The sequence below is a fragment of the Equus przewalskii genome, chromosome 32 (genome assembly GCF_037783145.1).
Source record: "Equus przewalskii isolate Varuska chromosome 32, EquPr2, whole genome shotgun sequence".
Classification (NCBI taxonomy): Eukaryota; Metazoa; Chordata; class Mammalia; order Perissodactyla; family Equidae; genus Equus; species Equus przewalskii.
In genome coordinates this window covers 12,264,171-13,379,664 of record NC_091862.1, presented here as the reverse complement: position 1 = coordinate 13,379,664, position 1,115,494 = coordinate 12,264,171, and the positions used below count along the sequence as shown (strand labels likewise).

Here is a 1,115,494-nt window from a genome sequence, read left to right as displayed (position 1 = left end):
ACTGATCATTGCTGTATTAACTCAAAACTCATTAGGTTTATGGAAATTCATGGCCCTTATTTCTCAAGGGAACAGAGAAAACCAATAGGCCTCCTACCCAGCCGAGCACTTTCCATGCAAGCTGCTGCATCTATATAAATTAGGTCCAAATCACATCAGGCTATTTTCAGGGTTTGTAAACTCAATATTGCGAATAGTAGAACCTGGCAAGTGTTCAGCAAGTAGTCCCCTTGCTGCCTGTGAATCAATCACATAACTTCTCCATGGATTGGGGAAAAATAAGGACAGTAAGAAAAACTTGCGTTTACAGGAACAACTGCCCAATGATTTTTGTTTGTTTGTTTTAATAAACTTCGACCATTTACTAGGGAGAGAGTGGGGGTGGAGTCAATCCTGATTACGTGATTCTTTTTTCACTTTTATTATTAAATCCTTCCTTCTTTAAGAATGAACGAAATCTTATCATAACCAAATTGTACAATACAATTCCTAATAATGGTTCTGATCCATTTATTTTTAAGTAATGTTCACTACAATAAAATTCCAGTGAAATCTAAGAATTGGGACAGTCCACTGAAGTTACTTGCACCAGGAGGTAGCTTGGCTGGTATGTATGGATATGCACATAAAAATATGAGGATCTCTTTTAAAGTATCATTTTCTCATAACAAGTCTGAAGCTTCCAGTAGGAAATTGGGAGATCAATTTGATTAGTTCTCTTATTGATCCTGAAGCAATCATGTTGAGTGTTCTCTGACTGGCTGGTTTCTCACTTAGAGACAGCTGGCAACTGAGCAACTAAAGACACCATGAGGAAAAAGGCTGCCTTGTACTTCATGCAGAGCTCAGGGAGATGAGAGGGGAATCAGTAAATGGTGACTGCCTGGTAACAGCCCTGCTATTTCTGACATAAATTTAAAACTACGAGTGCTTCCTCTAACTCTGTTTTTGCATAGTGCACAGATATCTTTGTAAATAATAGGAAATTAATATTAGGTTGTATCTATAAACAAAGTCAATTCGACTCCATTATGTTAAAGAGAATAGTTTTGACCTACATCTGTATTTTACAATATTTTGAAGTCTAAGAAGCTCACATCAACATTACATAATATAGGAGACTCTCACATACAAAATAATTTGTATTTATACAAGTATAATTTGAGAAAATCCATAATGGAAAATCTAAAATGTCAATAATACTTTTAGGTGTGTATTTTATTTCTCATAAGAACATATATATTCATTTGAAAAATGGTTCTGTACATAGTCTCAAACATATTTATTTAGTTCATGGCCTGATAAACACGTGACTTCCCAAAGTACTGAAAGTAGCTGTATAGCCTCTCAAGGATCTGGGGACCCTGTGATTCTTAAAATGACCAGTTTGGCTGAAGTTTCTGTTATCAATCAGGTGCTTTGTCTTATATAGTATACTTTAAAATAGCTACCACCAACACACACACACACACACACACACCCCCATAGCAAAATGGAACCATGGAAATTACATGGTAATTGTAATCAAAATAGAAAGCAACCTATAAAATAAAATTTCTCAAGAATTTAGCTCCTCATTTGAAAGTCTAGAATCAATAAATTACTTGCAAACTTTTTTATATTTATACTCTGGAAATAAACTTAAAGTGAAAATTAGAAACTGCTTCCAACTATACATTCTCTGGTTAAATCTTAATTTGAACTTCAAATTATAGTATTGTCTCCAACCAAACCATCAGTTTCACTGAGAAGTTGGAATGGTCATAAATCCTGAATCTGTAAAATTCAGTGCTACAATCTACGATTTAATACTCCCACCATAAAAATTTCTGCTATGAATATCAGAACATAAATTCCCATTAATGAAAGTTAAATTAGAAACATTAGCATATATATTCCCAGTATATGGGATTCCCACTATATTGGAATATATATCAATAAAAATGGAATATATAAAGGAAATGTATATACTGATATAAGCTTACTTATATATTTATATTGATATATAAATTCCCATTAATTTAATGGGAATTAAAGAAGAAATGCCAGTTTGCACTAATTCATTCTTCCCTTGGCAATACATTTTTTGAACTTTTCATCTACTTAATAATTCAGGAAACTTAAAATGACAAGTGATTTTGTTGTTTGCGTTTTGTTCTGGTAAATGAAAAAAGAAACCATTTTGCAAGTGGGCTTTTAAAAAAAGGAAATTGAAAAATCTGCTCTATCAAATGTAGCAAGTAGGTAAGTTTTTTAAAAAAGTGTGAATCTAAACATCAGGTTCTCTGTCACTTGTCATAAATTTTTTGTAACATTAATGACACATTTTCGCTTTTCAAAGATAATTTCCATTAGAAAGGAGAAGATATGCTCCATGTTTTTAATTACATTTGAAATTCACTAAAAACACTTAGTCTAAAAAAATGCCCATAATGTTTCTGTGGGAAAAATCAAAATATTATAAAGAATATGTTTCATTAAATGAGATTCTCTGTGGTTGACTTAGTTCAAATATTTTTAAACAGATTCTTGCCCCAAAACTACTTTTCTCCCCAGCAACAGAAATGGCAGCAGAATTGCTACTTGTTTTTTCTGTATCTTGAAGTCACACTTCACATAAGCAATCAGCTCCCTACGCGTTGCTCTCATTCTAGTGGTTCCGATTCAGGGGTCTAGAAAAAGAGCTGAGCTCATCATTTTCTTGAAAGTGTTGGAGTTGAAAGGAAAGAAACAAATCTGCTGCTCTGTCTAAGGCTTCAGCTACCATGCAGCAGGCAAGCATCTAAAGAGCACGTAGAAATACCAACCGGTATCATAAAAAGAAAGTCTAGAATAGTTTATGTTTTACAGATTTTTGTATCCAAGTAAATGAAAACATAACTACCATCTTTTGAAATATACTGGGAATTTTTAAGACCGTCCCTCATACCTTCCTTTACCACAATAAGTCAAAAATATTTGCCTGATATCTGCATTTCACCTATGTGCCCCCGGAAGGGAAATAGAAACAAATGAATATATTGTTGGTTATGGTAATTCACAAAGAGGAACGTTTAAAAATATACAACATCCTTTTCACTTTGATGATCTGATTATTTTTCTTTAGTTTTTTGGTTCTAATTAGTGTATTATTGCCATCATACTGTCTTTTTCTCTTTTGAAAAATAAATATTTTCACTTGCAGTAAAGACTAAGCTATCATTTCATACTTTATGCACATTTCCAGGTAAGACAGGATGTTCAGCCGTGGCTTTCAAAAGAATGAGCTGCCGAATCACTATGGCCTCGTGCAGATCAAAATGTTGACTCATACATGCAACAGTGGAGCGTATCACTAAATTATTTTTACGTTATTCTTATTTGACTGTTTAAGGTAGTTGTATGTAAAAATATAAACTTTTGCATTGTATTATTCTTGTGTCAGAATATATAAACATTTTGGGCTATATTGTGATTTTCTTGCATGTAATGTACAATGATATATATGACTAATAAAGAAAACCTGAAGTGATACAAATGTAGATTTTGCTCTTCTCTTTCTCATTCACACATGATAACCGATCTGTTTAAAAAGAATATTCTTCAAGTAAATTTTGCAATGTAGATAAGAAGGCTAAGAATCAGTACTAAATTCAACACTTTGAAGTACTGAGTAAGTACTTCAAAATGAATGAAAAAAGTGGGTTTTTTCTCTTCATGACTTATTTCTATTTTTAGAACCAAAGTGACCTAAACCTGACTTCACAACTCCTTCAGCTAGAGCTGCCAGCCAAACTACACAGAGAAAAGAATCCTCGGCTGTAAAGTCTGTAGCTGAAAATAAACGTAGCTAGACTCACTTCCAGTCTGCTACTTAAAAGTGAATTTGGTATCTTAAGCAGTGAAATTCTTTGAAAGAAACAAGAAGTTCAATAGGGTGAAATTTAGAGCACACTTTAACTCGTTAGGTATGATTTTTTGAATATGGAAGCGGTCTTGATACCAGAACACTTTGTGAGAAGAAACGGTTATTGCAAAATAACATTAGCTAACTCTAGATTGCATATTAAAAAGACATAAATATGAACCTTTTGAAAGGAAAAAGCTACGCCCAAATTCCAATACATGCAAATATCTTCTCTGCATAACATGACTAGGAGAAACTTCCTGAAGCACAGCTTTGTTCTTCCGCTGTTCTAAACCTTTGATTGGTGTTCCATTACTTAACAATTAAAGTCCAATTCCTTCACAGGACATCCAAGGACCTTAATACTTGGTGTGAATATACCACAATTTAATCATCCATCCTGCTACTGCTGGACGGTTGGGTTGTTTCTAGTCTTAGGCTACTGGAAACAATGCTAGCATATACATATCTTCTGGTGCTCAAATACATGCATTTCTCTCCAGTAAATACCTGGGGATGGAATTACTTGGTAAATAAATACCAAATGGTTTTCTAAAGTGACTTTACAAATTTATTCTCCTGCCAGCAGTGTGTAAGAGAGTTCCAATGCTACAAATCCTTGCCAACATTTCATAGTCAGTTTTTAACAATTTTAGCCATCTTAGTGGTATACAGTGGGTATCTTATTATGGGTTTAATTGCACTTCTCTGATAGTTACTATGTTGAGCATCTTAGCATATCCTCATCAGCATTTGGAAATTCTCTTGTGAAATGATTGCATAGCTTTTTGCCTGTTCTTTATTGAGTTGTATGTCATTTTCTGTTGACTCACAACTCTTGGCTACAAGTCCTTTGTTGGATATGTATTGAAAATATCTTTTTCCACTCTATGGTTTGACTTTTTACTCGTTCACAGGCATATTTGGATCAATGAAAGTTCTAGATTTTAATATACGATCATGCACTGCAGAACAACGTTTCAGTCAACGACGGGCCACATATATACAATGGTGGTCCCATAAGATTAGTACCATACAGCCTAGGTGTGTAGTAGGCTATACCACCTGTGTTTGCATAAGTACACTCTGTGATGTTCGTGCAACAACAAAATTGCCAAATGATGCATTTCTCAGAATGTATCTCAGTTGTTAAGCAACACACAACTGTAGTCTAATTTATCAATGACAGTGGTTTTTATGTCCTGTTTAAGACATCTTTGCCTACTACAAAGTGAAGAAGATATCCTCTCATGTTTTCTTCTAGAAGCTTTTACCTTTCGTAGTCTACAATCCATCTGAAAATTATTTACGTGTATGATATAGAGTAGGTGAAATACTCACTGCTGTTTCCCTATGGACATTCAATTGACCCACAATACTTATTGAAGACTCTCTCCCCTCTGCATTGCAGTATACCTATGCTATTATTCGGGTACCCTTACATGCAAGGGTCTGTTTCTATTCAATATGTTCCATTGGTCTAGAGACACTGCTTTGGACAATATAACCTTACAATTAGTCTTCCCTATCTAGGAGCATAAGGTCTCCATCTTCCTTCTTTGTCTTCAAGGTTGACTTTGCTATTTTTGGCCCTTTATGTTTCCATATAAATTTTAGAATCAGCTTGTTGACTTCTACAGAAAAGGCCAAAGGGATTTTGATTAATATACAGTGTTGCCTGCTGGGAATGGCCTATGACCAGGGCATAGGGTTTGAGAGTTGAATGACGGAAGAAGCTTTATGTCTGGCCAAAGCCAAAGTTTAAGGACCTTGAATGTTATTTAGGGAATGTATACTTTATTCAATGACCAATGGGGAAGGTCAGAGATCTTTAAGTAGGGAAGTCAGATGACTTGATTTGTATTTTTGAAAGGTCACAAGGAAGCAGCATCCATGCCCAACTCCAACCACCTAAATTCCTAGATACCTACCTTAAAAGTAGGGTTATGTTCTTACCCATGTACTGGGAAATAAGTTATTCCTTCAGGAACCTGAAAGAAGAGTTGTTTCATGCCTTGGGTGGTGGGAGAGAGGCCCCTCCATGTATTAGAGTAAACTCAGCCAGCAATGTGCTGCTTTCTGATACACCAGCATTCAATCCAAGCCTTGGTTTGAGAGGCAGTTTATGTCTGCAGGGAAGACACGGAGCTCTCTGGGATGCTGAGATGATGAGAGCAGATACAATGGCTCTGGTACTGGAGTTGTGCCCAAATTACCCATCCTCTCGCCAACATCATCCTTTCCTCTTCCTCTAACCCCCAGGCTGAGGTAGGGAACACACTCAGCACCAAAAGTGTTGCAGACATAATACATCCAGAAGACACATTATGTACAATAAAACACACACAAAATAGCAACTTGTTAAAAGATATTCAAACCATGACTCAGACTTCTTCCCCTCCATTTTCTGACCCAGACAGCAGGAGCAATCAGCAGTTCAACAAAAGTACAGACAGTTCTCTTCCAGAAGCTGGCTGGCTGAGCAGCTTATTTAAAAATTCATATGCATTTTTGGGACAAGAGTCAAAGAAAAACACTCCCCAGAAGAGGAAATTGGAGTAGTAATTAACCCACTTATCAAATCACGCATTTCCCATGGGGTCATGAGCCTTCCAGGGGTAGTCTGATGGCCACCTGAGCCTTGGACCATTTCCGTAGGTCAAATCTGTAGTCCACATCCTGACAAAGCTTTGTTCACTGTATGTAACATGGAATTAATTGGAGATGTCCTTTACAAAATTAAAATATACCAGAATAACCAGAAGTCTATGAGGATAGATATCTTCCACTATTAAGTCTGTATACCTATCCTAAGGAATATTGATAGACTTAATCTCTGTCCAGATCCAGGGGGAACTTTAGCTATTTTTTAAATTCTATCTTCTCCTTAGTGACAGGCTCCATGACCAGCATATGAAAGACTTGGATCAGCCGCAATAGCCAACCTCTCTGAGCTACCTAGGCCTCATATCCAGGCCTCCAGAGCCTCTCGGCCTTGGCAGGGAGACATGGAGGCTCCCAAGGAATGAAAGCAATAGTGTGGGCTCCATTCAAAATTTTCCTAGCACAGCCTGATACCGGCAGCAGTGCCCAAGATTTCCCACTGATACTAGACATGTGTTTCCTTAGAGGAAGATCAAAGCCGACATACTGAAAACACCAAGATAGAAAATGGAAAGATTTTGATATTTGATATTCCTAGAGAAGCACCAAGATAGTCATCACAGAAAAACTCAACACCTTGCTGAACTTTCTGTAATGCTGAATAGTTTCACTATTTTGATTTGCATATGGAGGATGGGGAACCATTAGCTTTTGAGTGTTTAGGACCTATAAAGACATAATTCAGCTCTGCCCAACCAGAATGCCCTAGACATCATATCCCAGAGAGAACTGGTTGGTCACATGGAAATGGCTGAATAAATTTGTTGAGTCCTGTCTATCATAAAAGAAGGAGAAAGGATGTCAAAGGGATCACATGTACAATCCTATTTGTGTCACAACCTGTACCTAGGGCTGATTTCCTAGGCTGCCCTTTCTCCATCTCTCCCACCTCTCTCATTCCTGACTACACCAGGGCTCCATTCTGAGGATAATATTTAATACAAAAAATACTACACCTGGGGCTGGCCTGTGGAGTAGTGGTTAAGTTCAGCACACTCTGATCCTGGTTTGGATCCCAGACGCAGATCTACACCACTTGTCAGCCTTGCTGCGGCAGTGACCCACATATAAAGTGGAGGAAGATTGGCAAACATGTTAGCTCAAGGCTAATCTTCCTCAAGCAAAAAAAGAAGAAGATTGGCAACAGATGTTGGCTCAGAGCTAATCATCCTCAGCAGAAAAATACTATGCCCAAGGTAGAAATAATGTAGAGATGTTAGATATAGCCAAGTGATTCTGCAGGCCGAGCTCATCTAGATCTCTCATGCCCACCTTATACTCCCTCTCTAGAATGGCTAGGGGACCTCATGGCCCACCTAAACTTTTAGACCCTCAGCCCCCTTCCTGAGCTCTCATCCCCCACTGGCCCAGCATCCCCGTAGACCGTGGCCAAGTCACATTCTGAAATGCAGGTACAACAAATATTCATAGCTCTTTAAGTTCAAATACACGGGAAGCGCAATGAAAACCAGTAGCTACTTCCCATAATCCACCCATAAGATGTGGATGGAGCTGGGCTTTGAAGGGATTCCAACCTGTTTGCTTGCAATGGGAAGGCAAAAGAGCGAGGCAAGCTGAGTAGTAGGTAGCTGCCCACACCTACTTGCCCAGAAAAATCTCCAGCACTCATTGGGAATATAAAGTGCCTTTGAAAGACACTCACATTATAACCCTTTTAATGATAATAAAGACATTAAGAAGGATGTTGGGAATATGCATCAAGTGCAAACTATTTGTAGATGTCCCACTAAGTGCTTTACAATTGTTATCTCACTTAATCTTCACAACAACCTTGTCAGGCGGTGCTAGTGCTGTCCCATTTTACAGATGAGCAAATCAAGACAGAGAGATGACACTCCTCATAGTAACCCAGGTACTAAGTTATTTCAAAACCATGCTCTTAATTTCCACATGATACTATGTCTTTCAAAAATTATTTCCCAAGCGTATAGGCGACGTAAAATACAAAGAGAAGTCCATGGTTGGAAAAATAAAGCTAGAGTTGGGCTTCTGATAAAGAGAAGATCACAGCTACCTACAATAATGAAAAGAAAGGATAAGATAAGAGCGTAATTATAATTTAAAACATATCTGAATATGCTTTTTTCGTGTGGCGTGCCTTGTACAAGATTAACAAATTATTTTATGGGTAAACAAAGAGATAAATCTTTATATACTCAGTTCTTTATGCTATGATTTATTTTCTAATGTTAGAAATACTTTTTCTACAATTTGGACAGAAGTTAAACAGAAAATAATTAGCAAGTTCTCTATACGTGGAATGTTGGGGGTTATTGGAAATTTAAAGTAGAAGATTCTGGTCTGTTTAAAATCTTACTCCAATTATCTTACAGATCCAAATGGAAGTATATGGTCTTGATACACAAAAACCAGTAAATGAAACAGATTCAATCATAAGCCAAATAATATAATACATGTTTTATGTGCTGTGTGAGTTCAGAGAAAGAAAAACAATTTCTACCAAAGTTAGCTTGGAAAAGAAAGAAAGATAAAGTAAGTAAGATAAAGGAAAGAAGTATGGAATGCAGATCAGAGGATACGATAATGAAGGACATTGGAGGCAGAGGGATTTGCTGGAGCCAGGCATGAGAGAGGAATGATTCTTGTTAAAAACAAGGCAACAGGCCTAAAATGAGTCACTTATGCTAAGCCCCACATCACCAAACTGAGACTTAATTACAGTTTCTGCTCTTCTAGAAATGGAACCATCAATGCCTGATCAGCATTACTAGGTAATCTGCCTGATAAACTCCTGCCATCTCCTATAAGAAAAGTAACCTTCCAATAACCAACTCACTTTCTGCCTAGCACAACTTCCTTGTTCCTGTTCCCTTCCGCCCACAAAATCTCTCACCTAGGGGCCAGCCCCATGGTGGCCAAGTGGTTAAGTCTGTGCACTCTCCTTCAGTGGCCTAGGGTTTGCCAGTTCAGATCCAGGGTGTGGACCTACACACAGCTCATTGAGCCATGCTATGGCAGCATCCCAAAATAGTCTCTTGCCTGGTATAGCTCTTCAGAGCCTCTTTCTGTTAGACTGGATACTGCCTGATTCACAAATCACTGAATAAAGCCAATAAGATCTCTAAAATTTACTCAGTTGAATTTTATTTTTTAACACTCTGAAAACCCAGAGATCAGTGCCAAGAACCATCTCTCTGCTGAAGGGCCCTGGAGTTCACGAACAGCATTTAGTATTCATCCCTTTCCAACTAGCATCAGGCGTAATGCTAAGCACTAGAGAGAGAGATAAAAAGACTTCGTCTTCTCCTTCAAGGAGCTCAGAGCCCAGTGTAAAATAAAGAAAATTAAGACGGCATTTGTAATAGTGCAGTAATTAAAATTCTGAGCTTTAGAGCCACACTGACCAGGGTTAACCCCTCTCCTCTTCTACTCACTAGCTTATTCTTAACCTCTCTGAGCCTGTTTTTGCCACTGCAAAATCACTAATAACTGACATGAGGATTAAATTAGACAATATACAGACAGTTTTCAGTTAAAAAAATGGCTGTTATGTGGTTGACAATGTTAATAGCTTAGAATGCCTTCATATAGAAGTGATTCTCATCTCAGTTATTCATTTAAATCATCTCATTGGTTTAAAATGAAAAATGCAATGTCTGGGCCCTGCTCCAGATGAATTTTCTCAGTTGAGTTTCTGGAGGTGAGGCTTGGTCATCAAGACTTTTTAAAAGCTCCCCTGACGTTCTCTTATGCGTGCCTTCTGGTTTGAGCACACAGAAGGGATAAAGGAGCTCCGCCTGTATGTTCAGAGGGAGGGGAGACAGCCGAGGGGAGGCAGCCAAGGTGGACATCCTGGAATTGATGATTCCTGACTTATGCAACGGGTATCAGAATCCAACAGAAAAATGGGAAGAGAATCAGATGTGCACTAGACATTGGAGATGTCAGGAGCAGGGTTATATTTCTCTCTTTGGGGACTTACAAACGCTTCCTCTTTATGGTGCGTCTCAAACTTGTTGAGTTCTCCCCTTACAACCTCTTGCCTTTAAATTTTCTTTCAACCTGAAGCAAACTTCAAACCAGAAAGGAAACACAGAGTTGAACAGCTGCAATGGAAAAGAACAGAGCAATCAATAGCAGTGGCCCTTTGAGCGGTCCCATGTCTGCATCCACTCTGTCCATGTTCACTCACTCTGATCTGGTCACTGGCATGTCAGAAAGAGCCCCTAATGTGGTGGTGGCAGGGCGGGGGGGGGGGGGGGGGCGGGGACGGACTGGGGACACTTTCTTTAGTCTAGAACTGTCCTTAAGGAAAGGAAGGTATCACTATGGTGCAGCTGGATCTAACACAGCCGTAAATCTGTGGTAGGCTAATAGATTTTCAGAGAAACAATCAGAATATAAGACATTTAAGGACACTGGCAAGTGTGGGTAGCCACTTATATCAGCCCCTAATGCCTAGCTTCCTAGAAATTTAATCAAATGCTTTTCATCTTCTCCACTGTATATGAAACAAAGGACATGATCTATAGACCAAAATGGCCAGAAACAAGGAGCATGATCCCACTGCCCACATTTTAAATTTCCCGGTAATGGTATCTTTTGGCAAAAGTCACACTTCAATCAGCCTACTCTGTAGGAAGATGAGGAAGCAAGCATGCAGGCTCCAGTAACACATTCTAGCGTTCAACAGAAAACCAGCACAGAGGGCCTGAAACATTGATATGCAAGTCACTCTCAGGCTATGAGTCAGTTTTCTTCTCAAAGCAATTAGCAATTACCAGCATTTATTCCGTGAGCAGGACTCAGGCAGACAGACACTGACAATCTGTCATTACCACAACAAAAGAACCACAGCTTTTATCCTCCCCAGAGGAAGTAAGATTTTAAGAACTCCAACTTTCAAATTCATACTCTTCCCAGACCTATGATTTATTTCATCACCAACCTTAAAAATACTATAATGTTCAGCCATTTATTTATAAGAAGCTGCTTGCAGATGGTCCTCCCAAGAATCACATGCGGTCCTAGAAAGCTATGAGAGACTTTGGAACATAGATTTAAGAGCTCAACCCACAGGGGATGGCACCTCTGCACTCACTACCCTATTGTTTACCTTCTGGGAGAGGGCACCCTTTCTGCAAACTTCCTGCAGACCGCTTCCCCTTTTCCACACTCTAACCACTCAGCTCCTGTTTTGACTTGATTAAATCAATCATTATTTGCTATCTTCCAATTATAGGCTAATACTAGGCACTACAGAAGCAAGAATGAGCAAACGACCCAGGTGTGGTCCCAGCTCTTGAGTTCTAGCCCTTGTATAGTTCTCTTGGTCAGAGCTTCAGTAACGGAGCCAAAGTCAAACTGGAATCAAATCTAACCCAACTAGCTAATCTAGCTTTCACTGGATGCACAATTTTGGGCAAAACATTTACCCCTCTGAGGTTTAGTTTAGTTTCCTTTTTTACCAAAGGGGAAAACTTACCTCACATAAAAGAGATAATGTATATAAAGCACACTGCCTTACATACAATCCATGGGCAATATATATTGATATCATAAGTCAGCAGTTTGTCCCAGACTTTATCAGCTGGTAAGTATAAGTATTCTAATGGTCAGCCCTGCCTGCTAAGTCTCAGTGCCATATGTCCCTGGTCCATCATGTCTGAAAGTCCATTCCTTTCCGTTAAGTTCCACCTCTTAGACCCTTTGATGGGGTTAGGGATGGTAGAATTCCAGGCAGCCCTGGGACAGGGAACTTCAGACAACAGGCTGCCTGGAATTCCAGCCCTGTTGTCTGAAGTTCCATATGCCAGGGCTGCAGCACTGTGAAGCTTTCCCAGTCTACAAGCCTCTGTTCCTGCTTTTCTTGGGCCTCTTGTGACCAAGTTTTACGCAAGAGTTCCCACATAGACCTACGGCACATGTAGCACCATGGATTTCTCTTTCCCAGGGTGCTTGGGCACTTGAATTGCAGAGAAGATGCACATAGCCCAATCTTCACTCACTCTGAACGTGGAATCTGTCCCCTCCAACCTTTGGCCCTCTCTGCCACATTTCTAGCCAGACAGTCCCTTGCAGGCCCCGTTATTCCTCTCACTCTCTAGTCCCGCCTCACCTGAGTTCCCTCAATCCATCAGCTAGGTGTGACCTTACCTCAACCACAATTGTGGGCCAGTTCTTTTTCATAAGTCTCCTGTGGCTTTGAATTCCTTGAACATTCTCTCAGAGTAGAGGACGTCCAGTCAGACTAACAGAGTCTCATCTGTAGTATAGAAAACACCTGGCCACAAATATATATATATATATATATATATATATATATATATACATATGCACATAAATGCACAGGTATAATACGTGTTCAATAAAAAGAGTTAATGTTATTTTGATTACTTTTCTACAGGAAGCCAAACTGCTTATGTTCCACTAATACATCTCATATTCTTCTGACTTCACGCTGTCCCTTTGTGCCTCAGACTGGCATACCTAGTCCCTCTCTCACTCTTACTCCATCTATATCAATATGTCAAAATCCAGCTCAAACTTCACCTCCCCCATGAAGCCCTCTTTGACCACTCCAGTACATAGTCCTCTATTCTTCGTCTCATTGTCTGTGGTATACGTTTGACAATAAACTTGTTCTTCTCCAGGATAGGAGGTAAAGAATAACAAGAACACAGAGCAACGTCTAAGAGCACAAACTACCTTAATTTGTATAAACTACTGGAAAGGGCAGTTTCAATAAACCACAGGCAGCTTCTTTTGCAGAGATAAATGAATTGCACTTGAATGGGTGGGGGGGGGGGGGTTGATGACCTACTAGTATGCGCTCATCAGCTGTTTCCACTTCCAGGAAGATGGACTAGATGCACTTTTTCCTATTCCTCCCACAAAATACAGCTAAAAATTGAAAACAGAAAAACTATAAAGTTAATAAAATAAAACATTCCAAGACCAAGTAAATAAAAATAAAAAGGTGTCTCTGCAAAGATCAATAAAATTGACAAATATCTAGCAAGACTGACAAAGAAAAAAGAAGAAAAGACGTGAATTACCAACATAAAGAATGAAACAGTAAGGTCATCAGTACAGACCCTGCAGACATCAAAAGGATAATATGGAGATATGATGAACAATTCAACAAAAATAAATTTGGTAACTTAGATGAAATGGACGAATTCCTCAAAGATCACCAACTACCACAACTCACCCAATATGAAATAGATAATTTGTATACTCTGTAGTATTGAGGAAATAGAATTTGTTATTTAAAAACTCCCAAAAAAGATATCTCCAAGACCAAGCAGTTTCACTGGAGAATTCTACCAAACTTTTAAAAAAAGAGTTAATACAATCCCTTCCAGAAAATAGAAGACAAGAGAATACTTCCTAATTTGCCTTCTGAAACTTCTATTATAATGAAACCAACCCAAATACAGAAAAACATAGACCAATATCTCTCATAAATATAGATCTGAAAATTCTTAATAAAATATTAACAAAGTTCAGCAGTATCTAAAAAGAAGTGTACACCATGACCAAGTGGACTTTATTCCAGGGATTCAAGGGTCATTCAACATTCAAAATCAACAAAAAAATCTACCTTATCAACAAGCCAAAGAAGAAAAATCACATGATTATATCAATTGTTATAGAAAATTCACTTGATGAAATTCAATACCTATACTTGATAAAAAACTCTCAGAAAAACAAGAATAGATGGAACTTATTCACTTGATAAGGAAGATCTACCAAAACCTACAGCTAACATTATACTTAATGATGAAAAGCTGAATGCTTTCCCCCTAAGATTGGGAAAAAGTAAAAAATTTCTACTCTCACTACTCTTATTTAACATAATGCTGGAAGTTCTAGCCAGTTCAATAAGACAAGAGAAGGAAATAAAGTCATACAAACCAGAAAGGAAAAAATTAAATTTCCCGTTTGTGAATGATATGACTGTGTAGAAAATCCCAAGGAATCTTAAAAAAAAAAAAAAAACTCCTAGAACTAACAAGGGAGTTCAACAAGAATCACAGGATTTAGGATAAACATAACCACACACAAAAGAAGCCTTTTGTATTTCTGTATACTTGCAATGGACATATGGACGCCAAAATTAAAAATACAATGCCATCTACAATCACTCAAAACAATGAAATACTTAGGTGTTAACCTAACAAAAGTGCATAAAAAATATAGGCTTAAAACTACAAAATATTGATGAAAGAAATCTAAATAACTGGAGAGACATACCTTGTTCAAAGGTTAGAAGTCTCAACCTAGTAAAGATATCAGTTCTCCCCAAATTGATATACAGGTTTAAAAAGCTCCTATGAAAATCCCAGCAAGGGTGGTGACATCAGCAAGATAGTGGAATGGGGCTTCTTGCACTCATCCCCTCCAAGAAACGTTAATTTATACAATTATCCTCACTCAAAAATACCTTCATTTGAGATAAGGAATCCAGGTGAGAGATTACAGCACTTGAGTGGACCACAGAAATAAGAAACGATACTTTGAAGAAGGTAGAAAGGACAGTTTCACATTACTTGCATCACCCTTCCCCCAAACCTGGGTGGTGCAGCACAGAGAGAGCTATTCTACACATGGGGAAGGAAAGCAAAGTGAGCACCTGACCTGACTGCAGACCCAAGCATCAGGCCCGGTGAACCTTGGTACCAGGCTGGGCCCTTCTGCCCCAGGGTCCATGCCCAGAATTTCTGGACAAGGTGACTAGTGAAGGGCTCTACCAGCTAAAGCCAGTCTGTAAAGAGGTACCTAGTTCTTCAAATGCACAAGAACTAACGCAAAGCTAAAATGATCACAAATAATCAGGGAAACATGACATCACCACAGGAACAAATTAAGCACCAGTAATTAACCATAAAGTAAAGGAGATCTATAAGCTACTTGACAAAGAATTCAAAATAATCATCTTAAAGGGGCTCCGTGAGCTACAAAGGGACACAGATAGACAATAAAATGAAATCAAGGTAACAATACATGAACAAAACTAGAAGTTCAACAAAGAGAGAGAAATCATAATAAAAAAAAAAAGAACCAAACAGAAATTCTGGAACTGAAGAACATAATGACTGAACTATAAAATTCCATAGAAAGCTTCAACAAAAGAGACACTCAATCGAAAGAAGAATCAATGAGCTCCACTTTTAACTCTGGTATAAAAGTTAAAAGACAAAAGTATTAAAAATAACTATACTTACATTAATTTGTTAATGGATGCAAAATATACTAAAAATGTAAATTGTGACATCAATAACAAGATGTGGGAGGAGTAGAAGTTAAAGTGTAGAGTTTTTGTATGTGGTCAAATTTAGGGTGTTGTCAACTTAGACTGTTGTAACTATAAGATGTTTCATGTATGCCTCATGGTACCCACACACACACAAAAAACTGTAGTAGATACACAAAAGATAAAGAGAAAGGAATCAAAGCGTACTGCTACAAAAAAAATCATCAATCATAAAGGAAGACAACAAGAGAGGAACAAAGGAACTACATAACAGTCAGAAAACAATTAACAAAATGGCAATAGTAAGCCTTTACCTAACAATAATTATGATAAATGTAAATGGACTATGTTTTCCAATCACAAGACATAGAATAGCTAATGGGGAAAAAAAAAGGTTCAACTATCCAGCTATATGCAACCAACAAGAGATTCACTGTAGTTTAAGGACACACATAGGTTGAAAGTGAAAGGATGGAAAAAGATATTCTATGCAAATGGTAGCCAATAGAGAGCATGAATGGCTATAATTATATCAGACAAAATAGACTTTAAGCCAAAAACTGTCATAAAAGACAAAGAAGGTCGTTATAATAATAAAAGTGTAAATCCATCAAGAGTTTATAAAAATTATAAATATAACCAAAATTGGAGCACCTCAATTATAAAGCAAATATGAACAAAACTGAAGGGAAAAATAGACAGCAATACAATATATTATATTGCAACAAATTGAATAACCCAGAAAAAATAGATAAATTTCTAGAAACATACAACTTAACAAGACTGAATCACAAAGAAATAGAAAATCTGAACAGACCAATCACTAGTAAGGAGATTGAATTAGCAATCAAAAACCTCCCAAGAAAGAAAAGCCCAGGATCGATGTCTTCACTGGTGAATTCTACCAACCATTTAAAGAAGAATTAATGCCACTCCTTCTCAAATTCTCCCAAAATAAAGAAGAGGAGGGAAAATGTTCAAACATATTTTACAAGGCAGGCATTACTCTGATATCAAAGCTAAACAAAGACACTACAAGAAATTAGATGACGTCAGTATCATGGTAGAGTGAGTTGTTTCCTCAGTCTCTCCTCTTTAAGTTACAACTAAATAGACATTCGTTAACCAGAAGAGGACTGCCTGCAAAGCACAACAGGACCTCTGAGAGATCCACGCAGATATACACCTGCAGGTGAATGGACTGGATCTCCAGGAGTCAGTGGAACTAAGTAAGTGCACCCATTCTCCTCCCCAGTGTCAGGGAGCCAGTTCATGGATCCTCACACAGGAGCCATGTGACTGTAAGAGGAGGCAGGGACAGCCTGGCCTGAGCAAATACTTTCAGAGTTGCAGCCTGGCCCATGAGAGTTCCCAACGTGCTGCAGTGGTCCCCCTGTGGGAATGTTGTACACTGAGTGATGGTAGCTTAGCAACCACACAGGCAAGCCTCCTCCCTACAACAGCACAGGTGAAAAGGTGTCCCACCTACACAGAAGGCACCCTCTCCCAGGAGAACAACAGCCCAAGAGATCCACTGAGTGGCAGCTCAGCCCCCATGTGGGTGCCCTAACTCAGCACAGGTGGGAAGGTGCCCTACTAACTCAGAAGGCACCCCACCCACAGAGCACAGCAGGCCACAGGACCCATGGAGTGGTGGCCGAGCTCCTACCTAGGTGAACCTCCCACCCAGAGTGCAGCAGATCAGCTGGTCCCCTGCCAAGTACAGAGGCCCTGCCTACAGTGCCAAACCAGCCCACCCACCTCAGAGGCCCTGCCCAAGTGAGCACAATCTGCAGAGCCGCTTTGGCCAGCCCAGGTGAACACAGAGTAGCCCCTACCCACACAACTACCAGCAGATGGAGCATGATCAGAAAACTCAGCTCCTGTCTGCTGCCCAGTGGAGGCAAGTGGAATCTGTGACTTGACACTAAAAATTGCACCAGCAAAGGATCACTTCATCAAACACTGTGAAGAACTACATTAACACTTCAGAGCAGAAGGAAAACGACAAGTATCCAAAAATAATCCTGAAGTCAGAAATTTACAATCTAAATGACAGCAAATTCAAAATAGTTTTCATAAAGAAACTCAAGAAGTTACAAGAAAACTCAGAAAGAGAGATCAATGAACTCAGAAATAAAACTAACAAGCAGAAGGAATACTTCACCAAAGAGATTGAAACTCTAAAAAGATCCAAACAGAAATTCTGATAAAAAGAGCACAATTAATAAGATAGAAAATAATCTAGAATCCATAAAAAATAGAGCTGATATTGTAGAGGACAGAATTAGTGATCTAGAGGACAGAAAAATAGAAATGCTTCAGGTGGAAGAGAAGAGAAAATTAAGATTTTTTAAAAATGAAGAAATTCTTCAAGAAATATCTGACTCAATTAAGAAAAACATAAGGATTATGGATATTCCAGAGGGAGAAGAGAGTAAGAAAGGAACAGAGAGCTTGTTCAAAGAGTAATAGCTGAGAACTTCCGAAATCTAGGTAAAGAACTGGACTTACAGATACATGAAGCCAATAGACGTCCTAATTACATCAATGCCAAAAGACCTTCTCCAGGCATTTAAGGTAGTAAAACTGGCAAAAGTCAATGACAAAGAAAAAATATTTAGAGCAGCAAGGCAGAAGAAAATAACCTATGAAGGAACCCCTATCAGGCTTTCAGTGGATTTCTCAGCAGAAAACTTACAGGCTAGGAGAAATTGAAATGATGTATTCAAAATACAGAATGACAAAAATTTCCCGCCATGAATACTCTATCCAGTGAAACTATCCTTCACATATGATGGAGAAATAAACTCTCCCGTATAAACAAAAGCTGAAGGAGTTAATTGCCACTAGACCTCCCTTGCCAGAAATGATGAAGGAAGCCCTCCTACCTGTAACAGAAAGGCAAAAGTTTACAAAACATTGAGCAAAAGATCAATAGACGGATAGAACCAGCAAATTTCAGCTCTATACCAGAATAGGTCAGTAAACAAATAAACGCTTAATTATAACATGAAAGACAAAGGAAAGGAAAGCATCTAGAATAACTATAAACACTTTAATTTAGTCACAAACTCGTGACTCAGAAAAGAACAATTTGTGACAATAGCTCAGATGGGGAACAGAAAAGGGATGGAACCTGCTTAGGCTAATGAAGATAAGAGGCTACAGGAAAATGGACTATCTCATCTATGAGATCTTCTATGCAAAATTCATTGTAACCATTAAACAAAAAATCAGAGCAGAGCCATAAATCATAAATAAAGAGAAAATCATCACAAAAAAAAACAAAATTGAAATGAAATTGAAATTGCAATCAGAAATACAAGGGACGAGAAAAGATAGAAATATAGAACAACCAGAAAACAAGAGATAAAATGACAGTACTAAGCCTTCATATATCAATAATCACTCCAAATGGAAATGGACTGAATTCTCCAATCAAAAGACACAGAGTGGTTGGCTGGACTAAAAAACAAGACCCAACAATATGCTACCTCCAGGAAATACATCTCAACTCTAAAGACATAGGCTCAGAGCGAAGGGATGGAAGACGATACTCCAAGCAAATGGCGAGCAAAAGAAAGTAGGTATTGCCATACTTGTATCATACAAAGCAGACTTCAAGACAAGATAGACAATGAGAGAAAACAGGGGGCAGTATATAATGACAAAAGGCACATTCCATCAAGAGGATATAACACTTATGAATACATATGCACCTAACACAGGAGCACCAAGGTATATAAAGCAACCATTAACAAACCTAAAGGGAGAAATTGGCAGCAACACAATAATAGTAGGGGACCTCAATACTCCACCTCCATCAATGGATAGATCACCCAGACAAAAAGTCAACCAGGAAATAGTGGCCTTAAATAAAATACTAGACCACTTGGACTTACTAGATATATATATAGACCATTCCATCCAAAAACAGCAGAACACACATTCTTCTCAACTGTACATGGAACATTCTCAAAGATAGACCATATGTTGGGAAACAAGGTAGCCCTCAATAAATTCAGGAAGATTGAAATAATATCAAGCAGCTTTTCCCACTGTAATACTATGAAACTAGAAATCAATGGCAAGAAAAAAGCCAGGAAAGCCACAAATATGCGGAGACTAAACAACATACTACTGAACAACCATTGGATCAATGAAGAAATCAAAGGAGAAATCAAAAAAACCTGAAGACAAGTGAAAATGAAAACACAACATACCAACTCTTCTGGGATGCAGTGAAAGTGGTGCTAAGAGTGAAATTTATAGCAATACAGGTCTACCTCAACAAAGAAGAAAAATCTCAAATATGTAATCTTAAATTACACCTAACAGAATTAGAAAGAGAAGAACAAACAAAGCCCAAAGTCAGCAGAAGGAGGGAAATAATAAAAATTAGAGCAGAAATGAATGAAATAAAGACTAAAAAAAACAATAGAAAGTATCAATGAAACTAAGAGCTGGTTCTTTGAGAAGATAAACAAAGTTGACACACCTTTGGGCAGACTTACTAAGAAAAACATAGAGAAGTTTCAAAGAAATAAAATTAGAAATGAAAGAGGAGAAATTACAATGGATACCACAGAAATACAAAAGATTATAAGAGAATATTCTGAAAAACTACATGCCAACACATTGGACAACCCAGAAGAAATAGATAAATTCTTAGACTCATACAACCTCCCAAACTGAATCAAGAAGAAATAGAGAGTCTGAATAGACCAATAACAAGTAAACAGATTGAAAGAGTAATCAAAAACCTCCTATAAAATAAAAGTCCAGGATCAGGTGGCTTCTCTGGAGAATTCTACCAAACATTCAAAGAAGATTTAATACCTATCCTTCTCAAACTATTCCAAAAAACTGAAGAAGACAGAATGCTTCCTAACTCCTTCTATGAGGCCAAAATTACCCTGATACCAAAACCAGACAAAGACAACACAAAGAAGGATAATTACAGGCCAATGTCACTGATGAACATAAATGCAAAAATCCTCAAAAAAGATATTGGCAAATCAAATACAGCAATAGTTTGAAAGAATCATACACTAAAATCAAGTGAGATTTATACAAGGGATGCAGGGATGGCTCAACATCTTCAAATCAATCAATGTGATACACATTAACAAAATGAGGGAAGAAAATCACATGATCATCTCAATAGATGCAGAGAAAGCATCTAACAAGATCTAATTTCCATTTATGATAAAAACTCTAAATAAAATGGGTATAGAAGGAAAGCATCTCAACATAAGAAAGGCCATATGTGACAAACCCACAGCCAACATCATACTTAATGGTGAAAAATTGAAAGCCATCCTTTTGAGAACAGGAACAAGACAAGGGTGCCCACTATCATCACTCCTATTCAACATAGTACTGGAGGTTTTGGCTAGAACAAATAGTCAAGAAAAAGAAATAAAAGATATCCAAATTGAACAGAAAGAAGTGAAACTCTCATTGTTTGCAGATGACATGATTCTCTACATAGAAAATCCTAAACAATCCACCAGAAAGCTATTAAAAATAAGCAACAACTACAACAATGTAGCAGGGTACAAAATTAACTTACAAAAATAAGTTGCATCTCTATATGCTAATAATGAAGTAGCAGAAAGAGAAGTCAAGAATGCAATCCCATTTACAATTGCAACATAAAGAATAAAATATCTAGGAATAAATTTAATGATGAAAGTAAAAGACCTATACGCTGAAAACTGTAAGACATTATTGAAAGAAATTGAAGAATACATAAAGAAATGGAAAGATATTCCATGCACATGGATTATAAGAATAATCATAGTTAAAATGTCCATAATACCTAAAGCAATCTACGAATTCAATGCAATCCCAATCAGAATCCCAATGACATTCTTCACAGAAATAGAACAAAGACTCTCAAAATGTATATGGAACAACAAAACACCCTGAATAGCTGAGCAATCCAGAGGAAAAAGAACAAAGCTAGAGACATCACAATCCTTGACTTCAAAATATACTACAAAGCTATAGTAATCAAAGAAGCATTATATTGGTACAAAAACAGACACGCAGGTCAATGGAACAGAATTGAAAGCCCAGAAATAAAACCACACATCTATGGACAGCTAATCTTCAACAAAGGAGTCAAGAACATACAATGGAGAAAGGAAAGTCTCTTCAATAAATGGTATTTGGAAAACTGGATAGCCACATGGAAACAAATGAAAGTAGACCATTATCTTACACTATACACAGAAATTAATTCAAAATGGATTAAAGACTTGAATATAAGACCTGAAACCATAAAAATTCTAGAAAACATAGGCAGTACACTCTTTGACACTGGTCTTAGCAGCATCTTTTTTAATACCATGTCTACTTAGGCAAAAGAAATAAAAGAAAAAATAAACACATGAGACTACAACAGACTGAAAAGCTTCAGCAAGTTAAAGCTTGAAATCATGAAAAACATGAAAAGACAACCCAGCAACTGGGATAAATTATTTATAAATCATATATCTGATAAGGGGTTCATTTCCAAAATATATAAAGAACTCATACAACTCAACAACAAAAAGACAAACAACCCAATCAAAAAATGGGCAAAGCATATGAACATTTTCCCAAAGAAGATATACAGATGGCCGATAGGAACATGAAAAGATGTTCAATGTCACTAATTATCAGGGAAATGCAAATCAAAACTACAATGAGGTATCTCCTCACACCCATCAGAATGGCTATAATTATGAAGATGAGAAGTAATATGTGCTGGAGAAGATGAGAAGAAAAGGTAACTCTCATACACTGCATGTAGGAATGCAAACTGGTGCAGCCACTATGGAAAACAGTATGGAGATTTCTCAAAAAATTAAAAATAGAAATACTATATGATCTATCTACCCCACTACTGGGTATTTATGCAAAGAACATGAAATCAACAATACAAAGAGATCTATGCACCCCTATGTTCATTGCAGCATTATTCACAATAGCCAAGATGTGGAAGCAGCCCAATTGCCCATTAACTGATGAATAGATAAAGAAGATGTGGTATATATATACAATGGAATACTACTCAGCCATGAGAAAAAGACAAAATTGCCCCATTTGCAACAACATGGATGGACCTTGAGAGTATTATGATAAGCCAAATAAACGAGACAAAGAAAGACAAACACCATATGATTTCACTCATATGTGGAAGATCAACAAACACATGGGCAAAAAGTGGTTACCAGAGGGGATGGGAGTAGGGGATGGGTGAAAGGGGTAAAGGGTCATATATGTATGGTGAAAGACAAAAAGTAGACTATTGGTGGTAAGCACTATGCAGTCTATACAGAAACTGATATATGATAATGTACATTTGAAATTACATAATTTTATAAACCAATACAAGCTCAATAAAATTTTTAAAAATTAAGGAATTTTAAAAAATAAAATAAAAGTATAGGCTAATATTCCTGATTAATATAGATGGAAATATGCTCGATATAATATGAGCAAAACAAATACAACAGCAAGTTAAAAGGGTCATACATGATAATTAAGTGTGATTTATCCCTGGGATGCAAGTTTGGTTCAATATACACAAATTAAAAATGTGATACACCACTTTAACAGAATGAAAGTTAAAAAGCATATGATCATCTCAACAGATGCAGAGAAAGGATCTGACAAAATACAAAATCCTTTTATGATAAAAGCTCTTGGAGCCAGCTCCATGGCCAAGTGATCAAGTTTGCGTGCTCTGCTTCAGCGGCCCCGGGTTTCACCGTTTCGGATCCTGGGTGTGGACATGGTACAGCTCATCAGGCCATGTTGAGGCAGCGTCCTATATGTGACAACTAGAAGGGCCCACAACTAAAATATACAACTATATACCACGGGGATTTGGGGGGAAAAGGCAGAAAAAACAAACTCAACAAATTAGATACAGAAGGAATGTACCTCAACATAATAAAGGCAATATATGGCAAATCCACAGCTAACATCATACCTGATGGTGAAAAACTGGAAGCTTTTCTTCTAAGATCAAGAACAAGACAAGGATGCTCAGTTCTGGTCACTTCTATTCAAATGGTACTGGAAGTCCTAGCCAGAGAAATTAGGCAAGAAAAAGAAATAAAAAGCATTCAGATGAGAAAGAAAGAAGTAAGATTGTCTTTGTTTGCAGGTTACATGATTTATATTCAGAAAATACTAGAGACTCCACCAAAACACTGTTAGAACTAAGTGAATTCAGTAAAATTGCAGAATAAAAAGTCAACATAGAAAAATCAGTTGCATTTCCATACAAACTATCTGAAAAAGAAATTAAAGAAACAGTCCTATTTACAATAGCATCAAAAACAATAAAACACTTAGGAATGAATTTAACCAAGGATGTGAAAAATCTGTATGTTGAAAACTATAAAACATTGATGACATTGAAGAAGGTACAAATAAATAGAAGATATCCCATGTTCATGGATTGGAAGAATTGCTTTACTAAAATGTCCAGACTACCTAAAACAATCTACAGATTCATAGCACTCCCTTTCAAGATTCCAGTGAGATTTTTCACAGGAATAGGAAAAATAATCATAAAATTCATATGGAACCAAAAAAGATCCTAAATAGCAAAAGCAATCTTGAGCAAAAAAGAACAAAACTGGAGGCATCACACTACTCGATTTCAAAATATACTACAAAGCTGTAGTGATCAAACCAGCAAGGTACTGGCATAAGAATAGACATATAGACCAATGGAACAAAGGAAAGATCCCAGAAATAAATCCATGCATTTATAGTCCATTGATCTTTGAGAAAGGTGCCGTGAATACACAATAAGAAGAGGACCATCTTTTCAACAATGGTATTAGGAAATCTACATGAGGAAGAATGACCATTATCTAATCCCACACACAAAAATCAACTCAAAATGGATTAAATATTTCACATAAGACTGAAACTATAAAATTATTAGAAAAAAACATAGGGAAAAAGCCTCTTGACATTAGTCTGGGCAGTGATTTTCTGAATATGACAACAAAAGCAAAAATAGACAAATGGAATTGTATAAAAATAAAAAAGCTTCTGTACAGCAAAGGAATCAACCAATATAGTGAAGAGACAACATACGGAATGGGAGAAAATATTTGCAAATCATACATCTGATAAGAGGTTAATATCTGAAATATATCAGGAATTCAGACAACTCAATAGCAAGAAAACAAATAACCCTGATTTTAAAATGGGCAAGAACCCCAACAGAGATTTCTCAAAAGACAACCTAGAAATGACCAGTAAGTATATGAAAATATGGTCAATATCACTAATCATCAGAGAAATGCAAATCAAAACCACAGTAAAATATCACCTCACACCTGTTAGAATGGCTATTATCAAAAAGACAAAAGATAACAAGCGCTAGTGAGCATGTAGATCAAAGGGAACCTTTGTACACTGTGGGTGGGAATGTAAATTGGTACAGCCATCATGGAAAACAGCATGGATGTTCCTCAAAAAATTAAAAATAGGGGCCGGCCAGGTGGCTTAGTGGTTAAATTCATGTGCTCGGCTTTAGCAGCCTGGGGTTCACGGGTTTGGATCCCATGCGTGGACCTAGCACCACTCATCAGGCCATGCTGTAGTGGCATCCCACATAAAATAAAGGAAGATTGCCACAGATGTTAGCTCAGTGACAATCTTCCTCAAGCAAAAAGGAGGAAGATTGGCAACAGATGTTAGCACAGGGCCAATCTTCCTCACACGCACGCACAAAAATTAAAAATAGAATTACTACATGATCCAGTAATCTCACTTCTGGGAATATATGCAAAAGAAATGAATTCATCTCAAAAAAAGTATCTCGAAAAAATGTCTGCACTCCCATGTTCATTGCAGCCTTATTCACAATAGCCAAAATATGGAATCAACCTAAGAGTCCACTGATGGATGAATGGATAAAAAAAATGTGATTATATATATAATATATATTATGATTATATATTGTATGTAGTATATATTAAAATATATGAATATGGTTAAACATATGATGGAATAATATTCAGTCTTAAAAAAGAAGGAAATCCTGTCATTTGTGACGACATGGATGAATCTGGAGGGCATTATGCTAAGTGAAATAAGGCAGGCACAGAAGGACAAATACTGCATGATTTCACTCATATTTAGAATCTAAAAAATTGAACACATAGAAGCAGAGATTATAACGGTGGTTTCTAGGGGCTGGGGGTGGGCAAATGAGGAGGTATTAGTCAAAGGGCACAAACTTTTAGTTATAAGATGAGTAAGCTCTAGCGATCTAATGTACAGCATGGTAACTATAGTTAACAAAACTGTATTGCATGCTTAAAATTTGCTAAGAGAGTAGATCTTAAATGTTCTTACCACCATAAAATAACTGTGTGAGATGATGGATACATTAATTACTTGATTGCGGTAATCATTTCACAATGTATACTTATGTCAAAATACCACACTGTGCACCATTAAGATACACAATTTTTGTCAATTATACTTTAATAAAGCTGGAAAAAAATCCCAGCAAGGCTTTTTGTAGATATGTACAAGATTATTCTAAAGTTTACATGAAAGGGCAAGGAACTAGAGTAGCTAATACAATTTTGAAAAAGAAGAATAAAGTGGGAGGAAGCAATCTGTCCAATTTCAATACTTATTTATATAGCTACAGTAATCAAGACTGTGTGATACTGGCAGAGGGATGGACACAGATCAAACGAACAGATTAGAAAACCCAGAAATGGACCCACACAAAAATGCCAAACTGATTTTTGACAAAGGTGCAACAGCAATTCAATGGAGGAAAGATAGCATTTTCAACAAATGGTTCTGGAGTAATTAGCCGTCCACAGGCAAGAAATAAACCTGAATTCACAAGGTTCATGGGCATCACATCTTATACAAAAAGTATCACGTTGTCCTTGATAAAATGGCCTCATAATAAGACAGTATTGGGATGAGTCATCTCCTCAAGGCAATGCATTTTTGGAGACACATTTGCTTAACTTGGATGTTTAGGTAAAGGAAGAAAGTGGGAGAGAAAAATCTCATATGATCTACTCTGATCAATAATTCGTCATGGCAGGTGATTACGAGAGTAAACACTTAAATTCCAACCAAAGTTTTGGAGATGTGAAATGGAGCATTTTGTGCATAATGTATAAAATCATGATGTGTTTTGTGACTGCTAATGAATGATTCTGACATTCACTCATAGATTGGATGATACTTACATTAAGATGATGGGTTAGGAGTCTGAAGAAAAGAGTATTTGCATTCTGGGCTCATTCTCAGGGCTGACAAACTATTGAGCAAGGAGAATAAAATGTCATCCCTAATATGCTATGCTTTCTAGGATGTCCTTATGGAGCACAAAACAAAAAGATCTCCCTACATGGAAGAGCCATGCAGAGAGGCGGATAACTGTCTTAGATCAGGTTCCATAGACGCATTGCCAAAGACGGAGATTTTTGTTGAAGCAATGTATTGAGGAGTACCCTCAGGAGAGGGGGCATGGATGAGCAGAGGAAGAAAGCTAATTAACAGAGTGGTCTGGATAGAAACTAGTTTTAGTCTGATCTCAAGGGCCGCTCTGAAGTACACATGGCACCACAGAGTTGGTCCTATCTTAAGACAAGAGAAATGGACTTTTGTACCCTGTGTAAATCATTTATTGGTCACTGGCTGTTGGGGAAGAATGGGGAAAGGGAGCAGGAAGACAGCCCCTCTAGGGAGGCAGCTGCTTTCAGCCAAATGCCAATCTCTAGAGAAGGAGGCAGTTGTGAGCTGTTGGCAGCCAACATTCATTGGGTTTTGTCCATCTGTCTGAATAAGAAATCTGAACAGGGTACTATCAGCATCCAAGGGAGTCCACCACTTGTGCTATTCAGATCCTCTAGATTTTCACATTAAGTTCACTATATATAGGCATGGTCACAACTTCTGAGCAAACTTCCAAGAGGCAAGTTAGGGTGATGAACTATAGCCCCACCATGCAATAGCTCTTAAGGCCAATGACACATTATTTCCCTCCTCCACCACACATTCTAGATCCTCCTTGCCTCACACTTCTGTTATCTGATATCCCAGGCCCCCATCTCTGAGCCGTCTGAGCTCCCGGTTAGTGTACAATTATCAGGCCTGTTACCGTACCTGCTCTTTTACTGGGCAAGTTATAACTGGGCATGGGAGAATCAAGAGACAGCCCATTGGATTGTCTGAGTTCCAAACATATTCTTCTCTCTTGCATGATGTAGCAGTGATCCTACCTTTTCATGATTATCATAGTCAATAATCCCAGTATGATAGATCCTTTCAGTGCCTGCTGGGCTCCTAGCATAAGGAACCCAAAGTAAGTAGGTAGCAGCCACAGTTTTGGATTTATTGGGATTCTTATGGTGTCCCCTGGTAGAAACATGTCCTCTAGACCCACAGCATCTAATTTGGAGGAATGGGAAACACAAATTCCCCAAGTGGGTCATTTGCAATGATGGTGAGATGGGCCGGTCATACTTTTGCCCCTTGATTCTCTGACATGTATAATTTAGTCTATTTTGGACAGGGTATAATATGACGTCCCCTGGTCTTTTAAAAGTATACTACCCCTCACAGGGTGTCTTCTACCAGGAGCTGCCTCAACTGCACCTCCAAGAGACCTTCCCAAAGCTCTTTCAGGCCAGCAGCTGCTGAAAGTACAACACGTGATAGAACCACTGGATCCCATGGCCATGTGCCCATTGCCTAACTTCCTTGACCATACAGCCGGCCGCTGAAAACCTGAGATCAGGGGCCAGCATGCTTGTGTTTGGGTGAGAGCCCTTTTCTGGATTGCAGACTCCTGACTTCTCATTGTGTTGTCACGTGGTGGAAAGAGAATGAGCTAGCTATCTGGCCTCTTCTCAGAAGAGCACTAATCTCATACATCAGGGCTCCACAATCATGGCTTAATTACCTCTCAAACATACCACCTCAAAATATCATCACATTGGAGATTAGATTTCAACATATGAATTTGGGAGGGACACAAACAGTCTGTAATAGTGATATTATGTGGGATTCCATTCATGGATCAGACACTCAATAATCCCTTGAATGGTACTGTTGGCTGAGGCACTATAGAAAGGCAAGTCCATATGTGGATCCTTGTCAATCCTAGTCAGGTGACACATTGCCTTTTCCCAGATGGAAGGAGTCCAACCAAATCAACTTGCCAACAAGCACCTGCTTGGGTTTCCTCAAATTGTGATACCTTCTTGAGACTCAGCATTGGTTTTTGTTATTAGTGGGGCAAGACATTCAGCAGCAGCAGTAGCTTTCGGCCTTGGTGAGGAAGCACATGTTTTTGGGCCCATGGTTAGCCACCATGGTTTCTCGGTTCATGAGCCCGTGGCATGAGCCATGGGGTGGTCAATGACAGAGGCTGATGGACATCAGTTGGCTGACCCATTCTGTCCACTGGTTGCTTAGTGCTTCTTCTGAAATTAAGGCTCTCTCGTGGGTATTAACACTCAATACAAGTATCAGATCCTGACATATTGTGGCCACTCCCACAGGTACTTTTTCAAGCCTTTCCCCCAGACCTCCTTGTCTTCGATGTTCCTTGGACCCCACCTCTCTCTCCACACAAAGTGGATAACCAGATGCATTGCCTGAAGCTCTGACTCCTGGGGGTTTTTCCATTCACCACTGGCTTCAGAGTCCCCCACAGGTGAGGCTATAGGGCAGTCACAGCTCATTTTTGACTTGAACTCACATATCAAGTCAACCCCTTACTGAGCTAAGTTCAGGCATTTTCCTCCTTGGTCTGACAATGAGAACTCCCTCATGAGGTCAAATGTGTGAACTGAGGGAGAGACGGCTACCCAATAGTGGAAAGTGGTATAGGTGTCTGAGCCTCCTGTTCATGCAATTTTCTTATGCCCTCTGGAACAGCTTAAGCCCAGTCTTGGATGTGCCACTTCCATTTTAGAATGAATTGCTTCTGGACTGCCCTAAACTTATGTCTTGGTTTAGTTCACAAGAATTCAGTATAATTTGCCATGATCCCTCTTGGTGTTTCAGGAGCCAAACTGGTAAATTGAATAGGTATGAGTGGGGACCACTACCCTTCTACCTTAAAGTCTTTTAGGGTGGTACTAATCTCTGCCGTTCCCCTTGGATACAATATTGGCTTTTATTTATTATCTTTCCTGAAGGGGGGACCTTCAGGAACTTCCATCCAGCCACTCTTACTGCCATAGGTATTACTGGTCAAAGAATCCACATGAGAGTTCTTCCAGCTAAGTATGGCCACTCCAATTATACATTTAGAAACCAGAGGACATGTGCCATTTGTCACTTGACCCATATATGCTCCTATCCTACCCTAACACAGTGGCCATAATATTTGGGGGTAGTTCTTGGGAATCAGCAACATTAGACCCCGTATCCAATTTCCCTTGGAAAAACGTATATATTATTGGCTTCCAACATATCTGTCTCTAGGAAAACCATTTTCTATTAGCATTCTCTAAAGAACCATGTGGTCAGCACCAGCCCCAGGCTGTCATTCCAACCTTGCTGCCCATTACAGTAATTCTGACTGCTTTGCTCATGACTGTTAAGTGCTGCCATCTGGCCTCAGGCAGTCATTGGCTGCAGCCACCCTGGGTGGGAATGGGGAGCATAACCTCCTGGCCTAAGGGGCTCTGGTTTAGTTGAGGACAATTTGCTGGAAAAAGGGGATGCTGTTAGCTGTAAAACCTCATAGGAATGGGGGAATGAAAACTCTGGCCAGATGAAGGATATGGGCAGGCATTCACAGCATCCATAGCATCCAAAACAATAACCTTGGCACTAGGATAACAACTGGATAAATATCCAGGCATCCCTTCCCTATACCTCTCCCTCCGGACAGAACTGTCAAGACATGCTCAGCAGACTTCAGTGTTAGTAGAGTGTTTATGACTTCCTAAAACATGTGACTGGAAAAGCCAACAGACCAGCATCAGGGAATTACATACAAATACAGGTTTGTTTGGTTTTTTAAAGAGAAAAGACAAATATAATGCTCAGATTGTGATTTACAAGGGCCAGCACCTATGGAAATTCTGTGCTTATCAGTACATTTGAAATCAACACACAGTCACAAGAGTCCCCTCTCTTTTTGTGGTAGAGGAAGCTGTGACTTGGCCAAACCCCTCAGTCAGTCTGACGTGGTTCAGAGCAGCTCATAAACCTAAGATTTTGAGGTCCAAATTATCCTCTATTTTACAACACTTGATTCTCAAAATTGACCTTCTAATGCTCTGTCTTTAAATGTAGGTATTGTTAAAACCTGATCTGATTGTTTAAATGCCCTACCTGTTACACCTGTGTATATGTGATTTTAAAAGCTGGGAATTTTTTCACTTTTCTTATCAAGATGGAATTACTTTCCTCTGGTGATCCATATTTTGATGAAATCAAATTCAAGTCACATGGTATGACAAGGGACTTTCATGCTTGTAGTTAAAACTTGGAAATGCTGGAATTTCTGGGAGAAATTGATGGTTCTGAGGCACTAAGCAGGATATTTGAAATGGAGGTTCGCGGTAGGCAGAACAGTGGCCGTGTCCGAATCACTGGAACCTGTGTATATGTGCCAGAGAGGAATTAAGGTTGCAGATTGAGTACAGGTTGCTAACCAGCTGCCCTTAAAACAGAATGTCTCCTGATTACCCAGGTGGGCTCAATGTAATCACAACAGTCTTTAAAAGTCAGTCTGAGGAAGGTGTGACTAGAGAAGAAAGATGTGGAGAGATACAATGTTGCTAAATTTGAAGATGGAAGAAGGGAGCCAAACCAAAGAATGTGGGTGCCCTGGAGAGGACTAGGAAAGTATTCTCCCCTGGAGCTTCCAGGAGAAACACCACCCAAGGAAATTTTAGCCCAAGTAAACTGTGTCAAACTTCTGACCTCCAGAACCGTAAGAAAACACTTTTTTTAACCTGCTAAATTTATGGTAATTTGTTATAGCAGCAAGAGGAAACTGATACAAGGTTGTTCTAGAAATCGGGAATACACTGTACCTATGCCTTTTGTTAATTCCTTTGGTCTAGAATAATTTTTTATTGCTTCCATGGGGGAGCCTAGACGTATTTGGTGGTGGCCGGATGGAGAAATAAAGAGGATGGAGCTCAGCGTGTAAGTTAGAATGGAGAGAGAGAGGAAAAAAATGAAAACACTTTGTGTAGACAGCAAAATGGAGGTATGAATCAAGTTCAAATGCAGGCTAACTTCCTCTGATCTGTCGATCCAAAATAAAAGTAACTTCCACTATTTCAACATTTTCCTTGTTCATTTTTCACAGAAATATCTTATGTGTTTTAAGGAATTTATGTGCCACGGGTTGTAACTTTTATAATCTGCAACGTCAGAAAATTCTCGAAACAAATTGTGGGGGCCTGGTCATGACAAGGGGACTATAACACGCAAGTTGAATTTTGTGGACCAACGACAATTTTGAAAAATATAAATATCTTTCTACTAATTAACATGTAAAGTGAGGGCCATTTGAGAAGAATGCATCATTTTTTGTGAAACTAGATTTCCCTACATAATTAGATCTTTTATTTAAAAATAGAAACAGCTATAGTCTAGAATTGCTTATTTTTGTGAATGCCACCAGAGGGCACCATAACCTTTGCAGAAGATAAGAGCTCAGCCGTCAAACACTTCCCAGGGAGTTTTTTCTTTGAGGAAGAAAAATTGCAGGGCAGAAAATGAACACCACCAGCACATTTCCAATATTTTCCATGTCATTTTACTAGATATATTCTCTCTTGTTTTTAATTTTTTTCTTACAAGTCAATCTTGAAAACATACAGCAAAAAAAAATGAGCCTCTTTTTTCAGTTTAGTCAAAGAAGGTAGGTAACAGATAATGAAAGAACGATGAAATTGAAGGTATCATTTCCACATTAACATCTTGCCCCAAACACCATGCAGTGCTAAAAGTCACATCCCCATCATGCAAGGACATTAAAATGTGCGGTGATTTAAAATCTGGTTTTTATTATGGGATGCTAAACATCTCCATTGGGCATGCTTCCCCTTTGGACTAAAGGTAAAAAAAATATCAATACAGAGCAAGTTAAGTCTCCTCATAAAGAGAAATGGAAGAAGTATTTTTTTTAATGTAGAATCCATTTTAATGTTTTCTGTGTGATCTGTGGTGTATGGGAAAGAGTAAAGATGTGCAGAAGAGGCAAGGAAATTGCTTCCTGCTCACAACATAACCACGTAGCAGTTCAATATCTTGTTCGCTGAGATGGGTGCTTTTCCCTCCCCAAGCCATTTCATAGGGGTTGTTAAAATCTAGTTTCAGGGACTTTTCTTTTTAATTGAAAATTACAAAACCCTAGGCTGGGAAGTCACCTCATGTTTCTAGGACTCGCTTTTTTTGCAAGATAAGTATACAAAAAATTAGAAGGGAGATAAACTGGAAAATCCCAATCAGATATCATATTCTGTTAAACTGAAGAAGAGATGCACCCTAAAACTTCATTTGAATATGGTGGCTCTTCAATGAGTAGTGACTGTTGGATGGGCATCGTCTGTACCTAAATTACTAAATCTTCTGTGTGACTATATCAAAATACCAACTTTCAATGTCACTTCTCTTCAAAAGACTTAAAAGTATATTTCTCTTTATGTTTCATCTCTATGATATTGTCTGTGATTTAAAGGCTATCTGAGGAAATTATTATATGAGAAGAAATTGAATGGAAGTTAAAAGCCTAACCCCTAGTCACTAAGCTCTGTCTGACATCTCCTGACACATTTTGAAAGGAAAACAAAATAAAGGCACTCCATTTCTTTAAATATCTCTCTTTCGTCCAAGGATCTCACAGCGCCTAACAAGCAGTGTGCTTTACAGAAGGAAGGAAAGAAAACATAGAATTGATTAGGTTAGACTCCAACTCACAGTCAGCCCAGCCGCAGGTCACTGCAGGAGGGACAGTAACCTCTCAGGCCATGAGGAAGACCGTGCTCAAGGAAAAGAGGCCCCTCAGGTTTCCAATGGATGACTTCACAAAAGCCACATGGCGTGTGCCCATTTCAGTGCAAAGGCATGCACACACCAAGTCAAACTGCTGGGTCCCAACAGCCACTGTGCAAGGTAAAGGGAGAGGGAAGAGCAAGACTTGGATTCAAGTCCTGGCTGCACCACTTAGGGCTCTCCCCAGGCACCTTGCTTCTCAGAGCTTGTTTCTTCCCTGCTCAAAAGGAGTAAGGATAATCCGCAATCATCCCACACAGACCACTGGGGAGTTGGAGGTGGGAGCCTGAAGCACACCGATTTGCAAACTGGAAAGTGCTATGTAAATATAAGGCATTGGTTTCACATTGAAATCTGATTCCCAAAACAATCTCTTTCTTAGGCTTCCTGGAGTCTTTGTAATAGTATGCGTTAGATTCTTTCTAGGCCTTTGATGCAATGCTGGGATTCAGGCGGAGCTAAGAATTCTTAAAGGCAACAGATACTCTTCAAGTGCCGGACACAATTCAGCATGTACTGCAATGTACCAGCCGGTGAGGGTATGATACCACGCACCAGTCTGGGTCTACAGGCTAGCAATAGGGAGAAGCAGGCCTCCCCAAAACCCCAAAGAAGAGTCTAATTGGGATCTGAATCCACAGCAGGTTTGGACCTGGCTGTGCTCAGAGATTCTCCACTTCCTTCCTGAGTGGCCGCGGTTCTGTGTCATTCCACAGCCGCCAGATCCTGTGCTTACAGCAGCGGGCATAGAAGACTGTGAAACCTCCCCAAGACTATTTCAGAGATGGCCCAATCCCCAGAAATAAATTAGAACTAATCCAGTTTTCTCAATCTCCTTTGGGGCAGAAAAATGGCTTGAGGCCAAGAGAGACTGAGCATCACGGAAACTGTCTCCCACTCTTCCCTCACCCACCTCTTACAGTGAAGGTGGGAAAACATCATGGAGAGCGAAAGCGTTTCCAGAGGGGAAACACTAACGAGCCGGCAAGCGTGCTCTAGAAGAGCAGGGCACAAAATCACACGCAGTTCAGTTTAACTTTCATTTCTGGAGCTTCGGCAAAGTAACTGCTTTAGCTAACAAAGCAAAAACTTCTAGACTAACTTCTCTGAACAATAACTGAAAGGCTTGAGTAAATAATCTCATGGACCCATTTTGCCTTTACATTTGAGTGGTACTAAAGGATTTTACTCTAAAAGCTCAGTGAAATAGGGACTAATGAAAAGCCAAAGTAAAGCACTAAAATGTATTTGCAAGCCCTGGTCAAAAGCTTTTGGAGTGCTTCAATTTAGGAAAAGCTGCTTCGGAGTTTGTAGGTTGGTGTTGCAAACCAGAGGAAGGTGGAAGAACGTTTTACGTCGTGCTATTATTTGTTCCATTGTTACTCCTCCTTCCGTCAACACTTTGTTTACATTCGAATCCCAAACAATCAACGCTCTGATAGAGGCCAATTTCAGAAAGAATCAATGATAATTTCCAGAGTAAAGAGATTAAAGCATTGGCCTCTCAAACCAGAAGCTTCAGGGTCCACGCTGAGGACCTGAGTGGTTCCTTCTCTCCGGTGCAGAGTCAACAGGAAACTCACCAAGGTTCAGGTCCCCTTTGCTTCACGCTCTGTGGCCTCACCCGGCACATTCCACTTAGTGCAGGAACACACAACTGTTTGCTGGGCCACACTGGCTGACATGGCCTCTTATCTTACAGAAGCTTCTAGTACTACAACTTGCTTCCTGTTTTTCTTTTTCTCAATGCTGAGGTTGTTTTTTGTTGACAACGTTTTAGGACTTCTTAATAAAGGTTGGGAAAATACTCAACAACTATTTCCATTTAGTTTGCAGATAAAATTCAGGGGGTTCTTTCCATTTGAATGTCAAGCCACACACTTTGATGCTATAAAGCAAACTGTGTCAATTTGCTAGAGGTCAAGCCAAAATGGGTTTTTGATGGGTTGTGGTTATTCTCGTGGTGAGAAATATTCACAGTGATAAGCAAGTGAAGTCTTTCATATTGTTTCTCTAATAAAATTAGTTCTTTTTAACAACAAACCCTTGAATTTCTATTAGTCTTTAGTCAAAAGACTACATTAGTTGTGCTTCATTTGGTTTGAATTTGTGGGCATAAATGGTATAGAGCTTAAAGTTTATTTACTAGAAGGGATAACCTGAAAAAGTCTTTTTCTGGTTAAGAGAGTGACTTACGACAGACAGAGAAGTCTACACACTCTGGGTTGAGAGAAGAAAGAGAGAAGAGGGAGAAAGAGAGAGAAGCCAGAAAATGAAAGATTGTCAATGCATGCCCCACATTCATCCCACAAGATTTCCTGAGCATTCCTCATACATCATAGTGCAACAGAACTCCAACGAATCAATAGTATTCCTATTATTCTCAAGCAAAAAGTATATACTTTGAAATGTACACTGAGAAAAACATATAATAGTATATCATCTTTTAAAACACTAGCAATTTGAACATCTATAAATAGACTTAAATAACAAACATTTTATATACAGCTATTCACATAGGACACAAATAACACATAGACATACAAAAATAAAACAGTCATGTTTTAACTCTTTTGTCATTTTTGTTGGGGGCTTTTTTGGAGTAAAGATATTTAAACAATTCAGACACCAGAATCATCTTGTCAATCATCTTGATCCCAGGAAACCTGGATATAAATTTATACTGTGCATAGGCACCACACCCAAATCCAAAGGCAGCAAACCTTCTTTGCTGGACTCATTACTATCTCCTACAGAAAAGCTAGGAGGAAGTAGAGGTTCCCAAGTGTAATGAGATAATTTTCTTTAGCTGTTCTACGGAAAGAAATTAATCAGACCTTTCCCCCAACCTGAGTAAAGCGTGACAATATCAAGCTGTCCTTTGAGTGAGTGGAACATAGAACACGTCTCCTCCTTGGGCTCTCCCACATGCTCCTCGCTATGAAGTATTTCTCAACATGGGGAAAAGGCACCACCATTCTGGACCAAAGGCAAGGGATTTGGGTCCCATAATACCACATTTGTCCTGCTCCAGTTGATGCTACAGAAACCATTCCTCCACCCAAAACATGATTTGGAGAACTCAGCTACCCAACCAGGTGGAATTGGACATTCTTCTTTAGGAAAACAGACTATTTCTATGTACAGATGTCCCTGGTCAAAAGTGATCTTTTGTCCATGGAATATTCTATTTCTCTTGAGAGCAAGAAACAGAAGATGCCTGTCTCACATGCCACCTAGAGCCTAGCATAACCAAGAGCTCCCAGCAGGCACACAAAAACTGTTCAACTGGTCTCAACCACTCCAATCTCAGCGGCAGTTCTACAACTGAAACAAGAAGTTCTGCCGCTGTGGAAGTTGGTCCTCACCTAAGATGCATCTTTAGAGGGGGAGCTGATGCTTGAGGAGGAACTGGGTTTCAGTTTTCCTTTACAAGGAAAAATAGAAGCTCTTGCAACATCTTGAAGAGTTGCTTGGTGTAAGATATAAGAGGAGAGAATCCTGGCTTGTCAAATAGAATGTTCAACACGGGCAGAGGAAGGTGGCTTCTCAAGTCCCTCGGGGGTGCCTTCAGGGGCAGACATAGGTGTCCGCTGCTGATAGATGTCCTGGATCAGTAGGGTGTTCATGACCTTCCATTCCCTGTATTTTCTGGCTGTCAGCTTTGGATCATCCAGCAACTGGTTAATCATGGCCAGGTCATGTTCTTTACACTGTCCAAGTAGAAAAAAAAAATGAGAGAATTGGATATAGTGAGTATCTTAATTTTGATAAACCATCTTCAGCCCTTTTAAAAATAAATGCACATATACATTGATCATAAAATTATCAAAGTGTTTTTACATATTAATATTCTAATTCCTACACCAGTCCTAAGAGATACGCAGGACATCTGTTTCTATGTTCTAGCCAAACAGAAGTTAAGTATCCTACCCAAGAGTTAGTGGAAGAACTAGACAGATAGGCAAGGTCTCCTATGTTGCTCTTCCCTGATCAATCCATTATTCTACACCATGGTACTATTTCCATCTCAGTGTGGGCATTATTCCTCTTATAACTGTGTAATTACAATTGGACCATCCAAACTTGACTAAGTAAAATTGGGACATAGTACTTTACCTAAGACATAAGGTAATACAAAAATATTTTTTTATGTTTTATTCATTAAATTATCTTAATTTTCAAATAAATCACACCTGTTTATTCCATGAATGTACGCACAATAAATATACAGGCTATCTTTTTGTTCAAAGAAGAGATTACTGACCTTCCATCAAAACAGTATGTATTCCAAAGATATGTATTCCAAAGATGCTAATAGATCAACAATCTACTCATATTATTGACCCTGCCTCCTCTATAACCACTGATACGCATTTCTGAAATGTCTGGCTCAGGTTGGGGGAATTTTCTGTAGTCGAGGAATGAGATGCATCAGCATTCAAAAAAATCACTCAGCCCAGACAATTTTATCTCAGATCTACTCCTGTTTCCTCCATGCCTATGACCATAATCCTAATTTTGGATATAAAGTCCAATATATCACATCTGCTTTTACAGCTTCCTAAGTGAGGTCCCTGACTCTAATCGCCACTGTAAACCCACCCTCCACATGGCCATGCAGGAGATCCACCTGAAATGCTGAGTTCTCTTAATGGTTTCCCCTTCACGTCCAGGGTTCCATGGACTCAAGCTCCATTTACTGATCCTCCACTTCCTTCTTACTTTCCACTCTAATAGTGTTGACGTGAATTTTCTCCCCCACTCAATGCTGGCTCACAGCGCCATGATGTTCTGCCACATGGAGAACATTTCTTATCTTTCTTCACCCGATGAACACTAATTCCTAGAATTGCTTTCACCTGGAACAATTTCCAATTTTTCTTTACCGGATTTTACTATAACTTATGAATCTATACTCAATTCAGGCATGATATTCTCCAGAAAGTCTTTTCTGAACCCCTAAATAGGACTGAGAAGCTGTTTTTTATGTTCTCATGCATTCTAATACTTAGAGCCTTCTTAGAACCTACCATATTATACTGAGATGTTTGTGGATCTGTCATGCCACCTATTCTAAAGCTTCTTAAGGAAGGAGACAGGAAACATGTTATTCATTCTCTGTATTCCCTGTATATAACACAATGCCAAGGGCCAGGCAGACACTCAATACATGTTCATTATTGAACCAATCTCTCTGCCTACCCCAGGACAGCCTGGGCATAGCTAGGACTTCACAACCGTGCTCACTGGTTGCAGTTCAACGTCATGAGCACTGCCATTAATGGACTTTCACTACTATCCAGTAATCATATTTTCTTGACCCTTTTCTCTCCCACTCTCCCAAATGACTATTGCAAAACTTCCCATCTCTCCTCAAACCTCCTCCCCTATCCTCATTTGCAGCTGATGAGAAATTTTTGAGAAAATGCTAACAATCAGAAAAGTACTTCTCCCAGGTTCCTACTGCCCACTACCTATATCAGCACAAATATTTGCTGCCTTCCTTGATGTGCATTTGGATGAAATATCCGTGCTTCCAGCAAAGGCCAATCTCTCCACTTGTGCACTATTGCCCCCTCTCAAACTCAAGGAACTCACTCCAGCAATCCTTCCCCCTTTCCTGTGACTCATCGATTTCCCCTCTCTGTGTAATCATTCTCACTGGCATCCATGCATGTTCTTATTTTAAAAGCTCTCTCGACCCCACATCCCTGTTCCAGCTAATGCTCCACTTTTCTCCTTGTCTCTAATGTCCCTGTGCCCATTCTTTTAACACACCCACTCTCATCAGGCTTCTTCCCCACTGTCCCACCAAAACTCTTCTTGTTAAGGCCATCAACGACCTCCGCGTTGCTAACTCCAATAATCAGTTAGTCCTCTTTAACTTCTTTACGAAAAGCATCTAATTTTGACTACTCTTTCTTCAAATACTTTCATCATGTTGCTTTTGTGACACATTCTCCCCATTTTTCTCGTCCCACAATAGCTGCTTATTCTCAGTCTCCTTTGCTGGTTCACCTTGTCTCCCAATCTTTGAACATTGGGGCACCCCGGGGATTCAGCTTTTAGCCTCTCCGCTGTTCTGTCTACATTCATGCTCTTGGTAATCTCATGCAATCTCTCCCATTCTCCCTGTATACTGAGGGTCCCAAATTTATCTTGCCAGACTTACCTCTCCCCTGAACTCCATACTTGTCTGTCTAAACTTCCTCTTCAGCAGCTCCACCTGGACACCTCATAGGCATCTCAAATGTAACATGTCCAAAACTAAGTTCCCGTTATTCTCAACACCCACACACCCCACCAACTCTCAATACACCCTGAAACCTGCTCTCACCATAGCCTTCTGCAAAGCACTTGTTGGCAACTCCATCTTTCCAGTTGTTCAAGCCAAACATTGGAGTTATCCTTGACTCCTCCTCTCACTCCCAATCTACCAGCAAACTCTGATGGTTCTCCCTTCAAAATGCATCAAACTATGGCACACCACTGTTCAGAACTGTCCAAAGTCTTCCTGACTCACTCTGAGTAGAATCTGAGGGATTTGCAATGGCAGTAAGGCACTACAGGATATGATCCCCCAGTGTCTCTCTCACCCACTGCTGCTGGCCCTGTCCCCCACCCACTACTACACTCCAGCCACACACTGACCTCCTTGCTCTTCCTTAAACTTGCTAGGCATACTCCCACCCCAAGGGATTTGCATTTTTGTTCCTTTTGCCTGGAACTTTCTGTCTTAGATAGCCTCCCTTTTTCAGATTTTACTCAAATTCCATCTTTCAAAGAGGCTTTTCATGTCTATCCTAGTTAAAAATCAATCCCTCAACATTCTTTAGTCCCCTTCTCTTCTATTCCCTATCAAATCTATCATCACTTGGCATACTATAAAATTTGTTTATCTTGTTTATTTCTTCCTCTACCTTAAAGGTAAGCTTCATGAGGGCAGGCATTTTTGTCTGGTATGTCCACTGCTATAACCCTAAGTGCCTGAAAGAATGGCTGACACACAGTGAACATTCACTAAATACTTGTTGAAAAACGAATATATGAAATAAGAAATGAATGAATCAATCAATTTGCTTTTTAATCTTTTTTGCATCATGAACCCCATGTAGAATCTGAGGAAATCCTCTCCATAAACAAACACACAAGAATGTTATACGTATATACATGCACAGCCATGTACCGCATAACGATGTTTTGATCAACAACAGATCGCATATATGACAGTGGTCCCATAAGATTAGTACCATATAGCCTAGGTGCGTAGTAGGCTACCCCAACTAGGTTTATGTAAGTACACTCTATGTTGTTCAAACAACACTGAAATTGCCTAATGATACATTGCTCAGAATTGTCCCTGTTGTTAGGCAATGCATGACTGTATATGTTTTATCCAAATGAGGTATCTGGTCATAGATGATTACAAACATTAGTGGCACACAAATGTGCTATTTGTTCTCTACAATTAGCTTTAACTTATGTTTTGTTTGGGTTGTGTTATTGCATTTTCTTTTTTCTTCTTTCCCTGTTTCTAAATTGGTCAGAATAATATGGATTTCAGGGGAAATGTACCACACATATAGTAGTCTGAGTGGTGAGATTTATAATTATGAATCAAGAGAGCAAGGATGTGGTGATAGATGGAAGTCACAAGGTATGTTTGCGTTTCAGGAAGGGGAGAAAAATTGTGCAGTAGGAAAGTAACCAAAGAGCAATAAGAAGCAGTTGACCAGGATCCAGAAGCAGAGGAAAGGAAGGTTAAGTAAGTGGGTCACTAGCAAGGATTGCTGGTAGAAAGCCCAGCACAGCCAAGAGAGTTTTCTTTCTTCTCTCCGAGTTCTCAACATCAACGCTTCAGAAAACAATCTTTCCCCAAAACACAATATGCTTTCATCCTCTGATATCACCACAGTGCCATTCATATGAAGTTATTTAAGGAGTTCTACTTTGTTCTTAAGAAATGTTGACATCAGCTTCAGAGGGAGATCCTAATATTTTTTGAAAATATAAAATAAGATCTTTGCAGATTAATAAAATTTAGAGAACTGATTTTTGTAAAGGCAACAATGAATTAGCCACCCTCTAAATCTGATAAAATCTTTTAGGAAAGGGTCTCTTCCACTCTGCACTAGCACTTCACATATGGTTTTTAGCTCTAAACAACTCAAATTTATTACTCTTTGGCTCAAGTCTCTGCTAGCTCTTTTACAGATTAAAAAAAAAAAAAAAAAAAAAAAACCTGTAGACAAGAATAAAGAGGAAGGAAATTAATGAATCAACAGAACTTTCTGAGCTCCTTCCTAAACCCGGCACCCCAGGGGTCAGCAGCATCCCACAATGGCCCCGCTTCTCCCCACTGGAGCCTCCTAAAAGGCTCACCAAATGCTTTGAACTACTTTTACAAGATTCTCCTTGTTTTCTGGCAAGCAGGCAGGATTTGGTAGGGTTTCCAAAAATACCGTGAAACAGTGAATGGTGTACTTTCATTTTTCACTCCAAATATTCAGTACATGGTTTGACTCAAGACTTAAGCACTGGAAACACGTTCTGTCAGAGCACTTAAGGGGAAAGAGGGGTTTGTTCCTCTTTTGACACAGGCCAGAATAACCCTGGGAGAAAATTGCAGTTGGACCCAGTAATCATTCATTTAATGAAGACAAGCTTAGCCAAAACTCAGGGGATGTTGAGCTATCAGAAATTCCTAAAAATCTACATTTAGTGAATGACATGATAGTCTGCTCCACCTCCCAGAAGGATTTCTGTAAAGAGCACTCATTCCAATACAATCCCAGTGCAAGGATTCTTCTTTATTTATGGATTGTGCCTATCACAAATATAAACATTGTTACAACAGTTTCCTTATTTCTGCATGAAACTCTATCGTCTTTGCTTGTCCACACTCCAGCTTTGAAGTATTTTTAAAATAAAAATTTATATTGCAATATACTATACATAGAGAAAAGCCCACATATAATCAGGTTTGTGCTTGATGAGTTATCACAAGATGGATACATCTGTGTAACCATCACGGAGGTCAAAAAAGAACCCTTACTTGGCTCCTCAGAAGCTGTACTATGGTCTCTCCCAGTCGTATCCTCCCCTCCTCCTTAAAGGCAACCACTAGGCTGACTGCTTTGAATTTTAAAGATAGCTAAAATAAAATTAAAGATAGTTAAAATAGGGGCCAGCTCCATGGCCAAGCGGTTAAGTTTGCGCGCTCCGCTGCGGCGGCCCAGGGTTCTGATCCTGGGCGCGGACATGGCACCACTCGTCAGGCCACGTTGAGGCAGCGTCCCACATCCCATAACTAGCAGGACCAGCAACTAAGATGTACAACTGTGTACCGGGAGGGGGGGGGGGAGATAAAGTAGAAAAGAAAAAGAAAAAAAAAAGATTGGCAACAGTTGTTAGCCCAGGTGCCAATCTTTAAAAAAAAAAAGAAAAGATAGTTAAAATAAAATAACTCTTACAGCATTTTGACTGAATAAACATACATGAGCCAAATCATCTCTCTCCAATGGATAGGTTGATGTGATTTTTTTTCTTTTTTTTAAGAAGGCCAATTTCCACATCATCATGGCATCCTACCTCCTGATGAGGTTCATAGGACCACATAACATAGGTTACATTTCACTCACCCCAGCATTACACTTTTGTGAGGCCCGCGGAATCTGTGGAAAGAGCTTCCTTCTGGGAATATACAGAAAGAGCAGTTCTTCAGCTGGGTGTGGTAGACAGCCCTGAGGGGGCCCCAATGTTCCTGCTCCCTGGTACTCATGCCCTTGTGCAATTCCCCTCCTTGAATGTAGGCTGACCTAGTGACTTGCTTCTAATGGATAGAGTACTATAATGTAACATGGTATCACTGCTGAGATTAGGGCATGATCCATCTTGCTCACTCACTCTTGATGTCTTACTTGCCAGCTTACATTTTGGGAGCCGCCCTATGAAGAGGATCACAGGGCAAAGAACTGGGGGTGGCCTCCAGCCAACAGACAGGGAACAACTGAGGCCCTCAGTCCAACGACCTGTGAGGACCTGAATCCTGCCAACAACCAGATGAGCAAGCTTGGAAGCATCCTCCTCCAGTGGAGGGATGAAATGCAGCCCCAGCTGACGCCTGGGTTGCAGCCCTGTGAGAGACCTGGAGGCAGAAGTATCTAACCAAGCCATGCCCAGATTCCTGACCCACAGAAACTGTGAAATAATAAGTTTTTATTGTTTGTAGTTGCTAAATTTGGGGGGTATTTTGTTGCCTACCAATAGATAACTAACACAAGGGAGAAAAGAAAAAGAGGCTGAATTCATCAATTCCATGGCCATAGCTCATGGATAAAGCAGTCATGGAGAACCATATGGGCTGATAAAACCTTCGAATTCTTTGTACAAACCTGGCCTTCCAGTGGCCAGGTCAGGGCGTGGTCCTGTGGAGGTGTAGAGGTCTAAGATTGCTGCTCTGTAGAAATCTGAAACCACAGTCCTTCACTTTCTAGAAATGGCCTGAACTGCCCATCCTCTCCCCAGCCTCTATTTGCTGTTTCTCCCAACATGGACTGCAACATCTCATCCACTGATATACATTTGCCTAGGCCAGTTTCTCCTCCTTGAATGCTCTTCCCTTCTGTTCCTAATATTCTTTATCTCTTACCCATGACAACTTACAGTTGTCAGCACCTCCATGACATTGTCCCTAATGGCCTCAGATAAGCAGCCACTCCCTCCTCTGGGTTACCAAAGCACTCCAAGCTTGTATCAACTACAGTACTAACTGTTCCTCTCTGTTTCCATTGTCCGGTGGGGTCCACTCAATGGTCCCAGTGCCCTAGAACAGTGCCTGGCACACAGCAAGGTTCGGGAAATAATTGTTCAATGAAAAATGTATTCACTTGGATCAGTTATAAGACAGCAAAATTCCAACATACTATGGCATATTGCATTCGATGACCAAACATATTTACCAACCCTATACATACTGTGGAATGTAACATATTTGCCTTTGAAATGAATGCTAGTGATATCTTTCATCATTAAATATTAGGGAATTTCTCTTCCTTTTATTTTCTTTGTATAATTAAAACACACCTTTGTCTGTTATTTTTCGGCCTCATTTTTGCGGCCTTTTGGGGTGCTTGGGTCTTCTATTGACTAACGGGGACACCTGATGAAGAGTCACCCAGCCATCTCTTTGTAGCTTTGTCCTTTGATTGCTGATATTTTTTTTCCTGGAAAGGGACTCAAATTCTTGATGCAAAAGGACATGTACAAAACAGAATTAAATTGCAGGATCTATCAAGGCTTTTCAGAATCTATAAATCTAATTCAAGGCTAATTGTAATTCAGGCTAAGTCAAGACAATTTTACAATGTATCCTGGTATCCTCCTGTTCATACTATTATCTAAATGTGAAAGCAAGATGCTTTTGTTAGGAAGAACCATTTTAGTTACAGGAGGCCCTGAAAATAATTTCAGTATGTCCTGTACACTGTCCCTCATTTCCATTGTGAAATCATTGCTGGTCTATTATGATGAAGTGTATATTTCCCACTGCCTTGTTTTCACGGTGTTTCTTGGCTCCAGAGCATACAGCTCAGAGTCACTAAGTCTTTGCTGTATCTGAAATCTAGAAATGTTCTTCTGGATGTAATACAGAAGAAGCCACCCTTAATAAGGCAGGAGAAATCTCAAGATCTTATTAATATTACTGTTTATTCTCACGAGTTGACCATCTTAAGCTCTCATCAACGTTTACTGTGCTAGGTAAAAGGATTAAAAAATCAAATTACACACAGTCTTTTTAGGAGCTTAACATCTGAAATTTTATCCCAGAGTGAATGTAAAAATCAAGGCCTACTGTAGAAAACTGTGTTGGATGCTATCGCATGAATGTTCCAGTGCTTTAAGAATGCAGGGGTCATCCCATCCCATAGAGATTATATTTGCTGTTTCTGCCCTCCCCTCCACCCATCTGTGCTTAACATGAATCTCTCTGCAGAACCAGCCATTCCTCGCCATGCATCCACAGAGTTCATCCACAAGCTGAAATAATTTACCTTTAATGTGCTATTCAAGGTTCGGATTTTGTGGAGTTTCTCATTTATGGATGGATTTTTGCACCGCTTGACAAAGGACTTTCTCAACTCTTTTTTGGTGGAAGGTCGACGGTCCCCAAGAGGAGAGAGACTAGCTTGCTCTAGTGATTTGTAGAGCTTCTCCATTTCATCATCTTCAGACACTTTTGTTTCTTCTGCCAAAATGAAAAAAAAAAGCAATAACAATAAATCCAGTTAAAATCAAGAAGAGAACATTGAACCCTGTGGTGCTAAAAGAAGGCCCTGCTGACACCTTGATCTCAGACTTCCAGCCTCCAGAATTGTGAGACAATCAATATTTGTTGTCTAAGCCACTGAGTTGATGATGCTTTGTTGTGACAGAGCCACGTTCCCTTCGAAGACCCTAGGGAAGGGTCTGTTTCAGCCCTCTCTCCTGGCTTCTGGTGGTTCCTTGGCTTGTGGCAGCATAATTCCCATCTTCACATACTGTTTTCCCTGTGTACATGTCTCTGTATCCAAATGTCTCTCTTTATAAGGACACCAGTTACATATTGGATTAGGGCTCAGCTTACTGTCCTCATCTTAACTAATTACATCTGCAACAACGCCCTTTCTAATAAGGCCACATTCTAAGGTACTGGCGGTTAGGATCTCAGCATAGGAATTTTGGAGGGACACAACTGAACCCATAATAGTCTACCATCTAGGACCCCAAAATTCATGTCCTTCTTACATGCAGAATACATTCAGCCTATCCCAACATCTCCAAAACTCTTAACGCATTCCAACACCAACTCTAAGTCCAAAATCTAGTCCAAATATTCATCTAAATCTGTTATTGGTAAGACTCAGGGAATGAGTCATCCTGTGGCAAAATTCCTCTCCATCTGTGAACCTGTGAAACCAAACAAGTTATCTGCTTCTAAAATACAATGGTGAGAAAGGCAATCCCTAGCAAACTAATACACACCCTAAAGATCAAAAAAGTTGCTCCAGATGGCTTTCTAATGTCCTTCCTAGAACTGCCCTTTGAGAGAAGGACTCTGCCTGTGGTCTGTGGCTTTGAGCAGATAATGATCACTATTCACGCTGTCACACACCTCCACTCCCCTTCTTAACTGTGCCTTGCCAGCTTCAGCCCCAGTGCTCCTAGTGAAGCACTCCACCCAGGATTCAAGGGGGACCATATGTGCTAGGCTAAGCCAATGGCCAGTCCATTGTGCTGCCCACAGTCATTGACTCAGGGAGGAGCATGTGTTTCAGGTCAGGCCAATCTGGATCAGAGAAACTCAGTTCCAAGGCTCTGGTTTGGGTATCAGGGAAGCAATCTCTTTTTATTCCTAAACTGAGCAGTGTGATGATGAGGGCTGGAAGCTTCTTGGAATCATCCTAAGAATTATGAGAATGGAGCCAACCCACAGTACACTGAGCTGAGACGTGGAAGACCATTGGAGGCCTCTCAGCTTATGGGAGCTTATACATTGCCTTTGTTAGGATACTGTGGGTGTGGTTTTCAGTCATATGCAACTGAAAGGATCTCAAATGAAACAGAAAGTTACTCAAAGACAATCCACATCTCTTGAGGTTGCTTTAATTTCTTACTAAGAACTTCAGTCCTTTATGCCTTCATTCTCTGAAAATGATCTTGCAAAAGATACACAATGAGATTTCTTTTCCACCATGTACTCCTTAGCGTCTACACATTTCATTTTTTGTCCTGAGAATGAGCTTGATGGAGGACCATATAAAGTATGGCATTCAGAGGAACCGGAAAAAGAGGCCTCTCCAAAGAGGAGAACAAAGCACACCATAGCTATCTATGAGCATCAAAATCTAGCAAACTTCACTTACTTTGCAGTTTACTTTTGTAAAATGAGAAATCTTTAAGCAACATTAGTTTTCCTCCATTTATGGCCAGAAAGTCACCACAGGTGTTGCCAATACTGTTTCATTAAACAGAAAGCAATGATGTTGGACTGACTTTACTACGGACTAATTACAGCATTGGTCAGTAAACCTCTTTGTTCTCTACCGAAACAGTCTCAAAAAAGGGGGAAATATTCAAAATTACATTTGAACACAATTAGACATTTTGGTTCAAGCCATGTGCTAACATCAACAATGGGTTTCTGTCAATAAGCACATGAAAAGATCCACAACAACATCCGTCATTAGAGAAACGCAAATCAAAACTACAGTGAGATACTACTTCTCACCGACCAGTATGGTGCAAATGAAAAAGACAGACAATAATTAAGTGTGGGGAAGAATGCGGAGAAACTGGGTCCTGTATGCATTACAGGTGGGAATGTAAAATGGAGCCGCCACTTTAGAAAACGCTTTGGCGCTTCCTCGAAATGCTAAATGTAGAGTTATATGACTCAGCCATTCCATGCCTAGGTATATACTCTAAGGAATTAAAAACATACATTAACACAAAACTTGTACTTGAATGTTCATAGCAGCACTATTCATAGAGACAAAAGGTTGGAACAACCTAAAAGTTCATCAACTGAAGAATGGATAGCAATGAAAAGAAATGAAGTACTGATACATGCTACAACATGGATGAACCTTGAAAACATTCTGCCAAGTAAAATAAGCCAGCCACAAAAGACCACATACTGTATGAGTCCATTTACATGAAATGTCTGGAATAGGCAAATCCATAGAGACAGAAAGTAGATTAGTGGTTGCCTGGGCACAGGAAAGGAGAATCAGAGCTAATGTGGATGAGTTTCTTTCCGTGATGTTGAAAGTGTTCTCAGATTGTGGAGAGAGCTGCACAACTGTGAGTATAGTAACCACTGAACTGTGCATTTTTATGTGTGAGTTTTATGTTGTGTGAAATATATCTCAATAAAGCTGTAAAAAACGTAGGCTTTTATGAGATTATCATGATAACTGATGATACTTGCACAGGAGAAATACTAAGCATGGTAACAGCCCAAGAGTTAAGCTGGAGACATTAGGAAATCTTAAGAAACTTAAATGAAAAGACATCTGACTCTTAGAGAGAACATCAGAATTGAGGACTCTGGAAGTGTTCAGATATACAAGAAGATGATAATTTTGTATGTCTTTTTTTAAAGCTAGGCAGGTAGGAATCAACTTTGAAGAAAGCCTAAATACACAGCGTTTGGTATCACAGTGTTTTTTAAGTAAGTGATATATATTTAACAAACTTCAAGAAGCAAACCAAACAAGTATATAACAAGATAAATAGAATAGATCCTTTAAATTTCTCTGTGTTCCACAAGCAGTTCAGTTGTGCTACTAAAGGTTGTGATAGAAAATAAAATTACTTTTGACTAATATATTAATTTGTAATTATGTTAGAGTAAAATGATTATATTAAGACCACACATCTAATTCAACAGATATTAAATTGGTAAAGAGGAAAATATCTTTAGAATTTTAGAACAACATGGCATAAAATACATTCCCTAAATGAAAAATAAATAGGACTCCCATTTGGGATAATTTTATTACTATTTAATATATTTATATAGGTAGATATTATCTTTATGTTAAAGACATCAGAGGTTGTCTTCCACACACACACACAAATTCCTTACCCTAACTTAAACTTTGGTGTATTAGCCATGAGGACATGGTTATGCCTGTGTGTGTGGAGTGTGAATGCCTGTATAGTGTGTGTGTGTGTGTGTGTGTGCGTGTGTATAACTTGATCTTCCAAGAAAAAGTGGAACTTTAAAATTAACACACTTTAACAAGATAAAGTGGACTTGTTGAGAGTACTGAAAGTTAGTACAGAATTCACCTAAAATATGACCAAATAACATCCAAAAAATGAACACTTTGTTTGGATTCACTTAGAAACTGGAGATAATAATAAGGAGTGAGTACGTTCAGATAAGGGTAAAGCTGTTGGAGAAATGGAGGAAAAAATGAATGGCAAATTACCACTATGTTCTTGCCTCTCAGCCATCTATCTCTTCTCAGAGGAATCCTGAAACTGAAAGACTATAGGTCTGACCTCTAATAACCTGATTCTGGAATCACCTGCAACCATAAGGACAATAAAATAATAAATGATGATGGTTGGAGTCAAGAAAATACACTTATTGGCTTTTTTTGTGTCATAATCTGAGAGATGTACAACATACCACTAGATACTCAGGGGACACACCTGTGATCCAACCATGTCCACTAGCCAGGGACGTCATATTGTTTTTACGGCTGCTCATGGCTGATGCTTACGTCTTCACAGGCCTGTAAAATGAGCATCCAATAATAATGGAAGCAGATGATAAACAGAATCATAGGACAAAAGAGAACCCAAAGTGTCTAAGTGCACAATAAAACACAGCTTGCACCTGACCCCAAAGCAGAGGTGAGAGTCCTTTGCAATCACTATAGGGAAGACTAGCGCTGGCTTGTTAACTCAGCAGGGCTATCCCTGTACCTTTAAGAGGCTTCTCCATAAAGTAATATTTTTTAAATCTCCCTCTCATCTTTTTATCTAAATATTTTTCTAAATTATAATTTCATATTAGAAAGCACTAGATTATTTCTCGCATTTTACCAGATTGTAAAAAGAGCCAGAAAAAAAGATTGGCAGGAAAGACCACTGGTCTCTCTTCCATTGGAAACAGAAGCCAAGTTAATTATTTCCACCTCTCTTGTCTTCTGGAGCAACGTAAACGAATCTTGTCTGACAGTCAAGTGTTTCTAATGCAATTGCTATCCTTCCTCTCAAGAGGATATTTTACTCTTCTAACATAAAATAGCAGGACTTTAATTCCCTTCACCACATGAGGCACTTTATAGTCTATCTCATCTAGCCTCCCTGTGTTTGCCAAGGAAGATAAAAACTATTTTTATTTTATGGATGAGAAAAAAGTGGGGATTCTTGAAAACCAGTAAGTGACCTTTCCAAGATGTAAATCAGTGATGGAAGTAAGAGTAAAAGCTCAGTTCCACACTGTGCAGGCCCGTGGGCTTCTAAGCCAGTCTTCTCAAACTCTAACAGGCAAACAATCATCTAGAGATCTTGTTAAAATGCAGATTCTGACTCAGTCCGTCTGGGATAGTGCTGACATTCTAAACTTTTAACAAGCTCCTAGGTGATGCCAGAACTGCTGAGTCTCAAGGCTAGCAAACTTTCCCCAAACTTAAGTCAACAATCCAATGATTTAGACTCAAGAGAGGAATGGTGTTGTTGATTTTTTAATAAGATCTTTCTTGGTGACATTAGCAAACGAGACAAAACAAGATTTAACTAATGGTTAGAAGTTCACTCCTTTCCAAGATTATGTCAAATGAATGTGCTACTCCCTTCTCATCCTCCTACGTATCCCAGCCTATTGTCTGCTTCTGACAGGACAGGCATGCTCCAGTAGGTCCAGAATTTGGCTGTTGAGAACACTGTATGCAGATTATCTCTTTAAATGCTGTATTTTCAACTTTGCCTCCCCCGCTATCTTATTTTTGGTGTTTCCTTGTGCTTTCTAGAATGTGGTTTTTATTTTCTCTTCAGAACATAAATGCTGGCTTCAGGAGACCGGAGGGGAACTCATATACTATATTTCATATCAGAATTTGAAAGGAAACCTTTTTGAGATTGGAAAAGTCTAAATGATGTCCCAAGGAAGGTAATGTTAGTTCCCAAACATGAAACACTTGGAATAGCTTAGGTGGAAAACAGTATTCCCTGTTTCATGTACGATGTTTTAAGTGTTTGCAAAAGGAAGACGATGGAAGGCACTTGTTACAGAGAGAAGAAATAACTGCATAGTCATTTGGACATTACCTATAGCCTTTAAGACTTTATGAACGTTATTTATTATAGCACCTGATGCCAAAAGATCAAAAGTATTTTACAGGCTTCCTTTAATTAGTGATTCTGATAACTCTACATTATATTGTAGCAAAAAACAGGATCGTAATGACAAATTTAAATTATATAACAAGGATAAATCTGGACAACTCGTTTTAACAGTAAGGATAGTACTAAGCAAGAACATTAGCATAGTATAACTTTGAGGCAGAGATCACCTATTTCTGCGTCTGCTGCAGAAAGATAGCTATCAGGTACTGAGTTTTTACTATGTGACAAACACTGTGTTAACTGCTACACCAACATTATCTCATTATCTTTGTAACAACCCTATGAGGAAAGTATTATTAACCCTGATATAAAGGACAGAAGGTCAAGACATAGAAAGATAGAAACCCTTGACCAAAGTCACAAGGAGACAAACCTAGGTTATGACCAAAGCTCATAGCCTTGCACACTATGCTATACTATAATTATACTTGATGTGCTTTCTTTTGAATAATGCTCAGTGAAGAAGATTTCAAATCAGGCAATACACAGATGGTAGCTGGTTAGACTGGACAGGCCAAGGCTCAGATCCCTGCTCCCACTACTCTATCTTCCAAAGGAAAAATCTCCACTCAGAGCCTCTGCTTCTAAGGCACCCAGGTTTTATACCTCAAACTCAGTTTTCACAGGGCCACAGGGACCAGAACCTAGGACAGGAAATTTACAAGCTGGCCAGCAACCTAAGACACAGGCTGGATAATCAGATTCTCTGCTTGGGCATTTGAACTGAGCACCTGGGGATAACGAACCAGTTCCAATCAGGATCAGAAGGTAAGAGTCACAGTCATGGTAAGCTGGCCCTGCGTAAAACAAAGGTCTAAGTGCCTAGAAATAGAGAACACAAAGTTGGGAGAATGGTAGTTGGAAGAGAGGTGATTAAAACAAAACAAGATGGCAGACAAAAGAAATGGTACCAGTGAGAAATCAGATTGAGAGAGAGCATCCAACTATAAAGCTAGTATTTTTACTTGTGCTCTTTCAAGTCTGAGAGAAGAGCAGTTGTTTCATTTTTATTCCCCTCATTTTTCTATATTAACTTTACCTTCTCTGCCAGAGTCATGTACCTATTTTCTTTTGGGTGTTTGATGTTTCTGTTAAGTAAGCCAACTCAATGCTCTTCTACTGTATTACTCCTTTTACTGATAAGAACAGTTTACTGGACGATCTTTAATGTTGTTCTTTTGTTTTGTTAATATTGCATTGTTTGGCAGTGATTTTTGGAAAGACTCTTAGGTTGAGTCCACTGCCCAAGCATCTCATAAATAGCTTTACATTTGCTTTTTTTTTTTTAAAGAGGTGAAAGATCTGTACACCGAAAACTATAAAACATTGTTGAAAGAAATTGAAGAAGACACAAAGAAATGGAAAGATGTTCTGTGCTCTTGGACTGGAAGAATTAACATCATTAAAATGTCCATACTTCCTAAAGCAATCTATAGATTCAACACAATCCCTATCAAAGTTCCAACAACACTTTTCACAGAAATAGAACAAAGAATCCTAAAATTTACATGGAATGACGAAAGACCCCGAATAGCCAAAGGATTCCTGAGAAAAAAGAACAAAGCTGGAGGTAGCACACTTCCTGATTTCAAAATATACTACAAAGCCGTAGTAACCAAAACAGCATGGTACTGGCACAAAAACAGACACACAGATCAATGGAACAAAATTGAGAGCCCAGAAGTAAACCCACACGTTTATGGACAGCTAATATTCTACAAGGGATCCAGGAGCATACGATGGAGAAAGGAGAGTCTCTTCAATAAATGGTGTTGGGAAAACTGGACAGCCACATGCAAAAGAATGAAAGTAGACCATTCCCTTACACCATGCACAAAAATCAACTCAACATGGATTAAAGACTTGGATGTAAGACCTGAAACCATGAAACTTCTAGAAGAAAACATAGGCAGTTCACTCTTTGACATCAGTTTTAGCAGCATATTTTCAAGTCCCATGTCTGACCGGGCAAGGGAAACAAAAGAAAAAATGAACAAATGGGACTACATCAAGCTTTACATTCTTTAAACAAAGATTCCATTTCTTCGTAAAATGAATTCTTACAATCCTATGAGCACCCAGGATTAGGCGAAATATTTAAAGTAGACATAAAATTTCTATATCTGAACACATCCTAAAAAAACAAAAAAATATTGGCATGCACACAAAAAAGGCATTTGGCCAGGTTTTTCTTTCTTTTTAAAATATATTTGTGAGGTGGAGTTTCAATGGGAAAAAAAAAGTCAGAAAATTGCCTAAAACCAGGGATAAAAATCCAATGCACTGTAGATAAATATGTCGACCTTGACTCCACAAACTGCTGGATCCATCAGTCATGTGGATCCGTGATGGAGACAAGTGAGTGCAAAATATAAAAATGGAAGATTCAGAAGGAGCGGAGGAATGGACGGGGCCACTTCAGGACAGGAACAATGAAGCGAGAGGAAGGAAGAAGTTACCTATGTCAATTTCACTAAGCAGAAAATGAAGGCTTGGAGCAGATAAATGCTCTTGCCTTTTAAGACGGAGCTCTATTTGCCTTATCTCTATGACTACAGTTTAGTGTGATCTATAATTACTTGCATAACACCCTTATTTTCGCCTTATAGAAAACCCTCAGTGTACATATTTAGAGTTGCATATTTAAATACAACCATTACATTCCTACCTGCAAACCTTTTTCCAGGAAATGATAACAATCCTACATAGTTGCAATTATATTTAATAATACAGGAGACTGGATGTGCTGGAAAACTTATGACTCATCCTTGATGCCTTTCTTTCCCCTACACATTTGATCCATACATTTATTCAATTCATCCATCAAATATTCTTTGAATGTCCACTGTGTGCTAGGGCAGTGCATTTTAGAAACTAGAGATAGACTAAAATAGGCAAGAATTTCATGAATCTTACATTCTTACATTTTATGTTTACAATATCCCAAATATGTGTATTTTTTTCCTGCTCCTTCCCCCATTGCTACTACCTTAGTCCAGGCCACCATCATTTCACTGTTAGCCTGTTTCAACAACTACATAACTGGTCTACTTCAGCTTCCTAAGATCCATTTTCCATGTAGGGCAGTGATTTTTTAAAAATATAAACCACACCATAACACTCCCCAGCTTCAATTCCTCCAAAAACATCCCCTTGCACTTAGAACAAAACCCAAACACCTTACAGGATCTGCTAATTGCCACATAAGCCAGCTGTGACCAAGTTCTCCAATCTCTTCCTGTGCTTCCCCTGCCCACTGTATTCCAGCCACACTGGATTTCCTTCTGTTTCTGGACCTCAAAATTTGTTTCAGTGCTCAAGCCCTTATACTTTATTTTCTTTCTGTCTAGGTACTTTGCCAGCTGTGGTTCACATGTGTAGGTTCTTTTTTGCCATTCAGTTCTCAGATCAAATGTCACCTAACAAAAGGTGGGAGGTCATTACCTATTGTACATCTCCAAGCCCTCCCCTGATCTCCAGACACATATATCAACCGCTTACTTGACATCTTCACATGGATTTCTGTGCAGTGTTTCAAATTTAATGTGTTCAAAGCCAAATTCTTGATTCATACCTCCAACAGTAGGTCTTTCCCATCTCATGAAATGACAACTCCTTTCTTTTAGTCCTTTGGGCCAAAATCCTTGGAATCATCTTTGACTCTCTCTCTCTCTCTGTCAAACCTCACATCAGCAAATCCCACCAGCTCTCTGAAAAATACATAGCATCTGAGCATCTTCCACCCGTACCACTGCCCTAGGACAAGCCACCGTCATCTCTCACCTGAACCACCAGTTGCAACAGCTTGTTTGCTGACCAACCTGCTTTCACCAATGCTCCCTACTGTCTGTCCTTCACAAAAGAGTCAGAGCAATCCTTTTAAAACATAAGTCGGAAAGTGTCGTGTGTGTGTGTACGCATGTGTATGTAACTTGACTAGGTAATTCTAAAATTTGTATGGAAGATAAAATGGCTAAGAGTGTCTGAAACACTCTTTAAACAAAACAAGGTAGAAAAACCTGTCCTATCAGGTATTAAGACTCACTTTTAAAAAGAGTGGTATGAGCCAAGGTAGAAAAAATAGCCCAATGGATAGACAGAAGTCTTAGAAGCAACAGCACTGGATTTATAACCAAGATGGCACTGAGGACCCATGTGGATGTCCGGGAGAAGGATGGATTTTACATCAACAATACTAGGAAAACTACACATGCATGTGGAATAAGATGATGTTGTATCCTATTCATGGCACTCATAAAAATTATTCCAAGTGGATTAAAGTTTATAGAATATGGCGGTTATCTTCGTCATAGTATCAGTCTAGGGAGAAATTACTTGATGAAGACAAAAAAGCATTAACTATAAAGAAAAACATTGATAAATTTGACCACATTCAAACTGACTTCTATTCATTAAGATACACCATTAAAAAATGAAGAGAAGTCAAAAAGTGAAGATATTGGCAATACATACAACTGCCAACGAAAGAGTATCCAGAATATATAAACTCCTCTGAATCCGTTGGGAAAACAAAAGCAATCCAAGAAGTACAGGTAAAAGAGTGAAAACAAACATCTGAAAATATGCTAACTGATAATCAAGATTGCCAATTTTGCAAAATTTAAAAGTCCGACATTACTCGTGAGGATGTGGGGCTTTGAAAGCTAGCACTCAGGCTGGAGAGAGATGACTTGGTGCAAGCAATTTAGGAGACAATTGTCATTGTCTAGAAAAGGTAAAGATAGGCATATACACAGCCAGCACTTCCATTCCAAGGTATACACCCCTAGAGAAATTCAGGCATATGTGGATCATGATACATGCATAAGAATTTTCATGAAGAGAATGAAAAAAACAAGCCACAGACTGGGAGAAAACATTTACAACACATATCTGATAAAGGACTTCTCTCCAAAACATACAAAGAACCCAACAATGAGATAACAAATATCTAAATAAAAAGTGGGCAAAATATTTCAACAAACACCTCACCAAATAAGACAAATAAGCGTATGAAAAGACACTCAACATTATGTATCATTAGGGAATTCCAAATTAACACAACAGTGAGATACCATTGCCCACCTACTAGCATGCCAGAAATCCAAAACACTGACAAGACCAAATGCTGGTGAGGATGTGAAGCTATAGAAATTCTCATTCATTGCTGATGGAAATGCAAATGGTATAGCTACTTTGGAAGACAATTTGGTATTTCTTACAAAGCTAAACATAGTCTTAGCACACAATCCGGCAATTACACCCCTAGGTATTTACCCAAATGAGTTGAAAATTTTGTATCTACACAAAAATCTGCACACACATATTTATAGCAGCTTTATTCATAATTTCAAAAACTTAGAACCAACTAAGATGTCTTTCAATAGGTGAGTGGATAACAAGCAGTGATACATCCAGACAATGGAATATTATTCAGCCATAAAAAGCAATGCACTATCAAGCCACAGAAAGGCATGGAGGAAACTTTAATGAATATTACTGAGTGAAAGAAGCCAGTCTGAAAAGGCTACATACTATATGATTCCAACTATATGATATTCTGAAAAAGATAAAACTAAAGAGAGAGCAAAAAGATAAGTGGTTGTCAGGGGCTTGGGGAAAGAGTGGAAGAGATGAATAGATGGAGCACAGGAGATTTTTAGGGCAGTGAAACTATCATATATGACATTGTAATGGTGGATATATGACATCACTCATTTGTCAAAACCCATAGAACTATACAGAACAAAGAGTGAACCCTAACGTAAACTATGGACTTTAGTTAATAAAAATGTTTCAATATTGGTTGTCAGTTGTAACAAGTAAATCACACTAAGGCAAGATATTAATAATAGAGGAAAATGTGCAGAGGAAGAGAGAATATACGGAAATTCTCTGTACTTTCTGCTCAATTTTTGTGTACAACAAAAGCTGCTCTAAAAAGTTGTCTATTAATTTTTTTAAAAAAGAATGTTCATAGAAGCATTTTACATAAGAGCCCAAAACTGGAAAAACAAATGTTCATCCTTAGTAGATATATTTTTTTGTGGTATATTAAAACAAGTGAATACTATAAAGCAATGAAAATGAACCAATTCCGGTTACACAGGAAGGATTTCACAAGCACTTCTAGAATTCTGGCTAATCTCTATTTCTTGGCCAGAGTGGTGGCTACATGGGATCTATCTATCTATGTATATGCACACTTTTTGATATATACCATATATTTCACCATAACAAAAAATCTCTATGAAACAAAAGAAACGCTGAAGCATGTAAATATGAAAAGAGTCATGAAAAGAACAAGAAAATCAAACATTTAATCAAAAACAGGAAGAAGATATAAGAAAGGAAAAGAACTGAAGACATTTGACAACTTTCAAAACCATTTTCGTCCACCTGACCACATAATGTAATAAGAACTTCTGCATCACTGCCAGACCGATAGCGAGGATAAACCTTCGCACCTCAATTTGGCTCAAGTTAGGTTGACTTAGAAATCATTCTACCATCAAATATGAAAATGTTCTGTACTTTTTCTCCCAGTGCTGTTTTCCATACTCTATATAAACAAAAAGTTATTGTTAAAACACAGCTCTGGTAGCATAGCATTAAAAGGGATGTCAAACACGGCTAATTTCAAAGGCTTCACCTATAAAATCTTCACCTGTAAATTTACTTCTCTCTGAGTAAAAGTATCCTCTTTTTCCTATTCACACTCTCTCTCTTCTGAATTTACATATCTTTCATCTTTGGTTATGACCTCCAATTCCTTCCTTCTCCTACTTCTTCCAAACTGTCACTGCCCCTCTATGATTACAAACCTCCAAAATCTAGATTATCCTCGTCACCATCTTCAAAACCTTTGCCCCATCATCTTCCACTCATAGCTCCTAGCCTCAGAAAAAGATATACGAAGTAATTTAAAAAAAAGATGAGATAAAGTTCTGAGACCTACAAATGACCTACTTATATTGCACAAATTTTCAGGTAACGTAGTCAGCATTATTTCATAGCATCTTCTAGGGATATTCAGCCACTGGGCATGGATCAGAGAAAGCAGGTAGTGTATCATCCATGCCTGAGGTCAATGCCACTGAGGTCAACAATTATAGATTCAAGATTTTCCTAATAGCAAATATTTATTCCTGTTTTCAGATCACTTCTCAAATTATAGTTCAAAAAATACAATCACTAGGAAATTTTCTAGGGACTAAATTAAGTAACAGAGATACAAAGACCAAGATGAGTCTCTACCTTGATAGGCATGCTATGGAACCCCTCAAGTCTGTCTTTTGTTTCCTATTTCTACTGCCACCCCAGCATTACAAAATTTTCCTAACTCTTCTAATTTCCAATTACCACTATACTCTTCTACCCCAAATTCTAAAGCTAACATAACCTTTCCAAAGTATAGCTCCAATTATATGATTACCCTGATTAGAAATGGCCATCCGTTATCTACTGAAATAAACTAATGACTAGCCCAATATTTGACATCATCCGAACTTCTTTCCCATCCCTCTTTCCCATGGCTCCCCTCTCTATGCACAGATGCTCCCACTTACATCACGTCTTAGATCACTTAGATGTGAATCGTCTGTACTTTGAGTCCCTGCTCTCTTTTAAATCCCTCAGGTACTCTGTGTCTCTCTGTGGCACTTACTTGACTCCGCTTTCTTTTGTTAAATGAGTCTTATTCCTCCCACTCTCTCCATTAGATGTTATAATTTTTTAGACCAGAAATTGTATCTTGCTCATCTTTGTATTCCTGTTAGCACAAAGTATATGAGTACATGTTAGGAACTCCAAAGAATAATAAAAATAATACTAAATTTAATAGAGTTCAGCATTCAACTTTTTCTTTTTATTATCTTCTGGCTTCATAAAAAGACACGCCACATGACTCCTACAGCAACATCTGAAGTAGCTAGCTAAAATAATATAGCATCTGTACTCTTCACACTCAGATTGTATAAAATTTTTGGTAATGTTTGCTAAATCCTAAAATCTGGCTCATTTATGTCACTTTCCTGAGATGTCATGCACGCTCTAGCATGTTTGTCTCTTCATTAAAAGTGTTTTTTGTTCAACATGATTCCCAGATGCATTCTGGCTGCATTCGTACTTGACAATTTATTTGCATAAATTAGGTATTAATATTATTAGTGGTTATTCAGCTTTTCTGCATCTGGGGTATAGTCACTCCATTCGTGGAGTAACTATAGGTAAAATCGTCTCCCCATTGTCAGCATAATGTAAGTAGAGACATACAATGTGGGTCATCATCACAGAGGCATAAGTCATGCGCCAAATAAATTCTCACAAAAGAAAGAAACAGTATAGAGCAAAACTGAGCTGACATGAACATTCCATTAACCTCATCACCTCTTTTCCCACTTTGTTTGTGGAAAGACTCAGTGAAGCATCTGAGAGCTCTGGAACTCTGGAAGTCCCAATGTAGAATGGCAATAGGATGCAATTAACACCCTGCATTTTGTTAATAGCTTACACTGCAGGGGAGAAATGTCTAAAAGAGTATTTAAATTCAGTATAAAATTCTAGCAACCACAATTTTAATTGCATACCAACTGCAAAATATTTCTCTCACTGTCTAAATAGAAAAAAGGCTAAAATACATACTGCCTGCTTGTTTCAGGACTCGGTTATTAACCTTTCAGAATATTTTCCAGGCTAAATCCTCTTTCTCCAGCAGACACATCTTGAGACTGGGACTTAGTTTAAAATCCTAACTCCTGTCTTGGACCATGTCAAAACTTAAATCCCTGTCATAAAACACCCTGAACAATATTTCAGACACAGGAATTTCAGGGCTTTTCTTTTTTCCAATTGACGGCTAAAAAATAATAATTTTTAGAAGTCGCAAAAATGAAAATCTACCTTCTTCTCCAACACAGAAACACACACACATAAAAAAAAAAAAAGCACAATACACAATCTGATCAACTCAAGAGCAAGCCATCGCAAACACAAGCAAAGACTGGGGTGCTGTTTCCATAGCAATGACTTTATGCGGTTTAACTCTTCTGGGAATTTAACCAAATCCCCAGCAGCAAGAGAAAATCATCAGCAAAAATCTTGTAACATATGGCAACTGCCGACAAATCAGTGAGGGAAAAATACTTTTATTTTTTCTTCTTGTCTACCAAGAAGAATACTTTCATGTCAAGCTGTTTGAAGAAGTATACAGATTTCGTTGGCTATTCTACACTTAACTCAAAATTTTAAAAAACCAGGTTCCTTTCTTCTTAGATTAAAAGAGCTATTGAGACCCAGCCAGGCTCTACAGCACATGCATTCCCAGAATGACACTTAGAAATGGACCAGAATTGCATCTTCCCATGACTCTCAGGTTATTTGTCCTAAAGGAAAATTCAATCTGCAGGGTTATCTCTTAGGAAAAAAATGCAAACGTAATTTTATTCTCTACTTTGCCTTTGAAGCCATCCTTATCCTGGGGTGCTATGTGTGTGTCTGTGTGTGTGTATGCATGCATGAAACTTTTTAGTTCTATTTATGGCCCAAGGATTAAAGTAAGAGTTTTTATCAGGAAAAGAATAGATGTGATACTTTTCATTATTTTCTTTAGCTCCATCAGTCCTATATCTGGAAGGATCTTCTAAGTATCAAGTTAGAGGCCACCTAGTTCAAGATATTTAAATTCTCTCTTCAGCATATCCGCATAAGAACAAAAACTATGATCAATATGCAACATGCAATTAATTCCCAATGAAAATGGTTATCTCAGAACGAGTAAACACCTCTAATGACATGGAATGCATTACTTTCCAAGGAGCCTATTCATTTTGAACAGTTCTCAACATTAAAAAGAAGTTTCTTGTGCTGAACCTAAAACTACTTCCTTTTACCTGCACCACTGACCTCAAAATTTGCATCAGTTTTGTACTTCCCAGAAGATACAAATTAAGCCCACTACTTCTTCTACATGACAGCACTGCATAAGCCTGAGGCCAGCTTGAGTCTCTGTTTTCCATTTCTCGCAGTCCAATCTTGATCCCCACTTGATTCCTCAAAGGTATTTCCATTCTCCTCCCATCCCACATCATTGACCTCTAGAAATAGGCTATTTTGCCAATGACTTCATTTACTTCACTTTTTCTAATGTAAAGTAAACCGTTGGCCTAAATTAGGGGTATCAAATGAAAATGGCATCAGAGGACAGGCAGGTAATTCAACTGTGTGAAGCATCTTCGGGTAAGGCAACAGATAATGGTGACAACTGGGGTGACTTCCAGAATAGTTTCTAGGCTGAGCATTCAAATTCACATGTTTTAAAATACTGTACACACACACAAAACTGGGTCTGCAACTATAATCCTTGGCCTCAATTACTCTGTTATTAAATATTAAAGTAATAGGTTTATCTGAAAATTTGGGAACTTCACAGCAATTTCCCTGATTAGGCCAAGGCAAAGGAGAGAGTAGTCATCTACGTCATTGGGCCACTCTGGCTAGGTATCATGGAAATTTAGCTGGTCAACTTCCTCTTAATAGTATGCTAAAAAAATGTAAACCAAACTCATCATTCTCTCACTGCTCAGTATCTTCTATTAGATAAGCTTGTTTTACACCAGAATGAATAAGGCACAGACCATCAGAAAAGAAACATCTTGACTGAAAACTAATAATGAAAGAAATTAGTCTGAATAAAACATAAGGATCAATCATCAAAGAGTATTAAGAAAGCTCACATTATTACTTTCCGCACTCCATTAACTTTTTCCTTTGCTATGACTTAAAAAGTTTTTTTCAAAGGCACAAGCTGTGCTCCCCTTTGTGTTTAAAAGTTCTAATGTTTCCTTCTAAAGTGTATGCAAATTGTCTGTGTTCCTGTTAACCACAGGGGCATCTTCAGGAGCCGACTAGCTAGGACCCAGACCTCCTCTGCTGTCATGGTCAAGGCTAGGTCATTGCTCCATGTTTGTTAGGAACCATGGAGGTGATGCTATAAACATCAGTCTTCAGAACCCTGATCTAAGCGCCACAAGCTCCAAAACATAGTACATAGGGCCAAAAAAAGAGCCCAGCTTTCCCTCAGATTGGTGGAAAAGTACCAGTATTTTGTGAGCACATAGTCATAAGCATTTTGGTTAATGACACTTACAGTGGGTAATGAACGGCCTTGAAGCTGGAGGTTTCCACATGCAAACTCCTCTACAGAAGCAGCTCTGGGGCCTAGCCCCACTTGACTGTTTACTTGTTGAATCATCATTCATGACTTTAAACATTCTTTTTACAAATATACATATTAGAGTTCCACATCCACACACGAATATTCATTCTCCAAAGAAAAATAAACAATTTCTTGGTTTACCTCTGTCCATGGTCTTTGATCCAGTAGGCTTATCCGGGACAGTAAGATGATCCAGGTTGCTACTCAGTGAAGAAGTGTCGTCACTAGATAAAGAGTTCAAAAATTCGCTTTCTGATGTGGAAAAGCTGTTTTCCAGGGCCTTGCAACTGTTTGCCTCACAGGGTGCCAGTGAATGAACCTGCACAGCAAATGCTATAGATTGTCCCACATCTTCAGCAGCAGATGAACTATTAACCAGGTCGATCCAAGACTGTCTTTCTTTAGGTAAAGGGGAAGACAGACTGCTGGGTGTCTTTATTGTATTTTCCCGGGAAGAGAAAGAAGATGATGTTCCACTCAATTTGGGTGAAGATGAAGATGACTGCTGTGCAGACTGTTTTTCACAAATAAAACCAAAAAAGAATAAAATGAATCATGATTAAGCCAACATTCTCTACTTTTCATTTTCAATGAAGGTATCCCAGCGTTTCAAAAAGTGGCCAATGATATGAGTCAAAAAGAAAATGTACGATATTTATATCTGTATGGCAGGCATTAGGTTGCCATTTTCCAAAACCCATTTGTATAACTATGTATTCACTGTTCCAGGACCTGAAAAGTCTCCATGTCATGATTTACCCTATTCTTTAATGCTCTCCAGAAACTTAAAAGACCCCTTGGGGGAATTTTTTGAAATACCGAAGGATACTTTGAAAAAAAGTAGATTGCAATCTGTCACTGAATTCTCACTGATTAAGCAAAAACTCTTGAGAAAGGTGATCCAGAGAAAGGAAGCAAAAGCTGAAGCCAGACAGGAAGCAAAATTATATTAACTGAGTGGAGACCAGTGATACGAGCAGAGCACAAACATTTAAACCGTCAAATACCTTTCACACATTCTTTAGCACGTGATTAGTATCAGCTCATAACTACATAGTCAGGTGAAATAATGTTAACTCACTCACTCTTCAATAATGAAAATTTTAATAAACTTTCACCAAAGAAGACAAGAATACATTTGCAGGCTCCTAATTCATTAAAGAGAAAGCAAAAACTGCACCACAGACTATGAGAAGCGGGTTGATGATGTAGGATCTTCTTAAAGCAGTTTCTAACATAAAATTCAAGGATGAATGACAATCCTTAGCAAAATTTTCACCAGTCAGTGGAGAAAATATCAATGTAATAATCACCAATCATCCTCTCTTGGGAAGGACTTCATTTATTCAGAGATTTTATTCTTGTTACATTTTGATGTTAAAACATATGCTTTCTTTTGGAAAATATTGATGGTTTTTGTCTTTTGGGCATTTTTTTTAATGTCTTGCATAGCAAAACAGAGATTTGGTAACTATATGTTGTTCCTCCATTTTTAATTTTATTGGTCAATAAAATCCAAAAATCTAGACACCAGTGCCCTATGGGTCACCCTATATCTCCAATGGCAGATAAGACAGAGAAGGCATTTTGTGGTCAGTTTTGCCATGTCATCCTAGGGGATACTCCTATCAATTTCAAGCATTCAAAACTCCAAGGCAGTGAATTGTTAGAGAGAGGCAGCCAAACAGCAAACTAGAATCCTCTCCATTAAACCTCAGAATCATTGCAAACTAACTCAGAAGGGTTGCCTTGGATCCAAACCAACATGTTCTCAAGAATTGTCCCAAGAATTCTAAGCTTTGAGCTCTGATGAAAAAAGCCAATATTTACCGAAAGTGTGTTGGCTGAATATGAGAAATGAATTTTCAAATAATCAATAAATCCACTTTTTAGTAGCATGACATTAAAATATCTAGTTAAGATGCTAATTCATCACACACATCTTCCTAATAATCACATATTTGCAAACATGAGAACTTTCCATTCAGGAATGTGCCGACAAGCTTGGCAACTCAGACCATTTAACAACAAAGAGATCGAAGATCTGAAATTCACTAAATAAAATTCCAGGTATCTGGAGAAGGTAATGCACATCCCCAAACTGTCCAAATAAATGCCAAGACTTGTTTACACGTTAGCAGGATCTACAAAGTAAATACTAACAAAAATACCCACTCAGGCCCAGTCTTGACTTGTTCCCCTATTGTGAGCTATTTTAGTAAAACTTGGCTTCAGTGGGATCAGCTTCCTTTTCTGAAAAGAGACCAAGCGCAAGCTTTTCCTGTTGCTCCTGCTCATACTACTGTTATTTGATGTAGCAAAACAGGCTCTTTGAGCAAAAACTGTGCACGCAGTTGCTGTTGCCCTTTCCATAAGCCTTTTTGAACCTCAAAACTCTGCTTAAACAAGTAAGGAAAGACATATTCAATGAGCATCAGAAATTTCTGTGCAGTGTTTCCTTTTGGTGGGACTGCTCAAACACAGTGCAAATGCATTGAATCCATTTGTTTAGCACCACATAACATCTATAAATTTGATTTTTAAATGGAAAAACGAAGAGTAAGCAAAAAATAAAAGGGACTGAAGAGAAGAACTAGAGAGAAAGAAAAGGAAAATGAGAAAAAGATGATGCTTGTCAGGTCAGAGGGAGTTTTCATAAGAAGAGAGATTGACTAAACACAAATGGAAGTGAACCTGGAGTGCCATTGCAGAGGATTCAGTGTGGAAATGTGCTTTATAAATACTGTGGTGCTAAATCAAAGTCCATTATTTCTACCATTCTGTAGCTACCAATAGCCACAAGTCACACAGGACTTTTAGCTCAGTGCATTGCATGAACCATCCATGTCATATATTCATAAAACTTCCCACTGCAAGTCAAACGAAGGTAGAAGGGATTGACAGTCTCTCCTCTCCACAACCCCTGCTTGGCTAACACAAGCCTGTCCTCTGAGTGTCAGTTCAAGGGCCAGCTCCTCCAGGAAGCCTTCTCCAGTGTCCTCAGGGTGAGGTACCTTTGCCTGGTGCTCCCAGGCTTAGTTCTACTATACCAGATGGAATAGCATTTTATTTGTTAACTAATATGTTCAGTAATTGCTGATGGACTGGTTTATCACTTTGGGTGAGTTACTTGAGAACAGGCTGTTTTAATCATCTTTATATTTCCATTTTTGGTATTTGTGCCTGACACATAGTTGGTAATAAATTAATGCCAACAAAGAGTGGTCTAGAGAGCCAGCTATGTGAAGAAAAACAGCCCAGAGTGGTTCAGTCTCTTATTGAAAAGAAGATTCTCTGTAAAATTCTCCTGAAATTCTCTGTAAAGTTGCTATGGATGGTTTAACCTAATTCCAGGATCTAGCGCTGACTTACTGATTGCGATGCGAATACTCCTACAAAACGTTCTCATAATCTCAAACAAAATTACTATTTTATTTATCAGGGAGTAACAACTGCATGTCGTTTCATTCATTCCAGAACATTTGTGTTTTAAATATTTTATTTTTTAATGATAAAATTAAAGACATTTTAAAGACTTAGTTTTTTGTTTTGTTTTTTTTTTAAAGATTTTATTTTTTCCTTTTTCTCCCCAAAGCCCCCCGGTACATAGTTGTGTATTTTTCGTTGTGGGTTCTTCTAGTTGTGGCATGTGGGACGCTGCCTCAGCGTGGTCCAATGAGCAGTGCCATGTCCGCGCCCAGGATTCGAACCAACGAAACACTGGGCTGCCTGCTGCGGAGCGCGCGAACTTAACCACTCGGCCACGGGGCCAGCCCCAAGACTTAGTTTTAATGAAGAGACTATGTATATGATTAAATTAAAAACAATATTGCTTTTTCTCATTTTCTGTATAAGACATTTTTACTCATCGAAGAAGCTTAGTTCAAATGCTGATTAGCTCTAAAATACTTTTCCTTGAATTGTTTTAAAAACACAAGTTTGACATGGGGAAAAATAATTTAAAATGGCCACCAAAAATCTGTAATTAGGAAGAAATAAGTCAGCATATAAATCTTAAGCAACATTAGTCAAAGTATATGAGAAAAAAAAATACAGGAATAACTTAAGACTAAGCATAACAAAACCAAATTAGAAAAAAAGGAAAATATGCAACTTTTCTTTCCTTTTATTGGCCATATTAATAAAAGCAAATTAGTCAATTGCTATTAAGCCTTGGGAAGTACTGTGTTTGTATTTCTACCATATGCTAATAGAAGCATTACTCTAAAAACCTGAAGACCTTGTATAGTACACTCACCCCATCTGTCACTGACCTTCTGCATGATCTTGGGCATACTTCTCATCCCCATCCTTAGCAGCCAAGTGACCTTGCAGATGCCACTTTACCTCCAAGTCCTATTGTATTGACTGCTGCCTCCACTATTGCTCACCCCCTCCTCACCCAAGTCCATCCTCTGAACATCAGCTGGAGTATTTATAAAACATAAAACAGATCACAATATTTTCCTGTTGAAAATCGTCTAATAACTTCCCATCACAGGTAGGAAAGTAGCCATAGTCTTTATTATTGCTAAGAAGGCCTACATGGACCCCTACCTTCCCCTCCAGCAACATCTCCTTCCACTCCCCACCCCCACCTCCTTTCCAGCCTCTTTGGCCTTCTTTCCTTCCCTTGAGCATATCTCTGGTTCCTTCTGCCTGAAAGGCTCCCTCTGTGGGTTTTTGGTTAACTGCCTCCTTGCCACCATTTTGATCTCAATTCAAATATCACATCCTCAGTGGGCTTCCCAGATGGTCATAGACAAAGCAATATCCTTTCTACCGTCAACGCCAGCAACTTCCAAGCACATCACCCTATTTCATCTTATTCATAGCATTCATCAGTACTTGAGACTGTTTTAATTCCAAATTAACTGTGTCTCTTCCTCAACTTAGAACTTAAGATGCTCCAGGGAAGAGACACTGTCTATTTCAGTTCCGCATCCCGTAAGGGGATAAGCAGTAACAGTACCTGGCACATGGTTGATACACAAAAAACTGTATTGGCTTCCTGCTTGACTGACTCAGATTTATATAGAGGAGCAAATGAGATAACATAAAAAATATTCTTATAAAAGGTAAATTTGAGCCAGCAAATGTTACTTATGACAGTTGTATTTACTTCTCTGGAAACAGACTTCTTTGTAAAACTAATACATAGGACTTTAGTGAGAGTCAAATGAAATTATCCTTCTCAAAGCCATATGAAAGCACCGGACACATGTAGAGTAGTAAGTTTCTAGTTCACATGGGAAAACTAGTTCTAGAGTGACAAATCTGTGAAGGGCATGGATAAAGTCACAATCATCACCTACTTGCCCATTTATTAGTTCATTAACTAAGTATTTATTGAGCTTTAAATATTAGGCATAGCTATAAATGTTTTGGGTAAAAAAAAAGATTTTCAATGCTGCCTCTGACTTTAAGAATTTAGTAATCAGAGAAATAAACCAGACACACAACATCTACAAGGCAGATGATAACTTAAAAACAGTGCCAAAAACAATGCACCGTATGCACTATAGGAATATAAAGAATTCAGAAGGGGGCAGGGTTATCCTGATTTAAAGGACTAGGAATGCTTTAAGGAAGGAAGTCACATTTGAATCAGCCTTGAAAAATATTTAGAAGGCAGAATTGGGGTGGGAGCGAATGGTTCCTGCAATTGGAGAAACTTTACAAATACAGGTGCCAGAGCAGGAAAGTCTGGACAGCTTTTGGGAAATAGCAGGCAGTTTATTGGGCTGGTGACAAAGGAGGAATCAGCAACAAGACTGTCATGGCAGTTTGAAGTAAACCCTGAGGCCTTGTATACCAAGCAAACTAGTTGAGAATGAATTTGATGAGCAATGAGAATTCACTAGGAGGTCTCATGCAGGTGAATCAATATTATCAGAAGTGTACTTTAGGAAGACCAAGTCAGAAGCAATTTTTAAGAGGAGAGAGAGATTAGAGACAGAGAGGGAAAAAGAGCCTGCTCTTTCAACAACGTGGGCAAGAGCTGATGCAGGTCCCAACTAGGCAGTGGCAGTGGGAATGGAAAGCGTGAGAGAGGATGAGAGATAGCTCCGCGTCTTGTGATGGACTGCCAGAGCAGTAGGCTGAAAAGACGAACTGTTAAAGCAAGAGGCAAAGATGTAAAAATTAATTTCAGAAAAGTCTTAAAATTAGTTAAATGCTCAACCATAGAGTTTATGAGGAGGGAGAATGAATTTTTCTATCTTCTCCTTGTACACATAGTCACCAGTAATTTTGCATGCAGCTATCTCACTTGCAATTGTTTCTATTGTTTTGTATAGTACATATTGAAAGGTCAAGTGACTTTTAGTAAACAATTGGGCAAGATCCATGCTGCTGAGATTAAATTTGGATTTCTAAAATTGGTTCTACCCTTTCTGTTTAATCTTTGACTTCCTCCTCTGCCGCTGGCCACTGGGCCACAGTTCGCAGGGTTTGTTTTATTTACTGCTTCTTTGGTTTGCTTTAGCTGATGTTTTTTATCCTTTGTATATAAATGAATAGTACTTCTGAAAAGCATCAAAATAGGAGGACTGCCATGTAAAAATAATCTGCATGAGCAGCTTGAAACTGGGATTATAAATATTTATCTTCTCAGTTTCTCTCATATCTGATCCGCCTATTGGCTGGTCTCCCTTCCAGCTATGCTCAGAATCCGACCATCCCGTTTCTTGGCTGTGCCCTGATCTGAATCACCACCAGTTCTCCCCCTAGCTTATTGCACAGCCTCCCTTAGGTGTCTTTGCTTCTCTGCTTACCCCCTCCTTCCCAGGGTCTCTTCCACACAGCAGCCTGAGCGGTCCTTTTAAAAGTGGAAATCGATCACATCACTTCTCTTCTCAAAACTCCCCAGATCTCCCTAAGTAACTCAAAACATCAAAGTCCTTAACTGGCCCATAGGTCCTACATAGCACAGTCACCACTACCCTCCAAGCTCATTTCCTGCTAAGCTCATCTTGTTCACCCTGCTCCAGCCAAACTGGCCTTCCTGCATTGCTACCCATGTGTCAAGGAGATCTTGACTCTAAGTGTTCCCTTTGCTTGGAAAACTGCTTCCCTGAATATCCAACTGGCTGACTCTCATGTGACTTTTCAATAGTTTTGCTCAGATCTCAGCTCTTACTCAGGCCTGTCCTGGCTACCGTATTCATTGCCATAACCTGATCACCATCATTCCTAATCCCTCCTTACTCACCCAGCCCTACTGCTTCTACTGACACAGCAGATAATTTACTCACTGTGTTGACTATTTATTATCAGTCTCCTTCAACCAGAAGTTTGGCTCCATGAAGAAATGAATCATTGTCTTTTTTATTTACTAATGTGCCCCAAGTATTTACAACAGTGACTCTCAAATATTTGTCAAATGAATGAATAAGCACATGAGCGTAGATCAAGTTATCAGACAATGCTTTTTAAAAATTAAACTTAGAGGGAAAATATATGTTACAGATTTTTAATGATCCTTATGCTCTGAAATCACTTTGTAACTTATGAAATCATTGAGTTTGAAATGTGAATGAAGTCAGTTCCTTTTTTGCTCTTTTGTGAGTTTCAAGGAATCATGGTTAGCGATTTCTGCAAAACTTCTTCCAAATTGGAAACTATGGAGTCCCACCTATTATGAGCCTTTTCAAAAAAGTGGTCAAAAAGTTCCCCATTTCTAATTTCTCTGTGAATAAATGGATGTCCTTTTCACTATCCATCCTGTGAAGACTTCTCAAGAAGAAGGAACAGAAACAGAAACCTCTTGCTCACTCAGGAAAGACTCTGAAATGTTCCTAATTCTCTTATGGAATGTGATCCCGCCCATTACAAGCAGAGGTCCAAATGGGCCCAGTGCTGAAGTCTTACTGCTTATCTTTAAAGCAATTAGAATGATTAGACATTGAGTTAAAATTTTTAATTCAAGATTCTAAAATTTTTGAGATACTTTTTCAGAATAATATTATTTTTATACTTTTGAGTTCATTATCCCAAAATGAAAGCTCACTACCCAAGATATTTTTTAAAAAAGCAAGAACTTGGAAAAAATTTGTTTTGCTTAAGCTTACACAGCTCAGTCATATGGTTGGCCTATGCCAGATTGAGCCAAAACAATGAGTTGATTCATGCTCTGGATAAAAGTTACCACGGTTTTTTGAATTTCATCTGTTTAAATAAAAAGTATAAATGTTATTTTAATCAAGTGTCTGGCATGTCTGATTTTCAGAAACAAGAGAAAACAAAAACAAAATCTGCCTGGGAAATACGTGAGCAGGAGGAACACATTCTGTTTCTAAGGAAAATAAAGTCTAATTGTTCAACATTTATCTATTCCCAATGTATTTCTTCAGAAAAAAATGTTTGCCTTAGTGGCCTTCCAAAAAATGCTCAACCTAGAACTTTAAGAAATAATATTTGATTGATGACTCAGAAAATTCTAAAGACTCCTCCCACTGCAATGACCTAACTTACTGGTCTCATATGCATCCTTTCATTTCTTTGTTTTGAAACGAACATCTCCTGAGCTTCTACTGTAACATCAGGTAAGACTGTCATTGTACAATGCAGATGAGCTGTGATCCTTCATCTAGGAAGACAATGTGCTCGCTTTTCCTTTCATCAAGTAGAGTTCTAGATGCCGGACAACGCTCTGAGTCAGGAACCTGCGATACTAGCTTGCCACTATAAAACTGAAAATCACAGTACTTCAGAACTAAAATAAATCATAAGAGAATCATACTGGGGGAGGGGACAGTGGGAGGGAGAGGGAATTTCAGGAAGAGAAGGAGGGAGGACCACCGAATCCTTCTGTGTTGTGGGATAAAATAGGAGGGACAGACGAGAAAGAGAGAGAGACACAGAGACACAGAGACGGAGAGAGGGAGAAACAGATAGACAGAGAAAAACAGAGACAGAGACAGAAATTAAACAAAAATATATGCTTCTCTATTAAATCAACAAGGCACATCTATTGAAGACATACTCAGTATAAAGTTGATGACTTCTTTAGGAGCAATAAAGAGTAATCCAATAAGAAAGTTGTTATAAGCTGGGAGACACTTTGAGGTCTGGAGATATCATGAAGTTTGAGTGATATAGAGAAAATAAAAGGCTTTTTTAAATCCATAAACTGATTTTTTTTCAAACGAGAAAGACTACATTAAGGAAAAGCTATGAATATATTGAGAAAGGATGTCGTGTAAGTCTAGTTCAAAAATGTCTAAATTTTACCATATTCAAAGTTTGACTTTATTTATATCTTTCTTAAGTTTGGCTAGTCCTATTTAATAGAGATTCTAATAAATATATTCATTCTACAAATATTTATTTCTGGTCTTGACTGATAAATTATAAAAGTGACCATAATTCTCCACTGGCAGTGTGTGAGAACAGTAGAGGTCATTATTTAAATGATTAATTTAACACTTGAAATCCAGGAACTGGGCAAAACACAAGTAAAGATGAAGGCTTCATCACACAAAATAGAAAATTCTGGCAGAAGAGGTCTGGTGAGTAAAGGGGTTGCTGTAACCTACCAGAACCCATAGTTATTTGGGGTGATGGGTAAATCCGACACATTAAAATCAAGAATATGTGTCCAGAAAAAGAAATAATGATACAGAGTTTAAAAAAATGAAAGCCAGGAAGTGGGAAAGGAGATTCGCCTCATTTTTAACTGACAAAGTAGTAATGGGTAGAATAATAAAGAAATCCTATAAATCCAAAATAATAATAATATATGTTCAAAAGACTTAACAGACACTTCACAAAACAGAAAGGCCAAATGATAAACAAACATGAAAAGATACTTGGCCTCATTAGTAATCAGTGAAATGCAGGCTAAATGATACTGCTTCTCAAGGCTGTTTGTGGGTTAAATGGTTTTATATTTAATTCACCTACATAAATCCTCGTACATGGTAGGTACAAAAACCATAAATCAGCTTTCCCAAAGATTCTCACTTGACTTTTTCTAGGAGCCATCACTATAATGCCAATGAGCACATAAATGTAAAGACACTCTCCATAGTCTTAACATCCATTAATAACCTCAACTTATACTGGATGTTTCCAAAGCTTAGAATTAAACTTGGACTTCTCGTAGTGAATATACAGCATCATCTCATGTGCAGATTTAGCCACTAACCCACTCCTGGCTTCCTGCACTCTTTCCGACTCTCATTTTCTCTTCATGCCATTGTCCTCATCCCTTTTACATTTATTTTGAATTGTTATTGTGCATGCACCTAAGAAGGCACTTTCAATTCCTTCTGAGAACAAGTAGGGTATAAATAGACACTATAAAACAAATCTGTGCAAAGTTTGGCCTATTACCTAGAAGCCCTTTGCAGTACCATGATCCTCAGGGCATGATACATCTGTGGGTCATGCACAAATACACTGAGTTTGCCATACCAGTGGGTTGCTATGGAGAAGGCTCAAAATCAGCACCCTGAGAACTGCACTTGCTCTCTGGCAGTCACCTTAAATTAGCCTGCTCTAAGAATTTATTGGTCAAGGTAGTTTCTACCCAATTGGAAGGAATGACATCCACACAAGTGATCGATGACCAACAGACTAACTACATCGGCACATACCAAAGAAGACAGAGTCTCCGAAGAGTAAGGAGGGGGTGGTGTCTCCACAGCTATTTCGGGATCTTCCTGCTCACTCTCACTGTAGCACTCTATAAGAAAAATGAAAATGCCTCAGTTTTGAATGCCGTTATCACTTATTCCATAATGCATGAGCAGAGGTTTTTCTCCATCTGGCTGTTGCAATTCCAGTCCAATTCAGAAAATACTTATCTAGTGAGCTACCTGGTGCAAGGAGATTACATAAGAGGGAAAAATGACTGGCCATGTTGGGGTTTCTGCTTTTCTGTTCAATGTGCAGGAAGAGGACTAACTGTAGCTCAGGGAAAACAAAATAATTCCTCAAAAGAGGTGTGAGTCATATACTTAGGGAGCATAAAATCAGTAGTGATTAATTTTAATCATAGGAATTATAATGAGCTGAAAACAGCAGGCTAAGTAAACCATCAATGGTGCACACAGAGGAATGGGAGAACCAGACCCCGGACGCAGGCTGAGCCAAGTGTATGGAGTCCCCTAAAGGATATGGTGGAAAATGAAGCTGAAAGGTTGCTTCAGGCCATATCATGGAAGGCCTTACATACCAGGAGAAGAAGGATTTTCTGTATTTTTTTCCTTCACAATCTATAAATGTGCTTCAAATATACAATGAGTATTCATTTTATGGAAAAGAGGATCAAAGAGATGATTAGGAGACTGGTTTCACCGTATTGCATTGTACTTCTTTATTTTTTTAAATCAAATTGCAACTTTCCCACTTCTGAACTCAAGATTTTATGATTTTATTATCCAAAGACCTAACTCCCTACTTCCAATTCTCGAGTTTTATGTGGTCTGAGCTTTTCAGAAATAGTATCTCAGCTCTATGACTCCTGACATGAAAAGACTCCTTCTTCTCAATACTGAGGAGTAATTGCATCAGTAAGAAGAATTAGACTCTTGTAGTTTTTGAACTCTAAAAGCTACAGACTGAGATAAAAATATGGCCTGTGTCCCAATCTGACATTCAGGTTTCTAGTACAAACTTAGAGTAATTAGTCTCAGTGCACACCTGGTGGAAATATTAAAATACCAGAGAGGAAATAGTGGGATGAAAGTTATCTGTCTAGATCATGACAAGATCATGTCTATGAGTAAGAATTTGGTAAATGGAACAAGAAAACATTTGCATTGGCAATTATTTGAGATGTCAGTGAAGCCTACAGCTGCTAATGTGTGGGTGAAGTGTGAAAAGCATTCTTAGCTAGCATGGGAAGCTCTATTCCGTGTTGGTGAGTCTGTGTGAATACGTCTGTCTCTACATATTTTCAGATAATTTTAAATGCCAAAGTATGTTTCATTATGACCATACTATACATAGAGGTTGATGTTGTATTTTCATCCTATTGTAATACTCTTGCTAAATTTTCATAAATTTAAAATAGAACCCACCTTCATCCTTTGTAGTGGATTCCTGGTGGATTACAGCTAATCCAAGCTTGCTTAACCACCTAAAATTCAAATAGAAAATAAATGACCAAAGAATTGTTCCTCAACTTATTCACCTTCCCCCTAGACCCTGAAGGAAGGTCTTGTGCCAGATTTTATAATGAGAAAAGTCAGAGGCCAGCCCAGTGGTATAGTGGTTAAATTAGCGCACTCCGCTTTGGTGACCTGGGGTTCATGGGTTCGGATTCTGGGCACAGACCTACACACTGCTCATCAAGCCATGCTGTGGCAGCATCCCACATACAAAATAGAGGGAGATTGGCACAGATGTTAGCTCAGGGACAATCTTCCTCAAGCAAAAAGAGTAAGATTAGCGACAGATAGCTCATGGACAATCTTCCTCACACACACGCACAAGTCATAATTCCATAGTCAGTGGAATTATGAAACTCCACTGCATAAATTTGTGCTATCGAAATACAGGACCTCTGGTTTCACATTCAGGGCATTCTTTGTAAGATAAGAAATGAGGTGGCCCATTATCCAGTTGATTAATGTGGGCAGCTTCACTAGATATTTTAAATACATGAACAAATCTATGTTTTGTTATTGCACATTTGAAAATTTTAGAAACCATCAAAATTTTTATCATTGAATTTAGTAACATAACCATTAAAGTTCTGTCTATATAATTCTTAGAATGCAAGTTTATTTCACAAAAAAATAAAGAAAAGATGATCCATTTTGAAGCTGAAATTTTTGTATCAGTCAGTACAAGATCTGGCTAGAGCTTTACAGGTTTCCCTAAGATGGGGAAAATTTTAATTCCTTGAAGAGTTTTATTTAAGGTAGAAATTGACAACGTCCTGTCTTCTATTGATTTATCATTTTACTAGCAAGGAATTGCAACTAAACATCAATAACAAAAATAGAACCAGGCAAACCTTAAGGAACTCAAACTTCAGGCCACTGTAATTCCTTCTCAAGGGTTTAGTTAGGAACATATTTTATGAAACAAGTTTTTAGAAGACACAAAATGTGTCTATTTCATATGCTTCTAGATACATAATGTTCTATTTAAAGGGGAAACATTTCAGAGCACTGGTAATCTAAGTGATTTATTTCCTACTTCTTTCCAGTTTTCTGTATTTTTAAAAAATATTCCATATTGTGTATTCATCTTCTTTTTTTTTTTTTTTTTGAGAAACCAGAGCACTCCATAGTGGCCTGAGTCAACCAATACCAACAAAATAATAATAATAGCACTATGCACTTATTGATTCACTTATACTTTTCATTGCTTCTAGTTCTGTAACGCCCCATGAACCACACTGCATGGTATACTCCCACCATGTCATAAATATTGCACATTCCCAAATCTACAACTGTCAACAAATTAGGAATCGCTGCCCAACTCTCACCTGCCATGGTCTTGCTTTATCTATTATTTTTTAACAGGAAATAAATGATAAATTTTATTTTTGAAAATAAGTAGAATAGGACTTTCTACAAGAAGGACGATGAGCTCCAGCCTCATTTAAGAAGTCTCTTTCAGCACTGTGATAAACATAAGCTCTCTGAGGCCACTTAAAACTAGACAATTACCTGAACTCAGGTCATGTCACAGGAACCAGAAGATGATCATCAAGACCCAATAGAATAATAAACAAATCAAAGAAACAGTAACTCACAGAAAAAATACAAATGGCTGATAAATGTATTGAAAAAAATTCTCAGCCTCAAGAGTGTTTTTGGAAATGCATATCCAAACACGAGAAAATATTTTTCACCATTAGATTGGCAAAAATTTAAAATATCACTGATTTCTAGACTTTTGGAAGAAATATTCTCATTCTTTGTTGGTTGATGAAAATTGATATGGCCAATTTTAAGCAGGCAATTTGTTGACACTATTCAAAATATAAATATCTATTCCCACTACCCAACAATTCTAATTATAAATATCTACCTTACAAAAACACACCTTCATGTACACAAATAAATGTGGAAAATGTTAATTCAACAAGGCTTGCAATGGCAAAAAGAAAATAACACTGAAACAATAGAATTTCCCATTAATAGAAAAATGGATAAAATATGGTACTGATTCATCAGAACCATGTTATAATGAAGCCAATAAAAGGACTGAGATGGGGGGGCCTTGTAATGACCTGGAAAAACTCGCACGTACTGTTAAGTGAAAAAAAAGCAAGTACAAAAACTTATGTTTAGCCTGGTTCAACATACTTTTAAAACTATATATTTGTATACGTGCATGAATTGGTATGAAAAGAAAAGTGTCAGGAAGGATATGCAGTCATGTGCTGCACAATGATGTTTCAGTCAACGATGGACCACATATCCACATAATCTTATGGTAGTCCCATAAGATTAGCACCATAGAGCCTAGGTGTGTAGTAGGCTATACCATCTAGGACTGTGTAAGTACACTCTCTGATGTTCACACAACAATGCAATTGCCTAATGACACATTTCTCAGAATGCAACCCTGTTGTTAAGCGATGCGTGACTGTACATCATACCGTTAAAAGTGGTGAATCCTAGGGAGAGAAGTTGATCTGGAAGGTGAAGTTAGGGGTCTGGGAAGGTTTTCACTTTACATACTTCTGTATTACATGATTTTTTTACAAGAACACATTTTATGTATTACTTAACTAAAAGAAACATTTAAAAAAATTAAAAAATCAATCAGGCAAAGCATAATGAATTTAATGATTCACTTTCGTGTGTGTGTGTGAGTGAGGAAGATTGGCCCTGAGCCAACATCTGTGCCAATCTTCCTCTATTTTGCATGCAGGAAGCTGCCACAGCATGGCTTAATGAGCAGTGTGTAGGTCCATGCCCAGGATCCGAATCCAAAAACCCCAGGGTGCCAAAGCAGAGCGCGCAAACTTCACCATTATGCCACAGGGCCAGCCCCAACAATTTTTTTTTAAATAAATCAAGACAAAAAATAGTTTTGAATTGAAAATGCTTGAAACAAGAAAAGGCATTTCTAAGTTCCTTTCCAGAACATGTAAACACAGAAATGAAGCAAAACAGAAGAATATTGGCAATAAAGAAATGATTCCTCTTGCTACCATTAGACACTTGTCTGAAAAACTGGTGATTGTTTATAATCTTGTTTGACTGTTTTCCTTCTAGAACCCACTGGCTTAGAGTACCTCCTTTGCTAAGAATTTTTTTAAAACATCAAGGCAGTAAAAATATTTCTATTTGTGGCTAAATAGGTGGATGCACAAAAAGACTTATATTTACATAAAAGAGATGACAGATGTTTCCTGGGAGTTTGTTGTATATTCAGTCCACGAGAATGTGTGTGTTGGAGAAGCACAAGTGATAAGAAATTGATGTACCGAACAAGAACCCTCTTCCCACAGCGAGAAGGCAGCTACCTCCAGTCTTTGTTTAGAAACCATCTCTTGCATTACCCTTAATTACTTACCCCTGTACTTTTAAACTGAGGGTCCCTACAGAACACACTGCATTTCTATTAAACTTAATTACCTTTCCCTTCATCGTCTCTGAGAGAAATGTCACCACCCAAAAATGCAGTTCCCCAAGGAGGCGAACTTCTAAAACGGGACTCGCCACTCCAAATGCCACCCCCTCCGTCCCCAGCAATGCTGCATCTCGCTAAGAAATACCCAGCTACGTCATTTGCTGGCTTAAAGAGGCCACATCAGTAAGAAAGGAAGCTCTTCAGGTGCTATTGGAGAACAAATCTCTAAATATCATCTTCATAATCTTGTGGGAGAAAGCAGAAGTTAAGCTGGGGCCCAAAGAGATTCTGCATTATTGGCTATCCGAAAAATCACCTTCAGAATAATAAAACTTAATAACAATATTATAAACAAAAGAAATTATGATACATGCAGGCACAGGCAATGTGGGCCATTTACCTATGAGTGGCCAGATGGACAATTTTTAAGCATATCAAGGACACTGAGAGGTTCAAAACTATAGGGTCAAGAATACTTAGGCTCAAATTTCAATTTACATGTTGTTTTTAAGCTGGAAAGGTAAACAAAATACTAACATAATTTCAAGTAAAATTAGTAGGTCTTCACAGCATAAATGGGCAATGAGATCTTCACTTTGATAACTAGGAAATCCTCTCACAGCCAACTGGGCAGTGTATATATCATATATATAGCTATCCTTATGCCGCTGTACTTGCCATTAGATCTCTGCAAAGGGAGAAGATGAAAACTGAAGATAAATGGACAAAACCAAAAAACTGGAGAAGTGGGTATTCAGGGAGCTAAATAACTCAGATATGCAATTTAGAGAGCAGATCTGCCTGAAGTGTAACAGATTCAGATAACCTTGTAAGCGTCTCACACTTGTACTGGTTTAAAAATGCATTTTACTGTGTAGGTGGAGAAAAAACCTCATTGGGTAACAAAACACTTAGCAGTAATTGTTTCTCTGGTAAATTGGGTCTCACTCTCCCCTTATAGGAGGGGACAGAACTGCTTTGAAAGAAGCAGCCACAGGACAGGTAGGAAGGATGTATGCAGACAGGAAGGATGCTGGAGATACAAGACATTATTTGAGAGAAGCCAGGGACAGCAGGGGGTCAGAGGGGACAGAAGCCACATTGTTTCACGGCCAGTAAAGACCAGAAAGGAGGGGCCAGCCCAGTGGTGCAGTGGTAAGTGAGCACGTTCCACTTCAGCGGCCCTGAGTTTGCCAATTCGGCTCCCGGGTGCAGACACGGCACCGCTTGGCACGCCATGCTGTGGTAGGCGTCCCACACATAAAGTAGAGGAAGATGGGCATGAATGTTAGCTCAGGGCCAGTCTTCCTCAACAAAAAAGAGGAGGATTGGCAGCAGTTAGCTCAGGGCTAATCTTCCTCAAAAAACAAAACGAAACAAACAAAAAAAACCCCCAAAAGACCAGAAAGGACCCTCACTATCCTCACTATGGTAGAACTTCAGGTACTGCTGGGCAGGACATTAAGCCTTGCACATTCCTCTTATATACCTAGGGCTTCCTAATTGATAGGATTTAGAGTTACCAATGCAAATAAAAAGAGAAATAAAGAGCTTTGTCTGTGAAGTTTAATATCCTCTCCAGATGCTTGAGAAAGACGGGGGGAAAAGCTAAAATCAGAAAGAGGGTAGACTCAACTTCTCTTTGTCCAAGTAAATAAAAGACTTGTTTGGAAGGCTCGATTGTTGATTCCTTGCCTTGGTATTTCTAACACAGGGTTTCCCAACTTTCTGGGGAAAGAGTCATTCCGCCCTCATCTGAAGGATTGCAGTAGGGAGATCATGTAGGGAACAGATGAGGATGCCTCTACCTCAATGGGGCTGCTGATGGAATGTCCTGTAAGAAGTTGCGTGTGTGTGTGTGCACGTGTGCGAGTGTGTGCACACACGTGTGTGGGCACTCATGCTCACGCATGTTTGGTGAAAAGCAGCTTCTTTTTTCTTTAAGTTTCTACAGCGAGAGGGCAAAGAGAAATTATACAGGGCAGATAGATGAGGAAAAAATAGATAAAATAATTTAATAAAATAAATAATAAAATAGATTAAGCTTAGACAAACTCTGTGATTGGGGGAATTATGTCTAAATTCTTTAATTCTTTATTTCTATTGCCCAGGATCCGCTACAATGGGGCACATAGCAGGTGTTCCATAGACATATTTTTAATTAGTTAATGTAAGGCTATAAGAGACTGAGAATTCTAAGCATCAGGCTTAAATTAAATAGAAGGCCCTTTGATGCCTCAAGCATCTCAGTACATAGCCTCATTCAAATAACAGCCATTGATATCATCCCATAATCTAAACCAGTATGGATGGAGTAGGGTGGGTAGTACTCTACACATATATTCCACTCATTTAAACAGGGTAAGAGGGAAAGGGAGGCAGGGAGGTAAAATTTTCTGTTAGAGGTGCTCTGAGCTAAGACATTTTGCAAAATGTTTGGGATAGAACATGGAGAGGCGACAAGCACACGAATCATAATGATAATCATAGCACGCAAGCGCCACAGATATACTTTTCATATAGAATTCTGAAACCCGTGAGATCGGTTACATAATACTTTCAAGCCCTTCTTCCTGTGATGCTGATCCTCATTTTAACATTTTCCTATAATTACTTCTGTCTATTCCTTTCTCAACTTAGTGATTCCCTCAGAAGAATCTTACTACTTCTTCCTAAAATAGCCATTTTGATATGTGTGGTTCTCCAAAACACTTCCAAATCCTGGAGAAGAAAGCAAGAAGACTTTATAACTGCCAAAGAGATTAACCCTTAAAGCAGCAGAAATAAATAAAGCAATAATTGATACAAACATATGCTTAAAATTTGAACGCCTGACCAAAGTAAGCGTATGCCCATAAAGATTGAAATTAGCGATTTTTCTCTACTTACATACTCATTTCCTGGGTATTCTCAGCTGCAAAATAAAAGGTCTTGATCTGTGGATGGCTGATCTTAAAAGCGCTTGAAGGGGGAAAAGCATAGACACATAAGAAATTAGTGTTTGAAATCATCGGTGGTTTGAAAGTAAATCAGTCAAATATAAGTATGGTAAGTTCATCTGCTTTCTTTGTAAATTAAAAAAAATAATTTAGTTACATTAAATACCTGTTATTGAATCTCTATTTCATGTAGAGAGCGAAAGGTTAGTTTATCACTTCGGGACATCCAGAACAAGACTGAGTCATGGCTGATCAATGGTTTCTTTTTAAAACATGTGGGCATATTCTTTTATTTTCAATTGCTAACTGATTTACTATAAAAAGACAAATGAAAATTTAGCCTGATAGAGGTGTCATTTCAAAATACTCAGATCAACTCCGTTAAGCAAAGTATTTATTCAAATTCAATCAAATATACGGTCATGTGCCACATAATGATGTTTCCTTCAATGACAGACTGCATATAAGATGGTGATCTCATTAGATTAGTGCCATACAGCCTAGATGTGTAGTAGGCTATACCATCAAGGTTTGTGTGAGTGCACTCTATGACATTTGCACAATGATGAAATCACCTAACAACACATTTCTCAGAACCTGTTCCCATCACTAAGCGACTTGTGACTGTACACAAAAATTTTATTTACAGGAAAATAACCAAGTATAGAATTTTTACACTGTGATAACACACCAAAACCTTATCAAAGCCTCCCTCTATTAGTAAAAATATATTGTGTAATATATATTTTTAGTATAAGGATATAATACATTGAAGATAATGAAGTGTTTCCCCTTTACCATTTAGATCAGAAGTCCCGCAGCACAGGACAGGGTTTTTGTAAATAACCAGTTTGGTCAAAACCACAAGAATCTACACAACCTCATGTGTTATTGGATATGTGCAGCTACACCAGCGTGGCAAAGACTTAAAAGATAACACGAGTTTATTCATCTTTTTAAGAGGAAGCTAACCAATTGCTGCTTCCAGTAACATAGGTCAATAGGGAAATGCACCTTTCTGATAAAAGAAGAAAAGATGTCAGATGTAGAGGAAAGAAAAAGGTCAAGGTGAAGAGGACACGTATGCAAAATGCAGCTGGATGCTATGACGGGAAGACTTCTTGACTGGGAGTCTGGATAGCCAGTCTGGAGCCAGCTCTCCTGCGAGTTCAAGGCAAGTCTAGACTCTCCAGGCTACTCCTTTCTCAATAAAATGAGGACCATGGGCTGGTGACTTTTTCGGTTCCTGTCAGTTCTCAAATCCTTTGGACTTAAATTATATTGAGACATAATCCCCAAGTCTAAGACATCTCAGAGGATCCAATTTCAAGGGTGCTACTGACAATTCTATGAACTAAGAAAAAGAAACTGGGCTTGCTGGCATATCTGCATCTCTGGCGAATCTTATTTAACTAGTCATCCTCTTTAAAGGACAAACTCCTGACATTTGACCTCCCTGCCAATCCTGGATGGGAACTTGTTTTTCTTTCTATTGCAGACACAGTCGTAAACAACATGCCATGCCAAGGCTCCATGGGGTTTTTAAGTCCATCTGCTCCATAAACTGAAATCCCAGAAAAAAAAGGTTAAAAGCTTCTATTACTGTTTAGGGTGCCAACCCATAATGCCCAAAATTCTCAGACATTTGAGTGTCATCTTCACTAACTTTCAGATCTCCACATCACTCAAGGAACATTATGAAGGAATATTATCCTAGCTCAGAGTTTTGTGGAAAATGCTAGACAACTTACTGCTTTTTCTTGCATTCAGATGCTCTCTCCACAGTGAAATCAGGCAGGTTGACAAATCCATCAGCCTTCTCTGCCTGAAACAAATACATACCACAAATATGAATAAATGCATCAATCCTAGCAGTTAGTTTACTCAGATCATATACATTGAATAGAAATAGTACAGATAAAATGAAAGAGAATCAAGATACCTCTCTGAATCAGCATTGGACTTCCCATCCATCTTTCCATGAAAAGTAACATGACTACACCGTAGGGATGGCCAACATATGGCATGCTTGGGACCTGCCCCCCAGCCCCCATCCCCGGCTTTCTGGAAAACATCAAAGCTAACCCATCGGAGCTCAACTTCCTCCTGAGCCCACAGGCATTTTCAGCATCCTTCTCACCCTAATACTGCAGTAAGCCACAAGCACATAAGACGCAACCTACTTAACATTTTAATATATGGTGGACAGAGACCTGATTTTGGAGTTAGCAAACTGACTTTGGAGTTAGCAAATCAAGACTAATATCATGGATCCACCACTTATTGGTTGTTATAAGACTTAAGCAAGCTCAGATAAACAAAACACTTAGACACTCAACAAACATTATTTCCTCTGCCAAGTCTGTAGGCAGTTCCTTGGGATTAAATCACAGAATCATATCTTGGAAAATCTCAGTGCCATAATCAGTTTCTAGGAGTTCTTTCTACAAAGGAAAGAATGCAGAAGAAAATGACATACGTTTTGAGGAGAAAACATGAATGCCAATTTAAACACGAAATATTTCATAGGAAACATAGTCATTGTTCCACCTCTCTAAGAATTTGTTAATCTTTATTTTATGGATAAAATTTAATTGAACCACAAAAAGGCTAGATTGCTTATCACAGATGGAACTCAAATCTTCTTCCGTCTACAGGGGTGTCTCTGAGTGGAGAAATACAATCCACAATATTAAGCACAAATGAGTCAGTGGTTATTGGAAGATGAGTAAAAGTTGATTTTGAAAATACAATCTTAATTTTAAAAGTCAGCTAGCTATTAAATTAGCGCCAGGAGTGCTCTTAGTTCACTTCATTATTCTGTGTCTCTTTCCTTTATCACCAACTAGAGTACAACTTGCACTCTTCTTTTCAGAAAAATTAAACTATGAAACATCCAACCCTCTGCCTATCCCATCTTCTCTTCCTACATGGGTCAATTTATCCAAACTCCTAACTTGAAATGCTTTCTTCTTATAAAGATTCAAAACTCAATTCTAAAGGGCACTTTCTTCTTAAAAAAATTATATGTCTATTATTTTTTTATTCAATTTATCTATCTCTTGATAGGCTATTTAATTACTGGACAGTAGTTTCACAAATCCTATCTCAAAGAGAATGTGAAGTATATAAAGAACATAGACTACGTAAGTCATAAGAAGAGAAAGAGACAAGAGCCCCTTGACCACTTCCCTCCATGTAAGGATACAGAAAGAAAACAGCTGTCTGCAAGCCAGAAAAAAGACCCTCACCAGACATGGAATCTTCCAGCACCTTGATCTTAGACTTCTTAGCCTCCAGCACTGTGAGGAATAATGTTTGTTGTTTAAGCCACCTGATCTATGGTATTTTGTTATAGCAGCACAAACCGACTAAGACACTCCCCAAGAGTGACAAATCCAAAACCAAGCTCATCACCTTACTCCGTAAAATGCCTGCTCCTCTTTCTTCTGTGTTCTCTACTTCCATGAATGAGATCACTTTCTGTCCAGTTCTCAAAAACAGAAATGTGGGAGACACCTTTGACTCTTCAATTTCTTTCTCAGCATCCACGCAAGTAATTGACTAAGTTGTATCGTTCCTGCCTCTATCCCAGCTCTTCAATCCGTCCATTACCTACCGCTCCTACAGACCACCACTAACTCACCTGAATTACTGCAAAAGTCTCCTAAACCATTCTCCCTCCTCTAATTCTGTCCTTTCCTCCAATTTAGCCTCCAAATCACATCATAGCAAATCTTTACTCCATGAATATTCTTCACGTCACCTCTTTCATTAAAATCTTGTATGGTTCCCAATTGCTCTTAGATAAGTTTAAGCGTCTTAGCAGAGCATAAAATGCCCTTCACAATCAAGCCCTGCTTAATTAGTTTCATCTCCTCCAACGTCCCTACCCCTTACTTAACCAAAAATAAACAAATAAAGAAAAAACAATACTTTCATTAATCTAAATCAGAATTGACACTCAATTTATAGCATTATTAGTCTCTAGACAATCTATTTTCAGTACAAAGAGCTTATCTTAAATGATAACAATATAGAAGTCAATCAACAAAAAATGAAACATAAATATATGTAAGAGAGAAGTTGTAAATCTTCATCTGGGTTGATTCCTTTTCTGCATAATGAAATGGCTGAGTTTCCTTCCACTAAGAGCCTAAATAAATTTGAGTAAAAGCTATGTTAGTGTTTGCCCCAGTAAATCTTTCCTTTACAGCAAGGCCATTTTTTCTCTGTACTGAAGACATTCACACTGTATTCAAAATCACAGATAACTGTGTCAAAAACTGTCTTTGCTTATTTGACTTGCAAAAATGCCTCAAAAATGACAATCACGGTGGGAAATCCTAAGGGATTGACAGTTTCCTCCTCTTCCTCTTTTTCCTCCTCCTCCTCCCTCAGATCCCTTGTTCCTTATTACATTAACTAAAATAACTTTCTCAAATAATATCCTTCCTCTTCAATAATTCCTAACTTTCTGAAGAATTACTTGAAAGTTCTGCATTCGTGCCTGCAATTTTCCCTCTGTATCCTAATGTAATAAAAGTCCTGTTTTCTTGCCAAAAATATCAAACCATCCTTTGGCCATTGTGCCAAAGTTGTCTTCCCAAGTCTAGCCTTAAATGTGAAGACAGACAATGTTTGTCCCTTTGTGATATGAAGTTCAAAAGGAGTCAACGACTCCTCACATATCAGTGCATCCACTTGTCCCAGAAACTCTGATTTTGTTAATCTCAATGGAGCCTCCTCTGCAGTTGCTTTATTAGGCAGCATTAAATACACATTTTTATCCAAGCTGTCAGTGTTACACATTCATTTATTCAATGCATATTTATTGAGAACCCGCTTTGTGTCAGGCACTGTGTCAGATGTTTGGGATATATCAGTGGACAAAACAGACAGAGAGCTCTTCTCTCACGCGGAAAAGAGACAATAGCTCAATATAGGAACCCATAAATTACATCGCATATTGTGGGCAATAATTCCTATGGAAACAAGTAAAGTTGATCAGGGTAAAGAGGTTCAGACTGCAAGCAGGGCAGGTTGCCTTCTGCTCCTAGGCTTACAATGCCCTTCCTACCTCACTTCCCTAGACACATCTCCAGGAATCAACTTAGGTGTGACCTTCTCCAAAACTTCTCCCCTGCTCCTGTGAGCCTGAAATAGCTGCCGTCCTCTTCAGGCCCAAGCACCAGTGGTGGGCTTCACTTACACACTTCTCTTACTGTATTTAGTTCTCTGGTTATTTCTCTGTTTCTCCAATAGACTGTGAGGACCCGGAAGGAAATAATTTTGTGATTTATAGTTATATCATTAATACTTGGAACAAGGTAGTTGTTCAGTACATGTGAAATAAAGAAATGAGCTTTATGGATGGAATGAATGACAGGAACATTGTATTTCTCCTCTGACAATAAAGAAAGTGCTAAAATGAAATGCAGGAGCCACTTTGGAAAACAGTTTGGCAGTTTCTAAAAAAGATAAACATATGATTACCATAGAATCCAGCAATTCCACTCCTCTTGGGTATTTACCCAAGAGAAATGAAAGCATATGTGCGTGCCAAGATTTGCATGCAAATATTTATAGCAGCATTATTCATAATAGCCAAAAATTGGATAAAATCTAAATATCCATCAACAAAAAAATAATTAGTGTGGTGTAGTCATACAATGGAATATTTTTAGTGAACTATTGACACATGCTAAAACATGGATAAACTTTGAAAACATTATGCTCAGTGAAAGCCAGACACAGGAAACCACATATTACTATATGTTTCCTTTATATGAAATGTAGAGAAAAGGAAAATCTACGGAGACAGAAAATAGAATAGTGGTTTCCTGGAGTTAGGAGTGGGAGTGGAGATTAACTGCACATGAACATAATGTTATTGATTTGATGAAAAAGATTTAAAACTAATTTATTATGATGGCTTCATCACTCAGTAAATTTACCAAAAATCGCTGAATTGTAAATTTAAATAAGATGAATTTTATGATACATAAAATATATTTCAATAAAGCTCTTTTTAAAAACACGAGATGCAGGAAAAGTTTGGGGAATAAAAAACCAAATGAAATTCCTCCTGTCTGGCTATCAGCAGGACTTGAAAGAAGCTAAAATGTGACAACTCCGGTGACCCAGTTGATGGCGCTATCTGATTTGTTCAAACTTTAGATGCAAAATTGGTTTAACGTTTCTCATATTCTTTGGTTTAAGCTTAACTATGGCTTCAATTTTGGACTACAGGAATTTTAGAGACAAAAATATCTTATATAGAATTTGCCATATCATACATATTTTTAAAAATTAATTCAAATAAGACATTAAATTTTAATATTTAAATGCAAAAATAAGTGTTCATTGCCATCAGTAAAGTTTGGCTTATTTCTACTATAAACACCTTGCAAAACAGACAAAATTACTCGAGTGTCTATACATGTCAGAAAGGCAGATGGGCAGACCTAGAAAAATAAGAGCGATAGATACATTCCAGATGCTAATAGATCAAAGAAGACCAAACCAAAATCAAAGGAAGCAGAACATAGGAAATTACTATGTATTTTACAGTTAGAAATAAAAAGTATAATTATCTCTCTATTCTCAGTGGAACCATGTTTCCTTGATTCTAAGAAACTTGATTTTTTATACTTCAATAATTCTGAAATCAAGAGGCACCTTAGAATTGCTAAGAATTGGGTAAGTGATTTATATTAACAAAAAAACAAAAGAAAGAAGCAATTCCTAAAATCAAAAACAAATAGAAACAAATGAACCTGTCTATAAACAGGGTGACACAACCCCACATGAATAATAATTACTCTAAGAGATCTGAGAACACAGAATTTTGATTATACACGGTTAGCAGAATATAGGCTAAGGACTTTTACTAGTGACATTGCTACTATTATTTTTAGATAGTTTTAGTAGCTTTTCTCCACTCTTTCCCCTCAAAAAATTGAACGGAATCTAAAGGTTCCCTCCTTTTCTCCACTTATCAGAGTCCGTGACATTCTTTTGTTCTAATAAAAACTCTTCTCTCTCTTCCTTCCAGAAAAGGAAATTTGAAGATCACATACTAAGGTGATGTACATTCTGCAAATATTACCTAGCCTGCAGGCAGAGAGCTGAGCACTGGGCTGTGACAGCATCGCAAGGGAAGCAAGAAAAAATGATTTTTTGTTTTGTTTTGATTTTTCTTCTAGATATCAGAAGCAGGCCTGGCAGTGAGAATGCCTGAAATTGGTTTTTTTTAATGTTATATTTAATGTTTTGTAAATTATGATTAAGAAACAAGTTCTTTTTTTTTCTTTGTGAGGAAGATTTGCCCTGAGCTAGCATGTGTTGACAATTCTCCTCTTTATTTTTTTTTTTTTGCTTGAGGAAGATTAGCCATGAGCTAACACCTGTGCCAAACTTCCTCTGCTTTGTATGTGGGATGCCTCCACAGCATGGCTGAGGAGTGGAATAGGTCTACACCCAGGATCTGAACCTGTAAACCCAGACTGCAAAAGTGGAGCATGTGGAACTTTTTAACCACTCAGCCATGGGGCCAGCCCCCCTGAGATCTTTTTAAGAAATATAATGATCTTGAGTAACATCTAACAATAGCCAACATTTATTGAGTGCTAAGCATGGACCATGGAGGTATACCATTTTAGCCTTTAGAGGAAAATTAATCACATCCAAGTGCCAGAATTTACGAAACTGATGGGTTTTTAACCTAGACACTGAATTGGATGGGCGTTATAAAGTAGGAAAGTTATATGGTATTATTAAAGTGCCAGAACCCAGATCAGAACTTGGAAGTCAGTTAAATAATAATAAAAAAGTAATAACTTCTTCAGTCTCAAGCAGGAGCTAAAAAGGAGAAGAGAATCTGCAGTTGGTAGATGGCACAGGAGAAAGAATGCTGGATTTGGAATCAGAAGATTTGACGCAAGCTTCTTACTGTGTAATCTTAAACAGAGCACTTAACCTCTCGAGTCAGTGTTCACACAGCGAAAAAGCAGATGCATCCAGAGTTAACACAGATGTATGTAACACTGTAAAATTGTTAAAGCTATACAAAATTTAAGATTTTATTATTATTAATTTCTAGGAATTAATGATAAGAATCGGGAAAAGGAATGGACAGAAAACCAAAGAGAAAAAATGACCCAGAAAGACGAAGGTGAAGCAAAATAAGTTTTTCACTCTGTCCGTTGTCAGCTGAGCCCTCCGAACAGCTGGTTCTCTGTCTCAGCTCTCCCTGTCTTCTTTGCGTCAGATTAATGATTGTAAGAAATATTTTAAGTTCTTTGGAGAACAACAATGCTAGCAGGCTCGCTATATCCATCATACATTATCTAGTGTATGTTTTTATTAAAACATTGTTGCATTGTGTTTATCTAACATGACCCTACAAATATAATGAGAATTTGATCCAAAGAGACTTCCTTCCTATTAATGCCTAGAAAAAGATACTCTCTACACAGAAAACATTTAGCAAATGTTTTTGACTATTAAACAGAAAAGCCCAATTTTCTACATAATCCACAGATTCCTGTCATTAATTAGAAAAATGGACTGAAGGTGTTGATCGTGATAATCATGATGGTTCTGAGGTTGCTGAGGCTCCAAGAGGAAGAGAAAAACGACTCTGAAAGAACCAGACCACTTGTAGAAGATGCTGTTGATGACCCAGCCACATCCTCTCGTCCTAACCACCCAGGACATGCTAGCCAGACTTCTCACTGACAGCTCCTGCATCTCTTTGTGGGAGGGATTTTCTGACTGCTAGATTCTACTTCTCCACCTGTGCAGGGGTGCTCAGGAAGCAGTGGTCCCAAGATGAGCCCTCAAGCAATGACCAATGGGACTTGGTGGATAAATATCCCAGCTCCTCTGCCCCTTGGGAGGAAAACTCAGAGGTACATGTTTTTCACAGGCTCTCAGAATTCCCCAGCAGAATCAAGCTTCAGTTACCCACAGTAACTCACTTGCTAAGGAGAGCTTTGTTAGCAAATTCTCCATCCTTTCTCACTTCCCCATTCCCTTTCTAGTATTTATGGTGTCACTTTCCAAACAAACTACTTGCAACCAAATCCTCTTCTCAGGGTCTGTTTCTGGGCAACCTAAACCAAGATGCTATTTCTCTCACAGAAAATGTTCCTGTTTACAGTTCCTACTCATGAATAGCCCAACTACGTGGCACCATAATTCCTCTGCATTATTTCCTCCTAAAAATCTCCAAGGAAATGACTACCTCACTATCATATTAGTTCTTATTGAAGTGGTGACCAAGAAGTGAGTGGCATCCTATTCTATGATTTGTAAATCAGCTCTCCAAGCTAGTCATTCTTACATTCTTACCTTCCCTCTCTATGGAATCACATTTTAAATGAAATGAAATTTCTAGGGAATTTTCTGGTAGTCTGACATACAAAGATAGTCATTGCCTCCTAAAATATCATTTTTTAAAAAAATGAAGATGGAAAAGTCACAATGTAAAAGAATCTTGTGTTTCTTTTGTCCGTAATATAAAATCCTCAGCACACGAGGCCATTCATAATGTGAGCCTGTGCGGCTTCCTCTCCCACCTGCTCTTTTGCAACCTTAAAACCCTAGAGACAATTTTCACCTACGTAAGGTTGGTCTCTTCAGCAGCGTGGTGGGAAAAAAATGAAGAAAGCACCAATGGGGGAAAATTTTTAAATGAATAGGAAGAAATGTGATTAAATCTCACTATTACAGAATAAATTACATCCCTTGCTATCTAATAAATTTTATCTACCATCCACGGTTAGAGCAGGAGCAGAGGGAAGAGTAAATAAAGGAACAGTATTTAAGAAAATTAAAAATCTGGTGCATTTGCTTTCAATATTAGAAATTTAGGAGAAATAAAAAAATAAGGTTAGTTTTTTTTAAATCACAGTCAGTATAACACATAATCATGCCTTTGTACAATATATATTAAATCTTCCAATACTTCAGGAACTTTCAAATCTCTTCAAATTGTTTTCATGAGTTTCCTGAGTACCATTAGATGCTACTCAACCACGCGATAAAACAAATAACCTGATTCAAAATGGAAAAAGACATTTCTCCAAAAAAGATATACAAATGGCCAAAAAGTACATTAAAAGATGCTCAAGGTCAATAATCATTAGGGAAATGCAAATCAAAACCACAATGAACAGCTAAAGTATACAACTATGTACTGGGGGTATTTGGAGAGAAAATGTAGAAAAAAAAATGATTGGCAACAGTGGTTAGCTCAGATGCCAATCTTTAAGGGAAAAAAAACCCAAAAAACCCCACAACGAGTTACCACCTCACACCCATTAGAATGGCTACTACCAAAAAAAGCAAAAATAAAACAGAAAATAAAAATGATGATCAAAATGTGGAGAAATTGGAACCTTTAGGCACTGTTGGTGGAAGGCAAAATGGGGCAGCCACTATGGAAAACAGTATGGCAGCTTGTTAAAGAATTACAAATAGAATTACCATGTGACTTGGCAATTCCAGTTCTTAGCACATAACCAAAATAATTGAAAGCAGGGTCTCAAAGACATATTTGTACACCTATGTTCATAGCAACCTTATTCACAATAGCCAAAACGTAGACCCAACTCAAGTGTCCATCAACACATGTGAACGGATAAACAAAATATGGCATATACATACAATGGAGTATTATTCAGCCTTAAAAAGAAAGAAAATTCTGACACATGCTACAACATGAATGAATCTTGAAGACGTTACGCTAAGTGAAATAAGCCCATTGCAGAAGACAAATACTGTGCGATTCCACTTACATGAGGCACCTAGAGTAGTCAAATTCATAGAGCAAGAAAGTAGAAAGGTAGTTGTCAGGGACTGAGGAAAGGAAGAATAGAGAGTTACTGTTTAACGAGTACAGAGTTTCAGTTTTGTAAGCTGAAGAGTACTGGAGATGGTTGCGCAATAATGTGAATATACTGAATATCGCTGAACTGTGACCTTAAAAATGATTAAGATGGGAAATTTTGTGTTATGTATATTTCACCACAGTTAAAAAAATAAATTAAAAAAAATTAAAGATACTCCTCTGAAAATCATTATTTGTCAGTAAAAGATGCCAATGCATTTGCCATAATACGTTTCATAAAATTTGAAATATGAAAGTATCAGTGGTTAATGTGCTGTTAATGAGCACCATCTCTTTCACAGATAACAGCTATCTATTCACATTTGTGTTTAACAGATAAGGAGGAAGGCCCAGAGAGGATGTGTGGTTTGCCTAAGGTGTCAAGTAGCTGAAGCTTCAAGTTAGAACTTCTCCTCCTGCTTCTGAACCCAGGGATATCTTCAACTAGAGCATGTCATTTCCTTGTGTCTTTTTTGAAGACATTGTTTCAAATACATTCTCCTAAATCCTGACTCCTTTAAAAAATATTCAATATTTAAAAAAAAAAAATTTGCACTACATAGCTTCCTCTTGAAATGTTCTTGAAACGTGCTCTATGGGAGGGAAACAGCGGCACAAGGACGGATAAGTTCATCAGTTAGCTTGGCTGTAGAAGCAGCTGGGGCCTAGGCCTTAAAAGAACTTGCTCCAGAGAGATGATAAATTGTCAGATAACAACTTCTTGGGAAAATCCTCAAATCTAACCAAAAGTTCAGCTCATTCCATGGGCCACTTCTCATTCCACTGCTTGGGAAATGTGCACACATGACGATATCATGTATTACCTGAACTCATCCTCCAGGTTAGGAACTACTGTGGTGAAGAATCCCACAGAGCCTTCTAGTTCACTCCCCTGTTTTATGGTTTTAGATCATCCTTTACACAGGGGCAGTAGGCCTGTGTAATCACCAGCAGAGGATAGGCCATTATTGCCAAAAGAAACCATTTCTGGTACCTGAACATTCTAAGCCCAATTCTTCTGCATCCTAAAATCACAATACTATGCAAGCACATTTCATCTAAAGGATATAGAAAATTGCCTTTCCTTGTATGTATTCCTTTGATTTTTTTTTATATTGCTTTAAGATGCATTCGATCTTCTCAAAGTCGCTCTGAATTATGTAGAGATAGTGCTTTTGGTCAAAGTATACTCGTAAGAAAATGATGCACAGGGAGTGAAGAGGTTCAGAACAGACCTCCCGGGGATGTGCCACTTTGGCATGTGGAATATTTTGAGCTAAAGGCAATCAAGATTCTGCAGGCTCAAGAGAGACTTTTCCCTCTCCCGTAAAGAATTTAAATTGGGGGCCTTGCCTGTAATAAGAGTTATTACCAGAAGTAAATTTTTATAACCTATCTGTTTGGCAAGGCAAATATCTGAATATTGAAAATTTGTTCTTCTTATCATCCTGTGAGTTAGCCTCCTCCCCTGTGAAGCCCCAGGCCCATATCCTATTCCTTGTCTCAAGATGGCTCAAATATTTCAATTCACCTTTCTGCCTCTGAATCTCTCATGTATGTAGGGTCACTGTACTTACAAAATTAAAGTTTATTTTCTCTTGTTAATCTTTCTCATGTCAATTTAATTCTTAAACCAGCCAGAAGAACCTAGAAGGGCAGAGGAAAATTTCTTCCTCCCCTACAAGAGTTACATCACTGATCTAAAGGCATACAACTTCATAAGAGAGCTCAGGACTAGAATGCAAGTGCCATTTCTCCCTTACGTTATGCTGGTGAAATTCACCTTCCTCCTGCTTGCTTAAAAGAATGGGTAAGTTGTATACACACACATGTATCAATATATTTATACACATATATTAATAATTATACAAACACACGTATATTATATTTATACATATACAAAAATTAAATATATATCACTTTATACTTAAGTTAGTGTATGTGGGCTTGTGTATTCTATCTCCTGTTAGGTATTTTAAAAGATTTTAGAATAAAGGCATTTCTGATTTTATATTCTATGAATTGAGAAACTATGATGTACCTATATATAACAGTCACAGCCTTTAGAAATGACATTGTGGATACATATGCTTTGGCACGGAAATATGTTGATAATGCATCACTTAGTGAAAAAATCAAGTTACAACATCATGCATAGTATCATTTTATTCTTGAAAACATAGAAAAAAAAATGTTTGGAAACATATACACCAAAAGATGTACAGTGATCACATCAAAGTGGAGGGACCTCCATTTATTTCAAAAATTAATTTTAATTCATTACTTTCTGTTTGCCTCCCCGTCTTCTTTTTTTATTTTGCTTACTTATATTTTCCACTTTTTCTGTAATGAACACGTGTTATGATATACTATTTTAAGGAATTTTTTAAATGACTTTAATTTTTCAAGAAGCAAGAACGTGGATATGACCAAAACAAAAGACGAAGTAAAACAGAGAGAAGCTGTGGAAACACCAGCAGAAAGCACCGCGCACCGTTCGCCAGAGGAGCGTGGGCAGTGCTGCCTCCTCTGAATGGGCACTGCAGGCACCGCTGTAAGCTAAGAGGACTGGCCTCAGACGCAGCCCAACCTACATCATTACCTCCGCCTCCTCTTTTGAATCAGCAGTACCTGAGCATATCACTGCCTCCTGAGAACAAGACGAAAGAAACGGAGGATTTCATAGTCTTGGCGTTTCACAATAGAAAACATTTAAAAAGTCTGGAAATAATTTAAAGGAAAACAATATTGGCAATATAAGCAAATGTTTCCACATTCTATAGATTTAGTAACAAGAAGTTATTAAAAACTGCCTGCTCCAGCTACAGACTGACCTGATCCTAACGCTATGGTTGGGAATCATTATTTTGGAAATGCATTCTGGGACCTACCAAGAAAAATAAATGTTAGGAACATGGTGATAGCATCATAGACTATAAATAAATTAAACCACATGTGCATTTTAAAGGTCTTTTCCACATGCCTGAAATTATAATGGGGGAAGCAATAGAGTTCCACAAGCCCTCAACGGTCCCTGTATGCAGGGTTTCAAGTGGTACCTAAACAATCAGCTTTACCGCTTTAATCCACCTTTCATCATCTTGAGGTAAGCTGCTTACTCCTAGCTGCAGAAACATCATATTTTGCCCTGTGTGGACCTGTCACTGTTTCACCTTCTCTTTCTCCTTTACAACACAAACTCTAGGAACATGTGTTGGCAGAGAGGCCACCGATTCTACATAATTGATTTGAATCGTCTTCTCTGAAGAAACATTTTAAAATATTGGAATTTTGTTTGGGACAACACTCAGAAGTTGGTTGTTGGCTAAAACAATGAATATGGAGCTCAAATAAATTAGAAGCCCAGAATTCATAAAGCATCTCATTTTGGTGGAATTCTGGGAACATATCAACTGCTCAATAGTGCTTTGATTAATTGATTTATATAACAAATTGATAAGTAGGTAACATAATAATTAAGTAATTCACTCAAAAAATACTGATGCCTAGTCTGTGCCTACCAGTTCTAGGCTTTAGAGACACAGTTTAAACCAGAGGTAAAGAATACGCTCTCGGGTGTTTACATTGTGGGTAAAAAAAAAAAAGAACACAATAAGCTCTGATTGCAGTGTTCATAAATTCCTACAGAAATTTTTTTCCAGTCCATGGTAAACTCGCTCAAACTTGCTCAGACATTTTTCCAAAATCTATGCTAATAAGAGATTACTAATGGAAGGTACAGACAACTTAAATGTCTCTTTTTCAAGGGAGAATTAACCCATTCTTTTTTTTTTCTTATGCTGAAACAAAGGCGCTCTATATTTACTGAAACTTTCAGAAGAGTTGTCTCGTGAAAAGAGAAATTTTGGCTTTCAGGTATCATTTTCTGCAAAGGTAAATTCTGCCTATTCTCAGAATTGATCAGATCTTTGCTATAGAGAGTTTCATAAAACTGATTCTAAGAAAAATCTCTCCCAGATCTAAGATCCTCCAAAATTCACACGAAGTACGTATGCAGCTCAAGACCAAAACATATGTTAGAGACACAGTTACTTGAACAGGCAGACGCGTGGAACCACTCAGACGATGAGGGAGAAAGACAGCCACATTTGGGCAGGCAGATTGGATTCTCAAAGAACTGAAAAGTCTGCATAATATGTATTAACCTACAAACCTCAGCAGTTTACCAAACGTTTTTATGAAATAAAGAGTTGAATGATGCACCTTTTCTATACAAGGCCCAGGTTGTACACAACATGAACGGGTGATACAACAGCACGATTGGTATCAATAAATGGTTACTTAACTACTAAAGAACACGAGATTCTCATAAATTTCATATGAAGAATTTCATATAATTTCATATAAAGAAAGAATGTATACAACTAAAATAAGCCAAAAAAGTAAATGACAATGAGTCCAAATAAAATTCTACATTTTTAACCACAACCTCTCTCTCCTTCAGTTTTCATATTACTTTCTCAGTCTCCCAAACTTGGAATTATTCTGATTTTAGCCTCAAATGTTCCATGCCCCGTATCCAAGCACTCAGCACACCTCGCCCTTTTTTATTGTGTAGCATGTCTCGAATTTTCAGTTTCCACTGTAGTCCAGAAGTTCATGTCTCAACGCCTGTGTTTGGTCTCCACCTTCTAACCGACCTTCTGAAAACTCCCTCATGCTCCAATGCATCCCATTTATCACTGTTAGATTAATATTTTCACACGTCAATTTCATCACGTCGTCTTCTGACTAGAGAATATGCAGTGGTTCCCTACTGACTACTGGATCCAATTCACATTCCTGGACTCTGTGTTGGAGATCCCCATTTACTGCCCTGACTCGCCTCTGAATGGGGGCACCATGCAGCCTAGAGAAAAGAGCCTTCCTTTGGTATTGGTAGATCTTGTTTTTAATCTGAGCTCTGCCATTTACTCCATATGCGACTTTGAGGAAGTTACTTAAATTCCCTGAGCTTCAGTAAGCTCCCTTGAAAAATGGAAATAATAAAATCTGTCTTGCTAGGTTATCATGAAAATTCAATATAATACCTAACACAGTGGCTTGGCACAGCTCATTTTTATTTTCATTCCTTTGCTCACAATAGTCGCCAGACTAAAACGTCCATCTCCCTACCTTCTACCCCTGGAAAAACTGCCTTTCAAGGCTGATCTTAAGAGAATTTTCTCCCTGAAGCCTTTCTGTATTCACTCCAACACACAGGAATAGTGTTTTTTTCATGGTGAAAACTGTTTATCCAGTAAAGAAGGCTGCCCTCAAGGATATCATGTAGCTTTGGAAAACGATGTTTAAAAAAGGAAAAATATAAGTTCCTAGGTAGAAAGGAAAGAAAATTTTCCATGGATAAAAGTCACTGTGGCAAAACACCCTCACAATGGCCCCAAATATTTTTCTTATCCCAAGAATTACAGAATTCATCTGCATTGCTCAATCTCAGAGCCATTTTTTTCACTAATTTTTCTTTGATTATGTCATTTACATAGGTCTTTTCTCCTCCACCCATCTATGAGCTCTTAATAGAGAAAAGAAATGTAGTCTTTTATTTTTTTAATCCTATAATAGCAGTTACAACAGTTAGCCCAAATTATTTTTAAGTCCTCAATAAACACTGGTCGGAAGCATTTGTTGGTGGGTGGATAAGTGGATAAATGGATGGATAATAAACTTTTCACATTGGGCTCACTTAAAGAGATTTTTAAAAATCTATTATCTGTAAATAATATTAAGCTACGTTTTGTCATGAAAACCCAAATTGTTTAGACAACGCCTCCAAGTTATACATACCAGTACACTATATATGTTCCCTTGATGTATTTTAATACACTCTTGGATAATGTAACAAATACACCAGTAAGAGGAGTAAAAATTCTCCAAATAGAAACATTTCAGAACCACACTAATTTTAAGTGGGTTATATAATATACATTTACTTTACGATCTGTCTTGGCTATAAATAAAATCCATAATATATTTTCCAAGGAACTCAGTGAGATCTTAATTAAGAATGCTTAGAAAAGAAAAATAAGTTCTAGCAAACGGGAGAAATCTAAAAACTTAAAAATATAAAATAGTTTTAAAGAATAAGCAATAACATCTTAAGGGCTTTTCTTGTCACTCTTTCATAGTGACATGCCTGAGGGAAAATAATAATTCTTCTCCTTCACCAGAAAGAAGATATTGATCCCAAACTTCCGTCTCCGGCTGTGCCTGGTAAGCCAGTGAAATTCCAGGGTGGAGAGAATTTCCCTGGGAAACCCTCTATCTCTCTTTCAACATCTCTGTCCCCACCCTGGTGATCTTGATCAATAGGCCCTTGTTTTCAGCCAGAGGTCATGATTAGAAAGAATCTATTAAAATAACCCCCAATAAGGTGTTAGCAAAGTCGGAGCAGCTGTATGGGACCTATGTGGGACCATGAAGCCCTTCTGGTAAATTTCAAATTGCACCTTTTCCTATATCTATTTTTAAGAATAGAAGTGGAAAACTCTTTACTGGAAAATTATTTTCTGTCAAAAGTAGCCCTTATTCACCATCTCATGTCTCAAAATTCCCATGGGTAATATAAATGTTGATGATTCATAAATCTCATTTATTTATGAAATCAACAAATAGGAATTGAGCACCTAGTAAGTGTCAGACATGTGCAAGGTACTAAAGACGTACTTGTGGTCCTGCTCTACAGAGACTATTATCAATTACGGAAAACAGCAAGTCTAACAAACATGTACCAAAGAGGAAGATGAGCATAAGAAGAAGAAAAGTACAGGCTGCTATGGGAGCAGAGAGGTCAAAGGATAGATTAGACCACCTCAACGGGATCGGGTGGGCAAGACTTTAGGGCATAGGGACAAAGATTTTTGTGGGCAGAGAAATAACATACACAAAGGCTTAAAGAGAGCCAGCATATTTGATGTTAAAAAGGAATTAAAAGAAGTTCTGTAGCTGAAGCTTGGGTGGAGGTGGGGAGGGTGGGAAAGTAAGAGAGATATAAGTTAGGAGACTCATGAGCAAGGAAATGAATGTGTACTTTATCCTAGGGGCAAGGGCAAACAATTGCATGGATTTCAAATCCAGGATTTGAAACAGCCTGGATTTCTTATGGCTGTTAAACTTCAATATGGTTTCGTAAGACTTGGCGTGCAGTCTTGGGTGCTGTAACACATTCTAAGCACATAATATGGGGTGTGAAAAGTGGGGGCTGAGTGTCTGCACATGACCTTTCTCAAGGAAATCCGGGTAGTACTGTTTGAAGCAGCAAAGAGTCATGAAAGAAGAAGGTACACCAGGCGTCAATTCCTGGATAATAATAATAACAGCAAAAGAATGCTGAGAGAGGTGAGGGCGACGTGGTCTCCTCAGGTGGTGTCAGGGATCAACAGAGACAGGCAAAGGGACCTCATGACATCACTCGTACTTTCACGTGAGAATTGCCCGAGATTTCATTTCCAGAGTTGTTCTCTCGGAACGCTATCGAAGGCATGAAACAAGGTGATCTAATCATGCCATTTATCCTCGTCCCTGTGTGGGGTCAGGTTGACATATGGCAACAATCCTGGGCTGAGGAGTCAAAGGGACTGAAGGTGATCTATTTTCGGCCAGTTAGTACTTGCGTCACTTGGGGAAAGGTACACCATCTCTCTGAATCTCAGCCTTCCCAACTTTCAAAACATGATGACAGTTACTACCTTGGAGGGTGTTTTGGAGGAGTATAAAAGAGCATATGTAAAAGGTAGCTAGAAGATGCCCTGGCAGGCAGTAGGTGTTCAACATGCCTTTGCTGGTGACTCTTGCTGGGATGCTGTTGGCTCCGTTCTCTCTCAGCATCAGGCCACATAAGAATGAATAAGGATTACGGAAGGTAGAATAAGAAGACATTTGCTCATTAGGCGCAGGTGCCTTGGGACCTACTTGTCGACTGAATTCCTTAAGTGGCAGAGAGTAAATAGATGTTCTTAGCTTGAGGATATGTGTTTGGCTCTTATTTCACAGCTGACATTCACACAGATAGCAGGAATATGACTGTTAATTAAGTGATCATTGAATAGCCTTTTTTCCCCATAACAAACATATAATTAGGATGTCAGGGCATGCATGTGCATGTGCACATAGAGAGAATCACTCTACAACACAGTCATAGAATTGGGGAGTTGAACATGTTGTTCTATTACGTACTACTAAGTGAATAGGATAATTCTGTGGCCAGATAACAGCAAACATGTTCTCCATTCAATGTTGCTAATCCAAGTGTGTTCAAGTACATGATTTGCTACCTGAATATCACTTTAAGTGAAAGCTTGAAAGCAAGTCAGGACAGGGCTGCTGGAGTGTGTCTGATGCTCTCTCTTCTTCCTCTTTCTAATCTGGTCTCAGTCAACACTGCTGCTCCCTGTGGAAGCATGAGATTCCTAATGCCTAAAATAGTTAATTCATTGCTCCTCTAAGAAGCATAAGCCAAATAAGCTGATGAAGCCAAATAAGCCCAATCTGTAGCATGTATGGCTCAGAGGAGCTTCCTTCAAATTCTGTGAAGACAGGGACAGCACCAGGAACATATTTGCTGAATAATTTGATTGAAGGAGAAAATCAGTGCCTTGCCTACAGCTGAGCTTTGTTACTTCCCACAGATGTGCCACGCTCCATCAGCACCCAACAGCCTCTGGAAATTTCTGGAGAGCTATTAAAAGGTAAATGAGTAAGTCCTCTCATTTTACAAAGGATGCAGATTATCACTTGCCACAATTACCCAAAGGCAAGAGCCTAAAATAATATGAAACAAGCAGGAGAAATTTATATTAATCTTAATTCTTCTTAAGAAGGAAGCTGTATTTGTTTAGGAAGAATCCTTTATGATAGAAGGTGAGACCACAGGCCCAGGTTGCCTTAATTTGGATAAAAGTATTCCATGCTAGACAAGACGATAAATAAATCCAGGAGGGGAAAAGAAAGAGACGAAAGGGAGATAGTGGAAGACTGCGCCTCTGCAAGATGATTCTTTCTTGTGAACCTTCCAAATCCTTGATAAAGTTGATAAAACTCACCAAAGGCTGAAGAAATATATTTTTATGCAACTCGATGAAAAATTTTGTTTTGCATGGGGTGAAACCAAAGCAATAAGCTTGGGAACAGGGAGGCAAGGAGGAAGGGGGGAGAGAGAGAAGCACAGGGGGCAACGCTTCTTCCAGGGCACTGAAACTGAATATGGGTCCAGTTTAACCAAATCTTTAAAGGACAGGTGCCTAGAGGCATGTGGGTAACACAAATTTTTGATTAGTGGCCAGTGAATGTAAATATATCAACTAAAAATTTTGCCCACAAACTATACTCAGCACCTATTTCACATTTATAAAGTTACATGCTCTAAAGCTCTGTCGCTTGAGTGATGGGCATACATAAGTCATTTTAAAAGAATGGTATCACATAAAAAGAATGTTCTGGCTTACGGGCAATTTCTAAATAAATTCCCCTTAACTGATGAAAGGACATCCACTGTTGATCTTCACTATACCTCAAAGAGAAACGCAAGCTCTCTTGAGATCAGCAATTGGCTACCCCGGGGTTGGTGGAGAGAGGCCTATGTGAAAAGTCTCTATTCATTCAATATTCAACAATATCATCATTTTCAAAACATTTCAAGCCATGAAAGATCAGCACATCTTCTAACAATAACTTTATTTCAAGCCCTTTTCAACAGAAAACTAGCTGTGAAGCAGACCATAAAAGGGTACTCTTCTAAAGAATAAATTAGACATCTCTCTCATCAAGTGTGGTCCAAACAGCAGTAGTTTAATACCATCACCAAACATGCCAAGGAACAAGGGACGACGGTCGCCAACATGATGCTGGCACACAGGTTAGAGATTCCAAAACCAACCCACCTAATAAAGACAGTCAGAGGAGAAGAAGATAGTAAAGGAGGAGAAATGGAAATAGCTTCTGCCAACTGAATTGATTTACATCCCTAATAGGTCATAAAGCTGAATCCCTTTCTAGTAAAGACCTAACAATATAAAGTTCCCATATCAAGGGCTATCCACATAAATCCTGAAACGATTAGACTCTCTCATGGAAAAGTAACATTAATAGACCCTGAGAGCTTCTATTAGTAAGTATATACGTTTGGACACCCCTCCCCAAGCAAAGACTTGTCAAGCAGGATGGTTTTCTCTTCCATAAAATACAATAGAATAGCCTACATATTTACTAGACCAGAAACAGTTTCCAGAACTTATTTATTTGCTCTGTTCCAAGCCCCAGATATCAAAATTAACTTTTCCATGGAGATAACCTGCTCCATGATGATCTTTAATCCACTCTTTGTTAAAGAGGCTGGGAAAAGGGGGAAGACAGTGGACTCACCATTTGATTGCTGTACCAGTACAGTGAAGATCCCTTCAGCACCACCCAGAACTTTTTCCATTTGTTGCTGAGGAAAGTTCCCTTTTCCTTTTTCTTATATAGCCACCCTTGGCAGTCAGCATGTCCCAGGTCTTTACATGATATCCTCCTCCGACTCATCATGAACAAACCTGCAACAATTACGTGAAAAGGTAGGTAACATATTGCCCTGATGTATGCGACAGAGTGAAAAGTAGCTGTTAATTGTCTACCTCCCGGGATTTGGATTTTTTACCGAGATTTACACAAAGTGAATGCAAAAAAATAATTTATCTACTTTATTTTTAAGCATTCATTTGGTGCTCAGACAGTACAAGATACAGCCAAAGAAATACTGAGACTTATATAAAAGTATTAGTCTAAGTATATTATTCAACAAGAATAAGTTGCAAAAATTAAAATCCTACAGCTGGCAGGCACACCATTGCACTAACACAGCTCCTTTGAACAATAATAGCAGTAGTTATACAATAGATGGAGAGGGGTTAATGCCCACCTGAAAACACAGCCACCTCCCGACTCAGTGCCAGTTTTTCTAAGCTCTATTGACACACCACGAGGGATTAATCCAAATGAACAGCATGTCGTCATTTCTTAAAATCGATCCAAAAATCACCCAAAATGTATCTGCCTGATAATAACGCGAAGACAGACCAAAATCCGATCCCAAAGAAGGCATCCAAGAGAAAATTCACACTCACGCACACAAAAAGGGAATAAAGAAACAAAAGAGATTTAATTACCTTGAGTTTTCTTTCTCGGCTTCTGACGCAAGGGAACCTGCTGAAAATGCAGGAACGGAAGAAAAGAGGAAATTTCTGATTGTGTTGTAACATTTGTAAAGAGAGAAGGAGGGAGGAGGTGGCAGTGTTTATGAGCAGGATGGAAGCTAAAAAAAACTCTCCAGGCAGAGCTAAAGGGGAGCTACTCGGTGAGGCACGAAATGTGCTAATCAGAATCGGTATACATTGAGCTGAACCTGAAAAAAATATGTCACACAGCATTTATCACTAATGTTTCCTGTTTCCACCCACAGGCAGCTCCCGCGCTACCACTTTAGTTATGACAGGACCGGTTCACCGAAGTTCTTAAAAATAATACTATGTTTCCCCTTTTATTTTTTGTGAGAGAGGAAAAAATATAGCCTGCTTCTTTTCTTGCGATTTCTAAATAACACGATTATTTAAATAAACCTGGAAGATAATTGCTACCATCTCAAAATATGACAAGTTCACATTGGACTATGAACTTCATGGTCCTGCTGCCACACAAGGTTACACCTGAACCACAAGAATTAAATATCCCAGAAAAAGAAATTCCACAACTTCTCTCAGTGAGCTCTAAGTAACTATCAATCCTCCTTATCAGGAAATTCTTATTTACAGCCAAATTTAAGTTTCTTATTCTGCCTTTAATTATCTCTGAATATTTCTCACATGTTTTATGGAAGGTATATTAATAACCAACTTTTATTTTATACTAGCTCTTCAGATACTCAAATCAGACATAAGAAAATGTATCTGAAATACACATTTTTCACAATACATTTTAAACAGTTTGTGTAAAATTAGACCATAAGCAAAAATAGAAAACAAAAATACTTTCATGTGGCTGCCTATGTGTGTTGTGTGTGTGTGTGTGTGTGTGTGTGTGTGGAGAGAGAAAGAGAGCGAGGTTTTAGACCAAAGAAATTCCATTTTTCCTCTACAATATCTAAGCTGAATTTGTTCAGGTTTAAATGACTTAAGCTTTTATGTTAACAGGTTGAGAATTCGAAAAATTGCATATAATTGAAAAGCAATTCTGAAAATCGGTATGCGATCTTGTTACAGCATTTTATAATGTTATTCTAGATACAACTGGCTAGTATTCTACACATCTGACTATTGATGGAATGGCTATTGCTTATGGCTCTATATGTTTGAAGAAGGAATATGATATAGTGGAAATAGGATGGGGTTTTCAACTCCAGAGGCCTGAAATCAACTCACAGCTGTCATAATTAGTAGCTGTGTTACCCAGGAAAAAGTCACCTTACCAATCAAATCTGCTTTTTCGTTTGTAAAATCATGATATTTATAATAATTCCTGTCCTATAGATCTCATAAATATTTAACAAGACTGTATACTCTGAAAACTAAAAAACATTGCTTGATATGATTTTATGTAACATGATATTGTACGATTATAAATATAAACACATACTTCACATCTAATAAAAATTTCATACTGATATTTTTAGGATAAGTAGGACTTGTATTTCCTTCAGTAATGAGGATGAAGTTAAAGTGCTTAAATTATATTTCCTGGGAAATCCCCGGATTGACTTTTATTTTATGAATGTTAGAATAAAATTTTATCCTCAAAGAAATTAATCATCCATGTGGAAAAAGGACATACCAAAGGTAATAATGGCCCTAAATTTTAGGAAAGCGTAGACACATTATAGTCACATGACACGTGACTAAAATTCAGGTGTGTTATCATGACCAGGACCTAGTCTCAGTCCCACTTCACAAAATATCCCCCACCGTGACCATCCTCTTGGTCTAAAATCCCCACCATGCCCTCAGAGGGTCTCCTGGGGTCTTTTTAGATACGCCAATTATCTGAGATCAGTAAAACCCGATTAGTACCTATAAACAAAGTATTTTAGCCCAAATATGTATGATATTTGGATAGCTAAAAATTTAGCCAAGAGTTAGGACTAAAGGCAAAGAAGAGAGCGAGTGAATTTAGATAGTAGGAATGATTTGGGAAAATCTAGCATCCACAAATATGCAGAGAGCAGTGAAGACAAGCTAAGAACTGGATGAATAAGATGAAAAGGGAGTCGTAGACAGGGGCATTGCTAGAGGGTTCTGGCCCCAGAGGAACAAGGTGAAATCACGCTAGTTTGTACAAAAAGAGCAGCTTTTAAAAGAAGGAGAAAGAGGAGAGTCACGAGAGGGCAGGCGTAGGATGTGGGAAGGGAGGCAGCATTCATCTGTCTGTCCTGCCTGGGAACCAGCGAATCTCCTCCACCCATCCCTTATGAGCTACCAGTGGGACTGGTGGCTCTCCGGCTCCACCATCCACCCTTAAGTCTGACTCTAGAGAAAGCCCCAAATCTAACTGTAGGCTTTGTCTCAATTTTTCCCAAGACCAGCCTTCGGTCTACTAGATTCTTGTGCCTACGCTGGATGGGAAGTGGGAGTTCTAAGCAGAAGGACTAGACCTCAAACAAAGTAAGCACCCAACACCAAGAAAGGACTTTATTCAGACTTTTTTATGGGGGGGGGGGGGCAGGGGAGTTTAGTCATTGAGTCAACCGTCCTCTGAGAGTACTTCTCCTAAGGCAAATTATTGTAAAATCTATATAACGGCTCAAACTGTTTCCCCTGACCAGAAACAGACTACATATTATAGAAATAACAAATTACAGGGAGTCTCAGTTTCATTTAATATACATGAATATGAAACCTAAATTGGTTTACATGAGACAATGAAAACAATCTTGAGAACTTTAGTGAGTTTAAGTACATTTTACTCCTCACAACAGGAAGTGGAACCCACGAACTAGTCAGTTTCGCAAAGGTCTTATATGTGGTTTTTTTCTCTAGGTGAGCATTTGATGAGACAGTTTTTCAAAGGGGAATTATAACTTATCTTAACAACTATCCAGTTTTACCAGTTGTAAGTAAAACTGAAGAATTACTCTAAATTCTGAATTTGCCTTAACTTGGTTCTAAAATTTGGGTGGAAATTTTTCTTTTGAATATATATTTTCTTTTTATTGAACAAGAGTACTTTTCTTTTACTTTTTAAGATGGTTTAAAAATTCATTTGGTCCCTAATCACTCAAAAACACATATAAACATACAAAGGAACCAGTGCAAAATATACATAGAGGCCTCCTTTGATGTTCAATGATGGACTAACACCCAGGTTACAGGGTAATTATTATATTGTCTTCTAATCTATACAGTAATTGTTAAATCTTGCAGGCACAATTTATCCCCATGATACATTAAAAATTACAGTAAGATAGTTTGTCATTGTGTCAAACTTCATAATAATCCTGGTCTTTAGCAAAATTATACAGTGATATGCTAATAAATGGACCCTGATTTGTATCATTTACCCAGTTTCCTTGGTGTAAAGCCTCAGACCATTATCAATTTCAAGCCACCAATAATTTAACCAAGGTACAAAAATTCCTAAATGTTTTAAAGCCAAGCCAACTCCAGGGGACAGAGCTGTTAGGAATGTTTCTCCACAAATATCTTTCCTCCTTCCTGGAAAATTAAATTCAATTTTATAAAGGGAATTTTAAAGCTTTTAATTATTAAAATTTTACTTGTGAAAGGGCATAAAAAACTTGCTTAATTTTTTCAGAAGACTAACCACCTTAAATATTACTCGATAAATTAATAGGAAATGAAAATCTCTAGTAATGAACATGGAGACAGATAATAGATATTCTAGTAATACTAGACAGTAATAGAAAACAATGACAGCTAAGAAATACACATACAAAGCTTATATTCATATAATGTTTACCATGTGCTGGGCACTGCTCTGAGTCTTTTCACGAATACCTGTATTGAATTCTCACAATTGTGCTACTATCCCCATTTTACAGAAGAGGAAATTGAAGCAAATGGAGGTTTAGTATTTTGCCTGAAGTCTCAAAAGTAAATTATAAATTCAAATGTTTATTTCAAGAATAAAACCCACAAAGTAGTAGCCTGTTAAGGTATTTGCTTTTGTGGTTGGTATCATATAAAGGAGTAGGACAGGGAAGCAAGGACTAGAGTTTGAGGGGAAGCTGGCACGCAATGGCACTGTCTACATAGAAGAGACATAGAAGAAGAAATAAAAGAAGGAGAATGAGGAAGAAGGGGAAGAAGAAAGAGAGAGAGGAGAGAAGGAGCTGGAGGAGAGGAGCAAAGGAGGGAGGAGGGGCAGGGAGAGACGGGTGAGGAGGAGGAAGAGAGATGTAGAAAGAGAGGAAGAGCCAAGTGCCAGGAAATATCCTGGAGGTTCCAGCTTAAAGAGTTGAATAAATGACAGCAATACGGGGAGCACAGTTTTAAATATATCTACGCTCAGTAGTAAACATACTGAGCTTGACGTGCATATGAGGCATCCAAATGGAAATACTCAGAATACATGGTATTCAAGGGTTTAGGGATTGGGAGAAAATCTGGAATGAAGATATAAAATTGGGAATCATCAGTGTTTAGAGAGTAGAAGACTTCAGTTTGGATAAGATTACCCAGATGTGTGCAATGACAAAGGGTTGAAGTCGGAGTCAAAAGAAGACCACCATGTTACAGAGAAGCAATGGAGGAGGAGCCTGTCAAGGAGACTGAGCTGAACAGCCAATGGAAAAATAAAGGAAATAAGGCGAGAGGTTCTCATGGAAGTGAGGGCGAGGATTAAGGGCAAGGTGGAGCCAAACCATCAAATACTGCCAGCATGAAAGAGAAAGAAAAAGTGTATTAGAGATCTTGGCAAAATCAGTATCATTGTCCTGTCGGGCTAGAAGATAAATTCCAGTCAGTTGGGATGAATGGAAATTGAAGAAATAAACCCGAGCTTGAAGACCACTCTTTTCAAGAATCTTTACTGAAAAGAGGAGACATGGCAGTAGTAGGACACATAGTGCCAAAGGACAGAGATGGTCACATGCTTCCTTCAAAGCCACTCTCCTACACTTGTAATCTCTACTGCAGTAAGACCATATACACACTTATTCACTGATAGTTGAAATTGGAAAGCAATTTAACACAATATCAAAAGTTTCAACTATATCCATATTCTGACTCAATGAGTACACATTTCTTTCTTACTTTTTTCTTTTTATTTATTTATTTTTTTGGTGATAAAAATTCTCACTGAACTAACATCTGTGCCATTCTTCCTCTACTTTACATGTGGGACGCTGCCACAGCATGGCTTGAAGAGTGGTGTGCAGAATCCCAGGCCACCAAAACAGAGCATGTAAACTTAACCAGTATGCCACCAAGCCAGCCCCGATGTTATTTTTAAGGGAATAAAATATAAATACAGTTGTGTCCTTGTATGCACACCTTCCCTTTTCTGTGTCCCTGTCATCTTCCCCAGATTACACTAAACTGAATGTGATGTTTATCATTCCCATGCAAATTTTAATATGTACAAGCAACATTTAACAAAACAAAAGGATTAATATAGATATTTAATTTTCAATATTTGTGTTTTTGAGGATTTTTTTCCATATTGATATGCATAGCCCTAGTTCACCTTTCAGTGCTCTGCTGCAGTGGATGAAAATGCCACAATTTAATTATCCATTCACTACTGATGTACATAAGCCCCTTACTGTTGCACACTAGCACAACAATGTTGCAGTCAACAATGTTGTATAACTTCCATTGTGCCTATGGGCATGTATTTCTCTGGGCTGGAGTATTTATCTCACAGCGGATTGCACAATCATAGGATTTGTGCTTTTTTAACTTTTTAGATATTCCCAAATTGCTTTCAAAATGTCCCACTTATAATCCCTCCTGAAATACATAAAATTTTTAGTTCTCCGCAAACTGAAATGTGTTTTAATGTACTATTTGAGAATTTCAGAAATATTCCTACCTGTTTCTTTATTTTTTGTAACTATTCCACTAATTTCTGCTCTTAGTTTATTATTCTTATTTCTTTGAATTGACTCTGTTATTCTTTTTCTAATTAGTGAAGATAATGTTCTCCTCATTCATTTTTCTTTGTTTTTAATCATACATTTAGAGCTATAAGTTTACCTCTAAATTCTACTTTAGACATTATATCTCCTGTTTTTCAATTCTAAGTCATTTCTTTCTACCCAATGAGATTGTAGGTTTCCTAAGATATGAGAACATTTTACTAATTTTTTCTTTTTGAGGTCTAAATTCATTGATTTTGTTCTGAAAACATAATCTTTATAATATCATTTTCTTGTAATTGGTTAGTATTTATTTGTGACATACTACATAGAAAAATTTTGTAAACATTCTACGTAAATCTCAAAATTGCCAATTTTGTTGTCCAAATATTTTATATCTCTATTTAAGTTTTGTTGCTAAAGCTATATCCTTTTTAGTATTTCCATTCTTTTATTTTTTACCTTTATGTGTAGTTTTTTTGTTCGTTTGCTTTCACTGTTTCTTTTACAAACAGCATAAAACTAGATTCTGATTTTTTAAAATATAATGTGACTATCTGTGACTTTTCCTAGGTGAGTTTAATCTATTGACAGTTATTGTAATTTTTATTTTTTGTTTTCAGTTTACATTCATTTTAATTTTTTATTTTTCCCTTTCTTCCTTTTCCTTACACGTTATTCCTCTGATACTCAAGTATTTCAAAATTCATCATGAGTATAACATGTAATTCAGCACATTTTAACTCATGCTTGAATGCCTTCTCTCTTGTTATCATAGTTTATATTTTTATTTTCCCATTAAAAATGTTATGATTATTATCATTATTCACCAATAGGTAATTACATTTAGTGACATGACATATTTTATCAATTTCTTTCTTTCTTTCTTTTTTTAGAGATTGGCCCTGAGCTAACAGCTCTTGCCAATAGTTTTTCTTCTTCTTTCCCAAAGCCCCCCAGTACATAGTTGTGTATTCCAGCTGTAGGTCCTTCTGGTTCTGCTATGTGGGAACTCCACCTCAGCATGGCTTGATGAGCAGCGTTAGGTCCATGGCCAGGATCCAAACCAGTGGAACCCCAGGCTGCCGAAGTGGAGCTTGGAAGTTTAACCACTCAGTCACAGGGCCAGCTCCTAGTTTATCAGTTTCTGTGATTGCTTTTGTTTCCTTTATCACATATCTTCTCATTGGATTCATTTTTTCTTCTTACTAGAGTACCTCCTTTAACAACTCTTCTAGTGGGGGTTTGTGAGTAGTAAATTCTCTTAGTTGTTATGTGTACTGTAATATCTTTAGTCCTCAAAATTGAGTATTAGTCTCGCTGAGTATAAAATTGTTTCCACCTGGCACTTTGAACACTTCAATCATTTGTCTTCCAGCATCTGTTATATTGATGAGATCTCTGCCAGCAGTCTGTCATCTACCTTTTCATTCTTATAAGACATATTTATCACTCTGAGTATTCTGCAGCTTTGTTACAGTGTATCTAGTTGTAAGTTTATTTTTATTTATACTGCTCAATCCTCAGAATGAACTTTTGATGGGATAATTTGTATCCTTTTTCAAGCATGGAAAATTAGCAGATATTCAAATAGTGCTTTCCTGCAATTTTCCTCATTCTCTTCTTTTGGGAGTACTGTTAGATATATATGAGTTTCTTTTTCTTAATTTTTAATCTTTTTATCTCTCTGTGCCATGTGTGTCCTATATAAATTTTTCTCTGTGTGTGGTGGAGAAGATTGTCCCTGAGCTAACATCTGTGCCAATCTTCCTCTATTTTATGTGAGATGCCACCACAGCATGGCTTGATGAGTGGTGCTAGGTCTGTGCCTGGGATCCAAACCTGCGAACCCCCAGCCGCCAAAGCAAAGCATGCAAATGTTATCTACTCTGCCATCAGGCCAGCCTCTAAATTTTTCAGTTTACTAATATTCTTTTTGAAAGTGTCCAGTGTTAAACTTATGCCATTTATTGAGCTTTCTCTTTCAAAGAATAAATCTTCTTTTCTAATACTTCCAAATTTTTTCAAAACCCACTTATATTTTTTACTTTTTCATTTGTGCTTAATTTTCCTTCAAAGTTTTTTAAAAGATTCTTTGAGCTTCACATTTAAATTTTTCTATCAGGCTTTTAAAAATTGATTTCACATAAAATAGAGATATCATCCAATTTTTTATTCTATAGGCTTCCTTTCTTAGCATTTTTCAATCTATTTTAGAATTTAAGTTTACAGAATCTCTTTCTCTCTCCCCATCTCCTCTGTTGTGCTCATGACTCCCTCTTTAGTAGTTTGGAGGTTGCCTCCACTTGGTGTGGAATCAGTCCTACAATCACGTTCTGAGGCAGTTATGGAGAATTTGATATCCAGTGGCTAATTCAGCTGGTGACTAGGTTCATTTCCTGGTTTTGACACTGTGTCCCTATTGCCTCCTTTCCTAGGCCTTCGACTAACTGTGTAACCCCAGACAGTGGTTTGGCAACTGTTTTTCCTTTTATCTTTAGCCCCTTTCACAAGTGGCGAAGCCCCCATTATCATCAAGAAGCCCCCATTATCATCAAGAAGCAAACAATTCAGCAATTCCACATCTGAATATTTATTCAAAGAAAACAAAAACATTGATTCAAAGAGATAGGTGTACCTCTCTGTTCATTGCAGCATTATTTACAATAGCCAAGATATGGAAACAATCTAAGTGTCCATCAATAGATGAATGGATAAAGAAGATATGGTGTGTATATATGCAATGGAATATTACTCAGCCATAAAAAAGAATGAAATCTTGCCATTTGCAACAACATGAACAGACCTAGAGAGCATTATGTTAAGTGACATAAGTCAGACAGAGAAAGACAAATACCATATGATTTCACTTATTTATAGAATCTAAAAAGCAAAACAAATGAAAAAACAAAACCAAACAGAAACAGACTCATAGATACAGGAAACAAACGAGTGGACACTAGAGCAGGGATGGATTGAGGGGCAAGTGAAAGAGTTGAAGGGGATGAAGAAGCACAAACTTCTAGTTATAAAATAAATAAGTCATGGGGATATAATGTGCAGCATAAGGAATATAGTCAATAATATTGTAATAACTTTGCACGGTGACAGATGGTATCTAGATTTATCATGGTGATCATTTTGTAATGTATATAAATATCAAATCACTATGATGTGTACTTGAAACTAATAGGATATTGTATTTCAATTATTCTCCAATTAAAAGAAAAGGCCAGGGGTGGGGGGTTGGCACTATGGCTTAGTGTTAAGTTTGGCACACTCCACTTCAGCAGCCTGGGCTTCATGGGTTCTGATCTCAGGCATGGATCTACACCATTCATCAGCCATGCCATGCCAGTGACCCACCTATAAAGTGGAGGAAGATTGGCAACAGATGTTAGCTCAGGGTGAATCTTCCTCACCAAAAAAAGAACAAAGAGAGAGAGAGAGACTATGCCTGGGGGAAAAAAGTGAATGTAGCTCTTCTCACATTTAGTGGAGAATTGTTACCCCTTTAAACTGGGGCAGAAGGCAATCTTCTTCCTGCCTCCAGACAAGGTGCCCAACAGGCCCAGAGCTTCAGGCATGCTCGCTGCTTTTCATTTCTGACTCACAGAGATGACTGTTGTATTTTTGAGCCTAGCTGTGCTTTTTTGGTGTTCTATGTTTCTCTTTGTCTTTCATTGCTCTATGTTTTCAGCAGAGCAGTGTCAAAGTGTGAACTCCCCGGACCATTACTGAATGGAAGGCAGTCATCTCCTTTCTAAGATTCCATCTTAAGATCGTAATCCAAATGACAAGCGAGTCTCTTCCCATAGTAACCTCAATATACCACCAAGACATCTGTCTGTTTCCTCTTCTGGCACCTTAAATTCTTTTTTATTCTGAAGAAATGTCAGGCACTTTAACACATTCACACTTTTGAATACTTTACTCCTTTCCCTCATTTTCCATCTGGTTAAATCTGACTCATCCTTTCAGACCCAGGTCACAAGCCATCTCCATCATGAAGCTGTCTCTAACTTTACAAGGCACTTAGCTCTTATAAGAATCCTATATTCACTCAGTGTTATTTATTTGTAGTCACTATAATAATTGATTTATATTATCTCCCAAATATCTTCATGAGAGGTACTATTTTCATCTTCCTTTTCACAAATGAGGAACTTCATCTTGGTCTGGTTAAGTAACTTCCCCTCAGATCACACATAAATAGTAGCAGAGGCAAGAATGGGACCCAGGCCAGTCCGACTGGGATTCTGGAGCATATCGTTTAACTCTGCTATTCTGCTTCTTCTGTCTTCTGTATTCCCACATTTTGCTGATGCGTCTTAAATGGACATTATAATTTATCTGTCTATATATCTGTGTGGTACATACATGGTGGTAACACTATCCACCCGATGGTCCAGCCCATAACCTGTGAGTAATCTCAAAGAGGCCTTTTCCCATTTCCCACACATCTACTCAATCATTCCTCTGTTCATGTCACTTTTTACTTCATCACATTTCTTTTATTAGCTCTGTAGTTGAATGACGACAACTCTGTTTAGAGTCAATGATTGGCCAAGACTTCAAGACAGAACTGATGGTCTTGAACACGTCATGACTTCAAAACCTAGCCCAGTGCCTGATACACAGAGAGCACTTAATACATGTTTACCAAAAGATTAACTGTGTCATATCAATTTTTACTTCCTATGATGTCCTACTGGTAGTGACCGGCCGAAGTGGAGACTTACCAAATATCTGGAAAGCCATCCACCGCTTGATTACTCAGAGCTGAACACCAATAACATCAGCGGAATTAAGCAGCATGAAAGTTGCTCCAACACCTTTCTTACCTCCACAGAGGCAGATACACAGAGAAAAGCCCCTGGGATTGGCTGACACTAAATTTGAACCCACTTGGAGAGTTGACCTTTGGTATTTCCTTAAAGGTAAAATGGACTCGTTCTAAATAAACATCTGCTTCTGTCTAAAGTACTATTTCCTCAAAAACCACAGTAACTTTCTCCAGCATCCTGTTTTAACCATATCCTCCAAATACTAAGAATCTGGAACCCAAGAAATAGGAATGCATTAAGAGGAGGACGGGGGCTGGGAGAAGGGACAGAATTTTTCCACTGGTAGCTAACAAGTCCCTACCCAGCAATCTATTCCCCAGACAGTTGGCAGTGCCAGAAGCAAGTGTCCATTCATAGTCACTGAGCTGGTCCTCATCAGTATGAAAACAGGGCAAAGTCAGCCTGACTTAGATGCCGAGACTTTTGTTTCAGAAAAAAGTTTTCACTAGACATTGTATTTTCAGGCAATATGCAATGAAAGAATTTTATTTAAAAGAATTCTTGAGAAAACACTGTCATAAAGTTTTGAGCTAAGATAATTCTGACATTTCTTTCCCACCAGAACCATCCCTGAAAGTAATAAATCTCAGAAGTCTTAGGTAAAAAAACTATGCACAATGGGAAAAGATACGATATGTCACATTCTCTCTGAGCCTTGTCATCTTTAAATTAAGGCTGTTTTCTCTCCTTAGTTAAAACATTGTTACTAAAATCTGGGACCAGAGAAATTTTTTATCAAGTCTTTAAAATTCACATATGCTAGTCATTATTTATTTATTTATTTATCTACTTATTTATCTTTCTATTTATTTATTCAGTGAGAAACTAATCATCAAAGAAAACTAAGCCACACTGATTCAGTGTATAATACTTTGTTATGACCTCAGCAATGTTCCACAAGCCTTATAAATATCGAGGACTACACAAATGGATTCTTAGAGATGTTTAGGGATTTTTACCAAATCTAATCATGTTGAAGATTTCCCAGCAAGCTATCACCCAGACCCTAAAGGTGATATGCTAATTCTTTCTTTCAAGCCACAATTTGGCAAATTATGGCTTTTGTTTATTCAACCACCAGTTATGGCACAAATACTCGGTGCCAAGGACCAGAGATTCAACAGTAAGCAGGCTCTCACACAGTTTCCAAGCAAATACAGAAGATAGAGGATTGGATGAAGACAATGGAATCTGCACATATGTGCTATAATGTACCCCATTATGCCACTTACCCAGAAGTGGGGAGTCAGGGAAGGCACCCCATGAGTTGATAAAAACAAAGACCTGAAAGATAAAGACCTGAGCACAAGAGACTCTGATACAGGATGCGGGTGCAGTCCAGCAGGCATCGACCACAGAGTGTGGGGAGAGATCCACATTTGGAGTGTCAAAGTCACCTCATGCAGGGCCTTGTAAGTTATGTCTGAAAGTATGAAGTTTATCTGAAAGCCGATCGGAACTCATTACACAGATGCCAGCTGGTGAGCGGCACAATCAGATTTGCATTTAAGAAAATTCGCTCTGGCCGTTGTGTGGCAAATGGATTGGAGGCAGGCAGGGGCAGAGGCAAAGAGCCCAGAGAGCGGAGGGAAGGGCAAGTGTTGGGTCTGTGACGGGGGAGAAATATATAGGAGGTAAAACCAACAGAGCTTGATGAGTTAATATTTTTGCTTCTCTGTGAAGCTTTAGCTTTGAAAATTCTGCTGCTTCCCTTCAGAGAAGAAAAAAGAATACTATCAGATAACAAACAACTCAGCTTAACAAAAGAGAGCAATGTTATTCCAGCATATACATAAGACTTCAAATGCTCAGAATCTACTTTCTTGGAGAGTTTTATTAGCATCATTTACCAAGCCAACCTCAATGACAACTATCAGGTCAGGATCAATGAAGTGCCTTAAAAGTGTGACTCTTCCCCCGACATGGTAAGCTCCTCATCTTCGTACCTCAGTGCCAAGCAGAGTGCTCAGCGCACACAGCTCAATAAACGTTAGTTTACTGGAAATGAAGTGTAATTCGGGATGTGATTAGGTCAAATGTGCCAAGCCTACTGAAGCTACCTAGCATAAAAATAGGTCTCCTGTGCTACATTTTATTTAGAGAACAAATGACAGCAGAAAATTGAACTAATTCTCTGAACGGAAAGATAAAGTAGGGTAACCACTGAAAAGCAGCTGAAGAAATGCTTAAGAGAGGCATTAAGCAGTACGGCTGATCGCTGTGAGACAAAAGGAACAGGTAAATAAACACAAAAGGAGAGCTGGGCTGACTGAGTGTTGGAGGGGAGGATGGCTCATGAAATGAGAAAGACCATAAATAGCCAGAGGTCCCACCAGTGAGAACAGAATCCACTTGTGCCCAGCTCCAAGGGGACCCAGGCTACATATTACGGTGCTAACAGCTCCAGATTGGGAATTATATGGATATGTCTTTGTATGGATGATAGTCTTTTGAGAATCACATCTGAAATCTTTGTTCTAATATCCAGGATTATACCCTTTTTAAAATGTGGAGATTTTAACTTCTTTCGAGTCACGATTAAATCTCCAGTTCTTATCTTGTACAGTGGCTGATGCACGATTGAGTCAGAAGCAATTAGTGAACATCAAATGAATGTTTCAATGAATGAATGAATTTACTAATGTAAAGTGCTTAGGTGCTCTCTAATTATCTTAATTTCCATTTCTTCTTAAGCATGTAACATGAACTGATTCCAGTTGGAAGACGACATTCTTTCAGTGGAAAAGGTGAAGCAATGTAAGAAATAAAAACGGCATTACCATCCTCAAGGGTAAAAAAATTCTACTTCTTCCTTTTCATTTCTTTGTTCCATATAACACATACACATGTGCTTATAATCACACGAACTTTTTCTTTTTACAATTTTTCATAAACTTTGGAACCTCTGAACCTGTCTTCCTGGCTCTATTTTTACAGATCTACAATATCCATTTGTTTTTGCCCTTGACCACAGGACCCTCCTTTAACATCCTATACATATGTCTTTACATCTAATCCTAGCAAAAGTCTTTCATTGAGGCCACATTTATTCTTAGTTGTTTCTCTTCTTTATCTTCATTGTGATTATTCACATTTCTATCATCAAACACCACCCACCCATTCATGCCAAGGGATAACGCTTGCCTTTTCCGCAAGTTTTAGATGGTGAACTTCGAGGGTATATAACTGACTGTAATTTGTGTTTTCATTTTCAGTTTGCTGCAGTCCTGTTTCCCAAAGTTCCCACCACTTTTCATCACTAGCAAGCTTTTCCTCATTTAGAATTAGCATCAGAATTAAAGTGCTCACGTTGCCTTCTCTATTTCCGGGACATGAAAGTGTTAAAAAAGCTAGCAGAGAATTAACCAGCTGCCCTGCTTTTCAGTAAGGTGTCCCTTCCAGAAACTGTCTAGTTCACTCAATTTCTCCATTACTGTTACTACAACCTGCCTTGACGTGAGAGGTTGCACTAGTACCATAGTTAATGTAAAACACAGATAATTTATATACAGTACATTAAAATCGGAGTTATGTTTCTTGATTTTTAAAAGTAAATAGCTAGGAGTCTTACACTAATGCTTGGTGGTCATTAGAATGATCTAGTAAAAAGATCACTTAATTCCACTGTGGCTAGTGAAATGGAGGACAATAAATAGCTGGCCAAACTTAAAATCCACTTGTCTACTTTTTCACTCATTCATCAAACTGATAATTAATATCTAAAGTCTGAGGTGTTCCAAAGGGTACTTACAAGAACATTGCCATCAGTAGCCATGTATGATGTCAAATGGGCAAAAACAAAAGCTAGAAGAGAAAAAAGATTTTCAGTTAAATGTGAGATGCAAATGTTCATAACAGTGTATATCTCTCTGACAGAGGAAAAGGCATTTCTATTTTGACTGATGAATTTCACAATAAAAGCAATTCATTAAATGGCCTTTTAATGCAGAACTCAGTAAGCCAGCTGTTTAAAACTGAGTTCATAAAGTAAGCCAGAATTTCTTCTGCACATTTGTCAGTATTCTTTCAAGTCTATAGCAAAACATGTATATTATTTACATACTTAAATTGTTATTATATATAAACATACATCTTTGAAAAGTGAAAATATTTTCCTCCTCATGATGAACAATGCAATGTAAGGTATGGAAATATTTGATCTGTTACTATTATTCTGATGGAATTTAAACAATTTCAAAAATGTAACTAATCCCTCTGCCCCAGAAGTCCCAGCTTTAATATGAAGCTGAGCCCTTTTTGATGTATTGCACTTTGTAGTGGATTACCTGAAAAACAAGACGTTCTGTGGTTTCAAGAAAAGCAGATGAAAACAAAAAGGAAAAAATCTCATATTTTCAGATGTTGACAAGCAAGAAACTTGTTACACATCCACAAGCCACTGAAACTCTCCCCAAAGCAGAGAGCCTTTCAATTTAACAGTGGTACCACAAACACAGATCCATACTCCATATGACTTTTTATTTCTTATACCAATGGTTCCCAAATTTTGAAGAATAGGTACCCCTTATTAATGTCAAAAATGCCATAGTTATATTACATAGATATGAATAAAATAGTTATTTGTAAAATGCCCAAGAGAAAAGCTACAATAAAAAAGACTGATGCATTTAATTATTTAGTTTTTAACTTATTTATTTATTTTTAAAAATACACTAAAACCTAAATAAAAAATCAAATCACAACCTAGTGAAAATATTTGAAATATACGCTTCATATATAAGAATCATAATATAGGGGGTGGGCCCGGTGGCCGAGTGGTTGGGTTCGCGCACTCCGCTGCAGGCGGCCCAGTGTTTCGTTGGTTCGAATCCTGGGCGCGGACATGGCACTGCTCATCAAACCACGCTGGGGTGGCGTCCCACATGCCACAACTAGAAGGACCCACAACGAAGAATATACAACTATGTACCGGGGGGGTTTGGGGAGAAAAAGGAAAAAATAAAATCAAGAAAAAAAAAAAAGAATCATAATATAAAAGAGTTCTTACACACCAATAAGAAAATAATAAGCAAACTAACAGAATAACAAGTGAAGGAAAATTCAAAAAATAAAAATGACTAATGTTTAACCTCATTAGTAATAAAATTAGTTCAAAATAAAACAACATGATTCCGTTTTTAATCTTCAAGACTGGCACACACAAAAATTAAGTGATAGACGCCAAGTTTGGTGGAGGTGTGTTGAAAAGAATAATTTGTTGTTGTTGGGATGTCAAATTATTACAGCATTTCTAGAGGGCAATTTATCAAGATGATGATGTTGATGACAATCACAATCACAATGGCCACTGGCATTTGCTGAGTCTTTCCCAAGTGCCATCAACTACACTAAGCATGACCATACCAAACAGGTAAAGAGTTTTACAATACATCCTTAATGAAAAAGTAGTAAAACCATGAGCAGTGTGACCCCATTCATTTTTATCATAAAAATATAGGTTTATATACATCCAACTTATATATCAATACATTGGGGGAAAATGTCTGAAGATATTTACAGCAAAATATGTACAATAATTATGTATGAGAGTTGAAGAAACCAGTAATTTATATTTTACTCCTTTATGTATTTATTTTCTATAATAAGTATTTATTTGTAAAATAAAAATGTTCAGATAAAACACTGTAAATATCTTATTGACTGCTTATAGCAATGTATTTTTGGTATCCATCTGACTGAGTGAATACCTAATAAGGAAAAGCTAGCTTGAAGTCAGAAGCACTTTACGTAGAGAATCCTGTAGAACAAGTAGGAGTCAAGAACAAAGCTTTGGTTGGTCTGGACTGGATTTAAAGTCCCAGCTTGGCGATTTACTGTGTCATCTTGGGCAAGTAACTAATGTTTTGGGGCCTCAGGACTCTCATCTATGAAATGGACCTAATAATAGTATTTCCTTTAGGGTCAGATAAGAATTAAGTAAGAAAATATCTTCATAATGCTCATAGCAGAGCCTAATATGGAATAAATGCTCAATAAATTATCTTATTGTCATAAAACATATTCATTCTTTAAGCATGCATTTCTTAAAGGTCAACTATATACACCCTTTAAATGTGATATAAAGCATCACTGTGTAACCTTTTCTGACTCTACCCAGATGGCTAACTGGCTCTTCCCCTGTAATAATATAATTGCTAAATTTATTGCATTTAATAAGCAGTTACTACGTGCCCAGCCAATTGATGATTTTCACATGTCATGCAATACGATTATTAGAACCACCTATGAATAACCTACTATTATTAGACCCATGTCTTAGATGAGGCAATTTAGGCAATTTAGATGAGGAAGTTAGTAAAGGGATATTTCCACATTCAAACCCCAACTCCAGAATCTGCTCTCTTAACCACCACAGCACCATCCTGGCTCCCCCAAAGTCTCCCACAGGGGTTGTTCATAACTAACTCCTTCCTGGCTGTGATATTGTACCATGATGCTGCAGATAGATCTCCCTGGTTGGACAATGAGAATGTCAAAAGTACAGGCCGAGACACTGTGTTCTTCATGCCCTAGGGCCCAGCCCAGTAAAGCACACAGCTTAGCAAGAGTTGTCAAAATGATTTTTGAAACTAATAGATCGCATCATCAGACAACTTTATCATTTCAGTGGAATTCCGAACCCCTTTACTCAGTCAGCTTTCTAATAGTAAAACAAGCATGGAATTGACAGGAGGTGATGGCAGACAAAGGGAAAAAATATACTGCTCTAGTCACTGATATCAAGCCTTCCTTGGATCTTGAGGAATATTTCTCATGTATGTATTGTACCTCTTTACCTCCTAAAGACCTCTCAGGTGTGTCCACTCTGTCTATATCTCTTGCTACCACCCTAGTCCAAGGCAATAGCACCTCTCTCTTGGACCACTGCAGGAACTCCTAGCTTTATGTCTCAGCTTTTTTTTCAATGTACATCTGACTATTCATCTCTTTCCTTAAATCTCTACAGTGGTCATTGGTGTTGAGATAAAGACCAAAATCATGAAAATCTTCTACAAGGAAGGCTTTGTACTACCTGGCTTCTGCCTCCTCTCCAGCGCCATCTTGAATCATTTCCATGTCTCCTCCTTTCCATCTTCCTGACTCACTGGCTTTCTTTAAAATTCCTTCAACAGGTTCCTACCAATCTTAGAACTTTCGTGCATACTGTTCTTCAACAGCCCCCACTCAGGACGGCTTATACTGTCTAATCTTTCAGCCCTCAGACCAAATGTCATTTAGTCAAGAAAGCTGTCCCTTTCTTATTCTTATCCTTATGAGAGATCAATCCCCTTTCATGTGGTCTCATAGCACCTTATCTTTTACTCATAGAAGTTCTCATAATTGTACTGAATTATTAATTTTGTAATTTGTTCTTTAACATCTGCCTCCCCACTATAGTATAACCTACCTGAGGGCAGGCCCTGTGTCTTATCTTGTTCACTTGTTTACTGCTGTATCCTCAGTCTCTGTATACAGGTGATTAAGTAGACATTTCTTGAGTAAATGAATTAAAAATACAAACAATATAAGCACTAAACACTATGTAAGTTTCTATGAAGACAACATATGAATTCCAAATTTGTTTGTTCCGTGCAATATTGCCATCATGAATATCCCATTAGAAATCTCCCTCTTCATCTGCAAGATAAGGAAATGAAACTGTTGATGTCAGACTTCCCGAATCAAAGAGCAAATGGGAGCCAGCCCTGATGGCCTAGTGGTTAAAGTTTGACACACTGCATTTCAGCAGCCTGGGCACAGAACTACACCACTTGTCTGTCAGTAGCCATGCTGTGGTGGTGGCCCACATAGAAGAACTAGAAGGAGTTACCACTAGAATATATAATGAGGTACTGGGGCTTTGGAGAGGAAAAAAAGGGAGAAGAAGATTGGCAACAGATGTTAGCTCAGGGTGAATCTTTCCCAGCAAAAAAAAAAGAAAAAAGGATAGAAATAATATGGAATCAGTGGTTCAAGCAGGGGTGAATGAGAAAGGGGACCTCTGGATGGTGTACCTTTGTGGAGGCTATATGTGTGTATTCACTTAATGATTTTGGAGTTTCGATACTTTATTTCTTGAAGTAGTTGACATATATGAAATCTAAAATTTCACCAAAATGATTCAAATAACTTGGGGCAGAAGAATCATCAAAATAATCTCAGCTCAACTCTTGTTTCTCCTCTTCCATACAAAGCACATAGCCATAATCCAGAGGAATTAGGAATTGAAATGGTGGTCATGGAGAGCCATGTAAATACATTTGCTTTTTGTTTGGACAATGAGAACCAGCTCAGCTAACCATGTTATACATCATATGGCATCTATATACTGAAAAGCTAAATATGTAGCTCCAAGATGTTGACAAAAATATGTGTAAAGCACACAATAAAAGCAGCTTATGGAAAATAATAATGATGCTGGCAAGGGTGTCTTAAAAGTAATAATTTTTCCATATTCCCAACCCTTTCTGAGAATATCAGTTTAAGACTCTAAGTGAGAGAGTTGAAGGAAGAAGTAGTAGTTATTTGATACATCTTGATAAAGGATTTTTGCATAATTCCTGGGAATTAAAAGTGTATAAGACCCTAATGGCAGGATAACAAATAACTTTCACAAATCAAGAGATTTCCTATTCTCTGCTTTCAACAAAATTAAAGAAAAATCTATTTTAATTGGCTGTTAATGATTAAAAGAAGTTGTGATAGACCACTGTCTGGTATTTGGCATATTCTTGGAAAAAGTTCAAAAAATGCTCCACTCTCACCTATTTATTTATGTGAAAAATAGTTTTCAGTGCTTGCATATATACAAGCCAAAATAAAAGCCAAAAATAATATTAAAATTGGTTCTGAACTCTCTCTCATTCTAGCAATAAATAATATTCATCCATGGATATGTTCCATAACTAGGGGAATGCCTTGTCTACCTCATTAAACAAGGCATTGTCAATAAAAATATTTACCTCTTGTATTAACCATTATTTGTCAAAACATGTAACATAGTCATGCTATATGTTAAATTATGTACCAATAGTATTTGTAATGATAACCCACTCCAAATGAAATCTTTTATGGCTTAAAGAATTATGTCACCCAAAAAATTTAACATGAATTTTGGCTTCAATACATATTTTTTTGCTGAAACATATGATAGAATTATCAGTAAAAGCTTTTCAAGCATAAAAATATTAGATAATTGTATAAAAATCCATGGAATAATGGAATGAAAATAAGAGTTCCAGGAAAAAAACAGAACAATGTAAAATTTAAAACTCAAAAGACACTTAAAAAAAATGATATGTGTGTTGCATAAGTTATAGTTAAAGAGAAATGTAATCTTTTATTTTTTTTTGGAAGATTAGCCCTGAGCTAACTATTACCTATCCTCCCCCTTTTGCTGAGGAAGACTGGCCCTGAGCTAACATACATGCCCATCTTCCTCTACTTTATACATATGGGACGCCTACCACAGCATGGCTTTTGCCAAGCAGTGCCATGCCCACACCCGGGATCCGATCCGGCGAACCCCAGGCCGCTGAGAAGCGGAACGTGCGGACTTAACCGCTGCACCACCAGGCCAGTCCCGAAATGTAACATTTTTACTATTAAGATTTATAATATGCCAGAAGTTACATCAATTGCACCTATTTAAACATACAATAAAATCTCTAGGTGACAATTTAAAGTGTAATAGAGTACATAGGGTTTGCAAATTATTTTATGGGTACAAAACTGAAAAAAAAGTTTTAAAACTACTGCACACATATGGATTAGAGTAAAACAGCTTTCACTCTGCCACTCATTAAATGTGGAAACTTATGAAAATCACTTATTTTCCCTGAATAGCAGATACCTCATCTTTTAGACAGAAATAATAAAAACCAACTCGTAGGGTTTGGGGGAGAATTAAATGAAATATCATACGGGAAACATGTAGGCACAGTGCATGCTCAGTAAGTGGTAGCAATTACCTAGAATGGGAGCAATTACCTGGAAATAGCTTTGTTATAGAAAACTATCCTTCCTAATGGAATTAGCACACAAAGAAAGAGTTTGAGCAAGTGTGATAACAGGTTCCATCAGATGAAATGGCTTTCATCCTTCAAGGCTGATGAAACTCCCTAACCAGCTCTCCTAGAGACATTTTTGGTACCTTGTTTCAGAGCTGAAAGGAACAGTTTTCCCAGTATATTTGACACAGTTACCTCCTTTAAAGAACCATTCCTTAACATACCACAACATGACATCTAGCCAAAATGATGAGATCATTAATAATTTTTTGTTTGTGAAGTGGAGTAAAATATATTTCTGATGAAGTCTGTAACTGAAAAGTGGAAAACACATTTCATTACCGAGTGAATCATAAAGTTAATTTCAAAAGAGGTTTTCCTTAATATATACTGGCTGTTATGAATTGAAGGTTTGTGTCCCCCAAAATTCATATGCTGAAATCTAATTCCCAGTGTGATGGTATCTGAAGGCGGGGCTTTGAGGAGTTAACTAGGTCGTGAGGGTAGAGCCTTCATAAATGCGATTAGTGCCTTATAAGAAGTGAGAGCCTAGCTCAGTCTCTTTCCACCATGTGAAGATACAAGGAGAAATCAGCCATCCGCCACCCAGAAGAGGTCTCCCACCAGAAAACGGCTACGCTGGCACCGTGATTTCGGACTTCCAGCCTCCAGAAGTGTGAGAAATAAATTTCTGTTGTTGCTAAGCCACGCAGTTTACGGTATTTTCTTACAGCAGCACAAGCTGACTAAGACACTGGTGAGGCATCAGCCCATTTTGATTTAGGCACAAACAAAATGCAATTTTATTCTACCAGTTTATTTTAGAAACTGTTTAGTAAGTTAGCTAAGTTCAGAAATACGGACTCTGGTCCTGTATCATTTTAAATCCAGAAAACAAATGAAGAATATCAATATGTAAGAGAGAAGGCAGTTTCTAGTATAATTGGCATTTTTTTAAGAACTAAGAAAAAAATTCACTAAAGAGAGTTATGGGTTCAACTGATCCAAAAGTAAATGCTGATTATTCATCAATAAACGTTATAATCTTTGGAATGAGGCAGGAAAATAAGCACCAGCCTAACATTCTAAAGGTTTTTCAAAAGAAGACAATTGATTGTGACTTAGAGATGATTTCCCAGTTGAAACAAACCACAAGCTAAGTTTATTCTTTTTCACAGAATCATGTGAAAACAACATAACTATGAACGCAAATTTTTAAAACCCATAGATGCATGTGTAATATGCTTATCTTTAAAATTACAGCGCTAGCATTTGACAAGACATTCTCAGAGCAACAAATGGATTTATGGAAACTCTGTGACCATAGGCAAGCAACCTGCCTTATTCTTAATCCAGAAACTAGAGCTAAAGAGGAAACAGAAAACGCTGGTCATTCTAAAGGCAGGAGTCTCCATCATCAAAAATCCTGTAATACATGTAGCAACAAAGTGCAAGCTTAGCTCGCAATGAGAACTGTCTGGAAGCGAGCACCTTCTGTCAATGACAGTCCAACACAGCAATGCCACGGGAAGCAGGAGAGAAAACTCATCTCTGCTCACACCATACAGAAGCAAAGGACAGGAAATAGTCCATTGGTTCTGCCAATTAGCAGGAGATCTCATTAAGGCAGAGGAGAGAGGAAGCAAAATGGAAGAGAACCTTCCCATAAGCATGTGCACAGGGATGTATGGGATGGGCATGGTCTGGGGGTGTTACTTTGTCCAGGAAATTTATGAAAAGGAAAAATGGTTTTATCCAAATTCTTTCAAACTTTTTTCTTTCTAATTTAAGCTCTATTGTCATTCTGATTCCAATCCATTTCCCACATGCTTTAAAGAATCCTCATTCTTTCTCTTTGATCTATTTTCTCTCTTCTCGCTCTCTCTCTTTTTTTTTGGTGAGGAAGATTAGCCCTGAGCTAACATCTGCTGCCAATCCTCCTTGTTTTGTTGAGGAAGACGGGCCCTGAGCTAACATCTGTGCCTATCTTCCTCTACTTTATATGTGGGACGCCCGCCATAGCATGGCTTGATAAGTGGTACATAGGTCCGCACCCAGGATCCAAACGAGCAAACCCCAGGCCACGAAGCAGGATGTGTGAACTTAACTGCTGCGCCACTGGGCTGGTCCCCTATTTTCTCTTTTTTATGGTTAATTTTTCCACTCATTTTGCTGCATTTCTTTTCTGCTGTCTCTCCACTTTGAGGATGAACTGACAGATGGTTTTAAGAGACACAGCTTTTTTTAAACAGAAACTCTGATGATTAAAATCATTTTCAACACCACTAAAGTACTGTGATACATCAGCTGAGGAGACTGGCTCTTCCTTACACTTCCTTCTTGCGTTCCCACATAAGCTGCCAGTCTTGACGATCAAGGCTTAGGCATAAAAATCCACAAATTTAAGGGGGAAGAAAACCCTTCTTTAAGCTAATAGTGTCAATTTCTACTCCCAAACAACCATTTTACCATAGTAACAAGCAGGTGACAAACTGTAAGAGATCCAGAACAATCTGGAAAAAGCTGCACCAAATGCAAATGGCCATTGGCCATGCCCCTTATGGAGGATCAAAGCTCCCTTCCGTCTCCAGACTGTTGGAGTCTCCTGCCCTTCTGTGGGCCTCCAGAACCTGAAACTTCAAGGATTATGGTCTGCACCCCAGCGTGCCCTTAGGGCTCAGGCAAGCAGGCGGGGTTCTGTCGATCACCCTCTGGGACCATAGCAGGCCACCGCCCACATGTGCCCTGTGCTTCTTGCTCCCAACTGAAGCGCTTTCCCTTCACAGCATGTGGGTTTGACCAGATGCTAGAAGAGCTCCAGGACTCATCTCTAATGAGACTAATTCAGTTCCCACAATTGTCTGAGATTCCAGGTGTCCAGCCCCCGTGAGTGATTTCTCCCACCAAACCTCCAGAATCCAGTCGAGCTAGCACGCTGACTTGTGGCTATTCAAATTATTTGTTCAAGCAGGGACCCCACAAAACATACTTGCACACACACACCCCAAACACACACAGATGCACACACACAAACACACCCTAGCAGCAGCTTTGTGACCAACGCAGATAAAACCTTCATGGCAGCTGCCTCCTCTCCAAGGCCAGTGACAGATGCAAAGAACTTCTAGGAGCCAGTCATTGTAACATCCCAACTAGCTGTGTGCTTAGGTCCAACTTAAGAAATTTGTGATCTAAACCCAAGGAGCCTCCTCAAAGGTTTGTATTAGCCCCAAGATGCTACATCATGTAGACAAAAGGCTCCAGGCCTACGATGAGGCCACAGGAAGCTTTGATAGCTACTAGGCAAAGTAGCAAATATTAGGTCCACTACAGGCTGCCCCACAAGCACACCCTGGTTCCCTACAATGGCAGCTACCACATAACAACCCTCGATTCCTAAGTTCACTTCACCCCAGCCTGTGGGGGTGAGAGCGGATACAGTGATCTAAACTGGGCCAGACAAGAATGGCAGATGACAGCTCTTACCTTTCTGCAATCTGCATCCCTAAATTTCTCCACATGGGTAATAATCTATCTTCTCTTTATGGAAGATAGTCTATTTTTCTGCTTGTGAAATCTGGACCAAGTGCACGCTGCTCTGAGGCCGTCAATCACCTTAACTCAGCTTTGCCAAGTGACCTTCCATTGAGCACTCTTTCCACACAAGTGAATAGGAATACCCCATGTGGCAGTGGTCTCTGCCACAGGGCCATTGCTGGCTGGAAGGAAGCCAGGAAAAGAAAAACTGCTATAAAAGCTGCCTGCTGTTTGTACTCGTTGCTCTGGAGTTGGAACCAAAATTCCTCTTTGTCTGGTTGGCTCTTTCGCTGGGAAATATCACTGTCATGGGCTTATGATTCTGAGTGGTAGATCCACGGCCCCATCAGGCAGGAGAAGTGGAGACCATCAGGAGCTGGACTGTCCTGCATAATAACAGGAAAGGCTGTCTTCATCGAGAATAGAGTGACTTCTCTTGGAGGCTCCTAGAACGCTATTCAGCAGAATTATTGTAAACTGTTTTCAGTTTTCACAGCAGCTCTGTAAGGTGGTATTACCTACATTTTTATAAATGAAGAAACTGACGTACTGAGTAGGTAGCTCTACTCGTTTACACAGCTAGCAAGTGACAAAGCTAGAACTGAACTCAGGTCTCTAGACTCCAAGCTCAGGGCCCTTTGCACATTAGCAGTGCTGTCTTTTATAACAATCTTTTCAAATTCTCCTTAGCAGCATGCTTAATTTTTCTGAAAACAGTAAATCTCATTATATGCTTACAGGATGAATGAGTCCAATAATTCTTGTAGACACTCTGGGCCAGGCAAACATTAGGCATCTAATAAATATCTGTTGACTTATATTGACCCTGCCTCTACTTTAGGACAAGTTGGAGTGGGTAAACTACTCCAAATTTGGATAATTCAGAAGGGGTCTTATGTGACTCATATAACTGGCACCTTGTACCCAAAGGGCTACTTGTGGGACTACAGATCAGCTGCCACCGGGTAATTTGATCAGCAAGAATATAGCTCCTAGAAAGAGACATTGGAGAGCCAAATGCAGCTTGTTTTGGAACTGAGCATCCTTGCCAAGGCTTCATTCAGAAATAATGTGGGCTGACTTCCTGGTCAGAATCCTAAATGGGCAGGCTATTGAATCTAAGGCTTCTGTTCGTATCAGTCGGCCAACAACCCTGGTGCTAGTACCCGAATTTTGCATCTGCATACAATTCTGAATTAATGTCTCTGAAATTTCTAAAGCAAGAGTGAGAGATGTAGCCCAGACATATATATTTATTCTTTAGTAAGAACTATTAAATTACAGCCATCCTTAAACATTCCCAAACTGAGACATTGTTGACAGAACCCGTGTAAACTACCACCTTCAGGAATAGATTAGCTTTCTCTGAAATCATATTATGTATGCAAAGAGACACCTAGTGGACAAACATGTAAGTACACTATTTGGCTTGAAACCAAAGACTGAAATATCCTTTGGTCTCCCTAATTTGACATTCTTTTGATTTCAATAGAGCATTTTTTAATTGCAAACCCATAAATCTAAGTTTTACAAAAGAATATTTTCTGTTTATTTCAAAAGGAACTTTTTGCTCTTTTATTTGTTTTTTAATTAGACTATCTTATTGCATGAAGTCCTGAGAAATAATATAAAAATTACAGAGTAGATTGTAATTAGCCAATCATATCAGTTCACCTTTCTCTGAACACATATGTGCTTATTTTTTGTTGTTTCCATCCTTTTATAGACTTTGCGTGTGACATTTTCCATTTGTCTTTGGGTTGTTTTATTCTTGCTTTTAATTAAGTAAAGCCAAAGGCTTTTTTTTTTTTTCCAGCCTGCTTCCTGTGGTCCGCCCAGCTTCCTGTGGCCCACCCACTGTCTTCATTTCGCACTCTCTTTCTCTCTGACACCTCACCTACTCACTGTTTTGCACCTATCTCCTCACATTCAACTTACGTAAGCACCTGCTATCTTCCCATTGCCCTAGATAACTTCATCTAACCTCAAAAGTAAAAGTCTGTCATCACAAAAAATAAGAAATCATCTATTTTTTTCTTTCCTCTATAGTACTGAAATTTGAGTATGCCATAAGTTTAGATTAAGTGTTTTTTAATTAACTACATATGTCTAATTGCAACTTATGTGACCCCATGGACTCAAATTCATAGAATTTTAGATCTGAAAGAACGCTTGATCTAGGGAAAGACACATGACATTCACAAAGTCCAGTTACTCTGCGACTGCCATGCTTTAAAAAGCCGAGCCATGTGGATAGGCCCAGGAGAATGAAGCTCCATGTGGAGAAAGAGAAACCAAGGCTCCAGACACGTGGATGAAAAACAGACCATGGAAGCACATCTCTGTCCCAAACACTCCAGCTGAAACCATGTGGATCAGAGATGAATTGCCCATCCAAGCCCTTCCCAAACTTCTGCCATGGGCAAAACAAAGAAGCCCTTATCTGCCATTTTCAGTAGACAAGGTGGTCCTTAATTCCTTCATAGTATGCCCCATGGTGACATTTTGAAACCTTTTCCTTCAACATTAGGAATAAACGAAAGCACTCACTGTCTTTCAACAATATTGTATCAGAAGTTCTGGTAAAAAGAATAGTGACAGTTAAAATGATCAAAAAATAAGAAATCGACTCAATATTTCTAGATGATGTGATTTTACATTTGAAAAAATATCTCCATGAATTGTTAAAACCAGAAAGTGGACATAGAAGGATTGCTAGAGACAAGGACAATATGTAAAAATCCGTAATATTTCCACATACCAGCAACAAAGAGCATGAAAATATAATTTTTAAGAAGACACCTATATGGCAACATTATAAAATTCCGCATATGTTAGAATGAATCCAACAAAAGACATGCAATACTTTTATGAAGAAATAGATACAACATTATTGAAAGAAACTAAGATCTAAATAAATGAAAGGATATATCATGTTTATTAATTGGAAGAGGAGATTGTAAAGATGAACATGGTTAGTGCTTTGATTCTTTTGCTATTAATTTTTTTATTCTGTAGTCATGAAGATATTATCCTATCTTTTCTTCTAGAACTTCTTTTGTTCCTCCTTTCGTGTTATATCTGCAATCTACTTGAAATTGAATTCTGATTATGGTTTCAAATAAAGATCAAGTTTCATTTTTTAAATTCATAACCAATTGTCTTGGTATCATTTACTGAAAATACTGTCATTTCCTTATTGGTTCTAATCATAAAAGAAAAGCTTGATAAGTTGGAACACACTCAAATTAAAAATGTCCATTCAGCCACAACTAAAAGGATTTGCAACTAAGATATACAACTATGTACCAGGGGGGATTTGGGGAGATAAAGCAGGAAAAAAAAAAAGATTGGCCACAGTTGTTAGCCCAGACGCCAATCTTTAAAAAAAAAAAAAAAAAAGCTTTAAAAAAAATGTCCATTCACCAAATGACAACATTAGAGAGTATAAAACCAAGCAACTGATTGAGAAAAAATATGTACAACACATATAACCTAGACAAGGCTTTATTAAGAATAATATAAGAATGTGTTAAGACAAGAATGTATTAAGAACTCCTGTAAATCAATAAGAAACAGGCAGAAAACCTAAGAGATAAATGAGAAAAGACTCAACAGCCATTTCACAAAGGCGGACAATTAGCCAATATATGTGTGAAAAGGTGCTTAACCTCATTAACAGTTAGGGAAATGCAAGTCAAAACTGCAAAGAGACACCATTAAACACTCACCAAAATCGTGAAATTTTAAGACTGACAATACCAAATGTCAATCACATTGTCGAGCCAGTGAAGACTCTCAGACACTGCTGCTAGGAGTGTGAATTAGGGCAGCCAGTCTGGCAAAAAAAAAAGCCAGTTTGACAGCGCCAGCTAAAGCTCATCACACGCATAGTCTATGTCCCATCAATTTCACTCTTAGGTGTCGGTTCATCAGATATGCACGCTCACGTACACTGAAAACACACATAAGAATGTTTCTAGCAGCTTTATTAATAATAGCCGAATGTTAAAAACAACCCGAATGTCCATCAACAGGAAAGTGGATAAATAAATTGTGGTATGTCACACAAAGCAATACGACTTGGCAATAAAAAGGGAAAAACTACTTGTACCCACAGTCACATAACATGGAGAGAAAGAAGTCACACACAAAAGAATATAAGCTTTATGATTCTGTTTATATAAAAAAATACAACAGGCAAAACTAGACCATAGTGTTCAGTGAAGTACACTTGGGTCATAAAATCATAAAGGATTGCAAGGAAATAACGACCTCAGATGACAGGAAAGTGGGTGCCTTTGAGGCGAAAGCAGGAATTGTTTATTGGAAGAGGCACAAGAAGGGATTTTGGGGTCTCCACAGTATTCTATTTCTTGACTCAAGTAGTAGCTACAAGAATTGATGCTTTGCAATAAATCATGAAGCTATACAAATTTGTTTCGTGCACTAATTCATAATGTATGTTATATTTGAGATAATGCATGCTATATTTCAAAATAAAAGTTATTCTAAAAAGCAAGATTTAGGGGCCAGCCCGGTGGCTCAGCAGTTAAGTGCACACGTTTCACTTCTGCAGCCTGGGGTTCGCCGGCTCGGATCCCGGGTATGGACATGGCACCACTTGGCAAGCCATGCTGTTGCAGGCGTCCCACACATAAAAGTAGAGGGAGATGGGCATGGATGTTAGCTCAGGGCCAGTCTTCCTCAGAAAAAAGAGGAGGATTGGCAGGAGTTATCTCAGGAATAATCTTCCTCAAAAGAAAAAAAAAAGCAAGATTTAGCAATATGTTATCTAAAAGAAGAAAACCAGAAAAAAAAGAGATGGAAACAGATAGCCAGGCAAATATAAACCAAAAGAAAGCTGTGTTGACAATTTTAATATCTGAAAATATAAAATTCATAGCAAATACATATAATGGAGAAAAAGATTATAAATTGATAAAACAATAAAGTCAGAAAATATAACCTTCGTAAACATATAAATATATTGCCTCAAATATATCAAGCAACCAGAACTCATAAAACTAGAAAGAGAAATCAATAATTCAGCAATTGAAGATGGTAACACACATCTCTCATAAATAAACAGCTTAAGACTACAATAGGTAAATAGAGATGCAGATGACTCAAATGACACAACTTAGTAAATTCAGATACTCAGAACTGTATAGTTGAGAAACAGAGAACATACACTCGTTTACAGCATACACGGTATATTGTCAAAAATTGAAAGAGTACTGTATTACAGAGGACACCTTGATAAATTTCACAGAATCAGTTCACCACAGATTATGTTCTCTGACTATAATGCATTAATTATAGAGTTTAATGATGAAAATATAGCTTTAAAAGTCTGTATGTCTAGAAACTAAATTTCACACTACTAAAAAAGTTTTGAATCCAGAAGGAAATCAAATGAGAAACATTTAGAATTTATCACAATTGAAAACACTACACGTCTGAATCTTTAGAGTACACAACTACAGCATCTTTAAAAGAAAATGCATACTTTAAATACATTTATCAAAAAACAAGAAGGAATGAAAACAAATAAGCAAAGGGTTCAACACATGAAATTAGAAAAATGGCCAAATAGCAAACCCAAGGAAGAAATAGTAAAAAATAAGGCAGATTCTCGCGCTATTCTCCTCTAACACGGACCCTCATCTCTCGACGCTCACCAGAAGCATCTTTCACTGGAGATTTATGAACTTTTGTCTGACGAGTTCCTTTACTTCACGGAATTGCTTCTTCCCCTGTGTGGCCTGTCAGTCATACAGTCCCACCTCCCCGACACAGGAGCCAGCGTGTGGCTTAGGCTGGCCAATCATTCATACATTCATCAAACGTGTATTGACTGACCATGTGCCAGGCACAGTTTTAAAGCCTGAAGATTCAGTATGGAACACAATAGTTAAAAAGTCCTGCCCTCATGGGATTTACATTTCATGGGGGAAGACAAACAATTAACAAGATAAATAAGTAAAATGTATAGTATATTAGATGGAAATAAATGGAGAAAAATAAAACAGAGGAGAGTGTTATAGAGGTTCATAATTTTAAATGGGTGGGTAGGAATGGTCTCACTAAATAACTGACATTTGAGTAAAGACCTGAAAGAGGTGACAAAAAGGCCTGTGGCTATTCAAGGGTGGAGCAATCAGGCTTAGAGAACAGCCCACGCAAAGGACTGAATTGGAACTGGGAGTGTGTCTGGCATGTGAAAGGCATAGCAAGGAGGGCAGCATGGCTGAGGCTGAGTGAGAAGTGGGGGGAGAGTGGTGGGAGATGAGTTCAGAGGTGTTACAGGAGGCGAGATTACACAGCTCATGGGTGGTCTTTTAAGCTATTCTTGAAGACTAGCTTTCCTTGATGTGAAACAGGCCAGCTTCGTAGGGTTTGATCTGACAAACATGTTAATAGCTCTGTCTCCAGCATTGAGAAGAGACTGAAGGGAGCAAGGACGTGAACTGAGAAAGGAGTTAAGAGGATACTGCAGGAATCCAGAGATGTGGTAGTGTCTTGGACCAGAGTGGTAGCAGTAGAGGTGATAAGAAGTCAATGGACCAAAGTACTTATCACCTTTGCCTCAACGGCCCATTCAGAAAAGAGTAAAGGAACTAAGTCAGGCTAATCAGGAAATTCTGCCTGAAGTATGGAGAAAGAGACTTGTTCTTATTCTGGGATTTCAGCCACGAATGCAATGCAAACCTGGAGTTGGCAGCAGCCATCTTGGTCACCTGGTAGAGAGAACAGAGAATGAAACCAAAACAGCAGGAAGCAGAGCCCAGAGAGAGAGGAAAAGAGAAATTTTCCTATGCCACAAAATGCTGAACTAGACATATTTAAAAGGATGTACACCTGACTATGTCTTGTGAAATTTCAGAATTTCAATGGTATACAGAGAATTCTAAAAGTTTACAGATCAGATAAAACAGTATTATCCACAAAGAACAAGAATAAGAATGACATCAGGTTTCTCATTCGCGACATGGGATTTTAAAGGATATTGGAGCAACGCCTTAAAAGTTCTGAGTGAAGATAAATTTGTACATAAAATGCTATACCCAGTGAAAAATAGAAATGGCAAGCAATAGGATGTATTGGAGTATATGAGGAAGCCATTTGGTATAAACCTAATTCGGCCTGACTGTTTTTTCCAAAAGGGCCTGACTGAGGTCATTGAGCATGCATTGTATATCTGCTTAGACATTTAGAGATAAAGGTGCAACTTCCCTCCCCCTCCCAACGTTGGCATCTCCTTAAAGATTAAGCATCTTTCCTTAGGCTGGGAACTGATTGCAGGGCTCATCTGTGACTGCCCAGCTCGAGGCAACAGACCTGCCACTCTGCAGGGTTCACTGAGACAGCAGACCTATCTGCCGTTTCCATCAATGGCTGTGCCGACAGAGCAGCCTCGTGACTATTGTAAAAGGGACATTTCAATCATATGTGAAACATCCTCTTTGAGGGTATATAACCACCCTGTATACCCCCACTTCTTTGGAGTGCTCTGTTCCTTTGTGGAAAGACTCTCCCAGGTTATAATCCTCACATTTTAGCTCAGAATAAACTCACCCAAATTTTCATTTATAGATTGGTTATGGATTATTTTCGTCAACACCAGTCAAACACACATCAATTAGGAGAGCAAAATAAGGACATTTTCAGACATGTTTATTCCTCATGTACACTATATGAAAATATAGTTTGATAACATACTTCAATAAACTGACAAAGAAATTTAAGGAGAAAAACATGAGATACAAGAAGGAAAAGAAACATGAGATTAAGATTGAGGGAAAGTTGAGCATATAATGGTAAAAAAAAAGAATGTCTGAAATATATTTAAAACAATCTATTAAAGTTGTTCTAAGTATTAAAAAAAAATTGTTCTAAGTATAGTTTCGTGTTGCTACTTCAATATCCCATGAATTGATTTTGCAATCAATCTTCACTGTATTAGGAGTTACATTTAATTTCAAGTTATGGTTTTATAGAAAAGAAAAATAAATAATAAAATACTATTAATAATACAAATAAAATCTATAGATATATAGACATGTGGACATATGAGGGCCATTTTTTCCGTTGTTGATTATATCTATACCTTCACTAATTCCTTCTCAATAATCCTTGTTTTACTTATTCCTACCTAAAGTCAGCAAGCAAAACATGTGAAATTAATTTAAAAAGATTAAAATAACTTACCTACCTAGGAAAACATAAGGAATTATAAATGCGACTAATTTAGGGAGGAAAGTTGTTTTGTAGAGATGCCTAATGCAAGAATTTCCAATAAAATTTATCAAAGAAGAAATTGCTGGTGCTCACTAAGTCTAGTTTTTCTCTCTTCTCCAGGCCATCTGGTAAACCTCCAGCCCCATGTCATTAGGAGAAGCCGTGTGACTAGTTCTGGTCAATGGGCTCTGGCTGGAGGTAACGTGCATCACTTCCAGTCTAGAGAAGAGTACAGGTGCTCCACACTCTCTCTTCCCCTCTAATGGCAAACCCTGAAGCTCCCTGTTGCCATGGTGATGCCATAAGGTGATGGAGCTTCCATCATCTGTACCTGATTGACTGAGTGCCCTGAGTGACCATGTGGAGTAGAGGCACCCTCCCCTTCTCATGTCAAGCAGCACGGAACATATAGTGTGAATAAGAAATGAAAGTGTGCTGTGTTAAGCCACTGAGATTTCAGGGTTAATTAGCTACCAAAGTGTAGCCTAGCATAGCCTGATAAGAGCTCCTTGTGCCTCACTAATTATTATCACTACTGGTTTTTTTTTTTTTTTTGGTGAGGAAGATTTGCCCTGAGCTAACATTTGTTGCCAATTTTCCTCTTTTTGCTTGAGGAAGATTGGTGCTGAGTTAACATCTGTGCCAATCTTCCTCTACTTTGTGTGGGATACCGCCACAGCATGCCTTGATGAGCGGTGTTAGGTCCATGCCCAGGATCTGAACCTGCGAACCCCAGGCCTCCAAAACAGAAGATATGAACTTAATCTCTACGCCACCAGGCCGGCCTATCCTTGTGTCTCACTAATTATTAACAAAAGTTTTTTCTAAATTTCTTTAAATTATGTTTAAGTTATTCCTGTGTAAAGTAAACTGACATAGACCTAAAGTAGTCTATCTTCTTTTTGAATACTTTAGGTAGAAGGTGATTTTATTAGGAAAGACATTGCCATTTTTACTGAGAATAAGAAACTAAGGGGGAATGAAATGTCTGGCAACAAAACATTTTGTTCCCTGAGTAAGAGTATTCCTTTTTCCCCTTCTCCTCACTCTCTACAAATAATAAATAAAAAAATTGAGGTGGGGGGAAGTGCTCCATTAATTTGTGGAAATCAACTCAAAAGATTTTGAGATTTTTGGCTAATACCTATCAGTTCTGGAATTGGATTCTGTCCCTTAGAAAGCTATATCCATATTTTTGAACCAAAATTTAAGAAAACACAAATATTATTAACCAGAAAAAATAATAGCTCAAATGTTAACTTGCCTTCCCAATAATTTGAAAAGCTTGAAGACTCTGTTTCAAAGAATAACCTCTGTATAAGTATTTCTTCAGCTAACCAAATCTCTCTTTGTAATCCAGTTGTTCCCATTCCTGTTCACACTGATATATTTTGTGCAGAAAAATTATGAGACTTCAAGAAGAAAACATATGTGATCATTTATTCCTTCACTGCCAGCACTGCCAGGATTTTAACATAGAGTTTATTCTAAAATAAGCTAAGAAATCTTTTGAGTCCAAGTTGTTTTTCCATTAGAGGTATAAGACTTGGCCCCACATGTTTCTGTTCTGGAAAATTCTATTGACATTCTGAATCACCTGGTAACATAAATTAGCATTAAGTAGGTCTTAGGACATAACTCTTACAGGCACAGCAATAAAAAAAATAGGAAAAATATAACCTAGTGTTCAAAAAGTAGTCACATAAAACTTCACAATATTTACTGCCCAGTAGGAATATGTCAAAATAATTAGACAAGCATTCTGTACTTAAGAATTTTGTGAAGACTCTTGGTAGGAATGTAAAGTGGTACAGCCAATGTCGAAAATAGTATGGTGCTTCCTCAAAAAATTAAAAATAGAATTACCATACAATCCATCAATTCTGCTTCTGGGTATATACCCAAAAGTATTGAAAGCTGGGTCTTGAAAAGATATTTGTACATCTATGTTCATAGCAGCATTATTTACAATAGGTAAAGTGCGGAAGCAATCCAAGTGTCCATTGATGGATTAATTGATAAGCAAACTGTGGTGTGTGTATCCACAATGGAATATTATTCAGCCTTAAAAAGGAAAGAAATTCTGCAATATGATACCACGTGGGTGAACCTTGAGGACATTATGCTAAGAGAAATAAGCCAGTCACAAAAAGATAAACATTGTGTGATCTCACTCATAAAGTACTTAGAATAGTCAAAATCATAAAAACAGAAAGTATAATGGTGATTGCCTGGGGCTGCAGGGGAGGGGAGGATGGAGAGTTATTTTTCAAAGGGTATAAAGTTTCACTTATACAAGATGAAAAGAGTTAGGCGGATGGACGGTGCTGATGGTTGTACACCAATATGAATGTATTTAATACTATGGAACTTTACACTTAAAGTTCAGATGTTTCAGATGGTAAGTTTTATGGCATGTGTATTTTATCACAATAAAAAAAAGTGAAAAGAAAATTCTGTGAAGAACTCAAAATAATCACGGGGTCAGAAGTTTAGGCATGTGTGAATGAGAACTAAACATGAACTCTTTGCTCCTGCTGCACACACTTGGACTAAGAACTATGCCTATATCAGAGTGACTATATAAGCAAAGGTCCTTTACTATTACTTAATGACATTGGTAAAGATGAAAATTACTAATATGCTTTGACACCAAGTTGGAGGACATTTTATTATCCTAGTAGCAAGTTCCAGACTTTCTCTTGGGTAAACGTCTAGCTTTGCTATAAAAATACCATAATAAGCCTCTTTGTTGTAAAGCCTGAGATCCAGAAGTGTTGGCATGTATGCAGAAAGACCTGCGTGAGACAAGGAGAGGAAGATGAAGATGGAGCCTGGAAAATGGAGGAGAGCAATATGATAGAAGAAGCGGCACTCACAATGTTGGTATAAGTAGAAAGTAGTAGAGAGTCTAAACTTTGCCTTCAAGTTGGCTTCAGATGGAACCAAGACGGTACATAGGATACCTGAAGAAGTAAGTTGGGAATTCATAGAAATCATTGCCAGATGCACTCCACTCTTTAAGAGTAGCCATAAATTTGAGGGATTGGTAAAAATGCATAAAAATCTCCAAGAGTCACAGATGCCCCAGCTGATGACAATATCATTCATTCAACACCATTCATAACTAACATTTATGGAGTGCCAAACTATATACTAGATATTGTTCTAAGAGCTATATTCATATTAACTCATTAAACCCTTGCACCAGCTTTATAAGGTACTATTACTATCACTATTCAACAAGTGAGGAAAGTGAGGCACATAAGGGTTAAGTAATGAGTCTAAGGTCAAATAGCTAGTAAGTGTCAGAGACAAGATTCAAATCCAGGCCATCTGAGTTCAGAGCATGCCCTCTTCCCCACTATGCTCTGTCTCTGATTTTGTTCAGGGCAAGAATTTCTATAATGCTTAACAAGACTCAAATTATCAAATTCAGTCATTGGTGACACAGCTAGTATCATTTTCCATAAGAAGTATCAAGTTTTATATTACAAGAGACTATAGAGTTCATCTATCTAACCCAGTCTTTCAATCAGTGAAAAATTCTCTCATAACACACCTTTTTTTAATAACAATCCAGGATCTTTCTAGACACCTTTTACGATGGGGAGGCCCCTAATCGCAGGATCAGAAGTGTTTTACTAGAAAAGGTACTTGTCAGCTTTTGAAGATGGTAAAAATCCACCCATTTTTGTCAACACCGTAGGGACACCAGTTTTGTAAACCATCAATTAAAAGTTTGAGTATGAAAAATGTCACTTAAAATTGTCAGTGACACATCAAATGTTGTGGTCAATAAAGCATTCTTTACCATGGAAGGCAATGTAGGAGTCTTATTACCTGTCATACAGTCTGTCTCATCAATAAATGGATGCCTTTAGTCCATATATGTTGAGACAACAGGAATTTATGTATGAAGACATCTAAATGGGTACGGTGTGCACCAAAACTAATTTTTTTGTCAGTAAATTAGACAATTAGGACAATGGATTTTCACAACTACAGAAGGAAAGAGAGAAGGGCAATGGTCACCAAAAAGGACAATGGTGACTAATGGGTCATGAGCAATGTTTCAGACAGTGGCAAGATCATTGGAAGGAGGAGAAAGTACATACTGGGGAGAATAGCGATTATTATTATTATTGTTTGGCTCATAGAAAAATAATAGCATTTAAATTAATACGCTAATATTTTCTGAAAATTTACCAGAATTTCAGTTATATCCATAGAGTCACAAAAGATGTGTCCTTGACAGATGGCTGTGAAAAAAACATGTCCCTTGCATTCTCCAGCAAGTTTAGAATTGTATTTCATCTTAAAAAAGAGTTAAACCAAAAAAGAGGTGGATGTCCTAGTCAGGAGCTAAAACATAAGTCTTTTTAAATCATTTTATATTAATAGAAACTCAAAGGAATTTGGGAAGAATTACATGCATATTCAAAGAACTCCAATCTGGTCTAGATCATTTAGTGATGAAATTTAAAGGTGGAAATATCTTAAAATTGCTTTACTTTTATATTATAATTATTAAATATAAATATTTTATTTTAATTATTAGTAAATTTAGATCAGTAAGTGTCCCATTTCTAGAGAATTCCATTTACATCTGGGCTTCTAAATACACAATTACTTACAAAATAGATTCTTCACATATTTATTGTTCTACGGTACTTTCATAGTTATGGTATGCTCCTCATCACCGAGGAGCTCAACAAAGATAATTCCGTAAGTAAACTTCTTTACTAAACAACTCTACCACTGAAAAGTTATTACTACCAAGAATCCATTTTCAAGGGAAATCCAGAGGGCCAAATATAGTTGCTTATTTATCAATACTATTAGCTTCCCTCTGCACTAATCCTAGCCTAGGGCTAAACATACCTAGGCTATTATAATTTGATTCACAAATTGCGATAACAAAGTAGAGTGCTGGCCCTCCAGGTCATAAATATCACTAAAAGGGAGAATTTTGAGGAATATCAATTACTTACCAAAAAGCTGTGTGCTTCCTCCTTCCAGTGCTGTTGTTTCCGATCTGTACAAAAAAAAGACAAGACAACGGGTCAGGAGACTTCTGCCTGGACTCAACTGCCCAGGAGGAAGTCAGAATCCTACCATATCAACCTCAAGAAGAGGCAACAAAACAATAACGTGGTCCTTGTGACAACTGCCCTGTGTCTTGCCTGGAGATGAGACAGGAAGTTCTATCTCATAGGAAAGAAGATGAACTGGGTAGTAAATGAGCAGGAAATCATTAAACTGAGATCCCCTGGAATTGAATGTTTTCTAAAAGATACAGCTAAAAAAATGTTCTAACCTCATTGAACACTCCTCAAGATACATTTTTACTTTGCTTTTAAATACTTTGAAAGATGTGTACATGAATTTAGAACTTCCATCTGTTTTCTTAGAATTTTGCCAGTTGGAAAACGCCGCAAGTTAGTAACAATAACCTCACTTATTGCCCAAGTTGTAAGTCAAAAACATCAGATTTTTTAAAGACAATATTTTTAGAGAAGTTTTAGGTTTACAGTAAAATTGAGAGGAAGGTACAGAGATTTCCCATATACATCCTGCCCCCACAAACGCATAGCCTCCGCCATTATCAACATCACTCACCAGAATGGTACATTTTTTTTTTTATCAAAGATGAACTTACATTGATACATCATAATTACCCAAAGTCCATAGTTTACCTTAGGGTTCACTCTTGATGTTGCACAATCTATGTGTATGTACAAATGTATAATGGAATATATCCATCATTATAATATCATACATACTATTCTCACCACCCTAAAAGTCCTCTGTGCTCTGCCTATACATGTCTTCCCACCCTCACCCTCAGCCCAGAAATCACTGATCTTTTTATCTTCTCTGTAATTTTGCCTGTCTCAGGATATCTGATAGTTGGACTCATACAGTATGTAGCCTTCTCAGATTGATTTCTTTCACTTAGTAATATGCATTAAAGTTTCCTTCACATCTTGTCATGGAATGATAGCTAATTTCATTTTAGCACTAAATAATATTGCATTGTCTGAATGTACCACAGTTTATTTATCCATTCATCTACAGAAGGATATCTTGGTTCCTTCCAAGTTTTGATAATTATGAATAAAGCTGCTATAAACACCCATGTGCAGATTTTTGTGTGGACATAAGTTTTCAACTCCTTTGGGTAAATACCAAGGAGCATGATTGCTGAACTGCATGGTAGGAGCATGTTTAGTTTTTTAAGAAACCACCAAACTGTCTTCCAATGTGGCTGTACCATTTTGCATTCCCACCAGCAATGAATGAGAGCTCCTATTGCTCCAAATGCTCACCATCATTTGGTGTTGTCAGTTTTCCAGATTTTGGCCATTCTAATAGTTTAGTGGTATCACATTTTGTTTTAATTTGCCCTTCTCTGATGACATATGATGTGTAGCATCTTTCATATGCTTATTTCCCATCTGTATACTTTCTTTGGTGAAGTGTCTGTTAAACTCTTTGGCCCATTTTTTAATCAGGTTGTTTTTCTTATTGTTGAGTTCTAAGAATTCATTGTATATTTTGGATAACAGTCCTTTATCAGATGTATCTCTCTTTTTTTTTTAAAGATTTGCATCTGAGCTAACAACTGTTTCCAATCTTCTTCTTTTTTTTCCCCCTGTTTTTTCTCCCCCAATCCTCCCAGTACATAGTTGTATATTTTTAGTTGTGGGTCCTCCTAGTTGTGGCATGTGGGACGCCACCTCAATGTGGCCTGATGAGCGGTGCCATGTCTTCACCCAAGATCTGAACCAGTGAAACCTTGGGCTGCGGAAGGCAGAGTGCACAAACTTAACCACTCAGCCATGGGGCCGACCACCCAGACGTATCTTTGGAAAATACTTTCTCTCAGTCTGTGGCTTATCTTATCATTGTCTTGATATTGTCTTCTGCAGAGCAGAAGTTTTTAATTTTAACAAAGTCCAGCTTATCAGTTATTTCTTTCATGGATTATGTCTCCAATGTTGTATCTAAAAAGGTTTTCTTGATCTCATGTCAAGATGGCAGTGTAGATGGACTCTGAACTCACTTCCTCCCATGGACACAACAAATTTGCAATTACTCTTGGAATAATTATCCCTGAGAGAGAACTGCAAACTGGATAAAAAGAACCCCCACAAGAAGGGACAGTACTGACTGAGGTGGAAGAGGCAGAAACTCCTTTCTGGAGAGAAAAAAATCACCTTTGACCCACAGCACTTCACAGCCAGCCAAGAGCATTCTTAAGGTATGAAGCCTTCCCTGGAGAAGTGGGGGAGCTGAGCAGGAGAGCTTTACCACAATAAGTTGCTTTTGAACTCAACATGATCGAGACAAGTGTCATAGTAACTGGGTTTGCTGGCTATTAACAACAATGGAGGAATACTCCCAGAAAAGCTATTGGACATAGAGGGAGAAAGCCTGCTCTTAAAGGGCCCATGCACAAATTCACCCATTTCGGAAAACAACCTAAAATCAGCAGGAAGAAAAGTGCACAATCCTTTGGTGAAAGAGACTCATTTGATAAGCTGTGGGCACATCTCTGTGAGTGGGGAGACCTCCCCAGGCTGGGATGACCTCCACAGGGACTGAGACATTGGCAGCAGCCATTATTGTGACCTTGTACAGGCCTGCTGACACAGACACTGGCAGATGTCACTGAGTTATTCCCCTGGCCTGTTACCACAGGAGTCTGCCCCAGCCACTACAGCACTGATTTAATTCAGCTCAGCTAGGGCAGGCAGCCCACCCTAGGGACTGGCCCCACCCAACAGCAAGCCCTTGGGCAAGTTGTGGACCCACATAGGTGAGGTGCCTGGAACCTCTGCAGCCAGGCAAGTGGGTCCACCTCTGCAAGGAAGGACATGTGCAAGGTGTGGGCCTGTGTTGGTGGAGTGTGCAGGGCCTCTGCAGCAAGGTGACTGAGTCCGCTTCAGTAGGTTGGGGCATGCACATGAGGTAGGACTGTGCTGACAGGGCGTGTGGCCCTGTGGGTTGTGGGGCTTATCAGCTGCAGCAGACTTCTGCTTCTCAAACAGTCAGATAGGGGATTGGCCCCACTTTCAAAAGACTGAAACAATTGGGTTTTCCCATGCCTGGGGCTGGCCCCACTCAGCTGCCCTCCTGAGAGAGCTAAGAACAGCCTTGCAGGCTGGAGGCCTATAGCAATTGTAAGCCCCCGAGCCTAGCAAGCATCCTCAGTGGGGGTCTACTCACTTAACAGAAAAACTGCAAGAGGAATGTGTTATTAGACCTTGCAGCCAACTACGCTGGGGCTCTTCATGCATGATAAAGTGACTGAAGGGACCAGAGCAGCCATAGGCATCTGAGCATTACAATAAGCCAGCCAGGGGGACAGTCTAGCCTCCCTGGGCACCTTCAGCAAGAGCAACCCTGCCACAACAGAAGGACACACATAGCCCACACAGGGGACACTCCTAGAACATTTGGAACTGGTGACAAGAGGGAAGCACACTGCTGGGCCTCATAAGGCATCTCTTACATAAGGCCACATCTCCAAGAATGGGAGACCTAGCTGACCTACCTAATACATAGATATAAGCACACAGAAAGAGCCAAAATGAGGAGACAAAGGAATACATTCCAAATAAGGGAATAGGACAAAACCTCAGAAAAAGAACTAAACAAAACAGAGATAAACAATCTACCTGACAAAGAGGACAAATTAACGGTCATAAGAATGCTCACTGATCTTGGGAGAAGAATGAATGAACTCAGTGAGAACTTCAACAAAGAATTGGAAAATATAAAAGAGAACCAATCAGAAATGTAGAATACAAAACTGGAAATTAAAAATTCACTAGAGGGACTCAATAACAGAGCAGATGATACAGAAGAATGTATCAGCAATCTGGACAAAAGACTAGAGGAAATCACCCAAAATGAACAAATAAAAGAACAAAGAATTAAGAAAAACAAGGACAGTCTAAGGGACCCTGGGACTGAGACAACATCAAGTGCACTAGCATCAGTATTATAGTTGTCTCAGAAGGAGAAGAGAGAGACAAGGGGCAGAGAATCTATTTGAAGAAATAATAGCTGGAAACTTTCCTAACCTAAGGAAGGAAACAGACATCCAGGTACAGGAAGTTCAGAGAGCACCAAACAAGATAAACCCAAAGAGGTCAACACCAAAACATGTTATAATTAAAATGTTACGAGTTAAAGATAAAGAGAGAACCCTAAAAGCTACAAGAGAAAGGCAACAAGTTACATATGAAGTAAACCCCATAATGCTATTGGCTGACTTCTTAGCAGAAACCTTATGGACTAGAAAGGAGTGGCATGATATATTTAAAGTGCTGAAAGGAAAAAACCTATAGCCAAGAATACGCTACCTGGCAAGGTTATCATTCAGAATGGAAGGAGAGATAAAGGATTTCCTAGACAAGCAAAAACTAAAGGAAGTTATCACCAAGAAACCAGTCTTACAAGAAATGCTAAAGGGAATTATTTAAGTGGAAAAGAAAAGACCACAAATAGTAATAAGAAAATTATTTTTTTAAAAAAAGCAATAAAATCACTGGTAAAGGCAAGTATACAGCAAATGTAGCAAAGCAACCACCTATGAAGCTAAGATGAAAGTCAAAAGACAAAAGTACTAAAATTATGTATTTCCATGACAAGAGGTAAAGGATACAAATGCACAAAAAAGAGGTAACATACGATATCAAAAATATAAAATGTGGGAGGAGAGGAGTAAAAGAGTAGAGCTTTTAGCAAGAGGTCAAACTTAAGAGACTGTCAACTTAATATAGATTGCTATATCTGTAGGTTATTATATATGAACCTCATGGTAATCACAAACCAGAAACCTATAAAAAGAAAAAAAATTAAGAGAAAGGAACCCAAACATAATACTAAAGAAAACCATCAAACCACAAGGGAAGACAGCAAGAGAAGAAGAAAGGAACAGAGAACTAAAAGACCCAGAAAAAAAGTAACAAAGTGCCAATAAATGCATTCTTATCAATAGCTACTTTAGATGTCAATGGACTACATACTCCAATCAAAAGGCATAGAGTGTCTGATTAGATAAAAAATCAAGGACCATATATATGCTGAGTACAAGAGACACATGTCAGACCTAAAGACACTCACAAACTGAAAGTGAAGGGATGGAAAAAGATACTCCATGCAATTGGCAAAGAAAAGAAAGCTGGGGTAGCAATACTCATATCAGACAAAATAGACTTTGAAACAAAAACTGTAACAAGAGACAAACAAGGGCACTACATAATGATAAAGGGAACGATCCAACAAGAAAATATAACACTTGTAAATATCTATGCATCCAACACAGGAGCATCTAAATTTATAAAGCAATTATTAACAGACGTAAAAGCAGAAATAGACCGCAACACAATAATAGTAGGGGATTTCAACACTCTATTTACACCAACGGATAGATCATCCAAACAGAAGATCAATAAGGAAACATTGGCTTTTAAATGGCACATTACACCAGATGGACTTAGTAGATATTCACAGAACATTTCATCCAAAAACCACAGAATATACATTCTTTTCAAACGCCCATGGAACATTCTCCAGGATTGATCACATATTAGGCCACAAAACAAGTCTTAATAAATTTAAGAAGATTGAAATAATACTAAGCATCTTTTCTGACTACAATGGTATGAAACTAGAAATCAACTGTAGGAAGAAAATCGGAAAAGTCACAAAAATGTGGAGATTAAACAAAATGCTACTGAACAACAATTGGGTCAATGAAGAAATCAAAGGAGAAATCAAAAAATACATGGAGACAAATGAAAATGAAAATACGACATGTCAAAATTTATGAGCTACAGAAAAAGCAGTTCTAAGAGGGAAGTTTATATCAATACAGGCCTACCTCAACAAACAAGAAAAACCTCAAATAAACTATCTAACAGTGCACCTAAAGGAATTGGAAAAAGAAGAGCAAGCAAAGCCCAAAATCAGTAGAAGTAAGGAAATAATAAAAATCAGAGCAGCAATAAATGAAATAGAGACTAAACAAACAATAGAAAAAAATAAAGGAAACAAAGAGCTGGTTCTTTGAAAAGATCAACAAAATTGACAAGCCTTTAGCTAGACTCACCAAGAAAAAAACAGAGAAGGCTCAAATAAATAAAATTAGAAATGAAAGAGAAGAAATTACAACAGATATCTCAGAAATACGAAAGATTATAAGAGAATACCACAAAAAGCTACATGACAACAAACTGGATAATCTAGAGGAAATGGATAAATTCTTAGAATCATACAACCTACCAAAAGTGAATCAAGAAAAAATAGAGAACTTGGATGGACAAATCACCAGCAAGGAGACAGCAGTAAACAAAAACCTCTCCAAAAATAAATGTCCAGGACCAGATGGCTTCCTTGGTAAATTCTACCAAACATTCAAAGAAGACTTATTACCTATCCTTCTCAAACTCTTACAAAAAATTGGAGAGGAAAAGAAGCTTCCTAACTCATTCTACAAAGCCAACATTACCCTCATGCCAAAACCAGACAAGGACAACACAAAAAAAGATTATAGGCCAATATCACTGATGAACATCAATGCAAAAATCCTCAACAAAATACTAGCAAATCAAGTAAAATACATTAAAAAGATCATACACCATGATCAAGTGGGATTTATTCCAGGGATACAGAGATGGTTTGACATCCACAAATCAATCACTGTGATACACCACATTAATAAAATGAAGAATAAAAAACTCATGATCATCTCAATAGATGCAAAGAAAGCATTTGATAAGACACAGGATCAATTTGTCATTAAAAAAATCTCTCAATAAAATGGCTGAAGGAGGAAACATAATAAAGGCTATATTTGACAAACCCACAGCCAATGTCATACTTAACAGTGAAAAAATGAAAGCCATCCCTCTGAGAACAGGAACAAGATAAGGGTGCCCACTCTCACCACTTTTATTCAACACAGTACTGGAGATTTTGACCAGAGAAATCAGGCAAGTAAAAGAAATAAAAGGGATCCAAATTGGAAAGGAAGAAATGATACTGCCACTATTTGTAGATGACATGATTTTATATATAGAAAACCATAAAGAATGCACCAAAAAACTTTTAGAAATAATACACGAATGCAGTAAAGTTGCAGGATACAAAATCAACATACAAAAGTCAGTTGTGTTTCTATCTATTAATAATTAAGTAGCAGAAAGAGAAATTAAGAATACAATCCCATTTATAATTGCAGCAAAAAGAATAAAATACCTAGGAATAAACTTAACCAAAGAGGTGAAAGATCTGTACACTGAAAACTATAAAACATTATTGAAAGAAACTGAAGAAGACAAAAAGAAATGGAAAAATATTCTGTGCTCCTGGATTGGAAGAATTAACATAGTGAAAATGTCTGTACTTCCTATAGCTATCTACAGATTCAATGCAATCCATAACAAAGTTCTAACAATGTTTTTCACAGAAATAGAACAAAGAATCCTAAAATTTCTATGGAACAACAAAAGACTCTGAATAGCCAAAGGAATCTTGAGGAGAAAAGAACAAAGCTGGAGGTATCACACTCTCTGATTTCAAGATATACTATAAAGCTATAGTACTCAAAACAGCATGGTACTGGCACAAAAACAGACACACAGATCAACAGAAAGGAATCGAGAGCCCAGAAATAAACCCACACACCTATGGACAGCTAATTTTCAACAAGGGAGCCAAGAACATACACTGAAGAAAGGGAAGTCTCTTCAATAAACGGTTTTGAAATTTGTGACCCATGGATGGATCTTGACAGCATTTTGTTAAGCGAAATATGTCAGAGGAAGAAAGTCAAATATCATATGATCTCTCTCATAAATAGAAGATAAAAACAATGACAAACAAACACATAGAGACAGAGATTGGATTGGTGGTTACCAAAGGGAAAGCAGGTAGGGAAGAGGGTGAAAGGGGTGATTAGGCACACTTGTATGATGATGGATTGTAATTAGCTTTTGCGAGGTAATCTACAGAAATTGAAATATAATTATGTACACCTGAAATTTATATAATATTACAAATCAATGTTACTGCAATAAAATAATTAATTAATTAATTAATTAATTAGAAAGGTTTTCTCCTATGTTATCTTCTAGGAGTTTTATAGTTTTGTGTTTTACATTTAGGTCTATGATCCATTTTGAGTTCATTTTTGTGAAAGGTGTAAGGTCTGTGTCTAGATTCATTTTTTTGCACATGGATCTCCAGTTGGTCCAGTACCATTTGTTGAAGAAACTATCTTTGCTCCATTATATTGCCTTTGCTCCTCTATAAAGATCAATTGACTATATTTATAGGGATCTATTTCTGGGCTCTATTATGTTACATTGATCTATTTATCTATTCTTTTACCAATACCACACTGTCTTGATTACCGGAGCTTTATTCTATCTTGAAATTGGGTAGCATTAGTCTTCCAACTTTGTTCTTCTCCTTCAATATTGTGTTGTCTATCCTGAGTCTCTTGTCTGTCCATATAAACTTTATAATCAGTTTGCTGTTACTCATAAATAACTTGCTGAGATTTTGGTTGGGATTGTAGTGAATGTACAGGTAAAGCTGACAATATTGAATCTTCCTATCCGTGACCAGGAAATATCTCTTCATTTATTTAGTGCTTCTTTGATTTCATTCAAAAGAATTTTGTAGTTTGCTTCATTATAGACCTTGTATATATTTTGTTAGATTTATAACTAAATATTTCATTTTGAAGGGTACTAATTTAAATGGTATTTTTTTTTATTTCAAATTCCACGTTCATCATTGGGATGTAGAAAAGCAATTGACTTTTGTATATTAACTGTATCCTGCAACCTTGTTATAATCACTATTAATGCCCAGAGCTTTTTTGTTGATCTTTTGGATTTTCAACATAGATGATCATGTCATCCACAAACAAAGACAATTTGGTGTCTTCCTTCCCAATCCATATTATTTCCTTTTCTTGCCTTACTGCATTAGCTAGAACTCCTAGTATGATGTTGAAAAGGAGTAGTGAGAGAAGACATCCTTGCCTTGTTCCTTATCTTAGTGGGAAAGCTTTGAGTTTTTCACCATTAAGTACGACGTCAGGTGTAGGTTTTTTGTAGATAGTCTTTGCCAATTTGAGGAAGTTCCCCTCTCTTCCTAGTTTACTGAGAGTTTTTATCATGAATGGATATTGGATTTCGTCAAAGGCTTCTTCTGCATCTATTGATATGATCATGTGATTTTTCTGTATTAGTCTGTTGATGTGATAGATTACATTACTTCATTTCCAAATGTTGAACCAGCCTTGGATACCTGAGATACATCTACTTCATCGTGGTGTATAATTCTTTTTATACTTTTTGGATTCAATTTGCTAATATTTTGTTGAGGATTTTTGGATCTACATTCATAAGAGATATTGGTCTATAGTTTTCTGTTCTTTTAATGTCTTTGTCTGGTTTTGATGTTAGGGTAATACTGGCTTCATAGAATGAGTTAAGAAGTAGTCCCTCTGCTTCTATCCTCTGAAAAAGACTGTAAAGAATTAGCATAATTTCTTTCTTCACTGTTTGGCAGAATTCACCAGTGAACCTATCTGGACCTGGTGCTTTCTGTTTTCAAAGGTTATTCATTATTGATTCAATTTATTTAATAAATATAGACCTATTTAGATCATCTATTTTTTCTTGTGGGAGTTTTAGCAGATTGTGTCTTTCAAGGAATTGGTCCATTTCACCTAGGTTATCAAATTTGTGGGCATAGAGCTGTTCATAGTATTCCTTTACTATCCTTTTAATTTGCATGGGATCTGTAGTGATGTCCTCTCTCTTGTTTCTAATATTAGTAATTTGTGACCTCTCTCTTTTATTTCTTCGTTATCCTGACCAGAGGCTTATTGATTTTATTGACCTTCTTAAAGAATCAGCTTTTAGTTTTGTTGTTTTTTCTCTGTTTCTTCCCTGTTTTGAATTTGATTGATTTCTGCTCTAATTCTTCCTTTCCTTCTATTTACTGTGGATTTAACTTCGTCTTCTTTTTCTAGTTTCCTAAAATGGAAACTTAGATCATTAATATTAGATCTTTCTTCTTTTCTAATATGTTCCTTCAGTGCTATAAATTTCCCTGAAGCATTGCTTTTACTGCAAGGTTCTTTTTTAAACCCATATATTTCTATCTGACAGTAAAATGAGATGGTAGAAAAACATGATCTTCTAAGGGCACATTTCAAGTAGGTCTGTTTTTCAATAACTCAACTATTTTGAGTATTTGGGTTTTCTTAATTTTTTGAATTTTTCTCCAACTTTTTATTTTTTATTTTTATTTATTTATTTATTTTAAAGATTTTATTTTTTTTTCCTTTTTCTCCCCAAAGCCCCCTGGTACATAGTTGTATATTCTTTGTTGTGGGTCCTTCTAGTTGTGGCATGTGGGATGCCGCCTCAGCGTGGTTTGATGAGCAGTGCCATGTCTGCACCCAGGACTCGAACCAACGAAACACTGGGCTGCCTGCAGCGGAGCATGCGAACTTAACCACTCAGCCATGGGGCCAGCCCCCACCAACTTTTTATTTTTGAAATGTTCAAAACTATGGAAAGCTGCAGAAAAATAGTTAACAATGAGTATCTGGATAGCATTAATCTATATTCCCAAATTATTACCATTTCGCCACATTTACTTACTCTCTCTGTCTCTACAGATTTTTTGCCTAGCCATTTGAGAACTAGTTGTAGACATAAAGATGTCTCATTCCTAAATACTTTAGCATGCACCTCCTAAAAACAAATATCCTACCATAATTACATAAGAATGATCACACTTAGGAAATTTTAAGTGATACAATACAATTACGTAATATACAATTCAAATTTCCCCAATTGTCTCGATAATATCCTTTTCAGTCTGTGGAATTTATATTTTATTTTAAATCCAGGGTCCAGTCAAGGTTCACCATTGCATATATTGTCATGTTTATATAGTTCCTTTTGTCTTTGATGATTAATGTTTTTGTAGAGTCCAGGCCAGTTGCTTTGCATAATGTCCCTCAAATTGGATTTGTTTAATTGTTCCCTCACAATTAGACTTGAGTTAAACATTTTTGGCAGAGGTACACAACTGAGGTTGGAATGCTTTCCTTCTTATTACACATTAGAAAAAGCTCAAAATATGCCGGATTAGTGTTTTCTTTCAATCATTTAATGACACTGAGTGATTGCCTCCTATAAAGTAAATTTAGTGCCACAGTTTGCAGTTTACAAAATGCTTTCACATGGATTAATTTATTCGATTTGCACAAGAACCCCATGAGGTATGCATTTTTAATCAACTTTTCTTTTTGAATGGAAATTCATCAAAATTTATATAAACAGTAAGACTACTTCTGCGGCCAAAATTTGAGTATTTAAAACTGTAAGTATCACACCAGAGTAAAAAGCCCTCTATTTTCATGTCAAATAAATCTAGGCTTGTTTTCTCTTCTACAAACTGCACTCCATGTTGTCCAAACTTTGTGCCTTTTGGTTCTAGTTTTGTCAATATGTTAAATTACAGGGTAATGTGATATTATGCTTTATCTGAACATTTTCCAACTATAATGATTTGAAATTGTAATACTAAAATCATAAATAATGCAAAAGTAGGTGAATGTTAGCTGTATCGAATGCCAAGTAATTAGCTTTTGTTCACGTTTATATCTTTGCATTTGGTGCACGTAGTAGTATAGCAGCTTTTCCTTTCTCCCTAGGACAAAATTTTATGTCATTTCCTTCTACTTCCCAAAAGAATGAAAACAGCATTGTTTTCATGATGTAGTAATCAACATTTTACAGGAACTTCTTACCATATTAAATTAGCTTTTTTTTTTAATTTTCTTTTTATCCTTGGACCTCACAATCCTAGTATTGTTTAGTTTAGGGTCAAGACAAGACAAATTTGGGTATCAGTGTATGTAACTTGATTCACAACCAATAGCATGAATCTCTAAGTAGACATTCCAGCCAGAAAGAGCACAAATAGGTTTCTCCACCTTACAAGTCAAGGGTGTTGATGGGGGTGAAAGCTAGACAACTTTTATAGCATTACTCACATTTAAAAAGCAACAATGCCTATGTAAGGGCGAATGCAGATGCTTACCTGGGTGGTACTCAGATTCAAATATACTATCTAAATCATTTCGAGTTTGGAAAAGTCTTGAAGAAATAGGGTGCTATTTTCCACTGATAAAAACCACATTGCCACCTCTACAAAGACTCAAGCTAAGAAGACAGATCAAGATCCATTTGCTCTTTCATCCATGTACAATTTTCCTAACACTCAGTGATTTGAATATCTCATTTCAAAGTAAAAGAGTAATTTCAAATGCCTGAATAATGAGTGTGAAATTATTGCCCTTGTCCAGTGTTCAATTTCCTAAGGAAGCAGAGACAGAATCCTGAAAATACCCAAAGATGGGACAAAACTCTCCTTTCAACTTTCACAGAGTTCTGCAAGTAGAACATCATTTTGTTTTAAATTGGTATATTATGCACCCCCTTAAAAGAAAAATCTGTATTTTAATCCTAGGAAAAACATTATTCTTGTTCTTCATTGGAATTAGTTTTCTAGGCCAAATACAGTAAAGGAAGCTGCATTTGATGATTATGCCTTGAACATATAAATTGTAGCCAGACAAAAAGACTGATGAAGAATGTTTCAGCTATGAAGTCTTTAACAGAACATGAATCATTCATTTTTTTCCCCAATCCTCAACAGTGTCCTATTATCTTCAAATAACAATAAGAGAGGCTGCCTGCAGTTAATCACTGTAATTTCCTAAGAAATAAAGACTGATGTCTATTGAAAATTATTCCAATTATGTCTTTGAAAATGAGTTCAAAACTGTTAAAATTACTACTTTCAATACTATATTAACCTCCACCAAGTGTTATTAGTTTTTCTCACAATCTTCCTAAAGCAAAAGATGACATTAGTGCCCAATTTTTTTATTTGGTAAAAAATCAACTTTGAGAGGCCACAATTGTTTTTAAAATTTTGCTCAAGTTCGATCCACTTAAGGTTTAATCTAACCCTTTTCTAATACATCCTGAAAAGCAATTTCTCTGCTTAAATCAAAAACATGGCCTAAATCCATTTTATTGCATCACATAAAATCAATCTTTGTAACCACTTGAAAATAAGTAGAAGATAAGTAGAGAGAAGGGATCTCACAAAAACCATGATGAAAAAACATTTATTAAGCTCTGATTATTACTTAATTTGCATAGGCACGTGCTAAATGCTATACACGTGTTAATCGTTCAATTTTCACAACAGCCCTATAAAGTTGGCGCTGTCTGTATTCCCATTTTACAGATGAAGACTACTGCCCTGAAATCTGTCACTCTGGCTGGCGACCTCTGCTCTGAGGACAGCTGCCACTCTACTCCTCATAGCTGGCTGCCTATGCTGCCCCCAACCTCATCTAGCCACGCCCCCCACACACGCATACCTGTTTCTGATCATTACTTTGATGAGAACTCTACACAGTTACAGATGCTTTCCTTTGACTATACTCTCTTCTTTCAGAACCCATAGGCGCTCTAGAAGAGGGACTGGGTGGGGAGGAGCAGAGGACAAGGAGGCTCTGTGTCAGAGATCTTTGAACCCACAACCATGCCTCCTCCCACCCTGCCAGACTTCTTCGCTCATCTTGGCTTTGGCCAGGAGCCCCATGGCTCTTGGACCCCATACAATGCACCTGGTCATGTCTCTGAGTCCTTTCTGAAGGGTCCGCCATTTACTGAATGTTCTCTGCCGGCAGGGCAGTGACTGACCCAGCTTTGACACACAGTGCGCATCAGCAATTGGTTGGCTGCAGCCTAACATTGCAGATCAAGTAGGCAGACCCTCCTCCTGACGCGGTTAAAAACACTATGTTCCAAATTATTAGCTATACGAAGGAGGCAGAATTCATGACTCTCAAGCTTTTCTGTTTTGATTCTTGATATGCTGTGAACTCTATATACATTTAATGAGGATAAAGGGAAGCACAGGGAAAAAGAAAGGAAAGAAGAGGAAAATGAAGGAAAGAGGCTTTGGGGTGCGCAGTTTCGATGATGGTGTGTCATTGTAGGAACTTTGACCAGCCAGAGGGTGGCACAAGTTCAGGCCTGTGGGAGGTAGGGGAAGGGAGCTGCCACAGATGAGGATATAAAGAAGACAGGACAAGACTGAGAACAAAATTCACTTCACAGTTTTGCCACTGCCTACTCTGCTTCTCCCAGAAGCCAATGTCACATCTTTTAGCCTCATTAGCCCTCCCCAAAGCTCTGCCACACTCCCTAGAAACTCCCACGAGTAGAGATTCATTTGTGTCAACTTTCTACACCTAGGAAAACTCTCCGTCTGTACTTCTCTGACCAAAATGCGTATTCCACATAAAATGCTCTTTACATGAATATCAGCATGGTTTTTGGTAAAGAAGAAGGAACATTAGGGGCTGGCCCCGTGGCCGAGTGGTTAAGTTCGCGCGCTCCGCTGCAGGCGGCCCAGTGTTTCGTTGGTTCGAATCCTGGGCGCGGACATGGCACTGCTCATCAGACCACGCTGAGGCAGCGTCCCACATGCCACAACTAGAAGGACCCACAACGAAGAATATACAACTATGTACCGGGGGGGGGGGCTTTGGGGAGAAAAAGGAAAAAAATAAAATCTTTAAAAAATAAAAATAAAAAGAAGAAGGAACATTAAAGTGAAAGAGGCTGACACACCAGCCCCATTCCCAATGTTGGGAGGGAGGAGTGGATTAGATGCAGATGCTAAATGTATATTATATAATGACACTTTCCTCTTCCCTTCCTCACTGTTCTAAAGTCACTGCATTTCCAGTTGTTTGGTCCTCCTTGCACAGAGCAGGCTTCTGAGTCACCACCCCTACCACAGGCATATTTTTAAACCCAAAGTGATATGCATGTCTGACAATGGTGCTGGCTATTGAGCGCTAGAAGGGACAAAGTATATACAGGATCTGTATTCACCATGTCCTTACTCAAAGCAACAACTATAGCATTCATTCCATTTTTTAGAAAATAAAGTTTTTGATATAAAAAATACATATTCACATTGTTGTAAACTTAAAAAATGCAAAAGAAAAAAGTTAATAAAACAAAAACTACCCCTCATCCCCAAATCTATAGATACCCACTCTTAACCTGTGTAGTTCCTGCTCCATTTTCTTCTATTCATTTTGAAAACTTGTAACGTAACAAGGGATATTCTATATATATAGCTTTGTGTCTACAAGGCCTAATCTTAGAGCTCTGCACAGATGGGGATTATAGCTAATATTTGAGCTCCCTGACAAGTCACATTGAGATTCTTTAATCACAGCAGAGGCACTGGCATTCCACTAACTTTATCAGGCATGTATGAGATTTTGGACAGCACCCTAATGAGCTGCAATGCTCTGAAGAGCATTCTTTTCTTATCTCTGTCATTGAGCAGGAGGTCCTAGGACGCAGAACAATGTGAAAGTCCACATGCACATTTTCAGTGTTTGAAAATCAGTACATAAAGCACAGAAATCCTTTTGAGAACAAGTCTAGCAACACTTCTAAGGCTCAGTGATTAGGGCAATCTCAAATATTTCATCATTTAAGATTTCTGTGTACTTTCAGGGAAAGAGCTCTATAAACAGCAGAATGCAAAGATTGTTTAAGTCAAAATTCACTGTTAATAGGAAAATGTAGGATTCAGAATCATCTGGCTCAGTTTTAGAGAATTACGAAAAGTTTTCTTAAGAAAAATTTTGAGGACGCATGAGAAAACAGATTGTAATGCTATTTCATATACACACTGCTTTGACTGAACAATTTCTCGAATTGTTACCAAAATGTCTTTTTAGAGTTGATTATAGAGAACTTCTCAATAATATCTTAAACTAAGTTTAAGCCAAGAGCTTAACCTTAACTTCTCAAACATTTCATGAGTTATTGTAGTCAATTATATAATCTCAAATCACGTGGACATTTTGAGTTGTTCATATAAGAAACAGACTGTGCCCAGTTAACTCAACTGAAAAATGACGCAAACCCAAAGAAAGCAAAAGAAATGGAGAGCAACGATCCTTTAGAGAATGAAGAACTATTAAAGGCCTCTTCTCCTTTCAATAGAGAATGAGTAATTCCTATTAAGGTTACCAGCATCAGCACCGCATACACACACACATACACGCCTACATATGATCAGAGAGAGAAAGGATGCCAGTGCTTCTATTTGTCTCAGTGCTTCACCCCAGAATCTCTCAGGAAATCCTACTGTTTCTTTCACAGAAAGATCATGAATCACTCATGCCTTAAAATATTGTTGTCAGCACTTAGCCTCCTAAAAACTTGAACAGTCATTCCGCCCACAAGTGCTTCATGAGGCTGAGAACCTGCTCTATGCCCAATAATATGCCAGGTTGTAAGCAGTTGGGAGAAAAGACTAGGGGAGGTGTGCTGAGAGCCGGGGTTACTGGTTTCATTTTGGACTCAGGGCACACTTCCATTCAAAGAAAGAATCCTATACTTAAAAAAATTCTTCTGAAAATCGTGAATCTATACTATTCTAATTTATTTTCCCTCAGGAATTCTATGCCTGAATAGTTATTAAAATTCATCATTACTTAAAAATATTAAGTAATAAAATTATTTTTGTTATTTAATAACAAAATTATGTAAAAAATAAGAACCCAGTTCTAGAATTGTTTTAAACCAATCGAATGGTCCATCACCTCACCATTCATTTTCTAGGGCCCCATGAAAGAAGGAGGTCATTGCTTCCACTGGTGTGTACAGTGTTTTTTATTCCCTCTCAGAAGGAAAGGACAGCTCCTCTCCACCTCCAATAAAAATAAAATGCAGGTTTGGCCTGTTTGTGGGTAAAGTCCAAAGTAGACGTAATTTTGGCTTAAGTATAAAGAGAGTATTCCTATTTATTCTAATTCCTCAACTGAGCCTCTGAAAATATTTATTCTTAATTTATTTGAATGTAAGTATTGAGAGAAATGGCTTTTTCTTCTTCAACAAACAAAGTAGGCACCCCCCCACACACACACAAAATATAGTCAAATAAACTCTGTAGTTCCTATGGGCTTTGAAGAGGCAGGCGCTTCCTGTGCCTTTGCAACTTAACTCCTCTCTTGCATGAAGGTGACAGACACTCCCCTTCCATAGGTGATAAAATGAGAATTCTTGTATTTGAAAACAATAGCTTTAATTGTTGCCAGCTAGGCGTGGGTTTAATGGAGAAGCCTTGATACCTGACTCCTGAAAAGAAGAGCTACAGACCAACTATTCTAAACCCAAAGTAAGCACCTTTGTTAGACTTAGACCCACATTTGACTGGCTCATAATCAATAAATCTATAAAACATGTTAACTCGGCTACTTACCAAAGCATATATTTTGTAGCCAATTATCTTGGGGCATTTACCAGAAAGTTATATTAATCAGTTAAAATATTCCATATGTGCTGTACCAAGAGTTTTATAGTCGAAATGAGCATATAGTTCTATGAGGTTTAAATTTTCCAGGTTAAAATCATTCTAGTCATATTCTGTGGTCTATGTGTCTATGGCTTTAAATACCCTTTCATCTGTGAATGGAAATAGATTGCGAACTATTCCAAGTGGCCTTTACTCATGCTGATCTTAGGCTGCTGAGTTCTAAGATATTTGTCTTATTAGGGCCTGTGATAAGATCACATCCCCACGGTTAGGAATGGGATCTTTCCAGAAGAGAGTATACATTGCCACTGTCAACAAACTTGGAAATATTTGGACTCTGATATACTTGCTTTGTGATTAATGGGATATACTTATGTGGCTCTCAGCCTCTTCCTTGTGCTGTTAAGTTATTCCTAGCTGTTCTAGTGTCGTAATAACTTCCAGTGACACTCTATTTCCCACTGGCTAATTCACCCAGCCTGGTGATATGATGGCTCAGGGCCAGAGGTCATATTACAATACGAACAGGTCATGCATTTCCCCGTGTCTGTGGGTAGTAGAAGGAAAGAAGATTTCTAATGAATAGAAGCAGAAGCAAGACTGGGGGAACTCCTTTCAAATTTTAAAGCTCATAGTTGAAAGAAACGTGAGAGAGACATCCTAAAAATTTACATTGCCAGTAATACATTGTGAAGCCCAAAGACTTTGACTTCTAGACAACGAATAAAAAAGAAAAGCAATTCTGATGAACTTATGCTAGAGGACAGACTGGATTATCTTTCCATGTTCTCTAGAGAAAATGTTGTCACAAAAGCATTATCACATGAGGAGGCAATCACAAATTATGAAGCTAAAAATGTAGGAGAAAAAGTATTTTAGCGGTATGTCAGGCATTTAATTTTAGAATTGTCTTATTTTTCTGGATAATGTGCTACTTCTGGTGTTTCGTCAGCTTTTTAAAACTTGAAATTAATTGTCATTTCTGTCGAGTCTTTTAAATTTTAGGTTTCCCGCAACTCTTCCTTTGCAATTTTGTATTATTTTTCCTAAAGACTACCCCAAATTGTATAAGCTTCTGGTTTCACAAAATCTGGATTCACCTGGGTTACCTCTGATTTCTTACACTACAGATGGGTTTTAGCTGGGCTATGGCAAATGATCGGGGGTAAGAGATGTGGGCGTTGAGAGATGTGTCCGCATTTGGTTCGTCCTCTCCTGGAACCATGTAGTGGTGGTACCCAAAGATTAGTGATTTCTCCAAGGGGCCTGAGAATCTTGGGCACAAGAGTTGAGGCTGTACGATCCAGGCACCCCTCCAACCTTGAAATGCTAGCATTGTATTTTGTTAAATGTGCCTGTGGGTTCCCAGTTCTCCAGGCTTTTAGAGCATTTATTTAATCTGCAGTGCAGAATAGCTGCATTCCCATGCTCGCCAGGAGCATTAAATCCAACTGGCTGGTTATCAATCCATGTCAAAAGCTCAGTTACAATAAACAACGTTTATAATATATTTAAAGGCCTGTCTGTTACTCTATATCCCGGAGTTATTTACTACTCAGAGCACTGAGATTTCAGGAGATCTGTGATTCCCTGAAATTGTATGCAGAATTTAATGTGTATCTGCATTTATGGCTTTCAGCAGAGTCTCAAATTGGCCCATGACATAGATAAATTAATAATTACTAATCCACATTTCAGGAAGAAGTACCTCCAAGGAGGTGGTACCAAAAAAATAAATATATAAAAATAAATAATAGTACTTTATACCTCCAGAAGGTTAAAAAATTTAGACCAGATATTTGAAAATCCATTTCCATACTAAGCTGGGCCAGCAGAAACATATGTCATTGATTTACATGGAGAAATTATAAGAGAACCCAGGGAGACAAGGAAATTTTTAAGAGAACTGTTAATTTCATTACACAGTGTATCATTGCTCGGGACTGAATTGTGGGCTCCCCTCCGAAAATTTATATGTTGAAGCCCGAACCCCCAGTGTGGTGGTATTTGGAGATGGCGTCTTCAGAGGTAATTAGGTCATGAGGTGGAGACCTCATGATGAGATTTAGTGCCCTTAGAGAAGAAGAAACAAGGGAGAAATCTATGAGGACACAGCAAGAAGATGGCCTGTAAGCCAGGAAGAGAGTCCTCACCAGACCCCAACCATGCTGGCACCCCGATCCCAGACTTCCCAGCCTCTAGAACTGTGAGAAAGAAATGTCTATTGTTTGAGCCACTCAGTCTATAATATTTTGCTACAGCAGCCCAGACTAAGACAGTTATGAGACAAGGCCTACAGAAGGAATTTCTCTTTAGTTTCGGTAGAGAAAGAGTTGGGCATCTCCTCACTTTCTTTTAAAGGGGATGTGGTCATGAGTCTATAACTAATTGTGACTTGCCCTTTGCATTAAAAGTCACAAAACTTAGAATCAAATTTGTCATCATACTCTAATAAAGGTCTAGAACTTTCCATCATACACTTTGTGTATTAATTTCACTCCAAGACACCTCTTACTTTTCCTATTAATCTTTTCTATTGTTCCTTTTTCCTCATCCACTTATTTGTAATTTTATTATATTCTGCTGTCTGCATTTATGCAAATTGCTTCAAATCGTTTCAAAAACAGGCAGGTTAGAAGTAAGAAAATAAATAAATGAGTGAATGACATTTCTAATTAAGAATTAAAAATATGAATCTTCATAACTGCACTTGGATTTATATACAAATGTTTGTTTGAAGAAACTTATCTCAATGATGCTCATAATCATATGGCAATGATTTACCTATTCCAGGGGCCCTTAACTTGGGGCTCATGGACCCTCAAAGGGGCCTCTAGACAGGATTCAGGGAGTCTGCACCCTTACATGGGGAAAATATATCTTCGTTTTCACAGATCTCTAACTGAAATTTAACATTTTCTTCCAATAAAAATATTGGCCACAAACCACAGAAGTATTAGCAATAACTGTGATTTTGTTTCCCATAAGAATCACAGGTATTCTCACCTCCCATTATAATTGCTGTGTCTATCTCCGAATATTCACGCTCATCGTTGCCACTCCGATGTCACTAGACTCACCGCTAGATCGTCATTTAATGCATTAATAAAGAAGCACATATATTACTACACTACCGGTTTTTTGATTATTATATTTTTTCTATGTGGTTTCTTTGTAATCTTTTATATTTCGTTTTATACATTTAAAAACATTATTCTGAAAAGGGGTCCATAGGCTTTCTCAGCCAAGGGTGTCTTGGGCATAAAAGAAGTTAAAACTCTGACAAACACAAACTGTTGAGGTAGCATTTTACAGAGTGTTTGCAAACGTCTGACTGAGACCTATGCTGTGACTAAGAACAGTGGCGTCCTCTTTTAAACAAAAAGCCATATTAGAAGTTCCGTGAGTCTTCTAGTCCTTTTGACAATATAAGGTCACCATCAGCCCACACGCAATAAGTCTATTTCTTAAGTCACATTTGCAATTTCTGAAAAGGCATTTAATAGCTTTGTGAAGCTTCCGGTCAGCATTTCTCCTACCGAGAGAGAAAAATCAAGTGACTTAACATTTAAAATATCTTTTAAGAAGCAGTATATTTGACTCAATCATGTAACAACTCATTATCTATTTTGCAAATTACCCAAGCCCCTTCTTTTTGTTTTTTTTCCCCTTGTGCATCAGGCTTCTTTTGAATTTAAGTCAGACGCTTGGGTACTTTTAGCACAATTGGAACAGTGCAAGAATAAGGAAGTAAAACAAAAGGCTGTCAGTATGATTACTTAACACATGCCTAAGGAATATTTTTAGTTACTGTTGTGACATTTGCAATAAGACCTGGTACAAGTGAGTGTGCGTGTTGTGTGTGCCCAGTGGGGCGTTGAGACCACCCTAAGAAGGCCATGGGCGAGGGCCTTTGTCCCTACTTCCCAACTTCGTTGATCTAAGACCAGGAGAGGGAGCAAGGATCGAATGGGGAGATTTTCTCTCACCAGCACCATCCCCACCGCAGCTACAGCGGGAAGTGGAGGGTGCAGATGTTTGGCGGACCCCTTGGATGGTGGAATTTCTCCTCTCTCCGCTTCCGGCCAACAGGAGGCTATTCCCCTGGGCCCCCTGCCTCACTCCAGTGAAAGTTGTGGTTGGAAATTGGAGTTCATAGCTAAACAATAAGGCACCAGATTATCTAAGATCCTTTGAGGATACACCATTTGGTGTACTGATAAATCATCCGGATGGCTGAGTTCCTATCCTCTTAAGCAATGAGACTTTCTTCATGCTAGTTATCTTAGACAACTGAATGTACTGCAAATGTACTATATGCCTCCTACGTACTTAGAAAAGTAGCCTGAAATTAGTTTAATCTTATATTGATGATTCTCGGTCGACATTGAAAACATCCACTATCTCACATGGGTGTATTACAAGAGTAATTCCCACAAGCCATTCAGGGCCCTTGACCATAAATCTGAATTGATGTTGAGATCTTTGAGTTCTTGCAGCTGCTTTTTCTATTTTTTTGTCTAACCCCTTCTTGTCAGACATTACTTCTCATTGTTTTCAGTGATCCTTGTGAGAGTTTCTTTTATCTTCTGAGATATTTGGAAACCAGATATGCAATAATGAATAGATTGAGGGCTCAAGGACTTTAAACAGAATAAGAAGTACACTGCATGAGATCCATTATTTGTTATTTATGACATCTATTTGAGCATTCACAAAGTTTTACTTATTTGTTGATTTGCTGTGCGTTAGATGTGTGAGTTTATAGTATAGATAACTTTCAAGTAAATGAGACTCAGCTGTACTTGGTTTTCTGTGGAAATCATCCAGAGCTGCCTCATTGCTCTCATAAGTCTGTCTATATACCAACTCAAAGAAATGTTTATCCCACTTTTTGGCTGACAGTGAGTTTCTGTTGTTGAGTTAAAATCTCCTGAATCTAGTAACTGAGATATTTGCAGACCTTGACTACACAAAACACCAGGTCTTGTTGTCAGAAATCTCTGAGTCACACATTCTGTTTCACGGAGGCAGCAAAACCAACTTCTCCCACTTCCTCTTTCACCACGACTTTATTTGTCTCATTTAGTTGTAACCACACAGTGTGGTGGAAGGACTGCGGACACATTGAAATCCTGCTTCCGCCTCCAGCTAGCTGTTGGACTTTGGGAAACTACAGCCCTCTCAAGTCTCAGCTTTTTCATCTGTAAACTGAATATAACATAATTTAGGACCCAAGGTGTTTGTGAGGATTCAGTGACATAATTTCCATGAATCTTCCCAGTTAGTGTCAGGCGCTTGGTAGATGCTTCATAAATTATTTGTTTCTTATCCTTTCTCGTGTTCCTTCATTTTCCTGTTTATTGACTCCGCAGCACTCAAATATACAGATCATCTTCAACTATGCAACTGTCATCTTTGGTGAGGCATTGTTGATCAGCAGCCAGCAGCTTCAGTTACTCTCTCTAAGTCCCCATCAGATGAATGCAGCTGTGTGATAGCACTTTTCACATTGCCTCTTGAACATGTACATGTACAAATCTGTCAGCCCTCAGACCAGGACTTTCTTGAGGAGTGGCATGGCATCTCATTCATCTTTGCATTCCTGACTCTTACACATTTAATAAATGAATAAAAGAACGAATCACTATTTAGATATCTTGAATGAAAGTTTGCTTATATTAGGAGATTTCTAATCTGGTATAGTAAAAATTTGGATCAGAAGCCAGAGATCCTGAAAAACAAGAGGCCAGGATGACCAAATTCATAGACAGCTACTCACCGATGGTTCTCTGCAGACCTCCCAGCACCACATTCAGTTCATCATGTTAACCTGGGAAATTTCCCACTGTAGCTTTAAATCGGAAAAGAAAAAGTCCTCACCTGCATTTCTAGACAGAGTCATTCTGTCTGTGACTAAAATAGTCTATTTTAAGTCATAAGAAAATAAGTGAGAAGGCTGGTGCCTCCTGGCTGTCCACTGAAGCCTCTCCATCTCAATGATCACTGGGTCAGGTGTCTTTCTTAGAATGAAAAACAGCTGCAGCTAAGCAGCCTGGTCCACCACACTTGCTTTTCAGTTACTCGGGCCCGCTTCTTTGATACTTGCTATACCCACCCTCTTCATAATTTCTACCGGCATTCTTCACCACCCATTTTCCCATTTCTACGACAATCACCAGGTCCGCCTTATGCTTCTCCCTATATTTCTGCCTCCTGCCTCTTTCTGCATCCATCTGTCCTGCACATACTTATCAGAATAATCTTCCATAAAAATTACATCTCACAGGTTAAGAAAGAATCAGTGATTGTTTTCCCTCTCTAGCTTTCCTTTCCAACCAACGAAACAGTGCCCAACTTCCTTCTTCTCGACGCCCAGCCCACTCCCGGCTATCTAATTCTAGGAAGCTCTCCACGGCAGTCAAATTAACCTCATCGGTGCTTGTTTTCTCATTATTTAATAATATTTTGGTATATACTGTGCCTTTTATCCAGCATCCCCTTCCTCATCTTCTCATCCAAACTTGCTTCCTTAAATTCCTTAAAAACATAACATTTTAGAGTAAAAAAAATTACCTTGGGTTAGAGTCTAATAATGCAATGTAGTCCCCTCATTTCTTTCCAGTCAAGAAACTAAGACCCAGAGATGGCTTGTGACAGCCTTCTGACAGGAAGGTGTCAGGATCAACACACCTAACTCCATCAACTCCTCTCGAGAAAGCACTTCTATGACCAGGGAAGGGGGCCGGAGGGCGGATGCCATGGAACACTCGCCGATGGCAGGCCTCGATTTTAGATGCTTTCACGTGTGCTCACGTGATTCTCACAAGGAACCCATTTTAGGAAGACAAACCTGACACTCAGAAAGATCAAGTAAATTATTTGCTCAAAATCCTACATCTAGTCAACGCCAGACTCAGTTCTAAGACCTAGGTTTGTTCAGCCCCCTCGAATCTCTTTATTTCTATATTGCACTGTTCCTTCCACCTGCAGACGCTATATAAAATTCACGTCTCTATTTATGTCCCTCTGTGTATTGGTCAGCTAGGGCTGCCATAACAAAATAGCATAGACTGGGCAGCTTAAACGACGGAAATTTATTTTCTCACAGTTCTGGAGGGTAAGTCTGAGATCAAAGTATTGGGGGTTTGGTTTAGGGCCCACCCTAACAGCCCCAGTTTAACTTAATCACCTCTTTACAGGCTCTGTCTCCAAATACAGCCACATTCTGAGGTACTAGGGGTTAGGTCTTCAACATGTGAATTTTGGGAAGGACACAATTCAGCCTGTAAGAGTGTCCAGAGCTGTATCTTCTACTTCTATTATCCTCAATCTCACCCCATTCCCAAGTAGAGTACCTCTTTCACCAAATTACAACAAAAATCACACAAATTAGTATTTAATAAGGTTTAGACTCTTCTGCAGATTTACATTTAATGTGAGCAGGCTCTAGATATGCATTCACCATGTCTTCATTGCTATCTATACCCTGTTTTTTGCTTCCAACAAGCATCAAAAATAGTGAGTAAAAATGAATGTCTGCTAACAGCATTAAGCTCCCCTACACGCTGAGTAAATACTACACATTAGACTATTAGATATCCAGGCTCCCTCCCCAACTCACCACACTCACACCCACCCACCGACAAACATGAACAACAAGCAAGTGAACAAAGGATTTCTCATAAGGATCTCACCATTGAAAAGAAGAAAGGCATGAGGGCCACTTCTTAAGTATAAAGAGCTCTGCAGAAACCTTAGCAATTCTTAGGGGGGAAAGATGAAAATAAAGGGCAGTGATTACGAAAAGAAATAAGAACAGAGTGAAAAGGCGTCAAAAGGTGTGGTGCATGTGCTTATTTTCCTTTCTGAAATATTTTAATTCAATTTAAAATTTTACCATTTAATTCATCTTTTTTGCAAAACTTATCCAGAAGCCAACCTTCCTTCCCAAACCAGTAGTTTTTATACACAACAAAGAATAAAGCATACTTTACATTAATTTCAGAATTCCTGAGAAAAGATCTTGGTAAAAGAGTCATAACTATACCACCCCCTATTACAATATGATGGGAAGGTAATATACATTCGTAATTTCTAGATTATTTATAAGATGGTAATAATTTAGAATGTTCTAATTTCTTGTCAGGTTTATAGAAGGAGAATAATTTTCAATTTAAGGTTGGTGGTGATATCTGAAACTCAGGAACACAGGGACAGTCCATTAAAAATGGGTTACACGGGCCAGTCCAGTGGCCTAGCAGTTAAGTGCGTGGGCTCCACTTCAGCAGCCCGGAGGTCACCAGTTTGGATCCCGGGCACAGACCTGTGCACCGATCATCAAGCCATGCTGTGGCAGATGTCCCACACATAAAGCTGAGGAACATGGACACAGATGTTAGCTCAGGGACAATCCTTCTCAGCAAAGAGAGGAGGACTAGCGGCGAACATTAGCTCAGGGATGATTTTCCTCAAAAAAAACCAATGGGTTACATAGTCTTTTGTGGTTATCATTTTAAAACTGTAAACATGTACCTTTATTTTTTTAAAAACAAGGAACTTCCTTACAAGTATGTCAAGTCATCTTAGACGAGGAAAGTTTCGTAAAGGGACACATGGGGAAGAAGGTTAACGTACGCTAAAACACACTGTCTTCCAAATTATATGACTTCCAAAAAAAAGGAAAATCTAACATTTATTAAACTTTATGTATCTAGTTTTCTCTCCCTCCAATTCCCAACAGACCTCTCTCAAGTAACCTTCCCCTATCTCTCAAAATACCCAGAACCCCAAAACCTCTTATTCACAGTCTTTATCAATGTCACAAATTTGTATTTATTTGTATGATTAAGATTAATGCTGTTCTATGGGAAACAGTATGGAGGTTCCTCAAAAAATTAAAAATAGAGCTACTATATGATCCAGCAATTCCACTTCTGGGTGTTTATCCAAAGAACTAAATGCAAAAAGATATATGCACCCCCATGTTCACTGCAGCATTATTTACAGTGACCGAGACATGGCAACAACCTAAGTGTCCATCAGTGGATGAATGGATAAAGAAAGTGCGGTATATATACACAATAGAATATTATTCAGCCATTAAAAAAAAGGAATTTACAACAACACAGACGGAACTCAAGGGCATTATGCTAAGTGAAATAAGTCAGACAAAGAAAGACAAATATCCTATGATCTCACTTATATGCGGAATCTAAAAAAAAACCAAGCTCATAGATGCAGAGAATAGATTGGTGGTTGACAGAGGCAGGGGCCAGGGGTGGGTAAAATGGGTAAAGGGAGTCAAAGAGTACAAATTTCCACTTATAAGGTAAATAAGTCCTGGGGGTGTAATGTATAGTATGATAACTATAGGTAATAAGACTGTATTGCATATTTGAAAGTTGCTAAGAGAATAAATCTTAAAAGTTCTCATCACAAGAAAAAACATTTGTAACTATGTGTGGTGATGGATATTAACCCAACTTATTGTGGTGATCATTTGACAATATATACATATATCGAATCATTATGTTGTACACTGGAAACTAATATAATGTTATAAGTCAATTATATCTGAATTTTTTAAAAATGAGACTGTACAAAAAAAAGGAATAGATTAGACCATCTTTAGAATTTTAATCTTCTGCTACTCAGTTTGTGGGTCGTGAATGCCTTTCGAAAATATGATGAGGCTACAGACCCTCTCCCAGAAAAATGCAAAAGAAAAAAGTTTAATGTCCATCCCGCCGCTCTAGGGTGGCAGGGACCACTTCTGTTTTCCTTCACCAGTTAATCCCCAGCACAGCACCTAAAACGTCACGGGAGCTCAGGACTTGTGGTTTAATGACTGCCTGACTGACGCAAGAAACCAACAGTTATTTCTAACTTCACATCCAAGGCGTCCTTCCTCCTTCCACCTCTCATCCAACCAGCTCACCTCCTACGTCCCAGAGGAGTTAGAGACCATTCATATATACTCATTGTCCTTCTCTTCTTATTGAAGACCAAATCCTCCACCATGTTTGAGAGCCACCCTCTCCCAATTCTTCAGAGAAAGCACATTTATCATCCCTTCTTTCTCCTGTCTATCTTCTGACGATCCCTTTCTACTCTCTTTCCTCTCAATGCACAGCCATTTTTAAATCGCACCTACCTCTAAACAAATCCTTTTGTTTTTTAACCTTCCCTTCAGTCAAGCTTGTTGAAAGAAATTTGCTCTTACTGCTCCAATTCTCACTATACACTTGGTTCTCAAAGATCTGAAGATCGACTTCAGGCTCTCAGCTGTATCAGGATGCTCATGTCAAAAATGACAGGCATTTTCTTGCCGCTGAATTCAGTGGGCACTTCTCAATCCCCTTCTTACTGACCTCCCCACAGCATGAAATCCCGTCTCAATATTCCCTTTCCCCTGCCTTTCGGGATTCTACTTTCTCCCAGTCTTCTTTCTACTTTCTTCATCTCTCCTAAGACTCTGCTCCCCCTTGTCTCCTTTACTCCCTTAAATATTGATGTTTCCTGGGGTCCTGTTTGTGTTCTTGCTTTCTCCTACTACATTTTATTTAACTATCACCAATGCCAATGGGTCCCAAATCTGTATTTCAAGCCAAAATTACATTCAGAACTCCAGAGATATCCATCTGATTGCCCTCTGGCCACCCCCCTGTACTATAGTTACCGAAATATGTAAAAAAATGAACTCATCATCTCTCGTTAAAAACGTGTCCTTCATTCTCATCTTGACAAATGGCACCACCCATCTACCTCGTCCCTTAATTCAATATCTTCTTATTTTCTCTATTTTCACATTATCAAAATATTGATAGATTAATTTCTAAATATAAAAATAACATCATTCAGTTAAACTGTGAAAATCTTATTTAACTTATTTTCAAGTGTATATTTTTATTTCCTTATGACAACAAATCTATGCCACACAAATGTCTTAGAGAATCTAAGGAATAGATAGAAGGTATTTTAAACTAATACTCTAAAAATTCTGCCTCCAAGATGTTTTAAGGGGCTAGAAAATTCTGTTCTATTGGATATTTGAAATATTTTCCCTTCATTATTTGTCTATACTATTGTATCTATTACAGAAAGATATTTTGAGTGAAATCCAGTCCCTGTTAAGCCAATCCTTATTCCAGTTAGTTAGGCTTTCCTATACTATTCTGTATGCAAATAAATTACAAAATGATGTGTAATTATATGTATGCACATATAAAAGAGACAGAAAGCCCTCAGGAGCCGAAACTTCATCTTCGGTTCCTGTTTCTGCCTCTGCTCCACAAGATAGTCTTTGCCACGTCAACTTGACATTTCCTCTGACATTAATAAGGGAGTTACCCTGCTTCTTAGCTAATAATCATATCATCTACATTTGTATACGCTTTACAAAGTTATTCTGATTTCATTTTTACCATAAAAACAAATTCTTGGGTTACTATCAGCTTGTTTTAGTGATGGAGAAACTGAGCAGAGTCAGGGGAAGTTGCCCACAGTAAATGACAGCAGAAAAATCAAATCAGACATTATGACCCGTGCCCAAGAGTTCTTCCAAAAGAATGCCCAGCATATTGGGAAGATGAATAAGATAGTAATCTATATAAAGTTTGATCCAACCAGGAGAACTACAAAAGAATATATAAATATACATATGTACATGTTACCAACAGAGACCCTAAGGATAAACTAATCAAAGATCAGATCTATCTACCTGGAAAAGATTTCAACATCTTCTCACTTTTTTAAACCTCTCCTTTTTATTGTATTTCTTTCTCTAGGCTTAGTATCCTAAGAATTCTTTTGCCTCTTTCAATATTAAAGGAAAGCTCAGAAATGTATTCATTGCTGTGGTTCTAATTGAATTCTCGTAGGCGTTGATCATCTCACAGCTGATCCATCTCAAGTCTTTACATGAAAAACACAACATTCTGAAAAGTTCTGTCTTGTAAAAGACAAAACGAGATAAGATCGAAACCACAAAAGAAGTCCTTGAAAATACCTCTTATCTCTAATGGTCTCAGGGATAAGTTCTCACAGAAGTGGGTTCTTTTCCCTTCAGGGCCCCATCTACTTTGTAATGATGCCCTTATTAGTGTGGCATCAACAAGCTAATAGTATTGATTAACATCTGTGTCTACATCAGACTGAATGGACAGTGAATGCTTTTGCTTACCCTTGTACCCTAAGCATTTAATAGTCTTGCTGTTCAGTAACTGTTTGTAGGACGTTTTTGTGGGACATAGGACAAAGCATTCCTGTGCATCTGACATTTCTATAGGGAAAGAGAGGGCCCATGAAAAGTGCAGAGATAAAGCAATAGGAGTAGGAGTCCTTAGAAATATGAAGATCTTCTAAATACTGCAAAGCCAAGGGTTTTCTCCCATGATAGCTGTTTATTAATGTGAATAAACTGAATTACAAGCAGCCCAGATCCCCAGCGTGAAGAGCAGTGGTAAGATCTTTACCTTAAACACAGTTATAATACAAAGCAGAAGGCAGAGTGAAGAACAAGCAACCGAGGCTTCATTCAGTTTTCTTTGTGGCACAGATCACAGGTGGGATGGGCCAGTGTCCACCACAGATGGCGGCAGTGTCCTAAGTCCCGTATTTACCTGTCTCAGTCCTATTGATCCTCTGGAGCTGGTGGTCCAGACCCACTAGTGACCCTGCGTTTGGCCACGGGATATTGATCCCCCTATCTGCCTTCAGATAGGGAAAACAGTCAATTTAAGTTTTTAAAATAAATATTTGTTGGGGAGTTAATGAAAATCAAAATACAGAAACATAGACTCAAGATTAAAATGTGTAAATTCTTAACCTTTACTTTAGGTAGCACTCACTAAAAGATTGGTTGTGTTGCCCCATGCTGGCCCTCTCCTGCGCTTAAAGGGAAGTATCACCCGTTCGCTCTTTGGCGGGCCTCTTCCTTCGCCTTCTGGTGCCTCCACCTTTGGACCAGAATTGTGACCTTAGTCAGGTGAGAAAACAGATTATTAACTGACTCACAGATGTCTCTAGGTAGAGAAATAAATAATTTCAGATTAATAAACATATATTTGCATTTCAGATACCTAGGTACAAACACAATCCTCTACTCTCCTCACTTACCCCCTGTGAAAATTACTCCACAATCTCTAAGAAAATTATTTTTATTTTATTGAAATGAGAGTGGGTTGCATGTCAAAATCGATAGGTATATTGGCTTTCAAATAAAGTTCTACTTTAAGCATCATCTTTTTGAAAGAATGAGCATGATCCCAGAATATTTTCAGAAGATATGTATATAATCAAATATATATATTCTAACCATACAACTAGGATGAGCTGTAATTTCCAACAAGATCAAGGCAGGGGGGTAGTATGAGGGAGTATGATAATGTGTTGGTAGGTAATCGCCATAAATTCTCCCAAACATGGACCACCAATCTGGAGAATTAGAGCACATTTAAAGATTAATACCAAACCATATTAGAGATATATTTGATTTTCCATAATAAACTTTGGATTTCATAATGTGTCTACCCATAATTATGAAGAAGCCTTATAAAGAGACCATATCTGATTTAATTTTTTGTTATCCTGAAGCCAAATATGCTGTCTTCCAATTAAGTATGTCAAATAAATAAATAAATGATGTTGCCACAGCTTAGGAATGTCAGAACATAGAATTTCACTTAACAGAATGTTTATGTGGTATACTAATATTTTATTGACAAAAATGACAAAATAACATTTTATTTGTGTATAGTATATCATATATATGTTTTAAAGACTTTAATATATATCATTCAATTGATTCTCAAAATAACCCTGTGATATAGACTGGGTTACTAAATCTATTTTCCACAAAAGGGTAGAGGAAACACTTCTAAACTATTTTTATGAGGCTAGCAAACCCTGTTACCAAAATAGAGAATTTACAAGAAGAGAATGCTATATGCACATGTCCCACCTGAACACAAACACAAAAGTCTCTTCAAAATATTGGCAAATAAAATCCAGCAATATATAAAAGTATAATATATCCCAAGAATGAAAGTTTGTTTTCACTTTGAAAACTAATCAATATAATTCTGCACATTGACAAAATAAAAGAGAATAACCATATGATTACCTTAGCAGATTCAGAAAAAGCATTTGAAGAAACTCAACACCCATTCATGATAACATAAAAAAAGACTGTTAGCAAATTATTAGTAGAGGAAATTTCTTCAATCTGAAAATAACATGTACAAAAAGCTACAGTCAATATCATACTTATCGGTGAAATAGACCACTCACCAGTTAAGATCGGAAACACCACCAGGATATTCACCCTTACCATTTTTATTCAAAATTGTTCTGGTAGGTTTAGCCAGTGTAATAACGTAAGAAGAATAAAGAGAAAGTATAAATCTTAAAAAAAGAAGAAATAAAACTATCTTTATTCACAGACAGCATGGTTATGTACACAGAAAAACCCAAAGAAATATACAAAACAGCTACTCAACTAATAAGTGAATTTAGCAAGACATCAGGAAACAAAGCCAATAAACAAAAACAATAGTATTTCTATATAATAGTAACAAACAAATGGAAAATTATATTTAAAAAATAATACATTTACAATAGCATCCAAAAGCAAAAAATATTTATGGATAAATCTCGCAAAAGATCTCTAAAACCTCTACATTAAAAACTATAAAACATGGCTAAGAAAAATTAACTACAATAAAGCTATAGCAATGAAGACAGTGTGATATGAGTATAAGGGTACACAAACTGACAATAGAACAGAAGAGAGTTAAGAATAGATACACACTTTTATAATCAACTGATTTTTGACAAAAGCACCAAAGCAAATCAATGCATAAAGACTTTTCAATAATACTGCTATAAAGTGGATAGCCATACAAAAAAAAAATAACTTCAATTCCTACCTCATAGACCTAAATACAAAAGCTAAAAATATAAAGCTTCCAGAAGAAAATATAAAGAAATATTTTTGAAATCTTGAAGTACGCAAAGATTTCCTACCCAGGATACAGAAATCACTAAGTATAAAAGAAAAAATTTAAAATCTCTGCTCGTTAAAAATGACCTTAACAAAATAAGCAAACCACAGACTGGGAGAAAATAGTCACAAAACATACACCAGGCAAGGGACCTATATCCACAATATATAAGAATTCTTCCAACTCAATAATATAATGACAAATACGCCAATTAAAAATGGCCAAATGACCATAATATATGCTTCACAAAAGATCTACAAATGGCCAATAAGCACATGAAATAGTGCTTAACATAGCGAATCATTAGGAAAATGCAACAAAACCACAATGAGATACTACTGTAATGGCAAAAAACGAAAAGATGTTGGCGAGATGCAGAACAACCAGAACTCTCAGTCATTACTGACGGGAGTCTAAAAAAAGCACAACCATTGTTTTTTAAGGTTTGGCAGTTTCTTATCAAGTTAAGCAAAACATGCCCTATTACCATCAGTTCCACTCTTTTGTATTTACTCAACAGAAAAAATAAACAAAATGTACATCCACACAAAGACTTGTACCATGAATTTTCATAGTGACTTTATAACAGCCTCAAGCTAGAAACAACCCAAATGTCCAAAAACAGGAAAAGAGGTAAACAAATTGTGATATATTCATATGATTGAATAGACAGCAAGAAACACAAATGATCTATTACTGATACTCGCAGCAGCGTAAATGAATCTGATACATATTGTGCTGAACCAAAGAAGCCAGATCACTAAGAGTACAAACCATGTGATGCCAATGATAGAAAGTTCTGAATCAGATAAAAGCTAATCTATGGAGAAAGAACTCAGAACTGTGGTTGCCTCTGGGGAGAGGAGAGAGTGGCAGGATTGACTGTAACAGGGCACAAATAGAAATATTCTGTATCTTGGTAACAGTGTGGGTTACATGAATATATGCATTCGTTAAAACTCATGGAACTGTAACACGTACGAGCTGTGCCTTTCACCATATGGAGACTATACTTCAATAAAATAATTTAAAGCACGGAAGGTAATTAGACAATATTATTTTGATGAAAGGAAAACTAAACTTGAAAACAAATAAAGCAAGGAGTATAAGACCCAGATTGTGGGCGAGATGGAAGGCAAAATCTGTTTTCATTTCCACTTGATTAGAATCACAGTGTGCTGCTAGTTTTAAAGACATATTTTCCATACATCATGCTGCTGATGTCAATAATTGCATTTTTTTTTTGCCTTTTGGCCCATAAACTAAAGTTAAGCTCATCATCCAGAACCTATAAAAGATATGGGGATGTTTTCCGACACCAGCTGTGTTAGTAGAACAATGCAGATCTGTCTCCAACAGGATGCCTTCCAGGTCTGAATATATGTAATTTTTGCCTTATGTGCTGACTTTAGAACCTAATTGAGGATAAGCTATGATTCCACAGTAATTTTTCCTATGTAAGTTGATAACTAATATAGTCTAGATTCAAATGCATAACTGAATTCCTATCATATGATTCTTAGCACTCTGATTATAATTAAATGTACTGATCATACTTCAAGTACATTAAAATGCTCTTTAATCCTCTCTCTTCCCTCCCCCAGCAAAATAACATGAACTATTTATAAAACTTTCCAATCCTTTTCATTTGGTTTTACTTATCTGGACTCAGAAGCCACGCGTGGTAAATTTCAGACCTATAATTTGTGGCTTCCTGCTTCCAAGATTAGTCCAGAGTAGTTTTCATGTGACTGTTTTTCGAGTTAAATATTTACACACATACATAAGGTACAAGACTTAACATTATCTACATCTGTTTCTCATCGTAACATGACTGGAAAATATGCCTACTAAACATTTTTTGAATATATTTGTCCAAGAATATTGTTTCTACTCTCATGTTGAGACATTTCTATGTAAAGAAAACAGAAGATAAGGTGGCCCCTCTCAGGCCCTGTTTCCTTCTCTGGCTTCAGTTTCCTCTCTTGCTATCAACCATGACTTCCCAAACCTAACCCAAGCAAGGGTCATGTCTTATTTTTACTAGTGTGTGAGAAGCACACACTAAAATTGAGATACGAAGAGGAAAATACTCTGTTTAAATAAAAAGCCTCCAGAAGCAACAATTGGCTCCATGTGCAGTACTCCAAGGTTAGCAAGGCTGCATCTGAATAAAGTCTCTGCTGATGGAAACATGCCTGAATTCTTCATGTTCCACACGCACAACTTCAAGCACGGGCTTTCCAAATACAAAAATAAAAGGAAATTCTTGGCTTTCAAGAGGTAATCCTTCCTAGGTCTTCAAAATTTCAAATCACAACACAAGTACCATTCTAGTTCTTCCCTGTCTGTTTGACAAAATCAATCATATTCTAAATTCATACATTTTCCAGTAATATAAAGCATAGTTAAATCATGAGAGTATTCGTTTCAGAACACTGATTTAGAATAAATTGAGCTGGTCTGACTTTCATTCTGTTGTTTTAGATTTTAATCCACAAATCTGTTTTCTCATTTTTATTCACATGTTGTTATCATAAGCAGTAACAAAGGAAAATGAAAAAGAATGAAAACAGAAACTCCTCACTGAATTATAAATCCTAGAAGGTGACCATAGTTCATACATACCAAAGAAGCAAAAGTAAAAGGAATGATTATTTTCAACTATTCTGAGACTTATTTTCCCAATTTGTGTCTAATTCAAGACCTTGATTGTTTTCTTTTCTCTTCTCTGTTTATCTTTTGGCCACTTCACAGCTCATTACGCTCTGGAGAGAAAGTGATTGGATGAAATGAAAAGAGATGAGACTGAAATGAGTCAAATTGGCCTCAACAGCCTGAGGAAAAGCTTTATTTTCAAGAAGCCTAGAAAACCTGGCTCTAATAAAGCTTTTGATGCATCTGAGAATTTAAAGAATCCTTAATGTTTTTAATTCTTGTCACACTGATTAAAAAGGAAAACCGTAGATTTTTAGATGTACTATTTTGAGACACTCTATTTTATGAAATAATGTAAGTTGCTTAAACCTAGCTGTCACACTGTATACTCAGAGAATCATTTCCTAGCATACTATATATTTTCTCAAACAAATAAAAAAATACATATACATGAATGAGTATCAGTTTTGGTTCGCTGTTCCGATACTTCCAATGTCTATGCTAGTTTTAGGAGAAGGTAAGTAACATGTGGATAAATAAAATCTACAGTTGATGCCAAAATTTTTTAGGCATGAACTTTTATTACATGGTTGATGGACATTTCAGGAAAGAGGATAATATGCATATTTAAATTTCTCTCTCAACTTCTGGAGAAGTAAAGCATAATGAGCATCCAAAAGAGCCAAGGAATCTTATAAAACCATTCAGAAGGTAGAGGAGGGAATAGTTCCCAACTCTTTTTATGAGGACTGCAGACCCTGATAATAAAATCTGACATAGACATTGTAAGGAGAGATTTGTAGACCCGTATCCTCATGGACATAGATGCAAAAGTTCTTAACAAAATAGTGGCAAATTAAATCCAGCAATATATAAAAAAAATCCTATATCATGACTGTGGGGAGTTTATTCCAGGCTTAACATTTGAAAATCAATCAATATAAATCACTATATTAACAGAAGAAAAGGAGAAAACCATATGGTCATCTCAAAAGATGCAGAAAGTGCATTTGCCAAAATTCAAGACCCATTCATGGCTAAAAACCAACAAGAAACTTCAAGGCTTACAGGTAATAGAAGGGAACTTTATCTAATAAAAGGCCATCTACAAAAGAACTTACAAATAACATCATATTTTTGGTAAAATATTAAACACTTCCCTATGGTTGGGAACAAAGCTAAGGTTTCCTTATCTCTCTACTTCTATTTATCCTTGTACTAGCCAGTACTAGCAATAAGGTAAGAGGAAAAAAATTAAAAGATTTTCAGACTTGGAAAGGAAGAAGTAAAACTATCTCCTAAAGAAAATCTTAAGGATTATCTTTTTAAAAAACAAAAGATAACCTGAGAAATCCTAAGAATCCATATAGAAAATCCTAACAAATCTTCTTTAAAAAACCCTTAGGAGTAATCATGGAATTTAGCATAGTCACAAGATAAAACATTAATATAAAATTCAATTATATTTCTATGCAGTAGCAAAACTTAATTCAAAAAAATAAAATTTAAAAATTTCCCTTTACAATACCATCAAACAATACTTAGGGATAACTTTAACAAATACATGCAAGATCTCTACAATGAAAACTGCTAAATATTGCTGAGAGAAGATCTACAGATCTAAATTAATGGAGAGGTATACCATGGCCATGGATCAGAAGGTTTATTATTGTTCAGATGTCAATTTTCTGCAAATTGGTCAGTATGCTCAATTCATTTCCAATCAAAATCAATTCATGAAAAGACAAATAGATTACCGATATGGAAGAGAATTCCGAAATAAACTCATATATGAGTCAACAACTTTAAAACAGTAACAACAACAATGGACCCACATACTTGATTCAGGATTCATTATAAAGCTACAGTAATCAAGACAGTGTGGTTTGACATGAATATAGATAAATACATAATGAAGCAAAGTAGAGTCCAGAAATAAACCCATACATGTATGGTCAACTGATTTTTGACAAAGATATAAAAGCAGCTGAGTAGTGAAAGGATCATCTTTTCAATGAATAGTGATGGAATAATTAGATATCTATATGCAAAAAAAAAAAAACTGATCCATGTCTTGCCCTGTATACAAAATTAACTCAAAATGGATAATAGAGTTAAATGTAAAACCTGCAACTATGAAACTTCTAGACGGAAATATAGGAGATTTTATCAGAATTAAGAACTTCTCCTCGAAATTCACTTTTAAGAGAATGAAATATCAAGCTACTCTCTGGAAGAGAACATTTGAAAATCATATTTATATGACAAAGTGCTCATATCCAGAATATCTAAAGATCTCTCAATACTCAATAAAAAGAAAACAAACAACCCAATAAAAAATGAGCAAGGGGCCAGCCCCATGGCTGAGTGGTTAAGTCCGCACGCTTCACTTCGGAGGCCCAGGGTTTCGCTGGGTCATAACCTGGGCACGGACATGGCACCGCTCATCAGGCCATGTTGAGGTGGAGTCTCACATAGCAGAACCAGAAGGACCTACAACTAGAATATACAACCATGTACTGGGGGGGCTTTGGGGAGCAGAAGAAGAAAAAGGGCAAAAAATGTGATAATGCTTCACAAAAGAAGACAGATGTCAAATAAACATATGAAACGATGTTCAGTATCATTAGTCCTTAGAGAAGTGAAAATTTAAAGTACAATGTTATCCCTACATAATTCTTAGAATGGTGAAAATTAAAAACATTGATCATATCAAGCATTAATGAAGACATGAAGCAAATGGAACTCTCATACATACTGGTAGGAATACAAAATGGTTCAATTACTTTGGAAAACAGTTTGACAGTTGCTTAAAAAGTGAAATATACATCTACTACAACTCAGACATTCTACTCAAGAATATTAATCCAATAAAAATGAAAGGAGGTATATATGTTCAAAGATCTGTACCTAAATGTACGTAGCAGCTTTATTTGAAATAGCCAGGAAACAGCCTAAATAGCCACCAGTGAGTGAATGGATAAACAAATTATGGTATACCCATACAATCGATTATTGCTCATTGTATAAATAAAGCAAATAAAATAAATTATCAATAAATGTAACAACGTGGATGAATCTCAAAATAATTATGGTGAGTGAAATAAGTCAAAGAACAGTACATAAAAATCTTAGAAAATGAAAAATAATCTATGGTAATATAAAGGAGATCAATGGTTGCCTGAGGATGTGGAAAACAGGGAACGGTTGGAGAGAGGGGCTACATTTTCTTGATTGTGGTTATGGTTTCATGGGTGTAGATGTATGTCAAAACTAATCAAACTGTACATTTTAAAATGTAAATGTGCCCTTCTCTTTTCTTTTCTTTTGCTGAGGAAGATTCGCCCTGAGCTAATATCTGTGCCAATATTCCACTATCTTGTGTGTGGGTCACTGCCACAGCATGACCGCCAATGAGTGGTTTAGGTCCACACCCAGGAACTGAACCTGGGCTGCCAAAGGGGAGCATGCTGACCTTAACCAACATGCAACTGGGCTGGGCCCAAAATGTGCCATTTATTAAACCTCAATTATACCTCAGGAAAACTGGGATTTTTTTCTAACATCGTTGTATGAGATTAGCCTCCCTAAATTTGAGAAACAGAAGGAAGGCCAGTGTGGCTAGAACAGAGTGAGTGAGAGGGATAGTGTAAAACATGAAGTCAGAGGCAGGCTGGGGCCGGACCACATGCATCCTTGTAGGCTCAGGTCAGGTGTTTGCAATTTATTTAAGTGGAGGATTATAAACAGCACAGTAACAGGATTTCATTTCTCTGAAACGCCCCTTGAGCAGGTAAAACAGACAAGTCAAACCTCTAGCCAGAAGACGATTTCCAGTGCTCTTAATAATGCTTACTAATCCTGGGTTTATGTGAACCCCTTGTGGCAGTTTATTTCAGAAAACAAGTTCTCCAATTCCACACAGAATTTTGTGAAGAGCTGATTCGATGTCTGATATAATCTATCATGAAACACATCATACAGCAATCTTTTACTGAGTACCTACTATGTGCCAGGCACCAAATTTCCTGATTTTTCATAAAAATAAGTTTGCCAATAATATAACCTCAGTGTCAAAACTTAAGCAAATCTCAATGGCTATATTTTTTAATAGACTTTATTTTTTAGAGCAATTTCAGGTTCACAGCAAAATTGAGGAGAAAGTGCTCCCAAATACTCCCCATATACTCCCCACCTCTACATATGCACAGCCTCCCCCACCATGGACATCCCACGTTAGAGTGGCACATTTTTTACAATACCTGAACCTACACTGACACATCTTTATCATCCAAAGTCCATAGTTTCCATTGGTATTGTACATTCTGTGGGTTTTCATAAACCTATAATGACATGTGTCCACCATTATAGTATCACACAGAATAGTTTCACTGCCCTAAAAATCCTATGAGCTTCACCTATTCACCCTTCCCTCCCCACAACCCCTGCCAGCCACCGATCTTTTTTTAGCACTGAACAATATTCCATTGTCTGGATATACCACCTTATTTATCCATTCACCTGCTAAAGGACATCTTGGTTGCTTCCAAGTTTGGGCAACGGAGAATAGAGTTGCTGTAAGCATCTGTGTGCAGGTTTTTTTGTGAACATAAGTTTTCAACTCCTTTGGGTAAATACCAAGGAGCATGATTACTGGATAGTATGGAAAGAGTATGTTTAGTTTTGTGAGAAACCACCAAACTATTTTCCAAAAATGGCCATACTGTTTTGCATTTCCACCAGCAAAGTTTGAGAGTTCCTGTTGCTCCACATCCTCACTGGCATTTGGTGTTGTCAGTGTTTCAGATTTTGGCCATTCTAATAGATGTGTAGCGGTATCTCGTTGTTTTAATTTGCGTTTCTCTAATATAACATGTTAAGCATCTTTCACGTGCTTATGTGTCATCCGGATCTTTGATGAGGTGTGTGTTCGGACCTTTTTGCCACTTTTTAAATTGTGTTGTTCATTTTCTTTTTGTTGAGTTTTAAGAGTTCCTTGTATATTTTGAATAATAGTATTTTATCAGATATGTCTTTTGTAAATATTTTCTCCAAGACTGTGGCTTGCCTTCTCATTCTCTGTCAATAATTATATTTTAATGCAGCATATGTTGACACTGCCTATTCCTTCAGTTCACCAAATCTAGCTATGTGTATATTGAAAAATGATTAAGATAAAAATAAAAATATTGCCAGAACTGCAAAATAACAAAGTATGCTCATGTATACGTACTTTCACCCAAGCAGTAGCTTCTATTCATAAATATACTGAAAAAATTTAGGAATCCATTTAGCTCTTAGGAAATTGACTAAATGATTTCTGTTGACGCTGTTCTTTAGGGAGTCACATTCTTCCAAATGATTGCAGTCGTCCCCAAGATGCAGAGCACTGAGTAACAGAAAGACAGCAAGGATGGAACAAGAATTAAATTGTTTGATATTTTTCCCTCTGCCGTCATCACTGTTTTGGCATTTAAAAACTATGGGAACTTTTAAGTCTCCCTTTGTGGAGATGGTTAGTTGTTTTATTTTGTTGGGAGCAGCGTGAGGGCTCAGTTTTAAACAAAATATTCTTGCTATTTCCAAGTTATACAGCTGAAGTTGTTAGACTGAAAGAAGTGAAAATTTCTAGTCTTAGATAAGGCCAAAAATGTTAAAATCTTGCCTATTGAGTCATCTTCCTTACTACTCACTATCTACTTTTATAAGTTTGAAATTTTCCATAATAACAGTTATTTTTTTTTAAAGATTTTATTTTTCTCACTTTTCTCCCCAAAGCCCTCCAGCACATAGATGTATATTCTTGTGGGTCCCTCCAGTTGTGGCATGTGGGATGCTGCCTCAGCGTGGTTTGATGAGCAGTGCCATGTCCGCGCCCAGGACTCAAACCAACAAAACACTGGGCCACCTGCAGCGTAGCGCGCGAACCTAACCACTCGACCATGGGGCCAGCCCCAACAGTTATTTTTGAATGAATGTTTAAATACATTGAAATTTAGAATATGAAACTGTTGGCATTTCAAATCAAGAGGAGCGATATGTCTGATGCAATTGACTAGCCATGTGAAAAACATCTAATAAAGCTACCTTTCATTAAAATAAATTTCAGGTGAATCAAAGATTTGAATACATAAAATAAAATAATAAAACTATTAGAAGTAAATATAGGAAAATGTATTTCCTTTTCAAGATAAGAAGGCTTTTCTAAGCAATACACAAAACCCAAATTCCAAAAAGATTAGTGAATGTGACTCCATAAAAAGTTTTTTTCTGCTCAGAAAAAATACCATACAAAGTCAAAAGACAAATGATGAACTGGGAAAAGTAGTTCAACACATATGACAATGAGCTCATTTCCTTAATACATAAAGGCATCTTACAAATCAGTTATAAAAGACCATTAAACCAATAGAAAAATTGACAAAGAACTTACAGGCAGTTCACAGAAAAGAAACACAAGTGGTTTATAACATATGAAAAGACAGTCAGTCTCAATCTTAAAAAGATGAAAAATAAAATGTCAATGAGATATAACTTTTCATTTATCAGAAGACAATTCTTAAAATATATGCTGTTAAGATAGATATTTAAGCAGAAAAAAATCGAGGTAGAACAATCTACATAGTATGCCTTTACCTGTGTAAAAATAATTATGTATGTGTTGTATATATATTTTTATATATATATATATATACCCATATACACACATATATGTATGTGTAAATATGCATAGAACATTCTAGAAGAACATTGTACAAAGTGGTTACAGTGGTTGCTTCGCTGGTGGGAGCCTGAAAGGCTTGAGTGAGGAGTAAAAATAACTTTCCATTGTGTGTTCTTTTATGATATTTAAATTATTAAATGTATGTCCGCATTACCTTTTCAATAAAAAATAACTAGTTGATAAAATAAACTAAATTATTTCATCCAGCAAATATTTACTGAGTATCTACTTTCTGCCAATCACTATTTTAAGTGCTGGGAATACAAGTCAGGGCCACTGATATAAATGTCTGTCCTCACAGCTCTAACATGCCCCTGGGGGACGGATAATAAAAGTTTCAAATGAATTCTGTTCAATCTAGTAATTTTGACTATAACTTCACGATGTTTTCTTTGGATGTGACTTTTTTTAACACAAGTGAATCTATTTAGTTTTACATAAAATGGTAACTATAGGAACACATTCTTTGGAACTGACACAATTCTCATCATTATTTGGATAGGCCTTGTTGAATGAGAAGTGAGAAGAAGTTCATGTTCATACCTTCAGTTATATCCATATCATTTAAGAATTTTGCTCTCCTTACAACAAAACATTTCTAATCACTCTGCCTACATTTTATGGTTTATCTATTGAGAGTTAAGAAGCTTTTCACTTCCTTACCAGTTAATTCATTATTTTAGGATTTAAATCTAAGTTACATCCTGAAGATTCAGGACAAAAACAATCCCAAATCTCAAAGGCTTTTACTGTCACCCATATACATACAGTTCCCATCAGTGTCCTGAGTTCTCATTTCCTTTGCATCTCTCTGTCTTTTTCTCCAGGTATAGAACAACTATGCTAACAAAATGTAAAATTACCACTGTTAAGACTTTGTTTCACTTACAAAGAATACATATTTTAGTTAAAAGATGGGATAAGCTAAAGAACAATATTTCTGAAGTATGGCTGATGAACACTAGGCTTACTCAATGCTCTGTCAAAAAGGGGTCCCTTGGTCAATAACTGGGAAATGCTGCTTATTAAATTTCCTCACAATTAAAAATTTTCCCCATGTTGGAGATTTATAATGCACGTGAGCATATTAGCAGCCCTAAGAAATACTTCCATGAAGAAGTTTACTTAACTTTTGAGCCTCTCTTTCTTTCTCCCTTCTCTCGGCCATGAGTTGGCTCTGCAACTTCATTTAAGACTCAGATTCTCTTCAGCTTTAGTGTTCCCACGTCTAAAATCTTAGTTGAGACCAGATGATGTTCAAGGTTCCCGTTTTACTTTATCATTCTAGATTCTTGATCTCACTTCAGGAAAATTGAGAAATTTAAACATTCTATGCCATTGAATTATCTGAAACACAGCCAAATAAATAATAATCAGCTATTATTGAATTCCAATGTAAGCTTTATGATTGTTTAACGTGATATGGAGTTATACACAACATAAAAGGCTGACTGCTGCATTGTAAATAGCAAGAAAAACTATTTTAAATCTTTTTTCAAGGCATAAGCATAAGTCTCAGAAGATGACAGAAAGAAATAATCTTAGACACCAGACCGAACAAAAAAGTGTTAGTTTAGGTTCTAATTTTTCTAGGAAATAGGAAAAAAGTTTAAAAATTAACTTCTTTAAAAAACAACTAAGAGTAATATTTTTAAGTAACTATTCACATGAACAACTTGGTCATGACTTCCCAGATCAGTCATGCAAAAAAGGAAATAAATTATTTCTCACAGGTTCCCTACCCATTCGATTGCCAAACAGTGTGAACCAGACTGTGTTAAGAAAGTTTAAACGCCTCCAAAGACTGAGGAAGCAAGTGACAAAAAGATTTCCTGACAATTCTTCTCTGCTAATTAAGAGATCTCCTGACATCAGGGGAAAGTATAATCTGAGCTCAAGTCAGGACAAGTCTCAGTCCTGAATCTTTGTTTTCCTCTCAGCAAACTCCACAGTACTTCCTAGTCCCATTCTGGAATCCACGCTGTGAAAATTTCTTATTTTTCTTGCTAACCTGAAGCTTCCCTCTGTAAGAATTATAGCACAACATACCTCTGTTGCAAGGAGCGTGCTCTTGTCCCCTGGCAAGAAGAAAGTGAAGAAACTAAGTATGTGCGGGCTTAGAAAAATTGAAATTCAGTATTACCAACCAGACTACTTCCTCATAAGGATAATCCTCTCTGATAGAATGCAGCAAAACCAGTAACAACAAGTGCCGAATCCAGTTTTTTTTTAAGGACAGGACAAAAGAGATTCAATCCAAATCATTCTTCCAAAACAAACTGTGATGGGAAACAGCCTCCTTTTTAACAGAATACCAACAGGACTTTTAAAATGATAGTCTCTATTTCAACTAGCACTCTGCCCAAGAAAGTGTTTTGGATGCAACTCTAAAACCAATCCAAGCATTTTCTCTTACAGTGCCCTCACCAGTATGTTCAGCTACAGAGCCAGGTCTTCCTAAGGTCTGATTATCTCTTCACTCTTATCACTACACCTTACTTCCAAGGCTTTCAGGGGCAAAAATAGCCTTGCTTAGTCCCAAAGTTTGACACAGCATCTCCTACAGTCTACTAGCTAAAGGTGAACCTTAAAGGATTCCTTTGTTTCTATATTTAAAAGATGCGGTTCCCAACAAGAAAACCCTGCTGCAATTTCATTAATTCATATGTAGAACAAATACCACGAAATTATCAGGAACCATGACTTTTCATACTTCATACCGTGTGAGCCATTTGACCTATTGGTAACTTTTTATGAGGCAAATTCATGTTCTGGTAAAAGCCCATGAATGACAAACACTTATCTGAGAGTCTAAGCTTAATACATTAAGAAAGTAAAATTGGTCATTGAATGTGAGTGCATGTTTAAAAACTTTTTGATTAAAAAATCTTGGAAAATTTTGAAGAGATTCCCTCCTTCAGCAAATGGAACTGGAGACTCAAGCATTTTGTGGAGGTTCTGCTTCAATTCCCACGTCTTCTATGCCAATTAAGACTGCCCTCCTCTACCCCTGTAACTACGAGACCCTTAGGATGGGTTCAACGGACCCCACCTTATCAACAGAGAAATTCAGAGTGGTTTTTCAGGAACTGAGACCCATTGTCCAGTTCAGGCAGATTGAGATCACCAACCCTTCAACTTGGCCTGGGAAAATGCCCAAGGATTGACCCTTTTGACGTCAAGGGCTGAAAACTCCATCTTCAGATCATACTAATACCATCATTTTGTGAACACACATCCTATGAAGAGCCATGAAGCTTGACCAGCTTGAGCAGGTCATCAATTACCTCACTTCTCCTTACCTCCAATCACCAATGTCCACACTTCAGACCACCCTGCACTTCATCTCATAAATTTTGCCCCAAGCCCTGGATCCGGAGGACAGATCTGAGAGCATATGCCTCCTGTCTCCCTGCAGATCAATCTTGCAATAAAGCTGTTTTCTTTTCCAAAAAGCTAATGCCATAATGATTGGCTTTTTTATGCACCTTGAGTAGGGCAACCTCAATTTTGTGTGGTAACACCCCCATCTTGTAAAGACTTCTAAGTCACTGGAGAAACCACCAGGCAGAAAGTCAGCGCAAATACCCTCAGAGCCTAAGAGAAGCTGTCAAATTGTGAGGGAGGCTCAAGAGAGAGAGGGAAACTGGATATGGGTTCTGTTATAAAATAGGTGCGTTACAGGGTCAGGAAAAGCTATCAGTAAAGATATTCATAATCAAGATGTCTCCAAAATGCCTTATCACATCTTGATGCTCAGCTGATCTTGAAGCAGGCCTCAGGGGGACCCTGGAGGGGATTGTGATTAGAGAGACTTGAAAGAAATCTGATATAATGGAAAAGCTAGCATTAGCTCCTGCCTGTGGAAATACAGGCCTGTCTCTTATCCACAGTCCCCAAAGGTAGATCAACTTCATTTCCTGATGGTCTTCAGAGTGTTACCGAAACTAAAGTCATGAGTTGGATCTTTAAACAAGTCAATTCATTTAGATTTTTCCTCAGTCACAGACTGCTCCCTCAACCCTGACATCCTGTACATGCAAAGCCTTGACAGACAAGAGTATTAGAAGAGAAGAAGGAAGAAATAAAGTAAATCCACTATCTTCATTCACAAAGGACAATGTCTCATTATCTAGAAAGAGATTTTAAATGAAAAAAAACCTGAAAGAATCTTCAGAAATAAATGATGCAGTCCTTGTTGTTGGGCAGTTAACATTTAGAGGGTCTAGATTAGGCATGTATCAGCTCCAAACTGGGGGACAGGTGGGCCAGAGGGTTGGGCAATCTGAATTAGGAAGGATCTGATTGGCTAATTCACACACTGGCATTAGTAACTCATAACAACTTAATGACCTTTCCCTTCCAAGAACCTGTTCATTTTGACCTAGATTTAACAGTGGAAAGAGTGTAGGAGTCAGGAAATGTAGGCTGTGAACTGCATTACCTCTAACAAGCTGCATACATTCGGGAAATCACAAAATCTCTTTGGACCTCAGTTCCCTATCCATAAAGGGTTAGAGTAAAGGCAGTCTAAAGAACCTTCTAGCTAAAATGGGTTTGGTATCTGATTCTATGGATTAAGCAGTAACATCAGGCATCCAAGACAGGTGGGTAGGCACCTCTCAACCCACCTAAGCATAAGGCTAAGAATACATGCCCAGCGGAATGACCCAGGCTGGGAGACACTCAGGAACAGAAGGTGATTAGACTTGAATTCAAACTACCCAGATGATAAATCAGTAGAGAAAACTTACTGATAAAGGTCAGGCAATAGAATACTCCAGAGCAGGAAGACCTCCTGTAAGAGACAGACAGTACACTAGAGTCAAGCCTCAGCTCAGCCATTCACTAGTAGTATGGCCTTGGACAAGCCACTTAACCATTCCGAGCCTCAGTTTCCTTAACGGGTGTATTTCTATCTGCCCCACATACAGACAGCACAAAGTCTTTGCATCAGGATAAGAAAATGTGTACAAATGGACTCAGTAGATTATAAAGCAGTCACAGCTCGGAGGTTCCACATGAACAGACATTTAAGATTTAGAAGGAAGTCTCCTTCTCAAAGAATAGAACAAAAACAAAAATGAATAAAAGTCTAGAAAAAGACTTCTGAGAAAATAGCTTTCTGCTTGCCCAGTCGTAAGATATAGACACTGAAACGTCAATACATGAAACTTCTCTAGGCTCCCCAAGAGAAGGGAGAGCAGACTTCCAATGGAAATGTCTGCATAATTAAATGATTGCTAAACCTGAATTTTTGTCATATTTACTCAAAGTCCCGGATCATGCAAGGACATTCAAGTGAGCAAAAGAATCACAGAATCCCTCCTATACACCAGGACACAGGACACAGGCTGAGAGGCCAGGCAAAGGATAGGATTCTGAAGAGGGGTTAGTCTAATGTGCCCAGGTGATCGTGAAGAAGAGGTACAGAAACCTGGGGGTAGGGAGAGAGAAAAGAGATCTGGCCACAGTCAAGATTCTCTGGGAGCTATTGATTGGGGTGAACAGGGAGTGGAAAAGAAGAAAGATTTTCTTACCTGAATGACCAGGTTGGCTAGGAAGAAAAGTGTTAGGCAGCCAAGCTGCCTTGACCCAGGGCCAAGTATATGATATCAATGCATAGAGTGATTGGATAAAGCAATGCTAATGCTAAGTGAGAGAGAAAGAGAGCGTAATGATTTTTTTTAATTATACCTAACCAAGTTCATTTGTTTGGATCAACTCTCCACAAATTCTCGAAAGAGTACAAGGAGAACATCCAGAGAATGTTAGGCAATAATTCCATTTTAAACATGTTCGAATTGCAACAATGTCAGCACATATGAGGGGAAACCCTGCTAGCAAGAGGAAGCTGAGTTGGGAACCAGAGTTAAATCAAAACTGGAAAGATGAGTGTTCAAATCATATTGTAGAATAACAGTTGAAGAGAATTGAGGTCAGGGAACTTCCTGTGGAAGAATCTCTAGAGACAGCAAGACAGAGAACCAAAAAGTAAACCAAATAAGATGCTACAGTTGAAAGGCTTAAGGAGAAATTTGAGAGAGATGGAGTACAGATCATTAAGGTACACAAGGTAGAAAGCCCTGAGTCTTGAACTCTACGGAAGTGATAATTTGAGGATGGGTTCAGTACAGAGAAGGATGCTGAATTCAGGAAGATGAGCACTGATTTGGCCAAAGTGGTGCCTTTGAGAGCAGCATGAATAGAAAGTAATGAACAAAAACAGGCAGAAGTTTGCCGGGCTTCATCAATTCAGAAGCCATTTATAGAGAGTGTGAATTCTCCAAGCTCTCTGCTTTTTCTTCTCCTTCCTGCTACATGCCTTTGGTTTTTTCTTTGTGTTCACTAGAAAGTTCAATGCACAAGGGAAGATGAAACTAATTGTTAAAATCTATTAAATGTTCAGGGGAAAAAGTGATACAAACACAAATGTTTAAATGTAATTTTATAGATTGTGTGGATCCGTTCATGCTTTAGATTGTGTGGATCCATTCATGCTTTGTCTGATACTGACTATGATAACTCATTATGAGTTGATTATATTAAGCCTTAATAATTTATAATACCTCTATGCTTTGATCTAAGAAGAAAAATGTGAACTGGAAGCCCAGGACCACTGCCCAAGCTCTAGTTTATACCCAATTGGAGTGACAATATTTTCTCAAAATTAATTCACATGTTTGTTGAGCATTGTGTCATATGCTTCTAGGGAAACAAAATTAAAATAAGTAAAATGAGGAGAAAAGAAGACATTTCCTTTTCCTCTCTTACAGTTAGTGGGAAGAACATGTTAAAGGATTTGACATGATGCTTTGCCCATAAGACTCAAGAAAGTACCATTTTATTAGGATAAATACGAATGCATGAAAACTCACCCCTACATCAAACTTTCTCCAGAGCATTCCGTTTCCCTGGCCAGCCTTTTCCTCCTCAATGCCCTTCGTTTCTCCATGTCCATCAGACAAAGAAGCATCAATGCCCTCACCTATCACCCCTACGCCCACCCCTTTTCCTCTTGCCACATTTAACCCAGTTGTTCACTCTCTGTCTTTAAAATACTCACATTGGCTCGAAGTGTGCTGTGACTACTTTATGTCTTTTGTGCTTTTCTTCTGTCTGTACATCTGCTAAGTCATCATCACAAGTGACATTTGAGACCCACTTTTCAGTTTTCAAATCATCTCACTGGAGACCCAATAACTCCTTGAGGCATGTCAAGATATGATGCGATCCATTTCACAAACGGAGAAACTGAGACACGAAGAAGTGACAACCCCAAATTCACCTACATAGCAACTGGCAGAAAAAAGTTAGTGGTTTATGGTCCAAGGTTCTTCCCCATATACAGCTGCTTAATACACAGAAGCATGGGTGCCATCTTGTTTTGTCTCCAGGGTGAGAGTTCTGTTTGTATTTTTCATCCTGACTCAGTGATCATTTCTCTTCTCTCCATCCACCTGAAACACAGCCCTCCTTTTCACATTCTGTTCAACTTCTTCCTCCACCAATAAATTCTCCGGGATCACGCTCTCTCTAACTGTTACAGTACTTACTCTCCACACTGCTCATTATGACAATCATGTATCACTTTGGGTCCTTTTGCCTAATGTTTCATGTGTAGGGTTTTTGCCCCTGTACATTAGTATGATATTCTAGGGACTATCATTTTTTAATATTTAGTTTATGTTTTCCACAATGTTTGATACAGAAAAAAATCCTCAAAACTTTTTTTACTGAATTGGGTTGAATTTCTCAGGGAACATAAGAGAATTTCTACATTTAAGAAATTATCTTTCAATATCACTTACAGTCAAATAACTCAAAAACTCGTATGAGTGATGATGCTGATAGACTTGAAAGACAGGTAGAGATCAGGCCCCAACACTAGTCTGCAGGGCCTCCAGACACCAAAACAAAGTTGCAAAAGAGCAGGTCAGTTGAGGAAAACTCTCTTTTCAAAAGATAGCTGCCGCCAGCTGCTATGAAACCCCCAAAACTTGCCTCTTCAGATTCACGCTGGGGCCCCTCATCTCCTACTTCTTGCTCTTTTATTATCTCCTGCTTTATTTTGCTTCACATGACTACTACTCACTTTTTTGTTTGAAAATCTGTTAGACTTGTCAATTCTTTCCAATATTTGCTAATTCTGCATGTCTGAGCCTTCCTATGCTCGATTATGAAAAAAGAGCTCTTTTCACTGAACGGTCATTATCCATTCAGAAAGTTTGGCTACTGCCCTCCTAAATGATCGATTATTACATCTAAAATATATAATGTGTTAGGATCATGACTTTAATATATCAAAGTACACTTTCATCTCTTTTTTTTTTTTTTCCCACCACCAATCTTCCTCTTTTTGCTGAGGAAGACTCACCCTGAGCTAACATCTGTGCCCATCTTCCTCTCTTGTATATGTGGGATGCGTGCCACAGCATGGTTTGACAAGCGGTGCATAGGTCCGCACCCAGGATCTGAACCAGCGAACCCTGGGCCAACAAAGTGGAATGTGCAAACTTAACCACTGCACCACTGGGCCGGCCCCATTTTTATCTCGTTTTTGTTAAATTCACACATATATAAAGAAAAAAGGAAAAAGTGTTCAAGATTTACACCAACATGTTCACTATGATTATTTCAATATGGTAGGATCATGGGAAATATTTTTCTTCTTGCTTATATGCCTTATGGGCAATAAACATGCATTATATGTGTGTAAAGAAAAAGAATTATTTTAAAAAACTTAAGCAGTAAACAGCAAGATAGTTGATAACATAAATTTAATATGAGGCTGAATTCAATGCGTTTGCCTAAATAGATTCTTTGTTCCCTCTCTTTATCTAGTTTGATATCTACTAACCTTTTCTTTTTCTCGACAACTTTTTCTGGTCTTATAAAAATAGAAGCATGAATGGAGACCAATCAAACACCTCCTCTCAAAATTGTGCCTTCTTATCTTTTAATCTTTTGTTTCTTCCTCTTTCAGTCTGACTTCCTAGAAGCAAAGGTCCCCTCTCTCTGCCCCAACCCTCCTCAGCTTGGCACTGGAAGTGTCTTTAGGAATGAGATTTTCCTTAGTGCTCGGGAGATCTGTCCAAGCACTCCTCACATTATATTCCCCACCCAAACAAGCTCCCTCTGGCCTAAATGGGGCTCGATTACATACACCCTCAGCTCCAAGAATGGGGGAAAACGTGAACAAGCACAAAACACCCTCATCTAAAAATAAGAAATCATGCAGCATCCTTTTCTTCATGCCCTCAAGGCAGCCATATGTTACTGAACTCTCAGGTCAAACAGATCCAGGTTCAAATTCTGACCCCAAAAGCAAATTGTTGGGGTTGGAATCCTGACTATACCACTTACTGTGTCAACTTGAGCCAGGTTCTTAAACTCTCTGAGTCCATTTCTTCATCAGTAAAAGAGGATCTAGTTAATAGCAGCACCTCCTAGAGTTATTTGATTAAGAAATTAGCCAATGAATGCACAGCCTTTAACACCTTCCCTGGCAGATAGTAAGTTAACTCTTAGTAATAACAGTTGTACTAGCTACATGTAACACACAGCCACGAGGGATGTGGAACCTACAATCAGAAACAAGGAGACCCCCTGAACCTTGTTTTCTGCCTTCACTTGAAGGCTCACCTCAGTGGCTCCCACTGCCCAGAAAGTCCCAAGCATTATTGAGGAAACCTCACTGGCCAGGGGTCTATATGCATTGGTAAAAGGCCCATGTCCACACAGTAAGAAACAGCTGTGGGGAGTAGACATGAGTGCTCAATGCCTGAACTTGGTCCAGGATGGAGAGGGGAATCTCTTGCAAATTTGCTCCCAAAGCAAAGCACACAGGAGTAAATATTTAACGCAAAGTGGAAATAACCATACCCCATGTCTAGGACTTAGCAACTGCCAGGAACACCAAAACCTGAAAGCAAGGTCGCTCCGGAGGGAATCACCAGCCTTATTCGCTCCACTCACTTATTCTCTTTGATGAATGCTCTCGTGTTTCTCTCTTCATGCTGGCTTCTCGGCTCAGAAGAGCTGGGAGTCTGGCATTCCTCTCAAGGCAACCGATTTGCACATAACTTTGGAATGTTTGTGAGTGTTCACAAAAGAAAACTAAATAGTACTCTAGTGCCTAGCTCAAACCTTGCTTGATGATTGCCTCTTAAGTGCCTGTAACCTATGCAGAAGCAGCTCTAGTTGACTAATCAAGTTGAAAATGCAAGTGCAGGATCTCATCAAGATGGCGCTGTGAGCAGACGTTGCACTCGCCTCCTCCCACGAACACAACCAGGTTACAAAAATTTTGGGAAGAATCACCCTGGATTGAAAACTGAAAACTGGATAAAAAGAACCCCCACGACAAGGGACAGTCCTGACGAAAGCAGAAGAGGCAGTAACTCCGGCCTGAGAGGAAAAAAGCCACCTTTGGGAGCAGTGGAGCTTCTCAGCTGGCCAGGCGGGAGCCACCCTAAGGTACGCAGACCTCCCTAGAGGAGTGAGGTCCAGAGCGGGGGCAATACTGCTATAACCATCCTTCGGACTCAGCCCAGCTGAGACGGGGGTCGTACTGTCTGGCTTTGCTGGCTATTAACTGCAGCGAGGACACCCCAGAAAAGCTATCAGCCGAAAGCCGAAAAGATCCGGGTCTTAATGGGCCCACGCACAAACTCACTCATTGCAGCAACCTAAAATCACCAGAGAGAAGGCTGACTGTCCTTTGGTGAAACGATACTCACTTGGTGGGCTCTGGGGGCATCTTGGTGAGAGGAGGATCCTCTCCTGAGACTGAGACATTGGTGGGGGCCGTTGTTCTGAGCTGGTCCAGGCGTGCTGGTATGACACGGTAGGGGCCATTGAGGTGCGCCCCTTGGGCTGCTAGCCCAGGGGTCTGCCACACCCACTAGAGCACAGATTTAATCCAGTTTAGCCAGGGCAGGCAACCTGCCCTAGGGACTGGCCCCACCTAACAGCAAGCCCTCTGGCTACGTTTCAGCCTGCATTGACTGAGTGCCTTGATCCTCTACAGGCAGGCAAAGGTGTCTTCCTCTGTGGGGCAGGGCTTGTATGAGGACCAGGTGAACTGTGGGGGGCATTGGGGCAGAGGTGGGGGCCTCTGCAGTGTGGCGGTGGGGTACGCTCCCGGGGGTTGAGAAGTGTGCACGGACCAGGACTGTGCTGACTGTGTATGTGGTCCAGAGTGGGGAGAGGCTTATCAGCGGTAGAAGACTTGTGCTTCACAAATAGCCATAAAAAGGATCAGCCCCACCTTCCAAAGCCTGAAACAACTGAGCGCCTCCATGCCAAAACTGGACCAAGAAGATGCAGAAAATTTGAATAGACCCATCACCAGTAAGGAGATCAAAACAGCAATCAAAAACCTCCCAAAAAATAAAAGTCCAGGACCAGATGGCTTCCCTGGTGAATTCTACCAAACATTCAAAGAAATAAAAGGGATCCACACTGGAAAAGAAGAAGTGAAACTGTCACTCTTTGCAGCAAAGCAGCAGAAAGAGAAATTGAGAATACAATCCCATTTACAATTGCAACAAAAAGAATAAAATACCTAGGAATAAACTTAATGAAAGAGGTGAAAGATCTGTACACTGAAAACTATAAAACATTGTTGAAAGAAATCGAAGAAGACACAAAGAAATGGAAAGATATTCCGTGCTCTCAGATTGGAAGAATTAACATTGTTAAAATGTCCATACTTCCTAAAGCAATCTATAGATTCAAGGCAATCCCTATCAAAGTTCCAACAACATTTTTTACAGAAATAGAACAAAGAATCCTAAAATTTATATGGAACAGAAGACCCTGAATAGCCAAAGGATTCCTGAGAAAAAAGAACAAAGCTGGAGGTATCACACTCCCCATTTTCAAATTATACTACAAAGCCGTAGTAACCAAAACAGCATGGTACTGGCACAAAAACAGACACACAGATCAATGGAACAAAATTGAGAGCCCAGAAGTAAACCCATACGTTTATGGACAGCTAATATGCGACAAGGGAGCCAAGAGCATGCAATGGAGAAAGGAGAGTCTCTTCAATAAATGGTGTTGGGAAAACTGGACAGCCACATGCAAAAGAATGAAAGAAGACCATTCCCTTACACCGTGCACAAAAATCAACTCAAAATGGATTAAAGACTTGAATGTAAGACCCGAAACCATGAGACTTCTAGAAGAAAACATAGGCAGTACGCTCTATGACATTGGTCTGAGCTGCATATTTTCAAGTCCCATGTCTGACCGGGCAAGGGAAACAAAAGAAAAAATGAACAAATGGGACTACATCAAACTAAAAAGCTTCTGCACAGCAAAGGAAACCACCAACAAAACGAAAAGACAACCTAACAATTGGGAGAAGATATTTGCAAACCATGTATCAGATAAGGGGTTAATACCCAAAATATACAAAGAACTCATACAGCTCAACAACAAAAAAACCAACAATCCAATTAGAAAACGGGCAAAAGATCTGAACAGTGATTTCTCCAAAGAAGACATACAGATGGCCAACAGGCATATGAAAAGATGCTCAACATCATTAGCTATCAGGGAAATGCAAATCAAAACTACAATGAGGTATCACCTCACTCCGGTCAGAATGGCTATAATTAACAAGACAGGAAACAACAAATGTTGGAGAGGGTGTGGAGAGAAGGGAACCCTTGTTCACTGCTGGTGGCAGTGCAAACTGGTGCAGCCACTATGGAAAGCAGTTTGGAGTATCCTCAGGAAATTAAGGATAGATCTACCATATGATCCTGCTATTCCACTGCTTGGTATTTATCCAAAGAACTTGAAAACACAAAGGCATAAAGATATGTGCACCCCTATGTTCATTGCGGCATTATACACAATAGTCAAGACTTGGAAGCAACCTAGGTGCCCATCAAGGGACGAATGGATAAAGAAGATGTGGTATTTATACACGATGGACTACTATTCAGCCATAAGAAATGACGAAATCCAGCCATTTGTGACAACATGGATGGACCTTGAGGGTATTATGCTGAGTGAAATAAGTCAGAGGGAGAAAGTCAAATACCATATGATCTCACTAATGAGTAGAAGATAAAAACGACAAAAAAAAAAAAAAACACATAGCATTGGAGATTGGACTGGTGGTTACCATTGGGGAAGCGGGGACGGGGGAGGGCAAAAGGGGTGATTAGGGTCACAGGTGAGGGGATGCACTATAATTAGTGTTCGGGTGGTGAACATGATGTAATGTATACAGAATTTGAAATATGATGTACATCCGAAAAAAATAAAAATTAAAAAAACAAAATAAATAAAATAAGAGGATAAACTTGGTAGAATTTAAAATTTTTTACCCATTTGCTTAACAAGGCCTGGCCATTTCAGCTTGATGCTGGATATGTCTGATGGACCAATTTAATTCCAGAATTCTTTCTCCATGGGATTGGCTGAGGTCATCGGGCCTGCACTGCAGCTTGACTTCTCCCTCTGTTCAATCCTGCTTCTGTCCCCTCCCTTTCACAGGTGGGGTTACCAACAGTCCCAGTTTTCCATAGACCAAAGGAGTTCCCAGGATGCTGGATTTTCAGTGCTAAAAACAAAAATGTCCCAGGAAAACCAGAATGAATTGGTTACTCTATCCACATATGTTGACCCAAGGACACGACCTAATAAACATCCTGTACAGTAAAAAAAAAAAAGGAAAATGCAAGTGCAGGAAATCTTGGTACCTTGTGTTCCAGGGTGAGATCCAGCTGTAGCTGGAAACCTGGGCCATATTTGACCAAGAGAGTTCAAGTTCATATCCTTCTCTTTCAGAGAATGGCTGTAAATGAATCTAACCAAGAAAAGGTAGTTTTAATTCACATGATTATAAGAGAACTTAAAAGGTGATCTTGTTTGTTCTCTTGCAATGAAATACCTGGAAGATATTAGGTATTCAATAGGCATTTGGTGAATGTTAAATACTCAAACATGGGCACTCATCATATATGATTATATGATTAACATTCACGCTCATGAGTGAGAACAACTCTTTACCTATTTTGTCGGGATAGTAAGAGTGGTTGGGATTTATATTCTCAGAAGGAACCAGAAAATAAGGCTTTTAGCATAATTTGCTTGAGACTTTTAAAAGGTAGAAAGAATAAGTTTTGTTATAACTCACCTGCACCTTAAAGGAATTGAGAAAATGTTCCTGTTGCAATCATTAATTTATTAGAATAGCAGAATCTTCAAACATGTTCAAGAAATTAATGAGACTACCTATGGTCATCAAACCAATAAAACTATCGCAAGTTTCTGCAATATTGTGCTGTGCTCTGAACTATCCAAAGAGCAATCATAAACAAGGAGGCTAAAAAGGATGTTTTTCAGGTTCATGGCCATTTGCTCAGTTTTTGGAAAGAATTGTAGGTTTTCTCCTCAAAACGTGGCTTAGCATAAGTGCAGCCAAGTGTCATTTGGGCGCGTCGTGACACCTAACACTAAGCTATATTCTATAGGAGGAAATAATGTTAAATTACGCTTCTGGGAAGCATTTTGAGTCAGTTCCATTTCTTTTCTTTCTGAGAAGTCTGTATTTTATTTTAAACCAAAATTTCATATCAATATATAAATTTGCCTACAAATGGTTAAATGTTCTATTCCTCTCTGACATTAGAGATCTGTGCACAAAGCTCCTAAGAAAGCCTTTTTTTCATGAGAGTCAGGAAAAAAAGAACTTCTACACTGTTTAACTTGAAAGAATCTATCCAGTCACAAATTTCTGTTGGGCATTTTGAAAGAGATTATATAAAATTAATAACGTCTAAGGAAAAATGAATACGGCTCAATTAGAAGGGGGAGCAAAATGTTTTTAGTTGCTCAGATTAAATGAATTAGCCTCCAACAATGCTGCTTGCCTGGTAAAAGAATGTTGTTTTCCTAGGGATAATTATGGTAATAGGAATTAAGGTAATTTAAACTCTACTAAAAAGGAGATTTAAGAGACTCTTACATTGCAGAGAAACCCAAGAACGTGCTTAAAATCCTGGTTATTTGTGCTGTCATTAAAATAGCTATGCAGGTACCAGACTAACTTTATGCATCAAAAGAATCAACAATTATAGACGAAACCGCTAAAATGACCTGACATCCCGTTAACTGGGGAGTTCCCATTTGCTATATGCTTAGATTGGAGGCTTTGATTTTATATTTGGACCAAAGCACCATCACATTGCGTCATTTTCTAATTCAAAATATTTGAACTTTTCATTCAGTATAGAACTTGGGGAAGTAAATATCCTCCCAAATAGACTCTAATGTTCCACATCCAGCAAATGACCACATGGGTGTAATCATCTGGAATCCCAAGCTAGACTCAATCTATGAAAGGATGCTCTTTTATAGATTTCACAATAGCTGATTTTCATTTTGTAAGTGTGTTTCATTGTTTAGAGTCTTTATTCATTCCCATTCAATGAAGAAGTGACACCACTGTTTGAGGCCCAATGCCACAGGTTAGTCAGAGAAATGAGTCATGTTGGATTTGGTCCCTGGAAGTGATTGCCAGCAATACAGATGAATTTATTACTAGCACTTAAAATGACTTTTATTCTTTACCCCTTGTATTAGTTTCCTAGAGCTGTCATAACACAACACCACAAACTGAGTGGCTTCAAACAACAGAAACTTATTCTTGCACAGTTCTGGAGACTAGAGATCTGAAATCAAGGTGTTGGCAGGGCCATGATCTCTCTCAAACTGTAGAGGAGGACCCTTCCTCGCCTCTTCTAGCTCCTGGCTGTGGTCGGCAGCTCCTTGGCATTCTTTGGCATGCAGCTACATAACTCCAATCTCTGTCTTCATCATCACATGGCATTCTTCCTGTGTGTCTCTGTTTTCTCAGGACTGTCTTCTTATAAGGACATCAGTCATATGGGATGAGGGCCATTATGACCTCATCTTCATTTAACTAACTACACCCACAACTACTCTAATTCCAAATAAGGTCACCATCTGAAGTACTGGGGGTTAGCACTTCAGCATATCTTTTTTAGGGGGCAGGCACAATTCAACCAATAACACCCCCTACTATCTTTATTCTAATCCTCTTCTGCCAGTAAAGTTCTTGTATGCCAATCGAGTCTCTACATGGTAAGAAAATGGAATACGAGCAAAGGCAGAAGGTTCCATTGGTTTATAATGCTTTTGCCTTCTTCAAAGCATTTCTGCTTAATCGCATTTGGTCCACACAACAAAGCGTACTGCTTAGATATTTTTATCTCAGCTCCTATACATGAGACAAGTTAAGCGTGGATAAGTTAAACGCCTTGGTTGGTAACACACAACTGTTTTATTCCACAGGCAGAACACTCAAGTCTCCTAACCTTTAGATCTATGCTACTCCCACTAATAAAGTCTATTGTAAATTCTCATCAATACAGGTCCGTTGACACGCAACGTAGAAATTGAATGTTTTCAAATTAGATCCTGTATTGCTATAAAAGGGCAACAGGAGGAATCCTGTGGTGATAAAACTGTTATGTATCTTGACCACAGCTGTGGACTACCCAAGATGGTTCTGATAGCTGTGAACCCCACTGCCCCACCACACCTTGTTCCTGCTGGTTCAGAAGCACTCCTTACATAACTTTACTGGGCTGCCCAAGAATTAGGCTACACTGACAACCACTTATGTGCAGTCATGTCAGAGCACGGGTAGTTCCCCGGAAAAAGAGAAAAATTCCTTTCCACTATCTTGTCAATAACAAAATGGAACGGAATTTCACTCAAGGAGATTTCAAAGTAAAAAGTGAATCTGCTCATACTCATCCTTTGTGTCCCAATTCTTGGCGTCAAATCACTATTGTATATAAGAAAATCTTTTTTACATATATTTTTTCTGACCACCATCCCAATAAACATAGATTCTCTGTAGTTGGATTTACACTATGTCTGAATTATAATTTACCATTATCACTCCAATTGATGGTATCTTTTAAATGGGTGCAGATAAAGAAGAAAATCCTTAATGCAAATGGAAACAATGTAATGTTGTGCAGCATGGTAATTAGGGGACAGCCTTGGAGACACACCAAGATCTGGGTTTGAATCCCGTCTCCGCCCCTGCCTAGCAGGGTGGTTTCAGACTGGGTACTTTACCTCTAGAAGCTTCAGTTTCATGGAGATAACAACAGTGCTGTTTCCCAGAATTGTTTTTGAGAGGTGACTGAAATTGTTCATGTAAATAACGAAAGTGCTAATTACAGTGCTTTTGGGACACAGCGAGTGTTTGACAATATGGGTTTTTATTCAGTGCTCTACCATGAAATATTCAGAAAATGTTACGGACTTTCTATTCAAAAGCCTACTGGGCTGCTATTTCTAGTTCAGTTCACATTCCATGCTGGGTAATATTTGGTTTTTCCTCCTGGGAATGAGGTTTGTCGTCTGTCTGATTAGTTCCTTCATTTCTAACCTTAACCAGCTTTCGCTGACTATCTGGCCATTGTTCATTCAGACTTTTTTGAAAGTGCTCATCCACATTCTAGTAACTTGGGGGTGAGTTTAAGCAGGCTAACTTTTCGCCTTTCTACTGTTATTTCAACACCGGTGTCGGTTGGGGAGGCCTGCCTTTGCTCATATTCGTTCATCTTTTTGCCTCTTCGTCTGCCAACTCTCTCTCATCTGATCGTTTCTAAGACAAAGACAAGAGATTCGTCCCAATACCTACAAGCCAAAATACTCGATTTCTGTTGTCTCTGATAAGGGACTCCTCCACCCTGACAAGCTGGCTTTGTGAGATGGGAGGATCAAGATCCAACAACAGGAATTATTTCTTGACTTCACAAAAATTTTTTTTGACCTCTCCTCACTTACACCAAGATGATAAAGATATGTCAACCTTCCCTAAAAAAATTAATTACTGGGGCCGGCCCGGTGGCGCAGCAGTTAAGTTCGCACGTTCCGCTTCTCGGCGGCCCGGGGTTCACTGGTTCGGATCCCGGGTGCGGACATGGCACTGCTTGGCAGCCATGCTGTGGTAGGCGTCCCACGTATAAACTAGAGGAAGATGGGCACGGATGTTAGCTCAGGGCCAGGCTTCCTCAGCAAAAAGAGGAGGACTGGCAGTAGTTAGCTGAGGGCTAATCTTCCTCAAAAACAAAACAAAACAAAACAAAACAAAAAAATTAATTACTGTTATTCTGGGAAATCTAAATTTAATTTAGAACTATTAACTATTGAATTGAGACTTGAACTTGCTAGACAGTCATCCAATTCAGGTTCGGAGGCAATTATAAATCATCCACAGAAAACAACCCATTTTTGTGTGATTCTAGGAGCTAATTAGACCAACTAGTCCCAGAGGGGATTTCATTTGCTTGTTCTCATTCTACAGCTGTTACATGATTCTGTATCAGTCCTCATCTCAAAGGGGATACCTTACAAAGATTAAATAACATAAATTGTGTCATTTCTTAGATTGCAATGAACCACAAACCTTAGCACACTAAAGCTAAAAAAATACTTTTATTTTGATGTGAAATTAAAAGAGGGTTAAGTTTTTGTTAATTTCTTTTCATTCAGTGTTTACTTTGTTTTCAGATTACTAAATTAGTCCAAATATTCTCCAATAATGAAAAATTGCGGAAAAAAATGAAACGTACAAAGACAAATATAACCATCAGCTATAAACCCACAATTCATAATTTACCTCGATCTTGCTTCCCTGCAGTATTTTTACATAGTTGAAAAAGTTGTCTTTGTGCTTTTTTGACTTGGTATTAAATCATGACAATATTTCTATAAACATAATTTTATTGATGGTATTTCTTTATATAGATATATCACCATGTGCTTAACCATCCTGATAACTAGGCTTATAATGTTTATTTTTAATAAAGTATACTTTAAAAGAATCTTGCTTATTTTATGAAATTTAGAAAATAGAAAAAAGCATAAAGAAGAAAAGATTAATTGGTGGGTAAATTTATGAGTGGCTGTGGTGATTCGAAAGCTGAAGAAAATATATCGATAACTACCATTTATTGAAAATCCATGATGTGTCAGGCACTGTGAAATCATATTTCTAAACCTCGCACAACAACCCAAAAAGTTCAATCTATTATAATCACCACTTTACAGTTTCAGAGACCAAAAGAGATAGTAAGTGTTTGATACAAATTTTTAATAGATGCATCTGATCCCAAAACTATTTTTCCTCCTGGCTATATCACACTGCCCTCTGCATCATCACTTGCAACGCCACCACCACCACCACCATTATCACCATCTCCTCCACCACCATCTCCTCTGCCACCACCTCCACCACCACCACTTCCAATGCCACTTCCACCATCACCTCCACCATCACCGTCACCATCGAGTCCAACACCCCCTCAACCACCTCCACCATCACCACTTCCAGTGCCACCTCCACCATCACCTCCGCTACCACCTCCACCATCACCTCCACTACCACCTCCACCATCACCTCCACTACCACCACCACCAATGCCACTACCTCCACCACCGCCTTCACCACCAGCTCCACCTGTACACTACCACCTCTACCTCTACCACCTACGCAACGTCCTCCCCCCCACCTTCACACCATATCCCACTCCTAGGGCTTCTTATCATCTCTTTTCTACATACCATTTCTTCTCTTCACACTTTCATATTCTCTTCCTCTCCTGCTTCACTCTGACCTCCTCCAACCTGCATTTCCTTAAGTACGTTGGTAACAGAGAGAAAGGAAAGACGACCCTACCCATAAACACTCAGTTTATGAACAACATTGAGCATTCGTTACTCAAGAAATGATTGCCAAGCACATAGTATGGAGCAGGCACTGCTCTGAGTGCTGGGAGTACAGTAATTCCCCCAACTGCAGCAATTTCCTCAACGCCATAAAGCTTATTGTGTAGGATTTTCTTCACTCACACACACCATTTGCTATGTCCAACTTTCTTGCAAATGGTCAACATGTGCTTTGGTTATAAGATCATACTGCCTAGCCTCCCAACAGGATGGAAAGCAGAAGTGAGCTGTTCAAGAAGGAGATGCAAGTCAAAAGGAAAGTCTCAAGCAATAGTCATGAAGTAATTTCTTATCTCTTACTGCAACAGCAAACTACCGCAGGAAAGAACTTCCTATTTCCATACTTAGATGATGTGTATTTGCTTAACGCAGCTTGCCTGCAATAGTTCATACGTGGACCCTCTCCAGAAAAGACCTTTGATATATAAAGAAAGAGAGGAAAGAAAGGAAACTACAAAATAAAGAATGAATACGTCAACAAACACACAAACTGAAGTCCTTTTCCTCTTTATTTGCATGATGCGAGCAGAAAGAAACTCATGTTCTTTCGATTTTCTGCGTAAAATAAATAATTGTAGAGGAATCAGATTCTGTCTATGACTCTACAATGCCAAGGACAGTACTGGAAACACACAGGCGCCTACAGACTAATAAAGTCCACTGCTGTAGTCAAAGATGCCTTGGTGAGCTTTAACTCTGACTCCTACAATTAAATTTCTTTCGCAATATACACAAGCAAAGAAAACACAATGCCCCAAATGCCCTTGGTAAAAACCTCTGAACCAAGATCACCAAAGTTCTCATTTTCATGCAGGGATATTTTGTCAAGCCTGTGACTATTGGCTAAAAGTAAAATCCCCTCCAGCTGCCTACGTACAAAAGGGGATTCTCCACAAAGAACACACTTTCTCCCCAGGGGATGGCCACAGAGTGTTTCTCCAAGTGAACTCCTCAGGACCCAAACAGGCGGAATTGTGCTTTTCTAAATCAAACCCATGGTCTGCAGTCCAAGCATCTATCAATACATCAATTTAAGAAACAGAAAAGCAGATGAGAACAACACAACTCTCTCCTTCGAAGCTCTAACAGAATTAAAGAGCTCCATTAGCCCTGGGTTTCACAGCAGCAGGTTTGTGAAGAGCTGAGCCAATATGATGTCCCAAGAGTCACATTTTAGGGCTCACTGTTCTGAGGATGGTGCCAGAGAATCTATTTCTTTTCCATCTTGATATGCCAACCAATGACTTCTCATACAGCAGCCAAGGAGTGATTTTACTTACATTCAATGAAATGAGAGTAAATCCAAGAGCTGGCTCTTTATCCCTGAATTCAGAAGACTCATGTTATTCTGAGGCAAAGGTTGAGGATTCCACTCTAAGCAGCCACTGCCCTGGAGGCTCAGTCTACACAGGACTTCCATGAGAAGCTGAGCAGAGAGTAAAGCTCTTTCGAAAGAAGAGGAAGTGTCATCTGTACTTCCCCAATCTTATTGTTCTTCCTTCTTATTGCTCTTGAACCCTTCTTTGATTCCAAAATCCAGGACACAATTCATGCAAAACAGCCACATGCCATCTGTCTGACTTCATTGATCATTAACCTTGACCCACTGTGTTCATTTCCAGGACACGTGTACAAAACATCGCATGGTTTTGCTTTCCTGTTTGGGAGGCAAAGATGTTTATTTACAGGCACGGAGGGTGAAATCATCTGAAGAGCTGTTCTCAGTGTGTTTAGTTGAGATGCCACTCTTTTATCATCCACCTCTTTTAGGTTCAATCTTCTTTCAAATTTCCCTTTTTTTTCCTCCTTTCCTACTAGTTCATAATACTGTACTAAGTAGAGGGTGCAGATAAATTTGTGAAAAGTCTTTTAGGATAAAAATAAGTCTTAGCCTGCCATTCTTTTGCAACACACATAATAGATTCTCTAACTTCAAAACTTTTCTTTCACATACCAGAAAAGGAAAATGACAGGCTGATAGTTAGAGATATTTGAACTCATCACCTATAAATTCCTGCCCTCCCACCTCTCCTTTTCCAGACCAGCATCTTGTTTCTTTATGCCTTCTTGGGAAAAGAACACAATTTCATCATTCTTCTATCCTACTTTCAAAGAAAAGGAAAGAAATCATTAGAAATGGGCCCATGATCAATGCAGTTTTCCAAAATGTGGTCACTAGATCATTAGCATGTGTATTAGTTATTTATGGCTACATGGCAGATTACACCCAACACTTAGAGTCTTAAAACAACAAACACCTATTACCTCATAGTTTCTGTGTGTCGGGAATCTGGGCCCAGCTTAGCTGGGTTCTCTGGCCAAGTGGCCTCCCACAGGGTTACAGTCAGGGGTCAGCCAGGAATGTGGCTATCTCAAGGCTCTGTTGGAAAAGGAAATTCTTCCAAGTTCATGCACATAGTTGTTGGTAGGATTCACTTTCTCAAGGGCTATGGGACTGAGGGCCTCAGTTCAATGCTAGCTGTTGACCTGTAGCCACTCTTTGTTCCTTACCACATGGGTCTCTCCTTAGGGCAGCTCACAGCATGGCAGCTGGAACATAAGAGGGAAAAAGCAAGAGTGAAAGAGAATGAGAGTGAGGAGTCTGGCTCCTGGTTAAATCCTCTGTGTGAACGTTCAGGCCTACCCATGCATAATTACAAAGGCTTTCCCCCAGCAAAGCGTTTCCCTGTGGAAAGGCACCCTTCCCACTCCAGACTTGGTGACAGCCAGTGCATGGCAGCCTCTGAGGGGAGCTATGGTCAAGGTCTCAAGGCCCCCTGGTCAGCCATGCTCTTTTGTATATTTACATTCCTCAGCTCCGGTGTCTTCGTTCCCAGGTCTATTTATCTGAGACCGCAGGCCAAGGTCCCCTTCAGGTACGTCTGCTGAGATGTCCTTATGAAGGGACAAGAGAGAAACCTTGAAGACACTTTTCCCCACTACTCAGTCAGTACTGTTTTATTCTATTCTCCTACACACATACACACAACTCAGGGTCCATAAAACTGCCAGAGCCTTTTGTTAGAGGTTCCCTCAACATTGAGTTGACCCCCCACATCCATCAAGTGCTGATCCACCTGACCCTCAACAAGTGCAACATTCCATGGGGAAAAGGAAACAGGGGAAGTCGGCGCTTCCTCCGGCTGTAGACTCTTGCTTATGCCCTCACAGTAAGTGACCAAAGGCTTAGCTCTTTCACTTTTGGCTTGTCGCTTTAATCAGCTGTGCTCAGTTGAGCTCCTGACATAAAGAGAGTGTGAGCAAGAAAGAAGTCACAATCATTTGAAACCTATTCTCAGAAGTGGTATCACATCCTTTTTGCCACATTCTGTTTGTTAGAAGCAAGTCATTTGGTCCAGCCTGTACTCAAAAGGAGCAGAAGACACAAAGTATGCATTCCAAGAGGTGGGGATCATAGAGGACTGGCTCACAGGTTTAGACACAGTATATAATATTTTATCCAAACTCAAGTTGCCCCTGTCCAGTCAAATATTAACAAAAGGGAAGATTCATCTAAGAATAAAATCATAAATATAGTCATACCACTAAAAGAAACTCTGAGACTTTCATCCAGGCATTATACCAGCCTACAGCCCACTCTAGTCGTACCCAAGATCACATTGCTCAGACCTGAAAACCTGATGACCTCATCATTTCATCTCCAAGAAACAGACAAATTAACACACAAGTAAAAACCTAAACTACCCTGAAAATCTAGCCTAGAATCTGGAAGATGGCTGAAGCCATTTCAAAAAAAAGAATAACTTTTCCCCTAACCACAAGCCCGGGCGAGCCTCACAGCAAGTCCAGAGTTGGACTTTTCTCAGTGGGTTTATACGGCCACCTCAAGCGTTCATCCCATTAGGATCAGAACTCCTGACACCTGGCCTTTCTCCTCTTGACACTCAATGAATCTGCTCCCTCCTAAGAATGACCAGGCAGGGCTTTACTGCCTGGAGCCCCCAACAGCCCTGCACACTACAAAAGCAAATCACTCTTTCCATCTTCCTTTGTAAGCATGAACTGCTTAAACCAGAACAAATAGATCTGTTTCCTGAACTGCAACAACTGGGGATAAGAAGAAAGGGGCCATTCTTCCTAGAGAAGTAAATCATTCAGTTGACTTTAGATCTTCCTAATTTGAAGGTATGCTGATAACAGCTGACAGAAGCCGGTGTCACTTGACTGGCAATAGCTTAAGGGCAACATTTTCAAAAGCAAAGTGGAAATCCTCTGGGTGGCATGTTTTGTGTCTCTTGCTTTTTCAGAAATTTTTTAATTTACAGATTAAACATAGCCTCCATCCCAACATACCCCACACCGCCCAATCCAAATAAAAACTGTGTTAAAAATAAATAACCATGTTGGGGTAGCAGAGAAAGAGAGACTATATAACAAAGTTACTATCTGGTAAAAGATTTGCCATTTGGGAACAAATAATAGTTTGAAAACTACTTCAGTTTCTGGTCTCAGACTTCCTCTCATTTTCCTTATATTCATTTCATGAAAAGATAAAAATTTCATTAAATCTGTGGAGGAATGAAAGGATTAAAAGAAGATGCTGTACATTTTGACCAGGAATAAAACGAAAATTCTCTCAGTGCCTTCTTGTTTGCGCAAACTTGTGTTTCTCAAAAGTGCTGCCTCATCTTATCCCCACATTGAGCTGTTCTCTAGTTCTCTGTGTTAGGTAGCATCTGAAAGTACTAGATGATATTAAAAAGTATTTAATGACATCAATGGCAGAGGCTTCTCATCAGGCTTTTAGATGCCATCATCAAAGATATCCCCAAAGGGCATGTAATTTATAGTTATGGGGCCAGGATTGGAGCCACTTAAATTCTCTGAGCATAGATCACCTGATTTAGTGAAGTGGAATAGTCCTCAAGGTGGCTGGACTTCCAGTTCAAGATGGACTGGTCACAGATTCTTTTCGCTCCTTTCCCTCCCTCCCAAGACCCCATTAAAATGATAGGAAAATCATAGAAAATACATAAACCAACAATAACAAACGAAAAATTGGAGGAAGAGCATTAGAGCTTGAGAGATTTTGAGAAATCTCAAATTTTGATCTTGAGAGAAACCTCAATAGATTTCTGGAATAAGGGATGGTGGAGGATGGGATGAAGGAAGACGGGGAACCACAGCTTTCCATCAGTAAGAAGGACACTACAGTGGAGAAACTGGCCATTTGTGACGCAGAATCCCTGAGAGGATCAGGACTCAAAAAGCCAAGAGAAGTTAGAAAATCCACTTAAGTGACGGAGTTGAAAATAGGAAGATGAATTGAAAGTCTGTAAGAACATAGCCCTTCTCCCATACCCCTCTTTCAAATATCTCCATCAGCCCAGCCTTTACACAGCAAACACATAAAATGGCCAGCAGCCATTTCACCCCACCCCGAGCAATATTATGGAGGATTCTTCTCTAAACAAATGGAAATGGTGCAGAGAATACAGCTATTATATGTGCATGTTGGCACTCCACAGTGACCACATTCTGGTATGAGAGCATCATTCAGCATGTGCTGGAGCACAACATCATCTCCCTGTTGGGTAACCATGAAATGTTGTAGAAAAGCGGGCAAAATGGCTTTCTAATAAGTATTTTTACAGGCATTCCTGAAGATACTGTATCCATAAAAAAGAACAGGATACTAAGGAAGATAAATAATCTGAGAACAAGAAAGAACCCTTGGATAGTATGAATATGTTTGCCAAATAAAGATTTTCATGCAAGGCTTGAGTGATTAATTCAAGTCAATCTTTCAGGAAATATTCAATGACTTCATCAAAGAAATGACATAAAAGATTTCCCTTAAGTGAAGTCGATGAGTATTTAGATTAAAACTTCTCACTGAGTGCCCAGAATAAAGAATTTCAAGTTATCGTAAAATTCCCAAACACCAAAGACAACGAAAAAATCCTAAAATCTTCCAAATAGAGAAAACAAGTCACTTCCACAGGAACAAGGAACTGAAAGTTTCCAGATTTCTCTGGAAGTAGCATCGAGGGTTAGAAGACAAGTGAGCAAAACCTCCAAAGTTCTTAATTTCACGCTAGAGTTCCATATTCACTCATTCAGCAAATATTTTGGAGCACCGTTCTCCGTACTGCGGACACAGCAGGGAGTGAACAGCAAGGACGTGGGTCTGGCCCGAGCAGAGGAGAAGGGGTCAGAATGTTAAAGGAGAGCCATGCATAACTATGGTTAGGTCACATGGGGTCACAGTGAGAACTTGGGGTTTTGTCTCTGACCATCTAAACCAGGAGTCGGCAAACGTTTTCTGTAAAGGGTTACATAGTAAATATTTAAATAGTAAATAGTCACAGTTCAACTATTCAACTGTGCCATCGTAGTGTGAAAGCAGCCCTAGACAATGAGAAAATGAATGAACAAGACTGTATTCCAATCACACTTTATTTGTGGGCACTAGAATTTGAATTGCTTATCATTTTCGTGTGTCACAACAAATTCTTTTTCTTTTGATTTTTTTTCATCCGTTTAAAAATGTAAGAAACTGTCCTAACCTATGAGCTATACAGAAAACGGCAGCAACTAGATTTTGCCTGTGGGGAGTCTCTTGCTGATCCTGAATTAAACTATCGATTAAGTATGAAGGTAGAATATGCCTATTTTCAGACACACAAGAGCTGAATCAGAAAGATGACCTCCCATACTTCCTTTCTTAGGAAGTTGCTGGATGATGCACCCAAGCAAAAAAAGGGAATAAACCAGAAAATGGAAGAGAGAGAATCCAGGAAACAGAAGACTCATTCCAGGAGTACAGTGAATGGGTGAAATAAAGCAGCTGGCCTAGATGGCAAAGCATCAGACTAGAGCATGAGAGGATAAGCTCGAAAGCAAAATATCTGGGAAAAATGGAGTAGGAGTGTCTGTACCTTGCTTGCACATATGGAGTAACCTAAGTGGACAGTAAAGGCAAAGCAAAAAAAAAAAAAAAACAAACTGAAAGTAATTAAGAACCACCAAAAATAAAAATAAAACAGTAGGAGAACTGAAATGTATTACTCTATATTATTTGCCTGTAAAATAAGTAGTAATTATATAGTCACACCAATGCAACTCTCAAGTGATTTTCAACTTTGATAATCAAGGTATGACGAAAACATGTAAAATTAGAAAAGACTGTGTAAATAAGCCTTGATCATATGAAAGTTAAAGTAGGCTTGGCTGTGTAATACAGTAGCCACTGACTACTGAAATTTAAATTTTAGTTCACTAAAATGAAATGAAATTTAAAAATTCACTTCCTTGGTCACACTAGCCACATTTCCAGTGCTCAATACCACTTGTGTCCAGTAGCTACCATATTGGACAGTGCAGATATGGAACATCCACTAATGCAGAAAGTTCCATTGGAGAGCACTGGAGAATTTGGGAAGTGGAAAGAGAGGTTTGAGATACTAAAGTGACTGTGTGAGGAGTCAGGAGATGCTGTATAGGTAGGCAAGAATCCAAAGTGCAAGCATATGGTCTAAAAAAGTCACCCTAGTAACTGACAGAAGCACTAAAAATAGAGATGTAATTATGATGGGAGGAAGACGGAGATGAGAGTTGTCAAGTGAGCCAAACCCTCGTCTCTTGTTCCCTGAGGCCAATAGATAATGTCTGAAATTGACAAAAAAGAAGCCATGCACACGATGCATAGAAATCACAAGAAGTATTAAAAACAGAATTGCTGAGTGAGAAGCCTGTGATCTGGTTGAGAGGAGAGGGTTGCTGCAGCAGAAGCTGCTTTTCCTTTAGCATCCCTTGCCCAGATCACCCTAGCTCCCCGCCCTGAGCTGTCCATGCTTCAAGGTTTAGCCCACGAGTCACTTCCACAGGGGAGCATTCCCATCCTGCAGACTGAGTTACTCTCGCCTCTTTGCTCTTACAGTATTCTGTACACATCTCTAAACAAACTTTATCATATTTTTTATAATTATCTTTATAAGCACATGCCACACGTGCCTTCTCAAGTCCCTGTCCTTGGAACGGCCCCATGCTTGGTTTAATGCTCTGACATAACCCTTTCAAAATTCTTAGTCATCTGTGAACAAGGGGCCCATGTTTTCATTTTGAACTGAGCCTTGCAAATTATGCAGCTGTCCTGTTCATAAGTTTGGCTCCTACCTGGGCTGCCAGGTCTTTAAAAGCAGGGATGGTTTATTTTTGAAATTTGTATCCCCATGAACGAGCATAGGGCCCTCAGTAAACGACCATTTGCCTAATGGATACTCATGTATATTTTACTTGTGAGGGCTATAATTTTATATGCAAGATCCAAGAACATAATCCACCTTTCAGAAAAGCTATGGTTTGTAGTAGGCCAGGCGTCACTCTAACACCATCCCTATAACATCTCTGACTCTTTCTCTGATGCCTGAAATGCTGTAATTACAGTTTTATTCCTTTCTGTGTAAGGTATTTCCTTCTCTTGCACAGTCAGTTCCTTTGGGAGAGGTAGCCTGTAGACCTCATTAGTGAGCCTTAACCAATAGAAATTTGTCAGATCCCTTCAGTTCAGACAGAAGCCCCCTATCCTCAAGGCAGGTGAATCCTTTTAAGTTCACACTTTGAACTCGTAACACCCAGCTGTGTTACTCACTTGGGAGGATGTCAGTAAAACATGTATACAAATAACTCAAATAGCTTCCTGAGCCTCAGCCATTGCAAACGGTGAAGTGAAAATTTTACTGTTACACACGAAAATATATTAATACATAAGATCTTTTTGAAAAGTACACACTGTCACTAACACATAGAGCATCATCTCTAATTTATGCCTGAAACATTTTCTTACCTTTTCCATTAATCAATGTAAAAACCCTTACTTGCTTATTTACTATTCAACATATTAATGGAACATGTTTCCTGAGTTCAAGATACTGCGTAGAACCTGAGGGCTACGTAGCTGGGACAGGAGGAGAGCTCAGAGACCTAAGTAGACAAGGAGAACAGGAGGCAGGGTGGGATAGATGCCATGGGACTAGGAGAGGGCAGAGATAGAAGAAAATCTGACTGGATCTACTTGGGCCAGCTTCACAGAGGAGATGCCATATGCACTGATCCTTGAAGCACAGATGAAACATTGATGGGGAGACGGGGCAGCGGAAGACAACCTGTATAGTGAGAGAAGGTTCAGGAGATCAGCCAGTTGATCAGTTCGGTGGTGCTCACCAAGCTGGTCTAGCTCCCTAAGAGACATTTTGGAGACTTGTAGGGGCACTTTTTGTTAGCAGGGTTGAGAGTTGCTCCTGGCATTTAGTTTGGCGGGGGAGTGGGTTTCATGGCAAGAGGAGTTGGATGCACCTCAAACCAAAGGGCAACCCTGACAAAGAAGCGTGATCCTATGTCCCACACAACTTCAAGATTCATAAATATGTATAGTAGATACGTTATAGCTGCCTGAATCTAGAAACAAAGTATGTTTTGCATGAGTTTAATACACGTTGAAACATCATTACTTCCAAGTTCATCTTGTAAATTTATTTTTGGGGGGAATTGATGAAGAATTGCTCACCATTTCAGTAAACCACAGTAGCCTAGGAGCCTCGCTTGTGGAGTCAGTCTCGTACCCGCCCGTGTTAGCCGCGGTCATGTTTGCGGTCATCTGACGGATGTGAACAGAGTTAGTTAGGCGCTGCTTCAAAAGCCAATTTTTTTTTTGATCGGCACGTGAGCTAACATCTGTTGCCAATATTTCTTTTCCTTCTTTTTCTCCCCAAAGCCCCCCAGTACCTAGTTGTATATTCTAGCTGTAGGTCCTTCTAGTTCTGCTATATGGGGCGCCACCTCAGCGTGGCCTGATGAGCAGTGCCATGTCTGCACCCAGGATCTGAACCGACGAAACCCTGGGCTGCCGCAGCGGAGCGCGCAAACTCAACCACTCGGCCACAGTGCTGGCCCCCAAATGTTTGCTTAAAGCACCAACAACATTTAGTTGGATATTATCTACTTAGCTTAAATCAAAACTTACTCTTTATAGATTGGAGCAAAGTTCTGACAATTCCATTTGTTTTTCTAGTATGGTCATGCCTGAGCATTTCTATATTAAAATACGTATTATTTTATTACAAACTACTTTCATTTCTCCTTAATATTTTATTTAGGACATTAAGAGTTTATAACAGAGAGCTCGTCGTGTGCCAGACATATTCTAAGAAGCATTCGATGCTCACAATAACTCCCTAAGGCAGATATTATTCCTCCCATTTCAGAGAGGAAACCCAGACACAGAGAGGTCAAGGAACTTGCCCAAGGTCCCACGGCTAGCAAATGGCAGAGCCTGGATTCAAAGCTGGGCAAGCTGGCTCCAGGCCTCATGCCCTTAGTCAGATTACTGTACTGTGTTATATATATTTTAAATTTATATGTAGGCAAGCTATATTGTTTATGAATCTCATTTCAAGATAGTAAAAAGGATATTTCAACATCTAATTTTTAAAGAAAAGGGAAGCATTGAGTCTGATCAAGATGAGAATTATTAGAATAGCTGAAAATTGAAGCTAACGTGAAGGAGTAAGAAATGAGAAATAAGACTTAAAGGATGGCTGAGGGTTAGACCGAGGCACACCTTGGCTGTCAAGCTGAGTGTGGAAGGAGTCATTTGGAAAGATCCAACCTCCTTGAATAAAAAGCATTCTGAATTAATTTACCGTCCTAACATTCTATCATTTTTCCATGCAGAAATCTTCTCCTTGTTAAAAGAAGCAAGATTCTCAAAGGCAGGGGTCTTTTTATTTTTTTTTACCTCTAAACCCCAAGATACACTGTCTGGCACATTGTGGTCAAGTAATGTTGCTTGAATTAATTATATTTTCCAGCATTAAAGGCTAGAATGCAAAAGTTTGTTTTTTCTGCCTCTCTTTCCACGCTCCAGCCCTGAGGCACTTAATTAGAAAAACCAACAGCTCCATTCTCATACCTTTGTGGTCTTCCTCTTAAAAAGCAAAGATCCCCATATTAGTCTCACCTAATGGGTTATTTTGCCACCTTAAGATACCCCTATGCCTAAGAATTCCAAAGTTTACAATAGTCACTCCCTGTTCCAGTAAGAGATCGCAACGGGGAAATTTCAGCCTGGATTGCTTCTTAATAGCAACATGCTGACAGATCCCACGGAGTCCGCAATGTTGTTTGTTAAGAACCCTGTTTTACTACGTCTGAACCAAGTTTTAACCAATAATGACAGGAAGACCACCCCCACATCATGACACAACATCTTGGCCATTTTTCCCTTCCTTGGTCTTGAGGACAGGACGGCCAAGATTTCATAGGTGAGGCCAGGACCCAACAAAGGCATACGAGCCCCAAGTCAGGCTGTAACTTGTTAGGGAAGCAGACCTTTGGCAAGTAGGGGTCTCATCTCTCACCCACAAAGGCTTTTCCTAAAGGATCCCTTCCAGCCACATGTAGCAGAGCTCTGCTAAGTACTTTCCCTACTTCCTACATTTCCAGATACGATTATGTCCATTATCCTGGCCCAGGCAGAGGCTCAGCCTCACTGGATCTTCTAGATTATGAGTGCCATCAATCAGCAGACACCTGGGGAAACCATAAAGACGAATCATGGTGGAGGCGAGATAAGACACTCTCACAAAGCGGATGATCAAAGAATTGGAAACACAAGCAATGGAGCAGGTGCTGGAAATATTTTTTTAAACATATCTGCAATAAGGTTTCCAGTATAAAATATTTTATGCTGAATGAATTATCAAGATATTACTAGAAACTAGGGTTGGTATAGCATGAAGTCAGAAGTGTTGTAGAACAAGATTCATCTAAAGGTAAGCAGTTATTGAAAGTGACTTCAACATCTACAGGTCCAGAAACTTACTGCATTATAAATTGAAATTCTTCTATGATTATAATTCTTTCTCCGCTGAAAATTCTTAGAAGCCAGAGTCAGTATCTTGTTCATTGATAAATTTCACAATGCTTAGCACATAGTAGGCACTCCACAAATATTTGTTTAAAAAGTGAAAGATGAAAGAAGTGAAGAAATAACCCAAATGGGTGTATAGTTTCCTATTGCTCTTATAACAAATTACCACAAACTTGGTGGCTTAAAGAGTCACAGATTTATTATCTTACAGTTCTGGAGGTCAAAAGTCCAAAATGGGTTGCCAAGGCTGTGTTCCTTCTGGAGCCCATGCCCTTCTCCCAACTCTGCCACCTCACTCTACCTTCAGGCCATGTCCTTGCCCTTACCAGCCAATCTCCTCACCTCCAGGTGGGTCTCTCCTAGCCATCCTCGATGATTCTGAGCGATCTTGCCAACATGCAAATCGGTCACTCCCCAGGAGCTACACATAGTGCCTCAGGAAATATTGCTGAAATATTTGTTAAACAGAACTAGGGATAGTAGATATTGATTTGGAAAAAAAAAATTATTCAAAACATGGCTCCTATAACCTGGGATCTGCTACTTGAGTCCTTACTTGTGAGGGATTACTCTGACTGGATCTCACCGGTTTCTACGATGTGTTTGGTTTTGTAAGAAAGCCCATGAGTCTGGCGATTAGGTCATGTATAATCCACAGGAGGCCCGTTTGTAACATCAGATTTCTAAGATTCAGAGGGTAAATCACAGGGGTTTGTGACTGACTCCTCAGCTTGGACCAAACATCACTGCCACCCAGTGGCAGATGTTGTCATTGGAATGACAAGCACAGGGACACAGCAGCCTCCTTCATTCATTTTCTGTTACAGCCTTAGATATATAAAGAAGACCATGAAATGTATCTCAAACTTTCATTGGCCCAGTGAGAGCTGAGATTCAGAACAGCAATTGTCAGGATTTTTATGTCAAAGCAGGAAAAAAGAAATAAAAATACGTGTGAGCATCACCATAGAAATCAGTTACTTTTACTTGTAGTTTCTGTTCCATGTTCAACATTACAAAACACAATAACACCTTATTTACTTGATATTAAAGGGACTATGACAATGTGGATGGTTATTTTCAAGGTAACTCAAGCTTATGTCCTTAAGAATTAAAATTTATTTTTACAATTTAACCATATGGAAGGGGCACGCATAGATGCCTCCTTGCAGTAGAAATTAGAACCAAATGATGTACCTGTTTGTCTTGGTGCAGCCATGGAAGGCCAGTAGCCGCTGAAAGAGCTGGCTCCTGCTATGTCACAATGTAAATTCACCACTGTCCAGGGTCAGCCCATCCTTGCAGGAACAGACACTCCATTTTGTCCCAGTCTTGGGGTTTCTTGACCACAGGGAGTCCACCTTCTCCTAACCAAGTCACACACAAAAGCCTGAAAGTAGATGTATTCATTTGATATAAGAAATGTAACACATTATATGTTGATAGTAGCCTGACGACTTTCTTCTATACCTGTATGAGGAGTTGGGGGCAGGAGCAGGAGGAAAGAGGAGGGGAACACACAGATGCCTCCTAACAGAGAGAAGCGGAGCTGGGTTCTGACGGCATTTTTGCTCCTGGTCTAGTTCATATAGCTTAGCAATATGCCTCTTTTTTTCTGAGGTACATTACGTGACTCTCTGCTCCTTGAGAACAAATAAAGGTGTTTTGACTTTTTTTTTATTTCTGTTTTTAAGTTTGGTGCATTTGAGCAATTTTTTTTGTTACTGTTTAAAGTTTGGTAATCATTTCTAGCTTTATTAGAAAACAGTAAGAGAACGTCAACTGAATAATTTATGCTTTGCAAAATAGATTTACGTATTCTTATTGTCCGTGTACATGATTAATTATTGTAAATGTTCAATGAGCACCTTAAAAAAGGTGAATTCTCTGTGTTGTAAGTAATTGGTATCTATTAATTCAACTTTCAAATTATGTCACTGCTCTTAACTAAATCCTTATTGACTTGGTCTACTTGATCTGTCAGAGACTGACAGAGGGAGCTGTGTTAACTCCTATGGCATTTGGGTATCTGTCAACATCGCTTTGATTTTCCAATAGAAGCTGCATTGCATGTTTTAAGTCCATGTACTTGGGCTCATGCAGGTTTTTGATTATTGCATCTTCCTTGTAGATTGCACGTTTTTTCTAAAATGACACTCTATCTCATCTAATGCTTTTGCCTTGAAATTCATCTTATCTGAAATTAATATGGCTGCTTATTTTCTTTTGTTTGCTTGACTAATCTTTGCCCATCTTTTTTTTTAATACTTCTACATAATTATATTTTTGATCTTTTTTCCTTGTTTGTAGTATATAGTTCAGTACTTTATAAAAACATACTTTACCAGCCCTGGTGGTCTAGTGGTTAAGATTCCATGCTCTCACCACTGGGTCCCAGGTTCATTTCCAGTCAGGGAATCACATCACTGTCTGTCAGTTGTCATACTGTGGCAGTTGCATGTTACTGTGATGCTGAAAGCTCTGCCACCAGGATTTTAAATACCAGCAGGGTCACCCATGGGGGACAGGTTTCAGTGGAACTTCCAGACTAAGACAGACCAGGAAGAAGGACCTGGCCACCCACCTCGAAAGAAGTGGCCATGAAAACCCTATGAATAGCAGCAGAGCATTGTCTGATACAGCACTGAAAGGTGAGAGGATGGTGCATACAGACCGGGCAGGATTCCTCTCTGCTGTACACAGGGACACTAGCAGTTGGAATCCATTCAACAACAAAAAAACATACTTTAAGGCTTTGTACCTACTTGTGTTTGTTAAAAGTGCTGTATTTGCTCTTCTCTCAGCTTGTTCTATGCTGTCTGCTTATTTGTGCTCCATTGGCATTCCAGACTGCAGAGCAAGAGCATGTGGCTAGTCCTAAGCCAATCAGAGAAGTCCATGTGATCTGAGCTAGTCCAATCAGCGTGATCCCAGCATGTGTCCAGGAGCTCTGGGGAAGAGAATCTCTTTCATGACGAACTTAAACTTGTCAAGATGTGTGATTAGAGCTGCTATGGCCACCTTGCTGGACTAAGAATGAAATTAACACAATAGAAAAAGCAGTTGAGAGGTAGAAAGAAACAAGAGTCCCAGAGGCTTTGTTCAAACCCTTGAATTCAGCTGTACTTGAAGATAAGTCTACCTATAGGCCCAGCACAGTCCAACAGAACTTCCTGCAATGATGGAGATGTTTTATGATTTGCACAGTCCAATATGGCAGCCACTAGCCATATTGTGACTACTGAAATGTGCCTATGCAAAAAAGGAATTGAATTATTGACAGATAAGGAAAGGCAAACAACGATTAAACATCTTGACTAAATTCACAGAATTAGAGGAGAGCAACATGTACGAACAGCAACATGGCTCATTTTCCCTCTTAAACAGGCACTGTCCATTGTCTTTTTCCTTTTGTATTTCTCTTGTTTGAGCCTATTTAGAAATTTTTTAAATATTTATAATAACATTGCACATATTTGGATTATAATTCTTGGTAAACTGGCAGCTCTCGATTTTGTTTGAAACATCGCTAGTGACTCAGGAAATTCCTGAAGCCCAAGACATTCACCTGCGACCTCTCAATGATTATGCTGTTACCGCCTCGAATGGGTCCTAATGGGTTGCCAAGAAGTCAGGAAATCCAGGTGGCAACAAAAATTCAAATGAGCTAAAATGTAGCTGAATCTTTTTTTTTTAATCATGAAATTTCTGGCTTAAATTTTTGTAGACCCAAATGAAGTAGAGATTTTTACATGTTAATAATAATTAGAAAGCAACTGAGAATCAGACAACCAGTCAGGTTTAGGACCCATGCTGCATCAGCCAGAGAGCAGAGAAGCACAGGAAACATACCTGAAAGAGTCTGGAAGGCTGGAAGGACTGTACCCCTATGTAGGTTGGGCAAAAACCAGCCAGGACTTACAGCCATTCAATTCTCAAGTTAACTGTCAGCAATTTGTGTAATGAAATCTCCCTTAGAAAATTTCCTCCTTTTATCGTCAGTGTCCTACTACGGAACAGTCTAACCCTGTTTTCCCACAGATCTGACTGTTGCTCTAAGTTCTGCATTTCAAGGAGAAAAAAACACCAGAGCATCTTCTTGGAGGCTCCCTGCTCTCAGCCTGCTCTCAGCCTGTGCTGCTCTCACGTCCTTCCAGACAGCAAGAAGGGAGGCAGAGGGAACTAGACACGTGGCTAAACTCACAAAACCCACCCCAAGCATCCCCACCGAGTGAGAAGCTGAACTTCTCCTCCCACCGAAGGTTGCACAGCTTCCCAGATCTGTGCTGCCAACAGCAGATGGCCCTCCTGCAGGGTGGTCCAAGCATCTTCCTCTGGAATCTGCGCATCCTACTCCTGACAGCAGTTTACAAAGAGACCCTCACAGGCACTGGGAGAAGGAAAGCAAACGCTGAAAACCCTGGCTCTGTTTGACAAACTGAGTCCAAACTAAGATTATAAATAAAAGGCCATGAGCGGCAGCAAAGTGCATTTAGGGACAAATTACCGTAAAGTTGGATGTGGAATTCGAGAGCACATCTGTAAGTTTCACCTCAGTCTTTGAAATTAAGAGTGCAGAAAGAAAAATGCTTTGGGGGTCATTTTTGACCCAGAGAAAGAAAAAGTTTGGGGAGAAATTGTGTCAGAGATTAATTAATCCAATAAAACTTTATCAATAATGATAGCTTTTTGCCAATAAACTTTAAAAAATTATATTAGGATGATAATATGTAGGTGGCTTTTTGGTCTGATTGTCATTATCAAAAATTAGGAAATAAAACCCATCCAGATACTGCGATCTTATATAGAGGTAATCCACATTTCGCGTGTTTCCCATATGCATGAATTTCAGTTACCATGGTTTAAATGACACCAGTTCCACGACGGGGTATAAACTGCAGTTACCAAAGATCAACTATAAGCAATTGTATAAAGTACAAATTTCACTGCTGGCTCTTTGGTTCCCAAATCGCTACGTAAATAGCAGATGCAAATCATGATCAGTGACCAGATACCCTACTTCTTCCGTAGTTTATCAGCGATGGGTCTCTGCACAGCGTGATGTGCAGCCCGACGCATAGTGAAGGTGAGGTCAGCCACATAAGCGAGGAATGTGGCTGTGACACAAAACAAGATGTCCCAAGAGAATAAATTAGTGGTTACCAGGGGAAAGGGGGTGGAGGGTGGGCACAAGGGGTGAAGGGGCATACTTACATGGTGTATGACAAACAATAATGTACAACTGAAATCTCACTATGTTATAAGTTATTATGACCACAATAAAAAAAAAAGAAGAAGAAGAAGATGTCCCAAAGGAAGTGATGTGGGCAAAAAAAAAATGCGTTAGAGAACTCTGAGAGATACTCCTCATTAAACCACAAAGGATAAAATGTTGGGAGCTGATTCAAACTTAGAAAGGAGTACGACAATTCTCCAAGACACAAAAGACGCGAAGAAGGCAAGCACTTCACAAATTACTCTTGATGAGTTTTTTACAGAGAAGTAAAATAGTTTAATTCTCAGTGTTTCTAACAGTTTAAATTACACGGTACTAAATGTATATCAGTTATACTATTTTCTGCATTTCCCTATGCATTTATAACTGACAGAAAGAGCGCGTTTGAGGTTTTGAGAAAATTTTTTTAAGTTCACAGAAGAATAGGAGCTTTTTCCATTAATTATTAAGATCACTTTGCAAAGTGCCGGCTTGCCTCATGGTCCTGCGCCGCCCTCTCCTTCCTTTCCCCTAAAAGCCTCTTTCAAAGAGGAGGTATGTTTGCATTTGCTGAGAGTTAGGTGACTCGTTGGGCAATTTTTGCCTCCTTGGGTCCTAATGGGTGAGACTTTGTGTTGTATGAGCAAGGCTTGGGCTCCACACCCCAGGGCTGATGTAAGAATTTGCCCCCAGGACCACTTTCCTGTCCATTTTCGACTCATCACTCTCTGCTCACTGTTAGAGGTCCCCCATATTCTTACAAACCAGTGATGCCTGATAAAATACCTTCACTGTGATTAATGCAAGACTTAGTTGTAGAGTAGCAGGAAGGTGTTTCAAAGTTCGTAGTAACCCAGACTGCTGTGCGTGGAAGTCGTGGTTTCCTAATTCTTGCCTCTGGTCTTGCGATAATGTCTCCCTTCATTGCTATATTCTAAGGAAGGATTGCAACAAATCTGGTTCCAGTGCTAATACCCTTTAAAAATTTTATTATCTATGACAGTTTCAAAATTCTGCCTTGAAGAAGTTGAGATTTGTTTTCTAAATTCTTCAGGCATGCATGCTCAATTTCTACCGTGAATATCCATATGATGACTGACAGCCTAAGAAGAATGTAGCCTGGACAGTCTAAGTCCCAACCTCTGTATTTTTCAGATGAATGTACACTGCTTGGTATTTTACTCTTCAAAGATTAGCCCTTGATTACCTAAATCTACTTTCTGAGCCCTAGTCATTAATAAGGTTGTAAGAATTTAAAAACACAAACATCCTCTCTCCCTCTATTTCTTATCTTATCCTTCATTCATTCATGCCCCGCTGTAATTCATGCACTGCTTACAAATCAGCATCCCCAACTCAAGCTCTTTGCATCATCTTGGTTTCCTAAACCCTAGCGAAAATTATGCAGTGAAGAAATACTTTATTTACTGAACTTGTGCCTCACCTTAGATCCTATTCTGATCATTCTTAATAACTAATTCTGATTCCTAGTTGATCATCATCACTTGGTATATTAGCTATCGATTGCTGGGTAACAAATCCTCTAAAATTTAACAGCTTGGAGAAGCAATAAACATTTACTTCTTCACCCAGTCTCTGCTAGTAGGAAATTTGGGGATGGCCAGTTGGGTGGCTAGGGATCTCATAGGAGGCTGGTGTCAGGACATCAGCCGGGGCTGCTGGCATCTGAAGACTTGATTGGGTTGAGGATGTGCTCACTCGCATGGCTGGCAAGTCAGAGCTGAGTGCTGCAGGAAAGCTCAGTTTCTCGGCAGATGGTCCTCTCTGTAGGACTGCTTGAGTGTCCTCACGACATGACAGCTCGTGTCCCTAAATTCAGCGACCCAAGAGAGAGCAAGACGGAAGACTCAGTGTCTTCTATGACCTACCTCAAAAGTCACATGCTGTCGTTTCCACGTATCACAGGTCCTCTTTATTCAACGTGGGAGGAAATTACGCAAGAGGATGAACACTTCGTGATGGAGATCGTTGGAGGTCTTCCTGTAGGCTGACCACTGTGCCTGACAAATATTTGTCCTTTGAAAGGGGTATAAAGCCAAAGATCCCCAAAGACTGAAGCATAATGGTTGGTAACTATTCCATCATGCAGAGAAAAAACAGAAAGTAAACTTTTACATTTCCTCTGCAGAAGAAGATGATTTTGCATTTTTGCAAGAAATCTCATAGCTTCGGGGTTTATCACCTTACATCTTTTTTGAGATTCCAAAAATGAAATTACATTTCATAACTAAAGAGCGAGAAGCAGCAGAGTGAATAGAAACAATGGGGTTGTAGCAGAAAGTTGCTATTCAAAGGTTTCTAGGTATTCATCTTGGGAGTCTTTTGGTTTAGTTATTTTCCGCAGAATAATAACCTCCATTCAATGAACAATTTTCTTGCCCTTCTACTTCTGACAGTAACTGTCATCATAGAATAGTGGTAGACTACATTTTGTTTTGCTTTGCCTTCTGGAATGCTTGATATGATGGCACCCACAGAGTTTCTGGAATTTCCTTACAATCTTCTAAGGAGGTAGAAAGCCATAAAGTCTAATTATAAAACAATGTTAGCCTTGTAACTGCTAGGCTTAGCAAGCCAGAAATCTGGCAAAGTTCAACAAAGCAGTAGTTTAAAAATATTTGTCTAAGACTTTGTTTAGCTGCCAAACCATTGAAGAACCGGTGGATTTTTTCACAAGGTGCATCAACATCACCAAGCAATCTTCTCCACGCCCTCTCCTCTCCCTGAATGATGAAATTCAAGACATTGGTGAGATACTCTACCACCAGAATGTCCCAGACATTTTCCTAGACTTCCAGCAGATAGCAAGAAAGCTGTGATCCTGCCCTCCCAGCTGGCAGATCTCTGTTCAGTGTGGGAAACCTCTTAGGCCTCGTGGTGGTTTTCATATCTGCTCCCCTTTGTCAGCTAGCAATAAGCTGTAAAATCCAGTGATGCAGGAATTCAACTAGGAGGCCTCTTCCTTACTCCACCCCTTCTTCCTCCCCTCACCCCTTCTTTCCTTGGAACAGCACGCCTGGGGAGGGCAAGTGCTGGCTCTAGGAATGTTTCTCCTTTCAAATCTTATATGTTCGGAGTCTCATTCTGTCTAAATCCCCAAATCCCCAAATCCACTCAACATTTCAACATTTCAGATTTTAGACCCTTCATCCTGCTGGTGCTGCAGCTGTGCGATACAATAGCAACCTAAAGCGAATCTCAGCCCCCGGTAATTTACACAGAAGAGGCGTGTCCGGGACTCCACCACAGCCTGGAGAGCTGGGAACAACTGTCCTGGTGCCAGAGAATGACAGCCTTCCAAGGAAAGGAGAGTTGGAGTGGCAGAAACAATGGCTTTTTCAAATGGGCTCTCTGAGCTTACACACATTCTAGGGACTTCTTCTCCTGAGGAAGAAAAAAGTAGTCCTACTCCATCCAAACTCCAGACTTGCTCAATTTGTTATCTTACTCATATGCATCAACTTCTCTCCTCCTCTTATCTATCCCTCAAATCACTCTGAATTCTTTGAAAAGAACAAGGCACAATGCAAAAGCAGCTAGGGTTATGAAGTGGAGCGGTTAGTCTATTTCATCTTAAAATAAATAAATTTCCTAAAGAAATCTTTTTTTAATTGAGATATACTTGACATAGAACATTATGTTAGTTTCAGGTATACAACCTAATGATTTGATATTTGTATATATTGTGACATCGTCACCACAAGTCTAGTTAACATCCATCACCATACATAGTTAGAAAATTTTTTTTCATGGGATGACAAATTTTAGGATCTACTCTCTCAGTAACTTTCAAATATGCAATACAGTATTATTAACTATAGTTATCATGCTGTACATTACATCCCCAGGACTTAATTATTTTGTAACTGGAAGTTTATACTTTTTAAGATTTTATTTTTCCTTTTTCCTCCCCAAAGCCCCCCGGTACATAGTTGTATATTTTTAGTTGTGGGTCCTTCTAGTTGTGGCATGTGGGATGCCGCCTCAGCATGGCCTGATGAGCAGGGCCATGTCCGCACCTAGGATCCAAATCAGCGAAACCCTGGGCCGCCGATGCAGAGCATGCAAACTCAACCACTCAGCCACGGGGCCGGCCCCAGAAGTTTATACTTTTTCTCCTGCTTCACCCATTTCACTCACTCCACATTCCCCACCTGTGGCAGCCACCAATCTGTTCTCTGTATCTATGAGGTCTTTTTTTTTAAGGTTCCTCATATAAGTGAGATCATATGGTGTTTGCTAAAGATATCTTTCTACATCACAAATTAACAATCCTAAAACCTTCCATGCAAAAGCAATGTTAAAGCACTTATGGGTTACATAAATACAAAGACTCATACAAAATTATTAGCATTTTGCACTCCTTTGTCCCTCTTCCCTAACAAGGAGCATGCGTTTCCTACTGCATCCTTCCACCTGTCAGTACCTAGGATCAAAAAGGACAACAGACATTCCCCAAAGTCCAAAGGCAAGTTTCCCTTTCCCCTTCAGAGCTCTTCACTTTTGAAATGGGACTCAGTTAGCAAAACCTAATTTTTTTTTTTTTCTTTTGAGGAAGATTAGCCCTGAGCTAACATCTGCTGCCAATCCTCTTCTTTTTTGCTGAGGAAGACTGGCCCTGAGCTAATGTCTGTGCCCATCTTCCTCTACTTTATATGTGGGACGCCAGTCACAGCATGGCTTGACAAGCACTGTGAGGTCCCCACCTGGGATCCGAACCGGCAAACCCCAGGCTGCCAAAGCGGAATGTGCGAACTTAATCACTGCACCACTGGGCCAGTCCATCAAAACTTAAAATTTTAAAGGAAAAAAGAAAAAGTCTCTGAACAAATATGGCAATTATCAGAACATGGGGGGTAAGGTAGTTTTTTCTATTTGAATAAGAATTATTAAAAACCTGTTTACCACTCTAGCAACTGCCCTGTGAGCGTGCCAGATTGTCTTCTGTTTGTTCCTTCAAATACACTCTTCTTGAACCGCCTGAACCTCCCCTCTATCCAGACCCCTGCCTTGGGCCAGGAAGCTGCCCTCCATGGACCACTCCATCAATAGGGCTCTCCTACCCTCTGGCTTCTGGCTGTGCCCTGCCAATGGGGGGCTACTGACCCAAGGAGAGAAAGATGAGGACACATATGACCCTCTCTGTCTCTCTCTGCCTCTCTTCCTCCTCTGAACTGTCAGTGATCTTCTACCAAAGATCATGGTTCCTAATGGGCATCCTTCCCTCTCCTACTGCCACCTTCTCTCTGGGTTCCAGGGACCTCTCCCTCTCCTAATCTTTAGTCTTTCTTGCTGGTCCTGAAATGCTTCACGGTCCTTGTGGTATCTCTGCATCTGCCAACACTTTTGTAAATAACCCATTCATGAGACTCTCATCAATGACCCCTTTTGAGAGCGTCATCTGTTTCCTGCAGTGACCATGACCAGTACTGTGCATGATTGGCTTTTTTAGCTTTCATATCAATGCATCAAGCATATCATTCTTTTCCAAATGAAAAATAAATTACAAAGGAAAAGAATCAGCCAAACATAGTGTGCACAACTCTTCATAACTAATAAAATAATTTAGGCATTACCTCAAAGAAAATTAAAGAAAGATGTTTTCTTGTGTACATTATTTAATTGAGGCAATAGGAAAGGAATGTTAAGAAAAGCAGGAATGTTTGTCAAGTTCAGGGTATATGATAAACAGATTGCTGAATGTTGAAGTCACGTGAGTAATTCACAATGGATATGAACATGCATTTATAACAATTCTACTTTTAATGAAACACAAGAAACTGACAAGCTATGGAAATTAAAAACATACGTGTTCAATTATTTTATTCAGCCTTATTTAAAGAGAAAGGTTTCCTATAATCAAATGTATTGTACATTATTTTTTTAACATCTAAAATAATGTCATCTGAATAAAAGTGGCCAGAGACATAATGGCTGAATTTTTAGGGGATTGGACTCTTTCTCTCTCCCAAATACGTTTAATTAGCTTTTCAAAATAAGCAGCTAATTGCCTGGATGTATGAAAGAGTAAGGGGTTCTCTGAATTAAAAAGCAACTGCTATTCTCTGGTGTACAGAAAAATAAACAGAACACAGGATCGAAGGACTCATAATTTAATCTTTGATTCTTTATATATCATCATCAACATCGGTCCATGTGTGTCCCTTTTTTTACTTTTTAAATTTCATTTTAAAAATAATAAAATGAATACCTATGTGCCCACCTTCCTAACCAAGAACAAGAATCTTACTGACCCGTCATGAATCATGCACACCTCCTCAACACGCCCCAGGTCTCAGGCCCTCTTCACCTGCTCTGCCTCAGTTTCTGCCCATGCCTGACCAAGTTACCCAGGCTACTCGGGTTCCCCTGTCTAGGGCTGATGAGCTCAGGATGTCCCCTTGATGGTCAACCATGCAGCCAGGCCGTCCACCTGCGCATCCAGGTTCCTAGCTCCTCCTGCCCTTTTTGGACTCAGACGGAAGGCCACACTGCATGGCATGGGCTCTGGCATCTCAAGCAGCCACCAAAGAGGCTAGGCGACACAATGTGAAAGTACAGGGACCTTAACTTCCCATGGGCAAACCTTGACCAATGGGAGACAGGAGATGGGAAGCACCCAGAAGGTAATTTCCCTTTTCATCCTCCCTCTTTAAAGCTTTCCAGAGAAGCCCCACTGAGTGGGACACAGTTGCCTAGTGACCCCTCGTGTCTCCTCATGGCTCATCTTGAAGTGGTGGACAATAAGGCTGGGCATCACTTTGTGTAGTTTGCTCAGGCTTCCCTAACAAAGTACCACAGATGAGGTGGCTTACACAGCAGAAATTTATTTTCTCAAAGTTCTGGAGACCAAAAGTCTGAGCTCAAGGTATCAGCAGGGTTGGTTTTACTGAGATCTCTCTCCTGGGCTTGTAGATGGGCCATCTTCTCCCCACGCCTTCACACGGTCCTCCCTTGGTACACACACACACACACACACACACACCTATGTCCAAATTTCCTCTTATAAGGGCACCAGTCAAATTGAATTAGGGCCCATCCTAAAGTCCTCATTACTTCTTTAAGGATCCTATCTCCAAATATGGTTACATTCTGAGGTACTGGGGGTTAGGACTTCAATACACGAATTTGGGGGGGACATAATTCAGCCCATAACACTTTATAGTGCCTCACAGCTTCTTTTGCCTCACTTCCCTTTTTTCTCACTCTAGTTGGGCTGGGTTTTTACCTTACAAATAAAGCAGCAATAAATTTAACCTTGACTCTGGCAAGAATTAGGCTAACACAACAATCCATTCCGTACACCCTCCTGTGGGTATGCTCTCCCGGCCCCACCAGAGGTAGCCAACATCCTAAACTCAGGGTTTATCATTCCCTTTCTTTGCACTTTTCACTTATATGCTGTGTTTGAATAATATTTTCTCCAGTTTTACCCGTGTTAGAGTGTTATAGGGTGTTAACTAAATGTTGAAGTCTGGCACTTACTTTTTCCACTCAACATTACATTAAGAAAATTCATCTCTCTGATGTGAACAACTGTAATTCATTCATTTCCACTTGCTGCAGATTATTCCATTGTAAGAATAAACCACCATGTAAACATTGTTTTGTTGATGGACACTAGGTTGTGTTGTGCAAACAAAGGCAGATGGCCTAGCAGCACATATAACAGGCCTGCTGGGGACACTCAGAAAAAGCAGCAGCTGAACATTCAATGTTGTAGATTTCATGGAGGGCACTGGACAGAAATCTAACAAAGCCCAACCCCAGACTCCAGGAGAAGGTACCTAACCCTAGTGAGGCTTTTAAGCTCCATGTTTAAGGAAACACCAGACCCTCTGCTGGTGTCATCAGAAGTTGTGTTTGCGGCTGAGTGACACTACCAGCTAGCAACAGGACTTGCTTTGTTAGCATCCATGGCAGGGGGACAACTAGCTCTGCCCCCGCTGGTTGCAGTGGAAAATGGGATTCGATCAGACTTTATTGACCTAAATAATAGATCATTGCCAATTTCCATGCAGCCCTGCAGGAGCCCAATTCCTTTTCTGGGATTCCAGCTTGTAGATCAGTCTTTGACACATTAGCATTTACCTATCAGGTGGTTATCATTTTATTCTCCAGAATATATACCCAGGAGTGAAATTGCTGGGTCATCTGGAACACGAGTATTCAATGCTAATTTAACCTCACACCAGCAATGCATGAGGTCTCACCTATCCTCCTAGCACATCCCCCTAGTATTTTCTAGTTACGTCATTTTGGCCAATCAATTAGGTATAGAAGAATATCTCCCTGTGGTTTTGATTTGGATTTCCCTGATGACTAATGAGTATCCTTCCGTATGCATATGGACCATTTGCATTTCCTTTTGTGAAATGCCTTTTGCCCATTTTTGCACTGGTTTGTCTTTCTCTAATCAATTTGTAAGAATTATTTATATATTCTTGATGCTAACCCTTAGGATTTGTTATCTTGTCTCAATTTGTAGCCTTTTTAATATTTTCTTTACCGTGTCTTTTGATGAACAGAAGTTCTTAAGTTTAATGTAGTTGAATTTATCAATTTTTTCTTTCATAGTTGGCCTTTTTATTGTCTTGTGCAAGAAATCCTTCCTAATTCCAATGTCACAAAAATACATAAACTTCAAAATGATGCATGGACCAAAGAATAAATCATAATGGAAATTAAAAATTAGTTGGAACTGAATGAGAATGAAAATTCTACATTCCAAATCTTGTGAAATATAGCAAAAGTAATGTTTTGAGAGAAATTTATACTTTTAAGTGTTGATATTAGAAAAGAAAAGTTGTATGCTGATGAGCTAAGTATCCAACTTAAGAAACATGGCAGAGCCCATTAGTCCTCACCAATAACCCTTTCCCAATCTCGCTGGCAGTTAAAGTGGCCATGATTGTCATTTCTAGGCCAAGTTGTTCAACTATGAAGATTTACTTCCCCATGTCCCACACCCCAATCTACCCCATGAATAATGCAGAGTAAGCTTGAAACCCCAGGTTGGAGAAACTACAAGATGGTCTGAGTCCCTGAGTCACCAGTTGGAGGAGGGCCATCAACGAGTGTTGCCCAACCTGGAACATCCACAGTAGACTTTGCATGAGGAAAATGTACGCTCGTAGTGTGTTAAGTCACTGCGATATTGGGAGTGTTACGTCGTAAGCCTAAAACAAGAAGTGAAACAAACAGAATAAATCCAAAGGAAATAGAAGCAAGGAGAAAATAACAGAGCAAAAATTAATGAAATGGAAAACAAAGCAGCAGCAGAAAGTCTCCACCAAGGGACAGCTAGCTGTTCTTTCCCGAACCTTAGAAAAGCCATCCGCTAACTGCCCAACTCTGTTCATAGTCTCCTCACCAAATGTATTTCCACCACCACATGCTGCTCAAAAGAAGAACACACTGAAAGCCTATGTATATGAAGCTGCATGGGCTGGATTATTTGTTGCTTATTCCTCCAACTGCCAAATAAATGTACTGGATTTTCTCCCACTGCAGGAACCAAAGGGTGGGAAATGCACAGAGCATAGACAGCAAATCTGGGAACAGAGGTAACTGTGGTTTGAAGGGCATCAAGAAAACACAAATGCAAAAGAGCAGAGCAAGAGGTCAAAAGTCAGAGAGCAAAGGTGAAAAAGGGCAAGAGGAAGAAGGCAGGCGGGGCAGGGGAGCAGGGTTTCCTATGGTGCTGAGGATGAGTGCTCCTCATGCAAGGAGAAAAGACAAAAGCAGAGTATGGTCATTTGGGTGCACCAACTGTTTTCCACTGCCAGGAACAGAATTCAATCCCATCTTTCACGTAATAAGGGTGGCCCACATTTTCAGTTAATTCTACAAGAGTGCTTTTGATAAAAGCACCCAGATGTATTCGGGGAAAGCAGCTATAAGAAGGTCCAGTCATCATTAATGCAATTTGCAAAGGAGTTTCTTTATTTAATTATTTGATATTTCTTCCTTTTAATCTGTTTTTCTTTATTGAACTGCATCATAGTTGAACATCTCCTGCTACTTGTCATCCTTTTGGAGTGCAGGGTTCCTAGGGGAGCAGAATGTCTGCTGGTTTTCGTACATCAACAAAATAGCCTCCCACAGACTCAAGTGAGCCCAATGTAGCAAGGAGCAAAGGACAACATTATTTTAGAACTAGACTTTCATGTCTCAGATGGCATCAGCAGCGCAGCCCGTTGTCTCTAAAACACAGCAACAATATTCTCAGTAGTTCCATCACCCGACCCCGTGGGATGAAGGTTCTTAGCAATATTTCATGGTCTAGTCAACAGCCTTAGTATTTATACACTTGGTTTTCTCAGGTCCAAATCTCCTTCAACCAAACGTCATACAACTGGAATGGTCTTCCCTCTTGCCTAAATTTATAGGAACATTCTTTTGCCCCTATTCCCTACTACTAATTTTTCTATGCCTCATTTGAAACTGCCTGCATGAGTCTTAAATGAGTCCTCTGTAGACTTCTAAAGGGCTTACATTCCCAGCAGTTACTGTAATCCTGGAACCAAAGCAGCTGTTGTCGATGGCCAAAGTTTATTCTTCCTATAAATATGATTGAGTTCTGACACCTGGTATAATGTTTTCTTTAGAATGAGAGCCAATGTAATGAAATTCTATACATAGTAGTCTGCAAAAAAAAACCTTAATATAAAATCTTTTTTTCACACAAAACTTTAATAATTTTTTCTAATTGTTTTCTGACTACACAGTCATTAATTTTACCATCCAGTTACTTCAATAATATTTTCTCTACCTACCATGTGAGTTATATATTCCCTGCTTTAGAAAGGCTCATATTCTAAGCTACAGAGCCAAACATCTAACTAACAGGATGAGTCAAGACCATAGAAAAACAGGAGAGACCAATTAATTCTGTCCAGAAGAGGGTCAAGGAGAGCCTGGATGACCTTGGGACTCACTTCGGTGACCAGACCTGGAAGGATGGGTCCATCCTCAGGATTTAAGAATCCAGAACTAAGAGCTAAGTCAGGATTTAAGGAAGAGCGTGAGCTAAAATTAACCAGGTGCTAATTAAAACTAATACACAAACCAAATCTTACACCCTCACATTTGTATTTTATGTTGTCTACAGAGTATAATTCAATTAATATCACTGAATATCCTCTCTGGGGGCCTTGGTGGCATTCCTTCATTGAGAGAAATCTGAAAAAATCAGCACTTCCAAGTAAAATACAAACAAGATTAGCTTAAACGTTCCTCCATTTATTTAAATGCCCTAAGAGCAAAAGGAGAAGCAAACCTTGAAAGGTTTGGTTTAATTCTTTTCTTCTCCAAAAATCAGGTTCTAGGTTTTTTTGTTTGCTTTGGTTTTTGTAATTGCTCATCTGGTCTCAATGCCCATGGTCTACCCTTGGCATTGCCACAAGCACAAACAGGACAAAATGCCAAGTCAGTCAATCCACTGTGACGGTCTTCCCTTTTTCCTAGGAATTGAACAAATTATTTCCTAGGAAATGAACAGATGAGTAGACCAAATTTGAGGGTCATCATTACATGTTCAGCGTAGTCAGGGGTGAGAGATCCAGGGAGGCAGACAATTAGTACAAAATGCAACCATGACACAGGGCACAGAACAGAACTGAGTTTTGCCAGAAGGAGAAATGAAGGAAAAAATATGACTCTGTCCTTGGGGCATCTGCAATGTACTAGGCTGAATTGTATGGACTGCTGATGATGTAGGTTTTTATTTTAACATGGCCGACTAACCACACATTCATATAGTTCTGCCTATAGAGGAAGAAGGTAAACACAGGAGCTCAAGCAGTGCTGGGTCCAGGAAGCTCACTGTAAAAAGTGTAGCCACAGTCCCACCACCATCGGACGGCACAGATAAATAAATCTCAACTCACGGGCAATCAGAAACGGACTCTATTCACCAAAGTCTTTCCAGAAACAACATTCATGACTACTGTGTCTGTATTAGCCAAGCATCTGTTGGTCTGTGCTCAGGTTGGCTGATACGCTGCACGTGCTCAGATGGTTGGAAGTCACGCACAACGCAATAAACCAAGTGAAAGCCAAGACTAACAATCATTTTCCAGTTCCCTTTGTCCCTCTCGTAGTTTCTCTTTCCCAATTTCTCCCTGGACCTAGCAAAGCATTAGTTAGCAGAAGCATCTGAGGACAACCTTCTTCAGCTTCCACAAAGGCAACGCAATCTGTTAGTTTTACAATTATGGAAGAGTTCCTTTTCAGGAGAATTTTCAAAATAGGTACCACTCTCCATGTTTCCTTTTTTCCTAACTATATGACACACAGAAGTAAGTTCGGGGGTACCACTTCAAGCCGGGGACAGGAGGCAGAAGTCACTCAGCCAAATAGGAGATGGGGAAGATGCTCAGATTTCCTTTGTCCTCATACATCATTTTGTTGAAGAAAGTTGAGGGGATTAAAGAGAGAAGACATGCTGATGACAAATCAAGCCAATGTTAAAATAATACTCTATTATTCTGAGTGTGTCCAATCATAGACAGACTTTTATCATTTCTTGAGTTCTGACTCAGCCAGAACTTCTGAGTAATGGAGATGTGTGCCAGTAAAAACCACATTTTTCAGGCCACAGACTACACAGCAGTCTTCTGACAGTGTGACAATGGTATTATTTTGCTGGTTATGGACAAAAGAATGAGCAATTCTCTGCTGACTGGCTCCGAAGGTCATATTTACTAGAGGTTAAGATGGTGTAAACACTCCTAGAGTATTTCAACGAGAGTCAACATCTATGAAGTGCTGTGTGCTAGACCATACTAAGGGCCTTACAAACATTATCTCCTTTAATCCCCATAAGCCTAGGAAGTAGCTTCTATTATTATCCTCATTTCATAGATAACTGGGAAAGAGTGAGATAAGTAACTTGCTTCAAGTCACAGAGCTTAGAAGCAGTAAAGAGGGACAGCTGGATTATGACTTCAAAAGCTGAGCCCCCAACTGGTTCTGAATACTCGATATCAATTTCCAGAAGTCAAAGACTTCTAAATTAGTACTAATTCCTGAAATCTCTCCGCTCTTATCTTGGCACAGCCTCAGTTGGAATGACAGACAAGTATCTATGAGAAAGAAAACGACGCAACACTACAACATTAAAAGGACAATTTCTTACTTGAGAGACAATATTCCTTTCTGTTAAATTTCATCTTTAAAGCTCTTTCATGTTTCTTTAAAATAATCAAAATGTTCAGACCAAGATATGTCCGAATGGTGAAGGAATAGCTCAAAATGCCGTCTCATCACCCTAACAATAAAGTGAAATGGTAAATCTCTTTTAATGGGTCTAGTCAGTGGAAGAACAAAGAAAATGGAGTTTTTTCCTGATGTGTTTCTCTCTTTTTAGTCATTCCTTCACAAGCATTTGAGTACTTACAATACGCCGAGCAAGGGCAAAGAAAATGATGAGAACATCCCTATCTCCGGATCCCTGGATTCCAGAAGCAATGTACCCCTTCTTTTTTTAAAAAATACCTTTGAGGTTTATCTCTTAATTTTCTCCTACAACTTCAGTTTCCAAACTTTTCGAAGAAACAAGAAGCTCGGTAAAGGAGAAGGAATGTAATATTTGGCTGCAAGCGTGACATGCCTGCTCAGACTGTGAACTGTCTTTCTCAGAGCTGTGACTCCAGCATGGTTGGTGGGATCCAGAGAGAAAGTAGGATTAAACCCCACCTCCTTCAGTTGGAGCTCATGTTTTAAATCTGAGGTCCATTGTAAATTGACAGCACATGAATAGTTGATCAACTCAGAAGATAAGCTTCATAAATGTTGCCACAGAATTACAGAATATGCTTAGGGATGATCAGGTTACAACCAGAATCTTGTCCTTAATAACCCAACATCATGCGCATTTCCACGTAAGCAGAGAGGAGTAAGTGCCCCAGAGGTTCTGAAAGGCTGTGTGTGCCAGCCTCTTGGCTGAGTGACATTATTCTGTTGATTATGGACAAAATTTTCTCTCTCCTCTTTCCAAATCAGTAAGCCATAGGCCATTATCCTAGAAAGATTTTTGTAGTAGGAAAAAATTATCTTCTATAAACACACACACACAAACTGGGTTTGGGATAGACCTCACATCCCTAAAACCAGAGAAAAGCATGGTCTTCTAGCAAATCTGAATTTGATGTAATCTTTTTTTTTTTTTTACTTACGTTAAACCTTCTGTTTGTCAAACTTTTGTCAAACCAGCATACTTCTAGCAATAATTCTGGCCCCAAATAAAACCCCAAAGGCAAAACTTAGCAGTTGAGACATTTCCAGAAAATGATAAGGTAAATTTTACAAGAAGATTCATATTTTTTCTAATCCCATACCCTAGAGGTCATAAAATCTATTTTTTAATCCTTTTGGGTATCACCAAACATGTACTATGGTTCTGCTAGGCTTGATCCATCATGCAAGGCCTTCCACATATTTGAAGAAACATGAGAAAGGTCAACTTTTGTGTACTCTTTAAGCTGGTTTTTAATCAACAGACTTTTAAATACTCACCTTCCAGGGGATTAGCATGAATGTATTAAAAAAACACAAAAGCAGAGTAACTCCAAAAATGAGTAAAATCAAATGTCATTAGCCAAGCCAAAAAGCGGCCATACCAAAAGTAGTTTATTCTTTTTCAAGATGTTCACCTTCCAGATAATCTCCAAGGAAGTAGCTTGCCGTGGTCTCATCCCAAAGGAAAGGATGCTGTGATTGCATTCACAAGCTTGGGAGCAAACTGTGAACCACTTGTCTGTAAGGACCAATCACAGATACACGGAAACATCCAAAGTAGGCCGACATGGCCATCCTATTGATGCCCTTGGTGGCCAAAAAAAAGCAACAGGATGTTTATTCTTTGCCGGTAATATTCAAGCGTCAAACAGAGAGATTTACTTACTCAAACTCTATAGGGGATGAAAAGTGATGTGTAAATAAATACCTCTTAGGGTTTTCTGAGGGTCAACAAACTGAAACTTGAGGATATTCATGGTCTTTGGGCCAGATGGCAACACCGGCTTGGCTCTTACGGGGAAAAAACAAAAACAAACCCCACAAAACAAATATTAAAACTTCAGGTTTGGGGAGGAGAGAACTAAGGAGAGAGAAGCAGAGATAGAAAATGGACGGATACACAACATGAAGACTGAAACACCACTCAGGGATGCAACAGGTTTCTTTTAAATCACTTGTTCTCAGAGGGATGGTACTGCCCCCTAGAGGCAGTTTTGGAAATGTGAGGGCTTATGAGGTGCCAGCAATGGGGAGGGTGCATGTAACAGGCGGAGTTTGGATGCTACACAAGCCCTGTGAGTTCGACCCCTCTCAGCTAAGAACTGACCCCGCTCAGCACAACTTTCAATTGCCCCACCAAATGTTCATGGAGATGGAAACCCACTTTAGAATTATCTGAGGCTATAATTTTATTTTACATATAAACACACAGGGAATTTTTAGCCCGGTTTTAATATACATTGGCTTTTTCAGGAACGCAGATATTCTATAAATCGAAGGAAGCCTGTACAGTAAAGTGATTATGAGCAAGGATGCCAGAGCTAGATTGTTTCGATTTTAATCCCAGCTCTGCCAGCATCAGCTGCGAATACTTGGAAACTTCCTCATGTAAAATGGGAATGACAGTGGCATCCACCTCATAAAGTTGTTAGGTGAGTATTTAGAACAATGCCAGGCATCTAGCAAGCATTGTATGTGTGTCGCTGTTGGAGACCTCTGCTTGGTCTGGAACACTGGCCACATTTTAGAAAAGCATATTGCCAACATCAATCCTGCTCCTGGTGTTGAGTTGCCAATATGGCCGGACCGCCCTGGTCTGCACTTGCAGCTGCCACATGCCTGGTGATGTTATATACAGACGCAAGTATGTGCCGTGTTATTTCATTGCATCTTGTAATATAATCATCCTAGAGGATTTACATATTAAAACAGTTATTTCATTATGAAATATCTGTATTTGTTTATATTCCACTTAGGACATTATATTGATGTGTACGTATAGAGGTCAGTTATATTACCCGTTAATTTCATTTGGGAACAGTAAATGGGGGTGATGCTTTTATGTGTGAAGGTAGTTTTTATCATCCATGACTTTCATTTAATAATTGTAGTGATGTTATAGAATATTTTTTATAAAAAGTGGTGTGTGTTGAGTTGGGTCTGGTAGGGTTAAAAAAGAACCACTGTTTTGGGGCTGGCCCCGTGGCCGAGTGGTTAAGCTCATGCGCTCCGCTGCAAGCAGCCCGGTGTTTCGTCAGTTCGAATCCTGGGTGCAGACATGGCACTACTCATCAAGCCACGCTGAGGCAGCGTCCCACATACCACAACTAGAAGGACCCACAATGAAGAATATACAACTATGTACCGAGGGGCTTTGGGGAGAAAAAGGAAAAAAATAAATCTTTAAAAAAAAAAAAAAAGAACCACTGTTTTAAAGTATCGAATCAAAAAGCGTCATTCTGCATCTTCGTACGTTAACAGATGTCCACCATTAAACCTGGATTGCTTTTGAGACAAGCAGTTTCCATTAATTTCTAAGAAATTAGTGTGAAAGTACTGTTTATATATCTCAACAGGAGAAATATATACAAACTTTTTTTAGCAGCAATCTCTCTCTCAAACACAATTCAGGAGAAAGCTCCAAATAAAAATAAAAATGAAGCTGGGGAGGCTGACTGAAGAGAGAGGACTCAGAAATCTCTCTGGTCTTCTTTTAGGGCTTCGGGGAACAGAGTCTAAAAAACACTCATCTAATACAGTAATTTAAGCTGGGCACTGCCTACAGTTAGGACTGGCTGCTGAAAATTCATTTTGAGGACGCTCATTTGATCACAAGTGGCATTTTTTCCATAGAAAAGGGGCTAACCTTCAGCTAAGACCTCCAAAGCTGCTTAACTCATTATTCAGCTGAACTGCAGCCCTCAGAGTCCACCCGCCCCCCCAGCCAGGGAGTGAGAGGAAGTGTTGCCACCCCATTTTCTGGGCATAAAGCCAGCTCACACTAACAGTAAAATGGGCCCGGCTGGCGCGCCTCCTTTTCCATAGCCCCCTCCCAGTCACCAGGGCCCTATTACCTGAGCTCCCCGCCCCCACGCTCTGCCCTTATGTTGTGTCCTTCAGCACCCAATGAATCACACTTTCCCACCCTCTCTACCCATTTGCCAAACTCCTTTCCATCCCCCACGAAACACCCACGTCTTCTCTGCAGTTCCTTAGAGACTGAAAGGAACCCATACACGAGGGTTCCTAGTTCCTTTAAGCCCAGCAGAGGCATCTGAAAGGGCAGATGTGTGCTAACTCTAGGGAATCTCCAATTCATTGAATTTCAAGTCCGTTTAGCAAAGTAAACAATCCCGGGGGGGAGGAGGAGGATATTTTTGTGTAGGGGACACCAGCTCTGCCTAGGAATATACCTCAGAAAATTCCCCGAATGTAATTTTACTTTCCAAGCACTTCCTCAATGTCCCTGTTTCTAATCCATAAAATCCCAAAATGTTTGGGAGGGTTTATTTTTGCTTTTATTTTTTTTTGGTGAAGAAGATTGCCCCTGAGCTCACATCTGTGCCAATCTTCCTCTATTTTGTATATGGGACACCACCGAAGCATGGCTTGATGAGCGGTGTGTGGGTTTGTACCTGGGATCTGAAGCTGTGAACCCTGGGCCACGGAAGCAGAGCACATGAATTAACCACTGCGCCACCTGGCACACCCCTATTTTGCTTTTTAATTAAGTGGCCCATGGTGGCCACTTGTGAATCTGAAAACACTTTGAAGACTCTTTTTCATTAGCTTTGTCAGTGACGCAAAACAGAAATATTTCAATTACATGTGACTAGGAGTAAGAAAAATATACAACTATATTTAAAACACTTAAATTAACAAGATAGTACTTTTCCATTCTAACAAAATCTCATACATTCAGTTTAAACAGGAGTTAATATCCAGACACGCTTATCCAAAATAGCTGATGCTAGTTGAAAATTAGTGACCATGAGACTTTCCGAGAAATTTCTAATTAGCAAAATGTGTACAATTTTAAAGAACTGTCCATTCTTTTCTGGAAGATAGACATTGAACAGGTCAAAATGCAAAACTGATGTATCTCTCATAAACCTAAGTATTGTTGCTTCATCTTTCTGAATGATACTTTGGCTGTCAGCAAATCTTATAAATCTTTCTTTCTCCTTAAAGATAATAATATATAACGATAACAACGACACCCCTCACAAATAACCATAAACTTCTTGGTGCGTAACAAGCCCTATCTAAATGTGTCCCTGTGTTTCTGTATTAATTGACCTATACTGAGAGATCATTATGAAAAGGGGATTAACCAAGTGTAACAGGTCTACACGTAAACCTTTGCTTTGAAAGAATATCAGACACTTGCCACATCTTACTTCAAAGTCAAAGCTGCTACACTTACAAATACGGTATATAGCTTGAAAAATCAAAACAAAAAATGTTTTCTCCACTAGCTTTTTCAGGTGAAGAAGCTGGACCACAAACCAACACATCTGTGTGACAATGGCCACCAATTTTAGTCCCACTCCCAAAAACAAACAATGCCCCAGTTCCTTCTAATGACCAAAACATTCCTGGCGAGGCTCCAGTTTACAGAGTGAGTGTGTCTCTGTGTTCCGACCCTAAGGAAGCAAGAAAAGCAGACTCTACCCATTTCTCTCCTCCTGTCTCCACAAACCAGCATCTCAGATCCTCTGGATTTGTTCCCCTTCATTTACTTCAAAATTCCAAGAAGGGCAGTAAGCAACTTTCAAAACAAAAAATGAAATCGTATAAGGTCACTACATAATACTGTGGGTGAAATCAGAGCAGGTCGTCAGCTGAAGGAGCAAGGCACTTGGTAGCAGGAGCCACTGAGGAGTCCAGGAAGGGCCGGGCTCAGTGAGTCAACAGTTTCAGGCGAGTAAACCAGCTGACCAGCAGGGACGGCTCTGTAGAAGAGGACTTGGCTGCGGAGGAGCCGGCTTTCTTTTTGGTCCCTTCCTCCTGGAATGGAATCGTGGCGCTGCTATGGAGATCTGAACTGATGTAGCACCTGCTCCCTCGGATGTAGTCTGCGCCTCGGACCAGCTGCCTCTCCGGCATGGGTCTTGAGAAACGGTAGGGAGGAGAGGCGCTTTCTTCGATGATCGGAGGGATCCGCTCATTGCTGAAATACCGGCAAAGGGCGTCCTCACCTGTGTGCAGACAAAGCCCACGAGTGCATTAAAATAACCCGTCCACTGCCCACTGCTGTTCAGCGGCCCGCAGCCTGCTCAGACTTCTGACGCCCTCTGAAAGTGGGTAACACACCCTGCCCTCCTCCCTGGGAGGGGCTACAGGGCCTCGAAGATGGCCAGGCCCACCCCACTGGTGTTAGAAAGCAGAAATGGTAGAGGTTCATCATACTTCAGGTTGCTTTCACACCTAAGAGGTAACGAAGGGCAGAACAGATTCACAGCATGCTGGCGCTTCCTTAGCAGTGTCAGAATTTTCATAATTTCACTTGAAATCAAAAGACAAAGAGAGAAAGCCACATAATTCTATCACTCCTTCCCCATCTGTCCATGATCTATGCAGGCAGCATGTCACAATACTTCTAGAACAGTGGTCCTTATCCTGGAGCATCCCTAAGGAGCATTTAAAAAGGTGGGGGCACCTTTAAGTGTCATCCTGAATGAAAGCCAGGCTCTATTCACCTTTAATGGATGAGGTTCAAAGATTTTACTGCTCTGCAATGCTCGGGACGTTTCCAAACAAGGAAGAATGACCCCACCCTAAACGTCAGTAGATTCTTTGGGATGAGGGGGGTGCTGTTTAAGAAACAGAATAGAAATTTAAAATGCAGGGCACTTTGGCAACACATAACATTCGTTTGATTCAGAAATTCCACTCCTAAAAATGCGTGAAGATCTACATACAAGGATGCTTTCTGGAGCACTATTTATAATTGGGGAGGGGGGGACAGAAAATAAATGTCCAACAACATAGCAGACTGAATCAATAGATGCTATCGTCATTAAGATGGATGACTAACGCAGCTATTTAAAAAAAAATGTTCCAGATAACATTCACCTTACATAGTATTATTGAACATCTATTTCTTCCATTTTGCACATTTTTTCCAAGTGTCTAATAAGTAAATATAGCAATAACTGGAAGATACACAAAAATTCAGAGTAATTATTTCTAGGTTGGGGAAGCAGATTACAGTTGAGTCTTATTTTCTTGTACTTTCTAGATGTTTTTAAACTACTTGTTTCGCTTTTGTAATCAAACTGAAAAAGTTACTTTTAAAAAGTTCTCATTGTCAAAAAGCGACATATCGTACAAGTCTGTATATGAAACGTCCAGAATAGGCAAATCCACAGAGACAGAAAGTAGATTAGTGGCTGCCAGGGACCGAAGGAGGAGGGAATGTGGACTGACAGCTAATGGGTCTGGGGTTGCTTTTTGATGTGATAAAATGTTCTGGAATTAGATAGTGGCGATGGATGCACAACTCTATGAATGTACCAGAAACCACTAAACTGTACACTTTAAAGGATGAGCATTTATGGTATGTGAGTTATACCTCAATAAAGCTGTTGTTTTTTTTTTAAGTGCCCATTGTGAGGAAACCTTTCATTCTAAAATGACCACAGAAGAAAAATGTGGAAGGTGAGATAGGGCATCCAGTATTTTCTTCATATCTCGATTTCACATTCCTTACCCCCACTCCCAACTCTTAACATATGAAGGCAATAAAAGGCTACATGGACGCTCAAAAGGCTAAAAGAATGGCAATGAAGACACTGACATTTCTAAATCTAAACAAAGGACAGCCCTGCCACCTGCTGACTGCTCCTGAAATTTTCACATGTCAACTAAGGGTATCTTGGACCTTAGCCAGGTGTCCTCTTCCTTTTCCTCATTGGCATAATCCAGGTGGTAGGGGTGTTTGGATGACAAACTCGACCCAGTCCCGGGAAGATGGCAGAGGTTGATTGCTTTGGAAGTTGGGCCTCCAAAAATTTATTTCTTCTTCCTTTTACTACCTAAGGTCTCCTGTACTCTAACTTTCTCTGTTTTAGCACTGCAAAAGCAATGTTATATTGTCCTGCCAGCATCGATAATCAAATATGATCTGGCAAAAAATAAGAATATTTATAAACATTTCCCTCAAGACGAGGGTAATAACTACTAACTTTAATAGCAAAGTGAATTAAATACAAATTTCTTTTCCCATAGCAATTACTCTCTAACACAAGAAGGATATGGGACCAAAACAATCCATGTCTGTTCATCAAAAATCAGACTCCAATAATAATAGTCAGAAAATTTAGGAGGAGATTATTTAATGAATAATGTATCTTTACTTGTTTAGAAATTGGACTATCAGTGTCTACAGCCTTTTAAAAACACACAATACTAATGAGGACATTTATGATCACTAACTAGGACTATATAATTCTGCTATTCTAGAAATAGGGGGGACCTTAGAGATCTTCAGCATTCCCGACTTTATAAATGAGAAGATGGGACTCAGACAGACTAAGGCCTCTATCCAGTTATTGCAATACATTTAGGAATAGGGCTGAAAGTAAGGCCTGGGTCTTTTGACTCCCTATTTGAAGCTATTTGCTTAAGTTAATCTCACCTTTCCTCCCATGACCTCGAGGTCTTGCAAAAGGGTCCACAATCCCCATCCAGCTCCCATCCGCAGGCATGGACAGAGGCCGGGGCTTGCCTTCAGAGAGAGGGGAAGGAAAGCGACAAGTCGACAGGGTTTTTGGACATTAGCAAATCCTCCCCTTTAGTTATAACTTAGGAAACGCCCCCCCCCCCGCCCCCCCCGCCACCACCAATATGACAATCCCTTAAGCATAAGCAAGAACATGTTTTAAAACCAGGAAAGTATTTTAAGGCATCGTCTTTCCAAAGCAAGCAATGAGGGCAGGGGCGTTCTGAACTTGTGTCTGCGGGTATACAGAGCAGAGCAACTCCAAGTTAGAACCCAGGCACTGAAAGTTAAAACTGTAACATGATCTCACCCCGCTGGGCTTTGATGCCAGGCAGAGTGATGACTCAACAAGGCTGTATTTCAGAGACACAGAAAGGTCTCATACTTAGAATTTCATTGAGGTTTATGTTTTCCTCGGATTACCCGTAAAGTCTGCCAAATTCATCCAACAGTTCCAAAAAAGGAAGGGGGTGGGGAAGAGAAGAAAAAGCCAACGGCAGAACAAAACAAACACTCGGAAACGTACCATAAGATGGTGTTTTCTCTCTCATTTTTGTGGGCAGAACATTGCTTTCCACCGAATACCCAGGCAACTGATCCGAGTCAGCGATGGTAAATCTGCGTCTTCGGCTTTCCTGGTCCAAGAAGGAATTGGGGGACTCTGAACCCTTAGGACCCGGCAACGGCTGTTTACACTTACTGAATCCTCCATAAAGAAAACTTCCGTTCTCATCCCTGGAAGATGATGGGCGATAATTAAGTTGTTCTCAAAGATCCTGTCATCTGAAGAAGCAGAGACCTACTGCCTCCTGCACACATGAAAAAATTTAAATCCTCCTCTTTCACGGGAGGAAAAAGCATGACTTTTTCAATCCCAGTTGCCCCTCAAATACATAGAGATCCTGTTAAATGAGAATAGATGCCATGATCCTATCAAATAAGAGAAAGTGAAATTTTTTTTATAGAGGTCTAAATGGTACAAATATACCTTTGAAAAGATAGCTCTATTTTCCCTGTACCTCTGTCCCATAATTGAATCTCCTATTTACTACAGGAATTACAAGGTAAGGTATGTTCCCTCGAACCATTTTTCTCATGCCAAGAGTAATGTCATTGCAAAGATCCAGCCAAGAAGACACCTGACGTGTAATGGAGTTGTTAGATTTGAAAGTTACATCAAAAAATACAAAGGGGCCTTTATAGTACCCCACAGAGAGTGTCTGATTTCTGAACTAAGTACGGAAACCAGCCAAAGTCGGATCACTGAGTCCAACTTAACTCTACCTAAATGTCAGCTCACAATACAACTTAATTTTAGTTGAGTCCAAGTTACTGGCTGGTTAAATTTTTTGCATTTAGTAAATTCCATTAGGTAATCACTGCAAAAACTACAGAATCAACTGAGTCCAAAAATAATCTAATCACCCTTGTCTACTGGTATTCCCAGTAAGCCTGCTGTCTGCACACCCCTTGGCCCCATGAATCTGTCTCCTACATTTTAAGTCTGGCATATAACTTCCCAGTTCACAAAGTTTTCATGACTCCCAACTTTTTCTCTGTAACCATTTGCAGTTTTGTTCCTCAGAAAATATTCATAGAGATGAGACTGGTGGTTACCAGAGGGGAAGGGGGGTGCAGGGAGGGCCAAGCACTAAAAGGGCACGTGTGCATGGTGATGGATGGTAATTAGTCTTTGGGTGGTGAACACGATGTAGTCTACACGGAAATCAAAATATAATGATGTTCACCCGAAATTTATATAATATTAGAAACCAATGTTACCTCAAGCAAAAAATGATGGGTGTGTACCGTCATTAATGATGGGTGTGTACGTGTGTGTGCGCATGTGTCTCCCCTAAGAAGATTAAAAGCCTCAGGTCCCCTACTCCCTCACTGTGTACATATCCTTTTTCTTACCACTGCTCCTGTGACCCCTCACTGAGACCCACACAAGAATATTCAGGGTTCAGGAGTTGGGAGGGTCCTCCCTACAATGTCTGATAGAATAATCCAGACACTGGTCATCAGTGAAACTCGTATTGTTCATGTGTAGGGGCAACAACTCCCTGTAGCTTTAGACAAACTTAGGACCCCGTGGCCACAGGACTCTGGTCTGGGAATACAAGGAAGAGTCTTGTCCGCCAACCAGAAGGCCTCTAAGCTCCTAAGGCAACTGCTCTACCTGCCACAATCAGTTCTGGGCAAACCAAGACTCAAGGGAGAGGAAAATGACTTTAATTCTTCCTTGTGCCCAGGGAAGAAACACAACAGAAGCAAACAGCTCAGCTTAGCACAAAAGCAAACAAATAAAAAACTCCAAAGTAAAACGTCACAGTAAGTTCAGCTCAGACTTTGTCTTATGAAATATTATAACATAATTACGTATTTCTCAGTTTATTCCTGAACGGCTGACCAAGACATTGGCCATTCTCTGGGGGCAAGAACCACGTCTGTTTTATGTAAGGTGGTAACTCAGGCCCGATGCTCAGTAAGTATGTTGAATAAATGAGTGAGATTCTCTAGTTTTACCAGCATATGTAAATATGTAAGTTGATATAAATAAGCCTTTATTTCAGACCTAAATTATCCCCTACAGAACATCTAATATGTCCATCTCATTGCACCATATAACGTTTAAGCAAGCCATTAAGAAAGCAATGATCTTTAAGACTTTACAATAGACACACACACATGTGAATATAGTGTCCACACCCACATTCACATATTTTTTTAAGTTCTGTGAAGAACACATCTCTCTCAGCAAAATAAAGCTGTACCTTTAATTAACCTCACAGAAATAGTTATTATCTTCCTTCCCAAAGATGAATTTGCCATGTCACTAATAAAACTTCAGCTTCAGGGACCCCCAAACAGCCCCTTGAGAGGCCCGAGGAGGAGTCCAAACCATGCATGCCAAGAGCACATGCCTTCGTAAACGGCCCTCCCCCACCAAACTGTGCAGCCTCAAGACCCATTGAACCTACACTTTTCCCTAAAGGATCACATTCTTCCACCCAGTTTTATTGAGATATAATTGACATATAACACTGTATTAATTTTAGGTGTAAAACATAATGCCTTATGTATGTCCAGTCAGTCCTCTGTATCCATCGTCCTAAGCCATTTGACAGAAGGACTTGAGCATCCATGGATCTTGTTATGGAGGGGGTTCCTGGACCCAATCCCCTGCAGATGCTGAGGGACTGTATGGAGAAATGATCACCACGGTAAGTGTAGTTAACACCCATCACCACAGATAGTTAGAAATTCTTTCCTCTCCCATAGTGAGAACATTTAGGATCTACACTCTTAGCAACTGTCAAAATATACAATATAGTATTGCTAACAGTAGTCACCATGCTGTACGTTACACCCCAAGACGTATTTTTTAACTGGAATTTTGTACCTTTTGACCACCTTCATCCTTTCCCCCCAACTGCCACCCCAGGATCACACTCCTTAACGGAAATTTCAAGACTCAGCCCTGTCACACGGGAGTTTAGCGACCTGTCCTCTCAAGATCCTCGTGGTCTTCACACCGCCGCTTAGAATCTCCATGCTCAGGAGACGTGCACATCACGGAAAGGACAAGGACATACCGGGGAGAGTAGGGAACGGCCGGTGGAGGAGGAATATAAAGATCCAGGATGGCTGGCTTCTCCTTCTTCAGCGAGGTATCCATAGTGCTTTCAGGGGACTGGGTTGTCGTGGGTGGAGGTGAGGTCTGAAATAGGCAAAAGGGTGAAGGTTGAATTGAAGATTATTCTTGGTACACACTTCCTCCTCCCCAAAACCAACACCGGCCCCTGTGGAAACAGGGAACGAGGTCATTCACGTGTTTACAGCTACGAGCCACATTCAACTGCATTCTTCTTTGAGACACTCAGAATTCCCTGGGAGTTTTGAAAGACTAGATGCACAGTGGGAAGCGGAGGCTCGGGAGCCAGCTGCCCGGGTTAGAATTCTAGCTCTAAGAGAATCACTTAAACACCTGTGCCTCAGTTTCCTCCTCTGAAAAACAGCCACACTGACACTACCTCTTGCATAGGGTTGCAGTGAGGATTAAGTGACATAATACATGTAACTGGCTTAGCAGATTGCTTGTCACACAGTAAGTGTGCAACCCTTGTGCTGTTTAATTTAGTATGATAGACATACACACAGACATACGAGTTAAATTTTAAATCCACACAGCTTCACTTTAATTATATCATTGGTCTCCAAGGACCTGTTTTTTAAAATCTTGTGTAAGAACTTCAATCTTCTCTCTTTTATAGTCTAACAGCAACGGTCAGTGTTTTCTGGTTGGGACAGGAACAGCAAGGAAATCGGAGTCAAGGCATGAAGATGCTCGGTGAAATGGAGGCACCACATGAGAACTGTGCTCAGGCCTGGATGGACATAAAAAGGTACCTCAAACCCTATCTAGCCCAGATGGTGATGCAAGACCCTTAAGGCTCCCCGAAGTAAGACTGTGAACGAGATCTAAGGACTAGAAGGACTGGGATAGCCAGTGTTCACAGTGACAGCCCCGTTTTGGGGGAGACCCCAAGGCACAGAGAAACATAATCCCCATATCCTGGATGTTGGCCACTATCGTACAATCTATCAACTCTATCAATACGTAATTGATGAACATCTCAATCTGCCAATCTTAGACGGTGTCTGAAGCACGGGGCCAGGATCCAGGCCCTCGACAAGTAGAAGCCAAAGTGAATTGAAACATTTACACAGAACAGGAACTCTCCAAAAGCAACACTGATGACTACTTCTGCACCAATAATGCTCATTTACCAGGACTGTGGCCTAAAAACAGAACATGGAACACCTTTTTGTGACAGGACAACTCTAATGATGTTGACAAGAATTAAAGGAGAGGTGGGCACCCAGGCACAAAGGACCCTGAAGAATGAGACACAGAGCAACGCCCAGGTGGGGAGCTGAGAACGTCTGCGGAGTACTGGTCGACCAGAGTTTATATTCTGAAAATATCCCGACGCATCGCGAGAACAGTTGGTAGCTAAACTGTAAAACGACCTCTGCATTTTGATGGTGGTTCTCTCCCTGGGTCAGAAGCAAAGTTCGGTGTCTCATCTCTCACCATCACCTCTTGCCCAAACTTCAGTTAGTGGAACTCGGCAGGAAGGCAGACAAAACTGGAAAAGACGAACTTGTGTCCCTTCCTGAGTTTCCAGAGGTCAAGGGACTAACTCTAGCCTGTGCTTTGAAATAATTTTCACTTACCTTCTGAACACATCTACTTGAATTTTCCTCTATCACTTCAAACTCACTGATGCTTAAAAGACCCATCATCTCTGTCTTCCAGGCGGCTCTTTCCTGATGTTCTAATTTCTGTCACCGATATCATGACTCATGTTCACGGTCACATTTCACACCTGCCTGGCTTGCCTTCCTCATCCCTTAGCACAAAGGCTTTCTAACAGTCAACACTAACAATCAGGAGGGAGGTTTAGAAGAATTAAATACCATGTCTAACATCTCCTAATAAATGGCAGAGCTGGGATTGGAACTCCAGGGGTTCAACTCCAGATGCCCCCTCCTAACCACTATGTGCTGTTTTGTGAGTCTTTTTGATGCTTCTTCCAAATGGCCTCTTGCATTAATATTTCACTGGAATCGCCCCTGTCACCAGCCTCACCCAAAAGAACCTCATCACCCATCATCTAGACGTGCAGCAGCTCCCACCTGGTATGTCTTGTGTTTAGACAGTGTCATGGGCTGAACTGTGACCCCCTCAAAACTCCCATGTTGAAGTCCTAACCTCCAGGACCTCGGGACGTGACTGTATTTGGTTGACTGAGTTAAGCTGAAATGAGGTCATTAGGGGTGGCCCTAATTCAGTATGACTGGTGTCCCTATAAGAAGAGGCGATTAGGACACAGATACACAGGGGAAGGACCATGTCGGACAGAGGGAAAAGGTGGCGGTCTACGAGCCAAGGAGAGAGGCCTCAGAAGAAGCCAATCCTGCTGATATCTTGATCTTAGACTTCGAGCCTCCAGAACTGTGAGAAAATAAACTTTTGTTTTAGGCCCCCAGCCTGTGGGACTTTGTTATGGCAGCCCTAGCAAAGTAATGCAGATATTAATGTAAAAAACCACCACCAACATGGCACCTGTAGGACGAAGGCCATGCTCCTTAGCCGGGCACTCTGTGCCATCTCAGCCCAGAAGCCCAGCTTTCTGTCCTGCCCTCTGCCCCAGGGAGAGATCTACTCACTCCTACAGTGGGCTACGGTGCCTACTCAGGGCCCCTCTGCCCGCCAGCGAACCCGCTACCACGAGCGTCACTTACTGAAAGCTCACAGCTGCCTCCTTCTCCGTTCAGCCCTCAGCTGACAGCTGCCTCTCCCGAGGACAGCTACTGGAGCCCATCACTGTGTGGTCACACCTGTATAACATGCCAAGCCTACACTTACCTAAGACAGCACCTTGCTGGCTTCCCTTCCTTATTCTGCTTCCCTCCCTCCCTTACAAGTTTTACCTGAAGCACGTGCCCTCAAAAATCACTTTCACAAAAATCTCTGTCACAGATTCTGCTTAGGAAACCTTGTCTAAGACACCACCCTTTGCTGATGGCAGCATACCCACAGTTTGCAGGTGTGTGTCTTAAGCATTCTTGGGCCTGGTGCCGTGGCCCGGTGGTTAAAGTTCCACGCACTCTGCTTTGGCAGCGTGAGTTTGCAGGTTCAGATCCCAGGTGCAGACCTACTCCACTCACCAGCCACACTGTGGAGGTGTCCCACATATAAAAAAATAGAGAAGGATTGGCACGGATGTTAGCTCACGGCAACTCTTCCTCAGGAAAAAAAAAGGATAGCATTCTTGAGGCTGGCCCAGTGGTGTAGTGGTTGAGTTCTGCATGCTCTGCTTTGGCAGCCCTGGTTCATGAGTTTGGATCCCAACCACAGACCTACCCCACTCATCAAGCCATGCTGTGGTGGCATCCGACATACAAAACAGAGGAAGATTGGCACAGATGTTAGCTCAGTGCCAACCTTCATCACCAAAAAGAGAGAATGCCATTCATCTCCATGACATGGCCTCCCATCTGTCAAATCCCACCTAGGCTTCCAGGATCCAAAGTGCTCCCACCTCCTCGAAAAGAGGTCCCTTCACCTACCCAGTCCATACCCATCTCCCCTTCTTCAGAACCATACATTTATCCCATGTATCAAGTAGCTGGCAGAGCCAGCATGCAGCAGATACTCCAACTATTGATGATGAATTAAGACCTCTCGATGTTAAGTAACACATTCTGAGAATTCCCCCAAAATTTACAAGTACACCTTATACTGAGTGACGCAAGTATAAGCAGCTGGGGGTCAATGGATATGCTCGGTTATTATTTCGGAAGTGATTTTAATTATTTGTCCCCCCCCTTGCTCCACGCTCCACAACCTATTATTTATTTTTAACACCCTCCCCTATTAATGTACTCATGTAGGCATATTTCCAGTGTTCTATGTATCATGAAATGTCCAAATTGATAGCTTGAGACTCCTACTGTTCCTTCTACTTGAGGATGTACAATAAAATCACAGACAGTTACATAGAAATTGCAAGACAGTTACATATAAATTGCAATCTCAGTCTTATAAAAGGGCATTAAAACGTCATTGCTTTTCATTTACAGTTTATGAAATAAACACTTAGGACCCACGGCATAACGAGGGGGGTTGGCCAGGGAGCATGGTCCACCCAGGTGTAGGCAATAAAGGAGTGTATTGTTGGAGAAAATTTAAATAATAAAATTCACTAAAAGTCGGTCTGCTTTGTATTATCACCCAAGACTGCCAATTCTAAACAAGGGAGTGATACAGCTCTCTGCTGGGTATTTTACTCCCACAGTCCCTACCCCTGCTGCGGTAAACCTCTGCTAAGGACTCAACCCCATGTCCCAGGTGCTCTAAGGTAAGCGTTCAAACTGTACACATTTATCTAACTGTGCTTTTGAAAAGAGAGAGAAGAAAGACTAGAATGAATTTGCTGCAATGATCATGACAGCCATTAGCCATCTTTAACTCCTGAACATCTGAAACGTGGCTAGTGAGACCGGGGAACTGAACTCTTCATTTCAACTATTTAAATATTCACAAGTGGCTAGTGGCTCCCATACTGTTCAGTGCAAATCTAGAATGTATATTTTCATATAAGTAGGATTCTGGGATAATTAGGCATACACAAACAAACTCCTGAAATCAATCACCTTCAAATTTTAATCTTGCTTTTTGGAGACATATCAGAAATTCGACATTGTTCAGGAGCTGAGAGGCCAGATGAAAGTTTGCAACTGATAAGATACCTGGACAAGAGGCGGCTTCCACCGCAGGTTTTTCAGGGGAGCAGGAGTAAAGTTGAAAGTACCCGTGGGGCGCTTCTTCAGCAGTAACACAACTCCTGAAGGATTCTCTCTCAATTTTCTCACCAGATTTTTCAGCTGCCATCCCACCTTCAAAGAAAGAAAAAGAGGAGAGGAGAGTCGCTCATGAATGAAGAAAAATGGGACCTATGAATTTCTCTCAAGGAAATCAGCTGTGAGCACAAAGGTAGGTACAAATAGGCAGATACAAATATGTTCATCTTAGCACTACTTAAAATTATGGAAAACTGGATATAAACTGCAAATTTAAAAAATTCAAGCAAAATGGCTTTGGATTTAGCTAAAAGTTCTAGAGGGAAATAGTCACTTTTAAGTCTCAACGAACAAACTCACCACAGTTTGCTGATTGACCTGAATGACTTCATCCCCAGCGTGAATCTTCTGAGATCTGTCTGCAGGAGACTATTAGAAATAAACAGAGATCTGCTTTAATTTTTAAACCTTCTACTTCTTGCTGCTTCTATTTCTTCTTCCTTCTTTCTTCTGTAGACAGCGAGTAATGGAAATACAATTTTCTCAAGAAATACCACACAGTACACTTGAGTTCCCTGAGATACAGTCTTTAGAACGTGGCACATGAATACTTGCGTTATCTATTTTATTAGTGGTCTGTTATGATAGATAATCTGTCAGAACAGCTGGGTTCACCTAACCTATCAGGAAGAGGGGGACACATTGTCGACATGATGAGCTGATGAAAGCCACTGGTTCACCTAAAAAATACCTTACAGATATCCCTATCAAAACTAATCTTGTCAAAGTTGACCCACTGTTTAACATGTAAAGATCATCATGGCAACTCTGTCACCCCATTTCCTTTTAAGTAATTATTAAAACTAAATCTTATTTTTACTCAACTTCGTTTTATATGTTATCACAATGCTATTAAAATAGAAAGATGGTGGGCTGGCCCAGTGGCACAGCGGTTAAGTTCTAACCTTCCGCTTCAGCGGCCCGGGGTTCGCCAGTTCGGATCCCAGGTTAGACCGACACATCTCTTGGCAAGCCATGCTGTGGCAGGCATCCCACATATAAAGCAGAGGAAGATGGGCATGGATGTTAGCTCAGGACCAGTCTTCCTCAGCAAAAAGAGGAGGATTGGTGGCAGATGTTAGCTCAGGACTAATCTTCCTCGAAAATAAATAAATAAATAAAAATAAAATAAAACAGAAATCTGGTGACAAGAGAAAATGTAATTCTTTACAGAAAATGAAATTTTTTTTCATTTTCAGGTTGCATTCAAAATGAATGTGTTTTCAGTATGAGATGAAGTCCATATTTTGCTTCCCCTAAATAATACTTTGCTATAAATTTGTAAATACATATACATATACATGTTCACATATGTGTATATATCAATATATAGATGTAATTTATTTGTCAAATATTTTGCCCATAGTATTCTTGTTGATTTAATCAAACTAGAACTCTTAAAGTTTAAGACATTTCAAAGGAGCAAAAGAGAAGGAAAGAATAAACCTTTGATTTCAAATTATAATCAAACGTTACCTAGGCCAGAGTGTTTTATTTGATAACTTATATAACTGGCTGAATCTTGAAACAGATTACAACTATCCTTAAAAAAAATAGCACCTTTGAACACGGTAAGGAGGCAGCCATAAAACCCAAGACACACCTGCTGAATTTTCTCCCTCAGCTCTTGTGAGAGGTTCAACAAGAAATGAGGAGCGGCATTAAACTGCAGAAACATTCCATTTGGTTTATCTAGGTCCAACGCAAGGCATAGGTGACTGTGACAGTTATTTTAAAAAACATTTAGCCTGTCGCCCTAACAACCAGCAGCGCCTCACCTCAGAGACTAGCATCCTGGGTACCACAGGGAGATGGCCTACCTCAAATCTCTTCCTCTCGAGGCACTTAAAAAAAAATGTATCAATGCTTCTCTTTGCCATGGCATCAGATGCTTAACCCATAGTTACAGACCAATTTTGGTAAGTCTGATCATAATCAGTCTAGCCCAGTTAATCTTCCTCGGCTAGGGATTCATTTAAAGTAAGCTTCACTTTATAAATGATGGCCCTGAGGCCAAGAAGTCCCTAATTATAGATGTGGAATCTTAAAAACCAAGCCCCAGTGACCTCAATTGACTTGCCTTCCTAAGGATCCTCATGCATTCATTTCTCAAATGTCCTACCAAGTGATTAAGAGCTGAGCTTGGCAGAACACGGGTAAAGAGAGAGCTTGATACCAAAATTCTCCCTAGGGCAGTAGATCTCGCCTATCTTCACCACGAGCTGGACTACTGAAAAATGATGCTTGTTCTGGTTTGCTGCACAAGGGTGATGACCTGAAGAAGAATGCATCTATTCTTCTGAGGCTAATCTCATTCTCCCTCATCTTGGGGGTGGGAAACAGGAGTATGGATGGGATCCTGTCAAGAATCCTTTCAAGGTCTTAAACAACATCAAAAAAGAAGTCAGATAGAGAATCACTAGATACTGTTAGTCTGACCCTGGAATGATCCTGGCTTCTCAGATAACCTCCCAAAAAAATGGACCAGAGGCCTGAGGTGGTCTACTGGCATTGTTTCAGCCTGGAGTGCAAGATAGAGGCATATGGAGACAATTCCCTTGAGAACGCCATGGGTGATTTCCATCTACTACCACCCTCCATACCAGTCTTCCATTAAAACTTTGTGACTCTGAAGTCATAATGACCTTAAGTGATAGCTGGAAAGCTGTCCTGGATCTGGCACTTTCTACTGCCATTTAAGTGTCAAATATCCAGGTTAAGCCTCTGAGAAGTGGGCTCTTACCCAACTTCCCACCCTCATGTACAAGACTTAGCAAGTGTTTAGCATATTCCAGGTACTCAGTGAACACAAGCTGAATGACTGAAAGAATGAATGACATTTTCAAATGGATTACCAGATGGAATAAGACAAGTTTTCCTTTTTTGATTGTTAACAAAATGGAAACCAACTCTCTCTGGGATGACTTCTGTATGGTCCTGTATGGGAGCACTGAGATTGACTATATCCAGGTAAACCTTGAATCCCTGACCTTTTCTTATGCTTCTGGCAGAAATTCTAGGAAATGTATCATTATATTAGATATTTCATTTGATTCCAAAACAGCTTGCTGAGTCTCTCACTCAACACATCCTTAAAAACAAAAGCGGGGGTGGTGAAGAAGAGAAATCTGTGTGCCTTCTGGTAGTAATATTATAGTGTTCTACACGTTTATCCAAGATTGGAGAAGACCAAAGTCTGGAACCACAGAGGTTTGGCTGTTAAACAACGCCATCACCAAAGCGCTAGATGCAAAACTTCAACTCCTTAAAGACTGAAATGACATTCGCCATCCTTCTGAACCCATCCAACTCCAAAACGATGCACTCTGTGGGACACAAGTATGTTCCTGACACGGTTCAGTTGAAATACACGAAGTCTCTGACAAGGATAAGGGATGAACCATGTAATGCGTTACGCCTTTTTTCTTTTGCACCATCTCCAGCCTCAAAGCAGAACTTCCTGTGCCGTTACTGCCTATCAAGTGACACAGTATAAAAATTCCTAGTGGTTCTCAGTATATTCTCACTGTAACTCAACAAAGAACGCATAAAGACACTACCATCTTCCACTCATTCGTCTGCCAGGACCACTCAATTTATTTATAATTCATTGACTGCCTTAAGCAATGTCATTTTTTTCTTACTACAAAAATCAAGTGTGTCACAAACCCTCATCAATGATCATGCCATTTTATTTTATCAAAAGACCTAGCAGCTGAAGCTCAAAATTCAACACGAATTTCCACCAGATTAGAAAAGTAGTTACCAAATTTCTTCTGTTTTCAGGAATTATTTCCTCCTGTCTTAGTTGATTAAATAGATAATTCCACATACGCGTGCTTCTTTTACACAGATCCAAGAAGCTGTTTGAACATTTTTAGCTTCATATCAATGTCATTCAAAAGCTAGCCATATCGTAGGTTGCAAAAAGAAAGCATCCAATTGGCGCTACTTTTTACAAATTCAAAACACTTTGAGGGGCTAAAGAAAAACCTTTCATGTGGCAAAATTTCCAAAGGGGAGAGAACAGTGTACAAAGTCTCTTACAGTAGAAAAAGCCCTGATTTTTCTATTCAAAGGATTAGGGGAAAAAACTAAATTTTAATATCATGCCAAATACTATGAAATACAATTCTATAAAAAGAGTCTATGTCATGCAAAAATGCCGAAATAGTTGCTTTGGTAACACATGTAAATTCCATTAAACAAACAAACCAAAAAAACTGTGTTTTACACATATGGCTACCAATTCCAGTTCTTCTAAGAATGATTCTCAACAACAAAGAGATCGTTATTTTTGTATTTATGGGTTAACACTCCCAGGATGTGAAAGGAATAATTAACACAGGGGCGGGGGTTAAAACTGGTCAAGGTGTGTGAACGAGAGCAATAAAGGACAATTTAAATAAGAAATTGACAACAGCTGGTGATAAGCTGTGTGCTAGCAAAAGAAATAAACAAAACAGGCACCCATGCTCTCATTACAGATAATAAAACAGCACGCACATATTTAAATGAAAACTAGAGAGATTCTGTGTGGAACTGGTTGAAACATACAACAGCTTTTAACAGACATGCACTTACGTTTTCTGTGGTTCCCGTAATCACGTGCAATCCATCGTAGGTCGATTTGATGTACATGCCCTAGAGGGAGTCACAAACCTATTATTAACTCATTACTCCAACATTTAGAAATATAGCTGCAAGTGAGACTTAAACTTATAAAACATTAAAGGCAGTCCTGTCAGAACAATACTCATTTTTAAGCCTCCTAAAAGATTGTGAAACAAGATCCAAAGAGCGGTGAAGGGAAACTAAAGTCGAAATACTAGTGAAAGAAATCAGAAAGGGGATCTCTTTGATATTATAATTTGTGTATCAGGCGCACAGAATTTTGCCATCACTCCAGGGACTCAGAAGGCATCTTCTCAGACCTGCTGAATGAATGAGGCATTTCAAACAAGGACTGTTCGCTCCTGACCGTCTCTTTGTCTAGTGACACAATGTATCCAGTTAAATTTGGTATTAACAATCATTGCAGGGTGACTTAGGCAAGCCGCTAACGACCCAGACCAGGACAAGTGAGCGAAGACTGCAAAGTAACACAACATCGGAAGTCAATTAGAAACACACATCCCTTAATTTTAAGGGAAGCATAAAAATAAATACGCTCCTTCCTAAAAACCCTGATAGGTAAACTCAGCGGTAAATGCCGTATCGTCGAGGAAACATTTCTGCAGTTTGACACATCAAGCATAAAAAATTTCTATTAAACTTTTATTAGATGGAGGAAGAGCGGAAAAAGTAGATTGGCCAAGGAGGAGTTGCTCACCCTGGTATCTGTATTGCAATAACACAGCTCCTCCTCAGAAATCACTTTTGACTCGGACCTTGCTCTGCTCAGCAACCTATCCCACTCTGTAATGAGAATCTCCTCAAATACGAACACCTTCCAGGTTCTCCACATTCCTCTCCTCTCCTGTTACTTTCATTCGCAGAGAAAGCAGCTTCTCCTACACACAGTACTAATCCTCTTCCCAGAGCATCAGCTTGTACAACTTTACCATCTGAAAGGACAACTCCATTTCTGCCCACTTGGAGCATTTCTCCACGTCAATACTTGACTGTAAACTCACCTCCGGGAAGTCTTCCTGTCGAATCTATTACAACCCATCATTTACTCTGACACCCGAGCAGTCTTACTGTCATATTTATTACTTAGAAACTCACTTAACTAAGAATGTGGGTTTGTCGATATTTGGCCGACTTTTGCTTTCCTATCTGAGAGAAGTGACAGCCTTGACATCTCCCCATTGCCACCTACACACTAGGCACCTGTCCCCCTCCTCCTCGTCCTCATCATCATCTACACCAGCAACAGCAGCTGCAGCCACCAATTTCTGCATAGGTCCTATCCACCCAGCACCCGGTGCTCAACGTTCGTCATCTAATTTAACACTTTCAGCAACCCTGTGAGGCAGTTAGTATTATGATTAACCTTTGACAGATGAGGAAACTGACACGCAAAGAGGTTAAGTCACTTGTTAGCCGGATCTAAACCCAGGTCTCTGACTCAAAGTCTCTAAGCTCATCCATCAGCCTCACCGTTCCTTCACTTAAATTTCAGCAAACTAATGACATCGGATGCAGGCTAGGTCCTGGGAGAGCTGGGTATCTACGTACTGATCTAGGTAGCCAGGTATCTACCTGTATGTATTCTCAGACTCTGCTACTATAGAGCTCATATATTACTGATGAAATATTTCTGAACTTTTTTTTTTGAGGAAGAGTAGCCCTGAGCTAACATCTGCTGCCAAACCTCTTTTTGCTGAGGAAGACTGGCCCTGAGCTAACATCCGTGCTCATCTTCCTCTCCTTTAGATGTGGGATGCCTGCCACAGCATGGCTTGATAAGCAATGCATAGGTCCATGCCAGGGATCCGAACCAGGGAACCCCGGGCCGCCGAACATGGAGCACACAACCTTAACCGCTGCGCCACTGGGCTGGCCCCTCTGAACTATTTTTCAAGGACCATATCTTTCAACCAGCCTCTTCTCACATTCGTCCTAAGTGCCAATAGAGACTAGCAGAGACAATGTTTCCTACCCAGGGACTATCCTTCCTTTGTCCAAATGTGTTATATCTCCTTACACTGCTAAGCCCTAAAAATAAAACTAAGACAATTCCTTCAGGATATGAGTATACAGTTTTAAAATTGTTTATTTTTATACTTTGAAAACATAGAACATATCAACAGTTCAAGACGGCAAATTCCTAACTACATAATGGAAGACAGTCTAGTTTCATTCTACTATTTAAAACGATAATGAAATAAGGAATTATTTAAAAAAAAAAAAGACAATGTGGGGCTGGCCTGGTGGCACAGCGGTTAAGTTTGCCCGCTCCACTTAAGTGGCCTGGAGTTCACCAGTTCGGAGCCCAGGTGTGGACCTAGGCACCACTGCTCAAGCCATACTGTGGCAGGCACCCCACATATGAAGCAGAGGAAGATGGGCACAGATGTTAGCTCGGGGCCAGGCTTCCTCAGCAAAAAGAGGAGGATTGGCAGCAGATGTTAACTCAGGGCTAATCTCCCCCCATGTCCCTCCCAAAAAATGACAATGTGTTGTTATTTGAAAATAAAACAAGTGTTGTTAGAATTCTTACCAGGCCCTCCCCAGGTTTAATGTTGGGTAAGTGAACTTCTTCCAGACACGCACACTGGCTCATAACAGGATCCGTGGTAGATCGGATTGTTTTGTCACAGATGCCATTCAAAACCTTGACCTAGAGTTGGAGAGGCAAATAGTCAGGAAAGGGTCAATCATTAACCAAGTTTATCTCAAGCTGAATTTTAAAGAAACGCACTTCACCTATGATCTTTAGCTCTGGTTGGCAATCGTTTTGATAATACTGCTCAGTGAATGCATGGCATTTGGACTCCGTATTTGCAATCTGTGAAAACGGTGCCAGTATTTCAGCTTTGTTTAAAAATGCCGCTTTCATATTAACTTCTTTACAACCCCTGAAGAGCCCAGGCTGGGCAGAACCCCCTCTTGGCAGTTAAGGAGAATGATCCATTCCCAGCCATTTATATGCTTTTTTAGCGATCACTCACATTCTCTGCATACCAAATATTGACAAGGTAAAAAAAATATTTTTTGCCTGCACCATTTTTTAAAATATATTTTATTTTTCAAAGCAGTTTTAGTTTTACAGAAAAACTGAGCCAAAAGTGCAGAGTTCTTATATACTTCCTCTCCCACTTCAGCACAGTTTCCAATACAGTTATATTACTATAACACAGTTAATAATAACATATTATTTTTTTTTTTGAGGAAGATTAGCCCTGAGCTAACATCTGCTGCCAATCCTCTTTTTGCTGAGGAAGACCGGCCCTGAGCTAACATTCGTGCCCACCTTCCTCTACTTTATATGTGGGATGCCTACCACAGCATGGCTTGACAAGCGGTGCCATGTCCGCACCCTGAATCCGAACCGGTGAACCCTAGGCTGTCGAAGCGGAACGTGCGCACTTAACCACTGCGCCACTGGGCCGACCCCAACATGATATTATTAACATCTTGCATTAGTGTGGTACATTTGTTACAACTGGTGAACCAAGGTTGATACATTGTTATTAACAAAAGTCATTAGTTGATGTTGGGTTCACTCTCTGTGGTCTATTGTTCTACGGGTTTTGACAAGTGCCTAATGTCATGTATCCACCATTACAGTATCATACCGAATAGTTTCACCACCTAAAAATCCACCGTGCTACACCTATTCATCTCTCCACCCTCCCCTCTCCCCCACTATGAACCCCTGGCAATCACTGTTATGGTTTTGCCTTTGCCAGAAGGTCAAATAATTAGAATTATACAGTACATAGCCTTTTCAGACTGGCTTCTTCCACTTAGTAATATGCTTTTAAGGTTTCTCCATGGCTTGACAGTTCATTTCTTTTTAGTGCTGAATAAGATTCCACAGTCTAGATGTCTCAATTTGTTTCTCCAGTCATCTACTAAAGGATGCTTCCAAGTTTTGGCACTTATAAAGAAAGCTGCTATAACATTCTGTGCAGGTTTTTTTGGCTATGTTTTTAATTTATTTGGGTTTGCTGGATCGTAGAGTACGTTTAGTTTTGTGCCTTCCAAAGTGGCTGTACCATTCTACATTTCCACCAGCAGCGAGAGTTCCTATTGCTCCACATCCTCACCAGCATTTGGTGGTGTCATGTTTTGGATTTTGTTATCATGTTATTGTATTAGGTGTGTAGTGGTATCTCATTGTTTTAATTTGCAATTCCCTAATGAAACGTTATGTTGAACATCTTTCCACATGCTTACTTGCCAGCTGTGTATCTTTTTTGGTGGGGTATCTGTTCGATGGTTTGCCTGCTTTTTAATTGGGTTGTTTGTTTTCTTATTATTGAGTTTTAAGAGTTCTTTGTATATTTTGGATACAAGTCCCTTATCTGATATGTGTTTTGAAAACAGTTTCTCCCAGTCTGTGGCTTGTCTTTTCATTCTCTTAACAGTGGATTTCAAGGAGCAGAGTTTCTAATTTTCATGAAGTCTACCTTATCAACTTTTCTTTCTTTTTTTTTTTCCCTAATTATTGGCATCTGAGCTAACAACTCTTGCCAACTTTTTTTTTTCTGCTTTTTCTCCCCAAATCCCCCCAGTACATAGTTGTACATTTTAGTTGTGGGTCCTTCTAGTTGTGGCATGTGGGATGCCGCCTCAGCGTGGCCTGATGAGCAGTGCCACATCCGCACCCAGGATCCGAACCAGCAAAACCCTGAGGCGCCGAAGAGGAGCGTGTGAACTTAATCGCTTGGCCACGGGGCCGGCCCCTCAACTTTTCTTTCATGGTTCGTGCTTTTGTCGTTGTACTTAACAACTCATCGCCAAAGCCAAGGTCACCTAGATTTTCCCCTGTTATCTTCTAGGAGTTCTATAGTTTGCATTTTACCTTTACGTCTACAGTCTTTCTGGCAATGGCTCATACTCTCTGAACACCGAACAGTGACAAGGTAAAATCTTGAGACATGAGGATCCCTGTTAAGTGGGCTCCATGTAGAAATCACAGTGGTTACGTGTGGTTACCTCTCCCAATCAGATTCATCTAACCTTTCAAAATTAAACAACTAAAGAAACCAGGAAATTCCAAAGAGTGATTTTCTTTTTCCAAGGGGGGACAATCCAAGAAGCGACACTTTTTACATTCCTCTAATTTGTTTAACCTCTCTATTTATGGAAAATATATTTATAGCAGTTTCATTGCTAAATTCCTCAACATCAGTAGGAGGAAGGCCTTATCAAAAGAGCACAGGCTGGCTTATGTCAAAAGGAGGAAGCGATGATGAATAGTTACCAAAACGCTCTTGAAACAGTCACAGCACACCCCCCGCCATCATAAGATTTTTGCCAAGAATTTTTTTTTAATCAAAATGGGCCTAAAATGAAATTTGCAGATCAGTTTAACCCTGATTAACAGGCTAGCTAGCAATTTAAGTACAACTGTACCCTGAGGAAATGTTCAGAGGAAAAAAAAAACCCCAGCAAAACAGAGACCCCAATATATCCAATTTAAGCACAGGAATTTTCATAACAGTTGGTCTTATCGTTAAACAACTTTATTTTTCCCTTTCCGTCTAAATTAATAGACTCCTATCCCAAACGCCAATATTTCAAAGTATATCCTAAAATAATGAGCCACAGTGCATTTACTTTAATTAATGTGATTCCCACTGTTTTGGGCAAAGGAATTTTACAATAACTTTTAGAATGTATATATACTTACTACAGTTAAAACTTTATCCTCCATTTCTGCTACAAGGCAATCCTAAGGAAGGAAAGAAGAAAATGACAACTGTAAGAGCTAAGAACTTTCAAAAACTGTCGGCTTAGCTCTCTACATATTTCCTGGAGCCCAAGATGGTGCCTGACACGCACCCTACCCTGTAGCCTGAGCAGGCATGCGTGGTCGGGAGGAGAGACTCGACTGGAGAGAGAGGGAAGAGCAGGAATGGGGCTGACATTCAGTGACTTCTAAGGCTCTGTTCAATCCTCGCCCAAGGAGGTTATCACCCAAAGAACCCATTTGACTGATTATTTAATCAGAAAACCTACAAAAATCATTGAACTGAAATATACCTACTGTCCAGACTGTGCAGAGAATAGTAAGTCAGAAGTCCAAGTCCAAGAAACCTGACAATGGCTGCCAAACGTGACCCCAGGCTCGGCTAGCATGGTGCCAACAAGCCAGGAGTCTTTTGCTCTGGGCCTGCCTATAAGAACAGCTTTCAAATAAGAGCTTGAGTAAACTTAGCCACAAAAGTTTATTTTAAGCACCACTGAGATTAAATCAGATATTTCAGTCCTTAATAGAGGAAAAAGGTTCAACAAAACATTCATTAACACACTGCCAAAAAAATGGTCTTGAGGTATGCTATTGATGACATTAAATAAAGGGCTGGAATGCAAAGCATTATTTACTCAGCTTAAGAACAAAAGACTTGGAACTGTATGAACCGGTTAGCTGATTATAGGAATCAGCATTGTCCCGTCTAAAAGCAGCCAAACTGAAACCGCCATTGTGAAACTCTCACAGCTAACCTTCCAGAACTGTCTACAGCTGAGGATTTCAATCCACACAGCAGAGGGCATGCAGGAGAAAAGGGACACCAACTGGACTCTAGAGTTTATTCAGCACCATTAAGCATAATCCCAAAAGGGGACAGCCTATGGAAAATGCTAATTATTTCATGTACATGAAGGATATTAATCAACTACGCTGGGAGTGTCAGACAAAAATTTTCACCTCAATCAAAAAGCCATTTTAGGGCCCGGCCTGGTGGCGCAGCGGTTAAGTTCGCACGTTCCGCTTTGGCGGTCCAGGGTTCGCCAGTTCAGATCCTGGGTGTGGACCTACACACCGCTTGTCAAGCCACACTATGGCAGGCGTCCCACATATAAGGTAGAGGAAGATGAGCACGGATGTTAGCTCAGGGCCAGTCTTCCTCAGCAAAAGAGGAAGATTGGTGGCAGATGTTAGCTCAGGGCTAATCTTCCTCAAAAAAAAAGTCTTTTTAGGTTATTTTTTACTACCACTGGGAGGGAGGGGTGGAAATGGCTACCAATTGCTATGCTATGTGAGTTTATAGTCAGATTATCAGAGGCTTAAAAAAATTTTTCATTTTCTCTATTAGGTAAAAATGTGGGAAACAATAACAATTACTCTCCTGTTCCCAAAATTGACACTGACTCTCAGCAAAACAGAAGCCAAGTGACAAAACACTAAACGCATGTGTACTAAAATACAAAATATATATAATTTACATAAATATAAAAATATACTATGTAATGCTAAAATGCGTGAATCTGATATAAATTCAAACTACAGGAGAAAATATGAATAATTACAGCTCAAAAATGTGCTTTTCTTCCTCCATCTTGTGCAAGGAACTAAATCATCAACTACCATAATGGCTCAGCCCCTCTTAACACCATTTGAAGGAGGGAATTATGAAATCAATGTCAACTTTAGCAAAACAGAACTTACATGGTCTCGTGCTAGAAATAAAACTAATAATTTGTGTTCGCGATTTTTCATTACAAACCCCACAACGATGTGAGCACTGTCACCCTCGGGAGAAAATCACCCACAGGCAGAGAGCTCCTCTCCATACGCCAGGGCCCAAGATTCAAGATGGATGTTTGACCTCATGGTTTCTGATACTTGAGTCCTTGACAGATCCAAGAAGCCACCAAGAAAATGGGCTCCTGATGGTGAAGGAGCCAATGTGCGAGGGGAGCTCTCCTTCCTCCTTGAATTGTTCAAGTCAGTGTGTGAAAGGGCTCACTTTTCACCTTCCGCCACTGTGAACGTGGGTTCCCACACCCATTCCTACTGGGAGGAAGCAGCTGCAGGCATGACTTCATGATATCTGGCATGAAGGCAACGGAATGGAAAAAAGAAGTGGAGGAACCAAGTCACCCCCCATCATGAGCCAGACAGTGGGGCTGGGCCTTGCCACATTCCCTGGTCACCTGGATTGGCAGACAGGCCAGCCTACCTGGCAGAGACCCAGCCAAGGCAGCTATCAGGTGCCCCTTCCTTCCCTGGCTGTTCCTTATTCTACCTTCTTACCCACTGAGAAGACTTGGGTGACCCGTTTAACCTCTCCATGCTCCGTTTCCTACTCTGTAAAGAGGGGAGGCTGAAAACCTACCTCAGAGAACTGCTGAGAACCAAATGTGATAACACGTGTCAGCATGCAGCACACACCTGAGACACAGCCCACACTCAATAAATGGTCTCATGGCTTTCTCCTCCTCGGCCTTCATGGCTATCTTTCTTTCTGTTCAGTTTTCATAGGCTTTACATTGCTCATGTCCCCCCATTTTTTTCCACAAGGGAACTCAGCACCCGCCACTGTCATTTCATCTCTCCCCATCGAGATTCCAGATTTCACGTCATCACAACATTAGGAGGATACATTGACGATACAGCTCACAATCCCCTCCCACCTCAGTTTCCTTCACCTGAAATTCTAGTCTGAAAACTCAATGGAATACCCATCCGTGGACCTGGTGTGCGACTAGCTGAACCATGCTCAAAAGAAGTGTGTGCTTTCCTTACAGGGGGGAAAAAAGCAGCAACCATTTATCCTTCAAATCAGGAGCCTGATACATTATCCTTAGAAGGAAGGATGCAGAGAAAGTGACAAGAAAGAGGAGGGGGAAATGGCAATAGGTGGGAAAGGAGAAAAAGGACAAGCATACATCTGTCTTCACAGACAGAGACACAAGAAATCAAGACTCAAGGAGAACATGTTCCTTCTCACTGGCAAGAAAGATACAACTTTCATTCTTTTCATTCCCCAGTTAAAAGGAATAAATGGAAAAGACAGGTTTCTTCTCAATGAGTCGACAGATCTTCTGCCAAGAAATTTAGAGGAAAACAGTACTTCACATAGTTGTAAGAGAGTGTGAAATCTCCTGGCTCATTCAGTCTTATTGCTGCCATTACTCGGCACATTGAAAAACGACATTCAACTCATTCATCAAGTTTGTTATTTCTAATTTGTGCACTCACAGATATTAGCACTTGCCAAAGCCCCTACATTCTCCAATTACTACAGAAAGCATATGTTCATCAAGAGTTAAAGATGTTTTTTCAATCCAAGTTCATAAAATGATATTCTCATATGTATTTATATGTTGCCAGTTTTAATCCTTAAAAATTGTTCAAATTTAAATAAACCAAAAAATACCAGACTATAAGAGGAACATATTTGGTAACTGCCTCTTCTTAAACCATCAAGCTTGATTCCAGAAAACAAATACAGGGCAAGGTTTTTATATGTCCTATTATAGGTTACTCTTTTTTTTTTTTTTAAAGATTGGCACCTGGGCTAACAACTGTTACCAATCTTCCTTTTTCTTTTTTTTTTTTTTTAAGGATTGGAACCTGGGCTAACAACTGTTGCCAATCTTTTTTTTTTTTTCTGCTTTATTTCCCTAACCCCCCCTGGTACATAGTTGTATATCTTAGTTGCAGGTCCCTCTGGTTGTGGGATGTGGGACGCCGCCTCAACGTGGCCTGACGAGTGGTGCCATGTCCGCGCCCAGGATCTGAACCCTGGGCCGCCGCAGCAGAGCGTGCAAGCTTAACCACTCGGCCACGGAGCCGGCCCCTAGGTTACTATTTCTTAAGTGGGCATAGTGCTTTATATATATCTCATTTAATCTTCATAACAATCTTTTGAGGTAGATATTATTTTTAAAAGTTTATATTATTTCTCTATTTTTAATTTTACACGAATGCATAAATGTGGTCATACGTGCACTTTTTGTAAATTAAAAAAAAATTTTTTTTTGGCTTGACATGTTCCCTCCCCACTTCTTTCCCTAAGATAGACTCAATTTTTCTTCCAAATTGCCCACTGTGCTTATCTATTCCCTTTTATACAGGTTTTTGGACACAGGTGTGTAATATAAACACACACACACACACACACACACATATATATATATACAATTAAAAAATTGGGGGGGGTCACTATTTTTCTTCACATTACACGTTTTCTTTCCTCAACAATAACTTGTAGAAATCCCACCAAATCATCTGGTGAGGTAAATATTAGTATTCCCATTTTACAGATGAGAAAAATTGAGGCTTATGGTTTTAAGTGACTTGTCCTAGGTCCCAGGGCTAATTAACGGCAGAGGTAGGATTTGAACTTATGGCTGGCTGTCTCTGAAGCATACATTCAATGACCACCAAAGGGAAACCAAGAACAAAAAATAAACCACAAACAAACAAAAACAAGACCTCTTGTATCCCTTAAGTTGGGATTAAATTTTTCCTAAGAGACAAATTCTCTTTCGCTTCTTTGTCAAAAGCATTCTTTCATTTGTTTAAACGCACATTTAAAATATCACCATTAATCACATGCCAGGCGTCGTGAGGCCCCAACTACACAGGTCGAGCGACATGAGGGTGCTCAGTGGACACCTCTCCTGATGGAAGCAGGTCAGGTTCGGCACCTCCCACGGGGAGCCTTTCTTATCATCAGTTCATATCAACACCTCTATGACCACAAGAAGAAAAGCCACCTGAGACAATGCAATCAGCCCATTCTGTCCAGACAAGAACAGAATCAGGGTGGTCAGATTACTCAACGTCACCTTCTCAACGTAGGTGACTCTAGCCAGCGTCTCAATCCTTCCGGCACTCTCTCCTTAGCACTTCTCCAACTTCATAGAACTTGAAATATAGTTTGCGTATTTATCTTTTAATTTTCTCATTCCCCCAGAGACTGTAAGTTCCACGAGGGATTCTTTTCATCCATTTATTTACTCTGGTATTCCCATTGTCTAGAAGAGCAGTAGACCCACATAGCAAGTGCTCGGTAAATATTTATTGAAGGAGCAGTCCAAACACCTACGAAGCCAACATCAACCTGCTTAGGCAAAGCAGCAGCATCTTGTGAAAACAACTGCTACCACCTCTGTTTTCAACTGCATCCCTTTCTCCTCCTCTCCCCCGCACTACAGCAGGGGCCGCCTCGATGAATCACTCAGTCTAGGACCCGTTAAATAAAACACAGATGCACCCAAGAGCAAAACTTCCCCATTTGCTAACTATGATGTTTAACTCTTACACTGTCATTTAATCAATCGCAAGTAAATTCTGTTAAAAATCAAAATAGGAGGCAGGATATTGTGGGAAGAGAGAAGCAGGAAAAAAAAAAAAGAAAGCTCAAGGTATCAGAGAAATAAATGCCTTCTACCACCAATGCCAGGACTCCGTGGCTGTATGATTAATGTACCACAATTGGTACCAGACTCTTTTTGTCAAAATTATTTTACACATCATAAAAAAGAGCAGAAACGCAGAGTCCCATGAGATGCTCCATGCTCCTTTCTAAGAACATGGCCTCAAAAGCATATAATGAAGCCACACATGCCTTAAGTTCAATGGCGGCTCAGGACTGGACCACATACAGCTGCCACGTGCAAAGCCAACTTCACTCTTCAAGTTCCAGGAAGACACAAAGTACAAAGCTTTTCAGAATTACATCCATTATAGATGCAGTAATACGGTGGGGACCAAGGAAAGGATGTTCTTAACTTTTTGCCAACTCAGCAGTGGAAACAAATGTGGAATCACAGAATTTTAGAACCAAGCGAGATGGGAAAAAAGAACACGTTCTTCCTTACATTTTATAGCCTCAATTCAATTCAAAAATATTTTACAAGTCTTTGCTATGTGCCAGGTAATATGACAGCAAGTGACCTTAAGAGCTGATGGTCTAATAAGAAATATTTTTAAAAGTTCAGGTTACAGAAGCCAGGTGAGTTACAGACCGACTGATACAAATCTTCCTGGCTAAGGAAGATTAGCCAGATACTTAGATCTGGTAAGATACTTGCTAAGATACTTAGGTCTGGCCAATGAGCTGGGAGTGAAATGGACATGAGTCACTTCCAAACCAGGACATTTGTCAGTGTGAGAACCTCCTCTGCCACAGGCTCAAGCAACATGAGATACTGCTTGTTCTGCCAGTCTGCATCCTGAAGTGGGGAGAATTAAAGCAGATCCCTAAACTGACCCATTGGGATACAGATAACCAAGCAATAAAGTGCTGAGGTTTGTGGGTTATTTGTTACTACATCATAACTTAGCACATCCTGACTGGTAAAGCCAACCACAGAGGTCGAAATGAAAAGAAAACTAAGAAGCAGACACAGTAAGGTATTTAAAATAAAGAGGATAGTGAAATTTAGTTACTCTAGCATTTCTATTTAAAAAATTAAGTATTCTAACATTTTAGAGGAAGTACAGGACTCCTAGCTCAACTATTTTAAAACAAAAGAGGCCATCTTTGATGGAAAGGCCACTGGTCATTTTTCAGAAACCATCTACACAATACATCTGACTTAAAGCCTTTCATCTCTCCCCAATTCTGATGAGAAAAAAAAAAAAAAACAGGGAGAGAAAGAATGGTACTTCATGCCTGCCTGTAAACCCTTTGATGAAGTGGGAAAAGGGAGGAAAGAAGTTGAGAAAGCGACAACGATGTACTGACCTTCTGGACTGCAGTGGTCAGATCCAAACAAAGCTGAATGACTTTGTTCTTCGTTACTGAGAAGTCAGCGATCCCTGTAAATGGAGCCCTAGAAAGCAACAACAATTCTTAAAAAAGAAAAGTGGGGGCCGGGGGGAGGGAACCCACTGGGATCCCACACTGTGTGCTGACAAGCATGCCTACACAACAGGCTGGCTTAAATTATCCATTGTGTAACTGTTTCAGGTAACACACAGAATGGGAATCTGAATAGAAAAGAGACAGAGAAGTGCTAGATAAAAACATCACAAAATGAGCCAAGAGAATGAACATCCCTTCCGAAGTCAACTAACAGTCCTCATACCAATCAAATACTCATTAATGTTTCTGTTGTTGTTGTTTTGGTTTGGTTTTTTTTTTGCTGAGGAAGATTTGCCCTGAGCTAACATCTGTCCCAGTCTTCCTCTATTTTGTATGTGGGTTACCGCCATAGCACAGCTGCTGATGAGTGGTGTAGGTCCATGCCAGGGGACCAAACCCAGGCCACTGAACCTGAGCGCACCAAACTTAACCACTAGGCCACAGGGCCGACCCTCACTAATGTTTAACCTCAGCAAAACACAACTTTAGCACAGTTCCACTCTCTTCTAAGCGGAAGTTATTTTGTTCCTGCTATTTACCTTTTCAGGAACTTCCAGAGGGACCCTACAGACTACTACTGATCCAGAACTCCTGGAGAGATCCGATGGAAAGACATGAAGGGAGCAATGGTCCATTTTCTTGGGACAAAGTACAGGCTATTGTATGCATCTCAGACCCTCCTTTTACAGCACAGTAAAGCACACCCATGACTCACCGGTCCAGCCAAGCTAACAAGGCCTTGGCAGCGCCTATGAGCTCCACCACAGAAGTCAGGAACTCATTGGGGGGCTTGTGGGAGGTGTTCCCATCATAAGCTGGACTCTTCCGCCGACTACTTATGTAATTCTGTAAGTTGTGGCAAGACGCACGCAGCTTCAGAACCAAGTTCTTCATGTTATCAGTTTCAAGGCCATAATTCTGTGGAAAATAAAATCAAAGGGAAAAACTCAAAACTGACAACAATGTTCAGACTCTCATAATAACTCAACAGCTCACTAAACAACTTGAATAACTCCTACAACAGCCACAAAACCCTACGTAATTTACTAGCAGTGCTGGTTTCACGCACTTGGGCCACACCAGCCTTTTCTCTGTTCCTCCCACAGCCTACTCTTACCTCAGGGACTTGGCTCCTGCTCATTCCTCTTCCTGAAATGTTCCTCCCTCAAATCGCTTTCTTACCACTTGCATCCCAGCCCAAATGTTGCATCTTCTTCAAGGCTTCTCAGACCATCTAGAGCAGCGTTTCACAACCTAGCCCCTACCAACATTTAAGCCAAATAATTCTTTGTTTGGGTTACGGGGGAGGATTCCTCTACATGGCAGGATGTTGAGCTGGCCTCTACTCATAGGTATCAGTAGTACTCCCTCCCCAGTTGTGACAACCAAAAATGACTCCAGACATTGCCAAGTGCCTCCTCAGGGCACTCTCTAGCACGTCACTTATCTGTCATCTCTCTGAGGCACCTTCTTTGCTGCTGTCTTCCCCACAGGGATGCAAGGTCTGTGAGCGTGCAGCTCTGAGCACATTGCTCACGACTCTATTTCCAGCACAGCAGACAATAAAGTAGTCATCGAATGGATGACTTTCCATCGGAGGAGAGTCGCTCACACGGAAACAGGGCAGCATAGACGAAACATCAATTTCCCTGTCATTTCCGTCTCGTGAGCTTCTAACCTGTGTTCTTTCTGAACAATGTTCAACCTACTTGGGTATTTTTAAAAAATCAATTTCACGTGACAATATTGTCCCAGACTCCCTTTCAGATAAAGAACAAATCTCAGGAAACAACGCATAAATCTGAGCTAACTTGGGGGCTCAGGGATGAAATTTCTATATTCAATGGCACTACATGTGCCTAAATTGGTGTTTCATCATTTTAACAAAAAGTGAAAATATTTCTGGGGTATATACAACTGTATCAACAGCATCCCAAAGCAAGAATGGGGTACCATTTAAAACTTGGGAATAATACAAAATGGCTGACAGGATGGAACACTTACTCCATGCCAGGAACTGGACCAGGTGTTTGACAAGTTTTATCTCAGGTAAACGCAGCATGTGGAGATGGAAATATTCTCTCTATTTTACAGGTGAGGAAACTGAGGCACAGAGACATTTAAATAAATTCCCTAAAATTACACTACTCATCAGTAGTAGGGGTAGGATTCTAAGTGCTAGAAAAAGAAAAGAAAAAAAGAAAAGCAGCCAGTGATGCTGGATCTAGCACAAACGAACAAGCGGGTCTTAATTCCCCCCAATTCTATCCTGATGTACTCCACCCTGTCTGAAGTGTGAGAAACTTCTTCCAGCTGGTTTCAGCCATTGGGACCTCACTGTCCTGAGAGCCAGGGCACCTGGCCTGTACCTTAGCCCCCTCCTCGTACAGCCTCACCTCCAATGCCCTAGGGAAGGATAAGCTATGTCTCTAAATCAAGATATGTAAAGCATAAATATACCACGCAGTTTGCGAGAACTTTTTTTTTGGCAAGATGAAAAACAGTAAGTTGGTGAACATGATGTGATCTATACAAAATTTGAAATATATTATGACGTACATCCAAAAATAAACAAATAAATGAAGGGGAAAAAAGAAAAACGGGAAGTAATAACAATCTTAATGACTCTTCTTTTAATGAAAACAATTCTAACTTTAACTAGATTTTATTTGAAGTTTAAATTTATGTTGCTTCCTAGTCAAATAAAAAATATTTTAAAAAATTTGGATAGAAATTTTAAAAAGAGTTAAGTATAAATATAAAAAAAACTTCCCAGAGCCATTAAGTGAAAATCATCTTTTGCAAGCTTTAAAAAAAAACACTAAATTTCATAATAAAAATGAGTGTTCTGTATTAACAGTAATGTTCTATTTAAACCTTATATTCATTCACTTATTTTCTCACTGTTATTTTCTAGAGACTAACACATGATATCGTCCTTCAACAGAGAAGACAAAAATGGAAAGATGGATCTTCATCATGGCTTTTTAAAGTCAAAGAATCAAAGACTCACAAAAGAATGGATAAAGCGCCACATGACACAGCTTGTTTAGAAGGACTATGATTAAAGAGAAATGTCCCCTTATTCAGTCAATTACTCAGCCTGCCAACTTACATCAAGTGTTTTGAACTAAAAGCAGGAAAGTCAGCTTTCTATAGTCAATGTCACCATAAATTACTTGGAACTTTTATTACCATACACAACATTTACTTCTTGAGCTCAAGGAGAATTAAATGCATTTTAGTGTTGCAAAAAGTTTTAAACTTCAGTCTTCTACAAACCTACCACTTTTAACATTAAAATAAAGGATGAGTATAGCTTCTTATTAACTGGTTCTTTTCATTTTCATCCAATTTGCTGATTCTTTCTTCTTTTTCCCCCAAAACAAATCATGGGGCCGGAAGGATGGATGGATGGACTATAACAAAGTATAATTTTTCAAAGAAGGAGGGAGCAAAGTAAGGAAGGAAAATTCCTTCCCCTTCCACCCCATTCCACAATAAGAAGAGAACAAGAAACTGATTATATTAGCTCAAAAGAACCTCTACTGTAGAAACGTAATCAGGAAAGGATTATTGAATTAAGTGCCCCACAGTGAAAGACAGAAAATGAATAATTTCCCAGACCAGATTTGATTATTTTCACTAACCTTTTTTCCCTCAAAACCTGTCTCCTTCAGAAATTGCTTTAAGATAAGGTGTCAAGAAGATAGAAACTAAATAAGAAACAAAATGAGTCTCTGAAAATCTACATACATACTAAAAACCTTCCACCAAGATCTCATTTCATTAAAAGTTAGCCTTTGGGGTCGCTTCCTGGTCTGGTTAGAGAAATGACAAACAAGACAGAAGAAAAGGAAAGAGGCAGATAGATTCTCATTCTTCTGCTGCCTTAAGATTGTACACATTTTAACTAAGGACAAATCTTAACTTCTCCTCTCCTTTCTTTTCCCATTCCTACTAGCTCTATTCATGACCTAACAAACTTAAGGAGCGTCACAGATACATAGTCAAAACCTTCCTATTGACTTGGGTCAATTGAGTTACAGCCTAAGAAATATACTTCACATTTTTCTTAAAAGTATTTAATAAGCTCAGAAGCAAAATCAAGTTAAAAACAAATTGCTAGCAAAGATTCCTCTTCCTGTATGATTTCTCCCCATAAAGAAGGATAACATTTTTTAATGATTTGCTATGGATGGGTAAATGATGAAAATGAATCATCTTGGGGGTACACAGAAGTACTCTGGGCAGGTAGACACATCACAGGTATTTCATTTAAGGACACATTTAGGTGGCATCACTCCACACATGATTGATTCCAACCTTGTTCACTTTCTCAGCCTACTTTAACCTTAAAAACATACATATCCCTGCCTCAGTCTTCAGGAAACTAATACCTGCTTGATTTGGCAAAGAAAATGGGTTACGATTATACGTTATTACTCTCAACACCCTCTAGACCAACGCTATTCTATAGAACTTTCCGCAATGATGAAAATGTTCTCTATCTGCATTATCCAAATACAGTAGCCACTAGCCACATGTAGCCATTGAGACTTGAAATGTAGCTAAGTGCAACTGAGGAACTGAATTTTATTTCATTCTAATGTCCATTTAGTTACATGTGGCTAAAGCTATACTACTAGAAAGAACAGCTCTAGAGTCTGCCCCAGAGAAAGGGAAAAAAAATTGGGCTCAGACTCTGAATTCAATCCTGAGAGGTGGTCCTGGTTCTGCTTCATAATACAAGCCACTGTGCTAAGCCACTCCAGCCAGCCAAGATCAATGTTCCCCAAAGGCACTTCCTCTCCTTGCTCTCTAACCATGGCCAGCTATTTGGGGTCTGTCTGCTCACTGGTTTTCAAATCTTCAATAGCTCTTCCCGATTTTAGGTTCCTATCCATTCTATCTGCCCTTTTCTTTCCAAAACTTTCCAGTGGTTTTGTTTTTTCCTCTCCCTTTCCTTACTTCTAATTCTATTCGTTTCCTGTCCATCATAAAATGAACATCCACGAAACTAAGTTTACATCAAACCGTCTTTTATAACACCAGGGACAACTGCAAATACACATTAACTGTCCAGGGAATGGGCTGTTCAAGGCAAAAAATTATCGTCAATTTATATACACGAAGATCTATATGGTACAAATGGATTAAATAGATAGTATAATTAATATATGCGTTGCAATAAGAATATTTTAAAAGGAGATTACAGCAAGACTAAAGGTACTTTAGTAAAACTCTAAAACCCTCCCCAACCCAGAAAAGGCACATTCATTTGAGAACTCTCCAGTGACCCTCCTGTCAAATGCATTCACCAGCACTCTACTGCACAAAACACGTCCAGAATGAGTCTGAGGTCAAAACTTTGTCTACAAAGGAAATTAGAAGGAAATTGTAGGAGATAAAACACAGCTTTAGGTTCTGGCATTTGTCCAGCTTTGTTCATTTTGGTCTAATATTCTAAGAGGTAGGGAAGGGGAAAAGCACAAGGAGGCAGCTGTTATGTGCATTATTGATGTGCACGTGTGCTCTGGCCCCTCCTTCCTCCTCGCCTCTCATATTGTGAATTTCAAAGGAATTTACCTGTCCTCAAAGTCCTACAACAAAGTGAAAGAGACAATTCAAAATAGCAGAAAAGACCAAAAAGTGATCTATCCAGAAAACATACTAAGAGTAAACTCAAATCTGTTTTACCGTACAAAAAACATACAGTTTTAATAATAAACAGGACTCTCAGACATCTTCTGGACAGCGCAAAACACTTACACATTAGCACACGGCCACATGTAGGGAAATGATGGGGAAAACAGACAGCCCGTTTCCCTGGAGGTCACAGAGTGAGGAGCGTGCAGCAGAGCCAGGATTAGAATGCAAAAATCCTGCCTCCCAGGCCAACACTCACACCACTTGGCCACAGCGTCTGCCTTGTGGCAGCTCATTTATCAACCACAAATAATTTCCCCATTACTTTCCTAAACAAGAGCAGCACATCTCAGAGCAGAAGACAAGCCTCTGTCCATTTTAAGAAGAAGAATACGCACAATGCAGTAAGTGTTATATAATCAACGGAACGCAGACCAGCAATGGCAAAATAATTGGGAGCACATTCTTTCCCACCATTCTCACTGATGTAATTGTATATACCCCTGGCTCAGGTTCATAGCATTACTAAGCCAGCCTGAATGCTGCCAAGTTTGTCCAAATCCTGACAGTTAGGGAAACTGCATCCTTAGCATGGCACCAGAACAGACAGATGTGGATCCCACCCCGTGCTAACCTGTCTATAAACACAATGCACTTACAGGTGTTATTAGCCCACTCCTAAAACAGCTCCCTCTGCAGCCATAGGTGCAATGTAAGCATCAGAACCTGGAAAAATTTAACTCATTCACATTCAAGCCAAAGCTCAGGCATCTACGAAATGTAACTAAGTTTACATTTTTTCCCACCTAGCTACCATTTCATAGGTTGACTATTTCAAGCACAAACATCAGTTATTTAAATACTACAACTATCTATGAAACATAAAAGCGATTTTTATAGCAACAAAAACAGATGTGAAAATCGGAACCCATTTCTCATTTCCGTTTAGAAGATGACATTTTCATTTAGGACTATCTCCATCTTTTTATTCTTTACAGAAGATAAGAAAATAAGACTAATAGAGACTTCTTCTGTAAAGGGCAACACAGTAAATATTTTAGGCTTTGGGGACCACACTCTCCCTGTTACAACTACTCAATTCTACCATTGTAGCACAACAGCAGACACTGACAACACATAAATGAATGAGCATGGCTGTGTCTCAATAAAACTTTATTTACAAAAATAGACGATGGGCCAGATTTAACTCATAGGCCACAGTCTGCCAACTCTTAATCTAGAAAACGATTTCTTTTCTTCCCTTCTTATACTATCTTCAGCTCATGCTTCACTTCAATGGATCATTTAAGAAAATGATGATACGTTAAATCACAAACAATGAAGATTTAAGAGAATAAGGTTCTAAAGAACGCCATCACAGTACAGATCACCTTATTCTGAACTAACCAGTGCACAGAGAAGGTCGACAGCCTCCAACACAAGTTCCTGGTGTCCAATTCGAGTGACACCCAGCTCCTCAAGATCCTGGTGGGAAATCTGCAGCAGCTGCTCTCCATTTATCTTCTCCCGTTCAAACTTGTGGACGTACTGCTGCAGGCAATCATCTAAACCTACCAAAAAAGCAAAGAAAGTCCATAATTGTTATTTTGTTTCTTTATTCGAAAAATTGCTCACATTTAAATCAACCTCAGGAATCACCAACTACGCTCCACTACTTGATTGTCTATACAACGTGTATCCCACCTGAGGGACATCTTTCAAGTGTGCCCTCATCTTCTCACCTCAAACAGATTTTAAATGGGCAGTTTAAAATTTCCAAATAAATCCAGCAGAGTTTTATGACAGTTACTTTCCCATTCTCTTTCAACTACAAAAATAAACACTAACCCCTGCTGACTTGAAATGCTAGTTATCTGTACTAGACATGTTTGACTATTTGCTAAGCAACTCTGCCTTTGGGACACCATCCCTCTTCCAGCCCATGTGCTCCCAGTGGGCCTGCCAATCAAGATGATTTGCCACAGTGGTTGGCCACAATACTCTATCCACCAGCCAATTATAGGTTCAAGAATGAGCATGTGACTCAGGCAGAACCAATCAAAATCTTCCCTGATATCTGATATTTGGACACAGGACGACACAGGCTCTTTCTTCCTTTCCAATCAGAAGTCATAAGGACACAACTTTGGGGATATTGATGGTCATTTCACTGATCAGTTTTCTGAAAGTAAACTTCATTTGAGAGAGACAGAGAAAACGCCTCAATAATATCTTACATGCCCCTGCATCTAACAGTCTTTAAAGATCTATCTACCCTTAGATTTTTTCACTTAAATTGGAATAAATTCCCTTTTTAGCTTAAGCTTGTTTGTGCTGAGTTTCTGTCCCTTGCAACTGAAAAAATCCTGATGAATACACAATCCAAAGGGGAAGGTATCAGCATGGTACCAGAGAAAGGCAATGTTAAATGGGTTAGCTTACGGGAATTTTTCCAGGTCAAATACTACTGCAACAGGGTTGTATTTTAATGCTCTTATATATCATTAAAATAGGTAAGCCTAATAGAACTTGGGAATCTTTATTTCTGTATAGAGAATTCTCTGGTCAACTTGTTTTAATGGTTTTTACCGGAGTAAAATTTTACATTGAATCAGTTAATCTATTCAAGCCTAATAATAAAAGCCACCTTAGTGTTTTAAAAGACTAGATTTATACAAATTCAATCCCAACACAAAAGATGAAAACTCGATTTAACTGGAACAAAGTATGTAGAAGGTACCGTTGTCCCCTCTCCCTTCCACACCCACACCCACACCCTTCACCCCTCACATAGCAGGGTGCCTCTGCTATGTGAGCACCCTGGACTAGGAAAAGTAGACACAAGTCCAGCACTGACCCTTGGCAATATTAAAGTTCGTGGATCTTAAAATCTCATGTGCTAAGCTAAACAACATCTCTGCTCCACAAACTTTCACCACTTGCTTCCTGATAAGATAGAGAAAGAGGAACAACATCCTGATAACCGTTTGGGGCTATCACATACAGGAAGAGGAGGTAAGAAAAAATTAATTTTATGGTAACCAGTTGGAACCAACCCATCCTCCCTGAACTGACATCTGTCTCGCAGAGGAACTCTGTCACTTAGCAACCGAGGTTGGGGACACTGATATAAACCCAGCTCTGCTTTGATGGCCTTGAGCTGCAAGTGGCCTGCATAGCATGTGAGTTGGGCGGGCAGTTAAGGCCCCAGAAGTCAGCAGGTATTGAGGGGAATGCTCCGCCTGGGCAGCAGAGTCTCAGCACCCCGATACCCAGGGCCATCTGCAGAGGGGCAGTATCCAACTGTAGCAAGCAACAGTGATAAGGGCTAAGAGCCCAGGAGAGCCTCCGTACAACTCTAGTCCCATTTTATAGATGACTAAATTAGGGCTCCTGTGGCTGCACATGCCATCCACAGTCACATAGCTGGGAAGATGCCAAGAGAAGGATTTTTATAGACATTTTCTTCAGCTTGATGAAGAAAAAAAGAACTTGAATTCAAATCAAGGTCTGTTTGCCTGCTGGTAAACAGAGAATTATAAAAATTCCTCTCCAACCGTCTTCCTAAATAAGCAGTAAGGTCTCATTACAAAACAATGATTAAAATAGAATCACACAATCTTTGAGCTACTTAGAAGGTACTTCAGATGTCAGCGAATCAAAAACTTGGGAAAGTAAGGACAAAAGATCAATTACTGTCAATTTTACCCTACGTCACTTTGCCAGTTCTAAGCCACATCACAACTAATATCCTACAATCTCACCTTCAGAATGTTCTCTCCCCTTGCCTACTTTCAAGCTTTAAAAAGAATTTTTTTTTTAATTTGTCTACAAGTTTAGGATAACTATATTATACATTTAAACCTTGCTGTGGCCGAATTGTGTCTCCCCAAGAGTCACATGCTGAAGTCCTAACCCCCAGGACCTCAGAACACGACTGTATTTGGACAGCATCTCTAAAGAGACAATAAGTTAAAATGAGGTCATGTTGGTGGGCCTGAATCCAATATGACTGGTGTCCTCATAAGAGGAGGAGATTAGGACACAGACATGCACAGAAGGAAGACCAAGCGAAGACACGGGGAGAACACGGTCACCTACAAGCCAAGGACAGAGGCCTCAGAGCAAACCAATCCTGCCGACACTATGATCTCAGACTTCTGGCCTCCGGAACTACAAGAAACTAAATTTCTGTTGTTTCAGCCACCCTGTCTGTGGCACTTTGTTATGACAGCCCCAGCAAAGCAACACAAACCTAAGAGAATTTTATTTCATATTCATCCACACGTGATAAACACTTTCTTACATAAAATAAACAAGGCTCAATGACCAATAGAATTGAAAGTCAAGTCTACTGTGCCATAAGTTCATTGCTCAAAACACAGCATGAGACTGAGAGACTTGCATTAGTTTTCAAGTGCAGAATAAATTAGCCCATTAAAATTAAAGTGAAGAAACCGTGCACAATGGATGTTCATCAAACTTCATCCCTGAATAATAAGTAGAAATAAAGATGAGGCTGGATATCTCTTTTAACTAACTGGGAAAAAATTCACTGAAGAAACAAGATTTCAGAAGTAGCTTTGGAGCATTAGGGAAATATTTTGGACACAGAGAAGAAGGTTGAGATAGGAGGTGTGAGGAGGGCTCTAGATGGGACAAAGGTTGCAAATGATCAGAGAATGAGAACTGAAGAATACAGAGCATTCCCTAAAAAGGCCAGAATCTTCTTGCGGATTCTGAGGGAATATAAATGATCTACCCTTAAATAATCAAAAGATCCCCAAGACACAGGGGAACTATCAACTGAAAATATCACATTGTTACCTACCTAAAAATGGAAGCTATAGTGGCTTAAAGACTGTCCCCTCAAGGGACACATATATTGAATATGCTAGGTTTTAAATAGTATTGCCCCCAGTTTTATTATTCCAATACGTTATGGCCTATTGTTCAGCTAGCCTATTGTTTAGAATACAATTAAACATTCATAAACAGCTAAATCAAACTATTATGTGGGCCCACAAAGGAGGAGAAAATCCCCAATTTCAAGTAAACTGGTTTCAGAATTTGCAATAAACCATACACTTTAACTTATTTGTCAAATGTACCTACTTGCTAGTTTCTTGCTTCAAGAAACTTAAAGAAAGTCTAGCAGACCAAGAGAAACACATAATTAAATAAAATTAGATTAAACACATAATTCAATGTGAAAAGAATCATGAAGGAAAAGGAGAAGGAGCTGCCACAGAATGGAAGCCACAGTAAGAGACAGCCCAGGCTTCCTCGACTGTCACTAAATCTGGCTAGAAATAATCCTAAACTTTCAAAGAAATCTCAAATGCAAAAAGGAACGAAAGAAACATTTCACGATTTAAAAAAATACCATTTCAGGATTTATATCGGCAAGTGATAGGCAGTGGCTAAGAGCCTGATTTCCAACCCCAATTCCACTTCCTGCTAACTAGGCACCTGGGCAAGTTATTCACTTGACTCATTTGTAAAAACAGGGACAATAATATTCTCTACTACATAAATCGGTAATGAAAATTAACTGTTGATATTTATAAAGGGCTTAGAACACTATGAAGCCCATAATACTCTATATATTTTGTTAAATTTAAAAATGTGATTTGTTCAGGTCCTCAATTTCCTAAATGTTCTGCATAGAAGTTGCTAGAGAGAGACAGAAATTCCCTAATGCTTAGGTAGTCCCCTCTGGAACAGAGTAAATTGGAGATAAAACAAAATCTCAACAACCCATGTTATTACCTTTCCCAGAAAGCATTCCCAAATTTGGGAACTTGCCATAATCATTGATCCCACCTAAAAATGTTTTAGGACTTCTATCAGGCTATAAGCACCACGAAAGCAGAGGCTTCTCTGTTCACTGCCTGTTTCTCAGCATCTAGAACATTGCCAGTGCACAACCATATTTGTGAAATAAACAAATGAATGCATGAAGACAAAGAACTTCACATAAATACTAATGTCACGCCAATGCAAGAGTTACCTGATTTTATTTTCCCGTGCAAGTAACCAAAGATAACGGAACTCCTGATTGTGCTATCAGTTACAGGTATTTGCGGCAAGCTTCAATGTTTCAAGATTAAAGGAGATCATTTCTACATTAAGAGAAATATTATAAACAAAATCAAACTCCAATCTTTGACAAGGTACTTGGCTTGTACTAAGAATCAGTTTTTATTAATTAATGAATCTCTCCCAAATGTGGAAAGGATTATGCGTATGAGGATTAAGAAGTAAAAGTAAATGCCCCCAGTACAAAAAATCTAGAGCTATTCTCTTCTTTTCTCTAAGAGACAGAAATCAGATCATTGACTGGACCACGCTCTGTTCTGACACGTGAGACCCACTGGAAGGATCTCAGATAGCTATGCTTTGAGCCCACAGGCTCGAGTCAGCAAAAGCTCTAATTCTACAAATAGAGTGAGCCCAGAGTTGTCCCTACAGCATTTCACATCAAGTACTTTTATCACAAAAGCATGTGGTAACGAGAGGGTGTTGGTTTGGTTTGGTTTTTATAAAGAAATGTTTTGATTCAGAAATTGGTCTAGCCACAGCTTGTAGACTCGCATCTCATCAGAACTTTTAAGGGCCACAAGTGACCAATGATGCAAACAGGATTTGGGTATACCAGGTTCTTCGACTAGGAGAATCAATCAGATCACACAAATGCAATTTAACTCAACAAAATTTCTGGAGCAACCACCACGTGCAAGGCACTGTACTGAGGCGGGCCCTCCGCTATGAAGGAGCTGAGGACTTAGGTCAATTCTTGATGGTGTGAACCAGAGCAAAGAAAGCACGTTTACACCTAATTACGATACTCCCAGAATTCCCGACACTTTTGAAAACACCGAATGGCAAAGACCTGACATCAGACCTCTTCAGCCGTCCCAACTTGCTAACACCTCTGATACCCAATATTATAACTTCTTACAAACACAGCACCTTGCTAAGAATAATAAAATCAGGTTTCAAACTGAAGCGCAACATGCTTTGGCTTCCAAAGGGGCATAACATGATGAATGGAGCAAAGCTGACATCAGAGCATGCCAAAATTCAGAAGCGTGGGAGGACCTCCAAGTGCCCTTTTGTGAAGTGAGCCACCCAATGATATCTTTTTAGGATGACTTTCTTTTGTCACCCTTATTTTGTTGAAGCCTGTAGGCCTTAATTTTAAAACGAGCTGATGAAACTGGTATAAGCATAGAAATCTGAATTGAGGCGATAACACCATGTTTGAAACACAGGTTGTACTGACTTTCGGCTATAGAATTTTAAAGGACTGTGGAATTGCTTTTGCCTCGTCAGACAGTCTCCTCCTGACTGACTGACCTTTCCTAATGAGTCAAAACTACAACCAGTGTCTCTAGGAGGCGGTGGGAGGGCAGGGCCACCTCTCAGGGGCAGCCTGAGACAAAAGGCGGACACCCAGCTGGGCCACTGCCTTTGCACCTGCTGAGGCCTCTGATGGAAGCACAGTTCCTCCCTCTAGACATGGAAGGACCTAATTTCCTCACACCCCATCCTTTCTCCCCTGTCAGAATATCCTGTATCCGCTCTGAGAGGAGAAACTGCATCATGACCTCCCTTCTTTGGCTCAGGAGCCACTGTCTTCCCCCACAGGTCTCAAGAGGGCAAGAGGAGCCTGAAAAGTGATATGAACTGCACACTAAGAAGCACATGCTAACGATCAAAAATGGCAGAATGGAGGGGCCAGCTCAGTGGCATAGTGGTTAAGTTCACATGCTCTGCTTCAGCAGCCGGGGCACAGATCTACATAACTCTCACCAAGCCATGCTGTGGTGGCATCCCACACATACAAAACAGAGGAAGATTGGCACAGATTTTAGCTCAGGGCCAATCTTCCTCACCAAAAAAGAAGGTAGAATTGAAGTTTCTAACCAATGGGGATCATATGTAATGAGAACTACTTGAAATATGGTGTCACATCCCCTAATGTTAATGAAGAATCACACCTAAATATACATATTTTTAAAATATTTTTAAATCTTTATCTTATCCTTTGGAAATGCCCATTTCTCATGTTAGGTTTTGTAATAAGCATGCAAGTCCAGCAGAATGTATATGTTACTTATAGATAAATGTCTACTTATTCTTGATGCCTGCCCACAAGTTATTTACTTACAGGAAAGCATGATCAAACATCTGGAGGCTACAGATCTGTACAATGATGCCTGCCAGATTCTGCTCTCTAATCGAAAACTCAACACATCCAGACTCGAACTCCTCATCTTTCCCATCAAGTCTGCCTCTCTCTCTCATTTTCCTTATTTTGGTCAACGACCCTGAGGCTTACAGAGTTGCCCAAGCCAGAACCTGGGAGTCGTCCCCTCCTCCTCCACATTCTTCAGTCCCAAGGACTTCAAGTCTCCAAGTCTTTGAGTTCTCTCCATTTTACCTGCTGAGTATTCCTTCACTAGGTCCCCGCCCTCCCGTCTTACGGTCACAGCTGAACTGCTCTCTTGCTCAGGATTCTACAAGAATCTAGAAACTGGTTGCCATGTTCTGTCTCTTCTTCCTCTTCGTTTATCCTCCAATTCCATCTGAGCAAAACCACCCTACACTTCACAGATCCAAGTCCGTGAGCCTAGCAGGGCATTCCAGGCCCTGTAGGGCCTGCCTCTTCCAAATTTCTCCACAGACCCACTTTGCTCTAACATTCATCCTTCTGAGAGGACACAGAAAAAGCCCATGTTGCTGAGTTTCTCCGAAAGGAAAAAGTGTAACTCACAGGTTGGCCAATACAGTTCATGGGCCAAGTGCGGCCACTGCCTGCTTTTGTAAGCAAAGTTTTACGGGAACACGGCCACATGCTCATTTACATATTGTTTCTGGCTGCTTTCACACTACAATGACAGAACTGAGTAGCCGTGACACGGACTGAATGGCCCACAAGGCCTAAAATATTCATTATCTGGTCGTCTACAGAAAAAGTTTGCCAACCCTTGGTATAACTCACAGCAGCAAAGAGCAAAAAGTGGTGACCAATCTGCCAACTGGAAAAAATAGACTAGACCAGGAATTAAGTGAATCTGATTTTTTCTTTTCTTTTTATATTTTTGGAAGAATCATTTTATATAATTACACTATATTACAAAGCAGAGAAAATGTTAACCCCCTCCGTCACCAAAAAAGTCTTGAACATGTTTTAGGAGACCCTTACAACTTTTTATCCACTTCATTATTTTCTTTTGGTCAGATTTTTTGAGGTATAATAAAATTGACCAATTTTCAGTGCACATTTCTATGAGTTTTGACAAATACATACGGTCCTGTAACCACACTACAATCATGATATAAACATTTCTGTCACCTCAGAAAGTTTCCTCATGCCCTTCTGCTGTCAGTTCCCTCCCTACAGCCCCTGGCAGTCACTAATCTGCTTTCTAACAAAAGGAACTTGATTTCTTTTTTTCTTTTTTTTAAACATTGGCACCTAGGCTAACAACTGTTGCCAATCTTCCTTTTTTTAAATTTATTTTTTATTTTTTTAAGGATTGGCACCTGGGCTAACAACTGCTGCCAATCTTTTTTCTTTTCTTTTTCTTTTTTTTTTTTCTGCTTTATTTCCCAACCCTCCCCCCCCCCCCACCCGTACATAGTTGTGTATCTTAGTTGCAGGTCCTTCTAGTTGTGGGATGTGGGACGCCGCCTCAACGTGGCCTGATGAGCGGTACCATGTCCACACCCAGGATCTGAACCCTAGGCCACTGCAGCGGAGCATGTGAACTGAACCACTCGGCCACGGAGCCAGCCCCAGAACTTGATTTCTTATCCTGGCTTTACTCCATGTCTTCCCTGTGGAACACTGGCTAAACCACTTACTCTTGGTTCTTGGGCTCCTTGTGTGTGGATGAAGAGGCTTCAATTAGAACTGTCAACTGAAAAGGCAAATTTGGGGGCCGGCCCCACAGATGAGTGGTTAAGTTCATGTGCTCCACTTCAGTGGTCCAGGGTTTCACTGCTTCAGATCCTGGGCGTGGACCTAGCACCACTCATGAGGCCATGCTGAGGCGGCATCCCACACAGCACAACCAGAAGGACCTACAACTAGAATATACAACTATGTACTTGGGGGCTTTGGGGAGAAGAAGCGGGGGGAAAAAGCACAGATTTGCCTGTTATTTTATCTCAAAAAAGTTCATTTGGGAACAGCCAAGAGAACTATAATTCAGGATGTGCATGCTATGGCAAACCATAGGCAAATCCAGAAAACAAAGGAGGGGAGCAGCTTTTATAGAGAAAAAGGGGGTCAGGGAGAGGCTGTCCTAAAGCAAAGTCCACTGGGGGAAAGCAGCAGTTCAGGGCAGCAACCGCTCCTCATTGGCTGAGCTGTGGCTTTTCTCATTGGCTGGGCTGTTGCCAGGCGAGGAGAGAAATCTTCCTTCAGTAATAAAGTAGTTTTACTTCCTGTGGAAGCTGCAAGGTCTGTCTCTTCCTGTTTGGTGTAATTGAAGATGTGTGATAGGGTGTGAGAGCTCCCCCTACAGGCCTTCTTGACTCCAATTTAATTAAGATTTCTTTAATTTCCACCAAAAAGACACCCACACACTACCACTGGCAGCTCTGATTTTTTCAGTCATCCTAATAGGCTTCTGGTTAAATCTAATTTGAAGAAAGACTTCTAAACACAATGTCTGACAACTGGATTGGAAGACCTCTCAGTTCCTTCCAGGTCTAAAAGTCTGTGCTTCTACATCATGTCTGAGCCAGTATAAATTACCTTGACTTACAATAATAGCACAGTATAAAGAAGGAAAGAAACTGCCCCGAAACTTACATGCCAAACATCCTCAGAGCTAAAACTAATTAGCAAATGAATGAACTTGGTCTTGAGGAAACCTTGGTCAGGTTTTCTGCCCCGATTAGAGCTGTGAGCACACAAAGCCATTGCTGAGACCCCTGCAGCCTTCAACGCGGGAGCCACAGGAAATCCAAACTTGTCCAGAGGTCCAGCCACGAGAGCCCTAGAAGCCCCGTGAAGAATCAACACAGCTCTTTCGCTATATTTATGGAAGGCAGCAACTGATTTTGAGGAGGAGGGACAAGCTACCGGCCATTTTTTAGGGCACGAAGCTGAAAGAACAGTAACGCTGAAGACAAAAGTATGCGCTTTTAACCATCTGGGAAAAACTGGTCCCCACAGCACTAAGGAGCTACCAAATATGGAGCAACAAATCCACAGCTTCCATTTCTTACAACAGGGAGAGCAGAAGAGCAGTCAGGATTTTGTTCCTGAAGCAAACTGCACTTTCTTGCTAGTAACCAATGTCCTCTAAGACTTAGGTCACCCCGAAGACGTAACCAAGAGACAACCCCCCTTTGGGTTTCACTAACCCCCCTTTGGGTTTCACTACATTAGCAGACAATCTTTTACTGAAACAAAACTTGGAAATAGCAAATGTATCCATGCCAGGATAATTTAAGCAAGTAAAAATAGATGGAGTACCTTAGTTCAAGGATTCCAGTTACCCAGAAAACAACAATCAGATGGACTGTCCTCATCTGAGGTTTCTGAATTGGTAAGTAATGCATCCCAGCTGACAATTTTAACCAGGAAACTCTGGCTTCCAAGTTGTAGGCCTCGGCCACCCCTGCCCCAACCCCCACCGATTCTGCACAATTTCCGATGCTGTGAAAGAGACCCATCCCTCCCAGGATGCTCCCAGCCTCCGGAGCCCAGGCATGAAGGGGGAGAAGTGCCCAGAGTGGGGACAGGGCAAAGGACAGACGGTGGTATTGTCTGAAATCATCTTTTTCTGTTGACGTCGATGCTAATCTAAATCACTAAAAAGGAACTGACAAGCAACTCAGAATGAACCAAAGAACCGACGGTGTAGATGGTCAGAATTCAGAATATAACGACAGCCCAGTCCGCTTCCCTTACCCTCCCCCCAAAACGTAGGATGAACTTGAATGATAACACAGAGGGGAGCAGAGAAGAAATTCAACATTGACTTATATACTGTCTGAGGGTACACGTGTTTGTGCACATGTATATGTACATACACATATATATCACAGTACATGTTAAACAAAAAATGCAAAACAAGTTTTTAGATTCTAAAAACAAAACCCCAGTTGTGGAGATGCACACAAAGCTTGCCACGATCCTCTGGTAAAAGAACTATGTACTTTCCAAGGTTGGTTGTTGTAATTCAGTAACCAAACCATTGTATCCAATTCTGCAATACTTGGACCAAAATGGGGAGAAAGGGAGTAGAAACATGTGAAAGAGGAGAAAAGAATGTGCTTTACCCAATAAGCAGTACTCCCCGCCCCCAGCACAGCTTATTTTGCCAAAACTATAAATTAGATTTGGTCCAAAAGCCAAACATTGGTCACAAATATTGTTACTGGCAAGTTTACACCGAACGGAGGGAAAAATTAACTAGTTCCCTGCACACACTGCAAATTTAAGTCTATAGCACTGGGGAGAATCAAGCCAGCGTGTGAACCATGCAGCAGGACGGCAGCAAGCCTGGGACCTTCTGCTTCGCCCATTGCTGGGGTGTCAACCCTGCCCAGTGGGGAGTTCCCCCTTGCGGAAGTGAACACACAGCACATCAGTCACCTCCATTCCACCTGGGTCCATCAGGATTTCTGTGGAAAAACTGCCATGTATCCAACCCTCTACCAACTGCCATTGTCATCTCAAAGTGCACCGTCCAAATAGCCGGGCTGCACGTTAAATGAGGCCCCCACATTAACTGGGGGCTGCAAGGTTTACAGAGCACCCACATGTACTATGTGTCATTGATCCTGGCGATGACCCCAGGAAGGATGCCGGCCAGGTTATTATTATCTCTCCCGTGGCTTCCCTGGGACATCACATCAGGAAAAAGACAGAGCTACGGCAGAACCCAGACCTCAACTGGGCACCCAAATCCTCGAATCTGAGGTGGTCAACGAAGAAATGACTGGAGGGAAGAATGACCTAATTAAGTACATTAATTTACAGATATGTTTCAGACACCATGCTGAGTACTGCAGAAATGGTATAAGATATAGTTGCTGTTCAAGAAATTGAAGATCAAAGGATTATCAACAAAGTAAGGAAGGGGCCCATTTACAGGCCAGGAAGGGCAGCACGGAGGTGGAGTGTTCGGAAGTGGGACTCTGGAATCAGACTGCTGGATTCAGTTCTGCTACTTCCTAGCTGTGTGACCTTGTGCAAAATACTTAACCTCTCTGTGCCTCAGTTTTTTCATCTACAAAACAGAGAAGATAACTCCCTACTTCGTGGGGTTATCTGGATGATTAAACGTGTTAAAATTTGTAAAGGAGTTAATATTCTTAAAGCCCTTGAAAATATTAATGACAGGTCCATAGTAAGTGCTATTTAAGTGTTTGTGAAAATGAAAATTAAAAAAAAAGGAAATGAAACGGGGGCTCAGGGAGCTTTTAAGCATCTGGCCTAAAGTCACACAACCAATAAGAAACAGAGCTGGGATTTAAAACCATTTCCAGCCCCATGACGTATTGGTTAAGTTCAGCGTGCTCCACTTTGGTGGCCCGGGGTTCACATCCCGGGCTCAGACCTACACCACTTGTCAGCCATGCTGTGGTGGCAACCCACATATAAAGTGGAGGAAGATTGGCACAGATGTTAGCTCAGGGTAAATCTTCCTCAAAAAAAAAAAAAAATTCCAAGCATTGTGAAAGGACAGCACAGAAGCCTATATGGGATCAGGAGATTTGGAGGTTTGAGGGCAAGAATCTGACATTGTCAGCAGCTGATGAGGCCTTTTACTTCATGAGGTAGCAGGAGACGGGGGCAAAGGGGATGCCCAGATACAAGGAGGGTGGAGAAAGGTCAAACCAGCTGCTAAATTGGGGACAGTTGCCTAAGACAATGGAGCAGTTTCTTCGGGCATCATTAAAGTCTTTTTTGTTTTTTTTATAATGCACAGACCACATAATTCACCTCTTTAGAGTGTACAATTCAGTGAGTTTGGGTGTTTTCAGAGTCACGCAATCATAACCAGTTTGCAGGAGCCAGTGTCCAAGTTTCTTACTAACCTTCTGAAATGGAGCTGAGACAGACTCACTACATTTCGTTCCAGGAAATCTGGATAGAATTCTTTTCTAGCTCTTTCACTTTTGAATGTGGCTCTAGAAACAAGCCCTTTATGCCAGGAGTGACCATAGGAGCGTAGTGAGACACCAATAAAATTGACTGCCTTTAAAGGGTCAAACATCTGTGGAAACCAGAGAACTCTCCACCTATATTTCCCCAAGTTGTTTTTCAAAAACTTGAATTTAGAAAAAAGGTAAGTTATCCCTTTCTGGAACCAAAAAAAAATCTGAAACTGTTTAGGCAGTGCATTTCAAGATTTCTGCATGCCACAAGCACCCCGGGAAAAGACAAAGGCAGAGAGAGACAATATTACAAAAAAAAAAAAAGAAAATGAGAAGTAGCTGTCAGAGCAGGTCAATACCTACCTGTATATCCTGAGGGCTATGGAAAAAAAAGAAAAAAGAAAAACCACCCCTGTCTGTGCTGTGTTCCCTGAAGAGAGAACAGCCCAGTTCGACCAGAGCAAGCACTGACTTGCCTCTACCACACAAACAAAAGCAAAAGAAGCACGTGCCCCACAGAAACGCATGCGAGCAGACGCAAGGATGCTGTAAAAGTTGGGAAATACGGTAAAAGTGGAGGGTTCACTCCACAACAGTCTGGGACCCAGGCTTTGCCCTAAGGGAAAGAATTGAGAACTCCCTGAAAGAAAACTTTTGTGGAGGAAGGAAGAGGAAGGGTGGGGAAGAAAGATGTATTGAGCTATTCTCCTCCACTTGTATTTTTTTATAGAGGGGAAGAAAATGTGGGAGTGGCACTCTGCGAAAAAGAGCTAACCAAAGAGAACAAACAGGACAGGAATGCAGGAGGCAGGTATCCGGAAATCAAGGAGGGAGGTGAAGCTTTAAGGAAGAGGAAACACAGATTAGACGGCTACTCTGTTTCCAATGAGAGCCCCAGAGAACCTTGACAATTACCAAGACCAGCACTTAAGTGAAACAACAGCAACTTTTTCATGGAACCTCCCAACCCATCCTCCCCAAACACTACCACCACCACCCCCCACCCCAAAACTCACAGATATTTGCCTCAAATCACCTCCGCCCTTTCATTTGCCTGTTTCTTGTTTTGGAGAGGCATGGCACTACCAACAAAACAAAAGCCTTCTGTTTGGGAGTTCTGAAAGAATGACACTACCCCAGAACCAACAGTTCATTCCATCCAAGCCAACTTAGACATATTTATTCAACATCAACTAGACACTGCTCTATAGCACTCGTGTGTGTAGGGCTCAGAAATGCCTCCTCACGAAATATATGGTCAACAGGTGGTCCTGAGGAGGGCCAACAACTGGAGATGCCATCTTCTTCTTAAGGTCATCACAGCCAAATGTTTAGTCACCCAAGCAAAAACCATGGGTCATATAAGGAGTAACCTCTTGAAGTGACTTTGCATGAGGCTCATGCCTGATAGGAAAATCGCACATCTACGATATATTTCTATTGAAAATGAAGTATTTAATTTGAAATTTATTTTCATAATATATTTATTATGTATTTATACTATAATAATATACTATAAGTGTGTGTTTACATATATATATATACACACACATATAAATACATATACATAGCCAAAAAGTGGAAAATAGCAGATGTATAGACAGAAGAAGACCAGAACAATGGTTTAAACTCTGGTCTCAGAGTCTGCTCCCATAAGGAACCCAGGAAACGCTGAGGGTATATGCCGCCCTAAATATTCATCTTTCTCGAAAGTCTTCTGCCAGATCGTGGCCTGGCTGACTTTGGCAGGTCCTTCCAGTCTCGACTCAAATGTCACCTTTCAGAGAGGCACTCCCCCTGGCCATCCAATCTAAAAAAGTCCATCTATCTGTCACAGTCATTTCTATCAGACCACCTTTTTATTTTCATCTAAGACATCACTATTTGAAATGACCTTGTTTCTCAGGCTCACGGCCTCCTGTCTGTCTGCTCTCTCTAAAAACGCCTGCCCCATAAGAGTTAGGCTCCTCATCTATCTTATTACCTGTGTATCTCCAGCTTTAAGAACAGATTCTTGCTCCTAGGAGGCGCTGAGTTAGCAACTGCTGAGTGAATGAAGAATCACCGATCCACACGCTCCAAAATAACGTGCGGGTACGATGAAAACACCGCGGACATGGACTCAGACCGCCTGCCTTAAAATCCAGCTTGATTTCTTAATTTTCTAGGTCTAGGAACAGTCATTTAACTTCTAGACGTCAGTTTCCTTAGCTTTAAGCTAACATGAAATACTGTGTTTGAGAGTACTTTGTTAATTATGACATACTCTATTATTGATTTTAAAGACATCTTGAGTCAATATTTATAGTGGCACCAATGAAAAGGTAATTAGAATACATCCTTAAATGAGTGAGTTAATCTGGCAAGAGTGAGTTTTCTCATCTTCAACCCCATCTTGCAATCCTGACCCTGGCTGGCCACCTCTCAAGTGCGTGACAATCTGTTTACAAATTATAGTAGAAAGTATTATATAAAGACCCAAGGTCAAGCCCCTGCTTTACCATTCAATTTCTTTAAGGCTCAACCTCCCCAATTATAGATGAGTAATAGATACACAAATAACCCACAGATCCTAGAGTACTACTGTGATGATAAAAACATGCTATAATTTGCACAGCAGGTTAGAACTTACCCATGTCAATCTATATTAGGATTCTGGCTCCAAAGCCCACATGGGCACCATTGGGAAAAGCACAATCTTAATAGCAAAGGGACAATGACAAGAGTCCCATTCCATTGGCAGTGGTAGACAACACCTCCACATAAAGTCTCCTAAGACTAGTCACACATTTTTATGCTGCTGGATTTTTTTTTATTAAGATAAAAAAAAGTATAACTCACATACCATAAAATTCACCCTTTTAAATTGAAGTGTACAGTTCAGTGACTGATAGTATATTCACAAAGTTATGTGACCGTTATCTAATTTGAGAGCATTTCTATCATCCCCAAAAGAATCCCATACCCATTAGCAGTCACTTTCCATTCTCCCTTCCACCCAACCCCTGCAATCACTAATCTATCTTCTGTCTCTATGGATTTGCCTATCGTGGACATTTTCCACAAATGGAATCATACAACATGTGGCCTTTTGTGTCTGCTTATGTCATTTAGCATAACATTTTCCAGGTTTTTCCATGTTATAGCATGCGTCAGTACTTCACTCCTTTGTATGGCTAATATCTCATTGTATGGATACGACATACTTTTTAATCCGTTCATCAGTTGATGGACACTTGGGCAGTTTCTACTTTTTGGCTATCATGAATAATGCTGCTATAAGCATTCATGTACAGATTTTTATGTGAACATACATTTTCAATCCTCATGGGCACATACCTAGGAGCGGAACTGTTGAGTCATACGGTAACTCTATGTTTAACTCTCTGATGAATGGCCAAACCATTTCCCAAAGGGACTTCACCATTTTCATTCCTACTGGCAATTAAGAGGGTTCCAATTTCTCCGTATCTTCACCAATACTTGTTATTATCCATCTTTTTGATTAGAGCCATACTAGTGGGTGTAAAGTAATATTTCATTGTGTTACCAGATTTTGGCATCAAAATTTTAAACTGGTCCTCAGAAATAGAAACCAAATGTCAGATAGCAGGAAAAAATCCAGATTACACAAAGGCATTCCTAAATTTCAGTCATTCAAGAAACACCTTCACGATTTTGCCAAATCCGAGTGCCATTTCCACTATTACGTACTTAATTTTTAAAAATCAATTCATTTTTAACATCATTTAAAAAAAATCTTTAAATCACTCCCATAAGTTACTGTCACTTGCCATAAATAGAAACTATCATAAACATGATAAAAACAAAGCAAAGTTAGCTGGATATAATTGTCTCCCAGGGCCTGCTTCAAGTTAAAGGGGAAATTGCAAGTGACAGGTGTTGAAGAAATGCAACTATAGAATCTTCTCCTGACCTACTCAGATATTCTAAAATCTCTCTAGAAGCATCACAGGATCCCCCCTTTGGAAGACTCCGCTATAACATTTCAGGAAATACCTTTCCCGAAAGAGGTCAGAAAATGAGTTCCATAGTGATAATTATACTGGGAGTTTTAAAGGACAATGCCTTAAACAGCTATCATGCTTTAGAAGCCCATTACACTTGGCTGAGGGGGCCTCTTCTTCGTGTCAACAAACTTCGTTCAAATTTCCAACAAGTCGGTCCATACTCTAGCTGCAAGCACCTGGCTCTTCAAGTTTCAACAAAAACAGCTTTCAGAGCAAATGGACGTAATACAAATTAAAATAAAGAGCACCTGCCTTCGGCGAGGCAAGCCCAGACAATGCGACCTGTAACGCGACAAAGTGCCTGGATGGGCTTGACTGACAGCACTGGCCCCAAGCGTAATAAAAAACACAATACCTGGTTGTGCTCAAATACATTCAGCCTCTCTCACTCAGCCTGACACACATACTATTTATACCCAAGTTAGATAAAAACAGGCAGATGTGAAGACTAATTATCATCTGTCATCATCCAAGTTTAATAAAACACTAAATAGCATCTCACCTTAAAAAAAAAAAGAGTATTAAATTTTAAGGTATTGCACTTGGGTACACTTGGGCAGAGTACTCAGTCCTCAGATCTCAGCTCAAACATCCCTTCCAATGGGAATACATCCTTGGCCCTCCACACTAAATCTCCCTTAGTAAGTATCTCCTGCCATGATGCTTGGGAGAGAATGGCATGAGCTAGGTCTTAGAGGACGAATGAGGAAGTTATGCAGTGCATGCATTTAATAAGCATCTGGATGCTAAGATGAAGCACACAGTGTGGTGAGCAGAGATGAATGACATAACCTTTGCTCTCTAGGAGCTTATATGGATGGAAGACAATGAAGACAGAGCAGATCTTAAGAGTGTAGGGTCTGGAGCCAGGTCGAAACACTGATTAGCTGTGCAACTTTGAGCAATTACTTAATTTCCCTGTGCTTCAGTTTCCTCTACTACAAACTGGCAATAATAATAGTATCTCTCTCTTGGGGCTATTTTAAAGAAAACGAGCTAATATAAATAAAGCCCTTAACACATACCTGACACACAACAAACACAAATAAATGTCACTTATTATTATGCTCGGAACTAATGAAAAACAAGGTTAGATAGAGGAGGGATGGCCAAATCAAAGGAGTATGGAAGCAGAAAGGAGTTCAGCAGGACGTGAAGAATGTGCAAGATAGACGGGGCTGCTGAAAATCAGAGATTCCCTCAGAAAAGCTTCTGCGCAATCCATTTGCGAAGTGACATGAGCCCAGCACAGATGGGGACTATGGCATCACAAGAGGAAGAAATGGACAGGATCTGATGATGGACTAGAAATGCCACATGAAAAGCCAAATTAATCAAAGCTAACATCGTGGGTTTGAGCTAGGTTAACGATAAGAATTCAAACTCTAGCCCAACAGAAAATGGCAACATAAAGGATGAACAGATCTGAAAAGGGAGCGAAGTGTAGGAAGCAGAGGGCTGAGGGACTGTGTTTCCTCCTGCACCTGCTGAGCTGACTGTACCTATAGGTGAGTCAGTAAGTGGGCACAGCCTGTGGGCAACGTGAGGCTCCGGACCAGGACCCTGAGGCAGGGCTTGCCCATGAAATTACCATTCACTGAGCATACACTAGGTTTATAGAGCACATGACCAAACACAAGGTTCAATTATTCTGAATGGTCCACAAGATCAATCTTATCGTCTCCCTTCCTTTTACGAAGAAGTTGATGTTAGAGGGACTAAACATTGCTGAAGATGACAAAACCAGAAAGTGGTAGAACTGGTCTTTAGATCCAGCTTCATCCAACTCCAGAACCCATTGTCTTTCCACTGGGAGGCTCAGGCAGACTAGCCAGGAGAATGAACAAGCTCTCCTGAGGAATGAGCAGATCAGAGTTACAACACACACCTGGCCATTTTCCCCCTCCCCCCATCCTGGGCATTATTCTCTTGGCAAGCCTTCCCTCACCTTCTCCAATTCAGCAACTGTACTCATTAGTCAAGATCCAATGACAATCTTTCCCATCCCATGCAGTTTCCACGAACCACCCTCCTAGCCATATGGAAGTGATCACCTCCCCCTGACTCCCGTAGCCCTTGCTGTCCACCCCACCCCCCTGGCGTGTACAGACAAGCTTTAACTTAGGGATGCTGATCTGGCCACCATGTGCCACCCTACTGATGAACAGGGCTGATTCCGTAGCTGTGCCTTCCCTGGGGCCTCTTCCCCTCAGCTCCATCTGAGTCATCGTGGAAGCTGTAACCAGTCAAAGGTTACAACCTTCTAGAGAGATGAGGAGTCTTGTTCAGCCATGAGCTTATCTAGGGCCGTGCTACCTTACCGCACCCTCTGACAAATTCCACGTACTGTAGGTGTTTCTCGTCCAGTACTTCCTCTTCCAAACTGGAATTTAAATTTCTAGGAAGAAGTCATTTCCCCATGTTGTTCACAGTGCCTTACATATGGTAGATGCCCAATCAATAATTATTGTTGTCAAAGATGATGAAAAACAACCTTTAGTATAATGATGCCTCCAGAGACCTCACCTCATGCACCTGGGAGCCCAAAGAGACAAATAGTATAAGAGGCCCAAGAGATTTTCTTCTTCACTCTGCAAACCCAGCAGCATTGCCAGTAGAAGTAATAATATTATAATCTTTTTTTTCTAGACATGGATGGCATAATGTTAGAAAGACTTGAACATTATAAAATGAGACCTCTTTCTTTGAAATGTTAAAGATATGATAAAGCCTATGCAATAAAGTACATTCTCTTGACGTACACAGGACTTCTCCACAGAGCCTCACCCAAGGCCTATTTACTCTCATTTTAGAAAGAAAATAAGTTATTTTGTTTTCAGCCTTCAAAGAGACAAGTTGAGTACAGTCATGTGCCACACAACATTTCGGTCAACAATGGACCACATATACAACGGCGGTCCCATTAGATTAGTACCATAGAGCTTAGGTGTGTTGCAGGCCGCACCATCTAGCTTTGTGTAAGGACACTACATGATGTTCATAGAACGATGAATTGCCTAACAATGCATTTCACAGAACGTATCTCCATCGTTAAGTGACACATGACTGTAACTTCACGTAAGGGACACATGGGCATGCTGCTAGAAGCATCCACTACCTAAAAACCAAGGGAAGTAACTTTGAAAACATGGCATCCTGGGGTCACTCAGCAAGACAATGACAAGTGGGGCCGGCCCGGTGGTGCAGTGGTTAAGTGCGCACGTTCCGCTTCTCAGAGGCCTGGGGTTCGCCCATTCGGATCCAGGGTGTGGACATGGCACTGCTTGGCATGCCATGCTGTGGTAGGCATCCCACGTATAAAGTAGAGGAAGATGGGCACGGATGTTAGCTCAGGGCCAGGCTTCCTTAGCAAAAAGAGGAGGACTGGCAGTAGTTAGCTCAGGGCTAATCTTCCTCGGGGAAAAAAAAAAGACAATCACAATGTCAATACATTATCATTACAGTAATCCCACACTTCAATAATTATGTAAAATTCATTCTTTCCTAAGCAAGGAATGTTGAATGTACTCTGTTTGTAAGCATGAGAAAGTAAATTATTTCTTTTAGAAAGACTTCCAACCAAACTGAAGAGAAAAATAAAAAATATCCAGTTCTTAAAGTAATAAAGTTCAGTTATCAGGAAAATTTCTGGATATGGAACAGTTCACTCCTTCATTAAGCCCAGTAAACGGGATGATACATCATATCAATTCTCTCAGAGTAAGTACAGAATGTCCACTTTCTTATCTTTTTTCAACTTTGCAGACAACCTAACTGCAAGACACAAAAGGCTATGAGGGTCAGCTATCTTGAAGCCCATTAAAACTTATTTTTGCATAAAGAACCCATTTTATACCAAAGCATTCAATGCATTTCAAAGAAAGATCATTCACTAAGATTTCTCAAATCTTTCTATCACTGAACTATCAATAAATGAAGAAAATGATTATAACAGTATAACAATAATAACAGTAAATGACTATAACAGTATGACATCTACTGGAATGCCTGGGCAGCTATGGGCATTGTAGAGTAGAAAAATATAAATTCTTGGAGCTTCTCTGTAATTTTCAGAGCAGTTTCAAACGTCTCCAATAGAATGAGACTGATACTAACTATTGATAATTAATCAGGTCAGCAAAGCTGGAACTCATCCAAGGCCGCCCAAGGAGTAGGATCACTAACACACTTCCTTCCCTTGCCCTCCATACGCACCAAGGAGCTCTCTTCCTAAAGACTTGTCATCAGCTCTATGGGTCATTCACACTGCTCTTCCTGACACCCAAATACTCATGCGACACCTCACCCCCAATTTAGCACCTTCAGCAGTTCCCCAACACTCAGAGGATGAAGTCCAACCTCTATAACAGCACTCGACACCAGACACTATTCGAGGCACTGGGTATTCAGCCAAACCAGAAGAACGTCCATACCCTCATAGGGCTTCCATCCTAAAGATGCAACACAGGCAACAAACACACTAAGCTATAACAGGTCAGGTAAGTGCTAGGAAGAAGGCTAAAGCAAGGAAAGAAAATAAATAGTTAGAGAAGGCCTCTCACGGGAGGGGAGCAAAGTCACAAAGGAAATGGTATGACCATATGGCATGCAAAGGCCTCCTAAAGTTGGCCCGAGGCCTCCTGGCCCAGCTCCTCCCCTGCCTTTCTCCCTCTTCCATCCTGTAGCCCCAGCCTCTCTGAGTTAGGATTCAAGCTCCTAGCACACCCCGCTGCTTCCTACCTTCGTGCCTTTGTATTTGCTCTTCTTCTGCCTGCAATACCTCCCACACTCCTATCTGATCTGGCAAACTCTTCCTGACCCTCCAAGATTCACCCGAAGCTTCTCCCACTTTGAGATGAGGCCTCTCTGGACACTCAGTGACATACGACCTCCCGTCCCAGCAAGGTTCATCACCCCTCCTTTCGGTGACCTAGCCCGTGTATTCTCCTTCATGTCTCTGCCCTTAGTAAAACGGAGCTATGCCCAGGCCGGAGTGTCTTCGGTGGGGACATCCATCCCAGTGTCCCCAGCACCTGGTCCTTCAAGACAGCCGCACCTTTGGGGACTCAATGAATGAGGCACATGTCCTCTTTTTATAATGCCATCTTTGAAAAGATCTGCTCACGAAGAAAGCATAAACCCATGAATGCCTTTTTATTTAAAACTCTGTTTGTAAAACCGACTCTTTTTTTCTTGAACGCTGCACATTTTAAAAGTCTTCTTGGGTTTTTTTCCCCTCTATAAAATTATCTTGACACCTAGCCATGTGTCGTGGCACATGAACCAGCTACAACCCTGCAGTGGGAAAAACATTATGCTATAAAGGAAAAACCCTATCTGCCAAGACACCACAAGGATTGCTAGTGATACAATGAGAATGTAGTGTTGGACACAATGAAAGCTGCTTATCCTGTCTTTTATAGCCTGGGATCATTTTCATAAAACTTTCTTTTTTAGGATGATAAATTGTTTAAAAGGGAGGAGGAAACACATACTCTTCTCTGGCTTTTCTTTTCCAACAGCTAAACTCTGGACCATTAACAACTCAGCCTACACTTTCCCCATCCTCCTGGTACCCAAGCAGAAGGGCAGTTGAAGGAGACGGGGAAAAAAAAGCAGGGACTAAGACACAACACATATGGCTTTCAAAAATGGAGACAAAGTCAGGGTAAAAAATTCTTTCCTTCAGTGCAGATTCCTCTGTCATTATTTTAGTTTTCATTTTGTTTGCAATGTTGAACAAGTCAAAGTTTAGAAGGCACAGAGCCTCCTGTTTCGGCGTAAGGATGCTGGATTCAGGGTCAGGTTTTAGCTACAGAAATGTTAGCCAGATTCCATGAGGACCAGCCTGGGCCATGCTGCCAGCTGTCGCTCCGCAAGCCCAAACTAGAGTTTTGAAATGAAGACCCTTCAAAAATAACAAAGGAAAAATTCAGCTGCTCCATCGGAACTCAAGCACAAAGACAGGGGGGAAAAATCGTTTCCATATTTCACATAAACACAGATCTTACTGCGGCTGTGAGGAATGCATGAGTCAAACAAGGGCTGACAATGATTACTGCACAAATCGAGCCTCTGCTAAAAATTAATACAAGAATGTGCAACCGAGAACAACGATGGACGTCCCTCCTGTGAAATGTTTATGTTTATATATTTCAAAATGGCTTTTGTAAAAAGAAAGTGGCCTTTTCCACGGGATTCTAACTTTTTTTGTTCAAGAGGAAGCACCTGGAAGAGACTTTCAAGTGTAAAACTTGTGCCAAAGTAACTTGAGATTTTGTGCATGCAACTTACTGTAAGTGTATATTGTTGGCTCTCCCAGCCCCCAGCCTCCTTTCCACTGTGGTTAAGATTAGTTCTGCCCTTGAACAGATCTGGAGTTTACTGCACTGCAGGGGTCATGGTGGGGGAGGAAGAGAGGCAAATAAATCACAGGACAGCTGCAACTCCAGAAGGGTAATTTTTGGAGAAGCCAACTTTCTTTGTAGACTGTCAGCAACAAAAAGTTATTCCCAGTGAACAGTGTTAAGAACCAAGCACCAGAATGTCTGGGGCTGAGGCCATCTCATTTCATGACACAGGAATACAAAAGAAAAACAAAGAAAGAAGTCACAAGTACTATTTCCTGAGGGCTTCCGGATTCCATAACTTGAACAGGCCACTCACTTCCAGTGTCTCATTAATCCTCATAATAATCATATGATATATTATTGTCCCCATTTTGCAGATGAGGAAGCAAGCTCCGAAGAGCTAAGTCCTCAAGCTCATATCACCAGTAAGCACTGGAGTGAGAACTCCATGCCAGGTTTTCTACCCTGCCGCAGGCTGGCTCTGAATTCTCCCTACAGCAGGTGACAGCAGGTGAAGATCCTGTCCAGGAGGGTGACTTCTCCAGGCAAGTAAATCCTGAGTGCGGGAAGGTCTCAGGAGCAGCACGGATATAGGGAAACAGAGCTGTCTCCTTGATTTGTTCTCTACGTGATCAAAGTGACTGCTGTTTATAAACGAATGAATGCAGAATGTAAATCTAATGTCTGAAGAACCCATATTAACCACAGCATGACCATGTCCCTGTATCTGCTGTCAAAGAGGTGACACTACTGAATTGTAAATAGCAATTTCACATTCAACAGAAGATACACCCTGTTCTCTTTATGTCCCACAAACCCCACTTTCCTTGAAAGCCTGATTAAAATAGTTAACTGAGTATGAGCCGTCATATCTAGAGATCACAATTTCTCTAACAAGCCATGACACAGCCCCACATCTTCAAGAAATGTGAAGGTCTTTCTCTGCTTATGTGATAACAGTTAGTTCCTATAAAAGATCTAAGTGACTGACCAGGAAAGTCCATCTCTCCTCTAGAATTTCTCTCTTTGAAGCAGCAAATGGGAGTGAAATACAGGCGAGCTGATGCCTTCAAGAGTAGAGATTAGGAATATCGCCACGTACTGCCTTATGCCCTTCAGAATTACATCATCTTTTCAGATTTTATGATTTTATGCATGCTTGTGTTTTGTTATTTTTAAAAGAGACCTACCAGATTCTGGTCACTTTCAGAGCACTGAAGAAAAAGAATGACAGCAGGTGGCTGGCAAATTGTGGAGCCAATAAGCATCTTCCCCCTTTGTCTACACAACATGTACTGATGTCACAATGACAACATTCCAACAGCACTTGCTGCTTCAGGGACAATTGCTTTCAGGGAGCACTTCAGGGAACCGCCACAAATGCCCATGGTCTCTTGGGGTTTGGCAAGCTCGAATCTACAACGCAATTTTAGCAAATTGTCATCAATTTTAGCAAGTTGTCATCAAAGCTTCTCATGTCAGCAGCCCATGAACATATCACAATAATGACCTGCCCCATTTCTCCTTCCAAAGGGTTCCCCTTATCAATTCTGGGTCCCACTTCTCAGCGTCAAAATTCAAAGAAGTCACCTTGCCCTTTGGGTCAAAAATTGACCACCCTCTCTTAAACAGGCTTGGCAAAATTATGAAGCAATCTTTGGAGAAAGAGACAAGTCCCATATTCTCCCTATGTCTAGGAGATCTCAAAGTCACCTCTCACTGTAACACGATCCTGCCTTAAAAAACAAGACTAAATGCTTGAAGCAGAACTGGTGCCACGGGAATAAACTCTCATGGCAAGAGATCATTTCTCCCTTGCCAGGCTAACCCAAGATGTTTTGCCAGGTGCCAGCCAGCCTGGAATAAAACATCCTGCATCTAATGTTCAGCACCCACATGGGTGGGCCATGACACCCTCCTATTCCTAAGAAGCACCCAGATATTCATACAGCCATTCCTAGATTACTGATAAAGTTCATTAAGTCTGATTGTATAAAACTGACTTCCAAAATGTCTGAGATTTATCCATATATGCTGATGTGGAAAGATCTTCAAGACAGTATCACATGTAAAAAGAAACTATGGATCAGATTCAAACTATGCGCGAATCCGTTGATATGAAAGAAAATAATTATCCATGAATATGTTTAAACATTTAGGCAAATATCTAGGAAGGGTTCTGGAAGTGCTCACCCCAATTCTGGAAGAGGAGAAGGTTTAGTAGAAAGGGGGACTGGTTTTTCTAATTACGTTGTTTAAATTTTTCTTACAAGAAAGAACTTCTGTATTATTGGACAAACAAAAGTAATATCTGCAGGCAACAGAAGGACAATGGAGGCTGGGGTAAATATGTGTAAACAAACCACATTCCATAGCTTCCAAATGTCTCATCCGAGAGGACTTTCCATTGATACTCTGTGATTACCAAGTTGCTCCATGAGGCTGCAGTTCCACCTGCCATGTGAGATGCAGCTGTTTCCTATCGTTTGTTATCTGCTTCCTCCAAGGCTATGAAAACCGAGAGGCAGTTCTGTCTGGTTCCAGAAGCTGAACGTGGAAACCTGCGTCCACACCTTCACCCCAATGGCATCTTGGCGGAAGGGCAGGAAGGCTCCAGATAGAACCTGCTGCCTTTTTATTTCCGAGTCTGAGGCAAGGCATTATTCTGGAACCTTCTCCCCTGATCACACCTAAGCCATGGAGCCTCCAGGCACCCAACAGTCCACACAACCTCTACACTGTCACACGAGCCATCATACTCAAAGGCATTTAACATCCTTCAGCTTAAAAGAAAACAGGGTCACGGAGAAAACTTCCACAATCTCTTTCCATTCTGAAACAGGCTGGAGAAGGTGACAGCGTGAGGACAACCTATTGATTTCTGCAATTTGCCAGGATCCCACTGCCAACTTCACCCTCCACCACTGCCAACAGACTGTTTTTAGTTTTCTAAATCTCTCCACCTAGAAGACCCCACCCAGACTCCCCATGTGGCTGGCAAACCCCCCTCTAGCCTTTTAAACCATCCCAAAGCAACTGTCCCCAAACACACACACACACACACGCGCGCACACACTGCATTCTATGCTCCTGTGAACGGCTCCTAGGCCTGTAAACATGTCCGTTACTGAATGTCCCAGACCATATTGTGTAGTTAGTGTTGACATGTCCCCTGGTAAACGGAAAGCTCCTCATCACTTGGCAGTGAATACAGGCTTATTGATGTGGACCACGGTCCAGACAGGAAAAGAGCTCGGATGCTCCCCACTACTGCTGCGGGTGGGACCTACAAGGCTGTAAATTTTATAGGACTTCAGCAGGAAGGGTGTGATTAGAGCGAAGTTGGGAAAATAGTATAATCAGAAACATTCTAGACTGGGAGTCTGGAGAATTCGGTTCTAGTCTCGGTCCCGCCACCACATCTTAGCCGGGTAACTCTCGGGGCCACAATTTCTTTAAGTATAAAATGAAACAATTTATTCACTCAAAAGAACATGATTTGGACTGTATGATCTAAGGTTATCACCAACCCTCAAAATTATAGTTAGTGACGGGAAAAATCATGGAAATCATAGTGCTGGAACCACAGTCCTAGAAAAACACTCTCGCCTGTTATGTTCCCAGTAGAAGTCAAGACAGAGCCCAATTTTCCTAAGACACAGGCCGCCTCCCACTTCACAGACCTAACTAGGATTAGCATCTCAGCACTGCCTAATGCCTAACATTTCTTCACTGTAAGGATCCCCTGGTCTCACTCATCTCAAACCTAATATGATTTTCCCTTACAGCTTCCTCCAAATAAAATGAAGAAAAATTTGAAAATAAAACTGAATTGCTATTATCTGCAGTAAGAAAAAGGCATGACAGCAAACCCTGGGTCTTCAAGGCTTGTGAACAGATGGTGAATTAGCCACCCAGGCCTACTCGCTGCTCCTGGTCTGACTGTTCCGGGCCTTCAGAGAGGGGATTTTTAGCCTCACTCCCCAGCCCTGCTTTCTTAGAAGGCAAAACTGCCTCTTCCACTGAAGACAGTGCTGCCAATCAGAACAGATTTTAACTCTCTCTGTATGAGATTTTCTGTGGATTTTTTCAACTTCTAAATTCAGCGTACAAGTTTGAAAACTGATAGCATCTAGAACACGCTGGGCTTTAATCCATTAATCATGGACTGCATTTCCCTACACAGAGATCTAAAGCTATAACGTGGGGGGTGGGAGGTGGGCAGGGAGTGGAATAGACATCTTACAAATATATTTTTTAAAGTAATCCATAAACATAAAATAAGCAAATATACTAAGTTGGAAACTGACCTAGAAGAAATTATGTGCCAATAAGTTTCTCCAGGGGAAGTTTCTCTCTATCGGCTAGTATAGATTGATCCAGTTGGAAGACAACTTTTCTACATTAATTGCAGTGAAATTTCTGTTCCAGAAACACATACACAGGAACTAAAATATGAAATCACTTTTTCCCTCGGCTCAAAGATGGCTTATAAAAAGTCTATAGTTAAGCTTTTTATTTAACCCCCCACGCCTCTCAAAACAAACATGAGGTCCGAGTCTTACTCATAAGCCCAGGTCTACTCAGCAGTGGCAACAGGTTGCCCATCACTCCGGGTGCCTACCTGCACAGGTGTCTCTTTGAGGCCTGTGGGGATCACCCTTCCTCCCTTTTTCACGTCTGTAACCTAAAAGACCTTTGAGAAGCTTGTGACTTTCTACGATTCTGAAACGGGGGGAAGCAACTCTGGTGACAAGGACAGAAGTGATCACCATTGTGATAGCTATTCCCACAGAGCTTACAGGAGCAGATCTTACAAAATCACTTCTTGGCTCCCGAGAAGAAACCAACCGGTTTCCTTAATTGGGCTTGGCGAGACGGAGTGCCTGCCATGTGGGGCTGCCCAACCAGATGATGACAGAAGACGATTACTCAGTGGAATACATACTACACCGTGGCCACACCCAAGGATTACTGTCACACCCACCAGTTATCAAAAGCCACAGTAAAGCAGGAAATGTAACAAGTCGGGGACATTAATTGTGATACAAGCAACATAAACTTCAAGGGCCTCCCTTTGGCGACAGCGTTCTCCCTGACTTTTAATGATCGTATTCCGCAGATGACCCTTAGTAGCTGTCAAGTCTCAGAACACTATGTTAGTGGAATAACTAGGGTGAGAAATTTAAGAAATCATCCACATCTTGTAGTTTAAGAGGTATAATTGGCAATTCCTCTTTCCAGTGCTGTTTTATATCAACATACGCCCCAAAAGATACGTGATCCAATCTGCTTTTTTTTTTTTTCTTGGTGAGGAAGATTGTTACTGAGCTAACATCTGTGCCAATCTTCCTCTGTTTTATGTGGGATGCCACCACAGCATGGCTCAACAAGCTGTGCTAGCTAGGTCTGTGCCTGGGATCCAAACCTGTGAACCTGGGGCCACCAAAGTGGAGCATGCGAACTCAACCACTGTGCCACTGGGCCAGCCCCACATTCTGCTCTTTACCATTCTTCCCACTGGGCTGTTGTAGAAGGCAGGGTATCTTTGTTTAATTTGAAACTATTTTGTTGGAAATGTGAAATTTTTTCTCCAGGATATCCCTGTAGTCTACACAACAAAACAACAGCTGGGTTTCATCAGGTGCTTACTATACGCCATACAGGTTAGCTTACCTTTCACTGTGGTAAATGTTTCACCTGCGTTATCTCACGTACCCCCCCCCACCAACATAAACTCTGCAAGTTTAGTAATTGTGAGACCCCAAATTGAAAAAGAAGCTAGTGGATAAACACTGTGTCACTTGGCCAACATCACACATCTAAGAAGTGATGGTAAGGACTCAAACTGGAGCAGTCAGCCCTGGCTCTTAAACACTATGCAGTGTTGCAGCAGCCACCAAGGTTTTAATGAGGAATGGCGCCCCGACACACAAATTTACATAACCCAAACAGAGAGACACTGAGAGAGAAGGAGACTATGAATGGATGCATGAATGCATCTTCTCTCCAGGCAAAATCCTTAAGAGTGAAACAAATAGTACTCTACGGCAGGCAATTAACAACAGGCATGCGCTCCAACCTTCCCCCAAAGCAGAGACATTCCAGCGAGGGTCACGATTTTTAAAAGCTGATTCCAACTTTGACTTTTAGGTTTCACCTTCCTCCTTATCAAGGGTTTACCAAAGACCTTTATTGCCTGGCCCTAATTTGAGTAGATAAACAGACACCATCCCTGACCCTCTCAAGTACACATGTTAATCCTATCACTGGGTTTTGGGATCAAAATGACCATTTTTAAAAGAGAAAAAGAATGTTATCTGTACGGAACAAAAAAAAACAAAACAAAACAACTCTATTCCTTATATCTCACTGCAACAATGTCACTTTCACTATAACTTTGTATCTGTAAAAAGCAAACAAAACCAATAATTATAATAAGATCTATAGTATGTAATCTTCTTTTACAGAAAAAGAGCCTTATGTTTTTATAACATTATAGTTAGTTATCACCAAGAGTGATAATTGCTGACCTTGACCCACAAAATTGTTTTCAGATATTCTGATGACAATTAAGTCATTACAAAAGATGGATTTCACCTCATTTATCACTTCCAGGAAGTCTACACCACGATTGCATTTAGCCAGATAGATTTTTCTAGGAATTCTCCCTGAATTCCTAAGGTTGCTTAAAGGCATTTGTACTTTTTTTCTTTTTGTTAGGAGTCTTAGAAAATGTTCCTTTTCTCCTTGATTCATGAGACCATGATTTTACAAGACAGAATTTCTATGGCAGAGCTGGAACAATACATACTATCTCAACTTAATTTTAAAATCAGAAAATTGATGGGGCTGGCCCCGTGGCCGAGTGGTTAAGTTCGCGCGCTCCACTGCAGGCAGCCCAGTGTTTCGTCGGTTCGAATCCTGGGCGCGGACATGGCACTGCTCGTCAGACCACGCTGAGGCAGCGTCCCACATGCCACAACTAGAGGAACCCACAACGAAGAATACACAACTATGTACCGGGGGGCTTTGGGGAGAAAAAGGAAAAAATAAAATCTTAAAAAAAAAAAAAAAAAATAAAAATAAAAAAAAAATAAAATCAGAAAATTGAAAAAAGGTGTCAATACGTATGATACGGCTTTTTAAAAAAAGATGAAGAAGCAAAAACACCCTCGAGATGTTTTTGTCACCAGCGAGCCCACTGATACAAAAAGAAGTTACAAAGGAGCAGAAAAATTGGCTGTTTTTTCTAAATGGTAACTATTAGAAACTAAAATTTTACCTTGTTAAATATTTTTAAACCCACCTTCCGATGAACTATAACAATGGACTGCTGAAGATGGATGCTTTCCCAGAACTGAGTCTGTGCTGAACCCTGGGAACGATGTGGCAATGTCAACCACCCACAACAAGCTGGGAAACAACGCAAAGCAAGAGAAAAGCCACACCCTGCAGAGGTGGGTTCTTATTTTCTTTTTTTTCATCCTACCATAATCAAGCCCCATTAGTTTTAAGTATAATCTGTGTGTTCTCCCAGAGTTCAGGAACTCTGAAATGAATACCCACGAGACTCCTTCTGGATCTGGTATAGCAAGCATGAGTCAACTAGGGTGTGAAATGGTCAGAGTAAGCATTTGCAAGATTTAGGTAAAAATGGCACCAAGCTAAAAGTGGAAATGGGGGGAGAAGGACAATGTGTCTTACATGCTGGACCATCCTTCTAGGGGGAGCCTTCCAAACCCCTGGATGATACTTCTGATCACTTCTAGACAATAAATTCCTACAAATACTATGCTATGCTCTGGCTCACCCCCTGGAGTGAAGACTCTGAATATATAAAGACTATATTCTATGCTGACTAGAAACAATTATTAATCATTAATCAGCCATGGGTAGCAGATTACAGGGGATAACACACAGAACACCCACAGCTCAAGGTGTGACCTCCAGGCCACACTCCTCCACACTCCCCTCAGCACTTTGGTCCTCTGGGCACACCATCCCACCATCCGCACCCCGTCTGCCCCCAGGGTCTGTTCCTCCCGCTACCACACTGCTTACATTCCCTTTTCTCTCCCACTGCCTGGCAGCCCATTCCTATCTCTTGTTCAACTCAAGTCAAAGTTTTAGTAGTTCCTTCTTTTTTATAATGAAGAGTTTTCATGTTTTATGTTTCTTTATGCTAAAAGTCCAATCAGTTTCACATTTCACAGGTCAAAGGAACTAAATACCCAGGAAGTCAAGGTAATTTTTGCACAGAGCCTTTAACTGATATTTCTCCTTGAGATTCAGGGGATCCCCCTTTACAGAAGAGTGACTAGTTCACTCCGGGTCCAAAAGCCAATATAATGCCATGTTCCATAAAAGGGGCAGGTGTCTCCCTAATAGAATCCTGAATCAAACAACATATAGGAGCCTTAAAACATATATACATATATATGTATAGTTACATGTACGTGTGTGAGTATATATATGTATTACGTATGTATACACACACACACACTTCCTCCACAAAGGAAAGCCTTTCATAGATACCAACCCTTCACTGGTTTCCACCTGCTCAGAGGCATAAACAGGGCCCGGTGATCTAGGCCCCTCCCCACACACCACCTCTCCAGCCTCACTTCTTTCCACTCTACCTCATAATAGATCCAACACAACCAAGTTCTTTCTGTTGTTAGCAAATGCCACCTCTCCCTTCCCTCCTAGTCTTCTGCCTAATACTATTTCCCCTACTCTAGGCCTGGCTACCTCCTGCTCATCCTACAGGTCTTGATTTGGACGTCGCTTCCTCCAAGAAGCCCTCTATGCTGCTTCCCTTCAAATTGGAGTTACATACTCCTCCTGTGCGCTGCTAGGATGCCCTGTACTTAAATGCCTGTGGACTTGTCTGTGTACACCACATGATGGAAGCTGCCAAAGACACAGGGGCCTGTCTTGTTCACTGCACCTAGCAGAGAACACTACAAATGAGAGGTGCTCAATAAAGATTGGATGAGTTACATTTAAAGTTGGCTAGTTTCTATTTGCACCAATTTTCCTGCTAACAAATGGCTTCCATGTACGGGCTGTAATAGACATTATTTATATACGATTTCATGGCATTCTGAATATTTCAGATAAGTCTTATCATACATGAAGGCAAATCATCAGCAATAAGAAATTCTTCCAAGGTTTTGGATCTGTCCATAACAAATCTTTTCTACCTAAATGAGTAATCTATGGAATAACACAGAACTCAGGTAGAGAGCTAGTCTTCCAAATAAATGTGGGAAAAAAAAATGCAGACAGAATTTCTGCTGAGTAACTCTTAACTATAGAAGCCACCGGCACAGTCATTCTCTAAATGAATGGCTTTGTTAGTATTAGAGTTAGAGACTGCATAATCTGCAGTGCGCTTTTATCCAGCACAGGAGGGCATGACATATCCCGATTTATCAAATATCCAGTTACCAAACAGTTACCTATTCCAAAAGTTGACGACACATCTTAAAGAACTAAAATAAAATGCATTCAGTACTTAAGTCCCACTGCGAATCAAGAGCGCTGTGTTCATTCAGGGAGATGCTTTAACTTGGGTGGCCTCTCGGGACAGCAAGTCCTATTCTGCCATTTACTCTTGAATTGGTTCTTGAATTTACTCAGACTTTCGCCCCCTTCAACCCACCAGAACTACCCTGTCAAGTTCACCAACATCCTTCACACAGCTAAACACACTGGTCGACTCTCTGTCCTCCCCTTACTGGCCTCAGGACCCCACCCTCTCCTAGTTTCCCTTCTACTTACTGGTAACAACTTCACAGCAATATTCCTGGTTGCTCACTACCCAGACTTCTCAAAGTTGGAAGGCCCCAGATTTCTTCTCTTCTCTTGTTTCCCTTTGTTCACTCATTTCATGACATCATCTAGTCTCAAAGATTCAACGGCCGCCTAATTTCTATCTAGTCCCACCCTCCCCCATTAATTCAGAGACACATACCCAACTACCTACTTCTCTTCACAGACTAATAGGCACTGTCAATCTAAATGTGAATAGCCTCCCCTCAACCTTCTCCTCCCACACTCTTCCACCTCTCTGTGGATGGCAAGCCCATCCTTCCCACTCCCCAGGCCAAACAGTTGATGGACATCCTCACACACCAATATCCAACCTCTCGGTAAATCCTATTGGCCTTTCAGAATACCCAGAACATGGCCACCTCTCATGCCGGCCACAGCTAACACCTGGTCCAAGCAATCATCTTTCAAATGATTATGGCCATAGCATTCCACTCTTGCCCCTTCAGTCTTCTCAACACAGCAACGACTGTAATCTTAAAACATAAATCTGTTATCACTCCTTGGCTCAAAACCCTCCAATGGCTCCCCAAAACACCAAACTGAAGCCAAAATATATATAATAATCCCTAAGGCTCTGCACCATCTGGCCTCCCCTCTCCTCTCTGATCTCCCCTCACTCACTCTGCTCCAGCCACATTGGCCTCCTTGCTCCTTCCACGTGTTGGGCCTTCTCCTGTCTCAGGGCATTTGTATCTGCTCTTCCCTTGGCCAAGACCATTCTTCCACCTGCTAGAAGCACTGATCACTGAAATCTTTCGCTGGTCAGCCTAGTTAAAACTGCATCCCCACTCCCTTCCGGCATCCACCTGTGGCCTTCCCCACAGCAGGGACCACATCTTTGTGCTGCGAATTCCATTTATTGTCGGTCTACCCCCACTGGACTATCAGCTTGAGGAAGACAGGAACTATCATCTACTTTATTCACCGCTGTACTTTCAGCTCTTGGAACAGTAGCTGGCACTCAGTAGGTACTCAATAAATACTTGTTGAATGAATGCATGGTGACTTTCAACCCCCACCAGACTTGGTGGAAGCGCCAGTTAACAGGGCACTCTAGTTAACAGACTAAGAGTGAGTTAAGTGCAAACGGTCAGAGTGAGACTTTTCCTAACGTGTCTCTGTCATACGGCACTTCACCGAAAACCGTCTCCAGACCTAAAATTGATGTGAAAGACAAGCGGCCTCGTTTCGGGATATCAGGTAAGTGGAGTTAGTATTAATTTAAAAATCATAAGTGAGAAAGTAACCAGTTTTCATAGAAAGGTCAGCCATGCAGAATACTGGGGAAGATGTTATAAGAAAAATCAGCTCTCATTTTATAGCTGATCCTGTGAAGTCAAGAATCTGTTACCTTTACCTGAGGGAAATCACATCCACTTCTGAGGGTTGGCTGGACCAACGATGAGTAAGAAAATGGGCCACATCATGCCTGTGGAGGAAAGACCCGCCACCCCCTCCCTTTCATGCCAGGCCCTGGAAGAGCTCTACACACCCGGCTCTCTTCCGGTTGGTGTTTCCACTCACAGGTTTGCTTTGGCAACCCAAAGAAGGCACTAATCTCAGAGAACCAGCTCACCCACCCACAGAGCAACTGCAGCCAGACCTGTTAGCCAGAACTGCTCATCTCACAAAGCACTGGACGAGACTTCAGGGAGTCCTGCAAGACGCACTTTGCATTTATCAGCACTGATTTCCTACCTCCATTTACACTCTGTCCTGCAGGACTCTAACCCTCTAGTTCGTTTTGTGTTCTGTGTCTCAGAATGCACTGTACAGGAATAATTCTGGGTGTCATACTCATGTATATTGCATCATTTCGCACTCAAGTTAGAGGACCTGAATTTTAGCTAACACTCTCCTATTTTAACACATCTCATGTGCCAAGATGCATGCTATTTACACCTCATTAAAACATGAGACAATTATAGTGCTGCAATAAGAGACAGCTCTGTGTCTTCTTAAGGGTTTGAATCAGCCAAGATGTTGGTGCCATGCAAGATGTATCGTTGACAAACGAGAACAGCTTTTGAGGTTGGTACAAGTAAGGTGTGCTCACGCTTGAACCCGTAAAGCAGCTCCTCCCAGAATTCACTACTTTTTTTTTTTTTTTTGAGGAAGATTAGCCCTGAGCTAACTGCTGCCGATCCTCCTCTTTTTGTTGAGGAAGACTGGCCCTGAGCCAATATCCATGCCCATCTTCCTCTACTTTATATGTGAGGCGCCGACCACAGTATGGCTTTTGCCAAGCGGTGCCATATCTGCATCCAGGATCCGAACCAGCAAACCCCGGGCCGCCGAAGCAGAACGTGCGAACTTCACCGCTGCACCACCAGGCCGGCCCCTCAATACATTTTTAACAGTGTTGTCATGCTAAGCCACTCAGGTACAAAACTGGGACAGTGAAGTCCCCCTCTCACCACTCTCACATTCAGACCCTGCCAAGGCTTCCAGGCTGCTCGTGGGCCGTGCCTCTCTCGGCATCTCTTCCCTCCTCTCCTTCCCAACGCCACTGTTCTAGCTCAGGCCTCTTCAGTTCTCCCTGAGAGACCACCCCAAATGCCTCCCAGAGCTGGTCTCTCAGCCCCTAACCACCCTCCCTTCATAGCCCTCCCCACTTCCCACAGTTCTGTCAGCAAGACGCTTCCTTTCAAACCCCTGTAGTATTTCCCCATTATTCAGTGAATTAAGAAGAAACTTCTTAAAAGTCAGTGCCTCTCCAGATGTTAGCTCTGGGCCAGTCTTCCTCAGCAAAAAGAGGAGGATTGGTGGCAGATGTTAGCTCAGGGATAATCTTCTTCAAAAAAAAGAATAAATAAAAAACAACAAAAACAAATAAAGTCAGCCCGTAAGTCAAACTAAGTAAAAAATTACCAAAAAAAAGTCAGTGCCTCTCAAACTGTGGTTCACAGACCATCTGGAAAAGATGTACGGGGCTGCCTGTGAAAGACGTAGCTCCCAGGGCCACACCACACACCTACGTTAGCAAACTCTCTGGAAGTCGCCCAGGAGTCATTGGTCCTTGTAGTGAGTGACTCTTATGCCCACTAAAATCTGAGCTCCGACACCCTAAGTTCCAGACCTCGTGACGGGATACATCTGGCTCTGCTGGATTAACATGCATCAAACCAACCAGACAAGACTGAAAAAGAAATCTAACAGACAGGCTAGAAGTTGGAACGTAACAGTTGGAAGGCCACTACAGCTGCCAGGACTTGATGGCTCAAGATCCTGGAAAGAAAGACAGGAAAGTGAGTCCAATATTCTCTCCCACATTGCCCTTTGTGGCTTTTCTGATTCCCAAGCAGCTGAGGATGAGAAGCCAAGCAGAAAGTAGTCATAGCTCTGAATACGAGAAAAATCATTTACCTTGGTACGTACCAACAAGAGAATAAAAGCCATCTCTAATGCTATCACCCACAGAACACCAACGCTGGCATTGTGATGTATTTATTTCCTTCTAGTCTTTTAAAATACACATTCAGACAATCCCAGAAATCTAACTTATGAGAAAACTAGAACCTAAAAACATTAAGTGACTATCCAAAAGTTACATAATCCCATTAAATATATTTTAAACCCCCTCTTTTCCCATTTACTGTAGCCCAGTCAAATATGATAAAGAGAAAAGAATTTCTCTAGAATTTTTTTACTGAGTGGTGAAATTATAGGTTAAAGTTAAGTAGATCAATTCAAACCATACTGTTAATAACATACATGTTTCTTCCTTGTCCTTGAAACTTATTACCAGGCCAAACCTATGTTGGGACCAAAGACCAGCCAGGTGAGAGGTCAGGTTCTCAAATCAAGTGTTTCTGGATTCAAAGCCACATACCAATTACGCAACCTCAGGAGGGTTAGGGCTTGGCTTCCTGAACTCTAAAATAAAGACAATAAAAGTGTCACTGTCAAATAAGCATCGTGAGGACTGACTAAGCCACCAAAAGCCACAGCAAGGGCCCAGCACACAGAGCAGCTCAATGCCACCTGCTAACTGCGGCCTCCTGACCGACTGGGAGCTTCGTGACCACAGGCTTCATTTACATCTAACTCATCTTTCTGTTCCCAGCACGAAGCAGAGTAATTGGTACCAAAAAGGAAATCTATAAATTTTTTTCATTTTGGGTTTTTAAAAGAGAATTAATAGTTGAAATAAAAATCTAATGAAGGTTTAACAAAGGTCATCTATAAGGAACATATATGCATGTATGTGTATAGTCTGTATACTTGTGTATGTGTGTGTGTGGGGGGGGGGGGTCTGTTCACTTACAAAGCAAGTGAAAGGTCAAAATACTCCATAGTTTTTCTTATGAAATCGTAGATTGTACTTTCGACTGAGTACTATTCCAGTTTAGGTACTAAAGTTAGTGCTTTTCTTTGTTTTGTTTCCCAGTTCAGAGCACCATGAAGACAGAAAGACCTTGAGTCAACTGACACCTTCCTGCTTCAAACAGGACCCAACCAACCAGCACAGAAATTTGGGGAATCTGCCCTATTTCAAGTGATACATAAAATCTTTCTGTACAGGGGCTGGCCCGGTGGCACAGAGGTTAAGTTCATGTGCTTCACTTTGGCGGCCCGGGGTTTCACCAGTTCGGATCCTGGGCACAGACATGGCACCACTCAAGCCACGCTGAGGCGGCGTCCCACCTGACACAACCAGAGGCACTCACAACTAGAATATACACGTACTGGGGGCTTTGGGGAGAAGAAGGAAAATAAGACTGGCAACAGATGTTAGCTCAGGGCCAATCTTTAAAAAAAAAACCAAAAATCAAAAAGTAGAAGATCTGAAAACGGTAGGTCCAGAGTCAGCAGAAACTGAGCAGTAAATGTGTCTTTGGGTTTGCTACAGTCTCCACCACTCCCTATTGTCTCACATGACCCAAATTTCAAATTTCTGACATTGCCCACCTGTCTCCTGTTGGCATCTGAGTTTGCAACTCTTGTTGCAAGTCTCCGTGCCATTCTTGGTCTTCAGCGTTCACTTCTGTAGTTTCTTTTTAATGTCAGACTCTCTCAGCCTTTGTCAACTGCAGGGGCTCTCAAACTTCACCCACACCGATGCCATGTCCGTGTACTAAGACCAAAGAGCTTTTCACCTTGAGCTGCAAGGTATTTGCCACTCTGAGTATTTCTCTTTTCCGCTTTTTCTTTCCTTCCCTTCTCTCTGCATTTGGATGCCCTGTTCAAAGCCAAAACCTAAAGTGCTCAGTAAGCGAGAAGAACTAGCCACTCTCTCTCAAAACGGAATGAAGGAGGGGGTGTGACATTCTGCTCCTCTATTAGAGCAAGCCCTGGATATTCTACACAAAACCCAACCAGGTCCCTGCAGACTGTCAAACACTGCCCTCCTTCTGCGTTCCCGGCGCTGAGCGCTCACGGAGGTGCACAACAGAAGCATCCCCTGGGCTTAGACTGTAGCAGCTAGCTAGGAGCCCAGGGGGGTAGCAGCTGTAACCCCTCCCTGCCCACTCTGGAAAGGACACGGACACACCTAGGTGCACTACCTCACCCAGTGGAATACGTAACTTGTCCCTCCTAGAAGAGTTCTCCTTCCTAAGCAATCATTATCTATCGGCTAAAGACCAACTACAGACAGGACTTACGGGGGACAGTCTGCCTTGCCTCCCTTATTTTTGTATGCTCCACATGAGTGACACAGACCACTGGTTCTCAGATTTTAGCCGGCACCACAATCGCCCGAGGGACGCGGCTTCCTGAGAACCTCCCCCGGGGTTCCGGTTCTGTGAGTCTGGGACAGGACTTGAGAATTCACATGTCTAAGTTTCCAGGTGATGCTGATGCTGAAAAAGGAAGTCCAAGGACAACAGTGACAAGATGTTGAGAAGCACCACATATATGTGGCCAGGAAAGAATTTCTTGAAAAATCTCAGTCTAAAAACGTCAGGAGTCAGGCACAACCGCCATTCATTTATAGGTGCTCCTTAAGTGTCCCGATTAGATGGTGCCGAATAAGAATGAAGAGATTCTCCACCTCCAAAAAGGGTCTCTCTTTACACATCAGCATTCTAGAAGGTTCCTCAGCTTGGCCTAGGGGCGCTTCCAACCAAAGCACTTCACATCTTATGTCTCTAGACGTCTCACTAGCAAGGAGTCTTTGTGTTTTTTCAAATGTGTATTACTAACAATTTTAGGCTTTGGTGTAGACAGGCGTATTCATAAACACTACTCACAGTCGTGTCAGCTGCTCACGGCTAGGTTAAGACTCCAGTTGGAATCCCTGTTAAGACAGTGCTGACAACACCAGCAGGTGTTACATGAACTCTGGACCACTCTACACACCAGCTCTCCTCTGTTCCAAAGATCGCATTCCAGGTAGTCCTTTACCCCGATTCTCTTTAACATATCGTCATATAAAATCGCTCTGTGAACACGAAAGACTGTTCAATTAACAGGGGTTAAAGCTGAAAACAGAAGCGAGCGCATGCATGCATGCACACACACACACACACACACACACACACACACACACACACATCCACTCCTAAACCCAAAAGCACTGAATTTCCCCTCTGCTACAAATCTCTGAAAATAGGAAATAGAATGTTTCCTTTCACTAAAAGGCTTTCCTGAGGAAAGCATGATGCAGATTATCATAATCGCCGCCTTTTCTGACAGATAACACGTAGGGGGTTTCCTCCAAGAGGGCTGAGACACTCCCTGGGGAGGGGAGGGTGATATCAGGTGTGTGTAGCAAGCTTCCAGGTTATTCTGATATGAGCCCACCTCCGTTCAACTCTCTCCCACTCACGCCCGCCTGTTAACTGATGCATCAAGTGTTAAAAAATTGTGTTTGACTCTCACCTGTTGAAAATTTCTCAAAATGCCATCTATTCAACCAGAAGCATGGTGATTCTATTTTCTAAAGTAAAATGAGGATAGTCTGTCAGCGGAACAAAATATTTTAAATCACATCTACCTACTAGTTCTTTTGACTCAAATATTTTTAAGATTTTCACATAGAAAGCTTTCTAATTTTTGCAACCTCCTGACCCGCATTCGAAGGAACCGTTTTGTTCTAATAAACACCACTGTGTTTACCCTTCTGATCCCAGGTTAAAAACTGCAATCAGCCATTTGATGTCAAAGAAAACAAACTAGGCTAAGTCCACTTTCACAAATAACCCTATTCATCGATGAATAAGCAGCTTCAGAAACTGCAGCTCCCAGCAAATCGCGCCAGGAAAGAACAATGATGCGAGCAAAGCGCGGGAATGGAAAAGAGAGATCGCCTCTCTCCTTCAAATGACAAGAGCGTAACCTGCATGAAGGGAGGAGGCGGTTCTCTTAACCCTGGCAGGGAAAGAAAAAGAATAAATGAATATACATCTCAATTTCAAACATAATTTTAAAATTATCTGGAGGTGAAGCTGTCAATGAACCAACTGTACCTAGAACTCAGCTTCTCAAACACTGGAGCCATCGATACCTTAGTCCAAGATACCAGAATCTCCAGAACACGGCAGTGCCTTCCAGCTGGACTCCTAAATTACCTTCTGCCCCAAGAATCCAAATCAGCTCATGTCATCCCCTGCTTTCCATAACAACTAGAAAAAATTGCAAACGCTTGACCAAGACTCATAAGACTTTACATGATCTGGTGTATCTCTTTCACCCCAGCTCCACTCACCACCACCCCGCCATCCTTGCTCTTCATGACTCCACCATACTTCCATTCCTCAGACACTCCAAGCTCATTCATACCTCAGGGCCTTTGCACTAGCTGTTCCTTCTGCCTACAATACTCTTCCACCTAATTTTCCAACGGCTGGTTCCTTCTTGTCATTCATGTCTAAATGTCATCTTCTCAGAGAGGCTTCCCTGATGACACCAACCAAAGAAGTCCCCCACTCAGTCACTCTCCTTCACATCTCTGCTTTCCTTTCTTCTTGGCACTTATCAATAGCAGACATTTTCCTGTTCATCTGTTTTGCTGTGGTGGTGGTTGTTGCTACAGTTGTTTGTCATCCCCACAATCACCATATTAAAGCAAGGACCCAGCTGGACCCCTGCACGTAGAACACAGCTGGATTTCCAGCACTAGAACAACACCTGGAACTCAGGACATCGTCAATAATTATTTGTTGAATGAATGAAACTCTCTTTTTACCACAGGGTGGAATTTGTCATCTGCCTAAGTGTTCTTCGTAAGCCCTTTCCAAGAGAGCTAGTACTTAGTCTTTCTGGGAAACCACCTTCCTCTTAGATCTACAAGGTCCTCAGAGGAAGTGAGGGGAAAGTATCCAAGGAAATGATGAGAAGACAGAAAATGAAGTTGATTTAACTCGCTGCCTATATACCAATGAGGAGGATGGAATTGTCATAAATTATTGGTAAACGTGAAAAGTGACTACCATTAAATAATTAAGCAAAAATAATCCAATTATATTACTTGGCCTTATTACGAATTAAACAATAATAAGTGTGTGAACATTTATATGCCGCGCATTAAGCAAAGTGCTTTCCCTATATCACCTCTTTTAATTCTAACTAAAACCCTGTGAGTTGGTTATTATCAGCCCCATTTTACAGATGAGAAACTAAGGCAGACTTGGAGAAGATAAGTTACTTCCCAAGCTTTTGAACCAGTGAGTGTCAGATACAGAATTTGAATCCAGTTCTAACTTATTCCAAAGCCTCTGTATTGTTCACTATAGCTGCCTGATGTTCTCTCCCAAAGCAGTTAAAATAAAGAAGCTGTGGGGGCCAGCCCGGTGGTGCAGCAGTTAAGTTCACACATTCCGCTTTGGCGGCCTGGGGTTCACTGGTTCAGATCCCAGGTGCGGACCTACACACCGCTTGGCAAGCCATGCTGTGGCAGGCATCCCACATATAAAGTGGAGGAAGATGGGCATGGATGTTAGCTCAGGGCCAGTCTTCCTCATCAAAAAAGAGGAGGATTGGCAGTAGATGTTAGCTCAGGGCTAATCGTCCTCAAAAAAGAAAAAAATGAAGAAGCTGTGAAGAGTCAAAGACAGGCAGAAAACAGGGCCACAAAAATTGCAGGTTTTGCTTAAGAAAGTTAAAGTATTTGTGTGTGTGTGTGTATGATTCTACCAAATAAGAAATGTTATTGTATCACATGGACAAAAAAATTGCAATATGATACTCAAAATAAAAATCAGATTAAGAGAGTCAACAAAGAGAAATGATTCATTCCATTCCTGAGTTGCATTCTGAAATAACGCAACACAATTAACAAACTACAATAAAATAGATAACTGATAGTAAGTCTCAAAGGCTAACAGGTCAGGTTCAAATATGTAGGGTCCCGCTTAAACTGTGTAATGAAAAAAGGAAAGGAAGGTACCCCACGAGTGTAAATGCTGAGGGCACAATCAGAAGCACCAAAGTCCAAAGGTCTTTGAAGCCGCCCCTTCCCACACTCGTCAATTCAGAGAGAACTAGAAGCATCCACCTTGGCCAGAGGAACCAGGAACTGGACGGAACAACAGACAGAAGCCTGTGGCATCTGGTCCCAATCCTGGCCTTTGACCTTGGACAACTCATTTAACATCCAAAAGTCAAAATGTCCTCAGCTGCAAAGGAGATGCCTTCACTGGGCGTCTCTCGGGCTTGTGAAAAGAATCAAATGAGAACAAATTAAATAAAACTTGCTTTATTCATTAAAAGCCTAGTTAGCGGCTAAGACGGTGGTGAAAACTCCAGAAAGAGCACAAAATGAGAGGAAAGGGAAAGCCAGGTGAGAACAGGAACACCCCAGAGCTAGAACACAACAGGCGAAGAATGGTCAAAAATGCAGGCAAAAGTGGTAAGACAGAGAGGAAAGGCCCTCGCAGCTCTAAGAAATGATGCGAAGGCAGAAAGGGAGGCATACAAGTGCACGGAGAGGTCACCTCCCAGTCTCCATGGGCACAGAACTGAGACACCTGGCCTTGGGATGACACATACTTTCAGATTTTGAGAATTGCCCTGGTTATTTATTCCTGAAAAGACATTCGGTGTCTTTTTCCATCAACAATGAAATCTGCCCAAAAACCAGCTAAAGGTGATGAACCCCAAGAAGTCCCAGACCATAGGATAGTGTGACTGGCCAAGGACTCATCTCACCCCCAAAGTCCACCAGAGGATCCTGAGAAGAAATTAGGACCACAGCGCCCACTGATCACCCCATAACTCCCTTCTTACCACTTGTCTTAAAAAAAAAAAAAGGCTGTAATGAGAACTCTTCAAGTCCCAAGAAATATGCAAGAAATCTCAGGGGAAATGTCTCGTTTAGCTTGCTGAGAATTACCTGATGCTGTTGCTAGGTGGTGCTTATAAACATAAGCACACGCCCTGAGATTGCTTTTTTGCTTTAGCAGCCAAGTCAAGCATCCTGAAATTAAGTGTCGTCACTGGAGAACTTAAAAAAAATAGATCGAGCCCACGTCAGAGCAGATAGCAGGACCCACCAGTGGATCGTGAAAGGTGTCTGCAGCTGCGTGCTAAAGCAGGCTGCTCAAACTGGAACGGGCACACAGATCCCCCGGGGGATCCCGTTAAACGGCAGATTCTGATGCAACAGGCCTGTGCTTCTGCATCCCTAACGAGCTCCCAGGTGATACGGATGCTGCTGGTCATGAACCAGGAACCAGACAGGAGTCAGCAGTCAAAGCAACAGCCAGTCCTAATACCATGCCCACTGGAAGTCCAGTTGCTATAAGAAAGAAGTTGAGAAAATAAGGTTTGAATTTCTTTACCCAAAGAAGGTTCATGATATTGGCAACAGGTATCTATCAGTCAGCAAACGAAGAACCTTCCTGGCCAGATGCAAGTCCTGCCCAGGATCCTCCTGGAAGTTGGCAAACAGCAGGGCAACCTCTTTGGCACCAACTGGTGCTCCTGAATGGTAGGAATCAACCTATGACAGACGTGACTGCTCGGGGAGAATGATTACGTCCTGGAGCTATAGGATAAAAGAGGAGAGGAAGCAATAAAAATAAGGAGTAGTAATTTACTGAGAGTTTACACAAGACCACACAGTCAGGAGCAGAATTGGGACACAAACCCAGAGTCGGATGCCAGAACCCACACCCACTACTAAGTTCCAGTGCCTGGTACAAGCCATGGAAGCGAAGATGTGATGGAGGAGAGGAGAGCATTTAAGAGCATGACCCATAAATAAGGGACCCTGAGCAAATACTCTGTCTCTCTCTGCTTTAGTTTCCTCGTCTTTACGGGCTATTAACGGTTGGTACACCTCACTGGGTTTTCCGAGGATTAATGAGGGAGTCCAGATAAAGCACTTAGCACAGCGTCTGACACAAAATAAATGCTTCAATGAATGTTTTTCCATTATTATGATTAAGAAAACTCTATGGCTGGAGTCCAGGAGATAGAACAGAACTGGGAAGAGAGTAGAATAAAGAGGAAAGTTCTTGACCTACAGCCAGATGGTCACAACTGCCAAAAGAAAAGGACCTCCCTTCTTCAGTGACCAGAGAGGCTAAAGGAAAACACATAACCCAACTGGAAGCAGGATTACAAAAAGAAGGGACCTCTGTGTGACGGGCCAACAGAGCGAGGTGCTACTCTGCAGGTGACCTACAATGTACCAGATCCCTATAGTTACTGTGGAAATTCCAGTCCCTCCATGACCAAAATGGTGAGTGCCACATACTAACAGACATCACAGGGAAACAGCAGTGCCCACCATGATCAGATTACGGAGAATGGACAAACGCCCTGAATCCCACAAGCTCAGACCTCAAGCAAGAAAGCCTCCTTTTCTCTTGGTTGGTGATGTGGAAATGTTACCCACGCTAGCAGCGCCAGAAACTGGCAGAGAGACTTCTGTTCTGGGACTAAAGCTGGTTTTATAGATGTGCCCACTCAACAACACACTTATTGAGAGCTTGCCCATTCTAGGCTGATCAACGACCAAGGGCAAGACAGACAAGGTTGCTGGGATAAACCAATGGCCCTTCCTCCTTGTTGACAATACTCCCCAAAGGCCTGAAAGCAAGCCAAGCATAGCTTGGGTAGTTGCTTTTTACAATGCAACTTTTAATATTTAAATCAAGCTTGGAGACAAAGACCTCATGCAAGTTAAGGTTTTGACCCAAGAAAACTTAACAGGAATGAAAACATAACACTATTTCTAAAACAGGGCTGACCTACAGACTGAATGAAAGCAGGAAATTGTGACATGTGTCCTACTTTGAGAACTGATCTATGAAAATCAGTACATGTAAATGACTGTGTGTCAGACACTCCTGGCTGCCTACCAATATCTATTCTCCCCTTTGTCCTTATTGAACAAACTCAAATTTTTTTCAGGGCCAACTCAACAAACACTACAGCAACCAGCCTCCCTTGCAGCATGAGATGGCCACGCGACAGTTCTGGCACCTGAGATGTAAGCCAAGTCACCTGATGGAGCTTCTTAGGGACCTCTTTAAAGGGGAAGACTTGGCTACCACCAGTCTTTTGTCCTCGCTGGGTCTCCTTTCTCCTGCCTGGAATAGGAAAGTGATCCTGAAGGTGGAGCAACCATCTTGCACTGAGGCATTAGTATGAACATGAGTGCCACACGCTAAGCCACATGCTAAGAATGGCTGAACAGGATGACAGAAGGAGCTTGGGCCCCTGACAGCACCACAGAGCCCCCATATAGTCCTGAATTCCTTATCTCCAGCCTTCTTTTACAAGGGAAAATCAACATTCCCATTGGTTAATCCACTGTAAACTGGGTCTTTGGTTATGTGCGGCTGACCTTATTCTTACCTGATACATGTTGTAAAAGGTCATTTGCCTTGCAAGAGCCTTGACTGAGTCATTTGAAAGGCAAGGTGCCATGAAGTATGAATTAATTTGACTTCCAAATAACTTTCCTGACATATACCCAATATGTAGGATAAGGCACACGTATTACCAGGTGCCTCTCCTCCACTAACGTATGATATTAATATCTCACATCACGGGAATGCTAAAGGTCTATTCACCAATGTGGTGAAGATTGTGAGAGTCCTCTAGGAGGGACCCTGGCAAGAACCTCCTGAGAAGATGGAATAGAGTGAAGCCATATTGCCTGAGGTCAAACACTGCTCTGTCACTTCCCAGCTGTGTGACAGTGGTCAAGGCACTTAGCCTTTCTGTGTCTCAGGTTCCTCAACTGCAAAATGGAAATCATATTTCCTACCTCAAAGAGTGGTTATGCCTATCAAATGAGTTAATACTTGCAAATGCTTAGACCTGTGCCGACACATTGTGAACACTTAGGATTTACTAATATTATGATAAAATTGGTCACAGTATAGTAAGGATTAATACAAATAAAAATTATAATAATAAAAAAATAATAACAGTAAAAGCCAGATGAATTAATTCATTCTGTAGACATGAGTCTTTTTCCTAATGTAGGCATCTGCCTAATAACATCAACACAGAGCAAGCTGTCGATTGTAGCCAGGGTTAGATAGTTTTAAAGCTAAGGCTTTCTGCAGCGCCCATAATCATCATATCTATACTCAGGCAATATCAAGGGTGGCAAAGTCTACATGAAGAGCTTTTTATCAGCAGGATGTATTTATAAAATGGGGGTTGGGTGGAGAGGTTAGCAAAGACAGCTAAAAATAGTCCTATAAGCAAACAAGTTTGCATAAGTCAATAGTTAATTAAAAAGTCAATATGTTCACATCACTACTATAAAAAATCTTCAAGTCATGTGTCACGCAATTTGGGAGAATGTAGCCTCTTGTCATCTAAGAGTTAGCCACACACTTTTCCTTGTACCTTTTCTAGATTATAACACAGAAAGTATCCAGGTCATCCTGTGACGCTGTACTTAAGGGTCCAAAAGGGCACAAGCATTCCGTATAAAGTTGCCACGTGATAATCACAGGTATGTAACCTAGTCAGTAACTAATGCTCCAGACACCAAGATACCGAAGCACCCGTCATTGCTCTTTCAGGTCAGTAGGAAACTTTCCCTAGATAAAAGCAATCTCAACGAAGTCAGAACGTTAAGGCAATGGGACACCAAAAGCATTTTAATCTGCTTTTCCTTTTAAATGCTAAACAAACATAACAGGATGTAAATTTACACTTCTCCCTCAGTCCCAAGAGGGACCAAAAAAAAAAAGACAAATCTTGCAGGTGTGAAGATCTCACTCCATAATCTTCCCGTGTGCCTGTTACAATTTTTCTGGTTGTACATTATCAAGTAGGCTGGCAGAGGATCAGGAAAAGCAAGGAGTGATAAATTGTAACCCTTTCCCTACTCTGGAGTAGTACTGTCCAATAGAAATACAATGCAAGCCACAAATGTGAGCCTCATGCAATTTTCAGTTTTTAGGAGCCATATTTAAGAAGGTAAGAATAAAGAGGTGAAGTTAACTTTAATAATAAATTTTATTTAACCTTATACAGCCAAGATACTCTCATTTCGACAGGAGACGAGTAAAAAAATTGAGATAGTTTAGTTTCTTTTTTTCATACCAAGTCTGCACATGTATGTGTATTTTACACTTACAGCACATCACAATTCTGAACAGCTTACATTTCAAGGGCTGAAGAGCCACGTGTGGCTATTGGCTACCATATCGGACAGAGGAGCTCTTGAGGCCAAAAATTGCTGAAACCATCAATTTCTTAAATTGCCTCTATGATGGGCATACAGGTAAAACAGATCAACTAATTCAGCCTCAGCAAGTTGCTAGTTGAGGAATCCAGTAGTGTCCTGAATGGGAGAATACACCCCATTTTCAAAATTGGGTCTGGGTATTTATAGCTTTTAAGGTAACGTATTGTGCCAAGCACTGACAATGCCATTTACTCTTCATCCAACGTACAAGTATTTGTTGTTTTCAGCTTCATTTTAAGTAAGAGCCCAGGAAATTTTGGTCCCTGGACAAACCTCTTCTCAGAAAAAGAGTGGATCCCTTCCCTCATCCCAGAGGAGCAGGAAATGGTCAGACATACCCCACTGACACAACCCATACATCCCGTATTCCCAGGACATCCCGCTGCACGTGGTCCATGTGCACTAAGCAGGCATGAGGAATGAGATGTAGAGATGATCGGTGCTCATTATGTCGCAGCCATGGGTGGGAGAGGTTGAAAGATGACCTGGTCTTACCAGTTTTACCTACCTCACAGGCTTACTGGGATGCCAAGGGCAATAACAGAGAGAGAGCTCTGAGCAAACTGTAAAGCGCTATACAATTCTAGTTATTATTATTGAGAAGGGACACCATTCCTCACCTGAAAGAGCAGATAGAAGAAAGAAAAAAACAGTGACTTGAAACAGAGAGATGCTGAGCTGGGAGGGAGGAACCCATGAAACCACTGTGTGTTCTGGATGGACTCGTTCCCTTAGAACAGTACAAAGAGGCTTGAGGAACCTCTATGCCCTTTTGCTCCAAAGCTTGAAAGGTACCAAAATCTAAGGGTGACAGCTCAGAGGACAAGCTTCTACCCCTGCTCGACCCCCATTACCACCACACCCGCTGCTTTCTCTCATCCCAAATACAGCATAACTCAGGCGAGTGGTTCAAAACACATTTCTTCTTCCCAGGGTTTAAATGTGGCCTAAAAATGCAGCGCCACCGGGGGTACTGGCGCCTTCCCGGAGCAAAAGTCACCGAGTCCCGGGGAATCTGACTCAAGGTTTCTCGCCGGCGCGAATGCCTCAGTATTGGCACTCGTGCAGCTCTCTCGCCTTTTCCAAGAAAAACAGAGGCTCGGCAAGCCGCCGGAGTCTCCCTTTACCTGTCCAACCGCCTCGGCACGATGCGCACCGCTCCGGGCAGGCGGCATTTACGAGGTCCGAGGGGAGTCACCACACAAAGGCGCCTTGTGCCTCTGCGCTCCGGGACGGGCAGCCGGGGCGCCAGGCACCGCACCCAGGCACGGCAGGGAGGGCGCCCCCGCCCCGGAGAGCCCCCCAGCCAGTCCTGAGATCGACACCCCCAACCCTCACGGTCCCTAAGAGAGGCCATCCCTCATCCCCGGGTTAAACATGGGGCTCCCCTCGGCTCGCCACAACCCGCACCCCGGAAAACAGGCACAAGAGCTAGGGGTGAACAGGCGACTCCGAAGAAGTTTGCATTGTCACCGCGCTGCGCCCTCAACGCTTTCTCGCCTGCAGGAGCCGCTGAGCACCCCCTACCCCAGCTCCCCGTTCGCCCCATCTCCGGAGACTGGAGACACCGGGCCCCCCAGGCCGCTCACCTCTGGTCCAATCCACCACTTGTTTGGGGCTCCACTTGGTCACGGGTTCCATGGTAAATGGCTTCGCTCCCCGCTGGGCTACAAATCGGCGATCAAGTCCTGCTGCCTGAGCCCGCGGCCCCTTCCCGGGAAAGCGCGCCCTGCGGCTTGTCCCCGCGCGCCCGAGCGCCCCGTCAAGGTTGCATGGCCGCGGTCAGCGGGTCATCCCGGCGCCACTCGGCCAGGGCTGCGCGGCCCTCTCCCCGACACACGGGACAGCCGTGCGGCTCCTCCTCCAGCTGCCGCCGTCCAGCTGCAGCTCCTCCTCCTCCCCGCGCCGCCGCCGGGAGCCCGGGCACAGCTGCTGCTCCTGGGCGACGGCAGCTGCGGGGACGCGACCCCAGACCCTGGCTTCGGCTCGACGCGGGACCCTCCCGGCCCGGCTGCTACTCTGCGCCCACGGCCGGGATCACTTCCTCCGGCTCCCGGGCCGCGCGCTCCGCTCCCCCTCCAGCTCCTCCTCCTCGCGGCGAGCTCTCCCCGGGTCCCCGCTCCGCGTGCGCTGGCGTCCCCGAGCCTTCCCGCCCGCACGCCCCACCTTCTGCGCCTCCTTCTCGGTCGCTCTGGGGCAGGATCAGGGCAGAGCGTGCGCGCTCGGGTTACAAAGTTTCAGCTCCGGTCGTAGCTCTCGGAATAAAAGAGGGGGCGGGGCCGAGGAGCCAGCGAAACTCGTGGGAGGGGGCGGGTCCGCCCGAAACGGCCGCCTCCAGTTACTTTCCCTCTCTAAGCCCTCCTAGCACACACCCGGAGTGGCCGGGCCGTACTTTCCTTTTCAAGGGTCGGGTTGTAGGTCGTGCGTGCATCCTGGAGAGCCCGTTGGCTTGAGGGAGGCCCAGGTCCCATTGGTAGAACAGTGCGTCTCGGTGTGAGCAACAAGACACTAAAAAAAGTAGGATCTGCATGTTCTGTTCATTTTCAATGCTTTGTATCAATACTGCTCTGCGCCTAAGCTTTCCTCATTTTAAATTTCTTAAGGTAAAATTATTTCACTTTATATTTTGGATGACATAGTGACAGTTTAACTCACTTCTCTTTGAATGCGACTGCAATATTTCAGCTTCACGAGGAAAATGAATCATAATGAATTGGTATCTTTTAGCGTTATATATTGCAGAAATGTAATATTCATATTTGCAAAGCTAGCTAATGCTCATCTGGATTAGTCATCAATCTTGAAGGGAAAGTTGTTAGCCAGCCAAAAAAATATATCGTGTGCACAATTTCAGCCGCTGACACAAACAGAGCCCTTCCTTAGTCACGGGACTCAATCTGAGGTCGGATTAACACCGCACTGGGAGAAAATCCTAAATTCGAACATCTAGCTCTCCTCCTTCAAGCCCCTCCTGCATTCCCTCTCCAGCCCCGAGGAGCTCTACCTCCCACTCCGAGTTAGACTCTTTGGCACTTAATAATTCTTACCTTCAATTATGGTTACTTATTTACATCTTCTGCCTGCAGACTGTTAACCCCTTGAGGGTAGAACCTACTTGATATTATCCAGAGCTTTCTCTCCTCTCCCTCTTCCTACCACCTAGCTGGTAGCACCTAGCACAGGGTCAAAGGTGTGGTTGGTATTTATTCATTCAGTAAAGATCTGTGAATGCCTCCTGTGTGCCCGGCCGCTGCCTTCATTAAATAGTTGTTGAGTTAGTGTGATATGTACTATTTATACAGGTCTGTTTGCATGCACGTGTTGCAAAGATGGCTAGCAGCAGGCCTAAGCATCTGTTATGTAGCATGATGAGCTGGAGTTACCAAGAAGAATAAACATTTGAAAAAGTGAAACATCAGACCCACCTTCCTTGCAACTTATCTATAGAACTGAGGAACCACAGAGATATGCAGTTATCAAATACAATTATTTGGGTTTGGGGGTTTTTTTTTGAGTAAGAGTGACTGGCAGACCAGGAAACCTGGGAAAAGCAATGACAAAATTCCCGGTAGAGTAGTTGTCCTTCAAAAGGAAAGATGACTTTTAAAATTAATAACCTTCATTACTAGCCATCTTTATTGTAGGTAGTAGGGAGAAGGACCTTGATGTTTGTCGTTGGATTCACTGGAAAATTAACCAATCTTATCCACATCTGTAGTTACAGCAATCGCTGTATGTTGTGTCATCTTTGATTATAATTAGGGCAACCACATAATTTATCTCCAAACCAAGATATTTCTGAGTATGAAATAAGAGCTATCAATAATTATGTTGGAATAACATGAATAAATTGGGCCATATGGTCCCCGTAATTAAGAAGAAAAATCAAGTGTTAATGATTTTGCCATGGAATTTTACTTGATGTTTTCACAGTGTTTTCAAATTCATTTGCATTAGTCATTACTGGAGAGTAAAAGCTAAAATTCTGGGAGTCAAGCAAGAGTTTGCAAAATTTCATCCCACTGAGTGAACACTCTGTCTATACTCAGTGAATAAACACATCATAGCTAGAGGAAGGCCATGCTAACGTCTATAACTGGGAAGATCAATTAACTATCTAAACGAATTAGCATTCTGTTTACACTTCAGGTCCTGAAGGCTAATTACTATTTAAATAAGGCCTTCTACTTTAATTACAGCTGTTAATATGTGAAAATTTTAGGGAGACCTGCCTTCCTGTCTGAAATGCAAACTTGAAGACATCTGAAGTGACTAATGATGTATGATAAAGCCAGAATCTTAGGTAAATAGCTTTGGAAATCAAAGTGCATACAAAATGATCATTGATAAATTTGCTATCTTCTCTTCCCTGCTATAACCTGTAGCTATACTGTTACAGTGTATCTGTGCACATTACGGAACTGCAGCTGTGCCATCTTCAGAAGCAGAATTCATTTGCACCTTAATGTTTACCACAATTCCTGGCACATAACAAGGAGCTGAATAAATCCTTTTATAGATTGAATTGAGTTTGTGGAAGAGCTGATGCTGGAGCCTGGTCTCCTAGATTTCTCTTTCCAGCACCTTCATTTATCTGACTTTGGGTCTCCTTCCACATTTAGGTCATTTATTCCATCAATGAAATATTCATTCAGTACTTGTTAGGCACTAAACTGGGCACAAGGAGGATTCAGAAAGACATGCTGAGCAGCTTTTATAGATCAAAGGCATCATGTGATGTTCTGAGGGGAGATTTTCCGCTGTAGTCTTTAATCAGAGCAAAGTACTCTGGTAAACCCAGACAAGGGACTTTTAAAAATGCATGTGATATTAACATTTTGAGCCAGTCCATATTTCATTAATTTTTTTGAGAACTAGGGATGGAGCATTTTGGACTTGTGGTTATTACCATAATTTGTTTGATAAACACAGGAGGAGCAAAATAAGCCAACTTTTAAATAAATTACTAATCTTCAAAGACCCAGTCTCCTTCCCCAGTCCAAAACTATGTTTTTCGGAATGGAAGAAAAAAGTGAATACATGGGCTGGCCCCGTGGCCGAGTGGTTAAGTTCGAGCGCTCCGCTGCAGGCGGCCCAGTGTTTCATTGGTTCGAGTCCTAGGCGCGGACATGGCACTGCTCATCAAACCACGCTGAGGCAGCGTCCCACATGCCACAACTAGAATGACCCACAACGAAGAATACACAACTATGTACCGGGGGGCTTTGGGGAGAAAAAGGAAAAAAATAAAATCTTAAAAAAAAAGAAAGTGAATACATAAAGTAAGCGGCTCCAAATATTCCACTTTAACCCACATTCTAAGGTCCTTCTCTTGATTGTCATTTTCCTCCCATCACATTGCTTTTTCAGAACATTCAAAATTGCTTAATATTTTCTTCACATATGATGGTCTCACGTATGTCTCTTACATTGTCTTTTATCTTGAGAATCCCAAACAAACCTGCAAAATATTGCCTGGGAAATCTCCTGCAGTTAGAGCTAGGCATTCTTATCTCTGATATTACCTCACTGCAAAGTCGTGGGTTAACTAAATTATCCAGGCGGCTGATGATCTTGTCTTTCATTCAATTCCTTTTGGTCTGAATTCTTCACGCCACAGTAATATAGTTATCTTCCTAAAGACCACCAGGTTCCCCATCAGATAATTCAGGTAGTAAAATCCTCCAACTTTTTTCGGTTTTTTTAGCCTTACAAGTGCTGCCCTACTTATTCGAATTCTTTTGATCACTCAGTCACATTAATGAAGTCATCCTACAGTAAGAAAGCTGATATTTGGCTTTCTAGTACTGAGCCCTCTCTGTAACTCAGAGATCAATGTCAGTTGGATCCACGTTCAAAAACCTCACCTATTTTGAATCAGACTTGGAGAAGTTGATTCAACTTTTCTAACACAAAGGAGAAACACTGACACTGTTAAATCCTATTTTCCAGGACTTAAAGCTGTATTTTTGAACAGTTGTTATAGGAGGCAGTACCCACAAAAGAGCTGAGCTTCCTTACCAGAGAGTGCAAAAGAAGCTAACAAAGGAGCATGCCATGGATAAGGATGGAACGATCAATCCTGCATTTCCCCCCAGGGGTTTATGCTACTTTTCGTTCCAGCTATCAAGTTGCAGAGTGTCCAAAAAGAACAGAATGCCATTTGCACCCCTTGTTCTTACGGTTTCCATTTAACTGCGTGGGAATGGTAATCTCTGAACAAGTAAACAGGAGACCAAGAGTTCAGACCCAGTGATTTTTGTTTCAAACATAAATTCCATGTTGATGTTTTAACATGGACAAAACTTCAGGGTGAAAAAAGATTAATGTAAGTCATTCTAAACCTAGAAATAAAACTAGAATTAAGTTAGGCCAAGGTAACTTTTAACATGAGAAATAAAACAGATTTGAGTATCATAAACACACTAAGAATTTTACAAAATTCTCTTGTGTGAACAAGCAGAACCTAAAAATAATTGTTTATTTACTATTTTGCATTTTTCTAACTTGAGTTTGGCATACCAGAAATATTTTATAATGCCATTTCAAATCAGGTGGAAATATATACCCAAATGCTCCAGACTATAATCAAGCAGCTTTAATGAACTTTGAGTTCAGTCTAAAAGATGTTTGCCCCTTCATTACTTAGCTACAATTGCATACAGAGGAGAGAAATTTCTTCTAGTTTGAACTCATCAAGAGTATTTAAATTCTGCCGCCCATTGCTAATCAATGCATCTAGATTTTCACTAGGATATTTGAGCCTGTACCAGCGCTCTATTCCTTCATTTTCCACCACTAGCTCCTTATATTTGGAAATTCTATAGCCATTTGGGATGGGAGAAAGGCAGAAAGAAAAAGAACATCTTAGAAAAGCAGGAAATATTTCAGTCTACTTCAACATCAAAAGGGAAAGGATGAAAATTAATACCAATCAGTGTTTTCCGGTAGAGAGTCAGATGATTCCATAGGATTTTAAGAGGACTCCCAAAGGTCTAATTGAACAGGAAAATGCACACTTGCTGCCAAAAGTCAGCAAAATGGTTGTTAAAACCCACAACCAGCTCACAAATGATGGCGACAGTAATTGTTTTACAGTGTGCGTTCCACTCCGGAAAAAACTCCCAGATCAAATCTCTTTTTCCATTTGAGTTCTGTATAAGTTTTGCTTTCAGTTACAGAGGAGTGGGGTTACATCCGTTCCTTTTCCACGTTTTTCTCCTTCTCCCGAGCTCAGTCCTAGAGAAACAGCGGTGTGTGTGTGGGGGGGGGGGGGGGGGGGGAGAATCCAGGAGCTGGAGGAACCTCAGTTAAGGGGCCAACAGAAAGCCCTTTGGTAGTTTAGCTCATACCCAAGTCCCAGGAAAACCCTGCTGCTGGGCGGAATGAAACAAAGGTGGTATCTGCATAAACCCAGGCGGGTAGGCCAGGAGGCCTCATTTCTGTCCTTCTCCAAATAATGTCCCCTGTGGATGCCACACCGTGGTCAGCCAGGTGGAGCAGGGAATAAGAACAGGAGAAATATAATTACAGTGCTGGCCTCACCTGCAAGGACCCAGGCAACAGAGAGGAGAGGCCAGGTTTGCCTTCTGTAGGGGCCACCCCCTCTCCCTTTGTGCCCATGTCCTGTGCTTAGATAACTTCATCTCCACTAAGATGGAGATGGCCTAAGACGGCCCTTTTCTTGGAGAATTCGTATGTTGAAGGGAAACTCTTTGAGGTCCCAACTAACTTTATTATCCCAGTCTCTTAGTCTGTAAACGGTCATGTAATCTTGAGCAAGTCAGCCCCTTTGGGGCTAAATATTGAAGACTTAAGGTCCAAAGGAACTTGATGGATCCTTCTAGCTTCACAATTCTCCTTTCCAAAATAGTGAGATATCAGTTGTTGAGGGCAGACGAGGGGGCAGGCAGTTTTGCACGAAGGAGCTGATGAATTCCTTCCTGTCTGCTGTAAGTCTGCCAAGCTCCCGTGGGTGTATAACCTCACGTGCTGACATTGGCTTTGAAAATAGGACATGAATAGTAATAAAGGGGAGAAAAAGGGGAGATTCAGGATTCTGTATATTGTTCACAGATTTTAACATAGAATGAAGATATGCAATTTGACGGAGGCTATTTTATTACATGTAATTATAGCAAAACATACTTTGGTTGTCAAACTGAGGGTTCACGTCTGTCGATGTTAAAATAAAATAAGTAAAAATTCTAAATGCCCAGAGAAGTACTTATTACTATTCCTGGTCATCAGATGCCAGCACTGCTCCTCCTTGAGGGGCTGGCTCCCCCAGAAAGAAATGTCCCCAGGTGTGAAGTGAGGTGTCTCAATTTCATTTAGGACCCAAACCGCTTCTTCAAGTCCCCTTTGCCCTGCCTTACCCTGACCCAGGTGGTCGCACACGCAAATATTGTTTGAATTTTAACTTTACTAGATTCCTCTTTTGATAATTTATATTCTATTTAGTTCTGTGGCTCTGTTCCTTTTTTTCCCTCAGACGAAAACATATTCACAAAATGACCTCAAATTAAATTACTATTTTACAAAGAGTGAAAATACAAAATCGGTGGTTTTGTTTTTCCTGAAAAAATGTACTGGGAGGTTCTAGCACCAGCTCTGCCCACATCCCTTCACCAAGTAGTGATTTGCCAAATCATTTCATCCCTGTGGGGTCAGAACCAAACCATCTATAAAGTCTCTCCCAGCTCTATGTCGTTATAAATTTAACCATTGCAACACTGCTTAACGCTTTTTAAAATCAACGTAAGTACATCTGAGGTTTGCTCCCTCCTACCCAAAAGAATTCCTGGATACAAGTATGGTTTTAATTAGCACTTGATTTTTTTTTTTTCATTTTGCACTCACGCTGTAAAATATTATGTCTTTTTGAGACAATGGGCATGCATCCTCCTCAGTCAGTGTCTCTGTACAACTAGAAATAGCTCAGATACTCAAGACGCTAAACTTCCACCAGTGGAATTGGGGAGAAAGTGTCTCTCCTCTTCTCCCTTTTCTCTTTAACATCTGGCTCCATCAACATCTTCTTCTATTTAGGGCAGGACTTAGGAGTAGAGATGAAATCTCCACATAACTGACAAGATCTGAAATCTATCTTTTATGTGGTTTGTTTCTTATTTCTTCTTCTGATAGCACTCGTTTCTGCCGTTATTTATTATGAAAGTGGGAACAATTCAAAGAATGGTATTATCTTCAGTTACTAATTAATCCACTAAGAAACTTAAAAGCATTCCCTTCTGGGAAAAGGGGGCTTTATATAGTTGACAAGAGTCCTTTATCTTCAAAGGTCCGGAGGCTAAATGATTATCAATCTGCAGTAGAACTGCCATACTTTTAAAGACTCCTTAAAGGCTCCCCATGGAAGACTCCCCAAAGGGGAAGTCCAGTCATGGAGAAAAGTGGAGCTTGAGGAATTCTAAATTGGCCATTTCAGTCATTAAGAGACAAGCCCTGGAACTGTCCTCACACTCGGGCCACAAAGAGGGGGCTCTCTTGAGTTCCACTCCAAGATGCAAATATTATAGCCCAGTAGCCAATGAATTACTCCTTCACTCACATCTCTCTGTGTGCTATTTCTACCCCCTGAGCAACCATACACAATCTCTCACCAAGGCTCTGGGCTAAAATGTAGCTGACGACCATTTTAAATTTTCACCCCATCGTACAGCATCTATGTACAGACAAACCTCAGTGGAGTCCTCACAGGAGGTGTTTCCGCAGACTACAGATGCCCCACCAAAGTGACTTATCTGAGAACCAGAGGGGATTTTATCTTACCCCTGGGCCATGTAATTCCAGTCTCCAGTCATTCAGACAAATCATGTTCAACACAAATGTGAATGAAGCAGTAATAGATGATCTTAAATCCATCAACCAATCCTAGAAATGAAAAAAAAACCTCAAATGTTTTCATTAATGGAACCCTAACCAGTGTTGACAGAGTGGTAGCAACGCAACCAAAACAGTGAGAAAAGAGTGAAGCTCAAGAAACCTACATTTTCAATGATTCTTTTTCCAAGAATTATAATAATAAACAATAAGAAAGCAACAGCTGTAAAATAAGGCATAACAAGACATTGTGTACTAACAATGTGTATAAAACAAGGTTTAAATAATTTTGAATATCTCTGAAACATACCATTTAGTTTGTTCTTAAATTTATCAGAGTAAATTATGGTGGTTTTAAAATAAATCTGCACAGTCTTTGATATCTCTCTTGCAAGAGGTACAGTCTAATTTCCCACCCCTTGAGTGAGTGACTCGCTCCTAACAGAAAGGGCCGAGGTGAAGATAGTGACTTTGAGACTGTCTTAAAGAATGTGTGGCTTCTGACTATCATGCTCTTGGATCACTCCCCGTGGGAGGAACCAGCCTCCATGTGAGGACCCCCAAGAAGCCCTGCAGAAAGGTCCACTGGGTAAGGAATGGAGGCCTTCTGCCAATGACCAGAACTAACTTGCCAGCCATAGAAGTCGGCTACCTTGGAAGCAATCCTTCAGCTCCAGTCAGGCTTCAGATAACTGAAGCCTTGGCCAACTCTTGATTGCAACCTCACGAGAGACCCTGAGCTGAACCATTAGCTAAGCTGATCCTGGATCCATGACTTGTGGAAAGAGGGTAGGATAACAGACATTAATTGTTTCAACATGCTAAGTTTGGGGGATAAGTTCTGCAGCAATAGATAACTAATACAGAATATTTGAGCCATTTCTACATTAAGATTTCTGTCACCTTAATATACTTATCACTATCACAAACATTACTAATTTATCCATGGTCGATCCCATTCCATTAGAATGTAAACTGCATAAAAGCAGAAAATTTCTGTTTTGTTTAATGCTGTGGGCACTTAGAGTGAAAAGCAGTGCATGTCACAGAGTAGATGCTCAATAAACCTTTCTTGAATGTATGAGTCATTTGATGAACTTGTCATAATCTTTATCAGATAAACAGCAGAGGACAAAAAACATTTTCAACTATGCATCATTTCATCAGCAGTAAACTAAATATACTTCAGCAAAAGGGCCAAATGGTAACATTTATAGTGAAAGTGGAATAACCTTTCTAACGTTAAGATAATTTTATTATATAGGTACAGTATCTGTGAAATCTATTTGTTGACAAAAGGAAAAGGCTCAACTGGAGATAAAATCCTGTAATCTCTCCACATAGTGTTAACCAGCAAACAAGTATGAGAACAGAGTTCTACAGAAAAACAAACAAAAATGAGAACAATAACCAAAAACACACAAACACACCACACACACAACACTCCAGAACCTAGGGTGGGAGAAAGGCCTAAAAAGTCTCTAAGGCGCATAGTTAACTTGACTGATAACTTGAAAATGCTGAGAGATGTAACATGAGCGCAATGTGGTAAGTCTTCTAAGAGCCAAAATAAATAGTGCGGTGTTCGTTTTCAACATTTACAAAGCTGTTGTTTCCTGTGTACGCTTCAGAGCCAGATAGGTCCATTGGTTTTCTCTCTTTCAACAGTTTCCCTATTTGTATCGAAAGACCCATCTAATCAATCTAATTATTTTCCACCCGTGTCCAACTAAATCCTTCTCTCCTAAACTGACTATTTAAGTTGCACAATTCCTCTGTGCTCTTCTGTGGCAGTCATTGTGCCATTTTTCTTTCTTTGTACTCACTGGACGTTAAAGAAACGTTTAGTAAACGACTATGCTGTATTTACCATTCAAGTCTAAGAGCATTAAAATGTCTGTGATTATCTTGTTACCGACTCAACAAGGAGCTGAGTGTCTACCACCAGCTCCTTCTGTTCTAGGTGATATAAATGGAACAACGTTTTTAAAAATTAGATAATCTTTTCTAAAAGAAAATATAACCCACCCCAAAAATGTTACTGTAGTAAACAAGGTCATCACGCTAGTTTTATATTGGGCAATTGGGGAAATTGTGTATTAATTCAACTTCCTGGTTGAATAATATCACAGAGATGATGGAAGCCATGGAAGTTCAGTGAAATTAGAAATAAGTAAACATTTCAAAAGAAGAAAAGTTTAATGCCATGTCTTGTATGGGTTGTTTGAGCTAAAACCTAAGTTACTTACATGTCCTGAAGAAAAAACTTCTGGAAAATAAAAAGAGAAAAACGGAATGAACAGAGAAAAATGATAGTGCACAAATAAATCAGAGACATAAAATCTGACTTAACAATGGAGTTCCACCTTTAATTAAAAAATGGCAGTTGATTCTTTATGCATTTCTGGGGCCTGGGGAAAGAATTAGAACTGTTGAATGATCTTAAAAGCAGATTTTGAGAAAGAGAAACAAAGTTGGAGGAATCATGCTCCCTTATTTCAGGTTATATTACAAAGTTATAGTACTCAAAACAGCATGGCATTGGCATGAAAACAGATACATAGATGAATGGAACAGGATAGAAACCCCAGGAATAAACCCATACATAGGTGGGCAATTAGTTTACAACAATGGAGCCAAGAATATACAATGAGGAAACAACAGTCCTTTCAATAGATGGCGTAAGAAAACGGGACCACCACATGCAAAAAAATGAAAGTGGATCATCACCTTGTACCATGTGCAAAAATTTACTCAAAACGGATGAAAGACTTGGATATAAGACCCGAAACCAAGAAACTCCTAGAAGAAAACAGAGGCTCCTTGCCATCTTGGCAATCCTTAACATCTTGGCAATAATTTTTTGGAGCTAACATCAAAAGCAAAGACAACAAAAGCAAAAATAAATAAGTTTGTAGTTTGACTACATCGAACTGAAAAGCTTCTGCACAGCAAAGGAAACCATCAACAAAATGAAAAGGCAGCCTGCCAAATGGGAGAAAATATTTGCAAATCATATAGCTGTTAAGGGGTTAATATCCAAAATACGTAAGGAACTCATGCAACTCAATAGCAAAAAAACCAAACAACCCAATTAAAAAAACAAGCAGAAGAGCTGAATAGACATTTTTCCAAAAAGACATACAGATGGCCAATAGGTATGTGAAAAGATGCTCAAGATCACTAATCATAGAGAAATGCAAATCAAAGCCACAAGGAGATAGCACCTCACGCCTGTTAGAATGACCATCATCAAAAAGACAAAAAATGTTTTGGCGAGGATGTGGAGAAAAGGGAACTCTTGTGCACTGTTAGTGGGAGTGTAAATTGGTGCAGCCACTATGAAAAACAGTGTGAAAGTTCCTTAAAAAGTTAAAAATTGAACTACCATATGATCCAGCAATTCCACTTCTGGGTATTTATCCAAAGAAAACAAAAACACTAACTTGAAAATATATATGCACCTATATGTTCATTGCAGCATTATTTACAATAGCCAAGATATGGAAACAAGTGTCTGTCAATAGATAAATGAATAAAGAAAACATGGTACATATCGACGGAATGTTATTCAGCCATAAAAAAGAATAAAATCTTGTCATTTGTGACAATTTGGATGGACCTTGAGGGCATTATGCTAAGTGAAATGAGTCAGACAAAGAAAGACAAATACCATATGATCTCACTTATGTGTGGAATGAAAAAAAAAAATGAAAACAAGCTCATAGACACAGAGAACAGACTGGTGGTTGCCAGAGGCAGGAGGTGGGGGCGGGCAAAATGGGTAAAGGGAGTCAAAAGGTTCAAACTTCCAGGTAAAAGATAAGTAAGTCCTGAGGATGAAATGTACAGCATGGTGACTACAGATAATAATACTATATTGCATATTTGAATGTTACTAAGAGAATATGTAAATCTTAAAAGTTCTCATCACAAGAAAAAACAATTATGTAAATATATATGGTGACAGATGTTAACTAGACTTATTGTAGTGATCATTTTGCAATATATACAAATATTGAACCATAATATTGCACTCCTGAAGCTTATATAATGTTATATGTCAATTATACCTCAATAAAAAAAGAATTGTTGGATGTTCTTATGTTTGGAAGAGGAGACAATAGGGAGGAGGTTGGAGGTGTGTTCATAGCTAGAGTGGTTACTACTATGGGCCCAGTCAGGCAACAACCACATTTCTCCCTTAATCAATTATTTTGGAACTTTAAATGCAGATAAACATCATGAGCCCAGTACAAACAGCTCTCAAGTAATCATAATATTGGGGGGAAGGAAAATCATGGTAAAAACAAAATAAGATGATGAGGTGTAGCATCATAAGTAATCTGGACTTTGCCTCCTAACCTCCCTCCCAACCCCACGAGCACTGCCCTTCTCCACTCTTCCACAGTCCACATCCCCAACAGCGTCACTCACGTGCTCACGTGCCAGGCCCTGTGTTGGCTTGGGCATACAGCAGTCAACCAAATAGACAAAGATCCCTGTCTTCTTGGAGCTTGCTTTTTAATGTGGAAGATACAAACAATAAATAAAATACATAAAGAAAAAATATATATATGATAATTCAATGTTAATATCTTTTGATGAAATTTTTAAATGAGGGGGAAAGTCTTTGATATCGACCCATGTCTTTACCCTTGCCCTGGAGTTATCTTTCCCACGGAGCAAGGGAGCTGGGCATGTCCCAACCTCCTCAGTCATGGGTTGAGTGCTACTCCCAGAGGAGTGTTAATTCCCTGGGACAGAGCAGGCTCCTTGGGCCAGAGAAAACCTTCAGGCAAAGAGATGTAAACATTGGCACTAGGTTGTAGGCCCAGCTTGCTCTGAAATGGTAAGACTGAGGAAAAAGGGTGAGCAGAGTTTGCTGCAGTTTCTAATTATATATGCTACATTATAGAGTATATCACTGACAGGCACACTACCGCGTGGGTCCCTATGGCCCTCCTCTGGCTATGACCCTCCCTACAGGGGAAGGTATCTGTGGAGCTAAGAGGACATGGCCACCTGGAACACATGGAGCGCTGTCCAAACCATGCTCCGTGAATCCCAGAATTTCTGCCCGGTAAGGGTAGAATTGTGTCTGCCACCTAAAAATATGTTGGAATCCTAACCCCCAGGACCTCAGAATTTCACCTTATTTGGAGATTGGGTCTTTATATAGATAATCGAGTTTAAATGATGACATTAGAGTGGGCCCTACTTCGATATGACTGGTGTCCTTATAAAAAGGGAAGTTTGGACACAGAGGCACACAGAGGCAGAAGGAAGATGATGTGAAAAGACTCAAGGAGAAGATGGCCGTCTACAAGCCAAGAGGAATGGCCTAACGTTCCTCAGAGGGAAGCAACCCTGCCAACATCTTGATTTCGACCTCCAGCCTCCAGAACTGTGAGGTCATAAATTTGTGTTGTTTAAGCCATCTAGTTATGGTGCTTTGCTCTGGCAGCCGTTAGCTTAGGAAACTAATACACTCACCGAATATCTTCAAGTCAGCAGTCAGTGCCTGTGCAGGGTTCTTCCTTAAGTCCATCTTCCCAAGTGTGGACAAGCCGCCAGTGTGCCCTCCTTAGTTCTAAGGTAGGGCTATTTGTAGGGGAGTGTAGATGATCTTGGGTGTCCACAAGCTTACATGAAAGCTCTTCAAGTATGAGATGGAGCTAGGAATAAGAGAGAAGTGGGGTAAGGCATAGGCCAGGGCCAACTCTCCAAGACCACACCATTTCAGAGTGGAACTCTGAGGGGTCAACGACTTATACCTCCAAACCTGGACTCCCCATTGATAGAATGATATTCCAATGTTGCACAGGTATTTAACTTTTTAACATAAAACTGCCACAGGAAATCACTCTAAACAAATGTGAAGCTTAGTGAATTTTTATAAGACAATGGCTTTGAAACCACCCAAGTCCAGAAACAGAACTTTACCAGCTGCCCCAGAAGCCCCCTCTTTGTGCCCTTCCTAGCCTAATAGCCTCCTCCCTCCAAAAGTAAGCACTGTCTTGGCTTCTAGAGTAATCACTTCCTTCATGGTTTTATCATCCAAGCATTCATCCCTACATACTGTAGTTTGGTCTTGCCCATTTTTTTAAACCTGATAAATCTTTAAATCTACAATCTAGATTTCCCTTCTTTCAACTCCTTTTCCTTACAGTTTGTCTGTTCAATATTCCAGCTCATTTGACGTGGAGTTTCCCACAGTCTGAACGTTAGCAATTGCATTTTCATGGTTCAGTTCAACACATTCCTCTGTCCTCTGCATTTCCTACATTGGCAGCTGGATCCAGAAACTTCATTAAACTCATATTCAGATATGATCTTTTTGGAAAGTCTTAAGTGTTCTTGTGTTTTTTCACAAGGAGAAATATCTAGTTTTCACTTTTTTTATGTTAGCAGCTACTGACGCTCCGTGCCTAGATCTATTCGTTAATTGTGATTACAAAATGGTGCTGTTTTAGTTCTACTATTTTTCTTTTATTTATTAGAGGAAATAATTTTATAAGATTATTTTTCCTCTCATCTACTATTTGGTTACCCAGTGGTATAGTTTGTATGGGAAAGACAGGATACATGCTTGATTTTTTCCTCTTAAGCAGTTTTCAAGATAATAAATATTTTTGTCATCCTTAGAAGGTGACTAACATTAATTTTTATTTTTATTATATCCATTTGCAAAATCTTAGAATAAATATATTTGATAGATTTCAATCCACTGCAATTCTTTTCCTTCTTGAAGCTCAAATTTTTCCACCTTTGGCTAGTGAGAGTTTCTTCAAATTGGCTCACTGAGTCCTTTTGACATCGTGTCCATGTCCTGTAATCCTCAAAGCAATTCTTTTTTGTAGATAATATTTATTACCCCTATGTTACAGGTGGATTTAGTGTGGTTCAATAATCTACCCAAGGCCACATGGTAAGTGATGGAGCTGCAATTCAGATCCAGGCAAAGCTGTTTACAAAGCTTGACCTCTCAACCACTATGACAACTCTCTCTTGACTAGAATATGTCTAAGTTTAACTTTACCACTCTTAACCATGTCAGATAACACTTTTCTGTAATTTATTTTTAAGTGAATTTGTTGCAGACTATACTGCAGTCAGGCAACAAGCATAGAATTGCCACTGGCCAGTGTCACTGTTAGATGAGGTCTTATCGAGGGTCATGGTTTAGTGTTGGCCAAGGGCAGAGGCAAAGCAGAGCAGTGTGCTCAGCATTATCATGTAGGTGACAGTAAAGTCAACCCCCAGAGATTCCTCTAGCACCATTAGATTTCAGCCATTACTTTCAAAGGGCTTAAATAGTACACTGAATTCAAATTATAATTCTGTTCTCAGTATTGATTATGATCTACAATTTAAGAGCAATGGATAAAGGCAGAAACCATAATAGCAACATTCAGACTAAATGGGATCTGTTATGGATTGAATTGTGTCCCCCCCCCCCCCAAAAATATATTGAAGTCCTGACCCTGGTACTGGTGAATATGACCTTATTTGGGAATAGGGTCTTTGCAGATGTTAACAAGTCAAGATGAGGTCATTAGGTTGAGTCCTAATCCAATATGACTAGTATCCTTATAAGTCAAGAAGAGACTCAGAGAGAGAGACATGCATGGGGAAGATCACGTGACAATGGAGACAGAGATTGGAGTGATGCATCTGGAAACTAAGGAACACCAAGGATTGCCAGCAAATGTTGAAAGCTAGAAGAAGCAAGGAAGGATTTTCCCCTATAGGTTTCAGATGCTCATTTCAGACTTCCAGCCTAAGATCAAAGCAAGACAATAAACTTCTGTCTTAAGGCGCCCAGTACTTATACTTTTGCAACAGCCCTGGGAAACTAATACAAGATCTTTCAGAGGTCATCACTTTACCTCTGAGGAAACCAAAAGCCAGTGAAATAAAAAGATTTGCCAAAGATCCCACAGTGAAACTAAAGCTAGAATCCAGACCTTCTGACTTTTTTTCTAATTCTCCAGGAACATATTGCCTCTCATTTCAAGCATAAGAATTCATTCATTCACTCACTCCACAAATATTTATTAAGCATCTACCAAATGAGTCATTAACATAGACAAGGACATCCATTGGTCCAGAAAAACATTTTTTACTCATGGTGCTTAGAATCTGGTGGGGAAAACAGATAATGATTAATAATAATAGTAATAATAATGATAAAGTAATTTCACAAGAATATGTAGCAAGTATAATAATTTAATATTCTAGTAAAGGGAATAAAAGAATGAAAACAAAAAGTTACAACCATAAAACATTTTCATAAAAGTGAAAAAATTAAAGAAGGAAATTAAGTCCAATATTCTTGCAATTATCTTGCTAATAAATCAAAAATTAGACTACAATGTTATAAATTTATAGAGATTAGACCATTGGTTCTCAAGAGGGGGTGATTTTGCCCTTCAGAGGACATTTGGCAAAGTCTGGAGACATTTGTGATTGTTATGACTAAGAGGGTGCTATTGGCTTCTAGCCTGTTGGACCAGGGATGCTGCTAAACCTCCTACAATGCGCAGGACAGTTCCCGACAATGTAAAATTATCCATTCAACGTGTCAATAGGGTCCAGGCTGAGAAACTGAACTAGACTAAAATAGAGGCTATATTCTTAGCTATGCTCCTTAAGTTTATCACCAATTCCTTATTGGAAAGGACCTGAAGATTGATATCTGAACCCACTATAAATCCATTAGAGTTTATTTACAATAGGTCTATAGAAAAATGCATGTATTTCTCATTTTAGACTCAATAAATCCCTCTGTCTTCCTAATAATTTCGTAGCTATTATTTTATACCGATCTGTGGACTAGGTGAACTCATGACAATTGCTATCAAGATTCTGGAAAATCTCAAAAACAGCACCCTTTATAGAACGCTGTCTCAACCAGACCCATCTCTACTAGAGTCCACTGTGTATTTCACATATATCAGAGAACAATATTTCTATATTCTCCACTGTTCATCAAGCCAAGTAATTTGCTTCTCATATAAACTGATGTATTATCAAGATAGGAGTCTTTAGTTGTGTTAGGTACCAAGAATTAGCAGTTGAAGCTCAAACAGATCCTTGTGATGACCCTTGTGCTGATTCCTTTGACCATCAAGGATCAAACCCAAATGATGGATGGAAAGCATGCAGTAAATAATCATATGGATATTAAGTTAAGTAGGAAGTGAGTAATGCATTCAGAACAGGAACATACACAGAATCAAAACCAGAGGAGTCGGAACTTACAAATTTACCCTAGCTGAGCAGAATAATCAGGAAATAAGAAGTTTACTAAAAATAGATGACTCTAAATCCAATATAGGAATGACAGGGCAGAGTGAAGCACATTCAAGCATAAAAAGGGCAAAAGGCCAATTCAGATGGCTGGCCTGGAGCTAGGGATTTCTGCCTTAAGGTAAAGGAACCATGGACCTGTGAGCCAAGCCCCGGTTAGGGTTGACCAAGGACAGATGTGAGGCAGAGAAGTGTGATTATGGAAATCTAGCACGAATGATGTTAGGTAGAAAGATAAGAAGATGTAGTCAAAACTTAGAATAACCTGAACTTTTTAACGACCCCTCAATTAGCAGATCATGACTGTAATTACATTACCATATTCATCTATTGAAACTGCAGAATCACCCAACAAAAGGAAAATTTTTTTTTTTTATTAATGTTATGATAGATTACAACCTTGTGAGATTTCAGTTCTACATTTTTGTTAGTCATGTTGTGGGTACACCACTTCCCCCTCCGTACCCTCCCCCCACCCCCCCTTTTCCCTGGTAACCACCGATCAGATCTCCTTCTCAATATACTAATTTCCACCTATGAGTGGAGTCATATAGAGTTCGTCTTTCTCTGACTGACTTATTTCGCTTAACATAATGCCCTCGAGGTCCATCCACGTTGTTGTGAATGGGCCAATTTCGTCTTTTTTTATGGCTGAGTAGTATTCCATTGTGTATATATACCACATCTTCTTTATCCAATCATCAGTTTCTGGGCATGTAGGCTGGTTCCACGTCTTGGCTATTGTAAATAATGCTGCGACGAACATAGGGGTGCAACGGACTCTTGAGATATCTGATATCAGGTTCTTAGGATAGATACCCAGTAATGGGATGGCTGGGTCATAGGGTATTTCTATTTTTAACTTTTTGAGAAATCTCCATACTGTTTTCCATAGTGGCTGTACCAGTTTGCATTCCCACCAACAGTGTATGAGGGTTCCTCTTTCTCCACAACCTCTCCAACATTTGTCGTTCTTGGTTTTGGATGTTTTTGCCAATCTAACGGGGGTAAGGTGATATCTTAGTGTAGTTTTGATTTGCATTTCCCTGATGATTAGCGATGATGAACATCTTTTCATGTGTCTATTGGCCATATTCATATCTTCTTTTGAGAAATGTCTGTTCATGTCCTCTGCCCATTTTTTGATTGGGTTGTTTGTTTTTTTGTTGTTAAGCAGTGTGAGTTCTTTGTATATTATGGAGATTAACCCTTTGTCGGATAAGTGGCTTGTAAATATTTTTTCCCAATTAGTGAGCTGTTTTTTTGTTTCAATCCTGTTTTCCCTTGCCTTGAAGAAGCTCTTTAGTCTGATGAAGTCCCATTTGTTTATTCTTTCTATTGTTTCCCTCAACTGAGGAGTTACAGTGTCCGAAAAGATTCTTTTGAAACTGATGTCAAAGAGTGTACTGCCTATATTCTCTTCCAAAAGACTTATTGTCTCAGGCCAACAAAAGGAAAATTTAAGAATGATTATTGACTTTCAAAGTAAGCTTTTGATTTATAAAGTGATGATAATTATGATTAGCAATAATAATAAGTAAAACATATGATTCTATAGGCCAAGAATAAGTTATTGTTTTATTTTCTCATGTATACAATAATCTTATGAGATAAGTACTATCAATAACTTCAATTTACAGGTAAAAAAATTGATTGTTAAACAAGTAAAGTAATTAGGCCAAGGTGATGTAGGTAATAAGTGGCAGACTAAGGTTCTAACCTAAATCTTTCTGATTCTAAAGGCTTTGTTGTTTTTTTCTTTTTGTTCTTACCCACATATTTTAATTGAGAAGCTAATACATGTACCTGGTGAAAAAACAAATCATGAACTGTAAATGGGTGACAGCCGTTCTTTCTACTCCATACCTGTTCCCCAGTCCCCACTCCAAAAAGAACCACTGTTACCAGTTTTTTATATATTCTTCTAGAAAGTCTATAAAGCATCTCTGATTCAGTCTTTTTATCTTTAACACAAATGGTGGCACACAGCACAAGAAATTCTGCACCTCATAAAGATGTTTTTCTTAACCACTACACTACACAGTCATGTGCTGTGTAACAAAAAGGACCAAATATACAACGGTGGTTCCGTAAGATGTAGCTTAGGTGTGTAGTAGGCTATACCATCCAGGTTTGTGTAAGTACCTTCTGTGATGTTCACACGACGAAATCGCCTAACAATGCATTCTCAGAGCATGTCTCCATTGTTAAGCAACACGTGACTGTATTGCTTATTTCCAAATGTTAAGCTCTCCTGATGATATACAAATTATTGAATTTACCAAAAAATAAAAATCGCATGTGAATGCTCAGGAGCATCATCACAAAAAGGCAATCTACAAACACACCTGTAGACAACCAACACTTTGGAGCGGTTTAAGTGTGACCGTGCCTACTAGCAGTGACCTCTTAGGTTCCCTTAAGCCTTATCATGATGATTTAGTGTAGTGATCATCAAAGTGTGGTTTGGGGACCCGTCATGGCCCCTACGACACTCTCAGGCATTCCACAATGTCAAAATTATTTTCATAATAAAACTAAGATGTTATTTGTCTTTTTGGCAGTGGAATTTTCCAGAGGCTTCATAACGTGTGATATTCAACAGATTGAATGCAGAAGCAGACATGAGAATTCAGCCGTCTTCTATTAAGCCAGACATTTGCAAATATGTACAGCAATGCCATTCTTTTCATAAATTCTTTTTGTTTGGTATAGTTATTTTTTATTCAAAAAATATGTTATTTCAGTTAACATTATAATTGCTATTTTAAATGAATTATAAATAAATATTTCACAATTTTCTCAGTTTTAATTTCTATTATAGGTAAACATTGGTATATATAACTTGCATAAACCCACATAAGAACTCCCTGGGGTTCTTGGTAATTTTTAAGAGTATGAAGAGATTCTAAGATGAAAATGTTTGAGAACTACTGATTTGGTGACTGAGAGACCTGCTTATTACATTAGAAATAACACAAACCTGGCGATCCTTATAGAAAAATGATTTGAACATGGAAGTCACATTGCAAGAGGAAGAAGCAAGAGAAAAGTCCATGAGAAAAACAAGTTTTCTAACTGCTAAGAATGGGCCGAGAATATTTTGTCATCTGAGAACAACAGATTTTTTTACCCCATTTAAAACCAAAATGAACCTGTTTTTCTTATTTTAAAATTAGAAAAGAGCAGGATTAGCAGGGAAGCAGTTCAATATTTAATAATCTACGGCAGAATCTTTTTAGGTGACATTAAGATCAAACAACAGGACTCAACTATCCCAAGAAAAAGAAAGCTTCCTAAGATTTCTCATAGAAGCCACATTTGATGCCAGATGTCAGTACAGTTGAAAGATTTTTACGATCCTTTCAAATTTATTATAAATAGAATTTGGTAATATGACGAGAATGAAAACCGTAGGAAGCAATTTCCAAAAATAGGATAGATATTTTTTCAGGTTTTCAAAATTGCAGCTAATAATTCTCTCTGAGATGAAGAAGTAGATGTTCAACGCACCCAATTCACCTCTGTGCATAGGTCTTAGCTGACTGCACAGTGATGAAGATGAACCCCGTCCAGCACAACAAACGCGGGGTGGGAGGACACAAGTATGCCCCCAGGGCTCCCATCTTCACTTTTCTTGCCCTTCACCTTCGTGGCATCTCCTCCTCATTCTCTTGTTTTCACCCTGGGTCCACTGCTTGATCTCCCAGTGTTCTCTGCTTTCTTTCTTTTTTTTTTTTGGAGGAAGATTAGCCCTGAGCTAACTGCTGCCAGTCCTCCTCTTTTTGCTGAGGAAGCCTGGCCCTGAGTTAACATCTGTGCCCATCTTCCTCTAGTTTATACGTGGGACGCCTACCACAGCATGGCTGCCAAGCAGTGCCATGTCCGCACCCGGGATCCGAACCAGCGAACCCCGGGCCGCCAAGAAGCGGAACGTGCGAACTTAACCGCTGCGCCACCGGGCCCGCCCCGTTCTCTGCTTTCTTGACACAAGTCAGGGTTCTGGCTGTGGGATGTCGCCTCTCTGAGCATCAGTTTACTCATTTAAAAATGGGTGTAATTGAAATTTTCTAACAGAGTAGAACTTAAATGTTCTCAGCAAGAAAAAAAAGATAAATATGTAGGTGAGGAATGTGTTACTTAACTAGATGGGGGGAATGTTTTTACAATATATACGTATATCAAATCTTATACTTTCATATGTCAATTATACCTCGGTAAAGCTGGAATTTTAAAAAATTATTTTAAAAAAATGGGGATGATAGTAATGCCCACCACCCAGGGTTAGTAGGATTAAATGAGAACATTCTTTGTATCTTGTATAACTCCCAACAAAATTGACATATTATCATTATTAACCCCCTGAAATTCACATCACTGTAGAATATTCATGCTAGGCATCCCCTATACCAGGTGGGGGTGTCAGAGATGCCCCTGCCGCCCCACGTGTCCTGAAGCTGAGCCAGGTTAGAAGTCGTGGTCTGGGGTCAGTGGGTGGAAACGCTGAGCCAGAGGGTTAATATGGTGCTTGTGATGGGCCTTCTCTTTGCTTCCTAACACCTCTTCCTCAACACGCATGATCACTACTCAAGGATTCAGGGGGGCCAGCCCTTAATCTCAATAGATTCTCTTATTCCTATATGACTGACTATCCCTGAACTTTGGCCTCCCTTCCCTTTTAGAGCATTGAAGTGTTATCTTCTTACCCACCCATAGCTGGGATCCACGGCCCTCCAACCTCATGCTCACTCCCCTAGATCCGGGGCATGGGAGCACGGTGTGGGCTGTTGGAGGAGACAGGGTGGGCCCCAGTGCATAGGTAGGACTTCAGCTCCAGGGTATGATAGGGATGCCATAGAAGGCAAAGGAACCCCAAAGACCCTGTGATTAATACAGTTAGATTTGGTGATGACAATGTCAAAAGAGAATGGTAGGTTTTACAGGGAACATTCAGGACAGATTACAAATACATCAACGCAAGAAATTAAAACTGTGTTTTTTGTAAAAATATAATAATAATTACAGCAATTTATGTAAAATGATAAATACTTATGCTTAATTACTATGCATTTCTGTGATAATTATGTTTATTACTGGATATGTGTCAACTGACCTTTGTTGTTTTCTTTGACAATGATAGCACATGTCTGCATCTGGGTGTTACCATCACATGTGACCATGTGGTACGGTCATCAGTTTCCTGCCCTGAGCAAGACCAACAAAGGCCATAAAGCTCCAGCTGAGCCTGTGGGGCAATCACAGAGGCAACCCCTTGTTAAGGCGCGCCTGTGTGAGTGTGTGTGTGTGTTCCTCTTTCTGTGTCTTCCATCTTTCCCTTTTTATTGACCTGCTTTGGTTTAAAGAAGAGCAAAGGTTGGTGAGCCTTGAATACTCACACACAATAAGTGCATCTGGAGTAGTGATTTAAGAGTTATTTTAATGGCAGCAGCAAACTAAAACATTCAAACAAAAGGGTCCTTGTGTGATTTTTAGCTGTAAAGGAATGGAGAGAGACTGTTCTGATTTTACATCTCTTATTTTTTCCCAATTTTTCACGTTACTGAAATAAAGAAGTAATTGGTACAAATTAAACTTTACTTCTTTTTGGAGGGTGTAGGTTGACAATGACTTTATTACTTTTTAAAATCATCTTCCAGGGAAAGAAAAATAGTGATGAGAAAGATTTTTCCCCCATGAATTTATGTGACAAGTTAAGAACCAGGGGGAAATACAAAAATAAGTAAAAACCCAGCCCTGATTTCAAAGGCATTACAACATAGTACAAGGGTCAGGCATCCGTGGATACCGTAATTGTGACATAAGATGTTATGGCCTTGACCCATTTAATAAGGCACTAGGAAATTGCAGAACAAAAAGTTTTATATTTTCAGTTAAGTTTTAGGCTTAAAAAAAGAAGAGGAGGGCAAAACAATGCTTATATTGCAGTACGTTATAAAAATCTGCTGAACAGATTTAGCGATAATCAATAATTTTTTAAGTAGCAAATCTTATATTAAGAAGCTAATCAGTGAAACAAGAGGGTTTTGTTTTCTTTTCTTTTCTTTTTGGGGGTTGTGTGCATTTATTTGTTCATTTGCTTTTAATTTTCATACTTAATTCCTTCTCCAACCACACATTCTCTTTTGCTATTTTCTGATAGGGTGGATTTACTTTTATATGACACTTAGATGGTAGCAAAAACTTGATGTAGTACACATGAATTATAAGACATTCTTTTGGAAATAATCAGCAAAGTAGATACTGTGAGTTAGGAATAGAAAAAAATAGATAAAGCAGAAGCTGAGGTTTTGGTAATAAAGCCCTATACAGATCATGAAAGTAATGTGAGTACATGGGAACACAAACCTGATGCTCAGAACCATCCTCCTGCGTGTTAGGAGGACCAGAAAGGTTCAAGCTTGTTGGCAAGAAAGGTTTTGGGTTTCACCCTGAGCTAACATCTGTCACCAACCTGCCTCGTTTTTTGCTTCAGGAAGGTCAGCCCTGAGCTAACATCTGTGCCAAGTCTGCCTCCATTTTGTATGTGGTCTCCACCACAGCATGGCCGACAAGTTGTGTAGGTCCATGCCCAGGAACCAAAGCTACTAACCCAGGCTGCTAAAGCAGAGCACGCCAAACTTAACCACTAGGCTTGGGGCCAGCCCCTGGCAAGAAGTTTTTACAGGCAAAGCCAAGACTATACAACCTTGTGTCCTGGTAGCAAAGAGGACAGGAGTTTGGGAAATTGAGAAATGCTTACCTACATCAAATAGCAAATATATCAAGTAAAGTTTTCTCTGAGCTTTTCCCATCATAAGCATTCAGGTCTGCACCTCCTACAACCATACTGGGACCTAAGAGACCAGCATTAACAACCCTGGGTGTTGAACCCAGAGAGGAACTGAACATGTGAATGGAGGACCCAAAAGGGGAAAAACTACTCTTGGGATCTATTTTGTTATAAGGTAAAATGAATTTATTAAAGATCTTCGAGAAAGAGGAGAGAAAGAAAGTTTCTTGCTATAGCAATGACAAGGAATAGTTCCCCATTCATTATTATTAGTTTAACATATTTAAGATGCCCCCAAAACATTTTTATTTAGTGTACTTTTTTATTTCGTTAAATGCAAACATATGCATAAGGAACTTTGTAAAGGCTAAATCAACTTTTATCACACAAGGGCTGTCACATAGTTGGACCTTTGCTTTGTACAAAATTAGTCTTGCTTTATACAGAAAAGCTGCATTGGGGCTCCCTTACAGAGACGGCGAGCACTAAAATTCTAGTTTTAACAGAATAGTGGTAAAAATGCCTGCACTGTCTAAGTGCAAAGCAGAATGTTGATACTTGGCTCCTTCACTCCGTATTAGGACTACAAAAAGATACGCACGCATGTACTCTCTCTCTTTCTCTCTCTCTGTCTATATATATGATACTTTTTAGGTATGATAGTGACAACAGTAAACCATTATTTAGACATCCTACGATTATGGTAATTTTCTTAGCAACAGCAGAACAACTTTTGCTTCACGATTTCCTATGATGCATTTTTTAAAAATATGTTGGTAAAAACACAGTCATGACATCCTTATAAAAGTTCCTAATGTCAATCTACTAAGAATTGGAACATGCAGCCCTCCATGCTGCCGTCCTTTCCTCTTAGGTTAGTCTCCTCTCTGTTAAGGATGTTGGTGATACACATCTGCTGTGGTTTAAGAGCCAGGTCAAGAGCATCCAAAGTAGCAGATTTTGCAATGATTCCATTTGCCACCACATTCAGAAACATCTGTGTGGCAGAATAACCTTCTGCGAAACTTTGCAAAATGTCCTAATGACAGTTCTCCAACTATAAGTGATCCTACAACTCCTGCAGAAGTTCGGGCTATTTTCATGCTTCATCTTCCCAATTTGATTGGCATTAGCTGGAATTGGTGAGTCTAAGGATAGAATATATTGAATCATGGCCCCATGATGGCCCCAATCTCCATTTTGTTTTCCTGTAAGACACTAAGCTTCTTAACTGTGAATTGTTTACTATAGTGTTTTCCGGAGCTTTGGTCTAGGAGAAACTTTAAGTCAGGAGAGGCCCAGCCTGCTGCTGTGATACAGCTAACAGAACTACGAGGATCTAAGAGTGAGCCTCATAGTCACGGGACCCACCCAGCTTATGATGCAGGGGCAGGGGAAAATACTCTTACCAGATACATTTTAAAAGAAGAGTAGAAGACAAAAATAAAGCTGCATTTTTTAATGCATCCTGTCTTCAGTGTACTAATTTCATTGTTTTTAAATGAAGTATGTCGGCCAGACATAAAACAAAATTTTCTCGTCATGACTAAATTTTGTGTGCCTGAAATATGTAGGAGTTCATATTTTCACACATACCACAATATTTTAGAGAAATAAATTCATTTCAAAATTATTGTGTCTCCTTGATGCTGAAAACTGGGAACAAAGTTTGGCTGATGTGTGAGTCCTGATGTGTTTGGCTAAGGTGGTGTGTTCACCTTGGTGTATTCTTCATGGACCTAGGCTTATCCTTGGCTTTTATAGATCTCTTTCCTACTAGGGTAAAAGTTCCTTATGATCCTTAGGCCAGGGACCACATCGTATTCATCCATAAGGATGTTGTCCATATTATACGATACAAAGTGTTATGCAATCAATTCTTTTTGTGTGTGGTGAGGGGGGGGTGGTGGGCAAGATTGGCCCTGAGCTAATTTCTCTTGCCCATCTTCCTCTTTTTGCTTGAGGAAGATCGTCCCTAAGCTAACACCTGTTCATCTGTTCCAATCTTCCTCTATTTTGTATGTGGGATGCTGCCACAGGAAGGCTTGATGAGCAGTGTGCAGGTCTGCACCCGGATCAGTACCCACGAACCCCGGACTGCTGAAGTGGAGCACACAAACTTAACCACTATGCCACCAGGCTGGCTCCATGCAATCAGTTCTCAATAACATTTTGTTAAATGAATTTACTTTTAATGTTTTTTTGAGTGCTCGTCACTCAAAACTCTTATGTGCTGTTACTATCCCATTTCACAGATGAAGAAACTGAGGCTCAAAGAGGTTGAATCCTGAAAGCAAGTTCCCACAGTAAGAGTTGGACCAGAATTAACTGTGATCCAGGGTAACTCTGGAGTCTGTGCTCTTAATAACTTTACCACAGGCCTATGTTTCACTGGTTTGTTCAATTAAAAATTCGTTGAGCACCTGCTGTGCACCAAACTGTGATTCAGATGGTGGAGATAGAGCCGTGACCGGACAGACCAGGCCTGGACTCTTATGGAGTTTACACTGTAATGTGGAGAGTCTGAAAGTACATGGGAAGAAGGAAGAGGGAGAAGAGAGAGAGAGAGAGCGCAGTGGAATCCCCCAGTCATTTAGTAACTCAATGTTTCACCATTTAGGAAAGTGTTGGATTGTTTTCCAAAGCAGCTGCACCGTTTTGCATTCCACCAACAAAGTATGTGGGTGCCGATTTCTCTACATCCTCATCAACGTTTGTTTTTATCTGACTTTTTTTTAGTATAGCCATGACGTGCTTTGTTTTTAATTTCTGATAGAACTGCTTCTAAAACAAAACCATTGGATAATGTCACAAATCAACCAGATTAAGAAAAAAAGGAAGTCCTGAGTTTAGGAGCCCCATTGAAGCTCGACCCTGGGGGCAGAGCCCCTCTGTGCTTCTGTGGGAACACGGGTTGCCCAGACACTCAGTGTCCAGGACGCCCATCAGCTATTTGGAGGCGAGTTTCCAGATGGTCTTTAAATGATCAATGAGGCTACTTTCATTGCAGACTCTTCCTCTCACGTCTTCCTCCCTGCTGTGTCTGTGAAAAAAAACGGGTAAAACACTAACTGTTATACAGCCAACAGAGAGCCAACGGAGAAGTATGGTTCATTTTCTTTCTTTCCTATAAATTTGCATTTTACAAGGGTCATAGCTCATTAAGACAAAAATAGATCACCGGTGCGTTAGAACTTTGCCCGAAAAAGAAAGCCATCTCTTTTTAAGTGGTTTAAATCAGATATGGGGTCATTTTTCAATTAAAGGAATGTAAAATAATTATTTTGTATCGAGAGTGTATTTTTACATCTTAAATGCCATTTTTTACTTTTTGAAAGATGTGTTTCAACTCTTGGGAATATTTATTGTAAAGCAGTGTGTAAATACCCCCTTAGCAATTAGGTTATATCTAATGCAAAATGGAGCTGTGATTTCCAAGCCGCAGCATAGCAGCTTCAGCCAATATTTATTCCTGCAGAAAGATCGCTACAGGCAAAACAGGATCCGGATAGGGACAACGGACTGACTACGCATTTGGATTTCCCCGTTTGTCTTTGTTATGACTAAAGAACAGCCATTAAGTCAATAAAACGACCATGCATAATTGTATTAAAGGTTAAGAAAGGAGAAAAGTGGGATTAAAACCATGGCTTCATGCTATTTTAACTATGAAAGAACACCAATAAAAGTAACTGACAAAGTCTTACTGAAGAAGTCTTTAGATAGTAGTTACATAAAATTCTTGTTTCATGGTTTTTCACTTAGTGCTTTGATCTTTCAACTATTTTTCCTTGTTGGGAACTCCCACTGGCTCCAATTTAAATAAATAAGGTTTGTTTTGAGATCGGCTTCCCTGGAAGGCACTACTGAGAAGCCTGCAATGCACCCGTACAATGCAGTTACTCCACATTTTCTTTTGGCCCGATGCATAGAATCTCTCACGTTCCTTTTCCAAGAACATTTGTGACTTTCCACATAATACTATATTAAAATCGTACTTAAAATAACTGCTGTCTTTCATCTGAAGATCTCAAAATACTTAGTTTCATTAATACATCGCCCTGCCCCATCCTTTCCAAGTGCTTTGAAAGAATAAGGTATTAACTTTTGTTTGCTGAGAAAGATAAGGTAAGAAGGTGAAGAATTTTTCAGGCAGGACAAGACCTTTAAGACATCTCTAGGCCAGGAGTTCTCAAAATATGGTTCTCAGACAATCTGCAAACTTATTAGAAATGCAAATTCGCAGGCCCCACCTGGACCCATTGAACCAGAAACTTGGAGGTTGGACCCAGACAATTAGTTTTTAACAAGCCCTCCAGGCAGTTCTCATCCATGCTCAAGTTTGAGAACCCGTGATTCAGGCCAAGCCATTTATTTTGCAATTGAGACATCTAAACCTAAAATCATTAATGTCAAAACGGAGATTAGTTTCCAAATCTCTTGCAGATTTCAAAGGCGTGAAACCCATCAAGGCAAATCTCAACTCCTTTTCTTCTTTACACTCCTTGATTGGCTACATCTGGTCAGAGTTACAGGTCCCAAACAAGGGCTGAGTGAGCAAAGAGAATTTGATCACAATTGTTTTCAAAATCCTGCCCCCATCCCTTCTTTTCCCCTTGGCTCATTTTAGATGATTGGTTGTATAGTAAGCAAAATATTGAATTTAGATGCTAGAATTCAATCTCTACCACTAACAGCTAGAGCCCTCAGACAAATCACTTCCTTTCTCTTCTGCTTGCATCTCTGTAAAAATGAGTTGTACTAGATTGTATTAGAATTTAAGATTCTCTATAGCTCAGAAATTTCATGATTCCCTGACCCTGACTTCTAGCACATTTTCTGATGGTTACCACGCCAAACGGAAAAAATCCATTCCCTGGTGACCAGAAAATCGGAATTCCCAATGCTTTTATTTCACACTTTTCCTCCATCTTAAATCCATGTTCTTTAAAATAGCTAACATGCGACCATTGTTCAAATGCCAAGCTATGATTTGGTTGTGGTCATTAAAGCAGAATTTAAAGGACAAATCATAAAACTAATCAAGAGAAACAGATTGACCAGCAACACTGAATATTTTAACTTTCCCAAGAATGGAAGTTTAACGGACATACAAGCTTGGTCTGAACTAACGATCGCATAGTTTACTATAGTCCGAAAATAGCAAGGAAACATTTTTGAAATACTTAAAGCAAATAGCGTTGTAGGTTAAAACATTGACAATTGGCAAGGTCAGCTTCTTTTCAGTCTGCTCATGTGGTATCGTGTGTTCCTAGACATGGTATTCAATACATAGTTGCCATTATACATCTACACAAATCAACTTACCACTTCATTTAAATTGAAGAGAAATAGTCCAGAAAGTGGAGCCACCTGGAATGCCGGAGAGAATCAGAGCACCAGTGTGAGGGGGCCACATGGTCCAAGACTGCAATTCCATTGATCTCCGATCATACTTTCAAACCAAGAATTTGTGCAGGACATCAACATCTGGAGTGCTGATGTATTTCTCAGACTCTATATCGTGGAGAGAGCATCATTAATAAACCCCATATAGTGCCTTTCCATCTCTCCTTATGGTTCTCCTAATAAATGCTATTTAACAGAAAAAGGTCACTTTCCAAGAAAGGCCAAAGAGAGCTGCATTGGTGAAGACCTTTTTCCTACCTATCAGCAGTAAGCATTGCTCCCCAACTTCAACACAAGTCTAAAGTCACAAATTTATTCTGGATTTTTAATTTCTGTGTGAGAAAACTTTTTTAAGGATAAGAACCTTAACAGTTGATACAGAAATAGGGATATTATGAGCTTCTAAATTAAATTTTAAAGTATATGAGAAAAAGGAAGGGGAGGAAAAACAATGGTACTTCAGGAAATTTCACACCTTGTTTCATAAACAAGCTACAGCAATTTACAGAAAAGAAAAATCGTGAAATCAGCATCACAAAGGATTAAATGAACTTCTTTTGCTAATAGCTACATGGAAATACTTCCATATTTTATTTTCTTATCTAAAGAAAATAAGAAATACAAAAGACGTTGAATTCACTTAGTGACTTCATCCAAAGATAATGGACAGTAAGAAAATGAAAGCACAACGTTTTTTTTGTTTTTGTTTTGTTTTGCTGAGGAAGATTTGCCCTGAGCTAACATCTGTTGCCAATCCTCCTCTTTTTTTGCTTGAGGAAGATTAGCCCTGAGCTAACATTCAAGCCCATCTTCCTCCACTTTATATGTGGGTTGCCACCACAACATGGCTGATGAATGGTGTAGGTCTGCACCCAGGATCTGAATACACGAACCCAGGCCGCCGAAGTGGACCACCAGGGGGCTGGCCCAAAGCACAATGTTTTAATGGCAATATTACATGTATTAGTTGAGCAAAGAAAACTAGCTAAAAAGAAAATGGCAGAAATTTTAAGTAAGCAATTTTTTAGGATAAGAATATTATATGCATATTACACGCTTTTGAAATATGTTTTAATTTATTTGTTTATTTGCCCCCAAAGCCCCAGTACATGTTTGTACATTCTAGTTGTAAGTCATTCTAGCTCTTCTATGTGAGCTGCTGCCACAGCACGGCAGCTGACAGACAGGTGGTGTGGTTCCGTGACAGGGAAGAAAATCCAGCCGCTGAAGTCGTGAGTGCCAAACTTTAACCACTAGGCCATCACGGCCAGCTCTGAAATAGTTTTTAAAGGGAAAAAAAGAGAATAAACTGGGAATTTAAGTGCATGAAAATGCACCCTAGTTGGACCTTGTGCCATATAAATTGTCTATCAAAACACTGTATTTCATGCCCCTTCCTCACTCTCTCTTACTGGATGTAATCAAATCTCATTCCCTCTGTAAAGGAAACCCATGTATGGATTGGACCTAGAAGGAAATTGGCCTAGGCACCACCACCACCACCCAGGCCCATCCCTTTCCAAGGTGAGGTCAGTTCCGAGTCTTCAGGCAGGACCAGACTCGGGGCAGTTTGGGAGAGGGACAGGGAAGGACACGAAAACCTCCTCCCAAGCATATCCCAGAGACAGCTCCCAAGGGTGCCGTTTTCCTGTCAAGTCTTATAATTGTAACATGACTTCTGTTGTTCTTGGGCTCAGTACAGAGAGACTTCAGTTTTGGATGAAACCGTTGGCTTAAAAAAAATACTTCAGAAGGAAAAAATATCCCTGAACCACAGCGTTGCGAGGACCTTACAAGTCACAGTTCCCGACCCCCCTCAGCCTCCTCAGCGGCAGCTTTCTAAATGTTATCACTCTCTTCCTGTCCCTGAGCCCGCTCCTACCCCCCCAGAACCTCAGAGAATTTCCTCTCCCGGTTCGCTAAGACAATACTGTTCAGAGGGAGGGAATCCCAGAGCTTCCTCTGCTCCTATTTCAAAATCCTTCTCTCTCCCCACATGTACACTCTACTGGCTACTTACTTGCTACGGTGCCAGGCATTCTGCCAGGATCTGAGCACGTATGAGCCAATTTAATCCCAATGACAATTCTGTGCTTTACAAAAAAGGCTTTGAGGGGCTCAGGAATTTGCCAAAGTTACAGAATGTTTTTTCATTTATGTGTTCCTCCTGGATGTCTCAAAAGAAACATCTCGTAGTTGATAACACTGTATTGTATAATTGAAATTTGCTAAGAGAGTAGAATTTAAATGTTCTCAGCAAAAAAAGCAAATATGTGAGGTGATGGATGTGTTAACTCGATGGGGGAAACCTTTCACAAGGTATACCTATATCGAATCATCACATTGTACACATTAAGTATCTTACCCTTTTATTTGTCAATTATACCTCAATGAAGCTGAGAAAAAAAAACGTAAACTAAAAAGAAGCATACCTATCAAATCTTATACACGCCTGAGCTTACTCCAGTACTGTCCATCTCTTCTGGGGACTGATTTATCAATTACTCCATCCTCCTGAGACTTCCCTTTTTTTCCAGTCCAATCTTTCCTTTAATCCCTTGTGATGGTCAATCTTCTGTGTCAACTTGACTGGCCCAAGGGATGCCCAGATAGCTAGTAAAATATTATTTCTGGGCGTTTCTGGAAGAGGTTAGCATTTGAATCAGTAGACTGGGTAGAATGGCCCTCCCCAAAGTGGGGTGGACATCATCCAATCCACTGGAGTCCAAAATGGAACTGAAAGGTGAAGGAAGGTTGAATTCTCACTCTCTCTTGTTGAGCTGGGATGTCCATTTTCTCCTGCTATTGAACATCTGAGCTCCTGGTTTGGGGACTGAACTATACCCCCAGCTTTCCTGGGTCTCTAGCTTGCAGATGGCAGACTGTGGGACTTCTCAGCCGTAATAAATCTCTTTTATTTATCTATCTGTCCTATCGGTTCTGTTTGTCTGGAGAACCCTGACTCATACACCCTGACATCCAACCCATCATTAGGTCCTGATGGCATTACATTCAAACAACATCCTGAATGCCACCTTTTGGCGACATCCTCACCGTCAAACCCCTAGGCATCGTCCAGGCACCGACCTCGCCTTGCCCACAGCACAAGCCTCCCAACTGTTCTCGATGTTTCTCTTGTCCCCCAACAGACCGTTCTCTATTAACAGTCAACATACCTCAAGGAAAATAATCAACCCCCTGTTTAAAACCTCAGGTTGTTTCCTGCTGTGATCAAAACAGAAGCCAAACCCTTCGTTTTGCCCAGCAAGCCCTGCACAGGCTGACCACTATCTCCATCTCAAGCCTCATCTGCAACCCTGCTCCTGCCTGTCTTTCCCTCCGACATGCCAGACTCACTCCACTCTCCTCGATTGCTGCTCCCTCGGCAGGGAGGGCTGCTCACCTCCACGTTTGTGCAGCTGCCCCCTCCCCTTGGCTCAGGCCTCAGCACAAGTGTCCACCCCAGAGAGATCCTGGTCTCTAGATCAAGTGGGCGCACCCTCCACATCACCCAACTTGTATGTTTATAGCATTTGCCAGCACATGGAAATTTTATATATGTTCTGAAATCATGTCTCCTCCCACTAGAATGGTGGCCACCTGAGGGCAGGATTTTATTCACTGCTCATTGCGCTCCCCTACCCCTGATAACAGCATCTAGCATGGAATAGTTACTCAATAAATACTTGTCAAAAGAATGTACTTAATCCACTGGCTTATTCCTCTCAGCTTACACACGTGCTCCTGTTTCTTTCCATAAGACATGTCTTCTTTCCAACATGAAGTCCCACCGCTTCCTGCATTCTACCACAGATTTTCTTAAAAGAATTCCTCCCCTCCAGTCACGCCTCGCCGCGGCTTTACCTCTCGTCCCATCACTTCATTAAAACTGCGCCGTGCCCTCCTAGTGGCAGAATCCAGTAGCTTCTTCCCAGTTGGTACCCTGCTCAACTGCTCTGCAGCTTTTATCTTTTCATTTTTGCATCCCCAGAACCTAATTCCACACCAAGCACATGATAAGTGCTTAACATGTGTTGAATGAATTAATAATTAATTAAGTCATTTCACCCAGATAATCAAAGACTCTTTCTTGAATCTCTCTCTTCTTTCGCCTTCCAAAACTTTGTCTTGCTTTTTTCCGGTTGGTCATTTTACTAACAGTCTTCTTTCTCAGTCTTTCTCATTGGCCCTCTTCTCCATAATCGATATATGTTCTTACTCTTCCTGAAGGGAGGTCTCATCCATGCCAACAGCTTCCCTTATCACTCGTATCTCGAAGACTCTGGTCTATATCTCCTGTCCCAGTCGCTTGCTTAAGATCCAAGCAGATATTTCAAAATATGTCTTGATATCGATAATGCATAATTACGTCAAAGTTAAACTGGTCCAGTTTGTACCCCATAATCATGTCCCAGTTCCACATCCGCGCTAATCTCGTGTGTGTTAGAAGCAGGATCGTTCAAACAGTCGCCCAAATTTGGAACCTCAAACATTGCCTTCTGTTCTCTACTGTCTGTAAAACATTAGAAACAGAAGAAAAGGGAAAAAATGGGACCAGTGAACTGAGAAGTTTGTATTCTGCCGTACACTGTGACTCCTCTTGGAGCTTTGTGCATACAGCAGGTTTACAAAGTGTTTCACATGCTCCATCTGAGATGTGCAGAAAAATGTAATTTCTTTAGTTTCTTTTTCCTAAGTCTGGTTAATAGAAAAACAAGTTAAAAGCACAGTCCAGTCCAGTCATTTAAATAGACCATTTAGGGCATGCCACGTCTCTCTCAGGACAAAATGCTTAGTCTCTCAAGAAGCCTCCCCCTCTTCAGCTTCCTTCTGGAGAAGTCGTCCAGGTAGAGGAGCAGAGCGTGGGATGGGTGTGTCTTTGAGGTTTTGGAGACACTGGGGTTCTCAGAGCCACACAGCATGATCCCAGAGACCCTTGTCATCCCAGGTGTTGGTGGAACCTGTGATTGGGTCCTCGAGGCTTGCTCAGGACCACAAGGATCCATGGCTGCCTCTATCTCACTTGGGCTCCCATTGGTTGTCCTCCCAGATCTGAGAGCCTTGGCCTCCATCTGGACCCGCCGTAGATTGCCTTGCCATGCCTTAGCAGGCCCCATGGCTGACTTAGCTTCGTTCCCACACAGAAACTGAGGCTGAACCTCAGAAAGTATCCACACTGCCATATCTTTCTGAGACCGCACCCTAGGGTAGCTATAGCAATGGCCCCCTCCTTGCCCTTGGTGTCACCCACTGATTTAATGACTCCTCACCCTCTCAAAGGCTTAAGACTCACTTTTGGTGCTCCTTATTCTCCTTCCCCTTCACACAAACACTCTCTGTCTCCCTTCTCCTTCCCACTATCCCCAGGGCCAGAAAACGCATGGACTTTTCTTTTACTCCCCCCACATCCTGCCCTCCTCCTCCCTGACTCCATCTATGATTAGGGGCAGGACTCTCTCCTCTACACTGTGGGAGAGTTCTAGAAGTTCACTTCTCCAAGCTAAGTTGTTGGTATGCTGAAAAAGGAATTAAAGGAATTTGGAAAATATTTTCTCAAGATAGCCTGGCAAGTCTGATATAAATTAAAGCTGATGAAGTGAACTTTATCTGGCAGGCTAAGGCATTTTGATTGATCCTAAAGGCAAAATGAGGAGCCACTGATGGTTAGAAACATGATTTTTTTTTTCCAAAAATCACTTTGGCTGCAGTGTAGACAGTGGATTAGACACCAGTGCTTCCCAGATTTCGCACCCATGACACACATGCAAAACGGTAATACTACAAGGGACAATGGGGGAATTGAAAAAGGTGGCCCGAGGCCCTGCACAGCTGCCAGAGTGCTGAGGGGATGAAAGTACCCGGAGTCCACTCATGGTGACCCGTTGACAAAGTGGGACGTGAGAGCCTGGTAGGCAGGAAGCTAGGTAAAAGGCAATTGCAATAATTCATGCAAGAGATGGTAATTGTCTAAACAGCAGTTCTTTGTGGCAGTGGATATGGGGAGGAATGAATGGATTTCAAGGATGCTAATTAAATAGAAGAAGAGCATTCTGTTTGATTGGACAGTTGAGCAAAATGGCGGTGCCAACTCATGGAGATTGAAAGGGGTTTCCAAGGCAGCGGGGAAGAGGTTGATGTTTTCACAAAGTCTGAAGCAAGGAAGATACTACAAGGGGCCAAAGAGGGTGCTGATAACACTACTTAGAAATTTTTCTGTTATAAAGGACTCTAGAGATCGTGTTCCCCAACCTGCCCATTTTACAGATCATAAGTCTTTCTGTTTACTGAGTACCTCTTATTTTTTTAGGCAACGATCTAGTTGCACTACAAATATCATGTCATTAATTCACAAGTAACTCTATGAGGTAGCTGTTATTATTTAAGAGTGAGGAAATGGAATCCCTAAGAGATAAGTAACTTGCCTGGACAAATCAGAAATTCAGTCTTGGCGGAGCCAAGATTCAGATCTTAACCTCTCTGTTGCCAAAACCAGCCATTTTCCCACTATCCTATACCTTTTTAAAGAGAATACAATTTTTTTTTTAAAGTTGCAAATCTATGGATGTTTTACAGCTTCCAAAATGCTTCCATTTTATGCCCAAAAGTCATAGAGCCAGTTAATAGTGAGCCAGGTGAGGGCTCTGCCTCCCCTTCAGTGTCTTTCCATGCTCTGTGACTTTCCTTTCCTGAGCAAAGTGCATATGGGAAAAAATGAGACTGTGTTTGTTTGTGACCCATGGAGCTTCCACGTTGTGACTTTACAGCCTCCTGTATACCTCGAGAACCTCCCACTTCCATTGTATTACCATGCTGACCATCTCTGCAGAGACTTTGGGGTTCTTGGCTTCCACACCCCTCTATGTCACAGAGTCCCCACGTTTAGTGGTGTCTGGAATATCATCTGGAGGTAAGCAATGGAGAAAGGTGGACAACTTCAGATCTGCCCTGAACCAGTTCACATACAGACTACTACTTCTTGAGTCTGATTCTGGGAAGCACAGTTATAAGATTTCAAAAATGATTTGCATTTAATTTGAATTAAACCTGATGTCTTTCCTTCTCACAGTGAAAGACACAAGATAACTCTCCCATTATTAAGGATGCAATGTACATTACCCACGTGATCAATTACCCAAACAAAGTCAAGATGATGTCATTTCTGCATTCAACTTAACCATGCCCAAGCCCAAGGGGAATGACTCCTTTTACTCATTAAGAAAAGTCATAGCTTCATACCTGGGTTAAGATATGCTTGGTGATATGACTTCATTTTTGAACCATGACATTTCTAGTGCATTCAGCTTATGCTAACTTAAGCTTCTTAATGATGTATCTGGTTGGTATAAACAAATGCCAACCTTACCACCAGCGCTGTCAAATTCCTTAGATGCCTCAGCACCATTAAGAGAACTAAGTTGTTGCAAGGTAATTACGTTGTACGGATTAATGTGTAATCCTAAAGCACAGTAACACCCATGGCAAGCCTGAACTCTGTTTTGTTACTGTGGGGGAGAAAGCCAGAAGGGTTGGGGGTGAAATTCCAAAGCAGAGGCTTCTGCCCCTCTGAGCACGCTTAGGTGACAAGTTAGTCTGTTGGTAACGGAGGGTATCCAACATGCCTGCATTCTTCAACGGCAGCTGGAATGCCCTGGGAAACCCATTCTGTCCCTCAGCCTGGCACCACACCAAAAGTGTTTTTCTGAGAGAACAGAGGAGCTGAGTGCCCTTAGGAACTTTCTTCTAGGGCTTAAACTGACAACTGTTCCTACAATTATCACTATTTATTTTCTGGGGAAGAGAAAGATTTTTTCTATCTGTGTTTCTTTCATATGGGCAAAAAATGCTTTATGAATATCCATGGTCACATGGATATAGTTAGCAAATCAGAGTAAAACAAGTTATAATTATTGCTCTGATTGAAATATTTTCTACGTTTCACTACTATGTAAGGATTCTATGAAGTAAAATTTAAAAACATTCCCTATATCTAAAGGCAGAGTTAATGTGGGGGGGAAACAGTTATCAGTATGCAAAACAGGTTATCAGCCATCCAAAATAGCTATCAGAAAATTTGTATCTTTGTGCCCCATTAGAATTTTTAGAACTTTATGGAAGAAAATCTCTGTAGACCTGTAGGCCAGATTTGTGGCTTAAATGGGTCTGCCATTTCCCTACTCGTTGTAGATCCCTTTGATGATAAATATTGTTAACAAAAACCAGAGATGAATTTTAGAACCATAAAGTTGAGTGAAAAAATCAAGTGGCAGAAATTGTCATACAATAAGAAATCATTTTTATTACGGTTTCTAATAAGCAAACCAAGTAATACTTTGCTTAGAGATACCTAAGCTCCTCAGGGACAATGTAGAGTAAAGAAGTGTCATCAGGAGGGAGCCAGTAAAGGCACGATCCCAGAACTATGACCAGAAAAGCTTTGAGAGTCACACTGTCTATTTCCACATGGGGACTACCAGTGAAATCCTGAGACAAACACTCTCTGTGGACCTGTCTTCAGACTAGCCAGAGTGGAGCTGGGGTATTTCTTTTGGGCTCAACAGCTTGCCATAGAGGAAGAAGAAAATGAAGGCAGAGATTGAGTGGGGGCCACTTTTTTTTACCTCCAGTTTTATTGAGATGTAATTGGCATATTGTATTAGTTTAAGGTGTATAACATAATGATTTGACATATGTATCTACTGCAGAATGATTTCCACAATACCTTTTAGTTAACATCCATCACCTCACATAGTTACAAATAAATTGGGGCCACTTTAAAGAGATAACAAAAGCATGCTGAGTCCCTGGGGCTTGTTCTTGGGTGGCAGCAGCAGGCCTACGAGTGGACAGGCCCAGGGGTGGCCCACCGTGAGTGTGTTCCAGGGGCTGACCATGTTTCTTGAGTTGCCCTGTCACTCTCTTGCTCCTCTGAGCACAGCACTGTGACCATACCTGGTGTGTGGCCAGTTAGGAAAGCTCCATCATCCAGCATTCTCCAATGGGAACCTGGGGCATGCAGGAGTCTCCCTCAGCTCATCGAAGCTCTCTCTCCATTCTCCTGCAGCCCAGTGGGCAGCCATCTGGAAACAGTCCAAGATCTCAAGCTGTCAGACATGACGAAAAGGCGTTTTGAAATGCTAGGACATGTTTAAAGCCAAAAGTCGTATTCAGTTCACGTAGTCATCACAACAAACTGCTGCCGAGTTCTGGGAAAGCATTTCAGAAAAGTGGTTTTGTACTTTTCTGGATTCCTTATGTACTTGGTGCACTGCATGGATATTTGTATTTATTTATTCCTTCATGACCCAGCTCCTGCTCACCTCCCCTGGTTCTCCTCTGGCCACCAGCTCTGGGCACACTGAACTGCTTGCAGACTCCCAAAGACCTCCCCCTTCTCCCTCTGCTGTCACCCTGGCCATCACTTACTTGTTCAGTAAGACTCAACTCCGACATAACGTCCTCCAGAAAGCTGTCCCTGACCACGAACTTGAGCTAGATGCCCCGCCTCTGACTTCCTTTAGCGATCTGTGCGTCATGAATCAACCATATGAAATCAAGTGTTTCTGCCTTCACCAGAAGGTTTTTGGACAAATCTCCTTAAAAAACAGGGACTGATTCTCATTCACTGAATCTGTGGTGCCCAGCACAGCGCCTGCAGTGTGGTCAGTGTTCACGAATAATTGCTGCCATGAAGGATTACATGAAGTTCTTGCTTGCAAACAGCAGCTTGCAGATGCGGACACGGCCTATGTATGGGCGTGCACGTGTAGTTTGGCGTTGGCTAGAATGATGGTACTCGTGTCGAAAGTGATGGAAACAAAACTCCCAAAACCTTCTTGTGATAAGAAGAATCTATTGGTTCCCATCATCCCAGAGGAGGAAGACTGGACAGTGTCAGAAATGACTGCAAGAGATTCCAACACGGGATGCTCATTCTCTCTCTCTCCCCATCTCTTTGCTCTGGATAAAACAGACGGACTTTCTCCAAATGTTGAAAGAAACAGAGACAACCACCAGAAACACTGAGCTCACATCCTCCCAACTTCGCAGGGAAAACCATCTTCTTATCTTGGTCTAAATTTTTATTCTGGACAGGGGCTCTCTTCTGCCTCGGGTCACATATTTCCCTTAATTTATGTGCTGAAAGTTTGACAGGTCTCGGTTTCTAAATAATCCATGCTTCCCCACCCCCACCCCACCATTTGTTTTCTCTGTTCTCTCACTCTGCTACAACTTTGACTGATTCTCTAATTTGTTTCCTTTGGCTCCTGCTTCTTATCTCAGTGTCATTTTTTTCTGCTTTTGGGAAAATTTTTCTCAACTTCATCTTTCATACCTTCTATTTAATATTTTTCCTTTTTTTTTTTCTTTTGGCGAGGAAGGTTGGCCCTGAGCTAAGATCTGTTGCCCATCTTCCTCTTTTTGCTTAAGGAAGATTGTCGCTGAGCTAGCATCTGTGCCAATCCTCCTCTATTTTGTATTTGGGATGCTGCCACAGTGTGGCTTGACGAGTGGTGTGTAGGTCTGCACCCAGGATCCAAACCTGCAAACCCCAGGCAGCCAAAGCAGAGTGTGTAAACTTAACCACTACGTCACTAGGCCGGTTTTGGGTTCTATGATTTTATTAAAAAAATTTCTTTACTGCTCTTGTAGTGGGCTTTGGGAAGGAGCATAGATAAACACATATATTAATCTGTTGGGTTTAAGCAGAATTTGCAGGGTTATACTCACACACAAAAGACCGTCCGCGGACTGCTAATGGGTGTGGGATTTCTTTCTGGGGTGAGGAAATATTCTAAAATTGATTGTGGTTATAGTCGCACAACTCTGTAAACGTACTAAAAACCGTTGAATTTTATACTTTAAATAGGTGGTTGTATGGTATTTAAATTATATATCAATAAAGCTGTTATATTTAAAAAAAGACTGCTCATGTCGCTGAAGTCCTTAACAAGACCACAAAGCAAAGCTCTATATGCCAAGTTCAAACATAGGTCACGGGGGCCGGCCCGGTGGCGCAGCAGTTAAAGTGCACGTGTTCCTCTTCGGCAGCCCAGGACTCGCCAGTTCAGATCCTGGGTGCAGACATGGCACTGCTTGGCAAGCCATGCTGTGGTAGGCGTCCCACATATAAAGTAGAAGAAGATGGGCACAGATGTTAGCTCAGGGCCAGTCTTCCTCAGCAAAAAGAGGAGGATTGGCAGCAGATGTTAGCTCAGGGCTAATCTTCCTCAAAAAAAAAAAAGAAAACAAAAACAAAATAATCATGGATCATGGGTGAGTGAGTAGATGAATGAATCCTGGAGAAAAGAAATTATAAGTCAAAACTCTTAAAATCCATCAAAACTCCCAATATAAGCACATTTCAGCATTTCTATAGACTTTTGTGATTGTTATACAACACAACTATCTAGGTTGGACCGTGTGAACTCATAAACAATAAATCAAATCAGGTGAGGAATTTCATATCATCCATCAATTTAAAAATATAAAATTTAGAGTGTTTGAGTAGATTCGCTTTAGCTGCTTATGTCTTAATCAGCTGTCAAAATAGCATTTTGTGGTGGAAACTTTTTCAAATCAACTTTATTGAATGATATTTTCAGATCTTTCTGTATATGCCAGCTGTTAGGTTTGGGGGGGAAATCTTGTAATTCGAGGACATGTCAAAACCAGCAGGCATGTTCAGTTTGTCTTTCTGCATCAATTAAATTGCTGCCAGGAAGTAGATGAGCGTCCAGGAAAATTTCAGTCAGGTACCAGAAATCTACAGGGATAACTTTGTGTTTTAGTAACTGCTTTGTGGACACAATGAGGGGAAATGACCCACCAGAAGAAAAACATCTGGAGTTGTCCAAATGTATTACTCCACACCTGGCCAATTTAAATGTCACAGGAGTGATGATACCATCATTTAAAAATATGTTTCCGTTTAAGTGCCAAATGAGGTTGGACGCGATATTATTCTGTGTGGCATGGAACATTTGCTCTCTGAACATCCCTGCAAGTGATATTTATTTTTTAGTTTGTGTTTTTATGACTGGCTGATTCTACATTCTCAGTTTGTGGGTCAAAACCACATCCCCCAAGAAACAAAACAAAACCCCCCAAACCCAGCTCTAAACAGACCAGCTGACCCTGCGCGTGGTGGAAAGCAAACCGAGGTGGACTCACGTGACCTGGCATCCAGCTGGTGGCACATTCGGTACATACGTGAATTTAATGTGGTCAAAAGATCTGACCTTGAGCTTGAGCTTTCTCACTTATTTCGCAGGTATAACCATGCCAGCCTGAGTCACAGTGTGAGGGCGAGGAGCATTAAGATAGCATAAGTAAATGTGATCTATCAACTACAAAGTATCAGAAATGTGAATTAGCATTTTAAGTGGCCGGGGATATAAAGGAGAAAAAAAACAGAAGAGAAATCAGAAGGAGACCTGCCCAATAAAGGAAATTTTCATCTCTAATTCTAACAATTTCAAGATAAAAGGGATACTTGGATAGTATCTATTAGGAAAACTCTCCTGATGCCTGGTTTCTGAATTAATATTTGTCAGTGCTGACTCTCCCGTACTGTTTCAGACACATGCAATAAAACAGTTCCCCAAACTCAGGTTGCTTCGTGGTCCACAAAAGTAACACTTGCTCATCTTTGGAGATAATTCAGCAATGGCTACAACAAGTCAACTTATAGAAAATACTGTAGAAATTAATTTTATTTACCCAGTCTGAGCTGCTTGGGCCTACCCATGCAGCACCCGCAGGGCATGGTGGGTAGGATATCAATTTGCCCAGGCCTAGAAGACATGGTACCCACTTTCAAATTAGGCACTAGAGAACTGATCTTGAGTTTTATGGAGACACAGGAAAGATTTGCTTTATCACTTATGATTATAGTCAAACTAGAACTTGATTTAATCTTCATTTGTCTTTTGATGACCAAAATTTGATGCCTTCAACAATGGTGGAATTATTTAATTGCTCATACTGGCCCCTTGAAACATCCTTTAGGAAACGGGAGAAATAACAGCATTGTCATCTTCTGTATCTGCTGCTGGAGTCTTGGGTGAGTTAGTCAGATGGTTAGTAGGGGAGCCAACCTGAGGATACAGCTGATCAGGGAGAAGGCCGGGGCTCCTTTGATGTAAAGGACGTGTGCCCTCTGGGAGAACCCAGCAGCCGGAGTCATGGTTCAACTTTAGGGTGGGGAAGGAGATCGGAAGGCGGCGACAAAATCAGCAGAGTAAAATGTTAATAACAAATGGAGTTGTCTGAATGCCAGCTCCGACTCTTCTCTTACTTACATCTCAGTCTCCCACTGCCTTCTCACTGTACCTTCCTCCACACTAGTGCTCCTCTAACCTGAACAAGCTTCACAGGATAAAATGTCAGAACCGGAGACAAGGAATCTCCCACACAGTGTTATTTTTGGAGGGGTCCTTTGACCTTCTTAGGAAGATTTTGTATAGTAGTTAAAAAAAGATTGTGTGGGTTCAAATCCCACCTTCCTCACGCCATTTATTATCCAGATGATCTTGAGCAAGTCGCTTAACTTCTCCAAGCTTCACTTTCCTCATCTAAGAACAGGAGTTTGCAAATAACAGCATCCATGTTAGAGGGATGTGTGTGTGTGTGCATGTGTGTGTGCACGTGTGCACATTAAACAAGATGAATAAAGCATAAGGCACGTTCTACTCGGTATGTGTTAAGAATTATGATTTTTCTTGCACTTACTAATAGGCTTTATATTGGGGGATTATTTTTTCAGGAAAAAGTCAAATAGGGTGTTGAGGCTGTTGCGGTTTTCAAACTTCATGAAAGTGTTCTATTAAAACAGGGAAAAATCAACATTAGCTTTGTCAAGATAGCTCTTTGTCTCAAACAATCAGCTTCTTGTTCATTGTCAAGTTCAGTAAAAGTACACAGAGTCCTAGAGACCTGATAATAATTAAGAATAGTCACAGGCTTCTTCCTAAGGCTTCGTTTAATCATTGGCTCAGTATTTGGGTGGTCTTTCAACTGGCTGCTTTTGTTGTTTTCTATAATCTCTCGTTCTCAATATGGGATAAGAGGGGGAAACGTCTAAATTAGAACGTTTGCTACAACAGCCATTCTTCTTTCATGTTCTGGTTTTAATAATGAGATGCTATTATTCCAGAGAAACCTTTCATAAACTGAATATTGTTTCAAAATCTGCTTATTTACATTTGTTGTGGAACTTTCTATGGCACATGGTGTTCAGTAGGAAACATCTGTCTTTAGGGTTTTCGTCACAGAGAGGCAGTTTGCTACAGGGCGTGGCATGCCTGGGAACACACAGATAAGTCCCCAGTAGGGATTGGCCCATGCTCACGTGTCCACAGTGACAGCCACAGCCATATCCTCATGTGAATGCTCATGCTCATGCGCAGAGAACATTCAGAGATGTGGTACAAGCGGAAATACCCCCAAAGGTTCTAAGGAGAGTGTCTGTTAGACAGAGTCATCACTACTTCAGCGATGTAGTAACGATGGGTGCTCTTGTTAAAAGTGAGTTCAGGCCCTTGAGGGACGTGCAGTTTGGGAAGTTCTAATTAATCGGAATATTAACTTCCCATTGACATCTCTCATTTTCCCGGAACTCCTGTGTAAGAAGTACCATAGAGTCTTTTCCATTTTATTTGCATACGTCTGCCCTACACATAGTGGACTAACAAGTGAAATCCTCTATTTTTTAAGATTTTGACCATCTCACAGTGACCAAGGATTTTGGACAAAAGGAAAACTACAAAGACTACTGCTCCTAAAGCCAGAAGGAAAATCTTCTCAAATATAGACCAACACTCATGAGACATTTTTTACATCTATATGTGTTATTAGCTTTTAATTGAATTAGAGTTAAAACTCTCCAGAGTTGTTGTCCAACTCCCTGATAAAGTGGAGCAGCACTTGACAAGAAAATAAATGACTCTCTCTACTTGTAAAATGGTGTTGCTGGCAGTGGAGTGCTGGAGCTGGCCCCTCCCGGCTCACGAGAGCCCAGTGTGTGTTTCTCCTCCCAATGCCACTTTTAGTGATGTCACATGGGGAGCTTGAAATCAGCTATGCTGGAAGTACTTACACCATGGCAATAGGCTATGCTACCAGTCAGGGCTTGATTTCCCTCCAGATTGGATGTTGAGCGTTTACAGGCACATCCCTGTTTCCAGATTTCCTTTGTAAAGCTGATGCCACCTGAAGCACGTTGCCACAAAGAGGCTGTCAGGATGGCTGCAACAAAGTGGTGTGTAAAGAATCAAAGAACACTTAGGATGTAGGAATTGCCATCTTAGTGTTGGAATATCAAAGCTTCCTACTAAAAAAAACCCCCACCAGAGTGAAGGTTGGACTATTTCTTTCCAGTCTATATATAGGTATATGTGGGGTTTTTTTAACCTAAGGCTTGTCTTTTATAGTTTTTCCTATTTAATTTTGTGTGTTGAATTCAACTCATTTTTCCAGATACTTTCAATACCTTCTTGGATCATGACTCGGTTAGGCAATATATTAATCAACCTGAGTAAAAGCATTTGGTAACTGTAAAACCCAATATAAACTTAACATATTGCAAGTATTTTCATGCACCTGTGACAAATATGCCATCAATAGTCACATCTGGATCACTGCTAGTAGTGTTGAAAAGGACAGGGGTCTGGTTTGGGTTTCCCCAATGCAAAGCCTTGGAGGCACAGAGTTTAAGAGGTGCCCCAAGGAAGTCAGAGCAAAGGAGCAGGCAGAGCGATGAGGAAGGAGGGACATGTCATGAAAGGTGCTTAATAAACTACTTGTCACTGTGGACACAGTCCTGCTGGAGACTCTGAGTAACTCTGTAGAAGATACAGAATAGTCCCTCCAAAGCAGGGCATCCTGGGCATTTACCCACTGACTCCCCTCCTCTACTGGTTGCAGGTTGCCCCTGGGGACTATACCTCCCCTGCATTTCCAGGCTGTGAGGCAACTTCCAAGACAGCTTCTGAGAAAGCCTGATGCAGAAAAGCAGGGGACTCTGCCTGCACATGGAGTGGACCAGCATCCACATGCACAGCGAACGTCCACCCCAGCCATAGCTGCAGGCAGGGGGGGCCAAGGGAACGTGGCACAGGGCACCAGTGGCCTCTGCTGAGGACAGGATGGAGGAATGCATTTTGGGAATTGTTCATTAATTCAATAAAGCTCTACAGAATTATTTATTAATTGATTAGTCATCAAATATTTACTGAGCACCTACTATTTCCAGGTACCGTTTTAAGTGCTGACGATGGAGCGATAAATAAGGTCCCTGCCCTCCATAAGCTTATCTTCTAGCAGAGGAAGACAGATTTTTTGGTAAGTAATAATATAATGTCAGTCAGTGACTCGTGCTAGGAAAATAACTTTTTTTTTAATAAAAAAGGCAAAGTATTAGGCGGTGATGGACCCAGAGGAGAGGCAGGGGGTGTTATTTTAGAAAGGGCGGTCAGGAAGTGCTCTAGATGAGGAGCCATTTGAGCAGAATGTTACACGAAGTGAAGGTGGGGGCATGCAGGTGTCAGGGGGATGGCTTCTCAGGCAGAGGGAATGGTCAGTACAAAGGTCTGGAATCAGGAACAACCCAGATGTCTTAAAGGACTGGAGACAGGTGCTGTGTTAAGCACAGGATCCAGTGGCAGATGAAAGAGAGCCGCTCCTTGTCCTTGAAGAGCTGAGGGTCTACTGGGGGAGACCGCCATTAACTTCAGAAACAATCACAGAAATGAAAGTAAATTCATACATTGTGGTAGAGGCATAACTGGGTTTGTGTTTTCAAATGGTAACTCTGGCTACTGTCAGGGGAAGGATTGAAGGGGGTCCCAGCTTGGTGTTCGCCTACCTTTTGACACCATTCCTTGTGTCACGCTTGCTCCTCACTGTCAATAATCTGGATGTAGCCCTGAGTGCTTAGTGGGCTTCACGACAGACTGCTTCACCGTAGGCTTTCTATGCTGGTTCGTAAAATTGGAACTACCTGTGTCCTATCCTCCATCCCTACAGAAAGTTAAAGGGAAACAAACCTGAAACTCACAGATAGAACTGATTTCCAATGCCGTGCAGAAGAGTAAGTAAAGATTCAAGAGCCAGCGAGATATAGTAGAAAGAACATTGACTTGGACTTACAGCTACCTAGGCTCCAATTCCAGCTCTAATAACTGTTAACCATGTAGCTTTAAACAAAGTGTTGTACCCTGAAAGCCTCATATGGAAAAGGAGGGCAATGATGCCTAGTCAGAGCATATGAAGATTAAACCAGATCATGTATATAAAAAGGATCTAATTCATAACAGAGTCTGGAAAACGAGTTGTTATTATCATGTCATTGCATGATGGAAACACTGTGATTTGTATTTTTTTTTGTCTAAATCACAAAAATATTAGAACAGCACACACAGAACTGAATCTGAGCAAACAAATAAACTGAAAGGAGCTTGTAAATAGATCTGACAAACTAGTTTAGGCTAATTAGCCCAAGACACACATTTAGTATTCGTGAGAAACTGCTGGGGGTAGTAAGAGAGGGACACAGTAGAAAGTAAAAGTCAACAGCATGTGGATGATTTCCTGGAAAAGTGTTTCTTTGCAGCCCTTGCGTTTGAAGAGAGGTCAGACTGACAATGAAACACAGATGCTGAAGCCTCCAACTGAGGAATGAGACTCTACAAGGAGCTATCCCAAAAAGAGAAACGTAATATATTTTGATGATCCAGCAAGAAATTCTTGTTAGCACAGGAGCACATGCCTGCCATCTGTCAAGGGAGGCTATCATCGTATCGTTGACTCCCACGCAGCAAGCAGAACCGTAATCATCTTTTACTAGGCCACAGAGATCACAGGAGCAAGCAATCCCTCTTAGCCCCAGGACTGGCTCCACCCTGCGAGGTAAGTAATTCACAGGTGTGTCTGGGTCTACTTCAGGTCAGTCAGTTTGAGACAGCTACACAGGGCTCTCGCCCAAGCCAGAGAAGGAGGTCATCCCAGGGCAGAAGCTCGCACACCAGGGAAGGGAACCTGGGTACCATGAACACCTACTTCACTGTCTCTTAGGTGCCAGACTTAGTCACATTTAGACGAGACTGCAAGCATTGGCTACAAATCCAAAAGGGAAGTGAAAATTAGAAATAGAATTGAGAGCAAAAGCTGATTTTTGTCTGATCAGGAAAAGCAGCAAAACATCCATCACATTCAGATGTGCAGGCCAGTGATCTACAGACTTTTTAGGCTCTGAACCCTTTTAACAAGCCACCTACCCCACTCATGACCACTTACCACAATGTAATGTAGACACATACATGGTATATGTATATGTACCTGTGTATATGGTATTGTGTGGCTTACAAAGATTCTAACATACACAATTTCATGATAACCCTCATAGAAATCCCATGAACAAGGTTATCTTTGTCTTTATTTTAGAGTTGAGGTCACTGAGCCTCATAAAAAAAATTAATTGGTTTACCCCAGGACCCACATGAAATAGATCTTGGGCCAAGGATTTGAACCTGGGGCTCCTGATGCCAAGTTTTATTTTTGTGGCTGCACATTTCATAGAGTCACAGACCCCAAATTTCCCAGTGTAGTGTGTCTCAGGGAGTGGGACAAAATGCATTTTCCTGTGGCTCTGGGCTGAGGCAGCCTCAGAGAGCAGGTAGCCTAGAGAATCCGTCCAAACAAGCCAGGTGGTCATTAGTCCAGAACTCAAGACACCAGATCCAAGTAAGTGTGTTCTGAAAGTGAGATCTCAGCCAAATGGTGATTTCTCAAAAGACAAGGTGATCCTGGGAAGCTGAGCTCATTAAGAGAGCAGGCTTCTTCCCCTCTTTCTGTAAAGTACGAAGCGTGGGTTGAGCAGTATTATTGGAAGATCTTTTTGAATCTATGAATAGAATTGAAGCAATCATCCAAACTTTGCCTACAGGTCTAGTCTTCACCTCTGGTTATGCACTTCCTCGGAGTAAAGTCTTTAAGTATGGAATCTTGACCAAAAGGATGGTTGGAGGCTTTTGCTGGCATTTTGTAAACTCTGAAATTCCTGTAAGCTGTTTTCCTAGTTATGGGCAATGTGTGACATAGCAACTCTGTCTTCACAATGCGAGGCATGTGTGGGTATTTCCTTTGGTGGCCAGTTTCTCTGCCATGAACCCTAATAAACGTGAAGTCTCCATGAGGCCAGGGATTCTTGTCTCTTTGAATTACTCACGGCGGCTGGGAAAATGGCAGCATAGAAGGATTGTGGATTACTCATATATCCTCAACACATGGCACATATTGGAGGCTCAATAAATATTTGTTGAGAGAATGAATGAGTTGTGATTATGTGGGGGCATTTTACTTTGCCTTTTGGAGAAAGAGTTGTTTGTTTGGAAGGTGAACTAAAAATAGATTCCCTAAAGTACCATAAGTATTTCCCCCCTTCCCTGATAACAGTAGCTGCAGCTAAGACCAACTTATTTACTGTATTTCCAATAGCATGGAGCCTTCAAAATTACCACATGCTTATTTATACAACAGATAAAATGTGTGAAGTGTGACATGTATTCATTACGTTAGCCATGGTTTCCAATAAGGGCTGAGGATGCCACACCATAATCCCACACAAGGGATTGTGGTCCCACATCCACTGTGACTTTTCTGTAAGGGGAAAACCTGTTTATATTATCTGAGCCCAGAACCTAACTCCATTTTACGTCTAAACACAAAGTATTTTTGCTCCATTTTAATATATACAGAATTCTCTAGGAATGCAAATACCATATAACTTCAAGGAAGATTGAGACTTATTTTGTTTGGAAATTTACCAAAGATAGTTGACCATTGAGGGAAATCACCATCAACAAATGCTTATAGTATTGGAGGCGCCAATAAGAGAGCTCCTGTGTCAATCCATTTTTATAACTGTGGCATTCACAGTGATACTAAATTAACTTTCAAATTTCATTATCTAGACTTTCACTTCCATTCATGAAGTATTAATGGCTACAGGAATTATTCTCCTGCCAGACACAAATTGAAAACTGGGCAAACTATATAAAACTATTAAAAAACACCCAGTTAATCAAAAGAAAGCAGGAAGCAAGAAAAAAGAGGAACAAAACCAAACTGGACAAATGGAAAACATATAGCAAGATGGTAGATATAATTCCAACCGTATCAATATTTACATTAGGTACAGGTAATCCAAATTTTCCAATTAAAGAACAGAGATTGTCAGATTAAAAAAAAGCAGGACCTAACATAGTGCGGTCTGCGAGAAAAACTCTTTAAACATAAAGAACCAGATAGGTTAAAAGTAAAAGGGTGGAGAAAGATATACCACAAAAACATTAAACAAAAGAAAGTTAGTGGGGCTATATTAATATCAAAGTAAATTTTAAAACAAGGAATATTCCCAGGCATGAAAGGGACATTTTCTTAATAATAAAGCTGTCAATTCATCAAGAAGACACATCTAGAAGGCCCATGATATGGTTTATATCACATTTATGGCTCGTAAGTTTTCTGCTTGTAAAACAAGTGGAAAGACTTGACTTTTTTTTTTTTAAAGATTTTATTTTTTTTCCTTTTTCTCCCCAAAGCCCCCCGGTACATAGTTGTATATTCTTCGTTGTGGTTCCTTCTAGTTGTGGCATGTGGGACGCTGCCTCAGCGTGGTTTGATGAGCAGTGCCATGTCTGCACCCAGGATTCGAACCAACGAAACACTGGGCCGCCTGCAGCGAAGCGCGCGAACTTAACCGCTCAGCTACGGGGCCAGCCCCTAGACTTGACTTATTTTAACTCAAATGAAAACTTTGCAATTACTTATTCCTGTTAGATTTTTTAAATCTAAAATTGTCTTTATTTTACCTTCTTTTTTTCTTTTTTTTTTTTGCTGTGGTAAAATACAAATAACGTAAAATCTTAACCATTTTTAAGTGTACGGTTCAGTGGCATTAAATACATCCACATTGCTGTACAACCATCTCCACCACGCATCCCCATAACTCTTTTCATCTTGTAAAACTGAAACTCTATGCCTATTAAATGCTAACTCTGCATTCTCCCCTCCCCCTAGCCCCTGGCAACCACCATTACACTTTCTTTATGAATTTGACTACTCTAGGTACCTCATATAAGTGGAATCACACAGTATTTGTCTTTTCGTGACTGGCTGATTTCACTTAACATCATATCCTTAAGGTTCCTCTGTGTTGTAGGATGTGTCAGAATTTCCTTCCTTCTTTCCTGTCAGATTTTATCTCATTGACTTGTGAATCATAGTTCTAGTGTACTGAGATAATGTTGGACATCAGTTCTGACAAACTTCATAGATTTGCCTCCTATTCCCCATTTTTGTGTGAGGGGTAAACTTGATTAGCGCGTCTTTAGTCAGGAGCTGAAACGTCTTTGACATGTTCACATTCATACTTTTTAAACAGTCAGTATTGCTTTGCTGAAAAGCTCCAATATATGTATTTAGCACTATGGATTCCAAAACTGGGAGATCCCGGGAGCAGCACACTGCAAGTCTCTTAGGGACTGAGGTCTCTCAGCTCCACACCCAGCCCTCTGCACCGCTGAGGCTGGAAGCCTGCAAATTACATTCGCTGAACTCTCTTGTCAACTCTCTTCTTGTTGGAGCCTGTCAGAAGGAATCCCCGGTCTGAGGCAGAGAGAAGCCTTTTGTTTAGCGGCAGCTGCTGGCAGTTTGGGGCAATGAAGGCGGCAGGAGGGTGGGGAGCCATTTCAGCAGCTCAGGAAGGGACCACTTTAATGGTACTGACCCGGCGGGAAGACCTCTTCAGTAGATCCAGAAACAACAGTCGACAGCAGGTGGGGGCTCAAGATCAAGGGCTTCAATCAGCCCAGGGGGATTTTCAGCTTCTGATCTTTGCTAATCGCCCCTCGGTCCTTGTTGCTCTTCAGGCAGCCCTCTTCATTCTTGCTCCTCCAGCTCTTCTAATGCATTTGAAACTGACTCCCTGTATTAAATTTGCTCTACTTGAAATACCTAGCGCGGTCTCTGTTTTTCTATTTGGACTCAGATTGATGGAGTGACTTTTGGACAACATTCTCAAACCCACCAGTTTTTCAGAAAAAAAATAATCATTTATTGGGTTATTACAACATCCCAGGTACTTTGTTAGGCATTGGAAACACAAAGTCAAATAAGTAAGATATGATCCCTACCCTAAAAGAGAGTTCGGTGTGGCCAGGGAGAAAGAAAAGGAAATAAATGGTTACAGTCATTGGATACATGTTAAATTAGAAATATGTATAGGATTTGGGGCATGAAGGAGGAATATCCAAATAAAATGTTTGACTCGGGAAGTGAGTCTGCAATGCTTGTGGGACTTTTTGAAGATTAAGACAGACAGACACAGAAGAATATGGGAAGGACATTCTAGGTCGTTGCAATAGATGTAGGTGTGAGCTACCAGGAGAACTTTGGGAACATTATGTTCTGAATGGCTGGAGTTCACAGGTGTAGACGGAGTTCACAAGAGAAGAGTCACCTGCTGAAGAGCATCCGCCTTTCACGGATGACAATGCTGTTTCAATTTCATGGTTTTCTACGCTTATTCGGATGTGGACTCAGAAAGTTTTTCTGAAGAAGTTCTTTAGAAAACATATTAACATACTAAGATATATTCATTTCTACCCATGCACACATCCTTGGAAGAGCTTTCTCTCTATAAGGAAAGATTTTCATTCATCCCACCCAAATGTCCCATGTTCTTCCAGTAAGGTCAATGCTTCTATCCTGCCTCTATTACAGGTGCTACACAAATTAATCATGAAACTACAAACAATCCCCTAGCCTGCAGATTGTCATCTGAGACTCATCAGAATGGGGTGATTTTAGTTGGGCACATTTGAAGATAGAGAATAGACATTCTCTTTTGCTGCTTACAAAATTAAGAAACAATTACAAGGTTAAGAAACAATTGAAAGTGTAATAGCAATGGGAGAAAAGTATTATTTTAACTATAGTATATTCTAAGATGAAGAAGATTTTTTGTTTGGTTATAAATCTGTTAAAGGAAAGACCTCTATTCGTTCATTCAACAGATACTTATTGAGAGCCATTTCATGCCAGACCCAATCAGGTGCTTAGAGCAGAATAATTTAATTCTAGAACAATATAGCAACCTTAATTTTTATCTAGTCTAGTGGTTTGCAAATCTTTTTTGGACTTATAGCTCTTTCATCAAATGAAAGCTCACGTAGAAGTCCAATAAATCCGGCCGAGAGAAGTAAAGCTGCTCCATTTGAGCAGATACTGTGGGAGCCCGGAGCCCCAGCCGCTTGTGCCCACTGCCCCCACCCTACTCACTGGTCCCTAAGGGCATCCACAGTCACACCAAGCGTTTATAGATCACAACTGAAAACCACTGATCTACCTGACGACTCAGTTTACAGATGAGGAACTGAGAACTATAGAGAAACAGAGTCCAAGAGATACAGCTGCCCAAGGCCACACAGCTAGTGAGTGGTAAACCCACCCAGAACAGAGTCTGTGATGACCGAGGTTCATGGGGTCACAGATTTAGCAGGTCCCAAGTCTAAAGGGATTCAAACTTCAAACCTCGCCAAAAGGAACCCAAATCACATATAAGAAAACAAGAATTTTCTAATTTGAAAATATGATATTTTGTATGCTTTATGTCATGTCCGGATACTTACACTCATTTGTAGGTTTTTATCATATTCACAATGTGAGAAGAGCTAATAAAAATGTATTGAGCAAAGAGGTTTTTAGGAACTAAGTTAGAAAAACCAAACTAGTATTTCATCTTGATGCATGACTTATTGGTGATTAAATATACATTTCTGACTGGTTTCAGGAAAAATTTACCCAATTTGTGGATTATAAGAATAGTTGGACATGTTTCCTATTTGGAAGCAGATGAAGTTGCGTCAAAATGTAAAAGCAATTAAAAAATTTTTATTGTATGATATGATTAGAGATTTACTTTGAAATTATTTCCATGTGCTGAAACCTGCTCCATGTAGTAAAACTTTAGTAAAATTTAAATTATGCAAGCGCATGAGCTAGAATTCCAATTATATGTAATCGACTTTGCCGAAGTAATTGAAGTGTGTGGCCTTACTATATAATTTACAAATCTGTACACAATTAGTTTTGTGTGATCTTTTTGATCTCTTTTTACAGTGCTATACTTCTCTAAGTTATGTGAAATCCCAAAGCCTGTTACTGAGGGCATTTGTAGATTAGTACACATCTCTGACACCCTTCATAAAATATTTATTCCCTGTCACTCTGGCTCTTGGTTTGACTGATTAAGCAACATCTGTAGTGAAGAGATCCAAATTGGTTCTCTACTTAAAAGAAAGAAATTACGTTCTTAATAATTATCTGCACCCTCATTGTAATCTCCCACCACCATGCAAAGCGTTGATTAAATATTTCTCTGTACATCTCATTAAAAAAAGGTTTCACAAATACATATTTACTGTCCTCTAGAAAATAGTATCTTAAATGGAATATATATTAATTATCTGCCTGAACTTGTCAATATTAGCCAAACCTTTAATGCCTCTAATTTAGACCCAGATACATGGAATTTTAAATAGCAGTTCCAGGAAACCAAAAGCTTTTTTTTTTTTTATTAAGGTTATGAAAGCTAACATCCTTGTGAAATTACAGTTGTACATCATTATTAGTCATGTTGTAGGTACACCACTTCACCCCTAGTGCCCTCCCCCACCCCTCCTTTCCCCTGGCAACCACTGATCAGTTCTCTTTGTCCATATGTTAAGTACCACCTATGAGTGGAGTCCTACAGAGTTTGTCTTTCTCTGTCTGGCTTATTTCACTCAACATAATACCCTCAAGGTCTATCCATGTTGTTGTGAATGGGACGACTTTGTCCTTTTTTATGGCTGAGTAGTATTCCACTGTATATATATATATATATATATATATATATATATATATATATATACCACATCTTCTTTATCCAGTCATCAGTTGCTGGGCACTTAGGTTGGTTCCATGACTTGACTATTGTGAATAATACTGCGATGAACATAGGGATGCATGGAACTTTTGGAATTGCTGATTTCAGGTTCTTAGGATAGATACCCAGTAGTGGGATGGCTGGGTCATAAGGTATTTCTATTCTTAACTTTTTGAGGAATCTCCATACTGTTTTCCACAGTGGCTGGACCAGTTTGCATTCCCACCAACAGTGTATGAGGGTTCCCTTTTCTCCACAGCCTCTCTGACATTTGTCACTCTTGGTTTTGGATATTTTTGCCATTCTAACAGGTGTAAGGTGATATCTTAGTGTAGTTTTGATTTGCATTTCCCTGATGATTAGTGATGATGAGCATCTTTTCATGTGTCTATTGGCCATCCGTATGTCTTCTTTGGAGAAATGTCTGTTCATGTCCCCTGCCCATTTTGTAATTGGGTTGTTTGATTTTTTATTGTTGAGTTGTGTGAGTTCTTTGTATATTATGGAGATTAACCCTTTGTCAGATAAATAACTTGTGAATATTTTTCCCCAATTAGTGGGCTGTTTTTTTGTTTCAATCCTGTTTTCCCTTGCCTTGAAGAAGCTCTTTAGTCTGATGAAGTCCCATTTGTTTATTCTTTCTATTGTTTCCCTCATGTGAGGGGTTATGGTGTCTGAAAGATTCTTTTGAAGCTGATGTCAAAGAGTGTACTGCCGATATTCTCTTCTAGAAGACTTATTGTTTCAGGCCTAATCTTTAGGTCTTTGATCCATTTTGAGTTTATTTTAGTAAATGGTGAAAAAGAATGGTTGATTTTCATTCTTTTACATGTGGCTGTCCAGTTTTCCCAGCACCATTTGTTGAAGAGACTTTCCTTCCTCCATTGTAGGTCCTCAGCTCCTTTGTCAAAGATTAGCTGTCCATAGATGTGTGGTTTTATTTCTGGGCTTTCAATTCTGTTCCATTGATCTGTGCATCTGTTTTTGTACCAGTACCATGCTGTTTTGATTACTGTAGCTTTGTAGTATGTTTTGAAGTCAGGAATTGTGATGCCTCCAGCTTTGTTCTTCTTTCTCAGGATTGCTTTAGCAATTCAGGATCTTTTGTTGCCCCATATGAATTTTAGGATTCTTTGTTCAATTTCTGTAAAGAATGACATTGGAATTCTGATTGGGATAGCATTGAATCTGTAGATTGCTTTAGGTAGTATGGACATTTTAACTATGTTTATTCTTCCAATCCATGTGCATGGAATGTCTTTCCATCTCTTTATGTCGTCATCGATTTCTTTCAAGAAGGTCTTGTAGTTTTTGTTGTTTAGATCTTTCACTTCCTTGGTTAAATTTATCCCAAGGTATTTTATTCTTTTTGTTGCGATCGTGAATGGGATTGAGTTCTTGAGATCTTTTTCTGTTAGTTCATTGTTAGCATATAGAAATGCTACTGATTTATGTATGTTGATTTTATACCCTGCAACTTTGCTGTAGTTGTTGATTGTTTCTAATAGTTTTTCTGTGGATTCTTTGGGGTTTTCTATATATAAGATCATGTCGTCTGCAAACAGCGAGAGTTTTACTTCTTTGTTGCCTATTTGGATTCCTTTTATTTCTTTTTCCTGCCGAATTGCTCTGCCCAAAACCTCCAGTACTGTGTTGAATAAGAGTGGTGAAAGTGGGCACCCTTGTCTTGTTCCTGTTCTGAGAGGGATGGGTTTCAGTTTTTGTCTGTTGAGTATGATGTTGGCTGTGGGTTTGTCATATATGGCCTTTATTATGTTGAGGTACTTTCCTTCTATACCTATTTTATTGAGGGTTTTTATCATAAATGGATGCTGGATCTTGTCAAATGCTTTCTCTGCATCTATTGAGGTGATCATGTGGTTTTTGTTTCTCATTTTGTTAATGTAGTGAATCATGTTGATTGACTTGCAGATGTTGAACCATCCCTGTGTCCCTGGTATAAATCCCACTTGATCATGGTGTATAATCTTTTTGATATATTGCTGTATTCGGTTTGCCAAAATTTTGTTGAGGATTTTTGCATCTATGTTCATCAGTGATATTGGCCTGTAGTTTTCCTTCTTTGTGTTGTCCTTGTCAGGTTTGGGGATCAGGGTGATGTTGGCTTCATGGAATGTATTAGGGAGTACTCCATCTTCCTCTATTTTCTGGAATAGTTTGAGAAGGATAGGTATTAAATCTTCCTTGAAGGTTTGGTAGAATTCTCCAGAGAAGCCGTCTGGTCCTGGACTCTTATTTTTGGGGAGATTTTTGATTACTGTTTCTATTTCTTTACTTGTGATTGGTCTATTCAGATTCTCTATTTCTTCCTGATTCAGTTTGGGTAGGTTGTATGAGTCTAGGAATTTATCCATTTCTTCTAGGTTGTTCAATTTGTTGGCATATAGTTTTTCATAGTATTCTCTTATGATCCTTTGTATTTCTTCGGTATCTGTTGTGATTTCTCCTCGCTCGTTTCTAATTTTATTTATTTGAGACTTCTCTCTTTTTTTTAGTGAGTCTGGCTAAGGGTTTGTCGATTTTGTTAATTTTTTCGAAGAACCAGCTCTTTGTTTCATTGATCCTTTCTACTGTCTTTTTTGTTTCAATATCATTTATTTCTGCTCTAATTTTTATTATTTCCCTCCTTCTACTGACTTTGGGCTTTGTTTGTTCTTCTTTTTCTAATTCCCTTAGGTGTCGTTTGAGGTTGTTTATGTAAGATTTTTCTTGCTTATTGAGGTGAGCTTGTATTGCAATGAATTTCCCTCTTAGGACTGCCTTTGCGTGTCCCAAATCATTTGGTACGGTGTGTTTTCATTTTCATTTGTCTCCAGATAATGTTTGATTTCTTGTTTAATTTCTTCAATAATCCATTGTTTGTTCGGTAGCATGTTGTTTCGTCTCCACATTTTTGGCCCTTTCCCAGCTTTATTCTTGTAGTTGATTTCTAGTTTCATAGCATTATGATCAGAAAAGATGCTTGATATTATTTCAACCCTCTTGAACTTATTGATGCTTGCTTTGTTTCCCAAGATATGGTCTATCCTTGAGAATGTTCCATGCGCACTTGAGAAGAATGTGTAACCTGCTGTTTTTGGATGAAGTGTCCTATGTATATCTATTAGGTCCATCTGATCTAATTTTTCATTTAATTCTATAATTTCCTTGTTGATTTTCTGTCTGGATGATCTGTCCATTGGTGTTAATGGGGTGTTGAGGTCCCCTACTATTATTGTATTGCTGTTGATGTCTCCTTTTAGTTTTGTTAATAGTTTCTTTAAGAATTTTGGTGCTCCTGTGTTAGGTGTGTATATATTTATAAGTGTTATGTCATCTTGGTGGAGCGTCCCTCTTATCATTATATACTGCCCCTCTTTGTCTTTCTTTATCTGTTTTGCTTTGAAGTCTACTTTGTCTGATATAAGTATGGCAACACCTGATTTCTTTTGTTCATTATTAGCTTGGAGTATTGTTTTCCATCCCTTCACTTTGAGTCTGTGTTTGTCTTTGGGGCTGAGGTGTGTTTCCTGGAGGCAGCATATTGTCAGATCTTTTTCTTTGATCCATCCTGCCACTCTGTGCCTTTTGATTGGAGAGTTCAATCCATTCACGTTTAGAGTGATTATTGAAACGTGGGGGCCTACTGTTGCCATTTTATCACTTGTTTTCTGGTTCTTTTGCATTTTGTCCTGATGGAGAGCTGTTACTTTGTGTTATTGTCCTTCTGCTTCTTAACCCCTTTCCTTTTTTTCATTTTTCAGGAATGAGGTTCTTCCTGAGCATTTCTTGAAGAGGAGGTTTTGTGGTGATGAACTCCCTTAACTTTTGTTTATCTGAGAAAGTTTTTATTTCTCCATCATATTTGAAGGATATTTTCACTGGGTAGAGTATTCTTGGCTGCAGGTTTTTGTCCTTCAGAGTTTTGAATATTTCATTCCTATCTCTTCTAGCCTGTAAGGTCTCTCCTGATAAATCTGCTGATAGCCTTATGGGGTTTCCTTTGTAAGTTATTTTCTTCTGCCTGGCTGCCCTTAGTATTTTCTCTTTGTCATTGACTTTTGCTAGTTTCACTACTATATGCCTTGGGGTTGGTCTTCTTGCGTTAATAAAGTTTGGAGATCTATTGGCTTCTGTCACATGAAGTTCCATCTCTCTTCCCAAGTTTGGAAAGTTCTCAGCTATTATTTCTTTGAACAGGGCTTCTGCCCCCTTCTCCTTCTCTTCTCCCTCTGGTATACCTATAATCCTTATGTTGCATCTCCTAATTGAGTCAGATAATTCTCGGAGAGTTTCTTCATTTCTTTTTAGTCTTATTTCTCTCTCCTCCTCTGTCTGCAGCATTTCTATATTCCTATCCTCAAAATCGCTAATTCTGTCCTCCATATTATCGACCCTACTGTTCAGAGAGTCCAGATTTTTCTTAATCTCCTCCATTGTGTTCTTCATCTCCAGTATTTCTAATTGGTTCTTCTTTATAGCGTCAAGCTCTTTCGTGGCATAGCTCCTGGACTCATTGAGTTGTCTATCTGAATTCTCTTTTAACTCGTTGAGTTTTTTAATAATGGCAGTTTTGAAATCATCGTCATTTAGATTATAGATTTCATTATCTTTGGGATTGCTTTCTGGATGCTTATCATTTTCCTTCTGTTCTGCAGATTTAATATATTTTTTCATACTGCTTTATGGCGTGGATTTGTGCCTCTGCATAGAGATAGAGTTTAGTCACTGCTTCCACTTGTTGTGACTGGTGTTGGGGGGGGGCAGCTGTTTAGACTGTACCAACCAGGAACCCTGTCAACTGTTACTGACTGGACCTGGACCCCTCCTAGTAGTCACAGTGGTCCTGTGGGGTCCCTTGTCATTTGTGGGGCAATTGCAAGGGGGCCTCAGGCTGCTGGTGCCTACTGTTGCAGCCCACTTAGATGCGCTCCCTCCTTGTGGTCTGCAGCAGTGTTGTGGGCTTTCCCAGCAGCCAGGAGCAGGATCACCTATAATCGCCGCTTTGTCCCTAACAGAGCCCACAAGATCACTCTTGTCCACTATAGGTCCCAGCAGAGCTATGGGTATCTTCTGCAGGCTGTCGTTAGCTCACCTAGCTGTGCTACTTTTGCCCCAGGGCCTTCCCACGTTGCGATTGCCAGTGGGGACCTCTCCACTAGTGCTGGGCCGAGGCTTTCGCTGAGGCTGCTGTAGGAACCTGGAGTTCCCCCCTGGGCTACGTAGCCATTTCACTGGAGCTCCACTCTGCCCCACTCCACTCTCACGGGATCTCTGGGAGCCCCTTGCCTCGTCTGGGACATGGCCAGAGTCCATGGGCCTGGCAGTGGCTTGTAAGCTGCTGCCTTGTGGGGAATTCTGCTCAGGGAGTTCTGAATGCTGGGCAGGGCCTCCCTGCCAATGGCAAGCAGAGGCCCTCCCTGCTGGGGGGGTGCGGGACCCTGGAGCATCCCCCCGGGCCACAGAGTTGGGTGTTGGAGCTCCACCCAGTCCCCAAGCACGTCCACAGGAAGTCCAGGCACCCCCTGCACTGACCCGTGCACCAGAGACCATGGGCCAGCAGCAGCTGGCGGTCTGGTGCAGTGCCAGGGAATCTAACCACTGGGAGCTTCCCTTTGTTCTGGATTCTCGGCGCGGCCTCCCAGCTAATGGCAAGCCGAGTCTTTCCCTGCTGGGGGGGTGTGGGACCCCAGAGCCTCCCCCCAGGCTGCAGAACAAGGCGCTGGAGCTCCAACCGTGTCCCCAAGCACGTCTATGGGAAGTCCGGGTGCCCCCTGCACTGACCCATGTGCCGGAGACCGTGGGCCCAGCAGCAGCTTGCGATCTGGTGCCGTGCTGGGGAGTCCACCTGCCAGGAGCTTCCCTTTGTTCTGGATTCTTGGAGGGTCTCCCTGCTAATGGCGAGTGGAGGCCTTCCCTGCCAGTGGGTGCAGGACCCTGGGGATTCCCCCTGGGCTTAGGTGTAATTGCGGGGGGCTTGAGTAGGGCTGTTGTCACCTGTTTCCACCATCGCTCCGCTGGTGAGTGCACACTCCCACCCTTGGTGTGTGGTGATGCTATGGGGGAGTCCACTGGAAGAGAGCCTCCTGCAGGAACTAGGCCGTCCAGGGGTCGGGGGTCAGGGGTCAGAGTGTTTTCACCTATTTCCACCTCCTCCCAGGGGGAAGTCCGTCTGCCTTCCGATGTATAGTAGCAGGAGACTCTTAGGCATCTTGAGATGCTATCTGGATATCCTTTGCTAATCGGTGAATGTCCAATTAGTTGTAGATTCGACGGGGGAGAGACAAAGAAGACCACTCACTCCGCCATCTTGGTCCCACCTATTAGCACACTCTTATTGCAATTGTCCTCTTAATTGGGTTGGTACCCAGTGTAGCTGGTTGCTAGGCTCAGGGGCATACAGTTGTGATAGGCCTAAGGCCAACAAGGCTAATGTCAGTTCTCTTAGAAGTGCAGCTGAGTGGGGCTAGCCCTTGGCATGGAGGCACTCAGTTGTTTCAGGCTTTGGAAGGTGGGGCTGATCCTTTTTATGGCTATTTGTGAAGCACAAGTCTTCTGCTGCTGATAAGCCTCTCCCCACTCTGGACCACATACACAGTCAGCACAGTCCTGGTCCATGCACACTTCTCAACCCCCTAGAGCGTACCCCACCACCACACTGCAGAGACCCCCACCTCTGCCCCAATGCCCCCCACAGTTCACCAGGTCCTCACACAAGCCCTGCCCCACAGAGGCAGACACCCTTGCCTGCCTGTAGAGGATCAAGACACTCAGTCAATGCAGGCTGAAAAGTAGCCTGAGGGCTTGCTGTTAGGTGGGGCCAGTCCCTAGGTCAGGTTGCCTGCCCTGGCTAAACTGGATTAAATCTGTGCTCTAGTGAGTGTGGCAGACCCCTGGGCTAACAGCCCAAGGGGCGCACCTCAATGGCCCCCACCGTGTCATATCAGCATGCCTGGACCAGCTCAGAACAACGGCCCCCACCAATGTCTCAGTCTCCAAAGAGGATCCTCCTCTCACCAAGATGCCCCCAGAGCCCACCAGGTGAGTCTCGTTTCACCAAAGGACAGTCAGCCTTCTGTCTGGTGATTTTAGGTTGCTGCAATGAGTGAGTTTGTGCGTGGGCCCATTAAGACCCGGATCTTTTCGGCTTTCGGCTGATAGCTTTTCTGGGGTGTCCTCGCTGCAGTTAATAGCCAGCAAAGCCAGACAGTACGACCCCCCCTCTCAGTTGGGCTGAGTCCGAAGGATGCTTATAGCAGTATTGCCCCCGCTCTGGACCTCACTCCTCCAGGGAGGTCTGCGTACCTTAGGGTGGCTCCTGCCTGGCCAGCTGAGAAGCTCCGCTGCTCCCAAAGGTGGCTTTTTTCCTCTCTGGCCGGAGTTACTGCCTCTTCTGCTTTCGTCAGGACTGTCCCTTGTTGTGGGGGTTCTTTTTATCCAGTTTTCAGTTTTCAATCCAGGGTGATTCTTCCCCAAATTGTTGTAACCTGGTTGTGTTCGTGGGAGGAGGCGAGTTCAACGTCTGCTCACAGCGCCATCTTGACGAGAATTCGGAAACCGAAAGCTTTTTGACTATAGGTATATCGTGGGGAAGGGATTTTCCTCCTGGCCAAAAGTCGACTTCCTAGCAATATAACAGGATCAAACAATTACTAGAACATCTACCTCTTTATCTTAGGCACACCCTCTTCAATGATTCCAGTTGATCTTAATACGGTCATTGTCACGGGGCTGTCAAGGTTGGCCAAGGAGGAATCTCTGGCATTTGTCTGGAGCTTTGAAGGAGGTGGCACTTTGCAGCTTGTATCTTTTTTTCTCCACTTCTCCTTCTGTGATAAGTCCCTGATTAGAAGTGCTCTCTCTTTACTGGCTGTAGCATTTTATGCACCCATCTTTTATCCCTTGGGTGCACTCATTGTGTTACAGAGCAAGGGCTCACTGCCCAATGTGCACAGAAGCCAAAATGACAGCACTGGCTTTTGAGAGAAGAAAGAGCTTTATTGCATAGCCAACCAGCAAGGAGACAGGAGAAACAGCTCAAATCTGTCTCCCTGAGCTGAAGCAGGGACAAACTTTTGAGGATTTGGGAGTGGGAGTGGTTATACAAATGCTAACTTGGTGGAATCTGATTGGAGGGTCAGAGTGTAACAGTTTTGTATGTCCAGTGTGCTACAAATCAAGAGAACCCTGACTTCATGTTAGGTTTCCCGTTCCACTTTCTCCTCACATTGAGTTCCATAGTTAGAGAACTTTTGTTTCCTGGGCAGCTTGAGGTCATCTGAGGACAAGGTTTCCATCTTCCGAACATGCTCCAGCCACCCAACTAGGCATTTGTGCTCCGTGCCCCTGCAAAACAACTTTGATTGACATTTCATTATTGATACAATAAGATATAATAGGGCCAGTATGAATTGGTCTGTGATGGTTACAATTAGACCCTTGAGGGACAGAGATTTTCTCAGAACATGATAAGAAAAATGGGAACACATAAAGATACCTGGGTAAAAGCAGTGAGAATATTAGGCAGGTCTTGAGCTAACTCTTCTCTCCACCTCTCCTAGCCCATGTGGTCTCTCTTTCAAAGTGCCATTGCCTCAACCTAAGTGTCAGCTCCATCCTTCTGTGATTTTACTCTGCATCCCCTAGAAATAATTTTGGAAGGAACTAGTCTGGTTGGCTGAGTCAGTTGCTATCCTCTTACAGGACAAAATACTTCACTTCAGGCCTTGGGTTGGGTGTTCAATGCTGGTTCCATCAGAGGTAACCCATGCACAGCTACAGTCAGATAATGTTTCCCTAAGCAGGGGGCTGTGGCCAGGGTGGCTTCTGCTACTTAGAAACAACAACAAGAGCAACAGAACTCATGGCAGCAAGCGCTGTAATTAACCTGCCCAGTAAATGTGTAATCAGAAGGCATGAGCGCCTCTACCTGGGATACCTAAGACAGGGTTTCCCAGAAGCTCAACGCTCCTCCTTATTGCACATTGAATTGGTCATTCCTAGGCTTTGAGCATCTACAGAGGAAAACTTTGGCAAACTCAACACTGTTTCACTTTGAATGATATGTCCAGAGCCACCTTCCTTTGTCCAGTTACCCATTTGTGTTTTGAATAATTGACCTGCAATTTTGGTCTGAATATTCTAGCCATCTGAAAATCATCAAAATCATCTTGGTTTATCTTATCTTGGTTAAAAATAGTGAGGGGCCTTCCCCGCGGCCTAGTGGTTAAGTTTGCGCACTCCGCTTTGCTGGCCCATGGTCTAGCCAATTGGGATCCTGGGTTTGGACCTGGCACCACTCACCAAGTCATGCTGAGGCGGCGTCCCACACAGCAGAACCAGAAGAACCTACAACTGGAATATCCGACTATGTACTAGGGGCCTTTGGGGAGAAGAAAAGAATCAAATAATTATACTTATGTGCACTAAATAAAAGGATCAAACTGCTTAACATCTTTCCTGCATTCAGATATTCGAAGGATAGATTACCCACCTTTTTGCTAACTTTCTGGTGATATTAATTTTGGGAACAGATTCTACAAATTTCAAGTTCTGATTCACAGCTTTTGGAATAATAATCATTTTTTTTTTAATTTACCATATGACCATATAACAATTACCAAGATTTCAGAAAGATGGAAAACAAAATATATTTAGCTTTTTCTAGTCATTTTCTTCCCCAGTCTCTTCAGACTCCCACTAATTGTGGGGATTTACTTCTTCAGGAATAAAGACACTGTCTCAAAGTGTTTGGTGCTTGCTCAGTCGAAAAGGACATTGGAAAAAATGACCTTGCAAGCTCAGTAATAGTAGTTTGGAAGAAACACTTTCTATTCATTATATTACCACCACTTTCCTTAAAGATGTGCAGTTAAATATGTGGTATTTCTCACTTCCAAGAAAATTAAAACTGACATGAAATAAACTGATTGCTAAAAATGGATCCAATATTGCGAGGTCAACAAAGCACGTGTTACTCCGATCTGACGATAGCAGACTTGCGCTTCAGTTCTCTGCATCTGCGTCTGTCTAACATGTACACATATTGACTCTGAGGAAACAGGAAAGCAAAGCTCAGCTCAAGAGCAGTAATGTAAACAGCATCGCACCAACTCTCAGCAGGAGTCGTTTGCACACCTGTCTTTCTTGGAAATGTTTCAACTGGTTGTTTTCTCAGGTTCATGTACAATTTTATTAGGCCCTGGAAACACCTACTCTGTGTCAACTGTGCTGGCCATTAGAGAGAAAGAGAGAGAACATTGTATACCAGATTCAGTTTTCTAGATGCTTGTTCAATGTATGTCAGATGCAAATTCATAGACTTATAATTATAGAATAATATAACATATAGGAATAGAGAGTTGCATACACATTAAGGAGGTGAAGGAAAGAAATCCTAATGCAGCCTGAGGAGGAGTTAAGGAGTTAGGGAGGGCTTCCTGGAAGCAGCGATCACTGAGAGCTAAACAAAAAACAGGAATGTGGTAAAAGGAAATACATTCTCTACAGAGAACATAGCAATAAAAAGGACTTGCAAATAAAGAACTCTTCTTAAAGTCTTCTGGGTGGGGCAGTGGGGGAACTACAAGAAGTTTAATGTTGGAAGAACATAAAGCGTGAGTCAACAAGGATTGAGAGATGAGTCGAGAGAGATAAGCAAGAATAGAATTATATAGAACCTTGTACACCACTGTGTTTGAAAAGGCTGCTGTGTTAGGAAAAGCTGTTCAATACGATGTAATGAAAATTAATTATTGTAAACTCATGAGAGCTTATCCAAGGAACGTCCTGTCACTTTAATACCCAGGCAGGATATTAAAGATATTTTCATATTGAAAACCTTTTACTAATTCTCGTCTCTGTGACACTATCATCTACTCTTTCATTTTCAAATTCTAGCTACTTAGGCCTAATGGCAATTTTTTTTTTTTTTTAAGATTTTATTTTTTTCCTTTTTCTCCCCAAAGCCCCGCGGTACATAGTTGTATGTTCTTTGTTGTGAGTCCTTCTAGTTGTGGCATGTGGGATGCTGCCTCAGCGTGGTCTGATGAGCAGTGCCATGTCCGCACCCAGGATTCGAACCAACGAAACACTGGGCCGCCTGCAGCAGAGCGCGCAAACTTAACCACTCGGCCACTGGGCCAGCCCCCCTAATGGCAATTTTTAAGAGGGCAGGAAGAAGTACAAACGATGAAAATATAATTATAATTTAAAAATATAATAATCAAAAGAATCGCTTAAATTTTGCTTTCTGAGCTGCAAAGATCATGACAGATTCAGGAAGCTGAATGGAAGAAAAGTCGTATTTGTCTGAACCGTTTTCCTCAAATATGGGAGGCTGAATGTGTTGCCATTGTGCAGAGACTTGCTGAGATATAGCACAGGTGCTTCTCAGGGCAAAGAAAGAAAGAAAGGTTTAGGGCTCACCCAAGGGCCTCATAAGGAGCCATCTGTCCATATCCCCAGTGGCCAACTTGCATCCTCAGAATCCTTGTGAATAACCCTTCCTTTCCTCCCCCAGTTCTCTCTCCAGCTCTAGGTAAGGCAAGTCCAATGGGCAGACACAGATTTGGCCCCCTTTGTCCGTGAGAGCATTGCTTCTGCTCTCCAGCACACACAAAGGGTGAGCTGGGCTCATGGGTTTCTACTTGTATAAAGGTCAAGGAGTCTTATAATGAAGGTGACCAGCTGTCCCACTTTACCAGGCACAGTCCCAGTTTATGTCTGTGCTGTCAACATAAATACTAATAGTGGCTTTTTCACTCTCAGAAGTGTCTGTGTTCAGATGATAAATTATAGAGTCACCCTACTTCGAACCAGTTTCAGCAGGAATTCAACCTCTGCATCTGAGCCTCTCCCATGTATTCCACACAGCAGTGATATGATGAAATTCCAGTGAATTCCTGTGAAACGTAAGAACTTGAGCAGTGCCTTAGAAATTACAGTTAAGAGTCTGAGCTAATTCCACTGCTGGGTATTTATCCAAAGAACTTGAAAACACAAAGGCATTAAGACACTTGCACCCCTATGTTCATTGCAGCATTATACACAATAGCCAAGACTTGGAAGCAACCTAGGTGCCCATCAAGGGACGAACGGATAAAGAAGATGTGGTATTTATACACGATGGACTACTACTCAGAAATGATGAAATCTGGCCATTTGTGACAACATGGATGGACCTGGAGGATATTATGCTTCCAAGACTTGGCTATCGTGAATAATGCTGCAGTGAACATAGGGGTGCATGCATCTTTATGCCTTTGTGTTAACTCGAAATCTTTTACAGAGAAGTTATTTCTTTATTTGATTTTTTAAAAAACAACTATGCTGAGATATAATTGACAAGGAACACACTGCACATTCTTAAAGTGTATAAGTTAATTAGTTTTGCGGTATGTTTGTTCCTATCAAGACAATGAACATGCCCATCACCCCCAAAAGTTTCCTCCTGCCCCTTGGTCATTCCTCCAGTCAACCCCTGCCGCTCCCCAACTTCCATGCCCAGACATCTTTCATTTGGCTTAAAAGAAAACAGAAGAAATAAACAAACAAAACTTTTAAACAGTAATTCTTTTCAAATACTTTTTTAATTGGTTAATTTAAACCGTCTGCAGTTGTAACGTTTCTTGCTAATCTGCATGAAACATCCATAGTAATCTGCTTTGGTTGTCTGGCACACTTTTCACATTCAAAAATACACAACTAAAATACAAGAAAATTTCAAGAGACCAAAGAACATATTTGGCATGTTTAGCAAGCATAAGGAAAAGAAGTATCTGCTTTAGCTTAAAGCCATTAAAAGCATTCTTTCCTATGGAAAAGGGAATGCCAGGAACAGCTAGACACTGAAATGATCCAAGTTTTTATTAAAAAGTGAGAGAGGGCATTGCTAAAGGAAATACCCACTCAGATAATAAAAATAAACCACATTTCACCCAAGTGGAATGCCTTGTGTTTCCTTGGAGGTGTCAATCATTGAGGAACTTCTCCATCAATACTTTATCTAACAAACTAACTGGAAACTTTAACTTTGAAAAAAATGCTCTATGTTTATTCTTGATTTGGATTGCATTTGCTTTGGGGAAAAAAATCCATTTTCTTTTAATGATGGGAACTTTGGGAAAAGCACAGTTTTAAATGTCTAGAGATTCTTCAATTAACTAACTCTGTGAGTCTACAAGTCATTTCACTTCGGCTCTTATTGGTATAATGAGAAGATTGAACTAGAAGAATCTTCAAAGTCCCTTCAAGCTCTAAATGTTATAGTGTATGACATTCTCAGGAATATCTTTGTCCAACAAAGGGCTCAGCTGTTTCAGATTTACCCAACAGCGGGAAGAAGAAAAGTATTGGCTCTAATAACCACCTTCCCCTCCCATGGTGCTTCTCTGTTGTGGCTATTGTGATAGCTTTTGTTGTATAACTATTATATAACTCTGATTTCAACAGAAACTAAATTCATTCAAAATTTAAAATATGATCAGAAGAAATGGAGAGCTATGTCACAGAACTGGTCTTGTGAGAAAACAAGACAGGCCATGACACAGCATCTTGCAGCAACCACTATCGTGCCAGAGAGCGAACCTTCCAACGTCTCCATGACCGTGTCACCAGCTCCCAGTTCAGTTTCCTCGTCCAGTGCTTCCCAGCCTTTTTCATGCCACAGCACTATAGAAAATTTTATTTTTACAGTACGCTGGGGTAAAAGAAGATTCTTATGGTCTGAAGTGACATGGCCAGAAGCTTTGACTACCCCAGGCCCTGCCAGGCATGTCCAAGGACTGATGAATTCCATATCTCAACATTCCTGTGACCTATTGGTGGTTTACCACTTTGTCACAGCGTAGTGGTTGAGAAGCTCCATCCTAGGTGATTGTGTCTACCTGGCTGAGCCGAGGGCATATTCCCTGCTGCCACGGAGGCTGGGATAGCAAATATCAATTTTTACTTTTTACTTCTGTAATAAGGGGCAGGTTCCTGCAAATTGAGGAATTCCCCAAACAGACACAGGCAGTAGAGGAAGACGGGGAGAGAGTGGAGTGTTGGGAAGAGTTGCCAAAAACCTACTCGTGTACACATGTTTATTCCAAAGGACCTTGCCAAGATCAGTTGTGCCATATGACAGGAAGAACTCTAATTGGGCTTAGAGATATGACTCCAAGAGGGTCTGATACCTCATGATCATGAGATCTGTCTACTTCCCTGGAGCTACTCGAAATAGTGACACCAGGTTCAGTGAGCCCATGCTGCGTACTATACACAGAATCACCCATAGACCCAGTTACTGGCACCTCTACTTTAGAGGGTCCTGTTCTGGCCCTTCTCTGGCCACATCCCTCCTCTTCAGATGAGGTGATCGAGGGACCACTCTGAGCCTCACCTGATGTCCCCACTCTGGGCACACACCACATGCCCTTCTAGACTATGCTCTGGGCATCCGAGACCCAGAATTCCCTGCCCAAATGCCTCTAAGCCTACTTCTAGGGCCAATGCAGGCCTTTTCCTAAGGGAGAAAACATCAGACTACTGGGGTACACACCTTCAGGACTGAAGGTAACTATTGGCGGGAAGAGCATACACAACCGGGACATGTGGGCTGGAGGGTCTGCACTCGTGTGTGGGGCCTTGCCATGAAGGACAGAGCCTGGGTGGGAAGAGAAGGGGAGTGCAAGAGGAGGCCCCTAGCTGTGTTCTCGTCCCAGACCTTGCATCTACCATACCTACTCAAAAGTCAAGACTGCCAGGCCATCGACTGCCCTCAAAGCCAGATTGTCCACATCACACGGAGCCTTCCAGAGCTTACTCTGTACAGAATTTGGGGTTTGTTAACCCCATTCAGAACTGAAAAACGATGCAAAGACTGAGCCACCACCACGCCCTAGCTAGCTGGGATAGAGTTCAAATCTTCACGTGTCAGTGAGTCTAACTGCATCTCCTGGCGGGCAAGGGCACGCTGCTCCAGGAGGGCTGTTGACTACACTAGAGTGTACCTCAAAGTTCAAAGAAATAGGACAGGCATGTGCCAGGACCAAAGACAGACTGGGATGACCTGTGGGGCAGCAGTGTTGCTCCTGCCTGGGATCCTGAAACCACAAACTTCCACAGAAACTTCTTTCTCATCCCACAGCTATGACATTGTACCCTGCTTAGTCGAACCAGCCATGCCGGCACCAGCCTCAGACACTCAGCTTCGGAGGAGGATGGTCGGAGTCCACAGCTAAACTTCTACCATGTGTCGGATGGAGGGCTGTGGAACTACACAGTGTCATAATTTATTCCAGCCTCTAGGATGTGCAGTGCTGCAGCTATGTCATCCCGGCCGTGGGTGACTGGACCGGGGCTGAGCATCGATCCCAAGCCAGCCAAGCCATTGGCATCTCAGCATCCAAGCAATTTCTCTCTTGGAAAAACATGAACTAATAGATAGCCCCAGCCAATGATGATCTGATATAGCATTAGGGCTGGCAGCCAAGCCAGCCTATGTGCACAATGGAAAAGCAGAGAAAGTCTGCTGACAGGGAGAATGCATCTGACGCAGAGAGAAATAGAGATAAGAGACCATGTGTCCCCTGAGACAGTGGGAGAGCAGTTTCGGGTTCCAGGTGGCTTTTCAAGCTTCAGTCTGGTGGAAATAATTGCAGTTTCATTGAAATTAGAATTTCCTTCCTGCGCTTGGAGTCAATGGGTTTTCTGTGACCTTAAACATACACATATAAAGACAAAAACAAATAAAAACACCTGTTTTAACTTGAGCACACAAGTATATCTAGCTTGAAGTGAAATGAAATTTAACTAGAAGTCTCTGTAGTTCAAGGTTGCTTTTCAAGATCCTATTCATATAAATAAACATCCCCAACATCTGTCATCAGGTTCCACAACTATGTAGAATGCACGAACGGTGTCCCTCTGATGACCTTTGGCCCTATGCTCCTTGCTCAGAAGACAGCTGGGTCACTTACCTTCCATCCCTGGCTTTCCCTGAAACCCCACCTATATCTCTACACTGAGATCCTTACACAGAGCTCCCACTCCTACCCATACAAGACCACCCCAAGGAAGAATGGAGTCTAGTCTTAGTATGGTTCTTCTTGGCCCAGCTACATCACACACCAGGCATCAGCAATCATGGCATCAGCCCCGTCTTGACAAACCGCCCATAACAACCATTCCTCATACTGAACCCTGTCCTCCTCTCAATCCTCAAACTTCTAACCTTTCAATATATGTCCTACTTCTGCCCTTAGACTTAACACCAAGAGCTATCCTTCTGGATGCATCTTTGGCTTCTCAATAACTATAACTGGTGCTCACACCAGCTACTCTCCTCTGAACACCCTTTGCAACCCTCACATCAATAGCAATTCTTTCCTATTCCTCCCTGATGGACATGTATTCCTGCAATTTGACCCAGACTATCAAGCAGGTACCGACCACCAGACTTTACACTTCCATAGGCACAGAGCTGGAAATCATTTGGTTATTACAGTAAATTCATCCCTTCAAAATTACAGAGAATCAAAACCCTGTGAGCCACCGCTGTACTGAACACATTTCACATCAGACTTAAAAAGCCCATCAGACACTTAGTTTACACAGACTCACCTTTTAAATATAAGCTGTCACAACGGGGTTCACAGAAGGAACAGTCCAAGGAAAATGTCATTATCTGCAGTTGAAGGTCTTAATCTGACTGGGCAGTGAGTGAAATTATCCACGAAGAGTAATTCTCCAGAGAAGGCCTCGAGGGACCTGAGGAATGCAGCCAAAGACATTTTCTTTTTGCTGGTGGAGAAGCTAAACATAAAAAGTCCAATCAGTAATGAAGGGCATGTCTCTCCTTAGCAGTATAAAAAGTGATTAGAGCTTTATGTCGTTAAACAAACTGCCTCCCAGAATCATTATTTCACTTTCTGCTTTTCAACTTAGGTCTTCGGAAAGCCGCCAGTCATTCTTCCCCGGGAACTCAGATTTTGCTGCAGCACAATGGCCACCTGAAAGCAGTGGAGACTTCTGCCAGATCAGTAAAACTGCAGCTCTTTGATGTTCTCCAGACGCAAGTGCCTCCTCGCCATCGCCTTTGTTCACACCACCATCCCCGCCTTGTGGCTTCTCCCCAGTGAAATCCCACCTCTTCTTCAAGGCCCAGCTCAAATTGCGTCCCCATTCGACAGTGATCTTTCTCACAGCTCTCGATTCTGATAGCGCCTACTAGCCATGTCACCAATTTGGTGTCTATCAAGTATTGTGTTATGTTGCTGATTTTCTGTGAAGTCTGCTTTCTCACTCTTTTTAACCTCCTTGGAAATCTGATGTCTCTCAGTACAACCCTTAGCTCAGTGACATATACATAATTAGTGCTTAATAAAGCATTTTGATTGATTAGATTAGAATATTAATAAATGAGTGTTTTAATGAAGTGTAGGCTGGTTTCTAAATATAAGAAACTTCTTTTTTTTTTTTTGGTCAGGAAGGTTCACTCTGAGCTAACATCTCTTGCCAATCTTCCTTTTTTTTGCTTGAGAAAAATTAGCCCTGGGCTAACATCTGTGCCAGTCTTTCTCTATTTTGCACGTGGGCTGCTGTCACAGCAGGCTTGACAAGTGGTATAGGTCAGTGCCCAGGATCCAAACCCACAAACCTCGGCCACTGAAGCAGAGCATGCCAGACTTAACCACTATGCCATGGGGCTGGCCCCGTGATGAACTTTGTATATGGATTTATTGTACTGTATAAGGACAAAGGTTTAAGCTAGTGAATTGCAAAACAATACAAGGGTCTTAAGTATTAAGAAAAATTCAAATCAATATGTTGTATGTACAAAAGTCTGAAATGAATACATACATTTGAGTTAGATTTTGAGAAAAAGATTTGAAATAAACTGGGTTTGTTCAAACCCTATGTTTGGATTTGAGGTGGCCTCATAAAAGGGCTGTCAGCTGGGACATCCCCAATCCTGGGCCTGGCTGAACCGAGGCAGGAGTTAAAGCAAAGCAGTCTGAGCAAGTCTAGATGGAGGGAAAACTCTGACCGAGGTCCGGAAGAACCCAGGGTCTGAACACCAAGTTCAAGATTCCAGCTTAACCTAAAAAATGTAGAGCCAAAGGGAGGAGAGAATGCAATGTGTGGAGTAGTTCAGGGCCACTGTTTCAAAATTAAAGTTGTAAACAGCTGGAATATTCTGCAAAAACTCTTTTATGTGGTGCCTGGGGCATGATTTAGGGATAAAAGTGGAGAGCTAAAGCAGCCATGTGGGCCGGGCAGTGATTCTTAAGTATTAACACTCAAGGAACCAGAAAACCCTCTTTAACAGACGCTCGCCTTCCTCCGCCATCATTCATGTACTCCCTGTGCCACTGGAATCTCTCCCCTTTGCTCGGTGTGTTTCCAGAGTGCAGCACAGAGCCTGGAAACCAGCAGATCGTCAGGGATAATGTATTTAACTCCAAACTCAGCTGCCTTGTTCACAGATGTATGCTCAGTACCCAAAACACCGTCTGACACATATTAGACTCAATAAATATCTGTTGAATGAGCAAGAACGAATGAAGTGATGAATGGCTGCTTGCCAACGTATCAGACCCTCTCTAAGGGTTGGGGAACATGATCTTTCCCTATGGTAAGTTAAAGGAATTAAACCATTGTCGTATGTTTTATTCATTGTCAAGCTCTACAAGGGGTGAGCATGGGAGGGATGGGGGACATCATTAAATAGAGGTGAATATGAAATAACCATTGGGTCATCCGAGACCAAATGCCCCCAGATGATCTGTATCTAGTGCTGTAAACAGTTAAATAAAAGTCCATCCAACCATTAACCCATGGCTGACATTAACAGTCAAAGCCATTCCTACTTAATACACAGGGCAATCAAATTTTAGTCATAGAAAGGTCAGGTTCATTATTGAAGCTCACTCCCCCAAAATCTGCAAGAACCAAACACCTCTCCCAATAACAGGCACATGCCAAGTGCCCCCAGCCCAACCATAAAAACCCATGCACTTCTTCTGACATCGGTATCACTGATGTTGACTGTCCAGTCCAGCTTGTACCTTGACATAGACAACAGTCTTTCACATCATCTTCTAAAGGTTCCGTCTTCAGCACACACGCCCTAACGTGGCTCTTGAAGGCAAGAGTTTAATACTTCCCTGAAAAACAATAGCTTAAAGACGATTGAATTTGGGGATGTATGTTAATTATTCATTTGTTAATTTCTTCGCTTATTCTTTCTTCATTCATTAAATGTTTATTGAGTCCCTACTCCTGCCAAATATTGTTCTAGGTAGAGCAGACCATTCGAAGATAAAAATAAGACACATTCCTTACCTTCAAGGAGACTACAATCAATTGGGGGAAAAAGACAATCAAAAACTACTGTGGCGTGGGATCTATGCTAAAAGAGAGAGATCAAGAAACTACTGTGATCCCACTGAGGACAAGAACTCACTTTGATTGACTGCTTGCTCTCTGTAAGGTGCTTTTCAGAGGGTATTTTGTTAATTCTTATAACAGCCCTATGAAATAGATATGCTTATACCCGTTTTCCAAATTTCAAAAAGGAAGGCTGAGGAGTTTAAATATTTGTTCCAAGTCACACAGCTAGCAAGTAGCAGAACGAAGATTTTAATCTAGTCGTATTTGGCTCACAAGTCCGTTGCCTGGAATAATAGGGCATAGCTTCACTGAGGAGTTGGAACTTTAATGAAATATTGAAAGATGAAAAGTTATTTACCAGGGAGAGCTAGAGCCTGGGTGAAAGAGCCCTGGGCAGTAGGAACAGCAGCTATGGTGGCTCCTCAGAGGAGGCATATTTAAGGAACAGCAAGTAGACCAGCGTAGGTGAACCAAGGATAAGGTAAAAGGCTGGGTTTCATCTGGATTGCTTCCCTGCCCTTCCCGATTTCCTGTGGAACTTATTCTTCTGAACCAAATATCCCATCTTCTCCTCCATGACCAATCTGAGTTTGCAAACTTGTGTGTGTTGCCAGCCAAAGGAATTCTGCCCCCTCCCTTTGCTGTCAGCTTAGACATGTTTATTTTTCATCATTGCCTCTAACTCATTAACCTCACTGTGAGGAACTCAGGCTCATCAAAGCAGCGTTACCAATGCTTGCGTCAGTTTTCAAACTTAATTTCTTGGCGTGGAGGAGAGACAATGGAGCTATGGAATGTTTTTATTTCATGAGTGCAGAATTTCTGTAATGGCTTTTCATTTTGGCCATGGTAGAAGATACCTCCCTGTTTTTCCAGTCAAACAGTAAACACGTCCTTCAACTTCCTGGACTTGCTGAATAAGAAGATAAATAACAATGACTCTTACAAATTTCATTATAATGAACTATATTTTCAAGCTTGTCGTAAACTCTGTGTAATACCTCCCAAATGAAATCAGATGTGATTAAGTGAATGATTCTTTGCCTGATGCTCCAGTTCCATTCTCATCTCCATTCCTGAGTTTGTCCATCTCCAGCTAGTTTCTAGGAGGACAGATTGTGTGTGGGTGGAGCCTCTGAAAGCCCAAGTCATCTCTGCATCTTTACTCAGCTTTCTCTTCTCATGGATTCTAAGCCCCTTGAGCACAGGGTACACCCCTTGTCCACCATTGTATGCCCAGCATCTACTATAGCACCTAGTACATAGTAGGATCCGGTATTTTTTGTTAAATTAATGATACAATAAATTATCTCCAAATGGCTCTTCTACCACCTACTGTGTTTGCCAAAAAGTTATCTGTTACTAACACATTAAAGGAACCCAACAGGGTAATTAATTTAGGGCAGCCTCCAACAGGAAAAAGGCCAGTTTTAATCAAGCAAGGATGAAAGAGAATTGTGCTTGGACAAAATTACAGTCACACGCTGCATAACGACGTTTCGGTCAAGGACAGACCGCATATACGACAGTGGTCCCATAAGACTAGTACCATATCACCTAGGTGTGTAGTAAGCTATACCATCTAGGTTTGTGTAAGTATGCTCTACGGTGTTTGCACAATGATGAAATCACCTAATGACACGTTTCTCAGAACGCATCCCTGTCGTTAAGTGACGCTGGATTGTATAATACATGACTACTCCTATTTTCACCTCATTTTTCAGTGCACCAATTCTATGCCCTTACATCAATGTCTTTGTGCAGCTCAGAGGAGGGCTACAGTTATGCGACCACCTCCAAACTACCTGACCTTCCTGAGCTGCTTTCTTCTCCTTAGTTTCCCCATCCATACTCTGCATTGAGCTACTGCCCCAATCACAGGTAGATGATGGCAAGGACAGGATGCTGACAGAGACATGACTTGCTAGAAAAAGAGGACAAGGGTCCTGTGCACTGGATTCAGAGATATCAGAAGATGAGTAGAGTAGGTAGCAATGCTCCCACCCAAGCAGTAGGCAAGCAAGGGAGTAAGGGTCCTCCATTACCCTGCCTTCTATTGAGACTGAGTGGTGAGAAGTAGGATTGAAACAAGCCACCCAAATGGCCCCATGGTTGTTGCTCAATCACTCTCTTCCAGGCAGGTAGAGGAGGAGATGTTATCGTGACAATGGGGCAGCAAGCTGGTGGCTGAAAGGCAATGTGGTTGTAGCAATTGAGTCAAGGAGTCTCCAAAGCTGGAAGAAAAAAAATGATGTTAGCAATGAAAACCTTGCTATTCATTATAGAGTGTTGGATGAGTCAAAAATGTTAGAAGTTAGTTTTTTCTGAGCCAGAAGCAAGTGGCTGCTCAAAAATGGAAGTGGATGTATAGCCTCTTCAAATAGAGCTAAGCCAGCCATGCTCATGTACCGGGCACCTGCTGCAGCCCAACTTGGCCAGCAACAAGGACAGAGCACTGGCTGCAATGGTGGCCAAAGGCACCAAAGACTTGGCAACAGGCACAGGCACAGAAAAAACGGGGCCTGTGGGCCCAACACCCATCAAACGCCAGCAGGTGCTCAGGGGAGGGAACAGCATCAGCGCTTGGGCACTGATGCTGGAACAAGAAATCATGGGAGGAAGAAAAGCTGCTCCAAGATGCCCTCAGGCTTTCTTCCCCTCCACCCTATACTCCTGTACTCCCAGGGGGTTAACAGGGACCTCCTGGCTGTGGTTGGTGTAGCCCCAACTCACACACATGCTTGACTCTTTTGTCCACATTCCTGTAGGGGGAAATGGTACCCAATTTCAGCTTATGGGGTTTGGACAGTGGACAAGTGAAATTAAAGTGGTTTTGTGGGTGAGGGCCTCTGGGTTGACTGATGTAGTGGCTTCCAAATCTGAATGTATATGGAATTGATGTGTTACATACTCGCATTTCCCTATTCCTTAAGTGTCGGAGGGATTCTCCCATTCAGGGTCTGTGGTATATAGAAAGGTGCTAATGGAACATCACCCCACACACACACTGCAACAACCTGCCTCCCTGTCCCCTCCCAGGTGGTCCAGTAGAAACACTATAGAATCTGAGAAGGAGGAAGGGAGTGATGGTTTACTCAGACTATTTCCCAGTGCAACATCATCACTGCCTGAGGCAGCCACCAAGTATACCCCTTTTAATAATAAAAGAACAGCTATTAACCTCCTACTAAGCTCTTGTTGAAATTGGAGGTCTTGTGATACTCCCACTTGGAGTTGGGTCAACTCAGACTCAATGACTAACAAGATGGGAAGGGCCCAAGAGGCCTCACTTATTAAGTGGAAATGGTATATTCAAGAACACAGTTGACCTGGCTCCGGTGGCATCTTGGGTTTACATGACAAAGTGGCAGCCACACTTTGAGGAAAACTCCATCCCTCACTCTGCAACTTGAAGTCAAACCACTGGCTCAATGGAGTCCTCAATTTACAAGGTTCCCCTAAGTACCTAAATACCCGGGCTGGCTTCACTGATGGCTTGGCTAAGTTGAAATCCACTGGGCTGTTGTGGCTGTTCAAACACTGTGTCAGGTACACAGAACTGAAAATAGTTGAGGTTTCTCCATTCAGTGAGCAGAACTCAAGGCAGTGCTCACAGCAATGGCCAATAGTCTGCTCAATGAAATATACTACATTTTTAGTGACTCTTGGCTGTTGCCAATGGTCTAGATGTCCGGTCTGCCACGTGGAAGACTACAGATTGGCAAATTAAAGACACCCCTCTTTGGGGCTGTGAACTGTAGAAATAGGTCACCACTGTCACTCATACGTATTTCCATGATAAGGGCCATTTTCTGATGAGACCAACTAGAATCAAGTTGCTGATCAAGACTGCACCATTCAGATCACCACCATTGCCACATAGATCCATCATTACACTGGACATGGCAATACATTCACCATCATAGACCAGGCACAGAACAAAAAATGATGATGCATAAGCTAACACTGTGACTTATAACTCCTGCCAAATGTTGGTCCATTTGTCTTGTGGTAAACGAAGTCATATTGCATTGGCATTGACCCCTTCTGCTCCTGGTAAATCAACTATAGCAGACCTTGACCTCCTCCCAGGGATACTCACTTTTTCAGGGTACAGTGTTGCTGTTCTAGTCCAACCAGTCAACTCTGGCCACATCACTGTGGCTCTTGAAACTAAATTGTGTCATGTTTTTCTGCTTTCTGGATCATTTATAGTCAGAAAATGGTGTGCCTTTTGTTGCAAAGACCACCCAACGAAGTTCAATAGTCAAGATATTGATGGATATTCTATGCTCTCTCCAATCCACAGGCAACAGGGATTGCTGAGCACTGGACCAGCCTCCTCAAAAATCACTTCGAAAAGATTCTGACTCAAAAAGATTTCTTCCAATGCATCCTGGTCCACACAACATAGTAAGACAGTGTGGCCACTGAATGCAGCTGTCCCCAAAAAGAGTTCCTCTTGGGTATCAGAATAAAAGGGGTGAAAGGTTATCTACACCTATTTTGAAAATCCGGTATTCCATCCTGAAAATTTGGAGAATGATATGTCTTTCTCCCCTAATAGCAACTACCCCAGGCCAGCCTGTTTGTTATACCTGTTGGGTGGCAACCCAGACGAAAGGGGACCTACCATACCCAAACTTAAATCTGGTTCAGATACTTGGATTCTCCTGTCGAATTGACACGGTCCTAGATCATGAAGACAATGACCGACCACTTGGCTGGGTACAGTTCACTGAGGTCCCATCCTGGCCAGGTGGAGGACATAATTGGTCTCTGTAAGTTTATAAAAAATGTTCTTTTCCCACTTGCACCTGATCCTTCTAGATAAAAAGTTTGGGTTCAATTAGGGAATGATTAGGAAAAAAGTGTCTTTGTAGCTGCTGGGATGGAAGGCACTGATTTCACAGCCATTGAGGGAAAGCAACAGCCCTCGTACCTGGGTAGGGAAGACCCTGGACCCTTATTCCCAGTGGAGGGATACCCTGTGATGTACTCTCTCACCCATACAAACAAAGGCGCATTTGTCACTCTAGTTTGGAATTTTTTGCTAAACTTGATTTAGGTCCCCAATACACAGGTTTGGTTAAGCCATGGGGGGAGACATGGAGAGGAGGAATAATTAATGCCTCTTAGTCCCCTATATCTAACACCGCAGCTTGATAAAACAATCCCATGACCCATCTAAGTCAAGTAGCAGCTGCATCTGGCAATCTGACACATTGCTGGATTTGTGATTCCCATCTATGGGCTATAGAAACAGAAAGACCTGCATGGGCATGGCTGGTCCTGAACTATTCTATTAAGTCTGACATCACGGGATATTCCTCCATTGGGAATAAGGGTTGCTTTTTGGCCCGTCTATTGCCACTTGTAATTATTGCTAATGACACTAAAGATCAGTAGGTCAGTCTTAACTCCCTTGCACAAATCATAATGGATAATGGAGCGGCCTTAAACTATAGCCTGGTTATCTGAAAAAAAAAATCTACTGGCCCCCTGAGCCTTACTTACAGTTGGTTGAGTCCTGAGGAGCATGGTCGAGGTCAATACTGCAAGGATCAGAGTCCCGTTTGCCATAACCTTAATTAAATGCTGTATGAGATAAAATGAATGGATTTGGTCCCAGCATCTGTCAGTCAGATTAATCAAAGTGGCCAATAGAGTGGCATACTTCAGTGAAAAGTTACCAGAAGTCAAGACAGTATAGGACCAAGGGATTGCTTATTGGGAGAGACAGTGCTCCAGGGGTCTCTCCCACTCTTGAGAATGCTGAGAATGCAAGACCCTGACTCCTCTTTGCTCAGGTAGTTTCTTACGGCAGTATTTGCAGCGAGCAACATTGAAGGGTGAGGTCATGTCTTCCTTTATGTAAAAGAGCAGTCTTGCTTCCTGCTTGTTCTAAAATGGTGGGTTCCTTAAGCTCAATATTTCTCAGCTGTGACCCAAACCCACTGCCTGTGCAGCGTCCATCTGGACCCTCCACACTGCCCCTGTGGGACTCGGGAGACAAGGGGACTGACGCAAACACGCTGATGCTTATGCTTTCTAGTGCCATGAGTAATACAGCCCTTTGTCTCTGACCCTGGAGTTTCGTGTCTTCTGCCATCATCCGTAAAACTGTAACAGGCTAACTTATTAACTTGCAGAAAGGGTAAAACTTCAGACCCATCACAGTTCTTGACACTAGCTGTGGGCAGGGTTGGGAGGAGATGGCTGATATTCAGTAAAGTGAGTGATCATATTGGCATATTATTCCCTTAGGGGTCTTTGTATTTTAAAAAGGGGCTAGCTGAAGAGAGATCATTCTTACTAATCTTAAAAAAATAAATGTCAAATAATGGAATTTCTACCACACATCAAGTAGGTGGATGGATGAAGCTCCCCCACTGTCCTTACTCTCCAGGAGAGAGAGGACTATTTCAGCACCCCTCAAATAACATGGAGTAGGTCATCACAGAAGTCAGTGGGGAGCAGCAAAAAAGCTTGGACTGGGGCCTTGGACAGGTCCTGCTTTAAATCGTGGCTTTGTCATTAACTCTAGAAACTAAAGTAAATTACTTAAGGCCTCAGAACATCCTGTTTTTTATTAATACAATGGGAATATTAACACCAATCTCATGCAGATCAAATAAATCAGTTGTCATAAATAATCTTAGCCTGAGCCTCATGCTTCCTCGCTTCCCTCACCTGCTTACCTATAGAACATGTGCCCTGTCTCAGAGCCCTCAGAGGTGACAGCCAATCTGTCATTCATGCCCACCCGCTCCCAGGCAAACTGGCGAACCAATTTGCTCCTCGTTGGCACAGAAGGTCTCTTCTTCACAGGCCCACGTACTGGCACACCATCCATTTGCAGGCTCTGTCTGAGAGAGGTTGATGCTCATGACAAAGACAGACATCCAGGGACGTTCCCTGGTGTGATGGCGGTAGCCTCTTACCTTCAATCTTCTTCCTGCAGCTGCTGCCTCTGAGCCTGAAGGACAGAAAAACAAAGCTGAAAAAGGCCGATGCCAGTGTCGGGGGTTGGATTCACCTTTCTGGGTCCCTACAACTATTTCCAAATGGAAAACATGCGTCACTCAGCGCTCCTTCCAATGTCTCCCCCTCCCCCTCCTTTTCAGCCAGAGAAGAGCAACTGGGCCTGCAGGGATGGGGGCGACCCCTGGCTCCCCCAGGGCTTGTCCTTTGAATTATAGTTGTTTTTCACATGTCCGTTTCCCTTACGAAGTTGTAAGTTCCTGGGGACTCTATTTTACTCACCTCTCCTCAGTAACACTTAGTACAACCCTTAGCATGTCCCATGCACTCTATGAAAACTTGACACTGGCTGCGTCAACTCAGCCCTGACCTTTACCGCTTTGGATCTGCTGCCCCAGGAAATATAGACTCGGAAGAGACCTGGCGAGGCCATCTGTGTCATTTGGAAACAGGCAGGTGAAATGTTCCTCGTGTTCCCGCAGAAGAGCTGCAGTCTGGGGAGGGTAGTTGACATGCCCAAGGTGGTACAGCTGGCAACAGGAAGGGAGCACAGGGCAGGGCCTGGCATGGGTTCCTCTGTTCTTTGAATTATATTAAACTACAATTTGCCTTGACAACTATTGAGTTTACAGGAATAAAGCTTCCCAGAAAACACTGGAAAGAACATCCATAATCACATTTGCAAGAAATGCATTAAAAGACATTCATGAGTGAAAAGAGAGGCTCCAGTTGTCCAGAAAAGTCTGATTAAGTTTGCAAAGGGCAGGAGGAGAAAAAGGTTACTTTGCCTTTTCCCTAAAATGAAGCCAAGAACCAACTGGCATTCAACATGGAGACCTTCTCTTAGGCCAAAGAGGAGCATTGTAAGAAGCAAGTAATTAAGGTTTATGTATTTTTTTCTCTCAGAGTTAAACAATGCTTTTTCTCCTCAGGTTTCCTCAACTTTTCTCACTTTTTTTTTATATTTCTTTTTCCCAGCAGAGCTAATAGTAAGGAAGAGTCCGTATGAACCTTCCTTTGACTGTTATGCCTCAATCTGGTGTTAGAATGGATTCCAAAGTCGTTGATTTCGTTTGTATTCCATGTTACTTTTCCCATAGGTAACGATGTCTATTAAATCCATAAATCAGTCATTTGTAGGTGTTCTGGCATTTTTTTCTTTCTTATAAAATATCTTATGCTACTAACAAGGTTACCTTCATCCACTTGATATTTTCATTGGGTATATATATTTTAGCTCTGAGTCGTAAGAAAATAATATAGCAGACAAAAGATACATTCCCCAAGGCAAATGGCAAGGAAGATTTTAAATACAGATTTCATTCAGTTAGGCCAGCCCACTACAGATACTAAAAATTTCCTTTTGTAAACAATTTGAAGCCTATTTTTGTAAATATGTTAAATAATCCTACCATTTTAAACCTGGAAAAATGTTAGAATTAATCCCATGCCACCATCTACTTTTCCAAAAGAGGACACTGAGGCTAGGACGTGAAATTACTTGCCTGAAGCCTCTTAGCCGGGTAATGGCAGAAGCATGGCAGGAAATTGGATTTCTCCATTTTTAAGCAAGTTGTTTCTGAGAAAACCAAAATATTGTTCAGTAAAAATGTGTTATTAATGCCTTGCGTGTAGTCGGGCTTGAATAAATATGTTTGCTAAGTACATGATTCATGGTAATTATAAAAATCACTAGTGATAAATAAATAAATCGAGGAGAAGAAACAAATCTTTCGTGCAGAAGAATTCCGAGTAATTTATATAGGCACTCCACCCTCAAGGAGGCGGAGCTTAACTCCCTGCTCCTTCAGCGTGGGCCGAGTAATTTATATAGGCACTCCACCCTCAAGGAGGCGGAGCTTAACTCCCTGCTCCTTCAGCGTGGGCCGCTCTTACTGACTTCCTTTCCGAAGAGGACAGCGCGCAACAGTGGAGGAAGGAAAATAACTTTACTGTGGAGAAACTGACAAACGCTGCCTCAGTCAGGTGATTGAGGTCAACATCAACAGTGATAGCTCGTGTTGGTAGCATGTCCCCTCAACATGATGTCATGAGGATGGTACTTCACATCTGTGGTCTACCTTCCAAAAAACAAAACCCCAGTCTAACCGTGAGGATAACATGAGGCAAATCCCCATGGGAGGACATTGTACACAATGCATCACTAGTAGTCCTCAAAACTCCCCAAAACTAGGAAGGTCCGAGAAACCGTCACAGCCAAGAGGAGCCTAAGAGATATGACAAGGAAATGTATTGTGCTATCCTAGGTGGAACCCTGGAACAGAAGAAAGACAGTAAGTAAATACTAATGAGATCTGAATAAAGTAGGAACTTTAGTTGATAATACTAGTATTGATATTGGTTTATTAATTGTAACAAACACACCATACCAATAATGTAGGATGTTAATAATAGGGGAAACTGAGTAAGGGTATATGAGAACTCTCTATACTATCCTCTCAATTTTTTCGTAAATCTCAAACTATTCTAAAAAATAAAGACTATTTTTAAAATCACTGATGAAGTGGGGCTGGCCTAGTGGTGCAGCGGTTAAGTTTGCACATTCTGCTTCAGCGGCCTAGGGTTTGCTGGTTTGGATCCCAGGTGTGGACCTATGCACTGCTCATCAAGCCATGCTGTGGCAAGTGTCCCACATATAAAGTAGAGAAAGATGGGCACGGATGTTAGCTCAGGGCCAGTCTTCCTCAGCAAAAAAGAGGAGGATTTGGCAGCAGACGTTAGTTCAGGGCTAATCTTAAAAAAAAAATCACTGATTAGGGGTCAGGAAAAAAGCAAATGTTTTCTGTTGTAGCCCATTGACCTACTGGCTTGCACGCTGTCTTTTTCACCCATCACATCCCACCTAAAAGTGTGACTTCACAAAAATTTGTGTAGGTTGTTCACAACACTCAGGATGGGACTACAGATTAAGAAAACTAGAAAACACGATGTATGAGGACAGGGATCTTTGTTTTGTTCACTGATGTTTCCCAAATTCATAGAAAAGTATCTGATACACCATAAGAGCTCAACAAATACTTGTAAGATAAATGAAAGCCTTAGGGTAAGAAACTACCCTTTTTTAAAAAACATCTATTATAGGAAATAAGATCTACAATGCTGTAGCCGATTTTTCAAAATAAATATACCCAAACTTAAATATTCAAATGAGTGTGGGCCATCCCAAGTAGTATCCTTGGCAGGCACACACTTCATTCAATCTTGCTGTTATTACTCCAAATAATTTTAGAATTCTTCGCTTGGAATCTTTCAGCACTTACAGGATCAAGTCCCAACCTGAAAACTGAGACCTTCACGATCCAGGCCCTGCCAAGCTCTCTAGACCCATTGCTGTTCACTCCCCTCCAACGGTTGGCTCTAAACCACTTCCCTGGAGACAAGTGTCTTCCTGCATGAAACCTTCTGCCTTACACCCATCCACGGAAAAAATCCCAATTCTTCCTTAAAATCCTAGCTTAAGGAACACACTTTCTGAAAAACTCTTCCTCACCATCACATCATCACCACCCCGAGAGAATTAATCATATTTTGGTCATACTTCTATGCCCTATTATTGCCCTTATCATGACGAGCTGTGTTTATGTGTTTACCCTTATTTTCCATATTAGCCTGGGAGCTTCTCAAAGGCAAGCGCCTTATATCACTCATCTTCATATCCGCAGCTACCTGCAGGGCCGCTAACTCAATAAATGCCTGTTGAATGGAATGGAATGGAACAGATCTGTAATTAAGTCCAGAGTCATAAGACATATTCTTTTCAATAACCTCAGTGGTGGCAAATCTTAATGCTTTGAGGATGAATATACGATTGGAAAAAGATCAAAGCCATTTAGTACCAAGTTTCATGAACAAAGTGAGTAATCAGGCTGACCAATGCTATATTATACAAACCCAGAAATGTCTACAAATAATGAGATTAATATCCTTATATGTATCATAAGGTAAATAGGTTAAAAAATCAGTTTTAATATCTTATAACTAAATCTGCACCTACTACAAAATGCCTACATATGTAGATAATAGAATCTACCTATTGAAAGGATTTATTCATTTATTTACTCATCAACATACTTTTGAAAAAATGCAATAAGCGTAGCACTGTGTAGATCTGAGGTACTGCAGGGATGAGAAAAACCAGGTCTCTGTCCCTAACGAACTCACAATCAAGGGGTGAAGACGGATCCACCTGGTTTTTACACAAGTCAGACTGTGACAAATGAGAAAGGTGTAAACACTATATTTTGGGAACATAAATTCTTTTTTTATTTAGCAATAACAAGATTTTATTTTATTTCATTTCATTTTATTGTGATAAGAGCACTTAACACGAAATCTACACTCCTAACAAATTTTTAAGTGAACAATACAGTTTTGTTGACAATAGATACAATGTTGTACAGGAGATCTCCACAACGTGTTCATCTTGCTTAATCGAAAATTTATTCCTGTAGACTAGTAATTTCCCATTTCCCTCTGCCATTGTGCTCTTCAATTCTACAAATTTGACTATTTTGGATAACTCACATAAATGGTACCATGCAGCGTTTGTCTTTCTGTGATTGGCCCATTTCATTTAGCATAATGTTCTCAAGGTTCATTTATGTTGTCACATATTGCAGAATTTCCTCCTTTTTTCAGGCTGAATAATATTCCATTGCACTTATACCACTTTTTTTTAATCCATTCATCTGTCAATGGACATTTAGGTTGTTTCCACATCTTGGCTATTGTGAATAGTGTTTCAATGAACATTGAGAGTAGTTTATTTTGATTGAGAAGGTGTTAAGAAAGCATGTGAATTGTTGCCTTCGGCCATCTTTAGCTCTGGATGCCTAGGGGTAGGTGATACAGTATATGGAGAGAGAAGGAGCTGGAAAGGAAGGTTGAGGCCAGACTATGACAACCTTTCAATGCTAGTCTGTGGTGTCCTTCTGTAAAACCAAATGTGAAGCCACTGGTAGTACCTAAGCTCAAGAAAACTACCAGACCTATGTTTCAGAAAGATGACTCTGTGCCTGTATGGAGGACAAACTGAGGGTGATCAGGGCAAGGGGCGAGACTGGAGAAGCATGAGAGTTAGACAAGGCCCCCATCTAGGCCAGCGATTCTCACACTACTGGTCTCAAGACCCCGTTACCCTCTTTAAAATTATTGAGGACTCCAAAGAGCTGTCATTTGTTTGAGTTATATCTATATTTACTGTATTATAAACTAAAATTGAGAAAATTCTAAAACAAGAGTGCATAAGAACACATGCCATTAGCCATCAGAGATATGATATCATCATCGTTTCTGGAGCTTCTGAAAAACTCCACCTTCTACTCCTTCAAGAATGAGAGCAAAAGAAGAAAATAATGTTTCACTATCACTATGAAAATATTCGATCTCACAGGTCCCATGAAAGGGTTTCAAGGATCCCAGGGATCTCGAGAACACACTTTGAGAACCGCTGATCTAGGTAAGAGGCCCAAGGCAGAGCGAGCAGGTGAAAAAGAACGTAGACAGATTACACTTCAGATATAAACGGTAAAACCTGGTGACAGATTGAATAAGCGTGGGGTTGAGTGGGGTGGTTTGGGAGCAAATGAAGGAGAGGAAAAGCTAGGAATAACTCAGATTTTTATCCTGGAATACTGTGTGGATGGTGAGTCTTTCAATCAACCCCTCCCACATACGTGGTTAATAAAATAAAATGTGTATATGCTCACATAAGACTTTAAAAGTGTCCCTCAATATTTTTATCTTTCTATTGAGATTCTTAAGCAAACCCATGACATTCTACGGGTGGAGATGCTGTCAATCTCTTCCTGCAGCTGCCTTAGCCCCACCTCGTAAGGACTCACTATAAAGGCTCGATGAAGGAATGGGCATTGACTAAACTAATTGAGTCCAGTAAATAATTTTCTGAGCCCTCACGTGAAAAACATAAAAATGCAACCATCTACTCTTAAACAATGAATCACCTTTTAAATATTTATTAAAATTATTTTCATAAGGCGACAGCCTTCAACTTGCCCAATCCAAGAACAATAGTAGTTAACTGACCTTACTCCAAGAAACACCCATCACTTAACTGTGCCCTTCTTTAAGTAGGGCATGTTCACTTAATTAGTTCTAATTTAAAGTCCAATTAACAAGGTTTCAACATAGAACAACAAGATAAAAGTCAACCTTTTATTTCCTGAACTACTGAATCAATCTCCAATGATTCTGACTGAACCTAAACTTGTTTCTTTGCTGAGGAAGATTTGCCCTGAGCTAACGTCTGTTGCCAGTCTTCTTCTTTTTCCGTATGTGAGCTGTGACCACAGCATGGCCGCTGACAGAAAAGTGCGATAGGTCTGCACCTGGGAACTAAACGCAGGCCCCGGAAGCAGAGCATGGCGAACTTACCCACCAGGCCACCAGGGCTGGCCCTCAACTTCTTTTTTAAAATACGATTTTATTCCAAAGTCTTTATGAAGCCCACACTCAGTTTCTCTTCCCCAACTCTGTTCCACACCCTTCTGTTTTTTAACCCATTAACCTTGATAAATGTGTTCAGTTTGCCATTTGATTTCAGTCGGCCGCTTCATTCCATTTTCTCTGTCCTGTCACTATAATGTTCTGACAAACCCAGATACACTCCCAGAATCCCACACTGTGTCTCAGGACATGGTATTGTAATTAATATGTTTTTAAAATTCCAAAGCTTTTTGCTCAGAACTTGCAGAGCCATGACAAGACCTCAGCTCAGATCCAGCTATGTCCTTCTCCAACTCTCCACGGACGGCTTCTGCCATGCCCCCAGGTCTCATTGTTCCGTGGTCAGCTTGTGCACATCATGTTCTGCGCCCTTCCTCGTGCTGCTCCGTTTGTCTGGTCTGTTTTCCCTCTCTCCTCTTCCTTTCCTGCAAGGTACAATTCAATTTTCCCTTCCTGTAGGAAACCTGCTAAAGTACCCTCCAGCCTAGTTTAATGGCTGACTTCCCATAGCCCCATAGGGCTTCTAGATCTTCTCTAGAAGCTTCACAGTCCTTCACCTCATGACTCATTAGGCTGTGGGCTGCTTTAATTCATAACGTCATGTGTATGATCATCTTTTCATAATTGTTGCTTGGATGGGCTTGAACACCCAACAAGGATAATAGAGATAAGTGCAAACCTCATAACTCAGCATATCTGTGGGAGTGTCCCCAGATCCCTAGTCCACATTTGATCTCTTTCTTGGTCTATAAGAAAAATCTCCGGACTGACCCCATAGCCAAGTGGTTAAGTTCGTGCACTCCACTTCTGCTGCCCAGGGTTTCGCCAGTTCGGATCCTGGGCACGGACATGGAACTGCTCATCAAGCCATGCTGAGGTGGAATCCCACATGCCACATCTAGAAGGACCCGCAACTGAAAATATACAACTATATTGGGGCCGGCCCAGTGGCATAGCAGTTAAGTTCACACGTTCCGCTTCAGTGGCCTGGAGTTTGAGAGTTTGGATCCTGGGTGTGGACCTACGCACTGCTTGGCAAGCCATGCAGTGGCAGGCATCCCACATATAAAGAAGAGGAAGATGGGCACGGATATTAGCTCAGGGCCAGTCTTCCTCAGCAAAAAGAGGAGGATTGGCAGCAGATGTTAGCTCAGGGCTAATCTTCCTAAAAATAAATAAATAAATAAAAATAAAAAAACTTAAAAATATACAACTATGTACCGGGGTGCTTTGGGGAGAAAAAGGAAAAATAAGATCTTTACAAACAGAAAAGAAAAATCTTCTCTGTAGTAGCATTTAGCAGGTATTAGAAAAAATGTCATTATAGCTTAAGAATTATTAAATTGCCAATTCACCATCTCAAAGCGGTTAGTAAGGAAGCTTTTAACTGGAGGAAAAGTATATGAGATGAGATCCAGACAATGAATGTGCTGAGCACGGGTCTCCAAATACTTTGTCCATTGGCGTCTCCCTGGCCCCCTGTCCAAGCACTGTCCCCTGCTTTATGAGTGAACTTACGAGGTCCATTACTGTCCCCAAGAACTCAGCTGGTCTGAACTCACCTCTGGCATAAATTACTCCCCTAATCTGAACTGTCCTTCCACTGTTCCCTCACTTCTTCCTTCAAGACCAAGTTCATATGGTTGTTCCTTCCAAACTTCCTTGACCAGGATCAGAAAATGTTAGCGCTGGAACGTCTAATCCTCTTGCTTACACCCTTAATTAACAAACAGAGGACTGAGGCCAGTTAGGGTAGGTAACGTGTCTAAGACCACACAGCTGCCCAGAATCTGTCTCTTGGATTTTTAACCCTACTCCCTTTTCATCATTCCCACTTCGGTCTTTACTCACCTTGTTCCCCTCTCGGCTGCTATATCTGGTTAGAGTTTTTTCAGGTGAGATAGAGACTTGTGATTCAGGCACAGGATCATGGGAGTCAGGGTGATGCAAGGGAAAATAGATGGCATTTGAAGTGAAACAAACCTAGACTCTAATACAGCCTCTACCACACTCTGACTGTGTGAACTTGGGCAAGCTATGTAACTCTCTGAGCCTCGATTTCCTCACCAGTAAAATAGGACTAACCATGACTGGGGCCCAGTGGAGCCATCAGAAGCCATCAGAAGCTTGACACCTATCACAGCCTGCTGTGTGGATTAGGGCAAGTCCCTTCCACCAGACAGCCTGCAGGCAGTAGATCCTATCTGTGTGGCCCTCCTTTGAATCCTAAATAGTTCTTGACTCTGGGATACAGGGTAATGTCCACTACAGTAAAACACCAGCTTGTTTTCAAGAAGGGAAATGTTTATGCTGTGTCTGCATAGAGTCATAAGGAAAAACAACAGATAGCCTTCCAAAGAGATAGTCCAAAACATAAAAATAAAAACTTTAGCTCCGTGCCAAGGTGGTTTCAAAATATTCTTGAAGAGTTCACGTCTCTGAAGCCTGACCTTCTGGTCAAGGGCATCCACCTCCCACCGCAGCTGTTCTGGTCTTCTTGCCCTGAGCAGGGCCACGCTTCCTTCTTCACCAGATATGATATCCGGTAACCCTTCCCTCCAGGTCCCTCTGCATGGAATTCAACTTTTTATCATTTCAAAGCAGAGCCAAGCACAGAGGCTGCTCCCTGAACCCTGGGCCAGAGGATATCATCTATCTACTTTATACAAGGTACTCCGTTTATTAAAAAATAGGAAAGAAAGCCTTAAGTATGCTACATGTTTTATGTGTTCAGGCAGGGTTCAGAAATGGGAAGAGACCAAATGGCTATCTCTTTCTCTAAACACCCCTCATACTTTGCATTGTACCAATGAGCATGTAGTTGTTTTGGCATTTTATAACATAAAATCATTATTTTTTTTAAAAGACACTCCTTTTAGTTTTTAATAAAATAGGTGTTGGGGGCCAGCCCCATGGCTGAGTGGTTAATGTTCCGCGTGCTATGCTTTGGCAGCCCGGGTCCACAGGTTTGGATCCTGGGTGCGGACCCACTCTACTCATCAGCCATGCTGTGGAGGCATCCTACATACTAAGTAGAGGAAGACTGGTACAGATGTTAGCCCAGGGCAAGTCTTCCTCACAAACAAACAAAAAACCAAAAGAACAGGTTTTGATGGTGGTTGTTATTTTTATCCCCAACTAGCCTCCGCTTCCCCGAAAGCTACCAAAAGTAGTTTAGGAGATGATGGACAGTGTGATCTCAGGTTTTCTAAAGTAGCAATAAACTCCAAGTTCTCAAAAGTCCAACGTAAGACTACTCAGTCCTCCCAAAGCGCCATGTGCAGATTCACTTCCCCTGATCAATAGTCAATTTTTTTGCCAAAATTTACCTGATCGGAAATAATGCCTAATTCAAGAATGAAAGTGGCTGATAACTGAATGTTTATAAAAATGTTTTTGATCAAATCACTGTGTTGTACACCTGAAACCAACATAATACTGTATGTCCATTATACCTCATTAAAAAAAATGTTTTTGAGGCTTTTATGTAATTTTTTGGATCCCAGAATACCCACAACGTGGAGAGGGTAACTATAAAGTTTAGGGGGATAGAGAGAAGGGAGCTTGGGTCACATTCGAATCTTCAACTACCCATTGTAAATTCCATTGCGATCCCGACTCTGTTATCCTGTTCCCGAGGCCCATGGACTCTGTCCGAGTCCCAGAAGAATCCTTCGTAGCTCTGAATGCACCTGGAGGCCAGGGCTAATGGCTGTATGAAATAATAATAAAAATACACAAAAATGTGTTAACATTTTAATTGAGCTTTTTGCAATCTTAGTTGATAGTTTAATAGGCTAATAAAATGAAACAAGAAATATAGAGAAAATACTGGCATGTGTGTCAATTAGTCAAGTAGAATCTATTTTTTCTTCATAGAGTAAGTTGGAATTTTCCTTTTTTCAGGAGAATCTATTTTGCAGCATGATCTTGATCCAGAATAATTACATATAAATAGAATTTTACTACAGAAAAACAAATTATATCCTTACCAACAGTGGATTCAGAGTCATAATGCTAAAAACCAAAAGGAAAATATATGACGTCACTTTCCGTGAAGAATGCAAGCAAATGATTGGAATGTAGTTTAACCATCTCTACGATCTATAAAGAGGTTAATCCTATTTTAAGTACTCTATGAGCTCTAACCACAAAACAAGTCATATTTAAAAATAAATATCCATAACTTGAACATCTTAGGAACTTGCCTACGTTTAAAGGAGTCAGTCCAAGAGAATATATGCTTTCTCCAATGAGGTTGCCATTATTTAAACAATTTAGGAGAGCTGCTTTTAGAATTACCTTCCCAGACTACAGCATATTCTTTTGAAAATTTTCAGTGGTGAAAAATCTTTGCCCTTTGAGGTTGGATTTGACCTTCAAAAACAGCCAACACCTATTTTCGGACAATCCTGAGGAAAAGTGAATAATAGGGTTGGATAGTTATGGCAATTGCAGACATGTGGTAATTTACAAGGACACTCAGACATAGAAGTTAAAACAAAGATGGTTGCTACATCCTGGCCTTCCACATCCTGGCCCATCTCTTACACAGTTGCCCATCTCTGTATGCCTCCATGGTGTTTTTTTCAACTAGACATAAAATCTGTTGAGTTTTTCTCACAGCCCTGAAGTTCAGCTCTCAGGACATAAATCGAATCATATAACATAATAACAGTACTCTCAGCAGTAATCTCTCCATGATGTTAGCTTGAAGTTTGACTCCTTGCAGTCAATGTGCTGATTGACTACATTACCCTAACTCTTTCTGTGGCAGTGATGCCCCATAGGAGCTTGGACCTTGAAGCCAGGCTGCTTGGGTTCAAATCCCTCTTTCACTATTTAATATTAAGACCAGTTACTTAACCTTTCTGGGCTTCAACTTCATCATCTGTTAAGTGCAGATAATAATTGTCTTTTCCTTATGTTCTTGTGCAGATTGAGTGACAATATACTTCCAGTGCTTAGAACAGTGCCTGCTGCATAGTCAACGCTAAATAATTAGCCATAATTATTTTGTGTGGTAGCTGTAACAGGCAAAGAATGAGAAGCTAGCCTTCTAAAACAAAAAGAAAATGGCAAACCAACCCTTTATTGATTCAACCGCTATACTCTCCTAATCCAACCTTAAGAGCATCAAAAGCCCTATGGTGATTCACAGGGCTCTGAATATATAGGAAAGAGATATCTGTTGAGAGGCACTGTGGAGTACCATGACTGCAGATCCCAGTGGAATTTTAGGAACCTCCAAAAGATGTGGCACCAATGCTGTTATCAGAAAGTGTTGGCTGTATTTCATTTTATTGAATATAAGATGTCACAGATTGAAACAAACGTCTGTGTTTTGGAGATACTAGTATGAAAAAATGTGTGCCTCTGAATCAATGAAATATGGTAAGGGAAGTTTATAAGAGGATGCCTAGCTCGCTAGCCTCAGTGGATTCTTCTCCATTCTAGGTGGAGCCCCAATCCTGGAAAGGGAAACCTTCCCAAGATGCAGTGACAAAGGTGACAACTGAGTTTTGAGTTCAGCACAGCAGGGGGGTCAGCCCCCAAGGAAAGACCGTGTTTTATCAGAGGTAATGAAAATGCAGAAGAATGTGGAAAATTTGAGGGAGTATAAATGGTTCTTAAGGCAGGCGTTAAAAAAACTACCCAAGTGAATTCTGAAATTCAGAACTATTTTTCCATCTGTGGAAAAAGTGCATTGTTCCAGTCAAAAGCGAAACAACCACCCAAGAGGGAAGAACTCCCAAACTTCTCTTTCCACGTTGCCCTTTGGGTTTGTGGTAGCTCCAGGGTCACAAGGCAATCATAATTACTGTCACCTGAGCCAACTGGTCTTCATCTAATAGTACCAGAGCCAAGATACCCTGCAAACAGCATTCATGAGGCACAAGGGTCACTAGGCCCCCCAGGCCCAGTTCCTGATTGTGACCATTTGTTTTTATATTCCAATTCAACAAATATTAGCCAAAGAATTTGGACTAGGTGCAGGGTATTGTTTTAGAAATGAGGCCAGGTGCAGAGCATTTTGCCCTATGGGATGAGAAAGTGACTCAAATTTGGCGTTCACCTGGAACTCAGCTCTGTTCGGGGGTCGGGGAGGGGGAATGAAGGGACTATGAACTGGGGGGGGGGGGGGGAAGGGGAGAGGAGGGAGAGCGAGAAGGAGGTTTACCTCTGTAAACAGTCCATTTTTCCTTGAGTCTTGGACTGCCCTAAAAAGAACCTTACACAGAAGTGTAGGGAAGCCTGCCTTCTGGTAATCCACTACAATCCTTTAATCATCATTTGTAAGAAACTGAAAAAGTGGTCCTAGGTTTCTTTGCAACTCACGTTCCCTCTGCCCCCACCAGCCTATGACTGTCTCATTTGTAAATGTGTACTACGTTCCCTATCTGAGAATGTGACTTTTGGATCCATCTCCCCAGCTGGTTTTGAGGTATTTTTGCATAAAGTTTCATCTTTTGAACAAGCCCCTGAGGGAACCTATTGCATTTTTGCAAATGAATGAAGTATCATCCAAGACTGATTCATGTCTCGGTATAAAACCTGGTGGATGAGCAGTAGCAAAACTAACCATTATTTTCAAAATTAGGGTAGAAAAAAATGTATCCTATTTTTATGCATTAAAAAGTAACTTCTTGAGGGGCTGGCCCTGTGGCCGAGTGGTTAAGTTCGCGCGCTCCGCTGCAGGCGGCCCAGTGTTTCGTTAGTTCGAATCCTGGGCGCGGACATGGCACTGCTCATCAGACCACGCTGAGGCAGCGTCCCACATGCCACAACTAGAAGGACCCACAACGAAGAATATACAACTATGTACCGGGGGGGGGGCTTTGGAGAGAAAAAGAAAAAAATAAAATCTTTAAAAAAAAAAAAAAAAGTAGCTTCTTGGGGCTGGCCCAGTGGCATGGTGGTTAAGTTCAGTGCACTCTGCTTCAGCGGTCCAGGTTCACGGGTTTGGATCCCAGACACGGACCTACACCACTCATCAAGCCGTGCTGTAATGGTGGCCCACAAACAAAATAGAGGAAGACTGGCACAGACGTTAGCTCAGGGCTAACCTCCCTCAAGCAAAGAAAAAAAAAAAGAAAAGAGGAAGATTGACAACAGATGTTAGCTTAGGGTGAATCTTCCTCAGCAAAAAGAAAATAACTTCTTTTTAGGACAAATCACAGTTGAGTTATGTTTTAGTACTTTCACGGTTATTTAATAATAATATTGCTCATACCCTATTACAAGTAATTCCAAATTGTTTCATGTCTTCCATTTATGATTTGGATCAAATGTTACTCGAATATATCACTGAACATCTGGGCCTTGGAAATCTTATATTTATACAAGGATTTTTTTATTGCAGTAACATTGGCTTATAACATATAAATTTCAGGTGTACATTGTTACATATTTTGATTTCTGTGTAATATACAAGGATTTTTAGAGAATAAGATTGGCGTGTGTTAGGCAGGAATTGGCAGGGATCTATGAGGAGACCGTCTTAGAACATCACTTACCTAACTCAAATTTTTCTTGTTTTTTTTCATGTTATATATTTTTAAAAGGCAACTGTACAAAATATAGAAATGAATATGTTTGGTTAAATTGTCTGTAGTCTCTTTTATCATTAACCCATCGATGTTATTGTTAAAGTTTTGGTATTGTGTTTTTCTCATTGACAAGCCGAGTCAGTAACATAGTCACAGCCTGTCAGCTCTAACTTACTATCTTTCAAGCTTAATGACCTCATGGCAATGAATTTTAAGTCTTCTCCACCCCCACTCTTCCTCATGTTTTCCTGAAATGCCGGAGCTCCAGGGTTTCTGCCATTATGTCTGAGTATCTAAAAGATGCCAATGATAAAGCACATGACATCATGTAAACTATGTTATTTTGACTTTTAAATTTTCCTTAAATATAAACTCTGGTTAAGGCTGCCAAGAAGTTTGGCAAAGGTCAGCCTGTTTTTTGTCTAAGTGGGTGAAACCGGAATTCCTTGGCCGTCCAAATTCTTGTGGTCTCTGTGAACAGCTCCTCCTGTCTAACATCAAGTTCATCTTCAGCGTTTACTCAAATGTGTTTGGCCCACTAATACTTCTTTTAATGAGAATGCAGTTCCCTGCCAGAAGTCCCATTTGGGTCATTTACTTTTTCTTTGTTGATCATATCAAGCAAATTATTACAAATAATAATACTGTAATAACATAGTTCTTTCCAGGAAATGTCATCTTGCTGATGGCATCTAAGACGGGATATTATTAAAATCGAACTTGTTTTCTCATCCTGACTGCACTGCAATTTAAAGCCCTTGAAGAGAGACTACGTGGGGACAATTTCTGGCTTGTGATCAGCATTTCAGGTTGGTGGCCAGATGAAATTTCTGATAGAACTCTTCCCAAGGCTTCGTTGTGCATATACAGATTCCTTGTTCTGTGTTCACTCGAGCTGTTTCATAAAATACCTCTGGAAAACAGGCCATTGGGTCAGTTCAGAATTAAACAGGAAAAAATTTTTTCGTTTGTTTTTCATTTTCTGCACATGTATAATCCAAATAACTTTGTTATCCCTTAATGACAATTTAATGCAAAATATGCTAAACTTAATACAAAAACTTTAGACAAAGTTCTATTCTGAAATGAAAGATTTGCCTCCATCTTTTTTTTTTTCTTTAAGATTTTATTTTTTTCCTTTTTTTCCCCAAATCCCCCCCGGTACATAGTTGTATATTCTTCGTTGTGGGTCCTTCTAGTTGTGGCATGTGGGACGCTGCCTCAGCGTGGTCCGATGAGCAGTGCCATGTCCGTGCCCAGGATTCGAACCAATGAAACACTGGGCCGCCTGCAGCGGAGCGCACGAACTTAACCACTCAGCCATGGGGCCAGCCCCGATTTGCCTCCATCTTGAATTTCATCTACTTTTATTCCATGTGTTCTGATGTTGTACCAATCACACAGAAAGTTTCTCCTGAATTAAAGAAGGAAATGGTGCTGGTTTTGATGAACCATACAAAATCTTTCCAAAGCAATATTTGTTTTCAATAGAACTTTGTAGCATGTACCTAGTAAATCACTTCTCAAAAAACAGTCAAGAAATACTTCTTTGGCAGGACATGGATAACAAGGAAAAAAAGGGTCGAGTCTAGGGGGAAAACATTTAATCTTAATGTCAGGAGGTATTTGGCTACAATGCAGAATACCAATCAAAAATAACAAATAATGTAGAAATTTCTATTTCTCTTAACCAGAAGCCTGTTGAAGGGTTGACAGCCCAGCTCAACAATGTCAGAGCTCAGAGCTGATGACGTCTATTGAATACTGCATTGATTCACTCTTCCATTCAATGTTCCTTTACATATTCCCTTGGTCTCCTCTGTGCCAGCCTGTGTCCTAGGAGACGGTGGCACATGCTGGTCCTGGGCCTGGTACCATTCAAGGCTATATGGCTGATACACATAAAAGGCAAGGTTAGAAGTTAACTCTTTCTTTATGAAACCAAAGTAAAACAGTCTGACACAGATTGCCACAGACTATACCCATCTGAGTGTGCACTCTGGCAAACTTAAAGCAGAAAAAGAATTTCCTGGAGGGTTATTGAGTGGCTCATAAAACTGACTGCAAGGCTGGAGGGCTACATTCAGAAGACAGGACAAAACCAAAGGAATCCACAGCCAGGAACACGTAAAAGGAACTGCTGGGTAGCAAAGCCATTATCAGACTCCAGGGACAAGACATGGCCACTGCCAGGTGAATTCTACATTATCCTTGTGGCGTTGTGTCACTGGTCCCTTCACAGTAAGAGTTCACATCTACTGTGAACTTACTACCTGTGAAGCCCTGTTCTGAGCAAGTTAATGTTATTTAATTCTCATGATAATACCCTGAAGAAAGTAATTGTCCCATCTTACAGGTGAGGATACCGAGGCTCAGAGAGGCTGAGCACCTTGCCTAAAGTCATAGAGCTGGTAAACCCAGCTCTGGTCCGCAAACCCAGGCAGGCCAGCTCCTCCACATCGTCTGCCTCTCAAAGTCCAGGTAGGAGCCTCTGAATTCCTGAACCAATGGCCTGTCTCCTAACTACTGGGAGTCGGGAAAACCACATACGTGACCTTTTTGGCTTCCAAAACTCACTCATGGCTGATTCTCCAACATGGAAGGAAGGTCAAATGCTGGCAAGGAAAAATTTACAAATATCACTCTAAAGCCTACAAAGGGAGACAGGTAAGGAGCGAAATAAGTGAAAAATCCAAACTTGGGGAGAATCATCCTAATTATTCTCAGGATATAATTTCCTGTATTCAGCTGTAGTCTGAATGTTTCTTTCAGCCTAGGAACACCTCAATATTTTGTTATACTTTATGGAAGGCAAATTAAAGTATTATATTTTTCCTTTTTGCTCTCTTTAAATTGTGCGCCAAGACAATTCTAATAAAAGACAGCTGTCTGGTTTCAGTCCTCAAATCAATGGAGGTTAAAATGTCCTTATTCCATCCTACTTCTCAAATATCTAAATGATTTTCAAGAAATCATATATACAATCATGAACTCAGAGATGGTTTTACTAAACATAAAAGAAGGAAAACCAAAGCAAAACAAACTTATACTTTTATTCTCCCCTATATCTTTGGCTATGGAGTGGAAGGAGAGCGCAACCATTTTATGGATGCCAAGTTAAGTCAGCCAAGTTGAGGCCATCTTTCCTTTCTAATGGATATAGATAAATAGCTATGACCAGGCCCCTATCTTATCTCCGTCCTTAGCACTTTGCCCTGAATCTATGGGCTATTTCAGTTTATACTCCAAGAGTAGCACATAGAAAACCCTATTGCCAATGTTCACTTTGATCAACCCCATTTCTTCCCAAATAAGGGAAATTTCCCAAATTTGGGAAATTTCCCAAAGAAAAAGAAATTGTGTTCTTCTCAAATTATTTCTTGGATTTGTGTATTTGATATCCAATATACATTACAATATGTACAATACTGATGTATTTTAATAGCAGGGATGGGAATGCAAGGGGGATAAAGGAAATTTTAAACTCTTTAGAAATGGAGCCTTATTCTATTTACTATGGACTTCAAATCATGGGAACAAAATTTTGAAGGAAACGCTAATGTCTTCTTTGGTAAAAGTATGTAAATAGGTATCTAAAGTGTATAAATATCTAGTATTCTTCCTATAGGAGAAAGTCTGGCTTGGTAAAATCCAAAATGTGAATTTAAAAGGACAGAAGCTATAGGAGCTTGCTTGGCTAAGTTAGGAACAAGAGAAAAAACTAGGCAGACATCTCAGGGAACAATTCTGCTCTCACCTTTCCTTTTTCTTATTTCATATACAATCTATCCTCAATTTCCTGAAATGTCATCACTCTCCACTCAATAAACAAATGATAAAGAAAGATCAAGTCATGAAATCAGTGGCAAAATAATCTTCATTTGATTCTTTTAAAATGCCACAGTTAGCTGTGAAAGCTGTTTTGGTTTAAAGCCTAGAGCCTATGACTTTTCAAGAAGTTTCCTGTTTGCTTTTTAGAAAAAAAGCAACCAGTATGAATGATAAGAATTTGTGGCAAATTCTGAGCATAAAACCTTTTTGCATTTAAATATTTCCACAGATTGTAGTTCTCACCGTGGGAGTATAGCTCTCAAAATTTCATTTCTCCTATAATTCCACAAATATGACCTTCCCTGGATTTGCTTCTTGACATCTTTCCAATAGCCAAAATGGGCAATTGACTTTATTGTTTTTCTAATAACATGGGCAGTTAGGGCAAAGGAATCTCATTCATTTCTGTCTGTTCTTAATATTTGTTTTTCATTTGTAAGGACAAATATTCTGAAAGGAAGTTTTTGGTGACTGGGAGAGACACAATATTATTTCTGTTTAAGCTGACTTTCATTAAGAAAACTTCATGCTGAGTTAAACCAGCCTATTATCCTGTCCTTGACAGCAATGTATTCTGGAAAACAATGGTTGCCTTCCATAAAGATAAACTCAAAAGGTCAAAAATGTACTCAGAAAAACTCAAGTTGTTCTTGATAATTATAAAAATCCATAAACTTGATCTCTTTGTAGTTTAACAGGGAGTAATTTCTGAGGAAATATATTCCAAATCTCACCCTTCACCTTGTAAAATCATTCTCGTTTATCCTGAAATGACTTAGCTGAGCTTTCAAAGATGCCTCTAAATCTCTTTCTGATATTTTAAAATTATTTCAGATATTTTCTTTACGAAGTAACACATTTTACCTGCTCTTAGGAAGAACGATGGATTAAATGATTTTTATTTTCCCTCCTTCTGTATTTTTATGTACTTCTACATATCTGTAAACACTTTGTTTTAAACATATTCGCTAGTAATATTGTCTGTTGGCTTGACGGGTGGCGCTGGGTCTGCTCTGGAGGTCCGAACCCACAAGCCCCAGGCAGCCGAAGCAGAGCGTGTGAACTTAACCACTACACCACCAGGCTGGCCCCTGATCCTTGATTTCTTAATCAGCAAAATGAGAAGATTGGATAAAGATCTATAAAGCAATGTTCTATAGTTAACCCGAGCTTTTAATGAAAGCTTAAACCTATTCACAAAATGTGCTCCACTTCAGTCCTACATGTTAACAAAAACACAGTAAATATTAAGGTCACTCATAAGTGGACATAAATCCAAAATGTTTTACTCTGTTGAATTATCTGTTTTTACTTCACATTCCTTAATTAGGTTCAGCAAACATTGCCAAAATGATAGAGAAAGTTAGCAATTTTTCCTTTGCCTTTTGCTCTGAAATCTACATGTTGAACTTTCCTATCTTTCCTCTGTGGCATCCTTTCAAGGCTGCCATGTTGGTGACATTGTAAGTTACAAAAAGCTACTGTATGTTCTGGACTTACAAAATGACCTCTTTCACACGGAAAAACATCCTATAATACATCAGTAAGGATTATGTTACCCAATAAGTTAAACACTGAGTCTTTTGCAAAAAGTATTTATTTTTGAGAGGTGCAATTAAGTTCAGCCTCAAATTATGCAAAATAAATTTTTCAAGTGGTAATATTAAGATTTCTTTTTTTTTAAGATTTTATTTTTCCTTTTTCTCCCCAAAGGCCCCTAGTACATAGTTGTATATTTTCAGTTGTGGATCCTTCTAGCTGTGGCATGTGGGACACCGCCTCAGTGTAGCTTGATGAGCGGTGCCACGTCCACGCCCAGGATTCGAACTGGCAAAACCCTGGGCCGCCACAGCGGAGTGCGTGAACTTAACCACTTGGCCACAGGGCCGGCACCAAGATTTCTTTTGAAGATATAATGGAGATCTTGTACTATGTAAAACAACATTTATACATTTAACAATCTGCTAGGGAGTGCTTTAATTGTTTCATGACTTTCTTGGGCACACTGATTTACTTGTTGTTAGATTTAAGTTTTATTCCTTCTAAGATCCATTGTTAGTTCTATACACATCACTTACGAGGTAACTAGCTTCATGACATTGGGCATATTGTTGGTAAAGGAATCATCTAATACTGCAACAAATTTAAATTAAAAGAGCTCACACATTATATCAAAATAAAGTCCAGGTGGATCAAAGAGTTAAATGTAATTGAAGAGAAGCAAGAAAGAGAGAGAGAAAGCCTTAAGAAAACTCATAGTGGAGAAGGCCTTTTTAAATAGGACTCAAAATACAGAAACCATGAAATACAGCATTGCTAAACTCAGCTAGAAAAAGCAATATTAAACTAGAAAATACTTTACGATTCTTATCACTGACAAAGAGCTCATTTCCCTAATATGTAAAGATATCCAAGAACCAATAAGAAAAAGAACAATAAACCGGTAGAAGAGTGGGTAAAAGATGTTACCAGGAAGGGAAATACAGATAGCTTTTAACATATGAAAAGATATTCTACCTCACTTGAAATCAAGGAAATGCTGGTTCAAATTTTACTGAAATACTGTTTTCCAATGGTCAGATTTGTAAAGATGAAAAATTTAGCAACGTGCTATGGTGGTGCATTCTTGTACATTACTGATTGGAATGTGATCGATGCTCCGTGGAGGGAATTTGGTAATAACTACCAACATTTAAAATATACATAGCTTTTAACCTAGCCAATTACACAGATACATACCCTACATATATGCTCACACCTCTGTAAAATGGTATATTTTTAAGGCTATTCATCAATTACAGTAGAATATGAAGGATCAAAATGGCAGAAGTACCTTAAAAGTCAATCAAGAGAAGGCTGATTAAATTTTGACACTCCGTCATTGGAATGGAATGCTAAAAAGCTATTTGAAGAAAAGGTGAGGAAGCTCCTTACATTCTGACGGGCAACAAAAATTAAGATATATTTTCAGATGAAAAAGCAAAATACAGAACATCATTTGGATAAAAATGGAGGGGAAAGCATACATATAATTACTTCAATATCCAGAGATTATCTCTGGAAGAACATCCAAGAAACTGTAATGGTTGCCTCGGAAGAGTGAAACTGAGTGACTGGGAGCAACGCAAAGTGTTACGTTCCAAAGCTGTGCATCAATTGAGCACTTACTGCTTACGAAGTATTGCCAGGGACTGTGACACCCAGGGAGGGTTTCTGCCCTTATGAAGACACAGTCTACTAGAAAGAGAAAGCTAGCAGAGGTGATATATTAGAAAACCATTGTGTATTAAATTGGCCCCAACTGGAAATGCAACTCACCCACAGAGGAGCTAGAGCCAGAATAGAAAGACTCCGGAAAGACAACATCTGAGCAGAGTCAGTGTTCCAGGAGGGGCAATAGCCAAAGGTGTTGGGGACCAGCCTGCCTGTGCCAGGAGTTTGATCAGTGGGAATTCATTATGTTGCTTTCTTTCTCTTTCTCTCTCTCTTTCTTTCTTTCTTTCTTTTTCTTTCTCTTTCTTTCTCTCTCTCTTTTCTTCCTTTCTTGTGCTGCTGCTTTTTCCACTTCTTCCTTTCTTCCCTCTCCTGCTCCTCTTTTCTTCCTCCTCCTCCTTCTTCTTTTCCTCCTCCTCCTCCGTCATCACCTTCTTCTTCTCCTTCTGCTGCTTCTTTTCCTTCTCATAAATGGGGTCCTTACCATTCATGTTTCATGACCATAAGTCTGTCAAGCACTTTAATGATAGGCAAGGACATTCCAAACTCCAGTAATCTTGCCAGGACATTCCTGAGTGTAGAATGAGGTCTTTATTTTTCCTGAGTTTTGGGAATTTATCCATTGGTCATGAGATCATTCTTACATACCTAAAGCACCGAGTATGACCAACTGCTATATATATATATATATATATATATACATACACATATGTGTATATGTATGTATACAGTGACAACAAATTGATTACAAAGCAAATATTAGGAAGTGCCCATATTTAATAATATCAAATTACTTCCACAGCAATAGATGTACAATAGAAGCTCCCCCCCACACACACACACACCACTCTCTCTCTCCCTCTGATAAGCTACTGTGAACAAGAAATTTAATCAAAATTTTATATATGGAACCCTGAAAGCAAGAGAGTTAAAACATCAGTATCACTGGCCCTGATTCGCACTTTCGAGTAACAGACTTCTGGGTTTTACTTGCATCTTTCATCATAAGATTTCTTCCATCTTCCCACATCAGTTCTGAATTGAAAATTCCTAATAAGTGTCCAAGTCTGCGACAGAGACACACTCACAGCTTGCTTCCTACTCTGGAAATCTTCCCTGTGCTGTTGGCTGGAAAGAAGGCAGGAATCAAAGCATTTCTTTAAACAATGGAAGCCAAGATAAATCTACTTATTCCAAGAAACAATAGAAATGAAATTTCCACTGGGATCAAACTCAGCACAGCTGATTAGCATTTCTCTAACACTAAGTGCTTGGCTTGGACGTCAGGTTAGAGGTCGGTAGAGGTGAGTGCATTAGCCATTGTATTAGACGTGAACATTCACCAAGAGCCATTAACTTGTGTTTCACTTCTTCCAATGCCCTTTCTCATTCTTAATGATGAGCATTAAGTATCCTATTTGGACCATCATTTCTGTTTGCTTTTCACATTTTTCCAGTTTGACAGTAAGAGACATTCTAGGACAATTAACAAAACAGACCACCCACCAACTGCCAACTGGTCGTATTTTGTTGTATTTTATGCTGTGTTTTTAATCCTTCTGCGGTAGCATTTATATCCTATTAATGAAAAGACTCCAGTTTCTTTTTGTTGTTGTTTCCAATAAATATGTAACCTAAATGAACAGGCTTGGAAACCTAAGAAAATACCAGGACATATAATATGTTCTTTGGAAGAGATGACTAAGCTTGTTTATGTATCCAGTACTAGGGATTAAAACTTTTATCTTCTTTTCAGTGAAGCTAGACCTAACCACAGGTTCTGGTTGGTTCCAGCATTATATCACATTTACTGTACACATATGTTTTTCATCTTGGGTGTCTATTCTCTTTTCCTTCCCTGGCCACTTGGCCCAACATACTCCCCCTGAATATCAAACGTCAGATGCCAGCAGTGACCTGTGCTTCATTTTACCCTTCTTTCTTCTCTTTCGTGGCTTTAATTTTCCCATCAACTTCTACTCCAGATTTACTTCTTTTCGTTGCCCAGGTCTCAAATTTCTAGCTTCAAAGCTTGGCTTCACAGTCTTGTACTGGCTTGCTTCACATCTTACCAACTTCCAAATGCTCCTCTGGGCTGTTAGACCTCTGCTTTCCTTTACTCTTTCTAATTCTACACGTTTCCTTCATTTTTGGTGCCCATTGCTGTCCCCACTGAGATTACCCTGGTGCAGCTCTCACCCGTGGGCAATCACAGAATCAGGAACTATCCATCTTGGGAACTTGTTTCAAAAGAGGCATTCCATGTTCCACTTTCCACTGGACTCTGTGTTCATTGAGGTCCAGTATAAATGTCATATTCATTGTTGTATCCCCAGGATCCAACACAATGCCACACATATTAGCTTCTCAAGTAACAAATGTCCACTGAATGAAGTTCTACGTTGGTAAGAAAAGTCGTTTCTGTCCATTTGTTCACATAATTAAACCAACAATTTTGGTGTGTCGGCAAGATCCAGGTTACATTCTCTGATATTTATTTTCCTGTTTTGCAGGCATAGCTACATTGGGTAGTACAGAATACTCACACATTGAACTTTGTGGGTCATCTAGACCTCATTAAATGGTCCTCTTGGTGAGAAAACTGTCTGAAGGGAGCCATGAAGCTACTCTCTGAGGCTATGATGAAATTCGAAGATCCCCAAATTAATAGCAAGTAAGATAAATTAGAGAAGGCTCAGAAAATGGCTTAAAGATAATCAAGAAGTTAAAAAATAAGAAACGTAATTGATCTGGGATGCCTAATATGTTCTTTCCTTAAAACTTCTATTTTCTTAAACCAGCTTTCCTAAAATTCTAAACCTTGCCACCAAACATTTCCTGTCTAAGACAAAGATGTACAGGTAAGTGTATTGCTATGGAGGAGTTTATAATATATCATCCTTGAGGAAAGACTTATCAAGCAGCATGGATAATGTGATTTTGTTGCTGTAAAATTGTACAGGGAGGGAAAAATATCTGGAAAATTTTTAAATTGATGTACAAAATACATAAAGTGCACAAATCTTGTACAGCTTGATGAATTTTTACTTTGTATATACCCATGTGACTACCAACCACACCAAAATATAGGACATTTCAGGACTCCAAAGGGTCTCTCATGCCCCTTCTCTGAAGAAGGGTTTCCAAAACATTCAATTAGCACCCTACTGGAGGGATTTTAGGTGATTTTTAACTTTTTTCTTTATGCTGTTCTGTTGCTAGAGTTTTTGACATTAGTATTACCTGTATGGCCAGAAAAATAATAATATCATTTTCCTTGTTGTCTTTTTGAGCAGCAGAACTACTAACGAACCAATCTCAAAGAAAGGGACTTGAGACGTCCAAATTCCTGATTCCAGCATTTACCTAGCTTTCAACGTTTAACTCTTTTATTATTCTTGTTTTTCTTTGCATATTTCTTGCTTTCTTATTTTTTTCTCCTTAAAACTTAGAGAAGCTTTCTTTTCTTTCTAACGGTCTAATCTATTCAACTGCGCAGCCCAATATGTGCATGTTTTCTGAGCCTCATGGGAAGGGCAGCATACTCCTCGGCGTTGTGTGGTGCTATAGACTCAGTGTTTGTGTCCTCTAAATTCATATGTTAAATTCTAACGCCCAGTGTGACGGTATTTGGAGGCTGGGACTTGGGGAGGTGGTTAGGTGAGCCCTCATGAATGGGATTAGTGCCCTTATAAGAGAGACCCCAGAGAGTTACCTTGCCATGTCTTTCCACCATTTGAAAAGACAACACTTACCAGACACTGAATCTGCCTGAAACTTGACCTTCGACTTCCCAGCCTCCAGAACTGTGCAAAATAAATTTCTCTTGTTTATAAGTCACCAGTCTATTGTCTTTTGTTACAGCAGCCTGAATGGACTAAGACATATGGCCATCTGAAATCAAAGTGGAATGAACCCAATCAAGAAAGAGATACAGAGTCAGAGAAAAAAGAGATCAAAATATAAGATTTATTGCTGATAAAGCCATGCTGAAGAAGGCAGCTTGGATCTGCAGCCACAATCAACCTCCTAGTACCCATGGCCATGAGCGTAGCTTACACACCCACTAGCCCACTTCACTGCAGAGACAGCATCTCTCCAGGATGTGCTGTACTTAACCAGAAATAAAAGCCTACAGCTTCAGGACCCACAGCTCCAGAAGAGACAGGGAACCAAGCTGCTGAGTGCTCAGCGCTCTCTACCAACCTCATCAAGCAGAGAAGTCACCAAGTGGAGATGGATGAGAGAATGGTAGAAGTTATTCTCCTAATGTTTCCTCTGAGGAGCTAGAGTGGAAGTTTTCTTTTACAGAAACATGAGGATTCAGAAACATTGTCCCTCCAACACTCTAGCTACATAGTTGATGCTTAAGCACTCCATAAATCCAGATTCTGTGATTCCAAAAGAAAGGAGTCTGGTCTTTTCTATCTTTCACTACAGAGTTTCTTAAAGCAAGTTTATAAATAAATAAACTAGCAAACAAATAAGTTCAATGAGATAAAAAGAAACTTTAAAGGATTGTATGGAATCTTATACTTAGAGAACGTCTTCAGTCACACACAGGGTGGAAACCCCCTGGGAATATCTGCATTATTGAAAAGACGAAACAAAGGGAAACTGGCTTACTAGGAACTGTTCCCTTTTGTGCCTGAACTTCCAGACTCATCTTCATCTCATTGTCACAATCTGAGATGATGAGTCACTGGAGTTCCTATGTCGAGTGCGGTTGGCAGTAGATTAAATGCTGAAGCTGAAATTCCCACCAAGCCTGTTTTCGTAACCTGTGAAACACAAACAGTTCAGGACCCATTTCCTGAAAGGATATTCTCCACTTTCCAGTTACTCTGCTAACTTCAAATTGGATCCAGCCTTCAACCAGTGAATGTGAGGATCCTGAAAAGGAAACAATGTTTTTCTTCAAGTAAAAAACTTCAGGATAGGGAGGGAGGGGGGAAAGTTTACAAGATAATCACTTGCTTCCCTTTCAAAGGTTTCTCAAAAAGAATTGGTACATACTTACTTACTTATTTTGTAAGTTAACTTCTTTTTACTCAAGTATAGGCTGCAGGTAGGAAAGTTCACAAATCATGAATAAAGAGCTTGACGAATTTTTTTTAGACTGAATACATCTATGTGGCCAGCCCCAAATCAAGATACAGAATATCACCAACAGTGCCCAAACTTCCCGTTGTGCCTCCCATTCATCACTATCCCCAAAGGGACTGCTGTCCCACTTCTAACATGAGGCACTAATTTTGCCTATTTTTGAGCTTTCTGTTAATGGAACCATATAGTGTGTACTCCTGTGTGTCTGGATGCTTTTGCTCCATGTTAGCTTTGGGAGATTCATCCATGTAGTTACATGTAGTAATAGCAGAAGTTCCTTCATTCTCAACACTGTTAGTATTCCCTTGCGTGAATATGCCTCAATTTACTTATTCATTCTGCTGTTGATAGACATTTGGATAGTGTCCACTTTGCAGCTTTTACGAATAGTGCTACTGTGTGGATCCTAGCATAAGTCTCTTGATGAAGATTGGTACACGTTCCTGTTGGGTATAATGCAAGGCGTCAGGCATAGGTTACTATGTTTGCGGTGACTTGTTACAGCAGCAATAGGAAACCATATAATCACCTTTTCATGTGTTTATTGGCCATATGGGTACCCATTTTTGTTGAAGTGTCCATGTGGTTAAGTCTTTTGTACACTTTTAAAAATTATGGTATATTTTTTTTTACTTATGGGAATTCCTTATGTAACCTGCATTCAAGTCCTTTGTCGATAATGATATTTATCATACATTCTCCCACTCCATGGCTTATTTCTTTTCTCAATACTATCTTCTGCTAAAACAAAATTCCCAGTCTTAATCATGTCCACTGTATCTATCTTTTCCTTTATTGTTAGTGCTTTTTGTGAACTTTTTTTTTGGTGAGGAAGATTGTCGCTGAGCTAACACCGGTGCCAATCTTCCTCTGTTTTGTATGGGGATGCCACCAGAGCACGGCTGCCAATGAGTGATGTGTGTGTCCACGCTCAGGATCCAAACCCATGAACCTTGGGCTACCAAAGCAGAGTGCATGAACCCCACCACTACCCCACAGGGCTGGCCTCTTGTGGACTTTTTAGAATACCTTGCCTACAAGGTCATGAAGACATTCTCCAAGCTATCTTCTATAAGCCTTATTACTTTGACTCATCTGGAATTGATATTTGGATATCACATAAAGTAGGTGTCAAGGTTTACTATTTTCCATTTAGATAACCAGATGATCCAGCATCATTTATAAAAAATGTCGTCTTTTCCTCACTGTATTGCAATGACACCTTTGTCATAGATCAGGTGACTCTACATGTGTATGTCTATCTGTGGGCCTTTTTTCTGTTCTATTGCTCTGTTTATCCATGTTTGCACCTGTTCAGAAAAGAGTTAACAAAGTAGGCCTGCGAATGCCATCCTTTGATTGGCCTGTATGTAAGGTTGGCCCTTGGCTGGAGTCTGGGATCTTGGATTTGGGGAGGGTTCCTACCATTCCCAGAACAGATAAGAGCAGCTCACTGTGCCTAAACCGTTTCTACAAACAATGTGATTTATGCTGAACACTTGCTTTCCTTCTAGGAGTTTGGAACTTGGGTGCATACTAGGCAGAAAATGCACACATGACAAGCCCCGAGTAAGACCCCTGGGCACTGAGTCTCTGATGAGCTTCACTAATAGACAACATTTCACACGTCATGTCATAACCTGAAGCAGGAATTAAACGTGACTCCACTGGGAGAAGGCTTTTGTAAGCTTGAACCTGGTTTCCTCCAGACTTCACTTCATGCGCCTTTTCCCTTAGCTGATTTTTCTTTGTATCCTTTCACTATAACAACTCACGTCGATGAGTATGACTATATGCTGAGTCCTGTGAGACTTCTAAAGAATCATCGAACCTGAGGATGGCGTTGGGGACCCTCGATGCGGCACCAGTGCCACACTGTCTTAATTACTATAACTTTATACTCATAATATCTGGTAATATAAGTTTGCCAAATTTCTTCTTCCATAAGATGGTCCTGGCTATTTTTTACCCCTTGAATTTTCAAATAAATTTTAAGATCAACTCAATGTCCATAAAATTCAACCTGCAATGATTCTTATTGGGATTTTACTTGCTCTTTAAATCTATTTGGGAGAATTGATCTTTCTCCCACATTGAGTCTTCCAATCTGTTAACAGGGTATAGTTAGGTCTTCTTTCATTTCTTTCGTTTTTCTAAATAGTATTTTGTAGTTTTTTTCTTTTGGCAAGAAGGTCTTGTACATCATTTATTAGATTTGTTACCAAGAATTTGGCGGTTTTGAGGCTAATGTAAATCATATTTTTTATTTCTATTTTCTAATTGTTTGTTGCTGTTTTATAGAAACATAAGTGATTTTTGTACATTGACCTTATATCAGCAATTTAGTAATTCCTGTATTCATTCTAATAGTTTAATCATAGAGCCTTTTGATCTACTATGTGAACAATTATGTCACCCATGGATGACAAGAGTTTTGTTTCTTCCGTTATTATTGCTGTTATGGGCTGAATTATGTCCTTCCGAAATTCGTATATTGAAGTCCTAACTCCTAATACCTCAAAATGTGAATGTCTTTGGAGATAGGGCCTTTAAAGAGGTAACCAGGTTAAAATGTGGTCATCTGAGTGGGCCCTAATCCAATGTGACAGCTCATAAGAAAAGGATATTAAGACACAGTCACACACAGAGGGACGACCACGTGAAGACAAGAGAAGACGGCAGAATAGAGGCCAAGGAGAAAAACCAGCACCACCAACACCTTGATCTTAGTCCTCGAACCTCCAGACCATCAAGGAAATAAATTTCTATCATTTATGCTGTCCAATCTGTGATACTGTGCAATGCCAGCCCTAGAAACTAGGACAATCGCTATGTTTCATAAGGCATTGTTACTGAAGCATGCCCTACACGCCAGGCCCTGGGCTAGGTAGTTCTCATTCCTCACAATGTCCAAAAAGATATATATTATTGCCTCCATTTTACAAATGATAAAATAGACTGTGAGAGGTTAAGAAATGTGCCTAAGTCACCTTGAACAAGACATCAAGCCCAAATCTGCGTGACCCTGCTGCTGTGCTGTTGTACCTTCCCAGAGTTGTAAAACACAATTATTATGCCTTTAGTCATTTTCCCTTTATTTAATTGTAAAAAGTATTTTTTCTGATTGTGGGAATATACATATATATGTATATATATATGTATACACACGCACACACATGCACCATATATATATATATAACCATAGAGACTTATCTCTGGCCCAAATCTATCACCCAGAGCTATCTCAAAATATAATTGATATCCCAGAGCAAAGCACCAAACAAGATACAAATATTCAAAGGATTTTGCAAACAAATGGGCATATAATTCTTAAACCCCTCACCTCGCTGAGGACATAAAAGCGTAAGAAGAGAGCAAATTGAAAGACTTTAGGTGTTGACATTCTGTGTGCCTGCCTCCCTCCCTGCCATGTGGAGCCATTGGAGATGTCTGTCCCTCTCCCTAAGCCCAGTGGGGGCTCTCAGTTTAGGGTGACAGTGGACTGGTTGTTCTCTGGTTCTCAACTGAGAAATCTAAAGTGAAGGTAAGGGATGGTTCACTCGCAATGGATGAGCCATAGGAGTGATGGCAGTTAGGCCATCAGCAATTGCAGAATTCGCAGAGACAAAGATGCGTTAACGTTTCCTAAGGACCAGATGTGGGCCCTGTAGGAAGAGGTTATTTTAGGTCCTTTCCAAAAGGGCAAACTACAGGGGCAAGAGACCCCAGCAAAGAAAAGTGGAAGTGATCATCCAAGTTCTAGCTGCTGAGGGAACAAGCAACCAGCTAGACAGAAAACGCATCTCCACAGGTGAGAGGAGAGAGGAGTCAGGGAGCTGAGTGCTCACCTGGAAACTCAATGAAAGAGTCAGCTTCAAACATCTACAGGCCCAGGAAGGCTAGCCCGCCTCAGGGCAGTACCAGGAAAGAAAGGACTGTCCGGCTCCCCACCTCTTCCCTATCCTGTTCCACAGCAGCAAAATAAGGGGGAACAGCTCTAAGAGTAAGAAGAAGAAGAAAGCCAACCATACCCATGAGCCAACGACAGGGTTTCCTGCCACCTCAGGCCTTAGCTGGGGGCCGGGAGTAGTTGCCTCAACTTTAAATCAGTTTGGATGTTTTGACTAAATCAAGATTCTTTCTAATACCTAAGAGAAACTGAAAAAGTCATCTGGGGAAAAGGAAGAACTAATCCCATTCAATAAATCTGACAGATTTAAAAGATAATTAGAGGTGCCGGCCCCGTGGCCGAGTGGTTAAGTTCATGCGCTCCACTCCGGTGGCCCAGGGTTTCATCAGTTGAGATCCTGGGCGCAGACATGACATCACTCATCAGGCCACGTTGAGGCAGCATCCCACATCCCACAACTAGAAGGACCTACAACTAGAATATACAACTATGTGCTGGGGGGCTTTAGGGAGAAGAAGAAGGAAAAAGAAAAAAAGATTGGCAACAGATGTTAGTTCAGGTGCCAATCTTTAAAAAAAAAAGATAATTAGAAACTACAGTGAGATACCACTAAGCACTCATTACAAGGCGATCATAAAAAGACGGATAATAACAAGTGTTGGTGAGGATGTGGAAAAACAGGAACCCTCATACATTTGCTGGTGGGATTATAAAATGAGGTGGAAATAAAATCTCCATTTGGGAAATAGTTTGGCAGTTTCTTAAAAAGATAGCTATAAACTTAAATGACCCAGTGAGTTCACAACGAGGTGTCTACCTGAGACACACGAAAACACATGCTCGTACAAAGACTGCCGCGTGCATGTTCACAGCAGCATTACACGTAATGTAATAATCAACAACTGGAAATGAGCCTAATGTGGATCAACTGATGAGTGGATCAAGAAAATCTAATATAGCCACACAATGAAATATAATTCAGAAATAAAAAGGAATGAATCACAGCTAAATGAGTTTACATGCTACAGCATGCATGAACATCATATCAAAAACGTTATGCTAGGTAAAAAAAAACCCAAGACACAAAAGACTGCATATTGTATGATCTAATTTATATGAATTTCCAAAAAGAGGAAATCCGTAGACTTGCAGATTAATGGTTACCTGGCTGTGGGAGTGGGGACTGACTGCAAACAGACACAGGGAAATTTATTGGAGTGATGGAAATGTTCTAAAACTAGATTGTGGTGACGGTTTCACAACTCTATAAATTAACTAAAAACCATTGAATTCCAATTCAATATAAGTGTACATTCACTTACAATGAGTGAATTTTATGATGTGTAAAACTATACCTCAATAAAGCTGTAAAAAAATAATAATCAACATGGGATCAGAGGCAGCAAGGTATAGCTAAAATAAGTTTGACAATATATTGATAATTACTGAAGCTGGAAGATAGGTAGTAGGATTTCTTTATACAATTCCTTCTACTTTTATGTATGTTTGAAATTTTTCACAGGAAAAAGTTTTTAAAAGGTAATGAGAAATTAAAAATAATACTGCTTTACAAAGACACACTCTATTAAATATTCAATATAACTCAGCTTTTATACCTACATTTAATTTTCAAGCTACTCCATTAAATGTGGCAGTATTCAATAGACAATTGGTCGAGGAGATGCAAATGGCTGATGTGTCAGCTAGATCTGTGTTTATTTGTTGTGTCCAATGACTTTAGCAGGCCTACTATAACTCAAAGATCGTGGTGTCAAGAAATCGTAAAGCTTAAAGAGACTTAGAGAGGTCACCAGATGACCTCAGCTTCTGAAAGGTCTCACGCAGGAAAGCTATCTTTTCCTTTTGAAATATTTGGAGTTGTGTGTAGGAGAGTTCTTCCAAATCCCTTTGACATTTTAGGCAACACAATTTGGCTGTGTTAATCAATACCTTCCTTTAATCTGCTGACAGCCAAGTCAAACAAAGAATGTTGGGAAGCCAGAAGAAGTTATGCATCCATTATACATTTGGCTTTTAATAAAAATAAGAGGCTAATGAAGGGAAATTACTGAGGTGTAATTTTATTATTAGAGAGTTTCTAAAAGACTGTTTTTAAGCTATTACGATACCCCATTGGCTCACGGAACAGATGTACATAAGCCAGTAGCTGATAACTGGAGAAAGGGACTTATCTGGAAGGTTTGCTATGGAATAGTTGGCAGTGAAATAGTACCATCTGTTGGAAAGAAGAAATGTCAATCACCAGTTAAGCATATTTGATATATGAAAAAAAAAAATTTAAGTCTTTCCAAAGTGCTTGATAGAGAATCTTGTTAGAATTAGAAGTCACAAGTTCAGTGGAACAAGCACCAAAATATGTTTATACATCACATCTCCCGTAGAAACAGTCTCTTTGTATAGGCTGGGCCGTTACACACACAGCACACACACATACACACGTACACACATACAGGAAAAATCTATAAATCATTTAATATTTGCAGCCCTGTAGATATTTTTGAAATGTCACCACGTTTACTTCCTTCCCCTACTTTAAACTCCGAAATAGCTATGCCTAGCCACACAGAATCCGTTTCACTAATTTCCTGGAAGTTTCTGATCATGATAATTGTTATACTCCGACAGACCATTGCCAGGCTTGAAGGGACTGTCATAAATTTTGTACAGCAAGGTAAAATCCTCTTTCCAAAACAAATAAATAGACATTCTCATTGCAATGTCAATCATTGAAAAGATGATTTGTTCATTTTGTATGTTGAATAAAATTCATAGCCTATCACAGTGTGTAAATATCTGAAGACCAGAGTGCCTGGTCCTCCTACTTGAGTGCAGTAAGTATAAGAGGAGACAATGCATTATCACTACTCACAATGATCTAGAAGTCAATCCTTTAGATCCAAATTCTTTCTTCAATCTTCCAAGTTTCCTAAAAAGTCAACACTTCAAAAATCATTTTCTGTGCTAAAAATAGATAAAACGTGGACAGTTCCAACCATGAGCACAGAATGTTCTCCACTCCTTTCCTGAGATATCAGCTATTATGCAAAACGAGGTATTTTTTTTTAATCTGTGTAGCACAGAGCCTTTTTAAAGCTAGTCATTGCTGTCCTGCAAATTTATGAGCCTGAAATTTGTAATTAATTTTGAAAGTAAATATTTTAGAAGAGTCAAAGTATATATACCACAAAAAAATTCAGGTATCTTTCAAATTAAAGAAACACACCACAGGAAGGACTGGCGCAGTGGCATCATAGTTGAGCCCCATATGCTCAGCTTTAGCAGCCCAGGTTCACAGTTTGGATCCTGGGCACAGACCTATGCCACTCATCAGCCATGCTGTGGCAGTGAACCATACGTAAAGTGAAGGAAGATTGGCATAGATGTTAGCTCATCTTCCTCAGCAAAAAAAAAAAGAAGAAAACAAACATACCATCCAAAATCCTATAGATGCTCTCTATGGTTTCTGAATTCAACTTGTTAACCACTGTTGAATTTCTTGCAGTTGTGAACTTTCAGATGTACTGTTGATTCTTCTGTTCAATTATTCACTTAGCTCAGCTTAGGAAGAACTTATTTGAAAGAATCAATGGAGAAGAGGGGTGTAAATTCCCAAGATCTGAAAATGGAGACCTGAGGTGGGATGTCTTGTGACAATAGGAAAGAAGCAAAAAATGGATGTGGAGTGGACAATACTCGCGAGAAAATCCTAACTCCAGTGGGAGATGTCAACCATCTGGAATATAGGGCATCATTCTCCCTTAGCTTGACAGACCTTGCCATTCAGTAAGCGCTGATTCTTAATCTGGCCTGAAAATCCAGTTCAACAAGTGCTAAGAACAGTCATCCCCAAAGTGGGCAGATAAGACAGTTCTTTGTGGAGTAGAAAGAAAATATCAGGCTGCCTATTTCTAGTTTTAATTTTTATTTTTGTAAATGTTTTCAGAAATATGCAATAAATAGTAGTAATTTATAATTAAATGCATATACATAAATGGAGGTGAAAGCAAAGAAATTGTATGCTTTACCAATAGAAGTGAGAAATAAAAGAAGTTTGCAGTCCAATTTTCTAAGAAGCCATAACCAATAAGTTGGAGTTGTTATAGGAGATAAAATCTAATTGCCATCACTATTCTAGAATCTCTCTAATATACTGCAGCATCTTCCACTCAAAAAACAAAGAAAAAACCTTGATTTACTACTTTACTTCTTGATCAAAAAAAAGAGCTTTCCTTCCCTTTCTCATGACCAGTATAATAATGACTATGTTAAGATTCTATTTTTCTCCCAACCTTGAACCATACTTCTCATTTACTGACTATAGCCATGAACAGGCTTCTTAGAATACTTTATTCTTTAGATAATTATATCGTCAACACCACTAGAAAAAAAGATTTGATTTACAGGATTTTATTCACCAGGGTCTCATCTATTCTTATATGGATTATGATAGTCGTTGGTGCTATTCAACAAATATTTCCTGTTCTCTGCTTTCTGGGCTCAAGGTAGGACTGTACTTCCTTTTGGCAATAAGGGTGGGGCCGTATGACTAATCTGGCCATTGGATTATGAGCAATGTCACTTCTATTCTGGAGCATTTAATTGTCAGTGAGAGATCTTCCAGCGTTCTTTGTTTCCCCCCGCCAGGAGAAGCCTGCTGACCTTCTCCGTCAGCCCAGTATCTGAACGAGCCAAGCTTCTCTGCCAACCTGCTGGGATATGTAGCATGTGCGAGAAATAAACCCTTCTTTTAAGCCACTCAGATTTGGGGGTTGGTTGTTACCCAAGCACAGTCTGGTCTGCCCCAATAACATCTTGAAGGATACCCGAAATTCCACTCAAAACCCAACAAGTCATAACTCAAAGTTTTAGTTAATAAGTTACTGTATATTGCAAGAGATCCAGCCTCAATATAAAAACCACAGGAAGTTCTCTATCAATAAATTCCCCAAAGAGACAATTTGGCCCTACCTATTCCTGTTGTTTGAAAGGGGAATTTCACCCTTTGAAATTTCAAAGGGAATCTTTGGGATCAGGTGCCAAATTGGTCTGCTCAGAAGGCAAAAAGCAGGAAACTGTCTTGTTTGACCCCGACTTGGAATTTTCAGCCTTGAGACCTTGCCTCCGGAGGTGAGATTGATGAGATTGGCAGAACTAGTTATTCTTCCAGTTTTTTCTTAATCTCACTTTAAGTGAAAGGAAAGTAATCTGATGCAATCAATTCCCCCCCAAAACTCATCTATATTTCGCAAGGGATTAGTGTCCAAATATATTCCTCTACTGTTGTATTTTCCTCCTGTGATATTTTCACCCCAGGAGAATTATGAAAGAAGAGATCTGCTCTAAGCTGTTCTCAAAAGCCTCACTCAGGTGCAGGAGGCAGCACAGGGCAGTGGGCGCGAACTGAACTTAGAACCTCTGTGTTCAAGTCACAGCCCTGTCACTAACCAGCTGTGTGACTGCCCAAGTCACTTGACCTCTGTCGGCCTGTTTCCTCACCTACAAAATGTCCATAATAGTGGCCTCACCTCACTCTGAAGTTCATCAGTTTCTGAAGAGACGTTATTTCTGAAAACAACTAAGCAAGTTGAGTTACATTCTTGGAGGGATCATGTTTGTGAATATTTATTATGAACCAACACAGATTTACTCTCATAACATTTTTGGTCAAATTGTTCTTGACGCTGCTCTGTGGTTTCTGATTTTTCATTTCTCTTTTCCAATTCTTCTCACCTCCATTTACAGAACCAGAAACTCTAGTTTCTGCCACAAAATAGGAGAGGTCAAGCCAACACAAGATGGTGAGCTTCATCCTTCTCCTCTGGTGACTATAGTCCCCTGAAATTTGTTGTTTCTTTTGCTACTGTTTTTTTTTTTTCTATGAGGGCTGCAAAATGTATGTTTGGTGTCTGCCTGCCAAAAGAAATTTCTCTCCTGACACCTCAGGATATGGCTCTCTGTGTTTACCAACTTGCCAGTCAACTGACCTGATAAAATAATGTGTGCACATGAAGACCTATACTGCCCCCCAGGGTGCATCTGCATCACTAACCAGAGAAGAAATTAAATGGTTCAGGCTTTGGAACAGATCGAAAGGAAGAACAGTATTTGGGAAAAGGAGAACTTGAATCACATTCAAAAAAGCACCACCTGCACAGCCCGAAACAGAGGCCGCCATAGTAGTGGCCAAAGACACCGGCGAGTGTGAGACCCAAGAGGGAAGCCTGGCCAGGAGCCGGGAACCAGCGCAGGGGTAAAGTTCTGCAGCATTCACTGGTGGAAACAAAAAAATAACCCCACTAACTCTGAGCAAAGGAAAGAAAAATAATTTTTCTTGGGTTTTTTTCTATGAGGGCTGCAAAATGTATGTTTGGTGTCTGCCTGCCAAAAGAAATTTCTGGAATTTATGTTGGTAGCCTTGAGCTTCAAAGTGTCCAAGGAAGAGATGGGAACGCTGTGAGGGGTGTGTGTGCATGTGTGTTTGATTTTGAAATGATCACTGTAGGGTATTTAAGAATTCTGGTTTGGGGATGTGCTGTCCTGTTGTCACTTTCTGGTTTCATTTTGTTTTGAACTACGTGGAAAACGTGACATTTTCAGGGAGGAGAGCCTACACAGGAGGGAAATTCAGGGAAGAGGAATCAAAACAAGACTGGAAAACCCCCTAAAACTCAAGCATCTCAAAACACAGGACTGCAGAGGCCACAGCTGCTGAGGAATCAAGACAGGCTCTGCCGTGAATCCTGTGTTGCTCTGTGATCACAACAGTGCTTCCTGTCAGAGTCAACGGTGCATTCAGGGTGGAGCTCACAAGAAAACCTCTCTTAGTCATGAAGTGCCAATTTTCAACTCTTTAAAACAGCCAGGCAACATTCTAGAAGAATGTCATGTCCAGAGTTTGCCAAAAGATTTTTGAAGAAGTTTTAAAACTTGATGTTCAATGATTCCCATCTTTTGTTAACAAAGCCCACTTGTTAATCTCTCATAGACGTGTTACATGAATGCCATTATGTCAGGCACAAAACGGGGGACAAAATTAAAACAAGGCGTGTCCACGCCCTGGAGGAGTTTTCGGAAGACCTCAGGGAAGGTGAGATCTGACGGAGAACTACGGGCTTGATGACTTGGGCAGAGAAGCATAGCGAAAGGCACCGGCTCTAACTTGCTTTCTGCAGCCCCCATGGAATGACAACGTCTGTTAGCAGCCAGAGCCTCTGACCCTATGCACTCGCCTGCTGGTCCTCTGGGTTCCCTTAGCAGAGAACGACACGATAGTGTAGCTGTCGCTACCCAGTACCAGCCTGACGTGCATTGGCCTGCCTGGATGACAAAATGAAAGTCGGGAGGACTCCCTATCCAAAAATACTGGCCCCTCACCTGTAACAGGGTCTGAGGTTCTATAATTAGAGAATTCTTCCTATATAGGCAGCGTGATAAAGTAGAAAGAGCTTGGATTTGGATGTCAGGCAGACCTGAGTTCAAATCTCAGCTCTTCTGCATACTATGGGTCTTAAGCAAGTCACTTCTTTCGTGAACTCCTATTTCCACGTGTGTTAAATGGGGATAATATACGAGAAAGTGAGGCAATCGTAGAAGCTCCGGACGTAGTATTTTCCTTCCTTTCTTTTCAGAGTCTCGTAGTGTGAATACCCCAGAGTTCAGTAACAGTCTAAGCTCTTATGTTCTGGCAAATTGGATGTCTTTGTAGGGAAATTAATTACCACCTTCAGCTGTTATCCAGAATATTGGTGCCCTAACCACTCAAGGATGTGATGCTTTTGGCAAAGATTTCTCTCTTGTGAGTCTTTCCCTTACTCTCATAATCTTCTCACTACATTAGACCACCCTAGAGAGCAAGGACTGTATCTTATTCATTTTTGTATTCCTGATGCATGGCATCAAGCACTCAATAAATGTCTGTTGGATGAATGAATAAATGAATGAACAAATTCTCTAGGGAGAGGAGAACAAGAAAGACAATATGATTAAAAGGGGAATGTACTCCAGGACTAAGAAGAGGGAAGTGAGAGGGTTACCAGAACAAAACAACTTTTTCTCTTAATTTATAATTTTATCCAGAATCAGAACTGCTGCTGCTGCTGCTTAAGAGAGGAAATGATTCCTCCAAACCCCTCCTCCCTCACAGGCACACGTACAGTTACGCTGCTGCTGCTGCTGATAATGACGATGATGATGATCCTGTGGAACAGAATTAGAGAACCACCTTTTCTTAAAATGGCTTTGGCAATTTCTGAAACTATTTTTCTGCTGCTTTTAGGAAGGTAGCTATACCAGTCTTGTCAGCTACACCTGTTTTCTAAGCCACACCTGTTTTCAATATCTTGCCTACACTAAGTATGTAACAGGTGTGACTGCTTTTTAATACAAATGCGGCCTCACTGTGAACTGAGATGAGTGCCTGAAGTGGGTGTGCAGGGTACATCTCAGGCTTCATGAACTTACACTGCTCCTGGGGTACCTGTCCTGGTCCAGGCACCTCCCCAGGCTCAGTTGTGCCCTCCACTGATTGCCAATACCTCACTTTATTTTTAACAATAACTCTCACACTCAGACATTACATCCTGAAACAGGATCACCAGGCCAAAATAGATGAATCTAGAAGACTCTAGTATTATCCAAGCTCTGTGCTAAATACCAGCTCTCTCTCTGAACCTCTAGATTCTGGGTTGAGAATAGATCACCAAGGCCGATGATCACTTTCCTCAAAATAATTTTATTTCAGTCCCCTTCTTGCTCTTCCCTGATTCTGTTTCATCCATACATTTCCTCTTAATATTAAGTTTTAGAGAGCAGGCTGGGGGGTGGGGGTCTCTGAACTCTTCATGAAATAAACCCAATCCTCCCCAGAGCTTGACACACCAAGAGGAGAGACAGGTTCACTAAGCACTGAGAGGGCACCTAAAGGTACCTAATTACACACCAAAGCATCGCTACAGTGTTACCATGGCAACACTAAGGGGCCCAATCCAAGATGGAAGGACAAAAAGCTCTGCTCATGGTGGCCTTTTCTTCCTGAATGTACAGAGAATAGTTCGCAGATGCTCTAGACCAGCACTGGCCAACATATATCATATTGCAAATATGCATGAAATATAATGGAAGCCACAAAGAAAGCCCCATATGTAATTTAAAATTTTCTAGCAGCCGTGTTCGAAAAAGTGAAAAGAAAAAGGTAGAATTAATTTTAATAACATACTTTATTTAATCCAGATATACAATATATTAGTATTTCACATGCAATCAATATAAAAATTATTGATGTATTTTACATTCTTTTTTTCACACTAAGTCTTCAAAGTCCAGTGTGTATTTTACACTTACAGCACTTAGTGATCTAACTAGTTCAGGGGCTGACATGTGCCACCTGATCAAAACACACAACTGTAACAGAGAATAAATGTGACTACATGGGTGAGTCCCCAACATGCTGCTATGTCAGCTCAACCCCAAAACCAAGGTTCACTTTAATAGAAAAACACTAACAGCATTTCCATAATGAACAGGAAAAGGACCAGATGTCCTTTACCACCATTATTACCTAATACAGTCCTAGAGGTACAAGACGGTACAATTAGACAGGAGGAAAGCATAATACGTATAAAAAATTGAAAAGCAGATATAAAATCGTTATTGAAAGATTACGTGATTCTTGACCCATAGAATCCAAGTAAATCAACTCTAAAACTATTTAAAATAAGAGAAGGCAATAGGTTGACTAGATATAAAAGTTAATATGCAGAAATCAATAGTATCTATATATACAAACAACCACCACCTAGAAGCTAGAATGGAATAAATAGTTCCATTAAAATAACAAACAAAGGGGCTGGCCTGGTGGTGTAGTGGTTAAGTTTGCATACTCTGCCTCTGGTGGCCTGGGGTTCACGGGTTTGGATCCCAGGTGTGGTCATCAAGCCATGCTGTGGCAGTGTCCCACATACAAAATAGAGGAAGATTGGCACAGATGTTAGCTCAGTGACAATATTCCTCAAGCAAAAAGAGGAAGATGTTGGCAGCAGATGTTGGCTCAGGGCCAATCTTCCTCACCAAATAAATAAATAGATAGATAAATAAATAAATAAAATATGTATGAATTAAAAATGAAATGTGCAAGACCTGTATGAAAAAAATCTTAAAACATCACAAGAGATTAAAAGAAAGATTGAAAGTAGAAGGGCAGACCATGTTCATGGTAGGAAGATTCAATATCATAAATATCATAATTGTCTATTAGATGAAAGAGATGCAAGAGAAATGACATGATTTTGCAAGTATGTGGGGACACTGAGTGTTTGGAGTCCATGCCTACCTGAACATGAATGGCAAAGACAGCGTGAATCACCTGCTCCCCTCTGTCCCATGACTGGAAGGTCTAATTCTGTTGGAAAATTTGCAGGTATATACCTTGACATCTCTCTGGTTGCTTTTGAGTAATAACAAAAGAACAGACAACATTTCCCTAGGTCTATCTCTGCCCCAGCAGTGAAATAATGTCAAGTGAAATGAATGCAGGGGGAGAAGATGGAATTGTGGAAGCAAAGAGGTTACCCTAATCCCAACATTTTCACTTAGAAACTGCTAATTTTATGTAACTCACTTTACCTCTCCGAGCCTCAGTTTCCTCATCTGTAAAACAAAGATTTTAAAGGGCCTGCATACTTCACAGGGTTGTTGGGAGAATAAAAAGTGAAATTTGAAGGTTCTTTGGAATTTTAAAACGGTTTATCATTATTAGTTTATTATCCAACAAGACGCAATCCAGGTTCTGATTCATCTTTAATTGAATATTATTAACAAAGCTCTAAGCCTGAGACAAATAAAATAAACATAAGTTTAGTCCTCACGTTTGTTTGTTTATTTTTAAGGAGCTTCAAGGAGTAGACATTCTCTGGAACAACCTCTTGAAGGATTGCCGGCTGTGGTTTCCAATAATTACCCAGAAATATCCAGGTTCCATTCCCTTCTTCCTCTCCTATTGCCCTCTTCCCCTCCTGGAAAATGCAGAATTGTTTGCAGAAGGATGGATGTGAAACACCTTGAAACCATTCATATGTATAGAATATACATGTCCTTGATTCCCTCCTTGGAAGAGAGCTGTGTGACCGGCATCAGAGTACGCCATGAGTGAGAAAGAAACTTCGGTTGCACTACAGTCCCCAGATTTCAGAGTTTACCTGATGCCACGGCCTGGTCTACCCAGTCCTGCCTCATAGCACTTGAGTTTTATAAGTGATGATCTGAAAGAGGAATTAGAGTTCAAGTTCTTGCGTGTGGAGCAGATTCATGAGATGGCCAGGTCTAAGGCATGGCCACCTCTACAGATTGCTGATGTGGAGTGAAGATAAAGATAATTCTGATTACAGATGGGAAACTTTTCTTAAATTTTCTAAGTGAGGACTTTATTAAAGGTCTATGTAAAAAACTTCTGTAAAAATGACCCTTATCACATCAGGGATAGAATTAGATTTGGTAACTAAGGAGAAGGCAGACCAACAAGGGGTGAGTGAATATATTTGCGGCTCAGGGTCTAAAGTCTTTTCTTTGAAAGAGTGTCTATTGATGATGCCTCACAGTTTGGAATTGGCAATACAATGAAAGTGAAATTCAGCTCATACTTAGCCTACCACTCTGAAGAGTAACTGAGACGTAACACAGGTCCATGCCCCACCCCCACCACGACCATGATGTGGCTCAGGGGCCTTTAGCAACAAATGCTTTTATTTATAATGAGAAACAGTTGAAATATGGAAGGAAATGATGGAAGGACAGGACTTCCTGTAAAGTACGTGAACAAAGCAATAATACACAAGGTGCCTTTCTAAACAGCGTTAGTAAATTTTACGTAAATGTCTGCCACGACCTTTTGTGCTTGTGAGCTACTTCAGTTACAGTAACATCAGAGACAGTGGCCAAAGCATTTACTATAAATTCAAATGTTTTCCTGTTAATATGAATCAATGTATAAAAATCAATGCATGCCTCGTGTTCAGACACAGAAATATTATGCACAGGCACACACACAAGGAGAAAGAATATATATGCCCTTATCTCATTTTCTTTAAAAATGTTACATTCAGAGAGCACCAGCAAGTACATACAGTCTAGAGAAGGAAATAGCAGGCTTCACGCAGCAATTATGAAATGCAAGGCACCAAATTAGCATTCCTAAGTCAACACAAATCGAAGTGACTCCTCCAAGATTTGTCCTAAATCATTAACAAATCAAACCCTTTTTCTGTAAGAGCTGAGAACTTGGCAATATTACAGAATTATTTCATTACTTGACTATTAAAATTCATGGAGCCCTCAATTATATACATTTGAAACTTTTTAAGTTTAAATTATTTCACTCTTAGGAATAGGGGGAAATAATAACATTCGCTCCAGCATTCTCAAAACTTATTTTTACATCAATGAAGGGATAGAGCTGTCTGTATGTGTGGGTCTAATCACTAAATCATCCAGCATATACATTATTAAGAAAAAGAAGGATCATATTTTTGGCCCCAAAGCAAGTCCCAACATACTTCAAAAGACTGAAATCATACAGACTATATTTTCTGACCACAATGAAGTTAAAATGAAAATTAATAATTATCCATATGTAAAAGATTACCATCTATTTAAAAATTAAGAAATATGCTTCAAAATAACCAATGACTCAAAGAGGAAATTTAAAAATATTTTAACTGTACAACAATAAAACATCAAAATCTATATCAAAATGTTTTATTATTTAAAGGGATGTTTATGGTCTTTATATATTAGGAAGGAATTAAGTTGAAAAGCAATGAGCTGAGCATCCATCTCAAAAAAGTAGAAAAAGAATAAAAGACAAATCCAAAGGAAGTTAATAATAAAGACAAAAGTTGAATAAGTAATATATAATAAAGAAAATCAAGAGAACCAAAAGGTTGTTTTTTGGAAAGATTAAGAAAATTGATAAATAGTTGGTGAAACTGATTAAGGAAAAAAGAAGGCATAAATGATCAATTCAAAGAATGAAAGGAAGACCTAACTAGAGATTCTACCAACATTAGAAACATCATAAGAGGATGTTATGAACTTCTTTATGCCAATAGTGTTGGAAATTTAGATAAAATGGGGGAAATCCCAGCAAAATAAACCTTACCAAAATTAGTTCATGAAAACACAGAAAATGTGAATAATTGGTTTGAAGTCTATGTCTGATAATTCTGACATTTGAGTCACTTGCACATCTATTCTCTCTCTCAGTCCTGTTTCTTGACATAAGTAGTAACTCTTTATTGAATGCCGGGCATTGTATATGAAAAGTTGCAGAAGTTCTGAACGATGTTATCTTCCATCAGAGAGGATTTACTTTATGCTCTGGCACGCAGCAGGCATGGGTGTAGATCACCTCAATACGCTCAGTGCATATAGATTTGAGGCTGCCTTGCAATCTTTTTAAGGTTTGACCTTCCTCAAAGTTGCACCCGCTCCTAGGTTCCAGCCTTCCAACAAAGCCTGGGGTGTTTACTACAGCACCTCCTCCATGGCGCCAATTTTTGTCTCCTTCTCTGGCACTGTGAGGCTGCCCAAAACTCCCACTTGGCTTTTCAACCATTTTCAGCTCAATTTATCCACCTCTCCCCTTGTTCAGGTTAAGAATCAGTAAAAATCCCAAGGGAAAAACTGGGGCCAAGTTTTCGGTTGACTTCTCTGCCCTCCCTTTTCCTTTCGAGGATTTTGTCCCCTCAAGTTTTGGCTGTCTTGGTGGTCCCCAAACTCCAATATTTATTTTTTCAGCTTTCTGAGATTACTGAAAGTTCTGCTGATTTCGATACTTCTTAGTATTCATCTCTTACCCAACTTTGTAGCCTCTGTCCCCAGGCCAAGAACTGGCAAACGCCCCAAAGGATGAAACTGTGTGCAGAATGTGGGGCTCATCCCAATGACAAGCCTTTCTCTTCAATATACTGGTCCCTCAAATCCATACTACCTTGATTCCTTCAAACATTTTTTTGGGATCGAGCTTTTCTAGATATTCTTGATGGGAACATTGATCTACTGGAAGCTATACCCTTCCAGCCGAAATCAGAAATCTGGTCATTAAAGCATAGATGAAGCGTTAAAGATGTAGTAATGGTTATAGAAGTTATGCTTTTATTTTTTTAAATTATTTTTTGTGTGTGAGGAACTTTGGCCCTGAGCTAACATCTGTTGCCAATCTTCCTCTTTTTGCTTGAGGAAGATAGCCACTGAGCTAACATCTGTGCCAGTCTTCCTCCACTTTGTATACGGGATGCCACCACAGCATGGCTTGACGAGCAGTGTGTAGGTCTGCACCCGGGATCCTAACCCATGAACGCTGGGCCGCCAAAGTGGAGAGAACGAACTTAACCACTACACCACTGGGCCACCCCCGGAAGTTATGTTTTTAACACTGGCGTGTCAGGAGTTGAAGGCAGATGGCAGCAGTTGGGAGGAAAAGAGGAGCACTGAAGGGAAGGACAAAGATGCTGATAGCCTTATCTTATGAAGTGGTCTGCGATGATTCTAGAAATAAAGACATAAGCAGTTTACCAGTATGCTAAACCAGTACAACTGTGGTATGCGATCAAAATGCAGCTTTATTTCAGTTTTCCATTGCTCCTTGCAAATGTATCCAGTAATGTTCACCTTCCCCTGCCTCTGGATGAGATCTTGGACAGATCCCATGACATTTCTGCTCACCACCGGGTAATAGACGTCCCCTTGTTAATTTAAATTGCAAAGAGTCTTAAATCAGAAATTAACATCCAGTCCTCAACAAATCAAAAATTTGAACTGATTTAACGTCAGATCTTCTCTTTTCCACTTGCCGGTCCCACTGTGGGCTGGGTGTTACAGAAGGAAGGAGACACACGGTCTTTCTCTGGCTGCACTTCCTCCTGAAGCTGGGCCTTCTTGACTCTTCAGAGTTGGAGCGCAGGGAGGGGGGAAAGGGGCCAGGGAGGTTGCTTACTTGAACTGATAATAGTGTCGGTTAGCTCCACACTCTCCAGACTGGCACGTGTCCAAAACTGTCTCTTTCTTTCATTGGCACTTGCACCTACCTACTGGGTCACTCTGGCTGCAGTACCTATGACTTGTGTGATGCATTACTTTCAGCTGGCTTCTCCCCCAGCCCTTGGTTCTCCAGCAATCACTTAACAAGCATGCTGGCTGTTGAATCCAATCACCGCTCCCAGTTTGTCATCTTAGGCTGGACTTTAAATGGCTCCAGAGCATTCCACACTCCCATGTGGTCCATATCTGGTCCATGGGAAATATTCATGCCCCTTTTGACTGGCCATTGAACAGGAGTACAGTTATCCTCTTTGGTAACACAGCTCTCTTTTATTCCATCATCTAAGCTGCTCACTGGCCAACAGTCTGACCTTTTTGTCCTCCAGATTTCTTAGAATGAGAATTAGACACCAGTCCACTCTGTATCCCAAACCCCAGGGGTACATATAGGACACCTCATTTGGTGCAAGTAAAGCCCCTTCATACTCATTTTGAGTCCGAGGCAGGCAAGCTCTGCCCCAACCCTTTCGTGGGATATGTGGATGAGGCTCACAACAGAAACTTCTCCAAAGAAATCATCTTCACGAAATGCTCTCCATCCCTCCTCACTTCAATATTTTATATTCTTGAAGTAATAGTGGGTAAAGAGGAGCTCAAGAGTCAATAAACCAGTTCTTGAGCATTTTCTTTGTAATTCTGTATATGGGAGTTTGTTTCACATTCATTATCATATTAACACTTTGGTCAAAATGGTGACAAGAAGTCTCCTATTTTCACATACTGTTTCGAGTATGTTGCTTCAAGTTGTAAGAATAGCATACAGAGCAATCAATGATCACAAATGCAAGGGCAGACAGCCAAGCAAATGAGTAAAATAGGACTGAGGTAAGAAAGATTATTTGACCTGTTTTGTCAATTTTTAACTTTCCCACATGGGTATGAAGAAATAGTTTACTATAACAAGCAAAAAAAAGAGACAGATGATGATAAATGGCAATATATACTCAGCCTCAGTAGTAAAGAACAATAAGGAGTGGTGGAGTCTGGGGAAAACTGGAAATCTGAATGACTGACAGTCACTACTCAGCTCAGCTCAACTGTTTCCATAAATGCAAACCCAGTTTTGAATATTTGATGATTTTTCAAGAGAATCTGGAAATTCTATATTTTGATGTTTATACTTGATCCTTTACATTTTGGCTCAAACACTTTTTTCAAACAGTGTGCAGGTCAAACAATACTGTCAGTCTATACTCACTACAGGAGAGACACTAAAATAGTGAGCCAAAACCTCACATATCACAGTAGAAAGTCAGTAAATATTTTCTTAAGTTGATAATTTACAAATAGCAATTTTAGTTTTTAAAATATTGCCTGTATTACTTTGAGAACAAATTAAAAATAAAAAGGAATTAAAAACTCCTTCCACAAAATTCCAACTCTGATTTGACATCCCTGGCTGGAACATCTATTTCTACCAGAGAACAGAAACAGCTGACTCCTTGCTCCAGCAAGGCCATAACAGCAGTCCCACCAGCTTTGCAGAAATGTTAACTGTGCAAGGGTTCATCGAGCTCCACGGCCAGCTTCTGTATCTCTACCCTCCTCTCCCACACTAGCTTGCCCGAGATCTTGTTCCTTGTACATACTCTATATGTAATTCTTACTGGCTGCTGAGGGAGGACAATGACAATATCTGAGGACCTGCAGAGCGTGTGCTCAATCCAAGGACCAAGCTGAGCAGTCTGAAGGGCTCCCCAGACATATCCAATATCTGTTGACTACAGAGCATTTTATTACCCAAGTTCCTGTCTCTGCCCACAACCCCGTGTCGTTAATCCAACGCCATCCTCATGACTACACATCCACTCACAAATGTTGGACTTCCTGCAGCAGCCACAATCACTCCCATTTACACCACTAGAATATCTTTGTCTCCATGGATTCTCCATCCAGATTATATGAGGCCATGAGCACAAATCCGTATCTTCCCTTTTGCAGAATCTCTCCCCCATCCTCGGGATGAGTCATTTGTCCTGAGCTTACTTCCAACAAAAAGACAGCCAAGAGACTAATATTATCCCAGAATGATAGAAACTACAGGGATTTTATTTCCTTCCTTTTAATAAAAATAGCTAACAGTTGTTGAGTGCTTTACTTTGCGTCAGACACTGTTCTAATCTCTGTGATGTAGAGACAATTATCCCCATTTAAGCCAAGGAAGCTGAGGCCCAGGAATATTAAGTAACCTGCTCAGGGCAGAAATTTAGTAAGTGGCAAAGCCTGTGTTTCAATCCTGGCTCTGACTCCCAAGCTTGTGTTCTAAACCACTAAATTATGTAGCCTTTCAGTATAAAACAAGACATGAATGCAAAATGACAAATCCATAAAACGGGCTATAACCGTCAAAATCTAATTCTATTACATCCAGGAGGTCTCTCTTCAGATGGAAAAGAAGAATTGAACATCGTTGACTCTTACCTTTCTTCCCCCTAATTATAAATCGTCTAAATGGCATTTGGAGCCTTTATAGTCAATTAGAAAGAACATTTCCAAGGCTTGTTCACTAGAGGTCACTCTCCTAACTGTGGGGTCTGGTTTGGCCCATTACAGTGTGAGAGGGCAGTTAGTGAACAAATGATGGCTACCATTCGATGTGCCCAGCAGATGTCACTAGAATCCCACAGACCCTGAGGTTGATTTCCTAACTAAAGAACTGCACTTCACTGACAAGCATCTCACCTCTGTCAAGGCAGGTTGTGCTAAGTTTATTATTTTAATAAAATTTAAAGCATAACACTACTTAGTTGTCAAGATAGTCTACCCAAAACTCACACACAACTCACTTATCTTCTGGGAAAGCAAAATGAAATATCTTGCTTGAAATAACAAACTAAGGTAAAAACAAGGGGGTTAATTGACAGGAATGACAACTCAGACTAGGTTCAAGGCGGTTTTCTCAATGGCTTTCACCAAAAACCATGCTACACCCAGGATCAGGGCTACAAACGAGTGCACATGGCTGCCAGTGTTTCCACTGTCCATCATCGAGGTGTTCTCAAGGGTCTTAGTTTGCCCAGGTTGCCATAACCAAATACCATAGGCTGGGGGGTTTAAACGACGGGAATTTATTTCTCACGCTTCTGGAAGCTGGGAAGTCCAAGATCAAGGTGCCGGCCAATCCGGCTCCCTGGTAAGGACTCTCTTCCTGGTTTGCAGACAGCTGCCGTCTCAATGCGTTCTCACACGGCAAAGAGAAAGGAAGGAAGCTCTCCAGTGTCTCTTCTGACAAGCAAGCACTGATCCCACCCTGATGACCTCATTTAAAGCTAATTGCCTCCCAAAGACCTTGTCTCCAAATATCATCACACTGGGGGTTTGAGCTTCAACATATGATTTTGGTGGGGGACACAATTCAGTCCATAGCAACAAGTTTATTGGTCAAGAGAGGTGGTCCCTGTAGCCCAGGTTAAGCAAGCACTTGGCTATGTTGGAGGAACCCAGAACATAGGTTCACAGCCTTTTATACCATGTTATGCTTTGGAGGCCATGTCAGCCCCCAAGGATCCACCCTATTACCTTATGAGGAATTTATTGCTGCACCAATTGCTTACTTCAGAGCTCTGGCTCCTATCAGCATACCTTCAGTGGCCCTACCCACACCTTACCTCTGGGACTTTGCTTGATCTATCTAGAAAGCTCTCAGTTTACCCCTTTATGTGCAGATGCAGCCTACACGACAGATTCATGGAGGTCTCTTGTCAACACCCCTCAGAGTCTGGTGTATGTCTTCCTATTCTATTTACTCCCCATTTCATAAATGGCCAAAAGGCTATCCGGTAAGGATGAGTATAGAGATGAATATTAATGTCTTTTTATTATTATGACTTAGCTGAAATAATTAAAACTTACAGTTGTATACGTTATGAAGACTCTATTTTACCTGAGGTAAAACCTGCTCCATTTTATCAACACTGCAGAGAGTTGAGAAGTGGTGTTTGCTTAAAAGAACCAGTTGCTGAGAAGAGCAGTTATGTGCTTGAGTGACACGACCCAGACAACTAACAACGGCTTCTGTTGCACTTTTGTTCATTTTGGTTTAAAATGCTTAAAGATATATCTATAAAGATATACATCTCTTGAGATATAAAATGAGAGAGTTGGAAGCACTGAGGAAAAGTGTACTTTTTTTGGCAGGCTAGGATGCTGAGAGTAGATTGTTCATAGATAAAAAGTTAAAGGGACTGGAGAGTTCAACCGAAAAGATAGAACACATTTCTAGAATATTCCATGCACATCTTTTTAGTACCTTTGCAGAGAGTATCTCTTCTGTTTGAACTTAAAACAGCACATAAAATGTTGACCAGCTCAAACTAGTTTTGCTTCCTTAAAACAGCTTGTTGATTAATCAAACTTTGCTCAACAACAGAGACAGCACTGCGCATGTGCCAAGCAGGAACCTATAGTCCCAGAATGACCCCTGAACCAAGACTCTTCAGAAATGTTGCCAGCTGAGCCCTTTATGAAGATAGAAGTCCTTCAATAAGGAAAATCAGCTTCCAGCAGCTTGATTACCTTATGTGGGCTGATTCAAGACTAGCCAATCAGCTTACATGGGCCCAGCTGCAGCTTAGTAGCTTCTGACTCCTTAAATTTTATCCCAAATTTTGGATCAAGGAGGCAGATTTAGATTTGAGAGCCATGCCTCCTGTCTCCTTGCTGGTCGACCTCACAATAAAGCCTTCTCTTTTCTCAAAAGCCAGCGCCATGGTATTGGCTTCTATGCTCATCAGGCAGTGGACCCTTGCCTAGCAACAAACTATCCTCTCTGCCTATAAATCTTATTCATCATTTAAGGTTAAGTTCAAATAGTTCCTCCACTGTAAATTATTCTCCAACCTCCTCAGCTGTAGTCAGAATCAACAGCTCCGAACTCTCTTCCCTCAGTCCATTTTATAAACTGTCATCATTAAAGAGTTTATCATATGGTATCATTGTCAGGCAGGTAACTTGAGGCTGTGTGTGTAGTAAGGAACATGGGCTCCAGAGCAGACTGGGTTGTGGATTCTTGATTCTCCTACATACGAACTGTGTGGCCTTAGATATGTCATTAAACTTTACCCAGACTCGTTTCCTCATCCATAACATGGAGGTAATAATACCTTTATCTTATGGGGTTTTGGAAGGATAAAATACAGTCACGTGCTGCTTAACAACAGGGATGCATTCTGAGAAATGCATTGTTAGGCTATTTCATCATTCTTTGAATGTCATACAGTGCGCTTACACAAACCTAGACGGTATAGCCTACTACACACCTAGGTTATGGTACCAATCTTAAGGGACCACAGTCATATACGCAGTCAGTCGTTGACTGAAACGTCATCATGTAGTACGTGACTGCAACATAAAGTATGAGAAACCAACAGTGTCTGGCATAAAGCAATCCTCAATTAACGTTAACTTTTATTAACTCACCTATTAGATAGGCTGCTCTTCACTGTATATTAGAATCACCTGGGAAGCTTTTAGAAAATAGTGGTGCCCAGGCCCCACCCAAGACCTATTTTAAAAGATTCTGGATGGATGTGGCTGCCCAGGTACTGATACATTTGAAGGCTCCCTGAGCAAGTTGCATGCTCCAGGGCTGGAGACCGTTCCATTAGATTGTTACCCTTTGACAACAGGAACTACTCCTCTTTGTATCCCCAGAATTTGGGTTAACGCCACCCATATGGGAAAATTAAAAAATGTTTGTTGAACCAAACTGATGCGAGAAGATCCAGAAGGACATAAAATTGAAGTATATCCTCGAAGCACCTCCTGAGAGCTAGAGATGGTTTTAGGTGTAACTGTTGCCCGAGATTACACCCATGTGCCCAGGAGTGGAAAGTTTCCCAGAGTACATTAGGGGCATTTGGGGAAGAAGAGGCAGGGGGAGAACGTTCGTCAGCTGCAAAGTTTTTCCTAGAGACCCAGAATTCATGCTGATAGAATGCCAACAACTGTAAGATCCAGTTAAACCTTCATTTGGGGGGATTGAGAAAATAGCTTCAGCATATTCAAGAGTACTGTCCAGTCTCAAAACTATGTACTACTCGTTTCCTGGTTCTTGCAACGGGATTGGCGGCGCTCTGAAGAAACAGAATGTACTACACCAAGACGCCCTGTGGCTAATAAAACCTAATAAGCTTGACAGGAAAATACTGAGCCAACAAAGACTACACAAAGATAAGGGGCATGGATTTTAGGAGTTGAACACAAAGTGAAGGGTAGGTGCTGGAAATTATGCAAACTGAAAAGATGAATGTTTGGATGGCTGAAATTTGAACCTATTATTGGGTCCTCTTATTGTGATTTGCAATGATTGCTGTAACCACAAAGGAGACAGCATTTTGAAGCGCCTGGTTATTTTTGAGGGTGCCTTCACCTGATGATCCCCAATCCAATATAGCTCAGTTTTAGTGAGGATTGTAGAATTTTGCTACAGATTTTACTTGCAATCAATAAAAAAGTATTTATTAAGGACTCATATACTCAGAGCACCGTGCTAGATACTTCAGAGATTGGATTACATATGCAGTACAAGCTCTCAAGCAGTTCATAATTCCAATAACTCAACTACAATATGGTTCAACTGTTAACTCAGCTTGAGCAGACATAACATGTTTAGTATTTTCTGCTTACACTGTGATTTGTTTGGCTTAACACCAAGGGTATTTTAGAGTGTCTCAAATCAAACCATTTATTCTGAGCCTGGAAATATTTTCAGTAGGAACATCAAAGGCCATACGTTTTTTTCCCCTCACCTTAAAGCTCTGTTAATTATTGGCCATATATATGCCTAACAAGTGATCTTCGTGAGTAAATCAGATAACTATAAATAAACTGAGTGAAAGATTGTTCCTAATAAACTGAAGTAAGTTGTTGTCTGTACAACTGAGTACAATAACTGAATTTATTGTCTGTGAGGAAATAAAGGTCCAAGCTCTTCCACCCTCAACGCTAAGTCCTGTCCCACCTCCCTGCCCCTTTCGTATGTGTACCTTCTTGCAAACTTCCTCATTCTCTCCACATGATCACCAGCCGGAGGCAGAAACAGAGACTTCCCTTTTTGAAAGTGAAAAGTATCAAGTGAAACTCTTGGTGCTTTCACTCTTCAACCTCTTTCTGCTTCCCACCTAAGGGTAAGCTACGGGAGCCTGTAAGTCTCTGACAGGCACAATTTTTCTTTAGTTATTATGAGAGGAATTTCAGAGTAAGGAGCAGGCAGCGTATAACACAGCTACCCAGCAGCAAATCATTTAATCAAACCTAAACCACCCTCATTGGCCGTTATTGTTCTCACTTCCTTTAGTAACTTATGACTTGGGGAAGCCCCCGTCTACTGTTTTCTAGCAACCTGTGGGCTCTTTGTTCAGTCTCAGGTTTAAGACGTACTTAAATTACTGCCACATCTCAACAATCTTGAGATCTGGGTTCATTCAAACTTGGTAAATCCTTCCTGTGGCCATGTCCTAAGCTTTAATGTAGACCATATATTTCTTTATTTTTCTGAGAGCAAATCAGAGTTTTGGTGAGGTTAAGAACAAATGAGAAATCTCCTACACCGTGAGTATAAACTGGCACAACTCTGTTGGAAAACATTGGCGTCATCTACCAAACTTGAGCTCATATAAACTCTGTGACCCAAAAGTATGACTCCTATATATGTACCCAACAGAATACACACTTATATGCCACAGGAGACATATACAAGGGTGGCCAGAACAGCATTACTCACAAGAGCCAAAATCTAGGGGGAAATGTATATCATCAGTAAGTTAGGTAAATAAATGATGGTATATTTGTACAATGGAATTCTATACAGCAATGAAAAAAGAATGAACTTCTGTGATATATAACAATTTGGTTGGCTCTCACAAGCACTATATGGAGTGTAAGAAACCAGTCATGAGAGAAAATACATCATATGGCTCTCTGTACATAAAGTTCAAAAACAGTCATTGGGAGACAGACTAATGTAAACTTGGGAAGAAGGGAGCAGACAGCGATTGGCAGGAAACACAGAGACAGCTTCTGGCATCCTGTTAATGTTCCATTCCTTATCCAGGTGGTGGTAGTTGAGTGTGTTCACTTTGAGACATGTGATTGAGTGCTTCTGATTGTGCACTGTTCTCTGTGAATGTCGTACTATGTGTCTTATAGAAAAAATATCTCAGAGAAAAGATAAACTTCTAAACATTAGGACTGGAGATAAAGTCAAGGCTGGATCATTAGCAAGGAAGGGGAGGTTCTGCTGAATTCTAGAAAGACTGCCTAACATGCCTTATATCCTACTTAAGAACAGGATGTGTCCTAAAGGTAGTGATATAACCTTGTAGACAAGGTTCAAATAGTCATAGCTGTGGCAAAGTGAGGGCAATAGAGGCAAGAGTACATGCCTGGGATGGCTTAAAATCACCCAGTAGCCTGATATAGTAGATATAACTTTAAGAGCAACCTTCCGAAAACAGTTGACCAAAGATATTCACGGGGCGGGCTTACTGAAAGTAATTTGAATTACTATAATTTAATGTATTGCATTAAAATTAGGCAGAATTCTATTTCACCTAATCCTTTCACAGAAGAATAATAAATTGTTAAGAATTAACTTATTTAATATTGAACATGTCACACTTAATAAATGCGAGTTGCAGATTTACAGCAATCTATAAATTTCTAGGTGTCATCTAAAATACTTTTTTATCTTCTTCTCATGACAGGAGCTAAAGTTTTACTTAAAATGCTTTATGTTTCAAAAAGGAACTCTAACTCTTTTATATGACTTTATTTTTCTTAATTAAATTTCAACAAGAAATTCTCTTTTTAAATAATCACATTTTAATAGCCCAATAATACAATAACGTTTTGAATAATCAATTCTTCAGCAATCATTAGATTTTTTCCAAAGGCTGTCAGTGAGAATGGTGTTAGTGAAGAGGCGAAATGTTTCATGAAATCTCTGTGATTTAACAAGTTGAAAATCAAAAGTTTCCATCTCAGAGCCACATTTGACTGCCCATTGGACTGATTATACACAACCTCAGAAGCACCTAAACCCATAAAAAGAGAAGATGCTCATATGGATGGAATGATTTAGAGGAAAAGAACAAGTTAGGAAGCAGGTGTAGGTCAATTTGTCAAAAATCAACTGAAAAATGGTAGAATATGCAGAGAAGAGCAGCAGTCAGAAGACCTGTCCTCTAGACCAGGCTTTCCCAGTAACTAGCTCTGTGACCTTAGCCAAACAAGTCCCCGTTTCTTGCTTCAATAAAATGGTGGTTTCATTCCCAACAGCCTTTGTGGAATTTAATTGACAGTGAAGAAATGTTTACCAGACATGTTAGGGAAGGGTCAGGCGAAGTCAGCGCCAAGATGACACATCGGCCAAATTCCACCTGCAGAGCTGTTTAGTTTGACTCATGAGGCATTGGTTACATGGCGTTTTAGATTTGAACTTGTTGATCACATTTAGAATTTGGAAAGTACATGAAAAAGTCCAGATTTCCAGCTTCCACTGAAAATAGATACAGCAACAGTGGGCTGGCATACTCATGTCGCAAAAGTTGTCTGAAGTGAGAAGTGACTGTTCCTGTAGAGACAGCCTGTATATCCAACTGTACATGGTCCTTATATTTCCTATTGTGGCCTTGTTACTAGAATCTGCTGATTGAATCTCTCCCAACTGAGTTCCATTGGTGCCACTGCCATGCTACCGGGAATATCGGTAGGCGTATGGATGTGAACCGAAAGAGCTGTATCCCCAAGAGGCTGTGACATGAGGATCCCAAACCTACTCTCATGAGGTGGAATGCCTCTGGCTAAGAAACTTGGGAGAGAGTGGTCTACCACCTGCCACCTCAAAATGTGAACAAACACTGACATTCTTGGAGGAGGAGGGTAAATCCCACAGTGGTTCTTGCTAGGAAGAGAGGCAGCTGAACAGCCAGAACACTGGAACACTACTGTTTCCTTCCATTTTATTATGGGCTAAATTGTGTCCCCCACCCCGAAATTCATGTGTTGCAGTCCTAATCCTCAGTACCTCAGAATGTGATTGTATTTGGAGATAGGACCTTTGAAGATGTGACTTAGGTCAAATGAGGTCACCTGGGTGGGCTTTAATCCAGTATGACTGGCATCCTCCTACAAAGAAGAGATTAGGACACAGACACACACAAAAGAAGACCATCAACAAGCTGAGGAGAGGCCCTCAAAAGAAACCAACCCGGCTGACACCTTGATCTTGGACTTCCAGCCTCCAGAACGGTGGGAAAATAATTTCTATTTAAGCCACCTAGTCTGGGGTATTTTGTTATGGCAGCCCTAGCAGATTAATACAAGTTTCTTGAGGGTTTTTTTTTTCCTTCCATTTATACCAAAAAGTTACATTCTTCCAACCACAAAAGCACAAACAAATCGAAGGAATCCCTGAGCCTCCACGTTCCTGCTCTAACCCAGCCTGATTGCTCTGCAGACCTGCTACATAGCTATCATCTTGGGACCGACTTGTCTTCCTCTCCCAGCTTGGCTCTTTATAGATCGCACATCTTCTTTCTTGTGTTTCCCACATTTTGCTATACCGTATCATAAAGTGACTTCCTAAGAAATGGGGTACAGCATATAAATTTTCTCACTCCTCATATGCCAGAAAAAGCCCTCATTCATCCCTCTTCCTTGATTAACAGTTTGTGCTAACATTAGAATTTTAGGTTAAAAATCACGTAGGCAGTCAGCATTAGTTTGCTAGGGCTGCTGTAACAAAATGTCACCAACTGGGTGGCTTCAACAACTGAAATTTATTTTCTCACAATTCTAGAGGCCGGATGTCTGAGATCAACAGCTCCACAAGGTTGGTTCCTTCTGAGGGCTGTGAGGGAGAAATAGTGTCAGAATGATTGCAAGGTCCAAAACGATTTAATTTGGACCCTTGTCTCACACCATACACAAAAATTAACTCTAAATGGATCAAAGACCTAAATATAAGAGCTAAAACTATAAAACCTCTAGAATACACAGGAGAAAATCTACGTGACTTGGGTGAGGCAAAAAGTTCTTAAATATAATAGCAAAAATATGATCCATAAAAGAAAAAAAGTGATAAATTGGACATCATCAAAATTGCAAACTTTTGTGCTTCAACAGATTCTCTTAAGAAAATGAAAAGATAAGCCACAGACTCAAAGAAAATATTTGTAAATCTTGTATCTGCTACAGGACTAGTATCCATAAAATATACAAGGCCTGTACAACTCAATACTAAGAAGATGAAAAATCCAATTAAAAAATGAGCCAATCATCTTATTAAACATTTTATGCAACGAATTATATGAATGGCTAACAAACACATAAAAAGATGCTCAATCTCATTGGTCATTAGGGAAATGCAATTAAAAGCACAGTGAGAAACTATTTCCCATGACTGTAATCCAAAAAGACACCATAACAAGTGTTGGTGAGGATGTGGAAAAACCAGAACCCTTATACATTGCTGGTGAAAATGTTAAATGGTACAGTGACTTTGGAAAACAGTTTGGAAGTTTCTTAAAAAGTTAAACGTAAAAATAACTTGCTCCTGATACAGACTACAATATGGACAAACCTCAAACACATTAAGTTAAGTGAAAGAAGTGAGATAGAAAAGACTACGTGTTGTGTTGTGTGTATGTACGAGATGTATGTACATGTTGTAAAGAAACTGGATGCAAAAGACCACATACTGTATGATTCCATTTATATAAAATGTATAGGCAGATCTATGGAGGGAGAAGCTTATTAGTGGTTGCCTGGAGCTGGGGACTGAGAATTAACAATAAACAGTTATGAGGGATCATTTTGGAGTGATGGAAATGGTCTAAAACTATTGTGCTGATAGTTTCACAACTTTGTAAATTTGCTAAAAATCATTGACTTTTTCACTTAAGATGGGTGAGTTTTATGGCATGTAAATTCTACCTCAATGAAGCTGTTTTTGAAATCAGATAGCTTCATAATCTTTAGTGAACCACCCCATATTTTCTAGTATTCAGTGCTGCTATGAGAGGCCTATGCCAGTCTGATTCATGTTCTTTCTGGATGACCTGGATAGTTTCTTTGCTTTTTTTAATTTCTGGAGTCTGTTTTTCTACTTTCATTATCAAAAGATGTATAGTACTATTTTTTGGGCTTTTAAATCTATGTAAATAGTATCTTCTGAATCTATCATTTCGCAATCTGCTTTTTTGCTCTCCACATTATGTTTTTGAGTTATCCACATTGATACATAGTCATTTTAACTATTACACAACAATCTGGTTTTTCTACTATAAACAGTTGCAAAGAATATTCTTGTTTATTTTTCTTTAAGGAAAAGTGGCAGTTTCTCCTGGGAATATATCTATAAATGGAATTATTGAGTCGTAGTCGGTGTGCATCTTCAGCTTTACCAAGTATTGACGAAACGTTCTTCAAAGTAGTTGTTCCAGTTTACATTTGCACCAACAGTATATGATGGTTCCCATTTCCTCACACCCTCACTTGTACCTTTAGACTTTTACATTTGGGAAGCAAAATACATTAGCTGAATGATAGAAATGAAAATAATTTCCGTAGCCTCAAAGTTCTGAAAGTTTACAATGACGTGTTTAAGTGTCGGCTTTTGTGTTCTCTTTGTTGGGCCTCCAATGACTCTTTTAAATCTGAAGATGCATATGCTTTAACTGTGGAAAATTCTCATTTCCTCTTCTCTATTGTTTCTAATCTCTCTCTCCAGTTCCATCAGGTATGGCTGTGCAAATCGTGAACTGCACAATCGGCACAATGGCAAACTCACCTGTTCTTGAACCCACTGAAATGATCCTCTCTGATCCTTACTTTATTTTTTCCATCTCTTTTTGTTCAACTTCCTAAGATCTCTAATCAACTTTTCTTTCCTCCAGATATTCCATAGCACTTTTGTCAGAAAAATCTCTTTCTTCTTATCTGATTGTCCTTTTTTCATGGTCTCCTTCTCTTGTGTGACAGACCTAGAATTTTAAAGAGGCTACAAATTAGAGAAAAACAAAATTATGTTCTCTTAAATTTCCTGAGTCATCTGTTTCCTCTCAGGTCAACTTTCCTGCTTGCTATTTTGTTCCTCATCATTCATTTCCATGATCTTTGTTCATCACATTTAAAACTGGAGAATTGGAAGAGTGGATTGGAAGTTCTGAATCTATGGGCGAGTTTGTCAACTGGCAGGTGTTGCTTTAGGATACATGGACAGGGAGTAGACCCTATATTCCAGAATGCCAAAACTGCCCTGGTTTTGCCCAAATACTTCATCTTAACTCTCCAGGGTTTGTCCACGTTTTTAATGTCTTTAGAAGAAAAAAACCCTAGATTATTCCTTATACATCATGCACTATGTCTGGTGTCTGCAAATTTTGAGTCTCTCCAAGGTGCCTTGTGGCCAACTGGCTCTCTTTTCAGCATCATCCCTCTACACGTTGTTTCTAGGTTATAGGTCATCTACTCTGCTTTATTAGTTATTATTGCGTCATCTATTTTTCATCTTCCTCAAACAAGTCAAAATCCTTGTCCATCTTTCCCTTCCTTTGTTGTAATGATTGTACACATTTTTTTCATTATTATAAATTCTCGTAGAATTTGGGAGGGAAAAGCAAAAAAGCATGAGCTCAGTTCATCAATTTGAGCCAGAAGTCTCAAAATTAATTAGAATGTTAAAAGGAAATTTGTGCCCCAAATTAGTGAATTCAAACACATTATTTACATATAATTAAGGTAACATATTAAAATGTACTAAATTATAATCCATCATGCAACAAGCACAAATGAATAGTATCTAAAGTTTTTCGGATTTTTTTGTAGAGAAGAATTTTAGAAAATGAAAAGAGAAAAGAATATTAGAAAATGAAAATAGGGCCTTCAAGATGAGAACCCACAAAGACACTGAGGGATTGCTCAGAAGATCAAGGTTAGAAAGACAAGAGACAAACTGTCAAACCACCTCCTTAGATTTGGCCTCATCTGTTTTCAATCCTATAATGAGGCCACACCTAGGAAAAGTTAGTTTTACATGATTTGGGGAGTTCTTTTTTTAATATGGAAAATATTATAGAGGCTCTCAGTTACTAGAGGATTTATTGATCCCTATTGATTGTCTAATTTCCACTCATTTGCAATATACTTACTGATGACAACTACAACTGCTCTTGGCACTAAAAAGAGTAAGACCAGAAAAAACCACAATCTGGACCTGAAATTGTTTACAGTCTCATGGTGAAATGAGGAGCTAAATAGACACATGTTCCCCAGGAGATACCACGGAACCATGGCAGGGGGGCTCTTAAATTTATCTTGAGACAGGGAAATCATTGTGGAAACAATGATGTTTCAGCCTAGACTTAGAAGAAAAGGATTCTGCAATGTGCAAGCTGGGAAGGGCATTACAAACAGCATTTGAGAACCACAAAGTGTTCGGAGAGCATGGTACCCTTGGAGACTTACAAGTGGGTTGATATTTCTAGAGCATGAAGTGTAACCAGAGAAGAATTCTAAGTTGGCACCACATATAGCAAATGCAAATTAGTGTGACATGGACCATTACTGTCACAAAAGTATTTATAAAGAAGGTTGTTATCAAACGTGCAAAAATACTTTGAAAATAGTACAAAAACGTTGGCATTTCCTTCTAAGCCAAGTTCATATTTCAGCTTCTTTAAAATCTTGTCAGATTATCTTAGTTTCTTCCAACAAATGACTTTGGTCAGGTTTTCTTCCTCCAGAAATGGAATTTTCTCCTTCCGTTAGGAAATATGTTGAAGCTAAAACTGACTTCTCGTGCACCCGTCCTTTGTCAGACAGTCACGGATGTGTTCCTATCAAACTCTAAACAGTCATTTATTTTATCATTTTGATCAGATCCACGAAATTTAGATTAGTAGAACAGAAAACTTCATTTATTCTGTTTCAAGTTGGGAAATAAGAGCTATTCGCTTCTTTCACATTTTAAGAAACCAGAGGTATCTTCTATTTTCTGATTGTCTTACGCAAAGAACCTATGGATTCTAAAGATTAACAAATTCACTAAAAGACACCCAAAAGTAAAGACTTTCAAAATGAAGTGAATTACTGGTAGAACTCAAATTGAAGAAGACAATTTAGCATTAAATCAATGTCTCATCCTCTAAACTTTTTTAAAAAATCAAAATAGATAATGGAATTTAAGATGTTTGACTCCAGTTTCATAGGCCTCAGTTTTTCATTTCACATTCTGGCTCACTTAAACATTCATGGAGGGTTTTTTATTCTTGAATTTGTTCCAACTTCAGCGCTTAAATATAGAATCCCTGATGAGTAAACACTTAACCAGAGTCACTCCCCAACAATCCCTCATGCCCTTTTCACTCTTAACACTCAAGTTACGTATTTTTCTATTCCTTCCCTAACCAAATAGAAAGGAGCATTTTAAACTAGAAAGTGCTTTTTCTTCACAAATACTTCTATTAGGTACCAAGGTTGCAAATCACATTTTTAAAAAAGGTGTGCCTAGGCAAAATTTTTAACAGGATGATCCATTTATGTAGCAGGAATTCATAAAGCATCAACTATCAGCATAATGTTAGGTGTGGAGTTGCAAAAAGAATAAATATAAACACAGTCCCTGTGCATCAGGAGCACATTATGCTACTGAGGAGAAATAGAGAGGAAACAGGCAACAGTAAGTCTCTCGATGATTACGGGACAAGAGAGAGGGTGGCATGTCAGTTTCCCATAATTTCCTGTCAAAAGTATCCCCTGGAGGAGATTCCTAAACTCCTCCTCAGAGAGTTTATTGATTAGGTCTGGGGAAGAGCCAAGGAATCGGACTTATGAGAGCCAGGTGTTGATTATTATGAAGATAAAGGTTGGTGTGCCCAAAGAGTATTTCGTTAAGGAAATGAGCAACCAGCTGAACTTAACAGGATGCAGAGGATTTAATTAGAAGGGTGTGTGTGTGTGTGGGTGTGTGTGTGTGTGTGTGTGTGTGTGTGTTAAGAAGAAGTGTGCTAAACGACCTGTTTGACTGGGGCAAGAGGACTTATTTTAGAAATAGCAAGAATTAAGAGTAAAACAAGATTTTATCAAGGCCAAGAAAATTTTGACTTTGTAGACAGTGTATAGGTATTAGAGCTGAGGAATGGCATGATGAAATCAGCTTTGGAGCAACATTCATCCAGCAGAGGCATTTAGGATAAATTCATGGTGAAAACCAGGAGACCTAGCCTACTCATTCGTTCAGTCACTTAGCAAGCATATGTTGAACATCCACATTATGTGAAATGCCCTGTGCTAAGTAGGAAGAACGCACAGCTGTAAGCACCAACAGTCAGAAGAACTGTCGCACCAATTCTGTAAGTTGTTTATGTTTAATCTTTTTTGTTCACCAAAATTTCTTCTTGTGGCCTGACTTAATTTAGGACCATCCTAACAGCTTTCAGTTCTGTATTTATGCTAATTTGCCTAGCTATTTGGAGTTGCTGCATTTGCAATTAAAATGTTCTGTGTAGTTGTTAGAAAACTACTCTGTAAGTGAGATGAAAAACAATTTTGTTCCATCCAAAATATACTTAAGAGACTCTGAGAGGAAAAATAAAGATTAAAGCCGCATTGATGGGTAGACAGATCTTGAAATACAGAGAATAGTTAAGGACACTGATTAGAGGTTATATGTCACACCTTTCACTGCAGAACTTTTGAACTCTTAGTAAGAAAAGACACAGTCAGAAACCAAACTACTATTTGTGTTATGAGTTATCGTGTCACACATTCCGACCTGTAAGAACTAGCAAATTTCTCCATTTTTTTAAGTCAACTTAAATATTTTTCAGAGAACGCCATCCCGCCAAATGATGCGAAAGTTCATCTGAGTTGTCTTCCCTGGTCAGTGCAGAAAGATATTAAAGCCATGTATATAACAGAGGTCAAAATTGGCACCCGTTGGCCTGGATTTAGCTCCCTGGTATGTTCTAATGGCCTAAAAAGTATATATTATAAATAAGATTTGTAACTACTAAAACGTTTCCAAGTAGTTGCCAGAATTAATATGGGAAGCATTCATGTAAAATTTGTATTTGGGGCTTCTGTTACAAAATCAGAAGATCTGGTAATATGTGGCCTGTGTTAATTCTTGGCAACAAGTGACTGAGCCAAATGGCCCTTGTTCCTCTTAGAAGGGGTATCTTCTCATGGTTGTGACAGTCTCCAACCTAGTTTATGATCCTACACGCAACAGCTTCAGTCACTGTGTTTTACCTCCTGGCCCCAGTAGGTATTTGATTTTGGCCTCTCTGGCCCACTGGGGTTTTAAGGGGAAAATGTGACTTGTGCTGGGTACCCCAATAGGCCAACTAAGCATGTGTTTAAGATGCTCTGAAAACAGGCCACCAAAACAGGAGAATTGTTTTTGAAATTTTATGTCATTAAGACATTGACGTCACCACGAGAAATGCCAGAACTCTACTGGGTTTTCTAATATTCGTTTTACAATTCAGGATTTTTTATTTTTAATTAAATGAGAAGGGGACACATCAATAGTTTTTCAGCACTAGGACAATAAAAATCATTTTGTGGACCCTAAGTTGGAACTCAAGAACTTTTCTTCCCCTCAAGGTTTTCAGCTCTGTTGAGTCCAAAATTATAGCATCTACAGTTGAAATGACTTGGAGTCCTTTGCCAGAGAGCACAAATAAAATTAGCAATGTAGCCAGTGAGCCCTCACCTTCACTGGTAAGGATAGAAAAATACCCAAGGGGAGGGCAGGGGAAGCCTCTAATTTTGCTCTTCTTTAATTGGGGTCAGAGAGGAATGCACACGAAACACACAAAGCTATGCCAACCCTTCGATCTTAGCCTGGAGTCACTACCTTCCTTCGTAGTTTAGTAAGATTTAAAGTTGTTCATGTCCAGACAAGGCAGACTTAAGGGCTCAATAATGAGTGGTGAGAACCGAAACACATTAAAATACACAAAAATACAAACCTTAAAGGTATTATAAAACAAAGCAAATATTAAAGGTTATTCTCAAACTGAGATTAGCTAATGTTAAAAGTAATTTAAAATTGATCTGAATTAATTTAAGATTATATTAGAACAAGAAAAACAGGAAAAAGGAGGGAAGGGAGAGAAGATTGAGCAACTTATACTAAAACTACTTGCCAAAAATGAGAGGGATTAAAAGGATTTTGTCTCACTGTTGATGCTGACCATCATAGAAATCGAGATTAAAGACTGCTTTTGAAAAAAATTCATAGTCAACAGGTAATTTCAAACAAATAAACTTCCAAACGTAATACAGTAATATATTCCAGTACTCACTGCTAAAAAAATTGATCATGAACTATTTGCCAAGCCTTGTACAAAATTGTTGATGTACATTATCTCTTCTTAGTCTCCATAATTGCTTTATGAAGTAGGAACAGTTATTATCCGATTTTTACAGATGAGGAAACTGTAGCTTAAAGAGCATATGACACATACACACCCAAGGTGATACAGTAAATCATTGGTAGAATAGGAATTAAAAGCCAGATCTGCCTGATTCCAGAGCATGAGCTCATTATTATTCAAATTATATCCTACTCCCTCCCAAAACATTAGAGAAGAGACAGCAGAGAAAATATAGTTCATGTGCAAAATTAACAGGGAACAGAATACAAAAGGAAGATACAGTAAATCATCTCTTTTAATAAGTATATTTGGGTAAAATTCCTATGTTAAAAAAGTCATATTAGGCCTAAAAAAGATTCTAACTATAAGTTACTTATTGATAAGCACATAAAATGAAATGACACAAAATGATTAAAAGTCAAAATAAACAGAAAAAGTATGTCAAGCACAAAGATAAAATTGTTACCACTACATTAATATCAAACAATGTACTCTCAACAGGCATCAAGAGCCAGCCCTGATGGCCTAAGGGTTAAAGTTCAGTGCACTCTTCTGTGGCCCAGGTTCAGTTCCCCATTGCAGAACCACACCACTTGTCTGTCGGCCATGCTGTGGCAGCAGCTCACATAGAAGAGCTAGAAGAAAAGGGGCTAGCCTGGTGGCGCAGCAGTTAAGTTCGCACATTCCACTTCATGGCCCAGGGTTCTCCAGTTCAAATCCTGGGTGCAGACCTACACATAGCATGTCAAGCCACGCTGTGGCAGGTGTCCCACATATAAAGGAGAGGAAGGTGGGTATGGATGTGAGCTCAGGGCCAGTCTTCCTCTGCAAAAAGAGAATTGGCAGCAGATGTTAGCTCAGGGCTAATCTTCCTAAAAAAAAAAGAAGAACTAGAAGGACTTACAACTAGAATATACAACTATGTACTGGGGCTTTGGGAAGGAAAAAAAAACAGAGAGGAAGATTGGCAACATATCTTCACTCACGGTGAACCTTTCCCAGCAAACAAAACAAAACAAAACAAAACAAACAGGCATCAAAAAGTGAGAATCATGGGGCTGGCCTCATGGCCTAGTTGGATGCACTCTGCTTCAGTGGCTCAAGTTCACAGGTTCAGATCCAAGGCATGGACCTACACCACTCATCAGCCGTGCTGTGGCAGGGACCCACATATAAAATAGAGGAGGATTGGCACAGATGTTAACTCAGGGCACATCTTCCTCAAGTAGAAAAAAATAGTGATGATTGTCATCTAAATTGATATATTATTAAATTATATATTTATATTACTATATATATTATATATTAATTATATATATTATATATTTAATGTTATATTATAAAATGTAGACTTCAGGAAAAAAGAATAAGGAATTTTATGCCAATAAAGATATATTTCACAATAAATTATAACTTTCATGAAGGTTTACTAAGTGTTGTTGAACCAGAATGCAGAGCATCCATCTATTTGCATAGCAAAATGGTTAAAAATACTGGAAAAAACAGCACATACGATAGTAATGAGAGAATATAATAGACCTTCTACCACAACATGTGATGGGCAAAAAAAACCAAGGGGATAAATAATTAAAGAGACCTGAAAAAAAAGTATATAGATGAATTTAAAAGAGCACGTACCCTACAATAGCAAATTTTAAGTATTTTTGGAATATTAATAAAATTCTCCATTTTAGGTCATAAAGAGATTCTCACAGTATACGCCAATCTTCCAGTTCCAGAAAAGATGGCAAACTAGCCCAGGCTACTAGTTCAACTCTAAAGGAAATTGGAGCATTAAGACTACAAATACAATCAAGATATAATTTCTAATGCCTTAAGAGACATATAGCAATAACTGGTAGAATTACCAGGAGTGATAGATAAATTGACAAATCCGGCCGGATTTTAACAGACCCTCTCAGAAATTTATTGATAAAGCCTACTAAAAGTAAGAGAAAATGCAGATGCTTTAAGTAACATGATAAATAAATTTATACAAATAGCTGCATAACCAACCAACAGAAAAATATTCTTTTGGAGCATACAGGAAACGTGGACAAAAATTTCCCAGACAGGTCCTCAGCAGACTTTTGCCTACCTCTCACTGACCAGTCCTGTGTCTAATGGCCACTCCTAGCTGCACAAAGCTGATAAACAGGCATTGAGATTTACCAGACTCTATTGGAGAGGGAGCCATGGGAGAAGGCTGTTGGGAATGGAAATGAGTCAGCCAACATTCAGTGTCTACCACATCTCAGTTATGTCATTGTTCTGCTCTAACTTGAATGATCAAGAGAAACTGGATCTAAATATCCAAGTCCCAAATTTTTATGCTCAGAATTTCAAAGGCATTGCCTGCTAGCACCCAATGCATCTAAGAGAAGCTTTATACCTGTCTCTTCCAGATTTCTTTTTAGTTGTCCTAATTTTAACTCTGGAAGTTTTTTGGATCTTTCCATTTATTTATATTCTTATGTTCTGAAATTGCATGTGAATGTGTCTAGGAGTGGGTCTTTTTAAAATTCATTCTACTCAGCAGTGACTGAGCCTTTTTAATCTGAAGACTTGAATCCCTTTCCAATTCTATAAGTTTTCTTCTATAGTTTCTTTGACAATATTTTCTCTTCTTGAGACTCCAATTAGTTGTATATGTTGGTTCTCCTGGATTGTCTTTCTCCCTGTTTTCTGTCTTATAATTTTGGACTCTCTTTTTTTTCCTTCTCTATCTATGGCTTTTCTACTCAAATTGTGTCCATGGCCAGCAGCAATGGCATAACCTGGGAGCTTGTTACAAATGTAGAAGTTCAGGCCTCACTTCAAAACTCCAGAATTAGCCTCTTCATTAATAAGATCCCCAGGTGACTCTTAGGCACATTAAAGTTTCAGAAGTATTGTGGGATTTCTTTTCAACTTCATCTTCCAGTTCTATAGAAATATTTTTTGTGTGGTGTTCATATTATTAGTTTATAGTAGCCTTTTCTTGTACTGTTTCTTTTTCAAAGTGTTTTATGTATATAATATTTTCTCGAGACTAATTAGTTTTATTTTAAGCCCTCTTCTGTTTCTTAAATTATCTGCTTTCTTTGGGATTTTTTTTTCTTCCATATCTTAGTCTCACTCTTTCATGTTGCTTTTTGTTTTTTGATACATCTGTTGATCCTTGATAGTTCCTTTACATTAAGAATAAAAGATATGATAGATTATTTCATGTAGTTGGTATGGGTTTCTCCTTCTACTGCCTCCTGATAAGCTTCTTTCACTAAATGAGCAGTGGTTATAAGTTGAAGGGACCTGTTAATGGGGATGCTGTACTTCATCATTAGCAGCCAAGGAGTCAAAGCCAGAACTCACCTGGGAAAATATAGGCCTACAAACTGCTTAATTTCCTTAGGAATAAGGCTTTTTTCTTTCCTGAGGCAGCCTCTGGTGGGTGAGGTAGGAGGGTTGGGAGTAGACTGACAGAGCTCTGCTATGTTTTCTGCTCCACATTGCACTCCCACTCTCACTGATTTGTAGACTCTGCTGGTCTCCCAACTACACTACTACCCCATTGAACTGTAGCTTGAGCTTCAATTCAGCCATCCATACGCATCTGTTCCACTTTGTCTTCCAGAATTTGTTCGAAATTTCTTGTCTGCTGATATATCCCCTTATCATCTTCCCTATTACAGTGTTTATATAACTTTTTAGATTTCCATAGTGTCATATCAGTGGAGTCTCAGAAGGGACGTGAAGCGAAAGCATGTGCTCAGTCTATTACCTTGATCCAGAGGTCTCTAAAGCATTTTTGTGGTGCTGTACTTAAATCGTAAAAGTGTGGTCTTTAACTGTAGGCTTAAAGCCATGACACCTACTATGGAGTTGTACTTAAAGATGATTTATGAAAGGAATACTGTGGCATTTAGAAGGAACGTAACAGCATTGCATGTTGCTTTCGTACATAAGATGATGTAACCCGGGTGGATTTGTATTCAATGGAGTAATCAGAAAAAACTGAAACAGCGCTGTTTTATGTCAAACTCAGAAAGGGCTTTAAAGCTGAAGAACAGGCTCCTTAGTAATCAGACTTTTTTTTATAGCTACTGATATAATGACATTGAGAGTATGCTGATGAAATCTTCAGATCAGGTAAAAATAGAAGGCTAATAAATTTGATAATATCAGAGTCAAAAAAGGTAGGTTACAATGATGGGCTTAATCTAAGAGAACAAAGTTTGATATAGACAAGTGTAATGACTGGAACTTGGCCCAAGAAACAAAGCACACAGGAGAAATCTTAACAGCAACAAATGTGATGTGATATAGATACCAAAAACAGCACACGGAATTTTGTGTTATCCAAATAGAAGTATAATAGAGGCCTAAACAGGTCTGGTCCTCTCTAAGTTGGACAGTCTTTATTTGTGGTATTGTATTTGGTTTCGGGAGCCACTATTTAGGAGGAAAATTACACTTTGGACCAGAACTGAAGACAATGGTTTGGCTAGTGAGATGATCATATGAAGAATGGCTAAAAGAAGTGGGGGAAAGTATAGCTGTTTATGTCAAATGGAGAACGTGATAGTTTTTAAAAATGTTTTTTGAAAGACTGTACTGTGGAAGAGAAGTCAAACTGTGTGGCTCTGATGAAAGTTTCATGGAACCATATTTTGGCTCAATTTGAGCTAGAACTTAATAGCAAACAGAGCTGAAAGAAATTGGATAATAAATTTGACTTTCCCATCACTGGCAGCACAAAAGCAGACACTATATGACCACTTGTCAACAATTCACGTAGGAGCTAAGCATTGGTGTATGCTTACATTCTTTTTTTTTTAATAATTTGAGTGATTTTTTTTTTTTTTTTTTTTTTTTTGCTGAGGAAGATTAGCCCTGAGCTAACATCTATGCCAATCTTCCTCCACTTTGTATGTGGATTTCCACCAGAGTATGGCTGACAAGTGGTATAGGTCCATGCCCAAGATCTGAACTCGCAAACCCAGGCCATTGAAGCAGAGTGAGTGGAACTTAATCACTACCCCACAGATCCAGGCCCTTCTTACATTCTTTTCAACTCTGAGATTTTATGAAGTGTGAATGAGGAAAAAAGAAGTGTAGGCTTGATTCTTTATTAAGTTAGAAATGAAAAAAGTCAACTTAGCTATTTTTTGACAATTAATCTGTGCTCTACAAATCACAGCCTTGTTTTCAGCATGACCTATGCTATATTCTATAGCCTACCATTTTACTTCTCACATCCCTTGCAAGACAGAAAAGAAAATATAAAATGGTGATTAATCAGATTTGCTATTCTGGTGTAACAAAAATTGAAGAGACATGGGCTTCCGTTCAAACAATTATCTTAACTATTATCACCCAATTTTCCCATTTTCTGTGAACTTCAATTATTCATTCCATGCTTGTCTTTAATATCATAGATTATCAAGAATTATTTGAATGATACAAGGGTCAAATTTCTTCTATGATTGATGTTGAAGCTTAATCAGAGAGACTCTAACCATTGCTGCATTCCTGGTTATATGACAACTTCTGGGGATATAAAAATGTTCAGGTCTGTAGGAGTGCTAAAAATTAAGTTCTTTTAATTAGTTAAAATAATTAAGTGGTCTCTTCACAGATTTGTAGTTTGAAGGATAATCTCTAAAAGGCTAGAGATTTTTCATTATTGTAAAATAAATTTTACAAAATAATTCTGATCTGCTGGTTTAAAAGACCCAGGGATACATTTAACAAGAAGGGTCAGTCCCTAAACCCCTCCTGTACTCACTTCCTTCCTCATCCAGCTGAAATTCCATGGTCACTATTATCATCCCCAAACATGTTTATAGTTCTCACTTTGAATTCACAGCTCTACTCTTGAATAGGCCCTTAACGCTGCCTGCTGTTACTCTCATAGTCTCCTTCTCCTCTTAAAACTGCCTTCCAGATCCTCAGTCTGCACAGCTTCCTGTTTCACTAAGAAAACAGGAGACTGCAGGAGCTGCCCGGTGGCGTAGTGGTTAAGTTTGCATGCTCAGCTTTGGCAACCCAGGGTTTGTGGCCCTGATCCCAGGCAGATTTACACACTGCTCATCAAGCCATGCTGTGGCAGTGTCCCACATACAAAATAGAGGAAGACTGGCACAGATGTTATTAGCTCAGGGACAATCTTTCTCAAGCAAAAAGAGGAAGATTGGTACAGATGTTAGCTCAGGGACAATCTTTCTCAAGCAAAAAGAGGAAGACTGGCAACAGATGTTAGCTCAGGGCCAATCTTCCTCACCAAAAACTACTTATCAAACTGCAAATTGGCCAGACGCTAGCTCAGCTAAACACTCTACCTCTTCTCCTGTTACTGTGAGTGAGCTGTTTGTGCTCCTAGCAAAGACCAACCTTTGAACTTGCCACTCCCTCTGTCTGGAACACGACTCCCTCCCTCCCCCACTTTGGGTCTCTACTAAAATATCAGTGAGTCTCTCCTATTTAAAATAGCAACCGTGATCATTTTTATAAATATCAAATCACTATGATGTACACCTGAAACTGAGAAGATGTATGTCAATTATACTTCAATTAAAAATAATAATAATAAAATAGCAACCTCCACTCCCACCTTCCAGGCTTCTTCCCTGCTTTATTTAGCATATATCACCAAACAACATATCATATATTTAGCTTATTTTGATTATTGTGTATATCTCCATAGAGGATTCAACTTCAAAAAGATGTCAGTTCTTCCTAAATTATTTGTAAATGTAGTAGAATTCCAATAAAAATGTCTGTGGTTATGTGTGGGAGCAGGTAAATGGATTCTAAAGTCTCATATGGAAAAGGAATCAAGAAATAATAGACAGGAAACCTTTGAGATAGAAGAGCAATAAGGTGGAACCAACCAAACCATTTAACAAAATATATTATCAAAGCCTAACACTTAAAGTAGTATTATAGAGGCTTGTTAATAGACAAACCGATAGAATAGAATAGAACAACCTATGGGAATTTAACATATCAGAAAGGTTGTATCTCAAGTCATTGAGAAAAATATACCCTTTTCAATAAGTGATTTTGGGACAATTCAGTCACCATCTGGAAAAAAACAGAATCAAATCCAAAGTAGTAGGTAAATGTAATGAGAATTCCAAAAGATAATTTTGTTGGTTTTATACTATGTAGTATAATTCCAAAAAGGAAATTAGTTGAGTTATAATTGTCAAGAAATTTTGAAAAATGAGACTATTAACTAGGAGGACTGATATTATCAGATATTAAAAAAATATAAATCTATGGTAACCAAAAACTATGGACTTGATGCATGAACAAATGTATCTACATTCATGCTCATCCCTCTCCAGAACATTATGGATTTTCTGTTCATGTTTGTTGAAGATAGAATATAATCTTCAATTCAGCAAAGTGTTATCTTTACATTATCTTCTGCCTTATAACTTAATTATCCATTACTTTATTGATAGAATTTGAGTTGTTTCTACTAATATAAATAATGCATCAATGACCAAATTTAAAAATAATACTTTGAGCTAAAGATTGTATTCTATCTTCAACAAATGTGTATGTATATGATATATATACACACAACACATACATACATATAATACAGTTTGAATGATAAAGTGTATGTGTATGCACACATAAACACACACTAGAATACACAGGTGTCAACATGGATGAATCTCGTAAGCATTATATTGATGAAAAGTTGAAAAGTACATTATTCCACTTATATGAAGTTCAAAACATTGCAAAACCAAAAGTAAATTGTATAGGCATACATTCATATGTAATAAATCTGTAGAAAAAAGCAAGGGAATAATAAATATTCATTTAATATGGTGGTTACTTGGGGGATGTAGGGGGAGTGTTGGGGATGGAGCGTGACAGGATTTGGGATAGACATAAACAGGAAGTGGGCGGCAGAATAGATGAACGGCAGGCCTGAAACTGCTCTCCTTAGAAAGACTTGCTTCCAAGTTTAGACCTTGGCTGGTATCTGAGAGCTTAGATTTCATCTTGGGAGAGTTCCCACCGTTGCCTGATAAGAGTGACTCACTGTGCCTAAACTGTTTGTACAAACAACCTGATTTATGCCAATCACCTGCTTTCCTTCCGGAAGTCTTGAATTTTGTACATGCCAGGCAGAGGGAGCTATGTGTCAGCCCCCAGCAAAAACCCAGGGCACTGAGTGTATAATGAACTACCCTGATAGGAAACATTTCGCACATGTTGTCACAACTCAATGCTGGAAGAATTAAACGCATCCCGTGCGGCTCCTCTGGGAGAGGCCTCTTGGAAGCTTGCTCCTAGTTTCCTTGTACCTTTTCCCTTGGCTGATTTTGCTTTGTATCCTTTCACTGTAATAAATCATACTGTGAAGATGACTATATTCTGAGTCTGTGAGTCCTAGCTAATATCGAACCTGGAGTTGGTCCTAGGAATTCCTTTCAGAGTGGGTTATACAGGTGTTCATTTCAAAATTTTTTATATCTTTTATATATCATAAATATTGTATATATTTGCCACTTACTCAAAAGAAAAATACAATGAAAAATGGATAGGAGTTACCCATATAAATAAAAGATGTAGCTCTGTAGAAAGCATTCCAGTAAAATGAAATAGCATGGCAATGTCTAGATTCAAACCAGAGAATATTGCATTCAGGGAACTGAAATTACGGACAGAGGAATCAAAGGAAAGGACGAAATGAGAGAGGTAATCAGAAGTAGCTGCAGTCGTGATCTTCACCAGGTGGTCTTCTCGGTTACCCCCAACCCCGTCCTCCCTCCATGGACTGCTCCTCTTCCTCCTGATTTTCACTGGGATGAGCTGTGAGAGTTGAGGCACATGTTTTTCCAGGTAGATCTCCTTTTCTCTGTTGCCATTTACTGAAAAGACATGAATTACCTTGGCACCTGTGTTGAAAATGAATAAACTGTATCTGGGAACATATACATATATCTACGTAATTCTGGATTTTCTAGAGTCTTCTATTGATAGATAAGTTTATTCATACTCCAATACCATATTGTCTTGAAGTTGTAGGTTTATAACAATTTTTTAGATCAGATAGTATAAGTCCTTCCAATTTTGTTTAAAATTGTTTTAGGTATTCTAAATCTTTTTCATCTTCATATAAAATTTGGAATCAGCCTGTTGATTTCTAGAAAAAAAATCTTGCTTTTTAAAAAAAATTGCATTGAACCTTTAAGTCATTTTGAGAAGAATTGACACCTTAACAATAGTCTTCACTCCATGAATGTGGTTAGCATTCTTGTTTGGATTATAATACAATACTACTTAATTTTGTTCAAGTTGTTTCTGCTTTGGTCACTGGGAGCTCTTTCAGTTGGTTCCTGTGTTGCTTTGACATACATATCATTGCAGGTGTCTGTGTGTATGTGTGTAGCATACACTTCCCAGGTGTTCAATAAGCTTTCTCCACTCTGGCTGATGAGAACTCAAATATCTCCCAGTTCTGGGATTGTTCGGCTTTCAGCTCCCAAGTGCTTTGCTTTGCCTGACCTTGTGGTGTGTTACTTTATGCACATGCTGCTTTGTATTTACCCCAATCTCAAGGAGAGCTCTATGCCGATTTCTGGAGCCCTGTCTCCACATAGCTCACTCATCCCTAACATACTGTCTTACAAATTCCAGCCACCATTCCAAAATCTGGTCTCTGTTTCCTCAGTTCAGCAAGCCTGCCATGCTTGTTTGGGATCCTCCTCCCTGCATTGTGGTCTAGAAAGAGCTGCTAGGCAGACAGTAGAGTTATTGTTGGGATAACGTTTTTATTATCCTTCTCCATCTATTGTCCGATGTCTGAAAACAGTAGTTCCTTGTATTTTGTACATTTTCTAGTTGTTGATATCAAAGGTCAAGTGTGGCACGAGTATTCCATCATAGAAGGAAGCACAATGCTCTCTGCTATTTTGGTTGCTATTTTATACAGTATTTTTGTAATTGATTACATTTGTTAATATAATTTCCATATGTGGGCATATAGAAATGCAATTGTCTTGAACTCTTACTAATTTTATAATTATCTGTATATTTTTTTGTTTTCTATATAGATAGTTCTATCCAAATAATACTTTTTGTGTTTTTTTTCTTTTCAGTTCTTGGAATTTGTATTTCTTTCTCTAGCTGCACTGGTTTGGGCTTCCAGGATAATGCAGAATAGAAGGGGTGATAATGGGCTCCTTTCTTATTCTTGGGTTTAAAAGGAATGTTTGATGTTAGCTGTAGCCGTTTTTCAGATCCTAGTAGTAACGTGTTATGGCAGCCATTGGAAACTAATACTGTTTTTGTTTAACACATGATACTGAATCACATCAAATACATTTTTTTGCTTCTACTGAAATAATCATGTAGTTTTCCTCTTTTAATCTCTGAATATATGAATTGCATTAATAAACTTTTCTAATGTTAAACCAACCCTCCATTCCTGTGATAAACCCAACCTGTTCATGATGTGTATGTGTGTGTATGTATGTTTTGTCTGTATTTTCTGCTCATTCTCGTTCATGGTATATTGTTTCTTGCGAGCTTAATTATTTGTGACGATACTTATTTTGGGAGCCCTAATAATGTTCCCTCCCAAAGATGTCCACATCCTAATCTGCATGGATATATTACCTTATGTGGCAAAAGGGACTTTGCAGATATACTGACGGGTCTTGAAGTAAGGAGATTGTCCTGGTTTATCTGACTGGGCCCAAGGTAATCACATTTAGAAGGAGCGTAATGAGGGAAGCAGCATCAGAGTGATTTGACGTGGGTACTGGACATACCCTTACTGGCTCTGAAGATGGTGGAAGGGGCCACCAGCCAAAGAACGTGGGCAGCCTCTAGAAGCTGGAAAAGGGCAAGGAAATGGATTCTCCCTTACAGCCTCTGGCCAGAAGAATCCAGCCCTGCCAACACCCTGATTTTAGCCCGGTGAGACATATTGTAGGCTCCTGACCTCCAGAACTGTAAGATTACAAATCTGTGCTATTTTAAGTCACAAAGTTAGTGGTAACTTGTCACAGCAGCAATGGGAAACAAATACACCCACTTTCCTTAAGAATTTATTTGAAAGATTTCCTAAGGCCTTAGAGGAAGGAGGAATCTTCAGAGAGGACTTGTATGTACCTCTCCTAGCTGTCTAGGGGCACTACCAGCCCCGGGACACTTTAAACTACATAAAGCGTTAAGGTAATGCACTTTTTTTTTTCTTTGAGAAGTTCCCTCTATTTGCTGCATATTTCCACATATGAAATTCACATGATTTTGTAAGTTTAAGTATGAATATTGCAATTGTATGTAGTATAATAGTTTCAGAGTTACCAAAAGATGAAGCTAATCCACTTTTTAAAAAATTTCTGTGGATTCTCCAAATTTATTTCAGAATAGTGATCTTACAGCTTGAAGACACAGAAGTATCTATTATATTTGTAATTCACATTCTTTCCTGTCCTTTCGCCTCACATGGTATATCCTGTGTATAACAACATTGAATTTATAGTAAGAGGAGAGAATACTATACTTTTAACTGATTAAACATCTGTCTATTGAATTATAAGTGATTTATTTTGTCTGTCTTAAAAGCAGCATCTTTTAAGGTCACTTACTTTTGAGCTGCCAATCCATATAAAGGTTAGGTTGTGCATACTTTTCAGTTTTTCCCCTACTTCTTGCTGTGTTAGACAAGGAAGATATTTTCCTAGTCCCTTGGGGTGGGGAAAAGAAGTGAATTTACTCCTTTTTCAGCCTAATCCTGGGTTGTCAACTTTTGCGGGGCCAACTCAATGTGAAGAGACCCTCCTATAAGACTTCCCAATTTGGGGGGCCCTGGTGTTGACATCTGCCCCCTTCAGCCCAAGAGCGTGTCAAAACCCAAGTTCAAGTTTGTCTAGAGTGGAAAATGCCCTCAAGGCAAAAGCAATTTCAGGGCTTTCTCTGGTTCCCATTTTCTTTAGGTTTTGCCCTACCTTCAGTGCTTTCTTTTTTTTGTTTTTCTTTGAGCCAGCATTTCTTGTGGTTTTCAGCAATGAGACTGGTCTGAAAACCTAGTCCATCATATTCCAAAACAGCTGTTACAAATTTTATATTCTGAATCTGTCAGTTCCACCATCAAAACTTTTTGCTGGTCTGGTTCTACTGTCTTGTGTTTCTCTTGCCTCCCACAATGCTTTGTATTCTTGTTTGTTTAATAATAATCTTATTTTCAATAGACCTTTATTTGTCAAACTTCTTTGAAGGTTGGGTTGAAGTTGCTCTACTCCAGAAAGAATTTGCAGGAGGCACACCAACCCAGCATCAATTTAAAATAATTTCTTTGTTTGAGGTTTTTCACATCACCAGGTGTTATGAATTGGACCACAGACATGCGTAAGGTCTGACTTGTGGTTACAGATTCTCAGGGGAATTTTCTTCCTTGTCTTCACTTAGCTCCAATGTTGATACTGGCAAATTTTCATGCTGCTCCCTCCTCCCCCACCCCCGCAACACCTTTGGGTTTTTTTGTTTTTGTTTTATTCTTCCTTTTACACTTCAACCACTTCACCGATGTTGCCCTTTGACATTTAGCTTTATGCAAGGTTCCCTTATAAGACTAAGAGAGTAGATCTTAAAAATTCTCATCACAAGAAAAAACAGAATTTTGTAACTAGGCATGGTGATGGATGTTAACTAGACTTGTGAACATTTTGCAATATACAAATATCAAGTCATTAGGTTGTATGAAACTAACATAACTTAATTAACAGGATGTTATATGTCAATTATACCTCAATAAAAAATTAATTAATATTTTAGACTAAGATTCTATAACTTGGTCACCTCATGTCCTATGTGGCTTATATAGCTATCAAAATCAAAGCTTAGTGACATCAGGGACTGGCAGATGCTCACAATGCTCTGCCATTTCAGTGTTTCCTTATTTCGCCACACTTCTTTGTCTACTTCTTTTGGCCTCTGAGGACAGTTTTCACTTTGTATCAACTCAGCGATGCACTTAAAAAGAAAATTTAAGGGGGCCGGCCCTGTGGCCGAGTGGTTAAGCTTGCACACCCCGCTTCAGCGGCCCAAGTTTCTCCAGTTCGAATCCTGGGCACAGATCTGGCACCACTCATCAAGCCATGCTGAGGCACCGTCCCACATTCCACAATTAGGAGGACCCACAACTAAAAGTACACAACTATGTACTGGGGGGCTTTGGGGAGAAAAAAGAAAAAATCTTTAAAAAAAAGAAAATTTAAGTATTTTAACAAGTATTGGTAGTCGTTATGTAGCAGAAGTGTTTAGGGAATCTGGTCTGCCATGCTGCCAGAAATTCATAATTTTAAAATGTCAGCTGTCTACAGGAATTTCAGGGACTCAGAGGCTAAGACTATTATTCCTAAATTATGCACGAAAGTGTCCTGACCTCCAGGAAGCCATCCTTGACTATGGTTAAGATTAGATTCCAGGGGCCAGCCCTGTGGCCCAGTGGTTAGGTTCTCGCGCTCCACTTCAGCAGCCCAGGGTTGCACCAGTTTGGATCCTGGGTGTGGACATAGCACTGTTCATCAAGCTGTGCTGAGGTGGCATCCCACATAGCACAACCAGAGATACTTACAACTAGAATACACAACTATGTACCAGGGGTATATGGGGAGAAAAAGGTAAAAATAAAATCTTAAAAAAAAAAGAAAGATTAGATTCCATTTGACCACCATTTTATGCCTTGAACGCTAATTCTTTCCACCTCCATACTCAATTCTCTTTTATAACTCTTCTTGATTACTAACCCATTCTTCTCTACAAATCTTTCATGTGAAATAAGTCAAAATAACATGGCAAGGTATATGATTTATTTATTTATTTTTGTGAGGAAGATTGGCCCTGAGCTAACATCTGTTGCCAATCTTGCTCTTTTTTTTCCTTCCCCAAAGCCCTAATACACAGGTGTATATCCTAGTTGTAAGTCCTTCTAGTTCTTCTACGTGGGATGCTGCCCCAGCATGGCTTGATGAGCAATGTGTAGGTCTGTGCCCAGGATCCATACGGGTGAACTACCTGCCGCTGAAGGAGAGCAAAAGAACTTAACCACTATGCCACTGGGCCAGCTGCGAGATGTATGATTTTTAACAGCTTATTAGACTTTACACAACTCTCTGTCTCTTCATATTTAAAGCAGAACAAAACAATAAAAGAAAATCTTAACCTACAGGTTCTCAGACTTTCTGGGTTTAAGTTATCCTTCGTATCCTAATAATTTTTTCATGCTTGGCCCCCTAGGCCAAAATAAATACCTAACATTTCCCTTGTTCAGTGGTTTGATCCAAACATCTTAACAAGTATTTATGTCCTAACAACCTAGTATCCATTTGAAAAAATAATACACAATAAATTAGAGGAAAATTTTTTTTTCTTTCTTAAATAGCACAATTACTTACCAATGGGATGTTTGTGCCTTTTGGCACTGCACAATTTCTCAAATATCGAAATCAGATTGGACACCCCCACCCTGATTTCCTGTTTCACATTGATTTTCACACGCTACTTCCTTTCTATCCCAACAACTGTCAGAAACCCAGCCTCACAAAGGCATGACCTCACTGAAAGGAATGTGGTACTACCTAATGTTGAAACCGAATGTCCTTGAACTAGTAGGTCCTCTGGTGTTCAAATATTGATGTGTTTCCCTGGACGTTTTCTATGCCCATCCTGTGATGCCCCTCTGAGTTCACTGTTTTGCTGTACTCCAGGACATTTTGGTACATAGTTCAGGAACCGCTGTAACTCCTTATCTCCTTTAACACTTGTTTTATCTCCCTCCTCTCTTGACCATAAACTTCTTGAAAAAAGTTGTTTACAAATCAATCCTCATCCCATTGCGATCTGATTTTTGCCCCCATCACTCCACTGGAGGTGTCCTCATCAACGTTACCAATGAAACCTACTTACTAATGTAATGGAAACTCCTAGACCATCAACTACCTAATTTCAGGGCAACAGTTGATACTTTTGACGGCCATCTGCTTAACATGCTTTCCTCATAAAAGCTTCACTCTCTGGGCCTGTCTTTCATCTTTGTTGCTACTTTTCCATTTAAAATCACCATTGGTGCATCTTATTTATCTTTGCACGTCCAGCAGAATAGAGAGTCAAAATGCAAAAGTAAGAAGGGAGGAATAGTTGGGCATTTGTAAGAGCCAAAGGAAAATCCAAGAAGAAAAGCCACAGAAACATAATGCGTATATCTAGGAGGAATGGACTGAATCACTGATGGACATAAAAGGTTAACCCAGAAACTGAGCAATGAATGATTGCTAGTGCAATCAAGATGACCTAATCTTCAGGGGCACTATTTCCTTTGAAAGAGAAATATCATTATCCTAAGCCTCCACCTTTCTTGCCTCCAAAACTGACTTTCACTGTGCCAAACCAACTGAATGGCAAGAAAATTCTAGAGGTTCCCCAGCCTTCTACTGTACCACAGGGTTCAGGTTACCTCTGGACAATAGGAATGCCTTTGGGTATATGTCAAGTCAAGGTACCACAAGTCCCTGTAGGCCCAGTAAGAGGTGTAAACCCATTTTTTCCTCCTGCCAAAACTTAGTCCCAACTCCAACTCAGTTTAATAACTTTGCTTACGGTGAAGACAAATTTTTACGTGACCATGCTGAGTGGTGGAACAGTACTTTATTTTCCTGAGCCTTACTTCAGAATAAAACTGTGAATTTACCTTTTTAAACAAAAACAGTATTTCCCCATCATGCCCCCCCCCCCCCAAATTAAGAGTAATTTACTTTCAAAAGGGGATCCAAATCTCTTCCCAGAAAAATGAAAACTATTGGCAGCTTCCCCCACTACTTTCAGCCTAAGAGCTTTAAAAAGATACTGGGGTCCCAGTCTCAGAGTTTTGCACTCGTCTGCTGGGGCCGCCGTAACAAAGTGCCATGGACTGAGTGGCTTCAACAACAGACATTTATTTCCTCACAGTACTTGAGGCCAGAAGTCTGAGATCAATGTGTTGACAGTGTTAGTTTCTTCTAGGGCTCTCTCTTGGCTTGTAGATGTCCATCTTCTTGTTTTGTCTTCACTTGGTCTTTCCTCTGTGCATGTCTGTGTCCTAACCTCTTCCTCTTATAAGGACTCCAGTCATATTGCATCAAGGCCCACCCTAATGACCTCGTTTTAACCTAATTACCTCTCTAAAGATCTTATCTCCAAAAGAGAATGCTTGCATACTGTCGGTTGGAATATAAATCGGTATAGCCATTACGGAATACAGTATGGAGTTTCCTTAAAAAAAATTAAAAATAGAACTAACATATAATCCAGCAATCTTACTTCTGGGTATATATCCAAAGGAAATAAAATTTCTATCTTGAAGAGATATCTGCACGTCCACATTCACTGAAGCATTATTCACAGTGGCCAAGATATGGAAACAACCTAAATGTCCACTGACAGAGATGCATGGATAAAGAAGATATGGTCTCTATATACAATGGAATATTATACAGCCATGAAAAAGAAGGAAATCTTGCCATTTATGGCAACATAAATGAAACTGGAGGACATTGTGCTAAGTGAAATAAGCCAGACACAGAAAGACAAATATTATATGATCTCACTTACATGTTGAATCTTTAAAAAAGAAAAAGGTTGATCTCATAGTAACAGAGAGTAGGATGGTGGTTACCAGTCTGGGGAGGGGGGAACAAAAGGGGAGATATTGATCAAAGGGTACAAACTTTCAATTATAAGATGAGTAAGTTCTAGAGACCTAATGTACAGCATGATGTCTGTAGTTACTAATAATGTGATGTATACCCGAAATTTGCCAAAAGAGTAGATTTCAAGTGTTCTCACCACACACACAAAAAAAGTGGTAACCATGTGAGGTGATGGTGATAAACATTTAACAATGTGTGTATATATAGGTGAGTATATGTGTATATATATATATATTTAAACATGACACACCTTATATAGATACAAGTTTTATTTGTCAATCATATGTCAATAAAACTGGGGGTGGGGTGGGGGAGGAAGACCCCATCTCCAAAGGGAGATTTGCCCTGAGCTAACATCTGTGCCAACCTTTCTCTATTTCGTATATGGGTCACTGCCACACCATGGTTGACAAGTGGTGTAGGTCTGCACCCAGCATCCAAACGGGTGAGCCCCGGCCGCTGAAGAGGAGCACACCAAACTTAACCACTATGCAATGGGGCTGGCCCCCAACACACGCATTTTAGGATACACAATTCAGCCCATAAACACCATCCAAAACGTGTTAAAAAACTACACCAATACCTTGAGAACCTTCAGATTTAGATTCAAATCTAAACAAATTAATACATAATCAATAAAATCGAGGCTTCAGAAGACCGTGATTTTACTGGTGTTATTATAGGTATTAAAGTTAGCCAAAAGATGTTAGCCTAAAAAGAAAACAGATATTGGAGAGATGTTTGCAGTATTTATTCAATATAGCCTAGGAAAAAGGAACACTGAAGCTTGGGCATATGTTGGGGGGAAGGATATAAAATAGCCACTAAAAGTTACCATTGAAATATTCAAAGCAATCTTCAGATTATTAGTTTAGTTTCCCAGGTCCCTCGATGTGGATGAATTTGTCTTGAATAGTAGACAGAAAAATTCCAGTCACTTGAAAGAGACACATCATATAGTAAGTTAACACACTTGCATTTGGGGACACATATGGCAGTCTCTTGCGTGTTTGGTTTTCATTAGTATGTCCATGAGGCTCTGATCTACTCTGGATATGTTAAATTGAGTTACTAATCTGCCAACATATGAGGAACACAATGATCACAAGACATTGTAACTCTCTGAGACCTTATTTGGATGGCCACTTTGATGTCACCTATCATTGTGCCCTTAATTTATAACTGGTGTTTGTAGCAGAAAGTTAGACTGAGTCTAGAGATATAAGGAAATACCTTTTGGGTGATATAACCTCTTTTGTAACACCCCAAGCCTTCTCTCATTCTATAGCAACAAAATAATTTGGTCTTTCAATGATCTAAAATGAACGAAAATTTGAATAGTCAGAACAATCTCTGTCATTTCACAACAGCAGCATAAAACTTTAAGGTGGGCAAAATATCCCCTTCTCACAGCACCTTGTCGCAGTGTTCATTTGGGAAGTCTTGGGGAAAACTGAAGATTGTGTCTATAGGTTGGGCAAATAACTTGGGTCAGGAGTGTGTGTAATAGAAGTAAGGACAGAGTCATTGTGAAGGAGAAAGACAAGGATCTTCTGGTTTACTCATTGGGAGACAAACATTAAGCTTAAATTAATATTCAAACTACAGAACCTGGAAATTTAGGAGTTTTTTTGATCTTTGACTACCACTACTGTTAATAATTGCAGGTTGTTTTTCCTTTAGCCATCTGAAGAACTACGTCCTTAATGCACAACAAAACACACCTACCAAATTAAAAATGCCTACTTAATTTAAATGAAGCTGGTAAAAGTAAAATGTTTACTTTGTACCATCAATATCTTATGATTCTCTCAGGCAACACATTTGGTTTCAGTATCAAGTCTGGTGAATTATATCGTGCCCTTTAAAAAAAATAAGATATAAAATTACTGAATTATTGTAAGGGGGCAAAAATATTATTTTAAAAATCTCACAAAGCCATTACACTCATATAATCATCTTTATTTTTATAGACTTTTTCAGTGTTTGCGTACTTATCTTGAGAGCTAAAATACATTAAAAGTTAGTTTTATACTCCTTTGTGCTTAATAGTCTAACATATGCATTTCCCATATTTTTAGTCTTATTCTAACCAGTAAAAAAAATTTTTTTATTGTGGTTAAATATACATAATATACAATTTACCATTTTAAGCTTTTTTAGGTGTACAGTTCTGTGGCATTAAGTACATTCACATTGTTGTGCAACTATCACCACCATTCAGCTCCAAATCTTTTTCATTTTCCCAAAATGAACTGTATACTCATTAAGCACTAACTCCTCATTCCCCCTTCCCTCATCCCTAGCAAGCTTTCTGGCTCTATGAATTTGACTTTTCCAGGTGCCTCATATAAGTGGAATCATACAATATTTGTCTTTTTGTGACTGGCTTATTTCTCTTGGCATAATATCTTCAAGTTTCATCCATGTTAAGCAAAGTTTCTTTCCATTTTAAGGCTGAATAATATTCTGTTGTACGTATATACCACATTTTGTTTATCCATTCATCCCTCAATAGACACTTGGGTTGCTGCCACCTTTTAGTTATTGTGAATAATGCTGTTATGAACATGGGTTGTCAAATATCTGTTCAAGCCCCTATTTTCACTTCTTTGGGAGTATTTACTCAGAAATAGAATTGCTGGATTATATGGTAATTCTATGTTTAATTTTTGAGGAACAACCCTATTGTTTCCCACAGTCTAAACATTTTTCTTGGCTGTATAATATGCCACTTTGTTTCTATATCCTAATTTACTAAACCATTCCAGAAGTGTTTCCTGAAGAATCTCAAGTTTTCATTTTTTCCATTGGATAGGAATTAATTCTGGTTTAGGCAATGCTCCAGGTTTTTGACTCAGTTTAAAAATAATTCATATACATATATTATTACTTCTGATAGCTGATAATTGTTTTTTTGCTTAGTGCCATCTCACAATAACTCCCCCATATCTATGAAGTGCCATGGGAGAAAGTCCTCTCTAGCTAGACTTCTGCTTTCCAATGTGGTGGCCACTAGTATAGGTTTAAACTTGAGTCAATTAGAATGAAATAAAGTTAAAAATTCATCCCCTCTGTTGCACTAGCCATATTTCAAGTGCATAATAGCCACACAGAGCTAGTGCTACTGAGTTGGGCTGTACAGATATAGAACATTTCCACAATTCCAGAAAGTTCTATGCTGAATGCTGCTCTAGACTCTCTTTTTGACTGACCCACCGCTTGGCCATGGCAGAATTACAGCCTATGAGTTACTCCCAGAAATAATTAAGTCCTAGGGGACAGGTCAATGATAACTCCATTCAGAAGAGAATGCCATAAACTCTAGAATGTGAGTGTAATTTACAATTGGGACAATCACTTTCAGTGACAGGAATATACCTGCCCACTATTTCCCATGGAATCTTCTTCAGAATATGAATTAGTGGTCTCAAGGTTCTTGGTGATGGTCACCTCATCCAAGCGGGGTCATTCAAATTCCTTCCCCATTCCCTTAGGAATCTAGAATTGGAAAGAAGAGGTTTTCAGTCCGGTCCTCTAGGTGTCTAGAACTATAAATCCAGGTCATTTTGCTAGTCATATCCCACCAGGTAAAACAGAGTTTTACCTTTAAACAGATCCCCTCCATAGGCCCATCTGCATTCCTTATTTCAGGTTACAGGAGCAAAACTCGCATCCTACTAGTGAATTCTTTTATGCTTAAGCTAGCTCAAACTGGTTTGTCATGCTGGGAATAGGAATCTTAACTAATATACATACATACACTATAGATACGGGTATTGACATTTCCCCATTATGGAGCTATGTGTAGTTGTGTAAACTTTATATTTAGTCATTTTACTGGGCCTCCGGACACCCTGTTAGCTCCCTCTAACCTTTCTCTACTTTTCCTCCTGCTTTACTTCCGTCTCATCTTGAGAGTGTGCTTGGGCTGTCCTCTGTTTTTATTTTACTTTCCTTCCCTTGATCAAAGTATGCCCTCTACTATGTTTCCGAGTGTTAAATCAAGTCATGTAATATGTTAACAACTGATTTTATTCTTTAGCTTGCATTGCATTTTAATCTCTCAGGCCTAAGTAATTCAGTCAACATTCATTAATGAACCACTGAATGAACAATCCTTCATAGGCCAAAGCCTTCAATGTCAAGCGTCAGAATCTGGCACGAATAGAACTGAGTGGGTTACTCAATGCAAGTCATGGCATGCTACTTTATTTTTATTCTTTTTTTATTGAGGTAACATTGATTTATAAACAGCATGCTACCTTAGATGGACTGATTAGGAGAGACCTCTTGTGGGAGGGTGAAAAGATGAGGGATCAGCTATGAAAAGAAAATGAGCAACAGCACCCCACTGAGGGAAGAGGCACAAACAAGTGTCCTAGGTAGGACAACTTAGTGTTGTCAAGGAACAAAGGAGGCTGGTGAGGCCAGAAGGAAGTGAGCAAAAGGGAAACTAGCAGAGCCCTGGTAAGAGGTTATGATAATAACTGAATTGCAATGGGAAAGTTTTAAAGGGATTTAAGTAAGGATGTGACCAGATCTGATTTGTGTCCCGAAAAAAAAAATCCCTCTGGCTACAATGTGGAGAATGAATTACAGGAAGACAAGGAGACCAGTTAAGAGGCTACTGCAATTGTTGGCACGAGATCATAATGGCTTAGCCTATGGCGATGGGAGGCAAATTGAGATTGAGAACTTGGAGCACATGAAGGTAGAAATAATAAGCTCTTACTGATGAAGTTATCCCTTTTACCTTTTAAGTAGCCAGCCCCCATATTAAAGCTGTCAACGAAGTGGACTGGAAGACCCTAAAAAGTCAAAAAGGGCTTGCCTTTCTCAGTTTCAGAGGTTCTGGGCTCGGCTTTTAAGGAAGCACCTTGATTCCAACAATCTCCCCGGAGTAAAATTCTGCCATCATCTTCCTCCCTTCTCTTTGAGTGAACTGGGGAGAAGTGAACACTGAAAAACGACTCTCAGCAAGACGACAGCGGTGTTGGGGTTCACTGATACACCCCTAACTTTTAATTTAATTAAATGTTCGCTTTTCATTTCGTATTATTTTACATTGCCTGAAGCGAGAGGGAGCATTTTGCTAGCAGCATCTATTTCATCCAGGAATCTTGTATTCACCTTCTTACTCCAAACAACCTAAGGTGAAATTCCTTTGGAATAATTTATCCTCCATAAAAGATGGGTTCCCTTTCACCTATCCAGATTTTGTGCGTTTGAGGGACCCGCTGTCCGCCGCACAGACAAATGCACTCATTGTCTGTCCCACACCAGTCCTCCTGGATGGAAGGCAGCGTGCATTTCCTGCACTGAGCTCGCGGCTTGCTGGCTGCAGGCGTTCTTCCCTCGTCCCCCTGCCCCCACCCGGATCCAGAGCTTCTGTTTCTAACATTTCCTCCCCACGCTATCAAAATGCTCGGGCCCGTCGTTGCTCAAGAAATGAATGACTTGGAACTTTTCTTTGGCCTCTTAACCTTTAGGCTACTGTCCAGCAAAGTTCTGAAAGGCAACTACAGCCCGCAGCTCGTGGACAGCGGCCAAGGCACAGGGAAACAACGGAAACGTGGACATTGTTATTTCCTAAACTCGCCGCTTTGCGGGGACACGTGGGGTTTTCTTAGAGCAGAACGTCGCCGTGGCCTCCAAGGGCCGGCCGCGCGGGCCGCAGCGCTGGCTCCCGCGTCTGCCTGGCGCGGGGAGGGGGCGAGGCGCGGGCGGCCCCGGGGCCCGGCCGAGCGGGGCCTCCGGGAGGCGACGCTCTGGCCCGCGCCCGCTCGATGGTCTCCGCGCGGCCGCCCGGGTCCGCGCGGTCCCGTCGCCAGGGGGCGCGCTGGCCGGCGCCGCCGAGCTCCGAGCTGCGCGGCCCGACTCGTGGCCGCCATATTGGATGCCGCAGCCGCCGCTGCCAGCGCTTCCTCCTCCGTCTTCGCCGCGCGCTGTTGGTTCCTGCGGCCCGAGCGGCGGGGAGGTGAAACAGGAGGCTGTCTGAGGAAGAGGAAGAAGGGGGTGGAGAGTGTAGGGGACCGGGCTGGGGGGTGGAGGACCGACACGGAGCGGGGCGGAGAAGAGAAGGCGCCGCGGCCCAGCCCCTCCCCCGCCGCCGCCTCCGACCCGCCCCGGCAGCGCCTGTGTTCCCAGACCGGCGCCCGCCCGCCCTCGCGGCCATGCCGGGGCCTTGCCGCCCCTGAGGGCGCCCTGCCCCGCCCGTGCCTGCCCCTCCACGCCCGTCCCGCGTCGCAGCGGCCCGGCCACCCGCCGGCGCCCCCTCCTCGCGGCCGCGCCGCCGCCCCCGGCTCGCCCCCCCCACCCCGTGCAGTGGCCGCCGCCTCTTCCGCCGCCGGGCCCGGGGCCTCCGCAGCGACAACATGGAGGCTGTGAAAACCTTCAACAGCGAGGTTGGTATTGCAGCCGGGCCTCCCCCCGCGCCCACACGCCCCCAACCCGGGCCCAGGAGGGTGGGCACGGCCCCGCAGGGTGTCCCCGGGTGGGGCGAGCGGCGGCCTAGCTGGGTCCGTGGGGGAGGGGCGTCTCTTTGCCCGGCGCCCCTCCCCCGGGCCCCGGGGCGGGGGAGGGCTGGGGGAGGGCCGCCCCGGGGCGGAGGGAGGTTCCGGTGCTTCCAGCGCCCTATTGCAGGGCCGCCGGGTTGGAGGGGAGGCCCCGTTGGGCCCTCCCCCGGAGGCGCCCGGCAGGTCCCTCGGGGTCAGTTCCGCCGAGGCCTGGCCCGCCCACCTCTTTCCTGGGCCTGCGGGATTTTCACTGGCCGCCGGACGTCGCGGCCCAGACCTTCCCCGGGTTCTTAATGAGGCAGGCCCGGGTTAGGGGTGTGCAGGAAGAGCAGCTCCCGGAGTGATGCTCCGTGGTCCCATTGCACGGAGTGCTTATAGTTGAGATACTGTTGGCTGGGTAACCTGCCGACCGGGGACTTAGGCTGTGAGGATTGGGGGGGTCAGGAGACAAGGTTTATTCTGCAGTTTCTTCTGTTCTTACTCCCCCCTCCTCTCATCGTCAGGACATAAAGACACAAACGGCAGGGAGAGCTGTGCATCCAGAGAGGGAAGAGGCTGGGAAGCATTTCCCACGGGCTCATTCACATGTCCTTGCTAACACTAGATTTTTAAGAAGTAGGTGTCCAGTTTACACTATTTAGTTGACTCTACTGGTTTGAAGGGAGACAGATTTCGATAAAATATATTAAATAATTTTTAAACTCCGGTTAAGTAGGCCTTAATGCAAACACCAAACAAACAGCGAGTACGTATTTACACAACCAGAATAATCCTTACCTGTACACCTTAGGAAAAAGTGTTTTAGGTTGATGTTAACTAAATTTGCATAAATTTTAGGAACTTTTGATGGGGAAAGTGCTAATACTCTGTTCAATAGTATGATTAACAGAATCTTAAGTATTCGTCTCTTAAAGTGCCAGACTCACTGCTATGATAATCCGAAGAGGACAATACTTTTAAAAGCTCTTTTACAATTTTTGTTTTAAGAATTGGCATTTGGGAAGCTTAGTAAAGAGGCTAAAAGATAACATGCCTGTGAGTTGGGTTCTATATTAGAGTAGATGGCAGGAGCACAGTTATATGAAAGCAAGCACTTTTTTGGTAAAAGATTTTCTTTGAACACTGGATTTTGTTTTCTCTTTTACCACTTGGTAAATACTTAGAGCAACAGTGTTGGGAATCTTCTCCATTTTATTTGTGAATTTATAGCTCATAATTTGAGGCAGATTATAAAATTTGGTTCCACTCCACAATACTCTATAGTGCTTAAAATCTGGAATAAGAAATATTTAATGATACTGTATGTTTTAATTTATTGTTAATAGTTTCAACTGTGTAGGGAAAAAGGCTTTATGTAACCTTTTTATTTGCTACGTATAAGGCTACAGCACTAGTAGAATGTTAAGGGTTTTTTTTAATTAGAAAAAAATCATTTCTCTTACTTCCACTTTGATTTATCCCACACCTTTTTGATGGGTATCTCTTTTCTTTGTCTAGGGGGTTCCTAATATGTATTGTCCCCATTTCCCTAAATGCTCCCTCTGCCCCCTAAGTTTTAAACAGGATTCCTGCGGCATAGTGGAGTAGAAATGTTACAGTCATTTCATAGTATTGACGTCAAGAAAAAGGGGGTTAACATTTACATAAAGGAAAAGGGGCCTAACATTTACATAGCTAGCTAGATGTCTCACCTCTTTTCTCATCTTTACAGGAGGTTGAGATTTGTAGTATTCCCGTTTTAGCATGTGTGGCACTCTCCCCTTTCCCTCTCTGGATTTCAAAGAACTTAAAACATCTTTTAACTTCTTTATTGACTAATATGCTCACACTTCACCATGTTTGAAAGTGGGGTTAGCTTACAAATAATGGCAGTACAGGGTTGCAGACACAGTTGCGGAAGGGAAATGTATTTGAAAAAGATTTGAAGAGTATCTTTTTTTTTTTTGGTTTAAACACAAAATACATAATCTTGTTAGGTTTTTTCTGATTTTGAATATAGTTCTGTGAATGTCTGTAATGCTGACCTTGTTAAAATTTTGTTGTTGTAAGTAAGCATATAGAGGGAAATAGTTCACTAATGAATATTTTCCATTAAATCATGTGTTGCCAAGTGCAAAAAATAAAAAAAGAATCTGAGTTACAAGATCAGGAGACAAGGATGTTTTAGAGTGTTTACTTATGGTGAATTTGGCTTTTAAAGGCATTTATACTTGGACTGAGCCCATCAGAACTTTCTCTGCTAAATTTAAAGATATTTTTGAAGCATTGGATTGTCAAGAAATTCCATTTGCTTTATAAGGCACCAAAATTTAACTCTAAGCGTAATCACTAATGTTTGTCAGCAAGATATTTTGATACTTCTCTTAAAATGTTTAAAATATGAAATGCTTAGCTTTTGTGGCCTGCTAATTCTCAGGTTTTTCGAGATTGCCCTCCCCTCACTCCTACATATTGGCTTAAAAGCAGGAATGTGCCGATGATTGTGAAGTTAAGAATATAGGTTTTTAATCTGCAAACCGTGAATGAGTTTCTGTCTGAAAATTCCTGACCTTATGCAGGATATGTATGAGTCATGATTGGCCTGTCCCCCTGCTCCTTACCCCCCGTAATTTCTCAAAGGGGTTCTCTGGCTTCCCCACCCCCGTGTTCAAGTCACTGTCAGCAGGTCCTTCATGTGGTAAATTCCTCTTCATTATCATGAGTTAAATGAGATTGAGGCTCAAGGGTTGATGTTTAAGTGTCTACCGTGCTGGTTTTGTGGGAAAACCATAACTTCATTGTGATGAAAGAGTTAATCTCATGACCACTAATGTCAGTTCTGAAATAATGAAAGAAAGTTTGTCTAGATTGGAATATAAGACCCCCTAAGAGTCAGTGCTGGACCCACACAGTTAACTCTAGCAGAATTATCATCATTACATTACATTACAAGGTATTATATTTGGTGCTGCTTTAAGATGGTGGCATTTGCTTGTTATGATGGTGTTGAGTTCTAACCTCAGTGAAAAGAGTCTTATTGGTCTGCTAAATCTGTGGACTACTTTAGGAGCACGGTTGGTAACTGGAAGGCAGCAGTTTTGTGTGAGCTGTACTTCTGTACTCTGTGCTTAAGAATGCCACTGTATGGAGGTCCTTATGGTAAGGTGTTCGTTTTTGAAAAGAGAATAGAAATGTATGACCCTTTCCTTAGAAAATTATAACTTAATTGGAGAGGGCAGTTTCATAATGTAGGAATTCAATATATAGAAAATAGAAGAGTCTGTTATGCGTTGGTTGTATTTAGATAAGAAGGTAATTGGAAGAGGTGAATTTTACTTGTGCATTGGATTCTTCTTTTAATTTTTAAGGACTTAAAAAGACAAAACAAAACCTTAGCCCCAGTACCATTATAACGCTTCAAAAAGTTAACAGCAAATTGTTAACATAGACAAATACCAGTCAGTGGTCAGTATTTTTTTAGGTTCTTTGTATTGGTATTCTTGGTTGCATCACTACAATTATTTGTTTCCCTTGATCCATTTCTCTTGCTGCCCTGGATAGGCTGAGTGGTAAGATGTGGGACCAGATATGTAGGTATGATGTTTCAGGAAAATTATTGCATTTAATTTTTGGGTTTACCTTGGTTCATAAATTCCGAGAGGATTCTAGAACCCTTCTTCATCCTTAGGATACCTAAATTCTTCGTGCTTCTTGTCATTAGGCTCCTTTGGTTAGTGAGCTTACACTTTAAACTGTTTCAAGATGGAGACTTTACCGAGTCACTCTAATGCCCAGGACCTTTTCCTCCTCTTCGCTTTGTCTTTCGCCTCAAGAGTGAAATCCCGTCTCCGTTGTACTTCATTTCCAGTTTTGTATCTAGTGTTCATTTGCCTAACTGCAGGACTTTTATTATAATCTTTTTACCAATCTCTAGTAGGAGACGTGGGTTGGTAGAGAATAGTGGAAAAGGTAGAGGGAGTGATAAAAGCATGTGAAATTTGTTTTTTATTTGTATATTTTCCCTTTGTCTGTGGTTCAGGAAAGGGAATTTATGTGAAACAGGTATAAAACATTGCCTTTTTCTTTCATTTTCATCTACCAGGGAATCTGTCCCCCTTTTTTCTTTCCTGTTTTGACTTTCCAGTGGGAGTGGTGATTAATTGTATCAATCAGGCCATCTTTTTTGTTTCTACCTTGTGAAAGTCTCTTAAAGATGTCACATACTTAGTGTTACATAGGAAGAAGCCTTCATGAGCCCCTCCTTGCCCCAGTGGTGGGATAATTATTTGCTGTGAGCAGCTATCCTGTGTGTTGTAGGATGTTTAGCAGCAACCCTGGCCTATACCCACTAGATGCCACTGTTGTGACAACTAGAAATGTCTCTAGACATTACCAAATGTCCCTTGGGGGGCAAGATCCACCTTAGTTGAGAATCACTGCTTTAGGTCCCCCGTTAAACTGTCTTAAAACACTCTGTACTTTCCCTTCTAGTGTTTACTGCAATTTTGAGTCATTAGTAATAGTCTTTCCCACCAGACTGTAAGCTCCGTGGGGACAATGACCATGTATCTTCATTGCTTCATATTCTTGGTACATACATAGCACAGTGCTTTAACACATAGTGTATACCAAATAAAGATTTCTTGAATGAATGAAAGCGTGATAGACTAGGTAGCTGAAAGACCTGGACCAAGGTAGTTAACATTTGTGGACATTTGGTTTTTTCCTCTATAAAATAAATGATTGATTTGAGATTATATTTAGGTTCCCTGTTACTTGGAAGATTCTTTGACTAAATATAAAATAAGTTTTTTGTAGGACTTAATATGTATAAGCATTATTTTGAAGGTCATTTTATGCACCCTAGGAATATAGGAGATTAGGTGAAAATTTTAAGTCAAAACTCTGATCTGTTTATAATTTTCACTTCTTAATAAGGGAGAGTCAGGAGGGGACTATTCCACTGAAAGTTCTGGTTAGATTAAATCCATCCTAAGTTTTATATTGTAATTATGCTATTTTTGTATCCTTTTTTGCTTTATTCTTTTTTCAGTTTAAAACATACGGTAAAGTTTTTTTTACCAAAATTTAAAAAAATTAGCATACAATGATAATTGAGATCGATAATGTTTTTGAGACTGTGTGATTTGAGAGTGTTATAGTCTTAATCATTCAAGACTAAATATAAAAATTTTTTGGGAAGATTGAAATCCACATGATATATGTACTTCAACCATTTTATTCTATCCTAGCATTGAGTTTATTACAGTAGTTTTGAGTGACATTTAGGGGACATCTGTATTCCCCGGTCTCCTAGTCATATTTTTTGGTTACTTGTTCCTTTTTTACAAGGGGTATAGTTGGCTTAGAATTAATGATGATATTACTACTTGTACATGGAATTTCAGTTATCTCTTTCTAGGGCCAGTTTTGCTGTTTTTGGACAACTTTTAACTGATAAGGGTTTGAGAGAATGTAATCATCCTTGACCGTGAACACTGGCTGAGCTCCTGAACTCTTAAGTGAGCTCATTTTGTCTGGTTTTGTTTTCTCAACATCTTTCTCTGCTCCTCTCTCTCAGGATTGTGCCTCTACTCCTGCTTGTACAGACTGCTTTTCCAGCAGCATGGACACAAGAAGCATAGTAAGATGATTATAATCCACATAAGGCAGGCCCTTTGGAAAATATTAGGTTTAAATTTGTAGTGAAATGATGTCTTGGTTGTATGAGCAGTACTTGGGAAGCAGAATAAAGTTTGTCGGTTGGAATATATAAGTAATCTTAAAGAGAACATGGAGGAAATAAGTTGAACTTCACAAAAAATAGGTTAAGTGAAAAAAAAGTTATTCTGCTTAACAGTGACCATAAATCATACATAAACTCTTGTTGCATTTAATTGCATTCTGCTCCACATAATTTTACTGTATTTTTTTGTAAAAGAAATGTAACATTACCTATTTAATATGAGTAAGTTAAAAACCTCTTAATTTGGTGGTTGAAAACAAAATATCTTATATTTTGAGGAAGTTCTTCAAACTATAAGATGACAAATCTATGACAGATATACTGTAGGAACGGAGAAACAAAAAAGACTAAATCACATTTTTGATTTTTCTAATTATAGAGGAGCAGATCTTGGTAGAGGTGCTATTAGGAGAAGTAAATGCTGATGAACAATGTTGCTGTAACCTATGATGTCTTATCTGAGTTAGTTCTCTCTCAACTTTGATGGTAAACACGGTGTATTTGCTCTTTCTGATTTTGATTTTATGCATTTATTTTGTCTTTCTAGTTCTGCTTTACGAGAGTTTCTGATACACCATATTTTAAACTCAAGGAAGGGTATATTAATATGTTATGATATCTACTGTAGGTCAGGAAATATCTTAGGAACTTTTATGTTACTGCATTTAGTCTGAATGGGGAGTATAGATTATGCATGTTTTTTAAAGACAGTTATGGCTATTAATGTTTGCAAAATTTGTTTTTAAAATAATTTTGCAGCTTAATATAATTTATGTAGATTGGCTTGAAAGACCTAGGATTTGATTCTTTCATTCAGTTGTTCATTTATTTAACCAATACTTAATGAACATGTAGCATGTACCAGACGTTTTTCTGTCTGCTGGGACGTGGTGGTAAACTAGACCGGCATGAAGCATACCCTCATGGAGCTCATGTTCTTGTGATCCTTTTTCCTTGACCTCGTCGGCTTTGTGTGCAGTGCTCTTGCTGCAGAGCTAGTGAGCCTGGGCAGGCGTTACTGACAGTGGGGTTGCCTCGTTGCTCGGGACTGGGGTGCTTGCAGCGCTGCTCTCCAGGCTCACTTCTGCCTGGTGTCTTCTCAGCCTTTTGCCTTACAGAGTCCAGGTTGCTTGTCTGCTATTCAATATAGAGACTGAATGAGTAGACTTAGGTTAAACAAGAATATGGTCTTGTGTTTGCAACAATGGGGAAATAAGATGAGCTACCTTAAGTTTTATCTTATACCAAATTGTTTATTCTGTATTAGAAAAAAATCTCCATTTGGTATTTTGGAGTCATAACTGTTTCTTATAAAATACACCTTTAAGGAGGTTATCTTTTGTCAATGAGATGTTAATTAGTCTCCACATGCAAATGATTTAAAAAAAACTTTTAAGTGGTGACCAAACCTGTATGAATTTGGAAGAATAAATTAATAAACATTTTTATTTGTAAAACTTCCTTAAGTACATGAAAAAATTTGGTCTCTGTCTCTCTCTTATAAACACTTATTTTCTGAATTTGATTTGATTCCTCAGGGCTCATTTGTGTAGCTTGTGAGTGAAAGATGAAACAGTTTGGATGATGTACTTTAATGTATAGAACTTGGGAAATGATGTAAAGATCTTATACTGAGTCACAGTAACTAAAAGGTTGACGAATACACCTAAAACTAATGCAATGTTATATGTCAGTTAACATCTTAATTTAAAAAGAAGTTGTTGACTAAGTCCTAGTTAATGGCCTTCCTTTAATTTAGTAATGTTTTTGAAACTATAAAGATAAAGTTTTATGGTTAAAAAGAAGATACAGGTATTTGAATTTATTGAAATATTTGAAAGCACTTGGGTAAAAATAGTGTTGAATAAGTTAAAATGTTTACGAACTGAAACATCTGATATAGCAAATGTCTAGTTTCTGTAACAGCTGTCGGCTTTGATGAAAAAATGTCTGGCTTATGTGTTTTTATTTACCAAACATTGTTGAAAGTGAGCCACTTGATAATATATAGTAGTTTATAGTCTGCCTCTCTTTTCCCCAACCATCAACTTGTTTCAGTGGGTCTTTAGGATAGCCTTGTGAAAAAAGTAGGATAGGTGCTATCTTCATTTTTCAAATGCGGAAACGGAAGCCCACCATTGTGATTTTACCAAGGAAATGCAGCTTTGTAAGTATTAGAGCAGAGACTAGCAGGACGCTGGTTGAATTGTTTTTACCCTTGTGTGTAAAGGAGAACTGTCACTCCATTTTTCACAATACCTTTTTACTAGCATAATGTCCAAAGACAAATTGACTTTATTTTTTCCCACTTTATAAACTTTAGTTTTACAACTTAAGGTTTACAGAAAAGTTGCAAGAATGATAAAGAATTTTCACGTACAATTCATCATGATTCCTCTTCTTATTAATCTTATTTCCTGTCTTATTCTCTTTCTCTCTCCACGTATGTGTGGGCACACGCAAAGTTTTTTCCTAAACTTTTTGAGAGTAAATTGTAATTCATGATGCCTTTTACTTCTAAATAAGTCTGTATTTTCTAAAAGCAAGGGCATTCTGTTATATAACCATAGTACAGTTATCAAAATTAGGAAATTAGCATTGATATAATGCAATTGTCTGCAGACCTTATTCATATTTTATTAATTGTACCAGTAATGTCCTTAATAGAAAGATTAAATCCTGCATCACGGCTTGCATTCACTTGTCTTCTCTTAGTGTCCTTTAATCTGCATCAGTTGGTTATTAATGTTTGCTTTGTCTTTTATGACCTTTGATGATATTGATGAGAATAGGCTAGTTATTTTTAGAATTCCTTCAATATGGATTTGTCTGCTGTTGCTTCATGATTAGGTTCGGATTAATGTGCATTTTTGGCAAGAATACACCAGAAGTGATATTATGTCTTCAGTAAGCACATGGTATCCATTTATCCCATTAATAGGGTTGTTAACTTTTTTATGCAAGGTTTCTCTATTGTAAAGTTACTGTTTTTCCCTTTGTAACAAGTATCTTATGGGGAGATATTTTGAAACTGCAATTACCTTGTTACTTATCAGACTTTCACTCTTTGTTTCAGCATCCATTTAGTTCTTGCCTGAGTCTGTTATTACTAACAGTGTTGCCAAATGGTGACTTTCTATCATTTCTTTATTTAGTTGGCGATCTGTGAGAGCTTTTCCTTCTTCCCATTTATGTATTAATGTATGTCTGCCTATCAGTATGAACTCATGGATTCTTTTTTATTCATTGGAGTTTTTTGATGCTTAAATTATCTCACTTTTGACCAGAGCTCCTCTAGGCTGGCTCCTGTATCCTTTTGACATGTGCTCATCATTTTTTGAGTACTCCCTTACTTTCTTGTATAAGAAGATATTGCCACCCCAGCCCTGGGATCAGCCATTTCTCCAAGGAGCCCTAGTTTCTTCTAGGGGATCCTTCTTAACAGATTGAGCTAGAAATTGTATATGTGTGTGAACATGCATGTGTGTATATATCTACACATTTTTATGTTTTTTGTCTAATCTGTCTGCCTGTGTAAAAAGCCCTGACATTGTGACATCCCCAGTTCCAGTCCAACACCTAGGGTTCATTCCAGCCTTTCCCCTCTCCAACTCTGTGATCCCTTTCTCTGACAGTGAGAAAACTAGTTTCTTTTATCCACAATATATTTGCTTATTATTTCATGAGTCCTGAAATGCACAAAGTATTTTCAGAATTGCTAACCCATATGTCTGTGAAGATAAACCTATTAACTAGAATTTAATATTTCTTTATAGTTCATTTTTTGTTTAGCCTGAGGGCATAAAGTCAAAATACTGTGTTCAAACATTGCTTGGTTTGTTTTTTTTCCCTTAATGTAGTTCTGCTATTCATTTAAAATATAATTAGGTCCAGTTTTTTCTGCTTGTATTCCGTTTTGTTGTTTTCCTCCATCCATTTTTGTTATTTCGTTTTTTTTTTAGCATGCAAAACATTAAACATAAATTAACTTTAATCCTCCACTTTTTATTAGCTTCACCATCATATGCTCTGGTGAAAAAACAAAAAGCAAAACCCAAAAAACCATTTTCTTAACATTCTTCAAATCAAATACCCAGCCAAAATTCGGAGGTTTAGATATGGAGAATGTCTTAAGTGAAAGATCTGTTTCTGATAGCACAGATTCAAAGCATAGGTGAAAGGAAGTGTGTATTCAAAAAACTTCCGTTCTCTTGTGAATAGAATCTCTGTTCACAGAGGTCAGTAGACTTTTTCTGTAAAGGACCAGATAGTAAATATTTTAGGTTTTTTGGGCCACTTAAGGCCTCTTTCTCATAATCTTGTTAGTTTCACAATTCTTTCTTTCTTTTTTTCTTTGGTGAGGAAGATTGGCCTTGAGTTTATATCTGTTGTCAATCTTCCTCTTTTTGCTTGAGGAAGATTGTCACTGACCTAACGTCTGTGCTAGTCTTCCTCTATTTTGTATGTGGGATGCCGCCACAGCATGGCTGTGAGTGGTGTGGAGGTCTGCGCTTGGGATCCAAACCCACGAATCCTGGGCCACCGAAGCAGAGTGCACGAACTTAACCACTATACCACCGGGCCAGCCCCCACAATTCTTTTAAAATAGCAAAACCATTCTTGGCTTGAGGGCTTACAGAAATAGACCATGGGCCGTACTTTGTTGGGCCCTGCTGCCCACTCTGCAACCTTGGAACTTGATTAATATTATGCTACTTGTAAAGCAGAATTATAATTGCGCAGAAAGATGTATTCCTTATAGGCTTTATAAGGTTTATTTTAAGATCAGAACAGAAACAAAACAATGTAAAAACTGGCTTAGTGAAAATTTTTTATTCAGCAGGTTTTTTGAGCACCTACCACAAGTGCAGACAGTATTGTAAGCTCTAGAGATTTAACAGTGTGCCAAACAGACTGAAACCAAACAACCCAGCCCCCAAAGTCTTGGCCCTTCTGCAGAGTTTACGTTCAGTTTTTGTGTGGGGGTATGTACTGGTGATGCATATTACTGGTTTTCCTTATTTAGTGACACATTTTATCTCCTAAAAGTTGTTTTCATATTAATTACAGAGTAAGCATCCCTGAAATCTTGATTTAAAAAAATGCAGCAAAGGGGGCAAACTTTAAGGAATTTGGCTCGTTTCCTATCTCTCCTTTTTTGTGAAGTGTGATTTTTATTTGAAAATAATTCCCAGACATGATGCTGGCACTATATAACTATACTAACTTACTAAAGGAAGACAGTTATGTGAAACCTCACTAATTGAGACAAAGAACTCAGACTTAATTTAGTGATAAGTACAGTGTATCATAGAATCTTTAAAATAAATTATTCAAGTACATGGCAGTAATTCAGCTAATCTTTCTTTAAGGCTTTCATGAATAAAGAGAATGAGAATGATTCTTAAAATACTATCCAAAGTTGATAATCCAAAGTAGTTGCTTATGGTAGTTTTCTTGAAATAGGGAGAAAATCTCCTGACAGTGCTGATACTCATTTACCCAAAAGAAGCTCAAGAACTGTGTGCAGGTTCTCTATCTTGTCCATGGCCAAATATCAACAGCTTTGAATAAAAGTCATCAAAATGAGTTTTTACCATGTTACATGTTTGTTATTGAAATGACTTCTACCTTTGAGTGCTTTATATATGTGTTTAATAAACCAGTAAGTACCTTTTTTTAAAGTTTTATTGAGATATGAGCAACTGCTTTTGTAAGGATTATTAACACCTTTGGGTTTTTTTACCCCAAGAAAAGTGGGTTTTATTTTTATAGCAATTCCTTTTTTAGCAGAATTTTCAAAATTCTTGTTTCTATTCTATCAGAGAATGCAGAACCTCTTTTAGAGGCCTGTCACTGCTTTGGTGGCAATTACAGGAATAAAGCTTGTGAACAATTTAGCTGAAGAGTATTGACCTCCTAAAGGAGTTGGCCAGAGGCTGCTGCATCTTTCCTTGTGCAAAATTTCCCAATCAGAACTTTGATTCATTTGCAAAATCAAAGGATTAGATGTCTTAGGCCTCTTAGAGCTGTAACAATTAGTGATTCCAAATAAGTCTCTGAGTGCTTCCTTTATTTTGCTAGTCTCCAGGATTATCAGACATTTTTTTCCCCATTTTAATTAGAATTTTCGAATTACCAGAATACAATAATAGCTCATGAAGGTTTTAATGTAGTAGCAACTAGTGGTTGGGGAGAATGCTAGGAAGTAGTTGCTGGTTGGTTGAGCTTTGTTATTTATGCATATTTGCCATCTATTTTTGTATTGTATTTTGCAGAGTGATTACCAGCATTGATTAGATACCCACATCCTTTTTCTCAGACAGCTCATATTTTAATAAGGGTGGGTGTGGATTACCACCAAGAATTAGAAGGTAACGTGATGAATATTATGATTCAGAGAGTAGTGATGTAGCCTGTGTATACCATGTATACACTCTTACGCGTATATCATGGTGTACACAGTATGGGGCAGCAGACACTGAGGCAAAGGATAAAGATCATTTTCAAGGAAATGGTGACTTTGGGTGGGGCTGGGGCTGGGAGGAGTGATGGAGAATTAGGCAAGGATCTGATGAAGGGCCTTTGTATACTATGCACAGATCTCATTTTTAATCACAAGGCAGTGGAGAGTGTGAAGGGTTTTAAATGAAAGCACTAGTTCTAAATTTGTGTCTTAGATATATGATTAGTATCTTTGTGGAGTAGGGCAATGGAGGGATGAGATTGGGGGAAGGAAGGTTAAATTAGTATAGAGAATGTGAGGGGCTCAGCTAGAGTAGTGGAGAGAAGACGACGGGGATGAATGCAAAATAATTTTAGTAATAATAGGGAGCTCCATATGAGGAAGAGGGTGGTGCTATGGTTTGGCTAAGTGACACGGCAGATAAAGTGCTATGGTATCAATCATTGAGATGGGCAAATCAGGAGGGGGAAAAACTTGAGGAGAAAGATACTTTGGTGGGTTGGATTGGGTTGGATGGGGATCGTTTTTTCTACCTAGAGTAAAAGGAAGATCTTCAGTATGGAAAGAGAATTGGAAGTGCGCATATCTGAACCACCCAAAGACACTTAACTGCTGCTACTGTTTTGTTGAATACAGTGGTCATTTTGTCCATTTGGAAGATTTGATGTCTGTGGAACATCAAGATGGAGATACACAGTTGGATATATAGGTTAGGCACCTGGAGAGAATAGGCTAGAGATGAAGATTTAGGAGGAGGTACAATTATCTAGAAAGATGCTCTAGAGAAAGAAGAGAAGCAGGCCGCGGGCAAAATCTTGTAGAATCTTTTATCTTCCTCACTTTTTGTTTTTTTGTTTTTTTAGATAAAGCTTTGACCCTTTCTATCATATTGTATTTGTGAATATAATACATTTAAAAGCAACTTTGCCTAAAACATGCTTGATTTTAAATTCTGCTTATACAACCAGATGTTCTTGTATGCAATTAAAATATAAGTAGTAAATTAAATGATCTGTGAATAAAATTAAGATTTAAGTTTTGTTAGAATTTCTTAACATTAAGCTGCCTCATATCATTTAGCATTGTATTAGCTTCTCTCAGTCACTAATTCTTTACCTTAATTCTGTCCACATAACCAGTTTAATTATGAACATGGAATTGTGAATTTAAAGACTGTGTCGTTAAAATAGAGCCCGTATTTATTTGAGAAATTCTAGCTAATGTGGTTTGTGGGAGTTTGCTATGAAGAGGGTATACAAATGAATTCTTTCTTTGTTCTCATTTTGGCCATTTCTCTGTTAATAGTACTTCTAAAAATTAAGAGGAGGTAAAATTCACATTTTTTCTTTTTGATGTTTACAAAAGACATAGCAATGAACTGAAATTAAACAAAGATGGATTATTTGGATCCCAGGGAAAATTTAAACTGAAGAGTTTTTTTTATATTTGTGCATTTTTTTGTTGTATTTATATATTCTGTTTTCTCCTATGGAGAATCATTTCTGTTCTCCTTGATTTTAGAGTAGGGTAGCTAAGGATCATTACAGTCATGTTATGCATTTGTGGCTATAGGCATAACTAAGTTTGTGGTTCTATGATGGAGTTCCTTGTTTACATCCATGATTAAACTTGATTTCTAGAAATTACAAATTTTAGACCTGAAAGACTTGTGATAGTATATCATTTAACAGATTCATTTTACAGAAGAATCAAGGCCCAGAGATGATGAAACTTGTTCAGAATCACAGCTTATCAGAGGAACATAGTTGCCCAAATTAGAAGAAATTTCTGGTCTCTGTGTCTCACTTAGTTGTTGTTTTCATTTTCTCAGTCTGGATTTTTTCAGTGAGATTTTGGTAGTATTTAAGTGTGTTGGAGGTGGAAGAGGAGTGAGAATTGGTGGTTCTTAATAGATTATTATCGTTTCATGCTAGTAACCCTGAGTTGGGATAAGGAACAAACTACTGTACTGGGACACTCTTGTGCTCATAAAATAGGGCGCCATAGGAAATATGCGTTCCTTGGCAAGGAAGTCTTGTATAATGATGCCCACGTAGCCAGCAGTTCTCTAGCAACTCAGCTCTCTGCAGAAAAGTGAAAAAAAGGGCTTTGAGTACAAAGTTCACATACCTTGTACCTTCTTTGTAGGAGAGCAGTGCAGTTACTCTTTAAGCCGTTATCCTTGGCATGTTTCGAATTTTCCTGTTTTAATAATGGTGGGTAGTTAGCAACTACTTCCTTTAGATTTTCGCAGACTTCTGTTTAGAAAGCTCCCATATTGGTATTTTAAAGCATGACAAAGCTACAGAATTAATATGGTTGCTTTCAAAGTAAGATGTGATCGATTACAGTTGGCAAGGAAGGAGATAGTTGTTTCATTATTTATAAGATGGGCTTGGACAAGATTATCCTAGGGTTTCTTAAATATTAACCCGAATGAACAAGTTTTCTAATAAATTTTTCTTAGCTTCAGTTTACTCATTTTAAAAATAGGGATAATGATGCCTTCCCGGACTACCTCTCACAATTGGTTTAAATATTTAAAATATTGTCTGGTTTTGAAATATTAAAAATGTTTGTTTAAAATATTTTAAATATTTTTAAAGTTCGTTTGAATATATAAAATAATGAAATAATTTCATGAAATGTTTGGAAAGCTAAAGAATACCAGTTGTAAGAAGTTTTCTAAAATAGGTTTTTTTCTGAAAGTCTTCCTAGAGAAAACTAAAGAAGGATAGTTTAAAAAAAAAACTGCAGCTGGGAACATTCCATGTCATTGTGGGTATCTCTGCTGCCCTGGAAAGTATCTTCATGTTATAGCATACTTTAATAATAGATAAAAGTTACGGAGATTATGCTAGAGAAAGTGCTAGATTATGTTCAGCCTATTTTCCAAGTTGGAGAAACATTTGAACAAAACTTTTGAACAGCAGACAATAACAAAATACAGACCATGATGTATTTGGGGCCAGTATTATTACTGGTTTTCATTTATAAGAATTTCAGTTTTTTGCTAAATCCAGCAAGACTTTTTTTTTGAAGATTTTATTTTTCCTTTTTCTCCCCAAAGCTCCCTGTACCTAGTTGTGTATTTTCAGTTGTGGGTCCTTCCACTTGTGGCATGTGGGACGCCACCTCAGCGTGGCTTGATGAGTGGTGCCATGTCCATGCCCAGGATTTGAACCATTCAAACCCTGGGCCGCTGAAGCGGAGCACACGAACTTAACCACTCGGCCACAGGGCCGGCCTCCCAGCAAGACTTTCAAGAAAATCAATTTTAAATAGTTATTAGAGTATAATTTTGCACCAGAATGTATAAAGTTTGTATTTCACAGATACACATATGCATTTTTACAGTATTTGTATGTGTACATAGATGCTTATAGAAAATGCGTGAAGGCAGCCTACTAGCCTTTTAACAGAGGTGGTTTCTTATGAGAACAGTAGGTGGAGCGTACAGTGAATGAGAGCTTTCAGTTTTTGGAATTTTTCACAGTCAGCATTTATTACCATATTACTTTTGTAACATTTCCTTCAAACCCAAAATAAACGTGTCTTAGCTTTGGGGAGTTGGTCTATTTTGATATTATTTGAATTAAATCCTTTAGAGAAAGTGAGTTCTTGTTGAGGGTTGGAAGACTCTTAAACCTTATTGAGGATTGCTTAAAATTTATGTTTAAATGGAATTTATTTAGCTGTTATTTGATCAGTAGATGTATAAGCTTTATAATCTGCTGTTTTTTTGATTGAAGTCTTCTTGGTTATTAGTTTGATGCTATTAAATGGTATGTCTCTACAATCATCTGTCTTACTCAGTTGTGTCTGTTGGTTGCTAGCTGGTGGACTTTTTTTGCAGGGAAAGATACACTTGAGCTAACATCTGTTGTCGTCTCCGCCTTTTTTTCCCCTCCCCAACGCCCCAGTACATGATTGGTATCCTATTTGTGAGTCCTGCTGGTTCTATGTGAGCCGCCACCACAGCATGGCAACTGACAGATGAGTAGTGAGGGAGCCAAACCCAGGCCACCAAAGCGATGAGAGCGCTGAACTTTAACCAATAAACCATCAGGGCTGGCTCAGCTGGTAGACTTCGTGAGCTTTGTTTTTGGAAACTGAGTGTCTGGGTAGCCAGAAGAACTCAGTTTGAGACCTGGTTCTGTAGCTTAATACCAATCTGCATTTAGTTAGGTCACTTACCTGAAATTTATTTATCTATAAAATGAGAATAATAAATATTAAGCTTATTGAGCCATTTTGAAGGTAAAAGTGATTATAGCATTTGTGACAGTGCTTAATAATTGATAAAGTGCCATTAAGATGAAATGTTATATTTACTACCATCTTTCTCCCTGTCTCTTTTTGGTCTTTGTATTTGTTGCTCATGTTTCTGAAATGATTGTATCCTAAGGCCTAGTAGTCTCTTGTTCTACTTACTCTCTCATTTAGTCTTCAGTATTTATTCTTTGTCTCTTCAACTATTATCTCTTCAGAAATGACTTGTAGTTTTGCTTTTCTCTTTTGGGGATTCAGTCTCATATCTTATCATTATTTTGTGTACATGTGCACATATAGTCGTATTGTTATCACCCCAAATAGAAACTTGTCTTTTTCCACAAACTTCTTACGTTTTTAGACATCTTGTTTTATGTCAGTAGTAAAATCATGTTCCCAAATATTCAGACTTGAAAACTTGGAATTTTCCTAGGTGCCTCTCTTTCATCTATATTTTTTTAGTCCTTAAATCCAATGCATTATTTTAAAAAATATGTTTTACATCCTTCCCTTCCTTTTTATTCTCCGTATTAAAAAATAAAGTATTAAATACATGTAAAGTATAAATAAAATATTAAAAATAAAGTATTAATACTTTAATCCATGGCCCCATCACTTCCCCTTGCTTTGTTATAGTCAGTTTTTAATTGGCTTTTAATTTACTATTCTCTGTTCTCTAGTTCGTACAGTAGAACTAAATGTTTTTTAGATTACTAGATTAAGTTTTGGTAGATCGATCTCTTCAAACAACTGTTTTGCCTGAAACACTTTGTACTTTTAAAACCCTTTCAGATTACTTTTACCTTCAACTGTGTAGATTTCTCAGCTATGGATTTAAGGCTTTTTATAAGACTCTATTTTAGAAAATAAATAAATTATTTATAAATATGTGTAAATTAAATATATAAGTGTGCTTATATATACATTGCATATACACAGTGCTATGTAGCAGGAAGATTTACTTTATGCAAAGCTGTGTGCTATGTTTTCATCTGTGTGTCTTGTTTTTGGTACTGAGTGATTCTCCGGTAGGAATGCACAGTGTTCTGTTGAGATTCTGATGCATTCCCATTAGGAAATAGTCACTTATCCAGTCCTTTATGAAAATTATTGTTTGTAAAGAGAGATTTATTAATGAGTGTGTTATAAATGTAAATAGTGTGGAAGCAGAATCACAGCTGTAACAGGAATGCTCTTTCCAGTCAGCCCATTTCTCTTCCATTTTCTTCATTAAACCTTTTGCTCTGTTATTTACCACTGGATATACATTTCATTTGAGTACCTCCCCCAGTAGCGTTTTTTATTTTGGCACTAAATTATGCCATACATTCTTGTTTTCATGAGGCAAAGTCTTGAGGTCCACATGGATCCCCAATTTTTAAATACTACTTTAGTATATTATTCCTCTCTTAAATGTATATGGGGCTGTGAGCGGAGAAAAACAAAGATGCTCAGCCACTAATAGTTAAGTAAATTGTTTCCCCATGTACCAACTTTCTGTTATACACAATTCAACTTAGTGTGTCCACATTATTACCTGTGATTACATTTTAGAGACCTTTGAGATCAGTAGTGAATCATCAGAGCTGACAGTGGTAAAGCTCAGAATACTAACAATCTACTCTCTTACAATGGTATGTCTGTGCTCCCCGCTTCTATCTCAGTAGATTATTAAATGCTTGAGGTGAAGGTCTTCAAGTTATTTTTTATTTTCTGAAGGACTTAGTATTGTGCATATCTACGAGTAATGTTGGCTTGATTTGATTTGTCACCGTTTAGCTTTGACCTGTTGATCAGTTGAATTTGGCTTTGTTTTCCCTAGTTCTTTGTTTGTTTTTGGTTGATTTTGCCTTAGTGATAAAACTTTATTGATCTGAGTAGGAATACTGTTAGTGTTTATGATTAACTCAAAAGTAAATTTGAAAATAGTATACAAAAATGATTATTATACAACATTGTGAATGATATTGGGGATATTTTCAGAGTGAGACATTCTGCTGCTTTGAATATATTGGCATAGGATTATAGATACAGGTTGCAAAGATTATTAAAAGTGAAGTCCAGGGGGGAAAAATAAGAGAAATGTATGTGATCACCTGTGGCTTCGGTATTTCATTTCTTTGAGCAAAATAGATCTGTTGCATTCAAGTGAATTTAGATATGAAGAAGCTGGATAAATTTATTTTGCCTGCTTCTCTTTGGTTACCTGATTGTCTTTGGAACCCAGTAAGCTACTTTATCAAAGATAAGTCAGGATATATTTGAATACCTAATATATGAAAGGAACTATTTTGGGCATTGTGGAGGATATGAAAAAAAAGATACTGATAATGGTAACTATTTATTGAAGGTTTGCAATATGTGAGTCAGTGTTTTCCAAAGCAGAGGGATAGATGGAAAGATGGGTGGATGGATGGATAGATAGGTAGGTAGGTAGGTAGGTAGATAGAGAAATAGACTAAACAGAAAACATGAACAAAATAATTTTACATTGTGATGAGATTGCTGTGAAGGTAATAAGCAGAGTGTATAACAGTTATCGGAGGAAGAAGAGGATCTATATCTTACCTGCACACACGTATACATACAGAAATACACACATACATAAATTTATATATATATTCACCATTGGTAGCAGGATATGATTTCAGATGTGGAAGTTACTCCTTTTTCCCATTCTTCTGACTACAATTAGGAAAAAGTCTGAGTTTCATACCACTCTGTCTGTTCCATCTCTAGGTATTTGCTTATCTTCTTTAAAAAAAGAACCAAAGTGAAGATTGTACTTTAGACTCAGATTTTGGCAAGCAGGATTCTCCGAAGAGAATTTAATCATGTTTTATTTTCCTTGTAACTAATTTTGGTATTACCTTCTACTTATGACTGTGGCATAGAGCAGTGTCTCTCAAAAAAATCTTTACCACAACCCACAATACAAAATATAGTTTGTGTCATGAGCCACTAGTCAAATACGTAAATTAACAGGAACAAAAGATTCCCCCAAGATTAGTCAGTGTACCTCATTATTTCTGTTTTGCTCTGTTTTATTTTAATTAGGGGGGAATTACCTTAAGTTTTCATCTGGTGGGTGAGATTATGGTTTGAAGATAAGTAAAAGACCATTCTAGATGGAAAGAATGACATGAAATAGAAAATTTTTTCTTCTAATTTTGAGAAAATTGTCTATGCCTAATAAATTATATTCAATTTTATATTTCTCTGAACATTTTTCCTGTTCTTTTGCATTTGATTTTTATCAAGTTGTAATTATTGCAGATATTTTATATTTGTCATATAACATGTTAGACATTTCCATATTTCTATATTAATAGTATATCATATTAACTTTCTGTCTCTTAGTATACCTTACTGAATCTCTCTTCCTGGGCATGTTTTTCTTTAACTCGCATATAAAATGTTACTGTAAAAATAATCATGAATATGGCTTTTTGTTTCTTTAACTATATAAAGTTATTAGTAAAAATTTTATAACTCTTATATTTAGCATCATACTACCTTTTTCTTCCAGATATTGTATTTTTCAGTTCTGAAATATTCATTTGGTTCTTTTTTTGTAGTTTCTCTTTCTATGCTGAAAACTTTCTTTGCATTTATTTCAAGAGTTTTCTCCTTTATCTTAATGAGGATGATTATAACTTCTTTAAAATCTTTGGTAATTCCAACATCAGCATCATCTGGGGTTGGCATCTGTTGATGATCTTTTCCATTGAGCAGTATGGACAGATTTTCTGCCTCTGTGTATGTGTGTGTGTGTGTTGGTGTGTCAAGTGAGTTGGGCTTGTATGCCAGGCATTTGCAGTGTTGTGGGACTTCATTAAAATCCTCTGAAGAGTGTTGAGTTTGTTGGTTTGCTTAGAAGGTGTTCACCTTAGTTCGGTTCAAGATGCAACTTGTCTTGCCTTTTTGTGGCAGTTCCAGTGTCAGTTCAGTTTTCAAAGCTTTTTTTTTTTTTTTTTTTTTTTTTTTTTACTGTTTGGGTGTGCCCAGCACATGTGCCACTCAGAAGTTAGTCTAGGCATTGGGCAGTTTTTTACATAGATTTTAGTCCTCAAAGTCTTTGCTGTGCTTTTTTGGGTCTGTTTCACGCAAACACAATTCCAGGATGAGCCTAGGACTTAAGTTAGACTTAATTAACTTAATTAAGGCCTTAATTAACTTAATTCTTCTTCACACGGGATTAGAGGATTCTCTTCTTCAGCTCTCTCTGGGATTCTCCTGCTCTTTCCAGATCACAGGGAATCCTTCTTCAGGTTCCTCTGGCCGAAAAGTTAGGTTTCTCTCCAGGTTTAGCCTTCAGAGTGAAGTGGCAAGAGAAGAAGAAAAAAAACGGGGACTCCCCACCATATTTTTTGGATAATAGGGGTACCTTTTCCTGGTTCCTGTGTCTGGAGATGGCTCTTCTCTTGGGGTTTTAGGTGCCAGTGTGGCAACAGTGGCTACCCTCCAACACTTAGTAGGGCCAGCAGAGAAAAAGGAGATGGGGAAGAAAGATTTTCTCTTTCCCTCTGCTAGCTTGGAGGCGTCCTTTTACCTAGCCTTCTGGCTAGACAAAGGGGGTTTTCCCTACAGTTTTGCTTCTAGTATGTGCTGCTTTTGATTCTGCCCACTCTGGGATCAAAGCTGGGAGATAACAGAGGAACACAAAACACTGTGGAAATTTACCTCCTGCCTCCCCGGGTATCACTGGCCATTGTTCAGGTGTCACTCCAGTCTCCAGTTGGCTTGTTGTTTTACTTCTCAGAGTCTTCAGTAGTTGCTTTTTGTATTGAGTCTGGAGTTTTCAATTGTAATCAGAAGGAGAGAAAGGCTGTAGTTGGCTTACTGTGCCTTGGCTTGCTGCAACCCCTATGGACTTTTTTTTTTTTTTGCTGAAGAAGATCTGCCCTGAGCTGGCATCTGTTGCCCATCTTCCTCATTTTGCTTGAGGAAGATTTGCCTTGATCTAACATTGCTGCAGCATGGCCAATGACTGGTGTAGGTCCGCACCCTGGAACTGAATCCAGACTGCTGAAGCGGAGCATGTCAAACTTAACCACTAGGCCACCAGGCCAGCCCCACTGTGTACTTTTTTAAAGAGTATTTTTTAACTCCCTTTATTCCAAAGATTTGGAGAGGATATGTAAATTTTTCTGTTGAATTAAAGGACCATGTAAGTTTTTGTGACCTAAATTTAGTTCTTTAAAGGTCGTTTTTTGGGAAAAGTTAACTACAGCTTTTCTTTCTTACCAACACAGTTTTCAGCTATACTTTAGATTCAAAAATAAACACCTTCCTTTTTAACGGTCTTCAGAACTGTGGTATTAACCTTAGACACCTGCCATACTTGAAAAATGAGGACTTCTCCTTAATAATATAAAAGGTTAATTATTTATGTGAAAATGCCTGTAGACAATATAAGAAAGGATAATTAGTTATAAAGCATATAAACATTTGTTTTTGTCATAATCTTCCTAATACTTTTATTTATCAGATTCTGGATTTCTTTTTTTTTTTTTTTCCAACTAGAGGGTTCCTCTCACCTCACCCCCCAAACTTGGTATGTAGGTTGATCTTACTAGACAGATATTTGCATACTTCAAATTTATAATTTTAAGAAAATAAGCATCATTTCTCCTTAAAATGTCTTACACTTAAAAAAGGATTCTGGATTTGTGATTCTGAGAAAGATGTACAGTTTTGCATATTCTTCACCAAAGAACATTGTTTATTACCTTCATTGAGTACTTAACTACACTCTGCAAACTGTTATTAGAATATTCTGTCTGCAAGAGCACCAGGTCATCAGTTCCTTGAGGACAGAGACCTTGTCTGCCTGTTCACTGGATCCATAGTACCTGGTACTAATGAGTACATTTGGATTGGCTGATGAATTGTTAAATTATAGATGATTTGCATTTTCTGTTGTCTTTGCTTTTTTGTGTTTTCCGGTTTTTCTGCTTTACTATACTAAAATATTTTTATAACAAGAAAAAAAGGTTATAAGGTCTTTTTTAAAAGATTATTTATGTTTGCTCACTGGTTTTTTAGGCATTATAACAATTCAGATTTTATGTGCTTTGGTGTTTGCAATTACATATGGTCTGTTTTTTTCAAAGATGCATTCGAAACTTTTGTTCTGAAGTTTTCATACTGGCACATTATTTAGTTTAAAATCAGGAGCTGTGCCTTTGTTAAAAGCCTGATCTGGGTGTCCTTGCAGAATATCTGTAACATACCCTTTTGGTCTTTGCTCTTTGAAAAATTCTGATTGCTCAAGAATGTTGCTACTTCAGGAGAAGTTACATTTTTTACGAAGAAATTTGCTTTAAAAATGTTAGGAAAGAGTCAGTATTGATCACATTATGCTTTTACAGTGTGCTTTTCTTAATGTTGAATTGGCTGCTGTCAATTCTAACGTTTATGGTTCTCTCGTCACATTTTGTTACATCAGGTGCATCTCATTTTATGTGTTAGTTTGTTACATGCTTATATTAACTGATACTTTATATTGTGTCCCATGTATATATGGAAGATCATGCTATATAGAAAGGAGAACTTGTATGTTAGGAGTGAGAAATTCTGGATATAGAGAATACCTAGTTTTTGACTTGAAGTAAAATTTGTAATAAAGTGTATTGGTTCTTAGGTATTAAAGTTGGTGAATAATAGGCTCTTTAAAATGACTTAATCAGTGAAACAAGGACCTTATTTACTTTTTATTCTTATATGCAAAATACTGAATTTCTATTTTTTTTTTTTAAAGATTGGCACCTGGGCTAACAACTGTTGCCAATCTTTTTTGTTTGTTTGTTTAAGGATTGGCACCTGGGCTAACAACGGCTGCCAATCTTTTTTTTTTTTCCTTGCTTTCTCTCCCCAAACCCCCCCCCCCGTACATAGTTGTATATCTTAGTTGCAGGTCCTTCTAGTTGTGGGATGTGGGACGCCGCCTCAACGTAGCCTGACGAGCAGTGCCATGTCCGCGCCCAGGATCTGAACCCTGGGCCACCACAGCGGAGCACGCGAACTTAACCACTTGGCCATGGAGCCGGCCCCCTGAATTTCTATTTTTATTTTTACTTAAGTTATTTAGGAAAAAGAGAACTGTTTTATTTTTAAAATTTAATTTCTACTTCCAATTATAAAAATAATTTTCACAAAAATACGAAAATTAAAAAATTTATACAGTCAAGTTAGAAAATGAAGAAAAATTATTCACAACTTTGTTCTACTGTACGTATTAGTTTTCTGTTGCTGTGTAACACATTACCACAAACTTAGCTTGTGGCTTAAAGCACCGTGTATTTATTTCGCACTTTCCATGGGTCAGGATCCAGGTGCTGGTTGGTTGGGTTCTCTGCTAATGGTCTCAGAGGCTGAAATCAAGGTGTCAGTGGCTTGTGTTCTAATTTCAGACGTGGGTTCCTCTTCCAAGCTCATTCACATTGTTGGCATAATATAGTTCTGTGCTGTTATAGGACTGAGTTCTCTGTTTGCTGGCCTTGGCCTGGGGGTCACTCTCAGTTCCCAGCAGCCACTCTCAGGTCCTAGTAGCCATGTGGCCTTCTCACATGTGTCCACATGGCAGTGAGAAGAGCGCTAGCTCTCTAGTGTCTTTTATAAGGACACTAATCCTGTTGGATCAGGGCTCCACTCTTATGACCTCATTTAACCTTAATTACTTCCCTAAAAGCTTTATTTCCAAATATAGTCGCGTTAGGGGTTTGGACTTCAACATAGGAATTTCAGAGGGGGAGATATACTGTGGAGGACCATTGTTGGCAAGTGGAGTTAGAGAGAACAGATTGTATACAATTTTTTTTTTTTTAAAGTACAAAGGAGATTTTATTGGAAGCTCTTCCTTCTCACCCTGTACTGGATCCCCCAAAGAGAACAGTGTTTTAGTTCTGATGATGATTATGTTCATATCACTAAGGAATATTTTTATATCACTTTTATACCATTCAAGAAAGGTCAACTTCAGACATTATTTATTGGCTTTTTGCAAGAATAGATGAGACATTAGTTTACTTGTGCTGCTCTTGCCCCCTGTGGCACCTTGATTTTGAGTGATGGGACTCTGGAACTCTGCAGGACAAATTATTTCCCTCTTTGGCTGTATCTTTTTTGTGTGTACAGTGGCTTAGGGTTTTGTCTGTGTTTCATCAGTTACGAGTCCTCTTTTCACACTTCCATTCTCTGGGAATTTGTGATTTCTTGTCTGGTGATTCTGCTCTCCTCCCTATTCTGCTTTTCATTGTGAGTTTTTATATCTTTTTAAAATTTTATTCATTCATTGTCCTCCCAATAGGAGGAAGAAAAGAAAAATACCTATAGTCAGCGTGCTATCTTAAATTGAAAGTATTGAGATTGTGTTGCCTCCAGGCACTTTTGTTATTTCTGATTTTCTGATTTCTTTGGGGATTTGAGGTATCCTAACTAGCACTCTCAAGACCCTAAAGGACCATTGTTGGGAAAGATGGATTGGTTTGATTACTGTTTTAGTTATTTTAGGTTCACACTTAACGTTAATTTCATTGGTTGTAGAACCAACAACCTTGAGAGCATAAGATTAACCTGTAAATGAGCAAGATTTTACCGAAATTTGATGGTTCTCTGGAGTATGTCAGATAATAAATTCTTTGTTGGGCTCTTCCAGGGTCATAGTAGAATTCGTTTACTATTGCTGAAATTGAGAAAAGCACTAAAACTTTTGAAGTGAAGAGTTTGCTTGAAATAAAACATTATTATTAAGTTTTGGGTATTGAGATTCTCTCAGTGCACAGATGAGGGAGGGCATGAGGTACTTTCCAGAGACGTGAAATTGCAGAGTTTATCCAAAAAGAAAAAAGTGCACATTTGTAGGATTGAGAAATATTGCCCGAATTCAGGGGTTGGCCTGCTGTTGGAATGCACCCTGCCCATTCATATATGAATTGTCTGTGGTCACTTTCTTGACGCGGGTTAGAGCTAGGTAGTGGGATAGAGACCATGTGGCCTCCAAAGCCTGAAATATTCACTGTGCTGATCCTGGGCCAAGTTAGTGATGGGCAGCGTTAAACATCTTTATTAGAAAGAAGTTTTTTGTGGAGTAGCCAGCAGCAACTAAGATATCTCAGTTTAGGTAAAAGATTCCTCAAACCTTGATTAAAGTCATTAGAAACTGATTTGATTTGAAAAAGTTGTTTACACATGCAAAAATAGCCATTGATGTGGTGCCTACAAGTGATAGTATAGTAATTTAAAATGTTACCAGTTCAGAGAGCACTCTTCAGTGTACCTGAGGGGAGTTGAAGCATAATGAATTAATTAAACTGAACACCCAGGATGGTTTGTATCTTTCCTTTGAATTGGTAAGTCTTGAGTAGCCAAAGGTGGGGACTTCATTTCAGTCACTGGGGTCAGATGGATATAGAGAGGTTTATAAGTAAAGAGTTGTCACATGAGGTTAGGTAACATTAGAACACAGTGTCTGAGGGGAAGAAGCTTGGATTTGGGAAGCAGAGTTCAGACACCAAGTATCAGTAGCCCTAGAAAAGTTAAAATAGTCTTAACTGAGGGAATAATTTGATGGACCAACAAACAGGGATTAGTAGCCACTTTAGACTCTGGAAAGCAAGGTAGCAGGGAGCCAGACCGCAAGAAATAGTGTGGTGAGGTTAAAACCTATACATGAGAAAACTGGGTGTCTGGACTGCCCCAACCCAGGGAGTGCACAGTCATGGCCTCTGACCAAGCTTGGAGATGGGGATCGTCAGGCAAAGGAGAAGAGTGGTCCCAGAATCAACTTACTCTGTTTCAGCATTTTCCAGTGTAAAACTGTCATGTATTTTCTGTCCTGAATCAAATTTTGAGAATACAGAGAATTACATTCCCAATTCTTAGTGGCAGATTGACGTATCTGATTAGAATGAGGGTTGAAATAAGCTTGGTACTTCCTAATGACAGTGTTATAGCAATATTAACAAGTTATCAATTGGATAATAAAGATTTATCATTCAGCACTTGCTGTGTATCAGGCATTGGGTCATATCCTATAGCTCTAAAGGTTAAATATACTCTGTTCATAGACATTGAATTACTTATAAAAGTTTTATTTTTTATTTTTATTTTTTTAAAGATTTTATTTTTTTCTTTTTCTCCCCAAAGCCCCCAGGTACATAGTTGTATATTCTTCGTTGTGGGTCCCCCTAGTTGTGGCATGTGGGACGCTGCCCCAGCGTGGCTTGATGAGCAGTGCCATGTCCGTGCCCAGGACTCGAACCAATGAAACACTGGGCCGCCTACGGCGGAGCGCGCTAACCCAACCACTCAGCCACGGGACCAGCCCCTACTTATAAAAGTTTTTAAAAAGCTTCAAATGGGCTGGTAGCGTATTTCATCACTATTTTCTTTTTCTAAAATATTGAATGTTATAGTGACATTCACAAAATTCTCAACAGGTAGTCTTTGATGGAGGCCCTAGAGGATTGAGCAATGGTGGAACATATGGAACACTTAAATTTGGAGGTAGAAATTGAATAGAAGGAAGACTGGATGATGACAGGCAGTCTCTGAAATCTTGTGCTAGGTTCGCATTAGTTCATTAAATGTATGAGTTTACACTCCACCTACTTCAGAAAGAACATTGAAGCAGCTTAGTTAGCAAAATTAAATGCACTTGAAAATATATTTTATTTTTGTATACAACAAAGCTGGTTAAATATGGCAAAGAAGTAGGTGTCAATAGACATCTGAGATGTATGTTCAGACTGGTAAAATAAACCCTAGCAAGAACCCTAGAAACCAAGGCACAAGAAGAGGAAACGTTCAACCATCCTCTTTTGATAAAAAGTAAGCACATGAGAACTAGCTGAATCATTCTTCTATTTCTGAATTTAAGGAAAATGTATTTTTTGAATTCTTGCATTAAGGACTTTTTGGATGAAGATGATAATTTCTTTAACAGATTGGTAAAAGACAGTGTTCTAGGGGAAATTTTTTATCCATCTTTATAAGTTGAGGGCTTATTATTAAATTTTAGTAAAGGCGTTTGGTGAGGAATTAGATGAAATGATCTATGTATGTTTTCTGATGATCAGATTTAATAAATGAGAATCTAGAGAAATGGTTAGTTAAAGCATATGTATTGTGTGCCTTCAAAAAGTATTTCTTTGTATTTCTCTGAATAGTACCTTAAGTTTCTGCAGTAGGTGCATTTTTAAAAGTGGGGTCTCAGATAAGAGCCGACTTTTCGGACTGTTGAAAATGTTTTACAAGTCTAAATTAATTTCTCCTTCCTTGTCTCCCACCTCCCATCCCCCAATCCCCCCCCCCCCGCCCCCCAAAAGCAAGCAAGCAAAGCTTTGGTCTGCTAGAATATGGACTAATATTTGATTGAAACTTTAGGGCTTTACCACATAAAATGGAAGAAGTAATGTATTGTCAACCATAGGAAGAACCTGATGCATTTTCATTGCCCCAGTAATATCAATTGCTGTAGAATGGACCTTCAAGTAACTGAGTGAATAAATGTTTGACAAGTCCTTTAATATTAAAGGACTTAAACGGAGAATGCCTACCAAAGAGAAGGATTATTTTGTGGGGGGTGGTGAGGAAGATTCTCCCTGAGCTAACATCTGTTGCCAATCTTCCTCTTCTTGCTTGAGGAAAATTGTCCCCGAGCTAAAATCTCTTCCAATTTTCCTCTATTTTGTGTGTGGGATGCCACCACAGCATTGCTTGGTGAATGGTGTGTAAGTCCGTGCCTGGGATCTGAACCTGCGAATCCTGGGCCACTGAAGCAGAGCACGTGGACTTAACCATTACGCCACCAGGCTGGCCCCAAGAAGGATTTTAATTTTAATAATGGCTAACCCTGTTGAGCGACTTTACTGTGTTCCAAAAGTTTTATATGCAATATTTCTGTGAAGTGAGTATTGTTTCTATTTTGTAAATGAGAAAACAAAGCTTCAGAGGTTTGGTGATTTGCAATGAGGGGACGTAGTTGGCATTCAAATCCAGGTCTTTCTGTACAAAGCTTGTGTAATGCTGTATCTAGTATGTATTTGTTCATTTTAATTTATTCTTAACAATTACCTATTCTCTGCCAGACACTGAGGGTACAGTTTGGAGAAAAGGAAAAGATCTAAACAAAAAAGATAGGGTTTCAGTTCTTAGAGCTTATTCTCTTGTAGGAAAGGTCAGGAGTGGATCTCAGATGGGCAGCAGCCTGGGCCTGCTTAGAAATTCGGGAAACTGGCTTTTGCTTTACATGGCTTGCTGTGAGCACTGTAGAATGTTGATGTTAGTTTGCACCTGGTGAGTAGACTGGCATACCAGTAGGAGTTAAGGCCCCGCATATGTTAACATTCCCTGTGGCTTTGACAGAGATAGCTTCTTAAAGGATCTGATGAGATCCTAACCCTGGTCCAGCTCTATCATTCACAGGTGGGCACCTCTGTGGCACCTTACAGGGAGGGACGTTTGTACTTCTCTCAGGGTTGATTTCAGCTTGGACAGCTCTTGGTGTACAGTTAACCTCTTATTAACTTAAACTGCATTAAAGGAACTTACATGCTTTGTCTTTTCGTGCGAGACACTATCACCCTTTGTGACAGTCTTTTTAAAAATCAAGTATTAGTTAAGTAATCATACAAGTAAATGTCAGATTTCTGCGATGAATGCTTCAAAGGCAAATGACAGTACAGTGAGAGCATAAAAGGAGGTATTGATCTGGTTGGGGAGTTAGGGAAATCTTTCTTCATTATGTGATGCTTTGACTAATACGGATGAGTACGCGTTAACTAGCGGGGAGGCCCCGGTGGAGAGTATTCCAAGGAGAGGGAGCAAGCCCAGTTTAAAGGCTCTGGCAGGGAACTGAAAAAAGACCATTGTGCCAGGAGCAGAGGGCTGGGGAGAGGAGCATGTGGTGAGATGGCACTGGAAAGATAGGCAGGAGTTAGACCAGGCAGGGCCTTGTATGTGTAGATTTTTGTGTTTATCCACAATGGGAAGTCATTGACCTTTTTAAGGTTTTGGAGGGACTGGGTGAGTATTAGTCACCTGATCAGATTAATTTTTGAAGAGATAGACATGCCACATCCAATTTGGTTTTCACTGTGTGGATGGTGAAGGTAATTTGGACTTTGGTCATGGTGGTGGTCAGAGGAGGAAGAAGAGAGAAATATGGGGGAAAAATCAATAGAATTCAATATGGATGGGTTATAAAGGGTGGTAGAGCAAAAACTATAAGGGACTCCTTAATTTCTAGTTAATTAACCAACAGATTCTGTTTACGTTGCTTTTAAAGTCTGTTCAAGTTGCCTTTGCAGTGTTCTAATGGCCAAAGTTTAGTTTTCAGACTTTTACTTATCTTATAGCGTTGTAGTTAAAATCTAAGCATCTCTGAGTGCAATGCAAGTTTTGCTCAGTATTCATTTAAGCTTAGTTATTTGTCTGTTGCCTCATTCCCTCACCTTGTCTTTAACTGTTTTCTCTCTAAGTAGTAGTAGTATCCTTTGCTTATATGAGAAATTTCAAGAAAAATTCTTTTTTGAGGTGGGGATTATTGCTAAACATTAGATCCCTTGATTTCTAAAAGGTTTTATTGAGATAGAATTCACAGACCATACACTTAATAAATTTGAAGTGTATAATTCCATGGTTTTAGTATGGTTGTACAACTATCACCACAGTCAATTCTAGAGTATTTTCATCACCCCCAAAGAAATGCTGTACTCATTAGTAGTCAGTCCTCAGTTTCTTCCCAACTCCTCCAGTTATAGACAGTCACCAAAAGAGTTGCCTTTTATGGACATTTCACATAAATGGAACTCCATAATTTCTGGTCTTTTTAATCTGGCCTTTTTAACTGAGCATAATGTTTTCAAGATTTATCTCTTTGGTAGCGTGTATCGTATTTCATTCCTTTTTCATGGCTAATATTTCATTGGATGGCTATGACACATTTTGCTTATCCATGCATCAGTTGATAGACATTTGGATGGTTTCCACTTACTGAATGAATTTTTTATGAATAATGTTGCGAGGAACATTTATGTACAAATTTCTATTGGAACATATATTCAAATCTCTTGGATATATACCTGGGTGTGGAATTGCTGGGGTCATATTACATATTTACCGTATTTTGTTTTTTGAGGGACTACCAAACTGTTTTCCAAAGCTGCTGTACCATTTTACATTCCCCCCAGCCATGTATGTGGGTTCCAGTTTCTCCACATCCTTGCTTAAGATTATTTTGTCTTTTTGATTATAAGCAAGTAAGTGTGAAGTGGTATTTCATTGTGGTTTTGATTTGCATTTTCCTGATGGCTAATGATGTTGAACTTGATTTTTAAAAGAAAAGCAGCACTTCTATTTCATTTCTAACGTAAAAATGGAAATGTTTGGTGATTTCATGTAATTGATTAGAAACAATTAGTTTTGCTATATTTAAAATTTGGTCTTCTTTTTCAACAGTTGTATTCCCTAAATGACTACAAACCACCCATTTCTAAAGCAAAAATGACCCAAATTACTAAGGCAGCCATCAAAGCTATTAAGGTGAGTAATGAATTTTACTCTTGTGTTTTCAAAAGAAAATATTACACTAATATTTTGGAGGAGGGATAAATTTTACAGATTATATATTTTCTTCCTCTTTACAGAGTTAATACATATTCATGGGGAAAAACACAAAAAGGAATATCTATCACCTGCAAGCTCTCCCACCTAGAGATAAGCACTTAATATTTTGATAAATATTCTTCCATAAACTTTGAAACAATTATTTTTTCTTTTCTTAGGCAGGTTAGATTTTAGATATTGCTGTGTTATGGAGAATGTGTTTAACATTATCACACTGACTTTATAGAATCTTGAAATAAAAGTTGGTAAAAGCTTTCTAAATAAAAATTAATGATTTTTATCATTTTAAAAAATTAATTTATGTATTTTAATTTTTTTCTTATTGAGTCTATTATACAGTTGAAAATAGGCCCTTCTACAAAATAATTGAGCTTCATTGTACATAGGCCATTTGAACTGTGGGAAGACGCTACAGGCATTTAACCATTGCTCTGATACAGTGGTTTTGAACCTTTGTTGACTCATGGATCCTTGTGAAAATCTCAGGAAAAGGTTGGACCCTCTCTAGAGAAATAAACGTATGCACAAAATTTTGCATAAAATTTCTTGGATTTGAGGACCTTTTGAAGCTGAACCATAGGCACCTCTCTAAGAAGTTCTCGTCCCTGAAGCTAAGACTCCCTGCTTTAGTAGGGCTGTTAAAGCTTACAGCATTATAGTTAAAGTCCCTGTATTTATATGCAGAAAATCAGAGGGGATAAGGACAGTGTCCAGTAAACACATTTAAGCCAGAGAATTCTTCCAAGAAGTGATTTTTTTCAGAGTATCTAATAGGCTTAGTATAGAATGTGTAGTCTCTTGTGCTTTCTTTATCTCTACTATTCGACATTGTGATCTGATCTTTATGATCATGATCCTGAGATAGTATATTATTTAATTATCTTTATTCTGTGAAAATTAGTAATTGATGCATTTTACATAAATTTTTTGTTGAGCAGAATATTCTTTATTTAGAAGACTCCATAAGGTATAGATGTTAACATTATTTCCATTTTTCAGGTGTGAGAAGGGTCTAAGAGAAATTAAGTAATTTGTGATAGTCAGAATAAATAGAGCTAGATTTGAATCCAGGTTTCTCTCAATCGAGAGTCTAAGCATTATGACATAGTGTGCTATTTTGGTTTACTGTTACTGTTTTAAATTTTGAAAATTCAAACAGATGTTGCAAAATATAATGAGCAACACACAGTCTTTGCTTAGATTCACCAATTGTTAACATTTTGCTACAATTGGTTTATTTCTACATGCACATGCACTTTTTTTGGTTGAATCATTTGGGAGTTAATTTCAGATTTCATTCATAGCACTTAATCCCTAAATACTTGAATGTGAATCTTCTAAGAACAAAGACATTTTCTGAGTAACTACAATACACTGATCACATGCAAGAAATTTCGCTTTGATATCATACTTTTATCTCATATGCAGCCCACACTTTGTATTTACCAGTTGTCTCAGTGTTGACTTTAGTAGCTGTCCCTTGCACCCCTGCTTTTTCAGGATCCAGTCAAGGTCACACATTATATTTATTTATCCTGTCATCCAGCCATTTTGTTTTGTTTTTGATATCATTGGCATTTTTGAAGAGTTCAGACCAACTGTTTTGTAGTACTGTATGATTTTAAACTGCATTTAGTACCTATGTAAATTGAGATTTGAACTGCCTTTTAAATCAGATTTAAATGATACTGTGTTTCATTGAGGTAAGCCGTTTGTTTTTTACCAGTGTTTAGAGACATGATTATCTTTGCTGGGTGCTTGTTAACGTTGCACACTGTTGATGAAACTTCGTGGGTAACCTATTGTAGAAGACTGATGTTAATTAATAAACTTGGAATTAAAGTTTAGTAAGTGGTTTTACTCTGAATTACATGTAAGTAACTAGAAGCAAGAAGTGCTGTCAAGATGTTTTCCAAAACTATTTAACAAAAGTCACTCTGTGTAATTATTTAATATTTTATGTATTGATTTTAAATGTTTAGGTACCTTATGAAGTGCCTAATAACTTTTAAGTAGTTGTTTTAGCTTTTTTAATTCAGTACATTACACTATTGAATAAACTGTTACTTTATAGTAAAAAAATTTTACCTAAACTTAAACTTAATGTAGATTTTAATTTGGTGAATATCAGTAATGAGATTTTCCTTTATTTTTGATTTTATAAATAGTAGGTTTCATGGTGCAGTTCAGTTGAATGTTCTTGTGCCTGTTGAGTCCAAGGGAATGTCCCTTAAAAAGCATAATTTATGAGATCAGAAGGATAAATAGAATCACAATTAAGTTCTTTAAATGAAAATATGCTAATTATGCAGTTGCCGTTGAGGTATTAAAATTTAAGCAGCACAAATTCTGGATACTTTTTGTTTCATTTATAATTTAGATTTTATTCATTTTCAGATTTATTCATAATGTTTATAAAACTTAAATCTAAGTTTTCTCATAATTGATAGTAGCCCATTACTAGTTTTTAGTCTATGTGCTCGCTTAACTTCTGCTGATCCATTAGAATGTTATACCTTGCTATATCTTATTATATATACTTGCATTTTCATTTTCTAGGAGAAGCAGAAGGAGATGAGTTGAAAACAACTCTCTTGCATACATTTATTAATGCTATTTTTTGACAGTTATTTGATTCTAGTACTTACCCTAACTTAGCAATAAAATGATACTATAGGAAATCTTTTCCTTCCATGAAGTAAGAATATACATCTACCAGTGTGCTTATCACAAACGTTTTGCTGTCAACATAACTATTTATGAAAGTATGCTTTCATAAAGATTGTGATAGAATTCTTTTGTAACTGTGTTAACATAACACACTTTGGATATACTGACCATATATCTACTTCAAGAATCCCTTTACTAATTAGATACCGTAGTTAGTGGCTTATGAAATTGAGGGACATGAATGTTTGTCTCAGAATTCATGATTAAAATTCATTGTTTTGATAGGCCTTTGAAACTTGATTAAACTCTATGATTAGCAGGAAAATTCTAATCTAATCAAACAGGTTTTAAAAACACACCTTGTTTTTTTTTCTTTCAGTTCTATAAACATGTGGTACAGAGTGTTGAGAAATTCATTCAGAAAGTAAGTATAGAATTTTCCATCTACTAAATGTACTGTGATTTTAGATTAATGCCTTGAGCTCTTCTTTTTTAAATCAAATACCCAAGTTTAAATTGTTTTGATGGACTGTTCTAAAATGATGCCGTTTGTTTAATTTTCTAATTAGGAAAGAAGATGAATGTGCTTTTTGGTTAGTTCTAAAAACAGTAGCTTTCAGGTAGATGTTTTTGTTAATTTGCATTGCCATAGTGAGCATCTGTCCCTTCGAAAAATGGTGGCAATCTGATTGATTTTTAATGAAATTATGAATTCATTGCTTTTTTAGCCTTTAAAGAAATTCTCGCTTGTCATTTCAAGCTGAATGTCAAGGGAACAGCTCTTCTTTTAGATAAGGTGTAGATAAAACGTTGCTTACCAGCTGCTTCTGATTCATTTTGTCTCGTCCATTAGGACATTGTACATCTCAACATCTTATATACATCTGAAGTTCCATTTTCCAGGTTAAGCAGAGGGAGATGAAGTTGAAAACAGCTGTCTTGTACACATTAGTAATGCTTTTTGTAACTGGGTCCGAGGTCACTAGATTATAGTTCTTTGCCATCTTCTTTGTGATCAGCACCCTATTGGTTGCACAGTTTTTGGAAGGACTACCTAAGAGTTAGAACTTATAAATTGATACTGTAGGACATCTGTCCTTTCTGTAACTGAATTTAGGTTTTGTGTTCTGCCGATGTTCACATGCCTAGATGTAGGCAGGAACAGTTTGAAAATCAGAGGTATATGGCATTAAGGAGTCAGCAAGGTGGCAGTGTGTTTCTTGAAAAGAAGTAGTTGACTGGGAGAAAGGTACATGGATCAAAGTGAGCTAACTGTGTCCCTGAAACTAGCTAGGTGACCTTGGATAAATCAGTTAACCTTTGTGTGATTCAGCTTTTTTCTCTTGGAGTATTGCTGTCTCAATAAAGTATTAGTAAAATATGTTTTGAGATGAACAACTAGTGAATTGGGCCTAAGACCCAAGGTAAAATAACAAGTATGCTGTGTGTTTTAGGTAAATCAAAGTATAAAATAAAAATGGTGACTGGAAAATTTCATTGTTCTAAAGCTTTTAAAAGTCTTTTTAAGAAGGTTTAAATATCTAAAGCAGTGCCTTCTACACTTTTTTGTGCATAGGAATTGCCTAGGAATCTTGTTAAAGTGTGGATCCTGATTCACGAAGTGTGGGGAGGAACTGAGATTTTGCATTTCTAACTGTTCCTAGATGTCTTTGCTGTTAGTTCAGAAACCACAATTTGAGTAGTAGGGGTTTAAAGGATAAACGTGAATTTATGGCTAGATGTTTTTTGACTGATTTGATTTGGGGCAGGGGTACTTTTAGTAAGATATTTCAGAATCGTAGGAAGACCTTGGGTGAGCAAAATTATCTCCATTATGAGATACAGATAATCTATAATGTTCACACAGTGACAAAATCGCCTAACGATGCATTTCTCAGAACAAATCCTTGTCGTTAAGCGATGCTTGACTGTAGTTTTGTTGTAAAAAGTGCTACAATAACAAACCACATTTAAAGAGAGTTCTTTAGAGAAACAGTAAAACATACTTATACCAAACATAATACAAAACAAACAACTTTATGCCTCGGCTGTACAATCCAAGGTTAAAGGTCCCAGGGTGCCATCCTGAACTTGGAATGTACAGCCTGCAGAGATAGTTTCTGGTAGCCTCCTTGTAGTTTCCTTCTGATCTTCCTCTTCCTCTACAGAGAAATACTTCTCAGTCAAGTTTAATGAAGCTTTTTACGAAAGGGTATATGTATGGTTTACAATATTTTTTTCCCAGTTGATAGCTTGTCTTTTCATTCTTTTAATACAAGGTCTTTTGCAGAACAAAGATTTTTAGTTTTGATGAGGTTCAAGAGTGTATATATATTTTTAATACCAGAGGAACCCTTTTTTTTTCTCTTTCCTATTCTTACTGGAACTTTAATATTGGGGAGGGGGACGCGGGGAACGACAGATAAAATACAAGCGAAAGTGGAGCAGCAGTGGTCGTGGTCGGGAACCTGAAGCCCACTCCACCCGCTTTGTTCTCTGCCCAGCAACACTCACACAGACACATTGTTTCCATGGAACCCAGTTTGTCAGACCACTGGATTTGCGTATTGTTTACACTAAGAGATACTATTTTAACAAATTTATGAGAAAGTTCATTTGTCATGCACGTTATATATGGTCAAATGAGAGATCTAAGAAAAATCTGAAGTATTATTTAACAATGATAAACTTGTAATTTTGTTTATCACTCTTCCCCGGAACACTACAAATTACTCAGCTTCTCTGCTTTCCTTCGCTCACCATAAAACAGTGCCAGAAAGGAGAGTGTGGCTGTAGGCTGGTAGTGTGTTATCTGATTCTGTGTTACAGCTATGAAAGATTTATAGCTAGAGTGATGAATGTTGGTAATAAATGAAAAGATTAATTAACAATGGAAGGGGCTTTCCCATAGGCCAAGAAAATTGCTTGAAAGAGTACTCTGGCCTCTGGCCTCTAGCCTCTGGTGTGGGCTACACCAAGATTTGGACGCTTGGGCACAGATAGTTTGAAGGGAGTCAATTTCCAGATTCTCACTTTCCTCATGTATCTTTTACTAAAATTACTCTGCCCTGGGATATTTTAGATGACCTCTTTGTCCCACACTCCTTAAATTTGCATTCACTTGGATCTTGAGCTGATCAGTCATTGTTAATCATTAAGATAAGAGAAACTTTTGCCTGTTGTGTTTTAAGAAGTCAAGGACATTTATAGAAATGTTTCTTTTTATTGTGAAATATATGTACGCATATGCAAAAAAGTGCAGAAAACATAATATGTATAGCAAACTTTTGAATAAAGGGAAGACCTGTGTATCTGCCACTCACTTCAAGAAATGGAACTTTGACTAAAGCCCCCAAGTGCCTCTTGCTGATCTTATCCCTCCCCAGAAGCACAGTCTGACTCTTATGTTAGTCCTTGCTTGGCATCATAGTGTTACTCTGCAGTCCCACATTCTTCAGGCAGTTTAACCTGCTTTTTAATTTCACATAAATGGAATCCTCTAGCATGTAGTCTTTTGTGTATACTTCTTTTACTCAGTATCATATGTTTAGGATTCATTTTTAGTTTGTAGCACTATTTGTTTCTTCTAATTGCTGTATATATTCCATGTGAATAAACTGCAGTTTGTCCATTCTGTTGACAGACATTGTGTGTGTGTGTGTGTATGTATGTGTGTTTTATAGTTTTTGGAATTATGAACAGTACTGCTGGGAACATTCTTACCTATGTATCCTGGTGCATCTTGTGTTTCTGTGGGAGTGGAATTGCTAGGTTGTGGGATATGCATTTCTTCAACTTAGCTAGATAATACCAAGTTAATTTCATAATGGTTGTACTAATTGACACTTCCATTACCAATGTGTGAGTACTAACAGCACTTGGTACTGTTAGACTTAAATTTTTCTAATCTAAAGAGTCTTAAAGTTTATTTAAAAATGATACTACCCTAATATCACCTTCACTCAATGAGTTCCATTGCAACCAGCATTAAAACTTCAAGACTCTTAAGGACTCATCGAGTAGAATGAATTTCTGTGGTCAAAGAGCAAAATGTGCCCTGTTAGCAAGACAAAAATTTTAGGTTGCTTTATGACTACAGTCATGCGTCGCTTAACAGGGATACGTTCTGAGAAATGTGTTGCTGGCAATTTTGTCATTATGCGAACATCCTAGTGTGTATTGAAGGGGAACAAAACTTGCCACCCCAAAATGTATCTCTTTAACATGAGGATTATTTTAGGCTGATTATTTTTATGAAACAAAAGACTCAAAGCTTTTCTTATTACCACTTCTTTAACTGCCTAAAAGAATTTCGATTAAAAAAACCTGTCCCAGGAGGTGAGCCTAGCACCTTAGCATTACATGAACTAGGGATAGACAGGGAGGAACCTAGAAAAGACTGTTGGGCTCCCCTCTGTGCTCTTCTGTTTCTATGTGGCCAAATAAACTCGGGCTTTTACAAACCTTTGTTCCTCTTCCACCTACCTGAGAATTGCTTTCTTCTCTTTGAAGTCCCTGACTCTCCTTGCAGACAACATCTTTTTGTTTTTAGCTGAGGATGGTATTTAAGGTGAGGGCTTTGACCGTTTTGGCAAGTTACTCAATTTTCCTTGGTTTCTCCCATGTATACGTGTTATTAAACTTTTGTTTGTTTTTCCCGTTTATCTGTCTTGTGTCAGTTTCCCCTGTTTATCTGTCTTGTATCTTAGACCAACCAGAAGAATTTAGAACAACTGAGGAAAATTTCTTCCTTCCCTATAGTACTTACACAAGCTAGGTAGTATAGCCTACTACATACCTAGGCTCTAAGGTACTAATCTTATGGGACCACCGTTGTATATGTGGTCTGTCATTGACCAAAGTGTCCTTATGTGGCACAGAGCTGTGCAATTACTTTTCTTCAGTCACTGTTATCACATCTAGTTCAACCTCAGATATTTTACTAAGTTGCGTGTTAAATTTAGATTTGTTTAGCTTGTTCATCAGGAACTAGGAGGTTGTCCTGCTTGTCATCTCCCTTCTCCCATAGTTGTGCAATGACACTTCATGTCACTGAAGAACAAAGTCGTCATCTATCTCTTTCTTCCTTACTAGTGTTGGTGTGTCCAAGGCCCCCTGAATGTGAAGAGAGGAGGAATTAGTGATTTTCCATTATCCTCTTCCAGCTTAGGTGTTGTGGGAATAGAATTGCTATTGTGGAATTTCTGAGGTTCCACACTTTTTGGGGAAATTGACTTATCAGAAGTCTTGAAAATGACATAAAAGTAGTGTTGCCATTTAAAAGAAAATGTCACTTGATTTTTCCATTTATTTTCTACTAATGTTTCTGATTTTTTATGTAGTTAAATATTATTTCCTTAAGAAATACTATGTAGATTGGTTCAAAGTTAGCAGTGAAGATGTTGCAGGCCCAGTTAAGAGTATTACCTATGTTTAGTTTTAGTTGAACCTTCCTTCCCAATCTGTATATCTTTTATTTCCTTTTCTTGTCTTATTGCCTTAGCTAGGCCTTCCAGTATGATGTTGAAAAGCAGTGGTGAGACGGGGCATCCATACCTTGCCATCATTCATACCTGATCTTAGTGGGGAAACTAGTTTGTCACCATTAAGTATGATGTTAGTTATAGGTTATTTGTAGAGGCTGTACTTCTGGATTGTGAACTTGTTCTTCTCCATTTTTTTTTTAATCTCCCTTTGGTGGGACAGAATGGCTACAGTGGGCTGGAGTTGGGTATTTCCCTTCCCCCAGGTCTGTTAGGCTCTGGTTAAAGCCCAGCAGGTTAGGCATTGGTTAAATAATTTCTCCTGATGGCAGATGTTTTTAAGAACAGAATGCTACTGGCTGTCTCAAAATGGTTCCTCTTCTACTCCTCCTGTGGAAGCATGAGAGGATTTTTCTCTGGTATTCACCATGAAAACTGTTATCAGATGTGACTGTGTCCTGGGGTAGCCCTCTTTTCTTACATGCTGCTGTCAGCATCATTCACTGCTTTGCACGTACAGCCACATGCTCCTGTTGTCATTACTCTAGCTTTGTTTTTTTTTTTAACATCAACTTTTAGTAGCTGAAATTGCCAGCACAAATTCTAATAATAGAATCATTATATAAAGTGTGTTCATATTGCAAAATATGTGGTCCGACTCACCTAGAGGGTCCTTTGTCAAAACACCCTGACTCATCATGGTATTCAGCTAACAACTTGGCTTACATTAGAATGAAAATCACACAAATATATGTAAAGCTGCATTCTCCCTATCTGTTATTGCCTTCTTTCTCTGCAAGGGCTATTTCTCTGCAGAACAAGAAATTAGAAATTACTAGTATATAGTTTGAAGATGGTGTAACTGCAAATTTATTATGACATAGCCTTCTTTTTAATTCAAAAAGTAAAAAATACCTCATGCCTTTGGAAAATCTTAGGAATTCTTGTGTTTTTAGTGCTGATAGAACGTGAAGAAGAATTTGAAAAAAAATTTCATGTTTTTGATCTTAATTCTTGTCTCAAGTTTTAGTTGGTGACTTAGCCAAGTTTACCAAATACTGTTATTTTAAAACAGTAAATCATACTTAAAAATCTTTTTTGTCATTTTAGATGGTAAAAATGCCTAATCTACCAGTGAAGGAAATTCTGTCCCATGACGTCTTAATATATAGTATGTCTAAAGATACTGTGGACAAAGAAATGTTTTTCTCTTAGCCCGTATAGCTTGTTATTGAAACTGCTAATATATTTTTGAAGCTTTGGACTCTTCACAGTAGGCCAGAAAGGCCCAGTTGTTCTATTGTGCACTCATCATTCTTCTGTATTGTAAGTTTGTAATCTGAGTTTTTGATACAAATCAAAGAAAAAGGTATATTCGTTTTTTAAAAAACCTCAGTACATTAATTACTTGCATTACTTGCTGTTTAGTATTAATTTTTGAAGTCTTACCAGCAGTTTATAAATTCTCTTCAGCCTTACTCAAGATAATGATTTATATAAAACAGTAAATTATACATCACATTATTTTTTGTCTTTGAGAAAATTAAAATGCCAATGTCACTTAATAAATAATCACTAATCACTTATCTTTGTGTGTAGCATTAGAGAATAGATAATTTTTAACAAAATGGATGTCCTGCTTTTCATTAAATTTTAAAAATTTGCTGCTCTTTACCAAGATGTATTATTTGCCTGGCAGATAGATATTTATTTGAATGTACAGTAGTCAAAAGAAAATAACCTTGGCCAGATATATGAACTGAAGGTCAAAATATGCTAGGTTTTGTTGGAAGATAAGGGGAAACTATTTCAGACTTCCACAAACGATAACTTTCAACAGAGCAGACGTTTTGAACCTTTAGGTTGGTTAAACCTAAAACTTTAATGTCCGAACACCAGCATTATTGCCCTTTTATGAAATAGTTCAAGTACTTAACCACCAATTGGTGGTAAAGGTCTCTTCATTTTCTTGACTTAATAAAGACCTTAAAGAGAATGTTCTTAAAAGGGATTTGAAGGAACAAAAGAAGCATCATATCTTGTCTTTTTGCAGAAAGAAATTACTCATCTGAGCTAAAAATCCCCCTAGAAGTGTGTGAGTGTGTGTGTGTGTGTGTGTGTGTGTTTGTGTGTTTGTGTGTGTTGGGGGGTAGACTGAGAATCCTTTTCTTACTGGTACTCAGGTTTTCTGAAAAGTTTTTCAAGAATGCAGTTTTGAATTCGTGCCATGTGTGATTCCCAGGAAATTACTTTGGGTGAAATACCTAATTTCACCCAAACGTTGAACCTGCTTTTTGCAGTCATAATTCCATTTTAATCGGCATGCGTTTGGGAAGCAGGTTTTCTTATGTTTCTGGATATGGAGACAAACTAAGCAGTAAACTTGATAGTGAAAGTATTCTTCATTGTGCTCCCCTAACTAGGTAGGCTAGAAAAGCTTGTGGCAAGAAAGCAGCAGACGTTTCTATTTCTCAATTTGGGTAATGGATAAGAAGATTGAGCAACATTTATCAGTGGAGTAGCTAAAAAATGTTTTCATAGGATAGATTTCTGGAATCATAATTGGAGAGTCTTATCTTTCTTGTAGGTGTGGTATTTGAGAGAAGTGTTGAAACTTTGGCTTGTCACTGTATTTAGAGTGTTATTATTTGCCATTTGGTATTTATTCCTTCATTAGTACAGAAACCCTTTTGTAATGCGTATCAGATCTAGAGCTCTTCTTTCTTGAATTTGCTGCTTCCTTCCATGTGGCTTTTTAAAATCGTTAAATAAATTTTTGTATTCTAACAGTGCTTTACTCATCCTTTTGTTTTTGTTGTTCAAGCCAGGTGTGCAGTACTACTTTGGAACTTAAGTGATTGGCAGTGAACTGAGCTTGTAGGGTAGCCAAGGTAGATTCTTGAAAATACTGTTCCAGAGAAAGATGCTCTGGAATAGTCCGTGTCTGAATGTTTGTTACCACAACATACGCAGTGTTTTTGTATTTGTATAGGATTTATGATAATTTTTGTCTCTCAAGAATTTTACCTTCTTATTTCCTTCTCTTCCCACTCTCCTTTTTCATCAGTGTAAACCAGAATACAAGGTACCTGGACTTTATGTTATTGACTCCATTGTACGACAATCTCGACATCAGTTTGGTCAAGAAAAGGATGTGTTTGCGCCCAGATTTAGTAATAACATCATTAGCACTTTCCAGAATTTATATCGGTGCCCTGGGGATGACAAGGTATGCTGCTATTTTCTTTTTTAAGTCGATGTATTACCCATTTGGTCTCACGGAGGCTCTGTGGATTATCTTAACTTATGATTTTGTTATCCTTTACTCTTAGTTATTCTGAATTTGAATATTTAGTTTTTACACTGCCCATGTTCCTTTTTGTTCTTAGAATCTTAAACAGAGAGGAAAGATGTAGGTGATCTTGCTACTGTTTCAGTTTGTTAAAGCAATTGGTGTTAAAGAAACTGGCTATAATAAGTTGGAATTATACTAAAAGCTTATTTATTCACACATGCAACCAATTTAGAATTTTGATTATTTGATCTGAGCTGATATTTACCTATTTGGTGCCTGTGAAAAATGGATTTGCCAAGCAATTATTAGAAAATAACTGCATATCAAAATTCTTTTGTTATGGTAGAGTTTTATTAGTGCTACAAGCCACACTACCAGGTCTGCTAGATCTGAATGAGTAAATATTCTGTGCTACATAAAAAGGTGGCTTCAGACTGAGGGAGAATAAAAGGGGATTGTTTATCCTCAAATGTGCTCAAAGATCTTAGAAGGTTACTTATTTTGGATGCTAATTTGGAAATTTAGTGTGCTCTTCTGACAGGGTTGATTGCAATATTGATTATGTAGGAGAAGCTAAGAATAGATGAAGACTAATAAACCACAAAACTCAAAAGCTCACCACAAATCTTTTACCTCATCTCAAATACAGCAAGATTAGGGGGCTGGCCCCGTGGCCGAGTGGTTAAGTTCGCGCACTCCGCTGCAGGTGGCCCAGTGTTTCGTTGGTTCGAATCCTGGGCACGGACATGGCATTGCTCATCAAACCACGCTGAGGCAGCGTCCCACATGCCACAACTAGAAGGACCCACAACGAGGAATATACAACTATGTACCTGGGGGCTTTGGGGAGAAAAAGGAAAAAAATAAAATCTTAAAAAAAATATATATATATATAACAAGATTAGGTAGTTTTTTTTATTTTTAATAACTATGGTCTTGAATAAGAAAAATATCTTTGTAATGGATAGATACGGAGATAAGTTTATTATTGTATCATTCTTTGTAAACGATTCTTGGATATACTTTCTGAGACAGAAATTTAAAAAAAAATTACTTTGGTACTTTGATAATTCTCTGCCGTCAAAAAGAATGTGAATTTTAAATGACTCATAATTGATTCTTAAAATAGATACCTTAGAATCCCATCTAAAATAACTCATTTGAAATTTTATATGAACATTTTTTGAAATAACTTCAACACTTTCATTTAGAAATTTCACTAGTTTGGACTTGGATTTCTGTCAGTTACAATGAACAATCAATCTTGATTTGTAGACTTTACAAAAATATTGTTTCTCAGTTATAATGGAGTTTAGGATATAGGGATTTTTTTAACCATAATAGGAAAGATAACATTGATACTGTAACCTCAGTCATAAACTAGAGGCGTGAGTTGTTTGTATCCAGATAGAGATGTAGGGTGATACTTGTCAGAGACTGGCCAGTCTTGAGTACATGATGAGTGCTTTGGAAACTGGAAGATTTTTCTATAAAGCAAAAAAATGTAAGGTTCTTTCTAAGTGCCCACATCTTAGAAAGGAGAAACAATCAAATCAGAAGGTATGAAGCGTTCTTTGTGTAATTTTCTTATGCTTCATTTGAAATACAAAAATTTGCGTGTTAATATAGTTTGGACATATTTTGAAAATTTGTCAATATAATATGAGAGACTTAAAGATGAAGCAGATCTTTATTAAAATTGCTTATTTTACTATTAAAATACATACGTTTAACAGAAGTCTGTTTTTAATATGTAATTTCAGCTTCTGTCATTTAAACTATTTTCCTAATGGAGTAAGTAGCATTACAATAGTAACTAATACTTAGTGCTGTTTATAGAACTTTCATATGCTGAAGAGTTGTGAAAGAAAGTAAATTTGGTTGAATTCTAATGTGAGGAAATAACCACCCCTGTCCTTAGTTTTAAAATGAAATTATTAAGTCTCGTAAGATAAGGACTTTGTCTTGAAGTTACTTATTTGTTTAAAAGATAAAGTCAACTGTAAATACAGGTTTAGTGCCGAGATGAATCTTGACTGCCTCAGCTGTCTGAACACAGGTCTCCACCCCACCATAACCATCGATCTCGTTAGAGTTCACATGGAAGCTGAAACCTCGTTGTCATTCCTGCTGTCTGCCAAATGTAGCTTTCATGTACCTTGTCTGTCTATCAAAATGAACATCGTGTTTTCAAATGAGTTAAGGTTAGCAAATGCAAAATTATAGGAACATAATTTCAGGGGTGGAAAGTACCATAGAACTATTTTAATCCGTCCTTCCCATCCACTGTCCAGATAGTCTCTATGAAATGACTGTGCTAAGGTTTTGAAAGCAAAAAATCAAAATGTCATTTTTCTTTTTTCCTCTAGAGTAAAATAGTGAGAGTATTAAACTTATGGCAGAAGAATAATGTGTTTAAGAGTGAGATTATTCAGCCTCTTTTGGATATGGCAGCAGGGATTCCTCCTCCAGTTGTCACGCCTGTTTTGGCCAGTACTACTGCTGCCATGAGCAACACACCAGGTATGTTGCTTTGATGGAGATTTGTGTTCTAGATATTCTACTTATGCTTTTCAGGTGATTTTTCATATACAATATAGCAATTTGATAGTATAGGAATTGGCTAGCATTAGGTAATTGAAAGGAAGTGTAATTTGAAGGAAAAATAGATGAGAAATTATATTTGTGTGTAATTGTGTTTTAAAAATTAGAAAGCTGAATTTTTTTAATTCCTAGAAACAAATATAATGAACTTTGGGAAATTGGTGTGTCAATAAATTTTTTGAGCTGTCTGTAATCTTTTAAATTTGCATGTAAATCAACTTGATATTCACAGTATACTAGGGAACTTAATATTTATCAAGAACCCTGAAAAAATTATTTAATGGAGCCAAGAATGCTTTAGTAATAATCTGAAAATCATGGGCTTTTTTCAGGTACTTAAATGACATTTAAAATTTTTTATCGTAGTCCAAGAATTGTGTTTAACATTTTGTTATATATTTAGTTTTTGTTGTGTGTTTGTGTATACATAAACATACATACACACATTCTTGAACAGAAAGTTTTATATTGTACATACTATTTTACAGTTTTTCATCGAAGATTGTATTTTGAATATTTCCTTATGTCATTGAATTTTCTTTTGTAGTAAGATTTTTAATGGCTGCTGAGTATTTAGGCTCCTTTAAAGTAGTAGCTTAGTTAATTGAGGACAAGTATGGACAGATCCTTTTGGTAGTTTTTTTTTTAACCTACCTAATTCTGTAATGGTTTTTCAAAATGGAGACAAAATTAAAGCATTTATTTAAATTAGTATATATTTTATAAAAGTGACAGAGCAAATCTCTACTTTTTCAAGTCTTTATTTACTTACATTGTTATTGGGGTGGGTATGATGTCTTTTTTAAAAGGAACTCCCGTGACACCTGTTACTCCAGCCAATGTGGTCCAAGGTTTACCTGATCCATGGGTATCTCAGATAACAAATACAGATACGCTTGCAGCTGTAGCCCAGATCTTACAAAGCCCTCAAGGCCAACAAGTAAGCAGCTTTTTTGTTATGTTGACAGTGATTTACAACTCATAATGTTCCTAATGTATTGTTTCATAATATAGCACCTAAAGGGTATTTTTTTTTATGTTGTAAAAATGTGATCACACTATATGTACTACTCTAGGTTGTTTTTTTCATTTAGTAATGCATCATGAGCACTTTTATGTCATTAAAGATTGTTTTAGAAAAAATTAATTCTACACCAAAATACTTAGCACATAATTTGTAGCAAACGTTATTAGGTGCTCTTGTTGGTGTAGCAGTGAGACAGGAAGGTCTTCGATCTTGGCGGGGTGTCTGTTTATCTTAGGGGAGACAGGTGTAAATATGACCTGAAACAAGGGAAGTCTTTCGAGTGATGACCAGCTTTGGGAGAAGGGATCAGAATTGCAGAGGGGAGCCAAGAGGTGTCTTGAGGAAGTCGCATTTGAGTTGAGACTTTAGTGGAACTAGACATGGCAGGATATGAGGATGGGCCACCTTTAGCATCTCTTTTCTTTACCTGTTCTTTAAAAATCAAATTAAGTGTGATCTCTACAATCAAACTCCCTGAACTCTCTTTCCCCTCCTATTCATATGGTTTCAGCCACCTGTAAGTTTTCGTTTAAATGTCACCTCAGTAAGACCTTCAAACAGCAGTTTAAAACTGCAGCTCTGCATTTCATCCCCTGTGCTCCCTTCTCTCTCACCTGTCTTATTTCCTTCCTTAGCACGTCCTCACTTCTATTATATCATTTACTTACTTACTTTGTTTATTCGCGCTCTCTTCCCACTAGATTGTATGCTGTACAAGGGCAAGGATTTTTGTCTGTTTGTTGACTGCTGTACCTCCAGTGTCTAGGTTATAGCAGCTGTTCAATACATTCTTGTAGAACGAATGAATAATGTATAGAGGCTTAATGATGTTGGGTATACAAGAAATATTTTAGAGTTGGGATGTCTGGAGGATAAGATGGCCTCTGCATGTAAGTTATTAGTGACAAAGTTGAAATGGATGACCTAAGTGTGGGACCTGGGTTTCAAAAGGCATAATGGTGAGCTGGGAAGTAAAGGATTCATAGGCTAAGCAGTGGGGGCTTGCCAGAGATTTTTGTGTTGGAAGTCACATGATCTGAACAGTACTCGAGTGAATGAGAGAGAAGTCTAGAGATAGGAAGTATCTTTGTTTTGGTAACAGTGATAATAGAAGGAAAGTAATAAATATGTGAAAAATAGCAGGATTGTGGAGACTCTAAAAGGATAATCTCAAAAACAAAATGGTAGTGTTCCAGAGTTTTAAAAATGTAAAAACCAATTTAGTTATAGTCTTAGATTGGATCCGGTTTCTACATTTTTGAGACAGTTGGGGAACTGAATTGGATATTAGATACAATTATTGAATTATTAATTTTATGATAATGATATTTTGAAAATAGTTCATAAAGCAAAATCTTCTCATTTTAAAAGATACCTATTAAAATAAATACTTCTGGCAGGAGAAGGGATTTTCCAGAAGAAATAGTGCAAAGAGAGTCAAGAAGGCATAGTAATAGATAGAATGTGAAGTCAGAGTAGAGGAAAAAGTAGGGTACTGCAGTGTTTTGAACCTGGGTGACTGAAGGAATAGCAGTGCTGTTGGGGGAAATGTGGGGATATCAAAAGGAGCAGTTAACATGTGCAAAGGAGGAATAGGACATGTCCTTCCTCCCTCTCTCCCTTCCCCCTTCCCTTTCTTCCTCCCTCCGCCCTGTCTATTCTGGAGCTTCCTCAGTGTAGTAACTCAGCTGTCATGTATTTTTGTATTATTTTCTTTGCTAACACATTAGTAGTTTGTAGTGTTTATTTGATAGTTAAATAATTAATTTTCTTTTTACTGTTGCTGTTTTAGATACATATGAAATTATTTTGCTTATTATCATTTTGTATGTTGTTTGTACCTTCTCCCACTATAAGTTTAACTTTACTTGAAAGAGTACAATGTTTTATTTAGCAATGGCTTTGCTATTTTTATTTTTCTATTCAAAACTGATAATTTTCAGATTTATCTCAGGTTTAGATCTTGATTAGGAAAGTATAAATTACTTGTGGGATGTATATAGGGTTTACTTAACTATGAAATATCTTCAGGATCTTATTGTTTCTCTTTTTTAAGAGAATGGGTGAATAGGGGAACAGGAGTTACTTTTAATTCTTGGTGACACTATTCACCTTTAATTTCCTTAGTTTCAGACTCTGCTGCAAGGGACAGATTTCTTATTGGCTTTCCTGTTTTCAGGAAATGTGTTATCAGGTGATGAATCTGAAAGATAGCAAAAGCATTTATTGTCAGTGCTTGTCCTTTTACAGAGATTAAGGAGTTAATTGAAGAAGAGAGAAAAAGCTTAGTGAAAAAAATCAGTCTGCTGGTGATGAATTCTTTATCTTGTCATGGCATGACCACTTTATTTTGTTTGAAGTTCTCTGACTTTCCAGAAGCAAGACAAACTTTTAAGGACTATGTTATATATGGCACACACAAAAAATCTTTTTTAAAAACATTAACTGTTGTTTTGAGTTAGTATATATGGTTTTGATCTCCAAAGACTGTAGAATGATAAATTTTATTGGATGAAAGTTTTAGGTGGGCATTCTTATAGACAAGTGCCAGCACCTGTCTGTAATAATTTCCCTTTCGTTCTCCTCCAGCTTCAGCAGTTAATACAGACTTTACAGATACAACAGCAGAAGCCGCAGCCTTCCATTCTGCAGGCCCTGGATGCTGGTCTCGTCGTTCAGCTGCAGGCTCTTACAGCACAACTTACAGCTGCAGCTGCAGCAGCCAACACCCTTAACCCCTTAGATCAGGGGGTGTCTTTTAACAAGGTAGAAATTAAGATGTCAAATCTGTTCTATATGAAGTATTAAATTTTATATATTATCATGTGGGCTCTAATTCTGTAAATTATGTTTTATCATAGAACTATTTTAATATTCACTGTACTGTATAAGACATTATAGAATTTACAAAAGGTTCAAACTTCTGAAAGAAATCAAGTAATTTTGTAATTACACTTGAAACATTTAGAATATTTTCTTTTGACTAAAGATGACTGGTCAGTAAAATTGTATATTCACCGAGGCCAGCCTAGTGGCATAGTGTTTAAGTTTGCAAGCTCCTCCTTGGTGGCCCAGGTTTTGCAGGTTTGGATCTCAGGTGCAGACCTACGCATTGCTCATCAAGCCATGCTGAGGCAGCATCCCACATACTAAATAGGGGAAGATTGGCACAGATGTTAGCCCAGGGTTGATTTTCCTCACCAGAACAAAAGAAGTGTATTTACTTTGAGGCAAATGAATATTTTCTGAATTTTCCAGTTTCTTTTATGAATGTTACAAATATGTATATTAATTATGGTATTCTGTGTTCTACAATTTTAACCTGTATAAATTGAAAATGTTCAGTAGATGAAAGTTCAAAGGAACACTTGGCTACAAGTTGTCACTATACTATAATTCTGATAAATTGAGGCCTGACTATGAAGGAGGGTGTTTTTGTTTTTAAAGATTTTGTTTTTCCTTTTTCTCCCGAAAGCCCCCCCGCTACATAGATGTACATTTTAGTTGTGGATCCTTCTCGTTGTGGCATGTAGGATGCTGCCTCAGCATGGCTTGATGAGCAGTGCCATGTCTGTGCCCAGGATCCGAACCGGCGAAACCCTGGGCCGCCGAAGCAGAGTGTACGAACTTAACCACTCGGCCATGGGGCTGGCCCCAAGGATGGTGTTTTTAAAGTTGAAAATCTTTTGTGTATAATTTGTTGTGTAATATCCTCAGTATTCTTATTAATCATGGGAATATTAAAATACTTTGAAAGTGTTATCTGTATTATTTTTACTTCTGCTGCTGTTACTTTCATACGAAAATAAATTTCGATTTATTGAATTATTACTTAGACTTTTTTAGCCAGCAGCTTCCAAGTCTAATTTAGCCTGACTCTAAATAGCTAGACCACATAAAAAGCCTTTAAATTGATCATTTAGAAGATAGTGGAGCATTCTAAGAAGACTGTACTAGGAATAGATCCATTGATTATAGTCTGGGATGTTTTTTATCAAGCTTTATTACCACTGCAAGCCACTTAATTATTTTAATCTTAATATTCTCTTCTATAAAGTTTGAGTATTAGTATTTATCCTAGGAGTATCATGATTTGTTTTGTTACGTAAGACAGCATATGTCAAAGTACTTTAAAGAGAAGATCCACTCATATAAAATGCTTTATTATAGTATAACATAAAATGATATAAAACATTCACATATTAAGTGAGAAAGGTAAATTAGTAGGGTGTCAGTGACCTTCAAAATAGAATTTGTAACTTGTATTGTGTGAAGCACTTTTTAATTTGTCTCTGTCTCCTTTTCTTTTCATCTTAGAAGTTGATGGATAGGTTTGATTTTGGGGAAGATTCTGAGCATAGTGAAGAACCGAAAAAGGAAATTCCAGCTTCTCAACTGTAAGAATCATTATTTTTCTTTATAACTGTACATTTTTTCTGTTATTTTTATAAAGAGCAGTTGTGATATTGCCATTTGAACTACTAAGTATACTTTGAATAAGTTGGGTTATCATTTCAGGCTGTTGAGCTCTGACATGACAGAGAGATGGTAGAGTTGCTATTTTTTTGCCTCCCTATGTTATTTTGACTCTCAGGTCTTTGCAAATAGTTGGGATATATCAAAATTCTTTATAGAAAAATTAATATATCTGATTGTGATATTTCTGTATTAGGCTTTAAGTTATTTAACTCAATTGTAGGAATAATTGAAATAATAGGAAAGAAGCTTGCTTTCAGTGATAATGGCCACTTCAAGGAAGTATACCAAATTGTGGAAGTGTATCAAACTAGTGAGAAGTAAGGATTGAGTTGGAGGGATTTTCTGGGTTCTTTTTTTCTTTTTTTTTTTTTTTGGTAAGGAAGGTTGGCCCTGAGCTAACACCTATTGCCTATCTTCCTCTTTTTGCTTGAGGAAGAGTGTCCCTGAGCTAAGATCTGTGCCAGTCTTCCTCTGTTTTATATGTGGGATGCCGCCACAGCATGGCTTGATGAGTGGTGTGTAGGTCTGTCCCTGGGATCCGAACCCGTGAACCTGCAGCTGCTGAAGCAGAGCATGTGGACTTAACCAGTATGCCACTGGGTCAACCTGGGATTTTGATTTTGAAAGAACTGAATTATATGTTTTTACTTAGATCAGTGATTTTTTTTTTTTTTAAACAATTCTCCAGAGTCCTAGGTTCTGTGGAGGGAGGGTTTGTGAAAGGAGCAGTGGTGGGTGAGGAAGATGGGAGGATGGAAGAGGGATGATTAATGGGGAAAGCCTCTGAGAATCTTGTTTCAAACAGGGATTATTAGTTTTATATATTGGGAAAATATATTTAAAAATATATGATAATATAAACATACTCTTTTGATAGAGATTCTACTTGAAAAAATTGAGATCATGTTAGATTGGTGTCCTGAATAATGTAAGAATCTCCTTTAATAGTCCTGATAGGATACTTCTCCAATGGTTAATGCCTTCTGTGTTGAGAAGTTAAGTAATTGTTATTATTGTGTATTCTTTTGTTACTGAGTCCTGTTTGATATGCTTTCTGCATACTGATCCAATTTTGCTTTCTGAAGCAAGGAAACACGTTTGCTCCACTATCTTTCAGGACATAGCCTTTCAATATTTAAAGATAGGTATCATTCTTCCCCTTTAGGTTTATTTGCTCCAGGTGAAGTACAGTTTTTTCCAACTGTTTCAAGGCTTCTCACCATCCTGATTGCCCATTTGGGGATGCCCCCTTTTTTGTTCAGGTCTTACCTTGTAGCACCTGGAATTCGAGGTGTATTCCAGGTGTGAATTTCCCAGAATATAAATTATTATTTCCTCTTATCTAAACACTGTTTCTGTTAACATACCTAATAATGTGAATGCTTCTCTAAAGAAAGCAGATTAGGGGCCGGCTCCGTGGCTGAGTGGTTAAGTTTGCGCGCTCCCCTGTGGTGGCCCAGGATTCGGATCCTGGGTGCACCACTCATCAGGCCACGTTGAGGTGGTGTCCCACATCCCACAACTAGAAGGACCTGCAACTCAGATATACAACTATGTACGGGGGGGTTTGGGGAGATAAAGCAGAAAAAAAAAAGAAGAAGATTGGCAACGGTTGTTAGCTCAGGTGCCGATCTTTAAAAAAAAAGCAAGCAGAAAGCAGATTAGTTTTATAAGCTTTGTGGTCAATTACAATTGTAGATTTCACGTGTACTAGTTAATAGACCATTTCTCCCAGTAGCTCATAATGAAGAGAGAGTTAAAAGTGACAGTGTTTAAATGCTTTTAACTGTTTTTATTAGTGTTTTCTTGAGACTTTCTTAAAATGCTCTAATGTAAAAAGTACTAATTTGTATGTATTTAATAGCGTGAGACGGTAGTATCACATCTTCCGCAGAGTGTCCCTAACATGTTATCCATCTATTGAAACCCTCTTGAAGAGTATATTTCTTTTTGTTGAAGAGTATATTTATATTTTAACATATTAATGTTGTGAGGTATTTCATTTTCTCTGTTACTATTTCAAAGGTAAACATTGTAGGCGAATGTGTTTCATTTAATTGTCATTTTGGGTTTTTAAAAAATACTTAGTTATTTTCATATTATGTTTATTGGGCTTTAAAATATATTTTACTTGTTTTTCCTTTTAGTTCTCATGTTTCAGAATCTGTGAACAATTCCATTTTTCATCAGATAGCAGAACAACTACAGCAGCAAAACCTTGAACATCTCAGACAGCAGCTCCTGGAACAGCAACAGCCTCAGAAGGTCTGTATCTCCATCTTGTGGTCTTCACGGTTATTGCTGTCTGTGTTCTATAAATTGGTGTTTCTTAACTATGGTGATTTTTCTTCAACTATATATTTCTGGGAAGATCAGTCTTTTCAGGATCTTTAGGTTTTTTTAATAATCAAAATGTGCTCTGGCATCTTATGAATACATTGAGAGCATTTGTAGACATTAGTTTCAGTATACTGAGAGTGGAGAACAAAAGACAGATGGTGTTTCAGTATTGACCACTTAAAACTTCATGCGCTTTGTTCTCTACTCAGTTCCCTCTCAATCAGAGTAATGATGATTTTGCTATTGTTGATGACAAAATAGATTGCTACCTTTAATTAGGTTATTATCATGTGACAGGAACTTCATTAGGCATGATTACTTTTAATGCTTATGATATAGGCATTTTGAGTCCCATTTTACACCATAGGAAATTGAAGCTTAGTGAAATTAAACATATAATGCAAAAGTATAAAGCTCATATCATATATCATTAGTCTTAAGACACGTCATTTTATATATAGGTAAGAACTGTTAACACTGCTGAAGTATAACATCCCATGGAGTTGTAAAAACCTTGTAAATTTCAGGGATGATAAAATGTGAAGAAAAATCACACTTTAGAGTTAATAAAATGTGTCAAGTTGCAAAGTCAGAATTAAACCCATTACGAAGTCTATTTTGACTTTATATGAGAAATACTTATAGATGTAAGTTGTTTAGAAAGTAAGTGTTTGGAAATTCCCCTCTCTCACACTTCTTAATATTCAAAACTTTTTGGTGCTAATGAATTTAACACAATACCACAAACATTTTTAAAGTGAGTAATGCGTTGTTAGACAGAGGTGAACAGAAGAGCATCTGGCCTCAGCTGACCTCTTCTCTGATGGAGCACATGCATCTGCATGAACATAAGGCAGAATTCCGTTTCTGTCGCAGAGGCACACGTGAGGGACTGTGGGAATATGGAAGAGGGAAGAGTCACTTCAGACTGTAGGGAGCAAGCCTCAGACACCGCTGGGGTCCGAGCTCGTCCTGTGAAGGCAGAGACACCGCTGGGGTCCGAGCTCGTCCTGTGAAGGCAGAGACACCGCTGGGGTCCGAGCTCGTCCTGTGAAGGCAGAGACACCGCTGGGGTCCGAGCTCGTCCTGTGAAGGCAGAGACACTGCTGGGGTCCGAGCTTGTCCTGTGAAGGCAGAGACACTGCTGGGGTCCGAGCTCGTCCTGTGAAGGCAGAGAGAGAACATAAAAGGGATATTAATGACATTTACTAGGTTGGATCTTATACCTGGAATTAATAGAATAGAATTTCATACCTTGTTTTGAAGAAATAATTGTGAAAGAAGTGGTTGGAGCAGGTGCAGTATTTTATGTCAAGCGAATAAAGCTGCCTGAGAATTCAGGAACTTGAAGATAAAGCACGATGAAGAACATTTGGATATTATTTAAAGAAAAACACAAGTTGTAACTCAAGGAAAAGAAACAGCTTGTCAGTAATACAATAGAGGATCGCAGAGCTGTTATAGAGGCAAGCTGTTACAAGATAGTAGTGGTGGAAGTTTATCCAAACAGCAGATTTGTTCACCTGTAAATGTGACAGTGTTGAATTGCCTTAGTTCCACTTTTATTCAGAAGTTTTAGCAGAAGCATTAAAATCGAGATGTGGTACGCTTGACCAGTTTGTAATTAGCAATAAGGCCTTTGACAAGGTCTTTCCTGTAACTTATACAGGAAAAAATTAGGGGAAAGTGGATTTATAACTGATCAAAAGGTGACGCTCAATGAGTGTTACTCCAGCCTTGAAAGAAGTCTCCGTTAGCTGCTGTTATCCTTGTCTTGTATTGTTTTCAATATTTTTATTGATGTTTTGCGTGAAGACATAGTTGAAGAAACTAGAGATGTATACCAGGATGTGTACTAAGGATGTATACCAGTATATCAGAAAAAATAGTCATTTGCCATCTGAGTCCAGTGGATCCTTTTTAAAAATATTTTTAAGTCATCTTAGAAATTACAGAGGTGAGACTAAAGGGATAGGGGAGAAAACTGTATTAGGAATTTTAGAATAATTGAAATGTAGCAAACCTTTTTATGTCGATTAAATTCAAATGTCATATGTTTTACCAAAACATTGGTCCAGGTTCTTGTTGCAAAATACTGCAAGGTGAAGTCCTTCCTGTTGAATGACTAATCGGATGGAAAGATCCTGTTTTTGTCCGTAGAGCTACATATTTCTTTCATCAGTTCTTGAGTTTGAGAAATACATTTAGAATGTGGTTGTCTGAAAACTCATAGTCTGATATTACTTGAATGTTACATTTCACCATCATCATTAGAGTCTAGGATGCTACTATCTATTTCTTTGCATTCATCTTTTACTTTGTTTAGTATTTGTAAAATATGTTCCTTTGTCAGTTTTCTTGTCTTTGCCGTTATGGACAGTAAGTGAAAAATCTCAATATTCCACCATGTTCCAAGGCAAGCTGAAAGCAGACTGCAAAGATGGTCTCTCCAGTCTTATTTGTATCTTTTTGTATCTATTTGTATGCAGTATTTTGATAATGCAGTAAAACTCAATGATTATGATTTATTTCACTGTTGAATCACCCTTCTCAACAATTCCACTGCTTTTTCTTACTGTTTTAGTGTTTTTTGATGTAATTGGGAATAATTGATGAGTAGTAATGGAATAATTCTTGGGATGGTGAAATAGCAAAATCTTTCTCTGTATAGGAAAATAGGACCTCTAAGATCCCATAATGTATCTTAGGTATAGTAGAGGGTCCAATGGACTTGATGCTGATAGCAAGATAATAGGATAAACTTTAGTTGAATTTTTAAAGTAAATTTTCTCTTTGTTATTCGTAAGACCTCTAAGAAACAAAGTCGTGAAATTGCAATCTTCAAATAAGTAAAACTGCTCAAAAAGGAAACTCAGAAACTAAAATTGATTGCAGTGGATCGTAGTAGTCATACCCAAGGGTTAACCATTAAATAAAAAATTAAGGATGAAAAACAAGATGGGGGAGGGATAGATAAGAGGCTTAAGGTGAATGATGAAGTAAGAATAAATGATGTGAAGAATGTACAAGTACTGAATTAGGACCAAATAGTAAGGCTCAGGATGAAGCTGAAAATCATCTTGCTGTGTTGTTAAGAATTCCGTTGTTGCTGTGCTGTTTTACAGGCCTGCTGTAGGACTATACCTAAAACATGTTTATTTGATTTGTCCTGCAAGAGTACACTCACTTACTAACATTTTGCTCAATATTGTAATAGAAGTTTAAAAGAAATCTTTTCTGATTCTAACTTTAGCTTTAATTTATTTCTAAACCTTGAAAATGTTACCTGTCATTGGGGAACCTGTTTCTTCATAAATTAAGAGACGTGGAATGGTTCTTTACTGCTTTTTTGGCTCTTAATTTTTATACTGCTTTCTTTCAGTTTAAATGTCATTAGGGTAAGAGTAATTTTTTAAGAAAATTTTATTGAGATAATAATTGACATATAACATCGTGTAAGTTTAAGGTGTACAACCTACTGATTTTGATACATTTATATATTGTGATATAATTAACCGCTGTAGTGTTAGCCAACACCTCTATCATGTCAGGTAGTTATTTCTTTTTTTGTGGTGGGAAGAGTTAAGATCTAGTCTCTAAGAAATTTTGAAGATAAATTACAATATTGTCTATAATCACTCTACTAGTGTTCCTTTTACAAATAGGGAGACCAAAATTCAGAGTTCAGGTAACTTGTTCACTATCAGATTTTGAATTACTCTTTTCTGTTATTACAGTAGTTCCCAGCTTGTGTACCACTAGGAACTATTTTTGTCAATCTTCAGTACCTGCAAGATATGTTTTAGGAGAGTTTATGTAGGGACTTATTTTTTTCCAAAACAGGTTTCTCGCTTTTAGTCAACACCATAGTGTATGTAATTGCTAATCAGGTTCATACTGATCAGCATCGTGTAAGCAGTGTCACTACCACAAGTTGCTGTCATTCTAGTCCCAGGATATAGGGGTTCAAATTTTTAAATATTCCTTTAATTAGGCTTCATTGCCTAACCTTTGTTAAACTTTCTGAAATGTTTTACATGTATCTTGTATTATTTTGTGAATATCTAGAGATGGGGGTTAGGGCAGGCCAAATTGAGAACTGTTTTGCCAGATCAGTTATTTTGATGTTGGCATTTGAGCTATGTTTTGCTTCTATATGTGTAATGTGTGACTTAGTTTTTTAATGTAAAATACTTTACTGGACTTTTCATTTATAGCATTTTATAAAAATACTAATTGCCGATGTAATTCTAGATTCATTTGGCTTAATGCCATTATATATTATTCATGATATATTAATCCCTTTCTTAATTTTTGATATTGTGTTTTCCACAGTTAAAAGTTTGGTGAAGACCTACTTGATCTTACCATTTTATTCTTAGAGTCTTCTCCCCATTTTGTGGAGATGTCTCATACTTTTAAGTGAACTTGAATTTGTACATAAGTGTAATTTTAGATGATTGTAAAAGGTATGTCTTCAGGCTTCTTAAAAATTGTGATGTTTAAGTGTTTAAATTTCCATTTGTAATGATACTTATTTCCCACTCTTTGCGTTTTTGCATACACTCTCAATAGGCAACCCCTCAGGACAGTCAGGAAGGAACCTTTGGGTCAGAGCACTCTGCGTCACCATCACAAGGCAGCAGTCAGCAGCATTTCTTGGAACCTGAAGCAAATTTGGATGATTCCATAGATATTCAGCAACAGGTAAAAAGTAACTGCTTTTCTGAGTCATAAATTTCTAAAATTGCTTAGAGAAAAAATACTGTAAAATATGGTAATGATTTTTATTTTATGTAAAATAATTTATTAATGTAAAATAATGGTAATGTCTTGAATGTTTTTTAATCCCCCCTCACTTCATAAGCTCCACATTCCAACCATTTTGCTATTAGGCATTAATGCAACCATGGTGAATATTTTGTGAGGCAGAATCATCAATAAATACTGAATCTCAACCTGGCATTTTGCTTGTTTTCTGTTCTTTTGACTTTCAAGGATATGGATATAGATGAAGGACAAGAGGGAGTAGAAGAGGAGATCTTTGAACAAGAAGCAAAGAAAGGGGCTGTTCGCTCGAGATCAAGAACACATTCACGATCTCGTTCAAGGTTCTGCAATAATGTTGAAGACTAGCTCTGTGTGAACTTTTGAAATATTGGCTCTATTTTCATCAAGATTAAAGGAAATGTTTTTCTTAGAATGACGTCTTATCTTCTCTCAGAAGGAATTCAGGATTTCAAAATCAGAAAATATTTTGTTTTGTTTTTAATTGAATATATCTCTGGCCATTTATTTGAATAATTTGCAATAATTGCAACCATTTCATGAGACTTGGATTTTGGATTATACCTCATTTTAGTTAATAATATGATGACACCCAGCTTAGGATATTACTGCCTCTGAACAACAGCTAAATCAAGCTATAGAAGACAGTGTTAGACACTCTATTATATTCCATTTCATGTCATAATAATACCAAAAACGATCATAAAAATAAAGCTACAAAAATTATTTTTATAAGCATTGAGTATAATATCCAACTGTTATAAGACATATCCTATAAATGGTTTTCTTTGCGGACTTTTCAATGTGGCCAAGCCTCATTAATGTACATGCTCATTCAAATTTGAGTTGAAGGTGCCTTATTCTTAATCTGGCAAATTTGCATGTAGCACATATACATTGTTTTTGCTACAAACTGTCTTAAAACTTAAAGTCATTAGTCTACCATTTTTATACCCTATTTTTTGCACGTTAGTACCCCTGAAAATCTGAACAGTAAATGCTGGAAGAGGGGCAGTATCTTTGATGACTTTTCCAATCATTTCTTGTTTTAAGAAGTTATTTCTATTTACCTCTTGCATATGAGAGCCTGTCAGTTCAACTTTCTCTAAACCCACCTCATGTCAATGAATTACCTTGCTAAAGCAATTACAATGTCAGTGCTGAAAACTTTTGTCTTTGTCTTAGCAACACCTCCTTATTAAGCATTTTGAAGAGAGTTCAGTGCATATGGTTGACGGGGAAAAAAGTGTTTCAGTATCGCCTTATATTCTATTGTCAAGCACCATGAAATTTTAGAAGTTGAAAACTTGTAAGCAGAATTTAGCTAATGCTCTGTTGGAAACATTCTCTATTTCCTAATTTTAAGAATGTAACATTTTCGGGGCCGGCCCCGTTGCCAAGTGGTTAAGCTTGCGCTCTCTGCTTTGGTGGCCTGGGGTTTTGCTGGTTCGCATCCTGGGCTCGGACATGGCACTGCTCACCAGGCCACTCTGAGGCAGCATCCCACATGCCACAGCTAGAAGGGCCCACAACTAAAATGTACAATTATCTACTGGGGGGATTTGGGGAGAAACAGCAGAAAATAAAAAAGATTGGCAACAGTTAGCTCAGGTGCCAATCTTTAAAAAAAAAAAAGAATGTAACATTTTCGTATCCTAAAGGATCTTTTTATTTTCTTGTCTTTCATCCCTGTTCTTGATTCTTGTTTGAAAAATAAGTTGGAAGACGCGACACTAAGAGAAAGTGAGGCCCTTAATAGAATCTCATTTTCCTCTTCTTTCTTGTGGTTGTGAATACTCACCCACACTCAGTAAGAATCATTGCAGACAAACGTCTGTGACTATTGTGGACCTAAGCAGTACATAGATTTGGGAAAATGCATGTTTGATAACTTCATTATCCTGAAACATTTTTTAAGAGGTAGCTAAATATAAGATGACCTTTTTTGTTTTCCCCCCTCACCTAGAATGGGAAATTTGATAGAGGAATAATGTTATTGTTTTTGTAGATCACCAAGAAAACGAAGGTCCAGGTCACGATCTGGCTCTCGAAAGCGCAAACACAGAAAGCGCTCACGCTCACGCTCAAGAGAGAGGAAGAGGAAGTCATCACGCTCATACTCGAGTGAGAGGAGAGCCAGAGAGAGGGAGAAAGAGCGACAGAAGAAGGGGTTACCTCCAATTAGATCTAAAACATTAAGTGGTAAGTGATGACTTTCACAGAGCTTTGGCTTCAGTAAATATTAAGAAGATTATCTGCTGCAAAGTCTTTCAACCTTATTTTTAGACTAAGTTGTTGAAAAGTGGTTTGGTAAATGAGTAATTTTATCCTTGAATTTTGTAATGTGCTAGAGGAGGAAAGAAAAAGGAAGAGTGGTTCTACTCCATGCTCAGGTCATTGAGAGAGGCTGGTGAATGCTATACTGTTGGCTTTGAAGATGGAGGTTGGGATCATGAGCCAAGGAATGTAGACAGCTTGTAGAAGCTAGCAAAGGCAAGGAGACCAGTTTTCCCCTAGAGCCTCCAGAAGGGCTGCAGCCTCCTTGGCCCATTTTAGGCCTCCAGCACTGGAAGAGAGTACGTTGTCGTGTTTTCAGCTACTAGGCTTGTGGTGTTTTGTTACAGAAGCAAAAGAAAGCTAATACATTGCCCCTTGAGACTTCAGTTGAGTGTTGAGTTATGTATGCTTAAGGTGAGACTGCACGAGAAAAAGAACAATTACCAGGGATCTGTTAGCTGGACGGTTCCTAAAGCTCACACAGGTCTGGGAGACATTAGAGTTCTGAGTCCCCAGAGTCAAGAGATCTGATTGAAAACTCACATTCAGTAAAGATCTCGCAGCGGCCACTTCTTAGGCTAATGTGGAGTCAGCTCTGGAGTAAAAGCTTGCTCTCGGCCTGCCCTGTTAGAGATCAAAGGTAATCAAAAAGCTGGAAACATTTTTTTAAATGACAGTGACATAAATCCAAATGTTTTGAAACTCTGCAAATATATCAGCTGTAATTATTTTTAAAGTAAGTGCCCTCAGGAAAAGGAAATGTTCACAGAGGCATGAACAGCACAGGTAAAAGTAGGCAAGATGTGGCCTGTGTAGCGTTTGTTTAGTAAAGGGAGGTGGCTTCCAACGGTTAAGTACCTGTAAGCCTTTCATGATAACAAGAAATTCTGATGTAGCCTTTTCTTCTTTGTATCCTTAAAGACAAGACACTGTTTTCAGATTTAGCTGTTGATTAGGGAGAATCCACTTAAACATTTCAGAACAGAAAGATATTTAAAAGGTGCACAGGGAGGATTGCGGTGAAAAGTGATTTTGAAACTTTCTTACATGTTAGAATCACCTATGGAATTTTAAAACTCCCATTTCCCAGTTTGTCATACCCCATACCGTTGGTCATCTTTTAGAGTGGGACCCAGGTATCCACATGACTCAGGCATGCAGCCCAGCTTGAGAACAAGTGACGTGCAAGAGGTTGCCTTTTAGAGGCAATGGATACCTAGGAGTGTAGTTGATTTTAAACATAACAGAAAAAAATGGCAATTAACAGATATTTTAATAACAAATACACTATCTTAAGTTTTCGTCCGTTGTTGTTAGTGCCCTTTCCCTCAGGTACTCGGAAGAGGTAACTGTGTCTGCAATTTAGGTCGCTTGTTTCTTATGTCTCGACAGTGTGTAGTACTACTCTGTGGGTTGGTCAGGTGGACAAGAAGGCAACGCAGCAAGATTTAACCAACCTGTTTGAAGAGTTTGGACAAATTGAATCCATTAATGTAAGTATTAGTTCTTAAACAATAGTTTAAGGTTAAAAAGAAAAAGTAGGGGATGTTCACTCATACAGAGACTCACCTTGGTTCCTAGTTAGCCCAGGAGTATCTGCCTTTAATAATGCCCATCTTTATAAGGATTGTTTGACTTGAATCATTTCTGTATTCTTGTTTATTCTCTTGCTGTTTATCTCCTTGTGTAATTAATTTTTTTTCCAGTGGAATCCTAACAAAATATTTGGGATTTCATAGCAGTGTAGCATTTGATTCCTAAAAGCATCAAATGTTTGAGTTATCAGGAACCTTATATGTGTTCTAGTTTAATTCCTTTTTTCTTTTTTTAATGAAAATGAGGAAACCGAGTTCCACAGAATTGTAATCACGTGCACATGAGTACATCGGTAATGGTGGAGATGCGACTGGACTTGGGCCTTGTCTTTTGCCAGCCTTCCCCACTCCCGGCCCCTAAGCAAACCCTAGGCCAGAAAACCTGTGTGGCCGGAACATCTCCGATTAACTTGAACATAGCTCTCTCACTCTTTAACCTGAACATAGCTCTCTCACTCTTTAACTTGAACATAGCTCTCTCGCTCTTTAGTGGTTTTGCCCCATTCAGTCTCCTCCTTCGAGTATTTTCTTCCTCTCAAGGGCTGTTTTATTCCTTGGGGCCAAAACTAAGTAATGAAATATTTTGCAGTCATTTGTTTGAGGAGACTTGTAATGTATTAACCCTCTGACTTTCTTCACTGTTGTACTTTCATGGTCTGTTGGACCCTTATCGTTATTTACTGGGTAATTGGCTGGTTTTTAGATCCCAGCATTCCTTATAGTGCCACACGTGACTTTGCTGTATTCATAACGGCACTCTTCCTGTGAATTGTTGGACCATTTTGTATGTTACTTTCAACGACATGTGACCTTGCCAGCTCCTCACAAGAATCTGGTTAAGTCATTGAAATTTCCTTATTTTGCCATTGAGAAAACTAAGTGATTTGCCTGAGTTGCACAGATAATAAGTAGATTTGGTTGACTGTCTACACCATGCGACTGCTGTAGGTTCTCTTGCTCTTTGTCTTTTAAAATTTCGCCTGTCAAAACGTAGCTGTCTTTTAGAGTCCATGATCATATAACCTCTGAATTTCCCCTGCTCTTAAACTAGTGGTTCTCAGCTGTAGCTGAGATATCAGAAATGTGTTGGTATTTGAAAAAATAGAAGTGCCCTTGATCAGTGTCTTTAGATTCTTATCACAATGCCACAGCTGCATGGGTGATTCCCATGCAGAGCCGGGATCACTGCTCTGATCCTGAATCCAGCTGGCAGTCTGGATTTGCACGTTGGTGTGACATTTGTGGCCTTTCTTGTCCCACAGTCATTTGGGCATAGTCTGCCTTGTCTCCCTCCTCTTTTACGTCACCTTGTAAGAGCATAGTACTTACAGACGATGGGCACTAAATTAGGTACTGAAGTGTGCTAAATGGCTAGTGGTAAAATCCGGGATTTGAAAAATTGATGGAAGATTTATAAACCTTTTACTTGGTCACTTTAGGGGAGTGTGAGGACTGAGGAAAGTCCATTAGATTTTGCACTTAGTAGGTCATTAGTGAGCTTGAAAAAAATGCTTTCAGTGGGTTGGTAAGGAGTTGGATCTACATTGCAAGAGATGGAAGGACTGTGTAAGGGGTCGAGATAGACTTATCTTTTGAGAAGTTTGGTATTAAAGTGACAGTATATCGAAGTGGTAGCAAGACTGAGGGAAAGGTTTTTATTTTTATTTTTTGACAAATAGAACTTATTACATATTGAGTAAAAATAAAGTGATAGAATGCCTTTTTTGTTCTTCAAAAAGAGACTGAAATGCTCTGTATTTTTCTGAATTAATATATTAAGGATAATTTTATGAGCTGGTAGTCTCTAGAATAGTGAAATGCTTTATAAATAAAACTCAGATACTTACAGTGAGGCTGTTTTCCTATTCATGTTAAAACTTTTGTCCGGAAGCACTTGGACAAAAGTCAGTTTTATAAAATTGAGAAATTTTAGCTTTATCATTTGTTGTAGATTATAGATTTTATATTAAGGATAAGATACTTCCCCAAAGCAAAAGTCCTTCTCACGTTGCTCAGTAGAATATTTGGAAATATTGAAATACTACTGTGAATAAATTGTATGCCTTCAAGTATGTTGGCCATACAATATTATTATCCTTTTATCTGGTAGTATTATTACGTATGTCTTTATACATTTTTTTGTTTTAATAGTTATTGTGTATTAAAAAATTTTAATTGACGTATGATATTCAAGATTTCGCATATATTGTGGCTTAGAATGAGACCCAACTAGGCTTTGAATTTTATCTTCTTTTTTAAATTAAGTAATTGTATGTGAATTGTGCCACTAAACAGATAGCTAGAGGAAAAAGGGAAAACAATTCCATATTAGTTAGTAGTCAATGTTCTGTTTCCTTAAAACCCTAAAATGCTGGAATGAATTGCCCTCCTTATAACTCTTTCTAAAGAAAACTTTTTTTTAATAGATGATTCCTCCCAGGGGCTGTGCTTATGTCTGCATGGTTCATCGACAAGACGCATTTCGGGCTCTTCAGAAACTTAGTTCTGGATCATATAAAATTGGGTCCAAGGTCATTAAGGTGAGATTGGGGGTGGGGGGCATCACATGCTCTTATTTTATTGGATTATTAGAATGTTCCTGTATTTAATTCATCTTCTTTTTTAATGTTATGGGCAAACCTTGACAGAAATTTATTATTTCAGTATTGTTTAATTATAGAATTAAATATAGATAAAACAGTCACCAAAATGTTAGTCTCATGATTCTTTGAAATCACATATTCGCAATTCTCTTAGTCAACCAGGGTCCCTTTTTTTCTATTATTTCTTCTTTTTTTTTTTTTTTTTTGTGAGGAGATTGGTCCTGAGCTAACAGGGCACTATTTTATGACAACTTTTTCATTTTTAGAAGTTTGTCTTTCATTCACTTCTTCCTCCCGTGTTTTCTAATCATACGCCTTAATTATGTTATTAATTTCTCCTTTTTAACATCTTGTCTTACACAACGCAGGCCCTTGTGAAGGGTTTATTTTTAAGTATATTTTAATTTTCCTCTTTGTTTTTAAACTGAGTGTTTATTACATATTTTTCTGTTTTTTCCCTTTCTTTCTTTCTTTTCTTTTCTCTTTTCTTTTTTTGGTGAGGAAGATTGGCCCTGAGCCAAGATCTGTGCCAGTCTTCCTCTATTTTATACGTGGGTTGCCGCCACAGCATGGCCGCTGACAGGTGGTGTAGGCCTCTGCCCAGGAACTGAACCTGGGCCACTGAAGCAGAGTGTGCCAAACTTAACCACTAGGCCACAGGGCAGGCCCTTTTTGCTTATTTTTTCTGTCTTTACTTCTTGTGACTAATTTACATTTCATTTCTGCTATTTGGAGATAATTTATTCCATGAGTTTCTGCAAGTGAATTAAAAGCTTTAAAATAACTACTTTCTAGGGAGTTAACGTGCCCATGCTTTGTCATTTCATGGCAGAGAGTTTCTCTCTGCAAACTAAAGTGTCAGTGGTCTCCTCTTTCCTGGAGTACAAAGATTTTCTTTAAATTATAATAGCTATTCTAATTATTCTAATGTAGGAGACATTTTTATAGTGAAAAGAAGATTTGGATTGTTTCTGGAAATATGTTTTTTAAAATTACAGTAAGAAGTGGAAATAAATCCCATATTATAAAGACCATTGCTATCTAATGCAGGTTTTATTTAAAAAAACAAGACAGAAAATACATGGAAAAAGTTTTCTTGGCTACTGTTATTCTTCTAGCCATGATGCTTTGCCTGTCCAACTGAATTTTTTTTTTTTGCTGAGGAAGATTAGCCCTGATCGAATATCTGTTGCCACCAATCTTCCTCTTTTTTTTGCTTGGGAAGATTAGCCTTGAGCTAACATCTGTGCCCGTCTTCCTCCACTTTATATGTGGGTTGCCACAACAGTGTGGCTGACAAGTGGTGAAGATCTGCACATAGGATCCGAACCTGTGAACCTGGGCTGCCAAAGCAGAGCGCGCTGAGCTTAACCACTACACCGCGGGGCAGGCTCCCCAACTGATTTTTAAAACTAATTTTATTTGTGCACATTGTTTCCATATAATTTTGAACATTGTACCTTATTTTTGCAGTATGCGTGAGCTTTCTTTTTTTCCTCTCATTCCTGATAGATTGCTTGGGCTCTCAACAAAGGTGTAAAAACAGAATATAAGCAGTTCTGGGATGTGGATCTTGGAGTTACATACATACCATGGGAAAAGGTTAAAGTGGACGACTTGGAAGGTTTTGCAGAAGGAGGCATGATTGACCAGGAAACTGTAAATACTGGTGAGAACCCTAAGGATGGTTTTATTGTTAAAAAGTACACTTAAAAGGTTGTAATTGATAATAGTTTTGCATGATAGGGTGAATTGTGTTTATTTTATTTCCTGGATTCTTCCCTCAAAAAAGAGAAAAATGAAATACTACTGTTCTCAGTGTATATGTTTAATAGGTCCTATTTCGTAAGTGTTAGAGTATAGATAGTGTTTGAGAAGTCTATAAATGTAGCATTTTTCATGTATGTCTTTTTAAAAGTTTTGCTCTTTAAGAGAGTTGTGTATATGGAGGCTTTTTGAAACTCAGTATTTCAGTTCCTTGAGTTTGAATGAGAATTGGGGACTTAGGAAGCTTCTTTGAAAATTTCCTAGATTATTTTGATTAGTATCCATGTTTACAGTGGCAAGAATCAAATTTTAGTTTAGAGAGCTGTAGTTGAGATTTGTGCGGTTGTAGAATGCTGATAACCAAATGATCATCTGGCCTGTTCTTTTTAAAAACGTGTTTTTTTATTCTTAAAAATTCCAGTTATAAATTCACAAAATGATTTGCAATTATAACCAGTAAGAAATCTTAAAATGGATGCTTGGAAAAGAATTGGAATATGATATATGTCGTATTTCTTTGCATTTTAGCTGTTTTACCAAAATTAGCTAATTTTCATAATATTTTCCTTCTCAGGCTCAATGCACACGTTTTCAAACTGTTTCAGTAGTTTTCTAATTGTCAGTCTCTTTTTTTTCTTGATTCGATAAATATTTTTGTTCCTGCTGTGCGCCAGGCATACTTTTAGGAACTGGGATGATAGTGGTGAGACAGATAGACAGAAATCTTTCCTCTCATGGAGTACATACACATTGTAGTAGAGGATTTGACAACCTGGAGCCCACAGGCCAAATCTTGCTGGCAGCCAGTTCTGTAAATAAAGTTGCATTGAAAGACAGCCATGCTCACTTGTGTATACCTACTGTATGTGATCTCTTTTCAACAGCAGTGGAGTGGTTGCGACAGAGAATATATAGCCCACAAAGCTTAAAATACTTACTATAGGATAAGTTTGTCAACCATGTTCTAGTGGGAAGAGAGAGAGTAAACATATAGATGAACTTGATAGTATTTCAGTGTTGATAAGTTCTGAGAAGAAAAAACAGGGGGGAGCTAGGCAGTACGGGTGCGGAGCTATTGCAGCTTGACGTGGTTGAAGATGACCTAATGGAGATGTGGAGATTTGAAGGGGTGAGGCGTGCAGCGATCTGGGGACAGAGCAGAGCGTTCCTTACAGAGGGAACAGCAGGTGCAAAATGTATTCCAAAATCATGAGACCCATGTGGCTTGAGCAAAGTTCGTGAGGAGTGAGTAGCAGGAGATGAATCCAGAGTGGTACAGAGGGGTGACGTCATGTAACGTCTTATTAGTCATTATAATGACTTTGATCTTCTCTCAGGGAGATAGAAAACCATTGGAGGAACCATTAGGGCCTCTTTGTTCTATTCTTGCATAGCTTTATTGTCAGAAAGATTTTTCTGTATTGGGTTAATACTTGCCTTGTTGGTCTTCCCTTGTATCTTGTGACAAAATATAGAATAAGGTTGGCTCCTCTTATTATCAGACAGCCTCTGAGATATATATCTATTATATCCCTTCCAAGTGTTTTCTCTAGACGAAATATTTTAGTGTCTTTCCTTTGTGTTTCGTGTCATGCTTCTTCGGACTCCTTAGTATCCTAATCAGATTCATCTGGGCAAAACCTTGGTTGGCACCTACAGTTGTGGTCACATCTTAAAGATGTGCCAAGGTAGATGAAGGACTAGTCAGACATGAAATAAATGTATACGTAGAAATAAAATGAAAAGTCACACTTACCCAGAGGAAATCAATTTCAAATATTTTGTTTAGAGTGGGAAACTGTGAAAAGCTCAGAACCCGTTAAAGAGACGGTGCAGACAACTCAGAGCCCACCTCCAGTTGAAAAGGAGACAGTGGTCACAACCCAGGCAGAGGTTTTCCCTCCACCTGTTGCTATGTTACAGGTTAGTGCTGGGTGTTTTTGTTATTGTTTAATGTGTCATTTTACGTTTCTGTTTTTATTCATGTACTTACTTTCTAAAACTTGGAGGAAATTGCCCAAAACAGAATAAATTTGAGTTTAGTTAAACATTTTTGAAAAAACTTTTTTGGAAATGGTGTCTTTTAATATTTACATGTTTGTTTATTGAACGGATCAGTTGCCTGCTCTGTGACGCTCACTGTTGTAGGCACCTGGGATAGGGGTACATCAGTGGAAAACACACACACACATCCCTGCCCTGTATGGAGCATTTGCTCTCAACAGGGGAGACAGGAAGCAGACAGTAAGTGTATGAGCTACTGTGTAAGGCAAAAGGCAGTAGACCGATGATCAGGAGGGCCTGGGTAGGTGCTTACAATTTTAAATAAAATGGTCAGGGTGGGCTTAATTGAGAATGTGACATTTGAACAACAACTTAACGTTACTGAGGAATTAACCATGTGGCTGTCTGAGGAAGAGCATCCCAGGCAGAGGGAATGAGCAGCGCAGAGGCCCTAGGCCAGGAGCATGCTGGGGTGTTCCAGCAAGTGGGCTAGAGTAGAGTGAGGGAGAGGGAGCTGAGTGGAAGGGAGGCTCCCAGAAGGACTTCAGTTTTCAGTCTGAGATGGGGAGACATTGGAGGCTTTTGAAGAAAGGAGTGACTTGATCTGGCTTACAGTTTTAAAAGGTGGCCCTGGCTGCTATTTTGAGAGTAGATTAGCGTGCGTTGTTAGAAACAGGGAGACCCATTAAAAGACAAATGCCAGCAGTCAGGATGAGACGATGGTGGCTCAGACCAGGCTGACAGCAGTGGAGGGGAGGAGAGTGATCAGATCCCAGGTGTATTTTGAAGCTACATCCGGTGGGACTTTGTGGCATGATTGGATTTGAGTTGTGAGAAAGAGCAGAGGGAAGGTTTTTGGTCTGAGAAATTGGAAAGATAGAGTTACCATTATCTGAGAGTGGGAAAGACCAGGAAGAGTTATTTTGGGAAGGACAGTTGGGAGCTCAGTCTTATGCATGGGAAGCTCGCAGTGACTTTCAGACAATGAAGTTGAATTGTTGAATAGACCATTGATGTATTGTGAAATTTAGGAGAGAAGTACAGCCATAGTGCAGATAAATATTTGGAAATTACTTTATCTAGAATGAGTAAAAGATATTTTTATGCTAGGAGTAGAAAATAAATTTATGAGAAATTCCAGCCGTTTTAAACCTGTTATTACATGCTTCCTAATGATGGTTAGGTTGCCTAACATAGCTAGGTATGACGAACTTACTGGGAGATGGCAGTTCAAAATTAAGCATGATATTCACTCCAGTCACGTGCTGCGTAACAACATTTTGGTCAACAGCGGACTGCATATACGATAGTGGTCCCATAGGACTGGAACCATATAGCCTAGGTGTGTAGTAGACTATAGCATCTAGGTTTATGTAAGTACACTCTATGATGTTCGCATGATGATACTGCCTAACAACGCCAGGATGTATCCTACTCAAGTGATGCATGACTGTATCCAAGTCGATGCCCATTACTTCACATCAGTTGAACGTAAGATAGGTTTCACAGTCTCCATGTATACTCCATTGAATAATACTGCCTTGCTTTTACCCCAGGTGGGCTCACTTACAGGTATACAAAAAGGGAAAAATATGAAACAACATAATATAGTGGTATTTGTTACCTTTGTAAAAAAGAAATAGAGATAATTTACCTCTAGTTGTTCCAAGATGTAATCATTGCAGATGGATAAAATGACTTACGGACTTTTTATTTTCTATCCACAAAAGATTCCAGTAGCACCAGCCGTGCCTACAGTTAGTTTAGTCCCACCAGCATTTCCTGTGTCAATGCCCGTTCCTCCTCCTGGATTCAGTCCAATTCCTCCACCTCCTTTTCTGCGAGCAAGTTTTAACCCTTCGCAACCACCTCCTGGTAAGGAGTTTTCATTTTATTATTTGAATTCCACTTAGAATGTCTTTTAAATTGTTCTTCTGCAGGTTAAAAAGCTGTAGAGTGGTAAACCTTAGCATACATCCACATCACTTGGAGGGTATGTTAAAGCACGGAGTTCTGGGCCCAGCCTCCTCCTCCTTCAGTCAGACTGAGGTGGAGCAAGACCACTTCGCAGCTGATGCAGATGGTTGGAGGGCCACACCTAAAAAACACCGACAGAGAAAAGAAAAAATCATTGAAATGCCCTTACAATTTATGTTGAAGCTTTTACATCAGAGTTCTATATATTATCACCCATTCATCAGAAAGTATGCATTAAATTATATAGATTGTCCCTCCTAAAAGTTACTAGGTTTCCATTTTGACATTAGAAGTTATAATATATCTTAGAAATGTTGATGGAATTCGTAATACTTTTTTTGACCTAATAAATAGTTGATAAATGAACATTCCTTGAATCAGTGTTTCTACGTAAAAACTATAGATTACTTAAACAGCACACATCGATTAAATATAAGTAATTGTTTACATAGCTTAGAGCTTTAGTATTAGGCCATGGGCGCTGAGAAGGATGGGGAGACGTACGAGAGATCACATGATGTATATTGTTTTTCAGAACTATTTTTCTTTTTCTTTATACTTCCTGAATTACTTGCATATTATAAGCAAAGTACTTGGATTTCTGAAATTTAACTCCTTAGCCATTGAATACAGGTCCTAAAAACTGTCAACAAGGCCAAAAAGTAAATTCCTCATTTGAGAATGGTTATAATTTATTTATCATGTAACATAAACTTTTAAAATTACAGTTTAATACTTAATTTGAAATTGATGCAGATTTTAATGAGAATTTTAGCCTTTTTATATTTTAAATATTAGAAAATTACTCTAGTCAAATATCTGTGATTTGAAAATTATAAATTTTTTCAGAAGATACTTTTAAATGATTATTTCTAAAACCATACCACATAGTTTAGCGTTCATTTGTTGAAAATTAAGTATCTTTATTTTTCTCTTATTTTTAGCACTGTTTTTTAATTGAATTTAATGGTGGCTCTATATTTTAAAAATGCAAGGAAGCAGGTTTATAGTTTGATCATTTCATATTTAAAATCATAAAAACAATATTAAATTGAACATTTGTTTCAGTGTTCAAAACATAGTGTAGTAATATCCAAGGTTAATGAAAATACTCTGATCTGGCAAGTAAACAGGATATATATTAAAGAAATACAATAGCTTGTTTTCCAGATGACATTATTGCGTATGTTTATCAGCAGCTTCAAGTGTTTAACTCTCCATGCAGTTACCATGCTAATAGAAAACAGGTCGCCTGGCTTGTATTAATCTTTTGATGCTATAAACAAGTGAGTAAATAGGATGTGCTCATGATAAGGATCTCTATGCTTTACTTAGATTACTAAGGATCAAATAAAGTAGTGTATATAAAAACAGTTTTTTAAATGGAAAATATATTCGCAAATATGAAGTCATAGTATTGAAAGACTATTTTAAGAATGTACAGTTTCATTTATAGCTACTGAAATCTTTGCTTTAAAAGAAGTAACTTTCTTATGCTGTTTTCTTTTTGGTCTTTTTTTCCATGTAGGTTTCATGCCACCTCCAGTTCCACCACCTGTTGTACCACCACCTACTATTCCACCAGTAGTACCAACATGTGAGTTTCTTACTTTTAGAACTTTCTTTATTCACGGTAGTTTTAATATGTCAGTTCTCATTCTTGTGAATTATTGTTAATTTTTTTATTATGAAAGTTTGCAGACAAATGCATTTGTTTTGTTGATTTCTAAAAAAATAAACAGTATCATATGGCAGTCAGTTATATTTAGATTTGCTCTATTTTCTCAAAATATCTTTTTATCGATTTATTTTAGTCAAAATTCAAAGTAGGATCCTCACATTATATTTGTATGTTTTTTGTTTTGTATATTAAATGTCTTAATCTCGAGCCCAGACCTCCCTTCCTGTTTTTATCCTTCATGTCTTTGCCTTGTTGAAGAAACAGTTTGCTTCTATATGCGAGATCCCAAGTAATGGATGTGTGTTTTTGCTTCTTTGCGGTATTGAATTTTTTCCTCTATCTCCTTGAGTTTCCTTCCAAATAGAAAGTTTTTAGCACCAAAGCTTGCTTATAATCTGCTTCAGCTTTTTTAGCAAGAATACTTAACTGGTGAGGTTCTGTAGTCTCGATATTACATCACATGAGGAGCCAAGCAGTGCCTTCTTGTCCCACTTTCAGTGATGTTGAGATGGATCAGAGCATTCAGGTAGTGGTACCTGGTCACTAAAAAAGTTTCCCTTCAGATTTTCATCAGATGTCTTCATCCATTGATCATTATTTCTTGAATCTACTTTTCATTAGTTGCAAAGTGGTGATCTTTCAAATTTTTTGCAGTAATCCCTCCATATCTGCTTTTTCGCTTTCTGCAGTTTCAATTATTCACGTTCAGCCCCGGTCTGAAAATATTAAATGGAAAATTCCAAAAACAAGCAATTAATAAATTTTAAATTGCATGCCATTGTGAGGAGTGTGATGAAATCTTGTGCCATCCTGCTCCATCCCACCCAGCATGTGAACCATCCCTTTGTTGAGTGCATCCATGCTATATATGGCTACCCGCCCATTAGTCATTTAGTAGCCATCCTGTGTATCCAGTCAGCTGTCACCGTATAGCAGGGCTTGTGTTCAAGTAACCGTTACTTTACTTAGTAATGGCCCCAGAGCCCAAGAGTAGTGATATTGGCAATTTGGATATGCCAAAGAGAAGTCATAAATGCTTCCTTTAAGTGAAAAGGTGAACGTTCTCAACTTAAGGAAAGGAAAAATATCACAGACTGAGGTTGCTGAAATCTGTGGTAGCTTTTACTACAGTATATTGTTATATTTTGTTATTAGTTACTATTGTTAATCTCTTACTGTGCCTGATTTATAAATTAAACATTATGTATGCATATGTGTATAGGGTTCACTACTATCCATGGTTTCAGGCATTCATTGGGGGTCTTGGGAGGGTATTCACCGTGGATAAGGGGGGACCGCTGTAATTCCTGTTACATTTCTTAGCTAGAATTTTTCTATAGGAAAAACTGCCTCTTCTCAACTAATAGTATCTAGTTACTTTGAAATACAGTTGTATGGGAGAGCCAGGGTAGATGCTAAATTTTTCTATAAGTAAATTTCAGAGTAATGAGTTGGTTCTATGTGTATTTCCAGTGATAATCAGTATCTGAGGGGAAGAGGATTTCTCTTACTTCATTCTGCTCTTTCTCTGTTTCCTCCACTTCTCCCTCTTTCGTTTCCTTTGAGTTTACGGATTAACAGATTTTTACCTCCAAGCAGTTGCATTCACTTTTCTTTTAGAAGTTCAGTTTGATTTCCTTTTGGACAGTAAGAGACCTTTCGTGTTGCTTCTCTGTCATTTTAAGATGACTACATCAGTTTTCGTGAGCTGCTTAGCCTTTTGGCCCCATATTGGCGCAAAGGACTTTATCGTAAAAAGAATGTACGTGATAGAGTGCTTACATTTTGATAATATCCGTTTTCTGTATATTTTTAAACTTTTTTCTCTCCTTCAGTGTTTAGACAGCATTAGGATCCTTTTTTGTTATTGTTGGTTAATTAGGAAGAATTGTTTATTCTTTCTGAAAACTAGAAAAGTACTCAGAAGCCATCTCTGAATTCACCCTTCACAGAGACTCATCCTAGAGCCTACCTCCCAATTTCTTTTTAGTTTCTTCATTTTGGAAAATCTAGGATCAGTTTAATGGAGAAAGAGAAATACCACTGTGTGCCAGGTACTCTCCTAATTGTTCACACTGTCACATTTAATTCTCGTAATTCCCATATGTGATCTTAGGGGGTTTTATCCCTGTTTTATTGCTCTGTTATGTGCTGACAGTTGGTTGAGGTAATGTAGAGTTAAATGTGAGGATAAAACAGTTCTTAAAATCCCCAAGTAAATGACTCAACAGTGTTGTGACATAAATTGGACTAAAAATTCTGTTTGTGATTTTATATTCCTCTAATTCTTCTTTTTTAACATATAAATGACATATACACATAGAGGTTTTTCTACCTGTTCTTTAAAATGGAGTGTATACCTTTTTCTGTTTAGTCCATCTTACCTCCTCTCATCTGACAAGTTTCTAACTTTGGTAAAAAGTGGTGAATGTCAGGACCCTATCACGTTATTATTTCAAGGGGATTGGGCACGTTTTTATTCTCATATATTAATCGGTCTGCGCTAATGATTTCTGTATATTTAGATATTCGTATAATGGTATCCTTGGAAAATTATGATTTTTTTTGGGTTACTGGGATTTTCTTCTTGAGTACTGGTCCTTATTTTACTAAACATTTTAATGAAAATATTTCTAAAAATTGTTTTTCTCTATTTTTTACAAATAAAGCTTTCTAAATATAACTTAGCCTCTTAGTGATGACTCGTTTGTCATTTTGAGCATCAGTCAGTATATAATGTGCTGGGTGATACAGAGATGCCATTAAATGAAACATTCAAGCTGCCAGAAGTTAGTTTTCATTATAAATGACATAGAGGGACCAGAAGAGAATTCATGTGTTGTGTTAACGGAGCAGTCTTACCAAACAGTTGGGGAGAGAGGATAGGAAGTCATTTAAAACTTTGGCAAGGCCAGTGTTGGTTATAGTTAACATTTTAACTTAGCCCATGAATTTAGCTAATTAAATCTGAAATATATTTTCTCCGTCTTTAAGCAGCATTAGTGCAGCCACCTTTATCCATGACTCCAGAAGCTGTGAAAGATGTTGGATTTGGCAGCCTTGTCTTACCAGGTGGTTCTGTTGCCAGCAGTCTTGCTACTTCCACGCTGCCAGCTGGAAATGTTTTTAATCCTCCAACTAAACAAGCAGAGCCTGAAGAAAAAGTACCTCATCTTATAGACCACCAGATTTCTTCTGGTGAAAACACCAGATCAGGTAAAAAGAAAAAAAAATTCCCCAGAAATATGTAGCTAAATCATAAGTACTGCTTTTCTGTATTGACGTTTAATTCTGAGGTGTCATGCATTTGTAACTATTTCAATGCACAGATGTTGAAATGTTGCAATTTTTAAAAAGAGATCACTGTCTCCTAAAATTTCTGTTAAAAGTAAATTTGGCATTCTGTTCAGGATAGTGTAGATTTTGAAACCTTTCCATTAAGACCCCTCCCCCTCCTTTTTTTGCCCTGTTGGGACTGCCTTAATGTGTTATCAAAATAAGATTGCGCAAAATATGTGGACCTACAGAAAGGTAAAACTAAGCAAGTATGAAGTATAAATAACTTACTTCTACCAGGTGTTATCCAGGTAGGTCTAGAAGATAAATATGGTGTTTGAAAGCAGCACTTCCTTTTTATGGTGCTACTGTTTAGTATATTAAGAATTGTTTGTGCTTTAGAAAGACTTTTGTTGACGGTGGAGAATCAGTATAAAACCTGACATTCTTGTTTAACTGAAAAGATTTCATGTGAAGATTTTAGGTAACACCCCTACTTATGTTTTAATATTTATATTTCACTATGCATGGTATTAATAATTTTAGCTTTAATTTTTATTTAGTATCTGGTATACCTTGATTCTTGGGGGATACAAGTAGCTGATTTAGCTCTATGCTAACTACTGGAAATTATAGCACGAATAATTACAAATATAGTTTCCTTTTCATACTAGAATAATTTTTGTCTGTGTTGTTTTTCCTCTTTCGGTTTTAGTGATTCCAAATGATATATCAAGTAGCCCTGCAATTTTAGGAGGACAGCCACCAAATGTGACAAGCAATTCTGGAATTCTGGGAGTCCAAAGACCAAATGTATCAAGTAATTCTGAAATTCTTGGAGTCCGGCCATCTAATGTTTCCAGTACTTCTGGGATTATTGGAGCCCAGCCACCAAATATTCTAAATAACTCTGGAATTTTGGGAATACAGCCACCAAGTGTGTCGAGTAGTTCTGGACTTTTGGGAGTGCTACCGCCAAATATCCCTAACAATTCCGGACTTATAGGAGTACAGCCACCAAATGTCCCAAATATTTCTGGACCTTTGGGAACACAACCACCAGCTGGGCCTCAGAACCTACCCCCTTTAAATCTCTCTACTCAAAGGATGCCTGCAATGCCAATGTTAGACATTCGTCCAGGACTAATACCACAGACACCTGGACCAAGATTCCCTTTAATACAGCCTGGAATCCCACCCCAAAGGGGAATCCCCCCACCGTCAGTACTTGATTCAGCTCTTCATCCACCACCCCGTGGTCCTTTTCCTCCAGGAGATATTTTTAGTCAGCCAGAAAGACCTTTTCTAGTTCCTGGAAGACAAAGTGTAGACAACGTTACTAATCCAGAGAAAAGGATACCACTTGGGAATGACAACATTCAACAAGAAGGAGACAGAGATTACCGGTTTCCTCCCATAGAAACCAGGGAAAGCATTAGTAGACCACCCCCGGTGGATGTTAGGGATGTGGTTGTACGGCCTGTGGATCCAAGAGAAGGTCCTGGAAGGCCTCCATTAGATGGTAGGGATCATTTTGGAAGACCTCCTGTAGACATGAGAGAGAATCTTGTGAGGCCAGGTATCGATCATCTTGGTCGAAGAGATCACTTTGGCTTTAATCCAGAGAAACCTTGGGGGCATAGAGATTTTGACGAGAGAGAGCACCGGGTTCTACCTGTCTATGGTGGCCCAAAGGGCTTACATGAAGAAAGAGGCAGATTTCGGTCTGGAAACTATCGCTTTGACCCTAGAAGTGGTCCTTGGAACAGAGGATTTGGACAAGAAGTTCACAGAGATTTTGATGACCGCAGAAGACCTTGGGAGAGGCAGAGGGATAGGGATGACAGAGATTTTGATTTCTGCAGAGAAATGAATGGAAATCGTCTTGGACGAGATAGAATTCCAAACTGGGTCCCCCCTCCTCATGCTCGGGTTTTTGATTTTTTTGAAGGGGCCACTTCTCAACGAAAAGGTGATAATGTGCCTCAGGTTAATGGTGAAAATACCGAGAGACATGCTCAACCACCACCTTTACCAGGACAGAGTGATCCTGAACTTTATGAAAAACTGACATCTTCAAGTGAAATAAGCAAGGAGAAGAGTGACACAGTTGCTGATATAGAAAGTGAACCAGTGGTAGAAAGCACAGAAACTGAGGGGACATAATCATCACTCAGTAGGTAAAAGATACCTTTTGTAAAGTTGTCATCTCTCTGTAATAGATTAATGGCTGACTGGACCATAGTTGTTCACTTTTGTCTGCCAGAATTAAGTTAATCTGATGTTCATGTTCACCTTTCTCTCAAAATAATTGTATAACTGACTTGTATAGACATTGTTCTTAATATGAACATGGTAGGTAAACATTTTTTTATTTTTCTGATAAAATATAAATGTTGCCCCCAGATTCTTTTAACTTCAAGGAAATGAATAACAGCTTGTCGGAGACTTCCTATGGAAGAAAGAATTTTTTAGATACTACCATTAGGTTGGATATGGTAATAGATATATATCAAAATAGCAAGTGGTGGTATATCTTATCCATATCTTTAGGCTGCTGCAGAATTTTAAGGTAATAGACAAAGCTGTGATATTTTATGCAAAGACTGGCTCTAGATATTTGAGGAGCACAATACAGAGATTTTAAAAAGTGATTTTGTAAAATCTACACTATGGTCTCTGTTTCTCCAAAGTAAGTGTTTGTGATTTGTTCCTCATTACTGCAGTGAGTAAAAAAAGAAAACAACGACATAAATATTAAAGTACGTTTCAATGTTGGGTGAATTTTGTTTTTAGATGCCAATAAAACTTATTTGTTTGATAACAGTGTTCTAGGAATTGTATTTTTTTAACCTATAAATTCTTAAAACCCTGGATCATTAGCATGTGCTTAGTTGTTGCAGAAGTTTTCTAGTACTCTTAATAACAACAATGAAGAACTGTGTGGTGGAAAAGCATGTACTTTCATATAAAAATCATGCAGTCTCATTAGTATGTATGTAATATCAGTGTATACTTATTGTGTAAGTCATGTAGATTTTCTGTTTCTCTGTATGTCTGTCTTCATGAACATACAGAGAAAAATAGGAAGTTGATAGTTTAGATAATAAAGTATTCTTTAAAACAAGTTAGAAAATTAGAGAAATTTGGCTAGTTGACATTGCTCATAGTTACAGCTCTTAGCCTTTATGAAGGGAAAATAAGAACTACTGTTAAGAAATACACTGGCAATTTGGCATTTCTTTTTTAATATAGTTAAGCATGAATCTAGATTTAGCATGGAGCCAAATTTCACATAAACGCTTGCATTGCTTTGTTTCACACTGTATTTGTTATTCTGCATAGATAGTGCTAGTACTAAAGTACTTGTCACTTGCCTGAAGTGAATTTCTTAATTGCACAAAATTTATATTGGTGTTGGTGGATTTCAAAACATTAATTTGTATGCCAGGAACAAAGTGTCTGTCATGTGTTTTATAGGCTCTGGGTAACACTGTTCACTCCAAGGTAAACTAAATAGCAGAAAAATTTGAGAATGGTTTTCAGTTTATTTATATAATATTTTGCTTTTAATTTTCATTTATTTGCTGTTTATTTCTTCTTTGGGTTTTACATATTTATATATACACAAATATAGAACCATTGGTATTTTTTTGTTTCTAATGAAGGCTTTCGTTTGGTCCTATGAGTAGTCATTTTGTTTCCTATGTGTTTCCAACAATTCATCATTTGCTCTATCTAAAATTCCTAAGCTACATTTGTCGAGACCCCCAAAAATAATAGAGCACACCAGCCACTTAAAATTGGATTGTTTCTGTTTACCTCTGATGATCTAGAGAGCTGGAAAAGCTTTGAGGTTCCTGGCCAAAAATAAAGTCTTTTCTTCTTACAGGTTCTGAATAGAAATAGTACATTATTTTCTTATTTGGAAAACTGGGTGAGAGTGGAAATTTGGTCTTTATTTCTAAAGTAATTCAATTCAGTTCAGTAATTTGAATTGGTTTCAGATCTTTTCCTTAAGATAACGGGAAGAACTGTGACATTGGTACAAAGTTTTAATGTTCAGCAAAGATAAGCCTTGTCCTTAAGGAAATTATATTGACTGGGATTTCTCTCAAACTTTAGTTGCATTTACCATTATTTAAAGTAAGTGACATTCACTTGGATTAAGTAGCAATAAAACATGTGAGACTTTTCAGTGACTTTTGATCCTGGGCTTTTTATCTTTATTGGGCCTTCATGTGCAAACTTGAAAACAGAATATGCACAAGTATTGCACTGGTTTGAAGATTCTGGTAGTGAAAGTTACTAATCAGTTGTCAGTACTGTATCTAGAAACCCATCTTGGCAATGTGCAACCCTCTTAAAATAGCTGGAAAAAATTATGTGTACTGGTTCTCACTTTGTCCTTGTTTTGTTGTGTAATATTTAAGCAAAAGGATGTTATTCATCCTTATATTGAATTTCCGAAATTGATATTTACGTTCACCATTTTTTTAATAATAAGGAGAAGCGTTGTCTTACTTTGATAAGTTTGACATGAGACCTGTCACATTTTTGATACTTTTGATCACAGTGCTGTCACTGGAATGCTAGTAATTAGAAGTATGCAAGGAGTGTAATGAAAGGGTTTTAAGTGCTGCAGGCAGTAACTGCATTAGACACCAGATCACATAATGATTTGATTTCTGATAGGTTCAAGGGACAGAATGACATGACTTTCTGCAGTATTAGAAGACTGCAGTAAACAATTTTTAAATGGATTTTTATGTCTGTAAGCATTTCACTAAACATTGGATTCTGTTCTTAGCATAAATGCATATACTGTACTCTGATCATTTATATTGTAGATAAAAACTTATTTTACAGCAAAGTAATTTTTATCTGCAGCATATTATAAGTGGAATGCTTCTTTATTCTAATTTTATTTCAATATATAGGGTGGACAAATACTTAGAAAGGTTGGAAGATGGAATAGTATTTGTTTAAAACTCTGGAAATGACTTCATATAATATTTAATTGATAAAATTTATTCATTATTTAAGCTATTACATTCTTACCAGAGCAGCTTCTTTTGTCCTGATAATTTAGTTGTTTCATTGAATTTATTGGCCATTTTTCACTCACATCAAAGATGATATTTTATGGAGCTACGCATTTAGAGTTGTTTTGGGGATGGAGCAGTTTTGTCACATTTAAAAAGAAAAAGTTACCTCTTTTAGTTTGAAAAAGGAATTTTTTATAAACACCGTAGTTCATCAGATCTAAGATACCATTGATTCTAATAATCACCATTCAGAAATAAAATGTTTCCAACATGACATGCCAGTGATTATAAGACCCATCCCTAATTCAGAAATGTCAAAATATAATAAGTGTCTTAGAATCAAAGAAATATGGTATTCGTTATTGAACTTAGATATATATTCCCTTACTCATTAAGTGATTTAGAGAACATTTTGATGTTTTTCATCTTTGTATATATTTTGGATAGGCACAACCTTTAATGAAAAAGAAAATTTTAATATTTAATTAAAAATAATTTTGTTACACCCTCTGTGCCTTCATCATTATTACTTTCTTGGCTGTTATATTGGTAAAATGTGAGGGCTTTTAACTCTTTCAAATAAAGAAAACACATTTGTTTTCATTAAATATTTTACATAATATAGAAGAGAGTAAGAATCTTTATATTCATAGGCAAAATAAAAAATTAAATTATTGTAAGTAATCATAAATACTGCCATACGGCAGAGAATTATAAATGATGATGCTGTGGTTTTATATAAAGCATCTTTTAAACTATAACTTAAGTTGTAGGCAGTAAAATTTTATTTTTCACTTTTGAAGGAAAAAAATCAAGTTACTACAGTCTTTAATGGGAGATTTAAAAACAAGATACCTTGATTCAGTACAACTTTCTGGAACTATAATTTAAAATTATTGGCCCAGATTGTTTTCTCTTGGGGGACATACTTTAAATAGGGACATGAATATTGAGATCAATTTATAATACACTGTCTCTGTGGGTCTCAGCCAGGAAGTGTGTAACAGAATCACCTGTGGAGCTCTTTGAACATATCGGGGAGGGAGGGCTCCACAGACTTAGGAATATAGAATCTCCTGGGGACACACACACGCGCGCGCACACACACGCACCCCACCCTTCCTGGGTTTATATGTATTTTAAATCCCCACACACCACTGCTTTAGATATATTAAAATATGTAAATATTTAATACACCGTACACTTGACATTCTTAAAAAATGTTTTAAAGTAAAATACTTTAGTGATACAAAATTATTTTTAGTGTTTCAATAAGGTATAAACTTAATTGTGGCTATTGGTGTTGGAGGATGAATAAAAGAGAAGTCCATTATCGCAGATATTTTTAGCTCAAGCACTAATCGAAAAATGAATTATTATAGTAAGAAAAGGATGGAAGGAAGCATATGAGATGGTTTTGTAGGAAGTATTTTTGACTCAAGTGAAACTAACACAAATCAGTGGTTCATTTATTTGGCATGAACTTTACTCAGACATTTTGCGTCCCCTCTACTTAATTCTCTCCTCTTTTAGGGGTCTCCTTTCATCCTGTATGTACACTTAGAATTACTCTGCCCTATTTTAGTCAAGATACAGAACAAATATTCTAAGCAATTTTTAATATATATATGTGTATATATATATGTTAGGGTATCAAGGAGTAGAATTGTGCTAATGGGCTGACTTTATACTGTATGAGAAATGTTAGATGCTTCAGACAGTAGGATGACCTGTAATGAAGGAAACTGAGAGAGTGCTAATGCACGGAGCTCAACAGAGTAGAGCGCGAACTTGGAACTTGTGACTTTAAGCCCTGAATTTAATGAGAATCAGATGAGTTCAATGAACGTATTACACTTGCATAGCAATGGCAGAGATGTAGCACTTGGTTGACCTGTGGTGTTTGTCCCACCACCACCACCACTCTCTCCACCTGCCATGGGCAGCTCTCACTGTTTCTTGTTTCATGTTTCTGCCTTTCTCAGAATTCTCAAATCCTTCTCGTCATGGCACTCCAGCCTCTTTTTTGACCCATTATTCCAGGCAAGGACTATCATTTGGATTTGTGTTGAAAGCAATTCCACTTTGCCTTGGCTCAGTGATTTCTAAGGTCATTTCCAGCATTTAAATACCTTGAGTCTATGAAATAAGTTTTCTCTTCTGTGAAAGACCAGTTGAGGAAGCAGGAGGAACAGAGAGAATGACTAGCAATATTGGAATACTTTTTAAGAGAGCACAGATTTTACTGCCTGTGGGTTTTCAAAACTGGCTTTAGCATTTGCTAAGGTGTATGTCTTTGGACAAGTTACTGTACCTCTAAGCACCGTTTCTTAATAGCTCATCTGCAGAGTTACATGTTTTTAATTACTATTGATGATAATATTAGCTGATATTTAATGGACATGTACTATGTGACAAGAACTGAGCTGATTTTATTACCTGCATAATATAATCCTCATGACAATCCTGTGAGGTAGTTATTATCTTAATAACTGTTTTACTAAAGAGAAACCTAAATCACAGATGTAAGTAATCCCAAGGTCTTACAACTTGAAAATATTTAAGCAAAGATTGAAACTCAGGTCTACCAGATTAAAAAATTAGTGTATACCATCTATTAAAGTGCCAGACTCATGTAGCAGAACCAACTATTAGTTCTCTTTAGAAAAGGCAGATTGTGCGGAAAAATGAACAGCCCAACCAGGCTTATCCATATAGGGTAAGACACTTAAATTTAAGTTGTGTTCTCATTGTTACAGATATTTCTGGGGCTGTCTTGTTTTCTGTAGTTAAACAGTCACCTCAGTTTCATTTCTTAGATTCCGTTTTCAGAATTTGTTTTTTCTTAAAGTTATACCATGGCATAATATTAACTTCCTTAATAACTCGCTGTTTTGGAGGCAGGTTTGTGTTGTATTGATATTAAATAAGATTTCTTTTTGAAAACACTTTTTCCCACAAATTAAATAAAATTTCAAAACTTTTCTATCCTTTAAAGTGTTTTAATACATGTAAATCAGAGCCAGCGATTGCTTACAAATTTATATTAGGTTGTGGCTTTGGCTGCTCCTTTCTACAATTTGGCATTTATCCACTATATGTGTAGCCAGAACTTCATACTCAGTGTTCTTGTGTATCAAACTCCTATATTAGGTATATTCCATGGCTTGAATTAAATGAAATACGTAAAATTATTGTTACACGTAGTAAGCATTCACTGTTAGTTTTTATTCGCCTCTTGAATTCAAGCAGTTTAGAAGCTAGTAGTTGTCTTTGGTGGCAGTGGATGATTTGCAGTTACTTTATTAGAATATATAACCTGATTCTCAGTTTTCTTTCTCTTCAATTCTTCTAGTCAGGTCAACTTAGATTCATCCACAGCATGTCATGGTGCTAGCCTTTGATCACCTTTTCCAGTGTCTTTGACCAGATGACTCTAAACACTGTGGCCATATTACTGTCTAATCCACATATCAGGGAAACGAGCTTATCATATTTGTGAGTTCTATTTCTATTTCTACTAGTTTTGCTAAAGGTAATTATTATTTTGCTTATGTTATGATTATTACATGAAATAAAAAGTTCTTGTATTTGACCAATCACTTTTTAATAACATGAGTCTTGTGTTTATTACTGAACCTGGGTCAGTTTACACATTAGTAAGAGTATTATTAGTAAAATCAGAAGACTTGTAGTAAGTAAATAAAATAAGCTTTGTAAATATAAAGGATAACTGTTGTTTAAGAATTGATCTTCTGTGGTGATTGAAATTACTTTGAGCCTTTTAGATAGGAGAGGGTAGCATTACCATCACAGAAGGTTCTGGAAAACATCACATCTTATATCATTGTGGTCATACAGAGGGGAATGACTTAGAGATTTCTAAGTAGTAAAACCATCAGGGCTTCATTTAAGACAGTGCTTTTTATAAAACTTGATAATATTTTAATTCTAGCCTTCTGTTTTCATCATATTACTTTCTGAATTGTTAGCCAGTCTATGACCACAGGTTAAAATGCATTCACTTAAGAGAGAAGGGTTTGGAAGTGGAGAGACTTAACGTTTTTAACCTGTGTGTCATGAACATTCTACATGATTTATCTTCAGAAATACACTGTTTGGTAGGATTTGTTGTCTCGTCTTTAGAAATAAGCAAACTTAAAGAAGTTCATGGTCACGCAGCTTTTGGTTTGCCTAGGTGTTTGAACCCAGGTTTTGCTGACTTTAAAGTTATGTTTTACTTTAGAAGATACACTTTTGGAAAGTAGATTTTAATATGTGGTCTGTATAATTAGTTTCCTAGGGCTGTAATAATGTACCAAAAATTGAGTGGCTCTGAACAACAGAAACTTATCTTCTCATAGTTCCAGAGGCTAGAAGTCTGAAATCAAGGTGTTGGCAGGGCCACGCTCTCTGAGGGTCCTAGAGGAGAATCCTTCCTTGCCTTTTTCAAACTTCATAGAGGCAGTTCATAGAGGACCTTGGTGTTCTTGGCTTATAGATGCATCACTCCAGTCTCTACCCCTGTGGCCACATGGCCATTTTCCATTATATATTTTCTTATCTTCCGTCTGTGTGTATTTGTGTCTAAATAAGGACGTTAGTTAGATTAGAGGCCCACCCTATTCCAGTATGACCTCATCTTAACTAGTTACATCTGCAATGACCTTATTTCCAAAGAAGGTCACATTCTGATGTAGTAGGAGTTAGGATTTCAACGTAAACTTTTGAAGGATCTAATTTATAACATCCTGTGACTAAATTCTGTAACTATTTAAGATCTAAGTAAATAGACCTTGAACGTTTTAAAGCACACACACTGGGAAAGATAGTCACACTTTAGAGTGACAAAACACATCTTTATAGAATTCATTTTTTTTAAAGATGTTTATTTTTTTTCCTTTTTCTCCCCAAATCCCCCCAGTACATAGTTGTATAGTCTTCGTTGTGGGTCCTTCTAGTTGTGGCCTGTGGGATGCCGCCTCAGCGTGGTTTGATGAGCAGTGCCATGTCCGTGCCCAGGATTCGAACCAATGAAACACTGGGCTGCCTGCAGCGCAGCACGAGAACTTAACCACTCGGCCACGGGGCCAGCCCCTATAGAATTCATTTTTAAGTTACTTTTAGTGTTAAGAACAGTCAAATTTAAATCCCTAACAGAAGTATTGCAAACTGTTAAACATGGTAGTGTTGCTTAGCTTTTTAGATTAATTTGTAATGCTCATACTTTTATTATGTTTCTTCAGTAATAGTTGAACTAAAGGAGTTTGCAAAGAAAATCCAATAATAGTATTATATAGCAAAGAATCTCTTCACTGGAAATTATTCTTGCATTAAAAAAATTAATGCTGGGGCCGGCCTGGTGGCACAGCGGTTAAGTACGCCCGTTCCGCTTCGGCGGCCCGGGTTTCACTGGTTCAGATCCCAGGTGTGGACATGGCACCGCTTGGCAAGCCATGTTGTAGTAGGAGTCCCACATATAAAGTAGAGGAAGATGAGCACAGGTGTTAGCTCAGGGCCCGTCTTCCTCAGCAAAAAGAGGAGGATTGGCAGCAGATGTTAGCTCAGGGCTAATCTTCCTCAAAAAAAAAAAAAATTGCTAACTTTTAAAAGTGAAAGGTTTTTTTAGACTTTATTAGATATAGCTACCCTGAAAATGCAGTTTGTGTCTTTCCATTTCATTTCTATTGTTTGTGTCAATTTTTATAGTATTAGCATTTTCTGTTTTGTCTACTCATAAAATTTCCACTTAAGTGATATGACTCATTTCGCCATTTCACTCATTTATTAGAAATAGGTTTTTCATTTACCAAGTAAGTTACGAGTTTGTTCACTATATTTATCTAGTGTTATAATCTTAGTACTTTTCTCTGTTTTTTTCACAGAATTAGCAAAATTTTTATTTGAGTAAAAAACAGCTTTATATCTGACTGAAATCCAAGTTGTATGAATATATATGTCCTTACTAAATAGGTGTCTTAACAAGGCCCTGGTAACCTGTATAGAAATTTGGATAGAGAGTTCTCCTGTTTTTTATTTGAAAAACACCAAAGCACTGAGAACACTGCCTGACACGTAGTACTACATAGCAGTTCAATGTTGTTAATTGTCAGTAATGGCTAATAGAAACTTTGAGGACGTACAAATCAGTGTTGTCTATTAGTTGCAAATAATTAAGGGATTATTTATTAGATTTGACTGTTAAAACCTGAAATCAGTGAGGGGAGGGGTGTTAGGTAGGGACTGGAGTTGTGTTTGATTCTTGGATCTTTATAGGTCTTGTACAGCTTTTTTGTCCTCCAGAGCCTGAACTGTTGGAGCTGTATTTGTGTTTCCAATCCTCAGTACCAACCTTTAAACACAGCTCTCTGATTAGTTAGGCTGGTGGCACGCATCCTGCTGGCCCAGGTGGCTTTCCTGTCATGGAGAGGTGGCTCTGATCTAATTTCAGGAAGAACAATTAGAAAGCATCTTTCCTTCTGTTAATTCTCTATGTCCAGATAGTAACAATTTAGTGGTTAAAAATAGTATTCCTGATTTTCTTATTCAGTGAAGTAGGGATTCAAGTTTTAAGAGTAGATTTTTTTTCCATGGGACTTGAAAAAGGCTGATTCATATGAAATGTAAAAAAGATTTACATTTTTTCATGAATATATTCATGCTATAAAAAAAAGTTGTTAATTATCCAAATAAACTGCTTTCTTAAATTGTGTCTGACTCAATCCATTGTATGGGAAACCACATTTAGAAAAATGACTTTAAAATTCTTTTATTAGACCTCCCTATGTGATACTGAGAATTTCTATAGCGTATTTAGAGCCATTTCATCCCAAAGTAAGTCTGTCATATAAAATTTGAGATCTCAAAAGAGATTATCTATTTGGGGAGAGAAGTAAAGTTACTTACCTATGGTTGATTCTGGACTCTCGAGTCACTATAGTAGGAAGACATGGTAGGGATCTTGGTTTCATTGGAAATCAAAAAATGCCACACTAACCATAGTTATCCATACTTCCAAATGCAAAGCAGTAACTTAATTTCTTAGCAGAGCATTAAAAAAATAACAGCTAGACTCTTTAGGGGATAATGTCAAATTTGTTACCTTGATACAGAAAGCTAAGTTTGGAATGGGCAATCCTTTAAACTTACAGCTCTAATCTTTCTTTGCCACATTGGTTATTTCAAATTTATTTGTTGGACTAAAGCCGTAGATGTAAGACTTTAAATGGAGAGGGACATAATATACCTGCCCCCAAATTCATAATTTAGAGCTTTTGTTTTAATTTAAGCTGTGTGCTTAAAGTTTTCTACATAACATGACTTTTATACTCTGGGCACCTAAAATCTGTAGTCCGCATTTTAGTCAATGGCAGACTAAGGTTGATTTCTAAATTAGTATCAGTTTTCAAAGGGCCAGTAAGGGGCTCCCCTCACTCCAAAAGCAATTCCATTTAACTGATAGTAAAAGTAGGGAATGTGGAAATGTTCATGGATGAAGGAAAAATCCTGATGGAGGATTCATCTGAGAAACAATGGGATAAAGGCACTGGCCTTTCCATCTCGTGAGCCTGTGGCTCTGTGGTTATTCTAGCTGTCCAAGGGATATAGACAAAGATAGGGCTTTGATTCCCCTTAAGCATCAGATGGAAATGATCTTAAGAGGATATAGGAATAGTATTACCAGGTTTTGACAACAGTCATGGTATCTAAGTTCAGAACTGAATGAGGCTGGCATTTTTGTCTTTAGTCCTTTCAGGTGTGATTTTCTAAAGTTTGCCTAAGGAATATTTTGCTTCTTTTCCCTTTGTTCTTAGTTTAGACAGCTCTCCATTCCTCTGTGTAACTCCGAGTGGCTGGTGGGCTGATTGGAAAAGGAAGTGATCATAGAGCACTGCCTTTTGTTGCATTTGTTATCAAATATCTACCCAGGCACCTTAAACAGAGCACCTGTTCTGGCTGGGAGTGGTTGGGCCAGGTTGATTTTTCATGGTAAATATTTTTTCTGTTGCTCCATGAGTATAGTCTGACTTCTCTTTTTCTTCTCTCTTGGCTGTTTGCATTTTTAATTTAACATTTCAAAATAGTTTTATAATAATCTAATACAACTCATACTTGGAAATACATACATGTTTGTATATGCGCACACATACACACACACACACACACTAGCGTGTGTCTGTCAGATACTCCTCAAAGATCCTTCAGCAAGCATTATAAATTTTCTTTTGATCTTTTTGTGATGGCACTTGACTATTCTCTCAGGAATCAGACAGCTTCAAACCACTGCCTTTTCTTTCTCTGCTTTGATTCTCACGTTTGCTTACCAAACTTGTACTTCTTAGGAGTGAGATCTTTAAAACCTGATATTTTTCTCATCAAGGCCAACTCAGTCTTCATTAGAAAAATGACTCCTTTAAATGCTCCAGAGTAACTAGAAATAAGTACTACATGTATACTCAGTACTAAATGCATTTTCAGAGAATGAGAGTGAGCACAAGAACTGCCTATAATTTTTAAAGCAGTAATATTTCTGATAGCTGGCTAAAAAAAGAAATACTAGTTTTAAATCATTTTTGAGTCATCTTCTGAATAATTTTAGCCTAACAGTTCTCTTTAAAATCACAGTCCAGTGCTCTTAATAGCATCAGTGCTATGGTTCACTTTGTGTCTTCCTTTGGACCAGCTGGGTCCAAAGCTGCCGAAAGTTAACTGAGGCTGAACAAGAGAGAGAAGACAGACGGGGATGGGTGAGAGTGATGTGGCAGGGGACAGGCATGGGCCACTTGTTGCGTTTGACTGTTTGTTAGTGTTCACACAGGAAGAAACCTTTCTTCTGTTTCTCCTTTTTGTGACTTTTTTTTTAAGGTTATTTTATGAGCATACTCTTGGACGTTCTAATTTGTGAACTGTTTTAAACTCCTTTTATCAAACTGATAAATTCAAAGTAAAGCACTTTATTTCATTGAGCCGATGAACATAGGATTGCGTCATAGGAATAAAGATAGTGTGTTTGACTCATCATTTATTAAGAGTACATATTTGAAGTGCCAAACTCTTGGGCTCATGATAAACAAACAAGCCAGACGTTTATCTGGTTTTGGAATTTAGCCCAGGAAAGAAAACCTCTTGGGTGCTCCTGTTTAGATGGCCTGATGTATGCTCTTGGGCCCTCGTTAGTGTTGGCAACTTACCCTAGTAAATGAGAATTAATATCGTTCTCAATGCCTTTGTACCAGTATAATTGTTCCTACGCCCTTCTGCTCTCTAAGCATCATATAATCAGGAATCTACTTCTAAAACAGAACTGCTGAGGCCCTAGCCCCCTTGCTTCTGGCTTTCCCATATCCTTCTGATCTGATAGCTTTCATCTGTAATTAAAAATCTTTGAAGCCCCAGGAGAGGGATTCACATTTTTTAGAGTGTCTTTTTAACTATAATTTGCAGAATAGAACTGTGAGCCTGGGGAAAGTTAGCATTCTAATATCCATCAGTAATAGAATTTGTTATTTTCTTGTGCTGCAGAACTCTGGTTTTTATCTAGAGCAAGGTTAAAAAATGTGCACAGTGTACCAACAGTTCCCTCCCCCATGAGACACATACACATTCCCCCTCTGTGACAGATACCATTAATCTATCCTGGACTCCTTCCTTCAAAGCCCCAGATTTTCCACATTTCTCCGGATAGCCACTACTAGTCACAGTGTTAGAATTAGATCTGTAACCTCTTCTTCATGCTGGTCCTGAAGCATTTTGCTGTTAAAATTGTATGCCTTTCTTAAACAGTTGTTGCAATGTCCTCCTCTCAGTTTGCAGTGTATAGGTTTTTAGTTACGTTTATGTCACATGATGTTACTTTCCATTAACACTGTACAGAAATTCTGTCTTTTGCCTTCACTTGCCTGGAGATGCCGTCGTATCTTGCATAATTTAATGAATTAAGTGTTCTCTTCTGAAATCTTTTAAGTCTTTTTAAACAAAAATAGCAATATAAAGTTATTTATTAGCTCTTAATTTTATAGATGTCATAATGCTGTAATTGTATTTTGGCATTATTTCCAGTTCTTTATAGGGAAAGAAATCTTTAATGAAGATGTTAAATGGAGTAATTACATCTTTTGCCATTTGTTTTAGATTTGGACTTTGACCTTGTCAATAAAATTGTTTTAAATCATTGTTAGAATCATAGTAAGGCATGACCTTTGAACCCAGTTAATTTTTGTTTCAGATATTAAAACTTTATTTTTTTAAAATGTTAAGGGGACAGTTTTATTGAATTACGTTGGAGGAGGAAATTTCATAAGGAAACAATTGAAAAGAACTCAGAAAAAGAGAATGGAATTAGGATTAGTATACTTGCATTATTTCTCAAAAAAAATAAGACTAGTGAGAGGCCAGTACAAAGATTGTTTAAGAAAAGAGCAAGCATTGGTTAGCATCTAAATATAAACAGATTTCTTTTGAAATGAAAAAGGTGAAGTTTCACATCAAGCCTTCTTGTTTTTGTAATCCAAGTATGTTAGAATAAAACATTTTAAGATTATGAGTGATCATGGAAATCAATGCGTATGGCCTTGCTGACTTTTTAATATTGAGCGCCTCAAAGTTTGGATCCATTTTGTTTTTGTTAAGAAAAATAAAAACAGTCTCGTAAATTTAGCCACTTTGGAACTTGACTGAACTTGGTACTTTGAGTTGAATGAAGTGTCTAGTAAAATCTCGTTTGCTTAGATTGACTTTGAAATACAGTCTTGAATCACTTAATGATAGAGATGAATTCTGAGAAATGCGTCGTTAGGCGATTTTATGACGTGTGAACATCAGAGAGTGTACTTACACAAACCTAGTACAGCCTACCACAAACCCAGGCTGTGTGGTGCTAATCTTATGGGACCATTGTCATACGTGCAGTCCATCCTTGACTGAAATGTGGCACATGACTATAATTTGATTTAGTAACTTGCAATACTAAATAGACACGGAGTTGTTTTTCTATCAGTAGTTTAGGATCTGAGCCAGGTATTGAAATCCTTAGATTTGCTAACTGTAGTTGAATTACTTATGTCTAAACTGTTCTTTAAGTATACTTACATTCCCTTTCTCAATTCTTATGCCTCTTAGCATGTTTCCAAATCACGTGTAATTTTTATTTCCTTCGGGAGGAATAGAGACATCCTCTAACAGCTTTAGAGATCACCATGATTGCCGTATGAACATGTTTGCCTTCAGTAAATTTTTTTCCTCACTTGGATATAGGCCTAGTTATCATTTTGTAGTCAGCTTTGGGGTCAAGTGCATGGGTTTTTCCTAATATGCCCATTATCAGAGGTCATCATATCAGAGGCCTCAAGTGTATAGGTCACGTTGCAATTAGAGATACATTTGAATGATACTGTGTTCACATTCGTCTTAGAATATGGAATTTCAGCTTAATTTTCTGCCTTTTATAAGTATATGTTGCAGATCTGAAAGTGAATGCAACTTGAATTGTCTTTCTTTGGAAGAGAATGGGTGACAGATCCGAAGCGCTTCTCATTCAGCATTCAGATCAACTTCAGATGGTTGTAGAGCCTGAAGGAGTTCTCTGTAGCCCGGGAGACTAACCCTAGTGAGATTATAACCAACACTGTGGCTTCTCTCTAGTGGACAAGGTCAGGCTCTTGAACATACACTTATTCTGAGGTTTATTTAGCACAGCTGAGCATCTTTGCCTGTTATATCTGGGATTATTCTTTCCACATATTTTAGTGTGTTAGATATTTGTGTTTGAGATGCATTTGATCTCTTGAGGAAGATACTGCTAAATGCAAATCCAGTTCTGTTAGCTGCACGTGAAAGTCTTGCAATAAGTTTACGGATCCAGGAAGAAGAAAAGCAAAAAATCTCTGGGGCAAAGTTCCCTGCTTTTTTAATAGCTATTTTGGGGAGATTTTTAAGTGAGGTAAATTTCTTTGCAGATCACTTGGTAACCTTGTTGACAACACTGGGGATGTTGTTGTGCGTCCTGTCTCTCTTCACTTGCATGAGGTAAACTGCTTAAACTGTGTTGTGAGCAGGCACACTTTCAACCTTTTCAGGAAATTAGAAGATTTGATGACATAAACCAGATTTTCGAGTTGTAAAGACTGTATGGAGAAGACAAAGTTTAAGTGTGATAGCTAGTGACAGTGTCTTCTGACCAGTCAGTTCTACGGTGTGCAGTAATTAACCTTCAGGACCCAGATCTAAATAGTAATTTTTTCTCCACACTGGGCACAGATACTAACGTGGACTGAGGCCCAGCAGCATACGGAAATTAATGTGACACTTTTTCAAAGGTGATGCCTAATTTAAAATATCAGATTATTTTACTTTTGCAGGTTAAGATAAAAATTGAAGTATTGGTTTTAATGGGTAGAATTTGGGACAAATAAAATATAGGAACCTTACTGTTGAAGACTATACAAAATTATGATACAGTTGTATATTCAGAAAACACGATCAATTTTTACCCCTAAATTTCTATCCTGGCAAACAAGAAGATGGTTCTTCTGAGTCAGAACACTTTTCAGGATGATTCGATTCCTTAAGTTAAGGATATTTTGATAAAGAGCTTTCGGTGCGTTCTTCAAGCCCAGATTCCTTTTGTGTACTATTTTCTGCAGAGCCCGTAAAGGGAAATATACTTACTTTTTAGGCCTAGGAGAATAGATAATATTTCTCATACCCAGACAATTTTACTTTCCCTTATTGTGTCCCTCTGCCATTTTCCACAGAATCATTCTAAAACTCTGCCACTCGCAACAAAACATATCCTTTTTCTCCTCTCAGAAGAGGGCCTTCCTCTTTTCTCGTGGTACAGCAGGTAGGTGGAAAGCACTGTGTTCCAGCGGTCTCCCTAAGCCTGCTTTCAATTATCTAGTCTCTGCCTCTAGACCAGTCATTCCCCACCAGGGAGAGTTTGGCACCCCTTCCCCCACCGCTGCCCCACCCTCCGCCTTCTCCCATGGGACATTTAGCAATGTCTGGAGGCATTTTTGGTTGTCAGAACTGGGATGATCTTGAGAGTGCTACTGGTATGAAGTGAGTATGACGGGCAGGGATGCTGCTCAACATCCTACAATGCACAGGGCAGCCCCCACGACAAGAATTCTCTCTGCAAGTGTCAAAGTTCTGAGACTGAGAAGCCTTACTCTAGTCTTAGGAAGAAGTGTTGCTCCTCTCTTTCCTGTATTTTTAGCCTTTCCCTCTTCGCTGATCGCAAGTTTTCCTATAAATGTGCTCAAGTCTCTCACACTTGTAAAAATTTAAAAATTTGCCCTTGACCTTTTGTCCTTTTCTAGTTATTGGTCTCTCTATTTCTTCTCGCAAGATCTTTGGAAAGTGTTTCATTTGTCACAATTTCCTTTTCCTTTTCTTCCTCAGTACACTGTAGCCTGCTTTGGACCTCACCAGTGCACTGAAACTGCTCTTTCTAAAGTCCCCAGTGACCCGCTGGGCCCACTGATCTGACGCTGTTTACCTTTCCCCATCGGATCTCTGCTGGAAGCATCATGCGCTTCAGCGGTCTGATAGAACTGCGGCCCCTCCAGTGTGCTTCCATGCTTGTCTCGCTGTTTCTTCCGTCTGAGATGGGATCCTCCTCTTCCCCATCTGCAGATTCCTACTTACCTTCAGGTCTCAGTGCAAGAGCCACATCTTAGCTCCAGCCTTCTCTACTCTCACCTGGAAAAGTGGCCCTTCTCTTCTCACTACATGCCTTTGTTGTAGTGCTCTGTGGTTATAGTGCAAGTACTTGTTCACACGTGTGTTCTCTGAGGGCCGAGCGCCTGTCTTTCTTACTCTCCCAGTGAACTACCTGACTCATAATGCACATTCAGTAAAAATTTGTTGAAAGAATAAACGAAGGTTAAAAAGAAATTAGAAAAGTCAGAACATCACTGAGATCTGGAAAAATTTGTCTTTAGCTACACAAAGCCTTAGACCAGCAACTTCAGCATCACTTGGAAGTTTGTTGGAAACTCAGAATCTCAGGCTCCGTCCCAGACTTTTGGAATCAGGGTCTGCGTTTTACAGAAGCTCCTCAGGTGAATTGTAGGAATGATGAAACTTGAGAAACAGCGCTCTCGTTCATTCCTCTTTTCCCCAACAAATGTCGGTTTCCTGTGTTAAGTGGAATACACACATACACGATATTTTTGATGTTTGTAAAAATTAGAATAGGTAATTTTATAAAGAGGCGTAATGGCAAGAAGAAAAAATGGAAATTTCAAGGCAAAGATAAATTTAATAAGGTTATGTATTCTTTAAAATTATGTTTCTTGTAAGACAACAGCAGAAGCCCTGGTGATACTTGTTTCTGACAAGGAAGAGGAGATCATTTTTTAACCAGAAGTGCTTCTTAGTGTGTTCGAATTTTATTTGATGCCACCTTTGAATATATTTGTAAGAAGAGCCTTGAGTGCCTTTCTCATGTAAATATTTTGTCTATGGATTGAATTTCGTTGAATCTTGGCATAGAGGGGCTATGGATCTGGAGTGAGAAGATAAATTCCTAGACTTCTTTTGGCCCTTTCTGATTTGAGGAGGCATCCTAAAGTTTATCTTGGCCTCACTTTACTAGGAGATGCTGGCAATGTGCCCATAAGGAGTGAATGTAATAAAGTATGAAAGGTTAAAAACAGTCTTTGATGAATGAGATGGAAAGATTGGCCACTATCAAAGCTTTATTATTTAAAAATTACTGTAAGCAGTATGACTTAGCTGTGCTTTTAAGAGGAACATATAAGGGTGAAAGCTGTTATATGACACAACTTTTGTGTAATGTAGGGTTTCAGTTGTAGTATTAGCATTTCTATAGCATAATGTCCAAAAATATGGAAAATCTTATTTTTTTATTAGTAGGTTCTGAAAAAAATGACAGCTCAAAGTTAAATGTTTTGTTCAAATATTGAAAATTCTGAGCTTCTTACCAGATCCTTTAAACAGTTTACAAAACTGGTTTTTAAATGCTGAACTTTAAACTTGATTCTAAACTCAGATATACATGCTTGAGGGGTGAGAGTTGGATAAAGCATGTTGCCACAAGGGTTTGTCATTGAAATGGAGAAGCAAATTTAACAAATTTGTAGTAAGTTTAGCAGATACTTACTCAAGAATATATGTATTTTAAGTACATGGACAGATAAAAGTTCGTGATGGTAGGTGATTGAGAAAGATAAGTAAGGGATTGACAGAACACAGCTCTGCCTTCAAGGAGCTTACCTGTCAAGTGGGAGACAGCCAGTAAACTGTATTTCAACGTAATGTGTGGATTGCTGCAACAGAGGGACATGCGATATGCAGCTGGAACATAGAGGAAGGGCACTAGTTGCTGATTTAAGTTAGGGTTTTTTTTCCCACAAATTAACTTCCTAAGTCTCAATATCCTTATCTCTAAAATGAAGATGATAAATATATCTGGAAGGCTTGTTTTGAGGATTGAGTGAGAATAGGTGTCCAGTGCTTAGTACAATTCCTAAAACAGACGGATCACTCAATCAGTGTTTTACTGAGTGGCAGTTACTATGAAGTCTTTCCTTCTGGCTCTGTGGTTTCTGCCTCCTCTTTTCCTTTTTTCTTTTTATATTCACAGCCCCCGTGCATAGATTTGAAGGAGGCTCTCTACAATCTTGGAGGTCAAATTTAGATTCCTTTGGGAGTTTATTTTCCCTTATTTTACCCCATCCCCCAATATGAGTAACCCCAATCTCTTTCACTTTTTAAAGTTTCTGGAACATTAGCGGTATGGCCCTTTAACAGTAGGTTGCCCCTCATCATTCAACATCTGCACCGTCCAGTAAGGAACTCCTTTGTCACATGTGGCTATTTAAATGAATTAAAATTCAGTCCTCAGTCACACTGCCCACACTTAAATGCTCAATAGCCACATGGGGCTTGTGGACAGCACAGATATAGAGCATTTCCAAAAAGTTCTATTTTATAGCATTGTTCTAGAAGAGCCATTGCTGAGAGCATCAGACCCAGAAAGAGGGCTCTTTACCTTAGCAATTTTATGACTCAAAATCCTCTCTCCCCCACTATATTCAATTTAAAAAAAAGAAAAGCCTAGGGGCTGGCCCCATGGCATAGTGGGGTAAAGTTTGGTGCGCTCTGCTTCGGTGGCCCACGTTCACAGGTTTGGTTCCCAGGCACAGACCTATACCACTCATCAGCCAAGCTGTGGCAGCAACCCGCCTGCCAAACTGGAAGATTGGCACAGATCTTAGCTCCGAGCTGATCTTCCTCAAGCAAAAGAAAAACAGAGAAGAGATTGGCAACAGATGTTAGCTCAGTGAGAATCTTCCTCAGGGGGAAAACCCTATCAACTTTGGTTATTTTTCCATTAAAGAGTTATAATGCTTGAACAATTTTGGTTCTTATTTTTAAACTTTGGATTGGTGATTTAAATCTCATTTTAAGGGTTTTCTTTTCAAGTAAAATTCAGTAAAGTTTTAAAACATTTTTTGACATCTTCAAGTTGTTATTTCTGATTAAAAATAACAGTTTGGATTAAATATATTCGACAGAGTGCTTTAATCCCCTCTTTCCTCTTCGATCTTATATATCTTATACTTGCCATTTGTCATTGCTGAGCAGCTCAGCGTGTATTTTCCAAGTACAGACAGTATTCATTTAGGGTGTTTCACAGTGCAACTGCCATTTACATCTACATTGTTGCTTATGGCAGACACACAAACATGCTGACAAATAATTTTGAATAAATCAGCAAAAATGACAAAATGACCAAAAGGTTTCTCTACTGACTACTGCTGGCAAATTGACAGTGAGTGGCAGTGATCAGTTATGTGACATTCCAGATTGGTTTGCCAAGAACCCACCTGTAATTCATCCCAGAAGTGTCCTTGTGTACCTGTCAGGATCTTCCCAGAGAGACTTTTTTTTCTTAAATTCTAAAAAAGATGTTCCTTATTTTCTGACTTGTTGCAATAAAAATAAATTGGATTTAGAGATATGTAAGTAAATACTGTTTATTTTCATGATGTGAAATAGATTATTACCATGTTGCCCTGTTCAGTTTACTGTATACTTTATGATATGAAGCCATGTTCTGTACAATATATAAAGATACCCATTATAATTAGTAGTTGTAATTGTAGTAATTATTCTAAAAGACTGAGAATCACATCAGAGTTGAAGAGAGAGTAAATAACCCCTTAGTGATTTTCAAAACAACTTGAATTTAGAGTTTGAAAGCACCATAGAGATCACTGGCTGTGTTTTTACACAAGACAAACTTAGAGAGATTGACTTCTACTCATGGTGACAGACCTAGGTAGCAATTTTTTAAAAAAATATATACTTTTATCCATATAAGTTTGTATATAATCCACATAGTATTTATAGTTTATGCATCTCTGTAGAAATGCACTGAACGAATTTGAGTTCAAAGAGACTCAAAGAGGGCAAGTTACTTCATCTCTCAATCTCACTTTTTTAATGTAAAACAGCCAATTCTTGTGTCTAGCTTAAGTGTTTGCTTTTAGGTCTTAAAAAGTAATGCATAGTGCTAATACAAGCTACAATGTGGTTGAGCCTGGAAAAAATTATGCTTGGTAAAGGAAGCCAGTTATAGAAGACCACATATTATCTGACTTATTTATATGAAATGTCCAGAATAGGCAAATCAATAGAGACAGAAAGTAGATAAGTGGTTGCCAGGGGCCAAGGAGAATGGGCAGTGGAGGGGACTGCTAATGGGTACACGGTTTCTTTTTGGGGTGATGAAAATGGTCTGAAGTTAGATAGTTGTGATGGTTGCCAACTTTGTGAATATGCTTAAAACTACTGAATTGCACACTTGAAAAGGTGAATTTGTGGTATCTGAATTATGCTTCAATAAGAAAACAACCAATAATGCATGTAAAGCACTTGGCAGCCCTCTGATAGACAATAAGCTCCATTTGTGAATTTTAAGAAAATAATGCAGAAAAATCTAGGAAGTCTAATATCTAGTGTTTTATTTCACTGCCTGAAATACATACAAGTGATTTAACCACTAATAGTGTATTTAATTATTTTTTTAGCAGTAGCAGTGTTTATAACGTGAAAAAGATATTTGCTAACACTAGTTTGCAAATTGAGATGTTAACTATAGACATTTTTTTTGCAGGAAAGAATCCCAGGTTTTAATCAGTATTACAGTATCATTTCAACAGTTTTCTTAATATAAAAGTAAATGCCATTAAAATGATAAATTTTATGTTTTGTATATTTTATCACAATTTAAAAGATAAATAAATACTAAGTCTCATGAGAGTTGTCACCCTTAGGTAGCCTCTACTTATCATGTTTATAGTCCTTTTTATTGATTGAGAAGAAGATAATGATAGGGATAAAAATCTTTAATGATGGCCGATTATATGTATCTTCAGTTTGGGGCTTTTAAAATCAGAATTATTAAGAGCTAACACTTCCTGATCATATATACCAGGTACTGAATAGGGCACCCAGGAAATAAATTCCATACCTTAAGTTCCTCTCAAAATTTTAGTGTGATAAAATAGAAGATTCAGTGCTTCTGGTCTTGAGGGGAAAGTGATGCCTTAGCTTCTCATCTCAGCTGTAGCATCAGTGTCGGTAACTTATACAAGTAGAAAACTCTGACTTTCAGAATCTGTAATAAAGAAGTACTGTAGAGCTTCATGTAATGCTGTAGCAGAAAAACAATCAGTAGTTGGTGTTTTAAGGACTTACATGAGAGTTAGTGGAGGACAAAGACAATTTACTAAGTGTAGCCCCATTGCCTATAAATAGCTCTTGATGTGTAATGGTTACTCCTCAGATGTTTGTTTAATAAACTAATTTATAGGTATTCATTGGGCTACAATTTGATAATAAATACATAAATTGTAGCTATTACCAAGCTGATTGAGTATGACTGGTATTTTGTTTGAGTGGGAGTCTGGGTTGGGATGGAGATAGCAAGAATTTCTCTAGAATTTCTCATTATTGCCTTCAGGAGATGGGAGAGTTATTGAGGGGAGGGAAGGGTGTGGAATACTAAAGAACAGTGTAATGAAACAAAGGTTGAATATAGTCAGATGCTGCAGTGTTTGGTGAGGATGTGAAATGCTACAGGTGATCAGAAGGAGAACACAGTGGGGACTGCAGTGCTGGTGGAATGATACGTAGGGTAGGCCTTGAAGGACTAAGAGGGGGAAGGGGTGAAAGGGAGTCCGGGCAGGAAGAATGACGCAGCTAGAGCAGAGGTATGAGCCTAGGAGTCAACCCTTCCGAGGTTGATGAGATACAAGACCCATCTGGCTGGAGCTGGCAAGGTCCCTTTAGGAGTAGGGTGACACGTGGTTTGATTAGTTGAGACTGGGTTACAGGATCTTAAACATGAGGAGCTGAGGAGTTCGTATTTCATCATTTAGGCAGTGGGGAGCCTCTTAGTGTAGGTTCTCAAACTGAAAAATGATGAGTTGATGTTTAAGGAGAGAGTCATTTATAGTAATTTTATGTAGGACAGGAGGATGGGAGTGGAGAGACTGATGGGTTTGCTCCATAGTGCCCTTGTGTGGGAGGCGCACACTTCTGTGTGACACATGAGTCTGGGCCTAGGCAGAATTATTGTAAGTAGGTTGCCACCTTCATTTTGCCTTTTTTTTTTTTTTTTTTTTTTGCCTTTTCGTCTCATGTCTCTTCCTTGCCCCCATCCTCATAATAGTTGCTAGACAATTAACTGTTATTCATTGACTTAGCAGTTTTAGAGAAACATAATCTCTTTTTTAAAAACTCACTTTAACAAGTAATTTTTGTAAACAGAGCTTTCTTTGTCAAATTTTCATTAGAGGTTAACGATGAAATGGCAGGGAATTCACACTTTGGGAAGGGCACACCACCCAGCAGAGTCACACTATGGAAGGGACCACATATAGACATATCTTACTTTTTTTTTTTTAAAGATTTTATTTTTTTCCTTTTTCTCCCCAAAGCCCCCCGGTACATAGTTGTATATTCTTCGTTGTGGGTCCTTCTAGTTGTGGCATGTGGGACGCTGCCTCAGCGTGGTCTGATGAGCAGTGCCATGTCCGCGCCCAGGATTCGAACCAACGAAACACTGGGCCGCCTGCAGCGGAGCGCGCGGACTTAACACTCGGCCACGGGGCCAGCCCCGACATATCTTACTTTGTAAGATCAGTGTTTCTCAGAGTGAGGACCATGGGTAACCTGAATTAGAATACCCAAAGAGTGTGTTTAAAATGCAGGCTGAGCCCTTCTCAGGACCTACTGGAGCTGAAAGCTTTGGGAGTAGATGGGGGAAACGTGCGTCTTTAACCAGCAATCCAGGTTGTTTATATGCATACTAAATTTTGAGAACCACTGGTTAAGGAGTTGTAATTTGGTATGGAATTATTCTAACAAGTAGTCGTCTTAGATTTTATTTTCTGTATATTAGGTTCTTTCTTAGTGGGACGTTTACCAGTAGACCATATTATACGTGGCATCTTATTCTCGGGTGGAAGCCAAAAGAACATTGAATAATCTGTCGGTGATATGGGTCTGGTCTTGCACTTTTTCTTGTAATGAAATCAATGTCCTGCGTAGTAAGGCAAACCGTTGCCCCTTTGAAAGGTTGAATACTCTCGGCATAAGCAGCCCATCTGTGTTGTTTGTATTTAATCTGTCAAATCTCGTTCAATCAAATTCCTTTTCTATAATCATGTCAGTGTTAGCAGTGTCTGGAGTTGAATGATTCCTATTTCACCTGTTGGACTGCTTATTTCAAATTCCCTGTAAATTATTAGGCTCCCCCTTAGAATGTGTTATTGTGACCATTGAACCTGTATTTTGAAAATCAAGTAACTTAACTAGCCAGCCTTTTATTTAAAAAAGTTAAAACAGGAATTCCAGAACACTGTCTCAGAAGTTAGATGAGTGAGTAAAATTAGCCTATTTTGGAGCAGCAAGGGAGTATAATTAAACTAAGTATAATTTACTTCTTGCTGGGTGAAAATGCAAACAGGTGTCCTTATAGCTGTCTTTTTATTGCACCTGGCTTCCCTGTGGCTTTCTTGACGTTTGGTTAATACTATTATTTTATTACTTACTTGACTGAGAAGGAAATTAAATACCTAACAGATAAATGGATTTCTTTATATTCGTTTTCGGTGAAGTTAGGAATGGAACCCAGAAATATTTATTCCTCGAGGCTGTAACAGAGCATGCTGCTTTTCATTCTAGTTTCCTGGTTAACATTGAAACTAAAATGATTCTTTCTAATGTGTCCACGCTGATAATCACACTTACACTGGAAGCTCTTGTTTGTAACATGAGAAGAGCAACAGTCAGAAGGCAACAGTTTGTTTATCCATATTTTAAGGAAGCTGTAAAACCCAGGAGCTGAGTTTGATACTTAGAAGCAGCAGTAATGCACTCTGGTTTTAACCCACCTAAAATGCAAATGTGCCTCCTACCTTCTTTCCTCAGAAAAGCGTTTCAAGAAGGCAGATTTATTCCTGACCTCCTCTTTTTTTCCTATATATCTCCTGGGTTAATTTTTAATTTGTATTGTTTTCTATTGGCCTAAAGTATGTTTTTTTTAAAAGACAGTGAAAAGGATTTTGTAGTTAACAGTGTTTCAAGACTTCATCCTAATGCAGACTCGTCATTCATCGAGCTGTATAGTATAGTTAGTTTGATGTAGACCGTACAGCTTTTTAGTTTGCACCTTAGTTGTACTTTTCAATGAGGAATAAGTAGCCAAATAGATCCCATCAAGGGGGGTGTTAGAGCCTCTCCTTAAAAGGCCTAATCTTTAAGTTTCCAAGCGGAAAGTAGGATTTTGAAATTCCGATCAGCTGTCAAAAAATAAAATGCCCAAGACACAGCATTACTACAAAGTAAAAAAAGTCATTAGCCATAGCAAAAATTAGTATTCAGGTTTTCCAGTTATCAGTTTTCCAAAGATCATTTGATTTTCAAATCTGTAAGGTGGCATTGTGCTGTTAGTTATTAAAATAGAAGATCTGGAGTCTCTGCCGTGAAACTCAGGAAAGAAGGTGTCTCCCTTTCAGTTTGGTCTTAATCGCATGAAAGCTTTTAGCTGAACATGAAACATTTTGACTCTTAAAGGATAACTCATGTCTTCAGGAATGTCGATTCATTTTACTATTTATGCAGTGCTAGATGCATCCCCTTTGGAGTAATTTTTAAAAATTTAATTTTAAAGGACTTATTTTGGAGAGTTATTAACATTTCTCTCCCTTGGTAATCTCCAAGAGGATTTTGTCTTTGCCGGATGACTTAACTGGTCTTGGATTTTCCCTGGTGAATACTCATGAGGGGCAACTTCCTTACTAATCATTTGATGAAGATGAAGAATGTTACTGTTTTGGCCTCCCCAAATGATAAATCTTTGAAACTGGACAAATGAATTGACTCCGTAATAGTTACAGCCACAGAAACATTTGCATTGTAAAATTATTCTCATTGCTGATCAGACTGATTATTTTTTTAGGGTCGATTGAGACTCAGTGAAAGGTTTGTCTGTTGTGCTTTTTTTACATACATAGATTTTTTATAAGGGGCACGCACACACATGCAGATACTTTGAGAAGGTAATCTGTAAAATACATTGTCAGCCTCAAGTGCTATTGTGAAATAAGTGGAGTTTACCTTTTCCTACGTTTCTTTTCTGCTTTATCTTTTCATTTTTAAATTCATCTACCCCTGACACCTTTCAGGAATTTAAAAAAAGTTATTTCCCCCCCACCCATGCACTGTCATTCTCTATCACACATGCGTTTTTAAACAGAGCAAAATGTACCCTTAAGTGAAATGAATGACTGATAAGTGAGCAGCAGGTCACGACTCCAAACTGAGTTCTCGATCTTCCATGCCAGGCCTCCTTCGCTCTGTCGCCCCTCCTCGGACAGGGGAGCGCTGGGCGGTCCTGGCCACAGCTCCACTCTGTTTTGTTTTCTTCCTCCTCATTGCTTTATTCCACTTCATCTCCGCCTGCACTAGTTACCAAAATGAAAATTTATATCGTGGAATTTCATGTTAGATCACATAGTTGCTTTTGTTGTTGTTTTGTTTTTTTCTACAATATTTTCAAGAAAGTAAAAGAGAAAAGGATCTGTCAATTATATAGCATTGTGGAGCCTTAAAGTTTGATCTACGTTTAAAAGCATGGGTATATGTTTTTGAATTGTGGTTGTTTTCAAAATCGTTTTTACTGCCTTCTAAGAGCGCCCGTAGAGAATTCTGTCCTGGGCACAGAATTTGACATCCTAAGTGTCTTGAGGACTTGCACAAATGGTTCATCCTGTGTAATCACATTGTTTCTGCTTTTGAGGTGTGTGCAACAAAAACTTCCATGGGTAAGGAGAATATAGTGTTGCTCAAAGCTGATTCTTGGAGTGTTAACATTAGGAGCAAAGCATTGAATAAGGCAAATAAATGAGAAAATTTGTGAGGATAACTGGAAATAGAAAATCTTTCATAACACTGTATAACACTCCCACACTGAGTAACTCTCGTGTAAAAGTTTATTTTCTTTTAGGCAGACTGGCACTTGACCCAATTCAGTCATTGTTTATTTTTTCAAATTGACATTAGTTTATTTTGACAAATGAATTTATCAAAATATTAATTTGACCAAAAAAAAAAGGTACTCTGTCTCGTTTATTTTTTTGTTGTGAAAATCTCTCCCACTGACCTCATAATGACCCTGTTTTCTTTCTACTCCCCACAGAACGGTGGTTTTTGTCATTAAGAATAGTATTTATTTCATGATTATTTTTCTGTCTGTTTTATTTTTAAAACAATACATGTTCATCATGAAAAACTCAACAGGTACCAAAGGGTATGAAGTAAAAATTCAAAATTAGCCAGCCAGGTCTTCTGCAGAGGTAACCACTGTTATCAGACCCCATGTATCCTTCCAGACACTTCCAGTGTATATAAGCGTATCATTCTTTTTAATGCTCGCATAATATTCTACTGTTGAATTAACGGTATTTTAGTTAACCAACCTTCTACTGAGGAGTGTTTCAGTTGTTTCCTGTGTTTCTCCCAGATACCCAGTCTTGGCAGAGTTTTAAAAGCTGTTATTGCTTTTTTTGAGCATGTCATTTTAGAGTACTGTCAAGGCTTCAGTATTTACGTAGAATTTCTTGCCTTAATGTTTATAATTTTAAAAGCCATTAATTCTTTCAGGGAATTAGAGTTAACTTTTAGAAAATTGCTTTTGTAGTGTCGTGTTGCCCAGATGTAAGTAAAGCGTTAGCCTGTAGCCTGTGAGGAGAGAGTCTGAAACACGCAGCAAGACTGATGGGTTCACAGTGGAGGTCCTCTTTTCACTGTGTCTCCCTTTAGGCTTAAAGCTGTGTGTCCATCCTCTGTGTGATTCCAGGGTGTATTATACTGATAGGATTGGTGGAATAGAAGGAGAGTTATGCGGTGCTAATTGCTTTAACAACTGTTAATATGGATAGACTTTGAGCCACAAGCATAATTTTCCCCATCTCATCCCCCAATAAGAGAGGAGAGAGATCTTTACTGGTCTGCAGGAGCATGGCCCTCTGAGTGGCTACAGATACTGCTGTATGTGGTGGGGGAGTTGCACAAAAGTCTTAAATAGCTTTTTAGTGAAAACTCTATATTTGAAGGGTAAGTTATTTAAAATATGCCCTTATAATTATTTGTATAGGAATCCTATTTTCCTACCAGCTGCACTCTTTTATTCCTGATCGTGCCTTATATGGAGTACCATAAATATCGACTGATAAGTTAATAAATAGAAATGATGAAAAGGAAATGTATTGTAGAAATATGGAAATCCTTGTCATCAGAGTTAAATAGAAATGTTTTTATTTTTCCTAATCCATTGCTCTTATTTAAGCAATAAATAACATTTCTTGCAAAAGAACTCTACATTTAATCTGTATATATGTTCTGTGCAAAAACCAAGTAACTCACCAATCCTCAACTATTTTCTTATGCTTGGAGCAAGGTTAGACAGGCTGTATTTCCCCACAACTGGAGTGAAATTTCGTCTGAGTGTTCATCACCGAGAAGTATCATTTTGAATTCTTTCCTACCTCATTTTCTGCAATGGGAAGTTATGGAAATGAAGTTTCAAGGGAATTATTTCAGCCTACAAGAATTAAAAATATTCCTCTTGGTTTTTTAAAACTTATACTCTCCTTTGAACTCATGTACAGTATTTCAATCATAATTGCATATGTGTGACTGTTACATAAGAAAGCATATGATGGCTGTCTCTCAGGTTCAATATTATTTGACATTTTTTCACATTTAGGTAAAATTTGCCCGTTGGAAGGTTTTATAAACTTAATAAGCCTATCTACAGCTAATCTTATTTCTGATAATCTTTCAGATTGAAAAGGAAAAGCCAAAGCTTTAAGCGTTACTTTAAAAACAAGAAAGCAGGGGCTGGCCTCCTGGCCGAGTGGTTAGAGTTCCCCACGTTCTGCTTTGGTAGCCAGGGTTTGCAGGTTCGGAATTTGGGTGGGGACCTACTCCACTCATCAAAGTAGAGGAAGGTTGGCATGAGTGTTAGCTCAGGGCTAGTCTTCCTCAAGCAAAAAGAAAAAAAAAAAAAGGATTGGCAATGTATGTTAGCTCAGGGCAAATCTTCCTCACCAAAAAAGAAAAAAAAACCTAAATATTCATGAGAAAGTGGGCTACTTAATATTGACAACTCCAAGTTTCAAAGCATATTGAGAATTTTAAATATGTTACATAATTCTTGTTCTATAATTGGTGCCTTTGGTAACTTTTCAGGTGTATTAGAGGTGTTTTCAAAAAGGTTATTTTCTTATAACAGCTTTGATACCATGACACTTACTCTATTCTTGCTATCACAACCAGGATTAATGTTTTAATTAACATGCTGTTTAGTTCTTTCCATTCTGTGATATTATGTATGTGGTTTATTTTAATTGGAATATTTAGTGCTAGTAGAGGAGGGAATTTTTTTTTAATTAAAAATTTTGAAAGGTTCCAAAAGAGGAAATATTCTTAGTTGTGCCTCTGAAAATTTCACTTACAGAGAAAATAGCATTTCGAGATTCTTCATTTAGACCACTAGAGGTCACTGTGCACCTATGAAAAAGACCCAGTGCTGTCTGAAGATGAGCTGGTCATCCTAGAACTAGCATTCATCATTGGTATTTCTGGAACTTAACCACGTTCCTTCTCCCTCCTTAACAAAGTCTCCTGCCTGTTATCATCTAAGAGACAGTCCCTTGTTGTTTTTCCACATAACAGGAGCATATCCTGATGATGCTGAGTGGAATCCTGACACATTTTCCCATAGTATACTTGGCTGCATCCGCTCATGCACCAGACGTTATGATTTCACAAAGAAATCATAGCATCTCAGAGTTTGAAAGAATTTTAATATTCAGCATCTATTATTTTAAGTTTTTAATTGAAAATCGTCTCAAAGGAATTCTTTTCAGTAGAATCATCTACTAATTAGTAGTAGGGAATTTTACTTATTAAAACTGCTTGTGCCTTTACAACATCATGGTGGTCATATTACATAGTGTTTCCTTCTCTGAGTAGAGCAACAAAGTATTTCATAGGAGAATATTATTTATAAAGTTATCTCCACAGATGTGTCTGCTGATAATAGCAGAGGAGTATTCAAGCACTAAACAGGGGTTGGTTTGTTATAAAACTGTAACGGCGCCTTACCAGATAGTCAAAGCAAATCTGTGACTCTCAAGCCAGCCTTATCCAGTGATCCAGGTTACTTTTGTATGGTTGTAAAAGGTGATGAGGAGTGCTGTGAAAGGAGCAGCAGCTGGGAATCAAGGAACACTTCCATAGACAAGTGGGGTTGGGCCTCAGTTGGTAGGATGAGATGATGACGCTAGATACTGTTACAGGCCCCTTCAGCGCCCCCGTTCTAGCCCTCGGTGGTCCGTGTGCACCACAGGGGTTCACAGCATGGCTCCTGGAGGGAGATTGCCTGGACTTGGACCCTGGCTCTGCTGCTTACTACTTCTAAGTTATAGGTACTCCCTGCACGTCAGCTCCCGCCTCTGTAAAGAGGGGCTGATCATAGCACCTGCAGTACGCACTAATTAAGAGACGTGAAAGACTTAGAATAGTGCCTAGAACATAGTGAATACTCAAGCTGCTGTTACACACCCTCAGTTTTGCTTAGTAGAATCCATGCTGGGATATGGTAGCCGAACTTAGACCTTGTTCCGTGCTTGACTGCTACCTGAGGATCAAAATAGCATTTATTCTGTCTTCTCTAATTAACTCTCAATTAAGGACATCTATGTGAAGGACCCAGATGTATATATAATTTTTAATGATTTAGGCGTTCTCCATTTTTTTCTCTAAAGTGGTTCTCAGATTAATTCAGTTGGTTTCCTTCTTTTCACCAGTATTTTGCTCTGGAATTTTTCCTGTGGAGTTATAGAATCACATTCAGTTACTGTTTTTAATGACTCATGTTGACACTTTTTTTCCTTTTGTATTTAAATGTCCTAGTTTCAGTGAAAATCACAAGACACAAATTTTGGGTTTTTTTGCTCTGTAAAATTCAAATTTATTCCAGCATTTTATATCAGAAATCTATTATGTCATTTATAAGGCATTTGTATTCAATCAACCCATTTAAAAAATTTAAAACAGTAATCTAGCCATTTATATAAAAGGTATCTCTATTAGCTTTTAAATTCTATACAGTAAAAATGTATTACATACCAATTCTGAGTTAAGGAAACAAATATCTGACATGTAAATATATAAACATATTTATAGAGGTATGAACTTTGTCTTGAAATGTGAGACCAGTAAATACTTTAAATTTTTATTTTCACTATATGCTTTTAAACTCCATACCCCTAAATAATGATCCCCATAGTCATTGCCTCTTGGTAAGTGATTTAAAGCGACTATAAAATGACGCACTTTGGTCGCAACTGGCCACAGTCTGTTACAGGTATATGAACTATTGGGGGGCGGAGATTATCACCCACAAGTGTTGTCTTTCTAATAAACATCTGGCGTTTCTCTAGGGGAGGAGTGGGAGCGATTCCCTAGGAGAGATGGAAGACCATAACTAGACTGTCCTCTCCATTAACTGAAGAGCCGTGTATTTCTTAGGCTGAGTGTTAAAAATAACGTTGACAGATATTCCTTGAAAGAATACACCTTATTAACACCCAGATATCTACACACATAGCTTCAGACTAGTGTGTGTGGATACCCCTTCCCTGTGCACACGCGCACATACACACGCGCACACACACACACAGGAAGCATCTCGTGTCGAACATTCCATAGTACAGTATGATCCTGGCTATTTCGTACATGCGACTGTATTTTCAGTGTTCATTAAGTCAGCCATCAGAGAAGGAGGCCGGCCATCTTTCTCCCGGTTATATTAGCATCTGTTTTGTGTGGTGAATTCAGAGTGTTGAATTAATTCAGTTTATCCAGATAGCCTAATGACTGGGAGACAGAGGGCACTTTTACTGGAATATATTATGATCTATTTCATAAGTCTAAGTTACAGAGTATTTTTTTAAGACTAAAAATAATCATTACTTTTCAGTATTTTTCATGCATTTTATAAGTTTAATAAATAAGACTATTGGAGTTAAATCATCAGTTTCCTAACTTATTTTAGTTTTCCAGAATGATATTGTGTCAGTATATGTTTTGTCAAGAATTCTTTTATAGACGCTCAGGAAATAGCTAAGAATGCCATTTACATCACTTTTCAGTATTTTTTTTTTTCATTATACCCTCCTTCTTCTGCCCAGACCTATTCTCCAGGGAAATTTGTAGCTAAAGAATTTTAATTTAGGGCATCAGGGTGATGTGTGGGTAAAGGGCGTAACTTTGGAGCCAAGCTTCTCTCTCTCCCTAGTCGTATGACATTGGGCAGGTTCTCAGTTGCTCTGTTTCCTCATCAGTTTAAGAGGGTTTGTAACGTCACTTATTCGTGCACACACGTTTAGGATTGGCACATGGTAAGCACTTAATCCATGGTGGCTGCTATTATTTTCATTATTACCTAGATTCTAGAAAAAAAGATTTTAAGACTGCAGACATTAGGATGACCAGGCCCTCCTTGTTGTTAATATTCATTCTTGGAGAAAGTGTCCTGGGAAATATATGGAAATAGAATTGGGGGAGGGGGCGTCTTTAGATTTAAAGTCTCCTCTTTTTAGTAGTACTTGACTTTCAGAAAAGCATACATTTTACAAGATGTGGGTATGATATTGTGCTGGATATGGTATAAAGCCAGTAAAAGCTACAGTCTCTGCCATCTTATTTATTCAGAAATTGATAGCATTATTGCACATAAACATGTAGGAAAGTACAGAGAAAAAAAGGCAGCCATTCAAGAAACAGCCCAGCAGCAAGGACTGGATGTATGTAACAGTGTGGGTATTCTTTCAGAGTCTGACTGCTTGTAGTTCATCCCTCTTTTCACTCTGCTGAAAAGGCAGAGGGAGAGACAGGTCGCTGTGGAGGAAGGGCGGGCACCTTGAGGGGAGGGAAGCCAAGCTGGCCTTCAGAGAGCTGGCTCTCGTGGGTGGAGACTGGGAAGTGGATGAGCTGACCCCGCTCTCATCAGCCCCAGAGAACCTGAGTCTGGTGCGGAATGCAGTAGGTGTTGCAGGTGACAAGCAACAGGGCTGTAGCGACAGGCTCTGACAAGCTCCATGGGATTCCACATTCCTTGAGTGTAAGAGAGTTTGTCTCGCTTGATGAAGTGCAAGGGATGGTAGGCTGCGAGGCTGAGTCTGGAGGTACAAATTCTGTGTGAGATTCTTGAACAAATTGGCCTTGGGACTTATAGCACCTGTATGGGTCACAGATTAAAGGAAATTAGAGCGGGAAGGCACTTGAGAGATTATCTAGTCCATGAATGAGAACTCGGGTGTGTCAAATTGGGGAGAAGAGGAAGGAATTGGAAAAGCATGTTTAACATGCTTTGTTTCATAATGCAAAATGAAACTTTTCCAAACCCTCTTGGTCGAGGGAAGGTATGTGGAATCTGATCATGTGCAAAGGATGCTGGGGGCTTCGGTTAGCAGCACTTGTGAGATGTCAGCCCATCTCTCCGCCGTGGTTTCCTCATCTGTAAAGCAGGTGTGCAGATCCCAGCTTTCGACTGAGCATCAGCTGGCATCACAGGGGAACAATTCCGTGCTTAACTTAGAGCTTTTGTAAATGAATGGTGCTGTGTGTTGCAGTGCTAGAAACTTCATTCTTAGTCTCTGAGAATTGAAGATAAAACAACTCCCTCAGACTCCGTTTCAGTGAATTTTTGAGAGCAAAGATGCAGTAGAAGTAGAGTGGCCAGATTTTGCAAATAAAATTTTGAATTTCAGATACACAACGAACGATTTTTTGATAGAAGCATGTCTGAAATCCAAACTGAACCGTGCATCCTGTGTTTTATCTTGTGTCCCTAGTTAATTAGAAACCTAGAGTCACAGTAGAGCCAAGACATTGGCTGATGGCTTGATGTTCTAGAAGGTGTAGGAATTTCCCCAGTGGCCTTGGTCTCCTTGGCCTTTTCTAGATACCTAGAAATGATGTCTCTCTTTCTCTTTTCTGCTTCCTCCTCATCCCAGCTTTGTGGAGTGTTGGAACAAGCACTTTGATGGCATTATTGAGCATTGTGTGGTTGTGAGTGTTATAATAGAAAAATAGTAATGACTGTTGTATATTGAGTACCTGATAATCTAGACCCTTTACATAAATTATTTATCTTCATAAAAGCCATGTGAGAATAGGCACCATATTTCAATTCACAGATGAGGAAACAAGCAATTTAGCCCAGGTTATATGACTAATTTGGGCAAAAGGTAGGTCTGATGCTAAATCCTGTGTTCTTAACATCCATTCTGCGTGGTTTGGATCAAGACGGTTTGTAACCAACTCTATGACAGAAAATTAGGGAGAGCTTGTCTTCTTTCCCTCACTGTCTGTGAAGTGAGCTTCTCTTCAGAACTGTGTACTCTGTGCTCACATTCCATGCTCCATCATTTTTATTTTCAGATTTAGAGTTTGTTCACTTTTCCTGAAAGAATAGATTTTATCTTGCTAATTAAAATAGTGAGCTTTGATCGCTTCAGAAATATTTCGGTTTGCTCCTCACATCTGTGGAGTTCAGCATGAAATAAGTGAATTCATGCCTGGCATTACGTGTAACAACCTGGAGAAAGGCGTAGGGGCCCACAGATCATGGCAGTCTGTCTCCAGCGTTTATCTATTCAGTAGACACAGCTTTTAAAATGAGTTGTATCAAGTTAAAGAATGAAAAACCATTGTTGAAAAACATTTCATCAACGAAATTGTGTTTGAAGTTATTTTTATTATAGCTCTCTCACACACAACCATCTTCTCCATCTGATTCCACTTCTGCCATGTTCTTAGCTACAGAGATTTTAGAAAGATGACAGTTGGTTGACTGTGAAATGTAGAATCTGTTTTTATTGAAGATCATCGATTCAAGTTTGACACACTAAAGGAATGTCATGTTCTGCTCATTTATATGATCAGCACCTGCCTTGTGAGTTCTTTTAGTCTAGAAAATGTTCAGTTTTCCTACTGGTTAAAGCTGAAGTTTTGGCTTTGTTGAATTTGTAAGGAGATTTTTAGATATGGGAATTTACAATTCACGTGCACCTGACTGGCTTTCGCTGGGGGGCCACTTGCCTGGTAATTGGGTCTCCTCGACCCTTAGTTAAACACTCCTGAGAGCTGCATGTGCTCTGTGTCCTGCACGGCCTTGTCCTTGTCATCTTTCTCATTTTGTTACAGCTGTGTTTGACAATTGCTTGTGGCATTTGGGAAATTCCTTTCAAAATTGCATTGGGTTTTAGTAGCCAATTTAAATATATAAGAAAACCACATCTTTTTAAAATTTTAAGTTGAAGGCATTTGCATTCACTATCTTTTAGATAAGGAATAACGTAAACAACGACAAAAGGGTCCAATTCTGTTAAGTGTCTTTTGATAACATGTTGGGCTAAGGGGCACTGCAAATACCCAAATGCAATTCTGTATAATACTCAATATAAACTTGAACTATAACCATTAATAGCTGTAAATTTGAATTTGCTAAATTTTGAAATCTAGTTAAGAAATTTGAGTTTAGATATATATTTGATATTTTTGCAGAACTCATTTGCATGTGGGTTCTTAAGTAGAATTATGTTAAGTAATAGTAAATCATTCATAACACAAATGATCAGGAGAGAGATTTTGCAAATTAATGATAGAGCAGGTGTAGCAGTTCCACCACGTGTATATGTTAGTAATTTTCCAGTCATAGTGTTTGTCATGGTCAGAAGTTTTTGCTCTTAATTACTTTGCTAGGTAAGTTCTGTGCACTGATTATTGTCGACTCATTTATCAATTTGGGAAACTATGGAGCCGAGTTTTTCCAGCTTGGTTATTGATATCCATGAGCGAATTTTAAGATATTACTGGTATGCAGGTTTTTATCTCTGATGCTTAGCAAAATGCCTGACCGTGCCTACCTCTCAGTGAATATTTTTTGATTTGAAGTTAAATGGCCTTGTTGAGGTGTTCAAATTTATCATCTTTAATAGAGAAATAAAAAGACATTTTCTTCGGTTTCACTTTGCATATTCCCCTTATGTAGGAATAGAAAATTTGAGGTTCTAAAATACTCAGTCAGGGGCCGGCCCCATGGCTGAGTGGTTAAGTTCACGCACTCCGCTTCTGTGGCCCAGGGTTTCACTGGTTTGGATCCTGGGCGCGGACATTGCACTGCTCGTCAGGCCATGCTGAGGCGGCGTCCCACATGCCACAGCTAGAAGGACCCACAACTAATATATACAACTATGTACTTGGGGGGTTTGGGGAGAAAAGCAGGAAAAAAAAGAAGATGATTGGCAACAGTTGTTAGCTCAGGTGCCAATCTTTAAAAAAAAAAAACTCAGTGAACAACCGAGATAGATAACATTTTTAGAAATATTAATAGCATCAGTTTGAGTAAAGAGATTTTTCTCTCAAAAAGCATGTAAATACACTCACCTTTTCATACATAGATGCCTATAAAAATGTGAAAACAAGAGACACGGATAAAATAAACATATATGAAGATATATATTTACTTTTTATTCATTAAAATGTATGTATTTATATTTTTATCAGCATCTTTTACGTCATTAACACATTTTTTCCCTGATGCTCTAGTTTTCCAGAAAAAACTGTGATAGAATTCTCTAGGTGGTTTTATATAGTACGGTACAATGATAAATATTCTCCCCAGGAGCCCGAACTTCCTATCATTAAAAATTTGCTCTTAAAAGCAAGAATTGTGGAATAGCATTGACTTTGTCTTCAGACTTTGCTTCAGACATTATTATTGGCTGCTAAAATAGTTAACGTCCATAATCTGTGGCACAGAAGTTGTATCCTCTGCCCAGTGACATAGCAATAAAACTTTGTGACAGTAGCAATAAAACTTTGTTCTTCCAAATAAATATTAGATAGTAATCTTAGCAAAGTTGTCTATTATATTCCACTTGTTCCACTATATTTTTCCAAAAGGAGGGCTCTCACTTTTATAATTGAAATCAGTGAGGAAAAAAATTAACGAAAATTTGAGGTATAATGGGTTTTGCTAGAATTTATTCCTCTATAAAAGATTTATGCCCGAAGAGCAAAGTTGACTGACTGAGAGAATAGGCCCACTGAGTACAAAGAGGAAAGCATTTTGGGAAATGTGCTTCTAATCACAAGTTTTATGTAGTAACAATGTTGAGTCCAGTTCCCCTGACCTTTCATCTTCCTGTTAATTTAACTTCAGTGAGTGTCCTATACTGTATAGAGAAATTTTTGGCTAGAAGATTCTAGCCCAGGCATCTTACCTCATTACTAAGAAAAATCTAAAGTTACATGGGGAAAAAAATCTTGTAATTTAATTCTCTAAAGAATATTTTCTACTTCCAGTTGACATACATTGTTTTATCTTTACACAAGCTCGTAGCAGTACCCTTAGAATCTGCCAGTCCTCCCACTCTTAGCACGTGTGGCTCTCGTGGTATAACCTGAAATAGAACAGGGCCACTCTTGTGTGCTTGTCACATGTAACTTTGCCTCAAAATTGCTCTAGTCTTATTTGTTTTAGGTCTAAGATATGTAATCAGAATTCATTTTGGCTAAGCAAAGATTCTTTATTACCTTACTTAAAATTAGCGTGACCACATGGGCCAGTTTGCCCTAGAGAACTTCAGTTTATACCTCTTGTCCCAGTTTTTTTTTGTTGTTTTTTTTTTTGCTGAGGAAGATTCACCATGAGCTAACATCTGTGCCAATCTTCCTCTATTTTGTATGTGGGTCACCACTACAGTGTGGCTGCCGATGAGTGGTGTAGGCCTGCACCAGGTAGCCGAACCCAGGCCACTGAAGCAGAGCGAGCTGAACTTAACCTCTAGGCTGTTGGGCTGGACCCCTGGTGTAATTATTGATAGTGCTTGTTTTCACTCCTGAAAGTGTTCTTCCATGGACCATAAATTACATTGTCATCATACTTGTAACTGTGAAATCAGATACAATACAGTAGTCACAACACATGAAATTTGAATGATATAGAAAGGAGAAGAGGAGTTGTCAGTATTTGACAGATTAATCTACCAACTCTGAAGTGGAAGCAGAAATAGCAACTTTCTGTCATGTTTGAGGAAGATTGATGCCAGATAGCTGATGCCCCAGAATGGCTTTTAACCTTGAGTTAGACTTTTATCTCAACAAACTTTTTTTCGTGCCTCCTGTGTGCCCAGTGCCACGGGAAGTGGTGGGGATGCAGCAGAGAAGGAGAGAGACCCAGTCTGTCCTCAAGGCGCTGACAGGAGTTCACCAGTTTGGCTTTCTGTCCAACCTACGTGAACAGGTCATTGTGAAACTTCCCTCTGACTTAGTAAACCCAAGACATGAGCTGCATGTCTGTAGTCTGAAGACGCTTGGTTCTCTCCAACCTCCTCGCCTCAGCACACTGCTTTCTGGGATCATAAATTCAGCGTGGGGTTTGTGTGCGAGGAAGCAGCTGTAGGAGCTTGTGATGACCTGACTCAGTTACGCGTCTGGTGCCTGTTAGCTGCTGTCCTGGTGCCACAGCACTTCCTTCAGAGAGACTGTCAGAACGTCCATTGTGAGAAACACTGGAGAACAAACTAACGAATGGTTTAGTTCCAAAACCCATGCAAAGAATCAGGTGCCTGTAAGCAGTCCTGACTTATTTAAAGTTACCTATCCAGGGCCTTCCATTGTTCCTAGACACAGCCGGTAAAAACCAGGAAGTGAGTACCAGAGGCTCTGGAGCAGCCGCAGCAGTGGTGGCCGGGTCTGTTGTGGAGGAGCCCACAGGACTGGAAGGGCTGGCCACGTACGTCAGGCTTGGGCAGGCCAGGAGGTCACGGCCAGTGCAGCTGGTCAAGCTGGGTGTGGTAAGTGAGTGAGTCCAGGGTCTTGTTGCTAGGGGGCATCAGGCCATCTGGGAGTTGGAGGGGCGTGTGTATGTGTTTATAGGCAGGTTGAAGGACGAGCCTACAGGTCTGGCTCTCTCCAGGTCTGCGTGAATGCGGAAGGTTCTTGGGAAGCCACGTCTGCCTCAGAGAATGAATTCAGGTTCATCTCTCAGACACTGCTCTAAGAAGCTGGGTCATCTGTTTTCTAGTCCATAATAATTGGAGAGGGAGGCTGACAGGCGGTCCTGGTGGAGCGAGAAATTCCGTCATCTAGTCCGGCATCTAGACTAGCTGTAGTGTAGAGCTGGCCCCAGCGAACAGTAATGGCTGGTGGCTTTACATGGTGAGATGAGACTCTCAATAAACTCTTAGTAAACCTCTTAATGAAGAGCCAAAACCGGCCAAGGGCCTTGTGTCTGACTTTGTCTAGATACGCCACTGCAGACTGAGTTGGATTTACATTCCATGTGCAATTGTAGTTCTGAAAAATGACCTTATGTGGAATCTTCCATTTCTCCACGTTGTAGATAACAGATTTAATATTTTTTGTAGACAGCAAGTCATCTGCTTTCTTTCCTGGTTCTTGTGTCTCGACACAACCAGAAATTCACTTTTAACTCTGAAGCCTATTTGTTTGTTTGTTTCCTGGTTGATTTTCAAGGGGCCAACCTTCCTTGTTAATTTTAGGCATATGAGGGATGTGGCTGTGGTCTTGACTCTTTCTTACGCATGTAGGACACTGAGTACCGTTCTTTCTCCTCTCAACACCAAATGGCTTTCCGAATGTACACTGCTTAATTGTCTTTTTTCATTTGAAAACACTTTAGAGTTCTTCCAGCGTAGTTAAGAATGTTTAGTTTTGTTGAATAAAAACAGCAGCAAGTCTGTTTTCCTTGAAACTAGGTGCAAAGATTGTTTCCTGTAAAACAGGCAGTACCATGTCACATTAAAAGTGTGGGCCGGGCCAGTCCCGTGACCAAGTGGTTAAGTTCGCGCGCTCTGCTGCGTTGGCCCAGGGTTTCGCTGGTTCGGATCCTGGGTGTGGACGTGGCATCGCTCATCAGGCCACGTTGAGGTGGTGTCCCACATGCCATAACTAGAAGGACCTGCAACTAAGATATATAACTATGTATGGGGGAGGTTTGAGGAGATAAAGCAGAAAAAAAAAAAAGGAAGATTGGCAACAGTTGTTAGCTCAGGTGCCAATCTTAAGAAGAAAATAAGTGTGGGCCTTTGAGGTTGATCCGATTCCCATCCAGCGTCTCCCGTGGCACAGCGCTGAGATGGGAGGGAGGAGACTTGAACTGTCTAAGCCAAGCTGCCTGACGTGAAACAGGGGTTCTGCAGCGGTACCTTCCGCAGAGGGCTGTGTGGGAATTGCGTGAGATAACAGACGTCATCTCTTCCCGTGGTGCCTGGTATGTACTTGAGCTCTCGCGACTATTATTTTATGTTGATGTTTCTTTAGAAGGCTCCTATATGCTTTAAGTAATATTTTAGGAGCCACTCTCCCCACTCCACAGGCCCTGCTCCCAGTGAGTGCCTGTGGGAATCTACCGCTGTTGCCAGGCCACAGGCTGCCCTGATGGAGGGAGGACAGGAGAGGGAGAGTCACTGATGCCCTTGGATGGGGGGGATCTGGCCCACAGGGAGAAGCCGTAGAACATTCGGGAGAGATCAGTGGTCCATAGGGGAGATGCACATTCAACATTACCTATTAAAGGAAAGAGCTTGGTCTTTACTTTGAAAGATGAAAAACAGCATAGCAAACTTTAATTTTCCCTAAAAGATCACTTCTGACTTTCAGTCGCCCTGTCTAGAAGCAATCGCTTTTCCCCCCTCAGGTCTTACCTCGCTCCGGCCTACAGTTATTTGGGTGGATATTTCATCTTTCATGTTGTGTCAGTCTTAGTGTATAAGCGTATGTTATGTATGTTCCTATTTGAGGAGCAAACAGAAGGCATCTTGTCTGTATTGGATTTGGTGGTTCTTCAAGAATCTAAATGGCAAATGGGTGTGGGTTGCCTTCTGACTTGTTTCCCGAGTCCGGGTCTCTGCTCACCCAGGCAGGCTCTTCGTGACTGCTATTGCTCTCCAGCACAGCTGAGCGGTGTTCCCTTAGCAGGGGCATACTTGGCCTCAAGCTGTTTATCAAAGACACTTTTGGAAAGCCCTGAACATTCCTTATATTCCTTAAGGAAATTCTATTTAAAATTACCACCCTTCATTACACTTAGCTGAAAATATCCATCACGTATCATCGTAAGTGCTCAATTAGGTTGAATATTTATGTCATTAGAACTTAGCCTTGGCTTTAGCGATGCCGTGTAAGGGAGCACTAAGTAAACGTGCTCCTCCCTGTGCAAGGACAACCACTTGGCTGTGGAAAGGAAACTCTGGCAGCACTGTTCATGTTTGAGTTTGGGGTGGGAAACTTTACTTTTTTTTTCTCAAATGATGTTGCCCGTCCCTTGTGGAAGGCAAAAACAGGGCCCAATGGAGCAGGGAGCAAGGTGCAGTGGAGATAATGAGAGCGATGGAACACAGGGCACGTGGTGGCAGGTGGGCCCAGGAGAGCGAGACAGGGAAGACAGCTGCTGGAAGACGGCTCAGTAACTCCGAGTCACCCTGGGGGAAGGGCGAGAACTGAGCAGGGTGAGGGCTGAGCAAAAGTGGACGTGTGGCTTGGGAGGTCGTTGGGAATACCAGCTGGTAGAGTGTGAGCGCACAATACAGTGAAGCCTTGCTAGTGAGGGCTGGAAGAATGAGTGGGCACTGGCTGTGGGTTTGTTTAGTGTCCTCTGGAGGATTTGGATGTGGCAGTATTGTCTTTATACTCTTCTAGAGGGAGAGAGCCACTGGGAGAGGGAGGGAGGTGATGAAGTCACTGTGGGAATTCTTATGCTCTGCCTGCTCCAGATAATAGTATTTTAGCCATGATCCTTCTAGTTTGGGGCAGGGAGGTAGTGAAGACTTTTAATTAATAGTTGCCTAACAATCAAAGGAGAGGAAGTGGCCTTCCTCTATGAAGATGTCACACCCAGGTTCTGGACTTTCACAGGCAGCTGGCATAGAGTGAAAAGAGCATTGGAAGATTGGGCTTCCAATCCTGGCTCTGACACCTGCCTTTCACTATTATCATACCTGAGCCTATTTCTCATACACGAGGCTGCCTTAAGGCCTGTCTTGCAAAAATGTGAGGATGACAGGAGACCTTGTTATAGAGACGGTCCTACATATGCTCTGTAAATGTGCCATCAGTGACGTCACCTGTCATGAGACCAGCATCACCAATGTATTGAAGTGTAGCCAGCATGTCAGCATTAAACCTGTGCTTTGGCACCTGGGTGTTACAAGGATAGAGCCTTTTTGGCAGCAGAACCTAAGAATACTTTCATCATGGCACCGTCAGGTAGTCCTAGCGTATTCTAAATGTTAAGGACTTAGGAAGAAACCACTCATTCAGCAGATAGACAGTGAGTACCCACCACATGTCTCAGGCATTTCAGTGGACACCAGTTCTGCTGTAATGGTAACAATACACATCTGAACCTAGAGTTCAAAAGAAGTGACCTCATGCCCATTCTGTCCTGGTGTGGATGGTGTTAGACAACAACTTTAACAACAGCAAAATTGGCAAGAATGATTACAGTTCTTATCTGCCATATATATATCTGGCTTCACAAAATAGCAGTTTAGTACTCCGAGAGCTATAAATATCTGACCGTTGAGTGTCCCGGAGACCAGATGACCAGTTGCCTACAATGTCGCCCCACCCAGTCCTCCCTAAAGGTACTGTGCTGTCCATGGTGGCCTGTGTGGGGGCCTGCCTGGATCTGCATGTAAAAGAGATACTTCTCTTCGATTCCTGTTTTTTCCTTCCAGGAGGTAAATGCACACACCGCGCCCCTCATTTCCTCTATATTTCACTGCTTGAAGTTATGCTAATTCTAGTAATAGTCCTCTATGTATACACATATTCTCTTTATCTGCTTCTTAGTTCTCTCTTCCCCATCCAAGGAAGTAAAGAACATCCTGCCTAGCCTTCTAGGTATTCCCCTAAATAATTATTGGGTGTCTGTGCATGGCACCACACTGGTCTCACTGTTGATTGGAGGTTGAATAAGGCGTTAGTCCCATAGCATAAAGTTTGTAGTCTCATAGAACTGACAATTTATAAACCAAATCTATAGGACAAGCTAGAAAGTAAGTGCTAAAGTATGAGACTTTTTCTACCATATTTTTTCAGTTTTCAAATGAAAAAAAAAATGCATTAGTATAGATTTTCTAATTATTATTCAAAATAGTATAGCAAAAGGAAAAGTTGTAACTAAAAAGAATAAGCACATATTGGTCATCAGTTTGGCTTTAGGCTTGTTTATTTATTTGTTCACCCAACAGATAATTGAGTGGCCACGCACTGTGTTGGGTACTAGAGAAATTAAATGCTGTCATCCCATTTAGAAGCTCTGAGTGTAATAATAGTAACAGAAGGCAGGAAAGCCTGGAAACCCAATATGTACCCAGTGTGTTGCCTGTGACTCCATGGGATCCAGTCTAGCGACTAAGAGGGATTCATCCAAAAGGCTTCCTAAGGAAGATTAGTCCGTGATTTCTGAAGACAGTAGAGGGTGTGATTTTACAGAAAGATGCTACAGGAGGCAGGGAAGTAAGCCTAAGAAAACCCAATGAACCTTTCTGGGGTTGGCGAACATTTGTAAAATCTGATTCTGTATTTGCTAAGAGCAAAACACAAGGGAAATCGCAGAACTTCGAGAAAGGGAGTGATGTAATTATAATGTGCTGGTGGTTTAAAATGTTTCTATGACTTTATCCACTAGGTTAGGAAAGATTAAAGGCAGGTCACCAATTAAAGTCTCAGTTAAGCTTTTTTAGTAAGTCAAAACATTTTTTAAAACATACTGCTTTTAACCCTAGATACGAAAGATTTACAAAAGGCAAAAACCATAATGATGATTCCTATAACTGAATCGCAGAAAATCTTGGCTCCTGTTCTAAAAGTCTTGAAATGAAATGTTTTCTGGAAGATTAATTGGAAGACAGCTTGCTATCACCAAATTGTTAGTCTGCGGTAAAAACTCAAAACCGCTAGCAGATGCACCCTACAGATTTTTAAAATATGGAATTATTTCAGCCAGCTGCCAAACCATTGATCCATATAACTTTTTAAAACTGTGAAACAGGCATGTAAATCTGCATAGCTGTTCAACGGAAAAAAAGCGCTCCTCTTTGTACTAGATACCGTACACATCTGACTTCCGAACTGACGCTTGCCCTGGCTAGAATTAAGCTGTTTAAATTAACTCAGGAGTTTATCTAAAAACAATTTAGATTAAATTCAGTTTTTAAAAAAATAGAGTTTCTGCTTTAGTCCTTGACTCTGTCATTAACTAACTGTGTGACCTTGGACAGGTTTCTTAGACTACGTAAGACATCTCCAGGTTCCTTTAGAGACTGTGTTTCTAGTTTGTGCACTTGAGATTTGTACAGTGCACATATAATCCATATATGTTGTTGGAATATATTTAGGAAAACTCCCCAAGTATTCACGTTAGTTAGTTAGTTAATGAATTGACTAAGGCGTCTGGGCCCAGGTTCACTCTGTACCCATATACGTTAATCAGACTTGCTCCCATGTAGAAGTTAAACAGAGTGGGGGAAGTAAACAGAAGACCTTTAGAAGCTGGACCCCACTCTTGGGCACATCTACCAGTCAACTCAAAATGGGAGCACCCAGGGGAGCCATCAGCAAAGACTCGCTGGAGTGGGAGGAATGGAGACCTATGCGTGTGCAGGCCTGCCACACCCTATCCCCATCCAGCTGACTAGGTGCCTCTTTAGAAAGTAAGCAAATGAATCCCTCTCCTATTTTTGTAATAAAATTCCAATCGTGAAGCCTCTCAATTTTGCAAAACTTCCCTTTCGTAATTTTTGTAACTTTTTGTAAATATTGTTCAAGGTGAAAGACTATCCCATTGTATAGCTAAAAGTACGTCTCAGAATATGCAGTTCTATTTCTATTATTATTTCTATTTAAAAAATCATATAAATTTTTTTGTAGAAAAAAGTATAAGAGAGGTAAGTGTGGAAAAAATAAAATCACCTATAATCCTAAATATGGGCCTTTTTTATTCCTAAAAATATAGAAGAAGAAGAATTCTGTTTGCCATGTAGAATAAAACACTTCAAAAAGAAAAACTTTTTCATGTGAAACTAATAAGTTATGTCAGTTACACCTCAAAATGGATATGCAAAGATGAAACTAAAAAAATGCAGTTAGAAAAAAGAATGAAATAGTATGTGTAAACATTGGAAAAGAAGTAGTTAAATCATCCTCTCTAAAAAAAGAAGAGAAAAGGAAAACTTTCTAGAGAGTCTAAGACCGTGTAGGGCGTAGAGGAAGCATGCGGGTGCTGGAGGCACCCAGAGCTGGTGACTTCCTGGTTTTACCGCTTAATCCCTGGGCTGCTTTGGGCCACAAGCTTAATCTCTCTGAGTCTGCAAAAATGGAGATAGTGATGCTGCTTGGCGAGGGCGCTGATGGGAATTCATGGTCAGAGTGTAAAGGAAGGGGGTAGCTGTTATCATCATTAGGTATATGGATGTGTATGGCATTGATCCCATAGGGCTGCCCTGCTGCTCGGAATGTGACATTTTTTGGAAGACAGATTTCAAAGGGTTCAGAGATAATTCAATGGACAGTTTCAAAAAGGGAAGCTGACACGAGAGGGATAATAAAATGTCATCCCGCTAATATATGTAAAATGACCCCTAATCCTGATGAAAAAGAAATGAGATCTTTCTCCCAAAACACTACTCTCGGCAGGGCCAAATTGGAAAAGACACTTAGAGAAGAGTAAGGTGCACAACCCAAGATGAATGTGAGGGAGTAGAAGAACACTGCAGGTCGAATGGGGAGCTAAAGGTTGGTCTGAGACGAGGCTCGGGAAAACGCTGAGGACAACAAAAGTGCCTTTTTAGTATTGCTCAGAGCGAAAGAACTAGGAAGGGAGAGGCCCCCTGCGGCGCCTTGGCATTGTATTCATAGATAAACCAAAACTCAGCCTGAGAGGGAAAGACAGCCTAAGAAAGGTGAGAAGACTAGGAGAGGGCCCTCCTTGTCTTGTTGTGCTGGCCTTGCAAACTTACGTCCCTGGGAACTAGAAGAGCTTACAGACTGACCTCACGGTTGCTGCGAAATCCAGGAACTGTGGAGAGCAGGAGAGGATTCCTGTGCTTGGAACTAGGCAGATACTGTGATGTTCAAGCAAAGAAAAAGGTAGTTTGCTAGAACTACAGGCCAGTGAACTCGTCATCATTCCCAGCATGATGCTGAAAAGAATTAATTCAAAGATTTCTCGGCTATTAAAAAGGGATTCTCTGGGGGCCAGCCTGGTGGTGCAGCAGTTAAGTTCCCACGTTCCGCTTCGGTGGCCCAGGGTCTGCCAGTTCAGATCCTGGGTGTGGACCTATGCACCGCTTGGCAAGCCATGCTGTGGCTGACGTCCCACATATAAAGTGGAGGAAGATGGGCATGGATGTTAGCTCAGGGCCAGTCTTCCTCAGCAAAAAAGAGGAGGGTTGGTGGCAGATGTTAGCTCAGGGCTAATCTTCCTAAAAGAAAAAGGGATTCTCTGCCCCAATGGAACTGGCATAGGTTCACTAAGAACAATTCCTGCCAAAAATATCCTTGCAGCTTTCAAAGAGGGTTATTTGGTGAATGAGAAAAATGTTGTAGATGCTGTGTGTCAGGATTTCAATAAGGTATTTGAGAAAGTTGCTAGAAATTTCTTTATGAAAAGGACGGAGAAGTGGGGCCTGGGTGGCAGTGCAGCCTGACTGGCTTGTACCACCCCACTCAAAGTACCAATTAGTGGACTGGTGTCAGCCCAGAGAGGTGAGACTGTGGGGGTGGACTCAGGCCCCCCGGTCTCGTGGTGGAGCACTGGGTGAGACAGTCCTTAGCTGCCTCTTGCCTAAAAGTGTGGAGCAGAGGTCAGAAGCCACAGTCTAGGTCCGAGGGAGGAAGGCAGGCCCAACTGGATGAAAAAGGAGCACCGAGACAAATGAGGGGGCAAGGGATGAGGACAGCTGGGAACAGGGAGGGGCAGGACTGCCACACGGGAGGCAGTCTGGATGGTTTCAAAGAGGAGGTATGATTGCTGCGGCCGCTTTCTGCTCCTTCTCAGTGCGCCCTTGCACATTGTCACAGGCCATCTCAAGGGGCCAAAATGGGAGAGAGAGATTTCTGACCTCAGACTTGCCTTCTTCAACTTATTTCTTGCCCTCTCCAACGTATTTGTTACTGATTTGAGTGAGGAAATAGATGTCGTGCATGCTAATTAAACCTATGAAGGTAGAAGACAACTAAAATGTTGAATGAGTTCTGTACCAGGGTCCAGAAAACTCCGTTGTTGGAAGTGTGGCATAAGGAGATGCTGTAATCCGTGAGGAAGGGGCAAGGCTTAGTCAGTGCAGACTTGCATGGCTGTGAGACACCCAGGAAAGCTCGGACCTCAGCAGCAGAAGGATGTGGTTCAGGCTGTCGGGTGATAATTCTTGACGGTGTTATCCTGCTCCACCCAAGTCAGACCACATCTGAAGTTTTACATTCAGTTCCCCTTTCCATACATTGTGAGTGTGTCCTTAGGAGAGTGACCTAGATTTAGGGGAGACTGGATATCAGATGAGGGGTAATGTGCTCACCCTGGAGAACATTTGAGTGGTCTTATGACCACTGGCTTAAAATAAGGGAAGTGTAACTGAAGTGGTGGGCTTATCCTTGGTAGCACCAGAGGGCGTAGATCCGGGCATCCTAACCCTTGGAGCTGTGCAAAAAGAAGTGGAAGCCTCAGGAGAGAGGCCCGGCCGCTGGAGAGGCTGCCTGGACAAAGGGCACTTTCAGGGAAGTTAGACAACCAGGGATCCAAGTAGGCGTCTGTGTAAACCCCTTTGGACTTGAGATTCTGTGGTTCTTGTTCTTTTATGTTTTCACGTAGTTGTGGTTAACGAAAGCATAGCGTGCAAATTCCGAATGGTTGCTGTAAAGGGTGTGCTGTGTGAGATTGTCTTCTTCTTGCTGGGAGTATGATTCAGAGCTGAGAAGTTTGGGTTATCTTCTACGACAAAGGCGTCACTTTCAACCTGGTTCACTCCACGAGACCCAGGACTGTCCTTCAGGAAGGAACTGGATTGAAGTGAAAGTTAGAGGTGGGCAGTGTCCACTGCGACCCTTCTAGGGGCTCAGGAACAGAGCACATTCTCACAGGTTAAAGTGAGCTGTGGCTTTTTTCTGAATTCTTTAAAAAAATTTTTTCAGATAGGCAAGTTGTTAAGGGTAGACATTTTAATATATTTTAAATTTTTAATTATTGTTTTAAATGTAAAAGTAGGTCCTTCCTTAGAACTTTGGGTACGAGCCCAAGGCACAGTGTCACCAACTGTAACTGATAAGTGATGGCAGGGTTCCTGGTTCTGGTCAGTGCTGCGTGACCACCACCTGAGCTCAGATATTCGTCCTCGTTTTTGTGAGCAGGGGAAGGCATTCAGGAGCCAGGGGGACTTGAGTTCCCTCCTGTTCCTAGGTGGAGACACCAGTCCACTAGTTGCTCTGGTGGGGAGTGCCAGTTTCCAGTGTCCACACATTCCTCCTGACTCAAATGGACATGCCCTGGGAGATGAGGGAGGGGTTTTCCTGGCCACAGGGGTCACAGGTGTGCCTTCTTCACACAGTTTGTAAATAGTGTTAACTGTTGCCTTTCCAAAAATATGCTATAGATGCTCAGCTGTTCTAAATGGAGGCCCATCTCCACTCAGGATGCTGCTTTCATGTGCTGCAGGGTCGGCCGGAAGGCGCTTTGTGTTCAAGACTCAATGGTTGCAGAGTGCTCTGCCTTGAGAGTGTCAGGGGGCCACTCCTCCCTCCCCTCCCTCCCCTCCCTCCCCTCCCACACACACCCTCTCTCCCTTTTCCATACTCTCATACTCTCACACCTTCTCTCCGTCTTAATTAGAGAAAGCCCTGAAGAGCACCTTGTCTAAACCACGCCCATCCCAAACCCCTGTGACTGTCCTTTCCCCGCTCTCCCTGTATAGCACACTTCTGTCCCCTCGTTGATGCCCTTCTCGCTCTCCCCTGAGGACAGAGACAGCGCTTTATTCACCGCTTTGCCTCCAGCGCCTAGAACAGTCCCGGGCAGATGGTCAGCGCCAATAATTAGCTGATGAGAAAAAGGAGAGAACTTGTACGGGGATATTCTTACAGTCAGGGAAAGTAGTAAAGGATAAGCATCCTGACAGACATCCTCAGTCCCAGAGTGCCCATCTCGCTGTGGATATGAAGACCACCTCTTCTGTTAGCTCAGGCTCCCTGAGGTACCCACCCACTCCACTCCCCAGTCAGGTGCTAAATAAAATACAGGACACCCAGTTAAATTGGATTTCAGACACACAACAAATAATACCTCTGCCCCATGCAGTATTTGGGACATACTTAGACTAAAAATTATTTCTCGTGTTATTTTTATTTGCAAAATTGACAACTCTACCCTCTAGTTCCCTGAAATGTATTGATTTGCCGTATGTTAGGATGTTTCAGTGTTCTTTATAGTTTTCCTAGAAGAAATCAGCTCTAATGTCAGCCTTGCCCCTTGTGTGTGGTGCCACTGATGAAAGCCGTGGTTCACTGAGGACCTTCCTTCAACTGAAATACATATGATGAGTGATACTCACGGATGACCCCTCCCTTAACTCCTGCTCTTTTCCTCCCACTCAAAAAAACATGTTGAATAGAGATGGCAGTGCCTGTTATGGAAAACCTTGAATCCTTTCTGACTTATAATTTGAAACAAATAATTTGCAGATTTGGACTTTTTATTGTTGTAACTAACCCTTGAGACACCTCTCTCAGCTGACTGCAAATTGATTCTGAGGTTGAGGATGGGTGGGCTAGATTTTAGTGCTAAAAGTGAGGATTGTGGATTTTATTTCACTTCAGAGATGTGTTGCTTTCTTTGCAAGAGAAAAAATTTCCTGGACCCAAAGAGGACCTTTCTAGAGAGATAGAGATGGTTGAATACAAGCTCGCCTCACTACTAGAAAAAGACCCCAAGCATGGATATCATCAATAGTGAGTTGACAGTTTCATTTTTAACATGTAACAAACAAAATCAGAATCCATCGAATTCCACTGTCAGGGCCATTTAAATAGTTGTAGTGAAAATCTTTTTTAATACGAAGGACTATAAAAGTGAGAAATTAGTATATCTTTTTTTGGTTCTATTTACCACAAAATATTTGCTTGTTACTTAACTGTAAAAACCACCCAGGGAGTTTAAGAAACATCAGAGGGGCCGGCCCAGTGGTGCAGTGGTTAAGTTCGCACGTTCTGCTTCAGCGGCCCAGGGTTCGCCGGCTCGGATCCCAGGTGTGGACATGGCACCGCTTGGCAAGCCATGCTGTGGTGGGCGTCCCATGTATAAAGTAGAGGAAGATGGGCATGGATGTTAGCGCAGAGCCAGTCTTCCTCAGCAAAAAGAGGAGGATTGGCAGCAGTTGGCTCAGGGCTAATCTTCCTCAAAAAAAAAAAAAAGAAATATCAGAGATATATCAGACCTCTGAGGCACAGTTGGAATAAACCAAAAATAAAGAATACCATAGTATCCACTAAGATAATTTTTAAATCATTACTTTGAAATGTAATTGAGGATTGATATAAATTGGAAAAGAAAAAAGACAAACCCTAATACACGACCATAAGCTACCAAAGTGTAGCTTGAGTTTCATTTCTTTTTCTTAAATAGGAAATAAATGAGTAGACATGTTTCCTTGGGTCCTCTGGTTGCAGTGACGTAACCTATTGTCAACACTTTTGAGGTTCCCGAAGCATGGTTATTTTGAGTATAATGCAAACAGAGGAATGGCATGTGAATCTTCCTGTCACCTGGCACCTCTGGGTTTTATTTTATTAAAACTCCCGGTAGTGAGTTGCCTTCTTTCGTGCGTCATGGTCCGGCCCGCCCTGCTGTGTTGGTGTAAGTCCGGCTACCACGATGGAAACCTTGGACAGCTGCTCTAGAGTGACGCTCTGTTAAGCTCCTGGGAGACGTTCCAAAGAGTGAGCTATAGAAAGTGAAAAAATTTGTAGCTTGTCGTGATTCCAGAGAGAAAGCAAGCTAGAAATTTCGACACAGTTTTTGGCAGCTAGATCCTCACAGGATGATTTGCTGACATGCGCTTCGCTGGCAGCTCAAACCCAGCGTTGGGTCCTTGACTCAGAGGAGCCCTTTGTGAGGCTGGGCTCATCTTAGAGCCTCGTGGAAGTTTCTTCTCACTTGACCTCCACCAGAAACGTCAGCAGCCACGTTGAGCTGGCGACCCTCATTGGGGTGAAATGCAGTCCTCTGTTTAGGGAACATTGCAGAAAAGAGGACAGGCTTTGGGTTCAAGTGTGGGCTCCGCCTTACAGGAGCAGTAGGAGCTACGGAGCTGACTCAGACTCTCGGAGCCGCTGTCCTCATTTGTGAGATGAGGTTAATGTTGGCTGCTTGAAGGTCAGGAGAAGGACTGAGGCCCAGCACGCCCCTGGCACCTGCTCAGGTGAAGCAGACCCCCTTTCCTTCCCTCTGTGCTGCAATGGTAAGTTTCCAAGCCCCCTTCGGTTGGGTCCCTTGCGAGGATTTACAAAGGCTTGCTAAGTTTAAGCAGTCATTTAAGGAAAAGGGTGGCTAGTTAAGGGCAGGACTGTCCAAAGAGGCAGAAGTCATTTCTTCGAAATTGCCAGAGAGGACACAGGCTTTTGGATGTGTTGAGTAGCCCATGGTTGGAAAAGTAAGTCGCAGTTTCTTTTGAAGATGTAAAAAGACAACTGAATTGCCAACTTTGATAAACTGGCCATCTCAAAATGGACATCATTTTCTTGTTGTGTAATACTTTCTTTTAAATAGTTGACAGTCAGGGCTGTGCTCAGGTTGTCCTGGGACCTGTTGGAATTTTGTTTTCTTAGTTCTCCTGTCTTCTAGCCAAGCCACTTATGCCAGGAACACCTTAGCCCTGTCCTTGCTTCCGATCCAGACTTCCCCTGCTTCCTAGCCCTTTGCTGTAGACATTGCTGGGTCAGTGCATCCTTCTGCTGGGCGCAAGGAGTTCGTTTACTTTAACAGTTTACTCATCAATCCTATACAAATGAGAAATGTGCTTACAACTTAGAGGGGTCTTCTGGCCTGTTTCCTAGTGTATACATGATTAGGGGAAAGGAGGGAGAAACAAAGAGAAAAAGAGAATATTCAGAATCAACTTGTGTTCCCAATATTTTTGCGCCTGACCCTGAATGGAAGAGGTTATTTCCTCTTGAATTATTATTTGTAAAGCAGATCAAGCTTTCCTTTAATACACATCATAATTCCAGGGAGGGATTTATTCCCAGAGAAACATTTCAGTTTCCCAAAGTGTGACCCTTGATGTTGACAAGCATCTGGCTCCTCAGAGGTCAAAAGAAATTTTGAAGGACATTAGACATCAGTCCAGAAAAGCCCCTGAGTTCACAAGAAGAGTTTCGTCCGAGGGAATCTCCGGGAATTCCATGTAGATCCAGGGGCAGCTGCGTTTGCAGTGGCCCCTCGTTTGACCTGATTCATTGATACTGCATAAAACCATTTCCGAAGAAGGCTTTCCAAACGAGTTGTGTATGTTAGATCAGTGGCTCTCAAAATGTATCTCAGAGACTGGCAGGAGCATGCAGGGTCACGTAAGGTACGGGATGAACCGGCTTCTGCCCAAGCTGCTCGGCATTCATCTGTCATACACATTGGACTCTCACAGCTTGGACATAGGAAGCTGATTACAAACTAATGCTTGAGCTCCCTGGCATTCTGGCTTGAACATGTATGGTTTCAGCTCTTCCAAGCTGACTCATAGCATGTAATAAGCAGTAGTTTTGCTAAGGCACAGAAGCAAATAGCCTTGACTGTAAGGCAAGTGGGTGACCATGTGTCACTTAGCTGGTGAGTTGGCCCAGTTGACTGCTGTCATCCAGGTCTCCACTTGGCCTTTTTCTACTCATGATTGCTTACCTGTTTCAGGGGGAAATTACGTATTATAATGGGATTTGTAATTTGGGGGGCTTGTTAACATCTGAGATGTGTCCCTCACAGATGTCAAAGTCTTCTGGGAAAAGGCTTGGGACTCCGGACAGCTGGATGCAATGCAGGTGCCATGGTCCAGGGAGTTAGGAGATATGTCTGGGGATGTTCCGTGCCACAGCGCCTCAGGAGCAGTGAGGGAATTCTGTGTGCGGTACAGAGGCAGTACACATCAGCTCTCAGACACTGCAAATGAAGAGATTGTCTCAGCCCAAATCCTGGCCAAGGCTTCTGAGGAATATGATTATGGAAAGCCACCCATTTTTTAAAAAAATAATGTCGCATGCTATTCTGTGCTTTCAGATCTGCCCAAGACAAATGTTCCTGAGACTGTGCTGTGTTTATAGATAAGAATATCTATCAGTGGTTCATTAACTTGGATCATGTTTGGAGTTCTTTGTGAGCTTGTTAAAATAAGACACTGTGCCTTCCTAAAAACTGTCATTCTGTAAAAAAAAGCAAAAGACATGCATTCAAGTACGGTGTTTCTCCTTGACATCAGAGTTATTAGTTGACGTGCTGAAGGGACCTCGATTAAAGCACAGGCAGATGTGGAATAGCTAGTCCATAGCTATTAGCTGTCTAATAGCTAATAGCTAATAGCTGTCGGGTGTGGAATAGCTAGTCGGAGTCTTACATGAGTCCTCTTTGCTCTATGGTTTTAAGTGTAAATATGACCCTGATTGTTGCGTTTGCTAATACAGCATTGTGCCCACGCTATAGATGGGGAGCCTTAGTTCCTATCTTAGCCTTTTTATGAGCACACAAGAGAAAGGCCACGTGAAATGAAGACAAATGCATGCAACTCAGATAATTTACCAAAACAGGCCTGAAAGCATTTACTAGGTATGTCTCTCCAAACGCACATAAGGAATAGTAGTCTCTCTTTTTTTCTTCTTTTAACTTCACCGCTTACCTTCCTGGTTGTTCTTTTAAAAAGCCAATTCCGTGTTTTAAATACTTATTCTAGGTAAGGAGATAAAGCATGTGCTTACAGAGTAAAGATCTGCTGGAGGCACAACCAAGCCCACTGTGAGGGGCAGCCTGTGCGTGAGGCCGGCTCTCCCCAGGGCTTGTGCCCCACAGGGCTGTGGGTGGGTGTTCCTGTCCTGAGAACTCGTGGTCACCTTTCCTGGGGTTGTATTTTCTGGCATCCAAGAAAAGTGAGTGGCTTGTCATTTCCTTGACTAAGTCATGTCAATTCTCTGCCACTAATTCAGTTTGCAAATTAGTTTCTGCAGCTATTTCAGAGAAAGCAGCTGCTCATCTGGGCGGCCATATAGTCTCTCCAATTCAGTTGTGAAGACAGCCGAGGACACCAGATTGAATTTGCTTTAAGCAAACTGGATATATGAAAATTGAAATTTTAAAAAAATGGATGATTGTTCACTTTTCAAAAAGGTCCTTTGCCTTACAAAAGAGATTAACATAGGATTTCTTTAAACACCAGCTTCTTCCAATGCTCTAGAAATAAGATTTAACTAATTTCTTGTGTTTCTAGAACATACTTTATGCATAAGGGTGGCATACCTATAAAAAATATTGAAAATCTTTTAAAATTAACTGTTTGAATTATTGAAAATTGATCTAATGGTTTAGTTTTACTAAATGAATGTTAATAGATTTTGCCCCAGCCCAGGGGTACGTCCTCCTACCAGTAGTTTGAAAATGACAAACTTAAAAGCGAGGGCGGTGCACCATGTGACCTGCCACTCATTAATCTTACAGTATCTGTTCTTGGAATCCCAAAGTCAACCCTTTTAACCTTTAAGCTAGAAGGAAAGCTGTCTAATGCAAGCTCTTATGTAAAATTCATGAGCATTTAGCGTCAGCCCCCAGCCTAAAGGCCTCCAAGCAGTCAAGGTGTTTCCACTGCCAACGGAACGAATGTCAAAGGGCTGTTTTAGACAGGTGGTCTAAAATGATTAGGGGTTTGGCAGGTAGACTTTCCTACTTCCAGGATGACTGTTGAGTGTTATATCCCTTTCATTAATCTAGTCCTTCGTTCAGTGTTGAATGGCCATGGAGAAGCCCCGTGCCAACGAGTCAGGATCTTATGGCAACAAAGACAGGCCTTGACTCTCCTCTCATGGAGCCTGCAGTCTCTGCCCATCCTGTAAACATGAAGTCTGTCTCAAGCTTATAGAATGGCCCTTCATAACCTGTTCTTTCCTCTTTCTGCTTCTCGTCTTCTCGCCCACTCCCTATCCCAAAGTTCAAGGTGTCAAAGTGCAGACTTGTCAGGTCACATGTGAGTTGTTAACAGATTTTTTTTTCCCCTTGTATCTCAACAAAGGTGTAAGCTTTGACTTTTTAAAAAATATAGATGTACTGATTCTAGTTGCTTCTGGTGATTCTCTCCTTGGAATAGGAATGGCCCAGAAAAAGAGAGAAGGTTGGGAGGTGGAGAACGAAGGAGGAGGTTGGTCTGGTTATTGGGGCTGGGAGCAGGGTGGAGAAGAGAGGGATCCTGACTCCGTCAGGGCTGAGTGGTGTGGCGTGTGTAGTCAATAGTATCACTGATGCCTAATCTACTGGGAAGTGAGGGGCTGTGGCCTCTTTCATTCACTTCTTCAGTCAATCACAGAGGCAGTCACAGTCAAGGAAGAGAAGGGAGAAGAGGATGATGGGAACAAGGCTCTCCCGGGGGTATGGACCACGGGAGGCTGGTGACTGGGCTTCAGCCACTTGAGAAGGCCTTAGAGAGGAGGCAGCCATCAAGGAGAGTGTTTTCAATGGCTGAGTACACACTCTCGAGCATTCTAGGCAGAGGGAATGGCAAATGTCAGCCTCACTCCTATAACCTGAGCATCTCTGAGCATCTCTGCTCACCCCCTCTGTCACCAGGGCTACCTGAGAACGTGGCTGGCAGAAGGAAGAATCCATACCCTTCCTACCTCCCCTGTGATGGACGCTTCCCACACAGCCGCTCACTTGATCCCCACACTTAGCCTCAACGGTGGCTATTCACCTCTGTGTTACAGTTGAGGAAATTCAGTAACTAAGGAACTTGTCAAAGGATTGTGCACCTAATAAAGAGCAAAATCAGAGATGCAAGCCCAGTGCGTCTGAGTCCAGAGTGCACACTTGTAACCAGTATGCTGAGCTTGCTGGAGAGGCTCTGCCAGACCCTGAGACCCTGTGATCTGGGGCCCTGTGCCTCTCTCCCACCAGCTCACACGAGATTGGCCTTCAACACTATGCAGACAGCTCCGTCCCTTATGGCCCAGAAGTCTATATTACATTCAGATCAATCAGAAGTCTGTGTTATATTTGGATCATTCATGCCAAGTGGCATAATTTTTCAGGCTATAATATCTGAGACATTGGCATTAAATGAGTAAGGGACATTGTGGGACATACAATGTATTGTAGAACAAGAAATCAGAGCATCGTCTAGATTCCCAATCTTTGGGTGCCCGTGGGCAAGTGTGAAACCTATGAGCTTCAATTTTCTAACGTTTAAAACCAGAATTTTGTGCCCTGCATTTCCTAAGGTCTGTTTTAGCATTAATATGATCCCTCTTTCTATTATGTTGGAATTAAGCAGCTTCTTTGGGGAATCTCAAAGACTGTATGCACAATCCACGTATGGACATGACACAAGAAACAAAACATGTTCTCAATTTAATAGAGCCCCTCATAGAAGTAAACTTCCCTAATGGGAAATAATCACCTTTCTTTTATTTTAATTATTCTTACACTTGGTACTTGGAAAGACCTGACTTCATACTGTTCTGATCTGAGGGAACATCGCTCCACCCATTTTAAGTAGGTTTTTAACTACAGAACAAGAAAACATTGAGCAAATGATGGGAGAACACGTCTGCACACACCGATCCTTTCAGATCTGTGCCAGCCATTCTGCTCCCATATGCACTGACCAAACAGACCAGCTGGACGAGGCAGATTGGGGTCTGGTATCCGTGAAGAACTCTGGCACTTTCCTTTCGGCGTGGCAGGGCAGGCCGGCTGAGGTTTGGATCTGAAAGTCTGTTTGAAAGGACCCAGTTTTCTTGGTATTGCTTCATCACCTCCTTATTTAGCCCACTGGGGATTAATCCAGTAGCATTAGTGGTAGAACAGATCACACCCTGGTAGGTTTCCTGTCCGCTGGCTTCGTAATCACTGGCCGCCTCCTTTTGTGGAGAACAGGAGAGAGCAGGACCCAAATTCCGGTCACTCGGACTGGCGGCTCTCATGAGGGTTCTCCAAGGAGCAGAAACGAAGGAGATTAGTTAGAAAGGGCTCCAGGCCTCTCTGGGCATCCGTTTCTCCATGTCATTCTCCCTGCCTTCTTTTTCTCAGCTGTAATTGAGAAGTGATTCTTCAGGCTGTGGGCAGTTTCCAGCCTGCTAATAAGTCATTTGGAAATCAGAACACATTTACTTAAGGCGGAAAAGTGTGAAATAGACCACAGAAGCCTTTACGTTGTAACTGAAGTTAAGTTAATTTCTGCTTCTCTATGCAGTTGGCCTGCCGGTGGTCCTTTCTCTGGGAGGCGCTCTGCCTGGTCCTTACTCTTCTTCTGGGACTGTATAATTGACGTGGAAACCTGGCCACTATTTCAAGAGCCAGGTTTCTGTGAGTAAGAAAGGATGTGGCTGTTTAGGAAGGAGCTGGGCCACCTGTGCAGGTCTGGTCACTGCTGGCCCCTCATCAGAGTGTTTCAGGTCACAATATGAGTGGCCACTCTCATGTCTGGTGGTTCAGGTATCTGCAGGGCAGCAGCCTGCGAGAGGAAAGGCGGAGAATGTGGGGGTCAGGCACACTTGGCTTGAAATCCAGTCTCTGCCACTTTCTGACTGTGTCGTTGTGGCTAGGTTATTGATGCTCTTTGAACCTCAATTGCAATGTAGGATTGATGCATCCATCTACTTTGCACTGCTGTTTGCGTAGATTAAGTGAGGCATGGATGTCAGTTACCCAGAACCAGTGGACCCCCAGTGCGATACAGCTGCATTAAGGAGCACCTCCGTGTCGATATGCCTCAATAGTGCCCATTTTATAAAAGGATAACTCGGCCGTATGCAGCAAAAACATCATTTATGGCAACGTGAGCTGGTTCTAGAACTTTTACAGTTACCTCCAGGGCTTACTTCCACCTCCAGGCACTGCTACTTCTCAGTTTATTTAAAAAAACAAAAAATTTTACCCTTTGTACCATATTCTCCTTGAAAAGTGGAGGTTTTTGCCTCTGACTCTTCATTTACTGTGAAATTACAGCCGATATTATGGGGAATCGTGAGACACCCTGTTAACTGCTAACAAAGAGTGATCTGGCTATTTAAGGAGTTTGGAATAAGCCACCTGTCTGGAGTGTCCTGTTGGCAGTGGAACTCTGGAGCAGCTGGGTGGCTCATTTTGTGACAAGGCTTTAGATGGAGTAGCTCATGTTGGATTTGACACGGAAAGATGGAGCTCCATAGCATCTCTAGACACTTCTGCTCAGTGGTCGAGCATCCACCTAAACCGAATACAGAATGGAAGGAGCAGCAACTGTGGAATTAAAGGTCACACGGCTTTGAGTTCCAGCTCTGCTATTTGCCATGTGATATTAGGCAAGGCACTTCTCCAAACTTGTGTTTCTTTGTGGAGACAGTTATATCTATCTATTTTGTATGGTATTCCGTAAAAGGCACTTAATATATGAGGGGTAATAGTAGTAACAAAACTATGCAGAAGAGGTGAACAATAGTGATAAACCGTTAATTCATTGATACTCAGTGTTACTAGCCATAGATGGCATGTAGAGAAGAAAGAGTGCTGGTCTGGGGATCAGAAGACCGAGAGCTCATTCCTACTCAGTGACTCAGTGACTCGTATACCCCGGTAATGTCAGGCAAGTTGCCTAAGACCTCAAATTGCAGCCTCCTCATGTGTAGGCTTGGTCCTTGTTATAAGGACCAGAGAGTTCATAAATAAGAAGGGGCTTTAAACTAAAGCACTCTCCAAATATAAGATGTGGGAGTATTGTCACCCTCTCTCTGTATTGTTACTTGATGCTTACTTTTTAATATCCACCTTCTTCCATGATGGATCATTTTACATGTTCTTGTAGCAATTCCATCAGGCACTTATGATATATGCTAACACATCCCAGAAAACCACGGTCATAAAAATACTTGCCAGAATTCCATAGTAAATCTTACTCTTTGTTTATTTCAAGTTCATTTGTCAAGACAGAAATATTTATTTCTCTTACTTGGCAACAAAGAAACACAGAAATTTACTCTGTGTTGGTGTATCTGTATGTGTTAATAGATCATTCTTGTGTGTCCCCACCCTTTGAGTAAATTTCTGTCTTTTTCCCTTTGTTCCCCATTGTGGTCTCTGGGCCTTTTACCACACAAATGCTCATTTGCCCTGGACAACAACTCTATCCTGTTACAACCTGGCAGATCTTATCCAGATTTCAGAAAATGGCTCTGTAACTTTAGCATTGTAGCTATTGAGAGTCAAATGACTGAGCTTATGTTCATTGTCGTTTTCTTTCTTGAGTAGCTTTTAAGTCAACATTTGAAGAATAAACTCCTTGGATAAACTCATTAGCAAAATGTTTAGAATATTCCAAAGTAATAGATGATATCTGGTGCCAGTTTTGTTTTGTGTGAATCTTTCACACATTGCACAAAGGTGCATCTCCCCTAAACCACAGCAGAAAGACGAAAAAGTTATTCAGCCATTTTTCTTGTCACACGTGACAGCCAGGATGTCTTCAAAAATATATAACAGTGTGATATGATATAACGTAACATAATATAAATAATAAATGGTTGTTTTGGCAGCATCTCAGTTTTACCAGCTTTAGGATCAGAGTTCCTGTGCCTCCATCCCACCTCTGCCTCCCAGATGTGTGTCTTGGTAAAGTTATTGGCATAACTACTTAAACTAGTCCGTCTGGTTGGATTTTAGGGCTGTGTAGTATGCTCATACAGAATGAACTGGTGCCAGCAACAGAATGCTTCATGTTATGATACTTCTTATTAATGTATTTTTCAGCTTTTATATAATTATTTCTTAATTTCATATAATTATTTTTTAACCAGCAGGTACCCAAAAAATGATACTGCTTAGATCTTAAGTCAGCAAAAGATGTGAAAACATGTGGAAATGTATATTTTCAGAATTTTACACCTATATAGCTTAATCAGGTTATCATTTAAGAAGCTTTTAATTGACTTCAGATGATAATAGATATTTTGAGATTTCTCTGGAAGTTCAACTGATTCTCCACTCCAAGGTGAACGAGGACCATAGGCACCCAGGTGTAGGTATCTTGTATGTCTAACCATTGCAGCAGACTGAAATGGTTATACCTGGTTGTGCTCTGTAAGGAGCTGTGAAGGCAGGACCACATGAACCCATTACTGTAGTTGGATTGGCCTTCCTTTTAGACCTCATCCATTGAGGTGTTCTTAGTCTATATGTGAAGGAACCAAGGCCCAGCAAGGTTAGGTGACCTTAGGTACTGGCAGAATTGTGCCTGCAGCCTGGGCATGCCGACTTCTAGGACAGGGGTCTCTCCTACACCATTCCAGCACAAGGAGGGAGATGAACACTGCATGCTCTGCTTCTTCCTGCTCTACAGGAAGAAGACATGGCATTTTAGAGCACAGAAATTCATCAAACATTGAAACATTTGCTGTTGTGTTGACGCCATCTCTTCTTTAGGAATTATCTTGGGAAAAAACTAGGAAAAGTTATTCCATTGACCAGTGATGACCAGTTATTGTTCCTTTTGTCAACAGGCAAGATGATGAATGAAGTTCTGGCAGCTTCCTGTGTCCCAGGCCTTGTAGAAATAAATGAGACCTGCTTCAAAGTTCTAATGTGCATCACATCGGATCTTGTTTAAGGAAGCATTAAAAGGAACCCACCGATACCTATTGAGAAGGCTCTGTGCTCTCAGAAATTGTTTCTGATTGAATCCAGAGGTTGCAAGCATGCCTCCCTGTATTACCTGTTGGAGCAGGTTTAATTTTATAAATTTGAAACACAAACTCTATGAGTTTCTAGTTCATAATTGTTCTTTTTGAGGATCCACTCAGATGAACAGTATTGCATCTGTGATAGATATGCACTTCCACAGGACCAGAATTGATTGGAATATAAATGGCAACAAGCACCATCTGTAGCATCATCCGGTACCAGTGATGGAAAGGACAGATTGCAAGGAAACCCTTCAGGGGGAAAAGTCATATTGTGTTGGAACTACAGATTACTAGAAGTATCGCTTTAGTAAACCAAGGCTTTTTTTCTTGAACACAATGTGCATAGACTGTGTAGTTCTTGACTGGAGGCTTTAATCCATTATTGTTAGTCATCTCCTTGGACACTCTCAAACGCTGAAAGTCTTAAGCTTTCGTTTAAAAACAAAAATGCAGCTTTGAGAAAATCCAGGGTTCGATAGAGCCTTCCAGGTATTTCCTTCCAACCTTCATGTCCTGTTATTACCAGTAGCAGATACCCAGGTGGTAGATGAGAAGCCTAGTGGGAGAGGAAGGAATTGACGATGAATGGGCATATTACATTGTATCGTAAACATACTTTATAAGTACATTTCTTATTATTAGCTTCTTATTCAGGCAGAGATTATAAAAGTTCGTTACAAATATCCAGACCAGGATTTGTGTTTTGGAAATAATCAGTGTTCACCATACCTGCAGGGGAAAGGAAAAAGTACAAAAACTCAAAGATGAGCACTCTTTACACATAAAAGAATATTTTTATCATTCTTTTATTTGTTTTGGCTCTGTCACAAATTAAAGTGCTTGGAATGCTGTAGTCTCTTGAAATTTAATCAATGAGAACCTAACACTTTCACAGTATGCTGTCACTTTGGACATTCATAATAAAAATTGAAACTAATTTTGGTTGTTAGTCATTTATTTTGATTTGTAGCTTAGCACATCTTTCATGGTCCATCTTTGCAATGGTATCACCGTGTATCCAGACAAAGAGATGCGTACATGGTTCAGGCCTTTCGCAGTCTCTTGCATTTGGTCACTGTCATTTTTTATATTCAAACAACCACTCTTTGTTATTTGTTGAAAGGCTGAGATATTTTCAAATGCCAAAGTATTTTCGATTATGCATTCTACAACAGGGATTAAAGATAATTCCTGAGGATTATACCTTAGCTTTCTTGAGTTTCTGATTATACTATATTTTCTATTAAATTGATTATAATCATATTTTAATTGTAATACATTTTCTATTAAATAAGTAGAGAATTGGAGAAGGCTATGGGTAATATAGCCGCAGCTATAGGCTTGTCAATCACTTCTTTTTTGTTTGACTCTGCCCAGAGTGTTGGAGTACATTTTTATGTATTCCACAATATTGTAGTAAGAAATATTCAGAAAACTCCAAAGAAATCCAAACACATGAGCTTATGTAGAAAACTTAGACCTTGCCTATTAGCTCTTTTACTAAACTGGGTATGGAAATAAGAAAAGACCCCTTTCCTTCTATTCTTTTGTAACGAAATCTGCAGTTGGCAGATAGACCACTCACCTGTTCCCACCTCCTGCCCCACCTGTTCCCCCTACCCCCAAAAAAGGGAGCAGAATGGATTTGGGGATTAACATGGACACTCTAGTGCGTATATGAGCGAATGCTTTTGGAACGCTTAAATTTGGAAAATAAGTAAATAGGAGCGTCTGTGGTTCTTTGCGGTGGATGGGGTGCGAGGAGAAAGCAGAACAGCGACCAGACTTAAAAACAGGATCGTGCCTTCAGAACTGAGCGCGTGCGCCATCTTAGCACTTGGCTGGAGGTGCATGTCTAACGATCAGGCGGACAACAGGGCCCACCTGTTGGAAGAGGAGTCTTTCTAAAATCCCAAGGCACCAGAATCAGGGCGGAGGTTGACTGTTTTGTTCCTGAATGAATTCTCTTTTCCGAAGCCTCCACCACCCTCTGCCTGAGCATCCAGACAGGCTCTCTTTGTGAATCGGCATGAATATTTAACAGTCCGCACTCCATCCATGCCTTCAGTCTGAGGCAAAAGGAAGCTTTCATAAGTCACCATTCTCCAGGGACTGAAAACATTTTGAGCTGATTTTAAAAACAGTATTAGGTGACTTTGACAAACTGAAGTTATTTGACGTTTACACAATTAGAAGGAATCCTTGATGTGGGTTGTTTGGTTTTATAATTAAATGCTGGCCTCTCAGTTGAGTTCTAATACCAAGACCTCATTCAAATGAGATGGGCGGTCTTATGCATTTCCTTTGTGGTTAATAAATTCTTCAGAGAGGAAAGAAAAACACACCAAACATCTGCTTCAGAATGATCTCTGCATAGGAATTGCATGTAGATGATTACTTTTGACCAAAGCAATCTGTGTTTTAAACTATTTAAGAATACAAGCAGTTAAGTGGTCAGGTTTGATGCTTTAGAAGAAAACCTCTTTCCATTCACTATTCGTAATTCCCCCAAATCCACTCTTTCTGTTAAAATTGGAGACTGTTCCACACTATTGTGGCTGGCATCGAATCACATCATTTTTGTAGCTGGGCATTCCCTCAGACAACTGCTTCAAGCTGCACAGGAGAGGAGCCCGGCTCGGGCTTCAGACCGGCTCGTATTTATTGTTATGGATACTTAACTGCACCTTATAGTATCTGTGGGAAATGTTATGTTTACTTCTCCTATTTCTTCTGCGGCACGTATCTCTTTCAAATCATTCTTTTTAAATATCATAGAAAAAGACTCTACCCATAGGCTGTAAGGAAATAAGATGAAGCTCATTTTCACACATTCTTGCATTATTGCAAAAATAAAGTATATTGTAATCCAAAAATGTAAAAGCAGATCAAATGGCTATTATTGTAGACAGTTTAGGAAAGAATATTGTAAACTAGAAAAATATATATATACCTTTTAGTAGCTATACTTTTTTGTATACAAACAAGTACTATACTCAAATATAGTTTCTAAAAGGACACCATTCATAGTATTAATACAAATTTTAAAGTCCAGTAAAGGGTCCATAGTCCTAGAAATAAATGTGGCTTTCAGGTGGCTAAGACTATCAGCTTACCCAGTTGGAAAAGAGCCTGAATACACATTTGATAATTTTACCTGGGTGATCATGGCTGAGAAGATTGTTATTGAGTAGAAGCAATTGCTATCCAAAGGATTTGCAAAAAAAGCTTTATGAAGGCTGAGCCAAATTTTTATCTTATATCATCTTAAAAGTCCCTTCCTGAAGAGTTGCCTTGATCTTTAAAAGTTCCCTTCCACGATCTCAAGCAAGCTAAGAAAAGAGCCACAGCAAACAGGTATTCACTGGGCACCTCCCTCTTTCTCATTACATCGTTCCTTTCCTTTCATTACTGACAGGAAAAAGCAAAAGCTAGTGAGGAGGGCTGGCCCGGTGGCGCAGCGGTTAAGTGCACACGTTCCGCTTTGGCAGCCCGGGGTTCCCGGCCCCGATCCCGGGTGTGGACATGGCACCGCTTGGCAAGCCATGCTGTGGTAGGCGTCCCACATATAAAGTAGAGAAAGGTGGGCACGGATGTTAGCGCAGGGCCAGTCTTCCTCAGCAAAAAGAGGAGGATTGGCAGCAGATGTTAGCTCAGGGCTAATCTTCCTAGAAAAAAAAAAAAAAGAGCTATTCAGGAAAAGGAAGTAATTTTTACCAGAACTGTCCCTGTTATCAAGAGTTTTATTTTGCCTGCGTAGACATAAGCACACGCACACGCACACACTTGATGGGAGTGGAGGGTATAACAGAGAGGTCAGAATCCAGTTAGGTCACAGAGAGGCAAAACTTCCAAAGATGAGGCCTGGCTGGGGTCTGCCAGGAGACCACAGGGAAGCGGAGGCCAGCCTGGTTCTGTGACTAGAGCTGGGAATCCGCCACCTCCCTCGGAAAATGACACCAACCCCAGAGGTCCAGGCCGTCACCCGTGTGCTACAGGCCTGACCACAACCAAATCCCCATCTCCTTCACACGATCTGTCCAGCCCACAAGTCGGACTTTTTATTAGAATGCTTCACATATGTCTCCAAATACCAATATTCTTTCATCCATCCAACACATTTATTCAGTGCTTACTGAATGCCTGGTCCTGTGTTGAGACCAGAGACAGAGCAAGAATTAAAATTATGCCTCTGTGCCTCACTAGGATCTGCATCCTAGAAAGGGATCCTGGCGTGTAATGTGTCTTAAACAGAGATGAACGCAAAAGAGGCACACAGAGGCAGATATAAAATGATAGTTTCCCTAACGATGGCTAGTTTTTTATTAGGTCAACTTTCCATGATAGGAAAAAGCAAACTGTCCTTACAGTTGATCTTTTTGCTGTTTTCTAGCCAGTAACGAGCTTATTGTTTACTTGGTTTTGAGAATCTTGGGATTATGTTTACTTATAATAGTGAACCATTCCATTCAAAAGTTTTATGTTTCTAAGGACTTACCGGATTTCAGTGGGCTTGCAGCAAAGCTCCCTGAAACCTGATTTCACAAGTGTGCTCTCAGTTGGACATGCCTTGCGATAGATCCTAAACAGGACCCCTCTTTTTCTAAATCCCTAAACTTTAGCAAGGAAACCAAGTACCACCGTCCATGAATGCTGCCCTTAAAGTCAGCATGAGAAGTGACAGCTTTCAACTGTAGGGGGTGGAGGGAAAAACACACTACTGTCAAGCACAATGACTGGCTTTACAACCTTTGGAAAACAACAGAACGCGGGAAGCTATTTCTACTATCAAACCACTAGAATTCAGAGTTTTTTGAGAGAGCTCTTGTATTTCAAAAAATATATGTATTTAATGGAACAAGCGTAGACTATAACGAGAGAGTGGGGTGGAAGACATAGAAGACGTAGAAAGTTCTTAGCCCACCTTTCTTCTGAAGTGAGTTTGGTTTTCCAGGGCCATCTGAGCAACAAGCATGGTTTCCCCAGATGCCTGTGCCAAGGAACCGATGCGTAGAAGGAGGTTGACTCAATGTTTTTGATCTGGTATACCGTGCTGAGAAAGATGTTACTATCAAATACTAAAGAGGGAAATAAAGCCAATAGAGAACCAGTGAATTGTGGATTTCATTCATCTGTCGCTCCTGTCTTTATCTGAGGCAGAAGGATACATCAGACCTAAGTACAGAAATTTACTAAATGGAATATAGGGTTTGTGAGATCTATGTTTGCTCTGGGAATTCAGGCATTTGCATTCAGTGACAAACATCATAGACTCATGCAGGCAATACATGTTCCTTAAAAGACAGCAACTTATCGACTCCAACGCTGACCACCCCCCCATCATTTGCTAATTATCCCTTCTTGTACTTCAGCCGAGATATAAGCAGTAACATTCCATTCAACTAAAATTCCACTTACAGTCCAGCTAAAAGCAATAATGCCTCAATATGCTTAACTGGACCGACACAGTTTTCCAGTTGAGGTTCCACACCAATAAACTCTCATTTCCTAGCATAGCAGGGGAACGAGGCTTTTCCAATGAACCTCCAGTTGTTAAAGAATTTGAATCTATTTCTTAAATACGCTAACACACATGTTCTACTAGATGTAATCTTAACAGTCTTTGCTGTTGCAAAAGGCCGTCAGAGGGCTCCCATGCTGGTCTGGAGGCAGTGGGCAGCGCCATCTACAGAGCGTGGTGTTACCATAAAGAAACCATGAACATAAGTACACGTCAACTACACAGACACCCTCCTCCCGCAGCACAGCAGAGGATCCCCACTTCACAGAAGACCTGTGCTGAGTGTATTTGAGTTCGTCCCTTAAACACTGAGTCACCCAAAACCAGCATCCCATCTGAGGTATCTCTGCTTGTGTCAAGGAAGTTTCTTTTCTTACCCAATTTCTCCCATTGCCCTTAGAGAAAGCAGATTCCCTTATTCAGGTGTGTCTTTTCAGCCACTCTGAGCTCAGTCTTCAGTCGGCTTCGTTTTCATTCCTTGCTCATGATTCGCACTTGGGTTCGTCAGTAAACGCTTGCAGCTGGAGATGCTTCCAGGCACTAACACGGTGGTTCCCAAACCTGCCTGCATGTTAGAATCACCTGGGAAGCTTCAAAAACTGACACCTCTATCCCTTCTCCAAAGATGGTGATTTCTAGGGTGTGCCCTGGGCATTGGGAGTTTTAAAGATCCCCAGGGAATCCGAATACGCAGACAAGTTTGGCAGGTTCTGGGCTAGCGGGAAGAAAGGAAAAGTTCAGTAAGTCTGGGCTTTAATCCTAGCTCTGGCTCCCATTAGTTGTGTGATTCGGGGCAAGTTATTTAACCTGGCCCAGCCCTGGGTTCCTCGTCTGTAGCATGGAGATAATCACGCTGGCAGTTTTCTCATCTATGGAGTGAAAATATCGTTTACGTTCCATGATTAGTGACAGCACATGTAATGCATTTGGGCACAGGAAATGGTGGCCGCCATTACTTATCTCTAGGGTAAAATAACATTTCATCCATACCAAAGGCAAGGAAACAACCCTGCAGACGATTAAGTGATGTCAACTTCATGAAAGTGAAAACAAGCAGGGTGACCCCCAGGCTCCATGCCACATGGGACGCTTTTTTATTTTTTCCCCCCGCCCTCACAATTGAATTGTTCATCTATTGCTGGCTTCTGGGAAAGAATGATACAACCTTATAGGCAGAGATAAGGCCATTGTGTTCATCTGTTTTCCCAGGATGGGCCGAGTCTGCCCTGGGCTCTGTGAACAGGATCTGCTGGGCAGATCAAACCCCAGAAAACTGGGAAGTGGATGCTTTTGAAAAGGCCAGCTCGCCTCCAGGTTTTGCTGGGCACATTTGCTGATGGCACCTCGCCACTGTCCCAGGCACATCCCTAAGGCCAGAGGTGAAGGGAAGTGAGGAGATGGGGCTGCCCTTGGCTCCCCACACCACGCCCATCCCCTTCTGGGTCCTCCTCACGTTAGAATCCAACACCTGATTGTATTCTGACTATTTTTTAATGTAATAGGTCTCTCTCCCACTCCTCCAGTCTTTCTTTCTTTACTGTTTTGCATTCATCTCAAACAAAAATTAACTTCACAGAAAAAAGAAAGAACCACAAACACAGTGCCTCTTGGGATGAATAGTCGTGATTCCTGCGCACAGACTTGGGATTCCTGCGCACAGACTTGGGAGAATCCTGGAAATTCTCTCTCATTTGGCCTAGTGTAGCCCCGGGGAAGTGGTCTTTTGTGGAGGAGGGAGAGAGGGAGGTTAGTGGTGTGCGTTCCCTCGTGATAGAATCATAGAAAGATAGAATGTCAGAGCTGAAAGGAAGCTGCAGAATCACCTGAACTCCAGGGCTTAACTGTGAACACTCTGAAATGATGCGCAACATCTTAGGCACATTGGAATGTTTCTGTGATAAGGGCCGTGGCTTTTCATCAGATTTGCAAAGAGCTTAGTAACCCTCCAATACTTAAGAACAAGTTTTATTAATAAGGGAACTGAGACACAGGAAACTGTTCAAAGCCACATAGGCAGTTAGGAGCAAAATGGCGCTAGAACTCAGGTGGCCAACTTTTCTCCGGCCTCCTCTCCTGCAGTTTCATGGCAAGTCTTAAGCATCACTGGTGGGTAGGCACTGTTCAAGCCACAGGTTCGACTAATTCACCATCTATCACAGCCCCAGTCAGACAGCGCTGACGTGATACAGAATGAGGTTTCCATTGTCCTTTACCTAAGGACGCGCTGTCTCGTGAAGGCACCAGGAAGAAGGAAAAACTGTTGTAGCTGCTGAAAATTCTCATCATTTTAACCTGCAATGAAGAATCAGTCTGGCTCAGAGTCTTAATAGGAATCTGGGTAGACCTAAAGGAATTCAGGCCACAAATTGTGAAAAATGGGTGTCTTGGTTTGTGCCGGCTGCTCTAACAGAATACAGAGACTGGGGGGCTTTTAAACAACGGAAGTTTGTTCCTCACAGTTCTGGAGGCTGGGGAGGGCAAGGTCAAGGCGTGGGCAGATTTGGTGTGTGGGAAGGACCATCTTCTCACTGTGTCCTCACAGCTCTCTGGGGTTTCTCTTATAAAGAGGGCGCTCATCTTCTTCGTAAGGGCTCCGCTCTCAACCTGGTCACCTCCCAAAGACCTCCAAATACCATCACACTCGGGGCTAGGCTTTCAATTTGTGAATTTTGGAGGGTCACAGACATGCAGTCTGTAGCCGTAGGCAAGGGCCTGAAAGAAAAAGGATGATTGTGTTTCCTTTTTCTTTCTTTAATCTAGTTTAGTTTTCTGTGTGCGCCCTGTTTAGCCAGACAGAGGCTTGGCAGGACGAAGGGACTGGGCACTTGTCTGCCGGTCTCTGTTAACCCCGCCACCGACAGGACCACCTTAACAATTAGAGAGAAAGTGTTACCTCACGGGCTCGCTTGTTGGGGTCTGAGCTGTAGGTGGAAGGATTCTGTGGGACCCACTGAGCGTACCTTGGAGGGACCCCCGCTCTCCCCGAGAGAGAGTACTGTCTAGTGGTTAGCAGCTCAGACTCCGGGATTAACTTGCCTAGATTTAAAATCCCAGCTCCACCACATGCTAGCGTGTAACTTCATCTTCCTCCAAGCCTTATTTCCTGTCTGCAAAATGGGGACTGCCGTGCCTACTTAGTGGGATTGTTTGAGGACGAAATGAGAAGATGATTGAAAGCAGATTCTGAATTTAGCTGATTCCACCTGTTCGTCGTGTTGTATATATTTTGTGTCGTGAAATCATGTTGTCACTTTACGTTATAGAAAGTTGACATTTTTAACTGCACTGGGAAGGAATCAGGCCTGATCATTCAAGTTCGAAGGCTATGAGGACATAAAAGATCTTGAATGATGGCCTTTTGTTTGCCTTTCCCATCAGCTGCTGTGTCATGTGACTGACTTCAACCACTACCTTTCTTGATTTGTTTGGTTTTTGTTACCCAAGTAAGGAAAGAATATATTCTTGTTATAAAAGGTTTTGACAAGCACAGAAATTTATAGAGTAAAGGTGACTAGTCCATTTTTTTCTAAAACAGCTATTAATAAACCTCCTAGGAAACTGCCCTGGCCGAGCCCTTCATGTGGCAAAGCCCAGAAAAAGTCTTCGGTGTGCATTTATTTTTTCACACGCCTGTTGACCTAGCCTAATATGGTTCTCTTGTGACAAAGGTTTGAGGAATTTTGCGCTCCAGGAAATAGTCAGCATGTCTACAGGAGTATTTCTTCCTTTGGATGGTTTCATGGCTGCTGTGGCAATGTTGGACACAAGAGGCTGACTTGGACAGGAAAGGAAGACCCATGTTGTGTGTGGGGACGTGGAAGGAAGGAGAGGGGAGATGCAGACTGCTCTGGAGGAGAGTTCCCTCATGGAGGCAGAGAATTTGGTGCCGGAGACAAGTAGGAGCCCACTGGGGGTGTGGTGCCGGGGACCGAGGCCAAGCCGACCCCAGAAAGGGAAGAGCTGCTGTTAGCACAGCCTGTGCCTTGTGCAAATTACAGAAGGGGGCCTCTTTGCCCCAAAGGCACATGGCATGGCAAGAGGAGCACAGCTGGGTTTAAGCCCCTGTTCACCCCCACAGCAGGTGCTCTTGTGCAGTAGGCAACCTGCACAGCTGTGCTTAGCAGCCCCAGGACAGACCCAGGAGTTTAATCATTGCACCCCAGCCAGGAAGAACAAGGATAATACTCAGGAGCCAGGATCCTGCCCAGGTTTTGGAGGGATGGTGGGATGGAGGAGAAGGTGCTGGGGGCATGGAGAGGTTAACAACCTCCTTTTTCAGAACTTGGAGAGCTTCTTCTTCAAGCTTATCCAGGGCTTCGTGAATGTTCCTAACCTCTCCAGTCCTTCTCTTTCCTCCCTACCCACTGCTCTCTCAATTCTTCCCCCGGACAGGCTCTGTTCACCTCCTCGGTCTAAGTCCTCTCACTCCCTCCCCACCCCCTAGTTTGTGTGACCTTGGCTGCAAAGGGCCACAGGTGGCCCCTCCATGAGTGGGGCTGGGAGAGGCTTGTCTCGAGCCTGGCACAGGGGAACGCCGGGAGTCAGGCTCTCGGTGCCCAGCCTCGCGTCGGGGGCCCTCTGGTCTGTGAGGAATAAGTGAAGAGGAGGAGCAGCGTCGGGGCCCCTCTGGAGCACCCCTCGGGAGCGCCCCTCTGGAGCACCCCTCTGGAGCGCCCCTCGGGAGCACCCCTCTGGAGCACCCCTCGGGAGCACCCCTCTTCCTGTCTTGCTCTGTGTGCACTAGGTGTTAGTTCCCAGGGCTGCCTCTGTCTTCTCACAGATGCCTCCTCTTCTCTCTGTGTCTTCTTCCCTTCTGTCTCTTAGAAGGACACTTGTCATTAGATTGAGGGCCCATCCAGATAACCCAGAGTGACCTCATCTCGAAATCCTTACGTACATCGGCAAAGACCCTTTTCCCAAATATGGTCACACTCACAGGATTCCGAGGTTAGGACATGGGCATGTCATTTTGGGGCCACCATTCGGCCCACTACACACTGTAATCCCAAGCCTGAATTGTGTCCTAATGTATTCTTCTGTATATTTCTTAAGGTCTGCCAGTGCCTTTATGCCAGCCCTGGGTGGAATATGAAACAGTCTAGAATATCCCTGAACAACACTGAGACACTGTTGACTACAGAACTGAATTCCATCTAAGAGTCCAGGCTCAGTGCCCAAGGAGTTGACGTAAAAGGCCAAAAGAGCCTTTAATCTGTGTTTTCCTCTAACCTCCGTCATGTTTCCTAATCCGAATGACCATCGTCTTTTACCTGAGTTACTACAGTCCCTTCCTAACAGGCCTCCTGCCTCCGTGCTTGCCTCCTTCCGTTTCCTTTCCACACCACAGTCAAAGTGATCATTCTAAAGTGTAAATCTGACTGTGCAAATGCACACACATCACACACTGAGACACCCACACACATCTGTTCCCATTTCTCTTAAAAATAAAACCCAGATCCCTAATATGACCTGCACATAATATATATATATATTTCTTTTTTTCTTTCTTTTTTTTTTTTTTGCTGAGGAAGATTCTCCCCGAACTATCGTCCATGCCAATTTTCCTCTATTTTGTATGTGGGTCACTGTCAGAGCATGGGCTCTGATGGGTGGTGTAGGTCCATGCCCAGGAATCAAACCTGAGCCGCCAAAGCAGAACACGGGAAGCCCATATTTTTATTTTGAAGGTTCCCAGCTCATATCATATCAATCATATTAAAATGAACCAACCTGCCACATTAAATATATTTGAGTGCAAAAATATTTTTAAAGTTTTAGTGTTTCGGCTTTTGAAATTATTTGCCTATGACTGACTCCTTTCATTTGAGTGCCTGTGATTTCTCAGCCATCTTCCACATGCTTGAGGAGTCTTACGAACTGAGAGCATCTAAACTGGCACTTTTTTTTCAAATACACTGAAATATTTATGACTGCTAAATCCTAACAATACCGTTGACCATGTGTTTTGTTTTACTTGCATTTTATTCAACAGTAATGTCAACTTTGCAGTTTTCCGTTCATGTTTTGGGGACAGTACATTTTTTCAGGTCTCACGCTTTTCTGTAATGTCTCTCTCCTCTCCCTGCCTTTGTCTGGCCAACTTCTCCTCATTCTTCTGGTCTCTACTCAAATACAACTTTCCCCTCAGGAGCCTTGCTTGACCCCTCTTTCCAGGTCAGCTCCTCCTGTCACATCACCTCGTAGCGCTAGGTTGCTTTCCTGTAGTGCACAGCTCAGACTAAATTCAGGGCTATCTGTGTGGCCAGCGCTTCACAGTTTTTCTCTAGCACCTGACGGACTGTAAGAGCCACATGTCAGAGGCCACGGCCAGCGGGTCTCCATTGCGTCCCACCTGGCGCCTACCTCCATTGGTGGTGACTCAAAAATGCCCAGTGTTATCCCTCTTTTCCCGTGCTTGAACCTTATAACAGTAATCAAAGCATCTTTTCCCCCATTTACCTTTTCTTATATTCAAACACAATCTACCATTATTCATTGTTTTCTTCTAGTGACTTAAGATAATCCTAATAGCCCACAATTTGGGAGTCCAAGTCAGGGAAATGTGTGACCTAGAGATTTGTTCAGTCTCAATCACCCGGACAAGGACACTTCCTCAGGGAACAGCATATGTCCCTGGTCATAGCGAATTTGTCACCATCATCATCCTGGACACCAATGTGTAGTGCGCTCCATTTTACAGAGCTCTCTGTATTCCATGTTAGTGGTCTCCTTTGCCACTCAACCACCCTGTGAGGCAGGTCATGGAAGGAACGCATCCTCTACATAGTTACTTGTGAGGCACAAGCGATATGCGGTCTGCAAATCATGTAGCCCGGGACCTGGATACAGCGAGCATTCAATCCTTTGCAGCTGTTCTTGCTGTCAGGCAGTTAGTACCGAGATCATGGGAATATTGGGTTAGTCAGAGAGTGCTTAATGTTTAGTCCCAAATGTATTCATGTCACTAGGTACCTCAGGGTCTGTGTGGCTCACATAAATGCCGGGAGCCGCAGAATGCCAGTTCAGCTTTCAATTTATAATCTGGACTCTAACCCCAGAGAAAATACTGTTCAATCGTAGACCAAATGGACTGATTGTTTTGACTGTTTCTAGAAAAAAGACAAGACTTAAAGTTGATTTGGTTAAGTAACCATTTCATTGAACTTTGAATGTCTTGCCAAGATCATTCTGCCCATTTCTTTAAGCTTGACTCATTGGTGCTCGCCCTGCAGAAACTGGTACCGCATGCTCTCTGGATCTTGTTTATTCTAGAAACATTTATTAGTTGCCTACTAAGCAAAGAGTTCTACTTGCCATGTAAGAGAATAAAAAGCTGAATAAGGCACAGAAATCTTGTCCTGGAGATGGTTGGGAGGACCAACATAAACCTCCTACAAGGCAAGATGACACCAATGGTTTAATAGAGGGAGAAAGTGCTGTGCTGCAGAGAGAAGAGTACTTGTTTTGAAGGCAAGGAGAGGGATGGAGATGGATTCATGGAAGAGTTGGCATTTAAGCTTTGACTGTGGGTAGGGGTGGAATGGGATTCCAAGGTAAGGAACCCAGAGCAAAAGCAGGGAGACAGGAAAACGCCTAGCAGGGAACAGTAAGTAACTCACGAGGAGAGGTAGAGTCCACGTATGGATGTGGTAGGAATTGCTGGTCTGAGCGTGAGGGGGCAGAAACGCCATGCCGAGGGGCTCGGACTCCACATCTTCCGTCTTCCGTGCCTGTAGAGCACAGCATTTTGTTCATTTTCAGATTCAACAAATGTGTCCATTTATTTAATAGATTGCATCTGATATGGGCCAAGCACTCGCTAGACCAGAAATACAACAATGTACAAAACAAAGACCCTGATTCGTAGAGCTTTTAATCTAGTGGGAAGAGATGGACAGTGACATTAATATAGTGTTGGGTGGGTATAGGCGCAGTAGAGAAAAATGAAGCAGGATAAGGAGGATAGAATGGAAAGAGCGTGGGGGAGGCTATGGTTAGTGCTTTATGTGTAGAGATCAGGGAAGACCTCACTGATGAAATGACATTTGTTGGAGTAGAGTTCAGAAGGATGTGGGAGGTAAGCCATGGCTGATTAACTGAAAAAATTATTGCAAAAATGAGTGAAGGCTGCCGTTTGACACAATCGAGTCAGTTTCCATGGTTTATGGTATATCGATTTTCTTTCCCATTGCCCCAAGTTCATCTTAAATCTACCACTTAGAGTTCAGCTTTGCAAGGAGGCTGTGCTGAGCTGGAAGGAGCGACACAGTCAGAGTTACGTGCATTTCTGGGAAGGCTGTTGCTATGCCGGGTGTTTGTCTATGAGTAAGTGGCTAAGCGTTCTGGATTTGGAGTCATCCAGATGTGGTCTCAATTTCCTCTCTACCACTGACTAGCTCTGTGACCATGGCCACATCATTTAACTTCCTTGAGCCCATTTTCACATCTCTAAAATGGAAATAAATAAGATCGCTACATATGAAGCACTCAGCTGTCTGCCTACAACAAAGATGTTTCTAATAAATGTTGGGCAGTAATTGCTGTAGTACAGGGAGCATGGTGCCCAAAGGATGGCTCATCCTGGTTGTGTTTGTGTCCAGAAGTTACTCATTGCCCCACGCCCACCTGTGGCCTCTTTGCTTGAACACACTGTGGTACTCACAAGGACAAAAGATTGATCTGATCTTCATGGTCCATACAGTGCTCTTCACGCACAGCAAGGGCTAAGTAAGTGTTTGATGGAGAAGTGAATTATTGACTGTAATTCAACTGGGAAAGGCCGCAGTGGAGGAAGTTTTCCAGTAGAGGAACATGTCTTCTCAAAGTCTCAGGAAATGAATTTCTTTCTATCAAATCTGTTTCTCTACATTTTTCAAATGCCGTTTTTACGATAATTGGAGGAGCATTAAAAAGAAGTGCGAATCAAGGGTAATCAATTTTTTTTTAATAGCAGCTCTGGATTTCACTGGTAAAACTAGCCTGTAGTCCCTGCATATGTAACCAAATTATACCGTGTGGGAGAAGCGGGGAGGGAAGTGACAAACTGCATCTTTCTGATTGACAGCCTTCAGCCCCCGCCCCTGCCGCTGGCCTGGTTGGGAATCTTTGAGGCAAGACCACCAACATCGACCTCCGCCTTGAGGGTTTTAATAATTTCCACTTACATGCAAGGAACTTTGAGATGCTGAGATGAAGGTTGGCATAGGAGGTCAAGGTGCCTTCTTATGATTTTAAAAGTCCCTGGGCCCAACTCAGGGGCATTGGACATAAGGGGACAGGTGCTGCCTTGTGTTCCAAGGATCCCCAGCTTGAAGCGGGGTGGGAAGGGACCCTGATTGCGCAGACGTGCCAGGCCCCGCAGGTGCCTCTTGAGGGAATCTGAGTGACTATTCCATGCCATCGTCTGAATATTTTAGGATTGTGCCAGCGAAGAGGTAGTCATAATCTTTTCATTCAAGCCAGGTGGAACGCAGTCGTATGTTAACCAAGGCTATGACAAGACTCTGACTTACAGCGAGGGAATATTACTCATTTCAAACCAGCCATCAGAATGTTTACATGAAATGTTGAGCAAAGGCAGCGTCTGTACTTTATGGCCGCTTCGGCAGCACTTCCATCTTCCGGCGTGACTGTTAGGAAGTGAATGGGCATATCATACACATCTGAGGAGCAGCTCCTCCTACTGGAGAAGCCGTGGTCATCCTTCTCCTTCCACTGAACACAGCCTGTTTGTCCGTTAGGGACTGAGGAAGAACGCGCATGTTTATAATCCTCCAAGAATGTTGAAAACCTTGCTTTTAGTCAATTTCAGAAAAAAAATTACTGATTTAAGTGTCGCATTTTCTTCTTGTATCTGTTTATCCTGGTATACAGAGAAATGTTTGGAAAGTGGGATGTGGAGGAGAGAGGGGGATGTAAATGGCCCTCAGTTATAGTCTTGGAATAATCAGTCAGCTGTAGAAGCAGCAGGCAGCCTATGGCATTTTCTCTCGTTTTTTTTTTTGGTGAGGAAGATTGGCCCTGAGCTAACATCTGTTGCCAATCTTCCTCTTTTTGCTTGAGGAAGATTGTTGCTGAGCTAATATCTGTGCCAGTCTTCCTCTATTTTATGTGGGATGCCTCCACAGTGCGGCTTGATGAGCAGTGCTAGGTCTGTGCCCGGGATCTGAACCTGGGAACCCTGGGCCACGAAAGTGGAGTGCACGAACTTAACTACTACACCACCAGGCCCACCCCTGTGGCATTTTCCTTTCACGTTCGCTGGGCTGTCATGCATTTGCTTCCTGACAACTTTGGTTTAAAAATTTCCACGATCTGCAGAGAATCGACCTGCTGGTGTAGGAAGATTGGTGCAGTTTCCAATAACGGAATGCAAATCAAGATGTGAACTGATTTAATGTTATTATTTTCATGGAGCCAAACTGCTTGAGAGGTCACCCAAGAAAACTCGGACCCCGTCCTTTTCCATACTACAAACGGCCTGGGTGCAGCATACTCATCTGCTTCACAGGGACTCCAACTCAGTGGGATCGCTGATCCTTCAGATGACTTCGATAAAAATCCAAATGACCTCAACTAGTTTATAAAATGGTCCCACAAAACCAGAATGAAATTCCTTGGGTTAAATGCCAAATGGTCGGTCACTTTGGAACAATTCCCCTTCCCCTTTCCACTAAGGAAGAGAACAAGGCGAATGACCAGCTAGAAGGGGTTGTGGGACCACTTAGGATAGCTGACCTTGATTGAGACCAACCTCCTGCAGAAGTAGGCTCAAGGATGGAGGTCACCAGTATGGGGGCTTTCCTAAGAAAAGGTGCACTTACCTCCCCCTGATCCCTCACATATGCCCAGCTGGGAACACACACACACACACACGCACAAGGAATAACTCTTATTTGTGGGGCACTTTCTATGTGCCAGGCACATACCAAGCACTCTAATTACATTTTCTCACTTAATCCTCACAACAGATCTACCAAGTATTCTCTCTCATCTGTGGGATGGATTTGGAAAGGTGGGGTGACTCGCCCAATTTCATGGCTAGGTTAAGTGGTGGGGTGGGAGCTGAACCCTACATCTGTCTACCTACCTGCTTCCCTCCCTACCCACCAGGATCACTGGGACATAGACTGAGAAGGACAGGTCAACACATGGAGGTGCTAGGTTCCCTGGCTCAGAGCCAGAGTGGGCCAGGAGCTGGGCAAAGGGGGGGAGGGCGTCTATGTGCTTGGGCAAGTTCCCCCAGCCAGGACCCACCCACTTCCTTTCCTGAGATGCCATATATTTCAGCAGTTGGATAGAGGAAATGATAAATGTGTTGTTGGTAAAAAAATGGTCCAACCCAATGAATCACTGGAAACCCTTTGTCATCCTGAGGCCTCCTCCTCCTTCAGGATTGCTGATAACTTGTCTTGGCATCTTGGCCAGACAGAATGTAGCCCCAGAATCCCACCTCGGGCTTTTGATGCCGCAGTTCTGGAGGGAGGTGCTCGGGGAGTTTGGAACCAGGAGCCAAAGGTCTCCAGAGGATGTCTGACCTCATTCCTCTGGCAGAAAGGCTATTAGTGGGAGCGTTTCACTAAAACCAAGAGAACCGAAAAGTTGAGTTTAAAGTTAAATGAGGTGGGTGGGTGGAATGAAGAGCAGGACAAAATTCAAGTACCACATGGGTCGTTTATTCCACCTTCAACAAGTATTTGTTGTGGCACCGGGATAAAGTCGTGAACAAGCACCCTTCCCACAGGGGACATATGTTCTAATGCGTGAGTGACACGCATGGTCTGTATGTTCTAGGACACAAAGCGACAAAGAAATGGCTAAAATAATTTCGGTTGTAGTAAGTGCAATGATGCGAGTAAACAAGAGTCTGAAGGAGAGAATGTTTGGGGATGGGGTGAGAAGGAAGAAAAGTGTTGCCACGGAAAAAGAGGCGACATTCCAGCTGAGACCAAAGTCTGTATTCATCTCAGGGCGATGGGCAGCCCCTGAGGAGTGTTCAGTGGGAGGATGTTATCGTTGTAATCACATCACTTCTGCTGCCTTGGGGAGAAAAGATTGAAGAGGGCCAAGGCGGAAGCAGAGAGACTGCTCCGAGGCTGTCCCTCCTGTGTCGAGGGAGCTGCCATGAAGATGTCAGGAGAGAAGGAGAAATGAGAAAAGAGGGTGCATACTTTTGGATAGAGCCTCAGTAGGACTTCCTGATGGGCTGGATATGAGCGTGGCCAGTATTTTCATTGCAAGCATCTTTGCCACAGACATTTTCGCCGCATAACTAGTTGCCCATGAGGCAGTTTTGCCATGAAATATAAAATCATGAAAAATAAAAAAGGACACCAAAAAGTCATGAAAACTGAATAACAAAATTGAAAAGACCTTATTGCGAAGCACGAAATATTTGAATATATTAAAAATGTGTGTAGATTGATGACAATACTGCGCAAATAATTGATTTTATTCTGTGGGTTGTACCTAAGCGCTTGTCTTCGAAGTGTCTCATTCATAGTAGTATATGTCTTTTTTGCTTGTAGATTCATCTCGTTCAGCATCTGTCACACTTTTATTTTTCGCTAAAATTTCTTCCTTCATTAAGAGAGGTATCGGTTTACAAATACTACTATGCGTGTTTGTAACTGAGCTTTGTATTGCACCACGAAAGCCTTCTACGCTGTCAGTTCGTGGCATACTGTCGCATGTCTGTTAGACATTCTGAAGTTCTATGGGAAATGTGGAGCTAAGATTTATATAATATAAAAATGGGAGCACTGTGTGAATGGAGAAATGAAACCAAACTGTCAACCAGTTATTTTATCTTTTACGGAAAAATTGCCTTATGGCCAATTAGTTATGTGACAGAAATGCAGCAAAAATACTTGCTGCAAAGATGCTTATGGCAAAGATGCTTATGGCAAAAGTACCCAGAAGCAGATAGGAGACTGTGGGGGCGGCAGGAGTCAAAGACGACTGACAGATTTCTGACTGGGTGGGTGCCGTGCCATTTTCCTAGATGGAGAAAGTAGTTGTCAAAGCAAAGGACCCTGTGGTAGTCGTCTGGGCTCTTGAAGAGCCAGGGGGATGAGAGGGCGGGGAAGGCTGTGGATCCACTGGTCAGGGGTGAGCTAAGCGGAAAGCAGAGATGGTAGATCTTGTAAGGGTTCGTCAGATGAAGTGGGCCATTAGCACAGTGCTAGGGGCATCAAGATGACTCAGTAAGTGGGAGTTGTTACCTCAGGAACCCACCAGGTCCCTTCTAAGAGCCAGGATGGAATCGGCAGAGGAGGAAAGGACAGGGGTGAGGCATGCAAGGCAGGGCTGGGAAGACCCTGTGAATGCTGTGTGTCCGCTCATAAGGGAAAAAGAGAGCGGTGTAAGGAGGGAGTGGGTTTCCATCCCTGAAACCTGCAGGCGGGACATAGATGGCTCTTGGTGGCCCTATGGGAGGGTCCAGGCTCAAGGCATGGGCTCAGGCTTCTAGATTCTAGATTCAGGCTTCTAAGAGTCTAGACTCTTGACTGCAGTGGCTTCAGCAGCATTTGACCACAGCATCTAGCCAGGCTCCTGTTGCCCTCAGGCATGTGACCCTTGGCACTCGCAAACTCACTGCTGCTGCTTCTCCTGCCCATGGAGGAGGGGATTCCCTTCAGTCCCCACGCGACTCCTGCTGTTGCCCACTCCATCTGACTCCCTCACCCCTCCGTGTTGTCCAGTTTGACCAGTCCACTCAGACACAGTGTGATGAGAACACAACACTGGGACGCAATAAGCAAATGAGAACTGGGGACCAAATGTTTTTTGTTTGTGATCTTAGTTCTTTCTGTACCAAAATAGACACTCCATTTTAAAACATTTGCTTTTTAAAACTTAAATATGGAAAGGTGACCTTGATCTGAAATCTTTACTCTCAGACTAGATTTCCACCGACTTTAAACAGGTATCTGACTTGAATAAGCCCTATGGAGTTGGACATCAGTAGGAAGAATACTCACATTAGTAATCAGTAGTGCCTGTCTTCTTATCAGAAAATGGGGATGATTAAATTTACCTATTTCATAGTTTGTGAGCTATTATGACTGAAAGTTAATGTTTTATTCTTCTTCTTCTTATTTTTCTTGGTGAGGAAGATTTGCCCTGAACTAGCATCCGTTGCCAATCTTCCTCTATTTTTTGTATGTGGGATGCCTCCACAGCATGGCTGACAGTAGAGTAGGTCCACGCCCAGGATCCACAACCATGAACCCAGGCTGCCAAAGTGGAGCATGAGGAACTTTAACCACTCAGTCACAGGGCCGGCCCCAGAAAGTTAATATTTTTTAAAAAACAGAACTTGAGACTTCCCTACGGGTGCTTTTGAACTGCAGGGTATTTATTCCTTTTAACACACACGCAGACACACGTGTGCACACACACTGTCGTCTCTATTCACGAAACCACAAACATTTCCACAGGATTTATTGGCAGTCCTGATGGAAACAGCTCACGGTGGCCACGATACTGCAGGAGAAAAGGCCGGCGTTGAAAGCTTTAAGTAACATGTTCCTGATTTTGAAAGCTTCCCACTTGCCACCTTCCCTTTTGAGTTTTCCCTCTAGGGTGTATCAAGATTTGAAAAGATGTCACAGTGAGGCTGTTGGAAAATGTGATGCGTGGCTTCTGTGTTCACCTTTGGGACCTTCCCAGGCTTTTCTAGGTCCTAAGAGGGAGGTGAGAGAGTACACAGACTGTCCCCTGTCGCAGCTCATCCTTCACAGGAAAAAACATCCAGCCCATCCCTGGGTGCGCTGCTTCCCTCTATCCCACTTCCTGACACACCTGAAGTCTCTCACCTTTAAAACCTGGGGAGCCAGGCTGGGCCGCAGGGTCAGCGGCCTGCTCTGTGATGAGAGACATCAGGGGAGTTGCGATCCTCCATGGGGGACAACATCTGGAGCCTTCTGGAAGGTTCTGCACATCTTCCAAGCACTCCTGTTCCCCAAGTAAAGATTGCATGTCAGAGGCACTTTGAATGGCCAACAGGACGATCCTGAGAAAGGTTTCACGAAACCCTGCCTGGAATATGTGACATTTTCTTGATGTTCTTAGAGCAGCGCGTCTCATTTTTTCCTATCCATGCGCCATTAATGGCAAAGGAGAAAAAGAAAATCTCCATCCTCTGGGAGCCGAGGGCACAGCAGTGGTCCATCACAAGCATTGAAATAACCTTGTTTTATCAGAAAACTCATGTGGAATCATAAAAACTTGCACAAACCTTACGCTCTGTTCCACACGTAGGTTTGTTTCAAGATGCAAGTCATGGTTTGTACCATATCCAGCTACTTCACTCTCTGACGACAGCTCCTCGCGGTCTTTAAATGAAATTGAGGCTCTACAAGAACATTCAGTGTTTGTCCTAAGGCTCCGTATGCCCATGTGCCCCATTTGTACCTGTTGGGCCGTGAGCCTGAGCACTCTCTGGTGCTGGGGCCTGCCCCTTGGAAGTGCCTGGGCATCTTGCAAAGCTATCTCCACAGTGTCCCAGTGGGCCTTCCAGACTCCTGACTCTCTGATCTTGTTTTGTCCGTCAGTCTTTCCCCCAGTCGATTTGCCTCCGTGGGTGTTTTCCCAGCACCCACCATTTTATCTGTTGGAAACTGAGATCGTTATCTGCCTGCCTCCTTTTCTTTCCTGTTTCTCCAAGGCTGTTCAAAGCTTGCAGACTTTTCTGCCAGTTTCCCAGCTTTGTCTGCTGTTTGAATATGTGGGCAGAGGTGGAGACCTAAAACAAACAAGTAAACAAACGCACAAAAACAAAGAGGCGGCTGGGGGCTGACGCACAAGTTCGCAGCGTGTCCCATTGGCGGCTGCGTTTACTGAAGAGGATGCATCACCTCGATACTGAGGCCAGGCTGGAGTGGGAGGGAATTTGGGACAACGTCACAAATCCCAAGTAGAAAATGTTCCTTCCACCTTTCCAGCATCGTGTCAGGAAGGCAGCCTCCCCACAGCTTGAGGAGATCCAGTGCCATGCCCACGTCAATATGTTTGGTTAAGCTCTGAAAATCGAGCGAGCGATTTAACTGACTCTTCCACCAAATTGATGGTGCTTGTTCAAGTGTCGTCGGCACACTGCCTTAAAGAAGTTCACGGTTGTCATTGTTTTAATTCAGCAGATGATGTCCCCAATGATGGTGAAAAACTTAGAAAAAAAATTTTTTTCTTAGCTAATGTGGAAAGCGTGCAATAATTAGGGATGCTGGAAGCATCTTGGTGATTTTTTTTTTAAATAATGTCCTGCTCCTCATCTAAGAGTCTTATAAATGTGTAAGTGTATACATTTAATAATAATGGTAAATAATAGGAGTGACAGTAAATAATAAGAGCACTCAACACACACTTTCTGTGCACTGGGCCCTGTGCTAAGGGCCCTCTCTCTGCACCCTTTGAAGTAGATTCTATCACTCCCATTTTGCAGATGTCTTAAGGGGATTTAAAAACTTCCCCAAAGTCAAGCTGAGAAGTGACAGTCAGTGTCCAAACCCTGGTCCCTCTGACTCAGAAGTCTCTCTCTAGACCCAGTGTGTGACACACACAAACCCACACTCACCACCTGTCTTTCTGGAGAAAGCTTGCCTTTCTCCAAGGTAAGGAACAATATCTAAAACTAACAAGAGCACCAGGATTCTGAAATCACATTTATCTTTCTGGCTGTCAAAGTATGTCCAACTTTTTATTATTTTCTATTTAGGGAATGCCTTTAGGGAGGCGCTGTTTATTTTTCTGCTGGAGGTCATCTTGTCTTTTAAGAAGTTAGAATTCCTTCTAAGAAGAAGATATTTACGTCCATAAATTAGCCAGTTTATCTTCTGGATTAATTTTATTAGCTCCTGAAGCTGGGACTGCTACCACCAATTCATGCAAATGCAGTTTTCAACATCTTTGTAAAGGCTGCCTCAAGAGGGAGCTCCATGCAAGCCTTAGGTTTATTCAGTTCTCTCAGGCCTGAAACCTGGTTTTAAGACATATTTTCAGAGAATGACTTGCAACATGATATGAATAGAGCGGAAGTTCATGGAAGAAACATGAAGAAACAAAATAGAAGTTCAGGAATTTGAATTCTTAGGGGGGAGGTCATGAAGATCCAGGAGTGTAGATTCTATAAAAATTGCTGTAAAGAGAACCTAAAGAAAAGCTGCTATATTCTTTTAGTATGTAGAATCGTAGCTCCAGCTGGGCTCTTAAGAAGGCAGAGAGCATTGCCTTCCCCTGCTGTTCAGGACTTGGATGGGGCTGCGGGGGTGGCATGGTCAGAAGGTGGGGGCAAGTTTCCCTGCTCACCTCAGTAACTGATTACATAGCTTGATGGATTGATGCAGCATCTTGAGGCAGAGGGTATTAGGGTGTTTGTTTTTGTCCTTTATAAAATCATATTCGTTCAGAACTTCTGAAGAAAATGCAGAGAGACACAGTTAAAAAGGCAGAAGGGAAATGAGAATGGAATTCTAAAAACTATGTAGTTATCCCAGAAAGAGGTGAGAAAGGAGGAGCAGAAAAAATTTTAAAAACAGATGGCACAAACAAAAAATAATTCAGAGTAGCAGACGTCAATTCAGCCACCTCAATAGTTAACATTAAATGTAAAGGGACTAAACACTCCACATTAAAGGCAGAGACTATAAGGCTGGAGAAAAAGAAAGACCCAATGATATGCTGCCTTTAAATACAAACGCAAGTAGGTGGAAGGTAAAAAGGTGGAGTAGTATGTCATATAAACAGTCTGCTTTAGAGAGCTGGAGTGGCCACATAAATATAAGATAAAACAGACTTCAGGGTGATGAATAATACCAGATACAAGGGATAATCCTCCAGGAACACATCACAATCCTAAATCTGTATACATGTAGTAATAAAGCTTAAAATACATGAAACAAATATTGACAGAATTTAAGGGAGTAATAGACAAACCCACAATCATAGTTGGCAATTTTAACATCCCTCTGTCAGTAATTGATAGAACAACCAGACAAAAAAGCATTTCCATTCATCTAGACTGGCCATCCACTGGGAGAACTGAGCTGACATCTGCCAATGGGTGCTCTGCTCACCATAGGTTTCTATTTAATTTTCTTGGCTAATGAAGAAGCAGCTGTCTCGGCATCCTTTGTTCCCCGAAAGACATCTTGAGATTGATTATAATTGCTGTGAGCGTGAACCTGAGGTCTTTACCTTGGCAGATGAGCTAGAGGACTTCCTCTTCACTCACACACTTGAGATCAACGCTGTAGTCTGGACAGGATGAGTTTCTAGCGAGCAGAGTAAATTGCTTCTGCCCGAATAAGGTGAGCCCCTTCCTCCAAGGAGCATTTCATAACTACTAGAATACCAGGCCGTCAGAGAAATGAGGTCCCTGGAGGGTCCTTGTGCTCTGTGTTTGATTATGTTGATGAGCCCTTGAGCTTGAGATTGGAGTTGTGCCTCTATAGCTAAGTGATGCTTAAAGTCAAAGATCCACTATCTCACAGCCACCCACTTCAAGACGGGACTGTGTTGTGCCGGGAGCCGCTTTGTAGGATTATCGCAGCACAAGGAGAAGACTGATTCTCTGGGCTCCAGGCAGAGTTCCCTCTCACCCTCTCACTTATCAATTCCCAGCCTAACCAACTCTTGAGAAGGGAATTTTTCAATTTCCTGCAGGGATCCAAACTAACAGTTTTCCCAGCCTGTAGAAATAAAGGATTCAAAAGTTGTGGACACTCCATCAGGATAATTCAGAGTGGTTATTTAGGTTAAACATCTTATGTTTCTGTGTCAGTTAAGGTTCGTGTGGTTGTGGACACTGGACCCTCCGTTCTGGTCTGGAAGTAATTCTTATTTCTAAGTTAATATTTTCCTAGTTCAGTTTAAGCCTTATTCTCTTAGTTTCTAAGTTAAGAGGAGCTAGAAAATAGAAGATAGGCTATTATCCAACTCTATACAATGGGGCGGGTGTGGGGGACATACAAGCTTAAGTTGAACCAAGAAGCCAAATTAAAGAATTGCACATGTCTGATGACTTGGAGGAAATATCCAAGATCAAAATATTATATTTTGTTAGGCAAGGGGAAGAAGTCCTAAAATGTATTGAATAGAGGGAGCTGGTTTCCACTGGGCTTTCATCTGTGGACCAGTAACACACGTTACACAAAATCCCACCCAGAGCAGGACAGTCAGAAAAACACTAGGGACCAAGCCATGTAAAAGAGAGAAGACTGAATACTCAGGCTAGTCTATGAATCATTCGACCCGCTCTGCCCTGAGACACTCAGGTTCCCCAGTCAATTCTTTTATTTTTAGAATCAAGATTGTGATAAATGCAGTATTTGTTTCTTTTGTACAGTACATTTTGCATCTATTGTTCTTTCCATCTGGTTTCCTCAGATAGGCTGGTAACTCTACCTGATGCCAAAGAAAACCTTTTTTGCCCCTTAAATCGTCACTGGTCCCAGTGGCAGGTTCCCTAAATGCAATATGGCATTTTTCCATTTTGTTTTTAGTGAAAGAAATGGAACGTGAAGGAACGAATTTTCCCTCCAGCCTCCTGAAAGACCCTGCCGTTTCCCCTTTTATTACTGTTCAGATAATGAATGGGAGGGCAGGGGGAGAATTATGGTATCATTTCAGAAATAATCTGATACATCCTCTACATTAGTTACTTCTCTTCTTGTGATTTCGTTACGTCTTCCAAAGGGGAAAAAGACATACGGAGCCCATTTATTTTTATATGATAGATGTAGGAAAGGGGAAAGACTTGTCTTCCCTTTTTCCTTCAAATCATTTGACAAGTCAGGAATCATGGCGCTTTAATGGAGAAAGACCGTAAGACGAGTGAAGGAGGTCCCTGGTTATTCACTTTGTGACCTTGGGCAAATGAGTCTTTTCTGAACCTCACTCTCCCCATCTGTAGACTGGGGAGTTTCATCCTTTCCTGCCTGCCCCGTGAAGTCGTGTGAGGAGAACACACTACAGGGGAGAGGTTGACACAAGCGGAAGACCTCACAGATGGCCGCACAGTGGTTGGTTATTATTTCCCAGTCTTGTTGCAATCTGGAACTCTTCTTCCCACTTAGCGGTCTCATCTCATTACCTGTTTTTCTTTTCCCTAATTTCAGGCCCTTATTCCTACTATAGCATCTTCCTACTTCCCTTTTTTCTATTTCCTCTTTCACTTGACTGGTCAACCATCATATTTTTCATGACTTACCACGTACCCCAGTTTTAAGTACAAAATTCTTGTCTCAACACTTCACGACACCTTCCCGTTTTAAGGGATGAATTCTTCAGATCCGTTTGGTAGTTTTCTGATCTTAACATTCCGTAGCTTCGTATTCGGTACAAGAAGCCAGGATTCGAGTTCTATTTTGGGAACTTGATCTGATGGATGAATCGAGGACACTTGTTTCTCTGCCTCTCTTTGCTAGGGGTGCTGGGTACCCTGCCTTCACTCTTTCCTCAGAGCGGCTGAGCGGGACTCCTGCCTCCAGCAGCAAACTAATACCCGCTGGATTCCAAAGCTCCTATTTTTCTTTTTAAACTCTTGATGAAAGTCCCTTTTTAAAGAATTTTAACAACTGATTTGTTGTCAGACATGAGGCTGGGAAGTCCTGTTATCCTGTGTTGCTCTTACACTCTCGTGTTTGAGGGCTGGTGGCCTGATTCTCCTTTGGAGGATATGTCTCATTGATGTAATTCTAAAACAATTTTAAACCCACAGATTAAGAACATGTGTTTCTTCGTGTCACATGTTGAGAGACTTCAACTCAATCTGAAATCTATATGGAAGAATGTCTTAAAGCAAAATTGCGACTTTACAGCTCTGTTAACTACAAATTCTGTCAAGTCTGAAGAGTGCGACCCAGAGAGTCAGACCAGAGGCCCGTCCAACCCAGAATGCTTCCTCTGACAAAGGCCTCAGGCGTTTCGTGGTTGTGCAGGGAGGGTGGGTGGAGCAGCAGTGTGATAAGGTGGAGAGATATCTTCCCCCTCTCTGTGTCTCTCAGAATGTCAGGAATGTCCCTCAAAGGCGGATCTGTCAGCCTGACCTCTGCTAACTCCTCTTGAATCTGTTTGAATTGTATCTGCTACCTCTTGGAACATCAGTTTCATATTTTTGTTATCTAGAGTAGCACAGTACTTCCTCTTTTTGTCCTAAAATTACTTCTTTCAAGCTTCAAAGAATGCCCTGTGCCTTAAGGATTTGGAAGCCATGATTCCTTCTGCATTTTCTCCATTTGGTTCCACTTGATCCTGGAGGCTCTGATGGTATCTGCCCAGCCTTTGTCAAGACTGAGAAAGCTAATTTTGATTGCGAAAATAGAAATTTTTCCAAGGAACTTTCTTCCACAAGCCAAATAGTTTTTGAGCTAGGGTGCTGCGGTCCTCATTGTGGAAATGCAGGAACACATCGTCGTGGCTGTTGACAAAGGGTTAAGCGTCGTGGACGGCATTAGCAGAAGTGAAAAGCACAACTGATCCAAAACATATAATGTATACTCCAAAATAAGCCAGGCTCGCCCTGCTTAATGGGATCATGGTAGACATGCCAAATTCTACAGCTAGTCAATTGTATACATATGGTAAAACTTTTCATTCCATTCAATGTTTGCTGCAATGTGATTTTAATTACGTACAGACTGGGTAGCTGGAAGAAAGCACTGGAATTAAATAGAATCAAGTTAAACACGAGCCCTTTTATAAGTGGCCCTGGTTTAGGTTAGGATGTATGCGAATGGCGAGAGGAATGTGTGGTTTGGGGAGCTCTAGGGGTGGGACGACGTGACTCATCTTCAACCTGGGGACCCAGTTGTTTATCTGAAAGGAGAAAGTTTCCAGAAACAGTGATTATACTCCTTTGGAAGTTGAAACTGATGCTGATGTGCGCACCTTGTTCCTTTTTTCCTGCCTAAGTACAGGCTTGTCTCCAAGAGACGAAATTGCTCTCTGGGCAGACATTGTGTTCAGTTTGAAAGGCTGCGGGCTTTGGAGATGGCAGATTGGTAGTTTGGAAGCTTCTCCTTTCCTATCCAGACTTTATTCAGCTGGGCTTCTTGTTTCTCTGAGGGTAACTTTACATAGTGAATTCAAAAGTGATGCTCTTACTTCATTCAGTAAAAAAATGGGAAGCAAATTTTGCTTCAGATGGGCCTCGGCTGTGCAGAGGGGAAAACTACCCCTCTGGAATGTGCTTTTCTCAAACTTGAACAGCATACCTTTGGTTTTCTTCAGAATTTACCCGAATGGCTTTGACTGACTATCTTTTGCGTAAGCCACTCTGAATTCCAGCTTTCTCTCTTTTTTTTTTTTTTTTTGAGGAAGATGAGCCCTGAGCTAATATCCGTGCCCATCTTCCTCTACTTTATATGTGGGACACCTGCCACAACATGGCTTGACAAGCGGTGTGTAGGTCCGCACCTGGGATCTGAACCGACGAACCCTGGGCAACTGAAGCGGAATGTGCAAACTTAACTGCTGTGCCACCGGGCTGGCCCCCAGCTTTCTGTTTTTTTGTGAAATGAAGATACACCCCGCAGAGCTGACTTCCTGAGGTTTGCTGAAGGCTTCAGGACACAAAATGTGCTCATGTCACAGGCCCTACAAATAGGGCTGCTGTGACCTCCCAGAAGAGAGCAGATGGAGTTAGTGTAATAAGGAGTAGAGAAGACACTCGGTTTTCTGGAGCCTGTCCTGTGATCACATCAGACCATTTCAAGGCTGGTGAGATGGGAGTGTCAGGAAGTGAACCCACTAAAGGAGCAGGCCAAGGGGTGGATCAGGCCTGGAAGATTCTCCTCACCCAGTATCCATGAAAAGGAGGCAGAGTGACCTGGGAGCACCCAGGGTCGTGGGAAGGGTGAGCTGTGGGATCCCAATTGCTGGGGAGGAAACCACACCTCCCACCACGGCTGCCTTGGGCCTGGCGAGCAGCAGCAATTTCCAGCTGTCCTACTGCCCCTCGGCTGATCTGGGCAGCAAATGTCTGTGTCCACGTTCACCACCTCTTTGTGAGTGTTTATGAATATTCATGTGCAGATATATACGCTCTGGTCTATTTTTCTATTGTTTGGGCTTTGGCTCAGTAATTTTTCTTGGGAAAACCACCAGTTTTAGCCTACAGGGGATTGTGGGAAAGTTAATTAATTAACTAATTAATTAAAGTTCCTCCATAATAACTATCTATGGACTGAAATGTCTCACTCTGGGGGAAATGGCAAGACTATCAATGAACTAAACGTAGCCACTAGATTATGAATTTCTTGAGGGCAGCTTCCACGTCTTACCCTCTTTGGTGGGATAAAGGCTAAATTGATTCTAAAATTCATTTAACTTGGTTGAAATGGATTTTTTTAAAAATGGACTGTTTAATAATGTGTTCAAATACGTAAAAATGACATCTGCCAGTCATACAAGCTAATTTCTCCACATTTAGGAAGGAAGGAGGGGAGAGAGGAAGGAAGGTCATTTGTACCTACAGTCTTAAGTCATGTAATCAGGGGGATACATTCTGAGAAATGTGTCATTAGGCGATTTCGTCGTTGTGCGAACATCATAGAGTGTACTTACACCAACCTAGATGGCATAGCCTGCTCCACATCTAGGCTATATGGCACTAATCTTATGGGACCACTATCGTATATGCGGTCCATCATTGACCAAAATGTTGTTATTCAGCACATGACCGTAATTTCAAATATGGATTCCTCATTTCCTCTTTCATATTTACTCCAGTGGCCTTAACATATTGGCCACAAAGTTAGCCACTTCTAGAAATACTTTCCTGGAGTCCAGATTGTTAGTTCCCAAACTCAAAAGAAGTGAGAGATACTGGAATGAGCTGCAGGGGATCTCTTACTGCGGGGCGGCCCAAAGAATCAACTTCGTCCATAGGAAGGTGCATCCTTTCCCTGTTGCTACCCCACTGCCTCCCCCATTGAAACCACAGCTCTTTGGAGCCTGGGCTGGGCTCAGCCACAAGGAGACCATCTTTGTCCATACTAGAAAGGAGACAGGCTCACAGGAGCAAGGCAGGGCTTGTGCATCCCCAAAAGAGTGAGTGCTTTAGATGGGATTTGGCTCAGGCCCCCACTCTGGGGACCTAGTTTTCCTTTGCTGACCTTTACCACTCTTCAATTAGTTCGTAATCTACTGTGTGCCAAATGGCAGGGGAGGAACTGAAGAAACCATGACCCCTTAAAGTACAGAGCCTGCCCTCAATGTAGCAGAAAGCACAGACAAACAAATGATTGCAGCACAATACAAGAATCTGCTACCAGAGTGGTGTAAACCAAGAACAGGCAGCACTAAAAAAAGAGCAAATAATTCTGCCTTGGAGTATCAGGGAAGGCCTTACAGAGATGGGGATATTGGGCAGAATCTTGAAGGGTGAATAGGGGTTCACGGGGCAGAGACTCAGGGAAGGCATTCCAAGCACTGGAGATGAAGTAAAGATATGCAGGTATCAAAGAACCTGGCACATTTTTAGGTAACGAAAAATTCAATAAGTTTGGAATACAGGAGAAATGGGTGAATGGGGATTCACTGGATCTGAGACTGGTACTCCAGACTGGGGCCAAATCTCAGTCACCTGCTGAAGTGTTTGCACCCTAAGATCTGGGTTTTACCAATTTTCTTCAGGCTTGCTGAATCCCACTGTGTTTTTAAGAGGGTCCAGTGGATTGTGATTGAATGGATGCATGAATCGATGTTGGTTGGCATTGGAAGTCATTTTCGCCCCGACTTATGAGCTGATTGGACTATAAACTCATCGTATACCACAGTGATTTGTTTGGACTTTATCTGTTGGGGAATATAGAGCCATTAAAGTTTCTAAAACAGAGGAGTGATCTAAACCCATTTGTATTTGAGGAAGCAATTCTGGCTATAATGTGACTGATTGACTGATTTGGGAGAGACTGGAAGTTGGAAGGCCAGCAAGAAAACTATTGTAATGGTCCGGAGGAAATATTAGAAGGCCTGAGAGGGTAGAGACTTGAGATTTATTTTTAAGGTAGAATTAGAATCCAGCCTCAATTTCTGGAGACCAATGGAATGGGAGGGGAGAAAATCAAAGATCACTGTTGACTCAGGTGAAACTAAGTCTGACTTTCAAGGAGATTTATACTCAAAGATTAGAAGAAAAAGAGATCCTAACACTTGGCACTAAACATAATTAACTTATCGATGTTGGTTTAAAATAATGAAACTTAGTGAATAAGAGTTGACTAATCAATAAGATTTACATGGACAAGTGATAGAAGGAACTGATTGATGTAAAATGTGTAATATACATATTGCTTTTATAATATACATAATATGCAAATACACAAGTAAAGAATATATTATGACGTTACAAGTATAATCAGGCTGCCACATGTGGCCTCACAGGTTGTACACTGCACAATTCTAGGGGACAGCACTAATAATAGCAACAGGTCATCCCATAAAGCTACCATATGTCCCTCTTATCCTTCAGCTCAACATGTTCACAGACTGTTTCGGATGGGAACCGGATAGACTTGTGAGGTGTAATCATCTGAGAGGAGCCTTTCCATGGGCAGATCGTTGGTGTTAGATGTGTGTTGGGTAGGGGGTGTCATTTCATGTTGAAAATAAGAGAGATTTTTCTCTTTTTGAAGGAATTGCAAGGTTATGCGCCTGTGCTCCCCTCTGACAGCAACGGGAGAAGCCAGCTTTTTATGGGTGGCTATGTTTTAAGGCTTCCTAGTGTGTGATGTGTCCCATGCCGTAGTGCTCGGTGTTTCTGTGTCTTGTTCAAAGTGAGTAATGCAGAATGACATGTGGATTTGGCCATAAGAAGGGATGGATTCGTAGAAGTGGCTGAAGAAAATACACTTCCTTATATTCTTTCACAGCAATCATATGTTGCTTTAAAATTTGTGTGGATTTTGCTCATCTGCTTCGGGGGAAATCGCTTCAAAACGTGATGGACCAGAATATAGGTTGGGCCTGCTCTCGGCTGTGCCTGCTGTGGCTGGGGGATAGATTAGACACCTATCACAGCATTTCTCAGTGGCCCGAGACTCAGCTTGGGGGATGCAGGAGGCTCTGCAGAATGTGTCAGAGAAGAAAGAGCATCTTCTTGCATGCCAGACTGCCGAAGGCTAACCGAAGGGAAAGGAGTCTTGTTGATTTCTAAGCAGCCCCGATGGCTGTATTGCAGACAATCTCCAGATACGCAGGCCCTTGGGACCCATTTGCCAAATTGTGGTCTGGAATGGGGCCTGGGCATGGCGTAGGTAGTGTACAAAGATCTGTGCTTCTCCACACTTATCCATCCAGCGTCACATGTCAGGCTGCCCCCTCCAGGGCTGTGCATTTATTTTAAAGAATGTCAGAGAGGAAATATATCGCTTACCATCTTCCTCTCTCTTTGGGTGTGTTTATTGTGATTGGAAATCCTTCCAGTCCACGTCGCTGTGACTTTCCCTCCACTCTTTGTGCTCCTGTGTTAAACAACCCTCTGTGCAAATAAACAGAGAAAGGGAAAAGTATTTTATTCAGCTACGGAAAAAGGAGTGAAGTTAGGCTCAGGAGAACTGAAATCTCGTCCCCACGGCCTGCGTCCTCTGCAGGATGCTTTGTGTTCTCGCCCGCGGAGCGAGGCCAGGACTTACAGTAGAGGCCAGTGGGAGCCACGTATCCTGCAGTAAATGGGACTGCTGGCCCTGGTTTGTTTAGGAGAATTTACCTGGGGTTTATCTTGACTGTTCCAGTTGGAGGAGGAAATTTTGGGATGCTCTGAACTTAAAACCTAGAAGCAAGAAATAAAGCTGGAGAACTTGTGCATTTTGGATATGATACATTTTCAAATGCAGTTCCGAAGCTAATAAAACCTCCATCTGCTGGGACAATAGATTAGACTTATTTGCCATCAAAACCAATTTGAACACATTCTTAGACGGAAGGGGCCAGATACTACCGAAGACCACTCAGTGATTGACGCAGCGTGCTCTGTGCCCTAGGCTCTCAAAATCCAGCCTTTTGTATGACAAATGAAGGGACCATCGCCTTTCATTTCCACTCTTTTTGTCCTACTACACCTGGAAATAACAACTCGTCATCGTATTGTTAGTTCTCTATTTCAAAAAAATGATTTCTTTATGTATATCCCTTTAGTTTGAAAGAAAAAAAAAAGTCCACAAATACAGAAAGCCACACAAATCAAGGGCATGGCTTAATGAATTACTGTAAGGGGAGCACCACCCAAGGCAAGAAATAGAACTTTACTGCTACCCCCAGAAGCCCCTTCTCTCTAGCCCACCCCGGTCACAGACCCTCTGCTCCACCGGGAACAACCACGTCTGAACTTCTGTGGGAATCAGCTTCTCGCGTTTACCTTTTAATCGCGTTATTACCCATATGTGCATCTCCAGATTTGAAAGTTTAATCTTGCCCATCTAAAAATATTGAGTCTCTCTTTCAATACTTTTTTAAACTGTAGATACTTCCTCTGCCCTCTTATGATTTATCTGTTGAAGAAGCTTTAAGTAGAACTTAAAGTAAGTTAAATGCCACCAACAACACATTCGCTTTATTACCTTTCCTTGTATTACTTGTTCTTTTGAGACTTTTTTTTCTGAAAACAAAGTGGTACCGCCTGATTTTAATTGACACATGGTAAAACCTAAAAACAGTTATAATTTAAAAGGCTAAGAAGGCAAAAAACTTCCTTTAAATCTAGACTAGCAATAGACAGGGTGAACTTGTCTTGCTGATGATCAGAAAGGTCCTTTCGTTCACTAAGGCTGCTGGTAGTGTGAGGTGTGTGACGATAATATATAATAATCATTATGTTACATATAATCATCTACATTCTGGACAAAGACTAGAAAATAGCTTATGGCTCTATAAGGAAAAGCAAACCAATAACCAAAATCATGAGCAAGGCTAGAAGTTAAAGTCACAGTGGTCTGATTCTGTGTTCTGGTTCTGCTGCTGTGTGACACTGGCCAAATCATTTAGTGTCCTCGCTCCTGCTGCTTCATCTATACAACGAAGATAATAGAACAAATTTACTCATCAAGGGCCATCTGCACTTCTGTTTTGAAGAACAATTATTTATTAAACTCTCCGCCTTATTGATGTTAATCCTTGAAGATGTTAGTTAAACCTGAGTCCTTGTGTTTAAAAATAAAGATGTGCGGAAAACTACATATCCAGGAAACATCAAATACAATTTCACTTACTTGTGGGCACTAATACTTTTAATTTTTTACTTGATAATAATTTATTAGCATTGGTAATAATAACTGAAATGTTTAATATTTGCAATATACCTTTTAGTACATGAAGCACTTTCACGTGAACTATTTCATTTGTTTCTTAATAGAACAAAAAAGAATCGTACCCTAATTATTTCTCCTGCTTTCAACACATACTACTGTTCTCTCCTGAGCCATCAGCTGTAGTGAAGAGGAACTTATTAAAGACCTTGTAATTTGTTATTTGATGGGTAAAGAAACTTAAAACATAAAATCTAGTCATTATTTTTCTATACATTTCTAGGGCTGTTCATTTTATATAGTACCCAGTTCTTGTCATTATCATCATAAGTCTGTACAAGGAAAAAATATGGACTAAATAACGAATACAATAATTAATCTTGACATCATCTCATGTTGCTTGATAAAAGGTAAATACACAATAACCAACTCCCCAAGATAACGATGAATTTCACTGCCCCCTGAGCTACTCCTTATTCCGTGGTCACTGAAACCCCACATCAGAGAAGCTTACAACATGAATGACTTGTGTTACTCTGTGGGAAGATCTTTTTTCTCTTGCCTTGAATCCATGCTCAGAAACCCGAGAAGATATCTGCACATGGCAGTTTAGTGGATTGCCACAAATCCTCAACCTGTAAACCTGGTATCCAGAATATGCCTGAAGGAAGTTTTATTAAAAGAATAGAAAATTTAGTAACTATCATATGTTGATAAGGGAGATTGCAATGACCTATCATCCCAAAGGAGGTACTGCTCTGGAGATTAAGATCATTTAAAGGACCTCACATGTGGCGTCTTGTCTCCTGCCTTCCAGATTCCACAGGCTCTCTGCATTCTATCAACAGTGGGGTGATGGGAATTTGTTCCAGACCCAGCTGATACTGGTAGACGTTCCAGCAGCTCCCATAGTTCTAGCGATTAAGGTTGGATTTGGGTTCCATCTTCTTGAGGTTTAATCCCCTCTTCCAGAGCCTGGCTTCATCGTGCAAACACAGAACTAGTGTCATTGTGCTTTCTTATGCCTTCATAGGTGCCCATCCTCTTTCCCAGGCTACAGGAGAAGGGACTTCCACTCTGTTTTCTTCCTTAGTCCCTGAAACTTCATACCAGTCCTTTTCAAGCTCTTCTTAGCTCCAAGCATTAGATTTGGGCATCCCATCCTTCAGAGACTTCTTGGTGAGAAGCCAGAATGGTACCCAGCTCACTCTGGAGCTAGGTGCTAACTAATCCACAGGCAGACACTCACTCCTTTTTGCTCTCACCATTTTGCATGAACTTCTAATAAAGCACTTGTCACTTTGTTCTGTAACTTGAGAGCTTTCACACTTTTTTTCACCATGACCTACAAGAGAAAATATATTGTACATTGCAAACCAGTACACACAGACGTATATATGATTGATATAGATATATAGACATATAGCCATGTGATATTGCATGCACACTATTTTCCATTCTGTGTTATTCTCTTCTACTTTATTTATTTGTCCATTCATTTATTTTTCATGCTGATCAAGATCCACTAAATTATTTCATGAGCTTCTAATGAGCTGCTGTTTGAACATCACAGTGCTAATTAAGTTGCCTGACTCCCCTCCCCCATCCCTGCCAGAATGTGACCTTCCTATGGGCAGGAAGCGAAGTGTGTCTATTTCTCCTTTGTATACTCAGCACCTACCTTGGTGCCTGACATGTAGCAGATACTCAGATAAGTAGTCAATGAACCCAAGAACTCAGCCTCCATCTCTGTGCCTGTGTATCCCTCATGAGGCAATCATGAGAACTGCGTGAGATCATGTATTTAGAGCAGAGAACACAGGGCCTGGCACCAAGAGATGCTCAATTAACATACGTTTCTTTTGAGTTTTTACATCTAGTGCTCCCGTTAACTGACCCTCTGACTGTATTGCAGTTTTTTAAGGGTAATGAGAGGTTTGAACTCTATTAGTCTAAGGCCTCAGCCAGCTCAAGAGCTTTAAGATTTCCAAGACGTGGAGCCAGGGACAAATTGCCGTTCAGGAACAGGCTGAAAATATGGGAAGGTCATTGCAGAGTGTGTATCTAATACAGTGCCTAAAACCTCTTCTCTCTATAACCGTTCCTTGCTACTCCCAGGCAGAAACCCTAAATGATGCTTTAGCTGTCCTGAGAACCAATGGGGAGAGTCGGGTTATCTGTTATTTGTATAAATTAAGCCTCAAAACTCAGGCGTTTGCATGGATCATCGCTGCAGTTTGTTCTGAATTGCACTTCATCTTGTCCATGAAATGTGAGCTTTTTGTTTGATGTGGTGTGAATTGATAACTCATGCGAGTAATTAATGAGCCTACTTGTTTTCTCCTAGGACAGAATGACTTGGAAGATGATGGAGCTGCTCAGTCGAGCGGAATGTGAAGTCTTTCCTCTTCAGCTCTGTGGATTGCATTTAAGAAGGTCAGTGTGGGGGCCAGTCCCGTGGCCGAGTGGTTAAGTTCGCGCCCTCCACTTCGGTGGCCCAGGGTCTCCTTGGTTCGGATCCTGGGCGTGGACTTGGCACCACTCGTCAAGCCACACTGAGGCGGTGTCCCACATAGTACAACCAGAAGGACCTACAACTAGAATATACAGCTATGTGCTGGGGGACTTTGGGGAGAAGAAGAAGAAGAAAAGAAAAAGAAGAAGATTAGCAACAGAGGTTAGCTCAGGTGCCAGTCTTTAAAAAAAAAAGGTCGGTGTGAATTCTGTGTGTTGCATGCTGGTCCCTGTGTGTCTTCACGAGTCCTTGACAAGCAGGCTGTCCTGAAGTTAGCTGGGTGGTCAGGAGCATCTCAGCTGCCTTGGGGTCCTGTAACTGCCTTGGATTTCAACTCAAGATTTTCTCAGCTGTCTAGGAGAAGTCAAATGCTTGGTGTGGAGGGGTCATCAGTGCAATTCTCTGCTGCCAGCCCCACAACACAGGAGCTTCTGATTTGCTCCTTCTCGGCACTGCCCCCTGCAGGGATTCTGGTGGAAAAGAAAATGACATAATAAGTGGTCCAGCTCAAAAGGCTAAGCTCCCACCAAAAAGTTTCAAAAAGGACCCCCTTCTCTTTGTTGCTTTCAAGATGAACTCAGCTTCTCTGCAATGCAGGGGCTGGTGTGTTGGTGCTTGTAAAGAGAGAGAAAGAAGATAGTGTTAGAAGTGGTCTTTTTCTTACTTATTTGCTCTCAGTTGGCTGCTTTTTGGCCATTGTTAACCTTCTGATCAGTCCCCACACCCTACCCTAGTTTCACCACTTTCCACCTAAAATAGGATGCGTATCCAACCATGTCCTTCCCCTGGGAATGCCCCTGATCGGCTCCCATCTCCTGCAGGATTAAATCCAGCCTCCCAGCCTGGCTTTCAGGGACTCTGTGGCCCCTTCCCACCCCCTCCTCAGCCTCGTCTCTTAATGCCCCTTCCTCGCCCTCTGGCCCGTCGTCTGGCAGGTTCCTGCATGTCTTTGCTGTTGCTCTTCTTTGGCATGATATCCAGCCCCTTCCTCCCTTGTCTTCTTGCAAGTCTCACTCATGTGTCAGCCCCTCTGGACAGCCTTTCCAGGACCCATTGTAATGGCTGCAGGCCTCTCCCACGTGCCCATGGTCCCACCATACGCCTCCACCCCTACACTCACCCCGTCATGTCCATATTCCATTCTTACTTTTCTCCCTCTCCTGCCGTCCTGAGCAACTTCTAGGTCAGGGACTTCCGCCTTCTCCAGGCAGTACAGCTCAGTGGTCAAGGCACAGACCCTGGAGCCTTGCTACCTGGACCCAATCGCTGTTTATCCCTAGCTGACTGCGTTTCCTTGGACTCAGTCTCCTCCTATCTTACTTTCCTCCTCTGTAAAGTGGGGGCAGTAAAAATACCTACGTTGGGGGGTTTGTGCGTGTGAAGTGAGTCAGTGTGTAAGAAGCACCAGGGACAGTGCAGGCGCGTGCTAAGAGCTATCTAAGTGTTGTCTGTTCCTAGTGCTCCTCACACTGAAGATTCAGTTCAGCGAAACCACCCATTTCGCCCTTGAAGATCAGAGCCATGCAAATTGCAACAATAATTTGTCACTAATGGATATTTTCTGGAAATTTTAGGACGTTTTGCTGAAGGAAGTCAAATGCAAACATAGTATTTGATGAAATCTTAGGGGTTTCTTCAGTTATTCTTCATTAAATGGTAGAATCGCCCAGCCAGGAAGGCATTACCACTGCTTTGATTCCAGATTCTCCTAAGTTTATCGGCTTTTGGAAGCTTCCAAAATTCTGGCTGCATCATAGTTTCCTTTAAGGCCTGTCTTAGTCCATTTGGATTGCTGTAACAAAAAGACCACGAACTGGGTGGCTTATAAGCCACAAACATTTATTTCTCACAGTTCTAGAGACTGAGACATCCAAGATCATGGCTCTGGCGGGGTTGGGGTCTGGCAAGTGCCGTCGTGCTGTGTCCTCACGTCGGGGAATGGGCAAGGGAGCTCTCTGTGGCCTGTTTTATAGGGGCTCTGATCCCAGTGATGAGGTCTCCGCCCTCATGACCTAATCACTTCCCAAAGCCTTCACTCCTAAAACCATCACCTCAGGGCTCAGTATTTCATTATATGAATGGGGGGGGGGGCATAAGCGTTCAGACTGCAGCACCTCCCATTCCTGCGCCTCTACAGTATCTGTGCCATGTGAAGACATCGGCGGGCTCCCTCCAGCTTTCTCCAGTGTGAAGGATGTGCCAGAAAGGAGCCTCTGACCCTGAATCTCTCTCACTCAGGAGATGTCAGAGTCCGTGTTCCTTGGCCGACTCATGGGTACTTGCAACACAAGTGCTTAGATTCAGTTGGACTCAGTTGTGACATCCCAGAGTTGTGGTCCACTCGTGGGGAAGAGCAAGGAACTCACAGTCCCGCTGCCCCATCCCTTTGATGTGGCCACTGTGTGCTCTTGCCCGGGGAGCCCACAGGCCATCTGCTCTCTCTACACAGTCCCTACCAGCAGCACATGTGGCTGCGGCCTTGAAACCGGCACCGGCGCTCAGAGTTCCAAGAAACGCTCAGTTCCTGGCGCCCTGTGGCCTCTCCACATGCTCCCCAGGCACTCTCTAAGTGGGCTCTTTCTCTGGGCTCAAAGGGGCTTTGGACACAGAGGAACCACGTGTCCAGAAACCTGGGCCATTTAAAGGTGTAATGTATGGACCTGTCAGCTGGAGAAGAGAGTTGGGGTGCCTGTTCCCACATGGAGCTTTGACACCATGCTCAGGATTGAGGATTATTATAACCTCCCTCAGTCTTGCTCCTTCCTGTAGCTCCTGAACGGCCACCTCAAGGGCAGCCCACAGCCACTGCTGCTGGTGTCTTCCTATTTTCTTTCTTCTGAATCTGTGCTCTGCAGCCTGGCCTCTGCTCCCCGCACTTACTGAAGTGTCTTGCTCCCCGCGAATGACCTCCTTTAAAAAAACTGCCATGTCTTTCCTCGGGCCTCACTTTCTTCCAAGGCTGTTGCTGTTGACACCCCACTGCCGTCATCCCTGCCCCCGTTCCTCAGGAAGCTCTCCCTAGAGGTCGCCTGAGGCAGCCTGGCCTGGTTCCCTTAGCTCCTGGGCAGATCCTCTGGGTACCCTTGGCTGGACCTCTCCCCCGCACCCCGACAAGCAGATTCTGGGGCATGCGCGTGATGTCTTCGCTTTTCAGAGCAGTCACTACACGGGTGACGTCTAGATTGGAATCTCTAGCCCTGACTCCTTTCTGAGTCATAGTTGCCGTCTAGACATTTCAGCTTGGGGATCTCTTCAAATTCACTGTGACCAACAGTGGCCTTATTTCCCCCACATCCTCACGCGAGTGTCTCTTAGGGGGGCATCTCTTTCAGTGATCTGATCTCATAGACTAGAGACAACTTTACACTTGCATGTCTTCCACTTCCTTGAAAGTGTCCCCAAGTTCTGCTTTACTTTCTGAAGCGTCTAGATTTGCCCCTATCGTCTGTGGTTGCTGCCTCTGGCAACAGCTTCCACTCTGGTGCCCCACTGCTGGGCTGAAGTACAATTTTTCCTCTCACCCTCTGCTCAGAAAGCTTAAGTGGCTCCTTCTGGCCGATGATGGATGAAGACCAGGTTCTTCTGCTCGGATTCCAAAGCCCCGTGTAATCTGACCCCAACCTACCGCATCTGAGCGTGTTCCCCACACCCTCACTAGACGTTCGTGGGATGTCTCTTCACGGCACTGGCCTGGGTTCCAGGGGAATCAAAACACGAGGAAGGTAAGCCCCCTTCTCCAGGACCCTTCACAGTGACGTGGAAGGTTGGAGGTAGAGTGTGGCCAGGCACAAAAACTCCAGTTATATAATTATAATGGTCACAGGCAGACTAAGTGCCATGGGGACCCAGAAAAGAGAGCCATCAGTGCAGACACATCCTCTCCTCGGGTAGTTACTTTTTGTCAACTTGAAACATAACACTGTTTCTTGAGCCATTTTGTTAGCAACAGCTCCAAACAATTCTTGTGAAACCGTATCAGATTGTTCCATATAATTTTCTGAGTAGAAAACACGTAACTACTTTCCCCAAAACAGGTCGATTTTTGAGGTAGGTTGAGAAAAGTGTGTCTCCTTTTCACTAATTGGGGGTGGGGGGGGGATGGGGGACACTTTGCCTGAATTTCTGTTTTAAAGGAGCTCCTTTAAAACTTTTTGTTATTGGTAAATAATCCATTGAATGTTTATGTGAACATAAAGTTAAATATCCAGTTAGTGTGAAATGGTCTTCCTGGAGAGTTAGTTCTTTGTCAAATGTGTAACAAAGGACTGGTTTCGGGTGAGGTGAGAGAGTGTGCCTTCTTTCTGTGAATCGCTCTAGTTCCAGCGCCCCGCAGCTGCTTCCTATGTGATCCTCCACAGATAAATTTGGGGTGGAAACCTCTGTGAACTGAGGCTCCCATAGGAAGAGCTCACGTCAAGAGAATTCTGTTTCTGTGGAATTTCACAGCCCGCGCCCACGGTCTGGCATTCATGAGACGCTGTTGTGTTTGGACAAGGAGAAAAATTCTCTGTGAACTTGAAACTTTCCTTTGGATGATTCCTCCTTCTTTAACTTCCTCGTTGTATTAATGGCTGTCCACGGGTCCAAGACAAACCATTTTCCCATGCCTGCTGAGAGACTGTAGCTCGAGCATTTGATGTTTTATTGCCACGTTAGGAGGACCAGCTTCCTAATTTGCACTGTAAAATTCTAGAGGGTGAACACCTGGGCGTATATTTTCATTTGTGTGAAACTCACACTGTGAGCACACACAGCCTTTGTTACCTCTTTGAACTTTGAGATTTCAGGTGTATGCCCCTAGGGGTGGCTCCCCGCCTTTACGCTGGGTACAACCCTACTCCAGCCCCACCTGTACTTTTCCCCTTACCTGAACATCTGAGCCAAGGGAGAAAAAGCAAGCAAGTGTCACCCCCTCACCCCCCGCCCTACTGGCAGCCCCACCTTACAAACGCACACACACTTATGCACGTGCATGTGCAAGCATGCACTTGCCTGCAACCCCTCGCCCCTCAGCATACACACACATACTTAAGAGTTTGTAAAAGGCTCTCCTCAAACACACATTGGATATCCGCATGGAGAGTCCAGGTATGGGAAGAGACTGTCCAAGGCCATACCTTGGGTAATTTCTGAATGTTCCTCTCCTTTCTCTTTGCACTTTACCCTTCCTCCCCTCTCTCAGCCAAGGCATATTGCGTGAGGCCTTATTTCTCATGGCTCCTGTCTTTCCTTCCGTCACTGTCTTTTCTCCCTGGCAGAGCTCCAGCCTGAGGTATCCCTCATGTGGATGCTACTATGATCTGTTGTTTCCAGAGACCTGTGCGGGGATTATTCTGAGCCATCCACACTCTGCCCCTCCCTCTCATAACCAATGGCACTGGCAAATCCATTGGACCATCTGGGCAGGAGACAGCTAAGGCCTTGTAGGGAGCCAGCCCCGAGCCCATCATTACTTTATTCTAACCAATTGTGCTCACTGATCCTAGTAGGTCATTATTGGCTTGAGGAGGGACTGCCGTTGTAATATCAGATTCCATTGATCTAAAGATGATCTCTTCAGCCTAACACTCGGTGACCAGTTGAACCACTCTCTGAGAATATATATGAGCCATGTGACCCTACAGTCATGTCAGGTTTTATTTTTCGAGTTTAGGCAAGTCACTGTGCACAAAACACGTTGGGAGAGTCTATGCACATTTGCAAGAAAAGTTTCAAGTCATTATTGCAGAAAGTCTGGGCCCTGGCCAATGGGATCAGATTTTAAAAGCATGTGCACCAATATGGAAAGAGAAGAGTGAAGAACCAAGGTTCATTTCCATGAGAAGAGATTTAGGGCAGCAGAAGCCTAAAATAAGCCTTGGCCTTAAAAGATGCAAAAGATGGTAAAAAGGACTTTTAAAACTATCTTCAGACGAGAAAAAGTGAGAATGGGGGGTAACAAGTGCCCTGCTGGAGGAACCAAGCATGGGTTGGGCAGCCATTGGTGTGCATATCACAGAGGGAATTGAATGAGCAAAGGAGTTGGCTAGGTGACCCCTCCAGCCCTGAGGGTCTATGATTCTGTGCAACAGATGTTGATATTTTGTACAAAGTCCATAAATGTCCAAAGATGTAAACTAGTAAGATACTTCTAGAAACGGAAAGATTGGTTATTGAAGAGTTAGTAATTATTGATTTTCCCCTAAAATGTTTAATGTAGCTTCCAAAAGTACCAAATTTGTTCCCAGGACAGAGTTTATTCTCCAGGAGGATCAGATTTGTTCAATCCTTAGCTGATAATACTCTGCACTTAAATAGCCCCTTTCATCTGTGGATCTCAAAGAATTTTATAAGCATTAATTAGTTCTCACATGTGACTTTGATTTATTTGCACAGTTGTGAAATGGAGAGTAAACAGTTTTTCATCCAGGGAAAGCCAAAATACTGAGATGGTGTCTCCTGGGTGTCTAACTGCTGGTGGATGAGACTCTGGTACTGATGCCCAAATGAATTCCAACCTTTTCCCACCATTTCTGTCAGATCTTCTTCTGACATTAAGCTATCAAATATGATGTGAAATTTGGGAGAAATTTCCAAACTTCTAATCAGTATATGGATTTGAGAATTGTTTATGCTTTCTGACTTTACAAAATGAGAGCTATCTTATCTTCTGTCACACACGCAAAACCAGAGCTGTCTGGAAGGTTCTGGAACAGGATTGAACACCTTATTGTTGCCTCACCACCCCCACCCCGGGTCCCACCTCCCCAGCCCCAGTTACCACTTAACACTGTTTAACGAGTAATAGGGAATTCCTCTGGGGTCGGAGATGAAAGGGAAAGCTGACACATTACATCGTCCCACCCCCTACCGCTCTGACTTTGACACTGACATTTTAAGAGTAGAAATCTAAACATAACCGGCTGCCTTCATTTCCTCTCCATTCGTCCCCTCTTAACCCCCTGCGCTCCAGCTCCCACCCTCTCCCCCCTACTGAAGTCACTTTTTGAAAGTTTTCAATGACCTCCTCATGGCATTCCAGAAGGCATTTCCCGGTTCATTCCACTTGACCTCCCTGATACTTTTGCCCAGCCTATCCCCCTCAAAAGTCTCTCTTCCCTTGAAATTCCCATTTTCCTTTCACCTCTCTAGCAAGTTGTCTTTCTTGTCCAGAGGGCGTTCCACAAGGAATTCCATCAGTCCTTGTGGTCCTTGAGCTTCTCTGAGTCTCCTTGTGGGAGCAACTCTGCCATCCTTATCTCTAGCAGAGATGGCGCTGTCTCTCCCCGCTCCCAGAGTGGAAAACCCAGAGAGCGCATCCATCCTTCTCTTCCTTTCATTTCCTCATCCACTGGCTCACCAAGTCTCTATTTTTCCTCTGAAGTAGCTTCCAGCACTCACTGCCATCTCAAGTTAGGCCCCTACCACCTTAAAGCATTTTCCCCAAAACTCTTTTGATCATGCACATTGTGAAAATATGTTCTGTGTGCTCCTCAATTTGTTAAAGTTTTTTTTTAAAAATTGAGATATAATTCCCTCTTCCAATTCTTGATTGTTGACCTACTATATACTGTATTAGTCTGTAGGGTTGCCACAGACTGGGGGGCTTAAAGAGAAATTTAGGGGCCGGCCTGGTGGCGCAGCGGTTAAATTCGCATGTTCCACTTCTTGGTGGCCCGGGGTTCATCAGTTCAGATCCTGGGTGTGGACATGGCACTGCTTGGCAAAAGGCATGCTGTTGTAGGCTTCCCAAGTATAAAAAAAAAAAAAAAAAAAAAAGAACAGAAATTTATTTTCTCGCAGTTCTGGAGGCCAGAAATCCAAGATCAAGGTGACCTTCAGGTTGGTTTCTGGGTAAAGCTCTCTTCCTGGCTTGTAGATGGCCCCCTTCTCACTGTGTCCTCACATGGCCTCTGCTCTGTGCATGTGCAGAGACAGAGATGTGGTCGCCTCCTCTTTTTATAGGGACACCAGTGCTATCAAAATAAGGCCCCACTTATGAGCCTATTTGCCTTTTATTACCTCCTTAAGGCCCTGTCTCCAAATCCAGTCACGTTGGGGCTTAGAGCTTCAACATATGAATTTGCGGGGGTGGGGAGGGGCACAAGTCAGTCTGTAACATATTCATTTTCTATTAAACTAGTATCTTCATTTAAAATATATAAATATACACTCAAATAGATGATAATTTAAAAAATAAATACAAGTAAGAATTTCCATATTTTCTTCCCACATCCCAGTGGTTCTCCTTGAGCACACCTGGGAATACACACCCATTGTTCGAAGCCATGGGCCTCGATGATGACAATGATGTCCTAGCAGCTCTGTCCACTACCAGGCTTCTGATTCTTCTTACCCCCACCCCAGCACAACCTCTGTATTAAGCTTTATAAAACATCGGTTTCTTCTTCTCCCTTCTTCAGAAACCTTTGCTGCTCTGGGTTGCCCGGGAGAGGACAGGCCAACTGCCAGCTTGACTTTCAGGGCACTCCATGTTCCAATGTGACCTCTGCTTCAAGCCACTCTTCCTCCCCATGCCTCCGTCAGGACCCTCTTCCTCCTCCTCTGCAGGTTCTGAGCCTCTAACAGCCTCCTCGCCACCTTCCCTGCTCAATCCAACATGTTTATCTCTCCCTCCTTGAAGCTCTGCCCATCTTTGGGTACATGGTCACTTCCTGCTTGACTTACACTTTCATGGGCACCATCTTATCTCCTCAACTGGATTCTGATCTCCAAGAGCTCATGGTCCAGGTTTCTTCTTCATTTCGTGTCCTCTGAGCACAGACTCTGGTCCTGTCCTCTGTTGTTGCAGTGCTTCCAGGTCCCCCTTCCAGGATGGCACAATTGACAGGGCTGCCTGAGCCTGCTAAGTGGTTGTGGTTGGGCAGAGACAACTGTGGAGGGCTTGTGAGCAGTGACACCATCTGCTTGCTGATCACATGTGTACACGTGGACTGAATGTGTTTGGGGCAGACAGCTTAACACCGCTAAGTTCCTAAACCTACTCCAGCTCAGCTTCTTGCAAATGGTATTTCGCAGAAGTTGGTAATATATTCTCCTAAATAGAAGAAAAGTTGAGTGCTTATTGAAAAGTATGCTTTTGACTGCCAACTTGGATCACCTTAAATTAATGTTGACGAATGTGAGATTTATTAGCAAAGCATCCATCTCTTTAGTGCCTGATGGGGCTCAGGACATGCACATAAATCATTCAAATGACAATTTTCTGGGATGAGTGCTTGGTGCTTACCAACCACAAATCAGTACACTTATTCACAGATGGCAGAGCTGGGATGCCGAGAATGACTTGAGATGATGGACACTCAGGAACAGAATGACTCTGAAACATCGAAAAGGCAGCAAGCCTGGAGCTGTTTGCAAATCTTCTTGAGTTCCCCTTTAAAACTCACCAGCAAATGCTGACCTGGGAATTTCAAAACAGTAGACTGAAATGAAGATGCCATCTCACCTCCTGGACTTGAACTTTATGGCCCTGCAATGGAGCCATCCTACTCCGAGGTGCGTCCACACCATAACTGGAACGAATGGCCTTTGAGAGCTGATAGCTGAAACCCATTCTTCTTTGTGAAATGAATATCTGCAGCCTGCACAATCTTGGTCCACTTTAGAAGGAGACTGTCCAAAAAAAATTGAATTATTTAATATTTAAACTACATATTTTCCCCTTATTTTCATGGTAAACTTGGCAGACTCAGTGAATGTCATAATCGTGTTCAGAGTCCAAAAGTCATTTCATAGTATTTAATTCAAGTATAAAAGATTCAGTGTCCTGATCCAAGGTTATCTTGCCAACTTCTTTGGATGTTATGCCGTGGCCAAGGATACTACTTGGTACTGTGGGTGACACCCACAGAATTTGCACAGACCATAAAGCTAACCATCAGGTGATTTTTTCAGATTAAAGTGTAATTGCAGCTCTCCTATTGGGGTTAGTTATTGAATTTTCTCTCTGTTTCTTCATACTTTTTCACAGCAGCTAATTGTGTCTCTCACCCTGAAAGCAAAGAGCTGAGTCAGAGAGAGTGACAGCCTTGGGAAAAGGCCGGTGTGATCCACAGAAATCTCTGCTAGTAGAACATTTCTTTGCCATTTTTGCTCCTTTTATTTTCACAGGAGACCTGCAGAGAAAGAAAGGAAAGAGGAAGGATGAGGAGGGGGAGAGTGAGAGGGATCAAGAGAAAAAGAAAAGAAAGAAAAAGAATGAAAGGAAGGAAGGAGAAAGAAAGGAGGAGGAAAGGAAGGAAGGAAGGAAGGAAGGAAGAGAAGGAAAGAAAGTCTCCCACTGTCCCATCAATTTCAGAATGACGCCTCTCTGAGCAGAGTTTAGCTCAGGACACGGCTTTCCCTTCCAGCCTCCACCTTCCACTGTGGCTATTGGCAAGGGCCGCTGGGACCATTAGAGATGGCACCAGGGGAGGGACGCGAGCGCTGGCCTTCTTGTTTCTCCTGGACTTCTGCGGAGCCCTGTGGGGGGAACACCATGTCAGTTGCCAAGTGAAGCATTTTCACAGCCTGAGTCACACAGACACAGCTTTACTTTGTGGACACGAAACAGGCAAATCAAGAACAGAATGCCAATGCTGAAGGCCAGGAAATGATCATAAAGTGCCATTCTATACACTCCAGATAATTCTGAATACCATTATTCTGTGGTTGTTTGGTGTGAGGGGAATGCAAACTTGTGACGCGTTGACTAGTATGAGCCCCTCCTCACTGTTTTCTTTAAACCCTGCTTTGAAGCATAATGGTGCAAAGCAGTACAAAGTGCGGAAAGTCTGTGTTCATCATTGGGCTTTAATTAAAACACTGAGCCTTGCAGAAACTTGTGGTTTAGAGTAATGGAAAACTTAGGGGATCAGAAACAGGGACTGATCCTGGGAAGAAAGGGCAAACTTCCTCTCAAGCATTGGCTTTCTTGCCTTCCTTTTCCTCCCAGACTGGTGGTTGACTCCTTCTTAAACATATGAATTGTCATTTTTCTATGAAAGAGTTAATCAATTTTTTTGAGTGCTAAGATTAACGATTTTTTTCTGTTATTTTTTTATTGAGGTTATGATAGTTTACAACCTTGTGAGATTTCAGGTGTATACTATTATTTGTCAGTCATATTATAGGTGCGCCCCTTCACCCTTTGTGCCCACTTCCACCCCCCTTCCCCCTGGTAACCACTAATCCGTTCTCTTTGTCTATGTGTTTGTTTATCTTCCACATATGAATGGAGGCATACAGGGTTTGTCTTTCCCTATCTGGCTTTTTTTGCTTATCATAATACCCTCAAGGTCCGTCCATGTTGCTGTGAATGGGATGATTTAATCCTTTTTTCTGGCTAAGTAGTATTCCATTGTATACATATACCACATCTTCTTTACCCAGTCATCAGTCAGTGGGCACTTAGGTTGCTTCCATGTCTTGGTTACTGTGAATAATGCTGCAGTGAACATGGGGGTGCATGGGTCTCTTTGAATTGCTGACTTCAAGTTCTTTGGATAGATACCCAGTAGGGGGATGCCTGGGTCATATGGTAGTTCTATTTTTAATCTTTTGAGAAATGTCCATACTGTTTTCCATAGTGTCTACACCAGTTTGCATTCCCACCAGCAGTGTGTGAGGGTTCCTTTTTCTCCACAACCTCTCCAACATTTGCTATTTTTTGTTTTGGTTATTTTAGCCATTCTAATGTGTGTAAGGTGATATCTTAGGGTAGTTTCGATTTGCATTTCCATGATGATCAGTGATGATGAGCATCTTTTAATGTGTCCACTGGCCATCCAAATATCTTCTTTAGAGAAATGTCTGTTCATATCCACTGCCCGTTATTTGATTGGGTTGTTTGATTTTTTTCTTTTTGAGTTGTGTGAGTTCTTTATATATTATGGAGATTAACCCTTTGTTGGATATATGATTTGTAAATACTTTTTCCCAGTTGGTGAGTTGTGTTTTTGTTTCAATCCTGCTTTCCGTTGCCTTGTAAAAGCTCTTTAGTCTGATAAAGTCCCATTTGTTTATTCTTTCTATTGTTTCCCTTGTCTGAGAAGACATGGTGTCCGAAAAGATCCTTTTAAGACTGATGTCAAAGAGTGTACTGCCTATATTTTCTTCTAGAAGACTTATGGTTTCAGATCTTACCTTTAAGTCTTGGATCCATTTTGAGTTTATTTTTGTGAATGGCATAATATAATGGTCTATTTTCATTCTTTTACATGTGGCTGTCTAGTTTTCCCAACACCATTTGTTGAAGAGACTTTCTTTTCTCCATTGTATGTTCTCAGCTCCTTTGTCGAAGATTAGCTGTCCATAGATGTGTGGTTTTGTTTCTGGGCTTTCAATTCTGTTCCATTGATCTGTGTGCCTGTTTTTGTACCAGTACGATGCTGTTTTGATTACTGTAGATTTGTAGTATATTTTGAAGTCAGGGATTGTGATGTCCTCAGCTTTCTTCTCGTTTCTCGGATATTGCTTTAGCAATTTGGAGTCTTTTGTTGCCCCACATGAATTTTAGGATTCTTTTTTCTATTTCTGTGAAGAATGTCATTGGGATTCCGATTGGGATTGCATTGAATCTATAGATTGCTTTAGGTAGTATAGATGTTTTAACTATGTTTATTCTTCCAATCCACGTGCATGGAATGTCTTTCTATCTGTATGTCGTCATCAGTTTCTTTCAGGAAAGTCTTGTAGTTTTCATTGTATAGGTCTTTCACTTCCTTGGTTAAATTTATTCCAAGATATTTTATTCTTTTTGTTGCAATTGTGAACGGGATTGTGTTCTTGAGTTCTCTTTCTGTTAGTTTGTTGTTAGAGTCTAGAAATGCTACTGATTTATGTAAGTTGATTTTGTACCCTGCAACTTTGCTGTAATTGTTGGTTACTTCTCATAGCTTTCTGATAAATCATTTAGGATTTTCTATATATAAGATCAAGTATTCTGCAAACAGTGAGAGTTTCACTTCTTTCTTGCCTATTCGGATTCCTTTTATTTCTTTTTCCTGCCTACTTGCTCTGGCCAAAACCTCCAGTACTATGTCAAATAAGAGTGGTGAGAGTGGGCACCTTTGTCTTATTCCTGTTCTGAGAGGGATGGCTTTCAGTTTTTGCCCATTGAGTATGATGTTGGCTATGGGTTTGTCATATATGGCCTTTATTATGTTGAGGTACTTTCCTTCTATACCCATTTTATTGAGAGTTTTTACCATAAATGGATGTTGGATCTTGTCGAATGCTTTCTCTGCATCTGTTGAGATGATTGTGTGGTTTTTGTTTCTCATTTTGTTGATGTGGTGTATCACGTTGATTGACTTGCAGATGTTGAACCATCCCTGTGTCCCTGGTATAAAGCCCACTTGGTCATGGTGTATGATCTTTTAAATGTATTGCTGTATTCAGTTTGCCAGTATTTTGTTGAGGATTTTTGCGTCCATGTTCATCAGTGATATTGGCTGTAGTTTTCCTTCTTTGTGTTGTCCTTGTCTAGGTTTGGGATCAGGGTGATGTTGGCCTCATAGAATGTGTTAGGAAGTGCTCCATCTTCCTCAATTTTCTGGAATAGTTTGAGAAGGATAGGTATTAATTCTTCTTTGAACGTTTGGTAGAATTCTCCAGAGAAGACATCTGGTCCTGCGCTTTTACTTTTGGGGAGATTTTTGATTATTGTTTCAATCTCTTTACTTGTGATTGATCTATTCAGATTCTCTATTTCTTCTTGATTCAGTTTTGGGATGTTTTAAGAGTCTAAGAATTTTCCTTTTCTTCTGGATTGTCCAGTTTGTTGGCATGTAGTTTTTTGTAGCATTCTCTTATAATCTTTTGTATTTCTGTGGTATCCATTGTGATTTCCCTCTTTCATTTCTGATTTTATTTATTTGAGTCTTCTCTTTTTTTCTTAGTGAGCCTGGCTAAGTGTTTATCAATATTGTTTATTTTCCCAAAGAACCAGCTCTTTGTTTCATTGATCCTTTCTACTGTCTTTTTTGTTTCAATTTCATTTATTTCTGCTCTAATTTTTATTATTTCCCTCCTTCTACTGACTTTGGGCCTTGTTTATTCTTCTTTTTCTAATTCTGTTAGGTGTAGTTTGAAATTTCTTATTTGGTATTTTTCTTGTTTATTGAAGTGAACCTGTATTGCAATGAATTTCCCTCTTAGGACTGCTTTTGCTGCATCCCAAATGAGTTGGTATGGTGTGTTCCCATTTTCATTTGTCCCCAGATAATATTTGATTTCTCCTTTGATTTCTTCAATGATCCATTGACCGTTCAGTAGCATGCTGTTTAATATCCACATCTTTGCCCCTTTCCCAGCTTTATTCTTGTAACTGATTTCTAGTTTCATAGCATTATGGTTGGAAAAGATGCTTGATATTATTTCAATCCTCTTAAATTTGTTGAGGCTTGCTTTGTTTCCCAACTGTGGTCTATCCTTGAGAATGTTCTGTGTGCACTTGAGAAGAATGTGTAACCTACCATTTTTGGATGGAGTGTTCTGTATATATCTATTAAGTCTGTCTGGTCTAGTTTTTCATCTAATTGTACAATTTCCATGTTGACTTTCTGTCTGGATGATCTATCCATTGCTGTTTGTGGGGTGTTGAGGTCCCCTACTATTATTGTATTGTTGTTGATGTTTCCTTTTAGTTTTGTTAATAGCTGCTTTACATACTTCGGTGCTCCTGTGTTGGATGCATATATATTTATAAGTGTTATATCTTCTTGGTGGAGTGTCCCTTTTATCATTATAAAATGTCCCTCTTTGTCTCTCTTTATCTGTTTTGCCTTGAAGTCTACTGTGTCTGATATAAGTATGGCGACGCCTGCTTTCTTATGTTCACTATTAGCTTGGGGTATCGTCTTCCATCCCTTCACTCTGAGTCCGTGTTTGTCTTTGGGGCTGAGGTGTGTTTCCTGGAAGCAGCATATTGTGGGGTCTTGTTTTTTAATCCATCCTGCCACTCTGTGTCTTTTGATTGGAGAATTCAACCCAGTTACATGTAGAGTGATTATTTAAGTGTGGGGGCCTAATGCTGCCATTTTATTGCTCGTTTTCCAGTTTTCCTGCATTTCCTTTGTTTCTCATCCCATGAATTTCAGACTACCAGTTCAGTTAGGTATTTTTCTATGTTGGTTTTCTTAATTTTCTTCTTATTTGTAATTTGTTTCTCTGCTCTAATTATTTGTTTAGTGGTTACCATGTGGTTTGTATAAAACATCTCATAGATAAGATAGTCCAATTTCTGATAGCCTCTTGTTTCCTTAGACTAAGCTGGTGCCATCCCTCTCCTCTTCCCCTTCTAAATTGTTAATGTCACATCTTTTTTTCTTCTTGTGTTGTGAGTTTGTGGTTAAAATGGCAAGATTATATTTATTCTTGATGTTTCCCTTCCCTTTATCTTTAATGTTACACTTAACCATTTGCTAACCTGTTCTGATGGACAGCTGCAATTTTCTGATTTTCTCTTTCTGCTTATACCCTTGCTCTGGGTTTTGTAACTGCTTTCCTTTCTTTTTTTCTTTTTCAGGTATGAGGGCCTTCCTGAGCATTTCTTGTAGGGAGGTGGTGTCTTGTGGTGATGAATTCCCTTAACTTTTGTTGATCTGGGAAAGTTTGTATTTCTCCATCATATTTGAAGGATATTTCCACTGGATCGAGTATTCTTGGCTGAAAATTTTTGTCTTTCAGAATTTTGAATATATCATTCTGCTCTCTCCTAGCCTGTAAGGTTTCTGCTGATAAATCTGGTGACAGCCTGATAGGGGTTCCTTTGTAGATTATTTTCTTATGCCTTCCTGCCTTTGATATTTTCTCTTTGTCATTGACTTTTGCAAGCTTCACTACCATATGCCTTGGGGTTGGCCTTTTTGCATTGACAAAGTTTGGAGATCTATTGGCTTCTGTCACATGGATTTCCAGCTCCCTCCCCAGGTTTGGGAAGTTCTCAGCTATTATTTCTTTGAACAAGCTTTCTGCTCCATTCTCTTTCTTTTCTCCCTCTTGAATACCTATAATCCTTATGTTGCATTTCCTACTTGAGTCAGATATTTCTCAGAGAGTTTATTCCTTTCTTTTTAGTCTTAGTTCTCTCTCCTCCTCCTCTATATGAAGCATTTCTGTATTCCTATGCTCCAGACTGCTAATTCTGTCCTCCATATTATCACCCATACTCTTCAGGGAGTCCAGATTTTTCTTAATCTCCTCCATTGTGTTTTTCATCTCCAACATGTCTGATCGGTTCTTTTTTATAGTATCAAGCTCTTTTGTGATCTAGCTCCTAAACTCATTGAGTTGTATATCTGCATTCTCTTTTAACTAATTGAGTTTTTTAATGATAGATATTTTGAATTCTTTGTCATTTAGGTTATAGGTTTCCATGTCTTCAGGATTGTTTTCTGGATACTTGTCATTTTCCTTCTGTTCTGGAGATTTAATATATTTTTTCATACTGCTTGATGGTGTGGATTTGTGCCTCCGCATAGAGATGGCGTTTGGTTACTGCTTCCACTTGCTGCCATGGCGGGTGGGGGGGGGGAGGGAGGGGCACAGCTGTGGAATCTGCGCTGACCAGGATCCCTGTCAGCTGTTCCTGACCAAGCCTGGGCCACTCCTTGGGATCTCAGTGGCCCTGTGGGGTCTCCCGTATACTGTGGGACCAATCACATGGGGACTTCGGGTTGCTGCTTCTGCTCCCACAGACCTGCCTAGACATGCTTCCTCCTTAGAGACTGCAACAGTGTTATGGGCTTTTGTGGCAGCTGGGAGCTGATTTGCCCAGATTCACAGCTCTGCCACCATCCAGTCCTGCTGGATCTCACTTTCCCCCTCAGTGCCACAGCAGAGCTATGGGTGTTTAACGCAGATGGCGGGTAGCTCACCCAGCCATGCCACTTCTGCTCTTAGGTCGCCTAGCCTTTGTGCATGATGGGTGGGGCCTCTCCACTAGGACCAAGCAGAGACTCTCCCTGCAACTGCTGTGGGACTGTGGATTTTCTCACTGGTCCACAGGGCAATCATGGGGGGCTTAGGGCTGAAGTCACCTGTTTCCACAGTTGCACTGATGTGCACGCCCACCCTCAGGGCCGTGGCGGTGCTATGAGCGTGTTAGTCAGGAGAGAGACACTCGCAGGTACTAGGCTGTTTAGGGGCTGGAAAGTTCTCACCTATCTCCCCTCCACCCCAGGGGTAGTCCATCTGCCTTCCAATGTATAGCAGTGCAGGTCTCTCAGGTGTGTTGAGGTGCTGTGTGAGTATCCTCCGTTGATCAATGAATGTCCATTTAGTTGTTGTTCAAAGGCGGAGAGACAAAGAAACCTGCTCACTCCACCATGTTGCTGATGTCAAGAGTTAATCAATTTTATAATTGCAAGTATTTAGTATTTACTTATACGGAGACATTTCCAAATGTTCATCTTATTTCACATTCCTTTATATTTGATTAATTTCTAAACATATGGTTATCAGGCAACTACTATGTGCAAAGCAAATGTGGGGTGCTAGGGGTACAATTGTGAACAAAACTAGACTGGCCTGGCTCCTTTCCACATAGAGCTTCTTGAATCTTTGTGGTAGCCCTTGGTCTTCCCATCATGTTAAGAGCAGGGCATTTAGCTCAGTCTCGAGAAGTCAACTTGACTTCCACGGTGTCAATTGGTTAAGAAAAATAAATGATTTTGAGTACAGCACTTGTCAGCATACAATTATATGTAATTGAATCTGTACCTCTAATAGTGATGATATAGCAGTGTTATTCAAAGCATGATATGCACATGTTACTCCCACACGTCGAACTTCATTTCAACAACTCTGTAAATCAGTCAGCGTAACTTTTCATGCATGTTGTTGGGACGCAGGTCTTGGCTGAGCTAAGGCACTTTAGAACAGGCTTTCTCAGCACACAGGTTCTGCATCCAGATCACCTGGGTGTGTTTGTAAAAATTCAGACTCTTTAGCCTCACTCCAGAGCGGCAGAATTAGCATCTCAGGAGTTGAGGTCAGAAGTAAGCATTCCTAAGAGGCACTGGCCCAGTCATTTTTGTGCAAAGGAAAATATAAGAACATTATTTTCAGGGCATTCGTGTCAAAATCAGCACAAAAGCAATCAATCAATTGGTCAAACCAAACAAACCAATCCAGTGTTTGGAGGGCACTGATATCAGGCAGTTCTTCATGATAAGTTTCATTTGGCATCACATAGCCCCTCCCTCCAAAAGCGATAATGATATGGTATCACTTATGTTCAGCTGGCTGTGCCAAGGACCTTAGTCATTTGATTTCTCACTTTCATCATCTGCAAAGTGAGGGGTTGAACTTCATGATCTTTAAGCACTTTTTTTAATGCTTTTTAGTGAGGAATATTGGCCCTGATCTAATAATATTGCTAATCTTCTTTTTTTTCTCTCTCTCCAAAGCCCCAGTATGTAGTTGTACATCCTAATTCTAGGTCCTTCTAGATCTTCTATGTGGGATGCCACCACAACATGGCTTCATGAGCACTGTGTAGATCCACGCCCAGGATCCAACTGGCAAACCCTGTGGTGCCCACGTGGAGCTCAAGAACTTAATCACTAAGCCACCGGCCAACCCCTGAACAGATTTTTAATTAAGGTTTAGAAACGAGTCACCATTAAAAATATGCAAACTTTAGGGACCTGCGCAGTGGTGCAGTGGTTAAGTTTGCATGTTCCACTTCGGCAGCCTGGGGTTTGCCAGTTTGGATCCCGTGTGCAGACTTGGCAATGCTTGGCAAGCCATGCTGTGGTAGGCATCCCACATATAAAGTAGAGGAAGATGGGCACAGATGTTAGCTCAGGGCCAGTCTTCCTCAGCAAAAAGAGGAAGATTGGCAGCAGTTAGCTCAGGGCTAATCTTCCTTAAAAAAAAAATGCAAAATTTATTTTCCCCAGGGAAGACACCAACAGCCTCTGCCCTTGTTTTGCATGAAGAGGCATGAGTGAGTGTTGAAGGCTCCCTCCTCATCCTCAGATGTGAGATGGGTGGGTGTTCTTTGCCCTTCCCCTCCTCACGTTTAGAAAGGATCTGTCTGGACTGCTGTGGGCATTCCCCCATCATGGAGAACCTCATCTGTGGTGATTACTGAGTTAAAACAACTCAGAAAATTGTTTTCACTTTATTGTTTGCATAAAGTAACACCCAAAGAATTTGCAGTGCAAGTTTCATGGTGAGCTAAACCGCACGTGTGACTCTGAGAGGAGGGAAATTCTCCTGTCCAGCGGGGCAGCTAGAGGCATTTTTCCCAGAAGTTCGGCAGAAATGTGAACTAATAATTACTTCATAAGACTAACTGTTTTGTCTGTGAGGAAGAGAGACCTCGCCTGGAACAGACGCAGCTTTCAGCCTCCCTGGGCCTGGAAACACGGTGCAGGCAGCACAAGCGCCTACTTATGGCGCTCTGTGGTGCCCATTATTACACATGTTTCCTGTTTCTGATTCAGACCTTTCAGTCAATTTCCTGTGAAATGGAAATCCTGACTGCTCTTTTCTGGTGCATTCTTATTATGTGGTAAATGGCTAATTTCCTATAATTGAGGAAGCTTTTCCCAGAGAGACTAAAACTTGACTGCTGGAGAAAGTATAAAACCATATGTGGGGGAGATATATTGGTGTTTAAGGAAGGGTTGCATGTGATTTTTATGAATGCGTCACACTTCCACAGAGAAATTCAGGGACTCCAACACAGCACCAGGCAGTGCAATTTTAAAAAGCTGGTACAGCCAGTTTATTTTTATATTGAAAAACCACCTCTTTCAAAATCCTTGAGAATTCTCAAAATTCCATATGTATAATAAATTACATGTAATACCAATTGTAATTTGGAAAATTTGATATTTAAACGCTAATGATGTGAACGTTTTTTAAAAATGTGAACCTGACAGAGGCAGGGCAATGCCTTAAAAATAACACATATGACTCTTCACAGCAACCCCATGAGGTAGGACTATCCCCACTGGTCCCATGGGGAAACTGAGGCCAGAGGAAAATGAAATAGTTTGCCCAAAGTCAGATAGCTGGAAAGTAGTGGAAGCAGTTGCCCTCAACTCCACTTGACTCCAGAGCTCGTGATCTTAATGAGCCTCTGTTGTATAGCCTCCCGGGAAATGACACAGACATTTGCTTTAGTTAGTGATTGACTGTGCAAGTGTGACAGCTTTCACGTAGCAGAATCCATGTATTTATTTTGACTAGCACTCTTTTTTCCCAGTTTTACTGAGCAATAATTGATATGCATAACTGTATAAGTTTAAGGCAGACAGCATGGTGGTTTGATTTGCATATATTGTGAAATGATTACAGCAATAGGTGCAGCCAACGCCCATCTTCTCACATAGATACAATGCAAAGAAAAGAATGAAGGAAAGAAAAATTCTCCTTGTGATGAGAACTCTTAGGATTTACTCTCTTACCAACTTTCCTGTCTGTCATACAGCAGCGTTAGCTGTAGTCATCACGGTGTGCATTACATCCCTTCTACTTATTTATCTTACAACTGGAAGTTTGTGCCTTTTGACAACCTTCCTCCAATTTCCCCTGCCTCTTGTAACCTCAGGTCTGATCTCTTTTTCTATGAGTTTGTTTTTTCTTTTTTTAGATTCCCCATATAAGTGAGGTCATACAGTGTCGGTCTTTCTCTGACTCATTTTACGTAGCATAATGCCTTCAAGGTCTATCCATGTTGTTGCAAATGGCAGGATTTCCTTGTTTTTTATGGCTGAATAATATTCCATTGTATATATATACCACAACTTCCTTATCCATTCATCTATTGATAGACACTTAGGTTGTTTCCTTGTCTTGGCTGTTGTAAATAATGGTGATTGACTAGCACTTTTTTGGTACCATATGCAAATGCTCCTCTATTTCCCTAGCAAAGATGCGACTGAAGAAGCTAAATGCAGCCTGTTTGCTTGTCCTCTTCTTATCTGGAATGTTCTCTTCTCCTAATGTCTAATTTCCTTGTCACTGTCTTTCTACAACCAGTGAATCAACAACCCCATTTGTCCCTTTCATTGAAATAATGTCTGTATATTTTTGGAGTAATCAGAAGACAAAGATGTGTGAAGTAAGAAAATATGAAGAATATATTTTGATGGAGATTGTATTGCAGAATTAAGCTTTGAAATGCAACATAATTTCCTGTTTTTCCTTTGATTGAGGCTCTGATGTAAGGTGACTTTTTGCAAAGTATCCCCATGTCCTTTCTGATGGCAGCTCCAGCACACTAGAGCATCAAGCCCGGCTGTGGCCATCTGAGGGCCACCAGGATGATGGAGAAGGGATGACCCAATCCCCCGGCTGGGCTTGCGTGCTTTCCTCTTGGATGAAAGGATGCTAAGTATTAGGTTTGGCTGCCCGGCACCCCCACCAAGGCCCCGAAATGGTCTGGGGTGGGATCAGTCTCATACTCACCATACTCTGGGCTGGAACTTGCTCTAAGATGGGAACCGTGTCTTTATATTTCCAGAGACTTGTGCCGTGCCTGGCTCAGAGTACACACCTATTGGCTGATGAATAAGGAATAAATGGATGTGTGCCGTTTGAGCAAATGGAAGATGCAATGGCTTCTGGCTTTCAATATCACACTATTTTTGTGGAAATGTTGCAGTAGAAGAATGTTTCAGCTCACAGGTTTGGAACCCCTGAGCCAGACTTTCAAACAAAGCCTCAATACAAGAATTGGAAACTTAGAAGATTTCCAAGAAAAAGTTCTCTGCTAGATAAACTGACAATGTTGCTTCAATAGGAGTCTTTCTTGTGTTTCTCCCCTTACCAAATTCTTGGTGCTTTAAGCTGGCCCTAAATCTGTAGACTTTGCTCTAAAATTTGGAGCCCCCAAAAGAGCTATGCTATGGTATGTGCCAAATTAAGTAAACTGCAATACCTAAATATGAATATAAATGCCTGCACATAAATATCAGTTTATTGGGCAACTTGTAACAACTTCAACAAATGGTGTATGACAGTAAACATATGGTAATGACATTGAAGCCATTTTTTTGTTTGAAAAGAAAATTACTGTTTTCTATAGATAATAGCACACACATAATAGCATACCCCATCAGGCAGCCTTTCCCATTTTGCTTTCCTTTCAAACAGATGAGTGATGAGATGGATCTTGGCACACTGGACATTGTCTATATTGCAATAAACATTCATGAAAACAGCAAGGCCCCTGAGGCATTTTAAGAGCACCCACAGCACTGTCCCTCTCAGTGGCCCCAATGATCTTTTCTGGGTCTTGCACATGGTGCCTGGAGAGATCTGACAGAGGTGTGGCCCATTAGGGGATTTCCCAGAGCCAGCTCTGACTCTTAGATTATATTCCATTGATGTCTAGATCCAAGATCTTTCCTCTCCATGGAGGAATTCTGAAAGTATATGCTCTCAGCCCAGCCTTACTGTGTCATTCTAGAAGAAAATTCAACCTGATTTGCATGGTATTGTAACATGGAGATGAAATTTCCCCACTTGCCTTAACTACTGGTGGAAACTCCTACAGCCAGCAACGAACTTTGCTTGTTCCCTTCCTGTGACCCTTATCACAGTCTGTCTGGTAAGATACATAGTTGTGCGCATCTTATCACATCTTAGACTGCTTTCATATTTACTGGTTCTTTATGTAAATGTTTTCTTCAGCCCTTGCTTTGAAGGTCAGGAGACTTGGATTTGAATGCTGGCTTCACTACTACTAGCCGTGAAAAGTTGGACAAGTTATTTCTTCTCCCTTAGCTTTAGTTGTCGCAGCTGCAAAATAGGGAGAATAATGTTTCTGCCTCCATGGGTTGATTGAAGATAAATGAGACACCACTTGTGACATGCTCAGCATGATGGCTGGCTCATCGTAACAACCGAGAAGTGTCATCTGTCATTAGTCATGATACTCTTGGTAGAACTAAGATTTCACCCTAGATCTTTCCTCCTCAGGGAGGAACTCTGAGTGTCTGCTCTCAGCCCAACTCTAATTGTACTGCTGAAGCCCAAGCTCCTTCTCCCAGGGCCGCAGATGCTTCAGGTCTGCAGCCTTGCCACAGCGTCACTCTGCTCTGCTACTTTTCCATGTCACGGAGTCAGTGCAATGTGCCGATAGATTTGTATAATGAAGACTTGAGTCCCTTGAATGACTCAAGTTCTTGTATTAAGAAGATTAAGCTAACCTCAGGCTGTTCCTATCCTCTCTTCCCCATTCTCTCTTCCCCATCCTCAGCCCCTCAGGAGGTCCAGATGGAAAAATGTGTTATTGTCCATCCAACAACAAATATTTCTGAGCGATGACTTTGCTCAAGATACCACGCTGAGGCCATGGCATTTAAACAGGAGAGTGAGGCACAGTCTTTGCCTTTCAGGACCCTACGGTCCATGTTGCCAAGATGGGGTGCAGTGTTAAAAGGCAGCTGACAACACTGGAGGGTTCTAAGTGTTAACGGGGTGGTGCAAAGGAAAATAGGGTTGAAGGAAAGGAAAGATCAATGTAGCTGGAAGAGTCTGGTCTGGGGCTGATGGCCCTTGGCCTCAAGCAAGACCCTGAAGAGGAATTTGCTGTCTTGGTGTTCTCCATGTTGGAGAAAAGAATACTTCCTTTGTTGATTGACTCTAGTAGGGATTAAAGAAGATTTATACCAAATTGAAACAAGCAAAATCTGAAAGTGAGCTTAAGAAGGTGCAGTGATGGGGCTGGCCCCGTGGCCGAGTGGTTAAGTTCGCGCGCTCTGCTGCAGGCGGCCCAGTGTTTCGTTGGTTCGAATCCTGGGCGCGGACATGGCACTGCTCATCAGACCACGCTGAGGCAGGGTCCCACATGCCACAACTAGAAGAACCCACAACGAAGAATATACAACTATGTACCGGGGGGCTTTGGGGAGAAAAAGGAAATAATAAAATCTTAAAAAAAAAAAAAAAAAAGAAGGTGCAGTGATTTATGACTCTCACCTCAAGACCTTCATTTTAAAGATGATCAGCATGAGCAGGCCTTGCCTGAAGGCGAATATTAACTAGTCTAATTATTGGACCTAAAAAGCAATTCCAGTCTTGATGATGTTTGTATCCTATTTTACACAAAGACTAGATGCACTAAATCTATAGCTCTTTCTTTCGACATCAAGAGTCTGTGTAAAAAATGTTGGCTTTAATAATATTTTTATTAAAATTACATAAACACAGAAAAATTCACTGGTCATAAAGCACAGCTTTGTGCATTTACTCCAGTGGACACACCTGGGTAACCACGGTTCAGTTCAAGAAAGAGAACATTTCTCTCCCATGCTCCCTCATAGTCATCAAAGGTAACCACTTTCCTGACTCCTACAGCATCGATTGCTTTCACCTGTTTTTGAACTTTATGTAAATAGAACCACCTAGTACCTATCATTTTACATCCAGTTTCTTCCTCCCAACATCACATCTGTAAGATTCACACGGGAGTTGATTCACTTGCTGTGCTGTATCGTATTCCATAATATGAGTACAGCACATTTTGTTTATCCATTCTACTGTTGAGGGACATTTGGGTTGTTCCTTCTTTGGGCTATTATAAGTAATGATGCTATAAACATTCTTATACCTACACTGTGCACATTTAGGTGCATTTTTATTTGGTATATACCCTGGAGTAGAATGACTGGATCATAGAGTATGCATCTATTCCATTTTCGTAGTTATCATCAAAAAGCTTTTCCAAAGTGATTGCATGAATTCACACTCCCACCGGCAATTTATGAGACTTACACACATCCTTGTCAACACTTGAGATTATCGTCTTTTAGTTTTAGCCATTTGGAAGGTAGGTAGTAGGGTCTCTTGGTGGTCTTAGTTTTTATTTCCCTGATGATGGAGGTCGAGCATCTTTTTGCGTGTGTATCAGCTATTTGGATATCTTCTTTTGGATAATAACTGTTCCAATTTTTTGCCCATTTTTTAATTGCAGTGACTGATTTTTCATTAATTGAATTGTCAGAGTTCTATACATATTCTGCATGTATATGGATTTGCCAGAACTTCATAGAGTCTAGTTATTGCAGATGTCTTCTCTCTGGCAGTCTTGGCAGCTTAGTGGTTGGCAAAGGCCTAAAGGGAAAAGGAAGATGAATCTTGGGCTCCCTTCTCCAAAATTCCTTTTTCTCAGGGATTTTGGTCCAAGACCTTGGTGTCTGGGTGGCCTTTTAATGACTCCCAAACATATGAGTGTGTGTGTGCCTAATATTTTATGCAGATTTCCTCCTAGTTTTTTGCATCAGAAGGGTTGTTCTAATATAAGCTTTTCCTCCATCTCCAGAAGCATAAGGTTAAGAACAAGACTGGTCATTTTGGGCATTTCAAAGGAAAACTGTAGCATGGAGAAGCATGTGTGAAATCCTAAGGGCAATCCCCTCAACATTTCACACACACACACACACACACACACACACACACACACCTTTACTGGGCTTGGGCTGAGGTGGGGTGGAGCTGGGACAAGGAAAGGATGAGAAAAGTTTAGCCAGTTGCTGTGCAGGGTTCTGCTCTCTGACCCTCGGGCCTCTCCCCAGGAGAGGGAGTTAAAATAAATTAGAGAAAAGTTTGGGGGTCCCAAAACAGTGTCTTTATATCCCAAGACTTTGGGCCTCTTGAGAAGCCCCCATCCAATGGAACAGCGAATTAAAAAAAAAACGCCAGTGCTAGACTGAGAGCCAGCGAACAGCTCTCAGGTCCTGTGTACCCAAGGGCCCCAGCGCCGTGGGAGAGGGCCTTCCAAAACCTGCCTACTCACCAAAGCAAGGCACACAGCTAGGCTGAAAATGGGCCAGCGGACTGGAGGCGGCCTCCGGGTTGAGATAAGGAGGGCACAGCCTATGGGAGTCCTATTGATGGGAGCCCATGGCCTGCCTGGTGGTGGCAGCATTTGCTATAAAGACCTAGGTTGATGCCCAAGTCCAGGCAAGATGGACTCAGGGAGGCCTGGGGCAAGTACGCCCATCAGATGTCTCTCCTGCCAGGCTGGCTTTGCCCTGGTTCTTAAGAACACCTCGCCCGCCCCACACCCAGCCTCCTCCTGGAACTTACTTCAGGTCCAGAGAGAAGAAGAAAAGGAGCAAGGATCTGAGGAGAAGCCTGAATTAACAAAATAAGCATCTAAAGGAGACCAACTTTGAAACTGGAGGGGACTGAATCTCTTGGGTGATGAGATTTAATATCCCATTATTGTTGTGGGTGGAATTGTGTCTCCTCAAAAGATATGTTGATGTCCTAACTCCTGGTACCTGTGAATGTGACCTTATTTGGAAATAAGGTCTTTGCAGATGTAGCCAAGTTCCGATGAGGTCATTAGGGAGGGCCCTAATCCAATATGACTGGGTCCTTATAAGAAGAGACGAGACGCAGACACAGAGACCCACAGGGAGAACACCATATGATGACAGAGGCAGAGATTGGAGCCATACGTCTACAAGTCAAGGACCGCCAAGGATGACAGGCAGCCACCAGAAGCAAAGAGAAAGCATGGAACAGGTCCTCCACTAGAGCCTTGATGGGTTTCATGACCCTGCTGACACTTAGATTGCAGACTTCCAGCCTCCAGAACTAGGAGACAATACATTTCTGTTGTTTAAAGCCACCTAGTTGGGGGGGGGGGGGTCCTTTGTTATGGCAGCCTAACACCATGGCTACAGCCACTAACTGGGAGCTGCTGGACTAAGCTGAGTTCAATTATGGAAAAGGAAGGACAAGTCTCTGTAACTGTCCCCAAGTTTTATATTACACTCAGACTTTGAGTCTATAATTCCCCTCAAAGGTAGCCTTTCATGTCACCTTTGGATCGGGTGACCCTGTGTCCTCAGGGTGCGGATCTGCCTCTCTCGTGGAGGAGTTCCCCAAGTTTACGTCTGCACCAGTGTCAACTGCCTTCTGTCCGTCAACACAGCGAGTGTCAGAAGGCTTTTGTTTTTCTGGTTCCAGTCTCATTAAGCTGGGCTGAACTAGCATGACTCAGAATTTCTACCGACTGAGGAAACAGATACGGTTTACAACCATGTGTACTTTGCAGTAAAAAATAACTCCGGCCAAGGTCTCATCAGGAAGAGACTTGCTGAAGTTACTCAGTGCCATTACGCTATTTTCTCCTGTGACAATGCACCATCAAGCTCGGCCTGTTGGGATGATTGAAGGGCTCTGGGGAGGCTCCTCGGTTAAATTGCCCTTATTGCTTCTAAGTGTCTGAGGTTCCATTATGTATCATCATTCCTTTGGTTCTTGAAGGCGTTGTCCATTTTCCAGTTAAGGCACAAATATCTCCTGAGAAAGTTCACACTTCAGCTCTTAGCAGCAGCCAACAGTTTATTGCTGTTTTCTGTCCTGGGACCTAGAAGAGGCACTGAGGGTTTAACACGGACGGCCACGGCCGGCTTCCTGGTTTGGCCCAGGGCTGGGTCACCATCATCCTCAACAGCCAATCTTTAATGACCATCCACCTAGTAACAATGACAATTAACTTGGAAATCTTGAACTGTATTTTCAAAATAAGAAGGAGTTCATTAATAAAATGACGAGTCCTGTCTTCCCCATCCACTCTGGGTCAGCCGCTCACTAGCTGTGTGACCACTGGCAGGTTGCTCCTCATCTGTGAAATGGGCTAATAATGTTACCTCCCTCCTGAGGAGGTTACAAGATGCAAAGGAAATAAATTCTCTAAAGCGCGGAGCCCAGGGCTTAGCCCAGAGTAAACAGTCAGTGAATGTTAGTGTATCATCAGTGTGTGAATTTTCTCTCCCTAGGTTAGTACATAGTTGAGTTTCTTCATGCTGTGTTGGTTTTGTGCTAAACTCATGTGTGTCATTCCACAGAGTGATCCATATGAATTCAGATATTAGTCCATCAAAAAGAGCAATAAAGACCCCCTACATTGACCAGAGCCCACATGATGCTTCCTATTATGTATTCTTCATATTTGAAAATACACAGAAGTAAAATAAAGCATCAGGATAAAAGAAATCCTGAAACTGTTTTTAAGCTTATATAACACGTAGATAGTGTTTACTGTATGCTTTATAAATATGAACTCATTTAATCCCCATATGATTCCATCAGGTAAATTGTATTATCCCCATTTTACACACGAGGAAACTGAGGCACTGGGGGTTAAGTCATTTCCTGAGGTCACAAAGCTAGTGTAAGAATTGGAACCAGGATTTAAACCAGACATTTAGACCCCAAGGGCTGTTAACTGTTATCCTATGCTGTGAGCGTGCGTGAACACACACACACAGGCTTCTCCTTCCATTATGCTTCCATTCACTTTCCTTGAAAATGTACGATGCTCAGAATGTTATAGACATTCCTTAGTGTAATCACGTCTGGGGGGATGGAAAGTAAGATGTCCAGGAAAGGAAGAGGAGTGGATTTTTAATAAAGAGGAGCCTCTGCTAAGGTGTAATGGTTTCTGGGAGGCAGAGAGGGTTGAGCAAGAATTGCCGCTTCTGAAGACTTCTGACAACATTCCTTCTCTCCACCCTCAGATGCAGAAGCCCATGAACGTGAGACGCCAGGAAGAGTCATCAGTGGCCAGCTTCCAGATGAAAGGAGAGAAGAGGAAAAAGGAGATTTTCAGAACCCAGTTGTGTTAAACATGGTAACAGAGGAGCCTAACAGTGAAGGAGGCAAAAAAGATAAGAGGTTCCTGCCCCTGGGGGCAAGGCATTCAGTTGCCAGATCAATGCATGGGCACAGCAAGGGATGAACGCAGCTCTGCAGAGGCCAGACGACCCACTGGGGTAGTGAGCAGCCCTGAAGTGCCAATGCTGTTCCAAGTCCTGGGCCAGTTACAACTACAACCCCCGCCCCGTCCCTGGCCCACTGTCTAGTGGGGGAGGGGGTGACCATGAGAGAGCAAATAGTCATACTGCTACGGAAGCACAGAGCTGGTTCCACGCAGACAGATCCTGGAAGATGTTCCCAGACAGACGCCATGTCTGCCAGGTCCTGAAGTGGGAGAGGGCTCCCAGGAACTTGCTGCCATTGGGCAGAACTGGCGGGGATGGTGGGGGGAGGAAGGGAAGTTTGGAAACTCTTCAGGACGTAACATGGAGAAGACTGGACACCAAATGGTTGTGGGAGTGAAGGTCGGACAAGGTCAAAGGCGGCCCCGAGCCTCTTGGGAAACCAGGATGTACTGACTGAGGTAGGTGGTGGGACAGAGGAGGAGAAAGTCTGGGGAGGCGTCCAAATGGGAAAGTGAATGTGGATAAAGGCCAGCCCTCCAAGGGGGTGGGAGTCAGGGAAGCGGTGAATCATATTGTCTTGGATATTTTTTGTCTTCCCCCACTAGGAAGTCTTTTTGTACCGATGAAATTGTGTTGGATTGGAAATAAAAGAGGACCAAAATGTAACTTTCAGCGGGGGGCGTAGGCCGGGAAGAGCCTGGCAGGGACGGCGGTGGGGTGGGCAGGCTCTGAGGCTGTGGACCACTTGGGTGACTCTTGGACTTACTGCTTGCTCGTTTGCTTATCTTTCACAGGAGCTGGTAGACATTCTAACAGCAGGTCTCCGCCACCGCCCGCCCGTCAATTGCCCCTCCATTCACCTTGCCGTCCAGACAGTGCTGGGGAGACACAAAGCATCTTGAGTACTTCCTCATTACCTCATGGCAGTGAAAAGAAGATGGATTTTCCACCGCCTACTTCTTTCTCCAGTGGGTAAACATAGAGCGTCCTCAGCGTTTCTGCAAGAGCAGGTAGCAACAAGAGTGCTGCTGGTTAACAATAATAATCGGGGGTGGGCACACCTCTCAGTTAAAGTTCAGGTCCAGGAAGGAGTCCTCGCAAATGAATGACATCCTCTCGTTATAGAAAATTGTACTTTCACAAAGGAATTTCCTAAAACGTGACAAATTGGGTCAACCTATAATTGCTAAGTTCTATGATGGCCTCGCTGGCTAGGAGTATATATTTGCAGATGATGGATAAAGACCGTCTGTTGAGGTGAGAGGCAAAAAGTCTAGCAGCTCCCTGCACGAAGCTTCTGTTTAGTCTCCCGTTCTCAGGGCTGCTTGTTTAAAACAAGCCGTCTGTTTTTGTTAGGGAATTCCACAAGAGAAAGTGTGCTTGCCGAGACTCTCATTCCAATGACAGGGAATAATGAAATACGCAGAGTTCCCCATCCCTTCCTGGAGGGGGCTGGAGGTGGAGGTGCTGAGGAAGGAAGCAGAGTATTCCAGAGGTTTCAAGAGTAGCCAAAAACTGTGTTTTCTTTCTTTCCCTTTAAAAAAATGGAAAAATAGAAATAGTTTAAAAACTTGACACAAAGCAGGGAGAAATCGTGGGCAGAAAGATTTCATGGATCCTTGACTTTGGGGATGTTGATAGTAGTTTTATAAGAATCTAGATAAGATAATTGTAATGTCAAAATGATTTTTAACTTTTTTTTATGGACACCTATTCTTTACATTGCCATGATACAAATCTAATCTCTTAACGGCAAGGTTATGTATAGTCCTATATCTAATTTAAAAGCCTGAAGTTTGGATTTTAAAGCTTGTGGCTTATTTAAAGCTTATAATTAGAAAGTTTGGATAAAAAGAAAAAACAGTCACACATTCAAGGTATTATTGCTCTAACTTAAGACAATAAAGATTTGTTAATTCATGCATCTGTTAATTCAATAAATATTTATATTATGTGCTAGACAAAATTTAAAATGCAGATTTTTTCTACTTGACACTATTTTTCCATTCTATCACTAAAGTTTGTAAATTCTCTTTAAAAATGCGGTAGTATAAGGCTGTCCAAAGAATTAGGTTTAAGTCTATATGTATTGACATGTAAATATATTAGTTCATATATTTATAAATATGTGATGTGTATGACACATTTGATGAATATTTACTATAATTGTTATAGGATACCCTAAGACTTTATTTTTCTTTCTTTAGAGATATATTGGACTGAGAAGCAACTGACAAGCATATAAATCTAAGCTCAAGGTCAGGCTTTAGCTCATTTAATACCCCAGCTTTGAAATTAAAACCCCACAATTATATGTCATCACTAAATTATAACTCTTTAAGGAGGTTCATAATGTTTAACGTGTACCTATTCAATGACACACAGGTACACCTAAATGAATTTCACAGCTCTGTTTACAAGGAGAAAGCCGCTAGGTCAATTCCCTGTCAGGCATCCATGCTTCAGGTAGTTTAATTTAAAAAAAAATCACTTCCCTACACCAGGTGGCTCTATACCAGCAATCCTCAACTTCCAACGTGGCTTAAGTTATCTTCATCAGTGAACAGAAGTCTATCTGTTTTTCCTCCCTTCCTACCCACTTAGAACTTGACATCCAAGCCCCAAACCCCAATACTTTCAATAATAACAAGCAGCCGCATTTATATAACAGAAAGTTAGGAAGCATGTGCTGTTGAGGGCTGAGGGGAAATGACTGAACATAATGAATAGGTTTGGGAGAAAGGAGAAGGAATTCAGGAAGAGTCCAACCAGAGAGGCGGCGACCCATCCAAGAGCAAGTTTTATGGGACGAGGGAATTGAAAAAGTGGAATTGAAGGCCATAAAGGGAAACTTGAGAGAAAAGGCAAGCTCATATTTTGTAAGTTTTGCATTTCACAGAACGTTTATGGGTTCAGCAAACACATTTCCTATGCTGAGGGCTCCAGTGAAAATAAATGCTGGCCCTACTACTAGCTGGCGAGCAAGAGTTGATTCAACGTCATAGGGTAGATAGCATTATAATAGGTACTGTATTTTGATTCAGAAAGTATCAATGTTTACATTTTCAGTTATGTTTATCGGATTGCTCATAAATTATGAAAAATGAAGCAAACTTAAAACAACATCACTTTTATCAATTTAGAACAATCAATGCCAAAGGCAATTTTTTTTAAGGATATATCTTTTTTTTGGTGAGGAAGATTGGCCCTGAGCTAACATCTGTGCCAACCTTCCTCTATTTTGTATGTGGGATGCCACCATGGCTTGATGAGCGGTGTGTAGGTTCATGCTGAGATCCTAACCCACAAACCCTGGGCTGCTGAAGCGGAGTGTGTGGACTTCACGATGCCACCAGGCTGGCCCCAAGGATATAGCTTTTGAGGGTGAAGTCTGACGTTAAAAGTCTTTCTCTGTATTGCTGTGGGTTACGAGGAGCCAGACTAGTGCATCAGCATCTTGGGCTGCTCCACTCAAAACTCACAAATTTCAGCGGGGCACGTTTCTTCCCAGGGAGCATGGAGGACAGCTGTCTCCCCTTTGAAGATGCCTGGGGATGCCTTCTAGCTCTGGGATGGAGTAGTGACAGTCCTGGCCCTGGCCAAGAGAGAGTCTGTGGGATTAAGCAAGGTTTTTAGATCTGGAATCTTGAGCAATCTTCAAAACAAATATAGAACTTCTATCACGGGGTGGTAATCCTACCAGGAGACCTTACGTTTTGTAGTTTTTCTTCAAAGTTGTATAAGTTAGACTCTAGTAACTTGTCAGTGGGAGTAAGCACTGGTCAAATGAATCCAAGAAAAAGAAAAATCTATCAGTCATGTGCACAGGTATGCCCCCACCCCCTACGACTCTACATCTCAACTACACACCATACACATGTGCAAATGGTCTGAAGACAGCGGAGAGTAGATCCAGATTTTTGGGTTAAATGCGGCTCTTTCAAATGGTAATCAGGCCTACTACCTTCTTTGTTTCAGGAGTTTGAAAAATGCAGTGAGCTCAATCGTGCAAGCTCCTGAACAGACAGCTGGAAGACCCGTTTGTATTTGGCCAAGCGATCTTCAGAAAGGAGAGATGTGGCCTTCCTCGAAAAGGCTATCTTCTAGAAATCTCGACTTCCCCAAAATTAGCCTGACCCACTGGCGGAGTTGCCTGCCTGTGTTGGGGAGATGGCTAGACTTGAGTCAGTGTGGTCTTTTTTGGTTTTTTGCTGAGGAAGATTTGCCCTGAGCTAACATCCATGCCAATCTTCCTCTATTTTTTTTTTTTTTTTTAGTATGTGGGCTGCCAGCACAGGATGGCTGCTAACATATTGGTGTAGGTCCATCCCTGGGAACCAAACCTGGGCCACCAAAGCAGAGTGTGCTGAACTTAACCACTAGGCCACCGGGGCTGGCCCAGTGCAGTCTTTACCTGTTTACTAGATCCTGGGTGCTGGGAGGGAGACTGCGTGTAGCTTGGGAACGTTACGGGGAGGAAGTAATAGAAAAGCATAACGTGGAAGTAACCATTGCTAGAATCCTCATTTGCACCCACAGATAGGCTGTAAAACTGCCTTTGAGCCCATGGAGATGGGTATTAAACACAGTCATTCTTCACTGGTATTGCCATCGTGTGCATGTGTGTGTGCGCACACGCGCGCGTCTAACGTCATTTCTGCAGCTGGTGGGGCCCAGGCTGAGGCAGAGAGTTCACACAGCAGGAAGACTATCTTGCCTCAGTCGCTTGGAAAAAGAGAAAAGAGGGCAGAAAGCCACAACTCAACAAAAAAGAATCTTCTAAAAGCGAGAAAGACGTTTTAAGAGAGCTCTTTTGACATAGAACTCAGGAAGGACAACTCGTTTGTTGAGGCCGTCGGCTCAGTGTCCTGCTACCAGAAAGCCCAGTGAAATACTGCACAGTACTGGAAAGATTTTGGAAACAAAATTCAATTCTGCAAACATTACGAGGCATCTTCTGTGCGCCAGAAAATGTACTAAGTTCCTGGGGATAAAAAGCTGAATTGGGCATGACCCTTTACTTCAAGGGGTTTGGATCTGGGCAATTTAAGTACGAAGACTGTGCAACAGAATATGACACAAATGGTTATTTCTGGGGAGTGGGGTTACAGCTAATATTATTTTTAACTTTTCAGAAAATCATAGGATACTGTAGCTGAGTAGCTTGGTGGCTGTGAAGTGAGTGGCTGGTGAGGAGAGTGGAGCCGCCTCTTTTAACCTCCACGCTGTTCTTGTCTTCCCCAGGGGGGGAGTTTGAATTTATCTCTGGGAGTAGATTTGCCCGAATTGGTTCTTTGGTTATTCTACAGGAAGCTGATCCTGCTTTATAGTGAAGATGACCCAGCTCTTCTTTCTCAGTTCTCTTTGCTGACCCAACTACACCTTGTGAGGGTTCCGTCTCTTCTCAGTCTACAATCTTGACCTCCGGTATTTCAGCCATGTCCATGGCGGTCCATTCCTTCTACATGCCGATCATTTCTCGGTCCACATCTCCAGGTCCAACCTCTGTTCTGAGCACTAGCCTCTTAGATTCCCTGCAAACCTTTCCCAAATATACGCTCCAGTCTATTCTCCACCCCTCAGCTGGACCGGTGCTGAAAACCCTTTAGAGGGTTCTCATTGTTCTAAGGATAAAATCTAAAATTCTTAACATGCCTACAAAAGCATGCATGACTGGCTCTTATTCGCTTCTCCGGGCGCATCTCCTGTGGCTCTGGCCTTCCTCCCTTTCCTACAGTTGGCCCAGCTCTTGTGCACCCCGGAGCCTCAAATCCGCCATTCTCTTTATCTGGAATCATCCAACTCAGTCATCCTTCAGAGCTCAGCTAAAATGTTGCGTTCTTCAGGGGGCCCTCTCTAATCCCTTAGAGCCATGTCAACTCTCATTATATGCTCTGTGTCTTTAGCAGAGACATGGAAAAGAACTATTTGTAAAACGATCTGTTTACTATCTATCTCCTTCAGATTGTAGCAATTACAGATTCCAGCCCTACGGGCCTAACACAGTGCCAGTTGCTGAGTGACGCTCTGTACATGCACTAATAAATGAGTGAGATTAGGAATTGGGGGCTGATTTTCTCTTCCTAACATAACATGAATGTTTATTTTTGCTCTGAACAGAGCTGAGTGTCTGTAGATTATTTTTTGTTTATTGGAGGGGGACTAAGGTTGACGGGGAGGAGAAACTTTTTTCTCTCTCCGCAAGGCCCTGGTGGCATTGCAGCCTGGACTCTGGTGGGGGCACACGCTGGTTCCCTCTCTGGGGCTCCTGCTAAGGAGAGAGATGCCCTGAAACCTGTGGATGGTTTCGCCTCTTTGGGACCATTATTTGGTTTTAAACGTTTTTCTTTTCCCTTCTGTAAGTCCCTTCTGTTTTCCCAAGCCTTCTGTTAAACGTTGACCCTCACGGCTTGGTCGGGGCTGTGCTGGGAGGAGCAAAGAGAGGCAAAAGCTGTAGGGGACAACGCAGAGACAACTTGCGGTTGAGGGAGTGGCAATCAGGAATGAATGGCCAGCTGAGGGGACAAGTGCCAGCAGGGAGAGGGCTGTAGAAATGAGATTCTTCATCTGGAATGTGCAGGCGAATTTCCGGAGGGAACTGGACACCGCCTGGACTCCATGAAGTTCCATAGTGTGCCACCATTGACTCATTGCCTGTCAGCTCCAAATCCATCCTTTTTGCCTTCTCTGTAAAAATGGATCTGGGCCCTTTATACCATTTCCTCTGCCGGCTGGCATGTTGTTAAGCCTCGTCCGTAGAGGGAGTGGGGAGACTGGGCAGGAGGCCAGAGCTCTGCCTGCTGGTTGCTTTGCTCTTGCAGCCGGCTCGGCATTCTGGGCCATGCCTCCAGCATCGGGATCCTGCCGTGCAGGGCAGCCAGCAGCACCCAGTGGTCTCCAGCCAGCATCTCCTGGCACCCTGCTCTTTGGGTGGTTTTGTGGTGAAGTGCTTCTGTGGGACACCCTTCCCCACACGCTAGACAGTAGATTTGCAGTAAGTTCCACTGGCATGATACCACAGTGACAGAGGCTGCCATAGTGAGCCATGGCTGTGCTCTCCCAAATGGAGTCTAGGTCTCAGCCCACGGAAGGGGGAGGCTCATCCTTGGGTGCTCTTTCTTGGCTCTAAGGGTTATGGCTGCTCCTTAAATCTCCTATTCCTATTTTCTTTTGCATTTTCTTTACTTCTTACTAGTCAATCCCTCATTGCTCCAAAGCCTGTTGTAGTTAATAATTTTTTGTGTGTGAGGAAGATTTGTCCTGAGTTAACATACATTGCCAATCCTCCTCTTTTTTTTTTCTTTCTTGAAGAAGATCAGCCCTGAGCCAACATCTGCACCAATCTTCCTCCACTGTGTATGTGGGATGCCTCCACAGCATGGCTGATGAGTGGAGTAGGTCCACACCCATGATCCAAACCCATGAACCTGGGCCACCAAAGCAGAGCACACGGAACTTTAACCACGTGGCTGTGGGGCCAGACCCAATCCTTCTTTATATTAAACTTCCACTGTTTAAGTACTGCGTGGTTTCTCTCTCCTGATTGGACCTAGACTGATACACACAGGATGGGGCTCAGACTCTGAGCACTTGGCTGACAAGGGAAGGTGTCTCTAGAAGACTGAGGGAATTGGAGACATTTGGGCTGTACGTATTTTTCCGAGTTTGTGCAATGAACATATGACTTACATATGCAGAAAAAAGAAAAAAATTTAAAAGTTTGAAAAAATGCAATACAAGAAGCAAAGGGGACAAAAACATTCAAAAAGACCCCAGTGTGGTAGGTGTGTGGCAGAAACAAGTTATGTGCTAAGGGGGGAAGTGCCTTAGAGGAGGTGATGCTTGAAATGAATGTAAAGGGTGAGTGGCAGGGGGCACTTTCCCAGGCAGACACATGTGTGCACTGGTGTGGACACAGGACCAGGGAGAGCCTATGTCATGGGAAGTGGTCAGTCACCAGCTCAGTGTGGACAGCGCCTGTGGCGGTCAGAGGTGGAGTGCCAGGTCTGGGTGATCACAGCAAAGCCTCATGGCTTCATTTAAAAACTATGGGGTGGGTGGGAAAGTGGACTCCATTTGCCTTTTGCCGTCCGCAGCTGTGAGAATCTTCCTTGCATATCTTCGACCATCTCCAGCTATCCTGGAGCTTCACTGACCAAGGGCCCTGGCTGCTGTCCTCTGAAATTCATCTCTGGGTTTGTACCCAAGGCCACACTTCCCACCTGGCTGCTCCCAGCCAATGACTGGGAGTGATATGGGCAATAAGGCAGGTGGGTTCCAAAGAGAATTGGGAGCCCATGATGAGCAACTGGATGTAGGACTCCCCGATGATGTTCCCTAGACTGCATGGAGGTTAGAATGATGGGGTCTCTCTCCTTTACTGGGGGCAGAGTTGCATAAAGCCTGGCTCACTCCCATCCCTTCCTATTTAATCCCACAGCCATTTCCCCTAAGAAAATCCTTCCACGCCCAGCCCTGTCTTGGCGCCTGCTTCTTGGAGGACCCACATCAGCACCTGACTACGCCTTCCTTCCCTTCCCTCTCCTCTCCAGCGAGAGCCTTTGTAAAGGCGAGGCCGGCGATTGTGGGGACACAGCCTTCATTCCCGCTTCTCCTGGGCATTCTCCCCCTTCTGTCATCCGGGCCCTTGGCCTACTCAGGTTTCCCTAATGAACCCTGCAGCTTCTCCATCTGGAAAGTCCCAATTCTCCTGGACTCCGGGGTCACCATCCGAGTGTCACCTCCATGTCTGTCCTCTTCTCGGGACGGGAAGGAGAGACTCTCCTGCCTGCCGCAGGAGACTCCAGATTCCGCCTGCTTCTGTCCTTGGTGGCACCCGAGGGAAGTCTCCGCTGTAAGCTCTTTGGGGAAGGGACTGGATCCTATTCACGCATCGCATGCACGATGGCAGGCAGAGCGCCCAGCTCCTGGTAGGCGCTTCCTCAGCGCTTGTTGAGTTCTTGGTTTCCATCAGTTGGGACGTCCCAAAGAAAGCGCAGGAGGCGACGGTCGGAGCAGCAGGCAGGAGCGCGGGCCCCCCCAGTGCGGGTGGCGGGGTCGGGGCCCGGCTGGGCGGGCGCGGCGGGGGATTGGCGCGGGGGATGGGGAGGGCTGGGGAGGGGAGGGCCGGGCGGCGGGGCGGGGAGGGAGGCGGGCCGAGCGGCCCGGGAGGAAGGTGCGGCCGCTCCGGGCGCCACAGGCGCTGCGCGCAGGGCGAGGGGCAGCGGTGGCCGCGGCGGCTCCCAGCCCGCGCCCGACGACGATCGAGGGACCCCGGCAACTTCTCCGACTCTCCCCGGGCGCCGCCCCGCGTCCCCGCGGTGGGGGCGCGGCGGGGACGGCGTGTGGCCGGCGGGGCGGCCCGCGCGCAGTGCCCAGCGGTGCACCGGAGGTAAGCGGCGGCGGGGCGGGCGGCGGCGGGCGAGCCCGGATCCCTCCCCGGCGCGCTGCCCGGCCCGGGGCGCTCGGGGCGCTCGGGGCGCGCGGCTCCCGCGGCGGCGGCCGCCCCGCGGGCGGGCCCGGTCCCCAGACCCCGGCTCCCTCCTCTCTTCTCCGCTTTGTTCCCGGGCCCTCCTCCCCCTGCCCCGGGAGCTGCGCCGGGGGTCGCGGCTGCGGAGCGCAGAGGACGCACGAGCCCCGCGCCCCGGGCGCTTCCATTTCCCCCCGCGCCGTCTGGCCGGGCGGAGACACTTTCCAGAACACTCTGCCACGCGGTGCCCTGGCCACCCCCAGCCCTGCCCGGCGCTGGGCTCCGGTGTCAGCGGGTCCGCGCGCAGAGCCGGGCGGGGGCGGTGCGGGGCGCGGAGCGGGGGACGGGCTGGAGCGCGCGCCGCGGCGGGAGGGGGCGCAGGGCCACCGCGCCGCCCCCCGACGTCCCCGCCGGGCCGGCTCCGGGGCCGCCGAGGTGCCAAGTTTCTGGGAAAGCCGACACGTTGTGTCCCAAGTGGATCATATGTACCAAAAACAGTTTAGGAAGAAAAGAGTCCATTCTTCCCACGATTGCCTGGTGACGGCCGTCGCTTTTAAAGGCAGGGGCGTAAGATTGCACGGGGCGGTTTATCTTTAAGAGATGGTGAAACTCAATATGGATGAGCTTCCAAGCCTCTTCTTTTTAAATAGCAAAATAGGGTAACTTTATTTAATTAGGGGGAGAAGGGGGGAGCTGCTAGGCCCTGAAGGTAATTCCCTTGCTGGGGAGGTTTTCCTGTGTTTCCTTGCCTGGCCCTGTAAGAGGCTGCCTGGTGACACTTGTCTTCTCGGCGTCGTGATAGGATCTTTATTCACTGTGGGTTGAAGATCTTGGGGTTCTCTCCGTGGTTATGCCCCCATTCTCCCTCCTGTTCCTCCGAGGCCGCTGACAGAATTATTTCCACGGCCAGCACCTGGCTGTCTCCACGTGCCTCTCCAAAAGATTTCAGCCAGAGTGCCTCTAAAAATTTTTAAAATAAACCTTCCAAGTCTCTTGCAGGTGCGGACCATCTGCTATAAATATGTCGGGCCTAGGCTCTGAATAAAAAGTGTCGATTACCGGGCTTGTGGTTTGAGCATCACCAATAGAACTTAAATATTAAAATGTTACAAATATTTCCTGATATTCCTTAAGGTTTTCATATTCTGAAAATGTAGTCTTGAAATTAGTGCAGGTCTAAAAGCAACCTTGTTTTCCGTTGCATTTTACTGGCTCAGCTTATGGGGTGAGACGTTGCTTTAGGGTATCGGAGATTTTTGTGCTTGGTAAATGTAAAATACAGCAAGGTGTCATCGAAGAAGAGCTTACCTCCACGTGCCCTATAAGGTGCTTCGTAATCTGGTGCCTGGCTGCGTTTCCAGTCTCATCTATTTCTCGGGCCGCCCCTCCCCCTCCCCCCTTACACATATGCGCGAACGCACACTGCCAGACCCATCAAACTCCTTTCAAGTTGTCATTTCCAAACTCCTATCTGGAATGAGTGAACATTCTGCTTACACTGCGCTTCCACCACTTGCCCATCTGCTGATTATCCACACATCCTTCATGTGTCAGTCAAACGCCTTCTCCAGGAGGCTCTCCTTCCTCATTATCTCTAGGCGGTTAAGCTCTCTTCTCTAGGAGTCAATGCCTCTACTAGAAAATGATTTTTTTAAACATATCTGGTCATGCCGCCTTGTACAGTTGTGCAAGTTGTGCACTGCACAAGGTCAGCCTGCCCAGTGGGCAAGTGGAGGCTGAAATCCAATTTTTCCTCCCCTGGCCACTCCCCTGGCACACCCCTTTTCACTGGAAGGGGACACCTTTTGTAATTCACTCCAAGGCACAGTATGCGCCAGTGGTGATTCTGCTTCAGCCTCTCCCCACTACTGTACTCAGCACCCATCACAGAGACTGACAGAGCAGGAACTCAGTTAAGCTTCTTTGAATGAATGTGAAAAGAAAGAATCGTTTCTACAGAACTGTAAAAAGAAACAAGAGTTGGGGGACAGGTTTCTCATGGACGTCTGTACGTAGGTGTGTGCTTCAGTTACTCTGTCTTGTGTCTGGCTGTCCCAGCGATTCTGAGACAGGTGTCTTCTACTTGATTACAGGGAAGAGTCTGGGAGTGTGGACTCACGGGTGGGCGTCAGAGATGTGTGCTGACACGTGGCTGCCTTTCAAGGCGCTGAGGTTTATACTCTAACCCTGATGTGCTGAGAGAGATAAGGGTGTAAGAATCTCGAAAGTAAGGCCGTAAAGAACTTCGCTCACTTTAATGTGCACTAATAAATCGGATTGAAGTGCCATTTCATATACAAGAACTTAAGTCATCCCAAAGTGACATGTTGCAGAATTAAACAAGAAAGTAAGAAAAGAAGGCTTTGAGTCTGATTTATTTAGATTCTTCAACGAGATCAGCATTTCAGATCACAATTTACATGTGAAAAATGCGGTTTTCATGTTGGGGCAATTTGCAAGCTCAGTTGGCTGCAACATTATAAATACTCCCAATTTGTATGTAGTTAAAAACTTCTAACATTTTGTGGGGTGATCTGGAGATAGTCTTCAAGCTACAATCAATATATGGGTCATCTCATAAAAATTTATAAAATGGTGGTATAAAAAATCATATACTTGTAAATGTCAAAAGAACTCACCAGTTGTAAGGGATCCTGGAATCTCTAGAATTCATAGCATAGAATAATTTTAACTTTAAAGACAGTATAGAGCGATTTTCCCTTTTATGGGTAAGGAAAGTTAAGCCCAGGGCCTGGTCCAAGGTCACAGAGCTTTACGTGGGGGCATGGCCAGGACGAGCGCTCAGATTTCCTGGCTCGTAGTTCATTCCTCTGTTTATTCCAGTACCTATAAGAACAGCCTCTGTATCTTCCATCGTTGGCTTCGGTTGGGAAATCTCGGAGGTGCAGACAAATTTCAGTCTCTTGGGGAGAAGAGGATGCCCAGCACCCACCAGGATGCCCTGTGTGAAGTAGTCACGTGATAAATATTTGCCGAATGAAAGAATGAATGAATGAGCGGGTTGATAGCTTACTTATTTAGAGTAATTTATGATAAAGCACACATCAAAGTCCGTTAGAGTCCATTATAGTGGAATTTGGCCTATGTGTTTGTATTCCTTAAATGCAGTAAAAAGTATTGGAGAGCCAGCCCTGATGGCCTAATGGTTAGAGTTTGCACACTCTGCTTCAGTGGCTGGGGTTCAGTTTGCGGGTGTGGAACCACACCACCCGTCTGTCAGTGGCCATGCTGTGGTGGCGGCTCACACAGACGAACTAGAAGGACTTAGAACTATACACAACTGTGTCCTGTGACTCTGAGGGGTTGGGGAAGGAAGAAAAAGGAGGAAGATTGGCAACGGATGTTAGCTTAGGGCAAATCTTCTCCTGAAAAAAGAAGGAAGAGGTGGGTAGGAATTGTTTTCTATAAAAGAAGCCAGAACTCCCAACAGAAAGATGCAATATAAACACTCAGGATTTGGAATCGGTAGGTCTGTCCAAAAGCCAGCCTTGTTCTGCCAGCCTTAAACATCGCCAGCCTCATTTCTTCATGTAACCTCCTGAGTCTCAGGGTTGTTAGAAGGAGCAAACATGCTCACATGCGTGAAAACACTTTGCAAACTTTGGACCACGGAACAGTAACAAGACGAGAGTCAGAATCTGTGGCAGGGAGTGCCCCCGGGCCCTGTGCCGGGGCTCTGTGTGCATTGTCCCATTTGTTCCTCTGAGGCAAGCAGCACGGCCCTTGTGGAATAAGGAAGAAACTGAGGCCTACACAGCTGCCCTTCAACACGGAACAGGTGCTGAGTGAGCCCCAGGACAGATGAAGTCCCTTTAATCTCTGAACTTCAGTGAGAGAACCAACTTCTAGTGGAGAAGAAGGGCAAGTGACATGAAGTGACCCAAAGTGAGTCACTTTTGTTTTCGGCGGAGGAGTGATCTGCATTCTAGACCAGCCACTCTTCAGATTGTGATGAGTGGATTAAGAAAGCAGGCCTGGCAGAAGGCGGGCAGTTGTAACAGTGCGGATGACCAAAGGCAGCAGGAATAGGGTAGTGAGCACAGACAAGGGGAGAGATTCCTGGGACGGCCTGGTGGCTTAGTGGTTAAGTTTATGAGCTCTGCTTTGGTGGCCTGGGGTTCGAGGATTCAGATCCCAGACGTGGACCTATGCACGGCTCATCAAGCCATGCTGTGGCGGTGTCCCACATACAAAATAGAGGAAGATTGCCAGAGCTGTTTGCTCGGGGACAATCTTCCTCAAGCAAAAAGAGGAAGATTGGTAATAGATATTAGCTTAGGGCCAGTCTTCCTCACTAAAAAAAAAAAAGAAAGAAAGATTCCTGAATTCTGAGGGAGGTGAAATGTTGGCACCTTGGCGAGTGAGAGAAGCGGAAGGCAGAACAGATTGTATCTGATTAAGGATGTTCCCTGATCTGAGCAACACAGAAGGAGAGGATGGGGGACCTGTGGGGGCCCCTCACCCAAACTCATACAGTTATGAATGGCGCAGCTGCACCTGACCCAGGTCTGTCTGATTTCGTGTTCCTTCCTCTCTTCCATCCTGTCCCAACTGTTGTTAGCATGTCTGTAATTGTAAATGAATCAAGGATTTTAATAAAAACAATCCAAATGAGAAAGCTTTAATTTTTGTGAGTTAGTTGTTCATCATTTTAAGAAAGACCAAGAAGGGCCCAAGCTGAAGCCCTCCCACAGACTGAGGCCGGTACACACGGGCTGGTGCCCCGAGAGGGTTCCCGCCAGGAGTGTGTGCTGTATTTCCTACCTGGGATCCTGTCTGGCCTGGGATCCAGCCGGCTCCTCCGCAGGGATCCCGTCCAGCTGGAAGTTGGTCTGCTTTGTTTCCATGTATGAGGTTTGCAGATTGAGTAACAGAATCTGGACAGCAGCACTCACTGTGTTTGTGTAGTGTTGGGTTACAAGGTTTCTCTTAAATTCAAGGTTAGATTTCTGAATGTGTCTCTTGGACGTGGTTCTTCAAGAGTTCCCGTTACTAAGTGATTCCTTTGCACTGGGAACAGGATGTAAAAGTAGAGTTTTGCAGATTCTCTTGTCATTGGTAGTTTGGGAAATGACATAGTAAATACACTTACAAATCTTCTCTGAAACCGGTAAAAGCGAAGGATTCCCAGTACCTTAAAAAATCTAGTGATAGGAGGCCGGCCTGGTGGTGCAGCGGTTAAGTTTGCACGTTCCGCTTCAGCGGCCTGGGGTTCGCCGGTTCAGATCCCGGGTGTGGACATGGCACCGCTTGGCAAGCCATGCTGTGTTAGGCATCCCATGTATAAAGTAGAGGAAGATGGGCACAATGTTAGCTCAGGGCCAGTCTTCTTCAGCAAAAAGAGAAGGATTGGCAGCAGTTAGCTCATGGCTAATCTTCCTCAAAAGAAAAAAACAAACAAAAATCTAGTGATGGGTCTTAGTGCAATATTGAATATTATTATTTTAAAAATCATAATGGTTTTTTGTCTAGTAAAGAGCATTCTGTGCCTCAGGATTTTCATCTGTAAACGGAGGGTGACAGCCCTGCTTTTCTCTTAGAAGATTGTTTTGAGAGTTGCGAAATTAATGAATTAATTAGCATAATGTGCTTAGAACCCTGGCTGCTACAATGAAGGAGTTCCAGAAGTGTTAGCAATTCCTTCCTCCCTCTCTCTCTCCCTCCCTCCCTCCCTCTCTCTGTCCCTCCCTGCCTCCCTCGTGTGATTGGCAGTCTCAAATTATGTAAAATAAGGCTGTTTGGCAGGATGGAGCTGTGGGTCGGGGCGGCAGAGTGCAGCCATACGCCTTCATTTTTCCGTTCCTTCGCACCTGTTCCCTCTGTCACTCCCTTTCACAGTTCTTCTCTGTGAGGCAAACTCCTCATTATCCATTTAGACTCAGCGAAGCCCTGGGACCGTGAAGCCCTCTTCTTGTGCTTCCAGGCGCTTCGTTAGGGCGTGGTCTGTGTCAGTCATTGCCTTCATCGGATGGTGTTTAGTTGTGGATGATTTCTCCACCGGACGGCGAGGGCTTCGCTTGTTTGATTTTTGTTCTCCTCCCAGGGTCAGCATGGTGTTTAGTGGACGCTCTTAAATGGTGGTTGATAGAATGCATGAAGTGTTCACTGAAATTGTTTTTAAAGCTGCTATCCTGATTAGGAAGTTGAGTGACCCTTTGCCAAATATTTGACCCTTTAAATGGACTTCACCAGTAATAAAGTGCTAAAAAATAAATAGCAGTTTCTCTGTCTTTCCTGAGTGTGGAACAGTAGCGATGTTGTTATGCTGGGTGTTAATCGGTCTAGATTCTGGTTTGGAATGCACCTTGTACTCATTGGGCAGGTCACCCAAACATCTGAGGGCCTTGGGCTCTTCAGGGAAAAGATGAAATTGTTCTCTGATGACTCCCACTGTCTTCTGGTATCTGAGGCGTCAAATCCTTCTCGTTAACTTGCCTCCTCAGGCTTCATGCTGAAGTGGTGATTGGCAGAATAGTAATCATACCTACCCTACCACTCTGGGTAACCCGTTAACCTGGTTTAAAATGGATTTATTGCCCTTTCAAAAGAGGGCATTTATACATACGAGCAGAAACTGAGGACAAACACATCTGGAATACATTAAAATGAATTCAGTTATTTGTGTTGATGGCATTCGAAACTTCTGGAATCAATACCTACTGTGTGAAGACATGAAGCTTTGATGAACATCTGCCAAATCAGAAACCAAAAGATTTTCCCGTTCAACTTGTCCATTTTGAACTTTCCCTCTGGTATATTCAGTTGTTCTAGAATCCATCGTTATGTGGAATAACTCTCCCTGCACAACTGTCTGTTGAACTTCTTCTTGGGAAGTGCACTATGTATCACATTGGCAAGTAACTTCATTTTACACCAGATTTCAAAGAAAATCAGAAATCTCACTGGTTGAATCCATTCATTATGGATCCACACATTCAACGTCTGCCAGCAGGTCACTTTCTTTCTTCTTCTTTGTTGGAATTTTGGTGTTAGAACTGGAGAGCACTGATTTCCTGAGACCTCTAGGCTCATCTCAGATGTCATCCTTCTGAAGCTCTCTGTGATCTTTGAAAGGATCTCTTTTCTCATGAAAAGGAACACTGCCCTCACCGCTCTCAGAATCCATCTTCTAAATGGCGGCGTTGCCTGCACAGTAGTTCCTGCGTATGTGTCTGCATCCTTCTCCCATCCCAGATGGATTCCTTATTTACTATATAAAAGTGATGCTTTCATAAAGTTTGCTATTTCTCATGTTTTGGGACACATTATGACTTTTGTCAGTGCCTTCACTTTTCTCCACTCTGCCAGACAACAAAGGATGAATTGTTTAAAAGCTACTTGTATGGTTCTTGGTATTTGTCTAGTCAGAGATAATAAACCAGGTAGTCAGCATACCACAGTGAAAAGAAGACTGGAGCTCAGGGTTCTGGGTAGATTAAAAAGTGCTGAGTTTTGAGGCCAGCCGGGTGGCATAGTGGTTAATTTTATGTACTTCATTTCGGTGGCTTGGAGTTCGAGGGTTCGGATCCTGGGCACGGACCTAGCACCGCTCGTCAAACCATGCTGTGGTGGCATCCACATAAAATAGAGGAAGATTGGCACAGACATTAGCTCAGCCACAATCTTCCTCAGGCAAAAAGAGGAGGATTGGTAACAGATGTTAGCTCAGGGCCAACCTTCCTCACACACACACACACAAAGTGCTGAGTTTTGAGTAGTTTTGTCAGAAAATAGCTGCATGATCTTGAACAAAACATGACGTTCTCTCTGGGTTTCCATTTCTTACTTTGTAACTTTGGGGGGCAGGGGAGTCACATTGGACCAAATGATTTTTTTTTTATTAACATTATGATAGTTTACAACCTTGTGAAATTTCGGTTGTACATTATTGTTAGTCATGTTATGCGTACACCACTTCACCCTTTGTGCCCTCCCCCGACTCCCTCCTTTCCCATGGTAACCACCAATCAGATCTCCTTGTTTATATGTTAACTTCCACCTATGAGTGGAGTCATACAGAGTTCGTCTTTCTCTGTCTGGCTTATTTCACTTAACATAATACCCTCAAGGTCCATCCATGTTGTTGTGAATGGGACAATTTTGTCCTTTTTTATGGCTGAGTAGTATTCCATTGTATATATATACCAATCTTCTTTATCCAATCATCAGTTGCTGGGCACTTAGGTTGGTTCCACGTCTTGGCTATTGTAAATAGTGCTGCGATGAACATAGGGGTGCATGGGACTTTTGGAATTGCTGATTTCAGGTTCTTAGGATAGATACCCTGTAATGGGATGGTTGGGTCATATGGTAGTTCTATTTTTAACTTTTTGAGAAATCTCCGTAATGTTTTCCATAGTGGCTGCACCAGTTTGCATTCCCACCAACAGTGTATGAGGGTTCCTTTTTCTCCACAACCTCTCCAACATTTGTCACTCTTGGTTTTGGATATTTTTGCCATTCTAACGGGTGTAAGGTGATATCTTAGTGTAGTTTTGATTTGCATTTCCCTGATGATTAATGATGATGAGCATTTTTCATGTGTCTATTGGCCATCCTTGTATCTTCTTTGGAGAAATGTCTGTTCATGTCCCCTGCCCATTTTTTGATCGGGTTGTTTGATTTTTTTGTTGTTGAGCTGTGTGAGTTCTTTATATATTATGGAGATTAACCCTTTGTCAGATAAGTAACTTGTAAATATTTTTTCCCAATTAGTGGGCTGTTTTTTGTTTCAATCCTGTTTTCCCTTGCCTTGAAGAAGCTCTTTAGTCTGATGAAGTCCCATTTGTTTATTCTTTCTATTGTTTCCCTCATCTGAGGAGTTAGGGTGTCCGAAAAGATTCTTTTGAAACTGATGTCAAAGAGTGTACTGCCTATATTCTCTTCTAGAAGACTTATTGTTTCAGGCCTAATCTTTAGGTCTTTGATCCATTTTGAGTTTATTTTTGTGAATGGTGAAAAAGAATGGTCAATTTTCATTCTTTTACATGTGGCTGTCCAGTTTTCCCAGCACGATTTGTTGAAGAGACTTTCTTTCCTCCATTGTAGGCCCTCAGCTCCTTTGTCGAAGATTAGCTGTCCATAGATGTGTGGTTTTATTTCTGAGCTTTCAATTCTGTTCCATTGATCTGTGGGACCAAATAATTTTTAAGGATCCTTTCAGCTATAAAACTCAACAGTTCTATGCAGCAAAAGAGTGTAAGGAAGCAGAAGAAAAAATTTATAAAAAGTTAAAAATAGTGTATCTGGAATGTGCTGTTATGCTCACTGGCATTTGCACATGACTAGATGACAGACAGCCATCACCCGACACTAGTAAGGAGGGTAGAGCTGGTGAGCGTGTTGGGTCTTGGTGAATCCAGATTGAGTAATTAGACATTGCTAGGAGGTTATTATCTGTGATCTTGGGCGCTGTGGATAAGGTGAATTTCAAGGCCTCTGAAACTGGGTGACGGGGAATTTGGTGATGAACTAGAAGAATGGCCAAGGAGGAAACTGAAATGAGATCGATGCCTTAATGGAGGCGGTGAAGTGGAAATATGGAGAGCCTGGCAGGTTTAGAATGTATAAACAGAACAGCTACGTGGAATATATGTGAACAAAGTAGCTACATGGAATTTATGTAAACAATGTAGCCACGTAGAGTATGTGTAGAACGAAGAAGCCACATTGGAGCCAAGTTAAGGCTACTAGGAGAGCGTTGGTAAGATGATGGCACTGCTGAGTCTTGATGTGACAGGTTGTAAAGATGAGCCAGAAGAGAATTTAGAGAGAAAGGTCAAGTCTCGTTAGCTTCTCTTACAGGTGGAGAACTGAAGCCAGCGACGGGAGCTCGCAAACTTGAGTTCGCATCAGTATCACTTTGGGAGCCTGTTAAGATGCGGGCTTCTGGACCTCAGTCTGAGGTGATGCTTCTGGAGGGCTTGGGTGCATTTTATCAAGAACACCAGGTGATGCTGGTGTCTGATTGTATTTTGAGAAACTCTGCCCTGTTGGTGAGACTGACCGCTGGGGACACTCAGCTTAGAGAGGGAGGGTGCACAGCGGAACGCAGGCCTCTTTCCCCAGGGCTTTCCCCTCTGAAATGGCTCGTATAGGATTGTGAGGACCTGACCGTGTTAGTTAATTTGCCAGAGATGAGTAAGAGATTTGTGGGTTACTCCCTTACAAATGCAGGACAGTTTTCCTTATTTCAGACTGATTCATGGTTTGTGATTTGGCTGGGACTATCTTTAAAAAGCACCATCTGGCCTGTAAAGAAAAGCTTTGTTAAACGTATTAATTATGAGCATATTAATAGTGACAACTAGGAGGGATAATTTCAACCTACTTAGGAACATCCATTTTGTAGTAACTGTTCGTGAAGAAGCATTTCTATCTCTTCGATTAAGTTTCCTAAGAAATACCAACAGGCAGCATTTTGCTCAGTTCTGTTTCAGCTTTCTCTGTAATTGGAATTTTAAAATTACCTATCTTTAAAAATTTAGGAGTGACACCAAATCTGATTGTAATAATAAGTTCCACCTTGGCCATTATTCTAAATGTGTGAGGAAATTAAGTCCAGAAGAGTGGTTGACATTACTGGAATCTTGGTGTGTGTTGAGATGAGAATGTCATTGCAATGTGGCATTTTCTGAAAACCTGTCGTGGCAGCTAAATTTTGATGGCTCGATAAACCTCAGTAGTTAGGGGGCTGGCCCCGTGGCCGAGTGGTTAAGTTCGCGCGCTCTGCTGCAGGCGGCCCAGTGTTTCGTTGGTTCGAATCCTGGGTGCGGACATGGCACTGCTCATCAAACCATGCTGAGGCGGCGTCCCACATGCCACAACTAGAAGGAGCCACAACGAAGAATACACAACTACGTACTGGGGGGCTGTGGGAAGAAAAAGGAAAAAATGAAATTTTAAAAAAAACCCGAAAAACCTCATTAGTTAGGAAATTCACTAAAACTCAAATGGGATATACAGAGTTGGCAGCCAACGCTTGGAATTTTCAGCAAATTAATAAAGGCATACTTCTGAAAATGAATGGGCACATGCATATTTTATTATCAACAATAAATAACACCTCATGTAATTTTTCTGTTTTCTAAAGGACAACCTTTAACCATTTATAGAGTGCGTTAAAATTCTCAAATAATTTCAAAATGTAAAAGTACCTTTATATTTCTGTGTACAGTAGAAGATATGCCAGCTCTAAAAAAATATGTAAATAATAGTGATACTTAGATGAGAATTTTTATTCACATATGTATATTCAAAATGATGTGGTCCCCAATCCCAAATCATGCTATATTATTTTAATAGTTGTTATATATTAGTAAGCATTTTATTATTTATTTTTATTTTATTAAAGATTTTTTAATTTTTCCTTTTTCTCTCAAAGCCCCCCCAGTACATAGTTGTGTACTTTTAGTTGTGGGTCCTTCTAGTTGTGGCATGTGGGACACCGCCTCAACATGGCCTGATGAGTGGCACCATGTCCGTGCCCAGGATTCGAACCGGCGAAACCCTGGGCCGCAGCAGCAGAGCGCTCGAACTTAACCACTCAGCCACAGGGCCAGCCCCTAGTAAGCATTTTAGAATAGAATAACGACCTACTTAGAAACATCTATTTTGTAATAACTATTCATGAAGAAGCATTTCAAGCTCTTCCATTAAGTTTCCTAAGAAATACCAATACTGTAGAAATCATCTAACTAGCCTGTTTTTCAGGAGAGAAGCTTGATGTTTCGAGGAGCTTAAATGACCTGCCTTCATTCCCCATCATAAGGAGTTCTTGGCAGGCAGAGCTAGGCATACATCCCACAATTCTTTTCTCTAGACTCTTTTCTCTAGTGCTTAAAAATCAGAAGGACTTGTTATGAGGACTGCATCAAAAAGCCAGGAAATGTTTTAGGTTTTCCAGGGGAATGGAAACTGAACCTCTGAGTTTTGGAATTAGCAAAGGCAATAACAACTTCTTAGCTTGTGTACTTTGCAGCCTGCCCAAAAGAATGCACAACCTTACCTAGAAAGGCTGCCACTGGAGCTTATTTTGGTAAAAGCAGATTGTGTCAAATGCTCTAAGATAAATAGGCCTTTTCCTAATTAAGTGTGAGTAGGGGATTTAAGGATACTGTATACATTATTTGAGCTGAATGGAATCCTAGAGGCAATCTAGTTCACCCCTTTATTTTGTGTAAGAGGAAACATAGCTTTGTCCTGCCCTTATGTTATAAATAACTATGATGTTTTTGTTAATAATTTTTTTTGTTTTGTTGTGGAAGATTGGCCCTGAGCTAACATCTGCGCCATCTTCCTCTGTTTTGTATGTGGGATGCCGCCACAGCATGGCTTGGTGAATGGTATGTAGATCTGCACCAGGGATCTGAATCCGCGAATCCCGGGCCACCAAAGCAGAGCATGCGAACTTAACCACTACGACTTGGGGCCAGCCCCCTAATAATTGTTTTAAGAAGAAACAAGTGACATCTTCAAAGTCTATCAACCTGTATTAATTATAAACAAAATAATTATAATGCAGATGTCCATGAAATTCAAAATACGTTTTGTTTTTGATTGTATCCAAATTATTGGAAGAGATGAGTAATATATCTATAAAGATGGTAGTTTGGGGGCTACGAATGATTTTTTTTGTTGTAAGGCAGTGTGCCATGCTCCCCAGTGCACCCTCACCTGTAAGGGCAGGTACCTACAGCCTTGCAACGTCAGCGGAGAGTCCAAGAAAAGGAAGCTTACTGTGTAGGCAAATAGAAATTACCCTTAAATTGTGGTCTAAAGTCTGGTTTTCAAGTCTTGTGTCTTTGTTACTGAATTATCACGCAGCTTTCACAAGGATATGCACACAGGTAGGAGCTTGTTTCAGATGGGGGTGGGGGACGTTACTAAGAGATGAAGAAGGCTTTGCCTATCAAATCATCAATATCGCATTGTATCTTTTTATAATAATAAATCTTAAGCAAATAAATGAGCAGAGGCTATGGCCACGTGCATGTTCTTTGTGAGCCAATCATGCGATTCACATTATTCAGTTCAGGAAATTAACTAAAAGCTTCTCCCTCATATAACCCCTCCCCCACCTAAGCCTCTCCATTTTAGTATATATTTACTTTTCAAGATGAAAGTTCATCTAGTGAGCGCTTAAAAGGGACTAGTTTAAAAGATCTTACTTCATAAAGGAAGAAATGAGGAGCAGGTTTGAATAGTTTGACGCTCACAGTAATGTCTTATAGTTTTAGATATTCGAACTTCATGTTGGAATTTCCCCTTTGGCATTTTTGAAATCTGTTAAAAGAGCATGAAATTGAGATGTGGCTTACAGCTCAGAGCTAGTCTGCATAGGATCTCTTACATGTTTATTTTGCAGAAGGTCAGCAAATTGACTTATATAGATAACTTACATATACTCAACCCTCAAAAATATGAGGGGTGGTGAAATTTAATCACCTCCGGCTGGAGGGGAGAAATGGTGGTATTCCCGGTTATTTTTAGATATTTAAACTAGGTTTTCCTGGAAGGAGCTGATAGTTTAATAATCTTCCCAGGTTTTGTTACTTTGTCTCTTTGGTGATCTTTTTAGATATCATTGGTCACGCTGACAGTCTAGGGTACCACGGTCCTGGTTTTCTGGAAATAAGTTTCTTAGCATTGCTCAGCCCTTTTGAGATTTAATCTCTGAAATATTAGTAAATTCTGCCCTCTTGAAGTATTCTTTGAAAACTTAGAAACTTTTATCTGACCCTTTAGGATGTGAGTGTTCTTATTGTGAGAAAAGAAAGAAATGTATTGGGGCCAGCCTGGTGGCCGAGTGGTTAAGTTCACACATTCTGCTTTGGTGGCCTGGGGTCCACCGGTTCGGATCCTGGGCACGGACCTACACACCACTCCTGAAGCCGTGCTGTGGCAGCATCCCACATAGGAGAACTGGAATGACCTGCAGTTAGGATCTCCAGCTATGTACTGGGGCTTTGGGGAGAAAAGAAAAAAAAAAAGAGGAAGATTGGGCAGTGGATGTTAGCTCAGGGCTAATCTCCCTTACCAAAAAGCATTAAGACAAAAAAAAGAAAGAAACGTATTGCTTGCACCATCGCAGCGTTTGACTCCCTTATGATGTCTCACCTTTTCAGTGGGTGACTCTCTGGTTAGGTTCAGCATTTTGGGGACAGTTGCTCCATGTGTACTGCAGTAGACATGTGGGGTTAGAAGAGGAAGAGAATGCTGGAAAGAACAATGGCGATTGTTCCAGACAGAGGTTGTCGGACTTTAGGGCATCCAAATCACCTGGCAGGCTTGTTCAGACAGAGATTGCTGGGCTTAGCCTCACATTTTCTGATTCAGTAGGTCTGGGGTTGACCTGAGAAGGTTCATGTCTAAGCAGTTTTCAGCGGATGCTGCTTCTGTTGATCCATGACCCCACGTGGAGAAGTGCTGCCGTGGAGCGTTAGTGCTGGTCCGCACTGAATGGGGACGTAGGTGTGGATCCATGCACACCATTCAGCTTCTCAGGGGCTCTGTTTTCCTATCTGTGAAATGGTACAAAGTTAGTGGTTTTCAAACGTTTCATGTCAAAGGAAGCTTTTGTTCTAAGCTATCTCTTGTATGAAACTTCAAAATACAAGAGATAAACTGGAATTATGTTAATTGCAGCAGGGGTAGACGACAAAGGCATTTGTGTATCCTTTCCTCTTTCTTCCTTCCTGGGGTGGACATGGGGGAGGTCCCTGAGGCCCCTCTGAAGACCCTAATACAGTAACGAATCCAGCGGAAGAGATGATTTCTAAGCCCCCTCAAATTTGTAGCTTTCTCTGTGATTCCAATATTCACGAAACTAGACTGTTCGTTAAAGAGTTGAAAGAATCTGACCAAGAATCTTATCTTAACTTTAAGTTTGGGCCTTTTAATATAAGAAACTTTTTAAAGGATATATAAATAGGTAAAAATGAGTTTGAGAATTTCATGGTAACGTAAAGCATTCACAGCTCATCTCAGGTAGAAATGGGAAAATTCTAGTAAGAAAGAAAATGGGGAGGATGCTTTGGGTACCAAGTCATGTCCTTCCCTCCTTGGCACTCAGCAGGTGTGTGTAATTGAATTGAAATGATTTAACCTGTTCTTCTAAGACTGATGGTCATGCCTGAAATTGAATTTCCTAATCTTTACTGGAATCTTTGCTGGAAAATAGATAAGAGGGAGAGCCATGGTACCAATGCTGCGATGAAAGGACTGGAAGATCTCGTAAGTCACAACTATCCAAAGAAGACATCTACCTGCTGCTCTGGGTTCCTTTTGTCAGCCGCTTTATGGGAGCCCTAAAATCAGCCTTCAGGGCAATGGGGAATTAGTTTAAGCTTGACTTTGGTGCTCAGTGGTTCTCTGCTCTGGTTTTTTTGAAATCCTTATTTTACTGTTACTCTGCTTATAAGAAAAGATCTAAATAGAAACAAACTCAGTGTCTATAAATAGGGAACAATCTCTGTGGTCTTATTAAGTGAAGAAATCCAGGTGTGGAGCATTGCATACAGCATGCACCTTTTTGAATAAAACAGCATTTTTCAAACTATGAGCCATGGGTAGTGACATCAGTTTAGTGGGTCAGGTATTTTTTTTATTGAAAAAAAATTTTTTTAGGGGCTGGTCTGGTGGCATAGTCCTTGAGCTCATGAGCTCTGCTTCGGCAGCCCAGGGTGTGGAGGTTCGGATCCTGGGCACAGACATAGCACCACTTGTCAAGCCACGCTGTGGCAGCATCCCACTTAAAATAGAGGGAGATTGGTGCAGATGTCAGCTCAGTGACAGTCTTACTCAAGCAAAAGGAGGAAGATTGGCAACAGATGGTAGCTCACGGCTGATCCTCCTCACACACACAAAAAATAATAAAATAAAATTTTAATTCCAGGAATATAGACGTTTATTTTTGGAGGAAGATTAGCCCTGAGCTAACTGCTGCCAATCCTCCTCTTTTTGCTGAGGAAGACTGGCCCTGAGCCAACATCCGTGTCCGTCTTCCTCTACTTTATATGTGGGACGCCTGCCACAGCATGGCTTGCCAAGCAGTGCCATGTCCACACCCGGGATCCAAACCGGTGAACCCTGGGCCACTGAAGTGGAGTGTGTGCACTTAACTGCTGCACTACCAGGCCGGCCCCTAGACTTTTTTTTTTTAATTTCACTGGCTTTCTGACTTTTTTTGACCAAGACCCATACTAAGACATACATGAAGTGGAATAGAAAGTATCTAAATACATTGTATGTAATGAGGATAACTGTTGTTGCTTGAAACTTTTGTTTTAGTGTAATATATTATTAATATTTATATACATATATCTGTGTATATGTGTGTGTACGTATATATATGTATGTATATATATGTATGTGTGTGTGTGTGTATTATATATAGCGTATTAGTCAGAGTTCTCCAGAGAAACAGAACCAATAGCATGTATATATACGCAGAAAGACTTCTGCCATAAGGAACTGGCTCATATGATCATGGAGGCTGGCAAATCCAAAATCTGCACTGTGGGCAGATGGCCTGCAGACCTAGGAGACCCCACGGTGAAGACAAGTCTGAAGGCAGTCCTCGGGAGAGTTCCCTCTTACTTGGGCAGGTCTTTTTGTTTTATTCAGATCTTCAACTGATTGGCTAAGACCCACCCACATTATGGAGGGCAGTCCATTTACTCAAAGTTCACTGATTTAATTGTTAATCTCATCTCAAAATACCCTCCAAGTTGACAAAGTTAATCATCACATATGGGTATACTAAGTTACAAGGCAAAATGTATCATATATATATATATATATATAATCTATATGGGTGTACGTAGCCATGTTTATATGGATCTATTTATATATAAGGATATATCGATACATATATATAGGGATATATGTATAGGGTCGTATGTGTATATATATATATGGCTATATATGGTTATATATATGGATAGATATAGATAGAAAGCTATCCCTACAATGAAGGGATGGATGGATAGATAGATAGATAGATAGATACATACATACATACATACATACATACATACATAGATGGATGGATATCCTGGGCTATGTCTGAAGGACACACAGAGCAGTCAGAGCCTGAGCTAAAGCAGAGGTTCTCAGTCTGTGGGGCGAGGGTTCTTCTTAATCCCCCGAGGAGCTTTTCTAAAATATTTATGTCTGTGCTGCAGCCCTTCCTTCCTCTTTCCTGCCTCTCCTTCAAGAATGAATTTTAGGGGCCGGCCCATGGCCGAGTGGTTAAGTTCGAGCGCTCCGCTGCGGCGGCCCAGGGTTTCGCTGGTTCGGATCCTGGGCGCGGACCTGGCACCGCTCATCAGGCCACGTTGAGGCGGCGTCCCATGTGCCACAACTGGAAGGACCCACAACTAAAATATACAGCTATGTACTGGGGGGATTTGGGGAGAAAAAGCAGAAAGAAAAAAAAAAGAATTAATTTTAAAATGGGGGGGATAGAAAGCAGCAAAATATTTTTTCAAAATTTTGATGGACTAAAGCAAAGACAGGACTGAGCCCTGAGAGTGGGATTTGGGGCTTCAAGCAGTGATGGGAGGCCATGAGCTCTTGGGGGCAGCGGGCCGCACCGAGGTCTCTGAGGGTTCTGTGACCTCGCGTACCGGACGTGGTCCCTGATGCTCCTGGAAGTGAACAGACGTTTGCTCTGCTCGTAACCATACGGAAACCAGTGCTGCTTTCTCTACCCTCCACGCTGTACCTGGATGCTGACGTTCATGCTAAGTGACAGAAAACATGTGTGATGATAATGCCCACGCATTGTATAAGCCTGTGACAGTATTCCTGAGATTCCCCATGGCCACCTTCACAGTTGTGTTATTATAACACATCTTCTACAATATTATAGACATCCTTTGAGTCACAGGTGACGAGCTTTGTTCTGGGTGAAGTTTCCCTTCCCTCAGCACTGGGGAATCTGGGAAATAACACTATATAAAAAAATCAACAGGTTGTTCATTTCCTTCAGCCCAGGAAGGAGAGTAAAAATTAATACGTTTAGGAACAGTTCTTTCAAGGCCTTGTGAACATTGGGTGAGCACTCTGGGACATGAAAAATGATTCCTCACATATTTCAGGTAGCCACTCAATTTGTAAGACGTAATTGTCATGGAGGGCGGAGGCGTTGCTCTGGCACTGACGTTGGTTAGGAAACCTCTGGACAGGTGATCATTTAGTCTGTGCCTTATCTTTTGAGTTAGAAGCTCTCCCCCATGGAGCTGACTCTATAGCTGCTGCGTTATGAGAGTCTCAGCTTATAATTCAAACGAACTGAAATGAGATTGTGTGGCTTCTCAGATTTTGCTAATATTAAAATAATTGGGTGTGAAATATTTGTTTTGAGCAATGGAGATAATTACTCAGTTGCTCTCAGTCCTGAGCTGTGAAACGGCTATTCTCAGTGTACACTTCTTTGGTCATACTGATCTATTTTTCTCCTCAGAGGTGTGTCTGACAATTCTTTGCCTTATGATCAATATATAATTTAAACATGTGCTCAGCAAAATTTTAGTTCCTTTGGGATCATCCTAGTTTTTATACCTTATCTGGCTCTGAGAAATCCGTTTAATTGCAGCTATTTTGGTATTTGGCCAACTCACTAGAACCAGTGAGCTCTCTCCCTGGGGAGATGGCCAACTTTTGATGGGAATACCAGTAAAAATGGCATTTTTCTGCAGACAGACACTTTTCCAGGATTGTTCTTGCAAATGCATAGAGAATTTGGCAGCCTCTTGATACTTTTGGAGGGGTTCTGGTGGGTACCAAATGGTGCATAGCTACTGTGTGTTTGGAAAATGTTAACGAGAGGCTCAGCTTTTCTGAATGTGTGTTTTGGCTTTTTGGGATAGCTTCCATGCAGGAAGAACCTTCTTTTAAAACCAAATGTAGACTCTGGACCTTCTCCAAGAGAAGTATTGTAAATATATCAAAGCTGATACTATACTGAATTGCTTTATAGGAAGAAGAAAAGGAGTGGTTAATAAATAACATATATGTTTGAGTAGAGGCCACAAATTTAAAGAGATCTTCTTTTTTTCTGGCCAGTTTATTGCAAACATGTTATGTTCCAGTCCTGACTCTCTCTACCCCACTTCCCTCCACATCATCCTATTTCATTTTATGACCCCGTCACCTTGGGGCCATTTTTGCATCCTGTACTTGACTAGGAGAGTTTACTAAGAAAAAGGAAGTTGACAGAGCGGGAAGAGAAAGATAATCCAAAAATTTTGGGTTTTTTTTTTATCCCTTTTGAGCTTTTGATTGAATGTAGTCTTACAAAAAACATTTTTTCTACCTCTTTGTTGGGTGGGTGTGGGGCGTTAAAAACAAAAGCAAACAGGGGCCAGCCCCCTGATGCAGTGGTTAAGTTCCCATGCTTCACTTCGGTGGCCTGGGGTCGGATCCCGGATGTGGACCTATGCACTGCTTGTCGAGACATGCTGTGGCAGGCGTCCCACATATAAAGTAGAGGAAGATGGGCACAGATGTTAGCTCAAGGCCAGTCTTCCTCAGCAAAAAGAGGAAGGTTGGTGGCAGATGTTAGCTCAGGGCTAATCTTCCTCAAAAAAAAAAATAAATAAATAAATAAAAGCAAACATACCCATCGACCTCCTTTAAGTCATGGGTGTATAAACGTACATAATGAAATTTTACAGAATTAACCACAGGACAGTCTGGGATGGTATTATAGAAATACTTCACACAGGCACACACACATACACACTCCACCTTAAAATCTGACACTGCAGCATTTGGAGTGCCTGATCTATTCGAATCATAAAATACCAGGAGAGACCTTAAAGTGGGTCCGGACCCACTTCAGAGGACAGAGTGAGAGAAGTGACTTGCCCAGCTTCTCCCATCTGGGAAGTGTGGACATCACACTTCGGCCTCTGAGTTTTCTCTCACTTCTTTTCTCGCCCCCCACACGTTGCTGCCTCTGCCCTGGGCGGAGGTCCCAGGCTGTGCCTGAGCTGATGCTCTGACGATGCCTCCACGGTGCCTGCGGGGCCGCAGGGGTTTGAGCTCAGCAGCTAGTTCAGACCCTCTGTGCTACTGAAGGTGTGTGTGCCACAGACAATGCAGAAGGCAGATAATAAAATACCTCTGTGCTTAGCGATGTGCTTGATATTCTCTAAATTCTCTGTTTGGAATAGAGTTGTGTCTCTTTTGCTTTACAGGACTCTGTATTTTGGGGATGGCATGCTCTGAGAGGTTGAGGGGCTCAAGGGGAGAGAAGAAAGCCATGGTTCCTAACATTTACTGAATCTCTGTGTGTCAGGCCCTGGCTAGGTACTTTCACAGAGCTTTTTAAATTGATGCTCCCCTCCACTACTTGAAAAGGATATTGGGAATCCATATCGTAGGTGAGGATATGAAAGCCTAGAGCCGGGATTGGATCCCAGTTTGTCTAGTTTCCTGTCCTTCCTCCCGGTTCTTTCTTGAGAGGGCATGGGGTATAGAGCACATGTGCGTTTTACAAGCCATATGGACTTCTGAAGAGCCGCTCTGCTCTGACAGCTGTTTAAATTATCTATGGCACTGCATTCCGCCATTAGCATGGATGATGGATTGTTGACAGTTCCCATCAGAAGAGGCTGGAGTCCCAGTCGGTGGAACAGCAAGTGCTCTCAGAGTTTTTCCAAAGTGCCAAGTAAGCAAGAGTGAAACTTGGATTCGAATCATTATCGCTCGGCTAGAAAACATTTAAGATACTGTTAGGCAGGGTTTTTTTTTTTTTAAACAACTTAGATGGGGCAGATCATTATTCTGTTCGCTTTGACACAAAGAATGTGGGGACCTTTCCACGTACCAGAGCTCAGAAAATCTATTTTGACTAATCTCAGGCTATTTGTATTCCTATTGCATTTGTATTGACTTTTTGCCCTTGAAAATATATTTCTTCCTCCCTTATCTCATTTCGTAGGTATATATTTCATCTCTCTAGCTAATGTTTATACTCTTTGAAGTCGTTGAGCTTATCTCTTATTTCTTAGTCTTTCCTCAATTATTCAGGACAAAGTTGAACTCATTGGCAACAATGAAATGTTTATGAAGTCATCATTTTCGTTGTTTCCTTTTCAAATGACTAGTTTAAAGACGAAGTATTATGCCAAAGAGTTTTGTCTCTTCAGGTTCTCCGTAGTAAGTTCTGCAGTTCACAGTAGTGATTTTCTCTATTACAATGTAACAGGTTTCTCTTGCTGCATTTTAATGCCAGCCGTTATCAATATCTGATTCCTGAAACGCTATCATGAGACAAAGGTGACTGTAAAGTGATTCTCTGCTATTTGTATAAATGTAGATGCTTTTGTCTGTGGTGGATGGTTTTCCTGTTCTTATGACTTTAGTTTTTGGCCATTGTGGAGCATGCACATATACCTTATTGTAGTTTCTTGTCAGTTTATATTATATGGTTCATTTACTTATGCATTTTCTTCTACCAAATATTTTTCCTCCTCAAAGTGAAGAAAGAAAGGCATTTCCTTGGCAGGGCCAGAGTCATAGAGGGAATTCCAGTAAGTGTCTGTTTATCTTTTCTGTTCCTTCTCCACAAATTCTTCTATCAGAAAAGAATCTCCTGGAGGCTACGTGGTCACGTGGAGTTTGGTGTATGAGCAGGTTGTTTGTCGCAAGGCTGGAAAGGCGATTGGAGCAGCTTGGGAGGTTTGAAAGTGTGGGTAAGATGTATGGGCTCAGCTTGATCTGCAGCTGGGAAGGGGTTGAGGGGATGGCCTGGCAGGATCGGGTGTGTGTGCCGGGCTGTTGCAGGATTCCTGGTGACCTATGAGGAGAGTCTGTACCTGATGACAAGAGAGAGGGTGAGAACTGCCCAGACCAGGCAGCTGGCTGAATGTGGGGGCAAAGTGTAGGGAAGAGACCAATAGGACACTGGAGGTTGGAGCCTGGGTACCTGTGATAAAGATGGTGCTCTGAGCCCTCTGGGGGAGGGGTCGGTCTGGAGCAGGTCAAGGGGAGTTTGGGTTTGATCCTACTGATTTTGGGGGTATCACTGGGCTCTATGAGAAATGTCCCATAAGCACTTAGAAATCTGGAGCTCAAGAGAGAGGTCTTGGCTGGATGGACACGTTTGGATTCTGCTCCTGGAAGTGGTGACTAAAACCCTGTGAAAGAATGACACTGTCAAAGAAGAGTGCACAGAGAGAGGAGAAAGGGACAAGGACACAGCCGTGTTATCCGTTCCATTTTGGGAGGTAAAATCAAACTAGGAGACAGAGAAGGTGGCTCCAAAAAGCCTGTCAGAGAAACGAATTAATTTCCCAAATGCCATGGAGCCGGGGGTGGGGCATGAAGGAGAGTTTTTAAACTTTATGTACATCAGGTTGTCAGACCGGCAAGAATTTGAAAAGTGACAATACCTCCTGCTGGCAGGGATGCTGGGAAAAGGCAGTCTTCCAGCATCGCTGGTGGGAATAGCCACTGTGGAAAGAGTCCTGGTAGAGTCCATTAAAATTTAAAATGCACATAGCCTTTGACCCAGCAGTTTCTCCCCTGGGACTCCATCCCATAGGAGTAAAAGCAGCTGTGTCATTTGTTTACACAGGAATATTTATCGCAGCATTGTTTTTAGTGGCAAAGAACTGGAAACGGAGTGGTTGCTTTCAACAGGCCAATGGTTGGAGAGCGTGTGGCACAGCCATGCCTTGGGTTTCCGTACCACTTGGAAGGATTCCCATGAGAAAAGAAGAGGCAAAGAATCACGTATAATATGAGTCTGGTTTTGTAGGATATACATAAAATGATAAAAAATAATCTTGTCTGTATGTTAATGCTGCTTGGGGAGAGAGGTTGAGAGGAGGTAAGCGGGAGGTAAATAAAAAAACAAGACTTACAAAATGCCTAAGATAAAACACCATGGAAAATTACCTCGGGGCAGGCCTGGTGGCTCAGCACTTAAGTGCGCACGTCCCACTTCGGCGGCCTGGGGTTCGCCGGTTCGGATCCCGGGTGTGGACATGGCTCCACTTGGCAAGCCATGATATGGTAGGCATCCCACGTGCCCACGTATAAAGTAGAGGAAGATGGGCACAGATGTTAGCTCAGGGCAAGTCTTCCTCAGCAAAAAGAGGAGGAATGGCAGCAGATGTTAGCTCAGGGGTAATCTTCCTCAAAAAAACAAAAAAAAAGAAAGAAAATTACCTCTGTGTGTAGGTATGCATAAACAGACAGGGGAAGGACAGACGTCACTAGAATGTTACAGATGAGTATCTCTGGGTATGGAGACATAGATGATTTTCTACTTTCTTCCTCATAACTTTTCTGTGTTGGTTGCAAATGAATGAGACAGGCCACTGGGTTGGATGCCTTTCAGAGAGCAGTGGGGAAATAAGCCCCATGTTGCGCTGTCAGCAGTGGTGACAAAGTAGAATGATTTTTCCTTAAGAGATTTTGAGGGAAAATCTTTGGTGGCCAAAAAGAAAAATGAAATGGTGGCTTGAGAGAGTGATAGGGCTGGGGAAAGGCTTGTTTGGAGCAGGGGACACATGGGCGAGCTAGGATGCAAGGAGGGAAATAGACGCATTGGAGATGGAGAGGCTGAGTGAAGATGCCCAGAGGAGTGGACGTGTGGCGCAGCCAGGTCTCAGCGGAGCACAGGTGAGCGGCCTGGGCGGTGAGAACATGTCTTCTGAGGCAGGTGGGCTGGCTAAAGAGACGGATTTTGAGGTTTAAATGAAGGAAGTTGAGGGACAGTGTTTTGAAAATAATAGAGGAGGCAGGATTTTCGCCGAGTACGAAGGGGCTTTAGGGTGACTTTGGACACTTGGGTAGATGCCCAAAGTTGGGAACAGCCTCTGTAGGGGATGACAGAGAATTAATAACACGTCGGTGAAGAGTGGGAAGCTGCAGAGAGAGCTGGTAAAGAGCGAGAACTAGACCCCCCCCCCCCCCCCCCATTCAGGAACACTTAAGGACGCTCTGCAGGGACTGGCCAGTCCAGGAGCAGGGGTGGAAAGATGGACTTCGGAATTTCCCTCCCGTGGAAACTGATGAGGCTTATCCGTGACAATTAAGGTGGCGAGGAGCTGTAGGTTGGTAATGACGTCATCATGAAAACGACAGGAAATAGTGTCCAGCTGATAAAGGAAGACAAGGGAGGTCAGTGGGCCCCCTGGAAAGGGGCGGAGGGAGGGGCCCGATGGGGGAGACGGGCGGGCAGACGGAGTGGGACTGGGGAGTTCTGCTTCCTGAGAGTCGGAGATCTTGGAGCTGGAGCAGGGGCTTCAGGATTTGCTACAAGACCTTACTTCCTATTATCTGTCTAGAGCATCACTGACGTCTTTTGTTCCCGCAGAGACGAAGTCCAAACTCAGCCTGACTTTTAAAGCCCTCTCTTTAGGATTTCTCATGAAACTCTCTCTTTACGATTTCCCCTGAAATTTCTCGTTTGGCCTAATTGGTTTAGTCATTGCCCCTCAAAAAAAAGCCACTCCTATGGGTGCCCCGGTGGCCTAGTAGTTAAGTTCGCTGTGCTCTGCTTTGGTGGCCCAGGTTCTGTTCCTGGGCATGGATCTACACCACTCGTCTATCAGTGACCAGGCTGCGGTGGCAGCTCACATACAAAAAAAAAAAAAAAAAAAAAAAACAAGAGGAAGATTGGCAGCAGATGTTAGCTCAGGGCAAATCTTCCTCAGCAGAAAACAAAAACAAAGACAAAAAAACCCCACTCCTAGCCATTTTGCCTGTGGACCTGTGTGTCCGCCTCAGTAGCCACTAGCCACATGTGGCCAGTGCAACGAGGGTGTGCTGGAAGTGGGTTTAAAAACTTAGCATGAGACAACAAATGACCTCATTAATAATTGTTTATATTATTTACATGATAAAATGATAATATTTTGTTCTATTGGGTTAAAATATATTAACATTAATTTCACCTGCTTCTTTTTACTTTTTTTGACATAATTACTAGCAAATTTAAGTTGCATACGTGGCTCACATCTTATTTCTATGGGGTAGCCCTGTTCTGGACTCCTGTGGGTGTGGCTTCTCTCTGCTGGAGGCCTTCCCGGCTCTCATCCACTTATCCATATCTTATCTCTGTTTCAAGGGCAACATTAGTCTCTCTTCTCCTGTCTTGCCTCTTATCACTTCTTCTAGGTTATGTTGGGAATGTCACAGGTTATCTGTCTCGTATCTTTAGTGAAATCTCCTTGCAAGCATTTCTTATCTCCCTTTTCAGGGAGATAAGATTGGCATCGCCTCCCTCCGCCCCTGTTCCCCCCCCCCCAAAGCAGGACCCAGAAAATAGGTGTAGTTTTTTCTTGGCTTCTGGCAGTGTCTCTTGTGTTGGGTTCTGTCCCTTTCAGGAGCTCAAATGTTTGTTGAATGAATAAGTGGATGACATATTTACATCTCCCCTGGTCTTAACAAAATGCACTTCAAAATTCAAATTAGCCGTATAATACTGTTTTCTATTTCTTAGGCATCACTGAATCTTAGGGCAAGTGTGGTATCTGAAATTGGCCAGACCTGAGATTGGATCTAGAATCATCATTTTTTTCGGCTGTTTGACCTTGGGCAAGTTATTTAATTCTTTGCACCTTAGCGCCCTTGTTTGTAATTGAGATACTGATACTTACAAGGGCGCTTTGAGGAAAAGCCCTGGTCCTCTGCTCGGGAAATGTCCAATACATGCCAGGCCCCTTCTAGAACTGGGGAGGTTTGTTTGGAAGGTTGAGGCCATGAGTGAAGGCTGACAGTGAATTTATGTAGAACTCTTTCTCCTCTTGACCACGGGAAAACTTATGGATGCTACCGTGAGTTTTGGCTCTTGTTATGTTTTGATGGTGTTTTTGTTTGATTGCTTTGTGCTAATTGCAAGTAGTGGCGGTGTTGATGATCCCTCCATCTCTGCTCAGGAGAGCCCTTGAAGAAACACGTGTTAACAGCATCCCAATTAGTAGGCGATTAGTATCTGCTGATTGAATAATGAATGGATAGCTGTAGGGGACAGTGTATGTCCAGAGCATATTTTTTAAAGAAAAATTAAGTTCTTATAAATGATTTGTTGAAGGAATGATAAAATGAAATGATTTGAATGAAATTAAATGAAAAATTAAGTAAATGGAATTAAGTGAAAAAAATGAATGATGAATTGAAAGTCTCTTATGGGACAAGGTTGAAAATGGTGGAGGCGGACTTGGAAATTCTGATGGGACCTCAGAGGTAACTTTTCTCCCCAAATATGGTTGTTTGTGGTATGGTGGAAAGAGCACCAGACTGATAGCTGGTCAACCTGACTTCTTGGCCGTGAGCCTGCTGGCCAGTCGTGTGGTCTTGGGGAGGTTAGTTGACCTTTCTGAGCATCTGCTTCCTTCTTTGCTGAGTGGGGGCCAGTCAGGTGGTAGAACACGGCCGGAGAGGCAGCTTGGGGTCCTCTGTGCTGGCTACGCTACTTCCTGCTGCAGCCTTGCTCACACTCCTCAACTTCCTTGACACTTTTCAGAGGGTGCGAGTGTGAGATGTTCCCTGTCCCCACCAGAGGAGTCCCTGAGGAAGCCCGTGGAAATCAGCTGCAGATCAGTGGGGGACTGAGAAATATTTGTTGATTTGAAGAATGAAAGGGTAATTGTCAGGGAAGCTTTTGAAAATATTTTTATTTTAAAATCAGGCATATTGAGATATAATTTATGTACCATAAACATCATTCTTTGTTTTATCTTAAAAAAAAAATTTAATGGGGCTGGCCCGGTGGCACAGTGGTTAAGTTCAGTGCACCCTGCTTTGGCAGCCCACGGTTCTCCGGTTCCGATCCCGGGCACAGACCTATACACCGCTCATCAAGCTGTGCTGTGGTGGCGTCCCACATACAAAATGGAGGAAGATGGGCACAGATGTTAGCTCAGGGCCAAGTTTTCTCACCAAAAAAAAAAAAAGAAAAAAAATTTAATGTGGTAAAATATACGTAACATAAAATTTCCCATTTTAATCATTATTAAGTGTACAGTTTAGTGGCATTAAGCACATTCACCTTGTTGTGCAACCATCACCACCATCCGACTCTAGAACTCATTGTCCAGTAGGTAATAACTCCCCATTCCTCCTGACCTATAGCCACTGGCAACTACCATTCTACTTTCTGTCTCTATGAATTTGACTACTCTAGGTACCTCATTTAAGTGGAATCATACAGTATTTGCCCTTTTGTGACTGGCTCATTTCACTTAGCATAATGTCTTCAAGGGTCATCTGTGTCAAAATTTCCTTCCTTTTTAAGGCTGCATAATATTCCATTCTGTATACCACATTTTGTTTATTCATTCATCCATGCATAGACACCTGGAGTTTTCCACCTTTTGGCTATTGTGAATAATGCTGCTATGAACATGAGTGTACATATCTCTTTGAGGCACTGCTTTCAATTCTTTTGGGTGTACACCCAGAAGTGGAATGGCTGGATCATATGGGAATTCTCTTTTTAATTTTTTGAGGAATCACCATATTGTTTTCCACAGTGGCTGTACCATTTTACATTCCCACCAATGGTGTGCAAGGGTTCCAATTTCTTTTCTTTTCTTAATTGAAGTATAGTTGACATACACGGTTCCAGTTTCTTTATAACCTCACCAACACGTATTTTCTGTTTTTTGTCTTTTTTTTAAAATGTCGACTGAAATAAAGAGTCTAGGTAAAGGTTAATTAAAAGAATTTACTTGATAATCAAGGGGAGGAATTCAAATCCTGGGAAACAGGCTAACAGAGTATTCTTAGGAACTGCTCTGAAGTCTTTAGATTTGAGTTTATATACCTTTTAACAAAGCAGTGTCTGTGCGAGAAAGGGCTTACACATCTAATAGTCATATGCTTCACGGAGAACAAGAACCATTGGTTATACATCAGACAAGCCTTCAATGTTGCTGTTATCTCTGTGTGGAGGGAGGCAAGGACCAGGGCATCACTTTTTCCCCCAATCTCTAAGAAATGCAGCTGGGAAGGTGGGAGTGAGGTCCCCATATCTCTTCCTGTTGCTGATTTATCCTGTTGGCATCTTCTGTCATGAGACAAGGGGCTGCAGACTCATTCTAACACTGGTTTAGCAGGCCTGCCCGGCTGCTTCATAGAAGAGCATGGATTTCTGTGCTGACGTTAAGCCTGTGCGGCTCGCTCGCTAGATTCACCTGGTCGACCAGGGAGAGGGGTCCGAGTTTCATTCCCAATAGTAGCTACTAATAGTAGACAGTTGACCGTATTTAAAGGCGATTCCGGTGTTGGACATGCTGCGTGGACACACGTCTGTCTGGTTCTTGAGGAGCTCACTTACGTCATCCCTGATATACTCAACGCTAACAAGGGACTCAGAAGCAACCAGGATGCCTGAGTTGTGTTGGGGCAGCTCTCGCCGTGTAGGGAAATGGTCTGGGGCAATCTTGCAGAAGCAACACAACGTCTACTGTCAAATCCCTGAGTTCTGAGAAGTTAAAGCTTCCTGAAGTTAGAGTATGGTTACTGCTTAAGTACAGGCTCCCGTTGGTGAATGTCAGAACTGATGATGGTTTTTGGGAACGCATCATGGGGGCTTGCTTGTGTCGTGTTCTGGGTTTGGCTTTGGTTTTGCAGCTGTGGATATGGATAAAGTGAATTCCTTTTTGTATCCATCTTAGGTTTCCTCCTTTCTGACTTCTGTTTTCAAAAAGTGGTTTTTCAAACTAGGGCATTGAGAAAGAAGGAGGAACCCAGCTTTTGCTCTGTGTTTTCCTGGCAAATGAATTTACTTTATTTTGAAAGCTACGATCCTTTCCTCTTTGTTCAAGGTGTCTGAATTTGACTTGGATTTACTTACAACCACTTCAGGAAATGGACTTTGGAGGAAAATCGGAGCCAGGTGGGACTCTCAGCTATGGATGCTCTCTGTGCCTTGGCACCTGGCTCTCTTTAAGCCAAATCTCAGCTTGAAGTGAAATCCAAGGTGCCAGACTCTGCCAAGATGCAGAGTGTTGGGCGGTCAGTGTGAGGGGCCTTTCTGATTAGGAGCAGGAGGGTTCTTATGAAAATTTGCAGTTCAATAGCTGGGGCTTTATCTTTCTGTATTGAGCCTGTATCCTTTTCAGCAACTTCTGTGCAAGTCTGCCTGCTCTGTGAATGGGATCGAGTGCGGGTTGCAATTGTACCCGGTCTGTTTGTTCTCTGCTGCTTTTGCAGCTTTGACGTGTTGGGTGGCGTCCTGGCCTCACACCAGCTGTAGGTGAAGAGTCTTAAGTGGCTGAGCAAAGGTGAAGAGAGATTTGAAGTCGGATAAAGACGAATCTTCCCCAGCATCCTTTCAAGGCCTTCTCTTGTGGGGAAAGTTCGTATTTCTGGACACACTCGGCAATGATGAGACTTCACCAGCCTTCCTTGGAGGTGGAGCCCTTGTGACCTTGAATATTTTTGCGCTTTTGTTTATATTTAGAAGTCCTAACTGAAGCCTTGGATTGCCCTGCCTACCCACTTACTGAGCCGCAGCCTTGGTTTGCATTGTTAATTTCTCTGGTCCCCACTTTTCTTCCTCTGAGAAGTGAAGGGATTGGGGAAAGGATTTCCAAGACCCTGCTTGTCATGAGCAGCATCGTCATCTTGTTGACTTTGTAGGACCCTGCCGATGCCAGGAGCGCTACCAGGCACTGCTATCAACATCTCACTCAAGGCTGCAGCTCTCCAGAATGGATTCCCTCCCCATCTGCAGAGAAGGACCTGGGCTCAGGGAGCGTGCAGAGCTGGCTTTTGACCCAGTCTGGTTCCAAAGCACTTGGTTGTTGGACTGCACCCTGCTGTTTCCTACAGCTTTGTGATTCTGGGAAAAGTGCTTATTGCCACTTCTCTCTGGTAAGAGATAAGGAATTAGAGAACAAAAGTGAATTTTAAATCTGCTTTATGAGAATTTGAAAGCAGTCTAGAATAACTGCTTTTCTAATTGTAAGATTTAAGTACCTGTAGCTGAATCAGAGATTGAAAGAGCTAACAGAAATGAAACAACGTGATCTAACTTTTTTTTGTTTTACTGAGGAAGATTCACCCTGAGCTAACATCCATGCCAGTCTTTGTCTGTTTTGTGCATGGGTTGCTGCCACAGCATGGCCACTGACAGATGAGTGGTGTAGGTCCATGCCTGGGAACCAAACCTGGGTCGCTGAAGCAGAGTGTGCTGAACTTAACCACTATGCTACGGGGCTGGCCCTTAATTTTTTTAATGTCATAGAATTTTCAGACCACACATTTCCTGGAAGAAATTGTGCATTTTTTTCTGAGAGTGTCGTAAAAGCTGGGTTTAGGAATTGTCCTCTGGTGGCAGATGGACACGTTTTGATTACTTTAATATTTTTGCTTTGGAGGAAAAGAAGCTCCTCTTCCTAAGCTGCTCTTCTATTTAGGTCTGCAGGGGTGGGACCTTGCGAGTTTGCTATTATAGGATACTGAGACCTATATATAGAGACACTCAAATTAAATGTGGTGTAAATCCATGTCTTTAAAAAAAGAAAGCAATTACTACGTTTACAAGCCAAGCTATAAAAAGTAAGTGAAATCAGAGGAGAGCCAAGACGGGATTTCATTTTACTAAGCAAATGGCCCTGACTTTCTTTTCCCTTTTGTGTCCTGCAGTGGCAGAGTGGGGAATGCAGATGTTTCAAAATCAGGATCATAGACCTATTTATAGGTAGCTGAACTTTGGAGGTCTTCCCTATCAGCACTCATCCTGTAGATTCAGAGACAGATCTGAAAGGGTGATGTGCCTGGACACTCTGCTTGTACTTTGTAAAATGTCATTTTAGTTATTAAGCATCTCATAGAACCTTTTTTCTTTTTAAAGATTGGCCCTGAGCTAACATCTGTTGCCAATGTATTGTTTTTCTTCTTCTCCCCGAATCCCCCCCAGTACATAGTTGTATACTCTAGTTGCAGGTCCTTCTAGTTCTGCTATGTGGGACGCCGCCTCAGCGTGGCTTGATGAGTGGTGCTGGGTCCATGCTCAGGATCCAAATCGGCGAAACCCTGGGCCGCCACAGCAGAGCACGTGAACTTAACCACTCGGCTATGAGGCTGGTCCCTGTTGTTGTTTTTTTTTGAGGAGCAGGTTATTTTTTATTCAGTGTGTACTCATACATGTTGTAATATTTTTTCATCAAAGTTAAAATTAATTTCCTTGGAAATATGCATGTCTTTGACCACTGAAGCCAGCCTAGTATGTGCCAATTACATTTAGAAATGGATTTGCAATACACATACACAAATGTATGTGAGCACCCATCCTCCGTTCCTCCCACCTACCCCCTCGACCCAAAGAAAAAGAAGAAAGGGAAGAAAAACATTTGGAGCTTTTCCAGAAATACTTGGACCTTTTCTGCTGAGTGGCTGGAAGTAAGCCTCTTCTGGCAGTTGTGAGAACTGAGAACATCCAAAGTTAACTGGTGTACCCATTTCTTAGTAATCCCATCTCAGAAACGTAATAGACTTCTTTTATAGTTCTTTCTTGCCCAGAGGTACCTTGCAGCCCTGCTGGAACTCTGATAATGATAGGTTGGATTTCTGTGTGAAAATATAAAACAGCTTCTATCCAGGCAAGTTGCTTTGTTTTCTGAAAGTGCCACATGGCTTTGGCTAGGTACTAGATAAAAAAGAACTTCTAAGGAGAGCATTATTTAAGACCTGGGTAAGCTGTCACATCGTAAAATGCTGGGTAAGCTGTCATATGTAAGGGGAACAGTGTTCCCCTTAGGGACATGTTCAAAATTTCAAATGATAAAAATCTTGATTTATTCCTCAGCAAATACAAATGATCTTGGCATCATTTCTGACATGCTTTCCTCAATTTCTCCCCCAGGTTCCTATTAAGAATCATCCTTTGCAACGGGAATGGAGCATTTCTCACTTATTATTTTTTTTTCCTCGCCATGGGAGTAGAATGTTTTAATACTAAGCAGTTGCTTTTCTTTGCAAAATTCACTGTGGTTAACCGTCCTGTTCTGAAGGGAACAGACCACTGCAGAACACTGAGGGAGGGTTACAAATGGTTTGGTAACAGAGGCTGCATGCTGGAGGTGGATGCATCCAAGCTGGGGCTGGCAGGCTTCGAGGGACTGACTCATCCATGACTCAGATGGCAGCCTGTGTGGCCCTTGGCCCTGGTGCCCATCTCTGGAAGGGTAGAGACGGTGCCTCGGCTCTCCCGTGAGAAAACTGATAGTTAAAACATACGACTATGATTCTGGCTTGGTTCAAGTGTGGGCTCACCCTTGGTGAGAAGCTATAAAAAGCTCACACACACCTTTTGGCTTTGGCACCATGTATGGTTTAGGAGACACTAGTGTACTGCTGGTTTGACGCACCAATGAAACTGGGCAATGAAGCGATGTGTGGGAAAGAAAAGCCTTGGTTGTTCTAACATCAGTTGTTATAACACCCATCTTTTCTCTACTTCCTTGAAATGCCACCTTTATCATATATGCCACCTAAATCTCCTTATAACTTGCATGGATTTCTCGACTTTGAATATTTCTGTTTGGTAGCAAACTATTAAAATTATTATAATTTGATAGAATATTTTGCTATTTGATAGGGCAAATACCCCCTTGTTAGTCTTTTTTTTTCTCCAGACATTTTTTCTTGGCTATTCTCTATAAAGTTAGTCTTCCAGATGAAATTTGGAATCAGCCAGTCGTGTTGTTTTAAAAATCTACTTGACATCGTACTGATTGTATAGTAATCTTAGGAGAGTTAGCCTCTCATTGATTAGAATCTTCTTGCCAAGGAACGTAGAATGTCTCAGAAGTTTCTAGGTCTTCTTTATGCCCTTCAGTAAAATGTTTATAGTTTCTAACTATAGCTATTACACATTATTGTTAATTTCTAGTTATTTAGTAATTTTTACTGGTGATGGAAAAGGATTTTTTCCCTCATTTTAAGTGGCTATTACTAACATGTAGAAGCCTACTTATTTTATATCTTCTTTATGTGGTCCCCCTACTGAGCTTGCTTAATAATTCCAACAAATTTTCACTTGGCTATCTTTGATTTTCGAAGTTGTCGTCATATCATCCATTAAAGTAGGAACAATATTCGGTCCTCGTTTCTTGATTTTATTGCGTTAAGGTTCATGCAATGAACTGGTAAGCTTTCTCTCTTTTTCTATATGCAGGAGCTATATGTAACAGAAGAAATTGTTGTTTTTTGAAACTTTCATAGTTTTTGCCCACAGAAGCAAGTGGGCTTGAAATTATTTTTATATTATGTTACGATAACTTTCTGAAGTCGCAGTTTGAGGAAGCAGCGAGAGTGATGGGCTGGCAGCTGCAGAGGAAAAAGAACTCGGCCAGGAGGTGAGGCAGGTCTTCATCCAGAAGGAGAAGTTGAATATTTTGGAACGAGATTAGCTGAGAAAGTACTGTTTCTAAGGAGCCTTTGGGAGATTGACCATAACACACAGGTAAAGAGATGATCCAGGAAGAAGAGGAGAGTGCCATCTCTCCCCTCTCCCATCCGCCACCCCTCACCTGCAAGGACTTCTTGGAATGGTATTAATCCACTTTGTGTAGAGGGGGGAACCCACTGTGTTCCTCAGCTACTTCATGGCTGAGTTACAACGAATCTTAGGGCCTTTTTCCTGGAAAACAAGGAAGTGGCTTAGGGTGTTAAAGTTAAAACTGAACTTCTTTCTGTTGGTAAGAACTTGATTTTAAAAGTCTTGTGCACATTTTGTTACTGTGATCCCCTGAAGAGATTATGGTTGAGAAGGAGAGCTAACTAAGGATTTGACCATGACTAGCTATGAGAAGGAATTAGCATTCAATACTACTGGGAATGCTAGCCGATCCAAGATTTTATCTGATTCCTCACATGATTGTGGAAGGAAGTTCTTGCTAACTTCCTCTCACTTCTGTGGAATAATACTGATTTGTAAATCTTGGAAGAAAGCTATTTTTCTTTAAAGGTGGACATTGCATTCTGCTGCTCACTATAAATGTTTTTGCAAAGTGTGGTCCTGAGTTTATGGCTCAACCCAAGGAGATTCCATGGTTCCAGATGAGATTAATCCTCTCATTTTAGTAAGATTACTCTGTTTAGATCGAGAGGTCTGCTGTCTCTTGTTAGAAGACCTGGGAAATAATAGGTAAGGAAGTTTCTGGCAGGGTAACGATGTCTAATTAGATTGCCACGAGATTTAATAATTGGAGAATGCATTCATGGTTGTGGTGAAATGCGTTCCCATAAGAGTCTTTGTCCTCCCTGGCTTTTGTTATTTCTCTCTGTCATATATGGCTAAGAGTTTTATGAAATTCCGTACAATTGGTATTCACAGGACACCTTCTAACATATTTAATCCTTTGACAGTATGCTGAAAATCCCAATGTGAAAATGCACGTTTATACATATTTCTTGTTGTTAATTAAGTTAGTTGATTAAAGGTGTTACTTAGTCGTTCTGTCGATTTCTTTGTTTTTAATAGGCTAAATATATATGTGCATCTGTATGTGTCAGGTTTCGTATTAGAATTAAAGTGAAATCCATGTGAATCTTTGTAAATGATTCAGTTACTTTTGCTGATATTTTAAATAATTTTTTTTCTATTTTATTGTCTGTCTTAATTTTTTTTTTTAATTGGTTGTCTCAAATTACAAAGGAAATCTTGTCTGCTTGTTTTTGAAAATGAAGAGATGGTTCTTCTGGATATTATTGTGCCTCTCTGGCCCTTTAAAACCAAACAAACTGCAAAGCCTATTTAAATAAAAGGAGCTAAATGTATTAGGAGAGATTTCTGTGTCTTATACTTAAAGATTAAAATATAACATTATTAATTTGAATTACCTCATTCACTTTGCTTACTTTTGGGTGGAATCAAGAGTAAGGAAAATTCCTGGGAATGAATGTCATGTTGTATATCTAATTTGAGGGATTATGAAAGTTATTTTAATTCATATTTTGAAGGTGTATGGAGTGAGACAGGGGCTATTAATCACAGTAGAAAATTCACTGCTTCTGTAAACACTGGAGAAGACAGAACAACCTCTCAAAATAAAGAGTGTATTTTACAGAATATAGAATATACTTAATAGCATATAGAATAGAAGATCTGTGAGGGGAAAAAACTATGTGACTCAGGGAGAGAGGCTGCACTAATGCGAGAAAGGAAATTATGTTTAGGTTGAACAATCTACGCCATTTGGCCAAAATGTTTTCCTCAGTGTTCCTGTGTGTTTTCTCCTTGTACATACACATGTCTTAAGCCTGTGTGAACTTGTCTGTCTGTGAACAGGAGTTAAAGTTTGAAAAGATTACATTATAATCCTTTCCCCACTACCCACTCACCATGCGGTACATGGAATGGACCACTCTGTGGGTTTACATTTGGAAAATACAGATGCTGATAGTAATCTATGTCATGTCTGGCATTAATCATTAAATTCTTGTCCATACAAGCAAAATTAAATGGGGAATTGAAGCATCTGCCAAAAGAACTCTGGGAAAATCCTTTGAGGATGCTTAGGATTTGTTTTCTTCATCTCTGCTCTCTGTGCTGCTTTAAGACGATGCAGGAGAATTTTTAATTTTAAACTTTGGTGTTGCATATAGACTAAAGGAATTTTTGGCACATAGATGAATCCTCTCCCCTAATATTTTCTGTCTTTATGTTGATAACGGCTGTGCGTTGAGTTATTGCAGTTGAAATTCCAGGACCACAGCTCATTTGGATTTTCTCTGTGTTGGCCATGTCGGTGGTCTTATATGTGAGACTGTTATGTTGTGTCTTAAACACACATTTGGGCAAACTGGTTTTGATTTTCCTTGTTCCCAGGTCTTCTGGTTCCCTTCCTGGACACTGGGAATAGGCTAATACAGCTGGGTCCCATTTTGAGTTCATGTGTATTCACTGCAGCGTGGTGGCCTCAGGACCCCTGCAGCCCTGCCTAAGTCCGACTTGAATGCAGCCCAAAGAGACCATATTTTGTGTTGTTACCAATGGGCCACTTCTGTGGTCTTTCAGGAGCCGGGGCTAAGCTTTATATTACCTTCATTCCCTACGGGCAGGTGGCGTCTCTCCCCAAGGCGACAGTTAAAAAGAGAAAATATAACCTTGTGCTTTTGAGTGACATTATCTATGGTCTGTAATATCTTTTGCTTAGAAATACCCATTTTATTTTATGATATTCCCAAACCTCGTAATTGGTATAGCCCTTTGGTTCTGAAATCCAGAGTAGAAAGACAGCAAGTTCCTCAGGTTTAAAGAGAACAAAGAAGTTTAGGAATAGGCAGGCTTAGCTTCTTAGTTGAAAAAGAACTGTGCCAGATATGAGTTATACTCAGAAAAATAAATTTTGCCCAAGAGATAGCATCTTCTTGAAGCATCTTCTGCCTTTGGCTTCTGGGCCAGCCCTTTTCTTTTGGCTTTCTTCTTTCTTTGCTCATCATTTCTTTCCTGCTTCCCTCTGGATTCTCCTTCCTCCTCCCACTGTCAGATGATGATGACTCCCTAGGGACTATCCCAGGTTCTCTCCAGTGGATAATCATATTTTTGCTCCTGCCTTCAACTACCGTTTATAAATGCTCAGTACTGCCTGGTTAATACATCTCTGGTTGGGACCTCTGTTCTGAGTCCAATGTTTCTAACTTCCAACTGGATGTCTTCATTTGGATGTTTGCTGTGCTCCTGCAACTTTGTGCATCAAAAAACCAAAGAAGTCTTTTTGCCTCAGAATTGCCTCTCTTCACGGAGCTCCTGCTTCAGAGTATATGCTTAAGGGTTGAGAGTCCCATGTTTGAATCCTGGCTAAGTTGGTTAACCTCTTTTTCCTGCCTTATCACATTGGCTAGTACCTCCCAGACAATGTTGGCTTGTTTCTAGTCTTAGGTAGAAAGCATTCAGTTTTCACCATTAAGTTAGCTGTAAATGTTTTTGTAGATGCTCCTTATTATGAGCATCTTATTTTATAAATAAATACATCTTATTTGTTTTAAAAATGAAATTTAGAAATATTTTTATTAGCTAATTATGAATTAATATTTTTAGTGGTTAGAGGATCACTACTGAAAACAACTAAAATAAAAATCCACTCTAAGGAAATTTAAAATTGTATTTCAATGAAACTAACATGGGTCAAAGAAACTTTCACAGATGAAGAGGAAAAGGCAGAAATATGGCTTGGAGGAAATGAATCTATTGTTATATCTTGTTTAATCATGGTAGACACTAATTCTTCATTTGCTGGATGGATGTGCAAGTGATGTAAATTTTATGTTGCTAATTTTTTATTTTTGGCATTAAAGCTATCTTCCTGTTACTTAAATAGTTCCGGAGACTCAGAATAATGTTGGAATTTTGCAAATACTATCTTATTCCTGTGTGTATGTATAATGACCATCATTACTGGAACTGTAAGGTCTAAACAATTTGGAATTTAATTTCACTCCCTTTTTTTCTATAATTAGGAAAATTAAACCTGATTCATTCCCAGAAGAGAGAGCCTTCTGGAAAAGCCTAAAAATTCTTGTCCTCATCAGAATCATATGTGAACCAAACATTCTGAATCTTTTTAATACAAATGACCACTCAGTGGACCGTGATTAATTCTGGGACAGAATCCTACATACAGTCCTTGCTTGATTGATGTAAATGACCCTTGGAAGGCTGTGATGATGACAAGATTGTAATTTGTCTCCTTTTTTTTTTTGAAATATGATGGTTTCTATAATTAGAATTTTCAATTTTCCTAGGACTTGGAGCTTGTGTTGAATGCTTCATTAACAATTGTTGATCCTTTTTTTGGTAAATCTCAGCAGGTTAAAGAAAGAAAATGACTGTCTGCAGAATGTGCATCATTTAGGTCTGTTAGATGGAATTTTTTAATTTTTTTGGTGGGGAAGATTGTCCCCAAGCTAACATCTGTGCCAGCCTTCCTCCATTTTGTATGCGGGACGCCACCATAGCATGGCTTGATGAGTGGTGTGTTGGTCTGCACCCGGGATCCAAACCCATGAACCCTGGGCTGCCGAGGCAGAGCACGCAAACTTAACCACTACAAAACTGGGCTGGCCCCTAGTTACTTAGAGTTTTAAAGATGCCTTAGCATGTAGTAGGCACTCAGCAAACATTTACTGACAGAATGTTGAATGAGAAAAGGAGGAGGAGGGAAATGTCTTGTGTTGAAAGATGTTACGCATTTCTTGTTTTTTTCTCAAAAAATGAGTTGATCTCAAAAGTGTCTGTTAGCTCTAAAATTCTTAGAGCTGGGATATCTAAAATCATGTGATGCTAGGTTCAGGGCTTTATTGCAGGCATTTGCCTTCATCCTTAGGCAAGACTCTTTATAACTCTTTCTATTCCTCTTCACCTAATTGTTACTTCACAGTTTTCCTATCCTGTTCATGAACTTTCTTCCTGGCTGCCCTGGCCATCCGTATTGGTAGCATATTGGGAGGAGCATTGTCCTTGGAATTAGATCTGATTCAAATCTTTTCTCCATTGACTATTTATTGTATAATGCCCTTTAGTAAATTTTCTGAGCCTCAATTTTCTCATCCATGAAATGGGGGCAAGAAAATACCTACGTCAAGTTTAGCTGTGAGCCTTAAATAATGTGAAGAGTGTGGCACCATACCCAGCATTTATTAGGCCCTAAGCAAACTGTGAATATGACCATCTTTTCTTTCTCCTGAGTCTAATAGCTCTGCGGTTCTCTTTTTCAAACGATTGAGACTTTACAGTTTCTCTGCATCTCTATTGTCCTGAAAAAAATGATCACCCACCACTAAATGCTCTTTTCCCCTGCTGTTGTAGGTCAATGTGAATAGTTTTCACTGTGTTCTCCAAGGTTTCTTCCTGCGTCCTTACTTTTTCTGTATCCGTTGCTGTTCTGCATCTTTCTCTGAATCTGTGGTTGCCTGGGTCTTTGTTCTCCATCCTGGTTTTGCAATACCTAGGTGACCCTAAGGAATTCTTTGTTTCTCCATTTTCACTTTTAGTAATGAAAGAGGTGATCTCTTTCTCCAGTTATAGGAGAAAAGGGAGCTTGATCTGGAGAATTTTTTCTTTTGCTGAGTTGCTAAGCAAGAGCACTTAAAAACCTTTTTATTGAAGTATAAAGGGCACAAATCAGAGTGTGGAGCTCAGTGAATTTTCCCAAAGTGAACACACCCATGTAATAAGGATTATAGTAAATTGAAGACAAGTCTCTAACTGCTCCAGGCTTTGTTAAGCTTTCTCGCCCCATCATCCTTCACATTTCCCACCTGTTGTGAGAAGCATTTCGCTGCCCTGGTACCCTCTGACCCACCATCTGCCGACAGGTTCTGTGTGGACTGGGTTCTGCCCGTCTGCCCTCCCTCGCTTCTCCCTGAGACAGGAAGCCTGAGGTTAAAGAGACAGGCTCTTTGTTCTCAATGCTGCCTGCGTTTGAGTAGAGAGCAAAAAGGGAGACACAGAATGAATGCCATCTTTCCACTTTCCCTTCGGCCGCCTACCCTGGTGGCTAGCCAGAGAGGGATGTAGGGTGGAGAGAAAATGCTGAGTGAAACACTGACCATTGGCATGTTCCTTTGCTTTTTTCTCTCTCTGTTCAACAAAGTATTGAAGATACTGAGTAAATATAAGAAGATAGTGTGAAAAAATCATGATGTTTATGATTAAGATAAGAAACAGCATAGCCTTTTTAAGATGAAGAGTAAATGAGAGGGTTATGAATGGATGGAGGAAGGTTATATGGTTTATAGAGCAGAGGTCAGAAGGAAGTGGACCTAAGTCAAGGCAGAAAGATGTAGGTTATATTATGAAGAACTTCCTGTTGGTGGGGGCTCCGATGTATTGGAACGCATGGGTTGCTGTGAGTTTTGTGAGGTCTCTAGGATAGATGGGGTACTGTGCTTACAGTAGTCACAGTCAAAGATTGGAGCTGACCTTCCTTTAATTCTACTTCTAAACTACATTATTAAGTAATTTCTTAAATATGATGAAAGATGCCAGTAGTTTTTAACTGCTTTTGTTTAATGAGAAGAGATGGATTATCAGGTGTTCTGGTACAAATTAGGGATTTTTCCAAAGTGATATGCTAAATATTTCCAGACCAAAGGCATGAGTTCACATCCCAGCTTCACCACTTAGTGGCTAGGGGACCACAAATAAAGGATTATTGAGAGGATGTAGGAGGTGACAGATATGAAGGACTTTGTAAATTGCAACGTCTACCAGAGCTGACTGTGACACTTCCAGTAGAATTTCCCCCTGTGTGTTGACCTCACATCTTCTCCAGCTTCCAGACCTCCTTGTCTCTCAGTGTTACTTGGGGGCACTGGAATAGAATTACCTTACTAGTATTCTGTTGTTTGTCCTAGTTTTCAGGGCTGTCCCCTTCGATGGGTAATGCTGGTTGAGATGAAGGGGAAACTCTGAGAGGTGGGGAGGTGTTGTATTCTTGTTTGAGAGCTACGAAGCTTTTTGAGAAACTGTAGACATAGAAGAGTAGACTAGAAATTAAGAAAAGAAAAATCTGGGAAACATAAACAGGTTGGGAGAGTCATCCTCGGTGTGGTGAGGGACACGGGGCAGGGCAGTGGGGCAGGCTGAGTGCCGTGCCACCGCTGCAACAAACAGCACCAAACCCCCTTAGGAAAGGTGAGAAAAGCCACCGGCCCCTCCCTGTCGCTGACTGGACATCAGCATGCTTATTTCTGGGTGATAAATAATATTCCAAAGTCCAAAGTGGAAATTTACAAACTGAAACACCATCATTGTGTCTTCATCATTGTTAAGATCATTTTTAAAAGGGTAACCGTATTAGTTATCCATGGCTCTGTAACAGATTACCCCAATGCTTGGAGGCTTAAAACAACACACAACTATCTCTCACAGTTTCTGTAGGTCTGGAATCTGGGCCAGCATAGCCTCTGGTCAAGGTGTCTCATGGGGTTACAGTCAGTCTGTTGGCCAGGGCTGCTGTCGTCTCAGAGGTCAACTCCGCTTCCAAGCTCGCTCACGTGATTGCTGGCAATTAGAGTCATATTTTAAATGATGTAGGAAATCTGTCTATATTTATAAATCCTGATGCAAAGGGGGTAATATTTTGTAATTTTATTTAAATCTGGGGTTTGATATTGGGATTTGCTCAAAGATGGATATACTTTTTGAAAAACAAAGACAGTCAAATTCGTTAGAGAAACTTTTGGAAAGAATGAGATGAAGAGCCATGGCAGATAATGTCTTAGTTAGTTTGGGCTGTTATAACAAAAATAACATAACTCCGTGGCTTAAACAACACATTTATTTCTCACAGTTCTGGAGGGTGCGAAGTCCAAGATCAAGGCACGAGCAGATTCCGTGTCAGGTGAGGACCGTTTCCTGGTTCACAGACAATTGTTTTCTCGCTGTGTCCTTGTGTGACAGGAGGGTGAGAGAGCTGTCTGGGGTCTCTTTTATAAGGGCACTAATCCCAATCATGAGGGCTCCACTCATGAGGGCTATTCACCCATCAAAAGCACTGCCTCCTAATACCACCACATTGGGAGTTAGAATTTCAGCATATGAATTTTGGGGGTCGCAAACATTCGGTCCATAGCAGATGCTCAGAAAAGGTCTCCCAGTTATCTTTTTTACCCTAATGTGTTGCTGTGTGCTTAGTATGTCACATTCATGGGCCTTGTGTTCATGTATTGGATACACTAGGAGAGCAGAACCTAATGGTTTGGAACTTGGGCTCCCAAAATTCGGCAGTGCTGGTTTGAATTCCAGCTCATTGATTCCCTATTTCTGTGATTCGGGGCAAACCACTTTAGCTATTTCAAACCTTAGTTTTTCTTATCCATAGAAAGGGGCTCACAATTGTGTCTATAGCAATAGATAAGGTATTGTAAAGCGTTGAGTACAATGCTTGGAACACAGCAAAATGCCAGTACATGTTAGCTCTTGTCACAATTAGAGACCTGAAGACTTCTTCTTTAAGAATGAAATCCAACCCAGTTATTGTTTATAAACGAGGTCAGTGGCTACTTCTCTACTCCTACATGTTTTTTCCTAACTTGTGGCATATTTACCATAAGTGGATTCAGCAAACTGGAGTAGGCAAGCAGTCAAAGAGCATCCCAAATATTCAGCAAGAAGCTGCGTTCCCCTGGGCAAAGAACTTGAATAGATATTTCTCCAAAGAAGATGTACAAATGGCTAAGAAGCACGTAAATAGAGACTCAGCGTCACTAATCATTAGGGGAATGCAAATCAAAACCACAGTGAGATACCACCCACACCCATCAAGATGGCTACTACCAAAAAAATTCCCCCAAACCAAAACCAAAAGAACCAGAAAATAACAAGTGTTGACAAAAATGTACAGAAATTGGAACCCTTGTGCACTGTTGGTGGGAATGTAAAATGGTGCAGCTGCCGTGGAGAACAGTATGGTGGTTCCTCAAAAGATGAAAAATAGAATTACCATATGATCCAGTAATTCTATTTCTGTGTATATACCCCAAAGAATTAAAAACAGGATTCAGGTGTTGCATACCCATATTCATGGCAGCATTATTCACAATCGCCAAAATGCAGAAGCAGTGCAGTTATTCATGGAGAGATCAATGGGTGAACAAAATGTGGTATATACCGACGATGGTATACTATTCACCCTTAAAAACAATGAGATTCTGACACGTGCTGCGACATGGATGAGCCTTGAAGACATTATGCTAAGTGAAATAAACCAGTCACAAAACAACAAACACAAACATATAGTTCCACTAATATGAGGCACCTAGAGTAGTCAAATTCATAGAGACAGAAAGTAGAAGGATGGTTGCCAAAGCTGGAGGGAAAGAGGATTAGGGAGTTATTTTTTTTAAAGTAAATCCAATTTTTTTCTTCTTCTTCTCCCCAAAGTCCCCCACTACATAGTTATATATTCTAGTTGTAGGTCCTTTTAGTTCTGCTTTGTGCGATGCTGCCTCAGCATGGCTTGATGAGCCATGCTAGGTCCGTGCCCAGGATCCGAACCTGCAAAACCCTGGGCCACCGAAGCAGAGTGCGCAAACTTAACCATTCAGCCGTGGTGCTGGCCCATGGGAGTTATTGTTTAATGGGTATGGAGTTGAATTCAGTTTTGCACAACAATGTGAATGTGCTAATGCCACTGAACTGTACATTTAACACTGGTTAAAATGGCAGATTTTATGTCACGTATATTTTATGATAATTAAACATAAATAAACCAATTTTTGAAAATCGTTAAAAAAAAGAAGCCATGTCCCCTTGTGTACTGTTTTGCCATGGGCGGTTAAATTAACATATACTGAGTTTTCAACTTAAGAATAATGTTTTCGGTCAGTCCCATGAGAAAACTTTGATTGCCAGATTATGTTTTCATCGTCTTTAGCAATAACTAAGCCCCCCTCTCCCCTTTTCCCCACTCTACCTCCAACCTAAGAAATAAATGCCTTGAAGTCTTGCTTGGGCCATGTCTAGAAGGCAAAATCCGGGTGCCATGGTGGCATCCTGAGGAGTATGCTACTTTCCTTGTCCCCCTGACATTTCCAGAAGCTGTTGGCTAACAAGGTAAAGGCTGTGAGAAGTGGGCTGTAGTTCCAGGGGGATCCACGTTTTCTTGGAGCTCAAGCTCACACCATTTGGGGCTCTCTTTAAGAAAAAGAATACAAAAAGCTCTGTCTTCTGTAACTTCTCCAAGAACATTTGTTGTGAACATGTTTTGGGGCCCTTCCCAGGGTATTAGAAAGGGGCCTTGAAGCTGAAGTGCCATCAGCTTCCTGTAGCTTGTCTCTATCCCAAAATCAGAGGCAGAATAAAGTAGGGAGCGCCTGTAGCCAACTGCTCGCTCCCTCTGAGCTTTGTTCTCAGAAGCAAAAAGACGTGGAAAAATGTGTTACATTCAGAAGGCTGACAAATAGCTAGGAAGCCCCTAGGAATGGAAAATGGTTGATACAGTTTAAATGTACTCCAGTCCATGTTTAATTTAACCATTTTCCAAACTTCAATTTGGCAATAATTTGTACTGTAATTTACTTATTACAGAGCAACCTTTGACCCAAACCAGTTAACTTTGAATTTCTCGCCTGGACCATTGCGTTATAAAATTTTAGAGGCATTTTTTGAGAAATTGTACAAAATTTACATGGTAATTATGACCTTGACGTTTTCTTGTGTCAAAGAAGATGCATAATCTTTTCTTTGTCTAGTGATGACTTTCTCATCTTTTGCCCTCCTCCAATTAGTCTTCCAATCTGTTTCCTTGCTTAGATAAATACTTCATCAATCAGAGATTAGAATAATCTCATTACCTATGAGAATTCCTCCTGTCACTCTGGCCTTTAATGGAGCTGTTAGGGAGCCTTTGACATTGAAAGCATCGCTTGGTGACCAGATGGACTCATTGGAAGCTACTTGTGCAGAATGTCAGGCAAGACGACGTTTAATGAGCCATAACGCAGGCAGAGTAGGCAACAGTGGAATCCTGGTTTTCTTGTTATTCCTTTGTTTTTACCTCCAGTAACAGCATAATTTCTTCTTTTTTTTTTGTAGGGGAAATGGTTCTTTGAAAAGTAAAACAATATGTATTTACTTCGTATCATGAAAATAAAAGCAAAAATCAAAGAATGTGCCATGATTCTTTTTTGTGGCAGAATTTATTTTAATGAGGGAGCATGGTACTTGTAATGCCATTAAAGGAAGGAGGTTGCCATTCAGACTTTTCAACTCGGCCAGATTACTTCCTTTTCAGATGTAGATTTCAGTGTCCAGATTGTCCGTTATTCACATGCCCATTGGGCACTGGGGTATATTTCATTTTCACTTCCTGGACAAAGCCAGAGTTTGAATCCTAAATTAAAGGTGAAAAACAAGGTCTCTAAACCAATTAAACCCCATTATCATTCAAGTAGGGCTTTAATACTGTTTCTGGCTACTTGAGTAATAGAAAATGATTGAAAAAATTCAGATGTTTTTTCTCAGAGATTTGGGGAAACTTTATAAAACTTGTTCATGTTTGTGGTGAATTGAAGGCTCTTCCTGCTTATTTTAGACTCTGGAAAGATGAAATTAAAAGGAATTCAAAATCTGTTCTTCTAAATGTGGCAATCATTTCCATAGGTTTGAAGTTAGCCAAATTATTTTTGGCTCGATCTGTACTCCAAAAAAAAAAAGGATGTGGTGGAAAAAATAGTATTGAGAGTGAGTAAAACGAGGAGGAACTTTGTATTGTCCCAAGTTTCTGAGTGTGATCAGTGGAAGAAGGAAGAATTTTAAAAAGAATAATGCCAGATAGAAAACAGTTTGCATGTGCATTTCACAGCTTTGATTTGCTCCTGGTTTCAAACGAGTGCCTAAAATTTATGAACTTCCTTATCAGTGAGTACCTGGTATATAACTACTCTTTAGCCTAAATTCTTAAAGCACTTTAGTTAAAATATGAACAATAAGGTTTGTTTTAAAATGAACTTCCCCATGGTTTTTCCTTCTTCATCTGAGGTATTCACCTTGCAAGGGCGATGTTAGTCCCAATTAGGTCAGTTTGGAAATTTTTATTTTTAGTGTGAGAGGAAAATAAGTGGTATGCTGGCACCAACTTGCTTTCAAATAAATTAACAAATTGTCTCAGTTGAAACAGTTTTGTATTGGAATTTGTTCCCTCATGCTGGCAGATTGGCCAGATGCCACTGTTACAGCTTTTTTCTACTTTTCCCTGGACTTTTTTATCTTTTCCTGTGGCCTCCTGGTGGGTGTGGGCTCCGGTGGGGTTGTAGGCAACACCGGATTCCGTTCAGGTCCCGTTTCAGGCAGCTGCCCTCCCCCGCCCACCCTTCCAGGGTTTGGCACACTGAGCATATGTGACTCCTCAACTCCAACCCTTGGAGGTTGTCTCCTTAGCGGGTTGAAATTGCATGCAGGAGCCCATTTGTCAACTTGTTTTACTAGGACACTTAAGGATGTCACTGACCCTTTTGGCTCGCTTATCCCTCAGTTGCTTTAATTACAGAATTGTAACAGTAGTAATTACATCTTGTGATCACCTACCAAGTGCCAGTTGCTGTGTTCAGGTTCTTCACTTGCGTTGTTTTATCTCCGCCTCATAACATTCTGGGGAAGCACTGTCATCTCCGTTATAGGAGTGAAGGAGGTGAGACTGGCTCAGAGTTGCCTGGATGGGGAGAGGCAGAAAGTGGCTTTGAAACCAGGTTCTGCTACTGCTCCTCCCCGGGCCCTCCGCTGCCTTCCAGAGCCAGAGGGGCTCTTAGAGACCTTCTCGTCTATTGGTTCTCAGCACTGGCTACACATCAGAGTCATCTGCGGTGTTTAAAAGGAAGATTCCCTGGGTCTTATCCCAGGCCAGCTGGGCAGAAGGATCTCCCCAGCTGATTCTGCTGTGCAGCCAGGGGTCTCCCATTGGTCTAGTCCAAATCCCTCGGTTTTCAGAAGAATCTGAGCCCCAGCAGTTTCTTCCAGGTCAGTCAGCTGGTTAGTTACAAGCCGGGACTTGACCTTAGATCTTCCGACAGCCCCTTGGTCTCTTCTTGTTGTTCTTATTCCAAATCCTTACAGTAGAGTCTGGGTATCAGATGCGAGGCTTCTTAGCCTAGAGTGTATGCTGTGTCCTCAAGGGGCGTGGCTTAGTTTTGGAGGATTTCAGACAATCAGGTGGTTGTAATATGGTTTTGTGAATATTGGCTGAAATACTAATATGTAACAATAAATGTGAAGCATACCTTGAATTATATCCATCTTAGTCTGTTTGGGCTGCCATAACAGAATACTATAGACTAGGGTGCTTAAACAACAAATATTTATTTCTCACGGTTCTGGAGGCTGGAAGTCCAAGATCAAGGTGCCGGGGGATCTGGTGTCTGGTGAGAGCCTGCTTCCTGGTTCTTAGAGGGCTGCCTTCTTGCCATGTCCTCACTTGGTGGAGAGAGAGGGAGAGCAAGCTCTTTGGTCCCTTCTTATAAGGGCACTAATTGCATCAAGGGGGCCCCACCCTCGTGACCTCATTTAAAGCTAATCACTTCCCAAAGGCCCCACCTTCTAATACCATCATACTGGAGGGGAGTTGGGTTTCAACATATGAATTTGGGGGAGACACAAACATTTAGTCAATAACAATTCCTATATATACACACAAGTATAAGGCTGCTAGGAAAAGTTTAGGTTTGTATGACTCCTCCTGCTTGCTGGATTGTATACATATATGTTATCATCAGTGGGTGGGCCTGGGACTATCTCCATTTTCCGGAGGAGACGGAAAAAAGAGGTTCCATGTCTGTCCTCCACAGTCACACGAGTTATTCCTAGAGCCAAGACCAGCAGCCAGGTGTTCTCGTTCATGATTTGGTTCTCTTGCCACTGAACCACACAACCATCTTTGATTTCTAAAGCGCATGATACCACCATGTTGCAGAGCCCTTCTGGGTGTGAAGTGGGCAGGTGAGGATGCATCATAGACCTGGGTGAGGATGCATTCATATGCCTGGGTGAGGATGCATTCATAGCCCTGGGTGAGGATGCATTCATAGACCTGGGTGAGGATGCATTCATAGACCTGGGTGAGGATGCATCATAGACCTGGGTGAGGATGCATTCATATGCCTGGGTGAGGATGCATTCATAGACCTGGGTGAGGATGCATTCATATGCCTGGGTGAGGATGCATTCATAGCCCTGGGCTCTTTTTCATTCATCCACCTGAATACTGGTTGGGCCCCTTTCGCTTGGTGGCTCATGCCTGGTCATCTGGGGGAGACCTTTTTCAGTGCTGTGATTCTGTCCCCTCCCCTCACTGTCTTGGTTAGCCCCTTCTGAAACTCGTCTTGCGTGGACGTCGGACCTCTGGATATTTGATTCCTGTCTCTTAACTTTTTGTTTTGCTCTGCGATGTTTTTCAATGTTATCTTCCAGCTCACAGCCTTGGTTGTTAGCATGGTCCGTTTTGTTGCTCCAGTCCATTGAAGTTTCTTTTCAGCAATCATTTAAAATTTATGTTTTTTTTTTTCTCTTCTTGAGAGCTCTTTGTCTCTGGTTGCTTCTTTTTCATAGCAGCCTGGTCTTGCTTTGTGGACACAATATTATTTCAAGTCTGTCTTAAGATACTTATTAGAATATTTTTTTTTAAGTTTTTTTCTATCCCACAAAGTGTGTTTCCTCTGCGACCAGGTGTTCTGTTTGATCACTTGGCCCTTTTCTTTCATATTCGGGGTTTTCCTCAAATAACTTGTGATCCTCGGTTGTTGGTTTGTTTTAATGAACTCAGAACTCCATTGATAAGCTGGAAGGGTTTGCTTTGATCTTTTCTGCAGCTGCAGAGACAGCTTTCAAAACAGGCCTTCTGTAAGCAGCAGGCATACCCTCCTTCAAGCCTCCATAATTGTCAGAGGGAGGGCGGTCACTCTAAGGGCATCCTACCCCTTTGGGGAGCTGCTTTTTCTGGTTCGGAGGTACCAAACTACCCTTAACTCTTCTCCAACATGCACCGCGGGATTTCCCGCAGGCGTCATGCCCGTTTTCTTGGTTTTAGCCAGTGGGTCCACCCTCTGCTGTGGCTCCCAGCCTTAAAGGTTCTGTTATTGCGGGAAAGAAGAAGGGAGGGAAGTGGCTGGGCGAGGGCGTGGAGGGCTCAGCCCTCTGCATTTAGCACTTCACTCCATCTCCCCTGTGACTGTCCCGGGTCCTCTCCTGACCCCTTATCTTTAACCCCCACCCAGGACTTCGTGGAAGGAGTCCTGTCACCTTTGGAAGCACTGCTGGCCTCTTTTCCTGTATCCAGCATTGCTGTTTTTTCTTTCTTTAAAAGAATGTTTTTCCTTGTGATTCTAGCGCTAGCCTGGGAGGGGGCCCCTCTTTGCTCTGTCCTCTGTCTAGAGCTGGAAGGTAGACAGACATGGAGAATTTGAGTGCGAGGAATCTGCTCACATATTGTTCTCGAGTGTTTCTGCCCTGGGGAGCTTCCCCTTGATCCCCATGCCTCTCTGCAGGGTGCACAAACCGTCGTTACCCACAGGACAGTCCTCTCTTCTGTGTGGCAGCCACTCCCCCCTAGATTTGCCGCTGCTGCTGGGATTTTGAGTTGTTACTGTGGCTCATTCTTGTTGGAAACTCAGTATGAGATTAGCGAGGGCAGTAGGAATCGTATGGGTCTGTGAAGTGTGTCCGTGGAGATATTTTTAGTCGGATTGGTGAAGATGTGTATGTTTGGGGTAAGGAAGGGAGAAGGAAAACGTTGAAGTGCGTCCTAAGTTTGAGATTGAGTCTGAGGTCACAACATCTTCGCTTCTCCTTTTTTCCCCGACCACCTCTTCCCATGCGCTGTGAGATGTGTCCCTCTCTGCTCTTCCTTGTCCAGATTCATCTAGGAGGCAGCAGCCGCTGGTTGTCCAGCCCCCAAAGGTTTTTATGCCCTAAACCTGAGCTTAGTGAGGAGAAGAAATCCTAACACTTCATCACCTCCCACTTGTTCTCGCCTTTCTCCTTCTGTCTTTTCACAAACTTCCGGAGAAGCCCATTGAGATCTGAAACACACAGTGTGAAGAGAGTGGTTAAAGAAGGCACTTTCCCTTCGAAGCCAACGAATAAGGGCATGGATTCTCCCACAGTGCTTTTCTCCATTCCATTTCAGCAAGGAAAACAAAGTGACTAACACCTGACCGTTGCAAGTAAATACAGTCGGAGGTTTAGTCTCTGACAGTGCCCATGACAATCACATGGAGCTGAATGGCAAACGCTGGTGGGAGGCTGGCACAGCTGGGGTAATTTCAAAATTCTGATTTTAGGATTTTCTGCCGTCCTTGTAATGAGAGAGATCATTTGGAGCAGACCATACACAGAGCAGAAAACAGCAAATGAATAAATAAGGCTACAAGGAAAAGTGTGGCTGTGAAAGGAAGAAGAAGCAGGAAGAGAAGGAAGAAAGGAGGGCAGGTGTGTTCTGGGATGAAGTCAGAAAGCAGCCCAGGGTGGCAGGGTTGAGGCATGAGGATGAGGGAGCTGGGGCTGGCCAGGAAGACCGAGGCCCTGATGTGTTTGGGAAGGTACCATAAGGACTGTGGGAGAGTTTTGGCTGAAAGGCTCGAGAATATTTTTACAGTGTGGTAAATGGTGCAACAAACAAACAGACACAGGGCAAGCTGGAACAGAAAGCGATCTCGAAATCCCCAGTCCACTTGTTGAAAGGGAACATGGCTTCCTGTTGGAGCATGAAACCAGAGGCTGCGTTCGAATTCTGTCCTGGCTGCCGAATGCACCTGTGAACTCGGAACAAGTCTTTGCATCACTTTGACCTCCAGAGATTCTCGCCGGGGAGTGCGGTGCGTCCATTCCTGCGTCTTCCTGGGCCAGAGGAGCCAGTAATAGGTTACCATTATGGAGGCCTGGCAGAAAGTGTGTTTTCACAAACGGCTGCTTCTCCAGTTAGTTCATTTCATACCTGGACTTTGTTGAAGTCCTTAAAAAAACTGGAGAATGGAATATGGTTCTGTTTAGTCTCCCTGTTTTCCTAATTTTTATCTACTTAGTTGCCAAGCCTGCTCATTAGTGATGGGTCATTAGTGCTGTGATAATGGTTAGATTTGGCCTTGGCTGGAAAGTTTGTCTGACTTTATTTGCAGTTGTCTTGACATGTCTGTTACATTAGCAGCAACTAACCTTGTCCTGAGCATACATTTTAACAGCCCAACCTCTGGTTTTATAATTAGTTCGCTTATCAGGATGGTTTTGAGTGTGTGTGTGTGTGTGAGGAAGACTGGCCCTGAGCTGACCTTTGTGCCAGTCTTCCTCTGTCTTATGAGGGATGCTGCTTCAGCGTGGCTTGATGAGCGGTGCTAAGTCTGTGCTTGGGATCCGAACCCCTGAACCCTGGGCCAACGAAGCAGAGCATGCGGACTTAACCACTACGCCACTGGGCTGGCCCCTTAATAGCAGTTCTTAAAAAAGAGCATTCATTAAAAACAATTGGTCTAAATGGTTGGTTCAAAAGGCAATTATTAAAATTGACTTCAGGATAAGCAAGATACTTTCATTTAAATTTTTCTTTTTGAATTACAAAAAACTGGTTTGTCTGAAAATGATTGTGCTGGTTAAAAGGAAAAGTATGTTTTCAATATATGTCATGATAAGAGAAATAGCACCATGAGGAGTACTTTATTTGGGTAAAAGCTGAATAATTTTTGGATAGTTTTAGCAACAACTTTCTCAACTCACTGCTTACCCTCTCTCTGTAACTGAAGCAAATGGTCTCCAGTAGAAAATAAGAAGACTAGGGGCCCGGTGGTGCAGCGGTTAAGTTCGCATGTTCCACTTCGGTGGCCCGGGGTTCGCTGGTTCAGGTCCTGGGTGCGGACATGGCACTGCTTGGCAAGCCATGCTGTGGCAGGTGTCCCACATATAAAGTAGAGGAAGATGAGCATGGATGTTAGCTCAGGGCCAGTCTTCCTCAGCAAAAAGTGGAGGATTGGTGGCAGATGTTAGCTCAAGGCTAATCTTCCTCAAAAAAAAAAAGAGAAGAAAATAAGAAGACTGGAGATTTTGGATGCCAAAGACAAAGTCTGTATAGAAGACCTCAACCAAAGGGCAGGTACGCAGTGAAAAGGGAGAGCTGTATAGAGGGCCCGGGCCCTACCCAGGAAGTGGGCCCCATTTAGACCTCTCCATTGGTGCCAGTCATGGAGCAGATGCTATGTGCTGGTTTGTTATTTTTAATCCTTTTAACCATTCAAGTTAGGTTTTATTCTCCAGATTTATTTTACTTAGAGAAGGAAAGAATCCTACTAGCTTGCCCGAGGGCAAAAATGCACTATTAGTCCTGAGTAAGCCAGAATGGAGACCCAGTCCACCTGCTTACAAAGCATGCATTCTTTCTGCTGAACCATTGTGTTTCCTGTAAGTCTACTGGCAAGATGTTTTTGGCCTAGAATGCACTCTTTTCAATCAAATGACTTCTGAAATCTCACCTCTTTCAAAGACCTTAGCAAACGGATTTAAAATGAGGTGGCCATTTCCTCCTCCATGCTGTTCTATTTAAAGATGCTGCTCCCACAGCTTGTTTAGAGTGGCCTCCGTGGAAAGTAGATTTACTTTTTAACTTGTTACCTGTGGTTTGTGTGGGGAGGAAGGGCGTGGGAGAAGAACGTGGTTTACCATTTAGTGCTCCGATACATAATAAATTAAGATGCAAAAAATCATTTAAACCCCTCTGTCTATTGTGGTGATTTTACTTGTATTATTTTACTTGTATAATACCCATGATCGATTTATATTTCAGGTGGCAAAATAATGTCTCATATTAACATGCCATTTGAAGTGATATACAAGTTTCTTGATCTATTGATTGATTATAGACAGAACTTTTAAATATTCTAATTATTTCTTGATTATGCTTAATAAACACTGAACTTTTGAAGGATTGTGAAATTGATAGTGCGATATGCAACACAGGAAAATCTCTATTCTTCATGATTTGATTAGCCATAAATTCTATGATAGAAATAAATCTTAGGAAAATATCCTGTAAGTTCCATAAGTGCCAGGACAGTGTTTGTTTTGTTGACTGCTGTAAATGTAACACCTAGCAGAATTGTGTTATTAGTATTTTTTGAATTATTAATGTGTTCAATGAATATGTATATAAATGGATGAAATTGATTTCTAAAAGCAAAAACCATAGTATGTCCTAATATTGCAAGTTAATTTCAATCTTCTGTTCCTTTTATGGTATAATAGAATAAAAATGGGTTATTATCATGACATTGGGCATACAAAGTACTGAAGCACTAAGGAACTGTTATTTACATTTAGAAAGTTCAGATGATAAGAATATAATATATTTATCAAGTTATTACTCTAAAGCGTGTATATGAAGAGAGAGAGAGAGAGGAAGGAAATATGGTAAGGTGCTGCTACTTGAAGAAACTGGATATCCAGATGAGGGGATGTGAAAGATCTTCAAACTATTCTTGCAACTTTTATGTAGGCTTGAAACTATTTCAAAATAATTACTACAAAACCTTATCACTATGTATTTTGCCATTAGTGAGACACTAACACGTTAGACAGTACTTACAGATAACAGATGATTCTCATCTTTCTCAATGACTCAGAAACAAGGAGAATTCATTTCTCTTTGGAAGTTAAACTGTAAGACAGATCATAATGGATTAGAGCAGAGACGTGCGGAATCACCTGATAGAGACCGAAAAGGCTGTCAGCTCTGGGTATGGAACCTAACACTGTTAATACAGCTAATGAACTTGGAACATTTGTGTTTCATTGGCTAGGAATTGTGGGGGTGGTTGGATATGTTGTATCAGGTCTTTTAGTCTGATGGCATTAAAATTTCATTTTATCCAGCTAACCCTCCTTCTTTTGTGTCCAAGTTCACCAAAACCCCTCCTAATTATAGTTTGTCATGCCGTGTTTCTGTGTTGTGCAAGCACGCTGATGCAGATATCCTGGCGTGCTGGAGAGTCACATTTTTCATCATCAGTTAAAAGGCTGTCAGTCTCTGTGAACTTGGTGATGTGCTTTCTCCCCTGGGAGGCTCTCCCACTCTGTCTTGATGCAATATGGCCTCTGGTCCTCCTAACCTTGTAAGCTGCAGCCGTGCTCTGGTCTGTGGGGAATTCACTAAGATGATGGGGTCTGAGGAGGCCTCTTGGGTGAAAGCCAGTTGGCCTTCCCTCATGATATTCTGATTTTATTGCTTGCGTATTCATTTTGACTTAGACAACCAAGACTTAACATTCAAGGAAAAAAACCCTAGAAGCTGAGTAATGAGTGTAGATAGTATTCAAATCCACCAGTTTCTCTCTTTTCATCAGTTACAGTCCTGTCTGTGGATAGTAGGCGGCTAATAAATTAACTTAAAAACTGGCCTTGGGCAGGTGAAATCACAGGGACAAAGAGAAACAACTTGAAATTCACACAGAAAAACAATTTCCTCTGAAGATGAGGTCATGGTCATAAATTACAGACAATGTGAAGAAAGAATCTGCTGCAAAGAAGCAGAAAAAACAGCAATCAGGAGTATTTGTACTCCAAGGACTTAAGATGCTAAAAAAGTCTGAAAGGCGTTATGAAATAAGTATGTTAGAACTAATTAAGGTTAATAATAAAATAATGGCACACTTTAAAATGAGAATAGAAATATTAAAAGGAACCAAATAGAACTCGTAGAAATACAATGTGCTTATTGCAGTTAAAAACTCAGTCAACATGGGGGCCGGCCCGGTGGCGCAGTGGTTAAGTGCACACATTCCACTTTGGCGGTCTCGGGTTTGCCTGTTCGGATCCCAGGTGCGGACATGACACCACTTGGCAAGCCATGCTGTAGTAGGTGTCCCACGTATAAAGTAGAGGAAGATGGGCATGGATGTTAGCTCAGGGCCAGTCTTCCTCAGCTAAAAGAGGAGGATTGGCAGCAGATGTTAGCTCAGGGCTAATCTTCCTCAAAAAAACCCCCAAAAATTCAGTAAACAGTTAATAGCAAATTAGACAAAGTTGAAGAGAGAACTAGTGAATGTAAAGAGAGGTCTGAGATAATTACCTAAAATGTAGCAGAGAGTGATAAAGAGACTGAAAACATGCAAGAGATTCAGAGACATGCAGGATAGAATGAGACGGTCCCATGTCTAATAGAGTCTAGAAGAATAGAATAAAATTGGAAAGAGCCAATATTCAAAAAGATAGTAGCAGATAATCTTTTCAGAACTGATGGACAGATCCTCGTATTGGGAGAATTACACTGAATCGGGGCAGGAAATACAAAAGCAAATCTACATGTAAGTTATATGAAACTGTAGAACTCCAGAGTTGAAGAGAAACATTTTAAGAGAATCAAGTAGAACAGAGGTTATCCACAAAGACAGCAGTTCTACTTGCAACACACTTCTCACTCGCAATAAGAACAGAAGAGGATGTGAGGGCCATCTGGCTGTGTCATCGTCACCCCATTGATCGTCAGGGTTGATTCGGCTGACCTGGCTGGCTAGGTGGGTGCCCTTCCCTCACTGCTCCGTGTGCATCCCTCCCAAAGCTGTGCACTTAGTCAAAGAGGATGACCTTCCCCGATACAGAAGGACCATTCTTCAGTCAAGGGTATACGAGTAGTTACGCTCCCCTGCTAGAACCTCCTAACCAGCTCTCATGAGAGGGCAGAAAATAATGAAATAATACTTTCAACTTCCATGCGGATTTCTAGAGCCATTCAAATTATCACTCCAGAGTGAGAGACTAATTTTGGGGTAGTTAAAACAAATTAGATCTGAAATACCAGATAACAACATGGAAGATGGGACTGAAGATACTGGAGCTAAAGTGTTTCGAAGTCCATGTATTGTTTAGAGGAGGAGAAAGGTACTAGTTACTTTTAGATGTTTAATCAATTAAGTGTGTAAAACTTTTGAAAATACTATCTTTCCAAATTCTTTTTCTATGGAATAATAAGTATAATAGCTAAACTAAGTGAATTTGCTATATGTGGCCTTAAGCTAGCATTTGTAAATCAATATTAAAATCAAATATCATTTAAAATATGTATCACCCAATGAAAATTTGTTGTTTTAAAGTACTTTATAAATCCAGCTGTCACGTGAATAATCACTCTAATTTAGCTTATGTTTTTGGATGTGGATCTTTATGTTAGATTTATGTACCTTGGCAATTACAGTAAGATGAAGTGAGAGGGAACCGCAATGGATTATTTTTCTAAATTTAAAAAAATGTTTTAATTTTTTGAGGAAGATTAGCCCTGAGCTAACATCTGCTGCCAATCCTCCTCTTTTTGCTGAGGAAGACTGGCCCTGAGCTAACATCCATACCCATCTGCCTCTACTTTATATGTGGGACACCTACCACAGCATGGCTTGCCAAGCGGTGCCATGTCCACACCCGGGATCCGAACCTGCAAACCCCGGGCCGCTGAAGTAGAACATGCACACTTAACCACTGCGCCACCAGGCGGTGCCCCCATGATTGATTATTGATGTCTACCTGGGCATGTTGTGGGGAAGCTACCCATCTGCCACCCCTCCTCTAGAGGGTCTCTAGAGCCCCTTTAACTCCAGTACTCCATCAATTAAAATATACTGTTCCTATGTTTTACATTGTTTTAAAGCTATCACTGTCACTTGGTGCTAAATAATGCTTAGGGACAATCTCAGAAATAGAAGTTAGGTGAGGGGAAAAAGGGAAATTGGAAAGTTATTTGGTAGCGGCGTACCATATGTAATCATAGGTATAAAAGGGATTTCTAGTCTGTATAAAAACAAAGTTTTACAAATGTATATAGGAATTGTGATGGAAAGCATCTGCTGTGGTATTAGTCAATAAGGTACTTAAGATGGTGTACATTTGTTGGAAAGTGTCGTTTGAGAAAGCTTCAGAAGACCACAGAGCATTTGTGTTAGCTTTCATGACCTTTGTGAAGGAGGAGGCAGGGATGTACGTCTTCAAGTCTATAATTAAAGACATCGGTTTGATTGCTGTGGTCTGTGTACATACTGAGGAAATAATCTGAGTGTCCTGTTTCGTTGTGCGTGTGAGGTGGATGAGAACATTTTGTGGTTGCAGGAAGCTCTGGAACAGGATTGTTAGCTGTGCAATTACCATGTGGGGCCATTCCCTTCCCCTGGGGAGTCATTGTTTGGGTGTGTTTTGTGTTAGAATAGATTTGTCTGGATCTCTGACCGTTCCAGAACATATTTCATTAGAATAAGAAAGAAATATGTCTTTCTGGCCTGTGTATATTTTTTTAGCTTTGGCTTTTGCCTTTTGTAGCACATGCTAAAATCGAAGTGCCATACTGGAACCACAGCTTCAGAGTCCAAGTTCCTCTCAAGCGTGAGAAATATTATCATATTTCTGTGCAAAAGGTTTCCAAAGAAAACTAACAAGGATGTGCTGATTACCCATAAAGTCTCTGAGGGATCAGTTTTAGGAAGCAAGGTTATATAAGATGGAATTAATATATTTTAGTATCATTTTATATCTTCAGTGATAAAAACAAAATGAGTGAAATATTCACTTCTTGACTCAAATTTGGGAGTCCATCTTCTGAAATCTGAAACAGCTTTTGATTTTCTTGCCCACTCCCCCTTAATACATATATTTACTTTGAAAAGATCTTTTGTATAAGAAGACAGGAAATTTGGAGTGTTAATGAATGAATACGTTAGAATGACAAGTGTTTGCTAAAGAATTGAGCAGCTCCTGCCAGAAAAATTCAAAATTGACTATTTTCTTCCAGTGTCTTTTTATTTCACAAATAGTTTGTTCAAACTATCTTTTCATTATTTTTTTCTGTATGCTCTATGCTCCTAACTGGTTGTCATGGATCTCCGTGTTTCTTTCTTGGGTCCTGGGAATTTACAGTTTTTGCTCACACTTGCCTATTTCCTATAGCTGAGTCCTGCTCTTTACTCAAATTTTTCATGACTCTTCAGCAATTTCTTTACACTCTGACCAATGGCAATGTAATGATACCATCCATTTATCACTCGGCCAACTTTCTTTTTCTTTTAATAAACTTTTTGTTGCAGAACAGTTTTATATTTACAGAATTATTGCACAGATAGTATGAGAGTTCTTGTATAACCCACACCCAGCTTCCTTTATTATTAACATCTTACGTTATTACATACATTTGTCACAACTTATGAGCCAATATTCATACATTATTATTCACTACTCTATTCTGATATGCTGTTTTTCCCCAGTGTCCTTTCTTTGTTCCGGGATCCCATCCAGGACACCACATTACATTTAGTTATTGTGTCTCTGTGGCTTCCTCTTCACTGTGGCAGTCTTTTAGACTTTTCTTGTTTTTGATGGCCTTGACAGTTTTGAGCAGACTGCTCAGATACTTTGTAGAATGTCCCTCAATTTTCTAATTAGACTGGGCTAATGTGTTTTTGGGAGGAAGATCACAGAGGTAAAGTGCCATTATTATCACATGATATCAAGGGTACCTACTATCAATATGAGTTATCACTGTTGACATCAACCTTGATCACCTGGCTTGAGGTAGGGTTTGTCAAGTTTCTCCACAGTGGAGTACCTCTTTTTGTCTCTCTCTCTCTATACTGTGCTCTTTGGAGGAAAGTCATTATGCACAGCCCTCACTTAAGGAGTGGGAGTTACTCTCCATCTTGAGGTCAAAGAATCTACATAAATTATTTATAATTCTGCATGGGAGATTTGTCTGTTCTCCCATATTTACTTATTTAGTCAATCATTTATATCAGTTTGGATTCATGGATATTTATTTGATACTTTAGGTTCTAATACAATACCACTTTATTTTGTTGTTCAAACTTCCAGCTCTGGCCATTGGGAGCTCTTTCAGTTGACTCTTGTATCATACCCCCATCATGGTGGGTTCTTCCTGCCCCAGTCCTTGAATCAGCCGTTTCTCCAAGGAGCCCTGATTCCTTGGTATTAGAAACCAAGATCTGGGTGCTAGATGTGCTTGTTGCTACTGGGTTGATGTTACTTCTGTATACATATATTTTAATATATATTGCCTTTCCCTCCAACTAGACTAGTGGCTCAACCTGTCCCATCTCAGGTCAATTAAATCAGAATTCCTGAGTGTGCAGCTTGAGCATTAGTATACAGTTGAAGTTCCCTAGGTGATTTTAATGTGCAGATAGAGAAGCTATTATAGCCCACAAAACCCTTGAGGATAAAGGCTGCTGATATGTGAAGTAGGTATTGGATAAATGTTTGTTGATGTTAATAATTGATTAATTCATTCATTCACTTAGCAAACATTTACTGAGTCCTTATCACCTGCCTGACACTATACAAATCACTGGGATAGAAGACTTAGCCCTTGACATTGATAAAGTTGATAGGTAACACTCTCTACCACATTGAAAATATTCTGCATGCAAGCACTGAGCTAATTACCGTATGCACATTATTTCATTAAATCCTCAAACCACTCTTTGTCTTAGGTCTGTTTTACCAATGAGCAAAATTGAGGCTCCGATAGATGTAGGTAACTTGCCCAAGATGACGTGGAAAGTTGTGGAGCTGGGGTTTGAACTGAGATCTGGCACGTCTCCAAAGCTCGTGATCATTATCACCCACTGTCCTGTCTTCCTTGGGGATCCCAAGCTTGAATGGGAGAAACAAATAGTTAAGTATATTAGAACGGGATACATTTTATTCTAGAAGCTCCTGTAGGATGCTAATCAGGAAAGAATAGTACAACACTAAGTGATAAGTGTTATGATAGAAGCCCAGAGGAGTGGTATCTAACAAACTAGAGAGGGAGTGTGATCAGGGAAGACTTCTTGGAAGAGAAGGCACCTGACCTGTGTTTTGTAAGTTTATTAGCAGCTGACTATGCAACATGCAGAGGGAGAGGGAGATGTTTCAGGCATCAATGCTAGGAAATTAACATTGGGACAACACTGTTAACTAAACCACAGACCTTACTTTGCCTTCCCTAGTTTTTCTGCTAATGTATGTTTTCTGTTCCAAGATCTAGTTTATGATTCTATGTTACATTTAGTTGTCATATCTCCTTAGTATTCTCCAATCTGTGACCATTTCTTTATTTTCCTTGGTTTTTCCAAGGTCATGAAAGACCTTGACGTTTTTGGTGAGTCATGATCAAGAATTTTGTAGAATGTCCTCTGTTTTCTCCTGTTAGATTGAGGTTGTGGATTTGGGGCAGAATATAATATAGGTGATATGTCCTTCTTTTTGCATCATAGTAGGGACACATGATGTCATCATGACTGATTACTGATGATGTTAACTTTGATCACTTGGTTAAAGTGGTGTCAGCTGGCTTTGTCTACAGTGCAATGACTATTTTTCACTTTCTATGCTCGTTAGAAGCAAGTCACCAAGTCCAGCCCACACTCAAGAGGAAGGGATTTGGCTCCACCTTCTGGAGGGAGGAGCATCAAATAATTTGTGGTCATATCTCAGAACAGCACATTTAGCAAATTCGGGGGGACGTACGTTGAGACATTGCAAGTATCCTGTTTCTCCTTAACATTTCACCACTGCCTGCTGCTTTTAGGGTTTATCCAACTTGTGGCAGTTGTGACGGTGCTGTTCTAATGATGATTTTCTGTATCTCTCATTCTTTCTGCATTTAATAATTGCAATTCTTTTGTCAAGAAGATTTTTTTCCTTCTCCTCTATTTGTTTATTCAGTTATTTACTTATATTGGTATGGACTCATGGTCATGTATTTTATTCTTTGGGTTTTAGTGCAATACTATCATTATTATGTTGCTCAGTTAGTTCTAAATTTGGCAATTGAAAATTCTTTCAGGTTGACTTCTGTGTCTTTTGATGTTCTGGCATTATAGGATGTGCCAGATTCATTTTAAGTTTTTCCCTGTTACAGCTCTAGAATCAGCCATTCTCCAAAGAACGCTGGTTCCTTTTATTTGAGAATGGTATTTAGAAACCAAGATCTGGTTGTTGAGGGTGCTCATTGCTACTGAAGCAGTGTTCCTTCTTTAGGCCCTCTCAATGAACAAACTAGGAAATATTTGTCTGTACACATCTGTATTTCTCTCTCTCTGTCTTCAAATAAACAGGAGTTCATACTGATATCTCTGACTCTGCATGTATGTCTATATTTCTGTGTCTATATCTATTAAAATAAATGTGAGTTCATACTGATATCTCAGAATCTACACGTGTATCTATATTTATTTTTGTGTCTGTTTACCTGAGTGGATATTATCCAGCACCACAGGGTTCATTCTAGCTTTCCTCCTTTTCTTCTTTGTAGGTTCTTTTTCTGACAGTGAAAATCTTGGCTCCCATTATCTATAATTTATTTGCAAATGTGTTCAATCCTTGTGTATATGTAAAGTAGTTTCAGAATTGCTAACTGGTACTCTTGAGAGCAACACATTACCAACCACAGTACAGTGTGTATGTGTATACACACATACACACACACACACACAGATATATATATATATATATATTTGTCCTTAGCTTATAGTATCAGTTAAAATATTGGGTTCCAAAGTTGTATAGGTCAGCTCCCCCCTCCCTCCACACTCACACTGCACTGAAGTTGTGTCATCCATCCATTTGTAATATAGTTACGTTCCTTTCTTACAGTCTGCCTTCCATTCTGAGATCCCCTGACACTCTGGTTGTTTTTTTTTTTTTAATTGAGTTATTGATAGGTTACAATCTTGTGAAATTTCAGTTGTACATCAATGTTTGTCAGTCATGTTGTAGGTGCACCACTTCACCCTTTGTGCCCATCCCCCACCCCACCTTTCCCCTGGTATCCACTAATCTGTTCTTAGTCCATAATTTTAAATTCCTCATATGAGTGGAGTCATACACAGATTATCTTTCTCTCGCTGACTTATTTCACTTAACATAATTCTCTCAAGGTCCATCCATGTTATTGCAAATGTAATGATTTTGTTCTGTTTTGCAGCTGAGTAGTATTCCATTGTATATATGTACCACATCTTCTTTATCCATTCGTCTGTTGCTGGACACTTAGGTTGCTTCCACGTCTTGGCTATTGTAAACAGTGCTGCAATAAACGTTGGGGTGCACAGGACTTTTGGGATTGCTGACTTCAAGCTCTTTGGGTAAATACCCAGTAGTGGGATGGCGGGATCCTATGGTAGTTCTATTTTTAATTTTTTGAGGCATCAACATACTGTTTTCCATAGTGGCTGCACCAGTTTGCATTCCAACCAGCAGTGTATGAGGGTTCCTTTTTCTCCGCAACCTCTCCAACATTTGTTGCTATTAGTTTTAGATATTTTTGTCATTCTAACAGGTGTAAGGTGATATCTTAGTGTAGTTTTGATTTGCATTTCCCTGATGATCAGCGATGATGAGCATCTTTTCATGTGCCTATTGGTCATCAGTGTATCTTCTTTGGAGAAATGTCTGTTCATGTCTCCAGCCCGTTTTTTGATTGGGTTGTTTGATGTTTTGTTGTTGAGTTGCAAGAGTTCTTTATATATTATGGATATTAAGCCTTTGTCAGATATATGACTTGCAAATATTTTTTCCCAGTTAGTGGGTTGTTTTTTTGTTTCAATCCTGTTTTCATTTGCCTTGAAGAAGCTCTTTAATCTGATGAAGTCCCATTTGTTTATTCTTTCTATTGTTTCCCTTCTCTGAGAAGGCATGGTGTCTGAAAAGATCCTTTTAATACTGATGTCAAAGAGTGTACTGCCTACGTTTTCTTCCAGAAGCCTTATGGTTTCAGGTCTCACCTTTAGGTCTTTGATCCATTTTGAGTTTATATTGGTGAATGGTGAAAAAGAATTGTCAATTTTCATTCTTTTACATGTGGCTTTCCAATTTTCCCAGGACCATTTGTTGAAGAGACTTTCTTTCCTCCATTGTAGGCCCTCAGCTCCTTTGTCAAAGATAAGCTGTCCATAGATGTATGGTTTTATTTCTGGGCTTTCAATTCTGTTCCATTGATCTGTGCATCTGTTTTTATACCAGTACCATGCTGTTTTGATTACTGTAGCTTTGTAGTATGTTTTGAAGTCAGGGATTGTGATGCATCCCGTTTTGTTCTTTTTTCTCAGGATTGCTTTAGTAATTCGGGGTCTTTTGTTGCCCCATATGAATTTTAGGATTCTTTGTTCTAATTCTGTAAAGAATGTCATTGGGATTCTGATTGGGATGGTGCTGAATCTGTAGATTGCTTTAGGTAGAACGGACATTTTAACTATGTTTATTCTTTCAATCCATGTACATGGAATGTCTTTCCATCTCCTTATGTCGTCATCCAATTCTCTCAGAAAGGCCTTGTAATTTTCATTATATAGGTCCTTCACTTCCTTGGTTAAATTTACCCCAAGGTATTTTATTCTTTTTGTTGCGATTGTGAATGGTATTGTATTCTTGAGTTCTTTCTCTGTTGGTTCATTACTGGACACTCTGATTGGTTTTTAAGAATTTTGCATAAAGTTCAGTTCACTCTTTGTGGTGTACAGTTATGTGGGTTTTGACAAATGCATAGAGTCATGTGTCTCCTACCCAGTACCATACTGACCAGTTCCATCATCCTAAAATTCTCTGTGTGGACCCTACTCTCTGGTAACCAGTGATTCTCTCCCTGGAATTTTGCCTTTTCCAGAGTATCATATAAATGGGGTTATAAAATGTGTAGCCTGTTTTTTGTCTGACTTCTTTCACTTAGCACAATGCATGTAATACTCACCCAGTTTATTGGGCAAATCAATAGATTGTTCCTTTTTATTGCTGAGTAGTATTCCATTGCATGGATATACCACTGTTTGTTAATCATTTGATTGTTGAAGGACATTTTGGTTGCTTCCAATTTTTGGTGATTATGAGTAAATATTTGCATACAGGTTTTTGTATGAGCATTTTTTTTTTTTAAAGATCAGCATCTGAGCTAAGATTTGTTGCCAATCTTCTTCTTCTTCTTTTTTTTCATCTTCGTCTCCCCAAAGCCCCCCTGTACATAGCTGTATATATTCTAGTTTTAGGACCTTCTGGTTGTGCCGTGTGGGATGCCACCCCAACATGGCCTGATGAGCGGTGCCATGTCTGTGCCCAGGATCCGAACCCGTGAAACCCTGGGATGCCAAATCAGAGTGCACGAGCTTAACCACTTGGCCATGGGGCCGGCCCCTGAGCGTGTTTTTTAATTCACTTGGGCAAATACCTAGGAGTGGGACTGCTGGGTTGTATGGTAGAAGAAACTGAAACCGTTTTCCAAAGTAGCTGTTTCGTTTTGCATTCCCACTGTTGCTCCATGTCCTCACCAGCTTTTGGTGTTATTATTTTATTTGTTTAAATGTTAGCCATTCTAATAGTGTAGCAATATCTCCTTGAAGTTTTAATTTGCATTTCCGTAATGACTAAAAACGTTGAGCCTCTTGTCTTGTGCTTATTTGCTGTCCATATATCTTCTTTGATGAATTTTAGATGTTTAGATCTTTTATTTAGACTTTTTGCCCATTGTAAAAACTGGGGTTGTTTGTTTTCTTATTGTTGAGTTTTGACAATTTTTTATATATACATTTTGGATACAGGTCCTTTGTTGGATATGTGATTTGCAAGTACTTTTCCTAGTCTGTGACTTACCACAATTTTTTAAGGAAAGTAGCTGGTTAAGATTTGGTGGCAAGGCAGCATGATTTAATGAAAGGGCTAGTGATTCAAGACTTAGAAATGTAGTAACAAGATCTCTGCAGCAAATTGTAAATGATACTTTAAATTCTTTATTTTTTCCACAATCAACTAAAAAAGCAGTGTTTTAGCAGTTGGTCATATTGTGGTCGACCTCTTTCCTATTTGTTTATTCCACAGCTTTGATGCAATCCTAAGGATGGACTGTGGGGTTTGGGTGTGGATATGGGTGTGTATATGTGTGTATGGACACGAACCATTACGTGTACATTTCTTGCAAAGTTTTTGATTTGGGTGATAACTACATGAGTAAAAAATGTAAAAAATTATGGAATGATGGGGCTGGCCCGGTGGCGCAGCAGTTAAGTTCACACATTCTTCTTCGGCAGCCTGGGGTTCACCAGTTCGGATCCTGGGTGCGGACATGGGCACTCCTTGGCAAGCCATGCTGTGGTAGGCATCCCACATATAAAGTAGAGGAAGATGGGTGTGGATGTTAGCTCAGGGCCAGTCTTCCTCAGCAAAAAGAGGAGGATTGGCAGCAGATGTTAGCTCAGGGCTAATCTTCCTCAAAAAAAAAAAAATTAAGGAATGGTATAGTTATGATCTGTGTAATTTATTGCATGTATGTTATAATTGAGTATAAAAATAAACAATATATATATATGGATGTAAGATAGTGAAGCCTGGGATAAAAGCAATAAAGAGAAGAAGACAGAAATTATGTAGAAAGAATGGATGAATAAATATGGCCAAATATTCATCTGGAATCCCAAATGATTATCCCATGACATACTTTGGAGGAGCTTAGAAGGACAGATGGTAGACCGACCAGAATATGCCTCATGTGTAAAGCTGGATATCCTATAGCTTTGAAAATTGATAGTTGTCTCTTGATAACTATGACTATAAGTAAGTAGCTTAGCATCTCGATTGTGGGGTAGTATTAACAATCTACCAATTTACCTGTAAACCCCTTTTAAGCTCCTTTTACTTTGTGCTGATTCAGTAATTACCCAAAAGACTTCCTGGGCCAGTGTAGGAATGTGGATGTTGTTGGTGAGTGCTAGAGTAAAATAACATGAGGGACAGTCCCTTACTTTTAAGCACTAAAGCTGAGACTTGTAGTCCAGCTTTTACAGCTCAAGGTCATGAAAATTGCATAACTCACAGAAAAGTGTTATTGTCTCGTAAGCATTGCTGAAAATGTAGAACCCTGATAAGTTTATGTCTCTGGTTTGCCTATGCCTTAATTGTGAACTGTGACTATATTTTGGGCTGGATTTTGAATATTTGACCTCCTGAGAACTTTTGCTTTGGCCCTGAACTGAATGTAATAGAAGAGCCCGGCACAGGGAGGGCGTGAGATCTGTCTCGGAGGTTTATTACTGTGGCTGAGACTTTGTTTCTTTGTTTCTCAATGGGGGCAAAATGCTTTAGAGTAATTCCAGGTGGAGGTTTGACAGGGTTCAAGCATTAAACTAGGTTGCATAATTACACTCCATGGCCGTGATTAGTAACTCGTGTGCAAGCATATTGAAAAGAAACAAAGCATCTTTCTTTTAGGTTACGTATGTATCCTTAGCTGTCGTTACTACTGGAGTGAAGATAAACATCTTATTTCATTTTCCCTTCCTTTCCCTCCTGTCACCCTGTCTTCCTTTCCATCTCCTTCATTCCCTCTGCCTTGTTCTCTCCCTCCTTTCTCCTCCTCTTCTCTCCCCTCCCCTTTCCAGAGTAAGATATTGACATTTGTCGGTTTCGTTCACATGTACACACTACTAAACCATTTCCTTCTAGTTTTGCTTATATTCAAGCAATGAAATTCTACTACAAATAAGTCAGGGGAAATAATTGTGCATTTTTTTTTCTCTTATTCCTATGTGACCTTCTTATTTTTAAATGAAAATAACCTTTTACTTTTATTATGAACCACAACTTCCCTATGCTTTCAAGGGTGAATTTATATTTGAATGAAAATAATGACATAGTGCAAAGAAGGAACAGCTCCTTTTTTTGGCTTGGTGACTCTGGTTTGAAATTGGGGCAGAAACAGGTACTGAAGCCAATTTGGCAGCAGATCATGCTGCTAAGTTGTGTCAGTGACCCCTAGGCGTAGGCCAACCCAGTATTGGTCGTTTGGAGATGAGGTATTCGATACAGATCTGAAAGTCCCAATGCTGGTCTTTAGCCTTTAACTTTGGAAACCCCAGCCGCCTTCTGAAGCCGTTCCAGAATAATGGGCTCTCCCTTGTGCCATCCAAAGTAGTTCTGGGCTGCTCTCCACTCTATAGTCAGTGTCTCCTGCCCTCCCGCTCGCTGTCCCCTCTTCCCAGCCTCCACCCCTGTTGCCACTTTTAGTCTCACCGTGAAGACTCCTCAGTGTTTCTAATTTTGCGCCTCTCTGTCCAATTCTTGTTTGTTTACATCCTGTTTTGTTGATATTTTTTGTTTATTGTTCACGTCACATTATACCCAAGGCTGTGAAGGCCTAGAGTGTGGGCGGAACTCGCATCTGTGAGGCTGTGCTGGTGCACTGTTGTGGTCTCTGGTCTGGAAGAGTGTCTTCTCAGGGAGGAGGTTGTGTGCGTGGGCAGACTCAGAGGAGGCCAGTGGGGGAAGCTTTGGGTGGATGGGCTTCTAGAGTTTATGGGACTCCTGCCTCATATTTCTGCTGTGTCTTTCCTGCTTGGCCCTGGTTTCCCTTTAGTTTTTATCCTTTGTAAGAGACTTTGATTTCAGAAATGGGAAGCAAGCCCAGATTTTAACAATAAACTTAAAAAAAATTGGTGGAATTCTTTTTTGCATACCTTCCTGATGTCTGTTACGTTGAAGTAAAGATGTTTGATTAATTCTTTACAAGTATTTCTATTTATGATCTTTGCAACCTGCTGGATTTGCACGGTTATCAAAGAAGGCCCTGCATGGTGTAGCCACAGCATCATAGGACCCCACTTAGCAGGACCCTAAAGATCCAGTTGGGCTGTGGGGAACTCACTGTGGACTTGGCACAGAGGATATTAACTTCGGCCTCATTTGCATGTAGCAGTGTAACATCTTGGTATGGAAGGTTACATCCCTCCGTTCTTAGAGACCTCTGGCCATCCCGCTGCAGGAAGTCCACTGCCACAGGCGCTGGAAGCTCCCAAACTCTTGCCGTATTGTTTGGCCTGTCTCTTGCTTAAGACTTGGCATGGATCTCCCGACTGTTGCCTTTTCTGGAGCTCCTCTCCGTTGACTGCTAAAGACCGAGGACTCTCTATCCACCTTTCATACACATGGAAGAGCTGGGAGAGGCTTTCACATTTCTGCCTTTCCCTTCTCTGTCCTTCGTCAATCCTTTTCGATGGAAAGGAGAAGTACCGAGATTGATCTGTCCACAGATATACATTGTGCTTCCTCTTCAGGCGACAGAAGTGGTCATGGTTAGTGTTACTTTTAAATAGCATTTTGCCTTTCACTCCTGTGAGTTTACAGTGACATGGAAGAGACGTGCATCGAACATACATTTTCATCTGTATCCAGGTCCATCTTCCTGTCCTGGATTGCACTAGATCGTCCTTTTATGAGAAGAACTGAATCTGTTTCTCTTTTTCCTCCATACCACCTCAGTGATGTCCGTGGGTGTAATAAACACTCACTAAATCTTTGTTTAATCCATGAATCTTAAGTGGCTAAATTCCTTAAGTTTAAGAGATCTGGCTGAACTGAGCTTTGTATGGAAGTGCCCCATTTTGCGACGCTTGGTTAGTTTCTGACCGTCATCCATGATGATCTTATGGGGTTTCCAGAAGCTTTAGGATTCGGAAGAGGTTATACCCAGTTCATGTCCTGAGGCTGTTTTCTCTCTGGGTCTCCAATTGTTTTGTACATAAATGTAATGTTTGCCTTCCAGTGTCCAAACATAACTTCTTGATGTCCTAGAGGCAAAATAATGTTTGGGAATGCATGCCCAAATTATTAAGTATAGCTATATTCATTATGAAGCACATAATCAGTGTTTTCTCTATCTCAGTATAAACATTCACACTGTTTTTGTTATTGTAGGAACTCTTCTCCCCCAATCCTTAGGGGCCCCTTGTGGAGAGACCTTCCATACATCATAGCGAATTAACTTTCCTTCCTTTCCCAAACTTTTTAATTAATACTTCACCAATGCTGTTGGAAAGAAGTTACATTTATGTGAAAAAGATAATGACCTTGAGAACCATACCACTACTATTATCTACCGGGGTTCTCTGGTGTGCCAGGCCCTGTCCTGGGCACAGGGAAACAGAGAGTGTAACAGATGCCCTTGGTCTCTGAGCCACGTCCTCATGACCCGCCTCCATTTTCAGACACGGCTTTAAGGGATGGTTCAGTGTGGTTTCAGATGCACTTTGTGGTGACAGTGTTGTCCCTGCTGTTTGCCTCAGTTCTCCAATGCTGGGGGGGCCACTTGATGTGCAAGCACAGACTGGAGGTGGGAGAGTTAACACCCCTGGGCATAGCCCCCTAAATTAGGGGGAGACTGAAACCGGTGGACAGATGCTTCTGCCTCCTTCTTCCAGAGGGACAATTCTTGGTGGCATCTGCATGGCTCCCAGGAGGTCCTGATGGGATTGACGCTCTGCTGTCCACGGTGTTGACCGTGGTAACACACCCTTATATTGGCTTTCCCTCCTTCCCTGTTTCACTTTCCCTACTCTCTCTCATTGTTTTCTCCTTGAAGGATCTCCCAAAGATCTCCCAAATGAACCCTCTGTACCAAGTCCTTATCTCAGGCTCTGTTTCCAGAACAATCAGGCTAAGCTAGTGAGTAAGATTTGTTTGTTCCCTGCCCTCCTTTGAATTTACAGTAGCAAAGACATACATTGATTAATCACCTAAGTAAAACTATACTATCTCAGCTGTGAAAAGGAAAAGGCACTTGTTTTCATGAGAGGTGAACCTGACCTAGCTTTGAGATGCAGGAAAGGCAATAATTAGGCTGGGGTGGGGTCAGGAATAGATAAGATCCTTCTGCTTTAGGCAAGAGAACGGTGTGTGCAAAGGCCCTCAGGCAGGAGAGAGTGTGGCTGTAGCATAAAGAGGGAGAATGCAGAAAGTGAAACTGGAAAGGCAGGTAAGGGTTGACTTGCAAGGTTTTGTAGACCGTATTAAGGACCTTGGTCTTCATCCAAGAGTGTTGGGAAGACTCCAGAGGGCTTTTAAAAGTGTATTTGGGGAACCCAGTTGGGAGACTGTTGCATTAGTCTAGAAGAGAGATGGTGTTGTGGACTAGGGGGCAACAGGGGAGATGGAGAGAAGTGGGCACACTGGGAAGATATGGAGGAGGAACCATCAGCAGGCCTTGGAGGTGGGCTGGGGGTGAGGGTGTGTTGAGTTTTCATTGCCCTGGAGACAGCCTGGTGGAAGCGTCAGGTAGGCAGCCTGGAGCTCAGAGGAGAGGTCTGTGCTGGGTTTTTTAATACACATGAAGCATCTAATCACCGCAGCCCTGTGAGGTAGGTCATCGCCGCCGTCTTTAAGAAAGTGGTGGAGGCAGGGTTTACGTCCAGGATCCCTTTACCTCAGAGAGCACTTTCTCTCTGCTGGTGACTTCTAAACTGCAAGCAATTCCTTTTTGGTTCCGTTTCCCTCTTCAGGAAATTCTGTGAGTGAGAAGTACCTGCCTAGTGTCTTATAACCCTTTAGAGCCACAGGGAGCTGTGAATAAACATGACAGACTGGTTTTCCATTGTTTCATTCAAGTTCAATCAGAGAATGGCTAGCGTTTCATTCCCTGGAAGGAAATAATGACACACCTTTGGGAAAACCATTATCAAAGGTTCTATAAAGCAGCATGTGTTTGCGTATCATCTTGGTGAAATGTTATTGTCTGTCCCTGTTTGAAGTTAGACACCAGAAGAAAATAAGAAATGGACACAAACGAGGAGTTACATTGTAAAAGCATAGACAAAGGTTGCTGGCCTAGAAAGTCGTACACCGTAATTTGAGTATAGACGAGACACCTCACATTACACTAATATTCTGTATAGCAGCTAAAATATATTAGAAAAATAAAAATATGGAAACAAGGTCAGGTGATTTGCTTTGTCATCGGTTTTGAGTCGCTGCGCAGCTTCTATTATTTAAGTAAAGAAAATTGAAACAATAGAGATATCGAAGAAATAAATTGTCTTGCTGTTTTTTAACTGTACCTCGAGTTTTGTCACACTGTGTGTTGCCCAGCTCTGCCATGTGCTATCTGGACAGCAATTTGTTTTTTAAGTTGTAATTTGATTTACTTTGGCTGATTTTTAAAATCCTATGCCATGTAGTCAGTATTCGTTAAAGAATGTTTCTGGTAAGTGTATCCTTCCTGACTTTGAGGTGGTTCCTCAGAAATTTCCTTGTGATGAGTTAAAACAGGGAAATGATAAATAACTAAGGGCAAAGGCCTTTCAAAACATTAGGGCAAATTGATTGTCTTAGTTTTTTAAAGGAAAGTTTATGTTAGGATGATGGTACCCTGAGGCTGGAGCGGGGACTCTCTTCCCAAGAAAGTGAGTTTATTTATGTGGGTCTTGACTACTGAGCCTGGTGGTTCAGCTGGGGCTTTTGAATGTATAAGAAATATTTTTGGAAAGATGTGTTTATGCGTTATAGAAATGAATAGGTTCACATTGGCTTTCCAGACAACTTCGGGGTATGTCTCTGTGGAATTTCCATCAAGGATGAGGACACTTGAACCCGAAATAACTTTGGATTGATGGATGAAGGAAGAAAGTGGAAGCAGCATTTTAGAATGGATTTATTAAACATTAGGACTACTCTATTCTGGAACTCGTATTTGATTATTGTCGTTCATTCACCAAACACTCATTGCTCGTATGGTCTTTACTACGCCCCATGTTAGGAATGCTGGAGAAGGACTCAGAGAACAGAGTTTATGCCCTAGTAAAACAGGTGAGCATATGAGCAAAGAATTTCTGTGTTGTGTGGTAAGTAAAGGTGCAGTGATATATCTGATAAAGATTTATTGTCCTTCTTATGTGACATTAGGGAAGTCATCTCCGAAGAACCACATAAGTTGGTCTTGAGAATGACAAGGAATTTCTCAGGTCATTCACGCGTTTTAGCCAGCATGGAGCATTGGACCACACAGTGTGCTGTGGCTGCAAGGAGTTCACATCAGTGGTTGGCGGGACAGGAGGTGGAAGGGTCAGTGGAGTTTCGTATGCCATGAAAAGAAGTTTGGGACTTTTGATTGTAAGGGATGGGTGATATTGAAAGATTTCAAACTGGAGCATAACAGAATCTGATTTGTGTTTCAGAATTTTCCTCTGGCTGTTCTGTGCAGGAGAGATTTGTGGATGGAGAGAGGACTGGAAATATTCTGCTAGGAAACAGTGGAGGCAGAGCTCGGATCAGCTCCTGGGCTCTGAATGAACACAGTGCAGTGAAGGAGAGGGGGCACATGTGAAGGGGATACTGAGGGAGTAGGAGCCAGAGGATTTACTGACACCTCGCCGTGCAAGATGAGGAAAAGGAGAGCAAGCCTAGGATGATTGATGGGGTTCTATCTTGTGAGAGTGGCCAGATGGAGGGGCCATTATCCTGGTTTGGGTACACAGAACTGGGTAATTTTGGGGCAGAGTAGGATTGGGAATAACTTTAGTTTGGGTCTTCTTGATTTTGAGGTGACACATCCAGTAGGTAGATGAGTAGGTCTGGAGCTGAGAAGAGCCATTTAAGCTGGAAATGGAGACTTGATTATCATCCACAATAGTGAGAGCCATGAAGTCACCCAGAAGGAGAATGTTGAAGGTGAAGAGATGAGGACCAAGCCTGGAGCTGAGGAACATCGAGGGAGGTGGGCGTGGGTGAAGGAGCTCAGAAAGGAAGCTGAGAATCACAGGAATCTAGTACAGTACAGAGGTTCAAGAAGTTGCATAGACAGCATTTCTTATTTTCGATTTTGTGATGAATGAAAAAATCTGGAGAAATGATAATCTTTGTTAGCAATATTAAAATCCATATTTACCATTAGGAACTAAATCAGCTTTCTTTAAGATACCACTTATAAGTTGTTAGTTATCATGCGTAAAATCTGCTGTTAAAGTTTAGTAAAGGGCTTTAGAAAGACCCTGTATTAGATTGCATTGTTAACCATTTTTAGTTGTACCTGGTACTCTTCCTGTTTCAGACTAAGTACTTCTCTGGGAGGGCCTGAGACTATAGCCATGTCCTACTTCGTGTAATTGCCATATTATGCACGTTTCTACTTCAGTTTGGTTTCCTCTGAGTAGAAGCCCTACTTCTCACAGGGGCTCTGTGTGCTGAACCTGGACGTCCAGAGAAGAAGGTGAGGCTCGAGGTCACACGGACTGTAGATGCTGAGGAAAAAGGAGAATGGAGGGGCCTCTGGTCTCTGCTCAGCGGTGAACTATGCCCCCTCCCTGTAATTAAGTCTATCATAATTTCCACTTCAAACATAACATTTTCCTACCTGCAGGACACACCCACAGAAGAATTCCAAACCTTCCCATGGGGCAGAGTGGGAGTGCTCCCCACAAATACTCATTAGCCCCTTTCATCCCCGAAGATGAAAGATCGTTCACACATCAACAGTCCCCACGAAATCTCTTTGAGGCCGGGAGGTGGAGAATGCAAAGTGAGTCTGGATGGAGAAAGACCTGAGGTGCTGTTTGCAAAACAGCTTGTTAGGAGACCAACACTCGAGCCAAGAGACTGAGTTTATGTCTGAAAGACGACTCACCGTGGGTACGATCCCGTATTGTCGGTGCCGTTATGACACCAGGTGCTGCATAAATCCTATCAATGCCTACCTGATCAATAGCTGATATTATCATTGATTTGCTGATGGAGATACAAGCGTTCTGACCAAAAGACGATTTCTGATGACAAACTTCTTCATGAGCTCCTGTCCTTATCAGAGTTAATTTTCTTCTAAAGTTAGTCTTTTGTAAAATAGTTAGTGTACCGTGAGTTTAATGTATCTGTATAAGGTTTAACCGTGTTAATCTTATCTAATTAATTGAATATAATGGTAAGCTTATTAACATGCTCTTCAAATTATAGTTATCAATAAGCCTTTTTCCTGTATGTTTATTAAGTTCTTTCTAAGGAACTAAGCGACTGTTTGTTGCTAGACTGTCATCGATATACTTTCTCTCTTCAGACCTAATCCCAGTGCTATTTAAAATAGTACTGGAGGCTCAGAGAGTTGTCAGTAGAGGGGGTGATGGGGCCACCAACGTTCATCTCACGACCAGGGCCTTGGGGAGTTAGAGACTGGAGGAGTAGACAGGAAGTGGGGCTCCGAGCAGCTCTGGACGAGGACAGGGAAATGCAGGGTGCAATTCTGGAAAAGAACAGTGGGTGCAGGGGCAGTTCCGGACAAGGACAGTGGGTGCAGGGGCAGTTCCGGACAAGGACAGTGGGTTCAGGGGCAGTTCCGGACAAGGACAGTGGGTTCAGGGGCAGTTCTGGACAAGGACAGTGGGTTCAGGGGCAGTTCCGGACAAGGACAGCGGGTGCAGGGGCAGTTCCGGACAAGGACAGTGGGTTCAGGGGCAGTTCCGGACAAGGACAGTGGGTGCAGGGGCAGTTCTGGACAAGGACAGTGGGTGCAGGGGCAGTTCCGGACAAGGACAGTGGGTTCAGGGGCAGTTCCGGACAAGGACAGTGGGTTCAGGGGCAGTTCCGGACAAGGACAGTGGGTGCTGGGGCAGTTCCGGACAAGGACAGTGGGTGCAGGGGCAGTTCCGGACAAGGACAGTGGGTTCAGGGGCAGTTCCGGACAAGGACAGCGGGTGCAGGGGCAGTTCCGGACAAGGACAGCGGGTGCAGGGGCAGTTCCGGACAAGGACAGCGGGTGCAGGGGCAGTTCCGGACAAGGACAGCGGGTGCAGGGGCAGTTCCGGACAAGGACAGCGGGTGCAGGGGCAGTTCCGGACAAGGACAGTGGGTGCAGGGGCAGTTCCGGACAAGGACAGTGGGTGCAGGGGCAGTTCTGGCCAAGGACAGTGGGCGCTGGAGCAGTTCTGGCCAAGGACAGTGAGCGCGGGGGCAGTTCTGGCCAAAAACAGTGGGTGCAGGGGGAGTTCTGGACAAGGACGGTGGGCGCGGGGCCAGTTCTGGACAAGGACAGTAGATGCAGGGTGGGACACCATGCCAGTAAGCACCAGGTTGGGAATGGGACTCCAGCTCCTCCAGGTTGCTCTCCACCCTTACTCTGGGGAGGCAATACTATTAGGTAGTAAGGGGAGCCTGGGTGAATTAGATATTCAAGTTGGATAATATGAAAAAAAAATCCTCTGGCTAATTAATACGGAACATTTTCAAAAACATGCTTAATATCATAGAACTATTTTAAATGCAGTCAAATTCTGTTATAGTAAAAAGACTAAAGATGAGCTAAATAGAATATTGCCCTTTTTATGTCCTGCTTAGAACAACAACAAAAAAAGCCAACAACCAAAACTGTTGAAGAAAGCCTTCATCTTTGTCTTTTTAATTCTGTTTCCTTGGGAGTGAGGACATAATGACCCTACCTTTTCTTTCCTTGCCTAATGTCACTTTGGAGTCCCTAGGGTTTTGAACCAAGTAAGAACAAGATTGGCCAGAGGCATTGGTATAAAGGCAGAGTGAAGGAGAGGATGTGTGTGGTGGAATTATGAGAGGCAGGAGTGAAGGACTCTCAGGCAGGAGGAGAGTGATGGGGTTCCAGATTTGGAGCCGGCCGGCAGTGGAGGTGAGAGGCTGAGGGGTTATTAATAGTTATTGGGTTGTGGGATGAGGCATGGGGGCTGGAGTTCCCCGGGGGTGGTTTATGAGGGGGAAAGGAGTGGAGCATTCATTCTGGGCCCAGAAATTTTGACTCGAATTGCCTTCCTAGATTTCATCCCTGTTGTGCATTTCGCGTGCTAAACAGCAATAAACATTTATGTTGCTCTCCTCTCCCTACCCTTTCTCCATTTACAGCCATGTTCTGATTGAAGTTTTAGTTATTCATTTTCATAAAATAACAGGTAATAAAATACCTATGGGAAATGTGGTGCTCATTCCATGCTGAAGTAATTAAAATTAAAGGTCTGACATACTTTCAGTCGGAGGCAGTTCTGTGATTATAGCTGGTTAGGGATGTACCAGTGATTTAGATGTAGTAACTAACTTGATGCTAATTGGTATAGATGCTGATTTGGTCCCCAGAGAGATTGATTGCTGGATGGATGGTCACAGGAAGAGCCAAATCCTGAAAATATACCATGGCGACACCTTCAGTCACATCCAACTACTGAGTGTTTTGAAATTCATCTCTCGCCCCCAAATTCTTTTTATTTCACATACACAGAACTCACTTTTAACAAATTTGCCATAATTTATGCTAATTTCTCAATTCCCATAGTTTATTGTGTGTTGGGCCCAAAGGACAAGAAGCTGTTTATTCTGTAGACTCCTAAGGCATGCTGAGTACGTTTTTTAGTGATGGATAATTTTTTTTTCTTAAAACAGCAATCCTATAGGCTTAGCCTTATGTTAAACTTAGAAACAGACCTACGATAGCCTCCCTTTTCATAAGGCTCCCTTGCTTGTCTGGGATTGAAGGAAGCCTCAATGCCCTAATTAATTTAATTATGAATGATTTTAGAATATTATGAAAATAATTTTAGCATATTACTATAGATATTAAAACATAATCTTCAAGTCTAATTGTGTAGGTTTCTCAATTTACATTTTTCCCTTTAATTTACCCACGTAGTCATTTCCTAGAGAAATACATTTTTTTAAAACATTTTGCATTATTTGTTAGTAACGGACATTTTGGCCTCGGCCTGGGCATGACTGAGTCATCTTGCTTGCTTTGCGCTTGTTAAAAATAAGTCAGAGTTTTTATTAGTGTTGCTCACTGTGGAAGAAACCCTGCGTTTCAAGTCAGGGGTTACAGAAACCAGGACTAGAAGAGAGAACTAAGATTTATTATTTAACATTTCTTTACTTGGATAAGCCGTATGTCGGATAATTTAAAGATCTTTTCTCATGTTGTTTTCACAGCAGCCCCGGGTGGTGGGTATAATCATTTCCATTTGCGTGGAGGGAGATCAGGTTTAGAGAAGCATATAAGTGACCCTGAGTCTGGGATTACCGAGGGGCAGGTCTGGGGTTTGCTTCTCACTCCTCACCGGGCACTCCGGCATTCTTATGAATGAGCTCTTTTCTGTTTTGCAAACACACTGTAGGATTTCCCATTGATTTTCATCATTAGAAACTCCTTTATAGTTAATGCTCATTCGTATTGATGGATGGTGACGGGTAGTACCTGTGGGTGGGGGCTCATTCATTGTTGGCTTGTGACTTCTGCTTTTGAGGTTGCTTCTAATGAATACAGCCCACGTGACGGCCTGGACTTGAGGAGGCTCCAGAGTGGGGCATCTCAATCTGCTTCTCTCTTTGCACTCATTTCACGCCATGCTCCGACACAGTTGAGGCTTCTCCATGACTGTGCGGCTCTCAGGCTTCTTGGTCTCTCTGTCCTTAATCCATACTGTCCTCTTTATGAGAATATTCATAATAATTCAGGGTCTTCTTGGTTCCTCCATCCGAGTTCGACAATTCTTAAAGGCCAGGTCCATTAGCAGGGCTGTCCTGCTCCGCTCAGCCTGATGCCATATTGTCCTTGTCTGAACTCCCACCCTGGGAGCTGCTCCAGAGCCCTGAGTGATGCTGGGGTGGGTGTCATCCCTCGGTGATCTTTCGTGATCCCAGCCTGCTTTCATCTATAGGTGTAATATCTGCCTTTATCTCTTTGGAAATAGATTTCTCGCATCCTCCAAATCTTTTTTAGAAGTTCTATAGTCTGTTTCATTATAGAGGTTGAATTTTTTTTTAAGATATGTTTTCTTTTCCTTTTTTCTTTTTTTTAAAGATTGGCACCTGAGCTAACAACTGTTGCCAATCTTCCTTTTTTTTTTTTTCTGCTTTTTCTCTCCAAATCGCCCCAGTACATAGTTGCATATTCTAGTTGTGGGTCCTTCTAGTTGTGGCATGTGGGACACCACCTCAATGTGGCCTGACGAGTGGTGCCATGTCCGCACCCAGGATCCGAACTGGTGAGACCCCGGGCTGCAGAAGCAGAGCGCAAGAGCTTAACCATTCAGCCATGGGGCTGGCCCCTTCATTTCCTTTTAAGCTGGATCCTAAATATATCCTCCTCTAGTTTAACTTGATGATCTTAGTGGTGGTTGCTGCTGAAAATCTCTGTTTCTGATAGATTTAATGGATTTTCGGTGATTTTTCTTTTCTTTTTTTTAAACCAAGGGAAATTTCTGGCATTTTCTTCACAGCACCGTCTTGCTCCCATCTGAGATTGCCAGTTTCCCTTTCCTCTTTTTATAACTTATAACGTCTTTGCCATCTTTTCTCCCCTCCGACTCTGGGCCCTTTGGTAAGTGCTGCTGTGTCTAATTCATCCTTGTAGCAGGCGTTCACAGTGCCCAGCATCGCACCTTGCTGTTAATTGGGACTTAAATGCTACTAAATGTAGAATGACATATTTGTCAATGACAGTCAATACCGCTGAGATTCAGATGTATATAGTGTGAAACTATAGGCTGAGTTTATATGGATCCTAGCATTTTGCTTTCTTCAAAAAGTTCCTGATATCGTTTTGTTTCTTGGGTCATTTCGATTTGCCCCGTAATAATAGAAGGAAACAGCAACAGCTGTTTGACCATTGGGAACTCTCACACCTTCCCCTTTCTGCAAAATTAATTGATGAACAAAACCCAAAGCAGCCTTCTGTCAAGTGTTTCTCTCACTTTCCAGAAAGGCATCATTATCTGTACCGTGGCTTTTGGTTTTGTATTTGTTAGCATCATTCCAAATCTTGTCTCTGATTTCCATATTGTTGACACAAGCACTGCAAGGGCCTTCTCTGTGAGCTGGTACCTCTTTATCTCCCCCGTACTGTTTGTCAGTAGGAGGACATTAAAACATTTATGAAGGGTGTTTAAACGAGAATTTACAACAAAACCTACAAAATCTTTATTTTCAGAAGTAAAAGTATACATTTTGTGGGCAAAGTGTATAGCCACAGGTTTTCTTTTTCCTAAATATTTAATTTTGGACAGAAGTTTAGGTAAAAACAACATGGCGTCTTCAGGTGTCAAGTCCAGTATGGCATCTTTTAAGTTAGAGTGACATTAAAGAGCTGTGTAATATGTTGCTATAAAAATAGCGTCTGAAATAACGTTTCACGCCCCGAACTACATCCTCGGCCGTGGGATGAACTCTCAGATGTCACCAGAGGGCAGGATAACAGTTAAAGCAGTCTTAAAATGAACCTTGCATGGGATGGACTGGTTGCTTTTCTGGTGGGTTCTATGGCATGAATTTTCTCAGCTAAGTTCATGACTCTGAAATCATTATTTCCTGGGCGTCCACAGGACCGGGGCCAGCAGAAAATATTTCTTTGTCCATTAAAGTATTAACTTGTATCCTGTCTCCAGGAAGGGAAAATGTGACAGCTTTGAAAAGTTTAGGAGGATGAAATATTTTAGTCATCGATAGTATCATTTTGTGGCCGTCTTTAGTATTAGAACAGCTGAGGACAAATCTTTCCATTTTCTCCTGAAATCCAGGGATCCTTGACTCATCTGCTGCTGTGAACACAGAAATAACTAGCATCATATTTGTTTGTTCCTTCATTCGTTCATACACTCATTCTCTCCCTTATGGTCATTCAACAATTACTTGCTTTCCAGGCATTGTGAAAGAGATCCTCGGTTGCCCTGTCTTTATAAATGAATCCTCTGAAAAAAGACTCACAAATTTCTTTTCCATAATATGCTACCTTTCAGGAGTTATGTCTAGCCTTGGAATGAGGTAAAGTTATCCTTTGAAAAATGTGTCTGGCTTAGTCAGCTGAGCTCTGAGACAGAGGTGGGAGTCCCCTCACTGATTATATCCCGGGAACCACTCACACAGCCCAGGTGGGTGGGTGTGTCCCGTAGATGCTTGCTGAGAGCTGTTTAACGCGTGATTCCCTACAGATGGCTCAGAGCCTGTAACACTTCCTGATACAAAAGTGGTTGATGAGTTAGTTTTATACTTGCATGTCCTGGTGTTTGCCCTTTCAAGTGATGTACAAATGTTTATTTCCTATTTTAAGGTCAATAGAGCCTTTCAATTCCCCGCCCCCGCCCCTCTTTTGGTAAAGGAGCATTTGAATCCACGTTGTAGTAGCTTCTCCTTGTGTTTTGTTCTGTCGCTTGGGCCACCCTTTATAAGCCAGTGTGTTGTGCTAATTTGTTAATTTAATAGTTATTCAACAGTGCCTCGCTTGATCTCATTTACTTCTTTCATCCCCATGCTTCTTCAGTTACTGAAAAGGAATACTTCATTTAATCTAAGGATGGGATAAAGGAAATGATAATATTGTACACATGTAAGCTGTTCCTATAACGAATGAATGGATATAATTTCCTTCAGTAGCGCCTTTGGCTGTTAAAGTGGGATATTTGCCTATTATAAACATAGAGCCTTGTGATGCTTAGCTTGTGTCGGTGACACTAAGCAGATGAGAGAATATGATAGATGAAGAGAGATCGAAAAAGACAGGTAATTGAGAGCCCCTGCTACTTTTTAATGCCTACCCCTTCATACACAAGTGTTCTGTTTTGTTTATTTATAAATCTTATTCTTCCTTTCTTCTCTCCTCTTCTCTCTCTGAACAGATGCCAGGTATGAGGATGGGATGGTTCTCAGTGTTGGTAGGGCTGGAAGAAGAAGTAGAGATGGGCAGGACGATCGTCTCACAGGGGTGAAGAAGAGGAAAGCAGATATTTCCTACTGTGATCATCCAGGTGGTCTCCTGGGCCCACACAGTTTTAAGTTTCTTGCGTACGAGGTGATTGCCTGACTCATCTCTGTTCTCTGTACGCCCAGCACTGCATTGTAAATGGGGTGAGATGCTGGCCTCCCCTAATGTAATTCTTGGTAATGGATGCTGTGGTTTTAGAAATGACAGGGAATTATTATATTGCAATTCTCTAGTGAAGAAAGTCAGTCCCCGTGATTCGCTGAGTTCTGTCGATCAACTGGATGAGGGTCATCCTTCAGTCTAGAAACCAGAATTCAGTGGTGGCTTTAAGACACGCTAAATTTCTTTTGTCTTGGCAAGTGATGGGATAAGATCCTTAGTGGTGTCTTCTCATGTCCTGGAAAATATGGCGATAGGTGTCAGGTTGATACAGGGATGAAGGAAACCAGGTCAAGTGCCCCCAGAAAAGCAGGTGTAAACTTGTGGCTTTTTCTGACTTGGACACAGAAATCCTGTAGTATCATGTTGGCTGTACTCCTAAAGGTTGAAGCAGATTCAAGGAGTGGGAGCATAGATTGGCCCACCTTCCCTCATAGGAGAAGTGTCAAAGAAATGTAGACATTCTTTCCTGGTAAAGAAAGATCCATTCTGTTCTACGTGGACACTGAATATAGGTAATTTTTGTGATGTGGGCATCATTGTTATTGCTTTTGGGTTTTTTTTTTAACACTAGGCTTGGGGCCACCCCTGTGTGCTTCCATAGCATCTTAGCCCTCTGTACCACAATGTCTACACTGCATTGTGACTGATGACTTACTTGTTTACAGGCTGTGCGAGACAATAGGCAGGTTCTTGGTCACCATCCTATTCCCAACATTTAACATAATGCCTTGAACACAGTAGATGTTCAGTGGATGCTTCTTGAATCGAATTGAATTAACTTAATTAATGTCCTGCACATTAAGCACTCAAGCTAAATTGTGTCAACTTGTGCATCCTTGAATTTTGTCCCTGGATACGTGAACTTTGTAGGAATCCTAGGGAGGATGAATTCTAAACAGAAGCCATCCTAGGGAATACAGTGGCCCATATGGATATGCCTTGTTCTGTTTCTAGCTGTTCATTGATTTTTTTTTTTTGGTGTTTCACATGAACTATTTTATAAATAACAAGGACCTTGCTGTAGCTTGGTTCATAGTCAGCAGTAAGTACTGTGCTCTGTGTGTATAAAACTCTGCCATTTGGGATAGACTAAAACTTCCTATTTTCATTGTAATCAGTCATCCCTTTGTCATCGATTCTCTGACATCCCATAGTCTACCGGGCATCTCTACAGTCTTCTTTTGTTAAGGAAGACTGCTTCTTTGGCTAAGCATCTGATCCATTAGCTCTTTGTGCAGACACAGTGTGTTAGTTTCACCAAGAGGCTGATGACAGTTGATATTTAATGAAGGCGTACAGTACATCATGATCCGTCTTACCTCATGTCGCAAGGAAGAGTCACAGAGAGCTTTGTTTGTTACGGCTCTGACATCTCTATGGCCAAGAGACTGAGATAATAAATAATCCACCTGTGAACGGAGATTCTGGAGGGGCTCAGTCACGTGGTACACACCCGGGTCACACGAGGGGTAAATGGAGACTGGAGTCGCATTTCTCTCCCCCACAGAAATGGCTCCTGGAAAACCTCCCACTTTCTGTCTAGTGTTACTACAGATGTTGAGTTGAGTCTCTGAGTTGATAAGCTGCCTAGCTGATAGCAAGGCTAGAGTAAACCCAGAAACTTTAAAACAGTTTTTTATTCAGAGAGATGGGAGATTACCAAGGGGATTTAATTTGAAGAAGGCGAGAATTTGAGAGAGAAATTTCTCAGTGAGAAATGCCTTCTTTTTACCTAGTTGGGGTGGAGGGGGCGTATTGGAAGGGCTTGGGTTAAGTGGTGACTTTATCTTTCTCTTCCCCAGCAATTTCTCCTTGACCTGCGTTGGGAATTGTGTTGAAGGCTGCAGGCTCTCACTGTGTCGCCCAGCACTGAGAGTTTTATAAACACTGGGTGCTGTGAACTTGGTCCAGGACTCGACAGTAGGCTTCCACATTGATTAATGTGCTAGCCTTTCTTGCGGTGTGGCCTTCCTTTTTTTTAACTGTGCTGTAGCTGAAGGTCCAGTTACATTCAGCTGTTAGGGAAGGTGTGGGGGCAGAATCGTCAGGACTGTAAAATCGAAGGGCTTTTTATCCCGAACTCAAGGGAGAAAAATGTAAGATGTAGTCATGTTGAATTAAAATGATGTCATGGTGGCAGGCAAGCTCAGAGGCTCCAGGCCTGGCTAGTTTTCATGCTGAAGGGAGCGTGAGTGAAATCTATTGATTGATGACTCTGTCCACACATGGTACCTGTGTGCTGTTATAGATGCAAGCACACTCCTGGTCTGACTAAAAACACAGAGATGCTAGAGTTTTATTATAGGTGTGGTTTACCCAGCACAGCCTTGAATCTCAGACTTCAATACACAATGGGCCCCGTTAGATCTTTCTATAGTCACGGGGTATTGCAGCCCCTGTCCCATTGTTCACTCACCTTAAATCATGGCATTCGTTGACAGCTAAACCTAGTCTACACTGTTGAGAGAATATCCACTTGCTGAAAATGGGTCGTAGTCCTTCCAACTAGATGAAAGTTAATTGTTCACGTGGCCCTGGAATACACGCGGGAAGTGGAAAATGTTGTGAACAGGACACCAGGATCCAAGGAAGAGCACTTTGGGCAACCACTGATCCGTCACTGGGACAAACCACTGTCACCTGTTCTGAAACAGGGCTGATGCTGTTGTTTGGCGATTGAGTTGCAGTCCCAGTTTTTGCCACTGTCTATGCGGCAGGTGTAGTTTATCCTCTCTGGGCCTCGGTTTCTTCATCGGCAAAATGAACAGCGTTGAAGTGAGTGTGCCCTAACCTTAAACATTCTGTAATCCTGCCCAAAATCATTTCAATTCAATATGATTAGTGGTCATATTAATCAGGATTCTCCAGAGAAGCAGAATCAACAGGAGCCTGCCTGCCTATCTATCTATCTATCTATCTATTGAGAAATTTTAAGGAATTGTTTCACATTATTGTGGGTGCTGGTAAGGCTGGAATCCATAAGACAGGCCCACTGACTGGAAATTCAGACAAAGGTTGATGTTGCAGTCTTGAGTCCAAATTCTGCAACGCAGGAGGCTGAAAAGTCAGACAGGGTTTCCATGTTGCAGTCTAGATGCAGAATTCCTTCTTCAAACCTGAGAAAAATATCCTAACTGAGAAATCTCAGTCTTCGCTCTTAAGTCCTTCCACTCATTGCATGAGGCCCACCCACGTTATCGAGGGTAATCTGCTTTACTCAGAGTCTAGTGATTTAAATGTTAATCACGTCTTAAAAATACCTTCATGCTAACATCCAGACTGGTGTTTGACCAAACAGTTGTGTACTACAGCCTAGCCAAGTTGACACATGACATTAACGATGACAGTAGATAAGCTGTAACTTCCCCTTCATTTGTAATATGTCATAGTCATGTGATGGAAAAGCAGGCTAGTCTAAAATTAAATCATGTTGTGTTAACAATTTGATGCATCAGTTCTTCTGTTGGTCCATTCATCATGCATTTATTAAGCACCCGTGTGTAAGGCCTTGTGCTAGACATCAGGAAAACAAAGATAAGTAAGATGAGTCCTCTACTTTCAAAGCAATCAAAATCTAGTAAAGGAGGAAAATAAGTGAAAAAGTAATTACTGCAATGCAGTTGCCTATACTGGCCAGAGTGGGGAGGTGAAGGAGAGAGTGATAACACTTCATGGAAGGTAGGAGGTCAGGGAAGGCTTCACAGAAGAGGAGACACTTAATCTGGGTCTTGAAGGGTAATTAGGAGTTCTCCAGGGAGGCATTCCCAGCAGGGAACAGTATATGCAAAGGCATAGAGAATAAAAAACTGTCACACTCATAAAATGGCCAAAAATTCAGAATGAATGTATGGAAAGCTTCTGTCACATAGTAGGTGCTTGAGACTCAATATCTGTTGTTATCACTGGAGAAATTAAAATGTGGTAGATCTTATATATTTTCGTTTTGGTTAGTAAGTAACCATCTGTCAGGTCATCTGTAAAATTTGACAATTCTTGGCTTTGAGTCCCCTGAAGCTTGTTCAATTTCCCATTCCTACCATTTGAAAATATTTTCTTGTCCATACTGGGATAGTTACAAAGTGAATTAAAAATTTATGTCTGTGTGGGATTTATCTTATAAGTCAGGCATTCTTAACCAAATATGTCAGGTTTCTAAAAATGTTCTTTGAATCAGTTATGTCACCTTGGGCATGTCTGCTTCATTTAGCTTTAAATTTTCACCTGTAGAGAGAGGGAGTTGGGCTGGTTTTTGAAGGTGCACCCAGAGGATATTCTATGATCCTATAAATGAAAATTGTTGTCTCTGCTCTGTCTGGTTATGTGCATGTATTTCTGTAGCGTGGACCATTGCTCTAATCGTGCCTTTCCCAATAGTGACTGTTTACAATAATAATACTTTATTGCTACTTTGAGCATTTCACATGTTTCAACCCCTTTATTAAGTATTTTATGTGCGTTATCCCATTCAATACATAGAATAACCCTGCAAAGTAGATAATATCATTTCCATTTTATAGTTCAAGAAACCAGCAGCTCAGACAGTTGAAATAACCAGGCTGATCTCACTCAGGTGGTCATGGGGAAGCTGGGGGTTGAACCCTGATCTTTTGACTCCAAAGTCTGGATTCTTTATCAAAGACTGTGACCCAGAGTACACAGTTATTATCATACACAGTATCTAGTGTACATAGCAGAGGTGAAATAATGTCTTCTAAGAAGACAAGTCTCACTCTCTGACAGCAATCTGTTTCACATTTTAAGTAATGAAAGAAAAGGGAGGTACTTTCTGGTGTGTTGACTAATGGTGCTGTGAGTTTGGATATATCACTGGGCAGCGTATCAAACACAGGAGGAAGTTAGTATTCTCCATAATATGAACGGACCCAGAAACCACCTGCTTAATAAGTAACAAAATTTTGATCCTTTGAGTCAACTTACTTGCATTTGGATTCTGCCCCACAATCCATGATAACTATCCTTAACGCGCTGGTTCTTATTGGGGTCTTGGCTGGTCCCTGTGCCTGGGGGATCATTTCCCTAACTTTGAAATAGCATTCAGATCTCAGCCTAGTTGCCATCTCAGAGAGCCATTTCCTGATCTGCCAATTTAAATCAGCCACTTGTCACTCACCATCTCATCATCTTATTTTACATCTCTGCATTGCATGTATCACTCTAGGATATTTTTCTTATTTGTTTATTTACCTATTTGATTTGACTGCTTCCTCCCATTTGAATGAAGCTCATTGAGAGCAGAGACTTTCTCTCTTATTCACTGCTGTATCCTCAGCATCTGGAGTAGTGGCTTGAACACAGTAGGCTCGCTCTGTCTGTCTATCTAATCATCCATCCATGTATCCATCCATCCATCCAACTGTCCATCACCTCCTCCTCCTCTTCCTCCTCCCCCTCCCTCCTGCTCTCTCTCTGTCTCCCTCTCTTTCTCCCTCCCTTCCTTCCCTCCCTCCATAGAACTATCTATGAAATGACTTGGCCATACGAAGTTATAGGCTGAAGCTGTAGACTTGCTTCTCCAATTAGAATGTGGGAAGACCTTCATATTTCCCTTATAATTAGTCACTTAACCCTTGATTTTTCTTTCAGATTCTCCCTTTTCGTATCAAGCCCAAGATATAGCAGAATGCTGAGAAATTGAGCTTTCATTACAAAATTCTAATTTTGAAAAGTTATTTCTCACCACCTCTGTGTGTTTGTTTTCTCTTGCCAGGGCTCTGTGGTTGAATTACAAAGTCACCTCTTCAGCCAGCTCATTCTGGATAAATGAATGATTAGACTAAGTGCCATCCACACTTCCTCCAGGGGTAAGTTCACGGCACTTGTACATCTCAAAGAATTATTGTCTTTCAGTCTGTATTTCTTACGTGTCTATTGCCCATGTAACTCTGTTAACTGATCTTTGTTTGTGGACCTGAGTGGGAAAAGCCAATGTGGATTCCTCAGGTGCTGGTAATTGAGGTTCCTGCGGGCAGTGGGGTACCAAATCTGAATGGCTTATTACAAACACACTTTGATCTGATATGCTGGGAAACTATGCATCCCTCCTCTCTGGGAGCCTGGGTGGAGAAGTTGCAGTCTGGGAAGCATTCATTTCCATCTCTTTCCATGTCAAATACTGTTAGAGCACATCCTTGAACTCCAGACCAGCTAGGACCTCCTGCTGAAGGACAGCTCTAGAGGAGGTAATTTCTGGTTGTAAGATCAGGTAAGCTCAGGAGACTTGGATGCTAAGAAACCACTGAGGAAAGGTGAGGTTCCAGCTGTGATGTCAAGGCTGTTTCCTTGTGACTGGGGCATTTTACTCGCAGCTGTATTGGCGTTGCAGGTTAAGTACCACAGCAGGACTGCTGAATCGTTCCCAAAGCTGTGTTTGGATTGGTTGCAAGGAATTCCCTGGAAATGTTTGCAGTGTCTGCAGTTCAGCTTGCTTTGCTGCAGCACACAGGCACGAGCATACACTTTCCAGGCAGCAATTCATCCTGTCTTTCCTGGGCTGCTTCATGCCCTCTGGATCTCAGCTCAAGGTCCTGCCTCCAAGAGACCGCCTCCGACCACCCAGTCTAAAGTAGCCACCCAGCCACCTGCCACCAAGTCACTTATTTTAATTCTCTGCAAGTGCTTGTCTCTACCTGATAGTTTGCTCCTTTGTGTATTTATTTATTGGTCTGTGGTTCAGCTCCAGTGTCACTGGGGCAGAAGGTCCATAACGACAGGACACTTGTCTGTCCTGTTCCTCACGCAGCCCCACAGCCCCTGGTGCACAACAGATGGTATTTTCTGACTGAATTCGTAGTGCGTGCAACAGTTAAATGAAGCTCACTGTGTGAGTTGCTCGGTGTCATATGGTGAGAAGTTTGTTCACACTGCAGGAGATATTGAAGATTCGATTTGTCTGGGTAATAGTTTTTAAAAATGTGAATTGTTCCATCACAGAATTATCAAGTTTGTCATTATATTCCATGTGAACAGGAAGTTTTCTAACATTTCTGAGTTTATTTGCAAATATAGTACATATTAAAGCTAGAAATTTTGATAATTGGTAAGTTTTGTGTTGACTGACTTTTGTCTATATTAGAATATTCAAAAGAAATATCTAGCCTCAGGGAGGTATTTTATTTATGCTTTAATGAAGTTAAAAAATTGTGACTGAAATACACCTAATTGAAAAGCCTAAAGTCTAGATGTTTTTGGAGTCAGACTGCCTGAGTTGTTTGACTCCTGTCTCCGATATTTCCTGGCTCAGTGACCTTGGGCAGGTTATTTAACCTCTTGGTGCCTCAGTTTCTTCTTCTGTAAAATGGGGGTAATGAAAGCATTTTCCTTATAGAGTGATTATGACTAGGTATGTTAATATGTGTGTTATATACATTTCTATTTTATTAGTATATTCTCAGATTTTTATATATTCACTACATCAACGAGGTTTAAAAATCTTGCATTTGGATACGGTTCATAAAGTGGATGCAACTTTGAGAATTTGTTTTCACATGACACAGATGAAAACAGCTGTCCATTCCTGAGATCACTAGAAAGAATAGACTTGCTTATATTATTTGTAATTTTAATAAGTTATAATAATGATGAAACATTGTAAATAAGCCATTTTCCATATGGAGAGCAAGGCCGTTGTCTCTCTGCTATCAGATAGACTTGGTTTAAGTTTTTTGGTCATCCTAGTTTTGTGATCTTCAGCAAATGACTTTCCTTAGCCTCCTTCAGCTGCAAAGTAGTGAATAATACACAGATGAAAGAAGATTGCTATGAGAATGAAATATGAAAATATATATAGCACCCTGGCACAGTGCTTTAGAATTCTGTTTCCTTCTTCCTTTCCTTCCAGGCCTTAGATTTAAGAAGGATATTGATTATCCAGAGGAAAGTGATCATGGTGAGGAGTGTTTGGAAGTCGCGTCCTTTCATGATGATGAAGGGAACAATATTCAGCCTGGAAAGTAGTAAGCTTAGTAGGGAGCTTAATGCCTGTCCTGATGTATTAGAGAGTATGTTGCGTGAAAGGGAGCAGGGATGATGAGCTTGATCAGAAGCTTGAGCAGCTCCTAAGGGAAGCGCTAGTTGGCACCCGTGAGTGACAGCAGAAGGAAGCCACTTTGGGCTTCATGTGAGGAAGGACTTCCTTAGGAGCTGTGGGAAGTGGGAGGGGTGGCCCTGCGGGGTATTGAACTTCCCAGGGCGGTTGTGGTGTCTGGAGGCTGGTTGGCTGCGGGTCAGGAGCTAGGTAGAAAGGATTCCTCTGCTCACCAGGAAGGTGGGGGCCGTGGCTGTGTGGTCCTTTACGGTGCCTCTTCTGTGTATGCGGCTCCCTCCCCAAATCCTGCCTGTACATCTGGTTGTCTTGGCCAGATGTGGTTGTGTAGAGACATATGTTCCTAGAGACCCAGGATTTGGCTTTCTGAAGTCAGGGAGTTGGGACTGCTGATTGGTGTCTTTTAAAATATTTTTGGGGGCCAGCTCCATAGAGTAGTGGTTAAGTTTGGCGCATTCCACTTCAGCAGCCCCGGTTCATGGGTTTGGATCCTGGGCACAGACCTACACCACTCTTCAGCCATGCTGTGGTGGTGACCCACATATAAAATAAAGGAAGACTGGCAACAGATGTTTCTCAGGGTGAATCTTCCTCAGCAAAAAAAAATTAAATTAAATTAAATTTTAAAAATTCAAGATTTAAAATGTTCCTGTTTTATCATTTGCATCCGAGGTTACAAACTGGTGACCTTCCAGCTGCTTCTGGGTTGTGGAAAAGCTTTGCTGGGCTGGCAAAATATGTCCCTGACAAGTGTTTTAAGGATATGTAAATTAGTTACCTACCTTTAAAATGAAAATTTTACATAAAAGCAGCATGAGTGTTTCTTAAAAATGTGTTTCCTCTGGCAACATTGGGTTCTGCATTCCCAGGTGGCAATGGAACTGAGTGGCTGGTGGCCCTTTTGGATGAGTTGTGGATGGGCCAGTTTCCCACAGTCCCTGCCACTTCATTCAGTCTCCCCAACACTGAGTGTCAGTTGCTATTTTTCATTTACTTAAGTTGTTTTTCTTATAGTAGAATTAGGAGAAAATCAAGAACGTTTTATCTACTTCTGCATTAGTTGTGGAAAAACCAAAGATCTTTCTGTAGAGTTTCATATTTCAAGAGAAATGGAACCAGAGGTTTTTTGTGTGTGCTGAAGAATACTCGTACAAGTTTAATTTGCGATCAAGTGGTCTCTGTTTCGTAAGAACACAGCACCCCAGCCTGCTTCATTCATATATTTTAAACAGCCTTGAAGGTATGTGAGTGTGGTCCCCAATCTGGACAGTAAAATTTTCCCTCTGTGTTCAGAGACAACTCTTTTGCTTTTATTTAAGGCCATTTGTTCTCTCTCAGCAGCAATCTCTGTCACCTTCCTTAAGATCACTTGTTGGGTCTCCTGGCTCCGTGACATGGGAGCAGTGTATAATCTGCGCTCGCGTGTGGACTCTGGAATTAGGTTCCATTCTGCCTTCTCCAGGGGACCCCAAAACTCCTTAGACTTTCTGGTACCAAACAGATAAGGGCCTGTAACCTCGTTTTCTCAGACTGGGGTTGCCAAGAGAGTTACGGTCATAGCCCGCTAAGGCACAGACTGAAATCTTAGGACTCTTTTCTGTGTGCATTTGATTTTTAGGGCAAAACATAATCTGGTTGGTTTGTTTATTCTGTTTTACAAGGGTGGTTCTGGCTTCTTTGTGAAGATAAACTCGAAGGGAAGGAGAGAGCAGGGAAGAACCATAAAAATTGACTTCCGTTGTTTGTAGGATGATTGGGTGGCAGAGAGGAGTGGGAAGTGCGTTGATAGTGATGGCAAGACTAAACTTAATTAGCGGAATTGTTAGGATGGCTGATTTAAAGTCCCTGGAAGGAGTTCTCATCTATCAATTGGGTATTTCACCATGGAATGTGCTCCTTAATAGAGCTGTGAACTTCCCATCAGTCAGCGTATTTAGACAGAAGAGAGGGCCCATCTGTCAGGATACCACGGGAGGTTCTCCAATTAGAAGCAAGATCGGGCCAGACAGACGACCTCCGCGGTCCCTTCAAAAACCCAGATTCAATTATTCTCTGAATTAAACCGATTAGGAACCTTTTAGCTTAAACAGCTTCACTTCAGTCCATAAAAAGGAAATATTGTGAGTGGAATCAGAGGCTGAATATAACACTTTTTAATTGCATTTCGTTCAGAGCAGATTACTTGTACTTCCCTAAGTGTTCCAATATAACCCTTAAAAAATGTTGTAAACAGATGTGTCTAGTGGCTAGTAAAAGCCACAATTTTATAAGCATATTTCGTAAATGATTATTTCTACTGAAAACTTTTATTTTACCTTAGCTCAAACTCATTTTGTAGTTTTCCTTTTGGTAGCATGATTTTTTTTTTTCAGATTGGCCCCAAGCTAACATCTGTTGCCAATCTTCCTCTTTTTTTTTTTTTCCTCTCCCCCAATTCCCACCAGTACATAGGTATATATTCTAATCGTAGGTCCTTCTCGTTCTGCTATGTGGGATGCTGCCTCAGCATGGCCTGATGACTGGTGCTACGTCAGTGCCCAGGATCTGAACTGGTGAAACCCTGGGCCACTGAAGCGGAGCACGCAAAATTAACCACTCAGCCAGAGGCTGGCCCCTTGTAGTATGATTTTTAATACAGATTTTTTTTTTAAATTAATTATTTTTGTATATATGTTTTTATTTTTAAATTTTCTTTCTTTTTTTTTATTGTGGTAACATTGGTTTATAACATTATGTCAATTTCAGGTGCACATCATTATATTTTGAATTCTGTGTAGATTATATCATGCTTACCACCCAAAGACCAATTTCCATCCATCACCACACACATGTGCCTAATCACCCCTTTTGCCCTCCTCCCTCCCACCTTCCCTCTGGTAACCACCAATCCAATCTCTGTCTCTATATGATTGTCCGTTGTTGTTTTTATCTTCTATTTATGAGTGAGATCATATGGTATTTGACTTTCTCCATCTGACTTATTTCGGTTAGCATAATACCCTCAGGGTCCATCCATGTTGTCACAAATGGCAAGATTTCATTGTTCTTTATGGCTGAGTAGTATTCCGTTGTGTATAAATACCACATCTTCTTTATCCATTCGTCCCTTCATGGGCACATAGGTTGCTTCCAAGTCTTGGCTACTGTGAACAGTGCAATAATGAACATAGGGGTGCATGTATCTTTATGCATTTGTGCTTTCAAGTTCTTTAGATAAATATCCAGCAGTGGAATAGCTGGATCATATGGTAGTTCTATTCTTAATTTTTTGAGGACTCTCCATGCTATTTTCCATAGTGGCTGCACCAGTCTGCACTCCCTTTAATATAGATTTTATCATTTATACAAAAATATTACCTGTTACTTATTATAATGCATTCTATTTAACTTCGACATTTAGGATTTTATACATTATCAGTACTTGTCAATTGTCAAAGTGTATTTCATTTGGATAGAATGACCTGCAGAAAGAAGTCCCTTTAAAAGAAAAGTTTTGTTAAGAATTTGTTTTAAATCTTAATTTTTATGTTACTTCATATTTGCTCATTCTTGCAAAATTAATTAACTGGCCATTTGGTTAAATTATTGGGGCTTGCTTGTTATGCAATGTTTAGGTACCACTTGAACTTTATAAATATTTATGCCATAAAATATCTCATTTTTGTGATAATTGACTCCATTAAAATTTTTTTTGCATGTTTGACACCTTTGAAACGCTTAGAAAAAGCTTGTATGATGAAATTTAGATTTGCTGTGGGTTTAAAGTACTGTGCTGGTATTGCATTTTGAATTATCTTAAAATTGACTATTGATTTTAAAGATACATGGCTGTGTTCTGTTCAGGCATTTTTGTGAGGCCGAAGCAGCCTGGAATGTGAATCACTACAGGAAAACAGCCGGGGAGTTTTAAGCAGAAACTCTGAAAGTTTTGCTCAGTGGGCATTGATAACACGAGGGGTGGCTTATTTTAAAGGAGTTCTAGACGCTTCTGGCACGAAGATGTGGACTGCAACAGATGTGGTTCTTCTTTTCACGTTCTCCACCACCGCCACCATCACTGTCATCTCCCAATCATTCATTCATTCACTCATTCACTCAACGGATATTTATGGGGTATGCACCATGTGCCGGCACTTTTCTAAAGTGCTAGACTTAACAGTAAACACTTTTAACAAGATCTCTGCATTATAGAGTTTGCATTCACAGGCAGGCCTTGTGTTCGACAATCTGCATGTATGCTTACAACATCCCTGCGAGATAATGTTATTCCCATTTTACAGATTAAGAAGCTGAGTAGTTAAGTGACATGTCCAGTGTCACATAGCAGGGCCTGAGATCAGGGCAGAGGGACCCTAATGCCTGGGCTCTGAGCTGTTTTGCTGGCCCCCTGGGAACAGTGACTAGGTGACACATGAATTGCAGGTGTCAGTTGTACATTTGTGTGGGTTCTCAGCGTCACACCACGCTGGTAAGGTAAAACCTCTGGGAGGTAAAACCTTCAAACCATGGCAGGTTTGGATGTGGAGGCCAGCCATGCATGCTCTCACTCTATTCTCTGGACCAACTTGGAAGCATTTGGTTTCAGAAACAGACCTGCTAGATTTGTGCCTTCTGATAAAGTGAGGAACAAAGTTACCTCTCCCAGTAATATTCTGTGGACTTTAGGATTTTCACATGACTAATTTGCGTGCTTCATTTTCCTCTAGTATTGCCTTCCTCTAGGATATTTTTGCAATATTACTCCAGTTCCATGTTTTTTAGCACACATTATTTGAAGAATTGCTTTTCCATCGGAAACAGCAGACCACAGCTCTTTTTAGCACATGAGCTCATTTGTGTAATTTCATCAAAGGTGGAAGTTTATCTTTGTGAGAGATTTATTTAATCTTTTGCAATCCTGTTTGGATAAAAGTAATTTATATTTTTAACCTTTATTTGTTATTATTACTATTATATATATGTGTATATGTGTATATTAATTATATATATATATATATATATTTACTAGATGAAGCCCTTAGAAGTGACTATAGATTACCAATCAAGAATGATGCTTGGCGGGTATTCTTTCCATACCATTGTGTTTGACCTCAAAAGTGAAGACTATGGAAGGCGTTGAGTTTCTTGAATTTTAAGCAGAGAGATTATTTCTGACAGCTCATATTACTTTAAAAATTGTATTTTTAATGTCATTTTTTATAACTATTTATAGGCTAGCACATCCTTATTTATATTTTTATTTGAGATAGGCATTATTATTATCAGCTCCATTTTGTGATAAAGATAATGGGATTTGGAGGGCTTCTGAGTTACTAGGAGAAGAATTGCTACCCAGGTCTACTGGTTTTGAAGCCTATGATATTTCCGCTACTCCCTGCGGCCTATTTTTTATTAATTATGATTTGTCAGGTGATAGTGAGATGGAAGATATTCATGTCCTTGATTACAATCAAGTTAGCAAAAATTTTTGCTTAGTCTTAACTAGGCATATAGTAAACACATGGTGTTTTAAAAAAAATTTCAGCTTTATTGAGATATAATTGACGTATAAAATTGTAAGATATTTAAAGTATGCATCGTGGAGATTTGATATACATACACATTGTGAACGGATTCTCACCATCTAGTTAATTAATGCATCCATCAGCTCACATATTTCTCTTTTTTTTTTTTTGGTGAGAACTTTTAAGTTCTACTCTCAGCAGATTTCAATGATACAATACAGTGCTATCAACTATAGTTGCTATGTTTCACATTAGATCCTTAGAACTTACTCACTTTATTGCTGAAAGTTTGTACCTTTTTTCCAGCCTCTCCCTATTTCCCCCACACCCCAGCCCCTGGCAACTGCTTTGCTACTCTCTATTTCTATGAGTTTGACTTTGTGTCTGTGTGTGTGTGTGTACGTGTGTACCCGCCATTTCCCCCCAACTTTGTATTTAAAAAATTTGCAAAAATATAGAACAGTGGAAAGAATTGTACAGGGAACAATAACCCCACCACGTGAATTCTATAGTTGTTAACATTTGCTATATTTGCTTTTAAATATGTCATTTTGCATTATATGTTTGAGGATAGAATACTTCTTAAGTAGTAATTTACATAATTCTCGGAGATCTTTGCCAACGAATTTAATTTTAGATGCCTGTTAACACATATGTCCTGTTATATTATTATCTCAGGATGAAGCATTAGAAAGCTAGAGTCTAGTTTTACGATTTGGAAATATGCTGGGTTTTGTAATTTTAGGATGGAGTACTACATTGAGAATATTTTACTGAGTTAGGCAAAGTCTAAAGAACTTGAAAAATCTTACATAGTTTGAAACCCCAAGTGACATTATAAATTCATAGAACTAAAGTTATTTGGGTGACCTCAGTGATAAAAAATGGAGCCAGACGATGCAAGCCCATTGGAAGAGTCTGAGGCATGTTGGAGATAGTTCAGTCTTGAAGGCATTTCTGGCGTAGAGAGATCTACGTATAAAAAGTATCAAAAGATCAGAATTGTCTTAGAAAGTCTGGAAGCAGGAATAGAACGGGGGCGTGCAAATCTTTCTGTGCTGTTAATTGTTCTTTTCACGCTCTTTTCACTCCCAGGAGCATCTCTCTCTCAATTTCCTGCTTCCTTCTGACATAATGCCCCCTCCCCTATGTGTCAAGAAGTGGTTCTTCTGTCTCAAGGGTATATGGAAGAAATGTGCTTCTTTTATGCTAGTTTATATTTTATTTTTTTCTTTAGTAACAGAACTGATGCTGCTGGGTCTAAAGGAGCAGGAGTTCAATGACTTAGCGTTCTTTCTTCTTCCGTATTTACTCAGGGTGTTTTTTAATACACACACACGTCACATTAACATTTTGGGAATTCCCATGTTTTCTGTGATGTGATTTGGCTTCCGTGGCAACCTTCTGACTTCAGTCCTGAGGGTTGTGGTCTCTTGAGTGACATGGCCTGGCTCTGCTGCCTGCTGCTGGCTAGCCGTGTGACCTTGAGCAAGTAAAGTGAGGGAATTGAGATAGGCAATTTTTGAGGTGTTCTTCACCAGCACTAAAAATTCCTTTGTTCCGTGTTCACTAATTTAAATTTTTGCAGAGGCTAGACTAGTTTGTATAACAACTGGAGTGACGATCTTACGTAATGGCTCTTATTATCTGCCAATTAAAATTAGAAAGTTTACTTTTAAGAAAGTATTAACTACGTGGAAACTATATGGAAAAAAAATCTGTGTGCGTGTACATGTGTGTGTAACATATATGTAGTTGCATGTGTGTGTATGTAACAATTCATTTTTCCTGTAAGATAAGGAATTAAAAGCTTGTATGTCTAACGTAGAATCTGGTCTTTAATATTAAGAATCATGTCTGTTACATATATACATCCATTCACATTTTTTGAAAAATGAAAATATTACCTTAACAAACTGTCGTCATGTGTTTGTCCAGGATAACTTGAAAACTTCTACTTAGATTGTTTTCTTCTATAGAATATAATTTCCCATCCAGCACTCCCTCCCCAATAACTAATATAAACTGATCTGAAAGTGTTGCTTTATCTTTTGGGCATACTTTAAATTGAAGGTCTTTCATCAAAAAATACAGCAAGCCTTAAAAACACTTGAACTTCTTGTCTGTCACTTTTTTGAAAGGCAATTGAATGCATATTTTTGATAAAACTGTGACTTGTTGGGATGACAAGGACTTCCAAGGTGCGGCACGGTAGCTCAGCGAACTTAAAAATGAAATAACTCCAGCAAGGAACATAGAGTAAGTGTACACCCGAGATTTTGCACATCACAAAATTATTGCAAAGGGCTGCTCTGGAGGCAGGGTTTTTATGACCGTAACATTCCAGCTGCGGTTTAGGAGACGGAATGTTTACTACTCTCTAAACCCAAGGATGGTAGGTGTGTATTCTTGCTGCTAAAAGGCTGGAAAAAGCAGCTGAGGCTCTCTTTGAGTGAGTAAACCTTTATTCAGCAGACTTTGGAACCGAGTTCCTATGGGACTTTGGTGGTAGTTCTGGAATGCACGTCAACAGCAGCGCAGTCATGGGCGAGCCCCGCGGCTCCGAGGCGTGATGGCAGGCTGTCCTGGCTGACTGCTTCAGGCAGCCCGTGGAAAACCACTTTCTGGTTAAGTCTGCATCATTCTCTTCCACCAATGGAAAAAATTGAACATGATGAGGGTGTGTAGCTAGCAGACAAAAATACATCCAGCATTGCACACAATCTGTTTTTAGCTCTTAACGGCTGAGCATTTGAAGTGGTAGACGCTGCTTCCTGCCTTACCATGGGCAGAAAGAGGAGCGAGTCCGTGGATGTGGATACAGACCCTGACTTCGGGAAACTTCTTCTGCTAATTCAAAGAGCCTGAGAAAAACTGGCTGCATCCAAAGTCTTGGCAAAGGTAAGGTTATAGATGTTTATTTTTCCTCTTCTGGAGTTGAGACTTAATTTTCTACGTGAGATGTAAGTGTTTCTCGGAATGCTCCTGATGGCGATATTTCATTGTGTGCTGACTTTTCTTTGTTTTACATTATTTTGCACTTCGGCTGCACACATTGGTGTGCATAAGGGAATATTACCTTTAAATCCGAGGGTCTGTATGCTTTCAAACACCTATTGGTGAGTCATTACAGCTCCCCACCCCGTTTTACTAATTAATTCTCCCAAAGCTGATGTATCTGTTCTATGGATTTCCTTTGCCTGGTATCTCAAGAAAGTACTATTTCTCAGTCTGATCATATTACAGCACTAATGACTGTTTCCTTATCTTTACCAGTTAATTCTTTCAGGGCACAAAGGGAAATTAAAATGTGGCAGAGATCATCTTTTATAGTTTCCTGGTTATTATGTAACTTCCTCAGGACTCTGTTTTAAGCTGAGCGAGCTACTTGGTTTAAGAGTTTCTTTTGAAACTTGGAATTTGATGTTCAGTGTTTATTAACGTCACTCCTTCACTTTTGTCTCGAACTTTCTGAAAAAGAAATGGAATCCCTTATAATCTGTGTGTGTGTGGGGGCTACCTTGTTTAAGTAGAATGATGGATTCTTGTCGTAATGCCTCAGAAGCTGCTCATTCATCAGGCGTTTGTCTGAACACTGAGTTTATCAGCCGGGGTTGAGGAACCCTGCCTTGACATGGTACTTCCCCTGCTGTACATTAATTTGGCTAAGCATGTAATTCTCAGAAAATTGGTAGGTGGAGACACTGAAATAGGGAGCTTTATTGAAGTCCTTGTGACCTGGAAGAGTATTTATAGAATTTCTGGAAAGTAAGGGAACTGCTGAACAGCTGCTGGAGATTTTCCTAACACGTTTCAGCATTTCGCTGTGGCCCTCTGTCACACTGAGGGATTCTAACATTTTATGCTTCATTTCTGTGTACTGAGGGTGTGCGGTATTTTAGGCGAGCAGTGTTCCTTTTCAATGTGTGTCCTCTCTGTGGGTATATTGTGCATCATCAACTCCTTCTGTTCCTTACAGAAGGATCTTTTAGGGATGGAGGAATGGTGCGTGCTCTCCAGGTAGCTTAGAATTAATAGAAACATTGGTAGCATTTTATTTATTACCTTTTTTTCCATTCTAGAAAGTGCTGCTCAGACAGAGCTGGCACCCACTTAGAGCAGGGGCACAGCAAGCCCAGCTGCCGTCTTCTCTAGTCAGATTAAGACTTGTCAACTACTTTTATTTTTTCCAGAGCTTGTAGACAGAAACTGAAGTCTGTTGAAGAACCTTATGACTCCAATCTAGACTGTGAATAGTGTTTGAATCCAAATAGATAACACCTTTCCTTTAGTATTTTAGCGTAGAGGGAGTGACTTGCACAGCCCTCTCCTTAGGCCAGGCCTGTTCAAGGATGCCTGGAAGTGCGAGATAAGGGCGAGGCTCCTTGCCAAGAGATCATCCTTCCAAGTGGGCCCTCACTTAACTGCGAAATAAAACAGATGATTCTGTCCTGGTGGTCTAAGATGGTGTTTGAAAAGAGACATATCCGCTTTTTCAGAGATTTAAAGTGAGGGCAGGGTTTCTGCAACCTCCTCCTGCCATAGATGCTGGCTGGATATGGGAGGACCACAGAGGGCAGCCTAAGGGGAAGCTCGTGCTCCTTAAATGTCCGATGGGATGCTTTCCCATGTCTGTAGGTGCCTCCAGGTTTGGCCCACTTTGGGAGATTCATTTACCTGGAGATAATAAACTGGGTTAGTGAGACCCCTCAGCTCAACTGTGAGATTCAAAAAGTAATAATTTCCTCTTTACGGAAAAGTCAGAACAAGCTCTTTTTGGACATTAAAAAAATTTTTTTAAGTGATAATCTGCATTTTTAATTTGAAGTTAGTTGTACCTTAACTAAGGGCCAAGGTAAAGATGGCTTTACTAGAAGGACTAAAATCATAAATAAGTAATGGTGTGGAATTGAAAGATAAAGCAACAATATTAAAGACGGGGGCAAGGTGGTAACGATAGTACTGGGTAAACCTGAATTTCTGACTGTTGACACACAAAAGTACTAAACATCGTGTTTACGACAGTTTGAATTCTAATAATGGTGGGTTGAGTGTCTTTTTATTACTCAGTCCTATCTAACATAGGCTTACAAATGGTAGGAGGCCTCATCGTCAGTGTCCCTGGAATATATTGGACACTCTCTTGTCAGCTATCTATAGTCCATAGTTTTGTCAAGCTGAAAAGGGACCTCAGACGATTTTCAAATGGGAAAACTGGAAAACCACACAACACGCGTGGCTCGTCCAAAGTCACTGAGATTGTTCGTGGCCGAGCTGGGACGAGATACCAGCTATCCTGTTAGTCAGTCTTTTCTTTACATTGCCTGTATCTTTAATTGGAACTACTTTGTATATCCTGATATATCTTTGTAAATTGATAGAAAGAGACATGAATATGTATACAGATGTATCTATGTGTGTACATAGATACATATATATGTATACACACATCCATACCCATCTGTCCATTTCTCTCCTTCCTGCCCTGCCTTCATTCTTTTCTTTCATCTGCTTACCTACCTACTTACCACACCAGACAGACTCAACGCTCTAGTCAGATACAAGACAAAGACTTCTGTTTTTCTTGCATCCCAGTGAAGTTCAAATCGGTCACTCAGTTGGTGGCCATCAGCCCCATTGGTTATTGCCACAGAGAATTTTAGGCACACGTATGTTACTCTAACCTATGGTGATTCAATTAGATTTCATCTGCCAATCTGTTCCTGCTTCAGCCTTAGATTAAGAGTGTTTTTCACACTCCTATTCCAAGAGAAGGCTGTTTGGGTTTTGTTAGTTCTGGGCCTGACGAGAGAGAGGCCATGAATGGGAACAGAATGACAGCAAATGGGTTTAGTGTTAGTGCCAAGGTAATGTAAGGTACTTTTGGAAAAATAAATTTCACATATAATGTGACAGACTAGGTTATCATGTCACTCTAGGAAAGGGATGTGGTAGGTGTTACAGATAGTGTCAGGAAGAAGTTGATCCAGGGCGTTCCTAGGACTTAAATAAAGGCTTGAAAATCCTGGGTATCTTGAGGCCAACATTGCAAAATGAAAATAATCCTTATCTTGTTTTCGTATTTGACCATGACATATGTCTAGTTACAGAATTGTTAGAGTAGGGTTTCTAAAATGCAGATAGGAAGAGGGACTAAAGAGATACAGAGTGTATGGGCTGGGAAAGAAAACTCAAACTCCACATGATTAAAGCCAATTAAAGAAACTCTGAGGGGAGAGAATGAAAATCGACTTCTTTTCTTTTTTTTTTCTTAGAAGGTGCCTATTTCTTTTTTTTTTTTTTAATTAAGGCTATGAAAGTTAACATCCTTGTGAAATTACAGTTGTACATCATTATTAGTCATGTTGTAGGTACACCACTTCACCCCTAGTGCCCTCCGCCCACCCCGCTTTCCCCTGGCAACTACCGATCAGTTCTCTTTGTCCATATGTTAACTACCACCTATGAGTGGAGTCCTACAGAGTTCGTCTTTCTCTGTCTGGCTTATTTCACTTAACATAATACCCTCAAGGTCTATCCATGTTGTTGTGAATGGGACGACTTTGTCCTTTTTATGGCTGAGTAGTAATCCATTGTATATATATACCACATCTTCTTTATCCAATCATCAGTTGCTGGGCAGTTAGGTTGCTTCCATGACTTGGCTATTGTGAATAATGCTGCGATGAACATAGGGGTGCATGGAACTTTTGGAATTGCTGATTTCAGGTTCTTAGGATAGATACCCAGTAGTGGGATGGCTGGGTCATAAGGTATTTCTATTCTTAACTTTTTGAGGAATCTCCATACTGTTTTCCACAGTGGCTGCACCAGTTTGCATTCCCACCAACAGTGTATGAGGGTTCCTTTTTCTCCACAGCCTCTCCAACATTTGTCACTCTTGGTTTTGGATATTTTTGCCATTCTAACAGGTGTAAGGTGATATCTTAGTGTAGTTTTGATTTGCATTTCCCTGATGATTAGTGATGATGAGCATCTTTTCATGTGTCTATTGGCCATCCATATATCTTCTTTGGAGAAATGTCTGTTCATGTCCCCTGCCCATTTTGTAATTGGGTTGTTTGATTTTTTATTGTTGAGTTGTGTGAGTTCTTTGTATATTATGGAGATTAACCCTTTGTCAGATAAATAACTTGTGAATATTTTTCCCCAATTAGTGGGCTGTTTTTTTGTTTCAATCCTGTTTTCCCTTGCCTTGAAGAAGCTCTTTAGTCTGATGAAGTCCCATTTGTTTATTCTTTCTATTGTTTCCCTCATGTGAGGGGTTATGGTGTCCGAAAAGATTCTTTTGAAGCTGATGTCAAAGAGTGTACTGCTATATTCTCTTCTAGAAGACTTATTGTTTCAGGCCTAATCTTTAGGTCTTTGATCCATTTTGAGTTTATTTTAGTAAATGGTGAAAAAGAATGGTTGATTTTCATTCTTTTACATGTGGCTGTCCAGTTTTCCCAGCACCATTTGTTGAAGAGACTTTCTTTCCTCCATTGTAGGTCCTCAGCTCCTTTGTCAAAGATTAGCTGTCCATAGATGTGTGGTTTTATTTCTGGGCTTTCAATTCTGTTCCATTGATCTGTGCATCTGTTTTTGTACCAGTACCATGCTGTTTTGATTACTGTAGCTTTGTAGTATGTTTTGAAGTCAGGGATTGTGATGCCTCCAGCTTTGTTCTTCTTTCTCAGGATTGCTTTAGCAATTCGGGGTCTTTTGTTGCCCCATATGAATTTTAGGATTCTTTGTTCAATTTCTGTAAAGAATGACATTGGAATTCTGATTGGGATAGCATTGAATCTGTAGATTGCTTTAGGTAGTATGGACATTTTAACTATGTTTATTCTTCCAATCCATGTGCATGGAATGTCTTTCCATCTCTTTATGTCGTCATCGATTTCTTTCAAGAAAGTCTTGTAGTTTTCCTTGTATAGATCTTTCACTTCCTTGGTTAAATTTATCCCAAGGTATTTTATTCTTTTTGTTGCGATCGTGAATGGGATTGAGTTCTTGAGACCTTTTCCTGTTAGTTCATTGTTAGCATATAGAAATGCTACTGATTTATGTATGTTGATTTTATACCCTGCAACTTTGCTGTAGTTGTTGATTGTTTCTAATAGTTTTTCTATGGATTCTTTGGGGTTTTCTATATATAAGATCATGTTGTCTGCAAACAGCGAGAGTTTTACTTCTTCCTTGCCTATTTGGATTCCTTTTATTTCTTTTTCCTGCCAAATTGCTCTGGCCAAAACCTCCAGTACTATGTTGAATAAGAGTGGTGAAAGTGGGCACCCTTGTCTTGTTCCTGTTCTGAGAGGGATGGGTTTCAGTTTTTGTCCGTTGAGTATGATGTTGGCTGTGGGTTTGTCATATATGGCCTTTATTCTGTTGAGGTACTTTCCTTCCCTACCTATTTTATTGAGGGTTTTTTATCATAAATGGATGTTGGATCTTGTCAAATGCTTTCTCTGCATCTATTGAGATGATCATGTGGTTTTTGTTTCTCATTTTGTTAATGTAGTGAATCACGTTGATTGACTTACGGATGTTGAACCATCCCTGTGTCCCTGGTATAAATCCCACTTGATCATGGTGTATAATCTTTTTGATATATTGCTGTATTTGGTTTGCCAAAATTTTGTTGAGGATTTTTGCATCTATGTTCATCAGTGATATTGGCCTGTAGGTTTCCTTCTTTGTGTTGTCCTTGTCAGGTTTGGGGATCAGGGTGATGTTGGCTTCATAGAATGTATTAGGGAGTGCTCCATCTTCCTCTATTTTCTGGAATAGTTTGAGAAGGATAGGTATTAAATCTTCTTTGAATGTTTGGTAGAATTCTCCAGAGAAGCCGTCTGGTCCTGGACTCTTATTTTTGGGGAGGTTTTTGATTACTGTTTCTATTTCTTTACTTGTGATTGGTCTATTCACATTCTCTATTTCTTCCTGATTCAGTTTGGGTAGGTTGAATGAGTCTAGGAATTTATCCATTTCTTCTAGGTTGTTCAATTTGTTGGCATATAGTTTTTCATAGTATTCTCTTATGATCCTTTGTATTTCTTCGGTATCTGTTGTGATTTCTCCTCTCTCGTTTCTAATTTTATTTATTTGAGACTTCTCTCTTTTTTTTTAGTGAGTCTGGCTAAGGGTTTGTCGATTTTGTTAATTTTTTCGAAGAACCAACTCTTTGTTTCATTGGTCCTTTCTACTGTCTTTTTTGATTCAATATCATTTATTTCTGCTCTAATTTTTATTATTTCCCTCCTTCTACTGACTTTGGGCTTTGTTTGTTCTTTTTCTAATTCCGTTAGGTGTCATTTGAGGTTGTTTATGTAAGATTTTTCTTGCTTATTGAGGTTAGCCTGTATTGCAATGAATTTCCCTCTTAGGACTGCCTTTGCTGCGTCCCAAATCATTTGGTACAGTGTGTTTTCATTTTCATTTGTCTCCTGATAATGTTTGATTTCTTCTTTAATTTCTTCAATAATCCACTGTTTGTTCAGTAGCATGTTGTTTAGTCTCCACATTTTTGGCCCTTTCCCAGCTTTATTCTTGTAGTTGATTTCTAGGTTCATAGCATTATGATCAGAAAAGATGCTTGATATTATTTCAACCCTCTTGAACTGATTGATGCTTGCTTTGTTTCCCAAGATATGGTCTATCCTTGAGAATGTTCCATGCGCGCTTGAGAAGAATATGTAACCTGCTGTTTTTGGATGAAGTGTCCTATGTATATCTATTAGGTCCATCTGATCTAATTTTTCTTTTAATTCTATAATTTCCTTGTTCATTTTCTGTCTGGATGATCTGTGCATTGGTGTTAATGGGGTGTTGAGGTCCCCTACTATTATTGTATTGCTGTTGATGTCTCCTTTTAGTTTTGTTAATAGTTTCTTTAAGAATTTTGGTGCTCCTGTGTTAGGTGTGTATATATTTATAAGTGTTATGTCATCTTGGTGGAGTGTCCCTCTTATCATTATATGCCCCTCTTTGTCTTTCTTTATCTGTTTTGCTTTGAAGTCTACTTTGTCTGATGTAAGTATGGCAATACCTGCTTTCTTTTGTTCATTATTAGCTTGGAGTATTGTCTTCCATCCCTTCACTTTGAGTCTGTGTTTGTCTTTGGGGCTGAGGTGTGTTTCCTGGAGCCAGCATATTGTTGGATCTTGTTCTTTGATCCATCCTGCCACTCTGTGCCTTTTGATTGGAGAGTTCAATCCATTCACGTTTAGAGTGATTATTGAAACATGGGGGCCCACTGTTGCCATTTTATCACTTGTTTTCCGGTTCTTTTGCATTTTGTCCTGATGGAGAGCTGTTACCTTGTGTTATTGTCCTTCTGCTTATCTCCTTTGTTCTGGATTTTGTAACCCCTTTCCTTTTTTTGATTTTTCAGGAATGAGGTTCTTCCTGAGCATTTCTTGAAGAGGAGGTTTTGTGGCGATGAACTCCCTTAACTTTTGTTTATCTGGGAAAGTTTTTATTTCTCCATCGTATTTGAAGGATATTTTCGCTGGGTAGAGTATTCCTGGCTGCAGGTTTTTGTTTTGTTTTGTTTTGTTTTAAAGATTTAATTTTTACCTTTTTCTCCCCAAAGCCCCCTGGTACATAGTTGTATATTCTTCATTGTGGGTCCTTCTAATTGTGGCATGTGGGACGCTGCCTCATGGTGGTTTGATGAGCAGTGCCATGCCCAGGATTTGAACCAATGAAACACTGGCCCGCCTGCAGCGGAGCGCGTGAACTTGACCACTGGGCCACGGGGCCAGCCCTTTACTTATTTTCAAGTCATCTGTAACCACTTCTGGAAGGTGGAGTGACAAGTGAAAGGAAGCATTCTACACATAAACCAGGAAAACTCATGATATTAAGAGGTAGTAGAGAGTAAAGAGCTTCATGAAAAGTGTACATAAATCTGTGGAATACACACATGCACACGCACATATGTATGCGTATGTATATATATTCCATTGAGAATTCATAGGATGATCACAAATGAATCAAAAACCACCAGACAGGTTAAAGACAAAACAACAACAAAAAAACAGGAAATAACTGGAAGCTAGCAAAAACCTTCACTTAGCTTTTTTTTCCTTGTATAACTTACAGAGAAAAAAATGAAAATTAAAGAAGACACAGTGATAACCAATTCACCAAAGGGTTCCTCACTGGAGTTAATGCTCTTTTGTCCTGCTGCCCTGTATCTCCATACGGGTGCCTACACATGCATGTATTGCTAGTTACTTTCACGTGTCTTTTCTGAAGTTTCTCTAACAGTAGAGGAAGTTTGTTCCTGGGCCAATTCCTCCTCTTGTGCATGAGTCCTTCCCCTTTGGTGACTCGAGGACAACATTTGAGCAATTGCCCCTCTCTCTCCTGCCACATCAGATTTGCTCTCCACTCATTCCCGTTCTCATGCTGGGACTTTGCCTAAAAGATACACACGCACAACAGCAATCACCACCACCTTTTTTGGGATTCCTCTGTCCTCCTAGCTACCGTCTGAGTTCTCTGTCCCCTTTATGGTAAAGCTCCTTGAGCAAGTTGTCTCTATTCACTATCTTCAGTTTCATTGACTCATCCTCAAACTCACTCCAACCCAGGTTTCTCTACCCGGCAGCTGCTCTCGCCACGTTCGTGGATAACCTCCACATTGCGAAGTCCAGTGCTCCGTTCTCAGTCCTTGTCCTTTGAACTCTCGGAAGCATTTGACACTCGCTCACAGTCTCCTTCTGGAAATGCCATTTTTTTTTTTTTTAAAGATTTTATTTTTCCTTTTTCTCCCCAAAGCCCCCCGGTACATAGTTGTATATTCTTCGTTGTGGGTCCTTCTAGTTGTGGCACGTGGGACGCTGCCTCAGCGTGGTTTGATGAGCAGTGCCATGTCCGCGCCCAGGATTCGAACCAACGAAACACTGAGCTGCCTGCAGCGGAGCGCGCGAACTTAACCACCCGACCACGGGGCCAGCCCCATGGAAATGCCATTTTTTGATTGGTTTTAAGGGCAGTATATTCTCTTGGTTTCCTCATAATGCGGTTCACTGGATGCTCCTTCTGTTTCCTTGGGTGTTTCTCCTTACTTCCTTGATCTCTTCTGGTCGGGGTGCCCAGGGACTCTTCTCTTCCCTTTGTTTACTTATTTCCTTGGAGACCTCATCCAGTGTTTGTTTTAAATACCATCTTCATAGGGATGAGTAGCAAATTTGTACCTCAAGCTCACCTCTCCCCTGAACTCCAGGTTCTTGCATCCAACTGTCAACTCCACGTTACCACTTGAATGTCAACAGCCAGCTCAAATCTAGCAAATTCAAAACCCAACTCCTTGTCTTCCTCCCAAGCCTGCTATACTCTGCCCTCCCCATTTTTCCAGAATACAATCATGGTGTCTCTTTGACCTGTCACTCCTCACTCCCATCCACCTGGGAAGCCTGTTGTCTCTTTCTTCAACTCTATCCAAACTCAGCCCATTTCCTCCCACTCCCAGCAAGTCCAAACCACATCATCTCTCACCTGAATCACCCTAACAGCCCGACAGGCTCTCCCGGCTTCCACTTTGCTGCCAGCAGTCCGGGACACAGCACAGCCACAGTGGTCCTTTTGAGATATGTCCCAGAATGAGCTTTCTCTAGTCACAACCCTCTAATCATGACTTTCAATCTCAATGTGAAAGCCAGTGTCCTTAAAACATCCCTTCAGGCTGCACTCTCGGGCTCCCTGTCCCCTCTCTGACCCCTTCTGCTCCAGCCACACTGGCCTCCTGCCTGTTCCACCTCTGGGAGTTTGCACTTTCTGTCCTCTGCTTCGGATGCTCTTTCCCCAGAGTCCACGTGGTCTCCCCTCCTGTGAGTCCTTACTTAAACGTCACCGTCCACCTTCCTCTACTCCCCTTCCTACGATGACAGCTCTCCTCCCCCACATTACCGCATATGTCCCTCTTCCTTTAGTTTTTTGCTAAAGTACTTGTCACCTTCTAATATATAATTGACTTATTTTCCTTATTGTTCATCTCTCTCCACTGTAATATAAGCTCCATGAGAGCGGAGATTTTGGTTTTGTTTTTTGGTTTATTTATTGCTGTATCCCCAGGGTCTGGAACATTGTCTAGCACAGATTATTACTCAGTAAACACTTAGTGCATTAATCAATGATAGTGTAGCCTACCTAGCACGCCTGATGATGTAGCTGAAGCAACCTAATGTAAATGCTAAATATTGTTGACCTCCTATATTTTATCTTCAAAATGTAAATATTATATTTTACTTCATGGTGGTGTTTCTTTATTATGGAAGTAATTTTTTAATTACTCGGCATTGGATGAAATTGAAGCTTCAGGAAGGTGTCCCTTGGGTGTTCTGTGGTCTTGAGTACCCCCCCCCCCAAGCCTGACGCACTTGGTCTTGGCCGCCATGTCCCACCCCCACAGCTTTTGGGAGCTATATTCTAAGTTATAAGCGATATTTAGGATAATGACCATGAAGCTTAAACTGTCAAGAAAACAAAATTCTCCTTTGTGCAATGTTCTCCATAAAGCAGGAGAATACAATAACTACATTTTAGCCTGAAAGCTCCATAGTTAACTTAAAGTTTCAGTTTTTTGTTTTATTCTCATGTCCCCATTCCCAGTGGTGGAGGCCTTTGCTGCCTGGAAAAAGGATACTTCTAGAGAAAGACTTTTTCAATGCTTTATTTATGAAAGGGGCATAGATCACAACCATTCTTCTAAAAAAGGAGCCTGGATGTGAAATTGTACTTTTAAAAAAATATGGAATAATTTCAGATTAAAAAGTATGGAAAAATTGGGGCTGACTCGGTGGTGTAGTTGTTGAGTTTGCACACTTTGCTTCAGCGGCCTGGGGTTCACGGATTCAGATCCTGGGTGCAGACCTATACACTCTCATCAAGCCATGCTGTGGTGGCGTCCCACATTCACAGCAGAGGAAGATTGGCACAGATGTTAGCTCAGCGACAATCTTCTTGAAGCAAAAAGAGGAGAATTGGCAACAGATGTTAGCTCAGGGCCAATCTTCCTCACCAAAAAGAGAAGAAGGAAAAAAAAGTACAGAAAAATTTAAAATTATTTTGATATACTGCATATGATCTAAAAAAAGATTAAAAACATTTCTATTGGATTCCTACCTTTGCCTCTTAGTGATCTTGGTCAAATTATTTCATCCCCAGAGCCTATCAAACAGGGATGGTTCTGCAATGTGTTGGGGTGATTGTACCCTGGGTAGCCCTGGCACATGGCACCTCAGGGCACATTAAACCCTTTCCCCTCCTTCTGTATGTCCATCTACTTTAGGTCTCAAAAAATTTTAAATTCCTGTAAATTATGAAATTTAAACTGTACCTACCAATACTATCCATTTTTTTCCCAGAAGACTCTGTAAAGTTGTTAGCTAAAATCTTATCAGATTTGTTGTGAATAATCATATGATTTAAGGAAAAGTGCAACAAGGATGGGTTTAATTTTACATGTAGGCCCAAGAACAATTTCTGGTTTAGCCTTAAGTCGTAGACTGATAGAAATGAACCCAATCAGGCTACAAGCTGAGCTGAAGTAGCGTAGTTGGACATTGACGAGGGCGAGGAAAGCACGTATTTAAATGAGGAACAAAAATGTGTGGTTTAAGCCCATTCATTTTTTAACTGAAATGGACCAGTGTATCATGAAGAAATGTTTTGCCAAGAATAACTTGGTGCGATTACCATGGTATATTTTGGTCACAGAATGTGATTGAGGTTCAGGAGTTCCATGTCTGCTTCTGATTTCCGGGAGTGTGTGCCTTCCATGCAGGTCTCGGCGTCAATGAGAAGCCATGTAGGTACAGCCTGGGATTTCAGCTCAGTGTCTTATGTTTCAGGTTTGGTGTGAAGCTTGGGAAGTGCCCACCCGTGCTAAACTTGCTTTTTGTGGAATGGCTCACGTTTATAGAAGTTAGAAAAGACAGGTTATGTAAAAGTCCTGCTGACAGTTTTGAGTCTCATGATCATAAAGGTTACAAAAACCAGTTATTTAAAAGTCGTGCTAGCCATTTTGAATCTTGTGAATCTTTGCTTCTGGCAGTCACCAAATCAGGACAAGGTCTATAGAGACCCAGATGGTACCAAATTGTGGACGGGATTTGAAGTAGACTGGGAAGAAAAGGCAGAGTGGGACTCAACATTTGATATTTTTTTTTTAAAAAAAATCCATGCTAGAAAGAGTGGATGGAAATGTATGAAATTCAGTTTGATTATTTCTAAAAGAAAAATAAGAAAAAAGTTTTATCTTTGCCAGGATTATTTTATTTTAAACTGTATTAATTCTACAATTTTGATCAAAAAGGTGATTTTTTAAAAAAAATCCCTGAAGTAGTTTCAGTTTCTGTGATGGCTCAGATGTAGCTGGGCCTCTCAACTCACTGACATTCCAGAAACATACCAGTAATATTTGTGGGATCATTGGTCTCACCACCTCTCTCATAAACTCAGTACTGTTACAGTTGTAAACTCACTTACTGAGTCTACAAATGTGTCATGTTAATTATCGCCCCTCACCCCCCTGCACAAGAGGGTAAGCCCCCTTGGGGAAAAGGATAAGGTCATACATCCCTTTTGTTTTCCTTGCAGTGCCCAGCACACACGTGGATATAGAAGAGGGTCTGGTGTTGAGTTGGTGACTGGAACTCTTATATTTCACTTCAGTTCCCCAAGTTTCTGCCAACTCTAAGAATGTTCTCCTCCTTTGCCAGTACTGCCTGCCACACTGATCTCGGAGCTGTTGACTACTGTGGCCTCCTTCCCAGACAGTATCCCAGAGTGTCCCCAGGAGATGGTTGCACTGCGGTGCTTCTGGGGACAGTGGGGTGGGGGAGGGCATGAGGGATGATGGGCCAATGACCATCAGAGTCTTCCCCAGCCTCCCTTCCCTCCCTCCGCCGTCCCCTCTACCTCCTCCTCGTCTCTTTAAGCTTTGTCCCTGCCGTTTGTGCTCAGGCCCTGATGCCTTGTGCCCTTTCCTGAACAAGCTGGGGTCTTTCTCCATTTAGTTCATGGCTGATTCAGTCGTTTGTGGATTGAGCCTGCAGTGATGGAGCACCCTTGTCTCTGGACGTGCTGTTTTCTGTTCCTCAGAATGTCCTTCTTTCCTTTCTACATCTAGCAGAATCCCATGCATCCTTCAAGACTCAGTTCTTTGGTTAACTTCTTTCTGGGGTCATTTTTAACTTTCCTAGGAAGAATTTGAATATCTGAAGAACGTTTCTCTTAAGTTGTAGCATGGTGAGGACCATGGGCCTAACTTGTGTCCAGAAGTGCACGTATATGATGGGTAGTCCTTTTCTTATCTCTCTTTTCCTATGTCTAGCAGAAGTGTTTGCCTTGGGCAATGATTTTTCAAATGTTCTGAGACTCTCCAGACTTTGGTTGTCGTTGGATCTTATTAGAACAGATGTGGCATTCTGACAAGAGTGTCACTAGCAGTTTTATTTCATTCTTTTTCAAACTCTCTCTCTCTTTTTTTTTTTTGTGAGGAAGATTGGCCCTGAGCTAACATCTATTGCCAATCTTCCCCTTTTTCGCTTGAGGAAGATTGTCCCTGAACTAACATCTGAGCCAGTCTTCCTCTATTTTATGTGGGATGCCACCACAGTGTGGCTTGATGAATTGTGTCTAGGTCCACGCCTGGGATCTGAACTGGTGAACCCAGGGCCGCTGAAGCGGAGTGCACAAACTTAACCACTATGCCACTGGGCCAGTGCCTCAAACTGTTTTTTTGACCATTACTTAAGAAGACATAATTTTACGTAACCCAGTATACAGGTAAACATACAACTACACATAAGAATTTAGTGTCATAAAACAATTTTTGCCCTTACTGGGATGCACATCTCTATTTTCTGTTCTGTTATGTTCTCTGCTCTATTCTATTTCTTTTCTATTGTATTCTGTTCTCTCCTAGCCTGTTCTATTCTATTCATTTACAAATACTGGCGTCAAGTCATTAAATGAATTTTGTGACGCAACAATCATGACCCAGAGTTTGACAAACACTTCTATAAGCAATGTCGCAGATGTTAGAATTTTTTATAAAACAGGTGTGTATCTGAGACCCTGCTTGTGATAAATTGGCTTACTAAGGTGGTGAACTGTGCAAAAAGCTGGGCTATTGTCTCTGTGGAATTTATTACTTTCCCTCCGTTGAATACCAGCCATGCCTGTGGACTGAGAGCCTGTTCCTAGGCATTCCTTGCCTCAGATTGGTTTATCCATTCATTCATCTGTTAATATGCATTTGGAAAGGGTCCTGCTGAGTTGGAATAGACCCAACGGGGCGCCACAATGGATGCTTAGCTTTTTGAGGCCCTTAGCGGCAGGCTGCTTTCTGTCCACTTTATTTGTCAGGATTACTCTTTCTAAGCACTATTCCTGTGGAGACCAGATGTTCCTCTTGCCTGCCTCTTTACGTGCCTCTTTCCACATATCCCGTTCAAGTTTTCCTATGGTTAGAAACGAGCTCCTTCAAGTCTTGGTATTTGATTCATGTATTCTGAGTGCAGTTCATTGACTCAAGATGAGAGAAGCAATTTTGGGCAATATTTACTGTTTGTTAGTAAGTTTAGATCCTTGGCGGAGTTGAATGCTTTTGTTTTAGATTTTTAGGCATATTTGTTCCTGTGTTTTAGTGTTTTTAATGAGATGGGCAATAAAACTTTAAGGTGGGGATTCTCAGCCTTGGCTCTATTGACATATGGGGCCAAGTAATTATTTGTTGTGGGGGTTGCCCTGTGCTTTATAGGATGTTTAGCAGCATCCCTGACCTCTAACCACTAGAGGCCAATAGCATGACCTCAGCTGTGACAATGGAAAGTGTCTCCAGATATTGTCAGATGTCCCCTGAGGAACAAAATCGCTGTGACTAAGAATGACTGTAGATTATATTCTTACATTTTCTAACATGAGTATCTAATAATACAAGTACATGGCTGCTGCCATTGTTTTTGTTGACATTTGACAAAAATGTTGGACAAATTAGGTAGTTTTATATGCTGTAATAATTTGGAGAATTGATCAAAATCAGACAAGTGCTAATCGTGGAACTTGGAAAATTCCAAACATGTATATAAACATATAATAATTAATAGTTAATAAAATATCAAAAACAGCAGACTGTTATAATAAGGTTTGATATCATGGTACACAAAGTTAAATTTATAACTAAAAATTAATAATAGTACTGCTTGTGTTGCATTTCTCAGTTTTTTAAGTGGATTCACATATTTTTCCACGCTTGATTCTCAATCTATGAGGTAGGTAGGGCAAATATTTTTATCCTCAACTTGCAAATGGGGAAAATGAGATTCAGAAAGTGTAAGTAATTTGCCTAAAGACTCACATGCTATTTAAGAGACGGAAGCAGGTCTTAAACCCAAATTCTCTGACACAAACCAGACTACGATTCTGACATTTGTCTCCTTAATGACTGAAGCTCTCTTCAACCTCCCGCTGCCCCCTCCCAAATAAAGGGGACCAAGTAGATATCGCTGTGGTTAATGATGCTTAGTCCTATTCTTATCTTTTTCTTAGCCGTTATCACTATCTGAAACATTTGCTTTGGACGATGAGGAGGCTCCTGTTTCAGTATGAAAATCTCTGGAATTGGGCGAGAAGCCCTGTTGGTATCTTATGGTGGTAGAACTTGTGCTTCCCCTTACTGCCTTGCCCAGCCATAATTCTTCTTTTGTGCAGTGTCCCCACGCCTCCTTATGGCTCGCCGTCATGGGTCAGCCCCCAGCCCCCCTCACGGCACCATCTGCCCACGGGGGGTTGCCTCTTGTTCCCCTGTAGTTGCACCATCTGGGCAGCCGGCTCAGGGCAGGAGACAAAGCAGAGTTGGAGGGGTTTAGTTTCCTTTGCTGTAAACTCTGTGCTACTTGGAAGTAGAGACTTTGGGAATCTGACATCAGTTCCAGTCCACGCTCAAGGCATGAAGAAAAGGTAAATGTTGAGTTTCCCTCTGGAAGGTGTTTTGCAGCGGGATTTGGTAGAGCACGTGGCTGCTGGGCTCGTGATGACGTATTTGTGAAATTCCTCCACATCGCTGGACATTTCTGGGGTGGTTAATTGATCCCAATTTAAAAAAGAAAAACACTTCCATACTTGTTTGTGATTTTAGCTTAAAACGCGACACAGCATGTTCATATGAATGGGGATTGGAAGGGAATACAGAAAATAAAAAACGAGAGAAATATTTTTTAGGTTCATGAGATTGTGGTCAATTTTTAAAAATTCTAATATTTTATTATAATTATCCAATAAATGAAAAATTATAGCAATAAAGTATATACACAGCATACAGTATTTGCTATGTACACAGAGTCTTAGCAACATATCATTTGTTCCAGAGGGACATCACTTAAATTACCTCTCGGTCAGCTGTGGGCCTCGTTGCCCATTAGTACACCTGATATGTATTCTTTCAGGCTACTACACCTAATGTGTATATTTTTTCTATTTACAGACACTGGGGGCTCTAAGTATTTCTTTTCTTTTTTCAGAAGTTCACAGGGAATCTGTTGTTTTGATATTTTCAGCCCCCTTTCTATCAACCAGAAAAGTTTTTAACCTAAATACCATAAAATTCCCTTCGTAAAGAAGTCAGGGGGTCAGAGGTGCTGAAAATTTGACCCGTTTATTCTCTTGCTTCCAGACAAAAATCACAGCTGAAGCGTGACAGATAAGTATCTGTTCAATTTGCCAAACTCCTCAGGGACAGCAGTTTCATGGCTGCCCTCAGAGATTAGCCTTCCTGTCAATAAATTCCTTGTAAATATTGGATACATTCTTCTTGCTCCAGTTTAAGGCTGTTTTCCTTCTGCAGGATTGACTGGAGATGTGGAACAGCTGGTCCGCATTACCCACATGTGACAATGCACATTGTTGTCCACCTCTGTCATCTCCGCTTTGGTTTTCTCTAGGCAGAATAATGTTAATGATCGAGACATTTCTTCACGGGTTTATGTACATCAATCTTTCAGCCCGACCCAGTTGGGAAGGGTTCCTCTTCTTAGTCTGTATCCAAATCAACTTTCTAGGTTGCTTTTGTTCAATTCAAGAGGTATTTATTTTACTTTATTTATTTATTTTATTCTTGCCTCTAATATTTTATTTTTATAACAAGACTTTCATGTATTTCTTTTGAGAGAGAAGGATTTTTTTTCCAGTAATTTTATTGGGATTATAATGGTTTATAACATTGTGTAATTTCGGCTATACATTATTGTTTATCAATTTCTGAATACACTTCATTGTGCTCACCCACCCAGTAGTCTAATTTTTATCCTTCACCATACATATGTACCCCTTTATCCCTTTCGCCCACCCTCCAACCCCCTCACCCTCTGGGAGCCACTAATCTGTTCTCTTTATCCATGTATTTATTATCTTCCACATATGAGTGAGATCATGCAGCATTTGTCTTTCTCTGACTTATTTCATGTAACATCATACCCTCTAGGTCCATCCATGTTGTTGCAAATCGGACGATTGTGTCTTATTTCATAGCTGAGTAGTCAATAGGTGTTTATTGAATGCTATGTGAGTCCCAAAGTTGCAGGTCATGAGTGGATAGTGCTTCATAAAGGACAGGGTCCCAGGCTATGTTTTTTGAAATATAACATGAAATGAAAAATTAAGGGGGCCAGCCCAGTGGCGTAGTGGTGAAGTTTGTGCACTGTGCTTGGGCGGCCCAGGATTCACGGGTTCGGATCGTGGGTACAGACCTACACACTGCTCATCAAGCCATGCTGTGGTGGCGTTCCACATACAAAGTAGAGGACAGATGGGCACAGATGTTAGCTCAGGGACAATCTTCCTCACCAAAACATAAAATAAAATAAAATAAAATAAATTAAGCTATTTAATTTCAAAAGTAGTAAGATGAGTTTAGGTTATAATTGGCTGCTGGGGATAAGCTTCCAACCCAGAGCCCTTCTGAGGCTTTGCATCTGGCTTTTGTGTCCCTGAGCGGCTGACATAGTAGGCCTCTCAATAGTGGCTTTGTGCCACTGGTGTCAGGCAGTTTGACTTGTTGCTGTGCGTGCTGGTCCTCGGGCACGTGCCCCTCAGATCAGAAGGGCCTGACAAAGAGGAGTGGCTGCTCAGTGAGCCACCCAGGAGCCTGTCACCTTTGGGGTCATCAAGGGACCTTGGTCTTGATGAAGGTGGCAAACACTAAGGCTCACACTTGGATCAGCTCCCTGCAAGAGGTCTCAGTGGCAGCAGCCAGCAGCTTCTCTGGCCCCTTCTGGTTCCCCAAGTTAAAAAGTGTAGCTGAGGAAAGACTGATGACTCAGGTTTTGAACTTTGAAAAGGGGAGGTTCTTGTGGTCCAGCTCTTGTATCAGAGATGCCAGGCGGCCACTTTTTAGTGGCAACTCAACCAGTGGCTATTCTATCTTTTCGATGTTTGTGAGAGCCACCTGCTAAAAGGTAAGTGGTCAGTAACATAACAGGTACTGTTTCAGATCTCGTTAATAAGATTCTGGCCTCACCCTTAATAGACTCAAATGAGCTAGAGATCTCCTGCTGATGCGCAGGTGGGAAATTTTTGATTTTTTTTTTTTTCCAACTTAAAATGTATGTGTAGATGGTATCTTTGGCCTTATTGAAGAAACTTCATTCCTGCCAGTACTTCCTTAACTTTAAAAGTCACTCTTGGAGGTTGTGGAGAAAAAGGAACCCTCATACACTGCTGGTGAGAATGCAAACTGCCATAGCCACTATGGAAAACAGTATGGAGATTCCTCAAAAAATTAAAAATAAAACTACCATACGATCCAGCTATCCCATTACTGGGTATCTATCCAAAGAGTTTGAAATCAACAATTCCAAAAGTCCCATGCACCCGAATGTTCATTGCAGCATTATTTACAATAGCCAAGACGTGGAAGCAACCTAAGTGCCCATCAACAGATGATTGGATAAAGAAGATGTGGTATATATACACAAAGGAATACTATTCAGCCGTAAAAAAATAACAAAATCGTCCCATTTGCAACAACGTGGATGGACCTTGAGAGAATTATGTTAAGTGAAATAAGCCTGATAGAGAAGGACAATCTCTTTATGACTCCACTCATATGAGGAATTTAAAAATGCAGACAAAGAGAACAGATTAGTGGCTACCAGGGGAAAGGTGGGGTGGGGGGTGGGCACAAAGGGTGAAGGGGTGCACTTACAACACGACTGACAAACAATAATGTACAACTGAAATTTCACAAGATTGTAACCTATCATTAACTCAATAAAAATTTTTAAAAAAAAGTCACTCTTGAGCCTGGTGGCTCAGCAGTTAAGTTTGCACGTTCTGCTTCTACAGCCCAGGGTTTGCCCGTTCGGATCCCAGGTGCAGACCTACGCACTGCTTGGCAAGCCATGCTGTGGCAGGCATCCCACATATAAAGTAGAGGAAGAGGGGCATGGATATTAGCTCAGGGCCAGTCTTCCTCAGCAAAAAGAGGAGGATTGGCGGCAGATGTTGGCTCAGGGCTAATCTTCCTCAAAAAAAAAAAAAAAGCGTCACTCTTGAACTCTCCAAAGAAGCTATGTGAATGGTTAATAAGCCATGAAAAGATGCTCAATATCACTAGGCATTAGGGAAATGCAAATCAAAACCACAATAAAATATCAGCTCATACCTGTAGGATGGCCACTATTGAAAAAAAGAAAATAACAAGTGCTGGTGAAGATGTCCAGAAGTTAGAACCCTGTGCGCTGTTGGTGGGAATGTAAGATGGTGCAGCTGCTGTGGAAAACAGTAGGGTGGTTCCTCAAGAAATAAAAATAGAATTACCATATGATCCAGCAATTCCTTCTGGGTGTGTACCCAAAAGAATTGAAAGCTGGGTCTTGAAGAGTTATGTGTATGTACTCATGTTCATAGCAGCACTATTTACAATAGCCAGGAGGTGGAAAGCAATGTAAGTGTCCACTGACAGATGAATGGATAAACAAAATGTGGTAAATCCATATGATGGAATATTATTCAGCCTTGAAAAGGAAGGAAATTCTAACACATGCTACAGCATGGATGAATCTTGAAGACATTATGCTAAGAGAAATAAGACAGTCACCAAAAGACAAATGCTGTATGATTCTACTTACATGGGGTACCTGGAGTAGTCCAGTTCATGGAGACAGAAAATAGAATGGTGGTTGCCAGGGGTTGGGGAGATGGGGGAGAGAGGGATGGGGAGTTGCTGTTTAATAGCTGTAGTGTTAGTTTTGCATGACGGAGAGTTCTGGAGATTGATTGTATAACAATGTGAATGTGCTTAATGCTACTAACTGTACACTTTAAAATGGTGAAAATGGTAAACATTATGTAGTAAGTATTTTACCACAATTACAAATACATTTTTTTTTTTTAAATGAGGAAAAATGTCACCATTGACCCCTCACTGCCCTGCTCTACTATGCCTGCGGTGAAAACAAAGGCTTTGTGTCCTGCCCGTGAGCACTGCCAGATGGCAGCCCTCGAAACCTGTCCTGGTCCCTCAAAGGTGGGCCTCCCACCCCCACCCCTCATGCAGCAGGACCCAAACCTGTGCTTGAAAAAAACGTCCAATCTCATTCATGGGGTCAGCCTCTGTAACGTAAGTTGTTCTAGCCAACGACTGTTTCGCTGCGATGCTGCGTTTGGGGTTGCTCTTGCTGCTTAGTCAGATGAGAACAATGAGCTGTTTTTGTCGTGTCAGGATGATGCTCCTGCAGTCTCGTTGGAGTCTGAGAGTTGTTTCCCTAGGGGTGGTGACAGATGAGCCATGACTCATTCCAGCACTTTCACCTGCTCTCCCCTGACACAAAGGCCTCCCTTTGACTGCACACTGTGTGTTGAGCTAATGGCCTTTACAAGATCGGATGGGCAGTTCTGGATCTTCCAAACAACCCGGATGAATCAAGCAGTTCACAGACATTTCATTTATTATTTTGACAGTGATTCTGGACTCCAGTTGTTTCTTCAGATAATTTACATTAAACCTTAGACTTTACTCTTTGGGAGCTTGATGTCAAATGCTTGACAGAGTTTTCCTGTATTTCTGTTTTCCAGGATCATTTCATGGACTCACTTCCCTCACTGTTAACCATGCTGCCTTGCTCCCAGGACCACGGAAAGCCGACTGACCATTAATCTTGCTCAGAGCGCAAACTATACTGCAGGTACGTTCAGCTCACGTGAGTTTGGTTCATGTCAAGTTACATGACTGTGATTAAGGTGCTAAGTAAAGGTTTAATTATTTGGTCCAGTTATTTTGTTTTAAAATGGGTTTGATAACTGCCACCAAAGTCAATGCATTTGACTTTTGTTTTGTGGCTGTACATTCTTAAGTATAAAAGAATTAAAACTAAAAATCTACCCAATATAATTGGAAACATAACTGGAAACATCACCTTCCACTTGCCTCCAAAAGTGATATGTTGGTTAGAATGAAAAACTGAGGGTGGAGGGTTTGATCAAATTTTACTTTGAGTTTGACTTCACTAACAGACTCATTAAGCAAATTGGGGTTTTAAAGAGAATTAAAAGAATCTAACAATTTTTTCAGATTGTAACAAGTCAGCTTCAAACTTTTTTCTCTCATCATGTTCTAAAGTGAGGGCCCTTAAAGTCTTTGGAAAAGTTCTAGAGATTAGTTTTATTAAAATGTTTTTCTGCCCCAAATGAGAGCTTTTATTTTTTCCCTTTTTTTTTCATCTCACTCTAGTTTTTGAGAACTTCCAGTCCTTTTCTTTTGTGGTATTCCTACTTGGCGTGATATGTGAAAGCTCCGGCAGAATATGGTAGCTGGAGTCATGTTATTATAAATGGGGTAGTTTTTAAGTAATAATTGCTTATATGGCGGTGTCGTATTAGCTCTTCCAGTAGTTTATGGGTAATGAAAATATATCTCTCTGGTCATTGAAATATCAATGTATTGGAGTGACAGAGTAAAGATACTTTTCCCTTATTTTTTCTTCAAGAATCATTGATTCAAAACCTCCCAACCCCAAGCCTGAAGGATGCCTTAAGCTGATTTTTATGCCTGTTCAATTTCTGAATTAACATCATACAACAAATTATGTGTTTACAGTAACTAGCATGTGAGTGTGTGATATTGTGTATCTGGTTGATGACCTGCATTGCAGGAGGAGAACCGATTCAGTAACTCTTGTTGCTACTTCTCTGAGTTGGTCAGGCACAGAAAGAAGTTGCTTGCTTCCTTTGTAACATGAAGAACATTTTTTTTTAGAAAGTTCTTTCATAACAGAATGTAATTTGGGTCATGACTCTTACTGACGCTACTGTTCTTAATTTAGGTTAAAATGGGGAACTCCGAGAGTCAGTACACCCTTCAAGGATCTAAAAATCATAGCCATACTATTACTGGTGCTAAGCAAAAGCCTTGCTCCCTGAAAATACGCAGCATTCATGCAAAAGATGACAAGTCGTTGCATGGATGGGGTCACGGAGGCAGCGGAGCAGGTTACAAGTCCAGGTCCCTGGCCCGAAGCTGCCTTTCTCACTTTAAGAGTAATCAGCCTTATGCATCGAGACTGGGTGGACCCACGTGCAAAGTCTCGAAAGGCAGTGTCTGCTCCAAGCACAGGACAAATGCCTCAGGAAGTGATTTCCAGGGCAGCAATGTTGCCTCCTCCTCCGAGAATGGCTTCCACTATGTCGGGCATGAACCGGCGGATAACCACGTGGCAGAGAACCAGGTGCCCTCCAGGGACTGCAATGGACATCTTCTCAACTGCTATGGCAGACACGAGAGCGTTGCATCCACCCCGCCCGGCGAGGACAGAAAGAGCCCCAGAGTGCTCATCAAGACGCTGGGCAAGTTGGACGGGTGTCTCCGGGTCGAGTTCCACAATGGTGACCACCACAGCCCAGGGCCCCCGGGGGACTCGGGCGGGCCCGTGCAGCTGCTGCGGTACTCGCCCACCCTGACCCCCGGAGCCGACTCCCCGCCCAGCACCCGCCTCTCCGCCACCGACTCGCACCCGCGCTCCAGCAAGGGCAGCTCCCTGAGCTCGGAGTCGTCCTGGTACGACTCGCCCTGGGGCCACGCTGGCGAGGTCGGCGAGGCCGAGGGCCCCTTCCTGGCCTCCGGCACCCCTGACCCCAGCCTCCATGGCTTCCCTCCTAGGGATGCCCAGAAGCCTTTCAACCAAAGCTCTTCCCTTTCCTCCCTCCGGGAACTCTACCCAGCTGCCACCCTGGGGAGCCTGTCCCCCTCCGCTGTCCGACTCTCCGATGAATACATCGGCGCGCACGCCAGCCTCAGCCACCGCGTCTCCTTCGCCTCCGACATTGATGTGCCCTCCAGAGTGGAGCACAGGGACCCGGGCCAGTACGCGTCCTTCACCCTCCCCTGCCGGAAGTCCAAAGCCTTGACAGAGGACACGTCCAAGAAGGACACTCTGAAAGCCAGAATGCGCCGGATCAGCGACTGGACTGGAAGCCTTTCCAGAAAGAAAAGGAAACTCCAAGTGAGTAAACCTTAGAGCCCGAGGGTGGATCCCCTTGTTTCCCCATCTGTAAAATGGATGTATTAGTTAGCAGAAGCTACTGTCGAGCGCTGTCCAGAGGCTTGAACGAGCTCGTGAAAGTGAAGGTTTTGCCTAAGACCTGGCAATCTTGTTTGCGGGTGTCGGTTTTATTTCTTTTGCTTCAGATGTGAATTTTCACTCAACCCACAACTTGTCTCTCTGATTCTGTGTTAATCTCGCCTCCCGTACTCTCGTATGAGTTCCGCAGGCTTTGGCCCAAGATGTGGCCAAACTGTTCTTAGAGAGTACAGCCTTAGAGAGAATTCCCCAAGGAATTGGTTACCTGAGAATTTTGCAAGACCTCATTCTTTTATTATTATTATTATTTGTTTGCGGTAACGTTGGTTTATAGCATTATATAACTTTCAGATGTACATCGTTATATTTCAGTTTCTGTGTAGATTACATCATGTTCATCTCCCAAAGACCAATTTCCATCCATCACCACACACATGTGCCTAATCACCCCTTTTGCCCTCCTCTCTCCCCACTTCCCCTCTGGTAACTAGCAATCCAATCTCTGTCTCTATGTGATTGTTTATTATTGTTTTTATCTTCTGCTTATGAGTGAGCTCATTCAGTGTTTGACTTTCTCCCTCTGACTTACTTTGCTGAGTATAATACCCTCAGGGTCCATCCATGTTGTGATAAATGCTGGATTTCATTGTTTCTTGTGGTTGAGTAGTATACCATTGTGGATGTATGCTAAAGTCTAAACAGAAAGAACAAGAGGTAGATTGTTGTTATTTTGGGATGAGTAGCCTTCCTGAACTTGATGTTACTTTGGGGAAATTAAAATTCCTATATTTAAGTTGGTACATCAAAAATCAATTTGCTGATCTATGTGTATAATCTCACCACCTCCTCATGGGGCTAGCTACCAGTTTTGAAAACCTTTCATACCTAAGTACATGTAATAGCAAAAATATGATAATTCTGATAAAATAAGAATCACGATGATAATAATAATACTTTCAATAGGTCTGTGACGTTTGGATGGTTTGCCACCAGGACGAAAAGTAGCAGTTTGCCTTTTTAGGTAATTGGTGGCAATTGCTAGATTTTCGGTTTATTGCTGTTGTTTTTTTGTTTTGTTCTGTTTTTACTTTGAATGATTTATAGAAAAGAGATAGCTTTTTCTTTTTTTAACTTGCTTAATGTGTCATATTGTTGCAGGGAATTTGAGAGGGCAGTTGTCTCTAGTAGAATTGCATTTAACCATCCTAGATAGATATATAGATAGAAGATTTTTTGAAAGCTTTGGGGGTGGAAAATAATGTAAATTCCCTGAGCAGATTGATTCTATAAAACTTATCCTTAGTTATTGTCTTCTTGTGTATAAGGCATTCACCATCCCCTCCCATATTGTACTTCGTGGCCCCTTTCTGCTTCTTTACGTGGAGATAAAGAACAGATGATCATCATTCTGTTGCAGAACCATTCATATCCCTGAGTATAGTAATTTGCTTACTCCTTACTCATCACTTCTTCAGGCTAGACTCCTAAATAGAGATTTCTGTGACCTTTTTCTCTCAGCTCCCATTCCCCAAACAACTGATAGCAGTCGAGTATGATCGGAGAAATAGCTGCTACTTGCTCCAGGGCTGCAGTCCCACGCAGGCAACTTTCATATCTTTTTGATTCAAGTGTTACAGTGCTGACAACGTTCAGCTGTCGTCCGATACCCCTAATTGATGCTGGCATTGAGCCATTGAGCCGGTTGTTGAGCGTCTCGTATTTGCATGGAGTGTGTTTCTCATCTGTGTTTGTGGCCTGGCTCACCACGGCTCTGCGGAGTTTCATTCAAGTTCAGTTCAGTTCAAACACAAACCAGTTGCTGCTGTGTGTTGACCACGTTCTGCCCCATGCAGGCCCTCTCTGGCCAGCCCAGCCGTGGGAAATTCTGTATCATCCAAAGACCTAACTCTGAATGATTTGTAATGATCCTTACTAGTGTGATCAGTGCGTGGGAACAAAGTTTGTGACACTTTACTGTAATAAGGCACCAACCGAATTCCTTTTCTCTTACACACACACACCCTTCTGTGAGCCAGCAGGGCTAAGGCTCAGAAAGTCTTACCGTGATGGGTTAGACTTTTTAAAAAAGTGGCATAAAAAGAGCCACCTTTTCTTTATAGGGCCTTCAATTACTCTGGTGAGTTAGAACCTGAAAGCGGGTTAATCAGTGAGAAAACTTGCACAACAGAGAAAGGATATCACAGTAATCACAAAAAAGAAGGAGGGAGGGAGAGCGTGAGAATGGATACATGCTGGAGAGCACTGTGTGTTTATTCTGATAAACTCCTCATATTAATGTGGCTGTACTGTGACATGTGAGGCCTCACTCCTGTCCTGGGTAAACTTTCTGTTCTCTCAGTCAGGGTAAATTAGGTTATGCTGAGGTAATAACAAAAAGCCCTCAAATCTCTGAGGTTTAGCACAAGCAAAGTTTACGTCTCACTCATGCTGCTCTCTGGTCGACGTTGTTTCTCTCTGGGAGCCCCGGTCCACGTCTGGTTACCAGGTTACCATCTGCGATACTGCAAGCCACTGTGGCAGTGGGAGAAGGAAAATCATGTTGGCTTTTCAAGCTTCCACTCACAAGTGACATGTTTCGCTTCTGTTCACATTTATTGGCCAGAGCAAGTCACATGGCCATGCCCAGTTCCCAGGGAGGGAGGGAGCAGGAAGTGATGCTACCATGCGCCCTAGGGGAGGACCAGAAATATTCAGTGGGCAGCACACTCATGACTCCTGCAGAGTTTATTGCAGACTAGGTTTGGACCCAGAGCCCCTGACTTTCTGGCCCTTTTTAGACTCATTGATCTTTGCGGGCTGCAAAGTCACAGGGAATTTCCACAGAGGACTAATGGTCCTTACTCTGTAATGAAGGAAAATGGCATGTGAAGAATGACAAGGTGTGAATCTCATGCTTTTTCTTAGAAAGTGAGGAATGGTGATCAGAGTTTTCCTTTAGCTCCCCAGAAGGTGAGTGACATCTCTTGAGTCCGTCCCTACTCTTTGCCACAGTGTCCTAGTCATTAAGGTATATTATCCATTGTTTATGGTTGTCTGATTTCGGGGAGTTGGAAATCCAACTGCTCGTTCACGTGCATAACATGACACCTTAGTTTCACACCTATAACACAGTGATCAAGAAAGCCGGCTGAGCCTATTTAGAGATATTCATTCATTCATTCATTCATTCTTATTAGCCTGGAAATTTGTCACTGGTTATTAGGATTCAAGCTAGAATGCTTTAGAAATTTATTAGAGACTGGGAAAGTTCACGTCTAGATATAAGAATCAGTTATAAATACTGAAATGCAATCTTTTCCCATTTCTCGAAAAGGAAAACTTGTCTTGCCTTGCTGCAGTCATTTAAAAAGTTGAAACTACCATTTGAAGTCTCCCCCTTATGAGGAACAATGTCAAGTGTTTATAGGTCGCATTTAAGTCTGGCCCTTGAGTGGCTTTCTCTGGCGGGTTTTGCTGGTTTTGAAACATCCCATTTTAGCTCCTGCTGGGTATCAGAGGCAATCCCAGTGCTGGGGGCTGAGAGTCAGTCTTATTCATAGCTGAAACATTGTTAAAACTAGCTAAATGAGGAGTATTCCTTCACCTCCTAGGAGTTTTTGAAGAGCAACAGTGACAATTAAACAAATCTGAAGCTATTTTGAAAGTTTCCCCAGTGACTCACTGCATCTGGCGTGTTTGCTCTGTTCTTGTGTAAGCATCGGTTCATAAATAAATATGACTATGGGACATAGTGCAAACAGAAGCAGAAAATGATATTTTTATTAGTAATAGCTATGTTGGGGACTCAGCCATTTATAGCCCCTGGGTATTTGGAAACACTCTTCAGGTGATGATTTTCCTACAAAAGATAGCAAATAATTGCTACTTGATTTCTGGATGAAATTTCTGAAAAGAAAACCCCTATGCACAGTGGAATATTCAAAATAAGGCCTTTGGTCAGTGATCCTTGACCCAGTTTTCCCTCATTTTTATTTATGGATAAGGATGTATCACTGAAAGTTCACTACCAACTGAGTGTGTGTTGAGCATCTCGCTGCAGAGTTACCTTAATCTAAGCGCCAAGTGTGGAATGTTGGTGTCTCTTAAGTCGTAAATTAAGCACACTTTCTGCTGAAAATTTAGTTAACTGCTGTTTACTAAATGGTGTCTATGGAAGTCATTCTTCTTGAATGGCTAGTCTTCTAATCTAGACGTCAGAGGAAACCTCCCTGGTGTCAGCTCTCTGTGGCCTGTTGGATGTTTAGTGAATGTAGTCCTAATGAGGGCAGCGGTTATTATAGAAATATTAATTTTATATAGAGCTGCCTGTGTCTGATTTTGTGTTGGGATAAATGTTAAAGTAAAGAATCATGTCTTTGGTATCCCCAGTGCTTAGAATAAAATAGGTATTTAAATAAAAGAATGTGAATGGATGAATAGTGTGTTCTTTTCATGAAAGAAATTCCCAAGTCAAGTAAAAAATAATAGTTTTGAAGAAAGCTACGGTTCCTAGCTCCTACCCTTGGTGGATACGGAATCCCAGGTGCATGGTTTTCACTATCTGAAGTGGGAAAATAAGATGCTGGAGATCCTTAAGTCTAAACCAGGGCAGGTGATGAGAGGCTGGACACTGTGTTTATCGTGGGGAGCAGGAGAAGTGTGTGAATAGCAACACTGAGTCCCTATGTCCCACCCACCTTGACCCTGGGACTGAGGGTTTTCTAATTAACTTTAAAATGATCCACAGGAAAAATGACTGAAAGAACATGAGTCCTTTCCCAGAAGATACTGAATCACAGTTAAGAAAGAAGTATCAGTCTAGAAATCCTCACTAGCGTGTTTTAAATATACTAGCTGAATTTTTGATGGTAAGTATAGGTTAGAGTTAGAATAGTCAGTGGTATTTTATTTACATTTTTAAGCCTTGACTTCACTGGCTATAAACTGGCTTGGGTAACACTGTTTCTACAATTCTTTCTGCTTTGGAGACTTGGTGATTAAAGATGCATTTTTGTTAAAAGAATCTTACTTTGCAAGATTAGCAAACAACAATATTACATGTATGCCCTGTAGGGAAGGGATGCTTTCGATATACGTAACCTCTGATGGGGGGTCATGTATGTTGCTCACAGGAGCCGAGGTCCAAGGAGGGCAGTGACTACTTTGACAGCCGCTCAGATGGACTGAATGCGGACATGCCGGGACCTTCCTGGGCGTCTGCCACGCTCTGGTCGGGGGGCTCGGCTCAGATCCTGTCCCAGAGAAGTGAATCTGCTCACGCGATTGGCAGCGATCCCCTCCGACAGAACATTTATGAGAATTTCATGCAAGAGTTGGAAATGAGCAGGACCAACACGGAGAACGTAGAAACATCCACAGAAACCGCCGAGTCCAGCAGCGAGTCCCTCAGCTCTTTGGAACAACTGGATCTGCTGTTTGAGAAGGAACAAGGGGTGGTCCGGAAAGCAGGATGGCTCTTCTTCAAACCCCTTGTCACTCTGCAGAAGGAAAGGAAGCTCGAGCTGGTGGCTCGGAGGAAGTGGAAGCAGTACTGGGTAACGCTTAAAGGTAAGTACGTTATTGACATGTGCAGGGCCACCGGAAATCCTTTCTCCACCTGTCCTCTTTCCTAGGAAATGCCAGTGACTCCAGTGCTAATTTGAGTGAATGTGAAGGGATTTGATACAGAATCTTCTGGCATGCTTTACAAATACTTTCTCAAACCTGTGTATTATGGCTTACTTAATATTCGTATATATTATTCATTCTAATAAATAATGATTGAATTTAATAGTTATTGCTTATTATTTTATAGGTATTTCTGGACCATTCCTTAATACTAAAAAAACCCCAAATAAGTAACCAAATGTGGTTTAGTTATTTGGAATGTAGATCTGGAATTTCATATTCTGTGCTTGTTCAGAATTCCGAAGAGGCCCTCCCCAGCCTGTGCAACTAAGAATTTCGTCTGGATTATTTGATTTGCATCATCCAACCTTTACACTGAGAGAGTCTAATTGTTAGCATTACAAACTAATACTGATCTTTTTTTTATGGTAAAGGAAACAGGAATAAGGATGTGTTTTGTTAAGATGATCAACGTTTCTCACAAACATTGTCACCTAAAAATTATCAACTCCTCGCTCACTGTGGATGTATATTTTGGAAGCAATTTAAATGTCCTGTGAGAAAGAGCGAGGCTCTAAGTCAATACAGTGTTGATTTATACAGATGTAAAGATGCTTTATGCAGATGGAAACAGGAAGAGCCTCTGGCATTTCTGCACAACTTTCCTGTGACTCTTTGTCAGAGGAACTGAGGGTCGTGTTCAAAGTCAAACCTCCTTATCGGGTGACACCCTTCCTTATCACGGGAGAAAGCAGAAATGGGAATGCATCTGCAGACAGTATGTGTGAAAGGCCCCGAGCCCTCTGTTCTGGCTCCTTCCTAGCTTCTTCTGTTTTGTTTTGTTTTGTTTTGTTTTCTTTTTTTTGAGGAAGATTAGCCCTGAGCTAACATCTGCTGCCAATCATCCTCTTTTTGCTGAGGAAGACTGGTCCTGAGCTCACATCTGTGCCCATCTTCCTCTACTTTATACGTGGGATGCCTGCCACAGTGGTGCCGTGTCCTTACCCAGGATCCGAACCGATGAACCCTGGGCCGCCAAAGTGGAATGTGCGAATTTAGCCGCTGCGCCACCAGGCCAGCCCCCTTTCTAGCTTCCTTTTGTACCCTATTGAGAAATTGTGAGCCCCTCCCCAGCCTTGGGGACCTGGTGTCATTTCTAAATTACCCATAAGCCCCTCTGGGACAGGTGCACCTGCAAAGTTCATCTTCAAGTAACATCTTTCACTAGGAAACTGGAGGATTTATAAAAGGCATCCCAGCATCCCACAGATATTGTAACCTTCCTTTCCAACTCTGGATTGAATCCTTGTGGTACATTGTGGCTGAGGAAGGCAAAAAGCTTACCTAGTTTTGGCATACTGGGGAGACAGTTTCTTACACTGAATGACAGAAGAGATTTGGAAAGTTGAAATAATGGGTTGAATCTAGCAAGATAAAATTGTGACGGGATAAGTTATGCTTTAAGGTTTAATCGTCAAATAACTACCCAAGTACAGGATAGTGAGATGTGGCTGCAGAGTATGCAAGTAAAGAAGATTTGGGGGTTTGATTTGCGGGCCATTCAAAATGAGTTTCCAATGTGATGAGGCTAAAATAACAGTAAATGTGATTTAAGAAGTGAATGGGCTCTTTGGCGACGTCATTAGAGACGTCACGTGATCCGTAGCTACCTTGGTCTCTCCTTCCTCTGCCCTGGTCGGAGTTGGCCCTTTCTCTCCTTGGGGACATGATATTGTACGAGACTTGTTCGTAAACAAGAAAATGATTCTCACAAAGGTTCTACCTGAAACTGAGGAGGAGAGTGAAAATGTCCCCTCAGGGCAGCGAGCGTGGGAATCATTCAAGAGTCAACAGTCTGAAGCTGCCTCCTTGCATGATACTTAGAATGGATACACTCCACTCCATAATGTGTCATATATCTATTTTTTTTAAACCTGAAAATTTGTTTGTTAAAATTGATGCTTTGGGAAGTTGTTCTCTGCCTGTCTTAGGGCTTTGAAAACCCCCAGTGTACATCCCATGGTGGTAGGGGGCTGGTGATGGTGTGTGTGTGTGTGTTTGTGTGTCCGTATCCTACTTGAGAAGCAGGGCCATAGGTGACACCAAGGGTATTTAGAGCCATGTATATGGAGGACGGCATGGGATCTAGGAACATTCAGCCTGGAGAAAATAAGAACTGGGCTCAGTGGGCAACGGTTTTGTAGAAGAGACGCTGAATTCATCCTGGCTCTGTAGAAGTTAGGATGGGACTGATAGATGGAAGACAAGCTGATTCTGAGTTAATGTAGGAAACAACACAACTAGAGCCATGGGCAAGTAGAAAGACACTACCTTCCTGGGTCCCTGCTGCTGAAGACACTCGTGCAGAGCCACACTGCTGGAGGCCTCCTGGGGGAGAGTCAGGCAGGTGCCCCTTAAGGTGGGAAGAGTACAGCTCGAGGTTCCTGTGTTCCATCCTGGAAGCTAAGCCGGGAGCATCTGGCTGCCGACTTCAGGGGCGGGGGTGGTCCAGAGTTGCCTTTGACAATTGCAAGATCTAGTCCTGCCTGTGTCCTGCTGTCTCAGTGCTTGCTTGTGAAACACTTCAAGACCCATGGAGAAAGGGTGTTTAGTAAGTGTAAGTGTTATCAAGGCCACATTCCCTTGTTTCCTTTGCAGCCAAGGAGAGGCATGCGATAAAGATGTTTTTCCCAGCATAACCTTTTCCATGTGGTGTTCTACACCCCTTTGCTCTGGGAATCCTATATGTTGAGTTCAGCTTTCTTGACTTGGAAGCCAAATTGTAATGTTTGGACATAACTATTTGGTTTAATCTTAGTTAAAAACATATATGTGTATATATACACACATATACATTGAAGCAGAATTTTTAAATTATCCTTGAAGTATCTATGTAAATAAATTAGAAACAGTGTTCTGGAGAGAGCAGCTGTTAGCAAACCGTCTGCTATGTACCTACATCCAGTGGATAGGTATGCTAAGGGCACAAATGTTCCTTAGGGCTGAGAGGATGTAATAAATTTTGAACAAGGGTGATTCTGCTTTCCGTCTGTCTTTTCCAGGCAGTGGATTTTCGTGAGGTTCACAGGGGGCTTCCTGGGCGGAATAGTTGGTAAGGTCCTTGAGACATCCCTCAGAATGCACAACAGGTGACCTATGTCAGGAGAGGGGTTTAGAGAGTAATTTTAGGTGATGGTGGTTCTGCCCTGGGAGAGGCCTGGCACAGGGAATGGAGTGGTGAGTGTGAGTCAAGAGGGGGTCAGTGAAAAGGTGGCTTTAAGGGAAGACTAAGACTAATGACTCTCCTTCCGTGGGTGATACTGCTGCTAACAGGGCCTCTCCTGCTCTCGGGCTTCCCCTCCTGTTCCAGTCTGTACTCTCTCTCTGCTACTGTGGCAGGAACTTCCACTGTCAACCCTCCAAGCCAACACCAGCTCCTGGTGAGGACTGGGCAGGGCTGGTGACCACCACATGTGGGGGACAAGAGACTTCACTGACCTGAGTGCAGCCCCTTTCCGTCAGCCTCGGCACCCCACTGTTAGAGTCGCACATTAACGTAACCTGGATGTAACAGATTTACGATTGATCTCCTGTTCTTTTTTTTTTTGAGGAAGATTAGCCCTGAGCTAACTACTGCCAATCCTCCTCTTTTTGCTGAGGAAGACTGGCCCTGAGCTAACATCCATGGCCATCTTCCTCTACTTTATATGTGGGACGCCTACCATAGCATGGCTTTTGCCAAGAGGTGCCATGTCTGCACCCAGGATCCGAACTGGTGAACCCCGGGCTGCCGAGAAGCGGAACGTGCGAACTTAACCACTGTGCCACTGGGCTGGCCCCGATTTCCTGTTCTTTAAATTCGACAGCAACAGGTTCTGCATATTGTTTTACATCCTGGCCTCGTCTAGAACGAAATGTCCTGTTTTGGTTTCGCGCTTCCACGGTAGAGCTGCAGTCTGTCGTAGATGGGGTGTTAGGTTTGGCAATGTCTTGGCATCCGCCCAAGGTTACGTTCATTTCCTTTGGATGGAATAATTCAAATCTCGCCCGCAGGGAGCACAGTGTTAGGGAAAGTGGGAAGTCAGTGTTAACCCACTGGAAAGAATTTGGATTTGGGTGGAGCCGGCATCTCTCTGTCACCTTTACTGTGATCCTTGGGTCCTCAGATCATGACATGTTGCATACGCAGCAATAGTGTCAGACAGGCCTTTCTTGATGGGAGCATTGTTTCTAAGTGCATCAGTTGTTGGACAAGAGACTAGCTCCGCCCTGCAGAAGCAGCTCTGGCCGTAAACCTCTTGCTACTTTTCCTTGTTCTAAGAGCCTCTCTCAGCCTTGGAGGAGCTCTGTTTGCAGGAGGAGAGATTGCTCCGTGCTTCTTAAGATCATAAAGTACCACCAAGGGAGAAAGAGCTGTCCTGGTAATGCTGTTTCTGAGGGCTGCGCAGGGGCATCTTTTTCTCCTGGCTTCTGTGCTGTGCTGGGTTCCATTATATAAACTTGTTTGTCCATGTTAAGATTTGCTTTTAAAGGAAGACGTGAAACTGGCAAGAATACGATGGTTTTTAAAACATTTAAACTTTTATGAATGAGGACTCATAACGTATCGGGGTAAAAAAGGCAGCAAGTGGGTGTCATTCATTTACAAAACAGGCGAAAGCCAGCTGGTGCTTCTTTACTGTCCATGTGAAAGGTTTTACAAAGCACAGGGATGGGGACCACAGCATTCATATTTGTATGCCAAAACGCAGCACACGAGAAGTGTTCAAAAATGTTTATTGGATGATGGTTTTAAGGGATATTCAACAAGAGAACGTACTTGTGAGCATTTAAGAATTTGCTTAAAAATTGCCTCTAATAATTATAAGGCATTCCTATCTACTTTTCAAAGCAGACCCTTATCACTTCTGCCTACAATACTTTTTAGCTTCTTAGGAGAAAGCTGGGTACTTGCAAGCATATGTAGCAGCATTTTTAGACTAATATGTTAGAATTCAGGGGTACTGAGTACCCTTTTTCTCTCCTAATCTACATCAGTCACATTATAGTAATATTTCCCATCACTGTGAGATACCAGAATTTCCTTTTGTGTTAAAGAGTTGTCTCATTCAGTTTTTGTGGGTTTTTAAAGATACATCCCTTACCTTCTCATTCCTTTCCTAGATCCTCAGGATGTGTGACAGGGACTTTATTTTGCTTCTCTCTTCCCAGGATGCACCCTGCTATTTTATGAGACCTACGGGAAGAATTCCACGGACCAGAGTAGCGCTCCTCGGTGTGCCCTGTTTGCAGAAGACAGCATCGTGCAGTCTGTCCCAGAACATCCCAAGAAGGAAAATGTCTTCTGCCTCAGCAACTCCTTTGGTGATGTCTACCTTTTCCAGGTACTTCCGAGCTTGCCTTCTAAATGTCAGGTTGAGGCGATGACTTGCATCCTATTAGGATGAGAAGAAACAGAATTAAAAGGCACAACTTAGCAGTGGAGTAGAGTAAAGCTTAGAGAGGCTTTGAATTGGGGCATAAGCAAGAGAGTTGGCTTCTGCTAGCTGCCAGGTGGGGTGGGGCCAGGGCAAGTCCAGTCATTCGTACAGCACACGTTTCTCGGATGCCCATGAGGGGCCAAGCTGTGGCCCATGGGATGCTCTTCAGGATACGAAGAGAGAAAAGTCCTTATCTCTCTTCTGGAATAGCTCGTGATCTAGTGGGTGCAAGGTCTGCAATTCCCAGAGTGGAGGCTTTTTAAATGAAGCCTAGAGAATATGGACGGGAGAAGTGTAGGTTCTTCCCCAGAATTCCAGTGGAAGTGAAAGAAGCAGCTTTTCGGGAAGACTCTCCTGGACAAAGGCTATCAGGTCTCATTTTCCTATGGAAGTGGTCTTAGGACGTTAAGATTCAGGTTATCTACCGTTGGGATTCTCAGCAACTTTCTAGCAAGTGAGAGGCCTCAGAGCATGTTGGTGTGGGGTCAGGCGTGGGTGTGAATCCTGGCACTGTTGTTGAGTACCTCTGTCATCTTGGAGCGCTCCCTGAACCCCTCTGAGCTTCGATCCTTTAACTAATAGGACAATAATAGCTTCTGGGATTGCTTTAAGGGTAAATAATATAATGTGCATGCGTCAAGTGCTAAAGAAACTCTAACTATTATTGTTATTATTATTAATTAACTGAAAAGAGGTGGAGGTGATCGCCAGGAAGTGAATTGTGCTTCTGAAATGCCTTCCAGTCCAAACCCAGCACTGCGTGTACACATAATACGGGCTATAGATTATATCCAGCTGGAAAGTTATAGAAAACCCCATAGGTCCTGGGTTCAGGTCTGTGAAAAGTTGGTCCTGGATGGCCCCAGGGACCCTGTAGAACAGCATAGTGTTCTCCTGCTGACTTTGGGAATCCAGAATTCTCTGAAGTGTTCGCTGCAGCAGGATTTCCTGGCACCAGTACCAGGTAAACTCATTGGGCCTCTAGCCTTTACTGCTGTCCCCAAACTGACTTGACTTACAAGAATCAGGGCCTGAGATCTGATTTTCCTTCTCTTAACAGAAAAGCTGCTTAAACCTTCTATGATGCTTTAAAGCAAAGTGATGAATTGATGTTAATCTGAGTTATAGGGCAGGTAAATACATTAGATTCAATCTGCACGGACTTCTTAGGGGCAAGTGTGAAATGAATATTTTATGTTTCGATTCAGGTAAAATATCTTTAGTTTTAAGAAATTTTCCCAGTAGGTCCTATTGTATGATCCCAGAGGTCACTGGAGGATCGACCCCGTGGCTTGAATGTGTGTGGTTATTTCTGGACATCGGGAACTGAAAATGCTTTTCAGCCTGCTTGCCCATTCTGCTTTATTCAAATTTTCTTTATTGTTTTTAAGATAAAATATTTTTCTTATATGAAAATAGTGTATGGTTGTTGTGTTGGAAGTTACTGAAGAGTAGAAAAAGAAAAATCACTATCCTTATTCCCAATGTTAAAAGACAGCTATTTCAGTATTGCTCCCAATGTTTTTTATTGGTATTTTTCATAATTGCATCTATACCATAGATGAAATTTCATAAGCACTTTTCAAAATTTAACATTTTAGCTGTAGTATTTTCTCATTCTGTTAAAATTATGAAGCTAAGCCGCTTTTTAGAGAGGGGTGTAATGTAACACTCAGCCAATATATGCTGAGTTTCTTATTATTCCCTTGTTGTTGGCTTATGGCTTGACTCTAGTTTGTCTTGCCATTGTATTTGGGGCTACATGATTATTTTTGCTCTGCTCTCCATGTTCTCGCAGCCCCTCTGGAGTTGAGGAAGCTGAGAACCTGAGCTGAGTGGTCGTGTGTGTTTTCAAAATTAAACAGTTTTTACAAAGTGAAGGTACTTCTTGGGTTTTACACTTCAAAGCCCAGCCTGCCACTCTGGAGATTACTTTTGTGGTAAAACAGCTCCAAATAGGTTTTTTTCCTCCCACTGTGTTTAGGCCACTAGTCAGACAGACCTGGAAAACTGGGTCACTGCCATACATTCGGCGTGCGCATCCCTTTTTGCAAAGAAGCGTGGGAAAGAGGACACCATTCGGCTACTGAAGAACCAGACCAAAAACCTCATTCAGAAGATAGATATGGACAGCAAGATGAAAAAGATGGCAGAGTTACAGCTGTCCGTGGTGAGCGACCCAAAGAACAGGAAAGCCATAGAAAACCAGGTACTATTTATTTATGTGAGTATTTTCTTCCATTGTTCGTATCAGTCGCAGCAAAAGTCTGAGTTTGAATGCAGACTTTTGTGGCATCGTTAATGTGATCTGCTCTGTAACCTTTGTTTGAGATAGATATGTATATATAGGAACAGATTGTGACCAAATCTTTGTTCCTAATATTGAGTAGTTTCTTCTTGCCTGGCTGATTCTCTCATATAATGTCACTTTCAGAACAAAATATCATAAAACCCCTAGAAGATTGGAGAGTCTAATGTGAAGGATGGCTTTGAAAGGAGTGGTTTGGTCTAACACAGCTGTTCCTAGGTCTGTGGATTCCAAAACCCAGCATTTTTTCTGTTTATAACAGATAAGGTGCTAAGGAAAAGTCTTTCTCTAGTGTAGTTCCAAATTCGTATAACAATTAAACAGTGAGTTTTTGTGCTGTTTGCACTTTAGAGGAGAAGTAGCTTTTTTTAGTATTTATTTTCCTTTGCTCAGACAACCTAAACGCTTAGAGAAATATCAGTGACGTTTCTAGCATCCTTCTCTTCATAAATGCGTGATGAAAGTAACATCTTTGGAACACCAGTTAGGCGGTGGCTTGAAGGGCAGATTGAAGTGGGCAAAGGCATTGGGCAGTGGAATGACGCTGGTCTGCTTGTGCAGTTACAAGGGTCTGGTCCAGAGTGATGCAACAAGAGTTTAACAATTTCTATGGAAAATGTATTCCAGAGTGCATAATTTTCAATAATTCTACAGAATCTTAAAGAGCATATCCTACACTCCTGAACTGAACTGTGCCCCAAACAGAATATGCCACTTATTTAAAGAGTACCTGCTGGCAGACAACAAGCTACAAAATAGATGTAAACAAAGGACTGAAAAGTAAGTTGCAACTGCCAAGGAGAATGTAGGGAGGTGGAAGGGCATTCGGGGTTTGATAAGAACACAGCTGCTGGGAGAAGGGCAGCCTCCAGGACCTCAGCTTGCGCTGTCTCTGCCCTCTGCCTGCTTCCCATTGAGAAGCCGCCCCCTGCTCACATCTGGGAAGAGCTCAGGTCCCGATCTCTCAGCTTCCTGCCTGTGTGGCATGTCAGGATGTGATGCTATGTCAAGGTTACGTGAGAAATCCAAAGCTTGAGGAAGAGGAGAAATGGTTATCCCAGTGTTTCCTCTGTGCCATGTCTCCCTTGTGGTTCTGAATTTCCAGGATCCAATCGCCACCATGCTCTGTCTGTCATCTGAGATGCAACTCATGGATTCAAGTATCTCCGAGTGTTTGGGGCACCCCAAAAATCTCATTCTGATTGTAGAGGGAAAAAGTACAGTTTTAACTTTTACTGGCTTTCTGAGATTTAACTTTGAAGCCATACTTTAATCCTCTTGAAGGGAAACCCAACTTGGAGTTGTCAGGTCCTTATATATTGTCATATGTTTAGGTCCAGGCAGAGAAAAGGGAAATTTGGCAACATTAAGAAGCTCCTGGCTCGAGACCGGCCCGGTGGCACAGCAGTTAAGTGCGCATGTTCCACTTCAGTGGCCCGGGGTTCGCCAGTTCAGATCCCAGGTGCAGACATGGCACCACATGGCACACCATGCTGTGGTAGGCGTCCCACATAGAAAGTAGAGGAAGATGGGCACGGATGTTAGTTGAGGGCCAGTCTTCCTTAGCAAAAAGAGGAGGATTGGTGGCAGATGCTAGCTCAGGGCTAATCTTCCTCAAAAAAAACAAAAAAGAAGCTCCTGCCTCATCTTTTTTTGCCTCCTCTTTCCCTCTTTATGGCCACAAGAAGTCCAAGCAAACAGGTTTTTAAAAATGTTCATTAAGTGTAATTTTATTTCCTTGTCCATTGTTGGTAAATGCTTAATTTATGACGTCACAGTTGGTGCTGTTCTCTGCTTGGGAGGGGGGAATTACTGTCACATAAACCCCTACATGCATCCAAGGGTCTAGGATGGTCAGGTGGCCCGAAGAGAAGCTCTTTTATAGCATTAGGGTAATTATTACTTGGGGCCCATTGTGCATTCTTTGACAGAATCATAACGGCAGTTATTTTAAGCACACCATCCTAATACTGCTAAATTTTCATTTCAGTTCTCCTCTCCCCCCGCCTTGGCCCTCACCCCTTCCCCTAACGCCCCCTCCCTCAGCCACCCCTTCCGCGCACACACTCACCTTCTCATATTACATTTGTGAGTTTCTGGTAAGAAACAATTTGGATTGACCTTTAGAAATTCCACCTGAAAATATTCTCCTCACCATGTAATTTAGTCCTGTTTTCCCAGACGGCTTTGCAGTGGGTGACGTGAATGGCATTTGCTGTGCCCGCCATCCTTAAAGCATTTGCCAGATGGTTGTAAAGGGAGCTGTTTGCTCTTTACTTGCACACACAAAATGTATGAAACATTAAGGAGGGAAACAGGCACATGCTTAGAATTACTTTTATGACATGGCCTTTGTCTAGAGAATGTTATGTGAAGCTACAAAGGCAGAGGTATTTACAAGTCACGACCAATAAGAACATGATGTTCCAAATAGCCCATAAGTGTAGAGAAGTTTTCTCGAAATGACCTTTTAAAAACTTCCTTAAAAGAGCAGAGCTTTATCCACTTACCATTTAAAAATCTCAACTGTTTTACATAAAATAAAATACTTGTTTTATTTATGTAGTGTGCTTTCCCCAAGAGCCTCAGATGTAGTCATTTATACCCTATAATAGCCTAACTTGCAGTCTCCATTACATCATGCAAGATAAAGTCTCTGGAACAGGTTTTCTGTGGCGTACTTGGGTGGAGAAGATCATGGTCAATGGCTTTTCCATATACAAAGACTCTACCACAATAATAACAGCCGAACTTCATACTGTTGTGTGATGACATGCTTTGCTCGAGGAGGACCATCATGTGGTCTTGTCCTAGGGCCTTTCGGGGATTCTGTGGGGCGGGATGACGCAACTTTCATCTGAGCATGTCCACTGCGGAGCAGACCCCGCAGCCAGTCCACATGTTGGATTCCTTTTGAAGTTCTGAGGGAGGAAGAGCTATAAATTAAGTCCAGTTAGTACTTTATTTGCCTGTCTGTTGATTATTTTAAACGCGTAAACAGGAACAAAAATCTCACCGCTCTTAGGGGGTCTTGGCCTCCTCCCGTATGGCTTTCCCAGCATCCTGACGCATTCTGTGCCTTTGTGTGTTTCTCACTTCCCGAGGTTAATTAGGCCTGAGAGGCCGGAGGCAGTGAGGATGGTGGAGATGATACAGAGGGAGGAGCCAGCGCTCGGTCGGTGGGCTTGGGACTGCTCTGGGTTTTGTGAACCATGGGCTTCATTTTAAATATTTACTTAAAGTTTTAAAATCTTGAAGAGGATGGATTGAATTTAGACAATTGGAAACTGTGGTAAAGGGAACAAAAGGAACAAAGCCTTGAGGAGAATATGATATGGGGTGTTTGGGGAATAAAGTATTGGAGAGTAGAGTATTTGCGAAAGGGGTTTGAAGGAGACAAGGTCAGATTATGGAGGTGTTGGGCCAAGACCTGGGTTTCATTCAGCAGACAACGGGGAGAAGGTGGCAGTATTTTGGGCAGAAGATCCACATTCACTTGAGTTCAGTGGGCATTTACTCAGTGAATACTCTGGGCCAGGCTCGTGTGCACAGACGGGGATTCATGAAGATGCTGTCTCGGCCTTCCTGCTGCTCTCACTCTAGCAGGTGGCAGAATGCTGAGGATGCAGTTTCAACATATATGATAAGTTCAGAGCAAATGATGTTCCAGAGTGTTGTGGAAGACTAGCAGGAAGTTTAGCTTCCTAAGTAGTCGTGGAAGACTTCCTGGAGGAGAGAGGTCTGAATTACTTCTTGAAAAATGAGGGGTTAATCAGGAAAGGAATGGAGAAGGGCCTTCCAGCCAAGAGACAGCCTGAGCAACGGCAGAACGCTCTGAAATGAGGCACTACACCCTGGCAGCTTGATTTTTCAGGCACATGATGGGTAGGTGGTGAGAGATGGAAGGATAGTACTGTCTTCTCTCTTCCCTGGATGCCAATTTTGCCTCAGATACATCCTCCGTACAAGGCTAGAGTGGTTTGTGTCTAAAAAGCAAATCTGATCATGTGATTGCCTGGTTTAAAATCCTTTAGTGGCTCCCCACTGCTTACAAGATAAAGTCCTGATAGTCTCTCCCCAGCTTCCCCTTTATCTGGCAACGCCAAACTTCCTGTAGGTTCCACTGCTTTCTTTGAGTTTTTCCTCAAGCAGAACGGACTCACCTAGGCCATGCACCCATGCACAGACGTGCCCCGTGCCCCCTCACCCCTGCGATCAGGCTCACCCCTCCTCATCTGTGACGAAGGATTTAAGGGTTATTTCCTCCAAGCAGCTGCCCGTGACTCCCCTGCCACTCATCCATCAGGGACCCCTGCTATACTCCCCTAATTCTCAGGGTCTCTCTTTATCCCTGCTCTCATCATTTTGTAGTTACCTCCTTGTGTATAAGGTTGCTCTTGGTCTGAAGAACTCCTAAAGGATCCATCATTCTTCCATCTCTGTACGCCTGGTGCTTTGCTCAGGTTGGTGACTGAATGCACCCACGTCCCCTTTCCTCTTTACTGGGGCACATTGGGTTCCTCTCTGTGTCGGTCCCCAGCCCAGCTCCTCCAGCTTTGCTCCCTCAGGCTTCCCTCCTTCATTCCCCAGCTCACAGGCCATCTCTTTTGCCTCCCTCCCCATCCTCGTGGGCCCTTAGTTTATTTCTCAGGTGTCCTCTCTCAGGCCAAGATCATATGTAATTTCACCATAACTCCAGGAGGTAAAGTTGTTGTGCCGCTCATTTGATGGAGGCGTGAATAGACCTGAGAGAGGTTAAGTGAATCTCTAAGGTCACACAGCTGGGAAGTGGCAGAGCTGGGATTTGAACACTGACCTGTGCTCCTCTACTGCCTCTCAATAAGACTTCTGTGAATCAGATTGTGCTTCGCTTGCTAGTTAACCACATAATGAATGGTTTTGTATAAAATAGAAATTAACCCTTAATTTACTTGTGTTCATAACTTGGATTTTTCAGCTCCATCTGATGGAAAGTGTATTTGTTATAAAACAGAGTGGGGGCCGGCCCGTGGCTGAGTGTTTAAGTTCATGTGCTCCGCTTTGGCTGCCTGGGGCTTGCCGGTTCAGATCCTGGGCATGGACCTACACACTGCTCATCAAGCCGTGCTATGGGGGCGTCCCATGTAGAAGAACTAGAATGACCTACAACTAGGATATACAACTATGCACCAGGGCCTTGGGGAGGAAAAAACGGAAGAGGAAGATTGGTAACAGATGTTAGCTCAGGGCCAATCTTCCTCACCAAAAAAAAGCATTAAAAAAAAAAACAGAGTGAATTTTATGGCAAGTGAATTATATCTCAAAGGAAAAAGAAAACAAAACTGATTCTCTAGACCTTAGCTGGTTGTTCTGACTACTAGTTAACCTCAGTGTGATCTATTACTGGATGAGTTCTTTTGAGAAAGGTTTTAGTGCTTGGAAAATATTGCTTGGGAGTTTTCAACTTACTCCACTAAAAAGGAAAAACTAGTTATCTTTTAGGACCAACCTAGTAATGGACAAGTGACCAAATACTGTGATTAAATGACTAAATGGTAGAAAATATTTGTCTAGCAGCATTGGGTGTGGCAGGAAGGTACTTGTCATCTTTTTAGTGTATCACTCATTCATCCGTTATTTTTAGCTTTGGCTTTCCTCTCCTCCTCCCACTCCTCCACAGCAGACCGTAGGCTTTCTGAGCTCATTGAATGAATATAGCTGTATTAGTAATAAAGAGGGAACTTTTGCATTACATTTGTGTCTGTGCTTAAAAATGGGAGTTTTCTTCCTTAATTTTATTGTTAATGATTTTCCCTTTTACAATGAAAGATAATGAAAACCTCCTTAGAGTGAGTTTTTTTCATCCATATCATTTTTATGCTTTGTGCACGGACATCAAAAGAAAGGAAAGCTCAGTGTATATAGAAGTTGAGTTTTTATTTTCATGTCCTGATATTTATCTTAAGAAACAAAGAAATGTCTAGGGACAATTATCGGTATTTAAGGAATTTAGAAAAAAAGGGAAAAAATAGTTTCATTTTATGGGAATTGATTTTGGGCATTTTAGTTTTTGATAATGTTAGAGAAAATCTCCTGAAATTCCATGTTAAATGTGATATCAGATAATATTATTTTAGTTATAAGGATGATGATCATTTAAATTTACTGAGGTAGCTTATGTGCTATTTACAAAACTGTCTTCTATTTCTCCGTTTACATTTTAAAAATGTATTTTTATCTCCTCGTTTATCTCATCTTTTGAGGGATAATTATAAAATTTAGTTTTCTTTTTAGTTAACATTAAATTTGGGCTGAACTTGCACATTAAGGCTGGTAGGAAATGGAAATGCAAAATGTTCGATATGAATAGGGCACCCGAATAAGAGTGTATATTGGCTTGCATCCTTCTATGTAGAACAGCTGGGCATTTGTGGGGAGAAATCAAGTCAACAACTAGATGAAAATGTAAATGACAGTTGCCGTGTAGTTCTTGGATAGTGCCCAGATCCCTGCCTTATGAGTGAAAAGACCTGGCATTCAGGGGCTCCATTTTAAGCACGTGATAGAAGCTTGTCCCCCACATATTGTTCACACCAGGATCAGCTTGGGCCTTTGCTGGTCTGGAAGAGCTAGCTTAGTATGTGACCCTGGTCAAGTCACTTCCCTTCTGGGCCTCAGCCTCCACTGTTGAGAAATGAAGGTGTGGTAATCCTGATTCCCTTGCAAGTTCATTGCAGATGTTGACAGACTTTCTCAATATTGCGAGGTCTGTTTTGAGCTTGTGGATCTGGCCTTTCTGCTTCCCTCTTGCCTTCAAGGAACCCAACCGTCTGAATCCGTGTCCTCACCATGCCTTGACCTACGTATTCTCCCAAATCCTTCTCTACAACTTTGGTGAATCTGTAGAAAGAAAAATCAGATATTTCATTGTTTCTTATCCAACCACAAATCCTCATTTAACTTCTATGACTGGTTCTCTCTGTAAAGAACCACGACTGTAAAACAAAATAAATATTGTCTTTAAATATGGAATAGATGTGAGACTAATGATGGCTTACTCTTCCACAGAGACCTATGGGGATAAATGCTGTGTTAGTCAGGGTTCTCCTGAGAAACAGAACCAATGGGATGTCTGAAAAAATCTATATAAAGAGATTTATTATAAGCAATTGGCTCATGGGATTACGGAGGTGGGTGAGTCCCAAGATCTGCAGAGTGAGTCAGCATGCTGGAGACCCAGGAGAGCTGATGGTGTGGTTCCCATTTGAAGACTGGCAGGCTCGAGACCTAAGATGAGCCGATATTTCAATTCAAGCCAAAAGGCAGGAAAAAAGTCAATATTCCAATTTGAAGGCCATCAGGCAAGAGGAACTCTCCCTTGCTTTGGGGGGCTGGGGCGGTCAGCCTTCTGTTCTGTCCAGGCCTTCAACTGATTGGATAAGGCCCACCAAAATTGTGGAGGGCAGTCTGCTTTACTCAGTCCACCCATCTAAGTGTTACTCCCATCCCAAAACACCCTTATCGAAACACCCAGAATAATGTTTGACCACATAGCTGGGCGCCCCAGGGCCCAGTCAAGTTGACGCATAGGATTAACCATCTCAAAGTGTCAGTCAGGATACGGATAAGAGCATTGTTGAAACAGCGGAGTCATAAAGCCCTTTCTCATTTGCATTTTCTACTCAATTAAATTTGAAAATTACCTCTACAATGTACAATACTGATTGAGATACTAGTTATTTCAAAATGTAATCACGTATGTTAGCCAACTTCTTGACCTTGATGAGATCTGCTTTGGGCTGTTGGGGTCTCCCAGCCCCTTCTTCCCTCCAACAAACCTCAGCTTCTGAATCCGTGTTTTTCCTACGAATTCACCTGTGTGTTGTCCCAAGTGTTGGGTGGAGAGGTCTAGGTGTGTTGAAGATTATCAAAGTGTTTCTGACAAAATTTTAAGATTCCCCGTGTTTAGGATGATGTTTCAGATTGCATCGTTTAGGATGAAACTGCCTTTGCCTTCCAGTGGTGCCTGTGTAGTCACGTAAATACACTGAGTGATGTCTTCAATGTAAACTGCAGAATTAGTGAAAATATAAGAGATTGTCATCTTCCCTGATAATGGTGATTGGCATAGACCTGGATTTTATTTTATTTTATTTTATTGTTTGTCTTTCTAATGCACTGTGGATGGCGTGGGTTTCTTTGTCTTCTGGTATTCAATGACTCATTGGTTTTCTTTCCTCTTATGCCTCCACCCCTAACAGAACCACTAGACAGTGTCTCATAAACTATTTCACCTGGAGCTATAAACGAGGGCTAAGCTTTAATAGATGACCCAATCTAGAAATATCTACGTATTACTAGAGGACAGAAGAGTGCATCTATGATTGTGGATTTTGGGGAATCAGCTAGAGAAGACATTTGTGAGATAGAATGAGAACCTAGTTTGGCTGTGCTTGTAGCTTCTGGTAGATGTCAGTTTATCGTTACATAATACCGATCCCTTCCTTCTGCAGTCAAGAAGTCTCTAGCATGGCAAGACCGGGAAGAGATTTCCAGCTGCAGTTTGAACTGTCTCGTTAGTCTAGAGCAGTGGTTCTCATGAAGGCTGGGCACCTAGGCGTCTTCATTTTTAAGAGCCAACAGGTCAGTCTGGTATTCATTCAAGGCTGACACCAGTAGGCTATGACATCACTAATAAAGGTGTACAGCGACCTTCCTAAGAAATAGATGTGGAGGACGTGGAGCGGGTCTGGGCAGCCCCAGAATTTGTACTGCTTTCCTCTGGGGAGAGACTGAAGGGAGCAGACTGTTAAATGTTGGAGATCCTTCAAAATATCATTTATCCAGGATCGAGAGTTGACCTGGAAAGTTTACTGTGAAAGGCTAGGATCTGCTTGCGTGCTAAACGTGGCAAAACTAGCGGTGCAATTGTTGCAAATGAAATGACGCAAAGATTGTACCGAATCTTTATTACGAACCTTCACTGCAGACCTCCTCTTGAATTCTGAGATTGCTCTCAATGCCATTTGAAGCCCAGCTTTCTGTTCTGCTCCTGAAGCCCTGTGTTGGCAAGTTACTAGAGGCTTTCCTCACTTATTAGTTTATCTTTAAATGAAGGTAATACTTATACATAACATGTCTGTTTTTTTTTCTTGAGGAAGATTGGCCCTGAGCTAACATCTGTTGCCAATCTTCCTTTTTTTCCCCTCCCCAAAGCCCCAGTACATAGTTGTATATCCTAGTTGTAAGTCCTTCTAGTTCTTCTATGTGGGACGCCACCACAGTGTGGCTTGATGAGCGGTGCGTAGGTCTGCACCCAGGATCCAAACCGGCAAACTCCGGGCCACCAAAGCAGAGTGCACGAACTTAACTGCTGTGCCACCAGGCTGGCACCCATAACATGTTTTGACATTCTTGGAAGAAAGGAGAGTAGCCCCCAGAGTTGGCCTGTATTTCTTTACCAACTTATGACTTCAATTTTGAGGATGTGCATAGGAATTTCTGTTGTGTAAATAATTACATACGCTTTAATTTTATTCAGATGTGGACTTGGTGGTTATTCTCTGTTAGACGGAAAACAGGAGTAAAAGCTCTATTTGTCCTTATCCCTGAAGTCCATTTGCTTGTTCTGGTTTTGAGTCATTTGCTCAGAAAGTCCGGAAATGTTAAAGTCCCTGCTGTCATTTCTTCAGCATCTGTGTGCAATTCAGTTAATCTGGCTTAGGATCAGAGGCTGCGAATGTGAAGGAAATGTAACAAAGCGAAATAACTGACTTGCAGTTGTGCATCCTGCCTTAAATCAGCTTGATTTGAAGTGCTGGAGTTCTCCGCAGGTTGTGCTGTTTCGCGTGGCACTGTGTTGGGACCACCGGCTTTGTTTCCTTTCTGACCATCCTGATGAAGTACATTGCCGTCTGCCCCAATGTGTTTTGGCGGGAGGGCGGGAGATGGGGTGAGCAGGGAAGGCTAATTTCAACCAGGCAACACCAGATGAAACACATTTTTCTTTGAAGTTTGTAAAAGGGATCGCATTTTCAACGTGACCCATGAAAACCTCTCATTTTAATTCAAATTACCGCTGTTCTGGCTTAAACAGATCCAGCAATGGGAGCAGAACCTGGAGAAATTTCACATGGATCTCTTCAGGACGCGCTGCTACCTGGCCAGCCTGCAAGGCGGGGAGTTGCCAAACCCGAAGAGCCTCCTTGCTGCTGCCAGCCGCCCCTCCAAGCTGGCCCTCGGCAGGTTGGGCGTCTTGTCGGTTTCCTCTTTCCACGCTCTGGTAAGTTCCCAAGGAGGGCTGTCTCAGCAGTGCTCAGGGAGGACTGAGGATGCTCATCTTTCTGGAGCTTGTTGCCATCAGCTCCGTGACTTAAGCCACTAACTGACCAGGTCCACCCAGGGGCCGGGCACTGGGGGAAGGAGGGTGGGAGGCATCCTGCTACAGAGAGTCCCGGCTTCTCTGCTGCTTAAGTCTGGGAATCTAACTGCTAGTAGAGAGTTATTAAATATTCGCAACTGCATCTGTCTTTCTGTCTGTCCCACCTCGCACAGTCAGGACGGTGGAGCCCCCGAGGAGGAGCAACAATGATGTGGAAAATTAAAGGCTGATTGGGGGCTTTTATCTACTTCAGAGATCCCCACTGGGTTTTCTGAATTCGCTCCTGTGTGGGTGGGTACTCCCAGCTCAGCCTGGGGGGGTCCATGGGTAGTTTGGCCGACCCTGCTGTCCGCCCTGGAGAGATCTGAATGTTGTAACTGAGCTTGTGTTATCCAGATAAGAGATGTCTCGATGATGGATGCATTTCTGGTATGTCAGAAATGCAGTAGTTTTTGGTGCTGGGCAGAACACATTTATAGCAAGCATGGCTTACTTCTGTTAATTCTCTCCATCACCGAAATAATATGCCTTAAGATGTTTTTTTAACTGTGTTTTAAATTAGGTATGTTCTAGAGATGACTCTGCTCTCCGGAAAAGAAAACTCTCACTGACCCAGCGAGGAAGAAACAAGAAGGGCATATTTTCTTCATTAAAAGGGCTGGATACACTGGCAAGAAAAGCAAAGGAGAAAAGACCTTCTATAACTCAGGCGAGTTCCTCAGCATGGGAGGGACAGCAGGCATGGCGGGAAATCCTTGCTCTCCAGCAAATCCTAGATGTTCATCACCCATTAAGGATGACATGAAAGTTGGTTCAGAGGAACGTGGCCTTAGCATGGCCTTTCCCCAAGAGGAAACACCCAAGTTGCTCCCTCTCTTTTTGGCATTCCCAAAGAGGTATTCATACCTTGCTCACATCTACAGAGCCTGGGAACACAGAAATAAGAATGATCAGAAAAAAAGCCACACTTTTCATTGCCTTTAGAGCTAATATTTATTTTTCCCCTAGAGTTTATATTAAAATGCACATTAAAGTTAATAATAGAGTAACAGCACCTAAATTCTATCGATGGTGCCAGACACTTGGCTCACTTAATCTTTGTGACACAAAGTAGGCATTTTGTCATCACATTTTCTAGATGAGGAGACTGAGACCCAGAGAGGTTAAGTCACTTCCTGGTCCCCCCCCCCACCCCCCTTCATGCAGTGGCCGCAGGGCAGGGCTGGGGTTTGATCTACCCAGATACAAAGCCGTGTAACACTGGGCTATTGCTGCTGTTTCTATTCCTAGAGGAAGGGTGGCTGTTTTAACGTTTTTTCGAGTAAAAATAGCCTGAGCACTCATTGTTGAAATGTGGCCCACATGCAGAGAATTGTTCTCAGAACATTCGAATACTCCTATCTGAAGTATTTCCTGATGCTATTAATACAGTAGATGACAATGAATTTTATGTTGCTGATTGATATGTTTTAGGATTACTATTTTTTCAGACTGTTGAAAAGATGAGTTATCACATGATGCTCTGCTCATTTCAGTGAACAGGGAAAATGTTTGCGATTAAGTCCGAAGAAGTTCTTGTTTTTACTTTTAACGGGTTGCCGTTATTCTGATATTCTGTGATTCTGAATATCCTCTGGAAGGGAGGGTCACATTTTCTGGAACTTTGTTTTCTCGTTTTATATGGATATTTATTTGATTGTGTGTAATAGTTTCGTGAATTAGGTGAATAATAGGGATAATATCAACTTCTTTGACCTGTTTGCAACCCTGGAACGATAAAGGCGATGGGAAGTGGGTTGGTTGACTAAAGGGCAGCAGAACCACGTGACACCTCATTTGTGTGGCCACTGGTTTTGTATACTCATACAATCGGAAAGAATATCACATTTTAAAATGGTGGTTCTACTTGTACTTGAGTTACGAAAAGTACTTATTTGTTGGTTATAAATGGAGATGTTTTTCTTCTTTATAGATTGTAGTCAAATATGAATCATTGGATAATGCTGGGCTTATATTTTTGAACTGAATTTCTGTGAAGTATAAATAACATCTTTGAGGCAAATTCTGATTTTAATTGAGAATCAACTCTATATAATTAAATGATAATGATAAATAGCTTGATAACTTGCTTGTTTTTCTTAAATGTTGACATTTAGCTAATTAGGTACAAGCCTAATATGGTCTTTACACCATCATATGTGGTAAATATTCTTAATGTAAGATTTCTTAAGAAACAGAAGAATTTAGTTGAACGTTTTTGTTTTAAAATGATATGAAACTAATTGTAACATTGGTATTTATATAAATGAATGAAGTTGATGTAGTAGGTATCCATAAATGTTTAAATGGCCTATTCTTTAATGTTTATTATTCTACAGAATCTAGAAGATAAGAATTGGAAAAAGTACAGGAAATTATTCCTAGTTCCTCTACCCAAACACAACCACTTTTAATACTTAAGTATATTTCTCCCCAATATTTATTCTATGCACCTTTAAAAAAATAGTTGTATAAGCTCGATTTTGGTGGCTTTGCCAACTCGTCGTTGAACTGTGTTCTGCATCTTCAAAATGTGTACTTCTCCTTTAAAAGCAACATGAGAAAGATCCAGGATGACAAATAATATATGACATCACAGAAAAGTAAAATATGTAACCGTATGGGAAGAACAAGAGCACAACTTTTTCTTTAAAGTTAAAACTTTAAATGTGGTAGAGTAGTAAATGGTCCAAATTGTGATATGAAGATCTTATAACATGTTATAGAACTTAAATTTTTAAATGCTGATAAGGGATTGCTGCCAAATGAACACAGCAGAACTGTTTCATTAGTCTTTTCTCCCCCCCTTGTCTATCAGATATTTGATTCAAGTGGCAGCCACGGATTTTCTGGAACTCAGCTACCTCAAAACTCCAATAACTCCAGTGAGGTAAACTTTGCCATGGGTGGCCGCCATCTTGTTTTTACATTGACAACACAAATGCTACGTTAATTGGGGAATGCTAGTTCAAAAATCTTTACATCAATCGGCTGAAAATAAATTAGAATTCAAATGGTCCCTATTAGGTAAATAAGAGATATTCTTGGAATGCCAAGTATGTTTGGAAGTATCTAAACTCATCTTAAAATTAAACTCCATCTTAAAATTAGTGACGTGACTGAAGTCAAAATAGCAACTTTCACTCATGCTTCCCTGTTCCTCAGCTCAGTGAACCCAAAATTGCATTTTCGTCTCAGGGTTGTCAGGAATCTTCACACAGATAGTGCAGCCGTGCTGGGGATCCGCAGCCTGTGCATCTCCGGGTGCCCTCGGTGGAGCTGAGTACAGGGTCCCCTTCCAGTCTCCACAATCCCTCCTGACTGAACACGTCCTCACGACTATTTCTGAGTGGAATTCTAGAGTAGGGTGGACTGCCTGCAGGGGCTCGTGCCTCTTCTTTGTATCTTTTTCAAACCCACAGCTTCCCCTTAAAAGCTGTGTTTCCTGTTACTGATCTCTATCTCTATCTTCTTCTTCACCAAATTGTTTATCTTGGATTTTATGTCCAACCAACCTCTTAAGTTATTTCTTGAGGTTGAAACCTGATTTTAATTTATGCTTTCGCAGCGGCAGGCAGTACCATTTAATAAATTAACTGGGGAAATCAGTGAATTTAGTTTGAAAAAACTGAGGCACGGTGGTTAGACAGCGTGATGGGCTCTGGGAGGTGAGTGAGGAACTTTTTTGGGGTGATCCTAAATTATGCAACATAGCCGCCTCTTCTGCCTTCAGGTGAGCTTGGCCGGAACTGTGGGCCCCGAGCTGCTCGGTGGGCCATGGGTATTGTTGAAACTGCTCCCAAGGGCATCTTTGCCTGAAGTGTCTTGAAATGGGGTAGCAGTTTCTCCTCGAGACCCTATCTCCCCGTTCACCTCCCATTCGCAGAGGTCAGGACTTCGAGGGGGCAGGCAATGAGAGGGAACAGCTTGGGCCGGAGGCCGTGGTGCTGATGTTGGTTCTCTGTTCTCAGCGCTTTCCTTTTGCTGGATTTGACCAACCATGAGGCCACACGGAAGCCAAAACCAAACCTTCCTTTTTATAAATCATACTATCAAAATGGCGGACTTGTTATAATAAATAATTTCCATTCCCTCCCCTTTATTTCTGTACACGTGCAGAGCCTATTTCAAAATCCACGTCAAATCACACTGTCCTCTGGGCATTTTACTTGATTAAAAAAAAAAATTATATCACTGTTATTTGCTTGGTTCTTACTAGCCTTTACTGTTAGTCATCCTACCAGATATCTGTGTCCTGTCTCCCAGGCAAGCTTGCAGTTAAGACCCTTGCTCTGCTTAGTTTATGTATATCTTCTGATTATGTATATATTCTCCATTCATAGCACGCTGCTAAGGATATAGTATTGTTTAATAAGTTTGCCTATTAATTGTCTACATTGGAGGTAAGTCTTTAGTGTTTGAGAAGAACTGTTTGATCTACAATAAAACCCCATAATTTTAAGGTTGTATCTCTCCCAGCATTAAATAATTTAAAATTCTTACTTGGAAAGTTAAGAAATTATATCATCAAAGCACTTTCTATTAACAGAACTTATGTTAGACTGAAAATAAATTTTGCTAAAATAGCCATTAATGGTCAGAATTAAGCTTAGTGCTTATTTAAATTGGGCTCAAATTACCAAATGATTTTCTTGTGATTTAATCAAGTCCCATGGGTGCTGTAACAGGTGAGAGGAAGGTATTATTGCATCTGGTTTTGAAGGCATATGCATTTAAACATTTATTCCTGTTTATTTTAACTAAGCATTGCTTCTGGTAGATGGACACCGAAGAAATTCCTGTGACTTATTGGGCTATTTTAATGGTGTATTTATCATTTCTATACTGTAGTACTCAGATAACAAGGTTTAAATTGAGTTGTAAATAGAATTAAGGGTATTTGGTTTTTTTATAGCTCTGGGACTTAAAATTCTGCCTGTAGCTGGTTGAATGATTAATTTTTTTTTTCACTTGTTTTCCTCTGCTAATCATTCTTGGAGAATATTTATAACTTGCACAAACCATTTATTTGTATACAGTCAGTATATTGTGTCCACTAGCGTAACACAGAAAAGCAGTCATTCCTGAGCCTCGGGAGGGAGGGGGTCTCAGGCATTTTAAAATATTCCACTCTAATTGGTGCATCATGTCATAGTCCAACAGTGAGTCACCCTAATTTGAAATCTGTTAAGGTTGGAATAAGGCCAGTCTTATTTGAGCATTTTTCAAAGGACACTTTGGCTCGCCAAAAATGAAAGCTTTTCATAGTGTCCTTCTTCATGAGTAATAATGAGTCTCAATCAGCATTTGAAGGGACGTGTTTGTTGTGGAGATTGTGACAACAAATCCCCCACTGAGGCTCGGGATGGCAGCTAACCCAGAAGCTTCATTGCAGAAACTGTGAAGCCCCTGGGCCTTGGCTCTTTCTCCTGGAAAATTGGCTTGGGGTGTCCCAACTTTCTGTGGCAGCGAGTGAATGAAGTATTGTCGCGTTAGTCATTAGCTCCAAACTGGAAAAAAAAATTGCTAATGTTGGTTTTTTAAATGGAAAATATGAATGAAACTACTTACTCTTAACCATAAGATAGTAGTCTGTTTAAATGGAATATTAATATGGAATCCTACATAACATAACACACATACAGATAGACAGATGCATAGATAGGTCTTTGTTTTCTTTCCATATTAACTGATGTTTGGGCATCAGCCCAAGAGGAAATAAACACTTTCTCCTCTATGACATTTGACTGTGGTTAAGAAAACCAAGAGGGTGTTAACTCCTTTTGTGTTTTCTCCTCATCTCACTTGCTAATCGACTCTCCTTTTATCAGCAACTGGGGTGTGGGCCCATTTGTGACAGCCAGATTGGGATTTTTGCTACTCACTTCTCTTCAGTGATCCAAGTAGTAATTACAAGGCATTTGATCCAAAAGCATCTGCTGTGAGAACACACGGAGGTTCAATTTTCTCTCCTTGAGGCACACCGAGTGTGAGTAATTTGCCATGTGCTTTCTGGACCATTAATGGAATAGTGGTAATAAATGCTTCTGCAGAAGTTGCCCTACAAGGAGGGTTAAAGTGACTTGTGAACCTTGACTAGTTAGTCTGCAGCGGCCATGGCTGCAGTTCAGGGATGTTGTTCCCATTTTGTGCATGGCCAGTCAGAGCTGGACCGCGGCGGGGACTGAGCATCAGCGGCCACCAGAGCTCCCAGGGTTTTGAAACAACGGATGAATCTCGTGCAATTCTTCACAGTGGCCATCAGTGAATTCTGCAAAATAATTCCGCCATCCAGCCTGAACTTCAAAAATGTTCTTTTATATTGTTATGGCTCTTTCCAGTTTGTGTACCTTCAAATGCCGTCCCTTACACCACTCTGCTGACCTCCCCGTGAGGCTGGTGTTTTTTAGCCCCTTTTAAAGGTAAAAAAACCGAAGCCAGAGACATTAGATAACCAGCCCAGACGAGGCTAGGATTTGACCCAGATTGTCTGTCTGTTATATTTTTGCTGTCTCAGTTTATCTTCTCCAGGAACTGGAAACCTTGAACAGGCTGATTGGAAACTCATGTTTAGGGGAACAGGCAAGGTGGAGTTGGAGGGAGGAAGGGTTTGAACAGTCTTGACAGAAGTAGCCACCATGGACTCTGGGTGAGCGGTTAAAAGACGAGTTTAACGGAGCACCTTTGAGAAGGGTGAGCCAGGAAGAGAGTTTTCCAGATGGCTCAATTTGTTGTGCTTATTTTCAAGAGTCTCTGTTCCTTTTTTGAAAAAGAACGTAGGAGATTGTTTTATGTGGCTTATTGAAAATAAAACTTGTGTGTTTTCAGCATGGCCAGCATTGACCCTTGAAGGAATCAATCTAGTTTTCTCTCCAGCCCAAGGGGGTTAAGCTTACAACAACCTGGGAGATCTGTAAACACCAAATGGCCTTTTCTTTTTCCAGTTGTAATTCATTAATTAATCAGTTCACATTCTTGATGCTTCCTTTGAATAACCAGGTTTTACCTTTCTTTAATTGCATGTATTTGTGAGATAATATGTGTATGTGTGTGTGTCTTACGCACAGGAAAACACTACATATAAATTTTCATTGCAGGATCTCTTGAGAGGATCAGAATCTTCCGTGTCCTTGCCTTTGATAGGCATCTTCTCTTCTATATTCACTTGACCTTAGGTCAAGTGTAGACTCAGGAAGTGATTCCTCAGAGCAGGTGTAGGCACAAAGTCTTGTTTAGTTGAATATGATATGAATATATCTTTGGTCTTTCTTTCCATCTCTGCATTTACCCACATACTTTTATCTTGTCTAGGACTTCTTCCCCTTCAGTAACCTTAGTAATCTATAATTCAATAATCAAAAATCTGTTAATTTCTGTTCTTAAAACTTTAGAGGGGATTAAGAACTTGACACTGTATAAACAGATTTGAATAACATCCTGAAAATGGACAGGTTTTACTTCCCAAGCGTATGTATGACTGAATATCTAGTTGCATCAGTTCAACACCCATGCATTGGGTGTGTTCTGGGTGTAGGATGCATTGTGTTAGGGCTGAAGGAGGCTGAGAATGAGAAAGACAGAGCCTCTGCTGTCCTTCCTCTTAGCACCCGGGGGCATGAGAGCACCTAAAAATGACTGTCAGGTGGGCTGGGCTTGGCTAAGTGCTATACCAGGGACATAGAGAGTAGACAGATAGAACTGAGTGGAATTGAGGGTAGAGGTAAGACAGCAGGAGAGACAGAGTGAGAGGGGGTAGAATTCGAATTAAGGTTGAAGGGTATAGATAGTCTCAGCACTGGAGCTGTGAGGCTGGTAGAGGAGATTGAAGTGAATGAGGGCCTGGAGGCAGGAGAGTGTGAGGAATGTCAGGTGAGCCATTTTGTCCAACTAGAACGTGGGGTGTGTCATAGAATAAGAGAAAGGAATGGAGAAAGTTGGGTTGCATCCATTTTCTGGGGAGGTGACTGCCAAGCTGATATTTCTGTAGTGTAGTGGTGGTGAGCACAGCCTCGCAGCCAGGTTTCCAGGGTTCAAGTCCCCACAGTACCACAGGCACAGCTCACTGTGTGAGCTTGAGCAAGTTTCTAGAACTTTCTGAGCCTCATATTTCTCACCTGTTAAATAGAAGATCAGGACTGTGCCTACCTCAGAGGGTTGTGAATAAAGAGGGGACTGACAGCATGTCAGAAGAGGCCCCCGTGTCATACAGTCTCTCTTATGGACAGTAAGGGATGGGAACAGGATGGCGGGTACAGATCGTTGTGAATTTGTATTTCCCATGTCCCTCCCCCACCTGTCCATCCTCAGTCACGTTTTTCCTGGCTGCTCTACAAAGTGCAGAATTAAATAGCTTTGTGGCAGTAATCAGTCCATTCGACTTCCTTTGGGCCTGGCTCTCTGTGTGGTTGCGTACTCTACAGTGACCTCTGCTGGGGTTTTCCTTTGATTCTGAGCAATCGTGGCTTGAGAGGTGGGGCTGCGCCTTTAAGGCCTGCCTGCTTGTGGCTGATGCACTTGGTGGAAATGACTGCCCAGATGAAAAGTATCTGGAGGCTGAACCAGAGAAGCAAGTGCGGTCCACGTGAGATAGGACCCTTCAGGAGAAAATGGTGTCCGTGCTGGCTCCCTGCATCCTTGACTCAAGGCACCTGTTCTTCTGTCTCTTTCTTTTTCTTTGGCAAGTGAGGTTCGTATTCATTCTGGGCTGTGATCATCTTTCCAGGAAAGTGTACAGAAAGTGACAGATCCGTGACAGATCCAGAAATGTCACTTCAAAGATGAGCATCACATTTAAAAAAAGACAACACAGAAAGATAGATTCTTCCCTTGCTTTGCCTAAACCTATTGTTTTGAATTTCTTTATCTATTATAGTTTCTTAATCTTGTGTAGAAGAATCTTTTGCCTTGTGTTTTTTATATAAAAAAAAAAAAGTACATGGAATTCAAGGTAAAATCACCCATCAATGGTAACTTTAATGTAGGATGAGTGGGATACAATAATGTGATGGTATTGAATCTATATGTAACATTGTCTGTTGTATAAAGTGTTTTCACGTAGAGGGCCTCCTTTGCTCACAAAAATTTATATTGTTAATTAATAAAATTATTAATAATATCCCCTTTCACAGAATAGGAGACAAGGCTTAGCAAGGTTCATGTCCTACCCTACTGCTGGTTAAGTGGTTGAGTTTGTGACTTGGGCATCAGGTCTTTTGATTTCCAATCCCCAATTCTTTTCTTTTCTTTTCTTTTGAGGAAGACTAGCCCTGAGCTAACATCTGCCACCAATCCTCCTCTTTTTCCTGAGGACGTTTGGCCCTAAGTTAACATCTGTGCCATCTTCCTCTGTCTTATATGTGGGACGCCTGTCACAGCATGGCTTGATGACAGTGCGTACGTCCGTGCCCGGAATGTGAACCCGAGAACTCCAGGCCGCCAAAGTGGAGCATGGGAACTTAACCGCTATGCCACTGGGCCGGCCTCCCCAAGAATTTTCTTGACCACCAGACTAATACAAGAACCTAACCAGAGGAAAAACATTTCTGAGTGGCTTAATAAATGTTAACTCTTTTTGTTTATAAGTCATAGAAGTACATATTAGCACGAGGTCATTGAATTCCTGTGAGGATGAAGTTCAGGAAACTCAACTTCTTTGGGAAAAGCTTCCTGAAGGTGGTGTGTTTGGGGATGATTTCTAAAAGAGTGACTAGATGTGAAATAGAATAGAAAAAAAAATGTCCCCAGGATTAGGGGTTGATTTTAAAAAACAAGTAGAAATAGGAGAGAAGGGAAACGTGCTTAGATTAAGTGCAGTGTGGGGTTAGGCTGCAGGCAGGCGTCAGTGGCCGTGGATGAGAGTGTATGAACATTAACTGGAGTTGTGGCTTGGATGCAGAATTGTCAACCGACAATTCTAGAGCAGGAAGAGTGGATATCGAGCAGCCTTGACCTCGACTGCACTGTCCTAACTTGGGCTGAGAGACAAAGGGCATCGTGGCTGGAGCCCGGGACAAGGAGTCAAGTGACTTCCACTCAGGCTCCCCGAGCTTCCGTTTCATGTGGGTTAAATGAATGAGGACATGTTGGCTTGTCTGCCCCAGACGGTTGTGAGGAGTATGAACAGGCCTACTACAAAATACGCCATCAATTAAGGGGACGTTATTTCAGTAGTTCCCCTCATTTGTTTATCACATCCATCTGCATTTTCTTTTGGTGTCTAAAAACAGGTGGATGAACTTCTGCATCTGTATGGCTCAGCAGTAGATGGTGTTCCTCACGACAACACGTGGGAAATCCAGACTTACATTCACTTTCAGGATAATCAAGGAGTTACTGTAGTGATTAAGCCAGAACACAGAGTAGAAGATGTTTTGACTTTGGCATGCAAGGTAATGGATTTTGCTGCAGAAATATACTTCTGCATAATCATTGATGTTGTACTCCTATGCTTTCTGTATGTGTGTGGTATTTAAGACCTCACTTTCTACACTGGGGGACATAGTAACATATTTATTAATTAGCATTCTCCTCCTCCATCTTGTAGGAGAATGAGTCCTTAGGTCGTGACCTCTTGCCTTCATGAAGAACCTGAGCTGTTTTCCTGAAATTCTATATATGCCTTTATATCTAGAATACTTACGAAGTCTGTTGTTATTTGAGTTACTTAGAGATGGTGCTCTCTAAGAAAGTGGCAGAAACTTTGAAGTCGTTTGATTTAATCCTAAATAGTTTTGCCAAGTTTCTCTGGATTAAATGAGTCACTTGACATCATTCACAGTTCTTCATGGAGACTGTTATGAGATGATGTTTTACTCCTTATTTAAACTGGGTTTTATTTCTGAAAAGGAGGTTCATGATGAGTCTTAAAGAGAGACCACTGAGATAGATGAAATAGACTCAGCAACAGAGCAGATGTTTTCAGACCACCAGATGGCGTCGTAGAGCTTAAACATTTGTTTTCAGAGAAAATGCAATCAAATGTATGAAATGGTTAAAAAAGCATGTGGGGTTTGGTAACTCTTTACCATGTACACTTAAGAGATGTGGATAATATTTAATTAGTCTTCCTTTGTCACTTTGACTTAAGCCTTAGGATACCAGACATTTATACATGTTGCTTATATTCTTACGAACTTAATTTCTCTTTACTCCATTATGCAAGGTTTTTATTCAGGCAGCCAACAACATTGTTTCATACCAATGATATCTATTATTAAGTTGATAAATTTTCTAAGTGATAGAGGATGTCAGAAGTAGTGGATCAATTAGCCCAGTTAGAGCATAGGCAGAAGATCATTTCCCACTGTTGAAAATGTGTATGAGAGAGAAAGAGTGAAAATGAGAGTGAGAAAGAAAGAGAGAAAAAATGTGTAGATGTGTACACGTTTTCCTTTTGAAAAGTTTTTGGAGTAGGAAATTCCCAATTCTGAAGTTTGTAGAATATGAGATTGTTCACATTTCACAAATTTCTCTACTTTAGTAATGGGAAACAACGTACAATTAGGTACAACCAATGTATAAAGAGAAAGCATTTGCTGAGATGTTAAGATATATTCTATCGTGTTAAGCAATATCATTTAGAGAAAACAGTCTTAAAAAGAATTATTTGTCCCTTGTTTCCTTTTTTGCACATTTAAATTCGAGCTCTTATATAGGTTTAAACTCAGCAAATTATATATGGTATTTCCTTTAGAAACCTCCACTTCGATTTTTAATGAACCGTGATGAATTTAGAAAGAACATTTAAAATCCGAATAACTGTCTTTTTCTTTCTAGATGAGGCAGTTGGAGCCCAGCCACTATGGCCTCCAACTCCGAAAATTAGTCGACGAAAACATTGAGTGCTGTATTCCTGCGCCGTATGAATATATGCAAGAACAGGCAAGTGTGTGTTTGCTTTAGAAAGGGAATTGTTTTTCAATTGAGGCAATGTTGGTTTATAACATTATATAAATTTCAGGTGTATGTCATTATATTTCGATTTCTGTGTAGACTACTTCATATTCACCACCCAAACACGAATTACCATCCATCACCACACACGTGTGCCCTGTCACCTTTTAGAAAGGGAAATTTGAACCACATCCATGGCCTCTTGATTTTAAAAATATGGAATTTGGGGAGAAAATACTGTTTACATTTGGCATCCAGTTTGGACACAATCTAAATAAATTTCCAAGGTATCCTGACAGCCGATCCTCTGATTTTGTTGTTTTTACCTTTTGTAGGTTTACGATGAAATAGAAGTCTTTCCGCTAAATGTCTATCATGTGCAGCTCACGAAGACTGGGAGCGTGTCTGACTTTGGTAAGCAGAGCTCCCTGCTCAGAGAACGGTGCTGTCCATCTCTGCCTAGTTTGCACAGGATCTTCGGACCTAACTTTTTTCTTTACGTTTACATTTCGGAAACTGTGACCATCGTCTCCTTTCATTTCTATTTATTTACATTGGCAGCCTAAAAAGATATGTATTAATGCTAGGCCAAAATGCCAAAGGAATGGAAAGGAATGAATATAAAAATTGACGAGAAATTTGAAATGATGGTGATAATGACACCTACAGTGAATTTACTGTGTGCTCAGTTCTAAGCTGATTAACTCATGATGCATATGACAGTTCTTTTCATCTCGGTGTCTTAGCTTTTCCAAAAGCTCTTGGCTCTTCATCCACCTGGAATTCTACCCTTCACTGCTTCCCCTCCCCCACCCCCTCCTCTCTGATTGCATAAACCCCATTGTCCTTCAAGTACTAACTAAAGGTCTAACTTTCTTGAAGAAGCCTTCTCTGATTGCTTTAGCTTCAGTTTAACAATTAAGGGTCAGTGTTACCCAAATCAGTTTGTAGGACAGTTGTGTGCCACATAACGACGTTTCTGTCGGTGAGGGACCACATATATGACGGTGGTCCCATAACATCAGTACCATAGAGCCTGGGTGTGTAGTAGGCTGTACCATCTAGGTTCATGTAAGTACAACTCTGTGATGTTCGCACAACGATGGAATCGCCTAACGACACATTTCTCAGGACGTAATCCCATTGTTACGTGATGCGTGACTGTATTTACTTCTTGCATCTCTGTTGTCTGTATTTAAACTTGGTTTTGAGCTCTTTATAGACTGTGCTCATGTCTTAAAGTTCATTTCTATCTTTCATTGTCTTTTACCGTAGGAACTCAATAATTCGATAGTGATCAATAAATATCTCCATAGAAAGGCTATCTCTTATCTTGTTAAATATATTGATATATAATTATTTCCCTTATAATGACTCAAGCTGATCAAATTCTAGTGGTCGTTTACAATATGTTAAGATTTCCTTTTTATGATTTGTTCTTTGTTTCTTTGTTTTAAAATCGATGTAATTGACTTGTTCTTTGTTTCTTAATTTAAATAATCTGTTTTGACCCCAGTGTTGCGTTGGGTTTTCCTCTGAAGCGCTCTGAGCATGTCCTCTCTATTTCTGTTGGCCTTCACTCCACTGTCTGTCGTCACCATTTGTGAATCTTCTTTGTATTTGAGTGACTGAAGGACTGGATGAAGATACTTGCAAAGAGATGTTTTGGTGACCACAATCTGCCAGGCTCTGCCTGAGGCACAGAGGAACAGGGGAACATGCCATTCTTCCTGTTGCCAAAGAACTCCCAGTGTAATGGGACCAAGACAGGGAAGCATGTGCTCCCAACTGTGGAATCAGAGAGGAGGGAGATGCATTTAGAGAAGGACAGAGCTGTCCTGAGTTTCCCATGGAGTCACATTTAGGGCAAACGCTGTATCCATCCATTTTACCACCCACTGAGAGTGCCTGACCTCATGTAGAGTTGATTCTTAACAAATATTTTGTATTGAACTGAATTTAGTTTACTTCAATGAGAGTGTATTTTGGTTTCAACTTAAAAAAAAATTGTAATTGTGGTAAAATACACAGGACACAAAGTTTACCATCATGACCATTGTTAAGAATGGTTAAAAATGCTAGTTCCATGACACTGAATACTTCCACATTGTTGTGCAAACCATTAACATCTCTAGAACTGTTTTCATCTTGCACAACTGGAATTCCTCATTTCTCCTCCCTCCAACCCCTGGCAACCCCCATTCTACTTTCTGTCTCTTTGAATTGACCTAAGTACCTCATAAAAGTGGAATTATACGGTATTTATTCTTTTGTGACTGGCTTATGTCACTCAGCTCAGTGTCCTCGAGGTTTGTCTGTGTTGTAGCACGTATTAGAATTTCCTTCCTTTTTATGAGTGAATAATATTTCTTTGTATGTATATACCACATTTTGTTTATCTGTTCATCTGTTGATGGACAGTTAGGCTGCTTCCACCTTTTGGCTGTTGTGAATAGTGCTGCTCTAAACATGGTATATGGTCTCAATTTTTGAATCAGGTTCTGCACTCATATTTCTTTCTTTTTTTTTTTTTTTGAGGAAGATTAGCCCTGAGCTAACTGCTGCCAATCCTCCTCTTTTTGCTGAGGAAGACTGGCCCTGAGTTAACATCCATGCCCATCTTCCTCCACTTTATGTGTGGGATGCCTGCCACAGCATGGAATGCCAAGCGATGCCATGTCCGCACCTGGGATCTGAACCGGCAAACCCTGGGCCGCTGAAGTGGAATGTGCGCACTTAACCGCTGCACCACCGGGGCGGCCCCTGCACTCATATTTCTTAAAGCTTTAAATCTGATGTGTTCTTCTTTTTCTGCACCTGCTAGATATCTGTGCTTTCAGAACTGTTATAATTTAGACTTTTTCAACTTCAACATACCGTACTTATGAGAATAGATGTTCAAGGAAATACTGCTGATTCAGTTGGAGAAATTAATTAACATGATGAATTTAGGCTTGTTTTTCCCTTTTATTTTCATTCCCAGGCTTTGCAGTGACAGCACAGGTGGACGAGCATCAACGTCTCAGTCGAATATTTATAAGCGACGTCCTCCCTGACGGCTTGGCATATGGGGAAGGTTCGTGTGGCACAGAGTGTCTCTGTTCTCTCTTAATTCAAAACTGGGGAGTACAGGCTGTCTAGTGAAATTTTCTTCTTACAGTTTTGTCAGAAAATGGTTTCTCCTAGAATTTTAAAGAAAGTAAACTTAATAGTTTAATTGAAAATGCATATGCATATGTATATATATAGAGAGAGAGAGAGGGAGAGTATTTGTGTGTGTGTTTTGAGAGAGAGTATGTACATACACAGAGAGAATATACATTCATATGTACAGATGGATGGAGAAAGAGAACGTGGGAGCCAGCCAGGCAGACACAGATAAAACAAATGTTATTTCTCGGGACATTTAACATCAGATAAATAGAGGAACAGTTAATTTGGATGGCTCTCAAATTGTTTCCCCTTCAAACTACTCCCTCTAATAATAACCTTGAGAGAGCTGGAATTTGGGTTTTTTTACCAGTGGCATCTAAATACTATACATTTTGGCCCTTTCTTTGAAGATAGCAACAGAACGGTCCCTAAGAGCACCTGGTTTGCGTTTGCAGCCATCTTTCATCTTAAAACATTTCTCGCAGTAATCTCTCTCTTTTTTCTTGCGCTGTTTCCCCTTCCTTGTTCTCAGGGCTGAGAAAGGGCAATGAAATCATGACCTTAAATGGGGAAGCCGTCTGTGATCTTGACCTTAAGCGGATGGAGGCCCTGTTTTCTGAGAAGAGCGTTGGACTCACTCTGATTGCCTGGCCGCCGGACACAAAAGGAACCCTGTGTTCTTCCTGGTCAGACAGTGACCTGTCCTCAAGGGACCAGAAGAGTCTGTTGCCCCCTCCTAACCAGTCCCAACTTCTGGAGGAATTCCTGGATAACTTTAAAAAGAACACAACAAATGGTCAGTCTTTCTTCTTTCTTCCTTCTTAACTGCTACAATCAACAACTAATATTTTTAGGCTGTGATTTTGCTTGCAAACTTATTTAAGCTGTTCAAAGAATGTTTTCTCATTTATTAGGAGAAAAACAAATGCCAGCCAAGGTGATTTGATAGAAATTCCATGCATTTCAGTAATTACGACACTTTCATGAAAATACAAAATTGTTTTTGTACAAAATAACATTCTTTAAAATTGCAGAATCCAAAAAATCACCTACGATATTTAGCATTGTAATTGCTTTGTGATTGAAGGCAGATGAAAGCCAACATAAATGGCAAAGTTGATTTTCTATTCTGTTGAATCTAAGGCAAAAACATTTTACCGTAATCTCTTGGGTTCTTAGGATAGTTGACATAATTCACTTCTTCACCTCTTTCATTAAGTACTACTTTGTCAATTAACTGCAAACTTTTAACGTAGGCCAGGGCTTTTAAACTTTTGTGACAGCCTAGAAATGAAAAGTTGTGCGACAGTTTATTTTTCTAAAGGTAAAATTTCCATGTGAGGAGATCATTTGAAAGTTTGAATTTCTGAGCTTATCATTCATGCGTGTTTCATGTATGGCAGTCAAATAAATCAGAGTCTCCAGCCGATACTGGAAACCTGTAATTTTTCTCTGTATTCCTGGAGGGAGCTGGTCAAGCCCCCGAGGGTCGTTATGTTACAAGCACACAAAGTAATTTTTATGCTTAATTACAATGATAACAGATTTCCAATCGAAATCTCTGCACAATTACCAAAAATGAATGAAAAACACAAAAGAGAAGTTGTTAGGCTAGATTTAATTATAAAGCAAGTTTATTACGTCATTTTTGGAATTAAAAAATCAGATTATAAGATTTGTGATCCAGGAAGACACATAATGCTTTCTCCTCCTCTCTGGGGGCTTCGCTCCAATTTAAAATACCATTAAATCGACTATTGGCATATAAAAGTGAGTGTCATAAAACAAAAATTATGATGGAACTAATTAATTACTTGGTTATATTAGGGCCATGATTCAGCCACCCCGGGCTGCTGTTACAGCCCTGAGTATTCCATATGACACATGCGTGCATCCATTCATTGGATTCATTATTCTTGAGGGATGCATTCACTGCCTCTTACATCTCTGTGTATTTTATCATGATAAGAAATCACTGCAGACTCATGACGCTTTTGGTACTTGCAGAAATAAATTTCTATAGAAGCAGCAAAAGTGGCAAATTTACCTTTTTTTAAAATAAAGATCAAGCAGGTCCCTTAACCACTTTATTTATTTATTTTGCAAGGAAACGGAGTCAGAGGAGGTCCTGGGTATGTTAGTAACTATTGATTACTTATCTAGGGAGCCATTCTGATGATAGAGACCTTTATAACTTACCTAAGGAGTACCGATGTCTGTGTAGACAGAAGGCTTAGCTAGTCTGACTGTGGCCGGGTACCTACACAGCTGCTCTTCCTTTCCCGGACGGCGCTTTCCCAGCAGCCAGGAGAGAGCCGCTGACCACTCCCGGGTTTCCTGGCGAGACTGCGTGCCCTGCGGGGCTGCATCATTCTCCCCAGCGAGCGCACCGCCACATCTGCCTGGGGTTGTGCTGTCTGTCTCATTGACTGTTCCATAGTAATGTGCTTGTGTTGGAAACAAAACAGCCACGATACACTGCTTCCCCAAACCCTTTGCAAATGTGGAATTTAATTTTTTCCTTTTCGAAGTGGTTGTGTAGCTTGCAAAGGAAGTTAAGTGCCTGTGAGCGAACATCTCAGAAAGAAGTCTGCTCATTTTTAAGGTTGGGGGAAAAGAAACTGGGGGGGGAGTAGGTGAGACATTGAAAGATGAAAGAGAGCAAGAAGAGCCAGTCTCTCATTTGTGCATCATATCTCGATTACACGGAAAGCCTGCATTGTGGAAACCGATAGGTGGGTGGGGTGGTGATGAGCGCTCCGGCTTCGAGTCAGTCCTGGGTTCGAGTCCTGGCCTGTCCCTTACCCATGTGCCACCTTGGGGGCAGCTGTCAACCAGGGATGTATGGGCATAGTGGACACCCCAGCTTCCTTATACCCTGCTGAGACAGTTCTGAGGTGCATTCCGCAATTCTTCAGTGGCCCCGGGGAATTGAGCCCTGTGGGCACAGCAACCTCGTTTTCACACCTTGTATGGGCTTTCTTCCTTTCCAGTCTCCCCGGCCCTATTCCCTCACTTGAGTTTCTTGGGATCACTTTCCAAATAAACTTCTCTTCCCACGTACTTGGCTCAGACTCTGCTTCTGGGGAACCCAAATGAAGACACTGAGCCTCTGTTCCTCATCCGGAAGATGGGGCTTGCACCCTGCCCAGGGGGTCGCTGTGAGGTTGAGGGAGTCCATGTCTGCCCGTGTCCCGCCCAGCTCCTTACATGGCAGGAATTCTGAAAACGTAGTTCTCTTCTTCCCCCTCCTGTGTAGCTTAACGTTTTATTAAAAATGACCTTGATTTGCTTTCACAATGAATTAGAAAACAGCAATCATTTTCTTGCTAAAAAAAATGAAAAATTGCACAGATAAAACAATTTAACTGACTTTGGAATTTTTTTCATACTACTTTGAATTATACTTAGCCGTGGTTCTTTCAGAATCTCCTTTCCCTAAATTTCACGTTCCCTCGGCATTACCAGAAGTCAGCCTGGTGCTTGAAAAGAAGGGAGATTTTCCCGTTTTGTTTTCTAGAGAAGATAATCCTCTGCGTGTTAATAAAAACCAAACAGCTGGCTATCTGGCAGGGAGGACCTGCTTGTTTTTTTGTGTGTGTGATGAAGATTGGCCCTGAGCTAACATCTGTTGCCAGTCTTCCTCCTTTTGCTTGAGGAAGATTGTCCCTGAGCTAACGTCTGTATGAATCTTCCTCTGTTTTGTATGTGGGACATCGCCACAGCCTGGCTTGATGAGCTGTGTGTAGGTCCACGCCCGGGATCTGAATGCAAACCCCTAAACAGTTGTTCTGGGCATATCTTGACTCTCCAAGTTGAGTATTTACTGCCCTCTATTGGGTGTTTAAAACGTGTCAGGCTCTGGGAATAAGCTCCATCGAGTTCAGGGCTTTGGGTCTATTTTGGGTTTTGGTCAGGTATCCAGAAATTGACATTTGTTAGCTTTAGACTCTTCATCAGGTTTAAGCAAAAAAGCCACACCCCTTCTTATTGTTTATATACCTGACTGAAAGAAGTGTTGGTCACACTGCCAAGGAGCCCTGGCAGTGACTGGGTTCCATGCTTTTCTAGAAAGGAGGCATCCCCTGGCATTTGAGACTCAATGAGATGTATACTGTTTAGGGAAATGTTGCTCCTACTTCCTGATGGTGAGCTTGTGAAAATGCAAATTCCTGCGTCCTGCTGTCAGAGAGCCTCCTGCAGGGCGTGTGGATCCCTCCATGGTTAACCAGTGCTCGCTCACATGGCCCCGTGGTGGTGGCTGTTCATCTAAGGGAGGTAGAGCCGAACCTGAGCACAGGAACTAGACTTTTCTGAACCCTTCTGTGCCAAGGTTTTGAGCATTAAATGAGATAATATGTGTAAAGTTGTAGCAAATGATAGCTACTGTGCTCGTGTGTTGTTATTCTCTCCATTAGGGGCTATATATCCAAACTTCTACCACTGTCCTCTTTGGTGGCTCAGAATGCAGCGAGTTGACTTGCTGGCTCACCTCGTTTGTTCCTCAGCCCACCCTCAGGGGACCCTGTCCCATTCAGCAAATTGAGTTCGCTGAGAAGCAAAGAACTTCCAACAGTCACGGGCCTGGTTGTGATGTCCCTCTGACACTCTGGGAGGAGCCGAACAGACTGGAATGCGTCCAGAATCGATGAGTGTTCAATATTAAGTTCCTCTGTTTCCTTAGAAATGAATGACTATTTGATTCTTGCCTCTGAGGGTTTGAAGTTCGGTTCTTGTTATCCGCAGTAGAAACAGAGGGAATGTCTATAGGCTGTGTTTGACTTGACCGGAAATATCATGTGTAAAGACTTTTCATGGAGAGAATTACTTTTACCGCTGGAATTCCCCAAAGAGGCTGGTGTTATTTTTGAGCCAACAAGGCCACCATTGAAGGGATTGGACGCACCAGCCCTGTTTATACTGGGTTCCTGTTAATGCTGTTTTTGTGATTTATATGGAAAATCCCTTTTCTAGTGTATGCCATCTTTTGAAAAATTCCAGCGGCTTTTAAGAGAGCCTCGTTGGGCATAGAGTTCCTGAACAAAGTCTTTATGTAAACATTGAACTTGTGGTGGCATTAATATAGTCTCCATCTATAAACAGCTATTAATACTGCATTGTTAGGATTAGGGGTGTATTTAACAGGAGAAAAAATAGAAAAGACCTATGTTCCTGTGCCCATTTAGACAGTAGCAACCCAGCAAATGCTTACCAGATGATGAAGGTAATTGCAGCCCTAGGATCTTTTTTTAACCTCCCACCCCACTTTGAATCACTCCCTTTTTAAATTGATGTATGGCTAGTGCACAGTCTCAAGCTACCAGAAGCCACTTAGATGCAAATTTACTTTTTGGACTGAATTGCTCCTGGGAATGTATGTGTCCATTATACAGCTTTTCACCGGGGGAGGAATTCCAGAGCCAGCTGTGATGTGGCAAAACCACTGATTTCCTGTTTATGAGAGCGATGGCATTTTTGGCTTCCAGAGCCTGGTTTAGGATGACTAACAGCATTCAGCGCAGAGAATGCTCTGTTTGTGTGTAAAACTGCTATGACCGAGTCTGGCTGGCTGACACCCCAGATCCTCAGATGGAAAAACATATTAGACTTCCTAAAGATGGTTGGTGCATTTAAATAAATTTTTTTTTTTTTTAAATCTGAGTGGGAAATATCAGCTTTGCCAGGACACAGAGAACTTTGCTCTCAGGATTCTTAGTTATAACACCGTTACACGTATAACAGTGCTGAAGGAGTCTTCAGTTTCATGAGTGGACGTGAACGTGTGGCTTTCCATTAGCAGTAGAGGGAATTAAGTTCCTTAGATATTAATTCCCTTACAAAAGCTAGTGTTATTGTGGAATTTGTTTCCCTTTTTCTGAATCTCAGTCATTCATTTATTCACTTGTTTACTTAACAAATAATTACTTTTAGCTAAATGTTGTGGGTACATAAAGATGAATCAGACATTATTTTGTGCCCTCAAGAAGCTTATAGTTGAGAGGGAAAAGGAAAACACTTGTCAATAATGATTCACAGTTAAAAAAATACCACTTTTCAATAAGGAGAATTAGAGGTCCAGCTCAGAGGTGTAATTCCCACTGATTTTTCTGTTGATTTTGAGGAAAGGGGTCCAAAAGAGAGGCATGAGAGTCAGAGAAAGGTTAGCATTTGATCTGAGCACAGGGGTTGGGTTGGGAAGTGTGGGGGTGGGGGGCTCACCTAGAACCTGGAACCTGGACACAGGCTAAAAGCAGAGGTCACCTGGCAAGTGTGTGACTGGGGAAGAAAATTGGAAAGTTCGTTGGGGAGAGATTGTAGAAAACTCTGAATTCCAGGAATGTGAAAAAACTAGCAAGTATTGCATAACTTTCCCCTGCCTATGTAAAATGTAGAGGATTTGTCTGGTCATTTAATGGCCACTAAAGTGTGGCTTGAGATGCTTCCAGGTAGATAGTCTGGCTCTCGCATACGAGCTTTATTATTCCACTCTTGTAGCTTCATTCCTTTGGGTCTTAAAGTGTTGTTGTTTTTAATGACCAAAAGTTCCTTGTAAAATAAATACTCAAATAAATATTTTGGAAGCAAGAATGAATAAGTGAATTACTGTCAGTGCCCTATAAAACTGAAGTGCTGGGGCTGGCCCTATGGCCGAGTAGTTAAGCTTGTGCGCTCTGCTTCGGTGGCTGGACTTTGCTGGTTCAGATTCTGGTCGTGGACCTACACACTGCTCATTAAGCCATGCTGTGGTCATGTCCCACATAGAAGAACTAGAAGGACTTAGCACTAGGATATACAACTATGTACTGGGGCTTTGGGGAGAAAAAAAAAAGAGGAAGATTGGCAATAGATGTTAGCTCAGGGCCAATCTTCCTCACCAAAAAAAAGCATGGGAAAAAACCATGAAGTGCTCCTCAGCATTGTGAAGCCCTATCCACTAATGGTGTGGTCCTCACAGGTCACCGTTAGGGGTGTAGCAGGAAGAATAACACCTCCCTGGCCTGTAGTAGGGACAGCTGAAGTCCCCATAGCAAGGAGGACGAGGTAGTGTTGGAGCTGAGGGAGAAGCTGGTAAATAAGGTTTGCCAGCATTTTGAGTAAAAAGCAGTTCTATCTTCTCTCTCTGAACATCAAATACAGATTCAGCTTTCAGGTGAAAATCTACAGAATTTCTCCAAAGAGCACGGTATGAAATTTCTGTTGCATATGTCACTTTTAATAGCCATTTGAGAGTTTGGGATGACTGGATCACACAGAATCCTATGCATGCAGAGCGGGCCACATTGCTCTGAAGTAGTAGTTCCTTGGAGCTGTGTTAACTGTTGGAAAGAGGAAGCTTTATAGACTGTCACATAAAGGGAGAAAAGAGATCTGACTGTTTCTGTGGCTGTTACGAGTACGAACTGCTAAATGGTGCTTGTCTGCATTTCCATTTTTGTTCCCCTTCTTTCGTAGTGGGCTTAAAAGTGAATTATAGTCCTGGGGCCAGCCCAGTGGCATAGTGGTTAAGTTTGCACACTCTGCTTTGGCAGCCTGGGGTTCAGAGATTCGGATCCCAGGCATGGACCGAGCACTGCTTGTCAAGCCATGCTGTGGTGGTGTCCCATATAAAATAGAGGAATGATTGGTGCAGATGTCAGCTCAGGGCCAATCTCCCTCACAAAAAAAGAAGAAGAAAAACAAGAATTACTGTCCTGACTTTATTCCTCCCTATGAAGAAATTGAGACCATCAGGAAGGACGTCTCCTTTCAGCTCTCACTTCTATGACAGCTATCTTTTGACTGTACTTTTAATTTTTTGGATTGGTAATACATGTGCGTGGTTCCAGATTCCAGCAGTATCAAAGTTTAGTGAGTGCTAGAGAAGTCCCCCTAATCTATATGGTGAAGTGGTTAAGAGCAAGGACACTAGCTGGACCACCTGGGTTCAAGTCTTGGCTCCAGGCTCACCCTCTTACTAGCTGTGTGACCTTGGTTGCAGTCACTTGCCCAACCAAGTGACTTCAGCTCTCTGTGCTGAGGTTTTGCAACTTTGAAATAGCCTAGGATTCTCATCAGATGAATGAGCTAATATTTGGCAAGAACTAGGTTGTGCCCGGCACATAGTAAAGGCCACATAAGTGTTTGTTAAATAAATAAAGTAGATAAATTTCTCCCACCAGTTCCTCTCTCAGAGGTGATCATTGTTGTTTGTTTCCTTCTCATCCTGGTCTGGAGACTGAAATGGTGGGGTATTTCTCTGCTTTTTCTTTTGGCTACATTATCTTCATACATGGCTGCAGTAGGCAGATAATGGCCCTCCAAGAACATCCACATCCTAATTTCTGGAACCTGGGAATTTGGCAAAAGGAATTTACATGGCAAAAGGGACTTCAAAGACGTGATTAAATTAAGAATCTTGAGATGGGGAGGTTATCCTGGATTATCTGGGTGGGCCCAGTGTCATCATGAGGGTCTTTGTAAGACAGAAGCTGGAGGGAGAGTCCGAATCAGAGAAGATGTAATGACATAAGCAGAGATTGGAGTCATTCAGACCTGTGAGCCAAGGAATGCAGGCAGCTTCTAGAAACTTGGAAAAAGCATGGAAACAGATTCTTCCCAGAGCCTCCAGATGGAATACAGCCCTGCGGACCCATTTTAGTTTTCTGCCCTCCAGAACTGTAAGATAATAAATTTGTGTTTGTGTGGCCACCACTGGGTTTGGTGGCAGAGATACAAAACTAAAAACCCACAGTCCCCACCTTCAGGGTGTACAATGGGGGGCGCAGGGCAGACGTGTGAACAGACAGCAATCACCATCCGCCATCATAATTGCTGTAGTTCTGCAGTTCCTCAACTTGTTGGTCTCCAAATCCTTTATTGCATAAAATTATCAGGGACCTCAAAATTAATTATGTGGGTTACATCTATTGATAATTATGGTATTAGAAATTTAAACTGAGAAATTTAAAAAATGTTTATCTATTAAAATTTATTTTAATGTAACAATAATGAATCTACTTCATGTTAACACAATTAGCATTTCTTTTTTCCTGAGGAAGATTTGCCCTGAGCTAACATCTGTACCAATCTTCCTCTATTTTGTATGTGAGCTGCCACCACAGCATGGCTGCTGACAAGTGCTGTAGGTCTGTGCCTGGGAACTGAACCCGGGCCGCCAAAGTGGAGCACGCCAAACTTAACCACTAGGCCACGGGACTGACCCCACAATGAGCGTAGTTTTAATGAACTAGTTCTTCAAACCAAGGAAAAAAATCAGTGAGAAGAATAACATTGTTTTACATTTTTGCAAATCTCTTCAATGTGTGTCTTGAGAAGACAGCTGCATTCTTCTGTCAGCTTCTGCATGCAGTCTGTTGCAGTGTATTGTTTTGCTGGAAGTGGTATCAAGAAAATCCAACCTCACATAGATTTGTAGTTGGAAAAGGGAGAAGTATTTTAATAATCTTTTCAGATAATTGTGGATATTCTTCTTTACTATTACACCAAAACTCAACAGTGGTAGTTTTCTCAAGGTTAGTTGCAGTGTGAATCTGAAATATTACTGGTGGACTTGTCTTCCTTGGTCATGTTACAATCCATTGGCCTGTCTTGCACTTTGACTGGATCCATTACTCATGTACGATTTTGTAACATTCAATGATTATTTGGAAAATATTCGGTCACTAGGTTATGCCGATCTTTTGAATAAGGACATGTCATTATTCAGCACTAAAAATCACATTCTTTACCGTCACAACCAATCTCACTGGAAAAGTCTTGAAGTATCTAGAAGCTGTCAAACTCACAGTGATGGCCACAAGTTTTCCAAGATTTTTTTTTTTTGCTGGAAAGTTTGAATTATATCTACAAATACTGTCAGTTTTTTTTTCTTGGAAGTGAAAGACTTGCTTTCTTTATTTTAAAGAAAACATTTTCTTTAAATATTTGTTTTTTGTTGTTTTTTCAAGTAAAAAATGTGTTTTGTGAAAGAAGCAACAAGTTCAGCTTGCAACACAATCATTGTAAATGCTTTTTCGAGAAACAGCCATTGCAGACGAGCTGTATGGGTACTTCCCAAACACGTTCCCAAGAGTCGAGATGTAGTAAAATCAATCATTTTTACTGCTTCATTGAGGACATCCTTGAGTGAACCTGGCATGTTTCTTGATATAAGCATGTGGTAATGAAGCATGTGGAATGATGACCAGTACGGTTGGTACCACTTCCTTGACACAGGCTATGATGCCAGCAGATCTACCTACCCCTGCCCTGCGCCATCAGGGCAAATGTCCTCAGAGAGAAAAAGGCAAATGGCATTTAGTATTGTGACAAGAATTTTGAACTTGCAGACCCCTTGAAAGGGTCTCCGTGACCCCAGGAGCATACAGACCACACTCTGAGTTGGGCTGTTACAGTGCACAAGGAGCAGCAGTACAGCAGGAGTGGAAAACTCATGCTCCAGGATATCAAGGCCACTTTTTTTTTTTCACAAAGATTGGCACCTGAGCTAACGTCTGTTGCCAATTTTTTTTTCCTTTTTCTCCCTAAAGCCCCCCAGTACATAGTTGTATATTCTAGTTGTAGGTCCTTCTGGTTTTGCTATGTGGGACACTGCCTCAGCATGGCCTGATGAGCGGTGCTGGGTCCTCGCCCAGGATCTGAACCGGCAAATCCATAGGCCACTGGAGAAGGGCGCATGAACTTAACCACTTGGCCTTGGAGCTGGCCCCTCAAGACCACTTTTGAAGAGGGTCTCACTCATGTTAAACCTTGAAGAAAGCATTCCAGAGCCCATTCCAGGCACAGAGAAGTTGTATGTGTGTGTGTGTGGGGGGGGGGGGGGCGGTGTCTTGCTGGGGAGGGTAGTATGAGTAATGCAGGGTTATTGGAGGGTGGAGTATAAATGGGGAAGATGGAGAAGATAAGGCTGGACAGGTGAGCACGGGTCTTGTATGCCAGGCTGGGGAGCCTGGGTGATGAGGATCCACGGGCAACTGGGGGCCCTTTGAAGCTGCTAATAGTCCGGAGAGAAATGATAAAGGCACGGGCCAGGCTGCAGTGGGGTGGAGAGAGGGGTGGCATGGTGGTGACAGGCAGTCTGCGCTTCCCTCCATCAGAGCACTCAGGTACATAGAGGTCAGTGCCCTCCCTCAGCACAGGCTCCCTGTCTTACTTGTATTTTATCACCAATAAATCTCCAGACACATAAGCAGAGTCACTCAATAAATATGTGCTTGATGGTATGAATAAATGAATAAAGGATATAGGAATGACAGGACTTAAGCTTTAAAAAAGAAAAAAAAAAATCCCCAGCTCTTCCATTTCCACTATTACCTTTGTTTTTCAACAGGATGCTAATGCTTACATTGCATGTAAAATGTGGGTGGTATAAGTGCAGAAAATAAAGCTTGTGGCTAAGAAGGGAATCACGGCTTTGTTTAGGAGGTTGATTTGTGATGCAAATAATTTGACTTTGAGAATTCTTTCTTCCTTGAAGTTGGGAAATGAGCTACTATACTTAGTTTTAATCTTAATCCTGCATTAAGTCCATGGATCCTGAATTGTTAGTCCATGAAATGAGACATGCAGTTTTCTACCTACCTACCAGACCACCAAGAACTCATTACTAAGGGAGAATGCCCTGGGGCCAAGCTGAGAACTAGTGGTCTCCAGACAAAAGTCTTTTTTTTCTACTTTCCTTTCATGTACTTACTGAAAAATATTTAGTGGCTTCCTATTGTGTGTCAGGCACAGATAACAGGTACAGCAGTAAAACTCCTTTCCTATGTGGAGCTGTATTTCAGTGCATGGAAATTGATCGTAAACAGTAAAGATAATGAATAAGTAAGTTCTACAGTACCCTGACAGGTGATAAGTATGATGGAAAACAGATGGATCGGGGTAGGAGGGACTTGGGGTAGACGGGCAGCTGCAGTGGTAAATAGGGCGGCCAGTGGTTGTCAGTAAGACCGAGGCACGGAGCAAAGATGTGAAGGCGGTGAGGGATGGAGCCGTGCGCATGTGTGGAAGCAGAGCTTTCCAGACAGAGGGAATAGTCAGCGGGTGCCCTGAGATGGAGACGTAAGCAGCAAATAGTCCAGCGTGCCTAAAGCAGAGTGCGGGAACTGGGGAACGGTGGGAGGGAGGCCCGAGCGGACGTGTGACACCGCGTCAGGGAGGGCTTTCAGGCCAATTCCAGGGCTGACGTTTACTCTGAAGAAAACGAAGACCCCCCCCCCCCCAAGTGTTTAAGCAGACCAGTCACCTGATCTGACCAATGTTTTAAAAGGATCACTGATTGTCGAGAATGGACTGTAGCGGCCAAGAATGGGGCAGAAGCTTTTGCAGCAATGCACGCGAGAGGCTATGGTGGCTTTGCTCTCTGTGGTAGCAATGGAGGTAGAGCCAACAGAACTTGCTCAGAGATCGGGCAGGGGGTGTGAGGACGGGAGAGGAGGCGGGATGACTCCCAGGTTTGGCCTGAGCCACTGGAAGGATGGGGTTGTCATCAGTTTAGACGGGGAAGCAGCTTTGGGGCAAAACCAGGAGTTCATTTTGGAACACCTTGGGTTAAGCCTCTATATTTATAATGAATATCCCAGCTGCTTCCAAAATGGTTTGGAAATGGCTTATAATGAAAGCCCATCCATAAAATCCTGCAAAATTCATCAAAATTAATGACAAAGGGCAAGGGAGGAGATTTGAGAGGCAACTTTTCTGCTTTCCAGATTTTCACTGGGGGGTAAGGCAGAAACATGTTTATTTATAGGAGAAAACACTCAATAAAGTTTGAAATACAAGTGCCAGCAAATCAATTCCTTTCATTTCAAACAATTCAGTTATGATTTGTTGCATCTTATAAATTTCTTTCTGATCCTACAGTACCGAGCTCTGAGTATCTATTTATAAATTGTCCATTCCCATGTATAAAGCCTTTGATCTTTTATCCTTTTTTGCTTTTTGGCTGTTAACATCTTTTAACGAGTTATAGGAAAATGTGACAAAGTTCAGATTATCCAGTTTCGTTACTTGTTAGTGGCTCTGGGAAAACTTATATGGAAAGAGGCATATGAAATTGTTAGCAAAATTATTTTGTCTCTTCTGTGAGGAGCCCTGACCGCTGCCCCTGGTCAGTGGGCAGACACTGGACCATATGAAACAGTTTATAGAGTGGCTGGTGCCCCTTCCACTCAAAACTCTCCCAGCGGGCTTCCTACAGAATCTGGAATCTCCAGTGATGCACTCAGAAGCTCGTAAACAGACGGAGTGCTAGTCTCAACTTCTACGTGATTACCTTTCTAACACTAATCATTTACTCCTAAATTGCCACTTGTGAATGTCATTCTGACTTGTATGTTTCAGTTGATGACCACATCACACTTCTGTGAAGTTTAGGCATCTTTGCGTAGTAGTATCAGCAAATTACTTGAATGTTTATTGAATTTCATTATTATTTTATAAAAATGATTGAGGGCAAAAAGGGGGCTGAAAATGTTGATAAGAAGCCTAGGTTTTGTAAGCTTAATACCTATGACCCCCAAATCACGTGTGCCCCTGCCAGTGAGCCTGTAGCCCCAGGGGGACATTCCCTGATCTTCAACAGGTCCCTGTGTCTGCACTGGGGCAGGAGGAGAAGATTGAGATATGTATCAGGTGTGTTGAAAAGGTGAGGCATAAATAGAAAGTTTATAATTTGTTTAGATCTCTGGGAATAGAAGTCTATGCAATACCTATAAACTCAGTTTTCATACTTTTAGGATTGTATTCTGTAAGAAGTAGGGGGCTGGCTGCCTGTCACCTGGAGGGATTGTGGGCTCTTCCTCTTTTGAACTCTGAACACGTTTTGTCTGTATCCATGATCTGGAAGATAAGATTTATTGCCTTGCAATATCACTCTGTGTGCTTGTCATAATTTACCTAATACACTGAAAATTGCTTGAAAAACAGGGACTTTGAGGACTACAGTGATGTTTAAGACACAGCAGCTAGCACAATTCTTGGTGAACAGCAGGCGTTCACTCAAATATCTGTTCATTGAGAGGAAAGTTCATGGGAGTCTCTCAGTATGAAGGAAAGGCCGTGTTCCTGAGCCTAGGTTCTGGGGGTATAAAAAGATGCCTTGGAGCATGTCTCGAAGCTTCGCAGATTTCCTCTTTATAAATCTGATTGCAAAGGAATTGTGCTGGAGACTTTCTCCAAGTGGAAGACTCTGCTCACTTGCACACGTGTGTAGGGGACTCTGGGATGGCCCACGACCCTGCTTAGCTGAGAACCATATGCCCCAGCTCCAAAGAGTGTGACTGTATCTCCTGAGAGGACAGGAGCCAGCTCGTGCCCCACGTCTGCGCTGCTCTGCAACTTTAGTGGGCTGACGGGTGCCCGTGACATAGGGTTATTTTGGCAGATAAACCGAAACCACAAGTAAAAAGGAACAGCAACTTGTGGGTCACTATTGTAGGTCAATGCTAGTAGTGGGATGTGTTTTGAGTTTAATTTGGGGCAGTAACATTTATAAGAGGCTACGAATCTGGGTGGGGTAAGGGAATCTAGATTCTGGCTCTGAGCTTTGTCCTTGACCTTGGGCTGGTGACTCTAACGTCTGTTTCCTCAACTCTTAAAATGAAGGATTGGACAAAAGAGTTTAACATTTCTTTCCCTAAAATTCAGTTATTTAATATGATTAAAGCACCGATTTAAATGACTGTAGGAATGTGCATTTCTTACAAAAGTTTGTGAAGTGAAAAAGCAACGTAATGGATCCAGCATTCCATTTTGGTTTTACGACAAAATCTCATCACCTCTTTAAATAGAATCAGGTCTTGACTGCTGTAGAAAAGGTGTTTGTTAAGGCTACATAGTAATAGCAGGCTGTCTCAACGTAAAGGTCGCCGAGAACCTTAGAAGCATTAATTAGCTCTTACGTCACCCTGACACAGCAGAGATGTATTGTTAGCACTTTACTTTCACAGCTGGGGAAATCAAGGCACAGAGACTCATTCAGTTGCTGGTAACTTGGACACGGTCATGGTCCACAGTAGATAGGAGAGAACTGTGTCATCTTGTTTTTCCCTCCATGTAGAGGAAAATGTCTGGATTTTAACCACTTTTCCTTTGAAACACTTCTGTATTAATGTACATAGAGTAAAACTCAGTCATAACATGCCCTGCAGGAAAACCAATTTAGATGTAACTGAATTGATGATGGCCCTTGTCTTCTCATCTGGGGGGCTGGGCATGGCGATTAGGAACTGTCTGCCATGTGATCATTTGGGGCTTTCTCAGTTCAGGAAAGGTCAGTTGTGTCATAACAGTTTCACTTTCTTTGTTCCTGTGCCTTTTTTGGTAATTCACACGGATGTTCATTAACGTTGCAGTAATGGGACCATATATTTCGTGTGACTCTCATTTCTCTCCTGTAAAATTTGCACTGGCATACTTACCTTCTTTTTTAAAAACTGAGTGTAATTCCCATACCGTAAAATTCACCTTTAAAGTATACAATTCAGTGTTTTTTAGAATATTTACAAAGTTGTGCAACCATCACCACTACCTAATTCTAGAACATTTCATCACTTCTTAAAGAAACCCTGTACCCATTCGCAGTCCCTCCTCATTCTTTCCCCACCCCCAGCCCCTGACAACCACTAATCTACTTTCTGTTTCTGGGGATATGCCCAATCTGGATATTTCGTATAAATGGAATCCTATGCTATAACCTACTGTGTCTGCCTTCTTTCATTTAGCACGATGTTTTCTAGGTTCGTCTGTGTTGTAGCATGAACCAGGAGGACTTCATTCCTCTTTATAGCTGGATAATATTCTATTTTGCCCTCTTTTAATCCCACAGAACAATATTACTTCCCTCGAGTTACTCAGGTGTTCTTTTTCCCATAGGACCTCCCCTAGTAGAATCTTGTGTGTGCTTTTTTTTTAGGTTTCTTTTCAAGGTCTTTAAATAGAATTCCAACTAAGTAGTTCGTAAGGGATTTCAGCTTAAATTCTCCTTTATTAAAGTTCTTTAAGTGTCTGAAATGGAGTGGCATCTGTTATTAACCCCTGAATGTAATTAAGTGTGGCATCTGGGACCTCCTAGCTCTGGGGGCTATCAGTTTCTGGTGCAACCGAAACCTTGGCGGAAGATCTCTTTTATCGTTGACCTTGTATTTTTCATAAAAAATTGGATAAAGTCCAATGGGAGGCCCTTCTCCTTCTTTCTATGGGCTGACCACAATGCCTCTGTCACAGGCATAGCCTGCCTGGAGAATGAGAATATGGCTCTACCTGACATCGTTTACCTAAATTCCCTTCTCCCCTTTTCTAAGAGGGTTGTATCCTCCATTATGTTGTAATCAGCATGAAGGTGGCCTGAGCACATTTCTACCCTGATAAACCTGCCATATTCCTATTCCTCTAAGTATTCTTTCAGATGTTGAGGATATTTATCACAAGGCAGTTGAATCAAATCATGGCAACCTGCTATTAAGAAACATTTACTACCAGTATTTACTTCTCTCTCTTTATCACCAGAGACCTTGCATTGTCACGAACATCACCAGTTGAAATGTGACCTAAGGTTAAGTGGACTTGGAAGATGTATGAAATTTCCATTTTTCTGACATAGTATTTATGCTATGATAGAATTTACTTCTCTGCAAGCTTAATAATGACATTTAAACTGCTGTCTTAAATATCCTTGACCCAGGAATAATAACAATAAAGAAATGTAGAGTCCTAGATATCTTCAGAAAAGTAGATTAATTTTTGTCTATACAGAGGCACAAATTAATGGTGATCTCTTTGTTAATGGTGCAGTTTAGGGCTTGACCAGCCTTTGAATGCGGTCAATTTGAAGTTATTTTTTTCTCTCACTGAATACTCCGTCTATTATTTCATTTAAATGGTTTTATTCTCATTCTGTTTCATTGATAGATAGTAATACTTGCTTGGTTGACAGAGCACAGCAAATGTCATTAATGAAAGATGTCACAAACCATTTCTAAGTAAAAGCATGAGTAAAATTTAGGGAAATCTGAGTTAATTAAAAATAATCATGCTATATAAAGTTTGCAAATTTAAATTTAAAAGGTGAGAGATTTTAAGCTCTCTGCACAAACTCAATGCTTAATGTGCTCTTGGCAACATGATAAACTATGCATTATGAACATTAATACAGAATTTTATAATAGTCGGCAAAGCTTGGAGAACTGAAAAAAACCCTATAATTTTGTATTTACAAAATGCCGTATCCTTCCAGCTTTGATTTACCAAAATCTTTACTTTTTTATTAAAATTGTGTTCACACTTGTTTTTAAAAAACAAAAGAGATACATAAGATGAAGGAACTGAATTGGATAATTTCTAAGTTTCTTTTTAGAGCTAAGATTTGTTGATTCTCTACCAGCTGTTCATTTATGAACTTGCATAATGGAAATTCTGAGAAATTGAAGAAATGGAGTAGATTAAGAACATAATTCACACAAACTATGTTATCTGAATGTAAGTAGATATAAAACTAGAGTTGTATACTGCTTAACGATGTTTTGATCAATGACGGACCCCATATACGACAGTGGTCCCATAAGATCAGTACCATGTAGCCTGGGTGTGTAGCAGGCTGTACCATCTAGGTTTGTGTAAGTGCACTCTGTGATGTTTGTTCAACGTTGAAGTTGCCTAACGATGAATTTCTCAGAAGTATCCCCATCATTAAGTGATGCATGACTGTATTAAATGTCACAGTTGTACAATTCTAATGCCACAGGAGATTACGTAGTTGAAAACTTAATTAAACCGTTTGTCATTTACTTGTAACTTCTCTGATATTATTTTTTAGATTTTTTTTCCATCTTTTTAATAGAAGATTGTCCTTCTATAGTTTTTACCTCATAGGGAGTCTCAGGGTTAGTGATTTAATCAACTAAACCTTTCTGAACCTGAGATGAGAGCCCCAATTAAATATGCTATATTATTTATCTGAATGCTGTATTTTTAATTGCTTTTGTGAGCATATTTCATCTTTCTTTGGGAAGTGAGGGAGCTAATATCACTTTGCACCTGCTCTGGGCTGGGTGTTTTTTGGTGCATTTTGCATCCTCTGGTGTCACTGACCCCCCACCCCCCCCACCCCCACCGCCCCAGATGTGAAGTTCAGGTCCTTGCTGCAGAGAGAGCAGAGGTGGTTCTCAGCAGATGAGACATTGCCCACCAGTGACCTTTCGTTAGTTTATGGGTCTGTTTTTGGTTTTTAGAATGAATTGGGGGACAGTGGCATTCAGTGGTTGGGGACATGGTTGCTGGGTGTCCTGCATGCTCAGGTTAATATCTCACAGTGAAGAATTGATCTACTAAACATTCATGTAGGTGAAAAATGTGTAATGATCTGAGCCAAGAACTGACTCCATTTTACAAATAAACACAAATTATTTTTTCTCTACAGTTAGGGTACTTTGAATTTTCTAGCAATGCAACAACCCAATCAATCAAGGGAAGTTTGTCCTCTGTTGGTTCAGAACTTTGTCAAGATTTTTTGCCCTTTTGGAAAATCATGTTACTGATGGCAACACCCCATATGCATTTAAATCTCCACCAAGACATGCTGGCATCGGTCTCTGACAAAGTGGAGACATCACCATGATTCTATGAGGTGCAAGCATTGGACAGCTTCATCATGGCTTAAAGAGAGGTTGTGCCCACGCATTTACATATTGAAACACCCATACTTTTAAAATTACAAATTACTTTCCATTTGTTTTTCTCTTTGGGTTACTATTAGGGCATTATATTATTTTTTATGAAATTATGTGTGGAGATAGAGTAATATATTAAGAATGAATTTTATTTCAGGATAGTAAAAGTACATGTTATCCCAAAGGGGGCTGTGGATCTGATAGTACTGAGAATCAGTGTCCTACAATGTATGCTTTGAAGCATGAAAAGCATGGTTTAAAAATAATTTCCATTCTCATTGCCTATCCTTTCAGTCTACTTCACATGAATCTTCAGCTCACAAATTGAAGCAGAGCTTTTTAGGATGCTGTGACTACCATCACTGATTTCTCAACAAAGTCTTATTGTCCCTAATAGGGGAAAAGAAATGTTCTCCTCTTGATACTAAACCTCTTAATCTCAGGTCTGTGCCTGATGCGCTGCAGTAGGCCAATCACTGAGTACCGTGCTAGGAGATGTAGAAAGGTTTATTCGGATTGGCCAAAATGAGAAGGTGGGAGAGTAGGTTCTCTCAGTTCAGACTTAACAAAAGAAGGAAGCAGGGGATCTTTATAGGGCTGCAGGGCTTGGGAGGAAGAGTTTAGGGGAAACAAAGGGGAAGTCCATGTTTCTTTCACTTCCGGTAAGACCTTGAGCAACCATACTTCTTGGCATCAGCAGCAGCCGGGGGCTGGTTGTCTGGTGGTCGTAACTTCCTTTAAGGCATTCTTTTTCCTCTGTAAAACGAGCTCATAAATCTTTGCGACCCCTGAGTCACTCCTTTGGTTAGGCAAGAAAACAACAAATTAGCAAGCTGTAATTATGCATGGACTGTGAAGCAAGCATGTGGGCCCGACAAATACATCTAATGGAGACTAAGGTTATTTATTAACTTCTTTTCATCTGTTTCTGTGTTGGTAACAGGTTGGAGGGTAACCATGTTCTTATGGAACATTTACAGTAACGTTACCTCAGGTACCTGGCTTCACTCTCGTTTTGCTTTCCTGTTTTCAGCCCCAGAGATTGATGTCATCTTGAGATGTTAACCCAATTCCTCTTAGAGGCGCTATTTCTGAGAATGCAGGAGGCATGCTCAGACTTTTGGGTAGGGGGTTCTTCATCAGTCTGTCCTCTGGAGGCTGGCTCCTGGCTGCTGCACAGGAGAGCACCTCTCCCACCCTCCTTACAACCAGAAGTTGCCTGGTGACTCCAGGCTCTGCTGGCAGCCACCTGGGTGGGTGTCCGGGGACTGGGAAGAAATTGTTGCCTGTTCCCTTGCTAACTGGTTGAGCAGGGAGGAGGCAGCCAGCAAGAATGGGATTATGGATGGCATCAGCTAGATGAACAGACATTGTAGCTGCCTGCTGAGCAGAGCGAGAGCTCCTGAGGAGTAAGTAGCACGCAGGAGACCAGCAGGGACACCAGCTGACCTCCCCCAGCCTTCCCAATGCCACCCATTTCCAAAAGATCCTCCTTATGCATTTCAGAGTTAGCACCTCGATATCCCGGTGCTTCTTAACGCCAAGGGGAACAAATGGCAAAGCCCACACTCCTGCACGTCACCTACACTAGATTGGATTTGGAACTGATGGAAATGACGCTTTGAATTCACATTACGAGCTCTGTAGGCGAGGCAACCTTAACTTTAGCATTTCCTGATGTTTCTATTTTTAAGTTGATACCCAGGATGTTACTTGAACACAGGTTTTGCCCTTTAATTGTAAAGGATTTGGGGTAGCTAGCTGCCTGGGTGACAGTGACACTAGTGGGGTCTGTACTGACGCACAGAACAGGAAGACCCTGAGTTACTAGGTGTCTGGTACTCCCAGTTTTCTGTTAGGATCTGTGGGGCGGGCAGGAGAGCAGGGAGGCAGTCATCTTCCGGGATAGCCTGCCTGGTGTGTCGTCACTCTCCAAAAAATGTGTTTTGGTTAAAGGAGCAAGATGTCTGACCCTGGTTTCATGCGTGGCACCTGACATATTACCTGGTACCCGGTGGGTGTGCAGTGCTCAGCACCCATCTGACGAGGGAGTGAATAAACTGAATGAGTAGGAGCAAATGGAGACCCTGCGACAGTGACTTGGGACCATGCAGCTCCTCTCACGCGACTGCTGAGTAGAAGGTCTTGTTGATCATGTTAGAGGTTAGATGTTTCAAATGGCTAGACCTCACCCCAAATACTTAATTTCCACAAGGAACAAGAAGGGGCGGACGAAAGGGTGTGTTTACCAGATATAAATAGATGTCTTGACTTGAATTTGTAATTTTGTTATTTTTCATTATTTACAATCATGTTGGCCAAAAACTCTTCTGGAGCGAGTTTGAACATCTGTACTGTAGCGTGCTGAGCACGAGGTGGGCGAGAAGCACGTGCTTATTATTGTCTGATAGAGACGAAGTGTCCTAACACGTGTTACAGTGAACGTGTCCGCACGAGGAGGCTCTCCCAAGGTGGGAAGCCGGTTTTTGGTTGGGATGGGAAGGATATCTTTACTCGCTTCAGCAGCTGGTGCTCAGGACGTGGGCAGAGTCTAAATGGGGCAATACATAGGCTTCTAGCGCCCAGGACAGGATGTCAGTGCACGGCCTGCTTGAAACAGCTTTTTAAATAACATTCAAATTTTACCGGCCTACCCTTATTTATTTTTTTTTTAGCCAGTCTGCTATTCTCCCAGAACGTGCTTTGTTCTCATTTTTCTTCTAGAAAGAACGCTAAGGGAACACTACTTTTTACAGGTATACAAGTCCTGGGGAGATCTGAGGCTCCTGTAGTTGGGATCTGCAGCCATGGACACTGTCACTTCCCCTTCCCCTGTGCTTTGCCGTCTCCAGGAGTCTTGGCGCATTGCTGGTGGGGTTGGAAAAGGAATCAGTCACCACAGAGATCCTGTTTATGCCCAGAGACCATTCCGCCTCTGTGACATTTGGGTGGTGGAACAGCCCTGAGATTTCCTATCTTGGCAAGGCTCAGGGACCGCTCAGAGCTGCCTCCTCCCCTGGGATCCCTGGGGCCAGCCTCAATGGGAGTTGGCTTCTGTGATCCAGCCTGTCCAAGCTCATGCCTCAGAGAGGATCCAAGCACCACTGACGGCTCCCTGAGGTTGAGGGGTACTGAGGTTGATAGGGGAGCCTCACTGATTCATAGCAAAGCCTTTCATCCTGGGTTGGGCAGGGTTTTGATAGGAAGGATGTCAGACGTTCTGTTACCAAGTAAACCTTTTGCCTTTGTAAGAGGTAAAACATGGTTTGGGGAGTTTTCAGCATTTAAGTTCCAAAGTTTTGTGAATATATTGAATGGATGACTCAGAATTCACATGGCGCCTGCTTTTGACATCAGCCATGTTATTTTCACTAGCATCCATCTGGCTTCTGCCGGCTTCAGAGCTCCTTATGCCCATGCCATCTCTGACATCTTCAGGGGATGTGAGGTTGCCTTTGTCTTTGCATCTCTAGGACTTAGTACATACCTGACGTACGGCAGGTGTTGTAGAAATCGTCATCACGAATAAATGCATCAATTAATTGTGTGTCCTATTTCCTATACCTGATACAACTGTCTGGATATACCAAAGCTCTTTATTTACAAGGTAAAGGCAGCAATAAGGAAAGTTTGATTCTGTTACTAGCTAATGTACTTTCACATTACATGGCTTCTGTGACATTGCTCTTTCTTGATTTCCTTATACTTCTCTGTGATGTCTCTATAAAGAGAGACACCTTCTCTGAGGGCCTCTCCTCCCCTGCGCCCTATGATTGGTGTTTCCAGGGTTCTCTCCTTGGTCCTCTTCCCTGTGCACATTCTCCCTGGGGGCACCATCCATTCCTGTGGCTTCACTGACGGGTGTATTCTGATGACTCCAAATCCACATCCAGGTGCAGAGGTTTCCTAGGTGACTTGACTCTTGGGCACCTGCCGTCAGATGGCCCACCTGTGTCTCAATCTCAGCATTGCCAAAGCTAAGCTTGTGATTCCCACTGCCACCCTGCCCTGTTCCCCATCTGCCCAGTCACCTATCAGGCATCTGCCTTGATACTTCTCTTTTTTGTATGTCCTTCTATGAAGTAGGTAGCAAAGAGGAGCCCCGCAGCTCTACCTGCTCAGACTTTTGTCTTCCCTTCACTTCTTTGCTGTGACTCTGTCCTGCACTCATCTGGGTCCCTACACCTTGTACCTGCAGTGTTGCTGTGACTTTCTGACCTGTTTCTCTCCTAAGGTCTTGCCCTCTATCAATTCCTCCATCCCAGGGCACTCTCCCCGCCCTGCCCTACTCTCTTGGCTGCAGCCACACTCAGCAAGTTCCCAGATCTGCTGAGCTCTTCCTACAATTTGCCTGTACTCAGCTGCCTTCTGGTCTTGGAATCCCCTCTCCCCACTGCCCACCCTGCCTGGTCATCTTCAGCTTTAAGAACAAATACATACCCCTCAGATTTAAAGACTTTGCTCAAGTGGCTCCTTTGCTATGAAGCCTTTTAGGGTCCCAGAGACAAGTGACTTCCTTCCTGAGTATCCCCACTCAACCCTGTGTGGACTTTCCTCACATCATCTGGGACACTGTGCTGTAGTCGTGTCTCTGTCTCCCCTCCCTCGCCAGTCACCTCCTGCCAGCCTAGAAGTTCTCCTTGAGAGTAGCAACTGTATCTCATTCATCTTTGTATCCCCAGCACCTAGAACAGTGCCTGGAAAATAGCCAGTGCGTGTTGAAGGGATGGATGGAAAGGTGTGCTTATGCTGAATACAATAAGGATGCAGGCTCTTTTCTTTTGAGAATTCTGTCAGTTGGTCTCCCTTAAATAGAGGTACAGCAGCCTAAGGAGGCAGTGATGAGGGAACAGTGGTGGACCACTTTTGGCTTAGGGTCTAATCTTGCTTCCCATGCAGTCCACCTGCTGGTAAATGGACTGCCTCTGTGGTGTGGTGTTAGGGGCCTGGGAGAGGTGATCCCAAGTTATCCCGACTTGTTGTCACTACCTGAAATTTTCCCCGGGATGGCTCATGCATTTGTGATCAGCACAGCCTTATTTGGGCTAACTTACTCTATAACCAATAGCAATGAAGTATGACTTGGACTATCTAGTCCTTTTCTAGGTGGGGTTAGGGTGTTGGAAGAAGAAATTGGAGCTCCAGAATTCTGTAGACCATTCAGATGTTTTCTTTTGGTCCTCCGTTGTCTTAGAAGCAAGTGCCTGTAGTAATTGGTGATATCAGCATGGATCACAGTCTGGCATTCCTATGCATTAGTTTTATCAACTTTCTAGGGCTCCCATAGCTCCCATAGCTTCTAAAGGTCTCCTACAGACCACTGTCCTTGCCCTCATCATGCTAGACAGTTTCTTTGTCAACATCTATGCATGCTTTTTCAGCCTCAGTCAACTCAGGTACAAGATTGATGGCCTCTTGTTGTAGCCGATTGGGATCAGAAACCATCTGGTTTTACCTGGTCCACCAAATACAAGAATTAGAATGAAACCTATACTCTATTTTGATAGAGGCTCATCTTTCCATCATTCTTGAATTTGTTAATTTGGGAACCACTGGAAAGAATTGTTGAGGATGACGTGTGTATAGCTGTAGGCTGGCAAGCTGTGTGCTCTCCTTACTGTTCATGTCATTTCTGAACCCTTCCTCTGGAAGCTAACAAAGGTTTGCTGTTCCTCTTGGCACTTTCAATTTAGGATGCATTGTGGTTGATGTCAGAAAAAGAAGAATCATGCTTGCAAATGAGCCAGTTGTGGGTTGTAATCAGAATCTATATATTACATTATTGGTTTTCCAAGATGTGCTTGGTAATTTTGCCCTCACTTAGCCAAAAATAGGGAGGTACCAACAATAGTCACTGCTCTTTGATTCTTGGTCCAAATAAAGTATTTAAGATCAGAGTTTAGTGAAGTATAGTTTGCACAGCAACAGGAAAGGTGACAAGGCATTTAAGTCACTGTCTTGATTGCTCATTGGTCTCCTTTGACCAAAACAGGCAGAAGATGTTGCTTCTTCAATCGGTGAGAGGCCACACTTGTTTCAGAAGACCAGCTCTGTGCATGTTGTAACTTCAGGGTCCTAAGAACCACAATGTGACGCCTTCTAGGTTGTTAGTTGATTTTTTCTTTCCTCTTTTTCTTTATCTGAGCCTTTAAGCCAGTTATTACTATTCTCTGCAAATGGCCAAACTCACTTTTATGTATGTTTTTTGTCGCTTTTCATGTAGATTTCAGCAACGTCCCTGACATCACAACTGGCCTGAAAAGGAGTCAGACTGATGGCACCCTGGATCAGGTTTCCCACAAGGAGAGAATGGAGCAGACGTTCAGGGTAAGACGCTGTCCCAAATCTCCAGCAAGAACCCAGCAGACAAGCATTAATTCCCAGCTTTACCAGAGGCAGGGAAAAACCAATGGAGTTATCTTCTCCCTCGGTCCAGCAGTCAGAACAAACATTTTTTTCCCTTAAAGAAAATAGTTTCCTTATTCATTTGAAGTGAAGTACTTGTCCTCCATGACGTCTGGCATGCCACCAAAGAGCAGTGCATTCGTACGTCAGGATGGTTTTGACAAGGAAAATCTAAGCCTGGGTGTTCTCATAGTCACGTTAAATTACTACCCATTACTTTCCTACTTTTTTTTTTGGCTGAAGATAAATTATTTTTGCAATGTTGTCATTTTGTTGTGGTAAAATCTATAAAACATAAAATTTGCCATTTTAACCATTTTTAAGTGCACACTGCGGTGGTGTTAAGTACATTCACAATATTGTGCAACCATTACCACTATCCATTTCCAGAACCTTTTCATCATGCCAAACAGAAACTCTACCTATTAGACAATAACTCCCATTCACGCACCACACCCCCCACCCCCCGTCCCTGATAACCTCTCTTATACTTTCTGTCTCATTTGCCTATTCTAGGTACCTCGTATAAGTGTAATCTGTACAATATTTGTCCTTTTGTTTCTGGCTTATTTCACTTAGCATAATGTTTTCAGGGTTCAGCCGTGTTGTAGCATGTGTCAGACCTTCGCTCCTTTTTATGGCCAAGTAATATTCCATTGTATGGATATCCTGCATTTTGTTTATTCAGTCCGCTGTGGATGGACATTTGGGTGGTTTCCACCATTTGGTTATTGTGAGTAAAGCTGCAGTGAACAGTGGCATACAAATATCTGCTTGGGTCCTTGTTTTCAGTTCTTTTGAGTATGCGTGGAGGAGTGGAATTGCTAGGTCACATATGTGGTAATTCTGTGTTTAGCTGTTTGAGGAACAGCCCAACTGTTTTCCACAGTGCTGTAGCATTTTCCTTTCCCACTAGCAATGTATGAGAATTCCAATTTCTCCACATCCTTGCCAACGCTTGTTCTATTCCATTCCTTTCCTACGTTTTTAACTGTTCATAGTCAGCTGTCCTTTCAGAAATGGCCTGATTGACGTGATCTATTTTAATACACAGTCCAGTTTTAACAGATTTTGAAATTATAACTCTGTTTTATATTTCTTGCTTTTGTCTTAAATATGAACTAAGAATGGAGGAAATATAAGCTAGGACAGGTATTTAATGAAACTTAGAGCAAGACCATCCCCTTTTGGATTTAGACTAATACTATCAGGAGCCAGGCCCTTGGTGAGTGGCCACGTGGCACACGCTTTGGTGACTGGGGACGTTCACTGTGAGAAGGGTGGATGAGGTTAGAGGCCGGCCAGCTTCAGAGAGGATTCCAGTGGCCCCGGGCACCTGGCCTCTCCTCTCCTCTTCTTTCCCTTTCTCACCCCATGCTCTCCTCTGCCATTCCCTATCCACCTCCTCCAAAATCTCCCTTCGTTTCTCTTCTCTTCCTCATACAAAGCAAATAGTCAGCTGCCTTCACTGGTCTGGTTATGCCCCCAGGATGCAATGTCTTTTACTAAACTGAAATCACCAGCATTTTTAGTCTCACTCTGTTCTATCTCTACCAGGTTATTTACCTTTGGGAACCCAATATCGTGGCTAATAGTCATCTTTTTGTTGTTGTTGTTTTTAAAGCAATAGACCCTAGAGAATTAAATAAATATGTTTTGATTGTTTTGTCTTAAATTCTTTTAAAAAGCCAATGCTTCTGAAACACTCAAGAATCTGGGTGTTCTATTTAAGGTAAGTGTGCCTGTGGGGCACTGCGCAGTGTGGCAGCTTGGGGAAGTCACTTAACACCATTAGGGATGATGGTTTCCTTTATGTTAGAATCTGTTTGAGTTCCACATTAAAGTTCTAAAGAATGAAATTAAATTCTTTTCCAAATTGTATTTTACTTTAAGATTTAGTAAAATAAATATGCAAGAAGTTACCACATTGTGGCCACTTTCGACTCTATTATTTAACAGTGCATATTATAATTAAACAAAGCATTTATGAAATGAACCTTAAAGCGTCAGTTAGAAATTTAGAAAAGGAGAGCCAGCCCTGTTGCCTACTGGTTAAAGTTTGGTGCTCTCATGGCTTCAGTGGACCATGTTTGGTTCCCAGTCGTGGAACCACACCACCCATCTGTTGGTTGCCATGCTGTGGTGGTGGCTCACATAGAAGAACTAGAAGGGCTTGCAACTAGAATATACAACTATACACTGGGGCTTTTGGGAGAAAAAAAAAAAGAGGAAGATTGGCCACAGATGTTAGCTTAGGGCAAATCTTCCCTAGCAAAAACAGCTTTAAACAACGAAAAAGAAATTTAGAAAAGGAGTGAAAGCTGCATTTCAGCTTGAAATTGAAGTTATCTGGACTTTAATTTTCATTGCTAAAATAGTTAAATAAGAAAGCAAATATATAAATACCAAAGAACACAGAAGGAAAAAATACGGAAATGGAGTATTTGCATGTTAACCATTTGCTGCCAAATTCCTCTCAAGTCTAAAGTAGTTACCTTACTTTTTTCAAATTTGAAGATATCTATCTATCTGTAATAGTGGATTTCAGTACATTTTAAAGAAATCCTAGCCAAATGCCAAGCGGTTTCTCAGTTTACATGTTCTTTGTTCCTTGGGAAAGGAGAATTGGTGACCACCAAAAATAATAGTTGTGATGGGTATTAGTGAAAAGAAAGTTTTCAATCTGAGACTTAAAAAAACCTTTCTGTTCTATATTATTATTATTATTGTTACTATTATTTTTAGCCTCCTAGAAACATCAAATTATGTCTAAAAGCAATCCTTTTCTGTTTTCCAAATGGATTTTGCAGTTCTGTGATGCATGCCCAGTGTGTGTGGGCGTGGACCTTTCGGGATGACCCTAGTGCTGCCCCATGGTGCCCACAGGAGGTCGTCATCTCCAGTGAGGAGACCTGCCTTGTGGGCTTCCCACTGAGGCCCATCTAGCCCTCTCAGAGGTCATTAGCTTCTTTTCAGATTAGACCCTGGCTGAACCTGGGTTGTTTGGGATATTTTCCTAACAATATTCTAGACTTCGGAATAAGGAATAATTTCCCTTGAAAATCAAATGCCCCCTGGCTTGATGAAACACAGCTGTAAGTAGGGCTTTTGACAGCCCCACAATTTCTGCAAATGGTTCATAATTGATTGCCTTCTTTCTCTTCAAGGGTGCCTATTACTGTCACGGCTCTTTGTGTGCCCCTGTCAACCTCTACTGTGTGGGGGATTTTTTTTTCAGTATTGTTAGCAATTAGCTTGCACTATGGTAACAGTTTGGAGTGTGAAAGGAATAAACAATTTCTCTTTGGGTGAGGGGGTTGAGTTTCTGGTTTGTTCTGGGAACTTGAGGTGTGTTGAGCAGTCCCTGCAGAAATGCTGTCTGTGCTCCATGTTCAGCTCCCCGAGCTGGCTCTGAAGAGGTGGCACTTTGTGGTTCTGTCGTCTCCGCATGTGCCCTGACCTGGTGCCTCCCCAGGGCGAGCAGGCTTCCAGCATGGGGTGGAAATCCAGAGGAAGGGGGTGAGCCTTTCCCAACCACCGGTGCTGCCTTGGAGGAAGAGCTTGGTGGCGCTAGGACGTCCTTGTGAGTGTGACTTGGAAGAACAGTTTGGGATTTTTTCATTGCCTGGGGATGAGAGTGAGAGAGAGCGTGTCTTACTCATTTCCCAACAGCCGACTGTAGATGTGATCGTTTCTCCCCGAGGGAGCAGGTTTCTTTGAACTTTTCCTTTTCATGTCCAGCATGTAAGTAAACGAGGGCTTTGATGCTCAGGGGTGTGGATTCTATTCCAAATGTGGGCATGCTTGCATGGTTTCCTTTTCTCTGTCTTGAAAGTCGATTTGACTCTAAAATGTCTAAAGACTGTTATGCAGATGAGAAGATATGCCTTTCTTTCCAGAAGGAATCCTGACAGTAATCTTTAAGCACTCTTTGCAGCTAAGGAGAAGAGAACTGCTTTCGGATACTAGTTCTTCTGTGGCATCGTCAACTTCTCGTTTCTCATTCCAAGGATGCATAGGTCTTCACGTGGATCTCTGAAATAGTTTTGTCCTTTTGAAATAGAAAGATAGCAGGAAGTCCTAGGGAAATTTCAAATATTTACTCTGTAAAATACGTTTGAAAAGAGAGAGGAATTACTTGAAGATGCTAAATAATTTTATGCTTTGGAAAATTTCCTTGGAGTATAGCACAGACTTATAATGAGCTTAATGCTGTAAAAGAAAATCCACAAAAGCGAAGCCGTGTTCTAGAAGGTAAGTGAGTTTTTACTTTAGTTATTCCTGATTAAATATTTTTTCAGCTTTTTGGAAGAATTTTATGTAATCACCTAGTGTAGCGCTGGCAGCAATTATTTTTACAGTTCGTAGGCGTTGCATCGCTAGAACAGAGAGCTTTGGGAATCTGGAGATGTACAGCATGACGACTGTGTGTTGTGCTCTTTGCAATTTAATCATGTTGAAGATATATTTTGTCCTGTTTATCTTTTCAAGGGAAGAAAAAGGGACATGCGCTAATAGCTAGGTGTCAGTACACAGCACGAGCATAACTGGCATTTAATATTTAATGCCTGCTCACCCACTTGGCTTAACCTTTTGAGTTTGTCACATGAATTGCTTTTAAGAGTTTGCATCTCTAAGAAGCTGAAGGAAGACAAAAAGATTATTGGGCTGCGTGATTTGTATTCCAACATTCTCAAATTATACATCTTTCTCACCTTTCTTGGCGTCTCCTGTATTATTTCAAGATCTGTTTGGGTATAAGATGTTTTTGTGAAAAAGTCAAATTAAGATATCATTTATTTATAAATAGCAGTCTTTCTGCATAGCTGCTATTCAATAGATTAATATAATCATGATCTTTTCTTTTTTAAACTAAACATACCTATTTCTAAAGGCATGTCATCTGACATAATCCCTATATGAGTGACAGAGAGAGAGCATCCTCAAAGTAAACCCATTGTCTCTGAAAAATGGAGTCTGACATTCTCCACTAGGGAGGCAATAATCTTTCACAATGACTGAATCCCAGGTAGCCTTTTCTTATAGACAGTGGTATAATGGAATCTCCACCTGATGGGCGGAAACCTGAATCTGTATCCTGGTCCACCAGGCTTTCCCAGGGCAAGGTACCCAACCCTTCTGAGCCTCTGTGTCCTCACCTGTAAGTAAAAATAGCAATACCACTAACCATGTGCTGTTGAGAGGCTCATGTACGACTAGAAGCACAAATATGAGAGATTCTTAGGCTAAAAGTTCCCCCTTCCCAATGTGTCTCATACACATAGGTGTTTTGGAATGCTTTCCCCCTCTGCTCACCTAGCGTATGACTTAACCATCTTGGCTGCCTACCCCGTCTTCTTGAAGTTAGTGTCAGTGGTCAAACCCTGCTGAGCTGTCCCATGAGATAAAAAAGAACTGGAAACCAAGGGTCTTGGCCATCGAGTCCTCCCAGCTCTTTGTCATCTGCATGAAGATAAAGACCACCCACCTTTTAGCTTATTTTTCTTGTGTAGTGTGTTGGAATTGTTGCCCTTTTCTAACGGGTTGCTTCCAATGACTAAATCAAAATAGTATGTGTTCAAACTGCCTTTATCTTTAGCAGGAGTGGGCTGTGAATATTGAGATGCCTAGTGAATTGTGACTGACTAGCAGTCGAGGAGGTCTGGCAGGCTTTTTGCATTTGGAAGAGAGGCGCCACTTCAGGGCACAGAGAGGTGCCAAAGGCACAGGCTGAGAAGGATCAGAGTTGAGCTGAGTTTTCCACCGGCTCTGAAATGAATTGTTCTGCGTTACTAACACCCTGCTTCCTTTTGGCCGGCACTTGGCAGGTTTGTGGACTTTTTTGAAGTGACTGTGCTTAGTCTTCATTGGAGTCTAGGAGGCCATCTGATCTCTTTGTAGCTAGTTGGAATTTTGTTTAAAATTTCCATTTTCCTAGCTCCAGGGTATTTGTGCCTTGCTCTTCTTGGTCTGTTCTTGATCCTTAGGGCTGATGTGTTGGGAAGATGCCAACTCTTTGCTGGTGTAGGGGAGGAAGACAATTTCTCTACCCTCTGGGTCCTTCTGGCTGGTCTAAGGATTAAATGGACGAGACAGAATAACAGGAGAAAATCAAACAAAGCTTTATAACATGTATACACGGCAGAAACCCAGGAAAACTGAGCAACTCACCAGAATGACCAAAGCCACCACCTTAAATATCGCCTTCAGCTAAAGACAAAGGATGACGTTGGGGGTAGTGGTTAGGGACTTCAAAGGGGAGGAAGGCAATTCACGTGGAGATGGAAAAGCAAATGTTTGGCAGACAGAACTTTGATAAGAATGGACTTAGCAAGGACCCTCACAGTCTACGATACCCAGAGTTATCTAAGGTGGTGGTCCGTCCTGGAACAGGCCTTCTATCTTAAATTCTTTTAGGCAGTTAGGGGGAAGCTCAAAGTTTCTTTCAGGGTCTCTTGTCCTTAACCAAAGAGACGCATTTTGGGGTAGCCAATTCTGATCCCTGACACGGGGATGACAGAAAGGGACATCACTGTAGCATGAACCACACAAGAGTCCTGTCATCTTTGTTGCCAAGGTCACTTACTCTATCCAGCAGGCTTAGAGATGTTGCCCAGTGTCAAATGAGAAAAAGAAAGAAGGAAAGAAAACCAAATCCTAGGGCAGGGTGTGGGGAGGCTAGCTGTGAGCGGAAGCACTGAGCTCGAAGTGTGGGGCGGCAGCGAGCACTCAGAAGTGACCACTGAGCAGATAGGTGCATGGCAGGCAGCAGGAAGGGAGAGCCTGTCCAGAGGAAGGAGGACGAACAGTGGAGTTGACAAGAAGGCACTGGGAAGAAATGTTGCTGGTGGTGACCTCTCTCTCCTCTCCCTCCCCAACCGCAGACTCCCAACATGACTGTGGGGCGGGGTCCTCCAGGGGTTTATGCTAGGCCTAGTGTGTCCCTGGACAGACGCAAACTGAAAAGTGGAGGGAGGGCTGTTGCTGTTGGCTGAGCTATGGGTTAATGGGGTCCAGGGCACAGAAATTGCCGACAACAGGGTGAGGCACCAAGCAATCAGCTGTCTGTGCCTTTGCCAACAAGGCTTTTAGAGCTCAGACACTGGACTGCTCATTGAGTGAGACTTTGCTGGGGTCGGGGTGTGGAGACCGTAGGAGGCTGTGAGTGTGCCACAAATGTGGCACAAGACTTGTGTGCCCTGTGTTAATATAGAATACACGCATGTTTAGGCAGCAGAGTATGTGGAACTGGACAAGACTGTTCTGGAAGCTGGGTGGCATGGTATTAGCTCTGGGAGGCCTGGAGCCAGCTTTGCCCTCTCACTCTTCCGTCTCCTAATCTGTGAAGTGGGGACCATGCCACCTGGCTCACAGCGAAGCTGGTGGGGTTAAGGCCACGGAGTCCCTTTCTTCCCTTCCCTTTTCCTGTGACTGTGGCAGGGCTGGTTTCCCTTCCAGCCTCTTTCTTCCCTCCATCCCCGTTGGCCCCTCAGCACTTTCCTTCCTGCCTTCTTCTGTCCCCTGCATTCTCATTCTCCTCCAGACTTTCCCTTTTTATCCTGTTTTTCTGGAAAAAAGAAAAAGTTGTTATTGCGAGTCATCTTCAGGGTCACAAAATGAAGAAGAAAAAAACGAGGAAGTCATGAAGAGGCAGCGCAGAGGCTCAGCGTGAGTCACCCGGGGTGGGCCGTGGATCAGGCCTGTCAGGTAGAAGCGGGCACTGGAATTAACTTGTGTGGAAGCAGCCCAAGTGCTGAAAGGATAATTGTACCCTCTTCCTCGCACTGCTGGGACGATGACTCACAGGAGAGTGACTTGGACACTCCCCAGAGCCAAGGCCACACAAAGATTTGACCCTGACCAAGCAGAGATGCCTTACGAACGTGCCTGGTCTTCGCCTCATGGCTGGTGGGGTGCATTTACTTCTGTGCAGCCCTCTCCTGACCTTTCCTCTTTTTTGAAACAGCGGGGACTCTGGTTTTACTCCCATCCTCTCTGAGATGAGACTGTAAGAGGGATGTGTTTGTCCTCTCCTAGGAGACAACAGTTCAGAGTAGCCAGCCAGCTCCCTGCAACTTGGGTGGTGGGACTGGGTCTCCAGCCAGGCTCCTTGACATCTCGTCCTTCCTTCTGGCTTGCCTGGACAAGTCAAGATGGGGTTGGAGGGCGAGTTCCCCGGGTTCTGTGTTGGTTGAAGATGGGCCATTGGCTTTTAGCTGTGGTCGTGGGGGAGAACGTAGCCTTCCGCCATCTTCCATCTTCATCCTCTGTGGCCTTCAGCCCTCTGTGTCTCCATCTTTCTTTTCTTTCTAGGCTTCCTGGATTGGAGATAGAGTTATGGAGACCTCAGTGTAATTTCACTTTTTGGAGAAGAAAGCATGGAGTCTGAGTTTCTCAGGCCAAACCCTAACCTCAGTAAACCCCATTTGTAGGCTTTTGCATGTTCTCAGGGGAGGCTGTCTGGACATAAGGCGGCCTCAGAGGAAGAACACATGGGATTTTGCCCCAAGTCTTACACCGAAGTCCCTTTTTCCTTGGATAAGTCCTCAGACTCCTGTGTCTCTGAGGGGCGGGTCTGCCAGTCTCCACAGGGCCATCCCAGCTCTGTACTGCTCTGACGCCTCTCCCGGTCTGCCTTGCTACTTAAATACTTGAGCTAAAGCAGAACTTTGCTTGATATAGCCTTTTCTCCTCATGAATATGGAGAGCTGCTTAAAAAAAGCACTTAAGAAGAACCCAGTTAGAATTAGCAGTGGTCATTTGTTGTCCTTCACACAGTTATTGACATTAAAACATCTAAGATTTGTGGAGGTTTTAAGGTAACGGGACATGAAGGTGAGGATTGCCAGATACCGTATTCCCATATCTGCTCTGGTCTTTTACTCTCTTACTGTGTTTAGGAAGTTATCGCGAGCAGACCGTTTGAGAATCTGATGAGCGGTATGGACCCTCAGAAGATCGCTCACGTATGTCAATTCCAGAGTTCACTCATCTTATGACAATTTACCCGTGGATTCTCCCCTTGGGGATCTGTGAACTCTAGGTTCATAATTCTGACTTGGAGTAAATGTCTGCATAGCCTAGCTTCTGTCTTGACTTAATATTATTAACATTACAGAACCAATTATCAAGTACCTACAATAGGAAAAGTACTGTGTTTGTTTAGTCAAGTGGCATTTTGAACTTCGTTTTCATCTTCAAGTCTCATTGGTTGGGTGGGATTGGCTATTAACGCTTTATTTTTTTAATATGCTAAGAGACATTGAGGAGCATAAAATAAACGATGACCCCTCCCTCGAAGGCATAAATTAATAATTAATAATAATAAATTAATAATTTATTAATTATTAGGTTGAGACCAGAAGAGAGAACATTGATGGTGGTGGTTAGATACCCCCAGATTGTTGAACACCAATTGCTACATTATGTGCTGGTGTTGTAGGGTTTGAAAAAGTTTTATTTTCTGTAGTTAGTGGAAAAAGGTGATTTTTTTTTCCGGAACATGAATTTAAATTTTGATCCTGAACCAAAGGTCTCTAGAACTTGCTTTAGTGAACAAACAGCTACCCGAGGGACTGGGGGGGAGTGGTTGTTATGCTCACTTCACTGGATAATTAGGCAGCAGTTGGTTCCTGTGTTTCTCCTCTGAGGCCACTGAGAGGAGGACTTCCCCTGGCCACTGTCACATCAGCAAGGGAGCTAAGTCTTTGTTGCTGCTCACTCTTTTCTTTTTCTTTTGAAGGAACAACAGCCACAGTTACAATGTTATCTTGGCTGGCCACCATGTGGGCACCGTGAATCTTAACAATCTTCTCTTTAATATTTACCAAGAATGGGGGTCGATGTGGTGTCACACAGTTCATTTGTTCCTTAAATCTCCTGCACAGAGACCTTCTCAGATGTTAGCCATTGTTAAGAGGCCCAGTCACGTTGATGCCTTCTTTAAATATTTTGTGCACTTAGAGATTGTAGTCAAATGAAATCTCTGATTGTGCGATAGATGATGTGTTTGAGTCTCCAAGCTTCGTTTACGCCTTTTATCACTCATAAAAGAGTCTCACCTTTTAATAATGTCCCAGCCCCACAGGGTAGCTGCTTTCACTTTAAAAAAAAATACGTTCTGAGAAATTGTTCTGAGTCATTTTGTAATTTCCTCTCTAGTCTCCACTCTGAGTAGACTTAGGTGCCACTCTCTGTGCCGGGCTGGGCGATGAAGGGAAGAGAATCATGGGGAAATTTCCTAGGAACGCTGCCCACGAGCACACCTTATAGTGTTTTCACATCTCAAATACCAGCTTCTACTTGCTGAGAGCCAAGATTGGATTACTGGTTTTGTAAATCGGTCTCCTGCTGTTCTTCATAATAGCACGAAGAACAGGGCAACAAAAAATATATTTTTTACTAATATGGGAAACGGGAGAAAATTGAAGGTATGTCTTTCAAGGTGCCCCCATTCTCTCTTTTCTCCTTTTCATTCTCTTCTTGGTGTCACCTCCTCCTTCTACTTTATTTTGTTTGTTCTGCTTCCCATGGCTCCCTCCTCCTCTGCGATGTACCTTCCTTCGCACTCTCTAATTCTTTGCTGCCACCTAAGTTCTCTTGTGTTTTCAAAAAACAGATGTCAGATGAGGAAGCTGTCTGATGTGCAATTGCTTAGAAAGTTCTGGCCTGGCACTTGCACAGGCGGGGGTTTCATTGCTCACTGCTTAGAAACCACAAGTGTTGCATAACTTGAGGAGTCCTGCCGTCTTCTCACCTCTCAAGCTGCTGTGAGCTGGCTTTGGAATTTTCTAGAATCCTTTGCCTTCATGGTTCATTCAGTCACAAGATAAAGGGTAATGGTGATGAGAAGTCTGGCCCGGGCCACATTAGCCTGGTGATTCCAGGCATCAGGATGGGGCAGGGTGTGCATGCTGTCTTCTCAGTTGCATAGCATGGTTTTGAATACGATGATTTTATAGACGTTTCCAAGATGGGAAGACTGATTATCAAACTCATAATCTCAGGTGAGATCTAAAAAATTTTTCTATGTCTGAGGCTTTAAGAAAAGTTTTTAACTGACATTGTATCATGGTTCCATTGTCTCCGATGTCTTCTGCTTTTGCTTGAGCATCTGCCTGTCCGTGCAGCCCCTTCCTAGACCGTCAGCTGTTCCCACCACCACCAGGAAACATGGCTTTAGTTTGTATTTCTTGATTTGCATTTTCGAGCAGTTTGATCGGAATTGCCAAACCATTTATTGAAAATAATCACTGTCCTGTTAAATTTCTTACTTCATTTCTATTACTTAGTCAGTGTTAGATTTTAGACATTGGTTAGTGGTAAAGTCTGGATAAATGTGTAGGAGACAGACATTGTTCCACATGAGAAGATTATTTTGAGACCCTGTCAATAAGAAACAATCCAGAGTAGCGTAATAGACTTGATTATCACATTGCTTAAATCTAGCAAAAAAATTTACCTAAAACTACAAGTAAAGGGGTGTACAGGCTGTATCTGTGCTCACTCAAGGCAAATAGCACTTGGCAATACCCAGGCCTGATTAAAGGTGTCAGGATATTAACAAATAATTTGATGTTTTACATTTTTATGATTTTCCCCCCCAAAAGCTACAATTTTTTGAAACCAGATTCCAAGCATTATTTTTAGCCAAATATTAGAACTGAAAATCTAGGCCTTTTTAAGCACAAAGGGGATGTGGTGGGTCTCACGCAAATCCTAGTGCCTGGACCCTTTCTCCCTGCCCCATACCATTCTTCAAAAGGGACCATGGGGCATCCTCGATCCATGAAACCTAATGCAACAGCAGTCAGTAGATGTCAGTGTACTTGTTAAAGATGTCACAAAGGTACCAACCTCCGGACAGGAGGAGGAGAAGAGTTGGCGCCCCCTTCCCTGAAGCTACAGTGCGGGTCATGCAATACTGGTCAGTCTTGGTAGCCGCCTCGCTGTGCTGTGCGTCTGTGATAGCTCTGCTTCTCAGTGGCAGCAAGACATTGCAGATGGTAAAGTTTAACTGCTCAGAAAAGCTCTTTAAGAATTCATAATTTGTCTGCATCAAACTCAGGCAGGGAAACTGCCCTTCACTCCCCCAAATCAGAGCTCCCGTCTCCCTGTCCCAGGAAGGGGAACCATGGCTTGGTTTCTTCTGGAGAATGTCGCAGGGCAGAGGCAAGCATGCTGGCTTTTGTTCCTCCTTCCTCCGTGGCTGAGTGTTGCTGTCACCTGGGCTGGATCGTCCCCATGGCCAAGGCTATACCAAACAGCACATTTGCAATTTACGTTTGGAGGGTGGGATGGATAAGAAAGATAAGAGAATTCACTAGAAGGATTTCATCCCCTACTGTAGTAAATTGGAAAAGAAAGTAGGTGTTTGTCTCAATTCGCTATTGCTGGCACAGGCCGGACGTGGACAGACAACCAGACCCAAGTGCTGGAGCCTCTCACCCATGGCTGTGCTCTTTAGGGAAACCACCTCACCCCCTGAGAATCCTCATGTCCTTATTCCTTAAGAAGATTGGGATTACGTTTCCAGGTCAGTTTCATGGAGGTGTAATTAAAGAAGAGCCGTGTCTGTGAAATGGCTTTGTAAACTGCACAGGGCGCTGAGCAAGGATTCTGATATTTAGCCCTTAGCTTGCACTGTGAATTTTATATGTATCATCTCATTTAAACCCGTTTTCTCCACAACAACCCTATTGAATAGATATTACTAGCCCCTTTTAGCGCAAGAAAACTGATACGGGAGAAGTTAACTAACAACCCAGTTAGGAGTAGGGCCAGCGTTCAGACCCACCTCTGTCAGATTCTAAGCCAGTTCTTTCCACTACACTATACTGCCTAGGAAGGAGAATGTGGCACTGATCGCAGAAGAAAGGGAAAAAACCAACCACTCTATGTTTAAATACCAGAGACGTGGAATTTATGTGTGTTGACTCTTGCAATAGATTTAAAAGCAGAGCAACTCTATTTGTTAAATTGCACGTATGATGTTAGAAATCTGGACACAACTTGGTGGTTTTTTAGCTTGATTTACAAACTTGGTTAAGCTCCATAAATGTTTGTCATTGTTGTTATTTTTTACCCTTTAAGGAATCTCTTTCACAGAGCTATAATGAAATTTCGGTAGTTGTTATTGTCAAATAATTAGAAATCTCTGGGAGAAAAGTTCATAAGTCCCGGAATACGACCTATTAATATCTGATATTTGCATCTGAATAGTAATTAGTTTGATAATGTGTAGTTTTGGTACTATATACAGGTCATACTCATATGTAAATATTTTCACCTCTAACTTGTTTAATAGGTAAAATTCATGTTTTAAAATCTGCCAATGTATAATAACCTTAAAATTAAAATAGTATAGTACAAAATGCAGATATTGGTCTTTTTAAAAAAGAACCATTTAAAACTATATTTGGGGTACACACAAGTACAGCGATATTGGAGAATGCCACTTGTACCTGAACAGAAATGCTCCTCCTGTCCCAGGGCTAGTCCATGGCTTCTCTCTGGATCTTCAGTCACACCATGGGGACTATCTGCCTGGAATAGAGGGGTCGCGTATAGTAAATCTGCAGTTTTTGTCAAGTGATTCTCAGAGAACATCTCTCCAGCAATTTATAACCACCGACTTTTCTAATCTGAATGTACCTTTGTAATGTTGGGCTTCCCATTGGAGCTCCCTCCTTGCAGAATTACATTTATATAGACCCCAAATTATACAAACTCCCATCCCCAAAGGGGTAAAGTGTCTTTGCACATGAACTTTCATACTCTTGCTTGCTTCTGCTGCGTTTGCTGTTTTTCCTGCTCTCTCTCTGTGGTGCTGGGAGAAGCATTGCAGGGAAAAAAACAACAACAAAGTAGAACTAAGAAATAACCCCAGTGGGTAGGTATCCTAATAGTGTCTATCTTGTGGATTCCTACAAAAATCTTTCCGAAGATAAACTTATTATATGGCAACGATATGTCAATGATGATGATATCTAATAAAAAGACTACTTGGACAGTGGTAGGGTTACATTAATTACGAGAAATGAAGGGCAGATAGCAAGTTGACTGTGTTGGTCTGTGTTGCCATGAAGTCCCCCGTGACCCCGCACCCCCATGGATAAGAGGAATCTGTGAAGCCCTCTGTGACCCCCTCGCCCCCACAGATTAAGTATAGAAACCCCAGGCTCATATTCCAAAAGAAGGGAAACTAAGCCATCTAGATAGAGCCAGCAGACAATGTAACTCTACGACAATCCTGAAAGCTGATCTGCGATGCCCAACGTATTTCATCAAGGGACTGGAATGGGTATAACTGAATGACGGTTTTCTGAGCATCTTAGACCTGCTCTCAGGGCTGAGTGCTCGGTCTGCAGCTGGGAAGCCAGGTGTGGTCCTACTTTGTGTTTTTCTAGGTGAGGCAACCAGGAACCCACATGGATTACAAAAAGAAACAAAATATACTTCTTAGGGAACCAGAGAATAGGAGAGAGGACTCAGCTGGGGGACAGTCTGGCTGGAGGTAGTTGGGCAGAGCTGTGCTGAGCAAGGCTGGACACGGCCTGAGCTCTTACACCTGAGTGTGAGGGAGTCCTCCCCGGGGACTCACCTGGACGTCCAGTCTCCTAGATACAGTAGACACTTCACCTACCCACAAAGTTCTGGCTAACAACGATTTGTCAAAGCTCTAGTCTGTCAAGAATTTGATTACAATTGGTGTTATTATTGATGTATTTTCTCTTCAAATAAAGTGACAAAGATAGAAAAAACCTCACCTGAGTAAATTCCCAGAATATGTAACACTTAAAGACCTTTGCTGCAAAAACCACTCAAGAATATATTGTCAGTGGCCAAGAATGAAGTCAGAGACATAACTGTTGAATAGAAATGTTGTGTTTGAGAAAACCGGCAGTAAACATGGAAACCAATCAGAATGATAGTGTTAAATAAAAACATTAACCACTAAAGGGAGAGTTATTGTAAATATAGGTTTAAACTAATTTATGTGATTATCAGAACAAAAGTAGGCTATGAGGGGAAACTGAAGGAAGAGAAAAAAGAGGGAGCTGGGACCTGAGATAAGTACCTCTGGATGGGAAGGTGGGTGAGGGGAGTATTGACAGATACAAGAAATCATAGTTAAATATATGTTTTCCCCAAAAAATGAGTTGAAAGATACTGGTTTAGAGACTTCTTTTGAAACACTTATTAGAGTGAATGTTAAATGATACCAGGTAGTCACAGATAGAATTTAAATATAGGTCTTAATGCCCCAAGTCACAGGAAAACAAACTGAATTATCCCATCCATCGAACAGCGCTACAAAATAAAGTAAAAACTGTTAAAGAGAATTTGAGTCATTTTTCTGAGCCAGGTGAACACCCAGGTGTGTTTGTTTTGCTGTGTTTTTGACACAGTTGAAAGCATACTACATAAAAGGGTTTATATCTTGTGTGCATTAAGATGTCATTGGTAGTCTCTAGAAAAATAACATATGAAAGTCATTTTTAAAATTTATACTTTACTCACTGAAAAATTTCAGGATAAAGTTTTATAGATTATTTCGAGTTTTAATTCAGACTTAATTTCAAAAGAAGAATCTTTTTTGATCTGGGTTCATCTCTCTCTGTCAGAAGTTGGCAAGCTTTTCCCGTAAAGGGCCAGACGGTAAATAGTCTAGGCTCTGGCAACCACTCAACCCTGCACTGCAGTGTGGACACAGCCGCAGACAACAGGCAGACGAAAGAGCATGGCTGAGTTCTAATAAAACTTTATTTACAACAAGAGATGGCAGGCTGGGTTTGGCCTGAAGGCCATAGTTTGCTGACCCCTGCTCTCATGATCCGCCCTTAACTCACCTGTTTGGTTCAGAGGGGGCCATTAACGTCTCTTTTATACCATGGGTTGCGTATTTTTGCATTCAGAAGTCAAGGAGAAATTCTGGCCCACACTCATCTTCCTTGATGAGTAGGTTTAACTATAATTAGAAGTGAGCCACATCTTTCTTTCTGGGTGAAAAATGGGGAAGAGAAAACACAGTACCTGGCGTAGGATATAGTAGATAGGCTGAGCCGTGGTTTGTAAATTACATAAGAGTAATATTGAAACACCCAATATTTTACATGAAATAAGTGCCTGGCTGGGTAGAAATGCTGCCCCAGCCCTTGAAACCTCCTTGGCAGAGAGAGCATATCTTATTCCTTCCAGAATTCTGACCAAACTCCAGTTAAATAAGGCAACTGAGCAGAAGGCAGGCAGCAGGCCTGTTTTGCACTGGCTCTGGATCAGCGCTCCCTCCCCGAGGAGGTGACTCTGTCTGGGAGCCACGTCATCGTGCACGTCGTGTTTCCCTACCTCTGGGCCACAGCTCTGACCTGCCTTCCCCAGGGATGTGCCACCTGAGTACTGAGTATTCACTACTTGGTACACACACACAAATGCCCTCTGCCGTCTCGAAGACTGCCTTCCATCCCAGTGGCCACAGTTTCCTTTGGGTCTTTGTACAAACCTCACCTTCTCCATCCATCTCTTAAAGCTGCAGCCCATCCCAGCCAGCCCTCCATACACCCACTCCCTGTTTTGGCTCCCTCCCAGAGCATCCTTATAACCTCTGTCTAGACACTGTGTGTTCCACTCTTTGTCGTCATGTCCTTGTCACCTCTCTCTGCTCTTCCTCCGACTCCTCATTGCACTCTTGCATGAAGGCCAACATCTTTTGTGTTCAATGCTTCATCTCAGCACCTAGAACAGAGCCTGGCGTAGAAGTACTCAATAAAAAATGGATGAATAAATGAAATCTGATTTTTCTGGCCCCTCCTTCAGGGAACTCAGAGGAAATTTATGCTTTTAGACCTCTAAAAATAACAGAACTTGGAAAATTAAGCTCTCTGTGCATATATATCTGTTATTGAGCCCTGACATGTTTTGATCCCTTGCACCGTGCTAAGTATTTTAACATGTTTTGCTTCATTGAATCCTCTCAACGACCCTATAAAATATGATCCCAGCTTTACAGGTGAGTAAACTGAGTCAGGGAGGAGGCAGTCAAGGCCACACAGCTGGTATTGCCATGAGTGGCCAGGGCTGTAACTCCAGGGCTTGTGTGCTTAAGTCTCCTGTCTTGGGAAAAGTAACTGTTTAAGAAAGCTTAGTCCAAAGCACGTGCTGAGGTCCTGGGTGTGAGTTTCACGCTTACACTGGGTAATGAGAAGGGGCGAAGCTCAGGCGACGGGCTGCACCACTGAGGGTGCACATGCTACCCTCTTTAATGCCATCCACGGTTACTTACCTTGCCGTCTTCTGTAAGGTGTGTACCTAGTAGGCGGCAAGGATTGCCTCAGTGCCACGTCCAGACCGCTGCACTCAACTCCAGGTGGGTCTCCACTCTCCCCAAGAGAAGGCCCTGCCTCTCTCTCCTGCCATGTCTCCCTGCATGACATGGACCACGGTTGTCCTGGCCCTCAGTGCCTGGCACTGTGCCTGCCTCCTCCAGCCCCAAATGTTGTTTAGTTTAGCTGACTTGATTTAGCTTCAGCGTCAGCTGGCGCTCACCTTGCTCAGTCCAGAGGAGGTCTCTCTCTTCTGTTTCCACAGGACCCCACATTTCTTTGGGCATCCGTCACACTTGAATTACTTGCTCTAAGCTTATCTGCCCAGCCAAACTCTGGGCACTATGAGTGGGGAGATCGTGTCAGTCTTGTTCATCACTGTGTCCTCATAAAAATAATGCTTAGCAGGCCTTTTCTGCCTCAAATCATTTTTTAAAGTGACGGGAAAGCATTCCATTAAAAATTAAAAAACAAATTAAACCACTATAAAAAATGACAAAATTCAGATAAGCCAAACTATTAAAATGCACCGTTAACTACTGCATTTAAGATATATATATCGTTCCATTTTTTAAAAATCTATGCACGTATGTTTGTATGTAGTAGATATACATACAAAATTACTTTAAAAAATGCAAACCTCCTTTCTTCCCTTCCCAATAAATCATCTCCTTTTTTGGTCAACAGACGCCCATCTCTCCCATCATTGGTAACTGCTGCATATATTTCATTATATTTTCATACCATAATTTATTTAGGTTAATCTCTACCTTTCAATATAAAATAAGGACTCTTGTCTGGCATCAGCTTATGTTTAATTTTACAGTTTATGTCCCCTTCTGCCTTTGGAAATAGAACTGTCTGGTTATGGATAATAAAGATTATGAGCGTTTCCTCATCCTTTGTGTACCATTTTGGTAAATATAAAACCCTCATGCCATTTCTCTAGAGTTTTCAATCCAGGGGTTGAGTGGATCACTATAAAACAAATGATTGTCCCCCAAATATAAAAATAATCCTCTTGAATGTGCTTTTTAACTCCCACCCCATCCTGCCAAGGTGCTGAACATGACCTTCTTCCTCCCCCTCCTCCTCCCCTCTGTGGAGACCCCCCAGATAGGCTAGGCCTGGGGTTGCCCTCTCCTCTCAGCCTGCAGGCCCTGGCAGCATCTCTGAGCCTGGAACAGAGTTTCACTCTGGAATTCTGACCTGGCGGAGATGGGCGGCACAGGATCGCTGAGGCTGAACTTGCAGGACATGGGCACACCCTCGTTCATGGGGGGATCCACCTCGCCTGGAAGCACACCCATCGTCTGCCTCTGCCCATCAGCCTTCCTGGGGAAGTCACTTAACTCTCTGTGCTCCTTCTGGATTCCCTCTGTTCGTAACATTTGGGGATAATGTTAGATCTTCCTATAGTTAGAGACTTCAACAAAGTGCAGAGTGAGTTGGAAAAAAAGTCCTTTGTGCAATTTTTAGATGTGTTTTTTTTTTTTACTAAGGGGAGCTTTTCTGACATAACTAATTTGCTGGGCTTATGACAGCTGACACTGTAGTTGCCCTCAGATTAATGAGTAACGCAGACTCCTCATGGCTTCGGGACAATGAACTGAGAGGTTTGTAGTGCACAGTGTGAGCACACGCCATGGAAACCACACCATCCCGGGGCCAGACTACCCTTGAGAACCACTGACCATTTGCCCAGGGCCGACAGCTTGCTTTTAATTTTTTCCAACATTCTTTTGAGGGACAGCAGAAGTAGCAGAAGCTTAGTTCTTCTTAGCATCCTGGTGTGATGAAACTGTGGACATTAGCCAGAGTTGGATTTGGTCCACATCGATGGCTCAGTATGGCGCTGGTCTGTATGGTGGAGGGAGAGGAGGTCATGGGTGGCAGTTGGGGATCTGCCAAATTGATCACATATTGTGATGTGACCAGTTAACCAAATAGTGTGAGGGCATCTTTCCTTTTAGGTCTGTGTCTTCGCTGAGTCCCTTACCGATTTCCCGCCCGAAGTTAATCCTTTTCCTCCAAAACAGGGATTTAGAAGTAGAGCACATGCCATGCTGTCATCTCCCCTTAAGTATTTCCCTCTGAAATATTCCCCTGGATCGTGCAGCACTTTTAATCCTTTTTTCTTAGGCTAGAAGTGTTTTGGAGCCCAAGCAGTATAAACAGATGCCTCTCACAAAAGAAGTGTGCGGCACCTGAAGCCCTCAATTGAGCACGTGGTCGCCTGCTGTGCCAGGACGGGGGGTGGAGCTCGGCTGCTGATGAGAGCGGGGCTACAGGGTAGCTACGAATCTTTGTCATTGTCCCGAATTAGTTCCGGATATTGTGATACACTTACACAATGATTTTTTTTTTAGGTTCCAAAACCCACGGGGAAATTGAAAAGCCTCAGGTAGTGATGTCTCCAAACATGAGCAAAGTAAACATCAAAGGTGTTACACTCATGGGAGCGGATTAGACTAATCCAAGCCAGGAGGAGGCTGGCATGACGTAAAGTACTCTCCTGACGTAAAGTACTGGAGTGCATCAAGATGAGGGCTCATGTGCAGGATTCGGAGCTGGATGGAGAAAGCGGCTCTGACCGTGCGTTCCTCCAGGGAGAATCTGGGGCAGGTGCTTGAGCGTCCTGAGCAGTGTTACTGCCACCCCCAAGAAACAGGGTCCCTGGAAAACAGACACATCTCAGCCCTAATATAGGGAAGCAGGTGTCCTTGTGCAAACATTTAAAACAACAAAAAGAAAAGTAACTCTGTTTAGATGTCTGTCTTCCCCCCCCCCAATTTTTTTGAGGCATAGTTGACAACTAAAAGTTGTATAGGGGGCTGCCCTGGTGGCAAAGTGGTTAAGTTTGCAGGCTCCACTTCTGTGGCCTGGGATTGGCGAGTTTGGATCCCAGGCGTGGGCCTACACACTGCTCATCAAGCCATGCTGTGCTGGCGTGCCACATAGAAAATAGAGGAAGATGGGCACAGATGTTTGCTCAGGGACAATCCTCCTCACCAAAAAAAAAAAAAAAGTATATATCTCAGGTGTTACAACTTGATGATTTGATGTACATATACACTGTGAAATGAGGACCACAATCAAGTGAATTAACACACCCATCACCTCACACAGTTATCTTTTTTTTTGGTGACAACACTTAAGGGTCACTTAATTCAGAGATCCTGAGTGAGACGTTCCTGAACTATAAGTAAGGTCAAGTCATTTTCAAGCAGGGATCAGCCTTAGAATTAACCTTAAAATCCTGAAAAAAAATTGTTTTGGTCAATACCACTGCTTTTCCATACAGGGTAGTTTTAGGGAATACTGTCTCCATTAGATTTTCTAAGTGAGTTCATAAAGAAAATATTTACGTTGTGCTCTCTTTTAAAAGGCAGGACCCATGATGAACCCAGGTCCTTAGCATTGATTCCTACACCCTGGAAAACACCAATCTGAGGCACATGTTTCAAGTGCCAGTGTTTCTGATTCTGCACAAGCGCACACTCTCAGGCTGCTGAATCCTCACACGTGCCCAGCCCTGACTTGTGAACATCTGTCGTGCTTTTAAAGCAGGGTTCCTCGAGAAGGAGCGGGATCAGCCACGGAGAAGTCATAGTTGTCTCTGGATGTGTGGGAGCCGCATTCGCCTCTCTAAGCAGAGATGGGCTCCAGAAGTTGTATTCCTAGCACAGCTGGGGTGCATCTGGATTCTCCTGGGGCCAGGCGAGCCTTGACCTCGTGGTGGGCAGAGGTGGCTGGAGGAGCAAGCCAGTTTTGCCTGTGCTCTGCCAGATGCCTGGGTGTGGTCGGCACTCTGCACTGAGAGCTAGAGAACAGGTGGGTCCTGTGCCATCAAGGCCCTGCCGATGCCTCCCCACCCTCATCTGTGGTCCCAGCGGGTCATATAGGAAGGAGTGAATGCCCACAAATTCTGTGAGAACCCCTCCCAGCTGCGTCTGCATACAGCAGGTGCTCAAGAGATGCAAGTTCCCTTTTCCCCTTGATCCAAATGGCAATTTGAGGGGTTACTTGATGGGCGAGGCACTCCTACTTCTCTTTATCAGTAAGGAAATTGAAGACTCAGCAAAGAGTCTTGCCCAGGATCGCATGGAGGACTGGGTCCTGGAACTCGGGTCCTCAGAATCTTGTCTGCACTTTTCACTTCCGTCACCACATAGACGTGTGAAAATAGCCCAACCAAAATAATCACTATTCTTAGAAACAGCTTATCAGATACACCCAGAATTCTTCCTTTCACAGTTCAGTGTCTATAACCATGACTAAGAATGGAGAAACTAAAACATAACCAACCAAGCAACTCTTTCAGATTCAATCTAAAGACACATTTACAATTACTCTTCTGCCTCCAGGGGCTCTTCCCACTCTTGATCCCAAGCAACCCTCACGACCTTCCCAGGACAACACGTAACTGTTACGTGTGAGGAAGGTGGCTCCGCAGCACTTGAGTGTGTCGTTGTGGTAGCTTAAGAAGTACATTTGCTCTGAAAATCTCAGCCAACATTCACTTTTCCAAGTTAGTCCTACCAGGAGTGTTCTTCAAATGAATTCTGATTTTCGAAAATGGCAGGATACTTTATTTTTGAAATTAACACTGCATTGTTAGGTGTGATTTCGACATCCCAGCAAGGCAAAGCTGTAATCTCACCAGCTGCCATTTAACTTATGGCGCATTTTGTCAGTTCTTATTTTATGCGCTAGATGTGAACCCAATTTAGATTCTACAGCCCTGGAAACTGTTATTTTTCAGGATTGCAAAATTCTGTTGTCTGAGCTTGTGGCGCAAATACCAGGATAGGGATTTCAAGTGAGTGAGTGTTGGAGTCTTGAGTATTACTAGCTCGGGCTGCTTAGCTCCATGAGGAGAGCGCCAGACCTGGAATACTGGGGTCATGGTTTAATTCCGTCTACTTCCTCCTGTCTTGTGGGCTCAGTCCACACCTTTTATATGGCCTTCAGTGCAGACCCTGGGGACAGTGTGATGTGGCTGGAGGCAGCGCCGCTCCTGGGAAACCCAAGCAGGATGCTCACTCTACTGATAGGTAGACCAGTAGTTTCTCACGTGGACCATACGTTAGCATCACTTGGGAAGCTTTTAAAAAATACCCATACCTGGGGCGCCAGGGATTCTGATTCAGTTGGTTCAAACATGGGTATTTTTTAAAGCTCCCCCAACAAAGCTAATGTGTGGCCAGGGTTGAAGTCCACTGGAAAGGAGGAGGAGGATGGGAAGAATTGGGAGGAGTTTGGCTCTACTCCCTAGTGCTCCTTTATGATGCTCACATCCTGGAAGAGAAGGGAGAGCCACCCTGTGGCTGCACGGCCCATTCTGGCTTTTGCTATATGTCATGAAGCTGTTAGGGCATGACTGAAGACTTCGGCATTTCTTCAGTAATGAATCATAAGATTTGGTTGTTTTAAACATGATATGAGACATTTTGATGGGTCAAGTTGCCTTCTGATTGGTGCCTTAAGATCCACATCCGCTTTCTTAGTCTTTGAAAGTTTACCCAGAATGAACATCTTCTGACAGGCGTTACCAGAAATATGCTTATGTTCACAGTTAAAAAAAACAAGTGAATAAAGGGTCTCTCCAAGGAGAATCATTAGTACTTACACTTGCCTTGAGCTTTTCTAGAAGTAAATTATATTATATGTGTCTATGTGTCTAGTTGGAGGCGTCGTATCTGTTACATGGTTGATCATACTTTTGCAACAAGATTAACATCAAAATAAAAGAGAAGCAATAATATTTAAAGAGCCCCGCAGCCTGGGAATTCTCATTGCAGACATCTCCGGGCGGGGGGTGGAGATGGAGGGGGCAGCGCTCAATTTCATAAATTTCATAACTGCCTCCTGCCAAGTTGAGCTCTTTAAGTTACTGGGCTCGTTTTTCTCCTCATGTTCAGCTCCTTCTCTGGTTCCCCCTTGGAACACACTCCTTCCAGGACCACGTTACAACTCTCTTCTTCAGTGAAGCCTTCCAGACCACCCCTCCCACAGCCACGCTCCCGTGTGTTTAATGTATATTCCATTTTTCATTTGTTCCGCATAAGCTTGTATTGGTCTCCAGTCTGCCTTGGGCTGTCCTTGGTGTTTCTCACCTTGGCAAGTCTTATCTCCTTGTGCAGGAGCTGGTTTCTGTTTCTTTGGAGACCGAGCAAGCTCTTAATTGGTTCCCATGGAATTGGATTGAAAAACTAGCCAGAAGGTCACTGCCTGAAGGTCAATGTTGATTGTGTATTTCCATCATATGAAGACTGTGTTGGGGGGGGAGGTAGGGAGGGCAACAGGGTCCTGTTTCTACTTTGAGGCACCTAAATTTGTCAGGTGACAGCTTTTATAAAATGTATGCATCAAGGCACTGAGTTTGACCGACACGCTTGTGTAAGTTGTTAGTGTTCTCAAATAGCCAAGCAAAGAAAACAAACTGAGAATTAGGAGATGCTTCTGACAAGTTGAGCTTTTTACCCCAGACAGAGTGAGGGCGTTTAAACTGAAGAGAGGGGAGTTTTAGTTGAGAGGCAGAAAGTTACCAGAGATGGATGGATATTAGTCATTTGCATTGGGACTAAGCTGCTTTGTGATTCAATAACAATTTCAGTGCAACAGAGGTGAAGTGAACACTTCATGTGCGCCAGCCAGGGAGCCGGGCACTTGTGGGCAGTGACAAAGAAAGGCAGGGCTCTGCCCTTGACAGGCTTACAGACTGGTAGGTGGTGAGTGGTGAGGTGGGCCGCAGCTTGCATGTGGGTGGAAGGGAAAGAAAGATAAGTAAAAAGATCCTTTGAATGTCATCTGAGGATGCTCCAGGCGCTGTGGATATAGGAGCAGACTTTAACACACGAGCCTAAGGCAGGAGCACACGATGGGTTCCCCTTGAGAAGGCTTTATCCCACTGTGCTTAAATCTCAGTGAGAGCTTGTGCCCAATGTTGTGAGTTCCCTGAGAGGTCCTGCTCCTTCTTGTCTCTTAATGTGTGTAATTCTGTTCCCTGGAAGAAGTCTTCTCTCTCCCCTGACGCTCCCTGGGTCTGGCACATGGTACTTACTGCTGAGAACAAGCTCAAGGCTCCCCTCCTTCATGAAGCTTCCCCACAGAGCCAGTTCCTCCCTCTCCTCTAGCATTCACCAGGCTTTGCTGTGTCATCCGCTCCTATCTGTGCCCTTCCCGGGCTCTGTCCCCTGCGGCATGAGGAGAGGAGGGGAGGACCTTATCTTTCCTATACATCTCTATCTCTACTCCCAGTCCTAGCACATGCAGCAGATCAAACTTTTTCACTCATAACTCTGCTGTCTGGTGCGAAACAGCAGAGCTAAAGGGTTGGACTTGGGGGCAGAACGCCAAGCCCATTATGGCCAAGCCATCCTAAAATTGCTATGGTGCCGCACGTTCCGGATCTCCCAGGACTGTTTTGTATGGGAGACTGCGCCGTATTAGGCCAGCCGTGGAGGGGACAGAGTGGACCACGTGAGGCTGCCTCTCCTTGTGATCTTAGCCAGCCATACCCTTGATTTTAGAGCAACCTCACCTTTACTGCAGAGGGTCAGCCCTGTGCCTTGTTCTCTAGTTTTGGTGCTAAAGCATCATCATCAAATAGCTGTTATGACAGGGAAGAAGCATCCTGTGTAAGTACTGAATGAGTGTAGGCTCATAGCTTCCCCACTGGGATCTTAAAGGAGAGGCAGAGTGGTTTGAGATGGAGGACACCGTGGGCCCTAGGTGTAGGCTGCTGTGAGATTCCCGAAGGAGTGCTGGGCAGAGAGAGACACTGTTTGTGTCCTTGGTGGGCGGCTGATCATCATGGAGAGTGTCCTGTACATTCTTTTCCACCTCTTGTCGTCTTTCAGAGTGCTGAACAGATCCCTGTGCTGTGTAGGAGTTTTAACGACACCCAGACTGACAGCATGGAAGGACCAAGAGAGGGTGAGGAGGCCACTCCGAGGCCGCTGGCCCGCCACCTCTCTGATGCAGATCGCCTCCGAAAAGTCATCCAGGAGCTCGTGGACACGGAGAAGTCCTATGTGAAGGTAATGGAAGACGCTGATCCTTCTTGCCCGCTCGCTCTTCCTTCCATGGCCAGTCACATGCTGGGAGGGGTCTCCAGATCACAGCTGCCTGGGACCCCACCACTCAGGAGGGAGACGCCTGCTCCTTGAAGTGATGAGTTGCTGCAGGAGAGGGCAGGAGGGTGGAAAAGCTGAGACGATTCGGAAAAATTCGATTCTCGGCTTCTTTTGTTACCAAGGCAGCTTTCACTGTGGAAACAGATGTTCTAATTTGTCCCTTGGATTCTGTGGGAAGGGAGTCTGTACTGGTTTAGTAAGAAGGGGATGGAGGTCACCTTAGGTGATGAGGAACAAGGGAACAATTTGTTCACAGTGCCTGTGGCTCTGGCCCTCAGAGTGCAGGTGGTCACCAGGCCCGGCCCTGCCTCATGGTGGTCCCTGTGCAGGACAGAGCCCCACGGTGGATGTGCTGGTCATCACACGGGTGTCCCCACACCATCACATACGGGGAGTTGCCGAGCATCTTCTTCGAGTACCGAAAGAAGTCAGTTATTTGTCTCAGAAGCCCCCAGTTAGTCCCTTCCAACTCCCTCACCTGGGGTCTGAGATGGGTGTGCCCTTGTTCCAGCTGTGACACGCCAAGTCCAAGAATTAAGTCTTGGCGTGTGCTTTTGTGTGCATACAAACACATGGGCACACACACACACACACACGGCTATCACCTTTCTCCACAAGACAAAGCTGTAGAGATGACCATTTCATGTCATTTCCCATTACCTCTTGTCCTGCATCTAATGTGGGGGAGATGAAGTGCCCATCCCAGGAATTCAGACTAGATGTCTGAGTCATCCTGTGAGCCACAGGGGGCCTTTCCCAAACAGCCCTGTGCGCCTAAGAGCAGAATCCAAGCCCCTTTTTATGGTTGTTCTGTTTTACTGTTGAACCACTTTGACCAAGGGGTCATTTCACCATGATGCTGGCAGAGCACTGAGATGGATGTGATGGGTGAAGCAGACAAAAAGGACCAGCTCTGCCTTCTCTCTGCAAGAAACCTGCGCTTTGTTTTCTGAGGGCCCCAAATGTCGCCGCCCTCGGGCACACACGGCTCAGCACGGACCTCTCTCGGTGTGTGAGTCCTCCTGAGCAGCATCAGCTGGCGTGAGGACGGCAGCCCGCCACGGTCTCTGACAAAATCACCAGCACCTGGTGCCTACTGTGATTCACACACACACGCCATTTTTATTGTTTTAATTTCTTTTTGTTGCTGACATTTAACATGGAATTTTACTCATTATTCTTTCATCTAACCTGGATCTCTGCATGCGACTTGGGATTTTCAACATTTGTGTGTTCCCTGAGCTATGGTTCAGTGACTGCTTACATCTCTCTGCTCCAAAGCAGCCACTGTGGAATATGGTGAGGGTGGGAAGGCCAGGCAGGTTTTTATCGTGAAACAATAAAAGGCATCACAGGCTGTTTCCCTGCATCACAGGACCTGTGCCTAAGGTTCTGGAGGCTTTGGGCTTCGCAGAGCTGTCTAGGTCTAGATTTCTCCACTGTAAAATGAGGGAGGCAAAGAATTTGACTTTGTAGTCAACTACAAAGTGTTTGGGGACTCAAAATTCTTCAGAATAAATGAAACAAGAAAAAGGAATCTTTTCCATTGCTAAATTGTATCCTGGTCTTGGCTTCAAATTATTAAATTTAAAAAAAAACAAACCTTTATCTAGAGAGTTCTGTAAATACAGGCAACTCCCACTATTCTGTCCCGCTGGAGCCCAGTTTACTGGAGACTCAAATATGGCCTAGATTGTAAACATCATGACTGCTGATCTTTGGAATTTTTTTCTTGTATTTGAATATGGGAGTTTGACTTTCTGCTAAGGCGTCAACACCAAAGTTGAAGAGCTCCCCAGATCTTGTCCTGTCCCTCTCAGCTCCACATTGGAGCTGTCACCTTGGTCCCTGATGCAGAGGAGGAAGCCCATCAGCCAGATGTGGTCACACCTGACAGAAGTGCCTAGCCAGAACTCGCCTTCTCTGCAGGGCAATGAGTGGTCCTGCCGTAGTCGTCAAAAGAAAGATCCTGGTTCTGCCAACAAGATATTTCATTAAGCAGAGTAGGTGATCAAGCTATAAAGAAAATTGTGGATTCCAGTTGCTGAATGTATTGTGGTATTAAACTCTTTGAATTAGGTGAGCAATAATAATAATAATAATAACAACCACTCTTAGGGTCAAGAATTTAAACGAGACATAAACGTCATCATTCCTAATGGGAGTCTGGAGCCGCGGCCAGGGCTGCTGGAAACTCTTGGCTATTTTGGAGACTTAAGTGTTAAAGACTCTTCTTTCATCTTTCAGGACCTGAGTTGCCTCTTTGACTTATACTTGGAGCCGCTTCAAAATGAGACCTTTCTGACCCAAGATGAGGTAAGTCATTACCTGCCCTCAGTCCATCGATCCATAGGTTAGTCTCTGTTTGCTCTTTAGTGAACTTCCCAGGATATTATATCTACTGATCCCAAAAGAACATCCAAGACTTCAGGATCTTCAGAGAGACACAAGCGTGGCCTCCTTCAAAGCCATTTATGTGTCCTCTGCTGCATGCAGTATGGTGGCGGGAGTGTACAAATGCAGAAGGACACTTTCTTTTTTTATTGAGGTTATGAGAGTTTACAACATTGTGAAATTTCAGTTGTACATTATTATTTGTCAGTCATCTTATAAGTCCGCCCCTTCACCCTTTGTGCCCATCCCCAACCCTCTTCCCCCTGGTAACCACTAAATAGTTCTTTTTGTCCATGTGTTTATCTTCCACATATGAGTGAAATCATACTGTGTTTGTCTTTCTCTGTCTGGCTTATTTTGCTTAACATAATACCCTCAAGGTCCATCCATGTTGTTGTGAATGGGACGATTTTGTCATTTTTTAAGGCTGAGTAGTATTCTGTTGTATATATATATACCACATCTTCTTTATCCATTCATCCATAGAAGGGCACTTGGGTTGCTTCTGTGTCTTGGCTATTGTGAATTATGCTGCAATGAACAGAGGGGTGCATAAGTCTCTTTCAGTTGTTGATTTCAGGTTCTTTGGATAGACATCCAGTAGTGGGATAGCTGGGTCCTATGGCATTTCTATTTTTAGTTTTTTGAGAAATCTCCATATTGTTTTCCATAGTGGCTGCACCAGTTTGCATTCCCAACAGCAGTGTATGAGGGGTCCCTTTTCTCCACATCCTCTCTAACATTTGTTATTTTTTGTCTTGGTTATTTTAGCCATTCTAATGGGTGTAAGGTGATATCTTAGTGTATTTTTGATTTGCATTTCCCTGATGATTAGTGCTGTTGAGCATCTTTTTATGTGCCTATTGGCCATCTCTATATTTGCAGAAGGACATTTTTGTAGTAGAAGTTGTGACCGAAAATTACTTTTTAATACGTAACTTTTTAATGTTAAATCACAATACTTCTTTTCTACTGACTTCAATTTTTCCCCAATTTGAATTCTAAAACTTTTATATCCACGTAAAAAGTTACTTTTAGAATTAGTGTATAGGGACCGGAGTTGTAAAACTCTCTGCGTCTCAGTTATATCCCATCAGGAATATACTATCTTAAGATTTACTTTTCTCCTTCTCGGTGAACGACTTGTGCTTTATTTGTGCAGCTGAGCGTTGGAGCGGTATCTAGATTTTCATCACTCATACCCTCTTCTCAAATCCTGCTCTTCACGTAGATGGAGTCACTCTTTGGAAGTCTGCCAGAGATGCTGGAATTTCAGAAGGTGTTTCTGGAGACCCTGGAGGACGGGATTTCAGCAGCATCTGACTTTAACCTGCTTGAAACCCCCTCGCAGTTTAGAGTAAGTATTTTAGACTTCAGGTTTAAAGAAAACATACATGGGTACAGTGCAGAATTCTCCCTTGCAAAAGAATCCCTTGTCCTCAACTATTGAAAAGACAAATTTAGTGCTTTCCTCGCACTGTTTTCCTCTGGCAGGTGGTAAAAGGCGGCGACATTTTTATCCTAGAGTAAACGCCTCTGGTAATCAGAGATCTGGGCAGCACTTCTGTGGGGTCGGCCTGGTTGTTGACAACATCTGTGCTCTTTACTCAGCTCTACTGTAGGATCTGTAGGGCAGTTGCTTCTGACACAAGAGCACCTACTGCATCTGTTTTCTCGTCTCCATGGTCATGTGATGCTAGGATGAAAGCATAGGTTTTAAATTGTTCTGGGAGAGCGTGCTCTTCTATGAAGCCCCATCTCCAGTGTGAGCATCTGTGACTGGCAGGATGCCCTCCAGGGAAGGAGAAGCAGAAGGTAGCAAAAAGGCACCAAGGAAGTGCACAGAGAGCATCATTGGTCCCAAGTAATGCAGAGTCGGCTTTATTAATTAGCCTCTTGGATCATTTATATCCCACTATGTCAGCTGTAATTTTATAGAACTTTCTTTCTTGTCCTTGATTGCACACCCTGACAAGAGGTTCTGCTGTCAGAAACTTTTTCGTCAAGCTGAAGGTCGGTTAGGGGAATGCCCGGGCTGTTCTCCATCCGCTGGGCAAATGGGGCAGTCCTGGCTTAGGTCATTTGGTGACTTCCTGGAGGCATTAGTGCTCCAGTATCTGAAAGACAAATGCCATGGAGACACCAGCGCAGTCAGACGCCATGCCAGAGCCCGCGGACAATTTGATTAAACCATGCCTGATGTGACTTTCCCCTCCCCTTCTAGAAACTACTGTTTTCCCTTGGAGGCTCTTTCCTTTATTACGCGGACCACTTTAAACTGTACAGCGGATTCTGCGCTAATCATATTAAAGTACAGAAGGTTCTAGAGCGAGGTAAGTTGCTCACACCTTTTATAGCTGTGCTCTTGTATTTTAATTGTTAACAGAGAGTAAATTTGTATTTAATAAGTAGGGATAAGTGTCATTTTAATCAATTATGCTCCATTGGTGACCTTGAAGTTGACAGACATTAAAAGGAAAGTTTTCAGTTTATTTCAATTTATTGGTAACAGTCAACGTGTGTGCTGAGAGCAGAAATGTTGCCTTGCCACATGTCGTTTTGCTGTTAAAGTACATCTGGCTTCTTTTTTGCCAAATTCCTTGATCTAAAAACTTGTAACCATGAGCCCCTGGATGGGGGTAGAAAGAAACAGGTCCTGTTTTCTTTCTTTCTTGTTAACCTTCTTCTTAAGCCTGAGGAACCACGGCAAAAAACCCACCACCAAACTCACCAGAAGTGTGTTAACTAAAGTTAAAGCCTCTTTGGTGAAACCTGGAAAAAACTAACATTTATCACAACCCATATCCTTTCACTTGAAGTACCTTTTGTCTCTCCACATTTTTATGATCTTATGTTATTTTATTGGCTTTAACTGAAGACTTATTTCTTTGAAGTCCAAGTGGACCTGAGTGATCCGCCCGTGTGGCCCCTCCCCTCCCTTGCGCCTACGGCAAGTGTTACTCTGGGGAATTGAGAGATGCTTAGCTTTGGCCACTGACTTGCCATGAGTCAGCCTGTGAGCTGACGGCCGGAACACTGATCCACGTGGGCTTTCAGTAACGGGCCAGGCAGTCAGCCCTGCCTGGGACGTGTGTTGCAGGATTTGATGACAGCAGTGACCTTCAGGGCTAGGAGTATTGGCGGGTTTTTTGCTGCAGTCGCCATCACTGTATCATCAACCTGCTGTGCAGTCGCTTCCTGTGATACCTGAAAGCAGGGTACCTCACTGAGCCTGTTGTGCTACTGAAGGCTTCTTCTAGTCACCACACGCCTCTCTAGGGAGGAGATTAGAATTCTCAAGTCTGTCTGTCTCAGAAGACATTTTTCTCTCCCATTCTTTGGAATCCTCATTTCTGGTGGCAGAGACAAGAGGAGGAAAAATCAGAGATACAGGCTTTTACATTCAAGGTTGTGAGCAGCAGGAATTCAGTCTGCACGGAGAATATGAAACAGATACAGGTCCTCAGGAGTCTGTCCTCTTCTGCGCGGCTCCCACAGTGGCAGGCGTCTTATGAAAACATATGTAATCCTATTGAAGTTCATTGGACCTGTCTCCAGGAAAGGTCACTGTATTCTCTCAAGTGTACTTGGAAATAAGATACAAACCCACTGAAGCTTGAGCTGTGGTAATCTCCAGGATAAGAAGACTTCCCCCAGGACTTGAATGCCTTCTTCAGAGTTAAGGATGGCCTCCATGAGATTCACTCCCATTGTGATTTGCCACCTCTGTAGAAGCCAGTGATCAGGGCTCTCTTCCATGACAAGGGCAAATGTCTGAGGAGGGAGGTTTCTCTGTTTGAACGTTTTTGGTTGGGTCAAGAGGGTAGCAGCAGTAAAGCTAAATTCCAAGCCCCTTCTTCTGTCTGTCCTCAAATGCTTCCTAATGGCATTGTCGAAAAGGATCCAGTGTGTGCTCTTCAGTGTTTCTTTCTCAAAACCTGGGAACAGTGTCTACCTGCTATTGTGGAGGGTACAGAGAGGTTTACCCCAACACTGATGGTGTTTAACCAGTTCCGCTGATGCGGTTCTGCCATTTGGTTTAAATCCAGAATTTCACAGTATCCTAGAAGAACAAGCTCAAGTTTAAAACATAGAGTCTTGGAGTCCTTCAGAGTTAACCAGACCCAGCCCAAATCTGTCTTCTCTAGTTCTTGAAACAGAGGTCGGATTCCATCATCATTTCCTCCCAGGAACGCCTTCTTATTGACAGTACACAGTGAAATAAAAGCAGACCAATGGTTTGCTCAGTTCCTTCTTTGTCATACAGATGAAGGATCATCTCACCATCCACTTTGTCTGGTAGTCACTTTCAAAATGGTCCTGCATCTCCTACAAGTTGTAGGTTTTTGCCTGTGTAACAAGACCCCAAATAAAGGACTATCTTGATTCAGATTGACTGAATTCCAAACAGCTGGTCAACCTGTGCTGGCAGGTGGCGTCCAAGGCAGTGGCTGGGGCATCCACTGGCGTGCCCCAAACTAGACTCACTCAGCTCCTGTGTGCACCCTTCGTGGCCCTCAGACACTGAACAGAGAGGGCGTTTTCACTGCCCGGAGGGGTCTGGATGTCACCTCTGGTGGAAGGTTCAGACCGCTTGGAGCTGTGGAGGTGAAGGCTACAGTGCTTATCAATTTATTTTACAGGAAAAAAAGATATTGCTTTACAAATAGCCCTTAAGTGTATAGAATACAAGTGACAATTTGTGCTGAGATAGTGGAAAAAACTACTGGGTTCTTTTGCTACATGAATCTTTGGGGGGCTTGTAGCATCTGGATAACACTGTTCTGTGGCTTTATGAACCATTTGAAACTCAATTCTAGGCACCTATAACAATCTCTCATGGGTCTGCGTGTGAATGTGCCTTTGAAGTCAGACATTCCTACGTCTCAACCCGGTGTTCCTCTTTGCTGTGTGGACAGTATTGTTCTGGCAGCCTAGTAAGCTCCCTTTGCTTGCGGGATTTGTCACAGAGCTGTGATGCTGGATCCACACTGATAGCTGGGTCTTTGACCTGCTGGTGCATTTGGGTTTTTATTAAAGGATGGCATTAGGAGGACTATGCAAATGGATGGTCTCTAACTCCATCAGAAGCTCAGTGACGCAGACTTTAATTCGTCCTGCTCTGCTCTTCTAAGGGTCTCATCCATCTGTTTGTAGCTAAAACTGATAAAGCCTTCAAGGCTTTTCTGGATGCCCGGAATCCCACCAAGCAGCACTCCTCCACGCTGGAGTCCTTCCTCATCAAGCCGGTCCAGAGGGTGCTCAAGTACCCGCTGCTGCTCAAGGAGCTGGTGTCCCTCACGGACCACGAGAGCGAGGAGCACTACCACCTGACAGGTGAGAATGAAGGGGCGCGAGTTGTACTGTCACTGCTGCCCCCCCGGGCCTACAGTTCCCCTCTTCCCTCCTTAGTCATCTTCTGAAACATTCCTCAGTACCACAGTTGTTAATCTTAGATATAATTTTTATCTGTGAAAATAGCTAGATATATGGCCATCCCTTTGGATGGGCAACAATTCTCTCACTGGAGTAGCCCCAAGCCCCTCTGGAGGGATGATTCCATTTTCATTTTTAAAAGAAGGTAATTTAAGTTCCGTGGTTGAAATAAATGACTTCAGGTCACTTGGTTAGCAAACAGTCCTGCCAGAAACAAAAATCAGGCCTGTTTTTCCAGGACTTTGTGAAGTTTTGTGTTTGTGCCCGAGTGCCGCTGATCAAACATGTTGGGTGAGGCTCCACCTTGTGGACGTCTGAGCAGAGCCCGACTCCGAAACCAAACTCCCAGTGACAGACTATGCTTTAAAGCTGACGCTGATGGGTCTTTTGTAACCTCAGAAATTATTGCCCAAGATACAATTTCTCAAATGCACAAAGCCCCTCGGTTTGATAGTAAATAGGGTATCCCTTAAAGAGATGCTGTATTTGAATTACAGAAACAGTGGTTTGTTCTCCCCACATGTCAGAACTAGGAGGTCCTGTTAGCTACGTGTAATAAAGCACATGGAGAAAGAAACAAACTTACTAATAAATATCAGTGTTGCTGAATAACAAACACTGAGAAGAGTGTAAATTAAACTAGTTCTTTTTCCGTGACAAGCATGCTTTTGTATGATAAGTAAGAAGAACAAAATTTTCTTTGAAAGTTCAATTCTGTAAGTAAATGATACAAATTATGATTAGTATTCAGATACTGGCTGAACAGTGCATTTTGCATTAAGATGATCTTTAAAAGGGGTTTGTTAAAAAACTGCCTTCCCAAACTCCCTCCAGACCGAACTAAAACACTGAATCAGAAGAACAAAGGATGAAAAACAGTGAATTTGGAAGTGACCTGAAATTTTGCTCTTCGACTTTGACGAAATCATTTTGTCCCTTACATGGCCGTGTAGAAAGTTATAAACTCTATGCAAAAAAATGCAACAATTGCTCTGGAATCAGGCATTTACAGACACCTTTGTAAGTTCTTGTAAAAAAATTATTACAGATCACAATTCCCGTAACTCGTCCAGGAGAAGCAAAATTTAAGAGCAGGTATCCTGTGGCCGGTCAGCGTTGGGTTTGAATTCCGGCTCCACTCTTTATTGCTGTCTTTGGAAGTTTGGCCAAACACTTAACCCCTCTGCACTTCAGTTTTCTCGTGTGTAAAATGGGCCTGATGATCACAGTTCCTACAGTTCTCGAGTTTGTGGGGATTAAATGAGATGATTCACTTAGGTCACCCGTCACAGCCCCCGCCGGAGAGAAAGTGCTCCCTGAATGTCAGCGGCTATTATTAGTGATACTTTTGACTTGTGCTTGGCCTCAATTCAAAGAGAATTTGAGGAGGAAGGTACCCCTACTGTGCTTCACTGTAATGACTAGATTACAGCGGGCTGTTTGAGCTGTACCTGAACAAGGCTGCTGTTAGTAAGAACTAGTCTCAAAACCTGGCTTGAATCTTGAGCTTTTTCCTGACTGCTGTTGGATACACTTCAAACGAACAAACATTATCAGATAAATATGGTTTCATATTTTGCAGAGGCACTGAAGGCAATGGAGAAGGTAGCGAGCCACATCAATGAGATGCAGAAGCTATACGAGGACTATGGGACCGTGTTTGACCAGCTCGTAGCAGAGCAAAGTGGGGCAGAGAAGGAGGTCAGCAGGACTTCTGGATTCTGGAGGCTTAATGCATGTGTTCACAGGGTCTGTTAAGTGACCTCCAGACTATACCACCCACTGGGGCTTTCCTGGAGGAGAAGATGCCTAAAATTTTCTTTTTGATCTTAATGCTTATAATAAGCCACACATAACATAAAATTCCTTACATTAGTTTAAAACTACAGCCTCATGCCCTGTTAGCATTGTACAAAAGAAAACAAGGAATTTCACTGAGCTCATGTCCCTGCCTCTCCCTCCTTCCTGTGGGGCACGAGGTTAGGACAAATCGCAGAGGCTGGAACCTGTATGGAGAGCTCGGCCTGGCGGAGGGTGGGAAGGGTAAAGGAAGTGGGAGCCAGCACATGGAGAAAATCTAGGACTCTTCCTCTTTTCTTTTTTAACATCAAATATTGATGGCTATCTCCTTACTTATGAAAGTAGTTTAAGTGGAATTTGACAACTTCTATATTTTTCTTTTCTGGCTGATTACTAAATTTAGAATCTTGAGCTTGTAAAGTCTACCTGCAAGAAGGAATAAAGTTTAAGTAGAAAAAGGCAAGAACAGAAGACAACTGGAATTTAACTTTTTATAACGGTCGTTTCAACATTGGTACTTTTCTGATTAGCAGGCCTAGTGTAGTTTAGAGATTTGAGGTGGTACGTGCACTAGATCCTGGGGAAACGTTAACAAAGGCACTTTGGATGAACTTGACATTGTGGTGGAATTAATGCTACGGAGGAGGTCATGAGGCGCGTCTCACCCCCAAGTAACATGTACATGGAAGCAAAATGCCTTCACGTCATATTATTTTTCAAACAGTTCGATGCTTGGCCCATATTTTAAAACCTCCACTACTGAAGGCCCCATGTTCACAGGGACCATAAAAATCCAACTGAAATATCCTTGCGTTTTAGCAATGATACGTGATTCACTCTCTAACTTGAGACGGCCTACCCTGGGGTTTCCACATCTTCTTCATCTCCTGTTTTTACGACACAGGTGACAGAACTTTCAATGGGCGAACTTCTGATGCACTCTACAGTTTCCTGGTTGAATCCGTTTCTGTCTCTAGGAAAAGCCAGAAAGGACCTTGAGCTCACAGTATTTGGTTCGTATTCCAAAGAACGTAAACGTAAAAGAGGCTGAAAATAATGAAGAACGTACCAAAACCACCAGTGCAGCTGACTCCTGATTTCCAGGAGTCAGAATCCTTGCTGTCATGGCTTTTCACTTACACAGCCAGCCTTCAACTATTTAAAACTCGGCTGCTCTGCATGTTCACTACCTGCTTCTCCCTTCTGCTGCTTGGCTTGGTGATTCTTACCAAGTGTTACAGGAACAGACCTCCCGGAGCTATTTTGAAACCTGCTATCTTAATAGTTTGCTGCATCTCCAACTGTCTTAATTCTCACTGAGAACTAATTAAAATGTCGTAATTCTCAGAGAGCCCCGAGAGTGAGTATAGACAGTGTCTTCTCACTTAGGCGAACGCCCTGTCCTCAGCTTTCAATAAAACAAAACAGGAATTTTAAAAGCATGCCAAGATAGACTTCAGATAATAGCTTTTAAATAAGCAGGTACTTCTGCATAATTCAAATATGAACAGAAGCAAGTACCGTTCACTCACTCGGGTGCTGGCCGAGTGGGATCCTGGAGCCTCCTAAGTCTGAAGAGCTTTGTTCTAGTCCAACATTCAGCTCTGGTTTAACCTTGGAAGAGTTTGTACAAAATAATGACAGACTTCTTTCTCTTTTCCTTTCTTTAGTTTTTAAGCGAGCCGTCATACTGGTTTATAAAGAAAACTGCAAACTGAAAAAGAAATTGGTAAGACAAGAATTCATTTTAATGAAAGCCACCTTTGCGTGGCTGTCTTCCTGTTAGTGTTGAATGACAGGCTGCTGAGCAGCAGAGCTCACTGAGGGCACCACGTGTTCCTAGGTAACTCCCCAAATCACATACTCAAGGTTCCTTATTCTCCCCACAAAAGATGTCTGCTTTAAAAGAAGATATAGACAGATACCCACGCTGGGGCCTACACAGAAAATCAGCTTTTATATCCCTGAAAACACGGCCCATGTTTGCTCCATAAACATAAGAGTCTGTGTAACTTTGGTTTGTTTTCAAACACCTTTTCCCTTGATTCAAAAAAAGAAAAAGCTTAGCTGTAAATACCATCGCCGTCAGCTCACCACTCAGTGGTAATGTGCGGACCCGGAAGGGTTGGTTGTCATTCTTGCTTGGAAATTTAGAGCTCTGCCCCCAAACCACGACTCTGCCCTGTGCCCACCCCGTCTGTGAGCTGCTTGAGAACTGGGAGCACAGCTGACCCGGTTCATTTCTGCCCCCTGAACACCCACACGGCTGCAGGAGCCTTGCACACGGGGGAACTGGAAGCTTCCACGCTGTGTGCACGCCCTCCTGGTGAGCTGGCGCTAACGCTTCTTGGTGGCCTTTGTCTTACAGCCCTCGAATTCCCGGCCTGCACACAGCTCTGCTGACCTGGACCCATTTAAGTTTCGCTGGTTGATCCCCATATCCGCACTTCAAGTCAGACTGGGGAATACAGCAGGTAAGTGTTCTGTGTAGCACAATGCCAGAAAAACAAACAATTTAAGAGACTTATTTAAACTACGGAATGAAAAAGTAGGAAAGGACTTTGGGGATAACTTTTGGTGCTTTATTTTATAGGCAAATGAGGACGAGAGGTTGTTTTGACGTTTCTTTGCAGACTTTTGGAGACAGTAAGCCCCAGTAGATGGTTGTTCTGTTCTCTTCATTGTCTGCTTGTTTTCACTGTCAAGTTTCCAACATTTTTCTTTCTGCCTAATATCCTTGATACCCGAAAAATTTTTACAGAAAGGAAGGTACACACACTTAAATTTTTACAAATTTAGACACACCGAGAAATTCCTTAAGATTGAGCAGTATCATAAGTGATACAAAAACAAGAAAAAATCTTCGACCCAGGAAAACATTCGGAGGTCCTTCCAGAGTAACCACATTCTGGTGACAGGGCCTCTCTGGATGGGAAGGCCAGACAGGCTGACGTGTGCAGTGGGTCCCTGTTTAATTTTTGTCATGCGTCTCCTAGAACATGACTGAATTTGGGGCTGGCCTCTTTTTGGGGCTTTACCTCATGCAGCTGACTGAGCACAACCTAGTGTTCCTTCCAAGGAATGGGGTTGAAAAACAGGACCCCTTTAACCTTTTTCCCAGAGAGATGGAATCTGGGCAGAGGCGGGACTAAAATGGATGGAAAACCTCAGCAGGAAGATAAAAAGTAACTGCCAAAGATTTAACTTTTTGTAACTATTTGTGAAAGTCACACACAGCATGAGTCACATAGGAAAATGGTGAGTCAGGATTGGGAATATTTGAGTTTTTAGTCACTAAATCGTGAGTTTTAAACTTCACAAGTGTTCTTAACCACAGCGTCTTTGGCAAAGTTGTAGACGCTTGTTCCCATTTCCTTTTTCACAGGCACAGAAAATAATTCTGTATGGGAGCTGATCCATACGAAGTCAGAAATAGAAGGACGGCCAGAAACCATCTTCCAGTTGTGCTGCAGGTATTACGGATTCCCAAAAATTAAAGCCAATGGGAACGAAACAGAATTATGTTCTCTTAACAAAAAGGGAGTTTATTTTTAGTAATTTCCTGAATTTTGATGACTTCAGGATCACACCCACCCTCCCCAAAATGGCAACGGTGGCTCTAGTAGAATACATTGATCAAATAGCTCTCCAGTCTTAGTGCTGGAAGGACCCTCAAGAACGATCCATTCTCACTCCTTTTCTAACTGTAGAGGCCAAGACACACAGACGCTGGTGACTTGCTCTCAGTCTGTCCTGAGGGCGGTAACATGCCACAGAAGGACCAGGGATGTGGCCTCAAAGCATGATGACACTCGGGACACTCCTGCTGTTTTCTCTCTCTCTCCCCACCAGTGACAATGAAAGCAAAACCAACATCGTCAAGGTGATTCGATCTATTCTGAGGGAGAACTTCAGACGTCACATAAAGTGTGAATTACCCTTGGAGAAAACATGTAAAGATCGCCTGGTACCCCTTAAGAACCGAGTTCCTGTTTCAGCCAAATTAGGTGAGAACTTCGTCTCATGTTTATTCAGGAAAGCATTAGGCACTTCTCTACGAGGACGTATGCTCTGGTGATACAGCAGTAAGCCAACACTTTGTAAATATCAGGGGCGGCTTTGTAAGCTCTGAACCAGACACCCGAATTCACAGGATGGTGTGAGAAGGTAATGGGCCATTTTATTTCCATTTAGGAAACGGAAACGGAAACGGAAACGTGCCTCTTGCTCCAGGACCTCCTTTTATAAACTATAACCACCCCCAACCCCAAATGCCCCTTCTCACCACCAGCTGACACGGTCGACACTTACCACCCTACCTGTTTCTTCCCCTGAGATGGACAGGAGTCCAGGGACTTGGTTTGCTCATTGCAGTGTTCCCAGTGCTCAGAACTGCATGGGGCATCTAGAAAGGCATTACTTAATGAATTAAGATCAAGAGACCTAATACACTCATTCTTACCCAATAAGTCAGTCAGCGGGTCAGCATTCCAAATCCTGCTGTTCTTAAACTTTCTGCCTGTTTTTAAAATTTCAGCTTAAGTTTTTAGAACCTTCTTTCTGTATTAACTATTTTGTTAATAGATCTCTGATCTTGTTTTTAGTCTTACAAAATGTCTCCCTTTCCTTTTTGGTCACAGTTTGACCTCTTCAAATTTACTATTTCCCTCTATTGCCAAAATAAGCCATGACCATTAAAAATACATTACTGTGTCTGCAGAAACACCACAACCCAAAGCTCCTCCTTTGCCCTTCCACCCAAGAGAGAGGAATTAAATACACACACAAATGATTAAACTCATATTAAATCTCTGAAAGTTAGCTAGAAATTCCAGCAGAGACAGTTGTCATGAGAGAGAAACAGCATTTTTCTACTTTCAATTGAGCAGCAAGGGAAATAAAGAAGGTAAGTAGGTAGGCATAGAAATAGGGTGCCATCCTGGTTATCAAATTACAAAGTACGTTAGTGAAAGAGCCTAGGTTCTATTAGTAATTAACTTTTCAATTTATCCATGGGCAAAATAAGTATTCTAGCCCTTATAGTAGTTTCTAGCTTAATGTTCTGTCCAAATAACTGAGGTCTGGTAATTGGTCATCTAAAAATGCCAAATACTCCAACTTACAATTTCAAATAAACCAAGTAAAAAATCTCCATACTTGCAGTATCTACATGTTTTGGCCTAAGTCCCAGGGTAGTTGGTTACTGAAGTGAGAGGATAAAATCTTAAGTAACAAAGATGTTAAATCTTAGAACCTGCCAAAATTACACACGGTGGAGTGTGTTTCTCTATGATGAGGGGAAATGTGCTTTTCTCCTGCAGCTTCCTCCAGGTCCTTAAAAGTCCTCAAGAATTCCTCCAGCAGCGAGTGGCCCAGCGAGCCCGGCAAGGGCAGCTCGCTGGACTCCGACGAGGGCAGCCTGAGCAGCAGCACGCAGAGCAGCAGCTGCCACACAGCCGGGAGCAGGCAGGACGCCCTGCAACACCCCCACACGGGCTTGGCCGATTTTTCAGACCATCTCATCAAAGAGAGCGATATTCTGAGTGACGAAGATGAGGACTACCATCAGATTGTGAAACAAGGCAGCCCGACCAAAGACATTGAAATCCAGTTCCAGAGACTGAGAATCTCCGACGGCCCCGATGCTCAGCCGCCCGGACAGCAGCCTGGCACGGATGGCCAGCCAGGAGGGGAGCAGCCCAGACTGGTCCGGGGGCACTTCTGTGCCATTAAACGGAAAGCGAACAGCACCAAAAGGGACAGGGGAACTCTGCTGAAGACGCAGACTCGTCACCAGTCCCTTGACAGTCAATCTGAAAATGCCAGCCTGGATCTCAATTCTGTCCTAGAGCGAGAATTCAGCGTCCAGAGTCTCACGTCAGTTGTCAATGAGGAGTGTTTTTATGAAACTGAGAGCCACGGAAAATCATAGTACAATTTCAATCCAGATATGGGTTAAATTGCTCATTTGTCTTTTAAACTGGTGGTAAAGTGGAAATGGCAGAAAAACCATTCATTATTGGGTTTTGTGCAGCATACATTTTCCCACAAAATAGTTGTAAAGATTTAAGTTATTTTAATTTATTGTGGATCAGAAAACTAGATTAAACTGGTCAGAATTTGTAAATTACTTAGTTTTACATCCCTTTTGAGCAGGTATCAAAATGACTTAGAATCCTTAAAATAAAATTCCATTCTAATTATTTTAATTTATGTGGAAAAAGCAAGGTGGGGAAGTTGTGATTAATAGCTTTTAAAAAGATCATTTCTTTCCAATCCTCTGGGCATTTTCTTTGAGCTGTTTGTTAGTTTTTGCTTTATTTAAAGCATCTTTAAGTTATTTTAATGTGGGTTAGGGGCACACTGTGCAGATACTTCATTTTTGTAAGGTTGTAATAGATGCTGTTTATACTAAACATGTCATATCTATGCAGTATATATATTAAAAGAAAGCTTGTACTGTATCTTATTTGATTATATTTATTTTCTCTACCAAACTGTACAGTAAAAGGGAAATAAGTCACATCTGGTAATTGGTATTTTTATTGTCATTCTGTAGAAGACAAGAGAGTACACACATAAGAGGCTCAGCATTGTGAAAATCAGCATTCAGTAAGCTGCTAGCCCCTAAGGAGGGAGCTGGAGTCTGTAACTCTCCTCATCCTCTTTTTCCTGGTTTTTGCTTTTATTTTGCTTGAGTTCTTCTCTGAAATTATAAGCGAAGAGGTGTGGGTCTTCATCACACATTTTCCGGTACACATCACAGAGGCTCTTAAAATGGGAGACAGAGAGCTGGCTGGGTCGGAGGGTAGGGTCCACATCTGCCAACTGTAACAGTTTTCCAGTGCTTTCTAGGCGCTGAGCTTCAGGGAATAACATTCTGAGAGGAAGAGAGAAAAATTAGACCTTTACTTAGGCAATTCTGCACACCAGGACGCTTCGTTCTCCCTTCATTTGAAAACAACGTGGCTCTGACAGCTGTGAGCTTGAGGGAGTGGGAGAGGCGGCTGGCGCCTCCATGCTGTCCTGGGGGACTCCAGGGTGACGGAGAAGGACCTGGGCTACTCCACCAAGCAGCAGGTAGGACAGGGCACCAAAGGCAGAGCCAATCTACCTGCAAGGTGTGCCCACGTGGGGAAGTGATTTCCAAAGCTCAGTCAATACGGGTGTCTTTAAGGCAGGCTTAAAGGGACATCTGCTCAGCTGCATCCTTACAGAAGTATGTTTGATCTGCCTCATTTTAATATGAAAGTTGTCTATTACTTCTTGTGTGACATACTATTAGTTTTGATTTTTTGTAATTTGAACTTAGCCTTTGGAACTCTTTTTTTTTTTTTTTTTTTTAAAGATTTTATTTTATTTTATTTTTTCTCCCCAAAGCCCCCAGTACATAGTTGTATATTCTTTGTTGTGGGTCCTTCTAGTTGTGGCATGTGGGACGCTGCCTCAGCGTGGTTTTGATGAGCAGTGCCATGTCCGCGCCCCAGGATTCGAACCAACGAAACACTGGGTCGCCTGCAGCGGAGCGCGCGAACTTAACCACTCGGCCACGGGGCCAGCCCCATAGCCTTTGGAACTCTTCATCCCAAAGAATGACCTTGCTTTTTGCAAAGTCAGAAAACAGTTGATGTGAAAACACAAACAGCTATTTCCTGCTTTAAGATATCCTGAAGCATCTTTAATTTCATCTAACCAAATTGGATCATTGCTTTAAAATGAAGAACAAAACTGACTGATCAAAATATTGTGAAGCTTCACCTGGATCTTATTTCCTTCTCTCAAGTCTCAGAGGCTCTACAGAGCTCATCTCAAAGGGCGTGGAAGGTGTCGCGGCCAGCGGAGACCGAGTTTTTCCTACAGGCTGATGGCGCTCTCAGGAAGGAACTGCACGCCGCACCCTTTCAGGACCAGCTGACTGAGATCTCTGAGTTCAGTTTCATGGCAAGGAGAGTCTGATCATAGTTCCTAACATCTGGGACCAATCTGTGGTGTGGCACGACTGAAGGACACCAACAGGTCAAAGTGGGTCACACCATCTGGTCCATATCCACACAGGGGATTGTGTTTGTGAAATGAATGAGGCCCATCACCTAGCTAGAATGTTGTCTTTTTAAATAGGAGGGCCAACTCTGCGCTGAGGCCAATTCCAGGATTTCCAAAAGTGGGATAAACTTTTTGTGATTTTTTCCCCATAAATCAGGGCTATCATGCAGAGTTGGACATGTCACACCCCACATGAAGGGTAAGTGTGAGCTGAAATCCAGTTTCTGTTCTACTCAGTGCATCCTGGCAGGGGCTGCAGCCTACCAGAGGGGTGCAGCCAGTGACATCTCTGTCCCCAGCCTGCGCCTTAAGTCTCTGCGAGAGAAGCAGTGACTATCCTGGCCTAACTAGAGTCAACAAATGGCAGGCGGGGAATTAAAGCAGTCGCCTTATATCACCAAGACTGCGTTGTGAGGACTGCAATGGCTTCAGGATGCAGCTGCCCAGCTGTACCTAAAGTAATTCCATATGCTAAAGGAACACTTGACAAAACCAGAAAAGGAAAGAATTAAGTTGGAGCTATGTGAGGGGGTTTTAGAAAATGAGAAATGTGTGCCTGTAAAGCTGAGCCCCTTTAACAGCTGAATGTTGACTATATTAGATGGAAATCTTTTAAATAAAACCACACACACACACACATTTTCCTGCCTTCTTAGACTACAGTTGGGCCTAATTAAACATTTTCTTGGCTGTCACTGGATGTAACATATCGCTGTGGTCACCTCGGGGCCTACTGAGGCATGTGGACTCCACCCTGTCATGCTCTGTCTGAGTTTCCTGAGGGGCCGATGTGCTTATGCAGAGCAGCAGGCATGGCAAGACAAAGGAGCTCTCTGGTGAATAAAAATGTGCTTGCCCGAATATGTGGTGACATCATTTTGGCTGCTCAGAAGTTATATTTGCTTCCTAATCTAAGTGTGTCCTTAAAGAAGAGATACAGCAACTTGATGGAAAGAAGCATTTTAAAAAGCTGCTTAGTGTGATGATAAGAAATCTGTAGGTGGTCTTTGTCCCAGGTTCCTGACACAGCTTCGAATTTCCTGAGTGAGAGTGACAGGAGGATCTTTTGCTATTGCTAACAAGCCCCTTTCAACCACACCTGAGTTTGTGCTAATGTGGTGACTCTTGGTGGGCCCCTAGGTGGCTTCAGGATGGGTGACAGTTGCCAGAGAAAGCAACCATGTGATCAGAGTTGGAACTTCGAGCTCTACTCCTAGACCCCCAGGGAGGTGAGAAGGGCTGGAGATCATGAGCTCAATCCCCAACAGCCAACAGCCAATCAACTGAGCCCATGTAATGGAACTTCCATAAAACCCCTGGATGGGGTTCGGGGCGCTTCCAGGTCAGTGAACACACCGAGCTGCTGAGAGGATGCTGAACCCAGAGGGCGCATGGAAGCTCTGAGCGCCCCTACCCCCCAGACCTTGCCCGATGCGTCTCTTCCATTTGGCTGTTCCTGAGTTACATCCTTTATAATAAATCGGTAAATGAAAGTAAAGTGTTTTCTTGAGTTCTCTGAGGCATCTTAGCAAATTAATGAACCTGAATGGGGGTCATGGAGCTCCCCAGTTTACAGCTGGCTGGTCAGAAGTACAAGCGGCGACCTGGGACTTGGAACTGGTGTCTGAAGTGTGGGCAGCCTCGTGGGACCGAGCCCTGCACCTGCAGGGCTGCAGTGACTCCAGGCAGTTAGTGCAGACTTGAGCCGAACTGCAGGACACCCAGTTGGTGTCTGGGGAAGTGGCTGGTGTTGGAAAAAATACTAGACATTTGGTGTCAGAAGCGTCGAGAGTAAAAACAGTTCAGATGGTCTGAGCCCTGACTGAGAAGTCACGACCTCCGCAGTACAGGGTCATCATAAACTGTGTGACTGTCAGTTTTAGGTTGTACTTATGATAAAAGAAAACCCCTGGGGGCCGGGCCCATGGCCAAATGGTTAAGTCCGCAAGCTCCGCGGCGGAGGCCCAGGGTTTCGCCAGTTCGAATTCTGGGCGCGGACATGCCACCACTCATCAAGCCATGCTGAGGCGGTGTCTCACATGCCACAACTAGAGGGACGTGCAACCAAGATATACAACTATATACTGGGGGGATTTGGGGAGATAAGGCAAAAAAAAAAAAGATTGGCAACAGTTATTAGCTCAGGTGCCAATCTTTAGAAAGAAACAAAAACAAAAACAAAAACAAAAACCCCAAGTGGCATCTGAGGTTAAATCAAGGTTTCGCTTTTTCTTCAGTGGCAGTCAAGGTTGATTCACCACAGGATTTGAACTATGAGTGATTATTTATAGAAAGGTTGAAGAATCATCAAAACAAAGTTCTTAATTATTGAAAGTGATTGGGGATTTATAAAGCGTGCTACTAAAAGGCAGAGAAGGCCTTCTCACCCAAGCCCTCGATGGCAGTACTTCCTTCGGAACTGAAATACGTTCTGAACGACCTTCTCCACCAGCTGGAACGGCTGCTCTATCCTGGGCTGTGTCAGGGGAGTGAAGCGCACCACACCCACGTCCACCTTTGTTGGAAGCAAACATACATCATTTTGTGGCATGGCATAACATGATCAAACAATCTATCTTCGCAAAACACAGGAGGACAGGTCATTGAGCACGGTTTCCACAAACAAACCTTTGCATGGACTGCACTGCCATCTTCTCTAGGCCTGGAAGATGCTGCATCTGGATTTGAGCTGACTCAGAGAAACCACAGTTGGCTGCATCTGTTCTATAAGGACACCACTCGACCTGAGCTTGATGATCACTTACTTTTAAAACACAGCTTTACAACAGCCTTTTATGATCAATCCAAATAATCATTAAAGCCAGTAGGCAGATAGCAGATAGCATTAGAATATTCTATTTAGGTTCTGAATGAGTAAAAAACAAGCTGCAGCAGCAGTTCTGACTATAAGGCTGGGCTTCAAAACAGAGAGAAAAGGCAGATGGGACCCCAGGGACCACTTAGTGCTCAACACCCCACAAAGGGAATCAATTAGGATACCACTTCTTTTGGATACAGACACCGATTAATCAGCTGGACTGAAATCGTGATCCTCATCCGCACAGCCACAGAACTTTTTGGTAGCAACTTTAAATGCCCTAAGAGGCACAGGGAGGATCCAAATAACAAATGAAAACCACCAAAAATGTTACTGTTTGAGTGTGAAGCTACTACCAGCTGTTGAGATTCTTTAATTATCAGAAAATAAAACTTCTCAGGCATATCTGGTAAGAGATTTATACCCTGCCGTATTCTAAAAATGGACTCATGGTGATTCACAAGTAATTCAAAATAACAGGGAAAAATACTGAAAGTAAAGACTAAGGGAGACATGGAGTCAAATCCGTTACCACACACACGACAAAGCCGGGCAGACCACGGTCTGGGAAACGGCAAGTCTGCTCGTGACTTTCTCCAGCATTCGTCTCTAAGGGACTGTTCCACTTGCTACTGAGAACATCACGCAGACTCTACAAGGGCTCGGAAAGCACAGCAATTTACGAAGAGGGGGCTGGACCACTGCTTTTCAAAAGGGATGCTAGTTTTTAAATTCCACAGGGGTCATCATGTTCTCTTGGGAGGACTTGCTTCTAAAGATCCTCGCGCTACACAACTCCTTAAAATTAGCCTCTAACCTATGACGATAGGGGAGTGTTTTCTGTTTTGTTTTGTTTTTAGGGTGGAAGAAAAATACTTGCATATGACATGAGACTGTGTGGACAAAAACAGAAAAAGACTGAAGACGTGCCCAGCATCAGGCGGCCTGGATGCACCTTCCGAGGAGCCAGCGGCGTCTCTCCTGCGGGGTCTGAGCTGCCTCGCCGGCAAGCTGACCCACCAGACCTTCTCTCCCCCTCGATCACTGATCTTTCAGATGAGCCGCAGCTGCGCCTACCGGATGTAACCAGAAGTGAAAGAGTTGGATGGTGGGGATGGTGCGGCCAGCAAGCGCAGAGAATGTTCTAGGCAGCAGAGGGAAAAGTGCCAATGGAGAGGCCCTTCTACATGGAAAACGCTCCCCTAAGTGTCCACGGCTTCAGACGGCTGCTGAGCAGCTTACGCCCCTTTGGGGGAACAGCAGCTATTCTGCGTCAGAGTGACTATCCGAAGACAAGGTTAAATGTTCTTACTAAACTGCAATCGTTTCTCAAATTCTGTGTGTTGCTTAGTGAGTTTCTCACTTCAGCAGCAGGAACTTCCTGTAAGAAACGAACTGCTTTGGTTAGAAGGCCAGGGCTTTCCTTAGACCTTCACAACAAATGCCACGGAGCAGGGTCCAGGGGTCTCGGAGACATTTGTGGTCAATACAGAGAAGAGACGCGCTGAAGAGGATACGGGACTGGGCAGGTGACTTCAGGGCTATGTGGACAGAAGCACTACTATAGAGAAGGAAGAAAAGATGGCTTCATCCTAGAGCATTTCTGTGGAAGGACAAAGAACAGATAATTTATGAGTGGGGAGAGTAGAAGAAGCTGCCCAAGATACACTACAATGACTTTATTTTATTTTTTCTTCTTCTTCTCCCCAAAGCCCCCCAGTACGTAGTTGTATATTCTAGCTGCAGGTCCTTCTAGTTGTGCTGTGTGGGAAACCGCCTCAGCATGGCCTGATGAGTGGCACCATGTCCGCGCCCAGGATCTGAACTGGTGAAAATCCTGGGCCACCGAAGCAGAGCGTGCGAACTCAACCACTTGGCCACGGGGCCGGCCCCTATAATGCCTTTAAATGTCAAAGACTCCTGCTCACAAATTCTGAAATGTCCATCTCCCCTTTCCTCCTCTTGATTTGGGACAGAGAAGTGAACCCAACTATCTGGGAAGGTTCTAGACTTCACCTCACCCATCACTCTGTAACTTTCCATGCCCTTTCCATCATCTGAGCTCACCGGCACTCCTGTCCCTACCTCTCAATCGGCAACCCTCTGTGACTCAACTCCTTCAACTCTTTCAATCCAATACTTCCAAATTAGTCAGTTCTGACAGGATTCTTCCAGAGACAGCGGGTATGAGCCAACTGCCTGCCAGTCTCCAGAGAAAATAATCTTTTAGCAAAATATGAGATAAAATTAAATCCCATCTGACCCTAAAGCCATGAAATATTATCAAAACTCTATATAATGTTCAAATTCTACTAAGGCCAAAGGCACAATTACAAGGATAGACACATTCTCCTTCTAGTACAAGAAACGGCCACTTCCAGCTTCCTTGGATTTTAAAATTTGGTCTTGTCTTTATTTGCCTGATTTTATTCCTTTGCGATATAGTTGGTGTCTGCAAATACAGGAAATGTCTAATGTTTGCATTATTTAAATAAAGTTTTAAAACCCTGTTCAAATATAGCAGCACCCCACGTAAACTGGAGCAGTGGACTTCTAAAGTTTGAGTAGAATTCTGATAGCCAGTTAAGTGGCTAACAGTCTATCATAGCTAAAAGAAAACTTCCACTCACAACCCAATACAGGCACTGCTTAGTGGAGGACCCTGTAACACTCAGTGTAGACAGGCTCTTCCAGGAACATGTCCTACTTCTCTGGGAACCTCCTGTAGCACCCTCTTCTCTGCCCCTTCCCCAAAAGCACTTCTCCGAATTACTCTGAATGATGGAGCCCATTTTCTCTGGAAACACAGGAAAGCCAGTTGGTAACTATGGTAACAGACACAAAAATGCTTTTAACTGAACTCTTATTTAAAGTTACAACCATTATTTTTCCTTCCTGAGTTTTAAGTCTATGAAAGGGTTTGATTACAAAGAAGAAATCAGTACATGGGCATGAGACGCACTTGAAGATTCTAATTCCGCCAGCCCCTTTCCAGACCCAGTCTATCAGCAAACCAAAAGGACCTACTAAAATGTCAAAGCGAAGGATTTATAATGAACTTAAATATTTGCCTCTCGACTCCACTACATCAAGGCTACACAAAGCTGAGATTATGTTTTTCAACATTAGCTGCCTTGGTTACAACAGGCTGGAGACAGATGTCTCATTTTCTAGGCCAGGGTGTCTCGGACGTGACTGGTTATGAGCTCAGAGCAACACTTTGGACTCATAAAAGACCTGGGATAAGAAGCCATTAAATCTTAAATCTTAGATATTGCCAATTCAGATCTCGAATCAACATGATACAGCAAACACTGAAGGATGTATGGCCCAGTTCCTGACTTTGAGATGATCATGAACGTGCCAAAGAGCTAAATAACTACCACACAAAAAAGGTAGAGAAACAATATATGCCATAATCTAAGACAGGTCTTCAACCTCCCATGCGGTTCAAGATCATAAAGGACAAGCCAGTGGAAAAGAAAATGATTAGGAACTTACAGTCTAATCAACCGAGATATGTCCTAACTGGGATATGACAGAAGGAATGGTGAGAAAAAAGAATCACTACCGGGGGCCGGCCCAGTGGCACAGTGGTTAGGTGCACACGTTCTGCTTCAGCGGCCTGCGCTTTGCTGGTTTGGATCCCGGGTGCGGACATGGTGCCGCTTGGCAAGCCATGCTGTGGTAGGCGGCCCACATATAAAGTAGAGGAAGATGGGCACGGACGTTAGCTCAGGGCCAGTCTTCCTCAGCAAAAAGAGGAGGATGGGAAGCAGATGTTAGCTCAGGGCTAATCTTCCTCAAAAAAAAAAAATTAATAAATAAGTAAAATAAATAAAAAAAAGAATCACTACAGGGAATCATCAATAAGCCCTCAAGAACAGTACCAGAAGGATTCAAAGTTCAAGGTGGTATCGTCTCAGACAGACTTGTGTAGCCGGGAACGGGAAGGGTCTGGCTGGTTCTGAAGTGGTAGGCACCACAGGATGGAACATGGCTCAGGTCTGGGAGAGCCACGTTCAGGGTCAGGTGAAATGAAGGTGAGCACGCTGGGGGATGCTTGGCTCCTCCACCCACCAGCGTCTACTTCCTCTGCAGGTGCCTACACCAAGCTAATGACAATGAGAATGTCACAGGCCCTGCAGTTACAACCTCCCCGGACAAGGGTAACAGAGCTGCAAGTCATCAACGCCTATGACACTAGAATTACGCACTTTGTAGAAAAACAGTATTTACAAATATGAATGAGGTCACATTTCCTAGAATTGGTTCAGTCTGCCTGTAATCCTTGTCCCAAGCCCACTTTAAGGACAGAATTTCCACTGTAAAACCTTAAAACTCACAGTCTCCAACAACGTTCCTGTATTTCAAACGAATGTATTCAACAAAGACTGACACAATGCTAGAACTTGCATTTCTTTCTCTAAAGTTTACAATTTGTGTTTGTTATTGTAACATTAATTTCTGCAGAAGTTCCACCCTACCTTTTTTTCCCCTCCTATAGATCTTTGAAAGGCTTTTCTCTTTTCCTGACTGCAATAATAAAAAAAGAACAGATTTTACAGTCACATAGTGTCTCCTCTCAGAGCATAAGCATGTAAGAGAACGGCAGAGTGAGCCGGGAGCTTGATAAGAAATAAGCCTGAGAGGAGCCCAGGCTGAGGGGAGGCGATGGAGAGAAGGGGCTTTTTCCTGAGTGAATTATGTATGTAAATATATGCATGCATGTAAGCTGTCGGTCCCAAGAAAGGAAACAATGTCAGAAAGCAAACACTTAATTCTAAACAAAGCGCAAGAAGGACAAGAACTAACAAACACTGGATTAGGATTTTCTGTTACATTCAACCTGGAGTTTCTGGATAACCACGAGGGAAACACCCTTCCAACACCAGGACCTTTCCAACAAACTCTGACTTCGGTGTCTGTGAAACAGCAGCACCTCGAGGGCCCTGCTCCCCCTGCAGTCGTGCAGGTGGCAGGAGCTGCTGGAGGCTGCCTCAGGGCTGTCTTGTCAGGGGCCAGCAGGGGGCAGCACGCTGGGCAACTGCCAGGGCCTGGTCTCCAGTTTTGAGGGTTCAGAGAAACTCTGGTGCCTCAGAATTAACCCGTTTGTCAGGGATGGCTTCAATCTAAGCAAACTCACGGGGCACTCAATGAACGCTGCTGTCATAGAAAATACTATTATTACTATTATTAACAGATAAATGAACATGGATGCAAATATATTAATTCAGAATGAGCCATAGCTGCCAGAGACTAGATGCTCTACTCAAGTTGCCTGGTCAGTAAACGCCCTTCCTGTAAAAACGACCTACGAGTGTGAGCTCTATGAGGATTAGCAGACTGTGCAGCGATACGGAGTGGGAGCCAGTATACCTGGACTGACGGCTGTAAATGGGCCCAAATCTGAGCGCTGACCGCTCAGGGGAACAGGTACTGGGTGCTGACCCTCCTGGCCTACGTGTTTTCAGTACCCAGACCAGCCCTCCTTTTGCTGCGATTTTCTTTAAATGTGTCCATGCTGTCCTGTTTCTGTTTCTGACCTGAAAGACACTCTGTCTTCTTAAAGGGGAGTTCTACAGCTGCTGGATCTCATCTTTCCATGCAGATTTTACTAGTTTAACTCATGGAGGTCTCAGGGGCCTCACGGTCCCCCCATGTGTCACCAGAGATACACAACTAAATAAAAGAAATTATTAAAACTGACACAAGCTCTCCAATTCGGCAAGATCACAAAGTCCACATGAACTCTTCCAGGAGCCTGAGTGTGTGCTGGGACTGAGAGGCAGGAGGCCCAGGTGAGCAGAAGAGAGTCCCAGGGAAGCAAAGCTGACAGGAGGAAGGGAAGAGGAGGAGAGGCAGTGAGCTGAGGGCCAGGCCTAAAGAAGGCACTCTCAGCCCACAAGCTCAGATGCTGCCAGTAAAGGAGGATGTTTTAAAAAAATGTCCTGCTCTTCAAAATAATGTGCAAAGAGAATGCAATGGTAAGTTCACAACAAATACATATTTATACTATTTATGAGATTGAAAAAAAAAAACTAGGGGCCGGCCATGCGGTCAAGTGGTTAAGTTCGTGCGCTCTACTTTCGCAGCCCAGGGTTTCACCATTTCGGATCCTGGGCATGGACGTGACACCGCTCATCAGGAGCACAACCAGAAGGACCTACAACTAGATTATACAACTATGTACTGGGGGGCTTTGGGGAGAAGAAGGAGGAGGAAACAAAAGAAGACTGGCAACAGATGTTAGCTCAGGTGCCAATCTTTAGGGGAAAAAACAAAACAAAACTAGGTTGATTGGCAAATGCCACTGCAAAATCGAAAGACAGTCTTAATGCTCTCAAATAACGCAATGAAGACGTAGAAAACACATCCTCCAGATCCTCTCTCATGAGGACAAAAAGGAGTCACAAAATGCTGTAAAAGTACGGTAATAATAGATAAACACAGAAACACACACCCAGTTTGCTATAAACATCAACAGAACTGGGATGGCCTCATTAGACACCTGAGAACACACATAAACCAAAGAATATTCATCTTCGTTTTTACCAGAGGCCTCACTATAGTCAACTAATCTACAAACTACCAATTTTAAAAGTTAAAAAAGTCTTCAGACCAGCCTAAAGCATTATTTTAAAAGCAAAATGATCATAAAGATGGAGGAAAATAATGAACTGATCAGGCTCTGAGCTGGTACTTTTAATTTCCTAAGATTATGTCAGAAGAAAAACATTACTTTAAGATTAAATCAATCACTTTAAATTTGTGGGACCGGAACAGCTAACTATTTTCTCTTACTTGGAATTTCCTTTATTTTCAAATTTGAACAGAAAGCAAACAGGAAAATACACTGTTGTTTTTTAAAACCAGAACCCCAACTTTTCCCTGGAATTAAGTGGGCAGCATTTTAAACATACAATGACTGGGCATCTTCCTAGACCAATGACACAGGAGCCACAGGCTGGGCCCGGGCCTGAGGGCTTTTCTAAAGCAAGAAGATGCTTAAGTGAGAGCTAAGTGAGAGCGGGGCTGAGAAACACAGGTCTGGACAACGACTCACAAAGGTACGGGGTTATTATTATTTCTAAAACACTCAGTTAAATTACCTGTTTTTTCAGAAAGAAAAGCTCATCTGAATATCCACATTATCACCACTAAGAAAAACAAACACAATAAGGAAATCACATATAATTTTTTCTTAAAAGTAGATAAATGAAAACATTTTATAGAAGAAAATGGACGGACTGCTGAGTCGCTGGCCAGCTCCTCCGCAGTCACTCACGGACTCTGCGTGCATGGGAAGCACACGTTCGTACGTAGGGTTCAGAGAGGTCAGGGTTAATGCGTCTCCACAGCTCGTCCAGACTACCAGAGACTCACTATAATGAGCCTCCGCAATGTGTCCGTCCTGACTGCAGGCAGGGCAGGGCTGCGAGTGTAGACGGGCCGGAAGCCCATGCCTGCTGCTTGCTCACTTCAGTCAAGTGACTTCATTTCCCTGTAGCTTAGGTTTCTCACCTGTAAAATGAGGATGCCTGTGATCTCACAGGCTTGTCTTGAGAATGAAATACTACAGTGCCTTGAACAGTACCTAGCATACAGGAAGCAGTTTATAAATAGCAGATACTATTTGTTATGCCAAGATTACAAAACTGAAGAGCAACAAAATTACTTAAAATTGCAGTCTCATTTAGAAAGGACAAAATCATACTGTCAATCATGCAAAGATAACGTATAGTTTAATTAATGTTATTTTTATACTCAAAATCAGTTTCTGAGTTCATTCATTCAACAAGTACTTACTGCACCCCTACTGTAAGCTGGGCAGCCTTCCTGGCACAGGAGAATCAGGAATGAACGAGACACAGAAATCCCTGTCCTTGTGAGGTGTACACTCCAGAGGTCTTAAGCTAGAGAGTCAGCAATGGAGGGGCGCAGAGATGGTAGAATTCTCGATCTACTTTGAAGTTTAGAAACAAAACCATTTGTTGACTGAATGGATGTTGGGCCTGGAGTCAAGGATGCTTTTAAGATCCGGGGCCTGCCCAATGGAAGGATGCGTTTGCCATGAATGGACGTGGGCAAGCTGGGAAGACGTGCTGTGGGGAGGTCAGGAGTTGAGCTCTGTCCATGATGGGTCTGAAGTGTCCTTTAGTGATGTCACATTGGCACGTGGATATACAACTGGGGTGTTGAGGGGAGAGGGCCAGGGAAGAGACACAGACTAAGGAAAGATAAACTAGGACAAGGGAGATCTAGCGGAGTATCTGGACGTAAAAAGACTTCATTCTCTTTAGTGTCCACGCTGGAAGTAGATGATAATGTCGATGAATTGTATTTCTCAGTACCTCTCCACTTTTCCAACTCCTTTTTTTATATAAGAAATTCTGCCTTGATTAAAGGTCTGTAGTTGAAAGTTATTTGCATTTCAGAAGTTTGCCTTTTTAAAACACGCAGTTAACATTTTATAGGATAAATGTTCTCATCAAGGCAGAATCATCATCAACAATGTTTTGAAAATAGAAATAAATGTACATGAAAGCATGCTTAACCCATTTACCCTCAGGAAGCTGTATTATGCTCGAGGTCAGAGCTGGCAGCAGGTTGGCCCTCCAGAGGCCATCAGTCAGCTCAGCACAGGTGAGTCCGCACCAATGACCACAGCAAGGAGCACAACAGGCCCACACACAGCAGGGGGCTGCCGGACTTCTGCTAGAGCATCAGGAACAGCGCCGGGCCTGTCAGCACCTGAAACTCCACTCTGCTTCACTCAGTGTTTATACAAAGAACTGTTTATCTATTTCCATGAAATAAAAAAGGTTTATATATCAAAACTCTAACACTATGGCTGAAAAATAAATCCACAGGCATTAAGATTTCTAAGAGAAGAAAACAGTATCTTGCTAAATGCCAGACTTAGAAAAGATTAAAACAAACCAACCAAAAAAATCGAGAAAAATCTAGATAATTGAAACATGCATTTTATTATTCACTGCTTTTAAAGAAATGGCTAACATCTAACGGTTATAAAATTTTAAAAATCTAATCAAAAATTTATTTTCCTTCTCAAGAGTGACTGTCAATTTACAGTGTGTAGAATTCAAGTTACTGAGGAAGGAAAACCAGAACCCAAAGCAAACGGAGGTGAGGAAGTCGGTATCTTTGTGCTCTGGAACCTCAGCGTCTGACTTCACTATTTCATCTAACGTGTTCCATCACATCATTTTGGTGTAATTTCCTCACAACATTTTCCAAAAGCTCTAATTTATTAAGTTATACTCCAGAAATCTTTCTCATTGGAGGGAAGAGCAGAAGAAAATTCAGGACACTCCAAAAGAATACTTGTAGGTTTACTGATCAGATTCTAGTCAACCATTGTTGCTGGGTTTTCTTTCTTCTTTTACTTTATACATATTTTAAAAACTATCTTTTGATTGTTTATTTTGAAGGTTACCAATTTTGTGAATCCTGATTTCAGGCAAATCACAAGCACCACAACAAAAGATGGTCTTAACTGTCATTTGCAAAGCACAACTTAGTTAAAAATACTATATTCTTCAATTTAATTGGGGACATAAAATAATAAACTGTATCTTCCAACACAGATAAAAATTCAAAAATAAATTATAACTATAGACTACAACATAATATTAAAAGAAAAGAAAGCCCTTTTGTGAGCACGCAAATACTTCCTCCTCTGTATATGGGGACACAAAAGCATTTTCAGCTTTCAGGTTTCGACAAATCCTGTTGTAACAACAACTCCCTCCCTTGCCCGCCTCTCCTTTCTTAATTCTCCCACAGTTCAAAAAATGAGATGGAGAACCTGGTATTTATCTTCTGGCACCATCAGCAGTTTTTACCTCTCAGATTTCTATGTTGCTCTTTATTTGCTATTTGCAAGTTAACTCACTAATACTCAGAGGCTGTGAAATGAGCCTCATGCATGTGGTTCCTCTTCATCATACCTCATTGGGGTTCATCGGAAGACAACTGACAGAGGGGAGTTAAGACACTGAAGGCTAGCAACCAAAGGTATGGAAAATGAGAAGCTTTTCTAATGCTCTGAGACCTAAATATATCTTCAAGTGTTATTTAGTTTGAATTATAAGTTGTACATCTGTTTTTAAATATTCCTTGTGATACAAATATACCTTGTCTGGAAAACTGACTTTACATTTTACTGAAATCCACCACAGACTTTCTGTTGGCAAATGGTTCATAACTTTAACATTCAAAGGTTCTGTTCTGTATGCAACGTGTTTCAGAACCGTGAGAGGGGTTCTCTATTTAGAGCTAAGCTGAGACGTGCGACCCCTTTGGTTTGCTTACTTTCACAGTATTTCTCTACCAGCAGTACCACCACCAACACTGAAACAAAGTATGCCTTTATTCTCCAAGAGACAGAAATCTGAGAAAACAGGCCACAAATTGTGTCATGCTTGTGGCTGGAGAGGGAACAAAAAGGATTTCATAGCAATGTAGCTAAGATGCCAATATATTTTTACAAAAGGAACAGAACAGTGACCTTCATTTTGGAGAACAAATTCCTTCTGCATAAGTTCTGTATGCAGAAGAAAGCATTTAAAGTCCAATATTCGGCAGCAAGCCAGCGCTATGCTGACTGAATGCAATGTCATATTGTTTACGCTGATTTGGGCTGTCTGTAATTTATCACTGCCAGTACTTGTTAATTAAGATGAACAAGCTGTCTGCAAGTCTGAATTACATTGAAATTTATAAAATGTACTGGTTAATGGGAAGAAAAGAGTTATAATTGGGAAGCTGAGCATAGACTGATCAACACATAAAGGTTACTCAACCAAAGTAAAAATAAAGAAATGAGATGCTCTTCGGGAATGTTAACAGCAATCTCTAGCTCTTGAAGAATCCCTAAGATGAAAAGGGTCTGGAAGGCAGTAATTTAGCGAGCTGGCTGGAGCCTGACATGTTAAAACCCAAACCTGAAAACAGCTATTATGAAACTATAAACATGTCTTTCATTTGTTCCTAGAAATGTTAACTTTTGTTCTATTTTGATCTCAGATATGAAAAGAAATTTGGAAAACAGAAAAGAACTGCAGGATGGCAGGCAAAGCCTAAGCACTCTGATGCTTATACTAAGTCTGACTCAAGAATTTAAAATCTCAGGGAAATCCTCTTCCAGAATGGTAAAATTTACACTTTAAGACTATGAACAAAAATTCAACAATGGAATTCAGATAGCCCAAGATTTAACTTCTTAGAAAGTCAATGTTAACTGTGGAATTTTGTAATTTTAATACAGGCATGGGTCAGGATTACCTCTGATACTTCACAAGAGCTAGGCATCAAGCTCCTTGGGAGTCTCTGAAGCTAAGCCATTTGTCCTATTAGTACCCTCTGGAGTCGTTTTTGTCTTGGTGGGAAAGGGAGTGAGAGAAGTTGATAGCTAATGGTGCTTTTTGGCCCCCAGATGTAGCATTTTCCCCACTTCCCACGGAAGCACATGGGGAAGATTTCACCAGAAAGTACTGTGCAAAGGGGGAAAATGCAGGATGGAGGGAGGCGGGAAGAGACGGGGATGAGCTGGACACTGCCAGTCCGTCAGAGACCTGTGTGGCACGGGGTGATTTAACACCTAAATGTCCTAATCTGAAAAAATGATGACGCACAAGATTATAGCTACGGTTTCTTTCAGCAATCAGATTCTATGAAAATAAATAAAATCAGCCTTTTGCAAGAGAAAAAAGAAAAAAATCCCATGTCATTAAATATCAATTGTCTCATGATACAAAATAAATAAAAATACTAATAATGATGTCAATTACAATTTATTGAGTAACTCCTTTGGGTTGGATATTGTTCTGAGCCCTTCAAACGCATTAACACAAACAATCCTCCTCATTTCCCAGCAGAGGACACTAAGGCACAGAAAGCTTCTGGAAAGCCAAGATTTGACCCAAGTATTTTGGATTCAGAGCCCATACTGCCTTTTGTGAAATACAAATGAATCACGATAGAGCCACTCAAATACGTCATTCAAAAATTAATTCAGAAACCCAAACAGGCCAGTATTGCTGTATCTCAGAAAACCACTATATTTCTCTCAAAGGAGGCAACAAATACTGCCAGAGTAAGACACAGCCAAGCTACAAAGTAAGTGCTATCTTTTCCTCCTCAAAGAAAAGAAAGAAAGAAAGAAAATAAAGTCACACTACTTTTGGTATCCTTTCACATACAACTAACGATGTGGTTATTCCTGGTCCGTATTTTCATGATTTGATGTCACTGCTCCCGACCGTTCAGAGTAACCGGTTCTGCGGCAGACTACTTCATCTGGGTCAGGGAACGATTCTGGTCCCAAGTAGAAAGGATCTCACATTCTCTTAAGCAAAGACAGTGGCTTAATTGTTGCAGTTTTGAGTACTTTGCACCTGAAGAGACACAACTGCTAACCTAGGTAAGGATTTTGCACGTTTACTAACTGGAAATGAGGGATAATCCTGCCAGTGACTCAGCCTTCTATTACTTTCCTCTCCTCCTTAAACAGTTCACCTGGGTCATGTGCCTGGGATACAGTGGCTGCTTAATAGATATTTTTTAAATAAAATCATTTTTTGAATACTTAAAACTTTTCTAATATATATTTATAAATCATTTTTAAGAGGTGGGTTTAAACCCTTCTTCCTTATTACCTAGAGTATTTGAATTAGAAATAAGTTCTAAAAGCCTGTAATGCTATTAAAATTCTTTATCAGATCCTAGGGCTGCAATTTGAAATGCTATATCTCCTAACAAGGTGCATGCCCACTTTACAGACAACTTCAGCACAGTTTAAGAAGAACGCAGTGGACAGTTCTGGCCTTTATGCCATGTATCCAGCACCACCCACCCACAATACTCAGCAGAAAGGGTGCCCTCGGAGGGCCTGGTGTGAGCTTTCCTCCTGGGCTGCAGTGTCCTCATCCACCCTGGGCCCTATTCAGATGTGTTCTTGGCTCCCGGTGCACACGGACGCCTTTTGTTTATTCTTTCTTTCCTTCAATCCTGATTTTGTCTTCTTTCCCCAGCCTTTGTTACTTGGTTCTCTACTGCACAGAAGGAGCTACAACTTGGACCAAGAGCCACCATAATTAAGCACCAGGATTTTCTAGGCAGACAAAGATAACGGTAACATCATGGAGTCGGGGGGTCTCCAGCTCTTTGCTTTCTTCCTGGCCTTATCTGGGGTCTCTGGAGTGCTCACAGCCACTCTGCTGCCCAACTGGAAGGTGAATGTGGATGCGGGCTCCAGCATCATAACAGCCATCGTACAGCTGCAAGGGCTGTGGATGGACTGCACGTGGTACAGCACCGGGATGTTCAGCTGCACCCTGAAATACTCCATTCTGTCCCTCCCCACCCACGTGCAGGCTGCGCGGGCCACTATGGTCCTGGCATGTGTCCTGTCTGCTTTGGGGATCTGCACTTCTACAGTGGGGATGAAATGCACCCGCTTAGGAGGGGACAGAGAAACCAAGAGTCATGCTTCTGTGGCTGGAGGAGTCTGTTTCATGTCTGCAGGGATCTCTGGTTTAATACCGACAGTGTGGTACACAAAGGAGATCATAGCAAACTTTCTGGATCTGACAGTTCCGGAAAGCAACAAACATGAACCTGGAGGAGCTGTCTACATCGGATTCATTTCCGCCATGCTGCTGTTTATCTCTGGCATGATTTTCTGCATTTCCTGGATAAAAAAGCATCCAGAAGCTTGGGTCGACCCAGCCAAGCAGCAGCATGTCTCCACCACACAGCCTGAGGGCAATTCAGCATACAACCTGAAGGATTATGTGTAAATATCTGTGTAAGGCATATGGAACTTCTAGGTGCCGGCTGTGACTTTTGCGTTTATTTCAGATAAAAAAAATAAATCAGAATTATGCTTAACTCTCTACAAAGAATGCAAAACACTTTAAAAACAATAAGGGCATTCCAAATGCCAATAAATTACCACATACAATTTTATCTCTTGTAAGATTATTTTTCCATTACTGTTTTCATGGTTTATCTAAAGGTTTATAATTGAAAAGAGGTTCTGATTATATTAATAAGGCAATCAATTGATGGATTTTTTTTTTTTCCCTTTTAAGATAACCTGTTGATACATCTTCAGTATTGGTCTTAACTGGATTTCATGAAAGCACTAAATTGCCAAGTATAAAAAGCACCTCGGCCTGGTTTTAACACAGGGGACCGTCTGCCTGTGCTGTCTGCTGGGGTGCACCACCGCTAAACGGTTTCTGGGTTACGGCGTGTTAGGGACAGAAGAGCTGTCCACATCTTTCAGATAAGGCCAAACCAGCCGCCCCACATCTCCATCTCGTCTGGCCTCCCTGTCTCTTTCTTCGTTTTAAAAAAATACCTACCTTACATCTGCGAGAGCCAATCATACAACAACCAGAAATTAGGCAGAACGAAAGAAAAGAAACTGGTAAACGCTGCCACAGCAAGGCAAAACCACACCAAACCCCAACTCAGATCTCTAGGACTTTTAAAGCATTAAAGACAAGCTAAGTGATAACAACAGAAGTTTGCTTATTTTAAAATGCTGAAGAACTGCCCTCTTCTGCTCAAGAGAATACTCCAGATGAAGTTCATTGACCCTACGACAATTTAGATTCACCCTCATCTCATTTAATCTCTCATTGATTAGTATTTGGATGATAAAGGTTACTTTTAAATTGTCATTTTTTTCTCATTTGATTCACATTAACAAAAACACTGTTGTTCTCTTATAATTGAGCTGCTTCAATTAGTTAATGATGTGAAAATAACTTTAGAACTATGAAGAATGCTTTTAGAAATATAAATTAAATTATGATATTTAATTCAAATATCTTAACAAGAAAGTAAAAATTGGATTTTTTAATGTGCAAAGGAAATATTGCATGCTGTTGTTTCTAGTAATTTTTTAATTAAGCTTACTCATTATTTACAATACAATGGTAAAAGGGGGAAAAAGACCATTTCTTTGTACATTAATAGCTCAGAAGTGGGAAGAATATGTTTTATGTGACTAAGTAATTTTCATCTGTGCATACAGACGTAGAGACTAAAATATTTTATACCAATTTTACTCAGTAGATCATCATGCTCTTCTGAAACAATGTCATTAGCTATTAATGGAACAGCTAAAATGAAAAGAGACTATTTCATACGGGAGTTAGCAAGGGAATCATTCAAACGGAAGTTCACACGTTGTTGAAGGTATGTATTCCTTTTGAGTGGTCAAAATATTTTCTGAACAAATGTCATATTAAAAATAACTCTATAGATAAAAAGAATATTTTTATGCAAATTAATGTGGTAGGATTGCCTTGACACCTATGGTCTCTCATTTTAGAGAGATCCATATGCTCTCTCCCATTTATGCTCTCTTTAAAGCACAGACTGGCTTTACCTGCAGTCTATGCATCCTATAGTCCTATACTAAAAGTTTACTTTATATATTCTATATAACCCTATACATACTTCAAAAAACAATTTTTATTTAGTTCTGGAATATTTTCTTTCTAAATAGATACAGGGATGTTTTGAACTCTCAGAAAAGCAGCCACTTCACAGAAAATAAAGGCCCAATTCTACACATTCTGGAAATGCGACCATGAAATGGTGAACTGCCTCCCTCCCTCCAGGATTCACCCCTACTGCGTGCCTCCTCCCAGAATCCTCCCACACTCACCCCTGCTGCCCAAGCTCCTACTCCTCCTCCTCTGAGGTTCACTCGGGACCTCCTTCGTAAACGCAATCCTGACTCCCTGAAGCAGCTTGCTGCCTCCTTCTCTGTGCTCTCAGAGAATGCGCTACTTAAACGATAGTTCACGTGATTGCATCTCCAACTAGACTGGGAGACAAGCTATCTTCTTACCTTTGTATTGAGTGACTTGTCACTGCAAGTGCTCACTATGACATGCCAGGCCTGTCTCAATCCTTTGCATACACTGACTGGTTTAAACCTCATGAGGACTCTAGGGAACAGATACTATTCTCAGGAGCTTACAGGAATTTGAGACAGAGAAAAGTTAAGCAAGTGACCTAATTTGCCCAAGGTCACAGAGCTAGTAAGTGGGGAGAGAGGATTCAACCTGAGGGAAACTTGCTCCAGAGTCAAACCACCTGGGTGCAAGGTTCCCCAGGACACAAGGTGTCACAGTACGCATTACCTAATCTAAGTCTGGGTTTGCTCATGGGATATTGAGGATAAATAAGCGCCTATTCACAGAGCTGTTGTGAGGATTCACTGCGAGAGACACACAGAGCAGCAGGGGCATGGGGAGCAGCAGAGTGCTGCCCAACAGTTCTTAGTTATTCCAGTGGTCTTCAACTGGGAGCAGCGTAGCCTGCCGAGGACACCTGGCAATGCCTGGAGACCTTTTAGGTTGTCACAGCTGGGGTAGTGGCGCTGAAATCTAGTGGGCAGAGACCAGGGATGCTGTCAAATATCCTACAATGCACCAAGAGGGTTGCAGCAACAAAGAATTATCTGGCCCCAAATGTCAATAGTGATGAGGCTGAGAAACCCTGATATATCTGAATATATTTAAATATTCATTTTTCTTTGATTAAAAAGTTATCAAAACAAAAACCAAAAGAACAAAATGCCAAAAAATCCCTAGAACATCATGCTTATTTCATGATGCGGCAGATACGTGTGTAGGTGTGTTAATGTGTATTTATATACATACGTGACTGAAGAAGTCACCTAGCAATTCTGGCAAAAATGATGAAAACTTACATTAAGTCAGGAGAATTGGGTATAAGAATGGATAGCTTTAAGAGAAATGTAGGTGATGTCAGAAGTTGGTAACTAGTGACGGGTTGTGAGGGTAAAGCTAAGGGGCATGGGGACTAAGATGAGGTTAGCCCAGGTTAGGCTTGGATGACCTGGGCAGATGAAGATGTCATCAGTCAGCAAACTGAATACGTGGGGAGCAGCAGGCCTGGGGTAGGCAGACAGAAGTGAGTTCAGTTTTGGACATGGATTCAATGCTTTCTCATTACGTTTCTTTTATCACTATATTTTAGCTACATGACTTTGGCATATACTGACTTTATTGACTTTTAAGGATTTACATCACAGCCTGTGATTTTGCGGAACCTGCTGCATGTCTCTACATTACCTCCAGTAACGTTTGTGCTCATTTCATTGTACTTTATACATACATAAAAGTGTCATCTGCACAAATGCAATTCTGTGTCTTCCTTCCCTGGTTTTGTAATATTTATTGCTTATTTCATTCTTGAGTAGTTATGAAAGCATAACTTATACTAAATTAGATTATAAGGGTAAACACTCATTTTTATTCAGCATTTATTTTATTTGACTTTTAAGGAGGATGACCCTGGTACTTTTGTAATTATAAAACTGGTTCTTAGTTTACATATTTATTTTCATTTTACACTCACCCACTCTCAAAAAAGAATTTGAGACAACTTACAATAAAATTACTGATACATTAAATACAAAAGTCAATGATAAAGTTGAACAACTAAAGTTACAAAGACAAGGACGAAAGAAATAATGTTATTAAATCATCCTGGTTGAAGGCTGCTAAAGCAATTAAATATGAAACTTAGTTTAGAATCTCCCAGCAACCAAGGCAGAGACGACCACACAAGGGATCTGGCAGCTTTGTCCACTGGCAGGAACACAGACGCTACTACTGGTCCCTCGCCCAAGCTCCTTCCACTGGGCCTCGCACCCATCGCCTAGTCACTGCAGTGATGGGTGCTAACGGCTCACAGATATGGGGCTGCCCGTGCTGGAAGGCTACGGCACCACTTCTCCCAGGAGGTGGCCAGGAGCAATACTGACTGATACAGGGGTACAAAACGCTGCTCCCTTTGTGCCTCAGAGCTCCCCTCAACCCCCAACCTTCGACAACCGTGAGACCAGGCTGAAGCTGGTTTCCAGGCCAAACAACAGCCTCACCTAGCAATTTTTCCCTCTCTTATTCTGCTTGCCTCCTTTCCCTTCTCTGGAGAGCACTCCTCAACACACCATTTTCACAAAAATCCTTATCTCAATCTCTGATTCTAGGAAACCAGACCTAACATGGAAGAACAATAGTTAAGCAGAAAAATATTAGTCTTCTGACCTTATGTTGAAAGGATTCTTAAATATAGGGTAATAAAAAACAGAAATAACATCCTCAATATTAGATTTCAAAAAAACACAAAGGCATGAAAAATGGTTGTTTCTTATGCGGACCCGTCCACTCACTAAGCTCAAGACTATTTCACACAGAGGTTGAGGCCTCAGCAGCTGTGGGCAAGCATGGGTGAAAGCCACTAAAAATTAGCACTGTCCTCAAAGGTCAGGCACAGATGCCCCAAGTGCCGACCCCTTCTTTATACTATGTTAGGGGTGTATTGTCATTAATTCATCTAAAATTGTATTGATATGATCTATGTTTTAAATCTGCACCACGTTTGGGAGTAACTTGCTCTATAAGGCATACTTCCAAACAGGCAAAATTAGATAGAAATTATATATATGTCTTAAAAATTATAATCCACAGTACTATATCAGAATATTACAACTAGTTTGTAAATATTTGCTTATAATCACAACAGTAACACCTACCTTCCACTGACTGCCTCCATGTGCCACATACTCACGTTAAGCACTTTACATGGGTTATCTCTATTCCTAATAACAGTCCTCCAAGGGTGGCATTACTGCCCCAATGTGATGGATTAAAACTCAGCCTCTTAACCTGCCCAAGTTCTCATAACCAGGAGTGCTGGACTTCCAGAAGATCTAGCTTACTTCAAAGTACTTCTAGCTCTTCCATTAGGGAATGCTGCCTCTATCATGTCAATCAAAAGAGCCTGTTGCAATTCTCACATTATATCTAAGTGACCTTTCTAGTAGGTTGGAGTACAGGACAGTGGTTAGACTAATACTTGTCCATTCTATGGGAAGGATGTTAGATTACCAGACCCATGACCACAATTTATAAAAGAAAAATATGACACAGAATTTTGAGGGAATAGCTAATAGCTCAGTATTTCTCAAATTTGAGTAATGTGCAGACTAGCTGAAAAAAAATTACTTTGGAACCCCAGAAATATGGAGATTTTCACGGGTCTCCAGATGCCAGCTTGAGAAACTAAAGAAATAAGTTTTATTCTCTCATGGAAGCATCTTTCAGTTGTGAATTTGTACTGAAAAATAAACATTTTTTTTCTTATAATTGGCAAAATGATTTGATTAACTCTAAAGTGAAATGAAAATACAAAATTTTAAAAATTCTAACTTAAAATTCATATACTACAAATTCTAGTAGTTTAAGAAACGCTAGACAGACTAATTTGTTTAATTTTAAGAACCTAAGAGGTTGTGTTTTTGTAGATAGAAAAGTATTTGGGGTTTGAATTTTGGGGACTGCATTAGAGAAGTGAACGAGAGTGAAGAGCTTGTAGAATTTAGTTCAACCAGTCAGAACAGGTCTGTAAGAGTTCCACGGCAGTGAAAGTTCTCCCACTGAAGCCTGATTAAGTTAGTTAATCTAAAGATCGACAACAGAAGGGTTAACAGATTCTCACCAGAAAAATCCTGAGGTGGTTATAAATAAGCCCTTCTTGTCACATCACAAAAGAAATTCTCCATATCTAATTCTTAGAGTTTTGCCTGAGGATAAGCAGTGAATTTTAGTAAACGTCTTCTGAGCATCTACAGAGAATTAGCCTCCCTCTCTCAACGCCCCCAGGACCTGCCTGGACCCCTGTTTTGGCACTCGGCACATTGTACCTGTGTTGTAGTTCTCTGTGTCTATGGCTTTCTCTTGTGTTCAGAAGGGCTTGGCCAGAGGGACAGTCTTGTATTGTTATCTTATCATCTCTGTAAAAATTCTTCCCCTTTCTTAAGAAAATGAATTTTTTAAAAATTTGCTCAATGTAACTATCAAATATTTCCTGGCTTTCCTCAGAGTATTCCTGATCTGCCCTAATATGGTAAAACTACTTCAGAGCAGCAGAGAATTCTTTTAGAACTACAATTTAATCATCTGATTTATTGTTTTCCTTTATCGGAATACATTCTCTCTCCTCCTTGATAACTGCTTTCCTAAATTATAAGTAAATCCCCTGCACGTAATATTTACAACATGATGAAAACGCATGTAAACAAAGTTGCTATGAATATGTTTAATTTGCCAAAAATCAAGCATCCTCAATAAAAAGAGAACCGAAGACATACCTAGCTTATTTCCAAATAATAAATATTCTCATAAGGCCTTAATCCCGGGAGAAAGAATTTTTAACTAACTAACTACATGTGTACCTTACCCCTAAATCAAAGATAAAGTTGATAACACCTTCTAAACACCATCAACTACTCTCAAACAGGTAACTAAAACAAAGACTTAGAAACTTTCCACTAAAAATATTCTAACATCCACCTTAAGAAACTCTTTGTAAAATTCAGATAGCCCATAGGTTCTGGATTATGGTAATAATCATAACTATAAAAGCCTAAAAGTAAAGATCTTGGTTTCTGACATAATTGGGTCTTATATGATTCAAAACATTACATACACACATACACGCATTACAGGAACAACCATCTCTTGATTTTCTTCATTACAGTGGCCAGCTGTTCTAGGATAAAAAAAATCCCTGAAAGCACAAATGTGTTAAGTCTGCTGATGAGGTATAAGGTGTCTCCAGTCATCAAATTCTGTCTAGGATCTAACAGGATCTCTGATTTGGGAAGAAGTCATGTACAATGTCGGAAACCTTGAGATGCTGAAGGGAGGTGGTACCAAGGTTGATTTACAAAAGGCTGACAATTAAGTCTGTTACATAAGTGGAAGATGGCCTGAACTCCTATAGTCACCCGAAAGCTTGGTTAATTGCGGTGGATAACACGGCAGAGGAAGTGGAAGGTGGTAGCAAAGACCATGAAGATGATTCAGATGATGCTTCAAGATGTATAAGTAGGTCAAACACTATTGCTTGGGGGCCCCATTCTAAATCTATAATCTATATCTGTATCTAAATCTAAAAATCACGTAACCCAATTTTTCATGCTTTCTACTTGTATTAGTGAATGTCAAACAAATGATGTAGGGAAACTCTGTAGGACTTTATAGTTGAGAGTTGCAGCCAGGAAGGAGAAATCTGTTCCTCACTAGCTGTGAACTCCAAAGGCCGATGCCATGTCTGACTGGGCTCCTAGCCATGTCACCTCCCCGTCCCTCTCTGCCTAGCCCAGGGCTTTTCACAGAGTAGGTGCTCAGGATACATTCAATAAAAAGAGATGAGTTATTACAGTACATGTCCTGTAGTAACTCATCCACTAGTGCTTTGGTAAAACAGGAACCAGATTATTGATTTTCATTTTTGGCAGAGAAACTTTCTGTAATTAACACTTACTCTTCTGTGATTAACATGGAATAGTCAGAGCTTAGTTTAATATCCAACTATTTTTCTACAGATGATTGATCACAAGTAACTGACAAAAGAAGGGCTCTCAAAAACGTGGGAAAAAATACGATAAATAAACATTTGGATTTTAGAAGTGCCGTTAGCAACACAGCAGTGTGAGTCCTTCCTTTTTTATCTCCCTTTTTATCTACAACTAATTGGTCATTCATAACTGAACAAAAGTGTCTCTGCACATTACACCAGAACATTGAGGAGATTTCCACCCACTTGTGCTTCAGAAAGTGGGTAGATATGACCTCGGACGGTGCCGTGATCCAAGGGAGGCGATAAGCCTGCCCCACACTCACCTGCCTCAATCAAGGAGAAAAAGGGAAACTGGAGACTGCAAAACAGGGTGGACACGCAAGGGAGATAGAGAATCTGTGGAGGTCCAGCCAGACTGAGGGAGAACCAGGTAAGCCACTGTAGCAGGACAGAGACAAGTCTGGAGGCAGAAACAGAGGGACTCAAGGAGTCAGTCTCCCTCCCCAGGGCAACACTGCAATGAACCGGGCTGTCACCAGTGAAAGTGGTGACTTCCCACACAGAGGAGGTAGAAAGTAAAAGCGGTGAGTGACTGATCACCTGGCTCCATGAGTTGCAGCTTGAGGGACCTGTTTCTCTTCAGCAGCACCCAGATTTCTAAGGAGGGAACCTCCTGACTCGGGGTTAGGAGAGGAAAAGGAAAGAGGCAGACAAGAATAACAAAGGGCATTGAAAAAGCATGTTCCCTGCTTTGTGCTTTGGGATTTCAGCAGGAGGTCCACCCAGGGACCTCTAGGAGTATCCCCACTCAAGGATCACTCTACTGGGCTGTGGACACCCACAGAGCCCTGGGTGCTAAGCTCACACCTCCCCCCACTCAGCTGTCAGCTTTTACTATACTCGCTTTTTTTACACCCACTCCCAAGTGCAGTCTCAGAGCCAGCTCAGGTAAAGAGAAACCAAAAACTTGAGCTACAAGCATCACCTTCTGGAAAATAAAAGAAAGGTTTCTAACTGCCAGTTTGTTGGACTTTAACAAAGTAAACAAGTAAGAAAGATGTGTGCTACTTCAAATGATGCCAGAGGCACATTTTGTCACATACTATGAAAAATCATAGTAATATGGTATCACAACAAGAAAATGATAATTCCCAAGCAACCAAACTCAGAGGCACAGAATACTGCAATCTAAATGATAAAGAATTCAAAATGGCTGTTTTGAAGAGATTCAATGAGCTACAAGTAAACTGAGAAAGGCAATTCAATGAACTCAAGAACAAAACTGATAAACAGAAGTTCTTTATCAAAGAGATTGAAATTTTAAAAAAGAACCAGACTGAAATTCTAGAGGTGAAGAATTCAATGAATGAGAAGAACACATAAGAGTTTAGGAAATAGGGCAGATGCAATAAAAGAAAGAACTAGTAACTTGGAGGACAGGAATTTAGAAATGACTCAGAAAAGGGGAGAGAACTAAGATTTTAAAAAAGTGAAGAAACTATGAGAGCTATCAGGTATGATGAGAAAAACAAATACAAGAATAACTGTTCTACCAAAAGGAGAAGGGAGGGAGAAGAGAGCAGGGAGTGTATACAGATAAATAATAGCCAAGAACTTCCTAAACCTGGGGAGGGAATTAGACACACAAGACAAAGAAGCTAACAGAACTCCCTCTTATCTCAAAACAAAAAGACCTTCTCCAAGACACATTATAATGAAACTGTCAAAAATCAATGATAAAGAAAGAATCTTTTTTTTTGTTTGAGGAAGAATAGCCCTGAGCTAACTGCTGCCAATCCTCCTCTTTTTGCTGAGAAAGACTGGCCCTGAGCTAACATCCGTGCCCATCTTCCTCTACTTTATATATGGGACGCCTACCACAGCATGGCTTTTGCCAAGCGGTGCCATGTCTGCAACCAGGATCCAAACCGACAAACCCCGGGCCACAGAGAAGCGGAACATGCGAACTGAACAACTGCACCACCGGGCCAGCCCAAGAAAGAATCTTAAAGGCAGCCTGGGGGAGAAAAGAAAGTAGTCTACAAAGGAACCCCAACTGGTCTATCAGTGGATTTCATCACAGCAGAAACTCCACAGGCCAGGAGAAAGTGGAATGACAAATTCAAAGTACTGAAAGACAAAATCTGCCAGCCAAGAATACCGTACCCAGCAAAGTTATCCTTCAGACATGAAGGTGAAATAAAGGCTTTCCCAGACAAATAAAAACTGAGAGAGTAGATAACAAAACCTGGGGAGGGGATCCAAGATGGTGCCGTGAGTAGTTCTCTTTGTCTCTCCCCCTTCGAGTCTACAATTATTTGGACACTTATCGCTTAACAAAGGATATCCAGACAGCATCTCAGGACGTCTGAGATACCCACGCAACTATACATCGGAAGGCGGATGGACTTTCCTCCGGGAGGATGTGGAAATAGGTGAAAACTCTCCGACCCCGACCGAACAGCCTAGTACCCGCAAGTGGCTTTCTTCCAACGGACGCCCCCAGAAGATCAACACACATCTAGGGCAGGAGCGAGCACACAACAGAGGAGCGACGGTGGCAACAGGTGACCAGAACCCTACCTAACCCCCCCGCAATTACTCCTAAACGCAGAGGGAAACTTTGGAGTTGCACACCTGGGCCCGCGGGGAGAGTCTCTCCCCGCCATTGGCGGGGAGATCCCGCCTGGTGTTCGCGGCACCCGGAGGGTCCCAGAGAGAGTCGCTGAGGGTATGGAGGTCTCCCGGCTGCCACTGCCGGCACGGTGGGGCTAGGGATTGCCGGAGATCTCCGAGCGGACTGGGGCTGGGTGAAGCTCCAAAGGCCGACTCCACGCCCCGGAGGGGAAGCTCCGGAGTTCCGCCCGGGCAGCAGACAAAACTCTCTGTCTGCCATTAGCAGAGGGGCCACGCCCAGCATTCACGGCTCCGGGAAAGTCCCGGAGAGAATCCCAGAGGGCGAGGCGACCCCCAGCTGCCGTTGCCCGCCCCGTGGGACTAGGGATTGCCGGAGATCTCGGAGAGGACTGGGGCTGGGGGAAGTTCCAGAGGCCCGCTCCACGCCCCAGAGGGGAAGATCCAGAGTTCTGCCCAGGCAGCAGACAAAACTCTCTGTCTGCTATTAGCGGAGGGGCCACGCCCAGCATCCACAATACCGGGAGGGTCCCAGAGAGGAGAATATTAGGCAGGGTAGCAGCTGACCAGCTACCACTGAAATCAGGATCTCTGGCTATCCCTCCAAGACAGGGCAAAGGGCTCCCCGAGTTCCTGGGGAACAGGACTGGGGCTGGGGGGAGTTCCAGCGACCAAGCTCCGTAGCCTAGGGGGAAACCCTACAGACTCACAGCAGCCTCAGGGAGAGCCTCTGCACAGCACCAGTAGAAAGCACCCAGCCGGCAGCCACAAGGCTGGAAGACCCCGGGACAAAAGCAGCATAGCTAGGTGAACTAACCACAGACTGTAGAAGATGCCAATAGCTCTCCTGCGACCCATAGTGGACAAGTGAGATTTTGTGGGTGCCGACAGCAACGGAGCGACAAATATAAGTGATCCCACCCCTGGCCGCTGGAAAAGCCCATAACACCGTTGCAGACCCCAAGGAGGGAGCACGTCTAGGTGGGCTGCAACAGTAGGCACCAGCAGCCTGAAGCCCCCCTGTGACGGCCCCCACGGCAGAGAAGGGAATCCAAAGGACCACTGTGACTACGAGGAGGGGCCCAGGCCCAGTTAGCAACTGCGGACAGGGTTCCTGGTTGGTGCAGTATAAACAGCTGCTCCCCCACCGCAGCAGCTGAAACAAGTGAAAGGAGCAACTAAACTCTATCTCCATGCGGAGGCACAAATCAACAACATCAAGCAATATGAAAAAATACATTAAATCTCCAGAACAGAAAGAAAATAACAAATACACAGAAAACAATCCCAAAGAAAATGAGATATATAACCTAAATGATGATGACTTCAAAACAGCCATCATTAAAATACTCAATGAGTTAAGAGAGAATTCTGACCGACAACTCAACGAGTTCAGGAGCTATGTCACAAAAGAGTTTGATACGATAAAGAAGAACCAAACAGAAATATTGGAAATGAAGAACACAATAGAGGAGATTAAGAAAAATCTAGATGCTCTGAACAGTAGGGCCGATAATATGGAGGAAAGAATTAGCAATTTGGAAGATGGCAATATAGAATTGCTGCAGGCAGAGGAGGAGAGAGAAGCAAGACTAAAAAGAAATGAAGAAACTCTCCGAGAATTATCAGACACAATTAGGAGATGCAACGTAAGGATTATAGGTATACCAGAGGGAGAAGAGAAGGAGAAAGGGGCAGAAAGCCTATTCAAAGAAATAATGGCTGAGAACTTCCCAAATCTGGTGAGAGAGATGGATCTTCAGGTGACAGAAGCCAATAGATCTCCAAACTTTATCAATGCAAGAAGACCAACTCCACGGCATATAGTAGTGAAGCTAGCAAAAGTCAATGACAAGGAGAAAATACTAAGGACAGCCAGGCAAAAGAAACTAACCTACAAAGGAACCCCCATCAGGCTATCAGCAGATTTCTCAGCAGAAACTTTACAGGCTAGAAGAGAGTGGAATGATATATTCAAAAATCTGAAGGACAAAAATCTACAGCCGAGAATTCTCTACCCAGCGAAAATATCCTTCAAATACGATGGAGAAATAAAAACTTTCCCAGATAAACAAAAATTAAGGGAGTTCATTGCCACAAAACCTCCTCTTCAGGAAATCCTCAGGAAAACCCTCATTCCTGAAAAATCCAAAAAAGGAAAGGGGCTACAAAACCAAGAGCAGAGGAGATAAGTAGAAGGACAACAACAGAGAGTAGCAGCTCTTCATCAGAACAGATTAAACCATGGGACGAGAAACAAAGGAAATTGAAGAAAACCAGAAAACAAGACACAAAATGGTAGTGGTAGGCCCCCACATCTCAATAATCACTCTAAATGTAAATGGATTGAACTCCCCAATCAAAAGACACAGAGTGGCAGGATGGATCAAAGAACAAGATCCAACAATATGCTGCCTCCAGGAAACACACCTCAGCCCCAAAGACAAACACAGACTCAGAGTGAAGGGATGGAGAACAATACTCCAAGCTAATAATGAACAAAAGAAAGCAGGTGTCGCTATACTAATATCAGACAAGGTAGATTTCAAAGCAAAACAGATAAAGAAAGACAAAGAGGGACAGTATATAATGATAAAAGGGACTCTCCACCAAGAAGACATAACACTTATAAATATATATGCACCCAACACAGGAGCACCAAAATTTGTAAAGCAACTCTTAATAGAACTAAAAGAAGACATCAACAACAATACAATAATAGTAGGGGACCTCAACACACCATTAACACCAATGGACAGAACATCCAGACAGAAAATCAACAAGGAAATAATAGAATTAAATGAAAAATTAGACCAGATGGACTTAATAGATATATATAGAACACTTCATCCAAAAACAGCAGGTTACACATTCTTCTCAAGTGCACATGGAACATTCTCAAGGATTGACCATATTTTGGGAACCAAAGCAAACATCAATAAATACAAGAGAGTTGAAATAATATCAAGCATCTTTTCTGATCATAATGCTATTAAACTAGAAATCAACTACAAGAAAAAAGCAGAGAAAGGTGCAAAAATGTGGAGACTAAACAACACGCTTCTGAACAAACAATGGATCATTGAAGAAATTAAAGAAGAAATCAAATTTTATCTGGAGACAAATGAAAATGAGAACACGACATACCAAATCATTTGGGATGCAGCAAAAGCAGTCCTAAGAGGGAAATTCATCGCAATACAGGCTCACCTCACTAAACAAGAAAAAGCTCACATAAGCAACCTCAAACGACACCTAACAGAACTAGAAAAAGAAGAACAAACAAAGCCCAGAGTCAGTAGAAGGAGGGAAATAATAAAAATAAGAGCAGAAATAAACGATATTGAAACAAAAAAGACAATAGAAAGGATCAATGAAACAAAGAGTTGGTTCTTCGAAAGAATTAACAAAATTGACAAACCCCTAGCCAGACTCACCAAGAAAAGAAGAGAGAAATCGCAAATTAATAAAATTAGGAATGACAGAGGAGAAATCACAACAGATACCAATGAAATACAAGAGATCATAAGAGAATACTATGAAAAACTATATGCCAACAAATTGAACAACCTGGAAGAAATGGACAAATTCCTAGACTCCTACAATCTCCCCAAACTGAATCAGGAAGAAATGGAGAATCTGAATAGGCCAATCACAAGTAAGGAAATAGAAACGGTAATCAAAAACCTCCCCAAAAATAAGAGTCCAGGACCAGACGGCTTCTCTGGAGAATTCTACCAAACATTCAAAGAAGACTTAATACCTATTCTCCTCAAACTGTTCCAGAAAATTGAGAAAGATGGAGTACTCCCTAACACATTCTATGAAGCCAACATCACTCTGATCCCCAAACCTGACAAGGACAACACAAAGAAGGAGAACTACAGGCCGATATCACTGATGAACATAGATGCAAAAATCCTCAACAAAATTTTGGCAAACCGAATACAGCAATACATCAAAAAGATTATACACCATGATCAAGTGGGATTTATACCAGGGACACAGGGATGGTTCAACATCCGCAAGTCAATCAACGTGATACACTACATCAACAAAATGAAAAACAAAAACCACATGATCATCTCAATAGATGCAGAGAAAGCATTCGACAAGATCCAACACCCATTTATGATAAAAACCCTCAATAAAATGGGTATAGAAGGAAAGTACCTCAACATAATAAAGGCCATATATGACAGACCCACAGCCAACATCATACTCAATGGACAAAAACTGAAAGCCATCCCTCTGAGGACAGGAACAAGACAAGGGTGCCCACTTTCACCACTCCTATTCAACATAGTACTGGAGGTGCTGGCCAGAGCAATTCGGCAGGAAAAAGAAATAAAAGGAATCCAAATAGGTAACGAAGAAGTAAAACTCTCGCTGTTTGCAGACGACATGATCTTATATATAGAAAACCCCAAAGAATCCATAGAAAAACTATTAGAAATAATCAACAACTACAGCAAAGTAGCAGGGTATAAAATTAACGTGCATAAATCAGTAGCATTTCTATACACTAACAATGAACTAACAGAAAAAGAACTCAAGAACTCAATCCCATTCACAATCGCAACGAAAAGAATAAAATACCTTGGGATAAACTTAACCAAGGAAGTGAAGGATCTATACAATGAAAACTACAAGACTTTCTTGAAAGAAATTGACGATGACATAAAGAGATGGAAAGACATTCCATGCACATGGATTGGAAGAATAAACATAGTTAAAATGTCCATACTACCTAAAGCAATCTACAGATTCAATGCTATCCCAATCAGAATCCCAAGAACATTCTTCACAGAAATTGAACAAACAATCCTAAAATTCATATGGGGCAACAAAAGACCGCGAATTGCTAAAGCAATCCTGAGCAAGAAAAACAAAGCCAGCGGAATCACAATCCCCGATTTCAAAACATACTACAAAGCTACAGTGATCAAAACAGCATGGTACTGGTACAAAAACAGGTCCACAGATCAATGGAACAGAATTGAAAGCCCAGAGATAAAACCACACATCTATGGACAGCTAATCTTCGACAAAGGAGCAGAGGGCCTACAATGGAGAAAAGAAAGTCTCTTCAACAAATGGTGCTGGGAAAACTGGACAGCCACATGCAAAAGATTGAAAATTGACCATTCTTTTTCACCACACACCAAAATAAACTCAAAATGGATCAAAGACCTAAAGATTAGGCCTGAGACAATAAGTCTTTTGGAAGAGAATATAGGCAGTACACTCTTTGACATCAGTTTCAAAAGAATCTTTTCGGACACTATAACTCCTCAGTTGAGGGAAACAATAGAAAGAATAAACAAATGGGACTTCATCAGACTAAAGAGCTTCTTCAAGGCAAGGGAAAACAGGATTGAAACAAAAAAACAGCTCACTAATTGGGAAAAAATATTTACAAGCCACTTATCCGACAAAGGGTTAATCTCCATAATATACAAAGAACTCACACTGCTTAACAACAAAAAAACAAACAACCCGATCAAAAAATGGGCAGAGGACATGAACAGACATTTCTCAAAAGAAGATATGAATATGGCCAATAGACACATGAAAAGATGTTCATCATCGCTAATCATCAGGGAAATGCAAATCAAAACTACACTAAGATATCACCTTACACCCGTTAGATTGGCAAAAACATCCAAAACCAAGAGCGACAAATGTTGGAGAGGTTGTGGAGAAAAAGGAACCCTCATACACTGTTGGTGGGAATGCAAACTGGTACAGCCACTATGGAAAACAGTATGGAGATTTCTCAAAAAGTTAAAAATAGAAATACCCTATGACCCAGCCATCCCATTACTGGGTATCTATCCTAAGAACCTGATATCAGAAATCTCAAGAGTCCGTTGCACCCCTATGTTCATCGCAGCATTATTTACAATAGCCAAGACGTGGAACCAGCCTACATGCCCAGAAACTGATGATTGGATAAAGAAGATGTGGTATATATACACAATGGAATACTACTCAGCCATAAAAAAAGACAAAATTGGCCCATTCACAACAACGTGGATGGACCTCGAGGGTTTTATGTTAAGCGAAATAAGCCAGTCAGAGAAAGACGAACTCTATATGACTCCACTCATAGGTGGAAGTTAGTATATTGATAAGGAGATCAGATCGGTGGTTACCAGGGAAAAGGGGGGGTGGGGGGAGGGCACAAAGGGGGAAGTGGTGTACCCACAACATGACTAACAAAAATGTACAACTGAAATCTCACAAGGTTGTAATCTATCATAACATTAATAAAAAAAAAAAACACAAACACACACACACACACAAAAGAATAACAAAACCCCCAAAAAAAAAAAAAAAAAAACTGAGAGAGTAAACCACCACTAGACCTGCCTTGCAAGAAGTGCTCAAAGTAGTTCTTTAAGCTAAAATGAAGATGCTAATTAGTGACCCAAAAGCAACTGAAAGTATACAATACTCTAGCAAAGGTGAAAAACAAACAAAATTAGAAACCTGTAACTCTATGTTAGAATGGTGTATTAACCACTTAGTTCGAGTGTAAAGACATAGGAAAAGAGCATCAAAAACTACAGCTACTATAATTCTCAATGAATTCACAGTATAAAAAGAGGTAAATTGTGACATCAAAAATATAAAAGAGGAATAAAAGGGTGGAACCTCTATAAGAGAATGAAGATAAGGTACTCTCAGCAAAAGAAGGCTTATTTTATCTATGAGATGCTTATGTAAGCCACATGGTAATCAGAAAGCAAAAATCTAGAGGACAGACACAGAGAATAAAAGGGGAGACAGAGCAAATCACCATGGAAAACCACCACTTAAGAAACATACATAGAAACAGGGAAAAAGAAACAATGGAGACCTAAAAGAACCACAAGGCCAATGATAAGATGGCAACAGTAAATCATTACCATCAATAATCACTCTAAATATAAATGGACTGAATTCAGCAATCAAAAGGCAGAGAGCGGCCAGATGGATAAAAAACAAGACCCAACTATATGACCCTACAAGAAATGCATTTCAACTCTAAAGACACACACAGGCTCAAAGTGAAGGGTTGGAAGAGCATATTCCATGTAAGGGGAAACCAAAAGACAGCAGGTGCAACCATACTCACATCAGACGAAATAGACTTCAAGCCAAAAACGCTAACAAGAGACAAAAAAGGTCACCATACAAAGGGGTCAATACATCAGGAAGATATAACAGTTGTAAATATATGCGCACCCAACATCAGAGCACCAAAATACATTAAGCAAATATTAACAGATCTAAAGGAAGAAATAGCAAACAATACTGTAGCGGACTTCAATGCCACTGTCAGCAATGGACGGATTATCCAGACACAACAACAACAAGAAAATATTGGAATTAAACCACACTCTAAAACAAGCGGACTTAGCAGACACATGTAGAACATTCCATCCAACAGCAGCAGAACACACATTCTTCTCGAGTGCACACGAAACAAGTTCCAGGACAGATCATATAATAGAGTGCGAAACAAATCTCAGCAAATTTAAGATCGAAATCATGCTCTTTTCTGACCACAATGGTATAAAACTAGAAATCAACAAGAGGAAAGCTGGGAAATCTAAAAACGTGGAGACTAAACAACACACATTGAACAACCAATGGGTCAAAGAAATCAAAAGGGAAATAGAAAACTATCTCAAAACAAATGAAAATGGAAATACAACATATCAAAACCTATGGAATGCAGCAAAAGTAGTTCTTAGAGGGATGTTTATAGCAATAAATGCCCACATTAAAAAAAAAAGATACCAAATAAACAACCTAACTTTGCTTACACCTCAAGGAACTAGAAAAAGAAGAACAAAGTTAGCAGAAGGAAGGAAACAGTAAAGATTAGAGAAATAAATGAAATAGAGAGCAGAAAAATAGAAAGGATCAACAAAACTAAAAGTTGATTCTTCATAAAAGATAAACAAAATTGACAAAAATTTAGCCAGACTAAGAAAAAAAGAGAGAAGATGCAAATAAAATTAGAAATGAAAAAGGAAACATTACAACTGCTACTACAGAAATACAGGGGATCATAAGAGACTATTATGAACAATCATATGCCAACAAATTAGATAACCTAAAATAAATGCTAAATTTATAAAACACATAAACTACCAAGACTGAATCAGGGAGAGACAGAAAATCTGAACAGATCGATAACAAGTACAGAGATTGAATCAGTAATCAAAAACGTCCCAACAGAGAAAACCTCAGGAGCAGATGACTTCACTGGCAAATTCTCCCAAACATTAAAACGAGAATTAACACCAATCCTTCTCAAACTCTTCCAAAAACCTGAGGAGGAGAGAATACTTCCAAATGCATTCTGAGGCCAGCATTACCCTGATAGCAAAGCCAGATAAGGTCACCACAAGAAATGAAAACTATGGACCAATACCCTTGATGAATACAAATACAAAAATTCTCAACAAAATATCAGCAAACTGAATTCAAGGAACACATAAAAAGGACTATACACTGTAACCAAGAGGGATTTATCCCTGGGATACAGGATGGTTCAACATACAAAAATCAATAAATGTAATACATCACATTAATAAAATGAAAGATAAAAATCACACAGTCATCTCAATAGATGCAGAAAAAGTATTTGACAAAATACAATATCCTTTCATAACAAAAACACTCAGCATATTGGGGCCAGCCCAGGGTTCACCCGTTTGGATCCCAGGTGTGGACCTACATACTGCTTGTCAAGCCATGCAGTGGCAGGCGTCCCACATGTAAAGCAGAGGAAAATGGGCACGGATGTTAGCTCAGGGCCAGTCTTCCTCAGCAAAAAGAGGAGAATTGGTGGCCACAGATGTTAGCTCAGGGCTAATCTTTCTCAAAACAAAACAAAACAAAACAAAAAAACACTTAGCACATTGGGTACAGAAGGAACGTAGCTGAACACAATAAAGATCATATACAACAAACCCGCAGCTAAAATTATACTCAATGGAGAAAAACTGAAAGCTTTTCCTCTAAGATCAGGGACAAGAAAAGGATGCCCACTCTCACCACTCTATTCAGCATAGCACTGGAGGTCCTAGGTAGACCACTTACACAAGAGAAACAAATAACAGACATAGGAATTGGGAAGGAAGAAGCAAAACCGCTGCCATTTGCAGATGATCTGATTCTGTACACAGACTCAAGCGAAACACTGTTTGAACTGATCAACAATTTCAGTAAAGATGAAGGATACAAAATCAACATACAGAAATCAGTAGCATTTCTATATACTATGGATGAAAAATCTGAAAAAGAAATAAAGAAACTATCCCATTCATGACAGCATCAAAAACAAGAAAATACTTAGGAATAAATTTAACCAACAAAGTGAAAGAACTGTACAATGAAAACTACAAGACTTTGCTGAAAGGAATGGACCAAGATACAAACAAATGGAAAGACATCTTGTGTTCATTTATTGGAAGAAGTAATATTGTTAAAATGTCCAGCCTACCCAGAGCCATCTATAGATTCAATGCAATTCCCATGAAAATACCAATGGCATTCTTCACAGAAAGAGAAAAAACAATTCTAAAACTTGTAGGGAACCATAAAAGCCCCAGAATAGCCAAAGCAATCCTGAGGAAAAAGAACAAAGCTGGAGGTATCACACTTTCTGATCTCAAACTACACTCGAAGCTACAATAACAAAAGCAGTAGGGCACTGGCACAAAACACATAGACCAATGGAACAGAACACAGACCCCAGAACCAAACCCTTGTTTATACAGTCAACATTTGACAAGAGAGCCAAGAGCACTCCACGGAAAAAGGACGGTTTCTTCAACAAATGGTGCTGGCAAAACTGAATAAACACATGCAGAGCCCTAAACTGGACCCCTATCTTACGCCACCCAGGAAAATTAACTCACAATGGATCAAAGACTAAACATAAGACCTGATACTATAAAACTCCTAGAAGAAACATAGGCAAGAAGCACCCTGACGCTGGTCTTGGCGATGATTTTGTGGATATGACAAAAAAAGCACAAAGAACAAAAGAAAAAATCAACAAATGGGGCTACATTAAACTCAAAAGCTTTTGCACAGCAAAAGAAATAATTAACAAAAAGAAAAGCAATGTACAGAATGGGAGAAAATTTTTGCAAATCATATATTGAATAAGGGGTTAAAATCCAAAATATACAGAGAACTCATACAATTCAATAACAAAAATAAACACAATCTGGTTGAAAAATGGGAAGAAGAACTAAACAGACATTTTTCTAAAGAAGACATCCAAATGGCCAACAGGTACATGAAAAGATGCTCAGGATCACTAATCATCAGGGAAATGCAAATCAAACCCACAATGAGGCATCACCTCACACTTGCTAGAATGGCTATCAACAAAAAGACGAGAAAAGTGCTGGCGACGATTCGGAGAAAAGGGAACCCTTGTGCACTCTTGGGGGGAATGTAACTTGGTACGGCCACCATGGAAAACGGTATGAAGATTCCTCAAAAGTTAAAAACAGAGCTACCGTATGATCCAGCAATTGCACTTCCAGGTACTTACCTGAAGAAAATGAAACCACTAACTTGAAAAGACATCTGCACCCCATGTTCACTGCAGCGTTATTCACAACAGCCGAGACAGGGAAACAACTAAGTGTCATCGACAGATGAATGGATAAAGAAAATTGGTACATGTACACAATGGAGTATTACTCAGCCACGAGAAAGAAGGAAATTCTGACATTTGTGACAACATGGATGGACCTTGAGCATATTATACTAAGTGAGATAATTCAGAGAGAGAAAGACAAGTACTGCATGATCTCACTTATATGGGGAAATTTAAAAAGCCAAGCTTGTGAAAACAGAATAATATGGTGGTTGCTGGGGGTAGTGGGACAGGACAGATGTCTTTAAGGGCACAAACTCACAATGAGTAGTAAACAAGCCCTAGAGATATAATGCACAGTACAGAGAATACAGACAACAATATCGTATTATAATCAAACTTGCTAAGAGATTAGAACTTAATTATTCCAACTACCAAAAGGAAAGGATAATTATGTAACATGATAGAGGTGCTAATTATCGCTACAATGGCAATCATATTACAATATATGAATGTATCAAGTGAACATATTGTATACCTTAAATTTACACAATGTTATATGTCAACTGTATTTCAATAAAAATAAATAAATAAATAAATAAATAACGTTTGATATAACTTTAGTCAGAAGTCTCTATCAGAATCACAAAAAATTCTCATTTCTTTTTGTGAGGACTGAGTGACCATATAACTTATCTTCCATCCTGGGATACTTTTAAGAATAAACAGGGATGATGGTAATAATAATAATAGTAATACCACCACCACCACCAGGGCAACACGGACAAACCTCGACATTTGGTCATTCTACCTAAGGGGGAGAAAATTAGAACAGAACTAACTATCCACATTGTGATTTTTATGGTTCTTATTCTGGAGAGGTAAAGAAAAAGTTATGGTACAGTTTGCATATAAATAAAGATCAGATCCAAGAGAGAATTTCCTATGACACATCCCCGGAAGAACCAAGATTATAATTAAAATCCTAATTCCAGATACTAAAACAAATAGAAACTCACCTCTGGTTTGGGGACGAAAGCCCGACCTGGAATTGTCAAGACGTGCTGCACGCTGCAGAGGTACTGGGCCATAATGGAAAGGCGACTGCGCTGTTTGCTTCCTGTAGTGGCTGTAAGTCTCTATGGAAGAAAAGGGAATTTGAGCAAATAATGACTTCAGTCTGGTCAGATGGAATGGAGCCAATGTTGCATTATCTATGAACACCAGGTGGATTTTTTTGATGCAAATTTTAAAAGCATAAGCTATTTGACACATATTATGTCGTCAGCATGGGGAACACTCTCCCCCAATATCAACTGAGGTACATCAAAGAACTGTGAATAATACCATATACAATGCACTCAAAAATCAAGTAAGAAAACCTCCCTGCCACTGACTGTGGAGGATTTTCAAATCACCGTTACTTTCTGTAGAAGAAAGTCCTGTACGAAACAAGTAATCAATAAATCTTTGATGAATGAAGAAATTAGCAAGCATAATGAAGAACTAAAGATGCTTAAATATTTTAGTTTTATGAATTACTCCAATATATAAGCGAACATTTTCAATGGTGTCCTTTTCTTTATTTAAACGTAATAAAACCTTGACTATTCAGAACTCCTGGAGAATTGGCTGTTTTTGACAACTGATTTTTACAAGAAACTAGGAATTTATTCTTTTAAGTACCCAAACATGTTCATTTTAAAATCAGGTATATACAAATTAACTCATAAATACAGTGCAATTTCAACGAAAATCCCAAAAGGATTTTTAAAAAGAACTTTAAATTCCATTACACTTTAAACAGAAAAGCAAAGGGCCAAGAAGAGCCAGGACACTCCTGAAGAACAGGGACAACGGACGTGGAGGGGAAGACGAGGTGGGGTGACTCAGCCCACCAGGTGTCAAAATGAAGGCACAGACCACCAACAGACCAACGGGACAAAAAGCCTTAGAAACGGACCCAAGTACATGAGGATATTTGATACGTGACAGATGTGATGGAGCAAGTGCTCAGGGGAAAGGGATCATTCAACAAGTGATGCTAGTACAAGTAGGTGTCTACAGGGGGCAAAGCAGGTCTCTGTCTTGTACTATAACCAACAATAAATGCCAAGTGAGTGAAAAGCAAAACTTTAAAAAATTTTTCTTAGTAAATATCTATGACCTCCACAGTAGGGAAGAACTTAGAGATGCAAAGGCAGAAGTCATAAAAGAAAAGCCTGATATATTTTGTTCTATTAAAAGTAAAGACGTCTGTATAATAAAAACCCTATAAAGATAAGTTACAGGGGCCAGCCCCACGGCCGAGTGGTTAAGTTCACGCACTCCACTTCGGTGGCCTGGGGTTTTGCCGGTTCGGATCCTGGGCACGGACCTAGCACCACTTAAGAGGCCACGCTGAGGCGGCGTCCCAAATGCCACAACTAGAAGGACCTACAACTACGTACTGGGGGGCTTCGCGGAGAAGAAGAAGGCAGGAGGAAAAAAAAAGAAGATTGGCAATAGATGCCAGCTCAGGTAACAATTCTTAAAAAAAAAAAGATAAGTCACAGACTGACAGAAGGTATTTGAAACTCATACATCTGATAAAGGATTAGTGTTCAGAATATAGAAGAAACACCTACAGATCAATAATCAAAAGACAAACAACTAATAGAAAATATGGTAAGAAATGATAAGAGCAACACAAATGAACCATGAACTGTCTTCAAGCAGATTACAAATTAGGGACATGCACATTAAAGCCATAATGAGATACAAGTTCACATGCACGAAATGAAAATAATTTAAACAGAACCAAGTAAAGGCGAGGACATGGCAAGAGGACACTGCTAGTGAGAGGGAAAATAGGCACGAGCACTTTGGACCACAATTTGGCAATATACAGAGTAAAGGTGAAGCCGAGTCAACCCTTCTGATCCTTCCAGTCTACCTTCAGAAGTACGTCCTAGAGAAGAGCTTACATACTCCCCAGGAGATATGCAGAAGAATGAGCACTGCAACATGGTGTGAAGCATCACGAAAAGTGGAAAAACAAAGGTCCATCAACAGGTGAATGAATAAGTAAATTGTGGCAATTCTGACTGGAATACTAAAGGATAGTGAAAGTGAATAATAGGGTTACCAACATATATCCCAAAGTCGAATAAAAAAATTAAGTGGCAGAAAATAAGTACAGCATGACTCCATTTGTATAAAAACTTCAAAAGATAACTTACTGTTCACTCTGTGTGTGTATCTATAACTGAGATGAAGGTAAAAGACGTGCAGGGGAGTGATGAATATAAATTTCAAGATGGTACAACTCAGGAGAAAAAGAACGGGGTGGAGGACGGCTCCAACCCCATCTACAATATTTTACTTCTTAAAAAAAGCTATGAGAACTACGGCAATATGCTAGGGTTGGACCAAGCTAAGTCACGGGTAAAATAAAATTAGGCATACCATCTTTCTAAAATGCATTCTGCTTCTCTGTGTTCTAAGAGCTCACTGGACATTCTAAAGCTCTTCTGAATGACAGAGGGTCAACAATAAAATAGCAACGATGACTGGGATAATCCTGGAGCTGGTAAGCCAGCAGCGTGCCTCCTCGCTAAACAGACACTGTGCTTTCTGAGTTGTATTTACCGCACTGGGTTTTCTCTTTGCTGCATCACTGTCGTGCCAAGCTCTAACAGTCCCTTTTACTTTGCTGCTTCTAACCTGCTGTGGGCATGAAAACCACATAATTTGGCTTGTAAGAGATCTGCCTTAAATAAGATGAAAAAATAGGTTTTAATCTGAGATACTGAGAAAATTTCCTATGGGCAAAATTAACTGCACGTTTGGTCGCATCTACTTTCTTACTCAGAAGCCATCCCTCATCTCATGCCTTTTTATTTTAAGTTACCTGGCTCTTGCCTGTATTTGGAGAGTTGAAATTATTAGGAAGTTGAGTTCAAGACAAGTAATGAGTTGCTACACTACACGTGACAAAACAAACTCTTCCCTACTAAAATGTAAAACCAACAAAGACATATATTCTCAAGCAAATATAAAAAACATAAAGACAAACAATGGAAGTACGGATTTAAGTTAAAGAATAAGCTTATGGATCAAATAGTCAAAAATATTTCTAGTTCTTCATAAAGAAAGAAAAAGAGCTTAATTTTACCACTGGTATAAAATTCAAAATGCATTGTGCAAACTGGCTCAATTCAAACAGCTGTATAAAACTAAAATCTAGCATGAACATAATCACAAAATTCAAAATAAACCAAAAGAAATGCCCAGATTAAAAACTATTATTTCAACCTGGATTTTCTTCCAATTTTTCACTTTACATCTGAAAGGTCTGTTTGCACTGGTGAATGCAAGAGAATTTAAAAATCACTTTAACCAAAAAGCAAAGCAGTGAGGCACGGAGTAAGCTAATTTGATATAAAGACACGTTGCAGAACATTTCACGTAGAGCACTATGCATCCAGTCCTGCCAGGGCACAGGGTATCCTGACCCACTAACTTGACCCATCCAATCTCTGGAGCAAAAACACCCAGGGTGTGGAGATGAAAACACGTGAATCCTAGGTTTTAATTTAGAAGAAAGCAGCACACACATCTGCCCTAACTCATTACGGAACAATTCAAACCGGAGAGCTTTGCAAAAGACTTCACTAAAAGCTAGCTTAAGAGTTAAATGGTCGATCAACCATTCAAACATGAATTGACATTTCTGTGATACATACATTATAGGTAAAGCTATGAAAATTCAAAGTCGAGATAGAAGATTTTAACAGCAAAGGCCAGGAAACCAAACCAGTTAATTTTTCAGTAAAAGGAAACCTCTAACCCTTGAGCTTTTAAGCATTCCGACTGAGTATAAGAAAAACAAGGGGTCAAAGAATTCGCAAGGACAGTGTTATTTTTTTTCTTATTCATCTAAAATAATTTTAAGTAGAAAAATAGGGCTTATACTTGAGAAGCTACACAGCCAAATATCAAGGGCAGTAAGAACTAGATAATTAACAGAGAGGTGACTCTCTCCCTGCTAGGGATGTGACCATTCAACAGCCAGGGTCCCCACAGAGGATAGGAGATAAGGAGGCTGATGCTGGACCCAGAAAGCAAAGCCCACAGGCCGCTCACATGAAGGACTTGAACACCATGACTTCAGCAGAAAACATGCGACCTGTGTTCAAGTTCAGCATTCTCTGTCACTGGCTCCATGACCTTCTGGAAGACATTAAACAACTCTGAGCCTCGGTTTCATCATCTATAAAATGAGGTCAGATGAGATTTGTTAAGGTCTCGTTACTGCTACACAGTCTGATTCTACTTTATGAGCTGTAACTTTATATAGTCTGTGTGTCCCTTAATGTGTGTGCGCTGAATGCCTACACTTCCACCCTGCAGTCCTAGAGAGAAGCGAGTAAGGGGACTGTGCTCATTTATTTCTGTTTTGTAACTCACAAAGCCAAGCAAAGAAAATATTTATTTAAAAATGTTTTCCGCGGCTAAAATACAAAATTACAAATAAGACTGTCAAGAACAAAGAGAGGGTATGTAAGAAAATCACGCTATATATTCTCCCATAGAAACTTCCACTTGCAAAATGTGAAAATCAGTCAGAGGACCAGTGGTACCCATACTTCTAAAGTATTCCATAAATTATAGACTCAATATAAACTCTTCTCAATATTCATACTAAAATCAACTTTTTTTGGTTAAAGAAAAATAATTGCATATGGTGAAGTCGAAGCAACACTATTATTAATAACCACACTGACATTCTGAGTCACTGAAAATATTACTCCATCTTTTAAGCCTGTTTCTTTGCTCTTTCCCAAAAAGAATTAGAGTACATGGTATTTTGCATCTCTACTGTGTTATTCAAGAACAGAAATACTATAATCATCATGTCAGCTAGGAAAAAAACCCAAGGACAAATCTAAAGGTTGAGAAAACCAACAAAGCAAACTATTAACATGGCCTCAACTCAAACCAACAGAAGAGAATGAACAGACTCATGAGAAGGAAGTGACAAGAAGCTTAGGAAAGTGGGATGGCATCTTAGAGTCCCTCACAAATGCAAAAGGGTCCTACATTCTTGTGATGGATTTTATGGCCAAGTACTCTAAAGCAGTTTCTCAACCTCAGCATTATTGACATTTTGGGATGGTTAATGCTGAATAATTCTTTGTTGTGGGGGACTGTCCTGTGCACGGAAAGATGTTGACCAGCATCCCTAACCTCTATCCACTAGACACCAGAAGCTCCTCCCCCTAGTTGTGACAACTAAAAATGTCCCTAAGGGGTGGGTGAGGCAAATCACTCCATGAGAACCACTGCTCTAAAGGGCTTAAAAGAGAGAGATGTATCTAAGAAACAAAATTCTTATGATAGTCTCATACATTATTTGAAAAGAAGGCATCTAAAGAACTGAACTAATGTAGTATATAATCCATTCTCAAAGGAATTCTGATATTAAAAAGCTTCTTACAGAAACAACTATGAAGCTGAATAAAATGCATGAAACAATAGTTTTCATAAACTGGACAACAGGCAGCATGGGACCATGATCAGTGACAGAAGCTTACAGCTGGGGGCCATTCTCAGGCTGCAGCACAGGGAAGAGGAACACAGAGCCCAGAGCGCTCCCTGACCTGAGGAGACAGAGGCTGGAGTTCTGGGGGGCCAAGGCAGCCAGAATGTGCGGGGCTGACTACTGGAGATGTGGCCACGGGTTGGGGCAGGAGGAGAAGAAGGGAGTGAGCAGAGCTCCTGAGATCTGCTCCTTTAAGTCTTTGGCTGAGCACTGATCTGTAAGTGCCTGAGGTTAACTCAAGGCTTGGGAGGCTGGGAGGCAGGACCATCAGAAAGCAGTAGGACAGAACAGAGCTCACGCAAGGCTAGAAATAGTTTGCATTTCCAATAGCTAAAGTAGAGAGCCCTTGAAATACACAGGCACTGGGGGATTCCTCAGAAAGGTCGTGACTTAGTAGTGGGACTTAGCCTCTGATTAAAGGCTCTGGACCCGTCATAACAAAGCCTAAAAGCAAGCCTCAAACCAACCTGCAAGTAACTTATCTACATACCGGAACAAAACCCACCATGCAACCCAATACAACAAAATCCAGCCCTCTACAACATTAAAAACAAACACAAAAACACTCATGATATCTGGTATCTTGTCAAAAATTACCAGGCTTGCAAAGCAGGAGAAAATGGGACATGCAGCAAAGAGGGAAAAAAAATCAACTAGTGGTGGGGGCCAGTCCGGTGGTGTAGTGATTAAGTTCACGAGCTCCGCTTTGGTGGCCCAGGGTTTGCAGGTTCGGATTCCGGGCATGGACCTATACACTGCTCATCAAGCCTTGCTGTGGTTGTGTCCCACATACAAAAGAGAGGAAGAGTGCCACAGCTGTTAGCTCTGGGACACTCTTCCTCAAGCAAAAAGAATATTGGCAATAATGTTAGCTCAGGGCCAATCTTCCTCACACTCACACAGAGACACAAAATCAACTGGTAAAAGAGTGCAGAAATAACAGAAGTAATGAAATTAGTAGGCAAAGATCTTAAAACAGCTCTTTTAAATATTATACTTATACGCAAAGATGCCAAGGAAAGCAGGAACATAATGAGCAGAGAAAGGGAAGATAAATAAGAACCTAGACAGAACTTCTAGAGATAAAAATATAATATCTGAAATAAAAAATAAATTGAGTAAATGGGGCCAATCCCTTGGCACAGTGGTTAAGCTTGGCACCCTCTGCTTCAGTGGCCTGGGTTCATGGGTTCAGATCCTGAGCATGGACCTACACCACGTGTCAGCCATGCTGTGGTGGCAACCCACATATAAGATAGAGGAAGACTGGCACAGATGTTAGCTCAGGGCTAATCTTCCTCAAGCAAAAAAAACCCCGGAAGATTGACAACAGATGTTAGCTCAAGGCTAATCTTCCTCAGCAAAATAAAATAAAATAAATTGAGTAAAATTAACAACAGATTAGCCATTGCAGAAAAGAGTGGTGAATTTCAAGACACAGTAATTGGAATTAACTTTTATATATAGTGAACTACTAAATTTTTTCATAAGAGTTAACCAAATATCCATGTATTTGCTAAGTAATTCTTCTTTTCCCCTGATTATGATCTGATTATTATTAGACACTAAGTTGTCTGATTCTGGGCCTTCTAATCTCTTCACTGATCTGCTTCATGCTGTGTCACAGTGCTTCGATTATTAGAGCTTTACAACACATTTTAATATTAGATAAGTAAGTCTTCCCTCATCACTCTTCTTTTTCAAAATTTTGTATCTATTCTTGCAGGTCCATTCCTTAAGATGACCCCTGGAACTCAACTACATCTCAAGACATTATCGAAAAACATAATTTGGAAAAGTAAGCATCTTTACAATAAAAATTTTTCCTTCCAGGGTTTTGATATTTCTGTTGACGTATCTCAGTGATCTTTGGAGACTCTTGGTAAAGTTTTGTGGTTATTTTTATATAGGTCCCTCTTTTTGCCTTAGGTTTCCAAAATAAACAATTATGTACCTCCAAATGTTATTTTTTACTTCTCTTTTCAATATTGGTATCTTTTATTTGCTTCAATCCCTACTGTATTTAGTTTTCTATTTATTTATCACTAATTCAATCCTAAACTCTCCCCAACTTGTACAACTACTCTTTCAATGTATTAAACACGACAGGTATTCTGTCAAATTCTTGATCTGCTCTGATGTGAACTGAATGTTCTTCGTGAGGATTCGCTCCTCTAGCTTCTATATTGGGCCTTCTGCTTCCTGGATTTCACATCATCTGTCTTCTTGGTGTCTCTAATCAGACCAATGCTTACATAAGCTTTGTCATTACGTCAGAGGTTTTGATAGAGGTCAGTGAAAGGCAAACTTTTCAATAAATGGTGTTGAATTAACTGGGATATGTTAGAAATAGCAAAATTGGCTTCTACTTCAACCAAACAGAAAAATCAATCCCAAGTGGATTATAGATATAAATGTGAAAGGTAAAACAATAAAGCTTCTACAAGATAAGAGAAGACTATCTCCACAATCTCAGGATATAAAAGGATTTCTTCACCAAAATACAAAAAGCACTAACCATAAATTTAAAATTGCAAAAAGACAACAATAATAGGCCATAGAGTGGAAGAAGAAATTTGCAACACATTTAATTAATAAAGAACTAGTATGAAGAATATGTAAGAACTCCTTCAAATCATGAGAGAGACAAGCAACCCAATAGAAAAACGGGTAAGAGACAAGCACTTCACAGAACACGTTATCCAAAAGGCCAATAAACATGTAAAATGGTGCTCAATTTCATTAAAAATCAGCAAAAGACAAAAGAAAACCACAGTGACACATTCTTCCCAGGTTAACAAAAATGCCTAAGTTTGGTAATAGCACGTACTGAAAAGGATATTGAGCAAAATGAACTCACACACACTGTTGGTGGGAATATAAATGGGCATAACGACTAGAGAACAAATTTAGAATTATCCAGCAAGGGTGAAGATTTGCAGACCTTATGATCCAGCATTGCCACTTCCGGGTATACACCCTAGAGAAATCTTGCCTATATGCTCCAGCTGACATAAATATAACAATGTTTATGATAGTTTTCTTTGTAGTAACAAAATACAAACAAATTCAGGGTCCCAAAAGAGGAGAATGGATAAATTATGACAGAGTTAAAGAGTGGGCAGTATACAGCTCTACAAACAAACTACAGCTATGACCAACATGAGTGACTCAGGATAAAAGAATACATACTGTATGAATCCATTTGTATGAAGTTCAAAAATGGACAAAACTAAAGTATATTAATTATATAGATAAGAATCTATGTAATAAACGACTCAGGGAATGGTAAGTCCCAAATTCATGGTATTGATTACCTTGGTAGTACATGGGGGACAGGAGATGCGATCAGAATGACGTATACAAGAGGGTGTCAAAGATGTTGGTAATTTAATTATTAATTTCACTGGGGGTATGGATTTGACTGTCTTTCTATTAAGCCATACATATACATTATATACTCTTGTGTATTTATATGTCACGATAAAATTTTTTTAAAAACACTTAGTCTGCAGATCCCCTCCTTAAACCACTGCAGCTAAAACACTGACCTTGCCTACCCTGCAGGTTTACTTTCTAGAGAGGGAACCTGGAACACTCCTGCTGTGGGATCGCAGGCATAGCTGAGGTGGGGGATTAAGTGGAAGTCTATACGCTGAATAATGAGACACCAAACCCCCTCCCTCTCTCAGCTCCAAGTTGATTATCACATTCTCATTAAGTTCAACATATCAATTTTAACATATCATGTGCTAATCCCTATGTACTAATGTATCACCAACATCCCACAGTTTCGTCTTTCTTCAGTTGTTGTATGGCCACTCCATCCTACATTTACTATACTGCCTTCTTGAATGTCATGATGTCAATCACGTTCTCCATGGAGAGTTTACTGTAGTCACATCTGTCATCATCATTACATGTTTGATTTTTGGTTAAGCTGTTGTTGGGTTTTTCTGTGTGTATAAAGGAGTATTTACTTAATGCAGTATTATTTTGAATTTGATCATGTGATAAAATAGCCAGAAAAAGTTGAAACTTACCTCTGCCACTTCCTTTTGAAAAGTCAATGTCATCTGGGTTCTGCCATAAGCAAAAGGTCCATCTCTACGAGAAACATTTTCAAGCCACTTGATGATCAGTGGAGTTGATACACTAAAAGGCAGATTTCCAATAATATGTACATTTGGAGGATCTGGATGGCAGAAGAAAAAACAACTTGGAATGAATATATATTCTGAATAAATTTTAGTTAAGGGTAAAATCAAATTGGATATTAATAGCATCAAACAAAAATATATGAAAAGATATGGCTGAGTATTTTTTCAGTCCATTTATTCTTCAAAAGCAATATACTCTCACAATCAGCTTTGGATTATTAAGGGAAAAAATTCTACCTAATTAGTGTTCAGAGTTGGTTTATGGGAAAAGAGAATTTGCTTCAGACATGACGAGGTCAAAGTGCCTGTGGGACACCCAGATGAAGCTGTCAGAGGGTCAGAAGCCCAGGAAGGGGATACAGGCTGGACATAAAGATGTTAAGTGTCTGCATTATATAGGTGGTCAGTGAAACCGTAGGAGTGGAGTAATGTAGTAATCTGTAGCATGAAAAGAGAGATGCCTCAAAAGAAAAATCTCAGAAACAACATGTAAGAGGTGGGTGGAAAAATAACCACCAGCAAAGGTTTGAGAAAGCTCCCAATAACGTTAAAGGAAAAGTAGGAGGGCCTGGTATCAGGGAAGACAGGAGCAGAGAAATCCTCCAGAAGACAGTAGTCAACAGTTAAATGAATGCTGGAGGACTCCAAGGTTTGAAATAGGCAATCAGGATGTCACAGTGACTCAAGCGTGGCTGGGGCAGGGGCGGAAACCTGAAGGCAGCGTGCTGAGAAGAGAGCGGCATGTTGGAAGGTGGAGGTGGACAGCGGGAACCAGTCCGAAGGAGCCTAGCTGTGGAGAGGCCAGAGGCACGGTCGCAGCTAGACGGGCGTGCACCAAAATCGCTCCTCCATTTGTTCTGAGGGGTTGTGGAGGCAAGAAACCTATCCTGTCTACCTATGTATTCCAAAGAGCTGGCACATAGCAGGAACCCCGTAAACACTGTCCATGAAGGAAGAGCGCCCTGGTTGGTCATCGAATGCAAAAGAATGGAAATAAAGGTACAAGAAAGGCTTGGGTGTGGCTTAGTTTACTAAAACATTTCTTTTCCACCACTGGGAAAAAGTAACACTTCAGAGTTCACCCCATCCTTACACGGTATCATAAAAATGACAAGTTTATGTGAACAGAACCCAAAGAATTTGAAAAATATGACACAAATAAATTAGAATTAAGAAAAAGTAATTAGATTTTATATTTTTGAAGAAAGTAGAAAAGCAAAAAAAAAATTACAATGCACAATACTTAATTCTGTTCAGATAATTTTTAGGATAAATGTATAACAACAAACATTTGTAATACATAATAAATAATATAAACATTTGTAATAAAAATAATTACAAAAGAAAATAAGAGAACCAAACCAAGTCACTTACCATCCTCCCAGTGTCTTTTAAGACTTTCTGGAAAAGCCCTTTCTATCTTAAATGTCAACACATCTCCATGGACAATTCTCAGTTTTCCGGGTGCTGCATCAGAAAGCATCTAGTTACAAAAAGGTCAATAAAATGAGCTCATACACTTTGGAGAAGAATGAAACTAATTTTTTTTTTTTTTTTTTTACTTCAAATCTGTGCATCATTAAATCAACCTGAAAAGCCAGAGAATAGGAGTGATCATTAATGAACTCGTAGTATACTGTGTCCACTGCAATAGACAATTGTGGCGTTTCACTTTTAACACATAGCAATGACTGGGGATGGTAACAGATAATAGTATAACGATAGCTTATAATTTCACAAATAATATATCAACATAATTTCGACCCTCAGAATGATTTGTATTTCTGTATAAATTTAGCAAAAACTCAATTTCAATCCGTAAGTTTTTAAATTAAAGACTAAGGACATTATAATGAAATACTGACAATTAATTAGGAATAAAGCATATGAAAGATGAGCTCAATTCAACTAAATCTTTATAGCCTAAATGTATACAAAGGAGTCTATGTATTAACAAGATCTTTAACGTAATCCATGGGTAGATTCAAGCCAACAGGAAAGTCATTTGTCATTGCCGAGCTGTCTGAGACACTCAACATGACCACAGCGCCCCCAATCTTAACATTTCTTGATCCACAGGCACTTTGAACCTAATGAATCATCCTGCATGAACAGTAGCTACCTCCTAGCTTATTTCTACCTTCCTAACCATGTGCTTTCCTTCAGTCTTTCCGAGTAAAAAAGAAAAAAAAAATGCACCCATTCCGCTGTTATCTTCTTTTTCTTCATTTCATCCACCTCAGCACCACACCTTAAGAAATGCTCTCACAGTACCGAAGTGCCGGCACCCAGCTAAAATGAGCCCTATAGCTAAGCCGTCTATAAATCTATGCTGTGTTAAGTGCCCCTGTACCCAACACAAACTTGATTCTCAAAGTCCTTGGTAAAAAAACCAGATGCAGTCCCTGAGCTTATAAGGTTTAAAACATGGGAGTAAATATAATCAACGAGAACAAACATCATTACTAAAGTAATTAAAAGCAAGAGGTGACCCTCTGCCCACAGTAAGTCTCAGCTCAGGGAGCTCAAAGAACCTCGGCTCCATCCAATTCAAGGCATTTCTGCCCTGAGCACCCCGGGGTCTTGCTTTTCAATTGGTCCTCAATTAAAGCTGACTTCCTCTCCTAACTCTCTCCTTGCCTAACTCAGGCAGCTGACAGGAAGGATGAAAGAAACATCACATAAGCCAGAGAGGAGACACTGGACCAAGGCACCCAGGCTGTAGATTCCTCCTACCTTTGGGTCAACACTGGGCCTTGCACGTGCGTCTTTATAGCACTTAAAACACACTGGACCACAATGATGCCCATACAGGGTTCTCTCCCTGCAACAACATAGGCTCCTTAAGGGCAGCACCTGTTTCCTTCTACCTCACGGGCCTGCAGCTACAATAGTCCATAGTAGGGGCTTCATATATATTTGATGAGTGAATGAACAAGTAAATGACCAAACGGCATTCAATTTTCTGTCAAGTTGGAGACTTCCTCTCCTAGCCTTCGAGATTTTTGGCTCCCAAAATTTCTAAGGTCAAGAAACTTGCAAAGATTTATTTCACTGATAGGCAGAATTATACACGTAATGTTTGTTTTAGAAATACATGGCTGAAATGCCTATATTGGTAAAAGGCTAAACATTTTAAGTGTGGGAATCATCCAGTTTACTATGTTTAGTCATGGTAATTTAGTAAAAATAACTGCATACCTCTGATATTACTGTACTTACAGATTATTTTAAATTACCATGATTTGCTAAAACTTAATCTGATGAGTTCCAGACAATAAATCTTAGAAAACATAATAACTTCAATATACTGTAAATAAGAAAGGAGATAGTTCTCCATGCGACAGGCTGTTACTGTAGAAAACCTGTGTATTTAATAATAGAATTTACCGTCAATGAAGAACATTAGAATTTGTTTCTATAATTATGCCTCATATAATTAAAACAAAACAAATTAGCATACCAAAAACAAAAAGGCAGAACTAAAAGCCTATGTTTCACGATGTCAATATATAGAAAAGTAATTAGTAATTAAGACTAAAACCTAACAATGTAAACTTGGCTCTTTGGCATTAATTTACATGCTCTGATAACCACATCTGGAATGTTATTTTTTTCCACATTGACACACACAGCTGCATACCAGAAAACTGATATAATTCACATTCACCTTCCTTTCATAGGGTTAAAGTTCCATTTCTATTATGTTTCTTTGGGACTCCCCTTCAGGCTTAAGTCTCAGTCAGTGACAAAGCAAACCCTCTCATCCTTTAAAACGTCTCCCTCTTCCATGACTACTTTGTAGTTGCTTCCCCTTCCCAACTCCCCACTGCAGAAAGAATGGAGGCTGGAGCTCACAGCTTTACGTGAGGGCCCTGCAGCAATTATCAGGGGAAAAAGCGCCACACAAACTGAAATGATAGTATGATTACAGACAACAGCCATTTAAACACCTAATGATACTCAGCAGAGACACAGAAGGACGTTCTAACCAACCGCTAACAGAGAAAAATGTTTTTATTATCATAATGATATTGGAGCACGGTGGAGGGGTGGAAAAGATCACTATTACAGCCCTTCAAGAATAACACTGTGCCTTACACTTCAAAACCCTGGAGATGTTACCTCGTAATGTGCTCAAAGGCACAGATGACTATGAATGCAGACACTTGATTACAGCCAAATGAGTATTTTTACAGACACTCTTAAATTGTTCTATCATTTTTATTTTAGTTTTATTTTAGTTTTCAATCCTATATTCTTTCAAAATGAGATGTAAGTAAGCTTAGAGTAAAAGCCATTCATTAAATAAAATAAAAGAAGAAACAGAAAACCAAAACCATGCAAAGGAGAAGCATGCATGTAAATCATACAAGCCAACAATCCTCAAGATGTTAGCTCTCACGACTGACATAGTGAATTATGTAATTCTTATTCTCTATTGGAAGTACTTATATCAAGTACTTATATCAAGTCTCCAAGAGAGAAAATGTTTTTTTTCTGGTATTAAATAGGTTTTCCAAAGGGTACCTGGAACAAAATAATGGAGAATGTCTTTAATAAAAATGAGAAAAACGCAGAAGTATTGTTCATATGGTCACTTAAAAATCTCTCTCCTCTAACAAGTCAAGGCTTAGTGAAGGCTTTTCTGCGGAAGGCAAGTAACGACAGTCCTTCTACGTAGTTTCTTGGTGATCTAATTTGATGAAGAAAGAATTTATGCAAGTCTTGGAACTTACGCACAATTATAAATTCCTTGAGAACGAAAAACAGTATCGAATAGCTATTTTGTGTGTTTTATGCGACCTTCTCACGGCGAGGGCTCATGGCAGCCAACACTGTACAGTGGGCTAAGCATTCCTTTCACAGCCCAGGGTATTACCTTCTTCCTGACTTGCCACACAGTAGAAACCCAAACACTGCTGAAATGAGGGCTGGGCAAACTGTTAGGTAAACTACATGAGAATGAAGGAATCTACAATACGCAATATGAGAGGTGAAAAATAAAATTTTTATTCTTACTAGAATACACAGAAAAGAGTCATACTGTTAGACTAATAGAATTTAAGATAATGTTACAATAGACTCTTTTGAGGGTGAAGATTACGGCACAATTTCAAAAAGTCAACTTGCTTTGCTTTATATTCTTTTCATTTTTTATTTTTTTGAGGAAGATTGGCCCTGAGCTAACATCTGTTGCCACCTTCCTCTTTTTGCTTTAGGAAGATTGTGGCTGAGCTAAGATCTGTGCCAATCTTCCTCTATTTTATATGGGATGCCACCACAGCATGGCTCAATGAGTGGTGTGTATGTCCGTGCTGGGGATTCAAACCTGTGAACTTAACCACTTCACCACTGGGCCGGCCCCTTGCTTTGCTTTTTAAACAGGACCAGAACATGTACAGGAGAAACTCATTTACTCAGCCTCATCAAGGAATTAGATGTTTGATTTAGCACATTTTTCTATTCAACCAATGTTTACTCCTTGAAGTGTTAACATTTCTTAAAAAGAAACTTACAGGTGGAAATCTTTCTAAACTATATCGCATGCTTCTCTCCCTTAAGCTAACAACAATGAACCCAATTTCACCCTTTCCTTGATGACTTGGGTCACTGTTGTCAGTAGAGTAACAGCCTTAATGGTTATGATCTTTTACTAGTGCGCTTTTTTCAGTTTTTATATTTGCTTTTCATAGCTTGTCTGCCACAGTAATAACTTCTTGCCGTTGTGAGTGGGTCAGTTTCTAGCACTGATCTCTGTACTTCCAATTTGCAGTGGACTAGGAAATCACTTTGGCTGTAAGCTCTTTTTGCTTAGTTGTTGACTTCTGTCTATGTTATGATTAATTATGGTTATATCTATATCAAGTAAGTTATGTGTGTAAAGTATGTAATCATCTCACAACAGAAAGTCAGGCAATCTCCCTTTTTAAAAATTTGCTTGAGATGAAAGCATTTCAAATTTTTATTATCTCTGATTAAAAACAGCTCCTTTGCCAGGATGACTAAATCACTTTATATGTCCCTTTATAAGATGATGGGGAATGGGAATAATTATCATAGCAAACGTTCATTGGCTACTGGCAATACGCCAGGCTTTTTACATAAATTTCTATCTATCCTTGCAATAACCACAAAAGATAACTATTATTCCCATGCTGCAGAGGAGAAGCTGAAGCTAAAAAAGTTTCAACAGCAAGCTCAAGGTCACAAAGCTGGTACATGCCATATGTGAGACTTGAACACAAGCCTATTTGATTCTCAATACCATGAACTTTCCACTTTTCCTATCAAGTAGAAATAACCACTCTGTTTACCCATTATACAACCTAGAGGCAATACTAACAATAATCGAAGATGTACTATTGCCAAAATTCCATGAAATAAGCACATAACACTTAAGAAGAATCCTAAAGCTTCTCACTCCGGCCAAGATGCAATATAAGGGACCACATATACTCTTCTGCCTTAACAAATAAAAGATGGACAAAATAGATGAACCAATTTTCACACATCGGACAACAGGAAGCACAGGAAAACCTGCAGCTCCAAGAAGGTTAAGGAGCCCCACACACAAGAAACACAAAGAAAATGACACCAAGGCACATCGCGACAAAACTGCTCAAAACCAATGATAAAGAGGAAATCTTAAAAGTAGCCAGAGAAAAAGGCAGACAAGCAAAGATGAGGATGACAAGAGATTTCTTGTCAGAAACAATGCAAGTGAGAATTGAGCATAGTAGTATCTTTGGAGTACTGAAAGAAACTACTAGTATGTTTTTCAAAAATGAAGGCAAAATAAAACACTTTTTCAGACATACAAATGCTGAAAGATTCATCACCAACAGACCCGCACTAAGGAAAGGCTAAGAGAATTCTTTCAGGCAGAAAGAAAATGATACTAAATGGAAATACGGATGAGGAACAGTCAAAAGACTAACCACAGGGGTTAAGATGTAAGAATTTTTTATTATTATTTAAACGTCTTTAATATAGAACTGTTTTAAAACAAAAGTAGCATTGTATTGTGAACTTTGTAACATATGAAGAAGTAAAATGTATGACAACAATAACACAAAGGCCCGGAAGGGAGAGACGCAAGCACACTATTCTAAGATGTGCACACTGTAATGACGTCGTCGTATAATATTACTTGAAGAGAGACTGGGATGTGTTAAAGATGTACGCTGTATACCGTCAACAAACCACTAAAATAACAAAACGAAGGGTTACAGAAAATAAACCGCAGTTGGCTGAATACTGCCCGGTCGCACAAACATGTCTACATCCTGATCCCTGGAACCTGTGACTATGTTACCTACACAGTAAAAGGGACTTTGCAGATCTGACTGAATTAAAGATCCTCAGACGGGGAGATTTTCCTGGATTATCCAGCTGGACCCAAAGTAATCACAAGGGTCCTTCTAAGAGAGAGACAGGAGGATTGGAGTCAACAGGTAGGAGATGTGGAAGCAAGAGGTCCACGGGCTGTTGAATACAGATGGCCTCCAGAAGCTGAAAAGGCAAGGAAACAACTCTTCCTGAAGCCTTCAGAAGGAATGCAGCCCAACTGACCTTGACCTTAGCCTCTGACGCCCAGAACTGTAAGAGAATAAATCTGTGTCACTTTAAGCTAATGAGTTTGTGTAATCTGTTACAGCAACAATACAAAACTAATACATAAGGCAGAGATGGTTAGATTGGTGGGAAAAAAGCAAGACAACTATATGCTGCCTACAAGAAACTCACTTTAAATATAAAGACACAAATAGATTAAAAGAATAGAAAAAATATGCCAGTCTCATGCAAATCTGAAGAAAGCTGGAATGGCTACGTTAATATCAGACGAAGTAGATTTCAGAGGAAAGAATATCATCAGGGATCATGAGGATCATTTCCTAATGATAAAGGAGCCAATCATCACAAAGACATTACAATCCTAAATGTTTATGAACCTAATAACAGTGCTTCAAAATAGATGAAACTAAAACAGACAGAACTGCAAGGAGGGACAGACAAATCTGCAATAACAGTAAGAGAGGTTGATACCCTTCTCTCAATAAATGACAGAACAAGTAGACAAAAAATCACTAAGGATATAGAAGACTCGAATAACACCAACTTGACCTAATTGAAATTTATGCTCCACCCTACAGTAGCAGAATGCATATTCTTTTCACCAGAACACATGCTTACAGAAGAATATATAGTCTTTTCAGCAGAATGCATATTCTTTTCAAGTGCATAAGGAATATTTACCAAGATAGATCATATTCTATGCCATAAAACAAGTCTGAAAATTAAAAATGATTTAAGTCATGCAAAGTATGTTCTCTGATAACAATGGAATTAAACTAAAGATTAATAACAGAGTGTATGGAAAAAACCCAAGTTTTCAAACTAAATGATACACTTCTAGATAAGCCACAAGTCAAATAGGAAATTAAAAGGAAAACTGAAGCTGAAGGTTTATGTGGAAATTTTGAACTTTTTTGGGAGTCTTTCTTTAAATCTAATCTCAAAAAACTTTTAAAAAAAGGAAATTAGAAAGTATTCTGAATGGAATGAAAAGGAAAACACAACATAGCAAAATTTGTGGGATTCCGCTAAAGCTGTACTGTGAGGGACATTTATAGCACTAAACATGTAAGAAAGTAAGAAAGGCCTTAAAAAAATGACCTCAGCTTCCACCTTGGAAAACTATAGAAAGAAGAACAAATTAAACCTAAAGCAAGCAGAAGGAAAAATATGACAAAGACTTCAGAGCAGAAATCAATGAAAGAGAAAACAGCAGAGAAAAATCAATGAAATCAAAAGCTGTTCTTTGTTTTGAGAAGATCAATAAAGTTGACCAATCTGTATGTAGCCAGACTGATCAGGGGAAAAAAAAGAGAGACATGCAAATTACCAATATCAGGAATGAGGGAGATAATACCACTACAGATTCTACAGATGGTTGGTTTACCATTAGAAAAATCAATATAATTCATCATATTAACAAACTAAAAGAGAAAAGCTGTATGGTTATCTCAATAAACTCAGAAAAATACTTTTGCAAATCCAAAATCCATTATTTCTTTTTATTATTTTTTGTGGGTGTGAGAAGGATTGACCCTGAGGTAACATCTGTTGCCAATCTTCCTCTTTTTTTTCGCTTGAGGAATACTGTCACTGAGCTAACATCTATGCCAATCTTCCTCTATTTTACGTGGGATGCTGCCATAGCATCGCTTGATGAGCAGTGCTAGGTCTGCACCCAGGATCTGAACCTGTGAACCCCAGGTCACTGAAGCAGAATACGCGAACTCAACCACTATGCTACCAGCCTGGCCCCATGTATTCATTATTAAAAAAAGAAAAACAACACCTCTCAGCAAACTTGGAACAGCAGGGACCTTCCTCAACCTGAAAAAGGAGATCTAGGAAACCCTACAACAACATGATACTCAATGGTGAAAGCCTGAATGCTCTGTTCCTAAGATCAGGGACAAACAAAGACGTCTATTCCTACCACTTCTATTTAAATTGTACTGGAAGTCCTAGTCAGTGCAATAAGACAAGAAGACATAGAGGCAAACAGGTTGGAATGGAGAAGGTAAAACTGCCTTTATTTGCAGGTGAAATGCTAGTATATGCAGAAAATCCTACAAAATATCCTCTAATAAGTGAGCATTTAGGTTGTAGGATACAAAGTCAACACCCAAAAATAAATGGTATTTCTATATAGTAGAAATAAACAACTGGAAATGGAAATTAAAAACCAGTACCATGTACAATAGCATCAAAAAATACGAAACAGGGGTAAATTTGATAAACAATGTGCAAGACTTGTACATTTAGAACTATAAAACCCTGCTGAGAGAAATCAGAGAACACCTAAATGAATGGGGAGATACACCATGTTTATACATCAGACTACTATGTCACTAAGATGCCAGTTCTCCCCAAAGTGATCTTTTCTTTTAATCCAATCCCAATCAAAATCCCATCAGGTGGCTGGCCCCGTGGCCCAGTGGTTAAGTTTGCACGCTCCGCTGCAGGCGGCCCAGTGTTTCGTTGGTTCGAATCCTGGGCACAGACATGGCACTGCTCATCAAACCATGCTGAGGCAGTGTCCCACATGCCACAACTAGAAGGACCCACAACGAAGAACATACAACTATGTACCGGGGGGCTTTGGGGAGAAAAAGGAAAAAAATAAAATCTTTGAAAAAAAAAAAACAATCCCATCAGGCTTTTTTAAAATAAAGGAAACTGACAATCTGATTTTAAAACTATACGGAAATGCAAAAGACCTAAATAGCCAAAACAATTTTGAAAAAGAAGAACAAGGTCGAAGACTTCACTACCTGCTCTCAAATCTCGCTATAAAGCTAGATGGTTGGTATTGGTGAACAGACAGACCTGTATATCAACGGAACAGAACCGCATGTCCAGAAAGAGACCAACACATATAAGATCAAGTGATTCTGGAAAACAGTTCCAAGGCAATTCGATAAGGAAAAGATAATATTTTCAATAAATGGTAAAAAAAAAAATGAACCTCTACCCTTACCTCACACTATATACAAAAGTTAACTCAAAATGTCTATCACAGACTTACACATAAAAGCTAAAACTATAAAACATCTAGAAGAAAACATAGGAGAAATTCTTAGTTTTAGTTTTGACAATTATTTTTAAAATAAGACACAAAACAGGTCAAATTTAAAAGGAAAAAATGATAAATTGCACTTCATAAAAACTAAGTATTTGCTCTTCAAAAGACACTGTTAATTGTCTAAGAAAATAAAAAGGTAAGACACATCTGAGGAGAAAGCACTGCAAAACACGTATCTGACAAAGCACCTGTATCTAAACTATATAAAGCTCTCTTATGATTCAATAATAAGACAAACAACCCATTTAAAAAATGCTCAAAATATCTGCACAAACAATTCCCCAAAGAAGATAGATGGGTAGCAAAAAAGCACATGAAAATACATCCAATATCATTATTCATTAGGGAAATGCAAATAAAAACCACAATAGGCTACCACTGAACACTCACTAGGATGGTTAAAATGAAAAAGACTGACCATACCGAGTGTGAGCAAGCATGTGCAGCAACTGGAACTCTCAAGCACAACTGGCGGGAATGTTACACGGTACAGCTGCCTTGTAAACAGTTTGGTAGTTTCACAAAAACTTAACATATATCTACCATCGGACCTAGACATTCCACATCTAGTTCTTCCCTGAAGAGAAACAAAAGTATATATTCAACGAAGATATGCATGTCAATGCTCATAATAACTTTATGTGTAATGGCCAAAAAGCAGAAACAACCAAAGTCCACCAACTGGTGAAAGGATTTACAAATTTGGTCTATCTATACAATGGAATACTAGTCAGCAATAAACAGGAGCAAACTATCAATAAACACCTCAACATGGATGAATTTCAAACTAATTATGCTTAGTGAGAGACATGAGGCAAAAAAAGTATATACTGTATGATTCCATTTATATAAAATTCTAAAAAACGGATAACAATCTACAGTGACAGAAAGCAGATCAGTGGTTGTCAGGATAGGGAAGAGGAGGAGGGAAGCTTGAATTATAAAGGAACACGAGGGATCTCGAAGGCGATGGATGTTCACTTTCTTGATTGCGGTGAGACTTTCACGTGATTACGCATTTGTCAAAACTCAGTCATTTCTATGCTTTTAATATGTACAGTTTATTGAACATTAATTATACCTCAATAAAGCTGTAAAACAAAGTAGTTAGTGCAGTAAAATCACCACAAATATTAGTTATTGTTATTAATATATGAAATCTTTAAAACAAACAAAAAAAATGAAGAAGAATTCGGACCGCTTATCTGAAGGAGAACCCATTACTTATAGAGTTATCACCAATTCAGAAATAGGGGAAGAACTTATCAAGACTTCAAGCTCCCTGAGGTGTCAAGAAATCTCACTCCCTCCAAGGCATACAGAATTGACCAGCTAAAAAATGTAACAATAAACAACCAAAAAATAATAAACAAAAAAAAATCCTGAGAGAATGCCACAACATTAAAAGAAGCCCTAGATGTCCCATGCCAGTTTGATGAGCTGGAGAAAGCCCCGGGGTTCCCCCAGCACCAGGCATTTTCTAGTGCTCCAAAAGACTAACATTACTTTTCTCCTGTACCTCTTTCCAGATTAGCAGTCTCCTGATCAGTCCTTAACTACGAGAGATGCCCAAGGCATGGGGTTGATAATTTAATCTATTACTGATATTGAAAATTGTATTGAGTGCTTACTAAGTATGAAGCATTCGCTTAATCCTCATAACAATCCCATGAGCGAACCGAGGCACAGAGACAGTGAGTTACCTGCCCAACATGACACAACCTAAATGGAAAAGGCTGAAGTTAAACCCAGGCTGAAGTCTGCGTTCTGTGCCACAAAACTATACTGTGATGCTTTCACATATTAGATGTGTTCTTACTTTACAACATGCTGATAGCGAAAGCTATATGTTATCACTGTATTTTTTCCCCTAAAATGCCTCTTGATAATGTTATAAGAATTGAATTAAACTACAAATAACACACTTTCAGCTAGAAGACATTTTATAATTTATTACAATTTCTTTAAAAAGTAATTCTATTAGCTTAGAAATCACTAAAATGGAATCTTCAAAATAGATCACTCTCCTTCAGCCTTGATTCAGTTTTATGATTAATTTAGTACCTCTAAAAGAAAGTGGTTTTACATATTGAAACATTCTTTACAGGAAAATGAAGTCTATTTGATATTTCAGTACCCAACATTTCTTTTTAAGGCAAATTCCTTTCCTGCATATAAGACATTAAGAATTAATTTTGCTTCTTCTACAGAAACAGGTAAGTCAAATATACATTTCCTGCAGGGTAATTTACCTTGAAATTAACCTTCACATTTAGAAAAGAGAGCACAAAACTTTTTGATAATCAATGCTACACAATTACTTTCACTATTAAATGACACATTCAGTCAGCTAATTAAGATACATAGACAACCTTTTTATTTCCCATGTGAGACATTCCTGAACACCTGCTATGTACCGGGCACTCTTATATACGGCAGAGATACACCAGTGGACAAAACAGACAAAAATCTCTACCCTCATGGCACTCACATTCCAGAAGAGCGAGATCAGCAACAAACACGTAAGAGGAACATATCGATAGTGTCAGATGATGATAAGGCTAACGAGATCAATAAAACACAGCAGGGCGTTAGGAGCGCAGGGACTCAGGGAGTGCTGTTGAGGAGAGGAGGATGCAGTCGTCTTTTAAATAACCTGTCTTCAAAGATCTTTAATTGAGTGCTGGCCCGGTGGTACAGCAGTGAAGTGCACACATTTGGCTTCAGCGGCCTGGGGTTCACCAGTTTGGATCCCGTGTGAGGACATGGCACCACTTGGCAAGCCATGCTGTGGTAGGCGGCCCACATATAAAGTAGAAGAAGATGGGCACGGATGTTAGCTCAGGGCCAGTCTTCCTCAGCAAAAACTGGAGGATTGGCAGCACATGTTAGCTCAGAGCTAATCTTCCTCAAAGAAAAAAAGATCTTTAATTGAGATCAGAGAGGAGAATATGTCGATTAAGATGGGGATCAACAGAAATCTGATTCACCTCCTTGCCTAATGAGAAAGAATTACACGTAACAGATGGTGACACTGAGGGTTAAGAAGTCTCTTCAAGGGTAAAACTCAGAGGAGTATTCCCTGCGTTCAGAAAGGGCGAGATGAATAAACCTGAAGGAATTACACAGTGTTATTCAGTTTCTTTTTGTCATCTCATGACTTCACCAGAAATAATAACATGCCCACTTCCACCTCCAATTGAGATAAAGCGTTTCAAAGCAAAAATCACTATTAAATTTCACATTTGATCAGAGAATATGTACCATATAATAATCTTAAAATAAAGTTATACATCTGAAACCAATTCTGTCAATAAAGACTGGCAAAATTAGATAAAATTAAATATTATATAATTTTTAAAGCATAAAAATTGGATATAGCAAAATAATGAGGGAAAAAACCCTAGCTTTCTAAAAAAAAATCAGATGCATGCACATACAGCCCTAGATTTTCAAACAAATTTTCTCAAACTGTTCTGACAAAAATTAAACATTTTTCCATTATTATATACACAAGTATTACAATGTACTAATTTAATTAATTAATTTATTTATTTATTTATTTATTTATTTTGTGAGGAAGATTGGCCCCGAGCTAACATCTGTGCCAATCTTCCTCTATATTTATGTGGAATGCACCCACAGCATGGTCCACACCCAGGGTCCAAACCTATGAACCCTGGGCCACTGAAGGAGAGCGCGCCAACTTAACCACTATGCCACCGGGCCAGCCCCCTAGAACGTACGAATTTCAAACCAATTTCTCCCCTTGTATGAAAGTAATAATGCAGATAATTTTACTAATCTACTGGACTCACTTAATATATTGCTACTCATCTGAACCAAAGGCTAAGGGCTCTTTTAAAGTTTTAGAATGACAGAGGAATCAAACAAAGGCCCTTAAGTCAGTAAGTGCCCCCTATGAAGAATTCCCTTTACAAGATCCTTGATAGGATCTTTTCTACTGTTTGCCAACATATTAAAAATATAAGTCCCTCCTTATTTTAAATTCACATCTGCCTCCTTCAATTCCCACTTATTTGCTTTAATTCTTTCCCCAGGAAGATCAAAGTAAGCCTATCCTCTCCACTGCCAATTGCTGATAGGCAGCTATGAAGTCCCTCACTCAAGGCTTCTCTTCACCAGTTCCTTAAACATTTCTCCTATAATTACAGTACCTACTGTTTTAAAGATGCATGTATCACTGCATTCAGACCTCACCTTAAATCTGTAAGTGGTACAACTTCAGTCCTTCACTTAAATTCTCTTAAACAAATGCCTAAGCTTAACAATTAGTCTCTCTCAATAAAGCATATGTCTTCTTTATGAATATGACTTATTTTTGAAGGAATGGGCCATGACACTAGAGCTATCAGATTTTTTAAAAAGGTCACACACAACAAATTAGTTTGTTTAGCATTACCGCATAAAGCAGGTTTATTCAATTGTGGTCAACAGACCATGTGAAGATGCTTGTCAGAAATGCAGCTTTCGAGACCTCTGCAAACTACAGAATCACAATCTCTGGAATGCAGCCAGGGGATCCACAGTTTGAGGAGGAACCTATCCTTGAATACCCTGGGATTTAAGAATCATAGCCTAAAGATTTAAAGTGGGTTTTTGCCTCCTAAGAAAGACACATTAAGTACCTCACCTGTAATCCAGGAAGAAATCGACTATCCTTTTCAACCACCAGAAGTTCAGCAACACCGGCATTGAGAATGGATCTCGTGATTCCCCCTGGTCCAGGGCCCACTTCATAAACATAAGCATTTGTCAGAGTGCCAGCTTTCCTTACAATTTTATCTAGAGAAAAGAAAGTTTGAGTTATCTCGATTATCTTGGAAAACTGCAAAGTGCAGAATTTAAAAAGAAAACTAATCTATACAAAATCTTATCAGCCATTGCTCAATCAATTCTTTATATACAATATTTATCTAATTATTTAACTCTCAACCCAAACCAACATATAGTGGCCAATCAATGTTCTATCACATCACAGTTGAGTCGTACCAGTTCCTTAACCAAAATAGGATCATCGTGACAAATTTCATTAAATTTAGCTACTATTCTATTTTCTAATCAGTTCCTCAGCCAAGCCAATCAGTTCCTAAGAGGAAAGTGACTGGATTAGCATGCTGCACTTCGCTACAGTTCTTGAACATCAAATATTTGAGTAAGCAAGACTAGCTTCACATTCAGAATTTTCAATGTTGTTAGTTAAAAATCCAGAAGCAAAAAGTGCTGGCAGTCTCCATTTTTACCTATAGACATCTAGCCAATGGCAACAGCAACAAGTTCCTGGATCACAGGACTTGCAGAAATTCGGATTCTTGGTCATTTTTAGGAAAAAGTTAAATATAACAGTGGAGGCTTTTCAAGCTTTGCAAACATTTAAGTCGATATCGAAAAATTAAATTTTTAATTAATTTCTTTAAATCAGGAAACCTTAAGAAATCAGGGAAAAGCAGATTACTGAGGATTCATTGCAAGTAATCACTTCTGGAAAAATACACAATGAGCTGGTCTTACTGACTGTGAGATACTGAAATCCAAGCAACTGGGCCTGGTGGGATTGTGACAATTCAGTCACTGAAAAAACACCAGTACTTCATGGCAGTGTTTGGTGATACTGTGCAGTCCCATTTTTGCTTCTGTTGATAACCTACCTTTGCAGGCTTAAAGGCAAAAACAGTGTGTCAACCAACCAGAAACAGTTTTCTCTTTTAACGGGGGCAGGAAGAGAATTAGCAACCACTGACCATCTATTTGTTAGAAGTGCTTTCCATGCTTTTTCACAACAAATCTTTGCAACACGTTACCTAAGAACTACTATGCCAATAAACCTTTCAGTCTCCTTGTCTGTTGGTTTACGTGTGCAAACTTATCTAGAAAGCAAACGGCTGAGAAGCAACTTCAGGTCAGGTGTCAATTATAAAGCCAATCCTTCCTCCACTACAGACCATACCTCCCGGAGGAAACAGAGATTATACAGTAAGCGCAGGCAGGATGAAGCGAATTTAATATTCTCATTTTTAAGAGAGCTATTGCAGCTGGCAGATCAGTGGCTCTGCTCTCAAACTTTTCCACCACAAATACAGTAATATCAAAGACGCACTGTCAATTCACCAAGCTTGGGTTTCAACTGTGCTCTGCTCTCTCCTGAGCTTCTCACCTCAGACAAGTACCTTAATCTTCCCTGACTTTGGTTCCCACAGAAGGGAGAATAAGAGTATCCAGATTCTGGAATTTACTCCCGAGGCTGAATAAAGGCTCAGATGAGAAAACGTATAAGAAGGAATTTTTTCAACACAAAGATCTATATTTTCACCATTTCAGAATGGTGCTTTAAATACCTAGATTGTGGCTAACGATTGCCAGAAAAGGCAGAAAAGAATTTTAGAGGTGGGTAACCCCAGCTCTTGTAGGAGGGCCCTCTTCCATCTAAGAGAGGAGAAAACTGAAGCAGAGTTAAGTTATTCCCAAAGGCATACTCCTACTGGCAGCATAAATAAACCATTTTATTCGTACTTTGTGCACTGTACTTCATTTAACTGAAAGTGAACTTTCTGCGTGTGACTTACTGATCTTTTCAACTTCTGACGGGGGGCCAAATAGAATATCAAAATCTTAAAGACGGTAAGTACTCCACCAGCGAATTAGTGTTAGTATCTGTAACACGTCTTATTCTTGCAATCTCATCTTTTAGAAGAGTATCACTGAGAAACGGGGGTGGTGGTTAAACAATGTCTACATTTACCAAAACCGCTCAAACTCTGTGCTTCAAACTGGGGGATTTATCGTACATCAATTTTTCCTCAGAAAAAGTGATTCACAATAAGGAGTGGGAATGTACACTTGCTAAATGGAAGCTCCCTGCGGACAGACTGCCTCGTCCACTGTCACAGCGCATCCTCAGCACGAGCACCTAGAATGCTCCATATATATTTACTAAACGCACATGCGAGCCTTCGAGGGTTTCTTAGACTCAACAAGAAACCGTTTAAAGAAGTCCTACGAGTGATACTTTTTCGACCTGTTATTGACAAAATCCCTGCACTAATTTAATTCTGATCATTTGAAACTACAGGAAAAGCCAATCTCCTCAACACATGCAATGCACGTCCTAGGGCGACCGCAGCGAGATTCGAATCCGTCTTCCCGGGTGGGGTTCCGGGAGCAAACCCCGAACCCACGCGTCCCCTGGGCGGTGGGGCTCCGGAGTTTGGCACAAAGCGGTGGAAGGACCTGACTAAAGGTCCCCTGCACCCAGAGCCTGACCTCGGACACCCGTCCGCAGGACCCCCGGCCCGCGCCCCCAAGGACGCGGGGGAGACCCTTGGGGGCACTGATAAGCCATCCACCTGTGAGCCTCAAGTCCAGGAGAAAATTCTGGGAGAGCTGCTTCACCGCATGCAGTCTGAACAACTTAATGATTTCCCGAATCGTGGGCAACGGCGGGAGACGGAAGGTGCTGAGAGACGCCCCGGCAGCCATGACGCCCGCGGGGCAGCCCGGGCCTCCCGCGGGCCTCTCCGCGCAGCTGCCGCAGCACCCGGCGGGGGAGGAGCCTGGGGCACTACGGCCCGCCTCTGAGCCCACCTCATTGGTCGGATGGACCCCGACGGAAGCGCTGAGCGCGGACAGGAAATCCGGGCGCACCCAGAGCGCATGCGCGGCGAACCGCTTCACGCGGTGCAGGCTGGGTGAGCCCTGCAGCCGCACGACGGGGCGGTGGAGGAGCCGCGTGGGCGAGGCTTTTCCGGGCGGCAGGAGCGGCCCGTAGGGCGGGGCGAGGCGGGGCCTGAGCAGGGATGGGGAGGGGCGGATCCGAGGATCGGAGGATCCCGGCAAAGCACCGGGCGATCGGCTTTCCCAGTACCTCTCTCTGAATAGTTGCGGGAAACTGATTGGCAGCAATTGGCAAAAACTCTCTCTTAAGGTTGGATGTTTTGAGAACCTCAGCACTGCAGGTGCCGGATGGCAGGTTTCTACCTTCTCTCAGCCTTAATGTTTTCATCTGTTAAACGGACATAATGTCTGCCTTAAAATTGTGAGCCCTGAATGAGAGAGGTCACTTGGTGTGCAAATTCAGAACACAGTGCAATGCATGGCCCATAGTAAGCCCTCAATCAATGGTGGCCATTACAACTATAATTATCCAGCAGGTGGATGCGACCCAGATTAGTTAGACGGTACCCCTCTACTCTAGTACTTTAGACTTTTCGTATATATCGAATATTTGTTTATTAACCTTTCACTAGCAGTCTTGTGAAACAAATAGGATAGGTATTACTACCTTCAGTTTACAGCGGAGGAAACAAAAAGTGAAGAGAGGTGATAAAACAGTGAAATGCACAAAGCTAGATAATTGTGGAACCCAGATCCACTGTAAGTTTCCTGACAAGTATGGTGGCTGCTCTGTCTACTAACCTGCCTGTGCATTGAGAATTGGTTGCCGCTCCTTGTTTACCAGTCCCAAAGTTTTGTTATTGCCCCTTCATGCTCCAAGTATTGCAGCCTGTCCTTGCAATAACTGGAAAGCTAAGGATGAAAGGGAAGGGAAATAAACATGATAGTACTAATAATAGCTAACATTCACTGAGCTTTTTCCAAAGTACCAGGCTTCACAGCTGAGTGCTTTACAACTATTATCTCATTAATTGTTGTAAAGATAAAGGCTTAGAGAGGTTAATTGTTGTAAAGATAAAGGCTTAGCAATTTGCCCGAGGCTGCACAACTAATAATTGGTAGAATCAGGATTTGAATCCACAAGTCTGTGTCCAGAGCCTGCTTTTTAAGCAGTGTGGTCAAGGTAGAGAGGTCATTTGACTTGCCAAGGATGGTTACATCCAAGAACACAGAAAAGACTCAAATCTGAGTTCTGTCTTTCCATTTACCGGAGAAAACAACAAAGCAAAGAAAGATTAAAATCTCTGATAGATGGGAGAATTTAACTTTTCTAACCCTGTTTTTTGCAAATTACTGCACTGATCACAAATGAATCATAATCTTTTTTTTTCTCAGAGTAGTAAGTTTAAAATAAAGCTAATGGAAAAACAAATAACTGTGGGTATGATATAGAAATGAGGCGACTATTGAAATCCCAGTGGAAAACCCAACCGCCTTCTGTTACAGCTGTATTAGAAGGACTGTGAGATGGTTTGAAATAACTTCTAGCTTTAGAAAATTGGGAAGTGACTCCCATGGAGTTAAGGCAATTTGTGCAAGATGGCATAGAAATGAAGGTTAAAGCCTAAACTCTTGATTCAGAGCTCTTCTTTTCTGTAACATATTACTCCTGGGAAGGCACTCATTCACAGTTTTATCCATTGTTTCATTTACTCCTCACAACGGTCCTGTGTGGATGAGATTCTTATTTTGATTTTACTGTGAAGAAATAGAGGGAGGTGAGGTCAGTTGACTTGCCCAGGGTCACACAGCAAAGTACAGAAAGAAGACTTTAACCTGACTTCTTTCTTTTCTGAGTTCTGATCTCATGGGCTATGGCCCCTCAAGTATTAACTTAAATTATTTTAAAGTTAATTATTTAATTAATCATGTTAATTTTATAAAGTTATTTAAGTATATAGAATATAAATCTGGGTATAAACTTAAGTTTACAGTTTTCATATGACTATTTAAAATGCAATTACAATAAATACATGCAAAGCTACAAAACTAATAAAAATGATGTATGATGTTAAATCATTGCTCTTAATGCAGATTAGGGAGTGTTCTTTTTTTAAAGTTCAGCTTATGGGGGCTGGCCCAGTGAAGTAGTGGTTAAGTTCACACACTCCACTTCGGCAGCCTAGGGTTCGCAGGTTCAGATCCTGGGCGCAGACCTAGCACCACTTATCAAGCCATGCTGTGGCGGCATCTCACATAAAATAGAGGAAGACTGGCAGAGATGTTAGCTCAGGGCCAATACTCCTCACAAAACAAACAAAAGAATAAGGTTCAGCTTACCAGTGCTATAGTGTGCCATCTAATGATTAAATTTCCGGATCCAAACTGCCACCAAATCTTGTTCAGAATTTTTGCTGTGGCACTTGCCCTTCTCTTGGAGGAACACAGAAGCTACATATTAAGTCTGCTTGTGTTTGTTTTCATTAGCTTGGAAGCAATTGAAGTTGAATTACTTGGCACTAATACTATCATGAATACACATGTTACCTGGCAGTTATAAGATATTCACATGATCCAGAATGTGCTCACATGAACTTTTTTTAAAGACTAACACCAACATAAAAACAAAGCAAAACTGGAAAGAGCAAAAGCACGTTTACATAGAGAATTTGTGGATTCCTGAAAATTTGTCCCCACATCTAAATATGAGAATTATTGTCTTATACCATGTCACCTTTGATAATCAACATTTGTGAGGTTATGACCTATTATTTACAAGGTAGTTTACAGTGTCACTCCACTTAATTCTCCTTTCAATTCTGTGATGTGGGTTTACAAGGATATTCGGTGAGCATTGTTACGGTGCTGGTAAGCACAGACCTGAGTTTCAAATTCCCATCTTCTGACTCTGCTGTGCTCTTTTACCTCTGGTATGTGTTAAATAATTATTGAACTGAATCAAAAAATTCCATCTTAGGAGAATCTCCCAAGTTTTTAATAGTTTTTGAGATCCAATTTTTATCATCATAAATATCTGCTTCTCAGTCTTCTAATTTTCAGAATATTATGCATAACTCCCTGTAAAGCCTCTGAAATCAGCAGGAGGTCTTTTAGTAGAGTATTTCACATATTAATGCAAACAGTTTTATCCCTTAAAAGAGAAGTATGCAGTTTCATCAGTTTTGAAGCTTTGAAGTATCTGCTTCATCTAGAGATTTTAATATGCTAAAATATTATAATGAATACAGAAATTACTAGCCCCACCTATCAGCGAAGAGAAGAACTGCAAATGATTCAGAATAAACTATAATGCAGAATTCTAATTTTCTTAAATCCCCAAATGGTTATATAGGAAAATTACTTATTATTTTAGTATTTATTTTAGTGAAAATGCACATATGACTTTATTTGGTGTAAGTAATTTAGTGTCTGTATATAGAAAAAGTGCTAATTCTAAAAGGTTGTCATTTTACAGTTCCCAGAAAGAGACTTGAAAACCACAAAGAGCAATATCTTCCTGCCATGCGGGAATTTTCAGCGAAAATTAAATGTGGCTTGGAATTACCAAATTGAACTTTATAAAATGACTATTATGGCATGTAAAATGCCCTTTTCTGATAGTATTTTATGATTTCGTATAATATGACAATGCTCTAGAGAAATATCAAGAGCTGTATTTTGCACATATTTAGTTTTCCTTTTTTAATGACTGTTAGATGCCCACTGTTCATAAAGGAATCTAGTGACCTACCTAGTAGGAAGAAGGAAATATGTGATAATTCTGAGCAGACAGACCAAATGCTTATTCTGTAGGGATAAAATCAGGTCAACGTATGGCAAGCAACACAGGCTAATTGCCTAGGGGAACCATGTAACAGTTACACTATTTTTTTTAATGTAGTGTTTATTACTATTCTGGGCAGTTTTTGAAGGCCTGCTGATTATCCCCAAAGATCTGTGAATTATTATCAAGTATTCTAATGAGGTGATGAGGCTAGGCTACCCTTTCGACTCGGGATGGCGCAAAGAGCTGTGGGTAGCATTTTTTCTACACAATAAAGCAAATCTTTTTGTGAATGAAGAAAAAGTCAGCATGTGCTAAAGGCATTGAAAAAAATTGGGCTTTATTGTATTAATAGTTTATTAGTTAAAGCCTCGTCATTTAATTGGAAAAAAGGTTAAGAATAAATAAAACTGTGAATATGATCACATTTGCATTTAAGGCTTTTCCATGCATTTAAAAATTAATGTGGGAACAAACTGCTCTGTGAATGGGGAGGCTCTGCATTCAATGAGTAAATGGGTCTCTCTGGGCATCTTGGTGACAATCCCCTGTCCGTCCCAAGCAAAAGAACATTGGGTGGACTACTAAATAAAGCCACATCTAGTCCTTCTTTTTCTGTGCTAGATCCGCTATCCTTGCCCATCTCTACCTCAAGCCCCAAAGACCAAAGAGTGTAGACAGAGGCCATAGGAGGAAGGCAGTGCCGCTGTGCACACACCTGGCCTGTGATCCGTATTCTTTTGTACAAGTTAGTGAGTTGGAATTCATTCACAGCAACTGGCTGCCTGTTCCTCCAACTGAGAAAACTTAGGTGAAAACAAAAGGAAGAAGGATGGGGAGGCTTGCTCAACCTTCAGGACCAGGACCAGAGCAGATTGTTGGCATCCTCTCACTTCCCTTTTGGCCCACCTGGAGCCCAGTGCCTTCAGACCACTGTTGGACTTTCCATATCCATCTACCCTACTAGACTTCCCCTCCCCTAAATCGTCAAAATTAATACTCTCCTCACTGTCCTCCATGGTCCAGTGTAAACCATCATTCCCCTAGTGAATTTCAGCTGTTGGGTTAAATGACTCAGAACGAGCATTCTTATTGTTTCCCAGTGATAGTTATGTCTTTTCAGTTTGGGAACTAGGACCAGGCAGACATCTAGGTCAAAAGTCTAGGTTAGGGGGTTGGCCCAGTGGTGTAGTGGTTAAGTTCTGCACACTCTGCTTCTGTGGCCCGGGTTCGCCAGTTTGAATCCCAGGTGCAGACCTGCACCACTCATCAATCCATGCTTTGGCAGTGACCCACATACAAAATAGAGCAAAGACTGGCACAGATGTTAGCTCAGGGCTAACCTTTCTCAAGCAAGAAGAGGAAGATTGACAACAGGTGTTACCTCAGAGCCAATCTTCCTCACCAAAAAATAAAAGTCTAGGTTGGCAGCTTCCCTCCCTTCATCCAAAGTGGGCATCTAGATTGGGCAGTTCCTGCTCAGGTATCACTGTGGATGCTCGTTAGGAAGAGGAAGGCAAAGCTACTGTTACCTGTCCCACTCTTGCCTTTGAAGAAGAGGATGCCAGCCTGGATGGTATGAGAAGAAGGGAGAATTTGTGACTCCTAACAATCAACATAGCCTACGTGTGTTTCCTATCTTAAATAAGTAAGAAAAGAATCATACACCCTTTAGGCCAACAGTCCTCTTCAGCTCCTGCCCCATTTCCAGCCCTTCTTCACAGCCAAACTTGTCCTGAAAGTTAGATATACCTGCTGTTCTGACTTCCCTATTTCCTGTCCACTCTTCAGCCCACTCCATGCTTGCTTCTAAAACGACTGTCATCAAGCTTCCCAAGGATCTCCATGTTTCCAAATCTAAAGGACACTTACATAGTCTCACCTTACTTAACATGTGAGCAATAAATAATATGTAGATTTATCAACACTTACTACATGGCAGGCTGAGTTCCAGGTGCCTTGCCCGTATTAACTTTTTAAGCATGCACAGCATATTGTCCCCTTTTACTACTGAGGAAATTGATGCACAGAGAAGTTGAGTGTCCAAGTTCACACACTCTTTACTGAGAGAGAAGGAGCTTGAACTCGGGCAGTCTGATTGCAGCATCTACACACCTCAACTCTGGGCTCTGTTGACTCACACCGATGGCTGGCAGTTGACTTCTCTTCGAAGTGTTCTGTTCTCTCAACTTGTACTACAACCTTGTGTCTTTCTCTTTCTCACGTGCTGACTTCTCTTCCTCTGCCCAAACTCTCGAGGATATGATTTCTCAGGGCTTGGTCCAAGATCCTCCTCTTGCCAACAGATCTCATGTGTGACTTCTACCCTCCAGTTGCACGGCCAGCATCTTTCACATAAATTCCCGCAACAGCCTTCAGTCTTCTTACTCTACAAACCATTCATATTCAGCAGCAAAATGATCTTAAAAATGTAAGTTGGATTACTTCACTTATCTGCATATAACCCTTCAGGGGCCTCCCATTGTATTTAAAATAAAATCTAATTCCTTGCTATGGGCTTAAAAAGCCTAATCTGGCCCCTGCCTATCTCCAACTGCATTTGGATCCACCTTCTCAATAAACTACAGCCATGCTGGTCTTCTTTGTTCCCCAAACACACCAAGTTCTTACTTCCTCTCTTTTCTTGCGCATTCTGCTTTCCCTGCCTGGAAGGATTGCCTCCCACTCTTTGGCTGACTAACACCGTCTCTTTTTCTATGTCTCACCATCAAGGTTACCTCCTCAGCCAGAACTTTTCTTGACAAATGCTAACAAGAGAGGAAGCTAATTTGACCTTTGACTACCTTTCTTTAAGGTTTTGCTTTTACATTGCTTCCTCTAACACGTTTGTTTGTTTTTAAATAGTCTCAATAACTATAACATCAACATATTTCCTGCAAAGCTTCCGTTTGGGTAGAATGGACTCAAAGCAAGCAACTGCTCGCTTTCCTCTATATCTATGTCTTTGTTAATTGATCTACCAAGAGGGGATAGTCAGTGTCTAACAATCAGAAAGGACACCAGAGATCTTGCTGCTGGGGCAGGATCTTGGAGGCCATCATAATTCTTTGGTTGCTGGTCTGTGAGGACTTCTAGAGAGTCCTATGGGAGAAGCCAATATGGCTCAGGTACCAGTGGGGGGAATTGGAGAAGCTGGGAGCATCTATTATAGCAGGTGTGGCTGTGCCCTATATCAATGTTTTTACAAGTGTGGCTATTCTCTTGCCAAGTATCAACACATATTTTGTTGGCAAAATATCAGTCAGTCCTGGTTCTACCGAAGGGTCTACCTTCTCTATGACTCTCCATCTCAGTCCTTTTTTCCTCCTTTGGTACACCCACTCTGTACTTACATTATTTTTGTTGTTGTTTACTTGTTGTTTTTTGGTTTTTGGTTATCTTCCCTGCTGAAATATAGGATCCATGAACACGGGGCAGTATCTACTTGTTTTCTAATGTAAACATTATTTACCTAGCACAAACCTCCTATACAGTGATATTTAATAAATATTTGTTAAATAAGTGAATGAAAATGACTCCCTCTGGTTAGTCAGGGTAGTCTTTATTTTCTACAGGATTATGAAACTCCAGAAATTAAAGTTGTCCTCGAACTTTAAAACTTCGGGATAGAACGTTTTGTGGACTATCTTCCATTTCCTCCCAAGGGCATCTATCGTGTAACAGGCCAACAATCTCCCTTTCTCCAGGTTTACATTGCTAGACCTCTTTAGCTTAAAATTTTTTCTGGTTCCTGTTTTCCATTGATTATTTTTTTTTTTCTTTTAGAACTTCTTTCTTTCTTTCTTTCTTTTGCTGGGAAAGACTTGCCCTGAGCTAACATCTGTTCCTCCTTTTTTTCTTCCTCCCTGAAGCCCCAGTACATGGTTGGATATTCTAGTTGTAAGTCTTTCTATGTGAGCTGCCACCACAGCATGGCAACTGACAGACGGGTGGTGTGGTTCCGCGACCGGGAGGTGAACCTGAGTCGCCGAAGCAGAGCGCCCTGAACTTTAACCACTAGGCCATCGGTTCTGGCTCTCCTGTTTTCCATTTAGATGAAAAAGTTCAAACTCCTTACTGTGCCATTCAAGGTCCAACACAGTATGAGTTCAAACTCCTTTCCAGTTGTATTCCTGTCATGCCCTCTTTCTTTTCCTCCAGTGTACCCTGAGACTTGCTACTCCACAAGAATGCCTCTGCAACTTTGTTTATTTGCTCTGCTGCGTGAAATCCTGTTCATCTTTCTGGGCCCAACACAAGTGTCACCTCTTCTGAGAAACCCTTCACACTGATCACCTTCTTGTTCTCCCTGCTCTGATCTTGATCTCTCCCACTCTGAGTTTCTTTTTTTTTTTTTAAATGAGTTAAGAATTTTATTATTATTATTATTATTTATTTATTTATTTATTTATTTTTAATTTTTATTTTTTTCGGATGTACATCGTATTTCAAATTCTGGATACATTACATCATGTTCACCACCCGAACACTAATTATAGTGCATCCCCTCACATGTGACCCTAATCACCCCTTTTGCCCTCCCCCCCACCCCTTTCCCCATGGTAACCACCGGTCCAATCTCCAATGCTATGTGGTTTTTTTTTTTTGTCATTTTTATCTTCTACTTATGAGTGAGATCATATGGTATTTGACTTTCTCCCTCTGACTTATTTCGCTCAGCATAATACCCTCAAGGTCCATCCATGTTGTCACAAATGGCCGGATTTCGTCATTTCTTATGGCTGAGTAATAGTCCATCGTGTATAAATACCACATCTTCTTTATCCATTCATCCCTTGATGGGCACCTAGGCTGCTTCCAAGTCTTGGCTATTGTGTATAATGCCGCAATGAACATAGGGGTGCAAGTATCTTAATACCTTTGTGTTTTCAAGTTCTTTGGATAAATACCCAGCAGTGGAATAGCTGGATCATATGGTAGATCTATCCTTAATTTTCTGAGGATACTCCAAACTGCTTTCCATAGTGGCTGCACCAGTTTGCACTGCCACCAGCAGTGAACAAGGGTTCCCTTCTCTCCACACCCTCTCCAACATTTGTTGTTTCCTGTCTTGTTAATTATAGCCATTCTGACCGCAGTGAGGTGATACCTCATTGTAGTTTTGATTTACATTTCCCTGATAGCTAATGATGTTGAGCATCTTTCGTATGCCTGTTGGCCATCTGTATTTCTTCTTTGGAGAAATCTCTGTTCAGATCTTTTGCCCATTTTCTAATTGGATTGTTGGTTTTTTTGTTGTTGAGCTGTATGAGTTCTTTGTATATTTTGGATATTAACCCCTTATCTGATATGTGGTTTGCAAGTATCTTCTCCCAATTGTTAGGTTGTCTTTTCGTTTTGTTGATGGTTTCCTTTGCTGTGCAGAAACTTTTTAGTTTGATGTAGTCCCATTTGTTCATTTTTTCTTTTGTTTCCCTTGCCTGGTTTCTATAGCACTGTGTTCGTAAAGCCAACAGAATCCTCTCCGTATTGCAATAAAACTTGCCTCATAATATACTGCATTATAATACAATAATATAATGTCAGGGTCTCCTTTGTCAGATTCTCAGCTCTTCAAAGGGAATGATGTACTTTATTCATCTTTGTGTATCTAACACCAGCTCAGTGCCTGGCACACAACAGGCACTCGAGATGTGTTTCTTGATCAGACCCAAACCATGGAGAATCTTGCTGATTTAGACATATAAACTGCACAGCAAATTGCATTGAATAAGGCAGCAGGGGTGCTGGAGTCAGCCAAATTGGGTCAGAATCCAGACTCCACCCTCCTTTTCTTTCTTATGTGACTTTGGGCAAGGTACTGAAGCTTTTTGGAACTCAGTTTCTGTGGTAGGCAGAATAATGGCTCCCAAAGCTCTCCACATCCTAATTTCCAGAACCCCTGAATATGTTGGGTTACATGGCTAAGGGGAACTGAGGAGGCAGATGGAATTTAGGTTGCCAGTTGGCTGATTTTAAGATAGGGAGATTATCCTGAATTATCTGGGTGAGCCCGATGTAATCACCAGGGTCCTTAAAAATTGAAGAGGGACTTAGAAGAGAGAACGAGAGAGAGGTCAGCCTGAGAAGAATGTGGCCTAGGACGAGGGTCAAGAGATGAAAGGATCAAATCTTCAAGGTCTGGAGTGCCACTGGAAGACGGAAAGACAAAGAAACAGGTCTTCCTCTAGACTCTCCAAAAAGGAGCCCAGCCCAGCCAATATCCTGATTTTAGCCCAGTGAGACCATTTCACACTTCTGAACTGCAGAACGAGAAGACAAATTTGTGTTGTTTTGAGCCACTATTTGTGATAATTTGTTACAGCAGCCACAGAATACTAATATCGTTTCTTTAACTATAATGTAAGAATAGCGATAGATAACCTATAGCATTACAAAACATTTTGTAATATTAAAATATTACCAAATATTATGTCTTATTATACCTCATAAGTTAATGCATATAATAGACTAAATAGTGTCCAACACATTGAAAGTATTTCATGAATGTTAATTCTCTTCCCCTTCTCTCTTCATGTCCAAACACACCTATCTAGCACATATATATCTACCTATATATAATCAGCATATGAATTGTTAGTACTTTTATGGTATTGAAATCAAATAACTACCAGAATGGAGTTCCTTTATTGTTGTTGTAACAGATGACAAAGTAAGCGCCGAGGATTACCTGCTCATTTCTTATTCTGTGGCTCTCGTGAAAGATGACTTTCCCTTCCTCAGATTTTTATTGAGCTTGACTCTTGCATATTAACTCTTTATTCTTTTGTTCATTATTTATAGGCATTGACAATTATAACAGCAGAGAATGATCTTAAGGATAGAACTACAAATGTTATACCTTCAAATAAATGTGTCATTTGATATTACTGTTACCCAGTTTAAAAACAATTCATTTCAGCCTATGCAATCCTTCTCTGCTTCTTCTTGGGGAGGGGAGAGCGAGAAAGGGTGAGTGATTTTAATTAGGCAGAAAGGTTTTAGGTAAGAGTTATGTTATACCACATCAAGTAGCAGTACAAAACATAAAATATTACATTATTGCTATAAAATATTGAGTTGTGAAATGTATACATGTGATGTTGTGACTGAAATCCTATAATTTTAGACTATCTTTAAAACAGTTTGCTCAGGATACTTGTGAATAGGAGAGGCTATGAGGAGGGAAATGGAAGTGCTGGCTTAGGGCTGTAATTACTACAATAGTTACTTTATACTGTATTATGCCATTATATTTCATCATGTCATTATATTAATCATATTGTATCTGAACACATCGTAGCGTATCATATCGTGTATTATAATTTATATATTACTTATATTATGAATTAAATAAACCTTTGTTGTTTCACCCAGGAATCCAATCATGACCTAAACTATTATTTTTCTATGAAGAATGCCTCCCAAATGTCAGTGAATTTACAAATAATCTGCCACAAATTATCAAACTGAGATCTGGTCATCCTTGTTCTCTTGTGCTTAAATCTGCAGCCGCTCCGTAGACCGCACATGTACATTCCAAACTTTTTAGACTGTGAGCCACGTAAAAGACCCTTTTACATTGTAACCCTGTACACACACACGTGTTTCATAGAACACTTAACCTAAGTGTGTGGGATGCAATCTATTTTCTAAACCAATCTATTCTATTTGAATCATTTCTTTCTTTTGATTGTTACAACATATTGATTGTTCCAAATGATTGTTATAACAAATATATTAGTTTGTTAAAACATATTATATTTGTTTTTACTGCTCCATAATGAATCATGACTGGCAGTTTGTAACACACTATGTTGTTTTCTTATTGGCCCCTAAGCCTAAGATGTGGAACATGGTACATTCTTCCAAGATCTCCGTCAGTTTTTCTTCATTCATCTGGGATGACAATCTCTGTAACTCATATGACACATTTTTTTGTTTGCTTTTTTAAGTTTTAGAAGGACTAGCAGGGCAGGTCACTGGCAAATGTGATTGGTGGGTAATTTTTTTCCTGAATAAATGTGTATACTCTCAATTTACTGTAAAATACAATGATTGATGTCATATCAGAAAGCTCATATATTGTTTTCTCACTCTCTGATATGTATTGATTTTGGGGAGTCTCATGGTGCATGTCTGTTTCTGGTATATTCAGCAGAACGTAAGGCATTTTGTGTCTTTTCTGTTGCAGGACTAAGGCCCAATGCATCGCCTCACTGTTGGGGGGAGTCTTGGGAAGAGACGAGCTCAGAAGCTTATACAATTTGGGAGGCTTTCTTTAAGAAAAAGAGTAAAATTAGACATGAAAGTCAATATTTCTTTGGAATAAGGAAGGACATCGCTAGGCATGACAAATATTTAGTGACAAATAGCACAAACATCACAACATCTAGAAAAGTAACCAAAAATTTTTTGAAGAAGAAGATCAGCCCTGAGCTGACATCCACCATCACTCCTCCTCTTTTTGCTGAGGAAGATTGGCCCTGAGCTAACATGTGTGCCCATCTTCCTCTACTTTTTTACTGGGACGCCTGCCACAGCACGGCTTGATAAATGGTGTGTAGGGCCACACCCAGGATCCAAACCCGCAAACCCTGCCAATGAGCCTGGAGTGCACAAACCTAACTGCTACACCACCACGACAGCCCCCCAAATAATTTTATTAATTACTTTCAGACTTCTTTGATAATTTTTACCCTACACTTTTTAGAAGCAAACTCTTTGGTTGCCCCTTAATATGATAATATTTAAGAATATTTTCCATAAAGAGAATAGAAAGATAATTTAGTTTTTGTTCTACCATGATTGATTAAAATTTGATTGTTACTTTTGATAGTTTAGAAACATTTCTTGCAACTTCACAAATCATTATTGGCAATGTCATATAGATTGTTAAGATTGTTGTCAAATTTGGAAAACCTCTATTAAGTTTTTTTGCATATACGATCTGTATATTTTTCGTGCACCTAGATTTTTTGTGCAGTGTCTAATTTTAAATACTTTGAATTGATGACACTCATTAACCAATTTGTCACAGATGTCCTCAATGTAGCGATATATTATGAGCTTATATTATATTCATTGATGTCAGTATTGGTGTCAAATAATCAAGATATTTAATTTTTTCCAATATAGTCATCTGATTCACTCCTCTTTATTAATTGGGCTATCAAACAATCCTTGAGCCTATTCATTATTTCTACTCAATTTATTTATTCCTCTTAATAAATTACTTCATTTGATGTGATAAAAATTTTTGTTGCAATTCACTTCTTGATATAGGAATAATTTCTATAGATTTTATTGCTCTATTTATCACTCTAATGATTTTGTTTCTTACCATATTACTTTTTTTCCTAAATTTTCTCTCAGTTCTTTAAATACATAAATTTAAAAAGCTAGCAGAAAGTACACTCCGTATTCACACAAATCAGGAGTCTCCAGTTTTGCCAAAATGTACTAAAGCATCTTTCCAAATTTCAATTAAAACAAAAACGGGGGGCCGACCCCGTGGTCGAGTGGCGAAGTTCGCAGGCTCCGCTTCGCCAGGCCACCCAGGCTTTCGCCAGTTCGAATCCTGGGCGCGGACACGGCATCACTCATCAAGCCATGCTGAGGCGGCGTCCCACATGCCACAACTAGAAGGACCCACAATTAAAAATACATAACTATGTACTGGGGGGCTTTGGGGAGAAAAAGGAAAAATAAAATCTTCAAAAACAAACAAACAAAAAAACAAAGGTACGCTCTTCCAAGATCTCCACCCGTATTCGACTGTATTCCTAACTCACTTTCCCCCTTCGCCAGATTCCCAAAGTGCTCTCTGCCACCAGACTGCCACCTGGAAAGAGACAGTGCTTGTAACTCTGGTTAAAATGTCTTACTTTTGCCAATTTTACAAAAGCATACAACCACATGCATCTATTCCCTGGGCCCCTCCCAGGGCCTTGAAAGAAGCTTGTTCAATTGAAAGCCCTGAGCTTTGACTTCCCCAGCTTCACGGTCCGTCTGCCCCTGTACAGGAATAAAGGCCAGACTGAATGACCTCGGGGACATCAGTGTTAGAGGACTAGTCATGCCACCAAGGCTAAACACGGGCTTCTTTGCAATAGGTGCCTCGTAATTTGTGTCACCTTAAAATCAGATCCCGAGACAAGGATGTGGAGGCAGGTCGTTTATTTGGGAGGGGATCCCAGGAAGTGCAAGCAAGGAAATGGGAAACATGAGATGCAAAAGGGAGAAAGAGCCAATTAAATGTGGTTAAAGAGTAGTTTAGTACTAGGGTCTAGGACAGCTAAGGTTCAATCCCACTGGGACACTTTGAATAATTTTGTGAAACCCAACCTTTCCCACCGGAAGCTGGGTGGGCTTCCAAAGCCCTCTGAACGGAAGATGGCAGGGCCGGAGGGAAGTGGTCAGTCTGCCTGGAAGCACAGATGCAGGTGACTGCAGGAGGACGTGGGGACGTGGGGCGGAGCAAGAATGTGCAGCACCTGCTGTGCTGTGTGAACCCTGTCCCACCTGGGAATTTAGGAACTCAAAGTTATGTGGAGCGATAAGGAATCTTCAGTGTTATGGACCTTTCTTATTTCATTAAGATGACCTTGAAGTTAGAGGAGAGGAGGTGGAATGGCAATGTGGAGTCATCCCAATTTGTGGAGGAATGTTCTCTAGTCTACACAATTAAATTCTAGAATCAAGACATTGCGAGCTGTAGATGAGTATTTTCTTTAAATCGAGAGAGAGCACAGTTAGAATTTCGAATTCCCTGACTTAAATTCATTACCTCCTAAGTATAAACAAAAGTGGTGAAATATTTTTGTATCTGCCAACGAGGAGCAATTCATTCATTCATAAGAATGAAGTTTGCGTTTCTAAGGGCTCCCATGCTGTGGTCATATTCATCATGAGGGAGGAAAAGCTTGACTACTTTATTCACAGATATTGTGGTCACCTGTTAAAGACTGATGTGATAATTCAGGGGAGAAAAATGAAACATTTAAAATGGGGTTGGTCTAGTAGGAGAGTCAGCACCAGGCTAAGTGTTGATAAAGCTGGGTTCTTGTCCGGGTGCAGTCAGCTCTGTGAACCTTGAGAAGCCATTTCCCTTTTCTGTGCCTCAGTTTCCTCATCTGTATGATAGGGGGATTGGATTGGTTGACCCTGAAGTGCATTTCCAGCTCTGAGACACTGTCATTGAAATAATTAAGTGTGTAGCATGTCATGAGGCATGAGTCTTACTGTGGCATTGTGGGCTTGACCAAATAAGTTAACCTTTTTGACCTTCAATTTTCTCAACTGAAAAATGAAGGGGCTGAGTTAGATATTATTTAGGGACCCTTCTGCTGTATATAATCCAATGAAATAAAAACATGAGAGGAAAAATCTGGAAGAATGCACAGAAGAAATCCCAGCCTGGCCACTGGGTGGTGATCTTGTTCCATGTTAAGAAAGATTTTATAGCTTCTACCGGTAGTGCCAAAGTTTGAATTAACTAAGCATAGTGAAGAAAGATTTTCAAAAGGATACTGAAATAAAATCAGGTCAGCAAAAACCCAGAATTATAGAGGCATGACAATAAACAGCAATGCCAAATAAGAGACATAAAATCCCTATACTCAGGGCAGTAAAATATAGAGAGGTATATGAGAGTTGTGTTTTGGGTATTATTTAAAGGAATATAGGGAGAGGAGTACATTGTAAATTTATATAGTTTTTGGAAAACATGGCTTAAAAGTTAACTCTAGCATTTAAAGATTTGACTTATAGGATAACCAAATACATTAACTCTGCCAAAAGATAAAAGTCTAAATCTACAAAATCTGAACCAAATCAACGAGCATGTTATTTCTTTTGTCTAAATCTAAAGGAAACACACATAACATTTTAACATTAAATAAAAGGAACCAATGAACAAGTTTTGAGTTTCTTCCCAATTTATAGGAGAATGTGGTCTCTATCAGGCTACCTGGCTTACCTTTAGAACCTTGGAATGATGGCTCCTGGAGTTAATGATCTGTGTGGGTGTCTGTAAGGCTTTGAGTGGAAGTCCATTTCCGGGAGATAAATGAGCATCAGTAGGAATGCACGGGAAGATAAAGGCTTTCTGATCAGAGCATTGCCCACCACTATCTCTAGAAAAGGTCATAAGCAAAAGAAAAACATAATCTCCCCAATAAAGCACGAGTGAACATGAAGGGGAACACCCAGGGGTTCAAGGAACAGGGCAACGATGGAGAAACTTGACTCTTGCGTGAAATATTTGAATATTGCAAATCACATCTTGTACAATAAGCTGAGAGATGATGGCAGGAGGATGGGTGGGCCAATGCCCGCCACTGTCTACCGCTGCCTCTTCTGCTTGCCTTCCCTCTGGCATCCTTCTGGTTCCTCCTTATCTTCTCTCTGAGGGTGGACACAGGTTTCTGCAGAAGGCCAAAGCGTGGGCCTCCTGGCTCTGTTGCCATGGCTGCCTCTCTTCTCCCCTTTCCTTTGATACTTTAGCTATTAGTTTACATAATCCTCTCACAGGAGGATGTCCCCATTCAAGAGAAAAAAACAAGTTATATTGCTAAGTAACCTTTAACAATGAATAGCATTCATTATGCATTTGCTTAATGATACGAAGGCATTGTTTGCTCTATTTCAGGTGATAACAGCAGATCAAAGGCACGGGAGACCAGAATGTACTTTAGAAGAGCCAGCAGACATTGTATGGAAATAATGCTTAGCATTTCTGTCGCACTTTATACCCTCAAAGGATTCTGCAATTATTAATTAATTATCCCGCACAATAGCTCTATGAGGAAGGTCAGTGTCATTAGCTCTATTTCACAGATAAAAAATCAGATAGCAGTTAAGTGATTTCCCCTCCAACATTTAAAGATCTCATGTCAAAGCAGACCCAGAGGTGGGTACTGTAGGTAAATGATGAAGAAGCTGAAAGGTAAACAGACCAGAGCTGCCTCTGGCAGAGGTTCCATTTCCTTTGATCTGTCTTTTGAAAACCCTCTGAACAGAACTATGCTCTGGACTTGCCCACCACCTCCCCTCGCAGCCTGGTTCCTCTTGCTGTAGTTGTGTTTTCTACGTATCTACTGTTTGGTCTGTAATTTCATTCCCTTTTCATTCATTCATTCGTTCATTCAATGAACCTTAATTGAGTCACACTTACTGTTGTTGATTTGGGCAGGAACATAGAAATGAAAAACAACTGATTCTTCAAATACTTCTTGTCCTCAGGGACTTTTATTTCCTAGCCCACACGTGTGCACACATGCAGGAACACACACATACACACACACGGCACGGTCCTCCTAGAGGACATGGGAGGAGGTAGGAGGAGAAGCCCCCTGTGGAATCAAGGCCTACACTGAGGAGGTGATGCTGCAGCCAGTCCTGCCCCCGAGGGATCCTAAAGACCCTAGGGGAGATGGGATGAAAATAAGAGGTCCTGAATGTTGGCTACTTCACCTTTTTGCTTTAGCCCAGCCCTTCTATTGGCTAATCTGATAAAGCTGGTATTCTGCAGTGTTTTAAATATTTGTGTGAATGTCTTCCCTTTTTATAAGACTAAGCAGGGTGAAAATGCAGACTAATTCTTGTAGCCCATAGCAACTGTAGGAAATAATAACATAAATAGGACCACGCATTGAGCGCCCACTCTGTTAGTGCATTACAATGCTAATCTTAGTTAAGCCTCACAAAGACCTTGGAAGTACTATTGTGACTATCCTTTCTTTTTACAGATGAGAAAAGAGAGGCAGAGAAAGTTTAAGTAATTTGCTGAAAGCCACATAGTTCTTTCAGCCATTTAAAAGGAATTTAGTGACCTATGCTTTGTGTTAAGCACCCGATCCAAATGGCAAGCAAAACAGACACGTGGTCACTCTCTATTTTTAGCTTACAGTCCACTGGGGGAGACAGACCCTTCATCAAATAGTAACTATACATCAACAGATTAATCACAACCTGTGAGAAAGCCCGAGAAGGAAAAATAAAAGGCACAATATAGGAGAAACTAGCCCAGGGTGACCTGATCTGGTCACAGGCCAGTGGAGGTGGGGACAGATATGTGGGAAAGGCCAAGGTGAGGGAAGGCATACCTGGAGGCTCTGATGTTTAAACTGCATTTTGAAATATAAATGGGTGTTAAGTAGGCCAAGGGAACAGCATGTCCAAAGGCCCTAATGTAGGAGGAAGCTGCGGGTATTTGAGAATCTAAAAGCCAGTCTACTGGGGGGAAGATGAGGAGGGAGGCACATCCAGGGGAAGACGACTGGAGAAGGAGGTGGGGCCTGATCTTGGAGGACCCTGTAGGCTGGCGTAGAAGTTGATGGCTTGGAACAATAGGTATTCAAGAGTTTTAAGTAAATGCATGCCTTGATCAGATGAAAAGTCAGTGTGGATGCAGTGGGGAGAATAAATTGGAGAAGAGCCAGAGTGTGTAAAGGGAAACTGGTTAAGAAGGTTGTGATGGTAACTCTGGTGTGAGATGATGGTGAGACCAGGGTGGCCATAGCAGAGACGGTGAGAAGCAGACGGGTTTCTGAGATGTTTGGAAAGTCAACTGCACAGTTCTTGGTGATGGGTGGGAAGAGGCTGGGTGGTGAGAGGAAGGCAGGTGTCAAGGGTGATTCCCAGGTTCCTGGCTTGGACAAGTGAATAATTGGAGGTGTATACTGGAGGGGCCCAAGGGTTGGGGGAAATCTCTTGAGTAAGTGGCAGAGGCAGACTTGCAATTCAGATCTGCTTCTCATCAAATTACACTTGGTTCCCACAACATGCACATGTTTTGGGAAATCCAGGGTGGAACTGCACTTGCAGCTTGCTACCCACGATCAGCTTCCATTGCCGTTATTGTGGTCTCCTGGAAGAAACGCCCTTCACCTTAGCTGTCTAATCAATTAGTGACATCAGTGGTAGAAATGTCCGTCCATGCAGGAAGGCAAGGGAGGTCCTGTTTGGGAGGGGAGACCTGCACTTCCACGACCCTTACTGTCCAGCAGTTAGCCAGGAGGAAGGAATTATAATAGTATCTACTCCATCCTGGGGTTGGTGGAGCAGTCAGGGCTGCCAGCTCACAGGCCACCTTCACATGAATTGACAAATGTTTCCGTTTTTAAGTAAAAAATCTTTTTGAAGTTAGTATATTCTATGTTTCTCATTAATGACAATTATACAAACAAAATCATTCTGAATTAATAACATAAATCAAATTATTAAACGTAATATAATGTACCATTTGAGTTTTTAATCACAATAATTAGAAAATCAAATTTAAAAATAATAGATATGCAACAAGACAAAAATTTTAATAGTAGTTAATTATGAAATTTCCATAGCAACAAATAAACAAGCGGTCTAATATAATTAGCAGATTGTTATGTAATAATCTCTAATTTATGTCAACTTAATACTTGCTTTGTATATCATTAATGCTAAATTAATATTAGTTATTACCTAGTTATTTGTATCATAATGAAAGTGTCTCTATATTTAAAATAGGAACTTTGCAATCCCACTCAGCACAGAAAACAAGTGGCAGAGTGTATGAATTGCAGTGTATTGATGCTGATAGAATTTTCTTTTTAATTTTAAGATACTAATCAATCAGCACTTCAATGAGAAAACCAACTTCTTATTAAGAAGCACAGGTTATTTTGAAGATTGTTAGATCATCAAGACCTTTTTTGTAAAAAAGTGGGGTTTTTTTTGGTGAGGAAGATTGGCCCTGAGCTAACATCTGTTACCAATCCTCCACTTTTTTTTTTCTCCCAAGAGCCCGAGTACATAGTTGTATATCCTAGTTGTAAGTCATTCTAGTTCTTCTATGTGGGATGCCAACATAGGTGTGGCTTGATGAGAGGTGTGTAGATGTGTGCCCAGGATCTGACCTGGTGAGCCCTGGGGCACCGAAGCAGAGCACAGGAAACTTAACCACTTGGCCGCTGGCTGGCCCCCCCATAAAGGTCTTTTAATAATCAAATGTATTCTTCCTTTCTAAGTCCAAGCAGAAAGTGATATATATCAATCCTACAGAAAAAAGACACTTTACAGTCACCTGCCACAAAACTGCCTAATAAATATATAGCTCTCTCACCTTTGATGTAAACTAAGTTATGATAAAAATACAAAAAAATCAAAAAAATGTCAGAATCGTAAGATGGCTCCGATGTGACAGTCTCCCTAGATGTGCTGCTTTCATGCAGTGTACAACCTAAACCTCTGTATGCAGTGGTTCTGGGTAAGATTACAAGAAATAATTCTATGAAGTTCTTAGCATACAAAGGAACTGTCATATCCAGAGTGATCACTAAAGTTTGCTTTTTATTTTTAGTTATTAAACCCACACAGTAATTGAGGTGCTTTAGGAGTAAAATGCTCTTGCCCAAGTCCTAGCTCCTTTTTTGATTAGTACTAAATGTACAGTGTGGATAATGGAGTTTAAAGAGTGATGCTCAAATGAATTGCACAAGAACTTTCTTTTTTGTTTTTGTTTTTGCAGAAGAGTCTGCAAACTTTTAAGTTCCAATTAATTGAGTACTAGAACTCTTCAACTTTTTTTTTTTTTTTAAAGATTGGCACCTGAGCTAACATCTGTTGCCAATCTTCTTTTTTTTTCCCCTTCTTCCTCCCAAAGCCCCCCAGTACATAGTTGTATATTCTGGTTTAAGTCCCTCTAGTTGTGGCATGTGGGATGCTGCCTCGGCGTGGCCTGATGAGCGGTATCATGTCTGCACCCGGGATCCGAACTGGTGAAACCCCGGGCCACCAAAGCAGAGTGCGCGCACTTAACCACTCAGCCACAGGGCCAGCCGTGAACAAGAACTTTCTTAGGTGACTCCACCTCCTCTCTTCACCGGCACCACACTACGACAGGTGTAACTACCATTATGGGATGTGCTTTGGTATCAGTTGAAGTTGATTGCTTGTTCTCAGGTTCCATATGGAGAAAAATCCACATTATGGTTTTGCATATAATGTTTTGCATTAATCCTCTTAACAGCAGCAAGCTGGGAAAGGATCCCCAACGCTGAATGCTAAAATAGAAATAACTAGTAGCCCTGGTGGGTGTTCTATGTGGGGATATTGAAGGGAAAGAAGTGGGAATCACCCCTGTAGCTAGAAAGCAGCCATGGACAATATGTAAATGAATGAGAGTGGCTGTGTTCCAATAAAACTTTATTTACAAAAACAGATGTCAGGCAGGATTTGGTCTGTGGATTACAGTGTGCTGACCCCTGATTTGAGGAATCTAATCCCCTATTTCCAGATGAAAATAGGAGCTCCAGAGTGTTTCAGTAAGCTACCCAAAGCCTCATAGCTCAGGAGCACAGAGCACAAATTGAAGAACAAAAAGTCTTTAGGTATGCACTCATTTTGGAGAGATCCTGATCTTTAGAGAAAAATAACAGTCAATCGCACTGCAGTTTTCTCAGACACTTTACTCTGGATAACTGAGGCTTTCGAGTAGCTCTGGGGCTTGGTCTTGAAGCAACCAAGCCTTTCCTTTTTTTTTTTTTTTAAAGATTTTATTTTTTTCCTTTTTCTCCCCAAAGCGCCCCCAGTACATAGTTGTATATTCTTTGTTGTGGGTCATTCTAGTTGTGGCATGTGGGACACTGCCTCAGCGTGGTTTGATGGGCAGTGCCATGTCCGCACCCAGGATTCGAACTAACGAAACACTGGGCCGCCTGCAGAGGAGCGTGCAAACTTAACCACTCGGTCACGGGGCCAGCCCCCGCAACCAACCCTTTCCATGTTAACTACTTTGGTTGGACCATCTTTCTAAGGTCGATTACATGTGGCCACATCTTTTTAAACAGCATATAAACAGAAGGTTCAGGTTCATCATTTAAAACCAATTTTAGAGCTAAGAAGCCCATTTGGTATCATGTAACCAAGGGCCCTCAAGAACTCCTGGGACTCATCATCCTACTTAGCTTACCCAGACACCTGTCTGCTCATTCAAGGGCACCTGCCTCTTCCCAGTTGTCACTTGGTCAACAGTTCTCTGGCTGTGAGAGTGCCCGGGTCCAGTAGCATCCCATTCTCCACCCACTCAGTCACCACTCAGTTGATAACCAAGATGATCAGATGATGAAGCCCATGAGAACTGGGGTTCCCATGAGACTCTCTGTTCTCTCCTTCTTTTTCAAGACTAGCTGCAACGCCTGAAGATCTTGTCCTGGCCACTAGCCTAGCAGAAATTAAAAGCTTCCTTTTTGGGTTTCATATTGTTGCCCCACATCTGACATTTGGTTCTCAGGTCTCAGCGACATGAATGTCCCAGGAGCTGCTGCTCTCTCGTAAGTTCCCGCCACATGTGCCCAGTCTATATTCTTCTTGTTTGCTGCAGCTCTTGTTTAGCTGTCTTTCTCTCTTTTGGGACTGGGGACTACTTTGAGTTTTAGCTCTCTTGTCCCAGACTGACGTGCTTGACTTTTGCTGTCCCCGTCTCCTTCCTCATTTCTTACCAACCCCTGTAGTCCAACTGCTCCCTGAAAATACTGGGAACAAAGCCCTGAGACCAGGATTCTTCCACTGCCTGACTCAGAGTCTGGGCACTTGCCTATGTCCTTATGACTGATGTGAAATTTGAATCAGACATTAGTCATAAGTTCACTAAGTGCCCTGGTCATTGTGATTTGGACCATTGGCCTAGTTCGTCTGTGTTAGATTCCTAGGTCCAGCCTTGTCCTTCCAGGCTGACTCTGTGCCCCTCACCTGTCAGCTACAGGTAGCATCTTCTCTCATAGTGAAGGTGCATCAGCCCTGACAAGGAGCAAAGAAGTTCTGAGTAAAGACCTGAGGGGCTTGTCTACATAAGGGCCTTTGAGCCATGGCATTTCTAAAGTGACTGTGTGATCGCGTTTGTCTGGGGTCATCCCAGTTTACATTCGTTGTCCTGGTGTCATTATGAATGGTGCTCCCATCGTTGTACTGATATGGATGAAATCTTATATAGTAACCCTACATTTCTCATCTGAAAAATGGGGATAATATTGCCAACATTTTCTCTCTTACAGTGTTGTTAAGAGGACCAAACGAGATTATGTTATGAAAGTGTTGTAAAATGATTTAAGGAAAACCCGTCCTGACAACATGAGGTGGTGGCATTATTTTTTGTTGTTATTATCTGCTTTGGCTCTCATAGACGTATTAGTTCAATTCGATTTTCTTAGATATGCTTTAGATTGTTGAGGTCATGAAACCAGCTACCTCCAGATGTGTTATTACATACATGGTCCATTAGCTGTAAAAAATCTCATTTTTTCTAGTTAACACTTCATTTAAAAATACAATTGATTTTTGCAAAATAGAAACATACTACCACTATAATTTTTCCCCCACTACTCATCTTGAACTTCTAAATGATAAAAAAGGAAAAAGATATACAAATAGAATTTTAAGCAAAGGATAAGCAATAAAGCTCTCATGATAGCAAGAGCACAAATAAGAAAAAACCAAAACACAGAGTACCTAACCCTGTGTGTGTGTGTTTGTGCATATGTGCATGTTTGTGTGTGGTTCAATTTAAGAAATATAAATTTGATAGGCATACATTTTCCTGTACCTATTAGTATTGAAATGGACAAACAAACAAGAAAGGAAAAACACTGGGATTAGGTAACCAATAAGATGATGAATCAGATCCCACATAACTGAGAATTGGCTCTCTGTGACATTTCTTCTTCTTAACAAAACAGACAAACGATCACATCTGTGATTAACCTCTGCTCTGACTGTGTTGCTATATCTAAGTATTTGCCTCCGGTATAATAATGGGCTTTCTCAAATGGGATTGCTTTTCCATTGCTCTTCATTCCCAGAGGATCTTATGGAATGTCAGTCCCTTGAGATGCTCAGTGGAAAGCGTCCCATGGACTCGAGTTGGGATGCGCTACATATTTCTCTCTTGGAAATTCATAAGGCATATTAGCATATTAAAGGCTCTGAAAAGCCCTCCAGTAAGGAAAATTGTTAAGTATTGCTTCACCATTGTTCCTATATCAAAACATATTTTTTTAAGTAGTATCTATTACCTCCACAGGGCTGGTTCTGGGAACACACTTCAAGAAGCAGTGATTTATACCTTGGCTCTAAATGGAAGGCTATTAACATTTACAGATTAATAAACGTAGAATATAAATTAGAAAGCTAGGAAAATCTTTGCAAACATATTCAAAGGGGAAAAAAATCACTGATTTAAAGACTCTTCATCTGTAACTTGAAATAAAGTGCTTAGCCTTTTTTGTGAAACACTAAATTTGGACAGATCTTTATGTTTTCCCTTTTTTTAAAAATTGCTGTTTGTATGGAGAATATAAAATTACTATAGTATAGAGAATTTTCTAGAACTCAGTATGGAGAATGTGAAGACAAAATAGATAGGAACCGTTTTGAGGACTGATTCACTAACACATGCATGAATTCATTGAGCAAAGTCAAGTCCTGTGGGTTTTCCCTCCTACTTGTCACTCCTCTCTCACTCCCTGGCATCTCTGAGTAAGGCACTACTGTCATCTATCTCAGCACAACTGAAAGGCCTCCCACCTCTAATATATTTCCTGTACTGTACCCAGAAAGAGCTTTAAAAAATGTGAATCTGATCACATTTCTCGAAACCTTTGAATGGCTTCCAATTTCTCTTGAAGAGAAAACTCCTGATGAGGTCTGCAGAGCCTCACATGCCTTGGGTCCAGCTCTCTTCAGTCTCATCTCATTTAACCCCTCCAACTCTTTTTCTGTGCTATGTTCTCTTAAGCCTTTCAGTTCTTCAACGAGCATGCTCCCTCCTGCCCCAGGGCCTTTGCACGTGTTTTTTCTTGCCTGCAACTTTCCCCTCCCCCTCTTGATTCCTCCCTCCCAACTTCTGCTGGGTTAATATCTAGTTATTCAGATCTCAGCTTCTTTCTTGACACACTACCACCCCAGTCCCACAACTACATCAGGTTCCCCTGTTCAATCCTTTCATGTGACACGCTCCACAGTCATCGTGCTTTGTAATTACATACTTTTTATAATTATTTAATCAACATTTGTCTCCTTTTGTTTACAAGTTTCGTAGCACCTGGCACAGTAAGGAACACTCAATTAATATAACTGAAGAGGTGTGTGACAGAAGATAGAATTTTTATGCATATTGACAAAATAAGTGACAGAATCTACCTTTTTGGAGATTTAGTAATAAGCCCAGATTGTTTATAACCTGGGACATTGATCAATATATTTTGGTATAAACTTTGTTTGCTGGAGGAGGGAGGCGAATGGGAGATGGGATGAAACTAATATAGCATCAAAGAAAAATTTTTTTCTAGTGAAATAAGTAATGGTTTTCGGGTTGGATAATTCTACACACAGAAAATGATTGATTAAAGCTTCCTGCAAACTTGGGCTATGCAAATACAGCAGGTGTCTATGTATATGCAAAGCTTGAACACAATCTTCAAGCATTTTCTCAAAAAATTGCCCTAGTTGAGTTTTGAATCATGCTTCCACATCTGTCAGTATGTTCTGGTCACTACCCAAGCAGGTATTCGACATGGCCACCTAGGCCAAAAGGTAGAATAAAATACATAAAAGTCGTTTGGCTGCCCAGTATGGAAAGAATGGTCCAACTTATTTCTGTTTCAATGAAAAAAAAATGATAAGATGCTCATGAAAGCATAAGCATTGTCTAATGAATTCTGGAGGCTCCTTAAATATTTGTTACGTTAGCTGAACGAACCAGCCAATGAGTAAAGCTCAGCAGGGAAAAGGCCCTGGCATTCTGTGACATTCTTCACTTGATCCTCTGGTGATCTAACACAACCAAGCTCTCTTCTGAGAATTAGCTCTTCACTTACGACCTTCTGGCGTTCGTTTGGCAAATTCTTTCTACGTGGCATTACACGGTGCCATGGAAGAAGCTCTTTAACAGTTGGTGAGAAAAGGCCCACTTTGTCCCAGGGAATGTCCTACATTTCAGGTAGGTCAGTGGACCAGTGTTTCTGGTCCATTTCAGCCTAACTACATTCCACTTGTGGTATCATTTTTTATGGTCATCTTCTAGTTATTTTTCCTCCTAAGTCTCATTGACAAGCTCCTCAAGGCGACCACGGCTGCTAAAAAGTGACTTCTGGCAATGAATTTGACAGCAAAACTTTACTCTGACTCATGGTTATGTTGCTGCTCATTTCCTCTTCGTCTTGTACTGCAGAAACAATCTTTGACCGTTTAAGTAGGAATTGCTGAAAAATAGTCAGTGATTAGGATGGATTCGTATATAACCAGCCCTGTTTTTCAAGATCCATTTTTTTCATTATTGGTAAGAGTTTCACATTGACATGTATTTATTAAGTGCCTACAATGATTGCCAAGTTTCCTTCTAATTCCAATAAAATTCTATTAGTCTCTTCTTGTATAAACCATCTTAATTTCTGATTCTGTGACTGACCCTGATTTATATGTGAGTCTAAGTTTAAACTCTGCTCAATTGTAGAGCATAATAACCTCCATTTCTAGTGGCACAAGCTAAGAAAAGTCATATTACGTAAATTAACTAATCGTATTCACTTTAGAAACTGATATTAATATTTTGACTTTTTAAAGTTAAGGGTAGTAGTAATACCCTACTAGCTCTCTCAACACCTGGATTACTCCAGATCTGAAGAAAGCAGACATGAAAGAAACTCCAGTTATTCTCAAATAGAGAAGAAACTTGATGATATTCATGGCGACCTTCAATAATTCCATTAATACAAGTTATTCTTTAAGGTGCTATTTAAAATGTTCTCTGGTTAAAAATTATATTTTTAGAAATGATAAATCTATGCTATTTGTCTAATGGGTTCCTTGACAATTTAAAATGAAACGTGGCTTACTATGCCACGATTTTAAATGCATTTCTTTAAATATACTCCGCTTAATGTGCAACTTGAAAATCTCTGGGCTGACGTGAAAACATGTTTGTCTAACTCTGATTTGCTCTTTGAAGTCTGGCCATGCTTCTTAGTCTTGCTTCTCTGGCTCTTAGGCGAGTGATGGAAAATTCCCCGGGTCTTAGGAATCACTTTCTGTGATACAAACTCTGCTGAAACTCTCCTTTGTAGTTGTATGTTTTCAAGTCTGAGATGGATATACATTTAATTATTTTAAGTATCGCCTAGTGTCTCCTTAGGTTTACCACAGTATTTATCTTAAAAAGGGGTACCCCTTGAAGGAAAAACGCCTTAAATTTAGTAATAGGTTTTGATAGACAGAAGGAAGTGGACTCTATTATAAAAACAATTGACCTAAGCGGAGAGAGTTTTGCAGGTCCTCATTCAGGGCTATTTAAATGACACTAGAATTCTCAATGTCGATTTTGACTGCATTAAATGTAGTGTAATTGTGTGTGCACACATGTGCCTGTACATGCGTACACTTGTGTTTTCCATTCCTTAGTCTAACATCCTCAAGCCCTAATTTTTCAAATTTTAAAACCCAGCTATCATCGCACTCCTTCAAAGACATCCTGAATGAAGCTAAGCTGTCTCCATCCACAGTAGTTCCAAATTCTCTCTTAATCAGGGGTCAGGGGTCAGGGGACCTGACTATTTAGCCATCGTTTACCCCATGACCTCTATTGTTCTCCTTTTCTGGGGTCATTAAATTGACTCCTAGCCGTCTCAATGTTGATTTTAATTAAAGATAATTATACTGCCTCACTCAACCTGCCAGAGATAAAATGAGGTATTTTATAAATGCTTTGAAAAGTTGAAAACTTTCACCATTTCCCTTCTCCCCTGCTAATGAGAGATGGGGCTGGGATGACTCCCTGGTGAGTAGACCACAGGTCATGGGGCTGTTGGAAGAGGAGTTTCCACAATGGGGTGGGAACAGGTGTTGGGGAAGACAGAATGTTCCTGTGTCGTTAGAAGTCATAGGTACACAGGAGGCTCCGGAAGCTCCATAGATTTGTCCCTTCATTCATTCCAGATATTTTTGGAATGCCTTCTCTATGTCAGGCAATAGGATAAAGGACTGATTTGTGATTCCTGGATCTTTTACTCTGGATTAACTAGTTTTGTTTTCTGATATGCCTTGGTTCCTCTTTAAAAGGAGCTCCCTGTCCTCACTACCTGTGTTTGCCAGGTTCCAAGTGAGTTCAACAAATGCTATTTATTGACGATGATGTTTACAACAAGGCTTTTAACCCAATTTAGCTGCTGAAAATTTCCTATATGAGAGTTTTTCCTTTGCGGAAATCATTTGTCTCCTTTCTTCCTTGTTCTTTTCTTTACTGTCACTTAATTTCTTGAGTGACTCTTTGTCATTCCTTTTCTTATCTCCCCTAACCTCTTGAATTCATATTCTTCCTTGGCTAACTAAATAAAAATGCTTGGAGGATTTTTTTACCCCCATTTTTTTGTATCTCTTTTATCTCTACATGACATTTTTCCTTTTCTGATAGAGCTTTCATTTTTGCGCTTTTCTCTTTGGCCTTTTCTTTGGCGTTGCTTTTTATTCCTGTGCTCCGAGAAGTCAGGTTTTTTCACACATTCTATTAGTTCTTTTCAAGTTGGCCCGTATCCGCTCTCAGTTTCTCTTTTTTCTTCTTCTCAATAAATCTCTTTTCTTCTCTCTGATCTTTTCCTGTCTTCATCTCTTATTCTTCTTCTTCGTTTTTCAAATTTTCCAGTATACCTTCATTTTTTTTTCCTTTGTGATTTCTTTCTTCCTCTTCTCAGTTCTTTTGTTCTTACTTAGTATTTTAAGGGGAAGAAAGATTCAGGAGTTTTTTTTGTTATTAGCTCGTGTCAGGAGAGGGGACACTTTCCAGGCCTGCGTCCCTCAGCACAACAACAACCTAGGAGGCATTAGGTTTGAGAACCTGCCCTGCGCAGCCCTGGAACTGGAGCAGACAGCTAGGAGCCCATGCCTCCGCCTTTATGCAATAGGGTTCTTTTACTCCAGATATACAGAGCTGTTTATAGTTTTCTTAAAAACACTCAAAATGACTATAAAGTTTAATAACTTTTTCAACTTTTCAAAGTATCTATACTTCCTTTTTTCCCTAAAGTTGAATGAGGCAAGAGGATCATCTCCATTGGGTGAATGAAGCACTGAGGCGGAGCGAGGGTGAGTGTTTTTCTGGAGATCGCTCAGTCCTGCAGCAGCTACCCTGGACTCGGGCATGACATCGAGCATTTTATGGTCCTAGGTATTTCCCTCTAGGTTCCATGTGGGCATTTTCAATACTTCCTTTGGTCTCTCTCCCAGCAAGACAGTGCTTGTTGTTCTGCTTCTCTCTCCTCTCTCAGATTCCTTTTCCTCTTTCCTCTTCCTTCTCTGAGAACATGGTTAGTAATTAAGATAGCTTTCCATCTGTACATCCTTTGGGGAGGCATCACACAAGGTCTTATTCATCTTATTAATTCCAGGCTGGCATCCTCCAGTCATCAATGCCATGAAATAGTTTCCTGACTTTAGCTGGTGAAGGAGGACCATGTGTGTTTCAAGTGCCTTCTAGAGGACCATGTGATTCACCGATGTCTCTTTAATAATTCTGTGTTGTGTGTGGAAATACTTGTTGTTGAGATTTTTTTAAAAAACAGATGTACATTCCTCTTACTTCTATTTAAACAGATAATTCCTTTCATATTTTCTTTCTCTGTATTTCGCAAGTAATTATCCATAATCACTTATGTTTGCATGTAGACTGTCAACAAATCCCAGCCTTTTCTTCTCTAGGTCCTAACCTGAAATAATACAGATTTCAAGATTGTTAGAATGAGGAGCCTCCCTAGATACGATCAAGACTTCCTTTTGACTTACAGGCCAGATTCTTGAAAGTTGTGATGTAAGGGTAGCAATGTTCTATTTTCAGTTTTAGAAGGGGGACTATTTCTCAGAGATAAGTTGTACAAACTATAAAAATGTAATTTTTCAGCTCTTGGCAGTAATCACATCAACTTGATGTGTTAACGTGGTTGTCTTCAGGGAAAAATAAAAGGTTCTTGCCTAGTGAGAGGGATTTGGCAGTCCAAAATTTTCTCAGCATGAGCCCAACATGGGGGAGAAATAATAAATATGGTTCTTTGTGTTCCAAAGGTCAGGGCCTCCTCATTGGAACTTAGTCCAGATCCAAATGCAGTGAGTGGTTGAGGCGGGGTTAGAACTCAGGACTTTTGACTCTGACTCAAGAACTTCTCACTGCAGTACAGTGTTAGTTTGTTCTTTCACTCAACAAACATTTGCTGAGTGCCTGTTATAAGTCAGATAGGTAGAATAATGGGAAGACACAAAGAACACACAGCTGAGTAGGAAGGCAGCCTTGTCACTCAACAGAGTGACTCCCAGGGTTCTGCTAGAATAGGGAGGGCTTAGCGGAACCCCGTAAACCTTACAGTTTTCACTTTTATTGACTAGCTATTTCATGTCTCTCTGTTATACTTACAAAATGTGCCTATTTTACATCTATTTATGTCTGTCTTGTTTACTTTTAACCAAGGTACTAAGTTTCTCTACAGCAATTGGCCCTTTTCTGCTTTTAGACCGCTTACACCATAATTACATCTCCCGAGCTTGGCGAGTATTCAGGAAATGTTCTTTGAAAATAATGATAAATGATTTGTTCTTCCACTTAGACAACAATCTCATCATAGATCCCTGTTGAATTTCATTCTGTTTAGGCCTGTCTACTTTTCCAACTTGCACTCATTATTAATTTTAACAAAAATCTTATAGTTGTGGAGCATCCCCTCCAAATTTAACCAGCGTGTTCTCAGTTCGCTTAAGTGACTGATGAACACCGTCCGGGGCTAACCTCTGTTTTCTGCTCTGGTCCTTGCTGACCAGTTGGCTTTGTAAGGAGTTTCAATTCACCCAAAACCTCCCTAGAAAGTTTTTCTAAAGTCAAGGACAGCAAATAAAGCTATTCTTGATCAAACACTTAATAGTCACTATAGAAATATTAATTTTTAGTCAAATTTATGACAAAGAAGAGTTGTATTTTTATGCGATCAGTGTACTTACGAATAGGTTAGGGCCCTCACAGAATCATTGCCTGTGTTCTATTGGCACTCATTTTATAAGACCTGGGGCCTAATTTTACTATTTCAAATGATTATAAAGTTTTATAATTGTGTCTTTTCTTTTATGACATATTGTTGGTCATATCTGTGATTTATTGGATTTGAGTCCTTGGTCAAGAACACAACCCCCGATTACGAACTGGTTTCTATGGGAAAGTACAATCTGCTTTACAATGATATGGTTCATGAGGAAGTTTTCCAGGAATTCATTGTGGCAATAATTGTGGGCCGCTTACACTTAAAACAGCTTCAAGTTCAGATTCCTATCAAGGGTCCTTGACATCAAAAAAAAAAGAATCTGTCACTGCATTTAATAAACAAATATAATTTCATTTCTGTTTTTGTTTTGGGTTTTTTTTTGAGAGAAAGATTTGTAACTTATTTTAGTTTATATGGTTTAAGAGCAGAGATTCTAAAACCTTATTTATTTCACATAAGTATATTGAAATGTTTTGGTTTAATACTGTGGTCATTTCAAGGGAAAGGGAGAGAAATGATATAAAATGGTGAGAGACGGAGAGAAGTAGCAAGGAAGGAAGAGAGTTTGCAAAAAGGAGAAATGTGGAAGAGAAAAAAGCTCAGAGCAAGGAAAGAAAGACAAAGAAAGAGAGGGCTGAGTCAGTAGAATGAAGGAAACTAAGTAAATGTAAGACCCTGTTGGTCACTGCTTCCATGTTTATTGTCTAAAGCCCTTGGAAACAAAGAACACCCAAGAGCTGCTGTGCACAGATCTGCCAGGGCCGTGGGCTTGCACCCTGGGGGCTTGTGCTGGGACAACTTAAGTAGTCCTTCTCTAGGCTGTAGCGCCACAATGTTGCCGAGCAGAGGATGGGGTCAGGCTGACGGTGGGAGTTGGCCCTTGATCACCGAGGTTCTCATCCCTTTTTCTCTAGCAGTGAAGCCACCCATGAGGTACATGTGGTATAGACACCAAACTAACACTGTGACTTCTGGAGGGCCAGTGGAATCCAGAGTCAGACAGCTCTATGGAGTATCCCCTTCGTGGCAGCCCCTGCAGACAAACTACTACCTTCCACACACTTCATTTGTCACCCAAATCACTCCTTCTGAGTTTGCTCATCCCTTGGTGAACTGAGCTCAATCCCAACCATGATAAATAGATAAATATATGCCATTGGTCTTAGAGAATTGCTAACAACTGGCAGTTGCATAGCACTAAAATTTTACAGAACTCTTTCCAGCTACATAATCTTATTAATTCCTACAACAACTTGCAAGGAATACATTATAATCACCATTCCCATTTTACTGGTAAAAAAACCAGGCTCAGAGAAGTTAAATAATTTGCTTAATGTCACACAGCTGGGAAGAAGCATAGTGACGACATAACCCACTGGTTCTAATTCTAGCAATCTTCCTGTTATATCTTCAGAACTCTTTAGCTTACATTCAAAATAAATATTTGATGAAATGTCAGGGTAGAGATGGTGCAAATAATTGTTACAGGGATCTCATTCTTCCCAAGGTTGTCACTTCTATTAGAGACCTCCACAACACTGTTCTTTTTTTGTCTCAAACACACACATTCTCTCTTTCTTTTACTTTTATCTCACGAGTGGAGTTCCATACTACCCTCTTCTTCCCTTAGACTTATACATCTGATTTGGCCCTCTGAGCCTGCAGAGAAGAACCCTTTTGTTTTGGCTGTTCTGTGCTCCAGCTGTCCCTGAGGCCTTCACTTGTTTCAATCTGAGACTGATTTCGGTTCATGAATATCTGAGAGCCGTGGAGGGGACGGATTGGGAGAAACTCCTTAAAAGACCACAAGGGTTACCAGGGAGTAATGGTCTACCATCAACAAATCTTCAAGAAAGCCAAAATCATGTCGAATTTATATCCTTAGATGCCCCTTTTCTTTATATTACACACCTCATTTCTTCTGGCATCTGGTCTTATTATTGTCATATTTGTGTCATTAATGAATATCATTAGAAAAGCTGGCTTAGCAAATGTTAGCATAAACTAAATTGATAATATCATCTATAACTCTGTTATTGAAAATATGTTTTAGATTTGCATGACATCGAGTTTTATAATCACTAAGAACTGTATATTGCATCACACCCCACTGGAAAGTACTCTATCATAATATATTAATAATAATATGTAATATATTATTATGTCTTAATATAGTATATCCAATGTATATTATAATATAATATATAATATACATGTGTGTTGCTACCAAAAGGATATCCAATTTATATTTCAGAGAAGCTACTTATTCTAACATAAAACACATCTACCTCTATTTCACTAACTACAGTATCTTTGATCTTGAAATTAGGAGGAGAAGGACAAAAATGAGATAAAAATGTTTTTCTTTTTTGATGATGAGTATTTTGGTAGTTTAGTGTATTAGTCTGTAATTTATTATGTGGCTAGTAGTAAATATCATACGATAGAAAATGCCAGAGCCATCTACCTACCCCTAAGGGTTAACAAAATTGGGTATTATTATAGGGAAAGAGATCATGGGGATTCACGTAGTTGAATATGGGATCTGTGCAATTGCCCTTGATAAATGGTAGGAAAGAGACCTCAGCAAACTCATGACTAACTTGCTGAAGATTTCTGGAGAAGATTGACCATAAGCGCAGCACAAAAGATGACCGTTAGAAGCATGGAAGCTTGAATGGACAGGGGCAGGTTTGGGGAAATGTAAATCAAACACAATTGCATGGGACACACAGAGTCTACTTAAATAGTTCAGGAAATCCCAGTTGCCTGGAGTCAACTTGCATTCAGAAAAGAATACTCAACTAAGTGGGTCCATCCAATAAAAGAGGATGGATGCTAGAGAAACGCAACACAGCCAACTGGCTCAGATGGACGCCCATCAGAAGCTCAGCTTCTCCTCTCTCTGCTCATCCTCTCCAGCAGGCATTCTCTTTGAGAACTCCTGAATAGGGTTGGGGACAACCGAGAAGAGCAAATATTAAAACTGTTTAATGACAGAAACAAATGCATGGTACTGAGTAACTGGGTCTCAGGGACTGTTTTTGGCTGTCTGGTTCTGGTTAACTCAAGACTCAGCCCTCCACTCCCCTTTATACTCCCTGCATGTCCTAATCTGCTCCTTCACTGAAATATAATGACTTAGAGCTTTTATCTCCTGCCTCAGATCCAGCTCATACCAGACAGGACTATGCGATATTTCACTTGAATGGTTTTCCATCATCGCAAACTCTGCATGACAAGGCTGAGCTTGCTCTCCTAAGTCCTAGCCTGACTTCCTCTCCTAGAAACATTTTTCCCATTTCTATTCACGTTGATATCACGCCCCCAGCCACAAAGGCTCAAAGTCATCTGGTTCATTCTCATATCTCGTCAATTTCCGAGTTCTGTCAAGTTTTCCTCAAAAGTTTTTTTCCCTTTTCTTTCCATTTCTACTGTTAATCCCCCAGGATCTGGAAATGTGAACCAATCTTAATGGTTCTCTCTACGATGTCACCCATTCCATTTTGCCTGACATACCAATACTTGAATACTAATTTTTAAACATTTTAGAAAATCATGTTGAAAGACTTTCAGAGACTTTGTTTTACCAACGAAATAAAGATTGCCTAAGACCACACAGCTCATTAGGGACAGTTATGGCTACAGCCAGGATTTTTAAACTTCAATTCCAATACTTTCTCTACTAAAGTATACTGTGTCTTATGAATTCCAGCATAGGAATGCATTACCTGTCCTATTTTATCCCTAAATACTTTAGTGTTTTGTACTTCGTTTTATCTATAAGCTGTCTCAGTACTTTTTGGAGTAGGAGGGATCTTAAAACTTAAGTAAATCAAAACAAATGTTGGTCAAAGTAAAAATGCTGTAAAATAGACGAGCAAAACTACATTAAACCATTTTTATTTTCAGAGACAAATCATACTGAAAGAATTTAGTTTCATATGCTATTGGCCACCCAGTCCAGACCATTTCTGATCTGAGATTCTCCCTTCATTGACTCCTGCTTCCAGAGAGTGTCTGTTCTGACTACACAAGCTGGAGGCGGCTCTTGGTACTGAGCTCTGGCTCTTGTCATGCTGGGTTTCAAGAATATCTGGAGAGCTCAGTCTTTCAATATTGTTAAAGAATGGAATACCACTTATGCAGGGAATGTTGGCTAAAATCACATTTTAACAAAATCTAAATTTGCGTTGGAAGCGTCTAACAAGGCTATTTATAAAGTCTTCTCTAAGCTCTACGGGGCCTCCTGCCAGGGGCCCATAGAGAGTGGGGGGAATTGGCAGACAAAAGCAGAGAGCTGTGGGGACTGGGGCTCCAGGGCTGTAAGCTCACAGACACTTGGGAAGCATGCTTTACTCAAAATCCTAGAGAAGGGCTATGCTGGGCTTAGTCTCCTGAGGGCCAAAGCTCTACAACCCATGTTGGGCAGAATAGCTGTCTTAAGTCTTGGACTTGTTTCTTATGCCATTTATAACAAATGAGAAATTGGTTCAATGTACAAAGCCCTTATTTGGCAATTTTCATCTTCAATGCACTTTCCAAATGTTAACTAATTAATCTGCTTGACAGTGTTCCATTTAACAGTTGGACACGTTTTATGTTCATAAAGGCTTATAAACTTTTTATTGCTTTGATATTTCATTTCTAGTTTTTTTTCCCCTTGTGGTCTTCCAAGGCCAAATTAGCACAGTTCTTTGCTGACATGGTGCCATGTTCTCCTCCACAATCTAGATGCCCTCATAGTGTTAGATCCTCAAGTAAGAAAATGAGATGAGTATGTGGGAAGGAGACAAGGAGGGAAATAGCCTCACTCTTGTGAATATCAGAAATGCTACCCAGAGGCAGACCATGCTTTCATGCAGCCACTGCTTCTGATAGCGCCACCAAGATTGATCCAGCTCTGGAGTGATTATTGAGTGCCCAGTACATGCCAGCCTGGGTGGTCTAGTGGTTAAGATTCGGCACTCTTATTGCCATGGCCCAGATTCGTTTCCCAGTCAGGGAACCACACATGTCACACTATGGCAGCTGCATGTTACTGTGATGCTGAAAGCTATGCCACTGGTATTTCAAACACCAACAGGGTCACCCATGGTGGACAGGCTTCAGGGAGGCTCCTGAGTAGACAGACTGGAAAGAAGAACCGGGCCACCCAATTCTGAAAAAATTGGCCATGAAAACCCTATGAATAGCAATGGAGCATTGTCTGATATAGCACCAGAAGGGGAGAGGATGGCACAGAAAGTCAGGGAAGGGTTCCGCTCTGCTGTACACAGTGTCGCTAGAGTCATAACTCACTTGACAGCACTAACAAAAAACTATGTGCCAAGTCCTTGTCTAAGCACTAGAAATAGAGCAGTGAGCAAAACAGACCTCAGTGTTTGCCCTCATGGAGCCCCAATACCAGATGCTCGGAGGTCCCCCTCAAACATTCCCATAAACCTTATCTTCTTATTCTATAGCATTTCTCAGAGAAATGAGTTCCACGCATTTATTTTTTATGAAGTAAATACAACTAAATTTGCTCTAAAACTTTCTCTTCTATCTTCAAGTTCTGCTCCCAGGAATCAGTGACCAAGTCCACACCCTTACCATCTAGACCACTAGTTCTTCAGATTTTGGGGTTGTGAATCCTGTTAAGAATCTGATGATAACTATGCATCCACTCAATGGAAGAAATATACATATATCATAAATACATAAAATTTTTATTTATATACTTTTATATATTAAGATATGTGAATGCATATATATGTAGAAAAATGTGCATGCCATTTTAAGGAGTTTATAGAACTTCTGAAGTCCGTGCATCCCCAGTTAAGGAACATCGCCTAATGTAGAAATATCACTAGTTTATAGACTTTGTCTCATTTAGATTTCAGCTATCATAATTACTTTTACAGATTGGAGAATGCCAATTATTAACACTGATTCTCATAGGCAAGTGTCTTCACTTCTTTAACCTCTCACCATTTCTTTGAATTACTTTGGCTCTTCTTAAGGCAGGACTGGAAATGCACAGAGCATTCTAGCTGTGGATACACGATTATTCTAGAGAGTAGAATATTGGTTTCTGCATCATTTTTAATCTTTTACTTGAATCAGGACATTGTCTTTATAGTCTATAATGACGGCAAGCTCCGTGTTCAAGATGGTGACTGAAACCCCAGAATCCAAAATTTTTCCAGGATAATTGGTCTTATAGTGCCCCGAATGTATTCTCTTACACCTGCCTATGAGGAATTTCATCTGCCAGTTTTCTGCTCCCATACGCAGTCTTCTGAAATTTTCACAGTTTCCTCTGCATAAATGTCATAATATTTCATTATTAAAAAGAAGTTAGTGTCATGTGCAAACCTGAGAATTTTATTGTAAACAGTCTCTTGTTACATCTTAGCATCCATTTGTGAATTGGAACAATTTTTAAAATATTTATCCTTGCCCTTTTCTCTCTTTTTTGGAGCCAGTGTCAGCTCTCTTCCAAGATGAAATAGTTAGTTAAATTCTATGTTTGGTCCCAAATAATATATGGCAAATATTAACAGTGGACATCTCTGTTTAGCTGGATTATGGATGATTTTAATTTTATCCATTTTGCTTCTCTGTACTTTCCACATTTTCTACAAAGAATATACTGCTCTTGTAATAAGAGATGTTATTAAATATGCATAGTTTTTCGCAACATCTTATCCCAGTCTTACTGAGTATTTATATAGAAGACATCTCTGTCCTACTGGACTCTCTTTCCCATATTCTTTCTTAAAACTGCTAGAGAGGTGTAATTTCCATTTCAGAAGCTATCTTGCCTTTTTTTTTTTTTTTTTTAACTGTAGATTGTCTTATTCTTAAATGTATGGGGAATCTTATCCTTTGGTCCTTACTCATGAATGCCTGTCATATTAGCAGCTTGTCAATTCTCCGTTGAATTGATCTGTGTACACAAGTTTCAATGGATCCAAAATTTTGCCTTTGAGTTTCTTCTAAACTCTTGGGTAGAGCCCATTTATTTCCAGTGATTACTCAAGTTTGGGAAAGAAAATTGTGACAAAGTGCGTTATTGATTCAGCCAAGAACATCTAGTTTATTTATTGCTATTTGATTTTGTACCTGTGACTGATTGGCTTCAAAGGTTAATTTAGGAGTGAGAATGTCACTAATGCCTTCCTTTATAAACTGGTTCATTCTGCTGTCTCCTTTTCAGACTTGCATGGACTTTTTATATTGTGGTCATCAATCAATCGGTCTCATTGATTCTCTTGCTGTCTTTCTGCCTCTTATGTTTCTAACAAAGATTTTAATACTGGGATTGGATCCTCAGAAATGGCCCCCAATTCCTTTTTAGCTTGAAAAATTCTTTTTATTTGCATCTTTTCTGTTATGTATGACATTCCTTATATTTTTCTACTTGGGCACACTTATTTTTAATATAACATCTTTTAAAATAATATCTTTCTTCTTAAACTTCACTTAACTTACAAGTTACAGAAATAGGCTATGGGCTAGATTCTGCCAAACTCTGATCTAGGTTATCTAAGCATGACATTTCTAGCCCCAGTGATTCTATCTTTTCCCATAAAGTTCTGCAACTTGTTTTTGTTTAAGATGTCCTAAAATTCAAAGCCACAGCCCCTCCCGTGTGCTTATACCATATCCTTCCTTATTTGGCAGCAAGAGTCTATCTGGTTCCTTACATGCTAATTATATCATAGTCATCAGTGGTTGCCAAGTGTTCCCATCTGGCCATTTGGTCTGGTAAGTCTTCAATGTTTATTTAAAGCCGTTACACATACTGGATGGTCTTTCACCACTTCTCCCCACCATTAGCTCTGAGATTAGGGCATCCTTATTTTATTACCTTTATTTTTCTCAGATATGTTGTCCAATTTCTCCCTGATTGCTTTGCTTGCATCTTCAGTAACTCAGATATTATGTTTTCATCCATTTTCCTCCCCATTTATTAACTTTAGACTTTCTGAAACTTGAAAAGTATCCTTAACAGTCTGGTGCCATTTTGCCCTAGATGGTAGGCTAACTTTTTCTACATAGACTCTAATTATCCACAAGATATTCTGATTCTTAGTGAACCTATGAATCTCTTCCTTATACCATTATCTTTTCTACATATTCAGACTCTGGAAATCTGCTTATCTTTAAAATTCTTCACAGAATCTGCATTACTTCAAGATCTCGGACTGAAGCTACTTACCTTGTAACTTAAGTTTAATATTGGCATGATTCAAATTGAGTCCCTATAATTGCTAATCATTTTTCCTCTCCAACATTACTGGCCTGTTTGATGAAGGTCACTATGGGTGTTACGACAGGAAGTTCAGTATATGGATCATGACCAACACCGTCTATTTATGAGCCAGTTAGCCAACCAACTAATGAACCTAGCTGCCCACAATTCAGTAGCATCCCTCATCTTGGAGAAGTTTGGTCAGGGTAAGTGGCTCTGGGAATCTCTTAGGAGTGGACTGCAAATAAAGATCAATTTCTTTTCTCACTGTTTAGGTATTTTTACTTGGTGTGATGAAAATAGCATTGAAATAAGAGTCAAGAGATCTGAATTCTTATTCTAGTTACATGAATTTAAGTAAGTTAGTTAAACCAGTCTGGAAACTTCCTCAATTGAAAAGCAAAGAATTTGGTGTAGTTAGCTTCTAAGACTCCTTCTATGTCCAACATTGTGAGGCTCTCTAGCTGACTGTGCACTAGGAACAATGATGTGCCCAAGTGGTAACACAATTGGCGTGGACAGGTGTGATTTCCAAGGCCACAGCACTTTCATGTGAAGTAAAATCTTAAGTTTTAGTTGCTTAATTTTTTAATGTACAATATTTTCAGCGATGCTGAGAATGACTATGTCTGTTAGGACCTCAAAGAATTTTGAAAATTACTGCCATGACTATGCATATAAAGAATTTGAGGCACAAAATGGCAGATTCTTCCCCAAATGGAAAAATTTGCCAGGTCCTAGGATTAATTAAAAAGCTTTATATGTAGCAGTTTCAGATTGAGAAATGCATTATCACTGGCTCCTGGACACTGTTTCTCATGATGGTTTCACGATATTCAGTGTATGCTGTTTCTGGTCCAAAATTCAAACTGGCTTTGACTTCTTATTCCCAAAGTTGCTTTTCATAAGAGTAACAACTATTCAAGCCAAAAGATCTCTCTTTCCTCTGGGTCCTCAGACCAAGGTTATTTAAAAAAAATAAAGTAAGTAAGATGTTTATGTCGAAGAAATAATATAATACTTAAGTGACACTCCACTCAGATTTTGGATTTGGTATCTCTGTTGGTAGAAATGAAATAATTGAGTTAAGAAATATGATTTAAATAGTTCATTAATATTAAGCAATAAAAACAGAGAATGTAGAGTATTTTTCCAATATGTCTCAAACACTGGGCACATTTTGCTGGTAGGTCAGCATCGGCCACATTTGGCAGTTTGCTGTATGTACTCCAGTGGTGCTATTGAAAATGCCCAGTGGACCTTGCTTCAGTTTTGACTTTGTCTGTGATGATGCCTGTTGACATTCATCTATTTTTGGTGGTCTTGCCTCTAGACTTCTGACTGCTTGTCTTGGTTCTTTGAGTCTGGCTTTGGCCCTCTTTTTGGCATCTCCTGCCCATGGCCCAGGCTGATACCATGTGTGAGAGGCTTCCAGAGATTGGTGCAGAAGGAGCTCTTTGCAACAGGCAAATTGGAGAGTATTCTTTTTTTTCTTTGAGGAAGATTGGCCCTGAGCTAACATCTGTGCCCACCTACCTCTACTTTATACGTGGGACACCTGCCACAGCATGGCCTGATAAGCGGTGCATAGGGCCACACCCAGGATCTGAACTGGCAAACCCTGGGCCGCCAAAGCAGAGCGTGTGAACTTAATTGCTTCACCACTGGGCCAGCCCCTGGAGAGTGTTCTGCCCTCATGAATTTAACTTTGAACAACGAAAACAGGCTATGGCACAGAGGCTTTGTTTGACCTGGTGATTGCTAGATACAAAAGTCAAGTGGAAAGATGTGGTCTTCAGAATATAAAATAGCCTGACTTGTATGTTGGTGCAATTGCCAGGTGGGTTATCAGCCCGTGGCAAGGTGTACATAAGTGGCAGAGGTTATTAAAAAAAGTCACTGAAAAATAGTTGTCTTTAGTCACAAAAAGAGAAATACTGTATGATTCCACCTACATGAGGTACACAGAATAGTCAAATTCATTAAGACAGAAATGGGAATGGTGGTTACCAGGGCTTTAGGGTGAGAGGAAATGAGGAGTTATTGTTTACTGGGTACAGAGTTTCAGTTTTGCAAGATGGAGGAGTCCCGGAGATGAATGGTGATGATGGTAGCACGATAATGTCAATGTACTTAATGCCACTGAACTGTACCCTTAAAAATAGTTAAGATGGTAAATCTGAGGCTATGCACGTTTTACCACAATTAAAAAATATTTTAAAAATAACTGTCCTTATTTGGCTTATGCGTAGGTATTTTGAGCCCTCATCAAAATTCACTGTATCAGTTGTTTTGCTTTGGGAATTTAGTGATGTATCTTCCAGGGAAACATATCTTCTGATAGTTGACTTTGTTAGGCGAGAAAGAGGTCAAGATGGTAACTAGGAGGGCTTCCAGTATGCCTCAAACATTTCAACCCCAAGACTGACTGTAGCATTTCCCCAAACCATAGAAAAATGAATTACTAAAGGACCTACTAATGCCACACTTGTAACTTTTGGAGCTTTGTTCTCTTCTTCTTTTTAATTTGAAAAATTAGAATGCTTAGAAAAGCCGCTGGCAATTTCGTATTTCACTTAGCTTCACTCAGAATGTTCTCCAACTTGAAAATTTCTTAAATATAAGACTCATAAAAATCCATTTGCCCAGTTAAGTTTGATATCTAGTAATATCTTGTATATTGAGCTTATTTAAACATGTAGAGCAGAAATCCCAAATCAACTATGTTTTCCCAAAATTCTGGCATTTCTGGGCACATTTGCATGACTCGTTGGGCAGAATACGTATCTAGTTATATGAAGGAGCTGGGAAAGATCTCCATAGAAGAATTAGAGGTTCTAGTGTTTGGTCCAGGATATTGGGGTTCAAGGAGGTAGACACATAACATCCCGTTTTTCCTCCATCTGAGTTCTAAGCCAAATGAGAAAGTGGAATAAAGGAAGTGGAAGGAAAAATACCAATTTTGGCCTTGGATTCAAGGCTTCCATCTTGACTCTCAGAATTAGACAAACTTACCCACCTAATCACAAGCAGCACCCCAGGCTCCTCATGTGGGGCACTGAGCCTTTGCCATTAAGCTTTGGCAGGTGGAAAGCATACCAGATAATGTGTCCTATACAGGCAGAGGCTGAGCTGTCCGTACCTACAGCTTGCTCCCAAATTTGCCAATAAGATAAAACTATCCTCCCGTAGGAAAGAGTGAGTGAGGAGATAGAGCGTATCCAGGAGTGTTCTCTCACTGTTGTCCCTTCATCGGGAAGATGAAGCTGGGGGCCAGGAGCCTTCCCTCCTCCAACCCTCACCCCACTACAGCACCGCTCTCTCATCGGTATCTTTGTTGCTGTGTTTCTGAGTTGAGCACAGCGCCAGCCATGCGGGCTCTTCTCTGCTCCAGTTCCCAGGGAAGAGGTTGCATTAAGAGGAACCAAAATCTGAAGAGTGACCAAAATCTGAAAAAAAACCACAACTCTGGGTCATTGGGAGCACAGGCTCCAGCAATAGTGTCTTTAGCAGCTTAGGCAGGGCCCGGAGACAGCAATACACGTGGACACCAATACTCTGGTCTTTGGGTGGCAGTGGCCTTCATGGAAATGTTGGCAGATGTCAGTAGCAGCAGTGACAGCCTGGAAATAATAAAAACAATAACCATGATAAAAGCCAATATTAATAAGCATTTGCTGTATGCTAGGAATTCTGTTAAACAATTTGCATGTATTATATCATCCTTTTACATTTTCTTATTATGAACATTTGCATACTGAAAAGTAGAGTCTGAATAAGAATTACCCATAACTCTATCATCTACATTTAACAATTATTCATATTTTTCTGTAGCTGTGTCTTTTTTTTTTTTTTTTGGTGGAAGTACTTTAAACTAAGTTACATGTATCATGATATTACACTCTTAAATATTTCAATATGCACTTCCAAAAAATAAGGACACTTTCTACATAACCATAGCACCATTATCATCCTTGACAAAATTAACAGTAATTTTCTGATATCATCTAATATTCAGTCTATATTAAAATTTCTTCAATTCTTCCCTGTAAATGTCTTATAGCTTATTTGTTGAAACCAGAATCAAATTGTCACATTTATTATATCTCTTAAATATCTTTTGATCTAGAACCTCCCTTTCAATTATTTTATAATCCAACATTGCCTTCTTTGTTTTTTTCTAAATCATGACATTGGCTTGTTGAAGAGACGAGGACTGTGTCCTTTATAATGTCCCCCCTTCTCTATTTGTCTGATGGCTTCCTTGTGGTGTCATTTAACTCATTCCTCTGTCTCCTGTATTTAAAGGCCCAATTAGATTCAGGTTAAACATTTTGGCAGGAATATGTCATGGGCATTGCTGTGTATTTCACCTTGCTTTGCATTGAGAGGTACCTGATTTCTGGTTGTCTCACCGTTAATGGTACTAAAATTCATCACTGGGTTAAGGTGGTGACAGCCTGACTCCCCATTGTTGCATTATATCATCTAAGCCTCATGACCACGGTTATTTTACCCATTTGACTGGCATCTGAGGAGCATCTGATCCCAGACTCTACGTGCTTATAAGCGCTTCCTCATCCTGTCTCCTATTAGCAGCGTCTTTAAGCCATGTCAGAGGCGTGGCTGACCTTTTTTAAGTGATACATATCCCCGCAGTGAGCTGGTGCAAGAAAAGAAGAAAATGACAGAGAACTATTCTGGGTATTCCCAGACTCATCTGATAGAAATTTATGAGAGCAGAATCTGAAAAAAAATTTTTGTAAACTGGTATGATAAATTTAAAATCTGCATTTGTTTACATTCTTACTCTTAGGTTATTTTGGCCTGGAAAACATGGTTAGACAAAACCAAGCGTGTTAGTAGTTACTTTCCTTCCTCTTTTGTGATGAGATTTGGGAGTGAGCAGTCTGTAGCTGCTGCTGACAGGGTCGTGGGGCTTGGTAAGTGTGAGGAGAGTTCAGGAAAATCATTGTACAATCGCTCACTGTGTCCATTCTCTTTTCTCTTAATCATATCCTACCCTGGGCTGTTTGTTCTTGTCTTTTGCCTACTAAGTGTTGTTTCCCTATTTGATGGTAAGCCCTTTGAGGGCAGGCTTGGGACTTCTGCCTTTTAGTAACAACGTTTATGTGGAAAGAAGCTGGTCTTTGGAGTCAGACCTAATTAGTCTTGACTACAAGCAACCGTATTTATTTGTTGTGTCACCACCATGTGCAAATGGTTCAATCTTTGAGTTTAAGTTTTTTTATCAGTAAGATGGGGTAATGATACATGCTTCACAGATCTGCTATACAGATTCATTCATTCAACAAATACCTACTGAGCATGTTCTGTCTGCCAAGCCCAAGCTCTGGGTAGGGAGAATACTGTGTTGGTTATAAGACAAGATCTCTGTTCTTGTTGAACATCCATGAATCAGATGGGACAACAGGTGAGCACAGAGTGGAGCTTGGAGCTGATTATTTCTTTCGATCTCCTCTGTTCCACACTCAGTGTCTGGCACTAGCATGAGCCCTCATTGTGTGATGAGGAGTCAATTACAACTTGAACTGACAATGAAAACATCCACTGTGTGTGGGATGCGAAGACACATGCTTCACTCTCTTTCTGTTCTGTGGTCCATAGTGTAGCTTTGACACGGAGAAAATATGAAAAATAAAGAAACTGAGACTTCCTAATTAAGCGTGTTAGGGAAAAAATGTAAAAATAGATATCATATATGTAAATTAAAATGTTTATATATAAATATATGTATATAAATGCACACACATTCTGGAGAGCGAACAGCTAAATTCTTAGAATACTTTCCTTAGAATTTGCATCGTTGCAGCAACTTGTTTGAAATCTCCCTGTTCTTGGGTTTCTAATGATCTCTTCAGGTGTATTTGTTTTGAGTGCCCAGTTGGACGGAGTGTAAGCTCCTTGCAGACAGCACTGCTGTCTTACACAACGTTTCGCCCTACCCAGCGGCTGTGGACATAATTCGTGCTCCAAGAGTTCTTACGCCAGAATCACAACACATTCCGGGGACTAACTATTCTGATGATGCCGGGGTCTGGTCCGCATTTCACTGATTCAGACAGATATACGACTTCCACATAAGCCTACACAGTTCTTTATACTCTGTATTTTGGCTGCTGTTCCTATTCCACACCTCCAAGCGTTTTCTGCTAAAGAAGCTGACTGAGCAAACTCATAAAGATATTTTTCATTTCCTTTGATGGAGCGTAATACTTTCATATATAAACACAATAACCCAGTCATCGCATATGCACTTACATTACCGTAGCGCCTGTGTACTCAGCAGCAGTCCTGGCTAGGCGAAGAGTCCAATAGTTCTATTTTCCATTCTGATCTAAATTACCTTCATAATAAAAGAGTTTTCAATCAAGGTAAACACAATTTCATCCCGGCATAACATCTACATTCCTGCCCTCTCTCTCTTTTTTCCTCTCTTTCCTTTTATTCCAGGTCACCCACGCTGAGACAGGTGAGATTCTCCTCTGCTAAGGATAACAGTCTTACTCCTCAATGAACTATAACAACCGCTCTAAATGCATCTCCTGTAACATACCTCTGTGATTTGCAAAAGTGGGAATAAATCAAAGCCGGGAAGAGATGCCACGTTAAGCCAGAAGCTAAATGTTACATCATGTCGCGCGAGGCCAGGGGAAGAGAGAGGCTGCTTTTCCCTGGCAGCACAATCTGTTTATGCTCCTTACCTCCGCCACAGCCCCATTAAAACAATCATTCTGAATCTGCGGGAAATTGTCACCTCTTTCTTTTCTGCCATGGCAGCTGGTATTGGAGGCTGCAGACATTGCTCATTCCCTTCAAGGTTCTTAACACACACGCAAAAAAAGAAAATGAAGCTTAATTTGTTAAAAAAGAAAAAAAAAAGTGTCAGCTTACCCTCAGGCTCAGTGCAGGCACCAGGGGAAAAAAAAAGCAAAGATAAATGCCTGGAGGTGAACTGGCGCCAACTCTAATTCTCCTCTCACTCTGCTGCTCCTCTGTATGTATCACATTAATCATGCTGGAGAGGGAGACATTTCAAAAACTTAAGCAATTTTCAAACAAAGATGCACCATTTAAAAAATACAATAACATAACTTTATTTTGTGATGCTTTCTCTGTACCAGCAGTGAATCTGAAAAATGTGCTGCAGATGTTAGAACAAATAATTAATGCCGGGGTTGGAACAGGAGAGAGAAGCTGGAGGAAATAGACAAGCGTAAGCAGAAGAGGAACAGCCGATTCCCTGTCCTTTCTCTTCTCCTGACTTTCCCCAGATCGCAGGAGCTGGGCCAGGTCCTTCATTCACCACAAGGGTTAGCTCTGCCCCGGTTCCTGCACCCATTTGGACAAGAGATGGGCACTATTCAAACAGCTCCATTGCTTCGTCCCATGGAATTTAATATACCAACCTCTCAGACCCCAACAGCCCTGTGATGTCTCTGGGCTCCCATGCGCTCAGCTTCTAAGAACTGAGCTCTGTTTTGGTTCTTGCAACCCTGCGGTCCTCAAGTGAGGCCAGGGATCTCTGCCTCGGACACTCAGCCCTGTAGCTAGTACCCTTTTTCCTGGGTTCGAGGCTTGCTGTTGATGGTACTTGCCATTCTCCATCCAATGTGCTGTCCATCCCAGATTTCCACTACCCTGGTCTACTGCAGGGTGCCTATCTCTTCTTGCAGTCTTAATGCCTGCTGTTGCCTGACCCACAGCTCTTCTTTAGGCCCTACTATTTGTCTTGCCTCCCCAACTGCTCTTGCTTCTAGGCTGAGTCTGCCTCCCAGCACCCAATCTGCTACAGCTCGGGAGGTTTCTTGTGTTTTCTTTCCATACTGTGTTTCTACCATACTCTGACCCTTACTCCAAAGTTCAAAGAAAACAAATGCATAGAAGTGGAGTGGAAGTTCCTAGGACTCAACATAGTGTGACTGTGGCCAAAGATACTAAGCCCTGGAAAAGCACATCTTCGCGGATTGGAGTATTTCGGTGCAAAGTCCTAGAAATCCAGATCCCAAAGTGACTGAGACAAGTGATCATGTGTATTGAGGGTCGGCAGCTGTGGGAGAGGCCAAGCAAGCCTGGGTTTCTTTCATTACAGACTTTTAGAAAATTTCTAGACATCTATTGTTGAGAGACATGTCAGGCTTCCTTGTCACAGACACAATGATGAATTGGACATGCTTTCCTTGGTTCCAGAAAACCAAGTGTTCAAACTCTCACCTTTAATTTATGGGATACATGTACAGAACCCTCAGCAAGGGTGAACTTGGGAAACTCCATCCACTGAGGAAATCCATGCGTCCCATGATAACTTGAGGAATCATCCCTTCCCTAGCAGAGCAAAAATCTACCAAGAATATTTGAATACCATGAAATATATCAGATGTGTACAAAACTACAGCAGAAGTAACACAAAATAAAAAATCCAATTTAGGGAATTGGACTCTTGAAGTCCTCAGTCTGTTCCCATTTTCTCTTCCCTCTTATTAGAAATAAACGGTGGTCTGAATTTGGGTCTTGTAATTTAATTTTTGTGCATTTCTATACACTTACACATATGTGAATGTATGTGAATGAATAAATAATATTGTTTTGCATGTTTTACAGTCTTATTTGAGTGGTTCCACACTATATGTATTTGTCTACAATTTTTTGTTTCTCAATATGATTGTGAGGCTTATTCATGTTGTTCTAATTCTGGGATCAACAGATATGGTCCTTGGGCCCAATCTAGCTGGTGGTGTGTTTTTATACATCCCTTGAGCTAAGAATGATATTTATGGTTGTAAAGGATTGAATAATAAAATCAAAGCTGTAGACATGGCAGAGGCCATATGTGGCTGAGAAAGCCTAAAATATTTATTATCTTGTCCTTTATGGAAAAAGTTTGATGATTCTTGTTCTTTAATTTTGTCTGGGTTATTCCTATTTCTATGTTCTTCTAAATACATTTTTAAAATTAGACTCTCAAGTTTCATGAAAAATCTTTTTAGGATTCTGGTTGACATTTCTTTGAATTTATGGATCATTTTGAAGAGAATCGATATATTGATGGTATTGCACCTTTCCATCTGTATTAACGATCTATTGTTAGCATAACAAATTACCAAAAACTTAGCAGCTTGAAAGAACACAAGTTTATTATCTTATTTTTTTAGCTCAAGCTCCAACATGAATCTCACTGAACTAAAATCAAGGTGTTGCCAGGACTGAGCTCCCTTCTGAAGGATCTAGGGGAGAGTACGTTTCCTTGCCTTTCTCACCTTCTAGAGGTACCCATATTTCTTGGCTTATGGCCTCTTCTGTTTTCAAAGCCATCTGTTGCATCACTCCAACCTCTGCTTCTGCCATCATGTCTTCTGCCTCTCTTTTTCACTTCTGAAGTCCCTTGTGATAAAATTGGGCCAACCCAGAGAATCTAGGATGATCTTCCCATTTCAGGGGAATCATCTCAAATCAACCACAATTTCATCTGGAACCTTAATTCCTCTTTGCCTAATAACTCACATATTCACAGGTTCCAGGCATTATTAGCATGTGGACATCTTTGGGGCACTACTCTACCCACCGCAAGCCCATCTAGTGAACTTTTTCTTTCAATTTTTATATTTTAAGTTCTAAACCTTGCATTTGCTCCTTTTTATGTCTCCCATTTCTTCGCCGAGACTATTTTTTCCATTTGTTTCACGAGTGATTGCAGTTGTCTGTTGGAACATTTCGATGATAGCTGCTTTAAAATTCTTGTTAGATAATTCCAACATTTGTGTCATCTTAGTGTTGGCATCTGTTGATTTTCTTTTCTCATTTGAGTTGAGATTTTCCTAGTTCTTTGCATGACAAAAATTTTGGATTGTATCCTGTGCATTTTGTGTATAATGTTATGACACTAGGGTTCTTATTTAGATCTTCTATTTTAGTTGGCAGTTAACAGGTTTAGGTTCAGAACACACATCCTGGCCCACTTTATGGTTTGTGATTCCAATATCAATTTAGTTTTCAAAGCCTTTGCAACGTGCTATTCTGGTATGCCTCACTTGTGTGCACCCCAGAGGCCAATCTGAAAGCTGGATAGTGTTCCTCAACAGAGTTCAATTCTCTAATCATTTGCTGTGTTGATTCTGCTTGGTTTCACACACCGGCCTTTTGGAAATTTGCCCAGGACTTCATACAAAGGTTTAAGAATCTTTTTCTTCAGTTCTCTTCTCTCTGTAAACACCTCTTTTCTGTGCCCCCACCTGTTCTAGATATTTGCTTAGTTCTGAGCAGGAATACAGGACAGCTCTCCATCCCACAGTCTCAGGGTGAGGGGTGGACAGTGAAGGAGTAGAACCTCTGTTCATTTTAGCATGGGGCAGATATGGCCGATAGAGTTTTATAATTTTCTTTGTAAAGCTTTCATTTTTTTAAAGAATTACTTATTGGCACCTTATATTTTTTGGCACTGTTCTTATACTGCCAAACATTTGAAAAAACATTAACTTGAATTTTGAGGTAAGTTGGCTGGAGATTTGGAGGGTATGGCTCAACATTGTCATATAAAAAATGTAATGGTGGGGCCGGCCTGGTGGCACAGCCATTAAGTACACAGGTTCTGCTTTGGAAGCCAGGGGTTCGCTGGTTCAAATCCCAGGTGTGGACATGGCACCACTTGGCAAGCCATGCTGTGGCGGATGTCCCACATATAAAGTAGAGGAAGATGGGCACGGATGTTAGCTCAGGGCCAGTCTTCCTCAGCAAAAAGAGGACGATTGGCAGCAGATGTTAGCTCAGGGCTAATCTTCCTCAAAAAAAAAAAAAAAAAGAAGTAATGGTGATGGTCCTTTCCTTAGTTAGGGGTTTACTTAACTGAATTAGTAAACTGAGAGTGGATCATTATTGAGCTGTTGTCTTTAAGATCAATCAGGAATTTCTATAATAATTTGAAGGTGCTTGGAATTGATAAAGAATTCTTAAAGCAGCTTTTCTTTTGTTCAGCCTGAGGGGAAGAACTGAGAGAAAGTAACTTACAAGGCTGCATATATTCCTATGAAAATTGATAAGGACAACAATTTAAGAATTGAAGAAAAGAAAAAAAGAAAGGAGAAGGGCAAAAAATCCAGTACAGAGGATCAGGCCCATGGCTGAGTGGTTAAGTTTGCATGCTCTGCTTTGGTGGGCTGGGATTCGTCAGTTTGGATCCTGGGTATGGACTTTTGCACTGCTCATCAAGCCATGGCTGTGGAGCCATCCCACATAGAAGAACCAGAATGATTTACGACTAGGATATACAACTATATACTTGGGCTTTGGGGAGAAAAGGAAAAAGGCCAATCTTCCTCACTGCCGCCACCCCCCAAAATTCCTACCTTTAAAAAAAATCCAGTATGACAATGGCTGGTAGATGTCTAGGAAGATACTTTAGATTATTTGGTAATGAGGCAATCTATGTAGACAAAAACCATGCACAGCTAGGATGCCATCCACCTCTTAGGGAAGGAAAATGTGGTTTAACATGGTGAGCGGGGCTTTATTTATGCCAGGAGTGTGGACTAGCTTTTCCTATAAGTGTGGACAGATTGCCTGAAGTTGCAATATACATACATAAGCAATTGCGTTAACTTGGAAATGTCTATTGTACGTACTGGAGGTCACAAAAGCACAATTATACATTCCTAAAATGTTTATAGAAAAAGGTGGAACAAATAAGATGATGAAACAGTGGTTTTGGATAGAGGTTGGAGGGCATGGTGAGGGTGAGAGACAAATTAAAGGTGACTCAGAGATCTTTGTGTTTTTAGCCTAGACATTTTGATAGGTGGTGGTGCCATTAACTGAAATAAGAAAAATTGGAGGAAGAGCAGGATTATGAGGAGAAAAATAAAGAGTTTGGTTTCGATGTGTAAAATTTGAGATGCCTATTATGCTTCCAATGGAGGAGGAGGCAGTTGGATCTATCAGACTGGAATTCAGAGAAGTCTATTTTAAATTTGGGATCCATGAGCAAGCAGATGGTGTTTGAAGCCATGGGAATGTACGATATTACTGGAAGGGAGAGAGTAGAGAGAAAAAGAGAAGGACTATGACCTAGTGCCAGGACACTCCAACATTTTCAAGTCGGACAGAGGAGTCTGAGAAGAAAATGAAGAGATTGTTGCATCTCCAAAGTCAAGAGAAGGAAGTGCTTCAGGAAGGGAGAAATGGTCAACTGTTTCAGCTGCTGCTGCCAATAAAAAGGAGTTCAATTTCACATCCTGGAGGTTATGGTGTACCTTGGAAATAGTTGCAGTTGTGGAGATAACGTTCCCATTGGAGTGTGTGAAGGAGAGAATGTTGTGGACATTCCACTACGGAGAGTTGATTGATATTGTGAAGAACACACACATATTCACCAACAGACAAGATAAAGGACAAATCTAATCTAAAACATTTAAAAAACTTGGGCACAAGAAAAGGAGCAGACACAACTAGAAGGACGTGCAACTAAGATATACAACTGTGTACAAGGGTGGTTTGGGTAGATAAAGCAGAAAAAAAAAAGATTGGCAACAGTTGTTAGCCCAGGTGCCAATCTTAAAAAAAAAAAAAAAAAAAGGGAGCAGAGGCTTCTGGAGCACAATGGAGACCAGCAGTATGACTTGGCTCCTACCTCACGCTACTTCTCCGAAGCCCCATTCATGAGTTTAAAACGTCCTAAGAAATTTCACTAATACTCTTTCTTTTGGAAAGAAGTGAAGAGAGAAAGAGAATTCTTATCTATTTCCTCTTCAGCTGGGAAGTTACGAATGAATAGGGGAAGAAATCAATAAAGGTGACTTTCCTTGTTGGAAGAGAAGGATCCAAGCTTCACACTTATTTAGGGGTGAGGGTCCAAAGCCTGGGAGGATCTCCTCGTGGAAATGCGTTGCATCCTCCCTCAGTGCCATTAGTTAGAGTGAACCAAGACACAGGACAGTCAACACAATCTCAGAAGGTAAAATGGAGCCGGGAAATGTAACACAGTCTGCACACCACCCACACTCAGCTTCCCTCCTCTCTTACATACCGCTCTATCCCGGCTGCTTTTCTCTCAGACTGCAGAAAAGTGGATAAAACATGAAATAACCAGGCTAAGATGAGTCTTTAGAAGAGAAAACATGATCCACACAGAAACTTGTACATAAATGTTCATAGCAGCATTATTCATAATGGCCCCCCAAAGTGGAAACAACTTAATGTTGTATACAATGGAATATTGTTTGGCAAAAATAAGCAAATGAAGTACTGATAAATGTTACAGTATGGATGAATCTTGTGCTAAGTGAAAAAAGCCAGTCACAAAAGACCACATATTGTATGACTCCATTTAAACGCAATGTTCAGAATAGGCAAATCTATGGAGACAGAAAGTACATTAATGGTTGCCTGTGGCTGGGGGCAGGTTGGGGGAAAATAGGGAGTGACTGTTAATTAGTATGGGTTTTCTTCTTATAATGATAAAAATGCTCTAAAATTGATTGTGGTAATGTTGCACAACTCTGTAAATATACAAAAACTTTTGAATGGTATATTTTCCACAGGTTAATTTTATAGTATGTGAATTCTATGTCAGTAAAGCTATTATAGTAAAAAAAGAGAGAGAGAGAGAGAGAGAGAGCATGGTCTTGGAGACAGCACAGAAAAAAAAACAAACCCAAGAAATTATTCACAATATGGAAGAACCAGTAAAATATCTGGGCAGAGTCAGCTAACATGAGCAAGGTGAAAAATATACAAGGAGCATAGCAACTGTACAGAGGCACTGCAGGAAAAAAGGGAAAACAACCACACGGAATAAGAAAAATAACCCAATCCAGCAGAAATTATAACTCAGATAATTCCTCAATATTGCTTCATGTAATTGAGAATTTAATGAGAACATTAACTATAAGGTAGAGAAAGAAGATAAAAATCATAAAATAACTGAATGAGATCAAAGCGGGTATTTCAGATCTAGGGTAACAAGTCAGGGCTCCAAGCAGAGTCTTTACAAAACTAATTAAAAAATTGAAAACAGTAAGATATAAAATAGACATTACTGAAGGCTGAATTCAAAGTCTGTAACCTCTCCCTAAGCTGAAATTCCAAAATCCAAAAAACTAAGAAAACTTAGAGCATTTTTTTTGCTAACCCATTTGGCAGCATAATCTGTCCTGAACAGATGTGAGGTTATTTATAATCTTTGCTTATCCCACTTAATTTGAGTACTCATATTTATACTTTTCATTAAAAAAACATTAAAGCTTTTGAATACTGGGTGCTGCCCCAGACTCTACTGGGAATATTATTCAACATATGGAATATACATTTGTTATTTTCTAAAATATGAACTAATTATGAATTCCAAAACATATCCGGCTCTAAGGATTTCAGAAGGAGATGCAGACCACTAATAAAATAGGAGAAGCCACAAGTAAATTAAAGAGGCAAAGAGAGTAAAGTAATTAGAAAAACTAGCAGAATGGAAACAAAAAAAAATGATCTGCTGTAAGGATAATTGATGTCTCTGAAACAGGGAGGCAAAGAGAACAGAAGTGTTTTCAAAGACCTAATACAAGAAAATTTTCCTGAAATGAAGAAAAAAAATGTTCAAAAAACACACTATAATACAGAGAAAAATCTATATGAAATATTCAATACCAAAAAGTGATGAACTTCAAAGATAAAGAAGAACTATTTAGTATCCAGGCAGGAAAAAAAGGTAATTTATTTACAAAGGGAAAAGAATGAACTTGGTCTTGTACTTCACAACAGCCATATTCAATGACAGAAAACACTGGAAGAATAGCTACAGAGTTCTGAGGAGAAGAAAATATGGTCCAAGAACACTATATCCAGCCAGCTATGAGCTGAATGAAAAAGCGACAAACTGTCATTCTCAAATGCGAATTCAATCAGGGAATATTATGCTCATAACTTCTTCTTAAAACTATTGCTTGAGGGGGGCAGCATGGTGGCGCAGCGGTTAAGTTCACATGTTCTGCTTCGGCAGCCTGGGGTTCTCTGGTTTGGATCCTGCGTTTGGACCTACGCACTGCTTGGCAAGCCATCCTGTGGCAGGTGTCCCACACATAAAGTAGAGGAAGATGGGCATGGGTGTTACCTCAGGGCCACTCTTCCTCAGCAAAAAAAAAAAAAAAAAAAAAAAGGAGGATTGCCAGCAGATGTTAGCTCAGGGCTAGTCTTCCTCAAAAAAAAATATATTGCTTGACAATCCAACAAATTAGTAATTTAGGTTCAATAAAACTCAAGAATAAAAAGTTAGGCTGAAAGGAATGGTGGTGAGTAAGGAATCCATTTTCAGTTATCCCTTTCAAGTTAGTTATAGAACTTAACAAAGGCTACATTTAATATTTCTTTTATCCTTCTGAACAATATGTGGACCTTGGAATGCCTTAATTCAACATCATCCTCCCATCTTCTATACTATTGTTGCCCAATATTTCAGTTTCACTTTTTAAAAACATTCCTTCTGAAATAATCATTCATTCTTTTATAGTTAATGCTTAGAGATTTTGACAAAATATTTTTCAATGTCTTTGCCCATCGCTGCTTCTTGTATCCCAATAATTGAATTTCCTCCTTCCTTAAATATATCCTTTTGTAGTTGTTTCAGTGAGGGAGATAAATTACAGGGTTTTCTTTTGTTTGAAAATATCTATATTTTGTCTTCACTTTTGAATAATAATTTCACTGAGTGCAAATTTCTCAGTTGATAATTACATTCCTTCAGCACTTGGAAGATATTATTTCATTATTATCTGATCTCTACTGATGCTTTTGAGAAGGTAGCTGTCGGATTTGTTGTTGTTCATTTGTAGATAATGTAACTTTTTCTTTCTGGTTACTTCAGTCACGGTCTTCTCTTTGACAATGATGTCTCTGGATACTGAATTTCCTTTTCGTTTCTCTTCCTTGTCTTCCTTTCTATTCTTGTCCTCTTCTTTCTTTCCTCTCCTCTCTTCTTTCTTTTCTTTTCCTTGTTTCCTTTGCTTTCTTTTTCACATTTTTTTGCTTCTCTCTTTCTCATATATTCTCCTAGAGGAAGTTTAGATTATTGACCACACCAAAAGTTTTTAAAAAGAATTTAAAATTTGACTGGAATTTCACTTAACCTGTTAATTAATTTGGAACACATTGATATCTTTAGTATGTTTAATATTCCTATTTAGGAACATGCCACTTCTACCCATTTAAAAATGTTTCTATAAATGTTTGTTCATTTATCAAATCGTCTTGCATGATCGTTGTTAAATTTAGACATGTGCTACTTTTTTGTTTCTATTTTGAATAGACTATTTCCTTTCTTTAAAAAAATCTGCATTTTCTAGTTGATTATTTCTGCATTAAAAAAATTTACTCATTTTGGGGCTTGCCCTGTGGCCGAGTGGTTAAGTTTGCGCGCTCCGCTGCAGGTGGCTCAGTGTTTAGTTGGTTTGAATCCTGGGCACAGACATGGCACTGCTCATCAAACCACACTGAGGCAGCGTCCCACATGCCACAACTAGAAGGACCCACAACGAAGAATATACAACTATGTACCGGGGGGTTTTGGGGAGAAAAAGGAAAAAAAATATTTACTCATTTTACTGAAATTTTACTGATTTACTGGATAGGCCAGATTCTACATAGTATGTAGGGAAGTAGCATAAAGGTCAAAACTAAAAAGGGGCTGAAAACTGCCGAAATCTTTTTGAAATGCAGCAAAATCTGTTTTTTAAAGACAATTTTTTTAGAACAGTTTTATGTTTACAACACAATTGAGAGAAATGTTTAGAGATTGACATGTTTTTAAGAACAAGTATGCACTAATTTATTAAACAAAATTAGTTAACTAAAGAGTGGACTTTGTTTTCAAATAGACAGGAAAGAAAAGCAATTGAATATGACCAAGAGAAAATCTTTTAATATATTTAATTTTCCTGCTAATGTGAAGATAGGATATATACATTTGACTGCAGAAAGTTCTATTTGTGAAAGCTGAATCAAACTTAAATGGGGAAATAAATACACAGAAAGACTGAGTGTATTAAAATTAGTAGAGTATGCATCAAGCAATACTTAAAGATACCGAGAAATCTCAATGCAGTGTTAGTAGAAACAATTTTTGAGACGTCACAGAACATACCCAACTTTTTCCTAGAGTATTTAGAAATATATCCTAGAAATTGTAGATTCAGCATCAACATCTGAGGATAAAGTGAAAGAAATAATCAATTTATAATTTAGAAATACCTGAAAGAGCTTAAGTGGCTACCTGACTTTATAAAAACAGATCATGTCAGGGGCTGGCCCCGTGGCCGAGTGGTTAAGTTCGCGCGCTCCGCTGCAGGCGGCCCAGTGTTTCGTTGGTTCGAATCCTGGGCGCGGACATGGCACTGCTCATCAGACCATGCTGAGGCAGCGTCCCACATGCCACAACTAGAAGGACCCACAACGAAATATACAACTATGTACTGGGGGGCTTTGGGGAGAAAAAGGAGAAAAATAAAAAAATCTTTAAAAAAACAAAAACAGATCATGTCAGACCAATTTAATTCTCACTTAAGGCAGAATGGCAGTCTACAAAGATAAGAAGCATTCGTAAAACATAATCTATTTTAATTTCAATAAGTATTTTTGTTCTATTGTAAGTGGCATGTTATTTATAAGCTAAGAAAGTATGGGGTGGTATGCTGTTCTCAATGGCTAGTTGTCGTGAACCCGTTCCCAATGGTGCTCATATTAACAGATGGTTGCAAGAATTGATGGCGGAGTCCCTTGGATTCAGTAACTTGATCAAAAACCTAAACAAAAGACAGAGATATCACCAATTAAATCTGTAGATACTACTAAGCCAAATACTAGTATTAGTATCTAGTGCTAAACTTCAGAACAATCTTAATATTAGAAAGCAAAATTCCAAAATATTAATCAAAACAAGTAGAGAAAGCCATAAGATATGAAGAATACTTTGGGAATGCTTTTGGGATAAAACAGTTGCAAGTCATGGGAAAAAGGGCTCAATGGGAGTATAAAATTAAGAAAAAAAATCCCAGTATGTTTATAAGGCAGAAGGTGAGTTGGGGTATAAGTGTCAAAATGATCATAGATCAAAATGTGGTAGTAATAAAAACTGTTTGTTAAAAGATAGTGAGAAAGAAATGTGGGAGGAAGGAAGGAAAAATGAAAGAAAGAGAGGCAAACAGAATTTAGTTGTATTGAAAAGCATATGGCATACAAGATCCAAAAAATCACTCGTCTGCTCAATACTAGTCATGCTTCGATATGAACATTATGTTTCATTTTAGTCAACATATTTTAAAAGGATGTGAAAAATGGAAATGAATTTGGAGAAGAGCAACAAGAATGATTGAAAAGCTTGAATATCTCTTCAAGGCTGAAAGGTTAGCCATTCAGTATTGTTTGGACTAGAAAAGAGATAGGTAAGGGGTGCTTTTACTATCATTTTCAAGTATATAAAGGATTTTTGAGAGCGATAACCCCCACCGGTGATTTGTTAGGTCTATAGAGGATGAAAAAAGCACAAAGCAGCTGAAGTTTAAGAAGAAAAGATCAGGTTTGAATATAAGAAAGATGTCTCACCATCACGGTGATAAAAATTTGAAATGACTTCTAAAGCAGACTATGAGCCAAGCAGCCAGACCAGTCTCTACGGTGGATGTACTGTTAAGCATGAAAACAAGTTTGGGAAAGATGACCTATACCAGGGGTCAGCGAATTACCCACTGGCCTCCTATCTGTTTTTGGATAGCCCATGAACTAAGAACAACTTCTATAATTTTAAGTCATTGAAAACAAATCAGAAGAAGAAGATTTCCTAACACAAGAAAATCATATGAAATTTGATTTGTGCCCATAAATAAAGTTTTATTGGAACACAGCCATGCCTGTTCATTGACTTGTTTTTGGTGAGGAAGATTGGCCCTGAGCTAACATCTGTTGCCAATCTTCCTCTAATTTGTATGTGAGACACCAGCACAGCATGGTGAATCCGCAGGCTGCTGAAGTGAAGTGTGCACACTTAACCACTATGCGCCACCAGGCTGGCCCCTCATTGACATATTTTTTGTGGTTACTTTGGGGTATTACAATGTCAGAGTTGAGTAGCTGCCACTAAGACCATTTGGCTGACAGAGCCTAAAATAATTGCCATTCGGTCCTTTAGAGAAAAAGTTTCCCAACTCTTGACCTATATCATTGTAGCCACTTACAGAACATGGATTTTACTTCCAAAGTCTAGAAGCTTTCCTTGTTGTAATAAAAATGGACCCCCCGGGGGTCAGCTGATGAATATAAACGGCACATCCCTTGAAGTGTCTTTGAGAGGGTTTTGGGTCCACAGAAGAAGACGCCAATGTTGCTGCTGCAGGAGGGGGAAGAAAAGGAAAAACCATGTTACCCAGGGGCAAGGTGAGCCAGAAGCCAGGGCAGAATTATACAGTTAGTAAAAAGGAGGTGGTTGTGACTTTATTTGTTAACTTTTCTCCACCCATTTCCTTTTTTCTTGATTCTCTTTTCCTACTTTGAGCAGCACCAGCCTCTCCCACAGGTTCCCAGAGTCCTTTGATGTGCTGATCATACCGCTAGGTGGAGCCAACAAGATTGAGGCTAGCAGGGGCCACGGGGGAGGCAGTTTCAATACGGAGGTGATGGTGCCTGGATTTTGGGTCAGGTGACTTTGATTAGAGTCCTTTTAGATTGGAGACTAGAATGTAAACCCTTGAGAGCAGGGAGGTGGTTTGTTTCACTTATCATTTTCTGTAATTCCACCACCCGGAATAGTGCCTGGCATACAGCAGACAATCAATACACGTGTGTTGAATGAGTGAATAAACGGTTCTGCTGATTAGCATATGCGTGGTCTTGAGCAAGACTTTGGACCTCAATCTCCACAGGTGTAAAACGAAGACACTAATGACTACATTGTATGTTTTATTGAAAGCAAAATGAGATAATACATTCAGGAAGGTTTTGAAAGTATTCGCTATTACTAATATCCTGTTCAATCCTTCCTTTTTACAGATAATAAAATTTATTATAAAGTAATAGCAACTTAGTTTATTTCTCCTGTTGGAATTATTTTAGTGTTCAAAGAAGGCTGAAAAGAAGAATTGGAAAGGAAACAGACATTGCATATATACATAAACGATGCATCAGTGCAAGGATTTGGGCTGTCTCTGGAAGTTGGGATGGGCTAGTCTTTATACTTACAGAGAGCATGTTTTCCCTTGTCTTGCACTGTACTCTTCCTTGTAGCATTTTTCCCATCCCTGGCACAAACTTGATTAGTTACGTTAATCTAGATCCAAAGTTCTCATACTTTGCTGGGCATAAAATTATCCAGGTATATTGTTAAGGCATAGATTCCCAGGCTCAGATTCAAGGCATGCATTTTTAGCAAGGCCTCCAGGTAATGTGAAGGCACATGGTCCTGGGAGCCACACTTTAAGAAACACCGTCTTCGAGAAATTTCTCAGACCCCAGGACCAGCCCACCATACCACCTCTACTTCTTGACCCCTGGTTTTTGTAGGGGAGGGCCTCCTCTAGCCTAGCTCTTCTTAGCTGATATATTAACACGATTGTCTGCCGTGCATCATATCCACATTTAATGATGTGTTCCAGGACCATAATATCCATGGTAGAAATTGATAGTTCAATTACGTTTCAAACTCCAGCTTCAAAGGAACTTATCAAGTGGATTCATTTGTAAATGACAATATGTTTAAAATGTATAAGTACTATTTTTAAAAGACATAATTCCCATGGCTAAATTTGAGAAAGCACTTTTTCAGAAAATATTTCCCAGTGAAAAATATGAGTTTATGACTGAATAAAGCAATTTTAAGGTGTTTGTGGAAAATAAGGCAATGGTTAAGTGTACCGTTGGTTTCACCACTTTGTTCCTGGGTAACATTGGGCTTGTAATTATCTCCTCAAAGCCCCTATTTCCTTGTCTATAAAATCGGGAGAATTATAGTACCTAGCTCCTGGAACCTCTGAGAGGATTAGACAAGACATTGCAATAGCAGCCTTCCACCCTGTGCTTGGCACGTGGGGAGCTCTCAGTAACAATTAACTTATGTTATGACCCCCATGTCTACCTGCTCCACAAAGTTGAAGAGAAGATGTGATGTGAGCTGATAACCCAGTGATGATTTCAGCCTTCCTAGATCAGCAGTCTAACACTAGGCTTTTTTGAGTTCTGGACTGAAACATTTTGAATGATAGATGGGTCAGTCAAAATCCTTGCCGGTGAGGAGTCACAGGGTGGCTTAGTATCTGATGCCCAGAGATACCCTTGCATCTAGGTTCAAAGATGCTGTTATGGATGGTAATATTTTCCCATCAGTGTAGGTGTCACCAAAGAGATTGCCCACTGGCCCATTCCCAGCAGGCTAAGATTCCCCTTTTTCTTAGAGCCACAGTGACTGTGTGCAGAACCCGAGGATGCTCTTTGATGCTCTGCCTTGAAGATTCTCTTTCAAAGGATTCTGATTGCTGGCTGCCAGGTGTACCACTGGTGTCCCCAGCGGCTCACAGCTACCCCGCCTCTTTTGAAGTTGTAGCAATTACACTGCACGGTTAAGGACACACTTTTCTGTATTCATGTAACTGTCATGGTTGTGCAATCGCCAAAAAGTTTCACAAAGACCGTTCATTATCTACCTTGCACTAAGGCGAAAAGGCTGGTCCTTCACTAGCTTTCTGTGCATTACTGTCCGCACACATGGCATTCTTTCGCTCGCCTTGCTTACCCTTCTTAGCATTTGTGGTTTCAAGTGTGGAGATTTCTCGTCACAAACACATACTGTGAATCATGGAGCCGAGGATCCCCATAAAGTGGTTAAGGCACAGACATGGCAGTCTTTTTTTTTTTTTATGGGGCAATGGACAAATGCAACAGAACCCTAACAGGGTTGGTAAAGAAAAAAATTCTTCTATAAAGTTTAATTACCCACCATCGTTTAGAATTAAAAAGAAAAGATTCTCTGTAAAAGACATATAAAAACACAAGGCATTATTCTTCAGTTTACAGCCTGCAAGCTGCAGAGCTTGCACACACAGGAGGAGTCGGATCAGCACCGACATTAGCCGCATCGATCAGTCTGAGCTGCTGACTTTGATGAGAAAAGGACACATTTTACACAAGCTGCAAAGAGGGTTAACATTAATGGTATTATTTTTAGCTCTGATAAACAATAAAGAAAATCCTTTCATCCCCCTTTTATTTGCTAGATAACTCTTATGCTCTTCTCGGTGGGGTTGATGCATTTTTGAAAATATTTCAGCAATGCCATGCATGAAAGACATCCAAAATGTTATCCACCAGGAGATTTCCGTCCAGCAGATATATGGGAGAGTGGGTGCGCCTGGGAGGAATCCTACCATCTTGCTGGATTCCCAGGTTCTGCTGCCTTGAGCCTTTCTCTCCTTAAATTGTATTTTTGTTTTTACGTGTTGGCTTTTATGCTTGGTAAGTTATAACCCTGTAGGGGCAGACCCTAAACCCCATTTAAAAAAAATCAAATTACTTTATACCCTGAGTGAATTCTGCAAATAAAATCGATAAACAGAAGCTTCCTGTGGATTTATGGAGGCTTAGAAAGAAGACAACGGGAGCTACAAACTCAGTACCAGACAATGGACACCACTTCTGGTTAATCTTTCCCAGTGAATGTTTTTCATTAGAAATGCCTCCAAATGATTCATTGCATCATTATATTTTGTACAACACCTTCTTTTTCATAAGCGCACATGATAATTGTGTTGGCCAGTTTTTTGTACCCCAGGTCCCAGTTGATTTGCAGCAGGCTCCTTTGTTACTTTTCTCTGCATCCTAATGATTCAGCTGTTCGTTAGAGGCTACAGATGCTCACTGCTGTGGTGCTGCTTCTTCCCGCCAACTCCATCTTCTTTGGCAAGAGTGACGACTCTCGTCCTAGCTTCCTCATCCTTCTCCCTGTCCCTTCACTTGCTGATGCTGGCCACTGTGCTCAGTTCTGAGGAGCATAGATAAAGTTGCTGCCCTTGAGGACATCATGGTCAAATAGGGGTTAGAAATGAAGGTAGTTGACTTATAGTGTTGGATCCCTGGGAAGGGAAGAGCCATTTTTCTGCCAATCTTGTCCCCTCCCCATCTCTGATAAAACACCAACATATTGTAGGGGAGGAAGACATTTCCTCTACCCACTCGGGGTCCTTCTGGCTGGAGAATGAACTAAATTCACATGAGACAGAATAACAGGAGAAAATTAAACAAAGCTTTATAACATGTATACATGGGAGAGGCTCAGGCAAACTGAGCAACTTGCCAAAATGGCTGAAGCCACCATCTCAAATATCTTCAGCTAAAGACAAAGGAGGATGTTGCAGGTGGGAGGAGTCAGGTACAGGAGGTTATCAGACAAGTACAGTAAACAAGAGTAAGATTATTATGCAGATTTAAGTCCTTGCCTTCCGAATTGATTAAGAGTTTCTAGAGATAAGGTCATCCCCCTTTCTTCAGGTACAGAGAGGGAGACACATTTGCGGATGGAGATTTCCTTTACAGATGTAAATATCTCTTAACAAAGGGTAAGAAAATTCTACTTTTCAGAGTTTCTTTCCTGTCTTCTGTTTTTTAAAAGTAACTAGCCCCAAATAATCCTCATGTCAAAAAGACGTATCTTGGGGTGGCCAATTCCAGTCCCCCATGATATATACACCTTGATCTAGAAATATCCCAATATTTTTGCCATATCTAATGATTTGGTAGATAATATCACCAAAGAAACTTTGCAAAGTAATGATAAATTCACCTTGTGCTCACCCACCTCCTTAATCTCATCTACCACAAACGGAGTAACGCCAGTAATTTTCATTGAATCTTCACTTCATTATAACTGGAGAGCTGGATGTCCTCTGGTGGAAAGGTACAATTTAAATATGCCAACACTATCCAAGGCATAAGTTTATGGTGCTTTATTTTTCTCATGAAGCTATAATTCATCATGTGTGGGATTTCCATTTAAATCTATTTCTTTGAGTATTCTGATCACTTTAGTCATATAATGAATGTTTAGGATATCCTGTTAGATCGAGGGCCCTGTATGCTATAATCAGAATGCTAATTTCTTAAAAACATCATTTAAAAACATTTTGCACATATGCATGTACAAATGAGAAGTGGAGGGTGTGCACACAAGCAAATGTGGTTCCAGATGGATGCATTTACTCAATTTAGTATAAAGGTATTTTTACATTTCTGAAAACAATGGGTGGTCTAAAATACATTCGTGCAATATGGATCAGCCACTCTCAATTGTACAGTAAGTCGGCATCTTTCTTCATTGTGTTGGGTTGAACTGTTCTAACAAATGGTAGCACTCTCTTATTCTTTCTTTTTCCCTTCAAGATAAAAGAAACACTTCTCCAGAAGTTATGAAAAAAATGGCCAAATCTTCAAAGTTTTTATGGTAATTAATTACATAAAGTTTTATGCCTCTGAGGCATGGTGAAGTTATTAGTACATAAGTCAAAAGTGGCAAACTATAAATATTATGTGAAGTGTAAGATCAAAGATTGAAGTCCTATGGAAAAGAATTTTATTCAATTAATTAAAAACAGCTGATCCACAAACCCAGAGGATTGGGTATATGCACAATATGTGTTTATAAAAAAGGAGCTGCATGTGACAAAGATACATTTATTTTCATTCTGTCTACCTTTTTGGAAACAGTTCCCTGATTTTCTGAATATTTGTCTTAAGCTTGGGAACATATTGAAAATGTTTACAAAAAATGAAACACAGCTTCCATTTTTGTATAAGATGCACATTTCTGTAGATTAGTAAGACATGGCTTTCAATGAATATATTTAATTAACCTACTCTGTTTTAATTGGGAGAACGACTTTCATTGTTTTTGTGTTTGAGTTTTTTCTCTTTTTGTCTAACTTATGCAATCTACAGCAACTGTCACATGCGTGTGAGTTTGGGCATAGCGAAGACTTTTTGTACATCCACTTACTATTTGTTGATCTTCTTTTAAAACCATATTGGTATTTTTGTAATACAGCTGATATAATTATGAAAATTAATTGCAAATTAAACAATGAAATGCACTTTCCCATTTTCTACTTTCAGTCTTTGATCTCTTTTAAATTTTTTCTTCCCCTTTCCTTATTCGTATTCATTTTGATGTCCATCAATTTGTTTCTCTATTACTGTTATTTTTGCAATTTTCTGGTTCCTTTATACCTTGCACTGTTCTCTTTGATCTGTTCCCCTTCAAGCGTTATTTTTGGTGCTGTTTCTCATGTTCTATGAAAAAATATTTTTGCCCCTCTTCCTTTTATTCTTTTGATTTAACTCCTTCTTAGAACAAGAACAAACTCCAGCTCTGAGAGAACAGGTAAATGTTTTTAAAAGAGTAAGCTCTACGAATCCATGGCTTCTTGCTGATGAATAGAAATGGCTGAGAATCTACTTCAAAGACCCTCAAGAACAAAGAATCTTTTCTGAAGCCACTAACAAATCCACCAATTCTTTCTGACCCATCTCTGCCAAAAGATACACGCTAATAACAGGACAGACCTGTCTTGTAAGAGTAGTGAAGTCAGCTTAGGAACAAACATACCTTTGACATAATCAGGGGAAAACATACTGTTTATCTCTTTAATAACCATCTCGAGGAAAATTAATGTGACTTTGTCCTTTGTGTGGAACCGTAATTGGATTGTGTGTTTCATTTATATCTGGACAAAGGCCAGGATATTGAAATACTTCTCAATATTAGATTTTCTTGTTTAAAAATTAGATTTTATTGGCATTCTCTTTCTGAGATTTCTTCATTAAAAGCTTCATTAAACATAAATCTTCTTTTACACAGCAGAAAACAAAATTATTTTAAGGAGGTCATTTTAAAAGTCTTTTGGAAGGGTGGTGCTAAGCTTTTAACTGGTGGCTTGTCTTTTCCCAGGGACTTGGCATTCCAGGGATAAAATAATAATTGATCCTTGCCTACATGCGTCTAATAGTAGTTACATTGATAGTTGAAGTTATATAACAAGTTGTAGTATTCTAGAATCTAAGGCTATTGCAGGTACACTATTTTTAAATTTTTGGGCTAGGAAGTATGCCATAGAGGCTTGAGTCAGTGACATCCAAACCTTGGGTGGGGGACCGTTATTCTGGAAGAGCTAAAGTCATCCATTAGGATGAGAGATTTTACATAGCTAATGTGCTGAAAAATTCAATTGGGCTTTAAGTACATTTATGTTCTAAACTTTGATTATGGCTTCTGAAAAGGGATGAACACATTCCTCAAAGGGCAACAAAAAAAGTGACAGGTTGTTTTCCCACTTTCAAACTGTTTTCTATTCCTCACTCCCTGCAAAATCGGGCAGACTCACTTCTCAACACCATGCAACATAATTTTGGGGGCAGAGTTTGCGCAAACTCCATTCTGCTCTCCATCTCTTGATGTTGTGTTCCTGGCTCACACTTTTCTGAGGGAAGAGACATAATTAAATGGTTCGGTTTGAAAGTCCTTCCCCACTGGGCTGAGAATTTTATGTGTAACAAAAATAAACAAACACAATGTGAGATGTCAATAAGGGAAAATCACAATAAAGAGTGGTCCTGTCTATGAGAACTTAAAACTGAGACACATGTGTCTGTGTCAAAAGCGTATAAAGTAGGAACATTCATTCCATGATCATTGAAAACTGAATGTGAAACATTTATTAGATGAAGAGATTTTTTTTTCCCCAAAAGGACAAAATAGCATCAAAAAAATCTGGTTGTGGCTGTAACATATGAGCTTGTAACATTTTGTTAGTTTTCTACCCATAATCCTTTTAGGGAAACTGCAGATAAAATGATCTAGTCTCTGTCTCTGGACAAGTACCCGGTGGGTATGCAGTGAAACCTCGTGACTTTCAGGGCCCTGAGGAGGCTGGGGATGTAGGAGCCAGGACTGGGCATTGAGTAGGCAGCACGGTGGAACCAAATTCTGAGGCTCCAGAAGCCAGGATGGGTTCAAAGCACCACGTTTGGAGAAGCTGTAGAGCCAGAACTGGATGCTAAGCCCAGTGTCAACAAGAGTCAAGGCAAGAGGCGAAATGGAGCCAGTGGGTTTCAGGAGTGGCAGGGGGAGAGCCCCAAGACCACTTACCATCGGGCTTGGCCAACTCTTCTAAGGCATCTGAGGCTGAGCCCCCGGGGTAAACGCAATGTGCAGCTGGTCCATTTGATGTGGATGAGGGCTGCCCAAGGTAGAGAAGCCCAAGGTGTCCTGGCCTACATGCCAATCTATATGACCCAATGGATTTTATGGCGTGGATTAGGGCTGCCCCGGGGAGAGAAGCCCAGGGCATCCTGGCCTACATGCCGATCTATATGATCAGATTCATATCTAAAGTTATACGACCACACAATAACCAGACCCCATCTGCACTGAAACCATTTAATGACTTTTTACATCATCTTTTCTTTGTCTAGTAAAAATAAGTCATGTACCCATACCTTATAAATTTAGCCTTAACCTTCAACACATTGCAGCTCTTCACTGCCCATGGGTCCTGTCCCCATGCTATTCTCTGAATAAAGGAGCACTACTGTCAGACCTTGAGAGTCCAAGAAATCTTTCTTTCGACTCCTTGACTCCCTGAGCCACATCACCTTCACTCCTTCCCTAAACCCTGAGGCCAAAGATTAAGCTTTTCTTAGCTTTTCTTGTTGGAAATCTTTTGCTCTCAGGATAATTCAAGGTGAGGAGTAAGCCCCACAAGTGCTCCTTCCAACTCTCTCTTCCCTGGGCTGATGTGGGCATGATGTAGTCAGGAGTCCAGACCCCCCACAGGGAACACTCTTGTTCTGAGTCCAGGGTTTCTTGGACAGGCTGCTAAGGCATAGGGTGTAGAGAGGGTTGACTGTGGCCTCACAGAGCACAGGACAGTTTAAGTCAAAGTGAATTCACACGACAGAGACCACTGGAAGTGGGCGGGTTATGAACCCTGGACAGCTACCTGATCACTTCTTCTGCAGCTCCCTCCTCCCTAAATCTCTGTCCAATAGCTGTTCCAGGGCCGTCTAACAAATTCAGCAACAATTAATAAAACAGAAAGTAGAATAGTCTGGCACAAAAAGAGTATAAAAAATGTAAAAAAGAGCAGCCAAACTGACCAAAAGATGAATAATATTCACCAGAAAAGTATTCCATACTATAGAAAAAATGCTAGGGAACTACAGAAAGTGTAACGAAGCAGTAACCTTGATGCAAGAAAATCACAGAGTAGCAAGGCCAGAGCTCAGGAGAGAGGACAGGACAGTAGGGAAATAACAGGAAATAGGGAATTAGTTAGAAACACCCTGGTGGATTTTAATTTACTCTTAATGGTTCAATACTGATAAAGCGGACAGAAAAAAAGGTCAGGGTGTAGAAGACCTAAATGACATGATTAATAACATAGCTGTGAGTAATATGTATTAAACTCTGTAACCAGCAAATAGAGAACATATTACCCTACCCTCCAAGTATTGTGGTTCCTGGATCTCTTGTCAACCTGTATTTGCTTCTTTGTCCATCTCATCCAGTTTCATGGCTCCAAACCCAGTTTATAGGCTGCCTCCTCCCACGTGTGTATCTCCAGCCTGAACTTCTCCCCTGAACTCTTGGTTCATATTCATCTGCCTATGTGACATCTCCACTTGGATGTTTTATAGGCATCTGGAGCTCAACGTGTCAAAAACTGAACTCCTGGTATCCCACACCGGCCAGCCTGCTCCTCTCACAGTCATCCCCGTATCGGTAAGTGGTAACTCTACTCTAGCTTGGGCCACATCTCCCATCCAAGCCATCAGCAAGTCACATGAGCTCTACTTTCAAAAAATATCCGGAATCCAGCTGCTTCTCAGCACTTACCCTGCTCCCAATCCAAGCCACCACCGCCACTTACCTCCTCACTGGCCTCTCCACTTCTGCCTTATGCCCTTCACGGCATATTCTCTCACAGCAGCCAGAGTGATGTCGTTAAATATAGGATGGATCATGTCACTCTTCTGCTCAAACCTTTCAGTGGCTTCCTTTCTCAGAATAAAGGCCAAAGTCTCATAATGACCAGCAAATGTCCCCCAGTTACCTCTCCTGCCACTCTTCCTCCCACTCACTCTGTTCCTACCTCACTGGCCTCCTGGGCCACGACAGGAACTGTGTGTCTCCTGCTTCAGGGCCTTTGCAAATGCTACTCTTTCCCAGTTGTCCACATGCCACCCTCCCTCACTTCCTTCAGCTCTTTGCTCAAATATGGAAACTATTCTTTAGACAAAGCTTATACCAGGACATGCTGACCTCCAAGAGCTGTAGATGATGAGGATTCAGAACGAAGATTGATTTAGGGGACATATAATAACAACGATAAATGTGTACATTAGTGCCTCGCACTTTACCAAACTCTGCAATGTACTACGCATTTTTTAAGTTACGAAATAACACCGTGACTGCATGGTATCATCTATTTTTGCAATGGGCTCAAAAGCTCAAATAAGCTACCTTGTCCAAGGTCACAGAGGCAGTAACTTCTAGAATCAGAGACCACAAGCTTTACTCCTGTTTTATGGTCCCACAGCAAATGCTTTTCCTCCTCTGTGTTGAAGTTTGTTATATAATGATAACAACGGTAATAATTGAAATAATAATAATAATGATAGCAGCTAACATGTTCTGAGTTCCAAGCACTGTTTTAGGCACTTTACATGTATTCACATGTTTAATCCTCACAGAACCTAGCAGGTAAGCACTATTGCTATTTGCAGATTACAGAGAGGAGGACTAAGTCAGTGGAAGGATAAATAACTTGTTGGAGGCAAACCGGTGGTAATGGCACAGACAAGATTTACACCCAGGCACTTGGGCTGCAGATTCTGGGTCTTTAAGTACCAACCTAAATCCTTGTTTGGTCTTAAAACATTTTTTTTCTACTTTGCTAGACATGCTAGAAACAGTCTACAGTTGGACATAAGTGAATTTCCAGATGGGTAGTTAGAAATCAATTGTGTTCACCAAAGATCTCTTGAAGACATAGGTAGTTTAAGAAATATCATCTTTAGTTAAGTTTAAGTGTGAAAAATTTCAACGTAATTGCTACTTGTCAGATGCTGTAAGCCAGTCAAGCAGAGGTGTGGTTCCTGAAATATCCCATGACCACCTTTTCTGAGGTCAATGTTTTATCCTTAAGCAAGGTGCCCAGGACTGCAGATTAACTAGCAGCCAGCTCAGCCCAAGACCTTTCCATTTTGGCAGAATTTGAGTTTCTCCAGGGAGGCTCCCAGCAGGCAGGGAGAAAAGATTGTGCCTTACCTGGGGTGATTGTAGGCAATCTGTCGAAACTCGTTGTTCCAGTTGGGTCTTCCATAGAAGGTTTTCTGCTTTAACCCCGTAACCACATCAGTATTTTCATCCCAGTGTAAAGCTATGTGAACAGCCTAAAGTAAAAATTGTGGTATCAGTTGACATTTAGAAAAAAAAAGGGAACCTGCTTCTAAATAAAAGATGAAGTTATTATCTTATTTATAGATTTAATACTCAAAAATTGTCTTTATGTGGCTGGAAATGCTTATCATTATAATCAGATATCACGGATTTTGCATTATAGGACAGGCATCATATCTCAGTTATCTTTGTATTCCTCCACTATTAAAACAAAGTGCTTTACACCTGGGAGATGGGCAATGACATGAGCCTGGAGAGAAGATTTTTCCTTAAAAGGATGAGAATAACACAGGAAATATGGTTATGGGAAAGCAAGCACTAAGCTACTTCCTTTCTTCTGCCAAAGTTTTCAAAAATTAATCTCTGCCTCTGACCCCACTCACTTCATAGGAAACCTGGGGGATTTGAGAAGGGCGCCGCCAGATTAAAGTGAGAAAGTGTCCAGGAGGAAGCTGGATCTTATGATCGGATCTCCCCACTGGGGTGAGATGGTTTGAAGTGTGCTGTCCGGGTTCAAGTGCTGGGAGGATGCTGAGTCTGGCAGACAGGACATGGTGGTCAAGCATAGCAAGGGGCATGGTTGGAGCTCTGTGCCCAACTGTTTGCTATCCAATGACGTGAATGCACCCAGGCGTCAGGTCAGTAGTGGTCGATTGACAATAGCCTGAGGCATAGCAGTGCCTGGGGATGATTTTGTAAGCTGCTGAATTCTGATAGCTACCTTGCTTCTTATCTCCCAAGATTTGTGTGCCCTGTGCTCATCCCTTGACGCCTCCACAGCTCTTGAGCTCACCTGCTCCATCTGCTCACATTCTCTGACTCTACCTGCTCCTGACCATCGTGGGTATCAACCCTGCGAGGCGAGCTCTTAGCCCAGGTTCCTTCCGCATGCCAGACTTCCCCGGCTGGCCTTCTCATCAGTCTAGGAAAGCAGCCACAGATAGGCAGATGGAGCAGAAAATAACGGAATGGCCCTAACAAGCCAGTAGATGATGGTGGATGATGGCAGAATCGTAGAAATCCAGGCTGCAGGAAGTTGCCTTCAGGCAAGTCTGACCCCAGGTAGCAGGGCTGCTATTGGAATTGAGTTTGGAAATAGGGCTCCAGGCAAGGAGAGGGAAAAATGGTGAGAGGAGCAGGATCTTCTTCTTAGGCAGGTTTATCAAGACAGAGAGTGAAGCAGACAGGAGTTCAGGAATAAGAACTGAGCTGGTAGTTCAGGACTGAGCCTTAGAAACTGGCAAAAGCTCTGTTGTCAGAACTAGAACTCAAGGACAGAGTTGTATTAGCCTCCAGGTGGGAGTGGCAGTGTTGCACACCCACAGCCCCCTTACTTAACAGTAGGATTGACTGATGGCGCAGAAGAAGCTGGTTTCAGCTGTAGGCAGGAAAAGCAGAGACAGTCAACCCTCTTCTGACTAAGCGTCAAATCTAACGATAACTCTGGCCTTATTCTCCTTGGCTTCTCCACCACATGCCTGAACATTGCTGCTTCTTGATTCTATTTGCATTGTAAAATCCTAATTCTTTTCCTTCTCTCTGGCTCTTCTTTTGATCCAAGGAAGAAACATTAGATTTTGTTTTCTTATCACATTCTCCTATCTCAAAATGTAGCTGCCTTCTCAGTCTCTGGTCTCAGCTCTCTGTATCTCTTTTGGACCACTACTCTCCAAAGAGGTTCCATTTTCATGGCCCAAGTAGCAATATCTACAAAGATGAATCCAAACTTTCTCTCCCAAGCCCTCATCTTCCTGCCTGAGTAGACTTCTGCCTCTTGAACTCCCCAAACATACCTTTATGTGGATTTTTTTCTGTTACTTCCAATTGATGATCATAACTAAAAATAAATCTTCCCAAATAATTTGTGACTTCAAGTTACTTTCGCATACAATCGTTGAGTGATTTCAATAGGCGGGCAGTGTATTATGAATGAAGTGGTACAGAGAAGAAAGAGAGGTCTCTGCTTTGTGAGGAACTGGTCATCGAGAGAGGGGCAGCCCACATGTATGACTACCGTGATATGAACCAGACCAGGATCCCTCTTTGCTAAGGACAGAACAAAGTGCTCTGGAGAAGTAAACAAGTCACTCTGGTGAAGTCCAAGTAATTTTGACTAAGAGAATTGGGAAGGCCATCCAGGGGCCTGAGCTTTAAAACATGCAGTAGGCAGTGGGGAAGAACAGGGGGCATTAAAAGACATATCAGGGAATAGTATGAGCGAAGACATGGAAGCATGAAATTGTACAGCATGATGGGAAAGCACGCATTGCTTGGTGGCTCCAGAGCTGGCGGAAAATGATGCGGATAGGATAGAACAAATAGGATGCTTTAGGACAGGAAGAGCCTTAAAATACTTGCTTCAGAAGTCTGGGCATTATCTAGTAGAAAAAAGGGCCTTTCCAACTTACGTTGGTGGTACCGCCAAACTACCAATCACTGATGTTCAAACATTTAGAATTATATTTTTTCCATATTTCTCAGCCCAATGTTCAATTAATCTCCAAACCCTGTTGATTTGCCCTTCATAATACCTTTTCCATCTGTCCCTTCTGTTCTTGTCATTCTGCCACTTTGAGGTTGTTCAATTCAGTTTAACAATTGGCTGTTTCTAAAACAGCCTCTTGATTTCTTACTGACAGAATGCACCAATTATTTTTTTCTGTAATTTGGGCATCTAAAGAATTTCCAACATGTCAGGGCAAAAATTTAAGAGCAAGTCTATTGCAATTTACTCGTATTCAGAAAAAAAGTATATTTTATACACTTTTGGATGTGGCAGAGATGGGATGGGACAGAGCTGTGTTGTCACAAAATCAAGCAGAGCCTCAGTCTTGCAACTCCCAAATGACTGGGAATGCCTAGTGGACACGGGATCAATTCACTTTAGAAGCAGAAGGGCAAGCATGGTACCAGACAGCAAAAGGCTTGTCTGTGCTTCACCATATGGATCATCAGTCAAAAACCCCATCTGAATACAGAAAATGTTTGTTTGGAAAACATAATTAACACTATTTAATTCATTAAGATGTTTCAAGCCTAATTCCCAAGAAACCTATATTTCAAATCATCCCAGAGGAATAAATATTTAAGGCCGACTGCAAATAAGTCCCTAAAAATTCATTTAGCTACTGAATTTCAAACAACGGAACGTCTTATTCATTTGCAGAAGCACAGAGTCAAATTACAGTGATGTTCTATAGGGCCAATGTCTATGTCTCTGTGTGTGTGTGTGAGAGAGAGAGAGGGAGAGAGCACGCACTCAGGAGCTCCCAGGAGCGCATTTATTTGTAAATTTAGTGATTAATGCATATCTTGGCTAAAACACACTTTCCTTAAGTAAATATCAATCATAGTCGCTACGGAAGTGCTGATTAGGACATAAATTTCGTAACCTAGTAATCACTTCATTGTTAGCTTCCATATTTGAGGAGTTAAAAAAGATTTAAAATTTGATAGTTATCATTCAATATTATCAACACTGAAATACTACCCTGGTGCGATATTTTGATAGACATTGATTTTGGTAAACTCAACCTTGATGCTTCTTTAGTGTAATACATTGCAGATCACCTGCCACAATAGATCATTTTAATCTTAGGTGAATAAACATATGTGCACAGAATTTATCAGAATGCCTTAAGAAAAAGAAATCTCTAGATAAATCATGTATTCATAGTAATTATTTTCTGTAGGAGCTCACATGCTTTACAAGGCAAAATATTGAATGTAAACACTTGGGAATTTTTTCTGTTTACCTCCGAACAACTCAAAACATAGAATTAAAACCAATGAGAAGCTCAACAAGACAACACAGCCAATCAATAATATTTGCTTGGTGTCACTAAAATGACAAATGCAACTTTTGATGACATCGTTTTTCTTGGGTTTCCATACTTGGGATTGTCTTCCATGAACCAACCTCTTTTCTGGTCTTCGTTTCTATTCTCCAGCAGGTTAACTCTAGGTTCTTTGATTGCTACAATTTCAATAGTTTGTTTTAATCTGGTTTTACTTTATTCTTCTTTCCTTTTTTAAGAACATAAAGATAATTCTTTCATGCTACCAGATAACTACGCATAGAGTGCATCATTGAAATTGTTCCTCTTCTCTTTGCTCTATTGTTAGATGAGATAGATAACATTGCTCATTCTCAGGGCCTTATCAATACCTGATTTTCATCCCAGCCAGTAAGAAATATGTGATAACTCAGAAAGCGAGTTTTCCCTCTCTCACTCATGCACGTTTCCAGTGAGAGCAAGAGATCAGCAAACCACTCAAAAGCCGTTGGATCCCGGCAAATCCAATAGAAATACACCTGTCAAGAGAGAAGGCAAGAGCACAGATCTGTCTTTAATGTGCTGATAATCGCAGCCTACTTTATCTCCATTAAATTATTTGAGCCCAAATGGCCACTTCTGCAAAATAACATGCTTCCCTCTGCCAGGGAACAAACACTCACACTGTGATTTCTTTGGAAAGAAATTCACATTGTGTTTGAAAAAGCCCAGAGTGAATTCAGAGAGTCAGGAGCTTATGTGTTGTTGCCAGTTCCTCTGGCTGAGGATCAATTCACCGTCTTCCTGGTTGTGCTTCTTCTGAGCGAGGTTAATAATCTTGACTCGCTGTGCCTTTCACAGCTCCCAAAGGGGGATAAATCCTTAGCCCCACCCCCTCCATCTTTATTATGACCTAAGCTCCGGATTTGAACTCTCTTCTCCAGAGACCCCAAAGGCTTGTGCGCTAATCCACTTCATCAGCATGACCTCAGGAGGGTGGAGATTATGGTAATTGCAGAATCAAGCCACACAGGTTAGAAGTTTTCCCTCAGCCAGACATATTGGTGTCCAAGAAAGCGGGTAGGTGGTGGCTGTGGTTGTGTGTCAACTGCTAAAATGAAATTAGGTCTTGGAACACATTTCTTTTTAAGTCTCCATGTTTTGCGAATGGCATGTGACAAGAAGTAGTTTGGGTTTGCTAAAATAAAGGCTCAGCTCTTGTGCTTTGAGCTTCAGGAAACTGTTATCTAGAAGAAACCATGGGAGATAGATATATTAACTCTTCTGAATTTTCTCGCACTCCTCTCATTGCTGCCCACTATGGTTTCCTGCACCCGCTGTCCACAAAGAGACATCCCCACTGCTTAGGAAAATCTACCAGGGGGCTGTCTTGATCTCCACCAGGAAATAGCTCCTCTAATAGCCAGTGTTCAGCCAGCCCTGGTGATCTAGCGGTTAAGATTCAGTGCTCTCACCACCACGGCCTGGGTTGGTGTCCTAGTCAGGGAACCACCCCACCCATCTGTCAGTTGTCATGCTGTGGTGGCTGCATGTTGTTGTGATGCTGAAAGCTATGCCACTGGGATTTCAAATACCAGTGGGGTCACCCATAGTGGATGGGTTTCAGTGGAGCTTCCACACCAAGACAGACTAGGAAGAAGGACCTGGCCTCCCACTCCCAAAAAATGGGCATGAAAACCCTGTGAATAGCAGCGGAGTAGTGTCTGATAGGGTGCCAGAAGGTGAGAGGATGGCACAGAAAGACCCAGCAGGGCTCTGCTCTGCTGGAAACAGGGTCTCTAGGAGTTGGAATCTACTCCACAGTGCTAACAACAACAAAGCCAGTGTTCTCCTCTTTCCCCCGACATCAGCCAGCCTGCAAGCTCGGAATCACATAATGAAAGTAATAGATGAGATTTAATTAACAGATCAAGTTTGATTTCGAGGCTAAACATCTTACCTATCTCACCTATTCTCTCCAGGTTTGTGCAGGAATTTATCATATTGAAGTATTAAGTCAAATGGTCAAGGAAAGGGGACACTTGAGCAAAGATGTGGAGGAGGCAAGGAAGTTGATGGTTGGGGGAGGCACACTAGAAAGATGGCAGGAACAAGGAGTGAAGAGGCCACGTGGGACCTCTCAGGGCAGAGCCGGGAGGCCAGTGTGCCTGGAGCTGAGTGAGAAGGGGAGTGGAGGAAAAGATGAGGGGAAGGCTGGGGAGGCACAGATGTGGGCTCTGGGGCCATGGTGGACTTTTACTCTGAGTGAGATAGAAGGCGTCGAGCAGGGGAGGTGACGTGATCTGAGGAAGGAAGATGGGCAGGGGCACTCTGGCAGCTGTGTTGAGAAGAGACTGGGCAGTGTGAGGGGGGAGGGAGGAAGACTGGAGGCCAGGAGGCTGATTTTATATCTTATGTCGGTGTTGAATACTGCTATCTTTCTTTCCACCTTGCGTAGTGCCTAATCTAAATTATTCTTTGAAAACCTTAGCCTTCCTTTGAATGTGCTTTGCTCCTGGTGGAAAAAGAAGACCTACTGACTGAATTTAATGCTCTTCTCACCTATGTTCCTCCTCCTCTTTCCTGCTCTCCCTAGGTTGTTTTATCTAAGAACATTAATGGTGGCATTTGGTATAGAACAAACATCTTTGATTTATTTTCTGCTATTTCCCACTCTTTAAGGACCATGCTTAAAATATTCATATAAGAATAATAAACCAAAACATTTGCTTTTTTAAAAAACATGTCAATTTCAAGTCCAGTTCCAATCATCCTTCTGGGGAAAATGCCCACATCTTAGCTTCCTTCCCTCACTGATGCTTATCTTTTCAAAGAGAGATCATTGCTGTCCTTACTTTCTTGTGGCATTGCTGTGTGTCAGCGTTCTGAGGGCTTGCCAAGCCTTTTATACTTTGTTCTTCCCTGTAATGGTTTTGTGTGTTTTTCCCTCTGTAATTGACTTAGAGGTGACACTGGTGCAAGAGGCAATGGAGGGACACTGAATAGGCTCAGGAGAAGTGTTCAGGCAGAAAAAGAAGAAAGCAGACTTTGAACAGAGGCAAAGGGTATTTACTCTGACACTCTTTCATCTTTGTAATGGTGAGGGACGCTCACTGTGAAGGCACAGAGTTCCACCTCTGCATTTCGTCTGGTAGGAAGGACCTGGTCAATGGTAGAAGAAACATCCTAGACAATAGGCTACTCCTCTGTGATCTGTGCTCCCACACTCACCCCTCCTTAGTCTCCAAAAATAAAACAAACCTAAAATCAGTTACCCACAGAAAGCATGGCTTTCAGAATTGTGTAGCTGATATCACAGGCCAAAAATACTTAAAGTTACTTTGAAAGGTTTTGTTAAACAGAAAGTCATCTTCCGTAAAATGGTGAAAGTTCTGAACTTTCATGGTAATGAAGTTATTCCTTTTACAGGACTCATCCCATACATTTTTGTAGACATAATGGATCCCTGAATGTTTTAGGAGACCAGTCCAGGACTGGGTAATAGGGTTAGGGAGTTGTGTGTGCATGTGGCCTGTCGCAGACCTCTGCTCTCATATCATTCCTGGGCACTAACCACCAGACCAAACTCAGCCACGTCCAGTCTCAGAGGGCCTTGGCCTGAGCGACACTCACAGCCCTGTGTTCTCCGTGAACTGCATCTCATCCCCATGTTCCCCGCAGCCTGGGCTTCTCTTTAAGAATTCCATGGTAGCGCATGTGGACCAGGTCAAGGAGATCTGGGGCCAGTGAGAAATGGACCTGTGTTATTTTTTGATAAACAATTCCAGAAAAGAAAAAAAAGAAAAGCTACTCATCTGTTTTACCACCGGAGTTCCAGACTCTCCAATCAGAGGCTCCTGTCCCATAGCCTGGATAGACATCCACAAAGACAGGCAGAGACACATCCAAAAATACACCCCATAGGATTCTTTAGGATCCAAAATCAATTTCCCAAGAATAGCATGGGAACAAAAATTACTTATTTATCTACGGCCCAGAAACTTTCCAAAGAAGGAAACTGTACCTGAGGGCGCAGGTTTAGGATGCAGCGTGGCATAGTAACGAGACATTGTGAGCCCTTCAGCCCTATGACAGCCCTAGACTCCTGGCTTCATCGTCTACGAGCTGTGTAACTGGGGGCAGGTTATTTAACTGAGCCTAAATTATGACACATGTAAACTGGCAAAAAAGCACAGAACACTGCCCATGAGATTATTCCTGGAAGCATTTAGCTCAAGGTTTAACAGAGGCATTAAGGGCTCTGAGATGTTAGCGGCTATTGGTACTGTCCTCACTGTCATTTGGAGGAGCTTATAGAATGAATACCGTGTGTTTATATTTGGGAACAAAGGGGACCATTTGCCTTACTTGAGGTTGTGTCCCCCCTGGTCACTCCTGAATTATAGAGATGGTAGTCATTGAGAAGAGATGAAACTAGACTTTATCTCTAGCACCAGTCTTGAAAGCTCAGCATTGATCATAAAGACTTAGTTCTGAAAAAGGAGCCCTTTCACTAGTGACAGTGTACCCCAGGCTCTCTGTGTGCTAAGCACACATGGAGTTGTTTTACAGGGTACCAAGGTTGACCTTGACCTTGATTAATGCCTCTCCCAGGAGAAGGCAAGCGCACTGTGAGCTTGCCTCTTTCTAAGCAGCACCAGTGTTCCCCACTGTTGTGGACTGAAAGTTTGTATTCCCCCAAATTCATATGTTGAAACCTTAACCCCCAATGTGATGGTATTTGGAGATGGGGTCTTTGGAAGATGGTTAGATTTAGATGAGACCATGAGGGTGGGGCCCCCACAATAGGACCAGTGCCCTTATAAGAAGAGGAAAAGACCACAGCTCCCTCTGTCTGTTAGGTCAGGACACAATGAGAAGGTAGCCGTCTGCAAGCCAGGAAGAGTGTCCTCACTAGACCCTGACCATGCTGGCACCTGATCTCAGGCCTCCAGCCTCCAGAACTGTGAGAAGCAAATGTTTGTTATTTAAGCCCCCAGTCTATGGTACTTTTGTTACAGCAGCCCGAGCTGACTAAGACGTCCACACTGTAAGAAACAGTAACAGAACTGGCAGGAGCTCCAAACGAGCAGGGTGGGTAATGGAGACTTTCCATGCAGGGAATCACGACTGCTTTCCCAACAGAGAAGTTTTCTCTCTGAAAAGATAGAGATTGTAACTGATATTTGCAAAACATAGTACCACCTCAGTAAGTCACTATCATGTCCTGGTTTTTATTGTGTGCTTGTTGTCGCCAAGGTCATCCTGGATGAATACAACAGCAAACAAATTTTGAAGCAAATATTTCTTCTTATTTAGAAGCTTCCCTCAATAATGTGGCTTCCATATCGAGTTTTGTTTTTTGCTTTTTGGTTTGTGAGGAAGATTGTCCCTGAGCTAACATCTGTTGCCAATCTTCCTCTTTTTTTCCTCTCCAAAGCCTCAGTGTGTAGTTGTCTATCCTAGCCGTAATTCTTCTAGCTCTTCTATATGGGATGCTGTCACAGTATGGCTTGATGAGCTGTGTGTGGGTCTGTGCTCAGGATCCAAACCATCGAACCCCGGGCTGCCAAAGCGGAGCAAATGAACTTAACCACTACGCCACTAGGATGGCCCTCCACATCCAGTTTTAAAGAGATAGAATTATAAAACTGTTTCTCGGGTTGCCTATTGTAAGACTGAGACCACCCTTTGTCAATCATTTTTAGTCCTTAAGACTTTTTCTTAAAGACATTATCCTTAATGGCAACTATTTCATGGCTGTACTGAGGCTCTGCCCCTTGACCAAGGACCGAACTTATTGTGCCTTTGTTTGTTCTAATTATTGTTAATAATCCTTGTTGGATAATCAAAATGTTTGTTAATATAGATGTGTGCTTAATGATGGGGATATGTTTTGAGCAAAGCATTGTTAGACAATTACATCCTTGTGTAAACGTCATAGAGTGTACTTACACAAACCTAGATGGTATAGCCTACCACACACCTAGGCTATGAGGTACTAATCTTATGGGGCCACCATGGTATATGTTGCCTGGAACTTCATTACGTGGTGCATGACTGCAGTAGAATGATTAAATAAATTGTGAGATTTTCATACTACAGAATACTCTGAAGGCACTAAATAAGATGAAGGCAATCAGCAGGTATTGATGCTTGAAGGTGCTCCAAGTCATAACAGAAAAACAAAAACAGAGCAAATCGCACATCTCTCAGTCTCTCTCTCTCTCTTTCCCACATCCCACATCCCTATTTACATAAAAATAAAATAACACCCTGCGCATGTGCATAGGTCAGTATGTGTGTACAAATGCACGAAAAAGGAAGGGAATAAGATGCTCTCAACTAGTTAATGGTGAGCCCCCCTGGAGAGCAAAGTGATGGTGGTGGTGAATTTGGAGAGGTAGGCGAATGAAGGGAGGTTGTTGACTGTTTGAGTATTTTATTTGAATCTTTTACAAGGACACTGTCATCATGTATGGCTTGTGTGGTTAATAAAGCAAGATATTAAAAATATTAATACTGGTCACCTCCCTACAGGCAATGGTGAGCCCTAATGGAGGACTGAAGTCTTTTGAGGCTGCCTAGTGAAAGATGAGAAGCACGTGTGTCTTCTCGGGAGAGAAACACGGCCTTGTGCTCCCCAGTTCAATTTATTACAACACTCTCGTGGTTAGCAGAGATGATCAATTCCAGGAGTAGCCAGACCTCCAGTGTGAGAGAAAGTGAAAGTAAATAATTCCTCAAACTAAACAGATTAAATTAAAAGCATTTTTCATTCATTAGAAAAAAGAGCAGGCCCTCCTTTGTTTTGTTAATATATTTAAGTAGAGTATGGATTTTTGCCTTTCTTGGCCTCTTTGCCTTGTTCCCACCGGCTCATGCTGTCTTTTTATTTGAATTATCTGTTTATTATATTAGGTTAAGAACCTAAAGGCCATTTTGCATGGGACACACTATAAATACCCATTATCACAGTTATATATTATTGAGCTGATGAAGGAAGACAATTTATGAAGAAATTAGATTATCTCAGTTTTTCTATAATCTATTTTACTATAGTCTGAAGATTACATATGCAGTTAAGAAAATGAACCAAATCTTCCAGTTGGCAGTTCTCTCAGCTCTGTCTACATGGCTGTTATATCGGGGAAACTAAAACGTGTAAGCCTATATATTTATGTCAGCAATCATTCCCCTCCCTCCCCATTCGTACACACCTATTTCATTCATCATTTTGACAGTTTGCTTGTGCAAACTATCCTAATTTTTTTCAAGAGCTCTTTTCACAAATTGAGTGTGATGTAGAATTAATCATTGCCGGTAGGCAGGAGTTGGAGGCCTTCCATCACCATGGGGCATCTCTACCCCTCAGTGCTGGGCGTCCTCCATATTGCATGCAGAGCCTTCTTACCCTCCCACACCAGCTTCCCTCAGCCCAGAGGAGCACTACGTTCTTATCTGTGTTCAACTAACTGAAGTTTGACTCCTACTCCTGTGTTGAAAATATCCCTTTCATATATTACAGCTTTTTCCATTTCCTCCACAGCAAGCCATCATTATATTTACTGTTGTTTTGCCTTCTTGGGAAGTCTCCTAACCACTTCTCTCTCTTCCTCTTCCTCTCCTCCCTACTATCTTTAAAAATAAAAGAGGGGCCAGCCTGGGGGCATAATGGCTAAGTTTGTGTACTCTGCTTTGGCTGCCCAGGGTTTGCAGGTTTGGATCCCAGGCACGGACCTAGCACTGCTCATCAAGCCACACTGTGGCGGCGTCCCACATAAAATGGAGGAAGATTGGTACAGATGTTAGCTCAGGGCCAATCTCCCTCACACACACACAAAATGATAGAAAGAAATTTTAAAACACCAGCTTCAAATAGAGAGTGCTACACATGATCCCAAGTGGTGAGTGTCCTATTGGCTATTCTCTTGCATTTTACTTAGCAGTGTTCTAGAATAATGTGGCAGAGAAGAAGGGTGAAGAGATACAATGGCAACAACTGAGAAACTTTAGTGCAATTTTTTTATTGTAGACTTGCAACATGAGGCTTGTGTGTAAAAATGTATGCCTTTATGCCAACTTGTGTTTTCCAGAGGGACGAGAAAATGCCACCTAATTGCAATTAACCATTTAGGCTTAAAATCCCAGCTCTGAACTCCTATGCTGTTTCTCTGCCTCTCCTTGTTACAAAAAAGAACAATCTGAAAACTATAGACCAGATCTATAATTGTGAAGACGCTGTTAGATAAATATGCACTACTCTGCTCTGCTGCACTTGAAAAATTATAGAGATGCCAACAATTTAGTGGAGGGAGTAGTATTTATATCTCCAAAGCATGTGGGCGGCCCTGGAAAATATTAGTTGCCTAGACCTAACCATAGCTGTACTCAAACAAACACAAAGTTTCTTTAAAATAGAGTGACTTAAACTTTGTCTCACACATGCAGAAGCTAAGGAAGTGGCTCTTCAGGATGATTTTCAGCCTAAACTTTCAATAGCATGAAACCTCACTTCTTTCATACAAGAGCTTTGACGTGGAAGTCAGAAATGCGCACTCTGTCCTGCCTCAGTGGCTTTGGGCAAATCACTTCCCACTCTAAGAACAGATGTCAGCTCTCATTTGCATATGCAAAGCTAGGAGGTCAAGACGCCTCAAGTTAGTTTGTGTCTGTGCTTTTAGCTTCTTTCCTCTCATATACCATAGTCCTACCTTTATTTTCAGCAGAATATTGTCCCTATTTTACCTCCAATTTTTATAAGTTATAAAAACATTCTTTTTTATTTCCAATTCTAGGGTTTCAGTTTTTTGGAATAGAGATCAATGTCCCTGTTTTATAGTTCAGTGGTAACTGCTTAAGGCTCCTACTGAAACAGCTTTGAGAAATACCATAAACAGAACCCAGGAATAACAATAAAATGGTGAGAGAGGAGATGGTATCAAGAGTTTGTGGGTTCCTGTATGGACTTTAAGATTTTGTAGGTTTTTATGAGAAATTTTCCTTTCTGTTTATAATAAAATAGTTGGAATGTATTATTTTAATTATAAAACTACTGAACAAATAGTCTTTTTGGTTAAATAAAAATTGAATGGATCTAGTCACCTAGAGTTTTACAAAAAATTGTGCAGAAGCCATTTGGCCATTTGTGTATTTATTCAAAGTTTCTAGACTGTGTGTGCATATATATACATATCTCATTATGAAGATATCCAGAGAAGCCTCGCTCAAGGAGCTCAGAGTGAGGGGAAAAGAAGGTAGTTTGTGAACACGATATAAAAGGAGAACAGCACAGTGGTGATGGAGGTTGAGAGAAAGACGTGGTGTGAGGAGAGTAATAGGTTTTCACGTCAGTGTGAGAGGGCCTGGCACATGGTGGGTGCTAATAAATATCCAATGAGTGAATAAGTGAATGAAAGTGAGATACACAATCTGTCACCATCTCCATGTGAACTATCATAGGATCTTTAGTGTAATGGAAGCCATGAAGTGATGAGCCACCTCTACAAGTGGGTTTTACTTGGTGGACACCAAGAGGAAAGAAAGAACCTAGGGGGACTGAGAAATCATCTAAACCATAACAAAGCATTGCTGTGGGGTCCATATATATAGAACAGTGGCTGTTTTGCTCACTTTGTGCCATAGATTGTTTGTGTCTCCCCAAAATTCATATGTTGACATCTAATCCCCAATGTGATGGTGTCTGGAGGTGGGGTGTTTGGGAGGTGATTCGGTCATACGAGTGGAGTCTTCATGAATGGGATTAGTGCCCCTATAAAAGAGACCCCTGAGAGTTCCCTCTCCCCCTTCTGCCATGGGACGTTATAGCTAGATGGCCGTTTATAAACCAGGAAGTGGGTTCTCAACATACACCAATCTGTTGTTACGCTGATCTTGGACTTCCCAGCCTCTAGAACTGTGAGAAACAGTTGTTTGTAAGCCCCTTAGTCTATGGTATTTTGTTATAGCAGCCCAAACAGACTAAGACACTTTGTTAAACTCATTGTGGTGTAAAGGAAAGAAGATGGACTTTAGCGCAAGAAGGACCTGGATTCAAGCTTGCATTCTGATATTTATGAGCTCTCTGTGCTTCAGGTTCTTCATTGGTAAATTGAGGGTATTACTCATCTGAAAGAGGTATTATGACAATTCTGTAATATGACTCTATCACTCTTATTAGATTTGTGATCCAGCTATAGTTTCATCATCTATAAAATGGGAATAAAAGTGGTAAGTACCTTAGAAAGATGATGTCCGATAGTATGTATAAAATGTCTAACCCTGCCTTGTGGGTAGTCAATGCTAGACAAATCTAGGCCAGCAGAAGTAATCTATACCTTTGTCAGATATAATGAACATTTATATAATTTTATACACATTTACACAGTAGTATTTCCACATTATTTATTTGGTATTAAAACTCCCTGTTAGATATGGACTCTTATTTCTCCATTGTGTGGATCAGGAAATCCAGCTCAGACAGCTGAACTAGTGCACTCAAAGATGCTTCTAGTGAGAGAAGAGGAATCAGGCTGAGGAAGATTCTACGGCCAGGAATCCCACAGTCTGCCTACGATACAATGGTGGGATTCATGTCTACCATGTGTTGTTATGTCATGGACAGAGCCAGAGTTTGAATCCTGATTCTGCCTTTCATTATCTGTGTATTTTTGGGAAAGTCATTTTAGTTTCTCTAAGCTTCAAATTTCTTATCTGGAGAAGAGTCATAGTATTATCTACTTTTTAAGGTTGTTGGGAAGGTCACAAAAATTAAATGAGAAAATGTATGTCAAGCACCTGTCACTTGGAAATTCATGAAATGACCACTGATTTTACACTTATTTCTTAGTTAGGGAAGCTCCAACTTTAGAGGTCTTCTAGTCTGGCATAGCTCCCCAGAGCATCACAGAAGGCTGTTCCTTAATAAATGTTAGGGGAAGAAAGATTGAAGCTGAATAAGCTTGGGAAGGGTGGGTGAGGCAAAACAGAATGAGGTTCTTTTCTGCAGGATTTATTCAATAGGCTCATGGATAATGTGACTCTTCCAGAGTGGGATTTGTAGTAGAATGTCTTCAGTTCACTTGGCCACAGAATTCTCTTTAGTGGACCATGTTATGTGATAATGTTCCACAGAGCACACACTGGGGCATGTTGATCTAATCAAGCATCTTTGCTAGATGAGGAAACTGGAGCCAAGTGTCAGCCAGAAGAGAAGTGGCAGAACCTGGACCAGGACCAGGCTGGCCTGACGTCCTGGGGACTCCTGAGTTGACACCCCTTGGTGTTGGCATGGCTCCCTTTCTCCCACTTCTCTAGTGTCTTTGCTTGTCCTAAGAGGGAGAAAGTATGGGATGGAGTCTCTTGATAGGACCCAGGAAGGAAGGGAACCATGGAGGAATCTAGCTAGAGAGCATATAAGACATGACAAGAGGGAGATTCAGAACTGGATGCCAACACCAAAGTCAGCCGGCCAATGAATCCCAGTTGTGACATTTTCTTAAGACCCTTTTGTTAAGACCCTGAGTCTATGAAAGGAAGATATTGAATTGTGCACTTGCAGCCGTAGTATCAAGCTAAAAAGACTGAGGAAAAGGCCCCTTGTTAATATTACCCACTGCAGCCCAGTCACATAGCCATTTGCAGCCTGTCCATATTTTACTGACATGAACAATTACATATCCTGTAATGGCAATGAAGCCATAAAATTTATGTCTTGTCATCTTTAACAAGATTAGACATAACCCTTCTCATAAATGTAATACCGAATGGAGATTTTTAAGAACATAAGTATAGTTAAGGATCCTTTAGTTTATCCCTCATAGTTAATTAAAATCCTCCCCAAGAATCAGCAGATGATAGATATAAGGACTTTGAACCTTTTAATCCATGGAAGGATGAACTAATGATTTTTTCCATACCTTGCTCAGCTTCAGCTGGGTGTGTGACTCACAGCATTTGTACCACAGGGATTTCAGGAGGGAGGCGAAGGGAGTGGCCCCTATTCCCGCAGCAATGCACACGCTCACGGGATAGTGAAACACGTCGGTCAGCGCGGCTCCGAATGGCCCGTCCACAGCCAGCCTGCAATGACAGAGGGCAGCCCGTGTGATGTTCAGAACACTCTTCTCTTGAAAACAAAGCCATCGGAAACCAGTGCTTTTTAGTGGATGTATTTGTGAGTGTGTGCGGGGAGGTTGGCTCTGTGCTCGAGAACGCCCTATTTGGAGAGCTCAGACTGAGCGTGAGGATACGCAGGCCTGTGTCTGGGAGACCCCCAGGCAATCCCACCCCAGTGTCATGCATGGAAGGACAGAGCCTGACTCCTCTGATTTGAGCTCACACCTCTTCCAGGTGGCATCCTCTTCTTACGGTTCTTAGAAGCTGGTTTTGGCTCCAAGTATCATGAAGCCTGGTAGAAAAGGCCTCTGCTTTCTTTCTTTCTTTTTTTGCCCAGCTGCCATCAAGGTGCTGTCCTTTTACTTTCATACTTCTCCCCTACTTTTGTTTGTTCAATCTCACATCTTAGTGTGTTTATACAATTTTAGTCCAACAGAAGCCATTTATTTGGAATACGTAAAATTTTGAGATAATTTGTTAGTTATATGGAATTTCTAAGACTCGTTATTTTAGATTATGGAAACAAAATCTGCAATAATTATGCCAGTGGTGGCACTGATGTTTTGTCTTTGCCTAGCAAATTTTTCTTTGTAAGGATAAAGTATGTTCATTGAAGATGTAGACTTTACCATGGTCCTAAACGGATTGCCTTCTGGCTTCTGTGCCATCTCTCACGACCAGTTCTCCACACTGACTTTCCTTTCCTTTCCTAAAATACGTAGTACTCTCTTCTGCCACAGGGCCTTTGCACATGATAATCCAAGTAATCACTTGGGAAATTCTGCCCCAATTTCTCCCCTCTCCTCTTACTTGGTTAATAGTTACCCTTTCATTAGTTTTATCCCAATCATCATTTCCCTAGACTAGGTTAAATCCCGTCTTACATAATTTATAGCACCACGTACCCTTCTTCTGTTGTCCTCATCACAGTTGTAATTTTGCAGGTTTTTGGGGTGTATGTACATGATTTGATTTGTGTCTATCTTGATCACTAGACTACCAGCTCTATGGAGGGAGGAACAATGTGTGTTTTTGCTCACCACTGCATCCTAGCACCTCTCTGGCATGGAGGTGTTCAATAACAATTTGTTGAATAAATCATAAAGGGAAGGTTTAAAACATTTCAGCCAGCAGAATGTGTTAAATAAGCTCAACTATTCCAAAAGCACACATTTACATATGAACAAAGATATGCTAATTAAAAGTCTTCTAAGTTATTCATAATCATTCCCTAAGGGGTGTCTGTTGAAGGCACCCAAGGTTGGCCCATTTGGGCTTCCTATGTGTTCATGAAAGTTCAATTGGGTTTATTCTAAAATATTCTATATGCCAGACCTCCGAATAATTGAAATGAACTCTCCTCAAGTTAATCTTAATTAATAAGGCTTTATTACATATTGATATATGGAAATGGAAGAATAAAAATAAAAGATTGTTAACCAGAAAGGGTGAGCATCTCAGCCCATCGTAGATTATTTTATAAATAATTAGGCAAGGAGAATCAAGACAGAAAAAAATGAAACTGCCCATGGATTAAAATGTCTTATTGTTAATTGTTTTTATAATCAGTCATATTTGGGATTTACTCGACACTGATTTGAAAAGATAACAATTAAACTGAAAGAAGAATTATATCATATAATCCACAGAAATACTTAATAAACAAATTTTTACATAATTAGGATTGAGAATCTAAGCTGGAAGCGGCAGGAAAAAATATTTAGGCCAACTGCCCAGGTCCCTGATGGCTGATGGTTAAATCGCAGGGTGCCTTGTTGCATTTGGGGGCAGTTCTAAGCATTAGACCCTTTTTCTCATGTTTGCCTGAAATCTATCCTCTGACAGCTCACCCCTCTTGCCTTCCTGAGAAACACACACCAGGTCTTGCCCCTCTCCTGCGCCTCAGGCCTTTCAATAGTTGCTCAGAGCTATCATGACAGCTCAACTGTTTTTTTGGGCCAAAATTTCTTCATTTCTCAAGACGTCTCACAATCCTGAATTGGCTTCCTTTGCACAAATTCTTGATTCTCTGGTTCACTCAGCTCCTTCCTCTTTGATGTGGATACAAAGTTTAATAATGCAGCTGAGAAAACAATCCGCCTTTCCAGCGTCCACATCGTGATATTCCTTGTTGCTTAGCGTCAGCAGCGTCCCCCACCCACCTCACCCACCGCCAGTCTTGTCTCTCCCAACCCACATCTTTATTCATCTACACTGTCCTCTCTGTCTGATCATCACTTTCATTGTCATCTCTGTGGTAGCTGACTTTTCTTATTTTGCTAATAGTAATAGCTAACTTTCTTTATCATGCGTTATGCTAAGGGCTTTACAAGGACTGTCACGTTTGATCCTAAACAAAGCCTTAGGTACAATGATTATCAATCATCTTCATTTTACAGCTGAGGAAACTGAGGCACGGTGTTACGTACATTCTCCAGGATCGCACACGAAGTTGGACTTTGAACCCAGGCTGTCTGATGCTGGAGCCCCTGCCCGTGGGCAGCCCCGTTAAGTAGCTGAAAATTCACTAGTTTCAACTCTGAGAAATTCCTCCAACTTACTTCAAAAGGGAGAGTCTTTTAAGAGCTACATTCTCTCCCTTTGTCCTGGGCTCCGAGGAAGAAGTTTCCCTCTCTTTGTCTAGGTTTGCATCTCTTCGTGGGCTCCTCCATCACTGCTTGCCTCACAGATTCCTGGGGCTGACTTAAATCCTTTCTGGGTCCAAGGCAGCGAAAAAAATATGGTGCTCTCCCTAACATGTTTGATTTATTCCAAAATTAAAAGAGAGGTAAAATCATCCAGGGAACTCCAATAAAATTCTGCTTCTTGATATGTTGAAGATTTAAACAAATTCTAGGTTTTCTGGGGTTTTACTACTCATACGTCGCCAACACGTACATAGAGGCAGAGATCAAATGAATTTAATAAATGAAGGGAAGCTGCACTATTTACAACTCATTTTTATTCATTCAATAAATATTTATTGAGTGCCAACTAAGAGTTAGGGTCAGTTCTAGGCATTGGGGACAACAAAGTGAACCAAACAAAGTGCCTTTTCTCCTGGAACTTCCAATCAGTGTGAGGCGATAGGTGGTAAATGAGTAAACGAGCTGATATTGAGCGTGTCCAGTTGTGCTAAGTACTATGGAGAAGACCAAAGTACAGCATGGGGCCTGGTGAAGGCCGAGTGTCAGCTGGGGGCTGCTGTTTCTCTGAGGCCGGAAGGAAAGGCCTCAGTAGAAGGAGATGTTTGAGCAGAGAAGGGAGGAAGTGAGGGAGCAGCCAAGGAGAGATCTGGGGGAGAGTGTTCCAGAGGAGGGAACAGCAAAGGCACCTCGGAAAGCATGTTTGGTGGGGAAGAAAACCAGAAAGGCTGGAAGAATGGCTGAGTGCAACCAGGGAGCAGGAGGTGGAGCAGAGGAGCCTCGGCGGACCAGATCATTTCAGGCCTTGAGCTGACAGTGTGCTCCACAGACGGAAAGCATATGGACTACTGAGAAACACATACGGAGTTCCTGTGGAGGGTGGGCGGAAATATTAGCTGGTTTGTGAAGAGAAGGGTTGGTTGATAGACTGGATGTCTAAATACACCCAGAGCAGAGACCAGGCTAGCAAAGAGGATAAAGGTATCCATCTTGGCAATGCCCAGGGGAGGGCAGGGACCTGTGTGTACAGGGCTGTATCAACTTTCATTCCTGATTTTAAGCATTGGCATTGCATTCTGAACCTTAAAAATTCTGTTATGTTGCTTGCTTTCCATGATAAAAAAGAGAATGACTTAGTGCAATAGTCAGGTGTTGTCGTCTGTCTTGGAGCTCTGCTCTGATGTTTGATGATGTCAGATGATGTTTCTACTTGGTTTGTTATCACACCTCTCTTTCATTCCAATGTTTGAAATGAAGGCATATGACTCTTCCTACCCATTGAACACAGCCAAGCTCAGTGTTACATAGTTACAGCTCAGTATCCCATGGGAAGGGGGAAGGAGGGACAATAAGCTGATTAGAATCTGTGCCTTTCATCTATTCTGTCGGCTAGTTTTCCACCTTTAAATATTTGTTAAAATAAATGAAATAAAGCATCCTTATTGGGTCCACGTATTCACTCTTCCCTTCACTAAATATTTACTCTGTATTCACTATGTGTCAGACACTGTTCTAGGCACCAGATGTACCAAGGAGACAATGGCCTGCCCTCAGGAAGTTCCACTCTAAGTGTGTCCTCATGGTGTTCCCCACCCAATTTCTTATGTCAGTGGCCACCGCTTGGGAGTTCCTGATACCCTCCAAGGATGGCAGAGAAAGACGCTCTTGATGCTTCCTTTGAAATATCAAATACTTTCAAAAGTTTTTCTCAACATTTTCTTTGTGTGTCCCTGTTTTTGTGGGGCCCTAAACATGGGCCTGTGTGCTGCTTGGGTAATCCTGCAGTCAGAGTGGGCCTCGACTTTAAGCCACTGTTGACTAAAAGGAGCCAAGGAGAGGTAATTGACGCTGGGATTTCCGTTATGTGCCCAGGCTTTTCTGAATCCGATGCTGTTGTGGGTTGAGTTGTGTCCCCAGTTGGTAGGTTGAAGTCCTCTCCCTCAGTATCTTATTTGGAAATAGGGTTATTGCAGATGTAATTAATCAAGTTAAAATGAGGTCATACAGGAGGAGGGTGGGCCCTTAATCCAATGTGACCAGCATCTTTTTAAGAAGAGGCCACAGAAACACAGAAACACCAACACAAGAAGGGGGAACACCATATGACAACAGAGGTGGAGATTGAACTGCTGCAGCTGCAAGCCAAGGAATGCCAAACATCCCTGGAAAACCACCGAAGGCTGGGAAGAGGCAAGGAAGGAATCTTCCCCACAGGTTTCGGAGGGAGCAGGGCCCTGCCGATACCTAGATTTTGGACCTGTAGTCTCCAGAACTGTGACAGAATAACTTTCTGCTGGTTAAAGCCACCCAGTTTATGGTATTTTGTATGACAACCCTAGGAAATCAATCCAGATGGCATCAGTAGATCCTCAGATCCACCCTTTGCACATCTCCCTTGCAGCAAAATTAAATAATTTTCTTGCATGTCCATGTTGATTCTGTTAGAAGTCCTAGAGAATGGAGGCAATGTTTTACATCTCTGTATTTTGGTACACAGTGCAGCTTAATTAATACTTGTTGCATACACACACGTGGGACTGATGGAATGAATGACACCACTAACTTTCTTGACTCTCAGATCGTTTTGTCATTTTATGAGCCTCAATCTGTAACTGTTTGGCCCTGTCTCCAGTATATGGGGGCTGCCAGATTAATTCTGACTCTCAAGTATCCTTCTTATGAAGACCAAACTTCATTAAATTTACAAATATAATTTAAAGACATCGGACTGTGACCGCCAAAATTCATAGGGCTGTCTTACTCATCGCGGGCTACACATAATTAGCCAAGTGATGTTTTGGAGTTGGGATAACAAAATGCTCCTTCTCCCTGTATCGTCGCCTGCCTTTACCGAACATTTGTTTTTGAAAGAAACGTACTTGCTTCTACTGGAAATCTACTAAATTATACTTTTGATATAGATTCTTGAATTTAAAAAATGGACTCAAACTTACCATCTAGAATAAAGAGAGTGTTGAATTTGGTAACACATTCTTACACTGAAACAGTTTACTTTTATAATATTCTAAATTATACATAAAAAAGAAATGGGATCCAACCTTGGCGGTCTCCAGGGCTCCTTGAGGGCCTGTCCCTCAGCCCCAAAGGCCTTACATAAAGCTTCCGTCCAGTCTCCTGCTGCCCGGATGTGCACACTGAAGAAGTCGTCCTGGGGAGCAGAGGTAAGGGTGAAGGGGTGCCATTCCAGCGAGGATATGGACGGGCACTGTATCAAGACGTACTGTCCTGGCGCCATTTTAAAGTTACGCTTTTTCATGTGAAGTTCTAGGACTCCAGAAGGATGGCTGACCACCTAAATCAGAGCAAGAGAATTGTTGGTCTCATTGCTCAGGTGAAATAATTGAAAATAGCCTTCATTCCATCAAAGCTTTTTAAATTTTTAAATCAGCTTTGTTGCAGTGTAATTCACATATACCACTTGCTATGAGCGTTCAAGGATTTTTGCCATCACTTTTATGTCTGGGTTGGCAACTCCAGCAAGGACAAAGTTCACCTCCTTCACAGTGTTATGTCTGAAATTTGGGTGGCTGCACCCAGGTGCAATGTGGCATCCAGCATGTGACTTTGTGTCTCAAATGGCCAAGCTTTGCTTAGCACAGTTAACCAGACCCAAGAAAATATAAGCTAGCATGTCATCCAGAGCACTTAATTATGCTTAAAGTTATTAAAATAGTCACATAGTTATCTCCACATTTTAAAAATCGAGGTCCAGTTTGTTACTGCTTTCAGTGATCTGCATCTTTTCTCAATCCCTTGTGAATTAACCGTGGAATTTCTTCATTCTAAGCATAAAACAATTTTCAAACTCGCTCTGAAATGTTTTGTTTGTTTGATTTGGTTTTAGTCCAGCCTCCAGTCTGGGCTCTGAATTTTAGACATAGGAAGCATCATGCAAAGGCTCTTAGCACTTTTATATACTTTATAAACTAATTTAGTTTTTATAAACTAAATTCATACAACTTTATAAATTGCTGCTTATTGGAGAGAAAGAACTAATTTCCCTTCTTAGATTTCCTCCTTGTTTTCTGAAAAATCTTTCCAGGCCCCCACACTTTCTTCTGTAGCATGAGGCATAAGGGAACAAAATCTAGCATTCCAATTCTGTGACAGTATTTTTCCATTCAGAAGAGAATTTCACAGCATTTTAATCATTAGTCCTATTTCTCCCCTCCCCACTGATATTTATTCTGATTCTGTTGTTAAATTGTCTCCCTAGAAACAGCTTTAGCAGATTTCTAGAAGTTTGACTGTCTGCCTTTTGATACAGCCTGATCTCCTTTGGTGCTTAACTTAAAAACAGCAACATGGAAACCACTTAAGACAGAAATATGAAGCAATTTCTCTGCATCTATTTTCATGATGACAGTGAAAGAGATATAGTATTCTGTTGATATTGTATTAGCAAAGCAGGATGGGTTTGGTTAGCAAAGAATTTCTTCCTAGACATTTATAAAACTAAGGGGAGAGTACTTGGTAGCTTTTCCGTCTCCTAGACATATATTCTCGGTCCGTATGCTCCTATCTTCCTCCAGTACGAGGTAAAAATTGGAGAGCTGTGAGGAGGGATGGCAAGACTAGAACACGCTAGCACGGAGCACTCATTCACTAGGGTAGACCTCCTTAGACACCGTTCCTCTCCATTTTGAAGGCCCCAGCGCCTCCTCTCGCTCGAACCTGAGTGACTGTTCTCCTATTTTCTGCTCAGAAGTTCCAGACATGAGTGTATGCTTGAAAATGTATGGATATCCTTGGTGTGTTTGCAAAATCCATCTCTTTATGTGGCAAAGGAAGTGATCATACTATAAGTTACTATGACCCCTGTCTTTTTCCCCCTAGAGAGAAATCGAAATAAAGAGAAATACAGATGATTCCAGTGCTGTACTGTAACCTTTATTAGAATTCTGTGTACTGGTCTGGAACCCTGATTGCTGTCTTCAGTAAAGTTAGTCACGCTAAAAGATGTGCAGGGTACAAATAATTATTAGAACAGAAGACGACCCTCTAAATTATAGACAGTTCTGCAATAAAAATGGCAAATTAAAAACTTGGGCTAATAAAAATTTTTCATCTACACTTAGACTTTTACTCAGACATAAAGCTACATGCATACCTTGGTAATGACAACTTCTTGTTGGAATCGCCAGAACCTAATTATTCTTTCACATGCATACAAGACCACAGGGCCTAAAACCCATTTCCAAGCCTGCAGAGAGCAGCAGAGAGAGAGGAAAAGGAAATGAAAATAGAATCCAAATATTTTCAATTTGAACCAAATCAATACATAACATCATGTGGTCTGGACATTTTCCTTTCGCTTTGGGTCAGTTATCAACAACAAAGATGTCTCCTTGTATTAAATACTATAACATTCAATTATTCCTTGAAGTCTACAAGCTTATTTAAGAGATTAAACTCTTCTGTATTGGTTTTTATGCTTACTTGATCAATGATGCCTTTATGTAATTAGAAATAATTGAATTTGCAAAGAAGTAAGAAAGCAGATTGATGTTTATGTTACATATGATAGGGTCATAAATGCTCCCAAACTCAGCCAAAGTTAAAGGCTTACTAAGTCTTTTCATTACTGAGCCAACAGAGGACATGGGAAATTAAATAAAAACATTTCGAATGGTAATTTTTTGGGCCAAAAATGCATCACAACTTGAGGGTCGGCCTGAAGAAACACACACACCCACACCCTCACACATACACATATGTGCTCACACAACACACACACACAGCCAATTGTGATCTGGAATAAAACATAAAGTTGGTTTCTCAGCATTTTAAATCTAGGTTTTTAGAATCAAAACAAAAGCCTCAACAATTGTCTGGAGAATTGTGACAGTGAACATTTCCTTTTTATTTTTGGCGAGGAAGACTGGCCCAGAGCTAATATCTGTTGCCAATCTTCCTCTTTTTTTTGCTTGAGGGAGATTGTTGCTAAGCTAATATCTATGGCAATCTTCCTTTGTTTTTGTATGTGGGATGCTGCCACAACATGGCTTGATGAGTGGTGTGTAGGTTCATGCCCAGGATCGGAACCAACGAACCCTGGGCTGCTGGAGCCGAGTGCACGAACTTAAACACTACACCACTGGGCCAGCCCCAGGATTGCCATTCTTGATAAGCCACATCCTATGTTAACATTTTGTGAGTATAATGTACATTATCAATGATCAGTTTACCAGCAGGCTATTCTTGTACCAAGGGTTGGGTACAACTTAAGATGTCTTCTTCCCCTAAAATGGAAAGAATGGGAACTTTAAAATTTGGAAGACTTACACTAGGTCTGATACCTAACAACCCTACGAGGCGTATGGTATTCTCTTTATTTTATAGAAGAGGAAACTGAGGCTCAGCAAGATCTCACAAATTGCCCAGGGTCACAAAGCCAAGGAGATGCACAGTAAAGACGTGAACCCAGATGGGCCTGAGCACCCGGCCAGTGCTCTTCCCGGGACTCCAGTGCCACCCTAGAGCGTTTACCATGCAATCATTCTTCTTTCTGTCCAATGCTGACATGGGTACTGACACTTGTTTTACAAAACATTAGAGACTCGTGAATTCATTGAATTTGAGGATGTTGAGGGTTCTTGGAAATATAGTCTAATTTTGCATTTAAACAAAAACAAACAAATGAGCAAAAAAGAAATAAAGTAGAAAACACAGAATGTTCTGGGAATGAATATGAGTTGCCTGGGAGACAACAGAGCTATATCACAGGGAGCTAAGACTAGAGCTCAGGCATTTTCCTAATTTCCCTAAATTCCCTCCTTAGTATGCTAATTCCACCATGACCTCACTCCTTGTATACCATCGTAGGAGCAAGAAGGGGGTCTCATTCTTTTGAACTCGGACATTCAGAAAATCCTCACCAATTGCCTCCCCATCTTGGTCGCTCATCACTCCGTTCCCCATCACCTTGCTCCGTCTTTCCCATGGACAGGTCACAGGCCCTTCAGCATTATTTTTCCTTCTGTTATCGTTCTTGTTTTTTTCTGTTTCTCTTTTGTTTATTTCTGGGTCTGTTTGCATTGCACGTCTTCCCGCCTACGTCAACCCTCTCTGCTTTTTCCTCTTGTTTACCTGATAAGGGCTTGATTTATTCAGGCAACACAAAGCCATTTGACCCATTTATTCATTTCTGCCTCAGTGGGGTTCAGCAACGTGTTCAGAATAGCAGAGAGAATAAAACCTTTTGTCCACCTATGCTGTGGGTGTGGCAGTGATGACGAGCAAGGTAAAAGACAGGACGGAGTAGACATGAAGGATGGGGTTGGACAAGGGAGTGAATCCTTGGGTGACTTATGCGTGAATGGACCAGAAAGTGTTTTGAGACTTGGTTTGGTTATTTACAGAAATGATAGCAAGAATGCAATTTTTCCTATAGGAGCTTAGAGAGAGATTTGCAAAAACACTCACATAGCCTGTACATATTTCCACAAATAATCTTCCCTGCCCATGTTAGAAAGGTTTAAACATCACACACTTCAAATCAGTCATGGTCTCTGATTTTTCCATGTTGATAAAATGGAAAGGATTATTTTTCTTTATACAGTTAGTCGGGAAAGAGAACGTAAGCTAGTCATCCTTGACGCTATCTCTCCTCTAGTTTGTAAATTGCTCTAGGAGGAGAAAGCCCAGTTTGGTTACATTGGTACTCTTGGAGCCCCTGGAAACTAGGGAATGAGGGAGAGCTATGTGCAAACGTGAATATTAGAAGATTATCCTAACAGTGACCACCAGGACAGACAAGAGTGAGTAAGGACGAGAAGGAAGCCATGCCCCAGAGCAGTAGGGGCATATGGTGAGGTAGAATCTGGACTGAGTCTCAGAAGACCTGGCTTCTTGCAGTTACCATCCCTCACCCTATGCCTAAGGCAAATCTTGGGCCTTTTTATGTTCAGATTTCCTGTTTTGCAAAATGGGAGAGTTGGGGGAAATTATTATTTAGGTTCTCTACAAGCTCTTAAATGTTTTAGCTTTATTCACAGAGATAAATATAGTGTTGAGGGTATGTACTTGTAGATAGCAGCAGAGGATTGACAAAATGAGGGGTGAGAGAAGGCCAGAGGTTCAGAATGAATGTCGAAGAGTGTAGAGAAGAAAGTTTATGGCCACAGTGTTAGGAGCCCTGGTTCTTTGATGTGGCTTTACTGAGAAAGCCTTTGTGACCTTTGCCTTTGTGACCATAGGTAGGAAATTAAAAATCCTTGGGCCTCAATCTCTCCATCTATTAAGTAAAGGGGTAGAACTACTTATTATCTAAGTTTCCTTAATGCTCTTTAACGCTAAGTTCCTTTAAAACACTCTGTGGCATCTGAGCTTTATTTTTTCTTCTCCCAAATGCTCAAAAAGCCATGGTACAGTGAGTGTTTTATGATAGAAATAAAACCATGTTGATTTAAAAGCTACAGTAATGAAACTTGTTTCCTCCGCTTTCACTCCTGGCTTTTCATTCCTACCAGAAAATAAGAACATGCTGGCTTTGATTTTATTTTATGTGTGTTTACGAACGGCCTCTTTTTCTAGACAATAAGGTTTCCAGGGGCAGGAACCACGTCTCTGAATCCTGCCTCTAGTGCAACGTCAAGTACATAATAGGCACTTGGGAAAATTTGCTGGATTGACTCTACTTCAGTTAAAGCTTTTCCCTATACCATTGACATCATTCCCTAGTAATTAAAAAAGTGTCAGCCTTGTTATTATTATTTATGTTGTAGTTAAATGAAATAAGGTGCTTCTTTGGCTAAGGAAGACAAGGCCTATTTTGAGGATGGGTTGCGTGAGCAATTCTAGAATCTGGAGTTGTATATGTGTCTGTGAGTTTGGGGTAGAAAGGGGGAGTCAGATGTGGAGGAGAAGAGGACCACAAGGTATAATTCGTTCCTTTGATCAGTTCGGTTTCTATGAGGTGATGTAGAAAGCATTCTCAGTCCCAGTTTGGGGGTAGTGCACCACTGAATTGGTGAATTGATAAATAATCTAGTGATAAAAGCGCCATGAAAATGCACCGAGTTAAGAGAGCAAAGGGGAAAGCCTTGCCAAGCCTGGGTAGGTGTGGGGCAGGGAAGAGCAGGACATCTCCTTGTCCTTGGGATGCCTTTTGGATTCAGTGTCTATAAGACATCAGACAGAATATTGTAGAGTTCAGCCAAGCGGTAATTGCACAGCCCACACACGCTTTGAATCAGGATCCATTAAAAATAATGGGAAAGAGTGACAACATGAGTTTGGGTATGCAAGGAGGTGTAGCAGGGGAGAGTTAGCAGAGAGATGGGTCAGTTCCCCCTTTTAATGATAATTAATGTCAGCATACGCTGCTGGGAGCAGGCTCTGGTCTGTATTCATGAGGTGTGGGAGGGTATTGATTTTTTTATGGAGACGCTGTCGCTGAAAATTCGAGAGAGGCATTCATGTTCCTCATTAATATGCAGGCTGGGTAGTGGCTACCGATAGTTGAGTTTAAGACAGAGACAATCTATACTGGCCATTAAAAGAACCACAGTCTAATGGGCACATCTATTCCAGTTCTCTCAGTTTTAAACCTTCCTTCTAGCAGTTTTCACCCTTAAAACCCAGCGCTTAATTTAATATATTTGAGGATTTTAGAAAAAGTCAAGCATTATATTCCTCATATGTTGACGGCTTAATTTCCTAAATCCCCACTATTTGTATACTATTATTCCATTTTTTTATGATATATATATTTTTGGCACTCCCTTCCTTCTAGTTTTAATCTGCTGGCTTCATTTATTTTCTTTCATGCATCACCCAGCTGTCCCAAGGCTTGCCTTGTTCTAAGATACCTCAAGAGACCAAATTGGATTATTATTTCTATTTACCTATGCCACCAGCTATAATGATTAAGGCATACCCAGGAAACATAACTCTTGAGATCTTATAGACATTATCATGGATTCTCATTAAGTCCCTTTTTGGCTAACATTGTCATTATTTCAGTTATGGGAGCTTAATTAGAACAGGAAGTAAATCCATTTAAATCCTCCAATTTTTTCCATCCCAGAAGCTGTAGACAGAAAGAAGGCAAGCTTAGAAAGAGGGCATGATTCTCATCTGGTTGCTGCTGAATGTTTGAGAAGTGATGCTATTAATTCTGAGAATGGAGAAGGCAGTTAGGCAGGGGATAGGGAGCTGAGCTTTCTAAGAGTGGAGGGGTGAGGCCAAGGCTTTTCTAACTCCTCCAGAGACATTATTGTGCTTGATGTGCTACGAATTCCCGCAGTATCAGACATCCACATTCCGATGTAAGAAGAGGAACGCATTTCAAAATGGACGGAGGGCTTTTGGCAGTAAACCTCTCTTAAAATTACTCATAACTAGATTTCTCCATTAGCACACTTAATAAAGAGTTGGCTCTGTCTCGTGGTGACAGGGGCTGTTCTTTTTCTGAAGCATATAAAAGCTCGAGCTATTTTAACTGTGGCGACAGCTATTTTTAAAAGCCCCTGGGTTCATTCTTACCGAAGGCTCCTTGCCTGAGAATTGAGGCACTGGGCACCGGGTCGCTGGCCGCCATTCCGCATGGCGGTCTCTACAGAAGGTAGCGTTGTGCAGCAAGACACTCTCTGGAGTTTGGCCTCTAACAATCCGACTTGCCATGTAAAAAACAAAACAAAGGAAAACCCCCCAAATTTTAAATTGATTTTGTAGGCCTTGTGGTACCACCAATTTATATTCTACTCTGGGCTCCGGAATAACACTGCCACTGTCTTGAAACTTGAGCTGTCATTCATTTCCCTCAACATCTTTAAAAAGAGGAATTTAAGAAGCTTCGAGTAACTTTGAAGATCCCAGAAAAGAAGAGCCCCTCTGTGGTATCCTGTGTTAGATTGAAAGTGTCTATATTAGAGAATTCATAATGAAGGGAAATTGTCTGAGCACATCCTTTTGTGGATTGTTGAATTTAATTAGGTTATATCTCGTCCTGATTGCTCATTCCAGCTAATTGGCCAACTTTATACTATTGGGGTCTTTTGCTGATTTATTTAACTTCTACCCTTCTTGGTTTGTTTCTGAGTACCTAGAAGTTTTCAAGTGAAAAGTCAGAAGAAGTGCTCTGAATAATGGTATTTTTTCCCCCAGGGATCACTAGCAGGCTTAGTGTTTGACAAGGTCAAAATAGGTCAGTATAAAGTGTGTCCTCAGGACTATGCTGATGAATTTGAGAGCAAAAAAGGAAGTTGGCCCTCGTGAGTGGAGCACTGGATCAAGAGTCCTATAATCCTGCTGTAGCATAGTTGCCACAATGCAGTACAAACTGACCTTGGACAATTTGCTTTGGGACAGGCTCCTTGGGTTACCCATTGGTGCACGAGCTGTGAAGCATAAGACACTGAGGTCACGTCATCTAGGATTTTCTCAATTCCTACATGTTTCTGAATAAAATAAATTGATTTATTCTGGAGGAACGCGGTACCCCTAGACTGAGAATCTTTAGCAGCACACAGGCTCAGGTCCTGGGTAGCCTGTGGAGGGACATGGCCCCTTTCGCATCATAGGCATGGGAGGAGGGAGCAGCAATGCCCTTGAAACAGCCTGGAGAACTGACATCTTGGCCTTTGTCCCAGCCTGTTTTATGGAAGTCATCCAAACTTGATAACATCCCTTTGAGTTAGATGAACACAACTATCTGTGACTCCCTTGAGCAAATGATGCCCAGACATGGGAAGGGTGAATAGTAAATAGAAACCAGAGGAAAAGAATCTGTAAACTTTAACACCTTCCTTCTCCGGCTCTAAAACCTTCTTCTCAAGACAATATAAGGCAACATTCCTTATATTATCTAAAGAAACCCCAGAACATTCCACAAATGCAATATCTTTTTATTTTCTGCAGTATCTTTTTAAAAATTTAAAATTTTTAATGTCTTCATCTATGCCATCCCATAATAGGAAGGTTAGTGGGCTTTAACACGTTCTAACAATCCTACTATACTTGGCATTTTGCATGGAATTTGCAAATTACTTTTTGCTGTAAACAGTAGCTGTAGAATACTTCATGCTGAGAAGATTAAACGAGGCCCTTATCCCAAAATAAGCCTTTCAACTAAGTTAAAATGACTAAAAATTTCATCTTATGAAACGTTATTTGGATATTAAAACCTATCTCCAATGAAACACTGCCCATTGAAATCTTCTCAGGCTTCTACGAGGCACCAGGGTGTGAATGCAGGGGAGGTAGGATCAGGGGCTGCTTGCGTGATTTTGGTGAAGAGGACTTCTAACCTGTGAATTATGAAGAGCCTCTTGCATGTCCTACAGAGGTTAACACCTCTGCGTCGGGGGAGGAATCCACAGAGAAAGGGAGGACTGACAATCTTTGGGGCGGAACACTCAGAGACCACATACCATCCACCTTGCCCCTCAAAGTGCAAAAAGTCAGGGTCATGGATCACAAATTCAGAAGAGCCAATCGCAGGTATTTCAATGCTAAAAGTGACTAGAAAGCCTTTAGTCAGGCAGCATAAATGGGAACATTGACTGAGCAGGTTTCTAGAGACTATCAGAGGCATGGGCAGTTTTTTTAGGGTAAAGTAGACCCCCAGGGGCAATCCTTCCTTCTATGATGTCTGTGTGTCAGACAAGCTGATGGCTTTTGAAAGAGCTCTTAATCAGGCATAGGCAGTGACACCAGCAGAAGTATGACCTTCTAATATTGGGGTGCTGAGATGGAAGGAGCATCTAGTGTGAGGAGGGAGATTGGAGGAGGCGGTTGACTTGCTGAGGGGCAAATCCAGAAGAGGTACCATAGGGCTGTGCAGGGGATCCACAGTCACTGTGTCATGTGTGACTTGCTAGGCCATGAAGTCTCTGTGGCCATGTGCTTGCTCTTCCGGGTCTGGCCAGAAATGAAGGCCACCTCCAGTACCAGGCCCCTCTGCACTTAGCAGCAGCAATGGTGGGAGAACAGGGTGGAGCACACGGTGTTCTGCTAGTGTGGGAAGCAGAGGAAGAGCTGCTGGCAAGCCATGCAGGGTTTTGTAATTTCATAATTTCACCGACCACATCATTGCAGGTGTCGAAGAGTGTTTAACTTGTGAAAGTGAGGACCCGTTCCTCATGAATAAAGGGTTGGTTGCCTGAAGACCGGCACCCTAGGACTGAGTCTGCCATTTACTCATCCTGGGACCTTGTGCAAATCACTTAACCCTCTGAACATCTGTTTTCTCTTTATCAAATGGGACAACAGCACCGTCTCTATTGGACAGGACTGCTGTTGGGTCAAATTGATCATGCATGTGAATGTGCTTTGAAAATCGAAGCATGGGGAAAAAAGGCATCCATTTATAAAATAATTAATATGGGACAAACTAGTTTATAGACATCAAACTATATATGGTTAATTGGTCCGCCATTTTGTTAATATTTAAAGAATTGAAAATGTTGTCGTTGAGGGTGCTATGCTTCACGTGTTTCTCCAGTTTCCTGATGAAGAGATTACCAGTATTGGGCAGGTGCCGAATGTCACAACAGCATTTTATGGGATGTTTGAACCTATATGTCAGATGGGAAACTGGGGTCCAGAGAATTTTAAGGGCTGGCACATAGTCCCCTGATGACTCGTGGCAGAGCCCAGGTCAGACAGACCGACCACATCACACACTGTCCCGTCTCCCACACTGGCTTTCCTAGTGGTTTCCTTTTGGTCAAGCGTAAGTGAATTCTGGGTATCAAAAATATATATCCTAACTAATCCTACATAAACTGGATTGCAGAAACTGATTCTGAATGAAACTTAGATCTATTGTCATCCAGCATTCATTAAAATTCCTGCATCTTATAAACATATCAAGAGTACCAAGCAGAGTTAGCTAGGAAAAATAAGTATAATACTTCACAACCCATGTCACTTATTTTCAGTACTACTAAAAAAGCTTCATTATGAATTTACCACAGTGAATGTGCCTTTTCATATGTTCTATGCGTCCTTTAGTCCCTGCATGTCATGTTCCTCCATCCAAAGGACTTTCTGAGATTATTTTGAGGTTCACAGAGATAAAATCTCACACACTGAGCACAGTATGGACTTACCCTGCCCCGTGGATAGCCAGACTGATAAAGAAGATGATGAAAACATGGTGTGTGTACCAGAACAACTCATAGGAGACCTGTCTGATGAACTCGGTAGAAGAGGTCATGATCAAGATTAAAGCCAGAGAGATCATCAGGCCAGTAATGCCCGCGATTGTCGTTAGCAACTCAGTGGTTGTGTTCTGCAAGAAACAAATGCCATGACATTAATATCTTCGTTCTACGTTTCCATTTTAGGATCAATCCTTGTGAGCCGAAGCAGGGAACAATTCAGAATGTTCTAATCAGAATCATATTAGCCTAAAAGGATCCCCATACAACTCAAGGAGGGACTTTCTCGTCCTTTCCTCTCTGCCATCTGATGGAAGACATTCACTTTGCTCAAATTTCATCAAATGTCATTTCACGAATTACATTTTTTCCATCTATATAAATCATTTTTCACGTCTGAGTTATTGTGTTGAGTTGAAATTAGGGCAATATATGAAAATGCATTTTAAAGTAAAATACTGCAAAATAAATCTGTTTCAAGTTTTTAATTTTTAAAATAAAAATGTGGATCCCCATACTTAATTGAATTTTAACATCAATAAACACTTCTTTTGAGAGGTCCCTTAGGGGCATTCTTAATAAAGCAGCTGCACACTCTGTTCCCCTGGTAGTTATTCCTTGCTCTTGCTTTTTAATTGGAAGCACCATGACTTGCATTTCTTTCATGCCAGCTCAGGAGGCTTGGAATAAGGCCTCATAAATCCTACGTAATCAATAAAGATACAGCTATTCTTATCTGGTAGACACCGCCAAAAGGTCAGAATTCTGACCTGTGAGTGCAGGGGATGGTTTAGAATGAGAATCACAAAACATTTTGTTTTTATTGTGAGTTGCCCATGTTCTTGCCAAGTCATTAGTATTCATATATTGTGTTACCATCATTGAGACGCCCAGGAGCTCAATAAACTCACACTGTATCTTTTGTCAGTAAAATCTCATTAATTTGAGCTGCTTTGAGATCTCGAGGTAATTGGGACAGGGATTTCTCCACTGTTTATTTTTTCTTCATAGAGCAAAGAGTGGAAATAAAATTCAAAGTGGTATGTCTAAAACATTTAAAAGATTTTTTTTTCAAGTGTACACAGGCATTTTAGAAATCCATTTAGATCATATGATGTGCTACTTTCAAACCATTCTTCTTTGCTTATTAAAGCAAACACCCACTTTCTTTTTCTTATAACATATTTATTGACTGGTTTGAGTTGCAATGTATGCTCTAAAATAATCCCATTGCATCTCTTTAGAAATACTCTATAAAGTACACTTTGTGTTATTGATACTTATCTTTCTCCAAATACCCCAAATTAGAGGGTTTCTTGAACTTAATTAGTACTTACATAGTATATTGCTTCTAAAATTTTGAAATAACTATATTGGGAGTAGCTTAATCATCTTCTTAAATTGCTTTAAAAGTGTTTATAATAAATACTATTTACTATGTAGTCTCCTTGAAATGTTGTGATTTATTCTTGGGTGTGTGTAGCAATGAACTTTCCAGAGCCTTAGTGGGGAAAAGTGTTCACTCCAGTAGATGCCAGGTAATGGCTCAGCTGAGTGACCTCAAAGGCATTCCCACAGGCTGAGGGATCTGTAGTTTTATTTGTAACTGTGAAACATATGCTTTTAATTGCTGTCAGCTAAGAAAATGTAGCTCTACTCGATCAATAGCCTGATATTGGATACCATCTTAAGATAATTAGAGAACGCAGACAAGGAAGAATTTCCCCCAAAAGAGACTTTGAATTTTGCTTCTTCAAATAAGTTTGCTTGGGCAAAATGGTCACTTAAAGAGATGGCTTAGATGGTAATAGAGAGATTTCCATTTCCGGAGTGTGTTGTCTTAGGGCTCTTCTTGGGCAACATAGATTTTCTTAGCTTAGTCAACACGTGGGATGCATATTCCAATATGGCAGCACCTGGCCAAAGGTTTAGATCAACCAGGAAGAAAGAGGTGGGAGGTGGATTAAGCAAGAGGAATGTCTTTATCTCTACAGGTGGATTTCTGTGGCCACATTGTCAGTTTTCTTCTTGTTCCCCACGTGTGCTGGTACTCTGCGCACACGGCTAATTAGCATTAAGGATGTCACTAGCTATGCAGGTCTCATTATGAAATTAGCTACTTTGCCCAGTATCTGATTTGGCAAACCAGCTATTCACATGTGTGCCAAAATATGACACAGGAGACGAGATCCAGAAAACAATTTGCAAATTGAGAATGAGGACATCCAATTTATAATCCCCGGGTTTAGATGGCACTTCACCTTCTTTATGATTCTAACGTCAGCAAAAAAATATCCAATCATGAGCTGCTTTTAAAATTTAAAATATTAAGGTTTTAACAGATTATTGCATTCGCTGTTTAGGTGTATCATGTTTTCTATAAACTAATTAAGTGGCATCAGTTTTTCTCCTTGCCCATAACCTCTTAGCAACATTTGTTATAAAAAAAGAACTTTTATTGAAATGGTGAAATTGATGTTAGCATTAGAAGGAAGAAACTTGTTCTCTTGAACTCTTTTATTAAAAGCTTTTGATATACAGTGTTCCTGATAAAGGGACTGGAAAAGGATAGAGGAGAAACTGGTACCATGCAAGAACTCACAGTGTGGAAGGTCCGGATGGGGTTGAGGTAGCTCTCATTCGGGGCGTCGCCAAGTTTGGAAAGCGCAACCAGAAGTCCCTCTGCTTCCGCCGACTGGCTGGAGTGGTAGCGCTCCAGATTGCACAAATGAGCCACGATGTGGATGGCTGTGGCAGAGAAAACGACATGGGACACACGCCATATGGATTTCTTTCTTTGTAGTTTCTCAACAACACAATGCCTATATGGTCAAGTTTCTCTGTTCTGGTTTTGTAATCTCCAAAGAAGAGTGATTTATTTGCACATCTTTCCCAATGTCTTGAACGGAGTGGAGTGAAGACTTCTGAAGATATTGTGTGACTCACCACATTAATTTTAATTATATTAAGAAACAAAGTCAATCTCAATTCACCATAATTTGATTATAAGCATATGATCATTCTGGAAGTGAAATAGATATTATGATACCATAACATAAGTTAAGATATGTTCCATTATGTACATATTTTTCCCCAAGAAATCAGAAGGCATTATGCTAGAAAACTGTACATCATACACTCTGAAATATTTGCCTATGCTATATACGATAGATATGAGGAGAGATATTGTTTTTGTTCTCTTTTAGACATATTTCCTATTCTTCCTTTATACATTTTAATATATGTGTATATATACCCCTATACATATACATACACACATATATTTGCATGTGTTATTCCTAGAGGATTGAAATAAGCCAGTGTTTGTGGAACTAAACTTCACTGTGTATTCTTAAGAAGAAAACTCAGTTTTTGAACACTGGGATGTGGTGATGTGTAAATTCTAAATGAGGACAACAAGCTCAGGAACACAGCGCCACCTGGCCTAAGGAGCCTCTGCCCCTCACTACTCTTCCCTGTCTTGTGAAATCCGTGGGGAAGCCAGCAGTCACAACATCCGGGCAAGGACATCCTGATGATTTTCCTGCAAATGGAACTGCTGTTGGCGGGCCAGTTGATACCTGCCATTGGGATCAGATTCAAGTGTGAAATGAGAATTCGTTACCCAGGGTATAGATAATTTCCCAGTTGATACGCTTTTTTTTTTTTTTCGCTCCCACAGTGAAAAGTAGCAGAGGCTACTACTATTATACAGTCTCTACAAATTGTGGGCAAACTCTGGGATCCTCCAGGGCTCTATGTTGTGGGTTGAGATGTGAGAGTGAGGGAAAAAGGAACAGCAGAAACTTGTGAGAATATTGGTGTCATTTTGGTCCCTGTGGTCTAAGTAGCATATTTATTTAGAAATATCATCCTCTATTTAGCCTCTTCTCTCTGTCAGCTGAATTTCTTCTATCAGAGCCATTCCCTTTTCCACCTTGCAAAGTTCTAGTTATGCTTTAAGACCCAACTCAGAAGTTTTTCTATTGAACATTCTTCAATTCCACAGGCACAAATGATACCTTGATGATCACACTTCCTAGGCATTATTGTTATGAGTATTTATTTATTTATACCTACATTTCCCAATGGACTTTAAATCCTCAAAGCTTGTTCATCTTGAAACCTCAACACCTGGCACATTGCCTAGCCCCAGTAGGAACTTAATAAAGATGTGCTGACTGACAATGAGATCACAGAAAGAGAGAAAGGGTCAGAAAGTTGATCTGTAGATGCAATATTTTTGGAGGAATTTTTCTCTGCTGATATATGTATTTTTGCACATTTTTCTGCAGCCTTAAGTAGAAATCAAGTCAAATATGCTTTTGGTTGAGGCCCACCTAAGAAGGGAAAGCACGAGATAGTGGTTGAGTCTATGATATTGACTGTCTCCTTATGGATTCCATGGTGTTAGAACCCAAAAGTCAATGCATTTCTTCCTTATGTTCCATTTGTCAACATATGTAGCCGTGTCCATGAAGCATCTGCCTCGCTCAGTTTCAGGATCCACAAAGCTGGAAAAGCTTATCTAGTACAATTTCTTCTAATATGCTATATACAAAATGAGAACAAGCTGCTAAATTGAACACAAACATCACGTAGTATTCCTAATTGCTGTTTTCTGATAATTACCTTAAAGTTTAAAAAAAAAAAACAACAGGTACTGTTTCTCATAGCTAGCATATACCAAAGATTGCTACACTTTGACAAATGTTATAAATGCTTTAGGCGTATTATCTCACTTAATCCTCAGGTATTGGTCTTATTACCATTTTGCAGACCAGTATTCAAAAAGTTAAGGAACTTCTAGTCTATTAGTTACCGAGATGGGATAAAACCTTTTTAGCCTGATTCCAGGACCCTATCTTTGGACCTTTAAGTTATATTGCTTCTTTTCACTAATCTATGACTGTTATACCTTAGTTTTTTACTGAAAATTAATTTCTCCTATAGGCTTAGCTAAAACACTTTGAGAAGTTCACTTGGTGTCTTTAATGTAGAGTCAAATAGCTCCTAAGACTTAAGACTGAGCACAGCCCTTGGAGCCCTCACTGAAGGTGAGTGTAAATACTCCTTTTACGTTCCACCCCTTTATCCTCACTGCCCTGCTCCTAGCTTTCTTCCATTCTCCCTCCATGGACCAAAGCAGACCAGGCAGGGTGTAGAGCTGTTCTCATCACACAGACACAGACACTGGCTTCACACCAAATTAAGTGATGTGTTTACTATTACGTAATCCAAATGAGACAGTCAGAAAGGGAAGACAGGATAAATTTTGTGTCTTTTATATTCTACATCATGTAACATTCTCCTCTCATGTAATGAGTTGTTGATCACAATCTATTTTCTATTAGATTGATTTGCACAGGAGAATTTGACACTGCTCAACTAAATTTCAGTATATTTGTTGAAAGAGCACAGACATTGAACTAGTTATTTATTCTTATTGCCAGGTCTCCCATAACAGAGCTGAAGAAACAAATGAAGGGGTAGAAGAAAACCCAAGACACTTTTCAAGAGGTAGCTCCTGGCGGAATATGGTGAAAACTATTCTTTTGAGCTTTTTTCATGTACTTTAAAATTTACGTCTTAAATGTTCCTGTGCTCCAGCTGCCTCCATCCTGTTTTCTTTTCACAAGGAGGAGATAAAAAGTGGAATATCTTATTTTATTTATCTCAGGAATTCTCAGAGAGAAATGTTTGTCTAAACATTTTATTTCCTCTTAGATCAGATCCTAATTTTATTGTGATCTTGACTTGAACTAAAATTACCCCAGCTACCAAATATAGGCTGTTGGTACTTGACAGATACCAGGGGAGATATTGATTGTGTTCCTTTTCAGATATTACATTTTCCATTTTTCCCTGCCTACATTTTAGTTATTTTAATATGAATAGCCATGCCATTTACGTTTACAGCGACAGCTGCTTCAAGTATGTGATAAAATAGTGATGTGGTTGGGGCCGGCACTGTGGCCGAGTGGTTAAGTTTAGGCACTCCACTTCGGCGGCCCAGGGTTCGGATCTCAGGCACGGACATGGCACCGCTCATTAGGTCATGTTGAGGAGGCGTCCCACGTGCCACGAGTAGAAGGACCCACAGCTAGAATATACAACTACGTACTGGGGGGATTTGGGGAGAAAAAAGCGGGGGGAAAAAAAAGAAGAATGGCAACAGTTGTTAGCTCAGGTGCCAATCTTTAAAAAAAAAAACAAACAAGAGTGTTCTGGTTTTATTTTTCTCTCTCTTAGTCATTGATATCATCGCATGTTATTAGATTGGATACTGGCATGGAGCAGAAAGAAGACTGAAGAGGATACCCCTCAGTTACCTCAGTTCTTTCAGCCTCTGTTTTTTTCATCTATAAAATGGGTGGGTGGGACTAAACCGAGAGATAGCTAATCTCCCTTCCAGCTGTCTGGCTCCTGTGTCTCCATCTGAAATTAACAGGGAACATTTATCATCTGAAAGGGATCTGTAACCTAATATGAAAGTAACGCAAACATGAAACTCATGTTTTAATATGTTTTCAAAATCAACACTGGCTTAAAGGGGCTTTTTTAAGTTTTGTGGCAAATCCAGTACTGTTAACTTCACAGGTGTGCTCTTCAAGGTGCCTTTGTGGAATTTCTGCCCAAAGACACACATTTCCAGAACCCACCCAAATGTGCCAGGCTAAAGATGCTAAAACTGGGTCTTTCCACAATTTTATTTTCTCACCAAAGTCCTTGTACAGTTAAAAGAGAGCAGCGATCTTGGAAACACTACAAATGCACATTTAATTGGTGTGTGAACTTCTGAGTTCAAATAAGGAGCTTTTATTGAAGAGGGAACAAAAGAAAAATCATAAAGGCTGCAATTAGAGCCAGTTGCCCTGAGAAAGTTCCTTTCCCTTCCTTCTTTCCTTCTTTTTATTTTTCAGGAGATCAAAGGAAGCATAATTGAGGGAGAATCTTGGAAGTGTGGTCAGTTCTTGCTATCTTTCTGCCTGCCTGTCAGTGATAACAGTCATTTTGGAGTTAGTCACCTCCTAATTAAGCAGTCTTTGGAAATAGGGATCCAGGAGCAAATCCTGGCTGTGCTTCTGCAGCCAGAATATGGCTCCAAACTTTCAAACTTGTAGTCTGATTTCTGCAGGAATGCATGTTGACTATGGTGCCCTGTGCATGCTGCTCATTTGTAAATTGCATTAAATTGTGTTAGGCAGGACTGGGGATAAAGCCTCCTTTTGAGGTCCCCATGCTCAGGCAGAACTGGTTTAGTGGCAATTCTTTAGGGATCAGGGGCTATCCTCCACCATGGGGACTCCAATTTTTTCCCCCAGGACTCTTATTCTGAGCTTGTTTCTCTCAACCTGTCCCTGTTATGTTTACTGACATTTGTAAACTAATTTTACCAACTCATCAGGAGCAGCACATAGGTAATTGTACATCCCCGGAACCCAGCAGATGCAAGCTGCAGAATTTGCTGGAGAGAGATGCCTGGGTCACTATTTACAGCCGCCTTTGAAGGAAGCTCAGCTCAAAGTACCACCACTCAACTGGAAGGGTCTTCAAGGTCTACTGTGGACCAGACAGTCCAGAAAGATCCACATTAATAAGAAAAGAGAGGGTGTGAAACTATGATTTTTATACCAGTGGGGTTACAGGTCCCTGAAAATGATTTATTAGTGGTTGAAGCATGCTCCAGCAGCTCTTATCATCGGCAGGCAAGCAGGAAGGCAGGAAGCCAAGAGAAGAAGAGTTCCTGTCGCTGCATTTTCGGTGATGCCCTTGATTACAGATACCATTGTTTGCCTCTTCCCTCCTCCTCTCCAGCCTACTTCCACCAGGCTCTAATTACATCCTTTAATGATTTGACCAATTAAAGCCTGCAGTTCAACTTATAGGGGAACGGATGAGAAATTAGAGGCTGGCACGCAAACTTCGATGTGGATGTACTTCTTCCAAGGTTACACACCTCTATTAAGCCAGTCGGCTATTTGAAAAGCAGCATAATGGCCGATGCTAATAAAATAAGCATGGGGACATTTTCAGCTGCTCCCAAGTGAATACACCAGAAGGACAAAATGTGAAAAGCAAAGGTATATCTGTGAAACCAGGGCTTAGCATTTTTTTTTCCTAAAAGCGCAGTTGCCAGCCGCATTTCTTAGTTAATGTGAAATGTAATAATTGCTTTGTCAGGACTCTGGAGAAGCAAAGAGCTTTCTCCCCACCCTCCTGCCTTTGCCCAGAATGTAACAACTGAAGCACTGCTGGTTGCCATGGCGGTGGGAGATGAGGAGCACTTTGCTCTCAAAGGCAGCCTGACCCTGCTCAGGAGCCCCAGGAGATGCTTGGGAGCCTGGCAAAGCAGCGGGTATTCAAGCAGAAGGGGGCCGGAATACTTGATTCTCGCCAGGGATTTGTGAGGGGACGAGGGAGAAAGAGCATCCGGCTTCTTCTTGTTGCAGCAGAATGTGAATTTATTGTCTTGGATGACTGGCATCATTTTGAATCTCTTCACTGCCCACCTTCAGGGTTTCCTGGACCCTGAACTGTCCCTGGTCCCATGAATGACTCTAGCGCTGTCATGTCTGGTGTGTTTCCCAGGAATTCCTTCAACCTCTGTTGCCTGCTGGTCAACTCCTACTCATCCTCAGGTTTGACCAAGTTTGTTGAGGACCTGTTATGTGCCAGGGGCCAGGAAAGCCAAGATGCCTAAGGCACAGTCTCAGCCCTTGAGGCCATCAGGGTCTGAGAAGTTTCACTATGTGGTAGGAGGTGTGACGGAGGCCCGCAGGTGAGGTGGACTAACAGCCCAGACCTCGTGGGTCAGAAGGAGGCAGGCCAGGCAAGGAGTCCTGAATGTGGTGACATCTCATCCAACGAAGAAGGAGAGGCAGAACATTTGAGACAAAGGGAGTAACAAGAACAAAGGCATAGACTGCTCAGGGACTGCCAGCAGTGTCACTCCAGAGGGGAGAAGCAAGGAGGTGTGACAAGAGATGAGACTGGAGTGGTGGGTAGGGCTCAATGAGTGGAGCCTTCCCGCCGTGGGAAACTTAGACTTGATTCTTTGCCATAGCAGCAAGTGAATGACCTTATAGGTTTCCAAGATGGCCGCTCCTGATGACTAGTCTGCACATCTCACAGAGATGAAAAGATTGCATTATTGTTCTTTTAACTCCACAGAGGGAAGGGCATAAGGAACTTATCTGAGATCACACAACCAATCTACTGTTGCAGGGATACCGAATAACTTGGTCATCTGATGCTAGTCCACTGCTGCCCCTACTAAATTATACTCCATTCTGAAAGCAGTACTGACCACACTGGTTTCAGAAGGTTATAGTTCTTACCAGAGTATCTTGCACATGGGAGACATTCAACACATATTACTGATGCATTTACGCTATCAGTATATTATCACACATGGAGAAGTATACATACCCAAAGGTTTAAGGAGAAAATTATTTCCTAACACAAATTTTCCTTTATTCTTTGCTTCCTTTTCTGATGTGTTTTGATACTGTGGGGTTTTTTTGGGTACCTTTTCTCTATAATATCTTTATAACTTTCTCTTAGAGTCCAATTCGCCTTGAAGCTATTGCATGGTGGTAATATTCTTCCTGCCATTTTATTGTGTTTTATCTCCTCTCTCTCTCTCTTTTTTTTTTTTTTTTTTCCTGGTGATGAAGACTGGCCCTGAGCTAACATCTGTGCCAATCTTCCCCTATTTTTTGTGTGTGGGATTCTGCCACAGCTTGGCTTGATGAGCAGTGTGTAGGTCTACACCCAGGATCTGAACCCAGGTATCCCCAAGCTGCCAAAGTGGAGTGAGTGAACTTAACCACTATGCCACTGGACCTGCCCCATATCTCCTCTTTTAATGCAAGAATTAAGGATTCTTAAGATTTTTGTGTGTGTGTGTGTGAGGAAGATTAGCTCTGAGCTAACATCTGTTGCCAATTTTCCTCTTTTTGCTGGAGGCAGATTGTCACTGAGATAACATCTGTGGCAATCTTCCTCTATTTTGTATGTGGGACACCCCGACAGCATGGCTTGATGAGTGGTGTGTAGGTTCATGCCTGAGATCATCCCAACCCGTGAACCCCGGGCCCCTGAAGCAGAGCGTACCAACCTAACTACTACGCCACCAGGCCAGCCGCAAGATTCTTAAGACTTTAAAGGAAGCCCAAAGAGGTCTTAAATTCCGTTCTCTGAATAGCCTTCCAAGGAGCAATCTAGACACCACCCATAACATGTGGACGCCCCCCATGAGGGGGAACTCAACACCCTCAGGGACAATCATTCTAACTTCAGATAATTTTCAAGGTCTGGAAAAGACCTTGATTTCTGAGCTGAAATCTGCTTCCTTGAGTCTTCATTCCTTCATGCATTCACTCATTCATCAAAGGTTATTGGTGCCTGTGTGTGCTCAGCACCATTGTAGGCCTTGGAATGCAAAGATGAATTGGCCTTGGTCTTTGCCCTCCATCCCTTAGCTGCTTTTCTTTAGGACATGATGTCCTTTTACCCTTGTCTCTTAACAAACTACAAAGACCTTTTGCAAACATTTCCTGGGTTGGTTTAATCTGGCGTTGAAGACAATTGATGGAGAAATCTCCTGCCAGTCTCACCACACACCCAGAGTTGTGTTAATTGGCACTCGGGCCCCGTCTGTCATGTCTTGTTGCTTAATTAAATCCACATTTGTTTTGAGTGTTCTTTTCGCTCTGCTCTTTTTTATGCATGAGAGGATAAAAACAAATGAGGAAAACATTTTATAGTTAAATTAGTTTGAAGGAAACAGCCTCAAATCATAACTGTTTATCGTTCAGATAACCTTTTATTTCAATGTATTTGTTGTCCAACAAAACCACAAGCCAGCTGGATATTGCCCTTCTTTTCTATTTTACCGAAGTCTAACCTTTCCCTTGGATGCTAATTTCTGGTGCCTTTCTCTTGATTTCTCTTGTTTTCTAATTCAAGAAATAGCAGTAACACTTTATATGCCTATAAAGCTTCATATCTTTTCAAGATCCTTTCATATCCACCAGCTCAATACTCTCCAGAGCTTTGTCCACATTGTCTTGCTTTTCCTTTTTCTTTGTACTGCCCATCACACCCTTCGATAGTCATTTTCCTACCACCATGAATGAGATTTTGAATATAGGTCAATTTTATTTCGATGGGAATTATATTGAATAACACAGGGTTCAAATTGAAGGCTTGGTAGGGAAAATTGTGTGAGTATAAATTAGAAATTTAAAAATCCACTTATGTAAGGTTTATATGGTCAGATGGAAGGCAAAGCTTTCTTTAACCTAAGGTTGAGCCTTTTGTTGAGGGGAATAAGCAGAACTATAAAGTCAAACATTAGGTATTGTAAGATCCATCAGGCAATTAACAATAAGCACTTACTTGCATTAACAGCTATCCCATAGGCGACCAGTTTGTGGAATTTGAGGTTTTTGTCTAATTGCCTTCTCCATGGTCCTCTACAGCACTAGAGTATGAAAAACAAAAGTCTTTTGAAAAGTGAAAAACCATAGTTGTGACAGTGTCTTAAGAGTTAAGAGAACAGCACTCAGATTCTGCCTCTCAATTGCTGAAGCTGGGGCTACATGACACAAAAATGAGTGACCGTCAATTAGTCCAACAGGCAAAATCAAATGATTCTTACTGGCTTTGCCGAAATTTCAACTCAATAAATGTGATTGAATTAGTAGTTTCCCTGGCTATAAGTCAAAACTCTAGAATAAACCTGGTAATATCCATGCCTCAGCTTATTTGGAAAAGGAAAATGATAGCCATCATCCTCATCGATATGGTTTAAGTAGTCAATAAATTATTCCTTATTGCACAGAGACAGGCACTATTTTCATCTATATCTAAATATTCATAAAATTATGATAATGATTATCAAATAAATTATTTCCTCTACTAAGGGTTAGTGAAGGTCTCATTTTTCTGTACAACATGTTTTTCTATTTAGCAGGAAACACAGGGAAATATCCAACACAGTGAAATCAATATAGTTAGGAAATGTCCCATTATGTCTGCTAGCAGTTAAAATCTACATAGTAAATTCTGCGTATTGTGATTGTGCTTTTTGGGGCTGAGAACTCAGAGAGATGTTTCCTCAGTGGCATTTGGCTCATTTGCTTATTTGTCTCTTTTCAATCAGAAATGGTAATAGTCCAAGCTGTTCCAATACTTCCATCTTTACGAGTCAGGTCAATTTTACTAGACTTACTTTCCAGATGGAGTCAGTGCATCAGCGAAAACTTGAGTAATGAGTCCACTGTCAGGTAGGGAGTCAATGGCAAAAGCAAAAGTCATATCAGATGTACCGATTTCTGATTTTCAGTGTTAGACATTGTGTTCTCTCTGACCAAGAAACAAACCTCAATCTAAATGGGATTATTGGGAATTTCATATAAAGTACTTCTCTGTTTTCCATGGCACTTATATTAGTAAGTCATAACGACTGAAATTATTCCAAATATTTTAGTACTTACGATGCTTGTCCCTCTGATGAATGAAATAAGGTTTCGGCTGATTGGTAATAGAATTAGCATGCAGTTGAAATTCAGGCATACAGCAGAAGCTCGTGCCCAAGCCAGTGTTGACTGCCCATATATAAAGACACGAGAAAGAGATACAGTGACAATAAGGAAGCTGGGGAAAATAAATGCATTTTGTTTTTTGAAATCATAATGCGTAGTCACCAACTTTACTTACACCCAGAATAACTCGTGTGTAAAGGAAAGACTCTTCCTCTTCGTACCAACAGAAGGTGTCGATAAACAGATATAAATTCACTCCCAGCCAGGAGACCTAGAGAAGAATGAAAAGAGACCCCATCAATACAACCTTCCACTTTTCTTCTATTCAAAATCACTTGGGGTTCTTCTTTCAAAGTGAAATGAAGAGCTTCTCAATATTAATCAGAATTATTCCATATACATATTTCTCATAGATTAGTTTTTAACAGTGATTATAATGGTAAGAAATTGTTGCTAACTTTATACTTTAAGGAATTTAGTGAAGAGTACATAACCTTCCTAATCAACGTTACTGTAACGTTTTAAGTCAATGATGTCAAGAAGGAGGAAATCTTTAAAAGCAACTCAGAGAGTGCTCTAGAAAAATTCCAATTTCAGAGTCTAATTCAAAGACTTCATTTGATTTAGAAAAACATTCATACATTATGCAAAAACAAACTACTTGACTTTAAAAATAATTAAAAATGAACTCAATCGGAAAACAACTTTGCATCATTCTGTAAAGGTAAATTAAATATATCTACTGAATGTTTTCTAACAAGTTTTAGTCTTTTAACCAGTGTAATACTTCAAGCTATTTAGTATGCCCGTACAAATTATCCTAAAAATCAAAGACTATTTAATATATATAGTTATTTAAAGTTGAATAACAAAAATGATACTTACTACTAATATGATGGAGAGACTCTCATTGAAAATCCAGCATCCCATCATGATAGCTTTGCCCTTTTGCTGTCGTCGAATTATTTCTTTCATTCACCTGAGCCTGGATGTTGTGTTCTGAGTAAGGGCTTCCCTGGTAAATTATGTTGTCTTTTTGTCGGTGGAAGCACCTACTGGGAGCAGCTCTCGAGGAATTTCTAATTAAGGACTTCTTCCCAGCGGCACATCACCAAGCTGACATGCCTCATGACCTGGGTGAATACAAGGCACGTCTCTGTCTAATGATTCCTTTCTTCAAAGATTTCATAAGAAAAGAAAGCTTGTTTTATTAAATTCTCCTCATGTACTTTATACTCCATTCATTTTCTAGATGATTGCAGTCAAGATGATAATAAGTCTTTATGTAAATTTGGGAAATAACCTAATTGCTGAAGGTTGGATCCAGCAAAACACTTCTCCTGAGCTTTCTCTACTTTGTTTATTTTCTCTTCTTTATTTCCTTTTCCTCTCTTTAAAAAAAGTCTCTGTAAAGATATAGAATGGTGGGTAAAGAAATATGAACTAAACAATCTTTCAGAAGATGTCAAAGAAAAGAGAAAAATCACATACAGGAGAATGCTCATAAATCTAAAAATATGACTGCACAGAATGCAGCAGGTTATTTTTGTGGGATAGATGAAATAAATCCTATTTTTTTCCTAATCCCACTAGGTGCACCCATGAGGCAAATGAGAATATCCTTTTACACTTAGGGATCCCAGGAGTGGCTGTGCATGAGCCTGGCTGTACTCCCATTTTGTATAAGCCATAGTTGTTAAGTACCATGACTATGACCACTCTGGTAGGCAAAGTTGTCCCAAGTGAAGCAATTTCTGGCTAGTCCTGTCCTGAGAATTTCATTTAAAATTTTCAGACAATTAAGATGAAAATAGGAGATTTGAATCAGTTGAATAATTACCGAAGTTTTCTGTGTCATCATATGGTGAACCTACTTATCTGTCTTAAAGGAATTTAAAGATTTTAAAAACCTGGTAAGAAAAATAATTGGCTATTCATTGACCTATATAATAATAATAATCCTAAATGCTAAATAAATGATCCAGGCACTAGGTTAAGAGCTTTTTAAGTATTGTTCAATTAAATCATATGCTGACTTTATGAGGTTGGTTTTATAAGCCCCATTACACAAATGTGGAAACAAGCCCAAAGAAGTAACTTACAGTAGGACCAGCTGGGACTTGAATCCAGTTCTCTCTGGCTGGAGCATCTTCAGCTTTAACCACTACCTTATACTGTGCCTTTTATGAAATGCTAGTACATGGGTTTGCGCATCAAATGTACTTAATACACAGATATCAATTTCATTCCTATAAATTGGACACGTTTAACTTACAGGAATTAATTTAATTTATTAATTACAGATAAATATGTTGTTATATATGATTAAGTATGTTATCTTAATGATACCATTGAATTATGAAAAAATGAATAAGTTATCCTATTATTGAAATTGTTCAAACTATCCAGTCTAAGCTTGCTCAGCTTTCCCACACTGTCTAGCTCATTCTTTCGTGCAAAAACTACAATAAAGTCTCTGATCCATGTTCTCTCCCTTGCTCCTTCTGCCTCTTGAGTGACCTGGTGTTTCCCTATGTGGCCCTGTGTGTGGTATGGTGTGCCCCCTCTTTGGGGAACTATAGGTAATCAACTCTTCTTTCAAGGCAGATGTCCCAATGTCTGTCACCTTACTGTACTTGACTAAAACAAATTCCAGGTACGTTTTAAAACACCTGTATTTCTAAACATCTTGAACTTTGGTATCACGGGTTAAGCATTTTGATGAATGGGCGAGCTTTCTACTTGTTATCTAGCCCTGACCGTGTTACCTCTTTTTGAGCCTGAGTTTTCACATTTGTTTAAAGGGCTAATTATAATATCTACCTCATAAGCTAACCCCGTTCCTCCCCCACCTTCGGTTCCCCTAACGCACATGCATACATCCACATACTTACACACACCCACAGACTCACACATATGCATGATGATGCCTCTTCCGGAGAGGTCTTAGACTTGCCAGTGAAAATTTAGCAAATTTGCTTCTCTTTAGAAAAAGACATCATTTTAAAGAAATTTTCCGCTCTAGAAATATATAAAAGTACAGGTATTCTGGCAGCTTTAACCTGAGGTCAGAGTGCAGTTAGCGAAATATCTGTAGTAGCTTCTTTAACAGTGAGCAATATAAAGATGTAAAGTCTTCATATTCATTTCTTTAAGCCAATAATCTTCTATGATGAATGATTTGTTATTTCTGAAGTGTATAGGATTTACATATCTTAGAGGCCTTATTCAGTTGGGTTATAAAAATTAATACAGAGAGAATACATCTAGAATTTTATACTATCTTGTCTATTTTAGATTCAATGAGTGTGAGCTGGAATGTTTTCTAGCCTTCTGTACTCTTCATACAGTGTTACAAATGAGAGGCATATATTGCTGAATAATAATGTG

The 1,115,494-nt window shown here is 40.6% G+C and overlaps 7 protein-coding genes and 1 long non-coding RNA gene across 46 annotated transcripts; 3 read left to right on the top strand and 5 right to left on the bottom strand.

Moving 5' to 3' along the window:
* Positions 1-32,573: 32,573 nt before the first annotated feature.
* Positions 32,574-204,246, bottom strand: IPCEF1 (interaction protein for cytohesin exchange factors 1). Of its 8 annotated transcripts, XM_008529097.2 has the most exons (13): positions 204,014-204,153; positions 196,283-196,518; positions 141,050-141,093; positions 118,016-118,068; positions 103,497-103,536; positions 102,715-102,884; positions 83,192-83,265; positions 81,391-81,462; positions 74,982-75,040; positions 73,554-73,642; positions 63,094-63,466; positions 45,884-46,077; positions 32,574-37,540 (listed from the first exon to the last, which is right to left on the bottom strand). In XM_008529097.2, exons 4-13 carry the CDS (start codon positions 118,037-118,039, stop codon positions 37,337-37,339), a joined length of 1,299 nt encoding a protein of 432 aa, XP_008527319.1. In that variant the 5' UTR covers positions 118,040-118,068; positions 141,050-141,093; positions 196,283-196,518; positions 204,014-204,153; the 3' UTR covers positions 32,574-37,336. The 8 variants fall into 8 exon arrangements, with proteins under 8 accessions (XP_008527319.1, XP_008527318.1, XP_008527321.1 ...); XM_008529096.2 differs by lacking the exon at positions 196,283-196,518 and having other exon boundaries at positions 204,014-204,246; XM_008529099.2 differs by lacking the exon at positions 196,283-196,518 and having other exon boundaries at positions 103,497-103,533; positions 204,014-204,172.
* A 33,471-nt stretch (positions 204,247-237,717) lies between these two features.
* CNKSR3 (CNKSR family member 3) lies at positions 237,718-324,150 on the bottom strand. Of its 2 annotated transcripts, none has more exons than XM_008529093.2 (13): positions 323,475-324,150; positions 274,328-274,491; positions 267,987-268,189; positions 267,152-267,239; positions 260,356-260,397; positions 257,215-257,334; positions 254,631-254,690; positions 250,347-250,415; positions 249,936-250,082; positions 245,210-245,334; positions 242,137-242,345; positions 241,527-241,616; positions 237,718-239,085 (listed from the first exon to the last, which is right to left on the bottom strand). In XM_008529093.2, exons 1-13 carry the CDS (start codon positions 323,524-323,526, stop codon positions 238,787-238,789), a joined length of 1,668 nt encoding a protein of 555 aa, XP_008527315.2. In that variant the 5' UTR covers positions 323,527-324,150; the 3' UTR covers positions 237,718-238,786. The 2 variants fall into 2 exon arrangements, with proteins under 2 accessions (XP_008527315.2, XP_070459326.1); XM_070603225.1 differs by lacking the exon at positions 323,475-324,150 and adding an exon at positions 298,625-298,737.
* Positions 324,151-490,768: 166,618 nt separating this feature from the next.
* On the top strand, positions 490,769-701,496 carry SCAF8 (SR-related CTD associated factor 8). 21 transcript variants are annotated; one of them, XR_011535583.1, is made up of 28 exons: positions 491,120-491,297; positions 496,969-497,031; positions 522,335-522,418; positions 525,552-525,596; positions 533,723-533,884; positions 536,320-536,473; positions 537,364-537,494; positions 540,171-540,347; positions 541,899-541,978; positions 544,208-544,325; positions 548,976-549,107; positions 549,399-549,511; positions 551,197-551,390; positions 552,858-552,958; positions 555,487-555,600; positions 557,176-557,332; positions 559,220-559,353; positions 561,165-561,309; positions 562,940-563,008; positions 566,090-566,308; positions 567,084-568,548; positions 665,120-665,208; positions 668,820-669,009; positions 674,546-674,785; positions 686,754-686,917; positions 693,772-694,433; positions 694,770-694,985; positions 697,954-701,496. XR_011535583.1 is itself a non-coding variant. In XM_070603152.1 (22 exons), the coding sequence occupies exons 1-22, from the start codon at positions 490,790-490,792 to the stop codon at positions 568,532-568,534; spliced, it is 4,008 nt and encodes a 1,335-aa protein (XP_070459253.1). In that variant the 5' UTR covers positions 490,775-490,789; the 3' UTR covers positions 568,535-569,192. The 21 variants fall into 21 exon arrangements, 12 of the variants coding, with proteins under 12 accessions (XP_070459249.1, XP_070459253.1, XP_070459248.1 ...); XR_011535584.1 differs by lacking the exon at positions 674,546-674,785; XR_011535588.1 differs by lacking the exons at positions 674,546-674,785; positions 686,754-686,917 and having other exon boundaries at positions 665,125-665,208.
* Positions 641,777-661,303, bottom strand: LOC139080798 (uncharacterized). The gene is made up of 4 exons (XR_011535591.1): positions 661,239-661,303; positions 660,906-661,010; positions 642,148-642,258; positions 641,777-641,919 (listed from the first exon to the last, which is right to left on the bottom strand). It is a non-coding gene; the product is annotated as an uncharacterized lncRNA (long non-coding RNA).
* Positions 694,869-929,195, top strand: TIAM2 (TIAM Rac1 associated GEF 2). 11 transcript variants are annotated; one of them, XM_070603134.1, is made up of 28 exons: positions 694,882-694,985; positions 789,275-789,368; positions 821,209-821,318; positions 822,456-823,631; positions 828,842-829,277; positions 834,549-834,721; positions 836,802-837,026; positions 847,201-847,386; positions 848,048-848,194; positions 850,343-850,414; positions 857,751-857,912; positions 859,300-859,404; positions 859,752-859,830; positions 862,400-862,492; positions 863,102-863,365; positions 887,458-887,561; positions 912,826-913,005; positions 915,349-915,417; positions 916,727-916,852; positions 917,720-917,828; positions 920,653-920,832; positions 922,514-922,632; positions 923,636-923,744; positions 924,402-924,460; positions 925,100-925,205; positions 926,117-926,204; positions 926,584-926,738; positions 928,053-929,195. In XM_070603134.1, exons 4-28 carry the CDS (start codon positions 822,462-822,464, stop codon positions 928,661-928,663), a joined length of 5,127 nt encoding a protein of 1,708 aa, XP_070459235.1. In that variant the 5' UTR covers positions 694,882-694,985; positions 789,275-789,368; positions 821,209-821,318; positions 822,456-822,461; the 3' UTR covers positions 928,664-929,195. The 11 variants fall into 11 exon arrangements, with proteins under 11 accessions (XP_070459236.1, XP_070459235.1, XP_070459237.1 ...); XM_070603133.1 differs by lacking the exon at positions 694,882-694,985 and adding an exon at positions 703,149-703,366; XM_070603135.1 differs by lacking the exon at positions 850,343-850,414 and having other exon boundaries at positions 694,869-694,985.
* A 63-nt stretch (positions 929,196-929,258) lies between these two features.
* Positions 929,259-997,280, bottom strand: TFB1M (transcription factor B1, mitochondrial). Its single transcript, XM_070603153.1, has 7 exons — positions 997,062-997,280; positions 994,352-994,503; positions 980,412-980,520; positions 978,921-979,072; positions 969,311-969,430; positions 933,162-933,289; positions 929,259-929,611 (listed from the first exon to the last, which is right to left on the bottom strand). The coding sequence occupies exons 1-7, from the start codon at positions 997,192-997,194 to the stop codon at positions 929,359-929,361; spliced, it is 1,047 nt and encodes a 348-aa protein (XP_070459254.1). The 5' UTR covers positions 997,195-997,280; the 3' UTR covers positions 929,259-929,358.
* On the top strand, positions 946,634-950,215 carry CLDN20 (claudin 20). The gene has a single exon (XM_008526387.2). The coding sequence runs from the start codon at positions 946,759-946,761 to the stop codon at positions 947,416-947,418; it is 660 nt and encodes a 219-aa protein (XP_008524609.2). The 5' UTR covers positions 946,634-946,758; the 3' UTR covers positions 947,419-950,215.
* A 58,367-nt stretch (positions 997,281-1,055,647) lies between the features above and the next one.
* NOX3 (NADPH oxidase 3) lies at positions 1,055,648-1,113,037 on the bottom strand. The gene is made up of 13 exons (XM_008519536.2): positions 1,112,990-1,113,037; positions 1,112,280-1,112,375; positions 1,112,057-1,112,167; positions 1,110,957-1,111,041; positions 1,102,153-1,102,298; positions 1,099,500-1,099,681; positions 1,095,931-1,096,060; positions 1,090,553-1,090,645; positions 1,088,481-1,088,734; positions 1,082,578-1,082,740; positions 1,071,052-1,071,198; positions 1,066,752-1,066,876; positions 1,055,648-1,055,774 (listed from the first exon to the last, which is right to left on the bottom strand). The coding sequence occupies exons 1-13, from the start codon at positions 1,113,035-1,113,037 to the stop codon at positions 1,055,648-1,055,650; spliced, it is 1,707 nt and encodes a 568-aa protein (XP_008517758.1).
* Positions 1,113,038-1,115,494: the final 2,457 nt, after the last annotated feature.

Excerpts from the sequence above, each read along its gene's own strand:
- IPCEF1 (XM_008529096.2), bottom strand. The coding sequence starts at position 118,039 with ATGGCTACTGATGGCAATGTTCTT. Across the intron at positions 73,643-74,981 it reads ATCCACTACAAAGGATGAAG|AGTGCTACAGTGAGAGTGAG; the intron begins GTGGGTTCTATT and ends TTTTTCTTATAG. Across the intron at positions 46,078-63,093 it reads ATCAAAGACCATGGACAGAG|AAGAAACAAAAGTGTCTGAA; the intron begins GTAAACCAAGAA and ends TCATTTTGGCAG.
- CNKSR3 (XM_008529093.2), bottom strand. The coding sequence starts at position 323,526 with ATGGAACCCGTGACCAAGTGGAGCCCCAAACAAGTGGTGGATTGGACC. Across the intron at positions 274,492-323,474 it reads AGTGGTGGATTGGACCAGAG|GTTTAGATGATTGCCTGCAG; the intron begins GTGAGCGGCCTG and ends CTTTTTTGGTAG. Across the intron at positions 260,398-267,151 it reads TGACCACTGCAGTCCAGAAG|GATTGCCTTGTAGCAGAAAT; the intron begins GTCAGTACATCG and ends TTCCTTCCTTAG.
- SCAF8 (XM_070603152.1), top strand. The coding sequence starts at position 490,790 with ATGCCGCAGCCGCCGCTGCCAGCGCTTCCTCCTCCGTCTTCGCCGCGC. Across the intron at positions 491,298-496,968 it reads TGAAAACCTTCAACAGCGAG|GATTGTGCCTCTACTCCTGC; the intron begins GTTGGTATTGCA and ends CCTCTCTCTCAG. Across the intron at positions 522,419-525,551 it reads CAGCCATCAAAGCTATTAAG|TTCTATAAACATGTGGTACA; the intron begins GTGAGTAATGAA and ends TTTTTCTTTCAG.
- TIAM2 (XM_070603134.1), top strand. The coding sequence starts at position 822,462 with ATGGGGAACTCCGAGAGTCAGTACACCCTTCAAGGATCTAAAAATCAT. Across the intron at positions 862,493-863,101 it reads CGGCTTGGCATATGGGGAAG|GGCTGAGAAAGGGCAATGAA; the intron begins GTTCGTGTGGCA and ends CCTTGTTCTCAG. Across the intron at positions 924,461-925,099 it reads GCAAACTGAAAAAGAAATTG|CCCTCGAATTCCCGGCCTGC; the intron begins GTAAGACAAGAA and ends TTTGTCTTACAG.
- CLDN20 (XM_008526387.2), top strand. The coding sequence starts at position 946,759 with ATGGAGTCGGGGGGTCTCCAGCTCTTTGCTTTCTTCCTGGCCTTATCT.
- TFB1M (XM_070603153.1), bottom strand. The coding sequence starts at position 997,194 with ATGGCTGCCGGGGCGTCTCTCAGCACCTTCCGTCTCCCGCCGTTGCCC. Across the intron at positions 994,504-997,061 it reads CCTGGACTTGAGGCTCACAG|ATAAAATTGTAAGGAAAGCT; the intron begins GTGGATGGCTTA and ends TCTTTTCTCTAG. Across the intron at positions 933,290-969,310 it reads CTTTCGTCCCCAAACCAGAG|GTGGACGTGGGTGTGGTGCG; the intron begins GTGAGTTTCTAT and ends CTTCCAACAAAG.
- NOX3 (XM_008519536.2), bottom strand. The coding sequence starts at position 1,113,037 with ATGATGGGATGCTGGATTTTCAATGAGAGTCTCTCCATCATATTAGTA. Across the intron at positions 1,111,042-1,112,056 it reads TCATCAGAGGGACAAGCATC|TGCTGTAGAGGACCATGGAG; the intron begins GTAAGTACTAAA and ends TTCATACTCTAG. Across the intron at positions 1,088,735-1,090,552 it reads AAGAAGTTGTCATTACCAAG|GTGGTCAGCCATCCTTCTGG; the intron begins GTATGCATGTAG and ends GCTCTGATTTAG.